General features: G+C 40.0%; 5 protein-coding genes across 17 annotated transcripts; 2 read left to right on the forward strand and 3 right to left on the reverse strand.

The window, feature by feature from the left end:
- Nucleotides 1-46,554: 46,554 nt before the first annotated feature.
- dcp1b (decapping mRNA 1B) lies at nucleotides 46,555-112,056 on the reverse strand. Of its 4 annotated transcripts, XM_073059292.1 has the most exons (9): nucleotides 111,909-112,056; nucleotides 104,137-104,177; nucleotides 102,793-102,920; nucleotides 79,517-79,583; nucleotides 72,269-72,386; nucleotides 64,894-65,031; nucleotides 55,023-55,868; nucleotides 48,351-48,608; nucleotides 46,555-46,945 (listed from the first exon to the last, which is right to left on the reverse strand). In XM_073059292.1, exons 1-9 carry the CDS (start codon nucleotides 112,044-112,046, stop codon nucleotides 46,871-46,873), a joined length of 1,809 nt encoding a protein of 602 aa, XP_072915393.1. In that variant the 5' UTR covers nucleotides 112,047-112,056; the 3' UTR covers nucleotides 46,555-46,870. The 4 variants fall into 4 exon arrangements, with proteins under 4 accessions (XP_072915393.1, XP_072915395.1, XP_072915394.1 ...); XM_073059294.1 differs by lacking the exon at nucleotides 48,351-48,608; XM_073059293.1 differs by lacking the exon at nucleotides 102,793-102,920 and having other exon boundaries at nucleotides 111,909-112,044.
- On the forward strand, nucleotides 88,418-825,711 carry cacna1c (calcium channel, voltage-dependent, L type, alpha 1C subunit). 9 transcript variants are annotated; one of them, XM_073059283.1, is made up of 49 exons: nucleotides 88,423-89,196; nucleotides 225,683-226,007; nucleotides 226,962-227,067; nucleotides 406,695-406,834; nucleotides 447,971-448,110; nucleotides 463,911-464,063; nucleotides 479,279-479,466; nucleotides 486,579-486,682; nucleotides 502,840-503,012; nucleotides 539,761-539,851; nucleotides 566,268-566,294; nucleotides 573,586-573,746; nucleotides 577,129-577,354; nucleotides 580,194-580,401; nucleotides 582,079-582,199; nucleotides 587,865-587,979; nucleotides 590,158-590,278; nucleotides 600,347-600,416; nucleotides 603,713-603,845; nucleotides 606,380-606,509; nucleotides 609,178-609,237; nucleotides 619,832-619,938; nucleotides 622,646-622,733; nucleotides 624,291-624,398; nucleotides 630,845-630,897; nucleotides 648,035-648,181; nucleotides 655,481-655,682; nucleotides 659,126-659,284; nucleotides 672,048-672,158; nucleotides 687,457-687,540; nucleotides 687,960-688,043; nucleotides 713,374-713,409; nucleotides 716,357-716,494; nucleotides 721,567-721,632; nucleotides 727,215-727,306; nucleotides 751,713-751,869; nucleotides 759,568-759,695; nucleotides 769,700-769,796; nucleotides 770,582-770,684; nucleotides 771,498-771,599; nucleotides 775,138-775,265; nucleotides 796,356-796,490; nucleotides 802,202-802,554; nucleotides 803,200-803,226; nucleotides 811,918-812,046; nucleotides 813,884-813,993; nucleotides 820,237-820,358; nucleotides 822,268-822,588; nucleotides 825,236-825,711. In XM_073059283.1, exons 1-49 carry the CDS (start codon nucleotides 89,067-89,069, stop codon nucleotides 825,527-825,529), a joined length of 6,603 nt encoding a protein of 2,200 aa, XP_072915384.1. In that variant the 5' UTR covers nucleotides 88,423-89,066; the 3' UTR covers nucleotides 825,530-825,711. The 9 variants fall into 9 exon arrangements, 8 of the variants coding, with proteins under 8 accessions (XP_072915390.1, XP_072915384.1, XP_072915385.1 ...); XM_073059284.1 differs by having other exon boundaries at nucleotides 716,366-716,494; XM_073059286.1 differs by lacking the exon at nucleotides 88,423-89,196 and adding an exon at nucleotides 224,630-224,951 and having other exon boundaries at nucleotides 225,668-226,007.
- A 27,315-nt stretch (nucleotides 825,712-853,026) lies between these two features.
- On the forward strand, nucleotides 853,027-904,620 carry LOC140734785 (interleukin-17 receptor A-like). 2 transcript variants are annotated; one of them, XM_073059296.1, is made up of 13 exons: nucleotides 853,027-853,277; nucleotides 868,971-868,995; nucleotides 874,150-874,296; nucleotides 875,705-875,829; nucleotides 879,647-879,773; nucleotides 880,859-880,906; nucleotides 882,549-882,703; nucleotides 890,728-890,802; nucleotides 893,362-893,428; nucleotides 894,038-894,082; nucleotides 897,693-897,788; nucleotides 900,387-900,419; nucleotides 901,624-904,620. In XM_073059296.1, the coding sequence occupies exons 1-13, from the start codon at nucleotides 853,179-853,181 to the stop codon at nucleotides 903,021-903,023; spliced, it is 2,442 nt and encodes an 813-aa protein (XP_072915397.1). In that variant the 5' UTR covers nucleotides 853,027-853,178; the 3' UTR covers nucleotides 903,024-904,620. The 2 variants fall into 2 exon arrangements, with proteins under 2 accessions (XP_072915397.1, XP_072915398.1); XM_073059297.1 differs by having other exon boundaries at nucleotides 901,627-904,620.
- Nucleotides 904,621-913,560: 8,940 nt separating this feature from the next.
- tmem121b (transmembrane protein 121B) lies at nucleotides 913,561-918,292 on the reverse strand. Its single transcript, XM_073059298.1, has one exon. It carries the CDS (start codon nucleotides 918,049-918,051, stop codon nucleotides 916,900-916,902), a length of 1,152 nt encoding a protein of 383 aa, XP_072915399.1. The 5' UTR covers nucleotides 918,052-918,292; the 3' UTR covers nucleotides 913,561-916,899.
- A 24,270-nt stretch (nucleotides 918,293-942,562) lies between these two features.
- Nucleotides 942,563-1,001,056, reverse strand: mkrn1 (makorin, ring finger protein, 1). Its single transcript, XM_073059299.1, has 8 exons — nucleotides 1,000,856-1,001,056; nucleotides 975,170-975,298; nucleotides 963,294-963,538; nucleotides 951,815-952,041; nucleotides 951,013-951,227; nucleotides 950,066-950,176; nucleotides 945,390-945,534; nucleotides 942,563-944,601 (listed from the first exon to the last, which is right to left on the reverse strand). Exons 1-8 carry the CDS (start codon nucleotides 1,000,984-1,000,986, stop codon nucleotides 944,392-944,394), a joined length of 1,413 nt encoding a protein of 470 aa, XP_072915400.1. The 5' UTR covers nucleotides 1,000,987-1,001,056; the 3' UTR covers nucleotides 942,563-944,391.
- Nucleotides 1,001,057-1,009,290: the final 8,234 nt, after the last annotated feature.

The following is a 1,009,290-nucleotide window of genomic DNA, read 5'->3' on the forward strand; positions in this document are numbered from 1 at the left end:
TCTGGTCTTTGGCATTCCAGCAAGGGAATACATCAACTGTGCTTTGTACACTGCCAAAACTCATAGCCACTTTGTGCATTTCAATAAGATTACATAAAACATAGAACATAGAAATCTACAACACATTACAGGCCCTTCAGCCCGCAATGCTGTGCCAACCATGTAACCTGCTCTAGAAACTGTCTAGAGATGCCCTTTCACATAGCCCTCTATTTTTCTAAGCCCCATGTACCTATCTAAGAGTCTCTTAAGAGACCCTATTGTATTGACCCTCCACCACCTTCGCCAGCAGTGCATTCCACACATCCACCATTCTCTGTGTGAAAAACTTACCCCTGACATCCCCTATGTACCTACTTCAAAGCACCTTAAACTATGCCCCCTCATGTTAGCCATTTCAGCCCTGGGAAAAAAACCTCTGACTATCCACAGGATCAATGCCTCTGATCATCCTATACACCAATATCAGGTCACCTCTCATCCTCCGTTGCTCCAAGGAGAAAAGGCTAAGTTCACTCAACCTATTCTGATAAGGCATGCTCTCCAATCCAGGCAACATCCTTGCAAATCTCCTCTGCACTCTTTCTATAGGATCCACATCCTTCCTGCAGTGAAGTGAGCAGAACTGAACCCAGTACTCCAAGTGAGATGAGACCAAGGTCTTACGTAGCTGCAAAATTACTTCATGGTTCTTGAATTCAATCCCACCGTTGATGAATGCCAACACACTATACGCCTTCTTAACAACGCTCTTAGCCTGCACAGCAGCTTTGAGTATCCTCTGGACATGGACCCCAAGATGTCTCTGATCCTCCACACTGCCAAGCGTCTTACAATTAATATTATATTCTGCCTTCAAATTTGACCTACCAAAATGAACAACTTCACACTTATCTGGGTTGAACTCCATCTGCCACTTCTCAGCCCAGTTTTGCATTCTATTGATGTTCTGCTGTAACATCTGATAACCCTACAAATTATCCACAACACTCCCAACCTTTGTGCCATCAGCAAACTTACTAACCCATCCTTCTACTTCTTCATGCAGGTCATTCATAAAAATCACAAAGAGGAAGGGTCCTAGGACAGATCCCTGTGGCACACCACTGCCATCAACCTACATGCTGAACATGAACCATTTACAATGACCCTTTGCCATCTGTGGGCAAGCCAGTTCTGGATTCACAAAACAAGGTGTCCTTGGATCCCATGCTTCCTTAATTTCAGAATGAGCCTTACATGTGGAACATAATCAAATGCCTTACTGAAATCCATATTCAGTACATCCATGGCTCTACCTTCATTAATGTGCTTTATTACACCCACAAAGGTACGACTTACCCTTGACAATGCCATGCTGCCTATCCCTAATCAGATTCTGTCTCTACAAATCCTGCCTCTCAGGATCTTCTCCAACAACTTGCCCACCACTGAAGTAGGACTCAATGCTATATAATTTCCTGAATTATCTCTACTCCCTTTCCTGAACAAGGGAACAACACTTGGAACCCTCCAATCCTCTGGTACTTCTCGTATCCCTATTGATGATGTAAAGATCATCGTCAGAGGCTCAGCGATCTCCTCCCTCACTGGCCACAGTAGCCTGGGATATATCTCATCTGGTCCTGGTGACTTATCTAACTTAATGCTTTTCAAAAACTCCAGCACATCCTCTTTCTTAATCTCTATGTACTCAAGCATTTCAGTCCACTGTAAGTCACCCCCACAATTGCCAAGGTCGTTTTCCCTGTAGAATACTGAAGCAAAGTATTCATTAAGTACCTCTGCTACCTGCTCTGACTCCGTGCACACGTTTCCACTATCACACCTGATTGGTCCTATTCTCACATGACTCAACCTCTTGCTCTTCACATACTTGTAGAATATCTTGGGGTTTTCCTTAATCCTGCTCACCAAGGCCTTCTCATGGCCCCTTCTAGCTCTCCTAATTTCATTCTTAAGCTCCTTCCTGGCAATCTTGTAATTTCCTAGAACTCTATCAGTACCTAGTATCTTGAACCTTTCATAGGCTTTTCTTTTCTTCTTAATTAGATTTTCCACATCCTTTGTACACCATGCTTCTGTTACCCTACCATCCTTTCCCTGCCTTAATGGAACATACCTATGCAGAGCACCATGCAAATGTTCCCTGAACATTTGCCATATTTCCACTGTGCAGTTCCCTGAGAACATCTGCTCCCAAGTTCCTGCCTAATAGCATCATATTTCCCCCTACCCCAATTAAATGTTTTGCCAAATTGTCTGCTCCTATTGCTCTCCAGCACTGTGGTAAAGGGGAAAGAGTTGTGATCATTACCTCCAAAACACTCCCCCACTGAGAGATCTGACACCTGACCAGGTTCATTTCCTAATACCAAATCAAGTACAGCCTCTCCTCTAGTTGGTTTATCTGCATATTGCATCAGGAAACCTTCTTGAACACACCTAACAAACTCCAACCCATCTAAACCCCTTGCTCTAAGGAGATGCCAGTCAATATTAGGAAAGTTAAAATCTTCCATCACAGCAACCCTATTATCATTGCACTGTCGCTTTCCTATCTGTTCCTCAATGTCCCTGTTACTATTGGGGGGTCTATAAAAGCACCCAGTTAAGGTATCACCCCCTTCCCGTTTCTGACTTCCATTCACACTAACTCAGTAGATAGTCCCTTCATGACCTCTTCCTTTTCTGCTGCCGTGAAACTATTCCTGATTAGCAATGCTGTGCCCTCATCTCTTTTGCATCCCTCCCTGTTCTTTTTGAAACATCTAAGGTCTGGCACACTCAGCAGCCATTCCTGCCCCTGAGACATGCGAGTCTCTGTAATGGCCACAATGTCATAGTTCCATGTATTAATCCACGCTCTAAATTCATCTGCCTTGTTTATGATACTCCTTGCAATAAAGTAGACACACTTCAAACCATCAGGCTGAGTGTATCTGTCATTCTTCTAAATGACAACAGAATATAAACACAGTTTTCTTATCTCTCCTCAACTGACTGACCTGCATCAACAAGAGTGATACTGAGTAACCTTTATCTCTATCTTATAAAGACAGTTGTAGACAGTGTATCCCCCCCAAAAAAAAAATTCAGAGTCTTCCACAACCAAAAGCTCTGTATGAACCAATAGATCCACAATCTGCTGAAGGCCAGATCAGTGGCATTGTGGTCTGTGACCAAGTAAAATACAAAGGGGCCAGGTATGGCCTCCAGAAAGCCATTTCACATGCAAAGTGGGAACTCCAGATCTAACCTGAATCACTGAAAGGTGCTCGTCAGCTGTGGCTGGGCTGGAATGTTATCACCTTCTACAACGTAAAACCAAGCAACATATATGACAACAAGGTTTCGCTCCCAGATGAAATCAACGCCTTTTATGCTCTCTTTGACTGAGAAAACATGGAAGCACCTACACGAACTCCCGCAGCCCCTGATCACATAGTAAATTCAGTCTTCTAGGCTGACATGACAGCATCCTTCATGAGAGTGAACCCACAGAAAGCATCTGTGCAGGTGGGTTACCTGGCTCAAGGCATATGCTATTCAACTGCCTGGTGTGTTCACTGATATCTTTGACATCTCACTCCACCTGCCATCTCACTCCAGATGCCATTTCATTGGCCCTTCACCAGCTCCAGAACATCTTGACAGTGAAGATACATACATCAGGATGCTCTTCATTGGCTACAACTTTGCATTCAATATTATCATCGCCTCAAAAGTAATCAATAAGCTCCAAGACCTAGGCCTCAATACTGCCTTGTGTAACTGGATCCTTGATTTCCTCACCTGAAGAACCCAGTCAGTTCAGATTGGCAACAGCATCTCCTTCACAATCATCATCAGCGCAGGTGTAACACAAACCTGTATCTTGATGGTACCTGTACAAGGACACCTAGGTACTTTGATCACCAACACAATTCAATCTCTCAACATTTAAAAAAATACCACTTTTTAAAAAAAAATGATTCTTCCCTAAGTATATGACCTATTTTTCCACGTGATACACATCTGTCATGTCCTTTCCCATTCATATATCTTCATCCTCTCTGGTGAAGACAGATAGGCTGGTTGCTGAAAACAGAAAGTAGCAAAACAAAATCATCAGTTGGTGGAGAGTCAGTGTTTCTAGGATGAAAGTGGACTTGGTCTGGGTAAATTGGAACAACCAAAGTTGATAGGCAAAATTAGAGCAGAGCAATGAACTTCCTTTAAGAAAGGGATGGTTCAGGTATTGTTGAGGCACATCATACAAAGACCAAACAAAAAGAACAAACAATTCCAGACCTCATTGGATGTTGAAAGGGATAAATAAGAAGATAAAGCAAAAGCAGGCTATTTGTGACATGTGACCAGTTCAAAGTACCAACAAGAACCAGGCTGACTGCAAAAGAGAGGAGAAGTGAAAACTGAAATAAGAGAGGCAAATAGACTACAGGAGAAAAGATGAGCATAAATAGGAATCCAAAAGTGTCATATAGACAGTTAATAAAAAATATATAATATATGGAAGAATGGGACCTATTAAAGATAAACATGCTTGTGCAGGATCCTAGCATTGTATAATGTGCAAGTACATTATATCTGTGTTCTTCAGGGAACAGTAAGTGTAGGAGAAGATAGGTTAGACACTAGATGCATTAAAAATTGATAGCGTGGAGGTGTTTGAAAAATTGTTTGAACTTGGAATTGGACTTGGTTTAATACTGTCACATGTACTGAGAAATAGTGAAAAGCTGGCCTTGCATACTGTTCATACAGATCAAATCATTACAGATGTTAAGGTAGAACAAGGTGAAACAATAAAATAACAAAACAAAATAAAGTGTAGCAACCACAGAGAAAGCCAAATGCAGTTAAAAATGGTGCAAGATCATAACAAGATGGGGTCAAGTGTGCAAGTCACCAGGACTAGATGATGGAAATAAGGAGGAAATTACAGGACACTGGCCATAATCTTACAATTCTTTTTGCATATGGAGATTGAAGAGTAGTCAATATTACTTCCTTGTACGAAGAAACTGAGATCAGTAAAATAGTTTAACCTCATGGGTGGGAAAGACAGAAACAAAAATTAATGTTATCTGGAGGAAAATAGATTAATTAATGGAAACCACTACAGGATTGTTAAGAGAAATTCATGTTAACCAATTGGATAGACTCTTTTGAAGCAGCAACAGATAGACATTTAAAGGCAACACAGCTTTGGACTGGAGGAAGGTGAATAGTGATGCTTCTTAGGGATTAGTGTTAGGGTTGTCATTTTTTGAATGATATTAATCACAATTTCTAAATGAGAAGATCACACTGACAATTTTGTAAATTATGAAAATGATTAATTGCAGCATGATGCAAACAGCCTGGTAGAATGTGCTTTTCTATGACAGTTAAGTTCTCATGAAGAAATATGAGCTGATGTACATTAGTACAAAAATTAATGAGGAAATATAGCATAAAGGGTGATGTTATAAAAAATAAAGATGTAGAAGGATCCGAGGATATGAATGCGCTAGGCATTGAAAGTGCAGAACAGATTAAGAAATTAGTTAATAGGACTTAAACAATTCTGTTTTCTTTCTATAGATGTATAGAGCATAAAAACAAGAAGATCATGCTGAACCTTTCTACAACACTGCTCCAGCGTCCATTGCACGATACCTTACCTATAGGGAAGATGTGGAAGCACTGGAGAGGGTCCGGAGGGGATTTACAAAAATGTATCCTGAAAAGAGGGCTGCAGTTACACAGGTAGATTGAAAAGGCTGCGACTGTTTTCTCTGGAGAAGAGTAGGCTGAGGGGAAATCTTATTTCTCTTCATAAACCTATGTATACAAAACAATGAGAGATTTGCTGAGAGTGGATAGTGGGAGGATATTCCTATTGGTAGAAGTGTTGAGGTCTAGACATGAAAGGTACAAAATAACTGAAGAGAATAAATACTAACATGAAGAAAAACAGATTTATGCAGCACATAGTTGAAATCTGCATATATTGAGGTGAAGGGGTAGCTTTCAAGAAGGAATTGGATAAACAAATAAAAAGGAAATATTTACAAGCTGCAGTGAAGGGGTTTTGCTGCTCTGTCAATCATGATTTCCCTTGTTTAAATCTACTTTATTTCTGCTCAATCTTATAATTATTTTCTTTTTATGTAATTTATTTTTTATTGAAGTTCATCATCAAACAAACATTTCCATAAGATGTATTTCAGACATTGCGCATATATATCATATAATCATATATATCACAAATCTCCACAAAGTATTTATCTGAGGTATACACTTATAGAAAAGAATGGAAAGAAAAAACAAGCAAAAGAACTATGTACAAGTAGGGAGTGATTTTTTTAAAAACAGATTCATTGATTTGTGAGAATAAAATCAGGCCTATGAAGCATTATATAGTTAAACCATTTTCCCGGTATGAATCAAATTGTTCCAGCTTATGGTTAACAGATGCTGTTATCTTCTCCATTTTGTAAATGTCCATTGTAATTTCCATCCATGTATTTAAAGTTGGGCTCTCCTGTGATAACCATTTCCTAGTAAGAGTCTTTTTACCAGCCACCAACAGTATATTCATTAAATATTTATCTCTTTTCAACCATTCTTGAGGTATATATCCAAAATATATGGTCTTACTCTCTAAGGTGTTTCACATTTAAAGATGTCTTGTAGGGCATGGTGTATCCCCCTCCAATAGTTTTTGATAACAGGGCAGTCCCAAAAAATATGATAATGATTTGCATTTTGATTTCCACAATTTCTCCAGCAAACAGGGAGGTTACTATCATAATGGGATTTCTGAGAGGGTGTAATAAAATATCTTATCAAGTTTTTCCATCCAAACTCCCTCCATTTCTGTGAACTGGTACACTTCCATTGATATCTCCATATTGTTCTCCATTCTTCCTCAGATATAATTATCCCTCCTTCCTTCTCCCATTTTGTCTTAATGTATGAAGTGGAATGTGTTTTAAGATTTGACAACCCCTTATACATGCTTGAAATGATTCTACTACCATGATCTGAATAATATGCTTTTCTAAAGAGCTCTATCAAGCATGTATTTGCCTTGGTTACATTTTTAAGCGTCTTATTAACATATTGTCGCATCTGTAAATACCGATAAAAATCTTGTTTTTCTAATAAGTGTTTCTCTTTAAGCATTTCAAAACTGAACAGTGTTCCTTCTTTCATTATGTTGCAAAGAACTGTTATTCCTTTAGCTGTCCAGTCCTTAAATCTAGCATCCAATTTATTTGGTGTAAAATCCGAGTCATATGCACACCATTTAAGAATTGCAACATCTCCCTCTAGATTATATTCTTTTATAGTTGTTTTCCATATTTTAAGAGTCAATTTCACCCATTGGGTTATCAAAAGTGTTTATGTACCTTTGCAGGTTGTTATCAGCCAAAATTGCTTGTATGGGGATGGGAAGTACCCGCTCCTCAATGTTTTTCCATTGAGCGTCATATGATGGGCTACACCAACATATCACAGCTCTCAACTGTGCTGCAAAATAATAATCTCTGAGAAGGTAGGCCCCATCCCCCCTTTTCCTTTGCTAATTGCAAAGTTTTGAGACAAACTCTAGGCCTTTTACCCCGCCAAATATACCTTGATAGCATCTTGTTCCATTCATTGAATTGATTTTGATTAATCTCTATTGGTAGGGTCTGAAAGAGATATAACAGTCTGGGCAGTATATTCATTTTAATAGACTCAATCCTTGAACTGAGACTGAGAAAAGGAATCAGGTTCCATCTTACCACATCTTCCTTAATTTTTTTATATAAAGGCTAATAATTACATTCTGATAATTTTGCCAACTCTTTTGGCATAATGATGCCCAAATATTTGAAAGACTCTGTGTGCCATGCCCAGGGGTATCGACTTTCAATTTCTCTTGGTGGGGTATAGTAATATGAAAGCAATTGGATTTTATCTATGTTGATCTTGTATCCTGATAATTGACCATATTGTTCAAAGGATTGCATCAATTTAGGTAAAGAATATGTTGGTTGCCCTAGGTAGATCAAAATGTCATCCGCATAACAAGCCAATTTATGCTCTGTCCCTTTAATAGTAATTCCCCTGATATCTTCATTTTGTCTGATGTATTGAGCTAATGGTTCCAGATATAACGCGAAGAGTAGTGGTGACCATGCACAACCCTGTCTCATGCCCCTTTCTAGGGTAAGACTATTTGATAAATATCCATTGATTTTAATCCTAGCAGTAGGATTGTCATATAGTGTCTGTATGGTTTTAATAACTGTGTCTTGGAAACCAAATCTATGTAAAACTCTGTAAAGAAAATTCCAATTAACCAAATCAAATGGTTTTTCAGCGTCCACGCTTATCACTATTGCTTCGATTTTGTTTTTTTGTATATGATCCATAATGTGAAGTGTCCTTCAATATTGTCTTGCATCTGGCGTTGTCATATAAAACCTGTCTGATCATTACGTATCAGTATGGGTAGAAACTCCTCTAATCGTTTGGCCATGATGGAGGTAAATAACCTATAATCTACATTAAGAATGGATATTGGTCTAAATGATCCACATTCCATTTTATCCTTGCCTTCTTTTGGTATAGCTGAGATTATCGCTTCCTTCCAACTGGGTGGTATTTATGCCTTTTTTAGAGCCCAGTTCAGTGTGGGGAGTAAAACAGGAATTAACTCATTTTTAAATTCTTTGTACCACTCTGCTGTATACCCATCTGATCCTGGTGACTTGCTTAACTTAAGCCTACTAATTGCAGCTTTTAATTCAACTTCAGTTATGTCAGCAGTCATCATTCTATTTTGTTCTTCTCTTAAAGTGGGTAACTCTAGACAATTCAAAAAGCTGTCAATTTAGGTTATGCTTCCCCCGGAACTTTGGAATATAGCATTTTGTAAAACACTTCAAAAGCTTCTTGGATTTCACTTAGCTTATTTTTTATCATTTTCGTTCTTGGGTCCCTAATTCTATGAATTATATTTTCTGCTATCTTTTTTTTTCAGTTTCCATGCCAGTATTTTCATAGATTTCGATCCACTTTCATAATGTCTCTGTTTCAGAAACATTAAGTTTTTCCTGATTTCTTGCCAAATTATTTATTTCATTCCTAATTCTTTTAATTTCCCCTAATGTATCCTGTGCCAAATTCAGTTTGTGTTTTTTCTCTGGTTCCTTCAGCCTGTTTTGTAATTCCTGTTTTATTCCTTATTTTTTTCTTTTATGAAGATATCGCTATAATTTTCCCTCTTAAGACTGCCTTCAGAGTATCCCATAAAATGGGAGGTGAAACCTCTCCATTATCATTAAATTCTAAGTAGAGACCAATTTCTTTTTTAATTTGTTCCTCTAAGTACAGATCATTGAGTAGACTTGAATTTAGTTTCCAAATAGTATTCTTTGGTTGTAGGTCAAAAATCAACAGATAAATATATAGGTGCATGGTCACTTACATCTATTGTCCCAATTCCACAGGTGTTTATTTTGTCTTTGTCTTTTCCAAATGTTATGAAATAGCCTATTCTTGTATATACAGAATGGGGAGCAGAATAATGAGTGTAATCCCTTCTGTCAGGGAAAAGGTCCCTCCATATGTCAATTAAACCAACATCCTCAAAAAGTGTATTAACTTTCTTATGTAAAGATTTTGTTTCATAGGTTTTTCTATTGGAAGAGTCTAAGTTTGGTTGTAATTGTAAATTTAAGTCTCCCCCACATATCAGGAGACCTTCTGTTTCCGTTACCATAATATCAGTAATTTTCTGAAAATTACTTTCAGAATTTTACCGGGGGTGCGTATATATTCAATAGAGTAACTGAATTGCTGTCTATATTCCCCCTTACCAGAATATATCTGCCCTCTTTATCTCTCATTTCGAATACTTTTCAAAATTTAGCTTACTTGAGATAAGAATAGCAACTCCTCTCCTATGTCCTGATTTATATGAGGAGAAAAACAGATTAGTGCAGCCCATTCTCTTTAGTTTTTTATGCTCATTATCACTTAAATGAGTTTCCTGTAAATATACTACATGGGCTTGTTCTTTTTTCATTTTGGATAAAATTCTCTTACGTTTGATTGGATTTAATAACCCATTTACATAATTATTTTCTAAGTGTTTTAGTGTCACTTCCTTTATAAGAATTCCCACAATTCTTTTACTCCTAACAACGGGCTAACAAGTCTATAACTCCCTATTTTCTCTCTTCCTATTTCTTTAAATATTAAGGTTATATTTGCTACCTTCCAAAGTGTGGGAATCAAACAAAAATCTATGGAAATTTAGAAAGCATCAGCCACTATCTGTATAATCATCTCCTTCAGAACCCCAGCATGTAGCTCTCTAGTTCCCGGACACTTATCTCCTTTCAATCTAATTTTCTCAGTATTATAATTTTTATGAATGCAACTCTAGGTCTGTAGCACCTTATTATTACTGAAATGTTTTCCTGTGTCTTCTTCAATAAAATCAGACCTTAAATGTTTGTTTAATTTCCCTGTTATTATCTTAGTTCCAATTTATTCCAATTTATGCCTGAACTGCTGAGTTTACGTGCATTGCTTTCTAATTTATCCTATCCATCTGTAAAAGATCTTGGTTAACTCCAGCTAATCATTTACTTTTTGTATACCTATGAAGATATTTCAGCTTGTTTTTTATGTTTCTTTCTAGATTACTCCTGCAGTCAACTTTATTTTTCTTTAATACTGCCTTTTACAGATTTCAAGAAGGAAATATGCTGGGAGGGAGGTTAATCATAAAAGAATTTTATTGAGATATTCTGTAGGTATTTTAACCAGTGAGCTGAAAAACTATGCCTGATCTGGTTTAAGGTTTATATCTCACTGACTGGTGTAAATACTTCAATAAAATTGAACAAGCATATTTAATTTTTTTAAACTGGCGATATATCTCAAACGCTATATAAACAATGTGTATAAAACCTCCAGCATTGCTGTTTAAAACAGTCTAGGAAGAAACAGCATAAGCAATGCCACTATATTTATATGTTAGAAAAAGATGTAGTGTCAGAGGGATTGTGTACAGTTAATGTAAATCCTATATTTCAGAAGGTGATTACAGCATGTCCAGGGAATTCAGCTTGTTATCACTAGAAGGAAAATAATGGAACCTCCCAAAAGTGAGAAAAGAAGAACAAATGGAATCAAAGAGCATAAGAGAGTGGGAACAGTAAGGAAGTTATGCTAAACCTGCACTGAACTTTAATTAGATCACACAGAGTGTACACCATGCTGTTATGGATTCTATCATGAAGCAAGTATATTCATACATTGAAGTAAACAGAAAGATTTACATGGTTTATACTAGAAATGTAAGGGTATACATTTTATGGGAGGATGAACAGAACTGGCCTCTATCCTTTTGAGGGAAAAGGCTGTGGGAAAATGTATAATAGGTTTTCAGGGTTTTGATGGAGTACTTGCAGCTGCAATGTTTTTCATTTTTGGAGAAGAGCACAAATAATAGCCAATAAAATAAATCAATTGGAAACTCAGAAGAAACTTTACCCCAAGAGTGGTCAGAATGCAGAATTTTCTACCACAGGGAATCACTGAAGCAAACAGTATGGATACAGGTAAGGGAGGTTATTTATGAGGAAGAAGGGGATATAAGGTTACACTAATTCAGAGGTGTCGAACTCAATTGCACATGGGGCCAAAACTCAAAGCACACTTTAGGTCGCGGGCCGAACAGGATAAACATTTATTGAACACACTAAAACTAAACATTTTCGGAACATAAATATGAATAAAAACAGACAGGAATATTATTCCAGAAAAAATAAACTAAAACTGTAAATAACTTAAATATTTTGCTCTCCATAAAAATATCTCCTGTCAGTATTATACAAGTTAGAAATATGAGCATGCTGCAAAAAAACCCTGAAAATATAAATAAAATTTGTGCTTTTCAGCAAAAGTTAAAACAAGAACAAATCAAAACACTCAGTTTTCTTTGCTCTTATGCCGTTTTGTCAGAGCTGGATGCTTGACATCTTTTCTTGGCAATAAGTTCGTTTAGGTTTGGTGTAAGGTTCTGTGTTGTGGAGATTCTCAGGATGGACTGCAGGTGTTCATCAGTGAGACGACTCCTGTGTGATGTTTTGTTAATCTTCATCACTGAGAAAAGCTTCTCACACAGATATGTGCTACCAAACGTGCACAAGGTTCGAGCCGCATGTAGACGGAGCTGAGGCATTGCTTCAGGAATGGAGCGAATAAAGTGTCGTACTTTGCCTTTAGTTTCCCATTACACTGCAGCTCTATCAGCTCCATCTAAATCTGTACAGGTGCAGTTTCCACGTCGACGGCAAATGGGTTGCGAAGCAGCTCGAAATTAATTTTTTGTGCTTCAAAGTCACCAAAGCGCCGTGCGAACTCAGTGCGAAGTGCGCATTTGGGAACATCATTGCGCCGACCTGGTTCAACATTACTTGGCAACAGGGAAAATGAGGCAAGTTGCACTGGTGCATTTGTGTCTCCCATGAGCAGCCTCACTTGAAATGCCTTCACTGCATCATACATGTCAGTGATCAAGCGGTCACGTCCCTGGAGCTGAAGGTTTAAGACGCCTATCGGCAGCTGTTGCGCTGCATTATGGGATCTGTAGTTTATGTGTTATCAGCGCTTCATATCGCCGGGCCATTAATAGTTAAAATAATAGATCTATCTAAAATGATCTCGCGGGCCGGATATGGCCCGCGGGCCTTGTGTTTGACACCTATGCACTAATTGATTTAAATCAGGAAAGACAAGAGGATTATCAAATAAAACATAAATGCCAACATGAACCATTTGGGCCAAATGGCCTACCCCGTGCCATATAACCTACATAATCCTATGCATAATGTTCTTTGCAGATCTTTTGTTAATTTTCCACAGCTTGGTTTCATACCTTCATCAAAACTATAAGTAGTTCAACTGATTCCTGTGTCATAATGTTAGTTACATTTTGCTAACACAAAAATGACACAACTCTTCCTTATCTGTTAGGAATCTGCAGTAGTCAATTCATGCAAAATTATTATTGAAATGCAATGGGATTTTACCTTTTACATGCATCTTACTGAGTGCTTTCTAGAAATCCAAATACTCTACTCGTTCCTAAAGACCATAAAACCAAAAGGCATAGGAATAGAATTAGGTCACTCAGCCCACTGAGTCTGTTCTGCCCTTCCACCCTGGCCGATTTATTATCCCTCTCAAACCCATTTCCTGCCTTTACCCCACAACTTTGACATACTGACTAATCAAGAGTACCTATCAACCTCCGTTTTAAATATACTCAATATACTTGGCCTCCACAGCAGCAAATTCCACAGATTCAATACCCCTGGTGACAGAAATTCCTCCTCATTTATGTTCTAAATGGATGTCCCTGTATTCTGAGACTGTGCCCTTTGATCCTCGACTTACCTACTAGAAGCAACATTCTCTCCACATCCTCAATACTCCAAATGCAGTTTCACTAATTCCTTATAAAGCCTCAGCATCACATCCTTGTTCTTATATTCTGGTCCTCTCAAAATGAATGCTAACATTGCATTTGCCTTCCCTACCACCAACTCAGCCTGCAAGTTAACCTTTAGGGAATCCTGCACAAGAACTCGCAAGTCATTTTGAACAATTTTCTCCCCATTTAGTTTTATTCCTTCTACTTAAGTGCATGATCATACACTTCCCTACACTTCTTTGCCCATTCTCCGAATCTGTCTTAGTCCTTCTGCAGACTCTGTTTCCTCAACACGATCTGCCCCTCCATCTATCTTAGTATTGTCTGTAAAGTCATCAATTCTGTCATCCAAATTGTTGACATACAATGTGAAAAGAAGCGGTCTCAATACCGACCACATAAAACCACGTTGACTCTGCTTTACTGTTTATGATTTATCACATGTATATCAGAACATTAAAATATACAGTGAAATTCATTATTTGGGTCAACAACCAACACAGTCTGAGAATGTGTCAGAGGCCACCCACAAATGTGTAGTGCTTCTGGAACCAAAGTAGCTTTTCACAACTTACTAACCCTAAGTGTACGTTTGAAATGTGGAAAGAAAACTGGACCACCCAGAGGAAACACACACACAGAATGTACACACTCCTTATGGACAGCAGCAAGAACTGAACCCCGATCACTGGCACTGTAAAGCATTACACTAACCACTATGCTACCGCACCAGCTTCTGCCATTCAAAGCGGAAGGCCCTTTGTTTCTTTAGTGATCCACTGAATACCAAACAAAGAATAGCTGGTCAAAAACAAAGAAGGATGGCAGGTCAGAAGGTTGAACAGTACACAAAACAAAACAACGAATAACTAAAGGGCTTAATAAGGAAGTAAAATCTGGAGTAAGAGATAAATTCAGTGAGAAATATAAGAACAATTAATAAGTGTTCCTGAAGATACAAATTAATGAGATGTATGAATCAGTAAGGTTTTCATCTGACTTAACTTCTGGATTCTGTTTTCAGGCTCCCCATTTGGCACTAAACATGATTTCAAATAAAATCGCTTACCAAAGTGAAGAAGTCAGAGATTATTTATTTGTTTATTTATTGAGAAATAGTGCAGTATAGTCATTTCTGGGCCTTCAAGCCACGTCACCCAGCTGATGTCTGGTCTGAATGACAGCTGAACCTCTTGACCATGTCTGCTTGCTTTTATGCATTGAGTTGCTGCCACATGATTGGTTGATTAGATATTTGCAGATGTACAGGTGTACCTTATAAAGAGGCCACCGAGTGTAGACAGGCATTACAGTCAGTTTTGTCGAGATGTGCAAAAGAGCCCATTTCTGTGCAGTTTGTTTCTAGGATTCTTATATTTTACTCATAGGCTGTTCATTTGCTTAGTACCCTGATAGCCTTATATTATTGTTCACTCTATGTCTGGTGCTGGTTTTGGACTGCATATGGATCTAATCAGTCTTTTAGCTTTTTAGAGGTGCTAAACCATGTAGTTCTAATTACAGTAATCTATTGTTTTATTGCTAATGGCCCATTATTCCTTACTGGTGTCCAATTTTTGGATGCTATATACACCCCGGCATTTTTCACACCTCTGTATATGATGATGGACGGTCTAATATATTGATTAGGCTCTTGAACCGGTGGAAATAGCATCACTCAACTACACTTGCCCCATCACGGAACTATTCCTACAACATATAGACTCACTTTCAAAGACTCTTTATCTCATGTTATTGATATTTTTTGCTTATTTATATATCATTATTATTTCTTTTTTTTGGCTTTTTTATTTGCACAGTTTGTGGTCTTTTGCTCAATGGTTGTTTGTCTGTCCTGCTGGATGCTTCTTTCATGAATTCTATTCCGCTTCTTGGATTTACTGAATATGCTCACAAGTAAACAAATCCCAGGGTTGCATATGCTGACATATGTATATACTTTGCTAATAAATTTACTTTGAAATTTTGAACATAACAGCCAGCCTGGTTACTGCAGCTGTCATGATGTGCTTGATCTGAGTGAAAAGCAATTGTTCCCGGGGATCAAATATTCATTCAAAGAGGTTTGAGAGGAGAGCTGTCGATACATTTTCATGGATAAGGCTATTGCAATGTAGGTGCTAGCATCACCATTTTTCTTTGCATTCAATATGAAATCAATTATTTTCCACATATTTTTGGATCAAGCAGACCATTGAGAAACCAATAAATTTGACACCAGTAATTAAGTTTCTCTTGAAACTAAATTCTATGTATTGGGTAAAGTTTGTCACTAGGTTAGCACATGATCTGCCTGACCTGAAATCAGTTTGAAGATTAGTTGCCTTCCTGGAACATTATATTTCAGTTTACAATATATCTTTCCAGTTTCTCTGTGCATCATAGGACAGTAATAATTTTATTTCTTTCTATTAAATTGTTAGAGACTGCAGTAGTGTAGAAGAATTAATGGCGCATAGGGAGGTTGGAATTAAGGTTGTGAAATGTCATTAAAGTTATATATTTGGGTCAGTTCAGTGCTGATACCAGTGGTGATTTATCTCTCACCGTACATTCTGTGCCTCTTCACTCGCAGAGATTCCTCCCAAGAGATAATTAAAGTGGAGAAAATTAGTAAATCACCAGATTTCCTTAGACTTTATTTCATTAGATTTCATTTCCAAAATTTCATTGGATGCTGAATGTTGACACTTGTACTTGCAACTCGATAGAGTATACCCAGAAATGATAAGACCATAAGACATAGGAACAGAATTAGTCCATTGAGTCTGCTCAACCATTCCATCATAGCTGATCCTGGATCCCATTCAACCCCATACACCTGTTTCTTGCCATAGCCTTTCATGCCCTGACCATTCAGGAAACAATCAACTTCCACCTTAAATATACCCACGGACTTGGCCTCCACCACAATCTGTGGTAGAGAATTCCACAGATTCACTACTCCCTGGCTAAAAAAATTCTTCCTTACCTCTGTTCTAAAAAGACGCCCCTCAATTTAGTCTGTGCCTTCTAGTTCTGGATACACCCACCACAGGATACATCCTCTCCACATCCACCCTATCTTGTCCTTTCATCATTCAATAGGTTTCAATGAGATACCCCCACAATCTTCTAAATTCCAAAGAGTATAGGCCTAAAGCTGCCAAGCAGTTCTCATATGTTACCCCTTAATTCCTGGAATCATCATTGTGAACCTCCTCTGAGATATCCTTTCTGAGATATGGGGCCTAAAACTGTTGACAATACTTCAAGTACGGCCTGACAGGTGTCTTATGAAGGCTCAGTATTATCTCGTTTTGATATTCTATTCCCCTTGACATAAATGCCAACATTGCATTTGCCATCTTTATCACAGACTCAACCTGTAAATTAACCTTCTGGGAGTCTTGCACAAGGATTCCTAAGTCTCTCTGCACCTCTGATATTCGAACCTTCTCCCCAATTAGATAATAGTCCACACTACTATTCCTTTTACCAAAATGCATTATCATACATTTCCCAACACTGTATTCCACCTGCCTCTTTTTTGCCCACTCTTCAATCTGTCTAAGTCCTGCTGTTATCGCATTATTCCTCAGCACTACCTACCCCTCCATCTGAAAACTTTGCCATAAAGCCATCAATTCCATTGTCCAAATCACTGACAAACAATGTGAAAAGTAATGGTCCCAATACTGACCCCTGAAGAACACCACTAGTCACTGGTAGCCAACCAGAAAAGGCCCCTTTTATTCCCACTCACTGCCTCCTGCCTGTCAGCCATTCCTTTATCCATGCCAGTATCTTTCCTGTAGTACCATAGGATTTTATTTTGTTAAGCAGACTCATGTGTGGCACCTTATCAATTGCCTTCTGAAATTTCAAGTAAACGACATCCACTGCCTCTACTTTGTCCACCCTGCTTGTTACTTCCTCAAAGAACTCTACAGATTTGTCGGGCAAAATGTCCCATTACAGAAACCATGCTGACTTTGACTTATTTTATCATTAGTCTCCAAGTACCCCAAAACCTCATCCTTAAAAATGGACTCCAACACTTTCCCAACCACTGAGATTAGACTAACTGGCCTATAATTTCCTATCTTTTGCCTTCCTCCCTTCTTAATGAATGGAGTGATATTTGCTGTCTTCCAGTCCTCTGAGATCATGTCAGATTCAAGTGATTCTTGAAAGATCATGACCAATGTATCTGTATCTCTTCAGCGACCGCTCTCAGGACTCTGGGAAGTAGTTCATCTGGTCCAGGTGACTTATCCACCTTAAAGCCTTTGAGTTCACCATGATGATGGTAAAATATGGAACGTTGAGTAGCCAATGATATGTACATGATTATCATGCTATATAACCAAGGTCTCTTTCCTTCAGTGGTTCAACCTGTAACTTGAGCTTGGACTCTTAGCTGGATAATTATTCAGATAATCAGAGAACCAAGACTCCACTCTCACTTGACTCAACACCACATCAGTTCCATGGCAGAAAAGTGACTCTCATCTTGAAACGGAGACACCTCTTTTTCCCTTATTAGGGAGAGAGTGGCTGTGGTATGTCAAATTACCGTGTGAACGAGTAGTCTTTGGGGTACTGCAAGTCTGTGCATTTATTGATGCTTTGCTGAACGCTTGAGTGCTCGGTGGGGCCGCTGATGCTTTTTTTGTTGCTGCTTAAGCATGGGAAGGGGGAGTTGGGGGTTGGCTTTGGAGTTCTAACATTTAACTGCCATTTATTCTTTGGGGCACTCCTCTGTTTTTGTGGATGGTTGTAAAGAAAAAGCATTTCAGGATGTATATTGTATATATTTCTCTGACATCAAATGTACCTTTGAAACCTTTGATATCAACATGTTTTCTTGAGACATAGAGATGCAGATTCTATTTCACCTATTTCTGGTATGTTTGAACATTATTACACTTTGTGTAAGGGCCAAATGAGAAATGGTGTGAAACAATGTTAGGGTGGTTTTCAACGAGAAGGAGGATTAAAAGTATAGCCGTGCAATTCCCCATGTCAATGATTGCAATTTCCAACACCTCTGGGAGAGTGAGAGAAGGAGATAGGAGAGTGTGTGGGAAAGAGAAAGAGAGAGAAAAGTTACTACAGAGGGTGAAATATGGAGTAACAAAAGCTCTATCAAGGAATTCAGCAGGTCAAGCAGCATCAGGACTGGATAAGAGAGAAGTGGGGGTCAGAGCTTCTGGATGCTGCATCCCAGCCGTCTATGTGATGCGCAAGCCAAGGCAGTACAATATGGGAAAGCAAACTGTTGCCCATGTAGCAGACTCCCCCTCTGATGAATCTAAAGGAATGACAGAGACAGATACAGTTTGGCAGCAGCAGTATCACAGGAGTTGCCAGTCAGCATTGAACTCAACGTAGGACTGCTTTGGGGATTCCAGCTTTGGATTTTTCCTCAGGGTTTACTCCTAAAACCTTCCCCACTCATGGGTATAGCCTCAAGGCAGTGGAAGTTTGTGATCAGGGTTTTCCTTCTCCTAGATGAGCTGCCAACCATGGCTGATGAGCCCCATCTGCCTGAAGCACTTGTTTTAAGGTGCCAACAACCTACCCATGCCCCTTCCCCTGTCAATAGAAACAGTTTCACTGGGCTTAGTACCTAAGCCACACAAGAAGGCCAGAAGCTGTATTTGACTATAAGATCATAAGGCATAGGAGCAAAATTAGGCCATTCAGCCCATTGAGTCTGCTCCACCATTCCATCATGGCTGATCCTAGATCCCACTCAACCCCATACACTTGCTGCCTCGCCATATCCATTGATGCCCTGATCGTTTAGGAAACTATCAATTTCCGCTTTAAATATACCCATGGACTTAGCCTTCACTGCAGTCTGTGGCAGAATATTCCACAGATTCACTATTCTCTGGCTAAAAAATATCCTCCTTGCCTCTGTTTTAAAAGGTCGCCCTTCAATTTTGAAGCTGTCCCCTCTAGTTTTGGATACCCCTACCATAGGAAACATACTCTCCACATCCACCCTATCTAGTCCTTTCAACATTCGGTAGGTTACAATGAGATCCTTCCCTGCATTTTTCTGAATTCCAGTGAGTACAGGCCCAAAGCTGCCAAAGGAATGAGCCTGCTATTGAGAGTTTTCTCTCAGACAGGAAGTGGGTTAGAGATGGGAGGAGTGATGGAGGAGACAAAGGTAGTGAATAGGAGATGGTATTGGCTGATAGGAGTTGTATGGAGGAAGGTGAATGGCAGTTTACTGGGAAATGGAAATAAGTGGCTCTTTGAAGATTGCAGTGGCGTATCATCCAGTGAAGAAAACAGTAGTTAGGATTTAAATAAAAGATGGAAGGAAGAGTTTAAGGTTTTGCTGAGTTCTGAATGTGGACATGTTTCTGAGATCAATGCAATTAGACCAACTAAGGATTTGAAAAAAGCATTAGGAGATATTGTGGGTGCAAAATCTTTAAGAGATATGGCATACTTAGTATTTTGTAAAGACAGTAAGCAATGTGAGAAAGCTTTGGGGATAAAAATTATGGGAGGAAAGAAAGTAACACCAAGGAATTATATTGAATGACAGTGGCTTTGGACAGTAATCTCTGGGGTGTCTCCATTAGTATCAATAGACCAAGATACAAATAATTTTGCTGGGGCAAAAGTTGTGGATGCTAAACATTTAAAATATTTTGTGGTGGAGTAGGAACAGATAGCTTATCAGTATTTATTAAATTTGAATAGAAAAAAGTTGCCAGATAGGGTTAAATTAGGTTCTATGAGTTTTCTGGTTTGAGTCTATGTGCCATTACCTCTGAGATGTTTTCAATGCCAGAAGTTTAGTCATGTAGCTGTTGTGTGTAAGGGTTAAAAGCAGTATGGTAGATGTGGTGGAGAACATCATTATGACAATTGTGGAGAAGGTGTTAAGCTAAATTGCAGCAACTGTCGAGGAGAACATACTGTAGCTCTGCTTATTATGCGGGGTGTCTTGTATATAAAAAAGCTGTGGAAGTGCAGTGTGTTCGGGTAGAAATGGGCATGTCATATGCAGAGGCCTGGCAAGAAGTACAGAAAATAGTGCTAATGGGACCCATGATATCCAGAATACAGCAAGTTTAAAGACAGGGTGTAAAGTGCATGATTGTATAACAAAGGATTCTCTGATTGTTGATAAACTAAAGTTTGTCACTTTCATGGCAGTTGAGGTAAACTGTACAGCACAAACTAAAAGTAGGACAGAAAAAAATTAAATTGTATTAAAAGCTGCAGCAAAACATCTACAGATAAAAGGGAACTCTAGAAATTATTAATGATGCCTTATAAAAAGGAGTAAATAATGTTCAGACTTCAAAGGAATGTTGATGATATTTTTCTAATCTTACAATGGAATGCTAATCGTTTAAGAAATTTATTGACGACTTATCAAATAAACCTGATGTTATATGTGTACAGGAAACCTGGATGAAATCTTGTCTGTTTTATGATACAAGATTATGTTGACATAAGAGACGATTGTAAAATGGGTAATGGAGGAGATGTGGCTCCGTGTCAAAAATGGGACCGCACATGGGTTTTGGAGACTGGAGTTGTTTATGAGTCAACTGTGGTTGAAATTTAAGGAAAAATAGTAAAGTACAGGTAATAATTTTTTATAAATCTTGTGAAGGTTATATATTGGAAAGCGTGAGTGGAAATGCGAAAAATAAGGTTATATGGTGTGGGGATTTTAATACTCAGTGCTCTGTGCGGCTGTAGTGACACAAATGTGAATGGGAAGGTGGTGGAAGACTTTCTGGAATAAAAGTGTTTGGTGGGCTTGAATGATGGTAGGAGTACAAGGATAAATCTGTTTAACAACGCTGTTTCTGCTATTGATCTGAATTGGTATCTGAGGATATAGCAAGTGCATGTAACTGGGAAGTGTGTAATGATACAACAGAGGGGAGTGATGCTTTCCTCATTATCCATACAACGGGGATAGCTGTGTATCAGAGGAAAGATTCTCATGTTCCCAGATGGAAATTTAAAAAGGCAATTTGGGATGTATTTGATGATTTACGTGAAAGTAGATTTCCTGATCATTTGGTTTTGGAGGATATTGAGTTGAGTAATAATACCTTGTGCTCTGCACTCAACTCAAGCTAAGGAATCAATTCCCAGATCATCAGGGGACACGAAAAAAAGAGTTGTTCCCTGATGGGTGGATGAATGTAAAAGAGCTGTGAAGGAGCAGAATAAAGCTTTTAGCGAAGTTAGATAGTGTTACTACAATTCATCTTTCATACAATATAAAAGAGCCCAAGCTACTATATAGTTAGAAAAATAGTGGGAAGGGCAAAGAAAATGTGTTAGAAAATGTACTGAGATAGCATCGGGAAAAAAATCCACATAGGGGAAGTTTGGGGTATGGTTCAGAAAATGAGGCGAGTTAGAAAACTTGATGCATTACTGGTTTATATGGTGGAGAGAAGGTTGTAGTTATGGACTCTGAAAAACCAGAATTATGAGCAAGAACATGTCAGTGTACATAGTTTAGCCAATTTAAGTATAGAAGGGAAGTCTTACAGAGAAATGGTTTTGGCAAACAGTCCTCAGATTGTTTCAATAATGTTTTAATTCCTGCTTGGAACTGAATTTAAAAGGGCTATTAAAAGTGCTGGTCTGACATCATCTGGGAAAGATGATATTTATTATAATTGTGTTTACATGGTTATCAGATTCAAAACTTATGTTGGTTTTGAAATTCCCTAATACAATATGGGTTGAAGGGAGCCTTCCTCCTTCCTGGAAATTGGGGGTTGTTATCCCTATATTGAAACCTGGTAAGGATTTATCAGTTATAGACCCATTTTGCTAACTTCACATGTATATAATAAAATGGAATGAATGGTTATAGCAAGGCTTTCTTACTTTGTGTAAAGTAATGGGAAATATCCAGTATACTAATCTGGATTTCGTAAAGGGAGAATGACCATGGACTCGGTGTTAAGTTTGTAAGACCCAAGTTTAATAAGGAATCAGTGATAGCAGCACGCTTTGATGTAGAGAAAGCTAATGACATGTATGGACACAAGAATTGCTACTTAAAATGAAAAAGATGGAAATAGGTACCAGAATATTCAATTGGATTCAAGATTTTTATGTGATAGCAAGATACAAATTAGGTTGGGAACAACATTCTCTAAAGAAGTATGAGATAGAGAATTGGACTCGCACAGGGGAGTGTGTATAACCCACTCCTTCTTAATATTGTGATTAATGATAGTTTATTAAAACAACCTGGGGTTGACTTGGGCCTTCAGGAAAAGATCAAGATGAGGAGTAATTGTTTATCAGTGACACAAAGAGTTCAGCAATATGACCAGAGCAGCCACTCTTTTGAGTAGCTTTGGCTCATCAATCTTTGGCAAGGTCAGGCTTGGGTGAGGTTAAGTATCCTGTAAGTTACTCTCTCCCTGTTCTTATTTGTTCATTCCCCATCAATTAAAGCATCATAGTTCAGTGAGAATGGCTCCAGGGGCAGTGTTTTGTACTGTGTGTGGGATGTGGGGAGTCTGGAGATCTCCCCGACAGAAGCTACAGGAAGGTAGTCACCCCTAGATTGCAGGAGACAGGTAATTGGGTGACTGTCAGGAGAAGGAGGGGAAATGCACAGCCAGTGGCCATTCTCCTCAATATTAATTATACAACTTTACATACTATTGAGGTGGATGGCCTGTCAAGGGGAGCCAGAGTGACCAGGTCTCTGGCACTGAGTCTGGTGCAGAAGAGCAGAGAGGTGAAGAGGACTGCAGTGTTGATAGGATATTCCATAGTCAAGAGGAACAGAGACAAGGTTCTGTGGGCACGATAGAGACACTGGGACGGTATGTTGGCTACCTGGTGCCAGGCTCAAGGATGTCTCAGATCGGGTCCAAGGCGTTCTCAAGGGTGAGGGTGAGCAGCCAGAAGTCTTGGTACATATAGGCACCAATGATAAAGGTAGACAAGGTGAGAAGGTTCTGAAGAGATTTTAAGGAGCTAGGTAGAAAGTTGAGAAACAGGACCTCCAGGGAAGTAAGCTCTGAATTGCTGCCTGTGCCACATGCCAGTGAGGGTGAAAAGAGGATGATTTGATAGGTTGAGGAACTGATGCAAGAGGCAGGAGTTCAGATTTATGGATCATTAGGATCTCTTCTGGGGAAGGTACAAACTGTAGAAAAAGGACGTGTTACACCTGAACCTCATGGGGTCCAAAATATTCTGGGCAAGTTGGATGGAGTTGTTTGGGTGGGTTTAAAATAATTTGGCAGGGAATGAGAACTGGAGTGATAGTGCTGAAGATGAGGTAGCTGGTTTACAAACAGAGGCAATGTGTATTAAGACTCCTAGCAAGGAGAGGCTGATGATGGGGCAAAATTGCAGTCAACAGGATGAGTTGCAATGTAAAAGGTGAACAAAATTGAAAAGGGTGAATAAGGTAGGTGAACTTGTAGCAGTTACAGATTGGCACGTATAATGCTGTAGGCATCAATGAATCATGGCTGAAAGAAGATAATAGTTGGTAGCTTAATATCGAAGGATACACATTGTATCAAAGGGACAGGCTAGAAGGCAGAGGGGTGGCATTACCCTTGGGGGAAAAAATGAAATCAAATAATTAGAAAGAGGTGATATAGGGTCAGAAGGTGTTGAATCATTACAGAAGAGCTAAGGATCTATGAGTAAAAAGACCCTGATGGGAGTCATATACAGATTCCCAAACAGTAGTAAGGAAGTAGTCTACAAATTAAAACAGGAGATAGAAAATGCATACCAAAAGGGCAATGTTACAATGGTCATGGGGGATTTTAATATACAGATAGATTGGGAAAATTAGGTTGGTGCTGGATTACAAGAGGGGAGATTTCAAGAAAGCCTATGAGATGGCTTTTTTTAGAGCAGCTTGTGGTTGAGCCCACTACAGGATCAGCTATTCTGGTTGGGTGTTATGCAATGAACCAGAATTGATTCAAGCCTTTAAGGTAAAAGAACCCTGAGGGGCAAGTGATCAAATGATCGAATTCACCCTGAAATTTGGGAAGAAGCAGCAAGAGTCAGGTGTATCAGTATTACACTGGAGTAAAGGGAATTACGAAGGCTTGAGAGAGGAGTTGGCCAGAACTAATTGGAAAAGAACGCTGACAGGGATGATGGTAGAGCAACAATAGGTGGAATTTCTGAAAGCAATTCATAAGACACAGGATGTATACATCCCAAAGAGGAAGAAGTATTCTAAAGGCAGGATGACACAACTGTGGTTAACAAGTCAAAACCAACATAAAAGCCAAAGAGAGGGCATATAATAGAGCAAAAAATAGTGAGAAGTTAGAGGATTGGGAATTTTTTAAATACCAACAGAAGGCAACTAAAAAGGTCATTAAGAAGGAAAAGATGGAATACAAAAGTAAGTTAGCCAATAAATTAAAGAGGATACCAAAAGTTTCTTTGGATACATCCAGTAGATATCGGACTACTAGAAAACAATGCTGGAGAGGTAGTAGTGGGGGACATACAAATGGCAGATGAACTAAGTAAGTATTTTGCATCATTCTTCACTATGGAAGACAATAATAGTATGGTGGAAGTTCCAGTATCGGGGGTCATTAAGTGCGTGAACTTACCATTACTAGGGAGAAGATTCTAGGGAAGCTGAAAGGTCTGAAGGTAGATAACTTACCTGGATTAGATGGTCTCAATCTAGGATTCTCAAATAGGTGGCTGAAAAAATTGTGGAGGCATTAGTAATGATCTTCCAAGAATCAATTGATTCTGGCAAGGGTCCGGGGGAAGGAACATTACAAATGTCACTCCACTCTTCAAGAAGGGAGAGAGGCAGAAGAAAGGAAATTATCTGCCAGTTAGTCTGACCTCTGTGGTTGGGAAGATGTTGAAGTCGATTACGAAGGATGAGGTCTCAGGGTAGTTGGAGGCACATGATAAAACAGGCCGTAGTCAGCATGGCTTCCTCAAGGGAACATCTTGCCTGACAAGCTGTTGGAATTCTTCAAAGAAATAACAAGCAAGGTAGACAAATGAGAATCATTGGATTTTGTGTAGTTGGATTTTCAGAAGGCCTTTGACAAGGTGCCACACATGAGGTTGCTTAACAAGCTACGAGCCCATGGTATTACAGGAAGAATACTAGCATGGATCATGCAGTGGCTGATTGCCAGGAGACAATGAGTGGGAATAAAGGGAGCCTTTTCTGGTTGACTCCCAGTAATTAGTGATGTTCCACAGGGATGTGTTTTGGGACCGATTCTTTTTATGCTATATATCAATGATTTGGATGACGGAAGTGATGGCTATGTTGCAAAATCATGCACTTAGGAAGAAGAAATGAAAGAGTTGACTATTTTCTAAATACAAAGTAGATTGAAAATACAAAAATCTGAGATGCAAAGAGATTTGGGGGTCCTTGTGCAGGATTCCTTAAAGGCTCATTCGCAGGATGAGTCTGTAGTGTTGGAAGGCATTCATTTCAAGAGGACTAGAATATAAAAGCAGGGATATAATGTTGAGAATTTAAAAGGTACTGGTGAGACCTCACTTGCAGTATTGTGAGCAGTTTTGGGAATCTTATCTGAGAAAGGATGTGCTGAAACTGGACAGGGTTCAAAGGAAGTTCACAAAAATGATTCCAGAATTGAATGGCTTGTCAAATGAAGAGCATTTGATAGCTCTGGGATTGTATTCACTGGAATTCAGAAGAATGAGAGGTGATCTCATTGAAACTTATCGAATACTGAAGGGCCTTGATGTGGATGTCGATGTTTCCTATGGTGAGAGAGTCTAAGACTAGAGGACACAGCCTCAGAATAGAGAGGCATCCTTTTAGAGTGGAATGAGGAAATATTTCTTTAACTAGAGAATGGTAAATCTGTGAAATTCGTTGCCAAAGGCAGGTGTGGAGACCAAGTCTTTACGTATATTTAAGGCAGCGGTTGATAGATTCTTAATTTGTCCAGGCATGAAGGGATATGGGGGGGGGGGGGGGGGGGAGGAGGCAAGAGAATGGAGAATGGAGCTGAGAGCAAAAATGGATGTCTTAATTGTTTTATATGCAAGATAGATATTATGAATTCTTACATATCTATCCAGATGGTTCAAAATATCCAGTGATAGGCTGTTCAGGTATTTCTGTTATGTTCCAAAGTTTCAGGTGACTATTAAGAAAAGATTATCAAACAAAGTATCACAATTCATGTCTGAGATGGTTGCTATCATTTTAGCCTTGGAGTGGGTCAAAGATGTATGTCATGATTATTTACTTCTGTACTCTGATTCATTCTCGGTTGTCATCTATTAAAACAGTTACTTCACGTTGTAGGCCAGACATCCTTCTTGGGCAACATCTATTGAAGCTGCAGGGTCTAGCCTATGTATACGTAGCTCCTGTTGGGATTGAAGGAAATGAGGAGACCTTCTTGCCAAGTAATCACTTAATTAAGGCTGTAACAGTAAATATAGTGGTGTCTTTGCATATGGGGAAGATGAAAGCCATAATTAAAAAGGCTTTTCAATCACACTAGCAACAAATTTGGGATAAGGAAAAGAAAGGATGACATATATTTAAAACTTAGAGGATGGTGGGAAGTGATCTGGGAGATGGGTATAAAAGGAGAGAAGAAATTACACTTACATGGACATGTATCGGACATAGTAGGTTGAATAATTCCCTGTTCAGAATTATTATGCTCCACACTCCAACTCAGTAGGTGGCGGTAATGCACCTTATGTTGGTCTGCTAACTACTATTAAACGTTATAAGAAGGAGATTGAAAACAACAAGCACAGCCTTACCATGAAGCCTGCAACTTTGCTGGAAAGAAGAAGATTTTGTCCATCCTTGACTGCCTTATATACTGGTCCTCTCTTTTGTTCCTGAGAAAGGTACAGCATCCCTTTGCACCTTTAAGCAGTCTCATCTATATTGAAGAAATACTCAAGTAAATATTCTTTATTGTTCAATTGATTTTAGAAGCTTAATGGAATATACTTGTGCTGTATTGCATCTGCAGATGCAGCCTCACCAATTAGTTTCACATTTTGAAGAGGGAATCTCTTGATAGCTCTTAGTCCATATTGAAGATGTTTTCCTATCTCCTGTTCCAAGAGTCGCTTCCAGCCTTTTCATGGATGAACATTTCACCCACTGTTACATTTGCTACCCATGACTTCAAGTGCATATTCATTAAATTCAGTCATGGTTTTTTCACAAACTTGATACATTGGAACTCAATGTTAAGACATTTTATTCTCTTAGTTCTGTGGCAGTGACCTCATTGCCTAATTCACCCATTAATCAATTTTCTGCATGGAACTCATGATTTTGTTTTGCTTCTTTGACTTAGTTTAATTTACATTTGTACTCACTTTTCTTTAAGCTGCTATCTTTATAGGGCTAGCCTAAACCATAGGATTCAGTGATGCTGGATGCTGCTCACGTTAATTTTTCTGTTGTACTGCAGCCATACAGCAGCCTCACCTCGAATAATGTACCAGCAGCTTCAATCACAAATTCATGAAAATGTGGAAAGATTTACTACACATCCTCTTTGATTTAATCTACTGTAAACAGTCTCAATACTATTTGTGTTATGCATCAACATCACGATGTTTTGTGTGTACCCTTTAAGTGCAATTACCATCTGTTTTCTCTCTGCATGCTATGAAGCCTTCCAGAATCCCATTAGTTGGAGCAAGAGGAGGAATGAAAGAAGTGGAGGCAGTCATTCTAATGATGAACAAATTGATGCAGCACTAACTCAAAGATCAGCACAATGAATAATAATCAGGGTAGTTTCACATGTATCACAGGAAGATATCCCAGGCAATAGTAAGCTTAAGTCTGGCACCAGAGATTGTGCCATCTTCTTGCAGCTACCATTAGACAGCTGGTACAGAAGCTTGCAGTCCTATGCTACTTTCCTTCAACCATTTAGCTCTGGAACCAACTGGCACAAGCCTAATCACTACAGTTCAACACGATGAACACCTGAATCATTTTACACTAAAACTGAACTTTTTTTGTTCTAATTATGTTCTTTCTTGTAAAAGATCTAGCATTTATTGTCACATGTACCAAGATACAGTACAATGCTTGCCTTGCATATTGTTTATGCAGATCAAATCATAATACAGTATAATAATGCAGAATAAAATGTAAAAGCTACCAAAAAGTGCAGTGGAGGTAAACCACATGCAAGATCATAATGAGGCAGATTGTGAGGCCAAGAGACATATTATCATACAACAGGTCTACTCAAGAGTCTGTTAATAGTTGGATAGAAACTGTTCTTGTGCCAGATGGTATGTGCTTAATGTCTGGGGTGGATGGCGGCTTTGAGTATGCTGGTTGCCTTACTGAAGTAGCAAGAAGCATAGACGGAGACCATACAGGGGTGGCCGGTTCCTGAGATGTGCTGGGCTGTGTCCACAACTGTCTGCAATTCTTATGGTCACACACAGAGCAGATGCCATACCAATCTAAAATGTTTTTTATGGTGCATCAATTAAAAACTGGTAAGAGTCAATAGGGATCATGTCAAATTTCCTTAGTCTCCTGAAGAAGTAATGGCATTAGTGGACATTCTTGGCAATAACATCAACATGGTTGGAACAGAACCGGCTATTGCGAATGTTCTCTCCTAGAAACTTGAAGCTCTCAACCATAACATTGTTGATGTAGACACTGTTTATACAATGCTTGTGATGCTGCTGCAAATAAGTTTTTCATTGCACCTGTTCATTAATGTACTTATGTATATTGCAGTATCTGCTGATAGGCTCGAAGAAGAATCTACGTATACATTTTGTGGCAGACAACTCATATGAAGAAATGCACCTTAAGCTGTATTTGATTAGCCAGGCAGTGCAATATAAAGCACACAATGATAAAGATTTCCATATTTATTCAGCATCTATTGCAAGGTGCTCTAAGACGGGAGAAGACCATAATATTTAATCTTCAGGAGATCCATGGACTTTCTACTAGTTTGTTGGTGCTTGTAACATCCCTCAGTTACTGTACATAGTAAATCTTTGACCAGCCAGGAAAATAATGTGCAACACTTACTAACCAGGACCAATCCAGCTGGGTAGTGCCAGTTACTTAGCATTCCCAGCAAGCAGTTTGTGTGTGCTTCTAGGCAACAGAAATTTTAGCATGAAGAAAATTATTTTCATGATCTATAAGATCTTCATTTTGAGGGTGTGGAAAATTTTCCTGTCCATAATAAAAAAAGATCCATTGGTATTACATGGAGCTCTAATGGCCATGTATGCATGAAGACCAGTCAGTGTCAATAGGAAGCTAGCAATTATGGCAAATCCTAGTGTTCAAGGTGCCTGGTAGTTCTTACTGAGATCAGTGTAGCTGAAATAACTTATTCATGAATACAATGCCTGGATGACTTATCTGATGTAACTGTGAATAACAATTGGGAAGATAACAAAGTTCTGCTTGGAAAGATCCTGTGACAAGAAAGTTGAGATTCAACATGACCAGGACTTCAACAGCCATGCCTGAGACCACACCAAAGATCTTTCAATGGAATGTCACACATCTTGGTGACAACTGCCTTTGGAAAACCAATGCATGTTAATAAATTCTAGATTAGAGAAATCCAGGTAGAAAGCGTCTCTGAAGACATTGTGGATGTAATTGTTTGGCCAACCATAGCAGTTACAATGCTTCTTACAATAGAGTGCTCTCAGGACTGTTTCTACTGAGGCACCCACTAAATGAATGCTTTGACAACTAGTTGGTGCTCTGAGAAATGCAGCATGTTCTGCCAACTCTGGAAGATGAGTCAACAGTCTGCAATCAATTGTAAAGCTGCCCAGTGAGGTCTCCTAGTATAAGCAGTAAACATTAAAAAGTAATAAACAATGTGTTCTGAGTTTGAGTGAGACTGTTCCGTGATTGTTGTAACAAGGTTTGAGTGTCAATTTATATTTATATAGACAGATACTGTTGTTCTATCACTGACATCTTTAGGTGTGCTCTTATTACCAGAAATAGATCAGCTGACTTTATATGGATCATGATCAAGTGTGCCCAGTCCAAATTTATGACTGGCACATTTAAATTGGAAAAATATTCAAAATACAGTAGTTAAAATTAAAACTGGGTCACATAACAGTAAATAACTGGCACTATACATAATTTAGGATTTAGACTTCTATCCTTATTTTGAAATTTGAAAATTTGAAAATACATCATAAAGACAATTTGTCTCAGACAACATATTACCTATCTTAAGCCCTCTTGTCTTAAGATGGGACAAGATTGGATTTCAGCAGAATAGATTTTCAACCACAGCTCTATGTTTGACTATACTCATGTCTGGCGTGGAGTGAGAGTGGCGGGGGAGTTGGCAAACAAAGATGGATGTTGCTGTTGATTATATCTCAAAATAATTTAGACAAATGTGGCAAATAAACTTCTAGAATGGTAACAAATTTAAAATTTGACCCAGAAAAATTAAATGTCATCAACAGAGTGAAATGATTGCACTTACATTTGGAGTTGTGCTTGTTTCAACTACTTATAATAACATTTACTCCAACGGGCTAACAAATTACTGAATACGCCTTATAAAAAGCCTTTTCTGTTGATTTACTCTTTTAAGTTTAAGTTTTTTTTGGACAAACTATCTTCAATTAGTGCCAGGATGTATCTGCTGAACAATATTTATACTAATTCATTATTACCAATGCCTGAATTGTAAATTGTTCTTCTATTTTGTTTTCAGTCACGGGGATGGAACAGATTCAATACAGAATGATAGCTCTTGGAAGATCTATTTTCTTTTTTTTCTGTATCAATTTTGCCCATAATTGACGACAAATTGAATAATGTACCTTACAAAATATTTGAAGGCTTTGGCTTAATTTGTCAACAACTAGCTCAACTGCCTGGCTTGTATAGATACATGGTGGCAGATAGGCTTAATATACTCCCTATATTCAGTCTTAATTTTGTACACAGTTCATTTTGCTTGGTTTATAGCCAAAGAATAGTGCTTGTCACTGACAAATCAAGATTCAATCTGATCTTTCCACATTTTGTCAAGGTATATATTCCTTTACGGGCAAAGTAACATGAACTTGATTTATATGAATAACAGGCAGTAAATATCAACGTTGATGCCCAGAAATTGAATCAAAAAGAAAAATTCATTATAATATAGCTTGCATGTTTTGAAACAGAATATATTTGGAAAACAATAAATGACATATTGCAATGGTTAACATTTAATAAATGTAATATTCGAAATGTGTGCATTTAAAGTAGATAAATCATCAAACTGAGATGATATGCAGGTTGCTGAAGAAAATGTGGAAACTACAAAACTACTGACTGTAAATTTCCACACATACTTACAGATGGGGAATGTTCTCAAAAAATTTCAGAATTGCAAATGTCACATCTTTGTTCAGAAAAGGAACCAAGGACTGACATACCAATTATAAGCAAGTCTAATTTTGCCAGTAGGGAGTTTTCTAGAAAAAGTAATCTAGCACAAAATTATGACAAATTTGAATTAATCAATCAATCAACACTGGAAGTTGACTTGGATTTCTAAGAGGTAAACTATGTTTTATTAGCCTGATTTAATGAGAGAGAAAACGTTGTTGATCGCATGTGGGTTGATGTGGTATACGTTTCCAAAAGCTGTTTGCGAAGAGCTATCTAATAACTTGTTAGTAAGATTGAAGCCTGTGAAATATAGTATTGTTCAAGTCTTAGACACCCTAGATTTTTTTTAATATAAATTTTGTTTTAGATATTTACTTTTTGTCTTCTGCATTAGTGAGTCAATAGAAAAGAACAAATTTTAGATTTCTAAACATTCATCTTCCAAAAATTTGAATATTAAGAGAAATTTCCATATTTCATTATAGAAAGTAACATATCAAGTAATAGACCACTTTTCAAATAAAAACTTGATTACTTTGTAGGTATACAGCCCAGTACATGACTAAACAAAGATAACAAATAGAATACTAATGATCATCCACATGAGTTGAATAAACTAAACTGATTAACTGAAATAGAAATGGTGGAGAAGGAATCAAACTAGGTGAAGAACAACCAAACTAAAAGATGAGGGTGTGGTAGATGTAAAATTTAATTTTCAAATAATCAATCCTTATATCATGGCAAGAGTGAGGATAGTATCAAGACACAAGGTGGTCATCCTGTATCAGCAAATTCTCTTCCAGCAAAAATTATGCAGCAGACAGGAGATTCAAGATGTGCTGTCCAAGTTCTTCTGAAGAAGCACAAAGAAATGGGTAAGGTTGAGGACCAGGAATGCAGTGGTCAGCCACAGAAACTGAGTACAGCAGTTGAGAGATACATCAAACTGACATCCCTTCGAAATTAGTAGTCCAGCACTGCTATCAACTCTGAACTCATAGAAACTACTGGGACCCAATTATATCCCTCTACAGTCTGAAGAAGTCTAATCAGAAGTTGTCTTCATGGAAGAGTTGCTCCTAAAAGCCATTCCTCCAGAGTGGAAACAAAACCAAGAGAATCTACTATGCACAAAAACACAAAAACTTGGTGCTGAAAAATGGCATCAGGTGCTCTGGACTAACCAGTCAAAATTTGAAATTTCTGACTCAAACAAGAGGCAGTTTGTCCATAGAATAACTGAAGAGAGCTACATGGATGAGTGCCTGCAGCCAACAGTGAGGAACAAAGGAGGTTTGGTTCAGGTTTGGGGCTGCATTGGAGTCTGCAAATGGAGTTGCTGATCTGGTCAGAAATAATGGAATCCTCAATGCTGAGAGGTATAAGCAGATTCTCATCCATCACGCAATACCATCAGGCAGGAGTCTGATCGATCCCAACTTTATTCTGCAGCAGGACAATGACAGCCCAGGATATAAAGAACTTTATTGAGCAAAAAGAACAAACTGTTTTGCAACAGATCACATTTCATCCACAGAGACCTAACCTCAACATCATCCAGGCTGTCTGGGATTACCTGGAGAGACAGAAGTAAGTGAGACAGCTAAAACATACAAACTGCAGCAAGTTCTCCAAGATACTTGGAACAACCTAGCAATAGATTTTTATTTTATTTATATTTTATACACACACACACAAATATACATACGTGCATACAAAACTGCACAGCAATGTACATAAGACGATTGATGCAGTTTTAAAGGCAAAGGGTGGTCACACCAAATATTGATTTGATTTAGTTTTTACTGTTTACTGCTCTTTATAGTAAATTTATTGATATTTAGAAACCTTTTATTTCATTATTTTTGAAATGATGAAATTGCAAAGTTTTTCCCACATGCCTAACACTTTTGCACAGTAGTATAAAAGAGAAAATTACAGTATGGAAAATAACTATTTATATTTAATTATTTAGCCATACAGTGTGGAACAGGCCCTTCTGGCCCACTGAGCCACAGTGCCCAACAGCCCGCTGATTTAACTCTAGCTTAATCACGGGACTATTTGCAATGGCCAATTAACCTACTAAATGGTATGTCTTTGGACTGTAGGAGGAGACTATAACACCCAGGGGAAACCCCTGTGCACACAGACAAAATGTACCAACTTTCTTACAGAGGATGATGGAACTGATCTCTGATCCCCAACACCCCAAGCTGTAATAGTGACAGCAATACTCCACTACCAGATGAACTTAACGCCTTCTATGCACGCTTTGGAAGGGAGAACACGACACAGCTGTGAAGATCCCTGCTGCACCTATTGACCCTGTGATCTCCATCTCAGAGGCTGATGTTAGGCTGTCTTTAAAGAGAGTGAACCCTTGCAAGGCGGAAGGTCCTGATGGAGTACCTGGTAAGGCTCTGAAAACCTGTGCCAACCAACTAGCGGGAGTATTCAAGGGCATTTTCACCTCTCTCTGCTACGGGCAGAAGTTCCCACTTGCTTCAAAAAGGCAACAATTATACCAGTGCCTAGGAAGAATAATGTGGGATGCCTTAATGACTATTGCCCGGTAGCACTCACATCAACAGTGATGAAATGCTTTGAGAGGTTGGTCATGACTAGACAGAACTCCTGCCTCAGCTAGGACATAGACCCATTGCAATTTGCCTATCACCACAATAGGTCAACGGCCGATGCAGTCTCAATAGCTCTCCACACAGCTTTAGACCACCTGGACAACACAAACACCTGCATCAGGATGCTGGTCATCGACTATAGCTCAGCATTTAATACCATCATTCCCACAATCTTGATCGAGAAGTTGCAGAACCTGGGCCTCTGTACCTCCCTCAGCAATTGGATCCTCGACTTCCTAACTGGATGACCACGACCTGTGCGGATTGGTGATAACATAGTCTCCTCGCCGACGATCAACACTTCGATGTAGTTATAAAGATGGAAAGGCAGTGGCTATACTTTAGTAGGAGTTTGAAGAGATTTGGCATGTCAACAAATACACTCAATAACTTCTATAGTTGTACCGTGGCAAGCATTTTAACAGGCTGCATCACTGTCCGGTATGGGGGTGCAGGGGGGGAGCCTGGGTTGCTACTGCACAGGACCGGAAGAAGCTGCAGAAGGTTGTAAATCTAGTCAGCTCCACCTTGGGTACTAGCCTACGAAGTACCCAGGATATCAGGGTACTTCAGGGAGCAGTGTCTCAGAAAGGCGGCGTACATTATTAAGGACCTCCAGCACCAGGGCATGCCCTTTTCTCACTGTTTCCATCAGATAAGAGGTACAGAAGCCTGAAGGCACACACTCAGCAATTCAGGAACAGCTTCTTCCCCTCTGCCATCGATTCCTAAATGGACATTGAATGTTTGGACACTACCTCACTATTTTTTAAAATTATACAGTATTTCTGTTTTTGCAGTTTAAAAAAAAAACCTATTCAATGTGTGTAATTGATTTACTTATTATTATTACTTATGATCCCTGGTGCAAGGATCCAGGACATCACAAAGCAATTGCAGGGAATCCTCATGGGTGAAGGTGAACAGCTGGAAGTGGTAGTGCATGTCGGCATAAATGACATTGGGAAGAAAAGGAAGGACATTGTGTAGCGGGACTTCAAAGAACTCGGAAGAAGGCTGAACAGCAGGACTTCCACGGTGGTTATCTCTGGTTTGCTTCCAGTTCCTCGTGCTGGAGAGGGCAGGAACAGGGAGATAATGGATCTGAATGTGTGGCTGAGGAACTGGTACAGGAAGCAAGGATTTACATTCTTGGACCACTGGGATCTGTTTTGGGGTAGGGATGAATTGTACAAAAGGGACAGGTTGCACCTTAATAGACAGGGGACCAGCATTCTGGCAGACAGGTTTGCCACTGCAACACAGATGTGTTTAAACTAAGTAGTGGGGGGGGGGGGGGGAGAGAGGATGAACTGGAAATATAAGGATGGAGTTAAAGGGAAAGTGAAAATAAGAAAAGTTAAAAAGGACAACAGAATCAATGGAGTAGAAAGCTCAAGAAGAGATCATACAGTATGGCCAAGTGAAATAGGAATTGATATGAAAGGACAGGGGAGTAACGAATTAAAAGTATTATATATGAATGCACGAAGTATAAGGAATAAAGTAGATGAGCTTGAGACTCAGTTGGAAATTGGCAAGTACGATGTTGTGGGATAACAGAGACATGTCTTCAAGCGGACAGGGCCTGGGAAATGAATATTCAAGGATATACATCTTATCGAAAGGACAGATTGACTGGAAGAGGGGGTGGGGTGGCTCTGTTGGTGAGGAATGATATTCAATCCCTTGCGAGGGGGGACATAGGGGATGTAGAGTCAGTATGGATAGAACTGAGAAATTCTAAGGGTAGAAAGAACCTAATGGGAGTTATCTACAGGCCCCCAAACAGCAGTCTGGATGTAGGGTGTAAGTTGAATGAAGAGTTAAAATTGGCATGTCGCAAAGGTAATGATACAGTTGTCATGGGGGATTTCAACATGCAGGTAGACTGGGAGAATCAGAATGGTACTGGACCCCAAGAAAGGGAGTTTGTGGATTGCCTCCATGATGGATTCTTAGAACAGCTGGTACTGGAGCCTACCAGGAAGAAGGCAATTCTAGATTTAGTGTTGTGCAATGAACCGGATTTGATCAGGGACCTCGAGGTAAAGGAACCATTAGGAGGTAGTGACCATAATATGACATGTTTTAACCTAAAATTTGAGAAGGAGAAGGGAAAATCGGATGTGTCAGTATTACAGTTGAACAAAGGGAACTATGGAGCTATGAGGGAGAAGCTGGCCAAAGTTCAATGGAACAATACCCTAGCAGGGAAGACAGTGGAACAACAATGGCAGGTATTTCTGGGAATAATGCAGAAGGTGCAGGATTGGTTCATTCCAAAGAGGAAGAAAGATCCTAAGGGGAGTAAGGGGTGGCCTTGGCTGACGAGGGAAGTAAAGGGCAGTATAAAAATAAAAGAGAATAAGTATAACATAGCAAAGATGAGCGGGAAACCGGAGGACTGGGAAGCTTTTAAAGAGCAACAGAAGATAAAAAAGGCAATACGCCAAGAAAAAATGAGGTACGAAGGTAAACTAGCCAAGAATATAAAGGAGGATAGTAAAAGCTTCTTTAGGTATGTGAATAGCAAAAAAATAGTTAAGACCAAAATTGGGCCATTGAAGACAGAAACAGATGAACTTATTATGGGGAACAAGGAAATGGCAGACGAATTGAACATGTACTTTGGATCTGTCTTCAATAGGGAAGACACAAACAATCTCCCAGATGTAATAGTGGCCAAAGGAACTAGGGTAAAGGATGAACTGAAGGAAATTTATATTAGGCAAGAAACGGTGTTGGATAGACTGTTGAGTCTGAAGGCTGATAAGTCCCCGGGACCTGATGGTCTGCATCCCAGGGTACTTAAAGAAGTGGCTCTAGAAATCGTGGACGCATTGGTAATCATTTTCCAATGTTCTATAGATTCAGGAACAGTTCCTGCTGATTGGAGGGTGGCTAATGTTGTCCCACTTTTCAAGAAAGGAGGGAGAGAGAAAACAGGGAATTATAGACTGGTTAGCCTGACGTCAGTGGTGGGAAAGATGCTGGAGTCAATTATAAAAGAGGAAATTATGACACATTTGGATAGCAGTAGAAGGATCAGTCCGAGTCAGCATGGATTTATGAAGGGAAAATCATGCTTGACAATCTGGAGTGTTTTGAGGATGTAACTATGAAAATGGACAAGGGAGATCCAGTGAATGTAGTGTACCTGGACTTCCAGAAAGCTTTTGATAAAGTCCCACATAGGAGATTAGTGGGCAAAATTAGGGCACAGGGTATTGGGGGCAAAGTACTGATGTGGATTGAAAATTGGCTGGCTGACAGGAAACAAAGAGTAGCGATTAATGGGTCCCTTTCGGAATGGCAGGCTGTGACCAGTGGGGTACCGCAAGGTTCGGTGCTGGGACCGCAGCTGTTTACAATATACATCAATGATTTAGATGAAGGGATTAAAAGTAACATTAGCAAACTTGCTGATGACACAAAGCTAGGTGGCAGTGTGAAATGTCAGGAGGATGTTATGAGAATGCAGGGTGACTTGGACAGGTTGGGTGAGTGGGCAAATGTATGGCAGATGCAGTTTAATGTGGATAAATGTGAGGTTATCCACTTTGGTGGCAAGAATAGGAAGGCAGATTACTATCTAAATGGAGTCAAGTTAGGAAAAGGGGAAGTACAACGAGATCTAGGTGTTCTTGTACATCAGTCAATGAAAGCAAGCATGCAGGTACAGCAGGCAGTGAAGAAAGCTAATGGCATGCTGGCCTTTATAACAAGAGGAATTGAGTATAGGAGTAAAGAGGTCCTTCTGCAGCTGTACAGGGCTCTGGTGAGACCCCACCTGGAGTATTGTGTGCAGTTTTGATCTCCAAATTTGAGGAAGGACATTCTTGCTATTGAGGGAGTGCAGCGTAGGTTCACAAGGTTAATTCCCGGAAAGGCGGGGACTGTCATATGTTGAAAGATTGGAGCGACTGGGCTTGTATACACTGGAATTTAGAAGGTTGCGAGGGGATCTGATTGAAACCTATAAGATTATTAAGGGATTGGACACGCTGGAGGCAGGAAGCATGTTCCCGCTGATGGGTGAGTCCAGAACTAGAGGCCACAGTTTAAGAATAAGGGGTAGGCCATTTAGAACACAGATGCGGAAAAACTTTTTCACCCAGAGAGTGGTGGATATGTGGAATGCTCTGCCCCAGAAGGCAGTGGAGGCCAAGTCTCTGGATGCATTCAAGAGAGAGTTAGATAGAGCTCTTATAGATAGCGGGGTCAAGGGATATGGGGAGAGAGCAGGAACAGGGTACTGATTGTGTATGATCAGCCATGATCACAGTGAATGGTGGTGCTGGCTAGAAGGGCCAAATGGCCTACTCCTGCACCTACTGTCTATTGTCTATTATTTCTCTGCTAGATTCTGTATTGCATTTGTTAACTTATATATTGCTGCTGCTAAGGTAACAAATTTCATGCAACATGCCGATGATAATAAAACTGATTCTGATTCTAACCATTATGCTACAGCAGCGCCACAAGGTAAGATTTTTTTCCCCCAATGCTATTCATTAGCTACTTCATTGAAAGTATGGACCCTACATTGCAAACATCTGGAAGACAAAGATCTTTCACAAGCCTGGCCTAGTCACACTGTAATGCTTAACAATCAAGATCGATTGTTAGCCTTGGAAGACATTGATCTTTATCAACTCTGAGGAAATACCTCTTAGCAAAGGCAGACTTACAATACAAAATTTACAACCACACTATTATGCCATTAAGGTCAATGGTTGACTGAGAAAATGGTGTTTAAAGATCTAAATTTCAAACCTGCCACTAGGCTTATGGTCTGCTAAATGTAGAAGGACCATCTATGGAGACAGAGTGTCAATTAAAACAGTACAGAGTCTATTTCAACCAGGCACGTTTCAAGAAAAGCCTGCCTGATTATCACCAGCATATAACCTGTTGCAGCAGAGATCCCAACACCCTAGACCACTGTTATATTAAGATAAAGAATGCCTACCATTCCATGCCCAGACTGCACTTCAGTAAATTTGATCCCTTGGCTGTCCTTCTCCTACCTGCAGACAGGAAGTAGTTAAAGAGCAAAGCTTCAGAGATTAGGACAACAAAAACCTGGTTGTGGAAGATAGAGGAGCAGCTATGGGTTTGCTTCGAGTTGGTGGTCTGGGCCATGTTCAAGGACTCAACTGTGGATCTGAAGGAATATATCATGGTTGTCACAGGCTATATAAAATAGTTGTAGATGAGTATGTCCCCACAAATCATTCAAAGTCCTCTCCAACCAGAAGTCATGGATGAACCATGAGATCCGAAATATGCTAAGGGCCAGATCAGAGGCTTTCAAGTCCACTGACCAAGAAAGTTAAAAGAGATCCAGGTATGATCTCCAGATAAGTCACCTCACAGGCTAAGTGGCAACTCCAGACTAAACTTGAATCAACGAAGGATGCTCGACAAGTTGTGGTAGGATTTGAATACTATCACATCTTATAAAGTTAAATAAGGTGATACAGGCAACAACAAGGCTTCACTTCCAGATGAGCTCAATGCATTCCATGCTCGCTTTGACAATAAAACTTGTAGGAACCATCACAAACTCCTACAGCCCCCAATGATCCTGAGAACAACGAATAGGCATCCTAGAGGAGAGTGAACCCACGAAAAGCAACGGCCGAAACAGGATACCTGGCCAAAAAACTCGTCTGGTTGGAGTGTTCACTGAGATCTTTAACCTCTCATTTCATCACAGCCAGGGATGGAAACAACAATGCACTTGAACAGAAAATCCATCAAAAAGTAGTGGATACGGCCCAGTCCATCATAGATAACAACATAGAAACAAACGGCAACATTGTATTTACCTTCTTTACCACAGACTCAACCAATAAACTAATCTTCTGGAGTTCTTGCACTCCAGATGTCCCTCTGCACTTCTGATGTTCGATAATAGTCAGCACTACTGCTCCTTTTCCTAAAAAGCATTATCATAGATTTCCCAACACTTATTCCATCTGTCACTTTGTTGCCCATTCTTCCAATTTGTCTAAGTCCTGCTGCAATCGCATTGCTTCCTCAGCACTACCTACCGCTCCACTTATCTTCATATCATCTGAAAACTTCACCACAGAGCCATCAATTCCATTATCCAAATCATTGACAAACAATGTGAAAAGTAATGGTCCCAATTCTGACCCCGGAGGAAAACCACTAGTCATCGGCAGCCAACCAGAAAAGGCCCCCTTTATTCCTTCTGCCTGTCAGATGTTTCTCTATCCATGCCTGGATCTTTCCTGTAACGCCATAGGATTCTATCTTGTTAAGCAGCCTCAAGTGAAGCACCTTATCAAATACCTTATGAAAATCCAAGTGAATGACATCCACTGCCTCTACTTTGTTCACCCTGGTTATTATTTCCTCAAAGAACCCTAACAGATTTGTCAGGTAATATTTCCCTTTACAGAAACCATGTTGACTTTGACTTATTTTATCATTAACCTCCAAGTACCCCGAAACCTCATCCTTATTAATAGATTCCAGCACTTTCCCAACCACTGAGGTTAGGCTAACTGGTCTATAATTTCCTTTCTTTTGCTTTCCTCCCTTCTTAAAGTGGAGTGACATTTGCAATCTTCCAGTCCTCTGGGACCATGCCACAATCAAGTGATTCTTGAAAGATCATGACCAATGCATCCGTTATTTCTTCAGCAACCTCCTTCAAGACTCTGGGATGTAGTCCATCTGGTCCAGGTGACTTCCCACTCATTGTTGTTACCTTATATACCTTTTCCTTGGCTTTTATGCAGTCCTAACTTCCTTTGTCAGCTACTGATGCCAACCACCGCTATTTGAGAACTTCTGTGGGACATTTCTATCCTGCTTCTTGTGAACTATTCCCAGAAACTTCAACCCATCATCCCCACCAGTATCTTCCTCCCATCCACCTGGGCAAGCTCCTCTCACATGCCTCTGCAATTCCCTTTATTCCATTGTAATAGTGAATCATGCGACTTGCGCTTCTCCCCCTCAAATTGCAGTATGAGTTCAATAATATAATGATCACCCAAGACAAGCTCTCTTCTCATTGCTACCATCAGGAAGGTGGAAGCTTCAGGACTCATACCACCAGGTTAATAAACAGTAATTATCCCTTAACCATCAGGCTCTTGAATTTGTCCCATCATTGTAATGTTTCTACAACCTATGGACTCACTTTGAAGGACTCTTCATCTCATGTTATCGGTACTTATTGCTTTATTTGTCATTATTCTGTTTCTTTTTTTATTGTCACAGGGTTATCTTTTGCACATTGCTTGAACGCCCAAGTTGGTGTGGACTTTCATTGATTCTATTATGATTATCATCCTACTATGATTTATTAAGTATGCCTGCAAGAAAATAAACCTCAGAACTGTAAATGGTGACATGCACTTTGATAATAAATTTACTTTGAACTTATTTGCAAACAAGATAAGGAAGCATACAAAACCCCAAACCCCACATCTGACAGCCTCATCAAGCACCACATGCACCCTTGCAGCACCTGTGGATCCTGTGTGATACTCTTCAATCACCTCAGAATACCAAGAATAGGTCATCCGTCACTCCATGCAAAATGGGCTGACAGAATATCACATTACTTGCTTATAATCAGGACTGAAACCCAAAGAAAAAAAATAGAAAAGTAGTTGTGTAGATATTAGTTTAGAAACAGAAATCAGTCTTGGTGAATAGTTGTGTTACAGCAAACAGAAACAACTAACACATATTGGTCAGTTGTCAACCAATCCCAGACTGACTTATACTGAACAGATATTGTTCCTATCAACATCTTGAATGTTCTTGGGTAAACAATTTAAATAGTAGTCCTTTGGGATGTACCATTGAATTTTAAGATTTTTGCAATTTTCAATAAAGGTTTATTTTGTGTTCTGGCTTTATTCTGTCTCCTGGCTTCGGGTTTCATCAGTTCTAATAGGTGAGTAGACACAACAAAGTGGAAACAAGTTTGCAATTTCAGAAGACTTACATGCAATTCTACAACAGCAACAAGCTCAATCTGAGGCTGGTGAGCCAAGGTTAATCAAAGTCTTGACCAACAGGTGATCAGTGAGCCCAATGATGAACAGAACCCATGTGAGTCAATTGTTGTGTCCATTACCAACTTCCAGTTCGATGCCACTTTGGGAGTTACATTTGAATCCTGGTTGAAATGTTATGGAGATAAATCCTTGGTCAAATTTGCCAGTAATGACCACTTGTGGAAGACACGCACTTTGCTCTGAAAGTTGGGTACTACCGAGTATGAGCAATATTTCATCTTTATTCTGCTTATGAACCCACATGACAGTTTGACGAAACTGTCTGACAGTTAACAAACATTTTTGGAGCGAAGTCATCTCTCTTCAGTGTTCGCTACCATTGCCTGAAACTTCATTGCCATTAGCTTCATCATGTATGCCAGAGTCATCAATCACGAACATGAACAGTTCAAGCTGGTAACATGACTAAATCACAGTTCAAATGTCTGATTTTTACTTGTGGACCTCAGGCACCTGGTGATGCAGACATTTGCCAGTAGCTCCGAGCCAGACTGGAACAGGTCCCTGATATGGCTCTACCAGCTGTCACTCAAGAATGTCAGCATTTCATCAATCTGAAACACGATTCCAATCTGGTCGAACAGAACCATGTCAATGTAGTGTACAATGGCCAAGACATCATCACTCAGCAGGTCTCCAAGTAGCCAAACACAGCTTGTTGGAACTGTGTTGTGTGGCATTACACAATAAACTGCCAACACAAGATCTACATTTGCAGCAAATGGCAACGTTATGGTCACAAAGAGGGCTTCTGCCCATACTTCACCGTCTCTAGGCTAGTGAAACACAAGGACAAGAAATTTCAAAAGCCATCAAAATCTACAAAGAATTTAATGGTCACATTCAAAGTTGATTGTGCCCCATGAGACTGTACATTAATGTAATTTTCAACAATTAGTTGGTCAATCTACAACTTGATATGGTATCAGTCATCACCACTATCTCCAAATGTGCATGACGGGATCTTGGGTCTTCACCAGTCAAATCAACTCATCACTCCAGCTCCAGTGCATTGGTGGAGCTGAACACCACCACAAGGTGAAGCTGAACAGTAACCAAGGCAACCTAATAGACCAACCAGATCTGAATGTCCTTGGCATCGGATGGGCAAGTTTGATCTCTAAAGCATCCCTCTGGATGAAGTCTGTACGAAGAAAATGACAATTCAAATCATGTCAGTCGACACTATACCATTAGTACGTGAAACCACTCAACAATGGGCAAGATGCTGCTGAAGGTCTTCCAGTCATGGTCGACAAGATCAGAACAGAAACAGTTGCAGATCTTATTCAGATCTCCAGATACCTCATTGACAGATGACCAGTCAAGTTCGAGGAAGATCTCGTACTCTTCTACCAACATCATACATAAATTTCATCAGTGGATTCCAGCCTAATATTTGGGGACAGAATAGTGATTACACGAACAGTTCAACCAAAAGTACCAATATAATTCCTCTAAGCCAATGAAAAGTCAGGCAAGATGCTTTGTGTACTGCTGGGCATCACACCTTTAAGCAAGCAGTGTTCTCAATTCTCTATAGCAGCAAAGAATCCAAGTGGAGCCAATCCTCCAACATTGCCTCGGGCTACCAGACGTTGGAGACGTACCTACATTGTCCTGGTTGACTCCTATTCCAAATAGTCAGAAGTATCCATCGAGTCATCAACAACAGAAATTACCATTCAACAGTGCTGCAGATCTTCAGCTGCTTTGGCATGCCAGATTTGCTTGGTCTTGACAACAGCACTCAATTCTGTTCACAGCAGTTTGCTGCATTCTACCTGAACAACAGAATTATCCATATCTGCTCACCACCATCTCATCCACAGTCCAAGGGCAGAGAGGCTGGAAATTTCCAGCTGTATTCCACTTGAAAAGATTACTTATAATTTAAGATATAAATATGAAACATTTTTGAAAATTTGGCGCCCTTATTTACAAAAGACAGGATTAAATATATAGGTGCTCCGAAGATAAAATAATTGGTTATTTAGGGAAAGAAATAAATATATATACTAAAGTTATTACGAACTCCGTGGAGCATGTGGGGATCTTCCAATATCCAGGCACTCTTTCTTTCTTTCTTTTTTTTCCTTTTCTTTTTCTTTTTTTCTATAGGGATGTTAGGGGGGAGGGGCTAAGGGGAGGGGGGAAGGGTATATATTTTTTTTCTTTCTGTAATCATTTGAAAACGCAATAAAAAAAGTTTAAAAAAAAAGTCATTTCCGCTGATATATCAAATTACACTGTACCCAGGCCTTGAGCAGAAGTCTCCAGCTTTAGTGCTTTGGGATGAAAACTGCACACAATATTGGATGCAATGTTGCCACAGTGTCCAATATCCAAAATAACAGATGGTCAAGTGCACAAAGAAAGCTACGCTGACCTTTGCTGACAGGAGAAGTCATTCAAGCCGGGAGATACAGTGTGGGCCAGACAGTATTGCAATGGGCAAGACCCTTGCTTACCAGATCAGATTGTCAGATGAACGGGGAAAGTGCTTTATGAAGTTATCATAGATGGAGATCGCTGGTTACGCCACATCAGCCAGTTGTGGACACACGCTCCCATAGGCAAGACATAGGCATTGGGTAGGTCATCAAATACAGAGCTGGATCTTCATCTCCTCCTAGAAGGCTTCAATTTATATCGACCTAACCAAATGCCAGCACCAGCATAGCCGCAAACACTGCAACAAGAAAGTGACAGCCTGCAACCACCAAGTATTAATCTCCAGTGTAAACTGGTTGTTCTGATCCAGGTCAACCCAAGGTTCAAATCCTACAGGTAATCAAATTCAAGACAGAGGTGTTATTCTAGCCGAAACAACCTACACCTGCTGATCAGCTGGCAGCCAATCCAGGCTGACTTTCACCGATTGGTCATTGTTCCCATCAATATCTTGGATGATCTTAGGTAAACCATTTAAATACTAGTGTTTTGGGATATACTGCTGGAGTTTTTGATATTTTTGTAGTTATAAAGGCCTATTTCGTGTTCCAGCTTTGTTCCATTGCCTGGCTTCGGCTCTCATCCGTTGTTCTAGGCAAGCAAATGTAATAAGTTATTTTTAGACTGTTGTAAGAAAGACAGTGGTACTCCCCAGAGATAGGTGCTGGCATTACTGGGGTCTATTCTGCACTCTGGTGCTGGAGCTACAATTTCAAAATAATTGTGAAACTCCAATACTTAGCGCTGTAATGCGCATTGATGAAGTTTGTGACTCACTTAAAGAGCACATGGATAGGCTCTTAGAACATGCAGCCTCAAGCCAGATACCTATCATCTCCCCACTTTTTATCCTTCTGCTCACAGACACCAAGGATAATCTACAGTAGTCAACTAACATACAAGCCAGAACATCTTGACAATGCAAGAGATAGAGTAAAATACTTAGTTTAAACCTACAGGGACACTGGAAGAACAAGCAAATTGCACGGCACCTGAGGAGACGATCAATCCTAGGTTGCTGGAACTGTGAGGCAGCAGCACTAACTGCTTTGCCACTGTACTGCCCCTCTAATGTGAGCAAGTAATTGTGCACTTTTATAAAGCACAACTAGACTATTATTTTTGGTTGTGGTTATTATATTTTAGGAATAAGAGATTGAAATACTTTAAAAAGTCTTTGGAAAGGTTTACTGTAGTTATTCCAGAAGTATGGAATTTATAAGAAAAGAAAGGAGAAACTCCGTTTTCTTTCTTAGAACAAAAAAATCGTTAAGTGTGCTCAGTGTACTGACTATTCAATTGAAAAATTTATGGGATTTACTCTGTGTAATTTAGGGATGGAGTGAGATGTAAAGAGAAGTAATAGTACTAACATTTATTTCCCATTAGACAAGTAAAGGTAAATCTGACTGTACCAATATAGGTGTTCATAGCTGGTACAATGACTAACAGGTATTGCATTTTTATTTGTTCAATGAAAAAATACAACATTGATTTGCCATGAATAGTAGTGTACAGTTGAAATTGGTTCACCAGAAATTTCAATTCTTCTTTAAATTATCTTAATCATAGTTAAAAATAAGCCTGATCAGCAATTAATGTTATCCAGTGTGAAAAGTAGAACTTTAAGTAGCTCAAGCAAAGACATAGTTTCAAAAAAATAAAATTCTTAAAAAATAGCAAGAACATCTTTAGCAAAGTACCATCTGATCATCTTCATCAAAATAAATCTACATTTGCATCTTGTATCCAAACTTTCAAATTACTTCTCTGCTGCAGTGTTTGTCTGGCTGAAGAGATAAGCTTCATAAATGACATTCACAAAATTGGGGTCATTCTGAAATACAAAATAACAAAAAGACATGTATTAAAGGTAATCCAAACTTAAATATTTAAAGAAAGATTCAAAATTAATTGCAGTAATTTTTGAATAAGAACCCCTCACACAGAAGAGATAAATTTAAATAAACTGAAATAGTGAACTCAATTGGCTGATAGATCTCATGAAAGTCCAAGAAATTAAGATTAAGTCTAACAAACCTCATCTTTAATAGGTTTCCATTAGATTAATGTCAAATAATATTCACATTTGGTACTGTAAGGGAGTTTCTCAGATCTACTCACAAGATTAAATTGGTTATTATATGATTTTATTCACCTATTTATGATTAATGATTGATCACAAAAGGTAAAAGAGTAACTATAAATTAATCTAATCTAACTGTTGGGACTTGGTCATAATGATCTATGTTGATAATTTAACAATGGACTCATTATTAAAGAAGAAGTAATCAGCTAAATTCTGTTTTATGAGTGATTTTTTTACTTTGAAGTTAGACTGATACCCATGTAAAGTTTAAACAAAATTCTTTTTATCTGGTCAAATGAAATCTCAAAAAGAATGGTAGAATTATTTTTTTTTAATTGCTAAAGGCTTGAGAGCAAATGTTTCAAATGACAGCAAAATAATTGCTGTGCTTGTTTCTGTCTGGATTTATAAAATAGCAAAATGTATTGCCAAGAATTGGATTTAAACTATTTTCTGAAAAATGATTCACCCAGCAAATCAAATCTTCAGTAAAAATAAAATCACAAAATTAGCTAAGTTCCAGTGTTAAACAGAGTTAGGGTGATTGAGAACTTTGCAAATCTCTGCGCTGAATTTGGAAAAGAGCACCAGGTAGCCAAACAGCAGTAGTACACACTTTGGCTGTATGGAGGAGGCAAAGATGCAGGGAGAGGATTGCAACTCCCATGTTAGCCCTCAAGGATATGCATATTCTGGTCAAGGACATAAAAACTAGAAGAAAGGTTCTGTACACCAGTACGCTAGGTCACCAGTAGCACAATGTGCTCGTAATGCATGGCAACCCAGGCTGTTACACATGGTTGCAATATGGAGATATCTGCATTGAGATGGATGGCAACATGCATTATGCATGCAATGATATAATTAGGAGCAGAAATGACATCAAGGACACATCAGAGAAGCTAACAAAAAAAAATGTGTGCTCTGTATTTGCAACTGACACAATTTCAGGCTTAGCTTTTCTGGAAATGTTCTCCAGCACATTCTGCTCCAGGTGAATTTGAATGTACCTAAATGGTACAATGTGTTTTAACAAGTGGCTGATACACAATCCTATTTCTCAGCTATGACTTCTAAATTCATTTACAGGGTCACTATATGCAATGACCTGAGCAATTCTTTCTCCAAAAGTTTTAACTTGAAAGACTTATACCTGCAACAAGTACAAAAGAGTTTCTTGTAACTGAATCTTGGTAAGCACATTTGGCCCTTTACTTGTTTGCTCTGCAATCTGTACAGACGGAAGCAAACAGCTATGCAGTGGTTTAGTATCTGGTTTGGTATTGCACTGTGGTAAAGGCATGGTATTTGCATCTGTCATTGGCTTTCCCACAGCAGACTGAGAGAACACCATAGGTGACATCAATAAGGATGGCACCACTGTTGCTGGAATACGTTGTGGTGAAATTACCTGGTCAGAAAAAGAAACACAATTAAAAGAGACACTAAAATAAAATAGTAGTTAGAAACAATAAATGGATCACAACTAAAATTAAAAACGCATAACTTTAAAAGTTATTTTTATAACTGTTTTTCTTAATTGTCATTGACTTCACCTTGTTAAAGGTTTTGTTTTCCTTCCCAGTTCAGAAACATAGAAAACCTACAGCACAATACAGGCCCTTCGGCCCATAAAGTTGTGTCGAACATGTCCCTACCTTAGAAATTACTCGACTTCCCCATAGCCCTCTATTTTTCTAAGCTCAATGTACCTATCCAAAAGTCTCTTAAAAGACCCTATTGTATCCGCCTCCACCACTGTTGCTGGCAGCCCATTCCACGTTTCTCCTAGTTTTAATATTCTCTCACTTCAGTCTGATTTTTCCAAGCAACACATACAAAATGCTGGTGGAATGCAGCAGGCCAGGCAGCATCTATAGGGAGAAGCGCTGTCGGTGTTTCGGGCCGAGACCCTTCGTCAGGACTAACTGAAAGGAAAGATAGTAAGAGATTTGAAAGTAGGAGGGGGAGGGGAAATGCGAAATGATAGGAGAAGACCGGAGGGGGTGGGGTGAAGCTGAGCCAGAAAGGTGATTGGCAAAAGGGATACAGAGCTGGAGAAGGGAAAGGATCATGGGACAGGAGGCCAAGGGAGAAAGAAAGGGGGAGGGGAGCACCAGAGGGAGATGGAGAACAGGCAGAGTGATGGGCAGACAGAGAAAGAAAAAAAACCAAAATATATCAGGGATGGGGTAAGAAGGGGAGGAGGGGCATTAACGGAACCATTAGATTCTACTACTAACTTGCATACTCAGGGCAAATTTGGCCAATTAATAATTGAACCTGGGTTGCAAGAGCTGTGAGTGAGCAGCTCTACTAGCTACGCCACTGTGCTCATCTCTTTGAATGCAGTCAATTCACAAAACAACACGCTAGGAAATGCAAAAGATCCTCTGTCCTCTCAATAATTACCAGATTAGACTCTGCATTATTGACTACAGCTCAGACTTCAATACTGTAACTCCAAGCAAACTCATCTCCAAATTCCTTGAACTGGGCCTCACAGCACCTTCTTTTACAACTGGATCCTTGACTTTCTGACCATTTGACCAGTCAGTAAGAAAAGGCAGGAATATCACCTCCATGATTATGCTCAACATATTTACCCCCAGAGCTGTGACCTCAGCTCCCTATTCTAATCCCTGCACAATCACAACTGTGTGGCCAGATATACGCTAAATCCAATCACGCTAGCAGATAATACCACCATTTTGTACCAATCTTAAATAACAGAGAGTTTGTGTACATGAAAGAGATAGAGAGTCAATTACATGGCACCATGACAACAACTTTTTCCTTCAATGTCAGTTAAACAAAAGAACTGATCATTGATTTCAAGTAGGTACTGCATTTGCTTTTATTTATATCAGCGGGGCTGAGGTTAAGTGTTGAGAGCTTCAAGCTCTAAGGAGTGAACATCACCAAAAGTCTGCTCTGGTCCAAGAAGATTGGTGTCAAGGCCAAAAGATTTCAACAGTTTTCAAAAGATTTCTACTTCCTTAAGAGGCTAAAGAAATTTGGCCCTTACCAATTTTTAATTGATGCACCACAGAAAGCATCCTATCTGGATGCATCACGCCTTGGTATAGAAATTGCTTGCCCATGACCACAAGAAATTGCAGAGCTGTGGATGCAGCACAGCACATCACAAAAAAAAACAGCTTCCCCTCGAAGGATTTCGTCAATACCTCTTGCTGATTTGGTAAAGCTGTTAGCGTAATCAACATCACCATTCATCCCTGACAGTCTTTCTTCAGTCCCTCCCATTGGGCAGAATATACAAAAACACGGAAGCGTGTACCACATGCCTCTATCCCACTGTTATAAGACTACTGAACAGTTCCCTAGTATAAAAAAGATGGTCTCTTGCCCTGGCAATCTACCTCATTATGACCCTGCACCTTACTGTTTACTCACATTGCACTTTCTCCCTAACTGTAATACTTTATTTTGCACTGTTATTGTTTTCTTGTTCTACTGTTGTAACGAGTTGATCTGTATCAACAAAATGAAAGACAAATTTCTCGCTGTATCTCAGTACGTGACAATAATAAACCAATTTATTCAAAGCAGAAGCAGCAAATGTTGTTGAATACACAAGGGTAATTTTAAAATTTATAGTTCATGAGGACTCCTACAGTTCAATTTACTGTTGGTCACATTGCTTTCTTGTGTGTCATCAGTAAAATTCCATGTTCAAGTTTAAATGCAAAGTGTTGTAGTTCAGAAGACAAATGAAGGTGGGACTTTGACAGAGAAAGGTAGGGCCCTGAGGAATGTTGGAAAACAGAGGGACTTGGGATCCTGAAAATGGCATCACAAGTAGACAGGGTGGCAAAGAAGGCTTTTGGCACACTGGCTTTAATTAGTTAGGACAACAAATATAACAGTTGCACTATTATGTTGCACTTATACAAGATGTTGGTGAGGCCATATTTAGAATTTTGTGTTCAGTTTTGGTCAACTGCTATTGGAAAGATGCCTTTAAGCTACAGGGAGTGCAGGGGATATTTACAAGGATGTTTCCGAGACTCAAGAGCCTAGATTATAGGAAGAGGTGAAGTAGGCTGGGGCTGTATTCAATGGAAGATAGAAGAACGAGGGTGAGCTTACAGAGGTGATAAAAGATCAAAAAGGGCAATGGTTGGGGAGAAAGGTTGTGTGCATTTGCTCTGAACTGAGGAATCAAGAACTAGAGTACAGAAGTTTCAGGTGAGAGGGGAGAGCTTCAGTGCAAACCTGGGGAGCAACTTTTTCACTCAGATGATGGTCAATGAGTAGAATGAGCTGATAGAGGAAGTGGTTGAGTCAAGTACATTGCCAACATTTAAAAGACACTTAGACAGATACATGGATAGGAAAGTTTAGGATATGGACAAAAAACGTGCAAATTGGACCAGTGTAAATGGGATTCTTGGTCAGCATTAATTAGTTGTACCAAAGAACCTGCATCAATGCTGCATGACTTTAAGTTTTTTGTCATAAGCACAAATAACCAGAGTGTAATAGGTTTACATACCCAGGGTGGAAAGGTCATGAAAATTAGAATTTCGTAGCAGCACCACAATACTTTGTAAACAGTTCAAGCACAAGTAAACAAACTTAAATAAACATGAATTACATAAATACAGTTATACATAACTGACACACAAAATAAAGATACTGGCATTAGACGTAAGATGAGAAAGAGAAAATTAGAATTAAGTACTGTTAAGGTTTTTCAGTTTAGTTCAAAAACCTGATGGCAGCGGGGCAGTGGAAAATTTCAGAGTTTTACATCCCATTCACCAACTTAGATCACATATATCAACTTACAAAATAAATGGACATTACTGAATCAAAAGATTCTTAGAGAATCCTGAGATTTTTGTCAGAATGAATCACATCAGGGGTTTGTCTGTGGCCAAAATTATTTGATCTCCCAACAATCACTATGATTGTCTTGAGATTTGTTTTAAACCGTTTATTTAAGGGAATCTTTTTAGTATCACTCCTCAGCCTATTTCCCGAATGTCCCTACCATGTTTGCCCGATTGGATTTTAAAAATGTAAATTTAGATCTCAGATATAATTTCCCAGAGGCTCAGTTGGGAGCAGATGCTTGTAAGTATACTGACAGCTGAAAAGTAGAAGTCTTGTACAGGAGAGTAGCGAGAGTTCAGGGTGAACATGTGCTAGTAAGGGTGAAAAGCAAAGTCCGCAAGACAAGGGATTCTTAGATGACAAAGGATAATGAAGGTTTGATCAGGAAATAAAAGAACATGCATGGCAGATGTAGGGAGGCTCTTGACTAATACACAACCCCCATTTCCAGAAAAGTTGGGATATTTTCCAAAATGCAATAAAAACAAAAATCTGTAATATGTTAATTCACGTGAACCTTTATTTAACTGACAAAAGTACAAAGAAAAGATTTTCAATAGTTTTACTGACCAACTTAATTGTATTTTGTAAATATACACAAATTTAGAATTTGATGGCGGCAACACACTCAACAAAAGTTGGGACAGAGGCATGTTTACCATTGTGTTACATCACCTTTCCATTTAATAACACTTTTTAATTGTTTTGGAACTGAGGATACTAAATGTAGTAGATTTGCAATTGGAAATTTTGTCCATTCTTGCTTGATATAAGACTTCAGCTGCTCAACAGTCCATGGTCTCCGTTGTCTGATTCTCCTCTTTGTGATGCGCCATACATTTTCAATAGTAGATCTGGACTGGCAGCAGGCCAGTCAAGCACACGCACTCTGTGTCTACAAAGCCACGCTGTTGTAGCCCGTGCAGAATGTGGTCTGGCATTGTCCTGCTGAAATAAGCATGGACGTCCTGGGAAGAGACGTCGCCTTGATGGCAACATATGTCTCTCTAAAATCCTAATATACGCCTCAGAGTCAATGGTACCTTCACATACATGCAACTCACCCATGCCGTGGGCACTGATGCACCCCCATACCATCACAGATGCTGGCTTTTGCACCTTTTGCTGATAACAATCAGGATGGTCGTTTTCATCTTTGGCACGGAGAACTCGATGCCCGTTTTTTCTAAAAACTAGCTGAAATGTGGACTCATCTGACCACAGCACATGGTTCCACAGTCTTTCGGTCCATCTGAGATGAGCTCGGGCCTAGAGAACTCGCCGGCGTTTCTGCATGGAGTTGATGTATGGCTTCCTCTTTGCGTAATACAGTTTCAAGTTGCATTTCTGGATGCAGCAACGGACTGTGTTAAGTGACAATGGTTTTCCGAAGTACTCCCGAGCCCAGGTGGCTATAATTGTTACAGTAGCATGACGGTTTCTTAGGCAGTGCCGCCTGAGGGCTCGAAGATCACGCGCATTCAACAGTGGTTTCCGACCTTGCCCTTTACGCACTGAGATGTCTCTGAATTCTCTGAATCTTTTCATAATATTATGTACTGTAGATGTTGAAAGACCTAAATTCTCTGCAATCTTACATTGGGAAATGTTCCTTTTGAACTGACTAACAACTCTCTCTCGAATTTTGGCACAAAGGGGTGAGCCACGACCCATCCTTGCTTGCAAAGACTGAGCCTTTGATGGACGCTACTTTTATACCCAGTCATGATACCTCACCTGCTACCAATTAGCCTGCTTAATGTGGAGTCTTCCAAACCAGTGTTACTTGAATATTCTGTGCACTTTTCAATCTTATTTTAACTCTGTCCCAACTTTTGTTGAGTGTGTTGCAGCCATCAAATTCTAAATTTGTGTATATTTACAAAATGCAATTAAGTTGGTCAGTAAAACTATTGAAAAACTTTTCTTTGTACTTTTGTCAGTTAAATAAAGGTTCACGTGAATTAACATATTACAGATTTTTGTTTTTATTGCATTTTGGAAAATATCCCAACTTTTCTGGAAATGGGGTTTGTAGAATGTGTAGGAGAGAATGCAAGAAAGAAATTAGCATGTCAAAAAAGGACCATAAAACATTCTTAGTAAGATTAAAGAGCGTCACAAAAATTCTAAAAGTATATCAGGAGAAACAGGATAGCAAGGAAAGAGTGGAGCAAAGGAGCAAGCTATGTACAGAGCTAGGCAATGTGGGCAAGGTCCTAAGTGAATGCTTTTCCACCAAGGAGAAAGAAATTGAAGACACTAAGTTTATCGAGCAACACATGGATAATCTGGAGCAGGCCAATACTATGAAGATATTAAATGTCATAAGACATACAATAGTTGATAAATCCTTCAGGCCATGTGAGATCTACCTTAGGTTGCTATGGGTATCAAGGGGGAAGGGGAGATAGCTAGAACCATGATGGGGACATTTCCATCTTTGTTAGCCCCAGGGTAGGTACCTGAAACTGCAGGACATTTCATTTTGTTCTTTTATACAAGAAGGGCAGCATGGATAAACCAGTTAGCCTTGTATCAGAATTTAGATTTTCTCTAGTAATTTCCCCAAGAGATAGGATTCATGGACATTTGGAAAGGCAGGCACTGATCAGGGATAGTCAGTATGAATATCAATATGTCACCATTATCACAAACATGAACAGCAAGAGTGTACAGAACTGTGTACCAAAGAATCAATATAGGTGTTCCCAAACTGGAACCATGGATGAACCAGGAGATCCACTTCCTACTGAAGTCCAGTTCAGTTCAGAGGCTTTACAACAACACTACTTAACTCATTCACATACTGTTACTTCAAATTTTCTTCTTCATATTTGTTAATTTTAAAAAAAGTTATTTGATTAAATTAGGTCTTTGTAGCATCAACAATTCTGGTAAAACATCTGATTAATTCTCCATAGCACCATATTCAATTCTCATCCAATTTATGTTTTCTTACCTGAAAAAAGTTATGATTCTGTGAACTAATAGTTTTGTCTGCCTGAGAACTAAAAGGTTTCAAAGAACAATTGGGCTGATTAACCATAGGTAGTGGCTGAGCTGAAAATTTAGCTGCAAGAGTCAATTTCCCAAAATGCTGTTGCTGTTCCTGTTGGACTATCTGCAGCTTCTGAAGTAACTCATGTGGAGATATAATATCAGATGCTTGACCACTGCAACTATTTACCACAGAAGTTCTCTTTGTCTGGTCCAATGTCAATGCTTTAGGATGAATTTGCAGGTTGGAGCTATGATGGGTACGATGAGGAAGAGGAATAGGCTGTGTTTGAGACCCATTCTGAGGTCTGCATAATAAAAGTTCAGACTGCACTGTAGAAGCACAAGATGTTGGAACTTGTGTCTGGGTAGCATGTAGATTTTGAAGTAAGTTACAAGTTCCAGTGGAGAAGAAGGGACCAGCTTCAGGTAAAGAGTTTTGCTGTGGGAAAGCATTTCCCATTGAAGAGTGCCCTTGTAACAGTCCTGTTAATGATTTGTCAACACTTTTTTCTTTTTGACTTTTACACGGGCAATTTTCTGGTAACTCAGACACGGGCTGAAGATCAGCTCCATGACCCATCAGTTTCTGAATAGCAGGACAAAACTGTTTTTTAATAGGTTGTGAAATTTCATGTTTTGGCAGTCTCCGAGGCTCCTCATAAGACAAAGAACGCACCACAGCTGGTCGACTGAAAGCTTTGTTTTTGGATTCCTGTAATTCATTTGAAATATCCTTTGAAGCAGGTTTTTCTTGGGTACCAAACAAAGCCACCAAATTCAGCTGTTTTGTTCCTAGTTCTGCGATCTTCAATAAAAAGAAACACATAATTAATGATAACAATTCAATGGAAGAAATAAATAAAAGGTAGAAATAGAAAAAAAAGCTTGCAGCAATGGTTTTATTGGGAAAGAAATGAATATATTAAATAATGAAACAGTAAGTAGAAATGTTAGTAAAATACTTCAATACAAGACAAGTAAACTACTACAGATTCTGAAAAAAAAGATACAACTAGGTACATAGTAGCAATTAAAAAGGCATAAAAAGTTGAAAATTTTCAGACAGCATCTTAAAAATTGTTTAAGCAGCAATGCAGACTGTCAAAATAATCTGTGAAAAATTAATGTAAAAGATATTGCAACTAACACACCAAAATAGAGGCGACTAAAAGTAAAAAAGTGCAGAAAAAAATTAAATCATAGATTACAGAAATTATTAAAAACATCTTGTGAGAGAAACAAACTATTGAAAGTAAGATAAAGCAGAGAAAATTACTATTACTATAAAGGCAATATAGTGCATAGCAGATCTTCTGGAATGAGAACAATGTTGAAAAAACTGAAGGATGAAGTAGTACAAAAAGTGCCTGTTAATCAAACTTAGACAATTTTTACAGAGAACACAGATGCAACCTAAATCGAAAACAAGACTGAGTGAAACGCATTAAATTCTTTATAAGAAGTTACTACAGGTCTTTGCAAGGTCCAAGCTATCTTTAAACTTTTAGAACAAAACATCAAGAATCAGAATTCATGAGCACGACAAAAGGTAGAATCATCTAATTGTGTGTTTGTGTGTGTGCGCACGCACGCGTGCACCAATGTTCTAATATTAGAAGAATCAAGGGACGTGAGGGTAGTGGCATTAAGGTGAAAAAATTAGCCCTGAATTTATTGAATGCTGAAGTCGGCTGAAGGGGCCCTATGTCCTGGACCAGCATACATCTCTCTTGTTCTTGTATTTTAAGTAGTCAAGGGATAATGACCAGGTACAGTCGGCCCTCCTTATGTGCGGGGGATTGGTTCCGGGACCCCCTGCGGATATCAAAATTCGCGGATGCTCAAGTCCCTTATTCATCCTGTCTCAATGTGGTGGACCTTAGGACCCAGCGGAACCCAAGACCTTATTTAGCCTGTCTCAGTGCGGTGGACATTAGGACCCGGCGGCAGAGATCTGAATCCGCAGTGTTTCCGTTCGCAAAAATAATCACGAACACGATTGAAAATAAGGTGGAAATAATAAAGCGATCGGAAAGAGGTGAAACGCCATCGGTCATTGGAAAAGCGTTAGGCTACATCGATCAATGATCGGAACAATTTTAAAGGATAAAATGTGAAAGGCTCTGCCACGATGAAAGCTACAATTATTACTAAGCAAGACAGTGGTTTAATTATTGGGTTTTGGGTTTTTGATCCTCCACATTAGCCCGGCACGGTGGAGCGCGCACTCGGGAGCGATCTGTTCCGAGTCCCAAGAACTTCCGTTCCCGAGCCCGGCGCTGAAATATACGTTCTTAAGTGTTTTATATGCATAGAAAGGTAAAATATATGCTATATACTAAGACAAACATTTGACTGACGCTAAATAATACTGGATGTACCTATTCCGAATTACTTAGTAAGAGAGCTTCCGATTTTTTTTCGATCCCGATCCACGATAACCCATGCATATCCTCCTGTATACTTTATATCATCTCTAGATTACTTATAATACCTAATACAATGTAAATGCTATGTAAAGTGGTTGTTATACTGCATTGTTTAGGGAATAATGACAAGTCTGTACATGCTCGAACAACAAGCGCTGGAAGAGCACTTCCAGGTTTTCGCAATTGGTTGAATTCGCGCATGCAGAATTCGCGGATAAGGAGGGCCGAGACCGTAATCAGTTTAAGGATTGCTGACTAAGAGATATGCATTGGCTAAGATCATGGTTGATTCCCTGTTTTTCTGAGTTAAAACAATGGAATGTTTCATCACCCCCTTGCTGCTCTCTTATATATTTGCACTAAGCCAGCCTACATATTGGAATTTAGGAGAATGAGATGAAAGATTCTGTGAGGGACTGACAAGATAGATATTTCTGGATGACATAGAAAGAGGATGTTTCAACTGACTGCCTTATATTCCCCACAAATCCAAAGTAATTCTCACCACATTTATTCCCCAGGCTACATACTTGGGGCAATTTATAGTAACCATTTACCATACCAATCTGGAAGCCTTTGGGGATATATGAGAACCCAGAGGAAGCACATGCTGACACAAACTGCACACATATACTACCAGATATCAGGATTGAATCCAAGTCGCTGGAGCTGTGAGATGGTAGCTCTACTAACTGCACCACTGTGCTGCAGTGTATAAAGATCTGCCCTCTGTAAGTGGCTAATATGGAATTAAGAATGAGCAGCCTGCATTATAAAATTTCTACACAATCAAATGTTGCAAATCTTTGTAATGTTTCACCACAGAGGATTGTGGATAAACCAAGTTTGAGTAACATCAATAAATTTTTGGGCATCATGGGAATTAGATGGTGTTAGAAGGGCAAGAAAAGTGAATGACGTATATTAAGTGTCTTGATCTTACTGAATAGCAGATCAAGCTTCAGGATGTGCGGCCTAATCTATGTTTCCATGTTTGATATATTTAGTTCTCATATAGGTATTTGGCTACATCATTTGTATTATAATGAATGATGAAGGTTAATGTGGGCAAGACTGATCCTAAGCCACGTACGAAAGTGACTTGTGAGGAACATTTTGAGAAGTTTGAAAATTGTTTAATCTAGATAGCTGAGGGCAGCAGTGAAGAAACCCGAGATTGACGCCAAGCAAAATGATACTCAACAAACCGATACCAATAGTGCCCACAAAGTCAGACTTCCTTAGCCTAAAAGTAGATGGAGATTTTGGCAACAGAGTAATGTACATTTTATCTGAACTAACACTAGATGTTTGGGAAATAAGATACTGAAATTGAATGCTAACACAGCAGAAATATCAGGAAAATAGCTAAATCAAAATGGTGAAAAGAAACAGTGAGTTTCCACGCCCACCATGACGACTCTTCTTCCACCTGCTCCAGATCTTTTCATGGCAATTAGCAATGGGCCATCAATCATCTTGACTTCACCACTCCTCGCTTCAATTCCAACCTCACTCCTTCCAAATACTTTGCTCTCCACTCTCTCTGCACTAATCCCAACCTTACCATCAAACCTGCAGATAAGAGGGGCACTGCAGTAGTCCAGTAGACTGATCTCCACCTTGCTGAGGCCCAGTAACAACTGTCAGACACTTGTCTAACTTACAAGCAAAAGAGAATTCGCAGATGCTGGAAATCTAAGCCACACACACAAGATGCTGGAGGAACTCAGCTGTCTAGGCAGCATCTATGGAAAAGAGTATAGTCAAAGTTTTCAGCCGAGACTCTTCATCAGGACTGGAGAAATAAAGATGAGGAGTCAGAGTTAGTCGGGGTTGGGAAGTGAGGAAGAAACCCAAGGCGATAGGTGAAACTGGGAGAGGGGAGGACTAGGAAGTTGATTGGTGAAAGAGATACATAGCTAGAGAACGGGGGAATCTGATAGGAGAGGACAGAAGGCCATGTAAGAAAGAAAATGGGGAAGAGCACCGAACGGAGGTGATGGGGAAGTAAGGAAATAAGGTGAGAGAAGGAATTGGGGAATGGTGAAGAGGGAGGAGGCATTACTGGAAGTCTGAGAAATCGATGTTCATGCCATCAGGTTAGAGGCTACCCAGATGGAATATAAGGTGTTGCTAAAAGTGGGATCTCCCAGTGGCCACCCATTTTATTTCCAATTCCCATTCCCATATGTCAGTGATCCTCTCATGTCGTGATGAGGCCACACTCAGGTTAGAGGAGTAACACCTTATATTCAGTCTGGGTAGCCTCCAACCTGATGGCATGAAGATCTATTTCTCGAACTTCTAGTAACACCACCCCCCTTCACCATTCCCTATTCTCATTTCCCCCTCTCATTTTTTTCTCCTTACCTGCCCATCACCTCCCTCTGGTGTTCCTCACCTTTTTCTTTCTTCCATGGCCTTCTGTCTTCTCCTATCAGATTTCCCCCTTCTCTAGTCCTGTATCTCTTTCACCAATCAACTTCCAAGCTATTTACTTCACCCCTCCCACACCTCCTATTTCTACCTCCTACCCAAGATCCACTAACCTGCCTATACCCATTGTTTCTGTTTGTTCCCGCCTCACTGAACTCGTCTGCATACCTCAACTCAGGTTTATCCCCCTTGGTTCAGTCCCTTCCTAATGCAATGGTGCTAGAAAGTTTGTGAATCCTGTAGAATCTTCTCTATTTCTGCATAAATATGACCTAAAATGTGATTAGATCTTCAAGTAAATCCTACTACTTGATAAAGCCAACCCAATCAAATAAATAATAAAAAAAACTTGTTCATTTCTTTATTGAGAAAAATGATCCAATATTACATGCATTTGTTGGAAAAAATATGTGAACCTCTGGGGTAATGTCTTCTACAAAAGCTATTTGGAGTCAGGTGTTCCAATCAATGAGACGAGATTGGAGGTGTGGGTTGTAGAGGTGCCCTGCCCTATAAAAGACATACGAAGTCAGGTTACTGACAGAGTCTGCTCTTCTCAAGAAAGATCTCTTTATGTGCACCACGTCTCAAACAAAACAACTTTCAGAGGACCTTAGAAGAATTGTAGGGATGAATCAAGCTGGAAAAGGCTACAAAAATATTTCTAATGACCTGAGTATTCACCAGTCAACAGCAAGAGAAATTGTCTACAAATGGAGGAAACTCAGTACTGTTGCTACTCTCTCTAGGAGTTGTTATCTTGCAAAGATCACCCCAAGAGCATAATGTGCAATGCTAAAGGAAGTAAAAAAGAACTCAAGGGTAACAGCAAAAGACCTGTAGAAATCTCCAGTACTTCTCTGTTCATGCATCTATTATAAGAAAAACACTGAACAAGAATGGTGTTCATGAAAGGACATGTTATGCCCGCAGCCCCCTCCTTTGCGAGAATCGCAAGAGCACTGGGGGGGGGGGGGGGGGGGCAGTGGACCCAGGAAATGGGAGAGAGACGTGCAGGATGCCTCGTTCCCCGGCGATGTAAAATAACGCGACATTGGCCATTGTCCCTTGGAGACACATTTGTGGATTGGGGACTGGGCTACGTGCAAGCCCTCGGGCAAAGTGGGCTGGTTGAGAGAGAGATTGCATCACCCCCAACCTGATTGACATCTACTGCCCTGCAAGTCAAGATAAAAGAGGGACTGTAGAGACGGCCCCTCGGACGCACCAGAAGACATGCTAGCGATCCCGTAATAGCGGACAGCCACTTGAAGGAAGCCACGTGCGTTCGGTTCCCTTGCCTGGGAACCGGTGGCGGGTACCACAGAAACAATTTTCTTGAACTAACAATGGGGAACCAACTCCCCCGACTCAACGGTTTGGCCTCATCAAAAGACCTGGGCAAGTTTCTTTTCTCACAAATCTCTCTCTCTCCAACAAGTGAAAACCCAGCAGTCCCCAAAACCAGAAGCCTGCAGGAACAGAGTGACTTTTATATTTCCAACGGACAATATATTACCCCCTAGACAAACGATAGAGCTATTTCTTATTGATGATTATTACTATACCCGCGCTTTTAGATTGAGTATTGACGACGTATATTATCTGAATGTTTGTATTAACCTTATTTTTGTGCCCCTTTATAAATAAAGACTTTTAAAAATAGTACCATCAGACTTCAACGGACCTCTCTATCTTTGCTGGTAAGTGACCCAGTTATGGGGTATGTAACAGACACTGCAGAGGAAACCACTGCTGTCCAAAACAAAAACATTGCTGCACATGTGAAGTTTGCAAAAGACCACCTGGATGTTCTAGAATGCTTCTGGGATGACATTCTGTGGACAGATGAGACAAAAGTTGAACTTTTTGGCAGAAATGCACATTGCTATGTCTGGAGGAAAAAGGGCACTGCACACCAACACCAAAACCTCATCCCAACAGTGAAGCATGGTGGAAGGAGCATCCTGGTATGGGGTTGCTTTGCTGCATCAGGGCCTGGACAGCTTGCAATCGTTGAGGAAACATGAATTCAAAATTGTATCAAGACATTTTACAGGAGAATGTGTCAGGTTAGCAGTCCATCACCTGAAGCTTAATAGAAATTGAATAATGACACAAGACAATGACCTGAAAGACAAAAGTAAATCAACAACAGAATGGTTTAAAAAGAACCATAACTTTCAAATCTCTTACTATCTTTCCTTTTGGTTACTCCTGACGAAGGGTCTCGGCCCGAAATGTCGACAGCGCTTCTTCCTATAGATGCTGCCTGGCCTGCTGTGTTCCACCAGCATTTTGTGTGTGTTGCTGTTTGAATTTCCAGCATCTGCAGATTTCCTCATGTTTGCTCACAAAGCACATCTTTCCTTCTTCCACACTTCCTGATTTCTGCGACTCCCTTGTCCATTCATCCTTCTCCACTGATATCTCTCTCTCTCTCTCTCCTGGCACTTAACCTTGCAAGTGGGACAGGTGTTATACCTGCTGCTATACCTCTTCCCTCACAACTCTTCAGGACCCCAAACAGTCCTTCCCGGTGAGGCGACACTTCAACTGAGAGCCTGTTAGGTCATTTAATGTATCTGGTGCTCCCAGTGTGGCTCCTGTACATTGGTGACACTGCTTCACCAAGCACCTACCAGAAAAAGCAGGATCTCTTAGTGGCCGCCCATTTTAACTCTACTTCCCACTTCCATTCTGGCATGTCAGTCCATGGCCTCTTCTACTATTGCAATGAGACCCACAGTTACTATTCCAGCTGGGTAGCCTCCAACCTGATGGCATGAGCATCAATTTCTTGAACTTCTGGTGGTGATCTCCTCTTCTTCCCCCACTTTCAGCATTCCCCATTCCATTTTCCCTTTCTCACCTTATCTCCTTACCTGCTGAACACCTCCCTCTGGTGCTCCCCCCCATTCCTTCTAATTTTCTTTCTTCCATTGCCTTCTGTCCTCTCCCATCAGATTTCCCCTTCTACAGCCCTGTATCTCTTTCACCAATCAACTTCCCAGCTCTTTACTTCAACCTTCCCTTCCTTCTAGTTTCACTTATCACCTTGTGTTTCTTCCTCCCCTCCTCTCACCATCTAACTCATTTTCATCTTTTTTATCCAATCCTGGTGAAGAGTCTTGGCCTGAACCGTCAACTATACTCTTTTCCATGGATGCTGCCTGGCCTGCTAAGTTCCTCCAGCATTTTATGTGTGTTGTTCAGCATTCTACTTGTTTAACATTAAACATTCTACATTTACAAACTTAGCTCCTTTTCTTCAGATCAATTGGATCTGAACAGTCAGTTTTCCTACTATCAGTGTATGCTGCATAGTATCTTTGCATTTAATGGTCAAAATATTCACTGTTGGTTAAAGCATTCTTGATACATTGAATCAAGAATAAAGAGAACTTGGAAAAGTCAGACAAAGCAAAAAGATGATGATGTATTCCAATAATGTATATGATGGATACTCTGGTGGCTCAATGAGCAGAACTCTTGGGAAAGTTTGACGAAAATCAGACAACTGGAATCAAAAATAATTAATGCAGTGAAAACTACAAGCCATCACTTTGGGCCAGCATGATACAACAGATCAGCGTGTAAATAAAATTTGCTTTACAAAGAGATATTTTCTTAAACCTATTAACAAAATCAGTGAAGTTTATGAGAAATTTCAGCTAACTGAACAGAAACTGTGGACACCATTGGGGGTTTGGAGTTGGATTTTGAAATATAATCCATTCACGATTCTTGATGTAGCCAGAGAATATGAACTTGCAAAAATGCAGAACTATATTAAAAAGACAATTAGAGGGACAAAGGAAATCTGGAGAGGAAAATAACAGACAAAAGTCACACCAGTGAAAATATTAATATTGCAGTACTAACTAGTAACAGAACAATTAAACAAGTGGTAAGGAGCATGAAATGTACAAACAACACAAAATCAAATACAAGAATAAATAATAGCTAGGTTGAATATTCTTCTAGATGTTCTTTAGGGACTATGTTAATAAGTTAATTACATCTACCCTCAAAAAGAGACAATGATGACCAAATTAATGAGCTTGATACAAGTTAAATCAAGAATGAAATAGATAAAAAGGGGTTGAAACAAAAATCATCCCAGAGATAAATATCACTGTTCCTTGACTGTTGAAAGAGACAAGGGAATAGGCACAGATAACTATTACGACAAAAGTTATGTCTGGCCATTCAGTAGATAACTACAGATTGTATAAAGAGTAATGTTCCCATATTCAGAAGAGACGACACAGTAAGGAGAGAAAAACACATTTACTTTTGTTTTGTGTGAGCTAATGTAAGTGATGATCAAGAATAATATTTTTTGAGTTCAACCATGCAAGAAGCATTTAACATGGAGTCAGAATAGAGTGCTACATGATCAATCTTAATTATTTATCAACACAAAGGACAGACTTCCAAAAAGAGTGGCAACACAAACCTAGTCTCTTTAAAAATTTTCTTTTGTATTCCGTACTTAACAACTCCTTTTTAATATAGTATGGGAATTTTAAGACAGTACAGACTGAAAAGTAGCCGGCTAAAGCTCCTGCAAAAATGGTCTGAAGGAATGTGGTATACATATAAATGCAGCCATATAAATGAGGAAAAGATGTAGAAGGGGCTTTAACAGAGACCGCTGAGTAAGTGGCATCTGAGGGCTTACACAAGTCTCAAATTTATTAAAGACCAGCATTTGCATTCAAGACTGTCAGCCAAAGCCAGCATTGCTCAGCCCAATGATAATAAAGCTGGAAGGCATCTTACTGACAACCTCAATAAAATAAAAAAAACGGAAAGAAAGTTGGGACAAGGGATCTTCTGCAAGCAACCATAAGAATCATGTACAAATATCACATTAATACAAAATAACATTAATTTCTAACTTAAAAATTTTACAAGCAGTACTAATATATAACTGGTGACTTTTAAACCAAATACCTTGTCTTGTTGTGATTGTTGATAACGAGCATCTGTTCCAATATCAGTTAATTTAATGGGAATTGGTTTGATCAGGTTTGAATTGTCAGGAACGAGACTGGAACTAGATATTTTTTTCGGTTCAGTGGATTGTTTGACCTGAAACAAAAATTAAGAACAAATTAAAGACAATTATTCTAAACATTGGTGCTTCACAAGGTTGTGTTCTCAGCTTCATTCTCTTCTTCCTGTACACTCATGACTGTATGGTCAGATTCTGTTCTAACTCCACAAACAAGCTTGCCAATGATACCGTCATAGTGTGTCGTATCTCAAATAACGATGAGTTGTACAGCAGGAAGGAAATAAAGAGCTTAGTAACATGGTGTGTTGACAACAAACTTCCCCTCAATGTCAGCAAAACAGAAGAGCTGGTCATTGACATCAGGAAGGGTGTCAGTGTACATGCTCCTGATTACATCAATGGTGCTGAGATTCTGAAGGTTTGAGAGCTTCAAGGTCCTAGGAGTGAACATCACCAATAGGCTGTCTAGGTCCATCCATGTAGATGTCACAGCCAAGAAAGCTCACCAATGCCTCTTCTTTCTCAGGCAGCTAAAGATATTTGGTATTTCCCCATCCACCCTTACCAACTTTTATCAATGCAACAAAGAAAGTATCTCAATTCATCATGGTTTGATGGAGTAATTACTCTGCACGTGACAGTAAGAAATGCAGAGAGTTGTGCACACAGCTCAGCATATCATATAAACCAACCTCCCCTCTACGGACTCTGTCATTACTTCTCACTGCCTCAGTAAATGCCCAGCATAATCACAGACCCCACTCAGCCCAGACATTCTCTCATCTCCACTCTTTAATCAGGCAGAAGATACAAATGCCAGAAAGCACATACTACCAAGCTGAAGAACAACTTATACCCCACTGTCGTAAGACTATTATATAGTTCCCTATTACAAAAGATAGGTCTCTTGGCCTCATAATCTACTTCACTGTGATCTAGCACCTTACTGTTTACCAGCATTGTACTTAGACTGCTAAACTTTATTCTACATTGCTATTGTTTTATCTTGTTCTACTTCAAAGCACCACGTAATGATATGATCTGTATGAACAGTATGCAAGACAAGCTTTTCATTGCATCTTGGTACATGATAATAGTAACCAATCCGAATAACATAAATTATCATTATCAGCTACTTTAGTTTACATATCACTGGCATACACCGTGAAATTTGTTGATTTGTGGCAACAGTACATTGCAAAACACAACAATAAAAAAGCTATAAATTGAGGCCCTTCATTGGTCGAGGTTGATTATGGATATTCTGTCTTAGCTGGCTACGTGAGATGCAAGCCAGGGTAGAACGATTCGGAGAGCAAGCTGTTGCCCATGCAGCAGGCTCCTCCTCTCCACAGCTGATGAATCCAAAGGAACTACAGAGAACTACAGTAAATTATATATTCAAAAAACCGATGGCAGAGGGGAAGGAGCTGTTCCTGAAAAGTTGAGAATGTTTCTTCAGGCTGCTGTACCTTCTCGATGGTAGCAATGAGAATAGTGCATGCCTGGGTGATGGGGGCCTTAATGATGAAAGCCACCTTTTTGAAGATGTCCTGGGTGTTGGGGAGGCTAGTGCCTATAATGGAGCTGGCTGAATTTACACTATCTGCAGCATTTTCTGATCCTGTGTGTGATCCATCCTTGCCAAACAGTGATATAAACAGTTAACCCTGCTTTTCATGGTACATCTGTAGAAATCTGCAAGACTTTGGTGAAATGTCAAGTCATTTCAAACTCCTAATAAAATACAGCCACTGTCATGTCTTCTATGCAACTGCAACAATATGTCAAGCCCAGGACAGATCTTCGGAGATGTTGCTACCCAGGAACTTGAAGCTGCTGATCCATCAATGAGGAATGGTGTGTGTTCCATCGACTTCCCCTTCCAGAAGTCTACAATCAATCTTACTGACATTGAGTGCAAGGTTGTAATAATCTGATAAGGATTGGACATGAAAGTGCTTTTATAGTACTCCAGAAATGAACTGTAATATTGTACTTGCCGTTGTTAATGCAGTAACTTGTGATTTATTCATCTGTAATCTTGACTATTTAGACGTGGTAACTCATTCAATTTTCCTTCATGCCTGTAACACTCCTATATTAACATGCACCAAACCCTTTTCACCACTCCAATATATGTCACCTGCAACATTTCATCAGTTTTTTTCCTCATTCTAATTATTACTTATCCCTATAGATCATTGTTACTTTTTGATATTTTCATATCACAAAAAAATTCTGACACAGAAAGAGGCTATTTAAGATGTGTCTAAATGTACTTCCATTTTCCTCTACTAGGTCTGTACTTCTGCAGGTCATTGCTCTTCAAATAGATTTCCAAGCCTTGTTTATGTGTGAGTATCTCTCTTTACCATATTTTCAGAGGAGATGAGTTTTGGAGCTTATCACACTGTGGGTGAAACAAAATTCTTAACTCACCTATAATCCTTCTGCCATTTACGATAAGTCTATGCCCCCTAGTTTTGATGCACATCATGAGTGGTGTCGCAATAACAACTGTGCACTCAGCATCAGCAAGATCAAGGGCTTCAGGAAGGAAGTCGAGGGAACATAATACAGGACACCCAAACTACTAAAGGGATAATAAAGCGAAGGAGAAAATGGGCAAATATTTACAGAAATGTTTCCATTATTGGTTTAACATAACGTTTAAGAAAGATTGAATGAGCCAAGGATTGCTTCATTGGGAAGGAGAAAGCAATGGCAAGTTCATTTTTTTTGCAAGGATAGAAGAATAAAAAGAAAGCCTTTACTTTTGGTTTCATGTCTAAGGAAGCATACACCTAACTCAAAGGTGCTGCACTTTAGATTAACTACACTGAAACAAGAATGTAAGAAATACCCAAGAAAGGCACTGGGTAGAATAGTTTTATTCAATTAAGTATATAAAAAGTAGGGATCTTATTGACAAGCATGGGCAGGCTAGCAGTTGAGAAATGGTTCCAATGGAATGGAGTCAAGCATTTGTCTCAGGATAAAGAGTGTATTATTCAGGAATGGGGTCAAATTTCTCAGACATTTGTGAACCTTTGGATATTCTATCTCTGATGTCTATGTATGCTCAGTCATTGAGTGTAAGTAATTGCAAGGGTGACTGGTTAAAGCATGAAGTTATATGCATAAGGAAGGCTAGCCACATAAAGAGAGAGAGAGAAACCAAGTGTGGGAGAAGGAGTCCGCATGGAAAATACACCAAATCATTAGGTTATTTGCTTTTGATTATATTTCATTTAATATGTTACCAGTTATTTCCCTACTGAATTATTTGATATTTTTTAGAAGTTCTTCTTAACAGCAATATTTTAGTGTTGAGAATAACTTGTTTTCATTCCAGTTTTGAGCAGATAATGTCTCTTGTAGAATACTTTTAACAATGAGTGGTAGTTGCACACAAGTTATTATTTGATGTTAACAGAAAAAATACTTAGTCCAATGTCAAGGAGGTCAAAGATAATTGGAGACAAGTCTGCCATAGGGAATTAATGCACGCTTAATACACATTCCATCCTATAGCTAGCATTCCATCTTCAAACCTATATCTTACAGTTTACATACCACCAAAAGCAAATGTTAATGAGGCACTCAAGATACTGAATGCTGCCATCACCAAACAAGAAACAGCCCACCCCAACACATTTCAAATCATCACACACAAAATGCTGGAAGAACTCAGCAAGTCAGGCAGCATCTATGGAAAAAAAGTACAGTCAATGTTTCAGGCCGAGATCCTTTGGCAGGACTGAAGAAAAAAGGACAAAGAGTAGATTTAAAAGGTGGGGGGGAGGGGAGACAGAAACACAAAGTGTTAGGTGAAACTGGGAGGAGGGAAGGGATAAAGAAAAGAGCTGGGAAGTTCATTGGTCTAAGAGATACAGGTCTGGAAAAGGGGGAATCTGATAGGAGAGGACAAAAGGCCATGGAAGAAAGAGGGGAGGGAAGAAAAGAGGGTATTATGTTCTCCCCCCACCCCATCACTCTCTCACCTTATCTCCTTGCCTGCCCATCTCCTCCCTCCACCCAATTATCATCAGCATATAACCTGTAGCATCGGAGGTTCCAAAACACTTGATCACTGGTATACTATGATAAGGAAAGCCGACCACTCCATGACTAGACTACATTTCAGGAAATCTAATCACTTGGCTGTCCTAGTCCTACCTGCATACAGGCAGAGGCTAAAGAGAAAAGCTCCAGAGATAAGGACAACAAGTAGTAGGTGCAGGAGGCAGAAACGGATACAGGATTGCTTTGAGTCAGTGGATTGGGCTGTGTTCAAGGTCTCATTAAAGGATCTGAATCAATACACCATGGTTCTCATAGACTTTATAAAAACAGTTGTAGATGTGTGTCTCCACAAAATCATTCAGAGTCTTCTCCAGGCAGAAGCCCTGGATGTACTATGAGATCCATAACCTGCTAAGAACCAGATCAAAGGCATTCAGGTCTGGCAACAAAAAAGAAGCAAGAGGTCTAGGTACGATCTTTGGAAGGCCATCTCACGTGCAGTGTGGCAATTCTGGACCAAACCCGAATCACTGAAGGATGCTTGACAGCTGTGGTAGGGCTTGAATGCTACTAACCCCTACAAAATGAAACCAAGCGATATAGGTGACAACAAGGCTTCATTGCTTAATGAACTCAATGCCTTCTACGCTAACTTTGACTGTCAAAATATGGAGGAATCCACAAATTCCTACAGATCCCGATGACCCTGTGATTTCAGTCTCTGACGATGATGTGAGAACATTCTTCAGGATGCATCCAGCCCAGATGGGGTAGGTGGTAGAGTACTTAAGACCTGTGCTGATCAACTGGCTGGATTGTTCACTATCTTTAAACCCTAATTTCAGCAGTCTGAGGAACTACCTGCTTCAAGGTTTTAATTATACTAGTGCCTAAGGACAACATAGTCAATGACTATTGTCAAGCAGCTTTTACATCCACAGTGATGAAGTGCTTTGAGAGGCTGGTGATGAAACATATCAACTCCTGCCTGAGAAACGGCTTGGATCTGCTCCAATTCGCTTACTGGCACAACAGGTATGTAGCAGATGCCATTTCATTGGCTCTTCACTCAACTCTGGAACATCTGGACAGCAAACATGCATATATCAGGATGCTCTTGATCCCCTCAAACTAATCAACAAGCTTCAAGACCTTGGCCTCAATACCCCCTTGTGCAATTGGATCCTCGATACCCTCACTTCCAGACCCAAGTCAGCAGTGATTGGGAAAAACAAATCCTCCACAATCTCCATTAGCACAGTGGATCACAAGGCTGCGTAGTTAGCTCCTTGCTCTCCTCAATTTATACTTGTGACTGAGGCTAATCATAGCCTCAATGCCATATTTCAATTTGGTGACATTGGCTGAATCAAAGATGGTATTGAATCAGTATATAGGAGGGAGATTGAAATTGGAGCCAAGACAATACTGCTTACTCAATGTTAGCAAGATTAAGTTGCTGACTAATGACTTCGGGAGGAGGAAATCACAAGCCAATGAGCCAGTCCTCATTGAGGAATCAGAGGTAGACAGGGTCAGCAAATTTTAATTCCTCAGTGCTTTAATTTCAGAGGATCTATCCTGGGCCTAGCACTCAAGTGCAATTTTGAAGTAAGCAGGACAGCGCCTCTACTTTCTTATAAGTTTGTGAAGATTCTGCACGTCATATAAAACTTTGACATTTTTTTTAATAGATGTGTGCTGCAGAGTATATTGACTGGTTTGCATCCCAGACTGGTATAGAAACACCAATGTCCTTCAATGGAAAATCATACAAAAAGTAATGGATATGGCCCAGTCCATCAGGGCTAAATTCTCTGCCCCATTGAGCACATCTATACGAAGTGCTGTCGCAGAAAAGCAGTATCCATCATCAAGGAACCCTGCCACCCAGGCCATGCTCCCTTCCCGCTGCTGCCATCAGGAAGAAGGTACAAAAGCCTCAGGACCCAACAGAACCAAGTTCAGGAACATTTATTATCCCTCAAGCATCAGGCTCTTGAACCAGATGAGATTATTTCACTTGCCCATCATTGAACTGTTCCCACAACCTAAGGACTCACTTTCAAAGACTCTTCATTTCATATTCTCAATATTTATTGCTTATTTATTTATTTATTACTATTAATGTTTTTCTGTTTTGTATTTGCATAGTTTGTTGTCTTTTGCATATTGTGGTTTGTCTGTCCTGTTGGGTGTGGTCTTTCATTGATTCTATTACGTTTCTTGGACTTACTGTGTATGTCCGCAAGAACATGAATCTCAAGGCAGTACATGGTGACATATACGTACTTTGATAATAACTTTGCTTTGAACTTTACAGCTGCCCTTACAGATCCCACTCCAGTTACAGTGGCACCCAATGTGAGCAGATGGCAGACTCTTTAAGTACACTGTAAATTTTGCATGTAATTCTCTGTCTAGTAACTGCAGGATTTACAAGCTAGGGAAGACCAGTGAAATTTTTAAAAAGAAGATGGTATACAGAGGACCAGTGAGTTTAAAGGAAATGGAAGGACAGAGGTCATATGAATTTAAGGGCCATACAGAGGTCCATGGGTTTAATATAAGGGTGGAAGACAAGATGCCCATCAGTTTGATTTACTGCATGCACAGTAAACTCGCAGTCCAATCATATGCACCTGCTTCTGCAAGATTTTACAACCCGTACTACATTCAGCACTCATCTGTTCAGGTTACACTTTGTATGTTTCTACTGTCTTAATAATTCCTCACTGTCAAGTTATACTACAAATTTTTGGTGGAAGTTGTGTCATACATCAATATTATTACAATAATCCTTAATCCACACAATTTAAAGGGATTGATTATCTGTGGTGAAAATGAGCAAAAATTAGGCAGAACAGGTATCAGGGTGCAGTAAAAGGAAATAATTTTCCTAGCCAGATCCATAGGAATGGAGAACTTGCAGGAAGATTAAGATTCAGATTACCGGTATTACAGTACTTGTTAAGCATTATTTGGCCATCATTAACTGTCTAGGTTAATAAAGTTCAACTTTGCAAACTGAGACTCTTGTAATGTCAGACCATGAAACACTTGGCAGATTTAATGCATGGCATTTATAGGAATGGCCATCATGCTGGCTACACATCGAACTGGCTACTTTTGTTTTACTCAATGATAGACTGATCAGGAAAGGTATATGCCTGCAGCTGGAAAACAAAATAAACACTTGATTCCAATTCTATTTTTGAGCCAGAACCACTAAGTATTTCCGCCTTATTTTACTTGGATCTAATTAGTATTAATCACACTCACCTTGTTATACTCATGCTCAGCTTTGAATAACATCTGTACTATATCAACAGCTTTGTTGTTACTACAATTTGGTGATTCAATTCCCTGCTGGGCTTTCAACTGCTCCAGCCGAGTTAAACTGTTGAAGAGAAAAAGGAAACAAAACATGTGATAACATTTAAACAAGATTGTATTCATTTTCGAAAGTAACATCATATATTTGATAATAATTCTAATCCAGTCCCAACTTGCATCAATGAGAAAAGGTTTTAATTTATTCTTAGTTATTGCATAAAAGTACACCCTGAAGTAGTTTCTCTAATTTCCAGGTATATACCTCTTTCGTCATGGTTCTCAGATGAGCATAACCAGATTACTTCAACTATAGATTTTCTATGCCTCTTTTTTCAACAAAATCTAATCACCAGTCAGTCACGTCACAAAATACCAAACCACATCAGTGGCCACACCATATGCTATTTATCCAAGCTCCTTGTACTACAAGTAACAAGCCTAAAAAGGCACCTTAAAACACCATTTCATAAGGTCCCACATTTGTTTTATGCATGGCCCCTCAACAGCATTATACTGCAAAAAGCCCAAAAGGTCCATAAACAACAAATCAACCTTTGTACTCTTATCATTTAGATATAGTTACCAGCATACTAATTATTGAACAATTCATGAAAGCAACGTAGTATTAAATAATTTTATTTAGAAAAGTTGCTGAGTTGCTGAAGAAATATTTCAACAGAACCCTATTCATTTTGCAAACACAGGCTTTCTTACAAATCTGAAGAATATATCAATCCTTAAACATTTTTTTAATTAAGAAACTTTTTTTTGTTTTTGTAACCTAAAGAGCAGTAAAGCTCTGAAAATCTAACATAATCAGGACTTTAATGGTATTTGATTGGCAGACTTCTGGACTACTGGACGTTAATTATATTACTATGCCAACACTTTCGAAATAATTTATTCTGACTCTGCACAGTATTAGATTAAATTTTCCAGTGAACCAAGTTTAAAGAGAACACAGGAACCAAGGGAGTGGAAAGAGGATGTAGGAATTGGTGCCCTGATGATTGAACTGATGACCACCAATTGGAAAGAAATGCAGGAACCAGGCCTGGGAGAGTTGAAAGGAGGAATGACAAACATCACATACTGAGTCAGATGCCCATTCCTTTTAAATATATGAATTGTCAGATAGTGGATTACTGGAGTTTTTCTGTACTGTCACAACCTCTACAGCAAAGTATTCAGACTATGCAGTGGATGCTTTTTGTTAAATTGCAACCTCTGACTGCAGCAGTGAGAGATTGAAGATGTCATTGAACACTCCCAGTTGGTTGGCACAGGTTTTCAGTGCCCTCTCAGGTACACCATCAGGGCCTGATGCCTTGTGAGGGTTCACCCTCATGAAAGGTGTCCTGATGTCAGCCTTTGAGATAGAGATCTCAGGGTCACCAGATGCTGCAGGCATTCACACAGGTGTAGTTTTATTCACCCCTTAAAAGCGTACATTAAAAAGGCATTCTCATCTGGGAGTGAACCATCACAGCCATTCATGTTATTAGGTTTCACTTTGTATAAAGTAGTCATGGCTGGCAAATCCTGAAGGAGCTAACATACATCAGATTCAGACTCTAACTTCAATCAGAGTTGTTTATTACTCTTAAAATAGCCTTCTGTACTTCTTGTATAGTTCTGGATCACCAGTCTTGAATGCCAGAGATCTAGTCCTCAGCAGACTGTGCATCCCCTGGCTCATTCATAGCTTTTGGTTTGGGTATATCCAGTGTGTTCTCAAAAGCACACACTCATACATAAATGTCAAGAGTTCAAAGTAAATTTATTATCAAAGTACATATTTGTCACCATATCCAACACTGAGATTCATTTTCTTGCAGGGACACTCAATAGATCTATAATCGATTTAATAACTATTATAGAACCACTGAAAAACCACACCACTTAAAGCAGTCAACCTGTGTGCAAAAGACAACAAACTGCAAACACAAAAGGAAAATAATAATAAATAAATAAACAATAAATATTGAGATCATGAGATGAAGAGTCCTTGAAAGCAAGTGAAGTTATCCTACTTGGTTCAAGAGACTGATGGTTGAGGGGTAATAACTGTTCCTGAAGCTGGTGGTGTGAGCCCTGAGGCTCCTTTGCCTTCTTCCTATGGCAGCAGCAAGAAGAGAGTAATATGAATGACTTGTTAGCAAGGAGCTAACAAGCAATTTCTAGAAGAAGCCCAGAAAAGGGGGCGGGGGAGGGGGGTGGTTTCACCAAAGGCCATATCCACTACTTAGTAAAGGATTTTCCACTGAAGGGCATTGGTGTTTCCATACCAGGCTGTGATACAACCAGTCAATATACTCTCCACCACACATCCATAGAAGTTTATCAAAGTTGGCAGATGTCCTGCCAAATCTTCGCAAACTCCTAAAGAATTTCTGGATTGAGTCGAGACAACTGTAGCGTATTTATTCAGATTCAAAGATGAATCCCTGAATATCGTCCAGTCCACTGATTCAAAGCAGTTCTGTAAGCGCTTCTCTATCTCCCTTGACCATATTTTTTAGTCCTAAAAACTGGTGCTGTGGTCTTTGATCTCTGCCTATTTGCTGGGAGTAGAAGTACAGCCAGCTGATTGGACTGTGGGTGTGGGAAGGCATGGTAAGTGTGCTTGATAGTGGTATAACAGTGGTCAATTGTATTGCTCTAGTTCCACAGATGATACGTTGGTGGTAGTCGTTCAGAGACTTCTTCAAGCTGACCTGGCATTGAAATTCCTTGCAATGATAGGGAAGGCATCAGGGTGTGCTATTTTATACACAGCAGTCCCTGATGTCCCTCACTACTGCAATCTTGCTCTGAGGTCTTCAATTTTATTTTCCAGACACTGTACATAGTTGGGACTGGGAGGTCTAATGCCTCTGCATTTAATCGCAAACTAGCGCATCTTCCCCATTTCCATTTTTGATTATTGATAGATTTTTTAAAAATGTCTTACAACGATGTTGCTTACTGAATTACCCATATTGTGTTTAGTTACAGTAGTCCTAAACTGGAACATCTGATAATTCCCATTGGAGCTGTGTCCAAAGAGCTGCCACTTACTGGCACCATCTTGGGATAACAACAGCATGAGGAGCAATACATCAAAATAAGCAGAACCTCGAAAGGTAATAATCTCTAAATTCTCACCTGAGCCTCATGAAAACAAAACAAGGAGCACTAACAGAAATAAACAAGCATAATCTGATAGCCATGGCTGCAGGATGATGTTGATTCGGACTTAAATATTTTAAAAAGACAGCAAAATTTGGAGAAGTCTGTTAATTAAAGATGGTTTTTGTTCAATAAAAAGGATTGTCCTAAGTTTGAGAAAGTAGAATATAGAAGCAGGTGGGGTAGAGACAAGTAATAATAAAAACAGGAAATCATTTGTGAGAGTGGTGTGGCAATCCCCTAAAAGTAACCAAATGGCACCACAGAGTATAAAGAAAGAAATAATGGAGCTTAACAGAAAGGTAGTCTAGATGAAAAGTTCTTTGTGATGTCTTCTTATTCAGGAGTTAATGAGAGACCAAGTTATAGCTGATTTGGGATTGTGCAGTAAGATGGAATTAATTAATAATGGTATAATGAATGTCCTGCTAAATACTAGTCATAACAATTTCATTAAATTTTACAGTCCTTTTAAGGGTGAGAAGAAAGGGTCCAAGACCATTATTTTAAAATTAAGTAAGAACAATTAAGAGGATAGAACAGCTAAAATGAACTGGCTAATTAGGTTAAGAGATTAGTCAGTGGAGGAGTTGCACACAGATAAAGAGTTCTTCCTGAAAACACATATTAGCTGCATTCCACCATGAGAAAAAAAATCCCATGGAACTGACCTACCACCTACGCTTAAGAAAAAGTTAGAGATTGCAGCAATATTAAAGAAAATATAGAGCAGCTAGGAAGATAGGTGATGCACTGGCTTTAATTTTCCAGAATTCTTTAGATATAGTAATGGTTCCATCAGATTGAAAAACGAAACTCCTTTGTTCAAAATTGGACAGACACAGAGCAATTAGCTTAGCATAGAGTAAAAAGTTCAAAGCTATTACAGCAACGTATTTGAAAAAGTTCTATCAGACCGCCAACATGATTCTGTGGAGCTCTTTGAAGAAGTAAGATGTGCTGCATATACAGGAGAGAGAACCTGTGGATACATTATCTTTTATTTCTAAAATGCATCTTAAAAAGTGTTGAATCAAAGGCTATTGCTGAAAATAAAAGATCACGGGAGACAAAATTGGATTTGATACAACAGAGCAATTGGAACAGATAGAATGGTTAGTCACAGGAAACTAATAATAGGATTATTTATGTTTCAGTTATAAAGGGTATTGGTAAGACCACTTCTGGAGTACTGCGCGTATCTTCTTATTTAAAGGATACTAACGTGTTGGACGCAATTCAAAAATGGTTTACTAGATTAATATCTGGAGTGTGCAGATCTTGCGAAGCAAGACTGCACAGGTTAGGCTTCCATTTCCTACTTAGAAAAGTGGGAGGGAACTTGATTTAAATATAAACAACCCTAAAGAGTCTTGATCAACACACACAAAATGCAGGAGGAACTCAGCAACTCAGCCAGCATCTATGGAGGGGAATAAAGAGTTAACATTTCAGCTGAGATCTTTCACCAGAACTTAAAAGGAAGGAGGAAGAAGCCAGTATAGGAAACCAAGGGGTCATCAGAGGATGGACATGCAAATTGCTCAATTAGAACACAGATTAGGCAACATTATTTCTTGAGGGTCATAAATCTTTGGAAATATTTTTGAAGGGAAATGGAAGCAGAAGTTTTGAATGTTTTGCAAAAAAGCTGGATACTTAAGCTAGTGCACGAAAGATTACTGCAGGCAGACTATGTAGCAGAATTGATGTGGCAAGCAGATCAGTTACAGCCTTTTTAAATGCTTGGCTATGAACACCCAGCACAATTGATTACTGAAGAACATCAATGCAAAGAAATGAATACTGGGTTGCTGCTGGCATCACAATGGACCTGATCTCATGTGAATCAGTCAAGAATGGGGTGGTGGTGATCAAGTGGAGGAGAGGGAGAAATACTTAACAGTGCCTTATAATTTTTAAAGTTCAATTGTATTCATATAGCATCCTTAATTATCACCAAGCATCACAAAACGCTTTAGAGCCATAACGTCCTGGGAAAGGTTTCACTGCTAATGTAATGGTTTCTCTGCAGCAGCAATGTCTGGGTTATGACTAGAGATAATGGGGGTTTTGGAATGTGCGGTGTCCAATGATGGGAGGTTTTTCTTTCTTGTGTGCCCTAGAGCAAGGGATTCGCAGGCTTTTGCTTGGCAGAAGATGGAGACAGAAGATGTCAGAACAGAGAGGTCGTTAACTACAGGACGGAGTGGACTTGGAATGGGGTCGGGAGTCAATGACGCCTGGGGGAAATCGAAGGAGAATGAATGAATGGATGGGAAAATCATGAGCTCCAACATGAGCATTACACTGTTTCCTTAAAATGGGCCCTTTTTCTTTTTGTTTTCTTTTCTAACCCTATAGTCAAATTAAGAATTATAAAACTCAATCGTTTAATTGCATATGGTGTACTGTTTATTATTTCGTGGTACTGATTTGTAACAGGGGAAAATATCACGCAACATCCACACGAACGAATCTTCCCAGTTCAGCGGGGGCGGTGACTGTCTTCCCCTAGACTAACGCAGCCTGCCAAACCACGGGGTGACAGAGCCAACAAAATACAATTCACATTTGTAATATTGAATGTTATGTTTTCAACAAGAGTACCATAAGCTTGTACAAACAATTGTGAAATGTCCAGAAAGCTGATTAAGCAGTGTTGGTTACCAGTACATTGAGAAAGCATTACTATGGGTGACTGAACCTCATCTGAAACATAAATGTTTAAATGAGAATATTGTCAATAATCAAGTTTGCACATTCTAAAATCTTTTGTTCGCTGTGATCTACAGACATTTTCTTTATGGAATACCTATTCAAATGCCACACTCATTTTGCTGAGTGCAGGTGTCAGTGTTTCCAGCTGCCTCAGCTCAAATCAAATCAATTTTCTAATCAGGCCTTAAAATGACACTAGCCCTTTACTTCTACATGTGAAACATCCAAATATCTGTTTCGATCGATTTTATTTCCCTTATTTTATACTTGTAACTTTGGAGTTTGGTACACTTAAATCAAAGAAGACAGCATTTATGGTAAAAAAAAAATTATACAACGGTCCAGCAATGTGCTCTCTTAGTCCTCAAAATGGCTGGAAAAGAATAGTTCATTTCAGAATCAGAATCAAAATCCGGTTTATTATCACTGGCATGTGACGTGAAATTTGTTAACTTAGCAGCAGAAGTTCAATGCAATACATAACCTAGCAGAGAAAAAATAAATAAAATAAAACATAATAAATAAACAAGCAAATCAGTTATGTATATTAAAGATTTTTTTAATGTGCAAAAACAGAAAAACCATATATTTAAAAAAAAGTGAGGTAGTGTTCAAAGCTTTAATGTGCATTTAGGAATCAGATGGCAGAGGGGAAGAAGCTGTTCCTGAATCGCTGAGTGTGTGCCTTCAGGCTTCTGTACCTCTTACCTGATGGTAACAGTAAGAAAAGGGCATGCCCTGGGTGCTCGGTCCTTAAAAATGGATGCTGTCTTTCTGAGACACCACTCCCTAAAGATGTTCTATGTAATTTGTAGGCTAGTACCCAAGATGCAGCTGACTAGATTCACAACCTTCTACAGCTTCTTTCGGTCCTGTGTAATAGCCCCTCCATACCAGACAGTGATGCAGCCTGTCAGAATGCTCTCCACGGTACAACTAGAAGTTTTTGAGTGTATTTGCTGACATGCCAAATCTCTTCAAATTCCTAATAAAGTACAGCCACTGTCTTGGCTTCTTTATAACTACATCGATACATTGGGACCAGGTTAGATCCTCAGAGATCGACACCCAGGAAAGGTATTTGAAAGGTATATAATAAGCAGAAACCCTAACATGAAATACCACTTCAGAATCCTGCTCACAAAATAACACAAGGTTGCAGCTGTACTGTTTATGTCACAAAGTGTTGTATGGCATGGAAAATGTACAGAAGTAACTTAATTGGAGGCAAGTCCAGTATGTAAAAGCATGCACAATTAAACAACTTAGCTTACATTTGAAAAAAGTTTTATTGACACTTACTTTTTCATAAGCTCTGTAATCCTTTGACACTCCGCTTTTTCATAGAACCAGATCCCATAGATAGAAACTAAAATTAAAAATAAAGCCTGCATTGGATAATGTAACTAGACTGTTTATTTTTCATTTTCCCCTACTTAGTTCAGTGGCAATGCTCACATTAAAATCATATCACAGTAAATGCTGAAAATGAACATTACAAATCACTAGTACTGAAATAATATTTTGTCAGCAAGGAGATTGCAGTGATATTGTTCTACACAACTGTGCAGGAAGATATGTCAGTTTCTTCACTAGCAAACATCTCAGAAAAACTTGTTTTATTTCAAAACGTGAATAACTTACAGAAAGTGGATAATATTATCCACCTCTCTCAAAATTTGTTTTGTTAAAAGAACAGGCCTCAAAACTGACATAATTCACCATCTTATTGTTGAAACCAAACATCACTGAATGTTCAGGGATTTAATTGGGAATAGTTTTATTTTCTACAGAAAGAAAACCTGCTCCATTTCTTATAGCTCATCTGTCAAGCAAATTAAGCAACTTATCAAAGACCAGCACAAACACATTAACTTCAACCACCAGGAATGGTGCAGAGGGTACACTGGGCAGGTTCTGGACAAGAGTATTTCGATCCCTAGTATGATCAACAAGCTTAAAATGTACCCTTCAATGCATTAATGAAAATTATTGCATACTTCCTTTGAAAAGTAATGTAACCTATACTGCATGTGGTATAACCAAATACCTCTCCACCCATTTTCCAAAAACAAATTTATTTGAACAATTTCCCATGAATGTTATGACAGACCTGTATGACTGAAATTGCAAATAACTGGATGTCAGATGGTTCTATAGATGGCATATACACCATCTAAAATGTACTCATTGCACTCTTAATGAGCATTAACATGCCACACCAAATTTGTTAAAGAATTTATTTTATTCTTAAATGGCAGAATGGTACCTACTTCCAATTTTTCTAATTCGCTGATACAATCATTAATCCAATGAAAGTTCTACACCAACATCAAAAATTAAGATTAAATGTTTTACTTCAGTATTTATATAAACTGGATACTATAACAGCATTATTGGGATTTGTGTAGAAGTCAATATCAGAGGTTTTAGATCAACTGATGAACAAGTTCTATTATTGTTCACAATAAAGGCAATCTCTGATATCTTGCACCTTTACTTAATCTCAACATTCTTCCAAATTTAAAACAAGAGTAATGATGTCATTTTGTTGCTACAGATTACGTTTTATATTAACCAATCCATTATTTAAAAACTCATGCTTAAATTGCAGCCACCATATTAATACCAAGGAATGCGCATTTCATTTTGTAAATGAGTACACCATATATCAGAACGCACACTCCAGGTCTCTTCCTATTTTACAATACAAAGTCTGAATCCAAATTATAAAAATCAATCATGTAGTGATTTTTCAAAAGAAATTAGAAAGTCCGTATCACTGGGTTGTACACATTGATATAAATGATATCAGCAGAGCAAGTGACGAGGCCCTGCAGAATGGGTACAGGGAGTTAGGAAAGAAATTAAAATGCAGGACCTTGAGGGTAGTGATCGCTGAATTACTTCTGGTGCCACATGCTAGTGAGTCCAGCAATAAAAACCAAAATCAGATGAATGTGATGCTCAAGAGCTGGTGCAGGGAGCAGGAATTCCAGTTATTGAATCACTGGGATGTCTTGCTGGGTAGAGGTGATCTCAACAAAGAGGATGGGTGCACTTAAGCCTGAGGGGTACCAAAATCACAGTGAGGAAATTCACACTTGCCAGTAAGGAAGATTTAAAATACATTTGCAGGGGAAGATGAGAAGAATGGGTACATGCAGCAATCAAACAGTGTAAACTAGCAGGACAGCTGTGATTTTACAGTAAAACAACAAAACTGCTTTAAATTTAATCTATTTCAATACATGTAACCTAACAGGTAAAGTGGATGAACCAAGGTGTGGATTACTGCAAGGGGCTTTAATATTATGGCCTTAACAGGTATTGACTGAGAGAAGGGCAGATCAATGTTCTGGGGTACTGATGACTTGGGCACAATAGACAGACAATGTAAAGGGGTACTTCCTTTTTTTATTAGGAGGATTTAAAAGCAGTGCTTAGAGAGGATACACTTGAAGGAACCTTTAAAAGAAAGAGGATGATCACCTTCGTAGGGTGCTATTATAGAATCCTGAGATTGCATGTAATTGTGAAAATAGGATAGAGTTAGTGAAATATTGCAATCTTCCCAGTAATAACTAACCCTCTCAGAGTACGAAGGGCCTGGATGGGCAGAATTATGCTATATCCATGATAGTTTCCTTGCACAACATAAAGTCATGGAAAAGTACAGCGTAAAAACAGACCCAAGGCCCATCTAGTCTATGCTGAACCATTTAAACTGCCAATTCACATCAACTTGCAACAGGAGCCCTCCATACCCCTACCATCCATGCACCTATCCAAACTTCTCTTAAACATTAAAATCAAGCTTCACATGCACCACTTGGGCCGGCAGCTCACGTCACACTCTTACTAACATCTGAGTGAAGTTTCCCCATCATGTTCCCCTTAAAATTTTCATCTTTCATCCTTAACCCATGACCTCTAAATATAGTTCCATCCAACCTCAGTAGAAAAAGCCTGTTTGCATTTACCCTATCTATATCCCTAATAATTATGTATACCTCTATAAAAATCTCTCCTCAATACTCTACATTTCAAGGAAGAAAGTCCTAACCTATTCAGTCTTTCCTTATAACTCAAGTCCTCCAATTCCAGCAACATCCTTGTTAATTTTCTATTTACTCTTTCAACCTTGTTTACATCTTTCCTGTAGGTGACCAAATACTGCACACAATACTTTAATTAAGCCTCACCAATATCTTAAACAACTTCAACAAAACATCCCATCCTGCACTCAATACTTTGATTTATGAAAGTAAATGTGCCAAAAGCTTTCTTTCGACCCCTAACTACTTGCAATGACACTTTCAAATGATCTCCAGATCCTTTTGTTCTATTGCACTCCTCAGTGCCCTACTATTCACTGTGCAACACCTCACACTTGTCCGCATTAAATTCCTTCTGCGCTTTTTCAGCCCATTTTTCCCAACTAGTCCAGATCCCACTGTAAGCTCCGATAGTCATCCTCACTGGCTACTACACCACCAACCTTGGTGTCATCCAACAAATTTCTGGATCCAATTAACCACATCATCATACAGCATATAAATTAATATAGATGGCAAACCACAATGAACCCAACATTGATCACTGCAGTACTCCACATGCACAGGCCTCCAGAGAGGCAACCATCTACTATCACTCACTGGTTTCTCTCACAAAGCCAAAGTCTAATCCAGTTTACTACCTCATCTTGAATGCCGAGCAACTGAATCTTTTTGACGAACTTCCCAAGTTGGACTTTGTCAAATGTCTTTTTGAAGTCCATGTACACAGCATCCACTGCCTTCCCTTCTGGTAATTTCCTCAAAAAACTCTACGTAAGATTGGTTTGCCACGATCTACCATGCACGAAGCCATTCTAACTATCTCTAATTAGTCCATGTCTATCCAAATACATATCTGGTCTCCTCCAATAACTTCCCCACTACTGATATCAGTCCCACTAGCCTATAAATTCCTGGTGTATTTTTAGAGCTTAAACAGAGGAACAACACTGGCTATCATTCTACAGTACCTCTTCTGTTGCTAAGGGTGATTTAAGTATCTCTGCTAGGGCCCCTGCAGTTACTGCACTTGCCTCTCACAAGGTCCCTTGTCAGGCCAAGGGGTTTTGTCCTCCCTAATTTGCCTCAAGACAACGAACACCTCAACCTCTGTTAACTGTATAGAACCTCTGAAGTCAGTGCTGATTTGCCTCACCTCTACAGACTTTGTGTCTGTCTCCTGAGTAAATACAGATGCAAACAAATCCCTTTAAGATCTCCCTCACCTCTTTTGGCTCCAGGCATGGATTACCATTTTGTCCTTCCAGAGGACCAATTTTATCCCTTGAACACCTTTTGTTTTAACATATCTGTATCTTGGGATTTTCCTTCACCTTGTTTGCTAGGACTATATCATGCCTTATTCTACCCCTTTGTTTCATAACTGTTCTCTTGCATTTCTTATACTCCTTAAGTATCTCATTTGTTTCTACCTGCCTATACCTGCTATGCACCTCCTTTTTTCCCCTTAACCAGGACCTCAATATCTCTTGAAAACCAAGGTTCCCTAACCTTGTTATCTTTACATTTTATTCTGACAGTTACATACAAGCTTTGTACTCTCAAAATTTCACTTTTGAAGGCCTCCCACTTACCAAGTACACCTTTGCCAGAAATCAGCCTGTCCCAATCCACACCAGCCAGATGCTTTCTGATACCATCAAAACTGACCTTTCTCCAATTTAGAATCCCAACTCACAGACCAGACCTATTTTTTTGTATATTTACTTTGAAACTAATAGCATTATGATCACTAGATAAAAAGTGTTCCTTACACAAATGTCTGACACTTGCCCTGTCTCAGTCCCTAATAGCCGATCAAGTATCACATGCTCTTTTGGTGGGACTTCTACTGATCAAGGAAATTTTCCTGAACACATTTGACAAACTCTATCCCATTTAGTCCTTTTACAGAAGACGAGTCCAAGTCAATATGTGGAAAGTTAAAATCACCACTATAATAACTCATGTTTCTTGCAATAGTCTGTGATCTCTTTACAAATTTGTTCCTCTAAATCCCACAGACTGTTGGGTGGTCTGTTATATAGCCCCAATAACACAGTCATACCTTTCTTATTCCTCAGATCCACCCATAATGCCTCATTAGACGAGTTCTCTAGTCTGCTCTGGCTGAGCACTTAGATGTGATTTTCTCTGAACAGTAATGCCACTCCTCGTCATTTAAACCTCTCACCCCACTGTCAATTCTAAAACAATGGAACCCCAGAATATGGAGCTGCCTGTCCTGTTCCTCCTGCAACCAAGTCTCACTAATGGCTAAAATATCATAATTTCATGAGCTGATCTATGCCCTGAGCTTACCCGCCTTTCCTACAATACTTCATTCATTGAAATATACGTGGCTCAGAACATTAGTCACACCATGCTCAACCTTTTGATTCCTGTCCTTGTTTGAGGTCTGAGCAACATCTGTCTCCACAACCTCTCCAATATCTATCTACTCTGGCACTCTGGTTCCAATCCCCCTGCAACTCGATTTTAACCCCTGCCCCCCATGCAAACCTTCCCACTAGGCTATTAGTCCCTCTCTCTAGTTCAGGTGCAAACCATCTCTTCTGTACAGGTCCTACCTTCCCTGAAAGAGAACCTAGTTATCCCAAAAACCTGATGCCCACCTTCCTACCCTATTGCCTTAGCCACGTGTTAATCTGTACGATCTTCCTATTTGTGGCCTCACTATCAAGTGGCAAGGGTACCAATCCTGAGATCACAACCCAGGACGTCCTGCCCTTTAACTTAGTACCTAACTCCCTGAACTCACTTTGCAGAACCTTGCCACTCTTCCTACACGTCACTGGTACGTACATGGACCATGATCTCTGGCTGTTCAACCTCCCACTTCAGAATGGTGAGGTGATCGATCCGAGATGTCCCAGACCCTGGCACCCAGGAGGCAAGATACCATCTGGGAATCTCGTTCTTGTACAAAGAACCTCCTTTTTGTTTCCCTAACTAACAAATCCCCCATCACCACAGCTAGCTTCTTCTCCTCCCTTCCCTTCTGAGTCACATAGCAGACTCAGTGCCACAGATCTGACTGCTGTGACTTCCCTCTGCTACGTCATCCCCTCCCCCCAACAGTATCCAAAGTAGTGTATCTGTTATTGAGGGGAACAGCCACAGGGATACTCTGCACTGACTCCTTAACTCCTTTCCCCTTCCTGACTGTCACCCAATTTCCTGTGTCCTGCACCCTGGGTGTAACTACCTCTCAATACATCCTATCTATCACCCCTTCAGCCTTCTGAATGATTCAGAGTTCATCCAGTTCCAGCTCCAACTCCTTAGCATGGACTGTTAGAAGCTGCAGCTGGATGCACTTCTCGTAGGTGCAATCATGGACACTAAAGGTCTCCCTGCCTTCCCACATTCCACAAGAGGAACATTCAATTATCCTGCCAGGCATCTCTACTGTTCTAACTGAGCAAATATAAAGAAGGTAAAACAAACATATAAAACCAACTTGGGAAAGAGCAATACTGGACCTTGTTAGATAGGGTGGGTCTAGTAGCTAAAGTGATAGTTGGAAAGCTCTCTGTAACCACAATTCTATATTACTTTTAAAGTAGTTATGGAAAAAAAAGAGAGGGTACACAAGTTAAAAGTGCTGAACTGGAGCAGCGCCAACTTTAAGTGCATTGGGCAGAATCTAGCTGAGACTAACTAGGCAACGCTCTTCGAGGCAAATAGAAGATTTTCAGAAGTATCATTTAAGAGTCTCAGAACTGCATTCTAGTTTGGGTGAAGAGTAGACAGACCAAGTTCAGTGAATCCTGGCTGATGAGAGATAAAGACCCTGGTTAGGAAAAAGGAAGACTACATATTTTTCCAGCAGCTGGGTATAAAACGTTTTAAGAGTAGGTTTTACAGGGAAATCAGGAGGGCAAAAAGAGGGTATGAGATTAATTTGGCAGTAAGTAGGATTAAAAATAATCCAAAAAGGTTCTTCAGTTACAAACAGTAAAACTGTGACTAGGGAAAGACCAAGTCTTCTTAAAGACCATTAGGGCCACCTATCTGTGGAGCTGCAAGAGATGGCTGAGATTTTTAATGTCTGTTTCTCCTCTGTTTACTAAGGAGAATAACATGAATTCCAAAGAAACTGGGGTAATAAGTAGTGAGGTTTTGGATCATATGCTTATTACAAGGAGTCATTTGCAGTCTCAAAGCACGTTAAGCTAGGCAAATCCCAGAGCCTGACCAAGTGCAGCCACCAGGAATTATGGATGCCAGGGAAGAAACTGCAAAGGCTCCTTTAGAAATACTTGTAATCTTTACGCACCCTCTAGTCTTCTGAATCTTCACCAATAGCTAATAGTGTTCCCATGTTCAAGAAGGGTAGCAAGGATAGGTCAGTGAACCTTATATCAGTTTTAGGAAACTCAATAGAAGGAATTCTGAAGGAGAAGATCTATAATCACATCATGGTCAGGAATAGTCAGCATGGTTATACGCATGGGAGGTCGTAATTTCCAATGAATCTCTTATTAGAGTTTTGAAACACTGTAAGGGATAGGTTGAAGTTAAGACCGTGCAAGTTGTCTTATATTGAAACTGACAAAGTCCCACATGAAAGGTTGATCTGGAAGATTCAGGGGAAGCTAGCAATGATGGGAGGTAGTGGGGGTGGATAAATATGAATGTGGTATTATTAGAAAATTTTCTGATTATGCTAAACTAGGAGTCCTGTTGATAGTGAAGCAGGTTACAGCAAAATGCAGAGATCTTGATCAATGACAAATGAATTTCAACTTGGATAAGTGTGAGGTTAGGCATTTTGGACAGTAGCAAGCAATGTAAGACGTACAGTGAATGGCAGGATCAGAGGGATCTGGAAGTCCAAGTGGAAAGTTCACTACAAAAGCCACACAAGTAGACAAGGTGCCGAAGGTGTGCGGTATGCCGGCCTTCATCATCAGGGATTGAGTCAGGATCAAAGGCATTATGTGAGGCTGCTCGAGGTTTTGTATATAGTTTTGGTTACCTTGTTGTAGGAAAGACATGGTCTGCCTCCTATCACAAAGCAATTTGACTTCCATTTGCCAGCGTAGCTTGCATCCTCTGGGCCTTAAACTTCTGGGCTAGTCTACCATGCAGGACTGTGTCAAAAGCTTTAATAAAGCCCATGTAAACCTTATCTGCTGATCTTCCTTTATCAATTTTCTTAGCTCCTCAAAATAAACACTCAGATTTATGAGACATGACATCCCCTGCACAAAACTACGCTGACAACTGTTCAGCTTCTGACATATAGTTCTTAATACTCAGAATATAGTTCCTGTTGCTCAGCCTTCTTCATTAGAATCCCTAACAGTAACGTAAGCCTCAACAGCATGTTATTTCCAAAATTACTCAAGCACACTAATGCACCAGAAAGCCCAGTATCAGTAGCTCATCATTAATATACAATTGGACACTCTCTACAAAAGACTATTACATGCACAAGTCTGTAATTGGAACCTTGATGCAGAGAACATCACTCTGTGGGCATGTTGATTCGTGTGGCAATTCTATTTCATCTCTCATTCAACACTCATTCTGTCCTAATGCAAAAATATCTATTTTAATGGCTTACTCCATAAAATTACCTAAAACACTTTCTAAAATTAAATGCATTGGTGCACACTTCCTCTATATGAAAAATGACTTTAGGTGTTCTGGAATACAGATGTATAATAACTTGCTTTGTTTTGTATGCAAACAAGATAAAATCTGCATATGCTAGAAATCCAAGCAACACCCACACAAAATGCTAGAGGAACTCAGCAGGCCAGGAAGCATCTATGGAAAAGAGTACAGTTGATGTACTCAACTGTACCAAAAGGGTACAGTTTGGACCAAAACCCTTCAGCAGGACTGAGAAAAAAGATAAGTAGATTTAAAAGGTGGGGGAGGGCAGGGAGAGACACAAGATGATAGGGGAAACTAAGAGGGGGAGGGGTAGAGCTGGGAAGCTGATTGGTGAAAGAAATACACAGCTAGAGAAGGGAGACTATAATAGGAGAGGACAGAAGGCCATGGAAGAAAAAGAGAGGTGATATGGGGGGGGGGGGGATTACTGGAAGTTCAAGAAATCAATGTTTATGCCATCAGTTTGGAGGCTACCCAGACAGAATACAAGGTGTTGTTCCTCCAGCCTGAGTGTGGCTTCATCACGACAGTAGAGGAGGCCATGTATTAGCATATCGGAATGGGAATAGGAAGTGGAATTATAATGGGTGACGACTTGGAGATCCTGTTTCTTCTGGTGGACGGAGCGTAGGTGCTCGGCGAAGCAGTCTCCCAACCTGCGTCAGGTCTCACCATATATACTTTGTATGCAGTTTTCTTTTTGCTCCTCCTGCCTCCATCTTTAAACTAGAAATGCATGGGATGCTTTAATAGTTCATTATAGGATCATGACATGAATGTTTGGAGAATTTTATAATCTAAGTAGGCATGTAATTCAGGCATTACTGCAGATTTTATCTTTGCTCCCTCTTAATGGGCTGAGGGCCTGGTATCAATATGTCAGCAGTGACGCAGACATGCAAGCCACATGGTAAATCTCTGGTGCAGATGATGACAGCATAAATAGCCACTGTCCCTTTTCACTTTCTGCTCTTTGGAGGAATGCATCAGAAACAATAATTAAAGAGCATTCTCACATGGTATGCTCCTTTGCCATGGTAAATACTGGAGTTAAAAGAAATTTCACACATCTGACATTGATACCAATTTTCACTGAATTTCTACATTCTCAATGAAGATAAATCAGCGCCTAGAAAAACAATATGCTTCAAACGGTTGTTCAAAAGGCTTCCAAACAATTGCCCAGCCAAGCAATGCAAGCAATTGATGCCAAGTACAAAGGTATAACTGTGAAGGAAACCCAGCTGAACTGCTTCTACACTTGTCCAGGAGGTAAGATTTTCTCTTTGTGGGGGAGCAAAAAAAAGTAAAATATCATTCTACATTTTCTTTTAAATTGCAACTTAGAGTTGGGTATAAAATACAATGCTCACCGACTCTGTGTCGTTATTGCAGCGCTGCGTGTAGCACACCGCTACAATTTGTTATTTACAAGTTCTGTCAGTGATTAAATTGAAATGATAATGCTTCAAGTTCTTGAGTAGTGATATTCCTATTCTTAGGAAATATGCTTTGTTATGATAATTAAGCAAAAGAAAATTTATAATATTTTATTAAAATTCAATATAGACTACTATGTTTGGCTGTTTAAATTTACTGAGTACTACAGTAAATACCTACAGGAAATAATGAGAATGATCAGATTTATCTCAATTTCTTTAAAACTGAGTAGTTTTTAAAAGCTTATATTATAATATTGCTTAAATGTTTCTACAAAATTACTCTTCACAGCAGATCACAAAGTTTCATAATGAAAGCAAAAAAAAACAAAGCATAATGCTGCATCAGATCTTTCATGAGTTACTTAAAGTATACTTTAAAATCTCGCCATACCTTTTTATGGTTAATTCATTTAAGTAAAATCTGCTTAAGAACTGGGAAAAAAATGCACCATACAGTGTATTCCTTTTACTTCAGATAAAACTGCAACAACTAGAACCAAGAATGAAGGCTGAGTAAGACTGCATTTACTGTGCATACAACCTGAAGATGTTTCAGATTATTTAATGGCTAATGAGACAATTTTAATAATGTGTTACTGTTATGATACAAGTAATTTAGCAGTTAAGCAACTCTGAAATAGTGATAACCTTATCTGCTTTTGGCTGTTGGTTAAGGCAGGATACAAAGAGAATATCTATGCTACAATGTCATCAATGCAAAGGGATCTTTCAGAGACTGGCAGGCCTTGGAGTTAAATTTCACTCAAAAAGTAGAACCCCGATCAGGGCAGTTCTTCTTTCAGTATTCCAAACAACTATTAATGTGTTACCTTTGCACCAAATCTTGTCAGGAGCTAAAACCACAGCATTCTGACTTAGCGACAAGAATTCTACCATTCAGTTCAAATGTTGATAATGATAGGATTTACCTATTAAAGTTCTAAATTTTATGTTTTTTGCAAATACTGACTCATACAGGTTAACTTGGAGTTGCAATCTGTATTAAAGGCTTACATAAAAGGCTGTAATTTTTTAGCTTTACCTGAAAAACAAAGCTAGGTGGGAAGTGAGTTCTGCAAAGACAAGAATCAGTAAAGGAACATGGTTTAAGTGATTAGTCAGAAACTTACAAACCATATACAATCATTTGAACTGAATTAAAGGAGACCAGGGAGATTTAATGAAATGGTAAATGGGATGAAAAGTGGCGGAAAATTTAGTTACAATAAATGTGAAGCAATTAGCGTTGAGAATACTAATGAGACTAGAAGTTAGACCATGAGGTTCTAGAAGTGCTGTACAACAGAGGGACCCTGGTGTTTAAGTCCAAAAATCCTTGAAGGTGGCAGTGCAAGTTGATAATGTGATTAAGATAGCATATGAATGCTAGTCTTCATCAGTGGAGACACTGAATACAAGAACAAGGAAGTTACACTTCAACATTATAAAACATGGGGCAGACGTTAGTTGAAGTACTGCTTGCAGTTACGGTCACTACACTATAAGAAAATTGATATAGCACCAGAGAGGCAGAGGAGATTTATCAAGTTGTTGCCTAGGATGTGGCCTTTTAGTTATGCACTTGAATGCACCTAGGCTATGAAGGCAAGGGCTAAATGCAGATAGGTGCTCACTAGTTGGACTGAATGGCTTGTTTCCATGCGGTATCACTCCATGAAAGTCTGTGCTTCTAGACATGGTAAGAAAAAAACAAACCAAGCTTTCAGAGACTTACACCACATGATTCTAAGACCCAGAAGGAGTGAAGGTCATATGGACCCTCAAATTCACACCATTTGGTTAAAATCATGTGTAATCCTATATATCAATTTTACTTATCTAACTGTAATAAATTTTGATAAACAAAATGTTTATATGTTCAGTATTATGAGACTGCAGACTTTACTGAGAAGACATGACAAATCAATCCACTTCTGTCTCCACTTTTCATTTCGAAATGTGCAACTTCACTCATGCAGCTGAAACCAGATTAACTGAGTGCAGATTGGTAATTGAATTTGGAACCTCCCTAAAACATTACTATAAAATAATTTCACTTCTAAACCATTGGAAGAAATAATCTTATATACTTGAGTTAATTTTAGTAAACATACAACTCAGTATGTTTACTCAGTATGTAGTATACAACTCAACAAGTCCAAGTAATTTGCCTTTGGAAAATCTCATCATATTTTGATTGTTCTTATCAGTGGTAACTGATATTCAGAGATTTGGTGCCAGTAATGTCACTGAATACAAAAAGTAGTGGTTTTGCTTCAATCCCTCCAAACTTCTTGGCTCCCTTTACAAATGGATCCATCCACTCATCACCAACCTCAATCAATACAGATCAGTAACAGCATCTACTCCTCACTGATCAACACAAGTGTACCGCATGTCTGTCTGCTTAGCCCCCAGCTCTACTTGCTTTACCCCCATGACCACATGATTAAGCATAATTCCAGTCCCACCTATAATTTGCTGACAACACCACTGTGCTGTTAGCCAAATAGTGGGTGCTGATGAGTCAGTGTACAGAAATTAGATAAAACAACTTGTTGGGTGGTGATGTGATAACAACCTCAATAGCAATGTCAATAAAACAAGTTAATCATTGATTTCACAAAGGGAAGTCAGGAAATCATGTGCCAGCTCTCATTACCAGGTTATCAGCTTCAAATTCCCAGGTGTTAACATCTTGGGTGACCTGCCCTCGACCTTAACACATTGATGCAATTATGTATGTGTGCCAGCACCTCTACTTTCCAGCTTCTACAGGTGCACTTTTGAAAATATCCTGAATGGTTGCATCATTGCATCAAGGCCTGGTATGGCTATTCTAATGCACAGGAATGGAAGGGGCGAGAGTGAACAATGGACACAGCCCTCCCCACCATATGCTGCATCCCTCGCCAAGAATCCCCACCATCTGGCTTCTGCTGCCTTCTCGATGTTACCATCAGACAGGAGATAAAGAAGCTTGAATCTCTACACCAGCAGGGTCAAGGACAGCTACTTTCCTACATCCATCAGGTCTTGAAATGACCCTCACAATCCCAATTCTACATCAGGAATGGAAGATTATGGACCTGTCTCTTCCTTTTCCGGTTCTTCATTGTCTTGTATAATTTATCTGATACATGTGCCTGAGATAGTGATGACATCACTATATATGTGGACATGATGGTAAATTTGATTTGACTCGATTATTTTGTTAGAAAAGTCAATGCCTGTGCTTTTGATGTATAAGTGGTACTTGCCATTAACCATTTCAAACTTCATCAAAGTTGATCCAGGTGGAGACTGACTGCTACTCTAGGTTTCATTCATAACTCCCCAGATTAGCTCATCTGTGAGCATTCCCACCTAAATGTATAGTGGAAGGAAGATTGTTTACTCTATAAGATGTTTGGGCCTGGGACACAGCTCATACTTATTTCAAGGAACTATATAACAGTTTATCTAAGGCTACAGCAGGATATAGGTCAGATAAAAAATTAATTGCAATGTTGGCAGAAGGAATTTAATCCTGACATGTGAGATGATTCATTTTGGGAAGTCAAATAGCAGCAAGATACAACAAAGAACAGGCTCTTTATCTCACAATGTTGTGCCGATACAGCCAAAAATAAGAAAAAAAACAAAAAGTAATCCCTCCTACCTACACAGTGTCCACATTCCTCCATCTTCCTCACATTCATGTGGAATATATATTTGCCTCTACCACTATACCAGGCAGCACATTCCAGCCATCCACCACCCTGAGTAAAAAGCTTACCCCTCACATCCCCTCTGAACCTACTCTCTCTCACTTTCAATGCATACCCTGTGGCATTAGACATTTCTACCTTAGGAAAAAGATACTCCCTGTCTATTCTATCTATGCCTCTCCTAACCTAATAAACCTCAATCAGATCTCTCAGTCTCTGCCACCAGTGAAAACAACCCATATTTGTCCAGCCTCTCATGACAGCACACACCCTCTAAACCAGGCAGCAACCTGGTAAACCAACACATACAAACAAGCTGGATGAACTCAGCAGGTCGGGCAGCATCCATTGACTGCTCATTTCAACGGATGCTGCCCGACCTGCTGAGTTCATCCAGCTTGCCTGCATGTGTTTATTTGACCACAGCACCTGCAGTGTACTTTGTGTTAACCTGGTAAACCTCTTCAGCACCCTCTCCAAAGACTCAACATCCTTCCTACGGTGGGGCAATACTCCAGATGTAGCCTAAACAGAGTCCTATTAAGTTGCAACATAACCTCTTGACTTTTGAACTCAGTGCCTCAACTAATAAGAAACAAGCATTCCATAAGCCTTTTTAACCATCCTAATGACCTGTGTAGCCACCTTCAAGAAGCTAAGAACTTGGATACCAAGATCTCTCTGCTCACCAACACTGTTAAGGGTCTTGCCTAACAAGTGTACTGTCTCCTTGCATTTGCATTATCAAGGTGCAATACCTCAAATTTATCTGGGTTAAACCATCAGCCTGATGGCATCAGCGCCGGACTCCGGAGCGAAGGCTCCCGAGTTCGAATCCAAGTCAGGCCACCCCCAAGCACACTTTCCATCCATGCCAGGTTGAGCATTGAGCTAGCCATTTGACCTCATAAAAAATACAAGAGTCGAGTCAGGAACGTTCATATCGTGACCCGGTTAATCCAAAAGGAGACCAATCCTGACACCACGCGCCAGACAAGAATGGCTGACTGACTGGTGCGACACACTAAAAATTTTTTTTTTAAAAAGCCAGATGGATCTCTGCCCATATGTGCAACTGATCTATATTGTGCTGTATTTTTGCCTATCGTCTACACTAACCACAACTCCATCGATCTTGGTATCATCTGCAAACTTACTAACCCGCCCATCTACATTTTCATCCAGGTCATTTATATACGTCACAAATAGCAGAGGTCCTAGCACAGATCCCTGCAGAACACCACTAATTACAGACCTCCAGCTCAAATAATTCCCTTCGATCACTACACTGTTCCTACATGCAAGTCTGTTCTGAATCCAATTAATCAATACGCCGTGACTCCATGCATCCTAATCTTCTGGATTGACTTCATGAGGGACTTGGTCAAACGCCTAACTAAAATGTATACAGTAAAATTGAAAACTTACAGACAAGCAGGGTCACAGTGCAAAATATTGCAAAGATGACTAAGAATATGAAAAAAGATATCCCTTAATACGTGCAAAAACATAGATGAATTAGTTGTGCATATAGATATAAACATAGATGACACATTTGCAATTAAAAGACATAGCTGCAAAGAGACTATGGATGGGAACTAAGTGTTCAATATTTAAGACAGACAGGAAGAGGAAAGGGGTAGAATGGTGTTATTAACTAATGAGGGAATCAATACAATAGTGAGGAAGAATATTTGCTCAGAGAATTCTGGTATGGAATCCACTGTATATCAGATAAATCCAAATTTCACCAAGGGGTTGTACACAATCTCTCAGTAAAGAGGTATAATTAAGATTATGTAGGAAAATTGCATACATCTTTTAATTAGAGTTATATGCAGTAAGGATATAATTACAGTGAGTTTAATTTACATATACAATTATTGGATCGATAGAGATTAATGGGGGAAAGCTATTATAAGCTATAAGAAGAAGTTGAACAATCTTGGATTGTTGTCTGTAGTGCAGGCTTAGAAGGGACGTGCAAATTTATAAGATTATGAGAGGCATAGATAAGGTGGACAATCAAAATCTTTCACCCAGGGTAGTAAAGTCAAATACCAGAGGACATACATTTAAGGTAAGGGGGAGGGGGGGATTTAAAGGAGATATGTAGGACAGGTTTTTTTTGTTAGAAAGAGGGCAATAGGTGAATGGAGCGTGCTGCATGGGTAGCGGAAGAAGCAGATACAAAAGCAAAAGTTGAAAGCAGATAGTGATACTTAAAGGGGCTTTTTAGACAGACTCATGAATTAGTCGGGATGTGGATCATGTGAAGACAGAAGAGATTCAGTTTAATTTGGCATTGTGTTCAGTGTAGACATTATGGGCTGAGGAACCTATTCCTGTGCTATACTGCTTGATGTTCTGACAATCATACTGTGCGGGGTTCTGTGGAGAAGAGGAAACATGCATTAAGATACAGTGTAAGAGTTGATTCCCAGAGTGGGGTCATAACTTTAAATAAAGGAAACAATGAAAGCGCAAGGTACAAGATGATGATTATGGCACATTACATAAAGAGTTGACAGTGGATCCATGGATGAAATACAAGAATTGTTCATTCCCATCTTACAAAAATAAAACAAGAACTGTTCTTTAACCATTGCTTTCAAAAGAAATTAGATTCAAATAAGAAAAACATAAAATTGTCAGGAAAAGCAGCACACTTGAGGCTTGGGAAAAATTTAGAATTCAGAAAAGGAGAACAAAGATTAGTTCAGAAGGGAAAAGTAAAAATAGAGAATAAATTTTCAGGGAAAATGTAAATTGAATGTAAAATATTTATGGGGATATGAAGAGAAAATTATAATTAAAATCAAGTGTAGGTACCTTACAGTCAAAAACAGGGAATCAAAGAAATTCATAACAATTAAATAAATACTTCATTTTGCCTTCACAAAGGACATACAAGACTCCCAGAAACATTTGAAAGCGTATGTAGGATCAATTGAGAAGGGGATACTTACTGAAATCGGAATAGAGAATTGCTGTTAGATAGATTGATAAAACTGAAAGGCCAATGAGTACACAGGGCTTAATAATCTACATCCCAGAATACTCAGAAGTGGTCTTTGAAATAATAGATGCATTACTGGTCATTTTCTAAAAATATAGAGATTCTGCAACAGTTCTAACAGCTTGGCAGATGGTAATCTGATTCAATCAAACGCACCAAAAGTTAATAATATTGCTCAGTTTCACATTCTTAAATGTAAGGTTTCGTTGGTTTGTAAAAAAGTAAGCTATTTAATGTTGAGAATATGAGTAGAGGAAGGAACAACTAAGTGTGGACAGGTTAATAAGTAGACCTACATATATGTCAAAAATATTTAAAATAAACATGAACTAAGATCCTTTGGAATTGAATAATAGATAATGTAATAACATGAGTGAATGAGTAATTAGGGTCAGACTTGGACAACACTTTAAATTCAAATCCAAATGGTTCCAAGGGCTTTGTTATAGTTTTGTTTAATGTATGGAGTTGCCTCATATTCACATTGAGCTCTCTTTATCTTATCTCAAAGTTTGTTAGAGCACAGAATGTTGGCAGAATATTATGACAGTCATTTCCACGGGCTGATCTGAATGTATTCCAGGCACAGCGAAAGCTTCCTTTGACTATAAAAGGTTATAGGAGACAGAAGACAAGAGCCACATATCTAATCTAATTCTTGACACTTTCTGAACCTATTTATAATCTGAAAAGGAACAAGCAACCACCCAATATTGCAAAATCTCCACAGTTAGTTTTAATTATTTATGATTTCTCTGTAATAGACATAACTAAAATGGGATTTTTTTGTACAACTTTATAAGTAACATTTTGCAGGAGTTGCCTGCTACTCTGGAATCACATTTAAAGAAAGAAAATGAATGAAGAGGCAACAGTATCCATCTAACGCAGTGACTAGAAAATGTGTGACATAATGAAACATTTGATTTTATTATAATATTTCTATACCCAATTAGCTTCTCTTCTTGCTATTTTTTCCACACTGCTCTACAAAGAATATTTATGATTCCCAGTTAAACAGCTCCTTCTAACTGGAGAATAAGTAATGCGTACTTCAGTTAGGACAAATTTGGGGTATTGTAGAAATGGTGTGCAGAATTTGGAGAGGGTGCATAAGAGGTTCACCAGGACCTTGCCTGGATTGTAGTGGATTAGCTACAAGCAAAGGTTCGACAAACAAGAATTGTTTATCTGGAACTTCAGAAAATGAGGAGCAATCTAATATAAAATTATGAGGAGCAGAAATTGGGTGGATAGTCAAGACTCTTTTTTTCAAGGCTGTAGGTGTCAAATACTAAAGGACAAAAGTTTAAGACAGGGGTCGGCAACCTTTTCGCCTCTGTGGGCTGGATTGCATATTAATGAGCAGACAGTGGGCCAGATAAATGTCATAAAAAACTTGAAATATGGGGATTATCCATTTAAATACATCTAGTTATGTATTGCCTCAAATTAATGAATAACGCATGCTAAAAAATGCTTTGTGCTTAAGGTTGCCTACCCCTGGTTTAAGATGAGAGGGAGAAAGTTTAAAGATGATGTGCAAAGCAAGTATTTTTTCAAACACAAGAGAGTGGTAGGTGCATGGAATCCACTGCCTAGGGAAGTGGCAGAAGCAGAAACAAGAGCAATGTTTAAGAAAAATTTAGATAGACACATAAATAGATATGGAAAAGAGGGATACAGATGACACACAGTCAGATGGGATGAGTTAGACTGACATCAATTCAGCAAAGATATAGAAGGCCAAAGTGTCTATTCTTGTGTTCTACCATTCTATCTTCTATGTAATAAGCTGTGGTTCAAGTTAAGGCTACTCAGACAGAATAAGCGGTGTTGCCCCTCCACCCTAAGAGTGGAGTCATTATGGCAGAAGAAGAAGCCATGGTCAGAATGGTTGGCCTCCAGGAAATTACGCTCTTGGCACTTGCAGTAGAGGTGCTTGACAAAGTGGTCCCCCAATTTATGCCGGGTTTCACCAATGTAGAGGAGGCCGCATAGGGAACTCTTCAACAGATTCACTGATGAAGGGTTGCCTCACCTGGAAGAACCGTTTGCATCTCTGAATGGAGGTAAGGGAGGAGGTAAATGGGCAGGTATAGCATTTTGATCACTTGCAGGGATATGTACCAGGAGGGAGATTAGCAGGGAGGATGAATGGACAAAGGATCATGGAGGGAGTAATCCCTGCAGAAAGTGGAGAATGGGTGGGGTTGGGGGTGTGTAAAGTTGTGTTGGGTGTTAGAATCCTGTTGAAGATGGTAAAAGTTGTGGAAAATGATATGTTGAATATGAAGGCTCATGGAGTGGTAGGTGAGTTCAACAGGAACTCTTTCCCTGTTAAGGCAGTGGGAAAATAGGGTGAGAGCAGATGTCCAAGAAATAGAGGAGATGTGAGTGAGGCCAGCATCAATGGTGGAGGAAGTGAAATCCTGTTCTTTGAAGAAAGAGGACATCTTGAATGTCCTGGAAAGGAAAGCCTCATCCTGGAAACAGATGCAGCAGAGACCAGGGAACTGAGAAAAGGGATTATAATTTTTACAAGAGACAAAATAGGAATGGATATAGTCAAGATAGTAGTGAGAATCAGTAGATTTATAAAAGATGTCGATATACAGCTTGTCTCTAGAGATGGAAACAGAGAGATCAAGAAATTTCCTTCTTCAGCCCTTTACCTTTCTCACTCACATGGTTTCACCTAACATCTTTTAGCTGCCCCTCCCATCAGCCTTTTTTTATTTTGGGATTTTTCCCTTCCTGAAAAAGTGATGAAGGAGGGTCTCAGTCTGAAATGTCCACTTCCATAGATGCTGCCTGACCTGCCAATTTCCTCCAGCATTGAGAGTGTATTGGCCTGATTAAAGTCTCCTGCCACAATGTTGCAGGCGTTGGGTTACGCTGCTTCTTACTTGTTTATCACAGCTCTTATATCATCAATGCTAGCCTGATGTCTGCTTGAGTTGATATTGCCTGTAGTCTGTAGTCTTGGACTGTATTCATTAGAGTACAGAAGAATGAGAGGGGATCTCATAGAAACATTTCGCATGTTGAAAGGGTTGGACAGAGTAGATGTGGAAAGGCTGTTTCCCTTGGTGGGTGAGTCCAAGACAAGAGGCCACAGTCTTAGAATTAGAGGGTACCCATTTAAAACAGAGATGAGGAGAAATTTTAGTCAGAGGGTCGTGGATTTATGGAATTCGTTGCCACATACAACTGTAGAGGCCCAATCATTGAGGGTATTTAAGGAGGAGATTGATAGGTATCTAATTAGTCAGAGTATCAAGGGATATGGGGGGAAAAGCCAGAAATTGGAACTAGATGGGAGAATAGTTTATTCATGGTGGAGTGGCGGAGCAGACTCGATGGACTGAATGGCCTACTTCTGCTCCTTTGTCTTGTGATCCTGTGATCTAGTCAGGATACCTATGGAGAACTCTTGTGGAAGCTAGAACGATCAGCACCTCATTGCCAGATCAGAGGTCAGAGAAGCAGGAACAGGACAAGATCACAATATCTGTGCAGTTCAATGATGTTACCACAAAGTAGACACTGGCACTCTTTCCCTTACATAATCCATGCAGTGGATCACAAAATCCTCAGGTTAGAGCACGTGGTCAGGTGAGTTGGAAGTGAGCCATGTCTCTGTGAAACATAATACACTGTGTCCTTAGTGTACATCTGATTAAGCAAACTTGTTTAGCGGTCTCAATCTTGTTTTCTAATGTCTGCACATTACCCAAGAGAAAGCTAGAGGGGGTCCTATCTGAAGCACTACCCTGCACTGTGTTTTCTAAGACAATGGAGGCTTCCCCAATGTTCCTAGCAGCTGTGTTTACCTTCTGGGTGGTATATTTCAAGTTAGCCAGTTGTGTCTTGGGTTCATACTACTGCTTATTCATTTAAATACTGTAGCTTGAAGGTACATTGTTTACTCCAATAGTTTCTGACACTGGAGCATGGCGATTTGATGCAAGCTGCTCCCTATTATAATTGTTCTCAATGCAATTATTGGATCAGTATAAACAGTATGAAGGCAAGCCTTTCATTGTATCTTGATATACATGACAATAAACCAATACTAATTTTGAGGTTTAAAAGGCCAAACCTCAAATATGAAACTAGGTACCTGCTAGCTTTCTGCAAAGTGCTGCCTCTCTCTGGGGCCATCCTAGTCCTCAACGAAATGCCTACTTGACCTGAATCAATGACTATCATCTAGTAGCACTTACATCCAAGAGCACATCAATTCCTGCCTGAGGAGTGACTTAGATCTGCTCTAATTTGCCCACCATCACAACAGGTGTAACAGCAGATGTGATTTAACTGGTTTTTCATTCAGCTCTGGAACATCTGGACAATGAAGATGTATACATCAGGATGTTCTTCTTTCACTATAGCTCAGCATTCAACACATCCCCTTGAAACTATCACTAAGCTCCAAGACTTGGGCCACAATACCTCCTACTTGCAAACCCCAGTCAGTATGATTTGGCAACAACATCTCTACAATCACCAAAAAAACTGTGTGCTTAGCCTTTTCCTCTACTTGCTTTACACCTGATTATGTGGCTAAACAAAACTCAAATGCATACTTAAGCTGGCTAGTAACATTACTGTTGTTAGCTAAATCACACCACTGTGAATAACTTCACTCAGTTCAACAATGACTCCACAAAATAGACTTCACTTTCAAGGACTCTACAACTTGTGTTCTCAGTATTATTATTTTACTTTTTTTAATTAATTGTATGATTTATCTTCTTTTACACATTGGTTGTTTGTCAGTCTTTGTTATGTATAGTTTCTCATAAATTCCATTGCATTACTTTATTTTCCTTTAAATGCCTGCAATAAAAAATAATCTCAATGTAGTATATGGTAACATATAAATATATTTACTTTGCACTTTGAAGACAGTTTTACCTCACCTCTGGAATTCAATTCTTAGGTCCCTGTTTGAACCAGGGATGTAATATATTCCTGATCTTAACTGAATAGACCTATCACCCATCAACTCGTGCTCTCCCCCTCCCCCTATACCTTTTTATGGTTTCTGCCCTCATTCTTGCCAGACCTGATGAAGGATTTTGGCTCAAAATATCAACTGTTCATTTCCCTCCTTAGCTGCTGCCTGACTTGCTGAATTTCTCCAGCATGTTTTGTGTATTGTTTCAGATTTCCAGCATCTGCAGTCTCCATCTGAACCCAGAGGTACCAAATTATGTGTTAATGAGCTCAGAGGTTCCAAATTAGGTGTTGATGAGTGTCAGTTCATAGCAATGTTGACATAACTTCATTGATGACAGAGATATTTCTGATAATTCAGCCAATTGGCTTTGTTCTGCATTTCATGGAAAAAACATTGATATCTGTATACTGGTGTTGAAATTGTATAGAACAGCTTAGCTTACACCATGGCTAGGTGTGGAGAACAAGTCTTTAGCAGAACAAGGATGTTATTCTCAGACTGTTTTGGTCTGAGCCATTTCCTGATATAATATGAGTGAATCAAATTGGTTGAAACTTCTGTGATAATGTGGATCTAAGGAACAAAGCACTTTAGTCTTCAGCTGTAAAATCGGGTTTCAGTTCCCACCGCAAGCTTGTGTGGGTTATCCCCAGGTGTTCTGGTGTCCTCCCACATTCCAAAATGTATTGTTGGGGTTAAGAAGTTGTGGGCATGCTATGCTGGTGCCAGAAGCACGACGACACTTGCAGACTGTCCCCAGCACATCCCTGATGCAAGGAATCCATTTCACCTCATGTTTTGATGTACATGTGACAAATAAAGCCAATCTTCAATCTCTTTAAGGACAGCAGACTTTCTCCCAAGGACATCAGATTATACAATTTGCAGTTCTCTGCTCACCATTCCTGGCTAGTTTTTTTTACCCCCAAGTATTTTAAAATTCCAAAACAATATTAACAGAAAATAAACTCCACAACTGTAGTTGTGGGATTTAATTTATTTTTTCTGTTTAGAGATACAGTACAGTAACAGTCCCTTCAGCCCAACAAGCCCACACTGTCAAATTAAACCCGTGACCAATTAACCTACCAACTTGTACATCTTTGGAATGTGGGAGGAAACCAGAGCACCTGGAGAAAACACACAGGGAGAGTGTACAAATTTGTTACAGACAGCAGAGGAATTGAACCTGGGTCGATAGCACTGTAATAGTGTTACACTAACTGCTACATTAGCATGCCGCAGATTTGAAGTTTCATCTATGGACTGTCTAGGTTTCTGTATTATCAGAACTACACTGGCATTTGAAAGGTCAAGTCATCACTACAGTGCCCTGAAAATGTTTTCCTTTCACCTCCTTCCCTTCTTTACTCACCTAATACCAAACAAAATCACTGTTAGTTTTTTATATATATAATCAAGTGGGGAGTCTTTTTCTTCAGGATTAGTGAAGCTTTGGTGTTAGTGATAGAACTTTATTATTCCATAGAATGTTCAATTATCACAAGCATCACTGAAAACTAACATTTCAGTAATGAAATTGGATGTCAAACAGAACAAACTACAAGTATTCTTACTGGCTATCCAACAATAAATATATTACTTAAATCACTGATTGAATTTAAGGCAAATGGGAAAAGGCAGGAGCACTAAGTAATGCCTGTGTCTGAAGTTTAGAAATGGCTGAAAATGTATGAAATTTTATCAGATGTAGTTTTCCAATCTTACATTGAGCATTTCTGTAGAGCAGGAAGGGGTCCTGTAACTGGAATTCCAAGTCCTTGGTGATTGGTTCAGTCCGGTTTTCCACATTCAATCTGTTCATGATGGTGAAGCCATGCCTGGGAGAAGCAGATCTTGTATCCAAAAAGCAGAAAACGGGACATTAGATCTTCTCACAAAAATTCCCACCTCCATCACACATGATGCAAAAGTCTATTCTGCAACATTGCTGTGTCAACTTACAATTTCTTGAAGCAGACTTAAAAGCACTTCATTGCACTCACTTCTCTTCTCTCAAGCCTTTCAACACCTGGCACACTGCTACTGTCTCCCACAGTGAAGGCTGATGCAAAATACTCCTTTAATTCATCTGCCATCTCCTTGTCCCCATTATTAAATCTCCAGCCTCATGTTCTAGCAGTCTTACATCCACTCTCATCTCTCTTTTATTTTTTATATAGTTGAAAAAGCTATTTCTATCCACCCTGATATTGTTTGCTAGCTTGCTTTGATATTTCATCTCTTCCCTCCTAATGATTCTTTTAGTTGCTTTCTGTATGTTTTTAAGAAGAGCAAGGTGAGCTGCCTTAATGACTAACATCCAGTTGCATTCACATCTACTGTGAAGTTCACTCAGAGGTTGATCATGATAGAATTAACTTCAGCCTAAGCAAGGACCTGGACCTGCTGCAACTTAACTATCAGACAGACAGACATACTTTATTGATCCCGAGGGAAATTGGGTATCACAATAGGTCTGCATGCGCATGCAACCTCACTCACTCTCCACTCGACCTTGGATCACCTGAACAGCAATTTCTACATCAGGCTGCCGTTTATTGATTACAGCTCTGCATTCAACACCATCATCTCCTCAGTACTAATCATAAACTGGAAAGGGTGAGCAGTTTTATGCTCCTGTGTGTCAACATCTCGGAAGATCTAACATGGACCCAAAAAAATGATGCAATTATGAAGACACACCAGTGGTTGCATTTCATTAGGAGTTTGAGGGTTTTCCCCCCACATTCCTTAGGAGTGGTGTGTATGTGTATTTTTCCCCTCAATATCAGGTCCTCTACCAGAGGCCTGGGAGCTTGAGGGCTTGGTGCAGCATCCTTGCTGTTCCTAGCAGTGCACTCTTCTGGACCAAATCTCAGATGTTGTTCCCAGGATTTGTAGGAGCCAGCTGTCATAGCCCCAAGTGCTTCTATCACCACCGAGATTACTCTGAATGCTAGATAATCTGAAATTTATCAATGCCTTGTTATTACCGGGTAGTTCAGTGGATTTTTTGAATAATGTTTACAATATAAATAAACCACAAATATTTCTACTAATTATCCATACCTTGCATAAACAAATAAAGTGCCTTCAACATCAGTTTTTTCCTGTGAAGAAAAAGAAAATTCATTGTATTTAATGCTCATGGTCAGGCACTATACTGTACATGAAATTAGTGGAAACTCAGTGCAAATGAAGTTGCTAATTGCAAAATTCAATTAGAAAAAAGGAATTATTTTATGTAATCTTCTAAAGGCTTCTTCTGTGGTGTGAAGTAACCTCAGTAAGGCCATCTAATGGACATACTAAAATACTCAGGTACAAAAATGATAATCAGAACCTATTTTCCACATTACACAAGCATCAACAACCAAAAAATGTAAAAACAAGTAAGTACAATGCAAACACGATTTAAAATTTAGGAATAATGGCAGCCTGCAAATTGATTCTCCATCTGCCTAGCTAATGACAAAAAAAGTGTTTCATTCAAGTAATATGGCAACCAGTTAAAATTTTAATTATTTTAAGTGGTTAATTGTTGAACTACAGCACATTCTGATAGAAACATGACTCCAAGATACCACCCTGAAGTGGCCAAGCAACACAAGAGGGTTTCATCTCTCTTTGAACTGACAGAATTCCCACGATCTCTGGTTAGATCCATGGTGGAGGTTATGTATCTAGGTTAACAAGAACTGGTGTGTGAACGTTTCAGTAGAGATGACCCACTGTTTGCCTATGGTAAAGTTCTTAATGGTGAAGTGAAGGCCCTTCTACTTACCAAGGCAATTCACTGCTATTGTGACTGTGGCTGTATACATCCTCCCCATGCTAATGCTGTGGAAGTGCTAATGTGAGCTCTAAGGCGCCATCAGTGACTTGCAAACCACACACCCCGATGGTTTCATTATTATTGCTGGCGACTTCAATCATACTAACTTAAAAGCAGTCCTGCCTAAATTCTATCAGCATGTAGACTTTGCTACCAGAGGTGAGAACACATTGGACCTGGTACCTACCAACATCCCTGATGCATACAAAGCTGCTCCCAGTACTCACCTCCAATGCTTTGACCGCTTACCTGTTAATCTAAATCCTGCATACCGACCAGGAATTAAACATGTCAAAGTCAGATAAAAACCTGACCAGAAGGAAGAACCTGGAATATGTTCAGGGAGGTGGCTACCTACAACCATCAATGAATATGCAAGATCTGTGACTAGCTACATAAAGAGAGCAGTGAGGACATCACTATTATTAAACACATCTATGTGAGGGCAAAGGCTGACAGCTGATGTTCGGGCACAGACTGAGGAATAAGTCATCTCAGGTCAGCAAGAGCTGTGCTTTCCTGTGCCATCAGGAAGCCAAAATGGGATTATTCAGAGAATATACAGCTATATCTGTGACACCAGAGACATAAGGCACATGTGGTAGAGCATTCAGACTGTAACAGACTGCAAGTCCATTCAGGTAGGTGCCTCAACAACAGTGATGCTTCTCTTCCTGATAGGCTGAATGACTTTTACGCTCTGTTTGACACATGGAGCGATGTGCCAGTAAGAAAAGGTCCCCTTCCCCCTGAGAAGCAGGCACTCTGTCTGGCGGGTAGCTGATATGAGGAAGACCATAGCCAGAGTCAATCCACTAAAGCCTTGGGGCCTGATAACATACCTGGTTGTGTGCTGAGGGACTGTGCAACTCAATTAACTGAGGTTCTAACAGACATACTGAATATTTCTCTGGAACAGTCTACTGTCCCCTCAAGCTTCAAGACGGCCACCATCATTCCGATGCCGGGAGGGCGATAGTAAACTACCATTCAGTGGCACTGCCCTCAATAAAGATGAAATCCTTTGAGTGGCTGGTTATGGATCACATTCAATTTCATCTTCCTGCTATACTGGATCCTTTCCAATTCACTTATCGCTCAAATCATTTCACTGTGAATGCCACAGCCTCTGCAATCCACTCCGTCCTTTTCTCATCTGGAAAATGATGCCTCACAGGCCAGGATACTGTTTATTGACTTTAGCTCAGCATTTAATATGATCATCCCACAGAAGCTAGTGGGTAAACTGTCCTCACTGGGTCTCAGCACTTCTCGCTCTAAATGGATCCAGGACTTCTTAACAAAGGCCACAGTCAGTTCCTTTTGGCAGAAACATCTCTAGCTCCATCATGCTGAGCACTGGTGGTTCCCAGGGCTGCGAGCTCAGCCTACTGCTATTCACGCTGTTGACTCGTGACTGTATTGCTAAATCCAGTTCAAATCAAATCATCAAGTTCACTGATAACACAACAGTGGTTGACCTCATCAACAATGGCAAGACAACTTAGAGAAGAGGTACAGCAGCTGGTAGAATGGTGCCAGCACAATAACAGTTTCAATGTGGACAAGACCAAAGAGATGATTGTGGACTTTAGGAAGGTGAAGCTAACCATTCCTCTTTGCACACATGTGACCCTTCGATGGAGAGTTAGGAGCACCAAGTTTCTGGGAGTGCACATAACAGACAATCTCACCTGGTCCTTCAACACCACCTCTTTGGTCAGGAAAGCACAGCAGTGTCTCCACTTCCTTGACAGATTGAGGCGAGTGAGGCTTCTCCACCTCCCTCCACCCCATTTTAACCGATGTTTACAGAATCTCCATTGTGTGTCCTGACCAGCCTCATCACCATCTGGTATGGGAATTCCATTCTGGGGAGTAGACAGGTAAATCTACTCTGCTCCATCTTTCTTGTGGCATGGGAACTACAACTGCACACAGTAGTCCAACCACAGTATAAATAGTTTTGTGAAGATGTGCTGAGAACTATTTGCTCTTATATTCTGTGTCCTAGCTACAGAAGGCAAGTATCCGCCAAGCCTTCTTTACCTCTCATCAGCCTCCATTACTACTTTCAGGTATCTGTGGGCTTGTACATCTCGGTCCCAGTGTCCTTAAATACTCCCTGCCTCCCCCCCTCCCCCACCTCCACAATTTATGTAGAATAGCTCACACTTTCCTGACATTGTAAAATGCACATACCAGGATTAAATACTTTCTGTCATTGCTCCATCCAATTTACCAACTGACATCATTTTGTATCCTAACACGATCAGGATCAGCAATTTCTGTGTTATCTGCAAACTTATACCTCCTACATCAATATATTATCACTAATATATATGACAAACAGCTATAAACCTTGTGACACACCAGTGGTCAGGACTTCGATTCCAGTATCTGTAGCCTCATTTCTCCTCTCTGTCAGCACCATCAGCTTCCTATTACCAAGCAAACTTTGGATCCAACCGGGAAGATTAGGTTCTGGTCATAGTGTGCAGTTATGCAGTGTGAATATTGTTTATGAGTCACTAAGATTTATAAATATTCTGATGTTCTGAATAATTCCAAAGATGAACTAAGGGGATAACAACACATCAAAACTGGGGCCATTTCATTGCAATGTCATAAGTTGGTATATTTCAAACAGTTCAGATTGACAACATCTCCTTCACAATCTCCATCAGCTGAGTTGCACCACAAGGCTGTGTGCTTAGCCCCCTGCTCTGTTTCCTTATCACTTGATGACTGTGTGGCTAAGCACAGCTCCAATGCCATATTTAAGTTTGCTGATGACACCACTGCCATTAGCCAAATCAAAGGTGATAAATCAGCATATAGGAGGGAGATTGAAATTCTTGCTGAGTGGTGCCACAACAACCTCTCACTCAATGTCAGCAAGACCAATGAGCTAATTATTGACCAGGAAGAGCAAATCAAAAGTTCATGAGGCAGTCCTCATTGAGGGATCAAAGGTGGAGAGGATCAACAACTTTAAATTCCTTGGTGTTAGCAATTGTCCGGCAATAATCTCCTGTCCTAACTAAGTGGCATAGTGTCCCAAATAAGCAAGGGGAATCCCATCTATTTTATTGATTTGTTTTTGTTCTTTGACAGTTTTCACATATAAGTGGCTGTCCCAATTAACCAAGGGCCCAATTAACCAGAATCCACTGCAAAAGAATTACCACCAACAGCTGCTGTCTAGAAACAAAACTGGGAATAGTAACTCCAGCTGAAATTGCTAAACTCAAATGTAGAATCCAGGAAAGTTGTAAAAGGCTTTAAAATACTCTATTGTTGTTCCTAGATATTAAAGGCCAAGGACAAAGTTGAAAGTAGCAAAGATTAAATGACAATTGAGTTTGGGGAATGCACATGGTACTTTGCAGGACTAACAAGCTCTCCAAAACGCATGGAAGAATACAGTATAAATTGAAAATGTTAATAAGGTGATTAATGGCATAAAAAGAGAATATTTGCTTTGTTTTGTGAGTAGATAGCAAGGAGGGAAGCATGTACAAGCAGGGTGTGAACATCCACCCCCACCCCCCCACAATATCTAGAAGTGTTACAGATGCACATGGAATCATACAATGTCATGCACATAAAGGATATTTATAACCCAAAAATGTACTCCTGTGTGTTGAAAATGATTGAATTACCCATCAAAATATTGCAAGGGAGGGATAAAGGAGGAACTGCTGATGATCGCTTCATGCTAGCGATGGTAAAAGTCTCAAGAGTATGATTCATAGAACATTCTACAGAAGCCAAAGATGAAAAGAAATTAGTTGTGTGCTGGTGTGAAACAAGAGAACATATACGGGGAGTAACCTACAGTGAAAGGTCCTGTTACCCAGTGGAAGCAAAACTTTGGTTAGGGCAAAAGTCATTGGAAGCCACATTACTACATTCAGGCCAAAGAAACTGAAATCACAAACATGAGAATAAGGAAACAAAAAAAAAATTAAGAATGTAAAAAATCTGCTTAAGTGGGTTAAGAACTAGTAAAAGCAAGGGCATAGTTTATTGCGGTTGGGAAGAATTAAAGTCCAAGAAACTGAAAGTCATAGAAGAGATCAGGAGACAAGTACAGTCTTAAGAAGTGCTAAATTAATTAAAATGAGGCATAAATGCCCACAGGTTAGACATGTTTATTGCCTGCTCCATATTTAATCCAATCCCATGCAGATAAAAGATCATTCAAAATCATTTTAGCTGTTCCTTTCTTTGTTCACGGATAATCCCTGGTTTACAGGTTCTCCCAGTTTATGTAAATGATGTACAACAGTAGGGATTGATTTGCTGCCGTGGGTTTGTGGGCATCTACTGCTGCCTGAGAACTCAATCTACAGTGATTTCCAACATACAAACTGATTGGGTTGCAAACATTTCACAGGAACAGAAGCCTGCTGAAACCAGGAGATGAACCATATCCAATATAATCTCTTCAGACTTTTATGCGTTCTAATCTGTTTTCAATCCCTTTCAATAACTGTATCCCAATGCTCAAACACATCAGTGACTTAACTACAGCACTACTAAGATTATGTTTTCATTCTGGGTTCCTTTTTATTTAAAGTGTGATGCCAGTTAATTCTCAGCTCTAATTTTTCCAACAGCCTTTTCTGCCCATAAATCCAGACTGCCAGCATAATACATGTTTCATTCCTTTTCTAGTGAAAAACATGATGCTCATTTCTATCACCTTCCCAAGAACTCATAGGAGAGTCTTAATTCATGATAGGAAAAATATATTCTGGTAGAGATAGATATCCATAGAAAAACAGTTCTTGCAGTGATGTAATAAAAACATATATCATTGTTGACATGAAATCTTCAAAGGTAGATTTTAAGCAGAAGAAACATTCCAGAAAAAGGTCTAGATAGGTGGCAAGTAGCAACCAATTCAGAGACCAGGAGGATACAAGTTAGAAGCAGAGCACACAATGTAATAGAATGCAAAAGATATTTTTGGAGTGTATTTGGAAAGGAAACCCAAATGTACACGAGATACTGACAGAAGAGGAAAAAGACATGCCAGGTATCAGAAACAAGAGAAAACCTGCAGATGCTGGAAATCAGAGCAACACAAATTGCTGGAGCTCAGCAGACCAGGCAGCATCTTGGAAAAAAGTACAGTTGACATTTCGGGCCGAAACCATTTGGCAGGACTGGAGGAAAAAAGCTGAGGAGTAGATTTTAAAGGCCCACAGTGGAGGCCTCCGCCAGAACAAGTGGGATGTCCCAGTGGCCACACATTTTAATTCCACTTTGCATTCCATCCATGGCCTCCTCCATGGTTGGAATAAGGCCACACTTAGGCTGGAGGAACAACAACTTATATTGTTTAGGTAGCCTCCAACCTGATGGCATGAACATTGATTTCTCAAATTTCCAGTAATGCCCCCCTTCACCACCTCCTATCCCTTGTTCCTCTCTCATCTTATCTCCTTGCCTGCCCATCCCTCCATTTTTTTTTTCTTTCTTCCATGGCCTTCTGTCTCTTTCAACAATCAACCTCCTAGTTCTTTGCTTTATCCCTCCCCCTCTGAGTTTCACTTGTCACCTGTGTTTCTCTCTCCCTTCCCACCGCCTTTCAAACCTACTCCTCAGCTTTTTCTCGCCAGTCCTACCGAAGGGTTTCAGCCCAAAACGTCGACTGTACTGTTTTCCATAGATGCTGCCTGGCCTGCTGAGTTCCTCCAGCATTTTGTGTGTGACACCAGGTATCAATCCAGTTTCTGATAGCATGTAGGACCTTATGGGAACAATAATTCTTCAGCATTCAACTCTGGAAAGGAGAAAACACTATCAAACAACTTGCTGGACAATTCAATTTCTGACACACACAGCCCTATTTGACGACCATTAGCCCCATCCTACCCATTTCATTGGCACTACATTCATCTTTCTCTCAAATCAGAATAATATTACTGTAAGTCTGGTGCCAAACTAATCTATTCATTATCACCAAAATTGTTTGAATATATCAAATTGTGCTTTTTTCTCTAACATTAAAATTGCCAAGTATTTTAGGGTTGTTCCATCAGTTATTTTGTTATAGCCCAGTTCCTTTCAGTTTTTTTATTCAACCACCACCTAAACTGGATTTTCAATTTACTCATCACAAAAACAACCAGTTTCCAATTGATTGAAAGCTTCATCTACCTACTGATTTTTGAGTTCCATGGAATCAGAATCAGGTTTATTATCAATGATATGTTGTTTTGCAGTAGCAGTACAGTCCAAGGCATAACAATTACTACCGGTATATATTACCAAAATAATTAAATAGCGCAGAAAAAAAATGAGGTAGTGCATATGGACCGTACTGTAATCTCATGACAGAGGGGGGAAAGCTGTTCCTAAAACATCATCTGAGGGTCTTCAGGATCCTGTATCTCTTCCGCAACTATGTACAGTATAAGCAGTATAAAATTGACCCCTTGGCACTGACTATTTCACAAAACTGTTAAATAAGGTGCTAAAACAAACTGATGAATCTAATTACTTGAAGTTGTTTGACAAACAACAAACAAGTTGTTTGACAATGATATGTTTGACTACTTGAATAGGATGATTTCAGTCCTGGGTATTTTGTTGTAGGGAATGAAGTTTATACTTACCTACATTCACTCCTTGAATATATCTGGATTATTTGCCCTTCAAGGTTTATTTTCGGAGCACTCCTAAGTGCAATTAACGAGATTTAACACAAACAGTATGTCTACATCAACAATAGAAGACTTGGGAAATTTTTCTTATTTTGCTTAAGATCGAAACGGGAAATGGAAACATTTCAAGTCCGTCGAGGGTAATATTTTTAAAATGATCTAAACGTTTACTTCTTTTTTTTAATTTTAACATGAGAAAAAAAATCAACGGGTTGCAAAGTACCGTACTACCCAAAGCAACAGTCCTTTCCGCAACTCTGAAGAAGCTGCTTATAGGTACATTTCAAAACGCCCCTGAACTGGCCTTTCCTGACACTTAAACTCACCCATTCATTGTCTCTCTGGCTGAAGGTATATAGTGCTACCTGGCTGGCCACATCCACAATATGAAAAATGTACGGATCCTGTCGCTGTAACGCCGCAAGGCTAATATCAAGACCTCTACTCTCCATCATCGCCGCCATTTTACCCAGTCAGGGCAGCAAGTAGCTAATGGAGATATCGAGGCAGGCCGGCTTGTCAAGCGCAGAGCTATCGAACAGCGAAGCCGATGAGCTAGGCCGAGATGTGGAAGGGTTTCGACCCGAAACGTCGACTGCACTTTTTTTCCGCATAGATGCTGCCTGGCCTGCTGAGTTCCTCCAGCACGTTGCTCGGATTTCTAGCATCTGCAGATTTTCTCTTGTTTGATAGTTAAGGATCATTCAAACTTGAATAATCCAGTTCAGCCAGGGATTGCAGATGGGATAGGTAACTTTCCAATTGCCACTTTTGTTAAAGGATTTTATGATTGGTACTTATTCTTACCATTGTTGGTTCAAGTTTAGCTACAATGATACAATCTACTGCATTAGCTTTTGCCTCATGGTTGGCAATGAACTGAATTTCAGGATGTTTAACATGTTTGCCCATCAGCCCAAAAGCCCAACAGTTTGCATCAGTGAGGGCTTTGGCGATATCCTGAATGGTGCATAGGCTAACCTTGAGTAAAAGGCAGATTAAAAGACGTTGCATGGTCTGCCTCTCTTCATTAGTGATTTAAAGTGTACTGACTGAGGCTATTCAGCTCTGAGTGTCATTACAGTCTTTTCCAGCGTTTTCTGATTTTATTTGAAGCTTCTTTGAATCCCTTTACCGACTAACATCCTTCTAAAAGTAAAAAGGCATCAACAGCATAGGGAGGTTCAGATGATTTGCAAGATAAACATCTTTTTGATTTCAAATGTTTCAGTTCAACATTCTTCAACCCTGGAGGAGTATGCTTTAACCACATCGGCTGCAGTTCATAAATATATATACACACACATCTAAGATCCTAAGCTACAAATTTAGATTGTGTCCCAGCTTTTAAGTGGTGCTCACCTATGCTAGGTGAATTATGCAAATTTTTGATGAGCAAATATGAAAGGTTTAAGTACCAAAGCGAAGATAATAACAAAACACACTGCCATACATGACCTTCAGTTTTACCATCTCTGGCACTGCATATACTTCCACTGAAGGGAGTAAGTGTTGATATACTTAGGAGTACTGTACATCAATGCTTACCTACTTAGCTGGTTTGAGTACTTAAAACAGTGACTGTTTACTAACTTTATATAATCATTCATGTCACGCACCACATTTCCATGTAAGATAAATGAAATAATATGCAGATCAACAAAGCATTGCAAAAGTAATCACAATACGTAAAAGAAAGTAAACAATCCAATAAATGGTCTAAGTGCAATTGAAGAGAGAGTTTTGGAAGCAGTGAAGAGTGGATTGCTAATGCTAGGGCTTTACAGAGTTAGAATCTAAAACAGAAATCTGGAGATGTGTTAAATTCCTTCCTGCGAGGGTCTTAGAGCACTACAGCATTGTTACATGCCCCTCAGCCCAATTGGTCCATGCCAAATTATTATTCTGCCTAGTCCCATCAACCCACACCTGGATCCCTCCATATCTGTCCCATTCACGTAATTCCCAATTCTCTTAAGCGTTGCAATTGAACCCTCATCCACCACTTATGCTGGCAGCTCGTTCCACACTCTCACCACCCTCTGAGTGAAAATGTTCCTCCTCAGGTTCTCCTTAAAATGTTCACCTTTCACCCTTAACCTCTAGTTCTAGACTCATCGAAACTCAGTGGATAAAGCTTGCTTGCTTTTAACCTCGTTTTGTATGTCTTTAGCAAATCTCCCTTCATTTTCCTATGCTCTGGGGATTAAAATCTTAACCTGTTCAAGCTTTCCCTATAACTCAGGTCCGCAAGTCCTGGCAACATGCTTGTAAATTTTCTCTGTACTCTTTCAATCTTATTGATTATTTCCTGTGTGTCCAAAACTGCACACGATATTCCAAAACGTCTTATACAACTTCAACTCTTGTACTCAATACTTTGATTTATGAAGGCCAATGTGCTTAAATCTCTCTTAATGGCCCTTTCTACCTGTGGTGCGACTTTCAAGGAATTATGGATCTGTATTCCCAGATCCTCTTGTTCTACCGCACTCCTCAGTGCTCTACTGTTCATTTTGTATCTCCTACCCTGGTTTGTCTTCCCTACGGCAACACCTCACAGTTGTCCGCATTAAACTCCATCTACCATTTTTCAGTCCATTTTTTGAGCTGGTCCAGATCCCACTGTAAGATTTGATAGGCTTCCTTGCTGTCCACTACATTACCAATCTTAATGTAATTTGCAAATTCACTGATCCATTTTAGCACATTTTCATCCAAATCATTAATATAAAATTATAAACAACACACTACTAGTCACAGGCCTCCAGTCAGAGAGGCAACCATCTACTACCACTCTCTGGTTTCTCCCACTAAGGCAATGTTCAATCCAATTTACTGTTCCATGCTGAATGCCTATCAACTTAAATTTCTGGACCAGCCTCTCATGTGGGACTTCATCAAAGGCCTTGCTAAAGTCCAAATAGACAAAATCCTACTGCATTTCCTTCATCAACTTTCCTAGCAACATCCTCGAAAAACTGTATCAGATTGTTTCAACATGACCTACCACGTACAAAATCATGTTGATTATCCCGAATCAGGCCCTGTCTATCCAAATACTTATACAGTATATACTGTCCTTCCTTCGGCATATCTTCCAATAATTTATCCACTACTGACGCCAGGCACACCATGCCTATAACTTCCTGGCTTATACTTAGTCTTTCTTGAAGGATGGAACAATATTACTTATCCTTTAGTACTCTGAATCTTCTTAAGTTTTAAATGAGTTTTTAAATAACTTTAAATGTCTTTGAAATGGTGCTTATGGTGTGGTAGCATGATGACATGTGGCATTCATCTGCTTTTACATATAACACATAATTATGTATACAACAAAGAATGCTTAATCAAACAATATACCTACAATAATACTCAAATGTTACTGAAATATTAAATACATAACACTCCCCCCGCTGAACTATAAACTCCAACTCAATTTAGAACGAATCTCAATTAATATACATATAGTATATACTGTATACTATACAGTACAACTACTATAGAGACATCCTCAGCATTGTAATTTTTAAATTGTCCCATTCAGGCCTAAAAAAAATTAACCACTGTGGTGCATTTCTTACTCTTATGGGATAGCGTCTTTCCTGACTAGGGGATGGGGGTCACTGCTTGGCAAGTGAGACTTGTGACTTTGAAATACTCTCAGATTCTGGGGTTTCCTTCATGTGTTCACTCTGGGACTGAAGTGAGTGGTTCTAACAACACTGGACATCTTTCTTATATAACAATTGACTCTTCTTCTCAACTGATTGATATGTCATCTCCAGATGACAGCAGATGCAATCTTCACTGTGTAGGAGAGTGGTCCAGTTCTGTCCTTAGTCTTTCCAAGTACCCACTTTTGATCACCTCTGTAGTCCCTCGCCAGGACTGCTTGTCCATGAGTGAATCATTAAACCTCTTTGTTTGAGGAGCCCTCAATTAGTCTCAGCCTTTTGTCATTCATACTCCTTCTGAGACTGAGTTTGAGGAGATCCAAGCATGAATACAAAGGATGACCCAGGAGCAGCATAACTGGTGAGTTATTGGTGGATAGGTCTCAGCTCAGTCCACTTTGCTGAAGTGTTTTCCTCCAGAAATGTTTGCACAGATATCCTCTATCCTGGGCAGAGGTTATTGATCGACAGTACTGTCAGTACTGAGTTGATAGTGACCTTAAAATCACCACAAATCCTAACAGACTCATTCTTTTTATGTATTGTGTCACTGGCTTTGGCCATGAGCTCCACTCAACCTTGGAAAGAATTACTTCAGCCTCCATGCAATCTAGCTCACTGGCCACTTTATCACACATGGTAAAAGGAACATTGTCGTGACATTTTCATTTAACACTATTTTACTGTTGATATGTTTGAGTTTTCCAATGCCATCCTTGAACACTGCTGTGGCATTATCCAATACCTTTTTAATTCATTTTCAATTGATTCTATTGCAAATGGTGGGTGGATCTCCAATCGAGTTGGAGTTGTCTCAGCTAATTATGATCCCACAATGCTGGCCCTGCTGTTTTTACCACATACAAGCCAATATGGCTTGTTGGATGTTGTTTTTCACTGTTACAAATGTCATTCCCACCGGAGTTATCTTTTCTCCAGTATAAGTTGGATGAAAAAGGATCTAGTGCTTTCCCAGCTATATAACAAATAAAATCTTCTTGGGCTTCCAGCCAGGTACAGGGATCAATTTTAACCGATGTATTGGATGACAAATACTGCCATCTTCATCAAGGATGATGTCTAGGCATGTCTAGACTGGTGGTATATATATCCCCATCGTCTGTCCCTCTTGATTGGTTAGTCCTCATCCAATCAGGTTTCCGCTGTCCCGCCTTGCATACAATAGAATTCCAGTTCTTACTTAGAGTGAGATCTTCGCCTTTGTTAAAATTCTTTTTCTATAGTTTTATTTCAAAGGCTTCCTTCACCAGGCAGTGCCAGAACTTTAACGAAGACGAAGGTCCTGCTCGAAGTAAGAACTGGAATTCCATTGTAAGCAAGGTAGGACAGCAGAAACCTGATTAGATGAGGACTAACCAATCAGGACGGAGGGATGATGGGGTATATATACCACTGGACGAGACATACCTAGGCATCATCCCTGATGAAGATGGCAGGTTTGTCATTGAAACATAGATTAAAATCAATACCTGTACTCGGCTAGAACCCAAGAAGGGTTTATTCATTTTTAGTTGGATATCTGCAGGCTTTTGTTCAGTATCTTGAATTGAATTGAATTGACTTTATTACTTACATCCTTCATATACATGAGGAGTAAAAATCTTTATGTTACTTCTCTGTCTAAATGTGCAATGTGCAATTTATAGTTCTTTATAATAAATAGTATGTAGAACAAGGCAGTCAGTATAACACAGAAATACAGTTGTGTCAGCATGAATTAATCAGTCTGATGCCTGGTGGAAGAAGCTGTCCTGGAGCCATTTGGTCCTGGTTTTTATGCTGCAGTACTATTTCCCGGATGGTAGCAGCTGGAACAGTTTGTGGTTGGGGTGACTCGGGTCCCCAATGATTTTTACACACCTGTCTTTGTAAATGTCCTGAATAGGGGGAAATTCACATCTACAGATGTGCTAGGCTGTCCGCACCAGACTCTGCAGAGTCCTGTGATTGAGGGAAGCACAGTTCCCATACCAGGCAGCGATGCAGCCAATCCGGATGCTCTCAATTGTGCTCCTGTAGAAAGTTCTTAGGACTTGGGGGCTCATACCAGTGAAACTTCTTCAACTGTCTGAGGTTAAAGAGGTAATGTTGTGCCTTTTTTAACACACAGCCGGTATGTACAGACCACATGAGACCCTCAGCCAAGGAACTTAAAGTTGTCCATCTTCTCATACCAGATCCACTGATGTCAATAGGGTTTAGCCTGTCTCCATTCCTCCTGTAGTCCACAACCAGCTTCTTTGTTTGGTTTTCTTGACACCACTGTGTCAGGGTGATGACTTCTTCTCTGTAGGCTGCCTCATTATTATTTGAGATTAGGCCAATCAGTGTAGTGTTGTCAGCAAATTTAGTTAGCAGATTGGAGCAGTGGGTGGCAACATAGCCGTGGGTATACAGAGAGTATATTAGAAATACCGTTCAAACCCATCTTTTGCAATGACTGAACCAGCAAGCCAGCTAATCACAAACAAGAGGAAATCTACAGATGCTGAAAATCTGAGCAACACACAGAAAATGCTGGAGGAACTCAGCCTGCCAAGCAGCATCTATGGAAAAGAGTACAATTGATGTTTTGGCTAAAACATCAACTATACTCTTTTCCATAGATGCAGTCTGGCCTGCTGAATTCCTTTAGCATTTTGTGTGTGGAACCAGTGTCTAATTCCATTTTAATTCATTTGCTATTCACTTCTGATGTAAGCTATAATCTGTGTCTCCTGTTTTCAAGTAAACCAATCGGATCAAACAGCTTTTATAGTGGCCATGGGTCTAAAATTTTTCTCTGGTCGGTACAACACCATGGGCCAAAAGGCCTGTACTGTGCTGTACTCTCCTATTATTTAGGAGCATTAAAACAGAATTTTGTGGTGTATTTTGCTCCTTTCAAAAGTGATGGTCAGATTTTACCTCAAGTGCATTACTTATGAAATAGTATTTTCACATTTAGTTCTGGAACGTTGCATTTTATTTGCTTCAACACTTGCAAATTAATTGGCATGCTGTAATTTTGCACAAATGTAGGCTTTGGCTTCATGGTTGCAATGTCAGAAGTGAACCCTTAGAACTTGGACACTCATTCTATGAGTTGCAGCAGTGGTGCTGAAGTACTGCATGTTGCCACATACTGCACAATGGCTGCTGAAATGCTAGGATACCAACTAAGGAATATGGCAACACAAGAAAGACCACAGGTGCTGGAAATCTGGAGCAACACACAAAATGCTGGGGGAACTCAGCATGTCATGCAGAGTCGATGTAGGGGAATGGACAGTTGATGGTTTGAGTCGAGACCCTTCCTCAGGACTGCAGAAGGGTCTTGACCCAAAATGTTGACCGTCCATTTCCCTCCAAAGATGCCGCCTGAACTGTTGAGTTTCTCCAGCATTTTGTGTGTTGCTCCAAAAATACCATGACTTCACCCAATACATGGTGGTCAGTCATCAACAATTAACACTAAATAACTTCTATGATCTTTTGATTCAACTACATTCACACCCTACAAGGCAATGGTTAAGGTAATGCCCAGGCAAGAATAGTTTACAGATAGTGTTCAGTCAACCCAGGCAAGAGAGGCATAGTTTCCCTTTAAACCGCATGGATCCATAGTCATTTGGCATACCAAGACAAGATAAAGACACGGACAAAGAAATCTTGGGTGACACTTGCTATTAGTCAGTTACTTTACTAATTTTTAAGTATTATTGACCTTTAATGTGTAAATTCTATTGGCTATTCAAACCTGTATTACTGTAGTGTGATTGAAGACTGATAATGGAAATAAGGAACTGGAACATCCACAAGGTACCAATTGGTCAGTATCTGTATCCAACTGGTCAAATGCTATATAAAAATATCATGTCTTTGTTTAACTTTAGAACAGTTTGATGATGGGCCATGTGCATGTGCACAAATAAGGCACTTCCAGTGGGATGCATTGTCCTCTATAGGGCCAACCAAAGGCGTTTTTGTCCTTTTTATGATCACAAGATGGTGCTGGACCTTAAGGGATTCGAGTGCTGTGAGTCTACCCCATCAGCAAGTTGCTCATTGGCAGAGAAGCTGGACTTGGTGCCGACTGTGTTGCCGCATGCTACTGAAAGGCATTGGGCTTGGCGCATGCAGGCTGTGTGAAGTCTAACAGGGAGCGATTGTCTTGGATGTTTTTCTTGCGATTGCAAGACCCTGTTGGACATTGGTAATGTAAATTACTGCAAGTCCAGATCACTGGTGTATTCGTGAGGCCGACTGTGGGGGAGCTGCATTGCCTCGGTTGTAGCTAGGACTAGGCCTTGTGCTGTTACAGCAGTCCAGGAGGGGAGACGCTGGAGGCAGTATGATGTGGCGTCCATGCTAACCCCTTACATCAGTGCTGCCTTCCAGTGTTTATTTGGTGAAAGACCAGCTAGATTGCATGTGTGCATGCATATGTTCGTAGGCAGGCTGCTGGGAATTGCTTTTTTTGCTGACAATACCCATGCACCATTAAATTACAGGTCATGTCACTCAGACACATGGGTTATACATATATTTTAGTGTGGCTGTTCATTTACTGCTATCATATTTGTGCTACATGTGCCTTGTGCAGTATTTTGCACCTTGGCCTCGGAGGAATGCTGTTTCATTAGACTGTATTCATGGGTTTTCATGTGTGGTTGAATAATAATTAAACTTGAACTTGTAAATAAAGTGTGATTGAGAAATTAGTTAAAGTTTTCAGAGTTCAGTTAATTGGCGACAACATCATCACTTCTTCTACGACACAAACACACTTACTCAGACACATTGGCACTCTCTTCCTCATTCAAATGCTCTCTTATCAACCCACAATCAAACATTCTATTCATTCCATACATCCTTCACTCACTATCTCTCATGCATAAGCACACATATCCGCTTCATACTCTGACTTGTACTCAGTACAGTTTAGTAACGCCATAACCACTTTGATCACTTTGCACTAAAATTAACCTTTTTTGTTCTAATTCTGTTCTTTCTTCTAAAAACTGTGTATAATTTGTGTTTAATTTGTTTTACTTGTGAATGCTGCTTTATAATGTTCTGTATCTGTTATGCTGCAAGCTGGGTTTTCATTATATCTATGCTTACGTGTACTTGCACATTCAATAATAAACTCCACTTTGACTTGTATTCATATGCACCATTGCAGAGCTGAAGGTTAATATATTGCAAGTATTCAATTAGTAAATATATTATTATGATCTGTGGAATATGGACTATCTCAAATGTAACATAGCAAAGCTATCAGTCTTCCAAGTATTTCTTTCCTTAGAATCATTGAATGAAATATAATTAGATATAACACACAGAATGTCACAACACATCTGTTCAATGTAACATTCAAACACAACTATTGTAACAGTTGTGTATTTGATATTTCAATAATATTTGAGAAACCTTGTACATATACTGTTCGATTAAATATTCTTGTTCGTTTAAATAATTAATCATTTAATCATTTAAATAAATAATTAGATTATGTGTAAAAGATGTTAATTGCACGTGTCATCATGCTACCACATGCTACGTGCATACCTCGCTTAAAGTAAACTTGAACTTCACCCACACTTTGAACTCCTGTGAGTTTCTTTGAATTAATTTAATATTTGGAAGTTTCAACCAGGTAACCAGGTATTTTTAAAACAAACCTGAGATGGCTACCAACCTGTTTGAGTGCAGCCAGGCATTCGAACTAAAAAACACTTTAGCGCAGCCCTGCACATGGAGAGACAGTCTTCAGAAGGGAATACATAATCAAGTTTGTTTAAAATCAGAAAACAGAAGATTTCGGGGTTCATAAGGAGTGAGTACTGAGTGATATTAATCATTTAAAAGAAAATCAGAAATGTCTGGGTACATCAGAAAGACTGACGAATTTAATTACTCAATGGGTATTTGGCTCATGTACACTGAAGTATTGGAACAGTATTTTGACGGAAATTAAATAACAAACGCGAAGCGAGTGCCAATTTTACTAAGTACATTAGGGTTAAAGGCATACAATTTGCTTCAATGTTTGATTGCTTCAACCAAACCATCAGAAATGAGCTTTGCTTCCGTTATAGAACTGTAACACTTAGAACCAAAGCCATTGTTAATTATAAATCACTTTAGGTTTCACAAGCAGAATTAAAAAGAAAGGAAGTCCATTTCAGTGTACGTAGGTGAATTGAGGAGATTGTCAGAGCATTGTCACTTTGGGACTGGTCTTTATAATAAACTAAGAGATTGTTTAATTTGTAGAATCTTAAAAGAATGTCAACTCCTAACTGAAGCATAGCTGACATTCAAACAAGCAGTGGATATTGCTGCTTCAATGGAAACCACAGACAGAGATGCAATTGAATTGCAGTCAGCAATGAAAGTGAGTGTAAACAAAATTGCATCATCTAAACAAAAACCGGCCTGGCCAAATAAATTGTGTTACCGTTGTGGCAGGGGTGCACATACACCAAACAAATGCAGGTTTAAAGGTGAAACTTGCAGAAAGTGCAACAAAATAGGTCACATGCAAAGAACATATCGGGCAGACAAAAATAAATGGACTAAACAGAAAAGAGAGCAAGATAAAACATCAAGTTAAGACGTAGAAACAAGCTGGATGAACTCAGCAGGTCGGGCAGCATCCGTTGAAATGAGCAGTCAATGTTTCAGGCCAAAACCCTTCATCAGTTCATCCAGCTCGTTGGTACGTCTTGATTTGACCACAGCATCTGCAGTATACATTATGTTTACAAAACATCAAGTTGTGGTTTGACAAAGAGCACTAATCTACATGCTGTCGATGAAAAATCTGATAATGATGAAAATGATACCGGATTGTGCAGCCTTGTAATTTACAGTGTGAAAATTAACAATCGACAACCAATACGGCTTATGCCAGAAGTGAACAGCAAATTAAGTAAAATGGAATTAGACACTGTTTTAGTCATTCCACAAAACTAGTTTGAATAGCATTTCAAAGATATGAAACTGAAGCCTGTGGATCTTCAACTAAAAACTTATACTGCAGAAAATATAGGTCCTGTGAGATTGACATCCATAACAGTGAAATACAACAACTAACAAGCCACATTGAGCTTGTCTATGGTAAAAACAGGAGGACTAGCATGTGGGAACATGAGTGGCTGAGGCAACTACAACTTGACTGGAGATCCTTCCACCATTTGCATGCCACATCCCCTGTAATTAAGCCATAAGAAAGTGAATTGAGAAATGTATTAGATGATGCCACAACTGACTCCATGCCGAACATCATGAACTGTTGTCCAACAGGGGACAAACACATGTTTGTGCCAACCTCTGGTGGTAAGCGTCCTGGACAAAGAAAACATGAACGTGTCAAAATCAGTGGTTCTACTAGAATAGAATTTGTAGGAAACATATCTGAGAAAGTTTCTGATATGTTGATCAGGCAGTTACTTGTGAAATGTGGCTTAGCTTTTGCTGGAAGAGAGTTCAACAAGCTTCAGGAAGTTGTAAGCATTTGGCTTTTGTGAGTATAAAGAACCAGAATCTACTCAGTGTGTATTGAAGTTATTGAATGAACTTCAAATGGGAGACAAAAAGCTGCTTGTAAAAACAAATGCAAAGACCAAAGCTCAGCTGGATTAATGGAAGGCCAAAAAGAAAGGAGTCAACAGAGATTTGAAAACAGAGAATTTGTCGCATGATATTGTAGATGAGGAAACTAAGAAGAAAGATCAGATCGTAAAGGGAGCAGTAGAAGGATTAATGAGAGAATACTCTAGTAAACTAAGTGCCCCGTCCCAAGATCAAGATGCACAACTAGAAGAAAAAGGAAGAGATGGAGAGAAAGAATGTGAAGGAGAAAAAGAATGGTGTGAAAAGGAGAAGGAACGTGAAAAAGAAAAAAAGAAAGGGATCAAAGTAGATCCAGATAGAGAAAAGGAGAAGAAAGGCATCCAGAGCTGTCAGTCACTTCCTGCAGTCTCAGAGTCAACTCCTACAAGCAGCGCAGAGGAAGCCTCAGAACATGAGATTGTTTCACAGCCACAAGTCTCTCCTGCCAAGCAAAATATGTAGAGAGCTTTTAATACATATATATGTATATAGTTGAGATGCATTCTGCATTGAGTTGAAGTTAATGGCTAAGCAACGAAGTGTTCTATATTTCATATTTTGATAATGTTTGAGCAATCTTGTATATATGTTGTTTGATTATGTATTCTTCTTCATTTAAATAAATAAATAATGGTTACATGTAAAATATGTTAATTCTTTAAAAATGCCACCACATGATGCATGCACGCCTCGCTTAAAGTAAACTTGAATTACACACATATATTTGGACCTTTTTTTGAATTAATTTAATATGTGTAAGTTGCAAAACATAACAACTAGGTGATAAAATTTGAAAACTTTAATGTTAATTAAGAAATGTGCTTGACTACATATTTGTGACTCTGAACATCATCGAACGATAAATTTCCCAAGCAAATTTTGATCCTTTCTACACATAAGTTACTATTGCCATGCAGTGTGAGTTTCTTGACCACATGTAAAAGCAATGTGAAAACTTATATTAATTTATGTTTCCAGTTTATTCCTCACTGGCATTAAATGTTTTTTCTCTGCAGAGTGTCTGTGGAGATAATGTTCATGTACATAACGTTTCTTGGCATGAATACAAAGACCATGCCAGCAAAACTTAATTTCTGTGCATGTAGCTGTCCAGATTGTCTCTAGTTATTCAAAAATTTTTATAACAGGAGAGCCATTAGGAGGTAGTGACCATAATATGATAAGATTTTATCTGCAATTTGAGAAGGATAAGGGCAGATTGGAGGTGTCAGTGTTGCAGTTGAACAAAGGAGACTATGGAGCCATGAGGGAGTTGCTGGCCAAAGTTAATTGGATGGATATCCTAGCAGAAAAGACAGTGGAACAGCAATAGCAGGTATTCTTGGGAATAATGCACAAGGTGCAAAATCAGTTCATCCCCTGGAGGAGGATGGATTAAAAGGGGGGAAAGGGGCCACAGTGGTTGACAAAGGAAGTCAGAGATTGCATAGCATTAAAAAAAAGAAGTATGACAGAGCTAAGGTGAGTGGGAAGACAGATGATTGGGAAATTTTTAAGGAACAACAGAACTTAACTAAAAAGGCAATACGGGGAGAAAAAATGAGGTACAAATGCAAGCTAGCCAGGAATATAAAGGAAGATAGCAAAAGCTTTTTTAGGTATGTGAAGAGAAAGAAGATAGTTAAGAACAATGTTGGGCCCTTGAAGAATGAATTGGGTGAAATTGTTATGGGAAACAGAGAAATGGCAGAAGAATTTAATAAGTACTTTAGAACTGTCTTCACTAGGGAAGACACAAGCAATCTCCCAGATGTATGGATGGGCCAAAGACATAGGGTAACAGAGGAAATGAAACAGATTGACATTAGGAAGGAAACGGTGTTGAGTAGACTGATGGGACTGAAGGCTAACAAATCCCCAGGTCCAGATGGTCTGCATCCTAGGGTACTAAAGGAGGTGGCTCTGGAAATTGCGGATGCATTGGTAATCATTTTCCAATGTTCCTTAGATTCAGGATCAGTTCCTGAGGATTAGAGAATGGCTAATGTTATCCCACTTTTTAAGAAAGGAGGGAGGGAGAAAACAGAGAACTATCGTCCTGTCAGCCTAACATCAGTAGTGGGGAAGATGCTAGAGTCCATTATTAAAGATGAAATAGTGGCATATCTAGATAGCAGTGATAGGATTGGGCTGAGCCAGCATGGATTTACCAAGGGCAAATCGTGCTTGATTAATCTACTGGAGTTTTTCAAGGATGTAACCAGGAAGTTAGACAAGGGAGATCCAGTGGATGTAGTGTACCTCGATTTTCAGAAGGCATTTGATAAGGTCCCACATAGGAGATTGGTGGGTAAAATCAGAGCTCATGGCATTGGGGGGGAAGATATTGACATGGATAGAAAACTGGTTGGCAGATAGAAAGCAAAGGGTAGTGGTGAATGGGTGTTTCTCGGAATGGCAGGTGGTGACTAGTGGGGTGCCAGAGGGCTTGGTATTGGGACCACAGCTGTTTACAATTTACATCAACGATTTAGATGAAGGCATTGAGAATAACATCAGCAAGTTTGCTGATGATACTAAGCTGGGTGGCAGTGTGACATGTGATGAGGATGTTAGGAGAATTCAAGGTGACTTGGATGGGCTGGGTGAGTGGGCAGATACTTGGCAGATGACGTTTAATGTGAATAAGTGTGAGGTTATCCACTTTGGGAGTAAGAACAGGAAGGCAGATTATTATCTGAACGGTATAGAGTTAGGTAAGGGAGAAATGCAAAGAGATCTAGGAGTCCTTGTTCATCAGTCACTGAAGGTGAATGAGCAAGTGCAGCAGGCAGTGAAGAAGGCTAATGGAATGTTGGCCTTTATTACAAAGGGAATTGAGTACAAGAGCAAGGAAATCCTTTTGCATTTGTACAGGGCCCTGGTGAGACCACACCTGGAGTATTGTGTACAGTTTTGGTCTCCAGGGTTAAGGAAGGACATCCTGGCTGTAGAGGAAGTACAGCGTAGATTCACAAGGTTAATTCCTGGGATGTCCGGACTGTCTTACGCAGAGAGGTTAGAGAGACTGGGCTTGTACACGCTGGAATTAAGGAAATTGAGAGGGGATCTGATTGCAACATGTAAGATTATTAAGGGATTGGACAAGATAGAGGCAGGAAATATTTTCCAGATGCTGGGAGAGTCCAGTACCAGAGGGCATGGTTTAAGAATAAGGGGTAGGTCATTTAGGACAGAGTTAAGGAAAAACTTCTTCTCCCAGAGAGTTGTGGGGGTGTGGAATGCACTGCCTCAGAAGGCAGTGGAGGCCAATTCTCTGGATGCTTTCAAGAAGGAGCTAGATAGGTATCTTATGGATAGGGGAATCAAGGAATATGGGGACAAGGCAGGAACCGGGTATTGATAGTAGCTGATCAGCCATGATCTCAGAATGGCGGTGCAGGCTCAAAGGGCCAAATGGTCTACTTCTGCACCTATTGTTTATTGTCTAAGTATTTATTACATAGTGCAAATGAAATAGCAGACATACTGTACTAATCAGATCATGAATATTGCAGGTGATTCAATCACCATTGTACCTCAAGTTAACAGTTCAGAGATCATGAGAACACTATGCACATAATATTCTCCAGAAATAATCAACAGTCACCATTTTGGGCCAAGACCCTTCGTCAGGACCGAAGAAGGGGCTCAGTCTAAAATTTTCAGTTTATTCTTTTCTATAGATGCTGCCTGACCTATTGTGTTCCTCCAGCATTTTGTATGTGTTACACTGGATTTCCTGCATCTGCAGAATTTCTTGTGTGGCCAGAAATCATGCTTAGAATATTGGTAATAATACAAGGAGACAACAAGGTAACACTATAGATAGTACTAGACAACTGGGTGACCCGTTGGGGCACCCTTTGAGAGAAAGGTAGTGCACTCTGATGTGATATGCTTTGGAAATTAAAGAAGAAAAACTCAGTTTATTAAAGAATAAAAACATCTAGCAAGACAAGTATAGCTCCTCCTCGTTTAACGAAGGACTCTCTTGATGACAACATTTCCGGTTGATCTGCCACCCTTCAAGAATACTCTAACATTTTCATTTTTTTTCCCTGGCTTAAAGCCACATACAGCTGACCATGCTGGAATACCGGTTTCTCCAGATAAATCAGCACATTCTCCATGGTTTGGCCTTTTGCCTTATGTTTAGTCATAGCAAAGCATGACTGTATCGGGAACTGGCTCCACTGAAGAGGGACATCTTCTTCTGATAAATTCAGAGTAATTCTTGGGATCATGACAATGTCATTATTGAATGCACCAATGTTTATCTTTGCTACGATGAGATTGTCATGCAGTTCTTACATCATCATTCGTGTTCCATTGCAAAGCCTTGGTGGATCCAAGTTTCTCATTGAAATGATGGGAGATCCCCTCTTCAATTCCAGTTTATGTGGCGGCAATCTGGAGAGTTTGACTGAATCAAGGAATTCTGTTGGAAAATGAGTGGCGTTAGCTCCTTCACTTACGGCATTGAAGTTACAGTGTTCTTTCATGATTCCAGCAAAGCGTCTAATGCATGTGAAGTTTATTTTTCACATCATTTCATTGAGAGGAACCAAGATAGAATTCCCCAAGAACAGTTCTGCAGGATTGTCGAATGCCGGGTAGATGAAATTGATGCATTCTTCCACAGTTTTTGCTGGCAGAATCATATCTTTACGTGATTCAATTTCATCGTTTTCATTTTTCTCAATTTTGTCTTTTCCAACATCCAATAAGAACTCAGAATATTGTCCTTCTCCCTCACTCAATCGCATGTTTCTCTTCAAATGGAACTTGATGAAACCTCTCCATAAGTAGGATGTTTTTATGCATGAATTCTCCACATCAGCATCATTTCCACATTTCACAACTGGTAGAAGCTGATGTCACGAAGAGTCTGGTCCACGACTTCGAAGCTCTCCCTCCTAATCATGGGGCACTCATCCCAGACAATAAGCCTCACATTTTGGAGTAAATTTACACTATTGGTGTTTTTATCAATATTTCAAAGGGCATCTTCATTGACTTTGAGGGGTATTTTTAATCTTGAATGGGCTGTCCTACCACCAGGCATCAATGTTGCCACAATACCTGATGATGCTACAGCGATAGCAACACCTCCATCTCCCCTAACTTTAGCAAGGATAAAGTTGATGAGAAATGTCTTGCCCGTTCCTCTTGGTGCATCAATGAAAATCATTGAAGAGAGATTCCTTTCCAATCAGTCGCACACATATTTATATACTTCTCTTTGCTCATAATTCAATAGGGGCTCCTTCTGTGAAACAAATTCCTGCTGTTCATCTCTGTTGTATTGCGGTTCACACAATAATTCCAGATTGCTAGCACTTTGAGTAATTGTTCTGTTTTTTGGTGTTGGCAAGTTATATTCTTCAAGTGTTTTGCCCAAGTTCTCAAGATTCTCTTGGAAATGCAGGAGAGCTTGCCCATGATGCTTCTCATCAATCATGATATTAGGATCATTGTTAGTTCTCCTCTCCATTTGTAAGAAATTTTCAGACAGTGCATTCTTGAACTGGTTCCATAATTGCTGTGGATTGTTAATTTCAGTGTTTGTTAGCAAGACAACAAACAAATCTCTCATTGCTCTGGGCATTCTTGTTCTCTCTGCTTCTTCCATAGTTTGCTGCCAAGGATCATCAGCTTGCAACAATCTCCTCTCTCTGCAGACGTCTTTGAATGATGGAAGGATATTTCCATCATGTGTTTTCAATGATTCGAAAGATACTGGTCCCTTTATGTGATGAAAAAGTAGTCTCAAATAGTAGAGGTCACCACTTTGTGGAGAAATGGTATACACCCAACCCACAACATTTGCTTCAAAAATCCTGGAGCACTCCTCCACTCTTTTCCCCATTCTCCTTCTTTCCCATCTCTTATTAGTCCAAGTATAGAATCTGGGAATATCCGCATAGTACAGGTTTCTTGCAAATGGATCGTGAGTGCAAAGATCCATGAATTCCGTTAAAGTGGTTCTTACCATACCATTATTCAGCAGCATTATCTCGAAAGAATACTTGATGCACTTGAAGGCGAACAACGGCTGGTTCCCTCTCGTGAATTGGAAATCCAAGTATCAATCCGACAGCTATCTGCCTGTCAAATACTGTGTGATTTCGCCTTCTCCATTTACTGCAAAAATCTCTCCATCTCTCCAAGGTGGAACCGGTCCTGTGGGTATTGTGAGGCGAGGCGAGGCGAGGCGAGTCGCGGCTGGCCGTGCGCATGCGTCGTGGCGTCGCGTCCCGATCTCCATCATGGCTGATGTCGGCTTTCGGGTCGAGACAGAGCAGTTGATTTTGGCGAATGAACAATTTTATACAAGTATATAACCCTGAATTTTGCCTGCAGTCTGTAAGTTAGCGCATTTTAAGTTGATTTAGCCAAAAATAGTGCCGCTGTAATACACCATTTGCAGCTGGAGGGCACAGACAGTACATGAGAGTTTTAGTATTAATTAGATTGTATCACTGATTGTGGAGTATCATCATTCTAAAAATGACATTCATGTTCTGTACAAAATAGGTCATATATAAGTTATTCACGAGAGACCACTCATAGAAGTGTAGACATTAACATGTATCCTTGAAACACCACACATCACCTACAGTTACGTGCTTAGCCCAGTGCTCTACTACTCTCTCTACACTCATGACTTTGAGGCTGAGCACAGTTCAAATGGCATCTATAAATTCACTGATGACAATGCTGTTGTTGGTAGAATCTCAGATGGCAATGAGGAGGCATACAACAACCTCACACTCAATAACATTCTCAATACTATCATCAGGGGTAGGTACAAGAACCTAAAGACCATGCTCAATAATTCAGGAACAGATTCTTCCTCTTCTCCATCATATTTCTGAACAGTCCATGAACCTACTGTTACGAACCCCGTAACTGGATCACTTACCAGCAAAGCTAGAGAGGTCCGTTGAAGTCTGATGATACTATTTTTAACAGTATTTATTAGTAAAAATACACAAAAATAATATCAATGCAAATATACAGATAATATACGTCGTCAATACTAAATCTAAAAGTGCGGGTATAATAATAATAAGAAATAAGCTCTATCATTGTCTAGGGGATACTGTATTGTCCGATGGAAATATAAAGTTCACTCAGTTCATGCAGGCTGCAGCCTTTGGGGACTGCTGGGTTTTCAATGGTTGGAGAGAGAGAGAGATTTGGGAGAAAAACTTGCCGATTCCTTTTATGATTTCGATCCGTCGGAGTCTTGTTGGTGTGGCCGTTCACTTGTGGCCTCTCCTTTAGCTAAGCCGTTCTTCCGTGGTGAGCCCACCAATCCCAAGCAAGGGAAGGATGCACACGAGCCCCCACCGGCTGTCGCTATTAAACGCTGCCACGGGATTTCTAGCATTTCTCCTGGTGTGTCTAAAGGGGTTGTTCCCCAGACCCTCTTTTATCCTTACTCACGGGGTCTCAGATGTCAATCAGGTTGGGATGATGCAATCCCTCAACCAGCCCACTCTGGTCGTCCCCTGAGGGGCTTCAATGAATAGTTCAGTACTCAATACACAATTCCGTCTCCAAGGGACAATAGCCGTTATCAATGGTTTTGTTTCACTGAGGCCAGGACACATTCCAAACCTTGTGGATTCTCTCTCATTTCCTGGGTCCCAGACCCGAATTAATAGCAATCTTGCAATTCTCAAAGAGGAGGGGGCGATTTTGTACCCTTCGGCCCCTCAGAGTTGCGGCACATTCGTAACACCCCCTTCCTTCTAAGATTTTTACCACCGGTAAAAATGAATTAATGCAGAATCTTACAGGATTTCAGAATCTAATACAATACAAAAGAGTTTTTTTTTCTACAGAGTAATACAGTTATACATTCAATTCAGCATCTAAACAGTTACCGATTACACTGTCACTTCCTTTAATATCTTAACATCTTGTACCTTAATAAATTCTTGTAGCATCAGACTCCAATTTAATAACCACCTATTTTTATTCCTTTTCTTCAGCAAACAAAAACTAAAGAGTTGTGATCTTAGCTTATGTGTATATTACAAAAGTTCATACAAATACTAATCTTTACCTGGGTTACCTGATGTTACCTGGGTTTCAGCACTTAAGTTACAGAGAAAGGTTGAACAAGTTAGGTCTCTATTCATTGGAGCGTAGAAGGTTGAGGGGGGGATTTGATCGAGGTATTTAAAATTTTGAGAGGGATAGATAGAGTTGACGTGAATAGGCTGTTTCCATTGAGAGTAGGGGAGATTCAAACGAGAGGACATGATTTGAGAGTTAGGGGGCAAAAGTTTAAGGGAAACACGAGGGGGTATTTCTTTACTCAGAGAGTGATAGCTGTGTGGAATGAGCTTCCTGTAGAAGTAGTAGAGGCCAGTTCAGTTGTGTCATTTAAGGTAAAATTGGATAGGTATATGGACAGGAAAGGAGTGGAGGGTTATGGGCTGAGTGCGGGTAGGTGGGACTAGGTGAGATTAAGAGTTCGGCATGGACTAGGAGGGCCGGAATGGCCTGTTTCCGTGCTGTGATTGTTATATGGTTATATGGTTTATTTTACTTTCAAACTTAACAGTCAATCTTCCATGGGGGTTGTCTTTATTATTCACATGCTTTGTCGAAATCCCTTAAAACCGGATCCTGTTATTTAAAGTGGCATCCTGTCAACCCTCGCCCCTTTTCCAGTTAACTCCCACGTGGTTAGCTTGTATCCCAGTGTAGAATAGGCTTTCGCATGCTCCTTTCATAGGAGTTATTTTATCAACAATGTGTTCCAAACTTAGACCATTTTCCGAATTTCCACACAATTCTTTAATTTTAAGCAAGTTGTTAGTTTTATCTTCAGGACCCTTCATGCTATTAGTTTTCAGTTTAAACTCTGCAAGCGATCCCTCTTTGTCCAAACAGCATTTCAAATTCTGCCTCTTCACAGCACACTCTTGAATAACAATAGCGTGTGGGCACCTTTACATTCCAAATCAACCAGTAATTGATTTGCAGGCACCGTGTTACCAAGCCATCGTCTCTGTAGCCTGGTTGCTGCTTCTGACATCAATCCAGACTTTAAATTTTCTTCATTCAATTTAGGAACTACACTTTTCCCTTTTCCTTCAATAATAATATTCACCTCACCTCCTTTTATCTCCTTACTAACTTTTAAAACACCTTCGAACACAAAAAACTGGGAATTCTCACTTCCCACTAGTACCAAGGTTAACCCTTTCTTCACTGAACCAAGTCCATCTGACCCACAAGGACTGCATTCCTTTTCAACTGAATCAAATACCTCAGACTTTTTCTGAGCTCCATTACTAGGTTCAGTACCACATGCATCCACATCATGAACACACTCAAACGGGACATCTGCCTCTTCCAGGCTTTCAATACCCGTACCCTTTTCAAATTCTAAGTTCCCCTGATTCTCCCAGTTACTCTCTGGGCAACTCTCTTCCAGAGTAAACTCAACCCCGCGGGCTGAAACAACCTCATCTGCCATCCCAGCAGACTTCTTCAAGGTAATGGTATCCTTTTCATCTAGGACTGCCCTCATTTCATTATCGGGAACACCTTTAAAATTTTCAACTTCTTCAAACAGTTCTGTCAAACCAGACAGATCATCCATGTCCAACTCTGGACCTTCTAACAGCCTTATCTGTTTCTCATCTTTACTCCGTGCCTCTATAAATTTCCTCCTGGCTAAGGGCAGGTCTACCTCCTCTCCCTTACTCTCTTTCACTTTCCTATTCTCTGTTTTACCACCCTCTAACTCCTCTTGGTACAGGGTCCGTAAAAACATCTCGGCCAAATCGATACTGGCCGGATTTAAACTGGTCTCGTTCTCAGCTGCCTTTTCCAACATGCGGGATAGGTCTTGGAATCTAGGGGCGGGTCCTCAACACTTACAGGCTGGCTCGTCAGCTCCATGGCCGACCAAACGTCACCACCAGCTAAATCGTTACCCAGAAGGATGTCTACGTCAGTTCTCGGAAATTCTGATCGCATCCCTATTTCAACTGGTCCAGATACCAGCTCACAATTAATAATGATCCTATGCAAGGGCACCACTTCTGTCCCTTTTCCTATGCCTCTCAAAGCTACCTCTCCAGTCTGAGGACCAAAATCTAGTACCATACTGCGTATCAATGACAGCTCAGCTCCCGTGTCTCTCCAGATCCGCACTGGAACTGGTGTGTCTCCCTCTTTCACAGACACAGTTCCTTCTGAAATACATTTCTCAGGCCCCTCTTGTATTCTGTCTACCTGGGGCTTTCTCGTTGATTTACTGATCACCACAATACATCCTGTAGGGACTGCTGCGTTCCATTTTCCTGTCTCCTTCCTCGGAGCAAGGCATTTAGATGCAATATGACCCACCTTTCCACAATTAAAACAGGTCAAGCCAGGACCTCTCCTGCCATCTTGCCTTTCCTCCTCCTTAATTTTACCGCTAGCTGCCAGCTGAATCTCTGCCTCAGCCGGCGGGCTTTCTCTACCGTTCCCACGGTCTCTCTGGTAACTTTTATTCAAGGAAAACTTTGTCTTGTGGGTTAGAGCATATTCATCTGCGAACCTAGCAAATTCGGAGATGGACTTATTCGGCTTCTCATTCAAATACATCCGGATATCATCTGAAACACAACCTTTAAATTCCTCAATCAGAATTAACTCCCTGAGATGCCAAAAATCTTCTTCCACCAATTCTGCTGCACACCAATGATCCAAGAGCACACCCTTCTCATAGGCAAACTCTGCATACATCTGATTCCACCCTTCCTTTAAATTTCTGAACTTTTGTCTATACGCTTCAGGTACCAATTCATAGGTCCGAAGAATGGCCTCCTTTACTTTCTCATAATTCTCAGACTCCTCCTCCTCCATGGACAACGCCGCATATGCCCGTTGTGCCTTCCCTTTTAACACACTTTGTAACAACGCCACCCACTGATCTCTGGGCCACTTCTGACTCACTGCCACCTTTTCAAAATGTAAGAAATAACTATCAACATCCGTCTCCTCAAACGGAGGTACGAACCTAAACTCCCTACTAACATTAAACCGCTCCTCTCGGTCTGGCCCTTGAGCTCTTCGCTCTTGCCTTAACTTCTCCATGTCCAAGTCATGTTGCCTCTGTTTCTCCTTCTCCTCATACTCCCTCTCCTTCTCGGCTCTCTCCTTCTCTTTTTCAGCTGCTTCCAGCTGTTTTAACTTAATTTCATGCTCCCTCTGCTTCTCAGCTCTGTCCTGCTCTTTTTCCTTTTCGGCTCTTTCCTTCTCTTTTTCGGCCCTTTCTTTCTCTTTTTCAGCTGCTTCCAGCTGTTTTAACTTAATTTCATATTCCAACCTTAATTTCTCCAACTCTAACTGAGCCGTCCCACTAGCTGGTACCTTTTCAGGGATATTTTCCAATACCTCAGCCGAAAACACATTCTTCACAATATAATACTGAGTTATGGCCCTCCGCACCTCCTGCTTTTTCATCGACAACCTCACCTCTGCGAAATTTAGTCCTTTTGCAATATTTATCAAGTCCGACTTTGTGGCAGCCTCTAGCGCCTCCAGAGTCGGGTTTTCTATAAATTCGTCAATGTCCATCTTTGCTGGTTTCCCGTCTGGTTACCCGCACAACCAGACCCACGTTTGGACTTAAAAGCCCGATTCACTGGCCCTCCAATTTGGTATCAAATCTTGAGACGAGGCCCCCACTTTGTTACGAACCCCGTAACTGGGTCACTTACCAGCAAAGCTAGAGAGTTCCGTTGAAGTCTGATGATACTATTTTTAACAGTATTTATTAGTAAAAATACACAAAAATAATATCAATGCAAATATACAGATAATATACGTCGTCAATACTAAATCTAAAAGTGCGGGTATAATAATAATCAATAAGAAATAAGCTCTATCGTTGTCTAGGGGATAATGTATTGTCCGATGGAAATATAAAGTTCACTCAGTTCATGCAGGCTGCAGCCTTTGGGGACTGCTGGGTTTGCAATGATTGGAGAGAGAGAGAGATTTGGAAGAAAAACTTGCCGATTCCTTTTATGATTTCGATCCGTCGGAGTCTTGTTGGTGTGGCCGTTCACTTGTGGCCTCTCCTTTAGCTAAGCCGTTCTTCCGTGGTGAGCCCACCAATCCCAGGCAAGGGAAGGACGCACACGAACCCCCCACCGGCTGTCGCTATTAAACGCTGTCACGGGATTTCTAGCGTTTCTCCTGGTGCGTCTAAAGGGGTTGTTCCCCAGACCCTCTTTTATCCTTACTCATGGGGTCTCAGATGTCAATCAGGTTGGGATGATGCAATTCCTCAACCAGCCCACTCTGGTCGTCCCCTGAGGGGCTTCAATGAATAGTACAGTACTCAATACACAATTCCGTCTCCAAGAGACAATAGCCGTTATCAATGGTTTTGTTTCGCTGAGGCCAGGACACATTCCAAACCTTGTGGATTCTCTCTCATTTCCTGGGTCCCAGACCTGAATTAATAGTGATCTTGTGATTCTCAAAAAGGAGGGGGCAACTTTGTACCCTTCGGCCCCTCAGAGTTGCGGCACATTCGTAACACTACAATCACAAGCTCATTGTTCCCTTTTTTGCACTATTTATTTTTGTAACTTAGATTTTTTTTCTTGGCACTGTACTGATTCGGTAAAACAACAAATTTCACATTATATCAGTCTGAAATAATAAATATAATTCCGATTCTGATCACTGCTGAATTGTAACATGCCGTCTTTCACCATAGTTGTATTTGAGCACCACAGAAAATGGTTTCTATGCCATGTCTAAGATTTGTTCTGTAAATGTAGAGAGTGATCAGTGATATGGGCTGAATTGTCATCACATTCGAGTGATTGAGTATTGTCAATGTTCATTTTTCATAACTAAACTCACTACCCCTTAAACATGATGCTATTCTATCTGTTAACCTTCATGGGCCCCAGCTATGCCTGCTTTTTCATTGGCTATGTAGAACAGTCCATGTTCCAAGCCTTTCCCAGTAATACTCTACATTTCCTCCACTACATTGACAATTGCATTGATGGTGCTTCATGCACCCATGCAGACCTTGTCAATTTCATCAACTTTGCCTCCAACTTCTGCCCTGCCATTATATTCACTTGGTCCATTTCTGACATCTCCCTCCCCTTTCTCGATTTCTCTGTCTCCAACTCTAGAGAGAAACTGTCAGCCGATATATTTTATAATCCTTCTGATTCCCATGGCTATCTTGACTATACCTCTTCCCATCCTGTCTCCTGTAATAATGCCAATCCCTTTTTCTCAGTTCCTTCATCTCCACTGCATTTGTTCCCAGGATGACGCTTTCCTTTCCACAGATGTCCTCCTGCTTCAAAGAACGATGTGACCCTTCCTCCACCATTGATACTGCCCTCAACTGTATTGCCCCCATTTCCCTGACATCTGCGCTCACCCCCATCTTCCCATCACCTAAACAGTAATAGAATTGCTGTTGTCCTTACCAACCACCCTATGAGCCTCCACATCTAATACATTATTGTCCATAACCTCTGCCATCTCCAAAGGGATCCTCCCACTAAAACACATCTTTATCTTCCCCCTACTTTCCAGTTTCCACTGGGATTATTCTCTCTGTGGTTCCCTGCCTATTCACCTACACCCTCACTTCCATTCAGGGCCCCAAGCAGTCCTTCCAGGTGAGGAAACATGTCACCAAAATCTTCTGGGGTCACCTATTGTATCCGGTGCTCCCGATTTAGCCTACTCTACTTTGGTGAGATCCGTCATAAATTGGGGGATCGCTTCGTTGAGCACTTCCACTCCATCCACCAAAAGCTGAATTCCCATTCCCATTCCCGTTCTGACATGTCAGTCCATGGCCTCCTCTTGTGCCATAATGAGGCTCCCCTCAGGATGGAGGAACAACAGCTTATATCCCGTCTGGGTAGCCTCCAGGTTGATGGCATGAATATCAATTTCTCCTTCTGGTTAAAAAAAAATCCCTCCCATTCCCCTCTTCTTCTATTCCCAGCTTTGGCCTCTTACTTCTTCTTGTCCGCCTATACCTCACCCTGGGACCTCTCCTCCTCCCTTTTCTCCTATTGTCCACGTTCCTCTCCTATCATATTCCTGCATCTTCAGCCCTTTATCTTCCAGCACACCTGGCTTTAACTAAAACCTTCTAGCTATCCTCCTTCTCCTCACCCCACTTCTTTGTTCTGCTGTCTTCCACCTTCCTTTCCAGTCCTGAAGATGGGTCTTGGCCCAAAATGTTGACTGTCTGTTCATCTCCATAGATGCTGCCTAACCTGCTGAGTTCTTCCAGCATTTTCTATATGTCCTCACATCTGGATGGGACTGACAAGTGCTTTTACTTCATACCATATTGTGTACTGCTACTTTATATTGTAGTGAATCCAAATATTGATTAGAATACTTACAGCAAATATCCTTAAGTGGGCCATTTGATAAGCACTTGGAGGATTGCTTAATAGAATGAATTATCTGTCTTGAGGCTTTTTGTCTTCTGATGGGATTAATTACGGAATCAACAGATAATATGTATGAATAGTGAATCGTAAGATACTGTAATTCCTGAAAGCATGTCAATGATCTGAAAATAATTGTGCTGCAAACCCTGATTCTTATAACCTCAATGAAAATCGTTCTTCTATAAAACATTATTTGGCGCAGCACGGTAGTGTAGTGGTTAGCACAACACTTTACAGTATAGGTAACCTGGGTTCAATTCCCACCGTTGCCTGTAAGTAGTTTGTACATTCTCCCCATGACTGCATGGGTTTCCACTGAGTGCTCCAGTTTCCTCCCACAGTCCAAAGACATACCAGTTGGTAGGATAATTGGTCATCGTACATTGTCCTGTGATTAGGCTAGGATTAAATCAGAGGATTGCTGGGTGGCATGGCTCAAGGGATGGAAGAGCCTTTTCTGTAATAAATCAATAAATAAATTCTCTGACAGACAAGCCAGAAATCAGCTTTCAATGGATCCGCCTACAAAAGGGTTTTGAATAAGTGCCTCATACTCTCTCATTTGTTATCTGTTCTTCATGACTGACCTTTATCCTGATGCTCACCCTGTTGTCCTACCTGATATTCCTTATATTCGGTGTCCACATTCCCCCCAGCGCTAATGCTAAGGAGGTGCTCTGTGAACTGTACGGGGCTATTAGTGAACTGCAGAACACACACCCTGATGGTCTGTTTATTGTCGCCAATGATTTTAACCATGCAAACCTTAAGTCAGTGCTCCCCAAATTCCATCAGTATGTGGACTTTGCAACGAGGGGGGAGAACATGTTGGACCTGGTTTACACAAACATCCCCTATGCGTACTGGGCAGAACCCCGCCCCCCACCTCGGATACTCAGACCACATCTCTGTTATGCTAATCCCAGCATACAGACCGCTCATCAGGCGCTCCAGACCAGTTCAGAAGCAGGTGAAAACCTGGCCAGCAGGAGCCATCTCTGCTCTTCAAGACTGCTTTGAGCACACTGACTGGCACATGTTCAGGGAGACTGCAAACGATGGCGACTCTACCAACTTAGAGGAGTACACAGCATCAGTGACCAGCTACATCAGCAAGTACATTGATGATGTTACTCTGTCCAAGACCATCACTATACGTGCCAACCAGAAGCCATTGATGACCGCAGAGGTGCGTGCGTTGCTGAGGTCCCACGACTCTGCCTTCAGAGCAGGCAACAAGGCAGCTCTAACAACAGCAAGGGCCAAACTGTCCCAAGCCAACAGAGGGGCAAAGCGTGCACACGCCCAGCTAACCAACAGCCACTTCCAGGACAGTGGCGACACGCGGCACATGTGGAAGGGCATCCAGGACATCACCAATTACAAGACAACATCACCTGACTGTGCAAGCGATGCCTCCCTCCCAAATGCGCTGAATAACTTCTACGCCCGGTTTAAGGTGGAAAATGACATGGCGGCGAGGAAGTCCACCCCTCCTACGAATGACCAGGTGCTGTGTCTCTCCATGGCCGACGTGAGAAGAACGCTGTGCAGGGTCAACCCACGGAAGGTTGCTGGATCAGACAACATCCCTGGTAGAGTGCTCAGAGGATGTGCAGACCAGCTAGCAGATGTTCTCACTGACATCTTCAACATCTCCCTGAGCAGCGCCACCATTCCAACGTGCTTCAAGGCCGCCACCATCATCCCCATGCCGAAGAAGTCTTCAGTGTCCTGCCTAAATGACTACCGTCCCATTGCACTTACATCCATCATCATGAAGTATTTCGAGAGGCTCGTCATGAGGCATATCAAGACCCTGTTGCCCCTCTCACTGGACCCCCTGCAGTTTGCGTACTGTCCCAACCGCTCAACAGATGACGCCATTGCCACCACCCTCCACCTGGCCCTAACCTACCTGGACAAAAAAGACACATACGTTCGGATGCTGTTCATAGACTTCAGTTCAGTATTAAACACAATCATCCCTCAGAAACTGATTGGAAAGCTGAGCCTACTGGGCCTGAACACCTCCTTCCGCAACTGGATCCTAGACTTCCTGACTGGGAGACCTCAGTCAGTCCAGATCAGAGGCAGCATCTCCAACACCATCACACTGAGCACGGGGGCTCCCCAGGGTTGCGTGCTCAGTCCACTGCTGTTCACTCTGCTGACTCACAACTGTGCTGCAACACACAGCTCGAACCACATCATCAAGTTCGCCAATGACACAACCATGGTGGGCCTCATCAGCAAGAATGACGAGTCATCTTACAGAGAGGAGGTGCAGCGGCTAACGGACTGGTGCAGAGCTAACAACCTGTCTCTTAATGTGAACAAAACAAAAGAGATGGTTGTTGACTTCAGGAGGGCATGGAGCAACTACTCCCCGCTGAACATCAACAGCTCCTCGGTAGAGTTTGTAAAGAGCACCAAATTCCTTGGTGTTCACCTGACGGAGAATCTCACCTGGTCCCTCAACACCAGCTCCATAGCAAAGAAAGCCCAGCAGCGTCTCTACTTTTTGCAAAGGCTGAGGAAAATCCAACTCCCACCCCCCATCCTCATCACATCCTACAGAGGTTGTATTGAGAGCATCCTGAGCAACTGCATCACTGCCTGGTTCGTAAATTGCACCATCTCGGATCGCAAGACCCTGCAGCGGATAGTGAGGTCAGCTGAGAAGATCATCGGGGTCTCTCTTCCCGCCATTACGGACATTTACACTACACGCTGCATCCGCAAAGCAAACAGCATTATGAAGGACCCCATGCACCCCTCATACAATCTCTTCTCCCTCCTGCCATTTGGGAAAAGGCTCCGAAGCATTCGGGCTCTCACGACCAGACTATGTAACAGTTTCTTCCCCCAAGCTATCAGACTCCTCAATACCCAAAGCCTGGACTGACACCTTGCCCTACTGTCCTGTTTATTATTTATTGTAATGCCTGCACTGTTTTGTGCACTTTATGCAGTCCTGGGTAGGTCTGTAGTCTAGTGTAGCTTTCTCTGTGTTGTTTTTTTTATTATTACGTAGTTTGGTCTAGTTTTTTGTACTGTGTCATGTAACACCATGTCCTGAAAAACATTGTCTCATTTTTACTATGTACTGTACCAGCAGTTATGGTCAAAATGACAATAAAAGTTGACTTGACTTGACTTGACTTGGTTCTCCTCCTTGTGCTATATTTTCAGAATATCTATGCTTGTCTTATAACTAGACTGTGGACTAAGTAGCAGACAACCCTAAATTATGAAATCTTGGCCGATGAGTACTGGATCCTTGCCTAGATTCAGAGAAATATTTTAAGAAGCCCTATTGTGGTCTCCACTAAGCTCCCTAAGATCATAGGACATGGGAGCCAAAATAGGCCTTTTGGCCCATTGAGTCTGTTCTGCCATTCCACCATTGCTGATTTATTAACCCTCTCAACCCCATTCTCCTGTAACTTTTGGCACTTTACTAATTAAGAACCTATAAACCACTGCTTTACATATACCTAGTGACATGGCCTCCACAGCTGTCTGTAGCAATAATTCCACAGATTCATCACTCTGTGGCTAAAGTAATTTCCCCTCATATCTGTTCAAAAGGTATGTTATTTTCTGAGATTGTGCCTTTTGATCCTAGATTCTCCCACTACTGAAAACACCCATTCCACATGCACTCTGTCGAGGCCTTCCAATATTTGGTAGGATTCAATACGATCAGGCACCCACCATCCTTCTAAACTCCAGCAAGTACAGGCCGGGAGCCATCAAATGCTACTCACATGTTAACCCTTTCATCCCCAGGATCATTCTCATAAAGCTTGTCTCACAGTAGAGCTGTGGCTGTCATTTAAGCAGTGCTGAGCTGTGCAGCATCTGGAATTTTCAGAGGTGTGAGAAGCAATCTCAAAAATGTATTTTCTTCAGGGCTGTCTGTGTGAGCATGGAAGATGGTGGGATGCCTCAGATTACTTTGGGACAAAGAATTTTAGTTAACTGCTAATTTAACTCTAATTGGCCATAAGATAGTTTCTGTTATACCTGAAGCTGTACAGTTAGAGAATATGATTAATGAATAGTGCTAGATTGTGAGGGGTTGAGTTAATGGGTTAAAGTCTGCAGTCTGTCTATACTTTGGAGAATTTAATGCGTCTCAATGTCACACCTGCCCAAATCTCTGGTTTTAAAGAAAAGTAGATGAAATCATCCATCCTTGAGTAAAGTTCCCCTGTGTAGTACTGAGCAGTAAACTGTGAAAGGTGGCATAGATCAGTGTCACTAGCCCAATAATGATCCTCCAATTGGGAAACTGAGTGTGGCTATGACCTTGGCTTTCACAGATCTCAGGCAGGATTAAAACAGGAAATGCTGGAAATATACAATTAAGTATCATCAGTGGAATGAGAAACATGGGTTTTCAGGTCAAAAACCCTTCATTGATTCTTCCATAATAGAATTGTCTTTGACAGGAAAAATTAAGCCTTTACAAAATCCTTGGATAACTTATTCAATTGAAGTCTGATCTGTCATGTGTATTCAGCATAACATAATCAAAAGGCTGGAGGAACTCAGCAGGTCAGGCAGCATCATGGAAATGAAAAAGCAGTTGATGTTTCAAACCAAGAACCTTCTTCAGGACTGGGAAGGAAAAGGGAAGGAGCCAGAAGCCAGAATCACCTCCTCTATTACCTCTATTCAGGGCCACAAACAGACCTTTCAGGTGAGAGAACACTTCACCTACAAATCCATTGGGGATATCTTCAGTATTCAGTGCTCCTGATGAGACATAGATTGGGAGACCCTATGTTGAGCACCTTTGCTCAATCTGTAAAAAGCAGGATTTCCCAGTGGCTAACCATTTTAATTCCAATCCCCATTCACATTCTGACATTTTGGCCCAGGCCTCCTCTACTACTACAATGAGGTCACTCTCAGGTTGGAGGAGGAACACCTTATATTCCACCTGGGTAGCTTCCGACCTGATGGCAGGAACATCGATTTCTCTAACTTCTGGTAATTTTTTCTCCTCCTCCTTCCCTCTTCTTCCATTTCCCACTCTGGCTTTCTTCTTACCTCTTCTTTTCTCCTCACCTGCCTATTACCTCCCCTAGTGCCTCTATTCCTTCCCTTTCTCCTATGGTTCACTCTCCTTTCCTTTCAGGTTCTTTCTTCTCCAGACCTTTACCTTTACAACTTGTCTCCTCCCAGCTTCTTACTCCATCCACCCTCCCACAACCTCCTTCACCTCGGCTTCACCTCGGCTTCACCTATCATGATCAAGCTTGTACTTGCTTCTCTTTTCATTTCAGTCTTGATGGAGGGTCTCGGTCCGAAACATCAACTATTTATTTCCAAGTATGCTGCCTGGCCTGTTGAGTGCTTCCAACATTTTGTATGTGTTACTCTGGATTTCCAGCATATGCAGAATCTCTTGTGTGTATTTGGCATTTTCAGATTTTCATTATCTGCAGTTTTTCTTTTGATTCTCAGGGAGGGCTGTCTCTTTGAAGAGTAGCCTGAGTAGACAATCTTCTTGGCCAAATGAATGTGTGTTTCTTTGAATTAGAAGTGGAAGTAAGCTCTCTGTTAGATTGTGGCTTCCTTTTCTCTTCAATTCCCACACCTAGGGTCTCTCCTTGTGTATGGTTGTCTTTGTGTCTCTTTGCAATCCCAGGTTCTCCTTCTGTTCTTTGGTTTGACAAAGAGTTAAATTCAGTTTCCCATCTTTCTCTTATTATTTCTGTGCTCCTCCATTGTTACTGCATCGATAGTTCAGTACAGATCTGTACCATTTTAGCCATCTGTGTACTGTTGTAGCTGGACTATTGGGTGCCACAGTATCTCAGGTTTCCGTTCACCAACTCAAAATCGTCAGACTGTGACTGTAACATTGATACAGCAACTGTTTTGTCTCCCCTCTTGCTGTGGAAGTGATTTCTGTCTCTCTCTTGTTAGTGAGAAAGGAAACTCGGGGGATATTGAATTGTTGGAATGAACAGTTAGTTTTTGATGTACTGGAGACCATGGTCTCTCTTTGGGTGCTTTATTGTTGCTTGCATGGTGGGTGGTGGGAATGCTGATGCTTTTTGCTAAAATAATTGGGTGAAGTGGAAGGGTGAAGGTTGCTGCTGCTTGCTGCTGCTTCTGTGTGGGGGGGGGGCACGAGGCTTTGGGATTCTTATGTTTTTTTTCTGTCACTCATTCTTTGGGGTTTTTCTTTTATTTTGAGGATAGTACACGGAGCTAAGAAAAAATAGAGGGCTATGGGTAACCCTAGGTAATTTCTAAAATAAGTACATGTTTGACACAGCATTGTGGGCCTAAGGGCCTGTATTGTGCTGTAGATTTTCTATGTTTCTGTGATGTCTGTTGGGAGTGAGAATTTCAAGTTGTATATTGTATACATTTTCTGATGTTAAATGGAACCATTGAACCACTGAACCAATTATCAACCCTGTTACTCGTACTGAGAGAAAATTAGAGTACAAAAGAGCATGGAATTGCTTTTTCCTACAGTTCATAAAATAACTTCTTTCTTTCAGCAGGATTCAGAACTGATCTCTTAAATATTTCACTGTCTTTATCTATTATCTTGTTGTTATTGTAGTGACAGACACTCTTCTGCCTGCTGTTGAAAAGGTCTGAGAATGGACCCATTGGTTGTTATCTCACTCCAATCAGATGGCTATTTGCCAATTAATTAGGGGACTTAATAAAAGAAACTAACTTCCCAATTCATTACTGCCACAGTGCAGCTGAGAATATTACATGGGACATTGTTTCTTATCTTATTTTGGTTTAGTTCATTCTGTGATCACTCAATCATAGAGATTCAGTTCTTCAATCAAGCCATTATTCAATCTTGTTGCACATTTTTTTAACATTCTCAATTAACTTTGCAGAGAATTTGTGCAAGGTTGTCATCTTGGTCTGCATCAATCTCAAAATGTTGTCTCAAACTTAAAATATAGCTATTTCTTCTATTTATTGATGGTTGTCTTAACCCTGCAGTTAATGCAGTCTCTCCAAAAGCTTTGGTTAACTAGGAGCTGACAGTTGGGAGTTAGAGCAAAGGACTGAGTCTGCTGTTGAGAGTTGCTCTCAGGCAGGAAGTGGAGTAGTGATGACGAGAGTGATGAAGACAGAAGTAGTGAATAGGATCTGGTACTGGGTAAAAGGAATTGTTTGGAGGAAGGTAAATGATTGATTGTTGATAAACTAAAATTTGTCACTTTCATAGTAGATGTGTTACAGCACAAACTAAAAGTAGGACAGAAAAATTAAAATTATATTAAAAGCTGCAGAAAAACATCAGTGATAAAAGGCTTAACTTTAGAAATTATTAATAATGTTTCACAAGGAGGAGTAAAAATATTCAGACTTCAAAGGAGAATTGTTAATGGTTTTTCTAATCTTACAATGGAATGCTAGAAGTTTGTTAGCTAACGGTCAAACATTTAAGAAATTTGTTGAAGATTTACCAAATAAATCCATTGTCACATGTGTACAGGAAACCTTTTTGAAATCCTGACGCAGTTTCAAGATACAAGGTTATGCGCTTGGAAAATGGGTAATGGAATAGGAGTGACTACCTTTGTTAAAAATGGGACAGAACACACTGTTTTGGAAATTGGAGTTATTTATGAGTCAATTGTGTTGAAGTTTAGTAAAAGAATAGTAAAGTACAAATAATACATTTTAAAACCCTTGTGAAAGTTTTAACACTTAGAAAGTGTGAGTGGAAATGGGAAAAATAAAGTGACATGGTGTGGGGATTTTAACGCTCATAGTACTATGTGGGGTTGTAGTGACACAAACGTGAGGTCTGCTACAGACCTTACCCTGGTATCTGAGGACTTAACAAATATGTGTAACTGGGAAATAGATAATGATGCAACGGTGGAAGTGATCATTTCTCCACTGTTAGCACAATGGGAATAGATATCAGATGTGATTTTAAAGAGGCAAATTGATGATTTACATAAAAGTAGATTTCCTGATCATTTGATCACTCGATTCAATCGTTCAACTCGAAGAATATTCCAGTTCCTGCTTGAATGTCGAGTTTACACTGTCTGAACTTAAAAGGTCAGATATCGTCTGGGAAAGATAAACTTTATTAAATTATGTTTACATGGTTATCAGATTTGAAACATACGGAATTTTGGTTTTGGAATTTTTTAAGACAATGTGGTTTGAAAGATGGCTTCCACTTCCCTGGAAATTAGCAATTGAAATCTGGTAAGAATCAATCAGATCTTTCCAGTTATAGACCTATTTCATGAACTTCATACAATATGTATATAAGATAATGGAATGAATGGTTATAGAAGGCTTTCTAATTTTATGGAAAGTAGTGGAAAATTAGCCAATACCAATCTGGATTTCGTAAACTGAGAATGACAATGGACTCAGTGTTAAGTTTAGAATATGATATTCATAAGGCCCACGATAAGTAAAGAAAAGAATTAAAGAGTTTATAAAGAATCAGTGGTAGCAGTTTTCTTTGATGTAGAACAAGCTTATGATATGTTATGGACACAAGTTGGTGCTTAAACTTGAAAGATGAGAATAGGATCAATTGAATTCAAGGGTTTTTTTATGTGACAGGAAGATACAAGTTAGGATGTGAACAACATTTTCTAAGGAGTATGAAATCGAGAATGGGACTCTGCATGGGAATGTATGTAGCCCACTCCTTTTTAGTATTATGATTGATAATATTTTCTTAAATGTTGAATCAGACATTTCCAAATTATTATATGCTTATGATGGTGCAGCATGGAAGAGAGGCAAGAATAAAAATTATATAGTTAGGAAAATGCAGGCAGTTAGCAATGAAGTAAAGCAATAGGGACGTCAGTGGAGTTTTAAATTTTTTGTTGCAAAGACTCAAGTTATTTGTTTTTCTGAAAGGAACATTAAACCCACAGTGACCTCAGGTTAAATGGTAAGTCTCTTAAGCAAGTCAGTGGTAAGGTTTCTAGGTATGTGGATGGACACAAGGCTACCATAGAAGGTGCATGTGAATAAAATTCTAGAGAAGTGTACAAAAGCCCTTAATATGCTCAGGTGCTTAATTGGGTGTCAATGGGGTTCAATTAGGAGGTTACTTAAACAAATATATAGTGCTGTCTTTGATTATGGATGTGTTGCTATGAGTCTGCCTCACCAGCGATCCTAAAGTCCGTAGTAAAATTCAAGTTCAAGCATCAAGATTACATTGTGGTGCCATTAAATCATCCCCAGTTTTGGCATTACTGGTAGAAATGGGTGAAGTGCCTTTATATCTATGCAGGTTACAGTTAGAAATGGTTTATTGGGTTCATGTAAAGTCGGTCATTCAATATTGGTACATTAGTATAGTATTGGGAGCAATGCATTCTTCCTATTTGGTTGTATGGGAAATGAATGGGCACAAAATCATATGTTGTTTAATGTGGATAATAGTGTCAATGAACCCCACTTCTGCCACTCCTCCATAGTTTTTCCTTTTGTTTGTGATTGATTTAGGCCTTCAAGAAAATATCAAGATGAAGATTGATTGTCTACCAGTGGTACAATTAGTTCAGTAATATATGGGGTTAGCGCGACATATTACAGCCCAGGGCATCAGAGCTTGGAGTTTAATTCTGGCACTATCTGTAAGGAGTTTGTACATTCTACCCATGACTGCGTGGGTTTCTTCCTGCTGCTCCATTTTTCTCCCATAGTCCAAAGATGTACCGGTTTGTGATTAGGCTAGGATTAAATATACTGTAGGTGGGTTCCTGTGTGGCACAGCTTGTTAGGCCAGAAGGGTCTGTTCAGCACTGTATAAAAAATAATGAAAATAACATACACAAGGCAGATATTATAGTTTCTTACATATCTATATGTCATCCAGGTGTTTCTGTTTGTGTTCTAAAATTTTGGCTGACTATTAAGAAAAGAGTATCAGACAAAGTATCAGTATTCACATCTGAGATGGTTGCTATCATTTTAGCCTTGGAATGGGTTGAAGAAGTATGCTCTGATTATGTACTTCTGTGTACTGATTTGTTCTCAGTTTTAATATTTATTAAAATAGGTACTTCAAATTGTAGGCCTTCATTCTTCTAGAGTTGGACCTCATCTTTTAAGGCTGCAGGGTCTAGGTACCCATTTCTTATGGGTCCCTGCCCATGTTCAAACTGAAGAAAATGAAGTGGCAGACCTTGTAGCCAAGCAATCACTAAAAATATTGGATTTAAATGCAGCAGGGCCTTTGCATAAAGGGAAGGTGGAAGCCATAATTAAAATGTCTATTCGATCACTGTGGTAACAAAGCTGGGATAAGGTAAAGAACGGACAGCATTTATATAACATTTAGAGGATAGTGGAAGCTCAAGTGGGGAGGGTAAAATAGGAGGGAAGAATTTATACTTACAAGATTACATATTGGACCTACTAGATTGAATATTTTCTTGTTCAGAACTAATGTGCATGATACAGACATTTGTAGGGAATGGTGCAGTTTATATTGTTTGAATGTAGATCCCTTGAGGTGCAAAGTAACTTCTAACTGCTAAATTGAGATCTTTGGGACAGACACAGTTTAACTTTGAAAGTTCATTAGGATATCACTGCATTGTAAGGTACATAAATGTGTTTTTGACCTTTTGAAAAGCAATAGACTTTTTGATAACATTTGAGCATTTCTGGAGGGGGGGGGGAGTTGAAGGATTTGTATTTCATGTCACTTTGCTCCACACTCCAGCATGGTAGATGCATGTTGCATTGGTCTGCCATTAAGCTTTAGTAAGAGGAGGAGAAGGAGGAGGAGGAAAAAAAACTGGTACATTTTTGTGTCTACCAGCAATAGGAATTTTTTTGTCTAAGCAAAAACCCTTTAGAATTAACTTTTCATTGGAGCTGTATTGGTGTAACGAAGGCTCTGTATTATGTGTATATTAAACAGTTGGACCAGCCTGGAAACAAATCCAGTGTTTCTGGGCTTTTAGCTTAATTCCCAAGATAAACTGTATTTGTAAATATTGGTTATCTGTGAGTAACCAATGGTGATCTTATTTTGGAACAATTGTGGTTTAAAATCATATTGCAAGGCTAAAAGTAGTATTGAACAATTAATGATAAAATCAGTGCACTTTCCCACTGTAACAAAAATCCTTTAAGGAAAATTAAAAGATTATATATATATATATATATATATATATATATATGTAAAACAAATGCTTGGAATGAAATGTATTTCAACAGTCACAATCTTTACCAAGAAATAAACATGAAATATGGGTCCAATGTGGTATGTTTCATACATTAGCTATGAGATTATACTTGTAATTCTGATAAGCTGCTCTTAACTCATCCTTAGGAAGTTTCTGAATCTTTAACATTTATATTCAGGTAACAAATTTTATGAATAAAAATTTGATGGAAGAACATCTGAAATTTATAATGGTAATGTTCTGAATCAAAGGGTTTCAACTTGCGATTCCACTGTTGTCAAAATTACACCTGGCACTATAGACTATTCATTATTTTTTAATGTGCATTATGAGAAAATTGTAATTATGTCTATACTTTAAGGAAGATCTGTGCCAATTAAATTCTGTCACGTTCTCTTTAATGGATCTACATTTTGCTCTGTTTAAGTTTTGCAAGAAAGCATAAGTTGGCTAAAATAATTATTGCCAGGCCAGGAGTTTAATGTTTTGACTAAATGTCATCCTAAATCAACTGCCGAATTATCCATCGTAACCCAATTTCAGGGGGTATTTTTTGAATGTCAACTATTTCCAAATTACAAGCAGGATAATATCATCAACTAAAATTCAACTATTTATAGCTATTTTCAATCACTGGCATGCTCCTTGATGTGCAAATATTTGAATTAAAATGGTAAATGGGATTGCCTTTTGTAATTTTTTTGACACATCTAGATACTGTTTTTTTTCCAATGTTTCACTTCAGTAATCTTCCCTTTCATCTTGCATTATCCCCAAGAAGTTTGTATTATTAAAATATTACAGATTTCAAGCCTGGATCTCACAAGAATAATGCATTTTACCATGTACACACTGGAGTCACACAAGCACCAAAGGGTTATAAAGGAAGTAAAAGTAATCAGGCAAGAGAAGCTTACATCTGAGTTGCACCTATACAGGGCAATTTTCAAATATCTTAGTACTGTAGCTCAGAAATTAAATTTCTAAATGCTATTTGTCATGGTAAACAGAGCTGCAGAGAAAATCCACAGCAATGGCATTTAATGTTGATGACAAACAGTGCCAACTTTCATACCATACGAGAGAGAGGAGAGAAGAGAGAATTTCATGGGTGGGAGGGGTCATTGATTATGCTAGGTGCTTTGCTGAGGTAGTGAGAAGTATAGACAGTGTCCATGAAGAGAGACTGTTTTTACTAATGACCACAGCTGTGCAGTTTCTTGTAGTCATGGGCAAGCTATAATCTCAATTTTACACCCCTAAACCACTAGGAATTGATGCCTAACCCTGGTATCAAAGACTAATTAATTACAATAGATCCCAACACAAGGTAAGGAATATTCTAATACTTAAAAGCTTTCAGGAACCCAAATCCTCTAAAAGCATACTGCTTTATTATTGTCATCTGTACTGTGGTACAGTGAAAAATCTGTCTTGCTTACTGTTCATTACAGATCAATTCATTACAACAGTGCATTGAGGCAGTACAAGGAAAAATAATAACAAAGTGTTATGGAGAAAGTGCAGTGCAGGTAGATGGTGAGGTGCAAGGTCACAACGAGGCTAGTTATGAATTCATCTTATTGTACTAGGGGACAATTAATTTTATAACTGGGATAGAAACTTTCCTTGAGCCTGGTGGTACATAATTTCAGACCTTCGTATGGTATGAGAGGGAGGAAAAGACAGACTTTCATGGGTGGGCGGAGTCTTTGATTATGCTAGGTGCTTTGCTGAGACAGTGAGAAGTATAGACAGAGTCCATGGAGAGAGGTTGCTTTTATGATGCCCACAACTCTGCAGTTTTCTTGTAGTCATGGACAAGCCATAATGCAGCTGGATACAAAGCTTTCTTTCGTGTACCAATAAAAGTTGGTGAGGATAAGAGGAAACATGTCAAATTTCTTTAGTATCTTGAGGGAGTAGGGGCCTGATGAGTTTCTTGATCATGTTGTCTACGTGGTTAGACCAGGTCAGGCTAATAGTGATGTTGACATTCTCCTTGAAACCCTCGACCTCAGTACCATTGATGTAAATAGGAGTATGTGCACTGCCCCTGTCCCAACTTCCTAAAGTCAACGACCAGCTCTTTCATCTTGTTGACATTGAGGGAAATGTTGTTGTCATGTCACCATGCCACTAGACTTGCTATCTCCTTCCTGTACTCTAACTCATTCTTATTTGAGTTCTGGCCCACTATGGCAATGTCATCTGCAAACTTATAGATGGAGTTCAAACAGAATTGTCCATGCAGACATGAGTATATAGAGAAGGTTTCTCAACCAGGGTTCCACGAGAGGTCGCTTGGAGTTCCGCGAGAGATCGTGATGGAAAAAAATAAACATAGTTTTTTGAACATGCAACGTTCAATGCCAGCACTCATAGTGGTGGGCAGTGACTGCGCAGATCCATTATCAATCTTGTTAGAGGTCTCTCAGCCCAGTAGGACTCTGTTTATTTGGTTGAGTCCATTCTTCATTTTTGACGTGGGATTGGGGAGGCCGTTGGTAATTGGTGAGCACTATATTGCTCACGGGAAGACAGTAGGCTGATAAGGAGCAAGAAGTGCTTTTCCCAAGCATTGAATGAACTCATCCATTTTTATATTTTATTAACCCCTTTGTTTTACAGACATGTCTGATGGTCCAATGCGGCAATTTTTGAATTACAGTCTTCTGAGTCATTTCACAGCACTAGTGCAACAACGGACGCAAAAGAAGTCCGTCTTTGCAGTGAATGCTACTTATCAATGGGATTTACATGGACTAGGGATCCAAGTTATCCTATTTCATCATCCACTGCACAAATACAATAATAGCTCAGGCAAAACTTAAAAGACACTTAACTACAAATTGTAGCCATATGACTCATGAAAGTGCTGGTTATTTTATATGGTGACTGGAATCTCAAAACAAAAAGAGCAATGATTTTGTTAATATAGTAACAGTCAGTAAAAAGTTATTTAGTAGCAGAACTTGTTTCCCAGAAAAGGAAAAGTCACACAGTTGGTGAAAACCTAATAATGCCAGCATGTAAAATTATAGTGGGTAAAATGCCAGGACAAGATGCAGTGTGAGAAATTGAAAAGGTTTCATGCTCAACGATGATGATGGCTGGTTCTTCACTTGCAAAGATCAGGAGGGAAGAAGAGTCCTTAGGAGCAACAGCACGATCATTGGTGACTGTAGAGGCCAATTCTATATCTGCAGTCTCTGGAGCAGTAGAGACACAGGAACAGCTGGGATGTGGGCGGTTGGGTAGCAGGATCCTTCCCGCATCTCCTCTTCTCTTTGGCAGTCGCTCATCTGGATTCCTCAAAATTCTTGGTTGTGCAATGGATCAGCATTCTCTGTCACAAGCCAGCTGCTGCCTGCCCCTCGTTGACCTTGATATTTGCCTGAGAGAGCTGCAGCTTAATTTGGTCTTTGTACCTCTTGCACGGAGCACCACGATCTCTCTTGCTTTGAGAGAGTCCTTCAGAGAGTTCTACTTTCAGTAACCTGGAGTTGTCCATGTGTGATGCACCATCAATAACTCTCTCTGAGATGTGAAAGTGAGATATCGGCTTTTATTGACTGGAAGAAAGAACAAGCAGTAGTTGACCACCATACTACATCCTGGAGACTGAGGGCCGGGCTCAGGCCTCAATCGCCTTTACACCGGGGTCCGTGGGAGGAGCCACGGTCAGTGGGAGGGGCCACAGGAGCAGTCAGCAGGGGGGGGGGGGGGGGGGCATGTCCAGACAGGTATATGTAGTTCACCACAATGTGAAACATGTGGCCTGGCCGCTTGAGCAGCAAAGTGGCTTCAATGCTTGGAAGTTGGGCCTCCTCCAGGACCTCGTTGTTGGAGACACAATCCTGCCAGCTGACACCCATGATGGAGTGGAGGCAGTGCTGACCGAAGCGCTGGGGGAACTGTATTTCCTTGTGGTACAAGACTCCGGTATAGCAGTGTCGTGATGATGGCAGCCCTGTACACCTGGATTTTTGAGGACAAGTGCAGCTGGTGGTTCTTCCACACACATTTCTGGAGGTCCCCAAAGGCACTGCTGGGTTGCTTGTCAACGTCCCTTACTACTGTAGCCTCATTGGAAATGACGTTGCCCAGGTAGGTGAACTGCTCAACCGTGGTGAGTCATCAGTGGTGATCTGTGTTTGGTGCTAAATGCCTCAAGGGGGCTTCTGATGGAGGATCATTGTTTTCTTCAGACTGACTGTTAACCCAAAGCCCTTGCAGCCTTGGCAAACTGTGACTGCAGCCTGTAGCATATCCTCTGCATGTGCGAGAAGAGCACAGTTGTCCACATATAGTAGCTCGAGAATAGGCTCTTGTGTGGTTTTTGTTCGGGCGAGGAGGCGGCCACTCTCAAGCAGTATGATAAGTTGACATATTGATGACATGTCACAGGATGCTGAAGAAGTTTGTGTGATAAACTGAAAATCAACAGCTTCTCTATCCAGGTTAATGAGTCAACAGATTTCACCAATAAATGTCATGTTGCAGCATTTGTACGATCTGTAAATGATGGTGAAATTCAAGAAAACTTTTTTCTGTTGCAAAGAGCTGCACGAAACAAGCAAAGGCCAAGATAAATTTAATGTTTAGTCTTCATACCTGGAAACAAAAGGTCTATCTTGGAGGAAATGTGTTGGCATCTGTACTGATGGTGCCCCATCAATGGTTGGCTCCATGAAAGGTTTCATTTCTCTTGTAAAAAGTCCTGACATTTTCACAACACACAGCTTTCTTCACAGGCAGGTACTGATGTCAAAAACTCTTGGAAATGAAAAAAGTTCTGGATGATGCTGCTGCAAACATCATTAACTTCATTAAACAAAGTGCATTTCACTCGAGAATGTTTAAAAAACTGTGAAAACCTGGACAGAAAGCATGCCATTCTTCTGCTACATGCAGAAATTTGGTGGCTTAGCAGAGGAAGAGTTCTGAACACGTTGTCTGAGCTGAAAAGTGAATTGCAAGAGTACTTTCAAGAAAATAGTAGGCCAGATTTTGCTGAGTGCTTTGCAGATGAAGAATGGTTGCAGAAACTAGCCTACTGAGCAGACATTTTTCATCATATGAACCAGTTGAACAACTCTCTGCGAGGCCCTGGAGAAAATGTTTTGACTTCAAGTGACAAAATTCTTGGATTTAAAAAGAAATGGAATCTTTGGATAAATCACGTTGCAAAGGAAATCTTGGAATGTTTCCACTGCTGCTTGGGCTTCAGAGTGAGAAAGGATCAGAAAGTCTTGAGTCTTACTGAAAACCACCTGGAAGAACTAGAGAACAAATTTGAACAGTATTTTTTTTCTCCCTTCCAACACAAGTGTATGACTGGGTGAGGGACCCTTTCTCTGTATCTTCTGCCCAGCCCAAAAACTTGACTTTCAGAGAAGAGGAAGAACTTCGTGAGATGCAGTCTGAATGTGACCTCAAGATGAAACTTACTGACCTACCCCTGGACATTCTGGATTTCTATGAAAGAAGAGTATCCTGCCATTCATAGGAAAGCAATGAATGTTTTGCTCTAGTTTTCAACTTCCTACATGTGTGAACAAGCTGTTTCTTGTTTAACAAGCATCAAAAGCAAGGACAGAGATCATCCCATTTCAGTTGAAGGTGAAATCCATATGTGCTTATCTCAAATTCAACCCAGAATTGAGTATTCGTGCAGCAAAAAACAAGAACAGGTTTCACATGCTAGGCCTATATTTGAGCCTGGTCATGTCACTTAGTAAGAAAATATTTTTCAAAGCCTTGCAGAAAATTGTATCCTAGGCTATATATTTATTCATATTGGTTTGGCTTATGGTTTTTAGTAAATTTACTGTTTAACATTGTCAATGAATTTCTGTGTTTTAATTATCATGAATTTAAATCAATTTACAACCTTTCTTTAAATTAAATCTACCGAGCCTACTTTTCGAAAAATTAAATTCCATTTTGGCTTAAGCCAGTTATTTAACAGAATGTATTATGTTTGCCTTATGAATTTTTTAAATTTATGAAAGGAAAAGAAAGATATTAATTTAACTAAGCTTAACTGCCATTTTTTTTCAAGAAAGGTTGGCTAAAAATTCATTCTCTATTCAAAAGAGTATTGACAATTAGTTTTGGATTATTATATCTACAACTTACTGATCACGCTAACATACTGGGAGCTGTAGATCTAATAGTTTTTACACAGGGGTTCCCTGAGACCTGAAAATTATTTCAAGGGTTCCTGCAGGATAAAAAGGTTGAGAAAGGTTGGTATAGAAAGTAGAGCAGGGGGCTGATGATGCAGCCTTGTGGGGCACCAGTGTTGTGAACAATTATGATGGAACTGTTGTCGCCTATCCTTACTGATCGCAGTTTGTTGATCAGTAAGTCAAGGATCCAGTTGTAAGGATAGGCATCATGAGGTGTTGAATCCCAGGTTCAGGAGTTTAGAGATGAGGTTGCTTGGAATTATAGTATTGAAGGTGGAGTGTTGTCAATAAACATTAGTCCAATGTGGGTGTGCTTAAGGCCATAAGACCATAAGATATAAGAGCACAATTAGGCCATTTGGCACATCAAGTATGCTCTCCCATTTCATCATGGCTGATCCATTTCTCCCTTATAAGACCATACTGTTTACTGTGCAGATGCTCCAGAGATGAGTGTAGGGTTAAGGAGATCACATCAACCTGTTTTGACAGTAGATCTGTCTTAGTGATAGGTGAATTGCAATGGGTTGTTGTCTGCAAGGCCGGAGATAATGCATTCCAACAGCAGCTTCTCGAAGCACTTCATAACGTTGGGTATCAGAGCCATGGGATGGTTGTTATTAATACCTGACTGATAGATGTCTTCTGAAAACAGATGGAGACTCAAATTGAAGTAGGGAGAGGTTACAAATACCCCACCACCTGAACTGTGCTGGATTTATGGATATGGGCCAGATGTTTTCAATAGTTTACTCTCCAGAAGACTGATCTTGCATCTGCAATGCTGACTGTGGCATTGAAGGCTATCGTGGATGGTGACTTTCCAATTTCCATCTGTGCAAAATGGGCATAAAGTACGTTAAGCTCATCAGGAATGGATGCACTGCACTGCACCTACCATCTGCAATTGTGATTGGTATTTTGGTGAATATAAGTTCACTCTTGACACACCTGCAGTTTTGTATCTGAGATCCAAATAGTATGGGATTTAATGCAAATATATTGCAAAGTATAACTGGCTGGTACCTGTAATTTATTTATCTTTTGTTATCATGCCCATTTTGATCTTGTTTTCATGCTAAAATACAATAGCTAGATTTATTATATGTGAAGAATGACAGTGAAAACAGATAAGAACAATCAAGACAACTTTGCACAGTTTTGCTTAAATGATTCAGTTAGATTTATTACTCAGGCTATAACTAATGCTCAGTTTATGCAAAAAATGCCTGTGATAATACCTTGTACTTATCCCAGATTCACAATATTTATGAGATCAAATACAATTACTTCAAAACTGCCACCAAGGTCGGGGAGTTCTGGTCCCTGCCTTTCTGTGTGCAAGGAAAACATGAACATCTTACAGTAAGCACTTCAAAACACTGGAAGAAGTGCGTACAAAGTTTCTCCACAAAATGCAAAATCCACTGGCAGGACAGGGAAAATAATGTCAGAGTGTCTCCCAGACCAGGACCATTAAAAATTTTCTCCAATGCACCTGACACTGCACCTCCAAATAGGCACTCTACCCTAAATTTCACAATGAAAAGACTTTTCCAAAAGTAGAAAATGATCAAGTATGTCTTCAGGACATCTTGGGGAAGGAAGAATGTAACAGCCTCATTGACATAAAGGAATTCCTTGGCCCAAAGTCACTCAATGATAGAGATATGCCTAAGAAGGCAGGAAGACTTCATGTCTTTCTGACAGAAGTACATAGAAACTAAGTGCACATAGTAGAAGGAGTATACAATTTACTTACCAACCTGCCAACCTACCCATCAACTCATCCCCTTTTCCATCCTCGGCAGATTCTACAGTTTGCACATTAGACTTGCCAGTGAGAAGTGGGCACAAGCATCCTTGTTTCCAAATGTATGTCTAAAAGTAAGTCGTCTAACAAGTGAAAGAAAATAACCAGCTGAAATTTCATGCTGTTTTAATGCCATAAACTATGAGATACTGCCACAAAAGCAACTATCAAACAGAAGTTGTAAAAGATATGTGATCAAAAGTGCAGGCAAAAATTTAACCTTTACAAGTATGTTTTAACTGAGAAAAACAGTAAGCTGAAGACCAGGATGGGAATTCAGAGCCTAGATCTAAGCAAATGAAGTCACAGATGCTTTTACCTTGGCATTGTACAGTAGTTGTTGTTTTCTTTTAAATCGGTGGACCATGAAAATAAGGCACTTACTTTAGTATTCCAGCTAAATGCACAAGCTTTCATACATCCAGAACAAATCCAGAATGACCATAAAATTGTGAGGTATTTCAGTAATTCCTCTGGTATATCACTGGATAAGAAACCCAATGAGAATTGAACGGAATGATAGAGGCCAGAATTAGCAAGAAAAAACAAAAGAGAACATAGAACAGTACAACACAGGAACAGGCCCTTCCGCCCATAACGTAGTGCTGAATTAATTAAACTAGCAATAAAAGTCTAACTAAAGTAATCACCTCTACTTACCAATATCCATATCCCTAATTTCTCTGCACATTCAGGTGTCCATCTAAGAGCCTTATAAACGTCTCTGACAACTTGCCTTCACTACTAACCTTGACATTGCACTTCAGGCACCACCACTCATGGTAGTTTTAAAAAAACCACCCCTCCATATCTTCCTTTAACTTGCCCCCTCTCACTTTGAATGCATGTCTTCCAGATTTAAACATTTTGAGCATGAGGTAAAAGCTGTCTTCTCTAGCTGTGCCTCTCATAATTGTGGTGAACTACATATATCTGTCTGGACACGCCCCCCCCGCTGACTGCTCCTGTGGCTCCTCCCACAGACCCCTGTATAAATTTGATTGGAGGCACAGCCCCTTCCTCAGTCTCCAGGATGTTGTGTGATGGTCGCTTGCTGCTTGTGCTTTCTTCCAGCCAATAAAAGCCTACCTTAACTCACGTCTCAGCGTTATTGATAGTGCATCAATAATCCTATAAATTTCTATCAGTTCTATGGTCTGTGGAGGTTCAGATTGCTGGGACAGTTGCTTGAGGGGGTTAGCACTAGATTTAAAAAGCAAGTGGGGCTTGTTGGATTATTCTGCTGAGCGTGAGATCATTTGGGCTGGGCCAGTAAAAGAGGTTAAATTTAAATAAAGTGGACATTGTGGGAGCGGCCATTAATGGAGTGGGACAGAGAGTGGGGAAATAAGGCTTTGGCTCAAGAGGTTTCAGAGAAAAAAGGTAGAGACTTGGTTGAGATTTTTGTCAAATTTCTCTTACTTTCTTTATTAGTGCCTTGCTAGAGTAGTGAGATCAGTGAGGTCAGTGAGTAGTGAGATCACCCAGGTCAGTGGTGTGCTTCTCATACCAAGTGTAGGAAAGATTTAGATGGGGCAGAATTTGTTAGTTGTATCCAGGAAGGATTCCTGACACCATATATAGAGAGGCTGATTAGAAGAGAGACTCTACTGGATCTTATACTAGGCAAAGAACTTGGTAAGGTGACAGATTTCTTGGTGGGTAAGAATTTCAGAGACAGTGACCACAGCTCCCTGATCTTTACCATAGCTTTGGACAGGGATAGGAGCAGATGGTGTGGGAAAGTATTTAATTGGGGAAGGGCATATTATGATTCTATTGGGTAGGAATTTGGGAAATGAAACTGGGTACAGATATACCCAGGGAAATGCACAATGGAAATGTAGAGATTCCTTTGTTCAAGAAAGGTAACTTGAATATCCCCGGGAATTATAGACCAGTGAGTCTTATATCAGTGGTGTGCAAACTAGATGGAATAGGTGGAGTGCATTCTAGCTGGAGATCAGTGACCAGTGGTATTCCACAGGGTTCTGTTCTGAGACCCCTGCATTTTGCGATTTTTAAAAATGATTTGGATGAAGAAATGTGAGGGCAGGTTTGTAAGTTTGCAGATGACATGAAGGTTGGTAGTGTTGTCGATAGTGTAGAAGGTTGTCGTAGGTTGCAAAGGCATGTTGATAGGATGGAATTCAATCTAGGAAAGTTTGAAGTGATACACTTCAGAAGGTCTAACTTGAAGGCAGAATATAAGGTTAATGGCAGGATTCTAAGCAGTGAGGAGAAACAGAGGGACCATGGGGTCCACATCCATGAATCCACCAAAATTGCTGCGCAAGTTGATACGCTTGTTAAAAAGCGTATTATATGATGGCCTTCATTAGCTGTGGGACTGAGTTCAAGAGTTACGAGATAATTTTGCAGCTCTATAAAACCTGGTAAGACCCACACATGGAATATTGTGATAGATTCTGATCACCTCTTTATAGGAAGGATGTGAAGGCTTCAAAGAGGTTGAAAAGGAGATTTAGCAGGATGCCGCCTGAGTTGAAAGGTATGTCTTATGAGGACAGTTGAGTGAGCTAGGCCTGCACAGATGGTGGTAGGTGCATAGAACACACTGTCAGGGGTAGTAATAGAGTCATATTCATTAGGCACATTTAAGTCAACCACTTGATTGAAAAAGTGGATGTCTATGTTGGAGAGAAGGGTTAGACTGATCTTAGAGTTGGTTAAACAGTTGGCACAACATAATGAGCCAAAGGGCCTGTATAGTGTTGTACAATTCTATGTTTCCCCTCAGCCTTTGCCACTTGAGAGAAAGAAAGCCAAGTTTGCCCAACCTCCCCTTATAACACTTGCCCTCTAACCTAGGAAACTTCCTAAAAAACATCTGCTGCATCTTCTCCATTGCCTCCACATCCTTCCTACAATGGGGCTATCAAAACTGATTCTTCTCCTATCCTTTCTCTTCTCCTCACCTGCCTATCACCTCCGTCTGGTGCCGCTCCTTCTTTCCCTTTCTCTCAAGCTCCATTCTCCTCTCTCATCAGATTCATTCTTCTCTAGTCCTTTATCTTTTCCACCAATCACTTCCCAGCTTCTCACTTCATTACCCCCTTCCCCAACCCACCTACCTTCCCCCTCACATAGCTTCACCTATCACCTGCCAGCTTGTACTCCTTCCTCTCCCCCCGTCTTTTTATTTTGGCTTCTTCCCCCTTCCTTTCCAGTCCTGATGAAGAGTCAACTTAATTTCTCTCCTTAGGTGCTGCCTGACCTGCTGAGTTCTTCCAGCATTTTGTTTGTGTTAGCTTGGATTTCCGTTATCTGCAGAATCTCTTGTGTTCAAAATTGAATGCAGTTGCTTATGAGTTTCACTTTGCAGAGTCAGGACTTGATGTGAGTGTGCAAGAGTTTAAAAGAGACGAGTTAGCCTACTTGTCTCTTTGGCTAATTAGTTATGTAACAGCAGCTAATAAAAAGGTGCAAGAATGGGAAATAGAAGTTTGGTGAGGAACAGGTTAAGTTTTTACTTTCCTGTTAAACTGTATCCTTTGCTTTACTGTAGGCAAAATGGCAGTCAGACCAATGGAAAGTTCTTCCTTCAAGATGTGGGATGCCAGGGAAACTCATGGTCTCCCTGATTACTACATCTGTGGGAAGTGCACCTGGCTGTAGCTCCTGACAGACCATGTCAAAAAGATGGAGGTGCTGATGGATGTACTTGGCATCGTCTGGGGTGCTGAGGAGATCATACTGCAGATGAGAGTTTTAGTGAGATGGCCTTGCCTTTGGTACATGGGTGACAACCAGCATAAGTAAGGTGGACATGGCAGAGTTCCTATGTGTCCATTCTCTCACTAACATTCCTTCCCTCTATCCTTTGGATACTTCTGGGAGGGATTAGAACATAAACCTTTCAGAAGCTAGCAGCAGTAGCTGGGCCAGTGACAGCATGCCCGCCTCTAAGTCAAAGGGAAGGGTGAACTTAAGCAGAGCGACAGTAATAGGGGTGCAGATAAGCGTCTCTGTGACCACAATCAGGGCTTCAGGATTATGCATTACTTCCCAGGTACCAGGATCCATATAGGTAGCAATGATTTAGACAGGAATGAGGATGAAGTCATGCAAAGTTCTTTTAGAAAGAAGGCATGACGAATAGGACTGAAAGGAAAGACAGCAAGAGACAAGCTAATAAACAAGATGGGTCTGATAGGCTGAAATGTGTTTATTCATGCTAGGAGTATTACAGATGAGGATAAATTTAGAGCCTGGAATTGCAATGTTATTGCCATTTTAGAGACCTAGTTGCTGAGTGACAGGAATGGCAGTTCAATGTTCTTTGCTTTCATTGTTTTAGACGTGATAGAAAGGGTTAAAAGAGGTGAAGCAGGTTGCATTACTGATGAGGGAGAATGTCATAATGAGGGGCCTTAACATGCCCAGTACTGGTTGGAACTTTCTTAATACAAGAGGCTTAGATAGGGTGGGATTTCTTCAGTGCATCTATTAGGGGTTCTTGAAACAATACATGGAGAGTCTAACTGTAGGAGAGAACATACTGGACAGGTGACAGACCTGATAGTGGGTGAACAATTTGGGAATAGTGACCACATCTGATTACTTTTACTACAGTTATGAGGAAGGGTAAGTTCAGACCTTACAGGAAGATACTAAATTAGGGTAAGGGAAATTATGACAGGATAAGATTGGAGTTAAGGGCTGTTGATTGGGTGCAGCTGCTGTTGGTCAAGTCCATGACTGACATATGAGCTGATCCGAGTTCAGGAATTGCATGTTCCGGTGAGGAGTAAAGACAAGGATAGTAAGGTAAAGGAACACTATATGACCAAAGAGCCTTAAATTTAATCTGGAAAAAAATGGATGCATATGTATTGTTTAGGAAACTAAAGTCAGACTGGGCCCTTGTGGAATATAGATAGCAAGAAAGTGATTAGGAAGGCTAAATGTCACTATGTGATACCCTTGGCAAGAAAGATCAAGGAAAATCCCAAGACATTCTATAACTATATTAAGAAAAAGAAGATAACCAAGGAGAAGAAAGATCCAATCAAAGATAAAGGAGGGGTATTTGTGCTTGGAAACAGAGCAAGAGACTGAGGAACTGCATGAATACTTTGCATTGATCTTTACTGAGGAGAAGGATTTGGAGGATAGTGAAAACAAAGTGTGGCACACAAATCTGCTGGGACATTCTAAGACTGAGGAGGTGGAAGTTCTGGTGGATGCCCCCAGTGTCTGATAGCATATATCCCAGAATATTGAAAGAAACAAGTGAGGAGATTGCTGGGGCATGGACAAAGACTAGCAACAGGTGAGGTCCCAGAAGACTGGCAAATAGTTAATGTTGTTCCATTATTCAAGAAGAGAAATAGTGATAATCTATGTTAGTATTGGCCAGAATGCCTTCCAATAGTGGTAGGTAAGCTATTAAAGAGGACACTAAGGGATAGGATATATGTGCATTTGGAAAAACATAGAGGCAAGCAGCATAACTTTGTGTGTGGCAGACTGAGCCTTACAAACTCAATGGTGTCCTTTGAGAAGGGGACAAAGGAACTTGATGAGGGTATGGTCATGGATGTCATCTATGTGGAACTTAGTACGGCATTTGGTAAGGTCCCTCATGCTGGGTTGATTCAGAATATAAAGCTAAAGAAGATAAAGATGATCTCTATTTCCTTTCTTGAATAATGGAACAACATTAACTACTCACCAGCCCTCCAGGACCTCAGAATTTACAATGGGTGCTGTCCAAGAGAGTCTAAAAATGGAAAAGTATTTTTAACTGAGTTCTCTATTCCAGCAGTTTTGGCGCATGTAACAATTTTGAAGTGGTGTTCTCCCTAATTCTATGACACTAACCATCAATGTGTAAGGAAATAGCCTCAAAGTGATGAAATATTTCAATGGCTATTACCACAGTACTGACATTGCAGTTGATGTAGCATAATTTACACCAGCAGTGTCAGAATCAGAATCAGGTTTATTATCATCAGCATGCATCATGAAATTTGTTAACTTAGCAGCAGCAGTTCAATGCAATACATAATACAGAAGAGAAAAATATAATAATAAATAAATAAATTATTGTATACTTACATTGAATAGATTAAAAATGGTGCAAAAGCATAAATAATATATATTTAAAAAGTGAGGTAGTGTCCAAGAGCTCAATGTCTATTTAGGAATGGGATGGCAGAGGGGAAGAATCTGTTTCTGAATCGCTGAGTGTGTGTCTTCAGGCTTCTGTACCTTCTACCTGATGGTAACAGTGAGGAAAGGGCAAACCCTGGGTGCTGGAGGTACTTCATAATGGACGCTGCCTTTCAGAGACACCCTTCCTTGAAGATGTCCTGGATACTTTGTAGGCTAGTACCCAAGATGGAGCTGACTAGATTTACAACCCTCTGCAGCTTCTTTTGTCCTGTGCAGTAGCACCCCCCCCCCATACCAGACAGTGATGCAGCCTGTCAGAATGCTCTCCACAGTACATTTATAGAAGTTTTTGAGCAGAGAGAAGAATGACTGTGACAGATCTATGTTCTTTGATTTCATCGAGGAGTATTACTTTTCACAGTGAAGCAATACATTATGAGTTATTATATACTCTCAGGTTACTTTTATACCACCTGATCCACAAAAAAATGTTCAGCAAAAATCAACAATTATGAGTTTAATTACCACTGACAATGAAGGTCACCATTGCATTAAATTTCAGTGTAACAAAATTCTCCCTCAAGCCATATTTGACATCAGTCACAAAGTCATTTTCAAAAAGAAAAATATAAAACTGCATTTATGTAATGCACTCTGTGATCTTGGATCATCCTTTCCTGCTTTATAGTCAGTAAGTAACTTCTTGAAGTGTTTGTTGTTATGGAAGTCGACTATAAGAAACAGTGTGAAAAATTGTACAAGGCAAGATCCTGTAAACAGCACATGTTAATGATCAGAACATTTTTAAAATGGTATTTATTCAAGATTCAAGTTTATTTATCACATGTCCATCGAAACGTACAGTGAAATGCGTCATTTATGTTAACAACCAGAACATAAGGACTAATTGAGATAGTCACCCCAAGGTTACAGGAGACAGATAATGGGTGTACAAAAAAGCTGGATGAACTCAGCAGGTCGGGCAGCATCCATTGAAAGGAGCAGTCAATGTTTCAGGTCGAAATTCTTCGTCAGGACTAAAGAAGGAGGGGGCAGGGGCCCTATAAAGAAGGTGGAGAGAGGGTGGAAAACCAATCAGAGGAAAGATCAAGGGGTGGGTAGGGGAAGCAGGGAGGGGATAGGCAGGAGAGGTGAAAAAGGAATCTAAGGGGAAAGCACTATGGGTAGTAGAAGAAGGTAGAGTCATGAGAGGTGATAGGCAGCTAGAAGAGGAGACAGAGTAGATGGGGAAGGGAGAGGGAGGGAATTACCGGAAGTTGGAGAATTAGATGTTCATACCAAGGGGCTGGAAACTAATCTATTGCACCCAGTGCTCCCGGTGCGGCCTCCTCTACATCGGTGAGACCCGACACAGATTGGGGGACCACTTCGTCGAGCACCTCCGCTCCGTCTGCCACAACAGACAGGATCTCCCGGTTGCCATTCACTTCAACTCTCCCTCTCATTCCCATTCGGATATGTCCATACATGGCCTCCTCTACTGCCATGATGAGGCCAAACCGGTTGGAGGAACAACATCTCATATACTGTCTGGGTAGTCTCCAGCCACTTGGTATGAACATCGAATTCTCCAACTTCGGTAATTCCCTCCCTCTCCCTTCCCCATCCCACCTCTGCTCTGTCTCCGCTTCTAGCTGCCTATCACCTCTCATGACTCTGCCTTCTTCTACTACTTTCCCCTTAGATTCCTTCTTCACCTCTCCTGCCTATCCCTTCCCTGTTCCCCCCCCCCCACCTCTTGATCTTTCCTCTGATTGGTTTTCCACCCTCTCCCCACCTTCTTTATAGGACCCCTGCCCCCTCCTTCTTTAGTCCTGACGAAGGGTTTCGACCTGAAACATTGACTGCTCCTTTCAACAGATGCTGCCCAACCTGCTGAGTCCATCCAGCTTTTTTGTACGTCTTGATTTGACCACAGCATCTGCAGTGCACTTTGTGTTTAGATAATGGGTGACTGTCAGGAGAGGGAAGGGAGAACATCAGATAGAAGAGACCAATCCTGTGGCCATCCCCTTCAATGATAAGTACTCCATTTTGAGTATTGTTGTGGGGGGGGGGAACTACCTGGGGGAAGCAACAGCGGCTGTGCCTCTGGCACTGAGTCTGGGCCTGTGGCTCAGAAGGGTAGGGAACTCAAGAGGATGGCAGCAGTGGTAGGGGACTCTATAGTTACAGGGACAGATAGACAATTCTTTGGATACAACAAAGAAACACGGATGGTAGTTTGCCTCCCAGGTGCCAGGGTCCATGATGTTTCTGAACGCATCCATAGTATCCTGGAAAGGGACAGTAAGCAGCCAGAAGTCATGGTACATATTGGTACCAGTGATATAAAAAGGGAAGAGGTCCTGAAAACAAACTACAGGGAATTAGGAAGGAAGCTGAGAAGCAGGACCTCAAGGCTAGTAATCTCAGGATTGCTGCCTGTGCCACACGACAGTAAGGATAGGAAAAGGATGAGGTGGCAGGTAAATGTCTGGCTGAAGAATTGGTGCAGGGGATAGGGATTCAGATTTCTGCATGATTGGGACCTCTTCTGAAGCAGATGTGACCTGCAGAAAAGGGACAGGTTGCACTGGAATCGAGGGGGACCAATATTCTTGCAGGCAGGTTTACTGGAGCTGTTGGGAGTGGTTTAAACTAATTTGACAAGAAGACGGGAACCAGGATGACAGAGTTGAGGATGGGCTAGCAGGTTTACAGATAGATGATGGGTGTAACATGAATGTAAGGAAAGACAAGTCAATGATTGGGTACAAATGCAGACAGAGCAAAGAGTTAAATAGTACCACAGAAGCAAAGTTCAAAAGAGCGAAGAATTCAGGACTGAAGATGCTGTATTTAAATCCACGTAGCATTTGGACGAACAAATGGCGCAATTAGAGATTGGTTGGTATGATGTTGTGGGCATCACTGAGTTGCGGCTGAAAGAAGACCATAGTTGGGAGCTTAACATCAAAGGACATACCTTGTATCAAAGGACAGGCAGGAAGGCATAGGTGGTGGTGTGGATCTGTTGGTAAAAGATGGAATCACATCTTTAGAAAGTGGTGACACAGGGTCAGAGAATATTGAATCCTTGTGGGTGGAGTTAAAAACTGCAAAGGTTAAAAAACCATTATGGGAATCATATTTAGGTCTCCAAATAGGAGCCAAGATGTGGGGTTGAGATTGCAAAGGGAGCTGGAAAAGGCATGCAATAAGGGTAATGTCACAACTGTAATGGGAGATTTCAATATACAAGGAGATTAGGAAAATCATGTTGGTGTCAAATCACAAGAGAGGGAAATTATTGAATGCCCACAAGATGGCTTTTTAGAGCAGCTTGTGCTTGAGACTACTTGGGGAAACGCTATCTTAAATTGGATGTTGCATAATAACCCAGATCTTATTAGGGAGCTCAACGTAAAGGAACCCATAAAACGTAGTGATCATTTATGATTGAATTCATACAGCAGTTTGAGAGGGAGAAGCACGTCATTTGTATCAATATCTTGATGGAATAAAGGGAATTAGAGAGGCATGAGAGAGGAGCTTGCCCAGGTGGATGATACTGGCAGGGATGTCGGCAGAGCAGAGATGGTTAAAGATTCTGGTTTCACAAGGTTCAGGATAGATATGTCCCACAGCAGAAGAAGCTCTCAAATGGCAGGTGTAGGCAACCATGACTGACTAGGGAAGTTAAGGACTGCATAGAAGCCAAGGGAAGGGCATATACAGTAAGTTAGCAAAAGTGGGTGGGAAATTGGATGATTGGGAAGCTTTTAAAATCCAACAAAAGGCAACTGAAAAAGCTGTAAGAAGGGAAAAGATGAAATATGAGGACGAACTAGTCAATTATTTAAAGCAGGATACTAAAAGTTTTTCCAGTCATATAACGAGTACAAGGGAGGTGAAAGTTGATATTGGACCACTGGAAAATGATGCTGGTGAGGTAGTAATGGGGAACAAAGAAATGGCAGATGAACTTAATGGGTGCTTTGCATCAGTCTTCACTGTGGAAGACACTAGCAGTGTGCCAGAGGTCCGTGAGTATCGGGAAGTAGGAATAAGTACCATTGCTATTACAAAGGAAAAAGTGCTAAGCAAACTGGAAGGTCTTAAGGTGGATAAATCACCTGGACCAGATGGACTACATCCCAGAATCCTGAGAGAGGTTGCTGAAGAGATAACAGATGTATTAGTCATGTATGATAATGTATTTTTGGTAAAAAGAACAATAGAGAAGACTGTTCTGTAAATGAGGAGGAAGTTCAAACATTTGAGCTGCGGAGGGACTTAAGAGTCCTCATGTAAGACTCCCAAAGAGTTAATTTACAGGTTGAGTCTTTGGTAAAGAAGGCAAATGCAATGTTGGCATTTATTTCAATGAGAATAGAATATAAAAGCTAAGAGATAACGCTGAGACTTTATAAGACACTAGTCAGGTTGTACTTGGAGTATTGTCAACAGTTTTTGGGCCCCTTACCTCAGAAAGCATGTGGAGAGAGTCCAGAGGATGAAGGGGTTAACATATGAGGAGTGTTTCGCAGAAGAATATGGGGGAATCTCATTGAAACCAATCGAATATCGAAATAAGGTGGATGTGGAGAGGATGTTTCCTATGGTGGGACATCCAGAACTGGAGGACCCAGCTTCAAAACTGAAAGGCAACTGTTTAGAACAGAGTTAAGGAGGGATTTTTTTAGCTAGAGAGTATTGAATCTGTGGAATGCTCTGCCACAGACTGCAGTGGAAGCCAAGTCCGTGGCTATATTTAAAATAGAAGTTGATAGTTTCCTTATTGTTCAGGGCAGGAAAGATTATGGTAAGAAGGCAGGTGTATGGGGTTCATTGGGATCCGGGATCAGCCATTTTGGAATGGCAAAGCTGACTCGATGGGCTGAATGGCCTAATTCTGTTCCTATGTCTTAAGGTCTTACCTGAGTTAGTGCTGGGGACAGTCTGCAAGTGTCCCCACATAATTTGGCACCAACATAGCATGCCCAAAATGCTTGGCAGAACAACACAGAACACAACAAGCTATAAAACAATAAAAGCAGATCAAGACTGTTCCTCTCTTCCACATACTCAAATACACAGTCTCCAAGGCAGACTGTCTTCTTCACACACTCCTCTCCAGCAAACTCGAACTTGTATGCAGACTCTAGGCCTTCGACTAACCCAGTGGACTCCCAGAGTCTTGCTGTTCTGGGGCTCCGTCCAACAGACTTTCAATTCGACCCTCAGTCCTCAATCCTTGACATCAACCACAAGACCCACCAATCACCAAACACTAGGCCTCGAACTCTCGTCTCACTGACTTGTGGGTCCACAGTGTCATCAGTCCCTGTTCTTCCTGTCCACATGGAAATCTGAGTCCATGCTGACACCTGTCTGGGGAACCATCAGCCTTCGTCCATTAATCATAGTTAAATGTTGGCCTAGAAACTGGGGAGAATTACCCCTGAATTTCTTAAAATTATATTATTGATTATGTCCATACAACAGCTCAGATGGAATGTTGGTTTAATATCTCACCCAAAAGACAACCTTTCAGTTCTGCCTTACCTCAACACTGCATCCAAGTGTCAACTACATTTATTATACTCACCTACATTGATTACTCTTAAACCAGTTTCTGATTCGGAGGCAATAGTATGATTTCTGTATTATGCTTCTTCACCAACTGCAAGGGTTCCATTACTTTGTTTCTCAAGTTCTCAGCATTATCTATGTACGTACCAGAAATTATGTGTCATAGATAATTGAATTTGATATTACTCCATTAATGGATAAATAGTTGATGATAGAGCTTTCAGAATATACCCCATTTAAAGATGAGATATGTTGCAAGGCATGAATACTATTCTCAATCTAGATAATAGGCAGCTGAGGGAACAAAGATTTCCACCCCAATAAATTTTGCTTTGGCTTTTTTCTTCCTTATAATTCCTCTGTAATTCAATCAGTGTTGGTACTTTTCCATTAGTAAATCTCACAAGCTCTTAGTGATTGCTGGCACTATAAAGTGATGTGCTAACCACTGCACTAATGCAATGTTCTAACTATGAATGTTTAATATGCTTGGACACTTTGTGCTCTGGTTTTTAAATTTCAGGAAGAGGGCAGAATGGACAATGGATGATTAACTGCCTGTTGGGACTGATCCTGATGATGTTAGATGAATATGCAAACTGGGAAATTGGGCTGTTATGAAAGTCAACACGACCTCATGGTGTAAAACTGAGGAATTTCAAGTTGATTCAGTAACATAAAAATTAGACTCTCTGCATGGTTTGTGGCCACACTGAATCAAATCATTGCTTCTAAAAGTTCAGGGTGGCCAAATATGGAGTGATAACAATACTTTAATTAGTTATATTAAGTATACTAATTGCTGTATGTTAATTGTTGTAAGTTGATATGTAGGCAATCATCATTACAATGAAAATAATGACAATTTAAGTGACCAATGACCAAGCCTACAATTTCCTCTATAATGCTGCAGTATGCTGCTACATGTCTAAAGATGTACTGAGCAGATAAAGCAGAACTGGTACACACAAGAATCAAAGGCATATCACAATATATCTTCACTGTCATCTTCACGGTCATGTTTGTCGTGAGCTGTAAAGTTCACTTTAAAGGACTGAGGATGAAGAGGGAGAATGAGCAAGTTTAAGTCTCAGTGCTTGCTTGTGATTTTCACTTTACAGGACTCCCAAAGTGGTAAATCAACCACTGGATAGTTAATAGGTGACTAACTAATTATGGACAGCCAATAAAACAAGGTTGGGTCAAGTGGAGCAGTATTAAGAGTGAACAAGTGTAGGAGTGGAGAGGCTTTGGCTTAGAGACTTTGGTGTGAAGAGGCTAGGTGGTTCAGGTACTCAGAGTGATGGAGGTTCTGTGAAAAGCCAAGTGTCATTGGCTAATTGGAGAGTGCTTTATCAATTAAAAGGAAAGTAAGGTAAAGCGGAATGGTATTTTAGAATAAAAATTGTGAGGTTGGAGAGTTGAGGCTTTGGCTCAAGAGGCTTCAGTAAAGTGGCACAGGTAAGAATGGGTAGGGTTTTTTTGTTGTTGATCTTTAGCACTTGATTCAGTGTACCAGGATGGCAGTTCAGCTGCATCTCTGGAGAGAAGAGTTCAGGGATTTGGAGCTGGATAAACTCAGTATTTGGAGTTGGGAGGCTAAGAATCTTGTAGATAAGACCACCAGGAAAAATGAGTAGCCAATGAGTGCAGAGTTCTGCAGTGGTCATTCTGCTCACTAACAAATATACCCCCTTGAACACTGTTGGGAGAGGGTTGTTCTTTCAGGGTCAAGCAGCAGTAATCAAGTTTTTGCCACTGAATGGTTCTGAGGCTCAGAAGACTAGTGCAGCCAAACAGGGTGATAGTAATAGTGAAGGGGTCAGAATGGACATTTACCTGATAATTACCAGAGGGAGAAACTAAACCTCATTCTTTGAAGGAAGACATCTCTGATGTCTTGGAAAGGAAAGCCTCATCCTGGGAACAGATGTGGCAAAAATGGAGGAACTGAGAAAAGGAATAGCATTTTTTCTTTTACAGGAGACAGGGTGGGAAGATTTATAGTTAAGGTAGCTGTAGGAATCAGTAAATTTATTTTGATTTTACAATAATATTCCAATTGTCTTTCATTTGCAAGGTGTACTTTGCATGTACTAACCCTTAACTGCAGCTACTTCTTCCCCTCAGCTCTCCTAATTCTAAAATCATACTTGTGACAATTTGATTGGTAAGCCTTCCCTTTGATTGTATTCGCTATCTGAAATGGGAATACTTGATGTCCAGATATTTCACACAACACAAGATGCTTTGGAGGGGAAATTTGAGTTTCAGTGGTCTAAATCTTGATAACATTTCCAGTAATATTCATACCTGCAAATGGCCATTGATGACAACTAAAGACATGGCAGTCATCTTGTTAATTTTGCTATGGCTTATTACTCTAACTTTCTCACTGTTGGAGGTGTAGCAGGCAGCAATGCCAAGCAGGAAATATCTTCCTGTAAATCTCACATAGCATGGGTGTAGGCCAAAAGCATATCCTTTAAATAAACATTTACTTAGGGTTTCCTCTCCACTGTACAGTCTGCTGGAAAGATTTAACTCTGACACTGGACCGACAGCACTTTGGTCAATTTTTAGTTCATTGGAGTCAAATATTCTTGCACTCATCTGGTAAAACCAGAAAATGAAGCATTCCATAATTGCATGCATCAAAACTTTACTGGTATTTAGATAATGGCTGGTAAGGAAAAAGTAGTATCTGAACCATATGAATGTTAATACATTAACTGTCTCCTTCAGGAGAATGTCTGACAAATTCCCTTGACATTCGGTATTACTGGAATCAAAATAGCAGACGATTTCATTGGTCATATACTTAATTGGATAAGGTACATAAATACTGTTGCAACAAGAACAAACTAGAGGCTGGGTGTCTTGCAATTGGTGACTTACCTGCTAAACAATTCAAAACATTTTTGTCACTTATAATGTACAATACCTTTGACCATTTCTACATAACTATCGAAGACACTTACTAAGCCACCGTTCACACCTTGAAAAGATTAGACCACAAGGCTCTGCTCCTTCTTCCTGCATACAAACACAAGCTGAAATACGAGGCTGCAGTACCGAAAGTGATATGGTGCCAGTCTGAGGGAACAGCTGAGCTTCCACAAAACTCCAAGTGAGTAAAGTGTTCCATGTTTAAAGACTCAGCCCACATGAATGTATCACTGCAATCATGGACTTTATCAGCAAGTGTAACCAAAGCAGAAATTATGGATGAACTGGGGCATCCACTCCCTACTGAAATCTAGGACAGCAGTGTTCAAATCAGATGACCCCAGTCATTAAAAGAAATCTAGATATGGCCTCTGGAATGCTATGAGGGATGTCAAGAGACAATACCAGTCCAAAGTGGATTCCCAGATCAGCATTCAGTTGGGCCTGAGGCTTGCATGCTTTAACAGTCTACAATACAAAACTGGAAAGCATTGCTGACAAAAATGGGTCCCTTACTAATGAACTCTGCATTCTCTACATGTTATGAGCAGAAGGAGAGTGGAATATCACCACCCTCTCTGAACATTGGCACCCTACAAGGCTGCACCTCAGCCCCCTACTCTACTCCCTATTCACTCATGATTGATTCTGCTCTAACTCCATCAACAAGTTTGCAGAAGATACCACTGTAATGGCCATATCTTAATGATGAGTCAGAATACATGAAGGAGATAGAGAGCTTAGTGACATGTGTAATGACAACAATCTTCCCTCAATGTCAGTGAAACAAAAGAGCTGGTTATTGAATTCAGGAAAATGGGTGGTGCACCTGCTCCTATTTATATCAGTGGTACTGTGGGTGAGAGGGTTGAGATTTTCAAATTCTTAAGATTGAACATTACCAATGACCTTTCCAGGTCTAACCACTTTGAAGCCATGACCAAGAAACTCACTAATCCCTTTACTTCCTCAAAAAGTTTAAGAAATTTGGCGTGTCCCCTTTGACTCTTACCAATTTTTATCAACACACCATAGAAAGCACCTATCTGGATGCATCGCAGCTTGTTATGGCAACTGCTCTACCTATGACCGCAAAAAACTGCAGGGATTTGTGGGCACAACTCAGCATATCACAGGAACCAGCCTTCCCTCCAGGGACTCTGTAACACTTCTTGTTGCCTTAGTAAAGCAGCCACTATAATCAAAGATTCCACCAGCCTAGACATTCTCTCTTCCCCTTCCCATCAGACAGAAGATACAAAAAGCCTGAAAGCACATACCACCAAACTCAAGGACAGCTTCTATCCAGCTTTTATAAGGCTACTAAATAGTTGTTTAGTATGATAAGATGGGCTCTTGATCACACAATTTACCTTGTTGTGACCATGCACCATATTACCTACCTGCACTGCACTTTCTCTGCAGTGTGACACTTTATTCTGCATTCTGTTATTGTTTTAACTTGTTCTACCTCAATGCATGATTACAATCTCTATGGATAGTATGCAAGACAGGTTTTTCACTGTTCCTCGGTATTCATTATTATAAAACAACTTATCAATTTAATTTGGAGTGTTATGGAATATTCTCTACTTACTTGACCTATACATACTGTTCGGGTCAAATTTGACCCGTTTTGACATTTGACAGCAGTAAAAACACCCTAAATGCCATTTTTTTTGCCGAAATTTAATGATTTTTCCTAAAGTGACCCAAAATGTGCAAAAATGAAAATACTTTAAAATTTCTGAAACATTAATTAAGGATTAATCACCCATTTATTAATGTCGGATAGGCTATTTATACATTGTAAATAGAACTGTGGTTCAAAATTTGGTATAGACACTTGTTATGAGGGCATTCTTGGGCCGGGTCAAAGAATACTGTGAAGGTATAGAATATGAACAGTATGTAAGGGTTGAACAACTTCAATTCCATCAATAGCTGAAAGTCAGAATCTTCTACACCAAAGCTACCTGCTTAATCTGTACCCCATCCATCACCAAAATCATTTATTTCCCTCACCTCTGTACAAAATTGACAGCTGGTATTCACAGGCTTCCTTAAAAGCACCTTCGAAGCCCATGGTCACTACCACACAAGGGATATAGAAACACAACCACCTGCAAATCACATTGCCTTGACATGACAATATGTTGTTTCTTTATCGCTGGTCTTTGTGAAATTTGAAACATGATACATAACTCTGCAGTGGGAATACCTACACCAGACAGGCTTTAGCACTGTAGGTAGGAAGTACACATCTTCCACAGGGCAATGACCCAATCATCCATTTGGGATTATTGCAGAAGAGCTCCAATCAGGTTAGTTTTTTTTCTCTCCGCAGTGACCAATAAACTTCATAATCATTTGTAAGGTCAGAAATTAATCCAGAAAATTTCTAAACAAGAGCTTTTCTGAGTTAGTGAGACAAACTGAAATGGACTTTACAAGGGAACACTTGGACAATGAAGATGTATACATCAGGATGCTCTTCATTGATTACAGCTCAGCATTCAACATTATCATCCCCTCAAAACTTATCACTAAGCTCCATGACCTGGGCCTTGGTACCTTCCTGTGCAACTGGATTCTCAATTTCCTTACTTGCTGACCCCAATCAATAACATCTCCTCTGCAGTCACCATCAGCAGAGTGGTGGTGCGTGCAGTCCCCTGCTCTACTTGTTTTATACCTTTGATTGCGTGGCTTAGTGCAGCTCCATTGCTGCATTGCAGTTTGCAGATGACACCACTTTTGATAAAGTACAAGGTGGCGATGCAATCCGGTTGAATGGTACTACAATAACAACCTCTCATTCAGCCTCTGCAAAGCCAAAGAGCTGATTATCTAGTACAGGAGGAAGAAGTTGGAAGTTCTAGCGTCAGTCCTCATTAGGGGATCAGAGTCAGAGAGATCAATAGCTTCAAATTCCTAAGTGTAAGTACCATCACAAAGACGGCACAGCAGTGCCTCTACTTCCTCAGAGGTTTGTGTAGATTTGACATGTCAACTAAAACTTTGAAAAAACTTCTAGAGGTGCACAGTGGAGAGTATCTCCAGTGTCTGCATCACTGCCTGGTATGGAAACATCAATGCCCAAGGACAGAGAAGTCTACAGCAAGTAGTGGATACAGACGAGTCTATCACAGGAAAAGGCATTGAACATATTTACATGGATTGATGCCATGAGAAAGCAGCACCATCATTAAGGACCCGCATCATCCAGGCCATGCTCTCTTCTCGCCACTATCATCGGACAGGAGGTGCGGGAGACTTAGGTCCCACAACACCATGTTCAAGAACAGTTATTACCTCACAGTCATCAGCCTCCTTAACCAGCTTGTTTGGGAAAGGGAAGCAGTGATAGACAGGAGCTACAGGGAGGTAGTCACTCCAAAGCTACAGGAGACTGATAAATGGGTGACTGTCAGGAGAGGGAAGGGAGAAAGTCAGATAGTGGAGAGCACCCCTGGGGCCATCCCCCTCAACAATAAGTACTTCACTTTGAGTACTGTTGGGGAGGGACAGCTTACCTGGGGGAAGCAACAGTGGCCATGCCTCTGGCACTGAGTCTGGCCTTGTAGCTCAGAAGGGTAGGGAACCGAAGAGGATGGCAGCAGTAATAGGGGACTCTATAGTCGGGGACAGATAGGCGATTCTATTGATGCAAAAAGGAAACACAGATGATAGTTTGTCTCCTAGGTGCCAAGGTTTCTGAATGCATCCACAATATCCTGAAAAGTTAGGGTGAGCAGCCAGAAGTCTTGGTACATATTGGTATCAACAACATAGGTAGAATGTGGTAGGATGACCTGGGAATAAAATACAGGGAGTTAGGAAGAAAACTGAGAAGCAGGACTCAAAGGTAGTAATCTCGAGATTACAGCCTGTGCTACTCAACAGTGAGGATAGGAATAGAATGAACTGGCAGATAAATGCATGGCTGAAGAATTGGAGCAGGGGGCAGGGATACTGATTTCTGGATAATTGCAACCTCTTCTGGGGCAGGTGAAACCTGTACAAAAAGGACGAGTTGCACTTGAATCCGAGGAGGACCAATATTCTTGAGGGCAAATTTACCAGAGTTGTTGGGAGTGGTTTAAACTAATATGGCAGGGGAATGGGAACCAGTATGATAGAGCTGAGGATGAGCCAGCAGGCTTACAAGTAGATGATGGGTGTAACATGAATGTAAAGAAGGACAAGCCAACGATTGGGTGCATGAAACCCCATTGGTTTCCTTGGCTGCATAAGTCTAGGGAAGACCCACTCTGGTCCTGCCAAACCTGTGAGTTTGAGACAGCTTTCCCACCCCAAACCCCAGTTTGTGTGGACGCTGTGTAATTTGCTACCCTGCTACAACTCAATACCAAGAAATAACAGACTGCACACTGAATACGACTAAAGGAATTATATTTATGAATCTTACTTAACTAAGCAAAAGGAAAGAAAGAAAAATCAAAAAGGGCCCCCTTATAATTAAACAGTCAAATGTGCACAACTTAGAGCTCATCTTGAACTTCTCTGTCACTCACGTGCTGGGCCCTTGTTCTGTGTGAAAGCACACACCACCTTCCGAACGTTGATCGCAATCCTTCTTGAACAAACGGGTCTCCTACTGGGTCATATCCTACAACCGGCTCTCCCAAGTGACTTCTTTCTTCATCTCCTGCCGAACAAAAGACCCAAGACCAACCTTAGCATCCCTCACCAAAAAAAGTCCCCCAAGTTTCACCATCCTAACTGGATGGCACACGTTCCTCATCATCCTTTATCTTCAACAATAACCCAAACAGTTTGAAAGCAGAACAGACTGCTCTTACAGAACTGCTAAATGAAATACCTGCAGCATAGCAGCAAAGATGTGAACTAGGGCATTACACTCTCCCCCCACCACAGATAGTCATGTCCTCATGACTTCGAAATAATTTGTTATCTCATCATCAATAACACCAGTTTCAAGGGAATTTCATAATGTCAGACCCTCCAATTCATGTGTAAATGGTAGTGACATCTCCCACTAGGGGGATAGTTGCAATACTCTGTTCCCCTGGTGCTACATAGGCCAGTCTGTCTGTGGGTCTCCTGATTCTTTGAGACTTTCTTATCCCATCACCTACTTTTTCAGTTTCAGACACTCCTTGGGATATTCTGGTCTACATGGCGAGATCTCACCCAATGTATTATTTGTGACTTCTGGCAACTCAGATCCCTCTGCTACTTGGCAGAGCTCAGCTTCATTCCCAGTTACTTTAGAGCCCAGTCCCCCCCTTCGTGGTCCAGCTCTAAGCCTGCCTATCCACTGCAAGTCCTCCCACCATTTCATCTGCCTCAGCGTGAGAAGGGTTGGGAATCTCTTCCTCAGTTAGTGGAGAGTAAGTGAAAGGCAGCATATACCATACCCCCATTCCCGCATCCTCGGACTCCATTTCCTATTTAGGGGTGGGGGTCAGTCTAATCCTTCCCACTGCTGGTCCCTCAATCTCCTCATGTTGCTGGGTGTAGGGTCCAGGTCAGGCTCTGGGTCAACACGTACCTCTTATCCCAGAGGTAGAAGATGGTTCCGATGGAGAATCTTGACAGGCCGATTCCCATCCTCTGGTTTCACCCAGAAAACTGGTACATTGGGCATCTGATTCTCCATTACATAGGGCATAGCCGCACAGCAGCCAGCCAACTTATGCTTCCCAGGTAGTCTCAAATTCTTTATGAGGACTCAGTCTCCCGGCATGAGTTGGGAGAGCCTCACTTTTTGATCATACCTCCTTTTTTCCTTGATTCTGCTTGGTAGCTGAGCTCTCAGCTAATTCATTAGCCTTTTTCAGCTCCCTTCTCAGATCAGACACATACTTCAGATAAGTCTTCTGCGGTAGGTCTTCCTCACTAGTCCCAAAACAGAAGTCAACGGGCAAACTCACCTCACACCCAAACATCAGATATTGTGGCGAGTTCCCAGTAACTTCATTCTGTGTACTTTTGTAGCAGTAGACCAGATGTCCAATATGTTGACTCCACTTGTTCTTTTTGCTGATCTCTAAGGTGCCAAGCATGTCTAGCAAGATCAGATTGAACCTTTCATAAGGCGTAGCCCTTGACCTTTGACCCCAAGCATGCTCAGTACCTCATGTATGAGCCTACTCTTCAGATCCCTTCCCTGATTGCTATGTATCCACCTGGGGCCACAATGGATGCCCTCTGATCCTTGGTAGGGAAGGCTTGTGCGTATCTGGAGTAATGACCTGTAACGACCAAGACAGTTGTCATGTGCAGGCATCTGGCTCGATTGACAGGAAATCCATACACACCAGGTCAAGTGGCCCCGCATTCTGCCTGTGGGACAACAGAGCAGCCCTTGTAGGTAGCGTATTCCTCCACATACATCAAATGCACAATTTGCAGTACTCTTCGACCCCTGGCTTTATTCAGGGCCAGTAGAACCGATCTCTGAGCAATCCATAGATCTTGTCAACACCCAAATGGTCAGAATCATCATGAAATGACTTCAACACAATCCTCCGATTCTTCTTAGTTAGAACCAGCCGGGAACGCTGAGGCTGGTCCAGAGGCGACGTGACCCGGTATAAGATCTGGTTCCTCAACTCCAATCTGGGCCATTCTCTCAGTAGTAGAGACACCGCAGAGTGTTTCATCTTGTCTGCTTGGGCCATGTCTCCCTTTTGCGACCGCTGACCGGACAGTACTGATGCATGGGTCATCTCGCTGAGTGGCTGCCGCTTTCCCAGGGCTCAATGCTGGCAGCTGCTTTGTCTTCAGAGCAGTCAGGTTGCAGTAAGCTTGTGGAATGGCACCATCAGAAGCTCCCAAATGATCTACTGCCCGATTCTGCCCTTGCCTTTCCTCTGCCTTCTCCATGATGGAAAACTGGCACATAGCTTTGACTCCAGGGGCAGGAACGCTCTCCCACTTTCTGTCCCTGTCCAGCCCTTCATGTGCATGTCGGGACAATGCATCAGCATCAATGTTCGGACTCCCCGGCCAGTACTTCAGGCTGAAATCATAGGCATACAACACCACCAACCACCAATGGCCTGTGGTATCCAATTTTGCAGAGGTCAGGATGTAAGTTAATGGGTTGTTATCCATCCTCACTTCAAACTTGGCACCATATAGATAGTTACTTAGCTTATCCATCACAGCCCATCTCAATGCCAGGAACTCTAATTTGTGCATGCGGTAGTTTCACTTAGAGGTGACAGACTCCGGCTGACAACCACAACTGGTCTCAACCCTGTGCTCTGATCTGGATACAGAATACCCCCTAAGCCCTCTCTGCTGCCATCTGTATGCAGTACGTACAGCAATCGAGGGACTCCAAAGCCAGCCCAGGCACTTTTGTCAGCAACTCTTTCAGCAACTGAAAGGGCTCTTCACATTTTGCGTCCCATCTCGCTTCAAAAAGCTTTGAAGGGCTACGATAATCTTTACCATCCTCTCCTTTCATCCTCCCTTTCTTCCCCAAGGAAGAGTAACAGCACAGAGGGAGACTCACTTTAGAGTAGTCTTTCACAAACCTTGGAAAGTACCCACAACATCCAAGGAACGAGTGCAAGGCACTCACAGTCTGAGGCCTTGGCTGTGTGGTCACCGCATTTATCTTAGACGGATCTGTAGCTACTCCATCCCCTGAGACTATGTGCCCAACGTAGTTGACAGATGTCTTGCAGAACTGGCACTTGTCCAGGCAAAGTTTTAACCCTTCAGCTTTCAGGCGGCCCAGCACCTTCAGTAGCCTCACTTCATGTGCCTCCAAGGTGGACCTGAACACTATGAGATCATCGAGGTACACCAATACCTCAAGCAAGTTCAGATCTCCCACCGGTTCCTCCATGACATGCTGGAAAGTCACAGGGGCTCCTGATATGCCCTGGGGCATCCTTTCAAACTGGAGGAATCCCAGTGGACGTACGGATGCTGTCTTCTCTTTGTCAGCCTCACTCATGGGGATCTGATAATACCCACTCCTCAAGTCCAGCTCACTGAACCACTTCACACCACTTGGGCAAGCCATCATGTCCTCAATTCTCATGAATATTGGTCGGGGACTGTATGCCTGTTCAGAATCTGATAGTCCACACACATCCGACTCTTCCCATTCTTCTTCCTGTTCACCACTAGTGGACTCAGTGATCCCAGTTTCCTTCAATTTCTGTAGATGGTGCCGAACATCCTCCACCCCTGCAGGTGCCGGTCGCTATGACCTTTCCCTGAACGGGATGTCCTCTGTCACCCAGATTGTGTGACGAGTGCTCTTGGAACAACCCACATCAAGCTTGTCAGTAGAAAAGACATCTTCCAGCTTCAGCATCTTCTCTATCAACTTCTTCTTCCATCCTCCAGGTATCGGAGAGTCCCCAAAGTTGAATGACTCAGCAGTCAACTTTCCCTTTTTCAGATAGAGTTTCTTAATGGCTTGTCTCACAGGGATACTAGATATTACCATCGCTGGAAAGAGGTGCGCCATTGGCATCCCCTGCCTGAGTGTGACCTCCTACTCCGAAGTATTCCTGACACTTACGGTCATCCTGTTCACCTGTCCAACCGAGGGCTTCTGCAGTTCAGGCCTCACCAGTACCCCAGCAGATTAGCATGACTCCTCTTCATGGTCTTCTCCAGCATCCACCAAGGGGGATTTCCAGTCACTTTAGCTACTTCTGCAGGTTGTAACATGACTGGTTTGGACTGGGTGTACCACACAGTCCCTTGTTTATGCTCACCATCCAGCCCAGTGCAGTCAGGCACTTCTTCAAAAGCAGCTTGGAACACAGGTTGAATGGACAATGTTTTCAGAAAGTTCTCTCCTACTTTCTCTTTGCAGGCTCCCACTAGCGTCCTCACAATTAGGAGTATTCGTCCCCACAAGAATTGAAGCTTTGTGCTTCTTGACCAAGTCCAGCCAAACCAACACTAATGTATCAAGAGCCTCAGCTACTCCCACATCTCCCTCCACAAACTCCAGCTTCAATGACAAGTAACTATCACACGGATAGTCATCCATACTAAGACCCCAGATCTCTAGTGCACTGAGTGGCGTCTATGGTAAATGCATCAAATACTGGTTGTAAAATGAACAGTGCAGCAGAGTAACCTGAGAGCCGGTGTCAAGTTTGTCTCCAGCATAAATCTCCTCACTAAACCTTCAGGAATAGGGCTCTTTTTGCTTTAGTGCTTGAGGGTGTTCCCTCACTGGGTCTCTCCAATTAGGTTCCCAGGGGCACACTCTCCGAGGGTGTTCCCATCCTTCACACTCCCACCTGAAGTGGCCTTCTTTACCACAGTTATAGCAGACAATATCGGTCGCTCCCTTTCTCGCAGGACCGTGTTTATCTGCAGCCCTCTGCTTAGAACGTCCCCTCATGGAGTCTGACTCCCTGTCAGCTTTATTGTGCAGAGTGGCCCGCTGATAACAACTGGGACATCTCAGTCCTAAACTCTGCCACAGGCTCCTATACCACTCCCCAGGGTGGGCTATCAGTGGTCACTTCAGCCAACGGGGCTACTATCGAGCACAGTACGCTGCTGATGGAGGCCTCTGGCACCTCCATCACACTCTCCTTCTCTCTTACTTCTCTGATCACCTCAATGAACGAGGGAGGGGGCACATCTTATGAGACAGTTGGAGACCCTAAGCAATCAGGTCCTGTGACTGGGCACCTTTCACCACTCGGTCCATTCTTAACTGATTCACCTCAGCCATTTGAATGCCGCAAGCAACTCAGCTGCCTCTCTAGCTGAAAAATGTAAGTGGAAAGTTTCTCCCTTTTCTCCGGAAGCATGTTCTGAAACCCTGCCGTAAACTCCACAGGGCTTCCTGTCGCGCCAAAAGCATTTTCTAGTGCTTGCATGTAGCTCGCAGAGGCTGCAAAGTGGCTCTGTGTCTTTGAGGATCTCACTACATCAGCAACCGGCCTCCTCAAACTCTACCAATCGCTGCCTTTTTACATCATCAGAACACTGACACTCATCTGGCCTCTGGGAAGTCTGCTCTACCCCAACCCTCATACTCCTCTTCCCCTTTAGGGGTGAGCTCAGTTCCTGAGAATGTGCTGAGCCTATGATAGCTGGGACTTTGAAGCTGGGCGTTTTGCCATTTATTCACCAGGGAGGTAAGGGCTGCTACCAACTCAGAATGCTCACCCAGTGCTGGAGAGCTCATTAGACCTTCCACATCGGACCACTCCTTCCCCTCGCTCTGCAGAAACTAGAACAACTTGTCTTTAAAGTCTCTGCCCCCAGCTACAGGAAACTCAGCTTCTGATTCAGCATGCTCACCATCACTCCCCTCCTCTCAGGAAGTATGGACAGCCCATGGCCCCCTCCACTGGGGCCCCAATAGTCCCAAGCAGATCCGCTGCCGTCACATCAGCGCTAGTCTGAACTAAAACAAAGTCTTTGCCCACCATTTTGTCAAACCTCTGCTCCATGATGGTAACTGTTCCTAATGCTTTAATGGTACTTAAAGTCCAAATTAACAATTCATTGGGACTACGAATGTCTACCACACTCAATACACATGCATTCATTACCAGTGACCCCGTAGATTCGCAAAACCGCTCGAACCCTGCTGTGTCCATAACCACGTATCTTAGTCACTTTACTGGACAATAGTTTAACATAGGCTTAAACAGACAACCCATCAGATCAATGCTCAGGGCAATCACACAGCATCCAACAAAATCAATCCAGGATGATACCCTAACAAATGAAACCCCGCTGGTTGCCTTGGCTGTGTAGGTCTAGGAAATACACTCTCCGGTCCTGCTAAACCCGTGAGATTGAGATAGTTCTCTTACCTCAAACCCCGGTTTGTGTGGACGCTGTGTAATTTGCTACCCTGTTACAACTCAGTGCCAAGAAATAACAGACAGCACACTGCATATGACTAAGGAATTATATTTATAAATCTTACTTAACTAAATGCTTAGTACAGAAAATAAAGAAAAAAAAACAAAAAGTGTCCATTATAATTAAATAGTCAAATGTGCACAAGTTGGAGCTCATTTTGAACTTCTCCATTACTCAAGCGCTGGGCATCGGTCAACGTGAAAGCACACACCACCTTCCAAATGTTGCTCGCAATCCATCTGTTAGAGTTCTTTGAGGAAGTAACAAGCAGGGTGGACAAAGGAGAGGCAGTGGATGTCATCTACTTGGATTTTTAGAAGGTGCCACACATCAAGTCAAGTCAAGTCACTTTTATTGTCATTTCAACCATAACTGCTGGTACAGTGCATAGTAAAAATGAGATAACGTTTTTCAGGACCATGGTGTTACATGAGGCAGCTTAATAAGATAAAATCCTATGGTGTTACAGGAAAGATACTGGCATGCATAGAGGAATGGCTGACAGGCAGGAGGCAGCGAGTGGGAATAAATGGGCCTTTTCTGGTTGATTGCTGGTGACTAATGGTGTTCCTCGGGGTCAGAATTGGGACAGGGGTTAGTAATGTGTTGTCATTGGCAACACTGAGTGTCATAGGAAGTCATTCCTGCCTGTGGCCATCAAACTTTACAACTCTTCCCTCGGAGTGTCAGACACCCTGAGCCAATAGGCTGGTCCTGGACTTATTTCCACTTGGAATAATTTACTTATTATTATTTAATTATTTATGGTTTTATATTGCTATATTTCTATACTATTCTTGGTTGGTGCGACTATAACAAAACCCAATTTCCCTCGGGATCAATAAAGTATGTCTGTCTGTCTGACCACAATTTTTCGCAATGTTTGGATAGTGAAATTGATGGCTTTGTGGCAAAGTTTGCAGATGATACAAATATACATGGAGGAGCAGATAGTGCTGAGGAAGCAACGTGATTGCAGCATGATTTGGACAAATTGGAAGACTGGGCAAAAAAGTAGCAGATGAAACACAGTTTTGTGAAATGCATGATAATGTGGACTGTTATTTAAATGGGGAGAAAATTCAAACACCAGAGGTGCACAGGGACTTAGGAGTCGTCGTGTAAGACTTCCAGAAGGTTACTTTACAGGTTGAGTCTGTGGTAAAGAAGGCAAATGCAATGTTGGCATTTATTTCAAGGGGAATAGAATATAAAAACAAGGAGATAATGCTGAGCCTTTATAAGACACTGGTCAGGCTGCACTTAGAGTATTGTCAACAATTTTGGACCCTGTATCTCAGAAATGATGTGTTGTTATTGGAGAAAGTCCAGAGGAGGTTCACGAGGATGATTCTGAGAATGAAGGGGTTAATATTTGAGGAGTGTTTGGTAGTTTTGGGCCTGTACTCACTGGAATTTAGAAGAATGCGGTGGAATCTCACTGAAACCTACTGAATGTGAAAGGACTAGATAGGGTGGATGTGGATAGGATATTTCCTATTGTCAAGGTTCCAGAACTAGAGGGCACAGCTCAAAATTAAGGGTAACCTTTTTGAACAGAGGTAAGAGGAATTTTTTTGGCCATAGAATAGTATATCTGTGGAATGCTCTGCCACAGACTGCGGTGGAGGCCAAGTCAGTGGGTATATTTAAGGTGGAAGTTGATCTTTTTCTGATTGGTCGGCATCAAAGGATATGGCCAGAAGGCAGGTGTATGGAGTTGAGTGGGATCCAGGGTCAGCCATGATGGAATGGTGGAGCAGACTTGATAGGCTAAATGGCCTCATTGTGCTCCTATGCCTTATGGTCTTATAACTAACTTACTGCTGATTCCGTAACCTACAGACTCACTTTCAAATCACGTGTGCAGTATTATTTTTTATTTTTTTATTTGCACTATTTGTCTTCTTTTGCACAGTGATTGTTTGTCAGTCTTTATTTATTGTTAGAAATTCATAAATTCTTTTCTATTATTTTATTTTCTTGTAAATGCTTGCAAGAAAACAATCTCAAGATAGTATGAGGTAACATATATGTACTTTGATAATAAATTTACTTTGACTTTGAGGTGTTTTGCATTGCAAAAATGCATGAGCTGAATGTTTACCATTGCTCCACTGTAAATTCTGTTTACTCCTGCTCATCATATTGAAATATTTGATTGGTACCTCTTCATCAAGCTTGCTCTTAGATAAATTATCTGAGATTATCTGCACTGCTCAGATTTTGATGATTTGTAGGAAAAGGAGCTTGAAGGCATGAGAAGTAAAAGGAGTACAAATTAACACACTCATTACATGACAATTCTTGAAATCATATTTATTTAGCAAAATGATGTGTCAAAAGTAGAAATTTGCACCATAAAAGAAAGTGCGAAGTGCAAAGCCTTTATTTGCACTTGCTAAAAGAATTATCTATTTAATTTCATACTTTAACCCAACAAATAAAATTATGCTGTCAGGAGCACCACACATCATACCTGTGAGCTCATTTTGTGCCCATGAGTATATGAACGTACATAATGCAGGATAGTGAGACCAATGAGATGTAATATAGAAAATTCTTCCAAGGAGCCACTGAGACAAATTTTTAATTTCAGATTGAATTGTAAGATTTCAGTGTTTGAATGAAAGTTAGGAAGGGAGGCATTATCTGGCACTTCACTTACCCAGGCTTGCTCCAAGAAATCAGCACTTCTGGACTGTTGGAAAGAGAGTGCTGACATTGGGTTAACTGGAAGCAGTTAAGTTTGGCACATGCTGGGTAACAGAACCTTTATTGCACAGCAGTGCAAGGAGACATTTGAAAGATATACATTTAGTATATATATCCCTACCTTTGAATATGTTTGAGAAATGCCGAAGTTATTTTACATCAGCTCTTGGGTACTTCAATAGTTTAAGATACGTTCATCTTTTGCATCACCGACACCATTTTCCCAATTAAACTATGAAACAAGGAAGCTACTCTCGATCTTCCACTGAGCATCGATACTGGTTGCTATATCAAAACAAGTTATTTTGAGAACAATGTTAAAATGCTCTTGGGGGTGGTCAATGTTTTTGCTGTACAAGTGACAATTTTTAATATTTCTTTACAGAAGTATATCATAATGACACTTGCATCCATAACACTAGCACTGGATGTGGTTAGTAGCAAGAGGGCAGCAAGCAGTAAATGTACAGAGAAAACATGTTTAATGATTACATAGTTGAAATGCCAAAAGGTAGTACGTTCCCTGCAATCATACTGTAGAAAATTGTCTGTGCATTGTTAGAAAAAGTGTGGAGGGGAGAAGATTAGTAATTTGGGGAAAGAAAGGCTTAAAATAATAATATGATAAAAATTTATGAAATTCACATTTGGGTTACTATTTTTAAAAGGATTGCTTACTTGACTACTCCATAAAATAAAGGATACCCCACTAAAATGAAACATCCCCTGTCAAATAAGTATAAAGGAAAAGAAATTAAGGTTGTTCATCAAGATGTCATTCATACCTATTTCTATACTTCTGTTTGCCGGTGTTCACTGTTTGGGAATATTCTGGAGTTATGTGAATATAGCAGATATTAATTCAAACAGGAACCAGGCTTCAGTTCTTATTGTAAATGTAAGTAAATTCAGGAAGCTTGCATTAGTCTTCAGTTTTTGTTTTGTAAATTGCAAGCAGTAAATTGAAGTTGAAAGCATAGGCTGCTCCACAGACTAAGAGATAGGATATGCAAGAGCCAGATTTTAAAACAATGGGATTGTGTTGATTGCCTTACATTAAACTAGGCAATATCACTAAGTTATTTGTACCATTGTGACTTGAGTACAAGCTGGCAGACTAGAAGGATGTTGTCACTTAGCATATCAGATATGGTCACATGTATAGGCAATCAATAGTTTTTGTGTATTTACGATATTTGTGCACTCTAGAGACAGCCCTGACAACATTAATTTTGAGTGTCTGGGATTACTGCACCTTGAAGCTTTTAGACTTTGTGTGAATTACTTTCTGACAAAGATGTTAGAACACTCAGATGTGGCTGTCACTGTAGATATATAATTTCAAAGGAAGCATTGTTAACCCAGAATATTGAAGGAAATGATGTCATTGTAACTATTGAAATTGTATTGTATCAGCTACTGTTACTTTTGATCTTAAAGGTATAAAAATGTGATGTGGCATTGGGTTTGTGAGCCTCTACCGAGAGTGTCTCCATGAGAATGCCTGCTTGTTGTGCAGAATAAAGATTTCTATGTCACCTACATCAGTGTTTTTTTCTGGTGACAGTCACAAGGTCTGATTTTACATTGATTATCTCTGCAGAAACCGGTCTTACAAATGGAGAGTTTAAACAGGAGTTAACCTCAATTCCTCCAAGTGTGAAACCTATCATATTTGTTGAATTTGCAGTTTGTGTATCATAACTACTTTCCATTTGCAAATGGTGCATCAGAAAGCTGGGACTACAGCCCACAGGAGGCAAAGAGTTGTTGTAGACGGGTCATATTCTGCATGGAGGTCAGTGACCAGTGATGTGCCTCAGGGATCTGTTCTGGGACCCTTACTCTTCGTGATTTTTATAAATGACCTGGATGAGGAAGTGGAGGGAGGGATTAGTAAATTTGCTGATGACACAAAGATTGGGGTGTTGTGGATAGTGTGGAGGGCTGTCAGAGGTTACAGCAGGACATAGATAGAATGCAAAACTGGGCTGAGAAGTGGCAGATGGAGTTCAACCCAGATAAATATGAGGTGGTTCATTTTGATAGGTCAAATATGATGGCAGAATATAGTATTAATGGTAAGACTTTTGGCAGAGCGGAGGGATCTTGGGGTCCAAGTCCATAGGATGCTCAAAGCTGCTGTGCAGGTTGACTCTGTGGTTAAGAAGGCATATGGTGTATTGGCCTTCATCAATCGTGGAATTGAATTTAGGAGCCGAGAGGTAATGTTTCAGGACCAATTATCTGATGTTTCATTCTTTACAGGCAATTAACATGTTTAAGATTGTAATATTTACTGCAGTGGTTCGGTCAGCTTGGATATAGAAAACATTCTACACTAGTGGTCTTGGGTCAGTTTACTTTGTGCTGTTGTCCAGTTAGGGATCAGGTTTTAATAACCTCAGTCAGGGAGTGTAGCAACAGTAAGATGGAATATGTTTATTAAGTCCATCCCACAAGAGGAATCGAACTGTGATAGTGCTAATGAGCAGTATTATGAGAAAGAACATGACAGAGTCCAGAGATATTATATCAACAACAAGATCTATGCAAGTAGAACTGGCAACATTGCAGCTACATAGGACCCTGGTCAGACCCCACTTGGAGTACTGTGCTCAGTTCTGGTCACCTCACTACAGGAAGGATATGTTAGGGGTAAGTTTTTTAAGCAGAGTGTGATGAGTGTGTGGAGTGGGCTGCCGGCGACGGTGGTGGAGGTGGATACGATAAGGTCTTTTAAGAGACTCCTTGTTAGGTACCTGGAGCTTAGAAAAATAGAGGGCTATGGGTAACCCTAGGTAATTTCAAAGGTAAGGACATGTTCGGCACAGATTTGTGGGCTGAAGGGCCTGTATTGTGCTGTAGGTTTTCTATGTTTCTATGACTAAAAGATCCATATGCACCCAAAAAACTGCATGAAACTATTTGTAGACAGGAGTTCATAAAGTGAGGTCATTTTGTCTATTACTGTAAAGAAACAACTTTTTTAGAGGGACTGTAGATTTGTGACAGCTGCAGTTCAATGTGAATAAAAATACATGTTCAGGCATTTGAGGAAAGAACCAATATACTCTATATTTTATTACTTTGAATATACTACAGTAAAGAAATGGGCATGGGAATGAAAACATATAGTACAAGGAAGAATGATGGTGAGAGGAAAAGACACATTCAGAAAGCCACATGATTTTATAATATGTAAAAACAAGTCAAACTTTCAATGTTAATTTTATTCAAGCATTGTTTGCCATTCCAAGTGTAAATAAGTAGCATCTCAGAAAATTTTCCAGTAACTACCACAGACATTTCAGTCACTGGCCTACTATTTTCTGGTTTATTCCTGCTGATGTTTCTAAATAATGATATATTCGCTGTCCTCCAGTCATTTTGCTCCTCACCCGTGGAAGTAAAGATTTAAATATCTCCAGAGCCCCAGCAATCCTCCCTTGACTTTGCTAGTAGCAAAGGAAACACCTCACCAAGCCCAGGAATGTATCCACATTTGCATCTACATTTGCCTTCTTTTTTTTAATGTTAACCTAAACTAGAATATCCTATTTCCTTTCCTTGAAAATCTGCAGCTGCAGTATTTTTCTAAGTGAGTATAGATGAGAAATAGTAATTTACAACTTCACCAATGTCCTCTAGCTTCACACAGATTTCCCCTTTGTTCCTAATAGACCCTGTTCCTGGGAATGGTGGAGAATAATTGTACAACAAGTAGGAGATGGAGGAGACCCTAAGAATTTACCCATTCTCAATAAGAAGTGGGAAAGTTCACTGATGGTTGCAGTGTGGTCAATTCAATTACCAGCTGAATAGAAAATGAAGTAGTGAATACCTACGTGCAGCAAGACATAGATAAATTAGGCAGAAGATGAAAAGTGGCAAGTAAAATTCACAACACACTAATTCCCGCCAATGATCATTCCCAGTATGAAAGAATCTAGCCAATGAGGTTAACCATTGCTGAGTGCACTGCAGTCAACTTCCTGGGAGTCACAATTGACCAGAAATTTATCTGGGTTAGTCACATATATCCATTAAAACAAGAGCAGGCTGCAGTGCCCTGCAGCAAATGTATCAACACCTGATAACCTAAAGCCTTTACAGCATTCAAAAGGCACAAGTCAAAAGTGCGATGGAATATTCTCCAGTCACGTGGATGAGTTCAGCTCCAACAACATTTAAGAAGCTTGCCACCATCCAGGATAAAATAGTCTATTTGATTGGCAGCAGCCAATTTACTCCCAAGACTAACGTGGCTGCATTGTGTTCCCTGACAAAATGCTCACCTGGATAGCATCTATGAAGGTTAGACCCTCAATTACTTAAAGGAACAAGAGCTGTAGACATGTGGGAATACTATCAATTTTAAGTCCCTCTCTAAGTCATGTACTATAGTGAATGGAAAATACTGCTGTTCCTTCATCATTGCTGAGACAAAACAATAGAATTCCCAACAAAACCACACTGTCAGAGCAATTTCACCTGAAGCAGATTGCCATTACTTTCTCAAGTGCAATTAGAGTAAAATGATGTGTACTGTATTGGCTTTGCCAGCAATGCCCACGTTGCAAAAAAGAAGTAAATTCAGTTTACTTCTGCACACTTTTTACCTCCTTTCTCTGTTCTCTTTCATTCTGAGTTTCTCTGGTTCTTTCTTCTGACTTTAGCCTTGGATGGTTGATGGTATTCAAATGTCTTATGTTTATTGGCTTATTGACTGATAATAGTAATATAGAGGTATTTATAAGCATACCAGTTTAAAATGAGCATTGATAGTGGAGAACATTTGTACTAATAAAATACGAGGAATCGTAACACCAAAGTAAACTTAAATTGTCACAATTTGTAAATGTTTGTCTTGGAAACTCAGAGGAATGTTCATTTGTAGAAAATGTCATACTTCATTTGCAAGAAATGGCCCTGTACTGTCAACATTACTTCCATGTCTATCGGCACATTTTGTAGAGTCATTTGTGGAAGATTACAGTCTCCCAATTTCAAAATTCCAATACCATATTTGTTATTGAGCAATTTGCTATTTCCCAATATTGTTGACTTTCTGACTTACTCTTCAGCAAAGCAAACCCCAAGGAAACAAATGAAAGTACTAAACCTGGAAGTATTAGTGAAGGATTTTAACAAATGGTCTGGATGTCAAAAGCATGCCATCCTTAATTAAATTGCAAATGTAACAGATAGTAAATGTGCAAAAATAATTTAGCAGCGGAGTTTTACAAAGGAGGCAGAGAGAATGTGGATGTTGGAACCTGGAGCAACAAAGAATCAACTGGAGAAACTCAATGGACTGAGCACGTTTTTGGAGGGAGGAGAAGGAGTGCAGTGAAAAGAATTAAAGATTTGTTGACACTTCCGATGAAACTCTGCATGAGGACTGAGCGGAAGGGCAGGATAGTTAATATAAAGAGGGGGAATGTTGAGACAGGGTCTAGTAGTGTCATGGTCCCAGCCGTTTATTCCTCATGTTCTCCTAATTCCCTTTTCTCCGAGTTCTTCCGGGCTTTCTGATTGCAGTGCACCTGATCCTCATCTAAGCTGCAGCATAAATATCCTGGCTTTGCTTCCACTCATCGTCAGATCACTGTTTCACCCAGTGTGGTAATTCACGTCCCCAGCCGCTTAGGATTGTGTATTCTAAGTTTTAATTCAGTACTGAGGTTTGCCCGTGTACCTCTGTCTCTCCATGTCAACGTAAGTATTGCCTGCCACATGCCTTTCTCTTCATCCTCTGGTTTGCTGTTCAGCTCCAGCAGCACTCCGTGTCAAGATAAATTTTTCCTGCCGCCTGCCTCTCCATTCATCCTTCTGTTTGCCGTTCAGCTCCATCCACGGTCATGCCCTCATCTGCATCCTAACTCCATCTCAGCGCCAGTGTCCTGCGTTTGGCTTCACCCATTCTTTGCAACACTAGTAGGTGATTGGTGACTGAGGAGGGATAAAGGGTGAGAAGCAGATGGAGCCAGGTGGGGGAGGGAAAAGGATGGATTTGAGATACTTGAGGCAGGTGTGGAGATCAGCTACTCTGTACTCTTGCTAATTTAGAGGAAGCTGAGCAACACCAAATACACTGAATGAGGCAGGAGGAGGTGCACATGAATCTTTCCCTTACCTGGGAAGGTTGTTTAGGTGAGGGGAAGGTGTAAAAATAAGTCTTGCTCCTCTTGCAATTGCAGAAAAAAGTGCCAGGTATCTGGGATGGAGAGGTGAGGAGGGATGAGTGGATCAGTGAATTACAAAGGTAGTGGTTACTGTTGAAAGTGGAAGGAGAATATGCTGCTAATAGTGGGATCTTACTGCAGCTAGAGGAAATTATGTTGTTACTGAGCTAGATGTCGAAGCTTGTAGAGTGAAAGGTGTGAACTAGCCTGTTCTCAATAACTAACTTGTCTATTCCTTTTGGAAGGATGTAGGGTGAAAGTACAGGTATAAATGGAGGAATTGCAAGGGAGGGATCCATCAACAACATTTGAAGGAGGAGATTTCAAATGTCCTGTAATAAAAAGCTGAACAGCTTCATCTTGAGAGCAAATAGGGTGGAGGCAGAGAAACTGAAAAAAAAGGATGGCATCTTTACAAGAAACAGGGTGTGAAGAGGTGTAGTTTACATAACTGTACAAGGCAATGAATAGATTTTCTCCTGAGTTGGAGAAAGAGAGATCCAAAAAGGAAGGAAGTAACAGAATGGTCCAGGTGAATCTGAAAATGGGGTGGAAGTTAATAGCAAAGGCAATAACATTGAAGAGTTCTGCATGGGTCAAAAAGTAACATCAATGCAGCTGTTGGCATAATAGAGAAAGAGATGGGGAGTGGTACTATAGAAGGTTTGGAACAAGGGCTGTTCCATGTAGCCAATGTAAAGACAGGCATCACTAGAGCAAATACATGTGGCTGTTGCTACACCCATGATTTGTAGGAAGTGAGAGGAATCAAAAGAAAAGTTGTTCATGGCAAAAGCAGCTTCTGATTCCAGGGCCACTACCATCTTACCATGTGGATGTCCATATTTTATACCGATATCCCATACCATCATATCATAATTTCATAAAGCCCTCTGTTTCTTACTGTAACATAGATCAAGTTCCCCTCCACCAACACTCATTCACCTGGCTGAACTTGTAGGAATAGTTGGAGGAGAGGAAAGAAACTGGCTGAGGTGGTTTGTAAAGAACGGTATGTGTGTAATACGGCCTGGGTAGATCAAGAGAAAGAAAGGAGCAGAAAGGTTGGTTGTAGGTTTCTTGGAATTGGATAATTCATTGTTCATGTTGTCAGAATATAAGATACTGTTCTTCTATATACTCTATCTGCCCATCATCCATACAGTCCTCCCACTGGGTCCTCTACTCCCATTGCTCCCAGCTGCCCAACAAACATCCTTGAATTATTCCTTTCCGCCCTCCTTTCTTGTCAGATTCCATACTGTTCCTTAGTTGCCTGCAACTATCACCTCGAGACACCATTTGTGACACCGAAGGGGACGCGCAGGAAGTGATAGAGCCTGCCGCCCGCCTCGAAGGCGGTGTAGGGGCGGTCCTCTGGGCGGATGGGGAGCTGGTGATAAGCGGATTTCAGATCTATTGTCGAGTACACCTTGTACTGAGCTATCTGGTTGACCATATCCGCGATGCGGTGTAGGGGGTACACGTCAAGCTGCGTGAACCTATTGATGGTCTGGCTATAGTCCACGACCATCCTATTTTTCTTCTTTTTTTAAAAATTTTTTTTATTAGTTTTTCAAAACATTTTACAAAATTAAAAACCCCAAATCCCAATGAGGAGCATTAATACAGTGCAAGATTAAGCATACAATAACAATATGCTACAAAGGAAGAGAATTTAACAAAAAAGCACCTAAATTAAAGACAAGTGAGCTTAGTGTCCTCCCCAAGCCCCACAACACAAGAAAAAAACAACTCCAGACCAACCACCACACAGTATAAAGAGTATAAGTCCAGACAGTCAAACTCCCAGACTGTGAATACACTTAGCAACAGAGGATAATAATGCCTACTACCAGAAAAAAAAGGGAGCTGAAAGCAAGGGACCGAAAAGAAGAGAAAAAAAAAGAGAAAAAAACCCTAGTCAAGAGGAAGGTTATGAAAGTACTCGATAAAAGGTCCCCAGACCTTATGGAACTTTAGATCCGAATTAAGAACTGAATAATGAATTTTTTCGAGGTCCAAGCAGGCCATAATGTCGTTAAGCCATTGTGCATGAGTGGGCGGGGCAACATCTCTCCATCTAAGGAGGATCAAGCGTCTCGCCAGGAGAGAGGCAAAGGATAGTATTCGGCATTTGGTCGGACCCAGACATAAATCTGTCCCGCCCCAAAAACCGAACAGAGCAATTAAGGGGTTAGGTTCTAGGTGCTGATTCAGTATACCCGATAATGTAGTGAAGACATCTTTCCAGAATTTCTCCAAGCTAGGACAGAACCAGTACATATGGATGAGAGAGGCCTCGCCCCTCTTGCATTTATCACAGAGCGGACTAATGCCAGGGTAGAATTGAGATAGTTTAGATTTAGACATATGGGCTCTATGAACAATCTTAAACTGTAAGAGGCAATGGCGAGCACAAAGGGAGGTTGAGTTAACCGATTTGAGAACTGAGTCCCAGCTCTCCTCGGATAAGGAGATATTTAAATCCTGCTCCCAGGCCATTTTAATTTTATCCACAGGGGCCCGTCGTAAGGCTGCTAGTTTATCTCGGATAATTGAAATTAAACCTTTACCTAGTGGATTAATGGAAAGAAATAGGTCCATAGCATTTTTCGCAGGCATTTCAGGAAAGTTAGGAATTAAAGGAGCAGTAAAGTGTCGGATTTGGAGATAACTGAAAAAGTGAGCGTTAGGCAGGTTGAACTTAACGGAGAGCTGCTGAAAAGAAGCGAAGCGATTATCAATGAAGAGATCTTCAAAATGTCTAATGCCCTTCCTGTACCAAACATGGAATGCTGAATCGTACGTAGTAGGTAAAAAAAGGTGATTATGTGCGACAAGGCTAGAAACGGAAAACCCCTGGAAACCATAGCATTTCCTGAACTGAGCCCATATACGCAAAGTGTGTCTAACCAGAGGATTAGCTATTGATCTGGGCAGACTACTAGGGAGTGCAGAGCCAAGAAGTGCAGATATAGATAATTCTTTAGTGGAGCTCAACTCCATTGCCACCCAGTTAGGGCACTCGGGTTGACCGTGGAAGAAAGACCAGAAGGCAGCACAATGTATATTAGCTGTCCAGTAATATAAGCGAAAGTTAGGTAAAGCCATGCCACCCTCTTTTTTAGATTTTTGGAGGTGGATTTTATTAATTCTAGAGCGCTTATTCTGCCACAGATATGACAAAATAATAGAGTCTAAGGAATCAAAAAAAGATTTAGGAATAAAAATTGGGATAGATTGAAATAAGTATAAAAATTTGGGAAGAACATACATTTTAACAACATTAATACGACCTACCAAGGACATAGATAGAGGTGACCATTGTACCAGACTCTGTTTTGTAGCATATGAAAGATTGACAAAGTTTTCACGAAAGAGATCTTTAAACTTCCTTGTGACTGTAATTCCAAGATAAGTAAATTGATTATGGACTACTTTAAAAGGGAGATCATGAAATATTAGTTCTTGTGCTTCTTTATTAATTGGGAAAAGTTCACTCTTATGTAAGTTGAGTTTATAGCCAGAGATCTGGCTAAACTGGTCAAGAAGTGAAAACATTAGAGGTAAGGATGTAGACGGATTTGAGAGAAAGAGTAATAAGTCATCAGTATAGAGAGAAACTTTATGCTCAACACCCCCTCTCCAAATCCCAGTCAATTCAGGACAATTTCGAAATGCTATCGCCAGAGGTTCTATAGCCAAATCAAAGAGAAAGGGACTTAAGGGGCATCCCTGACGGGTGCCACGTTTGAGATTAAATACTTGGGATTTCTGAAAATTAGTTAGAAAAGAAGCAGTAGGACACAGGTACAGCAATTGGATCCAAGAGATGAAACTTTGGCCGAGGCCAAATTTTTCTAAGACTGCAAAAAGGTAGTTCCACTCTATACGATCAAATGCTTTCTCTGCATCAAGGGAGATAACACATTCAGGAGTCCCAGTTGGAACTGAGTATAAAATATTAAATAGACGCCGAATGTTAAAAAAAGGGAGACGGTTTTTAATAAAGCCTGTTTGGTCATCAGAGATAATGGAGGGAATAACGGTTTCTAATCTATGAGCCAACACTTTAGCTAAGATCTTTACATCAACATTGAGCAGAGAGATTGGCCTGTACGAGGAACACTCTGTTGGGTCTTTGCCCTTTTTTAAAAGAAGGATAATAGATGCCTCATTGAAAGAGGGTGGCAATTTGCCGTAGTTAAACGAGTCAGATAATACTGAAAGTAACTGAGGAGAAAGAAGTGAAGAGAATGATTTATAAAATTCCACAGGGAACCCATCAGGTCCAGGAGATTTCCCTGAGGACAGTGCAGAAATTGCAAAAGATATTTCTTCTGGTGATATAGGCGCATTGAGTTTGGCTTTGAAATCAGATGAAAGTGAGGGGATATTCAGATTCTGTAAAAATTGATCCACAGAGATATTGTCATTCAGGGATTCAGAGGAATAAAGCCGAGAATAAAATTTTTTAAATGCGTCATTAATTTCTAAATGATCCGATGTAAAGTCTCCGTTCTCCTTCCGTATCTTTGTAATATGTTGTTTGGCTTTGGAACGCCTCAGCTGATTGGCTAGGAATTTACCAGACTTATCCCCATGAATGTAAAAGCGGCTCTTGCTTTCGAGAAGTTGGCGTTCGACAGGTTGAGTGGACAGAAGGTTAAATTTAGTTTGGAGTTCAACGCGCTTCTTGTATAATTCAGGGTTCTTAGTTTGGGCATATATTTGATCCAAATCTTTAATCTGGTTAATGAGGTCTGCTCAATCTGCATGGGATCTTCTATTGAGATTTGCTGTGTAAGAGATTATTTGATCCTCAGATATGCTTTCATGGCATCCCAGACAATCTGGGATGGCACTTCAGGTGATGTATTAGTGTTAAAATAAAAGGTTATCTGGTCCTCAATAAATTTTACGAAATCATCATCCGATAATAAAGTTGAATCGAACCGCCAGTGTTTGTTCCTCTGAGGGAGACCAGGAAAGTTCAGAGAGAGGGTAATTGGGGCATGGTCAGAAATCAGTATACTCTGATAGTCACAAGAGTGGGCAAATGGGATAAGTTGGTTATCGAGTAAGAAATAGTCAATTCTAGTGAAGGTATGGTGAACATGTGAGAAAAAAGAATAATCTCTCTCCGTAGGATGGAGGAAACGCCATATATCAGAGATACCAAAATTAGAGAGAAACGATTGAATAGCTAAGGCAGATTTAGTAGGTGATCTGGTAACAGAGGACAATTGGTCCAGTTTAGGATCCAACCAACAGTTGAAGTCACCACCCAGTATAAGAGAGTATGAGTTTAAGTCTGGTAGTGAGGAAAAAAACCGTTCAAAAAAGTTAACATCATCAAAGTTGGGGGCATACAGGTTTGCTAGTGCAACTTTAGTGTTATATAGTTTACCAGAAACAATAATAAAACAGCCATTTGTATCAGATATTTTATTATGGAGTTCAAAAGGAATATTTGATTTAATAAGAATGGAAACTCCCCTAGCTTTAGCGGCAAAGGATGAATGAAAATGCTGACCCGCCCACTTTGACAGAAGCCGGGAGTTATCAAAACAACGAATATGAGTTTCTTGGAGGAAAGCAATGTCAGCTTTGAGTTGTTTGATATGTGAGAATACCTTCCTCCTTTTAACAGGGTGGTTCAATCCCTTTACATTCCAGCTCACGAATTTAAGTGCACTAGCCATTATCAATTACTAATGCATAAAAGGCAGCAGGCATATAAAAAGTCAAGCAGTACAATAGCAGTCTGGGAGCAGAGATGTAAACATAGATTCGTAAGGTCAAAATATAAACATGTCCTAAGCAATAAAGAGATGTTGGAACTGGAAAATCCATCCCATCCGCACAACCCAAAACTAGACGGCTACCAAAACAAGTAGCTAGCTCTACCAAAAAAATTAACCCAAATACAACTTCCAGATCTGTGTCATTAACAACAGTTCCGTATAAATACTATAGCAAATAATAACTAGTTTATGCACTAGAAAACATAACTACAGATTAGAACACCTTCTGCAGAAATATAAAACTTAATACAGAGAAAATCGGAAGAAATCCAAAACTAACCTACCCGCGAAAAATTATAGAAGAATAAAGTAAGGGAAAGGGAAAAAAGGTAAGAAGGAAAAAGAAAAAAGAAGAGGAAGGGGAAAATTATAAATTCAAGACGAGTATTTATCAACCATTTACAGAGAAGGGAGAAAAAAATTCAGAGATTAGAAAAAAGGGGTGAAGAAAAGAAAAAGATAAAATAAATAAATATTTAAAACAAAGGAAAAATAAATCAGCAGTTGAACTGTGAACCGACAAACAGGGAGGCCTTCACTAATGACTTCGAACCTCCAAAACAAGTTAGAGTTAGTTGTAGAACTCTGTAGGTAAAGTTATACAAGAATAAAAATAGATTACACACACACCAAATCCCGAGAGAGATTGTCAACAGCCCTTAAAGTTTCAATGAATAATGTCTGAGTGATTCAAGTGAATTCCAAGTCCAGAGAAAGTAATTTTACTACGAGGAGTACTTATCCACCATTTTAGGAGGTCCGATCAGATTCCGAAGATGACTGGATAGCCGGAAGACTTGCCACAAACGCTTCAGCTTCCTTCGCTGATTTGAACCACTTGTATTTCCCGGTATTAAGCTTGATTCGTAGATCGGCAGGGTTACGAAGGGAAGGTTTGAAACCACGATCAAAAAGCACTTTCATTGTGCCTTTAAACTCAGCGCGCATCTTTAAGGTCTGGGGTGCAAAATCTTCCACAAAGCAAATGGTTGTATCCTTGAAAGGAAGCACCCCCTGCGACGCGCCTCTACGATCAGACTGTGTTTTACCTGGTATTGATGGGAACACAAGATTACTGGTCACGGGCGGGAGCCCAGAATTCCAGAGGGAACGTAAACTCTGTGTGCCCGTTCGAGCTCGGGCGGCTTCGGAAGCAAATCTTTCCCGAATAACTCACAGAGAAACTCGGCGAAAAACTTCACGGTTGATCCCTTTTCGGTCGCCTCTGGCAATCCCAGAATTCTGATATTGCAGCGTCTGCTGCGATTTTCGAGATCCACCATTTTGGAAAGAAGTTTGTTAGATTTTTCCTCTAAGCTGGAACAGAGAGTCTCCAAGTATCGAACACGACTTTCTAACGCTTCAGAAGTCGAATCGATGCGAGATAAGTGTTCAGCATGTTTGTCCACTTTATCGTTGATCCGATCCAGTTTGTCTTCTAACTGTTTGAAAGCGGTTTTAAATTCCTTTAAGATTTCGTCTCGGAGCTTTCCAAGCGCAACCATCGTCTCGTCCGACGGGGTCATAGCTTCTTTTCTCCCGGATTTAGAACTCTTGCTAGACATTGTAAGTTAGATATATTCACAGGCAAGTAAGAGATACCGAAATAATTCCTAACTAAGGTTTAAAAAATGGAGACATTTAGTGCAAAGATAGCGACAGTAACGGAACAAATGTTCGGAGCAGCTAAACAATCGCCATCTTACCGGAAGTCCCCCATCCTATTTTTCTGCCCGGTCCGAACAACAACCACCTGGGCCCTCCAAGGACTTGTGCTTGGCTCAATGATCCCCTCCCTGAGCAGCCACTGCACCTCCGACTGAATGAAGGCCCTGTCCCCTGCGCTGTACCTCCTGCTTTTAGTTGCCACAGGTTTACAGTCAGGGGTCAGGTTGGCGAACAGCGGTGGGGGAGGTATCTTGAGGGTGGAGAGGCTGCAAGTGGTGTCAGTAGTGCAGCTGTCAGCATGGTGCTGGGTGGGATGTGTGGTTCGGTGTGTGTGTGTGTGGTCAGTAGCGGGGTATATGACGAAGTCCCACAAAACTGAGGAATCCTGACAGTGAGTGGTGGGAGGGGCCCGTCATATGCCATAGTCACACTTTTGAGGTGGCTCTGGAAGTCCAGCCCCAATAGCACAGGCACGCACAGTTGAGGCATGACCAGTAGCGCAAAGTCCCGATATTCTGTGCCCTGCACCACCAATGTCGCTACACAACCCACCCGGATGTCTGTGGAATATGACCCAGAAGCCATGGTGACCCTCTGGCTTACCGGCCGTGTCACGAGTCCGCAGCATTGCACCGTGTCCGGGTTAATAAAACTCTCAGTGCTGTCTGTGTCAAACAGGCAGCTAGTCCTGTGCCCCTCCACCAGGATGTCCATCATTGACCTTGCAAGCTGGTGTGGGGCGCTTTGGTCGAGGGTTACGGAGGCCAGAGTTGAACCGCCGTCTTGGTGCCCAGTAAGCACCGGTGGGTCGGGGGCGGGTCGAGGTGGCGCCGACAAAGATGGCCGTCCCCATCTCTCGCACGAGGCGGGCAGGCAAGATGGTGGCGACCAAGATGGCTGCCCCCATGTCTCGCACGAGGCAGGCAGGCAAGATGGCGGCCCCCATGCCTCGCACGCGGCGCTGCTCAACCCCGCTCGTGGTTTAGACTTACAGGCCTTGGCGAAATGGCCCTTTTTTCCGCAGCTGGAGCAGGTCGCTTCTCGGGCCGGGCAGCGTTTTTGGGGGTGCTTTTCGAGTCCGCAGAAGTAACACTGTGCGGACTTGCGACTGGCAGCAGCCGTGGTCGGTTTCGGGGAGTTCGTTGACTCGCAACTGGCAGCAGCGGTGGTGAATTCTCTCACAGGCAGTGGGGTCTGCAGCGTCCACGGAACCGGCAGGGGATCGCGCGGTTGGACAGCGTCAGCGTAGTGCAGAGCGGCCTCCAGCGTGTCGGCCGTCTCGATCGCCGAGCGTAAGGTAAGATCGGCATTTTCCAGCAGCCGCTGGCGCACGTACACTGACCTGATCCCCGTAACGAAGGTGTCTCGTACCAGCAGCTCTGAATGTTGTTCCGCCATCAGTCCCTTGCAGTTGCAGACCCGCACGAGTGTCAGTAGGGCTTGGAGAAACTCCCCGCTTGACTCGCCGGTCCACTGCCGCCGCGTCGCTAAGCAATGTCTTGCATAGACGGTGTTCACCGGCCACAGGTACTGTCTTTTGAGGGCGTCCAGTGCCCCTTGGTAGGTCGGCAGGTCTCTGATAAGGGAGTAAACTTTCGGGGTGACCCTCGAAAGGAGGATTCTGTGCATAATAGTGGGCTCAGTCACGGGAATCTGTTCCAAGTATGATTGGAAGCATGCAAGCCAGAGTTCAAAGGCAAGAGCTGCTTCTGAGTCTTGAGGATCAATGTCCAATTTTTCCGGACGTAAAATGCTTTCCATGTTTTAAAACTTCCAGCCAATAAAATTGATGCACCGTCAATAACTCTCCGAGACGTGAGGCGAGATATAGGCTTTTATTGGCTGGAAGAAAGAACAAGCAGCAATTGACCACCACACTACATCCTGGAGACTGAGGCTGGGGCTGTGTCTCCAATCGCCTTTATACCGGGGTCCATGGGAGGAGCCACAGGAGCAGTCAGCGGGGGGGGGGGGGGGGGGGGAGGTGTCCAGACAGGTATATGTAGTTCACCACACCTCCCAGTCTCTGTTGCTACATCATCCTTCCCTCTCCCACCTGCCAAACAACTTCTTCAAACCTGAATCCACTTATCATTTGCTTGCCCCAACCTTTTTATACTGACAATTTCTCCTGTACTCTTTCAGTCCAGATGAAAAGTCTCAACTTGACTGTGCATTTCCCTCCAGAGATACTGCCTGATCCACAGTTTTTCCAGTTTGCTTTCAGCTCTGGATTCCAGCATCTGCAGACACTTCAGTCTCCAGTCTACCAGGACAGTACTCTTTATGAATCTTCACTAAGAGAAGAAAGTGGAAGTGTGGGGCACTATCAGGTTGGAGGCTGTGGAAGAATGATCTCCTGATGTGATGAAATCTGTAAGAGTGTGGAGACCATGGCCGGGTGTTTGGTGGCGGGATCGTAGTCTAGGAGTAGGTGTGAGGAGGTATCTACAAACGTTTGTAAGAGCTAACATCTGCAAGTAGTGGTTAGTCCACCAGTCTACAATGGCATTGCCCTTTTCTGCGGGTTTGATGACTAGGTTAGAATAGGTGGAAAGTGAATGGAATGCTACCTATTCAGTCAAAATGAATTTGGACTGGATGAGGGGAGTGGAGTTGATATTGTGACAGCAATAAGAATTGTTGAAGAACTCAATTCAAGCATTATTTCCCAGCAATATTCAATGATAATGGTTCTGTGCCATTTGTGACAATGGTAATGTTGGGAAAAGCTGTGCGTCACATGATTCTCCATGCATGTGTAACTCAGCTCATTGCTGATTCTGTTGCCGAGGCAATTTTTAAGTAGCTCTTTAAATTCAAAATAAGAAAAGTGATATGGAAATAATACATTTCATTTTTTTTATTTCTAATTAGGCAGTACTTTACAATAGGATTTTCACTCACTTTGATGCAAAGTGATCACTTTATTTCTTTTGTGTGACTTCAGATATAAGTTATCTGAAATTCCTTCCCATCGAAGCCAAATAATGTTATTGAATTGTTCTCATAAGATTATACTAGTATCAACACTGGCATTAAAACTGAATGCTAATGTTTGTTGGGAATAATGATATGAGTATGTCAGATTAAAAGAGGGAGATTAACAATAACCATCTGAAAAAATGATGGAAGAATGTCAATATCAACTGGGATAGTTTAAGAATGAATTGAAGAGGCAAAGCACATTGAATTGGGAAGAAACAACATATCTTCTCTAGCCCTGAGATGACTGAAAATGTGTAACTGAGGGAATGTGGAGAGTGTCAGAAAAATTCATGCTAAATCAATGAGAAGAAATTTGAAGGTTAGAAGTGCCAGTGTGAAGGAGGAAGAGATGGGTAATCATCATAAAGTAGATTAAATATTTTGCAAGGTGAAATTATTAGGATGTATTCTTAATAAAAACAAACAAAGTCAGTCAAAATACTAGCACATATTATTTACAGAATGGCTCCAGCTCACCACGAGTGTGTGCAACCAGCTTACCAATGCCACTTCTGGTTCCAGGTGAGCGACCTGCATTGCACATTGGGAACTGAAGTTCTTTATTATGTACACACATAATAACACTTTTATCCCCTTTAAAGAAAAAGGCAACATAATACTACATCCACATAAATCTACAAGAAACAATAATGTTTTCCAACACAGATATTTACATTAACTACAATTGTAATGAGCAAATACAGTCACTAATTCACTCAGCAACTCTCAATCGTCTCTGAGGTGGTTTGATGATTCTCTTTGCTCTGTTGTTTGTCTCCGCAGATGTATTACTTTCACTTGCTGTGTTAATATTATTGTCCTTCTGAGAACTCTAAGCAACAAGTTTATTTTTCACATCTATTGGCCCCTTTGATGTACTGACAGGTGATGTGTCACAGCTATGGGTTGCAGAGCGTGTGACATAGGTCCATGCTGTTCCTTCTCAGAAGTGTTCCTTGCTCCATCTGGATCTGGTGGGAATGTGGAGCAACTTCCTCTTGCATATATCCTTGTGTGGACCATGTGCCAGAATCATGATCTTGGATTCAAACTTGATCTCCAGGTTTCAGGACTGGTCGGCTTTTCACAGTCTTGTAGTGATACTGTTTCTGTTTTTCTTTCCCTTTCACTTTAGCCATTTTGACTTTGTGTGCCCCTTTAGGTGTCAACATGTTTTTGTGTTAGCACTTAGGCTGGGGAAAGGCATTTCTGCAATGGCACACTTCTGTAAATCATCAGACTTTTGTGGAAATCCTCTCATCCATCTTGCACTTTCTTTATGAGACCCTTCACTATCTTAACCAAACTCTCTGCTAGGCCATTAGATTTTTGGTGTTGTAGGCTTGAAGTTATATGTCAAACACCCCCCCCCCCCCACAATCATTGGTAAAGGACTCAAATTCACAGCTCGAAAATTGTGGACCATTGTCTGATACTACCTCACATGGAACTCCGTGCCTCGCAAACACAGCTTTCAGGAAAGTGATGACCACTTTCCTGGGTGTTGATTGCAGTGTTGCAAGGTCTGGGTAATTGAAAAAGTAGTCTGTTACAACACTATGACTTTTCCTATTACAATCAAACAAATCCACTCCAACTTTGAAGTTTGGCCTGTCTAGTGCAGGGTCTGGTGTAGGCAGTTCTGCTTGCTGTTTTGATCTGTAGGTAAGACACACTGTATTTCACATGAAGCAGTCGTCTGGCTGATGTCTGGGGGGAGGGGGGTGGGCTGCATGCATTGCATATTGGGAACTGAAGTTCTTCTTTTGTGTACTCACATAATAATGCAGGATGTTCCATGAAATTCAAGAATAGTTAGTTTTGAAAGAAATGATTTTCTTTCAGCATTTGATGATTACAAATCTAAATATTGCCTAGATTTTCCTTTTACTGCATTACAAGAGAAGGAATGTTTATTATACCCATTTACAAACTCTATACAACTCTTGGCTTACAACTTCTATAGGCATTGAATAAAATTTACTTATCCATTAGGAAATATCACAGTCTTTACTAACCCGTGACTGCTTTTTTTGTTTAAACTTTAATTCACCTCACCTAATTATGTAGTTTGTATCCTGAGATAAAAGGAAAACAAACTCCGAGGCAGGTAGTTTATTGAGATAGTTTTTAACTTTTGTATTAAAAAAGAGAACATTTTTGCAGATCACTAAAAGTTCTGATGTTCTCATTTGAAAATAAAATCTACATTTTGTAGTTACATGCATGTGAAGAGAAACAGCATATCCAGGATTTTCTATTTTTATCTCATACCTTATATTTTGACAACATGGTAAATGTGATCAACCCTGGTTTGAATACTTTTGGTGTAATAAGGATTCTGTTTGAAAGGAAACCAAAGGAGGACTTTATTCCTTACTTTCCCCGTCTGTGAGCCACGAGCAAAATTGCGCATGACCTAACCCCAACCGTCATCTCCACGAGCGATGGATGGGTAGCTTCCCGTCTAATATTGGCCATTTGCAGCAGAATGCAGTGGCAGTGGCTCTGTGGTTTCCACCACAGCTTTAAAACATGATTTCGCACAGTGGTATGTGTATGATTTCTTTCGTAATACTAAAAATTGAATGTGGTAAGCACGATTGGTTCTTTAAGGAGACGTGTGGTTTACAGCAGTCCATGTGTTTGGGAAAGAAAGTCGAACAAGAAAATGGATGAAGCAACACATATACAGATCACTGTTTTGATTATGTGTCTCGATCCGAAACGTTGACTTTATTTTTCTCCATAGGTCCTGCCTGACTTGCTGAGTTCCTCCAGTGGTTTTGTGTGTGTTTTACTCAAGATTTTCATGTCAGCATCTGCAAAATCTCTTGTTTGTAGAAAATGGATAAGCCTCTTTAAAAGTGCTTAAGAAAACTGGCAACAAAAAGCCCGAGACTAGCCTCTATGAGACGGGTCATTTAAAAGAAACAGAAAGGGAAAAATCAGTTACATGAATTGTTGTATAGAAATTTGCTCACAAGAGATAAGCATCCAATCTCACAGTCAAAAAGGTTAACTTTTTAAAGTGTGGTATAATGCACTGTCACATAAGAACACATTTTTAAAAATCGCACTGAAAATCAAAGAAAAGCAGTGGATTCTGAAAATATTAACAAAACATTTTTTTTGGAAAACAGGAAGTCTGGAAGCCCATGTGAAAAGAGAAATAAAGTTAATGTTTCAGGTCGAAGAAGAACTGAATTGTTTTTAAAAATGTGGAATCTTAACTTTTTTTTTAATAAAATGCTGCCTGACTTGAGCATTTCCAGAATTTTCTGTTTATTTTCATTTTGCCAATATAAATATGAAATACAATATTTTTGAATGGTGTGACGACGTCATAAATTTAAGACCATTGCTGGGAATCAGATGTAACTCATTCTGAAATATTGGCCTTTCTTTTGTTGCCATTCTCTGTCAAAGAAAGGCCTGGATTCAAGTGGGAGAGAAGCAGAAGTCTGGCTTGAAATTTATGTAGTTTCCTTGCACAGATACCAGATATTTGGCATTTGTCCCTATGAATATGCAAATCCTAAAATCCTGAGCTTTCTGACAGCTGTTTGACTAATGGTAGAGTAATGTATTTTATAATGATTGTGAACAATACATTTTGCATTAGGCCTTTGGTTTAAAGATAATATAGTGTGACTAATTGTGTCATGGCTGCAACAAATTCATAGGAAGTTCTAGAGGGCCAATTTGTCAGAAGTTATTTAACAAAGAGGACACACTTTGTTTTAAGCACCTTGTGTCTCATATATATAGTATATTTGAAAATAGACATTCTTTGTAGATAATTAAAACATAGAGAAACTTAATCCAAATTAGTGACTGGGGTACTTTGGGAAGAACTCACAACCATCAAAGTGAAAAACTTGTTCTCCAGTGGTGCAGAGTCTTGGAAATACGTTTGATTCCAGTTATTTGGGTCACATAGGGACCAGTACATTTTGGCCCAATTAAATGGCTCCCCAATTAGCCAAAATGTCATGGAAATGAAATGGGTAGGTCTTACACAGTGAATGTAGGGCACTGAGGAGTGTGGTAGTACAAAAGGATAGGGAAATACAGGTACCTAATTCCCTGAGAGTGGTGTTACAGGTAGATAGCATCGTCAAGAAAGCTTTTGGCACATTGGCCTTCATAAATTCATAAGAAGATGGGATGTTAGAAGTTGAAGTTAGAACATAGAACATAGAAACAGAAATCCTACAGCATTATACAGGCCCTTTGGCCTACAAAGCTCTGCCAAATATGTCCTTACCTTAGAAATTACCTAGGTTTACCCATAGCCTTCTATTTTTCTAAGCTCCATGTACCTGTCCAAGAATCTGTTAAAAGACCCTATCGTTTCCGCCTCCACCACCACCACCACCAGCCCATTCCACGCACTCACCACTATCTGCATAAAAACCTTACCCTAATATCGCCTCAGTACCTACTTCTAAGTACCTTAAAACTATGCCCTCTCGTGCTAGCCATTTCAACCCTGAGAAAAAACCTCTGACTATCCACACGATCAACGCCTCTCATCATCTTATACACCTCTATCAGGACACCTCTCATCCTCTGATGCTCCAAGGAGAAAAGACCAAGTTCACTCAACCTATTCTCATGTGGCATGCTCCCCAATCCAGGCAACATCCTTGGAAATCTCCTCTGCACCCTTTCTATGGTTTCCACATCCTTCCTGTAGTGAGGCGAACAGAACTGAGCATAGTACTTCAAGTGGGGTCTGACCAGGGTCCTATAAAGCTGCAACATTACCTCTTGGCTCTTAAACTCAATCCCACAATTGATGAAGGCCAATGCACCATATGCCTTCTTAACCACAGAATCAACCTGCGTAGCAGTTTTGAGTGTCCTATGGACTCGGACCCCAAGATCCCTCTGATCCTCCACACTATGAAGAGTCTTACCATTAATAATATATTCTGCCATCATATTTGACCTACCAAAATGAACCACCTCACACATCTGGGTTGAACTCCATCTGCCACTTCTCAGCCCAGTTTTGCATCCTATCAATGTCCTGCTGTAACCTCTGATAGCCCTCCACACTATGCACAATACCCCCAACCTTTGTGTTATCAGCAAACTTACTAACCCATCCCTACATTTCCTCATTAAGGTCATTTATAAAAATCACGAAGAGTAGGGATCCCAGAACAGATCCATGAGGCACTCCACTGGTGACTGACCTCCATGCAGAATATGACCCATCTACAACCACACTTTGCCTTCTGTGGGCAAGCCAGTTCTCGATCCACAAAGCAATGTCCCCTTGGATCCCATGCTTCCTTACTTTCTCAATAAGCCTTGCATGGGGTACCTTATCAAATACATATAACTACATCTACTGCTCTACCTTCATCGATGTGTTTAGACACATCCTTGAAAAAATTCAAACAGGCTTGTAAGGCATGGCCTACCTTTGACAAAGCCATGCTGACTATTCCTAATCATATTATACCTCTCCAAATATTTATAAATCCTGCCTCTCAGGATCTTCTCCATCAACTTACCAACCACTGAAGTAAGACTCACTGGTCTATAATTTCCTGGGCTGTCTCTACTCCCTTTCTTGAATAAGGGAACAATATCCACAACCCTCCAATCCTTTGGAACCTCTCCCTTTCCTCATTGATGATGCAAAGATCATCTCCAGAGGCTCAGCAATATTCTCCCTCACTTCTCACAGTAGTCTTGAGTACATCCCATCCAGTACTGGTGATTTATCCAACTTGATGCTTTCCAAAAACTCTGGCACATCCTTTTTCTTAATCTCTACATGCTCAAGCTTTTCAGTCCACTGCAAGCCATTCCTACAATTGTCAAAATCCTTTTCTGTAGCGAACACTGAAGCAAAGTATTCATTAAGTATCTCTGCTCGCTCCTCCAGTTCCATGCACGCTTTTCCACTGTCACACTTGATTGGTCCTATTCTCTCACGTCTTATCCTCTTGCTCTTCACGTACTTGTAGAATGCCTTGGAGTTTTCCTTAATCTTGTCCACCAAGGTCTTTTAATGACCCCTTCTGGCTCTCCTAATTTTATTCTTAAGCTCCTTCCTGCCAGCCTTATAATCTTCTAGTTCGCTATCATTACCCCATTTTTTGAACCTTTTGTAAGCTCTTCTTTTCTTCTTGACTGGATTTACAACAGCCTTTGTACAGCACAGTTCCTGAACCCTACCATCCTTTCCCTCTCTGATTGGAACTTACCTACACAGAACCCCATGCAAATATTCCCTGAACATTTGCCACATTTCTTCCATATGTTTCCCTGAGAACATCTGTTTCCAATTTATGCTTCCAAATTCCTGCCTGATCACCCTTTACTCCAATTAAATATTTCCCTAACTTGTCTGTTCCTATCCCTCTCCAATGCTACAGTAAGGGAGATAGAATTGTGATCACTATCTCCAAAATGCTCTCCCACTGAGAGATCTGACACCTGACCAGGTTCATTTCCCAATATCGGATCAAGTGCAGCCTCTCCTCATGTAGGATTATCTACATATTGTGTCAGAAAACCTTCCTGAACACACCTAACAAACTCCACCCCATCTAAACCCCTCACTCTAGGGAAATGCCAATCAATATTTGGGAAATTAAAATCTCCCACCACAAAAACCCTGTTATTATTACTCCCTTCCAGAATCTGTTTCCTTATCTACTCTTCTATGTCCCAGTTACTATTGGGTGGTCTATAAAAACACCTTATTGACCCCTTCCTATTCCTAACTTCCACCCACAGAGACTCCGTAGACAACTCCTCCATGACTTTCTCCTTTACTGCAGCCATGACACTATCTCTGATCAACAGTGCCACACCCCCACCTCTTTTGCCTCCCTCCCTGTCCTTTCTGAAACATCTAAAGCCTGGCACTTGAAGTAGCCATTCCTGCCCCTGCACCATCCAAGTCTCCGTAATAGCCACAACATCATAGCTCCAAGTGCTGATCCACGCTCTAAACTCATCTGCTTTGTTCATAATACTCCTTGCATTAAAATAGACACATCTCAAACCATCGGTCTGAGCGCATTCCTTCTCTATCACCTGCCTATCCTCCCTCTTGCACTGTCTCTAAGCTTTCTCTGTTTGTGAGGCAACTGCCCCTTTCTCCATCACTTCAGTTCAGTTCCCACCCCCCAGCAATTCTAGTTTAAACTTTCCCCAATAGCCTTAGCAAACCTTCCCGCCAAGATATTGGTCCCCCTCGGGTTCAAGGGCAGGTCCCACCTGCCCCAAAAAAGGTCCCAATGATCCAAAAATCTGAATCTCTACCCCCTGCTCCAATCCCTCAGCCACGCATTTATCCTCCACTTCATTCTATTCCTGTACTCACTGTCACGTGGCACAGGCAGTAATCCTGAGATTACTACCTTTGAGGTCCTGCTTCTGAACTTCCTTCCTAACTCCCTGTAGTCTGCTTTTAGGACCTCCTCCCTTTTCCTACCTATGTCATTGGTACCAATATGTACCACGACCTCTGGCTGTTCTCCTTCCCACTTCAAGATATTGTGGATGTGATCAGAAACATCCCAGACCCTGGCACCTGGGAGGCAAACTACCATCTGCGTTTCTTTCCTGCATCCACAGAATTGCCTGTCTGATCCCCTAACTATAGAGTCTCCTATCACTGCTGCCATCCTCCTCCTTTCCCTACCCTTCTGAGCCACAGGGCCGACACTGTGCCAGAGGCGCAGCTAATGTTGCTTCCCCCAGGTAGGCTATCCCCCCCAACAGTACTCAAACAGGAGTATTTATTGTTAAGGGGGACAGCCACTGGGGTACTCTCTAGCATTTACCTCTTGCCCTTCCTTCTCCCCACTTATCTGTCTCTTGAGGCCCTGGTGTGACTACCTGCCTATAGCTCCTCTCTGTCACCTCCTCATTCTCCCTGACCAGACAAAGGTCATCGAGCTACATCTTCAGTTCCCTAACGTGGTCCTTAAGGAGCCGCAGCTCAATGCACCTGGTGCAGGTGTCGCCGTCCGGGAGAATGGGAGTCTCTAGGACCTCCCACATCTGGCACTGAGAAAACAGAAAACCGGCCTCACACATATTCTTCCTGTCTGTATTTCTACACAAGTAACCTACCTCACCTTGACCCGTTATTGCCGAAGCCCCGTTGAACTGAAGCCTTCCTACTCTGTCTCCCTCTACTGTTGCCTGCTCTATATAGCTGTCTTCTTTTTAAACTCTTCTCTCTGTTCTCACTGGCTGACCTCCACGCATTCGCGCAGTCGTGCCCCGAACAAACCGCTGAAGAAATGTAAGACAATGATGAGGCCTAATTTGGAGTAAAGTGTGCAGTTTTGGTCACCTACCTACAGGAAAGATGTAGGCAAGGTTGGAAAAGTGCAGAGAAAATTTACAAGGATGTTGCTGGGTCTGGAAGACCTAGATTATGAGAAAAGATTGAATGGGTTAGGACTGTATCCTTTAGAACATAAAAGATTGAGAGGAGATTTGATAGAGGAATACAAAATTTTGAAGGGTATAAATGGAGTAAATCCAAGAAGGCTTTTTCCACTGAAGTTGTGTGGGACTACAACCAGAGGTCCTGGCTCAAGGATGCGAGGTAAGAAGTTTAAGGGGAACATGAGGGAAAACCTTTTCACTCAGAGGGTCTGAGAGTGAGGAATGAGCTGCCAGTCCAAGTGCTGCATGTGAGCTTGATTTCAACATTTTAAAAAGTTTGGATAGGTACACGGATGGCAGGGATATGGAGGGCCGCAGATCGATGGGAGTGGGCAGCTTAAGTGATTTTGGCATGGACTAGTTGGGCCAAAGGGCCTGCTTCTATGCTGTATTTCTCTATGACTGTAAATAGTTAAAAAGGCATTAAAAAACAAACTGAGTAACAGATTATGTATTTAAGTGAAATACAGAACAGATTATTTTACTACCAATACTACTACAGTACCATAAAACTGTGTATTAGTTCCTAATAGTTATCAAGAAGGAATTCATCCAGTGTATGCAATGAACAAAATTAGTGCAAACGCCAAGTGCAGATAAAGGAAATCCTTCATACAATGCTATTGATGATTGCATCCTCCAACTCTTCATTTTCATTGTAACATTCAAGATAATTGTTGATAGACAACTTCAAATTCTTCATAGTTTCTAGCTTGTTGAAGTAGTGAACTCATTTCTTTTCCATTCCTGATCATTTCTGGCATCTACAAACCTGAATGCTTGAAACAACAGTGAACTGAACAGTTCGGAATTGTCTTACTGCTTATTTCTTGCCAACTATGAGTGACAAAATTCAGTTTTTAAAAAAAAAACACAAACACACTCAACTGACGCTATTTAAAAGCTTTGCTTTAAGCACAGTGTGGTGTTTAATAGCCACACAAGCTCACATGATTGATGCTAATTAGAAGCTGTTCAGCCAGTCTTCTGCTCCAATTAAGTGATGTAGTGTTCTAAAGAAATGAAGGGAATCCTGGCAATTTTCTCAATTAGTTTTTGTTCTTTAAGGGTTGTCCCAAGTAACCGGATGGCCCAATTAACTGGAATCTACTGTACATGATCAATCATGGCAAGTTTTGAAGTAGATCCAAGCAAAAGGGGGAGAAAAAGGTAATGCCTGCAAAATTGATTAATGTTAAAAACCAGGCTCAGAGTTGCAGACAGTACACAGTCCCAGGCTGGTTATATTGGAAATGTCAGAAGCTACGTTGAACTGTGGAAAACTTTCATATCCCTACATTGAAAGGATGGAGATGTTTTTCCAGTTAGACAACATCGTTGAAATAATGAGGGAAAATGAAAATGATGGTGCTGTATGTTAACTCGTAGGTGAATTTATTAATAGAAACAGGATATGACATGTTGGCAAATCTATTTAGATTTGCACATCAGTGTCCAATTTAATAAACTAGTAGAGATAATCCATTATATTTGTTGGTCAGCAACATCAGAACTTGTTTGGAATTGTAATGCGGGCCCCACAATCACATCAAGGGAATTGTGCTAGAAGTTTGATTGTGACATTATAACTTGGGTGAGATGTTTGGAGTGCTTCCTGAGAGATAAGTGCATACATTCATCTCTGGATGAATATATTCAATTATTAATTATGCAAGATCCAATATCCAAATGGGTAATCTGTACGCACTTTTATGAAATAGCCTCAGTAAGTACAAAGGAGATTCAGCCAGTGGACAACATTAATGGAAATGCAGAATTGTAACAATAACAAAGAAAATGGCAAGAGCACCCAGATATTGTCAGGTCAGACGAATACATTTTGCACATAAAAGTCTATGTTGGTCTATGTGGGAAATGGGTTTACCATTCCACCCTAATTTTCCTTAATCTTTTGTGCAATACTTTATTTGAAGGTTTTCTGAATGTCCAGATATAGTAGTAGGCCTCCGTTAGTCTCGATAGACCAGATATAGTCTCTGTAGTCCAGATATACCTCATCAATGTATTCACCCTTATCTATTCTGAGAATTAAAACCTCAAAACTATATTAACTCCACCCAATTTGATTATTACTTTCTTCAGTACCCTGATACCACATCTTTTGGAAAATGACACCTTTCCTCTCCATTGGCAATATCATCAAAATCCCAAGTTATAAGATATTATTTCATGGGGATTTTTTGCCTTTTGGTTCCATTCACTTATCTTATCTTAGTTTTTAACTGATGCTGATATCTTTGTTAGACCTGTACTCTCCACTATTTCCCAAGAGGTTTTCCTTGTCCTCTCCTGAGATATTGGGTGAGCCATTCCACACAGAGATGAGAAGAAATCTCATCACCCAAATTATGTTGAATTTTTAGATTCATTACCCAATAGGTCTGTGCAGACAGAAGATATTTATTGAATTTGTCTGCATTTTTCTTCTTTGCATATGTAATTTATTCTTTCTCAGTCTGTAAGGGATATGTTAACTTAAATACATTTCTCACTGTTTTGGATCCTTACTTTATGTCTCTCACTAGCTTATAACTTGCTTTCCCTTTCCTTATTTAATTCTAAACTTCTGTCAGTCTTCAAGTTCTTTGAGCAACATTGTAAGCCTTTTCTTTTGATCTGAACACTATCTTTAATTGCTTTTCATAGCCAGAGCTGGTTTACTTCTTCTGCTGCTGTTTCATCCTTACAGAAATATGTGTAACACTTACCCAACAGGCTGGTATATGTCTAGGGGAAAAGGAGATCCAGCCACTCACCAACCCCACCTCCCGTACACGCAGGTGCTGTGAGAATCAAATTTATGCCGTGCGCACACACACCACATCAAACTCACACCAGATACCGTTATGGAATACACTTTAAAGATTTTACTAAAAGTAAAAGAGTACTATGCAATACAGTATATATGAAGGAAAATAAAATAAAGTAAAAGGCGCCAACTTATCAAAGTTCAGTCAGTTTAGTGCACATCGTTGGAGCTCAACCATCGAACCATTCGAACCCTCGTCACTTTCCTCCGACCTCCACGTCCTCGCACCTGGGACCACCCTGGTGGTAGACCGAGAAGTGCAGCGCACGTCCACCTTCCTCGGCGTCTTCTTCCCAACTCCCCTGAAAAGACCGTGAAACCCCCGCTCCCAGACCCACAAGACAAAATAACATTCCCCATTGGTCAACAAATGAATACAATCCCGATATCAGCAAGTCTAAAGCTAAACAACTGCGAGAGAAAGCACTTATCATACAAAGAAGCATTCCTACTCTTAACAAAACAAAGAAGCCATTTTGATTAACATACACAGTACATTGTACATATGTATTCTGTGTAGTTAGTCATTGATATTTTGCTGTCATAGATTAACTGTTGCTTCCAATATACCTTATGTATTTGTAATTTTCTTTATTCAGATGTAAAAAACAAATTTCATATCACACAAAATCTTTTTAGTTTTAATATAGAAAAACCTATCATATTATGATTGCTACTCTCATTACTCAACACTGGCTTAAATAGCCTATTTCTATATTTGGTTTTTCAATAAACTGAGTTTATAAAAATGTTACATATATACACTAGAAATTCATACTCTATACCTCCATATAACTACTGTTAAATTTTCAGATTAATGATTATCGTGGGACCCCTTTTATATAGACTTTTAATTTCCTTATTGATATGTAGTACCTCACCAGTACAGTTTGACATAGACATATAACGACAAAACATGTTTTCTGCCCCTTGCTGTTTCTTAGCTCCACCCAAGTTTATTCAATTTGTCTTTTTTTAACTAGGATCATTTTACTCTACTACCTTGATATCACTTTAAAAGTCAGGGTTATCCTACCTTTTCCATTTTAATATATACTGTATGTTTTGTAGGTTATGTTTCCTTGAATATTTAATTTTAAATCCTGTGTAGCAAAGTCTCTATATATATTAGAGGAATATTATATACCCATTTATATCTATCTATTTCTGCTATTGTTACCTATCTTCTTATGGATATTATGTCATTCAGATAAACTGCTTTCAGTTTGTCTTTGCACCATTTTTTTCCCTGGTTATCTCTAACTGGCAGTATACTCTTATATCTGTATGCACTATCTCTTGTCAGATCCTAGCTATCACTACTAATTTTACTCCTCATGAGAATCACTCTGCTCAAATCGGTTAGGTCACACAGTGGCCACTTTATAAAGTACAAAGGTACATCTGTACACTTACTTGATAATGCAAATATCTAATCAGCCAATCATGTGGCAGCAACTCAATGTACAAAATCATGGTCAAGAGTTTCAGTTGTTATTCAGACCGAATATCAGAATGATGAAGAAATGTGATCTAAGTGACTTTGACCATGGAATGATTTTCAGTGCAAGACAGCGTGATTTGAGTATCTCAGAAACTGCTAATCTCATGGGATTTTCACACACATCAGTCTCCAGAGTTTGCGGAGAATGGTGCAAGTAACAAAGAACATCCAGTGATCAGCAGTTCAGTGAGCGAAAACACCCTATAATGAAAGACGTCAGGGGAGAATGGCCAGACTGGTTCAAGCTGAGAGAAAAGTGACAGTAACTCAAATAACCACATATTATAACAGTGGTGTGCAGAAGAGCATCTCTGAATGTACTACACTTCGAAACTTGAAGTGGATGGGCTACAGCAGCAGAAGACCATAAATGTAAACTCGGTGGCCATTTCATTAGGTACAGGAGATACTTAATAAAATGGCCACTGAGTGTACTTGATTAACCCAAATTTCATAGTAAATTTATTATCAAAGTTCGTATATGTCTCCATAGTCTACCCTGAGATTCATTATGTAAGAACATATAGCTACAGTATACAAGGCTTAATAGAACAAAGTGTACTGGAGCAGTGGCAGTTAAGCAAAGAATGGAAACAATTACAGAAGAAGGGAGAACGTTGGGCTGGAGGATCAACTTGAGGAGAACAGCTTGAATACCATATATGCCTCTTGCAAAGATGTAAAGTAAGAACAGTAATGACATCAACATTATAATAAGGATCAATATCAAGTTGTTATCCGTTATGTCATGAGAAGAGCCTTTTATAACCATACATTTAGATGGGTGCCACAGGTGAGGACCAGTTTAAAATCACTCTGGTGAACCCTGAGCACATTCTGACAAATGGAATGTGTGGGTCTTCATAATAGCCGGAAGGGAAATATATTGTTTAGAATGCCCGGATGATTATGCTAATAGATTGACCTCATAAAAAAGAATTTTTTTTATAAGAACTGAAAAACAGATTTAGTGCAAATATGTCTAGGTTTATTGAGTAGATTCTGCAATAATATGAAAACATTTTTAATAAATTGTAATACGTATTTTTGGGTGGCAGGGTGAGATACGTCTCTACCAAAGGAGATGTAAGGAGCTCCTTCCCTGGCCTGCAGGTCACCCTTGGGCAAGGTGTAGCGGGACATCTGGGAGTGGTGGCCCCCCCCAGGGTATTGATTGTTAATAGGTGCTAGCAACCATTTTTTAATTTGAGTGTACTCACTGTCTTGAAATTACTGAATGTCTGTACCTTGTGTATTTGTGATGTAAATAAACACTTATAGTTTTGTAATAAAAAAAACTGCTTACCTCCCCTGATCAGGGTCACTTGAAGCCATGGGAGCAGATGCTGGATGGTCGATTCAGCAGCTGGTGCATGTCACAAGTACTGGTTATGTCACCACCAACACCAGACAGACAGGCAGTCTCTGAAGAATATTGTAAAGACACTGTCCCAAAGAAGGCAACGGCAAACTACTTCTTTAGAAAGATTTGCGAAGAACAATCCTGGTCATGAGACCATGATCACCCACGTCATACAACACGGCACACAATGATGATGATAATAGGTATTGAAGAGCAAAAAGCTTATAGATGTAGAAAACCAGTTGCCAAAACCACCTATTATAAACCTTAACTTGTGCTCAATACAGCAATGCAGACATATCTTTGAAGGAAAAAAGGGAGAAGAGCTAAACAAACTTCAGTGGCATAAGGTACAATAATTGTGATACAAAGTGATCGGACAAGGCTCATTGTAGTGATTCTTGAGGTGGGCTAAACATCTGGCTAAGCAGAAATTATAAACTGATCTTAATGAATCAATCAATGATGAGCAAATACTTCTGCTTATATCCCAATATTTGTACATGGAATTGGCAGGAGCAAATATTTTTTGGAATTTGGACTATTCTCATGCCAATGACCAGTGTAATGCAAAAAGCCAGTATTTCTTGACACTCAGTCTCCATAAAGGGTTATTTTGTAATCCAAATGATTTCATGAGATAAAATGGGTACCAAAGTCTTTCCAAAAGCTTATGGATATGATGCTTCAGAGGACTAACATTATTTGTTTAATTAAAATGATATTCTCACTAAACAATTATGGAAGAAGTGAAGGTCAGATACCTGAGGAAAAGTTCAGAATGCTGGTTTATCACAGTGCCAAGATTAAAACAAATGTGCCTTGATACAGAAAAGAGTGTGATTTATTTGGGTCTGTGTGTAGATCAAAATGGGCTGCAGCCAGTAAAACAGAAAATTGAGGTCATCATGAAAGCTAGGCAAGTTAAAAAACCTTTCTGAGCTCGTCATTTTTATATCTGATCTAGTCCAGTATCAGACTTATATACAGTTTTTCCAAAGTGTTCACATTTTTTTAAGTTTTAAAGAAAGACAATGGCACAGATGTTGGGCTCAGTAAAAACCCTGTGATCTTGGTAAGAAGATCCTAAGCAGTTATTTGCTTTCAGCACATTATGACATTAATGGTACCTTTAACCTGGTGTGGAGAGCTTTCAACTGCTGGATTGGAGTCGTGATTTGACATGTCATAGATTGTGGATATGAAAGACCTGTAGCGTATGTATCCTGACCCTGACCAAGAGCGGAAAAAGTGCTAATTGAGGATGAGGTATGAGGAAGGCCATTCATATTGGTTACACAAATATGCTAGTAATGCAGGATCGATGATGGCTATGCTGGAGCTGTAGAGGTCGACCATGTAATAGTCTCAGTACTATTATGACATTAAGAGTAGCACATCAAAATGGAATGCATTGGTAGATGTCTAGTTGAGATGCCCTCGTAAAGAGATCTTGAAGAGAAAAATATGATACAAGAGATGGACAATTACCATGTCACAGGAATGGAAATAGCTTGATCCACTTTGGAGGCAGATGAATATAAGCACAAATACTGAATGCACAGATTTAGACACAAGTCTCTCTCTCTTTCTCTCTCTCTCTCTCTCTCTCTCTCTCTCTCTCTCTCTCTCTCTCTCTCTCTCTCTCTCTATTTATATATATATAGAACCTTTTTATCACAATGGTATGAGTTGTCCACTACCTAACACTGTAAAAATTGTTAGAATAGAAGAAGAAGAAGATAATGGAGGAACTCCATGCATTTCAATATAGTAAAGAGAAGGCAGAGCTGTAAGGTTGGCTAGGCATTGACAAGGATGAACAGTAATCCAGAACTGTTGAACATTACATAACATAACCTTCCAAAGTAAGACTGCTCTCATGGGTTCATATGAAATATTATGAACAAAGTGTAACCTACTTTTTGTATTACTGGCAGCAATTCAAGATGGCTTGAAATCAAACAAATAGGACTGTACTATCAACTATGAGGAATTAATCTTTGACAAGCGTGGTCATATTAAATAAATAAAATCAAATAATAGGCTAAGTTTGTCATCTGACTGTACATATATCACACCAAACAAAACAACGTTCCTTCAGACCACATGTACCCAAAATACATATATCACATACAGCACGTGAATGTGTTAATAAAATAGGTTGCCACAAATAAGTTAATAAAATATCATTCAAAATGCATATGAAGTGCGCAGTACAGATAAACAGAACAGTAAATATCTTTCTGTTCGAGTAGTGAGACCTAGATGGTGGCAAGGTATTTATTAATCTCACAACGTCAGGGAAGAAGCTGTTACCCAGTTTGGCAGTCCTAGTCCTGATGCTCCTGTACCTCCTTCCTGATGGTAGTGGGTCAAAGAGATTGTGGGATGGGTGGTAGGGATCCTCAACAGTGCTTCAGGTCCTTTGTATACAACTCACCAACAGATATCACAAATAGAGGGAGACCTTAGTGATCCTCCTGACGGTTTTTACTATTCTCAGACTATCATCAATAGTCTGCAATTCAGATATTTGTAGTCTGTACAATTTCAAAAATTAATGGAGTGAGGCATCATTTTAATTTTTAACACTCACCTTCCAAAGGAGAACCAGAAGGGTCAGTTTTTGTGATGAAGGAGGCATTGGAGAAATTCCTCAGATTGCCTTTCTGGAACTTCCTAAAAAAATTTATTGCAGCCTCGAGATAGATATTCACTTAACATAATCCTTAAAGAAGTGACAGCCTTAAAGTAAAAAAAAAATTACATACACTGTTCTGCTTCAACTTTTTAAATAAAAGAAGTATCCCGGGTCGCCAGTTTGTGCATTTGCTTTGAATGTTAAGAAACATAGAAACAGCACAATACAAGCCCTTCGGCCCATAAAGCTGTGTCGAACATGTCCTTACCTTAGAAATTACCTAGCGTTACCCATAGCCCTCTATTTTTTAAGCTCCATGTACCTATCCAGGTGTCTCTTAAAAGACCCTACTGTATCACCTCCACCACCATTGCCGGCAGCCCATTCCACATACTCACCACTCTCTGTGTAAAAAACTTACCCCTGACATCTCCTCTGTACCTACTTCCAAGCACTTTAAAACTGTGCCCTTTCATGCTCGCCATTCCAGCCCTGGGAAAAAGCCTCTGACTATCCACACAATCAATGCCTCTCATTATCTATGCACCTCTATCATATCACCTCTCATCCTCTGTTGCTCCAAGGAAAAAAGGCCGAGTTCACTCAACCTGTTCTCAATGGTATGCTCCTCAATCCAGGCAACATCCTTGTAAATCTCCTCTGCACCCTTTCTATGGCTTCCAAATCCTTCCTATAGTGAGGCGACCAGTACTGAGCACAGTACTCCAAGTGGGGTCTGACCAGGGTCCTATGTAGCTGCAATGTTGCCAGTTCTACCTGCCTAGATCTTGTTGTTGAAATAATATCTCTGGACTCCGTCATGTTCTTTCTCATAATACTGCTCATTAGCACTATTGCAGTTCGATTCCTCTTGTGGGATGGACTTAATAAACATATTCCATCTTTCTGTTGCTACACTCCCTGACTGTGGTTATTAAAACCTGACCCCTAACTGGACAACAGCACAAAGTAAACTGACCCAAGATCACTAGTGTAGAATGTTTTCTATATCCAAGCTGACCGAACCACTGCAGTAAATATGACAATCTTAAACATGTTAATTGCCTGTAAAGAATGAAACATTAAATAAATTGTCCTGAAACTTGCACATTTCTGAAAATCACTTTGTAATTAGACTTCTGACCAAGAAAGATTGAACTAGGTCAACACACAACCAGTCAACCCGATCCCAGCTTTCATCAGAATATGTAATAAACACGAGCTGAACATGACAGATGTGCCTGGATCTTATTTGGGCTAGAACAGGTTAGCCAAAACCTATTTCAGAATATTGTGTGCTAGAAGTAGTGCTCAGTTTAGACTTTAGAAAACGTGCCAGTTTCCATAGATAATTCTCAGACCTGTAAATTTCACATCTGTCCGATACACCATTCCTGCACCTCTGTCCTACCCAGTCCTGGTATACAAAATGATTTACTTCTCCCCGTGGCTTGAGTTATGATGCTTATATGGTTTCCACTTTTCCTCAAAACTGAGCTGCACAAGATTCAGCTTTAAACTGAGCATCTTATTCATTCATGTTTTAAGAGTCTGTTGTGGATTGAGCAGAGGTATGGAACGCTGCAAGCCATTGTTTGCTAATTGTTATTCAATAGTCCACTCTTTCCAAATTTATTCTTGTCCTCTTACAGCTTGAAGAAAGAGAACATATCAAACTCAATTTGTCTTGTGCAGTTGCCTGCATACTCTATAAAAGAACCATTTGATATTGTGAATTTACAGACAACATATACTCTACAGCTTGAACAATCTACAAATTTCAACAGTATTTGCGTTTCTTCACTTGGAGATGATCAGCTGTGTGGGATTAAGTTTTAGTTTATTTAAGTGTTTTAATTTTATATTTTTAAATAGACAAGTGACAAGCTGTTTCATTCTAGCTTTTTAAAATTAAATTTTGAAGGGAATCAACACACACAAAATGCTGATGGAACTCAATAGGTCAGGCAGCATCTATGGAGATGAAGAAACAGTCAACCTTTTGGGTGGAGATCCCTTAGGACTGGAAAGAAGGGGCTGAAGATGCCAGAATCAAAAGGTGTGGGGAGCGGAAGAACTAGCTAGTAGGTGATAGGTGAAGCCAGGAGGGTGAGAAAGGCAAATTGCTGGAGAAGAAAGATAGGAAAGGAGAGTGAATCTTGGGAGAAAGGGAAGAAGGGGGGGCACCAGGGGAAGGTGATAGGTAGGTGAGGAGAAGAGGTAAGAGGCCAGAGTAGGGAAAAGAAGAAAAGGAAAGGGGGAGGGGAAAATTACCAGAAGGAGAAATTGATGTTCATGCCATCAGGTTGGAGGCTACCTAGACGGAATATAAAGTTGCTCCCGCACCCTGAGTGTGGCTTCATGGTGGCAAAAAAGGAGGCCATGGACTGGCATGTTGAATGGGAATGGAGATAGGAAATAAAATGGTTGTCCCCTGGAAATTCTGCTTTTGGTAGATGGAGCAGAGGTGCTTGACAAAGCTGTCCCTCAATTTATGTTGGGTTTCAGCAATGTAGAGGAAGCCACATAGGGACCACAGGATACCACAACAGATTTGCATGTGAAGTGTTGCCTCAGCTGGAAGGAATGTTTGGGGCCCTGCATGGAGGACGTGAATGGGAATTTCTGTCACTTGCAGGGATATGTGCCAGGAGGGAGGTTAGTGGGGAGAGACAAATCGACAAGGTAATCATGGAGGAACCAATCCCTGCAAAAAGTTTTGACAGAGTAAAGGTGTGTTTGGTGGTAGGATTCCATTGAAGATGGTGTAAGTCGCAGTGAATTATGTGTTAGATGAGGAGGCTCATGGGGTGCTAGGTGAGGACAAGAGGAACTCTATCTGTGTTTAGGGGGCGTAGGATTGAGTGAGCACAGATGTTTGGTAAATGGAGGAGATGTAGGTGAGGACAGCATCAATGGTGGAGGAAGGAAAACACTTCTCTTTGAAGAAGGAGGACACCTCTGATGACCTGGAAAGGAAATCCTCATACTTAGAATAGATATGGCAGGGATGAAGGAACGGAGGAATGGAATAGCATTTTTACAGGAGATAGGGTGGGAAGAGGGAATGTTAAGTTGACCATAGCAATTGGTAGGTTTATAAAGGATGTCAGTATAGGTGAGATGGAGTCAGTAAGATTGAGAAAAGGTAGAGAGATGTCAGAAATGAACCAATTGAACTGATGGACAGAGTGAAAGTTGGAGGAAAAGTCGATGCAATTGATGAGCTCAGCATAGGTTTATGAAGTAGCACCAATGAACTCATCAATGTTGTGCAGGAAGCATTGGGGAGTATCGCCAGGGAAGGCTTGAAACATGGACTGTTCTACATAGCCAATGAAAAAACAGGCATAGCTGGTGTCCATGGCTAACCCTTGAATTTGGAGAAAGTGGGAGGAGCCAAATTGTTGAGGGTGAGGACCAGTTTTGCCAGACAGGGGAAGTGGTGGTGGAGGGGAACTGGCTGGGTCTTTTGTTGGCAAAGAAGCAAAGAGCTTTAAGACCTTTTTGATAGGGATGCAAGTGTATAGGGACTGAACATCATTGGTGAAAATGATGTGGTCAAGGCCAGGGATTTAAAAGTTGTTGAGGAGATTGAAAGTATGTGTAGTAGGTGGGAAGGGACTGAACCAAGGGAGACAGAATGCAGCTTTTTTGCTTAGCAAATGACGGTGAGTGGGGGGTGGTCAATGGTGTTGGAAGATACAGAATTGATACTAGCTCAGTTAGTTACTTGTTAGCAAGGAAAATCTGGGCCAATGAGTCTGTTTTTGCACTGTAGCACTATGATTCAAATTGTTGAGTTTGAGAAGGGTCCAGATGGGAAAGTGAGGAGTGTATGTTGGATCAAGAGTAAAGTTTTTAGATCTCAGAGGAAGAGGAGAATATTCACCTATTCACCTATTCACTCTCCCCTGTCTGGCAAAACTGGTCCTCACCCTCAACAATGCTCATTTGGCTCCTCCCACTTTCTCCAAATCAAGGGTTAGCCATGGACACCAGCTATGCCTGTTTTTTCATTGGCTATGTAGAACAGTCCATGTTTCAAGCCTTCCCTGGCAATACTCCCCAATGCTTCCTGCACAACATTGATGAGTTCATTGGTGCTACTTCATACACCTATGCTGAGCTCATCAATTGCATCGACTTTTCCTCCAACTTTCACTCTGTCCATCAGTTCAATTGGTTCATTTCTGACATCTCTCTACCTTTTCTCAGTCTTACTGACTCCATCTCACCTATACTGACATCCTTTATAAGAATAATGTAAATGATAAAAAGAGTAGAAAATAAATGATTACTGATACAATAAAGGAGTATACAATATGATGAAAGCATTTTGGGGAAAAAAGAAGTACAAATTATAAGGAGAGGAAATGGAAGGGCAACCACAAAGTACTACTTTCTGCTAGAATTGTTTTCTCAGATGTTTAGATCCATTGTTGTTTTTCACTGCGACCATCTTATTTACAGATTGAGAAAAGAACTAGGAAAGTACAAAGAAAGAAACAAGTAAATGTCCAAAACAAAAGGAAAATGGAGTAGTTCAAAGGTTGAAAGTGAACTCCTCCAATTTTTTTTGTGCGTTTTCATGAAAGTAAACTACTGATTTAAAAAATGGATTTAAATGATTGATTGTTTGTACATTGCGTTCCATGTGTATGACTTAGGTGATCAAGGTCTTTCCATGACCATGATTGTTCTTGGCAAATTTTTCTACATAAGTGGTTTTCCGTTGCCATCTTCTGGGCAGTGTCTTTACGAGATGGGTGACCCCAGCCATTACCAATGCTCTTAAGAGGTTGTTGGCCTGGCATCAGTAGTCATATAACCATATCTTGTGATATTTCACAGATATTCACATGACCATCCACCACCTGCTCTCTCATGGATTCACGTGATGCTGATCGGGTGTGGGGATGGGGGTAGGGGTGCTATCCAAGGAGTTACACCTTGCCTAGGGGTGAACTGCAGGTTAGTGGAGGGAAGTAGCGCCCTACACCTCCTTTGGTAGAGACATATCTCCACTTCGCCACTCAGAAATGAATGTAAATTCTCTTTAAAAAAATAAAATTAAAGCTGAATCCTGTGGACAAAGGGAATAAAACAAATAGATTTGTAAAATAGTTGGATAAATGACAATGACCAAATTGCATGAATTTTAACTAAGCAAATAATTTCAAGTTAATGAAACATAAGAAAAATTGTTGTAATGCAGAATATCAAATATGGTGGGGTGCATAAAAGAAGTTTTGTTTGACTTGAAATAAAAGTTGCACTCTAGTTGGTGATATCATCAAAATTGACATTCCAATATGTCTTCCCATTCTAGATTACAGAAGTAAAAACAAAATATAATTGGATATTAATTAAATCAAATTTAATTAAATACATTCAGACTCTATATTCAGCTGTTTTGACTGCAATTGTCTTCTTAAGGAAAATTAAAGCAAAAAACAATTAAGTGTGTGTATACTTGTTTTCAATTCAACTATTTAGTTTTCATCTTATTGGTCTGAAAACCTTAGCTATATATATTTTGTAACTGTGTTGTCTTCTTCGGCTCCTGGTATTGGTCTATTGGTTCTGATTGCTCACTATAATAAGGTTATCCTTGTTTAAATTGAATTTGCCAGTTAGATGATATACAAGCAATACTCTTGATTTTGGTCACTATTTCTGTTGGGAAAATTCTGGCTTTTCCTTCAGATTTGGACTCCACATTTAAGTCATTTTTTTCATCTGCTGTTTATATTGACTCACATCAAGATTAATAGGCTATTTTATCTTCTCAAAATCTTTTATATTCTTTATTTTAGCAAAATTAAAACAGGTAACATTTACATTCGGAAACAATTGTCATGGGTAGAAAGAGACCTTAGCGTGTTTTTTTCTCTATTTTTAATTATCTTATGTTGGCTGTATTCTGCCGGAGCACAATGCAAGTATGAAAAAAATAACGCCAACTAAAGACGTTGGCTTAAAACAAGAAATATTTTTTTCATATTTTCTGTCATGCAGAGACAGTGTCTACTTGGTTATTTTACGTCATGGTTCCATAAACTGTTTCCAGGCACATGGAGAAAAAAATTGCGCTAGGTTTATTTTACACGTAACAACATCTGGAAACGGTCAGCAGACAGCTCGCAGAACTCCTTCAGTCATTGCAGGGAATGGCTGCACGACTTCATTTTTTTCCCCCCTTGCCTCTTTTTCATGCCTTGTTCTGTCGCTTTCTTAAAATCGTCTTTCTTATTTAGTAAAAGACATGATTTAACCCTTGGAGTGCTGGCTGGCCGGGATATCAAATCATCCCCCGCCCCCTGACACACACACACACACACATACACACACTCACACACAAACACACACACACGCGCGCGCGCATACACACACACACATACACGCATACACACACATACACACAAACAAACAATAATTTCCACCGAACAGAGTGAGAGCGAGCTTGGAATGTGTGTGATGTGCTCTTAGTGAAGCCCCGGATGTAGTCAGGATGTGCTGTGAGAAAGAGGGAGGTAGAGAGGATCAGTTACTTGCGTTTTATAGTAATAATGGGGATCAGGTAATAAATCGCTTTTTGTGGAAGAAAAATTTGGCCTATCTAAATGGTGAATGAAAACAAAAGGATGTATATTCCCGAGGAAAACCATCAAGGTAAGAATTGTAAGAAGGGGGGGAAAGAAAAAGGAGAAGAACATCACAAATCTTATTTCCTCAAACATAACCGGTGGGTGCTTGGGTTTTATAGCAGTACTAAACAGACAGTTTGTTGGGATAGTTTATTTTATGCGATGTCTTGTATTTTTTTTTTCTCTCCCGGAGATTAACCTGCAGACATGCATGTGAAACATTGGATCGAAGCAGTACCGTTATACATGTCTTTCGTGTGAAATTAATATGCTATGAGTTGTGTGAACCTTTATTTTAAAAGGATTGCTTCTAATAGTCAGATACTATTTTCAATATCGGAAGAATGCTTAGAGACTATAACGAAAAGGTTATGAAGAAAATCTAAATTTGGCATTTTGAGCCCCCTCCCCCCTCAGCCGATGAATCATTATTCCTTTAAACTATGGAAGGAGATTTGTTTTTCTTCAGTTTTTTTGTAATCGTTCTCGAAGGAAATGGCTCCACCATGTGAAGTTATCATTTAAAGTTGCAGTTTTTCTTCTCAAATCAAATCCTGTAATATTTATAGGTGTACGAATAATCTTAATAATCATAGAAAAACATTGTTTGGAATTGATTAATATTTTGGAATTAGTTCGATTGAAAGTCGAATAATTATTAGGAATGAACAGCAATTAATGGGATGAGGAATACTACGGATTGCACTATTTGGTTTATACATGTTGAAAATATTTTGCAAGATATTTTTATTCCAGGCACCAATTATGGTAACAGGCGGGCAGTCCTTACACATGGCCTTCCCAATGCCAATACAGACGGTCTGGCTCCAGAGCACATACCAAGTCCGGGGGCTGCCCTGTCGTGGCAGGCAGCAATCGACGCGGCCAGACAAGCCAAAGCCGCTGCGATGATGGGCAACAATATGGTCTCTACAGTCAACTCAACCCAAAGGAAAAGACAACAGTACAGCAAGCAGAAAAAACAAGTTAACGCTGCGACCACACGGCCACCACGGGCTCTCTTCTGTTTGACACTGAAGAACCCTGTAAGGCGAGCATGTATCAATATAGTCGAATGGAAATATCCTTTAAGAAAGCAAATAAAGAGTTAGTGTCAACTGGCGGAAGCAATACAAAAATGCAGCATTTTGAACTATATATACATAGACATCGCCCCAGATTCAAATACAAATCCATATATTTTAATATGCTGAGTGGTCAGTGGTCTCTAACATGTTACATTTTTACAACTTTAACTTAGTAATAAGTTACACCGTAGCTCATTCTATTAACGAATTAAAGAACGCTTTAACACAATACATTTGATAGACTGCACCAAAGTAGGTTCTCAAGAATAGTGGAGAGAAAAGAACAAGTTCTGAAGTAGACCCTAGATACCTGGTTGAGCAGGACCAACCAGAGCTACACAAGGTTCTTTTATTGAAGGAGTGCAGAGCTGTAGGAGCTTGCGGTGTTGCAGAGGAAGAAGAGGACAGGAAGTATTAAACAGCTTGGGATGGAGTCAGTGATGTGAACTGGAAGCAGTGGTTCCAATAATGAAGAAAGTGCTGCTCATCCTACTTTGGACACACACAATTATATACACATAAAATATAAAAGTTTTTGGATAATGTCACTCAAGCAACTTGAGAAAGGAAGGATGATTTGGGGCACTTGGGATAATCATTCTTACCCAGAAATAACCGTAGGCGATTTTCTGCCTACTTAGAGGGCATGTGAATGGCAGCATAAAATACTTGGAGTATTTTGATGGTCCAGGAAGGCACTGGTAAATGCTCCACCAAACGCACGCAAGATTTTTCTCCGGATGTTCACAAGCTTGTGATTTAAAATACGTATTTATATATCCTATACTTTTGAATAAAAATAGACTTGCCAACTTCATCTGAGGCACCCATAACCAATTCCGGAGACATTTTTCATAATTTTGGGTAATGAATGTGATGGAAAGTTTTGTTTTCATATTGGTATTTACCACTCTGTTTATAAAAGACCCCTTAACTCCTTGTCTCAGGCCATTCGAAATAATTATTCTTCTAACTATTTTCGCTAATTGTGTGGCCTTAGCTGTCTACATACCGTTCCCAGAAGACGACTCGAATGCAACCAATTCCAACCTGGTAAGTGCGAGATGTTTAAATCATTATTTGAAAGCTAGATGTTGTCCAGATTGAATATAAAACGAACAAAGTATATGGCTTTGTGGAGTTTTATTGGAAGCTTGATAGTTTCGTTTCGTGCTTCGGATCGAATGCAATTTTGGATTTGGTTGGTGGTATTGGATTTGACTAGCATCATTGATGACCCACTGCACGATTGCATTAGTTTAACTTTGGTTGTACATTAGTTTGAGAATGTGTCTCTATTTGGTTTTTAAATTTTTAATTGTCTATTTGTATTATACATTGCTACAATATATTTGAGTATCTCGCACTGACGATCTTTTATTATTTCCATACGTTTTGAAATGCAGCTTTAATCAGTTAAGCCTTAAAATTTCAACTGGGTGATCAAACTGATTCTTTTCCTTATCTGATCACCACAATCCAATTGAAGATGGGGTTCGTGACCTGGTTATTACTCCGCAAAATGGCGGTCTGTTTAAGTTTTTAATTTCGTTGGGGTTCGTGCTACGTGGGAAATATGCTATAAAGAGTTGTTGAAAGGTTGTGATGGATGATTTATTAAAGATGCAGTTGGTAAATACGGTGAATCACAAGTCTGTCACCATTGCTTTGAAAATGAATCAGGGAAATCTGTAAAATATCCTATTACTTTGAGACATTTAATCAATGCAGGATTCACAGATATAGGCCAAATAAATAAAGAAGGAGTATTTAGGACACTTTGATGAAACCAGTCGTTTAATTTTATGCCAAAACAATTGTATTAATTTTATAATCTTAAAATATTACTGTTTTGCTTTTTTCATTGTTCTATGTAATACCTTTAGTGATCAATTTGTTACAATAGTATGTTGTGATGTAGAGTATAATCTTATATGTAAGAGCTCTCTTAACTTCAAGAAAGTCTCCATTCATGATCTTACCAGTTATTTAATCCTATATATAAAACTTTTACACATAATTTTAAAATTAAAAATGATCTTGGTCTCAGTCAATCAACCAGAAGTCAATTAATGGTGAGATGCAGCAGTTAAAGACAAATGTTATTGTAATATTTTAAGTGCCCCTTTGCATGTTTGTTACATGCAATGAGATACCTTGTACAACCATCAGCTAATTCTAAATAGTTTGGGGGCTTCAGTTGGTACAGTTCATATGAACAAAACTTTCATTGATTTATTCAATGAAACTGGAATCACAATTTCATTTTAGCAAAAGGTTCAGCAATCTGGATACCATTCTTCCGTTTCTTTTGGGTAGCACTTGAAATTTTGTATTTTATATAATCAGAGATGCTATTGTTAGATTATAATAGGAAAAGTAAGTAATAGTTTGAAATAACCACTGTATGCTTTAGACTTAAGCTGAGGTACTGAGGAAATAATTTTATTTTGTGACACTGATAAAGTACATTATGTTGCATATTTCAATTGCCAGAGTTTGTGGTATAGATGCTTGCTACTAACAAACAAATGATCTTACCCCATCTCTAATGTCAGATATTCTGGTAGGTTTAGCTGCCTCCACCACCATATTTCTGTAAGTGGGTTTGGGAACTGAGTTATTTCTACATCGGTGCTGTGAATGGCAATTTCAGTTCAGTTATCCTGTTCTTGGGGAGCATTTGAAACAAGACTTCAGTTTGGCGGTGCAGTAGTAGGAGTATCCCTATTGTTTTAATAGCTCTTTTGATTTGTGATGGGAAACTGGGGATTGGGTGTAGTTGTGTGAGACAACCCAGAATGTGGGGTTTAGCGTGCTTAGTTTCCTTGTGATGGAACCTCCTTTTCTTGTATTTGAAGAGTTTTCTAGCTCAACAAGTGTAAGAAACCAATTATCTATCTTCTCTAGTTTTATTGTAAATAAGTTGCTGGGTTTTTCACATTCAACCAGTGACTATACTTCAAAAATACTTAGGGTGCTCCAGTGTTTCTGCATGTCCTGAGAGATACAAAAGGCATTTTGTAAATGCTAGTAACTTTATGAGGGGACGTGAGTAATACATAGGTAAATATTCACATTGGATTTATTTGGATCTCTAATTTTATTATGATCCAATTACATGTTGGCACATTTTGTATGCTTACCTTTTTGTATTCAGAAAGACTTTGATCAGTTGTAGAGAAATTAAGATTTTTTTTACAGATCATCTTTCATGTTAAAGTCACTCTGTTAAACTTTAACTGCGATATCCATTTTGATATTTGCTTTTCATTTTTCATTAAATACTCCTTAAAGTATTCGAAGAAAAACTATTGAAAGCTAAATGAAAATATTCAGCTAGTTGACATTGAAGTTTGTGAAATTGGTTTGTATTGCATGATTTAAGTTCAGCTGACATTATTAGAGTTAAGACCCAAGCTCAAGGTTTTGGAAGAAGCAGAAAGCTTTTGAAAGTGAAATTAAATATGTAATGGTTAAATTTAACAGGTTAGTGTGAAACTCCTTAATTTATTATTTAGTTAATATTTTCCCTGGGCATTAGTGGTGTAGAGGAAAATATGTCATCAAAAATGTTTAACAATCATAAAGGCTTATTTGATAGCTGCACATCTTCTTCTTAGGGCCCTTAGCTCCCAGTGGAGCATAGGCCATTCGTGATCTCCTGTCTCCATCATCCACAAAGTCAATGGCACGGCTGGAGTTCATCAATGTTTCTGTAATCTAGAGTATCCACTGTACAGGGGATTGGCCTCTACAGCTTCACCAGAGACCTGCAAGCTGGCCTTACCATTTCCACCTATCACGATGGGGACATAGGGTTGGACTTCGAGAGGCAAAGCTACACTTAAGCTTGCATAATACTTCAAAATTGGATGGACAGGAAATGCACATTCAAATATAATATTCATTTATAACATAGAAATAATTTATTAGTGGATAACTGACAAATTTCCTGTGAATTTGAGTAAGTTGTCTTAATTTCATATTTTCAGCACCTATAGTTCCTTTGATTTAAGATGTATCATCTGCATCTTGAGTACTTGTCTATTTAGCTTCACAGGCTATGTATGCATGTTGCAACTTTATTTCTCCATAGAAAATTCTGTAACATTTAACACAAGTAATTGTACCACTGGAATAAACTTGTTGAGATTATGTGGTACTTTAAAAATTGTTATGGGCTGTTGGTTACCTATTTTCTTTCTTCCTTTGAGGAGGAATATTAGTTCCCCTCATCAGGACAGAACAGGGAATTCATAAAATTGCTTCCGACCATGAAAGAGCTGTTTCTATATTAACCAAGTGGTAGAATGGGTCAATGCTTATAGGTGTTTAAGGGATTTTTTTTGATGAGTTCGACGTTGAGAGGCTATTTCCTCTGGAAAAAGAGTTTAGAAATTAGGTCCATAATTTCTAGTTAAAGAAAATATTGAACCACTGTAGTCCTGAGCACTAATTTTTAATTATAATTGGTGAGATGGAGTGTGCTCCTCTTTCTCATGTTGGCCCAGATATTGAGGATAGCCAAACATGATTCATGTGTCGAATATACAATGGCAATAAAGAGTTGAAAGCTTATTTCTAGGTCAAGTCAACCAGTAGTTGCGAACAATCTAATGGAGCTTGATATGCAGCCAAGGAAAGGACTGAATCAGTGGTATGATACAATGGTTGCAGTGCCTTATGTGGGTGTCTAATTGACAGCTGTCCTTTTGTCTATGGATGAAGTGGAATTTTAAAGAATTAATCTTTGGAAATCCTGGAGCTAGTGGTTCAATAGTAGGAAGAACAACAAATGGAAGATGTTGACTTGCTTAAATGCACTTATTTGATTCTTTGTCTAGCGTTTTTAATGTTGTTTCTTTCATTCCTCTGGTTTAGTAATCAAATGATAAAACCACTATTGCACAGACTTTAAAATTTCCATTGAGCGGCAGTTTGTAATTCATTGCTGACTCTGAAAAGGACTTTTGCAGTGGGGCTGTGTTACTGCATTTGATTGCTGCAGTTCCACATTCTGTCAAGATGATGGTGCTGTGAAGCAGGTTTTGAATTTCCAAAATATCAGCCATATTACTTATGTCTAAGATAAATGAATCACTATTTTTGGTTTTGTTAATTTCTCAGCCATTTACCATCCCCACTCCCCACCCATCTCACAGGTATCTCCAGATCATCTAATCTATCTATTATGCACTGTGCAACTGTTTCAGCCCTTTAGAGATCTGCCATAAGTGCAGCTTTTTGGGTGTCCTTTTTGGATTTCAGTTCCTTTGGCCCAGTATTTCACAATCAATTTAACTTTTATGAAAACTTGTTTTTTCATGCACAAGCCTCTGAATTTCTTCATTATGCTTGCTAGCCATGCTGCAAGTAGTAAAACAACAACTACCTTGGACAACTCAGAAGTTCCCTCATTATTCTTCGTTGAACAACACCTCTTAAGGATGAATGAAGAACTCAAATGTTATCAATTTGCATTGCAGTCAATAGGTCATCAGCAAAGGTGAAGTTATATTTATTAGATGGTTAGGTCATTGTTTATATGGATGAAAAAAGTAGCTGTCAATCCATATTCTTGAGCTCGACCATTGTTTTGCAGAGAACAAAAAATTTACTTTCCTCTAAGTTTGATATTGAAGTAGCAGTTTTGAATCAGGGATTAGTTAATATGGTCAATTTATTTGTTCTAAACTCTTATGGAATAGATTTAATAACAGTGTGACATTCTGCAAAGAGTTCACTGGTATTTTTACAAGTGATTTATCATTTTTTAACATCTACTTTCGGACTCCACAAATGCTGCCTGACCTGCAGAATATTTCTAGCTTTTTCTCCTTTATTCAGATGCTTGTTTAAGGTTGAATTCTTTTTCCAAAATGAATTAAATGAGGATAAGGCCTTCTGTAATGAGAGCATTTTAAAATTCCTCCCTTGTTCATATCTGATTCAGCAGCAAAAAGTATTCACAAATGAGGTACTGTACAGATATTGAAGATGATTAGAAATTAATTTTTAGAGAATAAATATGGAAAGAAAGAAAAATGGTTAATGAAGTAGTAAAAGAGATAAAATAATAGTCACCAACCAATCATTAAGCCATGCAATATACTTCTGGAGGGAAATACAAGTGTCCAACTTCTTTTCCAGTTGTGTTTTCCCCTTCCCACCCTTCTCTCTCTTCCCCACCCTTCTCTCTCTTCCCCACCCTTCTCTCTCTCCCCCTGCCCTTCTCTCTCTCCCACCACCCTTCCCTTCTACCCCCCTTCTCCTATTTGCACATAAACCCCTTTACCCTACTACTTTCTCATGGTACAATGCCAGGTGGTATCTCTACGTGCAGGATCATTTTCTGTTTCCCAGACAAACATGTCTTTTACCATCAGAGCTGTAGACCATTACTCACATTATGTTCTCAAGACATTGATGTGGACTGGTTTCCTTGTACGTTTTCAAAACATTCCCATAATCCAGACTAACACCATGCCATTTTACAAACCCTCATTTTGTATTACACATCTTAGCCTATAGCAAGGAAGAATCAAATGTAACTCTTTCCTTACATGTTCAAAGTTTGGAGAGGTGGCAAAGCATTGTTTATGTGAAATATTCATATTGGAGCCTCTGAATCTTCCTGACTGCAGATTCTACTGATACTGTACACCTAATGTAGTAACCTTTGATAATACAGCATAATCTGAAAATATTCTGAAATCCTGATTGTTCAGAAACTGACTAGCTACTCCAGAGTGTGAAAGGGGTATGCATCCAAAGGTGGAAATTCAAAGTATGGTTAGGATTTGAACTATGGGGTGTAATGCTCAAAGATGGAGTTGTGGTCCAGAACATCAGGGATCAGGAATGTGGATAGGTTTACACCTGGAGTAGGGATGCAGAGTGCATTCCTCAGCCCTTATAAACTTGTTGAGTTTGCTGGGGCATTTATTATCCTATTGTACAAACATGTTTAAAAATGAAATAAAGGTATCGAGTATATCAGAAGTAAGATTTATTTGTTCAGAAAATCAGTTATTTGGCACTACCAAAGTTCCAAGGTGTTACATTATCAGAGTTTAGCGGTAAACTGATGGTCAGTCATTATCACACATTTCTTGCATGTGATCCAGATTAAGAGAAGTATTAGCAATTTGAAAAGCATATACATTAAGCAACTAAATAAGGCAAAACATAAATGGTGATTAACAATATTGCAGTATTTAAACAATACCGGCAGTTAACTGAAATTCTACACAGCTCAGCAGCATTAACCCACTGGTTGAGGGGGTAATATGTTGTTAGATTTGAGATGCTAAACCATGGCCCATCTACAGTTCAGAAGGAACTAAAAGGTTCCATCATGGCTGACAAAAAATGTCACCTAATCAATGAGTGTACTTGCACATTTATGTAAATTTAACTCTGCAAAAGTTGATTTTGCTCATCCATAAATTAGCAGTACTTATTCTACAGAAATATTTGCTTTTGGAGGTATTGATGCTTCAGTCATTAAGTGACTCTTTTCTTCCCTACTTTCTTCTGTCATGGTTGTTTTGAATCACATGTTAAACACATAATTAAAAAGCATTTCCCATCTCAGTAAATTTATCTCTATCTGGTAACTCGACCAGTAATAGTAATTCTCATGAGTCCTTATTTTGTAGGACTAAATAGAATTTATCAAAAAAACTACTGAAACTATATATTTTGGAGATCATGTTTGTTTGTTTCTAAATTAAATTAGTGGTCCTTTTGCTGTCATATTTGGCCTTAGTTAATCTATCATTCCTTCACCTTGTTAAATGAATTTACTCATTCAAAACCTTTGCACTTCCGCTTTTTAACACACTCATCTTTGTAACATCTGCCATTGCACATAAGGGAAAATACACTAATGTTATTTTTCTTTTAATTTGAAATTACTTTACTTTGATAAAAGTAAATTACTTTAATTTATTCAATTAAATAAATTTAATAAATTGATAATTTGTTATCAATTTTATTACTTTGTTTAGATAAGTTGACATTTCATTTTGACTTGTTGGCAGAGAAGAAAAGCTTTAAGAGCTAGTAAGGTCTATGGAAATGCTGATATGAAAATTATTTGAAATTTGTAGCAAAGTTATCAAATTAAATGAAGCTCTGTACATGAAGAAAAATTGTAAATAGTTTTGTCTTCTGCGTTATTTATGTTTTGATATCTAACATTGGTCTTGTAGGTACTTGCGTCATCAGAGTCAGGAGAAAGCAAATTATCAGATATAATCATCAACATGTATTTGAAAGTATAGATAGGGGTTTGAAGGATTTAGGAAGTGAATTCTGGATTGTTTAATGTCATTTCCAGTACAAAGGATAAAGGAGAATGAAATAATTGTTACCCCCCCCCCGATCTGAAACACCAAAAAAAAACAATAAGATAAAAAAAATAATAAAAAATACACAGTAAATGTACAGTACTGTAGTAATTTCTACTACAGTGCTACCTTGCTGGTGGCTTAGGACTGGGTATGTTTGCACCCCCACCACCCGCTGCCCCTGGCATTCACTTTCTGCCACCTGTCCCACAGCCCTCCCATGGCACTCCATCCTCACCATTCCCAACATCCTTTGCTTCCACCAGGTTTACAAACTTGCTCTCCATTCCACACTGACAAATATAGTATTGTGCAAAAGTTTTAGGCACCCTATTTATTTATATATGTGTCTTCAAGACTTTTTGCACAATACTGTAAGTACATAAGATAAGCTATATACATTGACTGTATGTCTATAAAGTGACGCCAGGTGTAGAAGTGTCTGTACATAAGATGACTAACAGGAAACGATAAAGTACTGGTGTGGAGTGTGTTAGTGGGTGGAGGTATTTATCACCTTACTGCTTGCGGAAGGTAACTGTTTTGGAGTCCACTGGTCCTGGTGTGGATGCTATGTATCCTCTTTCCTGATGGGAGTGGGACAAACAGTCAATGAGCAGGGTGGGTGGGATCCATCAAGATGTTACTGGCCCTTTTCCAGCACCTTTCTGTATATATGTTTTTGATGGTGGGTAGGCTGGTGCCTGTGATGCGTTGGGCAGTTGTGACTACCTTCCTTTCTGCCTCAGTACACTGTTATGGTTGGGGAGAGGAAAGAAGAGGAAGGTGTTGTAAAATAGCATTGTGGTGCAGCAATTAATGCTCTGCCTCGGTACTAGGAACCTTGGTTTGATCCTAATCCTTAGTGTTCTTTCTCATTCTACATTCTCACAAGAGTGAGGGTAGTGTTGAGGAAACAGAGATCTTGCAGAGAGACTTAGATAGTTTAGGTGAATGGGCAAAGAAGTGGCAAATGAAATACAATGTTGGAAAGTGTATGGTCATGCACTTTGGTGGAAGAAATAAACGAGCAGACTATTATTCAGATGGGGAGAGAATTCAAAACGCAGTGATGCAAAGGGACCTGGGAGTCCTTCTGCAAGATACCCTAAAGGTTAACCTCCAGGTTGAGTCAGTTGTGAAGAAGGCGAATGCAATGTTGGCATTTCTTTCTAGAGGTATAGAATATAAGAGCAGGGATGTGATGTTGAGACTCTATAAGGCACTCATGAGACCACACTTGGAGTATTGTGTGCAGTTTTGGGCTCCTTATTTGAGAAAGGATATACTGACATTGGAGAGGGTTCAGAGAAGATTCACGAGAAAGATTCCAGGAATGAAAAGGTTACCGTATTAGGAACGTCTGGCAGCTCTTGGGCTGTATTCCCAGGAGTTCAGGAGAATGAGGGGGAATCTCATAGACACATTTCAAATGTTAAAAGGCCTGAACAGATTAGATATGGCAAAATTTATTTCCCATGGTTTTGGGGATTCTAGGACAAGAGGGCATGACGTCAGGATTGAAGGACATCCTTTTAGAACTGAGATGTGGAGAAATTACTTTAGTCTGAGGGTGGTATATCTGTGGAATTTGTTGCCATGAGCAGCTGTGGAGGCCAAGTCATTGGGTGTATTTAAGCAGAGGTTCTTGATTAGCCAGGGCATGAAAGGGTATGGGGTGAAAGCAGGGGAGTGGGAATGACTGGAAGAATTAGATCAGCCCATGATTGAATGGCAGAGCAGACTCGATGGGCCGAATGACCTACTTCTGCTCCTATATCTTATGGTCTTATGGTCTAAGCTGTAGCTCTCCATTAGTTGCTCCAATTTTCTGCAGAATGACAAAGATGTGATGTAAATTAATTGGTTCTATAAATTGCTTCATGTCTTTGTATGTGCTACCAAGAAGCAAGGAGAAAGGGAATAAGGCATGGGATTGTCCTTTTGGATGCTTGTGTTCAACTGATGAGCTGAATGAACCCCATGACATGATAAATTGATCCACTGTTAGAGTGAGAGTTAATTGGAAACAAAAAGGACTGTAAGAAATGTAAGAGTTTGTAGCAGTGCAGTGAAACAAAATAAAAGAGGGACTTGTAGATAAAAATATTGATATTGATGAACTTGGCGATTTGAAGCCAAAAGAAATTGGAAAAGATGGGTTAATCGGTGAATCCATCCTTGTATAGACAGATGGTAGCAACTGGATAACTGAATTAATTGGAACTCATTTGTGGGTGAAGCTTGAACAGCATGTAAGGGCAGTGAATGAGTATACTTAGTGTTGATAAGGTTTAGCTGAAGAGTTAAATTGCCCTTATAAAAGGTTTGCTGATTGGCTGCCATGCTGGAGAGACTAGTAAAGGGTGCTAAGAGTATTGAACTCTGGAGCAGTGCCTCTTTAAAATATGTCAGTTGTTTCATGATCCAGACTGTTCTCAGGTTACAAGCGTCTGACTCATGGATACCCATACAAACAAGCCCCTAGGATATTATTAAATTCGAAAGTCCAACATATGTACATGTCCATTCCTACAAAGAGCAGAACTAGTTTCCTCCTCTTTTCAACTTTTAGTAATTTGTTCTTTATTATCAGCTTGTAATAACTGGCATTAACATACTGTGGAGATAAGTTCGTCAAATTGACTGATTTTAATTTTATGTGTATTTTCTAACATAGACAAAATCAATTTATGGACAGTTTGTTACCAGGGAATGGCCAATGTACTTCATGTACACAAGAAAACAATTAGTTTGTAACTTTAGCACTAAAATAATGGGGCTCTGAAGCAATTGGCTGTCGGATTATACTTTCCTCCAGCTTGGATTTGGATATAGCCTTCCATGGAGAAACTAGTTTCTAATTTGTGGGTGAAGCCCAGTGCAGCAAAGCATAGTACCATGCCTCTCCCCGTGCAACTTGCTTGTTCCACTCCCAGAATAATCCAGGTTCAGTCTGAAAAAGCTGGCACTGAAATTGAAAGTTTGGTCATTTGATCTTCATGTACTTGCATAATGTTGACTATTTAGAGAGAATAGCACCAAAGGTATTAAAGTACTGAAAACCAAAATAACTAACAGTGTTTGAAGAGCTGAATTAAACCGACTAAGTTGCAAGTTTATTGCCATCTTGACCACCAGTGTTCCCATCCATTTCATTAGGGCCATTCTCCTGATACAGGGATTTGCCCTGCCTGATGGAGAGAAGTTGTGGAAATTTGTACTGCCCATTGGATTCCATTCTTGTGAAGCTGAGAGGCAGTGGTGGCACAGGTGGTATGTCAAAAGATGCTGTGCCTACCTATTTCCATGCCAGGGCAGGGCAGACTTAGGACCACTTATTTCCTTGCAGCACTGCTGGTGCCAGGAGAAAGACATACCATATGACAATAACCAGCTTGAATTACTTAATTTTCCTTGAAAATAAGAGTTAGAAATATCTGTTGTTTTTCTTTGAGATTTGGATTATATAACATTCCTTTGGAAAGCTTTAAATTAAACAAATTAAATTGAAAATACAAGCTGATGAGTAACACTGAAAACAGTAACCACAGGAAAGTGGTTACATAAATAATTGTCTAACTAATAAAACTGCAAATTATTCAAATTACTGAACAGATCAAGCATTTTTATCTTTGAATTAATTGCGGTAGCTCTTCCTTCCATCATTTGTTAAGTGAACAACACAGTGTGGCAATAATTATTAAGATAGAGCACACTTCTTGGTGAAAGCAGTTTTCCCCCTTATCTCTTGAATTTTCTAGATTCACAAACTTGTATCAAATGATGTAAAATACAGCAAAAGGAAACATTAAAGTCTAAAATATAGAAGCCAATTGTTTAAGGTCCTATGAAGTGATATTATGGAACAAGGGAAGTTTATAAAGTAGGACTTCAAGGATTGTAATCTCAGGGTTTACTGCCTGTGCCACATGTCAGTGAGGCAAGGGACTTGAATAACACAATAGGCCGACATGTCAATAATCTGATTTATCCATGAAGTACTTTGAGAGGATGGTCGTGGAACACTTTTAAGTCTGGCCTTCTAGACAACTTTGTCCCACTACAGGAGCTGGTTCAACAGGGAAGTCTACAGATTTATGGACAATTCGGCTTCTAGGTGAACTTGATTATGAGCCTTTGATTATACTGGCTGCTTTATTGTGGCTGAAAGAAGTGTAGAGAGAGTCGATGGAGGAGAGGCTGGTTTCCGTGACGTGCTGAGCTGTGTCCACAGCACTGGATGTTCTTGCGATCACTTGCAGAGCAGTTGCCATAGGGAGCTTTGCACCAGGATAGGATGCTCTCTGTGTTGTATTGATTAAAAATTGTTAAGGCTCAAGGGGACCTGCTAAATTTCTTTAGCCTCTTGATGGAGTAGCGTCATTGGTGAGCATTCTTTGCTGTGGTGTCTACATAGTTGGACCAGGACAGGCTATCAACTGTTAACCTTTAGGAACTTAAAACTCTCAACCTTTTTAACTTCAACATTGTTGATGTAGACCATAGGACATAGTGGCAGAATTAAATCATTTGGCCCATCGAGTTTGCTCTGCTATTCCATCATGGCTGAATTATTATCCTTCTCAATCCCATTCTCCTGCCTTCTCCCTATAACCTTTGATGACCTTACTAACCAAAAACCTATCAACATCCACTTTAAAAGTACCCAATGACTTGGTCTCCACAGCCAACTGAGGCAAAGGCATATAAACTCCCTCACTCCTTTCTGATGTCAATGACCAGCTCTTTTGTTTAGCTGACATTGAGGGAAATGTTACCGTGTTACTAGGCTATCTTCTTCTTGTAGTCCGACTCACTGTTATTTGATTTACAGCCGACATTTCAAATAACAATGGCATCATCTGCAAACTGATCGATGGAGTCAGAGCTGAACCTAGCCATGCAGTCATGAGTGTACTGGAAGTAGATGTGGGGCCTGAGGATGCAGCCTTGTGGAGCACCAGTGTTTCGAATAGTTGTAGCAGACCTGTTGATACCTATTCTTACTGATTGCAGTCTGTTGTCAGGAAGTTCAGGATCCAGTTGCAGAGGGTCTCAGGGTCCAGAGTTTGGTGCTGAGTTGGTTTGCCATTATATTGAAGGCAGAACAATAGTCAATGAACAGTAGCCTAATATAGGTATCGTTACCGTCCAGATGCTCCGGAGTTTAGGACCTTGGGTGGTGGCATCCACCATAGACCTGCTTCAGCAGTAGGCAAATTGCAGTTGGTCAAGGCTGTCTGTAAAAGTGGAGTTAATGTGTGCCACGATCAGCTTCACCTCATGGATAAACAGACCATTGACACATCTGCCTGTTGTCTGTTATTCAAATGTAACTTGGATGGATTTGATAAAAGTAGGTTTATTATTATTTGAAGAAATTAGATTAGATTAGATTCAACTTTATTGCCATTGTGCCGAGTACAGATACAAAGTCAATGAAATGCAATTAGCATCTAACCGGAAATGCAAAGAGTAGTGTTATTTACAAAATAACTGCGAATAAAAAGTAAGTGCCACAGCACACAAATACAAAAGTACTGAGACAGTCCAATATGGGTGCAATACTGCTTAGCACTGTGATGTGAGGTTCAGCAGGGTCACAGCCTCAGGGAAGAAGCTCTTCCTGTACCTGCTGGTGCGGGAACGGAGGCTCCTGTAACGCCTACCGGATGGGAGGAGAGTAAAAAGTCCATGGTTAGGGTGAGATGCATCCTTGATAATGCTCAATGAAATGATCATTGGAATGAATTCAAGTACTATAGTCATTGTATTTTCAGTCTATGAATGTGCCCTATGAAATGTACTGAATGAAATTAGTTCACAAGTGAGGAACCTAGATGTTCTTTGTATCTAAATTGTACACCATCTCTACGACAAATGAAGGTGACAAGAATAATATCCTATTGTGGAAAAGAAGTCAGTAAGTTGTAGATAAATAGATGGGAAATACAATTTAATGTGAGGAAGCAAGAAATAATTCAGGAAATATTCAAGGAATAGGAAGTTAAATTTAAAGGGGAAGCACTTAAATGGTTAAACAAAGATCCTAGAAATGTGATTCCTTATTAGTGTAATTATAAAGTTCAAGTTTAGGGCTATTTATAAAAGACAAAAGCAAGTATTGAAAGAACATTACAAAAGTACTTTGTAGCCAGCATGAAAAACTAATATTGCAATAAAAGCTCTTTATTTCCACTGGAGCAAACTAAGCTATGAAGAGATTTAAAAGTAATTTGTACATGTATATATTTGCATTGGAAGAAAACTTGGAGGCATACAGTAAACAAACAATAACTGATGCTGAGCCAAATATGAGATATCGCAGGTGATTGAGTAATTTTGGATCAGTGACTTATAATACTGCACAGTTAGTCCAAGGAGTGAGGGGAATAGATGAAGTGAATAACTATAGACATCTCTGAAATTAATTTCATTTGTGAGGATATTATCTTAGTTAGCATTAGCCTCTGAATACAAAAATGAGGTGCATGTGGCCGAATATTTAAAGGTCCATACTATTGTGGAGTTTTGTTGATGTTGTCCATGCGAACTTCTATCAAAATGCATTTCATAAGTTTTCCAACAAGATTTTCTCAGGAAAAGCCCAGATAAGCTAGTGGCATTGTTTGAGAGGTATAGGAAGAGTGAGATTAAGGCCAAGGTGCTTCCTACTGCATCCAGTCCACAATATGAACTACATCGAGCTTGAATTGGTGCAAAGTGAATCATGATCTACCAATAATCAATGCTTGTTCTTCCATATCCAACATTATATAGAGTCATACATTGTAAGTTATACCCTTGTCATGCTCAAATTCAAGAGTCATAAAGAGCCTGGTTTTTATGAGGGTCCTTATTCCTGGGAGTCTAAAATTCAAGGATTTGGGTTTAAGGTGAGAGGGGAAATATCTAAAGGACATCTGAGTGCAACTATGGAATGAGTTTCCAGAGGAGGGGTAAAGGCAGGTATAATTGCAGAGTCACAAAAGCTTTTGGACAGGTATGTAGATAAGAAAGGAATATAGGGATATGGGCCAAAGGCAGGAAAATGGGATTTGTGTAGATGAGCATCATTGTTGGCCTGAAAGTCCTGTTTCTCTGCTACTCAATTCCATGATTCTGTAACTAAAATTATGATGGGCGCTTCTCTGAATAGGACAAGCTGTAAAAGGGGGAGGAGGAGAGAAATTAAGACTTTCAGCAGGACTGTCGTTGACTGAGTATCATGTGAGAGCAACAGCCTTAACTTCCAAAGAGGGTTAATACTGATATCACTATGTTGCATGAGAGTGAAATGACTGAAACTGGCAAATGCTACAACTACACTAACAAGCTTGTTATCTGTGCTATTAAGGTGACTGTCTAAATATTCCTGCAGTTGGCTGCTGTTGGGTTTATAGGCACCAAAGGAGGTCAGTAAGTCTCCAGACTAAGAGATTCGTGTTTTCCTCTTTTGTAAAAAAAGCAAATGGAGTGAGCATGATGGTCCACACGCATTACAGGATTCCTCATGATGCTGATGCCATTAACTAAGCACACATTACATGGAGTTAATTCTTCCCAAATTGGGTTGGTATGGACTGAAATAAATTTCACTGTTTGTACCTGGTAGGCTTTGCATAATGCACACTATTGGCCATCAGCCTATGATAGGATCTTTTACTTATTACAGCAGTCATTGTGCCTCCTGCTTTTGAGGTTATTTGGTCTTTACATGGCTGGTAAATCTGACCCACAACTGGCTCAATTGGACAGCACAGACCTACTAGGTTAATAATATAGTCACAGGATCCTAAACAGGCAGTGACTTTATTTCATGAACCCCACTGAAGGGTGGTATACCCAGTTCTACATTGCTGTTGAGATTTGTAGGAGTATGGTGCATGGAGAATACCCTGCATCCCCTCTCTTCTCACCCAGTCTCTGTTGAGACACTGAAGAGCATAATGAGGTGAAGGAGAAGAGCTGGAGAAGGAAGGTGGATGAACAAAAAGGGATCAGGAATCTGTAGCATCTCTTTCCTTTTGGCCCTCACATGATTTTGTGATGCTAGTAATTTCAAGCACACTTTCCTATTCAGGAACGTAGTAACATTTTCTGCCTTTTCACAAACACTTTTGATTTGAACAATACTAAAATAAACCCCTCACAAAATGGATATTGTAATCAAGATTTTGAAACTAAATTATGAACAAAATTTGCTCAGAAATGAACTAGTCACCCCATTCATTCATTTAGATATTAATCTGTCATGTGTGTATTGTTACTAAAGAGCTCCTCTACAATGTCTCGTCGATGGCTGCAGCCTGGTATGTGAGAAGAAGCTGACTGCTGACGAGACTTCACTCTAAGTTCACTGAGCAGACTGCACAACTCTAGAGGGATTTTATGTGTCGTTGTTGGAAACAGAAGTATTTGTGGACAGTTTATGCATGTGGAATGCGTTCAGAATGTATGATTTTGATTCTGATTACAATTGCCTCCTAGGCCCAGTTTACAGGCAGGCAATGGCAGTGACTGTGTTGTTGAGGTTGCTGGGAAGTAGCATAATTTCTTCATCCCAGGAAAGAAAAACAGGCTTTGTCACTACCATTCTTCATTAGGTGCTTATAGAGAACAGACTGATAGTTTGTGTTGCACACGATGATTCTTATAGAAATGATGTACACAGCTATGATAGCAACAACCTGATCATGCAAAGCAGCTGTCAGGTAATAGTTGAAACCATGTTGCATAGGCTTTAAGATCTGCCATTGCCATAAATTCATATGAAGATAACTACCTTGGTTTATGTGAATAGCTATGTTCCAAGATCTGTGCCAATGGCCCTGAACTTCTCCAAGTTGCTAATGCTGAGTCAAAGTTCTCTAACAGGCTTTCCATTAATTTGCATTTGGTTCTGTACCTTGGCTTACCAAAACTCCTCTGTCAGGATGCTGGAGCAGGGATCCAATCACCGACCCAATACTGTGCACACAGTGATATTAATTGAGTAACAAAACCCAAAGAGCAAACAAAGTCAGCATCAAAGTTCAGGCAGAGATCAAAACATCCAGATAAATCCAAAAACCAGAAATGGGAAACAGGATGAGTCAATATTCAGATGGACAGAGTACATATACAAATGCTGAAAAAGCTCAGGAAAACTCACTGGCACAATCTGGCAACAAACAGGTGAAAACACAGGACTGAAATACACTGAGCAATAAACAGAGAGGCAGATGATAGGTGGAGCACAATGAGACAGAAGTGGCAGCTGAACAGGTAATAATGAGAAACAGGTGAGATGCAGAGTACTCAGTAACACAGGGGCAGGAGTAGAGCAGGAGTGGGGACAGGAGCACATGGGGCATGAAAACAAACAAGGGCACATGACAATACAAAGCCACAGACTGACGGCTAGGAGCAAAACACTCAAAAAGACAGTTCAACTGGAGGTACTGACATCCTCATGACTACTTTAATATCTGCACTAACTGAGTTGCCTCCAGATGTATATTTGAAATAAGCAAGGTACAAAGTATATGTTGTGGCAAAGGAACGGAACGGGATGCAGGATAAGGAATGTAGATAATTTTGCAGTTCATTGCTGTGCTCCAAATTTCCCACAACTTAACTGACTCTTTCCATGATGGGTGGCTCCCCTTTATTCATTTGGTCTTTATATAAGCAGATGTCTTTGTCCTGCTACTTGCTGTTGTAGTCTAGGGTAAACAAACACATGTTTTGAGTGTTTTGGTTGGCCTTCTACTCCCCACAGATATAGTATATGTCTCCATCTTTCCTTCAAGGCCTCTAATGCAGTATTTGAAAAACTTGGCGCTCGCATTTTCACACATTAAATCATTTCTCAAAATATTACAGAAGGGAATTACTTCCATAACTTCTTGTAGGCTAAAAGTAGCACTAGTTTCTTGTGATATGTCACTGCATGTAGCAGTGAAGTAGGTGACCAAATTTAATACAGCTACTGCAGTGGAATGAAAAGGCAGAGGTTAATTGTGCGCTATTATCCCTGAATCTGTTTTAAGGGATTAGCCTTTCTCTCAGGAATGGGGAAAAACAGTGGCAGATGGAGTTAAATTTGTGAAAATATGAGGTTACATTGGAAGATATAATTGGGTAATTGCAGAGAAATTATTTCCTTAAAATGTTGAAAAATTGGGACTGTGGATAGATAGTAGAATTAATTTTTTGGATTGTTCTGGGAAAGACTGAGTCCAGAAATAATTGTCAAATCGTGCTATGTTTCTGGTGGTAAGCCTGTAAAATCCTTAATTATATGGGTACCAATATAATGATTGTGGTGGTGACAGACTGGTTAGGACATCATCAAAATTCATGTGGAAGTTGAAGTAGCAGTAGCCTGAAGGAATGGTGAAGATTTGAACTCTGGAGCATGCATAAGATCATGATTTATTCTGGAAAGAGAAGTGCTACAACAAAATGTAATGTGCAAAATGTATTGCTTTGTAAGAATTGCAAGAGGGAATGTGTCATGATAGATTATAAATGCAATATGACATTCATAGGACATGGAATATCAATATTATTCATCAGTTTCTTTGTAAATTAAAGAAAAATGCATAGTCTGAATTTACAAATAAGATTTTAATTGAATTGACTTTATTTCTTACATCCTTCACATACATAAGGAGTAAAAATCTTTGTTACATCTCTGTCTAAATGTGCAATGTGCAATCATAGTAATTTATAATAATTTATATTAAATAGAACAGTCAATGTAATATAGAGTACACTCAAATCAGCATGAGTTCATCAGTCTGATGGCCTGGTGGAAGAGCCTGTTGGTCCTGGCTTTTATGCTGCGGAACCGTTTCCTGGATGGTAGCAGCTGGAATAGTTTGTGGTTGGAGTGACTTGGGTCCCCAATGATCGTACGGGCCTTTTTTACACACCTGTCCTTGTAAATGTCCTGAATCATGGGAAGTTTGCAACTACAGATGTGCTGGGCTGTCTGCGCCACCTTCTGCAGAGTCCTGCGATTAAGGGAGAACATAAGAACATAAGAAATAGGAGCAGGAGTAGGCCATCTGGCCCATCGAGCCTGCTCTGTCATTCAATAAGATCATGGCTGATCTGACCGTGGACTCATCTCCACCTAACTGTCTTTTCCTTATAACCCTTACTTCTCCTACTATGCAAAAAACTATCCAACCTTGTCTTAAATATATTTACTGAGATAGCTTCTACTGCTTCATTGGGCAGAGAATTTCACAGATTTACTCTCTGGGGAAAGCAATTTCTCCTCATCTCCATCCTAAATCTACTCCCCCAAATCTTGAGGCTACGTCACCCAGTTCCAGTCTCACCTACTAGTGGAAACAACTTTCCTGCCCCAATCTTTTCTATCCCATTCATAATTTTATATGTTTCTATAAGATCTCCTCTCATTCTTCTGAGTTCTAGCGAGTACAGTCCCAGGCGACTGAATCTCTCCTCATAGTCTAACCCCCTCTTCTCAGGAATCAAGCTGGTGAACTTCCTCTGCACCGCCTCCAAAGCCAGTATATCCTTCTTCAAGTAAGGAAACCAGAAATGCAAAAGTATTTAATCTGAATTCAAAGAATTATTAATGTGCATGAACTGAAATACAATATTTCATATTATACAATTATTCATTGAAATGCATTTGTTTGATGGAGTTTTCCACGAGGTGATAATGAGCAAGATTGTTCTGTATTCACTGGACTTTAGAAGAATGAAATATGATTTCATTGAGACTCATAACATTCTGAGAAGAAGTCAAGAGGCTGAGTGTACAATTAAGAGCTCTGGCCCTGAGATAACGATTAGGAATAAGGAGAAATTTTATGGGCTGCAAAATTCCTATCCTAAGGTTTATTGGTGTTTATTCATGTGATGTTCTTTGTTAAACTGGATAGATTTCTGTACACAAAAGGAATTGGGGGACATGGAAATTTAACAAGAAAGTAGATTTACGTAATCTTTTGATGGTGGAGCAGGTTGTGTGGCCAGTTCTTGCTATTTCTTTCATTTGCTTGCATTTGATGGTGCCAGGCTAGTGCAAATTGTATGTTTAGTTTGAATAATCTTCATTTGCAAAATTCTTGAATTTTACATAAATGCAGGTACAGAAGGTAATGGCATCATACCATTACTTGTTTGTTATGTTTTTGACTTTATTACCAATGTATTTTGTCTATCATAAAAATCTAATATTTATAGAAAGAAATAACAAAACCACCAATCTTATATGAAGCCAGTAATTGGACCAATATGGCACCAGAACATGGTTGTGTTTATTCTAAAACGTGCATTATTCTGTATATTTGAATTTGCACTAATAAATTTAAAGCAACCTTTCCTTCTAGTATCATGCAGTAAAATATATAAAATATTTATTACTGTGTAAGTTTGTGAATTTATAAAATATATTTTTAGATACCTGTCAGATGATCTTGTTCTTTTAATGTACAGCCAATTCTGGTGACATTTTCTCTAAGCAACAAATAACAATAGTAGGGAACTTGTACATATTGAGTATTACTTTTGAATAATAGTCTCAAATGAACAAATTTGAATTTCTCCATATCAATAGTGCCCTAGGCATTACCTCTTAGTAAGCCATAAGAACACTTTGTTTTCTCGGTATTCAAAATCAATCTGGGGTTCGAGGGGAAGCACAAGTATTTGTTAGTTTTTTAAAGTTTTCAAAGCAAGGTCCTTATGAACTAACTAGTTTGATATGAGTGTGTGCACACCAAAAAAAACATTCAGCCAATTATGTAGTCAATAATTAATCTCCATTTGGAAGAATTTTACAGCAGGAGGGATGCAAATGAACTTGCCTGAAGCATTCCTCTAGTCTTCTGATTGTTTGCAGTTTAACAACATAGAATGAGGTTGCACACTTCAAGCTGCCTTTTCTTCCTGTTTTTTTAGGTTGTCCCACTTTCTTAAACATTCTAAATTTAACTTAACAGAAAGGTTAATCAGAATGGGGAAGAGGAATGTACAGCTGGGATAAATATTAGCAATATAACTATTTCAAATTCCATTCACTTGAAGATGAGTGAAGGAAATTTTCCTCTTGATTTAAGTACAGAAAATGTTCTTCTTAAATTGATAATATTTCTGTTCATCACATTGAAGGATACAGAACATAGAGCATAGAACAGTGCAGCACAGGAACAGACCCTAAAGCTCACAGTGTTGTGCCCAACAAATTAAATTAGTAATCTAATGGCTGACTAAACTGATCTTTTATGCTTACATAATGTCCGTATCCTTCCATTTTCCTCACATTCATGTGCATATCAAACATCTTTCCAAAGTCCCTAATGTTTCTGCCTCTATCACCACCCCAGGCTGTGCATTCAAGACACCCACCACCTATCTTCGTATTGTCTGCAAACTTACTAAACTACCCATCTACATTTTCAACATCAACAGCAGAGGTCCCAGTTCAGATCCGTGTTGAACACCACTAATCACAGACCTCGAGCTAGAATAAGTCCCTTCGACCGCTACTCTCTGTCTTCTATGGGTGAGCTGGTTTTGAATTTAGATGGCCAATTTACTATGTGTCCCATCTTAATCCTCTGGATGAGTTTCCCATGAGGGATCTTGTCAAGCACCTTTCTAAAATCCATGTGGGGAACATCCACAGCTCTATCTTAATCAGCCACCCTCATTACCTTATCAAAAAACTCAATCAAGTTGGTGCGACACGACGTGTCCTGCACAAAGCCGTGCTGATTATTCTTGATTAGGCCATGGTTTTCCAAATGCTCATAAATCCTATCCCCAAGAATTCTCTTCAGTAATTTCCCTTCCATTGACGTGAGACTCACCGGCCTGTGGTTTTGAGGATTCCCCTTGATTTCCTTCTTGAATAGTAGAACAACATCAGCCATTCACCAGTCCTCTGGGACCTCGCCTGTGGCTAGAGAGGACATGAAGATATTGGTCAAGGCCCAAGCAATCTCTTCTCTTGCCTCGCCCAATAACCTGGACTATATCTCATCAAGCAAAGGGGACTTATCCACCTTAATGCTTTTTAAGAGACCCAGCACCACCCCCTCCTTTACCTTCATGCCCTAGCATATCAACAAGCATGATCTCCCTATCATCATGTCCTTCTCCTTGGTAAATACTGATGTAAGCTACTCATTAAAAGGTCCCTCTGAAAGGTCAGTCACCTGTCCAGGCTCATGACCCAACACCAAATCCTCCTCTTTATCTACATGTTGAATTAAGAAACCCTTCTGGATACACCTAACACATTCTGCCCCATCTAAACCTCTCATACTAAGAACGTTTATAGATGGGAAGTTGAAGTTCCCCATAACAACAACCCTATTGTTTTTACACCTTTCCTGCATATCTGTTCCTCAATAACCTAGTGGCTATAGAAGGGTCTGTATTACAATCCCATCAGACCCTTCCTATTTTTGAGTTCTACCATATAGGCTCAGTGGATGTTGATAATGTCTCTGATTAATACTGTAACTCACACACTTCTTTTACTGCCCTCTCTACCTTTTCTAAAGCATCAAAACCGTGGGACATTAAGCACCTGTTTTTGTCCCTCTCTCAACCAATTCTCTGTAATGGCCAAAACTTTATAGTTCCATGTACTGATCCATGTTCTGAGTTCATCAGCTTTACCCATAATCCTCCTAACAATAAAATGCACACACTTCAAGGAATCTATCCCATTGTATCTTTTACTGTACTCTTACCTGTTTTTACTGGCCCTGACATCGACCTTCCTCTGCATCCCTCCACTGGTGCTCTGGATCCCATCCCTCAGACAAACTACATTAAACCCTCCCGAGTAGCTCTAACTGACTCATAACTGAATCCTCCCTAGTAATGTCATAACTGAAGAATTATTTTCTCTGGGTTTTGTATGTATGCTATATAGGTCAGATGGACAAAAATATTTTTAGACATTCTCCATACATCTCTCCTCTTCCGCAACCACATATCACATGTGATGTCCATAACAAGCAGAGAATTTCTATCCATGAGTTGGCTGATTATGCCCAGCTCTGCTTCTTTACCAGTGTTTCCAGTTTATTCATTTGACATCCAGTCTAGAATGAATGATAATTTCCACCAGCTAAATATTCAAATCCTGAATATTCTAAACTGAAGATTAATTCCTGTATTCCTCTCTCGAGCTACTATCTTACTCTGAATCATTCTGAATTCAACCCTGACTCTCCTTAACCATGAGCAGAGCTTTCAACTGTATATCCCTTCCATCAGAAATATTGTCTACTTCTACCTTTATAATCTATTGCAGCTCGTTTTTCTCCTTAATCCTTTCTCATCCACCTTTGTTGACCTCTTTTTGACAAGATTTTAGTCTCTTGTTTTAATAGCTCATTCAATGTGGTACCCATTTTATGATGATTCTTCTGGCACTATTATTTTTACATTATATTTAACTTGTTGAGTCAATTGAATTGAATCAGGATAAGAGGTTGAGAGATGTACAATAAAGAAGGACTGTGAAGAGCCGGCTTCATATGGTAGTGTAGGATGTGATAAATAGTGTTTTGCATTGAGAAACAAAAATGAAATAAAGCTTAAAGTTGGAATTACTGACACTTGATTATAAATATTTTCAAAGTTCAAAAGTTCAGAGTAAATTTATTATCAAAGTAGATATACGTCACTGTATACTACCCTGAGATTCATTTTCTTGTAGGCATTCACAGTAAAAAATGATAGCGTCAATGAAAAACTGCACACAACAATGACAGACAAGCAGCCAATGGGCAAAAGATAACAAATTGTGCAAATATAGAAGAGAAAAAAAGAACACTGATAACAACAATAAATTAATATTTAATAAATACAGAGAACATGAGTTGTAAAGTCCTTGAAAATAAGTCTATAGGTTCTGAAATCAGTACATTGTTGGGGTGAGTGAAGTTATCCCCTCTTGTTCAAGAGCTTGATGGTTGAGGGATAATAACTCTTCCTGAACCTGGTGGTATGAGACCTGAGGCTCCTGTACCTCATTTCTTATGGCAACAGTGGAAAGAGAGGATGGCCTGGATGGTAGGGTTCTTGCTGATAGTGCTGGTGACACACGGGCTACTTACAAACTTACAAATATACTTCTTCTGAACTACTGTCAATGCAATCTGCAGCCTGTAATTTCCCTTTAAGTAACATAGTTTTGAACCATCTAAACGAACTAGCAAATTTATGATTTTCTGAAGAACTCAGCGGACTCAACTCTCAGGAATGCAGATACAGCACCTTTTAAGTGGACGAATGTACATCGCCATGGCTGGAAGAGAGGGAGGAGGGGGGACTCCAAGCCAGACTAAAATGGTGGGGTGTAAAAATTCCTCTACCCAGTATCTTACTAGCAAATGTACAATCACTGGAGAACAAGATCGCTGTATCAGAGGGAAATGAGGGATTGCTGCGTTCTGTGTTTCAGGGAGACATGGCTCACTCAAGACATACTGGATGTGGTGATCTAGCCCGAGGGGATCTCGATCTACCGGATGGACTGATGTGCAGAACATTCGGGGAAGGCAAGAGGTGGGGGTCTCTGTTTCATGATAAACTCTTCGTGGTGCTCAAACGTAGTGGTCTTGTCACGCTCTTGTTCCTCCGATCTGGAGCACCTAATGATTAAGTGCCATCTATTCTACTCACCAAGGGAGTTCTCCCTCGTGATCCTGACTGCAGATGACGTATCGCTAAAAGCCAATGTTATGCAAGTACTCAATGTATTGAGTACCACAATCAACAAACAAAAAACAGCCCACCATAATGCCTTTCAAATCATTGTAGGGGACTTCAGTCAGGCTTGTTTGAAGAAATCTCTGCCCAATTATCATCAGCATATCAGCTGCAGCATTAGGAGTCACAGCATACTCGATCACTGTTATACTATGATTAGGAATGCTTATCGTTCAATCCCTAGACTGCATTTTGTGTAATCTCATCTGGCTGTGCTCCTACCTGCATACAGACAGAGCCTAAAGATCAAGGCACCAGAGGTAGGGACAACAAAGAGGTGGTCATGGGAGGCAGAGGAGTGCCTATGGGATTGCTTTGATTCAGTGAACTGGGCCACATTCAAAGACTCATCAGAGGATCTGAATGAATACACCACGGTTGTCATGGACTTTATAAAGACAGTTGTAGATGAATGTGTCCCCACATATCATTCAGAATCTTCCCCAGTTGGAAGCCCTGGATGAACCAAGATCTGCAATCTGCTGAGAGCCAGATTGGTGGCATTCAGGTCTAGCAACCATTGTAAAATACAAGAAGTCCAGGTACGACTTCCAGAAAGCAGCCTCCTGCGTGAAGTGGCAATTCCAGACCAAACTTGAAACACTGAAGTTGCTTAACAGATGTATCAAGGCTTGAATGCTATCACCTCCTGCAAAGTGAAACCAAGCAACATACGTGACAATAGGATTTTGCTCCATGATGAGCTTAATACCTTTTATGCTCACTTTGACTGACAGAAGACTCAAGCACTGTAATGAACTCCCAGAGCCCCCGATTACCCAATGATTTCCATCTCTGAGGCCACTGTGAGAGCATCATTCATAAGGGTGAACTCACGAAAAGCATCCAGCCCAGATGGGTTACCGGACTGAGTACTGAAGACCTGTAATGTTCAACTGGCTGTTATGTTCACTGCTGTCTTTAACCTCTTGCTTTGGCAGTCTAAAGTACCCAGCTGCCCAAGAAGAATGTGGTAACCTAACTCAATGACTATCGTCCTGTAACTTTTACATCCATTGTGATGAAGTGCTTTGAGAGGTTGGTGGAGAAGCATATCAGTGCTTGTCTGAGGAGTGACTTGGATCTTGCTCCAATTTGCTTACTGTTACAACAGGCCAACATCAGATGCCATTTCATTGGCTCTTCAATCAACCCTGGAACATTTGGACAGTGAAAATATAAACATCAGGATACTCTTCATTGTCTACAGCTTGGCATCCAACTCTATCATTCCATCAAAACTAATAAATAAGCTTCAAGACCTAGGCCTCAATACCTCCTTGTGCATTTGGATCCTCGATTTCCTCACTTGTAAACCCCGGTCAGTTCGGATTGGCAACAGCATCTTCTTCACAATTGCCATCAGCACTGGTACACCACAAGGCTGTGTGTTTAGCCACCTGCTCTACTCACTTTGTACTTATTACTGTGAGGATAAGTACAGCTCCAATGCTATATTTAAGTTTGCCGATGCCACAACTGTGATGGGTCAAATCAAAGGTGGCGACAAATCAGCATATAGGAGGGAGATTGGAAATCTGGCTGAATGGTACTACAATAACCTCTCACTCAAAGTCAACAAAATCAAAGGGCTGATTATTGACTACAGGTGGAGGAAACCTGTGGTCCATGAGCCAATCCTCCTCATGGGATCAGAGATGGAGAGAATCAGCAACTTTAAATTCCTCAGCATTTTCTTCACAGAGGATCTGTTCTGGGTCCAGCATGTAACTGTCATTACAAAGGAGGCACAGCAGCCCATGTCTGCTTTCTTAGAAAGTTGCATAGATTTGGCATGTCATCTAAAACTTTGCAAAACTTGTATAGATGCAGAGGGGAGAGTAAAACTGACTGGTTGCATTACAGCCTGGTATCAAAACATCAATGTCCTTGGATGGAAAAAAAAACTACAAAAAGTAATGGACACAGCCCAATCCATCGTAGTCAAAGCCCTCCCCACCACTGAGCACATTTACAAGTACTGTCACAGGAAAGCAGCATCCATCATCAAGGAATGCCACCTTACTCTCTTCTTACTGCTGCCATCAGGAGCCTCAAGTCTCACATCACCAGATTCAGAAACAGTTGTTACCCTTCAACCATCAAGCTCTTGAAGTAGAGGGGATAACTTCAAACACCCCAATACTGAACAATCAATGAACTCACTTTTAAGAACTCTACAACATTTTTGCGTATTTATTTATTCAGTGACTTTTCTTTTTGTATTCGCACAGTTTGTTGTCTTTTGCACATTGGTTGTTTGCCCACCTCTGTGTGTGGTTTTTCATTATTTCTGTTGTGATCTATTCTATTTACTGTGAATGCACACAAGAAAATGAATCTCAAGCTGGTATATAGTGAGATATATGTACTTTGATAATACATTTACTTTGAACTTTGATCTTTGTAGATATGCTCAGTGATGGTGAGGACTTTACCTGTGATGGATTGGGCAGCATCCACTACTTATTGTAGGTTTTCCTTTCAAGGGCATTGCTGTTTCTATATCAGGCTGTGATGCAACCAGTCAGTCAGTATACTCTCTACCATATATCTATAGAAGTTTGTCAAAGTTTTAGATGACCTGCCAAATGTTCGCAAAGTTCGAAGAAAGTAGAGATGCTGCCATGCTTTCTTTTTAATGGCACTTACATGCTGGGTCCTGGACAGATCCTCTAATGATAACACCCAAGGAATTTAAAGTTGCTGACCCTCTCCACCTCTGATACCCTGATGAAGATTGACTTATGGACCTCTGGTTTCCTTCTCTTGTAGTCTAGATGGAGTTAAATTGAAAATGGGAATAGTGGATTGAGAATTGTGTAGGAACATTTAATGTGTGCACATCTGATAATCTAATCGTAATCACGTAGCTATTTGCGAGAGCTTGCAGTGTGCAAATTAGCTGCAATTGATTGTTAATGCAATCTCAATTTTGGTGAAAAGATGGGAATGATTTTGATTGTCTTACCTGTTAAAATAGAAGTTAGGTTTTGGTTTTCCAACTGTATTTAAAAGGGATATAAAAAGAGAATTAGACTGTATGTAATCCAGTTTAAGATCTCATTTTTATGGAGTTTTCAGGCATTGATGTAGTCTTTTTAATTATATATAGTTTTTCTGTATTGAAAATAGTTGGAAAATTAGTATTGAGAGGATGTGTCTGTGTATCAATAAGCTCTGATCTCAGTGTTTTTATTTGACTAACATTCTGTATGATTTCATGACAGCAATTCAGTGGTTTAGTCTTTCATATGAACTGTAGTTATTTTAGTCCTGCATAACAGCAAAATCTTGTTAGAGAAATATAACTTGCACTCGAACTTGGACTTTCAGTTTATGTCCTGAAGTATTGCCAAGAATTAATTTTATTTTTCTCTGCAATTTAATTAAGTACAGTTGATAATTCTTAACATTACATTCCAGATAATTGGTTGGTTATTTCACACTTTTGAAAATAATAAAACAATCGTCATCCTCAAAAAAATCACAAATCAAATTTGCACTCTTTCTAGTTGCTTGGCAACAATGGTTGCCCTAACAACAGTTTTCCTAATAGGAACATACAGTACAGTGTACTGCTAGTACATTTTTATTTTGAAATCACCCTATCCAAAGTTAAATACTTGTAATATGTGACAAAGCAGAAAGATATCTCTTGATTACAACAGCAACAATTAATCTTTTCCATAGGAAGCACATTTGATAACTGATGAAGAAAATTTCTATTGGATTTCAAACAAATTGGGCAGACTTTCCACTCACCTTGAAATCACTGGCTGTCTGCCCTTGGAACATGATATTTCATCCAGTCATCTGCTAAGAGAAAGGCTCATCATACATTAATCTGACCTAGTACAGGTGCTCTCTGAACATAAGTGGCCAGCAGCTGCTGGATGGCTTTAACAGCTTGAAACCCTGCCCCAGAAACAGAAGCAGGTTTATTATCACTGACATATGTTGTAAATTTTGCTGTTTTGTGGCAGCACTAAGTGTATGACATTAAAAAAATGATTAGTTGCAAAAATAAATAAGAATAGTGAGATACTGTTTATGGCTTCATGGACTGATCAGAAATCTGACGGTGGAGTGGAAAAAAAATTTCTAAAATACTGAATATGTGTCTTCAGTCTCCTGTACATCCTTCCCAATTATATTAATGAGAAGAGGAGATATTTTGAAAAGTGAGGATCCTTAATAACGGATGCCACCTTCTAGAGGCTCTACTTTTAGAAGATGTCCTTAATGGTGTGTTGTGCTTGTGATAGAGCTGCTTGAGTCAACAGCCCTCTGCAGCCTCTTTCGATCATCTGCATTGAAGCTTTGATATCAGGTGATGATGCAACCCCTCAGAATGCTCTCCATTGTACATCTGTAGAAATTGTCTGGAGTCGTACAGAAACTCCTTCAAGCTCCAAATGAATTCACCGATTATCTAAACTGGCACTGGACCAAAACTGGTAACTGGGATTTTAAAAAATGGAACCACTAATAACATCTTAGGTACAGCATTTAAACAATTTTAAAAGCAAACTGAATAAAATAAAGTGGTTTCAATGGAGAATGTGCATTTCTATCAAATGTACCCAAGAACTAGAAAGTCTGTTCAATTCTGAGTTGTCCCATTGGTGTCCGTAGGAAATCCACAATTTCAATGAAGCTGAACTGGCAATATTGCATATGATGATGCTGCCACACAAGTCCTTTCCCTGTGCTGGATATTTGGAGGTGCTCAAAGATACGTGAATACATTTTAGATGAAAGATCTGCTCTAATTTGTTTCAGAGATTTTATTCCCATTCAATTCTGTGGTTTGCTAATGAGCTTGACTAGTTGAAGTTTTGGATATAAATATAATCTCAAGTATTGTTTATTACATATAAGAAATTAATTCATAGCCTTCTCTGAATTCAGTTTGTGCATAAAAACCATATTTGTTGGTTCAGTCATTCCTATTGAACCATTGAATGTGCAATTTGCCCTCTATTTTAGCTGAGTTCATGTTTCTCTCCTCTGGAGCATAGTCCTCCATTATAAATGTTGCATTATCAGCTATCTCATTTTGTAGCTAATAAAAAAAAGCATTGACACTTCTGGCATTGCACATTACTAATCCCACCTTCAACCTCTGCTTCTAAGTCTTTGAATATGTGGGTCTCTGACTTTGGGAAATGACAGTTGGCTTATGAGTGTCTAGTCCATCTGACCTGATGTTACTGGTTTGAATTCTTCCATTCTGATTTTCATTTGTCAAATCTTATCAAAAACTGCTTTTTACCAAGAACATTAATACCATTCTGAGTGAGTTTGACAGAGGTAATCTCATCTTTCTCTCTTACATGTTTGAGGTCTTTTGCTTGCTTACTTTGCCATCCTGCTGTCACAACTTTACAGCTTTGCCTAGCAAAAGAGTTTCACATTAGTTTGATTCCATTCTTACAAGGTGATCTTGATCATCTGAATAAGTGGCCATGGAATGGCAAATGAAGTTCAATTTGGATATAAGCAGTTGTTACATTTCTGTAAGTCAAATCCAGATAGGGCTTCCACTGTAACTGTCTTCATTTCACTGTAACTGCACTCTATTTTTCTAAGCTCCATGTACGCATCCAAAAGTCTCTTAAAAGATCCTATTGTATCTGCCTCCATCACCGTTGCTGGCAGCCCATTCCACACACTCACCACTCTCTGAGTAAAAACTTACCCCTTACATCTCCTCTGTACCTACTCCCCAGCATCTTAAACCTGTGTCCTCTTGTGGCAACCATTTCAGCCCTGGGAAAAAGCCTCTGACTATCCACACGATCAATGCCTCTCATCATCTTATACACCTCTATCAGGTCACCTCTCATCCTCCATCACTCCAAGGAGAAAAGGGCAAGTTTGCTCAACCTATTCTCATAAGACATGCACCCCAATCCAGGCAATATCCTTGTAAATCTCCTCTGCACCCTTTCTATGGTTTCCACATCCTTCCTATAGTGAGGCGACCAGAACTGAGCACAATTTCAATCAGGCTCGTAAGGCACGACCTGCCCTTGACAAAACCATGCTGACTATTCCTAATCATATTATACCTCTCCAAATGTTCATAAATCCTGTCTCTCAGGATCTTCCCCATCAACTTACCAACCACTGAGGTAGGACTCACTGGTCTATAATTTCCTGGGTAATCTCAACTCCTTTTCTTGAATAAAGGAACAACGTTAGCAACCCCCCAATCCTCTGGAACCTCTCCCGTCCCATTGATGATGCAAAGATCATTGCCAGAGGCTCAGTAATCTCCTCCTGTGCCTCCCACAGTAGCCTGGGGTACATTTCATCCGGTCCCGGCGACTTATACAACTTGATGCTTTCCAAAAGCTCCAGCACAACCTCTTTCTTAATATCTACATGCTCAAGCTTTTCAGTCTGCTGTAAGTCATCACTACAATCACCAAGATCCTTTTCCATAGTGAATACTGAAGCAAAGTATTCGTTAAGTACCTCTGCTATTTCCTCCAGTTCCATACACACTTTCCCACTGTCACTTGATAGGTCCTATTCTTTCACGTCTTATCCTCTTGCTGTTCACATACTTGTAGAATGCCTTGGGGTTTTCTTAATCCTGTCCACCAGGGCCTTCTCATGGCCCCTTCTGTCTCTCCTAATTTCCTTCTTAAGCTCCTTCCTATTAGCCTTATAATCTTCTAGATCTCTAACATTACCTACATTTATTCCAACAGTGCGGCAATGAAGGCTATGTACACAGGGGCATTTTAGTTACTACGCGGCCATGTACCCACACAGTTTAGAGGAAACAGTGGCTGCAGCAGAATATTCAGAAGATTCCATTCACTCCCCATAACAAAACACTCTTGACATCAGCTAATACATCTCCGATTGGAAATTCCTCAAAATGGATGATTATTAATACATTTCTGAATGGGAGTTTCATGCCAGATCTTTCAGATGTCACAATCATATTTGAAAGAAGTTGTTCCAAAGTGCTGGCATTCACAGGTCCTATCCCTGCAGCTCCGATTTCAAATTCTCTGAAGAACAGGATTTCTGAATGCTCAGGACTTCTCAAGAGTCAAAACGAAATGTGAAAATTTACCGCTAGATATCCAATCCTGTATATGTGCTGGTCTGCTATACCTTTTGGAGAACAGATTTAATGAAATATTTCACTTTCTTTCCCCATCTTGATTGAGGCCTTGTTACAATTTTATGCTCATTGCAGCACTAGGAAGATCCCTGCACCATACTCCCCTTCTTTTCTTCAGTGAGTATCATGTGGATTTTCTAGATCATTGACAATTTTGAGTTGCTTTCTTTACAATCTGGAGCTATTTGTGAATATTAAGATCTACTCAACATTAGCATTTTCTCATCATCTGTACCAACTATATTGGAAATTCAAATCACAAACAAGAGAAAATCTACAGATGCTGGAAATCCAAGCAACACACAGATTATGCTGGAGGAACTCTGCAGGCCAGGCAACATCTATGGAAAAAAGTACAGTCAACATTTTGGGCTGAGACTCTTTGGCAGGACTGGAGAGAAAAAAAAAGATGAGGAGTAGAATTAAAAGGTGGTAGGAGGGGCAGGAGAAGCATAAGGTAAGAGGTGAAAATGGGAGGGGAGGGGTGAAGTAAAGAGCTGGAAAGTTCATTGGTGGAAGAGAAACAGAGCTGGAGAAGGGGGAGTTTGATAGGAGAGGACAGGAGACCAGAGAAGAAAGAAGAGGGGGAGGAACACCAGAGGGAGCTGATGGGTAGGCAAGGAGATAAGGTGAGAGAGGGAAAAGGGGATGGGAAATGGTGAAGGCAGCTGGGGTCCATTACCGGAAGTTTGAGAAATTGAGGAGGAGGCTGGAAGCTTTCTAGACAGAATATAAGATGTTGTTCCTCCAACCTGAGTTCCTCCAACCTCCAACAGTGGAGGAGGCTATGGAAAGGCATAGCAGATTGGGAATGGGAAGTGGAATTAAAATGGGTGGCCATTGGGAGATCCCACTTTTTCTGGTGGATAGAGCGTAGGTGCTCAGCGAAGTGGTCTCTGACTCTACCTCAGGTCTCACTGATATATAGGAGGCAACACCGGGAGCACTGGACACAGTCCCTCCCCACTGACCTCCCTCCTGGCACTTATCCTTGCAAGTGAAACAAGTGCTACACCTGCCCCCACAACTCCTTCCTCACTACTATTCAGGGCCCCAAACAGTCCTTCCAGGTGAGGTGACCCTTCACCTCTGAGTCTGTTGGGATCATATACTGTGTTTGGTGCTCCCAGTGTGACCTCCTGAATATCGGTAAGACCCAATGCAGATTGGGAGACTGCTTCACCGAGCACCTGCGCTCCATCCGCCAGAAAAAGCAGGATCTCCCTTCCACCATTCCCCATCCCCTTTTTCCTCTCTCTCATTATCTTCTTGCCTGCCCATCCCCTCCCTCTGATGCTCCTCCCACTTCTTGTGTCTTCCATGGCCTTCTGTCCTCTCCTGTCAGACTCCCCCTTTCTCCAGTCCTGTACCTCTTTCACCAATCAAATTCACAGCTCTTTACTTCATCCCTCCCCTTCCCAGTTTCATCTGTCACTTTATGTTTCTTTCTCCCCTCCCCATCTGTTAAATCTACTCCTCATCTTTTTTTCTCCAGTCCTGCCGAAGAGTCTCGGCCCGAAATGTTGACTGTACTTTTTTCCATAGATGCTGCCTGGCTTGCTGTGTTCCTCCAGCAATTTGTGTGGGTTGCCGGGAACCTCAAATCATACTTTCATTTTTGAATGTTCCCCTTTTGGGACAAGTTTGCTCAATGTATGGTCTCTGTGACCTGTGTATACTTGCATCGATTCCTTCAGAACATCAAAGCAATCAGACCTTGAGTGGAGAATGTCATTGACCTTGAGATGAGATTTCACTGTTTACATCAAGCCAGGGATCCATTCTTGTTTTCTCCAAGCTGATTCATATACTTTGTTGCATTCTTGTGTATCTTAAGATCATAAGATATAGGAGCAGAATTAGGCCATTTGACCCATTTGACTGCTCTGCCATTTCATCATGGCTGATCCAATTTTCCTCTCAGCCCCAATCTCCTGCCATCTCTCTATATCCCTTCATGCTCTAACCAGTCAAGAATCTATCAACCTCTGCCTTGAATATACACACATACTTGGCCTCCACAGCTGCCCGTGGCAAAGAATTCCACAGATTCACCACCTGCTGGCTCAAGAAATTCCTCCTCATCTCTGTTCTGAGGCAGTGTCCTCTGGTCTTAGACCCACCCAACATAGGACACATCCTCTCCACCTCCACTCTATCAAGGCCTTTCATCATTTGATAGGTTTCAATGAGGTTACCCCTCATTTTGTACAACATCATCAAAAGAAGAGCTCTGCCCTTGCTAGAGGAACCACAAGATCAATAACATAAGAAATTCTGTAGATACTGGAAAAGATGAAGATCAAGTACAGAAAGTGCCAGATCTTCTGGGACAGAGAAGATGGAAAAGCCAAATTTAGACATATGGGTAAGAACACCTAAATAGATGGAAGATTTTCATAAGGATGCCACAGATCTCTTACATAGCATTTAATGGAACATATTCCATTGTGAACATGGCAGGCTAGCACACATCAGCCAACAACTTGGAGGAAGGAACATGCATAACTTAAATAGTGCTGAAATATAATCATTATTCCCTTCTAATATCCTTCAACTTGATTGAGAAATAAGTGAAAGTAAGACTTGGTCCCAAAAGGCCAAAGGATGAGGATATTACACAGTGTACTACATGTTTGTCAGCCGTGTCTTTAGTTAAACGGAAAGCATTGTTGTGCAGTTGTAAAAACAAATTGATGGGAATACGCAGCAGGCCATGCAGCATTTGAAGTGAGAAATAAAATTTTACATTTTAGGTCAATGACCCTTCCTTAATTCAGACATTACTCTGTATTCTTTGAGATACCAACCTTGGATATCATCATTTTCTGTAACCACTGTTTTTTTAATGGAAAGAACTGTTTAAGAACTCAAAACTTGTAGTCATTGCTGCATGACCAACTGCAGATGGTTGCTTGAGATTTGTAAAACAATCTTGATAGCCTGCATTGATTTCTATACTGGGAAAAAAAAACTTGGACATTTGCATGGTAATTGGGTTCTAAACCTGTAGTTGAATCAGCAAGTGGCCACCATGCACTGATAATTTAAAGCTGCAACAGCAGAGCTGATAAATTTCTAACCACATGCTTTTAAAGACTTATTTCCCCATAGTAAAGTGTACTGCCATAACATAGTTTCAATCACAATTTCACAGAATAAACAGACCTAGCAGTTATCAGAAAATTTATGGGGCTTATACCCATATATTCATATTTTAATGTAGAGAAAAGTGTAAATTTTGCACAAGGAAACAGTCTGAGCTGACTTTCTTTCCCTCAGATGTGTTTCTTTCATAATCATGTATAATGCATGTTTGCAAATAGTTCTGATACAGGTCATGTAAACATCTAGATTTGAAAATTGCTAGAAATATTTAATAGGTCAGACAATGGAAAGGAAATGGTTAATATTTCAACTTGATGATCTTTTATTGGAACTGATATATTATAGGTCTGAAATACTAACTCTTTCTCGTTCTTTATAAATTCTGTCAGATGTACTGAGTATTTTCTGTTTTGATTTTGGGTTTCTTGAATCTGTTATATTTTATTTATAGACAAGAGCCCATAAGACCGTAAGATATAGGAGTAGAGTTAGGCAATCCGGCCATAGAGTCTGCTCTGTCATTCTATCATGGCTGATTTATTATCTCGGTCCATCTCATTCTCCTGCCTTCTTGCCCTTACCAATCAAGAACTTATCAGCCTCTGCTTTAAATATACCCAGTGACTTGGCCTCTACAGCCATCTGTGCTGTTGAATTGCAGATTCTCCATTCTCTGGCCAAGGAAATTACTCCTCATCCCTGTTCTAAAGGGACGTCCTTCTAGTCTGAGACTGTCCCCTCGGGCCTTTGATTTCCCCTCTATCGGAAGCATCCTCTCTATGTCCAATTAATAGCCTATTATTTACATGCCTGCAGTTTACAATACAGGAAAGACTTGAAGGAGTTCAGGTACCAGATAAAACTGCACACCGAAGATGGGACAGTGATCAGGACAGGCTGATAAAGTTGTAAATGACTTCCTTATGAAGGGTCAGGATGAAAACTTTTCAGTTCCCCCGTCTCCAGCTCACTAGTAGCAAGATAACAGGAGGACTAGTTAACGGCATAGTGGAATGTATAATGCATTACTCTTTCCCCGGTTAAGCCATGTCCACAAAAGCAGAATCAAGTACATTTTGTGTGAATAATGTGTTCTTAGAATTTCAAATTTGATCACAACACTAATAATTAATCTAATGCATCTGCATCACTGAAGAAATAGAGTTTCAGCAGGATGCAAATAAACTTGTACAGTTTCTGTAGTTTATCTTGTTATAATGTCTTTAGTATTCTTGACAATCTGTTATCAAAAGGTGAATATACAATATGCCTTAAGCTTGCTTCAGATTATTATTTTAATAATGATTTTGATTAACATCCAGTTGCAGTATTGTCCGGACCCTTAGCCTTTGCTGTATCAAGTTTCCTCAACCATTTCTTGATACAGTTGGCAAGAGAATAGTTTCTGTGATGGCAGTATGTCAGGAAGAAACTTAAGGTGAATTATACAGTATATTTGGAACTTTTGGCCGAACTTGGGCGTGAATACTTCAGATTTCTCTTTAGGACTCAGAAGTTGGGCTTCACTGAGGATAATGATTTTCTTTCAGCTGCCTTGTCCAGGTAGCTGTCATCACCTTTCATAGTTCAGATGCTGCGAGGTTACAGAGTTTAGAACTGAACTGTTGGTTGTGACATTGTGGAGCTCTGATTACATGCTTGTCCTCTGTTGCGGCTTCATTTAGGCTGCCAGTCATTATTTTATTGTGGCTTGAATATTCTTTTTGACTCAATGAATAAGGGTTGATCCCTTGGCTTGGTAGTAATGACAGAGTGAGGAATATGATTCAGAAAGCAGTATTTTTCATTGCTTCTGATGGTCCACAGTGCCTCATAGATTCTTAGTTTCAAGCTGCAAGATCTTTTGAGTTGATCCCATTTAGCATGACTATAGAGGCATATAATAAATGTTGGACTTCTGTCTCTCCAAATACAGTGTGCTATTAATTCCACCCATGCTTCCTTATACAACTACCACAGGTAGTTTACTGGTGATAAAGTGAAGTAGATGCATTCCTCATGCTGATGCACTCTCTAGCTGCTGCAGTAGACCTAGTCCGGTTGCCATCTGTAATATGATGCAGTCATTGAGGGTGTTCCCAATCCATTCTTGGTAATAAACCTTAAAATTATATACACAGTATATAATATGTATCCTTCAAACTTCCATTATTATTTCCAAGTGTTGATTAGCATGAATGAGCACAGATTCATCAGCATGAGGAGGACACGTAGGGGTTTCCTTGCATCACTGCCTGGTATGGGAACTGTACCTCCCTCAATCGCAGGACTCTGCAGAGAGTGGTGTGGACAGTTCAGCAATCTGTAGATGTGGACTTCCCCCTATTCAGGGCATTTACAAGGACAGGTGTGTAAAAAGGGCCCGAAGGATCACTGGGGACCCGAGTCACCCCAACCACAAACTGTTCCAGCTGCTACCGTCTGGGAAACGGTACAGTAGCATAGAAGCCTGGACCAACAGGCTCAGGGATTGCTTTTTCCACCAGGCCATCAGACTGCTTAATTCATGCTAACACAACTGTATTTCTATGTTATATTTAACCATTTTGTTACTGTCCTGTTGTACATACTACTTATTATAAGTTACTATAAATAACACATTGCACATTTAGATGGAGGCATAATGTAAAGATTTTTACTCCTCATGTATATGAAGGATGTAAGTAATAAAGTCAATTCGATTCAATTCAATGTTTAACCTAATGCTGTGAGACTTCATATGGTGTGGAGTCAATGTTGGGACACCCTAGAACTGCTACTTATCATGTAAACTATCAGCAGCCACCTCTGGTGGGATGGGACACAGCCGGTGCTTGTGATTCAGGATTCTTACTCATAATCGTACTCACAGAATCATACCTGCCTGTTGCTTGCCTGGTCAGTGAAACAGCTCTGCCAGTTTAGATTTCAGTGCCCAAATGTTTGAGGAGACTTGCAAAGACAACCGGATTAGGACGCAACTTCTGCATGATCACAAATAGAATTTTCTCTTGCTAGGCCATTGGAGGGAGCTTAATTTGCATTCTGGCAGGCTTGGGAAGGATAGCAGATTTGCTCCCTTGAATGACATTGGTGAACTAGACAGGTTTTATGATAATCTGTTAGCTATTTAAAGATCTGCCCCTGGAATAGTTGAGTTTGTTTAATTAAAGTCATTTACTAAACTGATCTGAAGGCACTTTGTCAGGATACATGGCAGAGAAAAGCCTAATATAATTGCAGGATTTTTTGAAGAGAGACTTTATAAGGAACAATGAACTTCTAATGCAGCATTTATTTTTAAAGCACAGTGTATGGCTATAAATAGTGACCATATATTTTAAAAATAAATGTTGTATTTCCCAAGTGATTATTCATTCTTTTTGATGGCTTGATTTTAGATTACTGAAAAGTATATCATTGTTTTGCATGAGAAATTCTAAATGTAAAATTTCTATTAGTGTTAAACTAGGGAAGAAGTCCAAAACTAACACACTTGTGGTTAAGAATATATCATTATGATAAAAAATATTTTAAAAAGCCTGCAGTATATTGAGCTTATACTTTAGATAACTTTAACAGTTTCCAGTTTTTATCAGTCTGCCCATTATAAATGTTTCTTTTACTGTCTCTACCCTGATCTCAGGACTTTCCTCCTTAAGTTGCTTTGGCTCTGTATCATTAAAATGCTCCAAATCTTTGACCAAGTTTATAGTCACCTGTTTTAATACGTTGCTTTGTTCATCCTGGGCTGAACATATTGATGTAATTATAAAGAAGGCAAGACAGCAGCTAAATTTCATTGGGAGTTTGAGGAGATTTGGTATGTCATCAAAGACTCAAGCAAATTCTACATATGTACTTTGGAGAGCATTCTGACTGGTTCCATCACCATTATGGTATGGATTGCCAAAGCAAAGCATCAGAAAAAGCTGAAGAGTGTTGCCAGTTCCATCATTGACACCAGCCTCCCCAACTTTGAGGATGTCTTCAAAAGCAATGCCTCAAGAAGATGCCATCCATCAAGAAGGACTGTCACTATGTAGAACATGCCCTCTTCTCATTACTACCATCAATGAGAAGGTACAGGAGCCTGAAGATGCACACTCAATGTTTTAGGAACAGCTGAAGTGATGTTGGTACAGAGTTAAAAAACAACATGGCACCACAACCAATTACTCTTCTGATTTTATTCCAATTTTAATGTCATAGAAATATGTGGGTTCATGATAATGCTCAGAAAAGAAGCTTAAGGATTGTATTTCAGTTAGTAGAAGGGGTAATGGGTGTCTTTAGTGATGTGCAAAGAAAGCAGTATCCCATACCTGTTACTTGGAGATGCAAATCAATTTTTGAATGATGGAAACTAACATACTTAGGACTTGTTGGTCAAATCTAATGGACATAGTTGAAGATAGGCACTGCTGAGCAAATACAGTATGTCTGGATTTTGATAAGTATTTGATAAAATAACATGCAAGAAGATTGTTACATAAAATAAAGTGGACAACACATTAACAAGGGTAGAGAATTGTTTGATATAGTGTCCAAGTGAAAGGAATTGTTTTTGCTTTGGCAAACTGCTGTCAATTTGGTACTACAGGGTTCATTCCTGGGTCCTCAGCTATTCACAACCTATATTAACAACTAAGAAGAAGAAGCAATGTGCAGTGTATCAAAGTTTGGTGACAATACAAATCTTAATGGAAAAGTGAGCTGTGATCAGTAAGCATAGTTTGCAAACTAGGTTAAGGCCAGATGGAGGATAATGTAGGAGAAAATATGCATAAACACTTCTTGGTAAGACAAATTGAAAAGCAGTATTTTTTAAACAGTGTGAAACTAGTAAAACCTGGTGTGCAAAAGAATTTTATCATGCTTGTACATATAAACATGCACTTAGTGTGGCAATTGCTAGGTTGGAGTAATGAGTAAGGAGCTTCTGAAATTTAAAAGGTTTTCTGATATCTAATTTTGGTAAATGTGTGTAATTTTTGATCTCTTGACTTAAAATAGATGTGCTTGCCATGAAACTAAAGCAGTATGGAGTTACTAGTTTGAATTCTACAATGAGGATGACTATCTTATGAAGAAATTAAGTAAATGTTTATGATTGAGATGGAGAGTAAATGGTGTCTTTAGTTGTATGTCTCTGTGCAAGTGGGCTTTGGATGCTGTCATCAATATGAGAGTGAGAAAGATTGCCAAATTTAAATCCTAAATTTTTAACCATTTCATGCTGCTCAGAGATTTTAATATAAAGGGCATTATTATTTTGAAAGCATTTTGTTTTGCTATACTTTGAAGTATCCCTCTTGAATTTATTAAACTTTGATTTGACACCATGAATGAAATCCCACCAATCATTTATCAGCATAATAAATTATTTTACATACCCTGAAATACAAGTTCCACAACATTATGGTTCACAAGTAGCCAAACTTCATGACTTGCAATGAGCTAGAACTTCTATCTTCTATAGGACCTGCATTCGAACAAGACCATATTTAGAAATAAAAGCATATCGCTGCTGGCTTAATCAGGCATACTAGGAAATCCCTCAGACCTTCAATTGACCTGTCTTGTCATTTCAATCTTTGCAAACTCTGGAGTTACTTGCAAGATAGTTTTAAAATTTATAACAGACACAAAGTGCTGGAGGAACTCAGCAGGCTTGGCAGCATCTATGGAAACGAGTAAACAGTTGGTCCAAAATATCCTTCCATAGATTCTGCCTGGCCCACTGAGTTTCTCCAGCATTTTGTATGTGTGGCTTGGATTTCCAGCATCTGCAGATTTTCTTGTCTTAAAAGTTAACAAGATTTGATTTGACAAACTACAAAAACTATTGGCAATCTTGATCAAGGAAGTTGTTGATATGGGAAAAGTTACAATGATGTGGCCGTTTACTTTCCTGAGATGGGGAGCTAAGGATGTTACTGAAGCTTCATTTTCATGTTTAGCTACATCTTGTGTATCCTGAAAGTGTTAGAAGCACAGTAAAATGCAAAATATTCAGTTCTTTTTAGTGCTAGCCCACACTTCATTTTCATTTCTAGTGAAATCGATGTAAATTAAAATCAGGCTGATCTTGTGCTATCTGATTGGTCTGCAATATAGGTTTAATATGCAGGAAGATGTTGAAAATTTATCCCAGTAAATCTTGAGCTGAAACTATTACGTGCAGGCAGAATACTTGGGAGAATCCTTTTGATGGTGTAATCAGAATGGCCTCAGCATTATTTTCCTGTACCCAACTGCTGAAATACAAAGAAGCAGTTGAAATTTTTATGATCTTTAAAGGATAAAAAAAAACAAGTGAATCAAAAAATATATTCACGAAGGGGATAGATATACACTGAGTGGCAACTTTTAATATGTACACCTGCTCACTAATACAAATATCTAATTAACCAATCATGTGGCAGCAACTTAATACATAAAAGCATGCAGACGTGATCAAGAGGTTCAGTTGTTATTTAGACTAAGCATCAGAATCAGGAAGAAATATGATCTAAGTGACTTTGACTGTGGAATGATTGTTGGTGCCAGACAGGGTGGTTTGAGTACCTCAAAACTGCTGATCTACTGGGATTTTCATGCATATAGTCTCTAGAGTTTCCAGAGGATAGTGGGAAAAACAAACAACATTCAGTGAGTGGCAGTTTTGTGGGCAAAAACATGTTGGATAAGAGCAGTCAGAGGAAAATGGCCAGACTAGTTCAAGCTGACAGGAAGGTGACAGTAACTCAGATAACCACATATTACCACAGTGGTGTGCAGAAGAGCATCTCTGAATGCACAACACGTCAAACCTTGAAGTGGTGGGCTTCAGAAGCAGAAGACCATGAACATACACCAGTGGCCACTTTATTCATTTCAGGAGGTAAGTAATAATGTGGCCTCTGAGTGTATTTCTTAATGTTTCAAAGATTGAATGGTATTGGGAGAAAGTGGGGACTGAAACTGGGTATATAAATGGTGGAGTAGTGTGAAAGGGCTGATAGTTTACTCTTGTTTCATCACGATTTAATTAGCAAATTTTATCCAATGTCTCCACCTGCTTGATCAGAGCATGTATGGCATTGGCATCGCTTGATATGACCGTTTGTTTTCTATCCTTTTTTTTTACTGTCATTTTTAATGGCTTAATATCGAATTGCTGATGCTTGAAGCAAATTCCCCTTCTTTTTCTGCATTCTCAGATGACCCACACGTGCATATTGATTGAACTGTCTCACTTCAATGGTAGGTGGTTCCCATCACTAAATAGAGCTTTCATAGGGCTATATTATCCAGTGTTAACACGATTTGTAGTTGCTTTTGAAATGTAAATTAACAGATGAAATCTGATGATCCAATCAGAGTAGGGGTATCTGAACTCGTGGAGAGTATATATGATTCTCGTGTTTGCCAGGTCCTCCTGTCATTGATAAAAGTCTGCAGCATTTCAAAAACACGGGCTGACATCAGATTCCTGAGTGAGTACAGTTCTTTCCCAGGTTACAAAGGCCTGATTTATAGACAGCCATGCTGGTGAATACGCATTTGGGAGATCGGGAGGATGGATTTCCCGGCTGTTGTTCAGGATTGGATCAGCTCTCAGGAATGAACCCCCATCATAACCTGGGGAGGATCTTTACTGCAAAAGTAAAATTATTACAATTAAGTATTCTGAAAAATGATCTTTGTTATTGAAATCAAGTTAAGATAAATAATTGGGGACATGTGGGTGCATCATAATTTGTATCACTAGGTGACTGGGAAATCTCATCTCTGACAGCTAGCCATGTCAGAACTTTGTGGATCTTCTGAAATTTCTGCTAGTCAGGGTAGCATTAGATTCAGATTTATTCATCACATTCACATCGAAACATACAGTAAAATGCTTCATTTGCATTTATAATCAACAAACCCAAGCAACACACACAAATGTTGGAGGAACTCAACAGGTCAGGCAGCACCTACGGAAAAGAATAAACAGTCAACGTTTCAGGCTGAGACTTTTCTTCAGGACCCAAGGATGTGCTGTAGTATCACTACACATTCCAGCACTATAATAGAATGCCCACAATGTTCAGCAGAACACAGTAAAACAGGACATAGCAAGTGACAAAGCAAAATAACAAAGCAAGCCATGTTCCTTCCTCCCTCCACTCAAGCGTCCAGCAAAATTCAAAGTACATTTATTATACATTATACTACCTTGAGATTTATCTCCTAACAGGCAGCCAAACAACGATGAAACCCAGAAACAATCCCTTATACATGAAAAATGATCTAAAGTGCAGAGAATAAAAAAACACATCATGCCCATAAGAAAATAAAAGTAAAATAACCCATAAAAGGACCATCAAGCACCCAATGTGCAATGGGAAAAAGCATCATGCAAAGAGTAACTGCATGCAAATAACGTTTCTGAACTGAAGTCCACAAACGAGTCCAAGACCCCGTAGTTCAGCGCAGAGCCGAATAAACGTTGTGGGGCAGCAATCTTAATTCGCCTGTGCCTCGGCTTGGGCTCCAACACCTTGAACTTCTCAATCTGGCCTGGTGCTTAACTCTATTCAGACATCAGGTTCTGCCACTTCAGGCACTGATCTGAACTGTCTCGCTCCTCACCACCCTAACCTTTTCAATCTGGCCTGATGCTTAAATCTCTGTCCGAACAATGAGTTCTCCAGCTTGGATACACCAGGCTTCACCACCACGATTCAGCCTGTAAATCTCCATCCAAACGTTGTGTTCAGTCACGTCAATACACTCTGGGGCCTGGACCCTGTGGTTTCGATTCGACCTGTGCCCGAGCTTTCACACTCTTGGTGACAGGCTGCTGCATCACCTAGCCTTAGTTCAGCCACATCAAGTTGCTTCCAAATCCAAAGTGAAGTTACATACATGTGATGATCATTTTCCAGAAAAAGTGTAGTTAACAAAGTATTTAGTTGCTATCCTTGTTTCATTAGCCACCAGCTAGAAATCGCTAGGGTTTACCAGCACCATGTTAAACTGGAAGTTTAAGCCGGTTATGCCCAGATATTGCCCTCTAATCCCAGGACAGGACATCTTCTTCAGCCTCCAGCTTCTAGTATACTCGTGGATTTGCAGACCTGGTGCCTTCTGCATCCTTTGTGGACTCCAGAGATTTGCAGACTTGGGCTCTGACCATCAGCCTCCATTTCTGGAATTCTGATCCACCCTTGGGCTTTGATCTTTGGCATCAACTAAGCACACACCGATGACAACAACTGAGGACCCGAGCTCTGAACTGGCAGATGATGGGGCCCCTAACACGAGGACTCGAACTCTAGTCTCACAATTCACATACATAGGGTGTCACTGGCCCACATCCCTCCTGCTCAAATCATTCCTGGAATACACCAGAGATTCTAGCCCTTCTTTTCACTGGTCTGTGGGTCCAACATTTGACCCATGACCCTGTCGCTGACCTTTGAATAAAGAGCAGAGGTTTATACTCTTAGCTATGGACTACGACTAATCGCTGAGGAGGAGTACAAAAAGAGAGCTACCTTTTGAATCAGGTTCACACTCAGGAAGAACTTTTGGAGTTCGACTATGCCCAATCACTGAGCAGGATTCATTAGAAAGGGTGAATAAAAATAATGCAAGCACGAATGGCGTGGCCACTCTTGGAGGGGCTTTGACTCATTAGGATTCAGTGAGATCAGGTTTGGGTGAGGTAAATATCTGGTAAGTTTGTCTTTTTCTACTTAATTCTTCATTCCTCGTCTGTTAGGGCATAGTAGTGCAGTGAGGATGGCTCCGGGGCAGTGTTTTGTTCTGTGTGTGAGATGTGAACTCTGGGAGACCCCCAGCCTCCCAGATAGCCACATCTGCCCCAAGCTGGAGCTCCTCAGAGAACATATTAAGGAACTGGAGCTGCAGCTTAATGACCTTTGGCTCATATGGGAGAATGAGGTGGTGATAGATAGGAGCTACAGAGAGGTAGTCACCCAAGATTGCCAGTGACAACTAACTGGCTGACTGATGGAAGGGAATTGGGTAACCAGTGCAGAGTACCCCTTTGGCCATCACCCTCAGTAATGAGTATACCACATTGGAAACTGGTGGGGGTTGGTGGGGGGGGGGGGGTTGTTGACTTACCAGCAAGGAACCACAGTGACCAGGTAGATAGACTGCTGACAAACAAGCCCTCCAGGGTAATATTCTCTGGATTGCTGCCTGTTCCAGACACCAGTGAGGGTAAAAATAGGATGATATGGCAGATGAATGCATGGCTGAGAGTCCGGTGCAAGGGGCAGGGTTTCAGATTTCTAGATCATTGGGATCTGTTCTGGTTAAGAAGGACAGGTTGCACCTGAACCCACGAGGAGCCAATATGCTTGCGGGCAGGTTAGTTCGAGCTGTTCAGGAGGGTTTATACTAATTTGGCAGGGGGATGGGAACCAGAGTGATCAGGCTGAGGATGGGGTAGTCGACTTACCAACAGAAGCAATGTGTAGCGAGAATCCTAGCAAGGGGAGGCTGATGTTAAAGCAAAATTGCAGACAACAGGATGTGCAATGTAAAAGGAAGACAAAATTGAAAAGGGTGAATGTGCGCAGTATACGGAATAAGGTAGATGAAGTTGTCACAGAGTTACAGATTGGTATGTATGACATTGAGGGCATCATTGAATCATGGCTGAAAGATTATAGCTGGGAGCTTAACATCCCAAGATATACATTGTACTCAAAGGACAGGTAGGTAGGTTAAGTGGGTGGTGAGGCTCTGTTGGTTAAAAAGTGAAATCAAATCATTAGAAAGAGGTGGCATAGGTGTTGAAACATTGTTGGTAGAGCTAAGAAACTACACTGGCGAAAAGATCCTGATAAGAGTTGTATACAAGTCCCAAACAGTAGTAAAGATGGGAGTTAGAAAGTACATGCCAAAAGGGCAATGTTATGATAGTCTCGGGGGATTTCAATATACAGGTTGAATGGGAAAATTAGATTGATGCTGGATCCCAAGAGGGGGAGTTTCTAAAATGCCTACGAGGTGACTTTTTAGAGCAGCTAGTGGTTGAGCCCACTAGGGGATCAGCTATTCTGGATTCGAAGCTGTGCAATGAACTGGAATTGATTAGATAAGTTAGGGTAAAGGAACCCTTGGGAACAAGTGATAATAATATGATGGTATTCACCCTGTAGTTTGAGAAGGAGAAGCTAAAGTCAATTGTATCAGTATTACAGGAATAACAAATGCATGAGAAAGGAGTTGGCCACAATTGATTGGAAAAGGACATTTCAGGGATGACATCAGTGCAGCAATGGTTGGAGTTTCTAGAAGCAATTCTGTAAGTGCAGGACATTTACATCCCAAAGAGGAAGGAGTATTCTAAAGGCAGGATGACACAACCATGGTTAACAAGAGAAGCCAATGCCAACATAAAAGCCAAAGAGAGGGCATATAATTGAGCAAAAATTAGTGGGAAGTTAGTAAATTGCGAAGCTTTTAAAAACCAACAGAAGGCAGCTAAAAAAGTCATAAAGAAGGAAAAGATGGAATATGAAGGTAACCTAGTCAATAATATTAAAGAGGATACCAAAAGTTTCTTGAGATACGTAGTGTAAAAGAGAGGCAGGAGTGGATATCAGACTGCTGGAAAATGATGCTGAAGAGTTGGTAATGGGGGACAAGGAAATGGCGGATGAACTGAATAAGTATTTTGCATCAGTGTTCACTGTGGAAGATAGTAGTAGTATGCTGGAGGTTCGTGAGTATCATGGGGCAGAAATGTGAGAAGTTGCTGTTACTAGGGAGAAGGCGCTTGAGAAACTGAAAGGTCTGAAGGTAGATAAGTCACCCGGATCAGATAGTATACACCCCAGGGTTGTAAAAGAGGTGGCTAAAGAGATTGTGAAGGCATTAATAATTATCATTCAAGAATCAATTGATTCTGACATGGTTCCGGAGGAATGGAAAATCACAAATGTCACCCCCCTCTTCAAGAAGGAAGAGAGGCAGAGGAAAGTCAATTAGTCTGACCTCAGTGGTTGGGAAGAGGTTGGAGTTAATTGTAAAGGATGTGGTTTCAGAGTACTTGGAGGCACATGATAAAATAGGCCTGATACATCTGTTGGAATTCTTTGTATAAATAAGAAGCAGGTTAGACAAAGGAGAATCAATGAATGTTGTGTGCTTGGATTTTCAAAAGGCCTTTGACAGGTTGCCACAAGTGAGGCCCATTGTATTACAGTGAACTCATTGTATTTCAGGGAATATTCTAGCGTGGATAGAGGATTGGCTGATTGGTAGGCAACAAAGATTAGCAATAAATGGAGCATTTTCCAGTTTGCTGCTGGCAGCTAGTGGTGTCCCACTGGGGTCTGTGTTGGGACTGCTTTTTACATTATATATCAATGACTTGGATAACGGAATTGATGGCTTTGTAACCAAGCTTGCGAATGATACAAAGATAGGTGGAGGGGCAGTTGGTGTTGAGGAAGTGGTGAGGCTATAGAAGAACTTAGACAGATTAGGAGAATGAGGAAAGAAGTGACAGATGGAATACAGTGTTGGGAAGTGCATGGTCATGCACTTTGGTAGAAGAAATAAAAGGGACAACTATTTTCTAAATGGGGAGGAAATTCAAAACTCTGAGGTGTAAAGGGACTTAGGAGTCCTTGTGCTGGAGTCCCTAAAGGTTAATTTTCAAATTGAGTCATTGGTGAATGCAATGTTTCCACTTATTTAGAGAGGACTAGAACATATAAGTAAGGATGTAATGTTGAGACTATAAAGCTCTGGTGAGGCCTCATTCGGAGTATTGTGAGCAGTTTTGGACCCCTTAGAAAAGATGTGCTGACTTTGGAGAGAGTTCAAAGGAGTTTAACAAAAATGATTCTGGAATTGAAAGCCTTGTCATATGAAGAGCGTTTGATGGTTCTGGGCCTGTAGCACTAGAATTCAGAAGAAAGATAGATGACCTCATTGGAACTTATCAAATGTTGAAAGGTATCGATAGAGTGGAAGTGGAGAGGATGTTTCCTGTGGTGGGGGGGAGTCTAAGACCAGAGGCATGTGTTTATCTTAATGGATGGAGAGTGTTCAGTGAGGATGACTTTGAAGGAAAGGTTGAACTTGGGTAAAGATGAGTGTGAGTAAGGTTAATAGATTGATGGATCAAGTTGTCAGGATTTATAGAAAGGATGGGTTCAACCCTTTATTGGATACAAAGAAGAATATGAAGGAGTAGGCTTCAAGTCAAGGGATGAGTGTTATTCATAACAACAGAATGTACAGATCACATGTTTCTTTTGATTCTTCCCAGAAGTATTTTAGATTCTGCTCAAATTTTTCCCCTCATGCATACAGTCGCACATCTAATTTAGTGTTGGAGACTCTGCTTTTGGGTTTCTGAGTTTAGGTCTTTAACTTGACTGCCATTTGATATACTAGTTCATTTTGGGATGCAGGACCTTATCCCATTGTGCAGTTCTATTTTAGGCAATAATGACATATGAAAAAGAATCTAGTGCTTTTCCGGTATATATGATGAATATACTCTTCTCGGGCTTCCAGCTGGGTACGGTTGTCGATTTTAACTGACGTTTTGATGACTGACTCTGCCATCTTCATCAGGGATCATGCCTAGTCATGTCATGTGGTATATACATGCCTGTCATCTATTCCTCCTGATTGGTTAGTCCTCATCCAATCAGGTTTCTGCTGACCCACCTTATTTACAATCAAATTCCAGCTCTTACTTAGAATGAGACCTTTGTCTTCATTAAAATTCTTTCCCTCTGGTTTTATTTCAATGACTTCCTTCACCAGACAGTCCCAAAAGCCATTGGCTCGGCACACTAGTTTTGTGAAGTTGAAGTCAGTCCTCTGACCATTGTGAATGCAGTGTTCTGCTACTGCTGATTTCTGCAGGTAACACTGAGGCTAAAAAAGCATACAGTGCATTGGCCTTCATCAATCGTGGGATTGAGTTTAGGAGCCGAGAGGTAATGTAGCAGCTATATAGGACCCTGGTCAGACCCCACATTTCTGGTTGCCTCACTACAGGAAGGATGTGGAAACCATAGAAAGGGTGCAGAGGAGATTTACAAGGATGTTGCCTGGATTGGGGAGCATGCCTTATGAAAATAGGTTGAGTGAACTCGGCCTTTTCTCCTTGGAGCGAAGGAGGATGAGAGGTGACCTGATAGAGGTGTACAAGATGATGACAGGCATTGATCATCTGGATAGTCAGAGGCTTTTTCCCAGGGCTGAAATGGCTAGCATGAGAAGGCAGAGTTTTAAGTTGCTTGGAAGTAGGTGCAGAGGAAGATGTCAGGGGTAAGTTTTTAACTCAGAGAGTGGTGAGTATGTGGAATGGGCTGCCGGCAACGGAGGTGGAGGCGGATATGATAGGATATTTTAAGAGACTCCTGGACAGGTACATAGAGCTCAGAAAAATAGAGGGCTGTGGGTAACCCTAAGTAATTTCTAAAGTAAGGACATGTTCAGCACAGCTTTGTGGGCCGAAGGGCCTGTATTTCAATGTTTCTATGCTAGTTCAAATGAATACACTCTCTGTACTCCTTGATGCGGGTTTCCACCATGCGCCCTGTCTGGCCGATATAGGCTGCTCCACACTCACAGGGAATCCTGTAAACGCCAGCCATCCTGAGGCCCAGGTCATCTTTGATCTGTGATTGAGCTTGTTCTAAATAAGAGCTGGAATTAGATTGTAAACAAGGTGAGGCAGTGATTGGATGAGGACTAACCAATCAGAAAAGTCAAATGACAGGGATATATGTACCACCAGACTAGACATGGCCAGGCATCATCCCTGATAAAGATGGCAGAGTTTGTCATTAAAACGTTTATTAAAATTGATACCTGTACCCATCTGGAAACCTGAGAAGAGTTTATTCATAGTAAGGACTTAAAAGACCAGATGCCCAACCATTCCCCATTTCAGCACATTACCTTTCTTTCTTAAACACAGAGCCCAACTCTGTTCAAGTAGTAAACATTTGAGAGATAGCCCAGATGTGTATGATCCTTTGTAGCTGAACTTGTTTGCTGTTATTCCATCTCTTTTCAGGGAAATATTTCTGGTGAAGGGTATGCACAGGAGTTGGATTAGGGTATAAGTTGCTACGTTATTTTTCTTATATTTTAACTTCATTTATTCTTGCTTATATGTTGGTATGGTGACTTATTTCTCTCAAAATTTTCATTAGATTTTCAGTAATTTGAGGAATTGTTGGTTCTGTACTTTTGTCTGTGATCCTGAGATGTCATAGCAGCGTAAATCAAGACTGGCATAGACTGTTCTTATCAGGAGAATCTCCACTATCTAACCAGTTTCAGCTAGTTTGCAGTATAAAGATAACACGGTGTGTGAAATCCTCCTTTTCCTTTGTCTTTTTACATGTTACTTATTATGTTTCATGTGTTGTTGGTACATGCTTACTTCATCTGACCTGTACTATGATGAACCTCTAATCATATAGTTGTAATCTTAAGGTTTGTTCCTCATTCTTGACTTTCAAATAATCTTCTGGTTAATAGAGTGGGGAGGCTTTGGCTCCCCAGGCTACAGCGAGAACAGGCTTGGGTGAGATAAGTTTCTTCTTCTTCATTCTTCGTCTGTTAGTGCATAGTTAGAGCAGCGAGGATGGCTCCAGGGGCTGTGTTGTATTCTTTGTGTGAGATGTGAAATTCTAGGAGACCTCCTGCCTCCCGGATAACCACATTTGCACCAGGTGCACTGAGCTGGAACTCCTCAGAGAATGTGTTAAGGAACTCGAACTGCAGCTCAATGACCTTCAGCTCATACGAGAAACTCAGGAGGTGATAGATAGGTGCCTCAGAAAGTTAGTCACCCCTAAGTTGCAGGAGGCAGGTACCTGGGTGACTGTGAGGAGAGGGAAAAGAAATGGGCAGCCAGTATAGAGTACCCCTGTGTCATCCCCCCCATCCCCCTCAGTAGTGTATACCATATTGGATACTGTTGGGGGTGGGGGAATTGACCTTCCAGTGGGAAGCCACATCATCCAAATCTCTAGAACTGAGACTGGCATTGTGGCTCAAAAGGGAAGGATTGGGAAGCTTTTAAAAAGCAATAGAAGGCAACTAAAAAGCCATAAAGAGGGAAAAGATGAAATACGAAGGTAAGCTAGCCAATAATATCAAAGAGGATACCAAATAAATTTTCAGATACATAAAGAGTAAAAGAGAAGCGAGAATAGATATTGGACTGCTGAAAACTGATGCTGGAGAGGTAGTAATGGGGACAAGGAAATGGCAGACAAACTATTAAGTATTTTGCATCAGTCTTCACTGTGGAAGACCTGAAGATGGACAGTGTCAAGGGGCTGAAGTGAGTGCCATTGCTATTACTAGAGAGAAGCTGCGCAGGAAGCTGAAAGGTCTGAAGGTAGATAAGTCACATGGACCAGATGGACTACATACAGGTTTACTGAACAAGATAGCTGAAGTGATTGTGGAGCTATTAGAAATGATTTTTCATGAATCACTAGGTTCTGGCATGAGTCCGGAGGTCTGGAAAATTGCAAATGTCGTTCCATTCTTCAAGAAGGGAGAGTGACAGAAGAAAGGAAATTATTGGCCAGTTAGTCTGACCTCAGTGGTTGGGAAAACATTGCAGTTGATTGCTAAGGATGAGGTTTCAGGAGACTTGGAGGCACACGATAAAATAGACCAAAGTCAGCATGGGAGAATATTGCCTAACAAATCTTAGAATTCTTTGAGTAAATAACATACAGGATAGAAAATGGAGAATTGGCGGATGTTGTGTTCTCCACTTTTCAGAAAGCCTTTGACAAGGTGCCACACGTGAGGCTGCTTAGCAAGATTAGAGCCAAAGGTATTATGGGGAAGATACTAACATGGATAGAGCATTTGCTGATTGGCAGGAGGCAACAGGTGGAAATAAAGGGAGGCTTTTCTGATTAGCTGCCAGAGACTAGTGGTGTTCTGCAGGGGTCACTTTGTTTTACGTTGTAAAAATGATTCTGGGAATAAAAGCATATGAGGACTGCTCTGGGGCCATACGCGATGGAATTTAGAAGAATAATGGGAGGATCTCATTGAATTTTATTGAATGTTGAAAGGCTAACATAGATTGGATGTGGAGAGGATGTTTTCTATAGTGGGTGAATCTAGTGCCAGAGGTCACAACCTCAGAATAGAGGAAAGTCCATTTAGTAGGAAACTGAGGAAGGATTTCTTTAGCCAGATGCTGGTGAATCTGTGGAATTGGTTGCCACAGGTGGTTGTGGAGGCCAGGTCATTGGGTGTATTTAAGACAGAAGCTGATAGATTCAGGGGCAGGGTTTGAATGGTTATGGGCAGAAGGTAGGAGAATGGTATTGAGAGGAAATGGATCGGCCATGATCAAATGGCAGAGCAGACTTGATGGGCGGAATGGCCTAAATCTGCTCCTTTTTTGTATGGTCATGTTCTAATATCATCTCAACATTGATTTGATGTAGAAAATATTAATTTCTGTTGTTTTTTTTTATATCTTCGGATCTTTTAACTTGCTCTTGTTTAAAAATTATTGGTGATATGAATGAGGATAGAGGACAATTCTCCTGGAAGAAGCCTTTTGACATTCCATTTCATATCATTGAGAAGATCCAAGAATCTATTAAATTTAAACTTTACACATGTCAGTGAAACAAAACTTGTCATTCATTATTTACACAAAGAAAGAAAAGGACTTTAATTTTTAGATCACTTTGAATTACTTGAGCTCTCCCATAGTGGTTTTGATTTTTTTAATGCCCAGCTACATATTTGTGCACTGAAAACTAGCAAAATGGCAATAGATTGAATTACAAATTGCCTAGTTTTTTTTTAGTACTGTTAAAAATTTAACCTGTATCCACAATACTTTCATGGTCTGCTCTAGAACTCCCTATCCAAAAGCAGAGAGAGTACTTGTGCAGAAGAATTGCAGCTTTCTTGAGGGGAGTTCACCATGACCTTCTCAAGGGTGTTTGATGTAAACAATAAATCTTGACCTTGTCAGTAATGCCAAGATCTGAAACTTAATTAAAGAAAAATGACCTTTTTCAGAAGTTTTATATGCATGGCTTGGTTTGTATTCTTTAGAGAATGCTAGCAGTTCACTGCCTAGAACAGCCAACAAGTTTCGTGTGAAAGGCCAACAATGAAATACAAACATGGAAACCCTGAACTTGTTGGCAGCTGTTCACTAGGATTTTTAGATTGGTGGTGGTTCGGCAGTTGTGAAGTCATAGGGATTCCCCAGTTCTTAGGCACTAAAACAAGGATTGAAATCAAATGTTTTATTTATAGATTTTAAGTACATAAGTTTGGTTGAATATATTTGTATTTTTATTATTTATTTTTTCCTGTTTTTTTAACATTTTCAAGTTGTAAATTTATGAATATTATAAATGCTGTGTTTAGATAGCTTTGACAGATAGTTAAGTATATGACAGCCAACTAAAAGCAAACTTTCCTGTGATCCTTCCAATTGATCCTTCCAATCTCATATTGAAGTAGATTACAACAGTAATTTCCAAAATTACAGGCGATCTCCATGTTACAGAAGGGTTATATTTTTATATAAGGTAGACCCTGTCATAATTTCTGCAATGCAAGCCCCTTTTTCTGATTGATCCCATGTTAATAGAGGAACTACATTTCTTTGAAATATTTTTCTCTCTTATTAAGTCACCTTATTGGTGATGTCAACACTAGACTTGTAGGATGGACAAACCTTGTGTGAAAGAAACAAATCTATTTTATTTTCTCCCGCTGTTAAGTTAAGGAAGGGAATTTGAGGATCCGGGTTCATGGGTGAGGGAGAGGTTTGGGGAGGTAATATGTGATTGAATGGAAGTTGAGTAGGCCAATGGATTATCGTCAGAAACTAGCCTGTTTACTGTGGTTCCCCGCAATTCAGTGTGTCAGAGGAAATACCTCACAGATGAAAAGTTTAGCTGTGCTGCACTCTTGACTGTTCTCATGTCTTCAGAGCAGAGAAGGTGTGGCAAATAAGCCAGTTGGCTGTGACTGCCAACCCAATTCATACAGTGACGTTATATCCAAATACTATTATCCCACCGTATTAACTAAAAATAAACATTGTCCAAATTTGCTGTCTCTTTTACATTTTGTTTATTTTTCCCCACGTAAATTCCAAAAGGGCAAGCTTTATTCCATGCTTCAAAATTTCTAGATAGTGATTTGTGAATTCTCTAAGGGCGAATTTCTGTAACCCAAATGGCCATTATTTCTACCTTTATATTATGGGAAATCTGGCCTTACTAAATTGATTTGAGATTTATTTTAAAGATGGTTATCAAAAGAGAATCCTTTTGGGGTGGCATGGTAGTGAGGGGTTAATATAACTGTTTTCTGGGGTTCACTTCCCACCACCATCTGTTTGCATATTCTCCCCATGTTGATGTGTGTTTCCTCCTGGGTTCTCTAATTTCCTCCCATATTCCAAAGATGTACGGGTTAGTAGGTTAATTGGTTATATGGGTGTAACTGGGTGGTGCAGGGTCATTGGACCAGAAAGGCCTGTAGGTGTGCTGTATCTCTAAGTAAATTGCTGAAGGTATGGTTGTAGACATTGTCCATAAGGACTTTAATAAGGCATTTCACAAAGTCCTTTATGGTAGTTTGGTCCAGAAAATTAAGGCAGTTGGATGCAAGATGTGATGAGCTGACTAATTAGATCTGAATTTGGCTTGGTGATAGGAGGCAGAGTCTGGTGATGGTAGGATGTTTTCCTGATGGTGTGATCAGTGGTGTGCTGCAGGGATAGATGCTTGAGCCCTTGGTAAATATGATATGCATTCAGTGGGCACTTCATTAAGTACTTAATAAAGTGGCCACTGAGTTTATGTTCATGGTCTTCTGCTGCTGTAGCCCATCCACTTCAGGGTTTGATGTGTTGTGCTTTCAGAGATGCTTTTCTGCACACCATTGTTATAACATATTAGCATTATAACATTTGAGTTACTGTTGGCTTCCTGACAGCTTGAACCAGTCTGGCCATTCTTCTCTGACCTCTCTCATTAACAAGATGTTTTCACCCGTATAACAGCCACTCTCAGGTGTTGTGTTTTTGTGTTGTGTTTTGTTTTGTTTTGTTGGGTTTTTTTTTGCACCATTCTGTGTAAGCTCTAGAGATTACTGTGCATAAGAATCCCAAGAGATATAGGGTCTCTGAGATACTCAAACCACTGCATGCTTTTATGCATTGAGTTGCTGCCACATGATTGGCTGATTAGATATTTGCATTAATAAGCAGGTGAACCTAATAAAGTGGTGACTGAGTGAAAATGAACAACTTCGATGTGAGTTTAGGAGTTTTGATTAATAAGTTTTAGAATGACACTGATAGTTGGTGGAATTGTGGATAGTGAGGGAAGTTGTCCAGGGCTACAGATGTAGTGTTAGCAGATGGAATGTAATCCTAACAAGTGGGAGGTGATGTATTTTGAGAAGTCATGCAGAGGTAGGAGATATACAACAAATTGTTGTGCAATAAGAAATGTTAGTGAACAGACAGACCCTGAAAGTGACAAAGTTAGTAGTAGGGTTGTGAAGAAGGCTTGTGGCATGCTTGCTTTCATAGTTTGAGGCATAAGGTATAAAAGTTGAGATTTTAAAACTCTGCTAGGTATTACTGAGACTGCACTTGGAGTATTCAATGCATTTTTGGTTGCCACACCATAGGAAGGATGTAGGTGTGCTGGAGAGTCTGCAAAAGAAATTCACCATGGAATAGTGAACTTTAGTTGTGGAGAGAGATTGGAAAGTGGAACGAATGTGGCTAATCATGAGCTGAGAGTTATATAAGCTTATGAAATGCATAGATAAGGTAGATAGTCAGAATCTTTTCCTTGTGGTAGAGGAATTAAAAATGATATAGATTGTTATAGATTATCGATAATGATATAGAAGTTGAGAGAAAGAACTTTTAAAGGGAATTTCAGGAGGAATTGTTTTTACTCAGTTAATGGCTAATGTCTGGACTCGGATGTAATCACTACAGTTAAGAAATATTTAGGCAGGACACTTAAACAGACGAGGATGAACATAATGGTCACACAGATATGGTGGGCAATGGATCCATTTCTGTACTGCATGAGTCTGGTTGAATGATTGTGAAGTATTGATTGAAATACTTTAGTTTTGCAAGCGATAGCACTCAAATTGACGATGGACTCAATAAACCAAATTATATTTTCTGACTCTGGTGTTTCAGGTGTTCTTTATTGACTGAATTTTACAAATGCATTGATTATTCTCTAATGAATATATTTTGCAGCTCACAAACAAGAGGAGATCTACAGATGCTGGAAATTCAAAGCAGCACACACACAAAATGCTGGAGGAACTCAGGCCATCTATAGATGCTGCCTGGTCTGCTGAGTTCCTACAGCATTTTGTGTGTGACATTTTGCTGCTTTTATCTTTGTAAATGATATTTACCTTCTGGCAATTTACAGCTTGAGTGAATGTAAACAAAATGGTAGGGAAGATTTTTCTGGCTGGAGTTGGATATCTGTGGGTAGAGGTGGGGGTTCATGAGCTGAATTAAAGAAATGGACATTAACGCAAGTCAATTTGGTTGACTGCAGGCACACACTAACTTTATGCTCAGCGCTAATATTAGCATTGCTGTGTCACTGTTAGGATGCTTCAGCAAGGGATTATTATTGTGACTAACTAGCATCAATCAAAAATAAAGAAAATAAAAATATTGAAAATGTCAGGCAGTTTGGAGAGAAGAACAGAATTAAGAATTTAGAGCTATGTATAAATCCGATTTCCAAGTAACTGCAATAGCCTTTTTGGCTACTGCCAATGCAATTTTTATTAATTCTTTCTGATATTTATTCAATTTTGATTTTGATTTTATCCCTTCAATATCGCCTCGTAAAAATAATATTGGATTGTGTGGAAGTTGTATTCCAATAATTTGTTCCAGTAAAACTCTTAAATTTGTCCAAAAAGGTTGAATTTTAGAACAAGACCAAGTAGAGTGTAAAAAAGTACCAAAAGTACTTAAGTATAGATCGTTGGAAGAATGAAATTTTTAGCTGCATTCCACTTGAAAAAATTACCGGTACTTATAATTTAAGAGATAAATATGAAATATTTCTGAAAATTTGGCACCCTTATTTACAAAAAATAGGATTAAATATATAGGTGCTCCGAAGATAAAATTATTGGTTATCTGGGGAAAGAAAGAAATATACATATTAAAGCTATTATGAACTCCATGGAGCATGTGGGGATCTTCCAAAATCCAGGCATTCTTTCTTTCCTTCTTTTTTCTTTTTTTTTCTATGGGGATATGTTAGGGGGGAGGGGTTAAGGGAAGGGGGGAAGGGTTGATAATTTTCTTTTTTCTTTCTGTAACCTATTCGAAAATTCAATAAAAATTAAAAAATAAAGAATTTAGAGCTATGATCTATTGGACTTGTGCCCTATATCCATAGGTCCAGCCATGTACTCAGAAGGCAGTAAAAATAGATTTATGGCAACAGCTTGTAATCATTTTCCTGCAGAATAAAAATTAGCAAAAATTCTGTTCTTGCAAATCAACAACAGTAAATGCACAGCTCTTGTCTCAGGTATTATTTAGTTCAGTGCATCCTAGTTATCAGATACTTTAGGTTAAAAAAATCTAATATTCACAAGCTTCACTAGACACTCACAGATCTGACATGGTTGCAAGGCTCCTATGCACATCTTACAGCTTGCACATGCTGCTAATCATTTATGATTAATTCATTGCACTACATTTACTTCCTCGAAACTGAAGAAAACATACATAGAGATAGAGCAGCAGTAATAAAAGAAAATGCTGAAGCACTCATTGGTGGAAAGCTAACCAATTTTGATTTCCCTCTTAACACACACAAAATGCTGGAAGAACTCAGCAGGCCAGGCAGCATCTACGGAAAAGAGTAAACAGTCAACGTTTCAGGCCGAGATCCTTCATCAGGACCGGCATCTGCAGATTTTCCTGTGTTAGTTTTCCCTCTTTCCCAGTCTAAGCTGTGGAATGGGTAGAGGAAGGCCGAATACTTTGAAACTGAGTCTGGAAGGCCACATTATGTCCAGGAGTAAAATGAGTTACTATTAAGGTTGGACTGGGAGCTGGATAGAGAAATAAAGTAATAGGCCAGTGGATGTTCCTGGTCACTCTTGCAGACTAAGTATCCATGCTTCGCAAAGCTGTTTCCCAATATGTCTTTGGTTTTGTCACATGTGGAGGAGACCACATCATGAGCTTTGAATACAATTCACTGGGTTAAGAGAGGGGCAAGTGAATCACTGCTTCACCTGAAAGAACGGCTTCAAATGTGGACTGTAGAAAGGGAAGGTTAAGAGAAATGTTGCATCTTCTGGGATTGCACAGTAATATACTTTAGTAGAGTGTTTGATGTCCTTCATGGGAGGTTGATCAGGATGATTGAGATGCATGAGATATAGGGTGAATTTGTAGTTGGTCTATTTTAATTATTTTTTTAACCAGTTGTGATGAGAGAAACTTAAAGCAGTTGGATGGAAAATGTTGGCAAATAGACAACTTGCCTCTGAGATATTACAAAAGGAAGCAAAGCTACCACAAAAGAAAATAGTTGAGGCATATTTTCTTTCATAGCTCTTCCGGTTGTAGTTTATTTAACTCTCTGAATAAAGCAATGAGGTTCTCAATCTGCAATTACCAGGCTTTTACCCTTCACATGAAATGGTCATCATATTGTTTTAAACAAAAACATGATGTTTGGAGCTTTTGCATTCTAACTAGCCACTCAGTTCCAGGAAATCCTCTAATGCACAAAGCTTGTGAACTATTCTGATGGTGAGAACTTGCCAAATACTTCATTCATCGACTATAGGTTTCCAGCTCTATTTGCATCAGTTCCAGTGATTACATACACATTTTTATATGCTGAGATGAATGAAATCTCCTTCCCTTAATGGGTTGCGATTGTGTTGACTTTTCTGTTCAATTTCACCTTTTTTGCAGAAATTTGATCATTGATTTTGCTGCAAATTACATTTGTATGAAACACACAGTGTCAAACACACAATGTTTAGAGCATTGTCAGGAGAGATGAGGTCATGTTCTGAAGCCCATCTGTCATTGGGCACCCTCAGTCCAAGTGAATTCTAATAGCATTATTTGCTCTGAAATGGCACATTTTAAAGAGCAAGTCCCCAATCTCAGGTCACCCAACTAGCTACAGAATTATAAATTGGTCTGAGCTGAAGAAATTACAACCAGGAGAACTGGCAAAGAAAACATGCCCCCAATTGTATATTTATTTACACTACTAACATTTTTACAGCTAGTGTAGAAGTATTGTGGACTGATGAAATTCGCACAAAGCCCATAGTTTCATATCATTTCTTGCTTACCTCGCCCCTAAATTAATGCAAGTGTAAAAAAGCCAAGTTTTTACACAAAGAGAATCTGCAGATGCAGGAAATCCAGAGTGACACAAAATGCTGGAGAAAATCAGTATCTATGAAAATGAATAAGGAGTTAATGTTTTGGACTGAGACCCTTCATCAGGACTGGAAAAGAAAGAGGAATAAGCCAGAATAAGAATCTTGGGAGGAGAAGGTGACAGGTGAACCCAGGTGAGTGGAGGATGGGGATAAAGTAGGAATCTGAAAGGCGAATAGCTGGAAAAGGTACAGGGCTGGAGAAGAAGGAAACTGGTAGCAGAGGAGAGTGGACCATGGGAGAAAGGGTAGGAAGTTGGCCAGTAGGGGCGGAAGGAGATAAACAGATGAGGGGAAGAGAAGAGATAAGAGAGGGGTGAGAATGGGGAAATGAAGAAGAGGGAAGAGGAAGGGGGAAAATATCCAGAAGTTGGAGAAATGATGTTCATGCCATCAGGTCAAAGGCTACCCAGATGGAATATGAGGTGTTGCTTCTCTAACTTGAGAGTGGCCTCATTGTTAAAGTAGAGAAGGCCATTGAATGGCATACTGGATTTGGAATGGGGATTGGAATTAAAATGGTTGGCACTGGGAAATCCTGTATTTTGAGGAAGGAGTGAAGGCGCTCGACATGTGCTTTTCTTCAGTTCCTATGGCCAGCCATTTTTGTTTCCATCCTAATATCTCATAGTTTCTTATTGGTAAAAATTACCCCAGTATATTCAGATGTAATGCTTTGTGTTCACAAATGGCTTTTCAGAAACTAAGTTAATTTATACGGTACCTTATTACATCCGCAAGATGTCTTGTAATTCATTGCAGCCAATAAAATGCTTTTAAATTTGCTGCCTCCCATCAGGGTATCTTGATCTTTGTAATAGCACAGGAGAAAAATGTAAAACAGACAGTTCTTCTGAGAGCATTAGCGAGCAAATGAAATAGTTATAGGGGTTTGCAATCTTGTGAGTGGATTTTAAAATTAATTTGGATTAATCATCTGTTTTTCTCACCTCATTCCACCTTCCAATAACACCGAAGCAGGGATGCACCAGAATTCTTGGTATATACTGGCCGCGTCTACTCTTCACCCTAACCCACACTGATGATGCCTTTAAAATATTTGAACAAAATATTAGTACTCATTGATAGTTAAGTTTGAAGGTCATTCCCAAGAACCCTTACCCTTACCTTTGTCCAACAGGTACAAGGTACTTTCTCGCTGTATGGATGAAGCTGCGGACTGCAGAGAGGACATGCAAGCATCATGCCATAGGGAGCCATTCAAATTGGGGGAGAAAAGGGGAGCATAGTTAAATAGGGAACAGCATACTTAGGGGTACTGGGTTTCTCATGCTAAAGTAGAAAGTCCTGAAGGCTGTGTTGCCTGCATGTGCTAGAGTTCAGGACATCTCTTCTGGGGTGGAGAGCAAAGATCCAGTTGTTATTGTACATATAGACTCAAACATTAGGTAGGACTAGGAAGGAAGTTCTCCAGAGGGATAATGGGGAGTTTGGGCAAAATTGAAAAGCAAAACCACAAGGTGATAACCTCTGGATTACTAAGCTATGTCTTTATTGGCAAAGGGTAAACTTGATTAGAGAAGTAAATGCTTTGTTCAATTGCATGGTAGAAATGAGTTCCAATTCATGGGATACTGGCAGCAGTATTATGATTAGAGAAAGCCTAACAGGTATCCTGGTAAATTGCATAAATAGGATTGTAGACAGGGCTTTACACTAAATAATAGGGAAGGGGTTCTCTAAAAACAGGATGTTTAATAAATCAAGATGGTATGAGAGAGCGGGATATTGACAAATCCAGCAAATCCAGAGTTAGTGAAATCTACAATAAGAAAATCAAAGCTTTGTGGATTTTATTTGAATTCATGCAGCATTTGCAATGAGATAGATGAGTTGACAGCACAGGTAGCAATATATGCTTTAATAGTTGTTATGGACATGTGGTTGCAAGATTTCCAGAATTGTATGTTCAATATTCCAGGTTATAAAATAACAGGGCAAAAGGAAATGAGGCAGAATAACTTTGTTACTCAAGGAAAGTATCAGAGTGGTGTTGATGAAGGGGCAATGTATGGTTATGTAGAGTAGGATTGGATTGAAATTATGAGTAACAGGGGAAGAAAGACACTGGTGTGAATAGTCCAGCAGCCTCCAACATGTGAATTCTTGATAGAATGAATCTTAAATAGAAAAATATCTAGAGCATGTTTGAAGGGAATTGCAATTGTCATGGGAGATTTTAATCTACATATTGATTGAATGAATCAAAATGGCAAAGATATCTTTGAAGAATTAGTGAAATACGTCAGGGATTGCTCTTTGGAATGGTACTTTTCAGACTCTGTCCGGCAACAGGCCATTTTGCAAGAGTAGTGAGGAAGGATTAATAGGAGTTCTTACGATTAAGCATCCCCTAGTGTGTAGTCACCACCATATTATAGGATCCAAGATGCTATTTGTGGGACCATAATTGCTGCTTCAACTTAAATAAGAGAAATGTTAATGGTATGAAGGTGGTGTTGTCTAAGGTAGACCAAGAAAATAAGCTACAAGATAGGTCAGTTGATGAACAGTTGCAGATACGCAAACACCTGACTCATAACATTCAATAGGAGTTTATCTTTAGAAAATAAAACAGAACCTGTGATCATATCATAAAGAGGAAGAAAACCAGTTTTGAGAGGAAACCTGAGTGTTAAAACAAACAGTAGGTTTATAGATATGTAAATTGGTAACTAAGATTGGTGTGAAACTCTGGAGAACAACCCTCGCGAATTAATAGCAGGAGAAAAAGAAATGACAGATATATTAACACAAATTTTGAATCAGTCTTCACTATGGGGGCACTGTAAATGTCCTGGAGAAAACAGATGAGCTAATTTTAGGTAACAGGGAAGAACCTATAAATATGTCAATCACTTAGGATGAAGTATTAGAGAAATTCATGAGGATAAAGATGGAGGAATCTCCAGGAACTGATAGCTTACTCTCAAGAAAGTTTGCAGGAAAGTTTGCTAGTGCTTCTCGGGGGAGTTTAAACTAAATTTGCAGGGGGCAGGGAACCAGAATGCGAGAGAGGATAGCGAGATGAAGAATAAAGGACAGGTGGGGACTACACGGTTCCGGAATATTAAGTGTGTAGTAGAGAAAGGTGAGGAGGAACAAGTGATAAGGAGGACACATGTACAGAGGGATGGTCTGATGGAACATGGAGTTAAATGTGCAGAAAGAATAAGTAAATTTAGGAAGGACAACAAAATTTAAGGGGCGTATAGCCCGATGGGAGTTCAGGGAGCTGGGTTAAGCACAATAGGCAGCGATTTAAACAGAGAGAGGAGAAATGGGCTAAAAATTCTATATCTGAATGCACGAAGTGTCAGAAATAAGGCGGATGAGCTTGAAGCTCAGGTGCGAATGGGTAACTATGATGTTGTTGGGATAACGGAGACATGGCTGCAGGGAGATCAGACCTGGGAAATGAATGTACAAGGGTATACGTGCTATCGTAGGGACAGAAATGTGGGCAGAGGGGGTGGGGTGGCCCTGTTGGTGAGGAATGAGATTCAGTCCTTTGCAAGGGGGGACATAGGATCAGGAGAAATAGAGTCTGTGTGGATAGAACTGAGGAACAGTAAGGGCAAAAAGACCCTAATGGGTGTTGTCTACAGGCCACCAAACAGTAGCATGAATATTGGGTGCAAGTTGAATAGGGAGTTAACATTGGCATGTGGCAAAGGTAATGTCGCAGTAGTTATGGGGGATTTCAACATGCAGGTGAACTGGGAGAATCAGGTTGGTGCTGGACCCCAGGATAGGGAGTTTGTAGAGTGCCTACGGGATGCATTCTTGGAACAGCTTGTACGAGAGCCGACCAGGGACAAGACTATTCTGGATTTAGAGTTGTGTAATGAACAGGATTTGATAAGTGATCTTGAAGTAAAGGAGCCAGAAGGAGGTAGTGACCATAATATGATAAGTTTTTATCTGCAATTTGAAAAGTTAAGGGTAGATCAGAGGTGTCAGTGTTGCAGTTGAACAAAGGAGGCTATGGAGCCATAAGGGAGGAGCTGGCCAAAGTTAACTGGATGGATATCCTAGCAGAAAAGACAGTGGAACAGCAATGGCAGGTATTCTTGGGAATAATGCACAAGGTGCAAAATCAGTTCATCCCCCAGAGAAGAAAGGATTCAAAGGAGGGAAAGGGGCCACAGTGGTTGACAAAGGAAGTCAGAAATTGCATAGCATTAAAAAAAAGGAAGTATGACAGAGCTAAGGTGAGTGGGAGGACAGATGATTGGGAAATTTTTAAGAAACAACAGAACTTAACTAAAAAGGCAATACGGGGAGAAAAAATGAGGTACAAAAGCAAGCTAGCCAAGAATATAAAGGAGGATAGCAAAAGCTTTTTTAGGTATGTGAAGAGAAAGAAGATAGTTAAGAACAATGTTGTGCCCTTGAAAAATGAATTGGGTGAAATTGTTATGGGAAACAGGGAAATGGCAGAAGAATTTAATAAGTACTTTAGATCTGTCTTCACTAGGGAAGACACAAGCAATCTCCCAGATGTATGGATGGGCCAAGGACATAGGGTAACAGAGGAAATGAAACAGATTGACATTAGGAAGGAAACGGTGATGAGTAGACTGATGGGACTGAAGGCTGACAAATCCCCAGGTCCAGATGGTCTGCATCCTAGGGTACTAAAGGAGGTGGCCCTGGAAATTGTGGATGCATTGGTAATCATTTTCCAATGTTCCTTAGATTCAGGATCAGTTCCTGAGGATTAGAGAATGGCTAATGTTATCCCACTTTTTAAGAAAGGAGGGAGGGAGAAAACAGAGAACTATCGTCCTGTCAGCCTAACATCAGTAGTGGGGAAGTTGCTAGAGTTCATTATTAAAGATGAAATAGTGGCATATCTAGATAGCAGTGATAGGATTGGGCCGAGCCAGCATGGACTTACCAAGGGCAAATCATGCTTGACTAATCTGTTGGAGTTTTTTGAGGGTGTAACCAGGAAGTTAGACAAGGGAGATCCAGTGGATGTAGTGTACCTCGATTTTCAAAAGGCATTTGATAAGGTCCCACATAGGAGATTGGTGGGTAAAATCAGAGCTCATGGCATTGGGGGGAAGATATTGACATGGATAGAAAACTGGTTGGCAGATAGAAAGCAGAGGGTAACGGTGAATGGGTGTTTCTCTGAATGGCAGGTGGTGACTAGTGGAGTGCCACAGGGTTTGGTATTGGGACCACAGCTGATTACGATTTACATCAACGATTTAGATGAAGGCATTGAGAATAACATCAGCAAGTTTGCTGATGATACTAAGCTGGGTGGCAGTGTGACATGTGATGAGGATGTGAGGAGAATTCAGGGTGACTTGGATAGGCTGAGTGAGTGGGCAGATACTTGGCAGATGATGTTTAATGTGAATAAGTGTGAGGTTATCCACTTTGAGAGTAAGAACAGGAAGGCAGATTATTATCTGAACAGTGTAGAGTTAGGTAAGGGAGATACAAATACAAAGAGATCTAGGAATCCTTGTTCATTAGTCACTGAAGGTGAATGAGCAAGTGCAGCAGGCAGTGAAGAAGGCTAATGGAATGTTGGCCTTTATTACAAAGGGAATTGAGTACAAGAGCAAGGAAAACCTTTTGCATTTGGTCAGGGCCCTGGTGAGACCACACCTGGAGTATTGTGTACAGTTTTGGTCTCCAGGGTTAAGGAAGGACATCCTGGCTATAGAGGAAGTGCAGCGTAGATTCACAAGGTTAATTCCTGGGATGTCCGGACTGTCTTACGCAGAGAGGTTAGAGAGACTGGGCTTGTACACGCTGGAATTAAGGAGATTGAGAGGGGATCTGATTGCAACATATAAGATTATTAAGGGTTTGGACAAGATAGAGGCAGGAAATATGTTACAGATGCTGGGAGAGTCCAGTACCAGAGGGCACGGTTTGAGAATAAGGGGTAGGTCATTTAGGACAGAGTTAAGGAAAAACTTCTTCTCCCAGAGAGTTGTGGGGGTCTGGAATGCACTGCCTTGGAAGGCAGTGGAGGCCAATTCTCTGGATGCTTTCAAGAAGGAGCTAGATAGGTATTTTATGGATAGGGGTATCAAGGGATATGGGGACAAGGCAGGAACTGGGTATTGATAGTAGATGATCAGCCATGATCTCAGAATGGCGGTGCAGGCTCGAAGGGCCGAATGGTCTACTTCTGCACCTATTGTCTATTGTCTAAGAGATTTGGAGGATGTAGCTCCTCTTCTTTGGTAAGGGAAATCGAAAGGTGGATTCATTTGTAAATGAAGAGTGACTACAAATGAATAAAGTTTGGATGTTCCAGTGCTTAAATCAAAGAAAGAATAAGTAGATCCAACACATAGTTAGGAAGGCAAATTCCAGGTTGCAAAGGAGCTAGAGCTTAAAAGGTGAGATGTTTAGTTATAGTTGTGAGGTTGCACTTGGAATATGGTGATTCAAGATTCAAGGTCATTTAATATCATTTACAGCACATAAGATAGATAGATAGATAGATAGATACTTTATTCATCCCCATGGGGAAATTCAACTTTTTTTCCAATGTCCCATACACTTGTTGTAGCAAAACTAATTACATACAATACTTAACTCAGTAATTCATATGATATGCATCTAAATCACTATCTCAAAAAGCATTAATAATAGCTTTTAAAAAGTTCTTAAGTCCTGGCGGTAGAATTGTAAAGCCTAATGGCATTGGGGAGTATTGACCTCTTCATCCTGTCTGAGGAGCATTGCATCGATAGTAACCTGTCGCTGAAACTGCTTCTCTGTCTCTGGATGGTGCTATGTAGAGGATGTTCAGAGTTTTCCATAATTGACCGTAGCCTACTCAGCGCCCTTCGCTCAGCTACCGATGTTAAACTCTCCAGTACTTTGCCCACGACAGAGCCCGCCTTCCTTATCAGCTTATTAAGACGTGAGGCGTCCCTCTTCTTAATGCTGCCTCCCCAACACGCCACCACAAAGAAGAGGGCGCTCTCCACAACTGACCTATAGAACATCTTCAGCATCTCACTACAGACATTGAATGACGCCAACCTTCTAAGGAAGTACAGTCGACTCTGTGCCTTCCTGCACAAGGCATCTGTGTTGGCAGTCCAGTCTAGCTTCTCGTCTAACTGAACTCCCAGATATTTGTAGGTCTTAACCTGCTCCACACATTCTCCATTAATGATCACTGGCTCCATATGAGGCCTAGATCTCCTAAAGTCCACCACCATCTCCTTGGTCTTGGTGATATTGAGACGCAGGTAGTTTGAGTTGCACCATATCACAAAGTCCTGTATCAGTTTCCTATACTCCTCTTCCTGTCCATTCCTGACACACCCCACTATGGCCGTGTCATCAGCGAACTTCTGCACATGGCAGGACTCGCGAGTTGTATTGGAAGTCTGATGTGTACATGGTGAACAAGACCGGAGAGAGTACGGTTCCCTGCGGCGCTCCTGTGCTGCTGACCACCGTGTCAGACCTATAGTCTCCCAACCGCACATACTGAGGTCTCCTGTGAGTGGCTATTTTCCTGTGAGGGAAGTAAGCCTGGTGTGGATTTTTGCGGTGAGGATGAGATTGTGCTGTCGAACCTGTTGAAGAAGTTGTTCAGCTGGTTCGCTTTCTCCACATCTCCACTTATGTTTGCCCCCCCGCTTTGCACCGCATCCGGTGATGATCTTCATCCCATCCCACACCTCCTTCATGCTTTTTTTCTGCAGCTTTTGTTCTAGCTTCCTCCTATACTGCTCCTTTGCCCCCCTTATCTGTACTCTGAGTTCCTTCTGAACTCTTTTAAGTGTAAAGGTGAACAAGATAATTGTTACTCCAGATCCGACGCAGCACAAAAAAAACACCTAAAAGAGAACTGTGTGCTACAATCAATCTATTAATTTGTATTTCAAGGGTCTAATTGAACATCAAACTATTGTAAGGTATAACAAACAAAAATGATGGAAGTATGCAGCAGGTTATACAGCACATTTTGAAGTGAAATGTGTAACTTTGAGTATTTCCGGTATATCTGTTCTTTCAGATTTCAAGTATCTGCAGTTTCTTTTCTTTTTCAATATTGTGTCCAAGTTGATATTTGTATTGCATTTTTTGTTGTCTTAAAATTGCATTCAGTGGACTTTTGGGAATTTGTGATCTACACACTTTCTCTCTAAAATACTAATCCTCATCCTACCCACCTAGATTTTTGACTGCATTCTGGTGTATGTCAGGGGTTGAATTGTGACGCCCTGATGAAAATTGTAACAATTATTTTGTTAAGTATTATTGGGATACTTCAAATCTTAAGGGAATGGACAAATTTCAAAGAAGAGCAATACGTATTCATGGCATAGCACCTTGCAGTATAATTTAGTATCCAATATTTCTCCTTCTTTCTAAGTACTTAACTGCACCTCCTTAATTCCTTTCATTTCTCTCCTTCCATGTTTTTTTTCTCAGGTCTTTACAGTCTCTATTTCTCCATGCATTTTAAAAATATTCCTGTCTGTGCTTTACATTTGTTAAAAAGTATGTTTCTTTTTCTAACAGCACTTTTATGTAGATGAATTACTTACTACCTCCTCTCACATGCTTCATTTTACATATGTTGTTAACATATTGCCTTAGCGATGTCTTGCCTCCATTTCTGTCTTTTACCTCCAGTACTAAATGCTATCAAATAGATTTCAGATGTCACTGTAAGCTGTTCTAGCTGTGCACATAGAACACTACCTTGTTATTCATCTTGTACATTATTTAGTTTTTATTGCAATTTATAGTAGTTTCTCTTAAGTCTTGCACTGCCACAAAACAACAAATTCCATGGCATATCTCAATAATAGCAAACCTATTCTGATTCTGAGAAAGTTATAATTATCAGCGTGTGAAGCATCTTATCTTGGTTAGCTATCTTCCCTGTTCCAGTGCAGCAGAAATTGTGTTCCTGATAAGTATTGGCACAGCTGAAGTCACTGTAACACATGTAACTGTTAGAGAAACTGAAATTTGGTTCTTCAGAAAGCCAGATGGTGAGCATCCACAAGGGGCATAGCATTGAGTCCAAATTCTGGGACCAGCAGGGATTAAATATGTTAAGGCCTTGGATTGTTTCCATGAGGTAAGCAAAATATTTCACTAAGATCTTTACTTCACTGTGAACCTTATTTAGGGGAAAAAAAAGCAGAATAATTGTGGCATGATGTTGTGTACATTGTAAATTTGAAATAAAAGTTGAAAACGCTGGTATCATTTAGCAGGTTAGGTGGAATCTGTGGAAAGAACAGTGAACTTCAGCTTCAGTGGGAAAGAAAAAAATATGTTGAGTTGAAGTTGGATAAAGGGAGGGTGAAAAATGGATTGTGAGCTAATCAAGATAGTTAGAGAAAATAATTTTCTGGTATCTCATCCTTGGCTAAAGATAATGCAAGTATCTCTGCCAGGGTTCATACCATTTCTTTATTAGTTTCCCACAATGTCACTGGATATACTTGATCAGGCTCTGAGGATTCCTACAGCCTCAGTATATACAGAAAAGAAATACTCATTTTGCATCTCACAATCTCCTGTGGCTCCACAGACTGATGACCCCTTTGCTCTTAATATTTTTATGGAATTCTCCTTCGCCAATCTCCCAGAGTAATAAATGACCTATCCTCTTTTTGCCCCCCTCCCATTACGCTCCTACATCTCTTATACTCAAGACATTTAATAGATCCCAGTACATACCTGATGTAACCCTTTCCTTGACTTTTTCCTTTCTTTGCTCAATATCTCTTATCAACCAGTGTTCCTTAATCCTTGCCAGCCTTGCCCTTCACTCTAACAGGAATATGCTGTCTCTGAACTCTCCCTATCTAACCTCCCACTTGTCACACATTCCTTTAACAGCAAACAGCTTCTGCCAATTAACCTTTGTAGACTTCTCAGATTTTCTTTGCCCCAATTTAAGAATTTAATTAGTGGATTAGTCCTCTTTTTTCTATAACTAGTTAAAAACTATAATAGGTCTTGATGTTTTAGAGTTATTTTCATCTATTTTGAACTGCCTCCCCCACCCCCAGTTCTGCTTTTGATGACCATTACTTTGGAATCAAGGAGATGGAGTAATAAGAGATGTGCACCAGCTTTAGTAGAACTGCCTTTACGTCTTTTCAATTTCCCTTATTACAACCATGCCTCCATCTTTGCTGAATATTCAGTACAGTCCTTGGTCAACACCACCGACATTGATATCTGTTTTCAATTTCCCTTATTACAGCCATGCCCCCATCTTTGCTGAATATTCAGTACAGTCCTTTGTCAACACTACCAACATTGATATCAGTTTTCAATTTCCCTTATTACAGCCGTGTCCCCATCTTTGCTGAATATTCAGTACAGTTCTTTGTCAACACCACCAACATTGATATCAGTTTGAGACTGATGCGTCTCTGAAAATTCCGTGCTGTCTAATATTTTTTCATTGTTGTTTTTTAGAATTGACTGCTAAGTACGAGTGCCAAATGATCTTGTGTTTCTGAACAGGCATGGAGGGGTTTGCATTAATATTTAATCTGAAAGGAATCAGCTTTTGAAAATATATGTTTCTTTACAGACTATTGTCAATCTCTATTATGCGTTTAAACTTGAGCAATTTGTTAAATTGCATAATTATCCAAATATTATGGATTTATGGAGAATGTTACTTGAACGTGGATTTTAAGAATATTATTAACATAATAACCAATTCTATGACCTTATTATGTTAATTTGACTGCTAGGATTTTGATTTATAGTGTATTTGTGTTAAACCTAGTGAAAAATACCTTAAAGTGAGACAAGAACTGCTCTGTCAAGGTGGCACTGTAACACTTCAATTATAATTCTTCCAACTCCTCTGCTTGTCTTCAGAGAAACTCTTAAATTTCTTACTGTTTCTTAAATCGTTATGTATTTCTCTAGGTATGCATATTTAAATTCTGCAGAAGACACTGAAATAAAAGGATTACTGTATCTGTCTCTTCCAAATGTTTTTATTATATTCTGGTTTCATACAAAAAATAATGCTGCAGATTTTCATATCCTTGATCTAATTCATAACTGATTATTCATTTGTGTCATTATCTATCAGCACTTTAACCCTATTTGGTCAAAAGTGTCTCCATTCCAATTACTTGTCATGGTGACTTTCTTCATGCCATCTAATTATTTCTGTACCTCACCAGTCAGTTGGTTTTTGTTCTTGTATAACCTGTCAAATTGCATATTTAATGCTCACATATCATTGTTAAGAGCTGCCTGTGAAATGTACAAAGTAAGTATATATCATAATCTCTTCTATTACTCTGTTCTCTGAGATTAATTTAACAGGCATGGGCATTTTTATTTTTATTAGGGTTAATAATGAGTTTAAAAGGTATCTAGTAGCCCTGCAGGTAATTTTCTTTTCCATAAATCAAGTAGTGCAAAATTGAAATATTGTATAGCAGAAAGCTTGGATCAGATCTGAATTGTATCATTACTAACGGAACACAGAGAAATTATTCTGTTAATTTATTCAACATATTCAATATATTTTAGTAATATGAAACAAACACGCAAGTTTAAAGATTTATTGATGAATTTAGAGAACTGTGTTCTGGAATTACTGACATTTTCTTGCTTTGGAATTACTGTCAAAATTGCCAGATGTAAATTCCAAATTTTAAAAACTAGACTTCTTTATATCTGATGTGGATCAGATGGTATCTATTGGTATCAGGAGGTATCTATTGCTGTGTTACATTTTGACTAAGTATTTAATATTTATTGTTTTATGTCTTTAATTAAATTTTTTATCCTTGTTTACTTTTTACATTTAAGATATCAATATAATAAAAATACTAATAATTAACCTGCTGGCTGCATTTGAAATGCTCCATGAATATCAGAAAATTATTACTTTAAAATTCAAATCTAATGCATGTTTGGTTTGGAAGAGTTTTTTTTCTATCACTTATTTAATATGTACAAAACATAATTGCAAGAGTGGATGCATTGGATGTCATCTTCAATTGGTGGGTGAGAAATCTAGCCAGAATATATAAAAGAGGAGAGAGGAAACAGATTTACAGTCCATTTAGCATAACACCTGGAATATGCTGCAACCTGTTGCAAAGGAATAACAGTTCACAGAAAATATATCAATGGGAAAAGACTAAGTCTTCATAGATTCATGATAGAGAAATAATTTTTGACAAACTTACTGGAGTTTTTGGAGATTAACTGGTAGAACTAGATTTTCAGAAGGCCTTTGACAAAGTCCCACGTAAGAAGCGCAAAACTGAAACACATAGATTAAGGGAATATACTGGCATGGATTGAAAATTGGCTACCAAATAGGAAAAGGAGAGTAGACATAAATGTCTTTTGCCAGTTGAAAGGTAGTGACTGTGTGACTGACTAAAACTGAGCCACATCGAAGCGATACCTGGGAAATAAAAAAAGTTTTTATTCATACAGCAACCTTTCAAAAGTGAGAGTCTAAGAGAATCTTGTCACCTGGCATATATTTAATATTACATTAAATGATTAATTACAGTTTCAAATCACCTACTTTAACATCTTGAATATAAAGTCAGTGGCCACTTTATTAGGTATACCTGTACACCTCTTTGTCAGGTAATTTAACAGAATCCCATATTTGCAATAGTTACACATTCCAAACAGTAGAACCAAGGTAAATATTCAATATTGGTGTTTGTTACAAAAACTACTCAGTACAAATTGCAGACACTAAAAATATACCTTTTTGTTTACAGTCTTGAGGGATAGCTCTATGAATATACAACTAGCCAGAATGTTAAGATACAAAATAGAACTGTTCTGAACTGCAAAATCAGTGGCAAGATTAAGTCTTTAACAATATTTTAACAGGAGATGGCTACTTAATGCCTTCCCTAACTTCATTCACTTTCAAGAAATCTTCATCTCATGTTCTTGATATTTATTGCTTATTTGTTTATTATTATCATTTTTTTTTCCTCTTGTTTTTGCACAGTTTACTGCCTCTTGCACACTAGAAGTCCTCCCTGCTACGTGCATTTTTTCACTGATTCTATTATGGTTCTTGGATTTATTGAGTATGTTTGCAAGAAAACAATTCTCAGGCTAGTATATGGTGGCATATAGTATATGTACTTCGATAATAAATTTACTTTGAACTTTTCCTAATCTCATTGTGAAGTTCTTAATGACTAGCAATTAACATGAGCATACACCTATCGTCTCGCACTGTGTAGTTTCAATGGGACAGAATCAGGATGTCTCACGTAATGAGTGTCACTAGTCACAAAGTATCAGTTGGAAGTTAAATTCCGTACAGATTCTATTCCCTGAAATTGGTTCTCATTTTAATTCATCCATAATTATGCTATCCATAATTTCTTAACTCCAGAATAATCAGAATCAGTTTTAATGTTCCTGACATAAATCATGAAATTTTGTTGTCTTACAACCTCTAATCCTAACAGTGACTAATAAAGACCCTAGAGAACAGGTTTGCACACTAGCAATTCAGAACATAGATTAATGTTTTGCCAGTGGCAGACTGAGTGGGATTGTGACACAAGAGATTCTGCGGATGCTGGAAATCTTGAGCAACATGCACAAAATTCTGGAGGAACTCAGCAGGTCAGGCAGTATCTATGGAGAGGAATAAACAGTTGATTATTTATTCGCCTCTATACATACTTCTCACAAGTCATAACTCACAATCCCACTTAGGTATAATTGTGAATTCTGGCTAAGGAGCAGGATGCAATGAGGCCTTAAAACAATATGGACAAGTTGAATTAGCTAATGCCTAACAGCTGGAGTGCAACATGGATAAATGTAAAGTTATCCACTGTGGTATAAAGGCACAAAGCAGGGTATTATTTAAACAGTGATAGATTGAGAACTATTGAAGCTCAATGGGATTTGGCTTCTCTTTCATTTACTGATGCAACAGGCAGTTAAGGAAGGAAATGCTGTAGCAGCCTTCATGGTAAGAGATTTTATGAACAGGAACAAAGATATCTTGTTAGAATTAATTAAGGAGTTAGTGAGACCACTACTGTGTAAAGCTTTGGCCACTGTATACAAGTAATGATGTACCTTCCGTAGAGGAATGGAACAAAGGTCCATCAGACTGATTGTTGGGATTGTGTCACTGTTTCAAGAGACCAGATTTAATAAATTGGCCTATTCATTAGTGATCAGAAGAAGAAGAAGAGATTTTATTGAAACGGATAAGGTTTTGAGTGGACTTGAAGGGCTGGATGAAGAGAGGATGTTTGACTTAACTGGAGTTTGAGAATACAAGGCTTCACTTCAGGATATGGGAGTAAATAACCTACTAATGAGATGAGATACTGCTTCACTCAGGGGAGTAAATTTGTGGAAATGTTTACTGTGGATGCTGTCACTAAATATAGCTAGAAGATAGATAAATTAATGCAGTTTATTCCTTGAAATTTATGGGTATGCGAAGAAAGCCGGAATATCTTAGTGATACACAGGATCTTACTGAATGACGGAATCGGCACGAAGGACCAAATTACTTCTTATTGCTATTTTTTTTGAGATGTTTGAAGAGTTGAGAGTTACAATAATATGTCTAAAATATTTAGATTTTGACTTGTAATGCCCACTAAACAGAAAATACAATTTGAGCAAATTAAGTGCTTACAAAGGGAATTATCCTATTATTTACTCTTTTAATCTGAATATTGCTGTCAAATGTAGAATTCAGTGTCTATCTGTAGCTGGCTTTTTTTTTAGTATTCTCCTGTCTATTTTAAGAATTGTTTCTAGGTCACGTATCTCCCTTAATTGTTTTTCTCTTGGGAAGGTTGACCCATATTACAAAAGTAGTAAAAGAAAACCTGTAAACTGTATAGAAACTTTGTGAGGGGTGTGGTGGTGGTGATGATGTAATGTCTTCTTTTTCAGTCAATGCTGAAGAGAGAGCTGACAGTTATGCAAATAAAGTTATACAATGTGTAACACAGTAGCAATTTCCCTTCCTTGTATTAAATATCTCCACAGTAAAATGTATTGAATATTATGCAGGTCACATCCTGGGTACTGCCAGCTCTGTTTATGGACTCGCCGCTAATGATATGTGCATAACTATGGTTGAAGCACAGATTTTCTTTCTGATCTCCCTGCCCATATTGCAAATCAGATGAATATGTTCCCACTAATCTTGTTATTAAAGTTTAGTAATGAGACAAGACCATGACCAATATTGGTGTGCGTCTACTAAATTCAAAATAATTTATGTGGGAATATAAATATATTAAATTCAAAAAGCATTAAGAATTTGTAAATAATGAACACATTAGTTTTACCCTGCAGATTGGAAATTTGAATTTTTATCAAAAGCACACCTATCCCGCTTCATTCACCGTTTAGAGTCATTTTACTCAATTCATTGCTTGAACAGTATTTTTTTGTGTGATTGAATTAACCCTAAATTTTCTATTCAAACGATTTGGTGCTGACTGATATTGGTGACAGAAATTACAGTTTAACATTCAATTAAGACATAATATATTGCTGCATATTGAATAGTATTTATGTCCTAGAGCTGTGTCTCAATGGGTATACTTCTCGTTCCCTAAGTCCCTAACACTTAGACCAACTAGTGTACCCTAATGGCTCTAGTGATTCTGTTCTCTGCTCATAGAGCTGCAACCACATAACAAACAGCTCAAACAATTTCTCACATGGAGTGTACATTTATATAGTTTCTTTATCCTTTACAGTGTATGTATGGCTAGGGTATATGCAGGAAAATGCAGACTCAGACTATAAAATTCACCTTTCATTTTTCTTGTTCATTTGTAGTTGAATCATTGTAACTACTATTTCCTTAAACAGGAAAAAATAATGTGATTGAATATGATACCTAGGCTTACTGGAGGCAAAATTATTATTTGCTTTGCTTCGTAAAAACCTACAAATATCTTGGCCTCGTCATATCATCGAGAGGCCAGAAATGCCTCATGGGTTCCGCTTGGTGAGACGATTGTTGCCTGCTGGCAGCCTGTTGCAGTTACTCTCTTTCCCTGTTCTTCTAAACAATCTGCAGTTGATGCATCAAACATTTTTGCTGTAAGACTGAGCTCGTCACTGTGTGACCTCCTGACATTGTAATCAGCAACTGGAAATCTAGAGCTGAATTGATGGATGAGGACTGTTGATAATGGGGGCATCAAGGCTGAGCCATCCTCTCCTCTGTTGATTCCTTGCTGAAGCAAAGAGATCACGGTGTTCTTATTTGTTCCTTAACAAACTTTCTGCAGAAAGTGTACAAAATACATATACGTTATAAACTTTGCAAATATAACGTAATATATGTATCATCATTCACAAAATAAGACATCTTGCATGTGTTTACAAGATTTACATTATATTAACATTACATCAATTTTTATTTCACAAGCATTCCACATACAGTTATCATGAACCATGATTTTCCCCCCTTAAAACAACTATACCAGGTTTCAGTGTGTCCCTCAGAACACATCATGGAACATAATTCAGTCAACAGATTTCAGATAGACCTTTCCAACTGTCAGGGTGGGAAGGTTGAAAATAAGATACTCCAAATATCAAAGTACCCATATTTGTATCTTGATCTCTTAATTGGACTTTAGCATGAATGAGATACCAAATTAAAAGCTATGATTTTTATTCCCAGCAAGAGAACCTATACTCCAGTGCATGACCATGTTACACACTGTCTACCTTTATATAAATTTATAGATTTAAATTGAAAGATTTAATTTCTTAGCCAAGGGTCATTTGGAGAGAAAATATACTTGATTTGTGAGAAACATTCACATGGCAGAGATTGGAAGGACTAGTAACAACAGGTAAGCTTGAGAGACAAAAACATTTGACTGTCAAATTAATTCAGAGCTGGAAGCACTTGTAGCTGAAGAAGATTTCAGGGCCTTTCCAATAGGCTGTGGAGGCTCTCTTGTCAGATGAATGTGTCTGGGTTCATGCTGGAGGAAACGATATAATGTCAAATTACAAAGTTGAGATTTGGAAGATCTAAAGAGTCTTGGAGACATGCTAAGATAGGTAGGTGCTGATAATAATAATAATATGAAGAAGAAGTTAGGTAGATCCTAGTTTTGTAGGTAGTTAGTGAATTAGGTGCTAAATTTCAGGTCAGGACCTCCAGGGTTGTGATCTTGTACCACAACCCATACCACATGCAAGTGAGGCCAGAGATAGTAGCAAACAGTTAACGCACACAAAATGCTGCAGGAACTCAGCAGGCCAATCATCTATGGGAAAGAGTACAGTCAACATTTCGGTCCAGAACCTTTCGGCAGGACTGGAGAAAAAATGCTGAGAAGTGGATTAGGGGAGAGAGAAATGCAGGTGATAGGTGAAACCTGGAGGGGGAGGGATGAAGTAATGAGCTGGGAAGTTGATTGGTGAAAGAGACAGAAGACCATGGAAGAAAGAAAAGGGGAGGAGGAGCATCAGAGGGAGCTGATGAGCAGGTAAGGAGGTAAGGTGAGAGAGGGAAAAGGGGATGGGAAATGGTGAAGGAGGGTGGAGGGGCCATTACCAGAAGTTCGAGAAATCGATATTCATGCCATCAGGTTGGGACTACCCAGATGTTCCTCCAACCTGAGTGTGGCCTCATCACGACAGTGAAGGAGGCCATGAATAAACATATCGGAATGGGAATGGGAAGTGTAATTAAAATGGGTGGCCACTGGGAGATCCCGCATTTTCTGGCAGATGGAGTGTAGGAGCTCAGCAAAACGGTCTCCCAATTTTCCAGTCAGATCGCCGACATACAGGAGGCCACATTGGGAGCACCAAACACAGTACTTGACCCCAACAGACTCACAGGTGAAGTGTTGCCTCACCTGGAAGGACTGTTTAGGGCCCTGGATTGCAGTGAGGAGGTGTAGGGGCAGATGTAGCACTTGTTCCACTTGCAAGGATAAGTACCAGGAGGGAGATCAGTGGGGAGGGACGAATGGACAAGGGAGTCGCATAGGGAGTAATTCCTGCAGAAAGCAGAAGGTAGGGGAAGGGAAAGATGTGCTTGGTGGTAGGATCCCGTAGGAGATTTCGGAAGTTGCGGAGAATTATCTGCTGGACGCAGAGGCTGGAGGGGTGGTAGGTGAGGCTAAGTGGAACCCTATTCCTGGTAGGCTTGGGGATGATGGGGTGAGAGCTGACATGCATGAAATGGAAGAGATGCGGTTGAGGGTAGTGTTGATGGTGGGGGGAAGGAAACTCCTATCTTTGAAGAACAAAATTCCTTTGTTCTGGAATGAAAAGCCTCATCCTGAAAGCAGATATGGTGGAGACGGAGGAATTGAAAGAAGGGGATGGTGATTTTACAAGTAACAGGGTGGGAGGAGGTAGCTGTGAGGAGTCCGTGGGTTTATAATAGACATCATTAGATAAGCTGCCTCCAGAGTTGTCTACACCTGCCCCTACAACCTCCTCCCTCACTATGATTCAGGGCCCCAAACAGTCCTTCCAGGTGAGGCAGCACTTCACCTCTGAGTCTGTTGTGGGTCTAATACTGTATCCCTTGCTTCCAGTGTGACCTGCTGTATGTCGATGAGACCCAATGTAGATTGGGAGACCACTTCGCTGAGCACCTATGCTCCGTCTGCCAGAAAAAACGGCATCTCCCAGTAGCCACCCGTTTTAATTCCACTTCCCATTCCCATTCCAATATGCCTATCCATGGCCTCCTCCACTGTCAAGATTAGGCCACACTTAGATTGGAGGAACAACACCTTATATTCTGTCTGGGTGACCTCCAACCTGATGGCATGAACACTGATTTCTCAAACTTCTGGTAATGCTCCCACCCTTCACCATTCCTCATCCCTCTTCCCTCTCTCACCTTATCTCCTTGCCTGCTCATCACATCCCTCTGGTGCTCCTCCCCTATTTTCTTTCTTTCATGGCCTTTCTGTCCTCTCCTATCAGACTCCTCCTTCTCCAGCCCTGTATCTCTTTCATCAATGAACTTTCCAGCTCTATACTACACCCCTCCCCCTCCCAGTTTCACCTGTCACCTTGTGTTTCTCCCTCCCTTCCCTCCACCTTTTAACGCTACTCCCCATCTTGTTTTATCCAGTCCTGATGAAGAGTATCGGTTTGAAACATCAACTCTACTCTTTACTGTAGATGCTGTCTGGCCTGCTAAGTTCCTACAGCATTTTGTGTGTGTTGCTCGGATTTACAGCATCAGCAGATTTTCTCTTGTTTGAGTAGTGGGTAAGTTATTGGAAGTTATTTTAAAGGACTGAGTATGTAAGTATTTGGTTTGACAAAGACTGATTAGGGATAGTCAACATGGCTTTGTGTATGATAGGTCATGTCTGCCTAATCTTATAGAGTTTTTCAAGAAACTTAACAGGTAGGTTGATGAAGGAAAGGCAGTTATATACATGGACTTTGACAAGGCCTTTGACATGGTCCCACATAGAAGGCTGGTCAAGAAGGTTCGGTAACTTGGCATTCAGGATGAGGTAGTAAATTGGATTAAACATTAGCTTTGCAGAGGAAGCCAGAGAGTGGTGGTAGTCAGCTGCCTCTCTGACTGGAGACCTGTGACTAGTGGTGTACTGTAGGGACTGGCACTGGGTTTGTTGTTGTTTGTCATCCACATCAATGATCAGGATGATAATCTAGTAAACTGGATCAGTAAATTTACGGTTGAAGCCAAGATGGGTGGGGGCATAGTGGACAACAAGTAAGCCTATCAAAGCTTGTACCAGGATCAGGACCAGCTGGAAGAATGGGCTGAAAATGACAAATAGAATTTAATGTAGACAACTGTGAGTTGTTGCACTATGGGAGGACAAACCAGCATTGGACTTGCACAGTAAGTGGTGGAATACTGAGGAGTACTGTAGAACTGTGGGATCTGGGAATACTGATCCATTATTCCTTGAAAGTGGCATCACAAAGCGAGCTTTTGGCACATTGGCCTTCAAGATTCAAATTATTGAGTACAGGAGTTGGGATGTTATGTTGAAGTTGTAAAAGATGTTAGTGAGACCTGATTTGGAATATTGTGTGCAGCTCTGGTCTCCTACCTACTGGAAAAATATCAATAAGTTTGAAAGAGTGCAGAGAAAATTTAGAAGGATGTTTTCAGGACTTGAGAACCTGAGTTACAAGAAAGGCTGAATAAGTTGGGACATTATTCTTCAGCATGCAGGAGACTGAGGGAAGATTTGAAAGAGGTATACAAATTTATGAGGGGTATAGATAGGATAAATGCAAGCAGATTTTTCCCTCTGAGGTTGGGTGAGTGTAGAACTAGAGATCCTGAGTTAGAGTTGAAATGTTCAAGGGGAATATTAGGGTGAACTTCTTCACTCAGAAGGTAGTAAGAGCCTAGAACAAAGTGATGGATGCAGATTTAGTTCTTACCTTTTAAGAGAAATTCAAATAGGTACATGGATGGGAGGGGTATGGAGGTTATGACCTGGGTGCAGGTCAATGGGACTGGGCAGAATAATAGTTTGAGACTAGATGGGCTGAAGGGCCTACGCTATGACTCTGGCTCTTGGAAGTCTTCGCATTTGTAGCCTCTAACTGCCTTGAAAGTTTTTGTATTTTGCTTCCTTGCTATATGGTTACATTGCACACAGATAATAGAGAAAAGAATTTCATTTATATAGTTCCCTTTATATCCATTCATCTATCCCAAGTATTCCACTAGAAATGGAGGTCTGTTGATGTGCAGCCATTGTTGCAATTTGCACAAACTAAGCAGCAACAAAAGGGGTATGGAATTCTATGACTGGGGTTCAGGCCGATGGGATTAGGCAGCATAATAGTTTAGCGCACACTCAATATGCAGAGAAGTCTGTTTCTGAGTTGTAGAGTTCTATGACTCTCTGTGTAAGTGACCTCAGATGTTGGAATCTGAAGCAAAAAGAACAACGCCTCATATTTCACCTGGTGGTGTACAATCCTATGATATGAACACTGACTTCTTCAATTTAGGTAACTCTTAACTTCTCTGTGCTCCAGTTCTCCCACCTGGTTCTATCTGTCCCTTTTGCTTTTCTGCTTCCACAAATTTGTACATTTTTAAAACCCTTCATATCCATGTTAGTAAAATTTGAGATGCGTTAAGCTGAGGAAATCAGAGAGATAAACCTGATTTCTCCAGCGGAAACTGAAGCCTGAAACATTGCTGTATTCTAAAACTTTCTGTGTTGTGATTTCACTTCAACACTGGTGAAACTCAGTACTATACTTAAATAGTGGACAAGAAGAGCAAATAAATCAATCATTCTCATTGGATATTTTATGCTCCATCATATTACTGTATCTGTTAACACACTGTTTAGTATAGTTAAAGTTGTAAATAAAAATTTCTAATAAAGACACTACAGATGAAAACTACTTTTGAGTTGCTTCCAAGCTAATTGGCCCTCTGTTGTTTTGTATGGAAAACACCTGTTCTGGACACACTGTGCCATCTGGAATCTTGTAGTGGCACCCAGCCACTCCAAGACTGACCAAAAGAATTTATCTAATAAAAGATTTGAATTGCACTCAAAATTATTTTCAAATGATTAAAAAATTAGTCATTACTTCAACTATTTTGTTCCTGTGTATCCCTGGCACTTTTGCTAGGCCTAAAATACAACTCATGCCTGATTTCAGCAAGAGAGCCATAAGAAGGGTCACTAATGCCAATCTTGAAACTAGGCTATCTTTTACAGTCTCTTATGAGTCAGCAAAACAGCTTAGCTTGTGTGTGTGAGGGACAGCACATTAATTGTTATCTCTATTGCTTGCTGAGCTCCGCTGCATATCCACCCTCAAATCTCTGATTATGCAATAAGCAGGTGAATGTGACCTAGCAGGATACCCTGCAATGTATTCCACCAGCTAGTGATTAAGTTCTGGGTCCCTTATATAAGAAAGGATGTGCTGATATTGGAGAGGTACAATATTTTCCTTCAAAACATACACCATTGTTCTGGTACCTAAAAAGACCAAAGTAACATGTCTGAACAACTGTTGTCCTGTCACACTCACCTCAATAGTAAGCAAATGCTTTGAAAGGCTGGTCAAAGACTACATCTGCAGCATGCTACCACCCACACTGGACTCCCTACAATTTGCCTACCGACACAGCGATCAACAAATGCTGCAATAGCCACAGTTCTACACACCGCCCTCACACATCTGGAGAAGAGGAATGCTTATGTGAGAATGCTGTTCTTGGACTACAGTTCAGCATTCAACACCATAATTCCCTCCAGGCTCAACAAGAAGCTCAGAGATCTCGGCCTTCACCCTGCCTTGTGTAGCTGGATCTTGGACTTCCCTTCAGATCGCCGGCAGGTGGTAAGAATGGGCTCCCTCACCTCTGCCCCTCTGACCCTCAACATGTGTCCCTCAGGGTTATGTACTAAGCCCCCTCCTTTACTCTCTGTATACGCATGACTGTGTCGCCACCCACAGCCCCAAGCTGCGAATTAAATTTGATGATGACTCTATACTGATTGGCCTAATCTCAAATAATAATGAGGTGGCCTACAGAGAAGAAGTCATCACCTTGACACAATGGTGTCAAGAAAACAACCTCTCCCTCAATGTGGCAAAAACAAAGGAGCTGGTTGTGGACTACAGGAGGAATGGAGACAGGCTAAACCCTATTGACATCAATGCATCTGGAGTTGAGAGGGTGAACGGCTTTAAATTCCTCACCATAAACATCACTGAGGATCTCACGTGGTCTTTACATACGGGCTATGTGGTGAAAAAGGCACAACAGCGCCTCTTTCATCTGAGACGGTTGAAGAAGTTTGGTATGGGCCCCGAAATCCTAAGAACATTGTATAGGGGCACAATTGAGAGCATCCTGACTGGCTGCATCACTGCCTGGTATGGGAACTGTATTTCTCTCAATTGCAGGACTCTGCAAAGAGTAGTGCAGACAGCTTAGTGCATTTGTAGATGTGAACTTCCCACTATTTGGGACATTTACAAAGACAGGTGTGTAAAAAGGGCTTGAAGGATCATTGGAGACCCGAGTCACCCCAAACACAAACTGTTCCAGCTGCTACCATCCAGGAAACTGTACCGCAGCAGAAAAGCCAGGACCAACAGGCTGCAGGACACTAGACCATCAGACTACTTAACTCTTGCTGACACAACTGTATTTCTTTGTTACATTGACTATCCTGTTGTACATACTATTTATTATAAATTGCTATAAATTGCATATTGCACATTTAGACAGAGACGTAACAAAGATTTTTACTCCGCATGTGTATGAAAGATGTAAATAATAAAGTCAATTCAATTCACCTTCAGTTTTAACATGTTCCTGCTTGTTCCTTTAACCCTTGATTCTCTGATAGGGTGATTGCCCTCATTAGGCAGTTCTAACAGGCTTATCATGAAAATTTACAGAAACATGGATTTTAAAAAATGCCAGAAATTTATTTTTAGCAGCTTAAGAGGCTTGCTTGAATCATCTTGGGTGGATATCCCTATTACTGTCTATCTATGGTGTCTATTACGCTCTAAACAAGTTATCTTTTAAAAGTTATCACTATGATTTTGAGATACCTACCTTCCTGTGCAATACTGCTTACATGTCTCTGTGGATTCCCCAAGGTTGTGCCTTCCTATCGATGGCTATCTGTTTGAAACTGAGGTCGTGCTGAGGAAGCAACGTGATTGCAGCAGGACATAGACAAATTGGAAGAATGGGCAAAAATGTGGCAGATGGAATAAAGTGTTGTGAAATGTATGATAATGCGTTTTGGTAAAAGGAACAATAGGGCGGACAATTATCTAAATGGGGAGAAGTTTCAAACATCAGAGGTGCACAGTCCTCATGCAAGACTCCCTGAAGGTTAATTTACAAGTTGAGTCTGTGGTAATGAAGGCAAATGCAATGTTGGCATTTGTTTCAAGTGCAAGGAGATAATGCTGAGCCTAGTCAAGCTGCACTTAGAGTATTGTCAGCAGTTTTGGGTCCTTTATCTCAGAAATGATGTGTTATTGGAGAGAGTCCATAGGAGGTTCACGAGGATGGTTCTGGGAACGAAGGGGTTAACATATGAGGAGCATTTGGCAGCTTTGGGCCTGTACTCACTGGAATTTAGAACATGGGGGATCTCATTGAAACTGAGTATTGAAAGGACTAGATAGTGTGGATGTGGAAAGGATGTTTCCTTTAGTGGGGATATTCAGAACTAGAGGGCATAGCCTCAAAATTGAGAGGCATCCCTTTAGAACAGAGGTAAGGAGGAATTTTTTTTCAGCCAGAGAGTAGTAAATCTGTGGAATGCTCTGCTACAGACCGCGGTGGAAGCCAAGTCTGTGCGTATATTTAAAGTGGAAGTTGATTGTTTCCTGATCGGTCAGGACTTCAAAGGATATGGTGAGAAGGTAGGTGTTTGGGGTTGAGTTAGCCATGATGGAATGGTGGGACCTCAATGCTGCTGCCAGATTCTTGGAAATAGTAAAGTATAAGAATAAGTGAATGAACTTGTAGCTGAAAAATACATAAGGTATTTGGCTTGTAATGAAGTTGAAAGTCAATGGTCTGATGGAAATGATCTTCATAATGGTGAATTGCAGGGACCAATTTATTTCCTGATATAGCTTGTTGAGAAAAGTTGATAAGATTCATATGGCTCCAGCTGGCAGAGATGACTGAACCCTTCTCGTTAACAACTGCTGATTAAATCTCTGCCAACTGGAAAGACTGATTGGAGAGCTGATGGCACAGGTTTCCTCGAAATTTTTGTTTTATTTGGCATCAAGCCCCATAATTACATTACTTAAAGGATTCAACATCTCTTTTAGTTTAGTATCTTTGCCAATTGCTGGCCACATATTGTAACACTGGTACACAAGAATATGATGCAAGGAAAGATTGAAATGAGGCAGATTAAATTTTGAATACTTGATTTCTCCTTAACCACTGAGCACTCTGAGGTCAGCTATGATGGTGCCCAGTGTTCCCAAACTAGCAGTGCCTTTAGCTAAGTTATTCCAGTGAAGTTACAATAGTAGTGTTGAAAATTGCTGAAGCATTTTGTGCTCATAATGAGCAAGAAAATTCATTTTTGGCTAATCATCAGCAGTACTAGAAGCTATCATTAATTGTGCTATCTTGTCTGGTTTGAATTTCATTAGGACCATTCGGCTCCCAATCTCTTTTCAACCTTGGTCCAAATATGGAAAAAAGATAATGAATTCCAGAAGGAAGGTGAGGGTTACTGCCTGTTTATAACAAGGTAGTATTTGATTGAGGGTGCTCTGTTAAAACTGAAGTCAATTGGCATCAAAGGGAAAGCATTCCATTGGTTGCACAATGGAAGATGGTTTTAAGGGTAATCATTTCAGTCCCAGGACTTTGCTACAGGAGTTCTTCAGAGCTGTGTTCCAGACACAAATATCTTCAGCTGCTTTATTAGCAGTCTTCCTACCATCATAAAGTCAAAAGTAGGGATTGTTCATTAATGGATGGGATAACATTCAATTCCATTGGCAGCTTCTTTGCAAAAATAAGATAGTTCATCCATGCTTCCAGCAAGACTGTTTAGGGATTGACATGTAAGTGGCAGGTAAACTCGTGCCACAGAAGTGACAGACAATGACTATTTTCAACAAGGGAGTCTAATCACCTTCCTTTGATATTCAGTGACATCACCATTACCAAGACCCAAGCATTGACATTGTGGAGTCACTGTTGACCAGAAATGAAACTAGATCAACCAATAAGAACACTGGGTATCAGAGTGAATCAGAGGCTGGATGTCTGATGGCAGTGACTTATGCCCCAATAGTGTAAGGCCTTTCTGCTAAAACAGAAGTCAGGAATGTGCTGGAATATTCTCTATTTACCCGGATGAATACAGCTCCAGCAACTGATCCATGGTCCTAACTATTCACTACCTCTTGCACAGGAGCACAGTGAGTGTATTGTTTGCCATCTGCAAAGACATTGCATTTATTTAATCGTAATTCATAATTATAGAGCTGAGGCAAAAGAATAGTGAGGTCATGGTCCATATATGGATTACTGAAGAGGAGGTGGTTGCTGTCTTGAGGCAAATTAGAGTGGATAAACTCCCTGGACCTGAAAAGTTGTTCCCTGGAGTCTTGTGGGAGACTAGTGCAGAAATTCCAGGGGCCTGGCAGACACATTTAAAATGTCTTTAGCCGCAGGTGAGGTCCTGGAGGTCTGGAGGATAGCAAATGTTGTTCCTTTGTTGAAGAAAGGCTCTAAGAATAAGCTGGAAAGTTACAGGCTGGTAAGTGTGATGTCAATAGTGGGTAAATTATTAAAAGCTATTCTAAGGACAGGATATACAGTATAAGTGTTTGGATAGATTGGGCTTGATTACGAATAGTCAACATGGCTTTGTGTGTAGTAGTTTGTGTCCAACAAATCCTACATAAATTTTTGATTACCAAGAAGGTCATATTCAGTATTAAAATTAGTTTTTAGTCACTGTCATAAGTTGTGAAATTTGTTTTGTGGCAGCAAACATGCTTTTTGAGATAACTTTCTTGATATTACTGGTGTTTGGAAGATTATGGTCCTTGCAGCAGCACTGGCTACCATCTGAAGAGAAGCCCATTGCATAACAGCTTTTGATTGTGTGTATTCATACTGAGTACTTGCTTCCTGCCAGCTCCTTCAGTTTTTGCATTCAAGTCTAAAGGGAATATGCCTCAACTGAAAACAAATCTCAGATATAGTTCATTAGTGCAATGCAATGAAGTCTGGCCTCATGGGTAAAAATGAGCAGACCAACTCTGGAATTTTCTGACAGCCATAAGAAAAAGAAAAAAAAGGAAATGCATCTTAAGAGTAAAGAGATGTTACAACTAATTGCAGTGAAGTTAAAATAGGAGGGCAGTTTCCAGCCAAATAAAACTTCTATGCCTTTAAGTTAATTACCTTTGCCCTTTTATTTCAGCATTAGGCAAATGAAAAGCAACTTTTGTTCCCTATGTGAAGCACGGGAGTGCAGATCTTTGGGTTGATTTGCATCAGTAAGAAATGTTGTCCAAGCACATCAGTCACAAGTCACCTTTTCAACCCCAGTGTAACTTCCACATCAGGAATTTAGGTTTCATTCCACACACAGTGCTTCTAAAGAAGCATTGCAGTGGGACATAGACCTGTCAAAATGCCTTCTAAATATGTATTGTTATTTTATTTGCACCTCCCCTGGAAGTGCTTTAATGTGACGGGTTATATGGGAGGCAGGGTTTAAGGGTCGGCACAACGTTGTGGGCCAAAGGGCCTGTACTGTGCTGTACTGTTCTATGTTCTATGTTAAGTGCCTTCCAAGCCTCTATGTCTTTGTGTATTTAAAAAAATCCATCTGCCCCTTATGCAATTAAATCTCAAAGCACTGGTGCAGTGTCAGTAAACAGGTTTTTCTCAGCCTACCAGCAGCCCGCACATCTACCCTTGTCTTACTGCCATGGACAACATAGTAGCTTAGCGGTTAGCACGATGCTATTACAGCTCAGGGCGTTAGAGTTCGGAGTTCAATTCCAACGTCACTTGTAAGGAGTCTGTACATCCCCTCCATGGAATGCGTGCATTTTCTCTGAGTGCGCCGGTTTCCTCCCATAGTTCAAAGACGTACCAGGTAGTGGATTAATTGGTCATTGTCATGGTCATGAATTGGTCATGAATAGGCTAAGGTTGGATAAGGGGGTGCTGTGTGCTGCAGCAAGGAAGGGCCTATTCTATGCCATATCTCAAAAAATAAATAAATGCTTACAAATGCTTTGTAACTCAAGTTGAGGCTCTTAAGTTTTTTTTCTGTTACTGTGCAACAGTCTTTCTATGTCACAAAGTACCTTGAAACATGTTTAGCTAAGAGAAGTCCTTTATAATTTGTAATATAGATTTTTAATACTTAGATATTAGAATTTGCTTTAGTCCTTTCATTTGTTGCTGGAATTGTCAGAAAGGAAGGTAAACCCTTGTTTCTAAATAGTTTCTTTCGAAGTATTACTACACCAGTATTAACACTGTTAATACGGGTTGTTTGATTGTAAGTAATTTTGTCACCATCTGCTTTTCGTTAGTATTGTTGCATATGCAATATCATGAGGACCTCGTCAGACAGCAGCAGCCCAGTGCATCCGTTCTTTTCTTCATTCATTGTGAACACATTTTGTCAATGACAAGTTCAAGACTGCTTCTTCCCACAGATTCAATAATAATTGGGAAAAATCTGTCCTGGTTTAATTCATTTGTTGTACAAAGTTTCTAGCCATCTGCATCATTAAAATTGGTCAAATTAATTGATTGAACATAAATTACTCAGGAGTAATATTTTGGTTTAAGATGTTGCTCATTCATTATTAAAAGTACTTACAGCATTATTCTTCAATTGGAGTTGCTAATTGAACCAATAGAGAACAAAAAAAAAGCAATGCTCAGGGGCTATTAAGTTTAACTAGTCTTTTAAGAATAGAAAATTACATTTAAAGCAAATAAAGATTAGTGTTAACCAATATTCTCACAGTTGCTGAAATTTACCATAGGTGAACTATACCACATGTTATTTATTGTTTCACTTCATGCAAAGTACTAGTAAAAATCAAAGAGAACCATAATCAGAATCAGAATCAGGTTTAATATTTAATATCACTGGCATATGTCTTGAAGTTTGTTGCTTTGCGGCAGCAGTACATTGCAATACATAATAATAAGAACTAAATTAAGTAAATTTACACACACACACACACACACACACACACACACACACACACACACACACACACACACACACACACACACACACACACACACACACACACACACACACACACACACACACACACACACACACACACACACTATATTTATATGGAGCTGTGTCACACCTGGACTTGAAGAAAATCCCGGGACAACATCTGAGAACCGTCAAGCTCCCAGGCCTCTGGTGGAGGACCTGAGACTGAGGGAAAAGTACACATACACACCACCTATAAGGGGCAATGAAAATAAAATACCAATCCTCCTCAAACTCCTAATGAAATATAGCCACTGTCATGCTGCCTTTGTAATTGCATTAGTGTGTTGGGCACGGGATAGATCCTTAGAGATGTTGACACCCAGGAACTTGAAACCGCTCACTCTTTCCACTCTCTCAATGAGGACTGGTGTGTGTCCCCTTGGCTGCTCCTTCCTGAAGGCCACAATCAATTCCTTGGTCTCACTGACGTTGAGTGCAAGGTGGTTGCTGCAACACCACTCAACCAGCTGATCGGTCTCGCTCCAGTACGCCTCCTCGATGCAATCTGGAAATTCTGCCAACAATAGTTGTGTCGTCAGCAAATGTATAGATGGCATTTGAGCCATGCCCAGCCACGGAATCGAGGGTGTAGAAAGAGTAGAGCAGTGGGCTAAGCATGCATCCTTGAAGTGTACCACTGTTGATTAGCAGTGAGGAGGAGATGTTATTTCCAAACTGCACTGACTGTGACCTCACGGTGAGGAAGTCAAGGATCCAGTTGCAAGGGAGGTACAGAGGCTCAGGTTTGGAGCTTGTTGATTAGAACTGAGGATATGCCCTTGTTGAACACTGAGTTGTAATCAATACAGAGCAATCTGATGTAAGTGTTGCTATTGTCCAGGGGATCCAAGAATCAGTGAGATTGTAACGGTTATAGACCTATTGAGATGATAGGCAAATTTCAGCTGGGACAGGTCCTTGCTTAGGCAGGAGTTGATTGTAGCTGTGACCAACCTTTCAGAGCACTTCATCACAGTAGATGTGAGTGCCTCCGGATAATAATCTTCGAGACAGTTCACTTGCTCTTCTTGGGTAATTGTATAATTGCCACCCTTTTGAAGCGGGTGGGAACCTCGGACTGCAGCAGTGAGAGATTGAAGATGTCCATGGATACCCCCACCAATTGGTTGGCACAGGTTTTCAGAGCCCTACCAGGTACACCATCAGGGTTTGATGCCTTGCAAGGTTTCACTGTCTAGAAAGGTGTTCTGACATTGTTCCCTTTGGCAGAGATCTCAGGGTCACCAGGTGCTGCAGGGATTCGCTCAGGTTTAGTTGTATTCTCCCTTTCAAAGCGTGCATAAAAGGCATTGAGCTTATCTGGGAGTGAAGCATCACGGCCACTCGTGATGTTAGGTTTTGCTTTGTAGGAAGTAATAGCGAGCAAACTCTGCCACAGCTTACTTGCATCTGATTCCATCTCTAAGCTCAATCAGGATTGATTTTTTTGCCCTTAAAATAGCATTCCATAGGTCGTACTTGGACCTTGTATAGTTCTGGAGTTGAATGCCACAGATCTAGCATGAATGCCACATCCATGCCTTTTGGTTTGGGTATGTCCTGTATGTTTTTGAAGGCACACACTCATCCACACAGGTCCTGATGAAGTCGGTGAAAACTGTGGCTTATTTATTCAGATGCTAAGAAGAATCCTTGAATATTGTCCAGTCCACCCACTGACTCAGAGAAGTCCTGTAAGCTCTCCTCCGCTGCCCTTGAACTTCTTGGTCCTGCGGTCTTTAGTCTCTGCTTATACGCTGGGAGTAATAATATAGCCCGGTGATCAGATTTTATATGACGTGGGTATGAGATAGCATGGTAAGCATTCTTGATGGTGGTATATCAGTGGTCAAGTGTGTTGGCTTCTCTGGTTCCAAAGGTGATAGTAGTTCAGAGACTTCTTCAAACTGGCCTGGTTGGAATCTGATAGGGAAGGCATAATTGTGCACAGTTTCATGCCTGATCATGTTGCTCAGCTCCTCCAATGCCTACCTAATGTTGGCCCAAGGCGGAAGGTACACTGCTACCAGGGTGATGATGGAAAATTCCCTCAGCTGATAAAATGGATGACATTTGACTGCTAGCTGTTCCAAGTCATGTGAGCGGGACCACAATGAGTTAATCATAAATCATACCCCCACAACCTCTGCCTTTAAAAGACTGAGCTGCCCTGTCTTTGCAGAGAACGGTGAAACCATCGGGCCACAGCGCTGCATCTGAAATTGTTAGTGTGAACCATGTTTCCATAAAGCAAATTACACAGGAGTCCCTGATGTCCTTTGGTACAGCAATCTTGCTTTGACTTTTTCAGTTTTATTTTCCAGAGACTGTACATTTCAGAATCAGAATCAAGTTTATTATCACTGGCATGTGTTGTGAAATTTGTTAACTTAGCAGCAGCAATACAATGAAATCATATGGAGATTGAAATTACTTATTGAAAATAAGTAATGAAATTATGGTAAATTATGAGATTGAAATTATGGTAAATTAGTACCATAATAATTACTTAATCACATTGTAAGCCACCGTTTTTTAAGATTTGTGTTTTTTCACAACAGAACGACTGGAAAGAACTATTAGAAATGTGCTGTATTTCCCTCAGCTGTATACTAAATATACTTGGGCTTTTCAAGAATCAATTGATGTAATTCAACCTTATAGGGATACAGTGTATGGGGTAGTCACTCAAATATGATCACAACTGCAATTTAAAAACAGTGCATGAAATGTTCACGTGTGACCATTAAGATCATTATTCCCACAAACTTCCATTGTTGTGTTATTGCCCAAATAGAGATGGAGCTGTCTGTAATACCTCATAGTTCAATTTCCATTTTTTTGCATGAGTGTCTCTAATCATTGACAGTTGATTTATCTGTCAGATTTCTGAGCAAAGTGAGCACAGAGTTAGACCATAAGACCTTAAGATATAGGGGCAGAGTTAGGCCATTTGGCCCATCGAGCCTGGTTCACAATTCAATCATGGCTGATCCTTTTCTCCCCTCCTCAACTTCACTCCCTGGCCTTCTCCCCATAACCTTTGATGCTGTGGCCAATGAAGAACCTAGCAAGCTCTGCCTTAAATACACCCAATGACCTGGCCTCCACAGCTGCATGTGTTAACAAATTCCATAAATTTACCATCCTCTGGCTAAAGAAATTTCTCGGCATCCCTGTTTTAAATGGACGCCCCACTACCCTAAGGTTGTATACTCTTATCCTTGACTTTCCCATCGTGGGAAACATCCTTTCCACATCTACTCTGTCTAGGCCTTTCAACATTCAAAAGGTTTCAGTGAGATCCACCCCCCCCACCCCCCATCCTTCTAAATTCCAGCAAGCATACCAATTCCAGGGCTATCAAACACTTCTCGTATGATAACCTTTTCATTCCCGGAATCATCCTTGTGAACCTCCTCTGAACCCTCTCCAATGCCAGCATGTTTTTTCTTAGATGAGCAGCCCAAAACGGTTCACAATACTCAAGGAGAGGCCTCACCAGTGCCTTATGAAGCCTCAGCATCACATCCCCGCTCTTGTATTCTATGAATGCTAACATTGCATTTGCCTTCCTCACCACCAACTCTACCTGCAAGTTAACCTTCAGGGTGTTCTGCACAAGACCCCCAAGTCCCTTTGCATCTCAGTCTTCTGGATTTTCTCCACGTTTGGAATATAGTCTGCACATTTATTTCTTCTACCAAAGTGCATGACCATGCATTTTCCATTCAGATTCATTAGACTTTCACTAGGATTGCAGTTTTCCTTGGTGGAGAGTGCATGCAAGTCCCTTCCAAGCAAATGGATGACTGTTTTGCAGTTGAACATTTTGTAAAACAGCAGCAGTCACAGTGCAAGTCACTGACAACCCATTGTGTCATTCAGCCATATACTGCCAAACGAGACAATGTTCCTGCAGTCCAAGATGCACAGCACTGTACATATAACTCACACACATAACACATAAAGTAATACAGGTTTAGTACCCCGATCTGAAATTCCAAAACAGTAATTGGAAAAGTTTTTGAGATCCAACATGACATCACAAAGTACTGAGAAGGTTCCCAGGCAATGTACAGGTCTCTGCACATCACAGATAGTTCTGAGAAGTGTCCTGTCATATATAATCAAAAGAAGTTAATGAAAAATAGAAAAACTACATAAAAATATGAAGATCCCAATTGTGCATTGAAAGAATGAATTCTTCAGCATCGGAGTGAACATATGCCGCTTATGTTGATCATAACAGTATGCTGGTCATGAATAAAACAATCACAACAAACTGAAAATTAAAGGTAATTGTGAATATTCAGCAGGATGGTTGTAGAAATTTAAGAAAACACATAGCATTAGTTTTCTAAAGATTTTAACTATTTTTAAAGATAATGTGTCTGCTGATCACAAAGCAACAGATAAATTCATTGATAAGTTTGTGAAGATTTTTACTGATGAAAATCTAGCACCAGGAGAAGTCTACAATGCTGATTGTTTTTATACTATACATAAAACCAAAAATGAAGTAAAATATAAATGCAGTGTACACTAACCTTTTAATCAAAACATGGCAATGTAGGTGGAGACAGAAAGCCTGCTGTTGTTTGTTGTCATTCAATACCTGATTCAGGTATTCTCCCAAAGCTGCTCTGCTGCTTTTGTTATCCTGCACACATTATATTTTCATTACATTAATGGTATGTAATTTTTATGTGTCATGTGTCATGAACAAGTGTAAGACAAAAACTGTTTACAGGTAGTACATAAATTCAGTCAGAAATGATGGTGATTCCAAAGTATCTCATTATATATTCCAAATCTGAAAAAATCTAAAATCCAATACACTTCAGTGTTGAGTGTTCAAGACAAGCCAAACCACTTAAGAGAGTAAAGATGTTGGCGTACCTTCTTTATGATTGTGTCAATATGCTAGGCCCAGGACAGATCATCTGATATGTTAACACCCAAGAATTTAAAGCTGCTGACTCTCTCCACCATATATTCCCTCTGTGTAGACTGGTGCCCCTTCCTGAAATCAATGATCAGCTCTTCAGATTTGTTGATTCAAGATTGTTTATTGTCATTTCCAGTACAAAACTGTATGGGGAATGAAATAATTGTTACTCAGGATCTGATGCAGTGCAAAAAAAAACACAAGAAGATAAAGAAGTTAATAATAAAAACATATTAAATATAAATAGATAAGATAACTTCTATACATACATAGATTGATTGCATGTCCATAAAGTGGCACTGGGCACAGGAATGTTTATACATAAGGTGACTGACAGGAAATGATGAATTAGCGCTGGTAGGGTTGTGGAAGGGTAGGTTGGTGGGTATAGGTGTTGATCAACCTTACTGCTTGAGGAAAGTAACTGTTTTGGGCCTGGTTGTCCTGGCATGGATGCTACATCACCTCCTCCTTGATGGGAGTGGGACAAATAATCTATAAGCAGGTTTGGTGGGGTCCTTTGTGATATTGCTGACCTTTCTGTGCATATGTCCTTGGTAGCAGGTAGGCCGGTGTGGTGATGCATTGAGTAGTTCTGACCACCTGTTTAGCGTCTTCCTGTCCACTGCACTGCAGTTTCCGTACCATGCAGTGATGCAGCATACTAGGATGCTCTCTACTGCACTTCTGTAGGAGGTCATGAGAATTGAAATGCATAGTCCAGCTCTCTTCAGCCTCCTCAAAGGAGAGACGTCAGTGAGCTTTCCTGATACTGAGCAAAAAGCTGTTACAGTGGCATCACTGAGCCAGACAACCTATCTTGCCCTTTTAGCTGACATGTCGCAGTGCATGTCCCATGCATATGGATAAAATGAATGCTGCACTAATACACAAACTGTGATGAAACAGATAGATGGCATGCTCAGGTATGGAGCAGCTCTGTAGTATTTGGAAGAGCTGTATCAAACTCTGTGGTGATATGCTGTATGTCAGTCACTTTGTTATTCAGTTGGTACTAACTATATATGAGCAGGTGGCATACAATGAAAGAAGATAGTGGAGGGAGGAAGGGGTTGAGAAAAGTTCTCAGCGATATGCCATGTGTCCAGGGTACAACTGACATACTCTAACCTTGACGAACAGTGTTTAAGAGTACTCAGTGAAGCACACAATCAGAGCTGGTCACAAATGCCACCTTTGAATATTGTTGCTAAAACATTGCCAGAAAAGGGAGGAAGGACGTTGCTTAACTTTCCTTTTCCTGATCAGTGTCAGACTGCTATTGGAATGAGCCATCTGAACACGATACCAATAAACATAATCTTAATCCCTCGTCCTGAACAGTTTTGGATATCGCATTCCTTAAGTTCCTTTGATCATAATCAGAAATAAAAATCAATGCAAAATAAGCATTCTAAACCAATTTGTAAATCAGGCATACCTAATCATATACTAGCCAATTAAGCACACTTTTGAATAGTTTCTATCTATATTTTATGTGCCGTTGCCTGTCCCATATAGTGGTACACTTGTGGCTGCAGCATACCTCATCAAAGTCTGTCTCTGTTCCATGGAGGATCTTGCAGATAAGCCTTCACAATTCTGGGCCTAGGTGATGAAGCACCTCGTTTGATATGAGCAGCAGCAACCTTGGTATTTCTAGAGAATACGTACACGACGCTGGAAGAACTCAGCAGGTCGGGCAGCATCTGTAAGAAAGAGCAGCCAACGTTTCGGGCCGAGACCCTTCATCAATGTCTCGGCCTGAAACGTTGGCTACCCTTTTCTCACAGATGCTGCCTGACCTGCTGAGTTCTTCCAGCGTCGTGTACGTATTCTTTGATCCACAGCATCTGCAGTTGTATTTTTGTGTTTTGGTATTTCTAGTATGTCTGAGAGGTGATGCAAAAGTTTCTAAATCATGGCAGACTGGTATGAGCGCTTTCATGAATTAAATTACCTGCCTTTGCAAAATGTGGCATATATCCGAGCTGACTGTCTGCTGAACTGCGATCTCTGGAGATAGAATTAAATAGAAAAAGCCTTGGAGATCTAATGTAGTGTTCTTCAGACAGAAGGTTGTGAAGAATGACTGAATAAGCTAGAAGTCTAAGTGAGTGAGTAGTACTTCATATCCCACCAGGGTAGCTAAGGAACTGAAATCCAGTTAAGGATACAAAAAAGCTGGTAATATTAAAATTAAATGAATAGATTGTTGTATAAATCCATTTAATTTATTGATGGAAGAGTGGCTCAACATATTGACAGAAACTTGTGGAGTTTCCCAGGAGTCAGAATTGGGGTCTCTACTTTTTCTACGTATATTGCTGACAGTTAACAGGTATGCAGGGTGAGATTTCGTTACAGAACAGCTTAGCACTAGGCAAAAAGAACCAAAATAGACAATATAGACTAAATGGTTCAGTTTCAAATCATGTGCAGGGTGTTCATATGTTTAAATCTTTGAAAGAGCTATAACATACTATGAGAGCAGTTAATAAAGAAGAATGGGATCCTGAGCTACTTAAATGGAGGCTTATGTAGGTGGTTATTTTGAAACGCTTAAAAACACTAGTTTTGGCATAACTGGACCATCACATCTGTTTCTGGTTATACAGCACTTTCAAAAGTGTGTAAATGTTCCAGAGAGGTTTTACTAGAATGGAAGAATTACTCTATGAAGCAAAATAGATATTCAGGAGACTTGTTTGAGTGTAATGATCATAGTGGATTGAGAAAGAGTAGATTGAAACATATCGTTACCATTGATGGATTATTCCAGGGCTCCACCTCCACATTTATTTTCATTTGTTTTACATTCATAGCTTGTGAAAATTAGAGTGAAAGAGGATGAGAGGTGACTTGATAGCTCTGTGTAAGATGATAAGAGGCATAGATAGTGAACAGACAGTGCCTTTTTCCCAGGACAGCAATGTCTAATATGAATGGACATACACTTAAGGTCATTGGAGGAAAGTATAGGGGAGGGAATGTGGAGTTAGAGATTTTACACAGAGTGTAAGTGCATTTATACTGTGTTGTTCATAGACTGCAGGTCACAGAGGCAGTCTGCGCCAAAACGCTCCGATCAAATCACGCAAAGTAGCAATTTTAAAAAAAGTAACCAGGAGCACATATAACACGAACCTCAGAGTCCTCTAAAAATAAGTCCACGGCCACGAGCCGCACTGATAAAACTTTTCACAAGACTCAAGACTCCTGCACCTTCCTCCAGCACTAGTGAACGAGAGGGAGGCCTGAACACCAGCTCGCCTTCCGCTCTCATCCTCATTGATTTCAATCTTGCTTGATGCTTTAGTCGGTCAGGATTTGTGGTTGGAGCTGAACGAAGTATGCCCATGGTGTGCACAGAGTGCTCTCAAACTTAAGTACAACATTTGAGAAATCATGCCATTTGTATTCAATTCTAATCGTTGAGTGGTAAGGTCACCGCAATTCTCTAGCACGTGATTGTATATTATAGTGACAGATTTGGCACACATAGTAAAGAATAGACCAATCAGCGTACTGCTTCACCTTGCCCTTCCCATCAAAGGAAGTAGAATATTTTTCCACATCTATATATCTGTGTAAGAACATGTTGCCTTCTGTGGTAATTTCTTCACGAATGGCTGATAAGGGCTGCCTCTTTAAATATTGTTGTTGGCCATCATTATTAAAACATGTTTCCCTGATCAAGATATTTGCTTCTGTAATGCAAGAATATTGTCAAAAGTCAAGTCAAGTCAAGTCAACTATTATTGTCATTTCAACCATAATTGCTGATACAGTGCATAGTAAAAATGAGACAACGTTTTTCAGGACCATGGTGTTACATGGCACAGTATAAAAAAACTAGACCGAACTATGTAATAAAAAAACACAACACAGAGAAAGCTACACTAGACTACAGACCTACACAGGACTGCATAAAGTGCACAAAAGCAGTGCAGGCATTACAATAAATAATAAACAGGACAATAGGGCAAGGTGTCAGTCCAGGGTCTGGGTATTGAGGAGTCTGATAGCTTGGCGGAAGAAACTGTTACATAGTCTGGTTGTGACAGCCTGAATGCTTCGGAGCCTTTTTCCCAAACGGCAGGAGGGAGAAGAGATTGTATGAGGGGTGCATGGGGTCCTTCATAATGCTGTTTCCTTTGTGGATGCAGCGTGTAGTGAAAATGTCTGTGATGGCGGGAAGAGAGACCACGATGATCTTCTCAGCTGACCTCACTATCCACTGCAGGGTCTTGCGATCCGAGATGGTGCAATTTCCGAACCAGGCAGTGATGCAGTTGCTCAGGATGCTCTCAATACAACCCCTGTAGAATGTGATGAGGATGGGGGGGTGGTGGGAAATGGACTTTCCTCAGCCTTCGCAAAAAGTAGAGACGCTGCTGGGCTTTCTTTGCTATGGAGCTGGTGTTGAGGGACCAGGTGAGATTCTCCGTCAGGTGAACACCAAGAAATTTGGTGCTCTTTACGATCTCTGCCGAGGAGCCGTCGATGTTCAGCGGGGAGTGGTCGCTCCGTGCCCTCCTGAAGTCAACAACCATCTGTTTTGTTATGTTCACATTCAGAGACAGGTTGTTGGCTCTGCACCAGTCCGTTAGCCGCTGCACCTCCTCTCTGTAAGCTGACTCATCACTCTTGCTGATGAGACCACCCATGCAAAAGTATATTGCATCCCAGTTAACAACAATGTTATGTGCTCTGTGTCCTCCTTGCACTCGTGCATAATCCAGATGCTCAAAATCACTTGTTACATGATGGAATTCATATGCATGTCCTGTTCCATTCTAGAACTATGTCCTCAGTGTAAGGTAGGCTATAATTTGAACAAGAAGAACAAACTATTATGAGTCATTGATAATGTGATTTATTTTAAAGCTGACACTTACAGCTTCCAATTAGCCATCTTAATTGAGCCTTGTATTGTGCATCTTTGTGCACATTTCCAGAAGTAGTATGGAGTTGTGGGCGGTTAGATTCTCAGTGCCACAGCTACGTCTTCGTTAGACTTAATAGAACAGTTTCTTTGTTGTTTAGGCATTTCATGGATGACTGAAATGTGTCAGGACCAGAACTGACATAATCCATGCTGAAGTCAGATGTTTTATATTTTTTGAAGTTCACCAGTTCCATTTCATTGGCGAGGTGCTTAGAGCAATAATAATGAATAGTTTGGTAAATGCTTTCAAATTACATTGTTTGTCATTATTGGTAAATTTCAGACTACTGCCTAATTATCATTTACATCTAGAGTATAATCTTCCTTGCCGCGGGTAACTTGTTGACCTTGTGACGCATTCAAATTGTAAAATTAAAATAAATTTATCATGTGAAAAATATAACAGATGTAATTCAGAGCCATATTACCCTAGTAGTTAATTAATTGTTTGCAATAAAATAACAAATATACAAGTACATCACAACACTTAATAACTAGTCTATCCATTGGATTTAAAAATGTTTAATTCTTGAATCTTTAATACCTAAATTTGTCATGTTTCTTTTTCCTGTAATCTCTAAAAGTAATAGTCAAGCCTAAGATATCTCATTAACTGTTGTTTTAACTAATGAAGCATTTCCAGATGAATAGAAGTTCTTTGACTGGTTCAGAAAGTTATTTGTCCTTTTTATATCCTCAAAATGATAATGTGATACCTGATCACTGACACTTGCAAACGCTTGTCTTTGTGTTCGTACACCAATACCCTTTTCTAAATGCATTAATTGATAGGATGTGGGCATTCCTGGACAGGCCTGCATTTCTTGCCCATCTCCACTTTCCTCTGGGTAGAGTAATTGGAGTCGCCACTTTGTAGCCCAGAATCACAGACCAGGTAAAAGAGCATGATTCCTTCTGTGTAGGAAATGAAAATCAGTCAATGTAGTAGTTTTCTAATCATTATAAATAATATGAGGATTTTTATGTTTATTTAAATACTGGAATTTAAATTTTTCATCTGAAACATCTTAGGTCTCCGAATCAGTAATCAGACTTCGTGTATGTAGACACTATTTCATTCAGCTGTTATAGGAATTTGAGCAAAAATTACCATATTGAAAAAATATCAAACGACCTGGGAACTGGTCAAGAAAGGAAGTTGAAAGCTGAAAGGAACTGAACATATGGGAGTAACATACAGAGATTTAACCAAAGGTGGGAGCTGAGAAGAACCAGTAGTAACAGTGTACAGTTTTTGCATTGCTAGAAGAACAAAATAAATAATAATTTGCATATAACTGGTGGCACTATAACCTCATTATGACTTGTGCTTGTATCATTATAACCCTTCAATCCTTTGCTAGTCAGCTTTTAACTACAGTCACTGCAATGGAGAAGGTCCTATCCAGACATATTACCTAAAAGTCTTTAGCGCTTCAGGACAGGGCCATAATCAATGTTCTTTCCTTTCATTCACTTCTTGCATTCTGAACAAATAGTTTCAAGCTCTTTCTTAGTCACCAAAGAAATAATGGTTTATTTACGAAGGTCATGTTCTCATATTTTGTACCTGTGGACTCCTCAGTCTCTACAGAGACATTGCTCTGGCTTCCTGTGCATGGGTATGCAAGCAAGAGTATTATGTAACTATCATTCAATCCAACGTGTAACTAGAAATATATCCATTTTGGTCTGATCAGGTTCTGTACAGTTTGTCCATTTATGTAATGCACTCTATGCCAAAAGCAAAACTATATTTTGCTTTTAATTGTGTTTTGGGGTACAAAACTGATCTCCGACACTATCTGTGGATTTGACTGTATATGTCATCTCTATGTCCTTCAGTTTCCTCTAACTTCCAAAAATGTGTGTGTTGGTAGAAAAACTGGCAGCTCTATATTGTCCAAGTGTGATAGAATCTAGAGAACCTAGTGTAAGAATGGATTCCTGATGGTCCATGCAGATTCAGTGAACCAAGTGATTATATAAAACAAAATGAAGATCTTACAAAGTGGCAATGCTTGTGGTACACTAGAGGACTGGAAGTGTTTCAAGAACCAACAATGAAAGATTAAAAACCCCATAAGCGTGAAAATTGATTATGAAAGAAAATGTGATATCAATATAATTTTGAGTGTTGGTGAATTTATAAAAAGAAGTTACCATGGTAACTGTAGGCCCTCCCGAAAGGAGGCTGCTGTTATAATAAAAGAAAGATATGTTAAATCAAAATTTCATGACAGTAAAGGACACTGCGGATATTCCCCAAGACAGCTAATTTCAAATAATACTGAAGAACTTGTACTATGTAATTGGGATTTTAATCAAGTATTAGATAGACTCACAGGATTAAAAGCAAATAAGTTGCTAGTTCTAATGACCTGCATTTGGGAGTTTTAAAGAAAGTGGCTGCAGAAATAATGGGCTCATTGTTGAAATAATACTATAAAACATAAAAAATAACATTTCATCTGATGTATGTTCTTTAGTGGTTCAGGTTCCTGTGAGCTTAACTTCCAATCACTTGAATAAATTGTCAAGCCGGAGGTTTCTTTGGCCATATTCATACTTGCATTAATATTATTATGGGTGTTGATTTCTATTATTGGCAGCTGGTATGTTGACTGTTCAACTTCTCCAGTCTTAATGCCACAGAGCACTACAGCACAGAAGCAAGCCCTTTGCCCTTCTCGCCTGTTCCAGTTTGCTAGGTGGAAGGACATGTGTGCAATGGGATATTGATAGGTTCAGTTAATGAGAAAAAGACTGGCAAATGTATCTTAATGTAGGATAGTGTGTGGTTATGCATTTAAGCAAGAGAAATAAAAATATTGATTAATATCTCAATGGAGAGACTGCAAGTGAGAGTGAAGTGGGTGTTAGAGTGCAAGAATCAGTAAAAGCAGCAGATAAGGTCAACAAGCAGATAAGGAGTCAAACAGCATCTTGTCCATTGCAGACTGGTTGGGGATTTTAAAACAAAGGTGCTCATGCATCTGTGCACGGTACTGATGGGGCTTTGTTCTGAATATTATACATAGTTTTAGTCTTCTTATCTTAAAAAAATAGTAACAATTGAGATGGTAGAAAGGATATTTACCAGGCTAGTTCCTAGAATGTGAGGGTTGTCTTACTAAGAGACTAAACGGTTTGGGTCTATACTCCCTGGAGTTTAGAATAATAAGGGGTGACCTTATTTAAACATATGAGACCTACAGGGGCTTGACAGGGTGAATGTTGGAATGTTTTCACTCGTAGGGGACTCTCAGACAAAGGATTTAAATATCAGATTAGGAGCTTGTCATTGAAAACCCAGATATGCAGAAATGTCTTGCAGAATTCTCTGGAATTCTCTACACTGGTGGATGGTGGAAGCTGGATCATTAGAAGTATTTAGAGGTCAGTATATCTTTAATAGATTGAAGGAATACAGGGGGAGGGAGATACAATATTGCTGCTTGTAGGTAAAGTGACAACTGGCAAATGGGAGGCGCTTAAAAGTGGGAAAGGAAGTGTTACATAGAATAGTACAGCACATTACAGGCCCTTCGGCCCACAATGTTGTGCCGACCCTCAAACCCTGCCTCCCAAATAACCCCCACCTTAAATTCCTCCATATACCTGTCTAGTAGTCTCTTAAATTTCACTAGTGTATCTGCTTCCACCACTGACTCAGGCAGTGCATTCCACGCACCAACCACTCTGAGTGAAAAACCTTCCTCTAATATCCCCCTTGAACTTCCCTCCCCTTAACTTAAAGCCATGTCCTCTTGTACTGAGCAGTGGTGCCCTGGGGAAGAAGCGCTGGCTATCCACTCTATCTATTCCTCTTAATATCTTGTACATCTCTATCATGTCTCCTCTCATCCTCCTTCTCTCCAAAGAGTAAAGCCCTAGCTCCCTTAATCTCTGATCATAATGCATACTCTCTAAACCAGGCAGCATCTTGGTAAATCTCCTCGGTACCCTTTCCAATGCTTCCACATCCTTCCTATAGTGAGGAGACCAGAACTGGACACAGTACTCCAAGTGTGGCCTAACTAGAGTTTTATAGAGCTGCATCATTACATCGCGTCTCTTAAACTCTATCCCTCGACTTATGAAAGCTAACACCCCATAAGCTTTCTTAACTACCCTATCAACCTGTGAGGCAACTTTCAGGGATCTGTGGACATGTACCCCCAGATCCCTCTGCTCCTCCACACTACCAAGTATCCTGCCATTTACTTTGTACTCTGCCTTGGAGTTTGTCCTTCCAAAGTGTACCACCTCACACTTCTCTGGGTTGAACTCCATCTGCCACTTCTCAACCCACTTCTGCATCCTATCAATGTCTCTCTGCAATCTTCGACAATCCTGTACACTATCTACAACACTACCAACCTTTGTGTCATCTGCAAACTTGCCAACCCACCCTTCTACCCCCTCATCCAGGTCGTTAATAAAAATCACAAAAAGTAGAGGTCCCAGAACAGATCCTTGTGGGATGCCACTAGTCACAACCATCCAATCTGAATGTACTCCCTCCACCATGACCCTCTGCCTTCTGCAGGCAAGCCAATTCTGAATCCACCTGGCCAAACGTCCCTGGATCCCATGCATTCTGACTTTCTGAATAAGCCTACCATGTGGAACCTTGTCAAATGCCTTACTAAAATCCATGTAGATCACATCCACTGCACTACCCTCATCTATATGCCTGGTCACCTCTTCAAAGAACTCTAACAGGCTTGTTAGGCATGATCTACCCTTCACAAAGCCATGCTGACTGTCCCTGATCAGACCATGATTCTCTAAATGCCCATAGATCCTATCTCTAAGAAACTTTTCCAACAGCTTTCCCACCACAGATGTGAGGCTCACTGGTCTATAATTACCTGGACTATCCCTACTACTTTTTTTGAACAAGGGGACAACATTCGCCTCCCTCCAATCCTCCGGTACCATTCCCGTGGACAACGAGGACATAAAGATCCTAGCCAGAGGCTCAGCAATCTCTTCCCTTGCCTCGTGGAGCAGCCTGGGGAATATTCCGTCAGGCCCTGGGGACTTATCTGTCCTAATGTATTTTAACAACTCCAACACCTCTTCTGCCTTAATATCAAAATGCTCCAGAACATCAACCTCACTCATATTGTCATCAAGTTCCCCCTCAGTGGTGAATACCGAAGAGAAGTATTCATTGAGGACCTCGCTCACTTCCACAGTCTCCAGGCACATCTTCCCACTTTTATCTCTAATTGGTCCTACCTTCACTCCTGTAATCCTTTTGTTCTTCACATAATTGAAGAATGCCTTGGGGTTTTCCTTTACCCTACTCGCCAGGGCCTTCTCATGCCCCCTTCTTGCTATTCTCAGCCCCTTCTTAAGCTCCTTTCTTGCTACCCTATATTCCTCAATAGACCCATCTGATCCTTGCTTCCCAAACCTCATGTATGCTGCCTTCTTCCACCTGACTAGATTTTCCACTTCATTTGTCACCCATGGTTCCTTCACCCTACCATTCTTTATCTTCCTCACTGGGACAAATTTATCCCTAACATCCTGCAAGAGATCCTTAAACATTGACCACATGTCCATAGTACATTTCCCTGCAAAAACATCATCCCAGTTCACACCCGCAAGTTCTAGCCTTATAGCCTCATAATTTGCCCTTCCCCAATTAAAAATTTTCCTGTCCTCTCTGATTCTATCCTTTTCCATGATAACGCTAAAGGTCAGGGAGCAGTGATCACTGTCCCGCAGATGCTCACCCACTGACAGATCTGTGACCTGACCAGGTTTGTTACCTAATACTAGATCTAGTATGGCATTCCCCCTAGTCGGCCTGTCAACATACTGTGACAGGAATCCATCCTGGACACACTTAACAAACTCTGCCCCATCTAAACCCTTGGAACTAATCAAATGCCAATCAATATTAGGGAAGTTAAAGTCACCCATGATAACAACCCTGTTATTTTTGCACCTTTCTAAAATCTACCTCCCAATCTGCTCCTCGGTATCTCTGCTGCTACCAGGGGGCCTATAGAATACCCCCAGTAGAGTAACTGCTCCCTTCCTGTTCCTGACTTCCACCCATACTGACTCAAAAGAGGATCCTGCTATATTACCCACCCTTTCTGCAGCTGTAATAGTATCCCTGACCAGTAATGCCACCCCTCCTCCCCTGTTCCCCCCTCTCTATCCCTTTTAAAGCACTGAAATCCAGGAATATTGAGAATCTATTCCTGCCCTGGTGCCAGCCAAGTCTCTGTAATGGCCACTACATCATAATTCCATGTATGTATCCAAGCTCTCAGTTCATCACCTTTGTTCCTGATGCTCCTTGCATTGAAGTACGCACACTTTAGCCCTTCTACCTTACTACCTTTATACCCTTTATTCTGCTGCTCTTTCCTCAAAGCCTCTCTATATGTTAGATCTGGCTTTACTCCATGCACTTCTTTCACTGCTCTATCGCTCCGGGTCCCATCCCCCTTGCAAATTAGTTTAAACCCTCCCGAACCATGCTAGCAAACCTACCAGCAAGGATATTGCTCCCCCTCGAGTTCAGGTGCAACCCATCCAATCTGTACAGGTCCCACCTTCCCCAGAAGAGATCCCAATGGTTCAAAAATCTAAAACCCTGCCCCCTGCACCAACTCCTCAGCCACGCATTCAACTGCCATCTCCTCCAATTCTTACCGTCACTATCACGTAGCACTGGCAGCAATCCTGAGAACGCCACCCTTGAGGTCCTGTTCTTCAGCCTTCTTCCTAGTTCCCAAAACTCACACTTTAGGACCTCATCCCTCTTCCTGCCTATGTCATTGGTTCCAACATGTATCACGACTTCTGGTTGCTTTCCCTCTCGTACCAGGTTGTCATGCACCCGGTCAGAGACATCCCGGACCCTGGCACCCGGAAGGTAACAAACCATGCGGGTTTCCTTCTCACGTCCACAAAAGTTTCTGTCTGCTCCCCTGACTATAGAGTCTCCAATGATGACAGCTCTCCTCTTCTCCGTCCCACCTTCTGCACCACAGGGTCAGACTCAGTGCCAGAGGCCCTGCCACCATGGCTCACACCTGGTCGGTTGTCCCCACCAACAGCATCCAGGACAGTAAACTTATTATTCAGGGGAATGGCTACTGGGGTGCTCTGCACTACCTGTCTACTCTCCTTCACTTTCCCCCCTCGGACTGTCACCCAACGACCTGCTACTGGCAGCCTAGGTGTGACTACCTCCCTGTAGCTCTCATCTATGACTGCCTCATTCTCCCTTATGAGTCGAAGCTGCTGCTCTAGATTCCTCACACGGTCTTCCAGATCGCTCAGCCGCAAGCACTTCTGGCAGATGTGACTCTGTGGGAGAGGGGAGTTCCCCCAAGACTGCCACATCTCACAGGAGGCATTGTAAAGACTAACTGGGAACAAGCTCGTCCTCCGCCTCTTCTCGTCGAAGCCTCTCGAGTCAAAGCCTCAAATCTCCACTCCTTCACTGGCCGCTTTCCACAGGCTGCTCCGCTTGAGCTACCCCTCTATTTATTTGTTTGAGCTTTTCAAACTGCTTGGTCACCTGACCTCGATTGCCCAATCAGCTGCTTTCTGCTGAGTCTGAGCTATTCAAATCTTGATTGTCTAATCAACGGCTTTCTGCTGAGCTATTCAAATCTTGATTGACTTGATTGCACAGTCCAACTGCCAAAACTGCCGGAATCTCGCGAGTCAAAGCCTCAAATCTCCACTCCTTCACTGGCCCACTCACTCACTGGCCGCTTTCCCATTCAGGACCAGTATGTTCCTAAAGAACTGAACTGGCAGAATTAGGGAAACCTTGTTGATGAGAAATATTGCTGCTCTGGTCAAGAAAAAGCAGGAAGCATATGTCAAGTATGGACAACTGGATTAAGTGAAAACCTTGAAGCCTAAGTGATGTAGGAGTAAGCTTAAGTGGAGTATTCAAGGACATTTTCAACCTCTCTCTGCTGCAGGCAGAAGTATCCACTTGCTTCAAAAAGGTAACAATTATACCAGTGCCTAAGAAGAATAATGTGGGCTGCCTTAATGATTATTGCCCGGCAGCACTCACATCGACAGTGATGAAATGCTTTGAGAGGTTAGTTGTGACTAAACTGAACTCCTGCCTCAGCAAGTACCTGGACCCATTGCAATTTGCCTATTGCCACAATAGGCCAATGGCAGATGCAGTCTCAATGGCTCTCCACATGGCTTTAGACCACCTGGACAACATAAACATCTACATCAGGATGCTGTTCCTCGACTATAGCTCAGCATTTAATACCATCATTCCCACAATCCTGACTGAGAAGTTGCAGAACCTGGGCCTCTGTATTTCCCTCTAGTCTCTCTATACCCATGACTGTGTGGCTAGGTATTGTTCAAATACTATCTATAAATTTGCTGATGATACAACCATTTTGGGTAGAATCTCAGATGGTGTCGAGAGGGCATACAGGAGCGAGATATGCCAACTAGTAGAGTGGTGCCACAGCAACAACCTGGCACTCAACGTCAGTAAAATGGAAGACCTGATTGTGGACTTCAGGAAGGGTAAGATGAAGGAACACATACCAATCCTCATAGAGGGATCAGAAGTGGAAAGAGTGAGCAGCTTCAAGTTCCTGGGTATCAAGATCTCTGAGGATCTAACCTGGTCCCAACATATCGACGTAGTTATAAAGAAGGCAAGACAGTGGCTATACTTTATTAGGAGCTGGAAGAGAATTGGCATGTCAACAAATACACTCAAAAACTTCTATAGTTGTACCGTGGAGAGCATTCTGACAGGCTGCATCACTGTCTGGTATGGGGGGGAGGGGCTACTGCACAGGACCAAAAGAAGCTGCAGAAGGTTGTAAATCTAGTCAGCTCCATCTTGGGTACCAGCCTACAAAGTACCCAGGACATTTTTAGGGAACGGTGTCTCAGAAAGGTGGTGTCCATTATTAAGGACCTCCAGCACCCAGGACATGTCCTTTTCTCACTGTTACCATCAGGTAGGAGGTACAGAAGCCTGAAGGCACACAGTCAGCAATTCAGGAACAGCTTCTTTCCCTCTGCCACCCAATTCCTAAATGGACATTGAAGCTCTGGAAACTATCTCACTTTTTTTACTATACAGTATTTCTGTTTTTGCATGATTTTATTCAATATACACAATTCATTTACTTGTTTATTATTATTATTATTATTATTTTAATTGTATTTATTATTATTTTTTTCTCTGCTAGATTATATATTGTGTTGAACTGCTGCTGCTAAGCTAACAAATTTCACGTCACATGCCGGTGATAATAAACCTGATTCTGATTCTGATTCTGGAAATTCGGGAGGGTAAAAAGAGGACTTGAGATAGCTTTGATAGATCTGGTAATGAAGACATCTAAGAGATTCTGTTAGTATGAGAGCCAAAAAGTCACTAGGGAGAGAATAAGTCCCCTGAAGGGCCAGTGGAGCCACTTATGAGTGAAGCCACTGGAGATGGATGATGTCTTAAATCAATATTTCTCATCTGTATTTATTGTGAAGACAGTTGTGAAGCCATGGAAATTCAGTGATGTCTTGAAACATTCACATTCCAAAAGAGGAAGAGCTGGTTTTCTTAAAGCACAGAAGGTTGGATAAATCCCCAGGTCCTGACTGATATACCTTGGACATTGAGGGAAGCAAGAAGAAATAGTGGAAGCCCTGGCAGAGGAATTTGTGCTATTGTCAGCTGCAGGTGTGGTGCGAGATGATGAGAGGGCTTTTATTTAAGAAGCTTAGGCTGCATCTGGAGTATTGCATTCAGTTTTGGTTGTTCCAATATAGGAGGGGGTGAGATCCCAATGAAGTTCTTGTCCCAAAATATCGGCTGTTTGCTCTTTTCCACAGATGATGCCTGGCCGGTTGAGTTTCTCCAGCATTTTGTGTGTGTTGCTTTGGATTTCCAGCAGCTGCAGATTTCCTCATGTTTGCAATTCACAAGGATGCTGCATGGTTTATGGGGCATGTGGTATAAGGAGAGGTTGAACAATCTAGGTTTGCTTTCTCTGGAGTGGCAAAGGCGGACAGGAGACCAGATAAAAGTTTACAGAATTATGAGACATATAGGTTGAATAGCTTGCTGGTATCTCTTACCAGGGTCTAAATGTCGAATACTAGAAGGCACATATTTAAGGTGTAGTGAGCAAGTTTAAAGAAAATGTGTAAGGTCAAATTTCTTTTACACAGCAAGTGGCCAGTGCCTGGAATGTACTGCCACGATAATAGTAGAGGCAGATACAACAGGAGCATTCAAGAGGCTCTTAGATACGCATGTGAATGTGCAGAGAACAGAGCGATAGGGGAATGTGCGGACAGAACGTAGAGTTCAGTCAGACACTATTAGTTTAATTGGTTGGCTGATTGTACAAAACTAGATGGTACCGTGGGCTGTGGGAATGGAGCAGAGAAAGGGTACAGACATATTGGTTAAGATAGCAAGAACTGGCAGATGGAATATGATGTGAAATAATTTGATCAGCGGCCAGTCTGGACACTGGAAGTTTGGAGAGGAGGGGACTTCAATCAGGTCATTTGACCGAGGATCGAAGGCAGGAACGGGTCGTGGCATCGTCATAGAGCTTTGACCAGTGACCAATCAGTGTTTGGGATTGATTAGTAAGAGCAAATTAAAGGAAGGCGGAGCAAGCACAGCGGCCATCATCTGAGCGGACATATAGTGCTGATTTTAAGGCTTTAGCTCTTCAAGGCTGCACTGAAGACAGGCTTCCCTCAAAGGAAAGAAAAGCTCAAGTTATATCTGTTCAGCTAGGTCAGTGTGGATGCCAGGCAGGGTAGTGAAATGCTCCTCGTGGCATGTGGGAAGGCAGTGAGACCTCCAGTATCCACGATGACAACATCTGCAAGCTTCTAACAAACTGCAGTAAGGAGCTAGAGCTGGAACTAGATGAGCTCCGGATCATGTGGGAGGCTGAGTGGGTGATAGATAGGACATATAGAGAGGTAGTTACACTCAAAGTGCAGGGCACAGGATTCTGGGTGACAGTCAGGAAGGTGAAAGGAGTTAAGGAGCCAGTGCAGAGGACCCCAGTGGCCAACTCCCTCAAAAACAGGTATACTATTTTGGATACTGTTGGGGGGGGGGGGGGGGGGGGGAAATGACCTAACAGAGGAAGGTCACAGTGGATGGGTCTCCGGCACTGAATGTGCCTTTGTGCCTCAGGAGGGGAAGGGGAGAAGAGGCACACTATGGTGATAGGGGATTCGTTAGGGGAACAGACAGGAGGTTCTGTGGGCAAGAATGAGATTCCCGGATGGTATGTTGCCTCCTGGATGTCAGGGTCCAGAATATCTCGGATTGAGTTCTCAGCATTCTTAAGTGGGAGGGTGAACAGCCAGATGTCATGGAACACGTTGGTACCAATGACATGGGTATGACTAGTGATGAAGTTCTGCATAGGGAGTTCAGGGAGTTAGGTGCTAATTTAAAGGGCAGGGCCTCCAGAGTTGTGATCTCAGGATTGCTACCCATGCCACATGCTAGTGAGGACAAAACTAGGAAGATTATACAGTGTAATGCATGGCTAAGGAGTTAGTGTAGGAGGGAAGGCATAAGATTTTTGGATCTTTGGGCTCTTTTGCAGAGAAGTTGGGACCTGTACAGAAAGCACGGATTGCGCCTGATCTGGAGGGGGACGAATATCTTAGTGGGAAGGTTTGTTAATGCTGCACGGTGGGGTTTAAACTAGAGTTGCAGGGGGATGGGAACCAGAGTGTCAGAACAGTTAGTGAAGAAGTTGTGGAGGCAGACGTTGGTATGATACCTGACAAAGTTAGCAATCAAAAGATTGAGTATGATGTGACTAATGTCCTGAACTGCATATATATAAATGCAAGAAGTATCATAGGAAAGGTGATGATATGCTGAAGATGAGGGAGCTGGTTTACAAACAGAGGCAATGTGTAGTGAGGAGAGGCTGTTAATATGGCAAAATTGCAGTCAACAGGATGAGTTGAAATGTAAAAGGTAGACAAAATCAAAAAATGTGAAATCAGGGCTGAAGGTATATCTGAATGTGCATAGTATACAGAATAAGATAGATGAACTAGCAGCACAGTTGCAGATTGGCAGGTATGATGTTGTAGGCATCAGTGAATCATGGATGAAAGATTATAGGTGGGGGCTTAATGTCCAAGGATACACATTGTATTGAAAGGGCAGGCAGGAAGGCGGAGAGGGTGGCATTTCTCAGTTGGAAATCAGATCATTAGAACAGAGTGACTTATTAGATGTTCTTCTGCTGATGCCAATTTCTTTTGCTGGTATAGACACCCCTAGTACTAGTAGTAGGCCTCTGTTAGTCTCGATAGACCATGGATTTGCCCCTTGGAAAGTTTCCAGGGCGCAAGCCTGGGCAAGGTTTTTTTTAATGGAAGACCTGTAGTTGCCCAAACTGCAAGTCTCCACTCTCCACGCCACCGATGTTGTCCAAGGGAAGGGCATTAGGACCCATACAGCTTGGCACCGGTGTCATCACAGAGCAATATGTGGTTAAGTGCCTTGCTCAAGGACACACACAGCCTCAGCCAAGGCTCGAACTAGCGACCTTCAGATCACTAGATGAACGCCTTAACCACTTGGCCAAGTATAATCACTATACTTTTCCATCACATGATAGTTAAATGCACTTACCAAATCAATTTTATATTTTTCTTTCCTTTTTACCTCTAACAAATGCCAGTCTATGTCAGGCCATACAATGTTTCATGGATCTACAACCGGATAAACTACTGAAGGACTTATCTTTAGATCAAACACTCCACATTCTTTAGCAATATCATTCCCTACCTGACTAAAGTTATCCCTCTGAAGCCTCCCACTCTCCCAGCACTCCTGCAACACTCTTTTTGCAGAGTGAGAATCATTGTGCCCCTGCAAATTAGCCCAGTAGTTTACTATCAATTGCATCCTTCTTAGTTCCAAAGGCATTACACCCAATTCTACCTGTAGGGCTGATTCTAATGATGTTTTAAAAGCCCCACTGCACACTCTCAAAGCCTGAGCCTGAATCACATCCAGTTTCCTTATAATAGACCTAGCTGCTGATGCATGTGCTACACTTCCATAGTCCAACACAGATCTTACTAAAACCACATCCATTCTCTTCAACTCTGAACAACTTGCTCCCCATTCCCTACCAGTCAAACGTCTCATCACATTTATTACTTTTTTACATTTCTCCTCAACTTTCCTGATATGGTCTGCCCACGTTAACCGTGAATCAATTATAACTTCCAGAAATTTAAATGATCCAACCCTTTCTAATTCTATCCCGTACACCCTTAACTTCTTCCCTACCTCAATTCTTTTCCTGGTGAAACATACAGTTTGAGTTTTTTCTACTGTAAATCTACATCTCCAATCATAATCCCACTCCACCACTTTACCAATTGCTCCTTGTAGCTTCCTGATGATATGCCCCATGCTCCTACCTCTTTTAGGGGTGTATACAGTGGAGATGTTGGCAATGTTGGTTGCGTTGCGATGGGTGGAGAAAGCTAGACAAGTCAAAGAGTTGATATGTTCAGATTCATCCTCAGTACTAGCAAGTTTAAGGTCTTTTTACTCAAACAGCCGGCAAGGTATACTTTATGAAGTCCTAAAGTCAGTCACAAGAGTTGCAAATCAGGGAGGTCAGGTAAAATTTCTATGCGTTACAGCTCATGTAGGCGTGAAGGGGAATGAGAGGGTGGATGAGTTGGCAAAGAGGGCATTAAAGAAAGAAAATATAGAAATGCACATTAGTATCAGTAAAGCTGAGGCTAAGTGTGTAATCTGGGAAAAAATCATTCAAATGTGGCAAGAAAGATGGGACAGAGAGGGGAAAGGGAGGTATTTATATCAAATGCAAAATAGTGTTACAGGTACTAGGGTAGGCAGTGGATACAGAAGAGAGGAAACTGTGTGGACTAGGTTAAGGCTGGGGCACTGTGTACTAAACAAAACATTGAAAATGATAGGGAATCACCAGACAGGATTGTGTGAGGAATGCCAGGAAGAGAAGTCAGTAGAACATGTAATTCTCAGTTGCAGGAATAATGGGATACAGAGAGCGATGATGAGAGTTAATCTAAAGGAATTGGGGGTGCAGGAATTCACATTAAAAGGGTTACTGGGCATGGGTGAGAGAGCACAGGTCAGGGTACTTTTAGCTTTCTTAAGGGATACAGGCTTTTTTTATATAGGATATGATGGATAAGCAGGAATAGGGTACCAGGATGGCCAAAGAAGGAAGGATAAAGTGTAGATTAGGGTATGTGTGTGTGTGTGAGTGGGTGAAGGGATTTGGAATGTAAGTCTATCATCTGATCCACACCCCGGAGCAGAAGGTGGCGGTAATGCACCATTAAGCTGGGTGCCAACCGCTGTAAAACAAGAAGAAGAAGAAGAACAGAGTAATGTAAGGTCAGAAGGTGTAGAATTATTGTGGATGGAGCTAAGGAACTGCAAGGGTAAAATGACCTGGATGGGTGTTGTATACACACCCCCAAATAGAAACATAGAAACACAGAAAACCTACAGCACAATACAGGCCCTTTGGCCCACGAAGCTGTTCCAAACATGTCCTTACCTGAGAAATTACTTAGGGTTACCCATAGCCCTCTACTTTTCTAGGCTCCATGTACCTATCCAAGAGTCTCTTAAAAGACCCTATTGTATCCACCTCCACCACCATCACCGGCAGCCCATTCCACACACTCACCACTCTCTGCGTAAAAAAACTTATCCCTGATATCTCCTCTGTATCTACTTCCAAGCACCTTAAAACTGAGTCCTCTCGTGTTAGCCATTTCAGCCCTGGGAAAAAGCCTCTGACTATCCACATCACCAATGATTCTCATACACCTCTATCAGGTCACCTCTCATCCTCTGTCACTCCAAGGAGAAAAAGCCGTTCCCTCAACCTATTCTCATAAGGCATGGTCCCCAATCCAGGCAACATCCTTGTAAATCTCCTCTGCACCCTTTCTATGGCTTCCACATCCTTCCTGTAGTGAGGTGACCAGAACTGAGCACAATACTCCAAATGGGGTCTGACCAGGGTCCTACATAGCTGTAACATTACCTCTTGGCTCTTGAGCTCAGTCCTATGGTTGATGAAGGCCAGTACATCAACCACACAGCTTTGAGCACCCTATGGACTCGGACCCCAAGATCCCTCTGATCCTCCACACTGCCAAGAGTCTTAAAATTAATACTATATTCTACCATCATATTTGATCTACCAAAATGAACCACCACACACTTATCTGGGTTGAACTCCATCTGCCACTTCTCAGCCCAGTTTTGCATCCTATAGATATCCCGCAGTAACTTCTGACAGCCCTCCACAACATCCCCAACCTTTGTGTCATCAGCAAAATGGTAATAAGGATGTGGCCTAGAAATTATAACTGGAGATAGAAAATGCATGCCTAAAGGCCAATGTTACAATATTCATGGGAGACTTCAATTTGCAGATAGATTGGGAAAATCAGGTTGATGCTGATTTTTTTAGAGTGCCTATTCTAGATTGGGTGTTGTGCAATGAAACAGAATTGATTAGAGAGCTTAAGGTAAAAGAACCATTAGGGGAAAGTGATCATAATATGATTGAATTCACCCTGAAATTTGAGAAGGAGAATCTAAAGTCACATGTATCAGTATTGCAGAAGAATAAAGAGAATTAAAGATCCATATGAGAGGAGATGGGCAGAATTGATTGGAAAAGAACACTGGCAGGAATGACGGCAGAGTAGTAATGGCTGGAATTCCTGGAAGCAATTCAGAAGCACAGGATATATACATCTCAAAGAGGAAAAAGTCTTTTAAAGGAAAGATGGCACAACTGTGGCTAACAGGAAGTCAAATCTAACATAAAAGCCAAAGCGAAGACATATAATAGTGTAAAAATTAGTGGGAAGTTTGTGGATTGAGAAGTATTTAAGAACCAACAGAAGGCAACTAAAAAATCATAAAGAGGATGAGGATGGCATACGAAAGTTAGCTAGCCAGTAATATTAAAGTGGATACCAAAAGTTTCTTCCGATACAAAAAATGTAAAAGAGAGGCGAGAGTGGATATCAGACCGCTGGAAAGGTAATAATGGGAGACAACGACATAGGGGGCAAACTGAGTATGTATTTTGCATCAGTCTTTGCTGTGGAAGACACCAGCAGTATGGTGAAAGTTCCATGTGTCAGGGGGCATAAAGTGTGTGAAGTTACCATAACTAGAGAGACGATTCTTGTGAAACTGAAAGTACATAACTCACCTGGACTGGATGATATTCACCCCAGAGTTCTGAAGGATGTGGCTGAAGAGATCGTGGAGGTTTTGTAATGCTCTTTCAAGAATCACTAGATTTTGAAATGGTTCTGGAAAGTTGGAAAATTGCAAATGTCACTCCACTGTTTAAGACGGGAGAGAGGCAGGAGAAAGGAAACTATAGGCCAGTTGGTTTGACCTCAGTGGTTGGGAAGATGTTATTATTAAGAGTCAATTATTAAAGATGAGGTCTCGGGGTACTTGGAGGCTCATGATAAAATAAGCCCTAGTCAGCATGGTTTTCTCAAGGGATAATCTTGTCTGACAAATCTGTTGAAATCCTTTGAAGAAATACCAAGTAAAGACAGACAAAAGAGAATCGGTTGATGCCGTGTACTTGGATTTTCAGAAAGCCTTTGGCAAAGTGCCACACATGATGCTACTTAACAAGCTACGAGCCCATGGTATTACAGGAAAGATTCTAGCATGGATAAAGCAGTGGCTGATTGGCAGGAGGCAAAGAGTGGGAATAAAGGGAGCCTTTTCTGACTGCCTGCTGGTGACTAGTGGTGTTCCAGAGGCCTGTATTGGACTGCTTCTTTTTACATTATCTATCAATGATTTAGAAGATAGAATTGACGGCTTTGTTGTGAAGTTTGCAGACAATATGAAGATAGGTGGAAGGACAAGTAGTATTGAGGAAGTAGAGAGGCTACAGAAGGACTTAGATTAGGAGAATGGCAAAAAAGTGGCAGATGGAATATAGTGTTGGGAAGTGTATGGTCTTGCACTTTAGTAGAAGAAATGAAAGAGTTGACTATTTTCTAAATGGAAAGAAAATGCAAAAAACTGAGGTGCAAAGGGGCTTGGGAGTCCTTGTGCAGGATTCCTTAATGGTTAATTTGCAGGTTGAGTCATGGTGCGGAAAGCAAATGCAATATTAGCATTAATTTCAAGAGGACTAGACTATGAAAGTAAGGATGTAATGTTGAAATTCTATAAAGCACTGGTGAGGTCTCACTTGTAGTATTGTGAGCAGGTTTGGGCCCCTTATCTTAGAAAGGTTGTGCTGAAACCAGAAGAGGGTTCAAAGGAGTTCCATGAAAATGATTCCAGGATTGAATGTCTTGCCATATGAAGAGTGTTTGATGGCTCTGGACCTGTATTCACTAGAATTCAGAAGACCTCATTTAAACCTATTGAATGGTGAAAGGCCTTGAGAGAGTGGATGTGGAGAGGATGTTTCCAGTGGTGGGACATTTTAAGACCAGAAGACACAGCCTCAGAAGAGAGACATCCTTTTAGATCAGAGATGAGGAGGAATTTCTTTAGCCTGAGAGTGGTGAATTTGTGGAATTCTTTGCCACAGGCAGGTGTGGAAGCCAAGTCTCTCAGTCTGTTTAAGGCAGAGGTTGATAGATTCTTGATTGTTCAGGGCATGAAGGGATACAGGGAGAAGGATGGGGCTGAAAGGAAAATTGGATCAACCATGATGAAATGGCAGAGCAGACTTGATGGGCCAAATAGCCTAATTCTGTTCCAATATCATATGGTGTTATGGTCTCATAACGTGAGGTCATCCATAGTGGTAGAAGTATTTTTTTCAATCAAAAAATTAAAAGGTGTTACTGTCCTGAATATCATGTTAATATTAGCATTTCATTAGTCAAGTCAAGTCAAATCACTTTTTATTGTCATTTCGATCATAAACTGCTGGTACAGTACAGTACACTGTAAAAACAAAACAACGTTCCTCCAGGACCATGGTGCTACATGAAACAACACAAAACTACGCTAGACTATCTGAGACAACTCAAGGCTACTATAGACTATGTAAAACAGCACAGAAACTACACAAAGACTACAGACCTACACAGGACTACATAAAGTGCACAAAACAATGCAGGGTAGTACAGTAAATAATTAATTAATTAACAAGACAATAGACACAGTGGAGGACAAATTTCAATATAATAATAAATGTTATAGATGTCAGTCTAGACTCTGGGTGTTGAGGAGTCTGATGGCTTGGAATAGAATGTGACAAGAATGTGAGAAGGGTCCATGAAACTGGCCAAGATATGGTTCTTGTGTCTCCACGTCACCTTCCAGTCTTTGTGGCTCCATGCCCTCTGTGTCCTTCCCACACTTGGACCCATCTGCTTATCCTCTCCTCCCTTATCTAATTTCACCTATATCGCCTGCCAGCCCCTGCATCTCCTTCTCTCTCTGCACTTTATATTGGCTATCTCCTTTCTACAGTCTTAAACCTACCTGATGGAGGGTCTTGTGGCAATCCAGTGCATCTACAGAGGCTACGTGTCACACTGATTTCCTCCTGTGCATACTTCTGTGGTACTGCCACATTATTGTAGTCTTACCTCTACCTCTCTAGATTATTGCATTATTGTCACTTTTAACAATTACTTTTCGTACTACTTCAGTCTTTCCACCATTCTTCCGATTTGCGCTCATTGTTGTATTAGTTGTATTCATTATTATAATGCATTCTTTAAACTTTATGTGAGCAATAACATTCATTGCATTCATTCATTGCTAGCTGGAAGGTGCTAGCTGAAGCCAGGTGAATAGGAAGGGTAAAGGGCTGGAGAAGAAGGAATTTGACAGGAAAAGAGAGTGGACTATGTGAGAAAGGAAAGAAGGAGGGCAGCAGGGGGAGGAGAAAAGGAAAGAGGCCAGAGTGGGGAAAAGAAGAAGAGAGAAGGAGGAGGAAAAAAATACCAGAAGAGAAATTGATGTTCATGCCATCAGGTTAGAGGCTACCTAGACAGAATGTGAAGTGTTGTTCCTCCACCCTGAGAGTAGCCTCATTGTGGCAGAAGCAGAGACCATGGGAATGGGAATGGGGATAGGAGTGAAAATGGTTGGGCACCAGGAAATTCCACTTATTGCGGATGAAGTGGAGGTACTCAACAAAGCAGCCCCACAATTTATATTGGGTCTCACCAATGAATGGGAGGCCACATCGGGAGCACTGGATACTATAGATGAACACAGAAGATTCACAGGTGACAAGTTGCCTCATCTGGAAGGACTCTTTGGGAGCCTGAATGGAGGTGAGGGAGGAGGTGAATGGTCACTTGTAGCATTTCTGTCACTTGCAGTGATATGTGCTAGGAAGGAAACTAGTGGGACGAGACGAATGGACAAGGAAATCATGGAGGGAGGGATTTCTGTAGGAAGTGGAGAGTGGGGGGGTTGGGATAGGAGATGTATTTGCCAAAGTTTCTTCTAAATGTTGTGTTCAATAATATTGTGAAAGTTACCTTAATTTATTAATTTTAGGTCTGGAAATATATTACCTTATTATTTGTGTAAGTGTTTAAGTCAATTTTGCCTTCAGTATCTACTGAATCATGATTCATCTTTGCTTTTGATCAAGATGTTTTTATTTTCTATTTTCAGCCCTGGAATGTAAGTGATATGACAGATAGCATTTAATTATCCTTCAAAGATGATTGATAATGTTGATTATTTTTACAGCTAAAGATTTTATTAGATCTCAAGAGTATTTTAAAATTCAATTCCAGATTATGGGACTGGAATGACAGATCATACAGATCAGAGTGTAAGAGTGATGAATGCCCATCCCAAAGTACCAAGTTTGATGTTTACGACCATTTGGTGGTTTTCAAGATTTCTGAAATTTTAAAATATATAAGAAATAGAAATTAACATTAAAAATATGAGTGTCTACACTGAAGACAGAACTTCAAAAATTGAGATTGGTATCAGCTAGGTTTCTGTTTATTTGGCGGCTTTTTTGGTTTGTATTTGTGTTCAACAATATCAGGCAAAAGATTTATGAACAATTAATCCTTCAAAAGATGCAATGAAAGTTCTCCATAACTTCGCACATCTCCAATGGGATCCCACCATGAACCACATCTTTCCCTCCTCCCAACTTTCTGCTTTCTGCAGGGATTTCTCCTGAAGTGACTCCCGTCTATATTCATCCCTCCCCACTGATCTCCCTTCTGGCACTTATCCTTATAAGCAGAATAAATGCTACACCTGCCCCTACATCTCCTCTCTCACTACTATTCAGAGCCTCAAACAGTCTTTCCAGATAAGGCGAAACCATGAGTCTGTTGGGATCATCTTCAGACAGACAGACATACTTTATTGATCCCAAGGGAAATTGGGTTTCGTTACAGCCGCACCAACCAAGAATAGTGTAGAAATATAGCAATATAAAACCGTAAATAATTAAGTAATAATAAGTTAATCATGCCAAGTGGAAATAAGTTCAGAACCAGCCTATTGGCTCAGGGTGTCTGACACTCCGAGGGAGGAGTTGTAAAGTTTGACGGCCACAGGCAGGAATGACTTCCTATGACGCTCAGTGTTGCATCTCAGTGGAATGAGTCTCTGGCTGAATGTACTCCTGTGCCTAACCAGTACATTATGGAGTGGATGGGAGACATTGTCCAAGATGGCATGCAACTTGGACAGCATCCTCTTTTCAGACACCACCATCAGAGAGTCCAGTTCCACCCCCACAACATCACTGGCCTTACAAATGAGTTTGTTGATTCTGTTGGTGTCTGTTACCCTTAGCCTGCTGCCCCAGCACGCAACAGCAAACATGATAGCACTGGCCACCACAGACTCGTAGAACATCCTCAGCATCGTCCAGCAGATGTTAAAGGACCTCAGTCTCCTCAGGAAATAGAGACGGTTCTGACCCTTCTTGTAGACAGCCTCAGTGTTCTTTGACCAGTCCAGTTTATTGTCAATTCGTACCCCCATGTATCTGTAATCCTCCACCATGTCCACACTGACCCCTTGAATGGAAACAGGGGTTACCGGTGCCTTAGCCCTCCTCAGGTCCACCACCAGCTCCTCAGGCTTTTTCAATTAAAGCTGCAGATGATTCTGCTCACACCATGTGACAAAGTTTCCCACCATACCCCTGTACTCAGCCTCATCTCCCTTGCTGATGCATCCAACTATGGCAGATTCATCAGAAAACTTCTGAAGATGGCAAGACTCTGTGTTGTAGTTGAAGTCCGAGGTGTAGATGGTGAAGAGAAAGGGAGACAGGACAGTCCCCTGTGGAGCCCCAGTGCTGCTGACCACTCTGTCTGACACACAGTGTTGCAAGCGCACGTACTGTGGCCTGCCAGTCAGGTAATCAATAATCCATGACACCAGGGAAGCATCCACCTGCATTACTGTCAGCTTGTCACCCAGCAGAGCAGGGCGGATGGTGTTGAACGCACTGGAGAAGTCAAAAAACATGACCCTCACAGTGCTCGCCGGCTTGTCCAGGTGGGCGTAGACTCGGCAGGTAGACGATGGCATCCTCAACTCCTAGTCGAGGCTGATATTCGGCGCTCTCAGTTTAGCCTACTGTATATCGGTGAGACCTGACATAGATTGGGAGACTGCTTTGCCGAGCACCCACACTCTGTCCACCAGAAAAAGCAAGATCTCCCAATGGCCACGCATTTTAATTCTACTTCCCATTCCCATTCCAACATGTCAGTGCATGGCCTCTTCTACTACTGTAAAGAAGCCACACTCAGGTTGGAAGAACAACATCTTATATTCTACCTGGGTAGCCTCCAACCTGATGGCATGAACATCAATTTTTCAAACTTCTGATGGTGCCTCCTCCCTCACCATTGCTCATTCCCATTTCCTTCTCTCACCTTATCTCCTTACCTGCCCATCACCTTTCCTCTCCCATGGCCTTCTGTTCTCTCCTATCAGATTCCCCCTTCTCTAGCCTTTTATTTTCTTCACCAATTGAGTTCCCAGCTCTTCACTTCACTCCACCCCTCTCCGCATTTCACCTATCACTTACTACTGGGTATTTATTCCTCCCCTCCCCCCCCCCCCCATCTTCTTATCCTGACTTTCTCCGGTCCTGAGGAAGGGTCTCCGCCCAAAATGTCGACTAACTGTTTACTCTCTTTCCATAGATGCTGTCTGGTCTAATGAGTTCCTCAGCATTTTGTGTGTGTTGCTTCGACTTTTAGCATCTGCAGATTTTCTCTTGTTTGCAAAAAATAACAAACAATGCCCATTCAAATTCAGACTAAGTTCTTAAAATTTATTTAATCCACTGTTACTGCAAAGCATTTTAATTGCAAGAATGCTAAAAAAAACTATTATATGTCCTGCCGAAGGGTCTCAGCCCGAAACGTCGACTGCATTTTTTTCCATGGATGCTGCCTGGCCTGCTGAGTTCCTCCAGCATTTTGTGTGTGTTGCTGACATAAGTATATGTTATTTAAAATATATACATTTAAATATAGATGGTAGAAGGTGTTGAAATGAATTGTTGCATATTTAAGATGGTCCAGAATACTTACTCTGCAATTGAAGGAAAACCTTTAAGGAAGTAGAGCTGTGGTGATGAAGGTAGGAGTGTGGATGTCATCTACATGGATCGTAGTAGGCTTTTGATGAAGTCTCTCATGGTAGACTCATGCAGAAGATTAAGCTGCATGGGATCCATCGAGACTTTGCTGTTTGAATTCAGATTTGTCTTGCCCATAGAAAGCAGAATATAGCGGCCAGTGGGATTACTTCTAGTTGGAGGTCTATGACCACTGGAGTTCCACTGGGATCTGTACTGGGACCCCAACAGTGTGTGATATATATATAAATGACTTGGATGAAAACATGGAAGGGTGGCTTAGTAAGTTTGCAGACAGCACAAAGACTGGTGACATTGTGGATTGTGTAGACAATTGCCAAAGGATACAGCAGGATATAGATCATTTGCAGATATGGGTGGAAATCAAATGTAAAAGGGAATACACTGTTAATAGCAAGAACTATAAAAGGTTTGATGTGCAGAGGGATCTTGGGGCCCAAAGTCTATGGCACCTTGAAAGTGGTTGATAGGATGTAAAGAAGACATATGGCATGCTTACCTCTTGAGTTGAATTGAATTGAATTGACTTTATTTCTTACATCCTTCACATACATGAGGAGTAAAAATCTTTACATTACGTCTCTGTCTAAAAGTGCAATGTGCAGTCAGTAATTTATAATAATTCATAATAAATAGAACAGTCAATGTAATATAGAGTACACTCAGATCAGCATGAGTTAATCAGTCTGATGGCCTGGTGGAAGAAGCTGTCCTGGAGATTGTTGGTCCTGGCTTTTATGTTGCAGTACCGTTTCCCGGATGGTAGCAGCTGGAATAGATTGTGGTTGGGGTGACTTGGGTCCCCAATGATCCTATGGGCCCTTTTTACACACCTGTCCTTGTAAATGTCCTAAATCATAAGAAGTTCACAACTACAGATGCGCTGGGCAGTCCGCACCACTCTCTGCAGAGTCCTGTGATTAAGGGAGGTATAGTTCCCATACCAGGGAATGATGCAGCCAGTCAGGATGCTCTCAATTGTGCCCCTGAAGAATGTTCTTAGGAATTGGGGGCCCATACCAAACCTCCTCACCAAACTGCCTTTTTCTCCACACAGCTGGTGTGTACAGACCACGTGAGGTCCTTGGTGATGTGGATGCCGAGGAACTTAAAGCTGTTTACCCTCTCAACCCCAGATCCATTGATGTCAATGGGGGTTAGCCTGTCTCCATTCCTCCTGTAGTCCAGAACCAGCTCCTTTGTTTTTGCGACATTGAGGGAGAGATTGTTTTCTTGACACCAATGTGTCAGAGAGATGACTTCTTCCCTGTAGGCCACCTCATTATTGTTTAGTCATGGTACTGAGTTCAAGAGTTGAGATGTTGCAGCCTTATAAAACTCTAATTAGGCCATATCTAAATCTAGAGTAATGCATTCCGTTCTGGTTGCCCCATTATAGTAGGCATGTGGAGGAGACGTGTGTACTGTCCTATCTTTGTTAATAGGGCTGTAAGTGCTGAGGCCTATTTTGCACATATTGATACCACAAATCTGAGAGAAGGATACTTTGCCTATACCCACTCTTAACAATATTTAAATTAAAAACTAATTCTAAACATTTTGATTTCTGCAATTTCAGATGTTACAATATTGAAGCCTAGCCTGCACTATCTTTTGATTGTCTTCCTGCAGAAAACAGTTAAAGTTTAAACCATAATCTTCTAAAGTTCAGAAAAATTGCTTCCTCTGTAAATGACCAATAACTAGGATATTTATACAAAATGAAACTTCATTCTGAAATTACAGTGCCTATTCTGAATTTCCTTATGGTTAAGATTGGAAGTAAAAATATACTTAAAAGATACTACTGCTTAGGCATATGGAATGGTTGGATGATTAGATGTGCACAGGTTTCAGACATAATTACTAAAGCCATCTTTAAGATGTTCCTTAAATTCTAGCCTAGCTGGGACATCTTGGTCAGTATCAACCAATTGGAGCAAAGGGCCTTTTTTCATGTGTGTATAACTCTATGACTGCAAGTCAGGACAAACCTTGTGACTGTGGGTTGTTTCATTTTCTAGCATTTTGCTTGATTCAGTCAAAACATTCTCTATCACAAATATAAACTTGTAATATTTTTTATCAAGATGACTTTTTTCTTCATAAATGATTGTCATTCAGTTGGAGGAATTTAATTGTAAAGGTTTAGGTCTCGTGGAAAATTAGTGAATAGTCTCCAGTTTTCTATCTAGCACTTAATAGCCCTATTAATAATCAGTTGTGACTGACGGTTCATTTATAGCACTAACCTATTTCATAGTAAATTGCAAAGGATGTTTGCCTTTAGCCTCCATGCTTTTTTTGAATGAAGGACCTAAATAAATGATGAAATCCACTGCTTCCCTTAAAATAAGAAGATTTAAAGCATACAGTTGTACTGATGTTGGTGCTGCCTCATTTCAAACTCTTGAGAGTGTGCAAGTCACAGAGTTTCTCATGATCCAGAACACATCCTACACAATCAAGAAAACTCACCAGTGGCTCTAGATTCTGAGGATGCTAAAGAGATCTGGACTATGCACATCAATACTCACATCTTTCTAACATGCTGCCTCATTGCATGTGTTTTGAAACTGCACCGTGACAAACAGGAAGCTTCCACAACAGGTAGTCACAACTACCCAATGCTTCACCGGCAGCAGTTTACTCACCGGCAAGGGCATATATACAGAAAGGTGGTGGAAAAAGGCCAGCAGTGTCATGAATAGCTTGTGGACTGTTTGTCCCACTCCCATTAGGAGGAGGCTACATAGCATCCATGCCAGTACCACCAGCCTCAAAAGCAGTTACATTCCCCAAGCAGTAAGGCTGATCAACCTGCACGCACTAACCCACCCCACCAGATCTTCAACCTCTGCTTTATCATTTCCTGTCAGTCCCCTTACGTACAGCCACTCCTATACCTAGTGTCACTATCTGTACATACAATCAATTTATGTATGAAAGCTATCCCATGTATTTATAATTTATTGGTTTGGTATCTTTTATTATTGTGTTCTTTATCTTTTGCTTTTTTTGTGGAGCATGGGATTCAGAATAACAATTATTTCATTCTCCTTTACACTTGTTTACTGGAAATGAAATTAAGCAACCTTAAACAATTTGAAATATCGTGTTCAGTTTTAATCATGTTGCTATAGGACTAATGGCAAGAGTGCAGAGGAAATTCACAAGTATGTTCCCAGGACATAAAAGGTTGAGCAGGTTGGGACTTTTTACATTAGAACATAAGAGAATGAGGGGTGATGTTAGAAGAAATGTATAAAATCAGGATCATGTTTATTATCACTGGCATGTGTCATGAAATTTGTTAACTTAGCAGCAGCAGTTCAATACAATATATAATATAGAAGGAAGAAATAAATAATGTCAATCAATTGCAGTATATGTATATTGGAAATTAAAAATCATGGAATTACAGAAATAATATATATTGAAAAAGTGAGATATTGTTGAAGGGTTCAATGTCCATTCAGGGATCGGATGGCATAGGGGAAGAAGTTGTTCCTGAATCACTGAGTGTGTGCCTTCAGGCTTCTGTACCTCCTACCTGATGGTAACAGTGAGAAAAGGGCATGCCCTGGGTGTTGGAGGTCCTTAATAATAGATGCTGCCTTTCTGAGACACTGATTCCTGGGTACTTTGTAGGCAAGTACCCAAGATGGAGCCAACTAAATTTACAACCCTCTGCAGCTTATTTCAGTCCTGTGCAGTAGCCCCTCCATACCAGACAATGATGCAGCCTGTCAGAATGCTCTCCATGGTACATCTATAGAAGTTTTTGAGTGTATTTGTTGATGTACCAAATCTCTTCAAACTCCTAATGAAGTACATTCGCTGTCCTTGCCTTCTTTATAGTTGCATCGATATGTTGGGACCAGGTTAGGTCCTCAGAGATCTTGACACCCAGGAACTTGAAGCTGCTCACTCTCTCCACTTCTGATCCCTCTATGAGGATTGGTATGTGTTCCTTCATCTTACCCTTCCTTTAGTCCACAATCAGCTCTTTCGTCTTACTGACGTTGAGTGCCAGGTTGTTGCTGTGGCACCACTCCACTAGTTGGACTATCTCACTCCTGTACACCCTCTCTTCTCCATCTGAGATTCTACCCACAATGGTTGTATCATCAGCAAATTTATAGATGGTATTTGAGCTGTGTCTAGCCACACAGTCATGGGTATAGAGAGAGTAGAGCAATGGGCTAAGCACACCCCTGAGGTACACCAGTTATAAAGGACATAAAAAGGGTGAATGTTCAGAGTCTTTTTCCCAGGGTTAGAGAATCAAAAACTAGAGGGCTTAGGGTGAAGGTGCAAAAGAGATATTTAAATGGAGACCTGAGGATAACTTTATGACCAAAAGAGTGGTCAGAATATGGAATGGGTTGCCAGAGGAAGTGTTTGAGGCAGGGACATTAGCAAGATTTAAAAGGTACTTAGATAGGAACATGGGAAGGAAAGATTTAGGGGATATGGGGCAAACATGAGTAAATGAGAACATCTTGGATAGGAAGTTTGGTTGTCATGGACTATTTGGCTGAAGAGCCTATTTCTGTGCTATATGACTCAATGATTCTAGCTCTGGTCATCATGTCTCATGTCTGGGTAGTTCCTACATGTATATTCTTCAAAACCTGAGTTGAATGGATAACCACAAAGGCTATAAATGCACCATGTAATTTGCAGAATCTGTGCCCAAAATCATCCCATTTTTTTTTCAATATTTGAGTATTTTTCCAACAATGGAATTTCACATTCCACTGCTTCATTGTAATAAAATGAAAGCAGAATTCTTACAACGCACACAAAATGCTGGTGGGACACAGCAGGCCAGGCAGCATTTATAGGGAGAAGCACTGTCGACGTTTCGGTCGGCCTAAAACGTCGACAGTGCTTCTCCCTATAGATGCTGCCTGGCCTGCTGCGTTCCGCCAGCATTTTGTGTGTGTTGCTTGAATTTCCAGCATCTGCAGATTTCCTCGTGTTTGCAGAATTCTTACGTTTTGATTTGCCTATATTTATTGTCAAAGTCAAGTTTATTGTCACAAACTCAAGTACCTATATGCACAGGCGGCATTGAAAACCCTACCTGCAGCAGCATCACAGGCACATAGCATCATATAAGCAGCATTCACAAGAAAATGTTAAACATAAATTATTCACAACTTTTTCAGGGAAGAACACAATTAGAATACTAAACAGTCCATTTTTGTGTAAAGTGATCTAAGTGTTCACAGTACTGTTAAACTGTATCAGGGTTTTGCTGGTTCATTCAAGACTGAATGGCTGAAAGGAATTAGCTGTTCTTGAGCCAGTGGTGAGGGAGTTCTGAAGCTCCATCCTGATGGTAGCTGTGAAAATATGGCATAGCCTGAACGGTGGAGATCTTTGATGATGGATGCCTTCATGAGGCAATGCCTTCAGTAGATACTACCAATGGTGGGGAGGGATATTGGGTTGAGTCCTCAACTCTGCAGCGACTTACATTCGAAGTGCCATACCAGACCATACCAGAACCTCCTTATTCTCCTTAGAAATTAAAGGCGATGGTGCGCTGTCCTTGAGGTTGCTTCTATATGCTGAGTCCAGAATTGGTTACCCAAAATGTCCACACCCCTCCCCTGCTGAACCCCAATGAAGTGCATGTTTGCCCTTCTTCCCCTTCTTGAAGTCGATAATTGGCTCTTTAGTTTTACTAATGTTAAGCAATAGGTTATTGTTGTGGCACCACTCAAACTTGCTTTCCCTCACTTGCTCATCACCCACTCTCACCTGGATCTACCTAAACTTGCCAGCTCTTACTCCATTCCTTACACTCACCTTCATATCAAGTTCAAGTTTAATTATCATTCGGCCATACATGCATTTACAGCTAAATGAAACAACATTCCTCCAGGGCCAAGGTGCAAAACACAGTACATACAGTAGTAACACATAGCACACAGTACATATAGTTATGATGGCACATACAGTCGCAAAAAAAACCTATTCAAACAAGTCCCTGAGTTGCACAGCCTGAAGACTGATGGTCCTTGAGACGTTGCCCTGGAGCCACATTTCTGCAAGAACAAGTATGCAGCACTTCCCCATCTTGTGCCATTCAGCAGATGAAGGCAAATGAGATTGTCTCATGCTGTGTCAGCCACGGGCAATCCAGCACCCTTTCTAGGGAGCAAACACTGGAGCAGCACTGACAGGAGAAGCCAGCCCCAACTCAGCATGGACAATAACTCAAGCATGCACACCGCACCTTCGTTCTCTCCCGCACCATCTCCAGCACCTCTCCCCACTAACTGTAAAAGATGATGTCATGGCATGAAGTCCGCGCTACAACCCATGTCACACAGCTCCCCCTCCATCAGTCTCGTCAATGAACCAATGAACCGGGCTTACAGTATTTTATATTGCCAATGTTCACAGAGTCTTGTGATCACAGCAAAAATGTTTAAGATACATGTTTGCACTATTTACTGGACCTGGAAAGACCGTTGTGACCAAGCCCACAACCATCTTACCTGAAACACAGCAAGATGTTATTTATACCAGCTATTGCCCCTTTTTCCAGTCTGAATGAAGGATCTCAGCCCAAAGTGTCAATTGTCCATTTCCCTCCATAGATGCTGCCCAAACCACTGAGTTCCTCCAGCATTTTGTGTGTTGTCTCAGATTTCCAGTGTTGTCAATTTCTCATGTGGCTCAGGTGGATATCTGTCTTGTTTTCCTAAGTTACTCATTGCCATGTGTGGTGTGGCTAGGCCATACAGTCATATGAATATAAAGAATAGAGCAGGGGAATAAGCACACAGCCTTGAGGTGCATCGATTTTGATGGTCAGTGAGGAGTTTTGTTATTACCAGTCCTCATTGATTGAGGTCTACCAATGAGGAAGTCGAGGATCCAGTCACAAAGGGAGGCACGGAGACCGTGGCCTCGAAGCAAGATGATTTTGGATGGGATAGTTATGTTGAACACTTAGCTGTAGTCACCTGATTGATGTGTTTCTGTTGTCCAAATGGTCCAGAGTAGAATGAAGAGCCAGAAAGTCAGATTTGCTGTTGACCTGTAGTGGCAATAGACAGATTAAAGCGGTTCCAGGTCGGCTCTGAGGCAGTGATTTATTGGCGGCATGACCAGCCTTTCAAAGCACTTCATGGTGGTTGATGTAAGCATTACCGTATGGTAGTTATGGAGGCAGATCACCGTGCTCTTCTTGGACACTGGAACAGTAGATGCTTTATGAAGCAGGTGGAAATCTCTGGCCACAGAAGCAAAGGGTTGAATCTTCAGTAAGTACTCCAGCTGGTTGGATGCATAGATGTTTAGTGCTTCGCCAGGTACACCATCCGGACCAAATGCGTTTTGTGCATTCACTCTCTTGAAGGATGCCTGGATGTTAACTTCAGAGAATGGGATTACAGGATCATCGAGGAATACAGGGACCCGTGTGACTGTATCATGCTTTTCATGTGCATAAAAGGCATTGTGCTGGGGGCGATGGGTCATTGCTGCTTATGCTAACTGATCTGACCTTGTAGGAAATAATACTTTAAAAACCCTGCCACAGCTGTGATTCCAAATTTGTCTAAAATTGCCTCTTTGCACTCTCAATAGCCTTCTGGGATTATACTTCGACTTCTTATATGACTGTGGATTGCCAGCTGTAAACATGACAGATTGCAAACCTTCTAGTTCTAGGGCTTCTGGTTGGGAAAGACGCATCTGTGCATGTCCTGATGAAACTAGTGATGACTGTTTTTCATTTAGGTCCACTGCTAAATGCTTGAACACAGTCCAGCCAACCAATGAAATAATCCCATATTTACTCCTCCACCCTTCATAGTGCTGTTCACCAGTGCCAAGGTCTTCAGTCTCTGTCTGTAAACAGGCAGAAAAAGCACAGCCAGTTAGCTAGACTTTTATGAGTGCAGGCCAGGGATGGAGTGGTAGGCATTCTTGATGGTGGCATAGCAGTGGTTGAGTCCTCTGGTATTGAAGATAATGTGTTGATAAAGACTTTTGAGTAAGGGAGTCATGATTATTTTTGAGTACTCAAATGCAATGCATTACAAATCATTTTCAAACACTATTTTTGCAAAGCCTGTTGTCATTCTGGTGTGCATCCATCAGAGTTCTTGCTGCAGGAGCTCTTTTGGGAATTAAGTTCACAAAGATATTTAATTGCTTAATTTGACAAGGTCCCTAATTGTCCAAGCAAGTTAACTAGTCATGTCTTCCTGTTCACTGTGCTTTCTTTTCACTTTTCCTTCACTTTCAGTTTTGACATTTGCTACAGGAGTTAGGACCGGATTTCTTAATATTTTGTACAACATACTGCAGAGGTGCTGAGGTTCACTGACAATTTCACTAGGCACTGCAGTTACTAGGCAACTAAGAGACCTGTTCAAGAATTAAATTATTCCTTATCTTTGTCAATATACTTATTTATTTTTATTCATTTCCACTTGATCCATGTAATTTTATTTCTGCGATACCACCGACTAATGGGTACAAAAATAAATTGGCCAGTTGTCTTTCGCAAGCCCTCTTTAAAAAATCAAGTGCAGCTCTCTGAAACAAATATGTGTTTTGCATGTTTACCATTTATTGCTGGCATGGATTTTTATTGGTGGGGAGAATGCAAAACGAAAACAATTTTATAGGGCTTCGGGGTGTTTTTCACTTCTAATTGATTTATACAGTCATAGGTTTAATGCAGGTTGTCATCTGTTCGAAAGTGCAAATTGTGGTTGGGTTCTTTCATGCAGTTCAAAAGGGCAGAGGAAGTTGAAATTTTGACATGGTAAAATTTAGTAGTTAATGAATAATGTTGAAAAATGCTAGCTGTTTCTACTTATTTCCTCCTTCTAAGACTGCCATACAATTAATTCAGAGTCATTGGGGATTTAGGAGACTAATGATGCTGTCAAGAGTATCCCAGAGTGCTGCAGTTTAAGAGAAACAAAACCACCTTCTGTTCTATTTCTGTACCTTATCATGCACCATTGCAAATCAACTGGCATTTCAGATTCTGAAGGCTAGAAAAGCATACAGTAAACCTACATAGACAAGTTACCTTGGGTGATAAAAGCTACTAACTGACAGGAGAAGTATTCCTGTATTGGTGTTGACAAATGCTTAAAATCCTTTCAGAGCTGCTAACAGTCGGGTTATTGATAAGTTAGAACCCTTATAACCATCAGAGACATACAACTGGAGACAAATATAATCCATAGCTAGATATGTATCTTCATTTAACATTAGAAATTCTTCATTTTAAAGCTCTAAGTATTTTAAGAGTAGAAACAGTGGATATCCAGGAACATTTTCAGTATTATTATCTGTTCAAATATTGTAATTGTTTTGATTTTTAGGCAATGGATATCTGGGAATAAGCACTCTGAAATATGGCAGATCATTCAGTCCAATGATTAAATGGATCCTTTAGAATAACATTTTAGCTGTTAACATTTCATTTAATTCTATATATATATGTAAAAACAAAGCACAAACAATTTAAAATAATCATGCCAAACCATGATTTTGTCACTATATTTTAATACTAATGTTTTGTCCATATTTCTTAGTTTTCAACCATATATTTTGGACTACTGGCTGCTTAAGCATTTAGCTCTGATAACCTTTAATATCTTTCTTCAGCTGTCGAATAACAGAAGCACAAAATAAGTGAGGTAGAGGTCCTCAGTTTATTGGAAGTGGTAATGAGTACTGATGGTGACAAAAAAAATTCATGACAATAACCAAAATGAGGAAACACACAGATTTACAAAGCTGTGGGCTCCCCCAAGGTGCATATATCAATTATATATTCTTAAGCATCCAAAAGCCAACCGGGGATGTCGTTCCATCAGTGTTTTAGCGAACAGGCAACTACAAAAAAAAAGATATTCAAATAGGTCTGTGCAGGTTCACCGAGACACCTTAATACCTTTCATACTGTTGCAGCCTAACGTCTCTTCCGTGATTTGTTTGTCTAGGTATTAAAGAATAACTCCTACAAAACTGGCTGCAGAAATCACTGAGTCACTGAAGGGCCATTTGTCAACCAATGAGTCATTGAGCAGACTCCTTGAGTACTTGCTTGTGAGTTTCCCAGAGAATTATTTTGCGCTCTGTTCAGTAAAAGAAACCACAGCTGTCACAGCTTGAAGTGCTGCAGGCATCTAGAATTCTGTCCCTAATCATTTTCACCTGTCTATCTCCTTTTCTCACTTCAAGACCTCTTTTAAAACCTACCTCTTCAAATTTGTGTTATCTGGCTCAATATCTTATTATGTGGCTTAAAGTATGTCATATTTTCTGCTAATGTTCCTGTGAAAAGCCTTGTGATGTTGTGCTACGTTACAATTGCTAAGTAAATACAGTTTGTTGTAATAAGGATGAATGTTATAACAAGAAAGAATAGTTTGGAGCACCCAAAGAAAGATCAGCTCAAGATCATTGAACAGCCAAATAATGAGAAAGTTTATTTAATAAGTTCCACTCTAGCAAAGTAACTGTAACATCCCTAATTGGCTGTGGACTTCATGAAGGGGAAGTTGAGGGAACACACAACAGTCCTTATTGAGGGATCAGCAGTGAAAAGAATGAGCAGTTTCAAGTTCCTGGCTGTCACATCTCTGAGGACCCATCCTGGGCCCAACGTATTGATGTGACGATATTGCTATAAGGAGCTTGAGAATGCTTATACGTCACCAAAGACTCACAAATTTCTACAGATGTACAATAGAAGCATTCTAACAGTTGCATCACTGTCCGGTATGGAGGGACCACTGCATAGGATCGAAATAAGTTGCAGAAAGTTACAAACTCAGCCAGCTCCATCATGGGCACTAGCCTCTCCTGGATCCAGGACATCTTCAAAGGGCGATGCCTCAAAAAGGCGACATCCGTCATTAAGGAACCCCCTCACCCAGAACATACTCTCTTCTCATTGTTACCATCAAAAAGGAGGTACAGGAGCCTGTAGAAACATGATTTAGGAACTTTTTCTTCTCCTCCACCATCAGATTTCTGAATGGACAATGAACCCATGTACACCATCGCACTTACTTTTTTGCTCTCTTTTTGTACCACTTAGTTTTTTAATATATATTTCTTATTATAGTTATTATTTTTATTATGTATTGCAATGGACTGCTGCCACAAAATAACATATTTCATGACATATGCCAGTGATATGATTCTAAATGGTAAGGGTGTTCAAAGTTCAGTATTTACATTCCATATCATATCTTGAGTCTTGCTTAGCGAAATACTGCGGGATTCATCTAGAACAGCTCAATAGCATAATTGTTGTTTCTATATACTATCAGTTTGCTATGTAATACTTCTTGTGACACTGTTCCTGTTACATGCAAACTTAGTATAGGTTGGATATGAGAGTTTGAAATGTGGTGTCATTGAATATTCCTTTTCATCTGGTAGCCTTTGATTTCTCATGTCACTGAAATGTACAACTTCACCTGCAAATCTGCTGGGCCTCAAACAGTCCGTCCAGGTGAGGCAACACTTCACCTATGAATCTGTATTGTATCTGGTGCCACTTTGTTGAGCTCCTCCGCTTCACCCGCCGAAAGGGGAACTTCCCGGTGGCCCAACATTTTAATTCCAATTCTGACATGTTGGCCTATGGCATCCACCTGTGCCACAATGAGGCCACCCTCAGTATGGAGGAACAACACCTGATATTCTGTCTGGGTAGTCTCCAACCTGATGGCATGAATATTGATTTCTCCTTCCCTTTAAAAAAAGTCCCTCACCCTTCCTTCTTCTTCTATTCCCCACTCTGGCCTCTTCTCACTTGCCTATCACCTCCCCTGGTACCCCTCCTCCTTCCCTTTCTCACATGGTCTACTCTCTTTTCCTATCAGGTTATCTTCATCTCTAGGCCTTTACCTTCTCCACCCACCTGGCTTCACTTATCACCTTCTAGCTAGTCCTGCTTCCTCTCCCCCCATGTTTTTACTTTGGCATCCTCCCCCTGTCCTTTCCAGCCCTGATGAATGGTCTCGGCCTGAAATGTCAACTGTTCACTTCCATTGATGCTGCCTGACCTGCTGAGTTGCTTAAGTATTTTATGTGTGTTGCTTTGGATTTCCAGCACCTGCAGAATGTTTTTTAAGAGACACAGCATGAAGTAGGCTCTTTCAATCCTTCAACCCATTCTGCCAGCAGCCCCTGGCCACGGGACAACTTATAATGACCAATTAACCTACTAACCGTGGCGTCTTTGAACTGTGGAAGGAAACAGGAGCACCTGGAGAAAACTATAATGGTATCACACTGACTGCTATGCTATCATGGCTTTGCCCTGTAATGAAATTAATTTATATATCTTTGAAATGGAGTGTTGGTAGCAACCATAAACTGTAAAGTGTCACATTTTTACTAATATGATCAGCAATAACATGATCATTGCCCCAATCACCTTTCTATGCAGTTCTTGACCTGCCTTGAACTGGAAGTTGGTGGCTGTAGCAATTTGCACATTGTACTGATGACCTTAGTAAGACTCAGGCAGTTCATAAATCAACCGTGGCAGGAGGTTTGATAGAACAATTGCTCTTGAGTATTCTGAGTGGAAATGGCTTCCTGCTAGAAGTCTCTTTTCTATTTATTCTCCCTCCTTCAGTAATTTATGACCTTTGTTCATGCTAATATTATTTCATTTTCATTTAGATGTAATCTAAAGAAGAAAAATTTACTTGTAAACCTATGTCTGGGTTTAGTTTAAAGTTTTGATACTGGCAGAAATAGATTAGCAATTACCATATTATTTTTTGATTCCTGTAGACTTTTCAGCATTTGCAAAACTGCTTGTGTTTATGGCCATGTTTTAAAACATGAATCTGTCTGCTGGGTGATGCCTGTGACATTTATTGTGTATGCATTGAGCATTCAATACATTTTATAGAAGTGTGGTTGACATTGAGATGGCCTTGTATCTTAACAAGCAAATAAGGATCAGCATATTCAACACGAGGTCTCTTCCGTGCCTGCTTGGGCCACGATCAGAGGTGTAAAGGATTTCTATTTTCTTGACATTTGGTGCATAATTGTATTTGGGTCACCAGAGGTACAATCCAGCTAATCCTATCATCCTTGTAATTGCTGAGTGTGTTTAATAACCTACCCCTGACTTCCCTCCTATACTTTCCATCAAGCACCTTAAAGTTATGACCCTGTTTCCATCCTGGGAAAAATTCTCTGGCTGTCCACTCTACCTAATCTTTATCATCTTGTACAGCTCAATCAGGTCATCTCTCATCATCGTCCTCTCCAAGCTTGTCAATTTATTGTTGTTAAATATACTCTAATCCAGGCAGCATCCCTGGTAAATCTCTTTAGTGACCTTTCTGAAGCTTTCACATCCTTCCTATAATGATCAAAATTGAACACAACACAAAAAGTGTGGTCTGTCCAGAGTTTTATAGAGCTGCAACCTTGCCTTTGTGTTATCAGAATCGTGATCAACTATACTAACACTGATGTATGTTGTGAAGTTTGTTGTTTTGTGTGAGCAGTACAGTGCAACAGATTAAAATATACTGTAAATTAAAATGGAATTTATGTAAAAAGAGAACAAAAATAAGGAGGGAGTTTTCATGGATTAATTGGCTGTTCAGAAATCTGATAGCAGAGGGGATTAAACATTTGGTGTGTGTCTTCAGGTTCCTGTACCACCTGTCTGATGATAGTAATAAGAAGAATATGTGTCCTGGGTGGATTGGAACCTTTTCCCCATCATGTGCAGTAGCCCCTCTATACCAGATTGTAATGCAACCAGCTAGAATGCTCTCCTGTAGAATTTTGCATCTGTAGAAATTTGCTAACTTACTAATCATTTGCAAGCTAACAAACCTACCTTTACATTTCCTCATTCAAGTCATTTGTAAAAATCACAACGAGGAGCAGTGCTCCCACAAAAGATCCCTGCAGAACACCACTGGTCATCGACCTCCAGACAGAATGCACTCCGTCTATTACCACCCTCCTCCTTCTGTGGGCAAGCTAATTCTGAATCCATGCTGCCAAGTTTTCCTGGATTCCATGCTTCTTGACTGTTTAACTGAGCCCGCTATGGGGAAACTTGTCACGTGCCTCAGTAAAATCCATGTACACCATATCCACTGCCTTACTTTCGTGAATTTATTTTGCCACTTCTTTGAAGAATTCAATGAGGCTTGTGAGATACAACTTGTCCTTGTTGACTATCTCTAATCAGACAGAGCTTCTCCAAGTGCTTGTAAATCCTATCTCTGAGAATCCTCTCCAATAGTTTGCACACATTGACTTAAGAGTCACGGGTCTCTAATTCCCAGGATTATCCCTGTTACCTTTCTTGACAAAAGAATAATACTTGCTACCCTTCAATCATCTGGCACTACTACACAAAGATCATTAGCAAAGGTGCAGCTATCTCTCCCTTGCTTCCTATAGTAACCTGAGCTATATCTTGTCAAAGAATCATTGTTAATGCCCTGCAATTCCTGCAACAGGACATTAACAGTGATTTTCCTCTTTTGGTCACCTTTCCAAGAAATACAAACTTGGGATAGCACAGGATCTTTTGCTGTCTGCTGTCTGAGTTGCACAGTGCACACGGGTATAGTATCCAGATCATCTCTGTATTCCTTCATTGGCAGCCCCCTCTGATTCTGGAAAATGATTGAAAGCATGTATTTCTATGGCATTTTCTTGCTTTAAAAACAATAATGCATTCATATTGTCTCCCATCTTTGGGTAAAATAGTTGAAGCTCTTACTTAAATTAATGGAACAAAGATATCAGTATTTATAATCTGGATATTAGTGAAGTGGTATCTTTATATTTACTAATGGAAATGCTGTACTCCAAACATGATAGCTGAATCTTCTTTATCCAATAGACGGCATTTTTTCTTTGGACTTATCAATATTGTGTATATTTCCCCTATTGTTTTTTTTAGATTCTATCTTCAGTCCGTGAGAATACATGGAACCAATATTGTGTGTCGATACATCAAAAGATGAATTAACTCCTTGTCTGTTGAATAGTGAACTAACATGTCAGTAAATTAAGCAATTAGGAATGCACAAGAGGTTTTTCTCCTGAGCTTCAGCCCTCCTTTAGTTTGCATCCTTGCACAGCAATTGATGCAATGGAGCTAAGAGTTTTGCTAAATTTGGCAAAAATTGTGGTGACAGTTCAACAATCCCTGATATGTATTGACTCGATTACATTATTAGCTGGATCAAGAGTAATAATGGCTTTTATCTTTTAAACTACAAGTGTTTCCAAGTACTATAACTCATTTGCCAAAAAATATACTTTTTAAATCTATTCTAGTCTTTTTCAAACTGTGCAACAGTTATTCCAAATTCTGCAGGTGTTCATCTTTCAAGGTACCTATAACCAGGTACCAACCAAATATATAGCATCTCTGAGAATATCAACACAGTCTTTGCAAAATAGCATAGACAAAACCATATAGTCAGCTGTATCTGAGTAAATCTTTCTGTGTGTTGACAGTCAGAAACTACTGCTGTCTGTTCACTAAATTATATTATGCAAATTAGTGAACTGCTAACCTACAGATAAAACTGCCAATAAAACTTGTATTTTAGGATGGAATGCTGTTGCAGTGATAAAACTTACTTTGTAATTTCCAAAAAACATAATGGAACCATCATACTTAACATTGACTAAATTGGTTCTGCCCATTCAGTGTGCTCAACAGTGTTCAGTTCTTTTTCCTGGGAAGCCTGTTGATTTCTGATTATATTTTAGATTCACTGTTTCAGTAGTGGGGGAAAAAAACTATTCGCTTTGAGCATTACATTATTTTCAGTTATATAATATACTTATTGCAGACAGAATTTTGAATCCTTAACTGCACTTATTGTACCGGAGGAACAGTTGTTACTGAGCCACATTTCTTACCCTGATTATTTAAGGTAATCATTTGTTCTCCATGTCATATGCCTTTGGTGAATCTATAGTAAGTAAGCTGTTAAAACCAGTTCAGTGTTATTTTTCCTTGAGGTTGGTTTTGTGGTTCAGAGGTCTGGAAAATCAACCAGCAGTTCAAAATGTTTATAATGCACAATGCACTGTAAAACAACTTCGCCAACTTAGATTGTGGCTCTAATCTAGAGGAGCTGGTATTAAGTAGTTAATTAAAATGCTGAAAAATACTGCAAAAATCAAAACACTATTTAACAGAGTGGTAGAGGTGGACCATACAGATTGAAGATAAAACAGCAATATTATCTGGAATAACTTCTTCATAAAATAGTGATTTCCGAACTACTAGTCTAGGAAAAATAATGCTTGGTCTCAATGTGGATTCTTTGGTTTAAATGAAGAATTTATCGATTTCCATGGTGTACTAAAAGATTCAGTTTGCATGTTCTCCCATATTATTTAATACAATTTTTAAAAATATATATTTCTGTCAGCTGAGTTATGGGCTACCTGGAAGCAGAAATAGTTTCAAGGTGACACTGAATTTAGTGAATATAAGTCCCCTGTGGCAATACAGGAGTACTTTCTTTATTCATTATATTGCATAAACAAAATGTATGTGAAGAAACACAACATACATTTTTCAGGAGCACATTACAAATTTAAATGCAAAATTGCTGCTTTAGAGCAACTTTACAGTTAAATAATTGTTGCCAATCTAATAGCTATTGCAAAATGCATTTGCAAATTTAAATATGATTGTATATATGATGAAGGTTGATTGTTGTTTCATATTTCTCCCTATATGGCTATATAATTATACAGCTTCACAACAGGAATAAGACCGTCCAGAGAATCTAGCTTTTTAAATTAGTCATGCTTGTGTGTTTTTTCCCATAACTGTACAATTTCTTTCCCTTTTCCAAGTATATAATCAATTCTATTAAAAAAAACATAAAGTCGTCTTCTGCTGCCTTTTCAACAGTACATTCTACATTATAACCGCTCACTGAATGAAAATAAATTTTTCATAATAAGCTTTAGCCAATAATTCAGGATTTTGAGCTGTATAAACCAGCAGTTGAAAGAAGTTTTAAAACAAAATAAATAATTAATTTCTGTCTCCAAGTCATTATGGACCGAACATATTTTCAATATCTAGCTTACTAATATGTAAACATATTTTTGTCTTTAGAATCCACTGAAACCAGTCTTGGCTCCCAAGATAAAAACTTAATACTTTCTGAACTGTACCTTTTATGGGTATAGAAGGAGACAGACTGCGCCAGGAATTCCTTTAAACAGCTGTAGGCTGTTGTCTGATTTTACTGACATGCACCCCCAACTTCCCTCCTCTACTTACTTGTCAGCCTTACTGGTGCCTGAAATGTGTTGATTGTTAACTGGCACTGAGCTTCTGCTCTTTGAGATTACATGGTGTATTTTGAAATCCACACAGTTCTTGAAGATTTCCCTGGTCTAATATTTGTTCTCTATTTCCAAATAACCTTGGTTTAATGATGCAGCCTGGATTTGTGGTTTAAAGGGAAAACCTTTCAATGGAACTCCCCAGAAGCTTCAGATAAAGTTCAAGTTCAACTCATTTCATAAAACACTGATCATGGATCACAAATGATTTATTAAGATTCTGCAAAGCTTATTTATCCATTTTAGATATGTGAGCATCGCTAGCAAGTCGGCATATATATCCCACCCTAGTTCCCCACCAAAGTTGGGAGCCACTTTCTCACACCGTTGTAGTCCTTCAGATGAAGGTGCTTTCACAATATTGTTCGATAAGGAATTTCAGGATTAGGATCTAGTAGTAATGAAGGAACTTTGATGCATTTCACAGTTAGGATTCAGTGTGACTTGGGAGAAATCTGCAGGTATCGTTATTGCCATGTTTCCGTTTCTCATGTTCATTATTTTTTGTTGCTGAGATCGTGGGTTTGGGAACTGCCTTTGGCAAGTAACTGCAGTACATTCTGCAGGCATTACAAACTGAAGTCATTGTTTACTTCTGATGGAAGGACTGAAAATTATCATCGTGAAGAGGATTTCAGTTTAGTAAGCTGCTTAATCCTGGATGATGTTGAAATTCTTTGATGTTTTTGGAACTGCATTCTGCTTGGCAAGTGCAAACTAATGCTTTTGACTAGTTAGTCATAGAGTCAGAAAGGTACAGCACAGAAACAGGCCCTTCAGTCCATCTAGTCCATGCCAAACCATTTAAACTGCCTAATGCCATCAGCCTACACCAGGACCATAGCCCTCCATATCCCTACCATCCACATACCTATCCAAACTTCTTTTAAATGTTGAAATTGAGCTCAACTTGTACTGGCAGCTCATACCACACTCTCACAGGCTTCTGACTGAAGAGGTTTCCCCTCATGTTCCCTTTAAACTTTTCACCTTTCACCCTTAACCCATAACCCCTAGTTGTAGTCTCAACCAGCCTCAGTGGAAAAAGCCTGCTTGCATTTACCCAATCTATACTCCTCATAATTTTGTATACCTCTATCAAATCTCTGCTCAATCTTCTACATTCCAAGGAATAAAGTTGTAACCTATTCAATCTTTCCCTATAATTCAGGTCCTTCAGTCCTGGCAACAGCCTTGTAAATTTTCTCTGTACTCTTTCAACCTTATTTACATCTTTCGTCTTAGTAGGTGACCAAAACTGCACACAAACAGTACTGTAAATTTGACTTCACCAAATTCTTGGCCAACTTCAACATAACATCCTATCACTTGTACTAAATCCTTTGACTTATGAAGGCCAATGTGCCAAAAGCTTTCTTTATGAACCTATCTACCTGTGACACCACTTTCAATAAATATGGACTTGTATTCCATAATTTTCTTTGTTCTACAGCACTCCTCAATGCCCTAACATTCAATGTGTAAGAAATTGTGTTGGTCCTATTGAAATGCACCACCTCACACTTGTCTGCATTAAATTCCATTTGCCATTTTTAGCACATTTTTCCAGCTGTTCTAGATCCCGCTGCAAGCTTTGACCGTCTTCCTCACTGTCCATTACCCCACCCCCCCCCCCCACCCCCCATCTTGGTGTCATCTGCAAATTTGCTGATCCATTTAACCACATTGTCATCTAGACAATTGATTATAGATATAGTTCCTCAGAAAAGCTTTGGGATGTCAACAGGAGATGCTTAACGCAGGTCATCTAGTCTCTAATTAAATGATATACAGTATGCATTTTGTACATTAATGACCTTAAGGATGTAATAGGTAGAAGAATTCAGTAACGTTAATGTCATTGAATGCCTTTAGAGATAGTTGTTGCCATGGGTAACGCATGGTGCTTTTTTTTTCGGCCAGTCCCTACTTGAACTTGCATGGACTAGGCATGGACTAAATTTTTTGGGACTTGATAATGCAGTTGTTCATTGTGAAATCCCTTATGAAGAACTTCACTTATGAGCTTATGATAGAAGGTAATTTTTCGAAGTAAAAGCAGAAAATGCTCAACAGGTAATGTAACATTAGTGGAGAGATAAATAGATTTAAAGATTCAGGTTGATGACTATCAGAACTATGAAATGTTAATATCAAAGATATTTTGAGTTATGGCAGCTGTCGGGTGAAGTGGAAATTTTGCTGGCTGTGTAAATTGTCTGGAGGCATAAAGGGGATTTGGAGGTGGTGATGTAAATTAGAAGGGACATGGCAATGGAATACAATTTTGAACCATGTGACAACATTTCTTTTACCTGGTAGAAGAAGTAGAAAAGGTTTTCTCTAAAAAGTAGAAAGAGATTGAAAGGTGTTCAGAGGGATTCTGCTGTCCTTGAGTCATTGAAGATTAACATCCAGTGACAGCAAGCATTTGACCATAATACGAGCAGAATTAGGCCAATTGGCCCATCAAGTCTGCTCAGCTATTCAATCATAGCTGATTTATTTTAACTCTCAACCTTGTTCTCCTGCCTTTTCTCCAAAATCTTTGATACCCTAACTCATCAAAAACCTATCAACCTCACCTTTAAATATACCCAATGACAGCCTCCACGGCCATTTGGGGCAATCAATTCCACAGATTCACCACTTCTGGTTAAAGAAAGTCTTCTTCATCCCTATCCAAAGAGACGTCCTCCCATTCTGAGGATGTGCCTTCTTGTCCTACTATCAGAAATAACTTCTCTATGTCCACTCTATCTAGACCTTTCAATGTTCAGTAGGGTTCAATGAGATTTCTCCCTCCACCCCTCCCATTCCTCTAAACCAGTGTGTACAGGCCCAAAGTCATCAAATGTTTTTCATATATTAACACAAACACGAGGAAATCTTCAGATGCTGGAAATTCAAGCAAACAGCAGGTCAGGCAGCATCTGTAGGGAGAAGCACAGTCAACGTTTCGGGCGGACACCCTTCATCAGGTCTCATCAGAAAGGTCTCATCTGAAACGTCGAATGCGTTCCACCAGCATTTTGTGGGTGTTGCTCATATATTAACACTTCCATTTCTGGGATTATTCTCATAAATCTCACCTAGATACTCTTCAATGCCAGCACATCCTTTTTTAGATAAAGGGGGCAAAACTGCTCACAATACTCCAAATACAGTCTGACCAATGCTTTATAAAGCTTCAGCATTATATCCTTTCTTTTATATTCAAGTCATTTCAAAATGAAAGTTAACATTACACTTGCCTGTCTCTCTAGTGAATCAACCAGCAAGTTAGCCTTTGGGAATTCTACACTATGATTTCTAAGACCCTTCACACCTATGATTTCTGAATTCCTTCCCTATTTAGAACATAGCCTATGCCTCTATTCCTCTACCAAAGTTAATGACCATCCACATCCTTGCACTGTATTCTATTTGCCACTTCTTTGCCCATTCTCCTAATCTATCCATATCCTTTTGTATACGCTCTGCCTCATCAGCACTACCTACCCCTCCATTTTGTCATCCACAAACTTGTCCACAAAGCCAACAATTCTGTCATCTATATATTAATATATTGTATAATGTGAAAAGTAGTGGAACTAACACTGACTCCTGCAGAACCCCAGCAACTAAGAAGACAGATATTTTGGTTTTTATTCCAAAACGATGCTGAATACAGTAGGAACTGATTATCCACCATCTGACCATTCAGAAGTCATGATGGTTTGGCATCTGTCTCATCAGCTGATGTTTGCTGTGCTCCCTTTCCATTTACTGGGGATGTGGTTCCTGTACTCTCTGCTTTACTCACCAGGGCTCTAGTTCCCATGATCCCTATCACTTGCCCTGGGCCATGATCACCTGCAAGGGCCCATTTCCTGCTCTCCCTTATGCCTGCTGGGGCCTGTGCACTTCGTATAAACTTAGCTGCTTCTGCTGGTTGTTTGCTTTCTATTACAAGTATGTTCATGTTTAGTTTCTATGCTACATCTTAAAAAAAGGTAAATTTGAAGTGTTTGGAGTATTAATAAATAATAGCTGATTGTCCAGAAAATCTGCCAGGCCAGCACCACAAACATTCCATACGTGCCAGATTAATAGATTTTTATTGTATTACTGAGATGTTTAAAGATCTATTTAATGTTATAAAGCTGGCATAAGATCACTTAACAAAATTAAAATGGATGTTAGCCTTGTACAATTTCAGAAATTGTGTGGGTGGGAAGAATGAAGCATGGTTTTGAAGAAAATGTTCTTTAACTGGAGCTATGTCAAGGTCTTAGGGATCAGCACTGGGTCAATCTTTAGCAATAAAAATAAAAGAAATACTGGCGAGAATTAGGTCATGTTCTCCGTTTAGCTTACACTGTTTTTGAGTAATATCATGTAACAAAAGGCAAAACATATAAAATGCTGGAGGAACTCTGCAAGTCAGGCAGCATCTATGGAAATGAATAAACAGTCGATATTTAGGGCTGGCAGAATTTTCAGCATCTGCAGGTTTTCTCATGTTTATCATGTAACAAATGTGTTCCTAAAATGCACTTTCCATACAGTGAAGTTATATCTAAACTTCATACAGTTTACTGGTCATAGTTTCACCAAAGCCCAGCATCATTGTAGTAAGGCTTCCTTATTCTTGTACTCCAAAGTCTTTGCAATATGTGGCTGGTTTCTCTTTCCACAGATGCTACTTGACCACCAGAACTCCTCCATCATTTTCCGTTTGTGTGCCTCTCTGCAGACAATTTTTTTGCTAAATAAAAAATATTCAAGACTAGAATTTCATTCACATAGTGCTTATTACTTAAGTGCTATGCAGTATCAAGTAGACTTTTCCGAGAGTTCCTTGCAACACCAATCATTTCCAGGTTGTTTCGTGTCATTCCAGAAATTAACCAGACAATTCCTGGCATGAATCATGCTTGATTTTCTGGTGAAATTCCCAGATAAGACATGGATCTTTTCAGTCATTTCTGAAACTAGAAATTTACAAGTGTGGTTCTGCACTGAGACACCATTCATGATAAACCTACTGATTTCACCTAGATCTCTTCCCCACCTGCCACCCACACCTTTCATAACCCCATACTATTATGTACAAACACAGACAGGTCCGGAGGCATCTGTGGAAAGAGAAACAAAGATTTCAGGTTAAAGATTCTTTGAGGAAGACTGGATTAAGGTAACTGGTGGAAAGATAAGTGTAGTAAATGCATGCAGGTATTCCCAGTGAATAATATTGATATTCAACATTTTGGTTTCCATTGTTATTTTATATAGTTAAATACATTGTTAAAATACAAGCAATAATGAGGAGAGGAAGGGTAAATTTACTAAGCATCCTATAATGACCTAAAATATTTGTCAGATGGTTAGTAAAGCCATTGCTAATATTTCTGTTTGGAATGTTGGGAATGGGGCAGGGAAATTAGACTGGGGTTCCCATATTTGGAGCTGCCATGGACTTGGTGGGCTTAGTCTCATTTTGGGATGTAGCAATTCTGTGATTTTAGTTCCTCCATGTCTTTTTTTCATTGACTTAATATGGGACATTGACTTTGAAAAGCAGTACGATGTGCCAAGATTGAGTACCCAAACAATTTGCTCGAGGTGTGTAAATGGCACATTCCCAGGTGTGCTGATGACATAAAACTAGGTGATATTGTGAGTAGGGAGGAGGATGTAAAAAGGATACAATGAAATATGGACGAGCTAACTGAGTGGGTAAGATGGAACATACTGCAGAAAAATGTGAACTTAGCCATTTTGGTGTACAACACAAAAAACAAATTTATTTTTAAATGGTGTGCAATTAGGTGAAGATAATGTTCAGAGTCTTGCAGAGAGTCATTGTACGGCAATATGTTGAAGAAACAAGGTGAGGCAGATGATATGTTGGCTGTATGAGTATTCTACTGCATTTTTATCCATCTTATGAGAATATTGCACCACTTTTTATAAAACATTTTTTGCATTATCCAATTAGTCATCTGTCAAAAGCTTATTGTAATGGTGTTGTGTTTATCAAAAAAAATCTTGTCTACTAAACTTAAAATTACATTTCATTTTGACAAGTGACACAGAGAACATCCAGTGTGCAAATAAATGGAAGAGTTGACAATGTTATCATTTATTGTTGTGGGAAACTAATACACAAGCGTGGAGTTTTTGAAATTATCGCTTTCAATCAATTAACTTGTTGCTTTATAATTCACACCTAACCATGTGTTATCGTAGAAGTGGCTCTCTTTTCTGAATATCTAAATCATATTCTGTCATGAGGTCCTTCACTAAACATCCAATTGAGACAAACAGGTCTTGACAAACATCAAGTTGGCTGTATGTTCTGGAAATACAAAAAATATAAGAAGTTAAAATAACTTTAAATTTTGCCTGACACTGGCTCCCTAGGCCTGAGTCGATGTAGTAGTAGTTATATGAAGTATGTTTTTCTAAGTGCTAATGAAAAATAACATGGAAATTACTGTGATCTAGATATATGTGCACATGACACTATATTTTTCAGTACTGTGAATGAAAATTGGGTTAATTCCAAAGTGGAATGCAATTGAATTCACCATACTTGAAAATGGGTTAGGTGCTAGTGATCACATATTGCTCTTGTGCTATTCAGTTCCAGTAATGCTGGAATGATGTCATTACTCAAGTATTGTTCCTTCAGACTATCATTCAGTCTCTTCCAGTCTAAGCCATTCTTAGAACAACCATGTTTTCATTGTTCTGTCCCTTGCCTGGTAACCCTATTCAAGTAAGTTTCCTTGCTTATTTCCTCTTAGTGTCTCTCTTCCCTTCACTGTAGCAAACTGCTCCCAGTGATTGACCCCTGACAATCTTGTCAAATCCTGATGTGTTTTTGAAAGCTTTGGCACCCAGCTCCTGGTTGTCTCTTCCCTCTGTCCCTTTGGCAACAGCTCCAGCTTCACCTAATGGGTGTAAGGCCTGTAGTGCAATTTAATTTTGCTGCCACTAGAAAATGTGATTGAGAATTTTTACTTATTGGCAGTCACTGAAGTGGAAAGCTATTTAGCCCCTTTTGCCTACAGTTTAAGGCTGATCTGTACCTTTACTTTCAAGCTTCTTTATCCTTGCCTAAAATGAATATTGATTTTAAATTTACATCCCAATGGCTTAGTCTTTTAGGGGAGAAAGTAACATTCATCCATTCTGCTTTGTATGAGAAAGGGCCTCTTATTTTTGCCCACTAAAGACTAGATTTGAACTTCAGGTATGTCATGTTGCCACTCATGTATCCATTAGAGGAAATATTCTCTCCATAACTATCCCATCAACATTTAAAATTCCTTGATCAGACTGCTCCTCAGTTTTTACTCAAGAAAATTTAAACTATCTACATACGACGTATCCTCAAAACTTGACCTTTCAAGATAATTTTGATTAATGCACTGCACCCCTTTCAGAGTCACTATATCTTGCATGAGATTTGGTTCTAAATTGGTTCTAATAACTAAAGTTTTATACAAATAGGTAATTACTTTTGTTCAAGAAAGGATGCAAAGATAAATGGAACAGTTATAGACAAATCAGTTTCATATTGATGGTGGTGAAATAACATAGACACAATCATCAAGGTGAAAATCGCTGTCACCTAAATAGTATGGTTTGATTAATCAAGGCAAGCATGGACTTATTGGAGGCAAATCCTCTTTAATTTGGTTTTTCCTTAATAAGGTAACAGTGTTACCGGGAAAAATGTGGTTAATGTGGTGTGCATAGTCTTTCAAAAGTCTCAAGAAACACAAACAAGGAACAGGAATTGGCCATATTGTTCCTTGATTCTGTTCCACCATTCAAATAACTGATTTTGAATTCACCTCTACTTTTTATCCATTCTTTTTGGTCCAGCTGTAAACTACCTGTGTCGTTTAACAAACTCAATACTGATTACTTGGCTTTCATAGCACTTTGGGATGGAGAATTCTAAAGATACACAAACTTTGTTCTGAAACTGTGTTTTATTTCTAGGTTCTTCCCTCCCATCCTGCAATAGAAAATATCATGGAACCTGCTTAGAGTGTTTATCTTGCAATCATGGAGAAGGCATGCTAGTAGCTACACCTCATTAGGAACTTGAGATTTGGTGTGTCACCAAAGACTCTAGCAATTTTATTAAAGATGTACCATGGAGAACATTCTGACTGGTATGAAGTCTACAATGCACAGGATTGAAAGAAGTTGCAGAGTGCTGTAGACTGAGTCAGCGCCATCAAAGACACAAGCCTCCCCACCATTGAGGACATACTCAAAGGGCAGTGCCTTATTGTTAAGGACCCTCACTGTCTGGGATACGCCCCCTTCTTATTACTACCATCAGGAGTAGGCACAGGAGCCTGAAGGAGCTTGCATATTCAACATTTTAAGAACAGCTTCTTCCCCTCCACCATCAGATTTCTGAATGATCCATGAACCTATGAACACAAACTCACGATTCCTGTTCTGTACTATTTATTTTACTTTTAATTTTAACTTCTAGTATTTACTTATGTTTTGCACTGCTCTGCAAAACAACAAATTTCATGACTAAAGTCAGTGATAATAAACCTGATTCTGATATTCTCTCACTTTTCTTAGTCGGGATCCCCAGTGAGTATAGCTCCAATCTGCTTATCCCTTTTTCTGAAGATGTTTTATTCCAGGAATTTATTATGTGGATCTTTTCTGTTTCCATTTTGTGTATATCTCTCCTTAAATAAAGAAACTGAAACTAACTGTGGTATTCCAGATGTAGTGATACCAATAGTGAGTTGCATCAAGAATTCCTTACTTTTATAATCCATCCCACATTCAATAAAGCACGACCTTCTTCTTCCCTTCCTGTCTGCTACATTTATTTTTCATTTAAGAGTATACAGTAGTTGATTATCACTCTCCATTTTTATCTTTACTTCTCCATTCTTCCTACCAAACTAAATACTCGCATTTAAAAGCCCTTTTAACACTTGTTAAATTTTTGCCTACTCATTTTGTAGGCTCTTTGTGTCCACTTCACAAGCTGCTTTCCCAGCTCAGTGGGTGTTACCTGTTAAGAAATCTATACCCCAGAGAGCTATGGGAATCGGTTAATATATTCAAGGAGGAGATTGAAAAAAACATATACAGGAGCCTGACCTATGTAAATAGAGGTATTTTATAGAAGAGCAAAGAAGGTATGCTGAGTGTTTATGGATTTAAAAGGGTTTAGCCATAACTGAAATATTATGATGAATTTGGACTCTGGATTTCAGGAAAATGCCAAAGAAATTTACATGAATGATTACATGACTTCAGTATAAATGGTTGCTATTTGGTCAATGCAGGCTCTGTGGACCTATGGGCCTGTCTCATGCTGCATGTTTCCTGTTTTCTGTAACATTTGGCAAAGTAATAGAATATTATTATGAAAATGCTGAACTATCTGCACTACTTAATACAGATGACTGTAAGTATAGAGGCAAGAATCAGTCATGCTGACCACCTGCCTATGTTGACGATAAGGAGAATATTTCTCCACAGTGAAAACAGAGTAAGACATGAAGACTTGTGAATTGGAAATGTAAATGGGCAGTTTTTGGGGATAGTCCATGTTACAGTAGAGGTGCTGGATGTCTTGAAAGGTATGAAGGTAAATAAATCTCCAGAGCATGATGAAGTACTGTATGTTCAAGAGTGTAGTGGGAGATTAGAGAACAAAATGCTGAGGTATTTGCATTATCATTAGCCTCAGGTGAGGTGTCAGTAGACTGAAGAGTAGTGAATGTTGTGCCTTTATTTATGAAGGGCAGGAAAGAAAAACCTGCAACAGTAACATCCGTAGTAAGTAAGTTACTGGAGAGGATTCTGAGGGATAAGACACTGTATATATGCTACCTGCAAAGATAGAGATTGATTAGGGGTAGTCAGCGTGGCTTTGTGCATGGAAGATCATGTCTTATCAACTTGATCAAATTCTTTTGATGATGTAACCAACAAAGTCAATGAGGGCAGGGTGGTAGATATGGGTTATACAGACTTAATTAAGGCCTTTGCACCTGGTTGGCTGCTCTCAAAGATCAGAACATATAGAATCCAGACAGAGCTGGCTAAATGGATACCTACACGAGGAAATCTGGAGATGCTGGAAATTCAAACACACACAAAATGCTGGTGGAGCACAGCAGGCCAGGCAGCATTTTGTGTATGTTGTTTAAATGGATACATAGTCAGCTTGATGGTGGAAAATAGAGGGTGATGGCTGAAGGTTGTTTTTGGGATTGGAGGCCCCTAACTAGTGATATGCCTCAAGGGTTGGAGATGGGGCATTTGTTGTTTGTCAACTATATCATAGCTTTTGGATAAGAATCTACAAAACATGCTTATTAAGTTTGCAATTGACATTAAAATAGCAAGTTTAGTGAACAATGAAAACAGTTATCAAAAATCCCAGGGGGATCATGATCAGCTGTGTGAGTGGGCGGAGGAATAGCAAGTGGAGTTCAATCAGTATGTGCAACGTGTTGCATTTTGGAAAATCAGATCATGGTAGGACTTTCACAGTGAACAGCAAGGCTTTCGGGAATGCTGTGGAACAGACCTTGGAGTTCAAGTGCATGATTCCTTGGAAATAGAGTCATAGGTAGACAGGATGGTAAAGAGGCTTTATAAATTTGGGGATTGAGTATAGAAGTTGGGAGATCATGGTATAGTTGTACTGCTGGTGAGGTCACATTTGGATTCAGTTGATGTTGCCCTGCCACAGGAGAGATCTTACTAAGCTGAAAAGACAGAAGAGAAGACTTAAAAGGATGTTGCCTGGACTTACAGAACTGAGATGTAGGGAGGTTTGAGGTCAGTGAATCCTGGGGTTGGAGGTCAGAAGAGGTCAGTTGAAAGGTGCTGAAGTTGGAGGCCCATGATTGACGTCCTGGGGTCAAAACTCAGAGATTAGCAAGTCTTGAGGTCGAAGCCCAGAGCTGACGAGTCCAGAGGTTGTGGCCTGGAGGCCAAGGTCCCATGATAGGTGAGTACTGGGGTCAGAAGCCAAAGGTCAGCAAAGTTTGGTGATTGAAGCCGAAAGTCAGTTCATAGGTTGGTGAGGTCAAAGGTTGGACTAAAGTCAGCAAGTTTGGAGTTCAAGGCCTGAAAGTTGAATCCTCTGGGTCAGCATCTCCAGAGGTCAGAAACCCAGTATCTGTGAGTCTGGGCCAGGCATTGAAGATTGGAAGTCTGATGTATTTGAGCCTGAGAGGCCGGAGCCAAGAATTGGAGGCCTGGATGCAGTGGGTTCTGGGATTGGAGTCCTGTGTGTGTGTGTGTGGGGGGGGGGGGTGCGAGCGTGGGCATGGGGCTTCTGTTGCTGTTGTGCTTGTTGTTGCTTGTGTCATCCTGCTGAACCTTGTGGGCATGCTGTGTTGGTGCTAGAATGTGTTACAGCACTTGTGGACTGTCCCCAGCAAACCCATCCAATACTGTACATGAGTTTTTAATTCTCCTATGCTCACGTCTGAACTCAAATCCCATTGCTTTTTGCCTATACTTTACTATCATGAAATTTAATTCCACAGAACTTTGCATCTTTAGGTGCTTTCACTTTTTTTGCTGATGCATTCCTCATCACCGGTGTAAAATTAAAACTTCTGTAAATTCTTTAATGTTGACATATCCAGAGTGTGTGGGCAATATGGAGAATTATGAAAAAGTACATCAAGTTTCATCAGAATTTTTCAGGTTGTGCCCAATGAAGCATGTGATGTGAATGTCACAAATGACATTGAACATTTATATATGCTACAAATGGTATAATTGCTTCAGATTTTTAGGAATGTAGCTTTATTGTAAGTATAAATTATGGGATTAATTGAGTCCAGCCGATCATTCAGCGATGCATAGCATCAAGACCTCACCGAATTTCTGATCACTTGGATAAATCTTGAAGCATTGTTTGGAAAACCAGCAGCTAAAATGGCTGAAAGTTTAATTTACTGGTAGTGTAGTATGTACAGCATTTTGTGTTTTTACTTCTGCATCTGCAGTATTTTTCTTTCTGATTTATGTTCAAAAGGTGAATTGAAACACAAACAATTATTGATCAAAAATGCTTGAGAGTGTGAAGGGAGGAAAAGTGATCACCTTATGAAGGTGGAAGACAATATCTGCTCCAAGATACTTGCGGATCTTTCAGGAGACCGCAAAGAATATGGTGTTCTGAGCTGTTGTGACCCAAACCCAAACAGAGGTGGCTGCAGTTTCTGGGTATAGTTCACAAGGCGCAGGATAGATATGCCCCACAGAAGAACTAGTTGTCAAATGGCAGGGCTAGGCAACCAGGGCTGACAAGGGAAGTTAAGGACTGAATAAAAGTCAAGGACAGGGCATATAAAGTAGCAAAAGTGAGTGGGAATTTGGGAAGCTTTTAAAATCCAACAAAGGGCAACTAAAAAAAGCTATAAGAAGGGAAAAGATGCAATATGAAGACAAACTAGCTAGATAATAAAGCAGGATACTAAAAGTTTTTTCATTTATATAAAGAATAAAAGGGAAGTGAGTTGATATTGGACCATTGCAAAATGATGCAGGTGAGGTAGTAATGGGGGACAAAGAAATGGCAGATGAACTTAATAAGTACTTTGCTTCTCTCTTTTACTGTGGAAGACACTAGCTGTATGCCAGAGGTCTGTGAGAGTCAGGGAGCAGGAGTGAGTACTATCGCTATTACAACAGGAAAAGTGCTCAAAGATCTTAAGGTGGATAAGTCACCTGGACCAGATAGTCTACATCCCAGCGTCCTGAAAGAGGTTGCTGAAGAGATAATGGATGCTTTGGTCCTGATCTTTCAAGAATCACTTGATTCTGGCATGGTTCTGGAGGACTGACAGATTGCAAATGTCACTCCAATCTTTAAGAAGAGAGGAAGACAAGAGAGGTAGTCGATATCACTTACTTGGATTTTCAGAAGGCATTTGATAAGGTACCGCACATGAGGCTGCTTAACTAGATAAAATCCTATGGCATTACAGGACAGGTACTGACATGGATAGAGGAATGGCTGACAGGCAGGAGGCAGCAACTGGGAATACAGTAAAATGGGCCTTTTCTGGTGTTCCTCGGAGGGTCAGTATTGGTACTGCTGTCTTTCACATTGCCAGTGATTTTGATAGTGGAATTGATGGCTTTGTGGCAAGGTTTGCAGAAAATAGAAAGAAAGTTGGAGGGAGAGCTAGTGCTGAAGAAGCAATGTGATTGCAGCAGGACTTAGACAAGTTGAAAGAATGGGCAAAAAAGTGGCAGACGGAATACAGTGTTGGGAAATGTATGATAATGCATTTTGGTAAAAGGAACAATGGTGCAGACTTTTATCTAAATGGGAAGAAAATTCAAACATCAGAGGTGCAAAGGGACTTGGGATCCTCGTGCAAGTCTCCCAAAAGGTTAATTTACAGGCTGAATCTGTGGTAAAGAAGGCAAATGCAGTGTTGGCGTTTATTTCAGGGGGAATAGAATATAAAACCGAGGAGATCATGCTGAAGCTTTGTAAGACAGTGGTCAGGTCATATTTGAAGTATTGTCAAAGTATTGGGCCCCTTATCTCAAAAAGGATGTATTGTCATTGGAGAGGATACAGAGGAGGTTCACAAGGATCATTCCAAGAATGAAGAAGGTAATATATGAGGAGCGTTTGGCAGCTTTGGGCCTGTACTCACTGGAATTTAGAAGAACGTGGGGGGTGGATCTTAATGAAACCTACTGAATATTGAAAGGACTAGATAAGGTGGATGTGGAGAGGGTGTTTCTTCTGGGGGGAGGGGGTACCAAAACTAGTGGGCACAGTCTCAAAATTGAGGGGCGACCTTTTAAACAAAAGTAAGGAGGAATTTTTTTTTTTAGCCAAAGTGTAGTGAATCTGTGGAATGCTCTGCCACAGACTGCGATGAAGGTCAAGTTCATGGGTATGTTCAAAGCGGAAGTTGTTAGATTCCTGATTGGTTGGAGCTTCAAGGGATATGGTGAGAGGGCAGGCGGTTAGGGTTGAATGGGATCTGGGATCAGCCATGAGGGAATGATGGAGCAGACTTGATGGGCTGAATGGCTGAATTCTGCTCCTATATCTTGTATTCTAAACTGCATTCCCATCATTTTACACAACAAGTCCATGCCAAATACCGTCAAGAATTTTCACAACCGTCTGCTCATTGCTTTCTTCATGTTTGCACTAGGGGACAATTCTTCTCCAGTTAGTACGACATTGACTCCCAGAGCAAGCATGGAAGCATCACTCTCTGTTCCTTGAAAAGAGGGGAAAAAATCACAGCTGCCATTTGTCATTGGTAGCATTTCTGCTCCTGGTGAAAACCAGGATGTTCTATTCTGTTCTTGGAGAATGGCTATTTGCTGCTCCACATTTTTCATTCTTGTAGTGCTACAGTTTCATTCTGAGTTGATGGAGATAGGCATTCCTTTTACATTGGCTTGAGACTACACTGAAGCCACCAGGGTTTTGCAAGGCCTCCACATGTGCACCATTAACAAATACCATCCGGCCCAGTAGCTAGAGTATTGGGATTATTGCCTGATCCAGACACCAAAATCTGTGTTACTTCTGGATACATCATAGCAGTCCATTGCTTAAGAAAGGCTCTAAGAATAAGCCAGGAAATTATAGGCCGGTGAGCCTGACAGCAGTTATGGATTAATTATTAGAAGGTATTATAAGTTATGTAAGTATGGAGAGAGGGCATAATTAGGCATAGTAAACTTGTCTTTGTGCATGGCAGGTCATATCTAGCCAATCTTAGGGTTTTTGTTTGAGGTGGTTACCAAGAAGGCTGATGAAGGAAGGCTCATCACATGGGAGGCTGGTCCAGAAGTCATTTGGCATCCAGGATGAAGTAGTAATTGGATTTGTGGGGCAAGCCATAGAGTATTAATAGATGGTTTTCTCTTTGATTGGAGGCCTGTGACTTGTGTGCCACGGGGATCACTGCTGGGACTGTTGTTGTTTATCATCTATATTATTGATTTAGAATTTAGATGATAATATGGTAAACTGGGGGCACTGAGGTACAATAGAGCAAAGGGAATTGGGAATACCGATCCATAATTCCTTAAAAGTGCATCACAGGTAGGTAAGGTCATAAAGAGAGTTTTTGGTACATTGGCCTTCATAAATATTTGGTACAAGTGATATAATGTTATGTTGAAGTTATATAAAGCATTGGTGAGACCAAATTTGGAATATTGTGCAGTTCTGGTCACCTACCTACATAAAATATGTCATTAAGTGGAAAAGAGTACAGAGAAAATTTACAAGGATGCTGCCGAGACTTAAGGACCTGTGTTATAGGGGAAGGTTGAAAAGGTAAGGATTTTACTTACAGAAGCACAAGAGAATGAGTGAAGATCTTATTATACAAAATTATGAGGCATATAGATAGGGTGATGAGGCATCTAGATTCCCCACGTTTGATAAGACTGGAACTAGAGGCCACAGAATCAGGATGAAGAATGAAACGTATAAGAGGAATCTGAAAAAAGGGAACTTCTTCACTCAGAGGGTAGTGCAAGTGTGGAATGAGTTGGCAGCAGAACTGGTGGATGCAAGCTCATTTGTAATTGTACAGATTTAAAAGAAGTTAGGAGAGGTCCATGGATGAGAGAGCTATGTAGAGCTATGGTCCAAGTATAGGTAGACAGGACTAGGCAGAAGACTAGGTCCACAATGACTAGATGATTCTGTGCTGTTGTGCTATATGACTCTATCTTGCCACCTCCTGCAAGGTGGTCCTCGTCAAAGTCTTCCACAGCTTGGATCTGTGGACTCCAGCTAAGTATTTCTATGCCTTTAGCTTGACAGTAACCCCCTAGTGCTAGCTATCCTTGGCCTTGTGGGCTAAGGTAAGTAGTGTGGATGCTCACTGGTGAGATATCGATTGAATTGATTGATTGATTGATTGATTGATTGAATTTCAGTTTATTGTCATTTAGAAACCACAACTGCAATGCAGTCAAAAAATGAAACAACGTTCCTCCAGAATGATATAACAAAAGCACACGACAAAGCAGACTACACCAGAAAATCCACAAAACGTTTGGTAATCCCCAAATCCAGAGTCTGGAGAGGCTGCTGCGTATTAATATCACGCTACCATCTTAGTGCATTCCCCGGAAAGGAGCTCCAATCCCACCAGACAAAACAAGACTACCCAGACACACCAAGTCAGGAGACCAACTCTACCACCCAACAAACCAAAAACTAAAGCTACAAGACCTACACAAAACCACATAGTTACAACAAAAATTAACAGTGCAAACAATACCATAATTGATAAAAAAAAACAGACCATGGGCACTGTAAAAATAGTCCAAAGATGCTAAAAGTCTGTAAGTTCAAAAGAAACCAAAACATAGTTTCCACAAGTCCCCAGGGTCCCGATAGACTCGTCATCCCACGCAGGCAGCAGAAGGGAATACCCCCGCTATGGACTTCCACGGCGCCACCCGACTCAGCCTCACAGACGCAGCACACAATGAAAGCATCCCGACCGCAGCAGACTCCAAGTCCGTTGAACCTCCGAGCCTCCGACCATCCCCTCCGGCACAACCTCTCTGAGCACCATCCTCTGCCAAGCACACTACGACACCCCCGCCACCGGCCACCGGCAACACGACCTGGAGGACAGGGGGCCTATTCTTCCCAGCAGAGACCCGGACCTCACAAAAGCAGCAGCAATGAAGAAGGCCATCCTGGAGATTTCCAGATGTTCCTCCATGCTCCCACGTCCATTTTTCATCAGATTAGGATTGTGCATGGCACCCCGCTTGACAAATAACAGATATCAACTCCAGAGAGGCCGCTGCAAACTGCGTCACGCTGCTATCTTGAAGACCCTCTTGATATGGACTATTATATGCAATCTTTCTTGACTGGTACAATGTTTGTCATTGTTGGGGACTGATAATACCTGCTGCATGTGTTGACAGACCATGCAGTTTCTATTGTCTCTCTGTTAATTTTTGTTGGATGTGATAGAAGCTTCTGGATTCCTCCCTCTTTATTTAGTCATTGAGTCATAGAACATGACAGCACAGAAACAGGCTCTTTGTTTAATCTAATCCATGCCAAACTATTAATCTGCCTGGTCTCAACATTTAACTACTTTCATCGACCTTCTCCTGGACCATAGCCCTTCCTACCCTCCCTTATGAGGTTTATGGAGGGCTGTAGTCCAGATGAAGATTGATGAGAATAGTTGTGTTAAAATCGAACCACATCCATTACTTCTGCTAGCAGCTCATTCCACACTCTAACCACCCTCTGAGAGAAGAAGCTCCCACTTATGTTCTCCTTAAACATTTCACTTTTCACCCTTAACCCATGACTTCTAGTTCTCGTCTCGTCTAACCTCAATGGAAAAAAGCCTGCTTCCACTTACACTACCTTGACCCCTCATAATTTTGTATGCCTCCATCAAATCTGTCTTCATTCTCCTACACTCTAGGGAATAAAGTCCTAACCTATTCGACCCAGATCCTCAAGTCCTGGCAACATCCTTGTAAATTTTCTCTGCACTCTTTCAATCTCATTGATATCTTTTCTGTAGGTAGGTGACCAGAACTGCATACAATATTTCAAATTAGGCCTCACCAATGTCTTTTTTGAATTCAACATAACATTCCAACTCCTATACAGTACTCAATACTTTGATTTATGAAGGCCATTGTGTCTAAAGCTTTCTTTATGACCCTATCTACCTATTACGCCACTTACAAGAAATTATAGATCTATATTCCTAGATCCCTCTGTTCTACCACACTCCTTAGTGCCCCACCACTCACCGTGTAAGTCCTACCCTGGTTTGTCCTCCCAAAGTGGAACATCTCATACTTGTCTGCATTAAATTCTATCTGCCATTTTAAGCCCGTTTTTCCCATTGGTCCAGATCCCACTATAAGCTTTGATAGCCTTCCTCCTGTAAGCGCTCCCTACCCTGGTAATTTCTCAATAGTTACAAGTTCAATGGCCAGCAACCACTTCTATAATTAATGATAATAATAATATTCTCCTTGTTACCGATTGTGTGCCTATTGTCCTGTAGATCCCTCATCTTTTCCAAAATAAGTGGGTTACATTTACTGCCTTCCAATCTGTGGAGTTATTCTGGAACCTATGGAATTTTAGGAGATAATAGCCATTGCATCCACCATCTTTATAGTCTCTCCTTCTAAAATATTTGAATACAGATAATACGATATTTGAGAGTAATTGGCTTTCAGTCCCATTATTTTATTTTTATCTAGTGCTTATTTATTTAAATTAGTCAATTGTTTTAGATCTGTAGTTTTGCATTAAGTTTGGTAGGTTTGTTTCCATTTTTTTGTCTTTTTATATTTTTATTCTCCCCCCCCCCCACTCAGTCTGTACAATACTCCCATTAACTTTAGATAACTTTTCATTTTTCGTATTTCTTTATGACACAGAGACAATTTACCCATCAAGCCTAAACCTGTCCATATAGCAATCCCATTTCCCCGCTTATACTCCCCATTGCCTATTCCCTCATACAAGCCCATTAACACTTTTCTCTGCCCCCACCACCAACCCAATTCTCTTACCATAGATCTATACCAAGGATAATTTGCAGGAGCTAGTTAATGTAACAGTGCATCTTTGGGATGTGAGTGAATCTGGAACTTGTGGGGAAAGCCCATGATGTTAGGGAGGAGGTGGTGTTGAGATGAGAAAACTCCACAAGGTCATCGGATTTGAAAAGAAGTTGTGAGACAACTGCAATTATCACAGCATTACTATGCATTCTCACTTAGCTGCAGAAATCTTTACATTTTTGTATGTTTTTCACCAAACAGTTCTCATATTCTACATTCGTTTTTAAATCCTTGTCTCAGTCCTCTGCTGAAATCCAAAATTTTCCCAATCCTTGTGCTTATTGTTTTTTTTGGCAACACTGTAAGGCTTGTTCTTTGATCTCATACTATCTTTGGTCTCTTGTTAGTCACAGTCAAACTGATCTTACTGTTGGATTTCTGTGCCTTAAAGGGATATATATTAGTTATAAACTGTGTGTCAGTTCTTTAAAAATAGCCATTCTTGTTGACTGTCATGCTTTGTAATGTAGATTCAAAATCTACTTTAGGAAAAACACAATATTTAGAATTATAGAATTCTACCACAAAGACACCTCTAAATTCTTACCTATATAGCTGTCCATGTACTCCTTAAATGTACCTAATATACCTGCCTCAAGTTCTTCCCCTGGCAGCTGGTACCATATATCTACCACCTACTATGTAAAAAAGAAAATTGCCACTCAGGTTTTTATTAAACATTTTATCTTCAACCTTCAAACTATGGCGTCTTGTTTTTGATTCCCCAACCTTGGATAAAAGACTATTCATCCTATCTATGCTCCCCATGATTGCATATACTCATATGAGATCACCCCTCAGTCTCCTATGCTCCAAGGCATAAAGCCTCCAGTCTTCTAACTTCTCCATATAACACAGTTTCTTGAGACCTAGCAATATCTTTGTAACACAGTTTAATCATATCCTTCCTGTAAGAGGGTGACCAAAAGTGAAAACCGTACTCAAAGCCTCACCAGTGCCTTGTACAATCGTAACATCAAACTAAATGTCAAGGCAGCACTCAAAGTATTGAGTGCCATGATTAACGACCAAGAAACGACCCACTCTGCAGCCTTTCACATCCGTACCGGAGACTTCAATCAGGCCAGCTTGAAGAAACCTTTGCCCATCTTCCACCAACACAATACCTGCGGCATCTGAGAACCCAACACGCATGACTATTGCTATACTACCATCAAGAATGCCTAATACTCCACCCCTTGACCACATTTAAGGAAATCTAATCATGTGACTGCCCTCCTCCTACCTGCATATAGTCAGAAACTGAATAACAAGGCACTGGAATGAGGAAAACGAAGTGGTGATTATGGGAGGCAAAGTAACAGCCACGAGACTGCTTCAAGTTGCTGGACTGGGCCATACTCAATGATCTATCAGAGAACATTAATGAATATGCCATGATTGTCACGGGATTTATAAAGATAAGTGGACAAGTTTGTCTCCACAAAATCATTGTGTCTTCTCTAACCTGAAGCCCTGGATGAATAATAAGATCCATAATCTGCTGGAAGATAATTCAGTGGTGTTCAGGATGGCAATTTGGGATAATACAAGAGGCCCAAATTTGACCTGCGGAAGGCCATCTCACATGCAAACTGGCAATTCTGGACTAAATTTGAATTCATGACAGTAAAGTATCGCTGTCCAACAACCCTGTGATCTCAGTCTCTGATGCTGTTATGAGAGCATCCTTCAGCAGGGTGAATGCATGGAAAGCATCCGACCCAGACTTGATTTGTTCTAATCAATTAGTTGGAGTGTTTATGGACATCTTCAACCTCTGTCTTTGGCAGACCGAGGTACCCATCTGCTTCAAGCAGGCATAAATCATACCCATGCCCTAGAAAAACATGGTAACCTGCCTCACCGACTATTATTCAGTAGCACTTACGAGGGGTGATTGATAAGTTCATGAACTAAGGTAGAAAGAGTCAATTTTAGAAAACCTAGCTCATTTATTTTTCAACATAGTCCCCTCCTACATTTACACGCTTAGCCCAGCGATCGTGGAGCATATGGATCTTGGACCTCCAGAAAGTGTCTACAGCAGGGGTGATTAGTTCGTGGCCTAAGGTAGAAGAAGCTAAGTTATACAGCTCATGCAGTTCAACTCTTTGAGTGATTATGCAGAAAGTTTGAAGTTAATAACTCATTCATTCTACCTTAGGCCACGAACTTATCAATCACCCATGCTGTGGACACTTTCTGGAGGTCCAAGACCCGTATGCTCCATGACCACTGGACTAAGTGTGTAAATGTAGGAGGGGACTATGTTGAAAAATAAATGTGCTAAGTTTTCTAAAATTGACTCCTTCTACCTTAGGCCATGAACTAATCAATCACCCCTCATATATCAATTATGAGTGCTTCAAGAGGTTCGTCATAAAGCATATCAAAGAGAGCCTTTGACACATTGTAATTCATAAACCAGAGTATTGAGTATAGGAATTGGGATGTTATTTTGAACTTGATTGAGCATTGTGTGCAGTTCTGGTCACCTACCTACAGGAATAATATCAATAAATTTGAAAGAGTGCAGAGAAAATTTACAAGGATGTTGCTAGGACTTGCACTGAGTTATAGGGAAAGGTTGAACAGGTTAGGACTTTATTCCCTGGAGCAGAGGAGAGTGAGGAGAGATCATATAGCGATATACAAAATCATGAGCCGTCTAGATAGGGTGAATGGCAGAGTCCCTTCGCCTCAGGTTAGAAAAGTCTAGAATTGAGGTCTACGGTGAAGAGTGAAATATTTTAGGGGAGTCTGATGGGGATCTTCTTCATTCGGAAGGAGGTGCAAGTGTGGAATGGGTTGCTCGCAGAAGTGGTAAATGTGAGTTCAGTTGTATTATTTAGGAGAAGTTTCGATAGGTATGTGGTATGTGATAGGTTTGAGAGTGGTATGGAGGGCTATGATCCCGGTACAGGTAGATGGGATTAGGCACAAGTCCAGGCCAGCATGAACAAGATAGGCCAAAGAGCCTGCTTCTCTGCTGTAATGCAGACTCTTATCTACATGAAAACACCATTTCTCATTTTGTGTATTCAGTATTTACACTGGAAATTTGCCAAAAATGTTACACTTTTAAAATAACACATATATCAATTTGTTATATTTTTGTGTTTGTTAAGATATCCAACTTATTATTAACATAACTAATTGTCTTTTATTTCCCAAGCCAACACATGTCCCCCATAAAATATTATGAAAAACAAATCATCTGATCACTATTACACTGTTGTTTATGTAAACCTACTTTGTACAAAATACATACTGTATTTCTTATATTTAAAAAGTACATCAATGGCAGACATAAAAGAACTTTGTATATTAACAGCTCTTTTCATTTGCATTCCACCATTTTTTCTGACTTGCAAACTGCAAATGGTGTAAAAGTATACTGCTTATTTTTTTTCCTTTTCACTCTTCGCAACCCACTTATTATCATTTCCTCTGTTCAGATATCCAAGAAATGAAACCTTCAATTAGGAAGAAGGAGGAAGTAATCATAAAGAACCATTTCTTAATCCTGTAGTCACAGACACATGCATTAGCATTAGCACTGTTCATCAGAGGACAAAATAAGGGAGACAACATGTCGTAGCCTTTTAAATGTAGTCAAGTGGACTCGTTTGAAAGAAAAGTAAAAGGAAAGTGAGAAAAATGACATGCAATCATATTATAAATAATACACCAGAAAATCATATTGGAACTAGTTATAAAAATTAAATGCTATGCTCACTGAAAATGTAGACTTAATTTATTTACATAGGTTATACTGTAGCCAGCCCATGTATTCTGGGAAAAAAATAACTCATCAGTTTGGAAGAAACAATTTATGCTATCTGCTTCCAGTAGTTGGCAGGAACAACAAAGAAAAAGTCTACCCGCACAGAATTTACCATAAAAATCCATTCACTCATTGAATGTCAAATTTTCAAAACAACAAGACAATTATTAGTGATCACATCCTTAATAACTTTCTTCTATGACAGTTTACATTATGTCAGTATTAATATTTATAAAATATTTTTACAGTGACATATGGGAACAAATAGTATATAATTTGTATTATTTTTGGTGGAGTTTTAAAAGCCACCAATAATCTTTACTCATTTCTGATAACTCTAGCAAAAGTCATAACTTGTGTGGGAATACAGTGTGTAATCCTTGAAGACAGTACAGGCCCTTCTGCCCATGATGTTGTGCCAGTTCAATAACCAGCTCTAAGATCAATCTAACCTTTCCCTCCTGCATAGCTCTCCATTTTTCTATCCTCTATGTCACTATACATGAGTATCTTAAATGTCCCTAATATATCTGTCACTACCACCACTTTAGAGCGTTCCACACACCCACCACTCTCTGTGTAAACAAACTTACCTCTGACATCCCCCTATAATTTCCTCCAAACACTTAATAATTATGCCTCCTCATATTAGCCATTTCTGTCCTTGGAAAAAGTCTCTATTTATTCACTTGATCTATGCCTCTTATCATCTTGTTCACCCCTATCAAGTCACCTCTCATCCTACTTCACTCCAATGAGAAAAGCCCTAACTCACTAAACCAATCTTCATAAGGCATGCTCTTTAATCCGAGCAGCATCCTGGCAAATCTCCTTTACACCTTCTCTAAAGCTTCCATTCCCTTCCTATAATTCTTGTACCATGAGGAAACTACAAGCTCCTTACAGACACTAGTGGGAATTAAACCCAAATTGGTGATTACTCACGCTGTAAAATGATTGCACTAACTGTAATACTATTGTGTTTGGTCAAAATTGGAAGAGCAATGGATTAAGCCAAGAAAGGGTCAGACTGGACTTGGAAGGGTCGTGGATTGGAAAAGCAATAGATGTGGAAGGCAGATAGAGGGTTCATTTGGCTGAGCTCCTCCTTACCCCTAACTCTTTTACCATTTTACCTATTTGTCAGATGTATCAGATAGCCTAAGATTATCAATTCCCAGCCTCAGTAACATTATAATCACATCTTTATAGCATTGTAAATCTTTAAGTTCCTTGCTTCAAAGACATTTAGAGTCATTAAATATGATCAAAGCTGAAATAGATAAGTTCTTGGACTACAAGTGAATCAAGGGTTTTGGGAAATAGACAGCCAAGTAGAGTGAAGCTACAGCTAAAGATCCTATCAGCCATAATTTTATTGAATCATAGAGGACATTATTGCTTAATCTTTCTTCTATTTCTTGTATAATGCTTCCAAATCAAACTCTTAACTCTCCATTTGAATTACTAATTTTGTTTTGACGCAAGGATTATTTTTAAGGAATCTTTACCACATTTACTCCTAATACAGTCTGTCTGGTAATGACTGTTAATAATGGTTTAAACTGAAGGGTCGTAGGGAGGGGGGCAGGGATCTGTTGAGAGATAAATTTTACAAACTTCTTTTAATACACATCATCCCTGGTAGTGTTGCCTTCCAGTCATCCGTGGCCAGCTCCTCTCTCATGCTCCTATAGTTCCCTTTACTCCACTGTAATTCTGATACATCTGACTTTATCATTTTCCTCTCAAACTGTAGATGAATACCATCATATTATAATCACTGCCTCATAAGGGTCCCACTACCTTAAGCTCCCTAATAAAATCTACTTCACTATACAACATCCAATCCAGAACTGCCTTTTCTCTAGTGGGCTCGACCACAAGCTGCTCTAAAAATTCATGTTGGAGGCATTCTTCAAATTCCCTGTCTTGGGATCCAGCACCAACCTAATTTTTCCAATAGAACCATAGAACATTACTGCAGAGAAACAGGCCCTTAGGCCCTTCTTGGCTGCGCCGAACCATTTTTCTGCCTAGTCCCACTGACCTGCACCTGGACTATATCCCTCCATACCCCTCTCATCCATGTACCTGTCCAAGTTTTTCTTAAATGTTAAAAGTGAGTCCGCATTTACTACTTCATCTGGCAGCTCATTCCACACTCCCACCACTCTCTGTGTGAAGAAGCCCACCCCAATGTTCCCTTTAAACTTTCCCCCTTCACCCTTAACCTATATCCTCTGTTTTTTTTTCTCCCCTAGCCTCAGTGGAAAAAGCCTGCTTGCATTTACTCTATCTATATCCATCATAATTTTATATACCTCCATCAAATCTCCCCTCATTCTTCTCCAGGGAATAAAGTCCTAACCTACTCAACCTGTCTCTGTAACTCGGTTTTTCAAGTCCCGGCAACATCCTTGTAAACCTTCTCTGCACTCTTTCAACCTTAATAATATCCTTCCTGTAATTAGGTGTCCAAAACTGGTCACAATACTCCAAATTTGGCCTCACCAATGTCTTATACAACTTCACCATAACATCTCAACTCTTATACTTAATACTTTGATTATAAACGCCAATGTACCAAAAGCTCTCTTAACGACCCTATCTATCTGTGACGGCACTTGTAGGGAATTATGTATCTGTATTCCCAGATCCCTCAATTCTACTGCACTCCTCAGTGTCCTACCATTTACCTTGTATGTTCTACCTTGGTTTGTCCTACCAAAGTGCGATACCTCACACTTGTCTACATTAAACTCCATCTGCCATTTTTCAGCCCATTTTTCCAGCTGGTCCAGATCCCTCTGCAAGCTTTGAAAACCTTCTTCACTGTCCACTACACCTCCAATCTTTGTATCATCAGCAAATTTGCTGATCCAGTTTACCACATTTACCAATCTACCTGCATATTGAAATCCCCCATGGCTATCATAACATTGCCCTTTTTACATGCCTTTTCTATCTCCCATTGAAATTTATATGCCTCAACCTGGCTACTGTTTGGGGGCCTTTGTATTATTCCCATCATGGTGTCTTGACCTTTGCAGCTTCTTAACTCTACCCACAAGAACTCTACGTCTTCTGATACTATGTCACCTCTTTCTAAGTATTTAATTTAATTTATTTTTTTTTACCAAAAGAGCCACCCCACCTCCTCTGCATACCTGCCTGCCCTTTCAATATAAGGGGTATCGTTGGATATTATGTACGTGCATACATTTGAGATTGTTTCCTGATCAGTAAGGGCATCAAAGGTTGTGGCGAGTCGGCGGGTGCTCGGGACTGAGTGGAATCTGGGATCAGCCATGGTGGAATGGCAGAGCAGACTCGATGAGCTGAATAGCCTAATTCTGCTCCTGTCTTACGGTCCCAACTATGATCCTCTTTCAGCCACGATTCAGTGAAGCCCACAACTTTATGACCCTTTTCAATTTTTTGATTTTGTCCTCATGTTACACTTCAACTCACCCCACTGACTGCAACTTTGCCCTATCACCTGCCTGTCCTTCCTCATAGTCTCACTACACAATGTATTGACTTGTACTGTACTCCAAGTGCCGATCCTCAGCCCTGTCACTCTGGTTTCCTTCCCCCTCTGCCAAATTAGTTTAAACCCTCCCCAACAGCTCTAGCCAACCTGCTCACAATGATCTTGGTCCACTTCAGGTTCAGGTGTAAATGAGGGATAAACTATGCTGTAAATTTACACATTAAACATGACATGATTGAAAATCTTATCCGATCAATTATTCTTGAATTTAGCAGAAATTCAAGCCAGTGGGCAGCATGCCATAGATTGCCTGAAAGTAGCAACTTGTGAGTAGATTTTTCCCTCAGAGAAAGGGTGTTTTGACTAACGAATTTTCCTTGGCGTGATTATATTTCTATGGACCTGAGCCTGGGAAAGTCCTTGTCAGAGTATTTGTCAGTGGAGTAAGTGGAAGAGCAAGTGCATTGAGGATGTTACCATGATGAAACACTACACTGACAGGGTAACCAGTGGATTGGGATGCATCAGGACTAGTAAATTTTGGCCTAATTAAGTGGCTGCTCCAGTTAGCTGAAGTTTAATGGAAATAGTTAAAAAGGTAGAAAAAAAGACAAACTACTGGTTTAAATCAAAGCAAGAAGCGGAGAGGGAAGAGGTAAAAGAAGTTCGGAGAGCAGCTGTTTTTTTTTTAACTGATCGGGGCAAAGAGGATAGACTGTGCAGGCGCGTGATGTAGCGCGCCAAAGGTTTAAAAGAAAGACCGCCATATACAGTGGCCATCGTCATAGCGGCCATTGTCGGAGTGGATTGAGGTGCAAGCGCTTGAAAGTCGGCCTCGGAGATCAGCGGGGGAATTTAAAAAGCGAGCAGAGGCTGAGTACGAGCTTCACTCAGGTGAGGTAAGGCCGGGTAAGCTCCTTTAATTAATCTAATTAGTATAGGAGTAGGTAATGGAGGTAGCAGTTAGGGCAGTTGAGTGCTCCGTTTGCAGTGTGTGGGAAGTCAGGGCGAGCACAGCTGTCCCTGATGACTACACCTGCAAAAGGTGCATCCAGCTGCAGCTCCTGACAAACCGTGTTAGGGAACTGGAGCTGGAGCTGGATGAACTTCGGATCATTCGGGAGGCAGAGGCAGAAATAGACAGGAGTTTCAGGGAGATAGTCACCCCTAGGAGTCAGGAGACTGGTAGGTGGGTGACTGTCAGGAGAGGGAAGGGAAATAGACAGAAAGAGCAGAGCACCCCTGTGGCTGTTCCCATCAATAATAAGTATACGGTTTTGGATACTGTTGGTGGGGACGACCTACCAGGGACAAGTTGCAGTGGTTGCGTCTCTGGCACCGAGACTGGACCCTCAGCTCAGAAGGGAAGGAGGGAAAAGAGGAGAGCAGCAGTGATAGGGGATTCGATAGTTAGGGGGACAGATAGGAGGTTCTGTGGAAGAGATCGAAAATCCCGGATGGTCTGTTGCCTCCCTGGTGCCAGGGTCCGCGATATCTTGGATCGAGTTCTCAGTATTCTCAAGAGGGAGGGTGAGCAGCCAGATGTCGTGGTCCATGTAGGGACCAATGACGTGGGTAGGAAGTGTGAGGAGGTGCCAAGTTAAAGGATAGGACCTCCAGGATAGCAATCTCAGGATTGCTACCTGTGGCACGTGCAGGTGGGTTTAGAAATAGTAAGATAGTGCAGATCAACACATGGCTGAAGACATGGTGCAGGAGGGAGGACTTCAGATTTATAGTGTTACGTACCCCGTAACTGGGTGTCTAACCAGCAGAGAAAGAAGAATCCGTTGGAGTCTGCTGGTACTATATTTAAAGGTGTTTATTAATAAAAATAAGCAAAACCATATCAATAATACAAATATACATATAAAACAAGTTAGCAGTAATAAACCTAAAAGTGTAGGAATAATAATAATCAATAATAAACAAGCTCTATCGTTGTCTAGGAGTAAATGAATTGTCATAGAAAAGTATAAAGTTCAGTTCAGTTCATGAGTGCTGAGGTAGTTATGCTTGTTGAGTTGTAATCGTTGAAGAGAGTGAGAGAGTGAGAGAGTGAGAGAGTGAGAGAGTGAGAGAGAGTGAGAGAGAGAGAGAGAGAGAGAGAGAGAGAGAGAGAGAGAGAGAGAGAGAGAGAGAGAGAGAGAGAGAGAGAGAGAGAGAGAGAGATAACAGCTACAACAGCCCAAACCTTCCTTTGCTTTCTTAATCCGTCATATCGTTGTGGTCATTCAGTTATGACCTCTCCGTCCTTCTGCTAGACCGTTCTTCTGTGGTGGACTCGTCACTCTGGCATGAGTGGACATGCACACAAGCCCCCACCGGCCCTGCTTTTACACTGATAGCCTTACTGACCGACCTCCTGGTTCGGTCTTCGAAGCCCCCACCTTTCTTGTGGGTTCCAACACTCAATCAGTGTCCACTGGCGTGTCTGAAGGGTGTCTCTCCAGGCCTGTCTTTTTATCCCTACTAACGGGGTCTCAGCTAACCATCAAATCAGGCCACTTCTGCAGTCCACTGAGGAATGTTATTGAGCAAACTATTGTCCTTGCAGCGAAACAGTAAATAATTCAAAAAGGAGTCACAATACAGATAATCAGCAATTTCCCCCTCTCTCTTACCTGTCACAAATGTTCTTGCCGGTTTTTCGTCTCTCTTTCTCATGGTCAGCATAACAACAGTAATAGTTCATGGTTCTCAGGAGGGGGGGTTGGGAATGGTTAACCCTTCACCCCATTGTCCATTAGGTCTGTTCGTCACTCATAACAATAGATAATTGGGCAGTTTTCCAGGGAAGGTGGGACCTGTTCCAGTGGGACAGTTTACATCTGAACTGGAGGAGGACAAATATTCTTGCAGGTTGGTTTGCAAGAGAGGCTCCAGTGGATTTAAACTAGATACGAGGGGGGAGGGGAACCAGGGTGTAGAAACAGATGTATGGGAGAAGGAAGAAAAAGAAGACAGTAACGTTCTTTGTACTGTTAGAGATAAACAGAAATGAAGAGGTGGAGAATTTCTTAAATGCATTTATTTTAATGCTAGGAGCATTGTAAGAAAGGTGGATGAGCTTAGAGCATGGATTGATACCTGGAAATATGATGTTGTAGCTATTAGTGAAACATGGTTGCAGGAGGGGTGTGATTGGCAACTAAATATTCCTGGATTTTGTTGCTTCAGTTGTGATAGAATCAGAGGGACAAGAGGGGGAGGTGTTGTGTTGCTTGTCAGAGAAAATATTACAGCGCTGTTCTGGCAGGATAGATTAGAGGACTCGTCTAGGGAGCCTATTTGGGTGGAATTGAGGAATGGGAAAGGTGTAGTAACACTTATAGGGGTGTATTATAGACCACCTAATGGGGAGCAAGAATTGGAGGAGCAAATTTGCAAGAAGATAGCAGATATTTGTAGTAAGCACAGGGTTGTGATTATGGGAGATTTTAATTTTCCACATATAGACTGGGAAGGCGATACTGTAAAAGGGATGGATGGTTTGGAGTTTGTAAAATGTGTGCAGGATAGTTTTTTGCAGCAATACATAGAGGTACCGACTAGAGAAGGGGCAGTGTTGGATCTTCTGTTAGGGAATGAAATAGGTCAGGTGACGGAGGTATGTGTTGGGGAGCACTTCGGGTCCAGTGATCACAATGCCATTAGTTTCAATATAATTATGGAGAAGGATAGGACTGGACCCAGGGTTGAGATTTTTGATTGGAGAAAGGCTAACTTTGAGGAGATGCGAAAGGATTTAGAAGGAGTGGATTGGGACAATTTGTTTTATGGGAAGGATGTAATAGAGAAATGGAGGTCATTTAAAGGTGAAATTTTGAGGATACAGAATCTTTATGTTCCTGTTAGGTTGAAAGGAAAAGTTAAAAGTTTGAGAGAGCCATGATTTTCAAGGGATTTTGGAAACTTGGTTAGAAAAAAGAGAGATATCTACAATAAATATAGGCAGCATGGAGTAAACGAGGTGCTCAGGGAATATAAAGAATGTAAGAAGAATCTTAAGAAAGAAATTAGAAAAGCTAAAAGAAGATACGAGGTTGCTTTGGCAAGTAAGGTGAAAATAAATCCGAAGGGTTTCTACAGTTGTATTAATAGCAAAAGGATAGTGAGGGATAAAATTGGTCCCGTTGAGAATCAGAGTGGACAGCTATGTGTGGAGCCGAAAGAGTTGAGAGAGATTTTGACCAATTTCTTCGGTATTCACTAAGGAGAAGGATATTTAATTGTGTAAGGTGAGGGAAACAAGTAGGGAAGTTATGGAAACTATGACGATTAAAGAGGAGGAAGTACTGGCGCTTTTAAGGAATATAAAAGTGGATAAATCTCCAGGTCCTGACAGGATATCCCCTCGGACCTTGAGGGAAGTTAGTGGAGAAATAGCAGGGGCTCTGACAGAAATATTTCAAATGTCATTAGAAATGGGGATGGTGCCGGAGGATTGGTGTATTGCTCATGTGGTTCAATTGTTTAAAAAGGGTTCTAAGAGTAAACCTAGCAATTATAGGCCTGTAAGTTTGACATCAGTGGTGGGTAAATTAATGGAAAGTATTCTTAGAGATGGTATATATAATTATCTGGATAGACAGGGTCTGATTAGGAACAGTCAGCATGGATTTGTGCTTGGAAGGTCATGTTTGACAAATCTTATTGAATTTTTTGAAGAGGTTACGAGGAAAGTTGACAAGGGTAAAGTAGTGGATGTTGTCTACATGAACTTCAGTAAGGCCTTTGACAGGGTTCCGCACGGAAGGTTAGTTAGGAAGGTTCAATCGTTAGATATTAATATTGAAGTAGTAAAATGGATTCAACAGTGGCTGGATGGGAGATGCCAGAGAGTAGTGGTAGATAACTGTTTGTCAGGTTGGAGGCCGATGACTAGTGGTGTGCCTCAGGGATCTGTACTGGGTCCAATGTTGTTTGTCATATACATTAATGATCTGGATGATGGGGTGGTAAATTGGATTAGTAAGTATGCAGATGATACTAAGGTAGGTGGCGTTGTGGATAAGGAAGTAGGTTTTCAAATCTTGCAGAGAGATTTAGGCCAGTTAGAAGAGTGGGCTGAACGATGGCAGATGGAATTTTATGCAGTTAAGTGTGAGGTGCTACATTTTGGTAGTAATAATCCAAATAGGACATACATGGTAAATGGTAGGACATTGAAGAATGCAGTAGAACAGAGCGATCTAGGAATAATGGTGCATAGTTCCCTGAAGGTGGAATCTCATGTGGATAGGGTGGTGAAGAAAGCTTTTGGTATGCTGGCCTTTATAAATCAGAGCATTGAGTATAGGAGTTGGGATGTAATGTTAAAATTGTACAAGGCATTGGTAAGGCCAGATTTGGAGTATTGTGTACAGTTCTGGTCACCGAATTATAGGAAAGATGTCAACAAAATAGAGAGAGTACAGAGAAGATTTACCAGAATGTTACCTGGGTTTCAGCACCTAAGTTACAGGGAAAGGTTGAACAAGTTAGGTCTTTATTCTTTGGAGCGTAGAAGGTTGAGGAGGGACTTGATAGAGGTATTTAAAATTATGAGGGGGATAGATAGAGTTGACGTAGATAAGCTTTTTCCATTGAGAGTAGGAGAAATCCAAACAAGAGGGCATGAGTTGAGAGTTAAGGAGCAAAAGTTTAGGGGTAACACGAGGGGTAATTTCTTTACTCAGAGAGTGGTTGCTGTGTGGAACGAGCTTCCAGTAGAAGTGGTTGAGGCAGGTTCGGTATTGTCATTTAAAGTAAAATTGGATAGGTATTTGGACAGGAAAGGGATAGAGGATTATGGGCTGAGTGCAGGTCTGTGGGACTAGGTGAGAGTAAGCATTCAGCACGGACTAGAAGGGCCGAGATGGCCTGTTTCTGTGCTGTAGTTGTTATATGATTATATATGGTTACTGTTTAACTGAGTAATGAAGTATTATTTAAATGAATCAAAATACTGTATTAGAACACTATCAATACTATTACAGTACTATAAAACTGTGTATTACAGTAGTTCCTAATAGTTATCAACAGGAATTCAGTCAATGTATGCTGCTGTGTTTTATTGAACAAAATTAGCGCAGGCACCTAGTGCAGATAATGGACTGCTTTCAGTGACTGCATCCTCCAAATCTTAATTTTCATTGTAACATTCAACATAATTGATAGATAGATAGATAGATAGATAGATACTTTATTCATCCCCATGGGGAAATTCAACTTTTTTCCAATGTCCCATACACTTGTTGTAGCAAAACTAATTACATACAATACTTAACTCAGTAAAAAAATATGATATGCATCTAAATCATTATCTCAAAAAGCATTAATAATAGCTTTTAAAAAGTTCTTAAGTCCTGGCGGTAGAATTGTAAAGCCTAATGGCATTGGGGAGTATTGACCTCTTCATCCTGTCTGAGGAGCATTGCATCGATAGTAACCTGTCGCTGAAACTGCTTCTCTGTCTCTGGATGGTGCTATGTAGAGGATGTTCAGAGTTTTCCATAATTGACCGTAGCCTACTCAGCGCCCTTCGCTCAGCTACCGATGTTAAACTCTCCAGTACTTTGCCCACGACAGAGCCCGCCTTCCTTACCAGCTTATTAAGACGTGAGGCGTCCCTCTTCTTAATGCTTCCTCCCCAACATTGTTGATGCCTTCAAATTTTTCATAGCTCCTAACTTGTTGAAGTAGTGAAATCAGTTTATCTTCACTTCCAGCCAATGTTGGCATCTCCAAGCCTGAATGCTTGAAACCACAGTGAGCAAAACGGTTTTGAATTGTCTACTGCTTATTTATCACCAACTATCAGTGACAAAAATAGCAACTGATTCTATTTATAAACTGCTTACTCTAAGCATGATGTAGTGTCTGATGGCCACACACAACTGACCCTAGTTAAAAACTGTACGGCACAGTCTCCTTACCCAATTAAGTGGCACAGTGTCCCAATTAAAAAAGAGGGAATCCTGACTATTTTCTTTAAGGTTTGTCCCAAATAAGCAGATGTCCTACCGGTAATTAACTAATGACCCAACTAACTGGAATCCATTGTATTTACCTAGTTGCCAAGTTTGGGTATTTTACTTACTTACTGTAAGTAAGGGAAAAAATAAATAGGATATGTTGACCTACTGAAGAAATGAGGTGGGACATGGCTTATTTCCTTAAGATTTAGGAGATTATTTCAGCACATTGATTTCATTCTGGTCCCTCTGTCCCTCCTTCCACCCCCCAGTTTTATCATTTACCCACCCATTAAAGGTATTTTAGAGTAGCTAATTGACCTTCTAACTTGCATATCTTTGGAATGTGAGAGGAAATAAGGGTATCTTGAGAAAACCCAAATAATTACAGGCAGAACAAGCAACCACCACACAGGTCAGCTTTTGTGTTGGCTGAGCTATTGCACAAAGTAACATGGACCCTAATGACCTGCTTCTGATCTGTAAAATTCTGTAATGCAATATAAATATTTTTCAGATTTCTCAAAAAAACTCAGTTTATTACTTACTTTAGAAATTTGGTCTATTATTGTCATATGTACTGAGATTCAGTGAAAAACTTATTTTACATACTATTCATATACGTCAATTCGTTGAAATAGTGTAAGTTTCAACAATAACGGTACAGAATAAAGTGTTACAGAGAAGGTGTAGTGCAGGTTAGCAATACGACACAAGGTATTAACAAGGGAATTGTTTGGTCAAGGGTCTGTCTTATTGTACTAGGGAACTGCTCAATTGTCTTATAAAAGCAGCCTAGAAGCTTGGTGGTACATACATGCAATTTTTGTGTCTTTGCATTGTACTGCTGCAACAAAACAATAAAATTTATGTCCAATCGGTAGGTAATAAACCTAATTCTGATTCTATTTGTGCTTACTATAGTTTTGTTTTAAACTGGGGTCATGGATGGCAAGAAATGGAGAGTATAGAGTCAGTCACAGAGAGGAAGGGACAGCAGTGATCAGTGGGTGAGATCCAAAATAGGGAAAAAAATACAACAGTAATTATTTGTCATAATTCCAGAAAGGAAGGATTCCATGAGAAAGATGAATAGTCTGTGGTTAACAAAGCAAGTTAAAACAAATAATAAATCAAAAGGTAGAGCACACACCATGGCAAGAATCGAGGTAGACCAAAAAATTGGGATTTTTGTAAAACAGCTGTGAAAGATTAAAAAATTAATAAGGAGAGCGAAAATTGAAAACTGACAAGTAAACACCGGTATAATAGATTCCTTTTTGAATCAGATGTGAATGTCAGACTGCAGAAGTGAAAGATTAAATATGTCAGTAAATATTCCAGACAGTTGGTCCACTCCGATTTTAGTACTCAGCTGCCTTCTCTCTGGAATAGTTATATTTTGTGGAATGCTGCTGAGCCCCAGTAATAATTTCTGCAGATGAATCCAGTTAGATGCTCCACTTCACACTTACCTGGGTAGAACTCCATCTGCCACTTTTCAGCCCAGTTTTGCATCCTATCAATGTCCCGCTATAACCTTTGACTGTCCTCCACACTATCCACAACACCTCCAACCTTTGTGTCATCAGCAAACTTACTAACCCATCCCTCCACTTCCTCATTCAGGTTATTTATAAAAATCACAAAGAGTAAGGGTCCCAGAACACATCCCTGAGGCACTCCACTGGTGACCGACCTCCATGCAGAATATAACCCGTCTACAACCACTCTTTGCCTTCTATGGGCAAGCCATCTCTGGATCCACAAAGCAATGTCCCCTTGGATCCCATGCCTCTTTACTTTCTCAATAAGCCTTGCATGATGTACCTTATCAAATGCATTGCTGAAATCCATATACACTACATCTACTGCTCTTCCTTCATCAATGTGTTTAGTCACGTCCTCAAAAAATTGAATCAGGCTCGTAAGGCATGACCTGCCCTTGACAAAGCCATGCTGACTACTCCTAATCATGTTATACCTCTCCAAATGTTCATAAATCCTGCCTCTCAGGATCTTCTCCATCAACTTAACAACCACTGAGTTAAGACTCACTGGTCTATAATTTCCTGGGCTATCTCTGCTCCCTTTCTTGAACAAAGGAACAATATTTGCAACCCTCCAATCCTCCGGAACCTGTCCCATCCCCATTGACGATGCAAAGATCATTGCCAGAGGCTCATCAATCTCCTCCCTTGCCTCCCACAGTAGCCTGGGGTACATCCCATCCGGTCCTGGCGATTTATTGAACTTGATGCTTTCCAGAAGCCCCAGCACATCCTCTTTCTTAATATCTACATGCTCAAGCTTTTCAGTCTGCTGTAAGTCATCACTACAATCACCAAGATCCTTTTCCATAGTGAATACTGAAGTATTCATTAAGTACCTCTGCTATTTCCTCCAGTTCCATACACACTTTCCCACTGTCACACTTGATAGGCCCTATTCTTTTACATCTTATCCTCTTGCTCTTCACATACTTGTAGAATGCTTTGAGGTTTTCATTAACCCTGCCCACCAAGGCCTTCTCATGGTCCCTTCTGGCTCTCCTAATTTCCTTCTTAAGCTCCTTTCTATTTGCCTTAAAATCTTCTAGATCTCTAATATTAACTCACTCTCTGAATCTTTTGGAAGCTTTTCTTTTCTTCTTGACCAGATTTATTACAGCCTTTGTACACCACGGTTCCTGTACCCTACTATAACTTCCCTGTCTCATTGGAACGTACATATACAGAACTCCACACAAATAACCCTTGATTAATTGCCACAGTTCTTCTGTACTTTTCTCTGAGAACATCTGTTTCCAATTTAAGCCTCCAATTTCCTTCCTGATAGCCTCATAATTCCCCTTACTCCAATTAAAAGCTGCTCTAACTTGCCTGTTCCTATCTCTCTCCAATTCTATTGTAAAAGAGATAGAATTATGATCACTATCTCCAAAATGCTCTCCCACTGAGATCTGACACCCGACCAGGTTCATTTCCCAATACCAGATCAAGTACAGCCTCTCCTCTTGTAGGCTTATCTACATATTGTGTCAAGAAACCTTCCTGAACACACCTAACAAACTCTACCCCATCTAAACCCCTTGCTCTAAGGAGATGCCAATTGATATTTGGGAAATTAAAATCTCCCATCACGGCAGCTCTTTTATTATTATACCTTTCCAGGATCTGTTTCCCTATCTGCTCCTCGATATCCCTGTTACTATTGGGCTGTCTATAAAAAAACTCCCAGAAAAGTTATTGACCCCTTCCTGTTCCTAACCTCCACCCAAAGAGACTCTGTAGACAATCCCTCCATGGCGTCCACCTTTTCTGCAGCCATGACACTATCTCTGAGCAACAGTGCCACACCCTCACCTCTTTTGCCTCCCTCCCTGTCCTTTCTGAAATATCCGAAACCCGGCACTTGAAGTAACCATTCCCGTCCCTGAGCCATCCAAGTCCCTGTAATGGCCACCACATCATATCTCCAAGTCCTGATCCACGCTCTAAGCTCATCCGCTTTGTTCACAACACTCCTTGCATTAAAATAGATACATCTCAAACCTTCAGTCTGAGTGCGTCCCTTCTCTATCACCTGCCTATCCTCCCTCTCGCACTGTCTACAAGCTTTCTCTATTGGTGAGCCAATCTCCTCTTCCCCAGGCTCTTCAGTTCGGTTCCCACCCCCCAACAATTCTAATTTGAACTTTCCCCAGTAGTCTTAGCAAACCTCCCCACCAGGATATTGGTCGCCCTGGGATTTAAGTGCAACCCTTCTTTTTTGTACAGGTCACACCTGCCCCAAAAGAGGTCCCAATGATTCAGTAATCTGAATCCCTGCCCCTTGCTCCAATCCCCAAGCCACACATTTATCCTCCACCTCATCCTATTTCTATTCTCACTGTCGCGTGGCACAGGCAGTAATCCCGAGATTACTACCTTTGCGGTCCTGCTTCTCAACTTCCTTCCTAACTCCCTGTAGTCTTCTTTCAGGACCTCTTCCCTTTTCCTACCTATGTCATTGGTACCAATATGTACCACAACCTCTGACTCCCTCCGACCGCAGGATATCTCGGATGCGATCTGAAACATCCCGGACCCTGGCACCTGGGAGGCAACCTACCATCTGAGTTTCTTTCCTGCGTCCACAGAATCACCTGTCTGACCCCCTAACTATAGAGTCCCCTATCAGTACTGCCTTCCTCTTCCTTTCCCTACCCTTCTGAGCCACAGGGCCAGACTCTGTGCCAGAGGCACGGCCACTGCCGCTTCCCCCAGGTAGGCTGTCCCCCCCCCCCCCAACAGTACTCAAACAGGAGTACTTATTGTCAAGGGGTACAGCCACAGGGGTACTCTCTAGTAAATGACTCTTCCCCTTCCCTCCTGACTGTGACCCACCTGTCTCTCTCCCGTGGCCCCAGTGTGACCACCTGCCTATAACTCCTCTCTATCACCTGCTCGCTCTCCCTGACCAGGTGAAGGTCATCGAGCTGCGTCTCTAGTTCCCTAACTCGGTCCCTCAGGAGCTGCAGCCCTCCGGGAGGCTAGGAGACTCTACATCTGACACCGAGCACGCATAATATCTCCTTTCCGCAATTAACACAGTTAAACCTACCTCGCCTCGTCCTGTTACCTCCTAAGCCCGTTGAGCCAAAGCCCTCTCACTCCGCTGCCTGCACCAATGCGGATGGTGGGGTCCTTGACGATTGATGCCGTTTTCTTGTGTCTGCTGTCCTTGTAGATGTGAGCAAAGGTGGGGAGGCCTTCAGCTGTATCCATCACTATTTGTAGACCTTTCCATTCTTGGGCATTAGTGTTTCCATACCAGACCAGACCCTTCATCTTCTGAACTCCAAAGGATGCAGGTCTCATTAGTACTGGCTTTCCCATTAGAGACTTAACCCATTCAGCTATTAGCTTAGTACTTTCTTAACAGTTGCACATGTATTACACGGAATTAATGTTGTAGGTAGGAAGAATATACTTGCCTTGAAGGTAATGTAGTGCATTTTTTACAGATTGATTCCTGGGTTGAAAGACAAAAATTAGCTCATGCTCTGTTGAAGTTAAGAGAAGTGACTCGTTGATCACCCTCAATTCTGAGAGGTTGATAGGCTGGAAAGCAGAAAGTATGTTTGACTATCTAAGGAGTTAGGGTATAGTTTCAGCATAAGGGATCATTCACTTAGGACTGAAATGAGAATAAGGTGAATTTTCTCTCAGTAATTTGCTGCTGTAAATCCTTTATAGCCATTGTTTTACAACATTGAATCACAGTGGATTTAATTTGGCTTTTTTGCCACTGATAACAGAAAATACTCTTTTGTGTCAAAGTGAAAACAAAATTCTACAAATTGGTTTAAATTTACTACAATTAGTAAATACAAGATAATCAATTGCTTAATTACTGACCCCTTTTAAGTCAGTATTTAGTAGATGCACCTTTGGCAGAAACAACAGCCGTGAGTCTGTGTGGGTAAGTCTTTCTCAGCTTTGCACATCCAGACTCTGCAATAATTCCCCATTCTTCTTTACAAAACTGCTCAAGCTCTGTCAGATTACATGGGGGTTGTGAGTGAACAGCCCTTTTCATGTCTAGCCACAAATTCTCAATTGAATTGAGGTCTGGACTCTGACTTGGCTTCTTCAGGACATTAACTTTCTTGCTTTTAGGCCTTTCCTGTGTAGCTTTGGCTTTATGCTTGCAGTCAATGTCTTGCTGGAAAACAAATCTTCTCCTAAGTGGCAGTCCTCTTGTAGACTGCATCAGGTTTTCATTAAGTATCTCCCTGTATTTTGCTGCATTCATTTTACCCGCTACCTTCACAAGTCTTCCAGGGCCTGTGGCAGTGAAACATCCTCAGAGCGTGATGCAGCCACCATGGTAGGGATGGTGTGGCTTTGATGATGTGTGGTGTTTAGCTTATGCCAAACATAGCGTTCAGTCTGATGGCCAAAAACTTCAATAGAACCTTCTTCCAGATGACTTCAGAGTCTCCCACATACCTTTTGACAAACTCTAGCTGGGATTTCATGAGTTTTTTTCAACAGCTGCTTCTCTTTGCCACTCTCCCATAAAGCTGCAACCAGAGAAATACTGGGCAACAGTTGTTTATGTGCAGTCTCTTCCATCTCAGCCACTGGAGCTTGTAACTCCTCCAGAATTGTATCTTTGTATCTGAATCCTTGCAGATAGAAGTGTATTTTTACTGCAGTTAATTGAAACACCTTGACTGAACATGGTGATCTCCATTTAGCTAATTATGTGACTTCTAAAACCACTTCTAATACCAATCGGGTTCACCAGTGATGATTTGAGGTGAATATTTATGCAATCAATTATTTTGTGTTTTATATCTGTAATTAATTTAGATCACTTTGTGGAGATCTATTTTCACTTTGACATGAAAAAATCCTTTTCTGTTGATCAGTGTCAAAAAAAGCCAAATTAAATCCTCTGTGATATATACGAGGGGTGGTTGATAAGTTCGTGGCCTAAGGTAGGAGTCCATTTTAGAAAACCTAGCACATTTATTTTTCAACATAGTCCCCTCCTACGTTTACACACTTAGTCCAGCGGCCATGGAGCATACAGATCTTTGACTTCCAGAAAGTGTCCACAGCAGGGGTGATTGATAAGTTTGTGGCCTAGGGCAGAAGGAGATGAGTTATACAGCTCTCTTTACATGCACGTGCAGGCCAACTCCTTGAGTGATTATGCCGAAAGTTTGAAATTAATAACATCTCCTGCTACCCTAGGCCACAAAGTTATCAATCACCCCGATGAGTTATTAATTTCAAACTTTCTGCATAATCACTCAAAGAGTTGACCTGCATGTGCATGTAATGAGAGCTGTATAACTCATCTCATTCTGCCTTAGGCCACAAACTTATCAATCACCCCTTGTATATGTTAAATAAGTAGTGCAAAAAGAGAACCAAAAAAAAAGTAAAAAACAGTGAGGTAGGGTACATGGGTTCATTATCCATTCAGAAATCTGATGGCCAAGGGGAGGAAACTGTTCCTGAGACATTGAGTGTGAGTCCTCAGGCTCCTGTTGCTCCTCCTTGATGGTAGCAATGGGAAAAGGGCATGTACTGGGTGATGGAGCTCCTTGATGATGGATGCAGACTTTTGAAGATGTCCTTGATGCTGGGGAGGCTACTGCTCTTGATGGAGACGGCTGGGTTTGCACCTTTCTGCAGCGTTTTACGATCCTGTGCAGACAGTGATGCATCCGGTTAGAATACTCTCCATGGTACATCTGTAGAGTTTCTCGAGAGTTTTTGTTGACACACCAAGTCTCTTCAAAGTTCTAATGATATATAGCCACTGTCGTGTCTTCTTTGTAATTGCATCAATATGTTGGACCCAGGATAAATCTTCAGAGATGTTGACATCCAGGAACTTGAAACTGCTCACCCTTCCCGCTGCTGATCTCTCAATGAGAACTGGCATGTGTTCTTTCAGCTTCCCCTTCCTGAAGTCCACAATTAACTCCTTGGTCTTACCGACATTTAACGGTTTTGTGACACCACTCAACCTGCTGAACATTACTGTTCATCTCCTTGTCACCATCTGAAATTCTGCTGACGTTAAGTGGATCATCAGCAAATTTATAGATGGTGTTTGAACTGTGCCTAGCCACTCAGTCTTGGGTGAAACACTTGGCATCATCATGGTGGTTGTGTAGGGGGTTGGGGTGGGGTGTGATTGGAGTGTCCCTATGGCCAATTTCTCCTATTTGTATACTCTATGGTCAAGAAAGTCCAACAGTGCCTCAAAATACTCAGGAGGCTAAAGAAATTTGGCATGTCCCCATTGTCCCTTACCAATCTTTATTGATGTATCAAAGAAAGCATCTTATCCGGATGCTTAACAGCCTGGTGTGACAACTGCTCTGCCCGATGCGCCAAGAATCTGCAGAGTTGTGGATGGTGCTCAGCACATGGAGAAAACCAGCCCTCCTTTCCATGGACTCAGTAAAGCAGCCAAACAGTTTCTGTTCTCCCCTCTACCATCAGGCAGAGGATACAAAATCCTGAATACAACCAGGCTCAAGGACAGCTTCCACTCAGCTGTTATGACTATTAAATGGTTCCCTAGTGATACAGGTTTCCCCCGCTATCTGAAGGTAGAGCGTTCCTATGAAACCATTTGTAAGCCGAAATGTCGTAAAGCGAAGAAGCAATTACCAATAATTTATATGGGAAAAATTTTTGAGCGTTCCCAGACCTAAAAAATAACCTACCAAATTATGCCACATAACACATAAAACCTAAAATAACTCAAACATATAGTAAAAGCAGGAATGATATGATAAATATACAGCCTATATAAAGTAGAAATATTGTATGTACAGTGTAGTTTCACTTATCAAAATCGGGAAGACAGCGAGCTGAAATTGATTTGGAGGGAAAAATCGGCATGTACACACATGCGCACACAACTGCCCACACAAGGCTTCAGGGTCATGTTAGTCTTTCTTGAGGTAAACATACATATAAAGCGGGTGTCTGTTTTTTCGTAAAAGTGAAAATCCTCTTTGGTTAGCAAAATCAGGTACCTATGTAGGTCTTTTGTAACAGCAAGCTGTCGTAAAGTGAACGTTTGAAAAATGGGGGCCACCTGTAGACTCTTGACATGACAACCTACCTTGTTATGATCTTACACCTTATTGTTTACTTGCACTGCACTTCTCTGTAGCTGTTACACTTTATTCTGCATTGGTTTTGTTTTACCATGTTGTACTTCAATGCACAGTGTAATGATTTGATCTATGTGAACAGTATGCTGGACAAGCCTTTTGCTGTACTCGCCAAAAGTAACAATAATAAACCAATTCCAATTGCTTCTTACTTTATATTCTTTATATTTTGTATGCTTAGGGATCCTCAAATAGATTATGATTCAACAACAAGTGAAAAAGATTGCTTAGATTTAATTTAATTAAGGTACTGTTAATATAGGGAGTGATGGCTAGTCGAATGTAATGGCAGGTAGTCTGTCATTTCACATGAATTACACTAGTATCAGCACAATAATACTGTGTTTTTTTTTCTTACAGGAGCAAGTGGAATATCTGTTTCTCATCATTTTTACAGTGGAAGCATTTTTGAAAGTAATAGCTTATGGACTTCTCTTTCACCCCAATGCGTACCTCAGGAATGGCTGGAATTTACTAGATTTCATTATAGTGGTTGTAGGGTGAGTGGACATCTTTTTCACCAAGATGGTTTTCCCCTTGATAAACTATTGGAATGTAATTATTAATGTATTTTATACGGCTTTCAATTATATAAATTTTACAAGAACGGCACCCCTTACTTTAGGTCACAAATAACAACAAACAAAACCTTGCTGGTGTCTACAAGTTGATGCAATGGTATGCAATAGGTCTGATGGCAATGAAGATTACTTAATCCAAAGTAAAGTTTCCACTGATTTATATGTAGTGCAAGTTTGCTGATCACCTGCTGTTGAAGCTCACTTGCACTTGAAGCAAGCTGTGAGGTGCAGTCTTGAATTTGGAAGCCGGTAGCCGGAGGAATACAGAGGCAAACACAGCGAGGTCTTTGTAAGCATCACTGACACATTTCACCTGATAATGGAATCTCCACTCCAGGTTTGTTGGCCGTTGAAAGTTGGCACTAAAGTGAATGCAATTATCTCTGATAATAATCAGAAATATTCAAAACATAAAAAATATTGTAAATAATCATAACAGTAAGTATTACTATTAACCATAAAAATAAAATGCTTAAACATTAAATACATTTAAATCAGCCAAATTAACCTAAAATAAAAGAGAAGGAAATTAACTTGCATTTACCTTTCCATATATAGCCTTATTTGCTCATTGAAATCATTGAGCCTGCAGTTTCTGTTATCTTGCCACAGGTGCAGCAAGCATATTTCCGATCCCCAGTGCTTATAGAAGTTGCAGTGCTATCACATGGACTTGAATGACATCAGTAAAATAACTGGCAGGCTGTACTTCATGGGTGGTATAACAACAGATCATCTTTTTCCACATGTGGAATCACGTTCTGTGGGCAACGTAAGATCATATTTAATTTTGTGGGGAAATTCCTTAAAATTGGCATCTAGTAACAATCTTAGTAACACTTTGCTGTAGATGAGTCTATCCTGCTGCATTTTGGAATGTGGCAATCCTTTACAACTGACATAGCATTAGGTGATTTTCATTGTGACTGGTACCATTTCATTTTATTCTGTAATTTCTCAGTTCCACCTCTTTTCTGTTTAAAGAAGTTACTACAGAATTTTATACTACTTCGGTGCTGCAGAATGTTGATCTCAATTAGTTTATTACACAGGCCCATTTCATGGCATGGATACTTTACAAAAACAGAACTAAGTACCTTCAGATTGTGAAGAAGTGGGCAAACAGGAGTAATTAGGTACACGTCTAATCACAATGCATTAGTACTTCACTGGTTACGTTCATACAAATTATACCATTGTATCATTTATTGCTTAGGACATTGACCTTACCACAAAATTGCAAATGATGATTGAAGAATATGTCTGGGTTCATTTGGAAATGGAGAAGCATAGACACTTTGCACAAAGTCCCCATATTATTCATAAGAAAATAGAAGCAGGATTTGAGTTACTTGTCATGCAATTCAATATAATAGTGCGTAATCTGCTCCAGGCTTCAATTCTTCTCTTAAGCCAGTTCCCCATAGCCCTCAATTCTCCAATCTTTCAAAACTTTATCTGGTGCCTGTTGAAGTATCTCCAGTGATCTAAGTTCCATAACCCTCCAGGGTAGAATATTCCAGAGATTCACCACCCTCTGTGAGAAGAAACACTGATTCATTTCAGTTTTAATTGACTTTTTCCTGGGTTGGACGTATGTACTTAGTCACATTTCATAGCCGGCACTGCACTGATGTAAGCAAATAGAGCAAGCTATTTTTTTAAAAAAGTAAATCTTAAACGGTTATTGAAACTGAAGTCTGTCATCGACTCTTGAGCAGTTCTTAGCCTATTCTTTAATTTTCACTTTATTGTCATTACAAATCTGTCTCTTTTGGTTGGATCTGCCTGGCATATCTATGCAGGTCTCAGTCTTTGAAGAGCCTATCACTGTTCCTTCACTTTTTTTTCATATCAATGGTTTTTTATCAAATCAAGGGACCCTTCCTTCTCAAGGCCACCCTTATATATCAAATAAGTAAAAGACCAGGACCTGCAAAGATTGTGTTTGTTCCCTTGAACTGTGATTGCACTTACATAAAGGTTCTGACAAAAAAATTCCAGGGCCTTTTTTAATCAATTATAGTATTGGATTGTTGTAATTATTTTCTCATAGCTTCAAACATGGAACAATGCTCTGAAATTAAGTATGTCAGAGTGGGATGGAGGATTAAAGATTTTAGAGATATCTTCCTTATAATTGCTACTCATTGGTTTGACTTACCCAGTGTCATGGAGACCATATAAAACTTGATGCAGTATACTCAATTAAAATAGTTACAAGTAAATTGCTGCTTCATCAGAAGGGCAAGAGTTAAAGGGGTTGGTGATGCAGATTATAAGGATGCGAGGGAAAGAGCTATGAAAAAGGAAATAGTATTGGTGGAGACAAAAGAAGGAGCTGGAGCTTTGTGGACCAAATAGTCCCTTTGGAATGCTGTGAAGGGAGGGCAGTAGAAGCTAGTCTGCTGGTGGTGCCATATTGGAGGTGTCACAAATTAAAGGTCTGTTGAAATGGAGGCTGGCGGGGTGAAAGGTGAAGGGTATACCTATCATTGTTTTGGATAGGAAAAGATACTGTGAGACCAGAAGCACAGGAAGTGGAATAGTTACCTTTCAGAGCCCTACAAACCATAGCAGACGGTTTATGAAAAAAACATTGGTGACAGTGATATAAAAGATGATATAATTCAAGAAGATACAATAAAGGCTGAGAAACTGGAAGAATAGAATTAAGTCCTTACAGAAAACATGGTGGGGATATTTATATGTAAGGTATCTGTGGGGATTGATGAGCTTCAACTTCAAATTTAAGTTCAATTTATTGTCATTTAAATGGACTCATGTATAATACCAAATGAAGCAACTTTCCTCCTGAACAAGGTGCACAACACAGTACACATAGCTCACACACACATAACACATAAAGTAATATTACCGCCTGTAAATTAACATATAATAAATTGCATTTATGACACAAGTTAAAAAAGAAAACAGTATTTTGCTATTGCTGTTTCATACGTGATGTGACCAGAGTGGTGACAGGGAGTTCAGTAGTCATTTGGCCTGGGGGAGGAAGATATTTCCCATCCTAACAGTTCTTGCCCTAATGTTTGGTACCTCTTGCCTGGTGGTAGGGTGAGGGGAGTCAAAGAGGTTGTTAGATGGATGGGAGGGATCACTGACGATGCTAAGGACACTGACTGCATACGCAGTGCTCCTGATATGTCTCTGACGGGTGGAAGAGAGACCCTGATGATCTTCTCAGCAGTCCTTGCAATCCCGATGCAGCTGGTCAAAACAATCTCAATGGTGCTCCTGTAAAAATTGTTCAGAATGGGGAGGTGAGGGGTGGGGAGCCTGACTCACCTCAATCCCCTCAGGAAGTGGAGACACTGCTATGGTTTCTTGACCAGGTGAGATTGTCCATATGTGCACTTTGAGAATCTTGGTGCTCCTAACTCTCTTCGAGGAGAAGCAGTGAGGAGTGGTCAGCCTGCACCTTTCTAAAGGCCACGATCATCTCTTTGATCTTGCCCAAGCTGAAACCCAAGTTGTTGTGCTCACACCATTCTACCAGCAGCTCTGCCTCTTCTCAGTACACCGTCTCACCGTAATTGTTGATGAGGCCAACCGCTGTGAACATGATGATTCTGTTTGAACTGAATCTAGTAGAGCAAGCGTGTAACAGCAGCATGAACAGCAGTGGGTTGAGCACACAGCCTGGGGAGCGCCAGTGCTCAGCGTGATGGCACGAGCTGTTTCTGCCAACGCAGACTGACTGTGGCCTTTCTGTCAAGAAGTCAAGGATCAAATTAAAGACCGAGGCATTGAGACCCAGCAAGGACAGTTTACCCACCAGGTTCTGTGGGCTGATTGTATTAAAACGCCAAGCTGAAGCCAATAAACAGGTTCAAAGGTTCATTGAATGTCAAAGAATACAACTCTGAAATTCTTCAGTTCTCTGGGCAGCCATGAAACCAAGAAAGAAAAAGAAAACAAAGGCAGCTCGATCATCAACCCCCAAATCCACGTAAAAAATGGAACAGGCACATCAAGCCCCAATTCCCCCCTCCCAGACAAAAACTGAGCAAAACAGGTCAGGGTACATTGCCCTCCAAATCCCTCCTCCCGCACATAAAGGGGACAAAAACAGAACAGGCACATCAGCCCCCAAGTCCCCCTTGCCACACAAATTAACAGACAAGATGGTTCAGGCACATCAACCCCCAAATCTCTCCTCCCACACAAAAAAATCAAACAAAACGGCTCAGGCACATCAACCCCCAAATCCCCCTCCCACACAAAAAAATCAAACAAAATGGATCAGGCACATTGACCCTCAAATACCCTCTTTAAAAAAACCAAGAAGATCAGGCAAGAAACATAGAGCATAAAAACTATAAGACTGAAAAATAGAGTCTGTAGTCCCAAAGTCCAAATCAAAAACACAGTAAAAACCTGGATAATAGACTCCAGGCCCAGACTCAACAGCAGGCTGCCCCATCTCCGGTACAAAGCAACCAATCAAAAGACAGTGCTCACCCTCTGCACTCACGTCAATGCTTCCTTTAATCTTCCTCCTCGTCATGTTAATCAGTGAACAATGGGAGCTTTAATCTGCGAAATGGAGCCATGCCTCAGTCCTGCAGCCTGCCCGTTATGAGGTTCACGCACACTGCGTCCCAGAGTCCTGTTGGAGACACCCAAACGATCTGCACACCTCCGCACTCACCTGGACGTTACAATCACCCTCGTGCTTTAATCAGCAAACAATGGAAACTATATTTTGTGAAATGGAGTCTAATATTGGCTCGTACGCCAGCCTGCAGGCATCTTGCCACAAGGTTCACTCACGTTGCCTCTGCCTCCCAGAATCTCGCAGTCTGCAGAGCACTGAAGTACCCAAATGACCCGCAAACAGCAAGACGTGGGCTCCAACAGTTCCAGAATCACTTTCAAGATGAGAAACAAATGTAGAAGACACAAAAGAAGTGAAAAAAATGGTTTCATGATCTATCCAGAAGATGTTGACCAAAGAAGGAACATTATAGGCAGATGCCATCTTGACTGTTATAAACTGCATCCAGCCATATGAGGCATTATTTTCTAGCTGAGACAGGACAGAGTGGAGTGCAGAGTCTATGGCATAATCAATGGATCGATTTAAGCTATAAGCGAGCTGGAAAGGGTCCAATGTAACGGGAAGATGGGATTTGATGTGATCTATAACCAGCCACACAAAGCACTTCAGTGTTGTTAAGGTGTGTATCACTGGGTGGTAGTCATTGAGGCAAGCTACTATCACCCTCTGAGTGGCCACCTTAAATCCAGAGAGGACAGTGGACTGTTGAAGGTATCTGTTAGAACCTGGGCTGCACAGTCCCTCAGTACACAACCAGGTACGTTATCAGCCCCCACAACTTTAGTGGGGTGACCCTGGCTGGAGTCTTCCTCACAACAGCTGCCAGTCAGAGTGCCTGCTCCTCGGAGGGGAGGGGACCCTTCCTTGCCGGCACATCATTCCATGCTTCCATGCATCAAACCGAGCACAAAGGACAGTCAACCCACCAGGAAGAGAAGTATCACAGATGTTGGCGTACATGGTGGGCTTGTAATCATTATGGTCTGAGTGCCCTGCTACCTGTGCCTCATGTGTCTGGTGTCACAGAAATAGCTGCATATTCTGTGAGTAATCCCATTTTTCCTTCCCGATGGCATGGGAAAGTGCAGCTCTTGCTGACCTGAGAGATGTCTTTTCACCAATCTGAAGGCAGCCTGCCCGGACCTCTGCTGTCAGCCATGGCTTCTGATCTGCCCTCACAGAGATGTGTTTAGTAACAGTGATGTCTTCAATGCTCCTCTCGCATATTCATCAAAGTTAATGTGACAGTGGCAGGTAGCTGCCTGCCTGAACGTGTTCCAGTCGCATTTTTTAAAAGTGCCGCATTGCTGAGGTTCCTCTTTCTGGCCAGGCCTTTATCTCGCTTCAAACTAGTTTCACTGCTTTAATCTTTGCAGGAATTAGCATAACAGAGAATTAGAGGTGAGCACTGGGAGCAGCTTTTTATGCACCATGGATGCACCAAAGTGTACTCACCTCTGGTAACAAAGTCAACGTGCTAATTACAGGACTGTTTTCAAGTTAGCATGGTCGAAACTGGCAGCGGCAGTAAAGAAACCAGCAGGGTGTGTGGTTTGCAAGTCACTGATGGCGCGATGGAGCTCATGCAGAGTTCTCCAGCGTTAACATGGGGAGGGAGGGAGTGAATGTATACAGCCACAATCACAGTAGCAGTGAACTCCCTCGGTAAATAGAAGGACCGGCAGCTCATAGTGCATACTAGTTGCTGGTCTCCAAAGCAGAGAAGTTGAGGAAGAGAAAGCGTCATCCACTGACCATGTAAAAGTGCGTGTATATTTATGGACTTGCAAGTTCTGTATGAGATCAGGAAGTCAGGAAGTGACATCAATGCAGTTTCCAAAGCATTGAAAGATGTGGTGAGGTAGGGAGCCTGAAGTAAGTAGTATTCCACTATTTCAACAAAGATATCTCTCATGACTACATTGTTTATTTGAAGGAAGTGAGTGTGTTTAATGGAGAAGTCGCTCAATATGAGAACCATGTTCATACAGGTGAAGGATGAGGAGGCCATTTGGATCTCAAGCTAACTTGTCTTCTCACTTTACTGGATCCGTTGAAAGGTTTTTGGCCTAAAATGTTAATTCTGTTTCTTTTTGCCTTTGCTTTTTGAAGCATTATGAGAAGTTTTTGTTTTTATTTAAGATGTCTGCAGCTAGTTTGACTACCCTTCCTTCCACCCTGCTTACCTGTAACTTCTTAATTGTCCAGTTTCTCTAAATCTGTTGCATCTAGTCCACCAGAACACACATTGCTTCTAATATACTGAATTCATCCAGCATTTGATGTGATGCTCCAGATTCAAGCATGTGCACTCTATAACTGGAGTAAGATATGTATACTGCTGTATTCAAATCCTATTGATAATGTTTCACATCCAAACTGTTTGTAGAATCTACATATTAGCTTTCAGTGACTTGTGTAGAAGTGAGTCCCATTGAACATTTACCAATTTGCCACTGTTTAGAAATACATTCTGCTTTTCTGGTTGTGCATCAAAGTGGATGACATCGTATTTTCCCACATTTTTTTCATTTGCAATGTGATTGCCCATTCATTTAGCTTACTAAATCTCTTTGCAGCCTATTTACATTCTCCTGCTTGCTTACAATCTCCCTTTGATTTGTATATTCAGCGCTCTTGGAATTAAGAAATTTGGTTTCCTCAGCAAAATCGTTATGATAGATTGGGGCCCAAGCACGATCCCCAAGGTACCTCACTAATCATTGCCTGCCAACCTGAGAAAGTCCTGTTTATTTCTCATCTTTGCTGTTTGCCTGACATGTAATTTTCATACAATGCCAGAGTTTCACTCTCATTTCATACCAAGCTCTTGTGTGGAATTTTGTGTGAAAGCCTTCACAAAATTAGAATACTCCACAGCCACTTTAATTTTTTCTTTTATTGGACATATCATCTAAAAATTACAAAACCTTAGTCAGACATGATGTACCTTTGATAAACTCATGTTAACTCTGCTCTCCGTTTTCTGGTAAGTTGGTGGTTCATTCAATCACAGTGGATTCTACCGAGTCAACCAAAGGTGTTATTGTCCTGCTTAAACATATTTTTTTCACAATCGCAAGACGCTGTTGGACATTGTTAATGTGGAATGCTGCAAGTCTGATTCAGACTTATTGGCAGATGGAGTGGTGGATGGCTGAAAGATGCATGGCCTCGGTCATAGCGAGGACCAGGCCTCAAGCAGCAGGTGACACCCGTTTACAGCCACCCAGGGGAGAGGCGTCAGAGTTGGTGTGCTCCACCGGAGGTAGTGTGGTGTGTTGCAGCATCCAAGCTGGAGTTGGTGCGCCCACCGTTCCCCTCCCCCAGTGTTTGCTCAGCAGAAGCCAAGCTTCATTGTGTTCAGCCACACACTGCTGCAACATTCATGCTTTATGGACTCAGAGTCTTGGACTTTTTTTTTGTGTGACTGCGTTTTACTGGTATCTTATATGTGCCTTGTACTGTGTGAGATTGTTCATACTGTGTTTTGCATCTTAGCCCTGGAGCAACACTGTTTCATTTGACTGCATTCATGGGTTTTCATGCACGATTGAATGACAATTAAACTTGAACTATTGTTTTCTGTGTATATTGTTATTAGATGATTGAACATAGATTCCAGCATTTTCTTTTCTGTCGAGGCGAGGCTAACATCAGTAGCTACTTGTTTTCCCTCTGCCCTTCCTTTCTTAAATGGTGAATCAAATTTACTTCCTCTAATTTGCAGGAACTATTCCAGAACCAACAAAGGTGTGGAAGACAGTAAAAAGTACTTTCAAAACCATGGAATGTAGGTCATTAGGGCCATTGTATTTATTGGCTTTCAGTCTTGTCAATTTCTTTTAATTTTAAATCTATTAAGTCTGTTCCTTGTTATCACTAGCCATTTGGCTGCTTGATGATAGAGCCTCAGCACAGAACCATCGGGTCCACATCAACCATCAAGCATCTACTTGCATTAATCCTGCACTAATTCCATTTTATTCTTTCCACATTCCTTTAACCTCTCACTAGATTCTAACACACACAAATTGGAGACAATACACCTACCAACCTAAATGTCAAAGGTATATGAGAAGAAACCAATGATTCCTATGCAGTCACATGAAGAACGTTCAAACTCCGTCGACAGTTGAGGTTAGGATTGAACCCATGAGGCAACATCCCTTCTAGCTGCATTACTATGCTACCCAAAATAATAGCATTTTTGGCAGCTGTTATGTGCTTCAGTGAAAGCAGAACAAAATGTTTTACAAACAAGAGAAAATCTGCAGTTGCTGGAAATCAAAGTAGCACACACAAACTGCTGGAGGAACTCAGCTGGCCAGGCAACATCAATGAAAAAGAGTAAATAGTCGATGTTCTGATGAATGGTCTTGGCCTGTAATGTCAATTGTTTACTCTTTTCCATAGATTCTGTCTGGCCTGCTGAGTTCCTCCAGCATTTTGTGTGTATTACTAGAACAAAATATTTATTATTTTTCCTCATTTCCTTATACCCTGTTATAAATTTTCCCATCTCTCTCTGTAAGGGATTCAGATTTGCTTCCACTAATCTTTTTCTTTTTAGACACTGATAGAAGCTCTTACAATCCCTTTTATGTTTCTTGTAATTCTCTCCCAATTTTATATCTTTCCTTTATTTATCAATTTCATGCTCCTAGTCCCCCTATTTCTGGCAACTTTCTGAGCCTCTTTCTTGGATTTACTACACTTTACCACAAGAGATTCTGCAGATGCTACTCTTTAACGTTTCTGTCACTAATCATAGACTTGCTTTTCCACCTTACAGTGTAGTTTATTAGGACAGCACATTCCTCGTGCTTTTGTAATTTGTACATATTTTCTTACCAATTGAAAACTGATTCTACTTTTTGCTGGTCCATTAGTTGTCCTCCCACAGTAGCAGATTAAAGCCATTACCTGCTTCTGTGCTCAATAATAGTGCAAAAAATCTGAAGATTTTGTGTTAACGACAGCATGCCTCACCTTCATCATGGAAGTAAATGTTAATTAATATCCACCTTCATGGCTGAGGTGAATGTTAAGTAACAAGAACATTCATCGGCATCAAATGTACTGCCCCTTTATTGTAAAATAGTGATGTTATTCAGCACTAAAGTATAAGAATATGTGGTCTAACTACTCAATTTTCATGTAAAAATGAGTGATTTCAGAAAAATTCTGGTGTTTCAAAAATGAGTTGTTGTCAGAAACAGTTTCTCTGCCTCAACTCATCCATGGCCGTCTGTGCTAATTCCATTTTCCTGTATTTGACCCATTTCCTTCTGTTGCTTTCTGTCCATGTACCTGTTCAAATGCTGTGACTTTAAAAACCTGGCCCACTGAGTGACAAGTTTGTCCCATCCGTAATGAACCCCAGTTTCAACACCTGGGACAGTACGTGATGTACTGGGAATCTGTGACTTTGCTTCTGTGAGTGTCCTCGCGGGACCTACCCCAGGAGCAGCGCAGATTGCTGCAGAGAGACACTTTGGTGGAGAGTCTTTGTGTTTGGACAGCAGAGTCGATCATGGAAAGACACCAGTGGGCTGTTGGTTTAAACTTTCAGTAACCCAAAGGGGTGAGTTGAGATCGATCCAGAGTCTTGATAAATGACTCTCACAAGTTGCTGCAACTAGAAGAAGTTTGCAGAGAAGAGGGGAGAAAAAGGTTTGAAACAGAAGAAGCCTAGTGACAAAGAGATTTTTTGGACTCTCTCCAAGTAGCCTGTAAGGGCGAGTTTGATTCCATTCGAATATGAAAGTGTGGTTGTCACGTAGTTAATCCACAGGTGTGGGTTCTCTGGCAAGAGAAAACCTTTGTGCATACCACGTGTGTGTTAACCCTTGACTGGGTATGGTAGTTCACTGAAGAAGGCAACCCTGTGGCAAATCACCGTTGGAGTTACTTCGTTTGTCGTGGAACTGGATAATCCAAACGCGGATTTTTGGCACCCACTTTGGTGAAGCCCTGCAGTCTCGGGTGAGTGGTGACCAGTCCTGGAAAAGGGATGTTTCCTGTCAGTTACATGGTGAAATTCTCACTCTTTGGGTACTGTGTGTCTGCCGAAACGCCTTTGGAAAGGTACGGTGGCCGTTTCTGGTGTATGTTTGCGAGACTCACTTCTTCGTTGTATTTTGAATTTCCGTCTTCAAGATCGTCTCTTCGCTACACTTTGAATCTAAAAGTCTCTCCTCTCAATTCCCCTGTAAATCCATGAAACTTTCTGAATTGACATTCTGAGACTGTGCTCCAGTAAGACTCTGTTAGGAATTATTTCTAAGTTTAACCGTTTGGGAGCTATAGATGCGTAGCGCTGTTAACTTCATTTTAAGTTAGTTGCTTGCTTAATTTTCTGTGTTTCTGCTTGAGTGTTAATAAATTCTGTTGTTTTCTGATAATATCCTGACTCCATTCCACATCTATTATTGCTGATCCACATAACACACATGTTATCCTTTAAATATTTCCCATCAGCTTAAATCAATGTCATCTTGTTTTAGACTTCCCTGCTCTTGAAAAAATACTACTACTATCTGCTCTATCGATGCTTCTCAGAATTTTATAAATCTCCAAAAGGCCACACCTCAGTTTTCTACACAACAGTAAGAAAAATCCCAACCTGTTCAATCTCTCTTTGAAACTAAAGCCCTCCATTTTGGGCGATATCCTGATGAATTTCTTTTGCATTTTTCTTAGTGCTGCCACATCCTGTACAGTGACCAGAACTGCTTATAATATTCCAAGTGTGGTGTACGGAATGTCTTGTACAGCTGTAACATAATGTTCTAATGATCAGGCACCCTAACCACTGGTTAGAGACTTCCAATAGGAAAACAACCCCCCAACACTATTCTCTCCCTCCAGTTGGATCCAGTTTGCCAAAACACCTTGGATTATATGTACCCTAACTTTTTGGAGCAACCTACCATGCAGGACCTTGTCAATAGTCTTGCTAAAGGAGTATCAAATCAATGTGAATAGTTGAAACCGTTACCTACTGGTGTGCTCAGTTATATTGAAAGAAAATATGAAAGCTGAATAGAAGAATATGGTAATGATGAAGCCTATCAAGATCCTAGTGAATCATTGTTACAGCCAAGTAGCTCACTGAAAGATGCACTAAAACCTCATTGCTCACAATTCATAGAAATTTCTTTTAGATCCATTTAAAAATTGACATAAACATTGCTTCTATCAGCGTGAGATTCAACTGATGTGGTAAAATAGATCTATTGAAAGTATAGGCGATGTTTCAGGCCGAGACCCTTCAACAGGACTGGAGAAAAGGATGAGAAGTTAAAGCAAGAAGGTAGGAAGAAGGGAGGAAGAAGTATGAGGTGGGAGGCAACAGGTGAAACGGGGAGAGGGAGAGGGGTGAAATAAAGAGCTGGGAAGCTGGTTGGTGAAAGAGATACAAGGGGAGAGAAGGGGGAATCTGGTAGGAGAGGATAGAAGACCATGGAAGAAAGGGAAGTGGGAAGGAGCATCAGATAGAGGTGATAGCCAAGTAAAAAGATGAGGCGAGAGAGGGAAATGGAAATGGTGAAGAGCAGGGGGCAATTATTGGAACTTTGAGAAATCGATATTTGTGCCATCAGGTTGGAGGCTACCCAGATGGAATATAAGGTATTCCTCCTCCAACCTGAGTGTGGCCTCATTGTGACAGTAGAGGACGCCATGGACTGATAGTCTGGAATGGGAATGAAAAGTACGATTGAACTGGGTGGCCACCAGGAGATACCACGTCTCCCAATCCGTGCCAGCTCTCATTGATATTCAGGAGGCCATACTGGGAGCACCAGATAGAGTATATGACCCCAACAGACACAGAGGTGAAGTGTCGCCTCACCTCAAAGGATCTTATAGGGGCCCTGAATGGTAGTGAGGGAAAAGCTGTAGGGACAGGTATGGAACTTGTTCCACTTGCAAGGATAAGTACCAGGTGGGAAATCAGTGGGGAGAGATGAATGGACAAGAGAGTGCATAGAGAGTGCATATATTCTGAATGCAAAGGCTGCTGGGGTGGTAGATGAGGACAAGAGCAACCCTATCCCTGGTAGGGTGGCAAGAGGATGGGGTGAGGGCAGCATTGATGGTGGAGGGAGGAAAGCCCCTTTCTTTGAAGAAGAAGGACTTTTGCGGAGTTAAAGCAAAGTTTCACATCAGCACCTATCCTAGTTCTGCCAATCCAGACTTACCTTTTGTAGTGGAGATTGACACATTGAACACTGGAGTTGAGGACATTTGGACCCAGCAACCTGCCTCGGACCACGTTCTGCATCCCTGTGTCTTCTACTCAAGACTTCTTTCTCCCATGGTGGTAAACTATGACATTGGGAATCGGGAATTGTTGGCTATTAAACTATTACTTGAAGTGTGGAGGTACGGGTTAGAGGTTAATGGTCCAAACAGCCATTTATGGTATGAACCAACCACAAAAATCTAGTGTACATCCAGGATGCAAAGAGGCTGAATTCCAGACAGGTACAGAACCATAGAGCATTACAGCACAGAAACAGGCCTTTCGGCCCTTCTTGGCTGTGCCAAACCATTTTTCTGCCTAGTCCCACTGACCTGCACCTGGACAACATCCCTCCATACACCTCTCATCCATGTACCTGTCCAAGTTTTTCTTATATGTTGAAAGTGCACCTGCATTCACCACTTCAACTGGCAGCTCATTCCACACTCCCACCACTCTCTGTGTGAAGAAGCACCCTCTAATGCTCCCTTTAAACTTTCTCCCCTTCACCCTTAACTCATGTCCTCTGGTTTTTTTCTCCCCTAGCCTCAGCGGAAAAAGCCTGCTTGCATTCACTCTATCTATACCCATCATAATTTTACATACCTCTGTCAAATCTCCCCTCGTTCTTCTACGCTGCACAGAATAAAGTCCTAACCTATTCAACCTTTCTCTGTAACTCAGTTTCTCAAGTCCTGGCAACATCCTTGTAAAACTTCTCTGCTCTCTTTCAACCTTATTAATATTCTTCCTGTAATTAGGTGACCAAAACTGCACACAATACCCCAAATTCAGCCTCACCAATGTCTTATATAACCTCACCATAACATTCCAACTCTTATACTCAATACTTTGATTTATAAAGGCCAATGTGCCAAAAGCTCTCTTTATGACCCTATCTACCTGTGACGCCACTTTTAGGGAATTATGTATCTGTATTCCCAAATCCCTCTGTTCTACTGCACTCCTCAGTGTCCTAGTATTTACCTTGTATGTTCTACCTTGGTTTGTCCTTCCAAAGTGCAATACCTCACACTTGTCTGCATTAAATTCCATCTGCTGTTTTTCAGCCCATTTTTCCAACTGGTCCAAATCCCTCTGCAAGCTTTGAAACCCTTCCTCACTGTCCACTACACCTCCAATCTTTGTATCATCAGCAAATTTGCTGATCCAATTTACCACATTATCATCCAGATCATTGATGTAGATGACAAATAACAGTAGACCCAGCACTGATCCCTGTAGCACACAACCAGTCATAGGCCTCCACTCAGAGTAGCAATCCTCCACTACCACTCTCTGACTCCTCCCACTGAGCGAATGTCTAATCCAATTTACTACCTCACCATGTATACCTAGTGACTGAATCTTCCTAAATAACCTCCCATGCGGGACCTTGTCAAAGTCCTTACTGAAGTCTATGTAGACAACATCCATTGCCTTCCTTTCATCCACTTTCCTGGTAACCTCCTTGAAAAACTCTAATAGATTGGTTAAACATGACCTACCACGCACAGAGCCATGTTGAGTCTCCCTATTAAGTCCCTGTCTATCCAAATACTTGTAGATCCTATCTCTTAGTACTCCTTCCAATAATTTACCTACTACTGACATCAAACTTACCGGCCTATAATTTCCCAGATTACTTTTAGAGCCTTTTTTAAACAACGGAACAACATGAGCTAACCTCACCCGTGGATACTGACATTTTAAATATATCTGCCAGGGCCCCTACAATTTCAACACTAGTCTCCTTCAAGGTCCGAGGGAACACTCTGTCAGGTCCTGGGGATTTATCTACTCTGATTTGCCTCAAGACAGCAAGTACCTCCACCTCTTTAAACTGTATAGGTTCCATGACCTCACTACTTGTTTGCCTTATTTCCATAGACTCCTTGCCAGCCTTATTTCCATAGACTCCTTGCCAGTTTCCTTAATATAGATACAAAAAACCCATTTAAGATCTCCCCCATTTATTTTGGTTCCATCCATAGCCAACCACTCTGATCTTCAAGAGGACCAATTTTATCCCTTACTATCCTTTTGCTCTTAATGTACCTGTAGTAGCTCTTAGGATTATCCTTCACCTTGACTGCCAAAGCTACCTCATGTCTTCTTTTAGCCCTCCTGATTTCTTTCTTAAGTATTTTCTTACACTTCTTGTACGCCTCAAGCACCTTATTTGCTCCTTGTTGCCTATACCTGTCATACATCTCTCTCTTCTTCTTTATCAGATTTCTAATATCCCTCGAAAACCAAGGTTCCTTGTTTTTATTCACTTTGCCTTTAATCCTGACAGGAACATACAAACTCTGCACTCTCAAAATTTCTCCTTTGAAGGTCTGCCGCTTACCAATCACATCCTTGCCAGAGAACAACCTGTCCCAATCCACGCTTTTTAGATCCTTTCTCATTTCTTCAAATTTGGCCTTTTTCCAGTTTAGAACCTCAACCCGAGGATCTATCTTTATCCATGGCCAAGTTGAAACTAATGGTGTTATGATCACTAGATCCAAAGTGTTCCCCTACATACACTTCTGTCACTTGTCCTAACTTGTTTCCTAATAGATCTAATATTGCATCCTCTTTAGTTAGTAGCTCTATATATTGATTTAGAAAACTTTCCTGAACACATTTTACAAACTCTAACCCTTCTAGACCTTTAACAGTATGGGAGTCCCAATCAATATGTGGAAAATTAAAAACCCCTACTATCACAACTTTATGTTTCCTGCAGTTGTCTGCTTTGTCTCTGCAGATTTGCTCCTCTAATTCTCGCTGACTATTGGGTGATCTATAATACAACCCCATTAATGTAGTCATACCTTTCCTGTTTCTCAGCTCCACCCATATGGCCCCGGTAGACAAGCCCTCTAATCTGCCCTGCCTGAGTACTGCTGTAACATTCTCCCTGACTAGCAATGCCACCCCCCACCCTTCACCCCTCTGCCTCTATCACATCTGAAACATCCGAACCTTGGAACATTAAGCTGCCAGTCCTGCCCCTCCTGTAGCCAAGTTTCACTAATGGCTATAATGTCATAATTCCACGTGTCAATCCACACCCTCAGCTCGTCAGCCTTCCCCACAATACTCCTCACATTGAAATAGACACACCTCAGAAGATTATTACCACCACACACAACTCTTCTATTTCTGACTTTGCATGAACTTTTAACATCATTTATATTCACCCCCGCTCCACCAACTGCTCTGACACTGGTTCCCATCCCCTGCAAATCTAGTTTAAACCCTCCCCAATAGCACTAGCAAACCTCCCTGCAAGGATAATGGTCCCCCTGTAGTTCAGGTGTAACCCATCTCTCTTGTACAGGTCCCACCTGCCCCAGATGAGGTCCCTATGTTGGTCCCTATTCTTTAATAGATTCAATTTCCTTATTACTTACCACCTAGGATCATAAAATCAAAAGCCTGATGCCCTCTCTCGACTGCTTGAAGCAGCTAACGGGGAAGAGAACCTTTCAGCTATAATTCCCTACTCTAGAGTGGTGGTATCCATGCACTGAAACATAGACTTGATAGTGCACCACGCCCAAAAGCAACATGGGGCAGACCTTGGCAATGGTTCTCCCAGATGTATCTATGTTCTCAAGCCTGTTCATTCAGAGGTGCTCAACTGGGAATGTGCTTCAAACCCGGCTGGTCATCCAGCATGGCTCACATGCTAGAGTTCAACAAGGAACATTACTGGCAGACAGGCATGACTAAAGATGTCCAGGAATATGTCTTGACATGTGATGTCTGTGCATGAAATAAAGAACCTCAGTCCATTCAAAATACTGGGGTGCATCATCCCAGTTACCGACCATCTCTACCTCCCAAGCGCCATGCGGATTCACCATGCTTTAAGCCCTTGAGTGCCAGCCCCTTGGCTTTGGTTCCCAAGCCTCCTCCACCTTCCAGAAGTATTGATGGACAACTCACCTACATAGTCTGGTGGCTTTTGGAAGCCCGCATTGTTCAATGTGAAAGGCAGTACATCGTGGATTGTAATGGATTTGGCCCAGAATTAAGAAGCTGGATCCCTTTACAGGACAACCTGGACCCTACTTTGATCGAGGGCTTTCATAAGCACCATCCTAATCATCTGGGCTGTCAGGAGCCGGCCGTAGGAGGTAGGGGGTTCTGTCATGGTCCCAACTGAACAGCAGCAGGCATCCAAGTACTCCAATTCCCTGGAGTATGCGTAACTACTGCTGTCCCTTTAAGACTCAGGCTGTCAATTATTGCCTGCCACATTCCCGCTTGGAAAGTCTGTACTTAATGGCCTCAAGCTCAGTGCTCAGTTGTAGCTGTTCCATTTCTAGTATTATTGTTTGTGATTTTGTTTTTGGATTTCATTTGTATTTCGAGTCTGAGTGTATTCTAGATCTTACTGCACACTTGGGTTCACCACCATCGATAGCTCTCTCACTAGACCTCCTTAGTGCCAAAGGTTGAGATGGGCAGAATTTGTTAACATAAGAACGTAAGAAATAGGAGCAGGAGTAGGCTATCCGGCCCATCAAGCCTGCCCCGCCATTCAATAAGATCATGGCTGATCTATCCGTAAACTCAGCTCCATCTACCTGCCTTTTCCCCGTAACCCTTAATTCCCCAACTATATAAAATGCTATCTAACTGTATCTTAAATACATTTAGTAAAGAAGCCTCATCTGCTTCCCTGGGCAGAGAATTCCCCAAATTCGCCACTCTCCAGGAAAAACAGTTTCTCCTCATCTCTGTCTTAAATCTTCTCCCCTGAAACTTGAGGCAATGTCCCCTTGTTCTAGTCTCACCTACCAGTGGAAACAACTTTCCTACTTCCATCTTATCTATACCTTTCAAAATTTTGTATGTTTCTATAAGATCCCCTCTCATTCTTCTGAATTCCAGAGAGTATAGTCCCAGCGACTCAATCTCTCCTCATAGGTTAACCCCTTCATCTCTGGAATCAACCTGGTGAACCTCCTCTGCACCACCTCCAAAGCCAGTATATCCTTCTTCAGATATGTCCAGGAGGGATTCCTGACACAATATATAGACAGTCTGACTAGGTAAGAGGCCATACTGGATCTATTTCTAAGCAAAAGTGAATCATAATTATAATTATACATTAGACATTGCAATTTCAGACGAATATTATTTAACAAATTAATCACAGTATACATGATGCAACAAATTATTAGATTGCTAAGATTTCAGTTTCAGACTGAGTGAAAAATAATTGTAAATTGTACATATTTAAATGAAATTTAACTTAAACTGCACTATTATAAAAATATGACAGTAAAGAGCAGTGTCAAAAAGATATTCTAATTGCTTAACATTGTGTTTTGTTCCTGTAGGTATTTTCTTCAATATCTTCCTTTACTTCATCCTCATTACCAAGTTCACCTTGGACTAAAATACACCCACATATTAGGCCATTTATAGAATACACAGATGAAAGTTTCTACATGCTTCATATGATTAATTCAATTTTAATATATTTTTCATTTAGGATATAATATTGTCCTTTAGTTTTCTACTGTATTCAAATTAATTTTGGGGGGTGAAATGTATTTGAATAAGTGATGTAGGTGTAAAGTAGCAAGTTCTCAAATTGAATCCTAAGCAGGCCCTTCCAACGGTTATTTAATTAATTTATCACTCATAAAAACTTTGTTTTTCGTATGCTGATTGATGGGATGATCCACGTGATGTAAGTTCAATTACCTTGGACCAAGATAAATCCTTCCTCTGCTTCAACCAAATATGATATGCTTTAGCTATCTAACAGCATTGCGGGTCACCTCTGTTTATGAAGGTCCCATACAGAGCAAGCTCTTCAATTGTGATATTCAAAGAACAGGGCTTTCTGTATTTCTCTGCACTGTGTCACTTTCTGGTGACCTATTTCAAGTTCTTGCAGTTGCTAACATTTGGCCTTGAAAGTGTAATGTTTGCAGGCAGCTCTTGAAGAGACTTCTGGCTACCGTGGATTGTTGTATCTAGATGAATGGTGTAATTGGAAGGATGAGTAAGTTCTCTTAGATGTGACCTTATAAAGATGGTGAAGCAGAGTGACCCCCAGAAGGCATACCCTCTGTGCAATGTTTCTCCAATGTTCCTGGCAGGAAGTTGCTAGGAAGGTTTCTGTAAGAAGTAAAGCAAGTGCAATTAATAAATGGCCTACAGGCAAATCACCAAAATCCACTCTGTCTGCTGTTCTATGCTGAAGGGAAGGTAAATGAAGTCCTGTGATATTAGGCATGGAGTTTGAGCAACCTCCCCATTGCAAAAGTGAGTAGTATACTTTTGAGATGTGGCAGAGATCATCAGTAGTAGTCTGGAAGAAGATGGCACCAGCATACAACTCTACCATGGGTGACATTCTCCAGATGGTCCACAAAACTCTTTCTTTCACGTTTATGTCTTCTTTTTATTTTAAAAGTGGTTCTGATACTGTTGGAGCCTGTATTCTACAGTTTGCGTGTTTTCGGGTGGATGAGTGGTCTGGCACTTTGCTATCTCTCAGGAGGTTCTTGGAGGGAAGTGGCCTCAAGGCCAAAAGACCCATGATTGACCCCATTTCTTGCCAATTTTGCTGATTAAATAGTCAAGGAAGATTGAATACATTGAGGCGAGTGATTGCTCAGCACTATATACCAGTCTCTCAGTCGCTCTGCTGGAGGATGGTGTTAGCGTATGAGGGTCTCTCTCTCCGTCTCACTTGCTTCTCCAATGATCCATCTCTCCTCGATGTTGTTGGAGGATGGTGCTGGAGCAAGGGTAATCGACACTGTTTGTGGACTGGACTCTAGTTCACATTATGATGGTTTTTGTGGGTTTTGGTTGCTCCTTCTTCTGTTGCCATGTTTGGGTGACTTTGAATAGGGGTGACTGCAGATAATGAAAAACTGAGCTGAAACTGAATATGCACTGTTCGCTGTTGTGTCGTATATTCTGTGTTTTTGCTCATTCTTTCTTGTTGCCATTTGCGCGATTTGGTTTTTTTTTGGGTGGGGGTAGATGTTCTTGTTACTTTTTGCACATGAGGGATGTTAATGGTTTTTTTCTCTTTGAGCTGGTTCTGTGGTTTTCCTTGTGGCTGTCTGTAGAGAAGACAAATCTCAGGGTTGTACTTCATGCATGCATTGATAATAAATGCACTTTGAATCCTTTTGAATGATCGTAAGGCCTGGAAGCTGAGAATTACCATGACCATGACCTCTATTGCAAGACTAGTCCAGATTATATTTGAGATGATACAATGTCATGGATCTCAGTAAGGACGGAGAATTAACTTTAATGTAGACAAATTAAATAATAATTTCTGAAGTTAAGTGGGTTGATTAGTTTTATTAGCTATATTTATTGGTTTTATTTGTCACATGTACATTGATACATACAGTGAAATACGCTGTTCAAGTTCAAGTTTAATTATCATTCAACCACACATGAATATAGCCAAGCGAAACAGTGCTACTCTAGGGGCAAGGTGTAAAATACTTTGCCAACAGCACACAGCAAACTGCACATAGCATATAGACAAACACACATATGGCTATAATTTCAGAAAAACATACAGTCACAAAGAAAAAAATATAGCCCAAGTGTTTTCTAGTAAGGATACAATGATTCTGCAAAGGGTTATATATATGTACAGCTAAGCTTATATACCTACACGCACGCACACACACACACACACACACACACACTTTTTTAAGTGAATGGGCAAAAAAAAATGCTGACATTTGGAGTTTAATGTGGGAAAGTGAGTGACCATGCACTTGGGCAAGAGGAAAGGCAGATTATTATCCAAAAGGAGAGAGGTGGCAAGTGAGTGAAGTACAGAGGGATCTAGTGCATGAATCACATCAACCTAGCAGGCAGATCCAATTAGTTAAGAAGGCAAATGACACTTTGAGAGCTTCTTTGCAAAGGAATTGGAGTTTCCATTGAAGTTTCAGATAGTTTTGTTGCAATAGTATGGCTATTGGTGAGGTCACATCTAGAATATTGCATACAGCTTTAGTTCCCTTACTGAATAAAATGCCATAAAATTGGCAGCAATATAAAGGAGATTTAATTGGCTAATTCCTGCAATGACAGGGTTGTCCTACTAAGAGAGACTAAAAAGTTCGGGCATGCATTCCTTGGAGTTTAGTAAAGGGAAGGATGATCCTGATGTGGCTTGACAGGGTAGATGCTGGAATGTTTTCATTTGTGGGAGGGTCTCAAACAAGTGGATATAACTACAAGATAAGGGACTAGTCAGTTAAAACTGGCATGTGCAGAAATCTCTTCCTTCAGAGGGTGGTGATTCCCTGGAAATCTCTGCCTTGGTTGGTGGTGGATCATTAATAGTATTTAAAATAGAGCTGGGTAAATATTAGGTATATCTGAAGGAAATTGATAGGAATACAATGAGAATAAACTGGGATTAATGTAATGGAGGGAGTACTTAATGGTTAATAATTGTATGACCCAATGAGCAACAGGTTTGGTAGGGACTTGGGTAGACAGGGAGGGTCAGGAACTCTGAGACAGAGGAAGTAAACAGAAATCAATAGTGCAAGGAGAGAGACAAGTGTTAAGAGACCATCGTGTACAAAAAGACAGAGTCAGAGAAGAGGAGAGAGATGTGTGAAGAGGCAAGATGTGACAAAATTGTGAATGAGGAGAGGGGTGATAGAGCAATTGGTCCCCACCAGGACTGATTGGAAGGACACTGCACTTTCTCTTTGATACTCTATCCTGCATCTGGTTTTTTTTCTCTTCTACTGCCTCAATGTACTTGTGTATAGAATGGCCTGTCTGGAGGGCATGTAAACAACAGCTTTTCACTGTATGTGACAATAATAAATCAGTTATCTTCCTTCCCTTATTTTTACAATCCACTCCCTTTATTCAACCTCCTATGTTCCTTCCTCGCATATAATTATATAACACAGCAACATGATCTTTGACCCACCATGCTGACCAAATAGGCAAATCTTGTTGTCCATTAGTTGACCATGGCCTTCAAAACTATGGCAATTCATCAGCAAACTTGCACCTTCCTGCTTCCAAACCCTTCCCCTCTATCGCACACCTTATACCCTCACTTTCTGTAATGCATCCAGTCTCCCTTTTACACACCACCCTTTCTTCCACATCTACCTCACCTTGCTCTCCATCCTGCATCCTCTCACTTCCATAGCCACATCCCTTCCTCCAGCAGCCTCCTCTCGCCCTGCACAACCACCCCTTCCCCTTCACTCTTTGTGTTGCTTTCTCTCCCTTCTCCCTCCCTCCTCTGTACATCAGAATCAGGTTCATTATCATTGGCAAATGTCGTGAAATTTGTTAACTTAGCAGCAGCAGTACAATGCAGTATGTGATAATATAGAAATAAATGGATTAAGAATAGTATAAAAACAGAAATAATATATATTGAAAAAAAAAGTGAGGTAGTGTTCATGGGTCCATTTAGGAAATGTATGGCCAAGGGGAAGAAACTGTTCTAGAATCACTGAGTGTGTGCCTTCAGGCTTCTGTGTCTTCTTCGTGATGGTAGCAATGAGAGGAGGGCGTGTTCTGAATGATGGGGGTCCTTAATAATGGACATCGCCTTTCTGCGGCATTGCTCCTTGAAGGTGTCTTGGATGCTATGGAGGCTAGTACCCAAGATGGAACTGACTAATTTTGTAACTTTCTGTAGCTTATTTTGGTCCTCTGCAATAGCGGACCCCCTCCCCCCCCCCCCCCCCCCATACCAGACAGTGATGCAGCCTGTCAGAACGCTCTCCATGGTACACCTATAGAAGAGTTTGAGTGTTTTAGGTGACAAACTGAATCTCTTCAAACTCCTAATGAAATATAGCCACTGTCTTGCCTTCTGTATGGCTGTATCAATATGTTGGGACCAGGTTAGATCCTAAGAGATCTTGACACCCTGGAACTTGAAATTGCTCACTCTCTCCACTTCTGATCCCTCTATGAGAATTGGTTCATGTTCCTTCGTCTTACCCTTCCTGACTTCCCGAAGATCACATTCAGCTCTTTCATCTTACAAAATACTGAGTACAAGGTTGTTGCTGTGACACCACTCAACTAGCTGGTATATATCACCCCTGTACGCCCTCTCATCTCCAATTAAGATTCTACCAAAAACGGTTGTATCATCAGCTAATTTATAGATGGTGTCTGAACCATACAGAGCCACACAGTCATGGGTGTAGAGTGAGTAGAGCAGTGGGCTAAGCACACACACCTGAGGTGCGCTGGTGTTGATCATCAGCAAGGAAGAGATATTATCACCAGTCCGCACAGATTGTGGCCTTCTGGTTAAGAAGTCGAGGATACAATTACAGAGGGAGATACAGTAGCCCAGGTTCTATAGCTCATCAATCAGGACTGTGCAAATGATGGTGTTAAACACTGAGCGATAGTTAACGAACAGTATCCTGACATAAGTGTTTGTATCGTCCAGATGATCTAAGAGCCATTGAGCGTGCATTTGCCGTAGACCTATTGTGACGAAAGGCAAATTGCAGAAGGTTCACATTCTTGCTGAGGTGGTCATTCTAGCCACGACCAACCTCTCAAAGCATTTCATTACAGTAGATGTGAATGCTACTGGGCAATAGTCATTAAGGCAGCTCACAATATCTTTCTTAGGCACTGGTATAATTGTTGCATTTTTGAAGCAGTTGGGAACTTCTGACTGTAGCAGTGAGAGGTTGTAAATGTCCTTGAATACTCCTGGCAGTTGGTTTGCACAAGTTTTCCGAGATTTACCAGGTACTTCATCGGGGCCTGCTGCATTGGGAGGGCTCACCCTCCTTAAAGAGAGCTTAACATCGGCCTCCAAGACAGAGATCACAGGGTTACCAGGTACAGCAGAGATCTTCACAGCTGCAGTTATATTCTCCCTTTCAAACTGGGTATAGAAGCCACTGAGCTCATCTGGTAGTGAAGCATCACTGCCGGTCATTCCTTGGGGTTTTGCTTTGTAGGAAGTAATGTCTCGCAAACCTTGCCAGAGTTGACGTACATCTGATGTCACTTCTAACTTTGCTTGGAATTAACTCTTCACTCTTGAAATAGCCCTTTGCAAGTCATAACATGAGGAAATCTGCAGATGCTGGAAATTCAAACAACACACATGAAGGGTCTTGGCCTGAAACGTCGACAGTGCTTCTCCTTATAGATGCTGCCTGGCCTGCTGTGTTCCACCAGCATTTTGTGTGTGTTGTTTGCAATTCATACCTGGTTTTCTTGTACAGACCTGGGTCACCAACACAGATCTAGCCCTCAACAGATGATGTACCTCCAGGTTCATCCATAGCTCTTGGTTTAGGCAAGTTTTCATAGGCACACATTCATCCACACAGGTTTTAATGAAATCAGTAACAACTTAAGTATACTGATCCAGAATCAAAGATGAATCCCTGAATACAGTCCAGTCCACCGATTCAAAGCAGTCCTGTGCTTCCTTTGTCCATACCTTCTTGGTCCTCACTACTGGTGCTGCAGTCTTCAGTCTCTGCCTGTACTTATGGAGTAGAAGTACAGCCAGGTGATCAGACTTCCTGAAGTGAGGGTGTGAAATAGCACGGTAAGCATTCTTGATGGTGGAGTAACAGTGGCCCAGTGTGTTGCTTCCTCTGGAACTACAAATGATTTTCTGATGGTAATTATTTAGTGACTTTTTCAGGCTAGCCTGTTTAAAATCCCCCAAAATGATGGTGAAGGCATCAGGGAGTGCTATTTTGTGCATGTTGGTCCCATTGCTCAGTTGATCTAGAGTCTGTTCATTGGCCTTAAGTGGAATGTACACCGCTACCAAAATGATCACAGTAATCTCTCAAGGCAAGTAAAATAGCTGACACTCAATTCTGAGACTTACAGTTCTGGTCAGCAAAACTGGGACTTCACTGACACATTTGTGTACAAGGAATTGAGGCATACACCTCCACCTCTGCTTTAGAGAGACTTAACAGTCCTATTCTGATGGTGTATAGTGAACATGTCAATCTGAATCGCTGCATCTGGTACGGAAGGGGTTAACCAGGATTCTGTGAAACAAAGGATGCACATGTCCCAACGTCCCTCTGATACAGCACCTTAGCTCTGAAATCTTTGGTTTTATTTACTAGAGGCTGTATGTTTACAGAAAGGTAGTCGGTATTGGGAGTCTAAAACCTCGTTTCCTTACGTGCACTTGTACCCCTGACCTGCAGCCACTTTTTCTATGTGGAATTCGGCAAGACGTATGGCCACAATTGGTATTGTTTCTGTCCGTTTTAAGCAGCGATAGTTTATCCAATCACATTAAGACATAGTTATTAACTGTACAGACCTTGGAAGCAGTTGTGATTCTCAGCTGTATCAGGCTGAAATGGGAATATTTAATCATATCCATTGACCTATGCTGCTGAGCCCCAGGTGCCCCAGAAGGAATAGTATGTCTATTCCTTCTTCCATTTGCACCATCCATGAGCCCTTCTTGTTCTATCCTCTTCTCTCCTTCTGCCTCTAGCTCCTTCCTTTCCTCCCATATTCCACTGTGCTTCCTCCCTCTCCCTTCTACACCCTTTCCCTTCTTTCTCTTTCCTTTCCCTCCACCATACTCTCTTTTCCTTATCTTCCCTGTCCCTTACACCTTCCCTCTGCCACATCTCCTTCATTCCTCTTGCTCCAATAATCTATTCCTCCACCCTCTCCCTCCCATACCTTTTCCTATCCTTCTTCCTCCTGTCCTCTCTTCTTGAAGAAATGTGCACTAAATCCATAGGTTGCCCTTAGTTTTAGTGAGTGGAGTATAATGAGAACAAATAGAGCATGGTTAGAATGGCAGAACCAACTCAAACTAGATAGGTTGGAAGATGATTATTGCACTTTAATGAAAAGACTTGCGGACTTCCACATGATCTCTTCATGTGAGGGACGTCAAGACTCCCATGTGAAGAGGTCATTGTGAATTTGAACCATAAAATTTTGATGCTGCAAGTTATGAATGACATTTTCCCTGAGAATTGAAATTGCAATGGCCTCTCAAAATATGTTTCTATAAAGTGCTGCATTAGAGGTAGGAAGGTGGTAAGAGAATTGGGGTTGAGTTGTTTTGGCTGTGTGAGAGAGTAACTATAAGGAATATTCAGGAATGTAATTACTATGAGAGCTGACATTGATACAATGGGCTGAATGGTCTCTCCAATGTCAAAGGAGTATATGAGGTACCCTAACTACATGCAGAGAATACAATGTCAGTATCACCATTCATCTGATGATTCTACTGTAGAGCACATGAATTGTCTTCCATGATGCATTAGGAAGGGGGCATACGGACATCCTGATTGTTCAGCATCCAGCTCACTGTTCATTGTTTCCAACACTAATCTCAGAAGAGCCCTGGTCCTCACACTCCCTTTACCAGGACCCTGCTTCCTGTTCTCCCTTCAATCATTCTGTGTTCTGTTTCTTGCACTCATTTCAAACACACCTGGACCCCATTTCTCAAACTCTCTTTAAAGCTCTCTGGGATCTGTTTCCAACACTCCCTTCAAACACATCATATTCTGGCTCCCATCTTTCTTTTAAACTTACTAGAACTTGTTTTCTTCAGACTAACTAGGTTCACTGAAAAAAAAATTGTACTGTGTAACATCTTAAGAAAAAGTGAATTTAAGGTATGTCGGGGTATTTTAAGTTATTTCTAGATAGCTACTTCATGTGGATGGAAGTATGCTCAGTGGATTTCTGCAATCATAACATGAAAGGACTATTGACTGGTTTGTCAGAAACAATGTAGGACAATGGGCTGCAATTGCATTCCAGGAAAATCTGTGTGCAGTCATGACATAAACCCCAGTCTCATCTCTTCAGTGCATGCTTGAAATCTGAAATAAAACCAAAGATGCTGGAATTACTCAGCAATCTTACAGCATCTGTAGAGAGAAATGCAGAATGTATATTTGAAGTCACTGGCCTCTTTTAAGAAAAGGGAAAATATGAAAATAGGTATGTTTAATTTTACAGAGTAAAGGGAGGGACTGAGTGAACTAAGGAAAGGTCTGTGAGATGGTAAAGATCAAGTGAAGACAGATGACCACAAATTGGTATCAAAGAAGCTGCAAATTGAAGCCATTTCCAGCAATCTCCACTGCTTATGAACACATGGCTATTCTCTATCTCAATACTATATTCCCTATAGCCCTTGGTGCCTTATGTTTCTAAGAATCTATCTGTATCTTTGCTAATGTATTCAGATTTTTTTTATTTCTTCTTCCACTTCTGACCCAGAGATGTTGAAGTTTTTTCATGGCAGCCAACCTGTTTCCTTAATTTTCTGCTTTTGTATCAGATGAGTCATATAGCATAAAAACAGGCCCTTTGACCCAACTGGTCCAAGATGACCAAGATTCCCATCAAAGATAGTCCCATTTGCCCACATTTGGCCCATATCCTTCTAAACCTTTCACATTCATTTACCTTTCAAAGTTCATTTTAAATGTTGTTAATGCACCTGCCTCAACCACTTTTTCTGGGAAATTATTTCATATCCTAACCACATTCTGGCTGAAAAAGTTGCCCCATAATTTCATATTAAATTTCTTCCCTCTCACCTTAAACCTATTCCCTCTAGTTCTTGATTCCCCAGAACTGGGAATAAGATAGTGTACATTCACTCTATACCTCATAATTTTATACACTCTATAAGATCACCACTCTTTCTCCTACACTCCAATAAAAAAAGTCCTAATCTGCTCAACCTTTCTCCATAGCTCAGTCCCCATGTCTTGGCAACGTCTTTGCAAATACCTCAATACTTTTCCAGTTTAATGGCATCTGTCCTATAGCAGAGTGATCAAAACTGAACACAATATTTTCAGTGTGGCATCACCAACGTCTTGTACAATGCAACATAATATCCCACCTTTTATAGTGTGCCAAAAGCCATCTTCTCTACTCTATCTACCTGCATTGCCACTTTTGCGGAGCCATATACTTGGACTTCTAAATCCCTTTGACCTTCAACACTCCATAGGGTCCATGGATCACTGTGACAGTTCTACTCTCATTTGTTTTCTAAAATGCAACATTTCACACTCACAGACTCATTTACCCAGCTGAGTAAGATCACTCTTGAGGGTGAGATTTGCGAGGACTTGGAAGCTCATGATAAAATAGGCTGAAATCAGCATAGTTTCCTTAAGGGGAGATCTTGCCTGCCAAATCTGATGGAGGTTTTTGAGGAAGTATCAAGCAAAAAAAACCAAACAAGAGTCTGTCGATGTTGATTACTGGGATTTCTAGAAGGCCTTTGTAAATCATGAGGCTGCTAAACAAGATGGAAGCCTGTGGTATTACAGAAAAGATGGAGGATTGGCTGACTACCAGAAGGAAAAGAGTGGAAATAAAAGGGACCTTTACTAGTTGGCAGCCAGTGACAGTGGTGTATCTCAGAGGTCGATGTTGGGTCCACTACTTTTCCACGTTACATGCTAATGGTCTGGATAACAGAATTAATAGCTTTGTGTCTAAGTCTGCAGATGATTAAGGACAGGTGGAAGAGCAGGTAGTGTTGAGGAAGCAGGGAATCTGTAAATGGTCTTGTACATGTTAAGAGAATGGGCAAAGAAACGGCAGATGAAGTACAGCGGGAGAAAATGTAAGGTCACTCAGTTTGGTAGAAGGAATTCTGTTTTCTAAATGGGGAGAGAATCCATAAATCAAAGGTGCGAAGGGACTTTGGAGAACTTTTACAGAATTCCCTAAAGGTTGAGTCAATAGCAAGGAATGCAAATGCAATGTTAGCATTCATTTCAAGAGGACTGAAATATAAAAGCAAAGAGGTGATGCTTAGGCTTTATAAGGCCACATTTGGAGTATTGTGAACTGTTTCAGGCCTTCCTTTTGGGAAGCATGTGCTGGTGTTCAAGAGGGTCCAGAGGAAGTTTATGAAAATGATTCCATGCATGAAAAGGTTAACGTATGTGGAGTGGTTGATAGCTCTGGGCCTGTAGTTGCTGGAGTTTAGAAGAATGGGGGAGGAATCTCATTGAAACCCTATAAATTTTGAATGGATTGGATAGAGTAAACATGGAGAGGACGTTTCCAGTATTGGGAGAGTATAGGACCAAAGAGCAGAGCCTCAGAATAAAAGGATCTCCCTTAAGAATACAGATCAGGAGGAATTTATTTAGCCAGAGAGTGGTGAATCTGTGCAATTCACCACAGCAGGTGGCTGTGGAGAACAAGTTATTGGGTATATTTAAAGCAGAGATTGACATACATTCATGATTGGTAAGGTTATAGGGAGAAAGCAGAATAGATTGAGAAATAATAATAATCAGCCATGATTGAATGGCAGAGGAGACTTGACGGGCCAAATGCCTGATTCTGCTGCTTGATCCTATGGTCTCTGTAAAACTTGATAGCTATCTTCATTGTCAATGATACCACCTATTCTGGTGACATCTGCAAATTTACTGATTATGCCTTTTACATTCTCATATAAATCATTGCTATAGATTACAAATGGCTGTAGGCCTAGCACCAAGCCCTGGGGAACACCACCAGACATAGGCCCGCAGTCCAATCTGTACCCTTCCACCATCACCTTTCGCTTTCTACTATCAAGCCATTTCTGTACCCAGTTCACTTGATCTCCCTGGATTCCACTTTACAAAGCAGCCTACTACACAGAACCTTATTAAAGGCCTTACAAAAGTTCTTATAGACTACATTTACAACCCTACCTTGTCAGCCTTCTTGGTTACTTCAAAAATGCAATCCAATTCATGAGACATGATGTCCCAAGCACAAAGCTGTGCTGGCTATCCATGATCAACCTGTATTTCTAAATGCTTTTATACTTTATCCCTCATGATCAGATTATAGGTTTGCTGATCTGTTGTTCCCAGGTTTCTCTTTGTAGCCTTTTTAAATAAATAAAGGCACAACATTAGCCATCATCCAATCTTCCAAGACTTCACCCATGGCTAATGATGGTGTATATATCACAGCCAGAACTTCCACAATTTCTTCTCTTCCCACATTGTTCTTGGATGTACCTAATGAGGTCCTGGAGATATATCTGCCTCCATATGCTTTAAGACATTCAATAGCACCTTTGCTCTAATGCAGACTGTCCTCAAGACCTATCCTTTCAGTATCTCAAGGTCTGAAGTCCTCATGTCTTTCTTCACAGTATAAAGAGAATTATTCATTGAGGATTCATTGGGAGGTGAATGTTGTCCCCTTGTTCAAAAAAGGTAGTAGGGATAGTTCAGGTAATTATAGACAGTGAGCCTTATGTCTGTGGTGGGAAAGCTGTTGGAAAAGATTCTTAGAGACAGGATCTATGGGCATTTAAAGAATCATGGTCTGATCAGGGACCGTCAGCATGGCTTTGTGTAGGGCAGATCATGCCTAACAAGCCTGATAGAGTTCTTTGAGGAAGTGACCAGGCATATAGATGAGGGTAGTGCAGTGGATGTGATCTACATGGATTTTAGTAAGGCATTTGACAAGGTTCCACACGGTAGGCTTATTCAGAAAGTCAGAAGGCATGGGATCCAGGGAAGTTTGGCCAGGTGGATTCAGAATTGGCTTGCCTGCAGAAGGCAGAGGGTCATGGTGAAGGGAGTACATTCAGATTAGAGGGTTGTGATTAGTGGTGTCCCACAAGGATTTGTTCTGGGACCTCTACTTTTTGTGATTTTTATTAACGACCTGGATGTGGGGATAGAAGGGTGGGTTGGCAAGTTTGCAGATGACACAAAGGTTGGTGGTGTTGTAGATAGTGTAGAGGATTGTCGAAGATTGCAGAGAGACATTGATAGGATGCAGAAGTGGGCTGGGAAGTGGCAGATGGAGTTCAACCCAGAGAAGTGTGAGGTGGTACACTTTGGAAGGACAAACTCCAAGGCAGAGTACAAAGTAAATGGCAGGATACTTGGTAGTGTGGAGGAGCAGAGGGATCTGTGGGTACATGTCCACAGATCCCTGAAAGTTGCCTCACAGGTTGATAGAGAGTGGTTGGTGCGTGGAATGCACTGCCTGAGTCAGTGATGGAGGCAGATACACTAGTGAAATTTAAGAGACTACTAGACAGGTATATGGAGGAATTTAAGGTGGAGGGTTATATGGGAGGCAGGGTTTGAGGGTCAGCACAACATTGTGGGCCGAAGGGCCTGTAATGTGCTGTACTATTCTATGTTCTTTGTTCTATGTTCTATGATCTTGCCCATCTCAAGTAGCTCCACACAATGGTATCCATTTTGGTCTTTATAGAGCCCTATGCTTTCCCTAGTTACTCTTCCCCATTTTTATATACACACATAAAATTTCTTTAGAAGCTCCTCAGCCTTCGTTTCCAAAGCTATCTCATACCCCTTTTTGATATTCTGATTTCCTTCTTGAGTATAGTGAATAACTAAAATAACTGGGCCCAGAACACACGTACTATTATGACTCAAGCCTTCTTATTTTATTGTGCACAGAGAGATGGCAGAGGCCCCTGTCACCCACACTGATCATAAGACCATAAGACATAGGAGCAGAATTAGGGCATTTGGCCCAACGAGTCTGTTCCACCATTCAACCATGGCTGATCCTCTTTTCCTCTCCTCAGTCCCACTCCCTGGCCTTTTCCCTGTAACCTTTGATGCAAATCCAGAACCTGTCGAGCTCTGCCTTAAATAGACCCAACGAGCTGGCCTGTACAGCTGTCTGCAGTAACAAGTTCCACAAATTTACCACCCTCTGGCTAATGAAATGTCTTCACATCTCTGTTTTAAATGGGTGCCTTGCTATTCTGAGGCCGTGTGCTCTTCTCCTAGACTCCTCCACCATGGGTAACATTTTTTGCACATCTACTCTGTCTATGCCTTCAACATTCAAAAGGTTTCAATAAGATACCACACCCCCGCATCTATCTAAATTCCAGCGAGTACAGACCCAGAGCTGTCAAATGATCCGCATATGATAACCCTTTCATTCCCAGAATCATCCTTGTGAACCTCCTCTGAAGCCTCTCCAATGCCAGCCCATCTTCTCCTAGATAAGGAGCCCAAAGCTGTTCACAATATCATCCAGATCATTGATGTAGATGACAAACAAAAACAGACTCAGCACTAATCCCTGCGGCACACCACTAGTCACGGGTTTCCAGTCAGAGAGGCAACCATCTACTACCACTTCTCTTGCGAAGCCAGTTTACCTCATCTTGAATATCAAGCATCTGTAATTTCTTGACCAACCTTCCATATGGGACCTTGTTGAAGGCCTTGCTAAAGTCCATGTAGACAATATCCACTGCCTTGCCTTCATCAACTTTCCTGGTAACTTTCTCAAAAGCTCTATAAGATTAATTAGACACGATCTATCATGCATAAAGCCATGTTGACTATCCCTTATCAGTCCCTGTCTTTCCAATTACTGATTTTCCTTGTGCTTCATGTGGGACTGCAACCCAGACCACAACAAACTTGTCTGTTTTTCAAACCTGCAGCTTTCATATGTTGGTGACTAAAGTGACATACCTTAACTACTCTACACAGGATGAAATTGGCATTCCAGCAGCAGATTCAGTCCCTTGCTCAAATACGAGAATTTTGGCTATTGGTGCTGGATTCTTTTCTCCTGTATAATGAAGCCAGGGGTTAGTCATCTCGGTGGAACCTCCAAGTAACTGTTGAAGTAACTTTTGTCACCAATAATAAAATAAAATAACTGAAATAACTGTGCCTGGAACACACACACTTGTATGACACAAGCATTCTTCTATTTTACATGTGCACAAGGAGAACAGCACGAGCTTGTCACCCACACTGTTTTGATGTCTGAACAGAAAAGAATTGGCTTATCAATTATGGATATTAATCATTGTAAATTGTATACGTTTGAATTCCTTACTTGCAAGATCAATCACCATTCATATTAGAGCTGTTAAAGAGAGTAGTTGAAAACAGAGGTGCTAAAGTGAATTGAAATTTCAAGCAGATGATAATTTGAAGTTCGTAAAGGCAATAGAGCCTTAGTTGTTGGGGATACTTCACATCCTTCTGTTACCTTGTCTGTCTCAGGCACTCTCTATTATGTAAAGGGAAGCAATATTTTAGGAAGACCTTTCTGGAAAAGTCTCACTACAGAGGCCTCATTCATCTGGCTTGATCACTGCCAGAGTCTAACACATCTTTAGTAAGTAGGAGTGTCTACAGAGATCTTACTTGACTACAACTGTCCCAGGCTATCATTGTCTTAATGCAACTTCCACGATATATCCTATATTCCCTATATCCTGCTGAGGATTCACTTGAACCCACCTGCATGTATCTGAGCCATGTTTTCTTTTTCTTGACTAGAGCCTCAGTATCCCCCAATGCCCAGGGTTGTCCACTCCTGCCAGTCTTGCTCTTCACACTAACAGGAACATGCAGATTTTGAACTCTCAATATCCCAATTTAAAAGCCTCTCACTTCAGATGTCCCTTTTCCTGTAGGCAACCTATTGCAAACAACTTTTGCAAGTTCCTAATACAAAATTTGCCTTGCCTAAATCTAGAACATTTGGGTCAGATTTGCATCTTCCTACGACAAACTTAAAACTAAAAAAGCTGATCACTGGTCTCAGAGTGTTCCCCCAATGACGCTTCAGTCACTTGCTCTGCTCTGTTTCTCAAGAATAGGTCATACTTCCCTTCTCCCTTATAGGGCCTTCAATATATTGCATGAGGAGACTTTCCTGAACACTATGGCAATCCTAGTCTAAATTAGGAAAGTTAAAATCCCCTCCTATGACAATGCTATTATTCTTGTAATTTTCAGCATTCTCCCTATATATTTGCTCCACTAATTCTTGTTTCTATCAGGAGGTTTGTAGCACAAACCTAACAAGGTGATCACTCCCTTCTTATTTCTCAGCTCCATCCTTAAAGCCTCAGTGCATGATCCCTCAATAATTTCATCTTGAACTACTACCATGATGTTCTCCTTAATTAAATGCAACTCCTTTTCTCAATTTCCTCCATCTTTAACCTACCTATAGCAACTCTACCCTGAAATATTTATCTACCCCTGATCGAGTACTTTAGCTGCCCGTTGTCCCTCCTTGAACCACGTTTTCTGTACCAAGTATAATGTCTCAGTCCAACATAGTGATCCATGCCCAAGTTCATCTGTCAAGTCCCTTGCATTGAAATAATTGCAATTTAATCCAACAGCCTTTCCTCATTGCATGCCATGATGCTGCCTGTCTTGTCTACTGACCTTACTTTCATTGAATCATAGCCTCCCATCTACCTCACTCATGGGGATGGCTTTGGATTCCATCCCCATGCCAATTGAGTTTAAACCTTCCCTAATAGTATCGGAAAATATGCCTGCTAGGATAATGTTTCCCCTGCCCCAAGTACAGATGCAACCCATCCCTCTTGAACAGGTCACCCCTGTCCCAGAATGAGATTCCGAAGGTCCACAAACCTGAATCTCTTCATCTGCACCAACTCTTCAGCCACGCATTCATCTGCCATCTTCTTATGTTTCCTTATGCTTATCCTCATTGGCTTGTAGCACAGGGAGTAATCCAGAGGTAACTTAAGATCCTGTTCTTGAACTTTTCTGACTCCCTATATTCATTCATCCCTTTTTCTACCAACATCCACAATGACTTTTAGCTGCTCACCCTCCACCCTGAGAATATACTGCAACCACTCAAGAGACATCCTTGAATCTGGCACCAGGGATGTAACACACCATCCTGGAGTCCTTTTTATCAAAACAGAATCTCCTGTCATCTCTGTAACTATAAAGTTCCCTATCACGGAACTTCTTTCTGCCCTCACCCTTCTGTACTGAGCCACAGAAACAGACCTTGCTGCTACTGCTGCCTCACCTTGAATAGTCATCTCCCCCTTCTCCAACAGTATCCAAAATGGTATACTTGTTTTCAAGGGGAATGCCCACAATGGATTCCTGCACAATATTTCTAACCCCTCACTGCATCCTCCCTGACCACTTTCATGAAACTCTGAACTATGATGCTCCCAGCATCCTGGATCATCTCTGAACTCTGGAGTTACTTTTTTGCAATTCCGTCCGTGCTCAGTTCTATTTAACTCAAAATTTTCTGCCCCCATTGTTACCCTTTGTGACTTTCTGGGCTTTTCTTCTTTAATAAAACATGGGCTACTATGGCACAGAAACAGGCTCTTCTGCTCACACTTTTGTACTGATCTAAATAAATCAGTAAGACATAGGAGTAGAATTAGGACATTTGGCTCATCAAGTCTACTCCTCCATTTGATCATGACTGATTAGTAAAATGCCCTACCATTGCCAGGGAATTCAACCTGGCCAGCTGGAAGAAGTCTCTGAACAACTGGCACAACGTATCACCTGTGGAACCAGAGGAGCCATCGCACTTGACCACTGTTATACCACCATCAAGAACGCTTACTGTGCCACCCTACACCCGCAATTTGGAAAGTCTGATCCCATGGCTGTACTTCTATTCCCAGTGTATTAGCAGAGACTAAAGGTTGCAGCACCAATGGTGAGGACCAAGAAGGTATGGTGAAGGGAGGCAGAAGGGCAGTTACAGGTCTGTTTTGGGTCAGTGGACTGGACAATCTTTAGAGATTTATCTTTGAATCTGAATGAATACGCTGTCACCGTCTTCATCAAGACCTGTGTGGATGAGTGTGTGCCTTTGAGAACATACTGGACATACCCAAACCAAAAGCCGTGGGTGAACCTGGACATTCGAAGTCTGCTGAGGGTTTGATCCATGGCATACAAGACCTGTGATCCGAAACTATACAGGAACTCCAGATGTGACCTATGGAAGGCTATTTTAAGAGTGAGAAAACAATTCCGCTTGAAGTTAGAGAGGGAATCGCATGCACATCAGCTCTGCAGACCATCATTTCCTACAAGATGAAACCTAACATCATAAATGGCTGTGATGTTTTATGCACGCTTTGAAATGGAGAATAAAACCACACCTGTGCAGCACCTGGTGACCTTGTAATCTCTGTTTCAGCGGCCAACATCAGGACACCTTTCATGAGGGTGAATCCTCACAAGGCATTAGGCCCTGATGATATACCTGGTCAGGCACTGAAAATCCATGGCAACCAACTAGCTGGAGTGTGCTAGCACTTCTTCAATCTGTCACTGCTGCAGTTGAGGTTCCCACCTGCTTCAAAAGGGCGAAAATCATATGTGTCCAAGAAGAGCAGGGTGAGCTATCTCAATGAATTTCGCCCAGTGGCACTCATATCGACTGTGATGAAGTGCTTTGAGAGGTTGGTCATGGCCAGAATCAACTCCTGCCTAAGCAAGGACCTGGACTCGCTGCAATTTGCCTATCACCAGAATAGGTCTACAGTGAATGCAATCTCACTGGCTCGCCACTCGGCCTTGGTGATGGCTGTCATGGTCCCGTCGGTGAAGTCCGCGTTCTGGTTCACGGTCCAGTCCATCGATCTTTATTCCAGGCTTTCCTGTTTTCTCTGGTTCCATTGGGTGCCTTCATTGAGGCATCTGATTCTCATTTTGGGCTGGCTCCATAAGTAGCTTCGGGATTCAGCTTCCCCTGGGTGCTGGACTGTTCCCTTCCCCTTCCTTCTGAAGCCATGCTTGCAACCTACGCCTGAAGCCTTGCCTACCCTGGTGCTGGAGATTCTTTGTCCTGTGCTGGACCGTCCCCATCTGAATCCTCAGCAGTTTACCTCGTCAGTCATCCTGGCCTTGCATCCTAGGAAGCGTCCCAACCCTATGTCCTAGTAAGCATCCTGGCCCTGTGTCCAAGAAAGGGGTCCCAGCCCCGCGTCCTAGGAAGGGTCCCGGCCCTGTACCCAAGAGCCGAGCTAAATCTAGTTCAAGAGCCTTGTCCTGTGCTGGAGATTCCTCACCCAGCCTGGGAATACCTCACTCAGCCCAGTGCTGGAGTTCCCTCGTCCTGTCCAGGAGTCTCTCGTCCTGTCCAAGCCAAGTCCTTGAACCTCATCCTGTCCAAGGCAGGGCTTTGTATTCTCGTCCTGTCCACGTGTCTCGTCCTGTCCTGTAGTCACGCCATGACCTGTGGCCACATCTTGTCCTAGACTAGACCCGGGTTCCGGTTCCAAGTCAAGACCCAGGTTCCTAGTTCCAACCAAGACCTAGGTTCCTGGTCCTTGTCCAAGCTCTGTTCCGGAGTACTATGTTCCCTGTCCAAGTCTGAGCTTCATGTCCTCATCCAGTTCTGGTGCCTAGCCACGTCCAGTCCTGTAGCACGTCAGTCCTGTAGCCTTCTTCTTGTCCTCGCCTAGATCCTGGGTCCGAGCCAAGTCAAGACCCAGGTTCCGGGTCTCTGTCCAGTCTCTGGCTCAGAGTCCTAGCCCAGGCACCTAGTTCCAAGTTCCTTGTCCTGGTCCTGCTTTCCTAGTCTTAGTCCTAGCCCTGGCCCTGTATCCTAGTCTCGTCAGGGCCCGTGTGTCAATGTCCAGTGTCGTTTCTTCCTTACTCACCTTGCTATCTCAATAAACCTAGTCCGGTTCCTAGTAAACACAATGTTGGCATGAACATCGAATTCTCCAACTTCTGGTATTTCCCTCCCTCTCCCTTCCCCCATCCCAGTTTCACTCTGCCTCCTCATCCAGCTGCTTATCACCTCTCTCATGATTCTGCCTTCTTCTACTACACAGTGCTTTCCCCTCACATTCCTTCTTCACCTTTCCTGCCTATCCCCTCCCTGCTTCCCCTCCCCCACCCCTTGATCTTTCCTTTGATTGGTTTTTCACCCGGCACCTACCAGTCTTCTCCTTCCCACCCTCCCCCCACCTTCTTTATGGGGCCCCTACCCCCTCTCTCTTCAGTCCTGACGAAGGGTCTTGGCCTGAAACGTTGACTGCTCGTTTCCACAGATGCTGCCCGACCTGCTGAGTTCCTCCAGCTTGTTTGTACATGTTGCTCCTGTTCCTAGTACTTCAATGTCTGTGTCTTGCATTTGGGTCTGCCATCAATGCCCACCTTATGACAACTGCTGTTTATTGATTACAGCTCAATGTTCAACACCATTATACCCTAAGTACTAATCAACTAACTCCAAAATCTGGGCTTCCATACCTTCCTCTGCAACTGGATCATTAACTTCCTCTTCAGGAGATGACAGTCAGTGCAGATCGGAAATAATATCTCTTCCTCACTGATAATACACACTGGTGTACCTCAAGGATGTTAGCTTAGCCAACTGCTTTATTCTGTCTACATCCATGACTGATTGGATAGACACAACTATTGTTGGCAGAATTTCAGATGGCGACGCAGAAGTGAGATAGATCAGCTGGTTAGGTGGTGTCACAACAACAACATTGTACTCAACATCAGTAAAGACCAAGGAATTGATTGTGGATTTCAGGAAGTGGAAGTCAAGGGAACACACGCCAGTTGAGGAATCAACAGTGGAAAGGGTGAGCAGTTTCAAGTTCCTGGGTTCAAAGTTCAAAGTACATTTATTATTAAAGAATGTATAAATTATACAATCTTGAGATTTGTTTGCTTGCAGGCAGCCACAAAGCAAGAAACCCTGAAGAACCCAATAAAAAAAATAAAGACCCACACCCTATGTGCAAAGGGAAAAAGCACTAATCATGCGAACAATAGAAGCAAGCAACAACATTTCGAACCAAAACGAGTCCTTGGATCCAAACCCTGGAGCAGCCCAGAGTATGCCTAAGCTTCGGTATCAGTCCATCGTCTTAGTGGGTACCAAGCACAGGAGCTGGCAGCTGGCTGTCACCATCTCTGAAGATTTATCCCGGGCTCAGCATATTGATGCAATTACAAAGAAGGCACAACAGCTGCTATATTTCATTAGGAATTTGAAGAGATTTGGTATGTCACCAAGACTCTTGTAAATTTCTACAGATGTACCATCGAGAGCATTCTAACTGGTTGCGTCACCATCAAGTATGGAGGGGCCACTGCGCAGGATCAGAAGAGCTGCAGAAAGTTGCAAATTCATGGGTATTAGACTCCCCAGCATCAAGGACATCTTCAAAAGGCGATGCCTCAAAAAAGGTGACATCCATCATTAAGGATCCCATCACCCAGGACATGCCCTCATAGCTACCATCAAGGAGAAGGTACAGGTGTCTGAACACACACACACTCAACTTTTTAGGAACAGCTTCTTCCCCACTGCCATCAGATTTCTCAATGGACAATGAGCCCATGTACTCTTCCTCACTTTTTTTATTTTTGCTCTTTTTTTCACCACTTATTTAATTTAATTTTTTTATATACAGTGGATTCCAGTTACTTGGGCCACTGGTTAATCAGGCAGCTGCCTACTTGGTACAACTGTTAAAGAACAAAAACTAATTGACAAAGTAGACGGAATTCCCTTTGTTTACTTGGGACAATATGCCTCTGAACTGGGGCAGGAGATTTGCCAAACAGGTTCTAACTAGTGATAGTAGCATACATTTTTGTGGCCATAAGACGCTACACTGTACTTAGAGTGAACAGTTTTTAAGTGGTATCAGCCGCATGTGTTTGTGTTCAAAAAGCAGTGATTTTTGTCACTGATAGTTGGTGAGGAACAAGCAGCTGTTCAGTTCTGAACTGTTTTGCTCACTGCAGTTTCAAGCATTCAGGCACGGAGATATCCGGTAGTAAAAAATGAAACAATTTCACTACTTCAACAAGTTAGGAACTACAAAGAATTTGAAGATACTGATAAATCATCTTGTATGTTGCGATGGAAATGAAAATTTGGAGGATGCAATTGTCAATAGCATTGTATTGCAATGTACTGCTGCCACAAAACAACATATATAAAAACATCCAGAGTCTGTCTGTAAGAGCCACTTGATCAAATAACCATGATTTTGGATCTCCTGAATCTTTGCTAATTTGTTCAGCATTTCACACAAAAGTTAACCTGAGAGCCCAGATTCTGCAAGTCTCAAAACAACCAGATTTACGAACCTATTTCCCTGAAATTTTGCTTTTTAAATCTCCTTTCTTTATCTGCACTGAAATCCACATCTTGTGAACTCAAATATAGTATTAGAGGTGTGATTATCTTGATTTACCTGTGGAATTCCAGTCCACAATCATTTTCAGCTTCTTAGCTTCAAATCCTTCCAGGTTGCAGCTGCTGATCTTTGTTACGTCTTACGGATTGCTGCTCAGTTGAATTTGGTGAAGTCACCCAAGTTCCATAGTCAAGCAGACTTTTTCTTCACAGAGCAAAATGTGTCCACAGAGACTTATCTACTTTGAAGGCTTTCCAGAAAGACTAAGCATTTATCAACCATACTTACTTAACTCACTTATTATAGAGACCATACTGGAAAAGTTTTGTCAGAAATTCTTGGCTAGTAGCACTAGACAGTTTGCAATGCTCCTCACACAAAAAGACATATGTCTTTGGGGGAACAATTCCTCACCAGCTTGTTCAGGTTTTTCTGACTTTGAGAACATTCTTATACCATCATTATGTTTTGTTAATCAGCATCTGTCTTCAAAAGTTGAAAGCAGTCTGCTTGCATTGTAATATGTCCCGTTAACAACTACTGCCAAGGTCATACTGCTTGGCTAAATTCTGTAACTGAGAACTTGCAATAAATCATAGTGGAGCTTGTTGAAATAGTTGAAGCTGACACAGCTGCAGCATCACAGAGAGGAACCCAACTGCACTGTTTATGGTACTTCAAAAATACTTTGATGACAGATCGGTTTTTACATCATTAAAATGTAATAAAGCAATTTCTCAACTACAATCTCTCAGATGATTATGATTTCAAGTCATACTTCAGAAACACGAGTATAAAGCTCAGATTGACTAGCAAGTCTGAGTGAATGCTGCAGTTAGGAATTCAAACTTTTAGATGAGACATTCACAAATGTCCTGTTTGTTATCAGGAGGCAATATACGAAGAAGTACGGAGGTGTCTGTGTAGTACCGCAGCTAATCATTACCTTAGAATCAACTTAAGTAACATTTTTTCTCAGTTATGATCTACTTGCTTGTTTTTTATGAGCCCTGTTGAACACAAATTGGGTGTCATGCACCTGTGTTAATTCAGTGAAATGCTTCTGGCACTTCAGGAAAGCGCACCTTTCCTTCTGACCATAATTGATTAAATTATCTGAGGAGATCACAGGGCAAAAGCGGACTAACTAAGCAAATTGGATTGGTCATTTGTGCAACTGTGTTCTTGATAAAAGATGCCTTTTTTTTTCCCTTGTAGGCTTTTTAGTGCTATTTTAGAGCAAGCAACCAAATCAGACGGAGTTAACCCAATTGGAGGTAAAGCTACTGGATTTGATGTCAAAGCTCTAAGGGCATTCAGAGTCCTACGACCGTTACGCCTTGTGTCGGGGGTTCCTAGTAAGTATTTCAATAAGGTAGAGTTACAAAATATAGGATTCAAGTCTGTGTTATCTGAATTTCGTTGTCTCTTGATATATATCTGTAAAGTAAATCTAATTCTTTGAATAAGAACAAAATTCAGGAACTTTAACTGGGTATGAGTTTAAAGAATATGCATCAATCTTCTTCAGTAAATGGTTTGTGAACCAGTAACTCATTTACATCAGATTGGCAAACTGCTAAGTAAGTGAGTCAGTCCACCCACTTTTCAGCTAGTAGTGCAGCGAAAATTCAGAGACCTATTTAAAATGTGTTTATATTAAACCACTGGCAGAATAATTTGTGAACTCTGAAATGAGTCACAAGGCTAGTTCAAGTTGCACGCCCCTCTGGAAGTTCTGACAGAAAGATGTGATTAAGGAGAGATAAATTTTGTTCCGACAAATAAGATTCCCAATAGATTACCATTGCAGAGAACAGGTAAAAAAGATGTTCATTTTGATAAGTAGCATACTTAAAATCTGGATTCAAAATAAGAATCACTTGGATGAGCACAACCTTTTGTTTTGTCTCATAATCCTTACATTCCTTAATGTACAGTTTTCCCCCTACACCATGATCTTCACAAGGACATACTTCTTTTTTCATTCAAAGTAAAAATGGGAGATGGGGACAGAAACATTGAGCTCTTTGAGCCTGATTTACCATTCAATGAGAAGAAGGCTGATCACCCTTTTAACCATATCCACACATCTTACTTCCCCATCCCTTAACACCCTTGAATATCAAAAATCTATAGGTTTCAGGTTTAGATTATTAATTAAGCTAACAGTAGCTACTTTTTCTTTTCCTCTGTATGAAGGAATCTCCTATCGTCTCGTGAATGAATTTCTCCTATATCAATGTTTCATTGTCCAAAACACCTGAATTAGCAATAGAAGTGCCATTTTGTACATTCTCTCTCTATATTGGTATAAATATTTACATTGGTGTAAATGCCAGTATCCCAAAATCCTTTCAGTTGGTGTGGAGTTACCAGTCTGGCAAAATAACAAAACTCATCGCTGATTTCAAAGAAAATCTCTGTGGTGAGACTACCATTGATACTCTGGAATCGCTCAAATCACATTAAAGATGTCTGACTGACACAAAACCAGAAAAGAAAAAGAACAATATTTAGCCAATTAAAAAAAAAATTCACAAAGTGCTAAAAAGATTAGAATCTTTGCATGCCATTTAAACAGAAGCTGAAATATCATAAATATTTATTTTATTTTAATGCTCCTCACTTTTATGTGAAGGGAGTACAATGTGTACACAATATGTATAACTAGCTTGTGAGTATAACATTAAAATTACAGGACTTGTAATAAAGTGCAACAGTTTTAGGGTATTGGATAGTGAGACTAGTTTATTAATTGCTAAAATTTCTTGCAATCATAAATTTCCTTTTGATTTGATTGAAAAGAGCTGCAAACAGCACAAGCTGTCTATTCACAGATAAGACTTTAGGGATATGCATACATGCAAACTTTGAGACCTCTGTCAATCAAACCAAGTAATGCTGGCAAACACCAGTAGTGTTGATATCATTTTGCTGTAAGAGCCAGGGTGTTTTTCTTGCACTAATATTTTAAGTCCCCACTGTTCCTAACTTTTTGCATTTGAAATAATGCTCAAATTCTTTTGTGTCTTTGGAGTAATATGTGTCCATTTTCTTTTTTTAACCAGTTACTATTTTATGCACTTAAAATAAGGTTCTTCCTTGCTATTTATACTCCAGAGCTGGAAGTCTCGTAAGCTTTCTGATCATTTTTATTGGTCAGTTACTCTTCACTTGACATCATTTGTGCCACTATTACCTCCACCCATCTGGGCCTAGTACAATTTTATGTTAAAGGCAGTACTGAAACACTGTAAATACCTTTAAATGAAACCTTAGCATTTCTGTGAATAACACACGCAAAATGCTGGAGGAACTCTGCAGGCCAGGCAACATCTGTGGGGGAGAAAAGGTACAGTGTTTGTTTTGGGCCGAGACCCTTCGGCAGGACTGGAGGAAAAAGGATGAGGAGTAGAGTTAAAAGGTGGGGAAGGGGAGAGAGGGAAGCACAAAGTGATAGGTGAAACCAGGAGGGAGAGGGTTGAAGTAAATAGCCGGAAAGTTGATTGGTGAAAGCGGTGCAGGGCTGGATAGGTGAGGGCAGAAAGCCATGGAAGAAAGAAAAAGGGTGAGGAGCACCAGAGGGAGGCGATGGGCAGGCAAGGTGAGGGAAGGAAAAGGGGATGGGGACTGATGAAAGAGAGGGAAGGGGAGGGGGGCATTGCCAGAAATCAAGAAATTGATGTTCATGCCATCAGGTTGGAGGCTACACAAATGGAATATAAGGTGCTGTTCCTCCAACCTGAGTGTGGTCTCATTGTGACAGAAGAGGTGGCCATGGATTGACATATTGGAATGGAATTAAAATGGGTGGTCACTGGGAGATCTTGCTTCGGGTGGACAGTGAGTAGTGCTCAGTGAAACGGTCTCCCAATCTACACTGGGTTTCACTGATATACAGGAGGCTGCACCAGACACAGTGTATGACCCCAACAGACCCACAAGTGAAGTGTCGCGTCACTGGGAAAGACAGTTTTCGGGTCCTGAATAGTAGTGAGGGAGGAGGTGTAGGGGAAGGTGTAGCACTTGTTCCACTTGCAAGGATAAATGCCAGGAGGGAGACCAGTGGCGAGGGATGAATGGACAAGTGAGTCATGTAGGGAGCGATCCCTGTGGAAAGTGGAGGGGGAAGGGAAAGATGTGTTTGGTGGTGGGATCACAGTGGAGATGGCGGAAGTTACGGAGAATTATGTGCTGGATGCGGAGGCTGATGGGGTGGTAGGTGAGCACAAAAGGAGCCCCATCCCTGGTAGGGTGGCGGGAGAATGGTCTGAAATCAGCCATGCATGAAATGGAAGAGATGTGGTTGAGGGTAATGTTGATGGAGGAAGGGAAACCTCTTTCTTTGAAGAAGGAGGATATCTCCTTTGTTCTAAAATGAAAAGCCTCATCCTGAGAGCAGATGCAGCAAAGACAGAGGAATTGAGAGGAGGAATCATGTTTTTACAAGTAACATGGTGGGAAGAGGTGCAGTCCAGGTATCTCTGAGAGTCCATGAGTTTATAATAGACATTAGTAGATAAGCTGTCTCCAGAGATAGAGACAGCGAGATCGAGAAAAGGAATGAAGCTGTCGGAAATGGGCCAGGTAAATCTGAGGGCAGGGTGGAGGCAATTCTCTGAATACTTGTTTAAAGTGACCCAAAGATTCTCTACTGCAATCAATGAAGTCTGGTTCATTATCTGTGATCAATATTTCCATCAGTGAAGAGTTTGAAAAATAGCCTCCTAGATTGTAATGAATAAAGAGACATCTGTACTAAAAGAGGAAAAAAAGCAAATGAGAGAAGCTGTAAATTTGTTCACTTCCTGGTGTGATAGAAATTTATTCCATGTACTCAGTTGCTCTGAATTAATTTCTAGTCAGCTGACACAATGATTAAATTGGAGTAAGTTGCCATTATCCATGACCCGTGCAGGTTTAAATTAAATGCCTACACATGAGGTCAACCAAATGGACTCTAATTGATAGCTTGTTTGTGTATCTCAGTACATTATAAAATCATCATTGCTTGAGGTTTGTTTAAGTGCCTTGATTATTTTGTTTATTCTTGTAATCCATTTTTTTAAAATGCATATGATTTCTGAATCATTGCTGAATGACAAATGTAAAGATGGCTTAATTGCTTACCATGATATTTCAGCCAATGTCACTCTGTTGTTGACAATTTATTAATTTGTGTCAGGTTATCTCCTTGGAGAATTGCCCCTTCAGTTTTTACTTTTAGTGTTGATTTGGTTGAAAAGCCTCATTTAAAAAAGGTCTTGAGCAAAAAAAAAGGTTATTTACTGTTGTGTGCTATGGATTACATTGTGAATACTGTTCTTCATCACCCTGCAGTTGTGATTTTCTTTAAATTGGTATGGTATGAATGTTACTATTGCTGTATTTTCAGAAGAAACAAGAAAGGGAACTTAATGATATTAAGAATTAAATTATTTAATTGAAGCAAGATCCCAAAAATGAGTTTAAAGTATTACGGTCATTGAGTTGTATAGCACAAAAATGGGCTCTTTCATTGACTGCTTTCATGCAGACTATTTTAGCCATCGACACTCATCCCATTTGCTAGATAGGAATCTGATTATGCATAAGTCATAGATGGTAAACAGATTAAACATTTTTTCTAGTTACAAGAGCAATTTAGGGAAAAGTGATATTTTTCTGAACTTTAGATTAAGCACATATAGATTTATCTAGTTAAATTTGTGTTAATGCTTTGTGTGTGTTTAATAATGTGCAGTGTAGGTATGTGTAATTTGCCTAATGACAGACTCTTCTGAAGTGAACAAAATATTGGCAAATGGCTTCTGCTTATATTGTGCCTTTTACACTGCAAAATTGTCAAGGATATATCACAGGTAATTAATTAACAAATGAATTATTGCAGAACCATGTAATGGCAGGTGGCCAAAAGAAGAGAGAGTGGAAGATATGCTTCCAAAGCACAGGGCTTAGACAGAAGGTGAATTTCAAAACTAGGGTAAAAAAATTTAAAAGTAAGGACAATGACAAAAAAGTAAAAGTTAATATAAAAGTGACACTTTCAAAAAAATACTTGACTAAACATTGCATTGCTGGATTCTTATTTTCTGTGAACTATGCAGTCTGTATTTATCTATGTATTTATTCATTCAGGTGGGTGATTGAATGGGCAATTTTTAGGCCTCCTTTTCTGAGATTGAGGATAGCAGCGGTGTGACAGTGGACATCAGATTAGATGGCAACCTCTTTAACATTAGGAGACTCCACGCAACCACCAAACTCCATAGAGAACGGGTCCTGGAGCTGCAGTATGCGGATGACTGTGCTCTTGTGGCCCATACTCCGGAGGATCTTCAGACTGTCCTTGCTGTGGCGGTGAGAGCGTACAGCAGGATGGGGCTGACCGTCAATACCACCAAGACAGAAGTGGTTTGCCAATGGAGTACCAGAGTCCCACCCACCCTACCTGCCTTCACTGTTGGTGATGAAAAGCTGTCAGTAGTGCCATCTTTCAAATGTCTGGGAAGCATTCTGTCTGAGGATAACGGCATTGACGACGACATCCAGAGCTGCGTTAAACAAGCATCAGCTGCCTTTGGGAAACTTCGGTGTAGAGTCTTTAAAAACAGGAGCCTTCGTCCCTCCACAACGGTCGCTGTATACCTATGGTAAACTATGTATACCTGTCTGGACACGCCCCTCTGCTGACTGCTCCAGTGGCTCCTCCCACAGACCCCTGTATAAAGGCGATTGGAGGCACTGCTCCTCCCTCAGTCTCCAAGATGTCGTGGTCCCTTTTGTTGCTAATAAAAGCCTATCGTTCACCTCCCGTCTCCGAGAGTTATTGATGGTGCATCAATACCAAGTGGTCTGTGTCGCCACCCTCCTTTATGGCTGTGAAGCTTGGGTAACCTACAGCCGTCACATCAAGTCTTTGGAGCGCTTCCACATAAGCTGCCTTCTGCGCATCCTGGGAATTACTTGGCATGAGTGGGTGCCTCACATTGTAAAGACCAACTACAGAAGTTTTGAGGCCATGATCACCCAGCGTCAGTTGCAGTGGCTGGGGCACGTGGTAAGGATGTCTCCATGTTGGCTACCCCGCAGAGTGTTATACGGCCAGCTACATCATGGTTGATGCTCAGCTGGAGGGCTGAAGAAGCGCTATAGGGATCAGATGAAGAATGCTTTAAGGAAGTGCAAGATCAGACCCGAGGACCTGGAAGATGTTGCTGCTGACTGTATCACTTGGCGACAGCTGTGTAGGGATGGGATTCATATTCTGGAGATGGAAAGAACAACCAGAAGACAGCAGGACAGAGCCAGGAGAAATGCAGCCATGGTTGCCATCACTACCACCACTACCACATATACATGTCCCACATGCAATAGAACTTGTGGGTCCACGATAGGACTGTATAGTCATCAAAAATCTCACCGTTAAAGGAGTGGACGTCGTCATCAGATTCTGATGGACAACCGAAGAGAAGATGTATTTATTTATAAATTAAGATACAGCATGGAATAAGCCCTTTGAGCCCTGCCACCCAACAACCCTTGATTTAACCCTAGCCTAATTGGGACAATTTACAATGACCAATTTACCTACTAAGTGGTACAGCTTTGGACTGTGGGAGGGAGGCGAGTGCCCAGAGGAAACTCACAGGGAGAACGTACCAACTCCTTCTAGACAGTGGCGGAAAGTGGAATTCAACATTACTCTTTTGACAGAGTAAGAAGTGAGCTACCAACATTTTCTTCTATTCAATGAAGCATGATTACTGGTGATAGGCCAACTAAAGAGAATTTACAAATGGGCTGTTGGCTATAAATTCTACTGAGCTGCACAGTTTTTGTTTGAGGTATTTGGGAATTTTATCTAAAACTTAATCCTGTTTGTAGAAAATATGATTCTGTGTACCATAGGCTGAGACAACCTGTGTTGTTGATGAATCAAAGGTGGTGATGAATCAGCATATAGGAGGGAGATTGAAAATCTGGCTGAGTGGTGCCACAATAAAAAGCTCTCACTCAATGTCAGTAAGGAGCTGATTAGTGACCTCAGGAGGAGGAAATCAGACGTCCAGGAGCAAGTCCTCATCAGAGGGTCAGAGGTGGAGACAGTCAGCAACTTTAAGTTCCTCAGTATTATCATTTCAGAGGATCTGTCCTGGGCCCAGCACATAAGTGCAATTATGAAGAAAGCAGGGTAGAACTTCAACTTCCTTTTAAGTTTGCAAAGATTACATATGACATCTAAAACTTTGACAAACTTCTATAGGTCTGCAGTGGAGAGTATATTGACTGCTTGCATCATGGCCTAGTATGGAAGCACCGATGTCTTTGAATGGAAAGTCCTACAAAAAGTAGTGGATACAGCCTAGTCTATCACAGGTTAAAACCTGAGCACATTAAAACCTGAACACTGAGCACATCTGCATGGAGTGCTGGTGCAGGAAAGCAGCATCCATCATCAAGGACCCCCACCACCCAGGTCATGCTTCCTTCTCACTGCTACCATCAGGAAGAAGGTACAGGAGCCTCAGGACTCTCACCACCAGGTTAGGAACAATTATTACCCCTCAACCAAAGGGGATAACTTACTCGCCCAGCTGCTGAACTGTTCCCACAACCAGTGGAGTCATTTTCAAGGACTCTTCATCTCGTGTTCACAATATTTATTGCTTATTTATTTGTTTGTTTTCTTTTGTATTTGCACAGCTTGCCTCTTGCACGTTGGTTGTTTGTCCATCCTACTGGGTGCAGCATTTCATAGATTCCATTGTGTTTCTTGGATCTGCTGTATAAGCCCACAAGGAAACACAGCTCAAGGTTGTATATGGTGACATATACAGTATGTACTTTAATAATAAATTTACTCTGTACTTTGTAAATGCAAGGTGCCAGATATCCATCTGTAACATTTGCAAGGCTCAGAGGACTCAGTCTAAACTTGCTTATGTCCCCAGTCACCAATCACTTCAGACTTCAAAGTATTTTGAGGCTTCGAGGCCTTTACCTTCAAAGATGCACTTGCAGATAACTGTCTTCTTGTAACCAGATGTTCAGGTGTTTGTGGTAGGCTTTCAAAAGAGAAACATTAACAGAAATGTCTTGTGTAAATCACTTCAAATATGATGTTTTGTCCATGATGGTCCTATTAAAAATGTTGCATCATGTTCCAGTTGTGAGGACCTACGTCTTTGGCGTTGTTTTTCCTATTTAATCACTCAGGAATAGTTTGAAATGGATATCACTTTGTATAACTGTGTATGTTATTAAAAGCTGAGTCTTGATGAGAGGTGAAAGCTCACTTCTTCCCATGAGCATAAGCTAATGCATTGCATGTTATTGACTCTTTCATAGTCTTAACTAGCGTCAAAGGATGCAGAAATTGGCAATGAGCATTTTGTTAATTTTTGGACATATTGACGTTCCTGAGAGATTCTGCAAAGCATTTTTGTTTGTGTTATTGTGATATGTATCGCAGATGTGAAGGTTATTCTATAGTGATTTGTAAAATTTTAAGACATCTTGCTTTGAATTGGAGTTAACTACTGGTGGTTGGAGTAAGACACTATAAGTATTTAAGTGAGCTCGCATTACATTGTATGGCGAGGTGGAGGTGCGTCCCTACCAAAGGAAATGTAGGACGCTCCTTCTTTTGCTTGCCAGCAGGTCCCCTTGGGCAATGTATAGTACCTGCTTAGCCCCCCCCCCCCCCTTCAGTCAGGGTCAAGTGAATTAGAATTTTATTTTTTACATCCATCTCACAACTTGAGGGAGTAAAAATCTTTATGTTGCATCTCCATAGATATATGTATAAGCAATAAGGAAGGGAAATGTGGGAGGATATTGCCCAAACACTAAGATTGTATATATAATTGTTTTGTGTACATGTATGTACAGTCAGATATGCGATCAGATCAATGTGTATTGATCAATCTGATGGCCTGGTGAAAGAAGCTGTCCCAGAGTCTGTTGGTCCTGGTCGTAATGGTGTGGTACTGTTTGCCAAACAGAAACAGCTGAAACAGTTTATGGCGAGGGTAGCTGGAGTTCCTGATGTTCCTCTGGGACCTGTTTATGCACCTGCTGCTGTAAATGTCCTGAACAGAGGACAATTCATATTCACAGATGGGCTGGACTGTCCACACCACTCTCTGCAGTGCCCTGCGATTGAGGGTAGTACAGTTCCCGTACCAGGCGGTGACACAGTCGGTCAGGATGCTCTCATTGGTGTCCCTGTAGAAAGTCCTGAGGATCTGTAGACTTATGCCAAACTTCTTCAGCCGTCTGAGGTGAAAGAAGCACTGTTGTGCTTTTGTCCCCACACAGTATGTACTACTCAACCTCTCAACTACAGTCCCATTGATGTCAATAGGGGCTAGCCTGTCTCCTGTATTTCATGATCACGTTCTTCATTTTTCGGCATTGAGGGAGAGTTCGTTTTCTTGTCAATGCACTGACACAGTGGTGCCTTCTCCTTTGTAGGCTGTCTCATCATTCTTGGAAATAAGGAATGTCAATGTCGTGTCTCTGCAAATTTGATCAGCAGATTGGTGCTGTGCATGGCAATGCAGTCATGGGTATATAGGGAGTAGAGGAGGGGGCTCATGACACAGCCCTGGGAGGGCTCCTGTGTTGAGGGGCAGAGGTGAGGGTGCCCATCCTTGCCACCTGTTGGCGATCTGACAGATAGTCCAGATCCAGCTGCACAAGGCGGGGTGCAGGCCATGGTCTCTGAGCTTCTTGTTGAGCCTGGGGAGAATTTATGGTGTTGAATGCTGAACTGTGGTCCAAGGACGGCATTCTAACATAAGCATCCTTCTTATCCAGTTGAGTGAGGACAGCGTGTGTAGTGCTGTGGCAATGGGTACGTCAGTTGATCGGTTCTGTCAGTAGGTGAATTACTGAGGCTCCAGTATGAGTAATAGCATGCTGAAGATGCAGGTGGTGGATGGTCGTATGAGCAGCTGGTGCGTAAGTCCTGGTTATGTGACCACTGACGCCAGGCAGACAGTCTCTGAAGGGTATTGATAATGGCTGGGGTCACCCATCTTGTAAAGACACTCCCCAGAAAAAAGACATCGGCAAACCACTTCACAATTATGGTCTTGAGACCATGATTGCCTATGTCTATGACACAGCACATGATGATGAACTTTACTTATGGTACTGATGTCCGTGAAGATCTTGCTTTCCAGTAAAGGCACCATGAAGTTAAAAATGCAAGAGCATAAAATCCCATGGAGAGGGTCTGGAGTCACATCATCCTATTTGGAAAAAGATAAGAATTTCTACAGCATGAGTGATACCAGACATTAATTCCAGAGTTCATTAACTGGATGATTGGAGATTTATATGATTAAATGCACATTTTTCCTAAGGCATAGTAGAACGAACTACTCTGCTGAGTGAAATCCAGTAAAAACAGTGGATTTTATTAAATCTGTTTTAGCAAAATGTTGTTGTAACCACCCACAATTATATTTTACAATTATTTGCAGCTTATTCATTATCTGCTCAGTACAAATCTTGAATCTGATATCTTAAGTTTATAATAATGCTAGTTCAATCGACTGAGACAAATGTAAGTGAATCCTGGCAGATATTTAAATAGGAACCCAGAACTGCACACAAGTACCAAATTATCAGAAGTGTATATATAAATTTATTCAATATGCACAACACACTGGAGGAACTCAGCAGGTCGGTCAACATCCGTGGAAACGAACAGTCAACGTTTTGGGCTGAGACCCTTCATCAGGACTGAAGAGGGAGTGGGCAGGGGCCCTATAAAGAAGGTGGGGGAGGGTGGTAGGTGCCAGGTGAAAAACCAATCAGAGGAAAGATCAAGGGGTGGGGGAGGGGAAGCAGGGAGCGGATAGGCAGGAAAGGTGAAGAAGGAATGTAAGGGGAAAGCACTATGGGTAGTAGAAGGAGGCAGAACCATGAGGGAGGCAGAGTGAAACTGGGATGGGGGGAGGGAATTATGCCGTTGTGGTGATGGGAGGATGGGGTGAGTGCTGAAGTGCAGGAAATGGAGGAGATGCGGGTGAGGGCATCATTGATGACGGCAGAAGGGAAACTACAATTCTTAAAGAAAGAGGACATTTGAGATGTCCTGGAACGAAGGATGTTATGTGGAACAGTATGTACATAACCAACGATCCAGCAATTATCCTCCGCAACTTCTGCCACCTTCAACAGGACCCCACCACTAAGCACATCTTTCCCTCTCTACCCATCTCCGCTTTCCACAGGGATCATTCCCTCCATGACTGCCTGATCCACATGTCCCTCCCCACGGATCTCCCACCTGGCACTTATCCCTGCAAGCGTAAGTGCTACACCTGTCCCTACACCTCCTCTCTTACCACCATTCGGGGCCCCAGACAGTCCTTCCAGGTGAGGCAACACTTCACTTGTGAGTCTGTTCGGATCATCTATTGCATCCGGTGCAGAATGGTGGGGTGGAATCTGATTGAAAAACTAGACAGAGTGGATGTGGAGAGGATGTTTCCTATAGTGGGTGAACCTCAGACAAGAGAGCACAGCCTCACAATAGAGGGAAGAGAGATGAGAAAGAATTATTTGGCCAGAGGGTGGTGAATCTGTAGAATTCATTGCCACAGACAGCTGTGGAAGCCAAATCATTGAGTATACTTAAAACAGAGGTTGATAGGTTCTTGATTAATCAACGGTTATGGGAAGATGGCAGGAGAATGGGGTTGAGAGGGAGTAATAAAGCAGCCATGATAGAATGGTGGAGCAGACTCAATGGACCGAGTTGCCTAATTCTATTCCTATGTCTTAAGTCCTTATGGTCTTCTGGTATTCCCTCCTTTATCTTTTGTGCTATTTGGTCTTTTAGTTTTTGAAGAAGGTGTTTCTTCACATTCCTCAGAATGCTGCAACCAACATCATTTATAAAGTGTGTCTTAGTTTGTTCCTTCTATGAACACACATTCATACAGGGCAAAGTTGAACTGGTATGTTACTTCTGATGCATATACAGACCAAATCGTTTTGAAAAGGTCAGCTCTTCTGCATCAGTAGTTGTATTGAGCAGCTTCTAAAGTACATAAATTTAAGCTAATCATTCATGGATGAATGCCAGAATAGTTAGAAATAATTCCCAAATTATGATCAATTAGCACATGAATGTGGAATTAAACCTATTTTTGTCATTCATTTGCCTGAGCATTATTACCAATGAAATTAATATTTGATACAGATATTTAAGTCAATACTAATTGGAATCTGTACAATGAATCCCCATGTTTCCATTATATGTGCTTTCAATTAATTCTGCAGGCATCTGGAGACTAGAGAGCATTATACTGGCAACATATCTTTTGTTTTATAAATTCCAGACAAACAATTTTGCAATGTTCCTCCACTTGTCAGGGTTTGTAACTTCAGACGCTGGATCTGGTGTCAATCAAAAACAGTTAATAGAGAGTGCTACTCTGAAAGGCTTCCTATTCAGAGGAAAGTATTAAAGGCAATTTGTGAGGCTCTTGAAAATTGTGCTGTAATTGTTGGATCATTAAATAATAGCACAGATAGCCCTTTGGTTATTATTGCTGTTCCAGCTCTATGATACAAAGATCCTGCAGGGTTTCTTTATCCTTTCATTAATTTTCCCATTCTCTTTTGAATGTTGATATTCTATCTTCCTTTCAGGCAGTGTATTCCAGCTCTCAACAATTCAATGACTGAAATTAAATGTTTCCTTTTCTCGCCTGTAATACTTTCACTAACAATTTTAAATCTGCAACTTATCATCATCGTACTGCCACTACATAGGTACATTGTCTCTATTTACACCCTGAGAACTTCTCATGATTTAAAAGAGACAATGGGATTCTGGGCTTGTAACAGATGTTTGTTGCCAGCCTATTTCATAAGGTGGAAACAAGAGACTCGGAAAGGTCTGTGAGGACATGAGGAATTGGAGATAGGCCCTGTTTATGTGAGAACTGGCTGGAAATCAGCAGCAAAAATAATGTAATTTTCATGCTCTCTATGAATGCAGTAAGCAGCACCAGTACAGTCATTGATGTACTAGAAGAAGAGCTGAGGAACAAGGCCCTGTTTCCACAAATGGAGAGAATTTTGTGGTACCATGTGAGTTCCTATCCTCCACTTTTGTTCTGGAGGAAGTGAGTGGAGTTGAAGAAATTGAGAACGTTCAGCCAAGTGTCGGTAGAAGGAAATTCATTGGATCTTTGTCTAAGATATTTTTCTAAGTTCTTTAATTATTTTGGAGTTGTGCTTTTCAGTAGTTTAGTGAGGATTTCTGAAGGCAGACTCAAAGTACATGGTTAATTTCTTTGCATTTCTCTTATAGCCCAATATAACTCCTTCCCATCCCAGTCTTTAAGAGGTCCATGTTTACTTTATCTTTTTTTTTACAAAAGATAGGATTAAATACACAGGTCCTTTGAAGATAAAATCATAGTAATTGGGGAAAGTAAAAATAAATATTAAAAATTTTTTGAACTCCATGGAGCATGTGGGGGTCCTCTGATATCCAGGCAATCTTTTTCTTTTTTCTTTCTTTTTTTTTTCCTTTCTTTAGATAAGGGTTAAGGGGGGGGAGGGTTAAGGGGAGGGGGGAGGGTCAACATTATTTTTCTTACTATTTTATATTTTATCTTTTTGACGCCCAAAGAACTCATCACATTCTCATTTTAAGTTTATCACTAGATTACTCTGCTATTCTACTTTTCTTTGATGTCCATACCTTAGCCCTTCTTTGCCGAAAGTTTCACCAATCCTCAGGCTATTTTTTGGCAAAGTAATAAGGTTTTTCCATTACCTATGCAGCAAAACTCCCATAAACCACTCAGAATCCCCAATGCTTAGGCATCTATCTCACTTTGTAATGTTTGCTGTGGGCTCTGGTTCCCATGCTCCTTTGCAACTCACCAGGACCAACATTCTGTGTCCTCTCATTGGGTACCAAGTTCCTGTGCTCCATTCAAACTCACAAGTTGCATATTATTAATGATACTGTATATTTAAAAATGTAAATTAAAGATGTGGCATTTTTAATTTAAAAAGAAGTGAAATCCAGTTGACTGGAAAATCTGCAACCACTTCACCAATTTGCTGGGTTATAAGTTTAACAATACCATCTTTAATATCTTCATGGTTGACACACCATCCCTTTTATTGCCTTATGGGGGTTTCTTTTATAAATTATTTATAATTCTTTAAGTGTTAACCATTGCTTACTTAATATTTTTTTCTTTTTACCTTTCTTTTTAACATAGATTTTCAAGTTTGTCAGAGTGAATTTATGCCTTGTGTCTTTGTAGTTTGCTTTATTAAGATTTAAGACCTGGCTTCTGATCCAACTCTATTTCTTGCATCTTATAAAATCTACCTCTTGTTAAAATCCCTAAAGGCTCCTTAACTATCAGAAGTTTGTCCCTGCACCATACAGGATTTAAAATAGATTGTTTCCTTGCTGGTTTCTCAACATACTGATCTATAAGCGCCAAACAACAAAAAAATCTGCGGATGCTGGAAATCCGACCAACACACATAAAGTGCTGGGGGAACTCAGCAGGCCGGGCAGCATCTATGGAAAAAAAAAGTACAGTCAACGTTCTGGCAGGACTGGAGAAAAAAAATCTGAGGATCTATAAACCCGCCACTTTTTCACTCTAATATTGCTCATTTGGTATATTTGATATATAATCTATATCTATTACATATCTATCTCTGGAAGACAAAATTGTTTTTGTGCCTATTTGCAAACCCTACTAATTTATGTTTTGCTGCATGCTGTTTCACAGACCCACTAAAACTGATACTGCTATGTGATTTTCTAACTGAAGTCCTTCTTTGCTACCTTTAATTGATTTTGGTGTTTTTTTATTACCATGATTGCCCTATTTCATTTTTCATTTTGCCTTTTTACAGTAGCTGTTGGGCTATCTTCAAAGGACTCCTCTGCTTTGCTTGATTTAGTTACAGGATTGTGTGGGAGATTTTCATTGTTTTACCTGTTATTTTCTTTTATTTTTATTTTTTATTTTTGAGAGAATATTTTATTAATCTTCTTCCTAATGTTCTTCCTATTTCATTCTACTCACAAAGCACATTAGTTACAGTTCTACAAACCAAAATATTTGGGGTGATGTGATTAAATACATTGTGTGTCACTGGTTTATTTTTCTAGTGTTCATGAATTATGAAGTAATTCTACACATTCAAAGAGCATTTTATTGCATTGATATCAATTCTCAGAATCAACTATATTTTTAGAGAAGCTGAGTACTTGCATTAATCCAATTAGTCCAAAATAAATATTAAGAGTTATTTTTAAAAGTTAAGAATAAATGTTTTGTGTATTCCATTTGAATGATTGACAATCACTGGTCCTGAAATTGGAGGGATTCTGAATCACCTTCCTTATTTCCAGATTAGAGAACCTATCCCAAAATGCAGAGAGATTACCTGAACGTAGTAAGTGTTTAGAACTTTGCAGAAATTTTAGTGGGGGTTTATAGCAACATCAGGCAGCATGAATCCTGAGAAGGTGTTTCAGTTGCTAAAATGGTGACATTTGCCAGTGAAGTCTGAAGCCATACTGTGAAAAACGCTCCTTATGCAGAATGTTCTCTACCATTATTTGAGAAGTCCTTACAAGGGATAAAATTACTTCACGCTTAAGGTCGCCCTGTTTTTTAATTTCAGGTGTGTAGTATTTTCTAATGTGTGTATTAGCACTTTATTACAAATACATTTAATCAAAATTTGTATAATCGGTAAAATATTTTATTAAATCAGCTACTTTATTCATTTAACAGCACAATTATAAATATTAAGCTTCTTGAATTTTGAGTTTGGAATATTAAGTTTGGATAAGTCCAATATAGAATTGAGACAAATTATTGGTCTTCAGGAAGAATGCTCAGCCCAGATGCAGGATTGTGACCCACAGCATTGGCAGTTTCTTTCCCTCATAGATGCTGCACAACCCATTTAGCTCATCCCGCAGATTGATTGTTGCTCCAGATTCAAGCAATTCATGCATCTCCATTCTTACATAACTTACTCAGTTAATCCAATATCTAAGATAATTTCTGAAAAATAACCTTCTGGACTTCATCATTAATATTGTAAATTTTTTTTGTTTTTCTTTCAGGCCTCCAGGTGGTATTAAACTCAATCATCAAGGCTATGGTCCCGTTGTTACACATTGCTTTGTTGGTGCTGTTTGTAATTATCATCTATGCCATTATAGGATTAGAACTCTTCAAGGGTAAAATGCACAAAACCTGCTTTAAGAATGGAACAGGTAAGAAATCTGACTATTATACAATGTGTACTATTTAAACTATTTGCATATCCTGCAGCAAATTACTATTTTGTATTTCTTTGGAAATAATGATCATTTCCATTTATCATTGGCGTTGGAGAGAGTGGATATACTAGTTGTTATCCAAAATTCTATAGCATCTTTGGAACGTAGCAAGTGTTCTTCCATTACTACCTACCAACCTGTGATTATTAACTTACCAACCTGGAGACTTTTTTGGGATGTGGGAAGAAACTGGTGCACCATGGGGAAACCCACACAGTGACATGGTAGAGAACACCAGAAAGCAGGATCCCATCTGGGGACTGCAGCTTGAGTCAGTAGCTCTATAAACTACTATTGTGCTGCCCTAGAGGATTGAGAGAGTTGTGTTTTGAAAGCACTTGTCACCTTCCTCTTTCTCTTCATTTACCAACAAGGTATTTATCTGGTTTATGACACTTGTCTCTGAGCCTTTATGTGAGACCATGTGTGACTTTACGGTTCCCACCCACCCCTTTGGATGCTGGTATTTTTCTATCTTTGCATTGCAAACTTCTCTTTGGGCAGTGAATGATTCCCACCAAAGCCTGATATGCAGTGAGGATACATTCCAGCTCAAGGAACTGCATTAGATTTAAGGCAGATCTGAAGCAGAAATCCTAACCCATTATAGTTTTCCCCTGTAATCTGCTCCTTCCAACATGCCTGCCCTAGCAGAAAGTTTCATCTGTTATGGAGTGTGACGATCAGGTTTTGTTTTCTCTCATCATTCAAAAGCACATTTTTATAAATCATAAGTTTACCAGTGCTTTCCTATTGTTGTCTTTTTACTTGTTCAATAAATGTTAGGACCAAGGGTTTGGAATTAATTTCAGTTGGCTCAAATTAATTAATTTCAGTAGCTATCTGCTGAAGGAGCTAAATCTCAAATGAGGATGGACCTCTCAAATGAGGATGGACCCCTCAAAAGGCATGACAAAGCAGTGAAACACTAAAACTACTATTCATGACCTGCTGATTTAAGAAATTTAAAAAGACCATTATATATATTGAGTGTATATTTGTTGCATTTGCTGCAGTAGCCCATCTACTTTGTTTGACATGTTGTGCATTCAGAGATGCTATTCAGCACACCACTGTTGTAACACATGGTTATTTGTGCTACTGTCGCCTTCCTGTAAGTTTGAACCAGTCTGGCTATTCTCCCTTACCTCTCTCATCAACAAGGCTGCTATGCATGAACATCCCAGAAGATCAGCAGTTTCTGAGATACTCAAACCACCCCACCTGGCACCAGCAATTATTCAACAGTCAAAGTCACTTAGATCACATTTCTTCTGCATTCTGGTATTTGCTTTGAACAACAACCGAGCCTTTAATCATACCTGAAAGCGTTTATGCATTGAGTTGCTGCAACATGATTGGCTGTTTAGATATTTGCATTAACGAGCAGGTGTACCTAATAAAGTGGCTACTGAGTGTACAGTATAAGCCTGGCCTCAATTAGCACTCCTCAATCCCCTTGACTCTCTTCTTTGCACTCAACACCCAAGACCCAGATTGTACCAGAGGTCCCATTCCTTCCCGAGACAGATGACTCTCAACTTTTAGCCATTCAAATGCACTAACATTGACATCATCTACAAATCATTCACCAGTGCATACTTAGAAAGATTGTTGAGATCGACACCAGGGTGAGAGTTTGGATGTCTGGGCAAGTCAGTGTTGACAGTCCAGTGTTCAATGCCTTTACTGAATTATCACAAGACACTGAAAGCATGTCTGATGATTTGACCCTTGGAAACCTGTGGCATACCCCAGTCTTATAGAGTTTATTGCAGCATTGGTATGGGGAACTGCTTCTCAGATTTGGCACCAGGTTGGCTGGTGTGATATCAATTACATGTGATATTTAATTACATTGGTGATTGTAGGACTTCAGGTATTGAATCAAATTGGGAAAAAAAGCTTGTTTGCAGTAGTTTAATGTTATGTATACATTTGAGTTGTTTTTATTTTTGTTTTCAAAACCATTATTTTTAATTATTTACTATAATTTTATATGTGTTTACATTTTCTACCCAGCATTTCCCCCAAGTTTTCAAAGATGTTTAGAAGGTGATATCAGGATCCTGTTACCACGGAGATGCACACATGGGGTGCCAGTGCTTTGGATGAGCACAATTTATTATCTGAATCCAGCTAATAAATAAGAATAGGGTTGCAATAATTGCAGTGGTAGAGATGATGATTTTTTCAGAATGGACAACTGAACCCCCGGTTTCCTTGGCTGCGTAAGTCTAGGGAAAACACTCTCCGGTCCCGCCAAACTCATGAGATTGAGACGGTTCTCCCACCCAAACCCTGATTTGTGTGGCTGCTGTGTAATTTGCTACCGTGTTACAAATTAGTGCCACGAAATGACAGACAGTACACTGCATATGATTAAAGGAATTATATTAATGAATCTTAACTAAAGGGTTCGTAAAGAAAAACAAAAAGAAAAGGGCCCATTTTAATTAAACAGTCAAATGTGCACAAGTTGGAACCCATCTTGAACTTCTCTGTCACTCTGTTTTGGGCCCTTGGTCTGCGTGAAGGCACACACCACCTTCCGAACGTCGATCGCAATCCACCTCGAACAAATGGGTCTCCCACCGGGTCGTATCCTACAACCGGCTCTCCCCAGCATCTTCCCTCTTCATCACCCGCTGAACCAAAACCCCAAGGCCAATCTTAGTGTCCCTCGCCCGGAAAAACCTCCCCTCAGTTCCACCATCCTAAATGGATGGCACACATTCCTCATCATCCCTTATCTCCAACAATAACCTAAACAGGCTGAAAGCTGAGAAGACTGTTCTTACAGAACCACTAAATTAAATACATACAGCATAACATTAAAGATATGAACCAGGGTATTACGCAACTAACAAGATCTAGCCCAGAGCTTTAAAAATTGGTTTATTACAAAGCTGATAAGGGTGTCTAATACAATGGATATTAAGATGCAAATAAACTAACCTTGATGTACTTATCGCATTTACTCTTAGCTACTGATTGATAATTTCAGTGACTGATTGGCAGATGGCTTACATGCATCATAATTGGCCTTACAATTTGTGGCTGTTCAACAGTAGGTGTAGGAGGCAAACCTTTAATGCTTGGAAACTGTAAAGAAGTATAACACATAGGGAATCATTTTATAAACCTATTACTGCAAACCAGTGGGCAGCAAAAGGCTGTGTGAGAAGCTTGCAGTATGGAAAAGTTAGAAATCCATTTGTTAAAGTTGTGAAGTGGCCCACTAATGTGTGAACATATTATGCTCTTTTATATTTGCACAGTATAATTATGTCATTTATTAGGTATTAAATTTGTATATTTGATCAGAACTGTTTCCCTGAGCATTTGCTCATTGTGAAACCAGATAGCTTAAAAATTTATTTTGTCTTCTCTTTGCCCATTTGCAGCCACAGAAATTGAAGCAGCAAGCAAACAGCATAAATATACAGCATTTTTAGGATTAAATGGGGTATTACTGTTATAAAATTGCATTTGTTGGAAGCAATGGAATGGTGGAGTTCATTGAGACATGAAGTCTGACACAGGATTTATAGGCAGAGGATGATGTACCGGTATATCCGAATAGCATTGCTGTAGGAAGATAAACTTGTCATTTCAGTTGATGCCAGACCTTTCAGATTCCTAATCTGTAACTTTAATTCAGCTTCCCATTCCCATTCCAACATGTCAGTCCATGGCCTCCTCTACTGTCACGCTGAGGCCACACCAAGGTTGGAGTAGCGACACCATATATTCCGTCTGGGTAGCATCCAACCTGATGGCATGAACATTGGTTTCTCAAACTTCTGGTATTGCCCCCCCCCCCTTCACCATTCCCAATTCCCACTTCCCTTTCTCACCTTCTCCTTACCTGCCCATCACCTCCCTCTGGTGCTCCTCCCCGTTCTTTCTTCTGTGGTCTTCCACCCTCTCCTATCAGGTTCCCCCTTGCAGCCCTGTATCTCTTTCACCAATCAGTTTCCAAGCTCTTTACTTCTTACCTCCCCCCCCACTTAACAGTTTCACCTATCACCTTGTGTCCCCCCCCCCACCTTCCTGCTCTGAATCCTTATCTTTTTTTTTCTCCAGTCCTGATGAAGGGCCTTGGCACAAAACATCAAATGTTCTCCTTTCCATGGATGCTGCCTGGCATGCTGAGTTCCTCCAGCATTTTATGTGTGTTCCTAATCTGTAATGTCTGGCTATGCTTCTGTAAAATTCGTATGATAACTAGTTATAATTGAACAGACTAGTTACATCGGAGTCAGAATCAGGTTTATTATCACCGACAGGTTTCGTGAAATTTGTTAACTTAGAAGCATCAATTCAATGCAATACATAATATAAAAGAAAAAATAATATTACAGTATATGTATATTGAATAGATTAAAAATCATGCAAAAACAGCAATAATATGTATTTTAAAAGTGAGGTAGTGTTCACGGGTTTAATGGCCATTTGGGATCAGATAGCAAGGGAAGAAGCTTTTGCTGAATCGCTGAGTGTGTACCTTCAGGCTTCTGAACTTCCTACCGGGTGGTAACAGTGAGAAAAGGGCATGCCTTGGGTGCTGGGGGTCCTTAATTATGGACACTGCCTTTCTGAGACACTGCTCCTTGAAGATATCCTGGGTACTTTGTAGGCCAGTACCCAAGATGGAGCTGACTAAATTTACGACCCTCTGCAGCTGCAGCTACATGCTGAACATGCTGCTTGTTGGCCAGTCTTAACTGAAGATATCCCATTAGTAACACCATTCAGGGTTCCCAAAGTGACCAAAGTATCCGGTACTCTGTATGATATTCCATAATCGAGGTTTGGACTTGCAGGAGAACCAAGGTGAACAGAACAAAAAACCTACACGCGAGTTGGAGATGAAAAAAGATGAGGAATAATAGGACAATGAAGGTTTGCAGAACAAGCAAACTGAGAAAACTTCAACTGGGTTACCCAATGTCAAATCCCTTTATAATAGACACTGCTCTAACAATTATCCACAAACCATTAGCACAAAGTTTGATTGATTCTATCAAAGAATAGCTACTTCATATAATATTTTCCCATATGTTTGCATGTGTACTCTTGTGGAAATGCAAAGCATAACTTTTCCTTCTCCTGTGCCTCCAGTGTGCTGAAGCCTTTACCTGCAGCAGGGGTAGAAGTCCGTTACCACCTCTAGTTGCACAGTTCCTTTGATAATCATATGTACATTTTGGATTCCATGGGAATACCATCATTGACTGCTGAATTGTGGGGTAGACTATGTCATCAGGTTATAAATTAGGTCCTGATTTGTGAAAGAGGTTATGTGGATAGGAGGAAAGTGTTTTGAATAAAGCTCTTTTATGCTGTCATCCAACTATGGGTCAGCAATTAATTTACTCAGGAGGACTTGGATATTAATGCAGCAATGTAAAAATGAGGCTAAGCTATCTGTGTGAACTCATTTCATCACCTCATTTGGTACCATAGATTTTGCAATATTCCCCCCCCCCCCTTAATGCTCTATGCTGCACTGCTGAATAAAACTCCAAAATTATGACACCCAGTAATGGCATATGTTCACTCAATGGATAAGTGCAATGGCTTTTCCACTTTAAAAAAACTCCTGCACAGGCCTCCTGTCATTGTTGGACACGACGGACAATCACCCACAATGGATTTAGTGAGGTTAGCCATCAAGAAAAGCATGAAATTGCTCAAGGTAATTAGCTGTGATTCAAGAAGAAATGCAGATTTCGAAGAAGTACATTGAAGGTAAAAGATGTGTTTCTAAGACAAGTGAATATACTATGCAAGGTGATAAAATAAACTTATGGGTAGAAAGATACAGCAAAGCTCTTTTCAGCTGGTTTGGTTAGAGCAGTTAAACTACAAAGCAATCTGTATGCTTTTAAATGCAGTGCACTCAGTAACCTGGTATTTGTTTCTCATAGGCTCTTTCATTTGTTTTAAAATACCGCTCAATTAACTCTGTATGCATATTTCAGTAGTGTCTTTCCGATGTAGCTAGCCATTTCTGATCTTTTTTTAATTTATGATTGTTATCACCCATACTCATTGTTTACAAACCTGAATTCCTCCACCTTCTGCTTTTTTTTTAAACTTAACCATGTCTTCTATTCCAAAGAATTTGTGCTTCACTGATATTTTTACTCGACATGTTTCTCACTGCACCTTTTTAAAACTCTAAGGTCTTGCTGTGCTTCAACAGGTAGGTAGTCATTTCAGGTTTACTTAAAACTTCCTCATCACCACTGTTTGTAACTCTGAAACATATAAATTAATTGAAAGGAAAGTGAGAGCCAGGAACGTGGGTCTAACTTTGTCTTTACTTTTAAGAGAAGTGTGTATGTTTGATGTAGTGGTGTCATGGTGTATGCAATTCATGTATTTTTACATATAACCCATAATAAGTTATTTAAATGAACAAGAATACTTAATCAAACAATATATATTTACAATATTACTCAAATATTAAATACACAACATGTACCGTGTAGCCATTTTCAAAATCCATTGTCCAATTTGTTTTCTCCTTTTTCTAACTGTAAGTATATTTGACTTTTCAAAATGAGCTCAAAGATGCTGCAGTGAGATTTCTTCTATCCTGACTATGCATCAAACTGATATATAGTGCTCATAAGACCCCCCTATAAAGTTTTAAAAGTTAGGGTGTTAAAATGTCATTGACAAGTATGCTGAATTTCCAGGCTGCTTACATAATTTTAATTGGGTTTCCTGTCTGAACGGGTTTACTTTGGATTTGACATTAGGATTAACATAAATGCTTAACTTCTCATGAATAGTTAATGTCAAACATACAGTAATTATCAGTGTGATGTGATTAAAAGTTACTCTATTGCCTTTCCGGTTTGAACCAGGATAAAAACAAATACAATGTAGTTTGGACCAAGAATGAAATGTTCTTTTCATTGCATCATGGTGTAATGAAAGCCTTTGAGATATTTTACTATCTAAGTTCCATTTAAAATACTCTTCAAACTGTTTGTTCTCCAGTAATCAAAAACCTTGTGTGATGTATTGGATTGTGTGTATTTCCAAAGTTATTTAGTACACTGTTCAGGGAGATTGGTAAGTAACAATAAGCAATATGTCCAAATGTTGTCTTGACTATATGACCCTCAGCATTGTCTGTGTATTCAGTGAGCTTGTTTCCAAAATCAACATTTTATCATTGTTTACAAAATACATGATATGCAATCAACAAATGTCATTTATAATGGAAGGAAATCAATGAATCAAATTTTATGGATGGCTTAACTCGTTTCCTCTGTCTGAAATATATTTCAAAAAAATTTTTACTGCATACAATTGTCCCATAATTATTCTGGAAGCTGATTGGATTAGTCATTGTACATGCATTTTTCCTTATCCTAACAACCTGAGACAACATTAAAATTAACATTTAACATTAAATTAATATTTGTTAAGGTAAATTATTTGAGATTGGATTAAAATTATAAAGGACTTTTTTCTATATATAGTGGTTAAGCAATTTCTGAGCTCATCATACTTGCTTTAAACTTGTGACATTTTTAAAAGAAAATTATAATTTTTTTTTGTTTTCTGCATTTTGACCTACTTTACTAAAATTCTGATGTAAAACGTCTGTATAACAAAATCCTTTTAATCTCCTTTTGTATATTGAAGCAGACAGATTAAGGATTCTGATTTTTGGAATTTTATTTAGAAATACCAATGAATGTACCAACATGTAAGAGGGCATAAAATTCTCTATAAATTTGATTAAGCTGTTGTACACGTGGTATAAGTAATGATTAATATACGGTACATATTCCGGTATGTACAAGTTTGAAATTTTATGAAGTTAAATATCTTAATGCCCTTCAGCTTACAAAATGCAGTTAGATGGTGTTCAAGAGGTAAATATAAAATGTGGCCTTATTAACCCAAATTCTTAAAAAAAAATAGAGACCTGGTAAGTCATAGTCATAGCATGGAAACAGTCCCTTTGGTTTAACTTGTTGCTGCTAACCAAGTTGTCTTTAACCAGACCCATTTGCTTGCATTGGACCCATATCCCTCTGGTTTGTATCCCTGCACATGTCTAAATATTTTTTAAACATTATAATTGCATCTGCCTCAAGCACTCAGATCCCCACCTTTACATTTTTCCCCTCTCACGTTAAACCAATGTCAATAGACAATAGACAATAGGTGCAGAAGTAGACCATTCGGCCCTTCGAGCCTGCACCACCATTTCGAGATCATGGCTGATCATCTACTATCAATACCCGGTTCCTGCCTTGTCCCCATATCCCTTGATTCCCCTATCCATAAGATACCTATCTAGCTCCTTCTTGAAAGCATCCAGAGAATTGGCCTCCACTGCCTTCCGAGGCAGTGCATTCCAGACCCCCACAACTCTCTGGGAGAAGAAGTTTTTCCTTAATTCTGTCCTAAATGACCTACTCCTTATTCTCAAACCATGCCCTCTGGTACTGGACTCTCCCAGCATCTGGAACATATTTCCTGCCTCTATCTTGTCCAATCCCTTAATAATCTTATATGTTGCAATCAGATCCCCTCTCAAGCTCCTTAATTCCAGCGTGTACAAGCCCAGTCTCTCTAACCTCTCTGCGTAAGACAGTCCGGACATCCCAGGAATTAACCTTGTGAATCTACGCTGCACTTCCTCTACAGCCAGGATGTCCTTCCTTAACCCTGGAGACCAAAACTGTACACAATACTCCAGATGTGGTCTCACCAGAGCCCTGTACAAATGCAAGAGGATTTCCTTGCTCTTGTACTCAATTCCCTTTGTAATAAAGGCCAACATTCCATTAGCCTTCTTCACTGCCTGCTGCACTTGCTCATTCACCTTCAGTGACTGATGAACAAGGACTCCTAGATCTCTTTGTATTTCTCCCTTACCTAACTTTACACCGTTCAGATAATAATCTGCCTTCCTGTTCTTACTCCCAAAGTGGATAACCTCACACTTATTCACATTAAACGTCATCTGCCAAGTATCTACCCACTCACTCAGCCTATCCAAGTCACCCTGAATTCTCCTAACATCCTCATCACATGTCACACTGCCACCCAGCTTAGTATCATCAGCAAACTTGCTGATGTTATTCTCAATGCCTTCATCTAAATCGTTGATGTAAATCATAAACAGCTGTGGTCCCAATACCGAGCCCTGTGGCACCCCACTAGTCACCACCTGCCATTCCGAGAAACACCCATTCACCGCTACCCTTTGCTTTCTATCTGCCAACCAGTTTTCTATCCATGTCAATGTCTTCCCCCCAATGCCATGAGCTTTGATTTTACCCACCAATCTCCTATGTGGGACCTTATCAAATGCCTTCTGAAAATCGAGGTACACTACATCCACTGGATCTCCTTTAGTTTTACACTCACCTTCATGTGGGGTGAAAAATTCTCTGACCATTCACCTTATCTATGCCCCTCATAATTCTAAATATCTCACTAGGATCACACCCTCAGCCTCCTGAACTCCAGAGAAAACAGTCACAGCCTATTCAGACTCCCCTTATAAGCTGTCCATGCTTATAAATAAATTCTGCACCCTTTCCAACTTAATGACATCCTTCATACTGCTAGGTTGTACACAATACTCCTAGGTCAGGTTGTCAAAGTTCTTGTACAGATGTAACATGAGGTCCCAAATCATGTACTTTATACACTGACCAATGTAGGACAAATATTGCCAAATACCACTCTCACTGTTCTGTCCAACCCTTGATCATCCTCTTGCTCACCTCTTCAACAGATATTTATTTCCTTTCAATAAATTCTTTGGGTTTGTTTACTATTCTTTTGGGTGTTCTTAAACTGGTCACAAAACTGAAAACCTAGTTACGAAGGTAAATGGATGTCTGCAATTTCACTAAATGCAGACAAATCAAATGTGTGGCATTGTGATAGATAGTAATAATGACTTAGTAGCAATATTCCTTTTCTGAATGTAATCTGATAAGCAGAGCTATCTACATTTGCCTGTTAACTTCAGATTCCTTGATACTTTTTTCTTTCTTGATTTCTTTTTTATCAATCATTTTTGTCAGTGTGTGTGGCATAAAGCTTACGGAAGGTTCAAAAAAACTAGGTAATGATAGAGATCTAGAAGATTATAAGGCTAGCAAGAAGGAGATTAAGAGTGAAATTAGGAGATCCAGAAGAGGCCATGAGATGGTCTTGGCAGACTGGATTAAGGAAAACCCTAAGGCATTCTACAAGTATGTGAAGAGCAAGAGGATAAGATGTGAGTGAATAGGACCAATCGAGTGTGACAGTGCAAAAGTGTGTATAGAACCGGAGGAGATGACAGAGGTACTTAATGAATACTTTGCTTTGGTATTCACCTGAGAAAAGTATCTTGGCGATTGTAGGGATGACTTACAGCAGACTGAAAAGCTTGAGCATGTAGATAATAAGAAAGAGGATGTACTGGCTTTTGGAAAAGCATCAAGGCTACTGTGGGAGGCAAGGGAGGAGATTGTAGAGCCTCTGGCGATGATCTTTGCTTCATCAATGGGGACAGGAGAGGTTCTGGAGGAGTGGAGGGTTGCAGATGTTGCTCCTTTATTCAAGAAAGAGAGCAGAGATAGCCCGGGAAATTATAGACCAGTGAGTCTTACTTCAGTGGTTCGTAAGTTGATGGAGAAGATCCTGAGAGGCAGGATTTATGAATATTTGGAGAAGCACAATATGATTAGGAATAATCAGCATGGCTTTGTCAAAGGCAGGTCATGCCATACGAGCCTGATTGAATTTCTTGAGGATGTGACTAAACACATTGAAGGTAGAGCAGTAGATGTTGTGTATATGGATTTCAGCAAGGCATTTGATAAGATACCCCATGCAAGGCTTATTGAGATGGTAAGGAGGCATGGGATCCAAGGGGACATTGCTTTGTGGATCCAGAACTGGCTTGCCCACAGAAGCCAAAGAGTGGTTGTAGACAGGTCATATTCTGCATGGAGGACGATGACTAGTGGTGTGCCTCAGGAATCTGTTCTGGGTCCTCTACTCTCTGGATGAGGAAGTTGAGAGATGGGTTAGTAAATTTGCTGATGATACAAAGGTTGGGGCTGTTGTGAATAGTGTGGAGGGCTGTCAGAGGTTATAGTGGGACATTGATAGGATGAAAAACTGGACTGAGAAGTGGCAGATGGAGTTCAACCCAGATAAGTGTGAGTGGTTCATTTTGGTAAGTCAAGTATGATGGCAGAATATAGTATTAATGGTAAGACTCTTGGCAGTGTGGAGGATCAGAGGGATCATATTTATTACTAAACCTGAAACTGAAAAAATATATTAAATTTTTGAAGAGTCTCTACTGGTGCACAGTTATGTTTAAAATCATAGTTGAACCTCGATTTTTCCTCTATTTCGATGAACCAGCAATTTTGTGTAGAAGTTACTCTAATCAAAAGCGTAACCAAATAAAGAAGGACTTCCTTCTCTTTCCAGTTTTGGATTGGTGGAATTATGAACCCAAGGAAATTCTAAGTAACCAAGATTTCTGTCAAAGAGAATTTTGTTGCAATTTAAAGTAAATGGGTACAGAATAAAACTTAACATAACAATGACAAAGATTCTAGTGTGTACATTGGGATTAGTGTAGCATATTAAAAAAATGGCCAACTAATGTTGCAACCAAAATGGGTGCTGCACATAGATGTCTGAAAATGCGTTGCTCAATCCGCCCCTATCATGACCATGACCAGGCCCAGGGCACCAGCTATAGGCTATTCTTTTATTCTGAAGAGAAACCATTTCTCCGTCATTTCTCATTTAGAAAATTCATCCAGGCATTACCTTTTGTCAGTCATCCATGCAACCACCATGCTGAATGAGACTCGTATGTCATTCCTCATTCTTGAGAGACATTGCAGAGGAATTTGTTCCATGGTGTCTCCGGGAATGCCCGATGATAGGTGCATCTGACAAATGGTATTACCTAGGAGATTTGCAAGATAAGTAAAATGCATACATCTTTTGGACTGTGTTTACCCTGTGCCTCCCCCTTCCCCATCTCCCACAGAAAAAAACAGCTCCATCCCAAAGTAGTTTCTGACCCTCTCTCCACATTATTTGCTCATCAAGCCCTAGTGAATTTTCTGGCCTTGTTTTTATTTAAAAGGAAACTGAATCTGTTCTTAAATAGGCAAACGAAATTCAGTAAATAGTGAATCATTTCCCAAGTTCATGCCTGATTATAACATGAATTTAACTATTTAATATGCATATACTTTATACTTGCTGTAGTGTTTTACTTATTTATTTTTTCCATATTACATGTATTGCATTGTACTGCTGCTGCTAAGCTAACAAATTCCATGAAATATGCCAATGACATTAAATCTGATTCTGAATATGTATTACCTATTATCATTCAAGGTTATGTAAATTTTAGCTTTAAATACAATGAAGAATAAGTCAACAATAGTCATAACACAGGATGGCAATGGTTTGAGAAAAGCATAGTTCAAAAATGTTATCTTTTTGCTGCACAGGCCAGCAGCGCTATATGACTAAGCATACCAAAACCCATTCTTAACTTGACAATCAACGATCTCTCATTATTGGGCACCACAATAGTGTTGCGATTAGCGTGACACTACTACTGCTTGGGGTGTCAGAGTTTGGAGTCCAACCCTCGCATCCTTTTTAAGGAATCTCAGTACATCCTTTCTGTGGAATGTGTGGGTTTTTCCCAGGTGTTCTGATTTCCTCCCATGGTCCGAAGACGTAACGTGTAGGTTAACTGGTCATTGTAAGTTGTCCCAGGATTGGGTTCAGGTTAAATCGGAGCTGTCGGGGGTTGCTCTGCAATGAGGCTTGAAGGGCTTATTATGCTCTGTATCTCTAGAAATTATAAAATTCACCGACATACACCTCCCACACGGCGAATTTGATTCCTAGTCCAAAATTAACTGGCACATACATATATGGCAGTGAAGCTATTTAAAATAGAAATAAAGAGCTGGGAATTCAAATGACATTTTAATTTGAAGGCTTTGAGAACAGTGGTCTTAGTGGCTGGTTACAGGGCTGGATAGAGTGAAATACTTGCTCAACCTTAGTTCAACAAACTATTCTCCATTCTGCATGGAAGTGTTACATTGTTACCCAAATCAGCTAGTCTTTTGGGAAGGTTGCTAATATACTTCATTCAGTCACCTGAAGATGGAATAATGCAACTAATTTTCTTTATATTTTGTTTGCAACTTGTTTGTTTATATAAACAATATTTTGAAAATAAAGCATAGTTTACCTGAAGTAAATTCAAGATGCTAGATGCTTTTATGTACTATAGCTTCCTGCTTGTGTGCAGCAACGGAAATTCACCACCCTTTTAAACTGCAGCTTGCATATCTTTTCAAGGTTGAATTGTACAATCCCATGCCCAGTGCATGTTTATGTCTGAAGTACAGAGAATGCAAAGAAAGTTGTCTATCTTGTCAAATTTGGCTGCAAGTGTACTATCAACATTCAAAGTGTGCAATATGTACTGGAACTGAAACCTGAATACCTTTTAAAATGTATACTTCATGGCTTGCTTGCACATTAGGATGTCGGCAACTTTTTCTTCCCCTATACTACCAAGACTGGCAATTTTTCCACTTCATTCCAGAAAACATGTGCGGGTATTAGACTAAGACCTAATAACCCTTGGCACTTGCAAAAATTGAACTGGTGTATGTGTCCGCAGCAAAATCAAATTAAGGGAACACTGTTGGCTGATGCATGGAAAGCTGTGAGTGACACGGCTAGTGCAGCAGCTGCCGCACAGCTCTCAGGTTCAGTACTGACCTTGCGTGTGTGGAGATTGCAAGTTCTCCCAGTGACTGTGCCCCATTGAGTCTGCTCTGCCATTTGATCATGGCTGACTTATTTTCCCTCTCAACCCAATTCTCCTGCCTTCTCCCTGTAACCTTCGATGACCCACTATTGGAGAACTATTCGAGAAAAGGCGGTTTCCTCCAGGTATTCCAGTTTCTGTGCACGTCCCAAAGAAGAGCAGGTTGGCGGTAGAAGAGTGGTAGAATCTGAGGCTGAGGAGTTGATGAGAAAATGGGAGAGTAAAAAGAAAAGGGGGATTAATTTAGGATTAATATAAATAGGGGGTTGAAGATCAGACCAGATTCAGTGCACTGAAGGACCTATGCTGCAACTATACAGGGTACTGGTGAGGCCGTACCTGGAGTACTGTGTGCAGTTCTGGTCTCCATACTTGAGGAAGGATATGCTGGCTTTGGAGGCAATGCAGAGGAGGTTCACCAGGTTGATTCCAGGGATGAAGGAGTTAACCTATGAGGAGAGATTGAGTCGCCTGGGAGTATACTCTCTGGGGTTCAGAAGAATGAGTGGGGATCTTAAAGAAACATACAAAATTTTGAAAGGGATAGATGAGATAAAAGTAGGAAAGTTATTTCCATTGGTAGGTGAGACTAGAACTAGGGGACATTGCCTCAAGATTCAGGGGAGAAGATTTAGGACGGAGATGAGGAGAAACTGTTTTTCCCAGAGCATGGCGAATCTGTGGAATTCTCTGCCCAGGGAAGCAGTTGAGTTTTCCTCACTAAATATATTTAAGATACAGTTAGATAGGTTTTTTGCATAGTAGGGGAATTAAGGGTTGTGGGGAAAAGGCAGGTAGATGGAGCTGAGTTTACGGACAGATCAGCCATGATCTTATTGAATGGTGGAGCAGGCTCGATGGGCCGGATGGCCTACTCTTGCTCCTATTTCTTACGTTCTTATGAACCATTACCATGTTGAATCAATCTGAATCTGTGCTGCATGAGGCTCTATTTGTCACTCCATGAGCCAATAGTGATATAGGAATTAAATTTCAAAACTGGTATTTAACATTTTGTTTATTTTTACCATGAGTGATATGTCGGGAGAGAAAAAAATTATCCCTTGTAGTGATATTATTGTAGTATTCAGCCTAACCTGCTGAGTATTCCCAATTTATTCTATTTTTATTTGAAATTAAATTGTATGCCGACCTCTCAGATTAATACAGTGACATTTCATCAGGGCTTACTAAAGGTAACTATTAATTCAGATACACTAGAGCTGATACCTATTGTTAACCTATTGTCTTGTTAAATTTTCAGAAGTAGCTGCCGACGATGACCCTGCACCCTGCAGCTTAAATGGCCATCACTGTTCAAATGAAACATTCTGCAAAAGTGGATGGGTCGGCCCAAATGATGGAATTACTAATTTCGATAATTTTGCCTTTGCTATGTTAACCGTCTTTCAGTGCATCACCATGGAGGGCTGGACTGATGTGTTATACTGGGTATGTACTACAACAGAAACTAAACAAAGAAAAAGCACTGAGAGTTGGGCCAAGAGCATTGAATGCAATATTTTGTGGACAGGCAACTTAACAGACTAAAGTGACTGCAATTTTGTCATTTGTTTTACCATGAAACATTGCTTAATGCATGCAGAGTTTATTAAGGAAGTAAATTAAAAGGTAGGTAGGTATAGGTTCAGACTATGTCATGCTTTAATTATAAGTGTGCATCATTTAGAAAAAGCAAGTTCTGAACTGAAAAATATATAATATCATAAGCCATATTTATTTTAATTACATTGATACACTAGTATTGGAATTAGATTTAAAGTTACAGGGTTTTATTAACTCACAGTTTCCTTTTTCTTATGCTTTTTTTGGACAATTCTTGTTTCTAGTCCCCCTTTTCCAATCTATCTTATTATTTATTAACCTCCTTTTTAATACCCAACTCTCAGTTTTTATATCTCCATTGACTTGACTATTTTTATTGGTATCATCTTGTTTTGTCTTGTGTTGAAATTCAATTGTCATTACCCAGTTATAAATTATTCCTTATTGTTTGGCTGTTCATTTTCCTGGTTCCTGATGCTTTTTCCCCTTTGTCTCTGGGAGCTACTGTATATTGACGATCTCTGCTGTTCTGTGTTTCTGATGGACACTCGTTTATTCAGTGCAATATTTCTTTTAGATTTAGACCTTTCAATAAAGTTACTTTTAACCTGAACTTTTCCAAAGAACTTCAAGTAGCAGAAGGAAGATAACAGGCTGAAAGCTTATGTTAATAAGTTGCATTCTTTCAAATATTGGAATTTTTGAAAATAGAAAGTGGGAGTGAAATAATAAAAACTGAGGGTTGTTTAAGAATACAGTAGCTCAGCTGGAAACTTGGTTAGAGCAGTGGCAAATGCAAATTAATCCAGACAAGTGTAATGTAATGTATTTTGGGAAGTTAAGTTCTGATAAGCTATATGGGGTAAATAGCAGGGTTGATCTACAGACATAACTTGGGATTTAAGTTCATAGCTCCCTAAAGATAGAGGGTGGAAAACAGGAGTCTAGAGCTAGAGGGCATAGGTTTAAGATGAGCGGGAGAAATGTAAAGGGGATCTGAGCAACAAATTAAGGCTTCATGTTACAGAAAAATACAGCCCGTTCTGACTATGGTACCCATCTGGCTAGTCGCAACTTCCTGTGTTCAACCCATATCCCTGTAAACCTCACCCCTCCTATATGCAGTAATTATCCAAGTGCTGCTTAAATAATACTATTTTATCTGCCTCAACCACTTCCTCTGGAAACTCATTCTATATACTCAGCACTTTCAGAGTGGAAAAAGTTGCCCCTTGGGCCCTGTTAAACCCTTTGACCCTCACCCTAAACCTACATTTTTTACTCTCCTACCCTGGGGAAGACTCTTACAATCAACCTTATCTATGTCTCTCTTTATTTTAAGTACTATTATAAGGTTGCTTCTCACTCTCTTGTCGTTTCAAATAAAGACCTAACTTGGCTAGCCTCTCAGTATAGCTCAGGTCCTCTAGCCTGGCAACATCCTTATAAGTCTTTTCTGCACTTTTTCCAGTTTAGCCATGTCTTTTCTGTAACAGACCAAAACTCCACACAGCTTTGGTTACCCTGACTGTGTAACTGGATAGTTGACAGTAGGTGCAGATTCAACGGGCCAAAGGGCCTGCTTCGGCACTGTAAGTCTTTATGTATGTGAACTTAAGGTTCAAATTGAATGCCATTTGGACAACTTTTAAGTGTTCAGATTGGTTAACCAAAAGGCAAAATAATACAAACAATCTATTCTGAGATAATAGAATTTATTTCCATTTGTAGGTTTCAATGTATTTATTCCTTGTTTAATTTTCTTACAGTTATAATCAAAATTTAATCAGACTTAGTAAGCATTATAAAAGGATTTAAGTGTAAATAAAACTTGCCTTACATCTGTAGAAATTTAGTAGTTCAGATGCTTACTTTAAAAGATGTTTATTCTTTGAGGGAAGAAAATATGGGGCTGCGCTATTCAGAATGAGTAATATATTAATCTGACAAAAACATAACCATAACTGCTGAGAGTAACATATTTCAATGGAAATGAATAATCGAAATATTGAACTGAGCTAAAATTTTCATCTTGCTGTATTTGGTAAGCAAAAGTTGATGTGATGAAGCAGTGCATTTGGTTTGAATGTGTTATGCCACTGTCCAATAGATGAGTGTCTATTCTTACGTTTCATTGGGAGTTGCCATGTGTAGCTAGGCAAATCCCCTGAAGAGGAGATCTGGGTTCAAGTTCTTTTGAAACTTGAATAAAAAACGAAACTTCACTGCATTGTTGGTAGTGCCATCTTCCAATAAGGCATTAAACTAATACCCCTTCCAGTCCCTCAGGCTATTGTAAAAGATTCCATGACAATACTTCAAAAAGGTTTCCTGTGTCCTTATCAGCATTTATTTCTTCATCAACATCATAATAAATATTTTATCATTATTGTAAGACTTGAGTGATTTTACTATGCACAGTTCTCTGTTGTGTCTCCTATATTAAGCTGATGATTAAAAAAATTTATTGTCTACAAAGTACTCTGAGTTATCGCAAACACAAAAACGTGTATCACACAGTTTTCTTTTTTTGAAGGAGCACAAATTCCTTACACCTCTCTTCCTAAATATTAGCATTATCTATTAATATTTTAGTAACTTGTAGGATTCCAAATCAAGCTAAGCTTGATTCTCAATATTTTTTTATTCTTTGGGCACCTCTGTGCGCATTCTAGTAGGTGTCATTGTAAAGTTAGAAATAATCATTGTTTTTCTTTTAAGCTTTTCTCACCTGAGGATTCTTAAAACCAATAGTAGTTGCTCTCTAATTTAGTTTAGTCCAGCAATCAACCTAAAAGCATCTATATCATTCATTGTCTCAACAATCATTTGTATAGCTACTGAGCATTAACTACTAATCTGCATTAGTAGTTAAAATTAGGCTTTACAATTCAACCGCCAGGTCTTAAGAACTTTTTAAAGCTATTATTAATGCTTTTTGAGATAGTGATTTAGATGCATATCATATTTTTTACTGAGTTAAGTATTGTATGTAATTAGTTTTGCTACAACAAGTGTATGGGACATTGGAAAAAAAAAGTTGAATTTCCCCATGGGGATGAATAAAGTATCTATCTATCTATCTATCTATCTAAAATCTTATTTTACCCAGTCTCCACAACCATTCCCACAGAATCCCAGACTTTGTTCCTTCTCCTGAATCTCACTCAGCACAAGGCCTCGCATCATTCAGCATCTAGATGTGCTGGACAATCTCAATGTTATCTGGATCAGAAATAGCAGATGCTGTCTATTCCAGCCCAAAGACTGAGATTTCATCTCCAAAGGAATGAGATTGAACTGCACATGGGGCAGTCAAAAGCTTGGATTATCGGAACAATTCTTCATCAAGCCAATCACTACCCATTGAGAGAAGATGGGAAAGTATCATCGGTTACTCCTGTGCTATTAATCATGTTGAATAAACTTTGAGCCAATTTATAGACAATAGACAATAGGTGCAGAAGTAGACCATTCGGCCCTTCAAGCCTGCACCACCATTCTGAGATCATGGCTGATCATCTACTATCAATACCCGGTTCCTGCCTTGGCCCATATCCCTTGATTCCCCTATCCATAAGATACCTATCTAGCTCCTTCTTGAAAGCATCCAGAGAATTGGCCTCCACTGCCTTCCGAAGCAGTGCATTCCACACCCCCACAACTATCTGGGAGAAGAAGTTTTTCCTTAACTCTGTCCTAAATGACCTACCCCTTATTCTCGAACCATGCCCTCTGGTACTGGACTCTCCCAGCATCTGGAACATATTTACTGCCTCTATCTTGTCCAATCCCTTAATAATCTTATATGTTGCAATCAGATCCCCTCTCAAGCTCCTTAATTCCAGCATGTACAAGCCCAGTCTCTCTAACCTCTCTGCGTAAGACAGTCCAGACATCCCAGGAATTAACCTCGTGAATCTACGCTGCACTTCCTCTACAGCCAGGATGTCCTTCCTTAACCCTGGAGACCAAAACTGTACACAATACTCCAGGTGTGGTCTCACCAGGGCCCTGTACAAATGCAAAAGGATTTCCTTGCTCTTGTACTCAATTCCCTTTGTAATAAAGGCCAACATTCCATTAGCCTTCTTCACTGCCTGCTGCACTTGCTCATTCACCTTCAGTGACTGATGAACAAGGACTCCTAGATCTCTTTGTATTTCTCCCTTACCTAACTTTACACCGTTTAGATAATAATCTGCCTTCCTGTTCTTACTCCCAAAGTGGATAACCTCACACTTATTCACATTAAACGTCATCTGCCAAGTATCTGCCCACTCACTCAGCCTATCCAAGTCACCCTGAATTCTCCTAACATCCTCATCACATGTCACACTGCCACCCAGCTTAGTATCATCAGCAAACTTGCTGATGTTATACTCAATGCCTTCATCTAAATCGTTGATGTAAATCGTAAACAGCTGTGGTCCCAATACCGAGCCCTGTGGCACCCCACTAGTCACCACCTGCCATTCCGAGAAACACCCATTCACCACTACCCTTTGCTTTCTATCTGCCAACCAGTTTTCTATCCATGTCAATATCTTCCCCCCAATGCCATGAGCTCTGATTTTACCCACCAATCTCCTATGTGGGACCTTATCAAATGCCTTCTGAAAATCGAGGTACACTACATCCACTGGATCTCCCTTGTCTAACTTCCTGGTTACATCCTCAAAAAACTCCAACAGATTAGTCAAGCATGATTTGCCCTTGGTAAATCCATGCGGCTCGGCCCAATCCTATCACTGCTATCTAGATATGCCACTATTTCATCTTTAATAATGGACTCTAGCATCTTCCCCACTACTGATGTTAGGCTGTCAGGACGATAGTTCTCTGTTTTCTCCCTCCCTCCTTTCTTAAAAAGTGGGATAACATTAGCCATTCTCCAATCTTCAGGAACTGATCCTGAATCTAAGGAACATTGGAAAATGATTACCAATGCATCAGCAATTTCCAGGGCCACCTCCTTTAGTACCCTAGGATGCAGACCATCTGGACCTGGGGATTTGTCAGCCTTCAGTCCCATCAGTCTACTCATCATCATTTCCTTCCTAATGTCAATCTGTTTCATTTCCTCTGTTACCCTATGTCCTTGGCCCATCCATACATCTGGGAGATTGCTTGTGTCTTCCCTAGTGAAGACAGATCTAAAGTACTTATTAAATTCTTCTGCCATTTCTCTGTTTCCCATAACAATTTCACCCAATTCATTCTTCAAGGGCCCAACATTGTTCTTAACTATCTTCTTTCCCTTCACGTACCTAAAAAAGCTTTTGCTATCCTCCTTTATATTCTTGGCTAGCTTGCGTTCGTACCTCATTTTTTCTCCCCGTATTGCCTTTTTAGTTAAGTTCTGTTGTTCCTTAAAAATTTCCCAATCATCTGTCCTCCCACTCACCTTAGCTCTGTCATACTTCCTTTTTTTTAATGCTATGCAATCTCTGACTTCCTTTGTCAACCACTGTGGCCCCTTTTCCCCCCTTTGAATCCTTCCTTCTCTGGGGGATGAACTGATTTTGCACCTTGTGCATTATTCCCAAGAATACCTGCCATTGCTGTTCCACTGTCTTTTCTGCTAGGATATCCGTCCAGTTAACTTTGGCCAGCTCCTCCCTCATGGCTCCATAGTTTCCCCTGTTCAACTGCAACACTGACACCTCCGATCTGCCCTTATCCTTCTCAAATTGCAGATAAAAACTTATCATATTATGGTCATATTATCATATTATAATTTGCTTTTATATATGCCAGGCTTTTGTTGTGCTCTATATTCATAATTTAAGAAAACAAGAGCAGTAATAGGCCATTCGGCCTCTCAGGCCTGCCTCATCATTCAATATTATGATGGCAGATCAATGCTGACCTCGACTCTACTGCCATTTCCCCATTGCCCTCAATTCCTTCAATCTTGCATATATTTCTCCATCTCCTCTTTAAATATATCTAATGATCTGGTCTCCACCACCCTCGGGCCAGAGAATTCCAGAGATTCACTACCTTTTGTGAGAAGAAGTTTCCATGTAAATCAGTTGTAAACAACTGGCCCCTTTTTCATGACTCTGGCACAAATGAAAATATCTCAACATTTACCCTATCAAGCCCCGTAGCATTCCTCATTCTTCTGCAGTCCAAAAGATAAAGTCCCAAGGTATCATGATTTTGTGCAAGTATTTTATGAAATAAGCTGGTTCCTTACATGTAGTACTCATTAATTTACTGCTGAAAAAGATAGTTTATGGATGCTTATGTATTCATGACTTTTGGGTATTATCAACTTTTAAAATATATATATATATATATATATATATAAATGACCAGCTTGTAACATTGTGCATTGCTTCACTTTCTTCAAACATATAACATTGTGGTAGGAATTTACATTCTTCAAAGTGTTTTGGGACTTTTTCCATAAAGAAGCTCAGTAAGTGATGATAGTACTGTATTTACCCAGCCTTGTATTCAAGTGTTGATTTTTTTACAGCAGCATTTGTGAACTAACTAATCTAAAAATAGGAGCATGAATATGAAAAATTTGACAATTACCACAATTTTAAATTGCCACTCTCTTGGAATGGTAAAAATAATAAGCTAAAGTAAGATTTTGATTCAGCGGGGAATAGAGAATTATGAGCTGAGATGGTGATTCTTACAAGATCTGCGTGATTTGGTCTGAGTTTCACATTGCTTCATCGTACTAACATTATTATTTGCCTTTAGAAAGTATTTCATTAAGTGAGTCACATTTGATATGTTCCTTTGAGAGATAGTGTGATATAAAGAAATCTTAATAGAAATTTTATGCATAGGTGTGGAAGCTTATGTGAAATGAAAATATGAGTTGCATGGAGTAAAAAATCTGTTGTGCATGTCTTTAAATCTCAATGCTTATCTAAAGATATATCTGTATTCTACAAGTCATTTATCCTATAATATATCTAGCTTTGACTTGCTAATGTTTTCACTCATTTAACTTTCCTTCATCTTTTCAGATGCAGGACGCCATGGGCTATGAGTTACCTTGGGTCTATTTTGTGAGCCTGGTCATCTTTGGATCCTTTTTCGTTTTAAATCTGGTTCTTGGTGTGTTAAGTGGGTAAGCTGTAAATTTGTTATCTTCATTCTGGTCTGTGCTTTCCTCCTCAATATACCTTTACTTCCTATACCCTTTTGAAATCAGGTCACATGATATGTTTGTTTTGGTCATCAGCAAAAAGAAATAATGAATGCAACCTAAACAGCTTCAGGTTTCAACTAAGAAAGAAGTTATAACGTTAAGATGGAGGCTGTCAGAGTAGTTTGTGTGCCTGGTTATATGGTTATAATTCCCCATTGGCCGTTGTTGTGTGCAAATGCTGAACAAAGTCCATTCATTATCATTCCATTTTCTAGCTAAATGACACAAGAAGGAATTGAGGGCCATGGGTCTATTTTGTTACTCATTAATTAAGAATGAATTAATTTGTACTTGGTGGGTAAACAGCATTGCATTACTTTTTATGTTTATTATTTTTGATCCCTGTGTTGACTGATTCATTTGTAATGGTTCATTTGTAATAGCATATGATGATTTGCAATGCAGTGCTGAAAATAAGAAGCAACCTATGCAGTTTATTTTAATATAGAACTTAGAACAGTACGGTAAAGGAACAGGCCCTTCAGTCGAAAATATTGTGCCATGCCATACCAAATAAATAATCAAATTACCAGTGAAAGTAATCCCGTATGCTTACACATTTTTCCATAGCCTTCCATTCTCCTCACATTATAGCCTATCTCAATATCTCTTAAAAGTCCCTACTGTATTTGCTTCTACCGCCACCCCAGGCAGCGCATTCCAGGCACCTCCATACTGTAGATTTTTAAAAATTGCCCCTCACGTCTTTAAAATTAGCCCTTCTGACCTTAAATTCGTGTCCTCTGGTATTAGACATTCCAACCTTGGTAAAAAGATACTGTCTGTCTACTCTACTGAATGTCTCTCATAATCTTAGAACTTCTATCGGATATCCCATCAGACTCCGCTGCTCTAGAGAAAACAAACTGTAATTTGCCCAGCTTCTAGTTATTACACATGTCCAGGCGGTATCCTGGTAAACCCCTTTTGCACAGTCTTCAAAGCCTTAATGTTCTTCTTGTAATGGGACAAACAGAACTGTAAGCAATTCTACAGATGTGGCTTAACTAGAGTTTTATAAAGTTTCAACATAACTTCCTGACTTTTGAACTCAGTGCCTCAATTAATAAAGACAGGCATGTCATTTGCCTTTAAACCACCCCACCAACCTGTGTAGCCACTTCCAGGGGAGCTCTGAGCATGGACCGAGAGATCCTTTTGCTTATCAACACTGTTAAAGGTCGTGCCCTTAACAGTGTACCGTCTCTATACATTTGACCTATCAAGGTGCAACCCCTCACATTTAGCCAGGTTAAACTCCATCTGCCATTTTTCCACCCATATCTGCAACTGATCTATATCCTGCTGTATTCTTTGTCAGACATCTTCACTATCCACGCACCATCCGTCTTAGTATCATCTGCTAATTTATTAACCCACATATTCAGGTCATTTATATACATCACAAACAGTAGAGGTCCCAGTACAGATCTCTGTGGAAAACCACTAATCACAGACTGCCAGCTAGAAAAAGTCCCTACAACCATCACCTTGTATTGGCAAGCCAGTTCTGAATCCAAACAGCCAATCCACCATTGATCCCATGCATCTTAATCTTCTGGATGAACCGTCCATGAGGGACTTTGTTAAAGGCCTTACTAAAATCCATGTAGACAACATCCACAGCTCTACCTTCACCCTAGTCACCTTGTCAAAAAACTCAATTAAGTTGGTAAGACTCGACTTGCCCCTCACAAAGCCTTGCTGCTCTCCCTAACTAGGCCATGGTTTTCCAAATGTTCATAAGTCCTATCTCGAAGAATCTTGTCTAGTAATTTCCCTCCCACTGACTTGAGACTCGCCAGTCTGTAGTTTCCAGGATTATTCCTGGTTCCCTTCTTGAACAATGGAATGGAACAACATTAGCTACTAACCTGTGGCTAGAGAGTACTCAAAGATATTGTCCAAGACCCCAGCAATCTCTTCACTTGCCTCAGTAACCTGGGGTATATCCCATCAGACCCTAGGGACTTATCCACCATAATGCTCTTTAAGAGACTCAACTCTAACACTACCTCCTACTTTGCTTTGAAATGCCATAGTATATTAATACTCTTGGCACTGATGTCCCTATCCTCCATGTCCTCATTGCTGGAAAATACTGATGTCAAGTACTCATTAAGAACCTGATTCACATGCTTCACATTGAAGGAAATGTCCCCTCTTTATGCTTGAGTGGTCCCACCCTTTCCTTAGTTATCCACTTGCTCCTGATGCATGTATACAATGGCTGGGGTTAATAAGGAAGTGGTTCTTTGTGGTTCTAGATACTTTGTGTTAGAAAACATTGTGACTAGAAAACCAAATTCTGATCCAGTTTTATTATGCTAAGGCATGAACATTTCTCATCACCTTTCTTATTTCTCTTTTATGAAATAGAGCTTTGTTGATATTTCTATAAAGCTGTATTTATTATGATTATATTTTATACCTATTCTCATTGGATTAAAACACTTTTAATATATAAATTATGGTGATACAATGGGGAATATTCTTGGTGCCAGTTTTTGAAAATTGTTCTCATCTGTGTATATATAATGTTATACCAAAGAGCACAATTTATGCATTGAAGACTTGGAAATGCATGGCATCATTTCAGAATTTGCAAACAACCATTAAATAAGTTGATGGAATACATATAAATAAATTAATAAGCTTCAGGGAGAACAATACAATGAGGAAGTCTATGTAGACATAGACCAGTACAGCACAGGAGAAGGCTATTTGTCCCGCAATATTATGCTGAACCAATTAAATTGGCAATCAAATGGCTAACTAGATTAATCTACTCTGTCTACACATTTTCTGTATCCTTCCATTACATATACAGCAGTTGAAATTTATCACTTTGATGATGTGAGAAAGCAAAGTACAAGCTATATGGTACAAGGTAAGATAAGTGGTCAAACAATAACTCCTAGATGCTTTTCTTCAAATATGATGCAAGGCTGATTAAGCAAAGGATTTAAACACTTATTTATAAGTAATTGCATAGAGTATGAGAACTATAAAGTTATGTTATTGAAAACATGATGGGCCTCTGCAGGAACATTGTTTGCCAATTTGAGCAACTCTTTCTGGGAAGGCAGACTGAGTAAAGGAAACCCAGTGGCTAAAGAATGAATGACAAGAAAGACTATATTAATCATTTATAAACATGATTTGCAAGGAACCCAGGACATTGTGAACGACTTCTTTAATGGAATTGGCTATTTGATAGGATGATGAAAACAGATTCAATAGAATAGATTATTGGAGGAGATAAAACTTGTAGAGTTATACGGAAATATAGGAGTAATGACTCACTGGATATAATAACCACCTTTGCTGCACTGTGCTTTTTGTGATTATTTTTATATAGATATATAGATTTGGATTTATGGGTGTGCTAATTTTAAAGTTTGATATGCTACAAAGACTGGTGAACATTTTACTTGTGAAGAGGACTATTCAAAATAGGGAAGATTAGTCAATGGAAGATGTACCTACATGGACAAATTTAATGCAGAGTAATGTGAGGCAGTAATACATTGGAACAACGGAATAGAGATATTACCGAGGTTCAAAAACCTAGGTAAATTAAAAGTTAATAAAAATTAATAAAATGAATATGTCATCTTGAGTTGTAAGAGCAGCAGAACAGAAAATAAAAGCAGTGGGAATGCTAATATGTGTAGAAATGATAGGCTAGTCCATGTATAGAATAATAGGCATCTTGTACAGATGAAGCATGTTGTGGATATTGATAGATAGATAGATAGATAGATAGATACTTTATTCATCCCCATGGGGAAATTCAACTTTTTTTCCCATACACTTGTTGTAGCAAAACTAATTACATACAATACTTAACTCAGTAAAAAAATATGATATGCATCTAAATCACTATCTCAAAAAGCATTAATAATAGCTTTTAAAAAGTTCTTAAGTCCTGGCGGTAGAATTGTAAAGCCTAATGGCATTGGGGAGTATTGACCTCTTCATCCTGTCTGAGGAGCATTGTATCGATAGTAACCTGTCGCTGAAACTGCTTCTCTGTCTCTGGATGGTGCTATGTAGAGGATGTTCAGAGTTATCCATAATTGACCGTAGCCTACTCAGCGCCCTTCGCTCAGCTACCAATGTTAAACTCTCCAGTACTTTGCCCACGACAGAGCCCGCCTTCCTTACCAGCTTATTAAGACGTGAGGCGTCCCTCTTCTTAATGCTTCCTCCCCAACACGCCACCACAAAGAAGAGGGCGCTCTCCACAACTGACCTATAGAACATCTTCAGCATCTCACTACAGACATTGAATGACGCCAACCTTCTTAGGAAGTACAGTCGCCTCTGTGCCTTCCTGCACAAGGCATCTGTGTTGGCAGTCCAGTCTAGCTTCTCGTCTAACTGTACTCCCAGATACTTGTAGGTCTTAACCTGCTCCACACATTCTCCATTAATGATCACTGGCTCCATATGAGGCCTAGATCTCCTAAAGTCCACCACCATCTCCTTGGTCTTGGTGATATTGAGACGCAGGTAGTTTGAGTTGCACCATATCACAAAGTCCTGTATCAGTTTCCTATACTCCTCCTCCTGTCCATTCCTGACACACCCCACTATGGCCGTGTCATCAGCGAACTTCTGCACATGGCAGGACTCCGAGTTATATTGGAGGATATATTGTCTTATATTGTGAGGATATAGGTGAGGATGTTGACCTGTGTGTATATATGAAGTCAAACTAAAGTGTATTTTATGTGTGCTTGTTTTACTCTAAAGTTCTTTATAGTTTCCATCTGTAGAGAGGCTGCATCAAAATTTAAATAAGATGATACAAAAAGATGTGAGACTTTAACTTTGAAGACTAGAAAAGATGGTGGATGTTGAGTTACTCAACATTATAAAAGCTTCTAGTATTAAGTTCACTGAAACTTGGGAGTATTTAAGATTACTACCATGCAAGAATAAGGTTGAAATGAAAAAAGATATTAGACCATAAGACGCACAATTAGGTCATTCAGCCCATCGAGTCTGCTCCGCCATTCCATCATGGCTGATCTTGGATCCCGCTCAACCCCATACACCTGCCTTTTCTCCATAACCTTTGATCCCCTGCCAATCAAGAAACTATCAATTTTCACTTTAAGCTGTTAGTGGCAGAGCACTCCACAGATTCACTACTCAGGCAAAAAAAAATCCTCCATAATTCTGTTCTAAAGGGACAACCCTCAATTTTGAGGCTGTGTCCTTCAATTCTGGACACCCTTACCTTAGGAAACATCCTCTCCACACTCACCTTATTTAGTCCTTTGAATATTCGGTAGTTTTCAATAAGATACCCCACATTGTTCTAAATTCCAGTGAGTACAGGCCCAAAGCTGCCAAACACTCTCATATGCTGACTACTTCATTCCTGACAGATCACCGGCAGGTGGTTAGTGTGGGCTCCCTCACCTCTACCCCTCTGACCCTCAACACAGGTGCCCCTCAGAGCTGTGTCCTAAGTCCCCTCCTTTACTCTTGGTATACCCATGACTCTGTCACCACCCACAGCTCCAATCTGCTAATTAAATTTGCTGACTACACTACATTGATTGGTCTAATCTCAAATAATAAGAGGCAGCCTACAGAGAAGTCCTCACCCGACACAGTGGTGTCAAGAAAACAGCCTCTCCCTCAATGTCGCAAAAACAAAGGAGCTGGTTGTGGATTACAGGAGGAATGGAGACAGGCTAACCCCTATTGACATCAATGAATCTGGGGTTGAGAGAGTAAACAGCTTAAAGTTCCTTGGCATACACATCACCAAGAACCTCACATGGTCTGTACATACCGGCTGTGTGGTGAAGCAAGCACAGCAGCACCTCTTTCTCCTCAGACGGTTGAAGAAGCTTGCTATGGGCCCCCAGATCCTAAGAACTTTGTATAGAGGCACAACTGAGAGCATCCTGATTGGCTGCATCAATGCCTGGTATGGGAACTGTACTTCCCTCAATCGCAGGACTCTGCAGAGAGTGGTGCAGACAGCCCATTTGTCCTTCTGCAATCGCATTGCTTTCTCAGCACTACCTTCTATCTTTGTATCATCCACAAACTTTGCCACAAAGCCATCAATTCCATTATTGAAATCGGTGACAAACAATGTGAAAAGTAGCAGTCCCAATACTGACCCCTGAGGAACACCACTAGTCACTGGCAGCCAACCAGCAAAGACCCCTTTTATTCCCATTCACTGCCTCCTGCCTGTCAGCCATTCCTCTATCCATGCCAGTATCTTTCCTATAACTCCATAGGATTTTATCTTGTTAAGCAACCTCATGAGAGGCACCTTATCAAATGCCTTCTGAAAATCCAAATAATGACATCCACTGCTTCTCCTTTGTCCACCCTACTTATTATTTCCTCAGAGGACTCTAACAGATTTGTCAGGCAAGATTTCCCTTTACAGAAACCATACTGACTGTGAATTATTTTATTAATAGTCTATAGTACCCCAAAGCCTCATCCTTAATAACGGACTCCAACACTTTCCCAACCACTGAGGTTAGGCTAACTAACGTATAATTCCCTTTTGTTTCCCTTCCTCCCTTCTTAAAGAGCGGAGTGACATCTGCGATTTAGCAGTCCTCCAGCACCATGCCAGAATCGAGTGATTCTTGAAAGGTCATAACCAATTCATCTGCTATCTCTTCAGCAAACCTCTCTCAAGACTCTGGGATGTAGATCATCTGGTCCAGGTGATTTATCCACCTTAAGACCTTCTAGTTTGCCTAGCACTTTTTCCTTTGTAATAGCAATGGCTCTCACTCCAGCTCCCTGACACTCACGGACCTCTGGCACACTGCTAATGTCTTCCACAGTCAAGACTGATGCATAGTACTTATTAAGTTCTTCCACCATTTCTTTGTCCCCCATTACCAAAAATGATACCATGAAAGGTGATATTAAATCATATAAAGCCCTAATTAGATAAATATCTTGCAGAGGCAACTCAAATGGAATGAACTGACTTTTTCTGCATCCTTTCCATTTCTTCATTGGAGGTGCACCAAGAGGACAGTGATTGGGTTGGTTAACTGCATGGAAATTGGCCATAGAACAGAAATGGGCTCAAGATGGCATGGGATAAATGTGAACAAAAATCCATTTTACATTGACAGAAGGATAGATAGTCCATGGAAATGGATGCAAGAGCCCCAATGGAGAATTAACTTGCACATATTCCTTCTGATTCCTACTGATCAAGGCAGCACCCTAACTCCATGTTGTCTGTTAACTACCTTGATTGTGCACCAAAGCTCATCCATTGTTGCCATTCAAGGCTTCTGCATGGTTGAAAGTTAGTTAGTTAAGCCACCCTTGTGGAATTCATTCCATATGAAAAATGATATTAAAAATATGACTGTGCTGGTTTGTATCTCAAATAATGATTCAGAGTCTATGAGGGAGATAGAGTACTTAGTACTTAATGTCAGCAAAACATAAGAGCTGGTCATTGACTTCAGGAAGGGGGCAGTGCACATGCTCCTGTATACTTCAACAGTGTTGAGGTTGAGAGTACTAGAGCCTCAAGTTCCTAAGAGTGAATATCAGCAGTAGCCTGTCCTGGTCCAACCATGTAGGTACAAAGAAGACTCACCAATGCCTCTACTTTCTAAGGAGGCTAAAGAAATGTCCCCATAGACCTTTACCAATTTTATTTTGTACACCAGAGAAAGCATCCTGTGTGGATGCATAATGGCTTGGTATGGCAACTACTCAGCATGTGACCTCAAGAAACTACAGATAGCAGTGGACACTGCTCAGTACATCATGGATATCAGCCTCTCCTCCATGGACTCTTTCTATACTTATTACTGTCTCAATAAAGCAGCCAGAATAATTGAAGACTGCCATCTCCCACTGGGCAGAAGATACAAAAGACTGAAAGTACGTGCCCCAGGCTGAAGGACAGCGTCTACCCCACTGTTATAAGTGGTTTCATAGTACAATAAGATGGGCTATGATTTCACAACTACATCGTTATGATCTTGCATTTTATTGTTCACCTGCATACACTTTATCTGTAATTACTACACTTTATTTACATTGTTATTATACTACCTTGTTCTACCTCAAGCACTGTTCAATGATTTGATCTACATGAACAATATGCAAGTCAAACTTTTCACTGTATCTAGGTACATATGACAATAATAAATCAATTCTAATTCTGTTACTGGGTGTCTGTTCACCCGCTGTTTCCCATCAGTTAGACAGCTGACACAAGTACGAAAACAATGCAATCCAAAAGTAAACATATCAAACTCAGTGGTCCTCTGAAGCAATTTTTCAATGTCTAATTTCAAATAATTAAATGTCTTGGAAGTGGCCCAATTGCCAACCATGCTTCAACCACAGGGATATCATTGTTTTGAAGCAATAGAGGAAGAAATGCATATCAAGTTTAATTATCATTCACTCATACAGGAATATAGCCAAATAAAACAGCGTTACTCGGGAGAAAACGTACAAAATACATTATCAACAGCACATAGCGCAAATAACACATGCAATTATGATTTCAGAAAAACAACCATACAGTCAATAAGAAAAAAATATATAGTCCACAAGTCCATGAGGGGCATGACTAGATCCAGCTTGTTGTTCTGCCAATTGAGCACTGGGGGGTGGCACCAAAGGGAGGGGCAAGCTTCCAAACCAGTATGCATCCCAGCACACCCACAGAGGCCTCTGCTCTCTCCCACCTTGCAACAGGTGACCCCAAAGCCTAGGCTTCATCCTCACCACAAGCGAGGCAATGCAGCTCACCTGCTGGCGGTCTTACCAGTGAATCAGTGAACCAGAATAGCAGCATTCTGCATTGCGAATGTCCAACAGGGCCTTGTAATCCCAATAAAAATTACTCAACTTAATTAGGTTTATAGAAAATTGGCATGCCACAACAATGTCCTATCGTAAAAGAAAGTTTTCTATCTGAAATAGGAAGGTTTGTATAAAATGGGATAGTTAGCATCTCACCTTTCACTAGATGAATGCTGTCCACCTGTTTAAGGCGTATCTTGGTACATGAGGTATGCCATTAGTAAATAGCCCTTGTCATCCGTTACCCACCCTTTACTGTGTATGTTGGTTCAAATTCAAATGAAAAGATGAATTGGTACAGCTTGAAGCCACTATGATTGCACCAGTATGTATAGTAAAAGGGTCACAACATCCTCTCCTATACTTCATAACTTCATATCTGCATACGTTGGCCACTCATAAACAAGTGTCCAGTGCAATTCCCATCATGAATATTCCAAGTGCCAGATGTCATTTGTAACTGACATGGCATCAGTAACCCCTTCCCCTCACACACAGAATTATACATTGCTGATTTAATGTAGTAATTAGCACGACGCTAATACAGCTCTGGTGTCGGAGTTTGGAGTCCAATTCTGTGTATGTATATCCTCCCTGTGCAAAATGTGGGTTTTCCCTGGGTGCTTCAGTTTCTTCCCACAGTCCAAATAGGTACCAGTTAGTAGGTTAATTGATCATTGTAAATTGTTCCATCATTAGGCTAGGAATTAAATCAGAGTGTTGGACAGTGCAGCTTGAAGAGAGGGAAGGCCTTTTCTGCACTGTATCTCAATAAATAAATATTAGATTGTTGTTCAAAATCCGGCTCATAATCCTTTTTATTTATGTTTTCTTAACTATCCTGGTATGCTGCTTACATTCCTTAGTTATTCCACTGTGATAACTGGTATCTCAAAGTTGTTAATTACATGCAGATGTACAAAAACATAGAAGTAGCTTTTGTTGTGACACCTTAGCACATACATTTCACACTTTTCTGATGTTTTCTAAAACTCTGACATTTAAAAATTCTCTTCACCTTCAGATATACAGGTAAAACTTTAAAGGGGTTGATTATATTCTGAAAGAGAATTCTTTAATCTGTTTACTCTTAGTAATGTACAGTATAATAGTAAAATAAGAATATAGATACAGGAGAGTATCTATCTTAGTAAGTATTAGAGAAATGTAGCAAGGAAATAGTTTCTGAAGGATACAAGCTTACCACAAACTGAATAAATGGTTGTGTCCTGGAGGCATATAGGTTATTGAAACTTGGATTAGTGATTTCTAGAGAAAGAAAAAGGGTCATAAAATAACAGGAATGTTATTATAGGATATAGAAGTAGTGCTTTATTATTTGGGACTAGAATAAGAGAGACTATGAGGAATATAGAAACAGGTTTGGAATACATGTATACATTGGGTGGAAGAATGAAGATGATGTCGATGGACTTCATATTATGATATGGGTCTTATAAGTGAAATGTGGTTCAAGAAAGAACAGGACTGGGCATACAATAATCCAAGATAATAAAGAGAATACACACTAATAAGGCAAACAAGAACTTGACTTATTTTGAGTCACTTCGTGAAAACTTTCAGAAACTTTCAAAACACATTTCACAACAAAACAGTGATGGTTTGCATGCTTCATACAACATTTCATTGCTCATTGCCTAATTTGGAAAGCCCCATACAATAGGAGAAGAACTGATTCTGCCTGCAGTAAAGGAGGTTCTGAGTTTGGTTTTGTATAATTCACCAGAGCAAATTATTAAAATGATTTTCATTCAGCGACAACACTCTGTTCAAAGATGAATAGGTGGACCATCTGAGAATGTGAAGACACATTCTGCAATGTACTTTAGTCAACAGAATTTTCTCTGCAGGTGGACTAGAAACAGATAGAAAGGGGGAGTTAATATTTCAGGTTATAGAGGAATTTTCTAAAGCGAAGGATGTTCCACTCAACATTCTTGCTTGTGCAACAGATGGGGCACCGTCAATGGTAGGACACCACCATGGGGTTATCACTCTCTTGAAAAAAACTTCAGCCCAACCACAAACTGTTCCAGCAGCTACCATAAAGGAAACGGTACTGCAGCATAAAAGCCAGGACCAACAGGCTCCGGGGACAGCTTCTTCCACCAGGCCATCAGACTGCTTAACTCTTGCTGACACAACTGTATTTCTGTCATATTGACTATCCTGTTGTACATAATATTTATTATAAATTGCTATAATTATACATTGCACATTTGAACGGAAACATAACGTAAAGGTTTAAGGATGCAAGTAATCAAGTCAATTCAATTCAATTTACCATTCACTGTGTAATTCACAGAGAACATCTTGTCACAAATCAATCTGAATGTTCACCTGCACAGCTCATTAAATACTGTTATCATAGTGGTAAATAAAATAAATAAAACCTGAGATGCTTTTGTGTGCTGTTTGAAACTGTGATAAAATTCTTTGAAGATGGGAAAACTTCATTCAGTTATCAACTTGAAAATATTAGGCACGACATTTTGTCAGAATTATTCACAAGAGTTTAATGAAATCAATCTTCACTTACAAGGAAATTATGTGAATCTTATCAAATTCAAATCAGTTGTCTCCACTTTTCAGTCCAAGTTAACCCTATTTAAGTGCAACATTGGCTGTTGTGATCTTTTCCAATTCTTGAGCCTCTGTGAGTTGGAAGAGAAAGAAAGAATACCAGATAACGACCTTCAAGTATACTGTGCACATCTGGGTGAGCTGCATTAGTCATGTCAGAGGGACTTCAGGATCTTCTCTTAACCCAAATTCCAGATTGGGTAGTAAATCCATTCCTGAACACTTGCAATGATGAATTAACAGGAAGGATGGAGGAAGAACAGATCTTGCTACAAATTGACTCTGAGCTGAAGCCAAGATTCAAAACAATCATATCAAATCTTCTGGTTGCAGAAAAAAAATATGAATACTGTCTTGCATTGTGGAAAAAGGTCAAGATGTTCTTTATTACCTTTCCAGCATCATATTTAGTGGAGCGCAGTTTCAGTGCAGTCTTCCAACTTCTTTCAAAGCAATGAAACAGACTGCAAATTATAACGTGGGGATTTGAGACCCCTGAGTACCATTTAGCCTGATGTTGAGAAGCTGATATCACTTCACCAAGCCCATCCATCTCACTGAAATGTGAAAAAGTGAAGTAGTGAATAGCTGAACTACTAATGTACACGCTAAAGTTATTAATGAAAATTGTACTGTAATTAGATTTAAAATGATTTTATTTGTAGATTTCAATAATTTTTGCAATTGTTTGTCCTTGCTATAAATTTGTAGTTCTTATTTTCTTTCACTGTGCATCATAATGGCCAGAAAGGTAGAGGGAAGCGCTGGGCATGAGGTCCGGGAGCCAATGGGGTGGTAACACCAAAAAGTTTGGGAACCACTGCTTTAAATTGTCTCTATTGTTAATTGTCTTAAATGAGGAGATCAAAACTATTCATGGTACTCTATATGTGGTCTCACTCATGCTTGGTACAAATAAAGTGAGGCAAATAGATTGAAAGGCACACCTCAGAAGGAGAGGGACTTGAAAATGCAGGTGCATGATTCCTTGAAAATAGCAGAGAGAGTAAAGCATCCTAGGATTCATAATTAGAAGCAGAGAATGCAAAAGCAAGGATATTATGCTGAACCTGTTTACCACACTAGCCAAAATTGAAAAATAGCTTTCAACGCCAGCTGAATATGGAAATCAGATTGGGTGCAAAAATCAGTTTTGCTGAGTGGTTTGAGGGAGAATTTTTTTTCAGTAATAAGATTGGACAAATGAAGCTGTGATCATTCTCTTTGGAGGAAAAAAACAGTTTAAGAAGAGATTTGAGAGTGTTGTATAGTTATTTCTGGTTTAGAGAGGATAAATAGAGGAAATCTCTTACCATTAACAGATGATTCAAGGACTAGGAACACATTAAAAATGGGCAGTAGATACAAGAGGTATGGGAGGAGAAAACTTGTTTCATTCAGACAGTATTAAAGATCTGGATTTAAATGGTTTTAAGGATAATAATAACATCAACCAATATATACTGTACATTTGGAATTAAGATAGGCATGTGGTAGAAGATAACTTCTGGAAGAATAGGATTAACCAGACTGCAGTTTCAGGAGCTCGCACAGATTTAATGTGCTAAATGTTCTTTGATTCTATTGTGCTATTCCAATATCTTCAATGTCAAGCTGGTGAGCTTTTTAGCCCTGGACAAGCTTTCAAAATACAGTGCGGGAGGGGAGCATGATTGCTAGCTACATGAAGGTGGAGGGTGGGAGGAAGGTTTGCATTGATTTTGGTTGAGTGATTAGGGTCTCAGCTGAAGGTTGGTTTGGGGTCTCAGGAGATGGAATGTGGATTCAAGGAAACAGCGTGTTTGGGAGATATGGCTCTGTAATTAGGAGTGATTGATTGGCTGGAGGTGCTAATTATATGGGAGGCTATGCCACTTCCACGTGATGTTAAGCTTGGATACTGAGATGAGTAAATGGATTATCTCTAGAATAGTGTTATAGTATCATTCTGGGAGTGACCACTGACTGTCCATTATTGTGATTCCTGGAACATCTGGATCCCATTTCCTGGACACCATTCTAAAGTAACATTGCAACTGAACTAATTTCAAGGTATACTGATCTCATAACTATTAGGTAGATAGATAGATAGATACTTTATTCATCCCCATGGGGAAATTCAACATTTTTTCCAATGTCCCATACACTTATTATAGCAAAACTAATTACATACAATACTTAACTTAGTAAGAATACGATATGTATCTAAAATCACCCTCTCAAAAAGCATTAATAATAGCTTTTAAAAAGTTCTTAAGTAGTTTACTTAAATACATTGAGTCCTAACCCCGGCACTTTAACATATCTTACTCCTGGCGGTTGAATTGTAAAGCCGAATGGCATTGGGGAGTATTGATCTCTTCATCCTGTCTGAGGAGCATTGCATCGATAGCAACCTGTCGCTGAAACTGCTTCTCTGTCTCTGGATGGTGCTATGTAGAGGATGTTCAGGGTTTTCCATAATTGACCGTAGCCTACTCAGCGCCCTTCGCTCTGCTACCGATGTTATACTCTCCAGTACTTTGCCCACGACAGAGCCCGCCTTCCTTACCAGCTTATTAAGACGTGAGGCGTCCCTCTTCTTAATGCTGCCTCCCCAACACGCCACCACAAAGAAGAGGGCGCTCTCCACAACTGACCTATAGAACATCTTCAGCATCTCACTACAAACATTGAATGACGCCAACCTTCTAAGGAAGTACAGTCGACTCTGTGCCTTCCTGCACAAGGCATCTGTGTTGGCAGTCCAGTCTAGCTTCTCGTCTAACTGTACTCCCAGATATATGTAGGTCTTAACCTGCTCCACACATTCTCCATTAATGATCACTGGCTCCATATGAGGCCTAGATCTCCTAAAGTCCACCACCATCTCCTTGGTCTTGGTGATATTGAGACGCAGGTAGTTTGAGTTGCACCATATCACAAAGTCCTGTATCAGTTTCCTATACTCTTCCTCCTGTCCATTCCTGACACACCCCACTATGGCCGTGTCATCAGCGAACTTCTGCACATGGCAGGACTCCGAGTTATATTGGAAGTCTGATGTGTACAGGGTGAACAGGACCGGAGAGAGCACGGTCCCCTGCGGCGCTCCTGTGCTGCTGACCACCGTGTCAGACAAGGGTGTCTTATTACAAGGGTGAAATAAGACTGACAGATTTTAGCACAGATTTAAGATGTTGTGGGTGCCATTTTATATGTATCAGATTTCATTGCCATGAAAAAAAAACAGAGGGAACCGAAATCTAGGTCACTTTTTCCATGTGAGGCAGAGGTTAACTTGCGTTTCTTTCAATTTAGTATGGTGTATTCATTGCTTAAGAAATGGTGTCTTCTACATTACAGAGACCTAAAGCTAATTAGATGTCCTAGTTACAGAACATTTCTATCCTCAATTGTGACACTGAGCTTCCAATCACATATTATTTTTATTCTCTGTCTCAGTCTAAACTTTATTCTTGACTTTTTTATGTTCCTATGAAGCTCATTGTAAGTTACAGAAACACTTCTATTTCCAAACTCAGCAGTAATGTCAACAATTCCTTTGGTAATTTGGGGTAATTATTCTACACTTACATTTTCTTGAGGACTTACCTATCATTTCTTTACTTGTTTCTTTGCAATCTTTTCACACCTTTTTCCTTTTAATGACTCAAGTCTTTTGTTCTATCACAGTTTTTTTTCCATTTTATTATCTCTTACACTGCTCTCTTTCTCTTCCTTTTAAAGCCTTATACCTAATTTTGATCACTAACCCTGGATGATAAACATGTGCAAATTCACCAGAAGACTTGAAGGTTGTCTGACAAACTTTACAATATATCAAGCTTTCCATTATTGCCCATATCAAACAAAAACTGATTTTAGCAGTGACTCAGTCTCCCGGTCTGCCACCTGTGGGCAGAAACTCCAAAGATTTTCTGGCTTGACCTTCTGAAAGAAGAAATTCCTTATCCTGATCCTAAATGAGTGGTCCTTTAATCTGAAACTTACTCTCCTTGCTCTCAGCTTCTCAATGAGGGAAATTATCTGGTAAATTTACATGGTAAATTGGACAGTAAGTTGTAACAGCAAAATTTTACTAACATAGAATACTGAACACCTACCCATAAATTATTTACTTCACATCGAGTTTATGTGTTTCTGATGTTATATCAATACTTATTGTTTAAGCCATCATGTTAAGTTTCATAGGCAGAAATTATTTCAATCCCTATATTGCTGCCTGAGAATTTTTTTCCTGTTTATTGTATCATAACAATGATTAATATAACTGAGATAATGTTTTTAAGTATGGATTTACAAATGCTAAAGAATAAAACATCCCAAATGAGTAAGATAAGATAAATCTGGATCCTAATGATATTTTATTTTAAAATTTCTCATGGAATCATTGTTCTTTGTGACATTGCTAGAATCTATGAATAAATTGCAGGCATATTCATGCTTGATTTGCCCTTTCTAATAGAAAGAAAGGAAGAGTATTATATTGTTTAGGCTTCAGAGCAGCTGGAATTGGCAGAGGAAGGTCATACAGAATGTGTGATAACACCATTTGTTCTAGCTAGATGAATTGTATTGCTTCTGTATCTAAAGCACACTTTCTGTGTTTTGGGGGAATGCAGCGAGTTTTCCAAAGAGAGGGAGAAGGCCAAGGCCCGTGGAGACTTTCAAAAACTAAGGGAAAAACAACAGTTAGAGGAAGACCTCAAAGGTTATCTAGACTGGATTACCCAAGCTGAAGACATCGATCCAGAAAATGAAGATGAAGGAATGGATGACGATAAACCTAGAAACCGTAAGTAACATTTTCTCTCTTCTGTAAGAAATAATAATTATATTTTTTTAAATTAATAACTATACAATATAGTGTTGATATATTGAAAAAGTGCAACATATATAGCACTATTAAAAACCTGAATATATTGTTCCATTTATAAGACATAAATTTTCTTGGACTGCCACATTTTACATATCTGCAATCTGATATTGTATTATTTCTGAAAATCTTGCATCTGAGAGATTAAGTACAAATAAATAATATCACAAAGTGGTAGTTGTGTGTCTGCATCTGTGCTTTTTCACATCGTGGAGTTTCATGTGGGAAATTTCAGCATTCAGTGTTGCTAATCTATTAACAATGTTAGTGTAGTCAACATAAAGTTATTGAAATAGTTTGCCTTACAATTCTGATTATAATGAAGAAAATCATAGTATCATACTTATGACATTAAAGGAGACTATTTGGTCTATCATATTTGTACTGCTTGAAAAAGAGCTACCCTGTATAATTTTTTAGCACTTGATTCATAGGGCATGAGCTTTCAAATGCCGACTACATTTTAAATGTAATGAGCATATTTGCTGCCACCATCCCTAGAAGCAATGAATTCCAGGTCCCTGCAATGCTTTTAGTAAAATAATTTTCTTCATCTCCCCTCTAACCTTTCAACTGAGTTGTGGATTACAGAAATACTACATCTTTGTGCCTCCTCATTGGTTATATCTGACTTGCTAAGCTGGCGTGCCTGCAGCAGAAGAGAACTGTTAGTTCCTAATAACAGCTGGGTGGGTAGATAAAATTTGTATTTCAGGACCCTAATTAGTACAGATCCAAATTACAGCAATTAATGTCATTGTGAGATGTTAATAAGATCCTTTAGCATTGTATTTTATTCACTTTAACTAATTTAACTCTTCCAGCACAGGTTTCCCAAGCCTTGGGAAACCAGGAAGCTGAAAGGGAGACAAGAAGGGCTGGATCCAACTGGTAAGTGCGTTTCCAGCACTGCTTGTCAGTCTGGAGGAGCAGGAGTGCTTCCTCTTTGGCTTTCAAGAAATACCTGCTCCTTTCCCTGTGATCAGCCTACCACCCAATTGTCACCTCCACAGTTCCCCTGATCTTCTACCCATTATATCTCCCAATCTTCTCAAACCTTCAGCTGACCAGTAGGGAATGGAGAAAATATAACCTTCAGCAGCAAATGCTGGAAATAATAAATGGAATAGCTGATATTAGTCAGCAAAATCTAGTGGCTGCTTAATATGTAGCAGGTCCTGGGACTTGTTTGCATGCATTGTATTATGTGGAATCATAAGACTTACTGATAGATTTGGAAGCTAAGTCCATCATTGTGCTCTGCCACATGCTGTCCACTGGAATTCAGTGGCAGAAGCCAGTCACGCTGAGATTAACAGTTTTACACAAGAGAATTCCCCTCAAATCCATGGGGTGGAATTTCTGACCCCAATAATTTCATTGGGCATTTTGGGCAAAGGTTTAGGATGGAAGGGAAAAGCTTGTACAGCACACAAAGCACTGGAGGAACTCAGCAGGTCAGGGAGCCTCAATAGAGGGAAATGGACAGTCAAGGTTTATCAGACAAGGAAGCGGGGTAGAATGGTAATGGTGTCATGCTGGGAGGTGATAGGTGGAAGTGCCAGAGTGATGTAGATAATGGAATCTGATAGGTGAGGAAGGTGGAACATGGAATACAGGAGGTAAGTGGGGACAAAAACCAATGGGAAGAGTATATGGGCAATGGGCAGATGGAAAGGATGTGTGAGGGGGAAAAATAGGGTGATGAAGCCCATGTTGATCATTATTTTCCTTTTTTTACTTTTTAAGAATGAAATTTTACTTTAATGTTAGTAGTTCTTCAGTATTTCTGAATGTTATTTATAATGCTAGTGACTGGAAACATTCAATTTTGATGGAAGTCAAAGTTTGTCATGGGTGTTTGGGGTTGGGTCTGCCGAGGATGTCACAATAAAGGCAGATTCCGTATGTACCCGAGGGAACTAATACCCTTGTGGGAAGATTTGTTAGAGTTGTTGGGGAGGGTTTAAACTAATTCGGCAGGGGATGTGAGCCAGAGTGGTATCGCTGAAGTTAGGGCAGTTGGAATGAAAGTAGATACAGTGTGTAGTGAGACTGTGAGGAAGGACAGGCAGATGATAGGGCAACATTGCAGTCAATGGGATGAATTGAGATGTGGAGGCATAATTGAAAATGGTGATGAATACAAGACTGAAGGTGTTATATTTGAATGCATGCAGTATGCAGAACAAGGTACAAACGTTTGTAGATGATCTTGAAATGCTGTTAGACGTTGGCGGGCATGATGTTGTGAGCATCACTGAGTCGTGGCTGAAAGAAAATCATAGCTGAGATCTTAACATCTAAGAATACACATTGTATCAAAAGGAGAAGCAGGTAGCAGAAGGGACGGGGTACCTCTATTGGTAAAAAGTGAAATCAAAACCTTAAAGCTGACATAGGATCAGAAGATGTAGAATCCTTGTGGTAGAGTTAAGAAGTATAAGGGTAAAAAGACCCTGATGGGAATTATATACAGGCCTCCGAACAGTAGATAGAAGAGGCATGTGTACAGGGCAATGTTCGGGCAAGGTCATGGGAGATTTCAATATGCAGGTAAGTTGGGAAAATCAGGTTGATCACAAGAGAGGGAGTTTGTGGAATGGCTTCATGATGGCATTTTAGAGCAGCTTGTGATTGAACCCATGTGAGTAATTGCAATTATGGTTTAGGTGTTGTCTAATGAAGATAGCTGGAGGGTCAGGTAGTGTTGAGGAAGCAGAGAGACTGCAGAAGGACTTAGACAGATTGAAAGAATGGACAAAGAAGTGGTAGATGGAATAGTTTAGAAAAGTGTATGGTCATGCACTTTGGTAGAATAAATAAAGGCATAGATTATATTCTGAGGGGTGGCATGGTAGTGTAGTGGTTAGCACAATGCTTTACAGTATAGGTAACCCAGGTTCAGTTCCTACCACTGCCTGTAAGGAATTTGTACGTTCTCCCCGTACCCATATGAGGTTTCTCCAGGTGCTCTGGTTTCCTCCCACAGTCCAAAGATGTACCGGTAGGTAGGTTCATTGTGTGTTGCCACTTGGCCTGGTGGATAAGGCATCGGTCTAGTGATCTGAAGGTCACCGGTTTGAGCCTCAGATGAGGCAGCGCGTTGTGTCCTTGAGCAAGGCATTTAACAACACATTGCTCTGCGACGACACCGGTGCCAAGCTGCTTGGGTCCTAATGCCCTTCCCTTGGACAACATCAGCTTGGGCAACTGCTGGTCTCCCATAAAATCCTGCCCAGGCCTGCGCCCTGGAAACCTTCCAAGGTGCAAATCCACGGTCTCATAAGACTAACAGATGCCTATTAGGTAGGTTCATTGGTTATTGTAAATTGTCCATAATTAAATCAGATTAAATCTTGATCACTGAATTGCTGGATGGCATGGATCAAAGGACCAGAAGTGCCTGTTTCAAAATGTATCTCAATAAATACATAGATACAAAGATAGGTAGATAGATAGATCGATAGATAAATGAATAAACAGATAGATAGGTAAATACTTTTTGGAGTTCTTATGCAGGATTTCCTAATGGTTAACTTGCAGGCTGTCAGTGATAAGGAAGGTAAATGCAATGTTAGCATTCATTTCGAGAGGACAAGTATATAAGAGCAAGGATGTAAAGTTGAGGCTTTATAAGATCTTGGTCAGACTGCACTTAGAGTATTGTTAGCAGTTTTAGCATCCTTATCTAAGAAAAGATGCACGAGCATTGACAAGGATCCAGAGGAAGTTCACGAGAACGATTCTGGGAATGGAATGGTTAACATAGGAGTGTTTGATGTTTGATAGGAGTGTTTTTAAAGTACTTGCTGGAATTTAGAAGAATGAGGGGGATCTCATTGAAACCTATCAAATATCGAAAGGCTTAGAGGCCTAGATAGAGTAGATGCTGACAGGATGTTTGGTTTAGTGGGTGAGTCTAAGAACAGAGGGCACAGCCTCAAAATAGAAGGACATCGATTTAGGGAAATTTCTTTAGCCAGAGGGTGTTTGGAAATCTTTGGAATTCATTGTTGTGAACAGCTGTGGAGTTCATGTCATTGAGTATAGGTAAAGTGGGGGTTGATAGGTTCTTGATTTGTCAGGACATCAAAGGTTACAGAGAGAAGGCAGGAGAATGGGATTGAAAGGAAGATGGGCTGAGTGGCCTAATTCTGCTCCTATGTTTTATGGTCTTATGGTCTAGATTCTATCACTGCCTAAACCACAGTGCTAAATCCCAGAACGGAGCAGGTCGGTGTGGTAAATTAGATCCTCTGCATCCATACATGATAAATATGGGTGATGTAAATTCTGGGCAGGTGAACCAGGCCAGCGAAATATGGTCTCTTAAGGAAGCTTAACAGAACGTTTGCATCTCAGCTTCACCAGGTTTGCCCATGATCCAAAATATCATCTTGATTCCTTAAAAATATCATGGCTCATTGTATTAGTGTATAAAATTATAAAATGTTTGCAAGTAAACTGGAACAAAGAAAGTCTAAGTTTGAAGTGCCTGACATGGTGAAACAGCAAAAGAGGTGGTTTTGTGGGAATAGGGGTAGCCCATGGTAACCCCTAGATTGGAACTGTTTTCATAGACACTTTCAGAAGTTGCTGAAGGCAGTGTGGGATGGATAATGCAGGATTTGGCCCATTACCCTCATATGCCACTCATCGTACCCTCCCAGACTTCAATTTCCCTGACACAGAACGTCTGTTGGGCTGACCTCGACCTTAGACCTCAGGTTGTATATTATTGAGGCCTTGGAGTGCCACTACGATCCTTGACATGTTGCGGCTCTCAAAGCCTTTTAACGTTTTTAAGTGTACGGGCATTTAAACATGACCGAAATAGATTTAAATTACTAAAGTGAAAATTATTACAAGCATTTTGAAAAATTAAACAACTACATTTTAAATCATCTTAAAATTCTAATTAAAACATTAAAATAAAATATTTGAAATAATTATCTATAGTTACTTTTTTTGTGTATGGCCCCTCTCTTCAAGCTGTACTTACTCTATCTTTGGACTCAGTAGCGAATTCAGCAGTACAACAGGAGTTCAGGTGGGCCAGTGTCTGACCTCAAGCTCACTTTGGCTTTCATATTTGGCTGAGCATGCAAAGGACAAACTGAGGTTTGAATAACTGACAGGTAGTAACGCAGTTAGCACAATACAGCCCTATTATCTTTATGACAATGGTAGGAAAGAAATTGTGTGATCAGCATCAATCTGATTGCTTTCATGGTTTTAAAAACATTTTATTCTTTTTCTATTCAAGTAATTCAGAATGATGGATTAATATAAATACACAGTAGGAACATAGCTGTTCTGCAGAAGAGAACTAAACAATGGTCTGAAACTAAGAGGAACATAAATCCTGGTTGGATTGTAACCTCTGTTTAGTTTCATAGAAGTCGGCAAGTTCTGGTCCAGCTGTGCTGAAATACTTTCAAAGAATTTTACCCTGATGGATATTGCTGGCTGGCCTTATGCCAGCAGTGGATTAGATAATATGAGCTAGTATCTAGTCATGTTGCTTGATATTGCTTTAATATGAACATTTTGGCCAAATGAAGCTAACTGCTTTAATCATATTAATGTAAGCTAAAGTTATTGACCCAAAATATCTTCTAACCCACATGTACACTCAAATATTACACCATATATTCTGCACAAAAATTATCATCACAATCATCCTCATGCATAGTACCTTCAGAAGTGTGAATCTATATGCAAAGTGTGCATTTTTTCCCACGTTATGTTAGCCACTCATTTCCACAAAGACAGGGTTGATATGACCACAATGGTTTAGTATGTTGTATGTAAACATTTTGGAATCAAGTTATTTTCAATAACTGCATTTAAGAAAACTGAAATTTTACCATAAACTGCAGACATTGGAATATGGGTATTGAATAGATTGTATCAACCTGCTTGGGTATGTCATAACTTCAAAGAGATAATGAGGATCCAATATCTCACTTCAGCCTTAGGAATTAAGATGGCTGGAGATATTTCATCATCTTGCCTAAGCTGGACAAGCAAATGCACATGCATTGCTATGAAGATGATTTAATTCATATAGCACAATAAATAGTCATGAGTTTTAAAGACCACAAAGAAATAACTGGATTGACACAAAAATTCAGTTGTTTTCTGTTACAACACACACCCAACCATGCCACGTTCCAGGGTTAAGACATTCTGACTCTCTAGAATATGGATAGCTGGCGTGGCCCCTTTAAAGAGTCGGGTCTGCCCGCTAATTGGCGGCCATATTTTGGTGCCAGGATTTCTATATTTAAAGAGCACCTGAACTGAGGTTTGGTGCTTAAACATCAGCTCCACTTTGGATTTTCATCTAGTGTCTAGTTTTGTACCCTGTCTTCATTTGGTCTCAATTTGTGTCTCGTCTCTAGTCTCAGATACCTCAGCACTTAGGCCCCATCCATCCTCCCCTTGGTCTCTCATCTCAGTTTCCCAATGCCCTTCGAGGAAGAAGCCCTCTAAAATGTCTGACAAGCCACTCCATTGTACTCTAATTACTACCTTGGAACAGTAAGAATAAAATCACCCAAAATTAATCAGAGCAATAAATTCAGACATGACAAACTTGTTCCTTACTCACTTGACCAGAAACAGTTGGGGGCTAATAACCACACTGGAAAATCTGGCCTGGAAATAAGCATACAACAGCCTATCACAATTGAATTCTACAGACAATATACTAAATTTCTTCATAATAATCCCTGGGTATGTCCTGTCCTACCTAGAGTCTAGACTTATAGGATGGCTGGCAGAGTGCCTCATAGGCAGTGAGATTTAGCCACTTGAGTTCTCGAGAACTACTCCAGACACAATGAAGTCCCATGTCAGGTCATGCTGACTCCCTCAGCTGACAAATTAGTGGTGATATCGTAAGGACATATGTGGAAAATTGGGTCTACAACAGCTTGTCAGTTAATCACTATGAGGAATGAATCTGCTTGATGTTATCCTCTACCAATCTCCCTGGAGCATTTGTAGAAGTGACCATCACTCAGTGCTTGTGAAGGGAACACAGTGCTGGCTTCACACAATGACTCCATCCATTATATTGTGTAGATTAATGGTAATGTTAAATGAGGTGAACTCAGAACAGATCTGGTAGTTCCAAGCTGGACATTAATGAGGCACTGCAGATTACAGTGCTTAAAGAAGGTGGCTCACTATTACCTTTGAAAGGACATTAGGGGAAGTGACCGAATGCTAGACTTGTCACCAATGCCCAGATCCTAGAAATGAAAAATAAATCCCAAGTGAGGAGAGTTGGTCAGTTTGATTGACAGAATTACTTAAATATTGCCATGAATGAAAACGTTGCCTAAATGTTTTCTGCTTCATTGCCTAAACTTAGCTACAAATTGAATAAACTGGCCAAAACCATTTGGATTTTGGCAAAGTTAAAGCACTCAGAAACTTTGAACTGCATGCTAAATACGCAGCTTGTATTTTTGTAGTTAGGATCCCGAAAGCATTTTGATAGCAAATCAAAGGAGAAAACCTGCAGATGCTGAATATCCGAGCAACATACACAAAGTGCTGGAGGAACTCAGCAAGTAAGTTGGGCAGAGAAGAGGGCAGTGCATACAGCTTAATGGGTTGGATCTTGCTGAGCATGCCAACCAGGTAACCCTATGTAAGCCTTGCCATCCTTCCATGTCTTTGCACCAGATGACTTAGATAGGATGAACAAGCTGTGGTTATAGGGGTGCTCTGGAATGCCCATGACAGACTTTGCTCAAATGCAAAGCTGTGAGTGGCATTTTATCATTCAGCAAAATTGGTGCGGATTTTAACAATTTAAAGCACATCTGATACTCAAACATTTAAAAACTATGAAAATGGTTAATGGCTAACCCTAAATAATATAACATAAATGAGAAGCTAATTAAAAACTCATGAAAGCACTTGAAATATTAACAGCAGACAAAATAATTTAAGGAAGGACTTACCTGCCTTCCGCCCCTTAATCTGAAAGCTTAATGTCCCCGTTAAATCAATGATTCTGCATCAGAACTGGTGCGGGAACTGAAAGAAGATTTCTTGCGAGTACCACTTGGTTCTGCTGTTCTGGAATCCAGCAGTGGAGCATTGTGACAAATTTTATCCACCAAAACCTTTAATTGTGTCCTGGATTCTATGCCGACAAATGATAGAATAAACAATAGGTGCACAACAGCAACCTCTCACTCACTGTCAGCAAACCCAAGGAAATGATTATTGACTTCAGGAGCCGGAAACTGGTCCACGAGCCAGTCCTCATTAGAGGATCAGAGGTGGAGAGTGTCCTTAGTGTTATCATCTCAAAGGATCTGTCTTGGGTCCAGCAATTAAGCACTATTACAAAGAAAGCACAGCAGCACGTCCACTTTCTTAGAAGTTCGCAAAGATTAATCATGTCATCTAAAACTTTTGACAAACTTTTATAGATATGTATATTGGAGAGCATATTGACGGGTGCATCACAGCCTAGTATGGAAATGCCCATGCCCTATAATGGAAAAGCCTAGAAAAGGTAGTGGATATGGCCCAGTCCATCATGGGTAAAGCTCTCCCCACCATTGAGCACATCTACACAGAGTGCTGTTGCAAGAAAGCAGCATCCATCATCAAGGATCCACACCATCCTGGCCACTGCTCTTTTCTCACTGCTGCCATCAAGAAGAAGGTGCAGGAGCCTCAGGACCCACTCCGCCAGGTTCAGGAACAGTTATATCCCTCAACCATGAGGATTTTGAATCAGAGGGAATAACTTCACTCACCCCATCACTGAACTGTTCCCACAACCTATGGACTCACTTTCAAGGACTCATCTTTTTGATATTTATTGCTTATTTATTTATTTTCATTATTATTTCTTTTTATTGCTTTCTTTTTGCCTTTGCACAGTCTTTGTCTTTTGCACACTGGTTGTTTGTCCGTCCTGTTGGGTGTGGTCTTTCATTGATTTTATTCTGTTTCTTATAGTTGCTGTGATTGCCTGCAGGAAAATGAATTTCAGGGTTGTATATGGTGAGATATATGTACTTTGATAATAAGTTTCCTTTGGATTTTGAACTTTGATGGGCAGCAAAATTCAACACGTTATATTTCCCCATGTTTTAAGGAGAAAAATGTGATTAAAACTAGCTAAATTGTTTATTTGCATTTTTTACAGTTAATTTTAATAATTTGCATTGATCTTGACATACCATATATTCTTTAATTTGCTTTTGTAAAAGCAAATATATGAAAGACATCCTACCCAACTGAAATTACTTGGGTCCTGTCATTGCATTACAGTGTAATTATGCACTGGGTGGGGGAATGTTTAAAGGCAACACTCAGATGGTGTTCAGGACCGATCAACATTACCATGCCAGCAGACCTCAACCTGTAACAACATTGTACTGTATCACTGTTAACTTTGCCACTTTTGTGATGTAAAGTTATAATGAGTTAATAGTACTGAATGTCCTTTATAATCTTCCAAATCCACTGACAGGATAAGCAAACTACCATTTGCTCCAAAGAAAAAGCCGATGTTCTAATTGCATTGAAGCAATTGTAGTGGGCAGACCACTTTTTTTATATATTCCTGAATCTATCCCAGGTTAGATTAAAAGGCTACAAAATATCCAGTTCACTTGTGTCATAATGGGCACTAATGACTGCTGGACACAATCATGCCATTAGTTCTAATCAACAAGCTCCAAACCTTGGGCCTCAAGACCTCCTTCTGCAGCCAGATCCTTGACTTTGGCATTGGGAGACCACGGTCAGTGTGGATCAGAAATAACATCTCTTCCACTGACAGTCAACACTGGCACAGCTCAAAGATGTGTGCTTATCTCTACTCTCTCTACACCCGTGACTGTGTGGCTAGGCACAGCTCAAACACCATTGATGAAATAGCCAGTGACAGCTATTGTTGGCTGAGGAGGCATACAGCAGAGAGATAGATCAGCTGGTTGAGTGGTGCAACATCAACCTTGCACTCAACGTCAGTCAGACCAAGGAATTGATTGTGGACTTCAGGAAGGGGAAGTTGAAGGAACACACTCCAGTCCTTATTGAGGGATCATCATTGAAAAGGGTAAGCAGTTTCAAGTTCCTGGATATCAACATCTCTGAAGATCTATTCCTTACCAAACATATTGAAGCAATTGCAAAGAAGGCACAACAGTGGCTATATTTAATTAGGAGTTTAAGCAGACTTTGTATGTCATCAAAGACTCTCACAAATTTCTACAGATGTACTGTGGAGAGCATTCTAACTGGTTGCATCACAGACTAGTACGGAAGGGCCATTACGCAGGATCGGAAAAGCTGCAGGAAGTTGTAAACTCAGCCAGCTCCATCATGGACACTGGCCTTCCCAACATCGAAGACACCTTCAGAAGGCATTGCCTCAAAAAGACAGCATCCATTGTTAAGGACTGCCATCAACGAGGACATGGCCCCTTCTCATCGCTACCATCAAGGAGGAAGTACAGAGGCCTGAAGACTCTCAGTCAATGTTTCAGCAACAGCTCTTCCCCTCTGCCATCAGATTCCCAAATGGATAATGAACCCATGAACACTACCTCCCTTTTTGTTTGCTATCTGCACTGCTATTTCATTTTTTAATATATGCTTCTTCTTGTAATTTATAGTTTTTCATTATTATATATAGCAATCTATTGCTGATGCAAAGCAACAAATTTCACACCATATGCCAGTGATATTAAACCTGATTCTGATTCAGGACGCACCACTGCCTAATCCACTTTGTTCACTTCATTAGGCTGTCACAAACACTGGCACAACTGAAATGCTACTGCAAACAAATCATCAGTGAAAGGCTGTGATAGGTCTTTAACAGGCAATGAGACAGCCCCTAAACCAAAAAGGGTTTACAGAGCATCCACACCATCTGGTCTTCTCTACAGTGTATCATAATATGCATTTGTTTTCTTCTTTACTGGAAAACACCAGGATTGATTTAATGTGAATACCCAAGAGATTTAGGAGTTAGTTTAATGTAAGTGCTGACATAAAATCTGACCATGCTTCATAGGAAACTCATTATGGGAACCTGAAGACAAAGATCCAACTGAAAACCCATGGCTTAAAGAACAGATGGCATGTGGAAAGAAAGTAGGCCATCCAGCATCTCAGATGTTTGCACAGTGTTTTCAAGACCATCCCTGGCCCAAATAGCTAAGGTCCATACCCTGATATCCAAGTATGAAAAAACACATTTCAAAGTCAGAGAGGCAGTCTCCATTTGCTGCATGGAGAGCAGTTAAATCCCAGCAGTTTCAATTGGACTGCTGACATTGGTCAGTATATTTTTTTCCATTTTCCTCTAGCCAACTAAATGTAATGGTTTTGGAAGACAGCAAATAACAAATTGTTGATGATAACTGTGAACTGAACAACTGAAGATCAGCTGATGTCCTTGCAGTGGCAATAGGATAGGGGACTAATCAGAAGGCAGAAAATCAGGGTTCTCTTGAAGACCAGAGAGGAAGTATTACAGTTATTCCTATTTCGCTAGCAGTGATAGAAAACAAACTTAACAGTTGGATCATTTCTCATCTTGCCTTTTTGCTGAGCTTTGGGGACAATATAATGGAAGTATCAAATTGCTAACTGGTATTCCAGTGTCATGGCAGGAAATGAAGCAAGGTTGTTCTTAAAGCCTTGTTAAGCATCCCTTCCATCTTATGGGAACTTGTAGCTCATGACCTTTTAAAATGGAGAAGAAGAATTTAAACCATCAAGATCCTTCACTGCGAGCATACCAAAATCCAATGTACAGTTGAAGTCAGAAGTTTACATACACTTAGGTTGAAGTCATTAAAACTCATTGTTTAACCACTCCACAGATTTCATATTAACAAACCATAGTTTTGGCAAGACATTGAGGACATCTACTTTGTGCATGACACGAGTAATTTTTCCAACAATTGTTTACAGACAGATTATTTCACTTTGAATTGACAATATCACAATTCCAGTGGGTCAGAAGTTCACAAACAGAATCAAAAGAAATCAGCCAAGACCACATTTTTTTAAAAAATGTGGACCTCCACAAGTCTGGTTCATCCTTGGGAGCAATTTCCAAACACCTGAAGGTAACATGTCCATCTGTACAAACAATAGTACACAAGTATAAACACCATGGGACCACACAGCCGTCATACTGCTGAGGAAGGAGACGCATTCTGTCTCCTAGAGATGAATGAACTTTAACGTGAAAAGTGCAAATCAATCCCAGAAGAACAGCAAAGGACCTTGTGAAGATGCTGGAGGAAACAGGTAGACAAGCATCGATATCCACAGTAAAACGAGTCCTATATCAACGTAACCTGAAAGGCTGCTCAGCAAGGAAGAAGCCACTGCTCCAAAACTGCCATAAAGAAGCCAGACTACAGTTTGCAAGTGCACATGGGGACAAAGATCTTACAGAGGAAATGTCCTCTGGGCTGATGAAACAAAAGTTGAACTGTTTGGCCATCGTTATGTTTGGAGGGAAAAGGGTGAGGCTTGCAAGCCAAAGAACACCATCCCAACCGTGTAGCATGGGGGTGGCAGCATCATGTTGTGGGGGTGTTTTGCTGCAGGAGGGACTGGTGCACTTCACAAAATAGATAGTATCATGAGGAAGGAAAATTATGTGGATATATTGAAGCAACATCTCAAGACATCAGCCAGGAAGTTAAAGCTCGGTCGCAAATGGGTCTTCCAAATGGACAATGACCCCAAGCATACCTCCAAAGTTGTGGCAAAATTGCTTAAGGACAACAAAGTCAAGGTATTGGAGTGGCCATCACAAAGCCCTGACCTCAATCTGATAGAAAATTTGTGGGCAGAACTGAAAAAGCGTGTGCGTGTACAATATACATCCTGAAATGCTTTTTCTTGAAAAAGAAGCAGAGAAAGTTAATTTACTCTAAGTTCCAATGAGGCAAAAGACTATAAGCAATCAAAGAAATCATTTCAAGGATGTTCCCAAAGACACATTAGAATAAATTTATGATTGACCAACCTCTAGGAATCCCTGACCGAATACCACTTAAATTAGAGTAGGAACATCCAACATAGTTGTAAGAAGATTGAGTTTCATTGGTAGGAAGTGGTGTTGGAGGGAAGGGGCCCAGGTGGAAGCCCAACCAAAATGGTGGGGAAAAAATGCCCCAATGCCCTTACCAACCCTCATGACCAAATCAATGACCACTTATCCATTCTGCAGAAGAGTCTTGAAATAATCAGTCACCTCACAATCCATACAATTAGAGGGGGATGCAGCCATCTTTGACTCTGGGGGGCATCTCAACTAAAAAATAATTGTGGTAATTTGAGCTAGTCTACTTCCAAATTTAAGTTATATTGAAGTAAATAGTAGCGGTGTGTGTGTATGTATATAAAATGCCATGGAATTACAGGAAAGATACTAACATGGAAGAAGATAAGCTGACTGGCAGAAGGCAAACAGTAGGAATAAAGGGAGCCTTTTCTGTTTGGCTGTCAGTGACTAGTGGTGTTCCACAGATGTTGGTGTTGGGTCTATGTTAATGATCTGGATGACAGAACTGCTGGTTTTGTGGTCAAGTTTGTGACTGATATTACAAACTGTAAGATAGGTGGAGGGGAAGATAGTGTTGAGGAAGCTAGGAGTCTGCAGAAGAACAGACTAGAAGAATGAGCAAAGTGGCAGATGGAATACAGTGTAGGGAAGTGTGTGGCCGTGCACTTTGTTAGAAGGAACAGGTAGTGAATTCAGAAATTGGAGGTGCAAAGAGACTGGAAAGTCCTGGTGCATGATACCCTACAGAATAACTTGCAGGTTGAGTCAGTGGTAAGGAAGGCAAGTGCAGTGTTAGTTTTTATTTCCAGAGGACTAGAATATAAAAGCTAAAATGTAATGCTGAGGTTTTAAAGGGACGGGCCAAACTTCATTTGGAGTACTGTGAGCTGTTTTTGAACCTCAAGGTTCAAAGTAAATTTATTATCAAAGTACAGATATGGCATCATATTAAACCCTGAGACTTGTTTTCTTGTGGGCATACCCAATAACCATTAATGAAAGACTGCGCCCAACAGGGCAGATGACCAGTGTGCAGTAGACAACAAATTGTGCAAATACAAAATAAACTGAAAATAATAAATACATAAATAAATAACCAATAAATGTCAAGACCATAAGATGCAGAGACCTTGAAAGTGAGTTCATAGGTTGTGGGAACAGATCAGTGATGGGGTAAGTGAAGTTCCCCCTCTGGATCAAGAGCCTGATGGCTGAGGGGTAATAACTGTTCCTGAACCTGGTGGTGTGAGTTTTGAGTCTCCTGTAGCTTCTTCCTGATGGCAGCAGCAAGAAAAGAGTATGACCTGGACAGTGAAGGTCTCTAATGATGGATGCTGCTTTCTGGCAACAATACTCCACGTAGGTATGCTTAATGGCGGAAAGAGCCTCATTTGTGATGGATTGGGCCATATCTACTACTTTTTGTAGGCTTTTCCATTCAATGGCATTGGTGTTTCTATACCAGGCTGTGATGCTGCCAGACAATATACGCTGCAGCACACATCTATAGAGGTCTGTCAAAGTTTTAGATGCCATGCTGAGTCTTCACAAAAGAAGTAGAGGTGCTGCTGTGCTTTCTCCATAATTGCACCTATGTGCTGAGCCCAGGACAGATCCTCTGAAATGGTAACACCGAGGAATTTAAAGTTGCTGACCCTCTCCACCCCTGATCCTCCGATGAGGACTGGCTCATGGACCTCCGGTCTCCTCCTCCTGAAGTCACCAAACAGCTTCTTGTTCTTGCTGACTTTGGAGTAAAACATATATAAGGAAGGATATGCTGGCATTGAAGAGGATCCAGAGGAGGTTTGCAAGAATTAATTTGGGAATGAAAGGGTTAACGTGTAAGGCCCATTTGATGGCTCTGGACTTGCACATACTAGATTGTGGGGGAGTTCATTGAAACCAAATGATTATTGAAAGGCCTAGATAGAGTGGAGAGGATGTTTCCAATAGTGGGCGAGTCTACGACCAGAAGGCACAGCTTCAGAATAGAGGAGGCTGTGCCCTGTGATCCTAGAACAGACATGAGAAGGAATTTCTTTAGCCAGAGGGTGGTAGATCTGTTGAATTCATTACCACAGACAGCTATGGAGACCAAGTGATTGGATATACAGTATTTAAAGCAGAGATTGATGGAGTCTTGCTTTGTAAGTGTGTTAATGGTTAATGGGAAGAAAGCAGGAGAATAAGAGTTCAGAGGAAAAATCAATCAGCCATGACTGAATAATGGAACAGGCATCATGGACCAAATGGCCTACTTCTGCTCCAATGTCTTACAGTCTTAAAGCCAAAACATCACTCTGAAGCTTTAATTGTTTACAGACCTTGTTCTCTTGTTAAATTTTTAGAGCTTTTGCTGAATTATATACTGTATTGTCCTTGAATTGCTAATAATGCGATTCTGCTATTTCAATCACACAAACAAAATTGGAAGTTATTTACTTATTTAGAAATGCAGCATGGAATAGGCCCTACTGGCCCAACTCACCTATTTAACCCTAGCCATTTATGATTTAAATATTCACTTGCACCAGATTGTCCAGACTGCATCACCACTTTGGGCACATGTTAGTTATGTGGTCTTGACTTATCTACAATTCATGCCTTATTTTACAAGCAGTATAAAATGCAGGAATGGAGATTGTTACTGTAGTCAATCCAGAAGATAGTGGGATGGTATAATTAAGAAATTTTATTTTGTATTCAAATTTTAGTACAAAATAAACTAAACAGAAGATGGCAGTACATAAAATGTAAGAAATCTTAGTAAAAACTGAAAATGTTGGAAACTCTCAGCAAGACAGGCAACATCTCTGGAAAAAGAAAAAGAGTTAACACATGAGGTTTTCAATGAGAAAATGTGTTAATTCTGTTTCTCTTTCCCCAGATACTGCCCGGATGGCTCTGTACTGTATATTCAAAATGTTCTGTTAGTTCACATTTCAAGCATCTGCAGTTTTTATTTTGATATTAATTTCTTGTAAATATACTTTGTTACTACATCTTGAGCTAACACATTTCTAAATTTGAAAGTAGGCTCACTGTTTTCCATTCTCAGATACTGTAATATAAATAATTTGCCGTAAATGAAGCTACTGAAGAAAGATACTGTACTAACTGCAAATAAACCTCCAAAGAGATAAAACTTAGAATAAACTCATTCTAAAATATAGTTTACTTTGTATATAAAAGTTATCTTCAGTAGTTTATTTCACAATTTTACTTCATGGAAAACAACCTGCCTAACAGTTGACAGTTAAATAGTAATTAAAACTGAAAATATTGCAAATACCAAGTAGGTTAGACTTACTCAACTGCATTTGGTTACCTGAATAGCTGGCAGTTTTGTTTTCAGTGACAGGAGAAACATTACTTCAGTTAGGCTTAAAAATGTTTTCCAAAGAGTACATTTTTAATCGTATTCTGGTTAAGTGTTTTGCCGAAGTCAGGAATTTAGTTCATATGGGACCTGATGGAATGGTAAGAGAAATATAAACTCTTGAATCTAAGTAGGAACCAATGATAAAAACAAAACAACATAAAGAGCTAAGATGTTAATTAGGAGGCAGAACCAAAAATGTATATACTAAGTGGCATAGAGCACACTGATTAGAGTTGAATCTGCGAGGCACTGACAATGTTCTCTCTAAGGTGTGCATGCACAAAGGAATTTAAACTGCGCGCAAAATGTTGTCCCCTTCTACCCAATTGGTATTTCATGATCATACACAATCACATTTCCTCTTCCGGTTCCTGATGCAGATGGTGTTGACAACATAGAGTTTGTGATGATTTGTCTGCAGATTTTAGAACTGGCTTATTTACACTGTTTTTATTGAAGAAATTGTTCTGTGTGTACATGTTGTTGTCACTGGGCAAAAAATTGCACAGCACAAGATTTTTGCACACAGTGACCATTACAAGTCAGAGGGGACATTGGGCACTGATACGTGCAACACTAGCACCAATTCCAGAGAGGTAAAGATTTACCCCCTCATTTGAATCAGACAGTGGCTAATATCTGACAAATCAAATTACTAGGGTTATAGTGAAGTGGTTCACTTTGGTAGTAGAAATTTGAAGAAAGAATATAATATAAATGGTAAGATTCTTGGCAGTGTGGAGGATCGGTGAGATCTTGGGGTCTGTGTCCATAGGACACCCAAAGCTGCTGCGCAGGTTGACAGTGTTGTTAAGAAGACGGATGGTGTGTTGGCCTTCATCAGTTGTGGGATTGAGTTCAAGAGCTGTGAGGTAATGTTAAAGCTATGTAAGACCTTAGTTAGACCCCACTTGGAGTACTGTGCTCAGTTCTGGTCACCTCACTACAGGAAGGATGTGGAAACTATAGAGAGAGTGCAGAGGAGATTTACAAGCATGTTGCCTGGATTGGAGAGCGTACCTTATGAGAATAGGTTGAGTGAACTTAGTCTTTTCTCCTTGGAGCGATGGATGATGAAAGATGACTTGATAGAGGCGTATAAGATGATCAGAGGCGTTGATCCTGTGGATAGTCAGAGGCTTTTACCCAGGGTTGAAATGGCTAAAATGAGGGGACATAGTTTAAAGGTGCTTGGAAGCAGGTACATAGAGGATGTCAGAGTTAAGTTTTTCACACAGAGAGTAGTGGGAGCAAGGAATGCACTGCCAGCAAAGGTGGTAGAAGTGGATACAATAGGGTCTGTTAAGAGACCTTTAGATAGGTATATGGAGCTTAGAAAAATAGAGGGCTATGTGGTAGGGAAATTCTAGACAGTTTCTAGAGTAGGTTACATGGTTGGCACAACATTGTGGGCTGAAGGGCCTGTAATGTGTTGTAGATTTCTATGTTCTATGTATGTTCTATAGGTAAGGATTGAAAGTAAATAATGGATAAAGAGTGTGGCTGAATGCAAGACAAGGTGGGAGTCTTCAAAGTAAGGAAGACGTAATGATTGTCGATAATGATAAGTAAAATGCAAGAGAAAAGAATAACATATATTCATAATCTTGTAATTGCAGGTAGGGTAGTAGAAAATTGAATCATCAAAATTAGGGCTCATTTTATTTAAATACATGGTACAACTAAAAAGGCTGACTAAATGGGTTTGATCTAATGTCTATTACAGCTGCATCATTGCAAGGTCATCAAGGCTGAGATCTGGATATCTCAGGGTGCTTGACATTTTGGAAATATACAGTAGACAGAACTGTACCAAGGACAGGTCATACCCTGGAAGATCAGAAAGTGGAATTGGTTTGGATGGAAATTTAATAAAAACACAAAAAAGAATAGAGGTGATTGGACCAGCAAATGAGAAATAATAGGGCTTGCAGCAAAAGTAATGCAATAATTATTGCAGAATTTTATCTTCACATATTGTAGATTGGGCAATTCAAATTGGATATTGCTACTCAAGAAAGGCAGAAGAGAGAGAAAAGTTGTAACTTTATTTCCACTTATAAACATGTGAGAACAGAGCACTTTGAAGTATGGAGTTTTATGGAACTTTAAAAATCTTTCATTGTTCCTTGAAGAATGTAACCAGGATAGATAAAATGAAGCTGAAAGACTTTGTTCATTCAATAAGGCTTTTGGATACTATTCCATTTACTTAACCATTTTGCTACAAATTTTGAGGAGGCTTGACATAATATATGCTGTGAGGGGAAGTTTATACTGATGGGCAAGTCTAAAACAAGAAGGCATAGTCAGAGAAAAATGGGTTGACTACCAAGCACTGAGGTGAGGAGAAGCTTCCTCAGAGTGTTGAGGGTCATTGGAATTATCCAACCAGGACCATAAATCATTAAGTATATTCACAGCTGATACAGGGAACATTTTAGTTTAACAGGACAAGTTTCAATCTACTTATTTGCTGTTCCTTATGTCACAAAATAATTTCTGCTAACTCCATGGATAAAGGATCCACTGATCATCTTCTCAATTTCACACGCCCTCTCACTCTTTTTTTTGTTTCTCCTTTCCTTATGCCTTAGTTCTCCTTCAGAGTCTCCTGAAACTTTCCCAGTCCTTGGCATTACAGGGGTCTGTTTTTATGGCAATGTTATAAATCATTTTCCCTTTTTTTATCAAAAACTATCTTTTATTTATCGATCAATAACAACTGGATCACTATAGTCTACACTAAAATAAGGCCATCAGACATAGAGCAGAATTAGGCCATTCAGCCCATTGAGTCTGCTCTGCAATTCCATTACGGCAGTTTTATTTTCCCTCTCGACACCATTCTCCTACCTTCACCCCCTAACTTTTGATGCCGTGACTAATCACAAACCTATCAGCTTCCACTTTCAATATACCCAATGATGTGGCCTCCACAGCCGTCTATGGCAATACATACCATGGATAACTACCCTCTGGCTAAAGAAATTCCTCCTCACTTTGCAAGTGATTCCTTGAGCCCTCTGCGCAGTAGAATTCTGCAGCAAGTCCTTGCAAATATAAATCTGTGAAACAGAGCAGACTAACCTACCTACCCAAGCACTAGAAAATTTCTAAGCTAATGTGTAATTTTTTAATCTATAATGTCACGCTGTTATACTGTGTAGATGATGCATATTGTCTCTTGGCAGCATACAGCCTAGAAGTTAGAAATAAACATAATGAGAGCCACAGATACAATCTTAAAGTGTAATTCACTGGAAACAAAGGTTTAATATAAATAATAGCATTGATAATTTCCTCTAATGCATTACAAATGATAACAGGATTGATATCAGAGCATTTACTGTAGTATTGAAGCAACAGAGTGCCACTGGAAATCTGCATATTCATGACTGTATATGCTTGCTGCTGTGAGAAGCATCATTCTTTTCCTTTTATAATCATTTACCAGCTTTTATGTTTTAGTCTTTCTCATGTTATCTTTGATACGCTTTGGCCAATTATCAGTAATATTGAAGTGTGATGTTGGGCAGAACAACCAGTTGCTTCTGAAATAAGAAAAATAGCAGAATGATATATTATGAGAAAAACCTAATTTAAATGGATGCCCAAGATTACTCATGTACAGTCAAGAGCAGATAAGTGTAATTGCTTTATCACCTCCCTCTGGTTCCCCTCCTTCTTTCCGTTCTTCCATGGTCCACTCTCTTCTCCAATTAGATTCCTTCTGCAGCCCTTTACATCTTCCACCTAACCCCTACCAGCTTCTTACTTCATCCCACATTCCCCCTCACCTGGTTTCACCTATCACCTGTCAACTTGTACTCCTTCCCATAGTCCCCCACTTTATTCTGGTTTCTGCCCCCTTCCCTTCCAGTTCTGATGAAGGGCCCCGGCCCAAAATGTCAATTGTTTGTTCCCCTCTATGGGTACTGTATGACTTGCTGTGTTCCTCCAGCACTTTTTGAGTGTTGTTAAATGATCCAATGTCAGAGTCCACTCACATGCTCATGAACTCAGCACCAAAACTTTGTCAAGTTACCTTGCAGAAATGGGCAAGCCACATCATTTGCATGCCTGACAACAGATCTGGAAACAGATAGTTTACTCCAAGCGCAGTCATGGAGGGCATTCAGAAAGTACTAGAGAAAATAAACAAAAATTCTCAAGGCTTTCCAGTATTTTCATTGACTCCTGGGCATCACTGATCCAGTCCCACTCAAAAGAGAGAAGGAATAACTAGAAGAGTAATGGCAAACCTCAAGCTCAACACCTACCAAGCTACAAATCCATCCATAACCCACAAGTGGCTGAGGCTGAAGGTCCCAAATTGGCTTTGGTGGCCACATGAGAACTCCCCTCTTTGGTTAATAGACAATAGGCAGTAGGTGCAGGAGTAGGCCATTCGGCCCTTCTAGCCAGCACTGCCATTCACTGTGATCATGGCTGATCATACACAATCAGTACCCTATTCCTGCCCTCTCCCCATATCCCTTGACCCTGCTATCTATAAGAGCTCTATCTAACTCTCTCTTGAATGCATCCAGAGACTTGGCCTCCACTGCCTTCTGGGGCAGAGCATTCCACATATCCACCACGCTCTGGGTGAAAATGTTTTTCCGCGTCTGTGTTCTAAATGGCCTACCCCTTATTCTTAAACTGTGGCCTCTAGTTCTGGACTCACCCATCAGCGGGAACATGCTTCCTGCCTCCAGCGTGTCCAATCCCTTCATCATCTTATATGTTTCAATCAGAAAAATCATAGCATGCAATGTTAAGAAAGAGCAGCAGCGTTTCCACCTCCTGAGGAGATTGAGGCGAGTGAGGCTCCCCCTCCCACCATTTAAACCAATGTTTACAAGCCTTACAAGGGTTTGCAAGAAATGCTGAGAGGGTCATGGTGTCTCTCTTCCACCCAGTTCAGATATTCTCAGGAGCACTGTATACACAGGGCCCTTAGCATTGTCAATGAGCCCTCCCATTCGTCCAACAATCTCTTTGACCCCTACCATCAGGCAGCAGATACCATAACATTATTCAAGAACTGTTAGGATAGGAAACATCTTCCTCCCTCCAGACCAGAAGACAACTGCCACCACCCAGGTCTCATCATATATGAATCGCCAGTTGCTTTACATTGTTTATTTTTTAACTCATATATGCACTTTATTATTCATCATTTTATTTCTGGTAATAATACTTTATCTGTTATTATGTGTGAGTTATATGTACTGTGTGGTGAACCTTGGTCTGGAGCAGGGGTGTCAAACTCATTTTAGGTCACGGGCCGGATTGAGCAAAATGCAGCTTCATGCGGGCCGGATCAGTCGGACGCATGCGAACGCAGCTTTCGTTGCCTCCGTTTTTTCAGCCTGCTCTCATGTGTCTCAGTCTCTGCTATAACTACAAAGTGTTTCACTTTACAAATTCTGTTTCTTATGAAGAAGACTGCCGAGCAAGACTGCCGAATAAACACTAAAAACCCTGAAAACCTGGTACCTGAATAAACTCAGCATTAGCCATATCATACGCATAGGCGCTTCGATTACTGGGGCCAGCTTTAATAGTAATTAGATATTATCTCGCGGGCCAAAGATAATCCCACCACCCCCCGGGCCTTGAGTTTGACACATATGGTCTGGAGGAATGTTGTTTTGTTTGACAGTATACATGTAAATAGTTAAATGACAATAAACTAAACTTGAACTTACTCGAACCCACAATAACTGAAGTAGAAGCAAGACCTCTACAGAGCCAAAGGACTGTCTCAGAAGATAAATTAAGCCCTGTTAACTTCTTAATAGCTTACACCATTTGCTGTGGTGACAGTACATTTTCTTTTGATGGCTCGGTGTTTAGCTTGAATTGATTCCAGCTACACGAAATTGGACTTGGCTGATGTGGTAGCATTCACTTGCTTCACCACGACACAGTAGGTACCATCTACAGAATGCACTACAATTACTCATTTCGGCTACTTTCTCTAACTACTTGACATTTTAAATGTCTCTGGAAGTGAATCTGTAAATTAAGAAATGTAAAATAAACTGCATAAAATGTAACTTCGTATCAAGAAGCAATCTTTAATCTGATCAGTTCTGGCATACAAATGTCAGCAGCAAAAATGCATGTCCAATTGCATTGAAAATGTGAACAGGTTGTCTATGTTTACTCTCCCAGTTTGTCTCAAAGCCATAAGTATTTTTTTTAGTACACTTCAGCTGATAGGATATTTAAAACAAAATCAAAATATCTAACATCAAATAAAAGATAATGCAAACATCTGCTGCTAGTTCTTTGGCCTTTCACCTTAAAAATAGTACTGGTAATTTGCCTTAAGAAATGTAATCATTCTTGTTATCATAAGTCATTGGAGCAGAAATAAGCCATTTTTGCTCAATTCTGCTCTGCCATTCCATCATGGCTGATATATTATCCCTCACAATCCCATTCTCCTGCTTTCTCCTTGTAACTTTTGACACCCTGACTAATCAAGCATCTATCAACCTCCACCTTAAATATACTCCACGACTTTTCCTCCACAGCCATCTGTGGCAATGAATTCTACAGATCCACCTTCCTATGGTTAAAAAATTCCTGCTCACTCTAATAGTAGACATCCCTCTATTCTAAGGCTATTTCCTCTGGTCTTAGACTCACCCAAAAAAGAAAACATCCTCCTCATATCCAGTTTATCCAGACATTTCAATATTTGATGGGTTTCAATGAGATTTCTCCCCTCATTCTTCTAAACTCCAGTGTGTACAGGCCCAGAGACATCAATCACTCATGTTAACCCTTTCATTCTCAGAATCATTCTTCTTGACCTTGTCTGGTCTCTCTCCAAAGTCAGCACATCTTTTCTTAGATAAGTAGTCTAAACCTGCTCACAGTACTCCAAGTGTCATCTGACCAAGGCCAAATAAAGCCTCAGCATTACATTCTTGCTCTTATATTCTAGTCCTCTCAAAATAAATGCTAACATTGCATTTGGCTTCCTTACCACTGACTCAACCTGCAAGTTAACCTTTAGGGGATCCTGCACAAGAACTCGCAAGTCCCTTTGCACCTCTGATTTTTGAATAGTAAATACAAAGTACACTGCAGACGCTGTGGTCAAATCAACACGTGCAAACAAGCTGGAGGAATTCAGCAGGTCAGGCAGCATCCGACCTGCTGAGTTCCTCCAGCTTGTTTGTATGTCTGATTTTTGAATATTCTCCCTGTTTAGAAAATAGTCTATGCTTTTATTCCTCCTATCAAAGTGCATGACCATACACTTCTCTAAACTATATTCCAAATGCCACTTCTTTGACCATTCTCCCAGTCTGTCTACATCCTTCTGCATGTGCTTCCGTGCTTCCTCAACACTACCTGCCCCTCTACATACCTTTGTATTGTTCGCAAACTTGCTTACAAAGCCATCAATTCCATTATCTAAATCATTGACATATAATGTGAAAAAAAATGTTTCCAACACTGACCCCTGCAGAACATCACTCATCACCAACAGCCAAACCGATCAATTCTTACCTTTATATCTTTGCTGTAATACCATAAGCTCATATCTTGCTAAGCTGCCTCATGTGCTGCGCCTAGTCAAAGGGCTTCTGCAAATCCAAGTAAACAACATCCACTGACTCTCCTTTGTCTATGCTGCTTGCTGTTTCCTCAAAGAATTCCAACAGATTTGTCAGGCAAGATTTCCCCTTCAGGAAACCATGCTGACTTTGGCCTATCTTACCATATACCTCCTAATACCCCAAAACATCATCCTTAATAATGGACTGCAACATCTTTCCAACTACTAAAGTCAAGCTAACTGGCCTTAAATTTCCTTTCTTCTGCTTCCCTCCCTTCTTCAGGATAATTTGCACTTTCGTGTCCTCCGGAACCATTTCATAATCTAGTGATACTTGAAAGATCATTACTAATGCCTCCACAGTCTCTTCAGCTACCACTTTCAAAACCCTGGGGTGTAGTCCATCTGGTCCAGGTGACTTATCTGTGTTCAGAATGTTTAGCCTCCTAAGCTCCTTCTCCTTAGTAATAGCAACTACACTCACTTCTTCCCTGACACTCGAATTTCTGGCACACTGCTAGTATCTTCTACAGTGAAAACTGACATAAAATACTGATACATGGGACTTTATCTTCTCTCTCTCAAACTGCAGGGTGAATTATATCATATTATAATCATTGCCTCCTAAGAGTTCCTTTACCTAATCAAATCTGATTCATTGCACAACAACCATTCCTGAATTGGCTTTCCCCTAGTGGGCTCAATACAAGCTGCTCTAAAAACCATCTTGTAGGTATTTTACAAATTCCTTCTCTTGGAATCCAGCACCAACCTGATGTTCCCAATCTGTCTGCATATTGAAATTCATTATCACTATCATAGCATTATCTTTAAAACATGTTTTTCTATCACTAGTTATAATTTGTATTGCACATTCTGACTACTATTTGGAGGCTTGTATATAACTTCCATCAGGGTCTTTATACCTTTGCAATATTTTAACTCTACTCACAAGGATTCTACATCTTCCAACTCTATGTCACCTCTTTTTAAGGATTTGATTTAATTTTTAACAATTGAGCCAACCACACCCCCCCCCCCACCACTACCTGCCAGTCCTTTCAACACAATATGTATCATTGGCTGTTAAGCTCCCAAATCTGATCTTTCAGCCATGACTCAGTGATGTGCACAAAGCCATACCAGCCAATCTCTTACTCGACAAGATCAACAACCTTATTGCATATCCTGTATTCAAATGTATCATCTTCAGTCCTGTATTCATCACCATTTTCTGTTTTGCCCCCATGTTACACTTCAACTTATCCCACTGACTGCAATTTTGCCCTATCACCTGCCTGTCTCACCACACATTGCATCTAGTTATATACCAACTGCTCCTTCCTCAGACCTAGCACTCAAATTCCCATCCCTCTTCCAAATTAAACCCTCCCAACAGTTCTAGAAAGGTATTGATGCCCCTCAGGTTCATAGAACCATAGAACATTACAGCACAGAAACAGGCCTTTTGGCCCTTCTTGGCTGTGCCAAACCATTTTTCTGCCTAGTCCCACTGACCTGTACCTGGGCCATATCCCTCCATACACCTTTCATCCATGTACCTGACCAGGATTTTCTTTAATATCAGAAGTGAGCCCACATTCACCACTTCATCTGGCAGCTCATTCCACACTCCCACCACTCTCTGCGTGAAGAAGCCCTCCCCCCAATGTTCCCTTTAATCTTTTCCCCCTTCACCCTTAACACATGACCTCTATTTTCTTTCTCCCCTAGCCTCAGTGGAAAAAGCCTGCTTGCATTCACTCTATCTATACCCATCATAATTTTATACACCTCTATCAAATCACTCCTCATTCTCCTACGCTCCAGGGAATAAAGTCCTAACCTATTCAACCTTTCTCTGTAACTCAGTTTCTCAAGTCCCAGCAACATGCTTGTAAACCTTCTCTGCGCTCTTTCAACCTTATTAATATCCTTCCTGTAATTAGGTGACTAAAACTGCACACAATACTCCAAATTCGGTCTCACCAATGTCTTATACAACCTCACCATTACATTTTAACTCTTATATTCAATACTTTGATTTATAAAGGCCAATGTACCAAAAGCTCTCTTTACGACCCCATCTACTTGTGACGCCACTTTTAGTGAATTATGTATCTGTACTCCTAGATCCCTCTGTTCTACTGCACTCCTCAGTGTCCTACCATTTACCTTGTATGTTCTACCTTGGTTTGACCTTCCGAAGTGCAATACCTCACACTTGTCTGCATTAAACTCCATCTGCCATTTTTCTGCCCATTCCTCCAACTGGTCCAAATCCTTCTGCAAGCTTTGAAAACCTTCCTCACTGTCCACAACACCTCCAATCGTTGTATCATCAGCAAATTTGCAGATCCAATTTGCCACATTATCATCCAGATCATTGATATAGATGACAAATAACAATGGACCCAGCACTGATCCCTGTGGCACACCACTAGTCACAGGCCTCCACTCAGAGTAGCAATCCTCCACTACCACTCTCTGGCTTCTTCCATTGAGCCAATGTCAAATCCAATTTACTACCTCTCCATGTATACCTAGTGACTGAATCTTCCTAACTAACCTCCCATGCAGGACCTTGTCAAAGGCCTTACTGAAGTCCATGTATACAACATCTGCTTTCCCTTCATCCACTTTCCTGGTAACTTCCTCGAAAAACTCTAATAGATTGGTTAAACATGACCTACCACGCACAAAGCCATGCTGACTTTTTCCAATAAGTCCCTGTCTATCCAAGTACTTGTAGATCCTATCTCTTAGTATTCCTTCCAATAATTTACCTACTACCAATGTCAAACTTAATGGCCTATAATTTCCCAGCTTACATTTTGAGCCTTTTTTAAACAACGGAACTACATGAACTATCCTTCAATCCTCCGGCACTTGACCCGTGGATATTGACATTTTAAATATTTCTGCCAGGACCCCTGCAATTTCACCACTAGTCTCCTTCAAGGTCCGAGGGAATACCCTGTCAGGTCCTGGGGATTTATCTACTCTGATTTACCTCAAGACAGCAAGCACCTCCTCCTCTTTCATCTGTATTAGTCCCATGACCTCCCTACTTGTTTGCCTTGTTTCCATAGACTCCATTCCAGTTTCCTTAGTAAATACAGATACAAAAAACCCATTTAATATCTCTCCCATTTCTTTTGGTCCATACATAGCCGACCACTCTGATCTTCAAGAGGATCAATTTTATCCCTTACTATCCTTTTGCTCTTAACATACCTGTAGAAGCTCTTAGGATTATCCTTCACCCTGACTGCCAAAGCAACCTCATGTCTTCTTTTAGCCCTCCTGATTTCTTTCTTAAGTATTTTCTTACTTCTTTTTATACTCCTCAAGCATCTTATTTTCTCCTTGTTGCCTATACATGTTATACATCTCTCTCTTCTTTATCAGAGTTCCAATATCCCTCGAGAACCAAGGTTCCTTATTCTTATTCATTTTGCCTTTAACCCTCACAGGAACATACGAACTCTGCACTCAAAATTTCTCCTTTGAAGGCCTCCCACTTACCAATCACACCTTTGCCAGAGAACAACCTGTCCCAATCAATGCTTTTTAGATCCTTTCTCATTTCTTCAAATTTGGCCTTTACCAGTTTAGAACTTCAACCCGAGGACCAGATCTATCTTTATCCATGATCAAGTTGAAACTAATGACGTTATGATCACTGGAACCGACGTGTTCCCCTACACACACTTCCGTCACCTGCCCTAACTCATTTCCTAATAGGAGATCTAATATTGCATCCTCCCTAGTTGGTACATTTATATATTGATTTAGAAAACTTTACTGAACACATTTCACAAACTCTAACCCATCTAGACCTTTAACAGTATGGGATCCCAATCAATGTGCGGAAAATTAAAATCCCCTACAATCACAACTTTCTGTCTCCTGCAGTTATCTGTTATCTCTCTGCAGATTTGCTCCTCCAATTCTCACTGACTATTGGGTGGTCTATAATACAAACCTATTAATGTGGTCATACCTTTCCTGTTTCTCAGCTCCACCCATATGGCCTCAGTAGACAAGTCCTCTAATCTGTCCTGCCTGAGTACTGCTGTAATATTTTCCCTGACTAACAAAGCCACTCCCCCACCCTTCATCCCTCTGCCTCTATCACATCTGAAACATCAGAACCCTGGAACATTGAGCTGCCAGTCCTGCCCCTCCTGTGGCCAAGTTTCAGTAATGGCTATGATGTCATAATTCCATGTGTCAATCCAGGCCCTCAGCTCATCTGCCTTTCCCACAATACTCCTCGCATTGAAATATACACACCTCAGAAGATTGTTACCACCACACACAACCTTACTATTTGTGACTTAGCATGAACTACTAACATCATTTATTTTTACCCCCGTTCCACTATCTACTCTGGCACTCTGGTTCTCATCCCCCTGCAAATCTAGTTTAAACCCTCCCCAATAACACTAGCAAACCTCCCTGCAAGTATATTGGTCCCCTTGTAGTTCAGGTGTAACCCGTCTCTCTTCTACAGGTCTCACCTGCCCCAGAAGAGGTCGCAATGATCTAGAAATCTGAAACCCTGCCCCCTACACCAGTTTCTCAGCCATGTGTTCATCTGCCAGAGCATCCTACTCTTACCCTCACTGGCATGTGGCACAGGCAGCAATCCGGAGATTACTACCCTCGAGGTCCTGTTTTTCAACTTCCTACCAAGCTCTCTGTACTCACTCTTCAGGACCTCCTAACTCTTTCTACCTATGTCATTGGTACCGATGTGTACCACGACATCTGTCTGATCACCCTCCCACTTCAGAATGCTGTGCATGCGATCAGAGACATCTCTGACCCTGGCACCCGGGAGGCAACAAACCATCCAGGAGTCTCTGTCACGACCACAGAATCTCCTGTCTGTACCCCTGACTATGGAGTCCCCTATCACTATCGCTCTCTTCTTCTTCCTCCCTCCCTTCTGCACTGCAGAACCAGACTCAGTGCCAGAGATCTGGCTGCCGCAGCTTGTCCCAAGTAAGCCACCCCCCCCCCCCCAAACAGTATCCAAAATGGCATACCTGTTCTGGAGGGGAATGGCCACAGGGGAACCCTGCACTACCTGCCCTTTCCTCTTCCCTCGCCTGACGGTAACCCAATTACCTGTGCCCTGTTCCTTAGGTGTAACTACCTCCCAGAAGCTACTATCTCTCAGTCTCTGCTCAACTGCTCAGTCTCCCAAATGATCCGGAGGTCATCCAGCTCCTGCTCCAGTTCCCTAACGCGGTCTGTTAGGAGCTACAGCTGGATGCGCTTCTTGCAGGTATCATTGTCAGGGACACCGGAGGTCTCCCTGACTTCCCACATCCTGCAAGAGGAGCATTCCAACATCCTGCCTGGCATATTCTCTAGTCTGAACAAAAAAAGAAGAAGAAAACAGAAACTTACCAGAACCTACCCTCGCCTCTGCCTGTTTCTCGCCGAAGCCTGATTGAGCCAAAGCCGTCCCACTCCAACGATGGCTGCTGTATATGGCGGTCTTTCTTTTAAACCTTGGTGCGCTACGTCACGTGCCGGCGCAGTCTAGCCTCTTTTCCCCGATCAGTTAAAGAAAAGAAAAACGAGCTTCCCTCCGCGATGCTTCAGTCTTCCACTCTCAGCCTCTTGCTTCGATTGAAAAAAAATCGAAGATGCGACCTGTCCTTTTTGTATAGGTCATACCCTCCTCTTGAAGAGATCCCAGTGATCCAGAAATCTAAGACTCTGCTCCTTCTCCAATTCATCAGCCACGCATTCATCTGCAAAATCATCCTTCGCTGGCCCATGGTATAGGCAGCAATCCAGAGATTATTGCCCTGGAGGCCCTGCTTTTCAGCTTTCTACCCAACTCCCTATATTCTCTCTTCAGGACCTTATCACTTTTCCTACCCATGTCATTGGTACCAATATGTACTAGGACTTCTGACTGCTCACGCTCCTCCTTTGGAATGCTTTCGACCCGACCCAAGACATCCTTGACCTTGGCACCTGGGAAACAAAATACCATTCATTCATTGTTCTTAGGAGTGCTCTATCCAATCAATCAGATTTAATATCACTGACCTAGATCATGAAATTTGTTGCTTTGCAGCAGCAGTACATTACAATACATAATAAAAATCTATTAATTACAATAAGAAATATATTTTTAAAAATTAAATATTGCAAGAAGCAAGCAAAACTAAGTATTAAGGTAGTGTACATGGATTCATTCAGAAATCTGATGATGGATGTGAAGAAACTGTTCCTGAAGCATCAGTGTATGTCTTCAGACTCCTGTACTTCCTGCTTGACGGTAGAAATGAGAAGATGGCATGTCCTGCATGATGGGGGTCTCTACTAATGGAGGCCTCCTTTTTAAGACATCACCTTTTGAAGATGTCCTTGGTGTTGGGCACACTAGTGCCCATGATGGAGCTGGCAAAGTTCACAGCTTCCTGCAGTCTTTTCCGATCCTATGCAGTCGCCCCTCTGTACCAGACAGTGTTGCAACCAGTTAGAATGCTCTCCACTGTACATCTGTAGAAATTTGCTAAAGTCTTTGGTGTCATTTCGAGTCTCTTCAAACTCCTGATGAAATATATTTGCTGTTGTCCCATCTTTGTATCAATATATTGGGCCCAGGATAGATCTTCAGAGATATTGACACTCAGGAACTTGAAACTACCCTCCTTTTCCACTGCTGATATCTCAATGACGACTGGTCTGTGTTCTCTCAACTTTGCCTTCCTGTAGTCCACAATCAATTCCTTCACCTTACTGATGTTGAGCAAAAGGTTGTTGTTACAACACCACACAACCAACTGATCTATTTCACTCCTGTACGCCTCCTCATAACCAATGTTTTTCACCTCAGCCAAACTTAGTTGGTTTAACACTTAAGATGGAAAAACAAAATATAGATAGAAAGTACAGAATGACACGTTAGGAATCTAGTTGAAGAAAATACTTTCATTTGACTTTTTAATTATTCTTGGGATAATTTCCCTTCTGTAGTTGGCAAAAGAAGCATTAGCTGCTGTTAGAGTTCCTCCAGAACTTGTGGTAACATTGTTATGACTAATGGATAGGAAATTCCTGAATATTCATCCAGTAATACTGAAGGAATGGACTTATCAAAATGGTATGTGACCTGGAGGGAAAATATGGGAAAAGAACAAAGTTCCCACAACATTGCTATTCTTAACCACTTCTGAGGAGGTAACATAAAAGACTGGTGTTCTTTAAGATTTAGTTGGCATTGTAAGTATAATACAGTCAGCACACACTGCTGATTAAGGGGATATATGTTGGGTCGAATGAGTCTGGGCAAAAAGCAAGTAAGAAACGGAAACAGAAAGGTACAGCCACACCTGTAGAGTGAGAAAGACAGGTGCAGACACTAGTGGTTATCCAATTTTTTTTTTTAATTCAGTATTTCGTCTCTGGGAAGGCAGTGTGCCAAGATGGAAGAGAACTGTTAAATTGTGCATCATTGGAGCAATGTAGAAGGCTAAAGAGAAATAGTTCAGAGTGGGAATGAGTCACATTACTCTGTATTGCTCTGTGCCGCTGCCACTTGTCCCTACTGCTCCAAGTAATTATTGGTTTGTCAACTTCATCTGTGTGCACCCTATCATAGATGTTCCTTATGTTATCTCACCCGTTCCCCTCTGTGCAACTAAAAATGCCCACCTGTTTTCTCATTCTTTCAGTTCTAATTCTAGTCCTTTCTTTCTGTCCACACTCATGGTACCTGCCCTGCTGAGTGCTCCCACAATTTCTGATTTTGTTTTGGATTTCCAGTATCTCCATTTTTTTCTCCAAAGAATTTTATCCAAATTGGGCCTAAGCTGCCTTGATTTGGCTGATGATTGGAAATTATGTGAATCAAGCTAAACATTGTTGAATCAGAATCAGAATCAGGTTTATTATCACCAGCATGTGGCGTGAAATTTGTTAACTTAGCAGCAGCAGTTCAATGCAATGCATAATCTAGCAGAGAGAGAAAAAATAATAACTAAAACAAAAATAATAACAATAAAGTAAATCAATTACATATATTGAATAGATTTTAAAAATCATACAAAAACAGAAATACTGTATATTTTTTTAAAATGAGGTAGTGTCCAAAGATTCAAAGTCCATTTAGGAATCAGAAGGCAGAGGGGAAGAACCTGTTCCTGAATCGCTGAGTACGTGCCTTCAGGCTTCTGTACCTCCTACCTGATGGTAACAGTGAGAAAAGGACATGCCCTGGGTACTGGAAGTTCTTAATAATGGATGCTGTCTTTCTGAGACACCGCTCCCTGAAGATGTCCTGGGTACTTTGTAGGCTAGTACCCAAGATGGAGCTGACTAGATTTGCAACCTTCTGCAGCTCCTTTCGGTCCTGTGCAGTAGCCCCTCCATACCAGACACTGATGCAGCCTGTCAGAATGCTCTCCACGGTACAACTATAGAAGTTTTTGAGTGTATTTGTTGACATGTCAAATCTCTTCCAGCTCCTAATAAAGTATAGCCACTGTCTTGCCTTCTTTATAACTACGTCGATATGTTGGGACCAGGTTAGATCCTCAGAGACCTTGACACCCAGGAACTTGAAGCTGCTCACTCTCTCCACTTCTGATCCCTCTGTGAGGATTGGTATGTGCTCCTTCATCTTACCCTTCCTGAAGTCCACAATCAACTCTTTCGTCTTACTGATGTTGAGTGCCAGGTTGTTGCTGTGGCACCACTCCACTAGTTGGCATATCTCACTCCTGTACGCCCTCTCGTCACCACCTGAGATTCTACCAACAATGGTTGTATTGTCAGCAAATTTATAGATGGTATTTGAGCTATGCCCAGCCACACAGTCATGTGTATATAGAGAGCAGAGCAGTGGGCTAAGCACACACCCCTGAGGTGCGCCAGTGTTGATTGTCACCAATCCGCACAGATTGTGGTCTTCCGGTTAGGAAGCTGAGGATCCAATTACAGAGGGAGTTACAGAGGCCCAGGTTCTGCAAATTCTCAATCAGGATTGTGGGAATGATGGTATTAAATGCTGAGCTATTGTCGATGAACAGCATCCTGACACAGGTGTTTGTGTTGTCCAGGTGGTCTAAAGTCATGTGGAGAGCCATTGACTTATTGTAGCAATAGGCAAATTGCAATGGGTTCAGGTCCTTGCTGAGGCAGGACTTCAGTCTAGTGTTAACCAACCTCTCAAAGCATTTGTCGATGTGAGTGCTACCAGGCAATAGTTATTAAGGCAGCCCACATTATTCTTCTTAGGCACTGGTATAATTGTTGCCTTTTTGAAGCAAATGTGAACTTCCAGCTGTAGCAGTGAGAGGTTGAAAATGTCCTTGAATGCTCCCGCTAGTTGGTTGGCACAGGTTTTCAGAGCCTTACCAGGTACTCCATCAGGACCTTCCGCCTTGTGATGGTTCACTCTCTTTAAAGACAGTCTAACATCGGCCTCTGAGATGGAGATCACAGGGTCATCAGGTGCAGCAAGGATCTTCACAGCTGTAGTTGTGTTCTCCCTTTCAAAGCGTGCATGAAAGGCATTGAGTTCATCTGGTAGTGAAGCATCGCTGCCATTCATACTATTGGATTTCATTTTGTAGGAAGTAATGGCTTGCAGACCCTGCCAGAGTTGCTGTGCATCCGATGCCGCCTCCAACCTCTTTTGAAATTGTCTTTTTGCCATTAAAATAGCCCTCTGCAAGTCATGCCTGGTTTTCTGGTGCAGGCCTGGGTCGCCAGACTTAAATGCCACAGATCTAGCCTTCAGCAGGCAACGTGCCTCCTGGTTCATCCACTGCTTTTGGTTTGGGAATGCACAGTAAGTCTTTGTGGGCACGCACTCATCCACACAGGTTTTAATGAAGTTGGTAACAACTGCAGCATACTCATCCAGGTGCGAAGGTGAATCCCTGAATACAGTCCAGTCCACTGATTCAAAACAGTCCTGTAGGCGCTCTTGTGTTTCCCTTGTCCATACCTTCTTGGTCCTCACTGCTAGTGCTGTAGTCTTCAGTCTCTGCCTGTACTAAGGGAGTAGAAGTACAGCCAAGTGATCAGACATCCCAAAGTGAGGGCGTGGAATAGCACGGTAGGCATTCTTGATGGTGGTGTAGCAATGGTCCAGTGTGTTGTTTCCTCTGGTATTGCAAGTGATCTGTTGATGGTAGTTGCTTAGTGATTTTTTTCAGACTGGCTTGTTTAAAATCTCTCAAAACGGTGGTGAAGGCGTTAGGGTGCGCTGTTTCATGCATGTTGATCTCATCTAAAGCCTGTTTGACATTGGCCTGAGGTGGAATGGAAACTGCTACCAAAATGACCCCAGAGAACTCCTGTGCTAGGTAAAAAGGACAGCACTTTACCTCTAGATATTCCAGATCTGGTGAGCAGCATTGGGACAGCACTGATATATTTGTGCGCCAAGAGGAGTTGATCATGAGGTATACTCCTCCACTTCTGCTTTTGAGAGACTCTATAGATCTATCCTGATAGTGTATCCTTCCAACTTTATAGTAGGAAGAAAAAATATTGAAGACGCAATCTACTTGTCAGCCACCAAAGCTTTCTTGGTTAAGATTTTTTATATAGTACTTGATGACTTTGACTATGTGGTCAATGGTAGCTACTCATAAGTACATTATTGCTAGTTAATTCTTTCATCTTGTTCATTTTATTGCCTTGCATATCAGTTTAAGTTTCAATACGTATTGCTATCCTTCTTGTTTGATGTCTGATATTGCCCATCATATCTATGAAAGGAATTGCCAGAGCCAAGTTGATTGATAACAAGGGAAAATTTATTTGGTTTAGTCATTTCAATGAAACTTATGGTAATGTTAACGCACATTTTAACTAATGTTACCATAGTAGGCCCTTCAATCTGTAATTTTTTCTCTTTGCTAAAAATGGAGAGCACATGTGCTCATTCAGTGTTTGCTAATAACATTTCATTTATGGAAATATTTTACTCAGAAAACTTTCGTGATTTTACTTATAATGTAATTTTATGATCCACTATAATTTAACAGGGCATTATGAGTTAATTAAATATTACATAATTCATCTTTATTTATAATACAATTCTGCTGCTATTAAAAGATGCACTTAAAGTATAGCATTGTAAATTTCTTACCTGTTGCATTTGTCTATTTTCTATCAATATTTAGTTTTAAGCACCATTGGTTTATATACATCTAATAATATAATCAGAATTTTATTTAAATTTTTATATCTTGTTTAAAAACCATTTCCTAAAACATACAGAGATGGTGCAATATGTACAAGGTAGACTTTGCAAAATATGATCTCCTGTCTTTCGATGGTCCTGGATCCAACAGATTCTTTCAGTAACTTTATATCTTATCAACATTTTTTGTTATGCCATCTGTTCCAAACATTGTATGCACACATCCTCAGCCATAACACTCAAGAGTTCCTCGACAAGGATATTGTACCTTTTAAGATATGTTCATTACAAGTGTAGGTAGAATTGTTTTCTTGAGAAGGAGAAAAATGTGCATTTTTTATTTACATGAAAATTAGAAATCATATTGACTAAAGCTAACAGGAAAAGCCAATCCTTTTATTTTGCTGTCACGATCATTTCTGAGATACACTACCTTAACTATTATTCTAGTTATCCTGAGAAGTGATCTATTTTTAGAAAACAATCATGAATAATTTGTACACAGTTACTTATTGTAGTTATAGCACCCATAATTTATTTAACTGAACGGCTGACATGCCTGACAGTAATAGCTGAATTTCTGTAAACTCTGAAATAACAATAAAATCATTGACTTTTGAACCAAATTGTTCTCAATATTTCATTCTCAATAATTTTAGTCATACTTTTGATATTTAAGATATTTGAGAAGTCGGCTAAACTATACTTAAAATGTGACAGTTTTATTTTATTGTAGGTTCATATTGGAGAGAGAGTTCATCTGAATGAATTATAGAACTGTGTTTATATAATGTTTGCAATTATAGAGGTAGCAGTATAATATTAGAAGATACTGGAAATATTCTGATGACCAAATAGCATTTATGGATTAATCTGGAATCAAAATTCCATTGACTCTGAACTTTTTCTGCTTTTTATTAATATTTGATCTGATAGAATGAGAAGGATTAGGTGTATTGATAAAATCCTTTCCCACCACTGACAGTTTTGTTCCTTATTGTTTACTGTACTTTATCAAAGAAAATAGCATCTAAGATTGATGTTTACAATAAGAGGGCACTGCTTCAGCTCATGATATTTGTCTGCTGTAATTTTAACAGAATTGCAATTCTTGTAATTTTTAACAGAATTTAAAGTATCTGAAAATGTTAAGTGAAATTACTTTCTAGTAATCATTCAGATTAAGTTAATTATAAAGCTACTGAAACTCTCAGTTATATTTCTACCTTTAACTTATTGCTTGTAAACCACTTGCAGAAGTTTATTACACTTCCAACTTAAAGCTTTACTAGAAAGTTATTATGTTTTTGAGTATGCTGGACATAATGTGGATCAATTATAAACAGATGTATCATTCTAATTATTTTTCACAAATTAATACATGCCTTTTTATATATCTCCTACCATCTGTAGTGAGCATGCCTACCAGTGAAACTGAATCTGTGAACAATGAAAATGTGGCTGGTGCAGAATTAGAAGATTTGAATTGCTGTGCAAGACTTGGGTAGGTATTTTTCTTACATATGATATTACTGGATTAGCCAGGGCCAGGAAATATGCCTGTAACTTAACCTATGTAGAGATTCTCTTCCTAATTTGGTTTTCCATCCCTAATGGGAGAGTTTAGTATGCTAATTTATTGAGCAATAGAGCTTTGAATGTGTTTATAAATATTTACATTATGCAGCTTTAATATCTTAAATTTCCTATATACATCTTTGAAATGTTCTATTATACAGTAGCTGCTTTGTTTTCTGGATTAATATAAATCATATTTATTTAATACCGTAATTACTTTTCCTCCATCACAATAATAGAAAAATATTTCTCAGGGTTAATTGGTATTGAGGTGCTAACTCTCTTTAAATGCAAAAGTGAGATTGTAATCTCAGGTCAGGTTGCTTGTTACGCCGCTGGTGTTTATACCAGCAATGAAGATCCTTCCGCTCTGAAGGTATTCATGGCTTCCTTTATTGTGTCAGTAGCTTCCTCTTGGTTTACCTCTATTGTCTGTCATGTAAGCCCCGGATAGAGACTCAGGAATACCACTCACTTAGATGTGTTACGTACCCCGTAACTGGGTCACTTACCAGCAAAGATAGAGAGGTCCATTGAAGTCTGATGGTACTATTTTTAACAGTATTTATTGGTAAAAATACACAAAAATAATATCAATGCAAACATACAGATAATATACGTCGTCAATACTAAATCTAAAAGTGCGGGTATAATAATAATCAATAAGAAATAGCTCTATCGTTGTCTAGGGGATAATGTATTGTCCGATGGAAATATAAAAGTCACTTTAGTTCATTCAGGCTGCAGCTTTTTGGTTGGAGAGAAAGACGGGTTAAACCTTGCCCATTCCTTTTATGATGTCAATCCTTCGAGAGTCGTTGGGAGTTGATTTCCCCGTTGTTAGCTAAAAACCGTTCTTCCGTGGTAAAGGCCCACCGATTCCGGGGCAAATGGAAACGGACGCACGTGGCCTTCCCACCGGCTTTTGCTATTACGGGATCGCTAACATTTCTTCTGGTGCGTCTGAAGGGACTGTTCCCCAGACCCTCTTTTATCCTGACTCACAGGGTCTCAGATGTCAATCAGGTTGGGATGATGCAATCCCTCCACCAACCCCCCCCCCCCCCCCCCGGTTCATTGCCTGGGGGCTTCGATGCATCGTACAGTATTCAATACACAATCTCGTCTCCAAGAGAAAATAGCCGTTATCCATGGTTCCGCCTTTCGGAGGCCAGGACACCTTCCAAACTCTTTGCGGATTCTGCATGTCTTTCTCTCATTTCCTGGGTCTCCTGAACTGACTTAATAGTGATCTTGCGATTCTCAAAAAGAAGGGGGCCACGGACGTAACAGATGTAAAAGGATTCTTCATTGCTGTTTCTGTAACAACTTGTTTTACCAGTTAGGGTAGTTAACCTTGAGCAGAAGCTGGTGAACCACTCTTAGTCTGACTTGTTTGGCACGGGTGACCCTACGAAGAGACAAAGCGTAAAGCCCTGACTCCAGCCAACATATCTCTCTGGGTCATTGAGGCACGCAAGCCTCCAAACCATGACAAGGTTGTGCTTCTCTTGGAGATTTTAGGCTAGGATGTTTCAATTCTTTGTTTATTGGACAAAACAATTGTGGCAGAAAGCAATTACTATTTCAATAGATTAGCATATTTCTGAGTGATGTGGACTAGTGTGATAAATATGATGTCATCATGTCCATAGTTGGAGAACTGTGGGTGGTAATTTTATTTCAATCTTGCATCCAAACATATGAACCATTGTGGCACGTGTTAAACCATTCACCATAATGGGTAAAGAATTAATCCGTTGATCCTAAATCCACTGCCAGTGCACAGAGTTGATATATAAAGATGCCAGTCAGGTTAGGATGCTGATTTACTTCCATCATTGACAAGCTGGAGCTCATTGATGCAACCAAGGCATTGTGCTAATCTCAATACATGTCAAGCAGCAGTAAAGAACCTCACTCAATATTATCTGAAAGAACGCAAGAGCAATATACTATATACTGGATGTCTGAAATTTGAAATGAAAATGAAAATGCCAAAAGTACTCAGATCAGGCAGCATCTGTGAAAGAGGAAACTGCATTACAGTTTCACATTAATTAACCAGCATTTTCTGTTCCTGCTTCTGTTTGAAAAGATCATCAGCTATGATTAAAACAAGTTGCATTTGTTGTTGCTACAATTCAGTAAATATTTGGTACTTCAAAAACTTCTTTGAATTTAAGAAGCTTAAGCTAAAGGAGTATATTTTGCCTTCATGATTTTTGCAGTAACCCTATTCTACTTTGTAAAGTTCTTAGCAGCCTGGCAAGGTGAATTTAAAGAGACAGAGAAGGACAATTCACTTGAAGGCAATTGAGTAAAGTGTGGATGACACCCAGCAGGATGCCAGCCCAGTAAGGTTCATTCAGGAGCTCTTCTGTATAAATCTGAGTAAAAATACAATGGGATAAGTAGAAGCAGAATCAGGTTTATTATCACTGACATATTGAATGTCATGAAATTTGTTGCTTTGCAGCAGCAGTACAGTACAAAACATAAAAATTGCTATAAGTTACAAAAATAAATAAATCTTACAAGAGACTAATAACAAGGTAGTGTTCATGGACCTTTCAGAAATCTGATGGCAGAAAAGAAGAAGCTGTTCCTAAAACTTTGAGTGTGGGTCTTTAGGCTCCTATGCCTCCTCCCCAGAATGTGGACAGTAATGTGGAAAGGGTATGTCATGGATACTGAGAGTTTTTAATGATGGATGTCACCTTCTTGAGGCACATCCTCTTGAAAATGTTCTCAACGGCAGAGAATGCTGTGCCGTGATGGAACTAACTGAGTCAAAAATCTCTCGAGATCCTCTGCGTTGGAGCCACCATATCAGGCTATGATGTGACGAGTTCGAATGCTGTTCACTGTACATCTATAGAACTGCACGAGTCTTTGGTGACATATCTCCTCAAGCTCCTAATGAAGTAGTGCCTTCTTTGTATTGGGCCCCAGGTAGATCCTCTGAGATGTTGATCATTCCAAGAACTTGAAGCTGCTCACTTTTTCCAACACTGACCCCTCAGTGATGACTAGTGATTTTATCCAGACGTCCCCTTCTGGTCCAGATTCATTTCATTGTTCTTGCTGATGCTGAGTGTGAGGTTGTTGTTGCGACATCACTCAACCAGCCAATCTATCTTGCCTCCTCATTGCCATTTGAGAGCACTTGGTGTTATCAGCGTTTGACCAGTGCCTAGCCACACAGTCATGAGTGTGGAGGAGAGAAGTGGGCTAAGCACACATCTTTGAGGTGCTCCTGTCTTATAATTTGCAGCCATTGGGATGAGTTGCAGTGTAATAAAGTTGCAGTGCAATCAGTGCAAAAAGTACCGAATACTGGACTTAAGGTGTTATACTTAAGTGCATGCAGCATAAGGAATAAGGTGGATGATCTTGTTGTACAGTTGCAGATTGGCAGGTATGATATTGTGGCCATCACTGAGACGTGGCCAAAGGATGCATGTCTCTGGGAGCTGAACGTCCAAGGATACACGGTGTATCGGAAGGATAGGCAGGTAGGTAGAGGGGGTGGCGTGGCTTTAATGGTAAGAAATGATATTAAATCATTAGAAAGAGTTGACACAGGATCAGAAGGTACAGAATCTTTATGAGTTGAGCTAAGAAATTGCAGGGGTAAAAGAATCCTGATGGCAGTTATCTACAGGCCTCCAAACAGCTGCAGTGATGTGGACTACAAATTACAACAGGAAATAGAAAAGGCTTGCCAGAAGGGCAGTGTTATGATAATTGTAGAGGATTTTAACATGCGAGTGGATTGGGAAAATCAGGTCGGCACTGGATCTCAAGAGAGAGAATTTGTAGAATGTCTACGAGATGGCTTTTTAGAACAGCTTGTTGTTGACCCCACTAGGGGATGGGCTGTACTGGATTGAGTATTGTGTGCTTAGAGAGATGGAAGTGAAGGAACCCTTAGGAGGCAGTGATCATAACATGATTGAGTTCACTGTGAAATATGAGAAAGAGAAGCCGAAATCTGATGTGTCGGTATTTCAGTGGAGTAAAGGAAATTACAGTGGCATGAGAGAGGAACTGGCCAAGGTTGACTGGAAAGGGACGCTAGCGGGAAGGATGGCAGAGCAGCAGTGGCTGGAGTTTATGCGAGAAGTGAGGAAAGTGCATGACAGATATATTCCAAAGAAGAAGAAATTTTCGAATGGAAAAAGGATGCAACCGTGGCTGACAAGAGAAGTCAAAGCCAAAGTAAAAGCAAAGCAGAGGGCATACAAGGAAGCAAAAATTAGTGGGAAGACAGAGGATTGGGAAGTTTTTAAAAGCTTACAAAAGGAAACTAAAAAGGTCATTAAGAGAGAAAAGATGAACTATGAAAGGAAGCTAGCAAATAATATCAAAGAGGATACTAAAAGCTTTTTCAAGTATATAAAGAGTAAAAGACAGGTGAGAGTAGATATAGGACTGATAGAAAATGATGCTGGAGAAATTGTAATGGGAGATAAGGAGATGGCGGAGGAACTGAACGATTACTTTGCATCAGTCTTCATTGAGGAAGACATCAGCAATATACCGGACATTCAAGGGTGTCAGGGAAGAGAAATATGCGCAGTCACAATTATGACAAGGTAAGTACTCAGGAAGCTGAATAGTCTAAGGGTAGATAAATTTCCCGGACCAAATGGAATGCACGCTCGTGTTCTGAAGGAAGTAGCAGTGGAGATTGCGGAGGCATTAGCAATGATCTTTCAAAAGTCGATAGATTCTGGCCTGGTTCCAGAGGACTGGAAGATTGCAAATGTCACTCCGCTATTTAAGAAGGGGGCAAGGAAGCAAAAAGGAAATTATAGACCTGTTAGCTTGTCATCGGTGGTTGGGAAGTTGTTGGAGTCGATTGTCAAGGATGAGGTTACGGAGTACCTGGAGGCATATGACAAGATAGGCAGAACTCAGCATGGTTTCCTTAAAGGAAAATCCTGCCTGACAAACCTAGTGCAATTTTTTGAGGAAATTACAAGTAAGCTAGACAAGGGAGATGCAGTGGATGTTGTGTATTTGGATTTTCAGAAGGCCTTTGACAAGGTGCTGCACATGAGGCTGCTAAACAAGATAAGAGCACATGGAATTACAGGAAAGTTACATATGTGGCTAGAGCGTTGGTTGATTGGCAGGAAACAGAGAGTGGGAATAAAGGGATCCCATTCTGGTTGGCTGCCGGTTACCAGTGGTGTTCCACAGGGGTCCGTGTTGGGGTCGCTTCTTTTTACATTGTATATCAACGATTTGGATTATGGAATAGATGGCTTTGTGGCTAAGTTTGCTGATGATACAAAGATAGGTGGAGGGGCCGGTAGTGCTGAGGAAACAGGGAGTCTACAGAGAGACTTGAATAGATTGGGGGAATGGGCAAAGAAGTGGCAAATGAATTACAATGTCGGGAAGTGTACGGTCATGCACTTTGATAGATAGATAGATAGATAGATACTTTATTCATCCCCATGGGGAAATTCAACTTTTTTTTCCAATGTCCCATACACTTGTTGTAGCAAAACTAATTACATACAATACTTAACTCAGTAAAAAATATGATATGCATCTAAATCACTATCTCAAAAAGCATTAATAATAGCTTTTAAAAAGTTCTTAAGTCCTGGCGGTAGAATTGTAAAGCCTAATGGCATTGGGGAGTATTGACCTCTTCATCCTGTCTGAGGAGCATTGCATCGATAGTAACCTGTCGCTGAAACTGCTTCTCTGTCTCTGGATGGTGCTATGTAGAGGATGTTCAGAGTTATCCATAATTGACCGTAGCCTACTCAGCGCCCTTCGCTCAGCTACCGATGTTAAACCCTCCAGTACTTTGCCCACGACAGAGCCCGCCTTCCTTACCAGCTTATTAAGACGTGAGGCGTCCCTCTTCTTAATGCTTCCTCCCCAACACGCCACCACAAAGAAGAGGGCGCTCTCCACAACTGACCTATAGAACATGTTCAGCATCTCACTACAGACATTGAATGACGCCAACCTTCTTAGGAAGTACAGTCGACTCTGTGCCTTCCTGCACAAGGCATCTGTGTTGGCAGTCCAGTCTAGCTTCTCGTCTAACTGTACTCCCAGATACTTGTAGGTCTTAACCTGCTCCACACATTCTCCATTAATGATCACTGGCTCCATATGAGGCCTAGATCTCCTAAAGTCCACCACCATCTCCTTGGTCTTGGTGATATTGAGACGCAGGTAGTTTGAGTTGCACCATATCACAAAGTCCTGTATCAGTTCCCTATACTCCTCCTCCTGTCCATTCCTGACACACCCCACTATTGGTAGAAGAAATAAACGGGCAGACTATTATTTAAAAGGGGAGAAAATTCAAAGTTCTGAGATGCAATGGGACTTGGGAGTCCTTGTGCAGGATACCCTTAAGGTTAACCTCCAGGTTGAGTCGGTGGTGAAGAAGGCGAATGCAATGTTGGCATTCATTTCTAGAGGAATAGAGTATAGGAGCAGGGATGTGATGTTGAGGCTCTATAAGGCACTGATAAGACCTCACTTGGAATACTGTGTGCAGTTTTGGGCTCCTTATTTAAGAAAGGATGTGCTGACATTGGAGAGGGTTCAGAGAAGATTCACTAGAATGATTCCGGGAATGAGAGGGTTAACATATGAGGAATGTTTGACCGCTCTTGGACTGTACTCCTTGGAGTTTAGAAGAATGGGGAGGACCTCATAGAAACATTTTGAATGTTGGAAGGCATGGACAGAGTGGTTGTGGCAAAGTTGTTTCCCATGGTGGAGGAGTCTAGTACGAGAGGGTATGACTTGAGGATTGAAGGGCGCCCATTCAGAACAGAGATGCGAAAAAAAATTTCAGCCAGAGGGTGGTGAATTTATAGAATTTGTTGCCACGGGCGGCAGTGGAGGCCAAGTCATTGGGTGTGTTTAAGGCAGAGATTGATATGTATCTGAGTAGTCAGGGCATCAAAGGTTATGGTGAGAAGGAGGTGGGCAATGGGACTAAAGGGGAGATTGGATCAGCTCATGATGAAATGGTGGAGCAGACTCACTGGGCTGAATGATAGATAGATAGATAGATAGATAGATACTTTATTCATCCCCATGGGGAAATTCAACATTTTTTCCAATGTCTCATACACTTATTGTAGCAAAACTAATTACATACAATACTTAACTCAGTAAAAATATGATATGCATCTAAAATCACCCTCTCAAAAAGCATTAATAATAGCTTTTAAAAAGTTCTTAATTAGTTTACTTAAATACATTGAGTCCTAACCCCGGCACTTTAACATATCTTACTCCTGGTGGTTGAATTGTAAAGCCGAATGGCATTGGGGAGTATTGATCTCTTCATCCTGTCTGAGGAGCATTGCATCGATAGCAACCTGTCGTTGAAACTGCTTCTCTGTCTCTGGATGGTGCTATGTAGAGGATGTTCAGGGTTTTCCATAATTGACCGTAGCCTACTCAGCGCCCTTCGCTCTGCTACCGATGTTATACTCTCCAGTACTTTGCCCACAACAGAGCCCGCCTTCCTTACCAGTTTATTAAGACGTGAGGCGTCCCTCTTCTTAATGCTGCCTCCCCAACACGCCACCACAAAGAAGAGGGCGCTCTCCACAACTGACCTATAGAACATCTTCAGCATCTCACTACAAACATTGAATGACGCCAACCTTCTAAGGAAGTACAGTCGACTCTGTGCCTTCCTGCACAAGGCATCTGTGTTGGCAGTCCAGTCTAGCTTCTCGTCTAACTGTACTCCCAGATACTTGTAGGTCTTAACCTGCTCCACACATTCTCCATTAATGATCACTGGCTCCATATGAGGCCTAGATCTCCTAAAGTCCACCACCATCTCCTTGGTCTTGGTGATATTGAGACGCAGGTAGTTTGAGTTGCACCATATCACAAAGTCCTGTATCAGTTTCCTATACTCTTCCTCCTGTCCATTCCTGACACACCCCACTATGGCCGTGTCATCAGCGAACTTCTGCACATGGCAGGACTCCGAGTTATATTGGAAGTCTGATGTGTACAGGGTGAACAGGACCGGAGAGAGCACGGTCCCCTGCGGCGCTCCTGTGCTGCTGACCACCGTGTCAGACCTACAGTCTCCCAACCGCACATACTGAGGTCTATCTGTCAAGTAGTCCACTATCCAATCCACCATGTGAGAGTCTACTCCCATCTCCGTTAGTTTGTGCTTTAAGATCTTGGGCTGGATGGTGTTAAAGGCACTAGAGAAGTCCAGAATGGCCGACTTCTGCTCCTTTGTCTTATGGTCTTATGAAGAAGATGTTATTACTGCTCCCCACCGACTGTAGTCTCCCACCAAAAAAGCTGAGAATACATTTGCAGAAGGGGGTCCAGATTTTGAAGATCATTAATTAGTAGTGAGGGGATGACGGTGGTAAACACAGAGTAGTAATCGATAAACACCAACCTGACAGATGTTTTGCTGTTATCTAGCCTGGATTTCTGTGAGATTTTGTTTACATGCCATACCTTTCACCACAGAGCTGCATCAGGATCACTTTGTTAGTCGCAATTAATGAACTTTTCTGTACAGGCACTTTCCAAACTATAGCTAGAGCAAGACCAATCCATAATATTTCATGCCCATTGACAGTGAGATAGATTACAGGTGCCCTCTATTACAAGAGAACCAGGTACTTTTAATATACCCCTGGCTGACCCCCTCCCCCACTTTCCTGGGCATCTCTGGAAACCCGACTCATTAGCCGCTCGCTAACAGCCACTGGGTTCAGCAATGAACCCACCTTTCTCTGGCTTTGTACATCTAGGATGTAGAACAACGTTGGTCCCGCCAAATCCATGAGGTTGGGGTGTGTTGCCCACCCAGACACCGGTTTGTGTGAATGCTGTGAGATTTGCTGCCCCCAGCAAGAAATAACAGATCGTACGCTGCATACAATTTGTGAAGTATATTTAAGAATGCTAATTTAAATAAACAGTTATTAAATGAAAGGAAGAAATAAACAAAAAAAGGGCCCATTAATTTTAAACAGTTAAACATGCACTTAAGTTGAAGCTCATCTTGAACTTGTCTGTCACTCGCTCGCTGGATCCTCGGTCTGCGTGAAAGCTCACACCACCTTCTGCACATCGCTTGAAACCCATCTGGAACAAATGGGTCTGCCACAGCAGTACTGGTTCTTCCTTCTTGAAGCCAGTCAAAGCAACAGGGACAGCATCTTCAGCCATCTTTTGTCCCTGTCTCCTCCCAGCTCCCACTAACAAAGAGCAAAGACCCAGTGTTCTCCAGAACCTTCTCCCAATTCCACTTTCCTGATTGGCTGACAGCACATTCCTCTTACAAGCCTCTTATTTCAAGCCCAAACAAGCTGAAAGCAGAACAGACTGCTTTTATAGAACTGCTGAAACAGAATACCCACAGCACAGCAGTAAAAATCTTAACCAGGGCATTACAAGTGCATATTCACGAGGATGCCTTCTGCTGTAAGGAAGTGGCATTTCTGTTTTTTTACACCAGCTGATGGTGTAGTGGCATTAACACTGGACCTCGAGGCAGATGGTCTTGAGTTCGAATCCGGACAAGTCCCAAACTGGAGCAGCAGCAGTATCTGCACAGAAGAAAGGCCTGGCAGGCTACTTCCATATCTTGCCACAAAAACCCCATTGGACAACTACACTATCCATAGGGTTGCCATGAATCGACAACAACTCAATAGCACTCAACAACAAAATATAAAAGCAGAGGGAGGCCATTTGCTTAAATTTGCCATTCATTGAGATCAGAGCTGTTCATTTACTCAGGGTCGCTATAATGTATGGACCCCATATTTCTTGTTCCAATAATATGTAAAAAGTCTAATAACTTTATTCTAACAAAATTTGAACCAGTTTTGTAACAACTAACAGCCTGTTTATTCAGAGGGTCATAAAAAAGACCTACACCAGCTAGCAACTGATAGATTACTTCATTGTCCAAGCAAGCAACCACAAAGATAACCCGTATAAGTGACTGCTAGTTCACTGCCGAATCTGATCTATTACAAAGTTATCACAAGAGTGCTGTCATCCCTTTATAGTGCTCAGGGCTTCAAACTGACATTAGTAAGCAACAGAATGTTTTTTTAGAATTGCACAATGTATCTTCTGTGAGACTTTCGAAACAAACTATGGGTTTCTGATATCATGCTACACCAAATATTACTTTTCCTTTCCTCCAAAATATAATTTTATTGACAGAAGCCAAGGGTTAACTTGGCTTTTTCTCCACAGATACTGCCTGTTCTCCTGACTGGTACAGCATTTTGTGCTTCCTATTTAATCTAAGTGGTGTGATTGATTCCTGTGTGATGGATATCAGTGCCTGCACCTTAGATTCAAATTTAGTTAGAGCAGGGAGGTCATGGTGACATTATGCAGGATGTTGGTGGGGCAGCACTTGGACTATTGTGTTCAATTTTGGCTGCCCTGCTGGTAGTAAAGGTATTAATTAACTGGAAAGAGTGTAGGTAAGATGTTGTCAGGACTTGAGGGACTGAGTTACAGGGAAATATTTGACAGGCTATGACTTTATTTCTTAAAGCATAGGAGAGTGAGAGGCGATTTTACTGAGGTGTATTAAATCATGAGGAGCTAAAGACAGAGTGAACACACAATGTCTTTTCCCCCAGAAATGGATAATCAAGGACTAGAAGGCCTGAGTTTAAGATGAGATGGTAGAGATTTAAGAGGAACTTAAGAAGCAACTTTTTTTATTACACAAAAGGTGGTATCCATATGGAATCAGCTGCCAGAGCAAATGGTTAATGCAGGCACAATAGCATCTTTTAAAGTATGAACGGGTAGATGGACAGGAAATGTTCAGAAGGTTATGGGTCATATGTGGGTAACAGGACCATCTTGGACTAGAGTAACATCTTGGTCAACATAGACCCATTGGGCTGAAGAACCTGTTTCTATGTTAACTCACTATGACTGTAAAATATCATATTTTGCAATACCTTTGCATCTACTTACTTTATAGTTGTATTTTGCAATTTTCCATGGGTAATAAAATAAATTTTGCCACATGCATTACAGGAGAAGATAATGCAATACAATTTTAAGAAGGCTAAGTTGGAGTTGAGCTGTCAGGCAACTTAGGTTCAGTTATAAGAAAAGATGTGCTGCTTCTTTATAACAAAGGAACTTACAAGTCTATTTAATGGATTACTGAGATTTCAAATAGGTTATTCACTAGCTGGGGATAGCTTTAATGTAGAAGGGGATTAAGGAAAGAAGTTCACTTACATTGATGAGATTTTGTAACATGCTACCTGAAAGAGTAATGGAGACAAAACATACCTGAACTAGCATTCTCCTAAAATTGCCACAGTCATCTGATGTTCACTACCCATGTTTTTCTGAAGACTTGTAAATGTTTTGCGTATTCATTTGACTGGTGTCTTACTGGGCAATAAATTGATTTTTTTTTTAATGTTTAAAAAATACAGCCACTATTACATTTCAGAAAAGTTACAAAAATTGATGAAAACATGTTTGTAAAAACATACTGCTAAATGTGTTCTGTGAAAATGAAACCACAAAATGTATTAATAAGATTTTATAAAATTGTATTTCATAAATTCAGTTGAATAAATTGAACTGTAGAAAAGAACCCTACTGAAAAAGCAGTTAATATTTCCATCTGTAATGTACAGTTGAAGTCAGAAGTTTACATACACTTAGGCTGAAGTCTTTAAAACTCATTGTTTAACCACTGCACAGATTTCATATTCGCAAACTTTAGTTTTGGCAAGACGTTGAGGACATCTACTTTGTGCATGACATGAGTAATTTTTCGAACATTTGTTTACAGACAGATTATTTCACTTTTAGTTAACTATATCATGATTCCAGTGGGTCAGAAGTTTACAAACAAAGTCAAATGAAATCAGCCAAGATCTCAGAAAAAAAAATGTGGACCTCCACAAGTCTGGTTCATTCTGGGAGCAATTTCCAAACGCCTGAAGGTACCATGTTCATCTGTACAAACAAGAATACACAAGTATAAACACCATGGGACAACGCAGCCGCTATACTGCTCAGGAAGGAGACGCATTCTGTCTCCTAGAGATGAACGTACTTTGGTGTGAAAAGTGCAAATCAATCCCAGAACAACAGCAAAGGACCTTGTGAAAATGCTGGAGTAAACAGGTAGACTATCTATAACCAGAGTAAAGCGAGTCCTATATTGACATAACCTGAAAGGCGGCTCAGCAAGGAAGAAGCCACTGCTCCAAAACCGCCATAAAAAAGCCAGACTACAGTTTGCAAGTGCACATGGGGATAAAGATCTTACTTTTTGGAGAAATGTCCTCTGGGCTGATGAAACAAAAGTTGAACTGTTTGGCCATCGTTATGTTTGGAGGGAAAAGGGTGAGGCTTGCAAGCCGAAGAACACCATCCCAACCGTGAAGCATGGGGGTGGCAGCATCATGTTGTGGGGCTGCTTTGATGCAGGAGGGACTGGTGCACTTCACAAAATAGATAGTATCATGAGGAAGGAAAATTATGTGGATATATTGAAGCAACATCTCAAGACATCAGCCAGGAAGTTAAAACTCGGTCGCAAATGGGTCTTCCAAATGGACAGTGACCCCAAGCATACCTCCAAAGTTGTGGTAAAATTGCTTAAGGACAACAAAGTCAAGGTATTGGAGTGGCCATCACAAAGCCCTGACCTCAATCTGATAGAAAATTTGTGGGCAGAACTGAAAAAGCGTGTGCGAGCAAGGAGGCCTACAAACCTGACTCAGTTACACCAGTTCTGTCTGGAGGAATGGAACAAAATTCCAGCAACTTATTGCGAGAAGTTTGTGGACGGCTACCCAAAACGTTTGACCTAAGTTAAGCAATTTAAAGGCAATGTTACCAAATACTAACAAAGTGTATGTAAACATCTAACCCACTGGGAATGTGATGAAAGAAATAAAAGCTGAAATAAATCATTCTCTCTACTATTATTCTGATATTTCACATTCTTAAAATAAAGTAGAGATCCTAACTGACCTAAGACTGGGAATGTTTTTTAGGATTAAATTTCAAGAATTATGAAAAACTGAGTTTAAATGTATTTGGCTAAGGTGTATTTAAACTTCTGACTTCAACTGTATGTAAGAATATTTGTCTAGAAATTTGTACTTCATTTGTAGTGTTACACACACAATATAATAGTGAATACATATTTTTATTTTTGAAACTTGGTTTTGTTAACTACTTCCAAAAAAGGTGATGTCATGGCTAATTTACTGGAGGAACACAAAAATAAATCCCACCAATGGAGCTTGGAAATTTAATTTTCTAAATAAAATCTAATCTGAAATAATCTCATTAAAGGTGACCATAAAGATACCAGAGTGTTAGCTGACCCATCACTAACAGCCCTCTCCTTGTTGTGTGGTTGTCTCTCGGGGTCCGAGGTAGACTAAACATTGTGCAGTCATCTGTGGATACGCATATGGCTTCGGAGGCCGAAGGCCAAAGCACACGTGCGGTTGCAGGTTAGACCTGGAATGGCGGTTGATGGAATGAGCGCATACACAGCTTTGTGGCGTCGGTCTCGTGCTGCTGCAAGGCGCTGATTTCGGACATCCTCAAAGTCAGACGCAGCTTTTCTGGTCAGGGCGGCCACACAGCCCTGTTGGCTGTGGACTTCTCAAGCTGTCGAGGCTGGAGGTCTGCCCAATTGATGTACGATTTCAAATTGTCTTTGAATCTTTTTTTGGGGCAGCCCTGATTGTGACTGCCATGCTCAAGCTCACTGTAGAGCAGCTGCCTGGGGATCCTTGTTTCACCCGTGCGGATTACGTGGCCAGTCCAGCGTAGCTGGGCCTGGAGGATCCTTGCCTCAATGCTTGTGCTGTTGATTTTGTCAAGGACTTCCTGGTTGGTGATTCGGTCTTGCCATTGAATCCTCATGATTGACCGCAGAGAGTGTATGTGAAACTGCTCCAGCTGTTCTTGGTTGAAAGCTGAATGTCCTTGTGCTCCAGAACTTTGACACGGAGTTTCCCGAGTGCCTGGCTGGCTTTCTGGATCCTTGATCTCTTTGTCAAGGGATCCATCACTGGAGATGGTGCTTCCTAGATACTTGAAGCTCTCCACATTCTTCAGCACAGTGCCGTCGATGGTGATGCATGGCTGAGAAGGGTGGCTGTTTGGTGCAGGTTGTAGGAGAAACTTCTGTCTTACTGAGGCTGCGGAGAACTTGTCGATAATTGTCTGCAGGTGGTTCTCCTGGTGGGCCATGAGGGCACAGTCATCAGCAAACAGGGCTTCAGTGATGAGCCTTCTCATCGTTTTGGTCTTTGCAGCAAGGTGTCTCAGGTCAAACATTGATCCGTCTCGGCGATATCTTATGCCAATACCCAGGTCTAGCTCCTTCAACATTTCAAACATTTTTTGGGAATGGAGCTTGGGTCGTTTTGCCACTCCATGAATGCTTAGTTCTTCCTGGCCAGGAGATCTTTGTTGGCACTGTCATACTCGTCTTGGTGGTTCCAGTCCTTGGGGCTGAGGACTGATTTTGCTGTCTCCATCACCATCTCTCTAAACTGATTCCACTTTTGGGTTGGCCCACCAGTTGGTGGTCCATTGCCAGACTGCTTCTCATCAAGGCTGAAGACTGGTAGGAATTGAAAGTTGGGAGATGAATGTTGCACAATGTAACCAGTGCATGAAAGATATTAAAGTGGAAAAGCCTTGCACAGAGATGACCCCAATCTCTCGGCCTCAGAAGTCAGGATCCAGTGGCTCGAAAAATCGTTACGTCTGGCAACTTCCTTGGCTGCATTAGATGGCCGCGTCTTCTTAAGTGCTCTGCCGCGCCCTACACACTCCACAGTGCGCCATTGAACCCCCGGGGTTTCCTCCGCCTGATCCACTGAAGCAGTCTTCGCATGCTGGGATGAGCAAATTCCTATCTCACCAAGAGTTTCAGACCCGTTGGCTACCCTCACCTGGTTTAGCCGGCCTGTCGAAGCCGTTGCCCAGGGTGTGGCCGCTGTCGCATGCAATCAGCTACAAGGAGCCACAGGTGAGAGCTGGGCGTTGGTGGGGACCAACAGATGACGAGCCACTCCAAGGAGCGCGACAAGCCCCCCATCTAGAGGTGCTACCCCTCCCATGCACCCCAACAGCCCACTCCAGATGTACAGCAAATACCATGTCCACTCTGCTTGCACCTGTAGGCTGAAAGAAAACTCGATAAAGTCTTTTATTCTTGATTAGGGAGTTTGTATAACCTTCCTAGTACAACAGTATGGTTCAAACGGAGAGATGAGGCAGAGATCACAACTGCAGTTGAAATGATCAAGAAGACAGGAAGCCTAAAGTGACTGCGACACTGACCCCAGTAGATGAAACAGTCAAGGCATGCATGTAAGGTTATAATTAAGATCGGGTCACCTTCACAAAATAAAATAAGAGTGCTGTCAAGTTCTATTGGCAATATTGAAAACAATTTTTAGACCAGTGACATTTAAAATCTCACAAGCTAATTGTTGTATGTCAGACTTCAGCTGCATTCTGTCCCTTAGACCTCTGTTAATATCTCTCGGGAGAGAATTACAGAATGCATGTGATCCAGGTTAACCCAGTTTTCAACTTGACAGTGGCCTTATTAGTTTGGAGTTATGTGAGCAAGTTTCTAGCCTACTTAATTCCCACATAGCCTTGGTCTGCAGTGTATAGCAGTGAACCTTTTATGCACTTGTTTTGGTTATACAGTATTCCTTATTTAGTTCAAGCCCTTCCACGTGAGGCAGTCCTTCATATTTGAATCCATCAATGCCACTTATTACATCTGGAGCCCCAGTGTGCCTCATTGTTTCATCAAGCACCTCCATTCCATCTGCTATTACAGCCCGGATTCCAAGCGGTCAGCCATTTTAATTCAACTTCCCATTTCCATACCGGCATGTCTGTCCACAGCTTCCTCTGACTGCCAGATTGAGGCTAGATACAGATTAGAGGAAAAGCACCTCATATTTCAGCTTGGTAGTCCCCAACCTAACGGCATGAACATGGATTTCTCTACCTTCCAATAACCACTCTCCTCCATTCTACTATTTTTCCGTATCTCACTGTCCCACTGTGCCTTCCCTTTTCCCCACTCACACACTTTCAATCTGCTCATCAGCTATACCTTCCTCCCTCTGGTTCCCCTCCTCATCTCCTCCCCTTTATTTCTTGATCTACTCTCCTTACAGATTCCATCTTCTACAGCCCTTTGTCACTTCCGCCTATCATCTCCCAGCTTCTTACATCATTCCCACTTTCCCCCTCCCTCATCTGCATCCCCCTTTCAACTGGATCTACTTTTTTACCTCTCAGGTCTTACTCCACTTCCACCATTTTATACTGGCTATCTCCCCTGTTTCTTTACAGTCCTGATGAAGTGTCTCGCCTGTAATGTTGACTGTTGATTTTCCTCCATAGATGCTGCCAGGCCACTTGAGTTCTTTCAGCATTTTGAGTGTTGTTCCAGATTTCCAGCATTTTCAGTAACTCTTGCGTCCCTGTGTTGTTTAAATGCATGTTTTTGATCAGTATTGTGGCTGAGAGAGGTACTGCAGTCATGTTCGAAGCTGACCTGACACAAGTGAAAACTGGGACAATATAGGAGGTACTAGGTTCCAGTGCTGCATTGGAGGAACAGAGACACGAGCACAGGAGGCCTTCAAAAAAATGATTGAAGTGGCACAAGTGCAAAGAGCTACATAAGCTAGTATCGGAAGTCAAGCCCCGAGGATATTGTGAGGCAAATTTGGTTGTTTTGTACAAGTTATCATACGTTACAGGTTTCTGCGTTCTCAAATGATGAAGCATGATTGTAAGATCACCTGAACTACTTCACAGCATTCTTTCTCGTCTCTCCTCTGCAGACCAACTGGAATCCTCCCTCCCTGAGTAGCAACACCAGACTGTTTATTTTGCTAGAGGGACCCAATTTCCCTCGGGATCAATAAAGTATGTCTGTCTGTCTTCAAGTTGTTTATCAACCAACTTGCTTGGACAGCTGCTGACCATGTAAAGATGATAGAAGGCACTGTCTTCTATGCCTAGCGACACCTTAGCCCATCTTCCATCATACTCACTGATGGCTAGAAACTTAATACCAACTGTACTGCTGCAATTGCTTTAACATCATGTAGGAATATGAACATTGTACAGCTCCTAACTGAGTGCATTAGGATAATCATTTGTCCTTTGTATGATACTTGCCATGGATTGCCTCGTTGAATTTGGTTTGAAATGGTAATTTTGCATTAGCTGTTACTTATTGTTTTGTGGCCAAGTAGGTGCTGGTCTGGTCAGTGGTAGAGGGAAGGGAAGCTTTGAGATTGTTAGGTGAATAGGAAAATAGAGCTGCAGTAGTGAGTATATATTGGAAAGATTTTTGTCATGGACGGTCTAGATAGAATAAGGTATCTAGGTTGACCCTCTTCTTCTTTCTCTGCCTTTACTATTTATCCTGTTCCTGCTTCTCCGTGCAACTGTTTCGATTTGCTTATTTTATAACTAATATTAGGGGTCATGCAGTTGTGATACCAATGGCTGTGATACCTATGGTGTACTTGTGCATCAGGTATTGAAATAATGAGCCAAATCACAGCAGAAATTGTCCATTGCCCAGTATGAAAAGATATAAAAAGCAACCAAGATGACCCTCTGTATCTGAGAGTTTTCCTTCTGAATAGCCTGCAAGCAGCATTGAATGGTAGATCTTTGAAAATTGGAGCATTTAAATATTCATTGAGAATATTTGAAGAGTTTTTAAAAAACTGCTTCAAGTATGATAAATGAATTGACTAGACTTCCTAAAATTGTAGAATATTTATGCCTCAGAAGAAAATTATGCATCCATAATGGAGGCACCAGAGCTTTCCAAGACTAATACCACCTCATTCTAGACTCTACTGGTGACAACTCTTGCAATACATGTCCAAGAGTTTCCGGTTCTACTATCCTTTCAGGGAGGGAGTTCCTGAAATCCACCACCATCCTCTGGGAAAGTCTCTTTTTGTTAGACATTGAAGTGTGTGAAGTATTGAGCTTGGGTCCTTGGTGAGAAATTTTGTTGTGCTGATGTTGTCATCCAGATTGACTAAGAGCTACGCATTAAGAAGCATCTCCCTCAGAACAGATGCACCACAAGGCTGCATGCTTAGCCCCCAGCAACCCCCTCCCCACTCTGCTTGCTTTGTACTTATGATTGTTTGCTGATGACTCCACTGTCATTAGTTGAAACAAGGGTGGGATAAATCAGCATATGGGAAGGAGTTTGAGAATCTGGCTGAGTGGTGCCCCAACAACAATCTCTCAATCAATGTCAGCAAGACCAAGGAGATGATTATTCCTACCACTGATGTTAGGCTCACTGGTCTGGAGATCTCAGGCTGCCCTTGCAAACTTTTGTTAAAATAAAGGCACAACATTTGCTGTCCTCCAGTGTTCTGGTGCCTCATTCATAGCAAGAGATGATGTATTTTCTTATCTGGCTTCCCAGAATGTCCTAGGATACACTTGGCCAGACCACAGGGATTAATATGCTTTAAGACCACCAGCACCTCTTTTCTAATGTGGATATGTTCCAAGACATTACTATTCATTTCTATCAATTCTTTAGCTTCTGTTACCTTCTCCACTGTAAACATAGATGAGAAGTAGTCATTTAAGACCTAAACCATCTATGGATCCACACACATAGATGACATATTGATACTTAGGTGAATTCTCTCCCTTCTTATTCTTTTGCTTTTAATATACTGCAGAATGTCTCAGGATTCACCTTTAATTTATCTGCCAGAGGAATCTCATGTGCCTTTTTTGTTCTTCAAATTTCCCTCTTAAAGGTACTACATTTGTTATACTCAAGGGATTTGTTTGATCCCAGCTGCTACAACCTGTTGTATATTTCCTTTTTCTTGATCAGAGCTTCAATATTCCTAATCAACCAGAGTTCCTAAATGCTGCCAACTTCGCCCTTCAACAGGAACTTGCCGACTCTTAACTCTCCCTATCTTACTTTTAAATGCCTCCCACTTGCCAAATTACGTCAAAATTCAATGGTTAGTTTTTTTTTAATTTCTTCTAGCAAACAGCTTTAAAATGTGTTGCAAAAGCCAAAATGTGGTCCTATCAAGTCTGGATGTAGAGTATTTAGATCATCAGAAGGCATTTGACAGACTGCTCCATAGAAGTCTGGTGCATGAGATACTGTACGTGCTCATGGGGAAGCATGTTAGCATTAATTGAAGATTGGTTATCACATAAGAAACTGGAGTGAGTGGCTTTTATTCAGGTTGGAAGAAAGTAGCCACTCGGATTCTTCAAGGATCAGTCCTGGCCCTCAATTATTTCCAAATTATATTCATGACTTTAGAGTTTCTGGGGGCAATTCGGAAGGCACAGGACAGATACATTCCAAAGATGAAGAAGTATTTTAAAGGGAATATTAGACAATCATGACTGACAAGGGAAGTCAAAGACAGCATAGAAGCAAAAGAAAGGGTATTGCAAAGGTAAATAATAAGTTAGAGGATTGGAAAGATTTTAAAAACCAACAGAAGGCAACAAAAAAAACATAAGGAGAGACAAGATGTAATAGGAAGGTAAGCTAGCCATAATACCAAAAGATTTTTCAGATGTACAAAGAGTAAAAAAGAGGTGAGAGTGGATATTAGATTGTTGGAAAACAATGCTGGAGAGGTAGTAATAGAGGTCAAAAGAATGGCAGAATAATTTAATAAATATTATGCATCAGTCTTCACTGTGGAAGACACTAGCAGTATGCCAGAAATTCAAGAGTGTCGGGGGCAAAACTGAATTAAGGAGAAGGTGCTTGGGAAACTGAAAGCTCAGAAGGTAGATAAGTCACCTGGGCAAGATGGTCTACATCCAAGCCTTCTGAAAGAGGTACTGTAGCTGAAGAGAGCATCGAGGCAAATGAGTCAGTGGATGTTGTTTACTTGGATTTTCAGAAGGCCTTTGACAAGATGCCGCACATGATGCTGCTTAACAAGATTAGAGCCCATGGTATTACAGGCAAGTACTAGCATTGATAGAAGATTAGTTGATTGGCAGGAAGCAAAAAGCAAATAAAGAGGGCCTAGTCTGGTTGACTGCTGGTAACAAGTGGTGTTCTGCAATGGTTGGTATTGGGACCACTTCTTTTCTTGTTATATGTCAACAGTTTGGAATTGATGGCCTTGTGGCCAGATTTGTAAATTATAGGTACATGGGGCAGGTGGTGTTGAGGAAGAAGGGAGTTTGCAGAAGGACTTGGACAGATTGGGAGAATAGGCAAAGAAGTGGCAGATGGAATGTAGTGTAGGGAAGTAAATGGACATGCACTTTGGTAGAAGGAATAAATGCATAGACTGTTTTCTAAATGGAGTAGATTCAAACATCGGAGGTGCAAAGAGACATGGGAATTCTTATGTAGGATAAATTGCGCATTGAGTCGGTGTAAGGTAAGGAAAGCAAGTACAATGTTCAAAGTTCAAAGTAGCTTTGTTATCAAAGTACATACGTACATGTCAGAATACACAACATTGAGATTTGTTTTCTTGCGGGCATGCTCAGTAAATCCAAGAAATATAGAATCAATGAAAGACTGCACCCACAGACAAACAACCAGTGTGCAAAGGACAACAAACTGTGCAAATACAAAAGAAAAAAAAACGTAAAAATAACTAAGTAAGCAATAAATATCAAGAACGAGATGAGGAGTCTTTGAAAGGGAGTCTGTAGATTGTGGGAACTGTTCATTGATGGGGTGAGTGAAGTTGAGTGAAGTTATCCCCACTGGTCCAAGAGCCTAATGGATGAGGGGTAATAACTGTTCCTGAAACTGGTGGTGAGGGTCCAGATGCTCCTGTACCTTATTTTTGATAACAGCAGCAAGAAGAAAGCCTGACCTGGCTGGTGGGGGTCCTTGATGATGGATGCTGCTTTCCTACAACAAGGCTTCATGGTTTTACCCATGATGCACTGGGCTGTGCCCACTATTTTTTGTAGGAGTTTCCATTTGAGGATATTGGTGTTTCCATACCAGGGCTGTGATACAACCAGTCAATATACTCTCCTGTACACGTCTATAGAATTTTGTCAAATTTTTAGATGTCATGCCAAATTTTCATAAACTTCTAAGGAAGTAAAGGTGCTGCCGTGCCTTCTTTGTAATTACTCATTTGCCAGGCACTGCATTTATTTCAAGAGGACTAGAATATAAGAGCAAATATGTGATTCTGAGACTTTATAACGCATTGGTCAGACCTCACCTAGAGTATTGTGAGCAGTTTTGGGCCTCTTATGTAATACAAGATGTGCTGGCATTTGAGAAGGTCCAAAGGAGGTTCACAAGAATGATTCTGGGAATAGCAGGGTTAATGTATGAGGAGCATTTGATGGCTCTGGGCCTGTACTGGCTGGAGTTTAGAAGAATGAGGGCGGATCTCAATGAAACCTGTCGACTATCAAAAGGCCTAGACAGAGTGGAAGTGCAGAGGATGTTTCCCATAGTGGGCAAGTCTGGGACCAAAGGGCACAGCGTCAGAATAGAGGGATGGCTGTGAGGGCCAAGTCACTGGGTATATTCAAAGCAGCGTTTGATAGGTTCTTGGTTAGACAGGGCGTTAAAGGGTACAGGGAGAAGGCAGTAGAATGGGGTGGAGAGGGATAATAAATTAGGGATGATGGAATGGTGGAGCATACTCGATGGGCTAAGTGGCCGAATCTCGCTCCTACATCTTCTGGTCTAAGAGAGTGAGCAAATATTTGTAGATGGACTTGATGTGGGAAAGTGTGAAATTAGAAGAATCTAAGGCCTGCCTATTATCCAAGTAGAGGAAGATTGTGATGAACAGAGTATAGGCACTATATAAGGATCTAAATATTTATGTCCCTGAATCACAAAAAGTTAACAGGAATGAGTAGCAAGTGTTTAGAGGGCCTTTGTTTAAACAGGGTTATAATTAGTCAAAAATTGTTGCAACTCTTTAGGTATGGGTGAGGATAAACTTGGAGTACTCTGCACAGTTTTGTTCTCCTTATTTATATATTACATAATGACATTTAATCACACAGTCAAGATCTAAGATCAGCATTCAACCTCAATCTGTAGGGCTGTGAGGCAGTGACTCCACTTGTTACACCATTGTGTTTGAATAACATAATATCAAAACAAAAGCCAACAAAAAATAGTATTCCAAATCAAATCTCTAAATTAAACCATATAAAATAACACAGAAACATCAACTAAATAATGTTGTGCTCTTAAGCAGAACAAGTGCTACACCTGCCCTTACACTTCCTCCCTCACCACCATTCAGGGCCCCAGACAGTCCTTCCAGGTGAGGCGACACTTCACCTGTGAGTCAGCTGGTGTGGTATACTGCGTCCGGTGCTCCCGGTGTAGCCTTTTATATATTGGTGAGACCCGATGCAGACTGGGAGACCGTTTCGCTGAACACCTACGCTCTGTCCGCCAGAGAAAGCAGGATCTCCCAGTGGCCACACATTTTAATTCCATGTCACATTCCCATTCTGATATGTCTATCCATGGCCTCCTCTACTGTCAAGATGAAGCCACACTCAGGTTGGAGGAACAACACCTTATATACCGACTGGGTAGCCTCCAACCTGATGGCATGAACATTGACTTCTTTAACTTCCGTTAATGCCCCTCCTCCCCTTCTTACCCCATCCGTGATATATTTAGTTTTTCCCCCCCTCTTTTTTTTCACTCTGCCCATCACTCTGCCTGTTCTCCATCTCCCTCTGGTGCTCCCCCCCACTCCCCCTTTCTTTCTCCCTAGGCCTCCCGTCCCATGATCCTTTCCCTTCTCCAGCTCTGAATCCCTTTTGCCAATCACCTTTCCAGCTCTCAGCTTCACCCCACCCCTTCTGGTCCTCTCCTATCATTTCGCATTCTCCCCCCCCCCCCCCACTTTCAAATTTCTTACTATCTTTCCTTTCAGTTAGTCCTGACGAAGGGTCTCGGCCCAAAACGTCTACAGTGCTTCTCCTTATAGATGCTGCCTGGCCTGCTGCATTCCATCAGCATTTTGTGTGTGTTGCTTGAATTTCCAACATCTGCAGATTTCCTCATGTTGTGCTCTTAGTGCTAGTTTTCTATACGTCTTCATTAATTCTCATGTACCTGTCTGGTGCTACACCAATAGCTGTAACAGGTGGAAGGCAGTTGACTTGCATTGGAGAAATTGCAGATCACTTTACAGGATGACGTTGCGCTTTGGACCTAGAAGTCCCCAACTTGTCAGTAAAGGTAGTATCAGTCTGGATTAATTGGCAAGAGCATGAGAACAGACAGATTAATAGTAGTTGGATTACAAATGCTATCACCTGCAATTTAAAAACTTGAGACAAAGGAAAAGTAGATTGCGAGAAACTAGATATGACGTACTGTTAAATTTTATGATCTTAAATTTTGTTATGAAGAGCCTAATAATGCTGGGAGAACATTGAACACTGATCTTCAAGGATTATGCTAATACATAACTGTGCCTGTTCCTTTAGGCTAGGCTCTCTTCCCACTTGTTGCCTATTGCCTTGCCTTGCAGGAATGAGAACCTTGTTAAGTGTATTTGGGATTAAATCCTAGCATTAACCAGTAATCCTTGAATCCTACAAATGACAAGTAAAAAAATATAATTCTATATTGAACCCTGGTCTCTCTTTAATCTGTTTGAATTATTCTTTCAGATCTTTATAAAACTGGATGTAATACAAAAACGTTTAAGTTCCTACAACATGTCTAAAATTAAGTACCTATTCAAAGTATTAGCCTTACTGCCCATTGTCCTCACATTTGATGGATGGTATGCTAAAAATTTTCCACATGATAGAGAAATGTTTAAATGTTCTCTCTTTTTACTCCATTTAATTAATTTTATATATACTTTGTATTGTAATTTGTAGATGTTTTTAATGTGTTGCCATGTACTGATGCTGCAGAACAACAGATTTCATAACATATGTCAAAGATACTAAACCTGATTCTTATTCAGGTTGGGAGTTTGCTCCACAATGATTTCTACCAATTTACACAGCCAAAAGGCACCCTCCATTTAAGAGGTGCATGCTGGCTTTCAGTGGTAGCTTTCCGTTCTTAAATTTGAGCTGTTTGCTGATGCAGAAAAGCAAGGCTTAGTATATTTAGCCTTGAGTATAAGCTGAAATCATCAAAATATGCAGACAACATAATGGAGTGCTCTCTGCACTGGGAAGAATAGGGGCATTTCACAATTCCAGTATTTTTTTCGAACTATTAGCCACCTTACCCTGCAAACATAGTTGTGATGATAATGGATTAGAAGTTAACTGAATGGTTTAGTTATTCTCTAAAGCTGGAATGGATCTGTGAAATATCGTAACAAGAGCTGTTGATTCATTGGGATCTTTATGCAGAGTACCAGATGCTCTGAAGAGATCAACTACTCTATGGCTTTTCGGCATGTGCCTCCCCCTTTTCAGTTTCTTTTAAACTTTTGTCATAGATGGTGTTTGTATTTGTTGCTATATATCGAAACAGTAGTCATCTTGTAAAGCTGTGTCATACATAATTTACAAATTTGATAAAATCTACTTTGCTTGCTGCAAATGGTTAAAAATAATTACTTGATTGTTTATAGAGCAAACTATATCCTCCATACATCTTTGGTGTATTCAGTGATGTTCCCTGTTGCTTTGATTAATGTGATTAATCCCTCTAGTGTTTATTTGCAAAAAACCTTGACGTGAAAAGATTCAGGGAGATGATAACTTCAGTAGCAACACATACAGAATGAAAGAGGAACTCAGAAAGTTAGGCAGCATCTATGGTGGGGAATGAACAGTTCAACGTTTTGATCCAAGACCCTTCATTAGGACTAGAAAGGGAGAGAAAGTATATGGGGGGAGGGGAAGGAGTACAAGCTGGTAGGTGATAAGTGAGACCTGGTGAGGGAGAAGGTGGATGGGTGGGGAAGAGGTGGGGATATATAGAACATAGAACAGTACAGCACATTACAGGCTTTTCGGCCCGCAATGTTGTGCCGACCCTTAAACCCTGTCTCCCATATAACCCCCCACCTTAAATTCCTCCATATACCTGTCTAGTAGTCTCTTAAACTTCTCTAGTGTATCTGCCTCCACCACTGACTCAGGCAGTGCATTCCACGCACCAACCACTCTCTGAGTAAAAGTCCTTTCTCTAATATCCCCCTTGAACTTCCCTCCCCTTACCTTAAAGCCATGTCCTCTTGTACTGAGCAGTGGTGCCCTGGGGAAGAGGCGCTGGCTATCCACTCTATCTATTCCTCTTAATATCTTGTATACCTCTATCATGTCTCCTCTCATCCTCCTCTCCAAAGAGTAAAGCCCTAGCTCCCTTAATCTCTGATCATAATCCATACTCTCTAAACCAGACAGCATCCTGGTAAATCTCCTCTGTTCCCTTTCCAATGCTTCCACGTCCTTCCTATAGTGAGGTGACCAGAAATGGACACAGTACTCCAAGTGTGGCCTAACTAGAGTTTTATAGAGCTGCATCATTACATCGTGACTCTTAAACTCTATCCCTCGACTTATGAAAGCTAACACTCCCATAAGCTTTCTTAACTACCCTATCTACCTGTGAGGCAACTTTCAGATTGATATAACAAGTTGGGAGGTGTTAAGAGGAAACAGTAAAAGCTGAAGAAGGAAGATTTTTGGTGAGTTCAGCTTATACCCAAAGCTAATTGTATTAGCCTTACTCATGAAGTCTATTGGTATACCTTCCATAAGTGCTGCCTGGCCTGCTGAGTTCCTCCAGCAGTTTGTGTGTATTGCTCAAGATTTCTAGTATCTGCATAATCTCCTGTGGTTTTGGTAATGTCCATATTCATTGGTAAAACATTGCCCCTCAATCCGGCAGGTTCCACGGGAGAAGTGCCACATTTTAAATTGATGTTCTTCTGAGAATGAGTCACAGTTTGTATACTCTTTTTCTGTGCTCCAGCAGGCCCAAATTAGTTGTTTTTATTGTTTGTGAATTTTTTGAAATATTCTGAAAGATATGTAATTGCAAACCTCTTATTTCTTTCTAATGTGATCCCTGTATCATAATTCATTTTCTCCCCAGTTTGACAAATGTCTTTCCATTATTCCAGCAAAAAGAATTACTCAGCTGTTGTTCCCGATTGCTGTCAAGCACTGACACTTCGTATTTCTGTTCAAGCAATAAGCCTTCTTCGCTAATGACATATGAAGAGATTTTAATTCAGTAGATGCTTAAATCTTCCATCATTTTTCCTTTTGTATTCCAGGCACAGAATTTCCAAGTCGAAGTTCAGGTCAGTTAACACATTGTAGTTAATGTATTTTTATACACTGATTTTCTTTGTTTACTTTCTCTTAAAGTTACAGGTATTGATTCAATGACAATTTTATTTGCTCAGTATTGAAATTAGCGGGAATACTGTATGAAATTGAGAACGGCTGTATTGTGAATATGCACATTAGAATTGCAATACTGTATACTTGATGTTAACTATAGTTACTGTTTAAGAACCATATTATATTAATAGAAGTAAATGTTTTTGATGTTGAAAGAATGTCTCTGCTTTTAGATGGGCCTTAACTAGTAATATTTTGTTATCTGAGTTGTTTTATACAGGAATGAGATAAGGATTGATTCTTGATGCATTGTGTCTGTCCATTTTCTTTTTCTAATCTTTGTAACTAAACTGATATTTATGTAGTATTTATACCATTCTTGGCAGTACATACACTCCATTTTTAGGACTAGTCCCTTCTAATTGGTGATTTTAATACAGCTATCATTAATTCCTCTCCTCAGTGCTTCCATTATCAATTAATGTCCATTGTACCCACCTCTGAGAATACCATATACAAAAATCAGTCATTCTCCATACTAACCAATTTACATTTACCATGGGTGATTAGCTAGTCAGTAGAACAAGCAGACACCAAAGTAATTTTCATGCAAATTTTTCCAAGCTATAAGTTTTATATTTGTAGCCAAATGTGACATTACATTATATATTTTGCATTTTTACTGTATTAAACAACAGAGCATTCTATATACTCCTAACTTCTGTGCAAATGTTAATAACAGATTCCATTGTAAGCGTTCTTAGCCAGTTACAGATGAGCCACTAATAAAGACATTGTGCTTTTCCCCATTTTGTTCAAACTGCTAAAAATTTTGTCTTACACAAAGTCATGTAAATACCATTGAGGGTATGTAATTTAAGATGTCTTCTAAGTATGTATTTTTTTCAATTAATGACATTACCAGCTGCCAGTGGCAAGAATACTAATTTTTGCTCAGTGTTGCATAGCAACCGTGTGCCATTTATCCTCAGACCATTCTACTGTGACATAATTATATACAAAACTCAAAATAAGGACAATGGTTCTCTGCTAAGCAAGACACCAAATGATATCATCATTATGTATCAGTTTGCCAGGTGTAGGAACTTGTCCTGGTAACCCTTTCCAACATGTTGCATCAATACATGAACAGGCTATTTAGGAATGTACTCTTGAAAGTCAGAGCAGAATTTTAAGATGCAATGCTCACCAGTTTTGGAGGGACGAGTGGCTGATAAACTTTGATATTGCCAATATTCATTTCCCTTTCCCAGTTATCAGTAACTTTATAATGTCACAATTTTTAGGTAAGTGTGATCAATAGTGTCTCTGATGGATACAATAGGCGGAATATATACCAGTGCCTTAATTCTGACCATCTTAATTCTTTCAGTTAATTGGAAGGCCTCCAGAGACATTTCCAACATTGTTGAACTATCCACCCAAAATAAGAGGATATATAGCTTTGCCTGAGATTAACACAGCTGAAAGTGCCACACTAAGATTAAGAAGAATCCTTAGACTGGTGCACTTTGCTTAATAGGTTTCATCAAGACACCTCTTTAAAATTTAATATCCTCAGTCTACATCAATGTCTGTGAATTTTATGGCATTGTTAAGATGCCCCTTTCATATTATTTGCAGCAACACAGACAGAACACTGGAGGAACTCAGCAGATCAGATGGCATCTATGAGGATAATGAACAGTTGATGTTTCAGACCAAGATCATTAGGATTGATCATCATCTCAGCCCAAAACATTGACTGTTTATTTCCCTCTGTCACTGCTGCCTGGCCAACTGAGATCCTCCAGCATTTTATGTGCATTGTTCTGGATTTCTAGCATCTGCAGGTTTTCTTGTGTCATCATATCATTTGCACCTGATTAAATAGTTTCCTGAAGAAATGATCAAAATAGTTTTAGCATGACAATGGTGTGTGTTTGTGCTCAGTGGTGGGGAGGGCTTTACCTGTGATGGACTGGGCCATATCCACTACTTTTTGTAGGATTTTCCTTTAAAGGGCATTGGCCTTTCCATAGAAGTTTGATGGTATGCAGCCAGACAATTTACTCTCAGTTTTAGATGCCATGCCGAATCTTGATAGCACCAAGGAATTTAAAGTTGTTGACCCTCTCCACCTCAAATCCTCCAATGAGGACTGGCTTATGAACCTCTGGTTTTCTCCTCCTGTAATCAATGTCTTGCTGACATTGAGTAAGAGGTTGTTGTTGTGAATCCACTCAGCCAGATTTTCAATTTCCATCTTATATGCTGATTCATCACCATCTTTGATTTGGCCTATGACAGTGGTGTCGTCAACAATATGGCATTGAAGCTGTGTTTAGGCACACAGTCACGAGTGTAAAGCAAGTAGAGCAGGGGGCTAAGCACACCTGTGCTGATGGAGATTGTGGAGGAGATGCCGTTGCCAATCTGAACTGACTGACGTCTGCAAGTGAAGAAATTGAGGATCCAGATGCACAAGGTGGTATTGAAACCAAGATCTAAAAGCTTATTGATTAGTTTTGAGGGAATGACAGTATTGAATGCTAAAATATAGTTGATAAAGAGTATCCTGATGTCCAAATGATCCAGGGTTGAGTGAAGAGCTAATGAGATGGCATCTGCTGTGGACCTGTTGCTCTGGTAGGCAAACTGGAGGAGATTCAAGTTGCTTCTCAGGCAGGAGTTGATATGTTTCATCACCAACATTTTAAAACACTTCCTCACTGTGGATGTAAGTACTACTGGATGATAGTCATTGAAGCAGGTTACCACAATCTTCCTGGGCACTGGTATAACTGAAGCCTGCTCGAAGCAGATAGAAGCAAGAGATTGAAGATCTCATTGAACACTCCATCCAATTGATCAGCACATATTTTCAGTACTTGGCCAGGTATCCTGTCTGGGCTGGATACTTTCCATGAGCTCACCCTCCGGAAGGCTGTCTATCTCAGAGACTGAAGTCACAGGATCTCTGGGGGCTGTGGGAGTTCATGATGGTTCCTCCATGTTTTGATAGTCAAAGTGAGCATAAAAGGCATTGAAGTTATCTGAAAGCTAAACCCTGTTGTCATCTATGTCACTTAATTTTACCTTATGAGAAGTGATAGTATTGAAGCTCTGCCACAACTGTCAAGCATCCTTTGCTGATTCAAGTTTAGTCCAAGATTGCTACTTTGCCCATGAAATGGATTTCCGGAGATCGTAGCTGGACTTGTTGCAACTTTCTTGGTCACGAGACGTGAATGCCTCTGATCCGGCCCTCAGCAGATCGCAGATCTCATGGTCAGAATCAGAATTGGGTTTATTATCACCGGCATGTGACGTGAAATTTGATAACTTAGCAGCAGCAATTCAATGCAATATATAATCTAGTAGAGAGAGAAAAAATAATAATTAAATTAAAAATAATAATAATAAATAAACTAGTACTGTGAATCATTTTTGTATATTGAATAGATTTTTTAAAACAGGCAAAACCACAAATACTGTATTTTTTTAAAAAGTGAGGCAGTATCCAAAGATTCAATGTCTATTTAGGAATTGGATGACAGAGGGAAAGAAGCTTTTCCTGAATCGCTGAGTGTGTGCCTTCTGTATCTCCTACCTGATGGTAAAACAGTGAAAAAAGGGCATGCCTTGGGTGCTGGACGTCTTAATGATGGACGCTGCCTTTCTGAGACACCAGTCCCTGAAGATGTCCTGGGTACTTTGTAGGCTAGTGCCCAAGATGGAGCTGACTAGACTTACAACCTTCTGCAGCTTCTTTCAGTCCTGTGCAGTAGCCCCTCCATACCAGACAGTGATGCAGCCTGTCAGAATGCTCTCCACGATACCACTATATAAAAGTTTTTGAGTGTATTTGTTGACATGCCAAATCTCTTCCAACTCCTAATAAAGTATAGCTACTGTGTTGCCTGCTTTATAACTACATCGATATGTTGGGACCAGGTTAGATCCTTGGAGATCTTGACACCCAGGAACTTGAAGCTGCTCACTCTCTCCACTTCTGATCCCTCTATGAGGATTGGTAGGTGTTCCTTTGTCTTACTCTTCCTGAAGTCCACAATCAGCTCTTTCGTCTTACTAATGTTGAGTGCCAGGTTGTTGCTGTAGCACCACTCCATTAGTTGGCATATCTCACTCCTGTACGCCCTCTCGTCACCACCTGAGATTCTACCAACAATGGTTGTATCATCAGAAAATTTATAGATGATGTTTGAGCTATGCCTAGTTACACAGTCATGTGTATATAGAGAGTAGAGCAGGGGGCTAAGCACACACCCCTGAGGTGCGCCAGTGTTGATCGTCAGTGAAGAGGATATGTTATCACCAATCCACACAGATTATGGTCTTCTGGTTAGGAAGTCGAGGATCCAATAGCAGAAGGAGGTACGGAGGCCCAGGTTCTGCAACTTCTCAATTAAGATTGTGGGAATGATGGTATTAAATGCTGAGCTATAGTCAATGAACAGCATCCTGACGTAGGTGTTTGTGTTGTCCAGGTGGTCTAAAGTTGTGTGGAGAGCCATTGATATTGTGTCTGACGATAGGCAAATTGCATGGTTCATCCAGGGCTTCTGGTTGGGGAAAATTGGAATCATTTTGTGGGGACATACTCATCTACAACTTCTGTAAAGTCCATGACAATGAATCAGTGATCAGCATTAATGAAGCCACATGCAATACTGGATAATATTTGTAAATGTTTAAAAATACTGTAGTTAAACATAAAATACCAAGTTTAACTATAGTAAACAATCTACAACAAAATGTATTATAATCTATCATTAAAGTCTGTGTAATATAATCTATCATTGTCCCTCTGAAATTAAAAATATTTCCCAATGTGAAGTCATATTTTCTCATCAGTTTTTTTGTTCAAAATGCTAAAACTGTATTTTGGAGTGCCAACTTGCTCCCTGGAATATAAGGTTTTAAAATCAACGTGCCATATATATGAATGCCTCCTCATGTCAGTATAATATTGGAAGTATAGTGGATTCCAATTAATTAGGACACACTAGGACCAGTACATTTTAGTCCAATTAAGCAGCTGCCCCAATTAGCTAAAGTTTTGTGGAAATAGTTAAAAAAGCATAAAAAAGACAATTAATAAAGTATGTATGAAAATGAAATTTGGAACAACTTAGAACACAATCAATACTACTACAGTATTATAAAACTGTGTATTAGTTCCTAACTGCTATCAACAGAGGAATTCATCTGGTATACCTGTACCCTGTCGCATTCTTTTAAATTAACTGTAAATGAACAATATCAGCACAGTCTCCTAGAGTAGATAATGGACTGCCTTCATACAATGCTAACAATGATTGCAACCTCCAAATCTTCATTTTCATTGTGACATTCAAGATGATTGCCAATATCTTCCGATTTAAGATGGCACTACAGAACACGTGTGACAGCCCACTGACAGTTCAAAAGGCAAAAAATTCAACTTAACGTTACTAATAACACCTTTTCTGAAGTAAATTGTGGTAAATTATCACCACAAACAATGAAGAGGCGAGTGAAGACAAAGCAAATTCAAGGGATGAAGCATGCTGGTACATTGCAGAATTGACGCAGATGGAGTGAGCCATTCGGAGAGGAGAAGTCGAGTCAGGGGAGTCTCATTGCCCATACGACTGGTCCGGGTACAAAGTTGGATCGCTGTGGGTGCCAAGCCAAATTGGAGAAATCAAAAGTGACTTTGAGCTGGACAGCAAAATCTGGGCCCAGAGTGTGTCACTAAGTGGCATAGTCTAGGCCTGGAGCCTTTCGCTGCAGAGGTGCCCAGGTCCTAGTGCGAGGTAAGATACACTGTTTGGACAATTTAAATGCCAGCCCAGATTAGACTGGAAAGACAGGATGTCAGGATCAGAGGCGAGAGCCAATTTCATTCACTCTCCTGCGATGTTCACTCTCTCTCCATGGAGCTGGGATTATGAAGACTGCCCTGGCTGCTGTGCTCCGTACTAGTTAATATGATGAACTGATACTGAGGCTTTGGGCCTAAAATGCACTGCTTCAGGGTTGGGATCTAAGGACTCATTTTGGTTCAGAATGTTGTTGCTCGCTTCTATTGTTCGTATGATTTGTCTTTATTTTCTCTTTCTCTGCGTGTCGGCTGTTTGTCTTTTTTTTAATTGGGTTCTTTTGGGTTTCTTGCTTTGTGGCTGCCTGTAAGCAAACAAATCTCAAGGTCATATAAGTTATACATTCTTTGATAATAAATGTACTTTGAAACTTTGAACTTCAAAACCTTCAAATTCTTCATAGTCCCTAACCTGTTTTTAAGTAGTGAAATCATTTCATTTTTACTCCCGGTCATTTCTGACATCTCAAAGCCTGAATGCTTGAAGCTGCAGAAAACGAAACAGTTCTGAATTATCTTACTGCTAATTTCTTGCCAACTATCTGTGACAAAAGTCACTGCTTTTTGATCACAAGTGCATGCAACTGACAGTATTTAAAAACTGTTCACTCTAAGTGCAGTGTGGTGTCTAACGGCTGCACAAGTGTACAGGTCTAACACTGGTTTGAAACTGTTCGGTAAAAGTCTTCTGCCCTAATTAAGTGGCATGGTGTCCCAGATAAATGAAAGGAATCCCAGTTATTATATCAACTAGTTTCTGTTCTTTAAGAATTGTCCCAAATAAGTGGCTATCCTGATTAACCTATGGCCCAATTAACTGGAATCCACTGTATTTATAAACAGGCTTAGCAAAACCTGGGAATCAGTGAATACTACAGGACCAGTGAAAAGAAAAAAATTGCAAAGAGTGACTGCCAACTATCAAAAATTACAACAAGCAAAAATCTGTGTTTCCTTCTTCCCTTGTATTAAAACATCCCACTCTCTCCTCATAAATGGACTGATCAAACAGGGTAACTTTCTGTGTAGAAATTATATAGGCGCGGAGTTCTAAGGTAGATTTTCAACTTCAACAAATGAATGATAATCTGGTAATGGTGTCAGTGCAAAAACTCTAGAAGCTGCATTTTCTACACCACTGATTTTCAGTATTTTCTCAAATGAATGGGAAATTTGCTTTGCCAGATTATAGTAAACACAAGAATCTAACCACCAGAGGCACTGTCTATATATCATCCCTTCATTCAACTCTTTTGTGTCAATTTGTTCTCTCCTATCAAAAGACCTCTCTCAGCTGAAGAAATTAAGAAAACAAATAGAAAATTCTTTCTACACCCTCAATATCACTTTTTGTTTTGCAGTCGATATTGGCGAAGGTGGAATCGATTTTGCAGGCGAAAATGTCGCGCTGGAGTGAAGTCAAATGTATTTTATTGGCTTGTAATATTTCTAGTTTTCCTCAACACCCTTACTATTGCTTCTGAGCACTACAACCAGCCCAAGTGGCTAACCCTTGTTCAAGGTAAGGGCACAACTATGTGAAATAAATGCAAATCTGTTCCAGGGGTGTCAAACTCATTTTAGGTCACGGGCCGGATTGAGCAAAATGCAGCTTCATGCGGGCCGGATCAGTCAGACGCGTGCGAACGCAGCTTTCGTTGCCTCTGTTTTTTCAGCCTGCTCTCATGTGTCTCAGTCTCTGCTATAACTACAAAGTGTTTCACTTTACAAATTCCGTTTCTTATGAAGAAGACTGCCGAATAAACACTAAAAACCCTGAAAACCTGGTACCTGAATAAACTCAGCATTAGCCATATCATACGCCATAGGCGCTTCGATTACTGGGGCCAGCTTTGATAGTAATTAGATATTATCTCGCGGGCCAAAGATAATTCCACCATGGCCCGGATTTGGCCCACGGGCCTTGAGTTTGACATATATGTGTTAACCTGATGATATCCTCATGCACCAGTCAGCAAAACTTTATGACTATCTTTCCTTCACTATTCATACTGTAAAAACCATAATGCATAGACAGAACCTTAAAAAAGCAATATTAAACACAAAACCCTAAAGTGACTCTGTATATGAAAATATGATCAAACTAGTGTGGAGCAGCATTGTTCCCATTTCTGAGGTCTTGTCATTCAGGCAAAGATTTAATCCTTGTGTTCTGTTGAGGTGGGTATTCCAGTGTAAGCCTCTTTTAAATCATATCTACAAAAGTAGAGTGCCAAAGGCTTCTCTTGGCACGGTTTTCACCTTTGCCGGTCTGAATAATGAGAGTTCTTTTTTGCTCGCATTACATCAGTTTTTATTTAACACTTTTTCCCTGAAACCATGCTAACACTTAAACTGTTTTCTTTGCCAGGCTGCTCCAAAACATCCTGCAGCCTCACTGCTTACTCAGTCTGACTTCTTTACATCTTCAAAGACTATTGCACTCAAAACTAACTTGCACTGGGGATATTTCGACGCTTGATGCTCAGGGAGACAACACATTGGCATCAAGGACATCACAGAAGCCATGGGAAACTTGAAAGAGCAAGGGCTCATTCACCCAAAATTAACAGGGGTCAGTGTTCACAACAAGGCTTCTCTAAGAAGCAATCTCATCACAGGCTAAGCTTCACTAAAGTGGCATTCTCTGAGATCTGTGATTGAAACCAACACATCAGTGTGTTAAACAGTGAAATGCAAGAAGCAACATACACAAATACTGGTGGAACGCAGCAGGCCAGGCAGCATCTATAGGAAGAAGTACTGTCGATGTTTCGGGCTGAGACCCTTCGTCAGGACTAACTGAAAGAAAAGATAGCAAGAGATTTGAAAGTGGGAGGGGAGGGGGAAATCTGAAATGATAGGAGAAGATAGGAGGGGGAGGGGTGAAGCTAAGAGCTGGATAATTGATTGGCAAAAGGGATACACAGCTGGAGAGGGAGAGGCTCGTGGGATGAGAGGCCTGGGGAGAAAGAAAGGGGGAGCAGAGCACCAGAGAGAGATGGAAAGCAGGCAGGGAGTGATTGTGAGAGGGGCAGAGAAAGAAAAAAAGCAAAACGGTCTCCCAGTCTGTGTCGGGTCTCACCAATATATAGAAGGCCGCACCGGATGCAGTATATCACACCAGTCCACTCACAGGTGAAGTGTTGCCTCACCTGGAAGGACTGTCTGGGGCCCTGAATGGTGGTGAGGGAGGAAGTGTAAGGGCACGTGTAGCACTCATTCCGTTTACAAGGATAAGTGCCAGGAGGGAGATCGGTGGGAAGGGATGGGGGGGGGGGGGGACAAATGGACAAGGGAGTCATGTAGGGAGCGATCCCTGCAGAAAGCAAAAAGGTGGGGGGAAGATGTGCTTGGTAGTGGGATCCTGTTGGAGGTGGCGGAAGTTACAGAGAATTATATATTGGACCCGGAGGCTGGTGAGGTAGTAGGAAAGGACAAGGGGAACCCTATCCCGAGTGGGGTGGTGGGAGAAGAGGAGGATGCACCTCCTCTCCTTCTTACCCCATCCCTTATTTATTTATTACTCCCCCATCTTTTTTTCCTCTCTTTTTTCTCTCCCTGCCCCTCTCACAATCACTCCTTGCTTTTTCTCCATCTCCCTCTGGTATCCCTTTTGCCAATCAACTTTCCAGCTCTTAGCTTAATCCCTCCCCCCTCCTGTCTTCTCCTATCATTTCGGATCTCCCCCTCCCACTTTCAAATCTCTTACTATCTTTTCTTTCAGTTAGTCCTGATGAAAGGTCTCGGCCCGAAACGTCAACTGTACTTTTTCCTATAGATGCTGCCTGGCCTGCTGCGTTCCACCAGCATTTTCTGTGTGTGTTGCTTGAATTTCCAGCATCTGCAGATTTCCTCGTGTTTGCAAGTGAAATGCAAGAATACTGATTTGTGTCCCTAGCAATAGGTGATTTTTGGTTTTGTGGGAATTTTAGGAATAAACATCAGGGTGATGCACAATACTATTGTAATGGCATTTATAAGTAGTAAATGCATTTACAGGCTTTAGTTGATCTATTGCAGCATTGCACATGTAAACTGAGGAAATCAGCCTTATTCTTTATCTGTATGTTTTCTTTGTGTTGCTGTTTTCTTCATCTTCTTTCTTCTAACTCTAATCTCAATTCTTCTTCTCTTGTTTTGTTTTCACTTCTTCCTTCTAAAAGGATAACACCACTATAATGGCAATATGAAAACTGTTATATCAGAAATTGTGCAAGGTGTTCCTAATCCAAATCCATTTTACAAATTTTGTCCCCCAAACTGAGGTTTTTATGAGAATCTTCAGATGTGAACTTAAGGGCACATCAATGTAAATTAACTGGATAAGTATTAATATAATGTGAAATATGTACTTTTGCACATGAGAAACTTCAAATTGAAAAAGGAAGAATATTTATGAAAGATTTTGAATAACTAGTGAGTGCAGCGTACACTGTAGAAAGTACAATAGATTTATGTTTGCATGGACAAAGGTGAAAACAAGACATACTGGTTGCTCAGCTCTCAATACATCTGTCTGTCCACAATACCACAGTTTTCCCATGGCACCTTTGCAAATGCACTAAATGATGACACCACAGGGAAATCTCAAGTTCCTACTCTGGTTCACATCTCACGTGAATTGGTTAATGCCTGTGGGATAATGGGATGTGTTACATTTGGCGTGCTGTGCTAAAGTGGTAAAGAACCCTCTTAGACATGGACTGGATTGCCCCAAGCCCTGATTTCCCCTCTTAGTGAATCTCAGTCTGCACTCAAGCAGTAATGAATTCATTAGCAAGTTACTCCAAAACTGCTATCATTTTGAAACAATGAGTATTAGTAGAAGAGGAAGAAAAAAGGCAGGGAAAATTGTGGGAAGATGTTCTTTTCAATTTCCTTTATTTTTATTCCTTTTATAGATACAGCAAATAAAGTTCTTCTGGCACTTTTCACCGGTGAAATGCTACTTAAGATGTACAGTCTTGGATTACAAGCTTATTTTGTATCACTTTTTAACCGTTTTGACTGCTTCATTGTATGTGGGGGAATCCTTGAGACTATTCTAGTGGAGACCAAGATTATGTCCCCACTTGGCATTTCAGTGCTTCGCTGTGTGCGACTTCTACGGATATTTAAAATTACAAGGTAAAGTTTTACTTACCTCTTGCTTTGAGATGTTTATTTATATTAGGCAGTTAATTGTGCATATTGGCATTTGTCAGAATGAGAATACGAATTTGGGAATTGATGCATTGATCTGAGCATTCAAAGATATAGAATTGAATTTAGACAAAGCCACTCAAGGTACTGTATATAAATCAAATTATTTTGTCCAAACCATGAATTAAAAACTAATCTAGTGAAGAATCAGGCAAAATTAATAAAGTTAATGTAAAGGTAAATTGAATTTCTTTATGACTTGAGTGAGATTTTGTATAATTCAATAGGAATGGATAAAAATCAGAAAACAGATGTTCAATAATTTTATTGCTTACTACAGAATATCCATAAATTTAGAATAACCATACTTTGAAAGGATGAATCAAACTATCAAGCATGTTTGTTACATTTGGATGACATATCCATATCACTCATGATTTTATTGAAGTCTATGAAGTCACCACTCATTCTCCTATAATCCAAGGAATAAAGACTCAATGTGGCCAACGTCTCCCTATAACTCAGGCCCTCTATTCCATACAGCATTTTCAAATTTCTTTTGCACCTTCTCCAGTCTCTCCTGCAACAGGTTGACCAAACCTGTACAGAGTATTCTAAGTGCAGCTCACAATTGACCTATGTAACTGTAACATAACGTCCCTATTCCTAAATTCAGCACTGTGTCTGTGGGCCAGCATGCTAGATGCCGTCTTCACCACCCTGTCTACCTGCACAGCCAGTTTCAGCAAACGGCACACTTGTACTCTCAGGTCTCTGTCCTACAGCATTCCTTATTCCCTTACCATTCGTTACAGAGGTCCTACCCTGTCTTCACTGCCCAAAATTCATCACCTCACACTTACATAGGCTGAAATCCATTTGCCGTTCCTCAGCCATCTCACTAACTGATCAATATCTCTTTGCAATTCAAACATGCTTCACTATCAACAAAATACCCTGGTTTATATCATCAGCAAACATGCTAATCATGCTGTGTGCATGCACATCCAAATCATTTACATAAATAGCAGATAAGAAGACCCTCCATTGACTCCTGGGTAGTCCACTAGCACAGTCCTCCAGTCAGCAAATTGACCTTCAACCATTACCTTCTGTTTCCTATCATTGAGGCGGTTGTGAATCCACCTCGCTACCTCCCCCTGAATCCCATGTGCTCAGATCAGTCTGCCATTCAGGACTTTGTCAAAGACTTAACTGAAGTTCGTGTAGACAATATCCACAACTGTACCTTCCTCTATCTCCTCAGATAACTCTTTGAAAGCTTAAAAAAATTAATCAGATAGGACCTCCCACATACAAAGCTATGCTGACTATTCCTCATCAAGCTTTAACTATAAAACTCTTGTCCCTTAGAGTTCCCTACAATAATTCCCTACAACTGAAGTCAGGCTCTGGCCTGTCTTTGCTACCTTTATTGAACAGTGGAATAACCTCAACCACCCTCCTGTCTTCTGAAACATCACCAGAAGCTACAAGGCCCTCCATATTTTCCTCCTTGGCCTCCCATAAGCTCCAAGAGTGCACTTGGTCAGACACTGAGGATTTGCCATTTTAATGCAATTCAAGGCTGCAAATACTTCCTTCCTCATAATGCACCGGACACATCATATGACCCCAACAGACTCACAGGTGAATTGTTGCCTCAACTGGAAGGACTTTTTGGGGCACTGAATGGCAGTGAGGGAGGAGGTGTAGCACTTGTTCCTCTTACAAGGATAAGTGCCAGGAGGGAGATCAGTGAAGAGGGACTGTGTCCAGTTCCCCTGGTGTAGCTTTCTGTTTATCGGTGAGACCCGATGTAGATTGGGAGACCGCTTCACTTAGCACCTACACTCCGTCCGCCAGAAAAAGCGGGACCTCCCAGTGGCCACCCATTTTAATTCCATTTCCCATTCCCATTCTGATATGTCAATCCATGGCCTCCTCTACTGCCGTGATGAAGCTACACTCAGGTTGAAGTAATAACATCAACCTGATGGCATGAACATCGATTTCTTGAACTTCCAGTACTCTGAGCTTGTACTCTGCCTTTAAGTTCGATCTTCTTAAGAGTCCATTTTCACACTTTTCTGGATTGAATTGCACCTGCCATTTCTCCACCCAGCTCTGCATCCTGCCTGGATCCCATTGTAAACTACAACAAACTTCCACACTATCCACAGCAACACCAACTTTTGTGTAACCTGCAAACTTATTAAACCACTTTCCACTTCCTTATCCAAATAATTTATAAAAGCACAAAGTGGAATGGAATGCCACTAGTCACCAACCTCCAGGCAGAACATGCACCATCTACTACCAATCTCTGCCCTCTTGGGGCCACCCAGCTCTGAATGCCCACGGCTAAGTTTCCATAAGTCTCAAACCTTATGATTTTATAGTTGATATATTATTTAATTATCGCCCAAAGTGGTTCAGGAAGCTCAAGGAGAATAAACTGGCTGAAGACAAATGTAAGAGAGTTTGGGTGACATCATATTTATACAGGACATGATTAAATAGGCCAACCATGAGTCTATTGGGATCATCAGATTTACAAAGTACAAAGTAATGGATGAGGGGTCATCTAAGGATTGGATAGAAAGGAAAACACAGTCTTATTATCTGTAATTATATACATGCAAACCAAATGGACTGAATGAAAGTCTTGATTCATAACGGAGAATTCGATAAGACAATAAATGACAGTACTTTACAAGTCAAATAGCAGGCACAATTTGCAATAATTATTATAATAAAGTATTTTAAAATATCCTTGACATTGTGAATGAGAACGTAATGATTTTTTTGTTTCTGTATTTAGGTACTGGAATTCCTTGAGTAATCTGGTGGCCTCTCTTTTGAACTCAGTCCGGTCAATTGCTTCTTTGTTACTGCTCCTCTTCCTTTTTATCATAATTTTTTCTCTCCTGGGCATGCAACTTTTTGGAGGAAAGTTCAATTTTGATGAGATGGAAACTAAACGGAGTACATTTGATAACTTTCCTCAGTCCCTTCTCACTGTTTTCCAGGTACGTTAAGGTTCCTTTGAGCACAATATGCATTATCAAAGCACCATTCTTAACGGCAAATTGCTAACCAGCTTGCAGAATGTTAATTTCCTAAAGATATATTATAAATCACAAACGTAATAAATCCAAAAATTAATTAGAAACATCGAAAACCTCCAGCACAATACAGGCCCTTCGGCCCACAAAGCTGTGCTGAATATGTCCTTACCTTAGAACTACCTAGGCTTCCCCATAGCCCTTTACTTTTCTATTGTTTTTCCATTAAAAATTTCTCCTTTTTAAATAAATTTGTTCCTGAACACGTCAACAAGTTGTGCATCTTAATAAGTGTGCTATTGGGCAGCATTGAATGAGGATCATGCATGATCATGTGCCATCTGGAATGTCAAAGGGCTGGGGAATATGAAAGAAAGAACCAACCATTTTGTGCTTGATTGAGAAATTAGGTCTAGGAACTAGTCCGTTGGGTTGTTTGTATTTGTAGGAATTGAACTAAACAGGTATATTATGATCATGATGTTGGAGCCCAGTGCTTCAGCTACAGTCCTCCACTAGTTTGGACTCCTGTCTCTTCCCCCTGCTCTATCTATTGGCTGATTCAGTCTCTATTCTCACCCCTGATGCAGGTTCTCAGTCCAAAGGGTTGATAATTCCTTTCACTGCACAGATTCTGCTCAGCCTGCTGAGTTCCTCCCGAAGGTTGTTGCTGCAGATTCCAGCATCTTCAGTCTCATGTAAACCTGCATCGTTCCACAAAATTTCAGATCGCAAACAGCATTAACTAAAATTGTCAGTTCTGATAAAGAGCCTCAGCTCAAAACTTCAACTATTCTTTTCCCTCAGTAGAGGTTGTCTCTCCTGCTGCGTTTCTCCAGCATTTTGTGTGTGTTACTAAAATTGATTGCCAAGTTCTTGCTGTTGCTTGAACGTGACTCGTGTTCGCGGTCTGTAATATTTTAAGTTGCAAGTATGTGCAGGGAGCTGAGTGACAACTGCTGTTGGATTTTATGCTTTGTTGAAGTATTTTCTACAAACTGATTAATTCTAGACTGGGTTGCATTATTAAGCATTCAATTTACAATTATCTTGACTGAGAGAATGACCAGAAGGGATTCAAAAGCTTCCAGTTGTCTGTCATTTTAATTCTCCCTCTTACTGTCATGCTGACCTGTCTATCTTCAGCCTACTACATCCTTTTGATGAAGTTTAATGTAAAATTGAGGAACCTGGCCCCATTTTCTAGCTAGGTACCTTGCAGTCATCCAGTCTCAGCATTGATTTCAGTAACTTCAGATTATCAGCAATTCCAACTAATGCATTTCACAGTCTATATTTGTTATTTCCTATTGTCGTATTCTGCTTCTTGTAAAATTGTCATTCATGTATCCCTTCAGTATCTTCTTTTATCTCACACTATTGTTCCCTTTGTCTTTAATCATTTCACTTTTCCAATATATCACAGTTTCTATTTTGTTCTTTCCTCCTTTAATTTGCTGCATCTCAAAGCATGTTCTATTACCAACTTTTCCTGTTCCTGACAGTTATTGCCTAGAAACATTATTCTGTTTTGTCTGTGCAGCTAGTGCCAGACCTTTTGAGAATCTCAAAGACTTTGTTTTATTTATACACTTTTGAATTTTTAGCATTCAGCTGTCCCTTTTTTTGGATTTTCCCCAGATCCTGACTGGTGAAGACTGGAACTCAGTGATGTATGATGGGATAATGGCCTATGGAGGACCATCTTTTCCAGGGATGTTGGTCTGCATTTACTTCATCATTCTCTTCATCTGCGGGAACTGTATTCCTTTGCTCTTTAACAGCACTTAAAGTTCAAAGCTTTCGTAAGATTTTAAGGACCCACCACATTAGTATTAAGCTTGACAGCACTATTGAAATGAGCACTGGAGACACCATTTAGAACTACAAGAATTGCTAACCAGGTTATTTTGGAATCAATTTCCTTAATTTTAAAATGATGAATTTCAGGATAGTTATATGCAACATATGATCATCATGAATTTCTGAGAATTTAAAATCTGTATGAATTGATGATAATAACCCAGAATTCCCTGTTACTGTTCCATGACTTCTAAACCTGACCTTACCTTCAGGGAACTAATGGGGAAAACATCCTGAAAGAAATCAACTCTGATGAGATTGATGAGTCCTTATGCTGTGCAGGATACTTAAGATTGTAACTCACAAAAAAATGTTTAGAACTTCGGTGAAGTTGTGATCTCAGACAGATTCCTTGCCAAATCAGACATGAATGCATGTTGCAAAGTTTGCAGACAATATGAAGATAAATGGAGGGGCAGTAGTCTTGGGGAAGTAGAGAGGCTACAGAAAGATTGAGACAGATTAGGAGAACGGGCAAAGAAATGGCAGATGGAATACACTGTTGGGAAGTGTATGGTCATGCACTATGGTAGAAGAAATGGAAGGGTTGATTTTCTTTTAAAAATGAATAGAAAATACAAAAAACTGAGGCGCAAAGGGACTATTTAAAATTAGGTTTCTAGAAAATCTATTCTGGATCATTGGGACCTCTTTTGGGGCAGGAGTGACCTGTACAATAAGCATGGGTTGCACTTGAATCCGAGGGGGACCAATTTCCTGGCAGGGAGGTTTGCTAAGGCTAATGGGGAGAGTTTAAACTAGAATTGCTGGGGGGAGGTAACCGAACTGAAGAGACGGAGGAAGGGCCAGTTGGTTCACAAATAGAGAAAGCTTGTAGGCAGTGTGAGAGGGAGGATAGGCAGGTGATAGAGAAGGGATACTCTCAGACCAATGGTTTGAGATATGCCTATTTTAATGCAGGGAGTATCATGAACAAAGCGGATGAGCTTAGTGTGTAGATCAGTACTTGGAGATATGATGTTGTTGCCGTTACAGAGACTTGGATGGCTCAGGGGCAGAATGGTTACTTAGAGTGCCGGGTTTTGGATGTTTCAGAAAGGACAGGGAGGGGAGCAAAAGAGGTGGGGGCGTGGCACTGCTGATCAGAGATAGTGTCATGGCTGCAGAAAAAGAGGAAGTCATGGAGGAATTGTCTACTGAGTCTCTGTGGGTGGAAGTTTGAAACAGGAAGAGGTCAATAACTCTACTGGGTGTATTTTATAGACCACCCAATAGTAACAGGGACATCGAGGAGCATATAGGGAGACAGATTCTGGAACAGTGCAATAATAACAGGGTTGACATGATGGGAGATATTAATTTCCGCAATATTGATTATAATCCCCCTAGAGCAAATGGTGGAGTTTGTTAGGTGTGTTCAGGAAGGTTTCCTGACACAATATGTAGACACACCTACAAGAGGAGAGGCTGTACTTGATCTGATATTGGGAAATGAACCTGGTCAGGTGTCAGGTCTGTCAGTGGGAGAGTATTTTGGAGAAAGTGATCACAATTCTATCTCCTTTACCATAGCATTGGAGAGGGATAGGATCAGGCAAGTCAGGAAATCATTTAATTGGAGTAAGGGGAAAGAAGAAGCTATCAGGCAGGAACTTGGAAGCATAAATGGGGAGCAGATGTTTTCAGGGAAGTGTATAGCAGAAATGTGGCAAATGTTCAGGGGATATTTGCATGGCATTGTGCATAGGTATGTTCCATTGAGACAGGGAAAGGATGGTAGGGTACAGGAATCATGGTGTATAAAAGCTGTTGAAAAGCTAGTCAAGAAGAAAAGAAAGCTTATGAAAGGTTCAAAAACTAGGTAATGATAGAGATCTAGAAAATTATAAGGCTAACAGGAAGGAGCTTGAGGATGAAATTAGGAGAGCCAGGAGAGGCCATGAGAAGGCCTTGGTAAGCAGGATTAAGGAAAACCCCAAGGCATTCTACAAGTATGTGAGGAGCAAGAGGATAAGACATGAGAGAATAGGACCAATCAAGCGTGACAGTGGAAAGGTGTGTATGGAACCGGAGGAGATAGCAGAGGTACTTAATGAATACTTTGCTTCAGTATTCACTACAGAAAAGGACCTTGGTGATTGTAGGGATGACTTACATCAGTGGTGGGTAAATTAATGGGAAGTATTCTTAGAGATGGTATATATAATTATCTGGATAGACAGGGTCTGATTAGGAACAGTCAACATGGATTTGTGCGTGGAAGGTCACGTTTGACAAATCTTACTGAATTCTTTGAAGAGGTTACTAGGAAAGTTGACGAGGGTAAAGCAGTGGATGTTGTCTATATGGACTTCAGTAAGGCCTTTGACAAGGTTCCATACAGAAGGTTAGTTAAGAAGGTTCAATCATTAGGTATTAATATTGAAGTAGTGAATTGGATTCAACAGTGGCTGGATGGGAGATGCCAGAGAGTAGTGGTGGGTAACTGTTTGTCAGGTTGGAAGCAGGTGACTCATGGTGTGCCTCAGGGATCTGTACTGGGTCCAATGTTGTTTGTCATATACATTAATGATCTGGATGATGGGGTGGTAAATTGGATTAGTAAGTATGCAGATGATACTAAGATAGGTGGTGTTGTGGATAATGAAGTAGGTTTTCAAAGCTTGCAGAGAGATTTAGGCCAGTTAGAAGAGTGGGCTGAAAGATAGCAGATGGAGTTTAATGCTGATAAGTGTGAGATGCTACATTTTGGTAGGAATAATCAAAATAGGACATGCATGGTAAATGGTCGAGCATTGAGGAATGCAGTAGAACAGAGTGATCTAGGAGTAATGGTGCATAGTTCCCTGAAGGTGGAATCTCATGTGGATAGGGTGGTGAAGAAAGCTTTTGGTATGCTGGCCTTTATAAATCAGAGCATTGAGTATAGGAGTTGGGATGTAATGTTAAAAGGCATTGGTGAGGCCAAATATTGGTGAGGCATTGGTGAGGCCAAGGCATTGGTGAGGCCAAATATGAAGTATTGTGTACAGTTCTGGTCACCGAATTATAGGAAAGATGTCAACAAAATAGAGAAAGTACAGAGGAGATTTACTAGAATGTTACCTGGGTTTCAGCACCTAAGTTACAGCGAAAGATTGAACAAGTTAGGTCTTTATTCTTTGGAGCGTAGAAGGTTGAGGGGGGACTTGATAGAGGTATTTAAAATTATGAGGGGGATAGATAGAGTTGACGTGGATACGCTTTTTCCATTGAGAGTAGAGGAGATTCAAACAAGAGGACATGAGTTGAGAGTTAAGGGGCAAAAGTTTAGGGGTAACACAAGGGGGAACTTCTTTGTTCAGAGAGTGGTAGCTGTGAGGAATGAGCTTCCAGTAGAAGCGGTAGAGGCAGGTATGATTTTCTCATTTTTAAAAAATTGGATAGGTATATGGACAGGAAAGGAATGGAGGGTTATGGGCTGAGTGCAGGTAGGTGGGACTAGGTGAGAGTAAGCGCTCAGCACGGACTGGAAGGGCCAAGATGGCCTGTTTCTGTGGTCATTATTATATGGTTATATGGTTACAGCAGACTGAAAAACTTGAACACATAGACATTAAGAAAGAGGATGTGCTGGAGCTTTTGGAAAGTATCAAGTTGGATTAAGTCATCAGGACCAGATGAGATATACCACAGGCTACTGTGGGAGGTGAGAGAAGAGATTGCTGAGCCTCTGGCGATGATCTTTGCACCATCAATGGGGACGGAAGAGGTGCTGGAGGATTGGAGGTTTGAGGATGTTGTTCCCTTATTCAAGAAAGTGAGTAGAGGTAGCCCAGGAAATTATAGAACAATGAGTCTTATTTCAGTGGTTGATAAGTTGATGGAGAAGATTCTGAGAGGAGAACTTATGAACATTTGGATAGGTATAATATGATCAGGAGCATGGCTTTGTCAAAGACAGGTCATGCCTTATGAGCCTGATTGAATTTTTGAGGATGTGACCAAACACATTGATGAAGGTAGAGCAGTAGATGTAGTGTATATTGATTTCAGCAAGGCATTTGATAAGGTACCCCATGCAAGGCTTATTGAGAAAGTAAGGAGGTATGGGATCTAAGGGGGCCTTGCTCTGTGGATCCAGAAATGGCTTCCCCACAGAAGGCAAAGAGTGGTTGTAGACAGGTCATATTCTGCATGGAGGTCAGTGACCAGTGGAGTGCCTCAGGGATCTGTTCTGGGATCCTTCCTCTTTGTGATTTTTATAAATGACCTGGATGAGGAAGTGGGGGGTTTGCTTAGTATATTTGCTGATGACACAAAGGTTTGGGGTGTTGTGGATAGTGTGGAGGGCTGTCAGAGGTTACAGCAGACATCGATAGGATGCAAAACTGAGCTGAGACATGGCAGATGGAGTTCAACCCAGATAATTGTGAGGTGGTTCATTTTGGTAGGTCAAATATGATGGCAGAATATAGTAGTAATGGTAAAACTCTTGGCAGTGTGGAGGATCAGAGGGATCTTGGAGTCCGAGTCCACGGGACACTCAAAGCTGCTTCGCAGGTTGACTGTATGGTTAAGAAGGCATACGGTGTATTGGCCTTCATCAACCGTGGGATTGAGTTCAAGAGCCGAGAGGTAATGTTACAGCTATATAGGACCCTAGTCAGACCCCACTTGGAGTACTGTGCTCAGTTCTGGTCACCTCACTACAGGAAGGATGTGGAAACCATAGAAAGGGTGCAGAGGAGATTTACAAGGATGTTGCCTGGATTGGGGAGCATGCCTTATGAGAATAGGTTGAGTGAACTTGGCCTTTTCTCCTTGGAGCGACGGAGAATGAGAGGTGACCTGATTGATGTGTGTAAGATGATGAGAGGCTTTGATCACATGGGTAGTCAGAGGCTTTTTCCCAGGGCTGAAATGGCTAATACAAGAAGGCATAGTTTTAAGGTGCTTGGAAGAAAGTCCAGAGGAGATGTCAGGAGTAAGTTTTTTTACGCAGAGAGTGGTGAGTGCGCAAAATGGGCTACCAGTGATGGTGGTGGAGGTGGATACAATAGGATCTTTTAAGAGACTCTTGGATAGGTACATGGAGCTTAGAAAAATGGAGGGCTATGTGTAACCCCAGGTAATTTCTAAAGTAAGTACATGTTCAGCACAGCATTGTGCTGTAGGTTTTCTATTTTTTTTTATTAATACATCTTTTATGAAACAAAATTTATAAAAATACAGAAACACTACCAAACACAAAATGATTAAGTGCATTTAAATTAATATAATCAATCAAAAAATTGCAGAATTCCTGAAATATGCCTTACAGATACCCAGCTGTTTAATTTTATCGATTGATGACTTTGTGTCAGATTTAACTTGTCACAGATTCACTGTAATTACTGAGTAAAGGAAAGTTCATGCTCCACCACTGGACCCCAGCATCAGAGTACAAAGTATTTGACTGCAATGTGCAGAAATACCAGTTCTATTCTGGAATGGTTTAATTCCTTATCATATTGTATACTTTTACAATGTTAATTATCTATATTGATAAACTTGCCTCTATCTTGTTGAATACTGAAGTCATCAATTCTGTATTTGCCTTGACTCTGCTTGCCTGCAACCAGATATACTTCTAAATGTATTTTTGGCCATTGCTGTGGACAATCTGGCAGATGCAGAAAGTTTGACTTCTGCCCAGAAGGAGGAGGAAGAAGAAAAAGAACGCAGAAAACTAGCAAGGTCATATCTTGTTCTGACTTTGCCTTTTAATGGCCTATTTTACATTAGATTTTGTCGATGGAACTTCAATCCAGCTGTGAAAAGTTAATTCTTCTTAATTCAGCCTGGATCTGAGTGCTTTGGTCTGCATTCATAAAGATCAAAAAAGTAGTTTAGGAATATAAAATGAATCATCAAGGATTTTCTTGGGATGATCAAAAGCTAGCAATATTGGAATATATTTCCCATCTAGATTACTCTTTGCTAATTTTTTTAAATGGTAATGTTTAATTTTATGATTTTATTTTTTAACAACTCAATGGCTTATGCAAAGATCATTGTAAGTTTGCCACGTGCTCAGGGACAGGAGAGTTTTTTCTCTTCCAGAACAGTTTGCACTGGCAGGCTTATTTCCTTTCATGCGAAGTAAGAACTTTATAAATCATTGTTTCTTACCGGCCCAAAAATAACTCAAGTTTATAGAATCTGAATTCACATTTCAAAACTAGGAAGTGCAGTTCCTGAGAAAAGTTATATACAAAACGGTGTGTATCACATCCACGTTCACTTTCTGCTCAGCATACAATGTTGTCAAATATATAATCATCCAGATACATTTGGAAATAATATAAGAATTAGCCTTATAACTTTCACAGATCAGTGAGGCTAAGAGATATTTGGTCACCCTTAGCATGTTTCCAATGTTGGAGTGCAATTGAGGAGCCTCAGGACCCGCATCACCAGGTTTAGGAAAAGTTATTACCCCTCAGCCTTCAGGCTCCTAACACTGAGGAGATAACTTCACTCACTGCAACACTGAACTCGTCTTCAAGGGCTCTTCATCTCACATGGCTTCATATGTGTACTTTGATTAAAAAATTACTTTGGACTTTGATTTTACCATGCTTTGTGAATGCTACAGAAAGATTTCTCAGGCAGATACTTACTAACTTTAAAGGAACTCAAAATTTTAAACGTCTTGCGTTGTTTTAGGACTGTGCTTGAATAGATGTAGAGCAATAAGTCTTTCATGTGATGGGAAAGGAGGGCAAAGAAATAAACAGTGATACTATCTCCAGTTGTAATGAAGAGGGTGCAGGGTGAAGTAGATGTAAGGACTGAAGAAGAGGATAAGGTGCAAAGAACTCCTTCCTACATGGTATCTCAAGATTCAAGGATCAACTTTATTCACCATATACAGTACATTTGCATGAATTAAGAATTTACTGTTGTATTGGCACGACTGCACCAAAAAACATCCACATTCAGCATTTTAAGAATAAAGAATTCTTTAAAAATATACTTAGAGGTTAAAGTACAGTTATGAAGTAAAATATGCATAAACACATAAACACCAGCATGTATTTACAATGTAAATAGCATTATAAAAAGTGGCTTAAGGTGTTTATAGTGCAGAAGTGCATTGAACTTCTTCAGAATTTTCCTTCAGCATGCCCAGAACTCTGTGTCAGCATGATTTCTTTGACCGTAAAAGAAGATATGCATGTTTTTTTCTGTAGTTGCCTGATGTTCTAGGATAACCATTACATCAAGAAGCAATAAATGACCTCTGTGTGGAGTTAGTTCACTTTTTTAGTCTGTTTCAATCTGCAAATTTTTATTACATGTGATTTTTTTTATCTTGAATCTTTGGACAGGTAATCAGAAACATTTGTTACTCATTCCATAGTGTTCACTTGACAAAAGAAAAGTTTAACAGAGGTGTAGAGATAGTTGGTCGTTTTGGCTTTGAAAGAGAAAAATAGAGATTTAAAGCAAATCTACCTTTTTGTTTTTCTCCAGTTTATTCATCTGTTGAACTTAACTAGTTTTGTTCCAAAGTCAAATGTGTGAAGATATAAATAGAGGGGAAAATAAATATTTTATTTGTTTAAAGGCAACACGAGTGAATCTGCAGATGCTGGAAATAAATAAAAACTCAAAATGCTGGCAGAACTCAGCAGGCCAGACAGCATCTATGGGAAGAGGTAGTGACGACGTTTCGGGCTGATGAAGGGTTTCAGCCCGAACCGTCGTCTCTACCTCCTCCCATAGATGCTGTCTGGCCTGCTGAGTTCTGCCAGCATTTTGAGTTTTTATTTTATTTGTTTACCTTTCTTTACCTGGATGCTAGTGGTGTCAACTGCATAAATTTTATTTACAGTATTTGCTAACTTTGTTCAAAAAATTAACTTTTAGGAACTCAAGTCCAGAGAAAACAACAGATATTGAAAAGAAGCCCATAGATGAAGAAAAGAAAGAAGAAAAAATTGAGCTAAAGACAATCACTGCAGATGGAGATGTGCCACCTGCTACAAAGGTTAGTTTAAAAAGCTTACATACTTTGTGTTGAAAACACCTATATACTATATTAATATTAATTCTTCTGATAACATTTTGATTGATACTTTTGTATACTATATACTATTCCTTTTTGGTAAGATAAACAGATAGCCTTCCAAACAGTTCATAATGTGACTCTTCAAATTGTCATCAGAAGAGACTAGAGTATTTGGATGATTAACTCAGATGTTCCCTCCTTCATTTAGGTAAAACTCATGAAGCTAGTTACACCAAAGTTACACCAAAAATCATTACTAATGTTGCATCTCCATATTTGGGTGAGACTTCTGTGTTGCTAGTATTGTATTTCTGGCATCAAACTTGAAAAATAATGTCAGTAGTAATGCAATGTCCGGAATTCATCATTAACGAGATTTTCAACCAGAAAGATCTAGTAAGATATCTATTGCTCTTGCTCATAGAAGAAGTACCTTTTATTAATACTGACAGAATTAATCTTACTGAATTTGTATCTGTATTAACTGAAAATAATAAATAAACTGCAGTTGCTGGAGATTTGAAACAAAAACTGAAAACATTGAGAGTATTTTGCAAATTAGGCAGCATCTGTGGGAAGGAAAACAGTTAATGTTTCAGGTCCAGGATCCTTTATCAGAAATAAAAAAACAAAGGGAGTAAGACCGAATGGGTAAATTTATATGTAGAAGTAGGACTTCAAATCGGATTATGCTTTTTTATATATCTTTCTTGATTACTTGGAATTAAATTCACTAATTGCTGTATTTCTTTGCAGCATGGAAGTAGAGTATTTCAGACCATTATATCCATACTGGCTCATAGAGCAATCCCATTCCCATGGAGGTATCTGATCTCACAACTAATGGATCAATGTTCTGGAACTCTGGCAATAGCTCAAATAAATTAACCACCATCATTCCTACATTTACCACCACTGCAAGCCATTCAAAAAAAAACGCACTGACGCAACCATTTCTGTTCCCATTCCCGATATGTAAATATTCCTTAAAAAAGAAGGAACTACATTCTCTTAGTGATAGAGGATAAGAGAATTTTCCACAGCTTGACTCTACACAATCACACTACAGGATTAATTGCCTTATTAAATTAATGAATGCAAAATAAAGACCCAGTTGGTACCAAAATTTTTCTTAACAAATGACAATTTTAATCAAACACCCTTTCATTTCTCAGGGATCACATGGCTTTGAAGGAGAAATGATGGGGTATATTTGTGCACAAATGGCTAATCATTCTACTCAGAACTCTAGACATGTATAAAAACAATGCTACAATCACTGTCAAGCTACTATCAAAAGCTTAGTGAACAATGCATTTTCTGGACAAACCTAGTGGTACTCCATAGTATAGCAACCATACCATTAATCCTTTGTACAGCTCTGCTGTGTTTTGCATAATTTGACCATTTTACTACATCAACTTGCTTCCCAGAATCTGCAAAGGGAGGGTTAGCACATATGTGCTGCTCTTGCTGTTTGATGGAAAAGAGAGACATATGGAGCATAACGTGAAAGGGGGACAAAAGTGACTGGGAGGGCACCAGGCATGTGGCAACAGGGGGTAGAAAAATATAGAGGCAACTTTTTCACTTGAGTAAGTGAATGTTTTATAAGGAAAGGGTGTTAGCAAAGTAAGAAAGAGGTGAATGTCAGAACTGTATGCCAGCTTTTCATTGAAAATGTCAAATTGGAAGAACTCACTTTAATTAATCTTAAGAGAGCATGAAAATTCAAAAACTGCAGATGCTGTAAATCTGAAATTAAAAAATGCTGGATTCATTCAGCAAGACAAACAGCAAATGTGGAAAGAGAAACAGAATTAATGTCACTGGTCGAAGAAATTCTCTTTTTGAAATGAAGGGTCATTAGTTTAATACATTAACTGTTTCTCTACCTATTATATGCTGTCTGACCTACTGGTTATTTACTGCATTTTCTGTTTTTACTTGTGAGGTCATGATTTATGTGTCACCACTGTAGCCACATTACCTTAGAGCAGAGAGCACAGTGGCAGCATTCTGCTAGGTCAACCAGCAGGTACCCTGGAACGTCTAAAGGCCCTGCTTGAATAGAAACATCTCTCTGCTTCTTGGGATATGATCATTAAGATTCTCCTGGTTCCTTTTACTAAACCTGAAAGCAAACTCCTTGCTCTGATATTCAAGGACATTTTTGTTTTGTAGTTTGAGAAGAAAGATAGATGTAAGCTATTATGTTGTTTGATGCAGCACATTAAATATGTTGGGATGCAATTTGTTCAGTGGTGTCTTTATTGCTTTGGTTAGTGGTTTTTCTACACGTGCCTTTAGGGCTGACTGATGAGGTCTCGGTTGCGCACCTTGGGTGCTGGCAGTGGCAAGAGATTCAGGTAGAGCTTTTCAGTAACACCCACTGTTTCTCAAATAGCACAGCACTGAAAGACAAAGCCTGACAATACTGTTTTCAAAAGACATGTGCAACATTAGAACTTTTCAAAGCAATTGTAACACCAAGAAAATAATGCATATGCATTTGCAGTTGGTAATCAACCGTCATTATCTCTCACTTAAAGCAATGTGCAAAATTGTAGTTCAAGATTTTTTGCTATGAGGGTGTTAGCCACCTACCTGCATACAGAGATAGGCTAAAGAGCAAGTCTCCAGAGACAAAGAAGTGGTCATGGGAGGCAGAGGAGCGGCTGCAAGATTGCTTCGAGGTGCTGAACTGGGTGTTCAAGGACTCATCAGAGGATATGAATGAATACACTAAGGTTGTTGTGGACTTCATAAAAACAGACAGAGACACTGTGTTCCCACAACATGATTCCGAGTCTTCCCCAAGCAGAAGCCCTGGATGCACCATGAGATTCACAATCTGCTGAGGGCCAGATCAGTGACATTTAGGTCTGATGACAAAGTAAAACACAAGAGGTCCAGAAAGCTGTCTCATGTGCAAAGTGGCAATTCCAGACCAAACTTCAAACACTGAAGAATTCTTAACAGCTGTGGCAAGGTTTGAATGCTATCATCTCCGACAGAGTGAACCAAGTGACATAGGTGACAACAAGGCGTCACTCCCAGATGAGCTCAGTGGCTTTTATGCTCACTTTGACCACAAAACATTGAGGAACTTTACTGAACTCCCACAGATCCAGATGACCCTGTGATTTCAGTCTGTGAAGACAATGCAACAGCATCCTCCAGGACGGTGAACCCACAGGAAGCATCTAGCCCAGACGGGGTACCTGGCCAAGTACTAAACACCTGTGCTGATCAGTTGGCTGGAGTGTTCACTGATCTCTTTAACCTCTCACTTCAGCAGTGTGAGGTACCCACCTACTTCAGGCAGACTCCAATTGTAGCAGTGCCCAAGAAGAGCCTGGTGACCTACCTCAATGACAGTCATCCAGCAGCACTTACATCCACTGTGATGAAGTGTTTTGTGAGGTTAGTGAGGCAACAAAATAGCTCCTGCCTGGAAGTGAATTGGATCCGCTCCAATTTGCCTCAGTCACAACAGGTCATCTGCAGATGCCATTTCATTGGCTCTTCACTCAACCCTGGAATATCTGAAAAGCAAAAATGCGTATATCAGGATGCTCTTTATCACCTATAGCTTGGCATTCAATACTGTCATCTCCTGAAAACTAATCAATAAGCTTCAAGATCTTGGCCTCAGTACTTCCTTGTGCAATTAGCTCCTCAATTTTCTCACCTGCAGATCAGAGTTAGTTCAGATTAGCAACAACATCTCCTCCACAATCTCTATCAGCACAGGTTCACCACAAGGCTGTGAGCTTAGCCCCCTGCTCTACTCGGATAAATTCACTCAACTTCACTCACCCCATCACTGAACTGTTCCCACAACGTGTGGACTCACTTTCAAGCACTCTGCTTTTCGTGTTTTCAATGTTTATTGATCATTTAATTATGATTTTATTTCTTTTTGTACATGCACGATATGTTGTCCTTTGCACATTGGTTGTTTGTCCGTCCTGTCTGGTGCAGTCCTTCACTGATTCTATTGTATTTCTTGTATTTATTGAGATGCCCACAAGAAAATGAATCTCATGGTTGTATATGTACTTTGATAAAAGTTTAGACCACAAGACTGTAAGATATAGGAGCAGAATTATGTCATTTGGCCCATCGAGTCTGCTCCACCACTTCATCACAGCTGATCCATTTCCCTCTCAGCCCTAATTTCCTGCCTTCTCCCCATATCCCTTCATGCTCTGACTAATCAAGAATCTCTGCCTTTAATATACCCAATGACTTGGCCTCCACGGTCACCTGTGGCAACGAATTCTATAGATTCACTACTCCCTGGTGATGCACCATCAATAACTCACGCTGAGACTTAGGAAGTGAGATATCGGCTTTTATTGACTGGAAGAATAAACAGCACTACATCCTGGGGAAAATGAGGGAGAGCAGCAGCCCACAGTCGCCTTTATACAGGGGTCTGTGGGAGGAGCCACAGGAGCAGTCAGCAGGGTCTGTGGGAGGAGCCACAGGAGCAGTCAGACAGGTATATCTCGTTCACCACACCTGGCTAAAGAAATTCCTCATCTCCATTCAAAGTGGACATCCCTCTATTTCGCTGTGTCCCCTGGTCTTAAACCCCCCCCCCACCCCACCATAGGCAACTTACCCTCCACATGCTCTCTGTCGAGGCCTTTGAACATTCGAATGGTTTCAATGAGATTCCTCCTGATTCTTCTGAATTTGTGAGTACAGGCCCAGAGTCATCAACTGCTCCTCATATGTCAAGCCTTTCAACCCCGGAACCATTTTCATGAACCTCCTTTGAAACCCTCGCTAATGTCAGCATATACTTTCTTTGTTAAGGGACCTAAAACAGCTTACAGTACTCCAAGTGAGGCCTTATCAGTGCCTTATAAATCCTCAGCATTACATCCTTGCTTTTATATTCTAGTCCTCTTGAAATGAATGCTTGAAATTTTCTTTCCTCACCACTTACTCAACCTGCAAGTTAAACTTTTGGGAATCCTGCATGAGGAAATAGTCTATGCTTTTATTTCATCGATCAATTTGCATCACCATACATTTCCCGACAATATCTGCTACTTCTTTGCCCATTCTCCTAATCTGTCTAAGTCCTTCTGTAGCCTCTCTGCCTCCTCAACACTACTTGACCCTCCACATATCCTTGTAGCACCTGCAAACTTGGCCACAAAGCCGTCAATACTGTCACCCAAATCATTGACATATAACATAAAAAGAAATGGGTAGTTCCAACACCGACCGCTGCAGAACACCACTAGTCACTAGCAGCCAACCAGAAAAGGCTCCTTTTATTCCTACTCACTGCCTCCTGCCAATCAGCCAATGCTCTGTCCATGCTAGTATCTTTCCTGTAGTACCATGGGCTCTTAACTTGTTAAGCGGCCACGTGTGTGACATCATGTCAAAGTTTTTCTGAAAATCCAAGTACACAATGTCCACCACTTCTCCTTTGTCGATCCTGCTTTTTATTTCTTCAAAAATTCCAACAGATTTGTCAGGCAAGATATTCTCTTAATGAAACCATGCTGACCCTGGCCTATTTCATCATGTGCTGCCAAGTACCCCGAAACCACATCCTTAACAATCGACTCTTAATATCTTCCCAACCACTGATGTCAGACTAACTGGCCTATAATTACCTTACTTCTTCCTCTCTCCCTTCTTGAAGAGTGGAGTGACATTTGCAATTTTCCAGTCATCGAGGACCATGCCAGAATCTTTTGATTCTTCAAAGGTCATAACTAATGCCTCCACAATCTCTTCAGCTACCACTTTCAGAACTCTGGGGTATAGTCCATCTGGTCCAAATGGCATTTCAGTTTTCCAACCCTTGTAATGGCAACTTCACTCAACTTCTGCGCCCTGACACTCTCAAACTTCTGGGATACTGCTAATGTCTTCCACAGTGAAAACTGATTCAAAATACTTATTAAGTTCATCTGTCATTTCCTTGGCCCCATTATTACCTCTCCAGCATCATTTTCCAATGGTCCAATATCTACCCTCACCTCTCTTTTACACTTTATATAAATCTGAAGAAATTTTTGGTGTCCTCTTTAATATTATTAGCTAGCTTAAATTTTTATTCCATCTATTTCTTCTTTATGATTCCTTTCATTGTTTTCTGTTGGTTTTTAAAACCTTCCCAATCTTCTAACTTCCCACTCATTTTTTGCTCTATTATGTGCCCTCTCTTTGGCTTTTATGATAGCTCTGACTTCTCTTGGCTGGTTTTGTCATCTTCCTTTCGAATATTTTCTCTTCTTTGGGATGTATCTATCCAGTGCCTTCTAATGTGCTCCCAGAAACTCTAGCCATTGCTGCTTTGCTGTATACCTGCTAGTGTTCCCTTCCAATCAGTTTTGGCCAGCTCCACTCTCATGCCTGTGTAATTCCCTTTACTCCACTGCAATACTGATGCATCTGACTTTAGCTTCTCCTTCTCAAATTGCAGGGTGAATTCTGTCATATCACGATTGTTGTCTCTTACTTGAGTTCCTTTACCTTAAGCTCTCTAATCAGTTCCTGTTGGTTACCCAACACCCAATCCAAAATAGCTGATCCCTGAGTGGGCTCAACCACAAGCTACTCTAAGTAGCTATATTGTAGGCATTCTACAAATTTTCCCTCTTGGGATCCAGCACCAAGCTGATTTTCCCATTCTTTCTGAATTTTGAAATCCCCCATGACTACTGTAACATTGTCTTTTTGACATGCATTTTCTCACTCCCGGTGTAAATTGTACACCACATCTTTGCTACTGTTTGGAGGTCTTACTGCCCTTGCGGTTTATTAGCTCTACCCATGATTCTACATCTTTCATTCCTATGTCAGCTCTTCTTATGATTTGATTTAATTTTCTACCAACAGAACAATACCACCCCTTCTGCCTATCTGCCTTTCAATCCTTGGACGTTAAGCTCCCAGCTATAATCTTCTTCCAGCCACAGTTCAGTGATGCCCACAATGTCATACATGCCAATCTGTAACTGTGGTACAAGTTCATCTGTCTTATTCCGTACACTGTGTGCATTTAAATATAACACCTTCAGTCCTGTATTTATCACTATTTTTGATTTTGTCCCCCTTTTACATTGCAGCTAATCCCATTGACTGCAGTTTTGACCTATCAAGAGCCTGTCCTTGCTAGCATTCTTACTATGCATTGCCTCTGTTTGTAAACCAACTACCCAGTCCTGAGCCCTATCACTCCGGTTCCCACCCCCCTACCAAATCAGTTTAAACCATCCCGAACAGCTCTAGCAAACCTGCCTATAATGATATCGGACCCCCTTGAGTTCAGCTGTAACCTGTCACTTTTGTGCAGGTTGCACAAGAGATCCCAATGGTCCAGAAATCTGAACCCCTGTCCATTGGACCAGTTTCTCGGCCATGCACTCACCTGCCAAATCATCCTATCTTTACCCTCACTGGTGCATGGCACGGGCAACATTCCAGAGATTTCTATCCTGGATGCCCTCGTTTAAGCTTTCTGAAATCTCTCTTCAGGACCTCTTCACCTTTCCTACCTATGTCATTTGTGCCAATATGTACCAAGACTTTGAACTTTGACTTGTAATTCAAATGAATTACGTAAACTGTGAGATTATTTCTGAAGCTGCTGCTGCTGCTGCCTTTTCCTCACAACGGAGCATTGGCCGAGGAATTTAAATATGAATCCAAAAGCACCTCTGCATTTCCTAAATACCTCCATCATCTTAGATGATATAGGAATAATATAGCTTTTGATCACACTAATATAATTTTAGTTATTTAGTTATTTACTCGGCCTTTTCTCCTCGGAGCGACGGAGGATGAGAGGTAACCTGATAGAGGTGCACGAGATAATGAGAGGCATTGATCGTGTGGATAGTCAGAGGCTTTACCCCAGGGCTGAACTGGCTAGCACAAGAGGGCATAGTTTTAAGGTGCTTAGAAGTAGGTACAGAGGAGATGTCAGGGGTAAGATTTTTACGCAGAGAGTGGTGAGTACGTGGAATGGGCTGCTGCTGCCTGCAGTGGAGGCAGAAACGATAGGGTCTTTTAAGAGACTCCTGGAGCTTAGAAAATGGGTAAAGCCTAGGTAGTTCTAAGGTAGGGACATGTTCGGCACAGCTTTGTGGGCGGAAGGACCTATATTGTGCTGTAGGTTTTTCTATGTTTCTAAGATTCAAATCTGTTAAATTCACTTTGTTCATAAAACTCTATAATTATATAAGAGTTGGCAGAATGTGCAAACATTGACAGACTTCAATGCGTATACAAGTACATCAGTCAATGAAAGCAAGCATGCAGGTACAGCAGGCAGTGAAGAAAGCTAATGGCATGCTGGCTTTTATAACAAGAGGAATTGAGTATAGGAGTAAAGGAGGTCCTTCTGCAGCTGTACAGGGCCCTGGTGAGACCCCACCTGGAGTATTGTGTGCAGTTTTGGTCTCCAAATTTGAGGAAGGACATTCTTGTTATTGAGGGAGTGCAGCGTAGGTTCACAAGGTTAATTCCCAGACTGTCATATGGCGGGACTTGGCAGGACTGTCATATGTTGAAAGATTGGAGCGACTAGGCTTGTATACACTGGAATTTAGAAGGATGAGAGGGGATCTGATTGAAACATATAAGATTATTAAGGGATTGGACACACTGGGGGCAGGAAGCATGTTCCCGCTGATGTGTGAGTCCAGAACTAGTCCAGAAATGGCCACAGTTTAAGAATAAGGGGTAGGCCATTTAGAACAGAGATGCGGAAAAACTTTTACACCCAGAGAGTGGTGGATATGTGGAAGGCAGTGGAGGCCAAGTCTCTGGATGCATTCAAGAGAGAGTTAGATAGAGCTCCTATAGATAGCGGGGTCAAGGGATGTGGGGAGAGGGCAGGAACAGGGTACTGATTGTGTATGATCAGCCATGATCACAGTGAATGGCAGTGCTGGCTAGAAGGGCCAAATGGCCTACTCCTGCATCTACTGTCTATTGTCTATTGTAAAATTGTATAATCGATATATTGAAGATTTTAATATCATTGATGCCGAAAGTAACTTATGCTGGGTTTCTACATAGTTAACACCTGCTAAACATCTCTGTGTAGGTGGAGGTCAGGGGAAGAGGAAGGGGTGGAGGAAGGGTGGAACTTCTTATTTTAAAATAAGTCATTATTGAAACTCTGCCCAGATCCTGGAGCTCCTCAGCTGGCAACTCCAGAGAGAAACACAAGGAAACAACTTTGCACAGATTCCTGACTTTTGTGCAGTGCATTTAACCTAAACAAGGCATGATTTCAGGGACGAAGCTTAGCTGTGCTGACCTCAAGACTTTAATGAACTTTACTTTCGGCCCATCAGTTGGCATAGGAGCCACTGCCATGAACTGGAAAAATATAAGTGATTTGTGTTTATTTATCTTTTTTAAAGCAGAATTATTTTATTTTAATAAATGTAATTTTGAACCAATTTATATGAATTAGACATGTTTCTGAAAAAATTCATATATTTTAATTAGATCTATTTCAATTGATTTTAAATTACACATCAGAGACAACTAAAAATATTTATAAAGCCCTTCTGTCACAAGTCACCTGGTTAGGCAAGAGGCAGGGCCTTGGGATCTGATATTCAAAGCCTAGTTACTGGTCTTGGATTACTTCCCTCTGGATTAATTGGACCATTGAGGCTGCAAAAGGTTATTAAGGCTGTGAGCAATGAACTTGAGACAAGGGCTCAATGAATATAATACAATTTACTATCAAATCCATTGTCCAAAAAGTTAGCAAAATTAAATCATGCATTTCCTAAATTTGTTTCAAACACAAATACTTGAAGGGATAACTGATCCCTGAATGAGAACGTTTAATGTATATCTCGGAGTTGGGAAGGTGTTTCAAAGGTTAAAAATATATTTGAGTAAATTGCAACTAATTAGCTTGAAGCATCAAGTTTTCTTTAGCGTCATTAATCCTGTGTAATAGTTTTTCTTGAATACTGGAAGTTCTATGTTCAAAAGTCTCCAGTATTCACCATGCATTTTACTTTCCATGTATCATAGATTGGATTGGATGACTACCAGGTTGAAGAGAATGAAGAGAAAAATCCTTACCCATCCAATGAATTTCCAGGTAATTTTACAGGGAAACACAAAACCTGTGTTTTCCTTAATCTTGTCAGTTCTATTCAAATGAAAGAAACATGTGGCAGGCTACTTATTTCTTTTACTATTGCCCTTTTATTGAGAGAGGCTTATGGCACTCTTTCTAAGACTAGTATTGCTTGGTCTTCAGGAGTGGTGCCCGAGGATTGGGGGGATGAAATTAATTGTCATTAAAGTTGTGAAGTAAAATACATTGTTATTTAGAAAGTGAGGAAGGAATGAACAATCTGATTGTAGGACAGATAATGTACACTTAGTTCCAGGCAGATAATTGGAATAATTTCTGCCGTGCAATATAAACATTCATTTTGAAAGATGGCAATTAATCAGGGACATTTGTTAAACAGTAACTTAATGGAATTTTTGGAGGCAGCTAAAGAGTAAACTGCTTAAGAGTTGGGAGGAAGCTGGAAGCAGGACATTTTTATATATTTATGTCAAGCTTGTTGCAGAGAGTGTACCAAGATTTCAATAAAATTACTTGTCTTGCAGGACTATTGTCAGGGTAGTCTTATTCAGAATTGATGAGTTTAGCAATACACTCAGTCCATATTTGTCCAAAATCCCTTTGTTTCAAGCAGATTCTGTCTTGCATACACTGATAAGCACATTGAAAACTTGTGTGACACAGACAAAATGACTAACAGTGTTAGCTATTGTAACCCTATTAATTCTGACAAGAAAAAAAAGTAGAACAAAAACACAAAGATATTGGAAATCCAAAACAAAAACAGAAAATACCAGAAACTTTCAGAAAATCAGATAGCAGCTGTGGTGAGAGAAATTGATTCAGTGTCTCAGGTCAGTAGCCTTCCATCAGAACTAGAAGAGTGAGGGGAAAAAACAGTATTAAGTTACAGGAAGAATGAGGGTACCTTTAGATATAGACAAGAAGCAAAGGAACAGCTTGAAACTGAAGTAGACAGGTTACCCAAAATTTTGGATTTTTTTTATTGAGTCAAGTGGACAGATAGAAGATGAGCTGGAAGTTGAAGCTCATGTTTGACATTATTGGAGATCAAATCTAGAGAGGACAGAGTGGGGCTGAGATAAGGAATCAAAATTACATCTAACTAGAAGCTTGGGGCAAGCTTCACAAATAGAAAGGGGATGTTCTGGAAAATATGCTGATTTCCATCCTGTTCTCACATTGACATATTTTATTGACAGTTTGGTACTGCTTCTCATACACACAAAGAACTTTCAAATATTGTTACCTTTGCTGGCAATTTTTGTCCTCACCTGCTCTTAGTTTCACACGAGTTTCCCATCCTTTTTTTGACATGCATGTCTCAATTTCAAACTATAGGTTAGTGATCAATAGCTATTAAAATCCAACTGATGCAAATTCACCCTGTTTCCTTGGAAGACTTTGTTCCATTCACTCATTTTCTTAGTTTCTGACATATCCATTTTGATAACTTGACCATCCACACCAATGCCTTTGAGAAACTTTTCCCTTAACTGACTTCACGTCTATCATGGTTGATGAGGCTCCCAATTTTTGTCTCTTCTGTTAATCCCATTTCTGATCTTACACGTTCTCCTGACAGCCAGAGCAAGGATAGGTTTCTTCTCTGCTCATTTTCACTCCATCAGCCTCCACTATACTTTGAATGGACCCCATGCTTACTGTTTGTGGTATCCATTATTAATTTGTACCTAAATGTAGAGGACAAGCTATTCAAGACTGCTGATAACACAATACTGACTGTACAATTGACAATGTTTTTGACCACAAGATGGATTGGTCAGTTGGACAGCAAAATGGCAATGGAATTCATCCTGGAAAGTTGTGAATTTGTGCATTTGGGAAGGTGCAATAGAACAAAGAAATGTATAATAAATGGGAAGATATTGAGACATATAGAGGAACAGAGGTGCCTGACTGTCGACAACACATCCTTAAAAGATAACAGAACAGACCAATTGCTTCCTCATTCATTGATTCCTGGAGATCATGCTTAAATAGTATACATTACCAGGATGGGACAACATGACAACTAAATATAGTTCTGATCATTACATTACAGGAAAGAAATGTTGACCCTGCAGAAAGCACGAAGTAAATTTCTGAACATGTTGCCAGTGCTGGAAAGCTTTAGCTCTCAAGAAAGATTTGATAAACTGTGATTATTTTCTTTAGAACAACAGTGACTCAGTTGAGATCTAATTGAGATGTACAAAATTATGGGGCCCTTAACAGAGTAAACAAGAGGACATATTTTTCTGAGCAAAAGGGTCAAACCACAGCAGGGAGTTTGAGATAGGAATTGAAGGATAAATTTGAAGTAATTAGTAAAAAAAAAAATTACGGGGAAAATTATTATTTTAACTGGAGAAAGCAAGATTTCTAGACCTTACTGCAAAAAAAGGGATGGGCACTTGAGAAGACTTGTCAGTCCATGGTCTATTGCTGGGAGGTAGGGTTAGGACTGGAAGGCTCTTTATGAGCTGACACAATGGGTTAAACAGTCCCCTTGTGTTTTGTATTTTTTTTTGCTTTTCTATGCTATTATATATCCCACAAAATATATAGTATTTCTTAAAACAAAATGTCAGAAGCAAGAAAAATGTCACAGTATATTCATTAAAACATAGAGTAAATGAATAACTAAATGAATATTAAATGAAATTATTTGAAGAATTACTAAAACAATAACTTGGAAGATGCTGTAGCAGCTGGATCTGAGAATCCACGTTAAAAATAAGACATTATAGAGAACGTGTTGCACAGAAAATAATGGACTAAATAGAAGTATTCGGTATGAGGCAGAAGACATAGACTCAAATTGTTAGAAAATAATGCCGAGGAAAGTGATATGTTATCTTTTTCAAAACTGAATTGATCGTGTTTTGTAAAGGAAGTGGTGCAAACTGCATCAGATTACAAAATGGCACTATACTTTGTAGCTGTGATAATGATAAATTATAAAACTATTAAAAGGTGAGTTAAACCTCCTTACTGGAATGAGTCTGTTATGCCAAGGAGTAAAACATCCAAAAGTTTAGGTAACACTGAAGTCATATCTCACATTGAATCTAGCAGTCATAGGAGAACTAATGAAACACTTTTACTCTGAATTAAGGCTGCCCAAATGTAACAAGTGAAGGAATTTTTTTAACTCTTATATGTTTCCTGCTAAATTTATGTTATTGTTGTAGTCTGCCAAGCATTCAGGTGAAAGTTTGTAATTAAGATCCAAGTCAGGATATCCTGTCAACATCTAGATGTAAAGGCTGGAGTTAATTTTATGCCCTCAGGTGATGATGACGAAGATGAACCAGAAATGCCAGTCGGACCACGCCCTCGTCCTCTTTCCGAACTACATATAAAAGAGAAGGCTGTCCCCATGCCTGATGCTAGTGCTTTTTTTATCTTCAGTACCACTAACAGGTATCAACCTTTATACCTTCACAATGAATAGAGTGCACAAACTTACCTTGCAAAATATACCATAATGATATTGCGGAATGAATTGTAAATGATTTCTCATTTGTTCTGCTCCTGATCTCAGTTATGTCTCCAATGGGAGGAGCAGGTAGCAGGAAGACGCTATTAGTTTTCAAATGTGAATACGATCAGACAAAAAGCCACAATAGATTGATCACCCATCTTCCTCATGATCACTTGAGTGACACTGCAAATATAAGGAAGTAAATCAGTGGCCTGTTTTGCTTAAACATTGGAGTTTGGGAATGAAAGGGAGGTCGCGTGAACCTGATCATCTGTGTTGGAAAGTAAATTTTTGAGTGTGTGTTAGAACTTACCAAAGTATGTTTCAATTTAAGTATATGTGAAATAGAGTATGTGAGTTCCAGTTAATTGGGACACATTAGGACAATGTGGCCCAATTAAGTGACTACCCAAATTAGCCGAAATTTCATGGAAATCGTTAAAAAGGTATAACAAAAAGCGAACTATCTTTTAACTGAGTAACAGGTTATGTATTTAAATGAAAAACAGAACAAGTTAGACTATTGACTGTAAATAACAAAATCAGTGCTGACAACTTGTGTAGATAATGGACTGCCTTCACACAATCCTTTTGACAATTGCATGCTTACAAATCTTCATTTTCACGGTAATATTCAAGATGATTGTAGACACCTTCAAATTATTTACATTTCCTAACTTGTTGAAGTAGTGAAATTGTTTCATTTTTACTCCTGGCTGTTTCTGGCATCTCCAAGCCAAAATGGCTGAAACCTCTGAGCAAAACAATTCTGAATTGTCTTACTGCTTATTTCTTGCCAACCACCAGTGACAAAAATCACTGCTTTTTGGACACAAACACACACAACTGATATTGTTTAAAAACTGTTTGCTCTAAGCACAGTGTAGTGTCTAATGGCTAACAATCTACATGACTGATGCTAGTTAGAAACTTCAGCAACAGGCTCTTGCCCCAGTTAAGTGTCATAGTGTCCCAAATAAACAAAGGGAATCCCATCTATTTTCTCAATTAGTTTTTGCTTTTTAAGAGTTAGCCCAAATAAGTGGCTGCCCTGATTAACCAGAATCCACTGTATTACATTCTCCTGTTTACAAAAATATCAGTGATTGAAACAGAATACCAGTTTCAAGGAAAAGATGTTTGTGTTGGAGGACATGAGGGGGGCAGGAAATAGTGTAGTAACACAGTGCCTTGCAGTTCCAGTAACCTGGATTCAATTCCAGTCTCTGGTGTTGTCCGTGTGGAGTTAGCACAGTCTTCCTTTGACCACATGTGTTTTCCATGGATTTTCCAATTCCCTCCCACATTCTAAATTTTATTATAGGCTAACAGCCTACTCTGCATTATCCCTAATTTTGGTGTGTGTAGGAAAATCAGCATGAAGATTATGAGTACGTAAGAGAAAAGGTCAGAGGGAAATAAATGGAAGAATTGAACTAATCAGATTGCCAGTATAGGCACAATGGATTGAGCAGTTTCTGTGCTGTGAAAAATATTGTTCCATGATACCTATACATAAGCTCACTTGAACAAGCCATTTTGAGGGGGGGGGGGGGCTTGGTACAAATTCATCAAATAAATCTTATCTCCAATGCTCCACTGGAATTGTTTCAGCTCAATAAAACTAAAATATCACATGGGTTTAAATATCAAATGTGGGTTGGATATTCATTGGGGTAGTTTATGCAGGTGCATTTAGAGTTGGTGGGTTCTCAAAGTTTCCATAAAATCTAGAAGAAAATATTGTAGAATTTTAATTCCTAACCAATTTACCAGCTCAGCAATAGATACATTTTTACTGTTTGACGTTTAAATAGAACTCTTGCACAGATTGACAGATGTGGCTCAGGTCAAGAAGGAAGAGCAACAAAGGAAACTGCAGCACCATAAAAGGCTTTAAATTTGCATAAAGTGGAGTTTTCCTACCTCAACGAAATATTTAAAAGATTAACTTTCCTGGGAATGGATCACCTACATGGTTTTGTCCAATCTCAGTAAAACCCAGAAGTCAGTAGGCTGGGACCAACTGAATTGTTTCATCATTTTTATGCCTTTATTTGCAAGTATTTCCACAAGGTCTTACTGTATTTACAATTTCCTCAGAGGTATAGAGTAAAATATATTGTAAAGCATTATAATTTTCACTTGTTTGTTATTTGTAAACTAAAAATGTGATATTCTAGAGATGGATTATTTCCCCTTATTTGCTGTTGCATTGCTTGGCATTGGATTTTAATGGGATGGATTTCATTTTCCATTAATATTTGATTCCACCTTCTTATGCAAAGCAAGTCTTGGTATATATTGGCAGAGTGATGCCATGTAGGAAAGCAACAAAATAAATGATAGTCTTTCACACCCTATTATCACTGTTATTGTGTAAGTATTCAATCAGAATATAAGTCAAAAACTGAAGTAATAATCAATACAATTTTTCATTTCTATATTGTCCTCATTCAAACTTCCATTATAGGTTCCGAGTGCTATGCCACAGAATCGTCAATGACAACATTTTTACAAATCTCATCCTATTCTTCATCTTATTGAGTAGTATTTCTCTAGCAGCAGAAGATCCTGTACATCAGGACACCAAAAGAAACCAAGTAAGTTTAATGAGAAGAAGATCTGAAATTGATATTATTTTAATATGGACCGGGGCAATCACTGAGCTCTGGGAAGGAATTTCTTTTTAATATAGGAACAGTTGATCACAATATTGGCAAAGAGAGGGCGCAGTGTTTGAGAATATGTAATCATTTTGGTAGATTGGTTAACACTGGGGAGTATAGAGGATGAAGAGTGGAAAGTTACATAGTCACTTAGAAAAAAATACAATGTCAGTGTAATGAGCATGGTAAATTGAACATGATGAAATAAGGAGAGCTAGGGACTAGTGGATTCATGCTCAAGGGAAATGTATTCAGGTGAGAAATTTAAGTTAATGGGCAAGAGGAACTGGTAGCCAAATAGAATGTCAATCTCGGTAAAAAAACAAGTTTTAAAAATGAGCTTTTTTGCACTTGTTAAAAAGAGAAGCATCAGACATGATTTTCACTGGAGGAAAAAAAAGAGAATCTAAAATTATTATTGTGTTCCATGACAATTACAGTTTAATTTGTGGGTTTCTCAGAGGAATTTAAACCCTGATAAAGACTGACGTCTTAAACTAGATTTAATAATGGATGTTTAAACTATATATGTGCCAACAAGCAATCTACTGATGGAACTTAGACAGTCGAGCAACATCTATGGGTGGAAAGAAATTGCTGGCATTTTGGGTCAAAACCCTGCTATCGATTATCGAAGTCAATGGTTATTTAGTCTTTGATATTCTTATCCTCAGTATTATTTCTGTTTAAGGCAAAAACAAGTAAGAGAAAAGATGGGAAGCACTCAGCCAGACAGGCAGAATCTATGGAGTGTAAAAATGTTGATCTGTTACCAGTTCTGAACTATTCCTGTTGAGTACCATCCTGCTCCATTTGGCTGAATTTCCTCGTCCATTGAACATTGCAATTTTTCTTCCTCAAAATGAGTTTACTCAGATATTTTCATGAGACATATAGAACATACTTTCTTTGAATCCTATTCATATTTCATCAATTATCTCTTCTTCCAGGATATATTGTCTATGCCCATATTTCCTGGTCTTCATCTACAACTGGAAGATTTTATCAGATCTACTGTTCTCATTCTCCCTGTCTTTGTCACAGTTGTTCTTTCAGATCAGTAATTCTGCTCTACCTTCCACTTTGCATTTGGCAATGTCTTGAACCGAGTCAACTCCACTTCCTGTATTTCCGCTCTTACCCCATTCTTTCCTTTTTATATCCATGAAAAGGTTTCCCTTTCTTCTGACATTGCACCCAGTCTGCTACCAGTAAATGCATCATTCTCAAGCAATATATGAAAGCCAGCATGGTAGTGCCACAAAATCTGTTATTATCTTATTTCAAAGGAGCTATTCTCTTCATTCACCATCAACACACTCCTTCCTTTCCAAAGTTCTTTCCAAGGCGTGCATAAGAGATACAGCAATTTCTTCTTCCTTCCCTCCCATTACTCAAAGGTGTGCTTTCCATATGAAGCAGATTTATATTTGTACTATTTGTTATTGTTTATAATCTAGTCTATTCTACATTAGTCAGTACAAACACAATTGATGACAGCTTTTCACTGCACGTTTACACCTTGACCTCTGCCTTTTCTTTATTTTTACTAAAATTTTCAACTTATGTAGTACCTTAATTTCTCTGTATCATTTTCCCCGTTTCTTCACCTTGTCCTTCTCTCAAGCCAATATATTCTCATTCATAATAATCTCTTGGCAATACCTAAGGGTTCTTCCTTGATTTTATATGCTATTTATCATATATGATTCATTTAATGAAGAATAATTGTGCTAATAACACCTAATTATTTATATGCCTTACAATACTCACTGCTTTGTTGGAGACTACACCCTTTTCTTTTACATTCCTGATGGTATTTTAATGTGCCAAGCACTGCAAATCTCATTGAAGCTATCTTTTTACCCCAAAGATTGTTGAAATATTTGGAATTTGTCTGAAGAAAGCTATTTTGAATTGTTGCCATTAGATTGTCCTCCTTTACATTTGCTGGAGTTTATTTACAAAATTTACAGCTCCCAAGGAAATCCCCCTTGATATATTTTCAAATATATAAACCTGTAATGCAGATAATTTGTTTTAAATTTGTGGAACTGCCTCTGTGCTACTACCCTTAGATCATAAACACAAGAGATTCTGAGGATGCTGGAAATCCTTATATATGGTCCCGATGAAAGGTCTCGGCCCAAAACATCAACTGCTTATTCCTCTCCATAGATACTGACTGACCTGCTGAGTTCCTCCAGCTTTGTAATTGTAGTTTATCGTGACTACAATTGGTTGATATCTAAATGATCAGCTACAACTTCCATGAAATCGTGTGGTACATTTTCACTTAGAAAGCTAGAAAAAGGATACAAAATTGATTTTGTTAGTGAAATAATATCTACAAAGTAAATACTGGTTTCGAATTGTAATCTGATATATTCTGTGGCCTGATGGATAGTATTAATATCAAATGTATAGCAGTAAATTATCTATCTGACTACAAGGAAGTGGGGCAGCGTATTTACTAATTTTTATGCTCATGTGTTATATTTGTGGTCATTGATATCTTTTAAGCTACATTCTGATTGTTCACTTTAACAATTTCTTATAAAAAAGCTGAATTGAAATTAAATGTTAAATTCTTCTTTTATAGGTCCTTACCTATGCAGATTATGTCTTTACTAGTATCTTTACAGTGGAAATTATATTAAAGGTAATTATACATGAATTGTGCCTTGTTAATTAATGAATTTATCTTCATTTGTGATCAACTGCCACAAAAAGACATAAGCAATTTCATGAGGGGTTTTAATGAAGAGTAAAACTCAGGAAATTAGAAAATGACTTGCATTGAAAGCAGAGTATTATATAAAGGTGGTAGAAGTATTAATGCATTTGGACAAAGATCTATTTCTTTATCACTTATTATCCAGATTATTCATAGAATATTTCATGAAGAAAACTTAAAATGCAAAATTCTGAAAATACCTTGTAGATCAAACAGTGCCTTTGGAGAGAGGTTAAAGAGGTTTTATCAGAATTGATAAAAGTTAGAGTTACTCAGTGGAATTAAACTTTGCTGATTGAGTCAAACAATAACGTCAATCATTGCTCGACTACATCATTTGATCATTATAAACAATAAAAATACAAAATTAACATCCATTGAAAATGCATTTAGTAATTTTCTATCTATAGTTGAGGTTTTTAATGGATGCTTGTATGCATTTTTCCAAACATTTTGTCTTTTTCACTCTGAAGAACTACTGTAAGTAAATGTTCAGATATTGAAAAGTATACGTCACTACTGGAAAGCAATATTCAAGCCAGAACCTTATCAGCTCTAATGTTGATTAAAACAATGTTTTCTATACATTAATTACTAATCTACAATTTTATCCATTATATCTTGGCTAAGTGTCCCATTACATTTACATTGTGATTGATTATTACAACAAAGTACATACTTGTTGCATTACCATATGCTAAATTGCTTGCTAAGCTTGTCCAGGTAAATAATATTTGCCTTTATTTAAGGGCAACAATGATAAGCCGGGGAACTATAGCCCAGTGAGCCTTATATCCACGGTGGGAAAGTTATTAGGAAGACTTCTGAGAGAACAGATTTATTTGCATTTGGAAGGGCAAGGACTGATAGGAATAATCAGCAATGCTTTGTTTGCAATAAATCATGCCTCTTGAATTTGGAGATTTTTGAAGAAAGGATTCATAAGAGCAGGGTAGTAGATGTTGTCCAATGTACTTTAATTAGAGTTTATAGATGACACGAGGCTTGGTGAAGGTTGTTGGAGGCTACAATGGGACATAGAACGCAGAGCTGGGCTGAGAAGTGGCATGGATCTCAAACTATAAAAGTGTGAAGTGATACACTTTGGAAAGTCGAAGTTGAAGGCAGAGTACAGGGTTAATGGCAGAATTTATATAAGTGTGGAGGAACAGAGAGATCTTGGACCCAACGTTGCTGCACTAGTTAATAGGGTAGCTAAGAAGGCGTATGATGTCTTAGCCTTTATTAGAGCCACAAGGTACTGTTGCAGCTCTGTACTTGCTGGTCCACATTTTCGGAAAGATGTGGAAGCTTCTGAGAGGGTGCAGAAGAGATTCAGCAGGATGCTGTCTCAATTAGAGAGGATGTCTTAGGTAGGAAGGTTGAGCAAGTCAGGGCTTTCCTCTTTGGAGCGAAGGGCGATGAGAGGCAACTTTATAGAAATGAATGAACTGATTAGAGACAGATTGAGTGGAGAGCCAGCATCTTCTTTTCCCAGAGTAGCAAGAACTAATATACAAGGGCATAATTTGAAGGTGATTGGAGGAAAGTATGGTGGGGGGAGCAATGTCAGAGTCAGGTTTTTTTTACAGAGACTGCCAAGGGTGTGAACAGAGAGCATGGAACACCATGCCAAGGGTGGTGATAAAGGCAGATACATCAGGAACCCGAAGATAGACAACAGATGAAAGAAATATGGAGGGCTATGTGGGAGGGAAGGGTTAGATTAACCTTGGAGTAGGTTAAAAGGTCACACAGCATCGTGGGCCTAAGGACCTGTACTGTCCTATGTTTAGCAAGGTCCTGCATAATATGTTGGTCCAGAAGATACCTGACTGGCAGACACAGTTTGTGCAGCTTCAGAGCTGTGTGTCAGACATGGGGCCCCACAGGGGACTGTATTGGCTCCCTTCCTGTTTACCCTGTATGCCTTGACCAAGACGCAACTCAGGCATTCACGCCAAATATTACACATCAAGTGGCAAAAGAGGGTACCAGATGTGGAGGTGCTCAAACATGCTGGGTCAGTCAGCGCAGAATCGCTCATCACAGCTTCTCAGCTGCGTTGGACTGGTCACGTCACAAGAATGAGCGATGATCGTTTACCCAAAGCTGTTTTCTATGGTGAGCTACATGAAGGAAAGCGGAAGCATGGTGGTCAGAAGCTGCGCTACAAAGATGTGCTCAAGCACCATATGAAGAACACTGACATGAATGTCAACACCTGGGAGAAAGATGCTTTGGGCAGAAGAAGTTGGCGCTGCATTGTCAAGAAGTCAAGCCCAGCTATCGAGGAGAAAAGAAGAAGAAATATGAAGTAAGTCATGAACGCAGATATTCAGTGCTAGACCAGTCAAATCACAAATGCAGCCCATGTGGGAGACAGTGCCGATCCAAGGCTGGTCTTGTAGCCCATAAATGTACCTGCAGAGACTAAACTCTCAGCATAGTCAACATTAAAATCGATGGACAGCTGAAGAAGAACAAGAAGTATACCTTGGACTTTAGATACAACATTGCAAAGATTCTTGGATGACTCAGCAACAGTCGGGTGTGTAAAGGGAGGACGGGGCAATGAATACAGGACCATGGTGGAGGACTTTGTCAAATGGTGCAAGCTGAATCAGCTGCAGCTTGATATCAATAAGACAAAGGAGATGGTGATGGACTATAGGAAGACTAAGCCTGCATTGCTTTCCGTTACTATTGATGGTGAGGACGTGGATGTGGTGAGGACCTACAAGTACCTGGGGGTCCACCTGGATGACAGACTTGAGTGGAGCACCAACGCAGAGGCTGTGTACAAAAAGGGCCAGAGTCACTTCTACTTTCTGGAGAGACTGAGATCCTTTGGATTACGCAGGCTGTCCTTCCAATGTTTTATGCAGTGGTATTCTGAGACAATGGCATCAACAATGGTGATACCAGCAAGATTAATAAACTAATTAGAAAGGCTGGCTCTGTTTTAGGATTCAAATCGGACACACTGGAGGCTGTGGTTGAACAAAGGACCCTACAGAAAGTCCAAGCAATTCTGAACAATGTTTCTCACCCTCTGCACACTGAACAGAGGAGCATTTTTGGTAATAGATTTAGACAGCTGTGCTGCTCCAAGAGTGTTATATGAGGTCATTCATACTCTTGCCCATTAGGCTCTATAGTGAGTCAACCTATTGCCAGGGAAGTGATGAACCGTCCTGTTAGACTGTTTCTGGTAACTTGTTTTTTTTATTCTTTCTATTTCTCTTTTAATATTTATATCTGTACACTTGGAATGCTACTGTGACACTGAAATTTCTTTTGGGATCAATAAATTATCTATATATCCATTAGAACACATGAGACCCAGGGTGAGGTAGCTAATTGTATATAAGATTGACATAGTGGTAGGAGGCAGGGTGGTAGTAAATGTTTGTTTTCAGATCGGATGTTAGTGACCAATGGTACACCAAAGAAGCTGGTGGTGGATCCTCCTTTGATGTCTACATATTACTGATTTCCATGACGATCTAGGTTGCATGATGAGTAAGTTTGCAGTATTATACTAAAATTGGGTGGTGAAGTAAAGAAAGTTGTCCAAGGTTACAACTTTGGACAAGTTGTAACCTTGTCCAAACTTTTCCCATAGATCGATGGGGAAAGTGGGCAAGGGAATGGCAAGTGGAAATTAGCTTGAGATGACTGAGAGTGCTACATTTTAGTAGGCAAAATCAAGGCAGGGCATACATGGTGAGTAGCACATACCTAGGGAGTGTTGGTGCCTGGAGAGACTTCAGGATGCAAATACATAGTTCACTGGAAGTAGCAACACAGGTGGACAGAGTGATGAAGAAGGCATCGGAAATGCTTACCTTTATCAGCCAAGGCAATGACTGCAAGAGTTACGCTGCCAATTTACAGTCGTACATAGCATTGCTTAGGCCGCACTTGGAGTATTGCATGCAGTTCTGGTTACCAGGAAAGATAGGATAAATCTAGAAAAAGTGCAGAAAAGGTTCACAAGGATATTCAGTCACAAACAAGAGAAAATCTGCAGGTGCTGGAAATCCAAGCAACACACACAAAATGCTGGAGGAACTCAGCAGGCCAGGCAGCATCTATGGAAAAGAGCAAACAGTTTATGTTTTGGGTCAGGACCCTGATGAAGGGTCTCAGCCTGAAACATCAACTGATTACTTTTTTTCCATAGATGCTGCCTGGCCTGCTGAGTTCCTCCAGCATTTTGTTGGTGTTGCTTGGATGTAGACTGGAAAGGAGGGTTTAAGACATAAGAAGAGATTGTAATAGGCTGAGAGTGGGGAGGTTGAAAGGGGATTAAAGAGTAAACTTTTCACATGGAGAGTGGTTGTATTTGGAATGATATGCCAGAGGAAGTGATGGAGGTAGGAACAGTGACAATATTTAATGAGCATCCGGACAGGTTCTTGAATGAGCAGTGCTCAATGGAATGTGGAATTAATGCCCTCAAGTGGGATTATGTACCCAGGCATGATGGTCAGCATTGATGCAATGGGTTGAAGGGCCTGTTTCTATACCATACATCTACACTTCTGTTATTCTAAGTGGATGCTCAAACAATTTAGTAAACTTACAGTGAAGCAGGGTGTGAGAGTAACAGAAAATATTTATTTAATTTGATTCTTTCTCTCAACCATCCCTTCAAAAGAATGTGCCCATATCCTGTTGGTGCCTGTAGTTTTCCTTTTGCAATAATTATATATGCCTGATAAAAGTAAAAGAAAGGGGTGAGGTAGATATAAGAGACAAAGCATATAGTACTGTGCAAAAATCTTAAGCACATATATACATATATAGTTCAGGTGCCTGCCTAAGATTTCACACAGTACAATAGTAATTTTATGTACTACTGCCACAACTAAGACAAATTTCATTATGTATGTGAGTAATAATAAACCTGATTCTGGTATGGGTCTCTATTGGGGACTAAGAGTGGGAGGGGGGCAAGAGGGGAATCGTGGTAGGGAAAAGGGGAAGGGAGAGGGGAGGGAGTGAGAAGCACCAAAGACATCCTGTAATGAGCAATAAAACAATTGTTTGGAATCAAATTACCTTTCCTGGTGTCTCAAGGCTGGGTGTATCTGCACCTGCACCACCTCCCACCCATGGCACCCCTTCTCTCCCACCTGTCCCACACCACTCCTGAGGTGCTTCACCCTCTCCATTCCCAACATCTTTTGCTCCCTCCAGATTTACAAACTCGCCCTCTGCTCCACATTGACAAATACGATACTGTGCAAAAGTCTTAGACAGCCTAGACTTTTGCACAGTACTGTATGTGTGTGTATATGTATATATGTTACTATGTGTCTTGTGTACTGGCTTATTTTGTGAGTTCATCATTTTCCAAGAACTCAACTAATAAAATCTTGTTTTACTCAATCATCATTGTATTGCATAATAATAAAATAGTATCAAATTGAGATCCTTCCTATGAGGTTTATATTATGAAAATAATTTTGGGGGTGGTCTTTAACACTGGTGGTGTTGATTTTCAATATAAGCAATGGGAAATACAAGTCAAACTTGACCAATAATCTTATACAGCCTAGACTACTGGGACAGATTTTATCAGGCAACAAGATAAAGGCATATATTGTTCAACATATAAATTGAATTCTGATTTCATAAAGCAAGGACTGAGTAGCAGGAATCGTCCACATGCCTAAGAACTTCACAACTGTACATTATGAAGTAATGGGATTGAAATTCCTTCAACTTGAATGTTTAGGAATGAGTGACTCTGTTTCATGAATCTGCTGAATTTATCTGGCTTTGCTGATAAAGGGCATGTGGTATATGTAAGCAAAGCAAAGCTAAAAAAGGAAAATTATTTGAATGTGATTTGGTTTGGGGTGTACTTGCTGGTGAATTGAACACAGATGGCTGCTAAATTCCTGTTCAGACACTGTATTAATTTTTTAGACTATATATTACAGTTCATAAAGAATGACAAAAGTAATTTTTGAACTTTTCAATGAAGTAAATAGAAAGTAATTTTAAGTGAAGTACTTGACTGGCAAACAATCACTAAATCTTGTTCTACCCCTTTGTTTCAATTAAGTTCTGCAACTATTAAGATGAGCATTTTTTCATTGGGGAAAATTAAATTTAGTTGATCTGCAGTTAAGTAAAATTGCCTGCCACCACCTTATATAGGCAACTAAGCACCGACAACCAACATAGCAGTAGTAATACTTTCTGGATTTATATTCCTAGTGATTAAGTGCAGTATTGTGTCAGCTATTTTCATCTCTTTTGCACTTGCAAAGCTAAATTTAATAATAAATGTGATTGTACCTCTGAACTGTTTGATTTATTGACAATTTCTGATGCTTCTTCATTAAAATCCTTTGGAAGAAGTGTAGTTCTGCTCACTTGTTTCAAATCTAACTATGTGGCATGTGAATGAGATTAGTATAAGACCATAAGGAACTGAATTAGGCTATTTGACCCATTGAGTCTGGTCTGCCATTTCATCATGGCTGATCCAATTTTCCCCTCAGCCCCAATCTCCTACCTTCTCCCGGTGTCCTTTCATGCCCTGACCAATCAAGAATCTATCAACCTCTGCCTTAAATATACATAAAGACTTGGCCTCCACAGCCATCTGTGGCTAAGATATTCACAGATTCACCACTCTCTGGCTAAAGAAATTTCTCTTCATTTCCATTCTAAACAGACACACCTCTATTCTGAGGCTGTGTCCTCTGGTCTTAGACTTTCCCACCATAGGAAACATCCTGTCCACATCCACTCTATCAAAGCCTTTCACCATTCGATAGGTTTCAAGGAGGTCACTCCTCATTCTTCTGAAATCTAGTAAACACAGCCCCAGAGCCATCAAACACTCTTCATATGACAAGCCATTCAATCCTGGCATCATTTTTGTGAACCTCCTTTGAACCCTCTCCAGTTTCAGCACATCCATTCCGAGATAAGGGGCACAAACCTGCTCACAATACTTCAAGTGAGGCCTCACCAGTGCTTTATAGAGTCTTAACATTACATCCTTGCTTTTATATTCTAGTCCTCTTGCAATGAATGCTAACATTGCATTTTCCTTCCTCACCACAGACTCAATCTGCAAATTAACATTTAGAGACTCCTGCACAAGGACCCTCAAGTCCCTTTGCACCTCAGATGTTTGTATTTTCTCTCCATTTAGAAAATAAACAACCCTTTCATTTCTTCTACCAAAGTGCATGACCATACACTTCCTGGCACTGTATTCCATCTGCCATTTCTTTGCCCATTCTCCTCATCCTTCTGTAGCCTTTCTACTTCCTCAAAACCACCTGCCCCTCCACCTATCTTCATATGGTGTGCAAACTTTTGCAACAAAGCCATCAGTTCCATCATCCAAATGATTGACATATAATGTAAAATGAAGATAGGCCCCTGTGGAACACCACTAGTCACTGGCAGCCAGTCAGAAAAGGCTCCCTTTAGTCCCTCTCTTGACCTTCTGCCAATCAGTTGCTGCTTTATCCATGCTAGAATCTTTCTTGTAATACCATGGGCTCGTAGCTTGCTAAGCAGCCTCATGTGGCACCTTGTCAAAGGCCTTCTGAAAATCCAAGTACCCAACATCAACCAATTCTCCTTTGTCTATCAAGCACAGTACTTCTTCAAAGAATTCCGACAGATTTGTCAGGCAAGATTTATCCTGGAGGAATCCATGGTGACCAAGGCCTATTTTATGATGTGCTTCAAAGTACCTGAGACCTCATCCTTAATAATCAACTCCAACATTTTCCCAACCACTGAGGTCAGAAACTAACTGGTCTGTAATTTCCTTTCTTCTGCCTCACTCCCTTCTTGAAGAGTGGCGTGACATTTGTAATTTTCCAGTCTTCCAGAATCATACCAGAGTCTAGTGATTCTTTAAAGATCATTGCTAATGTCTCCATGATCTCTTCAGCGACCACTTTCAGAACTCTGGGGTGTACACCATCTGGTCCAGGTGACTTACCTACCTTCAGACCTTTCATTTTCCCAAGAACCTTCACTCTAGTTACAGTAACTTCACACATTTCATGGCCCCTGACACCCGGAACTTCCACCATACTGCTAGTGTCTTCCACAGAGGACTGATGGAAAGTACTTATTCAGATTGTCCCCCATTACTACCTCTCCAGCATCATTTTCCAGTGATCCAATATCCACTCTCACCACTCCTTTATGCATCTGGAGAAACTTTTCATATCCTCTTTAATAATATTGGCTAGCTTACTTTTATATTCCATCCTCACATTCTTAATGACTTTTTATTGTCTTCTGTTGGTTTTTCAAAGCTTCCCAATCCTCTAACTTCCCACTAATTTTTGCTCTATTATATTTTCTCTCATTGGCTTTTATGTTGGCTTTGACTTCTCTTGTAAGGCACAGTTGTGTCATCTATCTTTTAGAATACTTCTTTCTCTTTGGGATGTATGTATCCTGTGCCTTCCAAATTGCTTCCAGAAATTCCAGCCATCATCCCTGCCAGCGGTCTTTTCCAGTCAATTCTGGCCAACTCCTCTCTCGTGTCTCTGTAATTCCCTTTACTCCACTGTAATACTGAGACTTTATCTTCTCCTTCTGAAATTTCAGGGCGAATTTGATCATATTATGACTACTTGTATTGTTGGGGAAAAATGTGTTTAAAAAATTAATGTGACCAAAAATACATTATCCCTCAAGACTTGATAACCTGCATCCCAAAGTTTTGAAAGATTTGGCTATGGCAATGGTAGATACTGATTGTTGTCTTTGAAAATGTCAATAATTTTAGAACAGTTCCCATAATTTGGAAGGTAGAGAATGTTGCCCCATTGTCCATGAATGGTGAAATTGAGAGTATGTGGAACTTTGGATCTATTAGCCTGACAAGTTTAGGGGAAGATTCCATTTCTATTCTGTAGAAAGCATTAACAGAGTCCCAAGAAGATAATAGTTGGATATGACTGAGTCAAAATGTATTTATAAAAAGGATAATCATGTTTGACAAAGATGTTGGAGATTAACAAGATTATTGCTAACAGAGTAGTGGGTATGGTGCATTGGCCTTTGATATGAGGTTATAGAACAAAATTGCAGTGCCTTGGATTGTCAGGTAATATACTGGCATGGTTTAAGGATTGGTTAATGGACAGAAAAACAAAGGGAGAATAAATAGCTCATCTTGGAGTTTAGGGGCTCTATTCAATTGGGCACCACAAGCTGGATGCATAATGCAGAGAGACCTCTGGAGGATAAAGGCAGATAGTGAATAATTGAGGATATGGCAAAATGAATAAAACTGTTGCAAAATCTAAGTTCTGTAAGGCGGTACACAACTACAAAAAGTTGTTAGAAAAGAAAATTATATAGACTAGAGTTGACCTATTTCAGTCATATATGATCTCAAGTGTTACATACAGACGATTTCTCTACATAAAGAGGAATATGCTTGCAGCAGACACAGAACGTGATAAAATTTTGTTGTTTGAGAAGACATTAAACAGACAGAGTCAACAGTCTCTAGTGTTAGAAAATGAGGACTGATCTGATTGAAACATACAACATGCTTGCAGGCCTTGATAGATAGATTCGAGAACGATGTTTCCCCTGGCTGGGATGGCTAAAGTCAGGTGTCACAGTCTCAAAATAAGGGGTTGGCCATTCAGATCTGAATTTTTGGAGTGTTCTTTTTATCCAAGAAAGCTGTGAAGGCTCGGTTGCTGATCATATACAAGACAGTATCTGATTGATTTTTGGATTTTGAGGAGATTGAGAAATATGGGGTTACTATAGGCAAGTGTCACCAAGATAAAAAATCATCCATAATCTCATTGAAAGTGGAGCAGGTACAGGAGGCAAATATGCTGCTACTGGTTCTATTTTGCATGTCCTAAGAGGGTTTATTAACTATTGAGGTTTAAATTGCAGTCGGTTGCTCAATTGGGCATTTTTGAGGGCAAAGCCAATATGTTTAAAAAGGAAGAGAGTAATGCAATGCGAAGTTGTAATACGTCAAGCAGTATCAAACGAAGTTGAGGAGTAATAGTAACTGAAAAACTGAAGCAAATATGGGACTAACCAATCGGTGGGACTGACTACAGAGCTATAAATATCATTGGACTAGATATTCCCAGGCATCTTCCCTGATGAAGGTGGCAGAGTTTATCATTGAAACATCGGTTATAATCAATACCTGTACCCAGGTGGAAGCCCAAAAAGAGTTTATTCATCACATACACTGGGAAAGCACTAGACTTTTTTTTAAGGGATACTTTTATGTGAAATTATTTTGTTGATGATTTCTTCTTTGACATTATCTATTGCATTAAAGCTTTTGCATCACATTAATCAGTCAAGGTAAAATTAATATGCATCAACTTTAGGCAATGATGGTTTATCTTTAATTCATAATCTCTTGAAATATATATAAGCGTGAAAGTGTGTTCTTACAATAGTTAAAGACACTGTGTATAGTACTTGATTATCTTTGAGATAACATCTTGACCTATTTACACAGATGACCGCCTATGGGGCTTTCATTCACAAGGGTTCCTTCTGCAGAAATTACTTCAACATACTTGACCTGGTGGTGGTTAGCGTCTCTCTCATTTCTTTTGGAATGCAGTAAGTTATATATACGTTGTTCTGAAATATTCACCTGCTAGGCCAAAGTAATGGTTTGAGAAGTGTGAACTCATGTAAATGGATGAATATCAAATGCTACTCCTCATAGTATTGTGTAAATAAGTTGAACTGTGTTTCAAAACATTTCTGTACCATGACTTCTTGAATTCAGTACTGACCACCCATAGAAATATGTTGACTTACAATTCAGAATCAAATACTTTTAAGCAACATCACATCAAAATGGTTTCACGTGCAATATTAATGCCTGACTACTTGAAGTAATCTTTTTGCCAACAACCAAAACGAATAAAGCATAGCTGCTTTGTATGGAAAAGAAATTCCAGAAAATTTTAGAGCAATTTAAGTAAAACAGTGCTTAGCAAAAGAAAGCATTCAATAGTCAAAATTATCCAAAGAGCTGTTTTGGACTTCAAGCTGCTCTCTGAATGGACAAGGAAGATTCCCGGGAAGAACTGGCATGGTTAATATATAGATATGCAAAATCGCTCTTTGATAATATCACAAGGATCAAGAATTGTATTTTAGCCAGAGGCCTCCACAAGGTAGTTTAACAGTTACTGTGGTGAACTAGATATACCTGTCTGACTGCTCCTGTGGCTCCTCCCACAGACCCTGCTGACTGCTCCTGTGGCTCCTCCCACAGACCCCTGTATAAAGGCGACTGTGGGCTGCTGCTCTCCCTCATTTTCCCCAGGATGTAGTGCTGTTTATTCTTCCAGTCAATAAAAGCGGATATCTCGCTTCCTAAGTCTCAGCGTGAGTTATTGATGGTGCATCAGTTACTCACAAAGCCAACCTGACAGGAAGAGGATTGGGTTATTTCAGTGTGGTTCTAGAAAAAGCATAATTGCGTGGATCTTTCAAATCCCCTCCTACTGGCTTAGCAGTGACAGGATGCCGCATTGAATTTGGTGCATTACATGAGAGTCATTGTTACACAGCCTAAAAACAGGCCCTTTGGCCCAACCCAGATACACTGGCCAAGTCGTCAGTCCAGTCGAGTACTATTCACCTTCATTTGTCCCATATTGCCACCTACGCTGGAAGCTTGTTCCATCTACCCACCACCCTCTGTGCGGAACAAGTTTTCCCTCAGATGCCATTTAAATCTTTCCCCTCTCTCTTTACATCCATGCTGTCTAGTTTCAGATGCCCCTTTCTCTGGCCAGAAAGGACAGTGATACCCACCTTATTTATGCTGCTCCTGATTTTACACACCTCTATTAGGCAAACCCTGAACCTTCTTTGCTCCAGGGAATGAAGTCCCTGCCTATTCTGCTTTTCCTTATAACTCAAGCCCTTCAGTCTTGATATTATCTTTGTAGATCTTTTATGCAACCTTGGGAGACTAATGCATTCCTCTTTATACATGTGTGACCGGAACTGCACACAATATTCCAAGTGTAGTCTCACCAGTGACTTGTACAGTTGCAACATGGGGTCCCAACATCTGGACTCAGTGTCCTGATAGCTGAGGACACACACGCTAGACACCTTCTTCACCACCTCATCTACCTACGATCCACAAACCTGTAACCTTAGGACTTTCTGTTCCACAGCACTCTCCAATGCCCTACCATTTACCATGCAAGTCTTGCCCTGGTTTAACATGCCAAAATGCAACCCCCTCCCCCCACCACTTGTAAGAGCTAAAGTAAATCTTCCATTCATTGGTCCACTTCCCCTGGCAATCTAGTTCATGTTATAATCTTAGAATCTTAGATAACCTTCTTCATTGCCCACTACACTACCAATTTTATGAGTTAACATGGACTGAAGATACATTATTACATAGGAAACAAAGCAGAAATAACGAGCTCCTTTCTTGCTGGAAGGATTTAAGAAGAGGAGTATCCCGTGAATCATTTCGAATGAGGATCAGGTGCCCTAATCAAGGAGCCCGGTGGAACACGGGGAAAAGGAAATTAACTGAAATGAGTAGTCAGTGGACTGGACCATGACAGTCCCCTTATTTGAGAAAGGATATAATAGCAGTAGCCTGCTGGTGGCATAGTGACATCAGCGCTGGACTTTGGAGTGACAGGTCCCGAATCCAGCCGGCTCCCTTGCACGCTCTCCATCCATGCTGGGTTAAGAGCTGGTGATCTCTTAAAAAAAACTCACCCAGCAGAAGGCAATGGCAAACCACTACTGTAACTTGCCTCGTACACGATTTCCCAATATGTCAGAGCGGCGTGGAAGGAAATCGCCCGCTAACTGGAAAATTCCAGATGCAACGTATCCAAAAAAAAAGCAGTGGCGGCTGTCGAAATGAGATTCACTAGGCCATTTAAGAGAGATGTTCTAGCAGAAGCAGCTAAAGAAGTTGGATCTGTATTCTTTGGAATTTAGAAGAATCTAGGGAACTCATTGAAACATATAAGATACCAAGGAGGCATGATAAGTCAGATGTTGGGATGTTTACTGCAGAGACAAATGTGAGACAGTTAAGGTCCACAAACTAAAACTCAGTATTTAGCCATTAACTTAAAGTCAAGACAATTTAATGTTTAATTAAATTTAATGACGATTGGCAATTTAATATTGCCAATCACATTTTGTAAATTTGCAAGTTTTTTGAGATTTTGTTTGATACCAGCAAAGTTTTGATATGTTTGAAGGTATTATTGAATAATTATTAGAATGTGTTCCACCATAATACACATAACTTCTGTGTTTGCAGCTCCAGTGCAATAGCAGTGGTGAAGATTCTTAGAGTGCTACGAGTATTACGACCTTTGAGAGCCATTAATAGAGCAAAGGGATTGAAGGTAATAGATCTTCATGTTACAATATCAATCACTTCTATTAATAATTTGACTTTAATACAGTAAAGTATTACAAGGCATTTTAAAGAAGTTTGATCAATGACTAACACCAATGAAATTGTGGCGAGGGGGATGGAGATGTTCAGTGGAATTATTTAATAAACAAGAAGGATACGGAAATTAAGGCTTTGCGTAACAGGAATCACTGTAGATGAACAAGGAGGGACATAATAGGTGAATGGGTCAGTGTCAATTAGGACATAGAGACCAGGTTTAGGTTATCTTAAATATAGAACATGAAAGTACAGGCAGAGGTGCTTTGCAGAATTGGCACAAGTTTTGCAAGTATAGATGCAGAAACTTGAGAAAATAAATTAATCCTATTCATGAAAAACATCAGTTATTGCTGAAAGTGAGCTTCTAAATGTGAGTGTGAGCATATTTTACACTACCATATATTCAGTAAGATTATAATCTGAGCTGCAAGTGATCACTTATTGTTTACAGTCTGCATGGATTCTGATAAAAATAAATTGGTATTTTTGGGGGAATGAAAATGAGATGCCAAGTCACTATCATATAATGTCTTTAAGCAATACAATCAATTAAGTGATAAATAAATAATGATGCTTACAGTTCAATGAACTTTAATGAATTGAAACCTTAATTATTATCTGCTCCTCGGCTGGTCAGCAAATACAGAACAATAGATCCAGTACCCGAGGCATTTCTGATACAATATTCTGTACGAAGTACTGTTCTGTGCTGACTTTGTTGATCTTTGGTAATAGTAAAACAAAACACAAACAAAGGAAAGTATCCTTTATTTCAGATATCTCACAACTTCTCAAATCTTTTACAAGCACCGAAGTACTTTATCTAAATGCACTAGCATTATCTAGTAGATTTAGCAGCCGATTTGTGCACAGGAAAATGTGTTAATAATCAGTTAAGTTTCCTGTACCTAATCGGCATCTATCACTCACTTCATTGAACCTTGCAATCTTTGAGGTTTATATCAGGATAGTGTTCGAGATTGATGGAGGGGTGGAGGTATAAAATACTATTTATTTGTTTACTCACTGTTCAATAGTCAATTGTCAGGACTTTTAAATGATTGGCAAGATGGTTCCCATGATAAATTAGAACTTAAAAATATTTATCTAGTTTATGAAATGATAACAAATTCTTTGAATTATCACAAAGTATAAATAAATCTTGAAAAGTCACAGGTTTCATGAAAATAGTTATTTTAATGGAATGCTTAATTATTTCAGAATTTATTATTGAGTACTCTTTTTGAAACAAATATTTGTTTCAAAGCATTTGAAAACTGATTGTTTTCCTGCTCTAACTGGTAAAAAATTTCTGGAGTCATCTTCATCAAAACTATAACAAAAGGGAAAAGAAAGATTACTTTTTATTCATAAAGGTTTCTTCCCACCTGCAGAATTCATTCCAGCCTCTCTTAAAAGTGCCTTTTTGGCTTTATTTAAAATTTAGAATAATATGTATTTATGTTGCATAAATCATAAAGCTGTCATTTTATTACCCTTTCAGCACGTTGTTCAATGTGTGTTTGTGGCCTTAAGGACTATCGGTAATATCGTAATAGTGACCACATTATTACAGTTCATGTTTGCATGTATTGGAGTACAGCTTTTCAAGGTAAGACTGAATTAGCATTTATTTTACAAATTAATTAATTGTTTTTTTATCTACTTGTTGATTTGTTTCACTTTGAGTTTCTTGACCCTTCCTACATGGTAAGAGGATAATTTGCTACCTACCTCTTAAATTCTGACTAAATCCAGGCGAGTATAATATTCCCAGTTTTAGCTCAATATTTGTCATGAGACAACTATGGTGTAACCACAGAACCAAATTAGGATATTCTGTCCTAGTTTAATAAATGCATCTGTGTAGATCTGACATTTCCATTTTTGAGTAATGCTTTTAATATTCATTTGGGTGACTCTTCATGGTGAATCTAAATACATATTTGCAGAGATTTACTTTCTAAAGATTAAATAAATTACTGTTGGGTAATGATTAGCCAGTTGTTCTTTCTAATATGCCAGTTTTGCTTAATTTTAACAGGGACATCTGTCTTTCTAGTTAATTTGGTTGGCAGAATGGGTAATAACTTTAGCACTGGGTTGTATTTTCTTTATGAGTGCTTTATTACTCTTTAGTACTCAAATATACCATGTTATTTATTGTGTTACTTTTCTTAAATAATGATATTCATGATAATTCAAATGTACTTGTATCTATAAATGTGCTAGTACAGGGGTGTCAAACTCATTTTAGGTCACGGGTCGGATTGAGCAAAATGCAGCTTCATGCGGGCCGGATCAGTCGGACGCGTGCGAACGCAGCTTTCGTTGCCTCCGTTTTTTCAGCCTGCTCTCATGTGTCTCAGTCTCTGCTATAACTACAAAGTGTTTCACTTTACAAATTCCGTTTCTTATGAAGAAGACTGCCGAATAAACACTAAAAACCCTGAAAACCTGGTACCTGAATAAACTCAGCATTAGCCATATCATACGCCATAGGCACTTCGATTACTGGGGCCAGCTTTAATAGTAATTAGATATTATCTCGCGGGCCAAAGATTCCACCGCGGGCCGGATTTGGCCCACGGGCCTTGAGTTTGACATATATGTGCTAGTATGAAGTAGAAGCATTTTTCTTTCTTGATTGGGTACAAAATGAAGAGAATATGTTCAAAAAATTCTATTGAAAAAGTCAATGTTCATCCCTCCCTTTGCCAATCAGCTCCATTTCCAACTGATCATAATTGCAACAATCCCCAGTCATCCCTTGTTTATATCTTTATCTAGATCCATCAAGTATTTCAACAACCCATATTCTCCCATCTATTTATTTCTCTCCCTTGTTAACCCGTCCTCCTGACGACCTTGTCTCCATCTTTTGCCTGGCTTTCAGCCCTGTACTGTCAGTTCGTATACTTTATCTATTGCCTTCTGCCTTCACCTCCACATAATGCCATCAAGATGTCGCTTCCCTGCCTCCCTCATACCCTGTGAATCTCCTGGTGATACATCATCTTATGCACAGTGGAAATACCTTAACAGGCTTGCAGAAGTGAAAAAATAAATGACAATGAAGCATGATCAAGGATTGAGAGAGAGAAGCACAGGTGGGATTTTGGGGATAGACCTGATGCACCATCAATAATTCACTCTGAGACGTAAGAAGCGAGATATCGGCTTTTATTGACTGGAAGAATGAACAACACTACATCCTGGAGAATGAGGCCGGGCTCAGGCCTCAATCGCCTTTATACAGGGGTCTGTGGGAGGAGCCACAGGAGCAGTCAGCGGGGGTCTGTGGGAGGAGCCACAGGAGCAGTCAGCAGGGTCTGTGGGAGGAGCCACAGGAGCAGTCAGCAGGGGTCTGTGGGAGGAGCCACAGGAGCAGTCAGCAGGGTCTGTGGGAGGAGCCACAGGAGCAGTCAGCAGGGGTCTGTGGGAGGGGCCACAGGAGCAGTCAGCAGGGTCTGTGGGAGGAGCCACAGGAGCAGTCAGCAGGGTCTGTGGGAGGGGCCACAGGAGCTGTCAGCAGGGGTCTGTGGGAGGAGCCACAGGAGCAGTCAGTGGGGGGAGGAGCCACAGGAGCAGTCAGCGGGGGTCTGTGGGAGGAGCCACAGGAGCAGTCAGCGGGGGGGGGTCTGTGGGAGGAGCCACAGGAGCAGTCAGCGGGGGTCTGTGGGAGGAGCCACAGGAGCAGTCAGCGGGGGTCTGTGGGAGGAGCCACAGGAGCAGTCAGCAGGGGGTCTGTGGGAGGAGCCACAGGAGCAGTCAGCGGGGGTCTGTGGGAGGAGCCACAGGAGCAGTCAGCAGGGTCTGTGGGAGGGGCCACAGGAGCAGTCCAGACAGGTATATGTAGTTCACCACAAGACCATCATCACCCTTTCACCTTTTATTTTACCTCTTAAATCTCACATGGATCTCCAGGGCTGAAGAGTTCAATCTAGAAGTATCTGGCTGGTCTGCAGAGACATAGCTAGCCCGTAGCCATAGTGCCACCTCAAAGACTTTCTTCTTGGAGAGTCTCACCTTCTTAACACAAGGGATTCCCACATGATCCACTGCCCCTTGCTAAGAATCTGTATAAGTTTGTTCTGAAAAAAGTGTTTTAATTCCATGAAGGATGTTACTTAAGACCACACTCCAGGCACAGTTGATCATCATATGAAAAAGCTATGTGAGAAACACAGCACAGAAGTATAGAAAGAAATTTTAATTCATCCATTAAAGTATCTACTGTTGGGGAGATGCTGCATATGTATTAGGATTCCTAGTAGATGCCTATTACTGTAATAGACAGGGCAGCAATTAATGGCCATTGGTTCAGAAGAGAACCACTGCTATTCAGCCTCTCACAGTTATTTTTGTCTTAGACTTTGTACCTTTACTGTAAGCTTGGAAAGAGCCTGACTGACAGACGGCAGCATACCTCTCACACTGGACTCCCTGCATAGCCCAACGTGCTTGGTCTCCCCAGAATACCCTGGTATGGGCTCAAAATGGTTACCAACCCAGACATAGATACATTCAGTTATTTCATTTTTTAAAAATTATTTATTAAGTTTTAATAAGTATTTATTTGTAATATCTGTCTGTATGCTGTTTTGAGTTTATTCTTGCTAAGGCAAATAACAAAGATAGGCCTCTCAACAGGAGTATTTCTTACTGAAGACAGTAACTTGACTCTAAAGGTGAACATGTTTGAGGATTTTTGTGGAGCAGTGTTTCATTGCAATTATCAGTCCCTGGAAGGGATATTACAGAAATGTCAGGTACAGTGTATACAGAAACCACATGATCAAGTGAATTTATATCTGGTTGAATTTACAACTTTGGATTGATGCAAGTAGTTAATCACATAACTGAACAATATATTACAAGTTATAGGTAATAGTGTATTTAGTTCTTAAAGGATATCTTACACTTAAAAGCACTAAACTGATTCCCTTTTTAAGAAAATGATTAATAGAAATACAAACTGTCATCTGTTTACATAGGCATGGTTATACACTGATAATTATTCACAGAACTTTTCACAGCAAGCTATACTTAAAGTCGTACAGCATAGTAACAGGCCCCTTGGCCAAATAATCCATATTGACCAAGATGCCTCATCCAAGCTGATACCCTTTGACAGTGTTAAGCCCGTAAACTTCTAAACCTTTCCTATCCATGTATTTGTTCAATTGTCTCTTGAAAGTTGTCATTGTGGCTGCCTTGACCATTTCTTCTGGCAGCTTATCCCACGTACATACCACTCTTTGTGTAAACAAAGTACTTGCCCCTCAAGTTCCTGTTAAATTTTTCCCTTCTCACCTTAAACCTAAGCACTCTAGTTCTTGATTCCAATATCCTAGGAAAAAGACTGATTGGATTCACCCTATCTATGCCCCTCATTATTGTATACACCTCTGTAAGATTGACTCTCCACCTCCTACACTGCAAGAAGCAAAATCCTAGCCTGTACAACTTCACCCTGTAACTCATTCCCTCAAGTCCTTATGAACGTTTTCTGCACTCTTCACAGTTTAATAACATCTTTCCTATAGCAAGCCAACCAAAGTTGAACGCGATTCTGTAACACAACACACACAAAAAGCCGGGGGAGCTCAGCAGGTCAGGCAGCAGCCATGGAAATGAACAAGCATTTGACCCTTCGTCAGGACTTCATCAGTCGTGACGAAGGGTTTCAGCCCAAAATGTCGACAGTGCTTCTTCCTATAGATGCTGCCTGGCTTGCTGTGTTCCAGCAGCATTTTGTGTGTGTTGCTTGAATTTCCAGCACCTGCAGATTTCCTCGTGTTTGCGTTTTTAAATTCACTACTGCGAAGCCTCTGCCAGTGATGCCTACACTGAAGAAGTTTAAATCTTCTCTTCAGTCCTGACGAAGGGTCTCGGCCCGAAACGACGACAGTGCTTCTTCCTATAGATGCTGCCTGGCCTGCTGCGTTCCACCAGCATTTTGTGTGTGTTGGTTGAAACAATTGATGTTTTGGGCCGAGACCTCGCTCCCTTCTTCAGGACTGGAAAGGAAGGAGGAAGATACCAGAATAAAAAAGGTGGGGTGGGAAAGGGATAGCTAAAAGGTGGTAAGTGAAGCCAGGTGAGTGGGAAAGGTAAAAGGTTGGAAATGAAGGAACCTGATCTTTCTGGAGATGAGAGTGGGCCATAAGAGAAAGGAAAGGAGGAGGGTCACAAGGGGAGGTGATAGGTAGGTGAGGGGAGGAATGAGCCCAGAGTGGGGAAGAAAAGAAGGGGGGGAGGGATTTTTTTTACCTGAAGGGGAAATCGATATTCATGTCATTAGGTTATAGGCTACCCAGAAGGAATACAAGGTGTTGCTCCTCTATTCTGAGAGTGGCATCATTGTGGCACAAGAGGAGGCCATGGTCTGGCATGTCGGAACGGGAATGGGAATTGAAATTGAATTGTTGGGCCACTAGGAAGTTCTGCTTTTGACTGATGGAAGGGAGGTGCTTGATGAAGCGGTCCCCCAATTTACGATGGGTCTAACCAGTGCAGAGGAGGCCACATTGGGAGCACTGGATGACCCCAGCAGACTGGCAAGTGAAGTGCTGCTTCACCTGGAAGAGCGTGAGGGAGGAGGTGAATGGGCATGGTGTAGCATTCCAGGTGCTTGCAGGGTTAAGCGCCTGGAGAGAGGTTAGCGGGGAGGGATGAATATACAAGGGAATCACAGAGGGTGCGATCCCTGTGGAAATGGGAGAGTGGAGGGAAGGTGTTTATAGTAGAATCCAAAAGTAGGCTTCATGGGCACTCTGTACAACTGCACCAAGACCTCCCAACTCTCTTGCACTCCCTGCCTTGTGCCATCCTTCTACCCCTCCCTTAAGCCTTTGTCCTCACACTCTCTTCTTTCTCACTTTTACCTTCCTTCTCTTTAACACCTCCCACCCTTGTCCTTTTCTCTAAGCCTTCTCCCCCACTACAACCACATTTCACTCTGTCTCTCACACATCAGCCTTCTCTTTGCAAATTCCTCACTCTCATTCTCCTCCTCCCTTCATTACTTTCCTTTTCCCCCATTTCTTTCTTTCACTCCTTCCTCCTTCTCCGCTTCTCTGGCCCTCACTCATCCAGACCTCTGGTCTACTATTGTAGATCTTGTAGATCTACTACTGTCCTCTATTCCTGCCTACATTTGCTTCCTCCTCTTGTCAAACACTTTCTTATTCTTTCTCCCCTCGTATACTTTTAGACCCCCGCTCAACCCTCTCTCTGTCTGCTTCGCAAATTCTTCTTCCTTCACTCCCTTCCTCATCTTCGCACTCCCCCTTCCCTCCTCTGTCCTCCTTCTCTTCCACCCATTTAGCCGAAACCTGTCTATGCCTCTCATTCCATTGCTTCTAGCTGTCACTGGTTCAACTTTCTGCCCATATTCTCATCATTTTGTACAGTTTTCTCCTTTCACATGGGCTATTGCCAACATCTTTATCATGCTAAAAATGGCGTAACGTTAAGATGTGATGTAATTTCAGTTTATTTTAAAATCCAAGAAATAAGATACCCATATCTAAACTAATACAATATTTAACTCGAATGTAATTGAGATAACAAATTCACAATGTAGGTTGAATAAGGATTTGATCATTTAGAGGATTGGAAATGGAACTTTTGGTGGATTTTGTTGTGTTGACCGTATATGGAGACACTGTTTGACAGTTGTCAGTAACTAACTTTTTCATTCATGCACTCATTTGAGTTGCATGTTATTACAATATGTAATAGAAGACAATGGATCAAGTGCTGCTGTACAGAATTTGTTGAGATAGGTATTTCATGGTGAGCACAGACATGACAAACTGAAAAGTCTGTTTCTGTACTATATGACACATTGACTCCATGAGAAATCTCTATTGAAAATCTAATAAGCTGGAGGAGACCATGAAACTCTTTGAGCCTACAACACCTTTCATGAAGTTGATGACTTCTCACCATATACCCATATCAGTACTCTTTGTAAAGGATTGTACAGTAAGAATGTGTGCTTCTTATTCTCTGCTTGAGTATTCATATTTTTATTTTTTCTATTTAAAGGGTAAATTGTACAGGTGTACTGATGAATCCAAACAGAAGGAATATGAATGCAGGTAATTTTTTTTTGAGTGCACATATGCCTAATAGCAAAGTATCTGGCTGATCATTGCATTTGAGAATGTGCTTGAACTAAGGTTCGTGGTACCAAGCTTTTGCCTTGAGAACTGTAAATCAAAATGTTGAGTGCAAAGATTATTGCATTTAATTCTCACTGTTACTAATTGTCCACTGATTAACATGTAATGAAAATCAAAACAGACTGCAGCTTTTGAAGTCTGAAATAAAAACAGAAGATACTGGTAACATTCAGCTCTCAGCATGTCCTGCAGCATCTGCAGAAAGAGAAAGGTTCAATGATATGTATACAGAAGAGAAAAGCCAGAGATAATTGGTCCAACCAATTAGACTGTTCAGTGTCTTCAGAATGCTTTTTCTTACAATTATATGAGAAAAGATAAATCTTACAGTTTGAGTATGGAGCGGTGTTGACAGCAAAAATCTAGGTATGTTTATATTGCTGAATCTTTGATTAAGTACAGCATATTCTTATTGGGGGATTCTTCAAAATCTGTTTTAGCTGATATGGTATTTTGTTTGGTAATACAGTGAGAAAAAATGTTAGTGTTTAATGTGGGCTTTTATGAGTTTCCACAGATAGAAAAATGACTGTTATTCATCAAGATGAATACATTTATATTTCAAGTTTTGACAGTGGTCAGTAGAGAAAGAAAATGTCGTTATAACTTTTCAGCTAAGTTTCAATACTGGAAGATGGAAGGAAGGAAGAAATGTTTATTGAAAAGTTTCTTGGTACTTTAATACAAGAGTTATCTCACGATATCTGTTCTAATTAATCCTGCTGGCTTTTCTCTCAGTACACTTTACGGCATAGACTGTGCTACAACTTGTAGGTACTAAGCATTGCCTAAACTCCAAGATGTATTACTCTAAGACATTTAAAAAAAGGTTCATTTTTTTTTAAATCAGTGGAATAGTATTCTTGATAATGCTCTGGTATTGTGCTCCCTGGTTCCTCTCCCAATGGACTATTTTTTAAGACTTTAACATTTGAAAAGAAATTTGCGATGAGCATTTTTTGTGCTGTAGTTAATGCCTGAATTAATTTACTTAACTTCAGATCAGTGCTGTTTATGATACTTCTCAGTCACAAACCGTTTTGTTCTCTGGGGCTGAAGAGAGGAAATGCCTTTTGATGCCAACAGGAAGGGTTTTTCAAATTGATGTTTATTATCATTGCCATGAAAATTAGTTTCTTTGCAGCAGCAGCACATTTTAAAGGCTTTTCAAAAAAAACATGTCATGAATTGCATAAACTTAAATTAACAAATTATACATAATTTACACAACAAAATAAAAGTACACATAATGACAACAGTTCAAGTTGAGGGAAATGCTGTCCTAGGTAGAATTAGGGTTTTTCATGTCAGTCCAAACTCCTGTTGGAGGAAGGAAAGTTGTTGTTCAAGCTTGAGTTCCTGTACCTCCTGGCTAATTACAGCAATGAGAAGAGTACGTGGCAAATGATGTTGGTTGAGGGTGGTGGGGGGTGGTGGAGGTGATGGGTGTTGCTTTTCTGAGTCATCACCTCTTGCAGCTGTTCTCAGTGTTTGGGGGTGGGGGTGGGAGTTGTACCCGTGATAGATTTGCTGTCCATTACACTCTGCATTGCCTCCTACATACCAGACCATGATGAAACCAGTCAGAATGCTCTTCTCAGAGTCAGAATCAGATTTAATATCAGCGGCTTATGTCATGAAGTATGTGAAATAAACCAAGTAGCAAAAACTAATGAATTTTGGTCATTAGTTATTAATGACCAAGTTATCTAAATCAAGTTATCTAAAATGTAAAAGAATAACGATGAATGATAATCTTGCAAAGAAAGAGGAACTAGTGCCTTCCCGGGGTAAATGATGAATAAATTCTTCTCAGGCTTCCAGCCAGATGCAGGAATTTGATTGTAAACAAGGTGAGGAAGTGGAAAACTGATTGGATAAGGACTAACCAATCTGGAGGGATGGACTAGACATGCCCGGGCATCGTTGCTGATGAAGATGGCAGAGTTTGTCATTGAAACGTTGGTTATATTCAATACCTGTCAGGTTGAAAGCCCAAGAAGAGTTTATTTATAATCTTGCAAAGAGTTAGCATGGCATTTCCATTTTCTTTTTGGTGATTTTAACCAAACAACATCCAAAATATCTCTGAAAACATTAAATATTATGATTGGGATGCTTCTGAAAATTGTTTTAATTTGTTCTTGGGATATGGGCAAGATGGCAACATTTTTATTGCTCACTCTCTACTGAAGGAGTTTCATGTGGGAATGAAAGGAACCATTCAGAGTGAGAATGAAACATCATTCTATCATTACTGCAGATTGGTGTAACAGGCCTTAATGTCATCATTTCAATTTCTCAAGAATGTTTTTTTCCAAAATGATCAGTTTAGTATAGTAATTGGATGTAAGATAGATGACAACATCCAACAATTTCTGAATAAAAGACCTGTCATCCAAATGAAGGATTTTTCCTTCCAGACGACACTGTGTTCACCACAATCTGTACTTATGAAATGTAGATCAAGATGATCAAGTTCTCTGGTGAATACACAAAGTTTGGCTTGGAAATAAAATCAACAAAATACTTGTCATGCAACAGGATACCTACTTTTAATACAATCTACATCAATAATCAGAATCAGGTTTAGTATCACCAGCATATGTTGTGAAATTTGTTGACTTTGTACAGCAATACAATGCAATACATAATAATAGAGAAAAAACTGTGAATTACATTAAATATGTATGTATATTTAAATTAAATAAGTAGTGCCAAAAAAAGAAGTTCAAAAAAAAAGTAGTTAGGTAGTGTGCGTAGGTTCAATGGTCCATTCAGAAATCATATGGCAGAGGGGAAGAAGCTGTTCCTGAATCATTCAGCGTGTGCCTTCAAGCTGCTGTAACTGCTTCCTAATGGTAACAATGAGAAGAAGGCACATCCTGGGTAGTGAAGCTCCTCTCCTTGAAGATGACCGGATACCTTGGTGGCATGATGGAGGTGGTAATTTTACAACTCTCTGCAGCTTTGATCCTGTGCAATAGCGCCCCCCCATATTAGACGGTGATGCAGCCAGTTAGAATGCTCTCCATGGTATATCTTTAGAAATTTACTAGTGTTTTTGCTGAAATACCAAATCTCCTGAAACTGCTAATGAAATATAGCAGCTGTCTAGCCTTTATAGCTGCATCAATATGTTGGCTCCAGCTTAGATCCTCAGAGATCTTGACACCCAGGAACTTGAAACTGCTCACTTTCTCCACTTTTAGTCCCTCTATGAGGACTCGTGTATGTTCCTCATCTTACCCACAATCAGTTCTGACACTGAGTGCAAAGTCGTTGTTGCGACACCACTCAACTAGCTGGAAATGTTCCCTCTGTTTTGTAATGACCAGTGTACACAAAAATCTTGTGCTGTGCAATTGTTTGCCCAGTGACAACAACATGTGTGCACTGAATTTTTAAGTGGAGGTAAATCTGAAGCTATTCTGGATAATAAGCCATTCCATATTAAATGAACTAGGAGTTCTTTTGTGCTTCATGCCCTTAGTTTCTTTGGAATCAATAATTTCTTCAATAAAAACAGTACAGATAAGCCATTTCTAAAATCTGCAGACAAATCATCGCAAACAATTTCTATCTGTTGCTTTCTCAAAAACTTTTTGGAATTACTTGGAAAGTGGTACCAACCTCCACTGGGAAACTTGCCCTTCTCGGTTTAGGTTCTTCAACCAGAAAATAAAAGCCATATTGACAGATTGAATTTGGTGTATCACTTTTCATATTCATGATGGGAAAAACTTTATACAGTATTTCTAGTAAAACATTCTAAAATGCCTTCAAGATAAGCACTCAATTATAGTCTGCCTGATATTGATAGCTGTGGTTATTTATTTGAACAGGTATAAATGACATGAGATATTCCAAGTGTGACAACATAGGCATTACCAAAACATCTGGAAAAAATACCCAGTAGGTCCTGTTCACAAAAAGGACAAATTCAATCCAGCTAATTGCCACTTAGTTAATTTACTCTCAATCATTGGGGATGGAAGCCATCTTTAACAATTCCATTTAATAAGGCATTTGCAAATAATCTACTCGTCAAAGGAGTCCTTTCAGAATCACTCCCTCTCGATCTCACGAAAGCTTTGGTCCAAAAGTGGTATCAAGGCATTCGGGTAGAAATAAAGTTATTCAGCATTAATGGTAAAACATTCTATTGGCTGCAATTGTATCTCACAAAAAGGAATTTGGTTATAGTTACCAGAGGTCAATAATCCCAGCCTCAGTGCATCATTGCAGCATTTCCAAGTATCCTAACCTGTATCATCTTAAGCTGTTTCTTTAATGACCCTCCTTTCTTTATAATATCAGAAGTGCACATATTTGTCTGTGATTACACAATGTTCCATTTGCAGCTCCTCAGTAAATGAAGCAGTCCATGATAAGTGGCGAGTAATGATCATGCACAAATTGGCAGGCAAGAAGTATCTCCAACAAGAAAAGAATTAACCTATGATATTCATTGGAAATACCATTCTCCACTCACAGCAACCTGGAGATCATACAAGTACCATGGCTCTGTTGCAGGCCAAAGGCATATGACTCACCTCTTGGCATCTCAAAGCCTTCCCACCATCTAGAGGCACAAATTAGGAAAATAATAGAAGACCTTCTACTTGTCTGAATGAGTGAAATACAAGCAATTCTCAAGAAGCCTGACAACATCGTCCATGACGACTACAACTGTGAGAAGTGCATCCAGCTGCAGCTTCTAACAATCCACATTAAGGAGTTGGAGCTGGAACTGGATGAACTCCAGACCACTCAGGAAGCTGCGGAGGCAATAGATAGGACATATAGAGAAGTAGTTACACCCAAGGTGCAGGACTCAGGCATTTTAGAATGTTTTACTGGAAATACTGTATAAAGTTTTTCCCATCATGAATATGAAAAGTGATACACCAAATTCAATCTGTCAATATGGCTTTTATTTTCTTTCTAAGCCAAAGAGTGGGCATGTAATAGCAAAATTTAGTGGGAAGTTGGAGGATGGGAAAGCATTTAAAAACCAAGTGTTTAAGAAGGTACAGATGGCATATGAAAGTCAGCTAGCTAATAATATTAAAGAAGATACCAAAAGTTTCTTCAGATACATAAGACACATGAGAGGCTAGAGTAGATATCAGACCACTGGAGAGGTAGTAATGGGGGATAACAAAATAGAGGATGAGCTGAGTAAGTATTTTGCATCAGTCTTTGCTGTGGACGATAGCAGCAGTATGGTGGAAGTTTCAGGTGTCAGAGGGCATGAAATGTGTGAAGTTACCATAACTAGAGTGAAGGTTCTTGGGAAACTGAAAGTCACCTGGACCAGAGGGGATACACCCCAGAGTTCTGAAAGAGGTGCTGAAGAGATAATGGAGGCATTAGTAATGGCCTTTCAAGAATCACTAGATTCTGGAATGGTTCCAGAAGACTGAAAAATTGCAAATGTCACTCCACTCTTCAAGAAGGGAGAGAGGCAGAAGAGGGAAACTACAGGTCAGTTAGTCTGACCTCAGAGGTTGGGAAAATGTTGGAGTTGATTATTAAGGATGACATCTCAGGGTACTTTGGAGGAACATAATAAAATAGTCCATAGTCAGCTTGGTTTCCTCAAGGAAAAATCTTGCCTGACAAATCTGTTGGAATTCTTTGAAGAAATAACAAGATAGTCAAAGGATGTTATGTACTTGGATTTTCAGAAAGCCTTTGACAAGGTGCCACACATGAGGCTGCTTAACAAGCTATGAGCCCATGGTATTACAGGAAAGATTTTAACATGATAAAGCAGTGGCTGATTGGCAGGAAGCTAAGAGTGGGAATAAAGGGAGGCTCTTCTGTCTGGCTGGCTGCCAGTGACTAGTGGTGTTCCACAGATTGGGGCTGATTCTTTTTACATTATATGTCAATGATTTGGATGATGAAATTGATGGCTTTGTTGCAAAGTTTGCAGATGATATGAAGATAGGTGGAGGGGCAGGTAATTTTAAGGAAGTAGAGAGGCTACAGAAGGACTTAGATTAGGAGGTTTGGCCAAGAAATGTCAGGAAGTGTATGGTCATGCATTTTGGTAGAAGAAATGAAAGGGTTGACTATTTTCTAAATGGAGAGAAAATACAAAACACTGAGGCACAATGGGACTTGGGAGTCCTTGTGCAGGATTTCCTAAAAGTTAATTTACAAGTTGAGTCTGTGGTGCAGAAGGCAAATGCAATGTTAGAATTTATTTCAAGAGGGCTAGAATATTATGCAAGGATGTAATGTTGAAACTTTATAAAGGTCAGGTGAGGCCTCACTTGGAGTATTATGAACAGTTTTGGGTCCCTTATCTTAGAAAAGATGTGCAGAAACTGGAGAGGGTTCAAAGGAGATTCACAAAAATGATTCTAGGATTGAATAGCTTGTCATATGAAGAGTGTTTGATGGCTCTGGGCCTGTGTTCACTAGAATTCAGAAGAATGAGGGGTGACCTCATGGAAACCTATCGAATGGTGAAAGGCCTTGATAAAATGGATGTGGAAAGGATGCTTCCTATAGTGGGAGAGTCTAAGACCAGAGGATACAGCCTCAGAATAGAGGGGTGTCCTTTTAGAATGGATATGAGGAGAAATTTGTTCAGCCAGAGAGTGGTGAATCTGTGGAATTATTTGCCATAGGCAGCTGTGGAGGCCAAGTCTTTAAGACAGAGGTTGCTAGATTCTTGATTGGTCAGAGCATGAATGGATATAGGGAGAAGGCAGGATATTGGGAGTGAATGGAAAATTGGATCAGCCATGATGAAATGGCAGAGCAGACTTGTTGGGCCAAATGGCCTAATTCTCCTCCTATATCCTATGGCCTTATCATCCAGGATGAAACAGCTTGTTTGATGGGCACCTTACCAAAACCCTGAACATTCATTCCCTCCAGCATGGATCACAATGGCTGCATTGCATTATTCACCCAAGCTTCTGTAATAATCACTACACAATCCTTCAACTTGATCTATCACCAAGAAGGACAAGAGCAGCTGGTTCATGGAAAGATTTTCACCTTTAGGTTCCTCTCCATCCTGTCTAGTAACTATATTGCCCGTCTATTTTACTGCTGGGTCTAAATTCATGAGAAGGATTGCTGCAGTTCAAGACGGTAGCTCACCACATTCTTCTCAAGGGCAGTAAGGAATGAACAATTATCATTGGCTTTGCTGAAAATGCCTAAATACCAAAAATTAATATTAAAGAAGTTTCCAAGGTCTTTTCCTGAATTGGTTAAGTGTTCTTCTGCCAATCAAACAAGTACTGATGAAGTGGGATCATTTTTGAATTAAAAATGTTAACCTTTGATCAAGAAGTACTCTGAGAAGGCAAGCATAAATTAAAATGAATGCTTTTCCCAGGCTCTAACTTAAATTGGACTCATGTCATGCTCTATTTCCAGTCATATTTCTTTCTAATATCTGTAGGAATTAAGCACTGAAAAATAGAGTGATTAAAGAAACACTATTATTCATTTTCCTATTTCTCCCTCACCTATCTAATTGCTTAACTGAGAGGACAGGCAAGAAACTTGTTCATATCTTTCTCATAGCACTACTTCTTACCAACGTCAACAGAATTTCTTTAAGATCATTCAACCAAAAATTTGTTTTTAAAATGTATGGCATTGGCTGGCCTTTACTTAAACCACAAAGGATCAAAGTGCGTTATGCGGCATGTACTCTATGTTTCATTTTCCACAGACTTGAATTAGCAACCTGACAATATGTATTAAGAGTTTGCACTTAAAACAATTTTTAGAATTTGTTTCCACTTTGTGAAACAAGAAGTGCAATTATACAAGCAAGGGTTATATGGTCAGACAAGAAAAAAATGAGTTTAGTTACACCAGACACCATTTGATATGGCAGCAGATCATTTAGCTTTTCATTTGTTGTAGTTTTGAAATTACATCATGTCATCTACTCATGCTTATTTTGAGAATATTGACACTAGAGTTAAACTGAAGTACAGAACACGGACAAGAATTTGATAGTAGGAACTGCAGTCAGATTATACATACTGCTCATACTTGCCAGTTTTGTTTACACTTTGATAAGAAATTGGACTTGAAACTCATTAACTAGATAAATTAGGTTAGAAACAGCATTAGGTGAAAGTATGAACTGAACTAAATATTTGATTTTGTTTAATAATTTATGGAATTTATAGCTGGAAGATAGATACATATAAGAGTAAGTAAGACCTACTCACAGGTCTCGCTAATTATCTTCCTTATTTATCAGATTCTATCATTTGCAACTTTTTGTTCAAAGCTGAAAGTTCACAGTAAATTGGAGTCTGTAGTATATATGTCACCCTGAGATTCATTTTCTTGCAGGCATCCACAGTAGAACAGAGAGATACCATAGAATTTATGATAAATGGAAAAACCATGTACAAAGATTGACAAACAACCAGTGTGCAACCATTATCAACAGTAGTTCAGGAGCCTGATGGTTGAAGGGTAATAGCTGTTCCTGAACTTGATGGTGCAGCCAGAAGAGAGCGTGGTCCAGATGGTGGGGGTCCTTGATGATTGATGCTACTTTCTTGTAGATGTGCTCAATGGTGGGGAGGACTTTGCCTGTGATAGACTAGGCTGTGTCCACCACTTTTCCATTCTTGGACATTGGTATTACCATACCAGGCCGTGATGCAGTCAATCAGGATACTCTCCACTGTGCATTTCTAGATAGATGTTTGTCAACGTTCAGATGGCATGCTGAGAAAATAGAGGCACTGCCATGCCTTCCTTGTGATGGCACTTGGTTCTTAGCCCAAAACAGGTCCTTTGATAAGGACAAGGAATTTAAAGTCATCAACCATATCAGGCTTCGATCCCCTAGGGAGGATTGCATCATGGGCCCCTAGTTTCTTCCTCCTATAGTCAATAATTAGCTCTTTGATTTTCGTGAAAGTGAGTAAGAGGTGGTTGTGGTGCCATTAAACCAGATTTTCTATCTCCCTCCCATATATGTTCAGAATATCATCCATTCTATATGTAAAGAATGAATACCCTTCAGTCTGCCTTTAAAACTCCTTCCTCTCATCTAAATCTAGTTTTGGTTTTCATCTTTTTACAATGAGGAAATATATGGTTGGATTGAGTTGTTCTCCAATCTTGGCAATCCATTTGCAAACATTTCGTCGCCATACGAGGAGACATCATCAGTGCGCTGTTCACTTGTGGTGTGTCTTCTGAATATTTGGCTTTTGTATACTGCTCATTCAGTTGATTGGTCATCATTACAAAAACTCAATTGTGACGTAGAGAAGGAGTCTCCTCGCTGACTGGTTGCATAGTGAACTCTGCATAGTCTGGAATTTTACCCGCATTGGGTTGTAAATGGGATCAAGGTCTATATGTCTGTTTATATAATACTTTGCAGTAAAACTTGCTTCTAGGAATGCTCTTGCATGCCGCGTGTTTGCTTGAACCATGACTTTCACTGAGCCCAGTCGAATTTGTGCCCCTCCCGATCTTCATGTGTAGAGACTGGGGAAAGTTGGCCACGCTGCTTGACAGTCAGTTGATGTTCATGCATCCTTGTGAATCGTTTTCTCCCAGTTTGGCCAACATAACATTTGGTGCAGTCTCCACATTGGATTTTGTAGACCGCATTGGTCTTGTCCAATAGCTTGGTTTATTCTTTAAGTCTGCAGAATACTCTCCTCAATATTGCTGTTGGTTTATGTGCGACCAAAATTCTATGTTCTTGGAGAATTCGGGCTGTCAGTTCGAATGTAAGGAAGGACAACTCGTTTGGTTGCTTCTTGGTTGGTGCGTTGTCAACCTCTTAGCCAGCTTCATATGAAGTTACATGGGTATCCATTTCATGCGAATACTTTGAAGGGATGTTTCTCCTCGTTATCCTTTGGCCTCACCATCCTGCAGTGTGTCTCTGCTCTTCCTTACAAGGTTTTGATACAGTTCTTCTTACGTGCATTTGGATGGTTACTGTGATAGTTTAGGATCTGATCTGTATGTGTTCACTTACAATAAATGGATATTTCTAAAGTGCCATCTGTGTTTCTATTGACAAGCACGTCCAAGAATGCTGGTTTCCCCCCAGGTTTCTGTGATCATTGTAAACTTAATATCGTTGAACATATTATTGATTAGTTTATAAGTTCTTTCAATTTTGTTGCATTTTGCTATAACAAAGGTGTCAGTGGTGTAACAGACTCAATTTTAGGGTTTATAATTAGCAACACCATCTTTTCTAAGTTTTGCATGATGGCTTCCGCTCTGGATCCAGAGATGGGTGACCCATTGGTGTCCCTTTCAGCTGCTTGTAAAGTATGGTGTTAAATTTAAAGTCGGTACATAAGCAGAATTCTACCAGTTTCCACATGCTATCTTTACTTAGTGTCCCATCTTTTGGTTCTTCATTGGGGATTAGTTCTGTTAGAGTTTCTTTGACTGGGCTAAGATTGATGGAGGTGAACAGAGGGGAGATGTCAAATGATCATTGTTTCATCATCATCTATATGGATGTTGTTCAGTTTGTTCAGGAACTGTTGTGTGTTATTTATTGAGTGTTCATATCCTGCTATTGGGTATTGAAGACACCCGCCACATTTCTCTCACTAAGTTGTAAATGGGGGAACCCAGTAATGATACAATTGGATGTAGGGGTGTTCCTGCTTTATGAACCTTTGAAAGGCCATAGATTGCACAATGTTAGCATCATTTGCCTTAATTTTTCAACGCTCATGTTTCATGAGTTGTTGCAGGTCATGAAGCAGGAGATATATTTTGATTATCTAGCCCATCTATGCCTCCCATAATTTTATAAATTTCTATCAGGTCACCCCTTGGCCTCATTTGCTTCAAGGAAAACAAGCTTAGTGTATCCAGTGTCTCCCCATAACCAAAGTAGTCTAATCCAGGGAACATCCTGCTGAACCAGATTCAGATTCTGTTTTATTTATCACATGTCCTGTACATTGAAACATACAGCAAAACTGGCCATTTGCATTGACAACCAGCACATATAAGGACACGTTGAGGACAGCACACAAGTGTTGCCATACATTCTAGTACCAGCATAGCAACAATGACATAACAAAACAAAAACAACCAAACAAACCCCTTTTCCAACCTTCAACCTACCCACACATGAAGACACACAGACAGGCCTCCAACCCCAGGATAGGCCACCTCTGGACCTCCAATCATTGGACCTTGACTTTTGTATCCAGGATACTGACCTGGGGATCACTAATTTCCATCTTTAGAGTCTGCCAACCCAAGTTCAGGCCTCAACTTCCAGGATCACAAGGCCCTGTGGCCATGGGACTCGCAGACCTGGAGGGGCCACTGGCCTTCGTGCCTCCTGCCCACACAGACCTCTGACCTGGAGGTCATCAGCTGAAAATCACTGGTCTCCTCATTGCCTGCTAACCCAGCCTCTAGGATCACTGTCCTTCAACCATAGAGCACTCAGACTCCAAACACCAGCCCATAACTCGTCATTCACTACCACTGACCTCTAACTCTCCCTAATCCCTTCCCCAAGCCCTAATATGACCCTTAACCTTCTGTGCAGTCCCCAAAACCATCCCAATGGACTTGATGAACCTGAGCCATGGCCTTGACAAGCGTCGCAGCTTGGCACCATCTTCACTGGTATCATTCCTCTGCACTCTCTTCACCACAATTCCACCCTTCCTTTACTGTGGTGACCAGAACTGCATATAATGCTTCAAGTGCAGCCTAATCATTGTTTTATCAGGTTGTAACATATAGTTGCAAAAATAAAAGTTTGTGAACCCTTTGCAGTTTCCTAGTTTTCTGCATTGATCTTTCATAAAATGTGGTCTGATCTTCTGAACTAATCTGCCTGAACTAATAACACACATAAACAAACAATTGTACTTTTTATATCTTTCTTGAACACATTGTTTAATCATTCACAGTCCAGGCTGGAAAAAGTATGTGAACCCTTGTATTTAATAACTGATAGCAGCAATAGCAGTAACCTCCACCAAATGTTTTCTATTGCTACTGACCAGACTTACACAACAGAGAGGAGGAATTTTAGATTACTCCTCCATACTGTTTCAGTTTATCAATATTTCTGGGATAACTTGCATGAACAGCCCTCTTCGAGTTATGCCATAACATCTCATTTGGGTTAAGATCTGGACTCTGACTTGGCCATTCCAAAACATAGATTTTCGTCTTTTTAAACCATTCTGTTGTTGATTTCAGGTCATTGTCTTGGTGCATCATCCAACTTCTACTAAACTTGAGGTGACGGACTGCTACCCTGACATGCTCCTGTAAAATGTCTTGATTCAAGTTTGATTTTTTTGTTCCCTCCACTGCAAGCTGTCCAGGCCCTGGGGCAGCAAAGCAACCCCAAACCATGATGCTCTCTGATGCACCATCAATAACTCACTCTGAGACGTAAGAAGTGAGATATCGGCTTTTATTGACTGGAAGAATGAACAACACAACATCCTGGAGAATGAGGGCCGGCCTCAGGCCTCATTCGCCTTTATACAGGGGTTTGTGGGAGGAGCCACAGGAGCAGTCAGCAGGGGTCTGTTGGGAGCAAACCACTCTGGTATATGTAGTTCACCACACTCTCTGCACCATGCTTCACAGTTAGGATGAGGTTTTCATGTTGGTGTGCAGTGACCTTTTTCCTCCAGAGGTAGCGGTGTGCATTTCTGCCAAAAAAGTTCAACTTTTGTCTCATCTGTCCACAGACCATTGTCCCTGAGACACTGTGGAACATCAGGTGATCTTTTGCAAACTTGAGACATGCAGTGGTATTTTTTTTTTTGGAGAGCAGTGGTTTCCTCCGTGGTGTCCTTCCACGAATACCATTCTTGTTCAGTGTTTTTCTTACAGTGGACACAGGAACAGAGACTTTAGCGAATTCTAGAGATTTCTGCAGGTCTTCTGCTGTTACCCTTGGGTTCTTTTTCTACCTCCTTCAGCATTCATTGATTGGAACACCCAACTCCAAATAGCTTTTTTAGAAGGCGCTACCCCAAAGGCTCACATGCTTTGAACCGAGACAGTGATTGATTAAATGGTGTACTCAGTATTGACAAAAAAAGTACAATTGTTTATGTGTTAAGCAGATTGTGTTTGTCTATTGTTGTGAATTAGATGAAGATCAAACCATATTTTATGAGTAATTAGTGCAGAAAACCAGGTAATTGCAAAGGGTTCACAAACTTTTTCTTGCAACTATATTTTACCAACTCTTATAGTCTCTGCCCTGATCTCTGAAGGCAAGCACGTCATATGCCTTCTTCCCCATCTTATTGTTTTGTCACATTCAGGAAAATATGGACTTGGACTCTTAGGTCTCTCTGTTCATCAACACTCCTGAATGCCCTACCAATTACTGAGTATGTCTTAACCCTGTCTGACTTAAAAACAAAAATGTTTTCCCTGTTTTAAATCATTTTTTTAAAAAACAAAGCTGAAACAAAAAACTAATTTGGGCTTTGCCGATATTAAAGCTGCATCATTACATTGGGATTTCTGATATTTTATGGTGATAAAAGTGATCAGACTTGGTAAATATGAAAAATAATAATGGACATTATAAACATCTAATCTGGTGAACAGACCTTCCTCTGAGAAATAAAATACCTATAGCTGATTTCTCAGTGTCAGAAATGTCTGTTTTCTATAATAAACCATATTGTATCACTCAATAGTAACTTATTGAATGAGTACTTTTCATGCAAACAATGTAATTCAAAGTGCTCTACAATGGAATAAAGTGCAAGGTTGAATAAATAGGTGTTGAGCTAGTGTTTAAAAGTGTCAAATGATCCTGCATCCCTTATAGTTTTAGGTTCTGAGTTCCACAGTTTAAGAGTTTAGTTCAAGAAAGCTGACCTGCCAATTATCTTTCGAGAGTGATTGTTGAAACTTAAGGGATTGGCAGAAAAAGACCTGGGGGTTCGAACAGGATTATAAAAATGAAAGCGATTCTGTAATGTACTTTGGTCCCAGACCACTGAGAGATTTAAAAACAGAACTTTAAAATCCAGATACAGGAAGCCAATGCTGAGTGGTTGGGATTGGAATGATATGCTCATTCTTCCTGGTTTTAGTTTATACTTTGCTAACAAAGTATACGCTTTGCTTCTTTCATTTCACTGAATAATCACCTTAACACTACCCATAATTAAATTAATGAAACATATGCTGTATCCACTCATCAATGAATGGCAAAAATATTTCATTATTGTTATTATTGTTACTATGTTTAAAATTACTGTAAAATAGATGGAAGAACTTGCTTAACGTCATACTTCTGTAAGTCATGTCGTCTATAATCCAGAGAGCCCTTGTGTTTGCTTCATGTGTTGCCATAAGCTTTTAGGTTTCAGATCAGGGCGTGTAATGAACTTGGACATGATTGATTACAATTGAATGTGAAGACAAGTTTCCAGAGCTGAAGAATTTACTGCTTAATTCAATGTTTCTTTAAATTCATATAAAAGGATCTAGTTGTCCCAAACATTTGGCTAGACATTAATTGCAAAATATCACTTATGCAATCTCATTCTGTTTACGAATATCATGTGGTGGGATAACAAAAGCATACTATAAACAATATTTCACATTTCCATTGGATTTTTTCAAATTTTTTTTCAAGATGTGGTCGTCACTAGCAATGCTAATATTTATTGCCCATCCCCATGCCTTTGAGATGCTGGTGATGAGCTACGTTATTTAAGAACTGAATTCTTTTGAATGAAGCTGCTTATATGATGACTAAGGCAGGAAACTCCAGGAGTTCAATGCAACTATGCTGAAGGAATGGTGGTATATTTTCAAATCAGAAAGGTGTGCAACTTGGAGAATTTGAAGTTCATGGTGTCCCCAGCACCTATTGTTCTTAGAGCATGTTTATTCAAAGCAATGCATTTACTATATAGCATTTTCCACAAATAGGTCTGTCAAATATTTTGTTAATTATTCAAAAGTTATACATTTGGATGGATTTTGCCAAATGGCATCATCAATGGTGGGTAGGGCAACTACACTGTTGCATCTTATGATTAGAAATCTAAGTTCAGGAATTCCATTCCTGTTCATAGTAGCTTGTCAGTAGAGTGCAGAAGTTGGTGTCAGCATGACACCTTATTTGAATGCTGACAGCAACCTGCAGGTCTGAACTGGCTGTCTAGCAGCAGTTTGTACAAATGGCTCCTGAAAAAACCTGTACTGTACTGGTCTGGAAGAATGTCATTGGAACATACAAAACTCAAAAAAGGCTCGATGAGATGAGAAGAGACGATATTTCTTCTGCCTGTGATATCTCAGAGTAGTGAGTGAACTGTTTAGTGCTGTAGTGAGAAGAATTTTATCCATGCTGGCCAGTGATTCATTGGAATTCTTTGCTCAAGAGCGCTGTAGGAGCTCAGTTGCTGATTAGATTCAAGAAAGAGATAGTAGATAAAGTAGATTCCAGTTAATTGGGCCATTGGTTAATTGGGGCAGCTGTTTATTTGGAACAACTCTTAAAGAACAAAAACTAAATCGAGAAAATAGCCAGGATTCCCTTCATTTATGTGAGACATTTGCATGGCGTTAGAGCAGGCTAGTGGCATTGTGATAAAAGATCATCCTTGATCTTACTGATTGGAAGGACAGGCCTACTCCAATATCAATTTCATATGTTCTATTTCATTCATATATTTATTCTTCAGCCTCCTTCCACCAACCCCTGCCACACTCGCCAGCCTGACCCTCCAGTCTGCCCCGATCGAAGCATCCCCTCCTCACTGCCTTTCATGAACTCCTATGAAGCCAGGCCTGATCCCTTACAACGCCAAGTGCCATTCTTCCTCAATTTCCCGTTAAGCATCAGGTCCTGATATTCCTCTGATTCTTCAAAACTGTCAGCTGCCATTTTTTCTGTGCATCCCAGTGACTTACTGTTATCCCATCCCTGAAGTCACTGCACTGCCAGTCTTTCCCCTTTGCCCTTATCTCATCATTAGCTGCAATTTTCCATCTCTATTTTATATATCTTCCACATATTTGTTTTATTCCTACCAAACTCAGGATCAGGAAAAACACTGGATATCATAATTTTGAAAATATGCAATACCAAGAGTGCTTTTAGTGGAGAGCCAATCACAGCAATGGTCCAAGGCATTGTAGTATACCTGTCATGGTGCATGAAAATTTCTAGACACGTATGCCTTAAATTAAGAATTAATAAGCCTAATGTAAATTGTGAAGAGAACATGCTTCAAATTAAAATTAAGCTTCCTCTGGTTTCAGATGAAGTGCTATGAATGGGCATAACATGATATATCTTTGACAATAAGGAAAAAAAGGACATAAGCAGTATATTTCATCACTGACTTAAAATATAGTCCCATTGACAGTAAAGTTTTTGTGTCTGTTTGCTTGCTGACTAGCTCCATAGCTGTCTTTGGAGACTTGAATATTGAATTCTGTCCCAGCAAGTGGAAATTTTATGTATTCCTATGCAGAGGGGAGGATTTCTACCTCTCTAAACACTTACTTAAACCAAGGATATTACAAAATACTTCCCTGAAAAACAAACGTGAAAGCAGTTTGATGATCTTAAAGCGAATGCATGCGTAACATGATACCAAATCTACACGGTGTAAGACTTTGCATTCTGTGGAAGCTCTTTTTTGTTTTGCTCTGGAATACGTCTTGAATAATAGTTTTAATGACAATGTAATGTTAAATATGTGTGCAAACTGAAAATCTTGTTTCATTCATATCAGATCTATGATATGAAACCTTATGAATTTTCAGCTACAGTATTAGAAATTGAAGGTAAAAAGAGAAACAACTGTAAAATTATTTTAATACTGTGACACTGTTTAAATTATCATGAAATTAATGGAAACGAATGAGCAAGTGGGCTCAGAAATGGCCAGAGTGCAAATTAAATATTTGGTCTTATATTTAATGCAAGGTTCAGGAAGAGAAAATTGCTTAACAGGTGGGATTGAAAAGTTTTTACACATTGGATATGAAATTTATGACCATATTTATTTGCTGTTGACAGAGGCCAGTATATTTTGTACAAAGATGGGGATGTAAATCAGCCTATGATAAAAGATCGGGAATGGAAGAATAGTCCATTCGACTTTGATAGTGTTCCCTCTGCTATGATGGCCCTGTTCACTGTATCTACTTTTGAAGGATGGCCACAGTAAGTACCATATTGTCTGCAAATGTTGCAAAAAATTGAGTTACCAATTAATCTAAGTGATTGATACTTATTCTTTATTCCATTTCATGAAGAAATGATCTGACATAAACATTAATGTTGAAGATAATGATGGGTATGTTGCCCATTTAGCAATGGTAACTGCCATTACGGATATGGAATTTATAAAGGATTCCAAGGAGCATATCAAACTCATAAGCAAGAAACCCATTATATATGTTATAGCTGCACATGAAATCTATAGTGTTTGACATCAGCAACTGGATTTTAAGTAACTCTAAGTAACAAGAATCTGATCAGATTAAATTGGAATACATTTCTTATTCTTTTAGTTTATTTTACCGAGTACATGACAGGAACTATCTGAAGGAAATAACAAATGACTGTACATTGTGGCGTAATTAATGGAACTGCTACCTTATGGCTCCGTCAACTAAGGTTTAATCCTGACCTTCAGCAGTGATCGTATGGAATGTGCACTTCCTCCCTGTGACTGTTTATCTCCACCCCTTCCTGTTTTCCATGGGAATCACTCTCTCTGTGACTCCCGGTCCCTCTTGCTTCTCGGGCAGTTTCTCTGTAACTGTAGGAGGTGTAACACCTACCCCTACACCTCACCATCATTCATGACCCCAAAGAACCCTGCCTGGTAAGGTGGACAGTCTCAAGCAAATGATGCTTCTTAAGTGACCTTGTCCTTCCTGAGGAGACTAGGAGGTTGAGGATAAATGTAAATTAGAGGAAACACTTATAGTCCACCAGGACAATCTACAATGTGATGGCATAAATATTGAATTCTCCAGTTTCAGGTGACCTGCTCCCATTTTGTCCCTTTTCTCTCTCCTCCAGATACCCAATTCTCCATACCCTTACCCCATCCCATCACCTTTTCTTTCTCTTCGTCTACCCACTCCATCTGCCCATCACACTTGCATTCCATCCACCAGTTCACTTCCCCATTCCCATCTCCCTCCCATCCTCCCTTACTTGATTCCATGCTCCAGCTTCTCTCCTATCAGATTCTATCATCTTCCGCACTTTGCTGCCTCCAACTATCTTGCCTCCTATCCTCTGTTGCTATTTCCACTCTCCCCTCCTCCAAGTGCCTATCATCTCTCCTCACCTGAATCCACCTCTTGCCTACCAGCTCTTGAAATGTCTTCCGTACCCTTCCACAGATGCTCCTGACCCACAGAATTCCTCCATCAACATGTTTATTTGCTCCATATTCCAGTATCTGCAGACTGTTGTGTCTCATTTGTTCCCGTTGTTGTCCCCACTGAGAGAGATCGGGTTGAGCTCTTCATTCCTTTTCACAGCAGTTAGCACTTCTTAAGAAAAAGGGGAGAGAAAAAACAAAGTGTAGACCAGTTAGACTGATGTCAGTAGTTGAGAAGATGCTGAAAGTTAGTATTAAGAAAGTGGTAACAGGACTTTTAGAAAATAATGTTGAGCAGAGTCAACGTGAATTTATGAAGAGAAACCCCATTGGTATGTTTGAGGTTATAGCTAGTAGGTTAGATAATGACAAATAAATTGATATGTATCTGAATTTTCAGCAGCTCTTTGATAAGGTACAGGAAATCATTAAGCAGCATACACATTGTTAGCAGTAATGTACTGATAGGAATTGTAAATAAATTCATGAATAGAAAAGAGAGAGTGGGAATAAACAGGTTAATTACACATTGGGAAGATGTGACCATTGGATTGCTGCATGGATGCAAGCGCTCCAATTATATAGATTCTCAAAGAAATCGCATATTGGGGTATTGTGTCCTGGTCTGGTTTCCCAGTCTAAGGAGTTGAATTGAGGGAGTACCAGATTCATCCCTGAGATGGTGAGTGTCATAAGTGGAGAGATTAAGTAGATTGGTCCCATATTTTCATGAATTTCTAAAAATGAGAGGTGATTTCAGTAAAGTGTCCAAACTTCTTCAGTACTTAAGAGAGTGAATGTTTAGATGATACTTTCTGATGGTAACCGTAGTGTCAAAGCGCCATTCAGGATACAGGTGATGAAAATTATTATTAGTTTAATTTCCCAAGAGAACTGTGGGGACCTAGTTGTTGATTATACTCTAGAAAAAGACTGATAAATTTTTAGATTTTTTTTGATGGTGGAGCAGAAACAGGGGTTGAATGACCTACTCCTGCTTCTATTTCTTCCATTCCTTATTAATTCTGACATGCTTTTTGTGTCCTCTAATCCGAAGACAGATCCAAAATGCATATTAAACATGATTGTTCTTTCAGTTGTCCCACCATTAACACCATCACCTCAGCTTTTAAGGGACAGATATCTACAGTACTGTGCAGAAGTCTTAGGCACATGTAAAATATTTTGTAAAGCAAAGATGCTTTCAAAAATAATGAAAATGGTCTAAATATCAAGAAATACTATAAAGAGCAGTAAACAGTAAAAACTAAATCAAATCAATTTTTGATGTGACCACCCTTTGCTTTTAAAAGTGCATCAATTCTCTTGTACACTGTCGTGCAGTTGTTTAAGAAGAGTAGTGGCAGGTTGTTCCAAGCATCTAGGAGATCTTCTGCAGTCTTTGGATGTTTTGCTTGATTCTGTCTCTCCAGGTAATCCCAGACAGCCTCGATGATGTTGAGATCAGGGCTCTGTGGAGGCCATACCATCTGAAACTAAACTGAAAAAAAAGTTAGGGTGCCTAAGACTTTTGCACAGCACTGTACTTCTGCTGCTCCTCTTTTGAATACTTTCAGAAGATCTAACAATTTGTTTTAATTTTCCATCTTAGTTTACACTAATATTCTAAATTTCCTGCTTTATGAACTAACTAGACTATAAGACCATAGGAGCAGAGTTAAGCCATTCAGCCCATTGAGTCTGCACTGCCATTCCATCATGGCTGATTTATTATCTCTCAACTCCATTCCTCCTGCCTTCTCCCTGTAACATTTGATGCCCTGACTAATCAAGAACCTATCGATCTCTGTGTTAAATATACTCAGACCTGGCTTCCAAAGCCATCTATGGCAAAGAATTCCACAGATTCCCTATCTCTGGCTAAAGAAATCTCTTCTCATCTCTGTTCTAAATGAATGTCCCTCTATTCTGAGGCTGTGTCCTCTGTTCTAGACTCAATCACTATAGGAAACATCCACTTACAATATTCCATAAGTTTCAATAAGATCCCCCCACCACGTTCTTCTAAACTCTAGTGAGTACAGGCCCAGAGCCATCAAATCCTCCTCGTACATTAGCCCTTTCATTCCTGGAATCATTCTCGTGAACCTCCTCAGTCACTAGTCACTGGCAGCCAACCCGAAAAGGCCCCTTTTATTCACACTTCTTGCCTCTTGCCAATTGGCCAATCTTCTATCCATGCAAGTATCCAGTAATACTATGGGCTCTTATCTTGTTAAGCAGCCTCACATGTAGCACCTTGCCAAATATGTTCTGAAAATGTAAGTAAACAGCATCCACCATCTCACCTTTGTCTATCTTCCCTATTATTTCATCAACGAATTCCAACAGAATTGTCAGACAAGATTTCTCCTTAAGGAGACCATGCTGACTTAGACCTATTTCACCATGTGCCTCCAAGTAACCCAAAATCTCATCCTTACTAAAGGACTCCAGCATCTTCCCAACCACTTAAGTCAGACTAACTAGCTAATAATTTCCTTTCTTCTGCTTCCCTCCCTTCTTAAAGAATGGAGTGACTTTTTCAATTTTCCAGTCCTGTGGAACCATTCCAGAATCTAGTGATTCTTCAAAGATCATTACTAATACCTCATAATCTCTTCAGCCACCTTCTTCGGAACCCTGGAGTGTAGTTCATCTGGTTCAGGTGACTTACCTAACTTCAGCTTCCCAAGCACCTTCTCGAGTAATCGCAACAACACTCACTTCTGCCCCATGACACTCTTCAATTTCTAACATTCTGCTGGTATCTTCCACTGCAAAGACTGACATAAAATACTTATTAAGTTTGTCCAGCATTTCTTTGTCCCCCATTACTATCTCTCCAGTGTCATTTTCTAGCAGTCCAATATACACTCTCACCTTCTCTCTTACTCTTTATACATCCAAAAAATCTTTTGATATCCTCTTTTATATTATTGGCTAGCATGCCTTCATATTTCATCTCTTCTCTTCTTATGGATTTTCTAGTTGCGTTCTGTTGGTTTTTAAAAGCTTCCCAATCCTCTAACTTCCCACTAATACTTGCTATATTATAAACCCTTTCTCTTGCTTTTATGCTGTCTTTGACTTCTCTTGACACTCACAGTTGCCTGATTCTGCTTTTAGAATATTTCTTCTTCTTTGTGACTTATCTATCCTGCACCTTTGGAATTGCATCCAGAAACTCCAGCCATTGCTGTTCTGCTGTTATCCCTGTTCGTGTCACCTTCCAATCATCTCTGACCTATTCCTATCATATGCCTCTGTAATTCCCTTTACTCCACTGTAATACGGATACGTCTGACTTTATCGTCTCCCTCTCAAACTGCAGGGTGAATTCTGTCATATTATGCTCACTGCCTCCTAAGGATTCCTTTACCTAATCAAATTTGACTCATTATACAACACCCAATCTAGAATTGCCTTTCTCCACAAACTGCCTGCTTTAAATGGCCTTCCCATAGCCATCCTAAAATTCCCCCTCTTGGGATCCTGTAAAAACCTGATGGTCCCAATCCACCTACATATTGAAATCCTCCATGACTATCATAACATTTTCCTCTTTACATTCCATTCGGAGGCCTGTATATAACCCCCATCAGGATCTTTCTAACCTTGCTCTACCCACAAGGATTCTACATCTTCTGATCCTATGTCACCTCTTTCTAAAAATTGGATTTCATTTTTAGCAAGAGAGCCATCCCACCTCCTTTGCCCACCTGCCTGTTCTTTGGATTCAGTGTGTATCCTTGGATGTTAAGCTCCCAATTATGATTTTCTTTCTGCCTCATCTCAGTGATGGCCATAACGTTATACCTGCCAATCTTTAAATTTGCTGCAAGATCTTCTACCTTAATCCATATTCTGTATGGATTTAGATATAATACCTTCAGTCCTATGTTCATCAATCTTTTTGATTTTGCCCTCATGTTCCACTTCAACTCATCCCACTAATCTACAATTTTTCAGTATCATCAGCCTGTCCTTCCTCACAGTCTCACTGTACACTGCATCTACTTGTATACCAACTGCCCCATCCTCAGCCCTATCACTCTGGTTCCCATCCCCTGCCAACTTAGTTTAAACCATCCCCAATAGCTCTAGCAAACCTGCCCATAGGATATTGCCCCCCTCAGGTTCAGGTGTAACCTGCCCTGTCCTATCTTCCCCAGAAGTGATCCCAGTGATCCAGAAATCTGAAACTCTGCCCCCTGCACCAATTCCTCAGCCACTCATTCATCTCCCAAATTATCCTATTCTTACCTTCACTGGCACTTGGCACAGGCAGCAATCCAGAGATTATTTACTACGCTGGAGGTCCTGCTTTACAGCTTCCTACCTAACTCCTCATATTCTCTTTTTAGGACCTCCTGGTCACTGAAGACTTACCCGTCTGCAAGTCTACCATTATTCTTTACAACTCTCTATCAAAGATATTTCTTTTGTTCTACACATCCCTCCCCCACCTTCTCTCCCTCTGAAAACTAACTTGTGTCCCTCGCTTTTCCAGTTCTGACAAGGGGTTGAAGACTCAAATGTTGACTGTTCCTTTTTTTCACTGATACTGCTTGATCTGCAAAGTTTTTCCAATACCTTGTGTTTTTGTTCCATTTACTAGTTCCATTTACCTACCACCTCCTGAAAAAAATGCAACTCTGCACTGAATTCCCTACTCATGTACTAATATCTTGGCGAGCAGTGTAAATTCAAAAGAATTGACAAATCATCATCCAGGAAATTTCCCAAATAAAAAATAACCAATAATCTGATCATTTTAGAAGCAGTAAGTTCAATTTCTGTCTTAAATACACCCAATGACTTGACAAAACAGCCCTCTGAGGCAACAAATTCCACAGCTTCATCATTCTCTGGCTGAAGAAATTCCTCATTTCAGTTTTAAAGGGACACCCCTTTATTCTGAGGCTGTGCCCTCAGACACTAGACTTTCATACTGCTGGATACATCCTCTCTATGCCAACTTTATCCAGGTCTTTCAGTATCTGGTAGTATTCCCCTCATCCATTTGAACTCCATTGAGTACAGACCCAGATCCATCAAGCATCATTACGTAATTCACTACCGGGATTATTCTTGTGAACCTCTTCGGAATTCTCTCCAGAGTCAGCACATCTTTTCTTAAGTACAGGATTTAAGATTGTTCACAATATTCCAAGTATGGTCTAATCAATGCCTTGTAAAGTCTTTGCACTATGTCCTTGCTTTATATTCTAGTCCTGTGAAAATGAATGTCAATCTTGTATTTATCATCTTTACGATCACCTCAACCCGCAAGTTGATCTTTAGGGCATACTGAACCAGGATCCCAGGTCACTTTCCCTCTCTGATTTCTGAATGTTTTCCCCATTTGGAAAAATCCAGTGGATATTTCCATTAATCTCTTCATTTCTCACCTAATGCATAAGAACATAAAAACTTAAGAAATAGGAACAGGAGTCAGTCACCTGGCCCATCGAATCTGATCCACCATTCTATAAGATCATGGCTAATCTGGATGCGGACTCAACTCCACTTGCCTTCCTTTTCCCCATAACCCTTATTTCTCCTGCAATGCAAAAATCTATCTATCTGTGACTTAAACAATCGAAAACAATCTTTCCTTATAATTCAGGTACTCCAGACCTGGCACATCCTTATAAATTCTTTCAATCTTATATACTTCTTTATTGTAGGTAGGTGACCAAGACTGCACACAATACTCCAAATTAGTCCTCACCAATGTCCTATACAACTTCAACATAACATCCCACATCCTGTACAGAATAGTTTGAATTATGAAGACCAGAAGCTTTCCTTACATCCACTTTCAATGAACTATGGATCTGTATTTCCCTGATCTGTTTGTTCTAAAGCATTCCTCAATACCCTACCCCATGAGGGGGAGAAATGCTAGATGCCTTCCAGAAGGTATCTACAATTTCTACCCATTAACATTCCTTCCGCCCCCCCCCCCCCACCCCACCACCCACATCTGGTCAACACAAAAGAGTATTTCTGAAAGGGTAAGAGTTTTTAAAAAGTTATAAGAAGTAAAATAATACAGTAAAATTTTATATAGTTACAATTAAACATTTGCATATTTTCCCATCTTATGCTCGCAGGTTGCTTTATCGGGCTATTGATTCTCATACAGAGGACACTGGTCCCATTTACAACTACAGAGTGGAGATATCCATATTTTTCATTATTTATATCATTGTTATTGCCTTCTTCATGATGAATATCTTCGTGGGTTTCGTCATTGTCACATTTCAGGAACAGGGAGAACAAGAATACAAAAACTGTGAGCTGGACAAAAATCAGGTGAAGTATATAATATAAGTTGGAGCCATAATTTAAAAAAATGACTTTGTTAGTTACTGACATTTGGCATTAATTAACAAATAATTATATCATTACTGTTCAATTGTTTCTGGTAAATATTTCTGCAAGTAAATTGGCATCATTGGTAATTTATCATTACTCCAGAAAACATACAGATTGCTATCAGTTAGCTGATCTGAAATTTAAGCATCTCATCTGGATGATGAATGATACTGATCCAATGCCTTTAAAGATACAAAAATGAGATTGCTACTCACTGACAAGCAGAGTGGCCACAGGGGATTATCCACTATCTAAACTATTCCCATCTGTTTAATTTGCTTTTAATGGACCCGCTTTCCCTACTGTATGAGCAGCGTGACCGCAACCAGGAAGAACGCTCTTGGCACTGTTCTAGCAGAGATTGAGACGGATACGCTGGATGTATAAATTCATTCTAGGTAGCACGGGTGCCATAGTGTGATTAACAGGATTAAAAAGCCAAATACTTCTTGGAAACCGAGAATCTAAATAGACTTAAGAAGGAACAGGTTCTTAAACCACACTTTCATAGATCACTTGTAATACCCAGATTCAGATTATTTATTACATGTACGTTGAAATGTAACATTTGCGCTAACAAACAGCGCAATCTGTGGATGCACTGGGAGCAACACGCAAGTGTCACCAAACACTCTGGAGTCAACATAATAATGCGTACTTAGGTAATAAATTTACTTTGTATTTTGAGCACAAGCAACAGCAAGAACAAAGCATGCCCTTTCCTGGCCTTGCGTACCCCTCCCATTCACACACACACACACACACACACACACACACACACACACACACACACACACACACACACACACACACACACACACACACACACACACACACACACACACACACACACACACACCTCCAATCCCAGCACAGGCCGTCCCTGGCCTTCTGACCTCAGGTCCTTGTCTCCGGATTCTCAGACTCACAGACATCGGACCTCCAACTTCCAGTTCCTGGCCCATACTCACAGGCATTGGACCTTTGACTTCTGCTGGAGCTTCTCTCCTTAAGTGCTTTGATTCCAGATGGATTTTCATCAGCCATTTTTGCATTTGCTTAGTAATTTGTGGGCAGCATAGATTTTCAGACCAGGCCTTTCACTTCACATGAATAGTTACTACTTTCTCTTAATTGAGAGCAATTATTGGTAATTCTTCCCAAAATCACCATGGCAATCACTTTGCAACTGTTGCTTTGAAAATAAAAGTTGATGTTTCATTCGGGTAAATATACATGAAAATCATTAGGCTTTGGTTCCAGGGGAACGTAATTGAAAAACATAAGTAGCAGGAAGGAATTCTTTCTGGACAATGTGTAAAATTGCTGTCCTGTTAAGTATCTTGGCATCTAGTCAATTTCATCAATGTCAATTAAAGTGACTGTCAGGCTAACACATAACAGACAGCCTATATGATATTGCCTATTTTGTACATCTAGGAACAATTTCTGCTCAATTAAGTTAAAAATATAATGAAGCTCGACCAGATAACTTTTAAAGTATGGTGCAATATGCTGGTCTCCTTATTTTGGAAAGCACTAGAATTACTGGCAAATATGCAAAATATATTTTAAAGGATTATCCAGAAACTAACAGATTTTTACTATCAAGCAAGACAGAATAAGCTGAAGATCATTTCAACAGGAAAACATGTTATCCTCAAATTTCAAACAATCTTTAAAACAGCAAAGCATTTTGCGAGAGTAGACTTAGGGAATGTTGAATAGAAATTCTCTCCAAGCACAATATTTTTCTAAGTGGTAAGAGTGAATTTTATCAAGAACCAAAATGGTAAATGTAATTGTGTGCTATATGCACAAATAATGCATTTCCAGTAACGTACACACATGTAAGCCACTGGGCATACATTTACACATGCTCTCTTTAGGAATGTCAATGTCTCCAACTTCTCTCTGATGATCTGTTTCTTTAAGTGAAATTTACTACATGAACAATGACTATAAAGAAACAGATCATCAGAGAGAAGTTGGAGGCATTGACATTTCTAAAGTGAGCTTCTCTTCATAAATCTTCACACCAATTATATTCAAACCCTCCCTAATGATATAACATGGCTCTTCCAATCACTTAATGCCTCGCTGACTCTTCAGCTAAGTCCGCCACTTATTATCCTTTGAGCTCCACCAAAGTCCATTCCTGCCACCGACCATGATTATTTCACCATTTCACTCTACCTCCTATTCTCCACACAAAGCACAACCCCAATCTTCTGTCAACAAATTTCATCAACTATCAGCAACAGTGGGAGAAAAATGGGGAGTATTTTCATGGGTAATACTAATTCTGCACAATGTTGCAGTCGAACATCAGAACCTCATACTAGCAGAGTTCTTCCACAAAATATCTGGAATGTATGGTCTGTTCCATTAAAGGATTTCTAGGTTGTTTTCTCCATTGTGGATTTATAGAACTTGAGATCATAAACATAAGATGGCCAAAGCTAACCTGAAAAATAGAGTGGCTGAAGAGAATTTTAAGAGAAGGTGGGTACTATGTGAGGGGTAAAGAAAATGAAAGATGTGCAGAAAGGTGAAGCAGTGTTGTAGAAGCTTCATGTGTGTGGTGAACTACATATACCTGTCTGGACACGCCCCCCACCCCCGCTGCTCCTGTGGCTCCTCCCACTAACCGTGGCTCCTCCCACAGACCCCGGTATAAAGGCGATTGGGGCCTGAGCCCAGCCTCAGTCTCCAGGATGTAGTGTGGTGGTCAATTGCTGCTTGTTCTTTCTTCCAGCCAATAAAAGCCAATATCTCGCCTCACGTCTCGGAGAGTTATTGATGGTGCATCAATGTGGAACGTAAAAACTGGCTAAGTTCTGTTAGACCAAACGTTCACTTTCTGTTGAATAACTTGGCTATGAGAATTGTTTTCACATATCAGTACATCTGTGTAGATTTTTGATTTTGAAGCAAAGCTTCAAAAACAAAAATGATTTTAAACATGTGACAACATTTTCAAAGCTGTACCGCATTTTCAGGTTTAATTGTTGTTGAAGCTTTCATCTACTTTTGATACCAGGTAAATATTTTGTAGATAAGGTGTAAAATATAATATTTAAAATAAAGATTGGTATATCTTTAACATTTTTTTACAGTATCGGATTAATGATTTGGAAATAGTATGAAAGTATTTCTCACAAATAAAATAATGTTGATTTTTATAAAGTAATTAAAGAAACCTATCAATATTAAAATCAAGTTCATTGTCACTGACGTATATTATGAAAGCTTCTGTTCTAAGGCAGCAGCTACAGAGCAAGACATAAAAATTACAATAAGTAAATAGTGTGAAATATTTTCTTGTGGAACATGATTTTTATTGCAAGGTATAATTATGCTTTTTCTGTCATTTACAGCGGCAATGTGTGGAGTATGCCCTCAAGGCTCGGCCTCTACGTCGTTATATCCCAAAGAATCCTTATCAATACAAAGTGTGGTATGTGGTTAATTCCACATACTTTGAATACCTGATGTTTGTCCTTATATTGCTGAACACTATTTGCTTGGCAATGCAGGTAGGAGAAAAAAGATATTGAAAATTCCTTTCTGTAATTAATGTTTTGCTGCACTTGCAAGGAATCCACAAATGCAGGGTTTGAATAACACAGTGGAATTTTTCCAGCCACTTGCAAGGTGAAAAGACACTATTATAGACATCTTGCCAAGGGAAATGGTTACCAGGCACACTTTGGAAAAGGTTTAAGGATACGCTCAGTTTCCTTGTAAGAATATAACATCCTTATTGACTCTTAGAAACCCCTTGCCCACAGAACACAATAGCATAGGTTCTGCAGCCAACCTTGTCTCTGTTAACACTCATCCCGACTGCCTGCATATGGCCCTTAGCTCTCTATTCCTTTTATGATCATGTGCCACAGTGCCTTTTAAATGTGACTATCATATCTGTACCTCCACCCCCACCCAGCAGAACATTCCAGACACTTTCCATTCTTTGTGTTTGTGATGAACTACATATACCTGTCTGGACTGCTCCTGTGGCTCCTCCCACAGACCCCTGCTGACTGCTTCTGTGGCTCCTCCCACAGACCCCTGTATAAAGGCGATTGAGGCCTGATGCCCGGCCTCATTCTCCAGGATGTAGTGTTGTTCATTCTTCCAGTCAATAAAAGCCGATATCTCGCTTCTTACGTCTCAGAGTGAGTTATTGATGGTGTATCAGTGTTAAACTGTTTGAGTTGTCCCCTTCTCCCCCAACCAACCTCACTCCAGGCTTGTGCCCTCCTTTATTTGAAATTTCCACACTGGGGGAAAAAAAGACTCTGATTACTAAACTGCCTATGCTTCTCATAATTTCATATACTTATATCAAGTCGGCCCTCAGCCTCCAATGCTCCGGAGAAAACAATTGTTTTGACTCTCCCTTTAACCAATACACTCCCAATCCTAGCAATACCTCGGTGGATCTCATCTAAATCCTCTCAAAAACCTCCACATCTTTCCTATGATGCAGCCACTAGAAGTGCACACAATAATCCAAAGATGACCTAACCAAAGATTAGCTGCAAAATGATTTCCCAACCTTTACGCACAATGCCCCAAATGATCAAGCCAATCATGCTGTATGCTTTTTTTTAAATAACCTTATCCTCTTGTGTTGCTATTTTCAGGGAATTAAGAATTTCAGAATCAGAATGAGGTTTAACATCACTGGCATATGTCGCAAAATTTGTTGTTTTATAGCAGTAGTACATTGTAATAATAAAAAATTACAATAAGTATAATTTTTAAAAAGTTAGGTAAGTGGTGCAATAAAGAGAGGGGAAAAAATGTCAGTTAGTGTTCATTGTCCATTCAGAAATCTATTGCTGGAGCAGAAGGAGCTGTTCCTGAAACATTGAACACACACAAAATGCTGGAGGAACTCAGCAGGCCAGGCAGCATCTAGGAAAAGAGTACAGTTGGTTTCGGCCTGAAACGTCGACTGTACTCTTTTCCTAGATGCTGCCCGGCCCACTGAGTTCCTCCAGCATTTTGTGTGTGTTGCCTGAAACATTGAATGTGTGTCTTCAGGGTCCTGTATCTCCTCCTTGATGGTCGCAAAGAAAGAGCATGGCCACCATCCAGGACATGCTCCCTTCTCGCTACTGCCATCAGGCTCTTGAACCAGAGGGGGATAACTTCACTCAATGTCACTTGCCCCATAATTGAACTGTTTCCAGAGTCAATGGACTCACCTTCAAGGACTCTTTATCTCATGTTCTCAATATTATTGTTCATTTATTATTATTTCCCTTTTTTCTTCTTTTTCTATTTGTACAACTTGTAGTTTCTTTTGTGCATTGGTTGCTGTCCGTCCTATTGCATGTGGCCTTCCATTAATTCTATTGTGTTTCTTGTATTTACTGTGATTGCCCGCAGGAAAATGAATCTCATGGTTGTATCTGGTGACATATATGTACTTTGATAATAAACTGTACTTTGAACTTTGAAGAGGGCATGTCCTGGCTGATGGGGGTCCTTAATGATGGATGCCACTTTTCTGGGGCATCGCCTTTTGAAGATGTCCTAGATTCTGAGACGGCTCGTGCCCATGGTGGAGCTGGCTGAGTTCACAGCCTTCTGCAGCTTTTTCTGATCCTGTGTGTTTGCCCCTTCACACCAGAAGGTGATGCAACAGGTTAGAATGCTCTCATGGTACATCTATAGAAATTTGCAAATGTCTTTGATGGTAAACCAGGTCTCCTCAAGCTCCTAATGAAATACACCCTCTGTCATGCCTTCTTACTAATTGCACTGATATGTTGAGCAGGATAGATGTTCAGAGATGATGACACCCAGGAACATGAAACTGCTCACCCTTTCCACTGCTGATCCCTTGATGAAGATTAGTGTGTGTTCCCTTGACTTCCTGAAGTCCACAATCAATTTCTTAGTCTTACTGACACTGAGGGCAAGCTTGTTGTTCAAACACCACTCAACCACCTGACCTGTCTCGCTCCTTTATGCCTCCCCGTCAACATCTAAAACTCTGCCAACTGTACGTGTCATCAGCAAATTTATAGATGCCATTTGAGTGTTGCCTAACCATAGAGTCATGGGTGCAGAGACAGCAGAGCAGTGGACTAAGCATGCATCCAGTGTTGATCATTAGCAAGGAGGAGATGTTATTTCCCAATCCACACAGATGGTGGTCTCCTAGTGAGGAAGTCAAGGATCCGGTTGCAGAAAGAAGTACAGAAGCCCAGGTTTTGGAGCTTGTTAATTTAGAAGGGAGGGTATAATTGAGCTATAATCAATAAACAGCAGCCCAACATAGGGAGTACTATTGTCCAGATGATCCAAAGCCGAGTGGAGATCCAGTGACTGCATCCTCTGTAGACCTTTTGTGATGATAGGCAAATTGCAGTGGATCCAGGTCCTTGCTTAGGCAGGGGTTGATTCTTGGCCATGAGCAACCTCTCAAAGCACTTCATCACAGTAGATATGGGCACCACTGGTCAGTAGTCGTTGAGGCAGCTCACTCTGCTCTTCCTTGAATCTGGTATGCTTGTTGATCTTTCGAAGCAAATGGGAACCTCCGACTGCACCAACGAAGATTGAAAATGCTTTTGAACGTTCCCAACATTTACATTGCACAGGTTTTCATTGCTATACCATGTACATTATCAGGGCCTTGCAAGAGTTAATTCTCATGAATGACGTTCTGACACTGGCCTTCAAGATAGAGATCACAGTGTCACCGGATGCTTCAGGGATTTGCACAGATCGTTTTATTCTCCTTTTTAAAGCATCAGAGCCATTCGTGATGTTAGGTTTCACCTTGTAAGGAGTAATGGCCTGGAAACGCTGCCGGAGCTGACTTGTATCCAATTCCATCTCTAACCTCAATTGGAATTGTTTTTTCGCTCCTAAAATAACCTTCTGTAGATCATACCTGGACTTTCTATATAGTCCTGGATCACTGGACTTGAACACCACAGATCTAGCCCTCAGCAGACTACAAATCTTCTAGTTCATCCCCAGCTTTTGATCTGGGTATGTCCAGTATGTTTTCGAGGCACAGACTCTTCCACACAGGTCTTGATAAAGTCAGTGACAACTGTGGTGTATTCATTCAGATTTAAAGATGAATCCCTGAATATTGTACGGTCCACCAATTCAAGGCAGTCTTCTAAGCGCTCCTCTACCTCTCTTGACCATATCTCCTTGGTCCTCACCTCTGGTAATGTGGTCTTTAGTCTCTGCCAAGAAACTGAAAATAGAAATAAAGCCAGGTGAACAGACACTTCAAAGTGTTGGCATGATGATGTGCAGTAAATGTCCTTGATGGTGGTATATCAGTGGTCAAGTGTGTTGGCTTCTCTGGTTCCACCAGTGATAGGTGGTAGTTCAGACTTCTTCAAGCTGGCCAGATTGAAATCCCCTGCAACGATAGTAAAGGCATCAGGATGCGCTGTTACATCCCTGCTGATTGTGGTGCTCAGCTCTTCCAGTGCCTGCCTGACATTGGCCTCAGCTGGAATGTACACTGCTATCAGGATGATGCCGGAAAACTTCCTCAGCTGATAAAATGGGCAACATTTGATTGCAAGATGTTCCAAGTAGGGTGAGGACTGATACAGAACCACCACGTCTGCATACCATGATGAGTTAATCGTAAAGCATACTCCACCTCCTCTATCTATAAAAGACTGAGTTGAAACCATTGGGCTGCAGTACAGCATCCTAAATGGCGGGTGGGGGTCATGTTTCTGTGAAGCAAAGTACACAGCAGTCTCTGTTGTCTCTCTGCTACTGCAATCTAGCTCTGAGGTCTTCAGTATTATTTTCCAGAGACTGTACGCCAGCAGGATAGTCAGGAAAGAGGGCTAAAGCCTCTGCGTTTCATTCGTCCCTGTAGCTCAATGCACCGGCCCTTGCTTCTGTTTTCTTAAAGGAAAACTGCACTCGCAGCCCTGAGTCTGCCATCCAGGATACGCTGATTTTGGGTATCAGTAGATTTTTTTTAAACATCTTAGAACGATGCTGTTTGCTGAAGTAGCCATGGCTGTGCCTGTGGATTCAACTGTAGTAGTCCTAATTGGGAATATTTGATGATTCCTATCGGAGTTGCATGAAACAAAGAAGCTTCAGCACCATCTTTACTTTATTGCACCCCTAAATCCTACCGTGCAATAATGCTCCTGACAGTCTTGTCATTTATGTATACTTCCGTACTGCATTTATCCTCTCAAAGTACAACATCTCCCACTGTCTGGATAAAGCTTCGTTTACTGTTTCTCTGCCCAAATTTACAATTGATCTATATCCTAGTGCATCCTTTGGCAAATCTCCTCACATTACACAGCCATCCTCACTGACCATGAGTACTCAAAGTGCAAAAGAGGCATTCACAGCGCCTTTGGGAGATTCAAATCCATGCATCAGGTGCCCTGCAGAAGCAGGTGGAAGGATTATGTCATCAACAAAAGCCCAGTCTACACCCTGGCTCCTTTTCATTTCCCACATTGCCTCAATGCCTCATCAGCCTCCTCAGAACCCACCAAACTCAAGTGAAATTATGCCTTCATCAATCCTGAGGGACAGCTTAAGAAACAGAAGAGTTTAAACTATTTTACAATTTATATGCTAATTTATTTACTGTAAATTTATGTACAATTTACAATTTATTTATTTATAAATGTTCAATTTATTGTAAAGTGTACATCATTTATGGTGTGTTTCATTTGCTAGTGAAATAAGAATGTTCTTTATGCAGGATTGTGGGGTTTGGATGCTCTTACTGCTAATTTAATAGAATTGTATTTAAAGTACTTAACGTTATTGACATGTGTTACAGACTGCTTTTTATTCATGAGACATTAGCAGAGATGTTTGTTCTGCCAACTGGACTTAACACAAATTAACGCAGTACAGAAAGAGAAACTGGGCACAAAAAAAATCACACACCAATAATAGACCTTAAATCAAGGAAACCAAATGCATCAAATCTGGCCACACAATCTTTGCCAACTGATTTTTTATCACTTTGTGGTGTGACCAGGAGAAGTTAGAACATTAGAACATTTTTGACAAGTAACAGGCCATTCAACACAACAAAGCTTGCCAAATTCCCATTCACATAGTGTGTTGAAATAACTATTGAGTTTAGATTTCAAAGTCTGTAAGGTACCACTCTCAACTACACAACTCACTGTGTAAAGAAATGCTTCCTGATGTTAGTCTGAAATCTCCCTTTAACCAGTACCCACCTATGGCCCCGTGTCCTTATTGATGGATTAATCTTGAAGTAACAGCTAGCATCCACCTTACTTATGCCCTTAATGATTTTGAACACTTCTATCATGTCTCTTTTCATTCTACGCCTACTTGGGCTAAAAAGATTTAATTCTTTTAATCTTTCTTCATAGCTCATACCCTGCAGATCTGGAATAAGTCTAGTCACCCTTCTCTGAACGCTCTCCGGTGCCTTCACACCCATAACACAGTATGGTGACTGAAATTGTACACAGTACTCAAGGTGTGGCCTTAAAGCACATTATAGAGCTTAAGGAGAACATCTCTAGACTTAAACTCCATTGAGCGCATTGTATGAAGTGTGATTGATAGGTTTGTGGCCTAAGGTAGAAGGAGATGAGTTATTAACTTCAAACTTTCTGCATAATCACACAAAGAGTTTAACTGCACATGCATGTAACGAGAGCTGTATAACTCATCTCCTTCTACATTAGGCCACAAACTTATCAACCACCCCATGCTGTGGACCACTTCTGGAGGTCCAAGACGCCGACTTCCACAAAGAAGGGATCTGTATGCTCCACGACCGCTGGACTAAGTGTGTACATGTAGGAGGGGACTATGTTGAAAAATAAATATGCTAGGTTTTCTAAAATTGACTCCTTCTACCTTAGGCCACAAACTTATCAATCAGCCCTTGTGTAGCCCAACATTCTATGAGTCTTCCTAATCACTTTTGTGCATTTTCTAGATATTGATAGTGATGAGTCTATCCATTGTGATGGACTCCCAAATCCTTCTTATACAGTGCCCATTTTAACTCAACCCACCCCCATTGTATATTTATATCTAATATTCCTACTTCCTATATTTAAGCTTTACATTTAATTATATTGAATTTCATTTGCCATTTATCTGCCCACATCTGGATTTAGTTTAGATCTAATTGTATTGATTCTGCCGCCTGAGTGTTATCAGCCTGTTCCCCCCAATTTTGTGTCATTGGCAAATTTTACTGGTTTATTTGTTAGGTGCTTAGCCAAATTATTAATGTAAATTAAAAACAGCAGCACCCCCAAAACCAATCTCAACAGAACCCCACTTTTAACATTATCTAGGTGTGAAAATGATCCTCTCACTATAACTCATTGTTTTCTGTTTTTGAGCCAATTCTGCACCCATTCACACACCTTCCTCTGAATCCCTACCTCCTGGAATTTGATTTACAAATTGATTTACCCTCGTGGGGTACCTTGTCGAAAGTTCTGAAAGTCCAAGTAAATTATATCAACCGCTCTATTGTTATCATAAATTTTAGTTGCCTCTTCATAGAGTTCCTGCATATTAGTAAAACATGATTTCCCCTTTTTGAACTCATGGTGGCTTTCTGCTAACATGCCTGTTCTTATCAGCTGCTTTTCCATTTATTATCATTACATTATCTTACCTATGATACACATTAAGCTTACTGGTCCACAGTTACAAGGGTCAGTGTGGTTACCTTTCTTATACAGTATACCAGGACAGCATTAGCCCATTTCCAGTCCTTAGGGATTTCACCAGTCTTCACTGACTTTTGAAAAATAGATGTTAGGGGTTTGTATATATAATCACAGACCTCTTTAAGTACCCTTGGATATATGTTGTCTGGCCCTGAAGATTTATTAACTTACAGCTTTTCAGCTGAAGCAAAACCTCACTTTCCAAGATCTCTTAGTTACTTAAAACAACCCTATTTTTCTCTACACTTACTGGCATATTGCTAGCATCTTCATACGTGAATGCTTCAGCAAAATATGAATTAAGAGTATCCACTATGTCCTTCTCTGCATAATTTAACGCCCCACTATTATTCCTAAAACAGTTAACTTTCTCCTTGACTTTTCTTTTACTGCTAAAGTATTGAAAATAATCTATTGGGGTCAATCTTAGCATTATCAGCAATATCCTTCTCATCCTGCCTTTTGGCAATTTGAATTCCCCCCTTGACTATAGCTAGCATATTTTCATATGCCTTACGCTTAGCATCATTACTATTTTTTCTTTATTCTTTATATATAGTGCCTTTAAGAAGAATTCCACCCGCTTGAAAGTTTTCATTTTTTATTGTTTTACAACATTGAATCACAGTGAATTTAATCTGGCTTTTTTGACAATAATCAACAGAAAAAGATTCTTTTGTGTCAAAGTGAAAGCAGATCTCTACAAAGTGATCTAAGTCAATTACAAATATAAAACACAAAATAATTGATTACATAAGTATTCACCACCTTCAAGTCAGTTTTTAGTAGATGCACCTGTCTCACCCATTACAGCCTTGAGTCTATATAGATCAGTCTCTATCAACTTTACACATCTGGACACTGCAATTTTCCCCCCTTCTTTATAAAATTGCTCAAGCTCTGTAGGATTGGATGGGGATCATGAATGAACAACCCTTTTCAAGTCCAGCCACAATTTCTCAATTGGATTGAGGTCTGGGCTCTAACTTGGTGACTTAGACACTCCAGGACATCAATTTTCTTGGTTTTAAGCCATTCCTGTGTAGCTTTTCCTTTATGTTTGGGGCCACTGTCTTGCTGGAAAACAACTCTTCTCCCAAGTCATAGTTTTCTTGCAGACTGCAACAGGTTTTCCTCCAGGATTTCCCTGTATTTTGCTGCATTGATTTTACCCTGTACCTTCACAAACCTGCCAAGGCCTGTTGCAGTGAAACAACCCCACAGCATGATGCAGCCACCATGGTGGGGATGGTGTGATTTGATGCTGGGCGGTGTTCAGCTTATGCCAAACATAGCGTTTAGTCTGATGGCCAAAAAGCTCATCAGACCATAGAATCTTCTTCCATCTGACTTCAGAGTCTCCCACATGCCTTCCACCAAACTCTAGCTGGAATTTAATGAGTTTTTTTTAAACAGCTGCTTTCACTTTGCCACTCTCCCATAAACCTGTGACCAGTGAAACACCCGGGCAACAGTTGTTGAATGCGCAGTCACTCCATCTCAGCCCCTGAAGCTTGTAACTCCTCCAGCATTGTCATAGGTCTCTTGGTGGCCTCCCTCATTCGTCCCCTTCTTGCACGGTCACTCAGTTTTTGAGGACAGCCTGCTCTAGGCAAATTTACAGCTGTGCCATATTCTTTCCATTTCTTGATGATTGACTTAACTGTACTCAAAGGGATATTCAGTGACTTAGAATTTGTTTGTATTCATCTCCTGACTTGTGCTTTTCAATAACCTTTTTGTGGAGTTGCTTGAAGTGTTCTTTTGTCTCCATGGTGTCGTTTTTGCCAGGATACCAGGTGTATTTTTACCACAATCAATTGAAACACATTGACTGCATGTAGTGATCTCCAAAAACAGATCCCATTTAATTAATTATGTGACTTCTAAAATTGACTCCACCAGTAATGATTTGGTGTGTTATAATAAAGGGGGCGAATACTTATCCAATCAATTATTTTGTGTTTTATATTTGTAATTAATTTAGATGACTTTGTAGAGATTTGTTTTCTCTTTGACATGAAAGAATTCTTTTCTGTTGATCAGTGTCAGAAAAAGCCAAATTATATCCACTGTGATTCAATGTTGTAAAACAATAAAGCGTGAAAGCTTCTAAGGGGGGGGGGTGAATACTTTTTATAGGCACTGTAGGCTTTTCTTCAATAATTTTTATGAACGGCTTTGTTCATCCATATAATAGTTGATCTATTATTTTTACTGTTTCTCCTGACCTTGGGTGTGAGCGTTTCCTGCTCTGCGTATATTACCACTTTAAACCAACCCCATTGTTCCTCAACTGACACAACATCAAGCAGTTCTTTGCAGTTCACCTTCTGAAGTCTTTGCCACATCTGCACGAACTTTGTGTTTTTGAAATTCAGTTTAATGGCTTTGGTTTTTACTGATATACTCTGCCAAAAAATACTTCAAGACTAACAATGTTATGATCACTTGTTCCTAAAGGCTCAACAACTTTCATACTCAAAATTCTATCCTGATTGTTATGGACTATCAAATCTAGGTAGGCCTCCCCTCTTCTTTGAGCGTTAACGTACCGGGTCAAAAAACAATCAAAAACTTTCCTGTAATCCATTAGTGACTGGGTCCTCCCACACAATATTTGGGAAATTAAAGTAACCCGTAGCTATAACATTACCCTCAGAGTTTGCTTCTCTTGAAATATTCTGATAGAGTTGTTCATTAAAATCATTATCAGCATTAGGGGTCTAAACATACATCTAATGTTATTCCTGGATCCTTACAGCTTTCAATTCTCACGTAGATATCTTCACTAAGTCTCCTATCATAAGCAGCCTCACATTTAAATTCTCTCTTACGTTCTACATTCAGATGCTGATAACTTTTATCTACTTTAATTCTTTTCAGATTTAAGATTCTGTTTATTGTTTTAGAAGTGCATTTAATACCTTCCTACCATGTGTTTTGAAAATTATGTTGTTTTTCAAATTTGTCTACCCTCCAATGTAGTGCAACCATCATTTTATTTGTACCTCTGAACCGCCTCTATCACCTTCGATCATACATTGGGAAGTACTTTACCAGGCAGCCTGTTATATGGGAGGAAAACTGAAAGCAATCTAATAGAATCTCTCCCACCAGAACACAGCAATTGCTGAACAAAACAACATGACACTTGCTTTCTGCTATTCTGCCACTCACACAGTTTAAAAAGATACAAGAACACATTTCACGTAGGTAATGCCTTTCACAACCTCAGTCAGCTTTACAGCTAACAAATAACATCGAGGTTTAGTTTCTATTGTGAGATAGGAAATAAAGCAACCAATTTACTCACAGGTTTTCACAAAAAGCAGCGTGTTACTGACTAGGTAATGATTTTTTTTCATGTTGACTGTGGATTAAATATTAGCAATCATGGAAAATTCTACTGTTCTTTTCAAACTGTGACACTGTATTTTTAATGTTTACTTGAGATTGCCTGTGGTCTTCAGTTTTACCCTTTAACCGATCACGCAGCTCTCAACAACAGACTGAGATGTCAGGCTAGCTATTCTATTGAAGCCTTCTGAATAGGGGTTTAATGCATATTCTTCTGGTTTAGGAATAAAAATGCTACTAGTTAAATCACAAATGACAATTTAGCGGTTTGGCAATCATAGCAAGCAATCTAAATCAGGAGCCATGTACTTTCTGCACAGCATTATCTGAATTCTGCAGCATAAAATGATATTTTGTGTAACAGACAAAACAATGACAGAAATTCTCAAAAGGTCAGGCAATATCTATAGAAAGAGAAATTACAGTTAATTAAGCCTCTTAATAACTCTGGATTCATAGGTATCATTTGGATTTCAGTGTCTCACTTAAGTCATTGGTGTTTCAATGTGAACCTTCACAAAGCATGCTATCAGACTATTTCTGCTCCAAACAGGTTTGGATAGCATAAGTAATGAGAAGAATCTGATTTTTTTCCTCCTAAAATATTTTTGAGTGCTGGAATAATTGGAAATTTTTAAAAAATGAGATCAATAGGGTTGTGTTTTTTTAGAAGTCGCAAGGTATATTCAACTGAAACAGATGAATGGAGTTCATGTGCATAAGTCTATATGACATGCAATTAGATTAAGGGACTGAATTATCTCCATTTGCTCCATGTTTCTAATTAAAAAGAATGCCTTTGTGCCAGGTTTATATTTTTAAAACCAGCAATCCTTGTGGGCAAGTGATAATATACAGGAGTTTGGAAGTGTGGTTGGTCACCAGGCTGGTCAAAATGTTTGCAGACGTTTCGGTTCCAGTCGAGAAGCAATCATCAGTGTGCAGTTGAGAGTGTTGTCTCCGTAGAATACCGGCTTATATATTCCTCTGGGGTCAAATAGATATTAATTAAACTTTGTGATCTGGCTGGCTGGTTCAAAACACCATGAACTGTTTAGCAGTGGAAGATTCTGATTGGCTAGCTTCAATGGAGGTCCGTCGGAAGTATTTGCTTCGCTGTCCAGATCCCGAGATTACTGGTGATTCATTGATTGTTGACCTCGTTGTCTCTCTTTTCTACATAAGGGTTCATATACCGGATCTTTGTTGGTGCATCCTTCTGTAGAGAACCACGCTTCAAGAAATTTTCATTCTTTTCTTGTTCTCGCTTCAGTCAAGACTCTGACTGCCTTCCAATTGAAATGGTGCCCCCTTCATCTTCATGAGCTGATACTAGCGAGAGTGCCTTCTGCTCGCTAGCTGAGGCTTGTGTAGTTTGGTCAATAGTTTTCTTCCTGTTTGACCAATGTAGAGCTTCTTTGATCAGAAGCTAGCCAATCAGAATCTTCCACTGCCAGACCCTTCACAGTGTCTTGAACCAGCCAACCAGATCATGACATCTAATCAATACCCATTCAGACCCCACAGGATATAAGCCAGCATTCTGGGGAGACAACACCCTCAACTCTGCATTGATGATGGCTTCTCGATTGGAGCCGAAACATCAGCAAACTTTTTGCCAAGCTTGGAAATCAGCCAAACTTCTAAACAGCCAACCTGAGCTACCAAAATCCCACAATATTCCATACAAGTGTTTGTTTATTCAATTGGAGAAGGCTAATGAATGGAATGAGCCAAAATTTTCTGTATGGATTTTCAAAAGGTGTTTGTTAAAGTCCTATATAAAAAGTTGGCTGGAATAAAAAAAATGTACAAGTTTGGTCATAGGCAATAAAAACAGAAAATTGTGGCCAAAGGATGTTTTCAGAGTAGAGAACAGTAAAAAATAATAGTCAGCCAGGGAGACATACAAAACTGCCATGCTGGAATCTAGATCTCAGACTACCATTTTTGAGGTTACTTAAATATTAAATTGCTCGATCAGAAACTTATATGTTAATTCTTTCCTTTTTTTTCTTACGATGGTTGCATGACTCTTAAAGGAAGACAGTGCAGGGTATATTCCTTTTTCTCATAACAATGGTTACTTAAGAAGTCACAAAAGAAACCAAACTCTTGGACCTCAGATTAAATGAAATTATTTTAAAATATAAATGCTATAACAATATGTTGTGGTGTTCTGGATTATTATCTAATTCCTCGTTTTCATATTGTGCAGCACCACGGCCAGTCACCGATTTTTAGCCAAGCCATGGATGTCCTTAATATGCTTTTCACCGGACTCTTCACAGTTGAAATGATTTTGAAGTTAATCGCTTTCAAGCCCAGAGTATGTATTGCAAACATAAATAATTCACATGGTTACATACTATCTTTCCTAACTAATCTATTGATTAATCTTTAATCATCATTCAGTTTGCTGTGGGAACTAATTGCACTTCTAAAACACCATTGGACAGATTGTGCACAGATGCATAATTACTAAGCTTCATGCCTTCATAACATCCTGCTGTTTAGTGATGATAAGATTGCAATGACCTGATTCAACACCCTGTACCCCAAAGGTTTCCATATTCAGACTTTGTACATTGGTACCGTTGGTTTAAATTATATGATTTGTTTTTATCATTGATAAATAAATGATAAAATTTCTACAACTTTATTTCTTCATCCAATCAAAACTACAGAAAGTTTGTTAGTCCCTGAGCAGCTATTCAGAAGGATCAACGTACAGCCAAGTGAAAGACTTATGCTTCTACAGTTTTGTTTAGAGAAATAAACTTGGTTTTAGTTACCTTCAATTAAATTTCAGCCCCTTAATTTTAACTTGGGCAGGAAACAGAACGGGCGATAGCTAAGGTAAATCATCCCAAACTTGAGATTATGAAATCAATCCTGGGCTTCATCTGCATATAACCCATAAATCTGTCATTTGAAACCAGTTGAAATTGGTAGCCACCTGATGGGTCGCAATATATTATTAAACCACAGAAAGCCTCTGTCTAGAACTGGGGAAATCAGATTCAAAATCACGTTTATTATCGGAGAAGTTTGTTATGAAGTTTATTGTTTTGCAATAGCAGTACAATGCAAGACATAAAAATCACTATAAATTGCAAAATAAATAGTACAAAAGACAAATGACGACATAGTGTTCATGGACCATTCGGTTATCTGAAGGTGAAGGAGAAGAAGCTCTTCTTAAGACATTGCATGTGGGTCTTCATGCTTCTGTATCACCTCCCCCTTGGTGGTATTGCACAGAGGGCATGGCCTGGATGGTGAGGGTTTTTAATGATGCATGCCCTCTTCTTGAAGCACCACCTCTTGAAGATGTCCTCAGTGGCTGAGAGGGTTGTGCCTCTGGTGGAAGTAGCTGGAGTCCACAACCCTCTGCAGCCCCTTGAGATCCTGTGCATTGGAGGGTCAATATGATGTAACCAGTCAGACGACCCACCACCATACATCTATAGAAATTTGTAAGACTTTGGTGACTTATCAAATCTCCTCTAAGTCCTAATGAAGTCGAGCCACTGGAATTCCTTCTTTGGGGCTGCATCAATGTATTGGGCCCAGAGTAAATCCTCGGGGATGCTGACTCCTATGAAAATGTTCATCTTTTCCATGCTGACCTTTCAGTGTGTGCTCCTAACTTCCCCTTCCAGAAGTCCACAACCTTAGTCCTGCTGATGTTGAGTACAAGGTGGTTGCTGTGACTCCACTCAACCAGCCAATGTATCTCACTCCTGTACACCTCCTTATCGTCATCTAAGATTCTGCCAACAGTGAAGTCATTGGCAAATTAATAGATGACATATGGGTGGTGCCAAGCCACACACTTATGGGTGTGCTTATCCACACAGTCATGAGTGTACATTGAGTAGAGCGGTGGGCTAAGAGTGCATCCTTGAAGTGCACCTGCATTGATTGTCAGCGAGGAGAAGATATTATTACCAATCCACATTGACTGTGGTCTCCCGAAAATAAAGTCGAGGTTGCAGTGGTAGAGGGAGGTACAGAGGTCAGGTTTCAAAGCTTGTTGATTAGTAGTGAGAGGATAATAGTGTTGTACACCTGAGCTGTTGTAGATGAACAGCAGCCTGACATACACTTTGCCATTGTCTAGGTGTTCAAAAGCTGAGTGGAGAGCCAGGGAGACTGAATTTGCTGTAGACCTGTTAAATTGCAGGGAGGAAGTTTGAGCGATCCCTACAATGGGGACCAGAAAATAAGGTTTAAACATTCATTTTGGAAACCAGAAGAGTAGTTCGGCAGAGGAAAGTAAAATATTTTAAGACCTCTTCCTGCTTGGAGAGTATAGTGGGCTTCCTTGTACGTTATATTTGTTGCGCCCATTGCCCTCAACAGACATAAACTTAAGGATGGGCTGTGCTGCTTTCCACTGACATTCTTAAATGCTCAGTTCAGGTTAAATTTTGGGACTATTTGGTAAACAAGTAAACTGATAGCCAAAATATCCCAGGAAAGTTTTCAAGGACACACAGATTAAAATCATAGTTATAACATAGAGAGGCAATGGTTAAATGTAAATTATTAATAAAAAGTTAGAGCTGAAAATTGATTAGCGTTTATGGATTTGAAAACTATTGAGGGAATAGTTTAAAGCAGATGTGGGAAAACCTAACCAAACAACTTTCACAAAGGGACCATAATCACTCAGCAGTGGTGTTACTCACTCACAGTCCCAGCAACCTGGGTTCAGTCCTGTCCTCTAGTCCTTCGAGAGGCAGCTTCTCAAATTCTATATACTAATCATTCAACGAAAATAACGTTGTTACATGCTTTTCATTTGCATTTGCTCCTTGAAATGTGCCAGTGGATCCAAGGCAAGCAAACTGAGGTAGCAGAATTTGAAGCAAGCTTAGGTAAGGATGCCAAAAACTATAGTGAGCTCACAGCTGCTTCCATGCCTGCTGTGGGAAAGGATTTGTTCACATGATCTTTAGAGACGTTAAATTGTACAGTGTGGGATTTACTTCAGCATTTTGGAGATTGGCTTTAGAATGAGTGCCACTTTTAATGCCTTAACCTGGATATCTGATGTGAGTGAAGAGATCCGTTGGCACCTCCATTGCAGCCTGACATCACTGACATACAGCATTACAGCAGGGCACTCCAACAAAGAAGTTCAACTTAAAGGAGCTACTACCCATGAAGCAAATCAGTAGACAGAAGAAAAATGTTCTTGATGTGATTAAATAGCGATGTCTCAGTATATCAGGTTAGGTAGTGGTTGATGTCTCCAGTGTCGTACAGAACAATGTTGCCTTTTGGCCTGCTAGCTATAGATTACCAATGGCTGGCAAATTAATCTTCAATTGTTTTTGCCTTTGGACTGCATATCTAGCATCTCCCCCATCAACCGACACATAGGCATGAGATAATTCAGAAATTAGTTGCTTTCCAGAAACAGAAATTACGTTAATCTTTGAAGTCACTTAGCTTTGTGATTCTGGCTACCTTATGCATATTGCCATAGAATAGGCATGGATGACAATCTGAGCAGCCCAGAACAAGGAGTTTTCAACCACGTTAGTGTGCAGACGGTGCACATTCAAACATAGGTATAGAAGCAAGCATGCCAGGTGGCTGGACAGCTGCCACAATGCTTTCATTTCATGGCAGTCTGAGCTCTGCAGATCCGAAGCAGATTTTTAAAAATGTTGTAGAGCAACAAAAGAGATGTCCACTGCAATCTTTTATCAGAGACCTGACCAGTGAAGTCCAACATGCAAGTAATATGAATGCCAAAACATCATGAGAAGGGTGACTGAACAGGTGAAAGGAATGACGAAGATGCCTGAATAAACCTTGAACTGTCCAACATTATATGATCTTAACATAATTGCACAGCAAACGAGCTGAAATTGCACTTGCAGGAGAAACAAGGCAAATAAATGATATCCTCCTCAGATGATATTTAGTGGGATGAAGAAGATGTGAAGAGTAATGATGCAATGCATCCTGGCTACTGATACTGGTGCCTTGATTATGAGGATTCACCATCTGCAAGGTTCATAGAAACACAGAAAACCTACAGCACAATACAGGCCCTTCGGCCCACAAAGCTGTGCCCAACATGTCCTTACCTGAGAAATTACCTAGGGCTACCCATAGCCCTCTATTTGTCTGAGCTCCATGTACCTGGCTAGGAGTCTCTTGAAAGACCCTGTCGTATCCGCCTCCACCATTGTCACCAGCAGCCCATTCCATGCACTCACCACTCTCCAAGTCAAAAACTGAACCCTGACATCTCGGTTGCAGCATTCACTCTTCCTGGATCCTTGACTGCACTACTGCTAGAGTTATAAAGCAAGTTACTGAAGATTGTTCCTGGTCTCCACTAGCTACCACATACTGAAATTTCAAAGACATCTGTCCTGTCATCCCTGACCTGTCTTCTATCAGAAGGATACATTCTATTTTCACTTGATATTTAGTTAAATCCAACCAAATAAATTATCCACTTTAAATTAAGCTAGTTTAAGTTATTAATTTATTCATATGATGACATTTGAGCTGTTCTGTTATCTTAGATTCTCCCAACCCAAACTTAGAAAACTAAAATGATGTGATATTTATCAGCCAGTCAGTATGTTTTTAACCATTGCAGACGTTTTTACTTAACCCATAAAGCGGGGTTTCATTTTCCCTCTTTGGATAGGTTGATGTTATTTTTTTAACTTACGGCTTTATTTATGTGCACAACTCTCACCTTTTCTCCCATTTGTCTCGTCATATTGCTTCAGCCAGGCAGGTTGAATTAAGCCAGTTTCAAGAAAAAAATTAGTTATTCACATCCTTTCCTGAAGTCCGAAGATGCTTTCCTAGATAATGAAGTACTTCTGAAGTGTAGCCACAATTTCCAGTGCAGGAAATACATTTTCATATTTGTGCTTATCAAGCTCTTCCAGACCAAAATGTGATAATGAATAGGTAGTTGTGTTTTAGAGTTGTCTATGGGATTCATTGGACATGTGATTAGGAAAGAGGAGTTAGAATGCACGATAACTATGGGAAAGATTGAAGGGAAGAAAGCAAGAGGAAAGCAAAGACAAATGATGATGGAGACAGCAGCCAGAGAATTGGAAATGAATAACAATGAATTGATCCACTTGACCCGAAACAGGAGTGTGTGGGCCATGGCAGTCAAAGCTCAAACTGGGCATGGCACCTGATGATGATAATGATGATGTCTATGGGATACTTGGGAAAGCTTCTGCTTCATCATTGAAGTGAGTCCATGACACTCTTTGGCCTAGAGAGCTGATGTACTGTAGTGTTGATGTGCTGTAGGATTCAGTGCTAAGCAGCTGATTGTGCGCTTTCCTCGGAATGTAACATAATAACCATTTTCCAATGTCCTAAGGCCCAAATACTCCATTGATCAAAACTCCATAAGCCAAGCCGATCACAGACTCTGACTGGGTGTAGAAGCCTTCTCTAATTGCCCACATCTCTAAGTATCCAGCCTTTGTTTAGGATAGTGCATTTTCCTTCATGTAGTCAGCTTTGCACGAAAGGGCTCAAGAAGTGACGATTCAGCAATGTCTAAACTGTCCCATTTGCAGTGATGGACTCATAAGTAGCAGTCAGCACAATGGCATCGTACTGCGCTCATCATGCTATACCATGATTTTTGAGTCTTCATGTTCGTATGTGAGCAGCGTAAACCTCGGATTAATAGATGGACATCTAACAGAGTCTGACTGTTACCCTGGGGAGGCAGCATAGATGCACTGGAGTGGGACTTAAGATCTAGAGGTGCGACTGCTACTAGCTGACTCAGGGTGACAAACCAAACCTTCAGGGACATTGATTAGTATTGTCCAGTCCTCTATAAGCTTAGCGCAATAGTTAAGTTTTGCTGATTGGAATTATGGGCGTTTAAACTTGAGAATTCTTCAAAGCTTTTACACTATCAAGGGTAGAAGCCAAGAGTTACTGAATCACTAACGGTACTGCATATGCCACTCCATGGGGTATCTAACTGAAGAGCATCATCTTGTGCTGGGGCATCACCTCTCGGATCCTAGGTTATTTCAGATCTGGTATAAAATTGGAGGCTCCTTTGATTTCAGTAAAGAGTCTTTGCCTGCAGATTCATAAGCAAAAAAGCAGGCTTTTATTTTAATTATTTTACTTCAGTGTAATATATTTAATTATTTGCAAATGGTTTAATTTGTCCCCGTTAGCAACTCAAAATATTTAAAGAAGTTATTATTTGATTTACAATAATTTTTAAATAGCTATTATCAGTGGTGATACCTTTGACAGAAGTTGAAGCTCCACTCGCAGTCTTTACCTTTCATCTGCAAGGAGTGTGTCAGGACAGAGCTATTGTGCTGCTTCATCTGAGTATTAATCACTGCTGAGACCTCGCTAACCTAACCATTTTACAATTTCAACTTTATACTTTTACAAAACGTAGCCAAGTTGTATCCAGTAATCAAATACAATCACAAAAGATTCAGCAGGTGCTGCAAACCTTGAGCAGTACACACAAAATACTGGAGGAACTCTGCAAGTCAGGCAGCTTTTGTGGAATGGAATGAACAGTCTACGCTTTGGGCCAAGATCCTTCATCAGGACTGGGAAAAAAGGGGCAGAATAATTTTATTTTGAGTTATGCATTGCAACATTCAGCAAGTCGTGTCAGTACCCTCACTAACTATAACAAATTGCTTAAACTATTCTACGTATAGATCCTTATCTTAGCTGTTTGCTGCATATGATTATTCTTGGAATTGTCAGTTTGACTGGAAGGACTTGTTGAATTTGACTGAATGGGAAGATGACTCCTCTGACTAATCAGGTCAGCTCTTGTTCTGAGTGTAGTAGCAATGTTAATACCTCCTTACCTTTATTTCCATTGACCACCAAAACAATGTTCTCCTAATTGGTCATGTTTGCTCATTGTTTTCTTGTTACATGGGCCTAGGTTCCAATGTCTTGGATAATCTCATGCAAGATTTATTAGACTACTGTTCTCTTGCATATTCTAAATCGTCTTTCAGTTGCTAAAATAAAGTACAAATCAATACTAGGATCTAGTCTAATGGTTTTCAGCAATTGTAAGTTGTACTTTGAAAGAAAGGGGATTTTTTTCTGTTCAGTTTGTTGAGACCAAGAGAATAATTCCATAAATCACCTACCTCAATGATGCAGGAGCATATGGAAATCAGTCCTCCAGAAACAACCCTTGGGAAGGGGGCAGAACGGTAGCATAGCAGTTAGTATAACACTGTTACAGCCACAGTGACCCAGGTTCAATTCTGCCACTCTCTTTAAAGAATTTGTATTCTTTCCCCCTGACCACGTGAGTTCCTCTGGGTGCTCCAGTTTCCTCCCACATTCCAAAGGTGTGCGAGTTAGTAGGTTAATTGGTCACATGGTTGCAATTGGGAGACACAGACTCATTAGGCTGAAAGGCCTATTACCGTGCTGTATCTCCAAATGAATATAAGTAAGTGCAGATGGGCAAACCCAGCAAGATCTGGCCATTCATAAAATGTTAACAATCAATGATGGCTTGAGAAGAGATGCAAAATACATCTACTCTTTAGCATGTTCAAAAGAATAATCAACACATTGTCAAGTTGTACTATTCTCCTACATACCACTCTCAAGATAGTCTCTGAAAATAGTTCCTCCATTTGCTATGATAGTGCAGTTCATTAATGCAACAACAGCAGAGATTAAATTGCATAATGTTAAAAACACAAAATGCTGGCAGAACTCAGCAGGCCAGACAGCATCTATGGGAGGAGGTAGTGACGACGTTTCGGGCCGAAACCCTTCCATGTTACTTCACTCCTGATGAAAGGTTTCAGCCCGAAACGTCGTCACTACCTCCTCCCATAGATGCTGTCTGGCCTGCTGAGTTCTGCCAGCATTTTGTGTTTTTATTTATTTCCAGCATCTGCAGATTCACTCGTGTACCTTTGCATAATGTTGTTCATTTTGATAGCTCGTCAGGTTTTCTGACGGGTAAGGCCACGGATAAGCATTTTTTTCACAGTATAAAAGCAGAAAGAATTTGATCTCTAAAACACCTATTAAAAATCCATTCACTAAATGTTAGAAATTGACTTAAGTATTAATATTCACTATAAATCTTTGGCTGTATTCTTTAATGTTTTCCTTGGCCAGTAAATGTAAATTTTGTGAAGCCCTACCTACTGAGCAAAAGTCAGACTATTATGAATCAGATTTTTGCAATGAGGAGTAACAGATATTATCTTTGTCCTGGTAGAACCTAAAACTCATACATGGGGAAAATAAAAACACTACTTCATGAGGGAAATACTGTATTTAAGGTTTATATAGTGGAAATAAAGAGAGTAGTGAATCAGACATTTAAAGTTGAGTCCGCTGTACAGTTCCTTGTAACATGTTCATTTGTGCATTAAATATTTATTCCTAAATCATGTCAAAAACATGAATTTTGGTCTTCATTAGTGACCTTATGAGATATCTGTGCAAAATGTCAGGCAGAAAGTTGATCGTGAGAGATCATATGCTTACAATCCAACTTGGAAAATTTCCTTTTGATCAATTTAAGTATAGAAAAATAGACAAATTCTAACAGGTGTGAATTTACCTGTTATATTGTCCTTTCATTGTTATACTGTAACAATACTTAAAAGCCAGGCAGTTGACTCCTTAATGAATCCATTGCAGATCTTTTTCTTATTTCATTGAATCATTGGAAGCTAACATGAATTATATCTGTCCTTGTGTTAATTTTGTAAATTGTCATCTAATGCCTAGGTGTTTGCATCCCACAAATACTTTCTAAGCAATTGTCACATAAATTTCAAAATGGCCATTTACTTTTCTCCTGAAAAACACCCATCCAAAGGCTGAAAATATAGGCCATCTGGGTACTGTGACAGCTACCTCACATTTCCGGTGGCCTAGGTTGAACCCTGAAGTCCAGTGCTGTCTGGAGTTTGCATGATTTGCAACTGCTTGACAATTAGCCCGGAATCCATAGCACATTGAGCCTGTTGGATGACTCGTTGACAATCATTGGGTTTCTTAATCACAATTCAAGTTTGAGGAATAAAGCTGTTGAAATAGCAAATTGCTGTCCTTTACAAACTGTAGGATACCAGTTTCCAGTAGAAAACACTAAAGCATGAGCTATATAACTTAACAATTAGTTACATCAGGTGTTGAGCTAACCCGTACTCACAAAAGAAATAGCTTGAGGCTCCTTTTCAGAAAATAAACAAAAGATACTTATTTTGAAGGTTCAGTTTGTATGTTGGAGATCAGATACCTATTCATAAAGGAACCTCGTATGCAAATTGCTATTTTTGTTTACCTCTGTTGCAGAGTTCTGGAAATGATGTGTATTAACTTTTTCAATAGCCATTACTAGATAGTATGCAGGATCCAGGGATGGGATAAACTAACTTGAGTGCAAAGAAGGATTCTCTGAGCAGCCATTCAAAAGGCTGAAGTAAATGCAGAACAACCTACCGGTATATGTAGGTAGTTGAGCCAAAATGTTGCATTGAGACCTAAGTAACTTTTGGCCTGGAAATTGACCATGCATTCAGAGTAGTTTTCTCCTTTCAGCCACCCATTAAAGCAAATAGATTCAGTAAATAAACACAAGTAGAGCTGATATAGATCAGCAACTATAATTTATTTTTAATATTTAAACAATACAATTATGAGAAGAGTACCCCTTCTTGTTTGAAGATCGTTGTGGATTATATGGTCTGTGGCTTCTTCTGGTTGACTGGGGTTGTACACTGGAGACTTCATTTACATTTGACCATTTCTCTACATTTGTATGAATGATCATTAGAGTAGTCTATGAGCATTGGACTAATAACAAGGTGTTGGCTTAGTTTTTTTCTATCTATTTTAGTTCATTGGGGTTGAGTTTGTGTGACTGAAGGACAATCATGACTGCTAAAAATCAGTCATGATCAAATGGCACAGCACACTCGATGGGCTGAATGGCCTAATTCTGCTCCTATGTCTAATGGTTTTACGGAAAGGCCTGAGCAGCTTTAATCAAATGTGAAGAGCGGGGAGACAATTGATTTCTTAGCTTGCAGGGATTAGGTAGACTGCTGCTTCACAATGAGTGGGTGGAGAGCAATGTGTGACAACACGGGCACCTAGAATCTTGTGGTGGAACTTAGGATTCCAGTAATGCATCACATCTGAATTTTCATCACTTCACTAAATCATGTGTGACTTCTTCTGGTGCAAACTGCACATCAGAACTAATTTCTAACAGATATCTGGAATCAGTTTAGTCTCTGCAGACTTGTCATAACCTGGATTAAAGGTCTGATATCGCATTTTTACAATGCCGTCTTGCCTCTAAGCACTGCACGTGCTGAATAATAGTTTTGGGTCTACTGGACTGAGATGGGTTCAGTTCACTCTGGTTTTTCAAACACCACAAAGTTCAGTGCTCTTACCAATGCTCTTTAAAGGAGGTGTACTCAAGCTGCTGATGAAATTGCTCAAACTTATCCCGATGAATAAGCTAGCCCTGGTACTGCAGATCAACACCTTCACTTCCATCATCCACCTTGAATGCGAACTGAAATAACACAGAGGAATATTACTAGAAATGAAGACACTGAAAGAGGAACAGTCACTACCACCTTGATAATAGGAATTCAAGACTATTACAACACTTAGGGAGTTTTAAGTGACATTTGGATAGGCAATATGAATGAGCAGAAAATGGAAGTATATGGACATTATGTAGGCAGAAGAGGTTAGTTTAGTTATTTAATTACTAATTTAATTGGTTCTGCACATCATTGCAGGCCGAAGGGCTTGTTCCTATGCTGTACTGTTCTGCGTTGTATTTTCTATGACGCTCTTTAAGCTCTTATGGAATGACATTTCACTGCCTGCAAATTTTCAATGACCACTTGAAGGAAGGTCCCTGGGTCCAGAAACCAGAAAACTCAGGCTGAGAAGTAATAACATCAGTGCTACAGATATCTGCATTGTCTCTCGTGTACTGCAAAGCCAAGTACTAAACCAGAAATAATCACTCTCTACCTATTTGACTTCATAAACTGATGAGCATTTTATTTTAACAGGCTTATTAGGGTATCTTTTGTTCACTTGAAACATGAGATAATGGAAGTGCATAGAATAACTTATTGCAGTTTGTTTAAGAAGGTTACTCAGTGATATAGCAGTGACTGGAGCAAGGCTTAGGAGGGCCACCAGAGAGGCGGCTGAAGAGGCAGAAAAGTGAGGCTTTTGGCTGTGGCTGAGGAGGAAGGACAGAAATTTGGGGATATTCTAACCCCATTGAAAGCTGAAGGGGGTAGTAGGGAGATGTAGCTGCCAATGCTCCGCCACCAGGAGATATACCAGGGCTAGGAGAGTGAAGCATCGATGAATGGTGGTCTCCAGCTGATTACCCTGCAGCTGGTTTAAGGGCACTGCTGGAGGTGTGGCGGGAAACAACGTCTTATTCAGTTGCTTCTCAGTCACTCCAGCCCAGTTGGAGTCGCAGAAATGCAAGAATCTAAATTATTCCTGCTGTTTTACAGGCAACCAATATATCAGGATTAGAGCTAAATTACAGGTGGGGGAAATACTCTCTTACTTCAGCATTGCAAATGTGAAAACTAGCAACTATTGAGCAACAATGCCACTGGAACAGAATTTAATCATCTTCTAATTTATGTATGATTAGTTGACAATTTGTTGATGGAAATCACAGGATGAAGGAGTCTGCCTATAATTACAGCAATTATACTTGAAGAAACATTCACAACAAGGAAGTAAAAACAATAGGTTTCATAAATTGGAAAACTCTTCTTATTGGATATGCTGATAAAATTAATTGAGCTGCTATTATTACTGCTATGAAGATGTACGAAGATGCTATGAAGATGCTTCTAGCTAATCAATGGTACTCAAGGAGATTGCTTCATTTTTCACATGGTCCTTTGGTAAAGGGATAATTTCCTAAGAAACAGATTTTCAACACCATGAACTGCTCTCACGTCAGTCTTGGAAGACAGGATTACTGCCAGGAAAAATAAATTCCCATTTAGCGTTTTCATTTGGAAAAATACCATCTCTAAATTTTCAATAATGCAGTGTTATTTTAGTAAATGATGCATATTTTCAAATAATATGTGTGGTTATAATAAGTAAATAATACTTAACTATTCAATTTTCTTTCCACACTGTTTTAACATTAAGGCAATTATCTCAGAGGAATTTGCTGTTGATCACATAAATTAAAATGTTCAGTTTTATAGGCCAAGCATTACTTTTGTCTTTGAACTTTGTGAACTCACAAGATGAGCCTGGGCAAGACTCCTTTTAGTTCTCCTCCATCCCTCTGATCTTCCCTGGGAGTAGAGTAGGTAATAAAAGAATGAAATTTGAAATGCTCTTCTATTTACTTTGGGAACAGTTTATTGAATCAGTTCATTTGTAGCATTTGACCACATCATTTTCTTTCCTCTTTTGCCTCTTGGTAAGAATTATACAAAATGTTGAATGAGTTTGCTTCATTTGCTTTCTTAACCCTATGAAATGCAATTTTCTGTACTTGAATTTGTGTACATTTTAAACATTTAATCTGCTTGTCTTAATAAAACATTCCATTTATTTATTTAACAAAATTATGTGTGGGTTTTAACCCTGGCTGTACAGATGGCACTAACCTATCTATCTAGTTGTCTTTGGTTTATTTATATTGAAAGAGGAACTGACTTTTTTTCCTTAAAATAAAGGATATCAAAGGTTTTTTTTGTCTTCTGAATGTGAAACATTACAATTTTGATCAATATGGTTCTGGAAAAGAGTGGAGTGGTCTAACACATGTCGTAAAATTACATCATTTCTTTCCTAGTAAATGATGAGTCTTTGGCTCCTCACCCGACTTCCAAGCGGTTCTCTTCTTACCCCTCTCACGAAGGCACTGATGTTTTCTGAGGACAGCCATCCAATATGCTTCAGACCAGTTTTCTTCTGTGAGCCATGCCAGTGAAAATTGGCAGCTTATTCATTCATGAAGTCTGACCCAATTTATCCTTATCCTGCTGTGTACATACACAAACCTTGCAGCTGATGCAGCTGATGACAGTCAGGAGCAGAAAGCCCAGCTAATATTTCTCTCTTCACCCTCAGGACAATGGAAGGCTATTGGCTATGATCAAATACCATCCCTTTAAAATCTATATAACGTCAAAATTGAACATTTTAATGAGCCAGAAGCTCCCCAGAATGCCTTTCTAAACTGCAATGAAAGTGTTATATTAGACATCACCACAGAGTAGGCTAGTAAAATGGTTATATGATGCACATCGTTTTGTAAGCTGGAAATAGCATGGCTTGCATGTAGCTAACCTGACTACAATGGGAAGAGCATAAATCTTCAGTCCCATTATAAACAGTAAACACAAACTTTGTCACTTGGTATTGCTTAGCCAAACATTCAAGAAAAGTTAACTGGATGAAACTTTGAATGCAATTTGCTATGTATATCTAAAATAATGTAAATTTGCTGCATTCTAACTGGTTCCTAACTGAAATAATGTAGGTCAATAAGAAAAACTGGTCAGGTGTGTTCACACTGGGGAGCAATATGGCATTACAGATTACTGTCATTCCTCTTGTTCAATATTACAATATCTTAACTTCCCTGCCAATAAAGGATTAGAAAGCAGAAAATATCCTCAAATGATTTTCAAACAAATATTACAAACGTGTTCAACTGACAGAATAAAAAATAAGTACAGGCATTGGGAGAAGTTTAAAGCATGTATGCCATATTTTGAGAGTAAGAATTATTTTCTGGCCATGCTGGAAGACATCACTTAAATCGGAGATGTGGCACTAATATTAAACACCTATAAATATAATTATCCATCGATCATCAAAATTAATTGAGTTCTCAACAGAAAACTAGAGATTTTGCTATTTTGATACATCTGAACTTTTTTTATGAATGTAAGAAGTGCAATCTAAACCAAGGTTTATGTTTAGAATGCTTCAACATTCCATATTGAAGAAAATCTTTGCCTTGCAAAGATCTTACCTTTGACAGGTAAATTTAATCTATTTTTTTCTGTAATTTATTTTGGAGCATTGTCCATAGAAATGTGTTATTTGCTAACATTGGTGTGAATTGAGTCCTAGAGTATTCAAGCCCATACCTCAGTTTTGTAATAAGTCAGTAATGAACAATGTTGATGCTCAGGTATCTTGTTTTCTGATCTGTGAGGAGCAACAATTTGACCCACATGGTACAAGTCTAATAGTGATGCAGGAACAGTAAAGTCTGAGGATGTATGTACAGCAATCATTGAAGATGACTGGACATTTTAAGAAAGCTCTTTAGAGAATGGTAATTAAGATCCTTGGTTTTATCAGTAGAATAAAAGTAATAAAGAATGTGCTAATCTTATAACCAGTGAGGAAAAAAGCAGCCTTGATTCTAATGTCTATTTTAATCTAACAATTTAAATTCCTGAAATAGTTTTGAAAAATGTTTTAAGAGCAATTTCTTTAAATTTTGTTAAGTAATACTTATTCATTTAAGATCACCCTAAGTTTTATTAAGATTGTTAAAGTTAATAAAATGAGATAAATGTTGACAAATAGTTAGAAAAATGTTACCAAATGGCTTCATACTGCTGCCAGTGCAGTTCTTGGCCTTGAATAAATTCACTTCTCATTAATGTTCTATAAATATTTTCCTCTCTGGCTGTGCTGTGCCTGAGAATGCTGTTTTTAACATTACCCACGCCCTGGTCCCCAAACTATTTGTGTATTAGCTATTCATGATTAAATTTAATAACTTTTCAATGGATTGGATAGAAATCGTACGTACAAATGATACTTATGAGATTGGCATACTCATAAATTTTTGATTCAAAACGATCTGTAAGTACCCTCACTAAAACTATAATTTATGTTGTTAAATTATACTAAATTTTCTTAATAGTGTGAAACATACTTTATACTAACTATTGTGAATAACCTAATGCTGTATTTTATTTTCAAATCAGGACACAAAAGACTAACAGTTAAAAGCTAACAACATAGTTTAAAATACACCAACTATATTTCTGGAAGAGCTACAAATTAACTATTACAATCAAATCATTAATTAAAGAAAACTTTGAAATAGCATGTGTTGCTGTAAAATTTAACACTGTCATCAGATATTGTGAAATTTTTCCCAGTGTCAGTAATCCGGCATGAATCAGATGCATGACGGACCCTTTTGAGAAGAAAATTAATGGAAAACTTCAACCTTTCCTTAAAGTAGACTGGGTAAAGGTCTGGGCCAAATTGCTTACCATTTTGGTGGTGTAAAATCCAAAGAAACCAAAAAAGTGGAGAAAATAAAAATATTTTAATCAAAGAAAGCTTTTCATCAATCATAAAATTGTAAATACGTCATGATATAAAGAATTGATTTGGGCCAGGATAGATACTACAAATGGTGTAAAACTGTGTTGTTGAGCTGACTTGAGGTTATCGAATGTGAAGATATTTGCCATATAAAGTCTTGTATAAGACGAACTTCTAACCTGCCTTTCACCCCCCCACCCCCAATCCCCACCTGCATCATGTAGGGTTACTTTAGTGATCCCTGGAATGTTTTTGACTTCCTCATCGTAATTGGCAGCATTATAGACGTCATTCTGAGTGAGATCAATGTGAGTATATATGATACCCTTCCAGATCACTCCTATGTGTTTTTCATTGTTTCTTAACCAATTTCACCTTGTCAGATATTTAAGTCTGCAAGTTTCAGGACACAGGCACTCTCATGGAACTGGCAAGTCATCAGAGTTAGGAAGTCATCGCAGGTCAAATCGGAGCAGACTCATTTGTGAAAACTTATAAATTTTGTACTATAAGAAAATGGTTTAACGTGGCCCAACTGGCCCATTCTGAAGCCCTGGATATATAGGTAACAAAGGGTTGAGGGACATCTCTTCATAGATGATCTTTTCCGTAAGAGCAAATACTGTGCACATGTAACCTCTTTCTCTTATTTTCTCTTCTCTTCCCTTTTTTTATTTTTTATTCTTCCCTCCTTTTTTTCCATTTTCTTTCTCTTTTTCACATGCAGCACTATTTTTGTGATGCATGGAACACATTTGACGCCTTAATTGTTGTGGGTAGCGTTGTTGATATAGCAATCACAGAGGTGAACGTAAGTAACCATCTCAATCAACATGCCTGCTCCACTCCTGTTTGTTTTATTTTCAATTATGATTTTACGTTTGTAATGTCATTCTCCTTCCTGCCCCCAAACCTGGCATGACTTAAACTGTATAGCAGGTTCAGAGTGCAGCATTATGTCTACAGTGACTTTGATTTTGAATTATTCCAACTTCCAGATTAAAAACTGTCATAAATGAAAACCAAAGATTACCTAACTTGACTAGTGTGGCAAAAGGTCTTTTTTATAATCATAACTCTTTTGATAAGAAAGCTTTAAATAAAATAGGTATCCAAAAAAGTAATCATCCATATTTAGAAGCATTTATAATACAGAGAACTTTCTGAACAACTGATGTTTTTGTGAAAAGGTGCTAAGCAAAAGAAAGGCATCTTACACAGGAAGAGCAGAAAATTAGTTTCAGGTGACAGTTACCTATCTTCCGTAGGCTTTGTGGATCCCTGCGAACTAGTTATCCATTCTCAATTTGTAGAAGATGTAAATTATTTGTAGGTATGGAAAAAAATCACGAAGGAGAACATGTAATCAAAATGCTTGTTTCTCCAAAAAAAACTAAAAATCATGCTCTGTTCCTAAAATATGAAGTAATTTGCCTTCATCTTCTGAGGTCCTATGATACTTGCTCCCCGCAATATAGTCGAAAAAATTCTAATCCCTTCTGAAAAGTGGTATTGGATAATCTTTCTTTATCTGGGAGAAAATCGTCACACTATTGTTGTAGATCCTGCCTAACTTTTTCTTATACCTATAGTAGGTGCATAAACTCCAATTACTTGTTAATATACTCCTCCAAAAGCAGTGTTGGAAATTAAAATTACAAATAATTAAACATCCTGATTGATACTAAAAGCATTTCTGATTAACTTCCATTACAACTGAAACTTCAGTGTAATTAAAATTAGAAAGCTGTGTCATAAGATTGTGTGCATTTGAATACCTGTTATACAGTTAACAACTGAACTATGCGTTACCTCTCTATCACAAAGCATGATTTGGATTTTCTTAATGTGAGTAACTATGATACACTTATCTGTCAGCAGTCTTAGGCCAACATATCAATGCTTCTAGCAGTAATGTCTTTGAAACCAGAACTCTGCAATTGTGTGCAACTGCTTCCAGCAGAAGTCCATTATTTCTTGAACAGACAATATAAAGCTGATTGTTTAGAGGAAAAAGAAAGTTTGCTTCATAATTGGCTGAAGAGATTTAAACAAGTTAAAATTATACAGTAACCTATTTCAATAAATTTTCACTTCAGCTCCAGTTTCGGCTCAGCACTTGCTGAAGCACCTGTATTAATAGCCTGCCAGTCTGTCATTTTGTCCGGAATTAAATAGAAAGTGAAGTATAATTGACAACAATTACAGATGTCTTTATTTGCAAGCTTAATATTACGGTTTTGATGGAGATTATACCTCTTCAGTTCACATTGTTGTAATGTGGTGGACTATTTTGGCTAAATTTAAATTGTGTGCACTGTTGGATTTGGAGAGGTTTGGAGTGATTGCCTAAGGTGCACTGGGAGTGACAATTAGAATTGGAATCTAATTTCCAGCCTTTGCATTTAACCTTATTATGTATAGTGGGTGTTACAACCAAATAGGAGGTTGTTAATTTGAGACAAGTTATCATAGATTTACAAGTTTAGCCAGAGATATATGTTGCTGGACTTTTGATAAAGACAGAGTGAGGACACTGGCCCTGTGGAAGGAAGTTTTGATGAACACATCTGTCAATAAGCGCTGCTAGCTCACTGCTACTTTCTTAACTGCTTTTGTGACAGGCTTTGTTCATAAAAGCCATTGCTAGAACTAATTTGATCAACATTGTAGTTAGTCTGCAAGGTTTTGAGATTTCTGTGTATGGGAGGCACTTTGAGCTCTAAACTATTACATCAGCAAGGGCATACTTTTGCTATTTTTCTTTGGAGCCCAGGTGAAGACCAAAGAGGAACAGCAGTAAGAGTAACCTAAGATACAGCCTCATAGGAAGGAGAGGAACAACAGCTCACAGGAGGCTGTGCCTTCCTCATATAGTGTACATGTTGAGAAAAACTTTCCTCTTGTCGGAATACAAAAGTCTAAAGATGTTCTAAGCCATGTAAAAAGTTCTGGTAGACATGTGTAGCCTACTTCAACAGGAGTGAGTATCAGCCATCTTCTGTAATGTTGGATCATTTTAGGGCTCTGCTGGAGATAGCCCACATACACATTAGGCAAGAAATGGAAGAAAGGGGATATGAATATTAAACCATAGAACAGACAATTAAGTTCACATTGTTTGTGAATACACTAATTAGAATGAACAGGTGCAATGCTTGCAGGCCTCACTGGTGCCAGCCATCACAAACTTGACAGTTAAGGCACTCTTCTCCTCCCAGGTCATCCAGAAAGATTAGAGAACCAGAAGTACCACCTGTCATAATGTTTCACCCTGTAGCAATGTGCTTTTCCTGATCTTTCGACTTTTGGAGCTTAAAAGTCCATAATTCCCTAAACAAAGCAGCATACATTCTTAGGGTGGTAACAAAAGCATATGGATTGTTAGGCTTTGTAGGTTGGGAGTAGAATATAAAAATTGAGATGTTATGTTGCAGCTTAATAAAACACTGGTTAGCAAAACTTGGAGTATTGTGTGCAGTTCTGGATGGATGTGGTTGTGCTAGAAAGAGTGTAGAAGAGACTCACCAGGATGTGTTCCTGTATTGGAGAACTTTAGTCGATGTGAAAGATTGGATAGATTGGGCTTGCTTTGTAAGAGTGGAGAAGGCTGATGGGTGACCCGATAGAAGTATATAAGATTATGAAGACATAGATAGGGTAGAGAGCCAAAATATTTTTCTCAGGTAGGTGTATCAAAAACAAGCAGACATTGGTTTAAGGTGTGAGGAAGGAGTCTAAAATGGGATCTGAGGGATAGACTACACACAGAATGAGATGACAACTGTAATATTTTAAGACACTCTTAAACACTCAAATAGGCAAGGTACAGAAGGATATAGGCCTAATGCGGACAAAAGGGCCCGCATCACAATTGTGCACAACATTGAGATTTTGGCCTACCAGTAACACAAGGCACAGCACACAGTGGATGTGTTCCAAGCTCCAGAGCTTTGATTCATTGGCTATGCTCTGAGAACAGCAAGCTGATTTTGATATTTAGTGTACACATAATTCTGGGTAGTAGCTTCACTGATTAGCAACTCATATTTAGATACATGCTCTGCTATATTCCCTCTTGAACTATTCTTGGTCATTTTAACATGCAGAATATGTATGTGCTCTGAAATTAGAGATGATAGGGGATGTAGTGGATTGAGCCACAGCACTCTAAAGATAATGCCATTGTGAATTGTTAGATTTGCTCTAAATCTAAACTATTTAGCATTGTAGCAGTGTCATGCAACATAAAAGATGTCTTCAGTTTGAAGGCAGCATTTTGTTTTTATGAGGACAAGATAAAATTCTTTGAGTGTAAGTTCATCAGGCAATTACTTGACTCATCTGCAGGATATCTCTTCGGACTTAGGCATAAACATGACTCCTAAATGTTTTCAACGAATCTTTTTTTTTAACATTTTTTTATTAGTTTTTCAAAACATTTTACAAATTAAAAACCCCAAATCCCAATGAGGAGCATTAATACAGTGCAAAATTAAGCATACAATAACAATATGCTACAAAGGAAGAGAATTTAACAAAAAAAAACCTAAATTAAAGACAAGTAAGCTTAGTGTCCTCCCCAAGCCCCACAACACAAGATAAAAAACAACAACAACTCCAGACCGACCACAACACAGTATAAAGAGTATAGGTCAGGACAGTCAAACTCCCAGACTGTGAATACACTTAGCAGCAGAGGATAATAATACCTACTACCAGAAAAAAAAAGGGAGCTGAAAGCAAGGGACCGAAAAGAAGAAAAAAAAAGAAAAAAAAAAACCCTAGTCAGGAGGAAGGTTATGGAAGTACTCGATAAAAGGTCCCCAGACCTTATGGAACTTTAGATCCGAATTAAGAACTGAATAATGAATTTTTTCGAGGTCCAAGCAGGCATTAAGCCATTGCGCATGAGTGGGCGGGGCAACATCTCTCCATCTAAGGAGGATCAAGCGTCTAGCCAGGAGAGAGGCAAAGGATAGTATTCGGCATTTGGTAGGACCCAGACATAAATCTGTCTCGCCCCAAAAACCGAACAGAGCAATTAAGGGGTTTGGTTCTAGGTGCTGATTCAGAATACCCGATAATGTAGTGAAGACATCTTACAGAGCCAGTACATATGGATGAGAGAGGCCACGCCCCTCTTGCATTTATCACAGAGCGGGCTAATGCCAGGGTAGAATCGAGATAGTTTAGATTTAGACATATGGGCTCTGTGAACAATCTTAAACTGTAAAAGGCAATGGCGAGCACAGAGAGAGGTTGAGTTAACCGATTTGAGAACTGAGTCCCAGCTCTCCTCGGATAAGGAGATATTTAAATCCTGCTCCCAGGCCATTTTAATTTTATCCACAGGGGCCCGTCATAAGGCTGCTAGTTTATCTCGGATAATTGATATTAAACCTTTACCTAGTGGATTAATGGAAAGAAATAGGTCCATAGCATTTTTCGCAGGCATTTCAGGAAAGTTAGGAATTAAAGGAGCAATAAAGTGTCGGATTTGGAGATATCTGAAAAAGTGAGCGTTAGGCAGGTTGAACTTAACAGAGAGCTGCTGAAAAGAAGCGAAGCGATTATCAATGAAAAGATCTTCAAAATGTCTAATGCCCTTCCTATACCAAACATGGAATGCTGAATCGTATGTAGTAGGTAAAAAAAGGTGATTATGTGCGACAGGGCTAGAAACGGAAAACCCCTGGAAACCATAGCATTTCCTAAACTGAATCCCATATACGCAAAGTGTGTCTAACAAGAGGATTAGCTATTGATCTGGGCAGACTGCTAGGGAGTGCAGAGCCAAGAAGTGCAGATATAGATAATTCTTTAGTGGAGCGCAACTCCATTGCCACCCAGTTAGGGCACTCGGGTTGGCCGTGGAAGAAAGACCAGAAGGTAGCACAGCGTATATTAGCTGCCCAATAATATAAGCGAAAGTTAGGTAAAGCCATGCCACCCTCTTTTTTAGATTTTTGGAGGTGGATTTTATTAATTCTAGAGCGCTTATTCTGCCACAGATATGACAAAATAATAGAGTCTAAGGAATCAAAAAAAGATTTAGGAATAAAAATTGGGATACATTGAAATAAGTATAAAAATTTGGGGAGAACATACATTTTAACAACATTAATACGACCTACCAAAGACATAGATAGAGGTGACCATTGTACCAGACTCTGTTTTATAGCATATGAAAGGTTGACAAAGTTTTCACGAAAGAGATCTTTAAACTTCCTTGTGACTGTAATTCCAAGATAAGTAAATTGATTATGGACTACTTTTAAAGGGAGATCACGAAATATTAGTTCTTGTGCTTCTTTATTTATTGGGAAAAGTTCACTCTTATGTAAATTAAGTTTATAGCCAGAGATCTGGCTAAACTGGTCAAGAAGTGAAAACATTAGAGGTAAGGATGTAGACGGATTTGAGAGAAAGAGTAATAAGTCATCAGCATAGAGAGAAACTTTATGCTCAACACCCCCTCTCCAAATCCCGGTCAATTCAGGACAGTTTCGAAATGCTATCGCCAGAGGTTCTATAGCCAAATCAAAGAGAAAGGGACTTAAGGGGCATCCCTGACGGGTGTTCAAGGAATCTTTTGACGACTATGCCCAGTGGTTAAATTCAAATCTGGTGCCTTGATTGATGCTGGATGATTGGGATTTTTCATACTCTATCTGTCATACTGGTTTGTAGCAACAAAGGGAGAGGGAATCAAAACCATGATTTTAAGGTGTAGGAGAGAAGATTTAAAAAGGACCCGATGGAGCAAGTTCATGCAGAGAATAGTACATATATGAAATGTACTGCCAGTGGAAGTGGTTGAGACAGGTGCAATAGCAACACTTAAAATACATTTAGACAAGTACATGCATAACAAAGGTTTGGAGGGATCTGAGCAAATGCGACTATCTTAGGCAAGCAACGTGGACAAATTGGGCCAAATAGCCAATTTCCATATTGTGTTCATCCATGGCTGAATGGGTACCTGGGCCATTTTTGCAGAGTTTTGCTTCCCAAAAGGAAATTAATGAACCGATTACCAATATAAAGTTTTTAATTCCATATTATCCTTTAACCAAATACACATTCTCCACCTTCCACTACTTCATCCAAGTTCTGAATTATAAGCCTAATAGCATAAATGTTATTTTACCACTTTATGCTACATGTTAGCAATTCATAACTTACCATTCAACACCAGAGTAATGATCCTTGTCAAGTCCCAATCAAAATATCCCAGGTTTAGATAATAAACTAACTGAATCATAGAAATATGGTTTATGTCTTCATCTTGTGATTTCAAACACAAAATTCTATGTGACTTATATCTTATGTGTTCTAAACAATGCTTCAGTTATTTCTTCTTAGTGGTCCTGCTAAAGCATTAATTATGATACCATCATAAAAATCCTATGCTATTTCAATATTAAATGGATTAATACAGTACAAAAGAAATTGCTGTCTGAGCAAACATAATCAGATACCCACTCCCAAAAGAGTTTACTCAGTCTGCAACCCCTAAAATAATTTGCATAATTTTATTAAATCCTACAGTAGTTTTAAATGGACTTCTGCTTTTAGCTGCCACATTGTGCATGTAGTCAAAAATGGTTTTGTCACATGTTACATTTGAATGTTTTTCCAGAAGGGAATTGAAATGAGATATGAAAAGAAACATCTTGATTTAAACAAGTGGCTTTCTTTGATTAAAACAATCTATATGCTTATTGTATGTATTCTGATATTTCATATGCTTATGTTACATTATTCTTTAGCAAATACAACACATTTTTAAAGTACGAATAACTATAAAATCTGAATTTTATCTAAACTATAGTTTTATCTAAACTATAAATTTCATATTAACATACAGTAGAATGGAACATACTACCCAATGCATATGAACAATGTAATACAAATATTTCATTGTATCTGTTTTCAAGTCAAGCCACTCAGTTTTAAATCAAGTTTTGTCTATCAAGTCAAGTAAATAAGGTGTCTATGCTTTTAGCATGATTTTAAATCATGTAGATCCAACAGAAAATGTTTGCTCTGTCTGTCTTAAGTTGGCATGAATGATATGATAAAGAAAGCATTAATGTACGTTTATAATGGAGACCCAAAATCTATTATCATACAATTTTACTCTCGAAATACAATCCTAGTAGGGAATAAAAATAATTCACAATTGTACATTTTAATTCATTTGCCAAAATAGACCATGTACATGTGAAATTATACCAATTTATAAGTTTTTATAAGCCCTGTATGTTGGCTGAGTATAGTTGGAAAGGGGATTGTAAAATGTAGTAGACGTTTGGTATCGGAAAGTAGAAAGCAAAATAGATCAGATTTTTTCTCAGAAAATTCTCCCTAAAAATAATAATTTCCAAATAATAGTGATATCACTCATTAATGATCCTGCTTCTTTCATCAAAGTATTTGTGTCAGTATACAGACCTTTAGTTGTAAGGATCAAATTGGTAATCAATTCCACTGAATATTGAGAAGGAAGCTCAAGGCCAAGAATACCAATATCTAATAGCACTCATAGCCAACCTAAAGTTTTTTAAAGTAATTTTAATTATGAAAATGCAGAAACTTTTGTTATGTTTATTCCAAATGACTAGTTATAAAGAAGAACCTTTCTCTTCCAAGAATGGACTACTATACCCTAGCGGGATTATTATCTGTTCGTTTTTAATCCTGGAAAAAGAATTTTTTGCATTTTATTTAATTCTTACTGTAACAACTTTTATTCATTTGGATATTGTGTCCATATTTTGATATTGGCAAGAATGTAGGGTTTGAACTCTTTTCCACAGTATTCTTTGCTAGTTTAGTATGCTAAAGATTTACTGTTTATGTGTTGGTGTATACTATTTCCTATGCTCCTTCATGTGTTCTTATAGATTGGCATTTACAAGTTCATTATCATTCACTGTGGTTCTCAATGTTTTAAACAAAATGCAATCAATTCAGTAAAGTGATTTTATGTATATATTTGTGTAAAAAGCAATTCACTTTATTTTTATTTAGTCTTATATTATTTTCATTTGAACAGGTTCATTATTTTGTGCTATATGAAAATATATTTAAATCATGTCAGATGGGTTAACATATATCACCACAAGAGAAATATTTTAATGGATTTTTTATTAAATCAGGCATTGAAATGGCCTTATAATACGGAAAGAGATGGGGTTTTATTTTCAGAAACCATTTTCTTTCCTAGTATTTTTCCTTCCAGAGATTTTTATCATGATGGGAAATGTTCAAATTTAGAAATACAGTCCAATATTTAAGTGCAGGATCTCTACAGTCAGTGGGTAAAACATTTTAAAAAGGCATCAGTATATTCACTTTACCATATAAGTACTTCTTTGCTACGTAATCTAAACATTTCTTTTTGAGTGTTTTTTTTTCCTGTTTGGAATCATATATCTAATTTATTTTAACATTAGTAAAATGAAGAATTGTTTATTTCCTTGGTGGGATTTTTACTCTTTGACAATGCACAATAAATTTATTTTCAAATCTATAACTTACCAAATTTCTTTACCATGATATTTTTATCATAAAAAAGTAAATAGAATATTTAGGTAAATATCTACAAATGTAAAAGCCTATGCCAAGCAGAGGATGCAACCATCAGTGAAAAAGAGTTCTGGAAATACTCAGAAGAGTAGACATCATCTACGGACAGAAAGCACAGTTCACGTTTCAGATGCTGAAATTTCATCAGAATTCTGCTGAAAAATCATTGATCTGAAGCATTTGAACTTTCTCCACTAATACTCCTAGACTGCTGAGCATCACGGATATGTTTGTTTCAGTTTTAGTTTTACAGCATCTGTAGTTAATTGCATGACAAAATAACCATAAAGTTTATTCATGCTTTTACCAAATTTAAAGCTAACAATGAAGCTGGTAATTCAAATACAATATTATATATTTTAGAATGTAAGCACTCCTTTTTATCATTGCCAGAAATATGAAAATATGATACAAACTGTCCAAAAATCAGGTACAAATTATTTCCATTCATTAACATCAGTATTGACAAACATCAAAATAAATCATTCAATATTTAATTTAATGGAAAGTACTGTTAGTAAAATTGGCAATCAGATACCCAGTGGCTTCATATGTTATGTTACTATCCATTTTAATTGTACAGGTAATAATTTGTTTTTAAGATCCAAACAAAGATTATGCTTCTCTGGATTGATGCTCGCCTGATAGTTGATGATAAACTATCAGAGTTAGTAACTCTAGGCTTGTCTGCCAGACTTCTTCTACAATCACCCTATGATTTGAAAAACAGAAGAGTTTGTTTAGCTATTCAAACGGTTATATACTTCCATAAAGTGACAGATTCAGGGTGCAAATGCATTGTAATAATTTGAAATGCATGAAACCAGTTATGAGCCTTGCCCGTTCTCGTCTTGCTTCCAACCTCTTCTACTTGCCTACCCTAGCGATTAAGCCCACAACCTTCCTGTGTGTAACACAGTTCAGAATTTTAGCCCAGAGGTGAGTTCCTTGCAGAGTGGTGTGGATGGGGTTGGAGGTGGAGGATAATGTGGGAGGTGCAGCTGGTGAGTTAGGAAACCCAGAAGAGTAGGCTTTTTAATTGACCTGTCGGGCATTAGGGCTGTTGGGGCTGGTTTGATTTACTACTATGTTTCTCTCAGTGCTCCTTCTTGCATGAACCCTGTCTCCCAAATGCCCTTAATAGCTAAAAACCTTTCAAACCATCTTGAATTCAAAAACTTATTGTCATCTCAATCTTGGGGAGCCAATCCTTTAATTTGTGAATGTGACCCCTGGTTCTAGACACTCAGCCAGGGGAAATTTCATCCCTGCATCCAATACTGCAAGAATTTTATATGTTACCCTTTAATTATTTTAAACTAATTAAGGGGATGAGAAATCCCATTCCCCCTATCCTGGAATAAATTTTGTGAATCTTGGTGGCTGAATGTGATATCTAAGAAAGGACTGAGAAGAAGGCAATACTGAAGTTCTGTATGTGAAATAAATGCATAAGGGTATTTATGTATAAATGAGCACATACTAAGTTAATGACAGGGAGGTGTTGTATTCTCCCTTTAATTTAAATGAAGTGATATTGAAGTCAGTGCAATAGGTTGTGAACAGTTGATTAAAATTGCAAGCCTTGAAAAGTTTCTGTTAGCGTTTAAAAGAGGTTCTGTGATAATCAGAATAAGAATGGTGGAAAAATAAGTTAACCCAGTCTGAATGGTGAACATTGCATTTTGACACAAGTGGCTCAGCCTACTTCAACTTCCCTTTTGAGGTTACCCGCGTGCAAGACTGTGTTACAGCTCTTGGATAGCTGAAACAAAACTGACTATTGTTTCCCTCCTTATGTTGTAAACCATTATGTCAGGCTCCATGCCCAAGCTTTGTTTTTCTGGCCTTGACTTCAGATAGCAAAATTATAGAAGCATTAATGAACCTGGAAGTGATGCTGTAAGCATCTCCAAGACCACTGTAAGATAAAAATGAGGAGTACTGAAAATACAAAGTGAGTCGGTAGCATTTGTATGGAGAGAAATGGGGTTAATATTTTAGGTAATTGACATCTCATCAGAACTAGGAAATGTAAGAGAGAAAAGGGGTCTATAATAAAGTGGAAACCAAGAAAGATAGAATGACCCAAGTGATGGTCGGACCTACTGAATGTGGATAGAAAAATAGTGTTTGTAGGAGACAAATGAAATGTGAAATAGCAGAAGAGGAGAGAGAAAAGTAACTGAATGCTGAAACTGTAGAGACATATAGGATTGGAATGACTGTATGAAATACTTGAATATGATATTGACTTCTATAGACTTTTATGTGTTAAGGTGGGGGATGAGGTGCTCTTCGAGCTTGTGTTGAGCTTTATTGGAACAGTAGGAAAGGCCAATAACAGAGATGTCAGGATAGAACTGGCATGAAAAATTAACTGTGACCAGCAACAGGAAGCTCAGAATCATTCTTGCAGACTACCAAAACTGTTCAGCAAAATGGTCTTGATGAATATATTTTACTTCCCCAATACATAAAATAATTTGGAATCACTGCCTCATCTGTAAGGAGTGTGTGTTCCCTGAATGATAGGACACAAGGAACTAAAATGGAAGGAAGAGTCAGAGATGAACCACATGAGAGTGAGAGCAGGTTAGAAACTAGCCGCAAATATGAGTTCTATTTAAATCCAGGAAGCAGCACTCAAGCGGTTCTCAACAATGGTTATTGCCTTTTAAACTCTTTACTAAAATTAATTTTAGTCCTCTCAAGTGGTCATAAATTCATCTTCAGTAGCATTATCACTCAAAACCAAAGGAATTAATTCAGTTTAATTAATTACCCTACAGGAAATCATAGCAGATCAGTGGTGGATTCAGATGGGCAAACCATATTTCTGCTTTGCAGATAAGATCCAAACCACAAAATCAAGAACTAGATAAAGGTTGAAAAGGAGGAGATAATTGGACCAGATATGGGAATGTGACTTAATCCATAATTTGTAGCAATATGTTATGTTCTTGTTTTACATCATTTTATAGTTAAGCAGCAACATTTACAGTAATTTGGGAAATGAAGAATCAATGTTAATGAATTATGGGAGATATTTTACAGTGGGGGATGAGGATCTCTGTAATGTCAAAGTGAATTAAAATGCAGAGAAAATAATTAATATTAAGTCACTGATAATGTGTGATAAGAAATGTTAGGAAAGAAATTCCTCTTTAGTTGTCAGTAATGAGCAGAACAAGAATATCAACTGTCAGAGCTGCTGACATCCACTTCCGTGGAATTAATGAAATCAGTGTCAGGAGGTGCATACAATTGATGACCAATATGCTTATATCCATTTTGACACAATAACCAAGGGCAGTTTACACCCCCCATTGACTTTGATTTTAAGTTGTCCTACCACGACTGCCCCACACCAACCATCCCCACCACTGTCCCATGGGAAGGATAAAACTTCAAATATCTGAGATTGCCCAGAACAAGCCACCTGATTTTTAAACAGTTAGTTGTGGCAAAGTGTTTATATATCTTAATAAGGCTGTATACCACAACTTCTAACACCCTTTCCAATTTGAAGGCTGTGGGTTGGGTTTTGCAGAGTTCAAGAAACCCAGCAGCTGAAGGGAAGCAAGATTGGTTGGATCCAGCAGGTAAGTGCCTCTACAGCACTATTTGCTTTTCTCTAGCCATTCAATTGACCCTATTTCTCAACCTATATTGATATTTCCCTCCCCAGCCCAAAATTGTTTCTTTCCCTTGAGGCCCTCTGTGATTTCCCCAAACCCCCCACCCATCCAAACTCCAATTTCCGTTCTTAACCTTTGTCCTGATCCTCTAGTGACTCCAATCCTTCATCATCCTTAGCTTTGATCCTCTATAATCTGTGCTTTCAAACTCACCACCTTATCCATGTTCCTTGCTGCCCCCAACCCTCAGATCTGCCCCTTAGCCTGACTCCAGCTCCAGCTTATTAATGGGAGCCTGTTTAATAAGGACCTCAGAAGTGAAATTAAAATTTAGTTGATTTGAGCATGCCCATTGGCAAGTGGCCTTAGAACAGCATGACCTAATTTACACTCTAATGCTGTATTGACTCAACACATCTGGAATTACCCTATTAACTTCCTGGAGTGCAATGATTCAACCCAGGGATCGTTGCAAGAGCATGCCACCACAGAGTTAACTGACTTTCATCGTGGCAATGCAAAAAACAGTGCTGTGCTTATAAATTTTTATGCCATTGAATGTTGACTCTCTTGACATTGAGGTAGAAATATAAATAATGCAGGAGTTGAAATAGTGTTCATCTTTTTGAAAAAGGTGATACAATCGTCTATCCTTCTGGTGGTAGCACAGTATTATGGGATTGGAAATCCCTTAAATACAAAATTAGCTGTGTCTGATGTTTAGGTGAATAGTCAGGGAGAGGAGGTAGAGGGGGGATTTGGGAGGATGAGGGGAGAATGAAAACATAGGATTTGTAGAAATGAAGGATGATGGTCAGTACAGACTTGGTGATGCATCTCTCAATGATGCTGTGACTCTATAACTTGCCTGACTCCATGAATGTATGACTAATTACAGATTTATTTTGTATCTGAAGCTACTTTTGCTGCCAAATATTTGCATGATTTTGGCTAAAGCTATCTGACCAGAAATGGAAAAGCTAATTATATAATTATTTGTTTGTAGGACCATTATCATCCTATGCTCCCCATGCTTTTTGTCAATAACAAAATTCTCCTAAGAGTTTGTCTCCCTCTACCTCGCCTGACAATTAACTGGTGGCGGTACAATCTAGTGTAGCCCAAACAGAGTGAACTATCCTGGCTGCTGATTTGAGAGAACTGTTTACTGGATGCTTTTAAGTTAGTAGTCATTATGAACAGGGTTACCTTTTGGGAAAATAAATGTTGGCTAATCTAATAAAATTGGCCCTAGTTTTATATTGCATGATATAAGAGATTCTTAACAGCATTACTGCGGTATCTCAGAGAGTGTTTAAAAATTTTTTTTTAAGTATTTAGCTCTTGTCATTGTAACATTCATTTTCTAGGATAGGGTAAATTTATAGTTTTCTGTTGGGCATGCCATCTCCATATTGGTATCCTGGATCAGTTGTTATCTGCTTGGGTGGCTGTCCATAATTATAATATTACCTAATTATGAGCAATCTAGTAATATTGACACTTAACTCTTGGTTCTAAAGGAAGTTAGGTTTGTCTATCCTTTTGATGGTAGCACAGTATTAAGGGATTGGAAATCCCTTTAAACAAAATTAGCCATGGAAGGATCTGTAGGAAACAAAATAATATAGACATAACAGGAAAGGAAACTGGAGGATAAGTGGAACTAGGAGTGCTGTAAAAAATCACACAATAAGTAGAAACATAAAAAGGTGGTTAAAATTAAAGTGAAAGAAATGGCTATTACAAATGAGACTGGTATGCTTGTACAGCAGTGTGTCCATAATAAAACAGGGAAGTGGAGGAAATGATATATTATAAATAATTGGACATAATAAGGAATGTAGAGATGTGATTACAGAAATATTAAGTCCAAGGATTAAATACTTCAAAGTAGTACATGTTTTAAAAATGTTCATGAATTAGCAATAATACTGTATATAGGGATGTAGAAAAATGCGATCCAGCTTTCAACAGGATGGAAGTACAACTAGGGCCTATATTTTCACTCAATATCAACTAAATAATTTCATGGCGTTTAGATTTTCGTGAGTGGGTACTGATTTGCTGCTTTGTTGTAATTGTGACTGCACTTCAAAATATGTTTCAGTGGTTTCAGAAAGTTTTAGAATGGGCTGGAGTTTAGAAAAGATATTTTATATGTCTAAATCTTCCATCACAGCGAAAATAACAGGAGGATCAATTATACCAACACCAAGAGTCAGCAGATCACCTAACAGTTGAAAAAGCATTTAGGGAATATCGAGGAAGAAAGTAAATTTAAGAACTGTCAGACAACTTTCCTCAATGTAATTGGCCAAAAGAATTAGATAAATACGTTGTGGAGGTGATTCCTACAATGTGTATTGGTTCACTTCTTAATCTACTGTGTAAAAAATAACAAGAAGTGAGTTTTATTTATCTGGAATACTACTCACAGTTGCGGTACCCCTCCACAAAAAGAAAGATATAGTAATATTGAAAGTAGTCCAAAGGAGATTCACCAAGTTGATTCCTGGGACGAAAAGGTTGTCCTACCAAGAGAGAATAAACATGTATACCATGGAATTTGGAAGAATGAGAGGTGAACTTATTAAAATATATAAAGTCCTAAGAGGCTTAATAGGGTTGTTGCTGGTATGTTTTCCCTAATTTGAGTGTCTTGAACAAGTGGACATAACTACAAGATAATGTGAGAGGGGTAAATTAAAAGGAGATGAGCGGGGTAATTATTTTTTGCAGAGAGTGGTGGGTGCAGAGGAGATAGTGGAGGCAAATACAATGGAAGTGTTAAGAGGCTCTTAGATAGGCACATTACTGTGCAGACAATGGGAGGATATGGACATTGTAGAGGCAAAAGGGATTAATTTAGTTTGATGTTTAATTAATTCAGCACATCATTGTGGGCTAAATGACGTGTTCCTGTGCTGTGCGAAAAATAACGTACCTGTACATAAAAAATTTCTTCTCACAGAGGGTAGTGAACCACTAGAATCTCTGCTCTGAAGGGTTGTGGTAGGTGGATTATTAGATGCATTTAAAGTGGACGTGGATAAATGCCTTATGGTTGGGTTGAGGAATAGAAGATTACAGATAACTGCACAGATGAGTGTCAAGGCCAACATATATCAGCCATGGTCATAATAAAAGATAGGGCAGGCTGGAATGGACTGATAGTCAACTCCTACTCCTGCTTACTTGTGTTCCGGTGTATTTTCGAAATTAGAAATGAATATAAGTATAACAAGGAATTAACATAGGCAATGTATGCCATTGTGACCTTATCATGAATCAGAAGATCCCAAGCTGAACAAAGATCAGGATGATCAATTTGGGGTAAAAGGTAGTTTTGTGAGGTAGAAACTGAAACTTTGAAAATGAAGTGGACAGTGATAGTATTTGTGATGTGGAACCAAATAAGAATATTTGCGTGATTTAACAAAACTTAGAAAAAATGCATAGCTGAAAGTTAAAAATATTGAGGAAACTTGATGAATGAATAAACTATAGAGAATAATCAAGGGTAGGGGAAAATACAGAGCAATTAAAAGCATGAGAAGGGGGAATGCTAAGTTGAGGAAAGGGGATAATTATCTCTGGTCATTTGAACTCACTGTGTGCAAGCTTATGAGCTGCTGATTGCATTCAATACCACACATTTGATTCTATTTGAAGCTGAATTTGCAACTGGTGTACCTTGTGGTAATCAAAGACAAATGTTAACCCGAGAAATAACATACAAGTTAAGAAGGTAAAGGAAAACTGTGAAATTAAATTATCAAGGTACATAAAATGAATATTCTTTAGACATAAGTTAAAAGTCTGAATGAGGGATAACATCACAGCCAGCAAAATGTCAGAAATATATAATCACTTACTTATGAGAAAAAAAATAAAGTGGAAAATATGAAACACATGAATCAAGCTCAATAATACACTCATTTTTGGATTATATTTATGTATTAAAGGAAAAGAGAGGCACTATTAAATCCATTCAGTAATTTGTTATATAATTGGTAAACTGTAATCTGAGGATATTTTCTACTGTCAATAGCAGGAAAATGAATGGAACACCGACAGAAGGTAGATGCATGCCAAATAATAAATGAAATGATTTTTAAAACCCTTGCATTTTCAACTTAATTGAAGAGGTAGCAGGGAAGCATGTCACATTGATGCAGTTTACTTATAGGCTCTCAATAAATTTGGAGAATGGAGTGTCGAGAGGCAAAGAACATAATATGGCTTACATGGTTCAAGGTAACCCAAAAATGCAGGAATGATGAATAGAGTTAAAAAATGGAGCTTCACAAGTTTCCAGAAAGAGTAATGTATGCAGATACTATGATTTTTTTTCCTCGTTTATTGAATCTATGAGCCAGTAGGTCAAGTGACAATTTTTGTTTTCAAATTTGTTTACTAGCATGCTCTCATTAAATAAAGCCTTATGGACTGTTTGGCCTGCCTTTGCTTAAGGGTAGTTTTAAAAACTTGGCAATGTTTCTGAAATTTAGATAATAATCTGACCTACCCCTTCAAAACAAATGCTTCCCTTTAAATAATTTAAGCAATAATTGATGCTTATAAATTCCTTAATCTGAATGTAACACAATACAATTTTATGTTGAATTTCCAATATAATTTGTGTCATCAACAAATAACAAATATGAACAATATTGTTTTTAATCTTCATTTGTGGTATACCATTATCAGTTAGAACATTACGGACCATCAAATATACATGGCTTTCATAATGACAGTGAAATATCTAGAATGTGTTCTATGGACTGAAGAGTATTATGCTACTATGGCAACCATTTAATAGCAAAACTCCAATTTAACAGCCATGTACATGTATATTAGCAAGACAGAAGGAAGTTGGGCTAAGAGTGGGAGGTTAACACTAACTTGAACAATTTTAAGTACATGTCCATTCAGTATTTCTTTTAAAATAAATTCTGGTTCAATTTTCATTCATCTATTTCCACAGTCACAATGACAATGATTGTGGAATGCAAAGAGCTAAACAAAACTATTCCCACTGCTCCTTATAAAGTAGTCCACCACAAATCTTTGCTGGGAAGTATTTTGCTGTGAGTGTATACAGTATGAGTCTGCATCATTACTGTTGGTTTGTTAGTTTAACCTTGTTCCCATGACCTTCCTCATACCCTCTGTCAACTTGCTTTGGTTGGCTGTTCCAGTCTGGTTGTTTTATGTCCCTATAGGATTTGTGAAGAAAGTGGTATTACTGCATTTTTTTAAATTATTAGCCAGCGAAAGTTGTGGGCAGATGTCGTAACAAAAATCTTCCTTCCTACCCTCGAATAATAACTCAAAATAAACAGTGTTCTGCCTGGGAAATGCACAGTAGGCAACTGATGATTAAAGAATTATGAGTCAGCAATACTGGGCAAAATTAGGCCTAAATTATGTAAAGTACAATGTCCTTGGTTCCTTAAAGTTGTCATAGCCAGGGTGGGGTTAGTGAAGATAAGCTCCCACTATCTATTAAATGCTTAAGTGCTCCCAATGGTGTGTGCCTCAAATAGCCTCTGACAGCCAAGACCAGCTCCGGATTTTCACATGTGGCTCAGCTACTAAGCCCATCAGTCCCATTTCTACTGACGAGAAGAGGGGAAGCTGGATTTTGGCACCTTAAAACCAGTCACTTCGGGCAGCTGGGGCTTGTCAGTTGTGGTCGGCAGCTCACCTAGGAGAAGGAAAACTCTGATCTCAAACCTCCACTGCCTCGCAGCTATACTTACTCACGTGGAAGGCTTGGGGAGTAAACCCTGAGGGAAAAATTCTGGAGCTGGAGTCCCTTAGACAGTCGCACAGCTGACCAGCAACTCCTTTGATGCCACCGGTGCCAAACTGTTCTTCTGGATCCCTCGGCGGCATGGAGAAGAGGAGCCTGCTGCATGGGCAACAGCTTGCTCTCTCTATTGCCCTGGCTTGCATATTACATAGACAGTTAGGACATAACATCCGTGGTCAACCCCGACCAATGAAGTGCCTCTCTACAAGGGTTATGGATGAGTGCAGTTTACTACTTCAGCCTTGCAGAATGCTGCACATGACAACTCAAGATGAAATGAGGCCAAAGGATGGTGATGCTTTTGGCTACTGGTGACTTTCCCGTAAAGGAAGTGTTATAATAATGAAGCCAGGGAAAGGGTTTATCCCTAGTGTTAACCTCATCCTAGTAATGTTGATGGATAACCAATTCACATATCCAGACAACTGAAGCTGAAGACCCAAAGTTAATTTAAAAATGATTTAATAAATATATTTTGGAGCAAACATAGAGATTGAGTTGTATTAGAAGTTTGGATTGTTTTTTTATCAAGGTGGAAAGTATCAAACATCATGTTTTCAACTTTAATTTTTAGTTAAAATTCTTTCATACAGAAATTAAAATTCTGTTGCAAGTCAACTTTCAGCAAGGAAACTTGAAGAAAATTGTTTTACGGTTGCAATCTGGCACCACTTAAATAAGGATGACAGTGGCAAAAGGTGACAACATAACAGCACAGGGCAGATAGGAGCAAGGGTAGGCAATTCAGCTCCTCAAGCCTTCAGATCATGGCAAATTTTCTAATGTAAATACCATTTTACACAAAATTCCCCTGATTTGGTTTAATATGGGGAAAAAATCTATTGATCTTTATTTCAATAGATGCAGTCAGCAATTAAGCTTCCACTGCACCCAGAGTGGAGAATTCCAGGGATTTACTAGAATGGGCATCAGGTAATGAGTAGAGGAATGGCGTGGGGTGATATAGAACTACAGCTGGTGGATCTGCTGCGTCACAGCTCCAGCTCAATTCTGATCTCTGGTGTTTCTGTGTGGAGGTTGCGTGTTCTCCCCGTGACAGTGTGAGTTTCTTCCAATATCCCAAAGATGTGTGGATTGTAGATTAATTACCATAAATGTGGAAGTGAACTCTGTAATTTCAGGAAGCTATAGAAACATTGGAAAGAATAAATTGGGGATATTGTTAGACTGGTGTAACTAGATCAGTCCTGACGAAGGGTCTCGGCCCGAAACGTCGACAGTGCTTCTCCCTATAGATGCTGCCTGGCCTGCTGTGTTCCACCAGCATTTTGTGTGTGTAACTAGATATTTGTTAGTTGGTGTGGACTTGATGGGTTGAAGGGCTCTTTCTTTGTAGTAAGTATGATTCTTGAGATATAAAAGTCCGAAATGTCTTCCTCATTGTTTTAGGTCTGTGATTTCTAGTACTAGATTCCCTAGCTGGGAAAAACATTCTCCACACATTAGTCTTGTTATATGTTCTTAGAAGTTAGTGTATTTCAGTAATGTCACTTCTCATTCTTCGAAACTACAGAACAGATGCTTAATCTGCTGAGTCTCTCTTTGACAGACAAGCCATCTCAGAAACTATTCTGGTAAATGTTCATCATAGAAACTGTCTCCCTTTTTGAATAAAGAAACTAAAACAGTGCTCAGTGCTCCAGGTGTGGTCTCATCAGGGCCCTGTGTAGTTATAATAAGATGTCTTTAACCTTGTACTCAAATCCTCTCGCCATAAAAGCCATCATACAATTTGCCTTCTTATTTGACTTTTGCTACTTTTCACTGAATTCCCTACAAGGATGACCAGACTTCTTTCCAATCTCATCATCATTTAAAAATACTCAACATGTTTGCTTTTTCGATTAGATGAGCACTCTTTCTTTTGAATTGTGACCCCTCCCCTGTATTATTGCCCATTCATTCAGCTTGTCCTTATCTTTTTTTCCAGCCTTTTTGCACTTTCATCACTCAATCCTCAGTCGTCTATTACACCTAATAGCATAGCTCTAACATTGTTCTCCATCTTCCTTTTGGGGAATTTACCAAAAATTTTCTGAAAATCCAAATACATCACATCCACTGGTTCTTCTAACCCTCAAAGAACCGCAGTAGATTAGTCAAACATGATTTTTCTTTCATGATAACTTTGCTCAATCATATTATGATTTCTAAGTTTCTTGATCTGAAATCCTTAATTATGGATAGCTTCCTGTTGCAGATAGACTAACGGATGAATATTCAATGTTTTCCTTCTTCCTCCTTTCTTTAAAGGTGGGGTCACAATGGCCAAACTTCAAAGAATTTAAGAGTATGTGGATTTTAAACCACTTCTCTAATATCCATGAGTTTATACCCATCCCTTTCAAAACTTCGTAATGGATTATTCTGAATGTTTTATTTTCTAATTTATGCTCGGTTCTCCAGTATTTTGTATAAGCTTGTGAGCACACTGACCCAAAGTAATTGTTAAATCCTTGACTATTTCCTATTATCCTACTTTAAGTTCACCGATCTCTATCTGTACAGACCCCACATTTGAGTCCCTGACCTTATTTTACCCATAAGTGCAATACCTCCCCAGTACATTTTTTTTCTCTATCTTGCTGATAACATTCTATATTACCTCTTTTATCCATTTCTTGGCCATCCAAGGTTGGTGTATAATGTTTTACGAGGCATTATTTTCACACACTTTACTGACCCAGATTTTTTTTCTGGCTGCACTTTACAATTGATGCAATACTAATGAAGATCTAGGGTGGCATGCAGAGTACTTTCTGAACATAGGTGGCTCTTACTGTCGCCATGCAGGTTACCGCATTTGTACTGTTATCTTTGGAAAGTGGCAAATAACAATCTTGTATCCTGATTCTTAGTGATTTTAGCTGCTGGATTACATTCTATATTGTAGACTGGACTCCTGCCAAATGCAGCAGATTTCCACAGAGGAAATGTATAGATATTTTGTGGAGCTCTCCTGACATTAATCAATGTCTGGCTGGAGGAAGAGAAGTATTCAGGGTATCTAGACCATTTTTGGCAAAAAAAGGATTAAGTTATGCCAGAGTTGAACGTAGCTGGGACCTAGAAATAGATTTGCAATGAAGGAATGTAATAGCAGGAATTGAAAGGCTAAAGTCAAGTCTGTATTTTAAATGAAAGCAATGTTTTGGTCCACAAGTGATAAAATTTGAAAGTTCACCAAGTAAGTCACAAAAGAAACAAAAATGCTGAGGGAATTGAAACAATTTGCAAAGAAAATGTAAAGTGAATTAATATGTACTGTATGTGCCAATGCAAGCCATATGCAAAGTAGTAACTAGAGCTACATAACTAGAACTAGAGCTTAATGTGGAGAGTAATGGCATAATAACCGAAGCTCAGTCAGGAATGGCAATTACTCTGTTATTGGGAAGAGAATAAAGTGAAGTGTGGCAAAATTAAATAGATCCCAATTTCTAGTCAATTGTGTCACACAGCACTATTTTTATTCTAGTACTACACAATAAAAATGTAATGCAATCCAGAGTAAGTAGCACTAGCGAACATTGCTAGGTTAAATCACAGCAATTACAAAATTATATTGGACATTTCTGTTCAAGATCATCATTGCCACATCCGAAGCTTTTGCAACAACATACATATACATAATAGAATTAGTCAACCTTCAAAACTCTTTGCATCCTTCCTGGCATAAATTGGAGCTAAGGGATCCAGTAAACAAACATTGTTGGCAGTCATTTAAAAAAATGAGCGCGACCTGTGCTATATTTAGACAACACTTTAAAGGCCTCAGCTCATAAAGCATAACTCGGCAGCTCCAAAATTGACTAGAGGTTAATGACATACCTGCCAAGCTGCTTAAGTTAAGTTCAAGCTGACAGTGATTATTTCATTTAATGTGTATTTCAGTGACCTCTCTGCCCTTACGTGGAGAGGTGTTGCACCCATGAAGCTATGCGTTCCCTTTTACTGCTGGAAATTTCTTTCAGAGTAAAGGATTGAAGCAAATAAATTATCTATTGTATATTTATATGCTTGAACAATATGTAGAGGTTGTAGTAATGAGGGAAGGGGGAAGAACAGCTACAAAATGAGATGAAAAATTGTGCTTGTGTTTGCATGTTTCTGTGACCAAGTGTCAGTATCTCCAGAGGAGCAGAGGTCATCTTGGTATTTCTTTTATCATGCTACTTCTTTATATGTAGGCTCTCCTTCTCAACATGCATCTTATTCACCTGTTTATCATTTTCTCTACAAAGGAACTTTGATGCTCTCTCCATTTCCTCTCTGCCTTCTGTCATTTCTGTGGCAGTCATATTGCATGTAATTGATATCTGGCTGCCATGGGAAGTGTGTATTTTTGAGCTAACACCCTTCTCCAATATATGCAGAGTAAAATGATTACAATATGATAAATTGGGAGTGCCCTCAATCTTCCACATTAATGCTGTTGCACAGCCACTTTAGTAATCTATTTGAAGATCCAAATTTAGACTAACATGCCATTCAGTGGTGTTTTAGTGTACAGGTAAAGTCAGAAATTATCCAAGAGGTAGTTGTTTCAGACTATCTAAACAATGTAAGGGAAATTTAGCATAAAATTTGTACATAATTCTGAACAATGAGTTTAAAACTTTTGGTGATTTTAATTATCCCAAGGTTAGATTGGGTGAGATGAATCTTTGTGATGAGAAAATGCAGAAGTCTTATTGGCATGCAATGATTAAGTTATTAGAAAACATTCAAATGAATGGCACAAATAAGTGCTCAGAGAATCAAAGATAGTGAGCATGTCTGATTAATTTGGTTAAATGTTTGTGGAGGTAACATGGCAGTATGGGTAGGGAATGTGTTTTATATAGTTTCCACAGATTTCAGCATGATGTATGATAAGCAAATTATTCAGTGAAATTAAAGCCAAGGGAAAGTGACAAATTCGATTACAAACGGTTACGTGGGAGGAAGCAGAGTGACTGAGTATTAGTTTGTAAGTGGCAGATTTTGTCAGGCTCAGTACTATCTCCCTTGTTTTCAATGATATGCAATAATGACTGAAGTATGTTCAAGACAATTTGCTTTTATAGCTGAAGTACAAGAAACAATAAACATGGAGGTCATGCTATATTGTATAAGATACTAATTAGTCTGCAGCAGGAGTGTTATGTACCATTCCGATCACTGCACCAGGAAAGGATGTGATGGAACCAAAGAGAATGCAGAGGAGAATGACAAGAATGTTGTCAGGGCCAGCAGAAAGATGCTGTGGTTGTTTCCTGTAGAATCATGGAAACTGAGGTGGGTTTATTTGAAGTATACAGAATTATAAAAGTCCTAACAAGGATGAATATGAAGGACATATTTCACTTGTAAGTGAGTGTTAACTGTTTCAAGTTAACTCATGAGGGATTGAAGAATCCTTTTCTCGTTCTCCCAGTAAGAGATAGGATGTAGAACAGAAACATTGAAGGAACTGAAGCACCCACCACATTTGAAAGATACTTGGATGAATACTTGAAAAATTGTGCACTATAAGGTTACTGACAGAGCTGGAAGGTGAAAATGACCTTAAATGTATCATATTCCATTGAAATAAACTAGCCTTGTCCAGATAAAATTGAGTTACAAATTGAAATCCCAAACACTGAGTAGAAAATTGAAGGGTACATGCAAAACAAATCCCAGGAAAGGGAAAGAGACTGCAACAAAGTTTGTGGTTTATGCAAAATTTACGAAACAGGGGTGTTTCATACTTACAGCAGAGGATAATTACAAACAAACACAACAAAATCATAATAAAATGAAGAAAGCCAGAATTGCATATACTGATAACAAAACAAGAATGGCAATAATGACAATTACAGCAAGTATTACGTGATAACTCTGCTCAATTTTCCCACCCAGATATAAAAAGAAAGTAAATGAGAGAGGGGTAATATTTGAGGAGCTAAATTATTCATAGTGAGTAGAAGGACAGTTTCCCATCAGGATAATCATCATTCAAAAGTAAATCAATACCTGAAATTAAATTAATACGGCCAAATGACATTGTTGCTTTGGTTCAAATCTTTGTTGATATACATGAGAATAGACATTGAAGTTGTAACTGCTAAGCAGAGTGAACTGCTGCATTTACATACTCTAATACAATATATTTTTGTTCTTTATTGTTGATAAAGTTTGTTGTTCTTTTTTTCTGTTTAACTGTTTTCCCCTTCTTTAAAGCAGTAAGGCAAAGAAAACACTGATAAGTACAATTACAAGGGGTTCTAGGTCATTTAGCCAGAGTGACATGCCTAAAAAGGCATTATTGTTCTGTACCAGCAAAGTTACCAGCTAATGACAGATTGTCCTGGGTGGAGGAGGAGTAGGCTTGACCATTGATACTATCACAATCGATTAGTTCAGCCTGGGTTCCCACTGCTTATCACTCTCCAGTGACCTGTCGTGGGAAAACATGGACATGGGCATCTGGTGAGGTCAAGACTGGGACATTGATGTCGCTGTTCCCAAATAGGCTGTTTATAAATTAATAAAAGCCACTTGGAAAAGACAGCAAAGGTTTTCTGGAGGAGGCAGCCATGAAAATATTTCTGTGCACTCTTCGTGTAAATCGAAGTTGAATTGCAGCAGTTTATATTCCAGAAGGCCTTCATGTGATGAAAGGAGAGGAAAAATTGTGGCACTAACTCAGTGATAAAGTAAATTAAAAATCTGAGATAACCTCAATAAATACTATCACAATGCTCATAGTTCAGTGGACATTTTATGCTCTCTTGCTGCCATTCTTCTGTAATAGATTCAAAAGATCAAATTTTCATGGCTGTCTGTTCCAGTAAACTCTTACCAACTCTGTAATGACTTCCCTTTAAGTAAATATCAAAATAGAAATGACTGAGAACTGTATGACTCAAGATTATTGAATGAAACATTAAAGCTAATAGTTCTTTGTTACAGAAGGAAAATAAAACAACTGCTCTTAACAGAGACAACTTTGTTAGCATACTAACATGTGGAATATAGCAGAAATGTTTTTGATAGTTTTATTACAGCTCATCTCTATTTGCCTTTCTTTAAAGCCAGCTGAAAATAACCCATCCACTTCCACCCCCATGGTAAGAAAAGGTGTATTGCAGGTCTCCTTACATAACCAATGCATGTGTTTTCTTTGTTTTGTGTATTGTCTTTTGAAACTCAATTTTGAGCTCACTTCCTCTGCCAGTGTCCATTATTTTGCAGTCTGTGTTAAAGTATTGTGGAGTGTGCAACAGTTCGTTATGTTATAATTTGTGACTTTTCTTTCAGTTCTTGTGAGATTATGCATTGGATTCCAAAGAGCTTTATCTACCATTAAGTTTTCTGGTTACATAATAAAGTAGTATATTCAGGATCTATATAGTCAACTTATTGACTTTTTTTTCAATTTGATAAATAATGCTAAACTCTACAGAGTTCATCCATGACTACCTACATATTTGAAGGAAAGAAGGGACAGTCTGCTGGTAAAGCTCATTGAGTTCACAGACAGGTTATTGATTTCAATCAAGCAAGTGGATTTCCAATCAGAATAAATCTGATGTTGGAGCATCCAAAGGACCATTGTAGCACCCACCCATGTCACCTTTGGAGCTAACAAAGAATTTGACGGTAGCAAGTTGTATAAATTACATGTATAAAAAAAAATCACTGAGTATAAATAGTCAATTAACAGCACTCTCACTTGTGAAAGAAGCTCACGTTTATCACTAAGTTTCAGACAAGCAATAATAATTATTAGAGGTAAAATAGATTTGGCATCATAGACTCCATGTCAGAATAGCACTGATTTTATGAAAAGCCTGTTTCAGTGTTACCACATGAAAAACAGAATAATGTGATATAAAAGAATATTTAAAACAGTAGCAAAGTCAGATTTGTAAAAAAAATCCAAAAATTTGAATTTCTTGGAAAAATTACTTTTTTAAAAGAAAAATTTCTAATATTTATATCCTGAGAAGATTATAAATGGAAAATTGCAGTTGATAATGTTAGCAAGAGTTTTTTTTATGAATATAATAATGTTATGGGGTAATTTAGAATAAATGAGCCAGACATAGTATTTAAGTATGTTACTGGTATGAATTCCTGTGAAAAAATACACATTATTGAAAATCAGGGACTTAATCCGAGGAATTTCCTTAAGAAACAGGAGCAGGACTAGGCTGGTTAGTTCCTTGAGCCAACAATAAAAACAGAAAATGCTGGAAATGTGTATCCAATATCTTTTGTTTAGGTTTCAGCTTTCCATCACTTGAAGTTTTTTGTGCTTTTTTTTAGCCCTTTGAACACTCTCTCTGACACTCATAGGTAACCCAATTATTTTCTCAACAGCTGCACTCTAAACCCCAGAATCCTGGATGCCCCCTCTAGGGTGATCGTATTCTCAACATCTTCCCTTCAATCCTCCTTTGTATCTTGCATGTTACTGTAAGATTACCTCACGTGCTCAGTCTTTCATCTGACTCCTTCTCCTCATCCATAATGTGGTGAAAATTCTCTGCACATCTTACTTAACTTATATAGAGTGACCAGAACTGTACACATTTGATAAAACTGAATCAAAACTTTCCTAATTTTATACTGGCAATAAAGGCTAACATTCCATTAATTATCATAATTACTTGTTGCATCCTCATGCTTACTTTCTGTGCTCCATGTGCTCAGATCCCCAGGTCTTTCTGCTTTGCAATATTTTATAGTATCGTCGTGTTTTGAATAATCTTCCTTCCAATATGGAGAGCCTCACATTTTCCATTATACTCCATTTACCAACTTCTTTCTTACTCATGTAATCTATCTAGATCTTTTTGCAGGCTCTTTGTCTTCTCCTTACAACTTGCTAACCCATAGATTTTAATATCTGAATCAAGTGTGTGTATAGCACAGTAGGTCCCTTCATTCAAGTCATCAAGATAGAATATAAATAGTTGAATTCTCCGCACGGATCTGTGACAAACCAGTAGTTTCTGATTGCCAGTCCATTTATCCTGATTTTTGTTGCTATTCACCTATACATGTCAATATCCTACCCCAACACCAGCTGCTGTTTATCTTGTGCTGTATTTTTTATAGCTTACCTTTGCCCCTTCGCCATTTCCTTTCCAGTTCTCAGTACCTTTGATACCCCTGAATACAAATACTGTATCTCATGAGCTTTTAGTCAAATACTGAGCATAAATAGTCCTCCAGATTAAAGAGTTGCAAAGATTCATAGCCCTCAGAATGAATGAACTTCTTCTCTTCTCAGTCCTAAATATTCAATCCCTCATGCTAACATGACACAACCAGTTTCTAGACTCATCAAACAGGGAAAGTATCTACTCAGTTAAATCCTTGTGTTAATTAGTATGAAAAACACATCTCATCTTGCCAAATTCCTGAAATTATATATTTTTAATAATTAGTCTCATAACATTTCAGAATATAGTTTACAGGAAGAGGAAAAATATATTTCCAGATTACACTAAAATAGATGAATAGAAACTGCAAAGGGATATTGATAAAATGACAGAATGAGTTAAAATGTGTTAAATAAAGTTTAATGTAATATGTTTTAAGAAAAGTTACGAACTTTATGGTCTTTGGACTAATACAGATAAGATGACTAATTATGATTGCCTTTTCAACAAACTAACAATGTCACAGTTTATCAGTCGCTTTCAGTGTTGTATGGGAGAATGTTGGGTAATTTTTTTAAATTTGTACATCTTGGCTTAACCTATTTGATAACTACTGTTTTCCAGATGACACTTGTTGTTGTCTGCATCCATTCTGTACAGTTTCTGGGCTTAATACTATAGAGGGGGAATGATGCCAGGTGATTTATTTGGTGATGAATGGGTTAACAATTTTAGTAATTGGCTGCAAAATACCTTTTGCATTAGATTATTAACACAAGCATTTTTAACAAAACTTTTCTTTTGTTAAAAGTTACCAGAAAGCTTTTGGGTCTGAGCTCTGGTTAAAGTATTATCAGTAATTGGCACTTTTCAATATATTTTGTGACCTGTTACTTTTTGTGAGGTTCTTCAGAACTCAGATGAGAACTCGAGGATTTCCATTACCTTCTTCCGTCTTTTTCGAGTAATGCGCTTGGTGAAACTGCTCAGTCGAGGCGAGGGAATCCGAACTTTGCTTTGGACCTTTATCAAATCATTTCAGGTGAGAAAGCTTAGTAAATTTGTAGTTATAACAGTGATCTTTTGTTATGCTTTAGGATGGTTAAAACAATTCCCTTTTTAGTATATAAATTCAGCAGGAAGTGGTTAGTTTACTTTGGGCCTTTATATGGTATGCTTATAAGAGACTGTCCTTTAAAACAAGTTTATCTTCTGCAGACACAGTCTAAGTAAGTTCTTTCTTAAGAAGAGATCAGCAGAATATTCATGTGCACATTTTGACAGACCTTATTATTATCAAGAACCTCATAAATCATGTTCTAAAACATCAGTTCCTGTGAAGCTACATGATGGTTTAGTGGTCTGTTTTTTAAAGAGTTTTTGTGTTTTGATTCTAAAATATTCATGAAAACAGACCTTTTCTGAAGAGAAATATGTAAAAGCCTAGAAATTCTTTCCCTACATTTAATCTATGCTTTAATCTGTGCTAAAGCAATTATGTACGTCAAAAAGCGTTGCTGTTAAAAGTCACATCATAATCACAAACCTCAATTGTAAGGTTCTGAGAGCAGTGCTGTCGAATTTTCTAGTGTAAAGTCATGTTATAACAGTTTCAGTGTGTTGATCTGTTGCAAGATCTCACAGCTGGCAGCACTTGGCCTTGCAGTTTCAAAGGTGATACTCAGTCTTTAAAGGGATAACCCACGACCACTGGGAACCACTGATGCTTCAGGGGTAACTGTTGCAAGACACTAAATGGGAGGGAGTGTTCAGAATGGCTCAGAGGGACCTCGTCAGATTGATGGAGAACAGTAACTATAGAAACTATATTCTATCTTTTGCCTCTCTCCTGGCTAGACGTTTAATCCTCCTTAGATGGAGAGATGTTGCCCCGCCCACGCATGCTCAATGGCCTAATGATATTATGGCCTGCTTAGACCTTGAAAAAATTCATTATTCAGTTCTTAATTTGGATTTAAAGTTCCATAAGGTCTGGGGACCTTTTATTGAGTACTTTCATAACCTTCCACTTGACTAGGGTTTTTTTTCGGTCCCTTGCTTTCAGCTCTTTTTTTTTGTTGGTAGTAGGCATTAATATCTTCTGTTGCTAAGTGTATTTACAGTTTTGGGGGTTTGATTGTCCTGATTTATATTCTCTATATTGTGTTGTGGTTGGTCTGGAGGTTTTTTTTGTTGCGGGGCTTGGGGAGGATACTAATTTTACATGTCTTCAATTTGGGTGCTTTCTCGATTATCTTTCTTTGTATCACATTATTATTGTATGTTTATTTTTGCACTGTATTAATGTTCATTTTGATCTGGGGGTTTTTTATCTGTAGCTATGTAGAAAATGTATAAAAAAACTAATAAAAAAAAAAGAAACTATGTTCTTTGTGCCAGGAAGCCACCAAGATCCTGTAGGGCTGCTGTAGGCATTCTTGGCACAAGATGCTGATGTGGTCTCTATAACAAATCGTACATGAGTACAATCTATGAATGCCTATTCATTAGGAAAACACCCCTTTTGATCAAATCCTCATATTCTCTCTGCGGGTTGAATGGAAAGTAAATTAAGTATTTTCTCCTTGTGGATTGGATGATCTTTTGCAGAAGTGTGAAGCAGATGATGAGGTTTGGCTTAGATCAATGACAGCAGCTTAGAATGATCCAGAGATTGGGAAATCAAAATTAACAACTTCCAAGGAAGACAGGGACATGTGTGAGGTTAAATTTGAAGTTGTAAGCGATCAGTGATCTCTTTGAGTACTACCATGCCTGTATGAACATTGCTTCTCCGAGAGGTCTAGCAGTGTGCAAGGGTATCTGTAATTCATGGGTGGATGAGCTCTTCCCCTGAAGTTCCTTCGGCTGCCTGTGATCTCTGATACCTTTGGTTTATCTCCAAGCCAACCATTAATAGAGGTATTAGATGGAGATTGCAGTTCGAAGATTTTTTTTAAAAATCATTGCAAGCAAGATTCAGTGTTAGCTAATAGTAGTATGAAATGTAAACTCTAAGACAAGTGCTGTGGAACAGCCTAGCAAAGAATAGGGTTTGAATGTTAGTTCTTAATGTTACAGTTTCAGAGGAAACGTGATCAGTGAAATTCTGTAAGAACAGTTATTTTCAGACCAATACGGTTCCAATTATGCTCAAGGTAAATTTTGGGCATTGTGCTATTGTTGATATCATTTGGGTAAGATTTACTGCATGCCGGAAAATGTTTTTGGTGCTAATGCGACAGAAGGATGTTAATGCATCTTCCAGTAAAGCTAGGGTTCAAATTTCTTGCAAGGCACCAAGTTGCTCTCCTCCACGGTAAGCCTAATTTCAACTGCACAGCACCATTTTTGTTCAATGTTGAGAAAAGGAATTTCTGTGCCAGTATCTTTAATGCAAGCCAAACAAGCAGTTTGCTTCAAGTTAATGGACCAGTGCAAAGAATTATTCCTTTAAAGCGTATGTTCTGTACTAATATTTTCACGGTCAAGGTTCAATATTTCCATCAACATGAATTACTTTCATTATCCAACTTTGATGTTGGAGTAAATGGTTTATAAATCATGGATAATTTGTTACTTCTGGTTATTCTTTGAAGTGTGGTTGAATTTGATGAAAAGATATCCTGCCACTTAAGTATTGTTTTCTGAAGCCAACACGTACAGTTTGAAAAATGCAAGACTTGAAAACTGCTGAAGTTCATCAGACTTAACATCAGTTGACCTTAGCTGCATCAATAAATCTACAGATATTTATAGTAATTCATGACCCATTCCATGTTTATATAATTGTGAGGGAAAAAATACCTTCAACAAGAAAAATTTTAAAAGAAACATGTTATCTAAATGGTGAAAAATTGCAGAGCTCTGAGATGCAGATAGATCTGGATAGCCCCACCATGTGATTCACAAAAAGGCTAGAATTCAGCGGCAAGTAATTAGGAAAGTTAACTGAATGATATATATTACCGGGGAATTGAATAAAAAAAGTAATAAGGCTATGTTTTGGTCATATAGGGCACATGTACTATATTAGCTATCTTATTTTTGAAAAGTTGTTAATGCTTTGGAAGCATTTCAGGGAAGGTTTATGAGATGAATACCTGGAATCAGTGGATTATTGTAGGAGGAAAGAGCTGGGCTTATATCAGCTGAGATTAGAAAATAGACAGCTGAATTCATTGATCTTGAAAGGAACTTGACAGGGTGGATGTGGAATGGACATTTCCCTGTGTCGAAGAATCGAGAGCTAGAGATTACTGCTTAAAAGTAATATTCCCCTAATATTCATCTATAAGCAGCGTTCACAAGTAAAACATAAATTATACACAATTTTACAGGAAAGAACACAATTAGAACAAAATAAGTCCATGTACCAGACCGTAATGCAGTCAGACAAGATGCTTTGTTGCACGTGTCCAGGGGAAATACATCCTTCCTCAGATAAAGAGACTAAAAGGTGCCAGTTGTGGTCTCAGCAAAGAAAATTTTCCCAGTCTAGAATGTCAATGAGTCCATTTATGTGTTAAACAATTGAATTTTATCAAAAATCTAATGTGGGTACCTAACATTCACCAGCATGTTTCCATCGAGTGCATTGTGATCCTTATTGCCAGATACACATATGAATAGAGGGCCAATGATAATAAGAATAAAATATGGATAATTGACCTCAATGTACATAAGTTATTTCAAATACTGTACAAAGAGAAGTGTGGGCCTTTACTGCAAAAGTATAATGTAATCAGAAGGTAAGGCTTGCATTTAAAGGGTCCCACCTTTCAGAAGTTAAGTGACTTTCAGAAGTGTCTGCTAGTAAATAATATTCCTTAATATAAGTTACTGGTTTTTTTTGCTTAAGTATATCAATAGTTTTTATTTTACCCCTACATAAATGAAACTTTATTTTTGCCCAGAATGCGTCAAAGAATTGTAGTCGCAATTCTAGTGGGTCTCCAAAATTCTGCTTGTTCTCTTGCAGTGTCATTTAAAGGACCATTTCCCTTATACATAAAACTTACACAGATATTTATGAAGTGTTTGTTTAAGTCAGTGGTTCCCAACCTTTTCTATGCCCCACACCCCTAGGAAATGTTTGATTAATGTTCGCACTCCCCACAAAAATAATATCACATTTGAAGATGAAGAAGTCTAATTTCTAATTTTTGAACCACAAATTGAACCACATACAATACTGTGGGTGAACAAATTGAACTTAAAAAAATAAGCTTTTAACTCAGTGCATAAAATGCAAATATAAATTGAGCATTTAGATTCTAATTTATTCAGAAAAAATTGTAAACAGTAAATTGATGAGACTCCTCAACTCTGAGGTGTAACTTCCCAGGTAACACTGATGAGAATCCTCAACACTGACTCGGGCAGCGGGAGACTGGAGTGAGTTTACGTCTCTCTCGACTCGGGCAGCAGGAGACTGGAGTGTGCTTGGGACAAATGTTACTACCACTTCTCAAGGCACACTGGCAGCTGGCTGAGTGATGACTCGTGACTTGTCACTCAAGCACACAAGCCACTCTTTGTCGCACCCCCTGAAATTCGGGCACCCTAGGTTGGGAACCCTTGGTTTAAGTTAATCCCATCTGAGAACAAGATGGAACACAGAATGAAATATACTTTTAATGCACTTAGTTGTATGGTTTCTGGGTTTATCCAATTGCTTGCACTATTCACCTCAGAGAGAGTGCTGTACTGAAATAGCTTTCTCAACAGTTCAGTGAAAAACGCCTTCAAGCCTATGGACAGTTCTAAGTGTTATAAGCATCCTGCACCAGTGAATCAACTGCAAAATTTAATTCTTAATCTTTATTTAACAGTTGGTTTGAATTCCCTCTAGCTATTTAGAAAATAGAAGAGATCTTACAGATCAAAACTGCTTTAACTAATAAAAATGACAATCTTTTATGACAGTTCTGTGATTCAATCCTGTCTAGACCAAATACCTGACTTGCTCCTAAATGGCTTGTATTTTTTTTCTGATCATTCTAGTAGCTTTCTATAACTAAAAGATAAAAATGTCACCATTTGTCGAGAATTACTGCACTCAGCAGCGGTGCTTTTCAATGTTCATTAATGGTGTTTTAACTGTCTTTACAGGCACTACCATACGTTGCTCTTTTGATAGTTATGCTATTTTTCATCTATGCTGTGATTGGAATGCAGGTAAGTATTTTTGTATTGTTAGGAACTGACTTGTTCTGTGTCATATCATATACAGTGAACTGCGGTTAATTAGGCTATCAGTTAATTGGGACAGCCATTTATCTGGGACAACTCTTAAAGAACAAAAACTAATCAAGAAAATAACCAGATTTTGTTTGTTTATTTGGGACACTATGCTGCTTAACTGGGACAGAAGACTGTTGCTAACTAGTATCAGTCACGTGCACATGTATGGCAGTTAGACACTACACCATGTTTAGAGCAAGCAGTTTTTAAGTAGCAATAGTTGCATATGTTTACGCTCAAAAAGCAGTGATTTTCATCACAAACAGTTGGTGAGAAATAAGCAGTAAGACAATTTAGAAATGGCCAAAAGTCAAAATGAAACAACTTCACTACTTCAACAAATTAGGAACTACAAAGAATTTCAATCATCTTGAATGTTACAATGAAAATGAAGATTTGGGGCATGCAGTGGTATCTAGCAAGCATCAGTCACGTGCAGTTGTGTGGCCATTAGACACTACACTGAGCTTAGAGCAAACAGTTATTAAATAGTGTCATTTGTGTTATGTTATTCATTTAGGCCAACCAATGCGGATTTTTGGTATTACTTACAGGAAGAAAATGAAGGCAGTCCATTATCTGCACTATCTCATTCATTTACAGTCATTTAAAAGAACACAGCAGCATACACTGGATGAATTCTTCTGTCACCAACTATTAGAAACTACTGTAATACAGAGTTTTATAATACTGTAGCAATTTGGGTAGTGTTCCAATTTGTTCTGTATTTCATTTAAATGCATAATTTGTTACTCAGATAAATAAATGGTAGTTTGTCTTTTTTAAACTAGTTCCATGAAACCATAGCTAATTGAGGCAGCTGCTTAATTGGGCCAAAATGTACTGGTCCTGGTGCGTCCCAATTAATCAGAATCCACTGTATTTCATTTAGCGATATATAATAAAAACAGGGCAAAGAAGGTGTAAAATTGCACATTTATTACTCTAGTGAGTGATATCTTGCAGTTCAGTATATATGCTGCTATATGTTGATGCTTTATTCAAAAACATTACACACATTATAGTACTTATTAAATTGTGTCAAATTAATGAGCTTTACTCTTGCTACTGGATGCAAGAGAACATACTACCTCTCTCCAGCTAAATGTGGTCCTCCCACAACCGTGGAACTTTCGCTGATCGGAAGAACCATCTAAAATATTTAAAATATTATGCAATATAAGATATTATTGAAGACTTATCAAGTAAAAATGATAACATCCTTCTCCCATTACCTTCCAACCAAAGCAAGAAGTAATTAATTCATCATGAATAACAGCCCATCTGAGAGCAACTGAGGTTTTCTTCCCATCTTAATTCCTCGAAACCAGAACAATAGAGCCTGCGTTAATCCAGTCATTCATGCTGCTCCCAAAACAAGCATAGTCATGCTAAGAATCTCATTGTATCAATGTATCTATCCACAAATACTAAGTATGGTTTACATAGGAAATACTGTGTAGAGAATGTAAAATAATGCAGCATAGACCGTAAGGCATAGGAGCACAATTAGGCCATTCAGCCCATCAAGTTTGTTCCTCCATTTGATCATGGTTGATTTTTTTCCCCCTCTCAATCCCATTTCTCCTGACCGCTCTCTGTAACCATTGATGCCTTTACTAATCAAGAATTTATCAACCTTGAACAGGTCTTTTGGCTTACAATACATGTGCTGTCCATGATGCCAAATCAAATTAGTCACATCTACTTAAACGTGGTCAAAAGCCATCCATGCAACCCCTGTTCATATGCCTGTCTAGGTGCTCTTAACTGTTTCAATCACATCTACTTCTACTCACTGTCCTGACAGAAAAATCCATGTATCTACCATTTTCTTTGTGAAAAAAACTTGCTTTGAAACTTCCCCATCTCACCTTAATTGTATACCATCTGGAGTTTAACATTTACCCTTGGGTAAATAACCTGACTATCTAGCCTATCAATGCCTCTCATAATTTTTCTATACTTTTATCAGGTTGGCCCTCAGCCTCCAACACTCCAGAGGAAACGATTTAAGTCTGTCCAGCCTATCATAGCTAGGCACCCTCTAACTGAAGCAATATCTTTGCGAGCCTTTTTTGTACCTCCTCTAAAGGCTTCTTATCCTCCCTTTATTGCAGGGACCAGAACTGCACACAACACTCCAAACAAGCTGTAACCAAGCTCATACTGTACAATTGCAACGTGACTTGCCAACTTTAAAACTCAGTGTGCCCCCCCCCCCCCCATCAGATTAGACAAGTACACTGAAAGCCTTCTTTACCAACCTGTGTGTGTGTTTCCACTTTCAGGGAGCTATGGACTTGCACCCCAAGATCCCTCTGTACATTAATGATTCAGAGGGTCTTGCTGTTTACTGTATACTTTCCCATTATTTTTGACCTCCCAAAAAGCAACACCTCACACACACTGTCTACCATTTATCTTCCCAAGAAAGAGACCTTGTGGTCCAAGTTCATAGCTCCATGAAAGTGGCTAGACAGGTTGATAGGGTGGTTAAGAAGGCTCATGGAATGCTTGCTTTTATTAGTTACGGCATTGAGTTAAAAAAATTAAGAGATTATGATGTAACGTTATAGATCTGTGGTTGGGCCACATCTAGAGTCTAGTATACAGTTCTGGTCACCCCACTATAGGAAGGAATTTGAGGCTTTGGTGAGGGTGCAGAAGAGGTTTAACAGGCGCTCCCTCATTTAAAAAGCAAGTGTTATCATGAGAAGCTGGACAAACTTGGGTTGTTTTCTCTGGAGTGGTGGTAGCCAAGGGGAGACCTGATAGAGGTTTGTAAGATTATGAGAGACCTAGATAGAGTAGACAGGGAATATCTTTTTCACAGGGTAGAAGTGTCATACCAGAGGGCATGTGTTGGAAGTGAGAGAGGGTAGGTTCAAAGGGGTTGTGAGGGGTAAGTTTTTTGCTCAGAGTGGATTGCACTGCCTGGTGTGGTGGTAGAGGCAAATGAATCAGAGGCTTTTAAGGAACATTTAGATAAGCATGTGAACATGAGAAAGGTGGAGGTATAAGGACATTGTGTAGGTAGGAAGGATTCGTTTTGGGGTGTGTTCTATTTGCTTTTTAGCTGGTTCACAACATTGTGAGCCCAAGGGCCTGTACCTGTGCTGTACTGTTCTAGGTTCTATATGCTGCTGTATCCTTCACAACCTTCCTCATTATTTACAGCTCCACCAAATTCCGTGTCTGAAAACATACCATTCAGACACCTATATTTATGTAATATATATCACAAACAGCAAATGTCCCATCACTGATCCTGTAGAACACCACAGCTCACATTCAGAATAACATCCCTCCACCACTGCCCTTCATCTGTTGTGGCCATGCCAATTCTGAACGCAAACTACCAAGTCTCTGTGGATCTCACGTACCTTAATCCTTCTTAATCCCTCACTATACCATGAAGGATCTTGTTGAATGCTTTACACTGTCTTAACCTCATTAATTATCATCGTCACCTATTCAAGAAACTTAATCAAGTTTGTAAGACATGACCTTCCTAGCACACATCCATGCTGACTACCCGTAATACTGTAAATCCAATCTTTTCCAAATGTGAGTAAATCCTGTTCCTAAGAAGGTTTTCCAGTAGTTTCCCTGTAAGACTCAACTGCCTGTAATATCAGAGTTTGCCCCTATTTCCCTTCTTGAACAAAGAAACAACATTGGCTATTTTCCATTCCTCTGGGATCCCACCTGTGGCTAAGTAGAGTACAAAGATCAGTCAGGGCCCCAGCAATCTTCCTCCTTGTCTCTCTTCCAATAACCTGGGATAAATTCCATCAAGCCCTGGGGAATTTATCCACCTTAATGTTTTTCAAATGACACATCTACCCACTCCTTCATGTTAATATATCTTAGAATATCAGCATACTCCTCCCTGATCTCATGAACCTCCATGTCCTACTCCTTGGTGAATAGCAATGTGAATTACCCATTTGGTACCTCGCCCATTTCCTCTAGCTCCAAGCATTCATTTCCTCCATTGTCTGTGAGTGGTCCTACCTTCTCCCTAGCTATCTCCTTGATTTTAATATATAAAATGACCTGGGATTCTCCTTAATCCTAGTCACCAAGAACATTTCATTGCCCCTTTTAGCCCTCGTGATACCCTGTTTAAGTTCTTTCCTACTTCCTTTATAGTCTTCAATAGCCTATCTGATTTCCTAAACTGTACATTTGCTTCCTTTTTCTTCTTGGCTATAGTTAGAGCATCTTTTGCTATCCAGGGTTCCCAAACTTCGCCATTCTTGCCTTTCTCCTCACAGGAATATTTTGATCTTGAATTCTGACCTACTGGTCTTTAAATGACTCTCACATGTTAGATGTCGACTTACCCAACAACAGCTGCTCCCGATCTACTCTCCCATATCCTATCTAACTCTGTTCTTCCCCCAATTTTGCTTTTTCTCAGGAGGTTCAATCTTAACCCTTGAGAAAAATATTTTTGGTAATGCAGTCAAAAATAGAAAGTACAAAATCTACATTGATATTGTGTTGAAGAATTACTTAAAAGAGCAGTGAAAGACAGTAAGATGCAGTTAAGGAGAGGGATTTTCAGATTTTGGAGCATAAAATCTAGCACTGCGTGCTGTGGTAGAATAAAAATAAGGAAGAATTATACGAGATCAGAGTATAGTGTATAGTTTCGGAGGAAATTATAGAGGTGGGGTGAATTATTGAAGAATGAACAAAATTATAAAAATTTTAAGAGGCAGGGATCAAGAGATGCATTTTCTGGAGACTGGGAAGCCCGTGGTACTAAAGGTAATATGCAATTAGAAGTTCAACTCTGATTCAGGTAATATATTGTGTACAGTTTAGTTCAGCATCTGAGTATGATAGAGAAATAAGCAGAATTAGATGAGGGGCAACACAAAAAAAGGTGAAAGAATTCAAGTGAAGTAGCACTATGGAGTGAAATGACAGAGGACATTGTGGGTTTAAAGATGAAAGACCTCAACCCTAAATTTTGACTGCCCACTTCCCTCCATAAATGTTGCTTGAACAGCTGAGTTCTTCGGCTTTGCTCCAGATTTCTAGCATCTGCAATCTCTAATGTCTTCAGGATTAGATGCAGGTTATGGTGGAGGTATAAACATTGTCTTTCACCTTTTGGATACAATAGGGTCTTTTAAGAGGCTCCTGGATAGGTACATGGAGCTTAGAAAAATAGAGGGCTATGGGTAAACCTAGGTAATTTCTAAAGTAAGTACATGCTCAGCACAGCATTGTGGGCTGAAGGGCCTGTATTGTGTTGTAGATTTTCTATGTTTCTATGTTTCTTCATATTTAAGGGAGGAAATTTCTGCTCATCTAATATGAATATCAACAAGCAGTGGGATGAATTTCATACAGTGGAGTGGTTGAGATAGCTTGTGGTGAGGTAGAACTCAGTGCAATTAATGCATGTAGAACCTATTAAGTTTTCCAGATGATGTCAATAATGAGCCAATATAAGATAATAAATTAATATGAATTTATTTGCTTCATTATTGTAGGTATTTGGTAAGATTGCCATCGATGATGAGACTCAAATTAACAGGAACAACAATTTCCAAACCTTTCCACAAGCTGTTCTGTTGCTCTTCAGGTTTGTAATTATACTCACTTATACTTCTGAAATGATCACATAGTTGGTGCTATCCAATAAACCTTGATGCTGGTGCTTTAATGATTCTTTAATTACAGATTGCAGCATTCCCTCTCTACATAAAATATTCGATATGATGAGACTAGCTACCCAAAGATGCCTTCACTCACCAGTTTTTTGGTTTTTTTTTTAATTTTTTTATTAGTTTTTCAAAACATTTTACAAAACACTCACCAGTTTTCAATATAGAATGTAGAACATACATAAAACTAGTTATGATGTTTGAAATTAATATTTCAGGAACAATATCCTGAAGACTGGTAACTCATAAAAATTATTGTTCTCCATTGTGATAGATTTTCTTTTTAATTTCTTGGCAGGTGTGCATCCTTTTCAGGGTAATCGGCTGTACTACCTGGTTACACAGAGATGCATAGACTTTGTGGCTAAAAGGATGAGCTCAGGGCCTCCTCTGTAGGCTCAGCTTTTCTTTGTATCTACTAATATATTTTGTTATAGAAACCAAACGAGTTATACAGCATGGAACCAAGCCCTTTGACCCAATTCATCCCCCATTGATCAAGGTGCCTTCATAAGATACCTTGATTTGCTTGTGTTTGGCCCATACTTCTCTAAACCTTTCTTATCCATGTACCTGTAAATGGCTTTTGAACACCTTAATTGTACCTGGCTCTACCACTTCCTCTGACTTGATCGTTCATGTACCAACCACCCTCTCTGTAAAAACAATGCCCCTTAGTTCTCCTTTAAATCTTTCTCATCTCACTTTAAATTTATGGTTTTGTGTTTTAGATTCCTCTTGCTTGGGAAAAGATATAGTTTTAAACTCTTCTACCCCAGGGAAAAATATAATGATTATCTACCCTATCCATGCCCCATAGTATTTTAAGGTCAGCCCTTTGTTCCAGGGTAAGCAGTCCCAGTTTATCCAGTCTCTCCTTTTTACTCCAGCCAGTCAACATCCGTGTGAATCCTTTCTGCATCCTTTCTTGTCTAGTTATGCATTTTATGCAGTGTGGCAACCATAACTACAAGCAAAACTCAGGGAGCAGTCTGAACCACATCTCGTAACTTGATGCCTTTACTCCTGTTATTATTGTCCTAACCAATGCAGGCAAGCATGTCATATGTCTTCTTCCTGCCTGACTGTGTCAGCATTTTCAGGAAGCTATGTACTTATACCTGTAGGTCTCTGTGCTCCATGCACTCCCCGGAACCCTGCTATTCACTATGTATGTCCTGCTCTGGTTTGACTTCTCAGATAAATTACTTTGGATCTATCTGAGATAAGTTCCAATTGTCATTACTTTTCCCACTTTCTCAGTCAACCTAGATATTATCGTAAGTTAGGAAACTTTCTTCATTGTCTCCTCTGCCACCTATTTGGAGTGATCTGCAAACTTACTTATCATGCTTCCTATATTTTCATCCAGATCATGAATATAAATGAAATCTCACAGGGTACCCTGAACCAATCCCTGTGGCACACCATTGGTCCAGTCCTCCCGTCAGAAAAACACACACCACTCTTCGCCTCCTACCGCCAAGCCAATTTTTGTATCCAATTTGCTGACTCACCCTGGATGCCAGATGTTCTCAACTTCCAGACCAGTTTACCATCTATGACCTTGTCAAAGGCCTTGCGGAAGTCCACGTAGATGACATCTACTAAATTGCTCGATCAATTCTCTTAGTTATCTCTGTAAAATATGTAGTTATATCTGTAAGACTTGATTTCCCATTCACAAAGCCCAGCTAACTATCCCTCAGTCATTGCCTTTCAAAGTGCAGGTAGATCCTTTCCCTCAGAATTCATTCCATTAACTTTCCTACCCCTGATAACAGCCTTACAGGCATGTATTTTCCTGGCTTTCCCTCACAGATGTCTGAAATTTGCCATCCTTCAGTCTTTCAGAACCTTACCTGTAGCTAATGAAGATTTAGAGATCTCTACCAGAACCATAGTAACTTATTCCTTTTCTTTCCTCAATATCTTAAGATACACCTGATCATGTCACAGGTATTTATCGACTTCAAGACCCTCAATGTCCTTTATTTGAAATATTGATACAATCCAAAATATTAATGTTCCTTTCCCTGCTTCCATATCCTTTTCCGTAAACAGAAATAAGATATATTAAGAGCATTTGATGGTGCTGGGCCTGTAATCTCTGGAACTCAGAAGAATGAGAGGTGATCTCACAGAAACCTATCAAAAAGTGAAAGCCATGATAGAGTGGGTGTGGAGAGGATGTTCCCTATGGTGGGAGAATCCAAGACTAGAGGACACAGCCCCAGAATAGAGGGGTGTTCTTTTAAAATGGAGATGGGGAGGAATTTCTTTAGCCAGAGAGTGGTGAATTGGTGGAATTCTTTACCACGGGCAGCTGTGGAGGTCAAGTCTTTTTGTATATTTAAGGCAGAGGTTGATATATTGTGATTGATCTGGCCATGAAGGGATACAAGTTCAAAAGTGAAAGCAGGGAATTGGGGCTGAGCAGACTCGATGGGCCTATGTCTTATGGTCTATTTAAGACCTTTCCCATCTCCCATGTCTCCATAAATAAATGACCATACTGAAAGTTTAGGAATCTTCTCTCCTGGGTTAACTTTTTGCTTTTAACATACTTATAGAAACTTTTAGGATTCTCATTCATCTTATCTGCCAGGAATCCATTGTGTCCTCCTTTTACCCTCCTACTTTCTGTAGTGTACTTTTACATTCTCCTCAAGTGATTTGCCTGATGTCAGCTTCATTTACCTAACATATGCCTCCTTATTTCTGACCTGAGCCTCAATATCCTTCATTGCCAAGGGTTTCCTGATGTTGCTGGCCTTGCCTTTACTCTAACAGGAACATTTTCTTGATTGTTCTTGATTGGACACAACCTCAAAGGTTTCAGAGAGCAGGTTGCTGAATGAGGATGAGGAGGGGTAAGAGGATCAGCCATGATTGAATGGTGGTGCAGACTCGGTTGGCCAGCTGGCCTAATTCTGCTCCGATATCTTATGGTCTTATACAAGCACTGGAGTCTCCCTTTCTAACTTTTAAAAGCCTCCTACTCACTTTACCTGCTAACGGCATCTTCCAATCAAGTTCCTGTCAAAAGTATGCTTCACCTTATTTTGGACATTAATTTCTGGACCAGTCCTATCTTTTTTCATAGCTATGCACACAAAATGCTGGAGGAACTCAGCAGATCAGGGAGAATCTATGGAAAAGAGTTAAACAGTCGACATTTTGGGCAGAATCCCTTCATCAGAGTCCATAGATGCTGCCTGACTTGCTGAGTTCCATCAGCATTTTGCGTGTGTTGCTTGAATTTCCAGGATCTGCAGATTACCTCGTGTTTACATATTGACTCAGAAAGCTTTCCTGAACAAACTTTCCTGATCAATATTAGGGCAGCTAAAACTTCCTACTATTACTTTCCCATCATGCTTGCCAAGATTTATGAGGACGTTGCCAGGACTAGAAGGTCTAAGTTTCCTTGTCCTGTAAATGCCTGCAAGAAAATGAATCTCAAGCTATTCTATGGTAACATAAACTTCACTTTGAAAATTGATATTGAGATTGTATATTAAGAAAGTTAGTCAGGCTAGGTTTTTATTCCTAGATACCACAGCATTTTGGGGTGACATGGTAGCTTAGCAGTTAGCATAATGTTATTACAGTGACAGCAACCTGGGTTCAGTTCTGACACTGTTTGTAAGAATTTGTACGTTCTCCCCGTGACTGCGGGTATTTCCTCTGGGTGCTCTGGTTTCCTCACACATTCCAAAGACATGCAGGGTAGTTGGTTTATTGGTCACATGAGCGTATCTGGGTGGTGGAACTTACTGGGGTGGAAGGGCCTGTAACCATATTGTATCTCAAATCAAAATAATAAAAAACAATCCTTTCCCCAGGTTAGGGTGTCCAGAACTAGGAGGCGTAGGTTAAGGGTGTAAGGGTACAAGCTTAAAAGGGACCTGGGTGGCAACGTTTTGTACAGAGAGTGATGAGTTTATGAAATCAACTGCCAGATGAAGTGGCTGAGGCAGCTACAATAGTACAAGAGATAAGAATCTCTTGGCTGGGTACATGGAGGGGCTGAACACAGGAAATTGGAACCAGCTAGGTGGGCACCATGGTTGGCATGGACTAATTGGGCCAAAGGGTTTGTATCCATGTTGTATTGCTCTTTGAATCTATGATAAAGCTTCTACCAATGCATAAAAGAAAGATAGCAACTGCAGATCCCCCGCAGTCACAAAAATAAGAATTTGTAATGGAGAACAAAGAAATAGCAGAGCAATCCAGTGAAACTAAATTGGTTATGTTCTAACTAGCTTTCCAATGCAGGGCAACCAAAGGTCTAATGAAAAGGAGGAATCAATAGAAATTAGTATTGGCTAACAAAGAAGTCCTGGAAAAATTAAACTGAATAAATCTGCAAACACAAGGAAATCTGCAGATGCTGGAAATACAAACAACTAGACGCACAAAATGCTGGTGGAACACAGCAGGCCAGGCAGCATCTATAGGGAGAAGCACTGTCGACGTTTCGGGCCGAGACCCTTCGTCAGGACTAACTGAAAGGAAAGACAGTAAGAGATTTGAAAGTAGTGGGGGGAAGAGGAAATGTGAAATGATAGGAGAAGACTGGAGGGGGTGGGATGAAGCTAAGAGCTGGAAAGGTGATTGGCGAAAGTGATACAGAGCTGGAGAAGGAAAAGGATCATGGGACGGGAGGCCTCAGGAGAAAGAAAGGGGGGGGGAACACCAGAGGGAGGTGGAGAACAGGCAAACAACTAAATATGTCAGGGATGGGGTAAGAAGGGGAGGAGGGGCATTAACGGAAGTTAGAGAAGTCAATATTCATGCCATCAGGTTGGAGGCTACCCAGCCGGTATATAAGGTGTTGTTCCTCCAACCTGAGAGTGGCTTCATCTTGACAGTAGAGGAGGCCATGGATAAACATATCAGAATGGGAATGTGACATGGAATTAAAATGTGTGGCCCCTGGGAGATCCTGCTTTTTCTGGCGGAACGAGCATAGGTGTTCAGCGAAACGGTCTCCCAGTCTGCGTCGGGTTTCACCAATATATAAAAAGACAAGGGGAACCCTATCCCGAGTGGGGTGGCGGGTGGAAGGGGTGAGGGCAGATCTGCGGGAAATGGGAGAGATGCCCTCACCCCATCCACCCGCCACCCCACTCGGGATAGGGTTCCCCTTGTCCTTACCTACCACCCCACCAGCCTTCAGGTCCAACGTATAATTCTCCGTAACTTCTGCCACCTCCAAAGGGATCCCACTACCAAGCACATCTTTCCCTCCTCCCCTCTTTCTGCTTTTCGCAGGGATCGAACCTACACTCAGTTCACCAGAAAAAGCAGGATCTCCCAGTGGCCACACATTTTAATTCCACATCCCATTCCCATTCTGTTATGTCTATCCATGGCCTCCTCTACTGTCAAGATGAAGCCACTCTCAGGTTGGAGGAACAGCACCTTATATACCGACTGGGTAGCCTCCAACCTGATGGCATGAACATTGACTTCTCTAACTTCAGTTAATGCCCTTCCTCCCCTTCTTACCCCATCCCTGACATATTTAGTTGTATGCCTGTTCTCCATCTCCCTCTGGTGTTTCCCTCCCCCCCTTTCTTTCCCCCGAGGCCTCCTGTCCCATGATCCTATTCCTTCTCCAGCTCTGTATCACTTTGGCCAATCACCTTTCCAGCTCTTAGCTTCATCCCACCCCCTCCGGTCTTCTCCTATCATTTCGCATTTCCCCCTCCCCCCACTACTTTCAAATCTCTTACTATCTTTCCTTTCAGTTAGTCCTGACGAAGGGTCTCGGCCCGAAACATCAACAGTGCTTCTCCCTATAGATGCTGCCTGAATAAATCTGTTCATTTTAATCTTCTCCCTGCTAGAGGACTGTGAGGTTTCCATGGAAATAGTGGATACCTCGGTTGTCATTTTCCAAATTTCAGCAGATCGTGGAACAGTTCCTGCGGATTATTTAAAAACAGAAAAGTGTGTTTAAACGGGGAACGACAATATGGTTAGCCTATGGCTTGGTTAGTTGGTTACAGTTCAGTTTCATTATCAATAGGGAAAGTGCTGAAGCCTGTAATAACAGATGTGATAATGGTAAACACTAAAGGGTTTTAGACAACTTTGACATGGATTCATGAAAGGGAAATTGTGATTTGCAACCTACTGATGTTTTTTGTTAGGATTTAATTAGTAGATAGATATGAAAGAACCAATTAATGTATATTACTTAATTCTTTAGAAGGCCTTCAACACAAACCTACTGTATATATAGATTAATGTGCAATTTTAAAGCATGTGGGGTTGGAAGATAAAATAATGGATTAAAATTTGGTTGACAAACAAGAAACAGAGAATTATAAATGGGCTTTTTTAGGTGGCAGAAAGTGACCTTTTGGCTACCAAAGGGATCAGTTCGAGAGATTCATCGACGTTTTGGATGAAGGAACTGAATATGGGGTGGCACAGTAGCGTAATGGTGGGCACAAATCACAGTACCAGCGAGCTGGGTTCAACCCCTGTGATTTGTGGGTGTCCTCCGGGTGCTCCAGTTTCCTCCCACAGTACAAAGACATACCGGTTGTTCAGTTATTTGATCATTGTAAATAGTCCTATGATTGGGCTAGGGTTAAATCGAGGGTTGCTGAGCAGCACGACTCGATGGGCTGGAAGGGCCTGTTCTGTGGTGTTTCTCAATAAATAAATATTTCTGAAGTTGCCAACATCTTAAAACTGGTTGGATTATGAGTAGAGAGGAAGGTGCAAAGAGGATTCAAAGTAACTTGGACCAAGTGGGAGACAGAGTAGGAAGGCTTGGGCTCGAGAGGCTGAGTACCAGCTTCACTCCAGGTGAGGTAAGGCTGGGTAATCTCCTTTAATTAATCTAATTAACTTAGGAGTAGGTAATGGAGGCAGCAGTTAGGGCAGTCGGGTGCTCCGTGTGCAGTATGTGGAAAGTCAGGGTGAGCACTGTTTTCCCTGATGACTACACCTGCAAAAGGTGCATCCAGCTGCAGCTCCTGACAAACCGAGTTAGGGAACTGGAGCTGGAGCTGGATGACCTTCGGATCATTCGGGAGGCAGAGGCAGAAGTAGACAGGAGTTTCGGGGAGATAGTCACCCCTAAAAGTCAGGAGGCAGGTAGTTGGGTGACTGTCAGGAGAGGGAAGGGGAATAGACAGAATGAACAGAGCACCCCTGTGGCCATTCTCATCAACAATAAGTATACCGTTTTGGATACTGATGGTGGGGATGACCTACCAGAGACAAGTTGCAGTGGTTGCGTCTCTGGCACCGAGACTGGACCTTCAGCTCAGAAGGGAAGGAGGGAAAAGAGGAGAGCAGTAGTGATAGGGGATTCGATAGTTAGGGGGACAGATAAGAGGTTCTGTGAGAGAGATGGAGAATCCTGGATGGTTTGTTGCCTTCCTGGTACCAGGGTCCATGATATCTCAGATCGAGTTCTCCGTATTCTCAAGAGGGAGGGTGAGCAGCCAGATGTCGTGGTCCATGTAGGGACCAATGACGTGGATAGGAAGAAGGAGGAGGTCCTGCAAAGAGAGTTTAGGGAGTTAGGTACAAAGTTGAAGGACAGGACCTCCAGGGTTGCAATCTCAGGATTACTACCCGTGCCACGTACTAGTGAGGCTAGAAACTGGAAGATAATGCAGCTAAATATGTGGCTAAGGAGTTGGTGCAGGAGGGAGGGCTTCATGTTTCTGGACAATTGGGCTTTGTTCCAGGGAAGGTGGGACCTGTTCTGATGGGACGGGTTGCACCTGAACTGGAGGGGGACTAATATCCTTGCAGAAAGGTTTGCTAGTGCTGCTCGGGGGGGGGGGGGGGGGGGGGGGTTAAACTAGATTTGCAGGGGGAGGGGAACCAGAGTGTTAGAGCAGATAGTGAGGTGGAGGAGGATAAAGGTCATGCGAGAACTGCAATAGTGCATGGAGTAAAGCCAGACCTAACATATAAAGAGGAAAGAGAAGCAGAATAAAGGGTGTAAAGGTAGTAAAGTGCATGTACTTCAATGCAAGAAGCATCAGGAACAAAGGTGATGAACTGAGAGCTTAGATACATACATGGAATTATGATGTAGTGGCCATTACAGAGACTTGGCTGGCACCAAGGCAGGAATAGATTCTCGATATTCCTGGATTTCAGTGTTTTAAAAGGGATAGAGAGGGGTGGAAAGGGCAGGGATATTATTACAGCTGCAGAAAGGGTGGGTAATGTAGCAGGATCCTCTTTTGAGTCAGTATGGGTGGAAGTCAGGAACAGGAAGGGAGCAGTTACTCTACTGGGTGTATTTTATAGGCCCCCTGGTAGCAGCAGAGATACCGAGGAGCTGATTGGGAGGTAGATTTTGGAAAGATGCAAAAATAACAGTGTTGTTATCATGGGTGACTTTAACTTCCCTAATATTGATTGGCACTTGATTAGTTTCAAGGGTTTAGATGGGGCAGAGTTTAAGTGTGTCCAGGATGGATTCCTGTCACAGTATGTTGACAGGCTGACTGGGGGAATGCCATACTAGATCTAGTATTAGGTAACGAACCAGGTCAGGTCACAAATCTGTCAGTGGGTGAGCATCTGGGGGATAGTGACCACTACTCCCTGACCTTTAGCGTTATCATGGAAAAGGATAGAATCAGAGAGGACAGGAAAATTTTTAATTGGGGAAGGACAAATTATGAGGCTGTAAGGCTAGAACTTGCAGGTGTGAATTGGGATGATGTTTTTGCAGGGAAATGTACTATGGACATGTGGTCATTGTTTAGGGATCTCTTGCAGGATGTTAGGGATAAATTTGTCCCAGTGAGGAAGATAAAGAATGGATGGGTGAAGGAACCATGGGTGACAAGTGAGGTGGAAAATCTAGTCAGGTGGAAGAAGGCAGCATACATGAGGTTTAGGAAGCAAGGATCAGATGGGGCTATTGAGGAATATAGGGTAGCAAGAAAGGAGCTTAAGAAGGGGCTGAGGAGAGTAAGGAGGGGGCATGAGAGGCCTTGGCAGTAAGGTAAAGGAAAACCCCAAGGCATTCTTCAATTATATGAAGAACAAGAGGATGACAGGAGTGAAGGTAGGACCGATCAGAGATAAAGGTGGGAAGATGTGCCTGAAGGCTATGGAAGTGAGTGCGGTCCTCAATGAATACTTCTCTTCGGTATTTACCAATGACAGGGAACTTGATGACGGTGAGGACAATATGAGTGAGGTTGATGTTCTGGAGCATGTTGATATTAAGGGAGAGGAGGTGTTGGAGTTGTTAAAATACATTAGGACAGATAAGTCCCTGGGGCCTGATGGAATATTCCCCAGGCTGCTCCAAGAGGCGAGGGAAGAGATTGTTGAGCCTCTGGCTAGGATCTTTATGTCCTCGTTGTCCATGGGAATGGTACTGGTGGATTGGAGGGAAGCGAATGTTGTCCCCTTGTTCAAAAAAGGTAGTAGGGATAGTCCTGGTAATTATAGACCAGTGAGCCTTACGTCTGTGGTGGGAAAGCTGTTGGAAAAGATTCTTAGAGATAGGATTGATGGGCATTTAGAGAATCATGGTCTGATCAGGGACAGTCAGCATGGCCTTGTGAAGGGCAGATCATGTCTGACAAGCCTGTTAGAGTTCTTTGAGAAGGTGACCAGGCACATAGATGAGGGTAGTGTAGTGGCTGTGATCTACATGGATTTTGGTAAGGCATTTGATAAGGTTCCACACAGTAGGCTTATTCAGAAAGTCAGAAGGCATGGGATCCAGGGAAGTTTGGCCAGGTGGATTCAGAATTGGCTTGCCTGCAGAAAGCAGAGGGTCGTGGTGGAGGGAGTATATTCAGATTAGAGGGTTGTGATTAGTGGTGTCCCACAAGGATCAGTTCTGGGACCCCTACTTCTAGTGATTTTTATTAACGACCTGGATGTGGGGGTAGAAGTGTGGGTTGGCAAGTTTGCAGGTGACACAAAGGCTGGTGGTGTTGTGGATAGTGTAGAGGATTGTTGAAGATTGCAGACAGACATTGATAGGATGCAGAAGTGGGCTGAGAAGTGGCAGATGGAGTTCAACCCGGAGAAATGTGAGGTGGTACACTTTGGAAGGACAAACTCCAAGACAGAGTACAAAGTAAATGGCAGGATACTTGGTAGTGTGGAGGAGCAGAGGGATCTGGGGGTACATGTCCACAGATCCCTGAAAGTTGCCTCACAGGTAGGTAGGGTAGTTTAGAAAGCTTATGGGATGTTAGCTTTCATAAGTCGAGGGATAAAGTTTAAGAGTCGCGAGGTAATGATGCAGCTCTATAAAACTCTGGTTAGGCCACACTTCGAGTAGGGTGACCAGTTCTGGTCACCTCACTATAGGAAGGATGTGGAAGCATTGGAAAGGGTACAGAGGAGATTTACCAGGATGCTGCCTGGTTTAGAGAGTATGCATTATGATCAGAAATTAAGGGAGCTGGGGCTTTTCTCTTTGGAGAGGAGGAGGACGAGAGAAGACATGATAGAGGTTTACAAGATATTAAGAGGAATAGATAGAGTGGACAGCCAGCGCCTCTTCCCCAGGGCACCACTGCTCAATACAAGAGGACATGGCTTTAAGGTAAGGGGAGGGAAGTTTAAGGGGGAGATTAGAGGAAGGTTTTTCACTCAGAGAGTGGTTGGTGCGTGGAATGCACTGCCTGAGTCAGTGGTGGAGGCAGATACACTAGTGAAGCTTAAGAGACTACTAGACAGGTATACGGAGGAATTTAAGGTGGGGGGATATATGGAAGGCAGGGTTTAAGGGTCAGCACAACATTGTGGGCTGAAGGGCCTGTACTGTGCTGTACTAGTCTATGTTCTATAACATGCACAAAGTAGTCACCATGGGTACAACATGGGTAAATATATGAAGTTATCTACCTTCCCAAGAAAACAAGCAGGGGAATTATAAATTGGAAATGATTGATAAATGCTAATGTATAAAGGATCTAGTGTCCTTGTACACTTATCACTGAAAGCAAAACGTAAGTACAGCAAGCACTTAAGAAGGCAAATGGTATGTTAGCTTTTAATGCACAGACTTTGAATATAGCAGCTAGGATTTTACAGGACCTTGGTGAGACCACAGCTGGGGGCTTACATGTGGCCTTTGTTGCCTTGCCTAAGAAAGGATATACCTACTAATGGGGGCAGTGCAACAAAGATTCACAAAATTGATAGTAGGAGAGCTTGTGGCAACTGAGCATCTATTCTCCAGAGTTTAGAAATAATGATGGGAGATCTCATAGGTATACAAATATATAAAATGCTGAGAGAGTTTGACAGACCGGATGCAGGCAAGGTATTTCTCATGGCAAGGGATTCCAGAAGCAAGTATTCTGGTCTCAGGATACAGTGGAAGGCATTCTGGACTGAGATGAAGAGCAACTTCCTCACTCAGAGATTGGTGAACCTGCTGAATTCTTTTCATTAGAATGCCTTTGAAGACAATTTATTAAATATAGTTAAGAAAGTATTAGATTTATAAATGTAAAAGACATCAAAGGGTATGGAGAGAGGGTGAGAATATGGTTTGAGATAGAAGAACTATCATTATACGAAATAATGAAGCATTCTTATGATAGTGAATGACCTACTTCTGCTATTTTCTGTGCCTCTAAGATCAATAAAGTAATCATGAGCATTTATAAAATAAAGGTTTGGCCACAGCTATAGGTTTGTGTCCCATTCTGAATATTTAAGAAAGGAAACAGAAGGGACTTAGTAAATTTATTGCATGAATAAAAGATGCACAAAATGTGAAAAGGCCAGAGGAGATTGGGTTGTTCTTTTCGAAAGAGAAGTTTCAAGGTATCAGATAGAGGTATTTGATCTTAACCCTTACATTCTGTTCAGGTCAAATTTGACCCGTTTTGACACTTGACAGCAGTAAAAACACCCTAAATGCTATTTTTTTTAGCCGAAATTTGATCACTTTTCCTAAAGTGACCCAAAGTGCGCAAAAATGAAAATATTTTAAAAATTTTATACTTTTGTACAGGTGCTACAAATTTTTGTATATTAAGGCTGTTTCGGGTCAAGTTTGACCCGTATCTATTGAAATGGATTTTAGGTCTCTGAAATATTAATTAAGGATTAATCACCCATTTATTAATGTCAGATGGGCTATTTATACATTCTAAATAGATCTGTGGTTCAAAGTTTGGTAAAGACACTTGTTATGAGGGGATTCTTGGGCCAGGTCAAAATTGACCCGAACCATACTGTGAAGATATAGAATATGAACAGGTTGCCTGGGTTAAAGAGTCCATAGAAAGAAGGGTCAGGAAGAAGGGGTTGTAGAAGCATGATGATTGGCAAAATAATCAAAGATGGCAAGAGAAGAAACATTTTTATGTACCAGAGTATGAATTTTGGAGTACTCACCAAGGGATGGTAGTTGAGAGAGCTCCAGTTGTAGCATTGAAAAGGGAGTTGGAAAATCATCTGAAAAAAATAAATTCTAGGGCCTCCTGAAGAGGACCTGTAAAAAAATTGGATAGATTCTTCTTAGTAAGCTGATGAGCACATGGCAGACCAACTCGTCTCTTTCAATGCTATACTGTTCTGTGGGTCTATGATTTTTTTGTATGAATCTTTCTCTTTGATCAGTATATTTTTCATAAGCCAATTGTGCCCAGAGCTACTTGGAGTACACCAAGTATGGTCTAATCAGATATTTGCTTGATTCTAGTTGTAACTTTGTTCATTTTCAGCAAGTTAAAAGATTCATTGCAACATTTATGTTTTACTCTGGTAGAACAGAAAGGAGTGTAATCAGCACCTGAGCAAATGTTGATTTTCCTTGTAAGTGACCTAAATATCTTGAAAGAATATATTATAAACAGTAACAAATGCTAGCAACAGCACCTGGTGTGTTTGTAGAATCATAACAGATGTGTGCATGAGAACACCGCTGGCTGTCTAGTCCATGGCTCAGTTCCTCTTGGACACTGATCAAATTTAGAAGTCCAAGACAAACTAGAGGTCAATTGCTGCCATAGCTGATCTCTGAACTCATCATTCAGCCCCATGCAGTACTCACATGCTGAGGTGAGGCCACCTTGCATTCGATCCCTTGGCTTTCTTTCAGGACTGGTGTGAAAACTACCAGCATATTTTAATCGAGTCTCTGACCTTGTGGAAAAGGTACATGGATGGCATATACTTACCTTGTCTTAGAATTATAAATATATTTATAAAATATTTCAATCTACAATATTTGAGCTAATTTTGGTACGTGTTTCCTTTAGGAACATAAAGTACAGTTCCAAATTTTTTCAAGCCATTCATTTTTATTACATTTTAGTTTTTGTTGTATCAAAGTGATTTATTGCTTAACTTCAATTATTGTCTAAACAACGTATCCCTTGTGCTAATGGGATTAAAAGAGAAGTGTGTTAAAAAGAATGAGCAGTAATTTATAATGATCTTTATCAAGGTAACTGAAACAGAGAACTTCACCAGCGTTCCTTTCTAATCATCCAGGAACTGATGCTTAGCAACTATCTGAGCTGACTATTCCTATAATATTTCCTGTCCGCTTTTTGTGTCAACCATTCCAAGGTTGCAAAGTAGTAATAATGTGGTTGCTAGGGTTGTTGAAATTGCTGCATGTTTGCAAGGGCTTAATTAAAGAATACAAATAAATACTCCCCGAGGAAAAGCCACAGTCACCAAAAGTTTCTATTGAATTTATGAGGTTTCCTTTATGAGGTGTCTTTGTGTTTGATAAGATTATTGAGTTATTGAAGTTTTGCCCCAAAAATAAAAAAAAAAGAAAATACTGGAAATACTCAGTTAATTAAGCAGCAGCGATGGAAAGTAAACAGTTCAGATAGATGACCCTTCATCAGAAGTAGGCAACATTAGAAGTCCATTTTCAATGGTACAGCAGTGAAAGGAGATACATGTCTAATAGAGTGGAAACCAAAAGAGGCACAGAAGATGGTGATTTCTTCCAGTTGAAGAAGGGAAAGCTCACGAGTGGAGGAGATTTAAATAAAGGCAGCTATAAATGGAGGGAATTGAAAAAGGACAAAGGAAAGAAGGAAAACAATTATCAAATTTAAACCACTCACCACTGTTGAACTGTAATAAAAGAAACACCCAGTAGATCGGGAAGCATTTCTAGAGAGAGAATAACTGTTGATGTATCCATTTAGTTTTGTCACAAGCTGGAAAGGGTGGGTTTAAATCCTGGAATTCCTTCCTTAACATTGGTATATTGACTCTTCATGTACTGCAGTGGTTCAAGAAGGCTGCTCACAACAACCTTCTCAAGGCCAGTTACGGATGGGCAATTAAATAGCTAGTTCAGCCCATGAAACCCACATCCTTTGACTGAATAATATAAGAAACCAGACATTATGTTGAGTCCCAAGATCTACGTTTTCTTAGAAGATGATATGACTTAAAACTTTGGGCTTCAAAGAAGCAGTGTAAGAAGCCAAAAACAGAGAGGTCAGAGAGGAAGTGAGAATGGAGGATAAATTGGTTATTCATTTACTGATAAGAATTAATAGTGATATTTTATTTCAGCAATAAGTAAAGCATGAATCAAGCTGTGTTTAAGGGAAAGACCCAGATTTGGACCAGGTTATGTCTCTTCAAATTTCTGCATAGTTTTGTAATCCAAAGTGGACAGTTCCATCTTTTCCCATGTTATTCTTCATTTACCCACTCACATATCTCATCAGACCAGAATGGTACTCCATGTGTGGAGCCAAAACAGATGGGGGAGATCTTAAATGGATTCTTGGTAACTGTATTTACTGAGGAGGCAGATACAGAGTTTGTAGATATGAGGCAAAGCGGCATCAACTTCATGGATCCTGTACAGATTACTGCGGAGGACGTGTTTGCTACCCTGAGGCAAATCAGGGTGGATAAATCCCCAGGGCCTGACAAGATATTCCCTCAGATTTTATGGGAGGCAAGTGCAGAAATTTCCAGGCCCTAGTGGAGATATTTAAGTCACCCTTGGTGACAGGGGAGGTACCAGAAAATTAAAGGAAAGCCAATGTTGTACCACTGTTCAAAAACATAAACCAGGTAGTAGGCCAGTGAGGCTGACATCAGTTGTGGGAAGGTTATTGGAAGGTATTCTGAGGAACTGGATATACAAATACTTGGATAGACATGGACTGATTAAGGATAGTCAGCATGGCTTCATGCATGGTAGATCATATCTAACCAATCTTGTAGAACTTTTCAAGGAAGTTACTAGGAAAGTGGATGAAGACAAGGAGGTGGATGTTGTGTACATGACTTTAACAAGCATTTGACAAGTTCCTGCATGGGAGGCTGGTCAAGAAGGTTCAGTCGTTCAGCATTCAGAATGAGGTGGCAAATTGGTTTAGATATTGGCTTTGTGGGAGAAGTCAAGGAGTCATAGTAGATGGTTGCCTCTCTGACTGGAGGCCTGTGACTAGTGGTGTGCCACAGTGATCGGTGCTGGATTGTTGTTTGTCATCAATATCAATGTTCTGGATGATAATGTGGTTAACTGGATCAGCAAATTTGCAGCTGATACCAAGATTGGGGTTGTAGTGGACAATGAGGAAGGTTATCATGGCTTTTAGAGGGATCTGCATCAGGTGGAAAAATGGGCTGAAAAGTAGCAGATGAATTTTAATGTAAACAAGTGCGAGGTTTCGCACTTCGGTAGGACAAACCAGGGTATGTCTTACACAGTGAACCATGGGGCACTGAGAAGTGTGGTAGAACAAAGGGAATACAGGTCCATAATTTGTTGAAAATGGTGTCGCAGGTAGGTAGGGTTGTAAAGAAATCTTTTGGCACATTGGTCTTCATAAATAAATATACTGAGTACAGGAGATGGGATGTTATGTTGCAGTTGCATAAGACGTTGGTGTGGCCTGATTTGGAGTATTGGGTGCAGTTTTGGTCACCTACCTACAGGAAGGGTGTAAACAGGGTTGGAAGAGTACAGAGAAAATTTACAAGGATGTTGCCGGGTTTGGAGAACCTGAGTTATAAGGAAAGATTGAATCGGTTAGGACTGTATCCTTTAGAACATAGAAGACTGAGAGGAGATTTAATCAAGGTATACAAAATTATGAGGAGTATAGATAGTGTTATGAAACCAGTAACTGGTTTCACTTACCAGCAAAGATAGATATGTCAGTTGAAGTCCAATGGTACTATTTTCAAAAGTTTTATTAATAAAGGGGCACAAAAATTAAGGTTAATACAAACATTCAGATAACATGCGTCAATACTCAATCTAAAACGCAGGTACATTAATAATCACTCAGAAATAAGCTCTTTCGTTGTCTAGGGTATAATACTGAGTCCAATTGGAAATATAAAGAGTCACTCTGCAGTCTGCAGGCTTTTCCCTTTTGGTTTCACGTGTTGGAGAGAGAGAGAGATAAAACGGAAAAACTTGCCCAAAACATCCATGGAATCAGGGGAGCGATCTTCCCCGTTGTTAGTTAAAAGCGATCTTCCGTTGGTTCCAGCCACAAACCCCGCATTCGGAATTTAACGCACGTGGCTTATTTCAAAATGGCTTCCCGTTCCCACGGGAAGCGGTATCGTGCTTCTTGGTGTCTCCTTGGTGCGTCTGAGGGTCGTCCTCTTTCAGACCCTTCTTTATACTGCCTCACGGGATCTCAGGTGTCAATCAGGTTGCAGGTGATGCAATCTCTCTCTCAACCAGCCCACTTTGCCCGAGGGCTTTACAATGTCCCTGCGAGTTGGCACGTCTGCAGTTCCCAGGTGTCTCCTGAGAACAATGCCACAGTCACCAGCTTTTGTCCCAGTGGAATGCGGTATCCAGCACGTTGCTGTCTTTCCATTTCCTGTGTCCATTCAGCATGCTCTCTCTCTCTCTTGCTCTCTCTCTCTCGGGTCATTGACCCCCCTTTCACTAGGGCTCTTGCAATTCTCACAAAGGAGGGGGCTGGTATCATAACACCTCCCCTCTTAAAAAGGTTTTTACCAGCGGTTAAAACCCAGAGTGGTACAGTCTTACAGAAATTTTGAATCTAATACAATACAGAAGCTTTTCTTTTCACTACAGAGTAATACAGTTATACATTCAAGTCAGCATCTAAACAGGTAACAAGTACAGTGCCCCTTTCCTTTAATACCTTAACCTCACGTGCCATGCTAACGCCTGGCAGCATCAGACTTCAGCTCAATAACCAGCTTATTTATTTGCTTTCTTCAGCAACATAACTAAGGAGGTGTGATCTTAGCTTAGGTGCATCTACAAAAGTTTATGCGAATACTAATCGTTTCGGTCGGTTTACTTCGCCGGCAGGTCTCCAAAGGTCTGTCTTTATTATTCACAGGCTTTGGCGCAACCCGTAAAACCTGCTTTGCTGTTTTAAAAAAAAATGGCATCCCCATTAACCGTCACCTCTTTTCTGGCGAGTCCCCCCGTTGGGACTTTGAGTAATTTGGCGTGGTGAACTCCCGCCCGCCTCGTTCATCGGGGCTATTTTTTTCAACACCATGCCCCAAACTGTCAAGACCCTTCAGGCTATTTGTTTTTAATTCCAACTCCTCTTTCAGGTAGCATTTCGAATGCAACCTCTTCACACCCCACCCTGGCGTAACAATAGAGTGGGGGGCCCCGCTATTTCCCGACTCACTCTGTGAGCGATCTGCCAGGTTTAAAATTTCTTCCTTCGACTTGGGAACTACAGACTTTCCGTTTCCTTCAATAACAATCCTCATTCCCCCCTTAAATTCGGCATTAACCTTGGCCCCACTCTCGAATACAAACACCGTGGAACTCACACTTCCCACGGTTACCAAGGTTAACCCTTTTCCTACTGAACCAACCCTATCTGATCCACAAAGACGGCCGCCCCGTCCCCCTGAATCAAACACCTCAGACTTCCCCTGAGCTCTGTTACCAGGTTCAGCACCACGTGCGCCCCCATCTTGGACACACTCAAACGGGACATTGGCCCCTTCCAGGCTTTCAATACCCGTACCTTTTTCAAATTCTAACGTCCCCCGATCCTTCCAGCTACTCTCTAGGCAGCCCCCCGTTGGGGAAGGCGCAACCCTGCGAGCTGAAACAACCTCCTCGGCCATTTCAGCTGACTTCTCCACAGCAAGGATACCCTTCCTCTCTAAGACTGCCCTCATTTCACTCTCGGGACAATCGAGAACACCTTTAGAACTCTGAACTTCTTCAAACAATTCTGCCAAACCAGACAGATTAACCATGTCCAACTCTGGACATTTTAACAACTTTATCCATTTCTCAACTTTAGTTCCTACCTCTAGGACCTTTCTCTTCACTAAGGGCAGGGCTATTTCCTCTCCCTTACCCCCTTTTACTTTACTGCTTTCTGTTTTACCACCCTCGGAACCCTCATGGTACAGGGTCGGTAAAAACATCTTGGCCAGATTACTGCTGGCCCGATTTAAACTGCTCACTGCTTTTCTGGACAGGCTGCGTATGACCGCGCATGCGCGATAGCTTTGGGACTCTAGGGGCGGAGCCACCGCACTCGCCCGTCTGCGGGTCGGCATCATAGCTGCCACCGTTTCAAAAAACAAGCAATAACTATCAACATCCGTCTCTTCGAACGGAGGTACTACTCTCAGCTCCCAACTAACATTAAACCGCTCTCTCCTTAGCTCCTCCCTCTCTCTTTCTCTCCCCGCTGCCGCTCTCTCGGCTGCTGCTAACTCTCTGATCCGAATTTCATGCTGTCTTTGCCTCTCAGCTTGATCCTGCTCGTTTTCCACCTCTAACCCCTTCGCCAAATTTAACAAGTCTGATTTGGTGCTCACCTCTAGCGCCGCCACAGTCGCGTTTTTCATAAATTCACACACGTCCATCTTTGCTGGTTTTTCTGTCTGGCTACCTGCGTACCAGATCCAAATTATTTTTTTTTGACTTACAATCCCGATTGACTGACCTCCCCCTTTTTGGTGTCAAATCCCGAGACGAGAACCCCACTTGTTATGAAACCAGTAACTGGTTTCACTTACCAGCAAAGATAGATATGTCAGTTGAAGTCCAATGGTACTATTTTCAAAAGTTTTATTAATAAAGGGGCACAAAAATTAAGGTTAATACAAACATTCAGATAACATGCGTCAATACTCAATCTAAAACGCAGGTACATTAATAATCACTCAGAAATAAGCTCTTTCGTTGTCTAGGGTATAATACTGAGTCCAATTGGAAATATAAAGAGTCACTCTGCAGTCTGCAGGCTTTTCCCTTTTGGTTTCACGTGTTGGAGAGAGAGAGAGATAAAACGGAAAAACTTGCCCAAAACATCCATGGAATCAGGGGAGCGATCTTCCCCGTTGTTAGTTAAAAGCGATCTTCCGTTGGTTCCAGCCACAAACCCCGCATTCGGAATTTAACGCACGTGGCTTATTTCAAAATGGCTTCCCGTTCCCACGGGAAGCGGTATCGTGCTTCTTGGTGTCTCCTTGGTGCGTCTGAGGGTCGTCCTCTTTCAGACCCTTCTTTATACTGCCTCACGGGATCTCAGGTGTCAATCAGGTTGCAGGTGATGCAATCTCTCTCTCAACCAGCCCACTTTGCCCGAGGGCTTTACAATGTCCCTGCGAGTTGGCACGTCTGCAGTTCCCAGGTGTCTCCTGAGAACAATGCCACAGTCACCAGCTTTTGTCCCAGTGGAATGCGGTATCCAGCACGTTGCTGTCTTTCCATTTCCTGTGTCCATTCAGCATGCTCTCTCTCTCTCTTGCTCTCTCTCTCTCGGGTCATTGACCCCCCTTTCACTAGGGCTCTTGCAATTCTCACAAAGGAGGGGGCTGGTATCATAACAATAGGGTAAATGCAAGCAGGCTTTTTCACTGAGGTTGGGTGAGACTTCAACCAGAGGTCATGGGTTCAGGGTGAAAGGTGAGAAGTTTAAGGGGAACGTGAGGGGAATCCTTCACTCAGAGGTTAGTGCGTGTATGGAATGAGTTGCCAGCTGTATGCAAACTCAATTTCAATGTTTAAGAGAAGTTAGGATAGGTACATGGATAATGGAGGGTATGAAAGGCTATGGTCCCAGTGCAGGTTGATGGGAGTAGGCAGTTTACATGGTTTTGGTATGGGCTAGATGGGCTGAAGGGCCTTTCTATGCAGTACTTTTCTATGACTCTCTGTCTCAACAATCCATAATCATTTGTAGTCTCCTGTGTCCTGTTCCCAGCTTTCAATCTTACTTATCTTTTAGTCATGAGTATATTTAACAACATTTCAGTGCCTTCATCCAGTTAATCTATGTAAATTGTAAAAATGTTCAGACCTCCAACAGTGATCTTTCTGAACATCACTCATTACATTTTGCTGTTATCAAGAGGATAAACTCCTTAACAAGATGCAAAAATGAGAGGTGCATCACTAAAATAAAATCAGGGTAACAGGTTTTGTACTGTATGTGTGCCCATTTTATCTGCTCTATTTAATAATGATAATTAACAGCAAATATTACTATGGTTAACAATGGACTTTAAATCATTTGGATTGTTTTTAAAACATTTGTGTTATTTGAATGAAATAAAAAGATGCAGTTTCAGTCATTTAGCTACATGTAATCTTAGAATTATTGGCACAAAATGGGGCCATTCAGTCTCTCATGTCTTAACTCTCACCCAATGGCCTGGACATTATACATCTCTAAATAAAAACCAGGATACCTTTTATGTGCAATGAATGCTTTTGGCTGTATCACAATTTCAGGCAGTAGGTATATTTTTCAGCTCCCCACCAGTTAACTGAAGTCCAGGATTCCAAGCTAAGGAAAGTGGAATTTCTTGTTTGCTCTCTCCCAGCCTCTCATAATTCTGTGTACCTCAACTAACCTTCTCTCTGGTATCTTTGGTGACACCATCCAAGTTGGTGACTGCTAATAACAAAAGTTCTCAAGTCCTGACAGCAGCCTCAAATATCTCCATTCCACCACGTCTAGTATTGTTACATCTTTCCTGCAGTGTGGCAATCTGTACTATACAGTATACTTCATCTAAAGTCTAACTCTAGCATGGTCTGATTGCTCTGCCTTGGCTATTAAAAGCAGGCATTTTTTGTAATCAGCTCATCTACTGTTTCTGATACTTCCAGGGATCTGTAAAAAATGCACTCTAATGTTCCCACTATTCCTCTGCTCTTCTTGGTATCCTAACGTATTCCATTTCCTTTTGCTTTGTTCGCTCTCCCAAGCCCATGTCCTTACATTTGTCCAGCCTGAAATCTATTTGCTGTTTTTGTTGATACCAGACGAGTCTTACTGGTGTAAAGAAATTTCTTCATGATCAAATACACTGCCATTTATAGTGCCATTAACAAATATAGCCACCAGCCAGAAGCAAAGTACTTCAGATGCTGGAGTTTGAAATAAAACAGAAAGGTCGAAAGTACTCAGAATGATTGACATCACCCAACAAAAGAGACAGAGTTAACAATTTAGTTTGATGCCTTTCATTAAATAACCAGCAACATTAAATGTTTTTCTCTCTGCAAAATGTGACTGAATTGCTGTGTAATTGCAGGATTTTTATTCAATTTTAATCATGGTCCTGGTATTTGCCATATCATCAGTGTTTGTCGTCATCAAGCAATCAAGTAGCATACCCTGTAAAACTCTGGGTTTCATTTGAACACAGTTATCAATGCTTTACTCACAGAGGAATGTTGATCTTTAAAGATTCATATGTTGTGGCTGCCAGACAGTTGAAATGTGCAATTAAGTTTGCCAAAGAGAAAAGAGAAACTTCAACAGAATGAGAGAAAGTTTCAATATCTTCAGAAATACTGATTTGTAAAATACATCCCAGAGTGAAGCTACCTGTGCTATTTGGGCAAAGAGATAGTGGGAGAGGAGACTGTTAGAAATGCCTGATGGGAAATGTCTGTGGTTATCCCCTCCAGCAATGGTAATCCTCAAATGTCGGCACAAAATCCCATATTGACCTCGCTGAAATAAAAATGGACATAATTATTTCTTCACTAGTATAGTTTCTGAGTGATCTCCCTATTGCAACAGGTGGGACTTCAGGGCAGCGGTCTGCTGCAGCTAGCTGGAATGATTCTGTGACAAGAAAGAGACCTCCATTGGGTCGAAAGCAATCCAGGCACATGAAAGGACTTCTTGCAGAATCTTTCATTTCAATTATCACAGCCTAAACGACTTTGGAATTTGGCTTTTTTCAATGAGCAAGTCTAATCTTCCTGCCTGGAGATTTTTGATAGAGTTGACACAATACTTCCAATGCCATCTAGTTAACAAATGAATGAAGCCAGTGAGGAAGTGAAAAAATAATCAAAAGGGCACGTTGTAACTGTCTGCTGCAAAGTGTAGTAGTTGCTGAAAACCTGAAAAAATCAGGATGGTGGAGTGATTCTGTAGATCCAGCAGCACCTGTGAAAATAGAAAAACTGAATTACTATTATAGGTGAATGACCTTACATCAAAACTAAACTATACTCTGACAGGAGAGGTTGCAAATCTGCAATTGTTTAACTCAATGTTGGGCAGGAGAGTTAGGTTCTGTTTCTTATGTTTATGTTGGTCTCTGTTGGAACATTTCCAAAGGTCAAATAATGTCAGATTGGGATAGAGAGTTAAAGTGACTCTCTTATGGACAGAGGTCCCCTTAACTGTGTTTGACTTCTTCAAAGTAAAACAATAATAGTCATCCATTAGATTAGAGGAAAAATAGGTAAATTACTGCTTTACCTGAAAGGAGTGTTTCTGTCACTTCATAGTGGGAAGGACAAGCTGAAAACATGTTTTGCATGACCTGCAGCTGTATGGGAGAGTGCTGTGAGAAAGATGACATTCTTGGAGGTGGAAGAGCAAACCGGGGAACTGCCGCTTAGGAATGCTGGATGACAGAATGTTCCATGCTGACCAAAGCTACAGAAGATGATCTTAGATGTGAACATAGGTGGGACATAAGTTGAGAACTAGGGGAAATTAAACCTTGCTTTAGCTGGGAGGGGAGTGGTTTAGAGTGGGAAATAGATGAAATGTGTTGAGAGTCCTATCAACTATGGTGGAAGGAAATTCATGGTTAAGGGTAAAGTAAAAACAGAGACAAAAAAAACTGAGAGAATAAAATGGTGTACTTACAGGACGGACAAAAAGCCAATTTTATTCCAGAGTTCCTAACTGTATTGCAAGATACATTGTCAGATTAATCATATGCCACAAGTGATTAAAATTTCAAATATTAAATTGATTTAATATTCAGATTGATTGATTGTTCATCAGATTGATTCCTGGGATGACAGGACTTTCATATGAAGAAAGACTGGATCGACTAGGCTTATACTCACTGGAATTTAGAAGATTGAGGGGGGATCTTATTGAAACGTATAAAATTCTAAAGGGATTGGACAGGCTAGATGCAGGAAGATTGTTTCCGACGTTGGGAAAGTCCAGAACGAGGGGTCACAGTTTAAGGATAAAGGGAAAGCCTTTTAGGACCGAGATGAGGAAAAACTTCTTCACACAGAGAGTGGTGAATCTGTGGAATTCTCTGCCACAGGAAACAGTTGAGGCCAGTTCATTGGCTATATTTAAGAGGAAGTTAGATATGGCCCTTGTGGCTAAAGGGATCAGGGGGTATGGAGAGAAAGTGGGTATAGGGTTCTGAGTTGGATGATCAGCCATGATCATACTGAATGATGGTGCAGGCTTGAAGGGCCGAATGGCCTACTCCTGCACCTATTTTCTATGTTTCTATGTAGAGATGAAGCTTTGGAGGCTGGTGGCGTAGTGGCATCAGCACTGGACTTCGGGGCCAAAGGTCCAGAGTTCAAATCCGGCCGGCTCCCTTGCATGCTCTCCATCCTGTGCCTAGGTTGAGTGTCGAGCTAGCAATTCGACCTCGTATAAAAAAACCTGGAGAGGGATGGGCTCCACCAGGTTTCAGATGCCCAAGACACGGTGTATGATGAGCAATCACCAAAGAGATCGGTGCAAAAAGCTTGTCATGACGGCGCCCCAACTCCACCAGGAGTTAAGGGTGTAAGCGCGCATGTGCGCGTACATACACACACACACACACACACACACACACACACACACACACACAGACAGCTTGAAACAGTTAGCAGAAAGAAAATTGATCTGCATCTTGGTTTGTTTTGTATGTTTATTTTCAACCAATTGACTGTGAACAGCAGAGAATTTCATTGGCAATATTTTCATAATTTATTCTACTGTATCTTTCAAAATAATTAAATGTTTTGCATACACATACAGTAGATTTTCTAAATTATGTAAAAATGTAGGTTATTGGCAATATCCATGTTTCTGTAATGAAACAACTAACATAACTATTCTACATTTTCAGATGTGCTACAGGTGAAGCCTGGCAGGAGATCATGTTATCATGTCTCCCAGGAAAACCTTGCGAAAGAGAGTCACCACTTCAAGAGCAAGATTTCAACTGTGGAACCTATTTTGCTTTTTTTTATTTTGTTAGTTTCTACATGCTGTGTGCCTTCTTGGTGAGTGCAAATTCCAACTGAAGCTTTGACTTTTATTTAAAATTCATGAAGAAATACATACTATTGAAGAAAGATGACTGAATATAGTGTTTGTAATATGTGAATTAAGTACCACTCCTACCCATTTTAACTGTATCTAAATTGGTGAAAAAATGTATTTCATTGTTAATGTGCTTCATTCAACTAATCAATCATGTGAAAAGTTAGTTTTCCACCCAAGGTACTTGGAAAAATCCATCATTAGAGATTTTAGATCAGTGACAAGACATTTTTCATCTGGTTATTAGGCAAATTGAAGGGCAGCCTAGCTATTTTCCTTCTTTTCTAAACACTCGGAATCCAAAGCAAACTACAATTTTTAATTGTAAATGTTATACTTTTCAGTCAGAATCTTAAGTGAATGCTTTTTCCCTGACCCACAAACATTTTAATACCACTTATTTTTGTTTTGTAATTAATACACCCATTTGAATCATGGTTTAATTTGTGGCCCTTAGACTGCTTTGTTCACTAGATAAATAACAACGCCTATCTTTATGGAGTCTGAAGAAGAATGTATGTTCTTTTTGTCTTGTCACAACTCCCAACTCCCTAACTGTCCATATCACTAACATTTATGATTAACCTGATTTCCCACCTGCAATAATCTTTGCTGGGCAGCCATTTTCATGAGCAGCTGATCAGTGGAATAAAATAAGCCTCAGCTGTTGTAGGAAGTAAGCCTTCACAATCGCTCTCGCCTGGATGCGCTGTGTAACACTTCGACTATGGAAATTAAAATTCCACCTAGAATCGGTATTGACATGCAGCCCAACACCGAGTTGTGCCATAATACTTAGTTGTCAAAATATAAAAAAGTAAAAATTGAAGCAAAAAGTAGTAAGGTGAAAAGTAAAAGTGGCAGGCAGGCAAATCCAGGGCAAAAAGCAAAAAGAGCCACTTTTCAACATAATTGTATAAGGGCTAAGAGTGTTGTAAAAACAAGCCTGAAGGCTTTATGTGTCAATGCGAGGAGCATTCGTAACAAGGTGGATGAATTGAATGTACAGATAGTTATTAATGAATATGATATAGTTGGGATCACAGAGACATGGCTCCAGGGTAACCAAGGATGGGAGCTCAACATCCAGGGATATTCAATATTCAGGAGGGATAGACAGGAAAGAAAAGAAGGTGGGGTAGCATTGCTGGTTAGAGAGGAGATTAATGCAATAGAAAGGAAGGACATTAGCCTGGAGGATGTGGAATCGATATGGGTAGAACTGCATAACACTAAGGGGCAGAAAACTGGTGGGAGATGTGTACAGGCCACCTAACAGTAGTAGTGTACACTAAGGGGCTGGTGGGAGATGTGTACAGGCCACCTAACAGTAGTAGTGAGGTTGGGCATGGCATTAAACAAGAAATTAGAAATGCGTGCAATAAAGGAACAGTAGTTATACTGGGTGACTTCAATCTACATATAGATTGGGTGAACCAAATTGGTAAGGATGCTGAGGAAGAGGATTTCTTGGAATGTATGCGGGATGGTTTTCTGAACCAACATGTCGAGGAACCAACTAGAGAGCAGGCCATTCTAGATTAGGTATTGAGCAATGAAGAAGGGTTAGTTAGCAATCTTGTCATGCAAGGCCCCTTGGGTAAGAGTGGCCATAATATGGTGGAATTCTTCATTAAGATGGAGAGTGACATAGTTAATTCAGAAACAAAGGTTCTGAACTTAAAGAAGGGTAACTTTGAAGGTATGAGATGTGAATTAGCTAAGATAGACTGGCAAATGATACTTAAAGGGTTGACAGTGGATATGCAATGGCAAGCATTTAAAGATCGCATGGATGAACTACAACAATTGTTCATCCCAGTTTGGCAAAAGAATAAACCAGGGAAGGTAGTGCACCCGTGGCTGACAAGGGAAATTAGGGATAGTATCAAGTCCAAAGAAGAAACATATAAATTAGCAAAAAAAAAACGGCACATCTGAGGACTGGGAGAAATTCAGAGACCAGCAGAGGAGGACAAAGGGCTTAATTAGGAAAGGGAAAAAAGATTATGAGAGAAAGCTGGCAGGGAACATAAAAACTGACTGTAAAAGCTTTTATAGATACGTGAAAAGAAAAAGATTGGTCAAGACAAATGTAGGTCCTTTACAGTCAGAGACAGGTGAATTGATCATAGGGAACAAAGACATGGCAGACCAATTGAATAACTACTTTGGTTCTGTCTTCACTAAGGAGGACATAAATAATCTTCCAGAAATAGTAAGGGACCGAGGGTCTAGTGAGATGGAGGAACTGAGGGAAATACATGTTAGTAGGGAAGTGGTGTTAGGTAAATTGAAGGGATTAAAGGCAGATAAATCTCCAGGGCCAGATGGTCTGCATCCCAGAGTGCTTAAGGAAGTAGCCCAAGAAATAGTGGATGCATTAGTAATAATTTTTCAAAACTCCTTAGTCCTGAGGATTGTAGGGTGGCTAATGTAACCCCACTTTTTAAAAAAGGAGAGAGAGAGAAACCGGGGAATTATAGACCAGTTAGTCTGACATCGGTGGTGGGGAAAATGCTAGAGTCGGTTATCAAAGATGTGATAACAGCACATTTGGAAAGAGGTGAAATCATCGGACAAAGTCAGCATGGATTTGTGAAAGGAAAATCATGTCTGACGAATTTTATAGAATTTTTTGTAGATGTAACTAGTAGAGTGGATAGGGGAGAGCCAGTGGATGTGGTATATTTAGATTTTCAAAAAGCTTTTGACAAGGTCCCACACAGGAGATTAGTGTGCAAACTTAAAGCACACAGTATTGGGGGTATAGTATTGATGTGGATAGAGAATTGGTTGGCAGACAGGAAGCAAAGAGTGGGAGTAAACAGGACCTTTTCAGAATGGCAGGCAGTGACTAGTGGGGTACCGCAAGGCTCAGTGCTGGGACCCCAGTTGTTTACAATATATATTAATGATTTAGATGAGGGAATTAAATGCAGCATCTCCAAGTTTGCGAATGATACGAAGCTGGGCGGCGGTGTTAGCTGTGAGGAGGATGCTAAGAGGATGCAGGGTGACTTGGATAGGTTAGGTGAGTGGGCAAATTCATGGCAGATGCAATTTAATGTGGATAAATGTGAGGTTATCCACTTTGGTTGCAAGAACAGGAAAACAGATTATTATCTGAACGGTGGCCGATTAGGAAAAGGGGAGATGCAACGAGGCCTGGGTGTCATTGTACACCAGTCATTGAAGGTGGGCATGCAGGTACAGCAGGCGGTGAAAAAGGCAAATGGTATGTTGGCATTCATAGCAAAAGGCTTTGAGTACAGGAGCAGGGAGGTTCTAATATTGTGTGCAGTTTTGGTCCCCTAATCTGAGGAAAGACATTCTTGCCATAGAGGGAGTACAGAGGAGGTTCACCAGATTGATTCCTGAGATGGCAGGACTTTCATATGAAGAAAGACTGGATTGACTAGGCTTATACTCACTGGAATTTAGAAGATTGAGGGGGGATCTTATTGAAACGTATAAAATTCTAAAGGGATTGGACAGGCTAGATGCAGGAAGATTGTTTCCGATGTTGGGGAAGTCCAGAACGAGGTGTCACAGTTTAAGGATAAAGGGGAAGCCTTTTAGGACCGAGATGAGGAAAAACTTCTTCACACAGAGAGTGGTGAATCTGTGGAATTCTCTGCCACAGGAAACAGTTGAGGCCGGTTCACTGGCTATATTTAAGAGGAAGTTAGATATGGCCCTTGTGGCTAAAGGGATCAGGGGGTATGGAGAGAAAGTGGGTATAGGGTTCTGAGTTGGATGATCAGCCATGATCATACTGAATGGCGGTGCAGGCTCGAAGGGCCAAATGGCCTACTCCTGCACCTATTTTCTATGTTTCTATGTTTCTATATGCTGAGGACATCTAGTGGTTCTGAAAAATTAAACAGCAACCATTTAGTGTGACCATTTGTCACATTAAAATAGTGATGTAGAAATTCTGTGAAAATTAATTAAATATTTAGCAGTGTAACATTCTCTTAACATCCTTAGGTTTAGTATTTTCAGATTAATGATCATGCACATTTGAAAGTGCCTGGTTAGGCTGCTATCAATAGAGATCTACCGGGTCTACATGTACAAAATATTGGGGCTGTTAGAATCATATCACAGATTGATGTATATTGTGTGAACCTGATTTGTGAAAGTTCAGCTTCCCACCAGAGGCCTAGGATGCCTTTTCTGACCTGACCTAAATTGGACTAGATCAGATACTTTCAACTAAAGAACAATAAAACTTCCTTTAGCAATTTTGACCCACTGGCTCTTGCCAAAAATAAACTGGTGGACATCAAAATTGGCTTCAATAAGAGAAGAACTGTTCACTGTCCACGATATTCATTTTGAGGTTTCTCTATCTCTTCTCTGCTATTTCTGGGTCTTTGTTTATCTTCAACTGTTGCATTCTCATTTTCCTTTTCTTATCCTCTGCAACTTTTTTTTAATTTAGGAGGTGGGTGGTGAGTTGTATGTCAGGGATATAGGTTCAAGCCTCATTTGTTGCTTGGACTTTGTGAAGAAATGTTTGTCACAGCAGCTTCCCCAACTCTTTAGATCTTTCACACTTATTTCCATCAACGTAGTTCCATACTTTACTTACTACTATCTGTCATTTTTCCCATGATATCACACCCATTCCTACCTGGACCTCTTCTGCCTGTACTCATTTCGGGTCTATTTCCTATTCATCGCTCCACAGTCATTCACCTCAATTTTAACATTCCATCTACAACTGAAATCCAATCAATATCTAAGGAATGATTCTAAAAGGCTAGAGATATGCTGGTGGTCAGCATTATATTCATCACTTCCACATTTACCGCTGTTAAATTCTACTTTGGGAGAAATCATATTGAACTGTAAGCCTGATTTCCTTTGAATGTTTCTGCCGCTGTCTCTTTCCCAAGCTGTCTCACAGGTGTTAGAAATTAGCATTTGTTTTTTCCTTCTTTTATCAACAAGTCACAGACGAGGTATTAATTGGCTGCAATAACATAGCTGGAGTTTTTGAAAATTAAACAAGAAGACTCTTTCTTCCCAATTCACCTCCATCACTGTCTTTCTCACCACTTCTCTTTCTCACTACACATGGAGCAGAACTTGAAAGATGCCTGTCTTCACAAAACTGTCATTTTCATACACCCACACATACATCTGTCTTTTTTTTCAAAATGTAAGCATTACATAAGGTTTTACACAGCCAAATTTTTAATAAGTGCCAAGCATTTTCCTAGTTGATTTGCTGTCTAGAACAGGGAGAGGGGTCTCTTTCAGATGTGGTAGATTGCAAAATTAACATTATCCACAAAGGAATAATGAAGAAGCAGCATTCTTTGCATACCAACATGTTGGCCCTGCCTGGTGCTGTTTGGCAAGAGAGAATGAGGTATTGTTAGCACTATTGGTGGACAATTGGCTGAGTAGTTGCAAATATTTCCAGCTCTAGCCTGGAAGAAATAAAACTTCACTGAGGCTACATCCATACGAGACCGGATAATTTTGAAAACGCCAGTTTCGCGTAAAAACGATAGGCGTCCACACTACGCATTTTTGAAAATATCTCTATCCACACTGAAACAGAGATTTCGGTGAATCTCCTCCTCCGCAGGACACACCTACCGAAAACAAACGACATGTTTGGTGTCGAATCTCGCCGTAAAAGTGCGCGTTTGTGTAGTTACAGACTAGAAAAACTTAAAACAACGGACAGCTGTTGGCTTTCGCGCAGGAGAACTTAAAAGTAAAAAAAAACAAATACTGGAGCATATGGAGGCAACCGACAGGGAGTTCACGGACAGATTGACCTGGCTGACGACGAACATTGAAAAACTGACCAACTCTGTTGCATTAATAAAGCACCTTGTTAAATATATAAAACATGTCTGCATCAGTGTTATCTTGTATTTCCATACAATGTTACATTAGGCTGTTACACATCTATTGTCAGAGAAGTACTTGCATAAATAGGTAAACCACCTTCATACGAGCAAGGACAGAAAACAGGGCAAAGTGAGTACAGTATACTTATTTATTCAGTAAGTTCTGGGTCAAAGTATTTGGTGAGTACATTTCTAACTCTTCTGGCTTCAGTCTCTTTGCCGTCTGTTCTGAAATTGTTAGGTTGCGTTCAAGAAAACAATGAAATAACGCGCTGCCATCTGACAGCGTTTTCAGAAGTCTCTGGTTACCCCGTCCACGCTGATCTGCCTGAGCAGCATTTTCAAAAATACCCACCCTGGAAAGCGTTTCTGAAAACCTCTGGTTTCGGGGGACGAAAACGCTGTTTTAGTTTGGACAGAGGGTAAAAACATAGAGAAAAAGCTTCGGCTACAGATTTATCCGGCGTAGTGTGGATGTAGCCTGATACTGTCACTTTAACAGTCACTGGTTGCGTGGCTATTGCCAAATCTAGATTATACTTGTGACTGTCACAGATAGCAGTTTTTTAAATGGAAATATTTTTACTGACGTGCAGTTTTCTTATGCACATATCCTGGCCACTGGGTTCCAACAAGGATCATGATGTGATGCCCTGCTTACCTCCAAGAAGCATGCTGAGATGCATACCAGTACAACGTTTTCAAAGCAGCTTCCTTAGGTGTGAATTTTGAATTGGATTTCTTTGATGATATACAGTTGACCCTCCTTAACCACGGGTTCCACGTGCGCGGATTCAACCAACCGCGGATCGGGAGAACCCGGAAGTTCTCTCTCCAGCACTTGTTGTTTGAGTATATACAGACTTTTTTTTCTTGTCATTATTCCCTAAACAAAGTAGTATAGCAACTATTTACATAGCATTTACATTGTATTAGGTATTATAAGTAATCTAGAGATGACTTAAAGTATACGGTAGGATGTGCATAGGTTACCATGGATCGGGATTAAAAAAACGGAGGTTCTCTTACTAAGTAAGTCGGAACAGGTACATCCAGTATTTTGTAGTGTCAGTTAATCAAACATTTGTCTTAGTATATAGTATATATTCTACCTTTCTATGCATATAAAACATTTAAGAAACATATGTACTTCAATAATTAAACCATTGTGTTGCTTAGTAATAATTGTAGCTTTCATCAGGGCAGGGCCTTTCTCACTTTATCCTTTAAAATTGTTCCGATTGTTGACCGACTGTAGCCTAACACTTTTCCAATGACCGATGGCATTTTACCACTTTCCAATCGCTTTATTATTTCCACTTTATTTATCATGATTATTTTCATGAACAGAAACATTGTGGATTCAGAGCTCCACCAGGTCCTAAAGTCCACCGCACTGAGACAGATTAAAGCATCCGTGTTTTTGGGTATCCGCAGGGGGTTCCAGAACCAATCCCCCGTGGATAAGGAGGGCCGACTGTATATGTTTTGTCTGTCCACCTACCATTGAGGGATGGCATTTGTCACAAAGCAAGGGTGGTATTTCTACTTGACATTTGGGTCAATATGCACTAAGGTAATTTTATTATTGGGTTGGAGTGATTCTTCATATAATTTGAAAGGATTCCTAAATGTTTCCAAATAATTTCAGTAACTATTTACACATATTTTGTGTTATCCAACTGTCTAATAAATTCAAAACCTACTGCCATTTTTCTTTACAGAAGACTGACATCGGTCTAAAATGTCATGACTATCCAAATTATGCATATTTTTCAGATCATTAACCTTTTTGTGGCTGTAATCATGGATAACTTTGACTATTTAACACGTGATTGGTCTATTCTTGGTCCTCATCATCTGGATGAATTTAAGAGAATCTGGGCTGAGTATGACCCTGAGGCCAAGTAAGTGTTTCCATTGGAATATTAGAATTTGAAATGTTCTGTTTGGCTGTGGAATTTATTTTTTCATTTAGGGCTCTGTATGTTAGTCTGTCACAAACTTTTGTTGGCCATGTTATTTGTATTTTAGACTGTAAGATGTACAGTAAAATTGTGGCTGAAATATTATAGCTGGGAGCTTAATGTCCAAGGACCACATTGTATCACAAGGAAGGTAGAGGGGGCGGCGTTGGTAAAAAAAAAAGAAATCAAATCTTTAGAAAGAGATGACATAGGGTCAAAAGGTGTTGAATCATTCTGGATAAAATGAAGGAACTGCAGTGGTAAAAAGACCATGATGGGAGTAGTATACAAACCCCCAAGTAGTATGGATGTGGCCTACAAATTACAATGGGCGATAGAAAATGTATGCTAAAAGTGTAATGTTATGGGGGACTTCATTATGCAGGGAGATTGGGAAAATCAGGTTGGTGCTGGATTACAGGAGGGGGAATTTCATCAGTGCCTACGAGATGGCTTTTTAGAGCAAAGTCATGGTTGAGCCCACTAGAGAATTAGCTATTCTGGATTGTGCAATGAACCAGAATAGATTAAAAGGCTTAATGTAAAAGAATCCTTAGGGGAAAGTGATCATAATATTATCAAATTCACCCTGAAATTTGAGAAGGAGAAGCTAAGGTCAGATATATCAGTTTTATAGTGGAATAAAGGGAATTACAGAGGCATGAGAGAGGAGTTGGCCAGCATTGATGGTAAAATGCATTGGCAGGGATGATGGCTGGGCAGAAATGGCTGGAATTTCGGGAAGCAATTCAGAAGGCACAAAATATATACATCCCAAAGAGGAAAAAATACTCTAAAGGAAAGATGACAGGTGGCACAACCGTGGTTAACAAGAGAAGTCAAAGCCAAAATAAAAAACAGAGAGGAGCATACAATAGAGTGAATATTATTGGGAAGTTGGAGGACTGGGAAGCTTTCAGATACCAACAGAAGGCAACTAAAAACATCATTAAGAAGGTAAAAATTGAAAACGGAAGTAAGCTATTAAAGAGAATACCAAAAGTTTCTTCAGATACATAAAGTGTAAAAGAGAGGCGAGTGTGGATATTGGACCGCTGGCAAATTATGCTGAAGAGGTAATAATAGGGGACAATGAAATGGCAGATGAACTGAATAAGTATTTTGCATCATTCTTCACTGTGGAAGACATTTGCAGTACGGTGAAAGTTCCAGGTTTCAGGGGGCATGAAGTGTGTGAAGTTACCATAACTAGAGAGAAGGTTCTTGGGAAACTGAAAGGTCTGAAGTTAGATAAGTCACCTGGACCAGATGGTGTACACCCCAAAGTTCTGAAAGAGATGACTGAAGAGATTGTGGAGACATTAGTAATGATCTTTCAAAAATCAATAGATCTACAATGGTTCCAGAAGACAAAAAAAATTGTAAACGTTACTCCACTCTTCAAGAACAGAGAGAGGCAGAAGAAAGGAAAGTATAGGCCAGTTAGTCTGACCTCAGTGATTGGGAAGATGTTGGAGTCAATTATTAAGAATGAGGTCTCAGGGTACCTGGAGACACATAACATAGGCCACAGTCAGCATGGTTTCCTCAAGGGAAAATCTTGCCTGACAAATCTGTTGGAATTCTTTGAAGAAATAACAAGCAGGATAGACAAAGGAGAATCCATTGATGTAGTGTACTTGGATTTTCAGAAGGCCTTTGACAAGGTGACACACATGAGGCTGCCCATGGTATTACAGGAAAGGTTCTAGCATGGATAAAGCAGAGGCTGATTGGCAGGAGGCAAATAGTGGGTACAAATGGAACCTTCTCTGGCTGACTGCCGGTAACTACTTGTGTTCCACAGGGGTCTGTGTTGGGGCTGATTCTTTTTACGTTATATGTCAAAGATTTGAGTGATGGAATTGATGGTTTTGTTGAAAACTTTGCAAACAATATGAAGATAGGTGGAGAGGCAGGTAGTTTTGAGGAAGTAGAGAAGCTACAGGATTTAGACAGATTAGAAGAATGGGCAAAGTAACTACAGATGGAATACAGTGTCAGGAAGTGTATGGTCATGCACTTTGGTAGAAGAAATGAAAGGGTTGACTATTTTCTAAATGAAGAGAAAATGCAAAAAACTGAGGTGCAAAGGGACTTGGGTGTCCTTGTGCACAATTCCCTAAAGGTAGGTTTGCATATTGAGTTTGTGGTGAGGAAGGCAAATGCGATCTTAGCATTCATTTCAAGAGGACTGGAATATAAAATCAAGGATGTAATGTTGAAACTTTATAAAGTATTGGTGAGGCCTTTCTTGGAGTATTGTGAGCAGGTCTGGGCCCCTTATCTTAGAAAGGATGTGCTGAAATGGAGAGGATTCAAAGGAGCTGCATAAAAATGATTCCAGGATTGAATGGCTTGTCATATGAGGAGTGTTTGATGGCTCTAGGCCTGAATTCAGCAGAATGAAGGGTGACCTCATTGAAAACTATCAAATGGTGAAAGGCCTTGATAGAGTGGATGCGGAGAAGATGGTTCCTGTGGTGGGAGAGTGCAAGACCAGAGGACATAGACTCATAGTAGAGGGCTGCCCATTTAGAAGGGAGATGAGGAGGAATTTCTTTAACCAGAGAGTGGTGAATCTGTGGAATTCTTTGCCATGGGCAGTTGTGGAGGCTAAAACTTAATGTACATTTAAGGCAGAGGTTTATAGATTCTTGATTGGTCAGAGCATGAAGGGATATAGGGAGGAGACAGGAGAATGGGGCTGAGAGGAAAATTGAATCAGCCATGATGAAATGGCGGAGCAGCCTCGATAGGCCGATGGCCAAATTCTGCTCCCGTACCTTATGGTCTTATGGTCTTAAACATTTGTCCTGCTCCAAAACTCTGGATATGATGGAATACTCCTGTTTTAAAATATGCATGAATGTCACTGTAAGAACAGTATTTGAATTTAGCAGATGTATCAAATACATGAACATTAACTGATTTTTACTTTCAAAAATTCATGGAACATAGAACAGTACAGCACAGGAACAAGCCTTTTCCCCCACAATGTTGTGCTAAACTAATTGAATTAGTAATCAAATGGCCAACTAAACTAATCTCTTCTGCTTACACAATGTCCATATACTTCTATTTTCCTCACATTCATGTGCATATCTAAATATCTCTTAAAATTCGCTACCACCACCCCAGGCAGCACATTCCAGACATCTAGCACTCTGTAAAAAACTTGCCCCTCACATCTCCTCTGAAATTATCCCTATCTACTTTAAATGCATGCCCTCTGATAGTTGACATTTCAACTCTGGGAAAAGGATACTGTCTGTCTACTCTTATCTATGCCTCTCATAATCTTATAAATCTCTAACAGATCTCTCCGTAGTCTCTGCCACTCCAGAAAAAATAAACAACCAAGTTTGTCCAACCTCTTGTTATAGCACATGCCCTCTAATCCAGGCAGCATCCTGGTAAGCCTCTTCTGCCCCCTCTCCAAACTCTCGACATCCTTCCTATAATGGAGCAATCAGAACTGTATGCATAACTGTAGATGTGGCCTAACCAGAATTTTATAAAGCTGCAACATAACTTCCTGGTTTTTGAATTCTGTGCCTTTACTTAGAAAGACAAGTATGCCATATGCCTTCTCAACCACCCTATCAACCTTTCAGGGAGTAGCCACTTTCAGGGAGCTATGAACTTAAACCCCAAGATTCCTCTGCTCATCAACACTGTTAAGGGCCTTGACCTGAACCATGTACTATCTCATTACATATGACCTACCAAAATGCAGCATTTCACATTTGGACAGAGTAAACTCCATCTGCCATTTCTCCATGCATATCTGCAACTGATCTATATCCCATTGTATTCTGTGCCAGTCTTCTCTATCCACAACACTACCAACCTTTGTATCATCTGCAAACTTACTAACTCACCCATCTACAATTTTATCCAGATCATTTATATCTGTTGCAGGCAGCAGAGGTCCCAGTACAGAACTCTGTGGCATACCACTAATCACAGACCTCCAACTAGAATAAGCCCCTTCATCCACTACCCTCTCTTCTATGGGGAAGCCAGTTCTGAATCCAAATGGGCAGATCCCATGCATCCTATCATTCCTATTCATTTCTATGCATTTGGAGTTTTTATAATCAAATATTGTCATTACACACTGCATTGTAAAATCAGAATCTCTGAAGTGTGTAATGGCATAAAATTTCAATCGCATAACTCATTTTTACATAATTGAACTGCATTCAATATGATCTTTACTTAAAAACATAAATGTGAATGTCAAATGCTGACTTCCACATCTTTAATGTAACAGCCAATTGTAGAGTCACAAGATGCACAACACTGATGTCAACCAAAGGACCACAAGGAAATAGAAGCAGTAGCTGTCCATTGGCCCTTCAAGTCTGTCTCGCCATTCAATATGATTAAGGTTGATTTGCCCAAGCCCTAAATACGTCTTCTGTGCCACTTTCACATGGCCTTCATTTCTCCAGTCTTTTAAAAATATATCATCCTTCTCTTTCAGTACCTCCAGTAATAACTTCAACTCTCTGGCGAAGTGTGGTCTAACCAGATTTTTTAGATCTGTAACATAATCTCATGGCTCTTGAACTCAACCCCTCGACTAATAAGGGCCGACACACCATACACCTTCTTAACCACCCTACGAACTTGCCCTGCAACTTTGAGGAATTTCTAGACGTGCACCCCAAGAGATTCCTCAACTCTCCAGAGCCCTGTTTAATCATTGTTTCTTAACCCTTAGGTATGCTTCTTTCTTCCTCTTGATGAGATCTTCCACATCTTTTGCAACCATGGTTCCTTCACCCTACCATCTTTTCCATACCTTAATGGGGCAAACATCCAGAACCCTGTAAAGGTGCTCCTTAAACAAACTCCACATTACTTTTGTGCATTTCCCTGAGTACGTCATTCCCAATTTACACTGTCTGATGGCGTCATAATTTGCCTTCCTCTAATTAAGTACCTTCCAATGCCATCTGCTCCTATTCCTGTTCAAAGCTGTGCTAAAGGTCAGGGAGTTATGGTCACAGTCTCTGAAATGCTTACCCACTGAGAGATCTGTCATCTGTCATCTGACTTGGCTCATTGCCTAGCACCAGGTGCAGTATGGCCTCTCCTCTAGTCAGCCAGTCCTTCCTGGATTTATCATGCAAATTCTGCCCCATTTAAACATTTCACAGTCAATATTAGGAACGTTGAAGTCACCTATGACAACAATCCTGTTATTTTTACATCTTTCAAAAATTTGCCTCCCAGTCTGCACCTCAGTGCTTCTCTTGCTATTGGGGGAACCTATAAAATACTCCTAACAGAGTGATTGTTCCCTTTCTGTTTTTTATTTACACCCACATTCACTCAGTATGCATATCCTCCAGGATGTCCTTCCTTTTTACAGCTGTGATGCTATCCCTGATTATCCCCTACCTCTTTTACCTCCCTCCCTGTCTAAAGACTGGAGCATCCAACAGCCACTCCTGCCTTTGTGTTACCCACAATGTCATAGTTCTATGTATTGACCATGTCCTAAGTTCATTGCCCTTGTTCCTAATACTTCTCACATCATAATAGATACATTTCAACCCATCCAACTCACTACAATATGCTCTTTTCACTGCCTATCCTTCCTCACAGACTACAAGTTATTGTACAGGAATTCACCATGAGTAACTTTTAGTGTGCCATTGTTCATTGGCAAGTAGAAAATGGCAAATCTATGTACATCCCCAAATTTAATGATGGCCCAATCAAGCATGCAAATATGACAGAAAACACAGCAACTATGTTCAGCTGGATGGGTGAACTGTCAAACATCCTTCTGTGATTCAAATGTGGTCCGGAGTTGCCTCTTCGCATGTGAGATGGCTTTCTACCTGGACCTCTTATACTTTCTCGGGTTGCCAGATCTGAATGCTACTGATCTCACCCTCAGCAGAATGCAGATCCATTGGCTCAGCCAGGGCTTCTGCTTGGGGAAGTCTCTGAATAATTGTGATGGGTACACACTCATTCACAAGTGTCTTTATAAAATCTGCAACAACTGTGGCAAATTCATTCAGGTCCTCTGATGAGTTCTTAAGCATGTCTACTGACTTGAAGCAATCCCATAGCCACTCCTCTGCTTCCCGTGACCACCTCTTTGTTGTCTTTACCTCTGGTGCCTTGCTCTTTAGTCTCTACTTGTATGCAGGTGGGAGAAGGAGAGTCAGATGATCAAATTTCCCAAAATGAGATAGAGGGATGGAACGGGAGGCATTTTTGATGGTAATGTAACATTACCATGGTGACTTATCATAAGTCTCTAAATGTGTACTATTTAGAAAAAAATTGCAAAGTAGTGACAGGAATACATCATGAATCTTTTTAGGTGTGCCATTGCTCAATAGCACCCATTTTGGTTTCTGTAATCCAGTGGTATAACATCTATCAATCTCATCCTTGAACATAATTAATGACACAACACCCACAAAAGAAAAACAAAGATTCACAGGTCTGGGAGAAAAGATTACCTCTGATTTCAGACTTAAATGGGTGATCCATAATCTTGAAACAATGCCTCTTGGTTTTATTTTATTCTAGCAAGAAGCCCCTTCCAAATTTTTAAATACCAGATTTTGATTCTTTTACCAGTCCAGGAAGTAAAGGTTCAATCTGTTTGATATTTGATCATAATCATCCAAGAATAAACCTACCAAACTCCCTCTGCATTGTTTCCAAAACCAATAAATTGTTCTTTCAATAAAAGAACCAAAATGGTTCATTGGCTCTTCCTAACATTTATGATGATAATTTAATGAATGGGTGCAATAAATAACTGAAGGTAAGCTAGCCAATAATATAAAATAGGATACCAAAAGATATTTCAGATATATCAAGAGTAAAAGAGAGGCAAGAGTTCATCACTAGAAAATGATGCTGGAGAGTTAGTAATGAGGAACCAATAAGTGGCAGATTCATGGAGTAAGTATTTAGCATCAGGCTTTATAGCAGCATGCAGAAATTTGAGAGTATCAATGGGCAGAAGTGAGTGTAGTGCCTCCACTGAGGAGAAAGTGCTTAGGAAGCTGAAAAGTCTGAAGGTAGATAAGTCACCTGGACCAGATAGATTATATCCCAAGGTTTTGGAAGAGGTAGCTGAAGAGATTCTGGAGACACTAGTAGTGATGTTTCAAGAGTCTCTAGATTTGAGAATGGTTCTGGAGGACTGGAAAATTGCAAATGTCACTCCACTCCTTAAGAAGGGAGGGAGTCAAAAGACTGGAAATCAAGGTTTCACCCATGCGGCTTCTAAACAAGGTAAGAGCCCGTGGTAAAGCAGGAAAGATACTAACGTGGAAAGAAGATTGACTGACTGGCAGAAGGCAAAAAGAGGGAATTAAGGGGTTTGGCTGCTGGTGACTAATGTTGTTCTGCAGGGGTTGGTATTGGTTCCATTAAATGTTAATGATCTGAATGACAGAATTGATGGCTTTGCAGATGATACAAAGATAGTTGTAGCTGTACATAGTGTTGAGGAAACAGGGGGTCCTCAGAAGGACTTGGACAGACCATAAGACCATAAGATATAGGAGTAGAAGTAGGCCATTCAGCCCATCAAGTCTACTCCACCATTCAATCATGGGCTGATCCAATTCGTTCAGTCATCCCACAGATGCTGATGAACAAATTCCACAGATTTACTACCCTCTGACTAAAGTAATTTCTCCACATCTCTTTTCTAAATGGACGTCCTTCAATCCTGAAGTCATGGCCTCTTGTCCTAGACTCCCCTACCATGGGAAACAACTTTGCCATATCTAATCTATTCAGGCCTTTTAACATTTCAAATGTTTCTATGAGATCCCCCCTCATTCTCCTGAACTCCAGGGAATACAGCCTAAGAGCTGGCTGAGGGTAACCCTTTCATTCCTGAAATCATTCTCATGAATTTTCTCTGAACCCTCTCCAATGTCAGTATATCCTTTCCAAAATAAGGAGCCCAAAATTGCACACAATACTCCGTGTGGTCTCACGAGTGCCTTATAGAGTCTCAACATCACATCCCTGCTCTTATATTCTATACCTCTAGAAAGGAATGCCAACATTGCATTCGCCTTCTTCACCACCGACTCAACCTGGAGGTTAACCTTTAGGGTATCCTGCACAAGGACTCCCAAGTCCTTTTGCATCTCTGCATTTTGAATTCTTTCCCCACCTAAATAATAGTCTGCCTGTTTATTTTTTCCACCAAAGTGCATGACCATACACTTTCCAACATTGTATTTCAATGAAATGAGATGGGGCAAAGAAGTGACAGATGGAATCCAGAGTAACAAAGTGCATGGTCATGTACTTTGCTAGAAGGGATAAAGATGTTGACTATTTTCTAAACAGGAATCAAATTCATAAATTGGAGGTGCAAATGGATTAGGGAGTTTTAGTTCAGTATTTCCTAAAGGTTAACTTGCAGGGTGAATCAGTGGTAAGGAAAGCAAATGCAACTTTAGTGATCATTTCAAGAGGACTAGAATATAAAAGCAAGGATGTAATGCTGAAGCTCTATAAGACATTGGTCTGAGTGCACTTAAGCAGTTTAGGGCTCCTTATTTCAGAAGAGATGTGCTGGCATTGAAGAGGGTCCAGAGGAGATTTATTTTATTTATTTAGTTGGAGATAGAGCACGGAATAGGCCCTTCCTACCTTTCAAGATGTGCAACCCCCGACAACCCTGATTTAATCCTAAACCCAAGCAAGGGACAGTGTACAATGACCAATTAAGTGTGGACTGTGGGAGGAAATCGGGACCTGGGGAAAACGCATGTATTCCATGGGGAGGACATACAAACTCCTTATAGAGGACACAGGGATTGAACTACAAACTTTGATGCCTCAAGCTGCAATAGTGGTGCGCTAACCGCTACACTACAGTGGCAGAATGCTTCTGGGAATGAACGGGTTAACATGTGTGGAGAGTTTGATGGCTATAGCCTGTACTCATTGGAGTTTAGAAGATTAAAGGGGGATCTAATTGAAACGTATCGTATATAGAAAGACCTAGATGGAGTCAATGTGGCGAGGATGTTTCTGATAGTACAAGAGGCTAGCATGAAGGAGCATGGCCTTAGAATAGAAGAACATCCCTCTAAAACAGTGATGAGAAGGAATTTCTTTAGCCAGTAGGTAATGAATCTGTCGAATTCATTGTCAAGGACAGCTGTGGAGGCCAAGTCATTGATTATATTTAAAACAGAGTCTGATAGGTTCTTCCTTAGTAAGAGTATCAAAGGTTACATGGAGAATGTAGGAGAATGGATTTAAGGGGGAATTTAAATCAGCCATGATCAAATGGCAGAGCAGACTCGATGGGCTGAATGGCCTACCTCTCCACCTATGTCTTCTGATATTATAGACTTATTTCAATGAATGTTAACACACTTCCTTTTGACTTAGGCATTAAATATCACCAGTTGGAAGAACAAAGCTAAAAGTTTCTGTACAATTCTTTACAAATTTTTTTCTGAACTCTTTGTCCTGAATAAAAATCATGATTTCCCTTTCCCAACTCTAGTGCCTATTTATTTTGTTGGTGAGTGGAAGATGTAGATTGGATTATCCCACAAGTATTTATTTAGAATCTGGAAGCATTAAACGCCTCATTGTGTTAAATTGCTTGTTCTGTAACTAGTGTCCTGGCTGTTGGGCAGTGTGAAATGATGTATGGAGTCAGGCACTTTCCTGTTTGACGAAGGAGATCACCTTGCATTCACTATCAAGTGTTGCTTTCAGAACACGCAGGCTGCTGGAAGTAGAATACTTGCCATCTCACTCATCCTCTTGTCAATTTGTGATGTGTGAAAATCAATTAGCAGGAAAGGGAAGTGATTAGAAGACAACTTGAACCTTGTGCTCACAGATGAGCAATCTGATAAATCTTTTTCAGTTAAGTTATATTGATTCTCTTTTTGACTTCTTTACAGAGGCCGCATCAAGCACTTGGATGTGGTTACACTCCTTAGACGGATACAACCACCTTTAGGATTTGGCAAGCTGTGCCCACATAGAGTGGCCTGCAAAGTAAGCTTGGCAGATTTTAGTGAGACATTTCCTAACCTTTGACCCAATTCCTGCTTTAAATGTATGCCTATAACCAGAGACTTTCTCTAGCTTCTATTAGTCATAGAACTATAAATGTGAGAATTAGTGTACAATATTTCTATAAATAGTTATGAGGCAAAGGAAATCTCAAGCCTTAGTCAAATTTGAGTCCCTGGTTCCAGTGTTATCAGTTCCTCCTCAGCATGCTACACTTACCATATTAATCTTTAAAGCTTCCTACTTGCCATATCTCAAAATATTATATTCAAACTTGGTAGTGTTTACAAATTTCTTCTTGTAATTCATTATTCTCAAACTGCTAGGTAGTGAAATTTGTAAGTTTTCTTTGGATTGTTGGTGCAGGCCTCTATTAGTCCAGGAATAAAAGCACAGAGCCATTATAATCCTTTTGCACATTGATGTGAAAAATTTTCAGGGTAGAAACCTTGAGGAATATAAGGTGGAGGTGGACATGCAGGAATTAATATTGCCTAATACACTGGAAGAAAATAACACAAGTGTAAATAATTCTAAGTTAAGAAATTACTTCTTGTGATCATGAATGCTTGAGTTCTCTTTCAACAGTTCTAATTATAATTTGCAGCAACAGTTTATCGAGTCTGCATTATTTTTAAACTTGGATGTTTCTAACTGTTTGATTTTCCATTGAGAAAATATGTTTCATTCCTGATTTTGACATTAATTCCTAAAATCTGGCATTATCTTTATTGCTAAAGTAAGCCCTTTTTTGTTATTTCCTACAGCGTTTGGTATCCATGAATATGCCTTTAAACAGTGATGGTACAGTTATGTTCAATGCAACCCTCTTTGCTTTGGTTCGAACTGCATTAAGAATCAAAACTGAAGGTATAAAATTTTAGAATAGCTTGATGGGTTTTACTCCATGGCTAAGCTATGGTAACCTTTAACATTGATCTGTTGACATAATAATAGGAGCTTGCTTTCAGTTATCTGTTACTAATGCTGCATTTTGAAATAAACAAGGCAAAATAAATTCTATACAATGCAAAATCTATTGTAGGAAATCTTCAGCTGCATGGTTTTTCTGTGGGAACTTTAACATGTGTCTGCCTCATTCATTTGTTGGGAAGTTTAACACCTGGGAGTCACTCCTGTGAAGAAATTAGAGGGTTTCTTTTCTTTTCTAATTTTAAGACAAATTGTTCCAGCTTGTTCGCTGTGATTTCTTCAACACACATCACCAAAGTTCACTACCTGCTGCCACCTCTGTGCAGAAGCCAGTTGTTTATCCATAACAGTCAACTAGACCGGACATTTGAAGCTTGAAGATTATTGGCAGTAAATTAGTTTAATTTTAAGAACCTACAGATGCTGGAATTCTAAAACAAAAATCAGAAGTTGCTGGAAGTACTCAGCAGGTCAGGCTGCATATATGTGAAGAGAAATAGTGTCAGTGTTTCAGTCAAGGCCCTTCTTCAGGATTGGGAATTTAATTGATAATATTTAATTATTTGGATCTTGAAAATATTACCCATAGCTTTAAGTAAAGTGTCCTGGCATGCGATCAAATTTCAGCCAATGTCTGTACCCCACTTACAAATTTAATGTAGGAGGGAACAAAGAATTAGATTCTGACTTTAACTTCAGGACCTACATTTAACTTCAGCCAATAATAAATCAATTGTACTGTGTGAACAGGAAATTTGGAACAAGCAAATGAGGAACTTCGGGCAATTATCAAGAAAATATGGAAACGTACAAGTATGAAGTTGCTGGATCAAGTTGTACCACCAGCAGGAGGTAAGACCATGCAAATACAGAAGCTTGATAAATGGAAGTCATCACCCCATAACAGTGCTCAGGCATCCACAGACAGACAGACAGACAGACATCCTTTATTGATCCCGAGGGAAATTGGGTTTCGTTACAGCCGCACCAAGAATAGTGAAGAAATATAGCAATATAAAACCATAAATAATTAAATAATAATAAGTTAATCATGCCAAGTGGAAATAAGTCCAGGACCAGCGTATTGGCTCAGGGTGTCTGACACTCCGAGGGAGGAGTTGTAAAGTTTGATGGCCACAGGTAGGAATGACTTCCTATGACGCTCAGTGTTACATCTCGGTGGAATGAGTCTCTGGCTGAACGTACTCCTGGACCTAACCAATACATTATGGAGTGGATGGGAGACATTGTCCAAGATGGCATGCAACTTGGACAGCATCCTCTTTTCAGACACCACCGTCAGAGAGTCCAGTTCCACCCCCACAACATCACTGGCCTTACGAATGAGTTTGTTGATTCTGTTGGTGTCTGCTACCCTCAGCCTGCTGCCCCAGCACACAACAGCAAACATGATAGCACTGGCCACCATAGACTCATAAAATAAAATAAAATGTCACTTTGAAGTAAGTAAACACCATGGTGGTAGATGCTAAACTTTGAGGATTAATTAAATTACTAACTTTTCTTCATGGTTATTATGGTTGAGCTTGCCATATAGCTAACACGATGACACTTGGAAGTTATGTATGACTTTACTTGTAAGAATGAAAATTTCATCTTAAATAAATCATTTGAACATTCATTAGTTTGAAAATATAGCTAAGATTTTATCTGCCAAAAAAATGGAAGGTTTGCACTAGTTGGATATGAAAATATAAAACTCAAACCTCATCCCAGTTCACCCATCTCTAAATTTATTAAAAGCAGAATAATTAGACAACTATTTAATTCAATGGTCAAAACGCAATTTTGTTTTTTCTTTACCCCTCCTGTCATTCCCCCAAAAATATCTCTGCCATTTTCAACCCACATATCCACTACCCTCCAACGATTATGTTGTCCCATAGGTCCTGGTCTGTGATCTCTCCATTCCACAACTATGCCCCAGTTCCAAAGATCCTACTCTATAAGCAAGTACTAGGATAAAGCAGCTGAACAAACAACTTTTATGGAAGGCAGTCAACAATCAAGTAGTCATAACCTTATATTTCATATTGCTTTTTTCAGGCAGTCCCTTAGGATTGAGGGTGAGTTGCCTGCATTATTGTTCTGTAGGAATTAAGGTGGCTGACAAAGTCAATGTAGGAAGTTTTACTTTAGGTGGGGCAGGAAGTGCCTGACAGGATGTCTGGGTAAATAGTTTATGAGAGGATGTGCTCCTTCTGTTGTTAATATAGTATTTAATGTGCTCCCCACACATGCACTTACGCTCCCAGTGCCATTATAAGTGCTCCCTCTCCACTCTGAACACTCATGGGCCAGGGATTTTGGGGAGTACAAGGAGATACTGCATTTTTTCAGAGACTTTGTGAGCATTCCTAAATCTTCTTCAATGTCTTCTTCAGAGCTAGGTGTCAGGCACACAAATAACTTCACTGGCCCAGTAGAGTTAATTTACAACCTCAACGCCAGGGATTTCACCCTGGAAGAGGACACTAATGTTTCTTTCCCTATCCATCTAATTGGTTTAGATTACCTTACAGTAAAAGCAAAAGTGGTTTCTCTTCAGTTCTCCGGTGTGCCTGCTGTAGGTAATCCACATCTCAGAAGCATAAAAGGGGGGCAGTGAATACTGCTGACCAGCCGATCACAAGCTTTCCTCAGAAGTGGGCATACTGAAGATGCAAATGCCCCATGTTGTCAAATTAATGAAGGTAAATTTCTACAGGTGGCTGAATTTGAGCAGTGTGGTCTACAGCTCTTTTCAACTGATGGAGTCAAAACCTTAAAAGAACTCAAATGATTGATGCTATCCCTGCATTTCTCTTGGAGTACAGTGCAATGAAGATCATGCCCACTGCAGTACTAGACGGATAGAGTCCACACTATAATTTGGGAAGCAAATTTTTAACCACTGGAAGGGAGAGATTGAGGAGGACCCTGGCAATGACTTTCCTAGTGGAAGACAGCAAAAAGACCACTCTAATTACTGTAGTCAGCTTTGTCTTTTTGCTTAAGGTGGCAATGAAAACTGTGTCTCCAAGTTTCCTGCAGTATTTTTCTCTTCATGTTCATGGGTGATGAAGTTGTGGATAAAGTTCCTCACTACTGGGTTTTAGAATGTCAACTGGGATATCATTTGATCGTGAGGAATATATTTTTTTAATTATATTATGTTCAGGAACAATGATGTTGGACCAAATAGGTTCCTTCACAAGGAAGTCCCGAATCAAGGACAGTGTGATCCTTTCAGTGGCCGCTAAGTATCTAGCTGTCCTTGATAGGTTTTCATCCTTTGTTAGGTCTCGGTGGATAGATGGGATGAACCTAAGGATGGGCTGGGGGCATCCCACGAGTGTCGCCCCACGTTCTGCCACCAACGTAACCTGCCCACCATGTTCACAGAACAACACAAGCAACAATATCAGAACAGCAGCAAATCAGGCTGTGTTCCTGCCTCTCTTTGACCCACCCGTGCACACATACTAACCCCAGAACAGGCCACCTCTGTCCTCCAGCCTCCAGTACACTCAGGAATTTGGGGAGCTGAATCAGTAGTCAGGTTCACCTATAAATTATCTGACTGGAATCTGGAATGCTATTACTGTATTTTAGTCTTAATGTAAGCTTTGTATTTGGACAAGTCTGGCAAACTGTCCTTTTGGGCAGAGTAGCATTCATGAAGTAACTACAACTAATAGTGCCATCCAGCTGACTTTGCACAGAATCATTCCAACTCCATAGCAATCTTATGGAAGGCCACAGAAAATGGACAGATTCCAACAGGATTTCCACTGAGTCCCAATTCTGTAATGAAATTTTCCTCCCATACTAACAAAGTCACCCAAAATAGAAATTCTAATCCTACAAATTCACAAAAAGTCAATAAACCATATGAGAGAAAAGGTATTTATAATTTTAAAGATTGAGGTGATCCAGCTTGGGAAATTGTCTGGGCCTACAAAATATCTACCAGTGAATACTTATTTTCTTGATTAATATGTCTTGAGTCCTTTTGGATATTTCCAGACCTTCCTGGGCTTGCAACTCTGGAATGTACCCATCCTATGCATATTTGCTATTTTCTCTTGATTCACCACACTTCAAGATGATCAATACTGGATAACATCAACATATATAATACCAGTTTACCTAGCACAGGTACACTCTGTTGAATTTAGGAGTTTTTTTATATTCACCCTTAGAAAACAAACCCAAAGATTCTTTGGGAATACTTTAGAGAATATTCCAGGTTTCTTAACTCAGAATAAAGTTTTGCTGGAATCCCATGGCCAATGTACGTAAAATTGGTTTGTTTTTCTACACTCGTTGCAGGTGCAAAAATGGGAATAAATTATTCTGCATAGTGTATAATTTCTTCATGTTGCAGATGATGAAGTTACTGTTGGGAAGTTCTACGCCACATTCCTAATCCAGGATTATTTCAGAAAATTTAAGAAGCGCAAAGAACAGGGTACCATCGGGAAAGCAGTGCAGAAAAATGCACTTTCTTTACAGGTATTTGTGAGATATCTTCCTTCATTTAAATGTTCTGTTTATTTTTACTTATGAAAAGTGTCTTGTCATTACCATTGTGATCTGTTTTTGTAAAAAGTAAATGTTAATGCAGTGCTTATGTTTTCTGTTAAATTTATTTGCTGTGAAATTTTGTGCATGAGGTAAAATTAATCAATGTAGAAGAAGAGAATCTTTTAACCTTTGTGTCAGAATGAAACACTAGGCCCATGGAAAATATATAGCCCCCTTTCTCTTATTCAACACCATATCCTAATCCTAAAATTTCTGAGATGAATTTCAGCCATTATTGGAGTGAGCCAGTGTTCGAGAGGTCAGGCTTTGGTGAGAATATGTAGAGGCTAAAGGTGCTGAGTCTTTTAGAGTCATTTGGTTGATTGTAGAACTGAAGCTGAAGATGTTAGAGCCAAAGCTATAACATGCAGGCAGAACGGTAGTAGTTAAGGTACTGGAATGCTTATCCTGTAAAATGTGGAATTGCAGGGTATCTGTCAGTCTCCTTGATGACTGTATCTGCAGGAATTGCACCCAACCTCAGCTTCTCACTAACAAGGTCAAGCAACTGGAGATAATGCTGGATGCACTCAGGACCACCCTGACTTCATAGATAAGACTTTTACTGAGATAGTCACATCTAGAATGCAGGTTTCAGACAGCAGATGGGTGATCACCAGCAGAGGCAAGGGGCGTAAGCAGTCAGTGCAGGGATCCCCTATGGCCCTTTCCCGCAGCAACAAGTATACCCCTTTGGATACTGCTAGGAGGGATGACCTATTCACAGTGCAGCCACGGCAGCTGCACTGTTGCCAGCTCTGAGGCTCCACACAGAAAGGTAATTAGTCCAATAGTGATAGGAGACACGGTAGTTAGGGGAGGCTCAGGAGGCTCTGTGGCTGTGAAAAAGTTAGGGAAGCGGTTGAAGGTCAGGACCTCCAAAGTAGTAATCTCCGGATTACTCCCAGTGCCACCTGCTAGTCAGGGCAGGAATAGGGTGATAGTACAGATGAATAAGTGGATGAGGATCTGTTGCAAGGGGCAAAGTTTCAGATTCCTGGATTATTGGGATCTCTTTTGGGGAAGGTATGACTTGTACAAAAAGGACGGGTCACACCTGAACCTGAAGGGGACCAATAGCCTTGCGGGCAGGTTTTCTAGAGCTGTTGAGGAGGGTTTAAACTAATTTGGCAAGGAGATGAGAACTGGACTGATAGCACCAAAGATGAAGCAGTTGGTATGCAAGTATATAAGTTGGTATACAACATTGTCATGAGACTGTGAGGAAGGACAGGCAGATGATAGGGCAAAACTGCGGTCATTGGGATGTGTTGAAGTGTAACATGTGGCAGTGTAAAATGGAAAAAGGTGATGAATACAGAACTTAAAGTGTTACATTTGAATTTATGCAGTATACGGAATAAGGTAGATAATCTTGTAGTGCAGTTGGAGATTAACAGGTTTGACTTGGGCATCACAGAGTCATGGCTGAAAGAAGATCATAGTTGGGAGCACACCAGAGTATACACATTCTATCAAAAGGACCAGGTAGGCAGAAGGAATGGGGTGACTCCATTGGTAAAAATTTAAATTAAATTCTTAGAAAGAGGCTGCATGGGATTGGAAGATGTAGAATCCTTATGGGTAGAGTTAACAAACTGCAAAGGTAAAAAGACCCTGATGGAATTATATACACGCCTCTGAATAGATAGCCAGGATGTGGGATATAAATTGCAATAGGAGATAGAAAAGGCATGTAATAAGAGCAATGTTACGATAGTCATGGGGAATTACAATATGCAGGTAAATTGGGAAAATCAGGTTCGTGCTGGATCCCAAGAGTGGGATTTGTAGAATGCCTACAAAAATGTTTTTTTAGAGCAACTTGAGGCTCAGCCACTCGGAGAAAGGCAATTCTGGATTGGGTGTTGTGTAATGAACCAGATTTGATTAGGGAGTTTTAGGTAAAAGAGCCTTTAGGAGCCAGTAACCATAATATGATAGAATTCACCCTGGAGTTTGAGCAGGGGAAGATAATATCAGATGTATCAGCATTACAGTGAAGTAAAGAGAATTACAGAGGCATGAAAGAGTAGCTAGTCAAAGTTGATTGACCAGAGATGGTGGCAGAGCAGCAGTTGCTGGAGTTTCGGAGGCAATTCGGAAGGTGCAGGATAGATACATCCCAAAGATGAAGAATTCTAAAGGGAGGATAGGGAAACAATGGCTGACAAAGACAGCATAAAAACAAAATAGGAGATTAAATACAGTGAAAGTTAGTGGATAGTTAAGAGGATGGAGAAACTTTTAAAAACCAACAGAAGGCAACTAAAAAAGCCATAAGGAGAGAAGAGTTTAAATATGAAAACTATGCTAGCCAATAACATAAAAGAGGATACCAAAACTTTTTTCCAGATATATATAAATAAAAGAGAGGCAAGAGTGGCTATTGCACCACTGGAAAATTATGCTGGAGAGGTAGTAATGGGGACAAAGAAATGGCGGAAGAACTTAGTAAGTGTTTTGCGTCAGTCTTCACTATGGAAGACACCTGCAGTATGCCAGAAAGTTGAGGGTGTCAGGGAGCAGAATTGCATGTAATTGCTGTTACTAAGCGGAAGGTGCTTGGACAGATGAAAGGACTGAAGGTAGATAAGTCACCTGGACCAGATGTACAGGCTCCAGGGTTCTGAAAGAGGTAGATGAGGAGATTGTGGAAACATTAGTAATAACCTTACTTTGGTTCCATAGGATTGGTAAATTGCAAATATCACTCCACTCAGTAAGAGGGAGGCAGAAGAAAGGAAATTATAGGCTAGTTAAATGGTGGGGAAGATGTTGGAGTCCATTATTAAGGATGAGGTTTCGAGGCACTTGGAGGCAAATTATAAAATAGACCAAAGTCAGCCTGGTCTCCTTAAGGGGAAAACTTGCCTGACAAATCTGTTGGAATTCTTTAAGGAAATATCAGGCAGGATAGACAGCATTGGTCAGACTACACTTGGAATATTGTGAGCCGTATCCAAAAAAAAGATGTGTTGACATTTGAGAAGATCCAGAGGATGGTCACAAGAATTATTCCAGGAATGAACGGGTTAATGTATGAGGAACATTTGAAGGCTCTGGGCCTGTACTCACTGAAGTATAGAAGAATGAGGGGGATTTTATTAAAACCTATTGTTTATTGAAAGGCCTAGGTAGAGTGGATGTGGAGTGGATGTTTGGTCTTGAACCAAAGGGCATAGCCTCAGAATAGAGGGACATCCATTTAGAATAAAGATGAGGAAGAACTTCTTCACTAGAGGGTGGTGAATCTGTTGAATTCATTGTTACCGATGGATGTGGAGACTATGCCACTGAGAATATTTAAAGCAGAGCTTGATAGGTTCTTAATTATTCAGGGCATCAAAGGTTAGAGAGAGAAGGCAGGAGAATGGGGTTGAGAGGGATAATATATCAGCCATGATGGAATGGGAGAGCAGACTCGATGGGCCAAATGGCCTAATGCTGCTTCTATGCCATATGGTCTTATTTACAGTATTCATAGTTTTGCTATATGAAAACTAGTTTTAACTTCATCAAACTAGAATTTGTTATGATGTTTATGCAGAGCAAAGACTTCTAACTAATGCTTCATTGCAATACTAAGGGAACATTTCACAGTTTGATGTGATGTCTTTAAGCTGACATATTGTAGAGAAGCCTTGTCTGCTCTCTCACCTGTATGTAAAAGCCCCAATGTGCTATTCTGAAGAAATCAAGGGAGTTATCTCTTGTATCCTGGTCAACATAATCCCTAAATCAATGCTTAAAAACAAAGATTATCTGGTCTTTATTGCATTCCTGTGTGCAAATGGACTCCAGAAGTATTTTAATAACAGTGTCACTGCTTATGACATCTTGGGCTCATGAAAGGGTCTACATAAATGCAAGTAGTTGTTTTTCATCATTTGAACTGGATCTATCACCAAATCAGAGAGATGCAAGTAATGATATAATACAACATATTTCAGCATTCTACTTTTTGAAATATGATCACTGAACACAAAATCAAATCTCATCTCCCAACAGCATTCAACACATGATCTACTCCTCATTTCGACCCACCACTCACTAACAACAATCTCTATTTGATTTATTCCTAACATTCATACCCCTCAAAGTACCCCTGACACAATTGCCAGTACTGCGAGAATCAAACCTTTATACCACAATTTACACTGTCTGCGATTCAGATATGGCTGGTAGAATCACTCTGGCATGTTACAACACCCTCTCTAATATTCCCCTCTCTTACAGTGGAAAATGTGATGCAGTCATTATCCAGAGCAGTAGACTACCAGTGCTGATGGTTTGTCTATCAGCTCAGTGGTCTGGAGAAGTGGCAATGTCTATTACTGGATGAGGCATCTCAAAATCCTCGGCTAGATGAAATTTGTTAAGGAAAACAGTGTGCTTATTTTTAGTCTTCCTCCTCTTATTCCACTTCCATCTTATTCTCATTTATAAGATGTAGATTGTTTACTTATTCCTTAAATCTTGTGCCTTTCTTCTTTCCAAAAGCATGGAATATTCATCTGCCCTGAACCTGATCAGTGAAATACAAGATAATTGAGAAGAAGACAGCTATTACTTGATATTGCAGTCACAGCCACTTGCTAAGATACTGATATCTTGTGTTATAGAGTTAGCGGACATGTTGGCCCTAAGACTGGGACACTGAGAAGTTATGACTTCGTTGCTAGTTGTCCAGAAAGCAGAATTGCTCATGAGATCTACTCTGGTGAATCAAGTCATCATAGCATTGTGGTTATGTTACCGGATTGATACCTTGAGGCCTGCAATTTTGAATCCCACCATGGCAGATGCTATCATTAATGGTGACTATGCAGCTGAAGGATTGCTGTTAAAGCAGATCTATTTTTCCTTCAGAAAAAAATAATTTTTCATCTTTACCTGGTCTGGCCTATATGTAACCACAGTAACAGGTTGGCCTTGCTGGGAAATGGCTGTCAGTTCAGCAATAATTAGGAATGGGCAATAAATGTGCTGCCTCAACTTGTTAATTAAAAAAATCTTCAAAGGGACAGCCTTTCAATGATGGCTGATTGCAATGCACAATACAGTGCTTGGCTCACGGAAAGACCTGGCTGAAAGTCTGTTTTAAATGTCTAAATTTATGCAGCATTTAATGCTATGCTTCTCAGGTCATTGTACAAAACGTACAGTTCGTCCTTTCTGGCAAAACAACATCTGACAGCTGTCTTAGCTGACACCGTAGCAAAGAACTAAACTACCCAACACCCAAGTGTGGCAATTGTAGCTCTCACTAAAATGTGGTATCTCAGCTTTTCCGTATCCCAAGTTGTGTTCCGAGTGCCATGACATTCCCACTGTCTACTTTCTAATATATTACTGTAGTTGTTTGGGAGCCATCCTGGGAAGATGGCAGTAACTCTGTGGAGGGAGGATCAGTTGTCCTCTCTCATGATGACATCTTTTGTGATCCCACCATTGCTCTTTTCCTGGTGCCCTTGAGTGGTGAACTACATATACCTGTCTGGACACGCCCCCTGATGACTGCTCCTGTGGCTCCTCCCACAGGCCCCTGTATAACGGCGATTGAGGCCTGAGCCCAGCCTCTCAGTCTCCAGGATGTAGTATGGTGGTCAACCACTACTTGTTCCTTCTTCCAGTCAATAAAAGCCGATATCTCGCCTTTACGTCTCAGAGAGAGTTATTGATGGTGCATCACCTTGGTGCTGGTTGTTAATTATACCAGTAGTCATGGCAAGAGACTGTAGTGCAAACATAGGCAGATGTCCAGATGTGCTCAAAGTTATTATTTATAGCCGACTTCAGTCACTCCTTCAGAACCTTCCTCTGGCAGCCATCATTTTCACACAGTACAACAGACAAAGGAATGCAGGAGACAGATATAAAGTATATGTAAGAGTAATTGGTTGATGCTTGATTGGTTGAATAAATAAATATAGTTTGGAAAGTCGGATTAGTTTGATCTTGTATATATATGATTTCTGATCAAAAGAACAGTAAGATAAAGAGCAGCAGAGGAAAAGTAAGATCAGATTTGTGGCCCAATGGGAATTTTATCATGGTTTCCAGGTCAACATTTAAGACATATCACTAACATTCCTTGAAAAAGTAATAAATTCCGTACGGTTCATTACAGTGCTTGAGTTCAAGGAACTGCCACAGTGCAATTAGGTAGAAGGTTCCAGAATATTCACACATTAACCAGGTCATTAAATAAATACTGCCCAGCAAGATGGTATATATAATTTTGAAGTAAATTTTCAGGTCTTGCTGTACTGATAAAATTGCCTCAGGTCATAGACATGGAGACGTAGAGTCATGCAGCCGGGATACAGATCCTTCAGTTCAAGTTAACCAAGAAATCTACTCAAGTTAGTTCTATTTGCCCACATCTGGCCCATATCTTTCTAAACTTCCTTATCCATGTACCTATTCAACTGTCTTTTAAACGTTGTTACTGAACCTGCCTCATGATGTGTGATGGGAATTGCAGGTTTTTGGTATGGTTTATAAAAGCTTTGTCAAACTGCTGCTTCATTTTTGTAGGAGGTCTACATTAGTAGATTAGTTGATTTTTCCTGGACAAAGTCGAGTATTTCATACTGATTGAGCTGTACACATCCGGTAAAGTGGAAAATATTCACTCACTTGTTTGATGTCTACTGAGTGCTTCTTGTTGACACAGCCTTCTTTAATCGTTCTCTCCCCTTGCTCTTCAGCTTGGCCAAAATTTTAGAGCATGTTGACAATATAACTGGAGACTTTTTGTGGAGAGTACACCGGTAACTCCCACAGGCCATGAACTGTATGGTCTAGACCTCTATTTAGGGACTTGGTGGTTTTCTTTACAATGTTCCAGCCTGCTTCCTAGCACTGTAGTGTAGCTGTTGGAACCCTGACTGGCGTCATGAGCCAGGGATTCAGAGGACAGGCATTATACTTCAAGGGTCAATCATTGGTCCAAAATGATGTCTGAAACACAGCATGCCCAAAAGCTGCGTGTGAACTTCCTGGGTGTAGGGCATTCCAGAGTCTGCAGACTAATTCAATAATCAAACTGAAACAGGCTTTCTTGATGCTGAGTGACTGGGAATTCCTGTGGCACATGCATTCAAAACATCACCCTATCACTCATGAGAAATTCTGCAGTCCTGATTATTTTTTTACCTGCATTACCTAATGCACAATACCCCAGGAGGCAGTCTTGAGTAGAGAGCCTTCATTATCTGAAAGCAAAGGTAGACTGAAAATAATTGAATTGCCATCATGGCAATATACCATTGTTTATTCATAATAATACCTTGTGGCTTTCTATTCATTTCTTAAGTTATAGTGGCAGTGGATTCTATGCTATAAGTCTGCTTGGCTTTAAAGTTAAAAGCCAACTCAAACATGGCCAATCTGAAACCAACCCAAGCCCATGGTCTTTGGTTCCTGACTCAATGCAATCCAGTGCAGATAGTTCCATCTCAGGTAGCCAGGTTCTAACAAATGTTGCAGAGATGGACAGGGGACAGTGCCATCAATCCCTAGAATGTTACCAACATTGCATTGAGACACAGTGCTGTGAAGAAATTTTCTCAGAGGGGGTTATTAGAATTGCACATAATCCTCCTCCCTTCCCCTTTCACCATTCTCAGGCTTCAGTCACTTTGGGTGTGGCACGGGTTTGATCAGCAGGCTCTTTTGCGATGGCTTTACCTCTTTGTTAAGGCTCCACTTAATCTTCTGGCCAGGTCATTACACAGCAATGCATCATCATCATCCCCTTCATATAGGAAATTAGTCTCCCAACTCAGTCCATAAAGACTTTAAATTTTTGACACGTTTCCCACTTTTGTACTGAATAGTGAGGAAGATCTTTTATTTACTTGTAAAATGTTAGCCTAAGCTGAGAACATATTTTTCTGATCCTTGACCTGGACACACACATATTGTCAGGTCCTTTTGGAAATCAGGCTCTATAAAGTGCATTCAGAGCTCAACCAATTTGAAAGGATTGGGCATCAGTTTAAAAGAGTGTAAGAAATGAGAGAACCACATAGAAACGGATAAAGTTACATTTGACAAGGCAGTCACAAAACGCTAATGTAACCCCTGGGTCACCTCAGGCATCGCTCAAACTCGTTCTAGTCTAGGGGCAGCAGCCTTCGGCCCCGCCAAACTGGGTAATCAGCTGGTGTGGATGCTGTGTGATGTCCCCGCCTCGCCCAAAAAACAGACAGTACACCTTATGCGATTAAATGAGTACAATTTATAAAGAGTACTATAACTAAGCGATTACTAACGATACAGTATATATGAATAAGAGAAAAAAAGAAAAGGCGCCAAACTTATCAAAGTCCAAACCACTTCGTGCACAATCGTTGGAGCTCAATTACTGAAGTCTTCTGGTATTCGATCCCCTCCGAACTCCTCGACCCGCCTCCTGGGACCCCCACGGTGGTCGACCAGTCGCTCCACACTCCTCTGTCTCCGTCTCCTCTCCTCACCGAAAACCTTGGGCCGGGGACCCCCGCTCGGGGTCCGTACCGTCGCCCAGCTTCCAGCACCCCGTCCTCTCTCTCTCACTCCATCGCGCCGACTCCCCAAAACCCCCACCAACAATCAGTTTATAGTCCCAAACAAGCTTCCAGCACTTATCATAACAAAGACACTAGCATTCCTACTATTAACACAGGCGCCAGCATTCCTACTTTTAACAAAACAAAGACGCCATTTTGATTACATACACAGTAACAAAGAAAAAAGAAAAAAAAACCCCGTTACACTAATAAGGAAACATATCAGCATTTGAAATTAACCTGGAAATACTTAGCACAACAGCAGCATGTGGAAAAAGTAACAGAATTAACTTTTTAGATTTCATCAGAAAGATGGAGCAAGCCAACTTCATTTCTCTCGCCTCAGCAACTGCTTGACTTGCTGAATATTTTCAATTTTTCTTTTATTCCAGATACATTATAGATAAAAGTGGTCTTGAATTACAGGCTAAGGAAGTAGAGATGGAGAGTACCAGTAGAGGGTCTGTGATAGGACAAGGCAGGAGAGATTGATTGACAGAAGCAACACACACAAAATGCTGGAGGAACTCAGCAGGCCAGGCAGCATCTAGGAAAAGAGTACAGCCGACGTTCTAGGCTGAAACCCTTTGATTGTCAGAAGTGTTAATGGAGCCAGCTGGAAGAGGCTGCTAAAGAATAGTGAACATCAAAAGATGAGGGAGGTGTTAAAGAGGAGATGTGCTAGATCTAAGATTACTAGAAGGGAATGAGGTAAATATGAATATTGGGAATATGAAATACAAAGATTAAATGTTTGATTTTCTGAAATAGTTCAACTCATTGTTGAGACCAGAAAGCTATGATGTGCCCATTAGAAGCTGAAAAATATTTCTCAAGCTGGTGACAGGATTTATTGGAACAGTGGCAGAGAAGTCAGGCATACAGAATTAAATTGACAGAGAACTGGCAGTTCAAGGTAATATGTGCAAATTGAACAGAGATGTTCTACAAAGAGGTCATCCAATATGCATTTGGTTCTTTCAATGCAAATGAAACTGCACTGCAAGTACTGACTGCAATATATTAAAATGGAAGCAGTGCAAGTAAATCGTCTCTTCATCTGGAAACAGTGCTGTGGGCCCTGGATTGCAGGAAAGTGGAAGTGAAAAAGACAATTGCTGGATTTCCTGTAGTTGGATAAGAAAGTGCCTTGAGAAGAAGAACAGATATTGATCGGTGGCAGAATGAATCTGAGAGAATAATGGAAGGATAGGGGGTTGGGAACTGTGTGGGTAGAAATTGGTTAGATTTCAGATGAAGAATTCAACACACTCTGAGACAATCTCTCGGCCAACCCACTCCACCCCTGATGTGTGTTTTGATTTCACATCCCATAAAAAACAATCCCACACCCTGCATCTCTAGATCATTTGATCCCATAGAACCATAGAACATTACAGCACAGAAACAGACCTTTTTGGCCCTTCTTGGCTGTGCCGAACCATTTTTCTGCCTAGTCCCACTGACCTGCACCTGGACCATATCCCTCCATACCCCTCTCATCCATGTACCTGTCCAAGTTTTTCTTAAATGTTAAAAGTGAGCCTGCATTTACCACTTCATCTGGCAGCTCATTCCACACTCCCACCACTTTCTGTGTGAAGAAGCACCCCCCCAATGTTCCTTTTAAACTTTTCCCCCTTCACCCTTAACCTATGTCCTCTGGTTTTTTTTCTCCCCCAGCCTCAGTGGAAAAAGCATTCACAAAAAGCCTGCTTGCATTCCATTCCAGCTCCCGGCTTGATTCTGGATTTAATGTTATCCCATCTTTTCTGATGCCCTCCAAACATTTAACTGAGGGCCCCTGTAATAACAGTAGTAGCCCACTTTCTAAGTAGATGCGCATAAATGAAAGGTTTGTAACATTTGCTATCTCTCTGTCAATAGGATCTGAAGTCCTATATAAAATCACCTCAGACTGCATCGTTCTAGTATGCGGTATTTGCCAAGTATGTCTGCCCTGAACTCCAATAAATTTTGAGTTGATTCCTTCTGTCTTCCACTGCAATTCTTTGAACTTTGCTGGTTTCCTCAATTGAATTGGAATCCAGAGGTCTCTAGGGAATGATGTAACAGATCTCAAGGGATTTATTGCTACCAGAACTTCAATATTAACCACCTTTTCCTTGATATCAGTGACCCTACTGATTAGGCCTACTCTTTGAAATAGGGAACCAGAATCAGAATTAGGTTTGTTATCTCTCTCAAATATGACATTTGTGTTTTGTAGCAGCAGTCCAGTGTAAGACATAAAAATTTACTGTAAGAAATCTGATGGCAGAGGAAAAAAATCATTCCTAAAACATCTTAGTGTGAATTTTCAGGTTTCTTTACCTCCTTCCTGACATCAGTAATAAATAGAGGGAGTATTCCAGATGGTGAGGGTCGCCAATGTTTGATGCCACCTTCCTGAGGCACCTGCTTTCGAAGATGTCATTAATGGTGGGGAAGGTTGTGCCCAATTATGGAGTTGGCTGAATCTACAACCCTCTGCAGCCTCTTTCAGTCCTGACCATTAGAGCCTCCATGTCAGATAATGATAGAACTTGTCAGAATGTTCTCAACAGTACACCTGTAGAAATTTGCTACAGTCTCTCAACATATCAAATCTTCTATTTGTCACATTTGTGATTGCATCAGTGTGTTAGACCCAGGATAGATACTCTGAGATGTTGGCACTCAAGAACTTGCAACTGCTCACCCTTCCCATTGCTGACCCCTCAATGAGGCCTAGTGTGTGTTCTCCCAACTTCCTTTCCTGAGGCCCACAGTCAACTCCTTGGTCATGCTGACGCTGAGTTCAAGGTTGTTGATCATTCAACTAGCCGATCTATCTTACTCCTGTACGCTTCTTTGTTACCATCGAGATTTTGCCAACGACAGTGATGTCATTGGCAAATTTATAATTTATAGGGAAGGATTGGTGGTTGAGTAAATGGCACGTGTAGCAAGACGAAAGACTAAATGGGAGAGTTGGGCAAGGGAGTGGGCGTCAATGAAGGTTTTCAGCGTGAAGTCATACCTGCCCAGAGTGCTCAGGAAGTGCAGCTGGATCCTAGAATTCCTATTGGATTGCCAACAGGTGGTAAGGATGGTCTCCCTCACCTCTGCCCCTCTGACCCTCAACACAGGTGCCCCCCAGGGTTGTGTTCTGAGTCCCCTTCTCTACTCCCATTACACTCACAACTGTGCTACCACACAGCTCAGCTCCAATCTGCTGAGCAAATTTGCAGATGGCACAACATTGATTGGCCTTATTTCTAGTGGTGACGAGACAGCCTACAGAGGAGAGATTAGCACCCTGACACAGTGGTGCCAAGATATCAACTTCAATGTCCAAAAAACAGAAAAGCTGATTGTGGATTACAGGAGAAATAGAAACAGGCTCCGTCTGATCAACATCAATGGGACTGCAGTTGAGAGGGTGAGTAGTTTCAAGTTCATCACATACACATCACCAATGATCTCACCTGAACAGTACAAACCGGCTGTGTGGCAAAGAAAACACAACAGCATCTCTTCCACCTCAGGCGACTGAAAAGGTTCGGCAAGAGCCCCCAAATCCTCAAGACCTTCTACAGGGGCACCATTGAGAGTATCCTGACTGGCTGTATCACCGCCTGGTATGGGAACTGCACCAACCATGATTGCTGGGCACTGCAGAGAGTGGTGCGGACAGCCCAGTGCATCTGTGGACGTGAACTTCCCCCCATTGAGGACACTTACAGGAGCCGGTGTGTAAAGAAGGCCTGGGAGATCATTGGGACTCCAGTCACTCCACCATAAACTGCTTCAGCCGCGTCTGTCTGGCAAACAGTACCACAGCATAAAAGCCAGAACGAACAGAATATGGGACAGCTTCTTTCTACAAACCATTACACTTATAAATCCAACTGTCTATACATTGTGATGGAATCATAACACAAAGATTTTTACTCCCTCACGTCTGGGATGGAAATAAGATTTAAATCAATTCAATTCAATTCAAATCAATTCAAATTGAATTTTCTTCACAAGAAACAATGTCCTAATAACTACTTTTCAGTAGAGACATCCTTGTTGAAATCTAGCACAGCTCCAAAAATTGCATTTCTAGTGGCTGCCAAAGCGTTTATAGCAATGAAATTATACATACTGAATGAGTCATCCATTTGTGGTTGGAGATATTTATACTTTCTTAAATGTTTCACATAAACCTGAATAAGGGAGGTTGCAATAAAAATGAAAATATCACATTTGCTTGCAATGATTTCAAGTTAACAAAATATTTTAATCAGAGAGTACTTCATAGAATGAAGTCATTTGTGTAATGCAAGAAATTTTGTATTCAATTGGCACATGGTCTGTGCTCACAAATAACAATGTGAAAGTAACAAAATAGTTGTTTTTTTCTTGATCTTGGTTGGGAAATCCTCAGGATAACTCCCTGTTCTTGTTCAAACAAACAGTATACAGAGTTCCTAAGACTGCAAACTTCCCATTGATTGTATGCATATTGCTTTGCAGGTTATTAACTTTGCCATGTTTCTCTGTCAAAAGGGCTTCTGCCATCTTGTCTCTGCATATCTTTAAACAATATTCTGTTCCTGCAAATCAGAAATGAGGCATAAACCCCATATTCCCACGTGGCAAAAGGTGCCTGCTGCCTCACAACATCTGGAAATCCACCCCACTAGTCTCCCAAATGTTGGTCCATATATACAGTCTATACATAACTCAGGGAAGATCTGTAGCAAGGAGATCAGTGCCTGACATTCTGGAAACCATCATTGTGCTTTAATTCTGTAGAAGCCTGCTGTATTTCACTACCCTGGAAAAAGATAGTTACTGGGTGGTATCAGCTGGTGATAAGATAATTACTCTGATTTGTCACTCTAGCCTTGAGATGACTTTGGAGGATAAGTCTAAAAGGCCCTGCTTCAGACCGTAACTTTTCTGGCAGAGGTTGTGACTAAGTAACAAGCAACAGCAAACCATAGATAGAATAACAGATACGTGTAAGATGGTGTGGTAAACTACATATACCTGTCTGGACACGTCCCCTGATGACTGGTCCTGTGGCTCCTCCCACAGACCCCTGTATAAAGGTGATGGAGGTCTGAGCCCGGCCTCTCTGTCTCCAGGATGTAGTATAGTGGTCACTCACTGCTTGTTCCTTCTTCCAGTCAATAAAAGCTGATATCTCACCTTTACGTCTCAGAGTGAGTTATTGATGGTGCATCAGATGGATTATATTATTTGGAGAGAAAACAATTTACTTGAGCTCCATTTAGCCACTGCCTACTGTCATTCCTCTCTCCACATCCTGTGGTATCAACTGTTTTAGTAGGCTGTTAAACAACAGATTGCTGGACTAGTGTCACAACGTGTAAGCCCTTTTGTTAATAATAGTTTTGAGCTTGCTTCTTGACAATATATTCTTGCATGGTTCTAATACAAGCATCCATTGTGCACTCGGTTTTCTGTCAAAAGCTAAACTAAGATGTTGTCCAGTCATAACTGACTCAAGATGTACGTTGATAGAGATGGTAGCCACTTGCACACTGGCCTCCAATTGACTTTCACCCAGGCCTCACCATCAAGAAGCATTTTTCTGTAGTTTCCCACTTCAAAGTACTAATTTTGTTCTCCTGTGAATTTATACCCATACTGCCTCAGCTACAGCTTACTCCTACCTCAACACTATCTCAAAACTTGCTCATTACACACTTCATTCATCTATGAAATAGTAGCATATGATAATTGAAGTGGTGGTTCAAATTGTAAAATCAAATGATGAAGTGTCTTCACTGTTACTTTCCTGTTGGTGTCTGGCTAATTATGCTTCTTGTTATCTAATTAAAAAAAGACACACAGTTTCTAATGAGGGAAGGGTTTGGTGATAATGGTGAAGTTAGGAGGTCTACTTTACAGCATGTGTGGCTTGAAACTCAGAAGATATTGTGGGATAGAGAAGTAGAATGTGAAAAGGTGGATCATCTTAAACTGAATCAGTAATTGAAAATAATTTATTGTTGGAAATCTGAAATAAAAAGCAGAAAATACTGAAGATATTTAGCAAGTTATGCAGCATCTGTAATAAGAGAAAGATCCTTCATCAAACTCATTAGGTGATTGATGGTAGAATGATCATTTGAAGAATGGCTAATGATTAACTGAGATTATGTCATTTGAAAATGCATTACTGAAACCCTACCACTCTTCAGCAGTCATTAAGCATCACATTTAGGTCTTTGGAATTTAACCTCTGTGACTATTTCTTAGCCCTAACAGATCTAGCATATCTATCTTCCTTTCCATTTCTTCTGAAACACCATCCCAATACATTTTTCACATGTTGCAACATTTTTGTGTGCTTCCCAGACCAGATTCACTTATCTGACCAGTGCACCTTCTTTTTAAGAAATGCAAGATAGGCTTGATTCGCAGAGACCAGCTTTAACTATTACAAGGAAGTCAACGTTTTTCAAACATGACAAAGTCTGCAGATGCTGAAAATCCAAAGCCACACACACAAAATGTTGGAAGAACTCAGCAGGTCAGGCAGCAACAATGAAAATGAATAAATGGTCAACGTTGTAGGCCGAGGCCCTTCTTCAGGACTGAGAAGAGAGGGGGAAGACACCAGAATAAAAAAGGAGGAGGAGAGAAAGCTGGTGATGAGTGATTCCAGGTGGGTGGGAAAGATCAAGGGCAGAAGATGAAGGAGTCTGATCTTTCTGGAGAGGAGAGTGAACCATAGGAGAAGGGGCCTCCAGGGGAAGTGATAGGCAGGTGAGAAGAGGTAAAAGGTCAAAGTGGGGAATAGAGGAAGGAGGAGGGAGAATATATTTTTACTAGAAGGAGAAATCAATATGCATGCCATCAGGTTGGAGGCTACTCAGACAGAATATAAGGTGTTGCTCCTCCACCCTGAGGAGGCGTGGAGCAACATGTCAGAATGGGAATGGGAATCCAAGTTAAAACGTTTGGCCACTGGGAAGTTCCCCTTATGGCAGATGGAGCAGAGGTGCTCAACAAAGCAGTTCCCCCAATTTACCACGGGTCTCACCAATAGAAAGGAGGTCGGGTCAGGAGCACCGGACACAATAGACGACCCCAGCAGATTCAGAGGTGAAGTATTACCTCACCTGGAAGAACTGTTTGGGGCCCTTTTTTGCCTTCTTCTGATGTACGCATTCAATGGAAAGTAAGTTTAATGCTGACTACGTTAGGTAGTTGTGCTAATAAGCAGGCAGAATGGAGACCTTTTGCTTACATTTCAAGTAAATGTCTCAGGCAAAGTGAATATTGTGATTTCCATGCTTTCTTTTACAGGCTATTTAATTTAGTAACGTGTTCTTTGTTTCATTTAACTGGTCTTTCATTATTTTATTTGTCCATTTTAGCTTTTCACTGAAAAATCACAAAATAATTTTCTACTAGTGTTCTGCTTTCTAGCAAAAATGATTGTTTCATGTCATTCAATATAAGAAGATCTCTCATTTGGTTGGCTTGTCTATGCATTTATTTATGTATTGTGAGAAATGTGTTTAAAATTGAATCAAACACTGACAAGGCATGATTTAGAAAATTACATGAAATTGAACAGACAGATGGTTTTGAATACTTAATGAAACTCTGAAGTGGAAACAACACAAATATGGTGACAAACAAAGACACTGAGAAAAAAACAATATCTTTTCTTTTAATAATATTTCTAATGTTGGTTTCAGCAGGTGGAAAACAATTAATTTATTTGCTGGCAGAGTTCTGTGTCAAGTATGGGGGAGCCCTTTCTTCCTAGACTTCAGGCAAGAAGTCAAATTGGAATCCACAAAAAAACAGAGATCTCTAACCTTCATTCCAAATGAGCCAATTAAACTCTGCAAGTAAATCTTTACTACACTTAACAGGAACAGACAGATAAGAAATTGAACCTGAAAGAATACATAATGAAAACCTGAAATACCCATGTTATTCACATGAACATTTGTGAAGCAACTCACTTATTGAGCAGCTTACATCCAGAATCCTTTGTGCATCAGCTTTTGCATTTGGAATGGACCCGGTTCTGCCAGGGTCCTGCATTACATTGACTGTAAACAATATTCTGACAGTGGGGGAAAGAGAGTGACTAGTTCACATCACACATTTAAGAATTCTGCCCTGATATACAATAGTTTCAATGAAACACTTGCAGGTAAGACCTGATGCAAGTTACAGTCAGGCTGTTGGGAATGTCCAGAATGTCCCAAGAAACAGTTAAATGTCCCTTTGAAGGGAAAATAAAAACTAACTCCAAATTGTCTTCAGGCTGGAAAGGACAGCAGGATATCTCTATTGGAGTGACTGTGTGCTGTTATTGAATTAGGGAAGGTGCCTTTAAAGCACCTTAACTGTAAAGGGTGTGCAGGACCAGACCATATAAATGATCAGAATTCTATCCCTAAAATATTCGCCTCGTGGAACATGGACTTATCTGACTCCTCCTTTGACTCTACTGAATTCTGGTGAGTATTAAATTGTTTTACTTAAACCCACACTCTTTACCTTCAGTCCAAACAATTAGCATTAACCCTTCTCTCACTTGCATCTTAGTAACATAATTACAGCACCTTCAAAACTTTTTTCTAAATCCTTTTGCTCAACTAATTGACTCTGCATTACTCCTGTTGTGAGATTTCTCATGTTCAAAATTCCTGCAAACTTTCATTGTGATATGTAGTCATTCAGTACAGCATCAGATAAGAAAAACTTGTGTTTTTACAGATAATTCTGCCACTTTGAAGTTCTCGGAAGCAGAGCAGCAACAAATCATCATTTTGTTGAGAGAAGAATTACGAAGAATCTTGTACGGCTGGTGCAGCAATGGAAAGTAAAGAAGTGCAAGGAAGGCCATAATGGAAACCGTTCCTAGAATGTAAGAGCACGTGGCTGGAGACAATATTCACCTGAATTTATCTGCCACAGGAGCAACGCAAAAAAATAGGGACTTCAGGCAGAGTTCACAGGTGTAGTGCCTTCATCTCCCCCACAAAGTTCCAGAGCATAAGAAGGGGTTACTTAGCACTTGTGGGCACTATGCAAATGCGGGTTCAACCACATGAACAGGGACTTGCGTACGTGGTAAAATGTTTTGCAGTAATGTGGAGTCTGATTGTCATAGCATGCAGTCACTTTGGTCAATATAAGGCACTAATTTGTAAGACTCCATCATGTAAATTCATTGATCTTGTGCTTCCTCAGGAGCACATGCTGGAGGTAGGATTGTGGCACAGTTGTGCCAGTTCTCCAGGACTTTTAACTAATAGGAGTTTGAGATCAATGAATTTACCCACATGAATCCACTTTGTCAATTTCCAGAATGCTCCAAAGTCAACTGAAGACCAACTGGAGAGAAATGGGGTTTTATCTGGGGACATAGTGGCTGATGTATTATTCCGTAAACATGTAGAATTCCTTTCAAAGTTCAAACGAATGGATTGTTATATTTGGAAATAAAAACATTGTATATAATTGTTATTGTATATGATTTTCATATTATGATACCTGATCAGGCACTGTATGTGCAAAATACTGTGGATGCTGGAAGTCTGATATAAAACCAGAAAAAGCTAATCCTCAGCAAATCAGGAAACATCTGTGGATACAGAAATAGTTAAATTTTCAGATTGATGACTTTTCATCAGTACTGGGATATGATAAGATTCAAAATGCATTCTTTTCCTTTTCTTTTCCTAATGACTTGCAGTTCTTGCTATACAGTTGCATTTTAAGACAAATATTTTCAATGTTCATGTTGCACTAATCTTTATAGTAATTTGTTTCAATTATGTTGCATTTGATTATTTCTAATATATTGTGTTATAAGGTTGGCAATTATATATTGAATACCATTTCATTTAACTTCTATGACATCTACATTCCAAATAATTTTCCAGTTACCATAAAATGCTTGGAATAAAGGCTTTGGATCAATTTCTCCTTTGTGTCATTTCCCTTTTCCTTGACCAAAACAATTTTTCTTATTTCTTGCAAAAATTGCTCTGAATTTCAGCCTGGTAATGTTATTTGAAGTATTTTTCTTGAAGATCTTCTATTTTTTTAATGTTGTGCAACTCAAGCTTTGTTCATGGATATTCAGGTGAATTATTTGTCATTGCTTTATCTACCTCTGGAGTCTGTGATACGATTAGGCAATACACACTTCCAATTTTTCTGTCTAATTTTTCATATGGAACTTTACACTGCCACCTCTTTATTCCCTTAAGAACACTTAGTTAAGTGGTCTAATTTCTTCACCCTTGCTAGATCTTCACATCGTGCTTATTATTCAATGCATGGGTGCCACATTTGAAGTTTGAAGTATTACTAAAATGCTTTTGTTCTCATTACCTTATGTGGCAAAATGAAGTCCCAACCCTCCTCACTTCCAGTAGCTGAGCAGGAACACTGGAATTCTGAAGCTCAAAGGCACTGTTTCATTTTTGGTAGCAATATGTAGTGTGTTGCCTTACTTTTCAGGAATTCTCTGAAAAGCTGTCTTCTTATGCAGGTTATGATTGTAATTGCATGTTAATATATTTTTTAAATTATTACCATAATTGATACTAATGTTTTTAAACACATTTGTATAATGCATAATTTCCAGTGTAAAGCCCAGAGCGTATAGTCTATTAGCTATAGATCATAGCATTTGTATTGGAATTAGATTGTATAATGTTTTGTAATATGAATTGCATTGGCAAAGAAATGTTTTTGATTTCTGTTTTAATGTCTGAAGAAATAACGCAGGTTTCAAATACACCCTGAAAAACTGGAAATGTCACGCACACACCCACAATGATTGGTCACAAATATTTCAGACATTTTGTTCTTCAGTATAATTGGAGAAATACTGGAAGTATTCAGGTCATGTAGCATCTGACAGAGAAAAGTTAATTTGTGATTTCTTTGTTACATGAGGTGATCTATGATCAGGAAACATGCACAATGTTTTAGAACTTTTACTACATATTAAGATGTCAGAATAGAATAAATATTCTTTTCAGGTAATCTCTGAATAAAAAATTCACACTGGACGTTAGTTTTGTTTTTGAAATGGAGTAACATAAATTCATTTTGACCCATTGAAGGACAGAATATGGGTACACAGGCAGCCACATAATATTAACAACCAAAACAAATATCCCTCCATGGAAACAATATAAGAGGACATTAGACATGAAAAGACATAAAGAACATAACTTGTATATATGAAGCTTCCAGTTGCACTTATACTGTATGTTATACTTTCTGAGAATATTTTGATACGACTAAACTGACCTTCTGCACATCTGATGCAAAAGCTAAATTTTGAGTTAATAACCCCTGAGTGCATCTTGGACAGACAGAGCCTCTTCTTCAGGAGTCACACCTCTGATTTCCTCTTGTCCTATTATTTCCTACTGGCTGTAACGAGGATATATACCTACCAGATAAGAGTTGATGCTTATTAAATATATGTAAATGATAAAGTATTATTTCTGATATATCTACTAACATTTATGGAGCATTCTTATGTTGTATGACATTCTTATGAATGCTTTATTTCTCTGTGCTGGGGCCTTTATACATTACAGTAACACACAAAATAGCCATACTTTTGTTTTTTATTTATGACCTAATTGTTACAATTTCTAGAAAGAAGAGGGCCAGATATCCATAAGCACATCCCAGTGTATTAACAAGGTTGCAACTGTGGGTGGAGCAGGATCTATTCCAACATCAGTATTTAAAATCTAGCCTTCAAAGTGTGGAATCGAAACAAATATGGGTTCTGTGTAGTATACTGCCCTTTTGCCTTCCCAACAGGAGAATAATATTTGGGGTATTATTTTTTTTCCTGCCAACATCAAGCAGAAGTGTTGAAATTGCATTAATTATGGGTCACCCATGAAGTGCTCCAGAATATTCACTCAAGACAGAAAACATGGCATAAAGTTCGACTAAAAATAATCGGAACTGATGCGTGGTTTCTCTTTGTAGACTGAACGTATGACAAAGAACCAAAAGTAAACACTTAACACTTTTGAGTGACATTCTTCCTTTCCTTGCTTAGTTCTGAATCCACCTCGTTACAGTTTTGGTTTTCCGGGCAACATCTGCTGCTGCCAGCTCAGACCTCCATTAATCTCTTCATCTGAGCCCCATTGATACCATTTTTCCAGATTTTAAAAGATTCTGCCAGCTTGGGGCAAGTGTCTTTGCCACCTGTACATGTTGTTGCCCAGATTGTGGTGGGAAACCAGTGGGTAAGTTTGCAGGTCCATTCACCTGGATTCTGCAGATGGCTAGGGTAGAAGTGGTTGATGGGATCTTTTTAATTCCCCCCCCCCCCCCCATGATTATTGTGGAATTAATATGTAAAAACATTATTTCACTGTCTAAAAAGAAACTTTTAGACCCTTTTTCCGCATTTATTTTTCCTTTATAGGCGGGTCTGCGTACTTTGCATGACATTGGCCCTGAGATTCGTCGAGCCATATCAGGGGACCTGACAGCAGAAGAAGAACTTGAGAAAGCAATGGCAGAGGCTGCTTCAGCTGCATCTGAGGATGATATTTTCAGGGTAGGTTTCACATTAGATCATGCCAAAAAGCTTAGGGATTTCAATAAACTAAAGACTTGCACCTAAATTCCACTATAATATGCACTCTTAATGGTTTACTGATCTATTTATCTAACAGGGTCATAGAGTACTGCAAGTTGGAAATAGGCCCAAGATCCCCATCCATCTAAGATATCCCATTTTGCCTCCATTTCGTTCTAAGCATTCCATATCCATGTACTTGCCCAAGTGTCTTTTAAGCATTGTACCTTCCTCAACCACTTCCTCTGGTAGATCATTCCATATGTGCAGCACCACCTGCATGTAGAAGATGCCCCCTCGGGCACCTTTTTACTCTTCCTCCACACACTTTAACTAATGCCGTCAAGTTTTTGATTTGCTTTCCCAGGGAAAAAGACTGCGTATTCATCCTTTCTGTACTCCTCATAATTCTATACACCTCTATAAAGTGATCCTCTCAGCCTCCTATGCTACAAGGAGGAAGTCTTTACCTACCCCTGCAGTCATCTTTTTTCATGAAATTACCCATGCAACTTTTCACCAGTATTTTGCACATTATAATATCATTGGCACTATTGAGTAACTTTACAGGATACATTTGGAAGTAATGTTAAAAGTATGATTGATGTGTTAAATTCCAAATGCTCATTCTGAGTTGCTGGGGAAAATAGGAGTGGATGCTATGCTCCTGGAGCTGGAGTTTTGGAAGTCAGTCTGTAATTACAGCTCCTGAGGCAGATCAGTCTTGAAACCCCTATTATATTTTCCATTGAGTATCAGTAAAAATGAAGATGAGTGTTCTCTGACCATTAACATCTTGAAAATTTGAGTTTTACCTGTTGAATTGATAAAAATAAATTTGTTTTAAAACAGGACTAAGGCACAGAATGGGAACTATATGTCAATGGGTTTAATTTATAACAGCTAGGATAAAATATTAGATTTGTGTAGTATAAAACGTTAAAAAGAGCAACATGTATTTGGAAATAACTGTCCTGTTTCACCAGTTAATATTATTAAATGTCTTTTAAAAATATGATCTCTTTAAATGATCATCAAGACTCATTTACTTATCCACTGTTTTGCTATTTTTTAAAAGCAAAAAATTGAACATTAACTGCACTATACCCACCATCCTATCTATATTCTCATTTCATTTGTTCAAAAAGGAAAAGTATAACTTCGTCATTTACAAACAAGCCTCCCTATGTTCTAAAGCATCACTACCTGCTTGTTAGACCATAAGATTTAGGAGCAGAATTGGGCCATTTTAACCCATCGAGTCTGCTCTGCCATTTCATCATGGCTGATCCATTTTTCTTCTCAGCCCCAATCTCCTGCCTTCTCCCTGTATCCCTTCCTGCGCTGACCAATCAAGAATCTATCAACCTCTGCTTTAAATATAGATAAAGTCTTGGCCTCTACAGTTGCACCACTCTCTAGCTAAAGAAATTCTTCCTCATCTCCATTCTAAAAGGATGCCCCTCTAATTTGAGGCTGTGTCCTCTGGTCTTAGACACTCCCAGCACCGCAATCACCTTCTCCAATCCACTCTATCAAGGCCTATTTTACTTTTACGTTGTGTTTATATAATTGGCCTTTTAATCTTTTTCTTAAACTTCCTAATTTTCTTTAGCACAATTGGCCAAAGTCAGCATGGTTTCCTTAAGGGGAAATCTTCCCAGACAAATCTGTTGGAATTCTTTGAAGAATTAACAAGCAGCATAGACAAAGGAGAATCAGTTGATGTTGTGTACTTGGATTTTCAGAAGGTCTTTGACAAGCTGCCACACATGAGGCTGCTTAACAAGATAAGACCCTGTGATATTATAGGAAAGGTGATAGCATGGATAAAAAGATTGGCTGATTGGCAGGAAGCAAAGAGTAGGAACAAAAGGGGCCTTTTCTGATTGGCTGCTGGTGACTAATGGTTTTCCATGGGTAACGGTACTAGGACTGCTTCTTTTCACATTAGTTGGCAATGATTTGAATGCTGGAATGATAGCTTTGTCGTCAAGTTTATGGATGATACAAAGATAGGTGGAGGGGCAGGTAATGTTGAGGAAGCAGGGTGTCTGCAGAAGGATTTGGACAAATCAAAAGAATGGGCAAAGAAGTGGCAGGTGGAATATAAGACTATGGTCATGCACTTTGGTAGAAGGAATAAAGGGATAAACTATTTTCTAAATGGAAAGAAAATTCAAATATCAGAGGTGCTAAGACGTGGGAGTCTTTGTGCTGAATTTCCTACAGGTTAATTTGCAAGTTGAGTTGGTGGTAAGGAAGGCAAATGCGATGTTAGCATTCATTTTGAGGGAACTAGAATATAAAAGCAAGGATGTAATGCTGGGGCTTTATTAGGCATTGGCCAGGCTGCACTTGGAGTATTGTGAGCAGTTTTGGGCCTCTTATTTAAGAAAAGATGTGCTGATATTGTTGAGGGTCTAGAGGAAGTTCATGAGAGTGATTCTGGGAATGAAAGGCATAATATGAGGGTGTTTGAGGGCTCTGAGTCTGTACTCACTGGAGTTTAGAAGAATGAGGAGGAATCTAACTGAAGCCAATCAAATATTCAAAGGCCTAGATAGAGTGAATGGCACAATCCTGGGAAGTGTTGTAGAACAGAGAGACCCAAGAGTACTAATACATAGTTCCCTAAAAGTGGCAATATAGATAGACAGGCTGGTGAAGAAATCATATTGCATGCTTACCTTGGTCAGCAATGGCATGGAGTACAAGATTTGAGATGCTATGTTACAGTTGTACAAAAGTTGGTTAGATCACACTTGGAATATCGTGTACAGTTCTGGCTCTTACACTGGAGGGAGGGTGTGATTAAGTTGGAGACGTTGTAGAAACAATTCACAAGGATGGTGCCTGAAATTGGGGGGGAGGGGGAGTTATAAGGAGAGATTGGATAGGCTGTGTCGATTTCCCCTGTGGTGAAGAAAACTGAAGAGTGATCTTACTGAGGCTTACCAAAGTATGAGAAGCATAGAAAAGATAGATATATACAGTGTTTTTCCCAGGTTGTGGGGTGTCCAGAAAGAGGGGCATAGGTTTGTGGGAGGGAAAATATGGAAGAATATTTGAGGGGCAAGTTTCATATGGAGATTGTTGGCTATATGAATGAGCTCCCAGAGGTGATTATATAGGCACATATAATTACAACATTTAATAAAGAGAATCATGAATAGGAAAGGTTCAAAGGAATATGACCAAATGCCCAGGCAAATAGGTTTAGGTTAGATGGACATTGTGGTTACTATAAATAAGTTGGGCAGAAGGGCCTGTTTCTGTGAAATGTATAATATCAGTTGCTAATCTTCATAAAGTCAAAGCTAATATAAAAGCAAAGGACAGGGCACACAACAATGCAAGAAGGTGGAGGATTGGGAAGCAGTGTGCCAGATGTTGAAGGGTGTCAGGAAAGAGAAGTGAGTGCAGTTACTCTTACAAGGGAGAAGGTGCTCAAAAAGCTGGAAGACCTGAAGGTGCATAAGTCACCCAGACCAGATGAACTGCACCCTAGGGTTCTGAAGGAGGTAGATGTGAAGATTGTGGAGGCATTAGTAATAAACTTTCAAGAAATGGGAAATTATAGACCAGTTAGCCTGACCTCAGTGGTAGGGAAGATGTTGGAGTCAATTGTTAAGGATGAGGTTATGGAGTACCTGGTGTCACAGAACAAGATAGGACAAAGTCAGTGTGGTTTTGTTAAGGGAAAATCTTGCCAGACAAATCTCTTGGAATTCTTTGAGGAGATTACAGGTAGAATAGATAAAAGGGATGCAGTGGTTGTTGTATATTTGGATTTTCGGATGACCTTTGACAAGATGCCACACTTGAGCATTCTTACCAAGTATTATAGGGAAGTTACTAGCATGGTTAGAGCTTTGGCTGATCGGTAGGAGGCAGGAAGTAGGAATAAAAGGATTCTTTTCTGGTTGGCTGCCAGTGACTGGTGGTGTTCCACTGGGGCCGGTGTTGGGACCACTTCTTTTTATGTTGTATATCCATGATTTAGATGATGGAATAGATGACTTTGCTGACAAGTTTGCAGATGATACAATGATTGGTGAAGGGGCAAGTAGTGTTGAGAAAACAGGAAGGTTGCGGAAGGACTTAGATTAGGAGAATAGGTAAAAAGTGGCAACTAAAATACATTGCTGGAAAATGCATGGTCATGCACTTTGGTAGAAGAAATATATGTGCAGACTATTTTCTAAATGGGGAGAAAATCCAAAAATCTGAAATGCAGAAGGACTTGGGAGTCCTTGTGCAGAGCACCCTAAATGTTAACTTGCAGGTTGAGTCAGTGGTGAGGAAGGCAAATATAATGTTAGCATTCATTTCAAAAGGTCTAGAATAGAAGAGCAGGGATGGGATGCTGAAACTTTATAAGGCACTGGTGAGGCCTCACCTTGAGTACTGTGAACAGTTTTGGGTTCCTTAACTAGGAAGTGGGATTGGAGAGGGTTCAGAGGAGGTTCACTTGGATGATTCCAGGAATCAAAAGGGTTATCGTATGAGAAATGTTTGATAGCTCTGGGTCTAAACTCGCTGGAATTTAGAAGGATGAGGGGAGATCTCATTAAAACCTTTCAAATGTTGAAAGGCCCAGACAGAGTAGATGTAGGAAGGATGTTCCCCATGGTGGAAGAGTCTAGGATAAAAGGGCACAGCCTCAGGATAGAGGAGCGTCTGTTTAACACAGAGATGCAAACAAATTTCTTTAACTAGAGGGTGGTAAATTTGTGGAATTTATTACCACAGGCAAGTGGAGGCCAAGTCACTGGGTGTATTTAAGGCGGAGATTGATAGGTGCTTGATTGGCCGTCAAAGGTTACGGGCAGAAGGCCTGGAAGTAGTCTGAGGAGGGAGAAAAAAGGATCAGTCATGATTGAATGGCGGAGCAGACTTGGTGGGCCAAGTGACCTCATTCTACTGCTGTATCTTATGGTCTTATAAATATGGTGCAGTTTTGAATAATTTCATCGTCACACTTGGAATGGCATTCTTTTGTAGAATGAAGAAATATTCAAAAGCTAAAAGCTTTGGTCTAATCCATATCTGCACACTTTAAAAATTAAGGGCTCTGAATGAAACCCATGCTTTTTTTTGGAGTTGCTGTTGAAACAGCATAATTTATAGTTGAGGCACTGTACATCATAGCACTGTGTGCAGGACTGGAGAACCGAATGTTTAGGGTGGATAATGGGATGACAGTCATGTGAGCCACTATGTTCTGGATGGAGTTAATCTTCCTGAGTTTTCTCAGCATTGAATTCATGCAGGCAAATGTAGAGTATTCCATAGCACACACGGAAAAGACTGGGAGTGTCAGGAAATGAGTCACTCCCTACAAGATATCCAGCTTCCGAACTGTTCTTGTATCCGTCGTGGTAGTGGTTGGATCAAAGGAGTTTCTGCTCAGATTCCTGTTAATGTATAGTTAGCTGTGTGGAAATAATTCAGAGTTTATTCTGTTCTGTTAAAGCTTGGCTCTACTCAGGGACAGGCAAATATTGACAGTCATTATGTGAGAAGTCAGGAAATTAAATTCACATCTTTCCAGCTGTGGCAAGTTTATTCCTCCAAATTGCATGACACTTGGCAGCTGGAATTATATTATTCTAGTGAAAAATCGATTATCTATGTAGCTTGCATAATATTGAAATTTTGAATACAACTCTGTGTTTTCTTATTAGAGGGCAGGTGGCTTATTTGGTAACCATGTTGGCTATTATCCAACTGATGGCAGAGGCACGTTCCCTCAGACTTTCACCACTCAGCGTCCTTTGCATCTCAATAAATCAGGAATCTCTCAAGCTGAGACAGAGTCGCCGTCCCACGAGAAACTGGTGGATTCGACCTTCACTCCAAGCAGCTATTCCTCGACGGGGTCAAATGCCAACATTAACAATGCGAACAACACTGCAATATCCAGATTCCCAAGCCCAGTCAATTATCAAAGCACTGTCAGTACAGTGGACGGCCATGGTAATTCCCTGACGTCAGCACTCCTACTGCAAGGCACAGCATGGAAAATCAATCCCAAAAGGTAAGTGTGTGACGTACATAATGCGATTGATAGTTACTTTGTTGCTTCATTATTTCAACATAGTTGATGTAGGTAATGATAACGAAAGAGGAAAAGTATTATGACTACAGCACGATCCCACCATAACAAGAATATAATGTTAGACTCCCCTAAAATAGACAACGTGAATATGGTTTGGACCAATTATAGCCTGAAGTATGATAATATCACCCTTACAATTACTGAAGTATGTACACAACCCCAATGTAAGAGGTAGTAAGTTCAGATGAGGCCATAATTAGACTGACATGGAAGAATGGAGCATTGATCAGCAAAAGCTCTGCCTTTACCTCTAGCTGTACCTACAGTGCACTCTTTTCCACACAAATGTTGCTACGTACAAGTATTGTGTATCTATTACAGTAATTCTCAGGTGAAACAACAGACTGACTTCTCCATTCACTGAGCCACATTAGTTCAGTATTAGCCTCACTAATGCTATGCAAACATAGCAAACCCCCAACCCAGCAGAGTATTGCCGTGTGAAGCCAGATGCTTCATTTCATGTTTTTTTTTATTTTATTACTGTCTTCTTGTTGTAATATGAATGTAAATCAGTATCTAATTAATTTTTCTTGTCTACCTTCGTGCTCTCTTGTGAAATAGGACATGGTATTATGAAACACTTATCCGGTATGTGTGCTTCTCAGTGTTCTTCCGTTTTAACTCTGTGTTTCTTTTTTGTTTGCTTCAGTTAAATAAGAAATGTATGAAAACAAAATAATTCGAATGCTAAAAATATGAAAAGATAGAAACGTTGAAACTATTCAATAACTTCCATGGAGAGAGAGACAGTGAATGTTTATGAAATTGCAAAAGGAATGGAGAAAAAGTAAGAAATAATAAATTTGGGGAAGAATAGAAGCAGAGTAAAATAAAGGGAAACAATGAATAAAAAGGAAACAAATAGTGATAATTGTGAAGATGAGATAAATTAATTTGCAAAATGTATACTCAAACAAGTCCTAGGTTTTGTTGAGTAGGGATTCCATTTGCTTGTCAAGCATATAAAGGTCTAAGTCTACTACGGCAAGCTTGTGAGCTACCCAGTCTTCTTCCTGTCTGTTCCTTTAGTTATAATGATTTACATTACCTTGAGTTCAATGTTAATTTAAAGAAATAGATCACTACTCAACAACCAATTGTTCTTCATCACCTCAGAAGAAATCTGCATGCTTATAACATCAGTAAAAACAAACAGCAGAACTATCAAACTCATTACTAAATAAAATCAGGTGTCTAAAGAGCTAGATTTTAACTGTTCTACATAATAAAAGCAATATAGAAATAATTAAAATGAAGCAGGAACCAACAATCATTTCTGGTCGTGTCTTAAATAACTCTTTCTTTTAAATTAACTATCCAACTTAATGTGAAAGATTGCCTTTAAGTTACTAAGTTTTGTTTCTGGCAAGCAATACTTGGCAAGAACTTTGATCATGTAGGAGTAATCTTTTTGTATTTGAAATTGTCAGCTTATTGCATGCATCATGAATAAAGTTATTTGTGTATGATACATGATTGAATAGCATTTCCAGCATTCTCTAAGCATGACCTGCACAATCCAATGATTTCACAGCACCTCCAACCCAATTCAGATAGGTCCCCTTTATTTTCATAACCAGTGCCCATACCTTCAGATCACACACCATCAAAGCACTTTGCTCTTCCTCTGAAGCACATTCCCCATGCCCCACAGCTCACAACACTCGAAAGACCTTATCCCATACCCTGATTATTGTATAATATATGAGTAAGTTGTAAATATATGTTTGAGTACACATTCTTGTTCTTTAAATAATTTGTTACTGGTTAATGTGTGAATGCATATGTCATCACGCTACCACATGATACGTGCGTGCCTCCCTTAAAGTAAACACAAAGTTAGACTGACACTTCGGACTCTCATGTCTTCCTTTGAATTAATTTAATGTTTGGAAATTACAAAACATAACTCTGACCATCAGCCCCCACCTCTTATCACTCAGTAGTATCTACCCCTTCCTCTCAAGGCACAATCATATCCTCTATCCATAGCTCCCCCTTCTCACAGCAATCACTAGCAACAGACATGAGGCAAACCCCTTAATGCCGAGTCTATTTCTTGATTCCTCTCCACCCATGGGCCTCTCTCTCCTTATAGTCCCACCAGATTGGGACCTAGACTTCAAAACCTGTGCACTTCAAAGTGTACAAAAGAAAAACCTTATTTAAAGCCGATGCATCTGTAGAGGGAGGCCCTGGGCCAGGTGTGATGCTGAACTGTGGTAAATCCACAAACAGAATGTTGATTAGTCCAGCTTGTAGGAACTGCTTGCTCCATCTTTGCAGGCAGCAAACAGTATCTAGGCCACAAGGCTATTTTATTCTCAGACCTGAATGATGGAGCAGCACTGACTTCCCCACAGGGAAAACCTGTCAGGAACAATTCAGAAGCCAGAAAATTACATTTCCACTTTCTTTTTAGGACAAGGTGATGAGGCTCTTTACAAACAGGTGCTGAGTTTCTCTTGCGTAACCATCCTCTCTTCCGATCATGATTCCATGTTGATGCTGAGTCCTAGTCCAGGCTATTGAGTCAAAATTTAGACAATAGACAATAGACAGTAGGAGACAATATCCTTTGCCTCCATGTTATGTCATTTGACCCACTGAGCTCCTCCAGCAATTTGTTTTTTTTTTGTTTTGGAGTCCAGTATCTGTCGTCTCTGGTGTCTCCATTCTTGTCTCCTGAGATTGGTCTCCACAGTTATCTTCTTCCACCTCTTTTGGAGTGTAGCTCTGGAGGACCTCCTGAAACTGTGAAACCCATTCACTGCCATGTTTTGCCATTTCTGAAATGTCTCCCAGGTCAGCTTTGGTTGTAGAGCACTCCTAGTAATTACAATGGAAACAGTACTAGAGGTGAATAAATATGCAAATTTGCCTCAAACTTGCAAAGTGGGTTGAACTGATGCTTTGCACAAGCATAAATGGTGCACTGCCAAGGTAATAAGCCAATGAACAGTACTGTTGCTGCTGAGTTCATGAAACAAATATAAAAGTAAGTTTGTAGCATGAATTACCAGAAGCTTGAAGCAAAATTCATAATGCATTGTGACTTCTGGGCCCCTTTGCAGTGTCCAACTTAGTCAAGAGTTCACCAAATGATATGGCATGGCAACTGGCCTCTCAGCCCGTTTGGTCCGTGCCAACCAAGGAATTCCATCCAGCTAAAACCATTTGCCAGCATTTGGCTCAAAAACTTCTAAACCTTTCCAATCACGTCCATGTTACTGTTTAACTGCCTTTGAAAAGCTGTCATTGTACCTGCCTCAACCACTTCATTCCACATAGTGTATACACCACCCTTTATGTAAAAAAGGTTGCCTCTCAAGATTCTAAAAATATTTCCCCTTTTACCTTAAACCTATGCCCTTTGCTTCTTTTTTCTCCTGGGAAAAAGACTGAGTGTATTCAAACTATTTATGTTCCTCATGGTTATATATACCTCTTTAAGGTCACCTCTCAGTCTCCTATGCGCCAAGGAATAAAATTCTAGCGTGTCCAACTATTCCTCATAACCTAGCCTTTCAGGTCCTCGCAACACCTTTCGAAATACTTTCTTCATTCTTTCCAATTTACTAGTATTTTTCCTATAGACTGAATACAATATTCCAAGTACTGCCTCAAAAGTGCCCTACAACTGCAATATGACCTCCCAACATTTGTATTCGATGCCCTTACTGATGAAGGCTGGGATGCCAAAAGCCCTGTTCACCGCCCTATCTAGCTGTGACTCTGCTTTCAGGGAAACGAACACTCCAAGGTTCCTCTGTTCCACTATACTCACCCAGGGCCCTGCCATTTTGTGACCTACTAATCCATATGCCTTTCAAAAGTGGGAGGAGAACATACAGACTCCTTACAGGTAGTGGCAGAATTGAACCCAGGTCACTGGCACTGTAATACAATTTCACTAACCACTATACCACTGTGCCTGACTTTGCAAAACACAATAGCTTGCTCTTATCCAAATTAATCTGCATTTTCCATTCCTCAGCCCACTTACTCAGCTGATGGAGCCCCCTCTAATTTTTGATAACCTTCATTGCCCACTATGCCACCTGTTTTAGTATCTTCTGAAAACTTATTAACCATCCCCTGTACATTTTTATCCAAGTTGTTGATATACATGACAAACAATAAATGGGCTTAGAACTAGCCTCTAAGGGACACCATGAGTTACAAGCCTCCAGTCTGATAAACAACCTTTCACCATCACCCTCTGCTTTCTACCATCAAGTGTATCCAACTAACCAGCTCTCCCTGGATTCCATGAGACCGAACCTTCCAGATCAGACTACCATGTGGGCCCTTATCAAAGGCCTAACCAGGATCTATTTAAACCACATCTACTGCCATGCCCTTATCAACTTTCAAGATCACATCATCAGAAAACTTAATCAACTCAGTTAGACATGATCTTCCATGCACAAAGCAATGCTGACTACCCCTAATTGACCTCTATCATTCCAGATGCATGCACATCTTATCCCTCAGAATCCTACCATGGATGTTAGACTTACTGGCCAACAGTTCACAGGTTTTTCTTTGCCATCCTTCTTACATAAGTGCATAATGTATGTTATCTTACAGTTTGCCAGCACCTCACCCATGGATAATGATAACTGAAATATCTTGGCCAGGGCTACCACAATCTCTTCTCTAGCCTCACACCTTGTTCCTCAATATACCTGGTCAGGCCCTGGAGATTTGTCTAACTTCATACCTTTTTAAGATATTCAGTACCTCCTTAATCACCAAGATCTTCGCCTATACTTTTTGTGGTTCTGAAGTTTTCATTCCTTCCTCCATGGTAAAAACAGAGGAGAAAAATTCAATAAGCACCTTGCCCATCTCCAGTGGCTCCACACAAAGATTCCCTTTTTGTCTTCGAAAGGCCCTATTCTCTCCCTAGTTATTCTTTCAATATACTTATAAAATCTCTTCAGATCTTTTCTGCTAATGTTATCTCATGGTCGCCTGATTTCCTTCTTCAACACACTCTTTATTTCCCCATATTTCTCCAGGGATTTGCTTGATTCTAGCTACCCATACCTGACCTAGGTTTCACTGTTCCAGGCTGGAGCCTAGTATCCCTTGTCTTCCAGGGTTGCCTACTCCTACTGGCCTTAGCCTTCATTCCAACAGGTACATGCAGACTCTGGGTCTCACCATCTCACCTTTAAAAGCTTCCCAATTATCTATGCCCTTTGCCTGCAAACAATCTCCTCAAATGACTTCAAAATGGTAAAGTTCTTCTGGATTACTGCCTTCATTTGTATCATGATAACTCTGAAATTTTGCTTAAATTATAATTAATATTCTACTTAACCATTTAAACTCAAATGTTAATAATGTCATCACCTTAATTAACAATATATTGTAACTCCTGGTTCTCTATTTCCAGTTGATCATTTTATTTTAATGATCAGATTTGATTCTAGGAACAAAAGTCTTTATTTCCATCTAAGTTGCTAACATTGTTTTATTAACTCTACCAATAATATTCCTTCTTTCCGTGATCTTACATGGATTCAATTGATCTGAAACCACACTATTTATCTGGTCAACATTGGTTTCTTTTAAGACCAAATTAACGTGGTCAAACATATATTTAGATCTGATCAGCACAGCAAAACATCCAAGATAACCCAATATATCCTGAATTATATTATCAAGTAGGCTTCTTCCTAATGAACTAAGTAAGTTGATTGACAAAATTTTCACCGGAAAATCTTACAGAGTATAGCCTCAAATTAGGGTAGGACTTTACACTTACTATTTAAATAAATAACCTCCAGAAAACTTTAGGAAAAAGTAAAGTATCCAACAAAAAATACAAATACGAATTTCATAATTGCTGTATTATTGAGAAATAGTAAACAGTGCTAAATGTGTTCACTCTGATGGTGATATGACTAACCTGACTGAATCAATGGTTATCTCTCAGTTAGAATCAATTACTAAGTTTATCGACTGCTGACTCAGAGATTTGATCTCCATTCCTTTGGAGTTATAAATTAAAAGTTAATGTTAGAACATAGAACACTAGCGCAAGATCGGGCCTTTCAGCTCACAATGTGCTGAACCAGTTGGATTAGTAATCACATGGCCAACTAAACTAACCTCTTTGCCTACACAATGTCCATTTCCTTATATTTTGTTCACATTTCTGAGTTTATCTAAACTTCTCTTAAAAGTCTGCAATGTATCTGCCTCTACCATCACTCCAGGCAGCACATGCCTGACATCCAACACTCACTGTTGGATAAATATTGAAAAAAATATTGCTTCTCACATCTCCTTTGAACTTACCCCCCCCCCCCCATCTTAAATGTATGCCCTCTGGTATTAGATTTTTTAGCCCTAGTAAAGAGATACTGTCTGTCTACTCTGTCTATGCCTCTCATAATCTTAAACATCTATCACATCTCCATTCAGCCTCCACTGCTCCAGAGAAAACAACCCAAGTTTGTCCAACCTCTCATTATAGCACATGCCCTATAATCAAGACAGCATCCGAGTAAACCTCTTCTCCACCCTCCCCAAAACCCCCTTCCTATAATGTGGTGACCAGAACTGCATGTAATATTCTATATGCGGCCTAACTAGAGTTTTAAAAATTTGCAACATAACTTCCTGATTTTTTAACTTAATGCCTCAACTAATAAAGTCAAGCATGCCATATGTCTCCTTAACCACCCCACCAACCTGTGTAGCCACTTTAAGGGAGCTATGAACTTGAACCCCCAAATCCCTCTGCAGATGATATGAAACTTACCATCCCACCTATCTACATTTTCATCCAGCAGTGGTCCCAGTACAGATCCTTGTGGAACATCACTAACACAGACCTGCAGATAGAATAAGTCCCTTCGACCACTACTGTCTGTCTTCTATAGGCTAGCCAGTTCTAAATCCAAATGGATTATTCACCATTGATCCCATGCATCTTAATCTTCTGGATGAATCTTTCTTGAGGGACCTTGTCAACTGCCACTCTAAAATCCATGTAGACAACATCCACCACTCTACCTTCATCAGTCACCCTTGTCACCTCATCAAAAAATTTAATTGAGTTAGTAAGACATGACTTGCTCCACACAGAGCCATGCTGGCTCTCCCTAAATAGGCTATGGTTTTCCAAATGCTGACGAATCCTACTCTGAATAATTTTCTCTAGTAACTTCCCTACCATTGATGTGAGACTCATTGGTCTGTAGTTTCCAGGATTATCTCTGGTTCCCATCTAGAATAATGGGACATCAATAGCTACTCGCCAGTACTCTGGGACCTTGCCTGCAGTTAGAGAGGAGAAAAAGATATTGGTCAAGGCCCCAGCAATCTCTTTACTTGGCTCTCTCAATAACCTGGCATATATTCCATCAGTACAGTACTTATCCACCTCAATGCTCTTTAAGAGACCCAACACCACCTCCTCCTTTACTTCGAAATGCCCTAGCATATTAATACCCTTGCCACTGATCTCCCTATCCTCCACGTCCCTCTCCTTGGTAAATACTGATGTAAAGTACTCATTAAGGATCTCAACCACATTCTCTGCATCCAAGTAAATATTCTTCAGTGGTTCCATCCTCTCCTCAGCTATCCTCTTGCTCCTAATACATGGATAGAATGCTTGGGATTCTCTCCAATCCTGCTTGCGAAGAACTTAACATGGCCTTTCCTAGCCCTCTTAATTCCCTTCTGGAGTTCTTTCTGGCTTCTTTCCAGCTTCTTAAGGGCTCTGTTTGATTCTAGCTTCCTAAGATTTACATACATTTTCTTTTTCTTCTTAACTAAATTCATCACCTCCCTCCACATCCAAGTTTTTCTTCCCTTGCCATCATTGTCTTTCCTTCTGACCGGAACATACCTGCCCTGTACTGTGTAGTTGGTCTTTAAACACCCTCCACATGACGGATGTGGACTTGTCCAAAAACAGCTGTCCCCAGTTAATTCTCCCTAGTTCCTGCCTAAAGTTCTCATATTTGCCATGCTCCAATTTAATACTCTCCCACAAGGTCCATATTTATCCTTAATTGCTACCTTAAAACTGAAGGAGTTGTGGTCACTTTTCCCTAAATGCTCAACCACCAAACGGTCAGTTACCTGTCCAGGCTCATTACCCAACACCAGAACCTCCTCTTGTTGGGCTATATACATATAGATTTAAGAAACCCTCCTGGCCGCAGCTAACAAATTCTGCTCCATCTAAACCTCTAGCACTAAGAACATCCCAGTATATATTAGGGAAGTTGAATTGCCCCTATTGTTTTTACACCTTTCCTTAATCTGCCTGCCCATCTGTTCCTCAACGTCCCTGGGGCTAGCACCCTTCCTGTTTCTGTGTTCTACCAATATAGACTCAGTGATTGAGCCCTACATTATGAACTCTCTGAGTGCAGCCGTGATATTGTCCCTGATTAGTAGTGCAATTCCTCCCCCTCTTTTACCTCCATCTCTATCTTTCCTAGAACATTGAAATCCTGGAATATCAAGCACTCATTCCTCTCCTCTCTCAACCAAGTCTCTATATAAAGGCCACAACATCATAGTTCCGTGTACTGATTCATGCTCGGAGTTCATCACCTATATCCATAATACTCCCAGCTTTAAAATACACACACTTCAAACTATCCATTCTGTCGTATCTATTACGTTGATCCTGCCCGATTTTACTGGCTCTGATATCTACCTTCCTCTTCGCTTTCTAACCTGGTGCTCTGGTTCCCATTCTCCCGCCAAACTAGTATAAACCCTCTGTTTGTCATTTGAATTTTAATTTTATCATTCTGTAATATCTTTTGAGCTTACTTTAAGTTCACATGTATGAAAATTATAACCATGTTTTAAGGGTGTCAGTAATTATTTGCCGATGTTTTTGTTAAGTGGGCTTCATACTTCCGGCAATAGATTTTTCTCTTCAATACTTCCCACCATTATAGAGCTTTTATTTTAAATTAAATGATGGAAATCTGAAATAAATACAGTAAATACTGGAGAATAAGCTCAGAATAAGTTTTAAAGATGGAATCTCTCAGATATTAATCTGTCCTTTTCGACCTTCTGCAAATTTCTAGCATTTTCTGTTTTTGTCATTTGCAATCAACATTTTTGCATTAACAAGGTTCAATAACTGTAATTAGTTGTTGAAGTGCATGATCATTCACTTGAAAACACATGATGTCTCTTCTCAAGAACATAAATGTGATTGCCTTGTTTCTCACATTTTAATACTCTAACAGTGATGAATTGGTACACTTTCCTCATTTCTAGCTCTTACTCTAAAGATAGTCATTTGCCCATCATTCAGCGAGAGGAAGTATCCCCTGATGAGACATGTGATGAAGACTTCAATAAAGATACTGATTGCTGCAATGAAGAGAGCATGTTCTCTTCACAATTGTGAGTTTTCCCTTTGGTGATTAGGTGGCAGAGAAATGTTATTAAGCAAAAGAAACGTCACTGAATTGACTCACAGTTGCCAGGAGCACATAAAAACTTGGAGAGTTTGTGCAGATTTAAGATTATTAGAAAAGATCAGCTCCTGCTACCAAAATCCTACCTTGGAAAGCAATTGCTAATTTTGTGCTTTAATTTCTATATACTAGAGATATGTTTCTGTATAAATCCAGTGCTCCGGTTGTGGTCTCCTCTGCAGTGGTGAGACCTGATGCAGATGGGGGTATCACTTTGTCAAGCACCTTTGCTCTGTCCTCCATGAAAGGCAGGATCTCGCAGTGGCCACCCCATCCAATTCGGCTTCCCATTCCCATTCTGACATGTCTGTCCTTAGCCTCCTCTACTGCCACAATGAGGCCTAACTCAGTCTGGAGGAGCTACACTTTGTACTCCATCTGGGGAGCCTCCAACCTGATGGCATGAACAACAATTTCCCTAACTTCCAGTAATTACTCCTTCTCCCTGCTTCTCTCTTTTAACATTTCCCATTCAGGTTACCCTCTCATCCCTTCTCTTCTCCTCACCTGTCCATCACCTCTCTCTGGTTCTCCTCCTCCTTCCCTTTCTTTCCTTTATCCACTGTCCTCTTCTATTTGATTCCTTCTTCTTCAGCTCTGTACCTCTTCCACCTAACCCATCCCAGCTTCTTACTTAATACTCCCTCCCCACCCACCCACCTCCCCCCCTCACTTGGTCTCACTGATCACCTGCCAGCTTGTATGTTTTCCCCTGCTCCCCCTACCTTCTGCCCCCCTTTTTTCCAGTCCTGATGAGGGATCTTGGCAAGAAATATCCCCTCCATAGATGCTACCTGTCCTGCCGAAGTCCAGAATTCCAGCATCTGCAGAATCTTGTGTTGCTGTACATTTCATTTACACAGATGGTTTTACCATCTTTTAAGAAATGAATAGTTAATGAATAAGCAAGCAATCAAAGCTGTGGAGTAGTTTTTTACTTTACCCTAGGCAAGCAACCATTTGACCATGTTTCTGAATATCTGTGCTGGGAATAGAGATAATTTTTTCATGAATCTTCATTAATGGATAACAATGAAGACATAGTTTATTATTCCCATTTTATTCATGTGCTTTAGTTGAATTTCACCTACAAAAATTCAAATATGCTGTGTTGAGAATTAAGGAATATTAATATGTAACAGAATTATCAACATAAGAGAGATTCAGTTCATTCAGTCAGTCCTGCATTAATCTTCACATAAAGATAATGCATAGTAAGTCTGGTGGGAAAATTATTGGAAAGCCAGGATTTAATTACATTTAGAAAAACAAAGAATAATTATTTATTTTACTTATTTAGATATACAGCACAGTTACAGGGCAATCCAGCCCAACGAGCCCATGCCACCCAATTATATCCAATAAACCTCTACGTCTTTGGAACATGAGTGGAAACCGGACCTCCTGGAAAAAACCCATGCAGTCACAGAAGAATGTGCAAACTCCGTTTAGACAGCGGTGGAATTGAACCCAGGTTGCTGGCACTGTAATAGCTGTACACTATCTATTAGGGTTAATCAGTGTGGCTTTGTGCATGGGACATGAGGTCTCAGGTATTCAACTGAGATTTGTGAGGAGCTGTCCAAGAGGATTTATAAGAGCAGGGTGTTGAGACTTTAGCAAGGCCTTTCACCAAGTCCCAATAGGGTAGAACACATGGGATACCAGGCAATATAGCAATTGGCTGAGTGGTAGGAGGTTCTTTTTGGTCACATTTTTCTCGATGAATATTTGTATAACTGATTCTTCTCTGACCTTTGCAGAATTTCCTATCAAGAAGAATGTGGTGATAATCAGCTGGGTCAATCAACAGATTTCTGTGATAAAGACAGCTTTTCTCCTTCAAAGGGACTACTTTCAGCAACATCATTAGGTAATATAAAGATTTAGTATTAGGAGTGTCAGTGAACAGAACTGTGCTCCCTGAGGTCATTGATTGCTGCTGTCAAAACTGAAGTAAATCTTGAACTTTGGTGTACAGTATGAAATCTGTAAGTTTTTTTCAATTGCACATCTCAATGAGGACAATAAATTTTTAGCTCCCACAACTTCTATGAACTTCTAGTCGGGTTTTTTTCTCTCCATGTTCTTTGGTATAACAAACGTAACATTTAAACATTAATGAGGAATTTATCAATTAACTATCCCTTCTTTATGCTGTTGTAATATAATACTGATCAAGATCCAAAGAATGAAATTAAAGAGAAGTAATGTTCTGCTTCGCTGAGCATTGTAAAGCTTGTTGACAAATGATGTTGCCCATGTGAGCAGTGCTCATATCTACTATTATTAACATAAATTGGTTCCGGAGAGTGTAAGCTACCACCTTATTGAATACTGAAGGTTTGACGTAGGGTGTGTCATGCTGGTTATTTGTTGGTGATGAACTGACAATGAAGCCTGTAAGTTTCCTTGTCCACATTTTTGCTGTACAAACTGGGCACTACCTAACACAATGCTGATGGTCACTTTAAAAGATCACAAAATTGGGGATCCCTTGCTCTATGAAATTGTTAAACATATTCCACTAAGAAAAAGAATCTAATGCTTTCCCAGTGTATATGACACATTAACTCTTCTCGGGCTTCCAGCTAGGCCCAGGTGCCAATTTTAACCGATGTTTGAAGGACAAACTCCTCCATGAAGACACCTGGACCCAGATGGAAGCCCGAGAAGAGTTTATGCATATTCTTCTAAGAGTCATTAAAACCAAACCTGCATGATTCACCGAAACTTCCATTTGCAAAAACAGTTGCACATAGAAAAATGGGAAATGTATTGGCACTGTTAAAAGGATTTCATTATTGTATGGAGAAGAGGGAAGAGGAGTGTTTGATCATGTGGGAAAACAAAAGGTAAGGTCAATAGGAACACGGGAGATCAAGATGCAGGAAATTAGAGGATCCCTGAGATATGGAGAAATCCAATCAAGCTGGGGGTTTAAGTCTGCGATTGGTCTGGGAAAGGAGGAGAGCAGAAGTGCTGCGTGGAACCAAAGGTAGACTTTGAGCTGGAATTGGACTGGATTGAACCTGGGGTCTTGATCTGACCACATGTCATAAGTAGCATATATGTTTATACAATGAAATTACCTGAATAAAGAGTGGGTGATTTATAAAATACAAAAGCTATGTTCCTTTAAATCATGTAGTTTACAGTAACTTCAGCATGATACCTTCCTTGCTATCTTGGCAGAGCATTTTCAGCAAACCGTTCCTCCTCTTTTTACTTCCATATACAGTCGCTCCACAACTTTTTCTTTCTTCAAAGTTCAAAGTAAATTTATTATCAAAGTACATATATGGCACCATATTCTACCTTGAAATTCATTTTCTTACAGGAGTTTACAAGAAAATAAGAAGTAAAATAAATTTATGAAAAGCTGTAACTAACAATGACTGACAACCAACCAAGGTGCAAAAAAAAACAAATGATGCAAATAGTAACAAAAGTAAAAGTAATACTGAGAATATGAGTCATAGAATCCTTGAATGTGAGTCTCTAGGTTATAGACTCAGTTCATCACTGAGGTGAGTGAAGTTATCCACACTGGTTCGGGAGCCTGATGTTGATAACTGTTTCTGAATGTGGTGGTGTGGGACATGAGACTGGTACCTCCTGCCAGATGATAGTAGCAAGAAGAGAGCATGGCCTGGATGATGGAACACTCCAAGACTTGATTGAAACCAAAGATCACATGCATGATCATTAGACTCTACCACGATCTTGCTTTCCAAGTTGGAGTGACTGACTGGCTGTCAAATCTCTTCCAGGCTATTGTAGTGTCTGATGATCATGTGTATGATCTCTCATTTTAATCACATCTTGGAGTGTTCCATTAGTGATTGAGTCAGGGGCTAGATAAACTTCTTTAATATATTTTTTCTTCTTTTGAATTTCATATACGATGCTGAGGTACATCCTAGGCTGCACAGGGACACATCATCAGTGATGTATGCTGGGATCATTGGGTCTTTTGGGTCTTTCAACATCAGACACTCTCGTCCAGGTGACACAGCCAGAGTTGATCAGGCCCTGGCTTATGTCCCAGCAGCTTTGGTCCACAGGTTGCACCTCTTGATCCATAGTTATCTGGAAGGTCACTCAGCAGTCTCTGTGACAATCTTGCAGTCCCTGTAATGCCAAGGAGAGAGTAGGTTCTACAGGGTGAGCAGCCAGCAAATCCTCTACATCCCACCTCTATAGACTCACACCATGCCCTCCTCTCCTGTCTCTGGCACTCCTCTACTAGCTCCTGGTGTTTGGCTTTCTTACACTCAAACACCTCCTCAATCCGGTCTTCTTAAGGCACTGTCAGTTCTACCATGACCACCTGCTTTGAAGTTTCTGACAGAATGACCATGTCAGCCTTCAGCAATGATAATGCAATGAAGTCAGAGAACTGTAATTGGTTGCCAAGATCAACTTTTAGTTACCAGTCAGACATCGTGGTGAGCAAGCCTACTGGTGATCTGGGCTGAAGCTTTGGCTGGTCTCCAGCTTTGACAAAGGCTATGGGCTTTCTGGGTTCGTGGGAGTGCTTATGGTCTTATGGTCGTACTGTTGTTAATGGCTGAGGAGATACTTTCTGCCATTGCCTTCAGCACCTGGTCATGGCGCCAGGAGTAGCGGCCTTCTCCCAGGGCTTTTGGGCAGCTGCTGAGAATGTGTTCCGGGTTCCCTCTGCCAGGGCAGAGAGGACATGAAGGTGCTTCACCACATTGAGGTAGTACAAAGGAAAAAAAAGAATGTAATGGTTTAGTTATCGAGAAACTGCTGTGCAGGCGGACAGGTGCAATGACGAGATAGATTGAGAGATCAAGAGTTCATCTTTATTGTAAAAGATGTTCATTTAAGAGTCTTATAAGAGCGGAATAGAAGCTGTCTTTGAGCCATTTTTTATACTTTCTAGAAAATCCTGTGTCATTCAACTACAAAGCAATACACACCATTTTTGGAAAAGTGTATTAGTGGGTTGAACAGATTATACAAATTGAATCTTGTAATATGTAATGGAGTGCTGATTAACTGTTGAATGAACATTTGAAACTAAAATAGCACTGTAGAAAATCTGCTTAAAAACTGGTGTTATTGCTTCACAGTTTAAGGATTTTATGCTTACCTTTATTTGACCAGGTCTCACTACATGTGACTTTTATTGTGTTTAATATAAGTAAGACAATTGTAGGATTCAATTCAGTGCTACAGCACTGGCTGTAGGGTCAAATGCACAGAGAGCTAGAAAAGATTAAGAAACAAAATTTCAAAGGAATTTAATTCCATAATATAACAGTGCCACCTCTAGAGAATACAAAATTAGGAGGGTTGTGCAAATATATGTGTGACTAAAAAAAAACCAACAGGAGTGAGGATTTTATATTTCTGGGGCATTGGATCTGCATCTAGTAGATTTGACCCCTACATTCCAGAAGGGTTGCAACTCGGCAGGGCTGGGAACAAGATATTTGAAGACAAATATGCTTCTGTCTTTGGGGAGAGTTTAAAATAGCTTGGCAAGGATGAGGACTGAACGTCAGTTTTAGAAGTGAGAGAAGCGAAACTGAATGAGGATAATGGTGGTTTAGTAAACAAGTCTGAGAAATTAGTTTGGAAAGCAAAGAAAATAAAAGCTGTGAAAAAAAGAAATAAAGATATATGACAGTGCTTAGTTTTGTTTACTAGAGTGCAAAGAGCCATGAAAATAGATGCAGTGAACTGAGGGCATTAACAGACTTGTGGGAGTAAGATTTAACAAGTGTAATGCAATCCCATCTTTTAACCATGTCTCAGTACATTACAATCACATAGGACTGTGATAATGTAATATTTGTTTAGGAAACAATTACAGCTATGAGAATTGATATCATGTCAGTAAGATTAAGAATTGAAATTCAGAAATGGAGAACACACTTTGCTTGGTGTAAACAGTCAGTGGGAAATAGAGAGCAAATTTGCAAACAGATTCCTGAGAAATGCAAAAATATCAAGGCAGTAATAGTACAAAATTTCAGCTACATTAACTGGTATAGCAAAGATATAAAAGGTGTGGAATTTTTGAATATTTTAAATCAACATATAGCAAGCCAAACAGGAGAAGTGGAGTGCTGCCATATTTAAGTTTGCCAACGATGCCACAGTCATTGGCTGAACCAAGGGTGGTGGTGAATAAGATTATAGGAGGGAGACTGAAAATCTGGCTCAATGGTGCCACAACAACAACCTCTCATTCAATGTCAGCAAGACCAAGGAGATAAATCTTGACTTCAGGAGGCCTGGGCTCAGCAAATAAGTGACATTACAAAGAAAGCATGGCAGCAGTTCTACTTTCTTAGAAATTCGTGAACATTCGGCATGTCATATAAAACTTTGACAAACTGAGATAGATGTGTAGTGTAGAGTATATTGACAGATTGCATCACAACCTGATATGGAAATACCAATACCCTTGTAAGGGTAAGTCAACAAAGTAGCAGGTACAGCCCAGTCCGTCACAGGTAAAGCCCTCCCCACCATTGAGCACATCTACACAGAGCATGTCTCAGGAAAGCAGTGTCCCTCATCAATGACCCCTACCATCCAGGCCATGCTCTCTTCTCACTGCAGACATCAAGAAGAAGGTACAAGAGCCTCAGGACCTGCACCACCAGGTTCGAGAACAGTAACTACCTCTCAGCCATTAGGCTCTTGAACTAGAGTGGATAACTGCACTCGCCCACCACTGAACTGGACTCACTTTCAAGGACTTTTCATCTCACGTTCTCAATATTTATCGCTTATTTATTTGTTTATTTATTTATTTGTCTGCTCAAACTGGTAAAACCTGAGGTACGGTTATGGCCAAGCACACTCACTTGTCTAATGCTAGGAACTTTCAGACTATTCTAGTGGCATTCAGTATTGTGGCTTTCTGAAGAGTTACATAAATATTGCTGTGCAGGCCCGATTCTTCAGTAACTTTGGTATGGTACCAGTTGTAGATATTACTTTTGGGACTATGTACTCTGTTCACGTTCATAGTTGTTGAATCTCCAATTTTAATTCAGCATATTTCTGTTGTTTTTCACTTACTGATTTCTGTGTGTTTGGAATGCTTAGATCTATTAAGTAGGTTGTTCTTGCTTGTTCATCCAGTAATGGTACATCCAGATGATTATTATGGATTCACTATCCACCCTGCGAGATTCCCTTGTCCACTCATCCCTCCCCACTCTGTTTAAAACGTTTTTGGATATACAGTATACTTGGTGAGCCTTAATCTGCAAGACTACAGATTGGAAACCATGAAGTAGGGGTAATCTAAGAAGCAATTTTCTTGACCTGAAGACACAATGAACTTCCTTCTATGCCATAAATTGCGATGAGGTCATGACCCTGGGTATTTTAGTAAATCAAGAAGCAGACAACATAAATATTGGTTGATTCTGAATTTAATTTTGATGTAGTCCTGTAAATTACTTCTCTGTGTATTTAATTAAGAAATTTTCATGTGTCCAGCAGCCATAAGCCTTTCTCAAAACTTAGTTGCTATATGCCATTGATGTTCCACATATCAATGACAGATATATGCTACAGACCCTGCTATGTGTTGTAGTTGGAGTTCACACAAACAATTACATCTTGTATAAACTTTAGAACAGAAAGTGATTTTGTAATGAGAACAATTTGCATCACAATAATTGGCTGGATTACAACCTGTGTTGTCAGACTCGCAAACAAACATGCAAAAATGATTTGTTAGCAAAACATTCAAAATGATTCAACAGCTTCTGTTAAATAAGATGGCACAATAGTCTGGATAATAGTTTCTAGTTGAGAATACCTCAGTAAATGCATTGGCTGAAGAAGGATCAAGCTCATTGATGCCATTCCCGTTCCCAACATAAATGGTTTATTCATGATTATTTGCAAGTAATTCAAGAAAACTACTAATATATCTGAACTCATATACTGCATTAATATTTTAAGGAAAATATTATTGGTCCAAGTGAAGAACTGTTTATGGGTTATTGGATCTGGTTTTATTAAAATGCGAAAATCAGAACCTTCATCGTTTAATAATATTTCAATAATTGTATATAATTGAATATCCTTGTTTAATGTGTCTTTCTTCTTGTAGGAAGAAGATCGTCATTTCACCTTGAGTGCCTGAAGAGACGGAGAAGTCAAGGCTTGGACATAACTTGCACACCACCACTCTCTCAAAAGACTGCACTACCACTTCACTTAATTCAGCATCAGGTATCAACAAGTCCTAAATGTTTACTGCAACTTCAATATCAAGTTTATACACCACCATTAAGATTAACAAAATCAAATTTCACAGATTCTAAAACTCAAGATAAAAATAGTAAATGCTCGAAATCCTCTGAAAACTAGATAGTGCTTTTGGAGAGTGAAACATACCTTTAATAAGAAGGATAATGAATTCATCAACCTGCAATACTGGCTTGGTTTCTCTCTCCACAGTTGATACTTGACCTGCTGAGTATTTTTGTCTTTCTCTGCTTTGTTGCAGATGAGAGTATTTTATCCTTTCATTTCTTGAGTGGGAAGAAAGGAATGGATTGTATTTACCACAAGTTATTGCTCACATAACAGTTCCTATTTCCTTGTTCCCACCAAATCAATAAAAGAAAATAATTTGTCTTTTACTAAATGGAATCAGGTCGCAGTTCAACAAAGTGCTTTTTTATATATTGGAGCACCAGAACTATAGATTATTTTGCATAGCTTAATTGCCCAAATTCTCCTGAGAGTTAAGAATGCTCAATTATTTTGTCAAACAAGTGCAAACTAAATCCAGTTGTTTTGCTTCATAATGTAAAGTCAGTCTTTGGAAATATTATACCATGAGATTTTAAAGAAGAATGTTAGAAAAATTAGAGGAAAGCAGCCTGAATTCAGAGATTTATATTCAAGCCAGTAGTTCAGCCTAAGAGTTAACAAAACATTGCTAAGGAAAGCAAGTGTACCTCTTACATGGTTGGAAAATGAAGATCATCCAGAACTAAGCAAAGCTTTGTTTATGGTCAGCAGGGAAGAGTCAGAACATGAAAAAAGCTTCCCACAAAGAATAACAGGATCTGTGGTGTAGATTTTCACTTTCTCAACCTGCAATGTCATACACATAAATCAATTTACAGTCAGTGAGGTTGTTGAGCATTAATTATATCCTATTATGCCATTAGAAGCTTAATTAATTCATTAAGTTGCGACATTTTCAAGTTTTCTTTACAGTCAGAGTAAATAAATTTCTAGTCAGTTTAGTGGTTTGTGCTGGTTATGATGGGGACAGTTAAAAATTATTGGAACACGGTGGTCTGACTTTCCAGATGCACTTTTTTTTATATTTCCCATCAATATAGAAGAAAGCCATTCAGCCCCTCTGGTGGAGATCAGCTTCATAGTCCCATTCCCTAATCAGTTCTCTTGTAGATGCCCATTAACACCCCGCCAGTTCTCCCTCCAGTCACTTGCACCAAGTCTATTTTGTAGTTGCCAATTAACCAATTAAAATGAAGCACCCAAGGAAATCCATGCATTTTCAGGGAGAAAGTGCAAACTCCACTATCTGGCATTATTTTTTGTTTAGATCTGCAATGTAGTCAGTTCAACCATGGGTACTAGCCTCCATAATATCCAAGACATCTTCAAGGAGTCGTGCCTCAGGAAAGCAGCTTCCTTCATCAAGGACCCCAGGACATGCCCTCTTTTCAGTGTTACCATCAGAAAAGAGGTACAGAAACCTGAAGGCACAGACTCAGCGATTCAGGAACAGTTCTGCCATCCAATTCCTAAATGAATATTGAAACACTACCTCACTATTTTTTAAATTTCTGTTTTTACACTACTTATCTTAATTTAACAATTTAATATACATATATATACTTACTGTAATTCTGTTTTTTTTCTATATTTAGCATGTATTGCATTGTACTGCTGCTGTAAAGTTAACAAATTTCATGATATATGCCAGTGATACTAAACCTGATTCTGATTCTGTAAAGAAATGTTGAAGTCCTGTCATTAGAGTCCAACAGAATTACACATTCTATGAATGTAAACGATGTAAACAGCAGCTCTTATTTGGCACAACTATTTTCCTCCTGCTGTATCTGCACTTACACATTTTTTTTTCATCTGACAGGCATTGGCAGTGGCAGGTCTAAACCCATTGGTAAGAAGAAGCCATTCTCCAACTCAGTTTGCCAGACTCTGTGCAACGCCTCCAGCAACTCCATGCAGCACACGGAGATTAAGACAGCATATTCCAGCGTTATTTGTAGATGGCATTGAATCGTATGAGAAACTAAACAGCAGCCTTCCATCTGTAAACTGTAGTTCCTGGTGCTCTGACAACACAAATGGAAGTGTCAGAAAGGCCAGGCCAGTCTCTCTGACTGTACCCTCTCCCTTCAGGGAAAAGGGGCCTGACTGTCATGGCAGTGCTAGTAGTTTAGTAGAGGCGGTAAGTTTGCAGTTAGCATTGAATATTTATCCTTGTTGCTCTGTTAGCAAATGAGGTGCTCATATAGAAGTTCTGCAACACAAAATCTTTTGCATAGTACAAAGCTTTTGTGTGTAATATAAATTGATTTGATCTAAATCTCAGTCTCTAAATAGGATCGGGTCTGGTGCAAACATGCAACACAATAGTAATTATTTGACCTGGTGGCTCTGTGCAAAAGAGTAACACCCACATCCTGGCATCAGTAATCTGCATTTTGTTCACAGTAAGGCTCAGAAATGTTATAGGTGAAAATTTAATGGTGACTGAAGACCCATTTCAGCATTTATTTCAAACTGATTTAATGCACTGTCAGGGAGCCTGACACATCACTCATCTTCCTCAAGGTCTGCCTCGATGTATTCTCCTCGATTTTCACTCCAAACTTCCACCTTGCCCAGTAATATCCATGCACAAATTCAGCATCCAACCCTCTGCCCCCATTCTGATTTGATTGGATGCACACCAGCAACATCCCTACCCCACCTCTCCCAACTGCCCCAATATCCTTTTCCCCTATCTGCTGTCTGGCATCATGTATCCAAGCCCAGTGATGCTCCTTCCCCTGATTGTACTTCAGTACTTGTAGATTTCCCCACGATGCTGGCTTCTCCCTTAATGCTGACCTTCCTTCAGTTCTCTGTTTGCTTTCATTAGCTGTAGAATATACAGTGGAAGAGTTTTTGTTTATGATTGTAGCTGTGGAGTATGCTCCATGACATATTAACACCTTGAGACCCAAGCGTCAGAATTTGATGATTGGGGCTGTTGGGAGTGCCATGCACAAAGCTACGAGAACATCCCTCTAACACCCAATCCATGTGAAACCATTGTAACACATGTTTTTAGGCAAGGAACAATTCTAAACCCATTTCATTTTGAGTATGATTATTCTGATGCAGATAACGTTATTAGTACACAATATCTGTGTTCACCCACTGTCAAACATTCAACTGCTCATTAATAGAATGCATCCATGAAGAACACAACTCTTCCATTATTGCTGAGTATGTTCTTGTCTCCACAGTGAAATTTAAAGACATAGAGATAGCAGGAGCAGGCTATATGTCCCCCATGTCAGGTCTGTTCTTTACAGCAGAGTGGGAATAACCATTTTGGTCAATAACTCCTGGCCGCCAGAGTCAGTTGTCCCTTTGGCCTTTAGTATAACCAAAGAGCATTATGTATTGTCTGAATCAGGAATATGCATCCTAGAGTTTGCGTCTGAGGCCGGGGTGGGATAGATAGGGCCTGTGGCAGGGTGGAGGAAGGGGGTTGCGGTGATCCACTGTCACTGTTACAAGAGGAAGGCCTCAGAGCCTTGTGCTGTACTGCTGGGCCGTGCATCAAAACATTGGGCTGTGGTTGGGTTGGAGAGTGTGGTGATAGTGGGTGGAGAGATGGGAAGAGGGAATGAACCAAGAAGGAATGAATCAGGGGGCCATGTTTTAGGTATGTGTGGGGAGAGGGGATCACACCAGACATTAGACTAAGGATGAAGTTAGAGACAGCCTGTGGGGATGTGAGGAGAGAGATCAAAGGAACAAATGTGAAAGATTGAACTTCTGGGGATTTTCTTTCACACTGATAAAGGTGATATTTTGAGAAGTGATCTTTAAGGATATATATTGACAAAAGCTCAGGGCATGAAAATAGATAAATTTAATATTATTTTAAAATATAGGAATAGGATTAAGATTGATTGACATTTTTAGAACTGACACAAATCAGAATAGGAAATATAGTCCTTTGACCATGCTCTGCCATTTAATGTATTCTTGTACTTCAGGTCCACTTTGGCCCAATCCTCATGTCGTCTAATTCACTTCTTGCATAAAATTCTGTCACTCCCACCCTTAGTGAACTCATTGGCTGAGCATCCACAGCCTTCTAGAAAAGTCTGAAATTAGATCCCAGAAATCATTTGGATGCTGCAGTATGTGGAGTCCTTATGGATGGAAAAAGTCAAAATGGGTAAATGATATTAATAATTTGTAATTATCTTCCAAGTTTGTAAAGTGAAGGTCTCATTATATTAAGCAGAAATACTACTCACATCATAATGTTTCTTGACCTCAATATAATAAAAATAGTGGGTCAATTGAGAAGCACTAGTTTCTAATCTCAGAAATGTGCAAGGATAGGGCTGATTCACAGCAGATGTCAAGTTAGCTAAACATGAACTGGATAAAGTGGTTAACAAAATGATGTTCCTGTGACAAGAAAAAAACTTAAATTAAGTTGTACCTATGAATTTAAACCTCATTATCTTAAATCTGAATTCTAGCATTCTCGGCAAATACAACTAGTTTGTACACGTAAATCTGATATTTTACATTTTTTTCTGAGCGGTCATACAATTCCTGTGAAGAGCAATAGATTCTGCTTTGTTTCCTCCATCTGCACCCACAGGAAGATCTGCTTGAGATCCCCACTGGATTCTGAGATTCAGTCACTCTGTCTTGTGGGAGCTGAGTACTCGTACCTACTTCATAAAGGAAATCTGTATCATAATTTTTACATTTAAATGCATCAGAAAAAAAATAGACATGATTAAGCAAACATGATCTTGTCTGCGGAATAACTATTTTGTTTATCTCATCAAAAGGTTCTGATCTCGGAGGGGCTTGGTCGATATGCACGAGACCCAAAATTTGTTGAGGCAACAGCCCATGAAATTGCTGATGCCTGTGATATGACAATCGAGGAGATGGAAAATGCTGCAGACAACCTGCTCAATGGGAACACTAAGGCAAGCCCAAATGGCAATCTGTTACCCTTTGTAAACTGCAGGGAACACCAGCAACAGGATATTGTGCAAGTGTGCATGGAAGTGGAGCAGGACCATGGGAAAAATGAGGAGGAACTTACAGATGAGATGGCTTATGTAAGCACTCTGTAGTGACAGGAAATAGTTTTTATTATTTGCTTAAATCAGTTTGTTTCAGAAGTGCCTCACTGTTCTTGTGACCTGAAGTAACCAGAACAGCTGCTTTCTTCATTTGCTGTTGTAAATTGGGAGTAGAGCTGTTAAAGCTCTGAGGTTTTTTTAAAAAAAAATTAAAACTGTTATAAAAATCATGACTTCAGGTAGCAAAATGGCATTACTTTTGAACCTGCAGCAGAAACGCTACCCAACATCTCAAATTTGCTAAAAACATGTTAGGGTCATGGGAGTATAGGTAGGACCCTGAGGATCCTGGGTGTCCAAAGGAGTTGTTTGTATATCTGAATGGTTGGCCAAACATTATCCTGATTTTTTTTTGTTTAACAGATAGGAATGCTAAGAGGACACACACAAAATATATTTTGTGAAGAATTTGTCCCTTTTGCCACAGAATACCTCAGAAAGCAAAATCCCGTATACTCTGATTTTTTTTAAAAGCAATGGGTGGTCTGTTGGGAAGTGATGAATGAAGAAATGTATAGAATTAGTGAGTGACTTTAGCTATCCCTGATATAGCTTTTGATGATGGAGAACATGTTGGTGTGATAGCCTCTCTGAGAGTGCTTACAGTTTATCCCACTTTACTGCTCAGTCATGAACTGTTTGGTGTTCAGTTCAAATGTTCTTTTCCACTAAGATTGCATTCTGAATGCAGGGTCAATTCTTACTTTGATGTGGCTTATTTTGTGTTTTAGCAATCTTTGGCCAGCCACTTCCTACTTTTTCATTTATTGTGATTGATTTTTTTCTTCAATTCTTTGTTGTTTTGTAATTCACTGAGGAGTTCATTATTAAGTGGAATCACCCTGTGTTCCTATAGTTTGCATCCCCTAATGGAAAAAAAAATAACATTTTAGGGAATTGCACATTATTTAATATCGATAACTTTCAGTATCATGATTCCAAGTAAATACATACCATCTACCCATGGACTGCTCAAACCTTGCATGACATTTCAAATCAATTTTAATTTTAGTTAAACACTTAAACAGTTAACCCATGGCAGATTTTTTATTGAAGTGGTGATTAATCGGTCTGTTGTCAAAAACTCATCCCCTTGCACATCATCTTGTGGCACACAAGATATGCAAAAACAATGCAATAAAGTGTTACTGTAATCAAGACTATAAACATATTAACTTAAAAACATAGATTATATATGTATGAATGTGTGTATATATGCATCACACTGAATAGATATAACTATGAATTTATATATAAATATTATATTCACTGTGATGTTTCTTGTACCTGTTTTTGTTTAAAAACCTGTAATACTTGAATTCAGGTCAGTTGAAGTATTTGAAAAAAAGACAAAAAAAACAGTGCATTTTTAATGAATTTATTGAATACGCTGGTGTATATTTGATGCATGGAAACCACTCAAGTATTCAAGTCTGCCAAGCTATAGAATATATATGTATAAATATATATACTTATTTTAACTTCTAAAAGATTTCTAAATCTGAACCAAGTAAACATTTTTAATGGAAATTAAAAGTGTACATATTGTAGTTACTATGATATGGCAACTATACCTAGTTAACAAATACTGATTTTGCATATCTTGTGTTCATTTGTCGTTGTATTGATTGTTGCTTTTAGTTTTCACCCCATCTTGCAATCTCTCAGAACACATGAGAGTTTCTTCAAGGAAATGATTATTTATGCATTTAGTTTATTTTTGTTTCCTTTGACTCTTTCAAGTGGCAGTAACCTGTTCCTGTGCCTTTAATAAATTGGAATCTCAGCTTTATCTTTAAATTGTAAATTTCACATGTTTGTTTGGTTCCCAACAGTGAGCCTGTGTTTTCTAGAGTGGGGAAAAAAGCTTTTAGAATGCATCAAAAACAAAATATAAAGCCAAGTATAAAATCTGAGTATATTAATGCCACTTTGGTTAGCACGTCTTATTCAAAAATTCCTTTACTTCTCCCATTAAGGGTTTTTCACAAATGAAGAAAGATTTATTACTTTTCATATACGTACCTAAATTATGAGATAAATTAAATTGTATGTGTAGATCTATATTCAACCAGATGGTGTCATTGCATCCAACATGCACTGCAAGAAAATTAAGAAAAGGCTACCCTGTTTGAAAACAGAAACTGCAGTGTTCTGAATTGATGCCTTGCATCAGTTAAAATTATTTGCAAAGACCTTAGTCTTGAAATTGTCTAAACACAGTTCTAAAAAATATATTACTTAGCGACATGAATTTCTGAAAATATTAATCAAACAACCTTCATTTTGTATATTAAGTGTAAGAAATGAGAGGTGTGAAGGTTCTAGCATCATAAATATGAAATACATAATCAATCTGCTGCTAAAGGCATCATTAGGTATGCTAACCTAACCTAAGTTGCACATTATAATTATTAATTTAAAGTAGATTTTTATGTAATTTATAATCTGATCTTTCTCATGGTGAAAGCTATGGAGAATATCCTTTAAACTCAATGGCAGCATAATTGTGTGAGAACTGATTTTCAAATGCAAGTATTTTTCCTTAAAGATCTGTCTAATAGTCAAACTGATCTCCATGTACAGAGAAAACGCCATGCAACAAACACCTTATTTGACCTTGATATTTATTTTATGGTTTAGGTGAAAACAAATTACATCCAACACACCTAATCTGAATAGAAAATATTTTCCAATAACTCAAAAACTATACATCTTGCCTGTACAATACCTATAAAATATTTATAAGATATTAATAAAATATTCATTAATTTAATCTGTATTGTTTTGGTGATCATTTAATATATGTGAAATATTCAAAATGTAATTCACTCACTTTGAAACTTTCTTAAGGGTCTTCCATATGCAAGGTTGAAAGAAGGAATGTTTTTCCAAATTGCTAAGAAGTAATTACATTTATATTTTGCAAATCCCGTTTTGTTTTGCTGCTCCATTTGGATCTAAGTTCCGCAGCTTAGCCCATTTCATCAAATAATATTAATTGCCTACTTGAATTCTGCCTTAATTAAAACTGATTTCCACTTCAAAGTTCGAAGTAAATTTATTATCTAAGTACATATATGTCACCAAATACAATCTTCAGATTCATTTTCATGCAGGCATTCACAGTAGAACAAAGAAATACAATAGAATGAATGAAAAACTTCACTAAAAGACTGACGACCAGCCAGTGTGCAAAAGAAAACAGACTGTGCAAATACAGAGTAACTGAATAATAAAACTTTAAAAATAAATAAATATTACTGAGAATATCAGTCCTTGAAAGTTATTCCATAGGTTGTGGAATTAGTTCAGAGCTGAGGTGAGTAAGATTATCCATGCTGGTTCAGAAGCCTGATGAGTGAAAGGTAATAACTGATCCTGAACATGGTGGTGTGGGACCTAAGGCTCCTATACCTCCTACCTGATGGCAGAAGTGAAAGGAGAGCGTGCCCTGGATGGTGGAGAACCTTGATGATGGATACTGCTTTCTTGTGGCAGCACTCCTTGTAGATGTGCTCAGTGATGTGGAGGGATTTGCTTGTAATGGACTGAGCTATATCCAACATTTTTTGTAGGCTTCTCCGTTTTTGGGCCACGGTACAATCAGTCAGGGTGCTCTCCACTGTGCATCTCGAGAAGTTTGTCAAAATTTTAGGTAACATGCTGAATTTGTGCAAACTTCTAAGAAAGTAGAGGTGCTGCTGTGCCTTCTTTGTGATGGCTTTTACGTGCTGGGTCCAAGGACAGATCCTCTGATATGATCATGCCAAGGAATTTAGTTACTGACCCTCTCCACCTCCAATCCCCTAACGAGGGATGGCTCACGTACCTCTCATTTCTTCCTCCTGCAATCAATAATCAGTTCTTCGGTTTTGCTGACGTTGAATAAGAGGCTGTTGCTGTGATTCAGGCTGTTTTTACTAAGTGCTTTTTGATATGAACTGTGCAATTGTTATTGATAAACTAAATAACTGACAATGCATTTAATTCTTACATTTAATTTGATTGACACCGTCTTTGATTCAGCCCACAACAGTGGTCATAATACTTGAATATGGCATTGGAACTGTATTTAGCCACACACATAGCTACCAATCAAGTAGAGCAGGGAGTTAAGTACACAGCCTTGTAACATTAATATGTAACATTTTATATTTGTTAGTAAGTAAAGCTGTTTTTTCTTAATAGTACGTTTAGGGATTTAAAATATTTTGCAGCACACCTTCTTTTCATCTGCAGAGGTATATATAAAAATTAGAAGGTCCAATCATTTCTGCAAAGGAAGAAAGTGAAAGAGTTGTCCATAATTTCCATCATTCTGACATTAACTATAAACAATGATGCAGCCTGTTTTAGGAAGTGGTTCCAGTTGCTTTTTGATGCGAATGGTCTGATTGTTATTGAAAAGCAAAATATCTGACAATTCTTACATTTAAAAATTGAAGCTCCACAAACCTCGGCTTTTTCGGTTTTTTTTTTACTTGCACAGCTTCTTTTTTACACTGTTTGTCTATCAGTCTTTGTTTATAAATTGTTATTGAACACTGAGCAGTTCTTTCCTAATTAAGAATGGATTGTTCATGTAGCTTGTTACTTGGGATATGCAGAGAAAACTGATTGAAAACCTGATTATCACCAATGCAGATGAAAGCTCCTACAATTTGGCAGCATGCTATTATTTCTGTTGTACCATACATAAATACTGAGTACAGCAGTATTGTTGTACTCAAATCCCTGACATGCTGATTTAAATATAAGTTACATTAAAAAGTTAATTTATTCACCCTACATCCTTGATAAAGATCCACTATCTCTTCTCCAGGCACTAACTTTCTTTACCTAATTCTCATACTCTATCAGACCTCTTTCTCCCCTTCTCCCAAATCTCAGGACCTGGCTTCATTCCTGGGGAGCATTTCTTCCATTGCGAAAAAGTATATTTTCAAGGGTGTCTAACAGACTATAGTTTACAGGTAGCATCTGAACAATTGTAGCATCCCATTGTAATATGTATCTAACAGGCCCTTTTAAGTGCACTGTGATCTACAGGCCCTCCAGCTCTGGAAATTTTAAACAATTGCAGAACTCATTCTAAGAGAAAACATCAAAATGGCAAAAGACCTAGAACTGAAGTGGCGGCCCTAAAATCACTGCGCACATTGGTGTTTGAATATATTTTACATTAAAGAGTTTATTTCTTGGAGTTAGTTTTATCCATATTCGGCACTAAGCCCACTTGTTCAATAGGTCATTTAGAACTGTATGATCTTATGAAAGGTACTATTATCACCAATGCAGTATTGACAATTTAGATAAAGTAGTACTGACTATTTAGCTTATGGTGACAATTACACACTGCAATACATAAACCAGCTACTATAATCAGCTCTTACATAACATCTACAAAAAATATGAAAATGAAACTTCATAAAATCCAGTCTACAAACAAGACAAAATATCTCATTGCTTTAAACTAAACTATTCTAATCACCATTTAATGGTCAAAATTAAAAGATCAGCTGTCTAATTTGAATTCTGTCTTTCAATTTTGTCATATTTTGCTTAGGGTGATAATGATAGTATTGTAAAGTTGTGAAGGGTGAATTAAAAGCTTCAGTCACAAAGCATTACCTGTGGTTTGTTCAAATGTTAAGACCCTGTGCAGCATCAGTTCTGTATCTTAACATCCTCTGCAACCACCCTACCACCCACATCATCTTTTAACTTTTGGATTACTATTTCATATTAAGGTTAATAATAAGGTTTTGCATATTTAATTTTAGTACAATTATCTACTGTAAAATAAAGAGGTGCTTAGAATGTAGCCCTTTGATTCTAGGTGTACAATATTCATAGGATTTTTTTTGTATTGTGGTAAAGTTGTAATTTCTGTTGAAAACAAATGTTGCTTCCCACAGTGTGCAATATATAATATTTGATGGGGTTGGAATTCCTATGAGTGAAGCATATTTAATCAAATGCAAATCTAAGTTCTTATTGAGCTATGGCAAACTTCAGCATGGAACATGGCCTTGTAGTTAGCTTTATAAATTATTGATCTGATTATGTATTCTAGGATCTATGGAGCTGCCCAGACACAAAACAGGTGGACTTGGTATAATTTGGTTGTGTTTGGAGACCTCTCTCATAATTATAGGATGATATATTGGGGAGATTCATTGAGGAAAAGGACAACAGGGCAGGTTTGGTTACAGTATCATAATTTAGCTTTAAAAATTGCTTTGGAAACAATTTAATTTTGTGTGGAGAGAATGCAGTTAATTTGCTCTTTTGTATGGTCAAAGAAAAGTGGAAGAGGGAAAAATTTACAAAACAGCTGATCAGATAGATTGCATTACAGGGTTATGGTGAGACTATATTTAGGAATGATTATCGGACTGGAATTCTATACTTGTCAACTGCAAAAAGGGGCCAAGGATAAAAATAAAGAAAAATATGTAGCTCTTTCATTTGAAAAGTAGTGTCTTTGAAGCCCATATTTAAACATTTTTGTTCCTTTAATGCTCTCAGTTCTATGTGTCAGGCGTATATGGTAACTGACTAGTTGTGGGAAATAATTTCTGTCAGGGATTTGAGCAAATCCAGAATTATTTGAAATACCGTTTTTGCAAAAGCTATTGTTTTATTTAAGTTATTATTTAATGTTGCATGCAGAATACATGGTAAATTCCCTATCTTTTGTGTTCTTTCACCTTTTGAAACAGTTTCAAGTCACTCAATTCAACAATTTTGTACACTGTTTAAAAAGAAACAGAAACAAGTTAATTTGTAAATAATTAATGTACAGTTTGTTACTGTTACGTTATTCCGTCTATGGTGGACTACGCCGTCTTGCTCTCGCACGTAAAATTTAGAATGTATTGACCTAAAACAAGTTTTAAGTTCATCTTTGATTCAGACGATGTATATTCCTGTAATATTGCATTTTTATCTAAGGAATGATGTTATTAAATTGCAAATAAATTAAATTTCCTAACTGTGCCTTAGTTTATTCTTACGGAACCCCGCAGATAAACGCTAATATTCTAGCTGTTAAGAGTATAGACACTGATATGGTTGTGGAATAATTTTGAACTTTGCACCTTCAGACCCTGCATTCTGTTGAACAACTCACAGTGATCAGTTTTTCTGTGTGATTGATCCATGGAGTATGTTTGTTTAAATTTGACAAGTAAGCTATAGGTTCCATCAGGCTAAAATTTGTTGAACAAGGTCTGGTAATTCAGCTGGGACAAAAATTCCAAGACTTTATGCATCCACATTTTTCAGTTTAATGGAAGGATAATTTCAGGATGACAAAAGTAGAAGTGTTATTTCAACTCTGAATTCCCACAAGTAGATAATTAGATAAAGGAAGAGGTAATGCAGTCCTAATGAAGGGTCTCAGCCGAAACGATGACTGTTTACTGTTTTCCGTAGATGCTGCCTGGCTTGCTGAGTTCCTCCAGCATTTTGTGTGTATTACTTTGATTTCCAGCATCTGCAGATTTTCTCTTGTAGGTAATGGGGACTAAGTTGAATAGTAAGAGAAAATTATACATAGGTAATCTACCTGAGGTTTTGTATAGATTTTATGTCATATAGATTTTTTATTGATGATAAATGCAGTTTGCACTGACTGTGTTATTGATCACATTAGCATTTGTAGTGCAATTTTTTATCTAATGTATTTTAAGTCAACAAGCACTGACTGAAACTATACCTATAATTCTTAAAGGAGGTGTACTCAATAAATTAACAAATGGTGGAAGACACACCTGCATGTCAGACAAGTGCAGTGAATGGGTACCATGAATATTTAACCCAGCTTTGGATGTTGCAGTCAAAACAGAGATTATTTATGCCTTCTGGTCCAGGAAATCTTTCAAGTCCGTTGGGCAATTAAAATAGGAAAATTGTCAGGAATAAAGAATGTAAAATCATACAATAAAATTATGCTACATAGCAGTTTGTTTCGGACATTGGTAGGATGAATGTTTCGCATGTGCAATCTGTAAACATTATGCATATACAGTACATGTTGTAAATGCCAATCCTTAAGAAGAGTTACACAAAGTTATCACATGCTATCCTGAGAGTTGTTCAGAATGTTCAAGTGGGAGAATTTACCAATGCAGTGGCTCTTAATGTAGTTTATCTCACTAACTTCCATCTGAGCTAGAAAAGGCATAACCAAGATTAGCATTTCAGATACATAAGTAAACAATACATGTCTCTGTTGAATGGTCTGGCTGTCAGATATGAACACCCAGAAAACAGCCAATGAATTTTCAGTGCTGGATTGGATTTCTCCAATTACAGCTCATCTTTTATTGGGTGGGGCCACAGTTGTTCAAGGGTATTCCCTTCCGATCTGTCAGGTAATGTATCAAGCAGTACATCTTTTGTGATAGAATTTGGAGATGTTACAGCACTTAAACACAATTTCACAGCTACATGGATCACAACTATTAGATCATTACAAACACCTCATCCAAACATGGAAACAGAAAATGTCAGCTGGTCAGGCAGCATCTGTAGAGAAACAGTCAATATTTTAGACCATAAGATCATACAATATAGGAGCAGAAGCCCTTTAAGTCAGGCCCACTATTTCATCACTGCTGATCCATTTACCCTCTCAACCCCATTCTCCTGCCTTCTCCCCATACCCTTTCACACACTTACTAATCAAGAACCCATCAACCTCCATCTTAAATACACCCAATGACCTGGCCTCCACAGCTGCCTGTGGCAACGAATTCCACAGATTCACCACCCTCTGGCTACAGAAATTCCTCATGTCCATTCTAAATAGACATCCCTCTATTCTGTGGCTGTATCTTCTGGTCCTAACCTCACCCACTACAGGAAACATCTTCTCCACATCCACTCTATCTAAGCCTTTCAACATTTGATAGGTTTCGATGAAATTTTCCTCATTCTTCTCTCCAGCGAGTTCAGACTCAGAGCCATCAAACACTCCTCATACAATAACCCTTTTGTTACCAGAAACATTCTCATAAATTTCCTCTGAACCCACATCCCTCCTTAGATAAGGGGCCCAAAACTGCTTACAACATTCCAAGAGATGCCTCACCATTGGTTTATAAAACCTCAGCATTATATTCTTGCTTTTATATTCTAGTCCTCACTAAATGAATGCTGACATTGCATTTGGCTTCCTCACCACCTACTCAACCTGCATTTTAACCTTTTGGAATCCTGCACAAGGACTCCCAAGTCCCTTTGCACCTCAGATTTTTGAAATTGCTGCCCATTTAGAAAACAGTCTACGCTTTTTTTTTCCTTCTACAGAAGCGCATGAGCATACATTTTCTGACACTGTATTCCATCTGCAACATGTTTGCCCATTCTCCTAATCTATCTTAGGTTCATCTGCAGGTACCATGATTCCTCAACACTACCTGCCCCTCCGCCTATCTTCATATTGTCTGCAAACTTGGCCACAAAGCCATCATTCCGTCATCCAAACCATTGACATATAATGTAAAAGATGTGGTCCCAACAGCAATCCCTGTGGAACACCACAAGTCACCAGTAGCCAACCAGAAAAGGTTCCCTTTGCCCACTGCCAATCAGCAGATCCTCTATTAAGGTCAAAGACCTTCCATCAGATCTGGAACGAAGATCTACATGCATTACAAAACACTCAATATCACTCAATTTTCACTTCCAGTGAAAATGTACATACCACCAGCAACAATAAATACTGGCAATCCCCTTGGAGTAGTTTAAATGCTATATGTAATCTGCCACTGGCAATGAGTATCCTGCATCCAATGTAGAAAATAAAGGTAGATGCTGTACCATTTTACCAGTAATCAGTTCCAGAAGTTTGGGGTGAAACATTTGTTAGGACAGCCTACAGACAACGACAAATTACTTGAACATGGACAGGCCTAGAATCTATCGAATGGGAGCTCAACTCCATTCCCACATATATTTTGTCCAGAACTTAGATCCACCCTTCCCGGTATGGAAATGGTGTCCAGCTCAGTGTTAACACTTGCAGTGTCCAAATACTATGGAGTACTTAATGGTCAATATCTCATCTTCCTTTGTGACTTGGCCAGAGGTCACCCAGCAAAGGAAAAAATCTGGGAAATCTTAGACTTCAGCTGTGCGTCATTGTTCTGAAATCCAGTATGCAAAGATAGATAGATAGATAGATAGATTGATACTTTATTCATCCCCATGGGGAAATTCCAACTTTTTTCCAATGTCCCATACACTTGTTGTAGCAAAACTAATTACATACAATACTTAACTCAGTAAAAAATATGATATGCATCTAAATCACTATCTCAAAAGCATTAATAATAGCTTTTAAAAAGTTCTTAAGTCCTGGCGGTAGAATTGTAAAGCCTAATGGCATTGGGGAGTATTGACCTCTTCATCCTGTCTGAGGAGCATTGCATCGATAGTAACCTGTCGCTGAAACTGCTTCTCTGTCTCTGGATGGTGCTATGTAGAGGATGTTCAGAGTTATCCATAATTGACCGTAGCCTACTCAGCGCCCTTCGCTCAGCTACCGATGTTAAACTCTCCAGTACTTTGCCCACGACAGAGCCCGCCTTCCTTACCAGCTTATTAAGACGTGAGGCGTCCCTCTTCTTAATGCTTCCTCCCCAACACGCCACCACAAAGAAGAGGGCGCTCTCCACAACTGACCTATAGAACATCTTCAGCATCTCACCACAGACATTGAATGACGCCAACCTTCTTAGGAAGTACAGTCGCCTCTGTGCCTTCCTGCACAAGGCATCTGTGTTGGCAGTCCAGTCTAACTGTACTCCCAGATACTTGTAGGTCTTAACCTGCTCCACACATTCTCCATTAATGATCACTGGCTCCAAATGAGGCCTAGATCTCCTAAAGTCCACCACCATCTCCTTGGTCTTGGTGATATTGAGACGCAGGTAGTTTGAGTTGCACCATATCACAAAGTCCTGTATCAGTTTCCTATACTCCTCCTCCTGTCCATTCCTGACACACCCCACTATGGCCGTGTCATCAGCGAACTTCTGCACATGGCAGGACTCCGAGTTATATTGGAAGTCTGATGTGTACAGGGTGAACAGGACCGGAGAGAGTACGGTTCCCTGCGGCGCCCCTGTGCTGCTGACCACCATGTCAGACCTACAGTCTCCCAACCGCACATACTGAGGTCTATCTGTCAAGTAGTCCACTATCCAATCCACCATGTGAGAGTCTACTCCCATCTCCGTTAGTTTGTGCCTTAAGATCTTGGGCTGGATGGTGTTAAAGGCACTAGAGAAGTCAAGGAATGTAATCCTCACAGCACAACTGACCCCCTCTAGGTGAGAGAGTGATTTGTGCAGCAAATACGAGATAGCATCCTCCACTCCCACCTTCTCCTTATACGCAAACTGAAGAGGATCCTGGGCGTGCCTGGTTTGTGGCCTCAGATTCTGTATTATCAGCCGCTCCATGGTCTTCATCACGTGCGACGTCAAGGCAACAGGTCTGAAGTCATTCAACTCCTTTGGTTGTGGTTTCTTTGGTACCGGGACAATACAGGATGTTTTCCACTGTCTGGGTACTCTTCTCTGCTCCAGGCTCATGTTGAAGATGCGCTGTAGTGGTTCTCCCAGCTCAGTCGCACAGGCCCTCAGTAATCGTGGGGAAACTCCATCCGGTCCAGCCGCCTTGCTGGTACAGATCTTCCTCAGTTGACCTTCCACCTGTGCAGCCGTAATCCTGGGCGTGGGCAAGGTCTCCTGTGAGTGGCTATTTTCCTGTGAGGGAAGTAAGCCTGGTGTGGATTCCTGCGGTGAGGATGAGATTGAGCTGTCGAACCTGTTGAAGAAGTTGTTCAGCTGGTTCGCTTTCTCCACATCTCCACTTATGTTCGCCCTCCGCTTTGCACCGCATCCGGTGATGATCTTCATCCCATCCCACACCTCCTTCATGCTTTTTTTCTGCAGCTTTTGTTCTAGCTTCCTCCTATACTGCTCCTTTGCCCCCCTTATCTGTACTCTGAGTTCCTTCTGAACTCTTTTAAGCTCCAACCGATCACCATCTTTAAAGGCCCTCTTCTTCTGGTTTAGGAGGCCTTTGATGTGACTAGTGATCCAGGGCTTATTATTGGGAAAGCAGCGAACAGTTCTAACAGGGACAACTGCATCCACACAAAAGTTAATATAGTCCGTTGTGCATTCAGTGACCTCCTCAACGCCCCAAAGGGCTTTTGCATGTCAAACACCACCTCAAATTATTTCCCCACAGATTGCTGTGATGCTGGTCCAGAGGAATATCGGTAACCTGGTGAGGCAAGTATTGGTACTTCTTTCTCAGGGTATCAGCCATCGCTTTTTTAAACTAAATAAAAGAAGTGGGAAATTCTTGACAATATGGACAGCACCTTCAGAGGAAAGTGCAATTATTATTTCAGATTGGTAAATATTTAACAGAACAAGTCATTACTGAAAGGTTACAATGCTTCTTTTTCCTCAGATGAGGCTTCATCAGAGGAGAAAATACCGTTCCCACTTTAGTAATGATAAGTTATATCATTTACCCCACAACTGGTGTCAAGCTAACTTGACTAGTTACACATTTTCTTTTTCCATCCTCTTTTAAATAGTGGGGTTACTTTCCAATCTACAGGAACCATTCCAGAATCTTTAGAATTTTGGAAGATGACTACCAGTGCATCCATGAACTCCATAGCCACCTCTTTCCAAACTCAAGAATACAGACTATGTTCTTCGAGATTTATCTACTTTCAGTCCCATTATTGTTTACATTGTTTAACCTCATTTTTATCAGACCCATTGCTCTCCACTAATTCCAAGTGTTTTTATTATGTCTTCTGTGACACAATGTTTAATTTCTCTATTATTTCCTTTTTCTAGTACACACAGGACTGTTTAAGTCCCTGAATGGTAGAAGGGATGAGGTAAAAGAGCTAGACCGTAAGACATTTCAACCCATCGAATCCGCTCCATTCCATCATGGCTGATCCCGGATTCCATTCAACCCCATACACCTGCCCTCTTACCATATCCCTTGATGCCCCAACCAATCAGGAATCTATCAACTTTCACTTTAAATATACCCATAGAATTGGCCTCAATCCCAGTCCTTGGCAGAGCATTCCACAGACTGGCCACTCTTCAGCTAAAAAAAAGTTCCACCTTACTTCTTGCCTAAAAGGTTGCCCCTCAGTTTTAAGGCTCTGCCCCCTTTATGGGTTCCCTCCCCCCCCCCCGAGGAAACTTCCTCTCCAAGTCCACCTTATCTAGTCCTTTCAACATTTGGTAGGCTTCAATGAGATCCCCACGCATTCTTCTTAATTCCTGTGAGTACAGGCCCAAAGCTGACAAATACTCTTCATATGTTAACCCCTTAATTCCTGGAATCATCCTCATGAACCTCCTCTGGACTCTCTCCAATGATAACACATCCTTTCTGAAATATGGGGCCCAAAACTGTTGACAATACTCCCAACTGCGGCCTGACTAGTGTCTAATGAAGCTTCAGCATTATCCCCTTGTGTTTATATTCTATTTCCCTTGAAATAAATGCTGACGTTGCATTTACCTTATTTACCCCAGACTCAACTAAATTAACCTCCTGGGAGTTTGCGGGAAGACTCTTAGGTCCCGTTGCACCTCTGATATTTGAAGCTTGTCCCCATTTGGATAATAGTCTGCACCATTGTTCCTTTTACCAAAATGCATTATCATACACTTCACAACACTGTATTCCATCTGCCACTTTTTAGCCCATTCTTCCAACTTGTCTTAAGTCCTGCTGCAATCCATTGCTTCCTCAACATTACCTACCTCTCCACCTATCTTCATATCATCTGCAAACTTTGCTACAAAGCCATCAATTCCTCTATCTAAATCATTGACAAATTAGAAAGTAGTGGTTCCAATATTGACCCCTGAGGGACACCACTATTCATTGGCAGCTAATCAGAAAAGGCCCCTTTTATTGCCACTTGCTGCCTCCTGCCTGTCAGCCATTCCCCTATCCATGCCAGCATACCTCCTGTTACGCCATAGAAGTTTATCTTGTTAAGCAGCCTCATGTGTGGCACCTTGCCAAGTGCCTTCTGAAAATCTAAGTAAATAACATCCACTGCTTCTCCTTTGTCCACCCTGCTTGTTACTTCTTTGAAGAATTCCAACAGATTTGTCAGGCAAGATTTCCCTTTACTGAAACTATGCTGACTTTGATTTAATTTAATCATTTGTCTCCAAGTACCCCAAAACTTTGTCCTTAATAATGGACTCCAACATGTTCCCAACCACTGAGATTAGACTAACTGGCCTATAATTTTCTATCTTTTGTCTTCCTTCCTTCTCAAAGAGTGGAGTGACATTTGCAATTTTCCAGTCCTCTAGGACCATGCCAGAATCAAGTGATTCTTGAAAGATCATGACCGATGCATCCGTTATCTCTTCAGCAACCTCTCTCAGGACGCTGGGATGTAGATCATCTGGTCCAGGTGACTTATCCACCTTAAGACCTTTCAGTCTTAATGGAACCTTTTCCTTTCTAATAGCAATGTCATTCACTCCTGTTCCCTGACACTCACGGACCTGAAGATGAAGATGAAAGCGAAGTTTCGTTAAGTTTATCTGCCATTTCTTTGACCCCATTACTACATCACCAGCATCATTTTCCAGTGATCCAACATGAAATCTCACCTTCATTTTACTCTTTATATAACTGAAAAAACTTCTAGTATCCTGTTTTATATTACCAGCTAGTTTGCCCTCATATTTCATCTTTTCCCTTCTTTTAGCTTCTTAGTTGCCTTTTGTTGGATTTTAAAAGCTTTCCAATCATGCAACTTCCCATTCACTTTCGCTATCTTATATCCCCTTTCCTTGGGTTTTTTATATGACCTTTCCTTGGGTTTTAACTTCCTTTGTCAGCCACGGTTGCCTATCCCTGCTATTTGAGAACTACTTCTTCTGTGGAACATATCTATCCTGCGCTTTGTGAAATAGTCCCAGAAACTTCAGCCACCTCTGCTCTGCCGTCAACCCTACCAGTATCCTCCTCTAATCCATCTGGGCAAGCTCCTCTCTCATGCCTCTGTAATTCCCTTTATTCCATTGCAATTCTGTTACACTGATGTATTCCTCTCCCTCTCAAATTGCGGTATCAATCATATTATGATCACTGTCTCCTAAGGATCCCTTTACATTAGCTCCCTAATAAGATCTGGGTTATTGCACAACACCCAATCTAAGACAGCCTTTTCCTAAGTAGCGTCAAGCACAAGCTGCTCTAAAAAGCCATCTCCAGGACAAACAACAAATTCCCTCTCGTGGGATTCATCACCAACCTGATTTTCCCAATCCCCTTGCATATTGAAGTCCCCCATTACAATTATGATAATAGCCTTATTACAGGCCCTTTCCAGCTCCCGTTGTAATCTCAACCCTACATCTTGACTTCTATTTGGTGGCCTATACATGATTCCCATAACGTTTTTTTTACCCTTGCAGTTTCTTGACTCCACCGACAAAGATTCAACACTCTTGACCCTATGTCATCGCTTTCCAAAGATGTAATTCCATCTCTTACCAACAGAGCCACACCACTGCCTGTCCTTTCGATACAAAGTATATCCTTCGGTGTTAAACTCCCAACCATGGCCTTCTTTCAGCCAGGATTCACTGATGCCCACAACGTCATATTGACTAATCTCTAATTACACCATGAGTTCATCCACCTTATTCCGAATGCTACGCACATTTAAGTACAGCACCTTCAGTCCTGAATTCTTCGCCCTTATGAATTTTACCTCTGTGGTACAACGTAACTCTTTGCTAATTGCCCTTTCCAATAATACTTAATTGTAGCTTGAGAAACAAGCACTTACCTTCCATTCAGGAACATTGAATATTTGGATTCAGTAGTGAGTTGGACAGTTTCAGGTAACTCATTTTCATCCTTATTTCAGAACCAGCCAAGTCTGCTGTAGGTTATATATTCATAGCATTAACTATATTTCTCTTTCTCCACTGACACTGCCTGATCTGCTAGGCATTTCTTCCAACTTTGATCTGCATTTCTTAGCTTGTACGTGTCTCCTTGTTTATTTACTTATAACTTCTTAGTTGCAGGTATCACTGGGATATTAGTTTTTATTATTCATAACTAATTTCCACTGAAGTTGTTGAGAAGTCACCTTCCTGGCCTACTGCAGTTCTTGTAGAGATGGAGTACCAACACGGATATTCTGAGGAAGCACTAAGACAATAAATGAGAAAGCCAATGAAAAAAAGAAAGATTTGTGACCTGCAGCCTGACCTACTGGTGTTAGATGACCCAAGTGACAATTATCCTTGGTTTTCTAATTATTGGCTTCTCTTTATAATGGAAGTATATGTGCACTCAACATTTAGTCTGTCAGTGGATGACACAGGTTAATTGTGAATCATGAGAGATGTTAGATGATGAGTGGTAAACATTGGACAATAGGGGCTGACTTTGCACATGACAGCAGATCCTGAAAAATACGTTTTTTTTAATGTATATCTTGATAATTCAATGGTAAGCTGCCACTAATTCCACCTTTGGAAAGAAAAAAATGATACAAATATTCTCCTTTTTGCAGATTTAACCAATTAGGTTTTCATGTTCTCTTAACTACTTGAAGGAACTTGAGTCATTTGATATTTCTGGAAAATGCTCATGAACACACAAGTCCTCAGTACTTGCTTCTATAAGTCCTGCAGGAATTGAGTGGTTTATTGTTACATTTCATTTTCAGAAATGAAAGACTAAAAATGTTAAAAATGAAAAGGATAGTCACAACAATAGTTTGACTCAAGTATAAAAGGAACATTGCAACTTATTGTAGCGTCTTTTGTTGCAAAGGACATCAACGATGAAAGTAAACGGGCAACTATCCTAGGTAGTGCTGTGAGAGCCCCAGCAATAGATGCCAAATTTCACATCACTCTTAATATCGTTGCACCAATTGCCATGAAATGATGTAAGTTGAAGTTCAGGAAAAGGCTTTTTCACTTTCTAAATAATTGACATTGTCTGTTGATGTGCCTGTCTACCTGCTTAGCGGTCAGAGGGTTCATTTAATCCCGTGCTATATCACCATACAGTATTGGTAATGTAGTTTTCCCATTTGAATAAAGAATGATTCTGAAAAGCCATTAGGATTTATATCCAAATGCTGACTGTGTCGTGGTTACTTGAAATGACCTGGAGACACCAACAATTCTTCGAGAAAATTAAACCTTTATTTGCAAACAAAGGCTGAGGCAATCAATGAACTTGTCACCGAAAGCCCACCGAGCTCTGGTGTACAGCATTCTTTATAGTAATTTCTTATCTCAGTTACATTTCGGTTTCATCAGCATACCCAATCAAGTTTTAATTGCATATCATCTATATATTAATTAATTAATCGCTCTTGCCTAGCCCACGGTGCGCCACCATTATATTTCACCCGTTCGCATTGGGGCCTTATTCGTGGCCAAGATTATGTTTTCCAGACAACCTCCCTCACAGTACATTCCTGCTCGCAGCATCCTGTCCGCCACCGTTATCTCGTACTAAACAAAGGCTGAGTGTAATACATGGGGTACATTTCAGCTAATAGTGCTGCTAACTAAACAGGTGTCCTGTAAGTGCCACAGTATGCAGCTAAGAGAGTACAAAGTATCTAGTGAAAACAACACATAGCAAAATATGTCTAGTAAAATAATACACATTAATATTCAGTACCTAGAAGTGATTACATAGTATAGTAAATAGCTAATACATAGTGATTATATTTCAGGTACATATAATGATTATATTTCAGGTATATATAATGATTATGTCAGGTATATTTCTCAATAACTGCAGCAAAGAAAATGTACTCACAGCTGGTTAAAGCTGTTTAGTGAGCAATCAGTGCCCCAGGAGTTTAAATATGGGCTTTGTCCCTCAGAGACCCTCAGGGCTTTGACGCCCACTGTTTTTGAAGCGGGGAAATGTGCAGATGTTCTCAGTTATTCTTAGGTACCAGAGGCTGCTACTGAAGAAGAAATACATGCCAAGTGCTGAAGAAGGATCATCTAGACACTAAGGCCGAGGGGGGTGTATCATGAACAGCAAAAGATTCTGTACTGCCTCATGTGGAAGACAGGCATTCTGCCAGAGAGAAAGGATCACTGCTGTATTTGAAGTATTGTGTTTTGTTATATAATGCTGAAATACCTTGGACGGCTGGAGTGAGCATGTGGAATATCTGAATCAGTAAGAGGTTTAATATCATTGGTATGTGTATTAAAATTTATTAACTTAGCAGCAGCAGTACAATGCAATACATGATAATATAGAAAAAATAAATAAATCAATTACAGTAAGTGTGTATATATGTATATTAGTTAAATTAAAAATAATGCAAAAACAGAAATAATATTTTATAAATTGAGGTAGTGTCCAAGGGTTCAATGTCCATTTAGGAATTGGATGGCAGAGGGGAAGAAGCTGTTCCTGAATCACTGTGTGTGTATATCTTTAGGCTTCTGTACCTCCTACCTCATGGTAACGATGTCCAGGGTGATGAGGGTCCTTAATAATGGATGCTATCTTTCTGAGTCACCGCTCCGTGAAGATGTCTTGGATACTGCGGAGGATCGTATTCAAGATGGAGCTGACTAATTTGACAACTATCTGTAGCTTCTTTCGATCCTGTGCAGTAGCCCCCCCCCCCCCCACCTCTCCCCAACCCCCACCCCAATCCCAGACAGTGATGCAGCCTGTTAGAACTCTCTCCATGGTACTTCTGTAGAAGTTTTCAAATGTCTTAGGTGATAACCAAATCTCCAAAACCTCCTGATGTAATATAGCCACTGTCTTGCCTTCTTTATAGCTGCATCAATATGTTGGGTCCAGGTTAGATCCTCAGAGATCTTGACACCCAGGAAATTGGAATTGCTCACTTCTGATCCCTCTTTGAGAATTGGTTCATGTTCCCTCATCTTACTCTTCCTGAAGTCCACCATCAGCTCTTTGGTCTTACTGACATCAACTGCAAGGTTGGTGCTGTGACACCACTCAACTAGCTGGTATATATCACTTGCATACGCCCTCTCGTCTCCACCTGAGATTCTACCAACAATGGTTATATCATCAGCAAATTTATAGATGGTATTGGAGCTAAGCCTAGCCACACAGTCATGTGTATAGAGAGAGTAGAGCAGTGGGCTAAGCATATAACCATGAAGTGCGCCAATGCTGATGGTCAGTGAGGAGGAGATATTATCACCAATCCACTCAGATTGTGATCTTCCAGTTAAGAAGATGAAGATCCAATTGCAGAGGGAGGTACATAGGCCCAGGTTCTGTAGCTTATCGATCAGGACTGTGGGAATGATGACGTTAAATGCTGAGCTATTGTTAACAAACAGCATCCTGATATCGGTGTTTGTATTGTCCAGGTGATCTAAGTCCATGTGAAGAGCCATTGAGATTATATCAGCCATAGACCTATTGTGGCAAAAGGCAAATTGCAGTACGTCTAAGTCCTTGCCAAGGCAGGAGTTCAGTCTAGCCATGACCAACCTCTCAAAGCATTTCATTACTGTAGATGGAGCGCTACTGGCTGAAGTAGAACATAGTAACCTTTATATTTTATGCTCATATTCAAATGAAACAGCATTCTTCTGGGGCCAAAGGGCAAAACAAATTACCAACAGCACACAGCACAAATTGTGCATGTATATATATACAGCACAGATAGCACATATGCTTAAGATTTCAGAAAATAACATACAGTCACAAAGAGAAAAAAAAATGAAGCTTAAGTCCCTGTATGGCATGACTAGATTAATGGTAAATTGTCCTGCTCTAGCTTGTTCTTCCACCTAGTGAACACCAGAGGGCAGCACTGAGCAAGCCCATATTATTTTGCAATATAAGACCATGAGACATTCAGATTCAGTTTCAGATTCAGTTTATTGTCATTTAGAAACCACAAATGCAATGCAGTTAAAAAATGAGACAACGTTCCTCCAGAATGATATCACAAAAGCATATGACAAAACAGACTACACCAGAAAATCCACATAACGTTTGGCAATCCCCAATCCAGAGTCCGGAGAGGCTGCTGCGTATTAATATCACGCTACCATCTTAGCGCGTTCCCCGGAAAGGAGCTCCAAATCCCACCAGACAAACAAGACCAAAAACTAAAGCTACAAGACCTGCACAAAACCACATAGTTACAACAGTGCAAACAATAGCATAATTGATAAAAAAAAACAGACCATGGGCACAGTAAAAATAGTCCAAAGATGTTAAAGGACTATAAGTTCAAAAGAAATCACCACACAGTTTCCACAAGTCCCCAGGGTCCCGACAGACTCGCCATCCCACGCCGGCGGCAAAAAGGAATACCCCCGTTATGGACTTCCACGGCGCCGCCTGACTCAGCCTCGCAGACGCAGCAGACAATGAAAGCTCCGTCGAACCCAGCCTCACAGACGCAGCACACACCGAAAGCAACCTGAGTCCGTCGAACCTCCGAGCCGACGACCATCCCCTCCAGCACAGCTTCTCCGAGCACCATCCTCTGCCGAGCGTATTAAGACGGCCCCGCCAACGGCCATCGGCAACGCGACCCTGAGGACTGGGGGCCTGTTCTTCCCAGCAGAGTTCCGGACCTCACAGCAGCAGCAGCAGCAGCAATAAAGAAGGTCTTCCTGGAGATTTCCAAATGTTCCTCCGTGCTCCCACGTCCGTTTCCAATCAATTATAATTGCGCACGGCACCTCACTTCACAAATAACAGATCATCAGCTCCGGAGTGGCCGCTGCAAGCTGCGTCACGCCGCCATCTTGGATCTAAGCATATAGGAGACGTAGGAGCAGAATTAGGCCATCTGGCCCATCGAGTCTGCACTGCCATTCAATCATGGCTGATCCTTTTTTCTATCTCCTTCCCATCCCCAGTTCCTGGCCATATATTGTTTTCCTTCACGACAATAGGGGTCATGGTACTTTTGGGGCTTTGTGTCACTGTTTTATTCTTTGGCAAATGCTATTTTAGCTGATTTCTCTACATGTGGTGTTTGAAGATGTATGCTCAGCAGGCATGAAGAAAGTAAATAAATTTCTCAAAGGATGGAACACAGTGTGACAGAACAGGTTGGCAATGCTAATTCTCCCGCTAACCTTGCCCCTTTGGCAGGTTAGTCACTCCTCTTCGTTCTGTCCCTGGTCTAGTTTCCCCAGTAGCTCACACACTTTGCCCTCCCATTCTGCAGCTCTTAGGAGTTCACTATTTACACACCCCAACAATAAAACAATCACTTGGCTAATCAAAACAATCCCTTCAGTTAACATGCTCTAATGGTTTATATCTCATAAAAATAAGGATTCTAGACACAGGCATTCCGAACGGTTTCATTTATTTTCACTCACACCATTACATCAGTTTGGGAACAGCAAAGCAGCCCCAAAAGACCCGAGGGACAGTTTGGGGTGTCTTAAAATAATGCCCGAGTAGTGGGAACAGGTGCACTACACCCTACGCACGAAAATTTGAACCCTCAGTTTGGCTTTGCTGAGAGGTGTGAAAGTGAATAGTTATACTGGAAAGTTAACAAGTGTGTTGTGGAGAAAGCCTCTGTATATTTATTCATTTTTGTACATATTTGTACTCATTTATCTATTTGCCCCGGTCCTCTTCTAATGACATTACTGTCGAAACTGATTCTGGTCAAGCAGACATTTGATTTCAGTGAATGTACACCAAGGACTGGTGCTCCAGTTTCCTCCCGCAGTCCAACGACTAATAATTTCCATTTGGGCCATTGTGCCTGGCCGTACAAAATGAGAATTATTTAGGCAAATCTCCTTTCTCAGCACCCAAACCATTACCTTGTAGGTCAATGCGATTCAGGTGCCAACATTTTTTCCTCTATTGTCTTCTCAGGTTGAAATCCAGATCCCCTCTAGCAATAGGAATGATGTTCTTTTCCCCTCCCTGCTAATCTGTCTTTTTGTTCTCTATGTCTATCATTCTAAAAATCCCATCAAAGGACAACCAGTCCTTCTGTTAGCCCTTATTACATTTAGTTAGAGAGTAAAGCCCATCACGCTTACTGGGGCATAGGTCACCAACAGCAGCTTGGCCTGAGCCAGTCTTTTTCAAGTTGTCCCCAGTTGTAGCCCATCTTCTCGGTGTCAGCTTCAAGGCCATGTCACTGGGTGTTCTTTGGCCATTCTTTCTTCCTCTCAGGTTGATTGGGCCTGGGACTGTCCATGACCGTCCCTTATGGGCTTGGGACCATCCTTAATGGCCTTGGGACTGTCCATGACCATTCCTTATGGGCTTGAGACTGTCTATGACCATTCCTTATGGGCTTGGGACCATCCCATCAAAGCTTGAGATCGTACATGACCACTCCCTATGGGCAAGAAACTCTACATGATCATTCCTTATGGGCTTGGAACTGTACTTGACCATGCCTTATGGGCTTGGGACCATACTTGACCATCCCTTATGGGCTTGGGACTGTCCATGACCATCCCTTAGTATGCCTTCCATTATTTTATAAATCTCAATTAAATCTCACTGTGGCCTCCTTTCTTCCCAAAACAAAGGCCCAGCCTACAGTCTCCTGCCATGGGCAATATTCTCCCTAGCCTCACTTTCTATATCTCCTCTGCACCCTTTTTGGTCACCTTCTTGCTGTAACACAGAGACTGAACTGAATGCAGTCGTGCAGCTAGAAGCAGTGGTCTGCACATTTCTATAATATGGCCTTCGTTCTTTTCAAATCTTTTTATTCTTATTATTATCCAAAATACAAGAGTACATCGAAGGAAGTAACACTTACAATGTCTCAAAAGAGATTTAAAAAATATTAAGGATTGAAAAATATGGTGACACAAAAAAAAGAGAAGAAAAAAACCCCTACTAAATCGTAAAAACATGAGAAAAAAAAGAACCCATTAGGTGTTCAACCGGAGCCATGCGTCATACAAAAAGCTTCTAAAGATAAATATCAAACCACCAGCAAAAAAAAATTATACCAAAATTTACAAATAGATCATGGAGAAAATTTATCAGCTAACTCAAATGGTAGTAACGAGCAAATGAACCCCATCTTTTCTCAAAATCAAACATAGGTGACCTTTGTTCTTAAAGTGTTACACTGGCAAATAAAGATGATTATCCTGTACGCTTATCAGGTTTCCTGCATTTTAGGAAGTGTTGTGAAGAGATCTACAGCAATAAGACTCATTGCAAAGCATAAGAAAATATAAGTTGATTATGTAACAACAAAACCTACATACTCACATAACAAACTTCACTGTATAGATTGGAAGCAGGACAGCTCTATTTGCATCCAATAACTTAGATTATCGTGCTTCCTGTTCAGATACTGATCCCTGTCCTGTAATTTCTAAGCATTCTAAGATACAATACCAATGTTTGTTAGAGACTGTTTAGCCTGACTAGGAAGTCATGGCTTACTTCCACACGACTCATTTCAGTGACAGGGCACTGCGCTCTCCTTCTTGCATCTGTCTGGAACGAAATCCCAATGATGACCCTTGACTGAAAAGGACCATGTAATGTAAGTACTTTGTAGGTACTAAAGCACCACCCCAGAAATGCTTTGATAGCTAATTGAGCCTTATGCTTAGCATGGACTGTTTTTCCCTATGACCTGCTCTTCTTCCTTTACCTTTTGTCTGTTTCCCGCCCACTCTCCCCGAGTGAGAGTCATGGTCATTGAGTTGTAGAGTGCGGAAATGAGTGCTTTGGCCCAACACAATATGCCAACCTATTTGCCCATCTACACTCAGAATCAGGTTTATTATCACTGGCATGTGACGTGAAATTTGTTAACTTAGCAGCAGCAGTTCAATGCAATACATAATCTAGCAGAGAGAGAGAAAATAAATAGTAATAAATAAATAAACAAGTAAATCAATTACATGTATTGAAGAGATTTTTTAAAAACATGCAAAAACAGAAATACTGTATATTAAAAAAAAAGTGAGGTATTGTCCAAAGATTCAATGTCCATTTAGGAATCGGATGGCAGAGGGGAAGAAGCTGTTCCTGAATCGCTAAGTGTGTGCCTTCAGGCTTCTGTACCTCCTACTTGATGGTAACAGTGAGAAAAGGGCATGTCCTGGGTGCTGGAGGTCCTTAATAATGGACGCTGCCTTTCTGAGACACCACTCCCTGAAGATGTCCTGGGTATTTTGTAGGCTGGTACCCAAGATGGAGCTGACTAGATTTACAACCTTCTGCAGCTTCTTTCGGTCCTGTGCAGTAGCCCCTTCATACCAGACAGTGATGCAGCCTGTCAGAATGCTTTCCATGGTACTTTTTTTTAGGATTTTCAACCCATTTTCCCACAATAGGAACATGTCCCTGCTTACTTAAGTGTCCATCTAAATGACTCATATACCCCCTTGTGCAATTGGATCCTGGATTTCCTCGTTTGTAAACCCCAGTCAGTTCAGATTGGCAAAACCAATCTCCACCAGCACAAGAGCAATGCTGGGACATGTGCTTAGCCCCCTGCTCTATTCGCTTTACAGTTATGACTGTGCAGCTAAGTACAGCTCCAACACCATATACAAGTTTGCTGTTGACACCACTGTTGTGGGCTGTATTAAAGGGGGTGATGAATCAGCTTACAGGAGAGAGATTGAAAACTTAGCTGAGTGGTGTAACAGCAACAACCTCTCACTCAATGTCAATAAGACCAAGGAACTGATTGTAGACTTCAGGAGAGGGAAACCAGAAGTCCATGAGCCAGTAATCATCGGGAGATCAGAGGTGGAGAGGGTCAGTAACTTTAAATCCTTGGGTATCACTATCTCAGAGGACCTGTCCTGGACATATCAAATAAATATTATTGCGAAGAAAGCACGACAGCACTTAGACTTCCTCAGGATTCTGCGGAGATTCAGCATGTCATCAAAAACCTTGGCAAACTTCCATAGATGTGTGGTGGAAAGTGTGCTGACTGGCTGCATTACGGCCTGGTATGGGAACACCAATGCCTTTGAGCAGAAAATCCTAAAATAGTAGTGGATTAGGCTCAGTACATCATGGGTAAAGACCTCCCAACCACTGAGCACATCTACATGAAATGTTGGGGTACAAAAGCAGCATCCATCATCAAAGATCCTCACCACCCATCCACGCTCTTTTCTTGCTGCTGCCATCAGGTAAAAGGTACAGGTGCCTCAGGACTCACACCACCAGGTTCAAGGACAGTTACTACCGCTCAACCATCAGGATCTTGAATAAAATGAGGCACTTATTTAAGGACTCTGCTATATTGTTATTTCATGCTCATTATTAATTGCTATTTATTTCTACCTGCAATTGCACAGTTTGTTTACAGTTTACAGTTACTGTTCTATAGATTTGTTAAGCATGCCTGTAGAAAAAGAAACTCAGGGTTGTATGTGGTGACATGTATGTACTCTGATAATAAATTTTACTTTGAACTTTGAACTGTTAAATATAGTAATTGTATCAGTTCTCCATCACCCCTCTGGCATTGAGTTCCAGATATCCTATATCCAAGCTGCTTTTTAGAGCAGCTTGCGGTTGAGCCACTACGGGACTGGCTGTTGGTCAATGAATTGGTATTAATTAGAGACGTTAAGGTAAAGGAACACTTAGGAGACAGTGATAGTATTCATCCTGGAATATGAGAAGCAGTAGCTAAAGTCAGATGTATCAGTATTACAGTGGAGTAAAGGGAATTACAGCGGCATGAGAGAGGAGAAATTGATTGGAAGGGAACATTTGCAGGGATAACAGCAGAGCACCAATGGCTGGAGTTTCTGGGAGCAGGATAGATACATCCCAAAGAAGAAGAAATATTCTGAAGGCAGGATGACAAGAGAAGTCAAAGCCAAAGAGAAGGCACATAAAGATCAAAAATTAGTGGAAATTTAGAGGACTGGGAAGCTTTTAAAAACCAACAAAAGGCAACTAAAAAAATTAACGATGGAAAAGATGGGATATGAATGTAAGCTTGTCAACAATATAAAAAGACTATACCAATGGTTTTGTCAGATATATATATAGTGGAAAAGAGAGGCAAGAGTAGATATTGGACTACTGGAGAGGTAGTAATGGGGGACAAGGAAATTGTGGACAAACTGAATAAGTATTTTGCATCAGTCTTTACAGTGGAAGACACTAGCAGGATGCTGGAATTTTGAGAGTGTCGGGGGCAGAAGTGAGTGTAGTTGCTATTACTAGGGAGAAGGTGCTTGGGAAACAGGTGGCTGAAGAAATTGTGGAGGCATTAGTAATGATCTTTCAAGAATTAACGGATTCTGGTATGGTTCCAGAGGACTGGAAATTTGCAAATGTCACATCACATGATATTTGGGAAGGAGGCAGAAGAAAGGAAGCTATAGGCCAGTTAGTCTGGCCTCAAATAGTTGGGAAGATGTTGGAGTCGATTAGTTAAGGATGTAATTTTGGTACTTGGTAATATAGTTGTAGTCAGCATAGCTCTCTCTCTCTCTCTTTCTCTCCTCCCCCCCCCCCCCTTCATGGAGGGAAAGAAGCTGTTCCTCAGACATTGAATGTGTGTGTTTGGGCTCCTGTACCTCCTCCCAGATGGAGAAGGGGGTATGTCCTGGATGATGAGAGTCCTTAAAGCTAGGTGCTTCTTTTTGAGGCATTGCCTTTTGAAGATGTCCTCGATGGTGGGGAGGCGAGTGCCCATGATGGGTTTACAACCCTTTGCAGCTTTTTCTGATTCTGTGCATTGGTGCCTCCACACTAGACAGTGAAGCAACCAGTCAGAATGCTCCTCATGGGATATGTGTAGAAACTTACTGGAGTCTGTGGTGATATATCAAATCTCCTTAAACTCCTTAGGAAATATAGCCACTGGTGTGCTCCTTTGTAATTGTGTGAAAGTGTTGGGCAACACACACAAAATGCTGGAGGAACTCAGCAGGCCAGGCAGCATCTATGGAAAAGAGTGAACAGTCAACGTTTCGGGCTGAGACCCTTCATCAGAACTCTTTCTAGCATCTGCAGACTTCCTCATGTTTGAATATGTTGGGTCCAGGAGAGATCTTCAGAGATGTTGACACCCAGTAACTTGAGATGGAGGGGGGGTGTTACGCGTAACTGGCAGTAAGGGAAGAGCAACAGGACCCTGGCGGGGGACTTGGGGGTCTTGGCCCAGGTGAGGGTGGTTGCAGAAGTCCAGAGGTCCTGTCACTGGAGCTGAGTTAATGTCATATCCTAGTGGTGGGCAGGGCTGTGATGATGGATGGGTGGGTGGGGACAAGGTGAGAGAGAATGATTGGGTGGGCGGGGCCGAGGTTGAGCGAATGGGCGGGGTGATGACGTGGGGATTGGGGTTGATGACGGAAGAGTGGGCGTGGCCAAGGTTGAGCGAAAGGGTGGGGTGATGACGTGTGCTGGTTGAAGCCAGAGGGTGACGGAAACGTGGGTTTGAAGACGGAAGATGCTTGCCAACTAGGGTTGCTGTTGTGTGGGAAGTGCGCGTTTTTTTTTGGAAACTTCTGGAAATATTTAGAAAATTCATCACTTGTACGGCTGATTTTTTTTAAACTTGAAAAGGCTGTTGGCCATGAGTCGAGTTGCTGGGTCGTTGCTGCGAGGTTTTCTCATTGTCCTGTGGGTTGGAGACCTGACCGCTTCGGAGTATCTTGGCGACTGCTCGCAGCAGGTAGGGCGCCCAGTGTGTGGTTGTATGTTGTATCTGGGCACGGCACTTCCGAGTTTATAGACAGTTCCAATAAACTGGGCAAAAATCTACAATGTAGTGAAAGATCGCGGTAGTTACCAGGAGATAATTTGCCACTTTGGGCAATCACTTTTCTTGTCTCTCTGAAATGCTGTTGATACAATGTGTTTCCTAGTCTAGTTTTTTTCCCCTTTTTCCACAAGAGCATGAAATACTAAACTGAAGCAAAACAACTACCAACTAAGTTAAACTGCTCATGCCAAACTTGATTAATAACTGGCGACAGCAATATGTCGCATAAACTGGATCTGTCAAAGCCATTTTAATCTGAATTGTAAATTTATTTTTAAAGTGGATGAGATTGAAAAGGTGAAATAATCAAGGCACAAACGCTCTGAAGTGCTGTCCTTTTTAATAAATATAAAGAGCAAGCTTGGGGATTTAACAAGAAATTTGAAGCGAAAAGCGAGTAGGCATATTCTGGTTGGCAAGATGTAACAAGTGGTGGACGATTAGGATTGTTGCACGTCCTCAATTTATAAGACTGTATGAAAGACGAGAGTAGGCGCTGAAACTGTGGCTGTCAAATTTACTGACGGCACGGCATTGGAAATTGTAAAGAGGAATGTAAGGTTTCAAAAGCATGACGGATCAAATATCAGGCAAATGGAAGAAGTGATACATTTTCTAGATGATGAAAGATTGGAAAAAAATCGTGCCACTGTGAGAAATGCTTATGATTTGTAAAGGGCCTGAATGCAAGTACAACAAGTAATTAGGAAAATGAGCAGGATTATATCTTCTGCTTGGGGATTGAATACAGAAGTGGGGAGGTTATGCTTTAGTTATACGGAGTACCGCTGAGACTATATCTGCGGCTTGATTTTCAGTTTCCTTCGATAATGAAGTAACTTAGTAATCTATTTGATGCGGTGCAGAGACGAGTTTCCAGAAAGTCCTGGACGTACATGTTGTCCAATGATGAATGACTTTAGCCATGGTTAATATCCACTTGTGTTTAGTATCGTGTGAAATGACTTGATTGAAGCAAGAATGCCAGAGGTTTTGACAGGATGGCTGTGGGTAGGGTCTCCTCCTGGATGCTGGAGTGTAATCCTAGGAGTTTCTGCTGTTCCAGTGTTTGGTAAATACTTAAAACCTATTTCAAATGTCCTCTCATTCTTTCTGCTCTTCTCTAATGAGATGGATCAAAATTCCAGTCTAAGTAGGTCAAATATGATGGCAGAATATAGTATTAATGGTAAGACTCTTGGCAGTGTGGGGGATCAGAGGGATCTTGGGGTCTGAGTCCATAGGACACTCAAAGCTGCTGTGCAGGTTGACTCTGTGGGTAAGAAAACATACAGTGCATTGGCCTTCATCAATCGTGGGATTGAGTTTAAGAGCCAGAGGTAATGTTGCAGCTATATAGGACCTTGGTCAGACCCCACTTAGAGTACTGTGCTCAGTTCTGGTCGCCTCACTACAGGAAGGATGTGGAAACCATAGAAAGGGTGCAGAGGAGATTTACAAGGATGTTGCCTGTATTGGGGAGCGTGCCCTATGAGAATAGGTTGAGCGAACTCAGCCTTTTCTCTTTGGAGCAACGAGGATGAGAGGTGTATAAGATAATGAGAGGCATTAATCGTGTGGATAGTCTGGGGCTTTTTCCCAGGGCTGAACTGGCTAGCAGGAGAGGGCACAGTTTTAAGGTGCTGGGGAGTAGGTACAAGGGAGATGTCAGGGTTAAGTTTTTTATGCAGAGGGTGGTGCGTGCGTGGAGTGGACTGTCAGTGATGGCGGTGGAGGCGGATAAAATAGGATTTTTTAAGAGACTCCTGGACAGATAACGAAGCTCAAAAAAAATAGAGGGCTGTGGGTAACACTGGGTAATTTCTCAGGTAAGGACATGTTTGGCACAGCTTTGCCGGCAGAAGGGCTTGCATTGTGCTGTAGGTTTTCTATCCATCTTCGCTGTGCTGCTCCTGGACTGTGGGTTATATCATTACCTTCATATTTTGCCAATGTAGCATCAACTCCATTGGCAACATATAGGCGTTTGAGACTTTGTCTTAGTAAAGTGATGTAACTTACCATTTTATGGCCCTGGTTGCTTCCCTTGTTGCTTATCCAGGTGAAGTTGATCAAGCAAGCCAGAGTTGAATTTCCTCTCAGAATCTAGATTGCTTCTCTTCCCCTATAGCTCTTCAGTCTGTGCTGTCTGAGCACTGCCATGACGTTTTCCCTGGCGAGTAATTCCACCCCTCCTCCTTTAATCCTTGCCGCTCTATCACTTCTAGAACAGAACACTGGCCTGCCAACCCTGCCTCTCCTGTAACCAAGTCTCACTAATGGCCACGATGTGGTAATTCCACGTGTTGATGATCCATGCCCTCGGCTCATGTGCCTTTGCTACAACACTCCTTGCTTTGAACGATTCACAGTTCAGAACATCAGTCCCACCATGCTCAACCTCTCGATTCCTAATTTTGTACATAAGCCAAGTTTCTGGTTTGCACGTGTATCTAATGAATTCCTAGTTTCTAAACAGTATGGCTGAAGCAAGACTGAAGACCTCTGTCATTTGGGATACTGCTTTTGAGTGGAAATGTAGAACAAGGTTTATTCTCATTGTTTTGTATGACGTGAAATTTGTTGTTTTGTGGCAGCAAGACATAAAATTATTGTAAATTACAAAATAAATAAATTGTGCAAAAGGAGAAGTATAACAAGTAGTGTTCGTGGCCTGTTTAGAAAATCTGATGGTGGAGGGAATGTACCTCTTCCTGAATCATTGAGTGGGAGTCTTGAGGCTCCTGTACCTCCTCTCAGATGGTAGTAACAAGAAGAGAGTTTGTCCCAGTTGGTGAGCGTCCTTGATGATGTATGCTGCCTTTGAGGCACTGCTTCTTGGTGATGGAGAGGATTGTGCCCGTGATGGAGCTGGTAGTAGAGGCTCTACAACCCTCTGCAGCCTCTTGCAATCCCGCACATTGGTACCTCCTTACCAGACAGTGATGCAGCTTGTCAGAATGCTCTCCACCATACAGCTGTACAAATTTGCAGAGAGCTTTTGGTGACACACCAAACCTCCTCAAACTCACAAACTGGAACCACTGGTACACCTTCTTGGTGATTGTATCAATGTGTTGGACAGATTATTGGAGATACTGACACCCAGGAATTTAAGTCTGTTCACCCTTAACACCACTGACCCCTCAAAGAGGTCTAGTGTGTGTTCTCTTGATTTCTTCTTCCTGAACTCCACAACTGATTGTTTGGTGTTGCTGACAATGATTGTGTGGTTGTCGTTGAAATGCCACTCAACCAGAAACACCATTGGAAAGCTATTGGTAGCTTAATTTTCAACAGTCCTGGCTGTTGTCTCATTTTGTGACCTACATGACCTGTAATTTCAGTAAAATGTCAGAATAATCGTGCTTGTTTTGTTAGCAGAATGCTGAAAGGTATAGTGAACAACTGCACCATAGTAATTATCACAGCAGTGCAAGTCAGGAGAGCGGAGCCAATCGTTGCCAACATGATCATATTGGCCAAGATTGTGCAGTGAGGATAATGAAGAGGCTAACTGTGCATGCTATTAAGGTGGAGTAGATTGGATGACGACTACAAGATATTACATATGCACAATTACACAAAATTTGGCAACAATCCTTTATTCTTAAAGTGCTCTGTTGATTCAAACCTCCAATGACGGTGAATTGCTCTTCTGACACACTGAGAAATTCTGAGCAGTTAGAGTCAATAAAGAATGAGAGCTGTTCCTTTTCTGTTCAATAAAAAGTTTCCCCTTCTTCCCCTCCCCTCGCTGCATTTTATATTTTCCTTTTCAGTAAGTTTGTATACCACAGCATGCCAACTCCTGAATGGAACATTTACTTAAACGTTCCAAGTTACATTCATGCTTTCCTGCAAGGAGCCAAACTAGACATTAATATGTTAAAATAAAATGTGAGGGCATTATAAATTTGGTTCCATTTTGCTCAGTTAACTCAGTCCTACGCACAGTGTTGCACAAATATCTCCATTTTCAAATCCTAGGCCAGCCCTAAAATCTGTGATGTACTGAAAAGAGAGGCATCACCCAGTTTTCTAAGTTTTCTTTGGTTATCTCAGTCAGGAAAAAAACTGTGATGAATTTATGGCTGGAAGTTATAAAGGGGAATTTGAGGGAAGTTAAATATGCAAATCAGAGACGTTGTTGAGTCATGTTAAATGCAGTTCATTTTATTCAGTTCACTTCCTTATAATGCTGAAGACATTCTCTTCTTTCCTCACCGGTAATTTTAGACAAAGATATATTGTTAATTGAGTTTATTGGCATATGCACAAGTACGCTTATTTGCAGCAGTATCTTGGGCACATAGCACAAGAAAAGTTTATATTATACAAGAAAGAACACAATTCGAACAAAAACAAAAGGTTAGTGCAAAATGATGAAAGTGATCATGGTGTTGCCAAACTAGTGATTAAGATTTTTCCAGTTGCTTGTGGAACCAAACGGTTCAAGGGAGGTAGATGTTCTTGAACTGGGTGGTGTGGGATTTAAGGTTTCTGTAATTTTTGTTGAGAGGAGCTGCAAAAAGATGGTGTGGATCATGGTTGCTTTCTCAATGTCATGTCTCCTGTAGATACTAAAGTTTACAGTTTCAGGAATGTAAATGACAGTCAGGCTTTGACCTCCAAGGACAAAAGTAAAGGGTTAAATTTCATTTCACTACCAACAGGAATATAATATAATTTTCCAGTTGCCAGTCTCTGCTTCTGCAAGCTGGTATCAGCATTGTATTTATTAGCACACGTACATTATACAGTCTATAATTTGCAAATACAGGTTTCTTGTTGTGGAAAGTTCCAGAAATTGTTTGCTAAGCCTCAATGACCAAACAGGAATTAAATTGCTATCTTAAATCTATAGTTGATAATTATCTCCCTTGCATTGTCAGTTTATTTTGGCATATCACTTCTTGTATTGGAGAGTCTAGGCATTTGATGTTATTTCTGAAATTTATTTTTGAAGGGTTTACATTTCCCTTGTGCAGGCTCTGTTTTGTTAAAAATATGTTAGTGGTACAAGCTTGCTTGCTTGCAGATAATGGAAGCTCTGGCAATTTCTTCGTAAAGCTTTTCATTCTGAAGACAGAACAATAAACTTACCATTCTGGTTTTGGTCCTCTGTTCTGTTATCTCATTATGTTGATTTATTTGTAGTACATTGAAGTGTTTTACTGAGTTAAAGGCAAAATGTATATGCAAATATTGCTTCTCTAGATGTTAAAGTTTTTCATTTAATATCATAATCAAAGGTACATTTGTTATCAAAGAATACAACTCTGAAATTATTCAATTCTCCGGGCAGCAATGAAACCAAGAAAGAAAAGAAAGGCATGATTATCAACCCCCAAAACACACCACTTTGTATTAAAAAAAAAACGAAAAATGGAACAGGCACATCAGCACCCAAATCCCTTCTCCTGCAGAAAAAAATGAACAAAACGAATCAGGCACATCGACCCCAAAATCCCCCTCCCCACACAAAAAAAACCCAGAAGATTGGGCAGGACAGAATATAAAAACTATAAGACTGAAAAAAAGAGTCTATTGTCCAAAGTCCACATCCAAAATGCAGAAAAAAACTTCGGCAATACTCTCCGGGTGCAGCGGCAGGCTCTCCCCTCGCCGGCACACAGTAACCAATCAAAAATCAGGCAGCCGGCGTTCACCCTCTGCACTCACTTCAATGCTTCAATCTCCCTCCTCACTTTGTTCAGCAAAGAGTGGGAGCTTTAACTGGCAAAATGGAGCCAAACATCGGCTCGTGCCCTGTCCTGCAGCCTGCCCACTACAAGATTTATGCACACTGCCTCCCGGAATCCTCTCGGAGACTGCAGAGTGCTGGAACACCCAAACAATCTCCAAACTCCCACACTCACCTTGATGTTTCAATCGCCTCATCACTTTAGTTGCTGAACAGTGGACGCTAGAATCAGTGAAATGGGGTCAGACGTCGGCTCGTGTACCGTCCTGCAGCCTTCTCACTACGAGTTTCACTCACACTGCCTCAGCTTTCCAGAATCCTCTGAGAGACTGCAGTGCACTGAACCACCCAGACAACAAAACACAGGCTCCAACAGTTCCAGAATCACATTCAAGACGAAAAACAAATATAAAAGACATAAAAGAAGTGAAAAAGATGGTTTCATGATCTATCCAAAAGATGTCGTCCATAGGACCCTTGTACACAGGCGACATCTTAACTGGAAGTTAGAATCTGCCGTTCAGTTAGAACTTTACAAAAATACAAAACAAAGCAGACCATGTAAGATGTTACTAAGCCAAACAGCAACTCTCCTCTCACACTGGTTTAGGAGCCTAATGGTTGAAGGGTAATAACAGTTTTTGTACCTGGGACCTAAGCCTTCTGTACCACCTCCTGGATGGCAGCAGTGGGAAGAGAGCATGACCTGGAAGGTGGTTCCTTGATAATGGATGCTGCCTTCTTGTGGCAGCACTCCTTGTCAATGTGCTCAGGGATGGGGACAGCTTTTCTATTGGTGAACATTAGTGCTTCCGTACCAAGCTGTAATGCCACCAGTCCCTTGAGAAATATAAAAAGGCTCCACTCCTTTAGAAGTGTTCCAGAATCAGAATTCACAACCCTACAAACAAAGCTGAATTTTTAAGAACCATTCATGAACATTTTTAAGTAATAAGACCATAAGACATAGGAGCAGAATTAGGCCATTTGGCCCATTGGGTCTGCTCCGCCATTCAATCATGGCTGATCCTTTCTCCCCTCCTCAGCCCTACTCCCCGGCCTTCTCCCCATAACCTTTGATGTCCAATCAAAAACCTACCAAGTTCTGCTTTAAATACACCTCCACGGCTGCCTGTGGTAATAAATTCCAAAACTTCACCATCCTTTGGCTAATGAAATTTCTCTGCATCTCTGTTTTAAATGGACGCCCTTCTATCCTGATGTTGTGCCCTCTTGTCCTAGACTCCTCACCAGAGGAAACATCCTTTCCACATCTACTCTGTCTAGGCCTTCTAACATTCAAAAGGTTTCAATGAAATACACCCCTCCCCCCAATTGTCTTTCTAAATTCTAGTAAGTACAGACTCAGGACTATCAAATGTTCCTTGATTGATAACCTTTTCATTCCTGGAATCACCCTTGTGAACCTCCTCTGAACCCTCTTCAATGCCAGCACATTTCTTTTTTTGTAATTCAAATGTTTATTATTATTTATTCTTATTTTACAAAGCAGCACAGCATATCATAGAGCAGACACAGCCATCCCATGACAGGAAAACATATAAAACTAAGAAACAGAAAAAAACTTCTAATTTAAGTTTAAATTAACATACAACCAAAATTGATCCCACACGTGAAGGAAAAGTACCAGCACATTTTTTCTTGGATGAGAAGCCCAGAACTGTTCACAATGCTCAAGCTGAGGCCTCACAGGGCCTTATAAAGCCTCAGCATCACATCCTTTCTCTTGTATTCTAGACCTCTTGAAATGAATGCTAACATTGCATTTGCCTTCCTCACCACTGTCTCTACCTGCAAGTTAACCTTGGGATGTTCTGCAAGTCCCTTTGCATCTCAGATTTTTAGATTTTCTCCCCATTTAGAAAATAATCTGCACATTTATTTGTTCTGCCAAAGTGCAGACCATGCATTTTTCAACTTTGTATTTCATTTGGCACTTTCTTGCCCATTCTCCTAATCCGAGTCCTTCTACAGCCTACCTGTTTCCTCAATACTACCTGCCCCTCCACCAATCCTCATATCATCTGCAAACTTGGCAACAAGGCCATCTATTCCATCACCTGCATCATTTATGTACAGCATAAAAAGAAGCAGTCCCAAAACCGACCCATCCAGAACACCCCTAGTCACTGGCAGCCAACCGAAAAAGGATCCTTTTATTCCCACTCTCTGCCTTCTACCAATCAACCAATTCTCTAACCATGCCAGTAAATGTCCTGTAATACCATGGGTTCTTAACTTGATAAGCAGCCTTGTGTGTGACACCTTGTCAAAGGCCTCCTGAAAGTTGTAATGTACAATATTTACAGCATCCCCTTTATCCTACTTGTAATTTCCGCAAATAATTCCAACAGATTTGTCGGGCAAGATTTTCCCTTAAGGAACACATGCTGACTTTGTCCTGTCTTGTCCTGTGTTACCAAGTACTCCATAAGCTCATCCTTAACAAATGACTCTAACTATTTCCCAACTATTGAGCTCAGGCTAACTGGTCTATAAGTTCCTTTCTGCTGCCTTCCTCCTCTCTTGAAGAGTGGAGTGATATTTGCAATTTTCCAGTCCTCATTTCCAAAATACTCGTTTAGTTTATCTGCCATCTCCTTGTCCCCATTATTATTTCTCTGGCCTAATTTTCTAGCAGTCCTATATCCACTCTCATCCCTCTTTTATTTTTTTTACATACTTGAAAAAGCTCGTACTATCCACTTTAATATTGTTTGCTAGCTCGTTTTCATATTTCATCTTTTCCCTCTTAATGCTTCTTTTGGTTGCTCTCTGTAGGTTTTTAAAAACTTCCCAATCCTGTCTTACCACTAATTTTTCTGTTGTTCTCTTTTGCTTTTACATTTGCTTTGACTTCCCTTGTCAGCCACGGTTGTACTATTTTGCCATTTGAGTATTTCTTTGCCTTTGGAACACATCTATCCTGCACTTCCCTCATTTTTCCCAGAAACTCACACCATTGCTGCTCTGCTGACATCCCTTCCAGCAGCTCCTTCCAATTTACTTGGGCCAACTCCTCTCTCATACCGCTGTAATTTCCTTTAATCCACTGAAATGCTGCTACGTCAGTCTTTACTTCCTCCCTATCAAATTTCGAGTTGAACTTAATTATTTTGTGATCACTGTCTACCCGGGTTGTTTTACCTTAAGCTCCCTAATCACCTCTGGTTTATTGCATAACACCCAGTCCAATATAGCTGATTCCCCCAGTAGGCTCAACAACAAATGCTCTAAAAAGCTATATTGTAGGCATTCCACAAATTCACTCTTGAGATCCATTACCAACCTGATTTTTCCAATCGACCTGCATGTTGAAATCTCCCATGACATTCATAACACTACCCTTTTGATTCACCATTGCTATTTCCCGTTGTAATCTGTGGTTACTGTTACTGTGTCCCAGCTACTGTTGGGAGGGTTGTATATAACTGCCATTGGGGTCCTTTTACCTTTGCAGTTTCTTAACTCAACCCACAAGGATTCAACATCCTCTGCACATCTTTCTACTGATTTGATGCCATTCTTTACCAGCAGAGCGACGCCACCCCCTTTGCCTGCCAATACGGCATGTAACCTTGGACATTCAGCCGAGGTTCAGAGTGTTGAATTCCACCTGGTTCCTTATCTCTAGACGTGTATTAGCTGTGGTAATTATTGTCAGTATAACAACTGGGTGAAATGGTTGCGGTGACAATAATTGCAACAGGTGGTTGTGAAGACATTCTCTGCTGTTTGACAAATTAATTTAACATTGTGTGAGACTTATGACAAAGTTTTATGTTAAACCTAATATTACAGAGTAATTTTTGTCTAATTGTATTCCTGTGCTTGTAGCTAAATTATGTCACTATCCCTTTCGCTCATCTCACACTGATTTGTGAGAAAGGAGGAAACCAGGACTGCAATATTCAGACCTACTAAATGAAAATTAAGTAATGCTTACCTGCTGGTGTGACATCAATACTGTCTTTCTCTGAATAAAGGCTGATTTATACTTGTGCGTACGGGCTATGCCGCAGCCTATGCCTGATTTTCACTTCTACGTCGCTCTACATGTAGCGAGCATGCGTTGGTGTGTGCCAAAATGCTAGCTGGCGGTGAGGTTTCTATGCACTGTGTTGAGTTTCTTCGTGAGAGACATGGATGAGGAAATGCATTTCAAACATTTTCACATGTCGGTGGGTAGATTTGACGATTTGGTTCATCTATTTCGTATCGGTGTACGCACAGCCTACAGACATGGCGGAGAAGAAGCAACTGGAAATGCATAGGAGGAAATGCGATGCTGCCAAACAGACCAATCACAGTTGTGGTCTGCATTACCACGACGTGTGGGTAACTTTTCTGGAGAGGTGCACATCACCCTACAGCATAGAGTACAGTGTAGGTAAGACGTAGGGTATGCGACACCTACAGCGTAGGTGCGACACACAAGTATAAATCAGCCTTCAGATGAGATCAAAGATCCTTGGGCCTCATTGAAATGCAGTGCTGGTAAGTGCTGCAGTACAAGTGTCTGATTGAAACATGCAGTTTCAGTTGTTTATCTCACTGGACCTGATGGAATGTACCCTCAGGTTCTGAAGGAAGTAGCTAGAGAGATTGCGGAGGCATTAACAAAGATCTTTCAAGAATCGATAGATTCTGGCATCGTACCGGGTGATTGGAAAATTGCAAATGTTACTCTGCTATTTAAGAAGGGTGGGAGGCAGCAGAAAGGAAACTGTAGACCTGTTAGCCTGACATCAGTAGTTGGGAAGTTGTCGGAATTGATTGTTGGGGATGAGACTACGGAGTACCTGGAGGCACATGACAAGATAGGCCATAGCCAGCATGGTTTCCTGAAAGGAAAATCCTGCCTGACTAACCTACTGCAATTTTTTGAGGAAGTTACAAGTAGGGTAGACAAAGGAGATGCGGTAGATGTGGTGTGCATGGATTTTCAGAAGGCCTTTAACAAGGTGCTGTACATGAGGCTGTTTAGCAAGATAAGAGCCAATGGAATTACAGGGAAGTTACTAGCATGGGTGGAGCATTGGCTGATTGGCAGAAAACAGAGAGTGGGAATTAAGGGATCCTATTCTGCTGGCTGCCGGTTACCAGTGGAGTTCCATAGGGGTTGGTGTTGGGACCGCTGCTTTTTAAGATGTATGTCAATGATTTGGACTATGGGATTAATGGATTTGTGGCCAAATTTGCCGATGATACGAAGATAGGTGCAGGAGCGGGTAGTGTTGAGGAAACAGAGAGGCTGCAGAGAGACTTAGATAGTTTAGGGAGATGGGCAAAAAAGTGGCAAATGAAATACAATGTTAGAAAGTGTATGGTCGTGCACTTTGGTGGAAGAAATAAATGGGCAGAGTATTATTTAGATGGGGAGAGAATTCAAAATACAGAGATGCAAGGGGACTTAGACGACCTTGTGCAGGATACCCTAAAGGTTAACCTCCAGGTTGAGTCGGTGGAGAAGAAGGCAAATGCAATGTTTCTAGGCATTCATTTGTAGAGGTATAGAATGTAAGAGCAGGGATGTGATGTTGAGGCTCTATAAGGCACTCATGAGACCACACTTGGAGTATTGTGTACAGTTTTGGGCTCCATATATTAGAAAGGATATACTGACGTCGGAGAAGATTCACGAGAATGATTCCAGGAATGAAAGGGTTACCGTATGAGAAACGTCTGGTAGTTCTTGGGCTGTATTCTCTGGAGTTTAGTAGAATGAGGGGGATCTCATAGAAACATTCCTAATGTTAAAAGGCCTGAACAGATTAGATATGGCAAAGTTATTTCCCATGATAGGGAGTCCAGGACAAGAGGGCACGACTTCAAGATTGAAGGATGTCCACTTAGAACAGAGACGTGGAGAAATTACTTCAGTCGGAAGGTGGTAAGTCTGTGGAATTTGCTACCACGAGCAGCTATGGAGACCAGGTCACTGGATGCATTTAAGGCAGAGATAGATAGGTTCTTGATTAGCCAGGTCATCAAAGGGTATGGAGAGAAGGCGGGGAGTGGGGATGACTGGAAGAATTGGATCAGCCCATGATTGAATGGCGGAGCAGAGAGTCGATGGGCTGAATGGCCTACTTCTGCTCCTTTATCTTCTGGTCTTATCGTTATAGCCCTTTGGTAATTACAGGCAGGAAATGCCACCAGAACAGTAGCTATCATGCCTGTAAAGTTACTGTTGACCAGGAAGAAGTACTTCTTTACCAGCAAGGCCACTGGTTGACTCCGTTGACCTCTGACTAGATCCAATGTGTGTTCTGAAATTCCAAGTCCTGCTTCATTTAGCCCAATTTCTTAGTTTCCTGAACATTTCCTTGTATCTTCAAGGAACCCATTACTAGCTTTTGGTGATAATTAAAAGATAATTAAAATAATGATCTGAAGCAGCTTTGGTTGGTTGCTTCTTGGGTACCTGTGAGTGTGGAACATGCCCCAAAATTAGAGAAATCTATGGGGTTGAGAAGGAAATGGATCAGCCATGATGAAATGGTGGAGTAGACTCAATGGGCCAAATGGCCTAATTCTGCTCCTATGTCTTATGGTCTTATACTCTTGTTTCTTGAGTGCAGAGTGAGGTTTTTTTCCTTCTACCTTTTCCCATAATTGCAGGAGCTCCTGCTATTTGGGTAGTGTGGTTGAGGTGACGGTGAGAGCCTTATCTTTGTACTTGTATGGCATTGGCTATTAGGAGGTGTTTACCCAAGGAGGAGGTACTTCTGAGAAGTGAGATGGAGATTATGTTTTGAAGTTTCAGAGTATTTTAGTTTTTAACAAGAACATCAATAGATTGTTTCAGATAATGGGCTGTTGCTTAAGTTAATTTGTCACTATTGGGACTGCAACATGCACATGAGAAATATTCGGAAGAGTAGTTAATTATTCCTGCACTAAAGTAGATAATCAGTGTATTTTAGCTTAAAGGCTTCTGTGGACGGTATAATATTGAGAAATTCAGTAAATGAATGTTCAAAACTCTTAAGGTTGACTTTTGTAACAATAAACTTTTAGCAAGTGTTTTTACTGTGATGGCACAAATTTATAAAGGACCACAGCTGTAACTGTTTCTTCTACGATATTCTTTTTAATTGGGAAGATGTGAACTCCTTTATCAACTACCTCCATTACAACAGTCTCAAATGAGCATTGAGCAATTCATGTACTTGAAGTGACACATAGGATCTATTTTCCATGACTACATTCCTGGCAGATGTGACAAAGCATGTCCATTTGTATTGTGTCAATTCAAAGTATTTCTCATAAATGTGTGGATAATTTACAACAACAACAGAGTTTGTCATCAAAAGTATTGCGCAATGTTGGGGTTTCCCAAGATTACATTAGAGTTTGCATCAGGAACCTATTCAAAGTCAGTTTGCAAGAAGTATTATTGATTATTTGTGAAATAACTTGTACTTCCCTGCTTGATTATATTGTTTCAGTTGGTATCTCATGCATGTGGTTCTAAATAAATTGTCAATTTGACTTGTGTTCCTCAAACTTAGCACATAAACAAAAAGTTTAGTTCCATGGGCTGGAGTGCAATAAAGTATTTTGATAGCTGGCCGTAATATGAACTTCTGCCAAACTTTTGTCTCAGTCAATATCACTATTAATTATTCTTTGTGGTACATTCTTGGCACGGAATGGGGCATTATAGATCAAGCGAGCAGTAAGCAACAAGACATCTGAATTGTATATTGCTACACATATAACGTACTAAAGTCATTTTAGAGGTAATTTTACACAGAATTCTGCATTAATCATGCAGAACATTTACTCAAACCCAACAAAATGTGTGTTTTTTAAAGCTGTTTTAGTTCTGCAATCCTTCAAGCCCTGATGGATACTGCCCTCCTGTGTATTATAGGAGGAAATGGCAGAAATTAGTTCAGTGGGGGGGGGGGGGGCTTTGGAGGAGGTAACAACTATAGCAGACCCTGCTGGAACATGTAGAAATTATCCTGGTGTTGGTAACATGGGAAGAACGGGGTCCTTCTAGAAAACAGATGCCAGAATACTATTTGCACTTTGCTTTAAATATATCACTTCTCTCTTCTTTATCCATACTGGGATAGTTGGGTCTTCAGTCCTTGTTGCTGCGACAATATTTGTATTTAACATTAATTTGGTATATTTAGGCTCTTGAATTAATCTTCCATTTTCAAATAAGGGAGCATTTGTACATTTCCAACATTTTTAATTAATGAGAACTCTTAGAGTAACAGAAAAGTACAGCACGGAAACTGGCCTTGGGCTCATCTAATCTGTGCCAAACCATTTAAACTGCCTAATCCCATCGATTTGCATCTGGACCATAGCCATCCATACCCCTACTATCCATGTACCTGTCCAAACTTACCTTAAATGTTGAAATCAAGCTCACAATCACAACTTGCACTGACAGTTCATTTCACACTCACACAACCCTCTGAGTGAAGAAATTAGCCCTCATGCTCCCCTTAAACTTTCCACCTTTGATGCTTAACCCTTGACCTCTGGTTATAGTCCCACCAACCTCAGTGGAAAAAGCCTGCCTGCATTTATCCAATCTATACCCCTCATAATTTTGTATACCTCTATCAAGTCTCCCCTCAATCTTCTACATTATGAGGAATAAAGTTCTAACCTATTCGATCTTTCCTTATAACTCAGGTCCTCCAGCCCCAGCAACATCCTTGTAAATTTTCTCTGAACTCTTTTGATCTTTCCTGTAGCTAGTTGACCAGAACTGCACAGAATACTCCAAATTAGGCCATCAAAAGTTTATACAACTTCAACATAACATTCCATCACCTGTACTCAGTACTTTAATTTATGAAGACCAGTGTACCAAAAGCTCTTTACAGTCTTATCTACCTGTGACCCCATTTTCAATGAATTATTGACTTGTATTCCCAGAACCCTTTGTTCTACAACACTCCTCAGTGCCCCACCGTTCACAGTGTAAGACATGCCTTGGTTGGTCCTACTGAAGTGCAACACCTTGTACCTGTTTGCATTAAGTTCCATCGGCCATTTCTAAGCCCATTTTTCCAGCTGATCTAGATCCTGCTGCAGCTCTGATAGCCTTCCTCGCTGTTCACTGCACCTCCAATCTTGGTGTCATCTGCAAATTTGCTGATCCAGTTAACCAAATTATCATCCAGATTGACATAGTTGACAAACAACAAACCCAGCAACGATCCCTGCAGCACACCACTAGTCACAGGCCTCTAGTCGGTGAGCCAACCATCTACTTTCGAGAGGCAGCCATCTCCCACAAAGCCAATGTCTAATCCATTTTGCTATCTCATCTTGAATGCCAAGCAACTGAACATTCCTGACCAATCTCCCATGTGGGACCTTGTCAGATGTTTTGCTACGGCAACATCCACTGCCTTGCCTTCAACTTTCCTGTTAACTTCCTGGAAAAACTGTAAGATTGGTTAGACACAACCTATCAAGCACAAAGCCATGTTGACTATCCCTAATCAGTCCCTGTCTATCCAAATACTCTTTAAGTATGATATTACGTTGCATGTTAATTCATGTAGAATATCCAGGCTACATTGGAAAAATAACCACCAATGTTGAAAGTGCAGATGGTGTAAAAGATCAGCATTATCTTGTCATTTAGCCTTAAAAAGGTCATGAGCCCAGTCCCTTCTCTCCATTCTCCACCCCCTCTGCCTACCGCCACAATGTAATAACTCCCTGTATTTTACTGACTGCAAATTAAAAGACTTTTTTTGTTTCCATTCTCCTGCCCCTGCTTTCCAAGGCATTTATGCTCATGGCCTATAATTGCATTGGATACAACATTGAACATACAGCCAAAGCAGATGTAATTATTAAAATGTTTTTTTTCTTTCTTCATACAGGGCCTAAATTGCACAGTTCTATCTGGTAAGTACAATTAACATTTGTTGTTTGGGAGAGTGGTATTTTGCAAATCCAACATTTAAAAGATCTTCAAATCAGATGCGATTGTTAAATTTAGAATGTGCTGTCTTGAATTTTGGCCTTTGTGTTTAAAAGCTCCTGCTTTAGACGTAACGGAAAGTCCGTTGTTTCAATAAATAATTCTACTGTTTAGGTTGATCTGCCAGTTTGAAACCCCCTTAAGGGACTCTTAAAATGTAGATAGATAGGAAATGTCAGGATTCAGACCCAGCGTTGATGAAATAATGACAATTTATTTCCAAGTTAGGATGGTCTGTGATTGGAAGTGAACCTACAGATGGTACTGTTCCCATTTGCCTGTTGTCCTTGTCTTGTTGGATGAGGCTGAGGGTTTGTGAGCTCTGTTTATTTCAGTGATACAGCGTGGCATGGGCCATTCTAGCTCTTTGAGCCACGTCAACCCACAACCCTGACTAGCCCTCACCTAATCACAGGACGATTTACAATGACCAATTAACCTATCTGGTACGTCTCTGGACTGTGGGAGGAAACTGGAGGAGCTGGAGAAAACCAACACATTCCACGGGAAGATGTACAGAGACTCCTTACAGGACAACACCATAATTATCTCCGGAGTACCTGGAGCTGTAATGGCCTTGTCCAAAACAACTAAGCTGCTTTAACACTCAGATGCTGTCACAGTAGTCAAGGTAACTGCAGTCTGGTTTGAAAATGGAGAATGGTGATGCCATGGTGAGATGGTAGTCAAGGGATTGAATGCTGAAGGGGGTGGATGGGGTGCCAGTCAAGCACAGTCTTTTGTCCTGAGTGGTATGGAACTGCTTGAGTGGTGTTGAAGCTGCTTTCATCCAGACAAATGGATGGTGGGTATAACGAGTCAAGATGTGAGTTACTTGCGACAGGATAGCCAGCTTTTGACTTGCCTCCGGTAGCAACAGAATTTACAGTACATTGCCGGTCCAGTTGGTTAGTGGTGACTCCCGAAATGTTTGTTGGTGCATACCTCAACCGTGATAATGACATCGAATGTCAAGGGTAAATGATTAGACTTGTTCTTGTTGGAGGTGTTTTTGACAAGTTGCAAATGGAATCGCATGTTGTGTGATCATCAGCGAACATCCCCATCTTTTACCTTGTTAAGGAAGGAAAAAGAACCATCTTTGTGAGATTTGATGTCAGACCTGCGTGTCTGTAACTAGGGCTTCTTGGGCTGACACTTGATCAAGTGCTGCCGTGGTAGAAAATGTAATCATTCTCATCTTAACTCTGGAATTCAGAACTTGGGTCTATGTTTGCAGTGAGGCTGTGGTGAGAGCTGAAGCCAAGAGATCCTTGCAAATGCAGAACTATCACCCAGTGACATTTACAACCACACTGATGAAGTGTTTTGAGAGTCTGGTGTTGAAGCGTATATGAGTGTCGAATTGGAGAGGATGTAAGCAACAGGTCTATACCAGATGTCATCCCATTGGCTCTCCAAACAACCTTGGGACATCTGGATAGCAGGGATGCATACATCAGGATGCTCTTTATCGATTACAGCTCAGCACTCCTTACTCCCCTCAAAACTAATCAGTAAACTCCAAGATCTGGGCCTCAGTACCCCCTTAAGTTATTGAATCCTGGATTTCCTCACTTGTAGACCCCAGTCAGTTTGGATTGACAAAAACATCTCCTCCACAATCTCCATCAGCACACAACACCACAGGGAACTGTACTTAGTCCCCTGTTCTACTCGCTTTATTCCTATGACTGTGTAAGTACAGCTTCAACACTATATACAAGTTAGCTGATGACACCACTATTGTGGGCTGTATCAAAGGTGGTGATGAATCAGCAGCAGGAGGGAGATTGAAAATTTGGCTGAGTGCTGTAATAACAACCATTCAACCATTGTCACTAAGACCAAGGAACTGATTGTGGACTTCAGGAGAGGGAGGCCAGAGCCAGTAATAATCAGAGGATCAGTGGTGGAGAGGGTCAGTAGCTTTAAATTCCTGGGTGCCACTATTTCAAAGGACCTGTCCTGAACCCATCATATAAATTGCAAAGAAAGCACGACGGCACCACAGCTTCCTCAGGAGTCTGCGGAGATTTGGCATGTCATTAAAAGACCTTGGCAACCTTCTATGGACGTGCGGTGGAACATGTGCTGACTGGCTGCATTAAAGCCTGGTATGGGAACACCAAAATGTTACAAAAGGTAGACGATTTGGTCCAGTACATCAAGGGTAAAATCCTCCTAACATTGAGTAAATCTCCATGAAACGTTTCCATAGAAAAGCAGTGTCCATCGTCAAGGATCCTCACCACCCAGGCTCTCTTCTCGCTGATACCATCAAGTAGAGGGTACAAGGGCTTCAGGACTCTCACCACCAGGTTCAAGAACAATTACTACCCCTCAACCATCAGGGTCTTGAACAAAGGGGATAACTACATTCATTCTGCTTCTGGTTTCCCACAACCAATGGTCTCACTTTAAGAACCTTTTATCTTGTTATTTCATGCTCATTATAAGTTGCTATTTAATTATATTTGCATTTGCCCAGTTTCTTGTCCATTGATCCTGTTTACAGTTACTGTTGTATAGATTGGCTCAGTGTGCCCACAGGAAAAAGAATATCAATGTTGTATGTGGCAACATGTGTACTCTGATAATAAATTTGACTTTGAACTTTGAACCAAGCATTGATAAGTATTGCTTAATAGTAATACTTCAGTGGAAATCTCTTCTTTATCTGTAGGTGGTGGTGGAGCGGGAATCTGATCCAGGTTACCTAGTGGACAGTCAGGGCAGGAAAATTCAAATCTCTGGGTTTCGTTGGAAAAGATTTGGGCAGGATTTTGTCCTTGTCCAAGGGTAGGAAGGCAGCAACTTCGCAAACTATAAGTCAGTGTTGTGGTGGTTATCGAGTAACTTGTTCCTATTTTAAAAAAAAACACAAAAATAATCCATTGACTCATCTCCCGTGTTTACTTGGATGTCTTAGTGACAGTTATACGTAGGAGAAGGTCGCACCAACAAAATATGCAGTGGGTCCACTTTCAGATTTATCTGATAATGGCTGTAATCCTTAATTTTAAAAACTACAAATAAAAGAACCTCATTTTTTCTGGGTTGTTTTAAAATGCCATTTATTATAGAAAACAAGCCTTGAGCGAAGTCAAGTGAAAATTAAAGGCCCAACCACCCCTTTCTATAACGAAAACAGAACTGATTTTATCAACACTGAAACTTTCAGTGACATATTTTTGGTATTGTTTTGAATATATGTATGACCTTGTTATTTGTGCCCTTTATTGCTTCTGCCACGTCTACCTGTTGCTGACCCATTTATCAGTTGATTTGGTAAATATGTTTGTTTCCAACTGGTGCAGTAATTTAGTCTCAACAACTTTGAGAACTGAAATTCCACTGACAAATAATCACATTACTTTATGTGTTAATCTTTAATTGTTTGATTTGATGGTATCTGCACACTCCAAATAGTTATAATATAACTGCTGGTTATTACAGAAGACGATGGTTTGTTGACGGCTTCACAGTTCATGCCAGTGGCCATCTCTGATCATGTGCCTTTGTCACTTTAGGTATATTTGGGAGCCATCACAGATTATAGATGGGGAAGACCCTCTTATAGTTTTCCACATCATTCTACCAGCACTTCTTCCAGAAGCTGCACTTACCATGGCTGGAACTTGTCCATTGTTAATTGCCCCTGAGCTGAGGCAATCACATTAGTAGCAAATAGAGCAGTTTGGGTAAGGTCGGCAGATACCCTTTCCCAAAGGGATAATTGGTTATTATCATCTGAAATGTGTATTATGGTACTTAAATATGCAAATGATGGAATTCAGAAATCTACAAAGTTTCCGTTGGATCAATATCTGTACACAACTAGTACATTTCTGTATAAAAATGGCATTTTGTTCAAATTTCTGAACAGTTTGGTGACATGTCTCCTTGTGCACAAGTAAGTAAAGTGTGATTGAGGAGCAATTGAATTGTCAGAGTCCAGTTAATCAGTGACGACACGTTCTGCTGTCTTCAGTCATAAAAAGGGTGATGGATTTGGAACAGACCTGGTAGCTCTGGCCATCCACAGTGATCAGAAGTAAGAGATTTGTATTCCACTACAATCTGTAACCTCATTGTGTGGCTTATCCTTCAGTTCATTGAGTGAAGAAAAACATGCATGAAGCATGGGCTGAACTAGAAAAGGAAATAACCTTGTCAAACACAGCTAAAGATACCACCATCAATCATTCAGTTAACTGTTGGACTAAATTCGAAGACGTTATGATTTTTATGGTGGTACCAATCATATGACTGCCAAGGAATATATTGATGCTTTTGCAGCCAACTTCAGACTATTTTTGAGTGGTCGATCCTTTTCCGTGTAGTCCAGAGGTAACTGCCTTCATGGTGACTAGTCATCGGTAGTCTTATTAATGAACTATATCAGTTATCAGGAATGAGTGAATCGGGAATTATAAATTATATCAGGTATCAGCTCTAGGTCAGATGAAACCAAAAAGCAATGTAGGCTTGCTTCTGGAACTAGTATGCCTTCTTGCCAAGCTATTCTAGTACTCAACACTGTCATCTACCCAGTTATTTGACAGTTATGAATAACTGATAGCTGGAATTTGATTCAACAGGGCTACTTGGTTCAAGGTGTATCACAAACGAAAATGCCAAGTTCTACAGTCAAGCTGAGTGCTAACTGTCCTTGGTGTTTGACAATGTACTGTATTGTGCAAAATTGTGATGGAATACTCCCCTATTTAAGTTGGAAATCGCTTTCCTCACTGTTTCTGACACAACGTCCTGCAACTCTTGTTATTTTGGGGTGTATTCGCCAGACTCATCATCAATTTGCAAGAACAATTGAAGATTGCAAATGGCATCATGCTATAATCAAGAAAAACTACAGAAGAGGCTATCACTAGGGATCAGCCCTGTCATTTTAGGAGAACCCTGATTTCTCCTTAATATTTCAGTACGTGAGTGGTGGTAAAGCACACCTGATGCCCAATAGAACTTTTAAAGACTGCTTGTGAAAACAGTTCTTTCCAAATTTGAAATTGCAAAAGGGATAAAGCATGTTGTATTTTCTTCCTCCTCACCATTAGGCAACTGTTTGGATGACAGCTGGTTGATACCATCTACCTGGACACCTTCATTTCCTAAAGAGCTTTCGGTAGCCATAACCAAGCAAAGGAATGCTAGTGGATTCTACAAGCCTGTACTGTCCATCAGATGGAAATTGGCAACAGATGGTAAGCATACATTCTTCCCTTTCTAAATTGTTAGTGCATGTTCTCTTAAGGGTTTGTGTCTGCAGTTGAAAAAATGATGTGAGGATAAGTTGCCTGTCTTCCAACTGAAGAGATTGCTCGGCAACGTTTTCATCTCTGTGTGGGGGTGTAGATTCATTTGGTGTTTGCATTTCGAATAGGCTGATCCAACAACCCAGAAGCATTGATTTGATTTTCATTAGCGCTTCTCTCCTTCTCTGGCTCAGACCTCTTGCTAGCAAACAAAGTTTACCCTGTGGTAAAATATAAGAGGATAATCCATGGGGGAGAAAAATGGGGAGACTTTTGAAGAGGGTCTCAAATCGATCATCACCATTTTATGCTGTCATTTAAGTTCAAAATTTAAGGGAAAAGTGATAAAGAAATTATAATTTTTAATCCAAAATTTCCAATCTTTTGCTCTGTTTTATTTCCAATGATGAAAGGTGCAGTTCAGGATCTCGCTCCCATTTTGACCTTTTGGTCTGTGTCCTCCTACACTATTACAATGAGCCCTAATGCAAGCTTAAAGAACAAAACATCTCCCATCTGGGCACCTTACTGCCTGTACAACTCACTATCAAATTCTCCAAGTTTATGTAACTTGTCCGTTCTGTTTTTAAATGAGATCTGCAAATTATAGCCTTCATACTTCATACTTCTGTTTATCTTTTTATCTTTTGTGCTGGGCGTGGCCCAGTAGGCTAGACAATTACACATGTTATATAACATTACCAACATATTATACAAAGAAGCTTATTCTGATTTTAACTGCCCTTTAAATACCACCATCCAGTTTCACTATCAGATATATTTCCTTTGCTCCACCCATCCCCCATGCCACCGTCTTAGCCAGCTGGTTTCTCTCTTTCCCGACCGGATGGGGGATCCTGCACCTGAAACGCTAACTATTTCTCATCGCAGATGCTGCCTGCTCTGAGTTTTTCTAGCATTTTGTGTTTCACTTTCTACTTTCTACTTTCAGTTTTGATAATATATGTATAAATTTGAGTAAAAACTCTGAAGTGCCGGCAGTTGAGAGAAATAGACACTCAAAATATTCTGCAGATGCTAGAAATCCAGAGCAACACACACAAAATGCTGGAGGAACTCAGCAGGTTAGACAGCATTGATGGTGAGAAATAAACAGTCGATCTTTCAGGCCGAGATCTTTCATTAGAACTGGAGAGAAACATTTTTCAAAGCTTTTACAATTCAGGTTACCCTGTTCCCAAAACAGAAGCTTTACCCCACTGTCTGCTGAGCTCAAAGTGTTCAGTGCAGTGCCAACTCTTGAAAATGAGCAAAATTTTCTAAGCTGCTTAATAACTGATCCTAAACATTTCAGCCTTGTGTGTGACTTCATACCTTTATCCGTTGGGTTTTGCAGCTAGTATAACTTACTCTCAAGGAATAGAGATCTCTTTGACAAAATGGAGCACTGGAGAGGAAAAGTGCATACAATACCAGTTCAATCACAGAATTACATCCCAAGTAAATCCTCAAGGAGAGAAGGTAAGTGCCACACAGAACACAGAGATACTGCATTCTGTTACTGCTTTCCTTGGCTGATCAAATCTTCCATAATCTGATGATCATATATCAGCAAATACAGAGCTAGCTCTTGTATAAGAACAGAAAAATGAGAAATTCTGCAGAAATCCAAAGCAGCACATACAAAATGCTAGGTGAATTCAGCAGGTCAGGCAGCATCCATGGAAGTTTTTGGGAAGTTGATGTTTCGGGCTATTACTTTTCTTCAGGACTGGAAAGGAAGGGCGAAGTATAAAAAGGTGGTGGAGGAGAAAGAAGATAGCTAGAAGGTGATAGGTGAAGCCAGGTGGGTGAGGGCTGGAGAGGAAGGAATCTGAGAGGAGCGTGGACCATAGGATAAAGGGAAAGAGAAGATGACCCAGGTGTGAAGAGGTATGGCGCCAAAGTGAGAAATAGAAGAGGAAAGCAAATTTCTTTTCTCCGGAAGGAGAAATCGATATTCATTCCATCAGGTTGGCTACCCAGACAGAATATAGGTGTTGCTCCTCCACCCTGAGGGTGGCCTCATCGTGGTACAAGAGGAAGCCATGGACTGACAGTTCTGGTCATCTCACTACAGGAAGGATGTGGAAACTTTAGAAGGGGTGCAGAGGAGATTTACAAGGATGTTGCCTGGATTGGGGAGTATGCCTTGTGAGAATAGGTTGAGTGAACTCGGCCTTTTCTCCTTGGAGCGATGGAGGATGAGAGGTGACCTGATAGAGGTGTATAAGATGATGAGAGGCATTGATCATGTGGATAGTCAGAGGCTTTTGTCTAGGGCTGAAATGGCTAGCACGAGAGGGCACAGTTTTAAGGTGCTCGGAAGTGGGTACAGTGGAGATGTCAAGGGTAAGTTTTTTACGCAGGGAATGGTGAGTGTGTGGAATGGGCTGCCGGCAACTGTGGTGGAGGTGGATACAATCGTGTCTTTTAAGAGACTCCTGGATAGGTACATGGAGCTTAGAAAAATAGAGGGCTATGGGTAACCCTAGGTAATTTCTAAAGTAAGTACATGTTCAGCCCAGCATTGTGCTGTAGGGTTTCGATGTTTCTATGATATGTCAGAGTGGGAATGGGAATTGGTATTAAAAAGCTGGGCTGTTTGGAAGTTCTACTTTTGGTGGATAGAGTGGACGAAGTGGTCCACTAATTTATGATGGGTCTCACCAGTGTAGAGGAGGACGTATTGGGAGCACAGGACATAATAGGTGACCCCAGCAGATATGCAGGTGAAGTGTTTTCTCACTTCGAAGGACTGTTTGGAGCCCTGATTGGAGCTGAGGGAGGAGGTGAGTGGCCAAGTGTAGCATTTTGGCAACTTGCAGGGATAAGTGCCTGAAGGGAGATTACTGGGGAGGGACAAACGGGCAAGGGAATCACAGAGGGGGAGATCGATGTGGAAAACGGAGAGGGGGTTGGTAAAGATATGTTTGGCGGTAGGGTCCTTTTGGAGATGGTGGAAGCTGTGGAGAATGTATTGCATGTGGAGGTACAGAGGCTGGTACGTAAAGAAAAGAGGAACTATCATGGCTAAGGCGGCAGATGTTCGGGAACTGGAGGAGATGCACATAAGGGCAGCATCAGTAATGGAGGAAGAGGAACCCTGTTCTTTGAAGAAGTAGGTCTGGAAAGGAAAGCCACATTGTGGGAGCAGATTTGGTGAAGATGAAGGAACTGAGAAAAGGGAATAGCATTTTTACAGGAGATGATGGGAAGAAGTATAGTTGAGATAGCCATTGGAATTAGTAGGTTTATAAAAGATGTCAGTCGACATTTTGTCTCCAGAGATGGAGACAGAGAGATTGAGAAGGGGAGAGAGGTGTCAGAAATGGTTCAGGTGAATTTCGGGGCAGGGTGGAGGTTTGAGGCATGTGGGTAGACAGTTGCTGCTGATTGAGGCACTTGTTCCTGCATTGACTCTACCCCTCACTGTTCCTCACGTAGGTTTTACCTTGCCCTCCCTGTCTGTTGTAAACTGCATCCAATTCCATCATCTTCACTAATTCTCGATCACTTCCTTGATTACCTTCCCTACCCATCTGTCATTTTGCAATATTCCAATTTGCTTTTCTTCATACAGTCCTGAAACATCTAGTTTGGACTTGGCTTGCAGGCTTTTTACTGCATTTAACTTTTCTTTTGCACAAACATAAGATTCAGGTCTTTCTTCTGGTTGAAATGTCTTTTCCAGAATATTTAACAGTCCCAGAATGCCACCTCATCCTGAGGTCTGCTTTAGTTACTTTTGTTAGCTCCTAATTTGAGGTCTAGTCGACCATTAGTTTTTAAATCAAACACGAGGAAATCTGCAGATGCTGGAAATTCAAGCAACACACACAAAATGCTGGTGGAACGCAGCAGGCCAGGCAGCATCTATAAGGAGAAGCGCTGTCGACGTTTCAGGTCGAGACCCTTTGTCAGGACTAACTGAAAGGAAAGATAGTAAGAGATTTGAAAGTAGGAGGAGGAGGGGAAAATGCTAAATGATAGGAGAAGACCGGAGGGGGTGGGGTGAAGCTGAGAGCCGGAAACGTGATTGGCAAAAGGGATACAGAGCTGGAGAAGGGGAAGGATCATGGGATGGGAGACCTAGGGAGAAAGAAAGGGGGAGGGGAGCACCAGAGGGAGATGGAGAACAGGCAGAGTGATGGGCAGAAAGAAAGGGGAAAAAAAGGGGAGGGCGGGAAAAAAACTAAATATATCAGGGATGGGGTAAGAAGGGTAGGAGGGGCATTAACGGAAGTTAGAGAAGTCAATGTTTATGCCATCAGGTTGGAGGCTAACCAGTCGGTATATAAGGTGTTGTTCCTCCAACCTGAGTGTGGCTTCATCTTGTGATCTTGACGTCGACAGCACTTCTCCTTATAGATGCTGCCTGGCCTGCTGTGTTCCACCAGCATTTTGTGTATGTTGCTTTAGTTTTTAAATTCCTAGTTTATATTAATAAATACTTTTTAAAATAAATTACTGAATCATGTTTAATAGTGACATATGATTTGATGTAATAAGCAACTTTTCAGTATTATACTTCAATCTGCACTAGAGCTGAATCCCAACCACAGCCTCTTCATATGCAGTGGTAGAGTCTGACCTTTATTCTTGTAACAACGGAGACAGTGTAACCTGAGTTTAAAACAAAAAGATTTTGCAGTAATGTTACTGGCTTCAGAAGTGCCTCTGTAGCCTCTCTTAGCTTATTAAAGCATAAGGCAGTGTGCCTGTTAAGAGTTATAGTGGATTCATCAATAATTAAATGAATGGATCAGCTGTTTATATCCTGTATCATGTTCTGATGTACAATTGACCTGCTGGAGAGGAGAATTAACAAAACACGGTTCAAAGAGCAGTGCTAATTCCATGTGCATTATGTTTAAAACATTTTAGAATGTGAGGCTTTTGTCAGCACTGCATCCTGTTCAACAATTTCTACATGTATCAGTGCTGCAAAGTAGTTTGTCATGCTTCGGACAAGTGACTTGAGTGTGGGACAAGCCTGCATATAGTAATCTAACTGAACTTTGTGTACAGCTTTAAATTTAGATCTGTTAAACTTGTCAACTTTTGCCCATTTTCCTGTTTAACTTGTAATCATAGGCATACATAGCGTGTAAATGCCTTGAAAATTAAGTTTTTTGCAGTAACAGCATTGTACATGTATTCACCACAGAGTGAGGACAAACACAAGTTCTGATAAATTTAAGTTAACATAAACGATGTGTCTTTCTAAGGCACCAAGTTGCATTTTATAGATTTGTATTAATATTAGAAGCTGATGGTGTCTACTCTTGCATTGCAGTGGACATTCTTATTGGAGAGATTTGAGGTAGATCCAGACCAGGAATACACAGTAACAGCATGCAGTTTACCAAGAGCCAAAATCGATGAAGATAATGATTGTCCAAGAGTGAAATACGTTGTGCCTGGTATGTGTTCCAAAAGTAGTGTTACTATTTCACTTTTTTTTAACATTCTTGTTCTGCCTGTTTTTCGTGAGGTCAAGTAAATGACCATCAAAGTTTCTAATACATTTGCTGCTCTATACTATCATGTTAGAAGCACCTGTCCTCTTGAAGGTGCTTGAAGTTACATGTATAGTACTTAAAGGGAGATAGATTTGTTGAACTAAGCGATATGGTCATTAATATTGTTCTAATTAAAATATGTTAGCAGTTATGAGATGCTCATTCCTCATGATTTTTAACTCGCGCAAATTATTTTGGGGAAATGCAGTTTTTTTGGTTGGAAAAACATTGTTTTTTGAAGAAATAAAAGAACACACTAACTTTCAATTAAACAACTGTTAATGTTGAAAAAAGTTGTAAATACTCAGCAACTTATAGTAAGAATAGGGTTTATTGCAGTCACTGGTGTAAAGATCTTAACCTGAAAAAGTCTGCTTTTATTTTACTTGTCCTGAAAGCAGAGGTTTTAGAAAGCACAAATAATGAGTCAAGGGAAGATTGGCATCAATCTTCAGTCCTGCTGATGCAACTCTATCATACTTGCTCATTTTTAAATTATTTTCTGTGTTGTGGTAATGAATGGCCCACAGCTCTCAGGACATGAATTGTTACCATCAGGTAGGAGGTACAGAAGGCTAAAGGCAGACACTCAGCGATTCAGGAACAGCTTCCCCTCTGACATCCGATTTCTAAATGGACGTTGAACCTATGAACACTACCACATTTTTTTATTTCTGTTTTTGCACTACTTATATTAATTTAACTGTTTAATATACATATATGTACTTACTGTAATTCAGTTTTTTCCTGTGTTTATCATGTATTGCATTGTACTGCTGCTGCAAAGTTAACAAATTTCATGACACAATACTGTGATATTAAATCTGATTCTGATTTAACAAGATTCCTGATAGCTTACATAAGTACTCATGCAGTGCAGCAGTTTCAAGACAGATATCTAAATTTGGGGAAAGGTTCATTTTTTCAGAATGGTCTGTAATTTGCTTTATTCGGGAAGAAGTCGAACTGACTATTTTTTCCTGTAGGTTGCAGCCATAACTTGATGAAGTATACCGAGGTTTGCAAGCGAAGAGGTGAGTTAATTATGCTTTAAAGATACAGTAGGCTTGGGAGAATTGGAATAATTTTCTTGTAAAAGGTGCTATAATGTAATTCTATGACAATGAGTTATGGTTCTATGCTGTCTTCTTTGAACTACAGTAAGCATTTGTTGACTAACTCAAATTTTTAAATACTCTTTTTGGAGTAGGAAATCCTCTGAAGCATGCAGATCATTAATTCTTGCACAGAACAATTAAGGCTAGGCTTCCATTACTTTAAGCTACTGTTCAAGTTCTCAGCTGATTTGACCAGCAAGCAGCCAATGTAAAAAGAGAATGGAAGGAGATGGAATTATTGTTATGTCTTTGTTCTGTAAATAGGGTGATAACAGCAGTTGGGATTTTGTAGGGGGATGGGGGAGGGTGGGACGTTAGCCTAGAATTTAGATTGTATCCGATTCAGATGTGCTAGAAGATCATTCAGTCAGATTGATCTCCCTGCTTTTAAAAATGTACAGGCTAGTGTTTGTTAGCATTAGAATGTTTTGGAGAAAATTGATTAAAATTGAATCTGTGCAATTCATGATGGAACCACATACAACTCAACACAACTGTGGATATTTTGGTGTGTGGGAATTGCATCTTGTCCCTTTTATAAGCACAATCTCCATTGCAGCTCAGTCACTGTCGGTGCAGAGAAGAAGGAATGAACTCCATAATTTACCAAAAGAGACCATCCTACTACACAAAATGCCCGACAGAAAAGCTGTCTTCTGCACTGGGGAGCATAGGAATCTGCCAGGGCGAACTTACTTAAGTAGTCTGTGAGGAGTAAGAATTTGGGTACTTTGGAGCTGTATTAAGATGAACTACATACAACTAAAAGCACTTCACAGTTAATGATGCCTTATCTGGACAATGCTACCCTATCCACATAACACCTTCTAAATTGTCCCCCACATTGACAACTTTGGTGAGCACTTAATGTACATTCCCTATGTTCACTCCACTGCTGCCCCTCTCTGCAATGTATCCAATCCTTTTTGCTCTTCATTGAACTATGGTGTTAACACTGTTTATCTCTCCAACTATGCTGCACGTCCTGCATTTTCTATTTAGTTGTAGAAACACAATTTTTGAATTATGCTTATGACCTATTCTGAGTAAAACCTGTTTTAGGCCACTTACATTTATAATGTGCATTCTTTATGAACACTCGTGAATGGTGTTCTAGCAACTGAATTATGTAAGAAACTGATTAATTTAAATAAAGCCAGGTAAGACTTTTTGAAGACAATTGAATGTTCTTAATTGATCTGTGGGGAACAAAATTGTGTAATCTTCAAATGGGACATATTTTCTGCACAGACCATTGCATATAGTCTTGGCAAATATAGGACAGAGAAGGAAAGTCTTAGCTGCACTTGTAGCAATAATTTACCTTAGTAGTTTTATTGCTGATGATCAGTAATGATGTACAAGATTGTGGAAGTAATTCCATTTATTCACTGCAAAATTGTTGTTTACTTTGAAGTCTGAATACTTAATAACAGACATAATGTCCACTATACAGTGAAAAGTTTTTAAAAATATTAACACCAAAGGTCATCATGGAACAGTGGAAAAGGCAAGAAGGATAATGGATTTTAATAATTCCTCATCTCTGCATTTACAGGCAGTCTATGGAATCCTAATGTGACATACATCAGAAATGAAATGAAGATGACCATCTTCTTCCAGACTGGAAATTATTCATATAAGTACAATGTCGTGTTGCAAAGTCTTGAATCAAATAAGACCTGCAATATTGCTACACAAACTCTTGAGGAGGTAAAAATCTCCTGGTGAATGTTATGCAGCTTTTTTGTTTCCCTGGTAGATTTGGTTATTAAAATTTCATTAGGTTGTGGGGACTTGCCCTCCTTACTGTTCTTCAAGATCTGCAACACCACATCTCAATATCACAATGCCCTGGAATATCCCTAATCTTGACATCCCCGGTGAATACTGAAGCAAAATACTAGTATAGTACCTTGTTCACTTCTGTGCCAGGTGTAAGTTCCCAACTTTGTTGTTGAAATACTGGGGTTTTAATCCTACTCACCAAAAACACATCATTGCCCCTTTTGGCCCTCCTGATTCCCTAACTCCCACAGTTACCATGACTAACCTCTTCCCACCCTGTCACTTGCGGTTATGCTACTCCCTTTTCAGTCCTCTATCTCCACTGCATCTGTTCTCATGATAAGGCTTTCCACTCAATGACAGCCAGAAAATGGAGACTCTCACCATTGGTTTCACTGCAGCCCTTACCCACATCTCCATTTTCTGCAAGTCTATCCTTGCCTATTCCCCCGCCTCAGCATAACAGGGATAGGCTTCCCCCTGTTCTCACAGTCCCACAAGCCTCTGCATCCGACACATTGTTCTCCCCAATTTCCGCCACCTCACCACCAGGCACACCTTCTCCTTTCCTCCCCTCTCCACTTCCTACAGGAGCGTTTCTCTCTGCAACACCCTTGTCTGTTCGTCCTTCCATGTCAGTCCCCCTCCAGGCACTTAAACCTGCAACCTTTCTGAGTGCTACACCTTCACTTGTACTGCTTGCCTCAGCACCATCGGGGCCCTAAGCAGTCCCTGTAGGCGAGGCAACGCTTCACATACAAATCCATTGGGGTTGTTGATTGCATCTGGTGCTCCCGCGCAGCCTCCTCTACGTTGATGGAACGGTATGGAGGTTGAGCACCTTAGCTCTGTCCTCTGTGACAGCCAGAATCCCCACCTATTTTAATTCCACTCTTCATCCCACGCCGACAATCCTGTTCACAGTCTCCTTTACTACCACATTCAGACCAGGTACAGATCAGAAGGGCAACACCTCATGTTCTGTCTTGGTTGTCTCCAGTTGATGGCACCAACATTGATTTCTGTAACTTCTGATAACCACTCCCCTCTGCTTCCCCCACCATCATCCTTTGTTTTCCCTTATCCTTCTGAACCCTTAGTCTTTCTCCTTCCCCTCCCCACCTCAAAAGACCTGCCCATCATCTTCACCTTCCACTGGTTCCTCACCCACATCCCTTTATTCTATGGTCTACTGGCATCTATCGGATTCCTTCTTCTCAGTCCTTTGCTTCTTCCAGCTATCACCTCTCAGCTTCTGAACTCCTTCCTACCTTCCCCCTTGACTGGATTTGCCTGTCATTCACCTCCTGCTACCCCTACCTTTTTATTCTGGCTTCTGCCCACTATCTTTCCAGTCTTGATAAAGGGTCTTGGCAGGAAATGTTGACTGTTCATTTCCCTCCATAGATGCTTCCTGATTTTGCTGAGTTCCTCCAGTGTTTTGTATGTAACTTAGTTCTTCTTTTATGTTCTTCAAAGGCTCTGTCCAACTTCGGCTTCCTAAACCTGTATATGCTTCTTTATTTTTGTCTAAATCTGCAAAATATCTCGTTACTCAAAGTTTCTGAATCTTGCTTTTCTTTTTTTTCCTCCTAACAGGAACATATAGGTCCTGAATTCTGTCCAACTGACCTTTAATCAAGTTAAAGGTCAGCTGTGAGCTTATCCAATAACAGCTATTCCTGACTGTTTATTCCTCTCCATGGTTGCAGCCTGACCTGCTGAGTTCCCCAGCACTGTGTGTTTGTGTTGCTTTGGATTTTCAACATCTGCAGACTTTCTCATGTTTATGTTATTAGCCTTCCCAATTTAGACTTTTCCCTAAGGTCCATTCTTATTGTCATCCATAACTATCTGAAAACTTAGGAAGTTATGATCATTGTTCCCAAAATACTGTCCTATTGAAACTTTAGTCACCTAGCCGGGCTCATTTCCCATGCGAGGTCTGTTAATGCTCCCTTCCCTGGTTGGATTACTTCCACACTGTCGAGAATTCCTCCTGGATATGCCTGATAAATTCTGGTCCTCGTCAGCCTCTGACACTAAGGGTCAATATTGGTAATATTAAGATAATAAGGCATAGGAGCAGAATTAAGCCATTTGGCCCATCGAGTCTGCGCTGCCATTCAATCATGGCTGATCCTTTTTCTTATCTCCTCCTCAACCCCAGTTCCCGGCCTTCTCCCCAAAACCTTTGATGCCATGTCCAATCAAGAACCTATCAAGCTCTGCCTTAAATACACCAAACAACCTGACCTCCACAGCTGCATGTGGTAATAAATTCCACAAATTCACCATCCTCTGGCTAAAGAAATTTTTCCCCATCTGTTTTAAATGGACGCCGTCTATCCTGAGGCTGTGCCCTCTTGCCCCCCACCATGGGAGCATCCTTTCCACATCTACTCTGTCTAGGCGTTTCAACATTCAAAAGGTTTCAATGAAATCCCCCCTCATTCTTCTAAATTCCAGTGAGTACAAACCTAGAGCTATCAAACATTCCTCATATGATAACCCTTTCATTCGCAGAATCATCCTTGTGAACCTCCTTGGAACCCTCTCTAATGCCACCACATCTTTTAGATGAAGAGCCCCAAACTGTTCACAGTACTTAAGGTGTGGCCTCACCAGAGCCCTATAAAGCCTCAGCATCACATCCCTGCTCTTATATTCTAGACCTCTTGAATACTAACCTTGCATTTGCCTTCCTCATCACCAACTCTACTTGCAAGTTAACCTTTGGGTTGTTCTGTCAAGAGCTCTCTAGTTCCTTTGCATCTCTGATTTTTGGATTTTCTCCCATTTACAAAATAGTCCACACATTTATTTCTTCCATCAAAGTGCATGACCATGCAATTTCGAACATTATATTTCATTTGCCACTTTCTTCCCCATTCTCCAAATCTAATCCCTGCAGCCTTCCTATTTCCTCAAAACTACCTGCCCCACCACCAATCTTTGTATCATCTGCAAGCTTGGTAACAAAGCCATCTATTCCATCATCTAAATCATTTATATACAGCATAAAAAGAAGCGGTCCCAAAACCAACCCCTGTGGAACGCCGTTAGTCACTGGCAGCCAATCAGAAAAGGATCCTTTTATTCCTACTCACTGCCTCCTACCAATCAGCCAAAGCTCTAACCATGTCAGTAACTTTCTAGTAATACCATGGGCTCTTAACTTGGTCAGCAGCCTTGTGTGTGGCTCCTTGTCAAATCACCCTCTACAATGTTACAATCTACCTATATTTCTGTTCCTGGATCTGCTGCTAGCTATCGGAACTGTCAGGGAGGGTAAGAATAGGATGATTTGGCAGATGAATGTATGGCTGAGAAATTGGTGCAGGGGTCAAGGTTTGAATTCTGGATCATTCGGATCTCTTATGACTTGTACAAAAAGGATGGGTTACACATGAACATGAAGGGTACCAATATCCTTGCGGGCAAGTTTGCTAGAGCTGTTCAGGAGGGTTGAAACTAACTTGACAGCAGGAGGGGAGCCAGGTGGATAAGTCTGAGAATGGGGCAGTTGCTCTACAAGTACACACAATGTGTAGTAAGCCTGAAGAAGGACTGGCAGATGATAGGGCAAAATTGCAGCCCTTAGACAGGAGAGGAATTAAGTCGGTTGGCCCATCGAGTCTGCTCCACCATTTCATCATGACAGATCCAATTCACCCCTCTGCCCCATTCTCCTGCTTTCTCTCCATAACCTTTCATGCCCTAACTAATCAAGAACCTGTCAACTTCTGTGTTAAATACACCCAATCACCTGGCCTCCACAGTAGCCTGTGGCAATGCATTCCACAGATTCACCACCCTCTGGCTAAAGGGATTCCTCCTCATCTCCTTTCCAAATGGGTGTCCTCTGGTCATAAACTCCCCCATTTTAGGAAACATCCTCTCCTCATCCACTCTATCTAGGCTTTTCAACATTCTATAGATTTCAGTGAGATTCCCCCTCATTCTTATAAGTTCCAGCGAGGACAGGCCCAGAACCAACTAATGCACCTCATACAATAGCCCCTTCATTCCTGGGATAATTCTCATGTACCCCCTCCAATGTCTGCACATCCTTTCTTAGATAAGGGGCCCAAAACTGCTCTCAATACTCCAAGTGAGGCCTCACCGGTGTCTTATAAAGGCTCGGTATTACATCCTTGCATTCTGGTCCTCGAAATGAATGCTAACATTGTATTTCCCTTCCTCATCCCCAACTCAACCTGCAAGCTAACTTTTAAGGAACCTGCACAAGGACTCCCAAGTCCCTTTGCACATCGGATTTTTGAATTTTCTGCCCATTTACAAAATAAACTATGCTTTTGTTCCAGTCAGTCCGTGGGATGAATTGAAATGTGGTGTGGGGGCAAAATCATAAAGAGTGATGAATACAGGGCTGGAAGTATTATATTTGAATGCACACAGTATGCAGTATCCAGTAGATTATCTTGTAGCACAGTTAGAAATTGGCAGCTGTGACGTTGTGGACATCAGTGAGACTTGGCTGGACAAAGGTCGTAGTCGGGAGCTTAACATCCAAGGATACACCTTATATCGAAAGGACAGATGGGTAGGCAGAGGGAGTGGTGTGGTTGTTGGTTAAAAAATGAAACCTAATACTTGGAAAGAGGATGGGAAGATATAGAATCCTTATGGGTAGAGTTAAGAAACTGCAAGAGTAAAAATTCCCTGATGGGAGTTATATACAATCCCCCAGACAGTAGCTAGGATGTGGAATACAAGTTACAATGGGAGATAGAAAAGGCATGTAAAAAGGGAAATGTTACGATAGTCATGGGGGATTTCAATATGCAGGTAGATTGGGAACCAACGCCAACCTTTTTTTCCCAAAAAGGGGAATTTATAGGATGTCTTTGAGATGACTTTTTAGAGCAGCTTCTGGTTAAGCCCACTAGGGAAAAGACAATTGTGGATTGGGTGTTGTGTAATGAAACAGATTTGATTAGGCAGTTTACGGTAAAGGAATTCTTTGGAGGCAGTGATCATAATATGACAGAATTCACCCTGCAGTTTGAGAGGGAGAAGCTAAAGTCAGATGTATCAGTGTTATAGTGGGGTAAAGGCAATTACAGAGGCATGAGAGAAGAGCTGGCCAAAGTTAATTAGAAGGGGACACTAGCAGGGATGATGGCAGAACAGCAATGGCTGGAGAGGTAGTATTGGGAAACAAGGAAATTGCAAATGAAGTTAAGAAGTATTTTGCATCAGTCTTCACTGTGGTAGACACTAGCAGTATACCAGAAATTCAGGGGGCAGAAGTGAACGTAGTTGCTATCACTAAGGAGAAGGTGCTAGGGAAGCTGAAAGGTCTGAAGGTAGATAAGTCACACGAACCAGCTGGATTACACCCCAGGGTTCTGAAAGAAGTAGTTGAAGATATTGTGGTGGAATTAGTAATGAACTTGCAAAAATCACTAGGTTCTGGAATGGTTCCCAAGGATTGGAAAACTACAAATGTCACTTCACTCTTTAAGAAGGGAGAAGGTAGAGAAAGGAAATTATAGGCAAATTAGCCTGAATTCAGTGATTGGGAATCATTATTAAGGATGTGGTTTCAGGATACTTGGAGACATCTGATAAAATAGGCCAAAGTCGGCATGGATTCCTTGAGGGGAAATCTTCCCTGACAAATCTGTTGGGAGTCCTTGAGGAAATAATGGGCAGGATAGATAAAGGAGTCGGTGGATGTTGTTTACGTGGATTCTCAGAAGCTCCTTTGACAAGGTGCCACACATGAGGCAGCTTAACAAGATAAGGTCCAATGGCATTACAGGAAATATACCAGCATGACCGGCAGAAGGCAACGAGTGGGAAAGAAGGGGGCCTTTTCTGTTTGACTGCTGAGGACTAGTGGTGTCCCTTAGGGGCAGTTTTGGTCTGCTACTTTTCACGTTATATTTTCATGATCTGGATGACAAAATTGGTAGCCTTGTTGCCAAGTTTTTAGAAGATACAAAAATAGTGGAGGGCTAGGTAGTGTTGTGGAAGCAGGGAGTCTGCAGAAGGTCTTGAACAAATTAGGAGAATGGGCAAAGAATTGGCAGAGGAATATAATGTAGAGAAGTGTATGGTCATGCACTTTGGTAGAAGGAATACTTCCTAAATGAGGAGAAAATTCAGAAATCAGAGGTGCAAAGGGACTTTGGAGTCCTTGTGCAGGATTCCCTAAAGGTTAACTGGCAGATTGAGTCAGTGGTAAAGAAGGCAGATGCAATGTTAGCATTCATTTTGAGAGGACTAGAATATAAAAGCAAGGATATAATGATGAGGCTTTATAAGGCATTGGCCAAACCACACTTAAAGCATTATGAGCAACTTTGGGACCCTTATCTAAGAAAAGAAGTGCTGACATTGGAGAGTGCCCAGAGGAGGTTCACAGGAATGATTCAGGAATAGAGGGATGTCCGTTTAGAATAGAGATGAGGAGGAATTTCGTTAGGTGAGGAATCTGTGAAATTCATTGCCATAGATGACTGGAGGCCAAGTCATTAGGTACGTTTAAAGGGGAGGTTGATAGGTTATTAATTAGTCAGGGCATCAAAGGTTATGGGGAGAAAGCAGAAGTAAGAGGGTGAGAGGGATAGTAAAATAGCCATGATGGAATAATTATGCAGAATGGCCTAATTCCTCTGTGTTGTGGTTTTATGATTTTGACCTTACCTTTTATCCAACAAGCCATTAAATTTCACATATTCCACCACTCAATGGGATCCCATCACCAGATGTTACTCACCTCCTTTCAGCATTTTAAAGGAATGGTTTGTTCTGTGACTACCTGATCAACTATTGCTTCTCAACAGGTTATTTCCTTTCTCACAACAGGTTCCCATGCAACACACGCCTTTTTATCACTTCCCTTCCCAACATTCAGGAACCCAAATGGCTCTTTCAAGTGAAGCAGGAATTCACTTGTACTGCTCCCAATTTAATGTGTTGCTTTGGTGCTCACAATATGGTCTCGACACTGGAGAAATCAGATGCAGATTGGGCCTCTGCTTCGCAGGACAGCCCTGTTCAATCCACAAGGGTGACCTTGAGCTTCAAGTTATCCCATTCCCACTCTTCCATCCATCTCAAAGATTCCTATAAAGATGTCCAGAATAAGCTTAAGGAAGAGCATGTCACCTTCTGATAGGGCATGTTGCAGTAATTTTATTTTACCACATTTGTCCCTCACTCTCACTCTTTTATTTCTCCACTGATTTGTCAGTATATTTTGTTTTATTGTTTTTATTCTAATTGCTGGTTTTTAAAGTCCAGTGAAACTCTGATTTTCTGGCACATTTGAGATTTTGGTGTCTGGTAGATTTTTTTTCCAGGCTATAGGAACACATTTCTAATTAACAGATTTTAAGTTATGTCAGAAAAGTATTTCCTCATGTTTGCTCAGAGGAGTATAATTTATTTTCCAATGAACTCAGTGAGTTGAAAGAGTGTGTGGGAAATGGTGCTCCAGTGAGTTTAAAAGCAGTGTTGGCAGCAGTACCAAATAAGTTTAAAGCGAGTGTAGGAAATAAGATCTAGATGTGTTTAGGGATTATGGGGAAGGGGACTTGCAAGAGCCAGGTCACAAACCATCGGAGTTTCCAAATAATAATAGGAGTTTCTCTGTGATTTCTATTGTTATCTTTACAACTTTCATTCCTTGGTTCTGTGTGTTCTTCCACCTCACTTCAACTTAAAACGTTTGTTCTAATGAAGGGACCTTGATTTGAAACATTAGTTTTTTCTCTCCCTACTGATTTGAGTGTTTCCAATGTTGTATTTTAATTATAGATTAACACTGATTACTTTTGATAATTTTTAATGGCTACTTGAAGTTTTTCTGTGACTGGAGTAAGATAACATCTCCCTCCACAACATTGAGAAAAGGCAGGTATGTGAAATTTAAGAATAACTAATTTTATTGTATTTTTTAAAATTTATGACAGATAGTGGAACAAAGAGTAAATGTAACTTTTTCAATTGAAAACTGGATGCAAAGCTGTACTACTTATGGAATTCAGGTAAGAAACAATACACATTTTAAATTGAATTCCAGAAGGGGGTTGAGTTTTACTTTTGCAGTGAGACTTGTATGAATGCAGTTTTGCCTGCAAAGAAGTCTGAAACATTTGGAATTCCTTTTTCAGTTTGAAATAGAATTGCTTGAGGAGGCAGTGCTTAAATCTGATCTTGCAACCCATGAGTGATGTGGTGCTTTGTGGTGGATCCAATGTACACTTATTATCAAAGTGTGCATGCAGTATACAACCCTGAGATTCATCGTCCCACAAACGGCACAAAACAAAGAAAGACCAAAGAAAAAACATCAAACCCCCTTTGGCAATATTAGCATTTGATGCAGTGCTGATATCAAAATGCATTCTAACTATTTATTCTATCTTTCTAAATACCTAATTGGATAGATCGTTAAATACCTTGTGATAGCACAGTAGTTAATCTATTGATTAGAAAGCCAGAGCCCTGGGTTGAACAGTTAAATTAATGTGATTATCTGGAACATAATTTTGTTACCATTATTACAAACATTGCTGGATGATCATGCGCTTGCCTGAGTGGAGAAGGGAATTACCAGCCTGACCTGTTCAGGCTTGTGTCACTCCAGACTTGCAACAGCGTGTTTAACTCTGGTGTATCTTCTAAAATTTAGCTAAGAGTTCAAGAGATGAGTGAGAAATGTCAACAGTGTTCATATCTCAAAAAAAATCTTTATAGTCATGCTTCCATTGGACTTTAGAACCACTTTGAGCACAAAGGGCTGTACCCAGAGGCCATGGCACCGCCTGATCTAGGATGGGGCCTGTGCATTCTCAGGAAGGGTAAACAGATGGCAAAAGCTTTAATAGAAGTGAGAGGGAATATACATGAGAAGTCTGAATATTAAATAGGAAAAAGTGAAGGAAAAAAATACTAGAAGGTTTTTATAGCAAGTCAGCAAGTAGTAAAATAGAACTCTAAAGAATGATTAATATTGTCAAAGAAAATAATCTTAAAATAACTAAAATTGTATGTGCAGCCATACATAGTGTCTATAATAAGACGGTTGCTAGAAACAATGTGCTGGTAGGAAAGTGCATGGTATTGCATTGGCTCAATATTGATTGTTCTGAGGTCAGAATCAATGCAATTTCTAAATGAGCATGTGAATCCAAACTTGATGACAAATCAGTTCAGAAAAGGACTTCAGAATATCACACTAGTACATTCATAGGGCAGTCACACATTACTTAGAAGATGCAAGTCTTTATCAGATTGAATGGAAAAATTATTTTTAAGTACTAGCTGGCCATTGCAGGTTAATATAGCCATAAGTAAACCAACCAATAACACTGTCCTTATTTCCAGGCACTTAGTGTTGAAAAGTGGGGGAGTTGTACTAAACTTACACTGGACTTTGGTTTGACTGTGCTTAGAGTATGATATTTTATAATAAGGCTTTCAAAATGACAGATTGCAGAGAAAACTTACAAGAAATATACGAAAATAGGAATGACCTACAAATTTGGAAAGGATGCTTGAAGGAAAGAATACTTAGCCTGAATGTTATGTAAAGTGATTTAAAAGTTTTGATTAAGACACTACAGAGAGAATATTGCAAGTTTTGGAAATGACTATTGCTGTAAAAAGAAACTTCTTAATTCCCCAAGGAATGAGAATTTGAACCTTGATAACTGAAGCATTTAAGAAGAGTCCATACAAGATATGGATGTGAATGAAATAGAGATTGACACTAAATTTGGAATAGAAAGGAGGAATTTCTCTGTTATGGGCTGATAGGCCTGTTTCTGTCTTATATATTCTATGTAATCCTAATTTTTTTATCATTGTAATACAGGTAACAGACAAATTATGCACAACAATATCCCACATATGGCATTATAACAATGACCACGGATCCTGTTTTTAGTTTTGATCGCAAGATGTGTGTTGACCAGGGCATAAACACGTGATTGCTGTTCTGCTCTTCAGTGTTTAATGCCCATATGAAAAACATGGAGGCTTGGCTTAATATGTCACCTCAAAGATGTTACTATTAAGAGTTCAGAATTCTGTCATCTATGTCATTGTAGGCCTATGTGATGGACCCTGGTGTAGTACTTGCCTGAATCAAGACAGTTCAAGTGTGCTACCAACTAAACATAGTTGCTACATACAAGATGCTACTTGAAGCATCTTGAGAGATTTACCTAGGTTGAGTTGTTACATAAATATAAATTGTTTTGCTTTGTTTTCAAGAGAAAAATAAACTTTTTTCAAGTCTCTATAAAAGCTTGTGAAAACCTGATCAGTTGGTAACATTATTAATTCAACTCTGATTGATTTTGCAAGATCTGTGCACTGTTCCTAGGATGCTGTGTTCTTAAACTGAATGCAGTATTCCAAATGTGATCTGAACAACTGAAGCATGACTTTACTCGCTTTACGCATTTTAAAATGCAAAAATCTTTTCAAGCTAACATACAAATCTTCAGAAACACTTTTTTTGTCATTGTCTTGTTGTCCTTTTGAAAGTCACTAGTTAGGTACAAGAAAATCATTAATTTGACTCTCTTGTCTTGTAGATTATTCCATTTTTTGAAGGTTGTCATCATGACTGCAAACGGGCCATTCAAACTGTTACTCCCATTGGTAAGTTATGGTGTTCCAATGGGTGGAGATATTTGGGACAAGTATTGTTGCTGGAGATTAGATGTGGTAATGGGAAATGTATTAGGGAATAAACATTTTTTAAAGGTATGTACATTGTTATAAGAAGGGATCCTAAAACTAAAAACTTCAGGGTTAAATTGAGACAAGATTTCAGTAGTTTTTATACATTAGACCTTGTAATCTCCAAGCCCAAATTCCCCAACTCCCTTCAATTTTCAACCCTGCCTTCAACTAACCATACCATATCTTGTCATTCCTCAAAACTTTTCCCTATGAGTTCTCTCTCTAAACTGACCTTTTCAAGATTTTTCGTGAGTTTTCCCTGTTTAATCTTTGTCTCTGTGCATTTGAGTTGGCTTTTACTTTTAAAGTGCCTTAGGATTTATTTTTAGCATTTAATATGGTGCATTGTTGACAGTCCCCTCTAATCTACATGGCACTATTTAATTAAACTAGCCATGTGGGACATTCCACATCAGAGGCAACGTTAGATCTGAGCCCAGATCTTTGGTGATGTCTTTAGCAGTGCTGCCCGTCTTTTATGTTATTTGTACATTTCTAATATTATTTGGATCTTGTTTCTTTCAGTAACAACACAAGCAAAACCAATAGCACGAACAGCAATAGGTCCAGGTATGTTCAAGTTGATTGGAATGTCAAACTTTAAGGGTATAATTTCTTTACCTTTTGACAAATGGAAGTAATATTATACCTACAGAACTAAATAAATATGGGAGTAGGCATTCATCGTTTTGTGTTTGCTCGCCATTCAATATTATTTTTCTGAAGAGCCAACATTAAATTTTTCTTCGTTAAGTGTAATCCCAAGATTTCTACTCTCTCCCTGTAACCTTTCATCAGGCTCATATACAAACTTGGCTCATTAGCTAGCTCTGCTGATAGCCACGTGATGCAGCAGTGAGAGGGCCTCCTTTCATAAGCAATACATGTCTGTGATGGTATGATTTGGGGTTCAAACAAACAGGAAAGTTGCGATGTTCTGGGGAGGAACATTGATTGTAGAAAATGCTGTGTAAATACTGGCCCATGCAAAGTTATCGTTCACCAGAAAAATAACGGATTATACATTGGCATAAAGTTACAGAAGAAATGTACAGTGGTGTTAGAAAGTTTGTCAACCTTGTAGAATTCTCTCTATTTCTACAGAAATATGACCTAAAATGTGATCAGATCTTCACGCAAGTCCTAAAACTGGATTATGAGAAACCAATTAAATAAAGAACACACAAAACATCATACTTCATCATTTATTTATTGAGAAAAATGATCCAATATTATGTGTATTTGTTGAAAAAAGTATGTGAACCTTTTGCTTTCAGTAACAAGTGTGACCCCTTGTACAGCAATAACTTCAACCAAACATTTCCAGTAACTGGTGATCAGTCCTGTACATCAGCTTGGAGTAGTTTTAGGCCGTTCCTCCATACAAAACTGCTTCAACTCTGGGGTGTTGGTGGGCTTCCTTGAATGAACTGCTTGCCTAAGGTCCTTCCACAACATTTCTATAGAATTAAAGTCAAGACTTTGACTCGGCCATTCTAAAACATGAATTTTCTTCTTTTTAAACCATTCTGTTGTTGATCTACTCTTGCCTTTCAAATCATTGTCTTGTTGCATTATCCAACTTCTATTAAGCTTCAGGTGATGGACTGATACCCTGACATTCTGCTGTAAAATGTCTTGATACGTTTTTGAATTCATTGTTCCCTCAACAATTGCAAGCTGTTCAGGCCCTGAGGCAACAAAGTAGCCCTAAGCTATGATGCTCCTTGCACCATGTTTCACAATTGGGATGGGGTTTTGGTGTTGGTGTGCAGTGCCCTTTTCCTCCAAACACAGCAATCTGCATTTCTGCCAAAAGGTTCAACTTTTGTCTCATCTGTTCACAGAACATTGTCCCGGAAGCAATGTAGAACATCCAGGTGGTCTTTTGCAAACATGAGATGCGCAGCAATGATTTTTGGAAGACAGTGGTTTCCTCTGAAGTGGTCTTCCACGAACACCATTCTTGTTCAGTGTTTTTCTTATAGTGGACACATGAACAGAGACTTTAGCAAGTTCTAGAGATTTCTTCAGGTCTTTTGCTGTTACCATTGGGTTCTTTTTCCCTTCCTTCAGCATTGCACCTTGTGCTCTTGGTATGTTCTTTTCAGGACACACAGTCCTAGGGAGAGTAGCAACAGTACTAGACAATTTCTCTTACTGGGGACTGATGAACACTTGGGTCTTTAGAAATGGTTTTGTAGTCTTCTCCAACTTGATTCATCCCTACAATTCTTCTAAGGTCCTCTGAAAGTTGTTTTGATCTAGGCATGGTGCACGTACACAGATCTTTCTTGAGAAGAGCAAGCTCCGTCAGTAACCTGACTTTGTGTGTCTTTTTTATAGGGCAGGACACCTCTACAACCCAAACCTCCAATTTCATCTCATTGACTGGAACACCAGACTCCAAATAGCTTTTGTGGAGGGCATTACCTCAGAGATTCACATACTTTTTCCAACAAATACATGTAATAGTGGATAATTTTTCTCAAATAAACAAGTATAATGTTTTTGTATTATTTAATTGGGTTCTGTTTATCTAGTTTTAGGACTAATGTAAAGATGTGATCATATTTTAGGTCATATCTATACAGAAATTCTACAGGATTCAGAAACTTTCCAGCACCACTGTATTTACCAATATTTCAACTTTAACAAACAGCTAACAGAAAAAAAAAAGAAAAAGAAAATGGCCCATTACAGTTAAACCTGCCCAATGTGCACATAAACACAGGAGCTCATTTCTGGAGTAGTCGTGTGTATCGCTTTACTCACGCTGAACCCACATTCTGCAACAAGGACGCTAGTCACAGTTTGAACTTCACGCAAAGACCACCTTGAATGAACTGGGTTACTCAAGAGTATTGGCACTTCCTCCTTGGAACCATTCATTTGCACAAAGCATTACTTACAACGGGTCTCTCCCTTGAGCAGCATCTTTCCTTGTCCTGCTCTGCAGTTCTCGCCAAAGGCCCCGAACCAGATTACTTTTTTTCAGAAATCTGATCCCACCTAGCTCTCTCAAAATATCTTCCTTTGGACCCAACTGGACAGAAAGTTACAAAACGTATGAAGACAATCCTGATTGGCTGACACAACATTCCTAAGTTGGACAACGTGGCTCCTTATCCTTAGCCGAAGCTAAAACACTCTTACTAGCAGGACACACTGCTTTTGCAGAAAACTGCTAAAATAAAAATACCTCACAGTGTAGCAGTAGAAATCTTAACTAGGGCATTACACATCATTCTAGTAATTCCCCTTTGTACCTAGGTTAAACACTTCTCCCTTGTTTTATAAAGATGTGACACAACTTATTGTTTTTTACTCTGCATCTAACTATCTATCCAAGTATTTTGTCAGGCTTTATAGATGGTGTTCTGAAGCAACCCTGTCACATCCAAATACTTGTATACAAATTAGCCAGGTTTATGCTTCTACTCCTGTTTTAATGTTGCCATGCTGTGTCATACAGCCATAGACCCAAAACAGTCCCTGCAACCCACAGAGTCTTTGAATGCCATTGGCCACCCATTCACAAGCAATGTCCTATTTGTCAGGCAATTAAAGGCAGCCCTTAGTGAGATAAAACAAAGATCAAATGCTACAAAGAAAAGAATATTATTGATGAAATTGTGAAATCCACTTGTCACTATTGCAATGCAAATATTATAAATTGCTGGAAGAGTTTGGGTCAGTGGAGTACACTGCAACGGGGCCTGAATGAACTGACTTGTTTGAGAAACTCATTACCGCTGTACAAGAGATTTTCTTTGCGTGCTGTCCAAATCTGACTTGTAATTAAGAGAGCAACTGGGCTCCATTTGAAAGCCAGATTCAGGGTGCAGATTTAACACAAATTCCTCCAACAACCTTGGTGAATTTGCCTTGCTGAATTATCCTAAACATTTCTGTCTGCAGCTTCTGTGAGCTGTTTGGCATGTAGATCAGAAATTTCAAAATACAATAACCTCTCGTGATGGGATAATACACACTTTGTAAATAATGATTCTTTATCTCCCTGTGCTGCAACAGATTAGTGATGCAGTCAAGTTGGCTTAGTGTGGGATCTATAAGAAGCATGAAGTGAACTGATGTATTCTAAATATAATTGAGTAGTTGTAAATTTTGTTTTTAAATACCTCTAGCCCCATGCTAATCTGTGTTCTGTTACTTGCAGCTGAACGGACACATTACTGTGTTGGCACTGGTGTAATCATATTGGTGATTGCTTTTTGCTGTACTGCTTGGGTACGGATGAAATCCAAGCCAATTGGTAAGGAGGGTCTTATCCAACCCAGTGATACTTACATTCTGTTCACTAGTCTTTTATTTCTCCAGATCACTCCAGGCCTGTGTCTTAAAATTGGGGTGCTGATGGCAGTTTATTATAAGTGTGATTGTGGGATAGGCATGTAGAGCTGTAACCTCATTCCCCATCTTCCCCCTCCAGGCACTGCCGTAGCTTCTCAATATCTATCCCAATAGTGTAACTGAAACCCGACATGAAAGTGTTCTGAAATGCTGTGGCTTAATAGAGAAAAGGATGATGAAAGACAGGAAGAAGTATTGCATGAAATAGTCAATGAAAAAGTAAGCTCAGAAAACAGGAACAGTGACTTATCAAATCAACACTGAGTGAATGCACTGATCCTGTTGTCCCCAGGTACTGTCAATGAGGAGGACATTGTCTGCTCAGCCATTTAGAGTGTCACCCTGATCAGTTGTTCCAAACATTCTGCTTATTATCTGCACTGTGCCTGGCTCCTTGACTGGCATCTTCTATTGAACATGTCAGGGATGCGCAAGGAGCAGAGGAGAAAAAAAAAACTAAAGAATCAATATGTGCAAGGGAAGTCGCAACCTTTGACTTTTGATCCTTCTTGATTTTGTTTTGGCCTTTCGCACACCATACAATTTAATTTTCAGTCTGCATAATAAGGCAAATGTTCTGCTGAGATTGATAAGTAAGCAGTTCACAAGTGCAGCCATCCATTCAGCAGAAACCTTTGTTGTTCTGTTAGACTTGTGAAGTCCAACTGGGCAGTGTGGCCTTCTGTAGAATACTTCAGCTCTTGGGCTGCAAAATCTGCACTATGAATGCATACTAGATTAATGTTGTGCCATTACAGCAGTCACATGAATGAATGGTAGAAAATGGCAGTCAGTGAAAGCTTAATTAAGCTTTTCATTTTATTTACTTAATTAGTACACATTAAGTGAATGTTTTATTTTCTTTAAATTTCTTTAACTTGTATGTTTTAGCTTTGTTTTTCTATTTAAAAAGAAGTTCAGGGTAATTTTATGCATGTTTTAAAGGTGCATAATTTTCATTTTACATGGCAGTTTAGACAACTGGTGAACCTGGGGAGTCTGCCGAATCTTCGTTTAGGTAGTCGATCAATTGCACAGAAAGTGGCTGTGGTGACCCCCCCCCCCCTCCCCCCCACAGACCAAACCAGTTTCTCAGTGGACACTTAAATGTGTTGGGGAAAATATGTGCAGATTATGACACAAGGAGACCAGTGATCTTAGGGCACTGGCGTTTTATTCTCAGTGGCTTCAATGAGAGATTTTTTTGCTGCAATTTGACAATTTCTTTAGGTTGTTAAACTGTTGAGACCAGCATCTTCAGGGGTAGGGGCGGTGGATGACTTAAATTATCTCAAAATATACAATGGTACTGGATTATCAGTGCGAGTAGTAAGTTGCACACAATCAGTCTGCATAAGTTTATAATTATATATCTAAACATTACAGTTTACAGTTATATTTAAACCAGGGCCTTCCTCAGACATTTATTGTAAAGCTTCTGATGAACTGACTGATGCAAACAGTTAGTGCAAACCCCTGCCCCAACCCTTCATTAACGGCAAATCCTGGCCAGTGATTTGAGTGTCCAGTACCACATCGAGGCAGCCTGAAGTAATGAAAGTTGGTGTACCCTTTTTGAAGGGAAGCTCTATTATGACTGGAATAAATACTGCAAGTCATCAACGAATCTTTCTCACTTGGAAGTAAATGTAATGGTAGTATGTGTTGAAGAAAATAGGCTACTTGGTTTAAGGACCCCACACTGAAGGTGAAGATGAAGATATATGAAGATAAGGCAGGGTGATAGGAAATGGCAGGGGCATTGGTGGTGGGATGCGATACAAATACATTTTCTAGTGGGAATCTCCTTTGCCTGTTGAATATTGTAGTGAGTGTCAGGCGCTTAGCTTTGAATAGCAAATTCTGGAATGGTGACAAAAGCAGAAATCAAGCAGCAACCATTGTGCAAGTAGTGGTTTTCCTTTAAGTAGCACTGGGGGGGGGGGGAGGGGCACAGTTTGGGGCCTTCCTGTTTCAGCACCTTGTGTTTAGATATGCCATTAATTCAAGAGAACTCCCAAACAAAGATAGCACTTTTGGCCTGCTTCAGTAGGTTTGAACAACATAATTAAGAATATACAGTAAATGGACACAAGCACATTGGATGCGATGTTGCATCTGTTTGGGCCCTAAGAAGCAGCATTTTGCCTCAAAATGTTGCATTCAGATTTTGAACTGCTTTCTTTTTTTAAAAAAAGAGGAACTTGTACATTTATTATACTAAGTGCATATATTTTTTCTGGTAGAACCTTTTCATGTCTGTCCTTTCTCATACTGCCCGCATCTTCTCATTGTATTCGAATTGTTTGATAGTTAGAATAATGTCGATAACAGTGCATTGTTTAGTCAGAAGTATTCCATTGAATATCAGCCCCACAGATCTATTTATATGTTCACTTGGCTATTGAGGAAAAAGTAGAAATGTTTTTTGCATGTTATAGAGAAGTTTTTTTAAGCGATTTGTTTGCATTTCAATATTAAGACCATTTCTTCTTTTTAGAAACAATAAAATCACCAGAAGACCCGCCTCATGGTATGTTAACCGAACTAGAATTGTTTCTTGTTTTCTTTGTGCACAATGTGTATGTACATTGAAAAGTCACATTTAGATTCACCTTCTAGTAAAGGTAACTTTGCAACATCGATGCCAAGAAAATACGACTGGTGTAACCAAGATAGTTCAGTTGTGACTTTGACAATGCAAATTAGAAATAGAAAAATTAATTTTATTTGTAATGGGTAACATGCAAATATAATTCCATTTGTAGATGACTTTCAGTTAAAATCTCTGAACCAAGTAAACAGGCAATGTAGTGTCTGATCTATAGCGTGCATTTTCATGATCACTTTTCTCCATGCTCTACCCATTCTTCATTTGTAAAAGATCATTCAACTTGTCGTGATTTCTGAAGCTATCTTAATCTCTGTAAAATGATTAACTTCCACATTGCACACATGCCCCTTTGTCACAATATCCTGTTTTAATTTCAAGTGGTGTTCTTGTGTTCAACAGGCCCATGCAAAATATATTTCAATCATTAACTCTCAGACAATTTCCTTTCTTTACTTGCCTCTTGTTTCTCAAATCGTGCCCTCCAAAATTCCAGGGATTTTTATCTTTATGAATAAAAACTGGTAACAGTTGCCATGTGGTCAGATGATCACATAATGAAACATTCAGGACCATGTCTGACCAGAGGGGCAACGCTAGGTATTCTGCCCTTGTTCAAGAGTTCCCCTGTTTTCCTAAGCTAGACAGATAGATAAACTCCTGTTCCAGGGTAGTTTGAAGGCGGTTTTATTATTCACCAACACGTTACAGTATGTAAGGAGCTGAGTAAGAGGACAACGCTTGGCATTCTCACAAAAGATAGATTCAAATATTGATAAAAATTCCTTCAACTTCTGACAAAAGTGCTTCTAAATAACTGAATGAAATGTACAAATGATATAAAAATGACCGAGCTGATGTTGAAAGTTAATTGCCTAACAACACAAAAAAATTAAGTAATCAACAACAGCTGTGAACTTGCAAGAAAGAATGAGATCTAGTCATTAGAAATAAAATGACAAACCAAATCAGGAAGGAAATAACACTAGTTTATAGAATAATAAATTTTCCTTCTTGCCCTCTACCCTATTTGTTTCTCAAATTGCAATGAGTTTGCTTACTAGTGTTTTTTCTAACTTAACTCACTGGATTTGCTTGGATTAAACTTTGAAACTTTTCTTTCCAGTAGACCGAGAAGTCCCGCAAACGCAGAAGAAAGTTCTGATCATTTATTCGTTGGATCATAGCCTCTACCACAATGTTGTTCTGGCATTTGCACATTTCCTGATGACTGTCTGTGGCACCAAAGTGACTTTAGATTATTTACAGAGTAACGAGGCTGCTGAAATCGGGCACATCAATTGGCTTACAGTTCACAAACACGAGTCGGACAAGATTATCATTCTGTGCTCCCGTGGAACCAGGGCAAAGTGGGATGCTATGCTGTCTACGAAACAGAGAGAGATATTACTGAAAAGTGAAGAACGCTCACCAATGCGTGACATGTTTACTCCAGCCATGAACCTGATTTTGCCAGATTTTAAACGCCCAGCTTCATTTGGAAAATACATTGTTGCATATTTTGATGACATCAGCCATGAAGATGATATACCTGATCCCTTTAATGTTGTTGTGAAGTACAAACTAATGAAGCAGTTTGAGGAAATACACTTCAGAGTGCAGGATTTGGAAAAATATGAGCCTGGAAAGACTTCTCATGTGGCAGGAATAACACAGAACGATTATCATACACACCCATCTGGCGAAGTACTGAAAAAGGCAATAGAGGAGTTTAAGTTGTTTCAAATGAAACAGCCAGATTGGTTTGAAAAAGAATGCATCACATCCCCAGAGGAAGCAGGGATGGAAGAAGAATCATCTGTAGATTTTTCAGCAATTCAACAAAATATTGTGCAATATAAGCCTTCTGATGTGCCTTGTACTGTGAATGAAGTTTGCATGGCCATATCAAATGAGGAGACATTTGTACAGTATCCTGTAGGAAATGAGTATGATGGTCAAGGCATGGGCTTGTCACAGAATGTGATTGGGATAGACATCAATGAAGCACAAGTTCCGAACGCAACACACACCTTAGAGCCATTGTTTTGTACATCCATATTGGACTGTCACCAAACTGTTTTAAACTCCTCTGATTTTGACTCTTCTCAAAAGACAGAAGGATCATTGGAAAGAGATTGTATAATGCAGAATGATATCAGAACTGTTCCTCAATATGCTTGTGAAAGCAACATCACAGTAAATGAGGCGATGACGGACTCTGGTAGTGAACAGAAGTCGGGTATTTCTGATGATGTAAAGAGGAGACTTGAAGACCTTCAGCAAATGCTCTTCTTCCAGGGTTTGATGTCATCTGTAGACTTGGCCAGTGAGGTTGCTGGATGTCCACAATCTCACTTACTCCTAGAGAAAGGAGAAAATACAGATTTAGACCAGGGCTATAGTTCCCAACAGTCGGTTGATGAAATTCCATTAGGAAACGTGAGCATTTCTTCTGATGCATTAAATGAGTTGAAAGTGCTGCAGATGGCTTTACTTAATGAAAGCATAGGAGTGACTGAGTAGGAAGCAAGCACACTGCTCAATGATTAAGACTTACAGATGCTCTCTGAATTCAATACAGTGATATTGACATTGGTTTTAGGTACGTCAGAGTTGATACTTAAGCTTTGTGTGTACACCTATGACTGAGTAAACACACAAAATCTATTTTAAAACCAAAGTTTTAGGTAAATTGAAAATTCTCAAATGAGAGCAGAATAATTTTGAGGCTTGGATGCCTGTTTGGGTTTATGGGAAGGGTTCTTTAGGGTAAAATGGACTCTACTCAAGATTTGCACAAGTTTGAAAAAAAATTGAATACAGATATAATTGCAATAGGACTTGCTGTTTCCTCAATTATAGAACTTGTTGAACTGAAATTTAAACATGTTTCAAAACATTAATCATGAATAGACACAAAACATTGTTTAATTTTTTTTTCAAATTGCAATCTCCAGTGTTGTCCTAAATTAGGATGGAAACAACTGCAGATTATGCTACATGAATAATTTATAGGGAATAGAGAAATCTGCCCCCACTACTTGTCATAAAACAATATGGAAAGGTTATCGCCTCAAAGAATAGCAGCACTCAGAAGGAGATTGAAACAAGGCTACAACAAGAGTATATGGTCACAATCTTGATTTTGTGCTTGTTTACCTTTATTGTGAAGACTTCCTGTCCAGCTGCACCAAATGAAGACAAATTTGTGAAGGTCTGGTGCACTTCATGATCATCACAGGAAGCACTGCTTCAGTTACAGACAAGCCTCCATCGTTTGAGAACCAATGGCTTGGAGCTCTTGATTGGGTGTTGCAGATTCTTGCAATGGAAAATTAGCAATCCAAAGAAAGGTTTCAGTTGGGGATTAGGGAAAAAACTGGTGATTAAAAATTGGGGCTTCGAACAGAGTAGTGGAAGAAAGGGAACTTGGGATTTGAGGAATCTTTTGGGTTATGAGGATAGTTAGGCATGAATAATCAGAAAGAATGAGATTGGTGGGAGAGAAGCCAGAAAGGTGAAAGGTAATTCATATTAGTGAGGTCACAGTCCAGTAAAGTAGTGAAGATCTTATTGCCCCAGGACTACCCAGTAATTGTCATTCAGGAGTCAGTATTGTCTCTGTAATGCTCTGTGGGGAAGGTTTGCACAAGAATTGTGTCTGCTGTGAAACTAGTGTTAGATAAACAAGTGCAAATTGCATTGAAAAGTGTCGTATTGAATTTCTGGGATAACAAACAGTCATGACTGTGTTTCAGTTTATGATAAGTCATCTTGATCCTGAGGAATTATTTTAGAGGTACAAGTTTCTGTTCTTAAATGTTCAAATGGTGCTTTGTGGGTTGATTTCTAAACTATTATATTTTGGATTAGTGCAATATAGGACACTGTTTAGCACAGATGGGTTAATTGCCAATAAATGATGAACCTTGATAATGTTTGCCATAAAAATCAAATGTCAAATGTTGTCTTAAAATAGAGGTGAAGAAGAGTCCTGATTGGGAACTGTTTAATTAAGAGTGTTATGATGAAAATTCTAAAGAATGCGTGATATTTATAAGCTCTGCTTGTGTAATTAATACCTTTGTACATTGTATAAACATGAATATTTTATCAATGAGACTCCAGTCTTGACTGCTAACTTCTAACCTCTAAATGTTTTTGTTACTTAAATGCTTCTTTTCATAGACACAACTTCTATGTTTCAGATACTGAAGTCAGGTCCAAGAGTAAAAATTACTTGCTCCCAGGTGGTGTGACTGAACCAATAAAAGTTGTCCAAGGCACTTCATCTTAAAGTCCACCTAAGAAGGCTGGCATAACCTTGTTTAACTTATCTTCTAAAACATAGGGCCTTTACCAATATAGCACTGAGAATAATTTTAATGCTGAAGTTTTAGAATTATATTGATTTTTGTTGTGTTAGTAGGAGACCATTCAACCAAATGTTTGAGACCAAAGTGCCAAATGTTTGAAAGTGCTGTCTAACTTAATTCTGCATTCCAACTTCTCCCTTAATAGCCCTGATCAATAACATTTTTTACAAAGCCTCCTTGCCACTACCATTCAAATAGTGCTTTCCAGATCTTAACAACCCTCTGGTTTTACTATCTGTTTTATATCTGATTCCTGGCAACTGACTTCTTTGGTTCTCAGTGAAATCCTCGACCTTTATGGGTAGACTTTCTTCATCACCAACATGTCTCTGCTGTACATGGAAACTAACGCAAGAAACTGAAGCTAGTGGAAATGTGACGTTTTAAAAAATCATCTGAAAACACTCAGCAGTTCCAACAGAACTACTGGAAAGAAAAATCAGGTTAACATCACAAGTTAAAGATGAAGTGGGTGAAAATACTGAATGTGTCCAGCATTTTCTCTTTATTCCAGTATTTAACCTTCCTTTACATGTATCGTACCCACAGATCTTCCCTCTTGCATCCAGCAAGCTTTGACATCAGATATTCTAATTTTCCACTTTGTTGGTTTTGCTGGATATTTTGCTATTTTAGACATTGGACCTGCAGGATACAAATGATAATTCAAGTTTTATTCCATTCTTTTAAATTTAACAATTTTCACAGCCCCCCCCCCCCTTACTTCACTTCATTCCTGAGAATAAGCTCCAGTACTACTGGAAACCTTCAGTTGCCCTGTATACATTTCAGGAACTCCTGATCTCGCTTTACACTATCATTTGGTCTAAATGAGAGTCATACAAATTTGTTAGTAATGTATAGTATTTTACATTTTCCTGAAAAATGAAAATGTATCTCCTCTATCTCTTTGGGTATCTATAGTGACTATTGCAGCAGCCAAACAGATTTTACTTGATGGTGCTTTGAATAACATCTCTCAGTATGGTAGGAATTATCTTTTTATGCAGCTCTTCTGAAAAGGGGATGACTTTCTTCCCCTCTGGTTGTGCGAGGTCTGAAGTAGACGATGAAAGCAAAGTGAGAAATGCAGACTCTTCTGTAGATAGGTCAGAAAGTAGCTGAAATGAGCGTGCACTTTGTGAGATGTTACATACTTCTTGCCCCTTGAGAACCTCCTCCTTTTGAATGCTTCTACAAGAGTTAGTGAGGGTGTCGTATTTTCCCAGGAGACCTTGAGAACATCCTTGAATTGTTTCTCTGTCACCTTGGCAATTTTCTTTTCGGTAGCTTAGAGACAGGCATGCAAACCATGTGGCCTAGCCAACGTAGCTGAGGAGAAATTGGCCTGGGAGAGGACAACGGACATTGGTTCATGTATTCTTCCAGTGAACGTCAGGGGCGTTTTCAGGTATAGCATTGGTGGTATTTTAAAAGTTGCGTGAGGTGCCTGCCATAGGTAGGAAGAACATGGGACAATAGGGATCACCACTGTCCAGCTGACCATGATTGTTATGTCAGGTCGAAGGTCTTTAGATGAGGAAGGAAAATAGTGATCTGGCCAGTGTGAATTTGGTGGCTTCATCATGGAGCTGCATAGTGTAATGGTTAGTGGAATGCTGCTACAGCTCGGAGTGTTTCAGAATTCCGTTCTGGTGTTGTTCTATTGGGAGTCTCTGTATGTCCTTCCCGTGGAATGTGTGGGTTTTCTCTGGGTCCTCTGGTTTCCTCCCATAGTCCAAAGATGAACCGGTTAGGTTAATTGGTCATTGTAAATTGTCCCTTGATTAGGCTAGGGTTAATTGGGTTTGTTGGAGGTTGTCGAGGACATGTGGCTCAAATAAACGTTTGAATATAAATTTGTGAAGTGGTCCATGTTGGCACTAGTCTTGCCATGGACCCTTTATCACTGAAAGACAGCTTGATGCATCAGGACCAGTTAGATAGAGAACTGTGTGTCTTGCCGATGTTGAAGGTTAAATAGTTTCTTAGTAGTTTTGAAAATTAGTTGTACTCCTGCAGGAGATCTGTTGGATATGAGGTGCAGCATTGTGTCAGGCTAGGATATATACTGTTTTTGATTCAGAATCAAAATCAGGGTTAATATCAGTGACATATATTGTGAAAGTTGTGGTTTTGCAGCAGCAGTAGAGTGCAATACATAAAAACTATAAATTACAATAAAAAATATATGAAATTTAAATTAAGTAAGTGGTGCAAAAAGAGTTCGTGAGTTGGTTGGTTGTCCATTCGGAAAGCAGAGTGGAAGATACTGTTCCTAAAACTTTGTGTGTGCGTCTTCAGGCTCCTCTACCACTGCTTTGGTAGTAATCAGAAAAGAGCATGTCCTGGGTGATGGGGATTTTTAACGATGGATGCTGCTTTTTAGGCTGGTTGTTTAGGATGCTGCTGCTGAAACACAGCAACACTTTACTGGCAGCAAATAAATCTACTAACTACTTTATTAATCTCGCTTTTTATGGATAATGTTCACTGCTATCAATAGCCTGCAACTTCCCTTTCGGTGTTGTGCTTCTGTGTAACCTGGCATTTTTTGCAGCGTTCTGTGAAATACAGTGATCTGGAGTCTCAAAGGTGCAGTCCGATTGCGGCAGCACAGCTGGGCCCAAGACTGAGGAACAGACCGATGTTTGCCCGATTTAAGCACCAGGCCAGATTGAGAAGGTCGGGTATGGGCAGAGCCTGGGCCCAAGACTGAGGAACAGACCGATGTTTGCCCGATTTAAGCACCAGGCCAGATTGAGAAGGTCGGGTATGGGCAGAGCCTGGGCCCAAGACTGAGGAATAGACCGATGTTTGCCCGATTTAAGCACCAGGCCAGATTGAGAAGGTCGGGTATGGGCAGAGCCTGGGCCCAAGACTCAGGAACAGACCGATGTTTGCCCGATTTAAGCACCAGGCCAGATTGAGAGGGTCGGGTATGGGCAGAGCCTGGGCCCAAGACTGAGGAACAGACCGATGTTTGCCCGATTTAAGCACCAGGCCAGATTGAGAAGGTCGGGTATGGGCAGAGCCTGGGCCCAAGACTGAGGAACAGACCGATGTTTGCCCGATTTAAGCACCAGGCCAGATTGGAAAAAGTCAGAGTGTCGGGGCCAGAGACAAGGGATGGGCCAATGTTCAGCTCACTGCTCACAAGGTTTACTCGACCCTGCTCTGAATTGAGGCTGTGGTTTGCAATTGACAGGGTCCTGAACCGGTTGCAGCTATGAACTGGCTTTGTAGCCAGCCATGCTTACTATGTCTCTAGATGAAGAGTCCACATGATGTTTTGATTACTGGATTACCCTGATCAATATTGTGTGTACCCAACAATTGTAATCCACACCTTCCTCATCATCCCTAAATATAACCAGGGCTGTGAGTTCCCCATTCCTGTTCATCTTTCATGCAGCTCTCCATTAGGGCCACTAAGGCAGGGGTTGCCAACCTTTTTCATGCCATGGACCAATACCATTAAAGCGATGAGTCCGTGGACCCCAGGTTGGAAACTATTGCACTGAGGTGGCAACATGGCAACCTGTTCCTGAAAATAGTTTACATATAACACAGCTAATGGCCTGACGCCTTTAGTCTCTCCCTCCCAACAAAAGCCTGCTCTTTGCACTATTCCGTTCTATTTCTATTTGCCTCTCCTCATCGGAGCTATAGACTCATACCACTAACTTTTGTTTCTCACCCCTCTTCACGTTAAAAACTTGATCGCCACCTGCCTCTTCCCTCTCTTTTCATATTCCACCCCCTTCCCCTTCCCATGCTCCCTTGAATACAGTATCCCCATAATTTCCTGATTACTTACCCATTGCCTATCTGTACATATCTATCCTCCCACTGCCTCCTCAATATTTGACTACCATTTCCCAACCCTCTTTGCTCCCTGATCTTTCTTTTTCCTCTCTCCTGTTATTCATCCTCTTTCCTCGGTTTCAGGATGCATTACCCTTATCTGTTTCCTTTCTATTGGTCTCTGCATACAATAGTATTTTGAAATTCAAAGCTAATGCAAATATTCTGCAACAACACACACAAAATGCTGGTGGAACACTGTTTTGGATACTGTTGGTGGGGATGACCTACCAGGAACAAACTGCAGTGGTCCTGTCTCTGGCACTGAGGTTGGACCCTTGACTAGGAAGGGGAGGAGGGAAGAGAAGAGAGCGGTATTGATAGGGGATTCTATAGTCAGGGGGGCGGATAGGAGATTTTGTGGGGAAGATCGGGAGTCTCGGATGGTGTGTTGCTTCCCTGGTGCCGGGGTCCGAGACATCTCAGATCGGGTGCAGGTTATTCTCGAGAGGGAGGGCAAGAATCCAGATGTTGTGGTCCATGTAGGGACCAATGACGTGGGTAGGATGAGTGAGGGGGTCCTGTGTAGGGAGTTCAGGGAGTTAGGTGCGAAGCTGAAGAGCAGGACCTCCAGGGTAACAATCTCAGGATTGCTACCTGTGCCACGTGCGAGTGAGGCAAGGAACAGGAGGATTATAAAGATTAATACGTGGCTGAGAGGATGGTGCAGGAGGGAGGGCTTCAGGTTTGTAGATAATTGGCCTTTGTTCCAGGGAAGGTGGGATCTGTTCCGAAGGGACGGTTTACACCTGAACTGGAGTGGTACAAACATTCTTGCAGGGAAGTTTGCTAGTGCTTCTTGGGGGGGTTTAAACTAAATTTGCAGGGGGCGGGGATCCAGAATGTGAGAGAGGATAGCGAGAGGAAGAATAAAGGACAGGTGGGGACTACACGGTTCCGGAATATTAAGTATGTAGTAGAGGAAGGTGGGGCGGAACAAGTGATAAGGAGGACTCATGTACAGAGGGATGGTCTGACGGAACATGGAGTTAAATGTGTTGAAAGAATAAGTAAATTTAGGAAGGACAACAAAATTCTAGGGGCGTATAGCCCGATGGGAGTTCGGGGAGCTGGGTTAAGCACAATAGGCAGCGATTCAAACAGAGAGAGGAGAAATGGGCTAAAAATTCTATATCTGAATGCACAAAGTGTCAGAAATAAGGCGGATGAGCTTGAAGCCCAGGTGCGAATGGGTAACTATGATGTTGTTGGGATAACGGAGACATGGCTGCAGGGAGATCAGACCTGGGAAATGAATGAACAAGGGTATACGTGCTATCGTAGGGACAGAAATGTGGGCAGAGGGGGTGGGGTGGCCCTGTTGGTGAGGAATGAGATTCAGTCCTTTGCAAGGGGGCACATAGGGTCAGGAGAAGTAGAGTCTGTGTGGATAGAACTGAGGAACAGTAAGGGCAAAAGGACCCAAATGGGTGTTGTCTACAGGCCACCAAACAGTAGCATGGATATTGGGTGCAAGTTGAATAGGGAGTTAACATTGGCACGTGGCAAAGGTAATGTCGCAGTAATTATGGGGGATTTCAACATGCAGGTGAACTGGGAGAATCAGGTTGGTGCTGGACCACAGGATAGGGAGTTTGTAGAGTGCCTACGGGATGCATTCTTGGAACAGCTTGTACGAGAGCCAACCAGGGACAAGACTATTCTGGATCTAGTGTTATGTAATGAACAGGATTTGATAAGCGATCTCACAGTAAAGGAGCCATTAGGAGGTAGTGATCACAATATGATAAGCTTTTATCTGCAGTTTGAGAAGGATAAGGGCAGCTTGGAGGTGTCAGTGTTGCAGATGAACAGGGGAAACTATGGAGCCATGAGAGAGGAGCTGGCCAAAGTTGACTGGACGGATAGCCTAGCAGAAAAGACTGGAACAGCAATGGCAGGTATTCTTGGGAATAATGCACAAGGTGCAAAATCAGTTCATCCCCCAGAGAAGGAAGGATTCAAAGGGGGGAAAGGGGCCACAGTGGTTGACAAAGGAAGTCAGAGATTGCATAGCATTATAAAAAAGGAAATATGACAGAGCTAAGGTGAGTGGGAGGACAGATGATTGGGAAGTTTTTAAGGAACAACAGAACTTAACTAAAAAGACAATATGGGGAGAAAAAATGAGGTACGAACGCAAGCTAGCCAGGAATATAAAGGAAGATAGCAAAAGCTTTTCTAGGTATGTGAAGAGAAAGAAGATAGTTAAGAACAATGTTGGGCCCTTGAAGAATGAATTGGGTGAAATTGTTATGGGAAACAGAGAAATGGCAGAAGAATTGAATGAGTACTTTAGATCTGTTTTCACTAAGGAAGACACAAGCAATCTCCCAGATGTATGGATGGGCCAAGGACATAGGGTAACAGGAAATGAAACAGATTGACATTCGGAAGGAAACGGTGATGAGAAGACTGATGGGACTGAAGGCTGACAAATCCCCAGGTCCGGATGGTCTGCACCCTAGGGTTCTAAAGGAGGTGGCCCTGGAAAGTGCGGATGCATTGGTAATCATTTTCCAATGTTCCTTAGATTCAGGATCAGTTCCTGAGGATTGGAGAATGGCTAATGTTATCCCACTTTTTAAGAAAGGAGGGAGGGAGAAAACAGAGAACTATCGACCTGTCAGCCTGACATCGGTGTTGGGGAAGATGCTAGAGTCCATTATTAAGGATGAAATAGTGACATATCTAGATAGCAGTGATAGGATTGGGCCGAGCCAGCATGGATTTACCAAGGGTAAATCATGCTTGACTAATCTGTTGGAGTTTTTCGAGGATGTAACCAGGAAGTTAGACGGGGAAGATCCAGTGGATGTAGTGTACCTCGATTTTCAGAAGGCATTTGATAAGGTCCCACATAGAAGATTGGTGGGTAAAATCAAAGCTCAGGGCATCGGGGGGAAGGCATTGACATGGATTGAAAACTGGTTGGCAGATAGAAAGCAAAGGGTAGCGGTGAATGGGTGTTTCTCGGAATGGCAGGTGGTGACTAGTGGGGTGCCACAGGGCTCGGTATTGGGACCACAGCTGTTTACCATTTACGTTAACGATTTGGATGAAGGCATAGAAAATAACATCAGCAAATTTGCTGATGATACTAAGCTGGGTGGCAGTGTGACATGTGATGAGGATGTTAGGAGAATTCAGGGTGACTTGGATAGGCTGGGTGAGTGGACAGATACTTGGCAGATGGTGTTTAATGTGAATAAGTGTGAGGTTATCCACTTTGGGAGTAAGAACAGGAAGGCAGATATTATCTGAACGGTGTAGAGTTAGGTAAGGGAGAAATACAAAGAGATCTAGGAGTCCTTGTTCATCAGTCACTGAAGGTGAATGAGCAAGTACAGCAGGCAGTGAAGAAGGCTAATGGAATGTTGGCCTTTATTACAAAGGGAATTGAGTACAAGAGCAAGGAAATCCTCTTGCATTTGTACAGAGCCCTGGTGAGACCACACCTGGAGTATTGTGTACAGTTTTGGTCTCCAAGGTTAAGGAAGGACACCCTGGCTGTAGAGGAAGTGCAGCGTAGATTCACGAGGTTAATTCCTGGGATGTCTGGACTGTCTTACGCAGAGAGGTTAGAGAGACTGGGCTTGTACACGCTGGAATTAAGGAGATTGAGAGGGGATCTGATTGAAACATATAAGATTATTAAGGGATTGGACAAGATAGAGGCAGGAAATATGTTCCAGATGCTGGGAGAGTCCAGTACCAGAGGGCATGGTTTGAGAATAAGGGGTAGGTCATTTAGGACAGAGTTAAGGAAAAACTTCTTCTCCCAGAGAGTTGTGGGGGTCTGGAATGCACTGCCTCGGAAGGTAGTGGAGGCCAATTCTCAGGATGCTTTCAAGAAGGAGCTAGATAGGTATCTTATGGATAGGGGAATCAAGGGATATGGGGACAAGGCAGGAACCGGGTATTGATAGGAATTGATCAGCCATGATCTCAAAATGGCGGTGCAGGCTCGAAGGGCCGAATGGTCTACTTCTGCACCTATTGTCTATTGTCTATTATCTATAGGGAGAAGCGCTGTCGACGTTTTGGGCCGAGACCCTTAGTCAGGGCTAACCAAAAGGAAAGATAGTAAGAGATTTGAAAGTTTCTCCCAGCAAATATTCTGCATTCTTAATTGCTGTGTAACCTAATGTCATAATTTTTATTTTCTCTGTTTTATAAAGAAAAACTAATTATCTGCAGGAATGTAATCCAGATTGTAGGTAAGTAGTTTGCAAACCTTTGACCCTCAACAAACAGAAGTTCCAAGTGCACGTTATTGACCTAAACAACAAACTGTCTCTCTCTTCAGTTGTTTCAGTATGTTCTATATTTTTTTCAAATTTCCAGCAACTCCTTCATATTGCTTTTTGATGGGTAACACCCCAACATTCTATTATAACCATAGTATTTTCAAATGATTAAGATTCTATCGATTAGAATTTTCCTAATTCTTATCTCCCTCATCGTTGATCACTGTGTTCAACACTTGTATTAAGTCATTCTGTAGCAGAGTCAGGAGAACCCAAAATGGAATTGAGAAATAACAACTTAAACCATGCCAAAGCTAGCTGGCATGTTGCATAAATCCCCTGAGAGAAACTACATCAGATCAAAACTGAAGCATCTTCTGACAACCAAGTAACATGTTGAATGCCATTCTTATTACTTGGGTCTGAGCAATCTATCATGTTATGAAGGTACTCAGCGAGAAAACCTAAATAAGATTACTAATATTTTCTGATTGACACTGCTCTAATTTTTAAAAAGAAAATGGTTTCCATTACTTTGATATAACATAGTTTTATCTACTTGGATTGTTCACAGCATTACATAATAATTGTTTAAACAGTTTCATGGGTTATCGAGGGTAGAATTAGTAATATTGCAAGTTAAACACATTATTTAATACAGCACTTAGGATGCAAATAAATAATAAAACTTAAATTGTAGAGCATAAATATATTAAAACATCACAATTTATTTTCTACATTATGCAAATCTTGAATCTGTGGAATATCCAAATACAACACAAACTAAAAACTAGAGTTGGCACAAAGAGATTTAAGGGCCAATGTAAATATCCTTCATCTGAGGATTGGTATAAACTAGCACATGGAAAGTTCAAGTTGGGTAATATCTGGAATGCAGTTGTTAATTCTGAACACTGGAGCTCACAAGATATGTTGGCCTTGGAGAGAATGTGCTCAAGTACTATGAGGGTTGGGCCTGTATTCTTTGAATATTTTGATAATGAGGTAGTCTTGAAGATGATTACTGATATACTAAATATTTAAGAGGGTAACCATTTCTTTTAGTTGGAGGAACTTGGGTAAAAAAAAGAGCAAGGATATTCAAGGTATCAAAAAGCAGTTGATCATAAAACAGTGTAAATGTGGAACTTGTTTTTGTAAGAAGTTGTACAGACAAGTTTAATATTAACGCTTTAAACTGTCGTTTATACTTGTTGATAAAAGTATTTAAAATAGGTAAGATTTAAGAGTCAAACACAGATCAATTGTTTGAAACAAAATGCAAGTGTCAGCTGCTTGGGGCCCCCTGTAGTGGAGTCATGGCTAATTGCAAGGCAAGTAGTTAGGCACAGTGGTTAAATTGGAAATAGGAATTTGACATTTCCTAATCCATTATTTCCCTGTAACTTGTTGTCTCTGATGCCCAAGGTTAATTTACAATATCTAATTAAACTATTAGCACCTCTTTGGGATGTGGGAAGAAATCCACATAGTTACAAGGAGAATGTGTAAACTCTGCAGAGAGGTTGGGATTGAACCCTGGTCACTATCCAGTAGAAATTGTTCTCACTGTCCAGTTGAGATTTGTAATACATTAAGCATCAGTTAGTATTATTCCAGCTGCTTTCACAACTACACTGGCTGTGTTTTGATCTGCACCAAGAGACTGTTTAAAAAGAAACCTGTATGGATTCCTGAACAGTTGTCCTATGATCATTATGCTTTTTAAATAAGACAAATTGACCACCTTAAATCAGTGTCAGGTCACTATAAATGTACAAAGAAAGTCCCTGTGCCTATTTCATTAGAAATAGCTCAAGGAATTTTTTTTTTTTAAAGAAATAGTTCAAGGACTAGGGACCATAGATTTAAAGCTTTATGGAAGGGAATCAAGGGGATGCCAGTAAAGACTAGAGTAGTTATTTATCTGGAATTCTAATAATTTGCAGATGCATTCCATCTAATTGTTGGTCATTGTGCAGTTTGTCCCAATCTGTGTGAAAGAGGTTCATGATTTGATGAATCATGATTTCACCACGTTTTGATGCAATATTCAAGCTGCAACCTAACTAATCTTGTGTACATGGTCAACATAATGTTTTTAAATTGCTGTTGCTAATTTTAAATCCTGAGATCCACACACTTCAGTAATCTCTCATCATATCATACCCTTTCACTTTCACTGTTGTGCACATTTCATCTAGGTTTCTTTGTTCCTGATGGGTGTGTCAATTATTCTATATGGTTTCATCCTTTCTATCAAAATACATAACAAGATTTGAGATTATTTAATCATTTTCAGTGCACAAACATAACGGAGAAACCTTTGTGCTGCATTATAATTTTCTGAATTAAGTTTTGTTTACCAACTGTCTGCCCATTCAGCCAGACTATCAATATCTTGTGCTCCATTACCACCTTCCATTCTACCAAGCCTCCTGTTATTAAGAAATCTAGAAATCCTGTACACAATTAATTTTTTTTTAAAAAAAAGACCCCTGCATAACACTACTACCTTTCATGCAACAGACTGAAAAACAGCCATGTACCACAACTGGCTGCTTTTTAAAATATCTTTAAGTGAGTTTCCTATCTGTTGATGCTGGTGACCCTTAAATTCAATGGGTTTGTTTTACAAAATCCCAATTATCAAATTCTTTAAACCAAGTTAATTACACAAACAAATGAAAACAATTTATTTACATCCTTAAAAGGACAAACCACAAATTTATGAACATTCAATACTAGTTGCAAAACACTGTACAAATATAAATAGACTTTCTTCTGAACATATTATTCTGACTTCAATACAAAAACACTACAATCACTGATGCTAATTACAGCTAGGTTATTTAAAATAAGGTTCCAAGTTCTATAAGGCTTTTTTCTGGGGGGTTTTCTTAGTGCTCATTGGGGAAAATCTAAAGTTATATAATTATAAATTTGAAATGAACTTTTCTGTATTTAATCCGTCACAATTGACATCAAAACTTCCTGATTTTCATTTTCTGTCCAAAAGAACTCTTCCCACTTTAATACTCTGAAGCTGATCCAATTGTAATCGCACCCTAATATTTCGAATCTAATGCAGTTCCACAAATCGGTAGGTAATTAATATAATGTGTATCCCTGCTCCCATCTTTTTCAGTCAAATTTATCCTGAAACAACAAATTTCGGGACATATGCCAACGGTATTAAATCTGATTCCGGGTCAGTATTCTTCCCAGTGGTAAGTACTCTTAAATGTATTTACTAGATAAACTATTATTTCAGGTCTCATCAGTGCAAATGATCGGTGTCTGTTCTAACTAGATAATTAATTTCTAGAACAAGAACAATGGAGCTAATAGACAATATGTTTCTCTTTATCCCTGTAATTACGGGGCCCATTTGTAACCGACGTTCGTTGTACTATGTTGGCAGATCCATTCAAAAATGCCTAAAATAAATACAGTGTAAGCAGTAACCTGTCAGAATTTATCTGCAGTGGATTAGAATATAAATTAAATTATGTCTAGATAATCCTTGAATCTTGGCATCTGCTTCATGATGCTGAAATGCTGGGGGTAGTTTAAAACTGAAGTTTAGAAGTGGAGCACTTCGGAAGTTGCCTACGGTTATTTGACGTCTTCTGTACAATCCAGGTTTTAAAGCCCCGTGGTTCGTGATGCAAAGAACCAATTAGAATTCAAGCGAAAGTTTAAAAAAAGGAATCAGTCTGACAGAGCGTAGAACTGATTCAGATAATGCGTTTCTCACATACAACCTCTGCAGAAGCGAATACAAGACCCAATAGAAACTGATACGCAAACACTCAAAAAGCATCCGTTAATACAGGTACAAAATAATTTACAAAGTAATTTTTTTAAATCCCGCAGGCTGGGCTTGATGAGATACTGTTGCTGTTAGGATTGGGCAGCCACGGCCAATGTGTTCACGTATCCGTGGGCACACATCTCATTCTCCGAGATGCAATGTGTGAACTGCATGGGTGGACTCGAGTATTTGTGGACTCGTCTCAGGACGCAACATCTCTCCAGCACCTCGGCACAATCACAACACAGCCAAAAGACATTCTTGAACAGAAACACTGAAACTTGCTGGTCATAAATAAAGACCAAAAAGCACCTGACCACCAGGAGTGGGGCATTCACCGCATAGCTGGACAGGAAGCGGAACACGACGCATTTGTAATCCAGCTGCAATGAATTGAGTTCATAGAGCCAGAGAACCGGGATGGAAAAGGAGACGAAGTAGACCGTGGTGACCGTGTACTTGAGGTACACGTTGGGGATCTGACCCGCCAGCACCAGCTCCATCAGAGTGAAGCTGTCCAGGAGGTCGAGGCAGGTGCGGCTGTAATAGTTCTGGGCCCGGTGGCTACTGTGGCAGCTCAGGTCTTCAGTCACCGAGTTCAGCAGCGTGTAGAGCAAGGGCACCGATGACATGACCACGATCTTAAAGCCGGTGGTGCCCAGAGGAACTTTGAGCTCAATGAGGTCGAGGATGGATGTCTCCAGGATGAGCACCATCTTGGGCGTGCAGGCGATGACATAGATGAGCCAGGCTAGGTAGGCGAAGGCGAACTGTCCAGGGGCTGCCTTCTCCCGCGCCGCCCTCCGCCTGGCGTGCTTGATGAAGAAGATGAGCCAGCCGGCCAGCACCACGAGGTCGGTGGCGATCCAGGAGCACCAGTACAGGTCGGTGAAAATAATCAGGTAGAAATCGAAAAGCCCACCCTGGCAGAGCAGCAGCAGGAGGCAGAGGCCCTTGTAGAGCAGCGTCCGGCTTGCGGCGGGCTGCGCCGAGCTGCTGGTGCAGTCGGACGGGTTGTGCACCAGCTCCCCTGAAGTGATGATGAAGGCTGGACGCGCTTTGATGTTGGAAGCGGCGCCGACCTCTCGGCCGAGGCTGGCGGTCGAGGTCTGGGAGTTCCTCCTGAACGAACTGTTCCTGATGAAAAGGGACTCGTTTTCTCCCGCCCGGAGATTACCCTCCGCTATTGGGGCTGCTCCGGCGGCCGAGCGAGAGCCCTCACCGCCGGCCGCAGCGCTCATTGTCTCCCCTTGAAAGGCTTTCCTCGCGGGCGGCTCGGTACTGATCAGGCAGAGGCGGGCGGATCCCAAGTACAGGGATGGATTTGCAGGAGAGGGACTGCTCCTGGTTCACCCTGTAGGGGTAAACACCGTATCCAGGTTTAAAACACTCCAATACATTGAGTACATTACTGCCCAGGAAAGTAGAGCGCACTTACAGTGTTACACTGGAGCGTTGGCGGTCTCCCGAACAACTGCCGAGCTTCAGTCAACCATTGCAGGACCAAACGCAGATGCAGGAAATCCGAAACAAAATAGAAAATGCTGGGAATATTCGGTAGGTTACCCAGTTCTAATGAAAGGCCATGTGCAACGTGAACTCCGTCTCCCTCTCCTCACTTTCTGCCTGACCTGCTGAGTATTTGTAGCATTTTGTTTTTATTTCTGTCAACTGCTAGTCGTTTTGATACGTTTTGAGACTAGTGGTAAGCATCCTTATCGATGTACTTATTACTGCAGACTGCTTCTTGTGCAAACTCCGTAACGAAATACATTTGAGTAATCAATCAAATACATTGAAATATTGGCTTCGCTTTTGTTATTTTCCCCTGTGCCTTGGGGTTCAGTTTATTCAACCGGGAATGTAACCCCCCGTATTACCACTGGAAAAAATTCTGTGTGACATTTCTGAAGGACTTCTGGCTTTCTTGTGTGGATTCTCCGCTATTGTATTTATAAAAGGAGTATTTAAAGTAACTTTTTCAAAAGTAAATAATATGATCTTTTGTTTCAAGTACTCCGTAACTAAGATGCAATGTGGAAAATTAGACATTCTCTTAAAGGAATGGTGGTTATAAGAAATAGCAGGAGTCGGCCATCCGGCCCGTCGAGCCTGCCGTGCCTTTCAATAAGATCATGGCTGATCTGGCCATGGACTCATCTCCACCTACCTGCCTTTTCCCCATAAGCCTTAATTATCCTACTCTGCAAAACTCTTTCCAATCTTGTCTTAAATATACTTACTGAGGTAGCCTCCACTGCTTCACTGGGCAGAGAATTCCACCGATTCACCATTCTCTGGGAAAAGCAGTTCCTTCTCATCTCTGTCCTAAATCTACTCCCATAAACCTTGAAGGTATATTCCCTGGTTCTAGTCTCATCTACCAAATGGAAACAACTGTCCTGCCTCAATCTTATCATTCATAATTTTATATGTTTCTATAAGATCTCCTCTCATTCTTCTGAATTCCAGCGAGTACAGTCCCAGGGACTCAATCTGTCCTCATAGTCTAGCCCCATCATCTCTGGAATCAACCTGGTTAACTTCCTCTGCACCGCCTCCAAAGCCAGTATATCCATCCTCAAGCGAGGAGACCAGAACTTCATGCAGTACTCCAGGTGCGGTCATGGGATTGCAGAGAGAAAGCAGTAAATGTTTATCCGACTAACCAGCATTATGTGGTTAGATCTTTCCATCTGTTGGATTTGCAACCATTACTTTGCTCATTATACATTAGCAACCTGATGAAGGTGTAGCAATTATTCTTTTGGAGGTTATAGATAAAACAGAACTAGGCAATGTGGTATGGAGTGTCTGAGACTTTAGGAATAGGGAGTCAGTAAAGCACGGAAAAATGCCATTCACCAACTTAAGTCTCTATAAACTTTTTGGAAGTGTAATGCATATAACCATTGGCCTGGATGTTTTAATGCCCCTTTCTGAAAGTGCCTGTGGAATTTGCCTCAATTAGCTGTGCCAACCTACATAAACCTCCTCCAAGATCAATCTAACCCTTCTCTCCTACACAGCTCATAACCCTGCATTTTTCTTATATCTATGTTCAATAGTTCGATATTTCCATTTAATATCAGAGTACATATACAATATACAACCTGAAATTCTTACTTTCCACTTAAACCCAAAGAATGAATGACAGAAAAATGACATAAGAACCCCAAAGCCTCCTGCCTCCTCCCATGCACAAGCATCAGCAAGCACCATCAACCCTCCCCACTCCTCTAAGAGCCCCTTAAATGTCCCCCATGTATAAGCCTCTGTCACATCTCCAGCAGTGTGTTTCAGCCACAAAGCATTCCCTGTGTAAAATAACACAACCTCTGACATCTCCACTGAACTTTCATCCACTAACCTGAAAAGGACATCCTCTGGCATTGGTCATTGCAGCCCTGGGGGGGAAAGCACTGGCTGTCCACTCCATCTATGTGTCTCAAAATTTTACACATCTCTATCAAGACACCTTTCATTGGGTTATCTCATTATAGGAAGGACATGGCAGCTTTAGAGAGGGTGCAGAGAAGATTTACCAGGGTTAGAGCTCTGGAGCAAAGGAGGATGAGAGATGTACCAGATGATAAGAGGCATAGATCAAGGGTGGAAATGGCTAATATGAGAGGACGTACTTTCTTCCAATCACCTTAAAATTATCAGGGGAATAGCAGAGGTAAAGTTTTTTCACTGAGAGAAGTAGATGCATGGAGTGCCTTGCTAGGGGTTGGTGGTAGAGACAGATACACTAGGAACATTTTAGAAATTCTTAGATAGGCACATCAATGTAGAAAATAGGGGGCTGTGTAGGAGGGAAGGGTAAGCTTGATCTTAGAGTGGGTTAAAAGTTTGGCACAACTTTGCCTGTAATTGTGCTGTAGTATTCTATGTTCTCATCCTCTATTGTACCAAAGAGCAAAGTCCTTGCTTGCTCAACTTTTCCTTGTAAGACATCCTCTCTCATTTAGGCAGTATCTTGGTAAATCTCCTTTGCATCCTCTCCTTCCTCATTCTTCCTATAATAAGTTGACTAAAACTGAACTTCAAGTGTGGTCTGACCAGTGTTTAATTGAGCTGCAACATATCCTCGTGGTCTTGAACTCCTTGACAACTACACATTAAGCCTTCTTAAACACCTTAACAACTTGTGGAGCAACTTTGAGGGATCTATAGACTTGGACCCCAAGCTCCCCTTGTTCCTCCCTACTGCTGAAAATTCTGCCATTAACCTTCCAAAGTTATCACCTGACTTTCCTAGATTGAACACCATGTGCCATTTCTCCACCCTACTGTCTATCCTGTCTCTATTCCATTGTAACCTTCAACAACCGTAAACACTATGAACAACATCACCTCCCACCATGTTAGCTGGAAACTTATTAACCCCCCTTCCACTGCATCATATTCATAAAACTCACAAAAAACAGGGGACCAAGAGCAGATTCCTGACCTCCAGGCAGAATATACTCCATCAGAGTATGCACCTCTGTATTCTATGAGCAAGCCAACTTCAAGTGTACACAGCCGTTTCCATGGACCCAATGCCTCATAACTTTCTGAATGAGTCTACCATAGCGAACTTTGTCAAATGTTTACGAAAATCCATTTTTCACTACATCTCATGCTTTTCCTTCATCAATTTGCTTTGACATCTCCTCAAAAAGACTCAAATAGGCTCATAAAGCTCGACCTGCCCCTCACAAAGCCATGTGATTATCCCTAATAAAGCTATGCTTCTCCAAATGCTAATAAATCCTGTCCCAAAGAGCCTCTCTAGTAGTTTACCCACCATTGACGTAAGGCTCATTGGTCTATAATTCCCAGAATAATCCTTGTATATATCTTTCTTTATATGTCTTGTTTGTATATTTTTAAAAAGTAGTTTTGGATGAATTATGTTCTTTTCATAAATCATTTTAACTTACCCTTCAGTTTTCAACGCGTAAACAATGGACTTTCGTAAACATACTGACTGACTTCTCAAACATAACTGCTGTATAAACAATCCCACTTCTTCCATCTATCCAAGTAACCAGCCATGCATCTCTGACCCCATTGTAGTAGACCCTGTCTACATGCTTTCTAAGCACTTCACATCCTCCCTGATGGCCGGAATTGAATACATTTCTTCAGCTGCTGTCGAAGCAGTGCTTTATAAACTTTTTAAGTAATTTCCTTGTGTTTGTGTCATATGTATTTATAAAGCCCATAATCCTGTTTTGTCTGGCTGCTCCAGCATAATCACATATCCCAAAGACGGGTTGAATAGCTACTGTGAACTCTCGCTTCACAAAGGCTTATGGCAGAAATTGGTGTTGGTTTATTATCGTCACATGTACAAAGATACAGTGAAAAACTTGTCTTCTATACTGTTCATACAGATCAAATTATTACTCAGTGTATGGTTTTTGTTTTACTTGTTTTACCTCACTGCAGAATAAAGCATAAAATCTACGGAGAAAGTGCAGTGCAGATAAATGATGAAGTGCGTAATCATAACAAGGTAGATTGGGAGGTCAAGAGTCCATCTAATCGTAAAAGAGATCCATTCAAAAGTCTGATAACAGCCAGACGGAAACTACCCTTGAGCATGGTGGTATGTGCTTTCAGGCTTTTGTATCGTCTGCCTGCGAGAATGTCCTGGGTGAGTCGGATCTTTGATTATGCTGAACACGAGAAAATCTGAAGATGCTGGAAGTCTAAAGCAACACACACAAAATGCTGGAGGAACTCAGCAGGTCAGGCAGCACCAATGGAGAAGAGTAAACAGTCAATGTTTCAGGCCGAGGCCTTTCTTCAGACCTGAGAGAGAAGGTGAGGGAAGAGGGGGAGATGCCTGAATTAAAAGGTAGGGGGAGGGGAAAGAGGCTAGCTAGAAGGTGATGCGTGAAGCCAGGTGGGTGGGAAAGTTCAAGGGCTGGAGATGAAAGAATCTGATAGGAGAGGAGGGTGGACAATAGGAGAAAGGGAAGGAGGAGGGGAACCCAGGGTGAAGTAATAGATAGGTGAAAAGAAGTAAAATTGGGGAATAGAGGAAGGGTGGAGAAATTGTTGTTCACAAGAAGGAGATATTGATTTTCAAACCATCAGGTTGGTGGGTACCCAGATGGAATATAAGGTGTTGCTCTTCCACCCTGAAGGTGGCTTCATCTTGGCACTAGAGGCCATGGGTCAACACGTCAGAACAGGAATGAGAATCAGATTTAAAATGTTTGGCCAATGGGAAGTCCTGCTTGTGGCAGATGGTGCAAGGGTGCTCGACAAAGCTGTTCTCCAATTTACGACGGGTCTTACTAATGTAGAAGAGGCAGCCTCAGGAGCGCCAAACAGAATAGACGACCCCAGCAATTCACAGGTGAAGTGATGCCTCACCTGGGAGGTCTGTTTGGGGCCCTGAATGGAGGTGAGTGGACAGGTGTAGCAGTTAGGCCACTTGCAAGGATAAGTACCTGAAAGGAGATCAGTAGGGAGGGACAAATAGACAAAGGAATTGTGGAGGGAGCAATCCTCGTGGAAGGCCGGGGGGTGGGGGTGGAGTTAAAGATATGTTTAGTGTTGGAGTCCCTTTGGAGATGGCAGAAGTTGCGGAGGATAATGTGTTGGATAAGGAGGCTGATGAGGTGATAGGTAAAGGGCAATAAGGACCTTATCACTATTACGACCCCGGGAAGATGGGGGCGAGTGGAGATGTACAGGAAATGGAGGAGATGCTGGCTGGTTTACTGAGGCAGTAAGAAGTAGAAACAAAGTCCATAGAGGGGAGGCTGATTTCTGTGATGTGCTGAGCTGTGTCCATTACTCTGCTATTCCTTGTGGCCTTTGCAGCTGCAGTACGTAATAATAGAGAAAATTTTGAATTACATTATGTATATATGTATGCATATTAAAAAGCTAAAATAGTGTAAAAACTTTAAAAATTTGTGAGGTAGTGTTCATGGGTTCAATGTCTATTCAGAAATCGGATGGCAAAGGGGAAGAAGCTGTTCCTGAATTGTTGAGTGTGTGCCTTCAGACTGCTGTATTTCCTTCCTGATGGTAACAATAAGAACAGTGCATGCCCTGGGTTTAAAGTTTAAAGTAAAATTTATTATCAGCGTACATACATGTCACCATAGACAACCCTGAGATTCCTTTTGCTCCAGGTATTAGCAAATCTATAGAACAATAACTGCAAACAGGATGACGAACAAACTCTGCAAATGCAAATATAAATAAATAGCAATAAATAACGAGAGCATGAAATAACAAGATAAGGAGTCCTTACAGCGCAATCACTGACGGTGGTAACACCAGAAATAGAATGAGTGTAGTTATCCCTTTTTGTTCAGGGGCCTGATGGTTGAGGGGTAGTAACTGTCCTTGAACCTGGTGGTGTGAGTCCTGAGGCACCTGTCCCTTTTACCTGATGGCAGCAGCAAGAAAAGAGCGTGGATGGGTGGTGAGGATCTTTGATGATCGATGCTGCTTTTCTACGGCAATGTTTCAAGTAGGCGTGCTCAATGATTAGGAGGGCTTTATCCGTGATGTTCCCATACCAGGTCGTAATGCAGCCAGTCAGCACATTTTCCACCACACATCTATAGAAGTTTGCCAAGGCTTTTGATGACATGCAAAATTTCCACAGACTCCTGAGTAAGTTGAGGTGCTGTCGTGTTTTCTTTGCAATTGTATTTATATGATGGGTCCAGGACAGGTCCTCTGAGATAGTGACCCCCAGGAATTTAAAGTTACTGACCCTCTCCACCTCTTAACCTCTGACTACTGACTCACGGACCTCTGGTTTCCCTCTCCTGAAGTCTACAATCAGTTATTGACATTGAGTGAGAGGTTGTTGTTATGACACCACTCAGCCAAATATTTAGTCTCCCTCCTGTATGCTGATTCATCACCACCTTTTTTTTTGGGCCCACTATGATGGTGTCATCAGCAAACGTATATGGTGTTGGAGCTGTATTTAGCCATACAGTCATAGGTGTAAAATAAGTAGATCAGGGGGCTTAAGCACACATCCCTATGGTGCTCCTGGGCTGATGGAGATTGAGAAGGAGATGTTGTTGCCAATCCGAACTGACTGGGGTCTGCAAGTGAGGAAGTCTGCAAGGGGTCTTCTCTAGTGCCTTTAACACCATCCAGCCCAAGATCTTAAGGCACAAACTAACGGAGATGGGAGTAGACTCTCACATGGTGGATTGGATAGTGGACTACTTGACAGATAGACCTCAGTATGTGCGGTTGGGAGACTGTAGGTCTGACACGGTGGTCAGCAGCACAGGAGCGCCGCAGGGGACCGTGCTCTCTCCGGTCCTGTTCACCCTGTACACATCAGACTTCCAATATAACTCGGAGTCCTGCCATATGCAGAAGTTCGCTGATGACATGGCCATAGTGGGGTGTATCAGGAATGGACAGGAGGAGGAGTATAGGAAACTGATACAGGACTTTGTGATATGGTGCAACTCAAACTACCTGCGTCTCAATATCACCAAGACCAAGGAGATGGTGGTGGACTTTAGGAGATCTAGGCCTCATATGGAGCCAGTGATCATTAATGGAGAATGTGTGGAGCAGGTTAAGACCTACAAGTATCTGGGAGTACAGTTAGACGAGAAGCTAGACTGGACTGCCAACACAGATGCCTTGTGCAGGAAGGCACAGAGTCGACTGTACTTCCTTAGAAGGTTGGCGTCATTCAATGTCTGCAGTGAGATGCTGAAGATGTTCTATAGGTCAGTTGTGGAGAGCGCCCTCTTCTTTGTGGTGGCGTGTTGGGGAGGCAGCATTAAGAAGAGGGACGTCTCACGTCTTAATAAGCTGGTAAGGAAGGCGGGCTCTGTCGTGGGCAAAGTACTGGAGAGTATAACATACTGAGCGAAGGGCGCTGAGTAGGCTACGGTCAATTATGGAAAACCCTGAACATCCTCTACATAGCACCATCCAGAGACAGAGAAGCAGTTTCAGCAACAGGTTGCTATCGATGCAATGCTCCTCAGACAGGATGAAGAGGTCAATACTCCCCAATGCCATTAGGCTTTACAATTCAACCGCCAGGAGTAAGATATGTTAAAGTGCCGGGGTTGATTGTATTTAATGTATTTAAGTAAACTACTTAAGAACTTTTTAAAAGCTATTATTAATGCTTTTTGAGAGAGTGATTTAGATGCATATCATATTTTTACTGAGTTAAGTATTGTATGTAATTAGTTTTGCTACAACAAGTGTATGGGACATTGGAAAAAATGTTGAATTTCCCCATGGGGATGAATAAAGTATCTATCTATCTATCTAATCCAGGATCCAATTACACAAGGGGGTATTGAGGCCCAGGGTGATGGGGTCCTTAATGATAGACGCCACCTTTTTGAGGCATTGCTCCTTGAAGATGTCCTGGATACTACAGAGGCTAGTGCCCATGATGGAGCTGACTAATTTCAACACTCTATGCAGCTTATTATTTCATCCTATACTGTACCCCACAACCCCATACAGACAGTGATTAAGCCAGTTAGAATGCTCTCCCTGGTACAGCTGCAGAAATTTGAGTGTCTTTGGTGACATACCAAAACTCCTCAAACTCCTAATTGAAATATAGCCGCTGTCGTGCCTTCTTTGTAGTTGGATCGATATGTTGGGCCCAGGGGAGATTCGCAGAGATACTGATACCTAAGAGCTTGAAATTGCTCACTCTTTACACTTCTGACCCCTCGATGAGGACTGGTGTGTGTTCCACTGTCTTACTCTTTCAGAAGTTCACAATCAGTTCTTTGCTGTGGCACCACTCAACTTGCTGATACATCTCACTCCTATACACCCACTTATCACCATCTGAAGTTCTACCATTGATAGTTGTGTTGTCAGCAAATTTATAGATGGCATTTGACCTGTGCCTAGCCACACAGTGGTGGGTGTAGAGAGAGTAGAGCAGTGGGCTAAGCACACATCCCTGCGGTGCGCCAGTGTTGTCAGCGAGGTGGAGATGTTATCTCTAATCCGCAGGTTATGGTCTTCCAGTTAGGAAGTTGAGCATCCAGTTGCAGAGGGAGGTACCAAAGCCTAGGATTTGGAGCTTTTCAATCAGAACTATAGGAAGGATTGTGTTGAATGCTGATATTTGTATTGGTATAGGTATTTGTATTGTCCAGGTGGTCCAAGGCTGCATGAAGAGCCAATGGGATCACATCCACCATAGACCTATTGTGCAATAGGCAAATTGCAGTGGGTCCAGGTCCTTACTGAGACAGAAGTTACCGTAATTCTAGCCATAACCAACCTCTCAAAACACTTCATCACCGTAGATATGGGTGCTATTAGACTATAGTCATTAAGGCAGCTCACCCTGCTCTTCTTGGACACTGAAATGATTGTTGCCCTTTTGAAGGAGGTTGGAACTTACGATTGTAGCAATGAGAGATTAAAAACGTCTTTGAACACCCCTGCCAGGTGTTTTCAGAGCCCTACCAGGTAATCCATCGGGCCAGTCTGACATTGGCCTCCAAGACAGAGATCACTGGGTCCCCAGATGCTGCAGGGATCCTTATAGCTGTAGTTTTATTGCCTCTTTCAAAGCGTGCATAAAGGGCATTGAGCTCATCTGGGAGTGAAGCGTCACAGCCCATTCATGATGTTAGGTTTCACTTTGTAAGAAGTAATAGCATGCAAACCCTGCCAGAGTTGATGTACATCCATTTCTGCCTCCAACCTCATTCGGAATTGTTCCTTTGCTCTTGCACGGCTCTTGATTCGGGTATGTCCTCGTAGGCACACGCTCATCCACACTGGTTTCAATGAAGTCAGTGACAGCTGTGGCATACTCATTCAGACCCTAAGATGAATCCCTGAATACAGTCCAGTCCACCAATTAAAGTAGTCCTGTAAGTGCTCCTGTGCCTCCCTTGTCCATACCTTCTTGGTCCTCACTACTGGTGCTGCAATCTTCAGTCTCTGCCTATACTCGGGGAGTGAACGTACAACCAGGTGATCAGACTTTCCAAAGTGTGGGCTTGTAATTCAGATTCAGTTTATTGTCATTTAGAAACCACAAATGCAATGCAGTTAAAAAATGAGACAATGTTCCTCCAGAATGATATCACAAAAGCATATGACAAAACAGACTACACCAGAAAATCCACATAAAGTTTGGCAATCCCCAATCCAGAGTCCGGAGAGGCTGCTGCGTATTAATATCATACTACCATCTTAGCGTGTTCCCCAGAAAGGAGTTGCAAATCCACCAGACAAAACAAGACCAAAAACTAAAGCTACAAGACCTGCACAAAACCACATAGTTACAACAGTGCAAACAATAGCATAATTGATTAAAAAAAAGACCATGGGCACAGTAAAAATAGTCCAAAGATGTTAAAAGACTATAAATTCGAAAGAAACCACCACACAGTTTCCACAATTCCTCAGGGTCCCAATTGACTCGTCATCCCATGCTGGCAGCAGAAGGGAAAACCCCTTCTATAGCACGGTAAACACTCATGTTGGTGGTGTAATAGTGGTCCAGTGTATTGGTCCATGTGACTTGTTGGTAATAATTATTAATACCCAGGAACTTAAATTTACTGACCCTCTTCACTTCTGATTCCCTAATGAGCACTGGATCATGGACCCCAGATTTCTTCCTGAAGTCAATAATCAGCTCTTTGATTTCGCTGACATTGAGTGAGAGGTTGTTCTTGTGGAACAGTCAACCAGATCTCTTTCCTAGATAGATAGATAGATAGATAGATAGATAGATACTTTATTCATCTCCATGGGGAAATTCAACTTTTTTCCAATGTCCCATACACTTGTTGTAGCAAAACTAATTACATACAATACTTAACTCAGTAAAAAATATGATATGCATCTAAATCACTATCTCAAAAAGCATTAATAATAACTTTTAAAAAGTTCTTAAGTCCTGGCGGTAGAATTGTAAAGCCTAATGGCATTGGGGAGTATTGACCTCTTCATCCTGTCTGAGGAGCATTGCATCGATAGTAACCTGTCGCTGAAACTGCTTCTCTGTCTCTGGATGGTGCTATGTAGAGGATGTTCAGAGTTATCCATAATTGACCGTAGCCTACTCAGCGCCCTTCGCTCAGCTACCGATGTTAAACTCTCCAGTACTTTGCCCACGACAGAGCCCGCCTTCCTTACCAGCTTATTAAGACGTGAGGCGTCCCTCTTCTTAATGCTTCCTCCCCAACACGCCACCACAAAGAAGAGGGCGCTCTCCACAACTGACCTATAGAACATCTTCAGCATCTCACTACATACATTGAATGACGCCAACCTTCTTAGGAAGTACAGTCGACTCTGTGCCTTCCTGCACAAGGCATCTGTGTTGGCAGTCCAGTCTAGCTTCTCGTCTAACTGTACTCCCAGATACTTGTAGGTCTTAACCTGCTCCACACATTCTCCATTAATGATCACTGGCTCCATATGAGGCCTAGATCTCCTAAAGTCCACCACCATCTCCTTGGTCTTGGTGATATTGAGACGTATTCCTATATGCCGAATGGTCATCACTGGTGACTTGGCCAAAAACAAACTGGAGGAACTCAGAAGGCCAGGCAGCATCTATAGAAAAGAGTAAACAGTCAATGTTTCAGGGCCGAGACCCTTCATCGGGGCTTGGAAAAAAAGGATGAGAAGTCAGAGTAAGAAGGTAAGGGGGAGAGGAAGAATAATTCAAGGTAGTAGGTGATAGGTGAAACTGGGAGAGGGGGAGGGGTGAAGTAAAGAGCTGGGAAGTTTATTGGTGAAAGCGATAAAGGGGTCTCCCAATCTCAGGTTTCACTGATATATAGACCACACTGGGAGCACCGGATACAGTAAATGACCCCAACAGAATCATGGGTGAAGTGTCACCTCTTCTGGAAGGACTGTTGGGCCTTGGAGAAGTGTAGGGGCAGGTGTGACACTTGTTCAGTTTGCAAGGATAAGCACCAGGAGGGAGATCAGTGGGGAGGGCTGAGTGGAGAAGAGAGTTGTGTAGGTGGCGATCCCTATGGAAAGCAGGAAATGGTGAGAGCGGGAGGGAAGATGTTCTTGGTGGTGGGATCCCATTGCAGATGACGCAAGTTACGGAGAATTATGTGCTGGATGTAGAGGCTAGTGGGGTGACAGGTGAGGACAAGAGGAACCCCGTCTCTGGTGGGGTGGCAGGTGGATGGGGTGAGGGCAGATGTACACAAAATGGAAGAGATGTGAGTGAGGACAGCATTGATGGTGGAAGAAGTAAAGGCACTTTCTTTGAAGGATGGTGTCTCATCAGTTCTGGAATGAAGAGCATCATCCTGCGAGCAGGTGTGATGGAAACGGAGGAACTGAGAGAAGGGGTATAGCATTTTTACAAGTGGCAGGGTGGAATGAGGTGTAGTCCAGGTAGCTGTGAGAATCCATGGGTTTATAAAAGACATCGGTGGATAAACTGTCTTCAGTGATAAAGACAGATAGATTGAGAAAGGAGAGGGAGGTGTTATAAATGGACCAAGTAAATTTGAGGGCAGAGTGGAAGTTGGAGGCAAAGTTGATGAAGCCGATGAGCTCAGCGTTGGTGTGGGAAGCAGCACCGATGCAGTCATTGATGTAGCGAAGGAAAAGTTGAGGAGTGATACCAGTGCAGGCTTGGAACATAGACTGTTCTACATAGCTGACAAAAAGGCAGGCATAAGTGGGCCACATGAGTCCTCATGGCTACACCTTTGGGTTGATGACATTGGAGCCAAGTACTCTGCCTTCTGGTTCACCTGTGCTGATGGAGATTGTGGAAGTGTTGTTGCCAATCCATACTAACTACAGTCTGCAAGTGAGGAAATTGAGGATCCAGTTACACAGGGAGGTATCAGAGCCCAAGTGTGGAGCATATTGATTAGTTTTGAGGAGATGACAGTGTTAAATGCTGAGCTGTAGTTAATGAAGAGCATCCTGATATATCTGTCTTCACTGGCCCAGATTGTGCCAGAGCTGAGTGGAGAGCCAATAAAAATGGCATCTGACATTGACCTGTTGTGGAGCAGATCCAAGTCACCCCTCAGGCAAGCACTGATATGCTTCAAAACCAACCTCTCAAAGCACTTCATCACAGTGGATGTAAGTGCTACTGGACGATAGTCATTGAGGCAGGTTACCACATTCTTCTTGGGCACTGGTGTGATTGAAGTCTGCTTGAAGCAATTGGGTACCTCAGACTGCTGAGGGAGAAGTTAAAGATGTCAGTAAACACACCAGCCAGTTGATTAGCAGAGGTCTTCAGTACGTGACCAGGCATGCAATCTGGCTCGATTCTTATTGTGGGTTCACCCTCTCTGAAGCCGCAGAGACTATGAATAATTAAAAATAAACAAAATTCCTCTGAATATAGAAAATCAACTATGCAAAACCATTGGGCAGGTGAGAGAGGGGCATGATAAGACACACAGGAGGACTGGTAAGCTAAAACTGGCAAAAGACAATTTGACTAACATAAGGCAGGTACTTGGAAAAGTAGACTGGGAACAACTGTGGGTAGATCAATATCTAACAAGAGAGAGTCTTTTACAGGTGGGAGTTCATGGCCAAAGGTGAAAAGACCATAAGACATATGAGCAGAATTAGGCAATTCAGGCCATTGAGCCTGACAAATAAGACTAACAAGCTTGGAGCAGCATCTGGAAATACAATATTATTGCTAACGCAAAACCGTGGTTGCAAGTAAGATAAGATGGCATCTCATCATTCTGGGATATAAAAATTTTAGGCTTGGACAGGAGGTAACAGAAGAACAGGCATCACTATTCTGATTAGGATAAACTTCACTATAGTACTCGAGGAAATTGTCTGGAAGGCCTTCTTGCTGAGGCCATATGGAAAGGTAAGGGGTGGTCACTCTGCGGAGTGCCCACGGACAGCATGAGGTGGAAGAGTACATCGCAGAAAGATGAAGAGCAACTGGATTTAAAGTAGTGGGGGATTTTAACTTCCCAATATTGACTAGTGTGTGAAGCTTAGATGAGATGCAGTCAAGTGTTTTTTGAGCCGATACTTATATAATCTTAACTCGAGACAGGGCTGATCTTGACCTAATCTTGTGAAATTAGGCCAGGCAAATGGTGGAAGTGTCCATAAAGAGCATTTTAGGAAAATAACGATAATTCTGTTTCAAGGTAGTTTTGGAAAGAAGTAAGAATCATTCAGAAGTTAAGGTCTAAAACCCGCTGAAAACTGTTTCAGTAACACAAGGCAAGTACTCTGAAAAGTAGACTGGGAACAACAGTGGGTAGAGCAACATCTAATGAAAATCTTTTACAGGTGAGAGTTCAGGGCCAAGGGTGAAAAGACCATAAGAAATAGGAGCAGAATTAGGCCATTTGGCCCACTGAGACTGCTCTGCCATTTTATCAGGGCTGTTCCATTTCCCTCTCAACCTCATTCTGCTGCTTTCTCCTCGTAACCTTTCATGCCCTGACTAATCACGAACCCATCAACTTCCGCCTTAAATACACACAATAATCTAGCCTCCACAGGCAATTAATTCAAGAGATTCACCACCCTCTGGCTAAAGAAATTCCTCCTCATCTCCGTTCTAAATGGATGTCCCTCTATTCTCAGACTGTGCCTTCTGGTCCTAGACTTCCCCCACCACAGGAAACATTCTCTCCACATCCACTCTATCTAAGTGTTTCAACACTCGATAGATTTGATGGGTTTCAATGAGCACCCCCCTCCCATTTTTCTAAATTCCTGCGAGTACAGTAGGAATAGCATGATTATGGTACGATGTTGAGGGTTTAATGGGGAAGGGAGGAGAATAATTAAGAAAGCATATGATATAAAAACAATAGAGACCCTTGAGTATAGAAACTACATAGAAAAGAAATTAGGAGGGCAAAGAGGGGATCATGAAATAGCATTGGCAGACAAAATTAAGGAGAATCCCAAATTAAATCCCATCTAAATTAGGAGCAAAAGGGTACCAAGGGGAAGAGTAGGTCCCATCAGGAATTAAAGGAGTAATCTGTGTATAGAGTCAGAGGATGTGGTTGAGGGCTTATGTTAATATTTCAGGCTTTATTTACTAAGGAGAAACAATGGTAGATGGAGAATTCAGGGAGAGCTAATGATATTTCAGAACATGTTAGCAATAAGGAGGAGGATGTAATAGAGATCTTCAAAGAAATAAAGGAAGATGAATATCTGATGAGATGTGTTGCAGGACACAAGTGAGGAGACAGCTGGAGTCCCATCAATGATTTTTCATCTTTTCTAGTCATTAGTGAATACCAGAAGACTGGTGAATAACAAAGTTTGTTTCTCTATTCAAGAATAGCTGCATGGGTAAGCAGGTAGCAACAGGGCAGTAAGTCCTACGTCAGTGGTGGGGACAGTTATTGGAAACAATTCCAAAGGACAGGATTTATTTTCTCTTGGAAAGGCAGGGATTGATAGTCCACATGAGTTGGTGGGAAATCCTCTAACTGGAATGTATATTCTGGAATAATTTGAACTCAGCGGTTAGTGCAATGTTGTACAGTAGCCAGCCGTAAGGGTTTGATTTTTGCCGCTGTCTGTATGGAGTTTGTACATTCTCCTCATGACTGTGTGGGTATCTGCTGGTTGCTCCAATTTCCTCCCACATTCCAAAGATATACGGTTAGGGTTAATGAGTTGTGAGCATGCTACGCTGGTGCCAGAAGCGTGGCAACACTGGCAGGCTGCTCAGCACAATCCTCGCTGACTCGATTTGACACAAACAATGCATTTCACTGTTTCGACATACATGTGACAAGTAAGCTGATTTATATCTTGAAGTAAGTACATTGATCAGAGCCAGCATGTGGTCTGCACATGCTTCAGCAGGACCTTTGACAACATCCCTTGTCAGCCACTGTTGCCTTTACTGGGATTTATAAGATCCAAGCATGTTGTTCCTTTTCACACATCGAGTGGCATCTTTTGCCACTTCCTTAGTGTTTCTCTGTTTTTTTTTAAAAAATCGAGGCCAAGTTGCTAGCTCAACCCTCAACCCAGCTGGATTCAAAACTAGGACCATTTGCCTCAAAATCTGGTGTTGATGCCACTACACCACAGGCCATCTATACAAGATCCATGCCATGCTGGCAAATTGGATCTGGGGAGTCATGATATGGTGGAATCTGAAGCAAAGAAATTAATGGAGGAACTCAGTTGGTTAGGCAGTATCTGGCAAGCCAAAGGGATAGTAAATGTTTCAGTCTGGGACCCTGCATCAGGACTGAGAGTGTCAACGGGAGATAGCCAGTGCGAAGAGGTGAGAAATGAAGCAGGGACTAGCAAGCAATCGGTAGAACCAGGTGAGCAGGGAGATGGAGGTGGGTAGGAGGGGGACAATTGAGGCGTGGAAGGCAATGTGGAACAAGGGAGAAGGTGATGGTTGAGAGAGAAGTGGAAATGAAGTGTGGGTTACCTTAAGTTTGAAAATTCAATGCTTATAGCCTTGGATTGTAGACTACTCAGGTGGAATATGAGGTATTATTCTTCTAGTTTGTATTTGGTCTCACCTGGCAGTGGAGGAGACTGAGGACTGACAGGTCAGTATGGGGATGGGCAAGGGAGTTCAAAATGACGTGATAACCAGCGGTCAGGTTGGCTGTTGTGGACCTCTCCAGCATCGTTTTCCACCAATCTGATATCCACTCTTGCCTTTCTTCTACTCTTTATATATACTCCTTAAAAAACCTTTGGTATCCTTTTGTATTATTGGCTAGCTAGACCATATTTCATCTTCTCTTTCCTTATTGCCTCTTTTGTTGCCTTCTGTTGCTTTTAAAGGCTTCCCATCCTCTAACTTCCCACCATTTTTTGCTATATGATATGCCCTCATTTGCTCTTATGCTGTCTTTGACTTCAGTTATCAGCCATGCTTGCCTCATCCTCCCCTTAGAATACTACTTCATCTTTGGGATGTATTTATGCTGTGCCTTCTGAATTGTCCCCAGAACTCCAGTCAGTGCCGTTCTGCTGTCATCCCTGCTGGTGTCCCCTTCCAGTCAACTTCGGTGAACTCATTGCTCATGCCTCTGTAGTCCCCTTTACTCCACTGTAATCCTGATACATCGGATTTTAGCTTCTCTCTCTCAATAGTGAATTCTATCATGTTATGATCACTGTCTCTCAAGGATTCCATTGCTTTAAGTTCCCTAATCAAATCTTGTTCATTACACAACATCCAGTCCAGAATTTCCTTTTCCCTAGTGGGCTCAACCACAAGCTGCTCTAAAAAGCCATCTCATAGGCACTCTACAAATTCCTATTCTTGGATTCAGAGCCAACCCAATTTTCCCCAACCTATCTGCATATTGAAATTCCCCATGACCATTGGGACTTTGTCCTTTTTACAAGCTTTTTCTAATCTCCTGTTATAATTTGTACCCCACATCCTGGCTATTTGGAGCTATACATAATTCACATCAAGGTCCTTTTACCCTTGCAGCTTCTTACCTTTAACCATTAAGTATTCTACATCCTCCGATGCTATGCACTTCTAAGGATTTGAGTTAATTTTTTTTAAACCATAAGTGACCCCACCACTTCTACCCACCTGTGTCTTTCAATACAAAGTGTATCCTTGGATGTTAAAGCTCCTAACTGATCTTCTGTCTGCCACGATGCAGTGATGCTCACAACATCAAAATTATCAATTTCTAACTTCGCTACAAAGTCATCTATCTTATTTTGTATATCGTGTGCATTAAAATATAGCACCTTTAGTCTTCTGTTCATCACTCTTTTCTATTTTGTCTCCATGTTACCGAAAGTTAAATTATTATCCTTTTCTAAACTTGTATTTTTTATTCTGGAGACTTCTGTGACACCTTCCTTCTGCATTCCCCATCACTTTTAATTTATTTTTACTTTTCCAAGCCACTGAACTCACCTTCATATTTACTTTAAAGCCCTAGTTATACGATTCACCATGATCCAGCGTGTCCCTGTGGTAATATCTTAGATGATATTAAACTTGTCTGTGTTGGGGCCACACACACACACACACATACACACACTCAATATAGTACTGATCAAAAGTGTTAGGCACATGTAAAATATTCTGTAGTCTAGATGCTTTCAACAATAAAGTTTCTAAATATTAAAATAATTACTATAAAGAGCAGTAAGCAGTAAAAAATGAAATCAAATTAATTTTTGATGTGACCACCCCTTGCCTTTAAAATTGCATCAATTCTCTTATAAAATACACATCAGTGTACCTATGAAAATTGGCTGGTAAGTTGTTCCATGTTTATTTCTGTCTTCTCCGGGTAGTCCCAGTCAGCCTCAATAATGTGGAGATCTGGGCTCTGTGGAGGCCATACCATCTGTTCTTTTCACTGAAGATAGTTCTTTATGGCCTTAGTCATGTGTCCTGCAGCACAATGAAGTTGGGAGGAATCAGACACCTCCCTGATGGTATTGTGCGATGGATTCTGCTTGTACTTCTCAGCATTGGGTTTTCATTAATTCTGACCAAATCACCAATTCCGTTTACAGAAATGCAGGTCCAAACCTGCAGGGAACCTCTGCCGTGCTTCACTGTTGGCTGCAGACACTCATCCATGTACAGTACTATTCAAAAGTCTCCAGCTCTTCTATAGACAACCCACCTCTTGAACCGCAGGTTTCAAATTTTGATTTGTCAGTCCAGAGTACTTGCTGCCATTGCTCAGCACCCCAGTCCTTAAGTTTTTTTTGTGAGTGTGTGAGTCTCTTGGCTTTGTTTCCACTTTGGAGGAATGGCTTTTTGGAAGCAACTATTCCATGAAGACCTCTTCTGATAGGACTTCTCAGGACTATAGAGGGGTGTACTTGGGTTCCAATGGTTTCTGTGAGTTCAGAGCTGAATTTAGAAGGGAGATGGCAGTTTGATGCATCTGTTGTCTGCTGTAGTCTCTGTGGCTGGCCACTGCATTTCTGGTCCTCAATCTTGCTCGTTTCTATGTGCTTCTTCAGAAGAGCTTGGGCAGCACAACTTGAAACTCCTGTCCACTGTGAAGTTTCTGCTGGGAGAGACCTTGCTGATGCAGGAAGACCACCTTGTGTCGTTACTATGTTCACTCTTGCCCTGACGTAACAATTGATGGTTTGAGGTTAAACATCTGCCGCACCCTCACCTTTTAGTTTGATTCCTTCTGCACCTACTTCTGTTTCAGTTATCAGTTTATTTAATTCAGCTCATTATTATATCATTAATCATTAGCACCTGTGTGTTATCTTAGTTTAATCAAGCACTGGGCTATATACCTGCAAAGTCATCCTTTTTATTTGAAAAGTGGTCTATTACTTAATGTTATTTTCTTTAATAAAATATAAAATATTCTCTAACTTATTTTTAGAAAATGTAAGTTTGGAAATCTAAAATTTGCCCTTTTCTATTAGCACACTAACACAGAAGACAAAAAATAAATGTCTAAAATGAAATTTATATAAAAATCTAGAGTGCCCAAGACTTTTGCACAGTACTGTGTACGTAAATACACACACACACACACACACACACACACACACACACACACACACACACACACACACACACACACACACACACACACACACACACACACACACACACACACACACACACACACACACACACACACACACACACACACACACACAGTGCATTCTGATACACCAGTACATTTTGGCTCCATTAAACGGCTGCCCCAATTAGCCATGGAAATAATTAAGAGGCATAACAAAGACAAACCACCATTTACCTGAGTAACAAATTATGCATTAATTTAATTACAAAGTAGAACACTACCAAAACTACTGCAGAGTTTTAAAACTCTATTAATTCTAATAGCTACTGACAGAAGAATTTTGACATGTTCTTTTGATTAACTGTAAATGAGCAAAATCAGTTCAGACATCTAGTGCAAATTATGGGCTACCTTCAAAATAAAAACAAATTGATCAAAGATCACTGCTTTTTAAATTGGCATCCGTCCGTAACACAGGCACACACTGATGCTATATATTAACTGTTCGCTCCATAACATCCAATGTCCATTTCTGACATCTCCAAGCTGAATGCTTGAAACCAGTGAGCAAATGAGCAGGCAGTTCTAAATTGTCTTACTGCTTATTTATCACCAACTATCACTGACAAAAATCACTGCTTTTTGAACACAAACACACGCAACTGACGCTATTTTAAAAACTGATCACTCTAAGTGAGGTATATTATCTAACTGCCACACAAGTGTACGCAACCGACACTAGTTAGAAACTGTTTGGCAACAGTCTCCTGCTCCAATTAGGTGGCATGGTATCCCAAATGAAGGGAATCCTTCAGTCAACGCTAGCCCTCAAGGTCTAGTAATGAGGGATGTGGCAACAGAAATATTATTGAATGTAAAAGAGTGAGTGGATAATTTCCTACATGTTGGTGATGACCACTGCCTAGCACTTGTGTGGCACAAGTATGACTTTTAAGGATGTGCCTGAATTATTTGGGTGTCAATTTCTGAGGAGGTATGCAATGAACCAATAACATGCTTCCTTTTGCCCTTAAGGAAAGAAAGTGATTCTTTGCTTTAAGGAAGCTTTGTCCTTGGACACAGCAAAGAATCTCCTACAGACTTGTGAATCTGATCACCAACCAGAACTATCTTTGTGCAAGGTATAACTCCAACTAGTTTATAGACAATAGGTGCAGAAGTAGACCATTCGGCCCTTCGAGCCTGCACCGTCATTTTGAGATCATGGCTGATCAACTACTATCAATACCCGGTTCCTGCCTTGTCCCCATATCCCTTGATTCCCCTATCCATAAGATACCTATCTAGCTCCTTCTTGAAAGCATCCAGAGAATTGGCCTCCACTACCTTCCGAGGCAGTGCATTCCAGACCCCCACAACTCTCTGGGAGAAGTTTTTCCTTAAATCTGTCCTAAATGACCTACCCCTTATTCTCAAACCACGCCCTCTGGTACTGGACTCTCCCAGCATCTGGAACATATTTCCTGCCTCTATCTTGTCCAATCCCTTAATAATCTTATATGTTTCAATCAGATCCCCTCTCAATCTCCTTAATTCCAGCGTGTACAAGCCCAGTCTCTCTAACCTCTCTGCGTAAGACAGTCCAGACATCCCAGGAATTAACCTCGTGAATCTACGCTGCACTTCCTCTACAGCCAGGATGTCCTTCCTTAACCCTGGAGACCAAAACTATACACAATACTCCAGGTGTGGTCTCACCAGGGCTCTGTACAAATGCAAGAGGATTTCCTTGCTCTTGTACTCAATTCCCTTTGTAATAAAGGCCAACATTCCATTAGCCTTCTTCACTGCCTGCTGTACTTGCTCATTCACCTTCAGTGACTGATGAACAAGGACTCCTAGATCTCTTTGTATTTCTCCCTTACCTAACTCTACACCGTTCAGATAATAATCTGCCTTCCTGTTCTTACTCCCAAAGTGGATAACCTCACACTTATTCACATTAAAAGCCATCTGCCAAGTACCTGCCCACTCACCCAGCCTATCCAAGTCACCCTGAATTCTCCTAACATCCTCATCACGTCACAGTGCCACCCAGCTTAGTATCATCAGCAAATTTGCTGATGTTATTTTCAATGCCTTCATCCAAATCGTTGACGTAAATTGTAAACAGCTGTGGTCCCAATACCGAGCCCTATGGCACCCCACTAGTCACCACCTGCCATTCCGAGAAACACCCATTCACCACTACCCTTTGCTTTCTATCTGCCAACCAGTTTTCGATCCAAGTCAATGTCTTCCCCCCCGATGCCCTGAGCTTTGATTTTACCCACCAATCTCCTATCTGGGACCTTATCAAATGCCTTCTGAAAATCGAGGTACACTACATCCACTGGATCTCCCCCGTCTAACTTCCTGGTTACATCCTCGAAAAACTCCAACAGATTAGTCAAGCATGATTTACCCTTGGTAAATCCATGCTGGCTCAGCCCAAACCTATCATTGCTATCTAGATATGCCACTATTTCATCCTTAATAATGGACTCTAGCATCTTCCCCAACACCGATGTCAGGCTGACAGGTCGATAGTTCTCTGTTTTCTCCCTCCCTCCTTTCTTAAAAAGTGGGATAACATTAGCCATTCTCCAATCCTCAGGAACTGATCCTGAATCTAAGGAACATTGGAAAATGATTACCAATGCATCCGCAATTTCCAAGGCCACCTCCTTTAGTACCCTAGGATGCAGACCATCCGGACCTGGGGATTTGTCAGCCTTCAGTCCCATCAGTCTTCTCATCACCGTTTCCTTCCGAATGTCAATCTGTTTCATTTCCTGTTACCCTATGTCCTTGGCCCATCCATACATCTGGGAGATTGCTTGTGTCTTCCTTAGTGAAAACAGATCTAAAGTACTCATTAAATTCTTCTGCCATTTCTCTGTTTCCCATAACAATTTCACCCAATTCATTCTTCAAGGGCCCAACATTGTTCTTAACTATCTTCTTTCTCTTCACATACCTAGAAAAGCTTTTGCTATCTTCCTTTATATTCCTGGCTAGCTTGCGTTCGTACCTCATTTTTTCTCCCCATATTGTCTTTTTAGTTAAGTTCTGTTGTTCCTTAAAAACTTCCCAATCATCTGTCCTCCCACTCACCTTAGCTCTGTCATATTTCCTTTTTTATAATGCTATGCAATCTCTGACTTCCTTTGTCAACCACTGTGGCCCCTTTCCCCCCTTTGAATCCTTCCTTCTCTGGGGGATGAACTGATTTTGCACCTTGTGCATTATTCCCAAGAATACCTGCCATTGCTGTTCCACTGTCTTTTCTGCTAGGCTATCCGTCCAGACAACTTTGGCCAGCTCCTCCCTCATGGCTCCATAGTTTCCCCTGTTCATCTGCAACACTGACACCTCCGAGCTGCCCTTATCCTTCTCAAATTGCAGATAAAAACTTATCATATTATGATCACTACCTCCTAATGGCTCCTTTACTGCAAGATCGCTTATCAAATCCTGTTCATTACATAACACTAAATCCAGAATAGTCTTGTCCCTGGTTGGCTCTCATACAAGCTGTTCCAAGAATGCATCCCGTAGGCACTCTACAAACTCCCTATCCTGTGGTCCAGCACCAACCTGATTCTCCCAGTTCACCTGCATGTTGAAATCCCCCATAACTACTGCGACATTACCTTTGCCACATGCCAATGTTAACTCCCTATTCAACTTGCACCCAATATCCATGCTACTGTTTGGTGGCCTGTAGACAACACCCATTTGGGTCCTTTTGCCCTTACTGTTGCTCAGTTCTATCCACACAGACTCTACTTCTCCTGACCCTATGTGCCCCCTTGCAAAGGACTGAATCTCATTCCTCACCAACAGGGCCACCCCACCCCCTCTGCACACATTTCTGTCCCTACGATAGCACGTATACCCTTGTACATTCATTTCCCAGGTCTGATCTCCCTGCAGCCATGTCTCCGTTATCCCAACAACATCATAGTTACCTATTCGCACCTGGGCTTCAAGCTCATCCGCCTTATTTCTGACACCGTGCAATCAGACATAGAATTTTTAGCCCATTTCTCCTCTCTCTGTTTGAATCGCTGCCTATTGTGCTTAACCCAGCTCCCCGAACTCCCATCGGGCTATACGCCCCTAGAATTTTGTTGTCCTTCTTAAATTTACTTATTCTTTCAACACATTTAACTCCATGTTCCGTCAGACCATCCCTCTGTACATGAGTCCTCCTTATCACTTGTTCCACCCCACCTTCTTTTACTACACTTAATATTCCGGAACCGTGTAGTCCCCACCTGTCCTTTATTCTTCCTCTCGCTATCCTCTCTCACATTCCTAATCCCTGCCCCCTGCAAATTTAGTTTAAAGCCCCCCAAGAAGCATTAGCAAACTTCCCTGCAAGAATGTTAGTACCACTCCAATTCAGGTTTCCCCCTCAATTTTACTTGACTTGTGGTATCAGTGAGCTCCAGTAAAAATATTTTGTCAAATGCAACCTTTATTAAGTGTTTTCACTCTCACTTCACCTCCAAAGTCGTATGAAGGCTAAATAACATCTCAGGCCAAATGGTCCTGAAAACTCAAAGCAAATGGTGATGAGCAAGTTATTAGCGAATGCTTTCTGATAGCACCGTTACAACACGTTCCATCACATTGCTGGTGTCAGATGGAACCGTAATTCACTAGTCTGAATTTATTCTTATTAGCTTCTGAGTATATAGCTAGGCAATTTTCCACAGGTACAAGCCAATGTTGAAACTGACAGCCATGGTTGTTGGACACTAGTGATCTTATCACAGGAACACAGGAGTATCAAACAACATCCTTGTGAAATAAAATATCATTACTACATTATTAAAATAGTAATAACATTGTAAAAGCTAATAGAGCCTGACAGTTAAATCTTGATTTTGGATGCTGTCCTCTGTGGGATGAATTGGCCACTGTAAATTTTAAACTTGTGTGCGGTGAATAAATTAAGATCCAAGCAAATGGGTTGTTGATCATTAATGCAGACTTTGTGTGTATGACTCTTTATTTCCAAAGTTCCCATTACTAATATTCAGTGGCCAGAAATTTAACTGAGTCAGCCACAAAGATCAATGAGGTTGTATATTCTGTGAAAAAATAATTTGCTTCTTGCCTCTCCTACTACTTTTCACCATCATTAAGGCATATGCTGCCCCTCCATTAGGCTCTCTCAGCTGCAATTCTTATGAAGAGAACATTGTTTTCCTCTTAAGTCCAGGGATAGAGGAGACAAACAACAAAGTTTAGAGCAAAAGATATTTATTTAGAAAAATGCTGTTTTTTTTTAAACTCATATTATGACATTTTAAAGGGCATCTGTTCCAGCTGCATTTCCAGAGGTATGGGTAACTGATCTCAAACAGCTTTGGCAATCTACATTTACTTCCACTTTCATTGCCAAGATGAATAGGCTCACAACAGCAAAACCTCTTCACAAAATCAGACCTCACGTGCAGTTCCACAAAAAGGGATAGGGGCTAATTTGCATTTTCACATATCCAAGTCATGCCACAAAACTCAGCTTCTCATGCTTTCATTAAAAATAATCACAGAATCCTAATATCCTCTAAAGGATAATAAGAACACGGATGCTAATTTTCAGTCTGCAAATGAGTTCATATTGTGCAGATACCATGAAGCCAGAGACTGAGGATGTGGAATTTCAATATATTTATACAAGGTGGTAGAAATAGGTACTTTTGACTGAATTTCATTCACTGACTCAGCATTTTCAACCCATCCATCAATTAGTTAACATGTGAGCATTTATAAAAGGAGCGAATAGTGGATGTTCATCTGTCTGAATCTGCAAATTTACACATTTAGCCTGAAATTGATGAATTATGAAATACTCACTCTGATCATTCTCAAACAGCAGATCAAATCAGTTTCACCAAGAACATTCTATATTTTAAGAATCAAAATGGAATCTGAAGTGAATTCGGTCAGATAAACTTGTAATAAGTTACAAAGTGAGATGGCATTTTACAAAGAACAGGGATAAATATGATGATTTCAGTAATTCTATAATTATTATTTTTAATCTAGATTAGAATTTAAATAAGACAACTAACATGGAAATGTCAGTCAGAATAGCCAATAGTTAATAAATAAAAAAACATTATATGGAATAGCTAACCTCACATTTTTGTAGAATCTGGTAGTACTATATCAAGTTTTGTTTCATTTTTAAAATGCCATCAATTCATTTTATCATGGCAAACAACCTTTCTGAATTGTATACATAAAGTGGAATCTTAACAGTGGAATCCTTCTTTGAGACTAAGCCACAGAATAATTCTGATTAACATCCTCTTCTTTCTGATCTATTAGAGTTTCTTTAAAAAATATTTTTGTATAAACTGAGTGCTGATTGATGACATATGTTCAAGAGGGAGTTGTTCAACCATACAGTACGTGGGAGCGAAAGTCCAGAAATGAAGCCAGCTCCTTGCTTCAGTGGTGTGCTGGTTCAGCTCCCTCACTTTCTACTCAGTAGCTCTTAGCAAGGTTCCTGAGCTCTATTAGCATACTATATAAAATTAAAAAAAATAGAAAGACAGGAAAAGACAATGGTTGTTAATCATAATTACTTTATACCCAGACTCTTAAAGGCCACTGACTGCAGGACACCCTCTTTAAAAACAAATGCAGAGCGTGGATAGCGTGTCATATGGAATAACACAAGCTATCAGATGAATTAAGGTCTACGTGGTCCTTTGCTGATCTCAGGGTTTTGTAAGTGTTAATATCACTTTCAGAACCATCAAGGACAGATACCCAATGTTAGGTCAGGTACCTAAACCCATCTCTATTTCCACATGAATAAATATAGTCAGTTGCTATATTTATCTTATACCTTATCACCTTGAGCAAAGCAAGTTAATTTAACTTACAAGGAACAAGTTTCTTTTTTGATGTACTACTGACAAAGAACTCTGCACAAACGTCCAAAGTGAAACTGCACCCAGAGTGCTTGGCCTGCCTAAGACAATATGGCACTGCCACAACACAGGAAAAGCTACTGTCTAAAGAAACAAAGAACAGACAGTCCAAAATCAACATTGGGTGCTATAGGTCAAATTCATAATAATCAACATCCATTTCATCATGGAACAAGTCCCACTCATCACCAGAATCTGAAAAGTCATCATCAGGACCATCTGCTAAAAGCATTAGTAGCACTTCACCAAGCTCAAAGGTGACCATTTCATCATCTTCATAGGAATCAGCACTTGCTCTCTCTTCAATGAAATCCCAGAAATGTGCCCTCCGTTGGTTCTGTGACAAAACATATGGTTGTAAACAATTCAAAAGCTTGAATTAACAACTAGTTGATGTTGAATTAGCCTCCAGAGTATATTGTTACCTTATTTCAGATTGATGACTAAATGGATTAATTATTCACTTTCTTCATTTTACCAACACCACAACGATAAAACTTAAAATTATGCTTTTTTTCCTCCCCCAGTCTGAACAGATACATTCAGACTTCTTTGATGTACTTCATGAAGTTGGTAGACGTCAAGAAACAACATAGTAATGAGATTAATGAAGGAAAGTCATCTCAATTTTGCCTTCCAATTGTACTGATACAAAATAACACAAAACTAATGTAATGAGGATGATTTCTAATGTAAATGAGGATGATTTAATATTTCCATGTTGCGTTTAATAGGTGGCATTTACAAATGAAATTAAAGTATAATTTTCTCTCAGATAAAGAACAGAGCTTTTAACATATGCAGTTTAAATTATTTTATATTAATATCATACAATTTAGTATAAGGATTAATACATGATCTACATGAAAATATGGATAAATATGAAAATCCACATCTATCATAGTTTTGTTCTACATCAGTTGGTTAGAAACAATATGTGATGTAGCTCCAGATGCTCCATAATAGGTTCCAATTAGTTCTGATGTAAGGTCAGCAATCTGAAACTGTTTCTCTCTCACTATCTACTGAGTGTTTCTGGGTTTTTAAATCTCCTTTTAACTACTCATACAAGCAATAACACAAGTAAACTTTCTTAAAACAGGTGACTTTTTATAATGTCCTTACCCGGTATCTACCCATTGATCCAATTGGCTTCCTTTGTGGTTGAGGCTCTTCCAAGCGGCCATCAGGGTATGCATGCTTGTAGAAACAGTTCACTCCAAAGGGACAGGTCCCACGCCCCTGATCAAAATATCGACACGCTTTATTGCTGCAGAGCAAAAGATAAATGTTTACTGAACAAATTCTGAAAGCATCTGTAGGTACAGCAACATTCATCTATAAATCAAGTCATTTTTAATTCACATAGTCCTATCAGTAGTTATTAATTGCATGGGAAGCATTACCAACAATGAATCAATGTTAAGCACAATCAGAAAATGCCATCTGTCTACTTGAATGCACTTTGGTGCCTTACCTGTATCATCAAGCTCACATTACGTAACTGCATCTTTATACTGTAGAAACCAATTCCCTGAAGCCTCTGATTCAATATAGTGGCTTAAATACAAATCTGAAAATGACCCAAGTTCTGTTGTGTTGGTTTTCACAAAAAGCATCAATGTTGCTCTGATTCAAGTAATGGCCATGGAAATCCATTTGATCTGTGCTGGAACTGGCACTTGGCTACAGTATGGACATGAACTTCTCCAAGACTGTCAGCAGATTCTTTTACTGAAGATACTGAAACCAAGCCAAATAATATACTGGCCATTTTACTGAATATCTCTTTGTTAGAATTTGATTTGAGTAGAATTAATTTCAGATTTGGGATTTAACAATATCATAGTATTGATTAATTTTATGTGATACAAGAGCAGAAAATGTCAAAGAAATAATTTGTAATGAAGAATGTAATAATTTTCAAGAGTGGAAGGAACTTGAATTTGGACTTAAAGTGGGCAGTTAGCAGTTCAGGTATCTTTGTGATGTGTGGAGAAATCAGAGCACCCAGAAGAAACTCACAGCAAGAAAGCCAAAACACCACACAGCAGGAGCCGAGCTCAGCATCCTGGCACTCCGAGGCAGCAATTTTACTAGCTGCCCATTTACAAACCAAAATTCCGCTAATGCAGTAATTCACTTAAATGAAATTAAGTGATAAACATAACAAAAATAACCACATAAAAGCCCTTTCTAGTTCACTGATATTTATTACTTGTCTGGTGTATCCAGAGCCACAGCAATGTGGCAGATTCTGAAATTTTAGAAAGCCACACAATTCCAACAAACGACCTAAATCAAAGCCAATACAATAAAGTTGGAAGGATTACCAAAATTGATCCTAGGCATGAGATTCAACAAAACTCTGCAAAAATACACCATTTCTAGACTTGCAATGGAATTCATGCAGTTATTGGGCAGAGCAATCACACATTTCAGCCAACATCTCCAAATTCACCACCATTTTGCACAGAGGGCTGAAGAGTTATACAATAAGGAATGAATAGTCCCAAGTATCTTCATTATTAATTCTGCTTTACCGATGTCATGACCTTCTGCACTCCCTCAACTGACAATTGAGGGCCAATAGAACAAGCTTAGTTGGGCATCTTGGCTGGCATGGATAGCTTGGGCTGAAGGGTCGGTTTCGATTGCTATATTACTACTATGACTAAGTCAACATCACCAATAATGGCAAAGCTAGCAGAATTCTGAAGGACTCAACTGCCAGGCTATCACTGTCATAGATGGTGACAGCCAAAACAAGCCACAGCACTGTCACATCGGTGAAGCTACGCTTTAGAACCAGCTTCTGTATAGTTACAATAATGGAAAATTGCCCATTTGATCCTTAAGAATGCAGCTTTGTAAAGCTAGGTTGACACCCTATACTGAAGGACCAAATTTTGTTTGATGGACGGCCCTCCTTGCTTCCTGTGTACAAAATGTTGAACAAAACTAATTGAATAATTTATTGCCAGCAGAATAATAGAAGAGTTCATTGACAGTGCTATGAAGCACAACCTACTGACCCCTAGCTCTATGATCATCTTGGATTTCATACAGTCTCCAGAGCTCATTGCAGACTTGATCCAAAATGCAGAATTTTAGAATTGAGACAAATTTCACTACTCTCAACATCAAGGCTGGATTCAAATATTTAAAATATAACCATAGCAAAAAAAATAAGTATCAGAAAAAAAAGAACATGGCTATGATTGTTGGAGGACAATTTAGTCTCCAGTGATTGCTGCAGGCGCTCCAAAATGCAGAGTTCTTAATCCAGGTATCGAGTTATTTCATAAATGACCTTTCTCCATTATAAAGTGTGAAACTGAATATATAAGATGATGGCTGTACTCAGTTCCAGTCACATCTCCTGATCCTGGAGAAAAATTCAAGCAACACAGATGCTCACCAATAGCACCTCTGCTCAATAGTCAATAACTGTTACTCAAAACAAAATATCACTATTCAGGAAATTAAATTGGACTATTATTGATTATAGAGGCAAGTCAGGCACCATTCGTCAGGAATTCTTCATTATGACATGCCTATATCCTCAAGCCTTTTTACTAGGTGCAGAAAAGAAGCCTAATAGAACATACTTCATTTGTTAGAATTGGTCAGACGTTAGGTCAACATCATCCAGGGAAAACCAATTTACTCGAGCAGCACAAAGTAATACATCTTAAATATTCACTCCTTTTTATCACCAGCGCACAGGTGCAGAATGTTTTCAACGTTAAACATTACAGCACTTCGAAGAGTTTTCAACAGTGGCTATTGCCAACAATAATGCCATGCAAGCTGGAAAACGACAATCTTCTAAGGAATGAATGGAAGTAGTTATAGGCCACTTTGCCTCTGGCATGACTTCCATCATTAAGATGAACAGCAATTTTATATTATCATCACCCCATATCCCCTAGCAATAACATACACACTTAAAAGCACTTTCAGAATTGCAAATGTTTCAAATGAAATCACCTCTCATTCCAGTAAACCCAAGAGAATGCATTTAAGAACACAAAATACTGGCAGATCTCAGCAGGCCAGACAGCATCTATGGGAGGAGGTAGTGACGACGTTTCGGGCCAAAACTCTTCATCACTCCTGATGAAGGGTTTCGGCCCGAAAAGTCATCACTACCTCCTCCCATAGATGCTGTCTGGCCTGCTGAGTTCTGCCAGCATTTTGTGTTATTATTTATTTCCAGCATCTGCAGATTCACTCATGTTGCCTTAGAATGCATGTAAGTCCGTTTAAGTTCTCCTCACATGACAATCCCAGGAAACAATCTGATAAATCTTATTTATATTGCATCTATTGGCAAATATATCTTTCCTTGGGTAGGGAGACCAATTCTGTAGATAAACCCCAGTTCCAGTCTCACCATGGTTTTATCAATTTTCAATAAAATGCTTTTCCTGGTAACCAAATCTTTGTACAGCAAAGGTCAAAATACCTCTTGGTTCTCTATTGTTTGTTGTACCTGCACCTTCTATTTCACCGATTTGTGCACAAGAACACCAAGTCAATCCCTTTGAACATCACTAATTCTCAACCTCTTACCAGTTCAGTAACACTCTTATTTTCTGTATTTTTTTTTAACAAAGTAGTTACTTCATTTTTTCCATATTACATTTCATCTGCTCACTCACTTGGCCATCCATATCCTCTTGAAACAAGTTTCCTCTTCAAAACTCACATTACCACCCTGTTTCATCTGGTTCTTGCTCAAAGCCAGACACTACCTTCAGTTGCACGAATATTCAGTATGTGATCATACTTTGTCATCAACAGAACTATCTTGGAACTCCTTTTGTTAATGCTGTGAATACCTTTACTCTTGCACTGTAATAGATTGAGAAGGAAGCTTTCTGCCTCCTACTCAATGGCAACAATTCCAGTCCTTGGCAGTGACATACACCATTTTAACACGGATATCAAGGATTCACATTACATCCTCCCAATCCTAACTAGATCATTAACACAGTTCAACATACTGAAGACCCAAAGAATGTTTCTTGCATAAAATAGGAATCAGGATTTGATACAAAATTTCCTCCACAGTTAAGTACAGCATTAGCTGGTGTTCTACAGCAAATATTCTTCATTTCCTTGCTCTGAGATTTTAACTGCATTTTGCATAAAGACCCACACTCAGCAAAACAAAAAACAGCTTCTTCTCTGCCGTGAATATTATCTCATTATTCTTTTTGTACTAAATATTTCGCAAGTTACGGTAATTTTATTTCTTTGCACAATACTGCTGCTGCAGGACAATAAAATTTACATTGTAAGTCAGTGATAATAAACCAGATTCTGATGACATAGAACTTCCTGTATAGGAACAAAAGCTTCCACAATAGCATTAAAAACATGTAATGCTTAGTGTACATGGACGGTTGTTTTAAAGTAGATGCTTTGGTGCTAATAAGATAAAAACTAAGAGGGGTACATTTTTGACATTCTTCAAGTTCCAACTGGTTAAGCTAATTTCCACTTTCTGTCTTGTCTAGCTTGAGATACAGTCAATATATGAAAAATACAGGGAAGGGCAGCAAGAATGAGCAAATCTACACCCATTTACTGCTGGTCACTGACTTAATCAGCATTATAATTTTAGGCAAAATGAATTATAAAGATGGTACAACTACATTTGCATATTTTTTTCTGTACTTAAGTTTTGTAGGACTACATGAACATTAGTATGGGAAACAGAAAACATATAAAAAATAGTGGCTGCAATAATATAAACACTTAGACTGGAGATGTATCATAGTCAATTTTACCTCATTGCTTCTTTATACTTCTTGATAAGTTTCTGTTTTTCTTCCTTGTCTTCCACCCAATATTCACTAGGAATGACAAAATTTGATGTAATTCGACATTCCGGACAGGATCTGAAAAATAAAATGGTGAAGAATTACAATGGCAATACTATAAATCTATCTGAGATGTACAGGAAAGTTAAAGAAAGGCCTAATTTTCTTTACATAATCAGAAAACTGCTGAATATGTAACTTCACACAGAAACCGAAATTTTAATGACTTTAAATGGATAGCAGCACAACACAGTATTTGCATTCTGAACTGGAAACAACTAAATTAGGATTCCGTCATTTGCTTAAACTTAAATTACCGGAAGAGTGATAAATATATTTTGTCTTCTGGTTTTCCTTTTGATGAATTCATACTTGGCTTGAATCTTTTCCCATATTCAAGTAAACTTTACCTGACATGTCCTGTAGATATAGAGACAATGGTGCAACATTGCACCACACCACTGCAGCAACCCACTCCAACTAGTTAGAATGTTTTTTAATTGCTTGAGGGATGCACTCTGGGACCCTTTCTCCTCCAAAGCAAATTTGAACATATAATTTAATTGAAAGAATGTATATAGACAGGACAGTAAATTACTGAGAGTAGATCTGCAACACAAACATCAGTAATTATAAATTAAAGCTAAGCAATTATAAATGAAAATTTCAATCCAAATTTAAAAGAGGTCATCTATTTAAGACAGATAAGGCAAGTTTTATTGCCCTCTGAGAATTAGGAGTCTTTGGAGCTTGAGTAGACAAAGACTTGGAAGAATTTTAATGCAAAGTTAAATATTTTGTAAGCAAAGTGGTACAAGCTTACTTAGAACAGGCAGGAATAGGAAGTATAACATTTTTGATCTTTATTGAAAAACAAAGTAGGCTCAAGAGATTTGTCTTTTCAAAGGACTTACTTTACAATTTTATTTTCAAATTGTTTAGCACTCCTCCATTTTCGAATACAATTGAGACAGTAGGTATGACTGCAGTTGGACATGATTCCAAAACGCCGCTCACTTGCATTTGTTTTCTCGTATATTACTTCCATGCAGATGCCACATATAATGTCCTTGCTGCGTTGAATGGCAAAAGATAGTTCCATGTCCTTCTCATGGGCCTCAATACAAGCCTATAAAAAGTCAAAAAATGCAATATTGCAATTTTAAGAAATGTAAATTAAACATTGTTGACATTCACATTCTAAAAGTAAACGCTACATGAAAATGTTACATTTTCTAAGATTTTTGCTTAAAATCTCAATCAAAAATAGCATCCAAGATTACAACCATACATAATTAAAATCAATATGTTCAAATATTCTAATACATAATTCAAAATCTAACTTCTGAAGTACTCAAACTTACTTAACATATTCCTTAGCACTGTTTACAACCATAATCTTGCCATCAGCTACATAGTTCGATATACTTTGGCTTCAGTATAGCATTACTACAGATAGTTTAAATAAATCCAGTGTTTCATGGACTATTAGCTGTATTAAATATGAACAAGCAGCAGGAGGAATTGGTGTAGAGCAAATGGCTCAAATATGAATTCCAGTGCAAATTTTAATCCAGCAGTTATATTTTATTACAAATGGAACAAATAGGCAAGGTGATTAACCACACTTTAAACCTGTCTTCATTTTACCATCATATACCAATTTAAAGGATCTTAAGCACAATATAACTCTCTCCTTGTTGTTCAATTACTTGCCTTTATGTGGTCTGATCTTTGAGAGGCATCAGTTGGGTGAAGAACCTGCAGGCCACACATATCGCATACATCTCCATGGAGGTAAACACAGTTCACACCATATCGGCACTCTCCCAAAGCAGCATATGGACACATTTGTTTCTTAACTTCTTCAACAGTCTGTGTGGCCTCAATGCTCTCTTCTATTATTAACTTTTCCATTCTTGCTTCCTGGTAAGTTGGTACAGCTGTAATGAGAATTTTTAAATGATCCTGTAACTAATTACCAACAGGACCTTACAATAGTGTATCAAAAGTCCAATTTCAATTCACTATTTAGACCATATTAAAATATCATCCAATAGACTTATAGAAATGACGCAAGAAAAGGCAGTAATGTTCTGATGGGGAAGTTGAGGTGGGTGGATGAGGAGTTAATTTGGTTGCCAAACTTAGTTACTAATTAAAGCTTCTCTTAAACAAAAATTCCAGAATGTAGTGTGCATGTATTCCAGAAATGTTGATCGTGAGCACCTAATGAGCAACAGTTAGTAACCTTCTCCTGAAGGAGAAAGAAATGTTTTATTTACAATGTCTGAGATGAGCAAGCTACAAAGATTACATTCTAAGGAGGAGCTTGCTCCCAAATTACTTGTACACTACCATTCAACCTGGATAGAAATAGTCTACAGGCCCAACATACTAATCAACTCTAATTGTTAAAGTTCAGGCCCAAGTAAATGAAAGCTTAAGCATTTTCTACTAGAAAGGAGAGGGTTCCTAGCCCTAAGCTATCTCTGACCTCCTGATCATTTAATGAGATCAAAGTGGGCAATTTACTGGCACCTTTTGTTTTAAAAACACATGGGAGGCACAACAGTAGAATCACAAAACAACAAACTATATGGCTGATATTTTTACATGGATGCAAGAAAATCAGATAAAACATTTTTCAAAATACAGCCATCATTTTACTTCTCAGAACAGTTTCAACCTAGATTTCTATAAGCCATTACTAGCAGATATTTATTGCACACATGATAGAATACAAGCTTGTCTCAGGCAAATAAAATTGTCAGCAGTACAATCTTATTTTTGACTATTAATTATCAAAATACATGCAGATTAATGTGTAGACCAGGTTTAAAAATAGGTAACAATTCACTCACATCTGGTATTGTACGAGTCAGATAGATCTCATTCTCAACTCCGCTATGTATAGTAAACAGCAGACAAAAAGATCATGTATGGCTTGTATATGACTCCTGTCCACGTGTACCAGGGCTGTAAAATTTCAATCACAACTAGCCAGAGTTGTTACAATTTTTAAGTTCAAGAAAGTTTGCAGGTAACTCAATAATCCCTCATCTTCTCTCTATAATTTCTTGCTAGACAGATCCTACAAAGCCTGTTGCTGTTCCTTTTGGCACCAAGACTAGCTCCTTATCTAGAACAAAACAACTTTATTATTTGGTGTGGATTCAATTCCTTGGTTCAAGTTCAATTAGATGTTTGAGTGAAGTGCTGTTTTAGAAAATTCCAAACAAGGTTCTACCATTAAATGGATAATAACTTGTTTTTTCCCTAGTATGGAGTACTATTGCAAAGTGAGTTTGCTGTATATACACAAGAACAAAATGTTAAATGTAGTAGCAGGCCAAACGCTGCTGGTGTTGGAACAGCTAATATTCAAGTTTATGATGTCACAAAAGGAAGCATTTAGTGTATTAATATCAGTGTATAATCAAGTAGTTGTTTTTACAGTCCTTCTCTGTATTTGGTTCACTCAAAAACTCAGCTCTTCTCCAAGATATTTTCATTACAAGGATCCAAAGAAAGTGTAAAATTTCCAGAGTCGCAGCTTCCTGGGCCATTCACACCTTTCACCTGTATTGTTATCAATTACAAATTTCCATAAAAGCAGCATAAACCACAGGATGTTGATTTTTAATTTTCTTTATTAAATCAAAGAAATATAATAGCTATGATTATTTCTGAAATGTTATCAGTAAAACATTACTACTGTTTGCTGCATCATTACTGAAGAGCTATTTTACAAATAAGAAAACAAAAACCATTACAATAAAAGTTAACTTAAAATACCACTTCCAGTCAGTTATGTCTTGATACTTATTAAAGGTTTAGAACACTTTAAACCTTATAACAGGACATGCCTTTAGTTTTTAAATATTATTTTGGCTAAAAACAAAATCAATGCCTAAGCTAAAGGTAATTCAGTCAGTCCAGGATCATTTCTACATAACATAAGTAATAAAATCAACTCAAACATAAGCCATAGGACCAAATGTTCTCAAACAACTTGCACAATATTTAAAAAGCTGACACTGTAAAGATGGTCAGCAATTTTAGGATTGCATAAGAAAATTAAAACACCTGGAATCATAGATGTTTTTACATTCAGCAGTAAACACCAAATCAAAATACTTATTCCAAAGGATTAAATTTAAAGGAAATCTTTGCTACATATTTGGAGGATGCTTTCTTACCTCATGAGGCTCATACATTATTCCTCAAATATAGAGCATATTTTGCATTTATTGAGCATTTGAACAGTTGTATGATAGAGCACTGCATTCTGTGACTGGAAATCAGGCTGTAGAATTTTTTGGGCAATCACATCCACTAGCATCAAGTTGCTGAAGGATCATTTTATTAAAATAATATTGGCTGATATACACATGACAAAAAATATTTTATAACTACTTTTGCAAGTGAAGAATACAGAGATGCTTGGACAGCACTGCAGTATCAGGAAATGATTTAATAATCAATGTTAGCAGATATCAGTAAACACAAATCCTGAAATTGATTTCTTAGTTTTCTTTTTTAAAACTAAGGATATATCACAATTTTTGTATTGCCCTGTGCAGTTTATCATTTCCCAGGTTTAACTGACATTTACATTATTTTAAAGTTGAAAGAAGTAATGAAACACTTTCAACTGCTTACTATTCTAAAGTAGCAGTATCATTCCAATCCAGAACAAGTTTTCTTATACACACATTTCTCAATAACTGATCACAATATTTATCATGCCACCCCGATTGACTATGCACTGCAATTGTACTTTACTCGGCAATTTATGTACTTTGTTCTATGTACTTTATTTGCTCAATATTAATAACCCCTTTATAGAATCTTTGCTATTGTTGCAACACTTTGCTTTAAATATGCATTTTGGAATATTTGCGCAAATTAAGGGCAAAACTTTACAATAATCAATTCTGGACTGATACCTTATTTAAAAATAATCAAGATAGCAAGAAAGAAGGCAAAAATAAAGCTGCAGCAAGCAAAGTCAGATGGGGAAAGGGGGAGAAAGAGCTAAAAGAATTGGAGCAAGTCCTTTGAGCTGTTTCTATTATTCATTTAGATCCTGACTAATCTGTACCCGATTCTATTTTCCTACTTTAAAACTATGTGCCTCAATACCAAAGCCAGCATGGTTTCCTGAAAGGAAAATCCTGCCTGACTAACCTACTGCAATTTTTTGAGGAAATTACAAGCAGGGTTGACAAAGGAGATGCGGTGGAGGTGGTGTACTTGGATTTTCAGAGAGCCTTTGACAAGGTGCCACACATGAGGCTGCTTAGCAAGAGCCCATGGAATTAGAGGGAAGTTAGTAGCATGGGTGGAGCATTGGCTGATCGGCAGGAAACAGAGAGTGGGAAAAAAGGGACCCATTCTGCTGGCTGCCGGTTCCACAGGGGTCAGTGTTGGGACTGTTGCTTTTTATGATGTATGTCAATGATTTGGACTAATGGATTTGTGGCTAAATTTGGTCATGAAACAAAGATAGGTGGAGGAATGGGTGGTGTTGAGGAAACAGAGCCTGCAGAGAGACTTAGGTAGTTTAGGGGAATGGGCAAAGAAATGGCAAATGAAATACAATGTTGGAAAGTGTATGGTCGTGTACTTTTGTGGAAGAAATAAACGGGCAGACTATTATTTAGATGGGACAGAATTCAAAATGCAGAGATGCAAAGGGACTTGGGAGTTCTTATGCAGGATACCCTAAAGGTTAACCTCCAGGTTGAGTCGGTTGTGAAGAAGGTGAATGCAATGTTGGCATTCATTTCTAGAGGTATAGAATATAAGAGCAGGGATGTGACGTTGAGGCTCTATAATCCACCCGTGAGACCACACTTGTAGCATTGTGTGCAGTTTTGGGCTATTTTAGAAAGGATATACTGACATTGGAGAGAGTTCAGAGAAGATTCACAAGAATGATACCAGGAATGAAAGGGTTACTATATGAGGAATGTCTGGCAGCTCTTGGGCTGTATTCCCTGGACTTCAGAAGAATGAGGGGTGATCTCATAGAAATGTTAAAAGTGTTAAAATGCCCAAAATGTTAAAAGGCCTGAAAAGATTAGATACAGCAAAGTTATTTCCCATGGTAAGGGTGTCTAGGACAAGAAGGCAAGACTTCAGGATTGAAGGAGGTCATTTTAGAACTGAGATGCATTGAAATTACTTTAGTCAGAGGGTGGTAAATCTGTGGAATTTGTTTCCACGAGTGGCTGGAGGCCAAGTCATTGGGTGCATTTAAGGCAGAGATAGATAGGTTCTTGGTTAGCTAGGGCATCAAAGGGTACGGGGAGAAGGCAGGAAAGTGGGGACGACTGAAGGAATTGGATCAGCCCACGATTGAATAGCGGAGCAGATTCGATGGGCCGAATGGCCTACTTCTGCTTCTACATCTTATGGCCTTAAAACCAATTAACACCATAAAATATCCACTGCATTTTTAATATACTGTAGTGGATTCTGGTTAATTGGGAATCATCAGGGTCAGTATATTTTGGCTCAATTAGCCAAAGTTTCTTGGAAATAGTTAAAAGGTATATAAAAAAATTACAGTTTAATGAATAATGATTTATGTATTTAAAAGAAATACAGAAGAAATTAGAATAGTACCAAACCTTCAGTACTATAAAACTGTGTCTTAGTTCCTAATAGTTATCGATGGAGGAATTCATCTGTGTGTTTTTATAATTGACTGTAAATGAATAAAATCCATGCAGTCTCCTGGTGCAGATAATGGACTGCCTTCATACAATGCTTTAGATGGTTGCATCCTCCAAATCTTTATTTTCATTGCAACATTCAAAATAATTAACAATACCTTTGTAATTCCTAACTTGATGAAATAGTTAAATTGTTTCATTTTCACTCCCAGCCGTTTCTGTTATCTCCAAGCCTGATTACTTGAAATCACAGTGAGCAAGACAGTTCTGAATTGTCTTACTGCTTATTTCTTATCAACTATCAGTGACAATAATCACTGATTTTTGAACACAAACACACGCAACTAATACTCTAAGCACAGTGTAGTGTTTAGCAGCCACGGAAATGCTTGTTAGAAACTGTTCGGCCCCAATTAAGCAGCATAGTGTCCCAAATAAATGAGGGGATCCCAGCTATTTTCTTGATTTAATTTTTATTCTTTTAGAGTTGCCCCAAATAAAAGGCTGGCTCAGTGAACCCAATTAACCAGAATCCATTGTATATTCATAATTACTTTATAATATTCACAACAGCCTTTGAAAATGTCATATTCTTACTGTGTGAAAAAGTTTTCTCAATTTCCTATTCAAATGACAACAGCTTTAGACTTATTCCCTTCAATTTTCCTCCCACTCTTTTCACAGGAAATAATTTTGCTGTACCTGCTGCATCAAATCCTTTGCTCCATACTTAATATTATACAAGAAAATCCAAACCAAGTTTAAGCAACCTTTCATAATTAAATCCTGTAAGATCTTGATTATATTTACTAACAAGAACTTTTTACTTTGAACGTTCATGGGGTGGTGAAGGGTAGCAGTTGTGGTGGGAGAACATGGACAAGAGTGCTCAGCAGTTTAAATAAACACCAGAAAAATTCAAGAATCCTGCTGTAAATTCCTAATTAATAGGGAACAAATACAAATTAATCTTCAGTGTCAAATAGTCTTTAGCAAATGGCACAAACCAATCTACTCGATTTCGAATCTAATTCATGTATTATGGTTAGCCACACATATGCCCAAAAGAGAATAATGTGTATAATACTTTCCTGGTTGTATATTGTACATTTAAAAAAATCCAAGAGAGAATTCTTTTGAATAAACTATTGATGATTAGATACAAAAGTAACAACTGGTTCAAAAAATAATGTGCATTCTATATGATATCAGTTATAGATTATACTCAGCTGCACGTAAGCCAGTCAGCATACTGACAATTATTGCAAGGCACAACTCCCTTGTCTCAATTGCAGCCAATGCCTGAACAAATACCTTCAATAAATTCTCAACCAAAGGCATGCCATGGAAGCATCATCAAATTTTGATTAGAGTCTGATGCCTAGGACTCTAATCCTGCCTCTTTCTTAAAGTCTATGACTAGAAATGTTCACCTTCATTGGTGGTAGGCAGCCGTTGATCCCAGGGGATCGTGGGTTTGCGCCTCTGGTGGACTGTGTCCTCTCCTGGGCGCAAGCCTGGGTGGGAAGGTTTGAAGAACTGGCCTTTGCCATGCAGCGGGTTCCCCCTCTCCACGCCACTGATGTAGTCCAAGGGAAGGGCAAGTGCCAGAACAGCTTGGCACCAGTGTTGTCACAGAGTGAAGTTGTAAACAATTTCAAACTACCTTCATTACCCGACTTGAAAGTGTAACACATCCTTTCAGATGGTACTGATTTATAAAGTTCAAGTACCGTATTTCTGAGGTGACTGTAACTCAGGAAAAAGAGAGGAGATGGTTTAACAATTTAACCAGCGATTCACTAAACGGCTTAACAAAAACATCTTTCATTAATCTTGTCAATTTGCACAACTCTAGTTTTTGATTTTCTTGCAAGCTGCTGATTAGACACATGTAGCACCATCATTTCAATGTTTAAGGAATTACTTTCCAGCAATTTATTAGCCCAGATCAAAAAGAATAGTCAGTGACCACAAAATGATTGGCACTGGTAAATATAGTTTGCTGGATCCAATGCAGTGAAATTATCACATTATTAATGACGACAAATGCTTGTTCTGATTTGACACTGAAGAAACTCAGCAGAAAAAAAAAGTTTATCTCAAATATTTACATTAAAGCTGCTGTATTAACTGCAGCATACACCTCAGGTTTGTAATCCCTCTTCCTATTTTCGAAGAGCAGGATGAAGCTAAAAGGAAGTTACAAAGATTTAGGTTCTTTCAAACAAAAACATTAAAATAATCAAATATACAGGAAAAAACAACAAATCGTGACACAGGTTTACAAATTGTGCACAGAATAACATTTTTCTATGACCAAACATTCTTTATGCAAATGCCTGCATTTCACCTGACACTCATGCAAAATGGTTCAAGGCCTAAAAAAAGGTCAGTAGCTGCAAATCAAGTCGCAGAATGAATTCAAAATACATCTTATTTGCTACATTTAAACTATTCTAAGATTTTATTATCTGAGGCAATTCAGCTGATCAGCAGCAATTTAATCATGCCAACTAAACAGTAAATCAATCCGCAACTTGTCATTCAATCCATGTATTACCACCCATCTCTGAAAATGCTTCTAATGCCCTTCCTACTAAACAAAAAACTGAATGGAAAAATCCAAAATAACTTAACCTTTTTAGAAACTACATAAGGAATCTTTTGAGCGATCTAAAGGAACAAAGCATGTTATGTAGAAGGGATGACATTAAATACAAATCTAAACAGTTGTTCACTTTACATGGGATATGATGGAATTGGAATGAAAGGTTACTTCATCTCAGAGCCCCGAAGAGAGTGATCAATGACTAGCACAAGTCATAAAACATTTACAAGCTAATCTGTCTAACTCACTCTCTAGATAACAGACACCAGGGAAGACAAAAATGGACTACATATTGAAAGGAATCTGATAAAATTAAATAAATTATGACTGTGCATTTTTACAACTGTAAATATAATTCTTGAGACATGCATTGCATGGGCAAAAAGTTGTTTTAAATTGATAAAACATCACTTTAGTAAACATAATGTTTTAAAAGTCATTTCTATACACTGCAAAATAAGACGCACTTCAAGGGCAAGTGAACAAGCAAGGTGGTTATGGATTCCATACTGCAAGAGTACAACAGCTTTCTACCACACCTGGAATGCAAAGAAAGCTGGTAACTGACCAGAGAGGAAAAAACAGCACTTAAACATTCACAACCATGTAGTTAGGTGAAGAGTGACTTTAACAGTGTGATTCAGAGAGATGGTGGCTTGATTGCAGTATTCTATTTCAATTCAGCTGCCTCCTTAGTTATTCCTTGCTGTAATCATGCTTGTGAATAAATGCTCCGTATACCAGTTGTCAAATATATGCAACCAGTCAAAAGGTGTTTGTGCAATAATTTTTATAGAATTTTTTTGGAAAGCTATTCAGTGAAATTAATTGTCAACAAACAGCTGAATAAATTACAATCCACCATTAAACTCAAAAGACAAATTAATTTTATTCTGATTCCTTAAATACTTGCCAAAGTGAATAAGATTTCATATGCTAGACAAGCTTGCATAACCAACAGTTAGTTGAAAACAATAGTACCAAATGAATAAGTTTTAAAATATCAAAACTACAAATTTAAAATTTACTACCACTTTCTGTAACAGATTTTAACACTAGTTAAAATTGAAGTCTCACTTTTTAGGATTTCTTCAGTAAATTCAACAAGTAAATCAGACTATAAGGTCTGGTCCTGGGTTGATCATACTATCCTTTCTCAATACTTAGAATGGAATAATACAGTTAAGTATAATAATGCTACTTCCCTCTCATATAATTTACAGTTTTGAATTATATTGTCAAAGTTCACAAAAATTTCCTAAAGAAGCCTGACTTTTAAAAATAAAAGACATTTGTCTCTGCACATGAAAATGCTAATTCAAGAAGGTCACCAAGTTTACACCTTATTAACATCAATGTGAAGATGACATGTATGAGACAACTGCTATTAATTTCAACGGTTATTAAATTTTCAAGTATTCAATAATAAAGAATCAAACTGAGTAACTTCATATCCAGGCTGCCAGCTTCGAAGTATTCTTTGAAGAAGTCTGCTGCCTTTTGGCTGCGGAAGGCATTGGATATATAAAGACCTGAAAGGTGCGCAATTTCTTTTGTAGGAAAGGAAATTTCAAAAGAAAAGTGTAATTGCCAAATGTAACCTAACAATGCAACCAGGAATTCATATGGTTATGGGAGAACTGTTCCCCTGTAAAATATGTGAAAACCAATTTTTATGAAAACTCATAACTCTTGAAACTAGGTGAACAGTGGAAAAATGGAGCTGCAGTTTCCCCTTCTGGTTTTAACAGCAGTGTATATACAGTCAGGTCTGCTTCAGTACCTGACAATCCACAAGCAGTCACACTGGATCAGGCACTTGAGAATCCTTTTGGGGAAAAAAGGAAATATTGTTTAATTTATCCACCTCTTGAGGAGTTTTACGTTACACACCAAAATTCCTAGACAAAAATTTTAAAAGAATTGCAAATGTTGATGGCTTTTTAATAACAAAAGCTACTGGCAGAAGGAATTCACTTTGATTAAAAAAATACTAAAATTGATAGCTTAAAACAACACCAAATTGTTTTACTTGGATATTATAACTAGCCCTTTCGGCTAAAAGTTCATTCCTGTCACCTTAAGAGTATAATTTATAAGCATATATAATAATGTTGGACGTAGTTCTCAATTTGTATTCAAACATAGCAAATTAATTTTTATTAATAAATATTATATTCTGTTTTACTAGAAGCCACATTGTTAAAAATGTGGAACTGTAAGGTTCTAAGGAGAAGCTCATCTGACTTCGATAATTAGTTGCATTTTGGTCAGGAAAAAAGACCAAGGGATTCACAAAAATTAACACTTCAGTGTTTGTAATCGCAGCAAGCCTCAAGATACAGAAAATGCCAGAAAGATTCAGTAAGTACTTAATATAAGGGTGGGGGAGGCAGAGGTAAAGTGGGTGGGATAAATGGATTAATCCAATTTTATCATCTCGTTCTCTCCAGACATTGCTTGTCCTGCATTTTCTAGCATTTTCTGCATTTCAGATCTCCAACATCTACAGTATTTTGCTGTAGTCTCACTGTAAATTAGATGTCAAAACATAAATAATAACTGATTTTGATTTAGGAACCATAAATAAAGCAAATTCAAGTTCAATAAATATTCCTGATTTGTAAAAATATATTAATTTTACAATAAGTCATGTTTAGTCTTTAACAGCCAAGAGCGAAAGTTAAAAACCACTGCATATTCATCTCATACACAACCACTAAAATAACAGATGTGAATAACTTCTCCATTTCATCAACTGAGGTAAACTCGAAGTCACCTCATCTTTTAAATGTCAGCTACTCCAACCTTGGTAGTATTTTCAGCTAATAAATGAATAAATCATTTGTGAGGGGACCAGCTCAATGAAACCAAACAAAGCCCAACATAACCCTCAAGATTATTTCACTTGAAGGCATGAGATGTCTATTTCCAAGCTGGTTAAAATGTCACGTGGTCTGAGAGTTCATGAAAATAGGAATAATTTCCTACTATTTTAACAAGTGTCCAGAAATGTTTATTTTGTACTTATGAGCAACAGCCATCAACAAACAGGTTTCACTGAGTGGGTGTTCATTCATCTCCCTCCAAACCATCCCCTCAATGTTCCCAGAAATATTCCAGTGCTGTTCCACTGATAGCGCATGATATTCTTTTCACACAGCAAAGCAGTTCTGCATACGCAAAGACATGACATATAGCTCTGCAAGATTTTTAATTAGACCGCTCGACTCTGCACCACAATTGCAAAATGTATCATGACATTTTTCTGGTGTAATCTTTGTGTTTTGTTACAAAAGAAAAACAGGAAAATGGAAACGGGTTCTATAATTGCAGCATTACTCCTTCCTCGAACTTGGTTTAGTAACACACATATATAGAGTTTAGGAATGGTTGCCTATTTGCACCTGAAAGCATTGCACCAAAGGTGAGTGTTCCAATTTGATTCAACGTTACACCATGGTTACCTTATTTTGTATATTTTCCAAGAGGAATCCCTAAAGGAGTAGTGGGACAAAATGAAAAATGTCCTACACAACAATTTTTTGTTATGGGGGTAATTCAAGAGACAGTCATATAATCGACCATCCTATAGCTAACATAAATTAGATAACTGAACTGGTTTAGTTTAAATATTGCAACTTCCATTTTCACAAAACATCAACAAATAAAGCCAAAATGTCTTTAAAAGAAAACCAAGTCTGAACCGTTTTCCTTGCCCTATTAAAGAAGCCCTTGTTTGTTTTGCAAAGTAGTAGATAAGGAATTGCTCATTACAAATATTGTAATGAATGTTAAATATTGAAACATACAGTAAACTGAGATATACTACAGCAGGTTGTTTGTTTTTTTTTATTTCATTAAACATCAAGCATGTAAACATGTCGAATCAGCTTACTTCGTCCACAGTATGGCTGTCCAGGTATAAACTCTGCTGCATTAACCCAGTCCTCCAGATTTGAGCTTGTTCTTGAAGGTTTGGATTCCTCAATCACTGCTGTTTTTGTGCTCATTTCACCATTTAATTTGGTAAGTGGAGTAAGTTTTGTAGCTGACGCTGTGGCAGAATCCTTTGGGGCCAATGGTGTAGGACCACTCTGAAACTCCGACAATCCTTGCTTTGACGGCTTCACATGGTCATACCTGTATATCAATTAGGGATGTAACAATTAATGCAACGCAAACCTGTGATAACAACTCCCCCCCCACCCCAGCCCGGAACACAACAGGAATAGGCCATTTAGCTAATGAGCTCACTCTCTCATTCAATTACATCATTCTTTACCACTGCTCAACTTTGCTACATATTCCTTAAAACCTCCTCCACAAGTCTACCAATTTTGGCTTTCAATGTTTCAATTGGCCAAGATTCCAGAGTCATTTGGAGAAAAGTATATATACACCACTGGGATGTAATTTGCATCTAACATAATTCAAAAATGTGTCAAACTCCTACTAACTTAACTGAGGTTTGATGGTGAGGGAAAATAGAATCACAGAGTCTGGCCTTCAGCCCAACTGGTCCATGCAAATCAAGATTCCCATCTACACTCTCATCTAAGCATGTCCCATTTTCCAGCATTTGGCCCTTATCCTTCTCAACCTTTCCTATCCAATTACCTCTCTACATGCATTTTAAATGTTGTTAATGTACCTGCCTCTACAACTTCCTCTGGTAGTTCCTTTCACATACAGACTACCCTCTGGATGAAAATGTTGCCCCTTGGATTCCTATTAAATTTCTTTAGCTGGTTATTCCTCAATCCTGGATAAAAAGGCTGTTTACATTCACCCTTTGTGTGCTCCTCATCATTTTATACACCTCTATAAAATGTAGGTAGGTAGGTAGGTCATTTAGGACAGAGTTAAGGAAAAACTTCTTCTCCCAGAGAGTTGTGGGGGTGTGGAATGCACTGCCTCAGAAGGCAGTGGAGGCCAATTCTCTGGATGCTTTCAAGAAGGAGCTAGATAGGTATCTTATGGATAGGGGAATCAAGGGATATGGGGACAAGGCAGGAACTGGGTATTAATAGTAGATGACCAGCCATGATCTCAGAATGGTGGTGGAGGCTCGAAGGGCCGAATGGTCTACTTCTGCACCTATTGTCTATACTATTTAGTTGGAGAAGTATCTGCATCGGCATCTCTTTACAATTTCTACTGTTTTCAGTCAAAAAACCATATTCCCTTGCTATCCACTCTATCAGTTGTTTTTCTGAGCAGAGTCATAGAACAAGAAAACAGAACTAGCCACACAGAGTTAGCAATTGAATTGAATTGACTTTATTACTTACATCCTTCACATACATGAGTAAAAATCTTCGTTGCATCTCTGTTTAAATGTGCAATTTATAATAAGTATTATGTACAATAGATAGTCAATATAATCTAGAAATACAGTTCTGTCAGCATGAATTAAGCAGTCTGATGGCCTGGTGGAGAAAGCTGTCCCAGAGCCTGTTGGTCCTGGATTTTATGTAGTGATATCGTTTCCGGGATGGTAGCAGCTGGTTTAGTTTCTAGTTGGGGTGACTTGGGTTCTCAAGGATTCTTCGGGCCCTTTTTACACATTATTCTTTGTAAATGTCCTGAATAGTGGGAAGTTCACATCTACAGATGGGCTGGGCTGTCCGCACCACTCTCTGCAGAGCCCTGCGATTGAGCAAAGTACAGTTCCCATACCAGGCAGTGATGCAGCCAGTCAGGATGCTCTCATAGAAAATGTGACCCTATAGAAAATTCTTAGAATTTGGAAGCCCATACCAAACTTCTTCAACTGTCTGAGGTGAAAGAGGTGCTGTTTTGCCTTTTTCAGCACACAGCCGGTATGTAAAGACCATGTGAGATCCTCGGTGATGTTTATGCCAAAGAACTTAAAGCTGTTTACTCTCTCAACCCCAGATCCACTGATGTCAATAGGGATTAGCCTGTCGCCATTTCACCTGTAGTCCACAACCAACTCCTTTGTTTTTGTGACATTGAGGGAGAGGTTGTTATCAGCACTGTATAAGGAGATTACTTCTCTGCAGGCTGCCTCATTATTATTTGAGATTAGGTCAATCAGCGTAGTGTCATCATCTATACACATTACACATTAGTGTATCTGCTACTGGTCCAATGAAAATGGTTAATGTTTTGATTTAGACATGAAAATGCACTGCTGTCCAGCATCATTAGCTCAAAATCTTGAAACTCCCCACCTAATTGCACATGGTTCAAAAATGGAACTGTTTACGACTTGTTCAATGCCAGCAATACAAATTTTTCATGAATGAACTATTTACAAATTACTATTTCATGCATTTACTTTCTTCCCCCAGCAATAAAGGATTTTGTAGATTCTCTCATTATAATGAAGATACTTCCAAATTAAAAAACATTATATTTGCAAACAAATTATACAGCTGCTAATATATTTAGTAAAAGAATTCCTTTTGTGTGAAAGTACTAGCATAGCTCTCCCCTCCCCCCCATTCTCAATTTTTGAATCGTTCATTCAACCCTTGCAGCAGGAGGTTGCAGAAGTAAAATTGCATTTTTTAAACCCAGAAGTAAAATTAAAACTAAAGTTCTGAAATGGGATAGTTAATGGTCACCCAAAGCTGTGACTAAGTTTGGTCTTCATTTTAGCATTTCTTAAATAATCAGGCAAATGTTTATTTTATAACAAAGTTGATCCTGAGCTCAAAAGTAATATTTTGAAGTAAACTGACAATGAAAGATTATCTCTTTTATTTGAAACAAATTTTTGCTCATCCTGGATAGTATGTAAGGTCCAGCAATCTCACAACTTAGAGATGGTAAAGGGGTGAAAAAATGATGAAATAAACCTTGGCATCCATCAATCTACGTATTGAAACTAACGTGTTTTCAGATAACATTGCTCAGAATCATGATATAGGTGTGAAATGAGAGGGTGGAAATACAAGTTAAATTTTATTTGAGAATATGAATATCTCCAGCAGATATCCCTGTAACAGATGTAGCTGAAGTTCATATTTATTTTATGGAACTACTTTAAGTGGAATTAGTTCTGTAATAGAGTTTAACATTACTTGATATAAAACTTGGTATTTGCAAACCCAAGAGGATTTGAAAAAAAATGAATTAATGCAGTTGGTAGAAAATAAACTAATTTTAAACTAATCCTTGCTTATAACAAACAAAATTGGATTATCATTCAATGCTGTTATCAATTTTTATTTGGCCAAACCATAGCACTGGACTTGATGTCAATTGTTTCTGGTGATCATCATTTTTTTTCCATGGCAGAAAATAGAACTTTTAAGCTAAGGTTTGTTGTAATACCTCCACCTAAATGAAATTAATGTTGTACCTCCCAAGAGAGTATACAGGTTCCCCCCCCAATCCGAAGGTAGAGCATTCCTATGAAACCATCTGTAAACTGAAATGTCGTAAAGCAAAGAAGCAATTACCATTAATTTATATGGGAAAAATTTTTGAGCATTCCCAGACCCAAAAAATAACCTACCAAATAACACATAAAACCTAAAATAACACAAACATATAGTAAAAGCAGAAATGATATGATATGTACAGCTTATATAAAGTAGAAATATTGGATGTATGGAGTAGTTTCACTATCAAAATCGGGAAGACAGCGAGCCAAAATCGATCTGGAGGGGAAAAAAATCGGCACGTACACGCATGCACAAACAACTGCCCGCACAAGGTTTCACGGTCATTGTAGTCTTTCTTGGGGTGAACACACGTATAATGCGGGTGTCTTTTTCTCGTAAAAGTGAAAATCCTCTTTGGCTAGCGAAAACAGGTACTAATGTAGGCCTTTCGTAACAGCGAGTTGTCGTAAAGCGAACATTCGAAAACCTGTAGATGCCATTTTATTTTTGAACAAAGATTTAAGAAGTAGGAAAGAGAGCAAAGTCCTATGTATAAATACATTATTTAATTCTGGGAGATAATTTAAAGCAACAGAAATAATGTTTTTATATCAACAACTAGTCTAATAAGCAATTAGCATCAGTTTCAAAACTTGAGAACATGGTTCACTTAGGTAGTGGAGCTCTGTTTGTCATTTATCATGGTGAAAGGCTTGAGGGCGGTAACTGCAGCATTTTCTTCATCACCTATCAATATATTTGAAGTATGATCTAGGAATAAGCAATATATTTTAAGAATATGATTGAGAAAGTACTTGTAAGGGATGTTGAAGATAGAAGCATTAGAGGTCCATTTTCTAAGGCTCCCCAGATTAGCAGCTGTGCCTTTTCCCTATTGAATATAAATACTGGAGTGATATTTCTCTCAAGAGGAATATTCCAGATGATAGATTTGTAAGTTTAACATTTATATACATGTTACAATGTATAGATCAGAGTAAGTACTTGAACAATTATGAGATTAAAAATTTAACATGAATTTGTATAGACCACATCTGACCTCAACTAGATCTTTTTTGGGGGTGGGGGTGGGGGTGGGAATATAGCAAGGAGCTTTTATTAATACCTGTACGTTCTTGGAGTCCTACTGCACAGAAATGGGTCCTTTTCCTACTGACTCAGCACTGACATTCAAACACCCATAGGGTTAGTGAGTTGTGGGCACGCTATCTTGGTGTTGAAGCTTGGCAACACTTACAAGCTACTCAGCACAATCCTCACTGATGGATTTTGATGTAAAACACCACATTTCACTTTGTTTTGTTGTCTGTGTGACACATATTTTTAAAAAACTGTCACTCAATATATTAGGCTTTCTAGCAGGACACAGATATAAGCATCTGTGTGACAGATAATGTCCTAGTGAACAACAGTGACTGGATGGTATCATTATCCTTGCCATTTCTCGTTATTTTCTGAACGAGCGAACAGTACAGATGCTTACCAAGTGTGCAGTTTTAATTTTGTAGACCAAAGTGTAGATCTTATCTCAATCAACAGGCTTAATAACTGTGCAAGGCCCACAATATAATGAACAGCAAGGCACTGAAGTTGGACCAGAAATGAGGAAAATTCTGCAGGAAAATATCTGATATGGAAGGGCATTCTGGAGGCTAAGTTCAGGAGTATGTAGTAGTCAAGCAAGGAACACAACCTGTGGATTATTCCAGGAACACAACAGTTAAGCATTGTGAAGTTGCCCTCCATTTGGAAATCATATGTTCATTAGGCACCTAGCTTTGATCTTGCAATAAACCTTTGTAAACAGGGAAATGCTCAAATAACAAAATGATGTTAACAGTTACAAGCATTGTGATGCATTACACCACAGTTTGCAAAACACATTAATCCAAAGGGGAAAAATGGAGCTGAAGTGGTGCAGAAGATTCAGGATACTGTTTTCTAAAATAAACTTTTATTAATCATTTTCAAAATAAGTCTCAGCTCTGGTTCACCTGATAGTATCCTTGCATAAACAAAGACTGAGTTTTAGCCCCATTATGCAGATTTGAGAACAGATCAAAAAAGACTTAAGGAATTGAGCAATCCAACTAACAGCTAGCAAAATTATTCTATAATCTGTCAGGAGGAGAGGATTAAAAAAAAAATCAGACACAATCACTAGGGCAACATCTGCAGATAAACCAGGAAGCAAAGTATTCTCCATTTGTCATTGGGTGAAAGGTCCTTCAGCAATACTTACTCATGACAATCAAGAGGTATATTCTAACTAATTCCATTTCCCAGCACTTGGCCTATATCCCTCTAAATTACTGTCATCTGTAATCAGTCCGCATACTTGTTAATGTATCTAATGTACTTGCATCAACAACTTCCTCTGGTAGCTGGCTCCATAAATCTGCCACCAACTGCGTAAAAAGGTTGCCCCTTGGGTTCTTTTTAAACTCTTTACCTCCAACCTTAAAACAAACTCTCCAAATTTCCCCAACACTGGAAAAAAAACACTCCTTATCCATGCTCCTCGTAATTGCATGTACCTCTATGTACCTCTATGATCATCTCTCAGACTCCTACACTCCTACACTCCAAACACTCAGCCTGTGTAACCTCCCCCTTGAACTCAGCCCCTCTGGTCCTGGTAATATCATGTGATCATATGGACCTATAGCTAACAAGGATAGTTTAGTCACTTAAATGCTGGTCTCTTCTATGCTACTGCCAAGCACCTTGCTAGATCCCCACTTTCTTCATATGAATTGGATGGCACAGCTGGGAAAGCTGCTGCCAAATAGCTCTGAAAACTCAAGTTCAAGCCTGGTCTCAGGTGCTGTTCACCCCATGAATGTACAAGTACCCCTCTTGCCCCTTCCCATATACTCGGATACACATGCATCTCAAAGACTGGTAGGCTAATTGGGATGCTGTAAATTGTACCTAGTGAGTTGATGAATTTAAGAATCTGGAGGTCAATAACGTGAGATTAGAGTAAATGGGTGGTTGAAGGTCAATATGAACTCATTGGACCAAAGGGCCTGCTTCTACACTATTAAACTAACTATAAACAACAAATAACCAGGATCCATGATACTTGACTGTATCTTGATATTTGATCTGTCAGGAAGATGAGGGGAAAAAATCTGATTTTATTACACAATAATGGAGTCACTACTTATTTTGAGAACAGTAAATACCTTGTTATTATGCACTTCTTACCTCTTTCTTACATAAAATGTTATAAGAAAGATAATGGGATGAAAATGTGGTAGTCAGGGACAGGACGTAGACTTGGAGAAGTTATTTTGAACCCTCTTAAGTGTATTTATTTTTATGCCAGGAATACAATTGATGAGAGATCATCTTGGAGACTGGATTAGTAAATGAAGCTACAAAGACATGATGGAATAGAGGAGCAGACTCAATGGTCAAGAGCAGACTCTGCTACTATGCCTTATAGTCTTAAAGGAACTTCCACTGTCCTGTTTGTTGGCATTCCTGTTTTCAATGTGAATATCACCAGATTTAGATTTGAGCCATCTGTTTTACTACTCACCAAATTTATATCCAACTTACTATCTTAGCCCCTACACTATTTGGATATCCTGAATTTCAAAATCTACCCATCTCTGTTTCAAATCAACTCAATGACCAATCTTCCACAGCACTCTGAGGGTAGCGAATTCCAATGATTCACCATCCTTTGCATGCACAAGTTCTCTACTTATTCCTAATAACCGGTCTCAATTCTGAAACATGACATAAACTCCCCATACAGTAGAAAACATTCTATTTGCATCTATCCTGCTGAGCCCCTATAAGAACGTTACAAGTTTCAATAAGAGCATCTTCCATTCTTCTAAATTGTAGACTGACTCCTATCCAAATCTTCCACACTTGACACTATCCTAAACAAACCAATTGAATGAATTTTCATTGCATTTGCTCTATGACAAGCTTCTCAGGTTTCAAGACCCTATTGTAACTGCAGCAAAATCTCTCCACATTTGTACTCAAATTCACTTATAAAATCTAACTGCTTAGTGTCTATGCATGTTGATTTTCAGCAACTTATATAGAATACCCATTTGAGTATCAGCATTTTCCAATTCATCACCATTTAGCAAAATAGCTTTCCATTTTATGCACATTTTCCCTTATTACCCGTCATGATCTTTTCCCCCTCACTTAGCTTGTCAATCAACATCCTGAAGCCCCATTACATCCTCCCCCTTCTCACAACCCCATCATCAAACTCACTGGATTCTCTCACCCCAATCATTGATATGAATGGTGAATAACTGGGGCCTAAAGACAAATTATTCTCCAATTATAGCCAGTAAACATGAGAAAGCTCGCTCTTTGCTTTCTTTACGTTAACCACTTCAAATAAACTCAGTATATCACCTCTGATTCCATGTGCTCTACCCTTACTGACCAACTAAGCCTAAAAACTCCAAATACACAACATCCACTAATTCCCCTTTACCTATTTTGTAGTCATGTCCTCAACTATAGCAGATTAACAAAACCTTATTTCTTTTTTAAGCTCCATTAAACTTTGCCTACGTGCTCTTTTAACATATTTCTTATTGTAGACTCTAGCACTTCTCCGGACTGATGCAACGCCAGCAAAGTAATTCTAATAAACTGTAGAATAAATTTTGTTATAGGAATAGTTTCAGATTTGCTGCTTCTCCCACTGTGCTGTATTTAATTATTACTAAATTCATTCCGCACTTTAACTGTTGTTTCAATGACTTTTTCTTCTTTGATATTGATTTCATTGGCTTCTTCCATTCCACCTTTCTTGGAGCAGTAGATCAAATTATCACTTCCTCCACCATGAGTTGAAATGATGAATACATCACAAAGCAACACTGTTTACAGTATTATTACATACAAGATTCTGCAGATCAAAAAAACCACGTACTTTAAAAACATTATTAAATAATGCAGGTTAACAATGAGACCTTTAGGCAAGATTAAAGATTGTCAAGTTTAAGCTATTAAAAGGATAGTATACGCAACAGTTAGATTAATTATGAAACATGGGTGGTGGTAGCGGTGATGTGACAGTTTGGATAAATAAGCTATCATTCAAAGGCTTCCAAACATTTTTCTAAAAAAAAGATACTATCAGTTCATCCTTTGTCTCTTAAATTCCCATTTGCAATGACAACGCATTTGCTCAAGTGTCTATTTTTGATTTATTGCATTTCAGTGACCATGAAGTTAAAACCTTGACATTTTCATGCTCTCAACAAATACACTAGATTCTCTGGCATGCTCAACGAATACAGAGTGAAAATTAGGTAATGACCAACTAGGTTTAAGTAAATTGAATGATACTGGCATCATGTTATAATAAATTATGCACTACCAAAGATTTTCTATAAACAAAGGTATCTGTACCATTGGCTACATTTACCTTATGAGAAAAACTAATTATGTCGAGTACCTCATCAACTCTGAAGATCTCCCATCCACTGCCAAACTCATAGTTCCGTTACCCCATGCTGTTTGTTTCTACCTCTTACCCAAGATCCACAAACCTGACTACCTGGGTAGGCTCACTGTTTCTGCCTGCTCCTGCTCCACTGAACTCGCGTCCACATAGCTTAACTTCATTCTGTTTCCTTCCCACCTACATCTGTAACACTTCACATGCTCTCAATCTCCCAACAACTTTTAATTCCCTGACTTGTCTCATTTTGACCATAGATGTCCAGTCCCTATACACTTATACACCCTCCCTATTATAAAGGCTTTAAAGCTCTCCACTTCTTTCTCAACAAAAGACCCAACCAGTTGCCTCCACCACCCACACTTCTCCATCTGGGAGAAATGGACCTCACCCTCACCGATTTCTCCTTTGGCTCCTTCCACTTACTCCAAACTTAAGCAGTAGCCATGGGCACCTGCATGGGCCCCAGCTATGCCTGCCTTTTCATTGGCTGCATGGAACAGTCGATGTTCCAAGAAACTTGATAATGCTTCTCAACTCTTTCTGCACTACACTGATAACTGCTTTGGTGCTGCTTCCTGCACCCATGTGAAGCTCATCAATTTCATCAAATTTGCTCCCAACTTCTAACCTGCCATCAAGTTCACTTGGTCCACTTCTGACATCTCTCTCCTTTTATCGGTCTCTCTCTCTCCCCATCTCTGGAGACAAACTGTCTCCCACAAAAATGCTATTCACTTTTCTCAGTTCTTTCACTTCCTGCTCCTTCAAAGAACAGGGTTTCCTTTCCTCCACCATTGATGCTGCTCTCACTCACATCTCCTCCATTTCCCAAACATCTGTACTCACCTCATCTTTCCACTGCCTTTACAGGGAGAGTTCTGCTTCTCCTCATCTATCACCTCATGAGCATCTGCAACTTCCTCCATCTTCAACGGGATCCTACCACCAAACATATCTTCTCCTCGCCACACGCACTCTCCGCTTTATTCAGGGATCACAACCTCCATGATTCCCTGGTCTGTTTGTCCATCCCCACTAATCTCCCTTCTGACACTTATCTCTACAAGTGGCAGCAGTGTCACCTGTCCAATCATATCGTCCCACAACTCATTCAGAAACAGTCCTTCCGGGTGAGGCAACACCACCTCAAATTTGTTGGGGTTCCCCACTGTGGCCTCCTCTACATTGGTGAAAGCCAACATAGATTGGAGGACTGCTTTGTTGAGCACCTTTGCTCCATCGCAAAAAGCAAGATTCCTAGTGGTCAACCATTTCATTTTCAATCCTCATTCCTATTTTATCATGTTGGACTGTGGCCTCTTCTTCTGCCAAGATGAGGCCACTCTCAGGTTGAAGGAGCAACACTTTGTATTTTATTTAAGTAGCCTCCCACCCGATCACATGAACAGTGATTTCTCCAAATTCCAGTCATTTTTCCCCTCCTCATCCCCTCCCCAACCTTTACCTTTTCTCTTCACCTGCCTATCACCTCCCGCTGGTGCCCCTATTCTCCTTCATCCACTCTCCTCTGCCATCAGATTCCTTATTCTATAGCCCTTTACCTTTTCCACTTCACCTGTCACCTTCTAAATTGTCCTCCCTCCCTCACCCCACCTTTTTAATCTGGCTTTTTTCTCCTTCTTTTCCAGTCCTGATGAAGGGTCTAGGCCTGAAATTTTGACTGTTTATTGATTTCCACAGATGACTTCCTGACCTGCTGAGTTCCTCCAGCGTTTTGGGTGTGTGTAAACAGATGTAACACATGTAAACAACTATGCAGTTATGCCACACTCAGGTTGGAGGAACAACACCTTATATACCAGCTGGGTAGCCTCCAATCTGATGGCATGAACATTGACTTCTCTAACTTCCGTTTATGCCCCTCCTCCCCTTCTTACCCCATCCCTGATATATTTAGTTTCCCCCCCCCCTCCTCTGTTTCTCTCTCTCTGCCCATCAGTCTGCCTGTTCTCCATCTCCCTCTGGTGCTCCCCTCCCCCTTTCTTCCTCCTGAGGCCTCCCGTCCCATGATCCTTTCCCTTCTCCAGCTCTGAATCACTTTCGCCAATCACCTTTCCGGCTCTCAGCTTCACCCCACCCCCTCCAGTCTTCTCCTATCATTTCACATTTTCCCCTCCCCCTCCTACTTTCAAATCTCTTACTATCTTTCCCTTCAGTTAGTCCTGACGAAGGATCTCGGCCCGAAACGTCGACAGTGCTTCTCCCTATAGATGCTGCCTGGCCTGCTGCATTCCACCAGCATTTGGTGTGTATGCAGTTTTACAATTGTTTTACTAGAAAAATCTCACACCATTTTGAATCCTAGCAAGGCATTTAAACAGTGATTGCAGCAAAAATAATTTGATACATCCAAAACTGTTGAATATACCCAAACATCATGTTAAATGTCATTACTGCATGGATATACATTTAAAATACCTTATTGACAGTTTATCAAAATAAAAGTACCTAGATATTTAACTGACATTGAAATGAAATATTAGAAATATTTGACATTACTAGGTTTTAAGCTGTTTTATAGCTCATGATAAGGAAGCTAAATATGAAATGAAATTTGCTCCCGTTACCCTTCACACAGATCCTTACTAAATATCAGTAGGATGTTTATTCTAATCCAAAGATTAAAATAAAGGCTGTTTAAATCAATTTAGTAAATTATTACAATAAAAATGAGTTGTTCAATTTCTGGGCAATGCAATATCACCCAACTTTATGCAATTTTGGTAAGTGGCAGGAGCTTGCTTATGAAAGTCATTAGTACCAAGCACAAAATAAATAACTAAACATGCTAAAATACATCAGTTATGGCAAGACCTAACAGAGTTGAGTTATCAACTCAAAGAAAATATATCTATTTCTGGAACAAATTCCAGTATCATTCAAAAATAAGAAATTGGTGCTCCTTACCTGCAGCGATCTCCATAGCTGCAGCATCCTTTCTGAAAGTACTTGCAAATCAGTGAAGGCTTGCTGGCTGAAAGATCATGGAAATAACGGCAGTTGTTTCCTTCTTTACAAACTCCATGCATGAAATACCTACAAAGTAAAGTTTCACAGTTTCAGCTTATAATTTCTTGGAAACTGCAATACATTTAGAGACCTTACTTTCTTAAACCCTGTATCTCACTAGTAGCCATTTACTAGAAAAGGGTACTTGATATATGAACTCTAAATGCAACCATTTCGGAGGCTGAAGCCCAAGTCATTGTTTGTTAAGCATTCTCTAGAATGGTCCTTGCACTTAATACATGCAAAACTCAGGTTATCTGTTAATCTGTCCTGCTGTATAACACCCCTGATAATAAAAGGGTCCAAGACAAGAACTATGTAAAGATGGACAACTTTTGATTTCTTATAGACCACCTTTCAAAAAAAAGGAAGGGGATTGATGTCGAAATTCACTAATACCTTTCAGTGAGCAAGCACAGTTTTTGACATTTGATGGCAAGAGTGCCTGGAGGTCAAGACCTCAGATCAAAGAATGCTCACAGTCTACTGCATAACAGTGATCCCTACCTTCCTGCCTGCCACAGATAAAGGACTATCTAAAACAGCTTAAAACGTGGAAGACATATCAGGCATGTTGTTTCCTCATAATCGTTCAAACGCACTACCTAAGACGGAGTCCTCATTACACTCAGTCACCTCCAATGTATATGCCAGAGTGCTTGCATGCTGAACATGACTGAGGAAGAAAAATGACCCACACCAAACTTTGCCATGTCAACAGATTTACCAGATGAATAGAGGAACAATTAAACATGCTTAGAAAGCCTCTTTGAAAAAGTGCAGTGTCTGTAGTGACTCACAGGAATCCTTAGTTCATTGACACTGAAAAGGAACTATGGCATTTAAAATGGCCTTAACAACCTTGTCCACTATTCTGCAGTTTCTTGCAGTCATGTGAAGAGCAGTTGGCATACCAAGGTGTTAAGTATCCAGATAGATTGGTTTTTATGGCATATTTTATAAACATTGGTAAGGATCAATGGGGACATGCCAAATTTCTTTAGCATCCTAAGAAAGAAGTGCTAGTGAGCTTTCTTTGTTGTGGTATCTACGTAGCTGGATCAGGAGAGGCTTTTGGTGATGTTCACTCAAAGGAACTTGAAGCTTTCAACCCTCTCAACCTCAACACCATCAATGTAGACAAGCACATGTGCAGTTCCACACCCCTTCCCCACCACCTTTGCAGTCAATATCCATCTTTTTGTCTGACATTAAGAGAAAGGTTTTTATCTAGACATGATCTAGTTTAGATTTTCTGCTTCATTAGGGTACTTCAAAGGCTTTGTCAGATGACATTTTCTAATTGGGCTAATGCAAAAATTGCACTGGATTATGCATTGTAGTTTTAAGAATCTCATTTAGGGGATCTTTAAAGTGCCCCTCTCAACAGGCATTAACTACCTTTCATTAATAATCTCTTCAATATTCTCAGCTCTTACAGTGGTCCTTGGATATTTTGGTCACAGATGATTTGACATCAGTGATGTATCTATTCATATATGTTATGGTCATCGACTGATAGATGTAGCATTTTTTCTACCCACTGTCCATTTTTCAGTTTCAAGTTTTTTTTTGAGAGACCTAATTCAGGATGGGTCCAGACCAATAATAACTTAATCACTAACTTCAATATGAGAAGTCAATAGTCACTCTGTGGGTGGCAGTTACGGTGGGACTGAATTATCTGAATATGGCCAGCAAAATTATTTTATGAACAGAGGAGAATGAGAATCTAGCAATGTAAACCACTGACATAGTTGAATTTATAAATGATAAAAAAAAATAGATTTGAGCATTTCATTAGCAAATGGGATGGAGGGAAAAAAGTGTAGCTCACGCATTACTAGGTTAATATACTTTTACAGATGAGGGCCCTTCAAGTATACACCCAAGTACTGCTTAAATGCAAAGTCAATTTCTAGCCTTTCTTAGTGCCAGAGCTCTACACATTCTGGAAAAAAAGCCTTATCCTCTTTTGTCCTCTAATCTTTCTGCTAATGGTCTTAAATCTACCTCCCTGGTCCCCAATTTCTTTGCTAAAGAAAAGATCCATCCTATATAATTTACTAGGCCCTTCATAATTTTGTACACCTCCAGTAGGTCTCTGCTCTGTTTTGTCCACTCCAATGAAAACAATCCTCGCTCATCCAATCTTTGCCTACAGGTTGCAATGTTCCCTCTAAGGTGTGTGCATGCACACATCTTTTGATATTAGTGCACAAAGGAAGTTAAACCGTACACAAAAGGTTGTCACCCTCTACCTCATTGGTAAGTATAGTGCTAATCTCACGCGTTCTTTTGGTAAGATGGCGCCACATATACACGCAGTGACTTCTCGGGGGCCAACCAAAGGTGCTTTTCTTCTTGTTAAATGTGTTTTCATACATAGTAAGACTATTATTTACTCCAATAACTACCTGTACAGCAGGTCCATCACATCAGTGAGCTGCTCACTGTTCGGAGTACTCTCTGGGTTGTTGAAAGCCAGGTCATCGGGCCTGAGGAGATTAAGCTGAACAGTTGGGCTGCAGGAGAAGCCAGACTGGGTTTGGAAGAGCTAACCTGAATGGAGACCGTGCTACTGCTGGAGTAGGTGCCTTCAAGTTGGCATGAACGTGGCGTGCAGGAAAACTGTGACCGTCTTGGATGTTTCTTTTATGATTGCAAGACCCTATTGGTCATAGTTTGCTGCAGGCCTGCTTCCTTGTTTAGTGGGAAGACAGATGGCAAGGCAGCAGTGTCACCTCGGTTATAGTTGGACTAGGCCTCGGGCTTGCATTGTTTTTGTTGTGTGGCATTGGAGCCCGGTTGGGGGTGGTCTCTCCTGTTGGTGCTGCCCTCCAGTGGTGGATCGGTGGAAACACAGATCATCTCCTGCAGGTGTATGTTTCAGTTTGAATGGAATGGCAAGTTATTATTCATCTGAGTATAGCTAGGTGGATAATACTAGAGACACAAGAGAAACCGCAGGTGAAAATCTAGAGCAACACACAAAATGCTAGATGAACTCAGCAGGATGAGCAGGATCTATGGAGAGAAATGACAGACAACATTCCAATTTGAACCCCTTCACCAGTCCTGATGAAAGGTCTTATTTATTTATTTATCTATCTATCTTTTTATTTATTTATTAATTGATTGATTGATTAAATTTTTAGAAAATTAAAAAGAATATAATGAAAAATTAGTAAGAAAAAGAAAAATAATATGAATCCTCCCCCCTCCCCTTAACCCTCCCCCCCTTAACCCTTATCTAAAGAAAGAAAGAAAAAGAAAGAAAGAAGAAAAAGGTTGCCTGGATATTGGAGGATCCCCACATGCTCCATGGAGTTCAAAATAATTTTAATATTTATTTTTACTTTCCCCAATTACTTTATAATTTTATCTTCAAAGGACCTATATATTTAATCCCATCTTTTGTAGGTATGGGAGCCAAATTTTCAAAAATATATCATATTCATTTCTTAGATTATATGTAATTTTTTCAAGTGGAATACAACTATATATTTCATTATTCCAACGATCCATAGTTAAATATAAATCAGATTTCCAAGTAACTGCAATAACATTTTTAGCTACTGCCAATGCAATTTTTATAAATTTTTTCTGATACTTATTCAATTTAAGTTTTGGTATTGTCCCTTCAATATCTCCTAATAAAAATAATATTGGACTATGTGGGAGTTGTACTCCAGTAATTTGTTCCAATAAAAGTCTTAGATTTATCCAAAATGGTTGAATTTTAAAACAAGACCAAGTAGAATCTAAAAAAGTACCAATTTCTTGATTACATCGAAAACATTGGTCAGACATATTTGAATTTAATCTATTTATTTTCTGTGGTGCTATATATAATTGATGTAAAAAATTATATTGTATTAATCTAAGTCGAACTTTTATTGTATTTATCATACTATCAGACCAACTTTTTCCATCAATTTTAACATTCAAATCAGATTCCCATTTTTGTCTTGATTTATGAATTCCAGATTCAATTGTCTGTTTTTGAATCAAATTGTACATACAAGATGTAATTTTTTTAATTTTTCCTTTTTGAATTAATATTTCTATTTCACTAGGTTTTGGCATCAACATTGTTTGACCCAGCTTTTCTCGTAAATAAGCCTTTAATTGAAAATAACAGAAAAGAGTGTTGTTTGATATTTTATATTTATTTTTTAATTGATCAAACGACATCAATATACCTCCTTCAAAACAATCACCTATATATTTAATCCCCTTTTGGAACCAATTATGTAAAAGTTTATTATCCATTGTAAAAGGAATAAGCCTATTTTGAATTAAAGTTCTTTTTGCTAATAAAGATTTCTTTATCTCATTGTCCATATTTACCTTATTCCATAAATCAATCAAGTGTCTTAATATAGATTCTTTTTTTTCCCGTATCCATTTGGATTCCCATTTATATATAAAATCTTCTGGTATGTTTTCTCCTATCTTATCTAATTCTATTCTAATCCATGTCGGGTTTTTTTCATCAAAAAAAGACGCAATAAATCTGAGTTGATTTGCTTTATAATAATTCTTAAAATTTGCAAGTTGTAAACCTCCTAAATCAAATTTACATGTCAATTTTTCCAATGATATTCTTGACATCTTTCCTTTCCAAAGGAATTTCCTTACATACCGTAGATGTCAGATTATAAGCCGCTACTTTTTTCCCACATTTTGAACAGCTTTGAACACTGCGGCCTTTACTACGGTGCGGCTAATGCATGATTTTTTTTCATGCCGCCAAAAACATTTTGCCTCGTAACAGTAGACCAATAAAATTGATGAGTAGTTCACAGAGGTCCAATGAAATTGTACGATAAATCAAGCGCACTTTCACAATTAAATTATTGTAAATCAGTCATTTGTACTCACCCTCATCAACATGGAAAACACTCGAAGAAAAGCATTGTGCTGCCTTTATGGCAGTTATTTAGTTTATAATATTTTCGCTTAGTAATTCATTTGTTAGTATTTTCTAGTTAAAGTTAGAAGTGTTTTAAGTACCCGGTATATTTGTTTTCTGTACTACATCCCGGGATGCTATGACGTCACATCCAGTTTTGCCGCGTCTTGTGGGAAACACCGGTTTGCGATAAACGGGAAGGTGGGGGGCGAGCGGCATTAGACCCAAGCGAAAACGCTGCTTTTAAGTTAAAGGCGATCAATAACTTTTCCTGGTAGGCTGCAGTATATATATTTTTTACCAGTCGTTAGGAGATATTGGAATGTTGTTCGTGCACTGTTCAGTAAAAAAGTATACGCAACGTAATTTGTGTGTTACCGATACGTATGTATATTTAAAAGTAGCCGCGTTACAGGCACGGTTCGAAAAAAAGCATTTGCAATATGTATTTGTTTATGTTACCATATGGATTTAATTAAAAGTTAAAAAATCCTCACGTGTAATATCTCTCTGTGTAAATATCTCATATTACAACGTGGGACACCTGCGGCCTAAAATCCGGTGCGGCCTAAAATCCGGTGCAGCTTGTACAAGTACAAAACTGATTTTCTTTCTAAAATTAGAGCCAGCGGCTTTTAATCAGGTGCGCTCTGTAGTGTGAAATCTACGGTATTTATTCAGTTCTTGAAAAAACTTCTGAGGTAATTGTATTGGTAAAGTTTGGAATAAATATTGCAATCTAGGAAATATATTCATTTTTACAGCATTAACTCTACCTATTAATGTTATTGGTAACATCATCCATTTATCAAGATCCTCTTTTTTTTAATAATGACAAATAATTTTGTTTATATAAATTTTTTACATCATCATCAACTCTAATAACTAAATATTTTATCCCATTTATTGACCATCGAAATTGAGTTACTAATCGACATTGATTATAATTTCCTTTGGTAAGGGGTAAAATTTCACTTTTATCCCAATTTACTTTATACCCTGATACTTTCCCATATTCTTCCAATCTAAAAGATAATCTTTGCAAAGATTGCAATGGGTTTGTTAAATAAATTAAAACATCATCAGCAAATAAATTAATCTTATATTCTTCTTGATTAACTCTAAAGCCCCCAATGTCTGAATCTGTTCTAATTAATTCAGCTAATGGTTCTATTGCCAATACAAATAAAGCAGGTGATAATGGGCAGCCTTGTCTAGCTGACCTCGTTAAGCAAATTGGTGTTGAAATCTGACCATTTGTAACTACTTTAGCTTGAGGATTAGTATTTAAGGTTTTAATCCATTGTATAAAAGATTTTCCTAATTCATATTTTTCCAATACCTTAAATAAAAAATCCCATTCCAATCTATCAAATGCTTTTTCTGCATCCAAAGCAACTGCCACACTCATTTCCTCTCTTTTTTGTGCCAAATGAATTATACTAAGTAACCGGGTTATATTATCCATTGACTGTCTGTTTTTAATAAAACCTGTTTGATCCATATATATTAATTTTGGTAAATATTTAGATATTGTATTAAATAAAATTTTTGCTATTATTTTATAATCTGTATTCAACAAAGAAATAGGTCTATATGATGTTGGTTTTAAAGGATCTCTATCTTTTTTGGTAATACAGTTATGATCGCTGTTAAAAAAGATTGTGGGAGTTTATGCATTCTTTCCACTTGATATATTAATTCCATAAAAGGAGGAATTAATAAATCTTTAAATTTTTTATAAAATTCAGGAGGAAAACCATCTTCTCCTGGGGATTTATTACTCTGAAGTGATCCTAAAGCTTCTTCAACCTCTTTTACTGTAAAGGGCATATCTAATCCTTTCTGTTCTTCCAAATTTAATTTTGGAAGGGTTATTTGTGATCAAAATTTATCTATTTCAGCAATCTTATTTTGTGATTCTGATTGATATAGTTCAGTGTAAAAATTTTTTAAAGTTTCATTAATTTCTAAAGGTTTATAAGTAACCTTATTTACACTTGTTCTAATTGCATTTATTGTTTTAGAAGCCTGTTCTGTTTTCAACTGCCAAGCAAGAATCTTATGTGATCTTTCACCTAATTCGTAATATTTCTGTTTAGTTCTCATAATTATTTTTTCTGTACGATATGTCTGAAGTGTATTATATAGTAATTTTTTTATTAACAAGTTGTCTTCGTTTTTCTTCTGTCCTATATCTTTGAGATTCTTTTTCTAACTTGATATCTTTTTCCAATTGATCTATTTCTGCCATGTATTCCTTCTTAATTTTAGATGTATAACTTATAATCTGACCCCTTAAATATGCTTTCATTGCTTCCCATAATACAATTTTATCCTCAACTGAATGTAAATTTGTATCCAAAAAAAAATCGAATCTGTTTTTTCATAAAATCACAAAAATCTTGACGTTTTAATAAAATTGAATTAAATCTCCATCTATAGATCGATTCCTCCTTTGTCCATCATTATCATCGTCATTATCAAGGGGGAATGATCTGACAGTATTCTTGCTTTATATTCCACACTTTTCACTCTATCCTGAATATTTTTTGATAATAAAAAAAAATCAATCTTCGAGTAAGTTTTATGTCTATTTGAATAAAATGAATAATCTCTTTCTCTTGGATTAATTTTTCTCCATATATCAATCAGGTTTAAATCTTTCATTAATGATGAAGTTAGTTTTATTACTTTTGATTTTGTAACAACTTTAATTGACCTATCCAAAACTGGATCTAAACAAAAATTAAAATCTCCACCTATTAATATTTTATCATGTGCATCAGCCAAGTTCAAAAAAACTTCTTGTATGAATTTTGCATCATTTTCATTTGGTGCATAAATGTTCATAAAAGTCCATAATTCTGAAAAAATTTGACAATGTATAATCACATATCTCCCCACAGAATCAATTACTACACTTTGTATTTTAATTGGTAAAGTTTTATTAACCAAAATTGCAACTCCTCTCGATTTTGAATTAAATGAAGCTGCAATGACATTTCCAACCCAATCTCTCTTTAATTTCTTACGTTCTATTTCTGTTAAATGGGTTTCTTGTAAAAAAGCTATATCTCCTTTCATTTTCTTAATATATGTTAAAACTCTTTTTCTTTTCACAGGTCCATTAAGTCCATTAACATTAAAACTTTAAAAATTAAGTAAATTAATCATTCATAATACCTTGGGAACTCTGAAATTCTCCATGTTGCTATGAGTCTCTCCCCAACCATCCAGGCAAAAAAGAAAAATAGAAAAAAGGTAACTAATATATAAGAAAAAAAAACAAAATACCCCCCCACTAATGTTGCGAATGAAAAGAACACAACATTACCCCCCCCTATTTTACGGGTCATGGCAATCGCCATGATTGTACACGTGAAACTCGTAGCCATCGATCAGGAGCTCCTCCAGCTCCCCCGCAAAAAAAAAAGAAAGAAAATATATTAATGAAGAACAAAAAAGAAAATAATTAATGTCTCTACTCCCAATTAATACTCCTCAACTATTTTTGTTTTCCTTATAAATGTCCGTCAAGTCCAACCTTATTTCAGTCTTCATTAGTCCACTTCATTTCTATAATTCTTTACTCCTCTTCGTGGACATCAGGTAATTCTTGTACAAATTTCTCCGCTTTCCGGTAGTCAACGAAAAATCTTCTTTCTTCGTTATCCAGGAAAATTATCAATTTTGCTGGGTAGCTCAATAAAAATTTATAGCCCTTTTCCCATAAAGATTTTTTCACTGGATTAAATTCCTTCCGCCTCTTCAGACGATCGTAACTTATGTCTGGATAAAAAAAAACTCTTTTCCCTTCTATTATCAATGGCCCATTTCTCTTTTTAGCACCTTGAGTAGCTGCCTTCAAGATCATTTCTTTATCTTGATACCTTAAGCATTTTATCAAAATTGATCTTGGATTTTGATCTTGTTGAGGTCTTGGTCTTAAAGCTCTGTGTGCTCTTTCAATTTCAATTACTTGGCTTCCTTCTTTCATTTCCAAAATTTTCGGAATCCATTCTTGAAAGAATTTTATTGGATTTTCTCCCTCTGTACCTTACATAAGACCAACAATTTTAATATTATTTCGTCTACTAGAGTTTTCAAGCGCATCTATTTTTTCCAACATCCGTTTTCTTTCTATAGTCCAGGCAAGATTATTGTCTTCTATCTTATCTATTCTTTCAGTATTTTCTTCCATTTTTACTTCCATCTCTTTAACTTTATTATCCATCTTTTGTTTTTCCACCACATTATCGAGTGTATTCTTCATCCTTCTTATAACTGTTCTTATAGCTTTTAATTCATTCATCATATATATCAGGATATCTCTTATGTCTCCTTTAATCTCTTCCTTCTTTTCCTCTTCTTCATCCTCTATTTCCCAAAGAGTCTGATTCCACTTCCGATTCACTTCCAGCCATAGTTGGGATCTGTAGTTTTGTCAATATCTGTTCATGCATACTTGTTTCTTCGCGCATGCGTTGTTCTTGCCGTTTCTTCTTAGAGACCGCCGACATTGCTGCAACTTCCTGTCCCGCATCATCAGAAGTGCCATGCACTTCGCCAGGAGGAGATCCAACTTGAGTCCGAGGCTTCGCCGAGACGGTTAGGCCTTTCTCCCCGACGATTTGCGCAGTCTTCAAAGTAGTAGCTTTCTTCTGTTTCGGTTTAGGAGCCATATCCAAAAATAATCCTGAGTTACTTATAAGTAGTTTCTAGTAGGTATTTATTAATTCTTCTTCATTTAAACCCTATTTCATTACTTTTTACGAGGGAGCTGGATTCCCAATGCCGCGACCCTACGTCATCACGTGACGTCCCTCCCTGATGAAAGGTCTTGACACAAAATGTCAACTGTCCATATTTCCTGCAGCATCTTGTGTGGATAATTAGGGTGCAGAAAGAATCTTCAACTGTAAATCAGTGGTAGCACACCATTGCAGGAAATACAAGCTTGCAAAGGACATTACTGTTACCTGTATTAACTTGAGTTCACCATGAGTCTAACTTTGCTTTCTTTACAATTGTCTCTGCTAATTTAAGGGTCATATTTCCAGATGAAACATGAACTATTTCCTCTTGCCTGCTGAGTTCCTTCCTCCAGCAGTTTGTTTTGCTCTAAATTCCAGCATCTGCAGTCTCATGACTCAAGGCCATATAGGGAATCTTTCCAAGTTCTCACTCAATGAGCCAACTGAAGACCAGTGTTGACAAGTATTTCATCTATCTTCAGAAACACGTTACCAATGGGAAACTCGCTCAACAAGTTTGTAATAGTTTCTGTGAACACCCATCTTGATGACAATCAAACCTCAACTCTGCAATTATGTTCTTAGCAACTGACCAACAAGTATGTTTACAAAGATGTTTGGCATGCAGGACATCCTTTACTTCTGGTTCTGTGAGCACTTTGCTAACTTAATAATCTCCAAGTTTTAAAGCATATCCAGAACTTTCCAATCTAGCTGAACTGCTCATTGTTCAGTTCATGAATCACTGACATTTTACTTTGGAAAAAGGAGAGGTCATCCCAAGTTTACATCAGTGTTCTGTTCCTATGTGTTGTTCACAATTTCAACAGCTCATATCAGATGTGCAGCCATGGGCCAAGTTTCCAGTTAACAGAATATACCTGTAGCCCCACAGAAGCCAGCACATAGACCATAACACAGTACAGGCTTTTCAATCCACAATGTTGTGCCGACCTATTAATCTACTCTTACGATCTACCTAACCCTTCCCTCCTACTTAGCCCTCCCTTTTTCGATCATCCATGAGCCAATATAAGAGTTCCTTAAATGCCTCTGATGTATCTGCCTCTACAGCCAAGCTGATGGTGCCTGTGGACAGCAAGACCTAGCCAACATTCAAGCAGGGTCAATAACTGGTAGCAATCAAATCAAAATTATGGACTTTCAATAGATTTTCTCCAAAAAAACCTAACCACTTTCCCTTAACATTGCCATTTCACTTACAATCAACATCCTCTGGGTTACCACTGACTTTAGAACTCAGAGTAGGTCAGTCACATCTTACTGGAGTGTGGGGGTGTCATACTTGAATACGTCATCACTAACTAGAAGTTTAACTAGTCCGAATTCTTGTTGTCAGTGACTCCCTCTTAAATATCACAAAGCCTTTCTGCAGTTTACAAGTCACAAATCATGAGTATGATCAAATACTCTGAACTTGCCTGGATACATGTTGAAATCATCTTGATTGGTATCCTTTCTGAATATCCATTCCCTTCACCAGTAGGATGTACCATCTATAAAATTAATTTCCATTTCTCACCAAGATTTCCTATTTCCTAAATCTGCAATCTTTACCATTACCACCAAAAGGGATCAAGACCACAGGGAACATTACCAGCTGTAGATGCCCTCCAATTCAGACTCATAAATATCATTACCTTTCAATGCCTCTGAGTCTAAGTCTTGAAATTCCCTACCCAACAGTACAGTGGGCGTAACTTCACTTGAAGGACCACAGTGGTTTAAGGCAGCAACTCATGATGGGCAATTACTGACAGACATTTATGTAATGCCCAGATCATAGGAAGTTTTAAGCTACATTTGTACTGTAACTGACCATTAAATAACTTATTTAAAGTACTACCCTGTAGTTAGTAACTCAACCAGTTCAGTATTTTTTTCAGTAAACCAGTTCACTCTCAATAATTACTCCTTCAGCTCCTCCCACTTCCTTCAAACCAAAGGTATAGCCATGGGCACTTGCACGGGTCCTAGCTATGCCTGCCTTTTTGTCGGCTACATAAAACAGTCCATGTTCCAAGCCTACACCAGTATCACTCCATAACTCTTCCTATGTCACACTGACAACTGCATAGGTAACTGCTTCCTGCACCCTTGCAGAGCTTGTCAACTTCATCAACTTTGCCTCCAACTTCTACCCTGCCCTCAAGCTCAACTGGTCTGTTTCCAACACCTCCCTCCCCTTCCTACAGCAGGTCAGAGAATACTAGATGCTTGTACATTTCTCGGGTCAACTACAGCTCAACAAATTTACAGAGTGAGAGACTGCAGAGTGAGTTAGAGACAGTTCCCTGTGGACTTTACTCAACAGTTTTTAAAAAGCGAGTGGGGCCTGTAAGGACTTGTCTGCAAAGTGGGAGATTGATTGAGTTAATAGTAACTCGGATTAATTAGCAAGAGCCAATAAAAAGAATCAGGGTTTGAGCACAGACCTTTAGAGTGGTCAAGCTTTGGCTCAACAGGTTTCGGCAAAAACAGGTGCAGGCTAAAACTTAATTTGAGAAGTTCGAGGTGTAACAAATGTAGGGAGAATGGTACCTCAGACAGTGGAATACTCCTCCTATTAGATTTGGGATTTCAGGGTACCAAATGGTCACCCCCATGACTACATCTGCAAGAAGTGCATCCAACTTCAGCTCCTAACAAGGGTCAAAAAACTGGAGCTAGAGCTGGATGCATTTACAACCATCTGAGCAGCTGAAAACCTAATAGTCAAGCCTTTTACTGAAGTGATTACACCCAGTGTACAGGCTTCAGATAGTGGATGGGTGACAACTTAAGTAAGGGAAATAGATAGATAGATAGATAGATACTTTATTCATCCCCATGGGGAAATTCAACATTTTTTCCAATGTCCCATACACTTGTTGTAGCAAAACTAATTACATACAATACTTAACTCAGTAAAAAATATGATATGCATCTAAATCACTATCTCAAAAGCATTAATAATAGCTTTTAAAAAGTTCTTAAGTCCTGGCAGTAGAATTGTAAAGCCTAATGGCATTGGGGAGTATTGACCTCTTCATCCTGTCTGAGGAGCATTGTATCGATAGTAACCTGTCGCTGAAACTGCTTCTCTGTCTCTGGATGGTGCTATGTAGAGGATGTTCAGAGTTATCCATAATTGACCGTAGCCTACTCAGCGCCCTTCGCTCAGCTACCAATGTTAAACTCTCCAGTACTTTGCCCACGACAGAGCCCGCCTTCCTTACCAGCTTATTAAGACGTGAGGCGTCCCTCTTCTTAAGCCAGTAGCGTAGGATTTTCTTGTGGCCATTGCCCTCAGCAACAAGTATACCCCTTTTGATACTGCTGGGGAAGGTGGGGTGGGGGGGAGGGGTAAGATGACTAATCAAGGAACAGCATCAGTAGCCAGCCAGGCCAGTGGCACTGAGGCTCAGTGCAGAGTGGCAGTGATAGGAAACTCGATAGTTAGGGCAACAGACAGGAAATTCTGTGGCTATGAAAGAGAAGCCAGGTTGGTGTGTTGCCTCCTGCATGCTAAGGTCCAGAATGTGTGAGCAGCTGCAGAAGTTGGTCAAGATGGAGGGTGAACAGCTAAATGTTGGGGGCACATTGGCTCCAATGTCATAGGTAGAAAGGGAGAAGTAGAAGTAGTAATAATACTCATCGTCATCATCATCATCTCTGGATTACTGAGCCCAATTTACTAGTCAGGGCAAGAATAGGATGATGGTAGAGATGAATGAGTGTCTAAGGAAGTGGTGTGGGTGGGGGGGGCAGGGTTTCAGATTTCTGGATCATTGGGGCCTCTTCTGTGGGAAGTATGACCTATACAAAAAGGACTGATTAGACCTGAACATGAGGGGACCAATATCCTTACGGGCCTGTTTGCCAGAGTCATTGGGGAGGGTTTAAACTAATTTGGCAGAGGGATGGGAACTTGAGTGATGGGGCAGGTGGTATACAAGTTAGTGCAGTGTTTAATGCGACAGTGAGGAATGACAAGCAGATGATAGGGCAAAATGTTAAGTGTAACATGGAAGCAAAATCAAAGAGACTGATGAATTCAAGACTGAAGGTGTTATATTTGAATGCACACTGTATACGGAATAAGGTAGACGAACTCATAGTGCAATTAAGAGATTGGCAGGTATGACATTGTGGGCATCACTGAGATGAGTCTGAAAGAAGATCATAGCTGGGAGCTGAACAGCGAAAGGACAAGCAGATAGGTAAAGGGAGTGGGTGCTTTTGTTAGTCGAAAAAAGGAAATCAAATCCTTAGAAAGAGATGATATTAGATGAAGATAAGAATTCTTGTGGGCAGAGTTAAGAAACTGCAAGGGTAAAAAGACCCTGATGGAAGTTATATAAAGGCTCCCGAACAATAATTTTCAAAAGGAGAAAAGAAAAGGTATGTAATAAAGGCAATCTTGTGATATGTTATGATTTGGAAAATGAGATTGATGCTGGATCTAAAGAGAGGGAATTTGTAGAATGCCTACGAGATGGCACTTTAGACCAGTTTGTGATTGACCCCACTTGGGGAAAGGCAAACTGGTTTCAGTGTTGTGCAATGAACCAGATTTGATTAGGGAGCTTAAGGTAAAGGAACCCTTGGGAGACAGTGATCATAACACAATAGAATACACTCTGCAGTTTGAGAGAGAGAGAGAAGATAAAGTCAGATATATCAATATTACAGTGGAGTAAAGGGAATTATAAAGCCATGAGAGAAGAGCTAGCAAAGTTGAGTGGAAGGGGACACCAGCAGGGATGACAGCAGAACAGCAATGGCTGGAGTTTCTGGGGGCAATTCAGAAGGCCTAGCATAGATACATCCCAAAGATGAAGTAGTAGTCTAAAAGGAGGATGAGGCAACCATGGCTGACAAAGACAGCATAAAACAAATGACAGCATATAATATAGCTAAAATTAGAAAGTGTTTAAAAACCAACAGGCAATGAAAAAACCATATGGAGGAAAAAAAATAGGAAAGTAAGCTAGCCAAAAATATCAAAGAGGATGCCAAAAGTTTTTTTCACATATATAAAGAGTAAAAGAGAGGCAAGAGTGGATATTGGACCACTGGAAAATGATGCTGGAGGGATAGTAATGGGGGCTGGGGAGAGGGAAACAAAACAAATGGCAGAGTATTTTGCATTGGTCTTCACTGTTGAAAACACTAGCAGAATACCAGGAATTCGAGTGTCAAGGAAGAAGTGAGTGTAGTTGCTATTACTAAGGAGAAGGTGCCTGGGAAGCTGAAAGGTCTGAAGGTAGATAAGTTACCTGGACCAAATAGACTACACCCCAGGGTTCTGAAAAGTGGTGGTTGAAGAGATTGTGATGATTCAAGAATCAGTTGATTCTGGAATGGATCCAGAACACTGGAAACTTGCAAATGTCAGTCCACTCTTTCAAAAGGGAGGGATGCATAAGAAAGGAAATTATAGGCCAGTTAGCTCGACTTCAGTGGTTGGGAAGATGCTGCAACCCATTATTAAGGATGAGGCTTTGGAGTACTTAAAGGCACATGATAAAGTAGCCTAAAGTCAGAATGATTTCGTTAAGGTGAAATCTTGCCTGACAAATCTGTTGGAATTCTTTGAGGAAATAATTGGCAGGATAGAGTCAGTGGACGTGGCTTACTTGGATTTTCAGACAAGATGCCGCACATGAGGCTGCTTAACAAGGTAAGTCCCATGCTATAACAGGAAAGATACTAGCATGGATAGATTGGCTACCGGGAGGAGACAAAGTCAGAATAAAGAGGGCCTATTCCGGTTGACTGCCAATGACAAATGGTGTCCCGCAGGGATATTGGGACCGCTTCTTTTCACGTAATATGTCAATGATTTGGATGATGAATTGATGGCTTTGTGGCCAGGTTTGCAGATGATATAAAGATAGATGGAGTGATAGGTAGAGTTTAAGAAGCAGGGAGTCTACACAATGACTTGGGCAGACTGGGAGAATGGGCAAAGGAGTGGCAGATGGAGTAGTGTAGGGAGTGTAGGGAAGTGTATGGTAGAAGGAATAAAGGCAAAGTCTATTTTCTAAATGAGGAGAAAATACAAAAATCAGAGCTACAAAGGGACTCGGAAGTCTTCACGGAGGATTCCCCAAAGGTTCATTTGCAGGTCGAGTCAATGGCAAGGAAGACAAATGTAACATTAGTATTCATTTCAAGATGACTAGAATACAAAAGCGAAGATGTGATACTGTGCCCTTATAATGCACTGGTCAGACTACACTTGGAGTACTGAGAGCCATTTTGGATCCCTTATCTAAGAAAAAATGTGCTGGTATTAGAAAGGGTCCAGAGAATTTTCACGAGAATGATTCCAGAAATGAAAGCGTTCGCGAATAAGAAACATTTGAAAGCCTGGGCATAAACTTACTGGAGTTTAGAAGAATGGGGGTGAGGGAGGATCTCATTGAAAGAACTGGATAGAGCGGATGTGGAGCACATGTTTCCTGTAGTGGAGAGTCTAGGATCATGATGGAATGGCAGTGCAGACTTGATGGACTGAGTATCCTAATTCTACTCCTATATCTTATAGTCTTAAGTTTCTTGCAAATTTTACACACCAGGAATGAAAATGCGGTTTTTAATCTTTAAAGTATTACATATATTGAGATGGATCCATTAGTGCATTAAAAGTAGTTTAATTCACCTTAGAAAAACAGCTAAAACAATTCAACCAAAATAAGCAACGTTGTGCCTTTAAAGACAATCTTGCATGTTTCTCCCACTAGTAGTCAATGATGAGCAAAGTGGTGCAGGAGTCGGTGCTAGGGTCACAACTGTTATGATATACTTTAACAATTTGGAAAGAGGGATTAAGTATAACATATCTATGATTGTTGATGACACTAAATTCAGTGGAAAACAAATTACTTAGAGGATTGAATGGGGGAAGCAGGTTCGATAGGCCAGATGATAGGCCTACTCTTATTTCTTATGTTCTTATTATATAATAAGTAAGACTAACTGTCTTTGACAATACAACAGCTTTTGATCAAGTATAGCATCAAGGAATCTGATCAAACTGCAGTCCAGGAGAATCAGGGAGAAAACCCACCACTGGTAATACTATCTAGTAACTCCTGTGGCGGTTAGAGCTCAATCATCTCAGCCACAGGACATCTTTCCAAGAAGTTCTTTGCGATAGTGTCCTGGGCCCACCTATCTTCAGTTGCCTCATCAATGACCTGCTTTCAATCATAAGGAAGGGGAGGGAAGTTCAAGGGGGATATTAGAGGAAGGTTTTTCACTCAGAGAGTGGTTGGTGCGTGGAATGCACTGCCTGAGTCAGTGGAAGTTTAAGAGACTACTAGACAGGTATATGGAGGAATTTAAGGTGGTGGGTTATATGGGAGGCAGGGTTTGAGGGTCGGCACAACATTGTGGGCCGAAGGGCCTGTAATGTGCTGTACTATTCTATGTTCTATAAGGTCATAAGAGGAGATGTTCATTGATCATTGCACAATGTTCAGCATCATTCATTCACGTAACATTCATTCCACACAAATGCCAGCTAATGACGATATCCAACAAGCAATAATCCAGTTATCATCCTCTGAAAAGCAATGGCATACCATTACTAAATTTCTCTACCCACTATCAATATCCAGGGAGTTACCAGACACAAGAGACTGCAGAGTCTATCGCAACAATATGCTGATGGGTCAGGCAGCATCTGTAGAAGGAAAAGAAACATTGACCATCCATTTCCCTCCACTGATATTGTCTGATCCCTGTGATCCTCCAGCACATTGTGTTGCCCACATTCAGAATTCAGGTACAAGAGTAGGTCAGAGGTTAGGAATTTTATAAACTTGCCTCCCAATTCCGCAAGGCCTGTCCACAATCTACAAGGCTCAAGCGTCCACCTGCCTACGTGCAGCATCAACAACGCTCAAGAAGCATACTAGACAGAACAGTCCATTTAACAGGCAACCCATCCAAAACTATTTACTCACTCCACCACCAGCTCAGAGTAGCAGCACTTTGTTCCTTCTACAGCAACTCATCAGAACTCTTTGGACAGTGTCTTTCAAATTCACAACCTCTACTAAGCAGAAAGATGGGGGCAGCAAAAACATGGGAACATTACCACCACCACATGGAAGTTGGCCTTCAGACCACCTTGACATGGAAATGTATTACTGTTACGTCACAGTCATTCACACAAAATGCTGGAACTCCTCCCCAACAAAATTGCAGGTATACTCACACCACAAGGACAGGTTTGAAAAGCCATGACCTGCAGGGATACCAGCATACCAGTGTGAGGAGATGTGATTTAACCAGCATAAGTGAGATGGGTTGCATAACCTCTGCTCAATGTGTTGTAAATATATCTCGTGATTCTAAAAGTACTGAAGCTACACTCAACATCTCAGCTTATTTTGCCCTTGTACAGATCACAGTCCCCAAGTTTGTATTCCATTTTATTTATTGTAAGAAAAGCAGCCAGTACAGGATCTGGCCTCACAGCTCCAGCGACCTAGGTTTGGTCCTGAGCTTGGGCATTGTTCACATGGTGTTTGCATTTTCTCCCGTGTGGGTTTCCTTCAGGCACTAACTTCCCTCCACATTCCAGGAATATGCTGTTTCAAACAGGTTACTTGGCCAAAAAATTGTCCCAAGTGTGTAAATAAGTGGGAGAATCTTGGGGGGGGGGGGTGATTTGATGGGGATGAATAAAAATATGGGATTAATGTAGGACAAGTGCAACTGGATCATCGATGGTCAAATGGGCTATTTCCATGCTGTATCTCTATGATTCTCTGAAGCTGGAAAATCATTTTTTGTTTCACTTGAGAATATGCATGCATGTCCCAAGATAAAGATTAAGTCAGAAATTTTGTAAAGGTAGCAATCATTCAAGGATGTCAAAAATGTTTAATAAAAGGTATTTCAATAAATTGAAAATGCCAGCAATTAAAATGAAAAGTATCCCCATGTGATATTACATAAGACTTTATTGCATACAAGTAATCGAAACAAATAAATACTAAATTATACAGGCAAAACAGTACAGTTTAGTCATGTGATTCAAAAACTTCGCACCCTGTTCTAGTTAATGACAATTCATACAACTAACAAACATTGAACAGAAACCTGTTTTTCAGCTTAAAGGTAATTCTTGCAAATAAAATACATATGGCAAAAATAACTTTTGTAATTAATTCTAACTAAAACAGGACTAAAGACAAAAACAAAAAAACTCTTAAGTATGCACCGAGATAGCAAAGGGAAAATACTTCAAAATAGTTTCTGAATCTAATCACAATGATAGAAGAATCATTGACCTTCCTGACATAATGAAATTAAGATGGGTTGGATAGCTTTCATTCATCTATACAGTAGATTCCAGTTAATTGGGACACATCAGCACCGGTACATTTTGGCCCAATTAAGCAGCTGCCCCAATTAGTGGAAGTTTCATGGAAAAAGTTAAAATGGTATATAAAAAAAACAAAGACAAACTACCACTTATCTGAGTAACACATTATGTATTTAAATGAAATATTAAACAAATTAGAACACAATCAATACTACTACAAACTGTACACTCATGATTGTGTAGCCAAGTTTCCATCAAACTGAATATATAAGTTTGCTGATGACACCACAATTGTAGGCCTCATCCTAGGTAATGATGAGTCTGAGTACAGAGAGGAAATTAAGAACCTGGTGGCATGGTGCGAAGACAATAACCTATCCCTCAACGTCAGCAAGACGAAGGAATTGGTTGTTGACTTCAGAAGGAGTAGCGGACCACACAACCCCATCTACATCGGTGGTGCACAGGTGGAACAGGTCAAAAGCTTTAAGTTCCTCGGGGTGAATATCACAAATGACCTGACTCGATCTAACCAAGCAGAGTCCACTGCCAAGAAGGCCCACCAGCGCCTTAATTTCAATGTCTGTAGTGAGATGCTGAAGATGTTCTATAGGTCAGTTGTGGAGAGCGCCCTCTTCTTTGTGGTGGCGTGTTGGGGAGGAAGCATTAAGAAGAGGGACGCCTCACGTCTTAATAAGCTGGTAAGGAAGGCGGGCTCTGTCGTGGGCAAAGTACTCGAGAGTTTAACATCGGTAGCTGAGCAAAGGGCGCTGAGTAGGCTACGGTCAATTATGGATAACTCTGAACATCCTCTACATAGCACCATCCAGAGACAGAGAAGCAGTTTCAGCGACAGGTTACTATCGATGCAATGCTCCTCAGACAGGATGAAGAGGTCAATACTCCCCAATGCCATTAGGCTTTACAATTCTACCGCCAGGACTTAAGAACTTTTTAAAAGCTATTATTAATGCTTTTTGAGATAGTGATTTAGATGTATATCATATTTTTTACTGAGTTAAGTATTGTATGTAATTAGTTTTGCTACAACAAGTGTATGGGACATTGGAAAAAAGTTGAATTTCCCCATGGGGATGAATAAAGTATCTATCTATCTATCTATCATCTGTCCCCTAAACCCCTCACTGATTTTTATAGGTGCACCATAAAAAGCATTCTTCAAGGGTGCATCACAACCTGGTATGGAAGTTGTCCTGTCCAAGACAGGAAGAAGCTGCAGAAGATCGTGAATCTAGCCCAGCACATCACACAAACCAATCTTCCATCCTTGGACTCACTTTACACCACACGCTATCGAAGCAGTGCTGCCAGGATAATCAAGGATAAGTCCCACCCAGCCAACACACTTTTTGTCCCACTTCCCTCCGGGAGAAGGTTCAGGAGCATGAAGATACGTATGGCCAGATTTGGGAACAGCTTCTTTCCAACTGTGATAAGACTGCTGAACAGATCCTGACCTGCATCTGGGCCGTACCTTCCAAATATCTGGACCTGACTTGCACTACCATAGTTTCCCTTTTCTATTTTCTAATTATGATTTATAATTTAAATTTTTATTATATTTACTTCGAATGGTACTTCAGGGAGCACGAAGTGCAGAAACAAATTATCACTGTGATGATTGTACGCTCTAGTATCAATTGTTTGGTGACAATAAAGTATTTGTATTTGAGGTGTACACTACTTCATTCTTTTGACTCACTATAAGTAAAATCAGGAGACACCTAGTGTAGACAATGGACTGCCTTCATACAATGCTATCGATGACTGCATCCTTCAAATCTTCATTTTCATTGTAACATTTAAGATCATACTCTACACCTTCAAATTCTTCATAGTCCCAAACATATTCAAGTCATGAAGCTGTTTCATTTCCGGCCATTTCTGGCACTTCCACCCCTAAATACTGGAAATCGCAGAGAGCAGAACGGTTCTGAATTGTCTTACTGCTTACTTCTTTCTCAACAACTTTCAATGTCAAAAATCACTGCTCTTATTTTTAAACACACAAGTACACACAACTGACGCTATTTATAAACTATTCATTCTAAACACAGTGTAGTATCTAATGGCCACACAAGTGCACACGTGTGACGCTAGTTAGAAGCTGCTTGGCAATAGTCTCCTGTCCCAATTAAGCAGCCTAGCGTCTCAAATAAATGAAGGGAATCCCAGCTATTTTCTCAACTAGTATTTGTTAAGAGTCGTCCCAAATAAGTGGATGTCCTGACTAACCAATGGCATAATTACCTGGAATCCACTGTATTGGGATTTTAGTTTGGCATTAGATTGAGTTACTTGGTTTAACAAACTACTGTGCCAATAAAGTTATAAACTGATAAAGAAATAAAGTACGTTATGACTGTTAAGCAAATAGAACAAAGATTTTGTTTAAGGAAATTTACAATTTGGAAATATTTGTCCATTTCATACGACTTGCTCAAAAGACAATTTCTCAAGCCATTTTTCATCCGAGAGAAACATATAATGGCATTCACACATAAATTGTATGAGGAATTCTGTCAGCTAATCAGGTAAAACACAAGCAACAACACATTGATAAAATATAACTACATGACAGTTCTTATTTTATTTTAAATTCACATATTAAAAAAGGTAAAATGGAAACAATACTGTAGCTAATTTCTGGCAGAATCTACTGATGCTAACCTTGCCTGCTTCATGTCAACAGTGAAATCTATCATAGAAGAAACTTTCTCAAATACAATACAATTTAAATCATAATTATTGGTCCAGCAATGTAAGATTACACATTATCAAAATTAATTTAGGTTATCCCTGATGTTCTATATTTTAAGAGTGGATTATTAGGTCAGAGCTAATTAAGGGCCACATGAGGTGGCCAGAGAGGGAGGAGAAAGGGGGAGGTGGAGTTATTTGACAGACGATCGATGTTATGCTTTCTCTGCAGCTTGTTTACTTTTTACAAGGACACAGAGACACACAGAGAAAGACACAGTTAGAGTCAAGATGGATTTGGTCAATGGAAGATACCAGTGAGTTGGTCGCTGGTTTAAACTTTCAGTAGCCCAAAAGGGGTGAGTTGAGATCAATCCAGAGTCTTGATAAATGACTCTCACAAGTTTGCTGCAACTAGAAGTTTACAGAGAAGAGAGGAGAGGAAGGTTTGAAACAGCAACAAACTAGTGACAAAGAGATCACTGTTTGGAGACTCTCTCTAAGTAGCCCGTGAGGGTGAGTTTGTTTCAATTCAACTACAAAGGTGTGATTGTCATATAGTTAATCCACAGGAGTGGGTTCTCTGGTGAGGGGAAACCTTTGTGAATTCCTTGTGTGTTTACCCTTTGTCTGTGTGTGGTAGTTCACTGAAGAAAGGCACCCCTGTGGCAAATCACTGTTGCAGTTATTTCGTATGTCATGGAACTGGATAAGTGGCTATCACGTTGTTTGAGATTGGGGTAACATTGTGGAATCTACCGGCGTGTTGACCCTTGCCTGGGTGGTGATTCCTTTGAAGATGGTCCCCTTTGTGATAAGCTACTGTTGGTGATAATCCATACGTGGATTCTGTTTGAGTATCCTGTGGTATCACTTGTGTTGAAAGGATATTCATCGAAGATCACTGTCGGTGATACTTTGTGTGTGGAGTGGAACAACTTTGGAGATAAAGCCTACTGCCCTTGTTATTTTGTAATGCTGTCATGGAATCTGTGGAATATCGATGAAATTGCTTTCTCACAACACTCGCCTTTGGATTACAAACATCTCAATTCAATCCCATGCATCTGAACTGAATTTTTCTTACATACCATCGTAAGACTGTTTCATTTACCACTTAATCTTGAAGTATATATATTTACACCTATATATGCATAACACTGCTAACCCTTGGATTATTTGGTTTTAAGTTTACTATTATTACTAGTTACTGATAAAATAGTGTTTGTTAACTGCAGAACCAGACTCCAGGTGTGTTCAATTGCTGCTGATACTTTTACAGGGTTGCGTGTACGTGACAAGGCAAAGGACTTCAGACACTGGAAATTTGATGTGTAAACATAAAACACTGAAAACATTCAACAGATCGAAGAAGAATCTGAGAGAAACTTAATGCTTCAGGTTGAAAGCCCAAGAGCGTCTCTGCTTTCTGCAAAGGCTGAGGAAAGTTCATCTCCCAGCACCCCCCCCCCCCCCCCACCCATCCTCATCACATTCGACAGGGGTTGTATTGAGAGCATCCTGAGCAGCTGCATCACTGCCTGGTTTGGAAATTGCACCATCTCGGATCGCAAGACCCTGCAGCGGATAGTGAGGTCAGCTGAGAAGATCATTGGGGTCTCTCTTCCCGCCATTACACACATTTAAACTACATGCTGCATCCACAAAGCAAACAGCATTATGAAGGACCCCTCGCACCCCTCATACAATCTCTTCTCCCTCCTGCCATCTGGGAAAAGGCACCGAAGCATTTGGGCTCTCACAACCAGACTATGTTAACAGTTTCTTCCCCCAAGGTATCAGATTCCTCAATACCCAGAGCCTGGACTGACACCTTACTGCCCTATTGTCCTGTTTATTATTTATTGTAATGCCTGCACTGTTTTGTGCACTTTATGCAGTCCTGGGTAGGTCTGTAGTCTGGTGTAGCTTTTTTATTCTGTGTTTTTTTTTTACGTAGTTCAGTCTAGTTTTTGGACTGTGTCATGCAACACCATGGTCCTGAATAAACGTTGTCTCATTTTTACTGTGTACTGTACCAGCAGTTATGGTCAAAATGACAATAAAAGTGACGACTTGACTTGAAGACTCTCCATCTGATCATATCAAAGACACCTTGTCAAATGAATTATTACCAACTTCTCATTCTGCAGATGCTGCCTGATTTGTTGAATACTTGCTGTCTTTTTTGAATTAATTTGGACAGAATGTGTTAGCCTTGCTAATGTTGCCACACATCCAATAAAAACAAATGCTACAAAATTAAGTGCCTTTATAAATATTAAACTCAGTTTTCTATATTTTCTCATCACTTTTTTCCCCACTTGGCCACAAATACAAGCCCAGAAGTGGGTCATTCAGTCTCTAAGTCTGTTTCAATCAGATCAGGCTAATCTCCACCTTAACGCTACTTACCAAGTCAGGTCAATGGTGTTAAAGGATTACAGAATCAACACAATCTATCAATTTCAGATTCAAAACATTCAATTGCCGTAACTACTATATTTCTGGAGAACATATTCCAGATTTCCACAGTGCTTCCTGACATTATCATAAGAACTCACTCAGCAGAAAAACTATCTCCAACTAATCTATCAATTCTTTTAATACCCCAACTTTATTCATCTTTGGCCTCTATATTCAATTTATAAGCCAAGACTTTACAAGTTGTGTTCATCATTGAAAGCACCATCTTTCTGATGAGTCTTTGCTCCACCATCTCACTCTCTGCACCACCCCCAGCTTAGTGCAGGGTCCATGACTAACTGTGGTATTCCAGATGAAGTTCAATCATAGGTCTGTACATGTGTAACAATTTCACTTTGCCAGCTATTTTGGGATAAAGGCCAAATTTCCATTTGACTTCATTTTTTGCACACCACTTATTCTCAATTTTTTTTACCTAGATTTTAAATTTCTCTCATCCACATTTTCCATCTCCTCACCATTTTGAACGTTTCATGCAGTTTACATCGAAGAAAAATCATTACACTTTCCTGTTTCGAATTCCATATGGTGCAGTTTTACTCACCAGAATTTCCAATGTCCTTTTACAATTCCGACTATGAAAAGGTGACATTCCAAATACATTTTCAAATGTAGGTTAATGAATGTTTAATTCACGAAAGATTAACTCTTCTCCAAGTTCTCAAAAATCTATAACATCTAAATTGGACAATGTGCAACATATACCTAAGGCAAATATGACTTGAAAACGAAGTTCATCTACAGTGAAAATTTCAGTTAAGCAAAAACGATGAAATTTCATCGACGTATTTAGTGAAAAATGTAGGAAATGTTGATAACTGTCTAAATGGACACGTGTAATGTAAATTCAGCAATGAAGATCAATTGAAAGAACTCCAGCTCACTGCGGTTTTCGGTTGACATGACGTCACGTCAAAACAGAAGATATTTCTTCCTTTCCTCAAAGTTTTTAAACAACTTCCAAAAGCACTTCACAATCAATAAAAACACTTTTTTAAAAGAGAAATTCTTTAAGCAATGATGTTTTTACGTTATGTCACCATCAGCCATTCGGAACATGTTTAAATACCTAAATCAAGAGTTTAACCAGCACCTATCGACACAATTTCTTGGACGCCTCCAAAAATCTAACGATTTGTGTGCCGCAAGCCTCGACTAAAACCAAACCACCACGGAAGACAAGTCCTTGTCTAGCAGAGAACAGCTCCACTGGCTCGCCCTGTGATTGTCGAGTTTTCAGGTTTAAACAGATCGCCAGGAAATAGGACGTTTATTATTGTGTTGCTCGCAAATAATCCGCGGACAAGAACGCTGTGATCCGTACTAAACGGTAATCGTTTCATTTCCTTTACCTGCATGTCACCTGTTTAGTCCAACCGACTCCTCCACCACCTCCACCCGCCACTGGTGCCGCAGCCGCTCCCGTTCCTGCCGCCGCCGCCGCCGCCGCCGTCCCCATGGCCGCTCCTGCTGCCTCCGCCATTATCCACCGCTGTCACCTCGCGGCTTCGACCGGGCCTCCCAGCGGCCTCCGCGCGCGCTGCCACTTCCGGAGAGAGTTGCCGTAATCGGCTCGCGCTCCGACTCGGAGGCGCGGGGCTGCGCGCGCGCGCGCGCGGCGTCCCGAGCGTGCCCGCCGCGATCACATTTCCTATTGCTCGTAAAGGAAAGAAAAGGAGGGGGCGGGGGGAGAACAAGTCGGATCCGAGAAGAAATATAATTAAAAGATGTGAATGGACAGTAACGTAGGCAGTAATGTCTCTGACAGATGCGTTCGGGAATCGGGAACAAGGGAGCCGACAGCCCTCGGCAATTTCCGGAGAGGCCGAGCGTGAGTGACGAGAGGGCGGCGGAGTGGGATGCTGCAGCCTCCTGTACTCAGTTTAAAGATAGGGGCGGGAGGTGTTTTAGCGTACAAACGGTGTCATCTGAGGCACGGGTCATAACGTCCCACATGACATGCTGTGTATGATAGTGTTTGTCTTATCAGACCATAAGAACCTTCTCTTCGCTGATATTTACCGAATTAAAAATTGGGTACAATTCCCAACAAACAGGGAGAGTCCTCACTTTCTGGACAATGCGGGTGATAGATGGCCCAGTAACAATCCTACTACGCGGTTCCTACGCCACAAAATTTAAACCTCCGTATTGATTGAAGATCTATATTAAATTATTAATTACATCACATAGGATATTATTGCAAATACTGGTAGCGCGGTGCTTTAATTTTTCAAACACATGGAAAAGCAAAGTTACTCAAGCATTAGGTTCCTTAACCACATACCAGCACTCCTGTTTCCTTTTGTTGCTTTTATATAGAGAATTATTCATAAGAGGCAGTGGGAAGTGTTGCTGGTACGTGATAACTGGTGTAAAGAAAGAACTTTGGAGAGCTTTGGCTTTCTTGACTGTACCTCTTCCCACCCTTTCTCCTGAGAAATGCTATTCTGGTTTCTCAGTTCCTTCACCTCTGCCGCATCTTCTCCCAGAATGAGGCTTTCCTCTCTGGGACATCAGAAATTTCCTTCAAGGAACAGGGTTTCCTTTCCTCCACCATTGATGCTGCCCTCACCTGCATCTCCTCCATTTCCCAGACAAGCAGGCTCACCCCAACTTCCTGCCACCTTAGCAGGGATAGAGTTCCTCTTGTCCTAACCTAGCACCCCATGAGCCTCTGAATCTAACACATCATTTTTAGTAACTTCCACCATCTCCAAAAGGATCCTACCACCAAACATATCTTCACCTCCATCCCCACCCGCTGCTTTCTGCAGGGATCATGTGATTCCCTTCTCCATTCGTCCCTCCCCACTAAGTTCCCTCCTTGCACTTATCCCTGCAAGTTCTACACCTGCCCATTCACTTCCTCCCTCCACCATCCAGGGCCCCAAACAGTACTTCCAGGAGAGGTAAGCAAATATGTGGGGGTCATCTATTGTATCCAGGACTCCCAATGGGCTTCCTCTACATTGGTGAGACTGGTCATAAATTGGGGGACCGCTTTGTCTGCTCCATCCACCAAAAGCAAAATTTCCCAGTAGCCAACCATTTTTAATATTTAACATTGTGGATAGTGTGGAGGGCTGTCAGAAGTTACAGCAGGACATTGATAGGATGCAAAACTGGGCTGAAAAGTGGCAGATGGGGTTCAACCCAAATAAGTGTGTGGTGGTTCATTTTGGTAGGTCAAATATGATAGCAGGATGATGGTAAGACTTGGCAGTGTGGAGGATCAGAGGAATCTTGGGGTCTGAGTCCATAGGACACTTAAAGCTGCTGCACAGGTTGACTCCGTGGTTAAGAAGGCATATGCTGCATTGGCCTTTGTCAATCATGGGATTGTGTTTACGAGTCGAGAGGTAATGTTACAGCTTTACAGGACCCTGGTCAGACCCTACTTGGAATACTGTGCTCAGTTCTGGTCACCTCACTACACGAAGGATGTGGAAACCATAGAAAGGGTTCAGAGGAGATTTACAAGGATGTTGTTTGGATTGGGGAGCATGCCTAATGAGAATAGGTTGAGTGAACTCAGCCTTATCTCCTTGGAGCGACGGAGGATGAGGGCTGACCTGATAGAGGTGTTAAGATGATGAGAGGCATTGATCATGTGGATAGTCAGAGGCTTTTGTCCAGGGCTGAAATGGCTAGTATGAGAGGGAACATTTTTAAGGTATTTGGAAGTAGGTACAGTGGAGATGTCAGGGGTAAATTTTTTTAATGCAAAGAGTGGTGAGTGCGTGGAATGGGCTGCTGGCAATGGTGGTGGAGGCGGATACGATAGGGTCTTTTAAGAGACTCCTGGATAGGTACATGGGGCTTAGAAAAATAGAGGGCTATGAGTAACCCTAGGTAATTTCTAAGGTAAGGACATATTCAGCACAACTTTGTGGGCCGAAGGGCCTGTAGTGTGCTGTAGGTTTTCTCTGTTTCTAATTCCTATACCCCTTCCCTTCCCATTCCAACATATCAGTCTATGACCACCTCTTGTGCCAAGCTGAGGCCACTCGCAGGGTGGAGGAGCAACACATCATATTCCATCTGGGTAGCCTCAAACCTAATGACAGGAACATTGATTTCTCCTTATGGTAAAGAACTGATTCCCTCCCCCTTCCCTCTTCTTCTATTCCCCACTCTGGCCTCTATAACTCTTCTCAGCTGCCTGTCACCTTCATCTGTGCCCCTCCTTTTTCCCATGGTTCACTCTCTTCTATCTGATTATGTCCTCTCCAGTTTTTCCCACCCACCTGACTTCACCTATCACCTTCTAGCTATCCTCCTTCCCATCACCCACCATTTTGTTCTTTCCAGCCCCAAAGAAGAGTCCCAGCCTGAAATATTGACTGTTTATTAAGTTCCATAGATGCTGCCTGACCTGCTGAGTTCCACCAGTATTTTGTATGTGTTGCTTTGAATTTCTTTTAACACCTTTTCATTTCCAAACACCAACAGTTAAAACTGCCAATAGTCACCCCCATGGATTTAAGTAAATGTCAGAATGTTTGCCAAGATCGTGCTACTTTCCCCAGAGTGAAATTTGGCAAGAGGTATAGCATTTTCACTTGGCGAGAAACCTTCCCAATGTACATATCAGAGATTAGGAAATGTGATGCAGATTGGCATATAGGCACTTATTATAAATTCTAAAATGTATATGCAGATTAAAAAAATTAATTCAATTAATCTGCAGCTAGGATAAGGTTAATTTTCAATCTGTGTTGAATAGATTGGATGCAGTTTGAATAAGAATATTTGAATTAGATGCAAGAATATACCATCATGCATACTGCATCATTCAGTGAGATAAAGTCCAATATTTTATCTTTGTGCTACTTTCCTGCATCAGCCCTTCATTTTCTTAATACTTAAAAATCCATTGTTGAAACATGTTTATTATAGAATCCTTATGTAATGTCAAATCAGCATGTTCATCATAAAACAGCACAGCATATAAACAGGCCCTTTGGCCGACAATGTCTGTACCAACCATGATGCCAAATTAAACTGATTCCTCCTGCATATCCCTTCATTCCCCATATATTCATGCACCTGACATGGACCAGTTGGGTCAAAAGGCCTGTTTCCATGCCGCATTACTCTATGACACTCTATGATATTATCTAGCAAGAGAGAGAGAGAGAGAGATTCGCTATCTTGCGACATCAATCAGCTCGCTGTTTCGATGCTACAATCTTCCACACTGCTTCTCTAAGTCCCCCAGCTCGAGGACCAACATGCGCTTACTCACCATCAAAAGAGAGAGAGAGGATTGCTCAAGTACAGGGGCCTTCTTCTGATGGCAGCGCAAACTGTCTGCTGTCTCGATGTTTCAGTCTCCCATGACGCTTCAATCGGTGACATCGGCGAGAAACCGATTCAACCCTGAAGCTGCATATCTACCAGGCCACATGGCGAGTTTCCCCCCACTTATTCCACCTGTCAATATTCTGTCGCAGAAAACAAATATCCTTATGGCAGTGTACCTTACATCTAATTTTGTGTCATCAGCAAACTTGGATACATTATACTTTGTCTCCTCTTTCATGTTGTTAATATAAATGTATATCTAGGAAAATGCAGGCATTTTTTCTTTTTACACAGAGAGAGGTAGGTGCATGGGAAATGCTGCTAGGTGTGGTGGTATGGATATCAATTGAGAGGCAAGAATCGATCCTTTTGTGCCGTCTCTTCAGTATGATAAAGACCTATTGGTTCTGACCTTGTCTTCTGTGATAACTTGTCTATAAATTGCACGTTGCACATTTAGATGGAGAAGTAACAAAGATTTTTACTCATATATATGAAGGATGTAAGAAATAAAGTCAATTCAATTCAATTCTTCAACCCATACTAATACACTTTATTAGTCTAATTAATGTACTGCCTTGTCTGTAACCCTAGTTATTAATTTGTCAGGACACTGGTCTCAGGACAGTTTGAATGAGGCACATCCCAATGAAACAGCTCTTCCTTCCCAAACAATGAACCCATCTGTCCACAACATCTGGTTCAGCCTCTGCCAATTTACATGTGCTCAAGTAATAATATGGAGATATCACTTCAACATATATTGTTAGTTACATTGTAATTTGTAGTTTTTATTTTTATGATTTCAGTGTACTACTGCCACACAATTTCACAACATATGCCAGTGATATTAAACCTGATACTGATTCTATTTAATGCCAGGGTTAAGGGCATCTCCTGTGGTCTAGAGTGGTACTAGCACTCACATTTGAATTTACTGTGTATACAAGATTGCTACAGCCATGGAATTTGTATCAGAAAATGCAATGAAACTACATTCATTGCAAAGACAAATATATGGATGCATGCTGTGAATCAAACAATATATGTAGCACTGGCATTGTTTCATTCTTCAGACCCACAGACATCATAAGAAAGACAGTCTCAGAAGGAATACTTAATCAAATGAGAACAAAAAGAGGACAAAACTTTTCATTATCAGGGCAATCATTTGACTCAGTTGTGTTCATTCAAAAATCAAGAAAATCTGTTACCTTTATCAAGGCAAATATTTAGTTAAATTGTGTCCGCTCAAAGGTGCTCAGTGTTTTCACTGTAAAAATAAGATACATAATGCTGGTTTGCAAAGGCAGAAAATACTTAGCAAGTATAGACAATTAAAATCCACAAAAATTCGGATGTCACGGAAGCAAATTTCAAATGCGAGCACAGAGAGTACTTTGTACACAAGTTAACGAGAGTGATAAGGAATGCTTTTAAACATCAGTGCTATCAAAGGTGGCTGAAAAAGAGGGATGTTTGACCACTATGAAGGTAAATGATTGAAGGTCAGAAATGAGTGTAGATTCTGTTCAATCAGCTAAAATGACAATTACTAAAAGGCAGCAGACTCTAACAGCAATAAAGTACCTTACACATAACCAACTGATCTACTAAGGCAAATCAGTATTTTGATTTACAGTGGACCAGATGACAGTCATTATTTTGCCATTGATTGTATTAAACTACAAATACAAATCTTTTGTTTAGCAATTGGATGACTACACAGGCGTGATTGGATTCAAATCTTCATGCAATATTCCAAAATCGGAACCAATCCAGAACATACATGACTGCATTTAGGAAAATCAATGGCATACTCGCACTTCACTCCATAACTAAATAAACAAGTATAATGTTTTTTGTGTTATTTATTTAATCTTTGTCTAGTTTTAGGACTTATGTGAAGGTCTGATTACATTTTAGGTTATATTTATGCAGAAATGGAGACGATTCTGCAGGTTTCACAAACTTTCTAATACCACTCTATATGTACAGGGAGGATAGATTCTATGTTGCCACTGAACAAGTCTCGCTTGTTTCCAAAATCTTATCATCAAGACTTTATTTTGCCACTGAAATGCTCATCTTTGGGAAAGAAACCAAGTTATCACATTCCCATAATGGCTTATATTTGTATACTCCAAGGCCTCATGGATGAATCAAGAGCTTATGCTGTACTTATCTTTTTAATTAACGGGCTTGCTCATTATGAGTACTGTGAATGATCAACTCCATGCCAAGTAAGAAGATCTGTTTTTAACTGTATCATTACTTCACATTAGTTCACAGCTACAACTTGAATAAAGGCAATTATTTGAATAAAGGGAGAAAAAAACTGGCCCAGTTATAATTTCCAAAATGTGCTTGAAGAAGGATTTGTTGTAGAATATGAAACAGCTTTAGAATAAGTACAACAGAGGCCTATGATATGGTTAAATCTAGTTGTATGTATGTAAATATTGTTCTTTTTTTTGAAATCTGAGTACTGTGTATGTGTGTGGCCTGCATCGGTCGTGGTCGACCATGGGTACTGCGCCTCTGGTTGTCACTGGTTTGTCGAGCAGTGTCGACTGTGGGTATTGAGGCCGATCCTGGAACGGTAGGCTCTGCCACAGTTGCTGCATGTGTAGAGCATTGTGGAATTGTTGTCTGCTGTCTGCTGTGCTCTCCGTTTAGCTCTCCGCTCCTCAGACTGACTCAGGATCATTCTTTCACCTTGCTCTAGGTGTTGCTGAAGAGTACCTCGCCATTTGTTGCAGTCATCAGCTGTATCCTCCCAGCATTCTGTGTTGATTTTTAAGGCTTTCATGTCACGCTTGCGGAGGTCATTGAAGTGAAGCTGGGGTCTACCAACGTTCCTCTTGCCTGTTGCTAGTTCATCAAGGCATCAATGGCTGAGCTAACAACAACATTTTCCCTCGAGTAGAGCTCAGAGTAGTGTTGTACCCAGCGTTCCATCTGCTTGCTTTTATCAGTGATTATTTCACGGCTGGATGACTTCAGAGGTGCTGTCTTGCTCTGCGATGGGCCAAGGGCTTTCTTGATACCATTATACATCACAGTGTATGTATTATCAGCTATTAATAGGTGACTGTGACTGTAGCACCATGATTTCATTAAGTATGTAAAATGAAATTTTCTAACTGCATAAATTTTGCATGTTGGGCTGACTGATGCAAAGTTTTATACAAATCTTGTTCTTTTGTACATTTAAGCAAATGTAGACATAGAAGGCCTAAGCTTTCTGTGTATTACGGTTCTCTGTAAACAAAATACCTTGCTGAGTCAAATTAACCCCTAGCATCTTTCACAGTGATTCCAGAATTGCAACACAATTCCAGGAGCCAATCTGGATCAGGATTATGTTTTAATTGTAGTTACCATGGAACAAGAAAACTTGTGATTCTGGAGCAAGTCCTGCAGGGACTTTACAAACACAATAATTTAGTAAAAAGGAGCCGATGGGCCTTGGGCCTACCTGAATCTGAAGATGGATGAGCAAGGCTTGTAGCCAGTCAATAAGAAGGCAAATATGTGAAACTTAATCTTCTTTAATCCAACTGGAAAGACATGTTTGTGACTGTGGCGAATCATATTAGGTACAGGTATACAGTATTACCTAGTATATTAGTTATAAGTACTACAGATTTATAAATAAGTACATGAAGTACAAAGAAGCACTACTTAACAAAGATGATAATCACAGGCTTTTCCTTGAAACCTTAGTTGCCAGCCCTCTGAGTAACTAGGACACAGTCTCTTCTTGATGTGTTTTATTAACCTCATTCTCAACTTCTTGGTGATACTTTCTCTCTCTCTCTGATGTATTTTTATCCATTTTACCCCTGTGCTCTCACTTAGTAATTTACAGTCCTCTGTTATCTCATGCCTCTATTTAATAGCCTACAGGCTTGTTCTTTTTTACTCAGACTGATCTACTCTTGATCTGGGGCATTGCTGGGGATTAGCAGGCACTACTCCATTTATTGACAGAAAATTCAGAACCTGACGTTTCTCTCAGCTCCTGTTGGATGTCATGGAAACTGCTGTCTCCCCTGTTAAGGATCATTCTGGAAATATGAAATTATAGATAGCATAATTATAGATTAATTCCACCATGGATGGTTCCAAGCCCGGCTGTGAAAGGAGGAGGGTTGGGCATGGAGCTAGCGACTCCATCCCGTAAAAGCCAGAGCTACAGAAGCCCAAGGGTAGAGGACTATGGTGAGCTGCTGTCAGTGGACTATGCCCCAGTAGGGATGAAGGGCTTAAAAAGGAGAACTATAGATTAACTAAAATACATCCAGTCTTCAGGAAATTAAACCTATACACAACTTAACTTCCAACTGATACCTTTTGGCCAGTGAAATGAATCGTAAGTGTGGTAGGTCTTGATGAAGGGTCTCAGCTCGAAGCATCAAGTATTTGTTCCACTCCATAGATGCTAGCTGATCTGCTGAGTTCCTCTAACATG

This window comes from Hemitrygon akajei, chromosome 10, assembly GCF_048418815.1.
Source record: "Hemitrygon akajei chromosome 10, sHemAka1.3, whole genome shotgun sequence".
Taxonomy (NCBI): Eukaryota; Metazoa; Chordata; class Chondrichthyes; order Myliobatiformes; family Dasyatidae; genus Hemitrygon; species Hemitrygon akajei.

Bases quoted from the DNA above. Each gene is read 5' to 3' on its own strand.
- cacna1c (XM_073059283.1), top strand. From the start codon at position 89,067: ATGCTTCAAACGGTTGTTCAAAAGGCTTCCAAACAATTGCCCAGCCAA. The intron at 227,068-406,694 runs GTAAGTGCGAGA...TTTTTCTTACAG, and splicing joins ATGCAACCAATTCCAACCTG to GAGCAAGTGGAATATCTGTT. The intron at 648,182-655,480 runs GTAAGTACCATA...TTATGCTCGCAG, and splicing joins ACTTTTGAAGGATGGCCACA to GTTGCTTTATCGGGCTATTG.
- dcp1b (XM_073059292.1), bottom strand. From the start codon at position 112,046: ATGGCGGCGATGATGGAGAGTAGAGGTCTTGATATTAGCCTTGCGGCG. The intron at 79,584-102,792 runs GTAAGATTGGAA...TTTTAATTTTAG, and splicing joins GCTCTACAGAAATGCTCAAT to TTTCTATCTATGGGATCTGG. The intron at 72,387-79,516 runs GTAAGTGTCAAT...TCTCTTCAACAG, and splicing joins ATTACAGAGCTTATGAAAAA to TTTAACTCGGCTGGAGCAGT.
- LOC140734785 (XM_073059296.1), top strand. From the start codon at position 853,179: ATGAGTCGAGTTGCTGGGTCGTTGCTGCGAGGTTTTCTCATTGTCCTG. The intron at 880,907-882,548 runs GTGAGTTAATTA...CTGCATTTACAG, and splicing joins CGAGGTTTGCAAGCGAAGAG to GCAGTCTATGGAATCCTAAT. The intron at 900,420-901,623 runs GTATGTTAACCG...TTTTCTTTCCAG, and splicing joins ACCAGAAGACCCGCCTCATG to TAGACCGAGAAGTCCCGCAA.
- tmem121b (XM_073059298.1), bottom strand. From the start codon at position 918,051: ATGAGCGCTGCGGCCGGCGGTGAGGGCTCTCGCTCGGCCGCCGGAGCA.
- mkrn1 (XM_073059299.1), bottom strand. From the start codon at position 1,000,986: ATGGCGGAGGCAGCAGGAGCGGCCATGGGGACGGCGGCGGCGGCGGCG. The intron at 950,177-951,012 runs GTAAGTCCTTTG...TTTATTTTTCAG, and splicing joins TTTGAAAATAAAATTGTAAA to ATCCTGTCCGGAATGTCGAA. The intron at 944,602-945,389 runs GTAAGGACATTA...GTTTTGTCACAG, and splicing joins GATCAATGGGTAGATACCGG to AACCAACGGAGGGCACATTT.